The sequence below is a fragment of the Schistocerca nitens genome, chromosome 9, assembly GCF_023898315.1.
Source record: "Schistocerca nitens isolate TAMUIC-IGC-003100 chromosome 9, iqSchNite1.1, whole genome shotgun sequence".
Taxonomy (NCBI): Eukaryota; Metazoa; Arthropoda; class Insecta; order Orthoptera; family Acrididae; genus Schistocerca; species Schistocerca nitens.
In genome coordinates, this window is record NC_064622.1 from 245,021,574 (window position 1) to 246,026,408 (window position 1,004,835).

Consider the following 1,004,835-nt stretch of genomic DNA (forward strand, 5'->3'; position numbering starts at 1 on the left):
GCCATTCATGGACCTCATGTTCCCAAACAAAAATGGAATTTTAATGGATGACAATGTGCCATGTCACCAGGCCACAATTGTTCGCGATTGGTTTGAAGAACATTCTGTACAGTTCGAGCGAATGATTTTGCCACCGATATCCCGACATGGATCCCATTGAAGATTTATGAGACGTAATCGAGAGCCAGTTCCTGCAAAAAGTTCTGCACCAGCAACACTTTCGCAATTAATGACAACTATAGAGTATGACTCAAAATTTCTGCTGGGTAATTCCAACGACTTGTTGAGTCCATACCACGTGGAGTTGCTGCACTAGCCGGGCAAAAGGATCTCCGACACGATGTTAGGAGGTATCCCACGACCTTTGACACCTCAGTGTTTAACGTCGTGCCTCACGCGGTACTTTTACTGTAAGAACAGCGGAAATTAGCTATAAAATTTTTTGCTTTCAGCATTTTGTAGGGGTTGTCACCGAGAAAAAATTCGCAAAGATTTAAAATAATGTGTGAAGTTTGTTACAAGTCGCTAAGTGCTCACATTCTCAGGTACTGGGCGAGTAAAGTCTGGGATCTCACGCGTCGCGTTCTACACTTCTTTTTCACCCTTACTCCCACCCCTTTGGTAGGTAGATTGTTCTTACTCCCACAGCGATTGTTGCCGGAAAGTGAGGTATATGTGTGCCAAGTTTAGTTGAAATCGGTCCAGTGGTGCAGGAGGAGATGTGGAACATACATACAGACCCATACATACATCCATTTTTAAAATACACAATGAAAAGCCAAAGAAATTGGTACACCTGCGTAATATCGTGTAGGGCCCCCGCGAGTACGCCAACATGACGTGGCATGGACCCCACTCTAGGCGCAAATTGAGACGCGTATAGCGCGTGTGGCGCGACGCAGCGCAGCGCGTGTTTTTGTAACATCACCGGTTCAAATGGGACCGCGCAAATTGCGACGCGACGCGACTGGGACGAGACACGCGCCTGAGCCACGTCGCGCGGCGTTGTGGTTGAGGCACAGTTTCTCTCGCGCCGCGCGTCGCGCTTGCCTCGCTAGCATCGTGGGAAATTTGAGGCGGGGAGCGGAAAAGTAGCACGGCCATATGCTCACATCGGAACGGCGCATATGAGCAGTGGTAATATTGTCCATACGATAAATTTTTCCTTACTTTGTACTGAATTTTATTGCCTTTGGGTAGTATTTCGATTTCCGCCATTTAAACGCTCCAGCTTTCTTCGTTAGCACGTTATACTTTTCTGTTACTTATATGTGCATAGTTTTTTTTTTTTTTTGTTTTTCTTCTGTCAAGAAAAATGTATACTTCAGTAACTGATGAGCCATTGGCCACTGGAATTGCACCATATGCCCCCGCAATGTTTTCAGATCGCAAGAAGGGACAGAGGGTAGTGAATAAGGAAGCAACCAATATTATAAAATCATGTGATTAAGAATCAAGGCAGGAAAGAAAAGCAAGGTTATCTTCTCGCTGCCTAGTAAGCTAGCGTATCTGTACGATCTGTTACAAAAATTTAGAAATGGATAATCTCCACAGGTGTGATCCCTTTGTGCATCTGATAAAAAGCGTCCAAAATCTGAAGTATAGAAGTTTCATTGTGATTACTCTGATATGGGTGTAATAATGTAATACGACACACTGTACTACATACATGTGAGAAACATATTTCCACTGCAAGCTAGAAACAGTCGAAAAGCAGTCAGAAATAACAATGTTTTAATTGGTTCGCCGTGATGAGAAAAAGCATTTCAATTGTTGCATGGGCATTATCAGCATTAATAAACTAATTATACAACAACAGGCTACACAAATGAAGAAAATGGTCGGTATTATTACGAAAGTAGGAATATCCTAAAAAGTGTTATGATTAGATATATTTAATTTGTTGAAATGTGCTGCTGACAAAGGTAGATCTACTTTCATGACAATGTTTTTCGAACTCCGTCTCACAAGGCACACATGGCTAGCTTGTGCATTCCTGTCGCGCGCATTATCCTTCGCTGCTGACAATACACTCACCATTGTGTTGTGCGACAGATCAATTGTTTATTTTTCTCAATAACAACTATTTTATTCGCGATCACGCATTGTCAGTTTGGCAAGCCCTAGGTGAGTAACCAGTATCTAGCATGTGCCTATCATTCCGGCTGAAGGAACGCTCGTCATTATTTTAATACTGCTCAGATCAAGAGAAGGAATAAAATCCTTTGGTAAGTTCCCATTCCAGTCGCTCAGTGTTAAAAATACGATGGGTTACGGGGATTCCACCAAAATTCCAACAGAATTGCCAATCTGTTTTTGTGTGAGTTGTTAACCTTTTCTCATTCGAAGAAGCATTACCATTTATGAGTAAAGGCCACATTTCTCTTGGTGACTGGTTTAATTGTACTTCCTTTGAAACAATGTAATTTGCCAAACTCATCTCACATCAGCTATTGAGACAGAATTCCGAAACGGAGGGCCTCATTAAACAAGTAATTGGCAATCACAGAGCTCAATAGCTTACGAAAAACCTCGTAGTATCGGTTTGCCGTAACATAAAAGAAGAAATTTCATGTTTATTTTCATACTAGGAAGCTCTTGTTTCGCTAGCTGTCGATAACTCTTAAAAAATTACAGTCACTGGAGTGAAATAAATAAAAAAAGAAGTATAAATAGTGATATATCGCCATAGATGAGAAAGTTTCGTGTGTTTAATAATTGGCAAAACACTTTCCTCTTTGTATGCTATCATTCGCCAAACTTTCATTTCGATGACTCGAGCGGTTTAGGAGATACGAGAGGTGTTGTGAGTATTTCATTCTCGCGGGCGTGAGATCGGAAGTGAGCGAGCTACATGGGATCCATTTTCTCGAGATTGGAGGCAGATAGAGATCTCCCAAGTCTAAACAAAAATTCAGCATGTTAGCTGAATTTCATACGCAGCAACATATGGTGTAACACGCACCAAATGCAAAATCATAGCGACCCCTAATTTTCGTTGCAAACTTTTTGAGTGTTGCGTAGTGTCTCACTAAAATGTGTACATCACAATAAGAATGGTCATTAGCGAGGTGATGGGCACTTCGTCACGAAGCTGACATATAAACGCTACAAGTAAGGCAAAAATCATATATTTTCAGAGAATAGTTTCTGTAAAATCGTTTGAGAAAGATAAGCGATTGCGCGCGCTTCGGTTCAGTCAGCGCAGAACGTCGCCAGTCGGCTCGTGCGAAGTACGGTGTACGCGTCGCAATATGCGCTGCACCCGCGCGACCCGTGCGGCACGAGCGTGTCGCGCTGTAGTGTCGTGTCACGTCACACTTGCTATACGCGTCTCAATTTGCGCCTAGCCCAAAAGTAGCGCTGGACGGAATTGACACCATGAATTCTGCAGGGCTGTCCATAAATCCGTAAGAACACGAAGGGGAGGAGATCTGAACAGCACGTTGCCAGGCATCCCAGATATGCCCAATAATGTTCATGTCTGTGGAGTTTCCTCGATCCACTCTGTAGCAATTGTGGACATGAGGGTGTCACATTGTCCTGCTGGAATTGCCCAAGTCCGGTGGAATGCACAATGGACATTAATGAATGCACGTGATCAGACAGGATGCTTATGTGCGTGTCACCTATCAGAGTTGTATCTAGACGTATCAGGGGTCCCATATCACTCCAACTGCACGCACCCCCCCCCCCCTCCCACACCATTACAGATCCTCCATCAGCTTGAACAGGGATTCATGAGGTTGTCTCAATATCCGTACACCTCCATCTGCTCGATACAATTTGAAACAAGACTCGTCCAACCAGGCAACATGTTTCCAGTCATCAACAATCCAATGTCAGTGTTGACGGGCCCAGGCCAGGCGTAAAGCTTTGTGTCGTGCAGTCTTTAAGATACACGAGTGGGGCTTCGGCTCCGAAATCCCATATCGATGATGTTTCGTTGAATGGTTCACACGCTGACACTTCTTGATGGTCCAGCTTTGAAATCTGCAGCAATTTGGGGAAGGGTTGCACTTCTGTCACGTTGAACGATTATATTCAGTCGCCGTTGGTCCCGTTCTAGCAGGATCTTTTTCCGTCCGCAGCGATGTCGGAAATTTGATGTTTTACCAGATTCCTGATGTTCACGGTACACTCATGAAATGGTCGAACGGGGAACTCCCCACTTCATCGCTACCTCGAAGATGCTGTGTCTCATCGCTCGTGCGCCGACGGTAACACTACGTTCAAACTTACTTAAATCTTGATAAGCTGCCATTCAGCAGCAGTAACCGATCTAACAACTGCGCCAGACACTTGTCTTATATGGACGTTGCCGACCGCAGCGCCGTATTCTGCCCGTTTACATATCTCTGTATTTGGCGCTTCAGTATACATGGATTTGACGCATTCATGCTATTTCATATCGCTTTGTTGTAGTACCCACGAACATTTAAATGATGTGATAAGCTCTAATCTAAGTCTCAGATCACAATAAATAATGACCGGTTTTAGTCTATAATGTCCATCTTCAAATATGGGGCACAAATATACTATCGTACACAAACATCAAATAAATTTGCTAAAATATGATTGTCAATCGATAACATAAAGCTGCAGCGGTCAAATGTGCTTCAGCATGATATGTGAGCCATCTTGAGAGGTATTTACAAACAACTCTCCATACAGTGCGCTTGTAGACTACCTATCCTACAACCCATCTAATGCATCATGTTATGCCACATATTTAAATAACATCAATTTTGTTGGTATGGCTGTTTTCCACAGCAAGCATATAACATTTGTTTTATAAATTCCTTTTTGTTGGTTCAATACGGAAAGTAAATTTGATATTGTAGCGAACAAGAGATGCTTGACTTACTGAAACGCACTTTGTCAACTATTGATACAGAATTGCATCGAATTACGATGTCATCTCACCATAAACTTTAACGTAAGTTTTTACTTAAAATTCCCGGATCACTGCCACATTGATGGTGACACATGTTATACTTAAACATGTTCAGTAACAGTTCCCAGAAATAAGGATTCTGAGTCCGACTTTCTATTTGCTGCTTCTTAATAAGTCTTCGTAACACTTTTGCATATTTTGTTAGTTATTATTCCAGATAGCAAGACCACCTGGATAACGAAGCGAATTAAAGCGACCGCTTCTGGGAGATTGGGAGGCGTGCCGGCCGCGTACCGAATCTACCCGGCGGATTAACAACGAGGGCTGGTGTGCAGGCAAGACTAGGTGTGGTTTTTCTGTGGTTTCCCACATCCCACTACGTGAATACCGAGGTGGTATCTACGTCACACCTCATTTACAAATTTCGCAACCATTTAGAAAACTTTCTCATGCTTGCTCATGCAATAACACTAACTGCAGATAGATCGTGCGTACACACATTCCGCTTTGTGGAAAGTGATAGATTCAAGAAGGGCATCTGGCCACCAATTTTTACTAACAATGCCAAATCCGAAGTAACATCCTGACCCGTGCAGATACGGGATTTGCCCTAAGTAGATTTTGTTGGATCAGTTACAACCTAAAATATGTCCACTTTTTACATTTTTCAATAAAAAACCCACTGATCATGCCAGAGGTGCCGAAACATGTTTGGGTAACAAGAAAAAACAGTGTTTTGCATAAGAAGCTGAACCTATATCCAATAATTTTCGGTTTCTAACATATTTATCCCTGCTCCACTCTGTGATTTGTATTTCTTCTTCACATTATTAGTTTACAATGCCTCCTCTTTGAAATGGCAACAGATTTAAAAGTATTGAAATCCATCCACAGCCTATACCGCAAACTAATGATAGAAGAGGACTTCCACATACAGAAGGCAAACAAGTTTCACATGAATACACTACACTCTGTACAGGCACATTATTTAACATATTAAAGGAACTTTACAGAAAAGGCAACACAAAGAGTTAAAGGAGCTTACAAACACACACAAACACACACACACACGCACAGACAGAGAGAGAGAAAGGAAGAAAGAAAAGTAAACAAATTCAGATTCGGCGTCAGACTCTCTCGGGAACAAATGAACGCCGACGAGCTTAGGACACACAACAACGTCGTGCACACCGCGTCTTGCGAAGGAAAAAGGTGTTTGTAAAACCGAAATTAAACAAAGTTCATTTAATATTTCTGTGCAGTGTCCTCTGAACACGAGGATCAGCCACAACAAAATGTGAATAATAACAAATATACACGCAAAACATTTTGACACATCAAAATCAAGTTTCAAAAATCAAGGGATTGTTAACTCGCTGATAAAATTCACATCGTTTGCAGATGACAAGCTATTAGTGCACGACACCATACAGATGGTCCTGAAGAACCACATATTGTGAAATAAACGTAAGAACTAAAGCGAACAAAAACTTTCTTTAGACTTCATTTTGTTGGATCAGTTACAACCTAAAATATGTCCACTTTTTACATTTTTCAATAAAAAACCCACTGATCATGCCAGAGGTGCCGAAACATGTTTGGGTAACAAGAAAAAACAGTGTTTTGCATAAGAAGCTGAACCTATATCCAATAATTTTCGGTTTCTAACATATTTATCCCTGCTCCACTCTGTGATTTGTATTTCTTCTTCACGTTACTAGTTTACAATGCCTCCTCTTTGAAAATGACGCACATGTCTTTCATTTTCTCGGTACTTTCACTCACTTGAGGACTGGGCTAAATTTAAACACGGACACCGCGATAGTCCAACCCGTGTCAGATGCATGGAGAGACTGTGGACGCACAGCGCCTTGACCCTGCAATGGCCTACAAACCAGCAGATAAGGGAATGATTAACTCAATTCGCTGATCTCTGCATTCAGACGGTTGAGATTAGCACGCAACAAGGCATCTCGGAGTTGTTATCTCGTCAGTTTTATAGCCAGACGTAGCCTTTTTCAATAAGCAGTTGCATACGAGATTGTAAGTGCTCTTCTAGGAATTTCCGTTACATAACGCGGCCAGTTTCAGACAATTTCAGATTTTTTCCAAGAAGACGGAACAGTCATCAGGCCTAATTCCTGAAAGAGCAGATGATGATGATGATTATGAAGATGATGATATTTTAAGTAAACTCACGAAAACAAAAAGAATGTAAATAGGTTTAATTTCAGTAACAAATACACTCTAAGAAAAAAAAAAAAAGACGACACACCACTAACGAATTATCGGAATGGGACGGAAATTGGTAGCGTGAGGTATATGTGCAGACAAACAAATGCTTACAACTTCAGAAAAATTGGATGACTTGTTCAAGAAAAGAGCTTCACAAACTGAGTAAGTCAATAACGTGTTGGTCCATCTCTGGCCCTTACGCAAGCAGTTATTCGGCTCGGCATTAAATTATAGAGCTGTTGGAGGTCGTCTTGAGGAATTTCGTGTCAAATTCTCTCCAATGATGCATTAAACCGTCAAAATTCCGAAGCCTGTCTTAAGTGCTCCATACATTCTCAATTGGAGAGAGATCCGGCGACCTTGCTGGTCAAACTAGGATTTCACAAGCACGAAGACAAGTCGTATGAACTCTAGCGGGAGTTATCTTACTGAAATGTAGGCCCAGGACGGCTTGTCATGAAAGGAAATAAAACTGGGCATGTAACACCGTCGACGTACCACTGTGCTGTCAGGATGCCACAGACGACAACCAAAAGCATTCTGCTATGAAGAGAAATGGCATCCCAGACCAACATTCCTGGTTGTTGGGACGTATGGCGGCCGACAGTCACGTTGGTATCCCACCGATGTCTGGGGAGTCTGCTCAGCAAAGTCGTCGGGTCTCTCCCCAGTTGAGAACGTTCGAAAATTTATGGGCAGGGCCGTCCAACCAGCTAGGCACTTTCACGATCTAACGCACCAATTGGACAGAATTTGGCTTGATATCCCTCAGGACAACATCCAACAACTTAATAAATGCCAAGCCGAATAACTGCTTGCATAATGGCCAGAGGTGGACCACCCATTTATTGATTTGCTCAAATGGTGAAGCTCTTTCTGTTGAATAAATCATCCAGTTTTTCTGAAATCATTAGTTTTTATATACACGTACATAACACTACAGATTTTCGCCCCATTCGGATAATTCCCTCGTGATGCGACGTTTTCTTTTTCTTTTTTTCTTTCTTACAGTGTATGTTTCCAATTACAACAAAATAGTTTGTTATTTGACAACACAATAGTGGCACAGAAATTTGGCACATGGACAGTAACAATGTAAAGGAGTCTATATATGTTAGATTTAGCAGTTCTTATGGTAGGGACACACGATGGAGGAAGGATACTAGGGACAAATGAGTAAAGAGAGAATTACACGCAAAAAAGTGGTCTACTAGTATCAAATATAGGCCTAAATCTGAGTAAAAAAATTTGAAAATGTACATCTACATGAAAGTGAATCGTGGACTGGAAAATTTGAAAAAGTGTCGAAGAATCAGAGATGTAGTGTTACAGAAGGTTGCTGCAACTTGAGTGGACTGATAATACGTAATGTTCTCCGCAGAAATGGCTGGGACAGAAATAAGTGGATGGTAAGACATATGTTGAGACAACAGGAGAGGGAGCTGCAGGCTACAATACTGCAGATAATTGAGGGGGTTGAAGGAGAAAACAGAAAATGATGTACACTGATGAGACGAAACATTGTGACCACCTGCTCAATAGCATGTTGGTTCCATTTACAACACAATACAGATGTGATTCTGCGTAACATGGTACGACAAGTCCTTGGTAGGTTTCGAGAGGTATGTGACGTCAGATATCTATGCACAGGTCAAGTAGTTTCAGTAACTTCCGCGTTGGTATTTTGTGGGTGCCCAATAGCATCCCAGATGTTTTCCATTGCGTTCAGGTTAGGCGAATTTTGTGACCAACTATCATGCTCTCCAAAACTACGTAGCACAATTCTGGCCTTGTGGCACTGACAGTTATGTTGCTGGAAGACTCCATCATCCTCGGGAAGACCTTCATCTGTAGTGCAACCCTTCACCAGGATGATGGCGTGTCCAACACGACCATCGACGTTGTGTAGTTAGAAATTTGATTCAAACGACTGGACAACACGTTTCCATTGATGCAAGACCAATATTGAGCCTAGGGCGGCGGAAGACTCGGCCGTTCGTAAGTCAAGAGAAGGTGCACGTCATTACTTGGACTTGGGTTGTAGAGGTAGTGGTGGCTAGAACCTCTTGGCGAGCCGTTAATGAAACATCTCTGTTTGCAATAGTCGTTTATTCGTTTATGTACAGAGACGGGCGATCTGTGACCTTGCTAATGAACGGAAGAAAAACTTTGCCCATGGACGACTGTTGTTCGTCGTTATTCCTGATTCTCTGCCTAGAGCGAAGTGCTCGATCTATATCCTTGCTAGAAAAGCCATTCTTCACGAAGGTCACAGATCGCATTGGGAAAGTTTTAGGCAAGTATGGGGTGGAAACTATTTTCAGACCTACTAGGAAAATAAAAGAATTCTTGAGGTCGGCAAAAGATGCACGGCACCCTTTGGCTACACCGGGGGTATATAAAATTCCTTGTAGTTGTGGACAGGTTTACATCGGTACCACAAAGAGAAGTGTGAACACCCGTCTTGTCGAACATAAGAGGAATTGCCGCCTAGGTCACACGGATAAATCGGCCGTAGCGGAACATGTTTACCAGGAAGGTGATCATGAAATAAAATTCAGCGAGACGAGCGTCATATCAAAAACCTCGCATTATTATGCACGCTTGTATAGAGAGGCTATCGAGATTGATAAACATCGTAATAATTTTAACAGGAAAGACGAAGGTGTTAAACTGGATAAAATTTGGATGTCAGCGTTGCACCGCAAGCGTGACGATCGATTACTTTCAATCGAGAATGTTGGCATTACCAGAGACAATCTCATAGCCGACGCCACGTGATCGGCAGTGGCCCCCTCTGTACTGCCTATATAATCAACGCCTCCTCGAGTCCTCTTCGCAGTTCGCCGTTTTACCTCCGATGATGTCTCCCGCAGTCGGAGACGAAACGTTAGGAGACAGTTTTATACGTCGACCACGGCCTATCAGCCCGGAAGTTTCGAGTGAAGTCAATACCGGCCGTGAAAGTTTACATTGTATGATCAAACTTTCTTTCAATTCAAATGATTGTTTTCTTAAAAATTGGCTTTGAAAACAAAATTATTATTGGGGCGATTCTTGGACAAATTAATTACAGTTAAGATACATTACATTATCAGATGTGCGCAATGCTGCTTCATTACCTTATTTAAAAAATATACCTCGTCCTGAATCTTGACCAGAGGGCCATGTCGACGCCCGCCGACTCCTCACACACAACTCCGACTGTCTCGCGCGTGCTACTAGCACTGACAGTGCAACTAGCAATTACATGCTCTCGCGACTCGCTACGTACAACTGAACTCTCTCGCAACTCGACCGCAACTGCACTGAACTCTCGCGCGGTCAAGCGCAGACTAGCCACGATAAATAACTCTCTGGTCAGAGATTCTGTCATGCCTCGCCACTGGGGGGGCAAAAATTTGGCAGCGATGGTGAGTCATTTGGACTTGCCATGAGCAACAAATTTTTTCTTAATTAATTAATTAGAACATGAATTAAATGTGGTGCACATGCACCGAGTACAGAACATATCAGGCAAAGACAAAATATATACTAAACATATTCACAATTGGCAAAAGTACACACGCACAGTAGTACAGAACATATCAGGTAATGACAAAATATACACTCCTGGAAATTGAAATAAGAACACTGTGAATTCATTGTCCCAGGAAGGGGAAACTTTATTGACACATTCCTGGGGCCAGATACATCACATGATCACACTGACAGAACCACAGGCACATAGACACAGGCAACAGAGCATGCACAATGTCGGCACTAGTACAGTGTATATCCACCTTTCGCAGCAATGCAGGCTGCTATTCTCCCATGGAGACGATCGTAGAGATGCTGGATGTAGTCCTGTGGAACGGCTTGCCATGCCATTTCCACCTGGCGCCTCAGTTGGACCAGCGTTCGTGCTGGACGTGCAGACCGCGTGAGACGACGCTTCATCCAGTCCCAAACATGCTCAATGGGAGACAGATTCGGAGATCTTGCTGGCCAGGGTAGTTGACTTACACCTTCTAGAGCACGTTGGGTGGCACGGGATACATGCGGACGTGCATTGTCCTGTTGGAACAGCAAGTTCCCTTGCCGGTCTAGGAATGGTAGAACGATGGGTTCGATGACGGTTTGGATGTACCGTGCACTATTCAGTGTCCCCTCGACGATCACCAGTGGTGTACGGCCAGTGTAGGAGATCGCTCCCCACACCATGATGCCGGGTGTTGGCCCTGTGTGCCTCGGTCGTATGCAGTCCTGATTGTGGTGCTCACCTGCACGGCGCCAAACACGCATACGACCATCATTGGCACCAAGGCAGAAGCGACTGTCATCGCTGAAGACGACACGTCTCCATTCGTCCCTCCATTCACGCCTGTCGCGACACCACTGGAGGCGGGCTGCACGATGTTGGGACGTGAGCGGAAGACGGCCTAACGGTGTGCGGGACCGTAGCCCAGCTTCATGGAGACGGTTGCGAATGGCGCCGATACCCCAGGAGCAACAGTGTCCCTAATTTGCTGGGAAGTGGCGGTGCGGTCCCCTACGGCACTGCGTAGGATCCTACGGTCTTGGCGTGCATCCGTGCGTCGCTGCGGTCCGGTCCCAGGTCGACGGGCACGTGCACCTTCCGCCGACCACTGGCGACAACATCGATGTACTGTGGAGACCTCACGCCCCACGTGTTGAGCAATTCGGCGGTACGTCCACCCGGCCTCCCGCATGCCCACTATACGCCCTCGCTCAAAGTCCGTCAACTGCACATACGGTTCACGTCCACGCTGTCGCGGCATGCTACCAGTGTTAAAGACTGCGATGGAGCTCCGTATGCCACGGCAAACTGGCTGACACTGACGGCGGCGGTGCACAAATGCTGCGCAGCTAGCGCCATTCGACGGCCAACACCGCGGGTCCTGGTGTGTCCGCTGTGCCGTGCGTGTGATCATTGCTTGTACAGCCCTCTCGCAGTGTCCGGAGCAAGTATGGTGGGTCTGACACACCGGTGTCAATGTGTTCTTTTTTCCATTTCCAGGAGTGTATATACAATGAGTAGAAATCATGTTAACAAAATGACAAAAATGCACATGCACTGTAGTTCAGAATATATCATTAAATTACAAAATGTATATACAATGAATACAAATCATATTGATAAATGACAAAAGTGCACACGCACTGTAGTACAGAATATATCACCAAATCACAAAATGTATTAATAAATGACAAAAGTGCACACGCATTGTAGTACAGAACATATCAGAAAACCACAAAATGTATACGTAATGAGTACAAATGGCATAAAGTGCACACGCGCTGAAGTTAAGTACAAAACATATTAACAAATGGCAAAAGTGCGCACGCACTGTAGTTCAGAACATATCAGCAAATCACAAAATGAGTACAAATCATATTAACAAGTGGTATAGAGTGCACACGCACTGTAATACTCTCTAGTATTTTTCTACAACAAACAAACAAATCAAGGAGTGTAATAAAGTGCACATGCACTATAGAAGTCTTTAGTAATTTCAGGATAACTGATCTTATTAACAAATGAAAGGAAGTGCACACGCACTGTATATGACTTTATCATTTTACAAGAATTAGGGAAGGAATAGGAAGGATTGCGTCATGGTTGTAGCACTTAGGTTGCACGCAGCTGCAGTGAAAGTCCATATCTTTCCACAGAAGTACAACATCAAGTGAGACAATCTGAAGTTCTTTTCCCAGAAGTATTTATCAGCGTAGCCAAGACACTGAAATGTTGTAGTAATATTCCATGTTATCATTTTGGCAGTACGTCAGGTACACCAAACAGTGGGACCATAATAATGTCTCCATCGCTCACGGTGGTGGACAGCATGTCGTGTCAACACCACGCTCTTACAAGGCACACCAACGTAGAATTAGTGCAAAAACCAAATATAGTGCTCCATGATCATGAGGATGGACAGGACAAATGGATATTGCAGTAATTCAGGGTAGTTAGCTCAGAAGGTGAAGGACATTAAGTCACATAGTAGTCTTCATTGAGAATTACAGTAGTAGTTTGCGGCATTCATAGCCCAGTTATTGAACATTTCTGTAGCATGTATTTAGTATTACAGAATAATGTTCATAAAATTAACTGAATATAGCAATTATTGGCATCATGGGTAATCGTATTACAATAAACAGTGGCAGTCCTTGGCCAGTTACAAAGCATATTTAGTATGACAGAATAATGTTCATAAAATTAACTGATTATAGTGAACATTGGCACTTATTGGCCGGTTATAAACCACCAGAAGTCATCATTGAAAAGGAGAGTCAATTATTGGCATAGCATTAACATAATTCATTTAGTTATACTAATTATTGGCACTCATTGGCCAGTTACAAAACATCAAAAGTCATCATTGAAAAAAGGAGCTAGTGAATGGCATAGTATTAACATAATTCATTTAGTTATACTAATTATTGGCACTCATTGGCCAGCAAATATTGAATAGTACAAAACATTGTTCATCATTCAGTATTATTCAGAACTCTCTTAAATGGGTAGCATTATTTGGAACTGGTGATACATTTTTTTTTGTTAGCAATGCATTGCTTTGGGTAATTATAAGGGAAAGCAAGAAGAGAAAAAGAAAAAAAAATTTGCTTCTGGGTTATTCCTGCAAATGAAAAATGTGTAATGTCATTCGTCATGAGTCAGCTGTAGCAAGGTTATGAAACAAGGAAGTATATGTGATCACATTTATAAATGATAGACACAACTGGGTAAAAAAAATGCAAGTACTAGTACAGGTTTAATAAGTAACAGGTTTAGTAAGTATCATGAAAAGCTTCTCCTGAAAAAAAATATACAAAATGGATTATTGAGCTGAAAGAAGAAACGCATACTATGCTGAAAAGTAGTGAACTTCGAATTAACAGGTAGTGAAATGTGTATAAAAAATGTGTTCCATAGCTGTCCTTTCCAAAACCTTCATTCATCATACCATACGATATAAAACATACTGTCAAAACAAACTGCAACAAATACTTAAATAACTACATAGCATAAATACATAAACTTCAACATCATTCTCATCTGTAAAGAAAAAAAAACTTCATTACCCATCACTTCATTATCCATATTATCATAACTTCATTATTATCATCACCTGTAAAGAAAAACTTCATTATTCATAGTAGCATATTCTTCAACATTATTCATCAGCATTCATTATCATCTGCAAAAAAAATCACCTCATTACTCATTACACAACTATTCCTTATCTCTAGCATATTTCATCACTAAAACTAAGATGTGTAGTTCTGTCTGACAGCCTGCATCAATCGCCTTGTATTCTGAAAGAAAAAATTAGTTAAGACTGCTATTCTACGATATGTATAGTATATTATTGTTAATGCTTGTTAATTCTGATCCATTTACTCTTCCTCATAAGGTTTTTGTATCTTCTTTCGTCTATTCCGTAGTTGAAATTCCCATTTCTGTTTAATTTATTTCTTTCACGCATCATTTCTTTCTGAAATTGATGAACAAAGATTAATGTCTTGCATTTAAATCATATACCCATTAAATAATGACTGGTTTATAGTAACATAATTTGAGCATACAGCAGACCATGACAGAAAACGTAATATGTCAAAAGCATAGACAGTGTTCAAAGGCAAAAATGTACAGAGAATATCACAATGCAGCAGCAAAAAAAAATGTAAAACAGTCACGATGTTGAGATATCATAGGGGAAAAAATTTCAAAGTCAACTGGTGTGTGTTATACCTTAACTATTTCACAGTGCATACAAACAAAACATGAAAACAATCGTACATACATAAGAAAGACAAAATGTGACGTTCGTTGTGTTCAGCTTGTATGTAGTGTAGTTAATAGAGGCGAGAATTAAAGACTTTAATGGAGAGAGAATTTTATAAAATTAATATGTCACTACATAGAATTGTATAATTATTCATAAAATACGTAAGTTTGTCTGGAAAAATATGCACGGTCTCATGTGTAACGACAAGAAAAGCGACCTGCTAACCTTACCTTACCGGGCACTTGCCAAAAAAAAATACGATAGTCATCAATAATTAATCATGTGAATATAATTGCATAAGTGGTCATAAAATGTGTAAGTTCATCTGGAAAATATGCACGGTCTGATGTCTAACGACAAGAAAAGCGACCTGCTAACCTTACCTTGCCGGGCACTTGCCAAGAAAAAATACGATAGTCATCAATAATTAATCATGTGAATATAATTGCATAAGTGGTCATAAAATTAGTAAATAGCATCATAGCATCTTAAATCATAAAGTGGTTTCATTCAATAAAGGGTTTAATGTTCGACACATGGTGGTTGCCCTTACTTTTCCTGGTTCTCAAAGTTTCGACGTGTACAACATTGGGGTGAGGAATGCTGCGAATCCGATATGGACCTGCGTATAGAAGTTCAAATTTACTGCACTTACCTTTTATTCTGCTGGATAAATAGTGTGTACGTACTAATATCTTCTGTCCAATGTGAAAGTCACGGCGTGTACAAACCTGTTTTTGCTGTCTTCTCCGGCGCTCTGCGGCACGTTTGATGTTGTTCAGCGCAATGTTAATTATTTCATGGTGTCGTAATCGACGAGATGTAGGAAAGTGTACTAATTCTTTAATTTTGTTAGGTGGTTCAGCATTTTTCAGTATAACAGACGGAGATGGCATAGTGGATTCATTTGGTATGGAATTAATTACATCTTGGAATGAGAATATGTGTGTGTCCCAATCAATATGTCTTTTGTGGCAGTATATTCTACACAGTTTACCAATTTCTTTCATTAATCGTTCACAAGGGTTCGAAGAAGCATGGTACTTGGATATATAGATCGGAGAAATGTTTCTAGCTCGTAACATATGTGTCCATGTAGCAGAACGAAATTGCGATCCATTGTCAGAAATTACTTTCATCACATGCCCTACATGAAATAGAAAATGTTTTACAAATGCTCTTGAAACAGTTTTAGCAGTAGCTTTGCGTAACGGAGTGAAAGTAACAAATTTTGAAGTGAGTTCAACAGCGACAAAAATGTCTACAGAGGCCATATGTCTTAATTTAACAGGTACAATAGGATATAATGGAGGAATATGTGAAGTTGTGTCTGACTTAGCTTTTTGGCAAATTTTACATGACGCTAAAACTCGTCGTATACGTTTTTCCATGTTGGTAAAATAACAGTTCTGTCTCAGTAGAAGAAAACATTTTCTGGCTCCGTAATGTGCGTAACTTAAATGAGTGTACCAGATTAATTTGTTAACCAGTTCGTCAGGAATGCATAATAACCAATTGTTGCTGTCAGAATGAGAGCGGCGAAATAGAATGTCATTGCGTACAGTGTAGTGGTTTCTAATCGTAACATTATTCTTATCTTGCTAAAGGTGTTTAATTTCTTTCCACACATTGTCTTTACTTTGCTCTTTTGCTATGTCCTGTAATGACGACGAAATAAAATTTTCAAATGCAACTTGCTGAATGTACATAACGCTGAAATTTGCTTTGCAGAAGTTGGGTGCGACGTCTTGCTGATTATTGCTGAGAGAACGAGATAGTGCGTCTGCTATAACATTTTGTGTGCCGGGAATGTGAACTATTGTAAAATTAAATTCCTGTAAATAAAGCTTCCATCTGCTTAATCTGTCATGAGTGAATTTAGCCGAAAGTAAGAATTGTATAGCTCTATGGTCTGTAAAAACGGTGGTATGTCTGCCATAAAGAAAGTGCCTAAATCTCGTAAAAGCCCATACAACACATAATGTTTCCAGTTCTGTAACGGAATAATTTCGTTCAGCAGGCGACAAAATGCGGCTTGCAAATGCGATGTTTTTAATTATTGTTGAGCCATCTTCTTCAATTTCTTGAAAAATATGTACGCCTAAAGCGGTGTTGGAACTGTCGGTGGCAATAGAAAAATTTCTGGTAAGATCTGGGTGCGATAAAAGTGGTGCATTCAACAAAGCATGTTTCAAGTAACATTCTCGTGAACAAGATTCTGCGTGTCAAAATTATTGCTTACGTTACTGGAATATGAAATCTGTGCTGTATCTGTTTAAATTCTATCGTACGTGTTATTATTTTCAGCAGGATTCTGTGGCATTTCAACTATTTGAACTGTACTATTATTTCTTCCTGACGTATTACACTATGGATGACACCTATTGTCTGGCTCATTCATGATAATATGTTGTTGCTGATGTTGCTGCTGCTCATAAGATCGACTGTTATTAAATGTACGCTGAAAATTGTGCTCATCATTTTTACGTCTGTCATGATAGTAATTTCTATACGGCGCATTGCGATACGAGTTGAAATAGTGTGTTGTCTGTACGTAGTTATTTCCTTGCTGGCGTGCGTTACTATTTGTTGGAGCTGAGACTATACGTGCACGCGGCGAAACATTAAAGTTGGGTTGACCTTGTGTATTACATTGTTGGTTAGGTATGCCAACCGACTGGTTTTGCTGCTGTTGTTGTGAAAAACTTCTATTGTTACCAAAAATGTGGTTCCTATTGCTGTTAATTTTACACATACTGATGATTAAAATTTTCTCTGATATTAAAGTTCTCGTAGTTGTCATTTCTGGAGCGTCTAATGAAAAATTGTCACTTTCGGTATAACTTGTCTTATCGGGTTTTTAGTACATATTCTTAATCCTAGGTAGAGCAAAAGTTAAAGAGCTATTTTGATAGATATAAAGGATAGTAGAAGAGAAGGCAGCAGTGCAGAAAACTAAAGATGAAACAGCACTACTACAGCTCGGGGCCCTATGCACGCTACGGCACATATTCATTAAAGCGTAATGAACCCCCTGAGGTCTATTACGCACTGCAAATAAGTTTTAGCTTTTGCGTTACAGGCAATGGTGGTAAAATTTCAAAAGCAAGTTGTTGTATCCATACTAATTCCAGTTTCTGCATTATAGGCAATAGCGGTGAAAATACAATGGCAAATTGTCGCATACAGCTCAAAGCGTGTACCTGTGTTCTATCATTATTAAATTCCTTAGATTTTCTTATAAATGCAAATTGCTTATAATCAATGTTCTCGTCACTGAATTTGAGAACACGTTCAGGTTTGTGTGAGAATCTGTTTGTCTGTGTCATTTCTGAATCTAAGTCCCGTACTCTCTGTAGATTACTCAAATTATACGCACTGCGTGAGTCTGACAAATGTTCGCAAAGTGGCGTTTGCTGTGATGTGTTGAACCCAGAAACATTTTTTATCTCTGTTACCTCTTGCTGTAAACATGACAATTTTCTACGTAAGGTGTTATTAGATGAATCGATCTCATTAATTGTCTGCTGTAAATTTTGAAATTCCGGTGTTTGGTTAAATGAAACCGGTGCAGTATCGTCTGATTTATTGTCATTAGTACTTTCGATAACATCAATACGACTGGGCAATTTATCACATTTTTCAGTCAGTATTTTTACCTGATCATCGGTTTTAGTGTCAGAGGCATTAATCTGTTTTTGCAATTTACGTGTAGTTTCGTTCAGTTTTTTAACGTCAGCTTTGACGACGTCGGAATCCTGTGTTAGTTCTAATTATTCGAGTCTGTCGGTCACTGTTTGAAATCTGTTGTGTATGTGTCTGTTTTCGATTTAAGATCGGAAATTTCGTCACGTAATTCTGTATTCGACTGCTCGATAGTATTAATTTTGTTGGACACTGTAGCAATATTGTTGTCTACGTATGTCTTTGCTTTCGCGAACAATTTACGTTTGTCTTCTTGTCTTTGTGCTGTGATTGTTTCCATTACTTGTCGTTTTACTTTATTTTGATCCTGAATAAATTTGCGGAAACGCGTATCACTGTTTTCTATGTGAAGATTAAAACGTTCGTCAATCTGAGTGTTCTGTTGGTCGAATTTCGCATCTATCTTTTCATACATTGTGCGCGAAAGTTCTGCTGTCATTAGTTTAAACTCGTCGCGTAATTGTGTAGCTTTTTCAGAGCATTGTTTAGCGACTGTACTAATTTCCGCTCTAAGTGTTTCTGTTGTGGCTGTTTGCATTTCCTTTAATTCTTGAGCAACAGATCTAATTTCTTCGCTATTTTTCTTTGAACAAGCCTCAATTTCCTCGTGTAACTGTTCCTTAGTGTCATGACACTGCGCGGCAACGGCTCTAATTTGTTCACTAAGCTGCCTAGAATTGTTGTCTAATTTTTCATTTAACTGTTTGTTCTGTTCACTAAGTTGTTGTTTGAGATCTTCTTTAAGACTGTCTTGTTTTTCATTATTATTGTCTAATTTTTTATCAAATTGTTTAAAAAATGTCATAATTTGATCCAACCCCAAATCAGCATTCCTATTCTCTGTGCTGTTTGATTGCGTATCTGCAATTGTCGCGTTTTGTGCGACCATTTGGCCATTCTGTAATTTACAAAAAGGTTTGTCAGTCGAACGTACACTGTCAGACACTATTTCGGAATTAAATAAATCCGTCCTACTTTGAATATCCTGTTCATTTTCATTACAAAAATTTGTCTGTACGTTACTTGAATTTTCCAAACCGGGTGTGTTAAGCTGGGCAACGCTCATTACAATAGTGCGCCCTGCGTCATCAATTGTCGTCAAATTAACAGAGGAGACAATTGAGTTCGTTTGTTCATCAGTAAGATAAGAATCATCATTAGTGGCCGGAACGCATTGATTGTCAGTGAACGCAGGATTGTTATCATTACACGGCGTGTCACAATTACTATGGGTCACGTTGTTTAAGTCGGTAATTAAATTCATAATACCTCGCGATACACTATTCATAGTCTTTCGCGGCATTTTTACAATAGTCACAATTATTCACAAATGAAATAAGCACAAAATGCAAAAAGCAACAAACACAAATACAACAGAGCAACGAATTGCCGATGATCTGAGGAAAGAAAGTCACAAAATTAGTAAAAGCGCTGCGCCAAATCCTAATTATATTTAAGCAAATAAGAGCAGATATCTGACTGTTTCTTAGAAGATTCCCAAAGAAATACGATCCTGGCCGGATATCGCCAAGTGTAACCTCCCAGCAAAAATAAAAGAAAAGCCTATGATAATGAAAACGTGCCAAAAGTTATTCCCCCCAAAATTACTGAATAATAATGACCCAAATGTTGTTGAGCTCCCACAAAAATGTAAGTCAATTCAATGATAATGAAATCTCAGTGACAATGAAAACGCAAATATACCGAAATGTCGATCTTAGGCCCTGTTCACTAATTAAACTCAAATTCTTACCTCAGTAAAACTGCATCTGCTCTTATTTTTCGCCATAGCTTGGAGGAAATGCATCGCAAATATTCTTTGAATTTAAGTGAAACTTTTCTTGAAGGAAATGCATGGGAAACTTTCTTTCAATTCAAATGATTGTTTTCTTAAAAAATTGCTTTGAAAACAAAATTATTATTGGGGCGATTCTTGGACAAATTAATTACAGTTAAGATACATTACATTATCAGATGTGCGCAATGCTGCTTCATTACCTTATTTAAAAAATATACCTCGTCCTGAATCTTGACCAGAGGGCCATGTCGACGCCCGCCGACTCCTCACACACAACTCCGACTGTCTCGCGCGTGCTACTAGCACTGACAGTGCAACTAGCAACTACATGCTCTCGCGACTCGCTACGTACAACTGAACTCTCTCGCAACTCGACCGCAACTGCACTGAACTCTCGCGCGGTCAAGCGCAGACTAGCCACGATAAATAACTCTCTGGTCAGAGATTCTGTCATGCCTCGCCATCGCTGTACTGAATACATACGCGTTTCAGTGCCTATGATAGCATAGAACTCTTATGTCATATCTGCCACCTATCCTGCATTACAGAGCGAGCAAGCCTCTGATCTCCACATTTTGTACTGAAGTGTGTATGTCCAGTACCTTGTCGCCTGCTTGTGGATTCACTGTCATTTAACCATTTTCCACAGATGCTCTCGACAGCAGAACACAAACATACAACCAGCTTGTTGTTTCCGAGACGCTCTTTCCCAGTGTCCGGTTATAACAATATACGCTTTGTCCAAACCGCTTGCTCGCTAGAATAATCCCCTATTTGTTTCTGCTCCGCTTATGCAGGATGCCCCAGAAATGTTGCGACGAAATTCGAGGGGTTGTAGAGGGTGTCTTGAAGAATAAATAGAGGATAGGATCTCGTTCTCAAAAACGTCGTCTTACGACGCTACAGACCATCGCAGTTACAGGCTCCGGGTCCTGCCATTAGACCAACTCATTGGCATCAGTCTGCCACTCGTGGTCTCGTGGTATCGTTCTCGCTTCCCGAGTACGGGTCCCGGGTTCGATTCCCGGCGAGGTCAGGGTTTTCACCTGCCCCGAGATGACTGGGTGTTGTTGTGTCGCCTTCATCATCATCATACATCCCCCTTACGATCGGAGAAATGCAACGGCAAACCACCTCCATTAGGACTTTGCCTAGTACAGCGGTGCAGGTGTCCGGCATCGTTTCGCCTACTCACTGTCAAGAAGCAAGGGACTTCATTTCCAATGGAATCAAACGTGACTTAGTGCGTTGATGGGAAACACTGGAGATTTTAGAGCGTTCCAAAGAGAAAAAACAAACAGCAGATGGAATCCCGCGTCCAAACCGTAATTCATTGAAGCAATAGAGCATTGCATTCATTGGAGACAAGGCCCGTCTACGCAGCAGCTCGCTCCCTCTTCTCCACTTGCGATCGTGGCAGCCAGTGGTGATCATTAAATAACAAAAAATACTGCGAGACGTTCCGCCTACGTTCTGACAATATTGCTACCGAAGATGTGGCTTAGTGGCAGGCGCCGGTGACTTTGACGCTCTGTAGACGTTTCCGGAGACTAGTCTCTATCAACAATTTGTTCCTCAAGACGCCTCCTACAACCCCTTGAAGGTTGTCATAACATTTCTGGGACACCCTGTATCTTTTCCTTACCGCATCACATGCCCGCAGTACCACTAAGCAACATTCAGTCTCGCCTTGGGCACTGGTCATAATGTTTTAGCTCCTCAGTGTAGAAAAGGGTTACTGTAAATGTGGGCAAAATACTCAGTAGAGAGTGCGTGGCAAAAGTATGTATAGTTGACTGTACCGAATAGTGAGAACTTAGAGATGGTCTCATAATTTAAATGGCTTTTTCTATTAAAGAGCCCAGAATCGTGTAGTGAGAAGACCTAACATCTTCTGGCCCTTCAGATTTTTTATAACATAATTAAAGCATGACCGTAAAGGAAATGTCAGCTAATGCTACCGTGATGTTACTACTCACCAAAGTTCGTCAAGAATGAGAGAGAGAGCGTGACGTAGCCCGAAGGCATAGCTTTTCGGATTTGAGTCTGCACTTATATACAATCAGATCAGAAGAAACTTGAATGACATTCCGATTTTTATTTCTTGAGACGTCTACCGTTTTTTATGACAAAGACAGCTTGCAGAATAAAAATGTATAAAAAATGTCCACCTGGGGCTTAGTTTGAACACACAGTGCTTCATTAGGCATTAGGAATTGGAGGTGCTACGTTTTTGTCTTCTTCCAACCTTCAGCCGACTTACCCAGTCGGCTATAGATAAAACCTACAGTTTAAGAAAGACTCCGAAATAAATGGAGTAACTTGGCGCTTTTCGCATTAAAAAATCATTGTCATGGTTGAAATAACTATAAGTGACGGAAAACATTTTAGGAAAAACCGAGCTTAGCTAAAACAGATGTACTAGGTCACGAGATGATAGCTTTCCTGGTAGATTAAAACTGTGTGCCGGACCGAGACTCGACCACGGGACCTTTGCCTTTCGCGGGCAAGTGTTCTACCACCTGAGCTACCCAAGCACGACTCACGCCCCGTCCTCACCGCTGTACTTCCGCCAGTACCTCGTCTCCTACCTGCGAACCTTGATAGCTGAAAATCAGCTTGGGGTATGCACTCATTTAATGAATTGCTAAATAATAAATCAAGCTATTTGTTTCATTTACCATGTGGGATTTAGTTCCACGTGCACTTCATTCGCCAGAAAATGTGTGTTATTCTACGACAATGAAGTAGTCATGAACATTTATGTAGAGTCATGCTTTCCAGTTACCGCACTCCGGTGTCCCAGAAGGGTAACGTGGTAGAGGAGAAAAAAGTCGAATACGTAGCACTCATCATCTGCTTACCAGCTGGAGAATTTCCGGTCCATACGAGCTCTTATCGTAATTGTTTGCATTCATTAAAATGTATGAGCCACGTAGCTCTGACACACTGGTGAACTTCTAACCTCCATGTATTTTCGTATGACCTTTCATCTTTGTCTACCAGTTCTATTTGAATTCATGGAAATTGTTGCCACACTTTTTGTTTGCACGAATACTTCGTTGTCCTAGTATTAATAACGGAACTGATTACTCTTTCACGTGTAGACTACAGTGTGTACGCGCGCGCGCGCGCGCGCACGCGCGCGTGTGTGTGTGTGTGTGTGTGTGGGTGGGTGGGTGGGTGGGTGTGTGGGTGTGTGTGTGTGTGTATGTGTGTGTGCGTGCGTGCGTGTGTGTGTGTGTGTGTGTGTGTGTGTGTGTGTGTGTGTGTGTGTGTGCACGCGCCTGTGTGTGTGTGTGTGCCATCCCAGTTCGAGAGTCATATCCGTGGCACTCTCTTTCCTGTTTTGCGATAATGCAAAATGGGCTCACCTTCTTTGAAATTTTTCGATGTCCTCCGTCAGTCCTATCTGATGAGGAACCCACACCTCACAAGTGTAGTGTAAGCAGTCTCTGCAGTAGACCTGTAGCATTTCTCGAGTGTTCTGCTAATGAATCCCAGACTTCCGACTGCTTTCCCCACAACATTATTTATGTGATAGTTCCAATTTAACTTTTTTGTAATTGTAATCCCTAAGTATTTAGTTGAATTTACAGCCTTTAGATTTATGGTTTATCATGTAACCTAAATTTAGCGGATTCCTTATAATACTCATGTGCAAAACTTCACACTTTTCATACTAAAAAGGATCAGATTGTATCCTATAATCTTTATGTAGTCAGGATTAGCAGAGGGCCTATAACACTTCCTTGGGGAATGCCAGATATTACTTCTGTTTTACTCAACTCGAACTGTGACCTTTGTGAAAGAAAACCACGCATCCAGTTACACAACTAATGTGATACTTCATAGGAATTGAAACTGTCTCTTAGAAAGGGGTCAAGCGAATTTTTATATGCTATTTTAAATAGATGTACTTTTAGTTTATTTTTGGTGCGACTGGATGTTACGCTATTCAGTCTCGCAACAAAAACCTTGTGGTCACTCATCCCTGTATTCGTGATGATGCTCCCTGTTTGCTCAGGGTTATTTGTTGCGAAGAGGACACCATTCGCTAATCGTTCAAAATAAATTTCTGAGAAACCATCAACAAGTTTTCGGACGACGTTTTATGTCTACTGCCGGCTTTAAACATGTATTTTTGCCAACATGTCAAGGGAAGATTGAAGTCACCACCAAGTATAATTCTATGAGTGGGTAATCTATCTGAAGGACTCAATATTTTCTTTGAACTGTTCAGCAACTCTGTCATCTGAGTCAGGCAGTGGTTAAAAGGAACCAATTATTAATTTATTCCAGTTGTAAAGAATAACCTCTACGCATACTGACTCAACGGAAGTATCTACATCAATTTTACTACAATGCGAACTACTTCTGACAGCAATAAACATTCCACCAACAACTGTATTTAATAAACCCTTTCTGAACACGGTTAGGTCCTTTGTAAAAGTTTCGGCAGAACTTATTTCCGTTTTAACCAGCTTTCTGTACCTATAACTATTTGAGTTTCAGTGTTTTCTATTAGCATTTGGAGCTCTGATTCTTTCCCAACAGTGTTACGACGATTTACAACTACGAGAACCGTGTGAACCTCTGATTCAGATCCTCCAGTCGGCTCTGTACCGAAGAAATAATATCGAAGTTGTTACAGATGGTGAGCTCCTCCTTCATCTCGCAATCAACGACTGGCAGTCTTTATCACTTAAACTAGTCGCCAAAACCAGAGAAAATCTCTTCTGATCCAAAGCGACACACATAGTTGGTGCCAACATGAGTCACCACTCACAGTTGGCTACACCCTTGTGCTCATCATGGCATCCAGAGGCACCCTTTCAAAACGTGCAATGGCTCCTCCTAGAATGCACGCAGAGTGCACAGTGGATTCCTTACCCTCCTTGGCAGCCATGTCCTTAAGAGGCCCCATTAAGTGCCTTGGAGCTTACAGTTATCAGTAGTCCCACCCTCTGTGAATGCCCAGACCAGAGGCTTCCTCTGGTACATGGTGAACGACTGCATTTTGCTCAGGGGCTTCGTCAGCCACCAGTAGCACCCAAAACCTGTTCATCCCATTAGGCCTTCAGAAAGTCTTTCAATGCCTGCCACTCCTTGGAACGACCTCCCACTCGACCACAGCTGAGGCGTCAACATCAGTACAGACAGTGCACGGGGCAGCCTCAGATCCCCATGTCCGGCCCCTCACAGTGATGACCACTGGCAGCAGCATCAAGCTGTGCGACCAAACACAATAATGCCTGGAGTGTGAGTGCAGGGTCACCAACTTAGCCGTCATATGAACACAGCAAACACAGTTCCTATCCATACTAAAGACGGCGAAAATATGACAAACTGCGTCAAACCCACAGACAAAACCAATGTCCTCTGATGTGCTGCTGCAGTATCGAAAGCTAGCACTACCCCTTGTACAACAAAAATCGTCTCCACCAGAGAAAAAAGAATAAAGCGAATGGATGGGAAGCAAGACAGCTACAATTTCGCTTCCCGGCTGCTTATGGAAATATTGCAAAAGCGGGAAAATAAGGATACAGACGAATGCAGCTAGGGCAAGATGTGGCGTGCATTTTAAGGCAAATGCTACAAATACGGAGGAGAATGACAAGTAGTAGTAGTAGTAGCTTTATTCATCCATAGACCTCTTTTTACAAGGATGTAGGGCGTGTCAAAGTATTTACAAGTTTAGACCAATTTAAAAAAAGCTAAATCGTATACACATACATTTACAGACTTCTAGTTAGAGACAATCATTAGATTTACTCCTGGTATACTTCTTTTACAAATAACTTATTAAATAATGCAATGCCACACTTTTCACTCATATCTCACTACCAGTCACTGCACACACTATACACACATTGTTTCATTACACTTCACTCACTACACACACAAACCTATACACACACTGGTTATCTCTGGGCCATTTTCTGTACCGCAACTTCCCATTTGCTATCCTGAAAAACTGTGTGAGATGTTGAGCTCAGAAAAAGCAAGAGGTGATAGTATTGTGCTATGCATAGCTTTGGGGCAAGGAAAAAAGCATAGTGTGAAGGTGTTATGTGGAGTGTTGGATGTTTTATAATCATTATTATTATATATTGGTATAACTTTTTTTTTACCAAACCCCTGCTCTGTTTTATCTAAGTAATCCTGCAATGTATAAAATGTATTGCATAAGAGGTACCTTTTAGCTGCCTTTTTAAATAAGTGTATTTTTGCAATTTCTTTAATCTCTTTTGGTAATTTATTGTACAGTTTTATTTCTTGGTAGAAAATGCTATTTTGAGATTTATGTTTATTTTCTCTTGGTAAATGTAAGTTGAGTCTAGATCTTGTTCCATAGTCATGGACAGAGCTGTTTGTGTAATAATTAACAATGTTATTTTTTATGTGTACAACTGACTGGTAAATGTATTCACATGGAGCAGTTTAAATCTTCAGTGTTTCGAACAGATCTATACAATGAGCTCTACTACTATTTTTGGTTATTATTCTTATGGCTCTTTTCTAGTGTTTGAAAATTGTCTTCATATTTTGTGCATTTGTTCCCCAAAAAAGAATGCCATAGTAACAACTGAGTGTACATATGAATAGTATGTAACTAAACGACACTGCATGTTACACACTGATGATAGGATTCTAAGGGCATAACATGCTGATAACATTCTATTTGCAAGTACCTTTGTGTGTTCACACCACTTCTACTGAGAATCAATATTCATTCCTAGAAATTTTGCATTTGTTACACAGTCTGTAGACTTTGTCATTTTCCCTCTTCAAACTGAAATTCATGGCATTAGTTTTCTTTATGTTCAATGTCACTTTATTGCTTATTGACCAATTGTAAACTCCTTTGATAGTTTCATTTGCTTTCTCTGCATGGAGTGCTCTTGTTTTCTCAGTGACTATAATACTGCTGTCATCAGCGAAGATAATTTTTTCACCGTGAGTAACACTACTGGGAAAGTCATTGATGTATATCAGGAATAGTATTGGTCCTAATATGTTACCTTGCAGAACCGCTACGTTAATGTACAGGGTGATTCAAAAAGAATACCACAACTTTAGGAATTTAAAACTCTGCAACGACAAAAGGCAGAGCTAAGCACTATCTGTCGGCGAATTAAGGGAGCTATAAAGTTTCATTTAGTTGTACATTTGTTCGCTTGAGGCGCTGTTGACTAGGCGTCAGCGTCAGTTGATGCTAAGATGGCGACCGCTCAACAGAAAGTACGGCAGAAGTGAATCGACGACAGTTGCTCAGCGTGCATTTCGAACGAAGTATGGTGTTAAACCTCCTGATAGGTGGTGTATTAAACGTTGGTATAAACAGTTTACAGAGAATGGGTGTTTGTGCAAAGGGAAAAGTTCTGGACGGCCGAGAACGAGTGATGAAAATGTAGCATGCATCCAGCAAGCATTTGTTCGCAGCCCAGGAAAATCGACTCGCAGAGCTAGCAGAGAGCTGCAAATTCCACAATCAACTGTATGGAGAGTCCTACGAAAAAGGTTAGTTATGAAACCTGAACGTCAACTACCCGAGGCGATGGATCGGCCGCCAGGCAGCCCGTGACAGAGCACTTCATCACTGGCCTCCAAGAAGCCCTGATCTTACCCCCTGCGATTTTTTCTTATGGGGGTATGTTAAGGATATGGTGTTTCGGCCACCTCTCCCAGCCACCATTGATGATTTGAAACGAGAAATAACAGCAGCTATCCAAACTGTTACGCCTGATATGCTACAGAGAGTGTGGAACGAGTTGGAGTATCGGGTTGATATTGCTCGTGTGTCTGGAGGGGGCCATATTGAACATCTCTGAACTTGTTTTTGAGTGAAAAAAAACCTTTTTAAATACTCTTTGTAATGATGCATAACAGAAGGTTATATTATGTTTCTTTCATTAAATACACATTTTTAAAGTTGTGGTATTCTTTTTGAATCACCCTGTATATTGGTTCTGATAAGTGTTTTTCTAAATGTTTAGATCTGTTTGAAGTATGTGTTATCTCTACTCTTTGTAACCTATCTGCTACGTATGACCGAAACCAGTTGTTAGATACTCCTCTTATTCCTAATCTTCTAATTTATTTAATATTATGTTGTGGTCGACTGCATCAAAGGCCTTAGAAAGATCTAAAAATGTGCCTGTGACACACTCATCTTTGTCCAGAGCATCAAGTACAACTTTTGTGAATTCTACTATGGCTGGCTCTGTATTTTTGCCACTTCGGAAACCAAACTGTGATTCGTTTAAAAGATTGTATTTATTCATGTAATTCATTAATCTGTCTTTCATAACTACTTTTATCATTTCTGAGAATGGCGACAGCAGGGAAATGGGCTGGTAATTTTCTATGTCTAAAACAAAAGATGAACAAGGTCTTTCTTCAGACAGAATTAGACTTCTACAAAAGATGTTTTCCAGTGTTTGTGTGTCAGAGGCAGAGGCATCAACAAGTAATGTAGTGTTGCTTCCCCTGTCACTTCATAAGCAACACAAACACTGTGTCGACACTGTCGAGGAAGCCGTGCTCCTTGACAAAGTGGGTTCATTTCTAACAATAAATAAATAAAAATAAAATAAATGATGAAATACATATCCTTGAGGCTCTCAAATGAATCTCCTGTTGCCAGAAAAAATGGTTCAAATGGCTCTGAGCACTATGGGACTCAACTGCTGAGGTTATTAGTCCCCTAGAACTTAGAACTAGTTAAACCTAACTAACCTAAGGACATCACAAACATCCATGCCCGAGGCAGGATTCGAACCTGCGACCGTAGCGGTCTTGCGGTTCCAGACTGCAGCGCCTTAACCGCACGGCCACTTCGGCCGGCCTGTTGCCAGAGAACGAAGAGTAACAGCCGTTTCTAATTGACTAGCATTGCTTTCCTCAGTTCAGGTCTGATAACAACTCAGTGCAGCCAGTTACTCTACAGTACGTGTAGTGACTGCTACACGATAGCGGAATGAATCGCAACAGTTACACTTTTTTCAATTGACGAAGCATAAGATTTAGTCAGGCGATATACACACTGTTTGTAGAGTAGTGATCCAAGAGCAAAGTCCAATGACGAGTCCAGGCAATCCTATGCCCGCGATGTGGCCGAGCGGTTCTAGGCGCTTCAGTCTGGAACCGCGCGACCGCTACGGTCGCAGGTTCGAATCCTGCCTCGGGCATGGATGTGCGTGATGTTCTTAGGTTAGTTAGGTTTAAGTAGTAGGGGACTGATGACCTCTGATGTTAAGTCCCATAGTTCTCAGAGCCATTTGAACCCTCGAGTGTAAATATTGTTGTAGGTCGTATCAGTGATGCAAATGAAGAGTGTGTTATGGCGGCAGGAGCGGCGGCAGATACAGCCACCTATGGTTCTTGGATGTGCCAATGCATCTGGGAGTTGAAACAGCCAGGGCCAAAAACTCGGGTCAACGGCTACGGTACTCCACCATTTCGTGTGTCGCTCGTCCAGCCATAAACGAGCCTCTATAGCCAGCATGTGGAGCAGCTGTTGGCCTCTGAGGAGCTGGAGGCTTAATACCTGCTGCGGCCCGTATGTGGTGGTAATGTGGGAGCATTATCACGTCCCTCCTTCTGCAGGGTAGCTGCCGGCTGTGGAATGTGTGGGAGGCGAACCACTGGCGGTCGCTCACGGTAACTATGTCCATTGAGGAGCTGTCAGGGTCCACCAGGTCCGTCCTGGCAATCTGCCATGCAAAAGGTCGGGAGAGGTCCTCGGACGGTTGCCTCTCACGTGGGCAAAGGTGTGGTGGCTCGAAGGTGGGGCTGAGATTGTTTCGCCGCGCGGTATTAGCCGAGCGGTCTGGTTCAAATGGCTCTGAGCACTATGCGACTTAACTTCTGAGGTCACCAGTCGCCTAGAACTTAGAACTAATTAAACCTAGCTGACCTAAGGACATCACACACATCCATGCCCGCGGCAGGATTCGAACCTGCGACCGTAGCGGTCGCTCGGTTCCAGACTGTAGCGCCCAGAACCGCACGGCCACTCCGGCCGGCCCGAGCGGTCTAGGGCGCTGCAGTCGTGGACTGTGCGGCTCGTCCCGGCGGAGGTTCGAGTCCTCCCTCGGGCATGGGTGTGTGTGTTTGTCCTTAGGATAATTTAGGTTAAGTAGTGTGTAAGCTTAGGGATGATGACCTTAGCAGTTAAGTCCCATAAGATTCCACACACATTTCAACATTGTTTTGGGTTTGTTTCCGCGAGTGAGGACGCCGTCTCTGCATCCAGGTCCCACGGTGGAGGTGACCTGCTGATGTAGTGTGTGTGGATGTGCCAGGGGCCTCAACGAACAGTGTTGATTCCCATGTCACAGTCAGAGGCAACACTAATACTGGCCACACAGTCGAGGGAGTCGTGCTTCTTGATGATATGGCTTCCCTTCTCGAAAGAAAATAAACAAACATTAGATGAAATACCTATTTAACGACGTTCTTCATTTAGTTACCTTTACCTTTTGGCCGCTTGTAGTGGCAGGACCAGTGTTGAGGGCATGCACTGGGATTACTGATCGGGAACTATTGGGGGTTAGGTGTTGCTTGGCATAGGCTCTGGCTGCATCCTGGCATTGGCCGCCAGAATGAGTCCGTCACATGTGTCATTGCAAGCACATCAGTGCCCCTCTGTGGAGTGCTGGAAACGCAATCACCTAAACTGTCATGCTCAGTAACTGTGAATGGGGCAGCAGATAGTCCATGATTGGAGTCGCAGGAGCAGATATGTAGGGAGACGCCAGGAGGAAATGAGGGAAAGGCCTTTTCTGACTGGGGTGCGACTGCTTGTCCAATATTAGTTGTAACTGGTTTTGGTGACAGGTGACCTGTCAGTGTCCCGCCTGCAGTGTGAAGACTTACCTTCCTCTCTGCACCTGGATGGCTGTTGATATCCAGTGGTCCTTGTAGCAGAATCTGCATGCCGTCACTGCAGTCCACGGCCAGAACTTTGACGATGGTGCAGCTGGTGCCAAATGTGGAGCTGGGAGTAGTAGATGCAGCAGTGTCCAGGGCTGCCGCCTGTTATGGAATTCTGCCAGAATTTTGTCTCTTATTGGCGAAAGCTGAAGGAACTTAGAAATCTGATTATAGAATTCTCTGTTGATGACATCTCTATACATTTTCACATTTGCATCTTAAAGGTTCATACTAACTGCTCAGCTTCCTCTTAGATTGAGGGTAAAATGGTGGGAGAGTGTTATGCTGAATCCTATTTTCTCCACAATAATCCCTAAAATACTTTTAAATTAACTGTAGACCATTGTCTGTGACTGACGTTCTTAGCAGTCATCAGTTGAGAAAATTTTGGAAAGGGCCTTTTTAGTGCTCTTGCTTGACATAGTATGCGGACTCACAATATGCGGAAAGAGAGAGTAGACTATCATAATGAGCCAATATGTGCCCAAGGAAGATGTTGCATAGCCCGAGTGCACACAGTCCCATGGTTGCATGAGTGAATATGTTTTCTTTGGGTCAGGCTTTTGTTCCACCCATTTGTTGCATGATTGGACTAAGTATTCAGTTTGTTTATCCAGACCCAGTCAGTAAACATAGTGGCAGGCGAGCACTTTGTAGCAGGATATACCCCAGGCTCCATTCTGCAATAATTGCAGAACATCCTTTCATGGTGCAGATGGTATTACCACTCGCAGTGTGGAATACTCGGTAGAAAATAAAACTGCTCCATCCACTAACATCAGTTGATGCTGAAGTTGAAAATATTGTTACATAGGGTCATCCTTTCGTTGTGTCAATTTTTCTGGCCACCCTCAAAAAATTAAATGCATAACTTGCTGGAGGATTCAGTCTGCTAAGACTGCACCTGCAGTACAAGCGCTATTGATTGGGAAAATGTTCAATGTGTGTTGAGTTTCTTCATCTAAATAAAGGCATAGAATCTCCTCCTCGTCAAAGGCGGGATCCGTGTCCGTTGGTAGGAGCGAAAGTGTGCTGTAATTGCTACATTTATCTGTAGATCTTAAGTGAATCTCATAGTTGTATCGACTGAAGCCTGTGTGCTGTTTATTCTGGTCTATGAGATGATGGGTTTAACAGCAATATCAGTGGCTCGTGATTAATTATCAAATGAAACTGTTTTCTGGGGAGAAAGAAATGAAACTTCTTTAAGGTATAGATGAGTGCTAATGCCTCTGTCTCTAATTGCGAATAGTTCCTCTAAGTTGCAGTCATAATTTTAGATGCATAAGCTATAACTTGTTAAGTATCGTCAGCATATCGGTGGGCTAATACTGCACCAAAGCCATAGTCTGCAGCGTCAGTCTCTACTATGAGGTGCGTGCCAGGTGAAATATATCAAGGTATAGAGCTGAGAGAAAGCATGTTTAACGGTCGGAAATCCATTCCACTTTATTTTGTCCACCTGAAAGGCGTGCTTTTTTTCTAAACTGGTTTAGTGGCTAAGCTATTTTCGAAGCACTGGCAGTAAATTTATTATATTAGGTCACTTTACACAGAAAAGGTAACAATCCTTTATTTCCGTAGGGCGAGACAGGGAAATAATAGCTGCGACACTTGAAGTCAGTGGTTTGATACCAGCTTGCGAAATTATATGTCCAACATATTCAATGGACAGATGAAAACATTAAGACTTCCCCATATTGCACTGTAAACTTTTTTGTTGTAATGTTCGGAGTAGTAATGCCTGTTGGGACTCTTCATCCAGTGGAAATTGTAGATAAGGGTGAGTCAGATCTATCCCAGAAAAATATTTTCAGCCCACTAATTGTGCCAGTAGTTCATCTGGCCACAAAATGGGGTAAGAGTTGATTTGTGACTGAGTGTTGACTGTCATCTGAAATTCGCTTCTTATGCACATTTTGTGTTCGTCTTTTTTATGGTAGTCGAGGGATCGATTATAGCGTCTCTGTGAGACAATCTGACTCTTTCCTAACTTGGTGGTGTATTGCTATTGGCTTCGCAGTATCGAGAGCATGACGATGGCTCAGTGTGATGTGTGCTGAAACGGTTTTTGCTTTGTCGAGACCCCACACAAAGAATGTCCATAAATTCACTGCATATTGAGTCCAGGTTCTGTAATTTTGAACCGAAAAGCATTGAAGCCATCTAAACTAAAGAGGTTTTCTGTTGTACTGCTTTGTACTTCAAGGAAGGTTAGCTGCCGTACCACAATTTTATATTTAACTTCTGCAGTGAACTGTCCGTTTGGGATAGTTGGCTTATTGTAATTCAGCAAGTGACGTGTTGTCAGCGAAAGTTACCGGGAAGCCAGCACTGGTGACGACTGGTAATTTCACTGGCTGCGCACTGAGATAAATAGCCAGCCGCTGTGGCCCACTGGTTCTAGACGCTTTAGCCGGGAACCGCGCTGCTGCTACTGTCGCAGGTTTTAATCCTGCCTCGGGCATGGATGTGTGTGATGTCCTTAGGTTAATTAGGTTTAAGTAGTTCTAAGTCTAAGGAACTGATGTTAAGTTCCATGGTGCTTTGAGCCATTTGAGAATAATAGTTCATTAGGCACCGCAGAGTGTATCATATTAATGTCTATCAGTTGCTGTCTTTGTCGCTACTATCGAGATGTATAAGACTTGCACACTGCCGAGATGTGTCCAGTCTTATTATATTTATTGCAGATTGGTTATTGAGCCGGCCGAAGTGGCCGTGCGGTTAAAGGCGCTGCAGTCTGGAGCCGCAACACCGCTACGGTCGCAGGTTCGAATCCTGCCTCGGGCATGGATGTTTGTGATGTCCTTAGGTTAGTTGGGTTTAACTAGTTCTAAGTTCTAGGGGACTAATGACCTCAGCAGTTGAGTCCCATAGTGCTCAGAGCCATTTGAACCATTGGTTATTGACGGATACACTCTTCGCGTAACTACCTTTTGAAACACATGGGGAAGGAAGGAAGCAGGTGTCATGTGGGCTGTTTTCCTCTCGTGACTGGAGTCCATGATGCTGCCTCTTTCCTATACCACCTTATTTATCACTGCAATGCCCACCTCACCGTAGGGCAAAGACGTTTCCCACCTGCAATGAGATGTGTTAACTGCAGCAGTATCCACCCAGTTTTAAGCTGCCACCCTGCGGCTCGAGATACCTTGAAAGCTTGTGCAAAAGCTAGGTAAAGGGATCTCTAGCACAAATCTATGAACTTAAGTATTATCTTTCACTTATCCTTCTTAAATGCAAGGATACTGTTATTTTAGAAAAAAAATTCCGAATTTATATTTGTCATAAAGTGATAACATGTCACAATCTCTTTTATACACTGCTGGCCGCCGTAAATGCAACACCCTGAAGGAAGCATCCGAATCAAGTGAAATTTACACCATGGGTTTGCAGCGATGAGATATGCAACTGATTAGAATTTCAGCGCAGACGCACATCACGCGCGCCTGTGGCGCCACCTCATAGCGTCATTTTAGGCTTGGCGATTTCGACGAGTGTACGTTCGGCACGTGTGTTTACCTTGTGGTTGTTTCACAAGACGATCAGTTATGCCTCGTAGACAACAGCGAACATCGTTTGATCAAGTATCCGAGTTCGACAGAGGAAGGATAGTGGCTTACCGATATTGTGGATTATCATACAGAGAAATCGCTAGTCGTGTTGGACGAAACCAAACAGCTGTAATGCGGATATGTGACCGTTGGATGCAGGAGGGTACGACGGACCGACGTGGTCGATCGCATTCACCTCGGTGCACCACTGCACGTGCTGATAGGCAAATTGTGCGCATGGCAGTGACGGATCGCTCAGTGACATCCCGAACCATAGCACAGCACATTGCGTCTGTAACGCATCATCCAGTGTCTGCGCGTACCATTCGACGCCGTTTACAGCAGAGTGGTCTGTCCGCAAGACGTCCATTGCTTCGTCTACCATTGACGCAGAACCACAGACGTCTCCGTCGCCAATGGTGTGATGACAGACGGATGTGGACGGCAGAATGGAATGACGTTGTCTTTACTGACGAGGCACGCTTCTGTCTGCAGCACCACGATGGTCGGATTCGAGTGTGGAGACACCGTGGAGAGAGGATGCTGGACAGCTGCATTATGCACCGCCACACTGGTCTTGCACCGGGTATTATGGTATGGGGCGGTATTGGATATTACTCTCGCACGCCTCTAGTACGCATTGCCGGTACTTTAAATAGCCGGCGCTACATATCCGAGGTGCTGGAGCCAGTTGTCCTTCCTTACCTTCAGGGCTCGGCCACAGCCATATTTCAACAGGATAATGCGCGACCACACGTGGCACGCATTGTCCAAAGGTTCTTCGTCAATAACCAGATTGAATTGCTTCCCTGGCCGGCTCGCTCTCCGGATCTTTCGCCGATAGAAAACATGTGGTGCATGGTTGCTCAACGAGTGACCCAGATTACATCCACAGCTGCCACACCAGATGATCTTTGGCAACGTGTGGAAGCTGCTTGGGCTGCTGTACCCCAGGAACACATCCAACGTCTCTTTGACTCAATGCCGAGACGTGTGGCAGCGGTGATCTCCAACAATGGCGGCTACTCTGGCTACTGATTCTGGCAGGAACCACATGTCACAGACGTCTGTAAACGTAATCATTTGATACTTGGTCAACATGTTATCTACAAAATAAATTTTGTTGTGCTACCTCTTGTCTTTCTTGGTGTTGCATTTACGGTGGCCAGCAGTGTATCTTCCTAAATTCCTATCTTCTATACATAAATCGTTAAATTAAAGATTTTCATTTCTTAATTAGCTTTAAGTGTACAATCGTTTAAAGTTGCAATATGATTAATCATTATTACAAGTAAGAAATATCAAATATGTTTCACATCCTGTACTTGTACAACTTCATATTGTAAATATACGAACTGTCTTAGTAACTCAGTAGCAGATCTTTTGTAAATTGCGGCAAATTAAATAATAAATGTTCAAAATAAAATGGTTCAAATGGCTCTGAGCACTATGGGACGTAACAGCTATGGTCATCAGTTACCTAGAACTTAGAACTACTTAAACCTAACTAACCTAAGGACATCACACAACACCCAGTCATCACGTGGCAGAGAAAATCCCTGACCCCGCCGGGAATCGAACCCGGGAACCTGGACGGGGGAAGCGAGAACGCTACCGCACGACCACGAGCTGCGGCCAAATGTTCATATAACTTGAATAAACACTGTTGTTGGTACGGTTCGTAGAACGCACGTTCGAGGTGCACGCACCGAGATCGACCCTCTCCGCGCCAGCTGCGTAATGATTGCCACACAGTAACGAGGCGGATGCAATACTGAACACTTCCTTTTTTATTGACAAAGCACAAAACTCACACAGGCAATATACAGAGTGTCCAAATAGTGGTAATCCAAAAGCGCAATCCAGTCACAAGACAAGCAATCCTACCAGTGAAAGTACTAGGACGAGTCGTATCAGAGCTGCGAATGAAGAATGCAGTCTGTAGGCAGGAGCTGCAGCAAATACAGCCACCAATGCGTGGCTCTTGGAGGTACCGGTGGTGCTAGGGGCTGAAACACTTGGCCGGTACCATCAACCCCCGCCGATGGCGATGGTGCTGCGGCAAGAAGTGTGTCACTCGGCCAGCCGGGGGCTGACCTCTTCACCCAGTGCGTGGAACAGCTGTCGCCCTCTGAGGAATTGGAGGCTTAAGGGACTCCGGACATGAAGCAATCTTGAAATTTCCAATTTTTGTTTTTTTCGGTCAGTATTGATCTATTGAATTAACCCTTTCGGACGCTATACAGGGTGTTACAAAAAGGTACGGCCAAACTTTCAGTAAACATTCCTCACACACAAAGAAAGAAAATATGTTATGTGAACATGTGTCCGGAAACGTTTACTTTCCATGTTAGAGCTCATTTTATTACTTCTCTTCAAATCACATTAATCATGGAATGGAAACACACAGCAACAGAACGTACCAGCGTGACTTCAAACACTTTGTTACAGGAAATGTTCAAAATGTCCTGCGTTAGCGAGGATACATGCATCCACCCTCCGTCGCATGGAATCCCTGATGTGCTGATGCAGCCCTGGAGAATGGCGTATTGTATCACAGCCGTCCACAATACGAGCACGAAGAGTCTCTACATTTGGTACCAGGGTTCCGTAGACAAGAGCTTTCAAATGCCCCCATAAATGAAAGTCAAGAGGGTTGAGGTCAAGAGAGCGTGGAGGCCATGGAATTGGTCCGCCTCTACCAATCCATCGGTCACCGAATCTGTTGTTGAGAAGCGTACGAACACTTCGACTGAAATGTGAAGGAGCTCCATCGTGCATGAACCACATGTTGTGTCGTACTTGTAAAGGCACATGTTCTAGCAGCAGAGTATCCCGTATGAAATCATGATAACGTGCTCCATTGAGCGTAGGTGGAAGAACATGGGGCCCGATCAAGACATCACCAACAATGCCTGCCCAAACGTTCACAGAAAGTCTGTGTGATGAAGTGATTGCACAATTGCGTGCGGATTCTCGTCAGCCCACACATGTTGATTGTGCAAATTTACAATTTGATCACGTTGGAATGAAGCCTCATCCGTAAAGAGAACATTTGCACTGAAATGAGTATTGACACATTGTTGGATGAACCATTCGCAGAAGTGTACTCGTGGAGGCCAATCAGCTGCTGATAGTGCCTGCACACGCTGTACATGGTACGGAAACAACTGGTTCTCCCGTAGCACTCTCCATACAGTGACGTGGTCAACGTTACCTTGTGCAGCAGCAACTTCTCTGATGCTGACATTAGGGTTACCGTCAACTGCACGAAGAATTGCCTCGTCCATTGCAGATGTCCTCGTCGTTCTAGGTCTTCCCCAGTCGCGAGTCATGGGCTGGAATGTTCCGTGCTCCCTAAGACGCCGAAAAAGTGCTTCGAACGTCTTCCTATCGGGACACCTTCGTTCTGGAAATCTGTCTCGATACAAACGTACCGCGCCACGGCTATTGCCCCGGGCTAATCCATACATCAAATGGGCGTCTGCCAACTCCGCATTTGTAAACATTGCACTGACTGCAAAACCACGTTCGTGATGAACACTAAGCTGTTGATGCTACGTACTGATGTGCTTGATGCTAGTACTGTAGAGCAATGAGTCGCATGTAAACACAAGCACCGAAGTCAACATTACCTTCCTTCAATTGGACCAACTGGCGGTGAATCGATGAAGTACAGTACGTACTGACGGAACTAAAATGAGCTCTAACATAGAAATTTTCGGACACATGTCCACATAACATCTTTTCTTTATTTGTGTGTGAGGAACGTTTCCTGAAAGTTTGGCCGTACCTTTTTGTAACACCCTGTATAACGCAAGTACACTTTACTGCCTTATCTCTGATTTATTTGTTCATTTAAACAAAACGCTGTCGAGGCTTGCCCACGTATATTTGACAGTTCTCAGACTGCAATTTGGTTTTTTAATTACACGCGTCTGAGGGCAATGTTTTGGAGATGGGGATTCAAAAGCTTTCAAAGCAGTTGAGGACGAGAGCTATAAGGAGAAAATGTAACTTTCACTAAACTGAAGTGCATAGGTCACGCACAAAAGCGAATGGCTCTGACGACTGAAAACTTTACACGAGAGTAAGAAACTGAAAGAGGACAGAGGATTATATGTTAAGAATAGACACACAGAATCTGTCACAAATAAAATTCAATACTATTATGCCATTCCCATCAGGTAAGATGTTAGTAGCATAGAAAATATGAAAAAAAAGCTCTATGGGCAGTTTTGTTTCACCTCTCTTCATAGGCTATACCCTCGAGGAAGTGATTCATAGCGCAAACAGAACGAAGCACAACAAGATAGTGAGAAATAATTTCACAAACCTCTTACTATACCTCTTGCAATAGCGGAGATCTTGAAAGAAACTTTCAAAGATTTACCAGATATAAGGCTACTGAAGAAATGTCTTTAGGCCACGCCCAGAATCTTAACGAGTTCAAGGACATAATCTTGGCCAGAATTCCCAAAATAGTGTTTGCGTGAATTAATACACTGCGTTTTGGTGTCTCTGATGCAGTGGCAACGTTTCATGGAGGAAATGTTGCACGGTGTAAAGTCCTGAAAAGATTGATACAAAATGTTGGTCGTTTCACAATGAAATTTGGAAATTTCTGGTAAGGTCTTATGGGACCAAACTGCTGAGGTCATCGGCCTAAGTCTACACACTACTTAATCTAACTCGAACTAGTCGAACCTCCGACGGAGGGAGCCTCACAATGAAACAAATGTAAAATTCAGATAAAGAAAGAAGGGCATCAGAGAGAGCTGTTAGGTACCTTGAAATAAGGGAACGACAGAGCTAAAAGGAAATTGCAACAAGAGATGGAAGAGGATGCAGACAAGCGCATCATCCGGAGCTGGGATGCATTGACAACTTTAATGGCCGTTGCCCGTAAGCCGTTTTTCTTGAAGTGTACTTTTTCTCAACTTTTACTTGCCAAACTTTATTCAAAATTACAGATTATACTCAATAAAGTATTATGCCTATTTTAACACATGGGTTTACCTATGTTATAGATCTAAAAGAAGTTAGAGCCTTACATGAATATAAAAATGTAGACATTTTTTACCTATGTTATAGATCTAAAAGAAGTTAGAGCCTTACATGAATATAAAAATGTAGACAGTTTTTTTTTATTTTTATATTATACTTTTAGAACTTCCTCTGTTAAAGTGGTTGGAAACGTGTAACCTACAAGTTTTTTTTTCAAATTTTTACTCTCGATTGTTTCTGAGAAAAGTTACCTTTTTATATGAACAAATTTAACATTGTTTAAGACAGGGATTTTCCACCCTATCCAGAGCCCCTCAATACCTCCTTAGTAATAATCCAGCAGCATTCCTACAGTATGTTCCCATCCATCAACGACGACGACGCCTTTCTTTTCGTTTATATGAACCTTCGAGTATTGGTAGTGCAACACCACATATCAATAGTCACCTCGTCACTAGACATTGTGTAGCAGACTATACGAATATTATATGAGAAACAGCACTGTAGACTCTACAAATACACTATGGCAAATGTTCGTCGCCATTGTGGACAGAGACATCAACGAGAAAAAAATGCAAACCAGTTGCGCATCACCGCAGGAAATTTGTTTGCAGTAGAATCATGTTTCCAGTGGCAGTGTGTACTAGGCTTAGATAAGACGGAGATATTCTTCGAGCTACTTGAAGTAACTTCACACTGGCCTCCACTGAGCGAGTAACCTATGTTCTTTGTGTGTGCAACCTTATTTTTCAGCGGCAACTATAAACAAGTCAAACGATCTAGCAAAAATATAAAAAATAATAAAACCAGCACAGAGGGCAATGACACTACTGAGCGAGGTGGTGCGGTAATTAACATCAGAAAATGCGGAATTCTTCGTCCATGCGAGCATTCTGATTTTGGTTCTTGCTTTTCACCTAAATCACTTCAGGTGGGTGCTGGGATGGTTTCTTCCAAATGGCCGCGGCCGAATTCCTATGGCATCCTTGTTCAAGCCAATCCGAACTTGTGCTCTGTCTCTAATTACCTAGACGTCGATGGGACGTCACTTCCTAAGCTTCTTTGCTTCGAAAATCTGTGTGTTTCACGTAAGGGAAGATTGCACTGATCTTAGCAATTACCGGATACAGACTCATACTTCAATGAGACAAAATGAAAAGTTGTCTAATGAACTATTTCTACCATTTTCCTCAAAAAGCGATTCAATGATATTCAGTGGTACTAAGTGCTGTGTATTCCACCGCTTTTAAAATGATCAGACATGTTAATACATTCCTACTTCTTCCTACTTTCTAACTTTATGTAGTCAGCTATCAATACCTGTGCCACACTACTACTTCGTCCACCTTCATGTTCGTTTGTATCCGCTTTGAGCTCATTAATGTCCTCCATTTGTATCACAATCTTTCTTTAAGACTGTAGTTCAAGAATATACAGTAGTTTCTGGTTATAATTTAGGTCCTGTAAGAAATTTTTTCACTTCCTCCTCCCCAAAAATTTGTTTTCATAGAGCGACACACTATGATCTGTAAAATTGTGCCCACCCGTATTCATTTTATTAACAGCCCTCTGCTTTTAACATTTAGAAAACTGTTACAGTTTATTTTAATTCTCTACATACTGTCCAGATATGATATCTGAAGTAGGCAATACCATTTGGCATTTAAATCTACCAGAGGTTTTACGTCATTCAGAAGGGTCATACATGTTCATTCCTTTACATTCAATGAATTGTTTACTTATGTTCTCTGTCAACGGTTCTGTTGTAGGAAGGTTATCGTTAAAAACGATATTTGCCTTTCAAGTAATAACAACATTGTCTTTCCTCTGTAATAATGCTATGTTGTCAAACTGCACGACGATAGTTGTCGCCCCCAACCATTTCACATCATAAGCAAACCGAGTAACTTTCACAGTTTTTCAATTCACAGTTTTTTACATCTCTTAGATATTTGAATATCCACATCAGATACCTCCTCACTGGAAAACGCGTTACAGAAGACCATATGTAATATTACAAGACGATTCTAAAGTGTCTCTATCTTTGATAATTTTCCAGTGTCCAGATCAGCTCCAAGGTCAACTGCACATGCCAGTTTTTTCGATCTTTTGAGTTACGTGAATACTCCAAAAGCCACTTTACGGTATATTATGGTAGAGGCTTGTGCTACAATTTCTCTCATTTTGCTATTTCTTTCGTGAACTGATTGTCGGTAAGCCCCTGTATGAGCACTAATTTCTAAGGAAAGAAGATTGGTTTTAATGTTCCGTCGGCTTCGAGGTCATTAGAGACGGGGCACAAGCTCGGATGGTGCCAAGGATCCCCTTTCAAAGGAACCATCCGGGCATTTACATGGAGCGATTTATGGAAATCACGGAAAACTTAAATATGGACGGCTGGACGCAGGTCTGAACCGTTATCCTGCTGAATGCGAGTCCAGTTTGCTATCCACTGCGCCATCTCGCTCGGTTTTTCTCGTAGTGGTAATTTCGTGAGACATATTCGGAAGAAAGGAATATGTTACTCTGACTCCTTGACGTGCATGTTCTCGGAGTTGTAACAATAAATTACAGTGAAATTACGAAACCTTCGAAGTTAGTTTGTTGTTATTTAAATGGCGACCAGTTTCTGATTTCACAAAATGGTTCAAATGGCTCTGAGCACTATGGGACTTAACGGCTATGGTCATCAGTCCCCTAGAACTTAGAACTACTTAAACCTAACGAACCTAAGGACATCACACAACACCCAGTCATCACGAGGCAGAGAAAATCCCTGACCCCGCCGGGAATCGAACCCGGGAACCCAGGCGCGGGAACCAGTTTCTGACTTGAGCCCATTATCAAGGCGTACACATGAGTCCTACCATAACCTCATAATATGTGTGTTATGGCAGGACTTATGTGGATGGCTTGGTACTGGAATAAAGTCAGAAACTGGTCGCCATTTAAGTAGAAACAAACTTCTGTGCAACTTTGAAGGTTTTGTAATTTCATTAAATCATAGTAAATTACTGCATACTGCCATCCAGCATGCTGGAAGTGAGTAAACAGTAAATCACTCGGTGATTACAAAGGCTCTTTTGGAGCGTCCGGCATGGAATTTGAAGTGTGTCTCCGTAACAGTGTTCTGCTGACTAAACTTGAATCTACTGTATATCGTTTATTCACCCTACCTGATAAAGGTCGCAGATCGACGAGCAATACTCAAGATTCAGACAGACGACTGTTTCGTAAGACACTTCTTCAGGTATTGACTTACTTTTCCTTAGGATTCTTGCAATAAATCTCAGCCTGGCTTCTGCTTTTCCTCTAACTAGATTTATGCTGTCGTTCCACTTTATATCGCTCCGGATGGATCCTCGTGAATATTTCACGGTTGTTATTGTTTCCAGTGATTTATTACCAATAGTGTGATTGAACAGTAATGGATTTTCAACCTGTTCATGTCCCATACGTCTTATTATTTTACGTTGTGGGTTAAGTACCAGCCTCTGCACCAACCGTCAATCGTCCGTCGGTTTAGTCCATTTCCCAATAGTCATCTGGTGTTACGGTTTTAATATATACAACAACACCCTCATCATACGCTAGCTGAGACAAAAGTGACCACATCATATTTAGTATTCAGTTTGTACCTCTATGTCCATCAACGTCCATTAAAACAGTACTCTCAATATCTCTTATCAAAAACACACATCACTTGTCAATCGCGCAACATTTATCGTCTCGACAACCTTCGACCATAATTTGAGGGCCTTCAGTATTTAAAGTTTACAGAATCACCCTTTATCGACGACTCATGTAAAATATCTGTAATGACAGCACCAACGAAATAATGGAAAACTGTTAAAATTCGATGGCGCATATTAATGATCGCCTGATAGAGCCCGTCAGTCATAGAAGAGCCTAAGCGAAATGCTTATGTTCTCTTCCCATCGAATACACTAAAAAAAAGAGTTCTAACGGACTATAGACGAAAGTGAGCTTGGTTTTTCTGCCAGAAGACACCATTATTACCTCTAAATTCCTCGTTGGGATAATAGCTTTCCACAGATGCTCACAACAGTGCACCAGCTTCTCCGTTTCCTAGATGTTCGTTCCCAGGCGTCGGACTGTAACAGTCTGTACTTTGTCGTAGTCGCTTACGGCAGTGGATTTCTCCATTTTTGGTCCGTATCGCCGCTACAATGATCCCTCATTCGCCTATGCTCCGCTTTTAGCTATTCGAACAGTTTTCTTTGGCCATATTTAAGTAGAGGAGACGTGAGTATAATCAAGGCTTATTGGAGTTCGGTAAGAAGAAGAGTACGTCGCACAGTGTCTTACAACTGCACCAGCTCGCTTGGACAGAATGGAGGCGAAGAGAGAGGTGCTCATGTTCCTTCGCCGGTGACAACCGATGACAAACGGACCGAGGGACCTCATTTCAGCCTATATAAATATCACCCCCATGATAAAATATCCGCAACCGTCCTAAGTGGTCTCCTGTTGACAACCAAGACGCATCCCTTCATGTTCTTTTCGAAGTACTTGTGCCCTGCCATCGGCGTGTACCAACATTTACCTCGACTGACTGGACGAGACACCCTTCTATCCCTTGAGCGCCGACTAGCGGTGTTGTTGCGCACGTGCTTATCTCTGTGCCCCGTTAAACACGGTGAACGCATTTCCTCGCCAGATGATGTCCAGCACTCCAATGGCGAGTAATTTGCGACACTGGCCCACCTACGCGCTGTTATCACTAGCGATAGCTCACACCGACACGTACCAAGGCATTGTTTGCCACCATAGTCGTCTCTGATGACACGGTTTTCCTATAATCGATTAACACAGGACATTTTTGACGTGATCGTACGAGAAGAGCCCGATGTGTTCATGACTTTGGACTTTCCCGTGCGTAAGATAGCCATGATTTGACCAACATCTAATCTGCTATTACAATATATGCTCAAAAGTATCTGGACACCTATCAGTGTGTCCACCATTCTCCCTTATGAAGGCTCTGTTGGTACACTTTCAGTGAGGTGTTCGAATGTCTGTGGTGGAATGACAGGCTATTCTTCCTCAAAGGCTGAAACCAGAACAGGTAGTGATGTTGGGCGTTGAAGCCTCGAGCGAAGTGGACGTTCTAACCAACCCTAAAGTGGGTTGAAATCGAGACTCTAGGAATGCTAGTCTATTTTAGAAATGTTAGTTTCCACAAACCATGCCATATAGATGATGCTTTTATGACAGGGTGCACTGTCATGCTAATGAAAACAACAATGGTCTCTGAGGTGTTCCTCTATTGTAGCAGCGTGCAGTACTGTAAAATGTGTTGATATCCTTCTGCGTTTAGCGTTTTTAAGCCCAATAAGGTGACTACATTGTAGCCACTTAAGACAGCCGCATACCATGACACCACCTCTTATGTACTTCATTGTTGGCAATATAAAAGATAGCACGTAAAGCTCTCCAGACAATCGCAGAATCCTTCCATCAGACGGCCACAGAGTATAGCGTGATTTATCATCCGTTTCCAAACAACCTCTGTCCAGAGACGCCGCTCTTCACGCCAGCTCAAGTTTCGCTTCGCATTAACAACAGAATACGAGGTGTGGCTAGAAAAAAACAGGACTAGTACTGGTGAAACAATAAAACGAATGCAATAAGGCTGAAAGTCGCGTGGCCTGTCACGTGACTCTCGCTCCGCCTACTGCTCGAGTTTCATCTACCTCCTGCACTCAGTCTGCCCGTGGCGTCTGTTTTAAGTAGTTGACTTTTGTCTGTGCGTCGGAAAATGTTGAGTGTACAGAAAGAATAGCGTGTTAACATCAAATTTTGTTTCAAACTAGGAAAATCTGCAAGTGAAACGTTTGTAATGTTACAACAAGTGTACGGCGATGATTGTTTATCGCGAACACAAGTGTTTGAGTGGTTTAAACGATTTAAAGATGGCCGCGAAGACACCAGTGATGACACTCGCACTGGCAGACCATTGTCAGCAAAAACTGATGCAAACATTGAAAAAATCGGTAAACTTGTTCGACAAGATCGCCGTTTAACAATCAGAGCAGTGTCTGAGTCAACAGGAGTTGACAAGGAAAGTGTCGAACAAGTTTACCGATTTTTTCAATGTTTGCATCAGTTTTTGCTGACAATGGTCTGCCAGTGCGAGTGTCATCACTGGTGTCTTCGCGGCCATCTTTAAATCGTTTAAACCATTCAAACACTTGTGTTCGCGATAAACAATCATCGCCGTACACTTGTTGTAACATTACAAACGTTTCACTTGCAGATTTTCATAGTTTGAAACAAAATTTGATGTTAACACGCTGTTCTTTCTGTACACTCAACATTTATCGACGCACAGACAAAACGTCAACTACTTAAAACAGACGCCACGGGCAGACTGAGTGCAGGAGGCAGATGAAACTCGAGCCGTAGGCGGAGCGAGAGTCACGTGACAGGCCACGCGACTTTCAGCCTTATTGCATTCGTTTTTATTGTTTCACCAGTACTAGTCCGGTTTTTTTCTAGCCACACCTCGTATGTGGCTTATGAGGTGTCATGGCTGTCAAGATCTCTTAATACAAAAGGTCAAATGTTATTGATGTAAGAAGTGTCATGGACTCTGGAAAAAAATGGAAACTTTATTAAGTAGTAAGGCACTGGAGAAACGCACTGCATATGGCCAGTAGGAAGTAGAGCAAGTAAGCATAATGCTTAGTACACTCCAGGCAACAGTGGTACGCTGACAAAGTCACAGTTGCTGCTGGGATGATAACATGTGTTAAGCAGTGGAAATAGCCACAGCCAGCCGACCAAGCCCATAACAAGGAAGTGCTGGCCCAGGTGGGGCGTTTATAGAGTGCTCAAGGATGTTCGGGAAACTTTAGGAAAGATTTCAGTCATTAAAAAGATCCTCAGTGGAAGCAAGGGAAAGCAACACTGCCAGGGAATTTCCTCCAAGACAGTGAAAAGGAAGTGCATAAACAGCAGTCAGAGGCAGTCTCAGCAGTAGGAGATGAGTAAAGCAGTGAGAAAGTTAGCGAGTGAGACGCGCAGTCGGAGCAACAGTCATCACCAAGGAACAGCTGAGCCGTCATGAACCATCACTTGAAAATGGTTCAAATGGCTCTGAGCACTATGGGACTTCTGTGGTCATCAGTCTACTAGAACTTAGAACTACTTAAACCTAACTAACCTAAGGACATCACACACATCCATGCCCGAGGCAGGATTCGAACCTGCGACCGTAGCGGTCACGCGGTTCCAGACTGAAGCGCCAGGAACCTCACGGCCACACCGGCCGGCGAACCATCACTCTAAAGTGACAGTTCAATGATGCTGCAGTAAACTATCAGAAGACTGTACACATTTGAGGGAAGCACTGACTTTCCAATAAGTACCCAGACGCAGTTCTTGCATTGAGCTTTGTATCTGTTAATAAAAAACAAGTTTTGTAGAATTTGTCTTTAGAAGTAGAATATACAGGGAAGCAAGTGTTCCCTTAAACCAGTGTCTAGTTGGTTCAATGAGGAATAATGGGTAATTTTCTGTGTATAGTAAGTAAAGGGCACTGTCTCGCACTCGACTCTTATCTTGAGTAGAGTATTTGATGGTATCATCAGAAAGAGTTGCTAGAAAAGCACTCATCTCTGATAATAAAAATGTAGTACTCATGAGCTGGGCTTTGCTGGAGTATGACGGATGGATAAAAAGCCGCTGTAAGACACCTCTATGAGATTGGTTGAGTTATTGAAAAATAAAGTGTTCTTAAATTGTTCTAGGGTATAATGAAAAACCTGCTGTGTAATATTTCCTTATGTACAGAACTTAGATGGCTTTATTTATGCCTACTCTGTGCAGCTCTGCTGAAATATTGATAATTTGCATATGCAAGCATGTAGTACCGTTCATGCCAGTCATATGTTTGAAGCATGACGACTTCATGGTAATGGTGTTAGTGGCGCAAAGTGAATGAAACGCTAAAAGATCAGAATGAAGCTTGTCTGGAATATGGGATGAGAATCGCTACAGTATGGTGATCATAAAAGGATGGGAAATATGAAGGTAGGATAACTCATTACTATCCAAGTAAGAGCATCTAATATTTTGGAATTACGATCACAGACGCCTTGAAGAGCAAAAACTCGTTTCGCTACAGCGCAGGAGCCATACAATAGAAAGAGAAGACGATTATGTGGCAAACGAGATAGAGGTCCGAGATGAAGACTTGGCAAATGTTTTTTTCTGGAGTATGGCACTCTGCGGGATAGAAGCATGGACGAGAGGATGAAAAAAAAGCTAAAAGCTTTTGGGATGTAGCTGTGGAGGAAACTGGAGAGGATAAACTGGAGGCAAAGAGTTAGTAACGTAATTGTTGAAAAGGGTTGGTCAGAGGAGAAGGGTGCTCCTTATTATAAGAGAAAGGAATAAAAACTGGAAGGGACATTCGCTGAGACGGGTATGCTTGCTAACAGCCGCTTTGGAAGGTCTGGCTTGTGGGAAGATATTGTGTGTGAAATCTTATGGCACTTAACTGCTAAGGTCATCAGTCCCTAAGCTTACACACTACCTAACCTAAATTACCCTAAGGACAAACACACACACACCCATGCGCGAGGGAGGACTCGAACCTCCGCCGGGACCAGCCGGGGAAGAGATTGAGGGGAAGGAGAAACAAGGTGATAGACAACATTAAGGGACGCGGAAATAACTCTGATCTGAAGAGGATGGCAGAATACAGGATAGGATGGATAGTTACCACGAGAAAACCAGCCTGTGGGCAGAACGCTGATGATGATTACGTGGACTTCATGGTATTGCAGTGTTAATACGCTGAGGTGTACTCACTTTAACTGAGGCAATAACAAAGAAATTGTAATCAAACACGTTTAAGAAATCTCCTCTGCCACAAATCAGTCTTAGTTCTAACCATATTCAGTTTCAAAGTGAGATCTCAATACCGCAAAACACAAACCAAAAGATGTGGAAAATAGTATGTAAGAACTCTACATCTACCCGAAGTAAAAAAAAAAGAGCAAACACAACAGTTAGCGACGACAGCTTCAGAGAAAGCTGAACGAGAGAGGGAGGGTGTGTGTTCTCTGAACTGGAAAACACGATAGTGGAAATCGATGCGCAGCAGCGGCCTTGCGGGCAGGCACCACGGCGTGCCCACTATTCGGAAAATTCCCCAAAAACAGCCTATTTCGTGTCTGTCACACAGTGAAGAAAATGTTCTGTAGTAACAGCTGGTGAAGAGCTTCATTGGTGTAGCTGCCCAAGAGCAATGTTTCGGCATGCATATAGAAAGCTACCATTGGAGACTCCTATGCAATAAACAGGTCTTTCTCCATCCATACTTCAATGTTGTTGTGACTGTCCGTCCGAAGATTGTTTTGACTCTACCCCGTGCCTCTTCGTAACTGCCACGCCCCCATCTACTTGAATCTGATTACTGTAGTCAAGCCAAGGTCTCCCTCTACAACTGCCCACGCTCCCTCTCCCCCCCCCCCCCCCCCCTCAAATTAGCAAACTGACGATTCCTGTACGCACCAGGATGGGCCTATCAGCCGATCCCTTCTTTTTGTCAAATTGTGGCCCAATTTTTTTCCTCATTTTCATTCTGTACCTCCTCATTAGTTATCTGATTTACCCAACTAATCTCCAGAATTCTCCTGTAGCGCCACATTTCAAAAGACTGTATGCTCTTTTTGTCTGAGCTACCTATTGCCCTTGCTCCACTTCCGTACAAGGAGCTACACTCCTGCCAAATAGCTCCAGCAACGACTTTTTTTACGTTTAAATGTATAAGGGGCAATAAAAAGTTTCCTCTGAATGGCCACGTTAACCCCTTGCATACATATCGGTGCTTATATACCCGCATCGGAGTCGTGGTGGGTTGCATATAAGCTGCAGTAATGCCCTCAAATGGAAACATTTTGATCTCTTCTCATATTTTCCATTTTTAACATTTTTTTATTTTTCATAAACACTTTTCTTCCCAGTTTGCATTCTATATCATTTGTACTTCTACCACTATTACCTATTTTGATGCTCAAATAACAAAACTCATGTACTATTTTTCGTGCCTCTTATTCAAATTTCTCTTGGGTTCCCTGTACGGCTTATTCATTGCACAGACTGAATAACGTTGAGGATAGACTACACGACTGTCTCAATATATTCTCAAGTACTACTTCCAATTCAAGATGGTATGACGATAATATATGTATATGGCGTGTGACGAAGGCCTCCCGTCGGGTAGACCGCTCGCCTGGTGCAAGTCTTTTGATTTGACGCCACTTCGGCGACTTGCGCGTCGATGGGGATGAAATCATGATGATTAGGACAACACAACACCAAGTCCCTGAGCGGATAAAATCTCCGACCCAGCCGGGAATCGAACCCGGGCCCTTAGGATTGACAGCCTGTCGCGCTGACTACTCAGCTACCGGGGGCGGACTGGTATGACGATGATATTTGTTTTGTGGGATGCTCAAATCCGTGGTTATCAGTGCCCGTACAAAGTCAAATTTTTTTCACTGTCCCGTCTCGCCACTTTCCGGAATGATGAAATGTTGAGAACAACACAAACACCCACTCCCTGGCTGGATAAACCCCAAGACAGCCGGGAATCGAACCTGGGACCCCATCCACAAGAGGCAGCAACGCTAGCCACGAGACCCCCAGCCGTAGGCAGTGCAGTTTATGTACTTCGACCTGTATAACTAGTCTGGTTACTGTAAAAGTTGTATGTAGCGTTTTACTCCCTGTATTTTATCCTTGCTAATTTCAGAATTTATGAGAGAGTATTGCAGCCAGTTCTGTCAAAAGCGTAGATTTGCCTTACTTCAACTATCTTCTAAGATAAGTCTTGAGATCATTATCGGCTTGCACATTTGTACATTTCTCTGGGACTCAAACAGATTGGCCCTGCGGTCAGCTTTTACTATTTTCCCATTTTTCAGTAAATAATTTGTGAGAGTATTTTTCAACTAGGACTTTTTAAACTGGTAGAAAACTAAGCTCAGTCCGAACAGGTCTCCGAAGGTCCAAGTGTCGCGACCGATAGCCGTGTCATCCTCAGTTGATAGGTATGACTGGAAGCGGATGTGGAGGGCATGTGGTCACCACGCCGCTCTCGCGGCCGCCATCAGTTTTCGTGACCGGAGCCGCTTCTTCTCAGTCAAGTAGCTCCTCAACTGGCTTAACATGGGACACGTCAACTGCACTTGCCAACAGCGCTCGGCAGACACGGACAGTCATACACGGAAGTGCTAGTCAAGCCCGTCAGCGCTTTACTTCAGGGATCTAACGGCAAGCTCGTCGACTTATTAAACTGATAGTTCGGTAATATCCTCACCTATCAGAATTCTAAGTAGAATTTAAAAATCAATAAAAAGGTTTTTCTGTACAATTTATTCATGTCTGTTCTTATTCCATTCGTGGAAGACAAGAAAAGAAAGAATTATTGGTAATATGCACATGTTAGAACTGTCAACTTTCTATGTTTTTTTTTTTCATATGGATTGCCACAGCAACAAATGTATTAAAAGAAATCTCCACTTCCTACCTTCGATATGTTATGACTACAGTCATTTATTTCACATTCTCCATTGATTTCGGCGATGTGCCATTTTCAAGTGCTTAGCCGTATTCTCATATCCACGGTGTGGTTGCCGTGGTCTTTGGTCCGAAGACGTTTTTTGCAGCTCTCCATGCCACTCTATCTTGTGCAAGACTCACCATCTCCGAAAAACTACTGCTTCCTACACTCTTCGCCGGCCGGGGTGGCCGAGCGGTTCTAGGCGCTACAATCTGGAATTGCGCGACCGCTACGGTCGCAGGTTTGAATCCTGCCTCGGGCATGGATGTGTGTGATGTCCTTAGGTTAGTTAGGTCTAAGTAGTTCTAAGTTCTAGGGAACCGATGACCTCAGATGTTAAGTCCCATAGTGCTCAGAGCCATTTGAATTGAACCTTACACTCTTCTGAATCTGCTTACTGTATTTATCCCTTGGTCTCCCTCTACGATTCCCCCACACACTTCCCTCAAACACTAAATTGGTGATCACATGATGTCTCAAAATGTGTCTTGTCAACAAATTCCTTCTTCTGGTCAGGTTGTGCCACAAATTTCTTTTCTCCCCAATTCTTTGCAGTACGACCTCTTTAGTTATGCGAGCTCCCCATATAATCTTCAGCGTACTTCTGTACCAACTCATTTCAAAAACCTTTGTCCTCTTCTTGTCTGAACTGCTAATCGTCCACGCTTCACTCCCGCGCAAGGCTACACTGCAGACCTTCAGGAAAGACTTCCTAATTCTTAAATTTATATTCGATGTTAACAAAATTCTCTTCTTTAGAAACACGTGTCGTGCCATTGCCAGTCTACATTTTATATTCTCTTTACTTCAGCCCTCATCAGTTCTTTTACTGTCCAAATAGCAAAACTCATTAACTACTTTAGTGCCTCGTTTCCTGATCTAATCCCACCAACATCGCATGATTTAATTCGACTACATTCCCTTACCCTTGATTTGATTTCGTTAATGCTCATTATATACACTCCTGGAAATTGAAATAAGAACACCGTGAATTCATTGTCCCAGGAAGGGGAAACTTTATTGACACATTCCTGGGGTCGGATACATCACATGATCACACTGACAGAACCACAGGCACATAGACACAGGCAACAAAGCATGCACAATGTCGGCACTAGTACAGTGTATATCCACCTTTCGCAGCAATGCAGGCTGCTATTCTCCCATGGAGACGATCGTAGAGATGCTGGATGTAGTCCTGTGGAACGGCTTGCCATGCCATTTCCACCTGGCGCCTCAGTTGGACCAGCGTTCGTGCTGGACATGCAGACCGCGTGAGACGACGCTTCATCCAGTCCCAAACATGCTCAATGGGGGACAGATCCGGAGATCTTGCTGGCCAGGGTAGTTGACTTACACCTTCTAGAGCACGTTGGGTGGCACGGGATACATGCGGACGTGCATTGTCCTGTTGGAACAGCAAGTTCCCTTGCCGGTCTAGGAATGGTAGAACGATGGGTTCGATGACGGTTTGGATGTACCGTGCACTATTCAGTGTCCCCTCGACGATCACCAGTGGTGTACGGCCAGTGTAGGAGATCGCTCCCCACACCATGATGCCGGGTGTTGGCCCTGTGTGCCTCGGTCGTATGCAGTCCTGATTGTGGCGCTCACCTGCACGGCGCCAAACACGCATACGACCATCATTGGCACCAAGGCAGAAGCGACTCTCATCGCTGAAGACGACACGTCTCCATTCGTCCCTCCATTCACGCCTGTCGCGACACCACTGGAGGCGGGCTGCACGATGTTGGGGCGTGAGCGGAAGACGGCCTAACGGTGTGCGGGACCGTAGCCCAGCTTCATGGAGACGGTTGCGAATGGTCCTCGCCGATACCCCAGGAGCAACAGTGTCCCTAATTTGCTGGGAAGTGGCGGTGCGGTCCCCTACGGCACTGCGTAGGATCCTACGGTCTTGGCGTGCATCCGTGCGTCGCTGCGGTCCGGTCCCAGGTCGACGGGCACGTGCACCTTCCGCCGACCACTGGCGACAACATCGATGTACTGTGGAGACCTCACGCCCCACGTGTTGAGCAATTCGGCGGTACGTCCACCCGGCCTCCCGCATGCCCACTATACGCCCTCGCTCAAAGTCCGTCAACTGCACATACGGTTCACGTCCACGCTGTCGCGGCATGCTACCAGTGTTAAAGACTGCGATGGAGCTCCGTATGCCACGGCAAACTGGCTGACACTGACGGCGGCGGTGCACAAATGCTGCGCAGCTAGCGCCATTCGACGGCCAACACCGCGGATCCTGGTGTGTCCGCTGTGCCGTGCGTGTGATCATTGCTTGTACAGCCCTCTCGCAGTGTCCGGAGCAAGTATGGTGGGTCTGACACACCGGTGTCAATGTGTTCTTTTTTCCATTTCCAGGAGTGTATAATCCTTTCGAGACACTGCCCATTCGGTTCAACTGTCCTTCCGTCTTCTTTGCTGCCTCTGATAGAATGACAGAGCCATCAGCAAACATCAAACTTTTTATTTCTTCTACCTGAACTTTAATTTCTTCCTTTTCTTTGGCTTCCTTTCCCGATAGCTCAGTGTATGGGCTGAATAATCTCGGGGATACGCTACAACCCTGTTAACCAGCGCTTGCCTTTCATGCAGTTCTGCTGTCATAACTGCCGTCTAGTTTCTGTACAAATCGTAGATAATCTTTCCCTTGTTGTACGTATTTTACGCCTGCTACCTTCGGAATTTCAAAGTGTTTATCATTCAACATTGTCAAACATTTCTTTAAGTCTACAAAACCTATAAACGTAGGTTGGCTCTTCTGTAACCTATGTTCTAAGTCGTAAAGTCAGTACTGTGTCGCCTGTTCCAGCATTTCTCCGGAACCCATCTGATCTTCTCTGAGGTTGGTACCTACCAATTTTTCCAATCTGCTGTAAATAACTCATGTCCCTATTACGTAACAGGGTAAGTTCTAAAAATTACGAAGATACGAGTCAGCACTTGAAAATGGCGCATCGCTCAAAATCGGCTAGTCGTGTGAAATGAATGACTGAGATAATAATACTTCCAAGGCGGAAAATTAAATCGTGTTGTCATTATAATTTGCTATTTTGTCTACACAGTCTCTACAGTAGCAAGGCTGGAAGCAGGTTGCCGCGATTTTCTGAATAAGTTTTCGCGCTACATTGGGCGTAATTAATTGAGTTTCAGCCAAATAAGATTTGTCGTATTTTTATCGCATTCCCTCCAAAAGTAAGCAAGTCTATAAACATACGTATTTGTCTTCCTTCGTATATGCTTCATGCTCTCTGATACAGTCGTGCACTGGCTCGAGAGATAGTTTTTGCTCGTTAATCGTATATAAATTGTGAATCATCCTACCTGTCACAAACTGGTTGAGTTCTCCAGTGTTATGGTAACATTGGGGAACTTACAGGGGGTGGACAAAAATATGGAATCACCGCAGGAAATGCAAGCTTGAACATAAATGCAGATACTAGCGAAACGTGCAGGTGGCGCTATTTTATTTGACCACGAACGGCGCCTGTACGAAGCAAGTGTCAGCCGTGGTCAGAAGAGTGTTCTGTGTAGTTGTGAGTGCATTATGTGGGGCGTCAGTGTATTCCAACGTGGGCAAACTGCTGGTGCTCGGCCGGCCGGAGTGGCCGACCGGTTCTAGGCGCTACAGTCTGGAAACGCGCGACCGCTACGGTCGCAGGTTCGAATCCTGCCTCGAGCACGAATGTATGTGATGTCCTTAGGTTAGTGATGTTTAAGTAGTTCTGAGTTCTAGGGGACTGATGACCTCAGATGTTAAGTCCCATAGTGCTCAGAGCCATTTGAACCATTTTGCTGGTGCTCGTATGATGGGTGCTTCTGTAACGAAGGTAGCCGAAGTGATTTGTTTTTCAAGAGGTATCGTATTGAAGATTTATATTGTATGCAGGGAAAGCGGAAAAACCTCCTCTGCTACGTCACATCGCGAGCGAAATTGTGTGTTCTGAAATCGTCACGGACGGTCATTGAAGAGGATTGTAACGAAAATAAGAGAACGGCAACTGCAAAAGTTACTGTAGAACTGAATGTCGCAGTCGTGAATCTGTCAACGACAAAACACTGGCCGCGCTGGATTAGCCGAGCGGTCTGGGCGCTGCTGTCATGGACTGTGCGGCTACTCCCGGCGGAGGTTCGAGTCCTCCCTTGGGCATGGGTGTGTGTGTTTGTCCTTAGGATAATTTGGTTAAGTAGTGTGTAGGCTTAGGGACTGATGACCTTAGCAGTTAAGTTCCATAAGACTTCACACACTTCACACACAAAACACGGAGCGTGGAATTTAGGACAAGATGGTTCAAAATGGCTCTGAGCACTATGGGACTTAACAGCTGAGGTCATCAGTCCCCTAGAACTTAGAACTACTCAAACCTAACTAACCTAAGGACAACACACACATCCATGCCCGAAGCAGGATTCGAACCTGCGACCGTAGCGGTCACGCGGTTCCAAACCGAAGCGCCTAGAACCGCACGGCCACACCGGCCGGCAGGACAAGATGGAATTCCAAAACCATTCATCAGTGATGCAAATCACCGTAACAGGAAAACGTGCCGAAGCCATAAAGTCATGACTATGGAGCAATGGAAAAAAGTCATTTGGTCGAGTTGGTCTTGTTTCACACTGTTTGCAACTTATGGCCGAGTTTATGTCCCAAGAGTGAAACAAAACGAGGGTTCGGAGGTGATTTGGGCAGTCAAATCGTGGTATTCTATGGGCTCCTTGGTTACTCGGCCGAAGATTATGTGACCATTTTGGCTGATCAGCTCCACTCCCAGTACAGTGTTGTTCGCGAATAGCGGTACTCTGTTCCTAGACGACAGGGCCCTGTACACACAGATCGCATCGTCCAGACTGTAAGTATTATTAAGCCTTTGTTGTCGACTTCAGAGAGAAGGGTATGTCATCGCTATTCACCTCCATCGTTGTTACTTGAACTTGTTCAAATGGCTCCGAGCACTATGGGACTTAACGGCTGAGGTCATCAGTCCCCTAGAACTCAGAACTACTTAAACCTAACTAACTTAAGGACATCACACACATCCATGCCCGAGGCAGGATTCGAACCTGCGACCGTAGCGGTCGCGCGGTTCCAGACTGTAGCGCCCAGAACCGCTCGGCCACTCCGGCCGGCACTTGAACTTGTAACCATTTTGCAGGGAGTATGTTATAAATTTCTCTTGAAAACCATAGAGATGACTGGAAGCTCTTTTGAATGCCAATGGTTTTCGTACATCATATTAGATATGGTAATATGTTGTGTTTTTAGAGTTTCCATAGTTTTGTCCAACCCTGGACGTACCAGAGAACTGAGGTATTCTCTGATCTTTTTTTCTGATATTACAGTAGACAGTGTGATAACTGAAAAAAAAAACAATTTCTCTGTATTCTTGACTGTTGACCACACCTAAAAACGTTTTCACAGATAGGCTCAATGTCTACTTTGTTGATCATAATCCTCTTTTCTTCTGCTGAAAATACTGTATTGTTATTGGTGAACCGTGGCGGGACTGGTGCCACAAGCAGTTTGTAAAATTGGCTTGAGTGGTAGGTTTTTAAATGTTTTTAAAGAGATTAATTCATTTGTGGATTTATATAACAAGCAGTTTGTAAAGTTTGCCTGAATGGCGTTTCTTAAAGATATTATTATGTGATTTATGATTGTAATTCTCTTAATGATTTATCTATGAAGCAAATAAATATGATGAAATGAAATGGTCACTGTATGGGTCAAGTCCTTCCACTCCCTTTATATTAAAGGTTAAGGAAATTGCAGTTCAGAAAAGAAATAACGTTGTAATGGGGGATAGCCCTGGCACCAGTCCCGCCACGGCTCAATTGGTTCGTTTGACTCTTTCATGTATTCGTATATCACACGAGCATTGTACTCAACAGCGTACCCATCGTGGGGCAGCGGTGCGCAGCCGCCCCATCCAACCAATCGACTAGGGAAAAAAAATCATCGTAAACTGGACTCACATCCTGCCAATTGTTCAGGACGTGTGTCTTCAGTATCACTGCAAACAAAACCAGAAAACATAACTGATATTTGCTAGCCACAAGTGTGCTAACGCCCACGTGTCGTGAAGTATGAGAATTATTTCGTCATTCCCTGCGAAATAAAAATGAGTGCCCCCTCCCCTCTTAGCCATCCCATTTCATGTTCTGCCTAAACTCTTAACTGGATTGTGAGGAGCAGGGCTCAAGTGTCAGACCATCTTGTTTTCCTATAACCTTCTCTTCTAAAAGTCTTCCTGCCTTCCTTCTTTCCATGTAATTTGCCTTGTTTTCTTCTACCATAACTTAATTTCCCATAAACTTTTTATTTTTTATGTCACTGTAGTTTTTATTTTTAAGTAAGTGTACTTCTTTCCGTAGAAGCTTCCTTCTTTTCTTCTAACGTTCATCCTTCCTTATAGCTTCTCTACTTTTCTTCTAATCTTCCCTGATTCCTTCTAACATTCATTCTTTACATTTTGTCTTTCTTTCCTTACAGTCAACCAACTTATCTTTTAACTCTCGTTTACCATATTCAATTTCAATTATTTCTTTTAACATTTCTTCATGTATGTTAACTACTTTTTGTAAAACCAATCATATTTCCATATAATCTTCCTTCTTTTCACAAAATCTTCCGTCTTAGTTTACCCACACAGCATAATCTACAACTGTTGGAAAGAACCACTCTCAACAGGATTAGCCATAAAATATAGGGATCAGTTCCACCTGAACGCGTCAGCTTCTGACCAACAGAAGTGGCTCACACCACGTTCTCTGTTTAACTACGTGTAGTGAAGGTAGATTTATAGGCATCTGAAACTATATGTGATATTTTTGGATTTAACTGCAACAAATAACACTGTATGGATACAAGGATTAACATGGAAGTTCCTCCGTGTCAGTCCCTATTTTGTCAGCGCAAGACTATTAGAAAACTTGCTTACCAAAACAAAAAACATTCCAAGTGATTATTAGGAGTACATGGTGCAAACAAATGAAACTTAATAATGGTATTCCTCAAGGCTCCTTTATAGCTCCTCTGCTCTTTATCATGTGTACAACAGTATGTCTAAAATTTGGATATGCCGACGATTGGGTACTAGCTACACAACACAACGAAATTATGAAAATGAAGGATGTTTTAATAAATGATTTTGCTGTAATGGGTAACTATTTTTCTAATTGCAGGTTCGACTAAGAGGGAGGTTACATTCTATCACCTGAACAATAAACTTATAACATGGAACCTGAATTCGACCAAAGTCCCTTTAACTCACAATAATACTCCTAAGTATCTACGAGTTATTTTAGACAGAACACTACAGTTACACGACAAAGACACTCGCAAAATACCATACAAGGAATAACACCATAGAGCAGCTATGTGGCACCACATGGAGCCTCTTCGGCATCTACGCTACAAACAACAGTTTGTTTATTCAGTATCAAAATATGTCATCTCCATATCAAGAAAATAGACAACGAATTAAATGACGCCGGCCGGTGCGGGCGTGCGGTTCTAGGCGCTTCAGTCTGGAACCGCGTGACCGCTACGGTCGCAGGTTCGAATCCTGCCTCGGGCATGGATGTGTGTGATGTCCTTAGGTTAGTTAGGTTTAAGTAGTTCTAAGTTCTAGGGGACTGATGACCTCAGATGTTAAGTCCCATAGTGCTCAGAGCCATTTGAACTAAATGACACAACGCGCTCGATTCCCGTACTATTAGGGCACGTCTACCTTCTGACGACCGGTCCTCAGTCGTATACCTCCGCCACAACTACGAAGACAACAAGCACTTCTTAGAGAATTTATAAAATTTCAAAACAATTAAGAATTTGCTTTTTATTCGTGCTCTCCCTACATAAATATTAAACGATTCCGCTCTAGAAAACCACTACTTGCGAAATATATATGCTTGTGCAACACTGAAAAAAAAGCCTGGGAAGATAACGTAACTGTTGGTCTCAAGAAAATCCGACGTATCTCTGGAAAACCGACTGGCCTTGAACCCCCAAGAAAACATTGGGGAATTCGAAATCAAATTCGAACTAACCACGGAAAAAGTGTGGACTCATCATGTATATGGAAACAAAACACTTCTCCGGAGTGCGACTGTGGAGCAGAAAGGCAGACAGTACAGTAAATAATGCAGAAATCTTCCCGAACAGGCTACACGTGGTCTTTTGCTGACTTCCTGAATACTATTGACAGTTCAGTTAACTATATTTATAACCGAGATGTTTCTTTATGAATGTTTACGTTCACTAATGTGATTTGTAATAAATCCATGTGATAAATGCTTATTAATTGACTTCCTTTCCTTCTAAAATTCTTTTGTTCCAGAATTCTTTCTTTCTTTATGCCCTTCCGTATTTTCTTATTTTATTTTGACCTTTCCTTTCTCCTTCTAGTGCTTTTTCTCCCTTCAAGCGTAGCTCCTTTCCTTTTAATCTCCCTTCTAAACTTTTTTGGTTCAAATGGCTCTGAGCACTATGGGACTTAACATCTGAGGTAATCAATCCCCTAGAACTACTTAAGCCTAACTAACCTAAGGACATCACGACATCCATGCCCGAGGAAGGATTCGAACCTGCGACCGTAGTGGTCGCGCGGTTCCAGATTGAAGCGCCTAGAACTACTCGGCCGCATAGGCCGGCCTAAACTTATTTTTACTCTCTTCCTTCCTTTCTTCGTTCCTTCTTTCGTTCTTTCTTTCACACTTGTTAAAATATTCCGACTATTACTGAAAATAGCGAACCAGGGTGGTGCATTGGACCTTCGAAAAAATCTGCAACCCCCCTAAAGATGTCCTCTGTGGGACGAAATAAAAATTCATTCGACCATGGCAAACAGCACGGAATATTTTAAAAGTGTGACATTACGAGCCGTGAAAGCTTACATTTTACAATTCCTTTCTTTTTTGTTTCCTTCAGTCCTTCATTTTCCTTTCTTCCTTCTACCGTCCCTCCTTTCTTCCTTTCTCTTCATTTTTCTTCCCTCTAACAGATAATAAATTACAGTTAACTGCATGTCCATTACCTTTTCCCTTTAGTGACCGCCTTGAAGACAAATGTGAAAAACAGGGACAGAACTAAAGAAAATCCTTGACGCTAACGCAAAATCGTCTGTCGTAATGTGATTGTGATAATGTTATTTGCCACGAGACGAGAATAACGAACGTTGTGATAAGCGTCCACTCAGCATGTGTCATACAAGACGCCTCTTCAAGCGCCTAGCAGAGATAAGAAGCTACGTAAGAGCAGGCACATTGCTTAATGTGCTGGCTGGCGCGTTGCGTCACCCTTCTGTGTACGTACAGGTGATGCGCGTCACACGTTCCAGTCCCACGTAAACAGTGTACTGTACTGTATAAATACGGTCTCTGCTGCATACATAGTCCTGTGCGTCGCGCAACGTCGGCACTATAAATTACCGTTTGCCAAGCGTCCGAAACCACCCCCACCCTTAAGTACCTTGGCGTCACCCTCGACCGTCGTCTCTCCTGGACTCCCCATCTCCGGACAATCCAAGCCAAGGCACGTTCCCGACTCCGTCTCCTTAAGCTCCTTTCTGGCCGTACGTGGGGTCTGGACCCCTCCACCATCCTCCACACCTATAAGTCCCTCATCCGCCCTATCCTCTGTTACGCCCATCCAGCCTGGATCTCCGCCCCCCCTTCCTTTTATAAATCCCTCCAAATCCTTGAACGCCATGCTCTCCGCCTTGCCTATCGCATCCGTCTCCCCTCCCCCACGCGGATCCTGTATGACCTTATCCCCTTCCCCCACCTCCTCCTCTTCCTCGAAAGGATACGAATCCTCTACACCTCCCGTAAACTCGATCCTCCTCACCCGCTCGTCTCCCCGATCCTCTCCCACCCCCGCCCGCTGCCGCGCCTGTACTCCCATGTCCCACCCGGTCTCCATCTCTCCACCCTCCTTACCCTCTCCCGAGGTGGCTTCCGCCAGCTCCCTCTCCCTGATGATGTCCTCCTCCCCTCCATCTACCCCTCCTATCAACTTTGATCCCCCCCCCTCCTCCTGTGTCCTATCCTTTAGGCACCCTCCCTCCCTCCTGTCCCCTCCCTTCTCTTTCCTTTCCCCCCTCCCTCCTCCCCTCTCCCCCGGGCTTCCCCACCCCCTTCCTCCCTCCCCCTCTCTCCTTTGCCCATGGCATCCCTGCTCTCCCCTCTCGCTCTCCCTCTCCACTTCCTCCTCCTCCTCTCTTGGCAGGTCCCCGGACTCGCACACGCTTAGTGAACATTCGCGCGCCGGAGATCATCGCCTTCTGTGTCTCGTGTGTGTGCCGCCGTTTAGTGTTTTTGGTGTCCGCCGTCCCACTACTACGTTCACTTGTGCCGTCGGATTCGTCAGTGTTGTGTGCGCCGTGCCAATGTGTTATCAGTGTTGTTATCGTCACGTGTGAACGACTCCGTGTTTTTTGTGTCTATGTGACATCTTTCTTTTGCCCGTCACTTTGTTTCATTGCCTTTCTCCGTTTTTCTACTTTTGTAACCCGCTGTGGCTGAAGAGCGGCGTAGTGTGCCGCTGCCAGCCTACTTGCTTTGTACAAGTATTAAAATAACAATAAAGTAAAAAAAAAAAAAAAGCGTCCGAAACAACACTCTACTTACTCTGGTGTGCCGTGTTACTTAATACTACCCGACAGTCTAGAAATAAACGCCATGATAACATCATTCTTAGTACTTAGCTATTGTAGCATGCCACGTAACTCATTTCAGAAATATCTGAGCAACTGTGACAGCCGACAGCGTTTTCTGTGTTCACATCTGGAATTACATTTCAATAGTTTCTGGTATTTCAGGGCAAAGCTAATAGAGTCATGGAATGCAAGTTGCGGAAGAAGGAAGAAATTTTTTTTTCTTAAGGATAATGTTCCTGGTCTTCCCCCATGAACCATGGACCTTGCCGTTGGTGGGGAGGCTTGCGTGCCTCAGCGATACAGATGGCCGTACCGCACGTGCAACCACAACGGAGGGGTATCTGTTGAGAGGCCAGACAAACATGTGGTTCCTGAAGAGGGGCAGCAGCCTTTTCAGTAGTTGCAGGGGCAACAGTCTGGATGATTGACTGATCTGGCCTTGTAACATTAACCAAAACGGCCTTGCTGTGCTGGTACTGCGAACGGCTGAAAGCAAGGGGAAACTACAGCCGTAATTTTTCCCGAGGACATGCAGCTTTACTGTATGATTAAATGATGATGGCGTCCTCTTGGGTAAAATATTCCGGAGGTAAAATAGTCCCCCATTCGGATCTCCGGGCGGGGACTACTCAAGAGGACGTCGTTATCAGGAGAAAGAAAACTGGCATTCTACGGATCGGAGCGTGGAATGTCAGATCCCTTAATCGGGCAGGTAGGTTAGAAAATTTAAAAAGGGAAATGGAGAGGTTAAAGTTATATATAGTGGGAATTAGTGAAGTTCGGTGGCAGGAGGAACAAGACTTTTGGTCAGGTGATTACAGGGTTATAAATACAAAATCAAATAGGGGTAATGCAGGAGTAGGTTTAATAATGAATAAAAAAATAGGAGTGCGGGTTAGATACTACAAACAGCATAGTGAACGCATTATTGTGGCCAAGATAGACACAAAGCCCATGCCTGCTACAGTAGTACAAGTTTATATGCCAACTAGCTCTGCAGATGATGAAGAAATTGATGAAATGTATGATGAGATAAAAGAAATTATTCAGGTAGTGAAGGGAGACGAAAATTTAATAGTCATGGGTGACTGGAATTCGTCAGTAGGAAAAGGGAGAGAAGGAAACATAGTAGGTGAATATGGATTCGGGGGAAGAAATGAAAGAGGAAGCCGCCTTGTAGAATTTTGCACAGAGCATAACTTAATCATAGCTAACACTTGGTTCAAGAATCATAAAAGAAGGTTGTATACCTGGAAGAATCCTGGAGATACTAATAGGTATCAGATAGATTATATAATGGTAAGACAGAGATTTAGGAACCAGGTTTTAAATTGTAAGACATTTCCAGGGGCAGATGTGGATTCTGACCACAATCTATTGGTTATGAACTGCAGATTGAAACTGAAGAAACTGCAAAAAGGTGGGAATTTAAGGAGACGGGACCTGGATAAGCTGACTAAACCAGTGGTTGTACAGAGTTTCAGGGAGAGCATAAGGGAACAATTGACAGGAATGGGGGAAAGAAATACAGTAGAAGAAGAATGGGTAGCTCTGAGGGATGAAGTAGTGAAGGCAGCAGAGGATCAAGTAGGTAAAAAGACGAGGGCTAATAGAAATCCTTGGGTAACAGAAGAAATATTGAATTTAATTGATGAAAGGAGAAAATATAAAAATGCAGTAAATGAAGCAGGCCAAAGGGAATACAAACGTCTCAAAAATGAGATCGACAGAAAGTGCAAAATGGCTAAGCAGGGATGGCTAGAGGACAAATGTAAGGATGTAGAGGCTTGTCTCACTAGGGGTAAGATAGATACTGCCTACAGGAAAATTAAAGAGACCTTTGGAGAGAAGAGAACCACTTGTATGAATATCAAGAGCTCAGATGGCAACCCAGTTCTAAGCAAAGAAGGGAAAGCAGAAAGGTGGAAGGAGTATATAGAGGGTTTATACAAGGGCGATGTACTTGAGGACAATATTATGGAAATGGAAGAGGATGTAGATGAAGATGAAATGGGATATACAATCTGCGTGAAGAGTTTGACAGAGCACTGAAAGACCTGAGTCGAAACAAGGCCCCGGGAGTAGACAACATTCCATTAGAACTACTGATGGCCTTGGGAGAGCCAGTCATGACAAAACTCTACCATCTGGTGAGCAAGATGTATGAGACTGGCGAAATACCCACAGACTTCAAGAAGAATATAATGACTCCAATACCAAAGAAAGCAGGTGTTGACAGATGTGAAAATTACCGAACTATCAGTTTAATAAGTCACAGCTGCAAAATACTAACGCGAATTCTTTACAGACGAATGGAGAAACTGGTAGAAGCGGACCTCGGAGAAGATCAGTTTGGATTCCGTAGAAATGTTGGAACACGTGAGGCAATACTAACCTTACGACTTATCTTAGAAGAAAGATTAAGAAAAGGCAAACCTACGTTTCTAGCATTTGTAGACTTAGAGAAAGCTTTTGACAACGTTAACTGGAATACTCTCTTTCAAATTCTGAAGGTAGCAGGGGTAAAATACAGGGAGCGAAAGGCTATTTACAATTTGTACAGAAACCAGATGGCAGTTATAAGAGTCGAGGGGCATGAAAGGGAAGCAGTGGTTGGGAAAGGAGTGAGACAGGGTTGTAGCCTCTCCCCGATGTTATTCAATCTGTATATTGAGCAAGCAGTAAAGGAAACAAAAGAAAAATTCGGAGTAGGTATTAAAATTCATGGAGAAGAAGTAAAAACTTTGAGGTTCGCCGATGACATTGTAAATCTGTCAGAGACAGCAAAGGACTTGGAAGAGCAGTTGAACGGAATGGACAGTGTCTTGAAAGGAGGTTATAAGATGAACATCAACAAAAGAAAAACGAGGATAATGGAATGTAGCCAAATTAAATCGGGTGATGCTGAGGGGATTAGATTAGGAAATGAGACACTTAAAGTAGTAAAGGAGTTTTGCTATTTAGGGAGTAAAATAACTGATGATGGTCGAAGTAGAGAGGATATAAAACGTAGACTGGCAATGGCAAGGAAATCGTTTCTGAAGAAGAGAAATTTGTTAACATCGAGTATAGATTTAAGTGTCAGGAAGTCGTTTCTGAAAGTATTTGTATGGAGTGTAGCCATGTATGGAAGTGAAACATGGACGATAACCAGTTTGGACAAGAAGAGAATAGAAGCTTTCGAAATGTGGTGTTACAGAAGAATGCTCAAGATAAGGTGGGTAGATCACGTAACTAATGAGGAGGTATTGAATAGGATTGTGGAGAAGAGAAGTTTGTGGCATAACTTGACTAGAAGAAGGGATCGGTTGGTAGGACATGTTTTGAGGCATCAAGGGATCACAAATTTAGCATTGGAGGGCAGCGTGGAGGGTAAAAATCGTAGAGGGAGACCAAGAGATCAATACACTAAGCAGATTCAGAAGGATGTAGGTTGCAGTAGGTACTGGGAGATGAAGAAGCTTGCACAGGATAGAGTAGCATGGAGAGCTGCATCAAACCAGTCTCAGGACTGAAGACCACAACAACAACAACAATGTTCCTGGTCTAAAATATAAAGATGAATAGTGTTCTCATACTTAGTATTTGAAACAATAACGTGATATATAACTACACCGTAGCGCCGAAGAAACTGATACTGGCATGCGTATTCAAATACAGAGATATGTAAACGAGCAGAATACGGCGCTGCGGTCGGCAATGCCTGTACAGGGTGTTACAAAAAGGTACGGCCAAACTTTCAGGAAACATTCCTCACACACAAATAAAGAAAAGTCGTTATGTGGACATGTGTCCGGAAACGCTTAATTCCCATGTTAGAGCTCATTTTAGTTTCGTCAGTATGTACTGTACTTCTTCGATTCACCGCCATGATTTCATACGGGATACTCTACCTGTGCTGCTAGAACATGTGCCTTTACAAGTACGACATAACATGTGGTTCATGCACGATGGAGCTCCTGTACTTTTCAGTCGAAGTGTTCGTACGCTTCTCAACAACAGATTCGGTGACCGATGGATTGGTAGAGAGGGACCAATTCCATGGCTTCCACGCTCTACTGACCTCAACCCTCTTGACTTTCATTGATGGGGGGCATTTGAAAGCTCTTGTCTACGCAACCCCGGTACCAAATGTAGAGACACTTCGTGCTCATTTGTGGACGGCTGTGATACAATACGCCATTCTCCAGGGTTGCATCAGCGCATCAGGGATTCCATGCGACGGAGGGTGGATGCATGTATCCTCGCTAACGGAGGACATTCTGAACATTTCCTGTAACAAAGTGTTTGAAGTCACGCTGGTACGTTCTGTTGCTGTGTGTTTCCATTCCATGATTAATGTGATTTAAAGAGAAGTAATAAAATGAGCTCTAACATGGAAAGTAAACGTTTCCGGACACATGTCCACATAACATATTTTCTTTCTTTGTGTGTGAGGAATGTTTCCTGAAAGTTTGGCAGTACCTTTTTGTAACGCCCTGTATACGACAAAAGTGTCTGGCGGAGTTGTTAGATCGGTTACTACTGCTACAATGGCAGGTTATCAAGATTTAAGTGAGTTTGACCGTGGTATTATAATCGGCGCACGAGCGATGGGACACAGCATCTCCGAGCTAGCGATGAAGTGGGAATTTTCCCGTACGACCATTTCACGAGTGTTACGTGAATATCAGGAATCCGATAAAACATCAAATCTCCCACATCGCTGCGCTGGAAAACGATCCTGCAAGAACGAGACCAACGACGACTGAAGAGAATCGTTCAACGTGACAGAAGTGCAACCCTTCCGCAAACTGCTGCAAATTTCAATGCTGGGCCATCAACAAGAGTCAGCGTGCCAACCATTCAACGAAACATCATCGACATGGGCTTTCGGAGCCAAAGGACCACTCGTATACCCTTGATGACTGCACGACACATAGCTTTACGCCTCACCTGGGCCCGTCAACAGCGACATTGGACTATTGGTGACTGGAAACTTGTTGCCTGGTCGGACGCGTTTCTAATTGTATCGAGAGATGGACATGTACGAGTATGGAGACAACTTCATGAATCCATGGACTCTGCACGTCGGCAGGGGACTGTTCAAGCTGGTGGAGGCTATGTAATGGTGTGAGGCGTGTGCAGTTGAAGTGAATCGGGACCCCTGATACGTCTAGATATGACTCTGACAGGTGGCAAGTACGGAAACATCCTGTCGCATCGCCTGCATCCATTCACGTCCATTGTGCATTCCGACGGACTTGGGCAAGTCCAGCAGGACCACACGTCCAGAATTGCTACAGAGTGGCCTCAGGAACGGTCTTCTGAGTTTAAACATTTCCGCTGGCCACAAATTTCCGCAGACGTGAACATTACTGAACATATCTGGGATACCTTGTAATGTGCTGTTCAGAAGAGATCTCCACCACCTCGTACTCTTGCGGATTTGTAGACAACCCTGCAGGATTCATGGTGTCAGTTCCCTCCAGCACTACTTCGGACAATAGTCGAATCCATGCCCCGTCGTGTTAAGGCAATTCTGAATGTTCGCGGGGATCCTACACGATATTTGGCAGGTATACTTCTTTGTCTCCTCAGTGTATATTACAAACGTAGAAAGTAATTTAAATCGACTTAACAACTATGGCGGCTGGTGACATCAGCACATGGCTTACGGAAAACAAAACATCGCCAAATTTCATCACAATGCATACAGCTTTTGAGAATAAAGCAACATTTAAATACAATAAGATGACCACATCATCAACAAACATCAACATTTTGAATTTCTAGGGCTGAAAATAGATGGAAAGATTGTTTTTTAAGTATCCAATACCATATCCAAAAACGGAGTTCTGACATCTTCATCGAAATCATCTCTACTTACACGGAGTGGATTCACCTTTTGATGAATGTTGTGCATTCAAAGAACTGAGGTGCCTATCCCACAAAAGGATGATTGGAACTACCTTTGATTTTGATTGTGAACTTTGTGTTGTCAGATGATCATGAGTCTTGAAATTCCAACCCGTCTAACCCAATACAAACTCTACTAGTGTGATTTCTTGTTAAAAATACAGACTCCTTCGAAACGAGTTGTATCGCTCAATTAGTGATCATTAGACAAAGCGATTATTTGGGTAACACATCTTTAATCGTTGTACACAAAAGTGTGTTCCGATTGAGCAGTTATCTGCCCCACATAGCTTTAACGTTATTGATTTCAAGTTGAAAGTCATCCTTGCAGCGTACTAATTTTACATTTAATACCTCGCAGCAGCTGTAATGCAACCTTTATAAGCATTTACAACGACAAATCTCTCGTTGCTCGTGAAAATCATATATCCACTGACGTTTTCAAAATCAAAGCCCGGCGAAAACCTGAAACGAAAATATGAAACGTGTATCCTGCAATTTACTTGAATATATCAGCACTGTACTTGGTCAGAAGGCTGCAGTTTTCCCCTAAAAATAAATCTTGTGTCTAATTTCATATTCCACAGTGAAAATACAGTAATCTTCCTACGGCAAATACAGTTCAGACACCGTCTATCCAAAAAGTTCCGAGACTGATTTTATACCTGGCGTATAAGCGATATCAGCGTAGTAATTACGGTGGCAGCTTCAACTAATAACTGTAAACAACATATGTGCTTTCGAACAATCAGTTGCGAGTAGGCAGTGTTAAGTAGTGGACGTGCAACTGTAGCGTGTCACCGCCGTTATCTCAAATTGCAATGGAGCAGCATCCCTAAACCAGTAGTTCAAGACATTCGCCAGTGTTTTGAAGGCAAGAAAAGTTGGTGCAAAGTTTGACTCGAACAAAACAAAAAAAAAAAAAAAATTGGACGCCTGCTGCGACTTGATTGAAATGGTAAACGAGGATGATTCTGTTCTTGGAAAAAATCGTCACTGATGACTTCCCCCTCCTGGAAACTGGGGCACAGAATTTTTATTTTTTTATTCATTCTCACGCATAGCTAGAAATGATCATCTGTGATTGACCGATACCGTAGATGTAGTTTGCCGAGTGCGGCGGGAAATATTGTGGTTTTAGCGAGATATATGACTTCGTTTTCTCTGGTTGTTAGGCTGGTCAAAGCGAACAATGCCTTTTCGTTTGCGCGGCGGTGGTTTCTGCGCGATCTTGCAGTCACGGCGAATGTGAAGATTTACAGAATATTCCAAAAATAGTCCCCTTAAATCCTCTACCACTTCCGCCTGTAGCCCTTCTAGAGCTGCAGAAAAAAGGACCATTCCAACAAGTGGCCTGCAGATTCCGGCGACTGTTCTCAGCACAAAACAGGCATATCTCAATAAACCCATTACCATGATGTGACTCGAATTTTTGTAAGCAAACAAAGTGCTAAAGGTTGAATCAAAGCTTAGTAAGTATTATCAAAGTTTGTATCTCTTTATTTACTTTGAAGAGTGTTAATCAGCGACATTCATGCTGGTTGCTTTGGTTAATAAACAACGGGGTTTTCTTGAGTTTTCAGACTGTTTTTGTAATTCCGTTTCTTAATTTTTAGGGTCATATGAACATTATCGATATATGAACAAAAACATCTTTTGTGGATATGTCTAGCTACATTTTCTAACTTGGTGAATGCACCGGGTTTGTCATAAGGGGGATGTAATTCCATATTGCTAAATAGAAAAGGTGGAATCTGCACGGTAGTCAGAAACAATCTGAAAAGCTTGTAAGGGTGTCGCAGGGTAGTTTGTGCTGAAGAATTAACTGCTAGCAAAAAATTCGATACGTTACGCCGTTTCCGAGTTAATTAGCATTGAAGGTGTCTGTCGGAACGATGCGCGCGCAAATTCAAACTGTTCACGAGAGAGAGTGTCGATAATGTGACCTTCGTTTGGTTTCTTAAAATCGAATAAGAGAGCGATACAAAAATTGGACAAGAGACGGTAGTAAGGTTCGAACCCGAGCCAAAGGCTAGCAGTTTCGAGCGCTATCGTCTACGATTTGAGAACAACTGGCACCAATTGTATTTGACGGGCCATTTCAATTTGCGCGCGCAGCTTGAAAATAGTGCAACGTATCGGTTTCTTTTTCTTATCAGTTATTTCTCAGTACAACCTGGAATACCCTTACAAGCTTTTCAGAGTGTTTCTAACCACCTAGCATATTTGTACTGATAGTACATAAAGACTGCATATAGAGTAATAGTGACGTTTGCTTACCTCTTAGCTATCAAAGTAATCTATCTCCAAGAAATATTAAGTTGAAACTATCAATCGTTTGACTTACAATACTTTAAATATACAGGGTGTCCCACTCAAACCTCCCTGATTTCAGAGACCAAGGGGGAAAAAAACACAGTAGATATGACAATGAAAAATGCACCACATTGTAGAGCAACTCAAAAAAATCATTTATTTGTCATCAGTGCACCTCTACATGTGAACCATTCGTAGCACGAAGAATATCAAGTCTATATTCAGTTTCTTGCCAAGTTCTTTGCAACATTTCCTCTGTTATCGTTACAATCGCATTAGTGATACGGTGTCGCAACATAGGAATATCGTCCACTTTGGTCGCATACACGAGGTCCTTCACGAATCCCCACATGAAGAAATCAAGCGGCGTAATGTCGGGTGAACGTGGTGGCCAGGCAATGGGTCCTCCATGTCCGATCCAACGATTGGGAAATTTCCTTTCCAGAGACTTGCGAATAGCCATTGACCAATGTGGCAGGGCTCCATCTTGTTGAAAAATTATGTTGGGTTGCCAGTCTTGAATCTGAGGGTACACAAACTGCTCCAACATGTCCAGATACACTGACCCATTCACTGTTTGTTCCATAAAGAAGAACGGTCCAACAATCCTGTCGTGCATTAGCCCACTCCAGATGTTTAGTTTAGGGCTATCACAAACATGTTCAATGACAACGTGCGGATTTTGCGAACCCCAAATCCTAATATTATGCATATTAACCCTTCCTGATAGATGAAAGGTTGCCCCATCTGAGAATAAACATCTTTCCAGGAAGCTGGCATCCATATCAATACACTGCAGCATATCCGCAGCAAATTGTTGTCAGTGTGGTTTCATGTTCAGCGTCAGATGTTGCAGAATTTGCACTTTGTAAGCACACATACGAAGAAACTGGTGAACTACACGTTGCAATGTTGACTGAGGTACATCAAGTTGCCTAGATACTTGACGAATTGACTTACGTGGGCTTCTGAGAAACGTTTGTCTGATGTCCTCCGCTGTCTCTTCTGAAACTCCGTAACGTTCACCACCAGAATGTTTCAGAACACTTCCTGTTGCCAGAAACTTCTATACCACTCCTTAATAGTTTTCACATCAGGTGGATCACAATTATACTAACGACGATAATTTCTTTTCACAGTAATCGGCGATTTTGTTTCTGTAAACCACACCTTTGCTTGTGCGTGCTGCTGTGGGATCGCATTTTCACTTGATGCGACCGTGCTGCACTCTGGCGACGATACTTCTGACGTGGGAATATAAATTCTTTGAGATGCTCTACAATGTGGTGCATTTGTCACTGTCGTATCTACTGTGGCTTTTCTCTCCTGGGTCCTTGAAATCAGGGAGGTTTGAGTGGGATACCCCGTACAGCACGCCAGTGAAATTTAGCACAATATTGTTCAGAGCGTTTCCGCAAAGCTCAATTTAATCGTACTTGAACATCATGTGTTTGCAGTGGAAACTTACATTTTTTCATCATTTCTGTCATAGACACAGAAAGTAAGTTTTGCTGGATTTTTCATAAACGATTGTAATGTTTCAGTGTATAATAGGTATTTATTTAGCAGAATTTGGTGTCAAACTTGTTTTCCGTGGCTGTTGTTGGCTGATGTGACAGCAGCTGCCCATGCATAGTATATTTTACGTAAATGTATACATGTGAGACAATCCAGCTAGTAAATGTTGTGATTAAAACAAATATTCATATAAAATTTTCAACTCATTTATTCTTTCTTGTGCATACGAATGTGTGATTACTCTTCTCTGTGATGATTGTTATGTTGGAAGATTTTTCTGCTGCTCCAGAAAGTAATGATAAAATCAGTACATGAAAAACTTTGATATGTAATCGTTATTTTGGTATTTTATCCATCTGTTTCCTAGTGTCACCAGAAGTGTTCCCGTTAATCCTGTCGCAAAATCGTATGACAGTTTTGTCCATATCGAAAGAAAGTTTTGTACTGTGTGTAAGGTAACCATGCAATACAGGAAGAAAGTCAAGCTTCTTCAGCAACCAAACTGTCACCTCAAGCAGCTAAATAGTTCTTTGAATCATTTGATAAAGGCCTCGTATGTGAAGAACTAGATAGATGAAGACAGTATATTCAGCGCTTAACAGTGTATAGTGTAAATAAAGAGTTGTCACATCAGTTTGCTTCTGTCGTTCTCATAAAACGTTGCTCAGCTTCGAGATCTTTTTCATCAACGCTTAATTTTTATTTTACAAGAGGATGTGTCTTTCTCAGGTTTATACTTGATACTTGCTTGCCATTTCCTTGAACAGTACGTAAATGGTAACAGTGTTGGGAATCTGATTTCAACAAGTGATGTAATACATACGTTCGTGGAATTTCGTTGATTCAATGGTTAATGAAGTTATAATGTTTTTTTTCCATGAAGCTTCCTATACATTTAGAACGTCATTACACCGCTAGTACAGACAGATTCCCTTCGTAAGAGCTTTGAATTTGGTACAGCCATTTGCATTTGATACCTGGGAAAACTAGGCTCTTAGCTTTGAGGAGCAAAATAAAGCCACATTTCGTTTCTTTGTGGTAAGTGTCACAGCTCAGATGTAACGGTTTTTTTTTCTGAGAGAGCTACCGCTATTCGTGGGCTTTATGCAGCATTTTTTACTGTGATGTCTTTGCAAAACCCCTTGATAGTAACCCAATACCTCTGAAAGTGTCGTGAAAAATACAGAATTTGTCGAAACTTAGCGACTATCCCAAGCGCTTCCACATTATTTTTTGTGTTTCTATTTATGTCTTTGTTATAGGCTATCACAAAATTGCTTACTGATAATATCTAGGAGTAATTTTTAACACGCACGCACGTACACACACACACACACACACACACACACACACACAGAGAGAGAGAGAGAGAGAGAGAGATTACGTGAGCTTACAATACCATTGTCGTTAAAGTTAAGCAGTGGGGTGACGCAACTCTCGTAGTTTCGCAGTCACAGTGGTTGCCTTCGCCATCCCTCAACCAAATTACCACCTTCAAATCTGGCATAGACCTCACGCGACGCTACATTTTGGTATGTCGCTACAGCCAGTGTTTCGAGGTAGTCCACTGTCGTCATTCTAGCCCACTTGTCCCTAGTAAAATTTATTTTAGCCCTTCAGTGTCGTCTGTTGGGTTATAGACCAATACAACGGCATCAAGGGAAGTGGACAATACGACACACAGTTAGCCAGGGTCTCAGGTACCAATATTTTACGCCTCTTAATCAAACAATAAGTATAGGGATTAAAGTGTCTTTTTGTTGCTCTTGTCTTGCCTGTCTGATTTCTGTTCAGCATTATTATGATTCACATTCAGTCTATGGTGGGTTCTTATGTAAGACATAGTTTCAGGAAACTGCTGATACAACTCCACACTTGCGACTGCAAAATGTAGTTTTTGCAGTATTTGCACAACAGAAATGTAGCACCTAAAATTCCAGTGGATCCTGAATGTCTGTACTGAGAAATCAATATAGTATCGAAATGGATCATCACAATAGTAGGGCATAGTGGGCATCACGCCACTCAGCATTGTTGCCAGATTTATTCAAGATGGGGGCCATAGATGTGGCAATGTCGCAGTGACATCATGGCGGGAAGTTCAAATTTTGGCGGGAAAATAGGTCAATTGGGTTACCTCCACTAACCTAACCCTCTTCCCTCCCAACCCTTTCCCCATTTGGAAATTGGCAGGAAAAGCACTCAGTCTGTGCAGTGCTGCTGGATAGGACAGACGGAAGTCTTTATTTTGTAAACACAACTCCCCTCCATCATCTGCAAATAGGTGGGAAGAGGACTCAGTCTGTGCTGGGCTGTCGGATAGGATGGATGTACGTATACATTGTCTGTTTAAACAACTTGAGTTGTCATAGACAGTAGCTCCATCCAGTGTGCTCACCATGAAGTCCAGAGTCCAACTGACCTACTTCACAGCACCACCACCAGAGGGCACTTTCGGCTCTATCCCTCTGCCCTCCTGTGACGTAATCCAAGATCGCAGACTCGGGAAAAATGGCGGGAAAAGCACTCAGTCCGTGTCTAGCTGCTGGACTGGGAGGATGGATGTAATTGTTTATTGTGTTCAGTGAATGAGATGTCTCCACTGGAGGAGGAGGATTATATTAGTTGTAACCATGCATCTGAAAACTGTGTCAATAGCAATGATATCTGGCGAAGACGAACATGCTTCAGCATCAACTAATGAAGATGGGATCTCAGTCATACTTCGCAACTTACACAGACAAATGTGTGTGCTGTAACTATAGATCATTCCATAAAAGTTCAGTCAGTCTTCTGAATCACAAGAGGCAAGACATGCGCATGCTCCCTGCCCCCAGAGACCACGCACTAGTTTACAGGACGGCTATGCGATACCAGCAGGAGCGGCCACGCACTTGCTGTCGCAATGGAAATACCTGCGACCTTCCTCCTCCTCCCCATCCCCGGTGCACAGATACCCTTTGTCGTTGAAAACGAACTGCTTCTGGAGATGATATATTTGGTGTTGCCAAATATTGTCACATACGTTACTTGAAGGTGTCACAGGAACTAAATGTACCACTGCACAAAGAGAGAGAGAGAGAGCTTTGTAGGTGACACGAGAATATTTAGACAATTATACGTTTTATTCAGAGGAATACCACCACCTCCATACTTGAACATGGACTCTAAAAAGATTGTAACACATTTGTGGAACCATCCCAGAGACACTTTGTGCGCTTATCTTTGAGCACAAGCTGCTTGAGGAGTTACTAAATCGAACTAAATATGTCTAAATGCACTTTAAAGAAGATAGCTGCACAGTATTTTGCCTCAATTTCACGGTGTGTACCTCCACACTTGAACATAGACGCTGATGAATGATCTTGAGACACTTCTGAAACCATCACAGAGACACTTTGATCGCTTTTGAGGGAAATACACTTGTCTTTGAGCATGGGCTGCTTCAGGAGTTACTAAATCCAACTCTTGTTTTAGCTGCTTGTTTGAAGGCACTGCCAGAGACGGAAAAATTTCTGAGTCCTACAGCTGCTGTGCTGTTCATCACTTTTCTAAAACGGTGAGTGGGTTTAGTTTTATATTTGCTGCTGCTGGAGTCAGGGACATTATTTTCCTCACTTCTTGGAGCACACGTCAGTGTCCAAGCACATATGGGAAAAATCAGAACCAGAACAGTTACACAAACAGAATTCGAAGCACCGTCCTATAGTCAACAAAATCGCTGGAATTTTTCGTGAATTTTCGATGTCTTACAGCTGCTGGTCTGGAGATGCTCGAAAGCCACAATGATGGATGAGGGACAGCATCCTGCCAGTGATGGATGGTCTGCATGGACTTGTCCCTGAACACTCGATCAAAAAAGACACAATGTTACTCTCAGACGTCACCGAACTTTCCATAGATATCTTTCCCCCTTTTTGTTTGAACCAGTCTGTAGAGGCCCCTATGTCCCACACAAAGGATCTTGTGAATGGAGCTTTCTCATTGGCTGTAAATGAATATGCCTGCCAAACTGCTGCTGTTGCTTGTGTGGAAGCACTGTCTGCCATTTTCTGCAAATGGACAAATTACGAGACTTTCAGTGGCAAAACTATTTTGTTCAGATTTAAAAAAAAAAATTATAGCAGTCATAATGCACTGACAATTATACCCTGCAAAAGTGGTCTACAGATCATGAAACACGGAAACTACTGCCAAAGACACTTTCTCAATTACACTGCTCTGCTATTGTCAAGGAAAGCTTGCATTTTTCATTGCACTGGAGATGGGGAGGAGGAGGAGGAAGGCTGCAAGTATTTCCATTGTGACAGGAAGTAGGTGGCCACTCCTGTGGCTACCACGTACCTGTGTTGTAAGCCAGTGTGTGGCCTCTGGGGGCAGAGGGCATGTGGGCCATTGTGAACATCTTGCGTCTAGTGTTTCAGAAGACTGACTGGGCTTTTATCGAATGATCTACAGGTACAGCATGAGTTGCAAAGTGTAACTTATCCCCACCCTGCTGCATCTTCATTGTTTGATGATGAAGCATATTCATCTTCACCAAATTTCAGTCCTCAGATGCATAGTCACAGCAGAGACAGTAAACAATTATGTCCATCCTCCCAGTCCCAGCTAGACACAGAATCCGTCCTTTTCCCGCCATTTTCCCCAGACTTCCATCTTGGATTGCATCATGGGATGACAGAGGGGGAGGGCCAACAAAGCCCTCTGGTGGTGATGTTGTGAACTAGGTCAGTTGGACTCTGGACCTCATGGTGAGTACACCAGACATAGCTACTGTCGATGACAACTCACATTGTTTAAATAAACGATGTATACTTATGTCCACCCTATCCAGCAGCCCAGCACAGACTGAATCATTTTCCTACCAGTTTACAGATGAGGGGGGGGGGGGGGGGGACGGAGGAGAGTTGTGCATACAAAATAAAAACTTACGCCTGTCCTATCCAGCAGCACGGCATAGACTGAGTCCTTTTCCTGCCAATTTCTAAACAGGGCAGGGAAGGGGAGGAGGGGACGAGGAGGGAGTTAGGTTCTGGAGATAGCCCAATTGACCTATTTTCCCGTCAAAATTTGGGCTTCCCACGATGATGTGACTGCACTGTTGCCATATCTATGGCTGCCATCTTGAATAAATCTGACAACAATGCGGTGTCGGACTGAGATGTCGATAGCATCAGGTGGTGGACATTCCCCATTGTGACCTCGAGTTATGAGGTGTTTAAAACGACTGGAGATGGTATTCGTTCAATTGTATTTTGCGTTTGTTATCAGCGTGACAGCTATTTCAGGATGGGAATACTTGTGGAAAAAATAATACAGGTTCCATCTCGGAATGTTTAATTTATTTCATCAACCTCACTTAATCTGAATTCATTGCTTACGAATGCTCGACCTTTCCCAAGTAATTCCACCCATGTCAAGAATAAGGTGTCTGGTCTCCATTTGTTCACGAAAGGCAATGAGGAATTGACAAGTTGATGTGCACATGATCTCTCTTGAAAGCTTTATTAAGCCTTTCTGATAGTCCCCAAGATAAAATGAAATTACAATTACCGTTGTCCTCTGAGTCAAATTCCGCCGCAAGTACTGTAACGTTTTAACATACTAGTATGTTTTTGCAGTTTCACTTCGATAATTCTCATATGAATGTTATGGGTAGCCTAAAGGCATCATTAATGTGAAACATCCGGGAAATAAACTACAAACAAAATGCGCCAACTGTGAGGTACTGTGTAGAAATTCCGTTGCACGCTTACCTGGCGTAACCTCTTCTTGTTGCTTTTGGTTCCATTCTGACTTATATTGTCTGAAAATTAAAAAGCTCATTCACCAGGCGCTTTTCGCTTTTATTGACAAAGCACAGTCACAAGTAATGATACTTTTCATCCCTTTGATTTTTTTATACAATAATTTACACGTTTGTTTGAGAATGACATATTTGACACGTTACTGTCGATACGGCTGAAAGCAAGGGGAAACTACGGCCGTAATTTTTCCCGAGGGCATGCAGCTTTACTGTATGATTAAATGATTATGGCGTCCTCTTGGGTAAAATATTCCGGAGATAAAATAGTCCCCCATTCGGATCTCCGGACGGGGACTACTCAAGAGGATGTCGTTATCAGGAGAAAGAAAACTGGCGTTCTACGGATCGGAGCGTGGAATGTCAGATCCCTTAATCGGGCAGGTAGGTTCGAAAATTTGAAAAGGGAAATGGATAGGTTAAAGTTAGATATAGTGAGAATTAGTGAAGTTCGGTGGCAGGAGGAACAAGACTTCTGGTCAGGTGACTACAGGGTTATAAACACAAAGTCAAATAGGGGTAACGCAGGAGTAGGTTTAGTAATGAATAGGAAAATAGGAACGCGGGTAAGCTACTACAAACAGCTTAGTGAACGCATTATTGTGGCCAAGATAGATACGAAGCCCACACCTACTACAGTAGTACAAGTTTATATGCCAACTAGCTCTGCAGATGACGAAGAAATTGAAGAAATGTATGATGAAATAAAAGAAATTATTCAGATAGTGAAGAGAGACGAAAATTTAATAGTCATGGGTGACTGGAATTCGAGTGTACGAAAAGGGAGAGAAGGAAACGTAGTAGGTGAATATGGATTGGGGCTAAGAAATGAAAGAGGAAGCCGCCTGGTAGAATTTTGCACAGAGCACAACTTAATCATAGCTAACACTTGGTTTAAGAATCATGATAGAAGGTTGTATACATGGAAGTACACTGGAGATACTAAAAGGTATCAGATAGATTATATAATGGTAAGACAGAGATTTAGGAACCAGGTTTCAAATTGTAAGACATTTCCAGGGGCAGATGTGGACTCTGACCACAATCTATTGGTTATGACCTGTAGATTAAAACTGAAGAAACTGCAAAAAGGTGGGAATTTAAGGAGATGGGACCTGGATAAACTGAAAGAACCAAAGGTTTTACAGAGTTTCAGGGATAGCATAAGGGAACAATTGACAGGAATGGGGGAAAGAAATACAGTAGAAGAAGAATGGGTAGCTTTGAGGGATGAAGTAGTGAAGGCAGCAGAGGATCAAGTAGGTAAAAAGACGAGGGCTAGTAGAAATCCTTGGGTAACAGAAGAAATATTGAATTTAATTGATGAAAGGAGAAAATATAAAAATGCAGTAAATGAAGCAGGCAAAAAGGAATACAAACGTCTCAAAAATGAGATCGACAAGAAGTGCAAAATGGCTAAGCAGGGATGGCTAGAGGACAAATGTAAGATAGATACTGCCTACAGGAAAATTAAAGAGACCTTTGGAGAGAAGAGAACCACTTGTATGAATATCAAGAGCTCAGATGGCAACCCAGTTCTAAGCAAAGAAGGGAAGGCAGAAAGGTGGAAGGAGTATATAGAGGGTCTATACAAGGGCGATGTACTTGAGGACAATATTATGGAAATGGAAGAGGATGTAGATGAAGATGAAATGGGAGATACGATACTGCGTGAAGACTTTGACAGAGCACTGAAAGACCTGAGTCGAAACAAGGCCCCCGGAGTAGACAACATTCCATTGGAACTACTGACGGCCTTGGGAGAGCCAGTCCTGACAAAACTCTACCATCTGGTGAGCAAGATGTATGAAACAGGCGAAATACCCTCAGACTTCAAGAAGAATATAATAATTCCAATCCCAAAGAAAGCAGGTGTTGACAGATGTGAGAATTACCGAACAATCAGTTTAATAAGCCACAGCTGCAAAATACTAACACGAATTCTTTACAGACGAATGGAAAAACTAGTAGAAGCCGACCTCGGGGAAGATCAGTTTGGATTCCGTAGAAATACTGGAACACGTGAGGCAATACTGACCTTACGACTTATCTTAGAAGAAAGATTAAGGAAAGGCAAACCTACGTTTCTAGCATTTGTAGACTTAGAGAAAGCTTTTGACAATGTTGACTGGAATACTCTCTTTCAAATTCTAAAGGTGGCAGGGGTAAAATACAGGGAGCGAAAGGCTATTTACAATTTGTACGGAAACCAGATGACAGTTATAAGAGTCGAGGGACATGAAAGGGAAGCAGTGGTTGGGAAGGGAGTAAGACAGGGTTGTAGCCTCTCCCCGATGTTATTCAATCTGTATTTTGAGCAAGCAGTAAAGGAAACAAAAGAAAAATTCGGAGTAGGTATTAAAATCCATGGAGAAGAAATAAAAACTTTGAGGTTCGCCGATGACATTGTAATTCTGTCAGAGACAGCAAAGGACTTGGAAGAGCAGTTGAACGGAATGGATGGTATCTTGAAGGGAGGATATAAGATGAACATCAACAAAAGCAAAACGAGGATAATGGAATGTAGTCGAATTAAGTCGGGTGATGTTGAGGGTATTAGATTAGGAAATGAGACACTTAAAGTAGTAAAGGAGTTTTGCTATTTGGGGAGCAAAATAACTGATGATGGTCGAAGTAGAGAGGATATAAAATGTAGACTGGCAATGGCAAGGAAAGCGTTTCTGAAGAAGAGAAATTTGTTAACATCGAGTATAGATTTATGTGTCAGGAAGTCATTTCTGAAAGTGTTTGTATGGAGTGTAGCCTTGTATGGAAGTGAAACATGGACGGTAAATAGTTTGGACAAGAAGAGAATAGAAGCTTTCGAAATGTGGTGCTACAGAAGAATGCTGAAGATTAGATGGGTAGATCAATAACTAATGAGGAGGTACTGAATAGGATTGGGGAGGAGTTTGTGGCACAACTTGACCAGAAGAAGGGATCGGTTGGTAGGACATGTTCTGAGGCATCAAGGGATCACCAATTTAGTACTGGAGGGCAGCGTGGAGGGTAAAAATCGTAGGGGGAGACCAAGAGATGAATACACTAAGCAGATTCAGAAGGATGTAGGTTGCAGTAGGTACTGGGAGATGAAGAAGCTTGCACAGGATAGAGTAGCATGGAGAGCTGCATCAAACCAGTCTCAGGACTGAAGACCACAACAACAACAACTGTCGATACATTTTGATCGTTGTTCCACGTTCTCATCACAGTATTCATGTGATCAGAAGCTGGAATCGAAATTGCACTGCAGTTATTCACTTGTTTAATTGTTTGTTGGGCAACTATTGGAAGATTTTGTAGTTGGACCACAGTGGAAAATGCTGAGCTATATACACTTCAGCTGTGGCTGTTTCCAGTGATCAATCGGAGTCGTGTAGACGACCTACAATGGCGCTTTCGGCCACTTGAGGAGTAATAATTAATGTTTATTTACTAACTGACAAACCTAGCGTTGCCTGGGTATTCATTTTGCCAATTTCCTATTAAAAATGAAAACAAAATGAACTATGTTTATACTGCAGTATATAAAAAAAAAATATTTCCGTGTATTCGTGGAAACAGCCTTGAAATTATGAGAAGTCGAACAAAGAAATATGCACAATGTATAAGTAAAATATCCCGAACAGTTTTTGCACGCTGGGCGCAGCTGCTTCGTGTTGTCAACAACGGAGGCTATTTTTTCCTTAATACTGTTTTCGCCTACATGGCGACAGGAAGGGCATCCGGCCACCCCTTAAAATTAACGCGCCAAATCCGGTTAACCATGACAGCTGACCCCGCAAGTCGGGATTAATGCTTGGAAAGAGAGAGAAACTGTTTTCACCTACAGCCGTTTGCGCTTCGGAGGTGAAAGTTGTCAAAAGTGCTGCGAGGTGTCAGAGACTTCCGTAAGTTGACTCGACTGTAGTAGTGTCTTAAATGTAAAGAGTAAATGTATCAAAACTTCATGCATGATTCGGTATCTCAGTGTTTATGTCACCATGTCTCCTGAACTACGTGTGGTACCATTAGCGTGGTGCATTTAGCGACATATGTGGATGCGGCCTGAGAAACGTATTGTGAGTAGAGTTAGTAGCATAGAAGTAATAAATTTAAACATCGTGCATGGTGTGGAAGTTTTTCACGCATCTAATTATGATCTGATATCTTCTTAACTGTAATTGGTAGGTGGTTCTTACCCAGACAACGATTGTCGCCTGACAGTAAGGCACATGTCTGCCAAGTTTGGTTGAAACGTAAGGATGTCCAGAGCCAACTATCAGTCCATATACCAAGCTTCGATGCTTCGCAGATCTTGTTGCATTTCGTAACAGTTTTCTGTGTACAGAGAATCATTCATGAACAGTTTAATATAATTGAGCTGTGACCTTCCCTCTGTGGCGTAAACTACACAGTTTCTTGTATGTTTCTATGCACGACTATTGTTATTATTATTGTTTATGTTGGATACAACTGTTGCGAAACTTTTCTCTGTACATTTGATCGAGTTCTCAGATGGTTTCCGTGTGTGTGTGTGTGTGTGTGTGTGCGTGTGTGTGTGTTTTCCGTAGCAGTGTATGTGACTCGGTGGGTGAATGGTTAAATGTCCGGTTCACTGTTGCATCTCCTGTCAGTCATATGATACACTACTGGCCATTAAATATGTTACACCAAGAAGAAATGCAGATGATAAACGGGTATTCATTGGACAAATATATTACACCAGAACTGGCATGTGATTACATTTTCACGCCGTTTGGGTGCATAGATCCTGAGAAATCAGTACCCAGAACAACCACCTCTGGCCGTAATAACGGCCATGATACGCCTGGGCATTGAGTCATACAGAGCTTGGATGGCGTGTTCAGGTACAGCTGCCCATGCCGCTTCAACACGATACTACATTTCATCAAGAGTAGTGACTGGCGTATTGTGACGAGCCAGTTGCTCGGCCACCATTGACCAGACGTTTTCAATTGGTGACAGATCTGGAGAATGTGCTAGCCAGGGCAGTAGCCGAACATTTTCTGTATCCAGAAAGGCCCGTACAGGACCTGCAACACGCGGTCGTGCATTATACTGCTGAAATGTAGGGTTTCGCAGGGATCGAATGAAGGGTAGGTCAATTCGAACAAGAGGTGACCAAGACGTGTAACCAATTGCACCCCCATACCATCACGCCGGGTGATACGCCAGTATGGCGATGACGAATACACGCTTCCAATGTGCGTTCACCGCGATGTCGCCAAACACGGATGCGACCATCATGATGCTGTAAACAGAACCTGGATTCATCCGAAAAAATGACGTTTTGCCATTCGTGCACCCAGGTTCGTCGTTGAGTACACCATCGCAGGCGCTCCTGTCTGTGATGCAGCGTCAAGGGTAACCGCAGCCATGGTCTCCGACCTGATAGTTCATGCTGCTGCAAACGTCGTCGAGCTGTTCGTGCAGATGGTTGTTGTCTTGCAAACGTCCCCATCTGTTGACTCAGGGACCGAGGCGTGGCTACACGGTCCGTTACAGCCATGCTGATACGATGCCTGTCATCTCGACTGCTAGTGATACGAGGCCGTTGGGATCCAGCATGGCGTTCCGTATTACCCTCCTGAACCCAACGATTTCATATTCTGCTAACAGTCATTGGATCTCGACCAACGCGAGTAGCAATATCGCGATACGATAAACCGAAATCGCGATAGGCTACAATCCGACCTTTATCAAAGTCGGAAACGTGATGCTACTCATTTCTCCTCCTTACACGAGGCATCACAACAACGTTTCCCCAGTCAACGCCGGTCAACTGCTGTTTGTGTATGAGAAATCGGTTGGAAACTTTCCTCATGTCAGCACGTTGTAGGTGTCGGCACCGGCGCCAACCTTGTGTGAATGCTCTGGAAAGCTAATCATTTGCATATCACAGCATCTTCTTCCTGTCGGTTAAATTTCGCGTCTGTAGCACGTCATCTTCTTGGTGTAGCAATTTTAATGGCCAGTAGTGTATTTTTATCACTGATCCCTTGTTTTCTCTTTGGGAAAACTTACATTTGAGAAAGTGCCATGCTGCACTTTGATTTGGGAGCCTCCATAAACTACATGGCCGAACCATGGTTAAGTTAGTTAACAGACAGGAGGACGGCAAAAACTTACACATCCACTAGGACAAACACTACGGTGTCCAATTTAATCTTCAAATTGAGGACAGCTTTACTAATGACAAATTTAAAATTTATCTGTTTATGCTCAGACTATTCATTTCAGCCGGAAACGGAAAAAATTATTGCGTTTAAACTGTTTCGTTGATGTGTTTACTGTAAGGTGAGGTACATGTTATCTTCTGCTTATACTTCCTTTGCTGCTTAGTGCCGAGAACTACACGGAAATGCCTGTGTGAGAGACGATATTGGTTCACTACCCGTTAATTTTCATGTTTTGAAAAATTTACGTTGTAAGCTGCATAACACTACAAAACAGCAGCGTCATTTCACTGAGATGTTGCTTAGCAAGTCACGATAGCAGTCCATTGCTTTAGGGAAATGTCCAGGTGTCTGCAGACGTTGTGCGAAAGTCAGCGACGAGGAAGTTCATGGCCGAGCCACTAGAACAAACCTGATTCCGTGGCTCCATATTCTTCAGAACTAGGCCAACGCTGTAGCCTGAAAAGCGAAGAACCAACGCAAAGTGTCAGTTACACTTCCACGGTAAAACTGAAAACATACTCCGAAGCAGCTCACCACGGGTCTTATCTTGAACAAGTCTTTAACTACTGCAGCCTACATCCACTTGAATCTGCTTACTGTCTTCAGTCCTCAGTCCCCCTCTATAAATACCCGCACTCCACCCTCCTCCCCTCCCCCTCCCCTCTTTCCACTATCGAATTAAATATTCCTCGATGCCTCAGAATGTATCCTATCAACCTATTCCATATTTTAGTCAAATTGTGCCATGAAGCTTTTTTTCTCCCCAATTCGATTCAGTACTTCTTAAGTTATTTGATGTACCCACTTAATTGTTAGCATTCTTCTGCTATGCTTTTTGTTTCTAAAGCTTCCATTCTCTTCTCGTCTGCACTGTGTGCCTACTCGTTTCATTTGTGTATGACTTCAACACTGTAGACAAATACATCTGCATTTATACTGCAAGTCATCTTATGGTGTGTGGCGGAGGGAACTTTACAAGGACGCCTGCAGAAATCTTTCCAAGAGGGGGTAAGATTAAAAACTTGCCAGTCTTGATAAGTCTGATTCAGTTACCTTGAAAATGTATCATGTCCTAGGGACTAAATTTGACAAAAAGTACGAGAAACTCACAGGCGTCTATTGAAGTCTTGTGAGTGTGTGGGTCTTATTTTGTCAAGTTGCGCAATGGATTTATCCAACAAGTACCATTTGGCTCCTGCAAGAAATAATTTCCACCTCACACTACTACAGAAGTCAGACAGACGCTCCTAATGTACCAAGAAGAACTGCTTGAAAAACATTTAGCAACAAACATCTTTTGGAGTCATCCGCTGTAAGGAAAAGACACAAAAATATTCTATATTCTTACATAGTGGATTACTGGATACTGGAGTATTGTTAGTTAATGTAAGAAAAACATTAAACGAACGAAAAATGTTATTTATAGCAAAAAAATTCTGAGAAATCAACTGAAACTTTTCTTATAAATTAATAAATATCCGGGTTCTTTTTAGAAAAGTAGATTTCCTCTTATGGATAGAAATGCATGGATAGAATAGCATTTCCGAAGTATGGAAAGGTTCTTTTCTCCATTTTCTTTAAGAATGTTATTTACTTGGCAGAATGGCTGAAAGCCGCGCCTAAACGACTTGAATAACTTTTCTAGGTACAGTCAAGGCTGTCACGTGAGAAATGTAATGGAGTGTACTGTTATGGAGGACAGATGGGGCTCACATACGCTGTAGCTGACCATACCGTGAGCTGCGACAACTGCTGCCTGTGTCGCTCACTGCTGACAAATAACACAACTATCTCTTTCTATCTGGATTGACCTTCACCAATCAAACTCTCCCTACACCTTGATGATATCAAAGACTCCTATCCGCATCTGAGGAGAGACTTTGTTCCTCGCTTTTTGCGTACACGTATGAGTGCACTCGCTCTTGTTACGTGTTCCCGCTCCAAGAATGACAACGGAATGGCTCCTTTTTCTGGAAAAGTTGTAAAGGTATATCATTCGCTGTCTCCCTCACTCCTCTGGCTCTTTGCGTCAGAAATATTCCGCCAATCAGCGTTGCTCTTTTTACGGGAAAATGACGCTTCGTTTAAGTCGACCAATGTGGAAAGATGTAGCATCTCCATTAGGCTTATACTGTTCTCCTGTAACTACGCAGTCGGTCTGTCAAAAAATGAGTCTTCTGGGCGCTCCCACACAATGTAGCAGAATTTGCTTTTGAGTCGAACACGGGGGTTGTTATCCTTTCGCGCTGGCAAAAGCTGTCCTCTTTCTGGGCAGTCGTTCTGACCAAAGTAGGTGTGTGCCGACCCACCCCTCTGAAGGGACAGGCCTCCCAGCGGGTCGGCCGCCTCCCTAGAACGAAAATTCCTGTTGCCGTCATGTTGTGTACGCCAGCCTCGACTTTTTCAACCTCGTTTCGCACTTGCGATTTACTTATTAGATTTGCATATCGCTTACATGAATTCGTACAAAATTGGCTCTACCTTATCGAGTTTGGGTTCGAATGAAGCGTCTTGATGTGCAGAATACGATTGTGAGGATGGAATATTTAAGAAATGAAGCTCAGGAGACCACGCCACCTTACTGTCTATCCAGGAAGGGGTCAGACTCCAAAATTGCCATTTTTGCTGCAACTGATTCGCTGAATTTAAGAACTACATTCGACACAGGGTGTCCCACTCAAAACTCCCTGATTTCAAGGACCCAGGAGAGAACAACCACAGTAGATACGACAGTGAAAAATGCGCCACATGTAGAGCATCTCAAATAATTTATATTCCCGCATCATAAGTGCCAAGTATCGTCGCCAGAGTGCAGCATGGTCGCATGAAGTGAAAATGGCGACTCCACAGCAGCGCACACAGGCAGTAGAGTGGTTTACAGAAACAAAATCGCCGATTACTGTGCAAAGAAATTATCATCGTGTGTATGAATGTGATCCACCTGATGTGAAAACTATTAAGGAATGGTATAGAAGTTTCTGGCAACAGGAAGTGTCCTGAAGCATTCTGGTGGTGCACATTACAGTGTTTCAGAAGAGACAGCAGAGGACATCAGACAAAAGCCCACATAAGTGAATTCGTCAAGCATCTAGGTAACTAGATGTACCTCCTTCAACATTGCATTATGTAGTTCACCAGCGTCTTTCGTATGTGTGCTTACAAAGTGCAAATTCTGCAACATCTGACACCAAACGATAAACCACGCCGACAACAATTTGCTGTGGATATGCTGCAGCATATTGATATGGATGCCAGCTTCCTGGAAAGATGTTTATTCTCAGATGAAGCAACCTTTCATATATCACAAAGGGTTAATAGGCATAATGTTCGGATTTGGAGTTTGCAAAATCTGCACGTTGTCATTGAACATGTTTGTGGTAGCCCTAAACTAAACGTCTGGTGTGGGCTAATGCACGACATGATTGTTGGACCGTTCTTTTTTGCGGAACAAACCGTGAATGGGTCAGTGTATCTGGACATATTGGAGGGTTTGTGTACCCTCAGATATAAGACTTGCAACCTAACATCATTTTTCAACAACATGGAACTCCGCCACATTGGTCAACGGCTGTTTGCAAGTTCCTGGATAGGAAGTTTCACAATCACTGGATCGGACGTGGAGGACCCATTGTCTAGCCACCACATTCACCCAGCATTACGCCACTTGATTTCTTCATGTGAGGATTCGTGAACGACCGTGTGTATGCGATCAAAGTGGACGATATTCCTATATTGCGACATCGTATCACTAATGCAGCTGCAGAGGAAATGTTACAAAGAACTTGGCTAGAAATTGAATATAGACTCTATATTCTTCATGCTACAAATGGTTCACATGTAGAGATGTATTGACGATAAATAAATAAATTCTTTAAGATGCTCTACAATGTGGTGCATTTTTCATTGTCGTATCTACTGTTCTTTTCCTAAGCCTTTGAAATCAGGGAGGTTTGAGTGGGACGCCCTCTATTTTCTTGTAATGCCTTGATGCATAAGGTTTTCCTTATGCTTCCCTTGTAACCCACGAATTGTGAACGTAAATGTTTGAAGCTAGTGAGTGAAAATACTGAGACGAATAGTCCATATTTAAAGGAAAAGTTTTTTTTTTTTTTTTTATTTAAAGCGTTCACGGTAGTAAGTAACAGCACACTTTCCGCTTGTGCATCTGTAGTTTGACTAATCATTTTTACACAAATTTACGTTCGTATTTCGATGAATAACATTACAATAGACATATGATGCTCGCGTAGATTCTAAGCTCCTTGGTCAGGACTGCGAATAACAACAGCAATTGGGGGTTGGGGGGGGGGGGGGGAATTCGTGAAGTCGCGAGTTTTTGTACAATGCTATGGGGTGACTTTAATGAACAACATAATAAAATTCCTGACCGGTAGGCTGCGAGTGAGGGGCGGGGGAGGGAAGGAGACGTGTATGTGTAACTTTTTTTTTTTAGCTGTTCTTGAATATTTCGAAAACCGCAGCTTCTAGTGAAAATGTTTCGCACTACAAGAAATGTCCTATTCATATTTTATCTAGGACTGACAGTTTCCGCACTGCAAGGAATCTAAAAACAGTTGATTATTAAAAGCAGTGTTTTAATGGTATAAAATTGATATTTATTGTTTAAAAGAGATGGGTTAAGAACAACTCTCAAATGCGTGTACTACATGAAATAGAACAGTATTAAGGGATAAATTGTGTTCTGGGGGTGTAACAGGGTGGAAAGAGGGGGCGGAGGTTTAAAGTGTCAGGGAAAGCAGTCGCCATATTATGGTCATGTACATCTCTTCTTCATAGATCTGAAAACGAAGGGCGAGCAGGCAGTTCCCCGTTCTCTCTACTGCACTACGTCGCAAAAATCAACTGAAGGGTTTTTCACGAAGTATTACCAACCCTTCCGCAGCTCACCGTATGAAACGCTAGTGACACAGCGCACAGACAATCGCGGAAAAAAGAAAGGGGGGGGGGGGTTATTTTCCACAACGTGTGTTAATGCTACATTGAATACATATATTAGAGGTTAATAACACAAACGTAAGAAAATGAGAAGGTTCTGTGCAGAATCGGAGAGGAGGAAAGGAGTACATGGAAAACACTGACAAGAAGAAGGGACAGGATGATAGGACATCTGTTAAGACATTTGGAATCCCTTCCACATACTAGAGGTAGTTGTAAAGGATACAAACTGTAGATGAAGACAGAGATTGGACTACATCCAGCAAATAATTGAGAACGTAGGTTGCAAGTGCTACACTGAGATGAAGAGGTTGGCACAGGAGAGGAATTCGTGGCGAGCCGCATCAAACCAGTAAGAAGAGTGATGACTCAGAAAAGCATATGGATAGATTTTAGGTACTGCACACTGTTCTAGTTTGCTCCAGGAGAACCAAGCGAAATGGCGCAATGGTTAGAACACTGGACTCGCATTCGGAAGGACGACGAGTCAAAACCGCGTCTGGGCATCCTGATTTAGGTTTTCCGTGATTTCTCTAAATCGCTTCAGATAAATGGCGAGCGGTTCCTTTGAAAGGGGCCGACATCCTTGCCATCCTAATACGTAGAACAGTAATACAGTGCATTGCTTGGCTCGTTTTGAAATATCTGGAGTTCCATAACACGTAGGTGACCTACTATTGTTATACAGGGAGCCAATTTAATTAAGCTTCTGGGCGTCTCCAGATGTTGGGAGAGCCCATGCTTGGGTGATACACACGATACCTTCAAGATGCGAAAAGTATTCCTGCCACTGACAGCGGAGACAATAAAATCTATATCGCCGACTATATACTGACAGCTTGTTGCACTTGGAGCAGTCTCTTCAGTGTGGTAGACAGTTGACAGTTTCAGTTGTTGAGTTTTTTAAACTATAACTCATTTGATAATTGCAAATAAATACTCACTCAATAAACTGAACCCTTATTTAACAATATACATTAATTTAATACCATTAAAATATTAACGCTAGAAGCTGCGGTTTTTGAAATAATCAGTAGTCCCCCCTCACCCACGCTAATACTTCACCGGTCAGGATTTTTAGTATGTTACTCACTACACTATCCCTTACCACTGTACAAAAATTTGTGAGTACACGAATTTTTCCCCTAATTATCCTTCGTTGACTGTAATCCGTTCATCATAAGAATAAACCTGATAAAAACAAACGCAATGGTTGATCAGAAGCTGTAGCACACGTACACTGGCGTTGTTACGCTCTTGGAAGTAGGTCCGACTTACGTATTAGATAACTTAGACTAAGTTACGTTAAATGAAACTTTAAGACATTCAAATGTATTAACAGCCATGAACGTTTTTCTTAATCACGCATTAGCTACGTAATTTTCATTTCAAAAATCGTGTACAGTCACAGCCTCTGCAGCGCTGTGCTCTGACTGTTGTTAACGCGCAGTATGAAAATGGCTGAGGCTGCTTCCTGTTCCGTGGTCAAACACGCGTGTTGAACACGGTTAAAAAGTGCCGAGAAACAGGCTGTTCTTAATGTTTTACGGGTATAATCGGCTTTGAAGTTTTACCAGCGTTGTATATGATACAGTTGATACAAACAAAACCACACTGAGTGTGTAGTAGAGTTGGTAGCGTAATGGATTGTGAAACAATTGCGGTTATTCGTGCGTTTGTTTAACTCTTTGCACTACCATTTTTTTCTCGTTCGATGTGAAATACCTACGTCTCGTAATTATAAAACTCATCATCATTTTTATGAGTAATGCACGTCTTCTTGTTTATAATTACATATTGGACGCGAAATTCCTGTTTTCATTTCAATTACAAATTCTTAATTATCGATGTTTTGTGAAAGACTGTTGAATTAAGAAAACGTAACAATTTAATTTTTAAGGCAAAAATTTTGACTGTCCATCGTTTTATACCGCAGAGGTAGATAAGTATCGTACCAACATGAAAAATAATCGTTTTCACAGCATCGGGCACATCATACAAAAGCTGCATTTTTACATTTGCTACTGTGCCATTACAATATGAAACCAAAAGAACAGACTGGAGCCTACTGCGGGATTTGACCAGAGAAGAAACATGACTGTTAATCTGCCAGACGTACTGGAACTAACGCATACAGCTTTTTCACACGTCATTGCCGAACGCTGTCGGGGCATGGAACGGCTCGTCATAAAAGAAGAGAAAATGCTGCGCCTGGTTGGCTTCGTGGGTTCTGTTGTTGATAGGCTCGTTGTCAACGTAGCAAGTGACACTTCCAGAACTGAAATGTATTTCTCGGATTCGCATAAGGAAGGAGACGACTGACTGTAAGTAATACCTTCAGTGACTTCAATATTCCGGTGAAATCCTTCAGTACTCTCTTACGTTACATACCGCTTATGCAGAAAAATTACTCTGTGTTTATGTCAGGAATTTCATCATTCTTGGTTCTAATAACAATAGTACGTCAGCTAAAAACGATAACGTTTTGTGGTTTTGTTCTAGTTGTTTGTGGGAGATTTGCAGTATATTATTTCATTCTGCTTAAAAATTAAATGACATTCGAAGCTGTATTGCTCCTCTTCTCGTCTCTTTTCACGTGTGAACTGCAGGCTAACTGAACCAGTTAACTGGCGGGTGCTGTCCAAGTCAAATGCGCCGGTAAAGCTGTTGTCCGTTGTTATAGCTAAGTCGATGTCCTCGCAACGCACAGCACAAAACGTATCTTTCTTATCGTACTTGACAGTACTCGAGACAGCTTGGATGCAGTCCTACGTGAAACGGAAATCCAATGAAATTCCTGCAAACGCGGAAGAATACATAGTGCAATTTTGACATCAGGTTTATTCTTACGACGAACGCACTGACGGCTGACATATGATGGAAAACCGCACATATTGAACGTATTGAACGTTAATATACAGAATAAGTTGCATTTCTAAGACTCGCACAGTATAGGGCGATTCTAGATGCAGCTAATTTACTATAACTAGCTTTATTCAGCTATGAAGATAAAGTGGAATCAATTAGTAACTACGTCGAATTGCCCGCCGTTAGACATCATACGATCCTCGAGCGAGGCAGCATAGCCAACTGAAACGCAAAATTGTTGAGTACTTACGTGGACGCTGTGCTTGAAAATCAGTAACGCAGCTAAGTTCACTGGTACTAAAATTCCGTCAGAATTGTAAATAAGTTTTGAAGAACTAGTTACTTCTGGTCGAAACCAACATCTTGATCATTGATACAGACGCGTGTGACGTTGGTAGCGCTGTAGCCACACTGGGTAAGGTTAAAAGTGAATGTGAGTACACAGTTCATCGAAGTTGCGCTGTCAGAAGCAGGTGTTCGTAAGAGAGGCGGAAGACGCCTGAACATGCGTGTGTTTACCGCATCGTTTAGCTGATTTTTACCAAACGTACAAAATGAAACAACAGTGAATGAGTGAATATTTCAGTGTTCTTCGAATATACGATCACGTCATCGACCGCACTCATGGATAAATCAAAAATGAATTCACGGAACCCGTTTCTGCGTCCATGGATGGAAAATAATGGTGCAGCTGCCGCAGCTGCGGCTGGGAGCATGGGTTTGAAGGGAATCATTGCAGGTTAGCAACTATTTTCTGCACGATATTCGGAACGCTCACTTCAGTAGCAGTGGTGTGAATGAATAATAGCGTTCACTGTTTATTACAAGCACATGAGTGACAAGCGGGGGGCGGGGACCTCTTTGTAAAATTAGGCGTATTTTATACACTTCGCATTTTTCAGGTAGTTGAAACTCTTTCTGAATGTTTTTAATTGGATTGTTTTTGCAGGTGGAATTACGGGTGGCATAGAAATCTGTATTACTTTTCCGACAGAGTACGTAAAAACCCAGTTACAGCTGGATGAGAAAGGTGCTACAAAACAGTATTCAGGAATATTTGACTGTGTTAAAAAGACTGTGCGGAGTCATGGTTTTTTCGGACTCTACCGTGGTCTCAGTGTGCTTCTTTATGGCTCCATTCCAAAATCTGCTGTACGGTGAGCAATATATGTTTTGAAGTATTACCGTGATCGAGCATGTCATAGCAGTATCAATACAATAATTGGTCAGTAGTGTAATTTGTTTGCGTTTCTTCTAAATATTACAACTTTGTTAATAAAGTGTTACTAGTATGATTATTGACTTTCATAGTAACACTTTTGTAATCTTACAGCTGTTACTGCTATTGACAGTGCTGTCACCCTATAGCAGTACTTATATGTTAATAAAAGGGCTGTATTTACACAACTTGTGTTCTGATGTAAACGTTCCTGGGTAATTCTGCTCTTGTAAATGTGAATTGTAGCTTAACAAACTCTTTCCTTCTTAATTTGTTTAATTTTGAGATAGTCATTATCATCTCCAAAATCCTTTTTTTAAAACTAAATTTTTATCTTTGTGAACTTGTTTCATTTGTGTGCTCTTACTGTCTTCTCAATGATATCATAACAGTATCTATAAACTGTCTTAAAATTATCATTCACCATTTGTTCTTTTCCTGATCAGTTTGTGTTTGCACAATGTATCTCATGTGAAGTAAAAGCTGTAATTCCTATTACACTGGAACACGTTTTAACTTCACTATAATCTTCAATCAACCCATTTCTTGGATAAATTACAAATAGGGAATGTCATAACATATACTATTACATGTGTTGCAGTGTTTTGTATGTTTCTCTCAGTACTTTCACAACAAATTGGTAACCTTACCGCTGCAGCCTAAATTGCTAAAATCACTATGTTGATATTGGTAGATGCAAATTTCAGATAAAGTGTGCTATTAGAACACCCTCCTCCCTCGCACAATATCTTGGTTGTGGTGACAGACTGGTCTGTAGCACAGTCCCAAGTCTTGGTTAAGTCAGAAGGTGACAGTTTAGTTGCGAGTTGGTGAAGCCAAAAAAATGTGACACCAGGAAATCTGGTTATGGTAATTAACTGACTGGTAGCAAAGCCTAATGTTTGCATCTGCAACATACTGAAAAATGCAAGGGGAGTCCAGCACAAACTTTTACCAAAAATTCTTGCTACTTTTGTTCTAGGCAAGTCACTGCTCATTACCTGTTGACAAAATGACTGATAAGAAATAAAATGTGTTGTAATAAAAATGTCATTGTAGTAATATTGATATTGTTTACCAAGCTTGTAGAAACAACGTCATTATAGCCACCCCTATCACGTGCTTTTCCCTACATTTCATTACTATTGAACACTATAGCAAACAGGCCCAAAACCTTAACACTACTGGTAAATTGGCTAATATTTGAAGATTTTAAGTTTATCTGTTCAACATTGTTAAGTTGGTATGGAAGTGTTTGCTAAATACTAGTGTAATGGCTTTTAACAAAATAAGCTTTCTATACAGGCTTCTTCCCTCTTGCTGTTGTCTTTGTATTTCATTCACAGATAAATGCAGAAATGAACAAAAAATAATAACAACAGTATATAACATGGTTTAAACTCAGTTGTTTATTTTTATTAAAATACAAAATAGTTAAGTTCACAAATTTGTTTATTGTATTTCTTATTATATTTTTAGAGCATTTTATTAGCAGACTACTTCTGTCTTACTTTTATAGCTGTTATGAAGTTTCCCTCAGCATGTTAAATACAACCTAGTAATTAAACTGTAACTCATAGCATTATCAGTTGACCCAAAAATATCACATTTCTTGTCTTTCTTTTGCTCACATGAAATACAGGTTTGGCACATTTGAATCTATTAAGAAGCGCATGGTTGACGCAGACGGAAATCTTTCTCCAAGCCGCAGACTTCTTTGTGGGCTTGGAGCTGGTGTAGGTGAGGCAGTTCTTGCTGTAACACCTATGGAAACTGTTAAGGTGAAATTCATCAACGATCAACGCTCTGCCAACCCAAAATTTCGAGGGTTTTTTCATGGAGTGGCAGTAATAGTCAGAGAACAAGGTAGGTACAACTTTGACACTGTTTTGCACACATTGACCCTCAATTGGTAAACAAATCTTAATTAAATTTTTGCTCCAAGCTTACTTTTACGCATCACAGTATTTTTGTTGTCATGTAATCATGTTTCAGTCTCAGAATATAAGTGCATCTCAGTCTGCAATGTATTTGCTGCTACTTCAGTTGCTGGTTTTGTCCAGTACATTTATAAGAATGTTATTTTAGCCATGCTGGTTCTTGTCAAACTCTGTGGCTGTTATTCAATTGAGGATTGTTGCAAGGGACTGCAACCAACTACACATACTTTTGAGAAGCATTATTTAATTACCATAAATGGTTTTGGACCAGTGTGTCCATCTTCAGAGGGCCACACATGTTGCAGTACATTATCACATTTGCCAGTAGTATTCATCTGTTCCTGCACTACACGAGACGACAAATAATGAGGCACTACGAAAACCTATGACATACTGCTGATGGTTCTGACACTGTGTTAAAGCAAGTGTTGCCATCTGGAGATGGACACAATGGAGCATAGCCATCACGGTAATAAAATACAGCTCCTTAAAAGTGCATGAGGCTAGTTGTAATATCCCTCTGCAAACAAGTGTAAGAAGTTATTTCAACAAATCTTTCCTGAAATTTCTTTTGTCTGGTAAGTTTAACAAGTGATGCGTTCAGTTACAACAACAGTAACAATTGCAAAAAGAAATATAACTGTTTGATTAATCTGGCACTTACTTGTTCACTTCCCCAACTGTATCTTAAAACACTTGTTTGTTAATTCAGCAATAATTTGTCAAGTTTTGACTTTAGCATTTATTAAAATGTTCCTTAGAAAGTCCATACCTTTGTCTGAGATGGAAACTTAACAGAATTGTACACAAAACTGGACTGGGAAAGGAGGGCGGCAACACACGTTAAGAGTTGATAGCCAACCTAAAAATAAACATTAATGTATGTCGTGTTCCTTAAAGACATGACATCAGCTCTTTTTATGAAGAGCTAAGGACTATATTTTGTCTATGAAGACCAACAATTTTTCTCCACCTATTTCTTTCCTCCCTCCTGAGTAGGCTTCTACAGGTTTAATTTGTGTATTGATTTCTGGTACAATTCCTGCTGATGTTTCTCTCTGTTTCCAACATTTTTTATGTTGTTGTTGAAAGAGAGATTATGTGGACACTATGACAGAGAGTAAACAGACAAGAACTTTGACTGGCCATAGGAAGAGGAGTGATGTGAGGAACAAGCCCTGCCTCATTCCCACATGGTTGGAAGCCTATGTACATATACTGGTGGTCAAAGGGATTGCCAACTCCTCCCTGTGTTGTAAGGGTTGCGCTCAAACCCCACTATGGATCAGGATTAGTATCTTCATTCATTTTGGGAAAAAAAAGAAGAAAAAAAAAAGGCAGCACGCAACACAAAGTGTTTGGTGATGGCTACAGTAACAGTTGTTTGCTGCGATAGGCAGTGTTTTGAATGTGGTAGTTCTGGCCTGACTTTTGCTGGTATCTTAAGCAACCAGAGATAAACTACCTCCCCCCACCATTCAAATACTGTCACAGTGTAGTGTACACATAGTAATCTTACTTGATATAAACAAGCATTTTCATTGTAAGATGGCATAAATAATAAGACAGGGTTTATTGGATACAGTCTGTCAAGTTTTCCAAAGTGTAATCTTCACAGGTCATCAGCAAGTGCTACTTCTCTTCAGGGCTGCCACAAGTTTCCCCAAGTGAAATTCCCTGATTTACATACAAGTTTTAGCATTTTTCCCTGGCAGATTGATATCTCAATGGCAGGTAAAGACACAAGTTCACAAAAATATGTAAGGACTTCATTATTTCTAAATGTGTGAGCAAAAATCTTCAGTACTAACATCAAAATCTTTTGCAATGCACTGCTTTAGATGGAGAAAGCAAGCTTAATGGATATGTGTTTCATGAGACCACCGATGTTATTTTATTTCAATAAAACTAAACACATTTGGTGACAAAAATACGCATTTTGTTGGAGTTGCAAGACATTTAAAATATCATCACTGATTTCGGATGTAACCTCAGAAAGAAGTATGTTTCTTGAAAGATGTGTGTATGGCACTGAAGAATTGTGTAAACCGACACTGTAGGTGACTGCCAATAAAATGTTGGTTCTGCTATGTTCGTTATTGGTGGTTATTACCCCTTTGTGTTATGTCTATTATTTTACATGTATTGTGTGGTTTTTCATTCAAGAAACACGTGAGTACATAGCTTACAAACTGTCACAATTTTCTCCTTATTGTACCATACTTTGTAATATATCAACTATTTCCTAAGTGCCAAAATGTACTAGAATAAATAAAAATCTACAAAATGCCGCCCCGTACTAGATACTTGCGATGAGACAGTCGCAATTCCTGAAATCCATCACCCGTGCCCTCTGGCCTGCTGAGGAGCACCACAGTCCTGGGTCCATTGATAAACCATGAAAATCTGGTGCATAACACCACACGCAAACAGACCTGGCCTGAGGACAGGTCAGTGAGACTAGATCCGATGGGCAGTGCCTGCACATTAGTGGGAAATGATGGGCTCTTCAGATCAGTACCTGCAAAAATGGCCAGTGGTTTTGGCCTATCATGGAAATCCACTCGTGTGGCCAGCTATTCCACTAATGAGGATAGGTAGCAACTCACTGTAAAGATGATTACTGAGCCACAGACAGGCACATAGAAAAGACAATCACACTCACACAACTAAACTTTTGGCCACAGCCTTTGTCAAAAAACGACAGAGCGCGCGCGAGCACGCACGCACGCACGGACACCCCCCACATGCATGCATGACCGCCGTCTCCGGCCACTGCGTCAACAGCCTCTGAGAATCAGATCCAAACATACCACTCCTCATGCCTCCCTGCCTCGTGGAGAGGGAGGGAGAATTTCCCGAATAGACAAGAGGAAACTTTGGCAGTATTGTTTAGAAAGCACTGCAAAGATTGGGAGAAAGAAAGTTGGTTCACATGATTTTAAAAAGTAATTATTAGTTACCGGTTTGGAGACGTTCTTAATAAACCAAAAGCTACTTCTCAGGACAATATGGACTCCCACGATTTCTTAATGACTATAGTAGATGAAAAATTCATTTTCCGTACATTTCCTTTAAGATATTTCTACTAAACACATCACTGCATTCTGTGATTTGAATATACTTGCATAGAATTATTTAAAGCAGGCAATATAAATTGGGTGCTAACGACTTAAGTTCTCTTTTTAGCTGTAACAATAAAGCCTTTAAAAATATTAGACCACTCAGTTCACTTCGTACTATTTCAGGTTTTCGAGGAGTCTATCAGGGTGTAACAGCAACAATCATGAAGCAAGGCAGCAATCAAGCAATCCGCTTCTTTGTTATGGAAACTTTAAAAGACTGGTATCGAAAGGGTGATCCCAAACAGCCTGTTCCAAAACTACTCACAGGTCTATTTGGGGCAATAGCTGGTGCTGCCTCTGTCTTCGGTAACACACCTATTGATGTTGTCAAAACAAGAATGCAAGTAAGTAACGTTGTACTTCACAGTACTTATAACAATGGGTTCAAGTTTTCATCGTGTAGGTTTCTATAGTTTGTGACATGAACAGCTTTCTCAAGTACAAGTTATTTATTAACACACACATCATCTCGCTCTTATTAGTCTAGTTACGCCAAAGATAACAACCTAAAAAGTACAAAACAGTTATGTAACAAAGGCTGGAGGTTGGAAATAAACATCGACTCTAAGTTTTCAGAATCTTACAGTCATTATTCCAAACCTGGATGGAAATGGGAAAACGAGAGAAAGAAAAAAATATGATTCAGTCTGAATACCCTCCCTTTCAGTACGAGGGACATTCAGTAAGTAATGTAACATTTTTTTGTGAAAGAAGGTTGGTTTTATTCAGGGTTCCAACACACCTTAATATTCCCTACTCTTCTGGCTACAAAACCCTATTTTTCAACATAATCTCCATTCAATGTGACAGCCTCATGTCACCGTACTGGGAGGGCCTGTATGCCTGCATGATACCACTCTGCTGGTTGACGTTGAAGCCAACAACTTGCTGGATCAACACTCTCTCCACGATCCACATACTGCATCCCGTGTGTACATCCTTCATTGAGCCAAATTTGTTTGAATTTTTGTCTGAAGTCATTTCTTCTATTTCCTGGGGGTTAGCACAATACACTTCCTAGCTGATCACTGCACAATGAGGGAGGGCATCAAACAGAATAACTCCTTCTGAGTCCAGAAGACCATCACCATGACTTTACCAGCAGGGGTGTAGCTTTGAACATTTTCTTCAGAGGAGAAGTGGTGTGGCGCCACTCCGTGGTTTGCTATTGTGTTTCCAGTTCAAAGTGATGAACCTATGTTTCATCTCCTGTGACAGTGTTCAACAAAAAAATTTCATGATCAGCCATGAAACCACACATGCAATGCTGCACCGTCAATCATTCATTGCTTCTGTCAGGTGGCGAGGAACTCAGTAGGTGCACACACCTTTTCCACAATGTCACACAACAAATTCCACATTTTTTCAAATGAGACAAAAATGGTTGCATTACTTATTGAATGCACTTTATACTTACCTGACACTTAAAATAATGTCCAAGGTGTCTTACACAAGAAAGACATTTCTTATGTATTAGTATAATCAGTAGGTTGATTAATAGTATGAACTGTTTGCCAACTGGGACTAATCAACATCTAATGTAAGCTGTCTTCTTCCATCTGAGTAGTCTGTATACACCTAACTGATAGATAAAGCTTTAATATGCTAATAACTCTGCTCTCTTTGTATAAATTACTGTTACATGAATTCGCTACTGTCTTGTGCTCAGAAGGCATGAAATAAATGTGCAGGGAATGTCCTTTCTTAGTCTCTGTGAACAGTCTAAGATGACTGAACATTCATAAGAGGGATAAGAAAAATATCGTCATTATATCCAGTTTTCATTTAGGCTTCCTTATCTGTTTGAATTTCAAGTAGACTTCAACTTATCTTTCCAACTCTTCTCGGGGTACTCAACTTTTACCCCCTTGAAGTGTATATTTGTACATTAATTCAGGCATCTGTTCATCTTAATATAATGAATGTGTTCATGCTACATCTTTCTGTGCCTTCTATTTTCTCAGATATGCTCTGGAGTTCAGTGCCGATTTCACTATTCTTGATCTGATATATTAGCTTATAACCAGCTAGTTGTCTTAGTAGTCTCATTTCTGCTGCTTCAATCGTCCTCCGTTGACTTGTGGTTGAAGTCTAATTCTCTTACCAATACATTAGAACTGGTACTGCCATCACATTATAAAATTTTAAAATAGTCTCTTTCTTAACCTTTTTGAGAAGAGTGCTATTTATCATACCAACCAACTGTTGAAATTTTTTCACTTTATATTCTTGATCATTGGATGCAGTGTATGGGATAGCATAGTTATTTAAAAGTATGTGGTTTATCATCACTTATTTTTGCTCTTAAATGCTCCTAACCATGGAATGTCGTTAACTTAGTTTTATCTTTAGATATTGTCATACCAAATTGCTATCTGTAATTTATCATGAGAGTCTGCCAAGATTATTTGATCATCAGCAAACAGAAATGTATTTATCACCGTATTATTAGGTTTATAGTAGTGCACTATTTTATTCTGCCATGTCTTTATGACACTGTGTATATATTAAATAATGGGTTCAAGTTTAGTGTTCGATTCCACTTTTCAGCTATGAGTGGTGATGTCATACCTAAGGCAGAGGTGCTACATAGAGGCAATCTGTGAAAGAAACTCATCATATTCGCAAAGAAATGAATGTAGCATATGATAAAATTAGGATCACAGTTCACGTGATTAATTACTTAACCACAGATTATATCGAAAAGAATTGAAGGCAACAAAAATAAATAAGAACAGAAAAAGGAAAGCATACTTGTGTGAAATAAATTATTATTGTTAATTTATGCGAGTAAAAAAAGCACAGAGAACCTTTAAATCCATTACAGTATAGTGCATGATGAAGTCATTATATTGTAAAATAGTGTTGATTTTTGATAATGATTGAATCTTATAGGACTAGTACAGAAGTAATGAATATTCACAAAAGTAGGGCCTAAGAAATATTGGAAACGGTACAGCAGGCATGTGCACTTTCTGCATTTAATCAGTAACCAGAATTGACCTATATAGGTAAACTCTAGTTACCAATTCCAACCATTCCACAGTTTATTATTTAGACCATTTTAACAACAAGTGTGTGCCCGTAAGTGTTACAAGATTTCTACATTTGGTATTATTCTCTTCACTACTGTGAAAAAGAGAAATATTTATTGTCTGTACCTAAAATATTTGTTACTTTTTACTAGTAGTTCTGAGATCAATAAGAAATTTAGAAATCCTTCAAAAACCTAGTCTACAGATTTACTGCATAAAGTCCAAAATTATCAACCATCGTATAGTTGGAATCAATAACTAGAACAGGCCATCTAGGTAGGTTAATTCTAGTTACCGATTCCAATCATTCAGTGTTTTATTTGTCAGATCGTTTTTTCAGCAGGTTGTGCACTAAAATGTAGGCTCATTGGATTTCTGCACTTGTAATAGCTCTCTGAACTACTGCGATAAAGTTACTAATACTGAAATAGGCAACTGGAATTTACCTATACAGATCAATTCTTGTTGCCGATTTCAATTTTTGTTAATTAACCACAGTAGTTTCAGAGAGCAATTACAAATTTAAAAATGTTGTTATGTTTTAGTGCATACAACTCTTGCAAAAATAATTTGCATATGGATCATAAAGCGTTTGGAATCGGTAACTATAATTTACCTATACAGGCTAATTCTAGTTATCAATTCCAATATTTGTTACTTTTTGTGGATTTTTGTTAGTTGTGTACTGACTTTCCTTTTAGTATTTAGTGTGTCGGGTTCACATTTCATGCCTTTGTGTCGTATTTGTTATACATTTCATTTTCCTGTTTTCTTTTACATTTTAGTTTCTCACCACCCAAAACCCCAACTTTCCTGTGCTAATCCCATTAGATTAATTAATTAATAGTACAATTAAAATATTTTGTAATAGTATGACCTCACCATGTGCTTTACTATAAAAATTACGAGAATAATTCTTATCACATATGAAAATTTGATTTTTTATTATTGTTATTATTTATTTACATTATCTTCAATCCGTTTAGATATACTTGTTGATGGAGTAAGTAACTGTGTGAAATGTGATTGTAATTTTATCGCATGCTACATTCATTTGTTTGCGAGTATGATCTGTTGCTTTCATAGATTGCCTATACGAGCATCTTTGTATTAGGTACGATGTCACCGCTCAAAGCAGAGTGGAATCGTACACTAGATAAAGGACACCCATCTTAATTCTTGGCTGGCGGTTCTCACAAATTGACTTCCTTTATGTACTTCAATTTTGTTGTATGTATACATACTCTGAATTATACTTATTAAAAGCTAACTGTACCATTCTTTTCTAAAATTTCTCATAATGTAACTCTTAACTTTATCAAAGGTTTTCACATAGTCAATAAAGGCTAGGCGCAGGTGATGATTCCATACAGTGTGTTTTTCAATTATTTGGAGACTGGAAATACACTCTATAAGCAAGGTCATCCCATCAAAAACATATTCTGTTCATCTGTAAGACAGTATCTTCATTTGTTCTTGATTTCTCTCTTTCTCTCTCTCTCTCTCTCTCTCTCTCTCTCACACACACACACACACACACACACACACACACACACAGAGAGAGAGAGAGAGAGAGAGAGAGAGAGAGAGAGAGAGAGAGAGACTAGTACACATGCCTAATATCGTATAGGGCCCTCATGAGCAAGCAGAAGTGCTGTAACATGACATGACTCAGACTCGACTAATGTCTGAAGTAGTGCTGGAGGGAACTGGCACTATGAATCCTGCAGGGCTGTCCATAAATTTGTAAGAGTATGAGGTGGTGAAGATCTCTTCTGAACGGTACATTGCAAGGCATCCCAAATATGCTCAGTAATGTTCATATCTGGGGAGTTTGGTGGCAGCAGAAGGATTTAAAATCGGAAGAGTGTTCCTGGATCCACTCTGTAGCAATTCTCGACATGTGAAGGGTGTTGCATTGTCCTGCTGGAATTGCCGAAGTCCATCAGATGCACAATGGACATGAATGGACAAGTGATCGGACAGGATGCTTACATACGTGTCACCTGTCAAGAGTCATATCTAGATGTATAAGGGGTCCCATATCATTCCAGCTGCACACCGTTACAGTGTGTCCACCAGCTTGAAGAGTCCCCTGCTGACATGCAGGGTCCATGGATTCATGAGATTGTCTCTATACCTGTACACATCCATCCACTTGATACAATTTTAAACGAGACCCATAGACCAGGCAACGTGTCTCCAGTCATCAACAGTCCAATGTCAATGTTGGCGGGCCCAGATGAGGCATAAAGCTTTGTGTCATGCAGTCATCAAGGGTACACAAGTGGGCCTTTGGCTCTGAAAACCCATATCAATGCTGTTTTGGTGATTGGTTCACACAATGACACTTGCTGATGGCCCAGCATTGAAATCTGCAGCAATTTGCAGAAGGGTTGCACTTCTGTCACATTGAACATTCAATTGTCATCGGTCCTGTTCTTGCAGGATATTTTTCTGGCCACAGTGATGATGGAGATTTGAGGTTTTAACGGATTCCTGATATTCACGGTACACTCGTGAAATGGTCGTATGGAAAAATCCCCACTTCATCGCTACCCTGGAGATGCTGTGTCCCATCACTTGTGCACCGACTGCAACACCACTTTCAAACTCACTTAAATCTCGATAACCTGCCGCTGTAGCAGCAGTAACCAATCTAACAACTGTGCCAGACAATTGTCTTAGAAAAATGTAATGATTTGAGGGAATATTTTTTGTCAGAATTTTCATAGAAATAATGAAAAGTGGGAAGTGGACATATACGGTATCAAACAGAACAGCATGATAATTTCTTCATGTACAGGTCCTGCAGCCTCAATGTATCATCTAAATGATGGAATCATTTTAACTGCCATAGGCTGTCAGTTTTATTCCTTTAACACACCATGTGTGTAAATTAAAATATTGGCAAGTTTTAGCCTTAAGTCATTATCAAAACTTTGGTACTGGTGATTTGTGTGTCGCACCTGAAACTTTTCTTTCTTCGTATGTGGGGCAGACACACAGATATATGTTGAATGTTACAGATGCAGAACATGTGGCAACCAAAAAGCATACCATTTGATTGATGCATGTTTCCTGAAATTTGTAACAGTTATATGTATGTATGAGTGCAGAAAAAAATAGTATGCTGCTAAATGAATGCCCACATGATGTGTTGTTAAAGTTGTTCTTGCAAACTGACTGGTGTGTGCAAGACCAATCTGTAACATTCGACATGTGTATGTGAGGGAACATGTCTGTCCCCAAATAACACGGAACATTTATATCGTAGATTTGATAATGGCCTAGGGCCAAAACTGGCTAGTAATGAAAATTATATGCAAGGTGCATTAAAGGAATAAAACTGACTTGGTACCACAATTTATAACAGTGTGAGGCTTAGTTTTCAAAATAAAAAAAAATTATAATAATTGTTATCATGGTATTCTGTTATCATCATTATTTTACTTTAAATAAATCAGTGTAATTAAGAAAAACTTAAGTAAAAAGCTTAAGTACAGATTTGAGGGAAAACTGAAATATTTCACAGACAGCTGCTGTTACCTTTGTAAATAAAGTGTCAAAAAGTTCATCTGTTTTAGGCCTATTGTTGTGCACATGAAAATTTGTATTGGTGAGATATTTAAGTGTCAAAGTGGGTTCCTTGCAACTAAGTACTACATTTAGGACATTTACGAAACATAAGATGCTAGGAAGGCAATTTTATAAACATCTCTATGGTAACACCTCAATGAGGTCTCAAATCCAGAGATGACTACTGTTTTTCCTGCAGCCATTAGCACTTCAGAGTTAAGAGCTGGCAACAGCACTGCTGGCTGTCAGTGATCTTCTTGTGCCTTCTCAACGATAGTGTCTCAATGACGCCTGGTACAAGTGGAAAGTCTTCCAACAACAATGAAGGAAGAGAAGCATGTAAGGAGGATCCAGAATGGAAAAGGGAGAAAATTCTTTGTAGGCATTGACACTACTGACAAAGTCTTGTCATGTTTGCGGTCACCGAATGTTTCCACATATTTTTTTTTATGATGTGCAGATAACAAAATGATTCATAAACTGTTGGTAGATAACCAGATGATGATGGAAAATTATGCAAAAGATGCATCTGTTTCTTTTTGGATGATACTGAAGAAGACTGACTATTTTATGATTGCAAATATTGTCGTCAAAGAGTAGGCATGTTTGAGAGGCCCTCCACTGATTGACGTAGAGCAGCACCTTAGAATGGAAAAACTTCCTACAACTATAATTGAACTGCTCTTTGACAGCGACAATGATGACCATGAAGGGTGACTTTTCAAAAGCTTTTCCCGGTGAAAGAAAGTACACAATTTCAAAGCACTGAAAAGTGTCAGGTGTTTCTGTGATATGTTTTATTTCTTACTTTTATCTAAATGATTTCACAAAACACTTGACCATTTTATATTCAAATATTCCTTTGTTTAACAGTGGGATAGCAACTACAGTTTGCCAAACTTATTCATTCATTCAGCTGTCAGTGTGCATATTTCTTGTGTTTCCATTAGTTTAATATTAATACAGCAAATGGGCAAGTAACGTTACACCAGGTACCTGGACTGTATGCTGACAAAGGAGAGTGAAAGTCAGTTTTGTGCTAAATTTTTCACAATGACATGTTGAACAGGTCTTGGGGAGAGGACATGGATTACTGAATTAAAAAAAAAAAAAAAAAAAAAAAAAAAAAAGGGATGCTATTTAAAAAGAAACTGTACTGGTGTTCATGTTTTGTAATGAACAAAGTTACAGGAAAGAGTCATGTTGGTTAGTGTCCCTCTCATAGCTAAACATTTGGTTGATGCATTTTTTATTTTGCTTCTGGACAAAAAGTTACTTGGGGTGGTCAAGAGAAATGGGACACCCTGAATAGTCCTAGGAATTCGAATCAACTAGGACAAAAAGTGACACAGTGCATATATATGTAACATGAGAACTCAAATGGTTCACAGACATGTTCATTTCCAGTGAGATTACAACAGAAATCCTAAGACATTTAACCTGGCAGCCACTTGAAAAAATATGCCTTATTCACCCCCCAATCATCATCATCGTATCTGTTTCCAGGTTGGGTTACATAACTAGTACATCACATTACATTTAATATCCTTATGTACAATGTAGATGACATTAGACTAAGAAAAGCATGCACAGAATTAGTAATTCTTTTTGCATTATCTGAGAATGTAACAGGAAAAATCCATACTATATATTAGTTACAACAATAAGTACAGCCGGCCACGGACTATAGATGTATCACCCTGCTGTCAGTCTAATCATTCTCTGCCACAAAACTGTCTACTTATGCTGTCGTTAAACTCCCTTTCAAAGAATGTGAGAAAAGGGATGTCAATAACTGTCAACCTGTTTCACTTCTGACATCATTTTCCAAGTTTTTTGAGGTGTTGATGTACTCTAGAATAGTATCGCACCTGAGCAACAATAATATCCTCAATAAACCATAGTTTGGGTTTCAGAAGGTTTGTCCTACTGAGAATGCCATTTACATGTTCACTCACAAAATTTTACAAGCATTAAGTAATAATTAGAGTGATGGATGTTATTTTCTGCAACCTATCCAAGACATTTGAAGTTTTATGGGATTAATGGCATAGCCAACCAATGGATAGTATCATACCTAACCAAAAGAATGCAGGAAGTTGTGCTAACAAGGGAACCTCCCCATCGCACCCCCCTCAGATTTAGTTATAAGTGGGCACAGTGGATAGGCCTTGAAAAACTGAACACAGACCAATCGAGAAAACAGGAAGAAGCTGTGTGGAGCTATGAAAAAAATAAGCAAAATATACGAACTGAGTAGTCCATGTGCAAGATAGGCAACATCAAGGATAATGTGAGCTCAGGAGCGCCGTGGTCCCGTGGTTAGCATGAGCAGCTGCGGAAAAAGAGCTCCTTGGTTCCAGTCTTCCCTCGAGTGAAAAGGTTACTTTCTTTATTTTCGCAAAGTTATTACCTGTCCGTTCGTTTATTGACGTCTCTGTTCTCTGTAATAAGACTAGTGTCTGTGTTTTGCGACCGCACCGCAAAACCGTGCGATTAGTAGACGAAAGGACATGCCTCTCCAATGGGAACCGAAAACATTTGATCGCAAGGTCATAGGTCAACCGATTCCTCCACAAGAAAACACGTCTGATATATTCTACAGGGTGTTACAAAAAGGTACGGCCAAACTTTCAGGAAACATTCCTCACACACAAATAAAGAAAGGGTGTTATGTGGACATGTGTCCGGAAACACTTAATTTCCATGTTAGAGCTCATTTTAGTTTCGTAAGTATGTACCGTACTTCCTCGATTCACTGCCAGTTGGCCCAATTGAAGTAAGGTAATGTTGACTTCAGTGCTTGTGTTGACATGTGACTCATTGCTCTACAGTACTAGCATCAAAGCACATCAGTACGTAGCATCAACAGCTTAGTGTTCATCACGAACGTGGTTTTGCAGTCAGTGCAATGTTTACAAATGCGGAGTTGGCAGATGCCCATTTTATGTATGGATTAGCACGGGGCAATAGCCGTGGCGTGGTACGTTCGCATCGAGACAGATTTCCAAACGAAGGTGTCCCGACAGGAAGACGTTCGAAGCAATTGATCGGCGTCTTAAGGAGCACGGAACATTCAAGCCCATGACTCGCGACTGGGGAAGACCTAGAATGACAAGGACACCCCCAATGGACGAGGCAATTCTTCGTGCGGTTGACGATAACCCTAATGTCAGCATCAGAGAAGTTGCTGCTGCACAAGATAACGTTGACCATGTCACTGTGTGGAGAGTGCTACGGGAGAACCAGTTGTTTCCGTACCATGTACAGCGTGTGCAGGCACTATCAGCAGTTGATTGGCCTCCACGGGTACACTTCTGAGAATGGTTCATCCAACAGTGTGTCAATCCTCATTTCAGTGCAAATGTTCTCTTTACGGATGAAGTGCAAATGTTCTCTTTACGGATGAGGCTTCATTCCAACGTGATCAAATTGTAAATTTGCACAATCAACATGTGTGGGCTGACGGTGATGTCTTGATTGGGTCCCAGGTTCTTCCACCTACACTCAATGGAGCACGTTATCATGATTTCATATGGGATACTCTACCTGTGCTGCTAGAACATGTGCCTTTACAAGTACGACACAACATGTGGTTCATGCACGATGGAGCTCCTGCACATTTCAGTCGAAGTGTTCGTACGCTTCTCAACAACAGATTCGGTGACCGATGGATTGGTAGAGGCAGACCAATTCCATGGCCTCCACACTCTTCTGACCTCAACCCTCTTGACTTTCATTTATGGGGGCATTTGAAAGCTCTTGTCTACGCAATCCCAGAACCAAATATAGAGACTCTTCGTGCTCGTATTGTGGACAGCTGTGGTACAATACGCCATTCTCCAGGGCTGCATCAGCGCATCAGGGATTCCATGTGATGGAGGGTGGATATATGTATCCTCGGTAATGGAGGACATTTTGAACATTTCCTGTAACAAAGTGTTTGAAGTCATGCTGGTACATTCTGTTGCTATGTGTTTCCATTCCATGAGTAATGTGATTTGAAGAGAAGTAATAAAATGAGCTCTAACATGGAAAGTAAGCGTTTCCGGACACATGTCCACATAACATATTTTCTTTCTTTGTGTGTGAGGAATGTTTCCTGAAAGTTTGGCCGTACCTTTTTGTAACACCCTGTATACGACACTGGTGACGGCATGTGCGTCACATGAGAGGAATAGATTGTCAACCACCCTAACTTGTACACTTGGTGAATGGGTAAAAAGATTCTTCTACCTTGCCCAATTTAGGTTTTCTTGTGGATGTGATAATCACTCCTAAAAAAGTGATGAAGACATAAGAGTTTGTCACATAAACTGCAACAAACGAATGCAACAGTTTCACAGTTTCCCTGTGCTCTGTCAAAACATATGTGTTTAACATTTTCAAATTTTTCCGTGTGTAGACCGTCAAATCCTGCATATGTCCAAGCAAATCTGAACATGTCCTGGAATTTTGGAGAGTGACGTGGATTGTGTGTGAGTGCCTGAACTTTGATAATTGCCTGAAAATAAAAAATTAAACTTTTCACTTGGGGGAAGACTTGAACCAATGACCTCTTGTTCCGCAGCTGCTCACGCAAACCATGGCACTCCTGAGCTCGCACTATCCTTGATGTTGCCTATTTTGCACATGGACTACTCAGTTTGCATATTTTGCTTATTTTTTTCATAGTTCCAAACAACTTCTTCCTGTTTTCTCGGCTGATCTGTGTTCAGTTTTTCAAGGCCTATCCACTGTGCCAACTTATACCTAAATTTGAGAGGGGTGCGATGGGGAGGTTCCCTTGTAAGTAATTCAACAAAAGTAGTTTGCATATGTAATTTTCAATCTCAGGTCCATTATTGTTCCTCTTATTTGTAAACAATCTTCTATCAAATATACAACAAGTAGAATTAGTTCAAAAAAAGAACTGATGACTTGAAGGCAACGGCCTTGCCGCAGTGGATACACCGGTTCCCGTGAGATCACCGAAGTTAAGCGCTGTCGGGTGTGGTCGGCACTTGGATGGGTGACCATGCAGGTCGCCATGAGCCGTTGCCATTTTTCGGGGTGCACTCAGCCTCGTGATGCCAATTGAGGAGCTACTTGACCGAATAGTAGCGGCTTTGGTCAAGAATACCATCATAACGACCAGGAGAGTGGTGTGTTGACCCCATGCCCCTCCTATCCGCATCCTCCACTGAGGATGACACGGCGGTCGGATGGTCCCAGTAGGCCACTCGTGGCCTGAAGATGGAGTGCTTGCTGATGACTCTAGCACTGTAATTAATCCAAGCATATATACAGAAACAATGTTCTAAACAGTATCAGTGACTGGCTCTTTGGGAATGAGCTTACTCTCAATTTTAAAAAGATGCAACATATTCAGTTATGCACATCTGTGGGTGTTTCACCAATGATGAGTGTAACACATGGTGAGGAAATAATAAATATAGTGGAAACTTCAAAATTCTTAGGTGTTTATACTGATGACCATTTAAACTGCAGAAAAGTACATTTTTGATCTCATAAAACAACTTAGTGCAGTCACATTTGCACTTAGCATCATTGCAACTCTAGGGGAGAGAGAAATCAGTAAGCTGATGTATTCTGCGATAACTCATCTTTAAGAAAGAAAAGTCTTCATTGCTCAATAATGTGGTGCTCACCCACAAACATGTTGTAGAGATTGTTTAAGGAGATGCACATTCTGACTACTGCTTCACACTATATTTATTCCCTCATGTAGTTTGTTGTAAATGATCCAATACAGTTCAAAAGGGAAAATGATGTACATAATTACAAAACCAGAATGAAAAACGACATTCATTACTCCACAGAACAGTTGTCTTTAGCATAAAAAAGGATGCACAGTGCTGTAACAAAAATTTTTCACTACTTGCCTAACAATATCAAATGTCTGACAGACAGTGAAGTAAAATTTGGAAACAATCTGAACATGTTTCTTTTTGACAACTCCTCCTATTCCACAGAAGAATTTCTATTACTGTAATGTGTAGGAGTTGGTGGGTAGGAATTACTGACATCTGTATATTTAAAATGAATAAATGTGAATGTTCAGCATGTATCCATATTTACAAATTAATTTGCAATGTGAATGCAATTGACTTGTTCCTTATCATTACAATGCATCGTGCAAAATTATCCATGAAACTAACTACCTAACTAATTCATGTATTCACTTAATTCTGTGTTCAAATCCATAATCAAAGCCTGCTAATGACCAAGCTATGAAACTACGTAACATTTAGGTTAGTCAGATATATACAATACGCTATTTGTTTTAGGGCACTGTTCTTTAAATTGAATCCCTGAACTAATTTGACTTGAAAAAAAGAGAACCGTTGTGCACTACAAGAGAGAGGAGAATATTTGCAAAAACAAAAATTTTCCTTTATTCTTCTATTGAAAGATATTACAAAAAGTATGTGTGATCACTGTAGTTCATGTCTTGAAATTCAAAAAATGATTTTGAATAGTAATGGTACCATTAAATTGATGATAAAATCTCTAATGCATAAATTGTCTACAATACAGGCAAAATATTAAAAGGAAGGAAGAGTTGGATGTATTGTCCAGTCATTAACAGGATTATTAGAGGTGTAGCACAAATTTGGTTTGGCAAAGGTGGGGAAGGAAATCAAGTGTGCTAAATTCAAAGGATTCACCTGTAAATTTAGGAAAATACAGACTAAATCTGTGTGGTTTGGCGGGGATTTTAATGCCACTCATCTGAATTGCAAGTGACAATCTCTTTGGCAATATGCCATCATGCTCAGTGGCAACATTCTAAGACAACAGAACACTCAAAAATACTCTCACATAAATATTGCGTAAGTGTTTCACCAAATATTGCGTAAGTGTTTCACCAAATCATATCAAAAATAGAACACAGTCACTCAGGACATTGACAATGTTATGAATTAAAAGCAATTTCAGGAGATGTAAACAGAGGTTGAAAATCAAGCCAGACGTCCCTCCAATAATCCACAACCTACATGAGTAAAACGAAAAGATAACAACTTCCTTCAGAACAGACAAAGAGGAGATCAATGCAAGTAAAACATAATGCAGGGTTAAGAGTGCAGAATATAAAAAAACAACAGACCTAAAAAGTAAAACGTAATGACTTGGCTAATAAATGAGGCAGGCACAGTCGAAGGCCACTGGAGCGTGACATGTGGCAAGAGGAACCCCACAATATCCCCTCCCCAGCCTGAGTATGGTTAAGGCATTAAAGCAGGGAGTAAAAGCCATTGCCAAACTAGTCTGTTGTCCTTCCATTATCAGCTAATCTTCAGGATAAAGAGTTCTTACGATGCAGCTTCTGTTGGAGTGTTACAATGAGAGGACTAAGGGGAAGCTACATTGGAAAACAAGAGGGAAACATATATTTTAGGCCCTGGTCCTGTGGTCTGGGTACACATTAGGAGGAAGTACGTGAAGTCGTCAATGGATACATTCAAGAGTAGTAAGGTGGAGGTCCCTAACTTCCAATTGCGTTCCAGTTTGGAAGCCCGCCCAGGGTCAACTTTTGGGGGGGGGGGGGGTGACACTTCTGAGAAGGGCAAAAAAACCTCCGGATGGCTAGGGAATTGGAAGTATAGTAACCAAGTATCAGTTGACAACATCAAAACTGTAGACGTAGGATTCCAGTGCCCACCAGAAACTGTCAATTGGGCTCCTACAAAAGGAACCTGTGGCTATCCTTACACAATAATGATGAACTTAGTCATGACAAGACCATTGCCCTATATAAATACAGGGGTTATGGATAAGAACATGGAGAGCATTAAGATTCTACACACAGTTTGTTTTAATATGACAGATATGGGTTAGACATGTTAGTTGATCATTGAAGAGGAGGCCCAAGAAAGAAGACAGTGCAACAAACTTTAACTTGGCAGAATTTGTTTTCCGCATTGCTCATGGTCAGTGTGAGAGGAGGGAGAGCCATGCTGTGGTGAAAAAAATGCACGACGTGTTTTACTCACGCTGGTAGATGAAAAAAAGATATTCTCATTCTAGGCTCCAGTGCAATCAATTCACAACTCCTTGAATGATACTTGGCTAAGGCCACAGACTGATGTTGCATTGAAACTTGTCTACATAATAGGAAAGAAATAACCACCAGGCCTATGTGGTCCACAAGTCCATCGCTGGTCATAAGAAAGAGTGTAACACTGCTTCAAATGAGACAAGGTGGTGAGATGTAGATTTCGACTCCTGGAAGCCATACTGATAGATGGACAAAAGGTCTTGCCATTATAGGCCTCAGAACGATGGAACGAGTATGTGAGCACTGTGGTAGCAAAGGCAAATGGTCAACTTTGGTTTATTGGGAGAATTTTAGGAAAGAATGGTTCACCTGTAAAGGAGAATGGATATAATGCACTGTTGCAACCTGTTCTTGACTACTGTTCGATTTGTTACCTGTGTTTCAAACAACACATAAATGTTACAGACATGCTTCAGGAACTCAAATGGGAATCCCTGGAGGGAGGGTGACATTGTTTTCGACAAGCACTATTTAGGAAATTTAGAGAGGAGGCCCTTTGCACCCCATCTAAGATGGTATGTCGTAGCATGTGTGCCAAGCCAGCAGGCACAGCAATGTGTAGGAAAGCTGCTATCTTCGTTCACCTTTGAGATGCATGGCGTCCATCCATCCCAGTGTACATGCACAAACGATAACAAACTCCTGAACAGTTTACAATTCTAAACTAATAATAAATACTATCACTGTGGCGAGCACATCATTTGTTGGCTGGGTTAAGTGTTTGGTAACACACAGCTTTACCAAAAGTGATACGTTACACTACATATACCTGCCTTTAGGTGAATGATGATGTCACAGTTCTTTTAAATAAATAAATAAAGAATATTTGTAGTGACTAACACACTTTAAAAATTTTAGAATTATAAATTGGACAACACGAACTGGAAGTGACTAACTCGTAGGCTTTGTACTGAGAATTAAAACTGTCCACTTTATATCCCAACTCTACCATATCAGAATAAACTTTCACTGCTTAAACATATTAATTGAACATTAAGTAATGGTAATTTTCTCGTAGTATTTTAACATTGTCTAACTTCATCTGAAAGCTATCTGTATGTGCACTACATCTCTGGCAATCTTGTGAACACAGGCTTAAATATCCAGAGAGGATATGGAGAGAGAGCAGCAACACAAATAGTACTCTCCATCTGGTTAATTAACTAAAGTACCAAAGGAATTTATAAACCTACTAATTTTTTCTATTCAGGGGAAGCAAATGGCAACTCTTGTTGCTGCCACCCATTTGAAAGATATAAAAAACCTGTACAAATATGTTAAGGTATACTTGAGTCTTTGGGTTTACCAAACCATATTTTAATGTTGAACGATGGAAAACTCCAGGTTGAAAGATTTGAGGTTTGCTTGCTTGTGTGGATGAATGGTGCGTGTTTCTCTTTCTTTTTCTGACAACGGCTTCGCCAAATGATTATGTGTAAGTGTCGAGTTGGGTTAGGTTGCAAGTTAACATGTCATCTTCACAGTTAGTAGCATGTTTCTTTCCCTACATTGTTGATATTTTAATGTTGGTCAGATTTCTCAATAGACAGTTCACATTTCACCACAGCACATATTAATTCATAGTACCATTTCCCTCAAGAAAGAGGAGTTACAATTTTAAAGAACTGCAACCTCTCGTTATCTTGCGTAACATACTCCTTTATGTCTAACTTCCTTCATTGTGGACAGCACACAAATCTCAGACACTTATTATTTATTTATCAAATCAGTATGCAAATTAACCACCGAAAGTCAGATGGCTTCCTCTATTAGGCAGCTTTGAGTAAGCCTTAAAACCCACAGTATTCTACTTCTGTAGAAATCCTCAATGACACCTCCTTCCTCAAAAGGCCATCTAATCACCATCAAATTTTCACTGGGATAGCGTCCCTGTATGCATCTCCCTTCTCTTTTATTTAAATGTAGATCCTCTTTTCTTTGGTATATCTACCCTATTCATTACACAAATACACTCCTGGAAATGGAAAAAAGAACACATTGACACCGGTGTGTCAGACCCACCATACTTGCTCCGGACACTGCGAGAGGGCTGTACAAGCAATGATCACACGCACGGCACAGCGGACACACCAGGAACCGCGGTGTTGGCCGTCGAATGGCGCTAGCTGCGCAGCATTTGTGCACCACCGCCGTCAGTGTCAGCCAGTTTGCCGTGGCAAACGGAGCTCCATCGCAGTCTTTAACACTGGTAGCATGCCGCGACAGCGTGGACGTGAACCGTATGTGCAGTTGACGGACTTTGAGCGAGGGCGTATAGTGGGCATGCGGGAGGCCGGGTGGACGTACCGCCGAATTGCTCAACACGTGGGGCGTGAGGTCTCCACAGTACATCGATGTTGTCGCCAGTGGTCGGCGGAAGGTGCATGTGCCCGTCGACCTGGGACCGGACCGCAGCGACGCACGGATGCACGCCAAGACCGTAGGATCCTACGCAGTGCCGTAGGGGACTGCACCGCCACTTCCCAGCAAATTAGGGACACTGTTGCTCCTGGGGTATCGGCGAGGACCATTCGCAACCGTCTCCATGAAGCTGGGCTACGGTCCCGCACACCGTTAGGCCGTCTTCCGCTCACGCCCCAACATCGTGCAGCCCGCCTCCAGTGGTGTCGCGACAGGCGTGAATGGAGGGACGAATGGAGACGTGTCGTCTTCAGCGATGAGAGTCGCTTCTGCCTTGGTGCCAATGATGGTCGTATGCGTGTTTGGCGCCGTGCAGGTGAGCGCCACAATCAGGACTGCATACGACCGAGGCACACAGGGCCAACACCCGGCATCATGGTGTGGGGAGCGATCTCCTACACTGGCCGTACACCACTGGTGATCGTCGAGGGGACACTGAATAGTGCACGGTACATCCAAACCGTCATCGAACCCATCGTTCTACCATTCCTAGACCGGCAAGGGAACTTGCTGTTCCAACAGGACAATGCACGTCCGCATGTATCCCGTGCCACCCAACGTGCTCTAGAAGGTGTAAGTCAACTACCCTGGCCAGCAAGATCTCCGGATCTGTCCCCCATTGAGCATGTTTGGGACTGGATGAAGCGTCGTCTCACGCGGTCTGCACGTCCAGCACGAACGCTGGTCCAACTGAGGCGCCAGGTGGAAATGGCATGGCAAGCCGTTCCACAGGACTACATCCAGCATCTCTACGATCGTCTCCATGGGAGAATAGCAGCCTGCATTGCTGCGAAAGGTGGATATACACTGTACTAGAGCCGACATTGTGCATGCTCTGTTACCTGTGTCTATGTGCCTGTGGTTCTGTCAGTGTGATCATGTGACGTATCTGACCCCAGGAATGTGTCAATAAAGTTTCCCCTTCCTGGGACAATGAATTCACGGTGTTCTTATTTCAATTTCCAGGAGTGTATATTAAAGTAAGGATACAGTATCCTGCACATTATCATCAATCTCTTCTCCTATATTTTGAGGTGACTTACTCTTACTACCTTTATAAACCTTACCCAGTTACTGAGCTTCGTCAGATGCTGTCTCTTAAGTGTTCTCCTCTGCATTATACTTGATGTGGCCAAGGGATCATAATGTCTTTATTTATTTATTGCTAATGTGTTATGCTGTTGTGGCTCTGTGGGGTAAGATCTGAAAGTTAGCTCATCACTGAACTACTCTATAACTGTACCTTTCCCCTTCTTACTCTTTCCTCATCGACATGACAATGTTAACATCCTGCATGTCCCCTGTTAAACTCCTAAAAAAATTCTTGTTTAGGTAATGTGTCTTCTCTGTAGTTCCATAGTAACCCCAAACATCTACAGTGTTTTGAGATATTCCCCAGAAAACTGCCATCCGTAAGTATAAAATCATAGCGACACCAAGATACCATAACATAAAAATGTATAGTAATCTTAACATGCATTATCTCAAACATTAAACTTTTATATGGCATTATTAATTAAACCTAGACGAGGGGGAGACAAAATGTATCCAGATAAAGCACAAAGATACTTGGGATATCAAAAATACTTTGTATAAAGGGTACTAGGAAAGCTTTACGATACGATGTAACACTAAGTTTCAGAAGGCTGATTGTTGCTATGTTCTGAGAATACTTCATTCTTGCACTTTACCTGCTGTGCCAAGTCTGTGGGCACACTTGTTCACTAACAGGGATAGTTTGGAGTGCTTGCTACGGCATCACGGTCACAAAGTGAGAGTCGGGCAGTTTTGCAGTGCAACTTCGCGCATGGTTTAAACACAGACCACTGCTTTGAAGAAATGATTCTTGCACTCTGTGATGTGTGTTCACATCATTCAACTATATTCAGGTGGTACAGAAAATTCCAAAGAGGAAACGTCCTTCTGGAGGACACTGAGAAGACAGGAAGGCCATTGGTGCTGTGAGGAAAATGCTAGATGAAGACAGGCAAGTGACCTTTAAGCAGATAGAGGATACCTTAGGCGTAAATGCCCCAGCAATTCGTTTGATTCTGCTTGATCATTTGCAAGTAAAGAAACTTTGTCGTCTCTGGGTCCTGCATAGACTAACAGAAGAGAAGATGAAACAACATGACTTGGTGCCAGGAGGCATTAAAGAAATGTTCTAAGGGACAATCTCAGTATGTGAATAACATCATGACAGGTGACGAGACTTGGCTGTACTATTATGATGTGCCGACTAAAACTCAAAACAAAGTTTTGGTAGCTGTCAGAATCAGAAAATCCAGATCAGTAAAGAAGAAAAGACAGCTGGTCCCCCCCCCCCTCCCCGATTGAGTGGTATTGTGAAGCATGTTGTTTTGGATACACAGAAGACAGTCACAGCTAAGTGGTACACTTAGCAGTTTCTGCCCTAAGTCATCCAATTTTTGAAGAACCTGTGACCGAAGTCAAGAATGGACACTTGGTTCCTCCATCAAGACAACGCTCCAGCTCACCGTACCAAAACACACACACAATATTTGCGGGATACAGGACTGAGACTTTTTGAGCGCCCTTCTTCCAGTCCAGAATCTTGCTCCTTGTGGCTTTGCATTGTTCCTGTATGTGAAACTTAAGCTGAAAGCAGTGCAGTTTTCAGGTGATAAGGACCTCCTGAGGGCTTGGGGCCTTACTCCCTACAGAAACTTGGAAGAAATGGTTTAAGGGCTGGGTTTAGAGGATGGACGGGTGTATTCCATGTGGTGGAAATTACTTCAAAAAAATTAAATGAACAAAGCTGTATTGCAAAACTTTCCTAGTACCCTTTGTATTTGTAGTTTGCAGGAAGCGGCTGTGACAGGGACATGTTTGCCTATCTTAATGTTAGTACTTAATTATATGTTCAGATAAACCTTCCATTTTATTCTAATTTGTCATTATCTCAATGCAGAATGTAGCATATTATTTTCATCTCAAAACATTCATGAATTTCCATGGCTTCTTATTACATATTATTTGCATGGTGATGCAAGCAAGACACTGACAAATGGCATGTAAAGTAATATGTGCTGATGTTCGAATATACTCTTACTGACGTTACATTTGTGTGCATATTGCCAGAAAACATCTTCGTGTTATAATGTATGCAGCTGTTTAAAAAGTTAGGCGCAGAAAGTTTCCTACTTCAGGAATATCAACCATGTTTAGTAGAATACTTAAGGGGCTCTACATTGAGCATAATGCTACACACGATAAATATGGCCATACTGCCATCGCTAACTATTCTGTCTTATTTACATGCAAAGATGCAGAAAACATCTGCAAGGTAGCATGTAACAGATCGTTACTGAAACGGTAGCTAGCATATTTTTATCTATTATTGATGCGACAGTGAAAGAAATGTAATTTAAACGAGATATTAAAATGAAAGAGGAGAGGCCATTATACAGAATAATTACAATAGACAGCTGGAGCCTCGCAGGCCTTGCTCGGCATAGTCCATACATATCACTCCCTTGAGGTGATTGGCACTTGAGTATCATTTCTGTGTGCGTATGGTATTGTGGAAGAGCACCCAAGACATAAATCAAACCACATCTCAGTTTGCTTAATATATCCTGAAGGCCATGTGACTTCAATTCCAAATCTAACTTTTCGTCTTCTTTTAATCTTCCATAAATATTTAAAGTTAATCTGTCATACCACAAACGTGTAGTTAAACTTGCACTGTATTTTTTGTAAGTAAGCCGGCCGCGGTGGTCTAGCGGTTCTGGCGCTGCAGTCCGGAACCGCGGGACTGCTACGGTCGCAGGTTCGAATCCTGCCTCGGGCATGGGTGTGTGTGATGTCCTTAGGTTGGTTAGGTTTAAGTAGTTCTAAGTTCTAGGGGACTTATGACCTAAGATGTTGAGTCCCATAGTGCTCAGAGCCATTTTTTTTGTAAGTAATTACTTTATTGACTGTTAACATTACATCATTTATACTTCGTTACAAGAAAATATCCGTGCACGATGATATACAAGTGCCAGACACATCACAGACACCACTTGTCACTGGATAAACAGAAAGTACCAGATGTTGTAGAGTGTTTCAGAGAGAGCAACAGGAAACAATTGACAAGAACAGGGGAAAGAAATACAGCAGAAGAAGAATGGGTAAGTTTGAGAGATAAAATAGTGAAGGCAACAGAGGATTAAGGAAGTAAAAAGACGAGGGCTGGTAGAAATCCTTGGGCAACAGAAGAGATATTGAAATTAATTGATGAAGGAAGAAATATAAAAATGCAGTAAATGAAGTAGGCAAAAAGGAATACAAATGTCTCAAAAAAAAAGAGATCGACAGGAAGTGCAAAATGGCTAAGCAGGGATGGCTAGGGGACAAACGTACAGGTGTGGAGGCATATATCACTTCGGTTAAGATAGATACTGCCGACAGGAAAATTAGAGACCTTTGGAGAAAAGAGAACCACGTATATGAATACCAAGAGCTCAGATGGAAAACCAGTTCTAAGCAAAGAAGGAAAAGCAGAAAGGTGGAAGGAGTATATAAGAGGATCTATACAAGGGCAATGTACTTGAGGGCAATATCATGGAAACGGAAGAGGGCGTAGATGAAGATGAAATGGGAGATATGACACTATGAGAAGAGGCCCCGAGAGCAGAAAACATTCCATCATCAGAATACTGATAGCCAGCCATGACAAAAATCTACCATCTGGTGAGCAAGATTTATCAGACAGGCAAAATACCCTCAGACTTTAAGAAGAATATAATAATTCCAGTCCCAAAGAAAAAAGGTGCTGACCAGTGTGAAAATTACCGGACAATCAGTAAAATCAGTTTAATAAGCCACAGCTGCAAAATACTAACACAAATCCTTTACAGTCGAATGGAAAAATTGATAGAAGCTGACCTCTGGGATGATCAGTTTGGATTCCGTAGAAATGTTAGAACACGTGAGGCAATACTGACCCTACAACTTATCTTAGAAGATAGATTAAGGAAAGACAATCCTATGTTTCTAGCATTTGTAGACTTAGAGAAGGCATTTGACAATGTTGACTGGAATACTCTCTTTCAATTTCTAGGGCGGCAGGGTTCAAATACAGGGAGTGAAAGGCTATTTACAATCTTTACAGAAACCAGATGGCACTTATGAGTCGAGGGGCATGAAAGGGAAGCAGTGATTGAAAAGGGAGTGAGACATGATTGTAGCCTATCCTCCATGTTATTCAATCTCTATATTGAGCAAACAATGAAGGAAACAAACGAAAAATATGGAGTAGGAATTAAAATCCGTGTAGAAGAAATAAAAACTTTGAGGTTTGCCGATGACATTGTAATTTTGTCAGACACAGCAAAGGACCTGGAAGAGCAGTTGAACGGAATGGACAATGTCTTGAAATGAGGAATAACATGAACATCAACAAAAATGGAATGTAGTTGAATTAAATCGGGTGATGCTGAGGGAATTAGATTAGGAAATGAGACACTTAGATGAGTTTTGCTGTTTGGGGGGCAAAATAACTGATGATGGTCGAAGTAGAGGATATAAAATGTAGACTGGCAATGGCAAGGAAAACGTTTCTGAAGAAGAGAAATTTGTTAAGATCGAGTATAGATTTAAGCGTCATGAAGTAGTTTCTGAAAGTATTTGTATGGAGTGAAGCCATGTATGGAAGTGAAACATGGATGATAAATAGTACTGGAGGGCAGCATGGAGGGTAAAAATCATAGAGGAAGACCAAGAGGTGAATACACTAAGCAGATTCAGAAGGATGTAGGTTGCACAAGTTACTTGGAGATGAAGGAGCTTGTGCAGGATAGAATAGTATGGAGAGCCACATCAAACCAGTCTCTCTGGACTGAAGACAACAACAACAACAACAACAACAACAACAACAACAACAATGCAAAAATGTGTTATACAGTATGTGATCCAAATTATCTGGACACCACCAAACCATACATTTTTCATATTTTCTGCCGGGTACTCCATATCAGCGACCTCAATTGTCATTAGACATCGTGAGAGAGCAGAATGGGGCGTTCCGCGGAACTCACGAACTTTGAACATGGTCAGGTGATTGAGTGTCACTTGTGTCATACGTCCGTATGTGAGATTTCCACACTCCTAAACATTGCTAGGTCCTGTTTATGATGTGATAGTGAAGTGGAAATGTGAAGGGACACATACAGCACAAAAGCGTACAGGCCGACCTCGTCTGTTGACTGACAGAGACCGCCGACAGTTCAAGAGGGTCGTAATGTGTAATCCGCAGATATCTATCCAGACCATAACACAGGAATTCCAAACTGCATCAGGATCCACTGCAAGTACTATGACACATGGGGAGGTGAAAAAAGTTGGATTTCATGGTCAAGCGGCTGCTCATAAGCCATACATCACACCAGTAGATTGCAAACAACGCCTCACTTGGTGTCAGGAGTGTGAATATTGGACGATTGAACAGTGGAAAAGCGTGTGGAGTGATGCATCAGGGTACATAATGCGGTGATCCGACGGCAGGGTGAGTGTATGGCGAATGTCCAGTGAACGTCATCTGCCAGCATGTGTCGTGCCAACCGTAAAATTTGGAGGTGGTGGTGCTATGGTGTGATCATGTTTTTCATGGCACTGTCACAGCACAGGTCTACATTGGTGTATTTAGCACCTTCTTGCTTCCCACTGTTAAAAGCAATTCGGGGATGGTGATAGCATCTTTCAACACGACCGAGCACCTGTTCATAATGCACGGCCTGTAGCAGAGTGGTTACACGACAATAACATCCCTGTAATGGACTGGCCTGCACCAAGTCCTGACTTGAATCCTATAGAACAGCTTCGGGATGTTTTGGAACGCCAACTTCATGCCAGGCCTCATCAACCGACATGAATACACGAGGTGTCCGGATACTTTTGATCACGTGTGTACATTTGTTCCTCCACTTCAGGTGCAACTATATGTCAAAATTCAGTAGCTTTTCCCAAATAAGTTGATTAACTATAAGAGGCAGTCATCAAATGAAAACCAAACACCCGCCACAACAGGACCATGGGAGGGTCCATTCTAAAGTAATCACACCACTCCTTAAGAAATTATCCCACTGGGAAACGAGACAATCAATTCCTGTTTCATGAAATGTGCTTTGCTGCTGATGGATCCACAACAGCACCTTCTCTTGCACTTCCTCATCCGACTGAAACTAACATTCATAACCTGCCCTTCTTCAGGTCATCAAAGATGTGAAAACCACACGGAGCGAGATCGGGGCAATATGGAGGATGTTGCAGTGTTTCACAACCAAATCGTTGAAGTGTAATCTTCATCTGATTGACAGTGTGGGGGTGGGCAATATTGTGCAACAGAATAATTCCCTCCAACAACATTCCTGGGCATTTTGGCTTTATGGTGCATTGTTTCTGCAAAGTGTCTTCACAGCGCTGTCCATTTCTTATGGTTCCACCCTCGAGGAACTCAACATGCAAAGTGTCCCTGCAGTCAAAGAAGAACTTGTGGGAACAGCTTTGAATTGTTTTAGTGATGGATATGCGTTAATGTTTCCACTGTTGGCTTTACCATTCACCCTCTGGCTGTTGTAATGCTGTCGGACAGAATCATCTTGTTGCACAATAACGTCCACCCCCACACTGCCAATCGAACGAAGGCTACGTCTCAGCGACTTGGTTGGGAAACATTGCAACATCCTCCATACAGCTTGGATCTTTCACGGTATGATTTCCACATCTTTGGTGACCTGAAGAAAGGCAGACGTTGGTTTCAGTCGAACGAGAAAGTGCAGGAGTGGCTGCAGTTGTGGACTCATCACAGCCCGACCCTTCGACAAAACAGGAATTGATCATATCGGAGGGATAAATGTCTTGACATGTGTGGTGGTTACTTTTGAATGGAACCATCCCATGGTCTTGTTATGGCGGATGTTTGGTTTTCATTTGGCTGCCCCTCATACAATATCTGACAAAGGAGGTGCATCAATAGTTAAGTCGATATTTGATTGACTCTTTATTTCACCTGAATCGTTACCGCACTCTTCCAAAGTTGACAAAATGGACCACAGAAGTCTACCTTACATAAATCTGTGTCTTGTTTCAAAATATTTAGACTGATACTCATGTCTGAGGTTTGTTTTGATCCGATATTTAACTCATCAAAACAAGTAATTAATGGATTTATCACAAAATCAGATCGTACTGATACATCAAAATGTAACTCGTTGCTATTTTTTAGGATAGTAGATTCTAATTCAGCTAACTGATCATTTATTTCCTTTCATGACTCACTTGTGCTGGTTAAGTTTCTGATTTGTGAATTGTAACTCTGTTTTTAATGACTCTTCTAATGGTTGTGCCACACTCGGCACCAGTTCGAGAACATTTTTGCACACAAGTAACCTAATCATTTGGCACCCTCCACCTCCCCACTTCTCTTGTGCACTCTTACCCATGTCAGTTTTTGCTGCTAACTGTGGAATGCACTGTATAATACACTTGCACTTCAGCACCCATGATGCCCCTCTCAGCTTGGCATGCTGAGCACCACTACTAGTGTGATACATCCTGAGCAGAAATCTTATAGTTGTGGCACATCTGGCACCTCTCTCAGTGTGTCATCCCAACTTGGTTAACACTGGCATACACTTACAAAGTAGTCGGTTTAAATCTAATCTGCCTTTGGTAGTAGTGACTATCACTTTGTTTAATGAAGAAGTAGTGAACGATTTTGGCACTTAAAATGACCTCATTTGTCCCAAAACATTGACCACAACCACAAAATGAAAAACATAAATTCAAGTTGGTTTTGGCACAGCTCACCGCGACACTACACTGATGGGTAGCTAGATCTCTGTGCTGTGTGAACTGCATTGATGAAGGTAGATCCATTGACTGACACAGCTGCTGCTCGATGCTGTGGTGTAATTGTGGAACTGATGAGACACAATTATAGTCCTTCTTCAGTTCTGTCTGCCAACCCTCTTGATTCGTATACTTTAGTAAATCCTTCTGTAATGTAAATGTTGTTGATTGAATTAACAATTATTTAACTCACCAATTCCTCTGATGTTTGTAAAGTCTTCTTAGACATAATTATGTAAGAGCTTTGCTGTAATACTTTGGCTGCACTGCTAAGAACAACAATACTATTTGTCCGTGAATACTTCCTTCAAAACATTCTTCTTCACTTTCTAGTAAATGATAGAAAATATTTTTGCCATAAACAGTTACATTACTGGGGAGGGGGGAAAGAAGCACAGAAGAAAGCTGCACCAGATAAATATATTGTTAAAGAACTATTCATGATTAAAATAGTGGATTAAACTACCAACAACAGAAACAAACAAGTAGGTAATAAAATTAAAAAGATACGCTAATAATTAACTGATCACATACAGTTTGAATATAAGAAAGTATATTTAACTGCTCTACAGAAAGATAAATTTACCTTTAATGTGATGGATGTAATTTGAAGTATGGCCTAATGTCTGTCACTGTCGGACTTGTCACACACTCAGCTTTGTGAAGACTTTTGTCATATTTTGATTTAATGCCCACGATTGTTGAAAGTGAAGTTTTTCATCAATAACTGGTAGCAAATGGCAGAACAAATGACGTTCGCAAGTCTGACAGTATCAGAATTTCTGCTGTAGCTTCAAGCCAAAATCTTGTGGTTTGAGCCACAGAACAATAACACAAATTCTTCCTGAGATTTTGGTGAGAGATGTTTCATATATTGCATTTATATGGTAAAAAGGATTGTAAATTCAATTTAACAGATTATTATTTAGTTATGGTAGAAATACTTCAGGAATTTGTTTACGAAGAATGTAATAGACACAGGGAGCAAAAAATTATCTACTACTTGTACAGAAACTAGACTGCAGTTCCAAAAGTTAAAGAAGAGAGTGAGACAGGATTGTAGCCTACCGTCCTATGTTATTCGATCTGCACAGCAAAACGACTGTGGAGCAAACCCAGGGAGAAATGTGGGAAGGGAATTTTAAGTTCAGTGGTCAGAAATAAAAACCCTAATGTATGCTGATGAGATAACATTTGTTTTACTTAAAAAGATTAAAACATCTTCACACAAAAATTTGGAGGCATCACTTTTCAGCATACCCTCATAAAACAAGGGTAATGGAATGGAGTTGAATTAGATCATGCTAAGGGAACTGGATTAGGATTTTAGACACTAAAAGCAGAATATGAATCTTGTTATTTATGAAGTATAATAGGTGACAATGAAGGAAGTACCAAGGATATAAACATGAAGACTGAAAAAATAAGATTTGTTAATATAAAATATGTTAGGAAGTCTTGTTCCGAAGTGTAAAACATGGATTATAAGCAAGACAAGAAGAGAATAGAAGCTTTTCAAATGTCGTGATACTGAAGAATGCTGAAGCTTACATGGATAGATCAAATAACTACTGAACAAGCAGTTAATTACATTGGGGAAATAAGAACTTTGTGGCACAACTTGACTGGGATCATTTGATGGGACACATCCTGAAATGTAAAGGGATTGTCAGTTTAGTACTGGGGTGAAGTGTGGAAGGTAAAAACTGTAGAAGAAGACCAAGGCCACAGTGAGCAGGTTTAAATGGATGCAAATCACAATAGTTATGCAGAGATGCATGGAGAACTGCATCAAACCCGTCTTCGGAATGAAGACGACAATGACAACAACACAAATCAAGTGATGAAGTATGCATATGACAGTGTAATTTGAATAGACAGTTTGAACTGTAGAAGAAACTGACATTCAGAATATTTGTGAGACACAATTTTGTGAGCATTTGTGAGCATCACATTTATCAACTCTTAAGTGCTGTTTCAGAGCCCATTCTCCTCAACAGCCATCGCGTTTCCTACATAAATGTGTTGAAATTTTGTAATGTAAGTTTGTGCTGGGACTGAAGTTCAGTGCACAATTCGCTCAAGTATACCTTCAAGCTTGGTACAAACAGTGGAATATGTTATAAAGAGTTCTATGTATAAATGCACTAAACTTCTTAACAGGCGAACACTGTGAACAAAACTGAGCAACTTGCTAAGTCACCAAACACAAAGTATTAACACACTGTTCACAAACTTCCCACACAGCTGTGATAAACTTCAACACAGCTAGCTCTTAGCTCCTGAGTGTGACTGTTGGAACCTTGCAGGAGATCGCCATACACCAGCTGTGAAACATTGGCCAATTTCAGTATGTAAAAGCAACAGGGTGGCTGAAAACTGCAACAAATTAATTTGATCATTAACCTTAGTAGCCACTGTGACTGCAACATGAAAGAATCTATAACCAATGACTATATTTTTATTTCCTCCCCCTCCTCACAATATGTGACCCCCAATTTGAAAAGCCTTGCTTTAGTGCATACAGATAAATCTGAAAGTCTTTGTAGTATGAAAGAAATGCTAGATTTGAATTTTCTATCATCAGTGAGGCCATAATGAATTGCTAGACAAGGATCAGAATTCCAATCCATCCCAAGACAAGTCCAGTATTTTAACCACTTTGTTAGACTATTCACTCAGTTTGATAAGAGGCAGCAAATAAAGACTCTGCCATTACAATACTGCCATTTCTCCTTTCCAAATTGATAACAATAGCTCAATAAAACCTCTAATACTTTTATTCTCACACTACAGACTTCCACTGAAATTGTGATGGTAAATGCAGCCAGATATCAAAAGATAATCTGAACTTGCAAAACAATGTTGAGTGACCGTATTAAAAGAAACTTTGAAGTTGCGAAAAAATGGAACACTGAACCTTGTTTCACAAACTTGAAGTTTCTTTTGATATCTGCTGATGGCAGTAGCTAAAATGGCATAATAAATAGAGAAATTTACTTAGTGATTATGACAGTTTTATTCACCTAACTGATCCAAGAGAACTAAAAAAAAAAACCCTACATATTTTGCTACAAAAGTAACATAAAATATTTACATCTTTGTATCCTGAAGTGCGAAACGTAATGAGGCTTCTTTTCCATAGGGACTTGAAGCATCAAAATACAAAAATACGTTTGACTGTTTCTATAAAATATGGAAGAATGAAGGCCCATTTGCGTAAGTATTTCCACTGATTTCCTGTGGTATAATATTAATATGTAAAAAATATCAGTTACTTACAATTTGTTTTTTGCCAATGCATCGAAAAGGTTCTATAAAGGAACAGTTCCACGTCTGGGCAGAGTATGCTTGGATGTAGCAATTACATTCATGATTTACGACTCGTTCATGGAATTGTTTAACAAGATCTGGCCATGAAGACTGACATACATACTGTGAGTGACCAGCTCTCTTACCTTGCCAGGTTGGAGTTACTATTGTTTGAACAGCTGTGCTGTTAGAATGTTTTAAAATATGCATGTACTGTGGTTTCTTTATATATTGTTGAGTTTATTTTTGTTTATTTCTATAGTTTGTTTTTTGCAGATTAACAAAAGTTAAACGTATTTAATGCTGTGTTTTAACATTCCCTTTTTGTATTATACTTTTAATGTGTGTGAATTTTGTGCACAAAAATAACTTTCCCTTTTGTGGAAAACGTAAGTACAAAACAGCTAAGTGCAATACTATGTTCTCGATCTGGCTGCTGCAATGTGGAAAATGAAAGTGCTGAATTTTTAGTTATGCTAAGAAAGTTGTACAGAGTAAGTGGTATGTTGTGGCTGATTAATTTTCACATAGCAGATAAGCCAGAAGCAGCTTCCAAGCTTGTTTCTCAGACTGACCTATAGAAATAAAAAGCTTGATATTCTTTAAACAGTCATTGAATTTATGGGCTGTGTGTTTTAATGGCTGACACATAGTGTAATAAATTGTACAAATCAGTAACTTTTAATGAAGCTACACAGAGCATAATTTATTGTGCTTCGTGGAACAAATTCAGAGTTTTTATTTTTATATTTTGTTTTGTGTATTGATTTCATTCATTATATAGGGATCTAGTTTATACTAAACCCACACTTACCATTTTCAATATCTAAAATACAAACTTTTTGGCTAGAAAGTGCATTGTAGATAATGACTGTGGTACACCAATTTTGTGCAGTCTGCATAACTTCAGCACCTGAACTGTGAGACTGATCATTTCTAACTTCCTAGTACTTCATGGTAAGCGTTCACATAATAAAATTACTCTCTCCACTCCCAACAATTAATCTGCACAGCATGAAATAATTTTGACAAACAAATCAAAAAGTATATTGTTGACCGAGCTAAATCCTTTTACAATTTCCATGGCATGTTGCATAAAATAATAATAAAATGTGTGACTCAAACAGCAGCTTTACAAAATTGTACATAGATTTAGGACACAAAATTCCTTCTATACTTTATATTAACATTACTATACCATTGAACATTAAATATGGTTTGATACAGACTCTACAATTTGGGAAGCCAATACCATTTTATTTACTTAAATGTCACAAACTATGTTTGGTTGATCAACCTAAAGTTCATTTGTATTTCAAACATTAACTATTTACGGCACATTTATTGTCTGAACCAGTACCTATATCACATCAAATTAGCTATAGAAACCAGGTTATCATCTCAGTCTTGTCATGGATCACTTAGTATTTTAAGAAAGTCAACGGAACTGTCAGCTATGGGAATGATAAGCCTAATGCTGCCACAGTGACTTACTGTAAATAGAAGATTCACCTGGTCACTTTCCTTAGTGTTGCATCTCACTGATAAATAACCCTACACTTCAGTATATACCAAACTATCAATAAACAGCAGTACTTTTATTTTGACAGTTGCCATGTGAAATAGTCACTTTCCTACAGCTTCAATACTAATTCACTACGCGATTACAGTGGAAATCACACATAATATGTTCCCTTTGCACTACTATTTCCCAAGTATACTTTACAAGATATTTCCAACAGGGTGGTAGCCACACCCTCCATGCTAGTCTGACTTACTCATCTACAACTTAATAGTGGCACAATAGAATATTGTTGCATCTTCTGCTATAGTCCACCCACCCTCCCTTTGTTGCTGTAAAATTTATGGTACGCACCTCCCTCTTCAACAACTTACTCCGACCTCATCACTGGTAACTCTCCAGATGCAGACAGAGACCAGGTGACAATTTTATTCCTGTTGCGTGCAAAGCTGGAAACTGCTTCACAACACAGGTTTGACTCTTGTCAGCTACCAGACCTTAGGTTACAACAATCATCCCTTTTAGTATCGTAACTCCCCAACCTTTCCTCTGTTCTGTCAAAAATGAAGGTTCATACCATTTACTTTTTCTCTCTCAGAGTTTCAATTTACTCTCTGTCTATTTGTCTATTACTTTTAGCTCAGCATTTTCACAGCTTCCACCACTGTTAGGTTTCCTACTGTACATCGTTTAAATTCCAATTTCTGGATGACTGAGCAACATTTTATTGAATAATAAGCAACTCTGGGTGTGAAAACCATAATCTCTGTTACTGTTTGTGATCATGTTTCCTACTAGCTATCGCTGTTGTTGCCTTCAGTCCTGAGACTGGTTTGATGCAGCTCTCCATGCTACTCTATCCTGTGCAAGCTTCTTCATCTCCCAGTACTTACTGCAGCCTACACCCTTCTGAATCTGCTTAGTGTATTCATCTCTTGGTCGCCCTCTACGATTTTTACCCTCCAATGCTAAATTTGTGATCCCTTGATGCCTCAGAACATGTCCTACCAACCGGTCCCTTCTTCTTGTCAAGTTGTGCCACAAACTCCTCTTCTCTCCAATTCTATTCAATACCTCCTCATTAGTTATGTGATCTACCCATCTAATCTTCAGCATTCATCTGCAGCACCACATTTCGAAAGCTTCTATTCTCTTCTTGTCCAAACTATTTATCGTCCATGTTTCACTTCCATACATGGCTACACTCCATACAAATACCTTCAGAAACAACTTCCTGACACTTAAATCTATATTCGATGTTAACAAATTCCTCTTCTTCAGAAACGCTTTCCTTGCAATTGCCAATCTACATTTTATATCTTCTCTACCTCGGCCATCATCAGTTATTTTGCTCCCCAAATAGCAAAACTCCTTTACTACTTTAAGTGTCTCATTTCCTAATCTAATTCCCTCAGCATCACCCGACTTAATTCGACTATATTCCATTATCCTCATTTTGCTTTTGTTGATGTTCATCTTATACCCTCTTTTCATGACACTGTCCATTCCGTTCAACTGCTCTTCGAAGTCCTTTGCTGTCTCTGACAGGATTACAATGTCATCGGCGAACCTCAACGTTTTTATTTCTTCTCCATGGACTTTAATACCTACTCCAAATTTTTCTTTTGTTTCCTTCACTGCTTGCTCAATATACAGATTGAATAACATCGGGGAGAGGCTACAACCCTGTCTGACTGCCTTCTCAACCACTGCTTCCCTTTCGTACCCCTCGACTCTTATAGCTGCCATCTGGTTTCTGTACAAATTGTAAATAGCCTTTCGCTCCCTGTATTTTACTCCTGCCACCTTCAGAATTTGAAAGAGAGTATTCCAGTCAACATTGTCAAAAGCTTTCTCTAAGTCTACAAATGCTAGGAATGTAGGTTTGCCTTCCCTTAATCTAGCTTCTAAGATAAGTCGTAGGGTCAGTATTGCCTCACGTGTTCCAATATTTCTATGGAATCCAAACTGATCTTCCCCGAGGTCGGCTTCTACCAGTTTTTCCATTCGTCTGTAAAGAATTCGCGTTAGTATTTTGCATCCGTGACTTATTAAACTGATTGTTCGGTAATTTTCACATCTGTCAACACCTGCTTTCTTTGGGATTGGAATTATTATATTCTTCTTAAAGTCTGAGGGTATTTCGCCTGTCTCATACATCTTGCTCACCAGATGGTAGAGTTTTGTCAGGACTGGCTCTCCCAAGGCCGTCAGTAGTTCCAATGGAATGTTGTCTACTCCCAGGGCCTTGTTTCGACTCAGGTCTTTCAGTGCTCTGTCAAACTCTTCACGCAGTATCGTATCTCCCATTTCATCTACATCCTCTTCCATTTCCATAATATTGTTCTCAAGTACATCACCCTTGTATAGACCCTCTATATACTCCTTCCACCTTTCTGCTTTCCATTCTTTGCTAAGAACTGGGTTTCCATCAACGCTCTTGATATTCATACAAGTGGTTCTCTTTTCTCCAAAGGTCTCTTTAATTTTCCTGTAGGCAGTTACCCCTAGTGAGGTAAGCCTCTACATCCTTACATTTGTCCTCTAGCCATCCCTGCTTAGCCATTTTGCACTACCTGTCGATCTCATTTTTGAGAAGTTTGTATTCCTTTTTGCCTGCTTCATTTACTGCATTTTTATATTTTCGCCTTTCATCAATTAAATTCAATCATTTTGTAACTAAGACATAGTTTCTCATTAAAGCAGTAGTTTCTTGTCAATGTAACTACCATTTATTATATTGGAGATATACCACTTAGTCAGTTTCTTGATAAATGGGACCAAATTCTATGCTCTCCATCCCCCTCCTTGCCACCCATCTCCCCATTGGTCAATGAATTTCTCCTTATAGCACTTCATTAATGATCAAAAGTATAGTCTCGTAAGATATGCCAGTCATTAGAAAAGAGAAACAAACTAAAATTCAATTTGCAGAACAAATTTATGTCATATGAAAAGTAGTAGGCCAATAAACACAAGATGACTTGAGGGGAAGCACGTTATTTGATTTTTCAAAATAACACAAAAGTTCTAAAAATGTATCATGTTGAACCACTGCATACATTGGTCCTGATTTCTTCCTACAGGGGTGTGTTCTTTCTACAGCTCTTACAATCAACACCAATATACATGGAATATGTGCATTACTAATAGCAAAATAGACTCATAAATTTTCTTTAAACGATGTTTTGGGCAATATTTCAGATGTACAAATTGGAAGGGATGGGGATACAAAAAATGTTAATGCAAATATAAAAGTTTTTGTGAAAAAATGTATAGCCATTTGTTTGAATCCTTAGAGGTCACCCTGACACACAAAATGTTCAAGAGCAAAGATCTCTCTACATTTTTATCCAATATACACTGGTTGCTCTACAGTAAGTGAAACAGGGATGTTTACTTACCATCATAATGGCACCCAAAACTGCAGTATCTGTTGTAACTGCGACCAGGACGGTCGCGGGGTAGCGATGACGGAAAGTGTGGCGGGACCTGCGGAGAGGCCCGCTAACAACAATACAACGGGAGAGGACAGGCACGACCAATGAAGGAAAGAACGAATACAACAAGATCGAACAACGGAGTCACAAGTGCGGGGGTGCCGCTATTGGCCGCTGGGACCACGTGTTCCATTGTGGCGTCCTCACACTAAAAGCGGGCCAGGAAGCACGCACCGCCACAGCTTGCGGCACGATGGTGCAGAGACCTCTATGGGTCTTTGACGTCCATGACGTCTGGCACGGCATCGAATTCTGCGGCGCGCGGTACAAGAGTATCAATTGCTTTATTTACAACCAGGTGCAAGCTCATGAAGTATTTGTCATAGCAACTGTGGATTAACAACATGAAATTCAATAAATATATAAAATCTCTGAGACACCATAAAACAATCCAAAATATACATATCACAGATGAATTAATCATCTAAAAATGTACTGCATCGCTTAACTATCTTATTTCACATTAATCACAAGATTGCATTTTTAGAATAAATACTGTATCTGATGTAACTGTTATTAAGCACTCAGCTGTCATTGGGAGCACAATGAGTTCATGTACATGGCAGAATAAAAACAAGAGGGTTGTATTGCCAGGCTTTCAAATTTATGAATTCAGTAGAATCTACATCCTTTAAAAATATTTTTAAAAATTTTGTCATCAGAAACATTTGAGAAGTAAAAGAACAAGACATACTGAGATTGAAAATTGGAGCGAATTGCTCCAAATCCAGTATCAAGAGAAACAGAAGTTGCAACAATCAACACAAGATTAGTACCTAAGATGCAGATTCCAGAGCACTTCTAAAAAGAGCTGAAGGTAAATGAAAAAGAGCTAAATTTGGAAGTAAGTGAAAATGGAATATTCAGGGTGGAATATAATATATGTATACAAGCATAGATTATTACTCACCAAACAGAGGTTGCACTGAGTACAGACACAGTCGTGTAGAAACAGAAAAAAGTTGAAATATTGTTGCCTTTCAGAGAACTTCCTTCACTGGAAGGAATATCTGGGTTAAACATCATTTCGATGTGAGGTCATTAAGAAGCTGCTCATGCTCTGGTAGGCGAACAAAGGGGAATGAAATCAGCTGCGCTCTTTTAAAAGAAGCCTTCTTGGCATTTGCATTAAGTAATTTTGAGAAATCACAGAAAACTTAAATCCTGTTGGCCTCACACGGATTAGAAGTACCATCCTCCTGAATGCAAGTAAAGTGTTTTTCCACCGTGCCACCTTGCTCGATGTCCTTTGTTGCCGTGCACTCCTACCACATCATAGTTACTGAAGTAGGACTAGCAGTAATCAAGGACTGGGTAAGCAGTGAGAAAATGAAGCAGTAGCCAATGAAAAGAAAAGATTGTGATGCACTCCTACCACATCATAGTTACTGAAGTAGGACTAGCAGTAATCAAGGACTGGGTAAGCAGTGAGAAAATGAAGCAGTAGGCAATGAAAAGAAAAGATTGTGATGCTGCTATGGAACAAACAGCTTTCTGGAAAGGTAAGTTTGGAGATTCCTATAGCTGATTCAGCGTAAGTGGATCCATGACAGTTCAGTGGTCTGGGCACGTCAGCTTCGCACGGCTACCTCAACGAATAATGTAATGTGATTTTGTAAATATCTTTATGGCAACGTGTCAGTGATGTCACAGGTCTGTAGATGGCTGCTGTTTTTGCTTGCAGCTATTAGCTCTTCATAGTTTTGAGCTGGCAACAGTGCTGCAAGCTTGCCACAGTAAAAGCAATGTCTCAGGATATCCAGAATTTTTTCGTGTAGATGGGATGGAAGTTGTCAAAGTAGAGACATTGACAGGTTTGACATGTAAATAGTGTCTCAAGGAGCCACTGACAAGGTCAATGTCAACTTCCAGGAAGGTAGTTCGGAAGGAACAGGTGAAATGAATGAAGGATAAAAAGCTGCAGTTCTTGAGTAAAACGGACAAGAGTTCCTTTCCATTGGTCAATGTCAACTTCCAGGAAGGTAGTTCACTGAGACGGGAAGGAACAGGTGAAATGAATGAAGGATGAAAAGCTGCAGTTCTTGAGTAAAACGGACAAGAGTTCCTTTCCATTAACCATCTTGAGGAATCCTTTGAAGCCAATCAGAATCACAAACCTCTTACTTGGTTTGAACGGAACAATTATATCTTTTAGCTCACGTTCGGTTGACCCTATCCTCATTCCTCCGTGGCCTCAACACATGCTCTTCAAATCATTTAATGTATTCTTCCTCAGCTCAGCGAGGTACCTTCTGAGATCATGTACGCCAAAGCACTGATGGAGCCTTATGTGTTTACTGTGTTCGCAATTATTATGATTTTGCTCAAATGTAATGTTAATTGAAGGTTCTCCAGAGAGATTACTAAGGGGGATAATGTACTGTTTGAGTATTCTCCAGCCAGCCGCTGTGGCCGAGCAGTTCTAGGCGCTTCAGTCCGGAACCATGCTGCTGCTATGGCCACAGGTTTGAATCCTGCCTCAGGCATGGATGTGTGTTATGTCCCTAGGTTAGTTAGGTTTAAGAAGTTCTAAGTCTAGGGGACTGATGACCTCAGATGTTGAGTCCCATAGTGCTCTACAATTAATTTGTTTCAGTGGTGGATATTTTAATCATTAAGTGGCTAATGCTACACAGGAAACTTTGTAAAGTAATTTCAGAATTCATCAGCACATTTGGATGTGTTGAGAATACAAATCGAAGTGAGAGCACTTACATGAAATCACAAGCTGTAGAGAAGAAAGCCTTTTCCTTGGACACATGGCAGCAGCAGTTGTGCTCATTTTTTTAAATAGTCATTAAAGGCTATTCCAATGTGAAAACATGGATGAGAGTAACTATGGAGGAGCAGTCACCAGTGTATCTACATAAAAACAGAGTATAGATGCTTCATTTACTACCATATTATTTTTTTGCTTATTATCATTAAAGTTAGTTAATAATGCCTCTCCTATTTCTTCTCCACAGAAGCCAAAGTGGCTTTATTAACCAACAACACTTAGGCAAGAATGCTCTGTTATTAAATTATGGTATTCTTAACCGATTTGCTCCCATTGTCCAAGACTGAGGACAATCTATTTTTCCATTATTATTACAATGTGTGCTACTTAAAACCAACAACAGGCTTTTGTTTTGGTGAAGTGAGGTTTCCTTCGAGAATGGGTATTGTTTTTCTCTCTCTGCTACAGTTATTCAGTTCAAGAATATTAAGAAAAGTGGAGTGTTTTTGCAGAGCCTGCTGGTTATATTTACTTTTATTAGTGTGGCTGAATCTAAGGTAAGACTACTTCATTTTCTGGCTACTGGCTACTGTAATAGTGTTTGGTACTAGTGAGGCCCAAAATACTTTACTGCATTTTGTATTCCAGGGCATGAAAACTTGCTGTTCTCATTTGCGGACACTGGGCACTTCTGTGATAAATGTTACAGTTTTCGGTCTTTTCAGATTTCTTTGTCATGGCTCACCAAATTTTTAAAACTGTTGAAGATGTAGTAGGACACCTATTTTCTAATGAAACAGAAGCAGATATGGTAGCTCCACTCTAGATGGAGCTGAGTAGACAGATGAAGATGACTTGTTAGGAAATACTTACGTAAGCAGTATTGTAGGTACTACTTAAATTTTACATGAAAGAGACAACAAAGACATTCCTCATGTATCTTCTAAAAGAGCCCATAAAGAGGAAGTTAAATAGGTGTGATCAGGTTCCGACATTTTCATTTCATGGCTTATAGCTTTTCTGTTTTTTGTTTGTCAGATGAATTGATAGAAAAGTTGTATGAGCTCACGCGGGTACAGGTTTTTAAAGAATTGTCCAGCAAAAGAGATTATTGGTCCGAGGATGATGAGCTTCGTGTTCAAATAATTAAAGATGCAATGAGTTGTAACAGGTATCTTGAACTGAACTGAAATCTGTATTACATTTCAATGATGATAAAAAGGCCAATGAAAACAAAGTAAGGAATCTTCCAAAACAAAACCAATTATCAAAGATGGGGAGCGTTTCAGAAAATTTTTAAATAACTGAGAGGTACTACGGACATCACCCTATAAAGCAGTTTATCAGACTACAGCCCATACCCTTTGTATATCAACTGTGCACCTTATGTGGTACTGGTGGCTACTGTTACAGCTTCCTACAATATTGCGGGAAGGACCAGCAGGACAACTGGGTTCCATAGAAGTTTTGAAAATGATGTCCATTACTGATGAGCTGAACAGGTACAAAGTATTTTTTAACAATTACTTTGGTAGTCATGATCTGCTCGCCTGACTGAAGGGACTAGGATTCTGTACAAGTGGTAAGAGAAAACAGAACAAGTACCCCTGTCAACCAGATAATGTAATGAAAAAGAAAGGGACAGGCTATTTTGGGTTCTTATTTGACAGAGAGAGAGAGAGAGAGAGAGAGAGAGAGAGAGAGAGAGAGAGAGAAGGAAATTTTGTCACAAAATGGAATGACACTGTATTCCCTACTGTCAAAGTCTAATGTAGAAAGTCCCAGAAAGGAAAGCTCAGTGTTCCATAACCAAATGCACTGAACATGTACAAGAATTTCATGAGGCATTTATCTTCACAACTGGCTAATGCGGAAACACACAATTGCAGTTTGTGCTAAAATACTGGTGCCTTGTTACATGGATGGTAGATACAGATGTTGTAAATCCATATCTGAAGAAAGGTATTGATATAAGGTCAACTAAGGAAAGACCAACAAAACTCGCCTCATCTCCTCGGATTAATGTATTAGAAATACAATATGACCAGAAACTGCATGTCATCCAGAAGCATAGTTTGAGAACATACTGTGGGAAGTGTGATGTTAAATTCTGTATGGAATGCTTCCTCAAATATCATATTAGATTTTAGTTAGATTTTGGTTTTGGGGTTAAAACTTTTGAAATGTGAGTTATTGTAAAATAAATAATAATTTTGAAATGTTGTTATGAATTTATTATAACAAATTTCCTTATCCCTTGTCATTTTTTTATTAACAGGGAGTATACTCTGACAAGGAAGAAAAAAAAATATTCCCCAGAGTTTTATCACATCTCCCGGTTACAAACGCCAGTTTTCCCATGTGAAAACACACTTCTTCCAAGGTGAACCTACACTTTTTCCGTCATAAGTGACAGTGTACTTTCTCTCAGAGCTGTAAAAATATCAATCTTTTGAATGGCAAAGGTTTTATACACCAGCATAGAACTTCCCGGCACTTTAGAAAACAAAACACTCGGGGGGCTGTGTTGGAAAGATGTTTGAAGTGCTGTGACATGTATGCTGCATATTATTTTCATATTATGATACGCTGCATATCTTCGAATTACGAAATATGGATTTGAATTCCACCAAACACAGCATGTTAGTTTCCGAAGCACTGCAATGCACTATTGTAAGCCAATCATAGCTCATGTCACGTGATGTCGCCAGCCAATAGCAACATCACTATTGGGTAGCATGAACACACATATAGGAAAAGTTAATGGTTTAAATTAATGTACATAGTGTATCTACATGAGAAGCCAAGCTTTCACATAAATTGGCCTCAAATATTAATAAGCTACAAGAAAAGCTACACTTTCACATATAACATTGGTCTTTTTAGTGTATATCACACTTTAAGATACATGACACAAATCTACTAGTAACATTTTAAACAATGACATTAATGTTTGGTCTTCTGGGCTTGAAATTATTCTAAGTGGCTGGTCCTCAAAATGTTAAGTTCTAAATGCGAGTCAAACACTCTTAACGAAGTTTATCTTGCATAAAAGGAAATTTCCTTTGAAAATAACGCTTTTCAAAGAACAATTCATAATATTTTCTCACAACCTCTTAGACGGGGGTTCATTTCAGCAGCTACCAGAGAGCACCAGGAAACAGGCATTACTGCGCATGGGCAGCTATGATGGTGTAGGAAGTCTTATGTTCATACACATATAGCATTAAGGTAAATCGTACCAAAATGCATAATTCAACTCGAAGGACATATTCATAGTCCAGATTCACAAAGAAGTAGGCCCCAATCTGATATTAAGCTTTTCAGTGTGCTTTTTGGGGTGCAAATTTTCTAGGAATAGCAGAACTTGTGTATTGTCTCATGTTTGCTTCTGTATTATGGCATAATGCTAAACATGCCAGATGATGAAAATGTGCACTTGAAATTCAGTGAACAGTTGAAACTAGCCAATAGTGTGGAATGAAACACCTCACTTCTTATAAATTAACTGCATCAGCAGAAAGATTAATAAAAGCCGCATCTATTTAGCAAACTGACAAAAATAACTTCATTGTTGTGCCAGGTTGATTTATGCTTGACTGCCCAAAAACGTTGAAATAAAATAAAGTCAGAAAACTGAAACTAATAAAACATTTTAGCCTTCCACAACTATGTGAATGTATTTTAAATCACTTGATAGCTCCTGGTCACAGAAATCCGTTTTGTTTTCATTTGATGTATGAACTGTAAATAAAATCACTAAACTGTAAGCAAAATCACGAAACATATTCACAGGTCACTATCATCCCCCTCCCCACTACAACCCAGACTGCTCTGCACTTGCACAAATGTGGCAGCTTGGACACGCCAGAACAATTTTTCTATTTAGCATGTGTGCTTCTTGCTACCCCTGCAGCCCCACTTCAAGTATCCTCAAGCAGGAGAGGGTACTGCTCATATGCAACTCAACTGCACTTGTGCAGAAGCCTGCTGGCAACTGCTCAAAACGGACTTAATGTAGACAGTTGTGATGTCACGCTCTTCGGAAGCAGTTTTTCGTTATGAAGTATTCCCTAGTCTTCGTTCTAAAACCTTTGACACATTTTGCTTTAGGCAGGCACTTGTGTGTGCACTGTGTTTTATTGTTGACAATGGCGCATTTCCTTTGCAACTTAAGTTTTATTTTGGTTTCATTCTCTCATTTACATTTTATTGTTGCAGTATTATTCAGCGGGACAGAGTAAAATTCTTTGTTATGCAATCATTTCTTACCAGTCAAAATTTCAAAAATTTAACTGCGGACTAAAACAATGAAAAACTCCCAGAATTCTAAAAAATTCCAAGGTTTTTCCCAGAGCATAAACACCCTGATTAAGTAATGTAAAGATAAAGCAACTGCCAAGCATTCAGTACCCTCAAATGAGGACAGTCCAAAATTTCACATTTAGGCCCTAAGTGAACAAAATTTTCTCATATTTCCATAAACTGGGTTGCCAGTTTTCCAAAAGTTATAAATATACATTAATTAAAAATAAATTGGGCACTAATGGGTTACAGTCCTTTAGACTTGTGTTATTGCTACTGTAGGTGTGCTTTACCACTCACCACCATAAAGGAAACTTCAGATGTGATGTGCACCACCATCCAGCCAAAGATTTAAGCACTCCAATACCTCCCACTTTCCTTATAGCAGGCTCATCCAAGAATTGCGCTCAGCGGGCGCGCCTGCGCCCCACGGGCGCAAGGCAGTGTGGGTCAGTGCCCCGTCCACGACCGTGTGTCGCCATAGGAGAGGGAGAGAGGGAGAGAGAGAGAGAGAGAGAGAGCTGCAAAGCGAGTGAGACCTCACAGCACTGCTCTGCGCTGGACTGTCCAACGGTCAGATCTAACGTAAACAAAATATTCTATTTTAGAATTAATTTTATGTAAGGGATATAGAGTCTCATTCTTACTGTTAGTAGTTACAAGTAAGTATTTTTTGTTATACTTCGTGCTACAATTTTTTGTATACCTTTTCAGAGTTTAGAAATTGGATCCTTAGTTTGCTGTTTTGTATGTAATAATTTCAACTAACCAAGTTTGAAAACTTATTAAATTAGAATTAAGTTTATAAAGCTCATTAATTCTTACAGTCAACATTGTTAAAGAAGACAATTAACATTTTACACATTTTTCTTTTTCGAGGAAATGATTTGTCTAGGCTTGGTACAATATTCCGTGAGACTGCTAACCTCAAAGAATTGGTCAAATTTTTATCGCCAAGGAATGAACGGTTCTTAGTTTTAGCAAGCTTTAAAAGAGAGAATAAGCGCTCACAAATATACGTGGAACCAAACTTTGAGAGAACTTTGGCTGCGTGCTTGTGCAAAAGAGGATATTTCTCTCGTGGAAGACAGCTGTAAAAGTCATCCAAAGTTTTACACATAAGAAAGCGGTCCTTCAGGCGGATATCGCACTGCAGGTCAATCGGCTCTAGTTGAAGCACTTGTGAGACGTCCTCTGCCCGAAGGGAAAACGGGCGAACAAATATATCCATCGGCTGACGTTCGGGTGGTCTGCACGGCCAGCTAAGCGGCACGGCTTGGCCACTGCAGCAACATACGAAATCACCCGGGGCGCTGGCCGTGGGCGATCGCGGGCACTAGCGCCCCAGGGGCACAGTTTGGACGAGCCTGTCTTATAGTATAGAACAATCACATATTGTTAATTTTCCTTTTGAACTGAATATTCAAATAAGTTTCAGGGCTGCAGCTGGCCTCCGGTAACTACAACCCACAATATTTCGACTACGCACCTGTCAGTATCTTCAGTTGAGTTATCGAAGACTGAAAACGACTTCTCATCGGCTGTAATATATTAACGTGCTTTGTGTATTCCGTGCATCTGTTAAAATAGTAGTAGTAGACTCCTCACTGGAGAAACTGCACAATTCGCAATGTAGCATGGCTTACATACACCAGATCATGTTGACTGTGGGAGATCACTGCACCAAACCAAGACTGCGCTCATATTAAGCAATCAACTAATTCTGTGATTCTTTAACATTGTATCTCCACTGGACATTTAATGCAGTATGATCAAACAATAATTTAGGTCATAGCAACATAACTGAGATACTATAGTCACGGTAACATTATAATGGGACTCCATTATTAAAGAATAAATGGAAATGCACTGGCAGAAAATCTGATGAACCCTGATAGTGACTACTAGTTGGATTATGCATGGAAGCCCACCATTTCCCCGATTTGCTTCAGACAAAGACAATAATTACACCAATGGCCATGTAGAGTGACGCCCCTGAAGACAGCTGAGCTCTGCAATTCCATCAATGAAGAACTACTGCCAGGTAGTGTATTCAGCCTGCCACCACTAACTTAACATATGCTTCAAATACACACAGAGTGCTAATAAACTGCGGGACAAAAGTCTTCGTCAGTCTTCAGTGGGTCACCTGAAAATTTACTGGAATGTGTCCAATTCAAATACTGTGGGTTTTAGTTAACGACAACTGATTGCCACCATCAAACTTTTTTCTGAATAGTCACTATTGGTAAAGGTATCAAAACCTCTGGAAACTACAAAATTAGAGAAATGTAATGGCTGGCCATTATGTACCTTCAGGAGACAAAACTGAAGTAATACCAATGCAAACATGTGAAAATACAAAAAACTATCCTCGCTTTGGTCTTCCCTTGTCTTCACCTTCTCCAAAATATCCTCCCCTCTTCACCGAGGAAAGAACTAATAAGTGCCAAAAACTAGGATACTTTCTTCTACCTTTATTTGTGCTGATTCACATTGTTCTCCCATTAGTAATAGTGATAGATTTTCTCTATTTTGAAATATTTGTAAGACCAGTAGATTTACATGTAAATTATTCAGTAAGGCGAACTGGCAGTCCGATTGTAGCAGGAACTAACGAGGTCACATGACTTTGAAATGGAAGGCGAGTATACAATTGTTATCTCGCAGTATGAGCAGGCAAAGTGATTGCAGAAAATAACTTCATGGGAAGCCATGGAAATTGCTGAAACGTGTGATGATGCCAAAATTAACCAATTTAAAAGGCAATTTTTAATAAGTTAACATCTAACATAGATACCTATATTTATCCTTTTATAGACTACCTCCCCCCCCCCCCAATAGAGAGGGGGGGAGGGATTTATTTCTTAACCTACCATATTTGCTCGAATCTGAGCCGCACTTTTTGTAATCCAAAAAACCGCCTGCGGCTTAGAATCGAGTGCAAAGTAAGCGGAAGTGCTGAAAAATGTTGGTACGTGCCGCCACAACTAACTGCTGCGGTCAAATATATGTCATACTACACAGGCATGCTTTGCAGACACAAAGATAAATAATAGCGCCAAAACCTCTGTGTCAGTAAATAAATTATAATAATAATAATAGGTAGAAGACGAGGGTTTTTCTCCGCCCCGAGTTTCGACCACTGCATTTTCATACATTATCCAATGAAGTAGAAATTCCGTATTGTCCATCTTCAAATATAGCAGCCTTTCAAATATTCTTAGCAACAAAAATAAATTTCTTCACACAAAAATATCAACAATGCACAAGGCTTTAGGATTGTTGCACGAGTTGATACACTGGGGCTCATTAAGATTTCACTTAGCGGCACCTGTTGCTTCGTGGAACTTTGTGAAGTGCTTGTTGGTGTTAGTGAACCATAATTAGGCAGCACACAGAAAAGCAATACCTTCTTGGTCAGATAGGAAATGGTGACCAAACTCCCGTACATTTTGACATGCTGTCAAATTATACGGTTGATACCAAAGGAAAGAAAGACATAAGTGTTCTTACATCAGGGGGTGAAAAACAGCGGATGTCCGTCATGCTTGCTTGCACAGCAGATGGACATTTCCACTCATAGTTTTCAAGCGAAAGACTTTACCAAAATTGGAAGTGTTTCCAAAAACTGTAATTGTATGAGCAAACGAAACTGGGTGGTTTTCAGAGGACATGGTGCTGGAATGGATTAGGCATGTGTCGAATTGTCGTCCTGGCGCAATGCCTGGTTTACACGGTCTGTTGGTATTAGATGCGTACGCAGGCCATACAACACCTGCAGTAAAATGGACTTTGCAGTAATTCCAGTTCTGCAACCGCTTGACATTTGTTTGAATAAATCATTTAAGGACACGCTTAAATGCATGTACACAGACTGGCTTCCAAAAATCAACAGACAACTGACACCAACAGGACATGTAGAATGCGCAGGTTTGTCGCAAGTGTGCCAATGGATTTATGATGCATGGAAGTGTGTTCCAAATCAGACTGTGAAACAAGCATTTAAAAAAAATGTTCTATATCCAATGCACTAGATGGTACGAAGGACGATGTTCTGTATGAAGAAATGAGCAACAAAGGATCGAGCGATAGTGACTCAGAATCATGACTGATATTTTAAACATTTCGTATAAAATATATTACAAACCTAATAAAATTTTGTTTTAAATTTCAGTGTTTATTTTCTAAGTTATTTTCATTCATACTTTATAAGTGTTGCTACTCTGCATTGCACAGGATAGAAAAGTGTGCGGAGAGCTGCATCAAACCAGCCTATGGACTGAAGACAACAACAACACACTCAGCATTTGAAGTCATCACTAAAAATCTACTACGACTGGCAAGACTGTTTGGGATGTATGTCAATATGGCCAACTCTACGTTCTGAATTTTTTCCTACCTGTGACAAGAGATGGTTGCTAATAGGAACTTGCAGTATTCTCTTCACCATAAGAATAATACAAATGTAAACATTGTACCATGTATTCTATTGCATTTGCTGCTATCTCATTTAAATCCTGTCTGCCTAATAAACTACGACACTAGAGTGAGACAACAGCCAATGCGGAAGAATATACATATCATGTCCTGTTTATATTCGTATTATTCTTATGTTGTAAGTGGCGGTAGTGCGCACAAAAGCAAGCCATGCTGCGAGCGGCAACATGTCTTAAACCCTCATCATCAGAATGCGACAAACAATGCACGACACAGTACAATAATGCATTTTCAGCTTAGAGTGACGTAAACACCTATAACAAAGAGAATGGCACTTATCAGATAAAAGCAAAATAAGCAATCAATTCAAACTAGATGAAGCACGTGAAAAAGGAAGGGTACCCGTATAAATACAGACGGCAGCGCCTAACGCATAGCAATGGCTACCTGATGACTCAAACCAAACTACTGTAGCTGTATCTTCATCCATTCGACCTAAATTGTGTCTCATGTTACAATGGACAAACTTTGTTTCGATTTGGAGGTGCGGTCTAAAACTTTTCCCTTCCCTTCAATTTCAAGTCTCAAATTTCAGGGGCGGCTTAGATTCGGGAAAATTTTTTTCCTCGATTTCAAGTCTCATTTTTCGGGTGCAGCTAAGATTCGAGTGCGGCTTAGATTCAAGTAAATACGGTATTCTGACTAAACAAAATAACAAACTTATTTGACATAAGGTATACGCCTACAAAATTATCCATGACACCTATTAACTTATTCCATTTATTGGGTGTCTACATTTTGATAATACAAGGAGGAATAAAATACATAAAAAGAAATTCTTTACATTAATTTTTGCCTTCACCACCTCTTTCCTTTAGCATGTTGACTGTGCTACCACTATTTCTGATCATCATCATCATTGTTATCCTAACAGGGCCGCTATGAAACTGACATATCTTCGTTGTCACAAATATCTGGCTGTTTCTTCTGAATATGTTTTGAACACAGCAGATTTTGCTTCTACAGTGATGTAAGAATGTTCCAATGTCTTTTTGTTACAAAAACACATCATCTGCTTCACCTTTCTCTCACTGGCTATGTAGAACAAACTGACAAACGCCGTCATTTACGTCATACCTCACAGTGAGCACTGACAACATTGCCGCACGAAAACACACCGCTGGCCCCGATCTAGACTTTTAGCATCTCCTGCAGAAATGTAATATTTGTCCAAATTTACAGTCAATTCAATTCCAAGTTACAAATGGATTCAGGCAAACTGCAGTTTAAACATGGTAGGTGTTCGTAAAAAGCCAAAGTATGCTGGCATGGTTGGCAGTGAGACGAAATTTGTTGCCCGCTCACCGCTCCTCCTCCCCACACTCATTATAGTTCTCAACTAAGCTCCCCTTCCAAACATCCCGAATGCTATGCTTGAACAACAGTGAAACACAGACGGCAATATCTTCTAGGGTGCAGGTCATATGTAACAACAGCAAATAATACATAATAAAGATCATAATCACGATTCCATCCAGTTCTCGAACTTTCGCTCATCCCACGAGTGCTGGCTGTTGGTACTATCTCCACAATGGGTCTTTCCACTATAATTTATCCTTGAGATAACAATCAAAGTCAGTTTCATGTTACTCGTTTTGTTTGTTAGACATTTAATCCTGGATTAATTGTCTTTCTCCTTTTGTCTGCATGTCACCAACTTGTTCTAAAGCTGATTAAAAGCTGGTACCGTTTTCCCCCAGTATTCTAATACATGATTAGCTACCGAATTTTCATTTTCAATGCACTTCACAAATCATTAGTTTCTCATAACAAATAAAATACTTACTTGGGGTTCAGATCATGTATGTTTTTGAAGCGCATACGTTTATGAGGAATTCTATTGTAAACCCATTCAAGTGCAACAAAAGTGTGAGCTGGGAGAATTTAATGCTATTTCCTCCTGTGTTTCACAAAATCGCCAATTTTTTAAGGATAGCATTGGACTGTTATAGCACCTAGTACATAGCTTCTTAGGTATCCACAGATTGCACTAGTGCCACAAATCACATATCACTGATTGATCAAGCAAGATCAATACTGTATCAAGCAGTTCTGTGTATCAGGAAATCTTAAGCCTATTCAATTGAATAGTATTGTTTGCCAATCTCTACTCTTCGGAACTCTTCAAAATAAATTTGTATGAAACCTCAATAGCTGAAGCTTCATCTGTAAATGTAAGACGACTGCTACACTGTAAAAATGTTAACTTCAGCGGCAATATTTTAATCTGCAAATCTAAAATGACCTCATATTTTTCTAATGACGAATTTGGGATGAAACCCTCGTCTAGTAATTGGCTATATATGGTAACAGTGTGTGTGTAGGCCTTAATCACTAGTTAGGGCAATCTGACATAGCTCTAGCCCATTTTGTAATAGCAAAACTTTTAAACATTTGCTCAGACCACAGGTGCTAGCCTACTAAAATTAACAAATTGAAATAACATTTTTCCCCTTTTACACAGTGATAATACATTAGTGATGGACATAACACTGAACAACTAGTCAGACGATCTCTGCAACAAATACCTTAACTAGAAATAATGACAATACATCTCATTCTGAACCAATAGTTTCTAGCATATAACCTTATTCTTCATGTGCCGAAGGTTCTTGCATAGGATGCATTGTCTTATTACAACAAGTACACACAACTTACAGTTTACTGCACCATCAGTCAAGCCAAGCAGTGGAAATAAGTGAATGGTTGTTAAACAAACATTCCGCCATCGGCAGAGCAATGAGCAGCGTGAGCGAGTGTTTAACAAGAATATGGATATGCCGGCTAGTACACTATCGCTCACATGTCCAAAAATGATCTTACAAAGCACCTTGATCCCTAGGTTTCTGTAACAAAATAAAGGAAGTTCATTAATTCACAGAAGTAGAGCAAAGTCCTAATGATAGTGCCAAATAAAGTAACTAACTGAGAATCAAATCAACCAACAAGCACCAGTTTGCAAACACGAAGATGAAATGGTATCACTCAAAGTGTGAAATGGTTACTAAGCAACTCTCCTCAGGGTCATTTCCCACAGCTGGCTCCAGCCACTTGTGCCAAAACACCCAAAGGAGCAGAGTTGATACACACGTATCAGGGTTCTTAAAGTGGAGAGTTTTCTGATTCGCCACCTCATCTGGAGCCCCACAAATGATCATGCCCCTAATCATCTCCTCTGAATATGATTCATTATTTAATGGAGTCACAAAACAGCATTTCCTATTGAGTCCCTGCAGTTCAGCCACCGAAGCGCAGTATAACTGATTACGCTGTTAATGACACTGATTGAATTCCACACGGGATGAAATGACATGGCAGAGACAGCGAAAGTAGGTAGTTAATAGAGCACACATTTTGTCAAAGGACTGGTTCCTCGGGAGGGGTCAGTTTGCACAAAAGCTGGTACATACTGGCTGAGATCCACAACAGGAAAATTGATTTTACACCAGCTGGATCCATAACCCGGAATGAGGCAAAGTACTGCCAGAAATGCTTCTCATATGCTTCCCACTCTACCGCAGTCTTGTTGAAAGTGGGAACGTTGGCAGATTTGTAGCTGAATGCTGTTGCACAGGGTCCATGGTTATGTAACAAACACGAAAAATGCCCATTAGTGTCGCCGATTATGTTGTAACTTACAACATAAAAAAACACGAGACAACACTGCCAGAGCAAGTATATTTAACAATCTCGCAGGACAATAGTTCACAATGGACACAGTGTATGGCACAGCCAGGTGTCAAGACAGGTACAGTACAATTCTAGCTACCATAGCAAATGGCACAATGAGTGAGAGCAGATGGAGGACAATCACGTGCTGTTATGGCAGGTCGCATGTGGCATTAGGAGGTGCCTGTGCAGCCGTTGTGTGCTGCTACTAAGCTGCACTGTCTCCCTCTGGTGGCCATGCTACACAATAGTGGATGCACAGTGATTGTTGCCCTGTACATACCAAGCGTGCGACGACAGCCAATATAAGAGACGTCTAAGGGATAGCCCAGTGGGTTATCACAGGATTTGATTTTGGAAGGTACCAAAATGAACAAGCCATTATGTAAGTGACAGTACTGCATTTGTAAGAGCACTGCAGTGTGCAGTGTTACTACCTCCCATTCCTGCTTCTGTAGCATAAGCACAACAGAGCAGTCACCAGAGCCAACAAATCAGTTCACCTTGCCAAATAATACATATTTAAGTGAGCGTCGTATTTCTTTTGAACAGTGCAGTGTTTGCTGCCCTGACACTAAAGAAGAGAGACTGCTTCTAATAATAAGAAATTGTTTTGTTTGGCATATATGAGCAACACTTTTTTATCTTTATGATTAAGATAACCCATGACTGAAATTTTGATACATTTGGTGTTATGTCACTTTTTCTTAATTTTTACCTTATAAAATGTTTAAAGACTTTCCTGCTCTTTAAAAGGTACTGCCTACACCATACCAACTTCAGTCCAGTTACAGAACTTTTTCTTCTACTCAGTCTGTCAAATACCCAGTTTTAATTTACAACATAAATGTGGCGCAAACATGTAACTGTACTTTCATGGTTACAGCATTTATCATAGTCACCAGTTGCAATATTTCTCACACCTACTATACTGGTCAACATTCTGCAAATTAGCACACTAAAAAACAGGTTTCATGTGATTATATTTCCTGCTTTACCATGTAATGTTATTGCTGAACATGGGATGATCTTGAGAAAATTAAGAGCGCTATTTCTGCGACACTCGAGACAGTGTCTCTTCAATGATGACAGGCCACAGCATGCAACTTGCCCAGAAGGTATGACTTCATGGTGCTGGTACAACAGAAATTCAGAGGAGTATGTAAAACTCAAATTAAAAGTAAGATGAAGGTACCTGAAAAAAAAAACTGTCAAAAATGTTTCTCATATATCGGAGACTGGCTTCTACTGCATTACTGGAAAGAAGTACTGGGTGGAATGCAGAATGTGAACAGAATCTCTCCATCACACATATTATAGATCAAATAACCAATAGAAATATTTGTCCCAAAAAGAAACTGGTTTTAGCAGTTATTGGAACTGTAAGTGAATTCAATATGGAGGAAAAAAATTTGAGTGACAAACTGTTACAGACTCTGACAGATGAATTTTGATGCAACAGGATCATGTCACGGAGCACTAGAAATGAAGTTCTGCAGAAGAAAAAATAGACAGAAGAAAAGAGGAAGATAAGGAAGGTTAAAGTTGATGAGGGGAGAAAATGTCAGAGAGCCAACATACCAGGGTTGAGAAAAGGTCCAGTGAGTAAAATAGTCTTCTTATAATTTTTTATTTTTGTCGAGCTTGTTTTTTCATATTGACGATTAAATAGCATGCAGGAATGTGGTGGGGACAGGATAGGGTATTTATGTGCTGTCAGTTAGAAGAGGGGGAGGGGGGGAGAGACTAGTGGGTGTGTTGGTGGGATAAAGGACTGTGTGGTGCTGGAGTGGGAGCAAGGATTGGGATAGGTGAGTGAACAGGGTGTATACACGGACAATGAAGAAAAATTCCCGGTTAAAAGTACACTTTCTCCTGGTTGAAAACACGCTTTTTCCGTGTTAAGTGACAGTATATATTCCCTTAACAATCCTTTGAATGGTTACATTTTTATACACGGGCGTAGAATTTCCCAGCACCTTAGAAAACGAAACTCAGAGAAAAAGACACGTTTTGCAAATATCTCTTATGTGCAGCAACATGTACGTTGCGTATTTTCATATTACAAAAGTATACATTGGAATTTCCACCAAACACCGCCTGATACTTTCCGAATCACTGAAATCGAGATTGAGATGTGTTTCTGTAAGCCAGTAGCGGATATTCAGAACATAGGACACGTGAAGTAGTCAGCCAACAGCAACATCACTGTTACACAGCACGAACACACAAACAGGGAAAGTTAATAGTTGAAATTAATATACATAGTGTTGCTACAAAAAAAGCAAAGCTATCACATATAATATTAGTCTCTAAGGTTAATAAGCTGCAAGAGAAGGTAAGATTTCGCATATAATGTTGATCTTTTTTGCGCGTGTTACACTTTTAAGATATATCGCACAAATGTACCAGCAAAATTTTTAATAATGACATAAATGTCTGATCTTCTGGGTTCAAAATACTTCTAAATGGCTCTTCATCAAAGAGCTGATTTTTAAATGAGAGTCAAACACTCTGTGATTTAAGAAATTCATGGTTTATTCTCGCACGTAGTTCAACTTACATAAAAGGATATTTACTTTGAAAGTAATGGTTTTCAAACCACCATTTGCAATATTTTCCCGTGACCTGTTAGAAATGGGTTCCTTTCAGCAGTTGCCAGAGAGCGCAGATAACAGGCGACAATTTGTATGTCCAGATTCCCAATGAAGTAGACCTCGACCTGATATTAAGCTTTTTAGTGTGGTTTTCGAGATGCAAATTTTCTTGGAGCACCAGTAGTGTATTATATCAGGTTTGGTTCTTTATTACGGCATAACGCCATATGTGCTAGAAGATGAAAACTTGCACTTGAAATGCAGTTGAAACTAGTGGAATTAAACATTTCGTTTCAAATAGACTGCCTCTGCGGAAAAGGTTAATAGAAGTGAAATTTCTTTAGCAAACAGACAAAATAACTTCATTGTTCTGCAAGGCGATTAATGTCTGACAGTCAGAAAGGTGGAAATAAAATAAAATCTGAAACTAATGACATATTTTAGCCTTCCGTAATTATGCCAATGTATCTTAATTCACTTGATAGCTCCCGGCCACAGATATCTGTTTTGTTTTCATTTGACGTGGAGTAAACGAAGGGGAAACAGCAAAATCACTAAGTGTAAACACAAGTCACATGGAGACTACCCACTAAACTCAGACTGCTCTGCGCATCAACCTCGGATCTACGATATTTGCAAACCGGGTAAAAAAAAAAAAATTCAAAAATATGTTAATCTTGTAGCACACATCTTTCTGAAAAGTCTGAAACATTAAACATGTGTGTTCGAGGAAATGTAAGACATGTTATTTGGTCTTAAGTGGGCCAAAGTGCAATGCCACGCCTCTTCATAAAGCATTCTTCTATTGCACGTTATTGTATTTTGCTCTGTGGAATTGAAACGTGTATATTTTGTAATGGATGCCATCAAACTATATTCAGGACAGAGGAAATTGAAATGTCCTGTGGTGCCTCTCCTGCTCCCAGTCAGCCGGTTAGACAGCCTGCCCCCCTCCCCCCAAATAAAAAAAAACCCTCACAATTAATAGCGGATGGGATTATTTGTAATTGGAAGAACAGGAACTCTTCAGAAAATTTGCACTCTTTATTATCTATTAGCTAATAGCTTGCTGTATTGTGCGACATAAAATTAAATATAGGATACATAAAACCAATAAAGAAAAGAGACAAGCAAGAAAGTACCCATTTCTTCAATCCTTAGCCTCTAGCATTTTTTCTCTCTTATCTTGCTACAGCTTTACATGGTGTGCTTTCCTTTCTGAAAAAGAATCTATTACCTCATCAAATGTTTCGCTACATGAAAAATCGAAATGTCGTTATCAAATACTGAAAAAGCTGTTAACACAAATAATACCCAAGACTGGTGTGGTTTTTCGATCTGATTACGTCTATTTTGTCACTGTCTGCTAGATAAAAAAATAGGCCTTTCTAAATATTAGAGCAATTTTGTAAGACACACCAAATAAACGAGACTGTTTCGGCATAAATGGTCATTTTTATAACACGTCAGAATATAATTCACAAAGTATTAATATCAAATGCCTATTAGGCCTACTACAAACAAAAAGTTTTATGTTAGGAAATAGTTTCACATTTCATTCATATGCACCAACTTCTCAAGCACGAGATCGAAAAGTAGTATTAAGAAATTTTTATATAAATTTGGAATCATCTTAGTCTTCCATAATTTGTGTGTATGTCCCCGTTCTTCTCCTTCCTCGTTCTAACAAACAATCTTGTCATCACCAATTCTGCAGTTATTCCTGCCATTGTCAAAATTTGTTCGCCAACTGACTTCACTAACCCTGCCAGAATCACAAGTTTAGTTGTCCCATGATTGTTTTTCAGTTGGACGTTATTACACATTCATATAACACGTTTTCCATGTTAGTTCCTGAACAGACCTTACACAGCTGCTAGCCGAGGACTGTACAACTGGTCCTTACTAGTGTAGCCACCCGGCCAAAACTTTTCTGTCAAAATTTCATTTTCTTGGGTACACTGAGAAGATAGTACGTAATCTTTCTCACCTGTTATTTCATAATCAGACAGCGATTGACATTCATCTGTTCAGCTTTAATCCGCTCAGTTCATATAGCCCCGTCCCCTTTTGTCGGCGGAAAGTTTATTTCTAGATGCGATGAGGATTCTTCTGACAAACATCACATACACTATGCACACTTTCAAAAATCAACTTATGATTCATTCAGAAATCAACTTAAAATGTGTTCAAAAATGTTCAAAAAGCAACAGGGAAGCATTTCAAAAGCATATGAATAACCGAACGAAAGCACTGGCAGGTCGATAGACACACAAACAAACACAAACACACACACAAAATTCTAGCTTTCGCAACAAACAGTTGCTTCGTCAGGAAAGAGGGAAGGAGAGGGAAAGACGAAAGGAAGTGGGTTTTAAGGGAGAGGGTAAGGAGTCATTCCAGTTCCGGGAGCGGAAAGACTTACCTTAGCGGGAAAAAAGGACGGGTATACACTCGCACACACACACACATATCCATCCACACATATACAGAGACAAGCAGACTGTATATGTGTGGATGGATATGTGTGTGTGTGCGCGAGTGTATACCCGTCCTTTTTTCCCGCTAAGGTAAGTCTTTCCGCTCCCGGAACTGGAATGACTCCTTACCCTCTCCCTTAAAACCCACTTCCTTTCGTCTTTCCCTCTCCTTCCCTCTTTCCTGACGAAGCAACTGTTTGTTGCAAAAGCTAGAATTTTGTGTGTGTGTTTGTGTTTGTTTGTGTGTCTATCGACCTGCCAGCGCTTTCGTTCGGTAAGTCACATCTTCTTTGTTTTTAGATATATTTTTCCCACGTGGAATGTTTCCCTCTATTATATTGATATCATATGAATAACCGATAGACAAATGTGTGCTGGGTGCTAGGCGCTTTGTGAAACAAGTTTTTTTTCCCCCTCAAGAATATGAATTTGGTGCCCTCTTTTCCCGGTAGCATCTAGCTGCTTGCTGCGACTGCTTGCACAGCCAACAGCTACATTCCTGTAGCCAGAAGTGGGAGAATCTATTACACACACGCGACTCAACTGCGCATGCGCATGAGCCCGGTCATAACTGCTAAGACGAAGCTAATGTAAACAGTTGTGACTTCACACTCATCTGAGGCAATTTGTTGTTATGAAGCCTTTGACACATTTTGCTGTTGGAAGAAGCTTGCATGAGCACTGTGTGTTGTTGTTGCATATGGTGCATTTCCTTTGCAATTTAAGTTATTTTCGTTTTTTACTCTCGTTTATGTTGAATTATTCTGCAGTAGCGGGATACAGTAATATCCTTTGCTAGAATATCGGTTCTTACCAGTCAAAATTACAAAAATTTAACTGAAAACTAAAACAATGAAAAATTCCTGAAATTCTAAAAAATTCCTGGTTTTCTCCCAGATTTTTCCCGGATCTCTGGGGCATATACACCCTGGTGAAGGACAGGAGCTAATGAAGGTTGTGGCCAGGGAGGTTATAGGAACATAGGATGTGGTGTAGGGAGAGCTCTCAACTGTGCAATTCAGGAAAGTTGGTGTTGATAGGATTCTGAATTGTGGAGATGCTCCCTGCAATGTACCCTACATTCCTGTAACCCCCTGACTTCAGCCTCTGTTAGAGTCTGTCCTTCACCCACCTATCCCTATCCCTTCTCCCATTAAAACACTGCACAGCCTTCTAATTCCATGACTGCACTCACTGGTCTTTTTTCCCCTCCTCTACTTCTCTCTGTTTCCACTCACGTTACACTACCTTCCCTGGTCTAATCTTCCAACTACACCTAGCTACCCTACCCTATCCCCACCATATCCCTGCATGCCCCCACAAGCAGCACTTTACCACCCCCCACCCCAGCTTCCTCCTTGCCCCCACTACCCAGATCCTTTCTCTCATCATGCGCAGTTGCTCGCAGTCCGGCCTCAGTGGCCAGAGACAGTCACCATGTGTGCGTGAGAGTTGTGCTTGCTTGAACATACGCACAGTGTGTGTGTGTGTGTGTGTGTGTGTGTGTGTGTGTGTTGTCTACTTTAGAAGAAGGCCTTTTGGCCTAAAGCTCTCATGTTTAACAGTCTTTTTGTTGGGCCTGCCTGTGACTCCTCTTCATGGTGAGTAGTAATCCATCCTCGTCCTAATACTGTCATTACTCTTTATTTTCTGTTGTTCCAGTCTGCCAACTACTTCAGTAGTGTCCCATTTCTTCCCCTGCCAGCATTGCATCCATTGAGAACCTACTGGCATGTCTGGTCAAAATTCAGAAATAATTTAAGAGATAAAAGTCTCATGAAATTAGTGAGGATTTAAAAATGTCTCCATTTAAAATAAATCAGCCTTATGTACAATCGTATTGACTGTAGAGTAAAAAGTTTATTTCTAGAAATGTAAATTTTATTTAACTGTGTTTCATATATTGTAAGAAAAGTTAAAACACAATATTAGTAACATAAAATCCATGAGACATCAAAACCTTGAATAACAAGTTAAGAAGGATTTCACAGAAGCAGAAATTGACGTAACAAACATAGTAGACAGAGCATACAGAAGCAAAATTGGTAACTGGAAGTTTATTCCAGAGATGGAACCAAAACCAGACCAACCAAAGTAGACTGAAGAAAAAAAGAATTCCGTCGGGTAAAAAATGAAGAAATATTGGGAAAATAAGAAGAACTCTAAAAAAGATTGAAAATCACCTGCTCAACAGTCTACAATGGGGCATTCACTACCACCACCACCACCACCACCACCACCACCAACAACAACAACAACAACAATAATAATAATGCAGCACGGAGCTTTTAATGTCAGAATGGACACAGAAATCTCTTATTGCTTAGGTTTGTTTATAAATAAATAAATCTTCTGCTACCAGTCACGATTTTCTTTATTTTACTATTTGTATGTATTACAGTAAAAGTCAACAAAATGAAGCAGACTCACACACAGTGACAACATCAAAAGAAATGGCTTAATAAAAACGCACTTGAAAATGGGAATTATTTCTCGAAACGCGTCGTGCAAATAGTTAAATAAAGAAAATCTTGACTGGTAGCAGAAGAAAACCTATTGTATCTACAGTCGCAGGCTTTCAAAAACCATTTATAATGGATCAAATCCGACTCTTATTGCTTCTTTAGCACTTTTATTTCTAGTATTTGAATTCCTGCCCAACATGCCTAGTGTAGCAGTTTACAAGGTAGAACACAGAAACTGAGGATGTGATTTCACTGGCATGTGATTACAAACTTGCTCTGAACATCACTGTTAGTAGTTTGTTAATATTATTAGAACAATATTAAATCAGCGTGACCCAATTTAAAAAAAAAAAAAAAATCCAGACGTGTACCGGTCGTGGACACACAAAAATTCAGGGCAAATTCAAGAAGTACACGAAATGCAAGAAGATTCACAAAATGATATCTATTAAATTAATTTTGTAATGCAAGGGACTTTTTATAGCAGCACACAATAAAAAGCTATTAATTTGCCTGTAACCTCAGGAGTACAATAATTACAAAAATAACATCTGAAAGGGCAACCATTTCGGTCAGCAAAAGTATGTGGTATAAATTTGATAATGCTGGGATTTGTAGTACTGAATTCTGAAGGTTCAGTAATGGGTGCCATTAACTGTGTTCTTCTATTGTAGGACGTTTCCTCGAAATTGTTTACCTCAAGCTTAGTGATTGAGCAGTTTACTGCAAATGTGATCTTGTGCTTGTCTGAAGACAATAATGGCAGACCTCTTCTGCTACAGCCAAATAGAAAATGCAGACAGTTATGCGTGATCTCAAATGTGTCTCACTATCAGTTTGACTGTGACCACCACTAAACATATTGTATTTACCTAACTATAAGGTGAGGTTTCTCCCAAAATTGATCATTTGAAAATAAAGGGTCACCTTATTTTATTCACCGGTTAAAGTACTGGTACTGAGATCAACATCTTTACGTTGTTTAATAGATTACATATGGGTCGTCTTACATTTGCAGATTAAGCTTTCGCTACTGAAGTCATGTGCTGGTTTGTTTTGAATGATTTGGAAGGGCAGGGCTAGCCAAACAATACGTTTGCATTCAAATGGAGTTGAGATTGCCTGACACTCCGTGCTCGATACAGTATCGACATTGCTCAAACAATTACGTGATATCTGACTCGCACAGCGCTACATCAAGGATAAGTGAGCAACTATTGAATAGCCATTCCAACAATCTATTGCTCTGTTTAAAGTTTTGTGGAACACTATAGGAAATAGCATTAAATTCTATCTTCTTACAAACTCTTGTTATATTGGAACAGATTTGCAATAAAAGTTCTCAAACACATATGGATACCATATTCAAACATTAATGCTGCTTTCTAAGTAAAGGCAACTTTCAAAAGCAAAAATGCTGTCCTTCAAAAAAAGGTTGATTCAGAACTAATATACATATTTTATTTGGTTATGAGAGGCTGTAGGATTTGCTCAGTGGTGTGCAAATGAGAAACTCAAGTCACTGTTCATGTAGTAGAATACCAGGTAAAAATGTAACCAGCTTTTTAATCAGCTTTAGAACATGGTGACATTCGGATGAAGCAAGAGGGAAAATTAATTCACAGTGAAATGCCAAACAAACGAAATAAATCATTCTAAACTGACTGCAATTACTGTTATCACGAGAATAAATTACAGAAGCAAGACTTGTCATGGAGATAGTACCTACAGATGCCAGTATATCTCAAGACGAGCAGAAGTTGAAGAGTTGGGCTGAATAATACTGTACTCTTTTACTTATGTATTAGTTACTGTTTATACACATGACTTGTAGCTCCGAAGATATTGCAGTCCGTGTTTCACAGTTCCTCACAGAAAGCACTACACATGGGTTGGGGAGGGGAAGAGTGACGTCAGCTTGGCTGAGAACTATGATGACTGGGTGTGGGGATGGGGAGCTGGTGAATGAGCGGGCAGCTAATTTTGTCATGCTGCCAGTCATGGAACCCATCTCCTGTGCTTTGGCTTTTTATGAACATCTACAACATTTGAACTGAAGTTTGCCTGAATCTGCTTGTAGTCTGAATTGCGCAATGACTATTAGGATGGCAATAAAAATAGTGATACCACAGACAAAAAAGGCTAGTAAGCAAAAATGTTAGGTACGAAAATGGTCCGTAAATTAATATACACCATTTCTTTTTGTTTTTTTTCTTCTTATATTATCAAAATGTGTACAATCAAAAAATGGCATAAGTTTAGAAGTAGTGTAACATTAACTTTTTAGACAGATGTTTTATATCAATAAAACAGTTTGTAATTCAGATTAGTCAGAATACGTTAAAAAATTTTTTTTTTCTCGAGCAGCCTTAGAAAAAGAGGAGGTGGGGGGGGGGGGTCCTTATACTCTGGTAAATACAAAAATTAGCTTCAAAGCGTCCTTGTGTGTCAAGCATCATACACAACATTTTCCAGTTAATTCCAAAAACACAAGGATTATTGCACTCTGGAAAAGAATCCATTAGTAATGCAAGCAACATTAATAATAAGGCTCTCATAATTAGCCTTTTACATTTCACAACAAAAGTATGTAAAGTATAAATAAAGAGAGGATCTGAAATAATGCAATACTACTGTAACAGTAACTATTAGTATCACCATGTTAAAGTGTGTTGGACCCTCGACTAAACTTTAAAAAGAAAAATGTGAATGGTCTCACCGATATTCACCACAGGTATCTAAACAAGAAAGTTATCCAGAGACCAATGCATTAAGTTTTTTGAATGATGTCACATTTATGACGCAGGAGCTAAACATTTAATCATTAGCAGAGAAATACAATTTTTTGATGACAATGTCTCAGGTTTCCACCTGAGTGGCAGGTCTATAACATATTTCCTGTTTATAAAATGTCCATTTCAGTGAATTACTCCTGCATAAAAAATGCTGTCTGCTTGTGGAGCTGTTGGCAACAGCTAGAAACCTAAGATCTTTTTATCAGCTGTTTATGATCAAGTTTACATTCACAAATGCATCCAGCCAAGTTAGTCTGTTAAATCAATATTTTCTAAATAATTGTAAATTTTTGGCTTATCTTTGGAATCCATGACAATAAGGCTACCATTCTGTTTATGTAATAGTAAACTGTTTACTGAAATGGAAATTTTAGAACCTAGACAACTGTTCTGGTACTCCAACTGAATTGTTTTATGCTTACATGGAATTTTACAAACAAAAGCACTCACGAAAACAACTGCACAACAATGGTATTTGGTAAACTAATAATCTAGAGTGTATCTTCACTCAACCCTGTAGTAACTACATAAGAAAAACAACTTGAAATTATACGTTATGACATGAGAGGTTCCAATGGTACAGCATCAACTGTCTTTGGTGAGTGGCAAAGATCTCAGTTTGTGTAATGGAGAGGTACACCTACACAATGAAATAGCTGAGTTAAAATGGGAAGGAAAATTAAACAGGCAAACACTAAACTGTAAAAATCACATACAAGTTCTACTGATTATCATAGAGAACATGTATCTGTAATAAGCTATTGCAGTTGCAGTGCAAAGACTGAGCAGTCTTATTAACAAATTTGCACACACGCACAACTGATGACACTCCGGCCACTGTGTGAATCACAAAACATGCTAGCAACTCTCAAATTACGGCATTAAGAACATTTAGATTTGGCATTCTAATGCCAGTCAGATAACTTGTCCCTCACAATTAAATACACACTCCTAATCAAACTATATAGTAGCTCTATTTGTATGCACCACACAAGGCACTCTAGCACTCAAGTCTGCTTTTGAACATTTGCATGTTAGCAATTTATGCACTTCATTGAAATTCTGTTATTCTAATGTATCCTCCATGATGACACCATTTTTGCGAATGTGGAGACAGAATACTTCTAGTTCATATGTATCTGGAGTGAAAAGTTTTTACTGTTGCCAATTTATATCCGATTTGGATTATTTTTCAGTGTAACAGCATAGCCTATATCACAAAGACATAGAATAACAGACTAGTACTAAAGGTAGGTGAAATATGCGTCTGGAATTATGCTTTTGATCCAGATTAATTTTCTTATTTTGAGATCATAACTTTTACAGGAAAAAAAAGTTACTAGTGACAGTTGAACTGTTGGTGAAGATATTTAAACATAAAATTACTGAACTTGTATCTTTTCAGCAGCTGGAAATTTAATGAAATGGAGTTCAAAACAGTAACCAATTATTATGCATCTGTATAACCTTTGTGTTGGTGTTCTGCAATCACATCTTGTTTGTTACTGAACATAACATGGTTAGACAGCCATCCTGGCAATGCCAAATTTTTCGTTAAAAACAATAAATGAAAATATTAAATAACTATTTTACAAAAGATTCTCATTACTTTATTACACATAATTGTATGTCAGTTACGAGTTATATCAAGACACTGTTTTGCTTAATTTACGCAATCAAATTGTTTACACAAAAGCATTGTAATATGGAGCACTGTAATATGTACAAAGCCCATTGACTTATATGATTATCCCAGAACTAACAGATTTGGTGCAATGCAAGTTTAAAATGTGTAGTAAGATTGCACTGTAAACCACATACACAGTTCATTATACAAAAGCTATTTGCTGTACTTTTCAAGTTAACATTAAATCACACTCTGCCACTGGCATATTAAATAAAAGCATACTTTTCACCACATGTGAAAACATATTTTGTAATTTTCTTACAGTTTCTGATGAAACATTTTTATGCCTCACAGTGATGAGCTGATATTTTGTTGGAAGTTTTCGTTGGCAATTCGAATGAGGTCGGCAAATGTGGCAAATCACCATCCTGGAGTTGTATTTGCTAACCTTCGCATACGGCTGAAAATAAAAACATTATTGATAGAGGTCATTGTAGCACTGAAATAATATCTATCACAATTTCACATTACATTCTAATAAATTATATGCTAGTGATCTTCTGAGGTTCCCTTTGAGTGTTACTTGAATTTATACACAAGATTCATGAAATTAACTATCTGAAGACAGCTTTACTGGTTGAAGTTCATCAATTCTAACTTCTTATTAAAAAGTACAATTTTCTTATGACTTACTCGTATCTTCACGAACAGAAAATTCTGGAATGTAGTGTTATAGACGAATGCTGCAGACTATATGGGTAGATCGAATTACTAATGAAGAACACTCAATCAAATTGGAGAGAAACATTATGGCTCAAATCAACCAAAACAAAGATCAGTTGATAGGGCACATCTTGCGGCTTGTGACACGCACGCACACATGCACTGTGTATGGTGTGGGTGCTGGGAGTAACAATTGTTGAGGGAGGCCAAAGCTCGACTATAACAGTTTCCAATTGATGTACGTTGTAGCAGCTGTGCAGAGATGAAGAGATTTGCTTGTGACAGACCACAGTGGGAATCTTCAGATTTAAAACAACAATGATGACAACACAGATATCTGGACAGATATCTTAAAGAGTGTGTTACAATAAGCATCCCATAAATATAGTCAATTTTCAAATTTTCAGCAGTTATGATTAAACCATGTACACCAAGCATGACATTTCTGCAAACCACCAACTCTCGGTTCCTGGGCCCCTGAATATAGTATGCTATGTGTTCAAAGGTCGGTAAGAAGGGACATTTACTGCAGACTAAGATAATTATAGATATAAGTGATTAATCTAAATCATCTGAACTATACATAATACAATGACAATGGTGAAACCCAAACTGATCGTATAGTTAAAATGAACTTCCTCTAAAAACAGACTAATATGCATGCTTGCCACTAAACAAAAGCCAAAGTTTTAAAATTCATGTTCAAGAACTCATTCACACAAGAGAATAGTACAAACATATTGCTATTTGATCATCGGACAGACTTTCCAAGGTTGCCATAAGTTCCTCCAAGTGAAATTCCCTGATATTTCATTAATTTCCAGACAAGTTTCAGCATAAAAATTTTGAGAGGTCAAGGTTGAGTAAAGACATAAGTTGAAAAAAAAAATGTAAATTTTTTGTAATTAACTGTTTTTTAGATGGAGAAAGCAAGCCAAATGGTATGTGTGTTTCATTAAGACCAGACCACTGATGTTATTTTATTTCAATCGGTGACAAAAATATTTCCTTGGAGTTGCAAGACAGATTTAAAATACCTTCACTGAGTTCAGAAATAACATCAGAAAAAGTAGGCCTCTTGAAAGAAGTGTATAAGGCAGGAAAGAATTGTGTAAACCAGCACTATAGGTGACCCCCAATAAAATGTTAGTTCTACTATGTTTGTTACTGTCAGTTTTTATCCACTGTCTTATGTCTATTATTTCAGAGGCATTGTGTGTTCACCTGCTTAGCTGAATGGTAACATCTCTGCCTACCATGTAGTGGGCCCGGGTTCGATTCCCCGCCGAGTTGGAGATTTTCTCCACTTGTGGACTGGGTGTTGTGTTGTCCTCATCATCATTTCATGGTCACCAACACACAAGCTGCCCAATGTGGTGTCATCTGACCAAAGACTTGCAACCCGGCTGCCGAACTTCTCCGGATAGGGCCTCCTGGCCATCAATGCCACACAATCATTTCATTTTACAGGTATTGTGTGATTTGCCTTTCGAGAAATATACGAGTGAACAGTGTACAAACTGCCAACGATTGCCACCATTTTCTTCTTCTTCCTAATATATGCACTATTTTCAAAAGTGCCAAAATGAACTAGAATAAATAAAATGTCTATAAAATGCCGCACTGTAAAATGTACTTGCAGTGAGAAAGTCACAATTCATGAAATCCATCGCCCATGGCCTCTGGCCTGCCGAGGAGCACTGCAGTCCTGGGTCCATTGATAAACCATGAAAATCTGCTGCATTATGTCACACACAGACAGACCCGGCCTGCAGGCATACTGGTGAGACTAGATCCGATGGGCTGGGCCTGCACATTAGTGGGAAACAATGGGCTTCAGATCAGCAGGCCCGATCCATTGGAGATACCCGCAGAAATGGCCTGTCATGGAGACCAATTATGTGACCAGCTATTCACGTGTCACAGACACCATGTTGATGAAGTAAGACTGCAGGGATCAATCCAGCAACAGGTAACTTGTGCGAATACTCTGAGAATCAATACTATTGAGGACTGGTAACAACTCACCGTGAAGGTGACTTCTAAGCCGCAGATAGGCACGTAGGAAAAGCAATCACACTCTCATAACTAAATTTTCAATCACAGCCTTTGTCAGAAAATGCGTGCAGCCACACTTTCACAACTCATGCACACATGACCACCATCTCTGGCCACTGTATCAACAGTTTCTGAGAATCCGATACAAACAAACCACTCCTCACACCTCCCTGCCTCTCGTTGGCAGCTGCTAGGCTAGCAGCAAGAAGTGGTGGCAGCATTGACTGCTAACTGAGGCAGTGGTAGGAAGGGAAGAAGCATTAAGAATGGGGGAGTAGGGAAGCAGTGCACGTACTCAGCTGCACCCAGTCTACAATGATTATGAAATCTCAGTAAACAAAACATTTCACCTACTGAGGCAAAAACGAGATTTTTCCAGTGTGTTTTTCCTACCCCAAATTTCCCCGTCACATTTGAAATTTCCTGATTTCTTGAACTTGTGGCAACCCTGCTCTCATAAGAACAACATACACTCCTGGAAATTGAAATAAGAACACCGTGAATTCATTGTCCCAGGAAGGGGAAACTTTATTGACACATTCCTGGGGTCAGATACATCACATGATCACACTGACAGAACCACAGGCACATAGACACAGGCAACAGAGCATGCACAATGTCGGCACTAGTACAGTGTATATCCACCTTTCGCAGCAATGCAGGCTGCTATTCTCCCATGGAGACGATTGTAGAGATGCTGGATGTAGTCCTGTGGAACGGCTTGCCATGCCATTTCCACCTGGCGCCTCAGTTGGACCAGCGTTCGTGCTGGACGTGCAGACCGCGTGAGACGACGCTTCATCCAGTCCCAAACATGCTCAATGGGGGACAGATCCGGAGATCTTGCTGGCCAGGGTAGTTGACTTACACCTTCTAGAGCACGTTGGGTGGCACGGGATACATGCGGACGTGCATTGTCCTGTTGGAACAGCAAGTTCCCTTGCCGGTCTAGGAATGGTAGAACGATGGGTTCGATGACGGTTTGGATGTACCGTGCACTATTCAGTGTCCCCTTGACGATCACCAGTGGTGTACGGCAAGTGTAGGAGATCGCTCCCCACACCATGATGCCGGGTGTTGGCCCTGTGTGCCTCGGTCGTATGCAGTCCTGATTGTGGCGCTCACCTGCACGGCGCCAAACACGCATACGACCATCATTGGCACCAAGGCAGAAGCGACTCTCATCGCTGAAGACGACACGTCTCCATTCGTCCCTCCATTCACGCCTGTCGCGACACCACTGGAGGCGGGCTGCACGATGTTGGGGCGTGAGCGGAAGACGGCCTAACGGTGTGCGGGACCGTAGCCCAGCTTCATGGAGACGGTTGCGAATGGTCCTCGCCGATACCCCAGGAGCAACAGTGTCCCTAATTTGCTGGGAAGTCGCGGTGCGGTCCCCTATGGCACTGCGTAGGATCCTACGGTCTTGGCGTGCATCCGTGCGTCGCTGCGGTCCGGTCCCAGGTCGACGGGCACGTGCACCTTCCGCCGACCACTGGCGACAACATCGATGTACTGTGGAGACCTCACGCCCCACGTGTTGAGCAATTCGGCGGTACGTCCACCCGGCCTCCCGCATGCCCACTATACGCCCTCGCTCAAAGTCCGTCAACTGCACATACGGTTCACGTCCACGCTGTCGCGGCATGCTACCAGTGTTAAAGACTGCGATGGAGCTCCGTATGCCACGGCAAACTGGCTGACACTGACGGCGGCGGTGCACAAATGCTGCGCAGCTAGCGCCATTCGACGGCCAACACCGTGGTTCCTGGTGTTTCCGCTGTGCCGTGCGTGTGATCATTGCTTGTACAGCCCTCTCGCAGTGTCCGGAGCAAGTATGGTGGGTCTGACACACCGGTGTCAATGTGTTCTTTTTTCCATTTCCAGGAGTGTAGTAATACACTCCTAGTGTAGAGAAGCAACTGAAAGATTTGAAAGCAAACAAATGACCAGGTCCAGATGGAATCCCAGTTCAATTTTACAAAGAGTACTCCAAGGCACTGGTTCGTTACCACACTTGCATTTATCGTGAATCTCTCACCCAGCACAAAGTCCCGAGCAACTGGAAAAAGGCATAGGTGACTCCAGTATATAAGAAGGGCAAAAGAACAGACTTGCAAAATTATAGACCAATATCCATAACTTCTGTTTGATGCAGAGTCTTTGAATGTAGGATCAGTTTGAATATAATAAACTTCCTTGAGACTGAGAAGCTTATGTCCATGGATTGGCATGGTTTTAGAAGCCATTACTTATAAAAAACAGCTTGCCCTTTTCTTACACGGTGCACTGCAAACTACTGATGAAGGGCAACAGGCAGATTCCACATTTCTAGATTTCCATAAAGCATGACACAGTGCTCCACTGCAGGCTGTTAATGAAGGTATAAGCATATGGACCAAGTCCACAGACACGTGAGTGGCTTGAAGACTTCTTACGCAACAGAACCCAGTATATTGTCCTTGACAGCAAGTGTTCATCGGAGGCAAGCGTATCGTCAAGAGTGCCCAAGGGAAGTGTTGATAGGACCACTGTTGTTCTCTATAAACATAAATGATTGGTGGACAGGGCGGGCAGCAACCTGCGGTTGTTTACTGATGATGCCATGGTGTAAGGTAAGGTGTCAAAGTGGAGTGACTGTAGGAAGATACAAGAAGACTTCAACAAAATTTCCAGTTGGTGTGATGAAGGGCAGGCAGCCCTAAACCTGTAATGTTCTGCTTGATCCAGTCGAGTCGTAATCTGGGCGTAGCCCTGCAAAGTGATACGAGATAGAATGAGCATAAGATATGTGGTAGGGAAAGCGAATGGTTGACTTCAATTTAATTGGAGCATTTTAGGAAAGAGTTGTTTACCTGTTAAGGAGACCATATATAGGACACTGGTGCAACCTATTCTGAGAACTGCTCGTGTGTTTGGAATCCATACATGGTCAGGTTGAAAGAAGACATTGAAGCAATTCAGAGACGGGCTGCTACTGGTAAGTTTGAGCAACACAGAAGTGTTCTGCAGATGCTTTAGGAACTCAAAGGGGAATCCCTGGAGGGAAGGTGACGTTCTTTTTAATTGAGAAAATTTAGAGAACCGGCATTTGAAGCTGACTGCTGAATGATTCTACTGCAGCCAACATACACTGCGCATTAAGGACTATCAAGATAAGATACGAGTAATTAGGGCTCATAAGGAGCCAAACAGACAGCCGTTTTTCCTTTGTTCTGTTTGTCAGTAGAACAGGAAAGGAAATGACTAGTAGTTCAGCATGGTACCCTCCGCCTAGCGCCATATAGTTGCTTGAGAAGTATCTATGTAGATGTAAAAGAGATCGGCGATACCTGTGACAATGTGTCAGTTCTGTTGTAGGTTGCTACCCTGCTGGAGGGAGGTGGGGCTTGTTTCCCCGCACTGCTTCCTCTCCTCTTCTGGCGACCAAAATTCTAGCTTGTTTAAGCTTGCGACTATCTGCCACTATCGCCTGTAGTGTCCAAACTCTATGCTGTAGTGATTGGAAAACAGAATCTATAATAAATAACCAGAGCCACTTCCTCATCCCCTCAAACCCAGAACCTCCCACAGAAGAACCACAAAAGTGCCCCACTTGTGACAGGATACTTTCCGGGACTGGATCAGACTCTGAATGTGGCTCTCCAGCAGGGATATGACTTCCTCAAATCCTGCCCTGAAATGAGATCCATCCTTCATGAAATCCTCCCCACTCCACCAAGAGTGTCTTTCCGCCGTCCACTTAACCTTCGTAACCTCTTGGTTCATCCCTATCAAATCCCCAAACCACCTTCCCTACCCTCTGGCTCCTACCCTTGCAACCGTCCCCGGTGTAAAACCTGTCCCATGCACCCTCCCACCACCACCTACTCCAGTCCTGTAACCCAGAAGGTGTACACAATCAAAGGCAGAGCCACGTGTGAAAGCACCCACGTGATTTACCAACTGACATGCATACACCGTGAAACCTTCTATGTGGGAATGACCAGCAACAAACTGTCCATTCGGATGAACGGACACAGGCAGACAGTGTTTGTTGGTAATGAGGATCACCCTGTGGCTAAACATGCCTTGGTGCACGGCACAGTGTTACAATGTCCGGGTTATCTGGATACTTCCCATTGACACCAACCTATCAGAACTCCGGAGATGGGAACTTGCCCTTAAATATATTCTCTCTTTCTGTTACCAACCAGGCCTCAACCTCCGCTAATTTCAAGTTGCCGCCCCTCGTACATCACCTGTCATTCAACAACATCTTTACCTCTGTACTTTCGCCTCGAATGACATCTCTACCCAAACTCTTTGCCTTTACACATGTCTGCTTGTGCCTGTTATAGGCAGGTGTGTGTGTGTGTGTGTGTGTGTGTGTGTGTGTGTGTGTGTGTGTGTGTGTGTGTGTGCGCGCGTGAGTGTATACCTGTCCCTTTTTACCCCCCAAGGTAAGTCTTTCCGCTCCCTGGATTGGAATGACTCCTTACCCTCTCCCTTAAAACCCACATCCTTTCGTCTTTCCCTCTCCTTCCCTCTTTCCTGATGAAGCAACCTTGGGTTGCGAAAGCATGAAATTTGTGTTTGTGTTTTTTATTGTGTCTCACCAGCGCTTTCCCGTTTATAACAAACTGTTTTTTTATTTAAAAAAGATTACATTATTATCCAGACCACACATCAATCACAATGGTCAACAATTAATAGATGTATCATAGCAAAATCATTGTGTGCAGTGGCAAAAACTAGCACATCTGCTTCAGGGCTTCATCTATGTCATTGGACAAGGACAGCAATTTCCGCCAAGGCTTACTGTCCTTGTCCGATGACCTAGATGAAGCCCTGAAGCAGATGTGCTAGTTCTTGCCACTGCACACAATGATTTTGCTATGATACATCTATTAATTGTTGACCATTGTGATTGATGTGTGGTCTGGATAATAATGCATTTTTTTGACTGTGCCAAAAAATTTCCCCCACTGTAAACAAATGTTTGGTTCTACTTCTACACTATGTGCCTTCTTAGTTCTATCTGCAGCATTGTCAAGTATGGATCATACGGCTACGAGAGACCATGGAGATTATGTAATCACTGAATTGGGTGGGAAAAGTCAAATGATGACCAGAAACACTGTAAATTAGAGACGCATTCAGTTCACTGTGTAATGGATCTGGGAGATGTGTTATTTTCTACCAGATTTGTCGATACCAAATCTAATGAGGGAGGTTGTAAATGTTTTCTTACATTTTTGTCAGAATATTTTTTTTTTAATTGTAATTTGCCTTATTTTATGCTAATTTGCTCATGTGTTCGAGTGACAGCATATTGATTAATATTAGTACATGTGACGAAGAATATCAAAGAGACTGGTTGTAAGTGGAAGCTTGTGTGTTGTGTGTAATGTCTTTGACGCTGGAGTGGTCTTTGACCGTAGCAGTGAACTCTCGGTGTGTGTCGGTGGAACAATGTGCAGGTCCCCATTATAATAATTTGCAAGTGACCACAAAAAATGAGTTGTTATATTTTTTTTTATATAAACATCAAGAAGGAATCACTTTCGGAGAAATGGTATTTGAAGCACCAAAAATGAGGCAAACGCATTGAACCAGGACATTTCCGCAGCCGACGAAACAGCATTATGGAATCATACTTTCACTAGACGACTGAAGCCAACACAGAAAAATCGAATATCACCTTATAAACATTTCACGGAAAAGTTAGTACTGTCACGAAATATGATAAATTCAAGTATATAAAAATAGCGAGCATATTTCAACTGGCAGGTAAATGTGCTGCTTTTCAACAGAACAATTATTTTTGAAAGCAGCCACACAAAGAGAACAAAGGCCAATTTGAAAGAAAAAGGTGTTAAAAGTTTTTACTAAAGCAAACATTATAGTCAAAAAGTTCCCTATCAGCAATTTTTTTTAACTCTCAGTTTCAAAGAACGAAGGCTTTGTCTATCTTCAGCATGACAACCTTTTAAATTTGAGCATGTGATAATTTACAGAAAAAAAAGAAAAAAAAACTGAAGCAACAAAGAAACTGGTAAAGGTGAATGTATTCAAATACAGAGACATGTAAACAGGCAGATAAGGTGCTGCAGTCAGCAACACCTATATACAACAATAAGTGTCTGGCGCAGTTGTTAGATTGGTATTTGCTGTTACAATGGCAGGTTATCAAGATTTAAGTGAGTTTGAATGTGGTGTTATAGTCGGAACACGAGTGAAAGGACACATCATCTCCGAGCTAGCGATGAAGAGGGAATGTTCCTGTACGACCATTTTATTTCACGAGTATATCATGAATATCAGGAATCCAGTAAAACATCAAGTCTCCAACCCTGTTGTGGCTGGAAAAAGATCCTTCAACAACAGGACCGATGACAACTGATGTGAATCATTCAATATGACGAAAGTGCAACCCTTCTGCAAACTGCTGCAGATTTCAATGCTGAGCCATTAACAAGTGTCAGTGTGCGAACCATTCAGCGAAACATCATCCATACAGGCTTTCGGAGCCAAAGGCCTACTCATATACCCTTGATGACTGCACGACACGAAGCTTTACGCCTTGCCTGGGCATGTCAACACCGACACTGGACTGTTGATGACTGGAACCGTGTTGCCCGGTCAGACGAGTCTGGTCTCAAATTGTATTGAGTGGATGGACTTGTACGGGTATGGAGAAAACCTCATGAATCCGTGGTCCCTGCATGTCAGCAGGGGACTGTTCAAGAAGTGATACGAGGCCCCTGATACATCTAGATATGACTAATAGGTGACACGCACGTGAGGCCGGTATTACACTATCATATTTCTTTGTCAAAGTTGGTATGTCAAATCTCGCCTGTCGTCAAATAAATATGATCAAATCTAGGGCCTCACTGTAGATTTGATCGTAAAAGTAACTTGTCATAAAAGTCGCTTGTCTTCTATTCACTGCAAAGTGGAATGTTACCATTTGGAGAGCTAGTTTCGCTGCAGCAGTCTGTCACCAGTAGTGTGTTTGTAAACACGGCTGCAAAGTTTAATTCGTGTGTGCTGTCAACTACAAAATTAATAGAAATATATATGAAGCTGATGAGGCTCTTTACAACATGAGGCACCCTGAGTACAAAATAGATTACGAAGACCGGAGAGCTACAAAAAAATTACAGAGGTCATTAGTCGTAAGATACAGCCATATATACGGAGCTCTCCAGTCTTCTTAATCTATTTATGTACTCAGAATGCCTCATATTGTAAAGCGCCTTATCAGCTTCATACATTTCTTTTAATTTTGTAGTTGTGGGGCACAAAATGTAATTATTACTTTGATCTACAAAAATAGTTCTTAATGCATATAAAGTGCACTGAACATTTATTTACTTTCAGATACTGGTCCTTTAGTGCTTTATTAATTGCCTCACACATTTCAGGTATTATTTTAGTTGATGTGCACTGTGATATTCGAGTGCTGTACTGTAAGCTAGAGTAACTCTCTTGTGGAAACAAGAAATCGGAGTGTTACTGTGAGCCAATCTTCTACAGATATAGCAGTTCTTGGAGTTGCATTGTGCTTTGTGATATGACGAGACACTTCACTGAGCAAATAGTGAAATGTCGTCCACTTTTAAGTAATTTATGTACAGCTTTATGTTCTGCACTAGAAGCTCACATAACAAATTCTGTTGAATGATTTTATCGTCTCATCATAAAACCCATGGCTTCACCCAAGTACATTTCTTTTTTTCCCCCCGCTTCTCTTCCAAATGCACACACAGTGCAATTGTGGTATATCAGGGTGTCTACGTGGACAAAAAAAAAAAAAAAAAAATTCCCGGATTTCCCGGTTAAAAACACAATTTCTCCTGGATGAAATTACGTATAAAGCGGGTGAAAATACATCCGTGTTAAGTAACAATATGCTTTCCCTCGAAGCTGTAAAACCTATCAGTCCTTTGAATTGTAAAGGTCTTATACCAGCGGAGGACGCCCCAGCACTTTAGGAAACGAAATCCAGGAAAAACATTGCGTTTGGAAAGTTGTTTGATGCGAGACGATATGCACAAAGTTTATTTTCGTATTGCGAAAGTATATACACAAATTCCACAAATTACAGCACGGTAGCTTCCGAAGCTCTAAAATAGAGATTGTGTTGAGCGATGCACTTTTGTCAGCCAGTCATAGCTCATGTCACATGATCTCGCTAGCGAATGACGGCAGTTATTCAGAGCACGAGGCCTACGAGAAAGACAGGCCGCGGCACGTAAGTTACGAAGGTAGGCCGAGCTCGCTCAAATCAGCAAAGTGCGTTTCTACACCGGTTAGCTTGTAAGTAGATGTGTATGTACGAACGAGAATTGCATCGTCTATTGGCATCCACTGTTATTAGCCCTAAAATGATAGGAAGTCCGTAGGCCTACTAACAGGCTCTAATTTGGCAATTAAAATCGTGCCAAAATGATTATCAGTTGCGTAGAAAAGTCGAGGTGTTCTGGCATGAAGAGACTTGTGACATTGCTCAGTAACACATTATGCACATTTTTTTGAAGGTCAATTACACTTTTTGCCATAGATTGCATAATTTTTTATCTATGAAAGAACAACATTAAATATGAAAACTAACTTGAAGCTCGGTTTTTTTTAGTGTGTGTTACACGTTAAGTCATATCAAGTACAAATGTGCCGGTAAAATTTTAAATAGTGGCATAAATGACTTATCTTCTGGGCCCGACATTTTGCAAGTGGCTGATCCTCAAAGTGTTACGTTTTAAATGAGAGTTATAACGCCCTGTGATTTAAGAAATTCACTGCACTATCTGCACATTCTCACACGTAACATAAATCATCTTGCGTGGAAATTTACTTTGTAAGTAACGCATCTCAAGCCACTATTCATAGTATTTTCTGGTGATCTGTTAGAAATGTAAACAATTGTGACGTGATGCACATCGAATGCACATTAGTTGTTACGGACATACTGCATAATCTTCGACCTAAAGCCTTTGACACTTTTCGGTGTCGGCAAACTGGTCTGTGCATTGTGTAAATTACCCATTTCTATACAACTAAACTTTTATTTTGGTGTTATTCTCTGATTTATGTTTCACTGCTGCAGTATTATTCAGCAGTAGTGGACTAAAGTTCTTTGGCAGCGTATCAGATCTTACACGTCAAAACCTACAAAACTTTAACTGAAATCTAAAACAATGAAAAATCCCGGAATTCTAAAAAATTCCCGGTTTTTTCCCGGATGAAAAAATTCCCGGGTTTTTCCCGGATGAAAAAATTCCCGGGTTTTTCCCGGATCTCCCGGGCTGTATACACCCTGTATATGCAACTGCTGCCCATAGTAACAAGTTGCTGTTGTCAGCCATCTTGAATTTGACGAAAAATACGATGACAGTGTAATACCCCTTTTTAGTGCCACGTCAAATATCTTTGTCAAACAAATCATATATCTTTGATCAAATCTTTGTCAAAGAAATTTGATGGTGTAATACCAGCTTAAGCATCCTGTCTGATCACCTGCATCCACTGATGTCCATTGTGCATTCCGACAGACTTGAGCAATTCCAGCAGGACAATGCGACACCTCACACGTCCACAATTGCTGGAGCGTGGCTCCAGGAACACTCTTCTGAGTTTAAACACTTTCGCTGGCCACCAAACTCCCCAGACATGAACATTACTGAGCATATCTGGGATGCCCTATAATGTGCCGTTCAGGAGATCTCCACCCCCTCGCACTCTTACCGATGTATGGACAGCCCTGCAGGATTCTTGGTGTCAATTCCCTCCAGCACTACTTCAGACATTAGTCGAGTACACGTCACGTCATGTCACAGCACTTCTGCTTCCTCTCAGGGCCCTACGCAATATTAGGCAGGTGTACCAGTTTCTTTGGCTCTTCAGTGTATTGCAAATTTCAACAAAAATGCATGTGAAATTTGCAAAAATATACGCAAATTTTGCTAAAAATAGGTGCTACATTTTCCGCTCCCAACTTATGTATGACAAAAATGTAGTATTGATCAACTGATGTACAATGTGTAAGTACTGTGTTATAAAAAATCACCTTTTTTTAATTCCTTCATTTGCTATTATCCTCGTGTATATTTTTAGTTAGTTTTTTCTCTTACAGTTCTTTACTTGAAGATGATTGTAACAATTGAAACCGGTAGACAATAAATGAAATTGTACAACTGACTGCAAAAATATGCTTTTTTCAACATTCTGAATGTCTACAAGACTCAGAAGGCAGTAAATACCTGAACGTGATATCCACCTGAGTGTCAGTACCTATTACTTTCCGAGTCTTGTAGACACACGGAGTGAGCTAGGAGACACATGGTGGTTTGTTCCAAGTATATAAAATGGTTGAAGTGTTCAACACAGTCATGGATTGTCACAACGATGAAAAAATACAAGCATACGGAATTTCAAACCAGTTCTGTGATGGGCTTGAAGAGTTTCTGGCGAATAATAAAGCACAGCATGTTATTTTTCATAGAGATAAGTCTTGAGACAGAAAACTACCTTTGGGCAGGCCCTAGTATTACAAAACCACTACCATACACAATAAATATAAATGATCTAGTGGATGACATTGAAAACTCCGCAAGTCTGTTCAAGCATGATGTTGTAAACAGGAAAGTCACAATAATAGAAAATCACAGCAAAATGAAGGAAGAACTCCAGATGATGGGCACTTGGTGCAAGAACTGCAAACTGACTCTCAACATGAACAATTACAGCACGCTGTGCATAAACAGACAGAAAGTGTTACTGTTGCTTGATTCACTACTGTTGAACAGTCGCTGGAACCTGTCCCATAAATAAAATAATGGGGAATATGTGTACACAGAGATTTAAAGTGGAAAGAACACATACACCTAATCATAAGAACGGGCAGATGCTAGACTGGGCTTCATTAGAAAAATCTTCAGAAACTACCAGATCATCCACAAACGAGAATCCTTGTTCAAACTGTACTGGACTGTTGCTCCTGTGTCTGGGACCCTTATCATGTAGGCTTGACAGAGGGAATGAAGGATATCACTGGCTCATTTGCTATGTAGGAAAGCATCATGGAGATAGTAATCCAATTCCTGTGGCAGATGCTACATGGGAGGTGGTGTGCATCACAGTATGGTTTACTGCTAAAATTCTGGAAGTTTATGTTTGAAGAAGAGTCATCAAAATACTACATCATTATTTATTTACACGTCAAGTTCCGTAGGACCAAATTGAGGAACAAATCTCCAATGTCATGGAAAGTGTCAGTACACAAAATTACAACATAAAAGTAATAACAGATAAAAATAAAATGTTTATGAACCCAAAAAAAGGCCAAGCAATAAGTTTAAGTAAACACAATCAACAATACAACAAGAACCAGCTTAATTTTTTAAGGAACTCCTCGACAGAATAGAAGGAGTGACCCATGAGGAAACTCTTCAGTTTCGATTTGAAAGCGCGTGGATTACTGCTAAGATTTTTGAATTCTAGTAACAACTTATTGAAAATTCAGCAATATACTGCCTATTTCATATACCCCATGATAAGACATAAAGTTAGAGAGATTCAAGCAGACACTGAGGCTTCTTAACGGTCATTCTTCCCACGCACTGGAACAGGAATGGAGGAGGGACATGTGTGTGCCACTTGGTATATGGAGTACCTTTCACTATACTGTAAAACAATATTCACAGTATACATGTACATGTTTCATCACAAGTTCATTCAGTAAGTGTAAAACATAACATAAATGTCCATCCAACTCGAGTATCAGACACTAGAACTACTATGTATCCTGAAGAAGTTCCACATGAAATTTCTGGAAAGGACATTCCCAGACAAGTCATATTATTTCCTCCAACATACATGTTGCAATGTTACTATGACAAAAAACACACAGACCAATTCGAGTTCATATGGAGCCTCATCATGTGTTGTAAGGGAGAAAATGACAGTGCTCCTTAAGAAACCAATATTGTACACCAGGTATTACTAAAGTACATCATGGGCACAATTCCACACAGATTCACAATTTGGATACTATAGTTTTTCGTATGGCTGTGCCTAAGTAAACTCATACAGATAGAAGCTGCACTGAACCTAAACCAGTATCAACAGCTACAACCCATTATCTGCTACATTTTCTTGACAGACATTAAGAATGCACCCTCACAAACCAGAATCAATTTTATTTCCATTTACTTTTTCCGTGGGTTAAGTGCCAGACTATGAACTGAGACGTACAGGTTTCTATACCTGTATGTTCTATTTTTTTCTGATTTATTGCCTGTTTCTCATCTTGGGCAATTATTTCTCAATGTGAAAAATACCAAGTAGTATTACGGTCTGGAGACCAAGGCCCATGCCCCTATCACTGATTGGCTACACCAGGTCAAAAGTTAGAGGAAGGGGAGGGCATATCACCTCCAACAGAACAATGCCTACCAAAGCTTTGCTAGTTTTCAAACCAACCTTCAGGTTTAGGACACCTTTACTTAATATTATGTAACACTGTTTGTCTAAACCTCAACTATTTAAAAAAGGATTTACGGTATTTCACCTGTTAAGTGATTTTAAGTATCACTACTCAGCAAGCCCTGTATGTAAGACATGTTATCAAGACTACACAATAATAAATTTGGCATTCCTCGTAATTTGATGTTTTTCACAGATATCCCACACAAGAATATGAACACTGCTTGTGTATGGTTTAGATACTTTACCTATATTTGAATACGGGATGATTTTATATTAAGCTCACAATAAACACAGGCAAGTATGGCGTGTCAAGTGTTGAGCTGAGAAAAGATTAACTGTAATGACAGATGGGTAATTTACAACATCAACAGGATCCAAATACCAGTAGAAGAAATCAAAAACTAAGAAAGACAGCAATATAAATTTCTGTAAGTGAAGAAAAATAGCTGACATAATACTAAGAACCTATTAAACTTCAAGACAGAGAAAGGGCACTATAGAATTCTGTCTTCTAGAAAGCAACATCTCTCAGAATTTCTGAAGGAAGATATTAGGCACAAATTTTCCATACAAAAAAATCTACTTACATCAAACAATGCCTATCCACATGACGTAAGCAATATCTTGAACAGCACATATGCTAGGCATGTCATCCATTGAACATGTCTAGTGTATCATTGGCTACTTTGTTCAGCATGGTCCTCCGCAACCAATAATCTTTGACACTCTCTGGAACATGCTCACCCCCCACACAAACAAATATCTATCCAAGCCCTGTTTGGTAGTCGCAAACCATAATAAATTCTCAAAGATGGAGCTCAAGTACAGTTCTGTAATCATAATCTGTGGTTCGCATTTCATTTCATGACAAATATACTTTCTGGAGCTGTTATCTTCACAAACATTAGTGTTTTTCCTAATTTTTATCTGGGTAAGCAGAAGGATAAAATACCACACAAGTTACAAATCAATAGTAGGGGAGGTTATTCCAACACTTTTATTGGTCACAAATTGCTAAAAGCTAGCACTATGTTAAAGAGATGCTAGTACTTTTCTCACTATAACGTGCAACAATAGTCCAGCAACTTTCTGAGGAACTCCTTGTAACAGAACCTCTACGAAGTTTAAGGAGGTAGGTGACTGTAAGTGGCAGGTTGTAGTTTTTAGTAAATCTGGAGGTGTGCTCAAGCAGCTTAACTAACTACACTAGCACTTTCCTATATAAACATAAATGTCTGTGTGTGGTACTGTTTTAATACCTCATGTAGAATGGACATTCAAATAAAATTTTTACCCAGTATTCAGTGTGTAAAAGAAAATTTTTAAAAATCTTTATTAGATATGGCTGACAAAAATGAACTGAAAATGAGTTACAATTATGAAGTTTATGTGCCAGTTAGTTTTCAGTAGCATGTGATATTTTTAGAACTCTGGAGCCTGCAGAAATATACATCATATAGAATTCCTACTCACTTCAACATTCATTCTTTGTTTTTATAACGAAATCAGGTAGATATGATGGATAACAGACCCTGCATGAAGTTAACACAATTTTGCTAATAGTAGCTATGACACAGGTAAATAAAATTTTTGCAGCTTCTGTATAAGAAAATTTTGGAATCCAGTCTTCGATGATTTCACTGAAGCTATAAGCAAACTGAAGTTAAAGAGAAATACAGTTCAAGGGAAAAAAACTGTCACATTATATTACAGTATAAGCAGATCCTAACTAAAAAACCTGAATAGTTATGTACATAGTAAAGAAGATAACCATTTCATATTCATTTAAGATATTTATTTCTTGTGAAATATTTGTCAAGTATCAGTTTAGATGCTAATATACAGTCTCTGTAAGAAATATAAAAGTAAGGAGTAATTAGTCTTCTTAATAAAGATTGGCTAATTGCTCCAAGGAATTAACTGTGAACCACTGTGAAATAAATTTTAAAGAAAAAGTTGCTGCAAATGGTTCAGTGTAATTATTTTTAACTCTAAGGCTACAAATAAAAAAAATGTAGATGACTAAGCTACGAGTTACATACCGTGTATTTCTGTCTTGATCTCGTATCTTCTTCTCCATCTCTGCATCCGTCAATGTTTCTAGAAAAGGTGCCCATTGGTCTGCCTCTGATGGTGGTCGGAATGGAACTTCAACTGTGGGCAAAGGGGCTTCGCTGCAAAGGATAAACGCAGATATAACAGAATGCCTTCATAATTACAGTGTCCCAGCCTGATAACTAAATGGTGGAAACAAACTACTGAAAATTAATAAACGTAACAATATTAGAGAAGGAAAGTAATTACCATATAGTGAAGATGCTGAGTCGCGATAGGCACAACAAATGCAACTTGCATATACGTGAGTGTGTGTGTGTGTGTGTGTGTGTGTGTGTGTGTGTTGCTGACAAAGGCCTTAATGGCCGAAAGCTGTAATTGTGTAAATCTTTTTGTTGTGCCTATAGCGACTCAAGCATCTCAGCTGTATGGTGAGTAGCAACTTTCCTTCTCTAATATTGTTACATTCCATCCTAGATTTTCCATTGTTTGAAAATTAACAAATATCATCTACTGAAGGTTTTATAGTTTAACAGTTTACACATGCTCACATTTTTAAAAAGAAGCCGAATCTCTGAACTATAAATTCATGCACAAATTATGATGATAATCGTTTAAAATTCATTTGTTCAGAGCATATTTTTAATGCATTGCTATGCTTGGAACATGGAAATAAAAAGAAAGGTAATGCTTCCCACAGTAATTAAATATGAAATTTCTTTTATAATCTGAAGGCAATCACCCCTCCGGCCATCACTTACAAGATTTTAGATGTTAAATCTTTCATTTTTACTATTTAACATTTTCTAATAATTACCCTGTAAAGATTAAAATATTTTCAATCTCACCATGAACTTTAAAAGGCGACTGCTGACAGGAATCAATGGATTTCTCTATTTCTGCCATTGTCAGTTATTTTGCTCCTCAAAACTCTTCTAATTTTAATGTCTCACTTTAACTCTGGCTCTCTCAGCATCAGCTGACTAATTCAACTACATTCCTCTTTTTTTTCTGTTCGTCTTATAATCTCTTCCCAAGGTAAAATCCCGGAGTGAGGCAAACCTCAAAATTTCTGTTTCTTCTCCCTAAGCTTTAATTTGTTTTCCAAATTTTGCCACTGTTTCCTTTATTGATTGATGAATGTACACATTGAAAAGTATGGGAGATGGGCCACAATCCTGCCTCACTCCCTTCGTAACTACTGCCTCTCTTTCATGTCATTTGTTTCGTAACTGCAGTCTGGTTTCTGTACATTGTGTAGATAATGCTGTGTTTCTTTTTTCCTGCCCCTGCTACCTTCAGAATTTTTAAAAACATGTATTCCAGTGAATAGCATTGAAAGCCTCCTCTAATTTTAAAACTCCTATAAATAGAGGTCTGTGCCGAAATCCGCAGTAACCGTCAGCTTGCAGGTAAAAGCGTGCACGATTGTGGACACCTGCAAGTCGTTTGCAGATATCCGCAATTGGTCTGTACTGAAGGACAAGCTCAATCTTATTATATGCCTTTCATAAAACTTTGTTACCTGTGGTCAATGAATGAATTGACATCACACTTCAGTTGCAATGTTTGCTGAACACTTGGAAGTCTATGGGGGTTCTTGTTATGTCTGCAAGATCTAGATACAGTGGAAGTATGTTTCTGCCATTACCTTCTGACTACAACCACTTCATCTCTAACCAAGGGACTGATCATCTAATGCACAGCCAACAGATTACAAGGCTCAACTGTGTCAGTACATTTGATTGCTCAAAGCAAGCAACACTGCTCCATGGTGTGCCTGCCCATTTAATTGTTCACAAAGGGATGTGTACTATTCTAGTGGACTATGAATTGTTGTAAGACATTTTACTGCACTTCATAATTATTTTATTTCAGAGAATGGTGTATCACTATATAGGTTCCCTGCAGAGTGCCCTGAAGAAGGATATGTACATTGTTACAATCTCCTGGCAGAAAAGAAGTGACACATTCTTCTTCTTGGTTTTGCACACTTTTAAATGTGCATTCTATTTCAATGCTATAAGCAGTAACAGAGCTCAATTAGGCAATTTCAAAGAACAACCACATTTATTCTTCAGAATTTTCGTTTCATTATTTCACTCCTGTTAATCACATGTTCCATTAACTTCATTCAACATAAAACTGGAGATTCTATCAACATATCTGTTTAGTATATTTAAAATTAAACAGTGCAATGCATGTTACAGTGAGTAACATGTTGACATAACTTATAATTGTGGTACCTGATGTATGTATGATAAAACAACTATGTGACAAACATTCAACAGTATGCAACATATGACAACTGGTACCACGACTTTATTTGGCTTCCCACTGCAGCCAAAACAATGCACAGAAAAGTTTGCAAATCCTATTTCAGTAATTGTAACAGTATGTTATTAATTGCTGATCATATTGAGAATATGATGGGCCATCTTGTACTACCATAATTATGGTTATCTAAAGTATGAAGCCCACGCTTAAAATATTAAAAATCAGGCACAAATTTTTCTCTCATTGAATGGCTTTCTATATAAATAAAGAACAAATACATTTTGTACCACTCTTATATGGAAGAAGAAGAAGAAAGACAGGGAAAAGTGGGGGGAGTGTTTATTTGTGATATGATTGGCTTGAACTGCTTTACAAAATTTTTAATACCTGCAGATGCAAATTCAGATGCTGATAAGAAACTTGTGGATGTGGATAAGGGTCTTGTGGATCCGGATAGTATTTCCCTAATCTTCTAAGTTGTGGAGTGTGTATTGCCTTGTTTCTGTACTACCTTGCATGTTTTACATTACTCAGGGATCCAAACTAATCTTCCTCTAGCTCGGATTCTGTAATTTCTTCCCATTCTTCTATAAATAATTTCCATTGTATTTTGCAACCATGACATATTAAACTGACAGTCTGATAATACTATATGTCAGTATATGCCTTCTATGGTAATTGGAGGGTATTTCGCCTATCTCTAACACCCCACGTACCAGATGGAACAATTTCCTCATGGTCAGTTCCCTTAAGGACCTAAATAACTATGAAAGAATCCTAACTACTCCAGGTATCTTCTTTCAACTTAGTTCTTTCAACGTTTTGTTGAATTCTTCTCACAGTGTTACGCAAGTCGACCCCCCCCCCCCCCCCCCACCTCTCCACTCCAAATCTCATCCTCTCCTCTTCTCTTCTATAATATTGTTTCCAAGCTCCTTTCCCTTAAGTAGTCCCATACCTTCCTCCCATGTTTCGACTTCCTTTCTTCACTTAGCACTGAGTTGCCACTGAGGTCTTGAGGTTCATTCAGCTGGCTCTGTTTTCTCCAAAGGTTCCACTAATTTCCCTATACAGAGCATCTATGAGGGAGACTTTAAAAAGTAAGTCCTACATTATCATGATCCACCAAGTAAATTTTATTCAATGCTGCATTGCACTTCAAAGGGACACAGATACATTACACTATTTTTCAATATAGTTACAGTCTCAACAAGCAATGACTTACGTTCTACCAACCGTACAAATTCCTTGAAGACAGGAATCCACTCCTTAGTCATGGAGCCATTTAAGAACTGCTGTGTGAACATCCTCACCATTGGAAAATCCCCCCCGCCACCCGCATGTGTTCTATTAATTTGTCAAATACATGGACATCGCATGGTGCAAGATCTGGACTTCCTGATCAGCATCACCCTTATCTGTATGGACTTTATCAAATTGGTTGCACCTTTCACTCCAGCTGGAAGTGACAATTCATTTTGTCCACATACTGCCAGAATTTAACAGTGAAAGTGTGCAATTTAGACATTTTGCTCACAAAAGTCATACTGTCCTGAATACTTCAACTTTGAAGTACGTTTTCGGATGCTATGCCATTTCAGTCGCACACTGTGATGCACATTTTATCCATATTGCACCAAAATTGTGCCCGTACACATGTGCTCTTTCTTGACAATGGTGCCCTCTTGTTGTGCAATGGTCTTAGCAAGAGCAGACAATATCTAACTTACATTCTAATATCCCTGTGTATCTTCCTCAAAGTTATGTTTAGTCCTACAGCTTAGTATTTCTCCTCTAGTCACCATTTCTACTTCATCTTTTGCATTCTTTGTAATTCTATTTTTTAAACATCTGTATCTGATTTTACCTGCTTCATTTGCTGTGTTTCTATATTTCCTCCTTTTATCAATTAAATTTAAATCTTGTATGTATCCGGCCCTGTTGACCTAGTTGTACTGCTGTTGCTTTTATTGTCTCATCTTTCAAAGGTATTCATTCATCTGCTATTTAATTCTTCAATTTCTGTTGGTCATTGGTTAATGCTCCCTTTTGAAACTCCTAACCACCTCTTGTTGTTTCAAATTATTTCAATCCTATCTCATTCATTTCCTAACGTTTTGCAACTTCTTTGGATTTTATCAAAGTAAAAGATAAATTAGGATGGAGTCTACTATTTATGAAACATGAATTAAGCTAAAAAAATTCTCATATTTTTCTAGGTCTTATAATAACTCTTTTCCCACTTGCTTGTAGTTCAGGATCTTCTGAGGAATTCTGTGATCTGGCATTCTCGTGAAGTGTTGCTTCAAATCTTCATGATATTTTTGAATTTTTTCATTAATGCTGAAAATATTTAATTTGCTGTTCTAATATCATCTCTTCTGGTGTAGTCCTTCGTCTTTCTTAGAAACATCATCTTCACTGCCATTACTTTATAGAATTTTATGGACGTTTCTTTTTGAACTTTATGGCCCAATGTTCTGCTAAGCTTGGGATTTGTGCATTTTACTTTCAATATCAGGATCCAAATCAAAACTTATAGCCCAGCCTAAATAAGAGATTTGACAGACTTGTTCTAAAACTGAATTATCCAAAACAATTTTTGATCTGATTGGATATTTTCCTCGGAATGCCATTATTTTTGTTTTGTTACTAGAAATTTTAATGTTGGACTTCTTGCAAATTTCGTTCAGCTAGTATACTGATATCTGGAGGTCATCTTCATTCTTCTGAATAGTAACGATCTCATCAGTGAACAAAAGTACATTCAGGTAGTCCTCATTTGTTATCTTAGTTATTTTATTTACTTTACATTTCCATTTGCGAAGAATGAAGTCAATATAGATATTAAAATGAGAGGGTGACAGTCCACGTCCTTCGTTAATAAGATTCCTACCTGTGTTTATTACAATGCATGTAGTTTGTAAAGACTTTTCACCACTTCTATTAGGCAGGGTGTTAAGTTTGTATAAATTTGTAATGTAATTAGAAAAAAGTCCATAAACAAATTAAGTTTATAATGTCTGCATCAATAACTGTGTGGTCACATGGCTGACTGCTATGCAGAGAACACAGGGTCAATTTCTGGTAAGACCAAGGATTTTTCTTTGGTATGTGAACTTGAATGGGATCCACCCAGCCTCGTGATGCCAAATGGTTCAAATGGCTCTGAGCACTATGCGACTAAACTTCTGTGGTCATCAGTCGCCTAGAACTTAGAACTAATTAAACCTAACTAACCTAAGGACATCACACACATCCATGCCCGAGGCAGGATTCGAACCTGCGACCGTAGCGGTCGCTCGGCTCCAGACTGTAGCGCCTAGAACCGCACAGCCACTCCGGCCGTCGTGATGCCAAATGAACAACTACTTGACTGAGAAGTAGCAGCTCCAAGGTCTGAAAAGCCAAGAACAGTCGAGAAAGTGGTGTGCTGATCCCATGCCCCACCATACTGCATCCACGTGGCACCAGATGACACAGAATGACGAAGTGGCTGCCTGGTATCACACTGTCCTCTGAGCCTGAGCGCATACTTAAATTTGTAAGTGATGAGTAGACGGTATACGCTACAAAAGCTAACTTGTTTAGACATTCTAAATGTATCTGACATTTAGATTCACACATATGAGCCCTCTGGAGTGAGATTTTAGGAGCAATGTAAGGTCTCCACGAATTTTTGTGTATGTGTAAGAACTGTGGAAATGATATCTTCACTGTACACTGAAAAGCCAAAGAAAATGATACACCTGCCTAATATCGTGTAAGGCCCCCATGAGCATGCACGGAGAAAACTGACACAATGAATCCTGAGGGCTGTCAAGAGTACAAAGGGATGGAGATCTCCTCTGAACAGCATGTTGCAAGGCATCCCAGATATGCAGAATAATGTCCATGTCTGCGAAGTTTGGTTGCTAGTGGAAGTGTGTAAACTCAGAAGAGAGTTCTTGCAGCCACTCTGTAGTAACATGTTTCCAGTCGTCAACAGTTCAATGTCGGTGTTGATGGGGACAGGCAAGGCATAAAGCTTAGTATCGAACATTCATCAAGGGTACACAGATAGGTCTTCGGCTCTTAAAGCCTCTATCGATGACATTTCTGTGAATGGTTCATACACAAGACACTTGTTGATGGCCCAGCATTGAAATCTGCAGCAATCTGCATAAGCGCTGCACTTCTGTCACGTTGAATGATTCTCTTCAGTCGCGTTGGTCCCGGTCTTGCACGATCTTTTTCTGGCCACAGCGATCTCAGAGATTTGATGTTTTACCAGATTCCTGATAGTGATGGTACACTCGTGAAATGGTCATATGGGAAAATCCCCACTTTTTCACTACCTCAGATATGCTGTGTCCCTCTACTCAAGAGTCAACTACAACACCATGTTCAAACTCACTTTTCATCTTGATAACCTGCCATCACAGCAGCAGTAACCAATCTAACAACTATGCCAGACACTTGTTGTCTTATATAGGCATTCCCGACCGCAGCACTGTGTTCTGTCTGTTTACATACATCTGTATTTGAATACGCATACCTATACCAGTTTCTTAGGCACTTTAGTGCAGAATCAAAGTTGTTTGAAATAGTTCCTACGTATGCTCCTAAACATGAATCATCATAGAAGTAGAATAATTGTTATTAACTGAGACAAGGATAGGAATATAATTGGCTCCTGAATGAACTGAGTGTCTTTGAATGTCTGAGTGTTTTGAGGAAGCAGTCAGAGGACAAAACTGATTCTGATTCAATAGAGTTCCAACAAAGTGATAGCTGGGACTGGGTACCAAAATGGTGCTATTAAGAAACTTTACTTTTAGAGGATAATAGGTTCTGTTTCAAGCACTTCTGCTACATTTTCACATAATTTGGAAATTGAGGTGTTTAACATAATCCAAAAGGACAGGCACAGTTTTGGGAGCTTTCTATCCAGTATTTGAGTTTCCTTGTTGGTGCAAATGACGAAGAAATTGAAGAAATGTATGAGGAAATAAAAGAAATTATTCAGATAGTGAAGGGAGACGAAAATTTAATAGTCATGGGTAAAAGCCGCCTGATAGAATTTTGCACAGAGCACCAACTTAATCATAGCTAACACTTGGTTCAAGAATCATAAAAGAAAGTTGTATACGTGGAAGAAGCCTGGAGATACTGAGAGGTTTCAGATAGATTGTATAATGGTAAGACAGAGATTTAGGAACCAGGTTTTAAATTGTAAGACATTTCCAGGGGCAGATGTGGACTCTGACCACAATCTATTGGCTATGAACTGTAGAATTAAAACTGAAGAGACTGCAAAAAGGTGGGAATTTAAGGAGATGGGACCTGGATAAACTGACAGAACCAGAGGTTGTACAGAGTTTCAGGGAGAGCGTAAGGGAACAATTGACAGGAATGGGGGAAAGAAATACAGCAGAAGAAGAATGGGTAGCTTTGAGAGATAAAGTAGTGAAGGCAGCAGAGGATCTAGTAAGTAAAAAGGCGAGGGCTAGTAGAAATCCTTGGGTAACAGAAGAAATATTGAATTTAATTGATGAAAGGAGAAAATACAAAAATGCAGTAAATGAAGCAGGCAAAAAGGAATACAAACGTCTCAAAAATGAGATCGACAGGAAGTGCGAAATGGCTAAGCAGGGATGGCTAGAGGACAAATGTAAGGATGTAGAGGCTTACCTCACTAGGGGTAACTGCCTACAGCAAAATTAAAGAGACCTTTGGAGAAAAGAGAACCACTTGTATGAATATCAAGAGCGTTGATGGAAACCCAGTTCTAAGCAAAGAAGGGAAAGCAGAAAGGTGGAAGGAGTATATAGAGGGTCTATACAAGGGTGATGTACTTGAGGACAATATTATGGAAATGGAAGAGGATGTAGATGAAATGGGAGATACGATACTGCGTGAAGAGTTTGACAGAGCACTGAAAGACCTGAGTCGAAACAAGGCCCTGGGAGTAGACAACATTCCATTGGAACTACTGACGGCCTTGGGAGAGCCAGTCCTGACAAAACTCTACCATCTGGTGAGCAAGATGTATGAGACAGGCGAAATACCCTCAGACTTTAAGAAGAATATAATAATTCCAATCCCAAAGAAAGCAGGTGTTGACAAATGTGAAAATTACCGAACAATCAGTTTAATAAGTCACGGATGCAAAATACTAACGCGAATTCTTTACAGACGAATGGAAAAACTGGTAGAAGCCGACCTCGGGGAAGATCAGTTTGGATTCCATAGAAATATTGGAACACGTGAGGCAATACTGACCCTACGACTTATCTTAGAAGCTAGATTAAGGGAAGGCAAACCTACATTTCTAGCATTTGTAGACTTAGAGAAAGCTTTTGACAATGTTGACTGGAATACTCTCTTTCAAATTCTGAAGGTGGCAGGAGTAAAATACAGGGAGCGAAAGGCTATTTACAATTTGTACAGAAACCAGATGGCAGTTATAAGAGTCGAGGGGTACGAAAGGGAAGCAGTGGTTGAGAAGGCAGTCAGACAGGGTTGTAGCCTCTCCCCGATGTTATTCAATCTGTATATTGAGCAAGCAGTGAAGGAAACAAAAGAAAAATTCGGAGTAGGTATTAAAATCCATGGAGAAGGAATAAAAACTTTGAGGTTCGCCGATGACATTGTAATCCTGTCAGAGACAGCAAAGGACTTGGAAGAGCAGTTGAACGGAATGGACAGTGTCATGAAAGGAGGGTATAAGATGAACATCAACAAAAGCAAAACGAGGATAATGGGATATAGTCGAATTAAGTCGGGTGATGCTGAGGGAATTAGATTAGGAAATGAGACACTTAAAGTAGTAAAGGAGTTTTGCTATTTGGGGAGCAAAATAACTGATGATGGTCGAGGTAGAGAAGATATAAAATGTAGACTGGCAATTGCAAGGAAAGCGTTTCTGAAGAAGAGGAATTTGTTAACATCGAGTATAGATTTAAGTGTCAGGAAGTTGTTTCTGAAGGTATTTGTATGGAGTGTAGCCATGTATGGAAGTGAAACATGGGCGATAAATAGTTTGGACAAGAAGAGAATAGAAGCTTTCGAAATGTGGAGCTACAGAAGAATGCTGAAGATTAGATGGGTAGATCATATAACTAATGAGGAGGTATTGAATAGGATTGGGGAGAAGTTTGTGGCACAACTTGACTAGAAGAAGGGATCGGTTGGTAGGACATATTCTGGGGCATCAAGGGATCACCAATTTAGTATTGGAGGGCAGTGTGGAGGGTAAAAATCGTAGAGGGAGACCAAGAGATGAATACACTAAGCAGATTCAGAAGGATGTAGGCTGCAGTAGGTACTGGGAAATGAAGAAGCTTGCACAGGATAAAGTAGCATGGAGAGCTGCATCAAACCGGTCTCAGAACTGAAGACCACAACAACCACGTTGGTGCGAAGAAGTGTGTTGCTACAGAATGCTTATGGACAGGCTAACACAACTGAGGATGAGTGAGTGACAATGGGAAGAGATATATTTATATTTAGCACAGAGATTCTATTCATGAAGTGTCACACTGAAAGATACCCATCTATGACCGTCACTGTCTTCTCACTGCACTCAAAATAATGTCTTGGATTAAGCGCCCAAGGAAATCTTTTCTCTGGAATTCAGACTTCTTCACAATCATTTTTGATCCAGAATGCATATTTCATTCTGCGGTGGGACTTATGATGATATGAAATTTCCCGGCAGATGAAAACTGTGTGCCAGACCGAGACTCTAACTCAGGACCTTTGCCTTTTGAGGCAAGTGATCTACGGACTGAGATACCCAAGCACAATTCACAACCCACTCTCAGAGCACTGCTTCCCCCAATACCTCACTCTGTTGCACAGGGCAATATTCATTCTGGAAACGTCTTCTAGGCTGCAGCTAAGACATGTCTCCACAATATCCTTTCTTCTGAGAGTGCTAGTTCCGCATGTGAACTTGTGTGAATTTCGGAAGGTAGAAGATAAGATACTGGTGGAAGTAGGGCTGTGAGAACAGGTTGTGAGTTTGAATGGGTAGCTCAGCCCATGAAATGAAAAGGTCCCGAGATTAAGTCTCGGACCAGCACATAGTATTAATCTGCCAGGAAGTTTCATTTTTGATCCAGCTGAGTCAGATGACTTGTATGATAGTCTCCAGTTGATTAAGATTTAAGGTGATTGAAAGGAAGACTCCATTCTGGGTAACTTACAATATTATCCATAATACAGTGAAATGGGAAGTGGATCAGTAAGCCCGATGTTAGACTACAATAAAATTTGATAGTGTAATTAAAGGAACTCAAGTTAGGCATTCGTCAAATTTTCTTTGATCAAATCTAATGCCTTGCCTTAGATATGATCAAAGGAAGCATTCGTCTCTTGTTTACTGCATGGACAAATCAACCACTTGGAATGCTAGCATCGCTGCAGCTGTCTGAAACGTTAATGAACACCTCATCACTACAGAACCCATGACTATCACTAACATAGTTCAATGTGCATCGTGCAACCTGGACAAGGAAGAAACTGACGATAAGGATGATACAGAAGAGCCTCATCATTCCTCTGCGACATTTAATGACGCAGTAAATGCATTAGAAATATTTAAACAATTTGTGAAACGCCACGATGTTTCTGATTAAATAATGACGCAGTTATCCCATTTTGAAGGTACTGTGTACGCTATTGCTGCATCAAAAGAAAAAACAAGCTAAAATTAGGGACTTTTTTATGAAATGACATTTTCTACTGTGTAGAGGTTTACATTTTTCTTTATGTCCTTGTTAAGCATGATACCTAGTAACCCTATGTAACATTTTGTAGAATGTAACTTTTTGTTTACTGGATTTTTCATTGGTGTTTACCAATTAATTTCACAGTATGGTGCTATATTTCATATATACTTATTTCACACTTATACAAATGTATAAATGAAGTTTTAATGTATTTTCAGTAAATGAAGTCAATGTCACCTTATTTGGTACAATGTTACTGAATTCCATTCACTCTGTTTTCTTTTAGTGGATACTCATTCCATCTGTAGCAATAAAATAGCAAACATAGTTGGATTCTTTGTAAAACAGTCCACAATGTGTGGAAACTGTTGTAGGAAACTCCACACAGAATATCACCAATGTAGGAAAAGATAGCCTGCTACTTACCGTAAAAAAGACACAGTAAGTTGCAACCATGCACAATTAACAGGCACTTACTCAAAGCTTTTGGCCACAGCCTTCATCCACAAAAGAGAAACGGAGAGACACACACCATTCATACACACAAGCAAGCACACCCCACACAAACATGACCGCCAACACTGGCAGCTCAGGTCAGAATGCATCTGGAGCAGGCAGGGAAGGCTAAGGGATAGTAGTGTACGGGTGGGGGCAACTGAGGAACATTGTCAGGCAGAGCAAGCAGCGACTAGAATGCCAACAGACGCAGTGTCAGGAGGTTGGCGGGGGGGGGGGGGGGGGGGCAGAAAGGTGGGGGGGGGGAGAAGAGTGAAAAGGAGAGGATTGGGGAAATGCATTGGCAGCATGTGGCAAACTAAGAGGCTGGAGATGAGAATAGGGATGAGTTGATACAAGAGGAGTGGTGGAAATTGTTGGGTGGAAGGTGTAGGGACAGTGTGTAGTAGCTTGAGGCCGGGACAATTACAAGAGCGGAGAATGTGTAGTACGGATAACTCCCATCTGTGTAGTTCAGAAAAGCTGGCGGTGGAGGGGAGAATCCAGATGGCTCAAGTAGTGAAGTAGCCATTGAAATCAAGCATGCTTTGCTCAGCTGCTTGTTCCACAGGGTGGTCTAATTTGCTCTTGGCTACAGTTTGGCGGTCGCCGTTCATCATGAAGGACACCAGTTGGTTGTCACGCCCACATAAAAACCTTTCTACCAAAACCCTCAGCTCCATAGGAGTTTCAGTCATATCCAAAGGCTTCATCTTTAGCCCTACATCCAAATTTAACCGTGCTGGACTTGTCGAAGCCCAACTCGCATTCTCCCAATCCCTGCAATGGGAGCACTTCTTTGCCATCAATCTCTCCGACCAAAACCAACCTTACTGCAACACTCCACTGAACACTGCCTCTCCCAGTTCATATCACCATCCAACCATGATCCTTCCCCCTCCCACCAAACCACCTGGTGGTCACCTTCCAGGAATTCATAACCTCCAATTTAGCTTCACCATCCTTCCCCGGGTCCTTCCTCAGAATACCAACCTTTCAGCAGAAGAAAGGCTAGCCACACACAACCTCAAAACAAATCCTGATCTTATCATCCTATCTGCAGGCATAGTTTATACCACTGTTGTTATGAATCATAGTGCCTACCTAGCAAAAGGCCTCTGGCAATTACCTGATTCCTTCACCTGTAAACTCTGCCTGTGGTCCCATCCCAGAAGTCCAATAAAACCTCCAATCACTGCTTAATGCCTTTGGCCCTTCCCAGAATCCATGTCCCTCTTCAACCCTCTGAGACACCACACACCACCTTCATATGCTCCTCAAATACCACAAACCCAAAAATCCTGGATGCCCCACTGTGGCTGGTTATTGTGCCCCCACTGAAAGAATTGACCAGCCTCCAACATCAAAGATACCAACCACTTCCTTCACCAACTCTCCACCATCCCCACCCCTTCAACACCTGGGTCCCTGCTCGCCACTGTTGATACCATCTCTCCATACACGAACATCCCCTGAACCCATAGTCTTACTGCTACTGAACAATTTCACAACATCTATCAAACTCCAAATCCACTACATAATCCCTCATACAGCTTACTAGCTTTATCCTGCCACACAACTACTTCTCCTTTGAGGGAAGGTATGCAAACAAATACGTGGCACAGTCATGGGCACCTGCACAGCACCCTTCTACGCCAACCTTTATATGATCCATCTGGAGATACCTTCCCAACCTCCCGAAACACTGAACCCATAGTCTGGTTAAGATTGATTGAAGATATCTTCATGAGCTGGACTCGGGGCCAACTCACCCTGTCTTCATTCCTTTACAATCTGAACACCTTCTCTCCCCATGCTCTTCACCTGATCCTCCTCAAGCCGCATTCAACCTTCCTAGATCTTGACCTCCACTCTGATGGCTCCATCCACACTCTGTCCACATTAATCCCACCAACAGTAGCTGCATTTCGACAGCTGGCATTCCTTTCACAGCAAAAAAGCCCTCCCATACAACCTGGTCACCAGGTAATGGTGTATCTGCAGTGACAAGAACTTCCTTGCCCATTACACTGAGGCTCTCGCCAATGCCTTCACAGACAAGCACTATACCTAGACCTAGTCTGCAAACAGATCTCCCACACCATTTCCCCACACATTCCCAATCCTCCCAACACACCCAAGAACCAGCTAAAAAGGTGTGCCCCCTTCATCATCCAGTATCACCCTGGACTGGAACAACTGAAGCAGGGTTTCACCAGGACTTTTGTTAACTGTCACAATGCCCTGAAACGAGGGACATCATACCAAGAGATCAATCTCACCACTCCTAAAGTGCTGCTCTATCAACCACCAAACCTCCAGAACATCCTACTCCATCCCTACGCCATTCCCAATCTCAACCACTTGGCACTAGGATCATATCCCTGTGGAAGACTCAGGCACAAAACCTGCCCAATCCACTCACCCAGCACTTCCTATTTGAGTCCTGTCAAAGGGTTATCCGACCCCTTCTGGGAATGGGCCACCTGTGGAAGCACCTATGTCATATGCCATCTTTCCATCAATTATTGCACAGCTTTTTATTTTGGTATGACTACCAACCAGCCATACACCAGGATGAATGGCCACCGCCACTCTGTGGCACAACAAGCAGCTGAGCATAGTATGCTTGACTCAATGGCTGCTTCACTACCTGAGCCATATGGATCCTCCTCTCCACCACCAGGTTTTCTGAACTGCACAGATGGGAGTCATCCTTATTACACATTCACTGCTCGTGTAATTATCCCAGCCTTAACCTACGGTAACACACTGTCCCCACACTCTCCACCCAAAAGTTTACCCCCGTCATATCATCTTCTTCCCATTCTCATCCACCAGCCTCTGCATTTGCCACCCGCTGCCAACGCACCCACCCATCTTTCCCTGATCCTCTGCTTTTCCTTTTTTCCCCACCTCCCTGCCCCACAACCTCTTGATGCTGCACCTGTTGGCATTCTAGTCCCTGCACACACTGCCACGCAGGGTTCCTCTGCCCCCCCCCCCCCCCCAGTCTGATCATTACTATCCCCCCTCCAGATTGGTGCTGCCATCCCACACAACAGGTGTATTCTTGCCTGACCTAATGGAGCTGGCTGTCATGTGTGTAAGGTGTGCTTGCTTGTGTGTATGAATTGTGTCTCTCTCTCTCTCTCTCTCTCTCTCTCTGTTTCCCTTTTGCTGATGAAGGCTGCTGCCAAAAGCTTTGTGTAAGTGTCTTTTCCCTGCGCTTGTCGGCAATTTAACATGTCTTCTTTATGCCAAGCAGCAATCTATCTTTTCCTACAATGTTGTAGGAAACTTTCTCACAGTCAATTAGTGAATATTTAGGTGGAAAACAAGAGTCACCGTGTGTGTGCGCTCGCACACACACACACACACACACACACACACACACACACCTAACACTGTGCCGGCTGGACACACAATTTTCCTTGTATGTCCAGCTCACATTTTGTCTAGTGGTCGAGGAAGTGGTGTGGGGGGGAGACACACACGTGTGAATATTTATATTTTATCAGAATTTTCCTTACATTTATACATCTACATCAATACTCCGCAAGCCACCTCTTGGTGTGTGGCAAAGATCACTTATGGTACAATTATCTGATTCCTCCCCCTTCCCTATTTATTCACAGATAGTGTGTGGGGAGAAATCTCTAATTCTCAATTTTTTTCATTGTAGTGGTTCCAGAGTGATGCACAACATTTGAGAACCAGTCAAACAAAGGTTTTATAGGCCATTTCCTTAATTTTCATCCTACGAATCTCAGCCTAGCTTTGCTTTTGCTACTATTTGTTTTATGTGGTCACACCACTAAGGGGACCACACCCTACCTATCTAACCCATGTTAATTTACGCAAGTATTTGACCCATTTCTGATAAAACTATTTAATGCAGGACCCTAATATTTTTACTGTATGTTACATGATGCTAATAGAATCAACTGTACTAAAATCTACTTAATCCATTTTATAGTTTTTAAGAAACACTTTTTTAAATTTGTTAACAAAAAATATTAACTTTTTTCTGCTGAAAATATTTTTTTGTGAACTTCCTAATGGGGGAATATTAATGAACGTAGTACCAGATGTGGCTTTTTTATGTCATGCAGAGTCTCTGAAAATTTCATTCATTTATCTATGATAGTTTCTGATATAATGGGGCATATGTACTGAAAATTGCAGTTTGCGGGAAATTGACTTTAAAGAAAAACCTTTTGAAATTTGTTACTTACATTTCATTAAAACTGTCCTGCTGCATATGATGGCCCTTGTTTGGCCTCTAGCAGGTCTTCCAGCTTCTTTTTCACCTTCCTGGATGTTTGTCTTGCTTTCTTGGCCATATTAGATGCAGACCTGTCTGCATCGGTTATCCTCATTTTATCACAATGTTGCAGCCCCATGATCATATTTTCACCAGGATTAATTCCCAGCATTTTCAGTACCCAACATTTTCCAATATTACCACAATTGAATGTAATAACAGCATCATGAACTCCTAGTTTCATTGTATGCATGCCGACAAATACAGTTTTAGGAAGGCGGTTCCAAATTATGCTGTTGAAACATTCATTTAGGTTCTGTGTCTGCCCGTGCAGAAATTTCCTTAGAAGGTCAGGATGAGCCAAGTCTCTGAAAATAGGTTTAATTGCTGTAATAACAGCAGCAGGAAGAGAATGGTAGTGAGAATAAGATCCTCCAGTTGCCTGAGCCCTATTGTATTTGTACCACGAATTTTCTCCTGGTGGACACAATCCATGACATGGTTTATCATTAGCATAGGACTTATGGAAGAATATGGTCCTGTCCGGTCAACAATTTTTCATCTTCTAATTTTTTTCCTCTTATATCAACAGTTAGTTTTCTCAGCCTTGTTCCCAAACTTTTTGAACATGGCCTACACAGTCTATTTTGCTAATAATTGCATCTCCATATGGCTTAGAGTTCACCACAAATATTTGGTGTACTGTATGCCTCTTGTTTCTACAGTGTGAAGAAATATTTGTTGTACTCCATCAACTTCCATACCAGCACTTGTTCCTCTAAAATTAGCCCCACAGTTGTGTTCTTTATGTTCAATGACTTTACAACATTTGCAATATTTCGACATTTCCACATCTAACACTTTACCGGTGTCTACACTTGTGGCAGTCACTACTCCATTCAGAGAAGTATGTCCTCTTTTCTGCCAACTTCAATCGAGTGCAACTGCAATATCCGAACATCCATCATTTTCTTCCACTGCTTCCCTGGCAGCCAGTTTCATGCTTTCCTCACTGATCTCACATACAGCTTTCTCAAATATTGCAGTCAGTTTTTCAAATTTATTTGGTGGTTGATGTAAGTACATCATTGAACAAAATGTTCTCTCTGCAGCCATGCCCTTGCCAATGGACCGTAAGGCATGAACTAATCTAGTTTTGATTCTGTAAGGGCCACTTGTACCTGGTTTTGAAGAACTCATAAATGAAATCACAGCTGACCATTTAGTGCAAATTAAATCCAAAGCAATTGCTAGGCCTTTTCTCCCACCGGCACTCTCACAAATTAGCACATCTGTGACTCACCACACTGTGTACATTGTACAAATTTAAAAATTACACCTGATAATATTCTCAAATTTATAATAATTTTACTGCACCCCTTGTCACTTACAGTAAATGTGTTGTCATTCTCTTGAAATGGTGAGAGCTTCTTTGATGATGCACTTGTTGAAGAATTACAATTAGAAACACTGTTGCCAGGCAACATAACCTCTTGTACAGAAAGCTTTCTAAACTTGTTTCCTCTAAATTGTCATTTCTTGAAAATGCCTTTATGTTTCGTCACCTTCAATAAACACAACAAAACACACGTAAACAACCACTGCAAACAAAAGTTTAACAACTACTCGCAATCACACTTGAACAAAACTAACCGCGTGTTGTTTACAAACAGCAGAAACAAAAGAATACCAACTGTTCCATTCCAAGGATAGCCAACACACACTCGGGAGTGAAAACAAAGATGATGTGACTTACCGAACGAAAGCGCTGGCAGGTCGATAGACACACAAACACAAACACACACACAAAATTCAAGCTTTCGCAACAAACTGTTGCCTCATCATGAAAGAGGGGAAGGAGAGGGAAAGACGAAAGGATGTGGGTTTTAAGGGAGAGGGTAAGGAGTCATTCCAATCCCGGGAGCGGAAAGACTTACCTTAGGGGGAAAAAAGGACAGGTATACACTCGCGCACACACACACATATCCATCCACACATATACAGACACAAGCAGACATATTTAAAGACAAAGAGTTTGGGCAGAGATGTCAGTCAAGGCGGAAGTGAAGAGGCAAAGATGATGTTGAATGACAGGTGAGGTATGAGTGGCGGCAACTTGAAATTAGCGGAGATTGAGGCCTGGTGGGTAACGGGAAGAGAGGATATATTGAAGAGCAAGTTCCCATCTCCGGAGTTCGGATAGGTTGGTGTTGGTGGGAAGTATCCAGATAACCCGGACGGTGTAACACTGTGCCAAGATGTGCTGGCCGTGCACCAAGGCATGTTTAGCCACAGGGTGATCCTCATTACCAACAAACACTGTCTGCCTGTGTCCATTCATGCGAATGGACAGTTAGTTGCTGGTCATTCCCACATAGAATGCATCACAGTGTATGCAGGTCAGTTGGTAAATCACGTGGGTGCTTTCACATGTGGCTCTGCCTTTGATTGTGTACACCTTCCAGGTTACAGGACTGGAGTAGGTGGTGGTGGGAGGGTGCATGGGACAGGTTTTACACCGGGGGTGGTTACAAGGATAGGAGCCAGAGGGTAGGGAAGGTGGTTTGGGGATTTGATAGGGATGAACTAACAGGTTACGAAGGTTAGGTGGACGGTGGAAAGACACTCTTGGTGGAGTGGGGAGGATTTCATGAAGGATGGATCTCATTTCAGGACAGGATTTGAGGAAGTCGTATCCCTGCTGGAGAGCCACATTCAGAGTCTGGTCCAGTCCCGGAAAGTATCCTGTCACAAGTGGGGCACTTTAGTGGTTCTTCTGTGGGGGATTCTGGGTTCGAGGGGATGAGGAAGTGGCTCTGGTTATTTGCTTCTGTACCAGGTCGGGAGGGTAGTTGCGAGATGCGAAAGCTGTTGTCAGGTTGTTGGTGTAATGGTTCAGGGATTCCGGACTGGAGCAGATTCGTTTGCCACAAAGACCTAGGCTGTAGGGAAGGGACCGTTTGATGTGGAATGGGTGGCAGCTGTCATAATGCAGGTACTGTTGCTTGGACTCACAGTGAAGAAGAACTTCAGAATTTCCTCTCCAACCTCAACTCCTTTGGTTCCATCAGATTCACCTGGTCCTACTCCAAATCCCATGCTACTTTCCTTGACGACCTCCACCTGTCCAATGGCCAGCTTCACACGTCCGTCCACATCAAACCCACCAACAAGCAACAGTACCTGCATTATGACAGCTGCCACCCATTCCACATCAAACGGTCCCTTCCCTACAGCCTAGGTCTTTGTGGCAAACGAATCTGCTCCAGTCCGGAATCCCTGAACCATTACACCAACAACCTGACAACAGCTTTCGCATCTCGCAACTACCCTCCCGACCTGGTACAGAAGCAAATAACCAGAGCCACTTCCTCATCCCCTCGAACCCAGAATCCCCCACAGAAGAACCACTAAAGTGCCCCACTTGTGACAGGATACTTTCCGGGACTGGACCAGACTCTGAATGTGGCTCTCCAGCAGGGATACGACTTCCTCAAATCCTGTCCTGAAATGAGATCCATCCTTCATGAAATCCTCCCCACTCCACCAAGAGTGTCTTTCCACCGTCCACCTAACCTTCGTAACCTGTTAGTTCATCCCTATCAAATCCCCAAACCACCTTCCCTACCCTCTGGCTCCTATCCTTGTAATCACCCCCGGTGTAAAACCTGTCCCATGCACCCTCCCACCACCACCTACTCCAGTCCTGTAACACGGAAGGTGTACACAATCAAAGGCAGAGCCACATGTGAAAGCACCCACGTGATTTACCAACTGACCTGCCTACACTGTGATGCATTCTATGTGGGAATGACCAGCAACTAACTGTCCATTCGCATGAATGGACACAGGCAGACAGTGTTTGTTGGTAATGAGGATCACCCTGTGGCTAAACATGCCTTGGTGCACGGCCAGCACATCTTGGCACAGTGTTACACCGTCCGGGTTATCTGGATACTTCCCACCAACACCAACCTATCCGAACTCCGGAGATGGGAACTTGCTCTTCAATATATCCTCTCTTCCCGTTACCCACCAGGCCTCAATCTCCGCTAATTTCAAGTTGCCGTCACTCATACCTCACCTGTCATTCAACATCATCTTTGCCTCTTCACTTCCGCCTGGACTGACATCTCTGCCCAAACTCTTTGTCTTTAAATATGTCTGCTTGTGTCTGTATATGTGTGGATAGATATGTGTGTGTGTGCGCGAGTGTATACCTGTCCTTTTTTCCCCCTAAGGTAAGTCTTTCCGCTCCCGGGATTGGAATGACTCCTTACCCTCTCTCTTAAAACCCACATCCTTTCGTCTTTCCCTCTCCTTCCCCTCTTTCGTGATGAGGCAACAGTTTGTTGCGAAAGCTTGAATTTTGTGTGTGTGTTTGTGTTTGTTTGTGTGTCTATCGACCTGCCAGCGCTTTCGTTCGGTAAGTCACATCATCTTTGTTTTTAGATATATTTTTCCCACGTGGAATGTTTCCCTCTATTACAAGCTTTCGCAACCCATGGTTGCTTCATCAGGAGAGAGGGAAGGAGAGGGAAAGACAAAAGAATGTGGGTTTTAGGGAGAGGGTAAGGAGTCACTCCAATCAAGGGAGCGGATAGACTTACCTTGGGGGAAAAAGGGACAGGTATACACTCACGGGCGTGCGCGCACGCACGCACGCACGCACGCACATACCCATCCGCATATAACAGACACAAGCAGACATATATAAAGGCAAAGAGTTTGGGTAGAGATGTCAGTCGAGGCGGAGGTGGAAGTACAGAGGCAAAGATGTTATTGAATGACAGGTGAGGTATGAGCGGCGGCAAACTGAAATTAGCGGAGATTGAGGCCTGGCGGATAACGAGAAGAGAGGATATACTGAAGGGCAAGTTCCCATCTCTGGAGTTCTGACAGGTTGGTGTCAGTGGGAAGTATCCAGATAACCCGGACGGTGTAACACTGTGCCAAGATGTGCTGGCCGTGCACCAAGGCATGTTTAGCCACAGGGTGATCCTCATTACCAACAAGCACTGTCTGCCTGTGTCCGTACATGAGAATGGACAGTTTGTTGCTGGTCATTCCCACATAGAATGCATCACAGTGTAGGCAGGTCAGTTGGTAAATCACGTGGGTGCTTTCACATGTGGCTCTGCCTTTGATCGTGTACACCCTCCGGGTTACAGGACTGGAGTAGGTGGTGGTGGGAGGGTGCATGGGACAGGTTTTACACTGGGGGAGGTTACAAGGGTAGGAGCCAGAGGGTAGGGAAGGTGGTTTGGGGATTTCATAGGGACGAACCAAGAGGTTAGGAAGGTTAAGTGGACGGCGGAAAGACACTCTTGGTGGAGTGGGGAGGATTTCGTGAAGGATGGATCTCATTTCAGGGCAGGATTTGAGGAAGTCATATCCCTGCTGGAGAGCCACATTCAGAATCTGATCCATTCCCGGAAAGTATCCTGTCACAAGTGGGGCACTTTTGGGATTCTTCTGTTGGGGGGGTCTGAGTTTGGGGGGATGAGGAAGTGGCTCTGGTTATTTGCTTCTGTACCAGGTCGGGAGGGTAGTTGCGGGATGGGAAAGCTGTTTTCAGGTTGTTGGTGTAATGGTTCAGGGATTCCGGACTGGAGCAGATTCATTTGCCATGAAGACCTAGGCTGTAGGAAAGGGACCGTTTGATGTGGAATGCGTGGCCGCTGTCATAATGGAGGTACTGTTGCTTGTTGGTGGGTTTGATGTGGAAAGATGTGTGAAGCTGGCCATTGGACAGATGGAGGTCAACGTCGAGGAAACTGGCATGGGATTTGGAGTAGGACCAGGTGAATCTGATGGAACCAAAGGAGTTGAGGTTGGAGAGGAAATTCTGGAGTTCTTCTTCACTGAGTCCAGATCATGTAGATGTCATCAATAAATCTGTACCAAACTTTGGGTTGGCAGGCCTGTGTAACCAAGAAGGCTTCCTCTAAGCAACATATAAATAGGTTGGCATACGAGGGGACCATCCTGGTACCCATGGCTGTTCCCTTTAATTGTTGGTATGTCTGGCCTTCAAAAGTGAAGAAGTTGTGAGTTAGGATGAAGCTGGCTAAGGTAATGAGGAAAGAGGTTTTAGGTAGGGTGGCAGGTGATTGGCGTGAAAGGAAGTGCTCCATCGCAGCGAGGCCCTGGACGTGCGGGATATCTGTGTACAAGGAAGTGGCATCAATGGTTACAAGGATGATTTCCAGGGGTAATAGATTGATTAAGGATTCCAGGTGTTCGAGAAAGTGGTTGGTGTCTTTGATGAAGGATGGGAGACTGCATGTAATGGGTTGAAGGTGTTGGCCTGTAGGAGGATGCTCTGAACAGTCAGTGTGGATGTGGGAGAGGAAAGATTGAGAACTTTTATTAAGGATAGGAGTTGACTGGTGTGTTCATTGGCTCAGTTGATGTGTAGGTCAAGGATTAGGCGGGTGAGGGCTATGGATTGTTCAGTTTGGAACTGGTATAGGGACTGATGGAACGACAGGTTACAGCCAGAGATGGGAACTTTAAGTGTGAGGTCTTTGGGGGTAATGCCAAGTGTCAGACAAGCCTGCGTAATATATATATATATATATATACACACACACACACACACACACACACACACACACACACACTCCTGGAAATGGAAAAAAGAACACATTGACACCGGTGTGTCAGACCCACCATACTTGCTCCGGACACTGCGAGAGGGCTGTACAAGCAATGATCACACGCACGGCACAGCGGATACACCAGGAACCGCGGTGTTGGCCGTCGAATGCCGCTAGCTGCGCAGCATTTGTGCACCGCCGCCGTCAGTGTCAGCCAGTTTGCCGTGGCATACGGAGCTCCATCGCAGTCTTTAACACTGGTAGCATGCCGCGACAGCGTGGACGTGAACCGTATGTGCAGTTGACGGACTTTGAGCGAGGGCGTATAGTGGGCATGCGGGAGGCCGGGTGGACGTACCGCCGAATTGCTCAACACGTGGGGCGTGAGGTCTCCACAGTACATCGATGTTGTCGCCAGTGGTCGGCGGAAGGTGCACGTGCCCGTCGACCTGGGACCGGACCGCAGCGACGCACGGATGCACGCCAAGACCGTAGGATCCTACGCAGTGCCGTAGGGGACCGCACCGCCACCTCCCAGCAAATTAGGGACACTGTTGCTCCTGGGGTATCGGCGAGGACCATTCGCAACCGTCTCCATGAAGCTGGGCTACGGTCCCGCACACCGTTAGGCCGTCTTCCGCTCACGCCCCAACATCGTGCAGCCCGCCTCCAGTGGTGTCGCGACAGGCGTGAATGGAGGGACGAATGGAGACGTGTCGTCTTCAGCGATGAGAGTCGCTTCTGCCTTGGTGCCAATGATGGTCGTATGCGTGTTTGGCGCCGTGCAGGTGAGCGCCACAATCAGGACTGCATACGACCGAGGCACACAGGTCCAACACCCGGCATCATGGTGTGGGGAGCGATCTCCTACACTGGCCGTACACCACTGGTGATCGTCGAGGGGACACTGAATAGTGCACGGTACATCCAAACCGTCATCGAACCCATCGTTCTACCATTCCTAGACCGGCAAGGGAACTTGCTGTTCCAACAGGACAATGCACGTCCGCATGTATCCCGTGCCACCCAACGTGCTCTAAAAGGTGTGAGTCAACTACCCTGGCCAGCAAGATCTCCGGATCTGCCCCCATTGAGAATGTTTGGGACTGGATGAAGCGTCGTCTCACGCGGTCTGCACGTCCAGCACGAACGCTGGTCCAACTGAGGCGCCAGGTGGAAATGGCATGGCAAGCCGTTCCACAGGACTACATCCAGCATCTCTACGATCGTCTCCATGGGAGAATAGCAGCCTGCATTGCTGCGAAAGGTGGATATACACTGTACTAGTGCCGACATTGTGCATGCTCTGTTGCCTGTGTCTATGTGCCTGTGGTTCTGTCAGTGTGATCATGTGATGTATCTGACCCCAGGAATGTGTCAATAAAGTTTCCCCTTCCTGGGACAATGAATTCACGGTGTTCTTATTTCAATTTCCAGGAGTGTGTATATATATATCACAAACATACACACAAAATTCAAGCTTTCGCAACAAACTGTTGCCTCATCAGGAAAGAGGGAAGGAGAGGGAAAGACGAAAGGATGTGGGTTTTAAGGGAGAGGGTAAGGAGTCATTCCAATCCCGGGAGCGGAAAGACTTACCTTAGGGGGAAAAAAGGACGGGTATACACTCGCACACACACACATATCCATCCACACATATGCAGACACAGCAAAATCCTTTTCAGAGTACTTAAATAAAACATTAATCTATCAAAATATGATGAAAACCGATTTTTTTTTCAACCTGAACAACAGTGTGGTCCCCTTAAGGTCACTCAGGATGATTACATATTATAAAGTAGATACTGTTTCCAGCAATTCGTCATCAATTGTGCAGTTGTACAGCAGTGGATTTCTCCTATGTATTTCTGATAGTTCAATGTACAATACTTTTTCATGGTTAGTTCTTCATGTAAAATGTACCACATTGTCTTCTGTTATGCCTATGTCTATCCCTTACATTTTCCATCACATAGCGTCCAATTAAAATTCTCTTCCTTATTTATTAATTACTGAAAACCAGAGAACATACTTCTTACAATTCTTCATGAAGTCCGAATTAATTTCATTTGATGACAAACTACCGAAACCAGGATTTTATGACAGCATGCGGTGGTAGATTTTTTATTTGAACTAAATGTCAAAATCTATTTCAAACAGTTATATGAACAAAAATATTTTGCAGATCAAGTTGACATTTGAATTATAGTTTTCCGCAATATGCAATAACATGATAATAAATTAAAATTTCAACAATATAAAACTCATGGGTGCCCGGACAAGAACTTTTCCCCCTTTCCCTCAAATGAGCAGAACAGTTTGTGCAATTTTTGTCAGCGGAAACATATATATTCAAATGATCAGAATACTTCATGAAATTTGTCAGCTGAAACATAGATATGTGAGTATTTGCAGATGAAATATGTAACAACAAGAATTACAGTTGTGTGGAGCAGTTTATCTATATGTAAGTCTGCAGGCTTTCATGGCCAGTCATTGAAGTAAAAATCATGTAGGATATTAGGCTGCATCATTTTGCTCTGCAAATTCTTCTAGTCAATCGATGTTTCAATCCTTCTGCTGAGGTGTTCTTCAAGATTTGTGGCGTTCACTGTCAGCTGAACACTGTCCAAGGCCACAGTCGCATTTGCTTATAAAAGGTATTTTTCCAGCAATTCTGCTGAAGAAGTCAAGTTACAGGCTCAAATTTGTCCAGCTACAATTGGTGCGCCATCCTCATTATATGTGAAGGAAGTAATCCTGCACTTACTCTGAACATGGGTACTTGGTAAAATTCCTAAGACTGCTATTGGTGGGCAATTTTCATTGGATAGAAGTGAAACAGGCAAATCAGGAGGAGGAGACATTTATCAAAATATTATTGTCGTGTCACACAGGTGGCATCCTGGATGTTGTTTGTATTTCTCATGTACCATGACTGCATATTCCCTTCCTTCATGACCGGAAACCACAATGCTGGAAGCCTATAGCCATCTTCTTTATTGAAGATGAAATCTCATTTGCTTCTCAGACTTTTGTTTTATAAATATTGGTTACCTTTACTAGCACATATATGTTAGTGAAATCAACATCATGGATACAGTTCACCTGATGTTCCAATATTGTAGATATCAAAGCTGTTGATGGATCCCGTGTACTGCAAGTTAAAAAGTGACCCTATGAACAGAACCATTCACAGAGTAACTAATCTGTCAACAGACTCTAGGATGGATAGCTCTATTATGAAGAATCTAATGCCACAGACACCTGGACCAACCAGAACATATGGTCTACAGGAGATATACAAATAAGGGTGTTCACGTAGACCTACAGTTAGTGGAATCAACTCTCCAACTTACTTTAGCAGTTACGAGAGGTGTCCAATAAGTGAGCATTTGTAACAGAGGTGCAATCCAAGCACAGAGCTGTAATTGAGTTTCTTTTAACGGAAAACCAGAGCACTGCTAATATCCACAGGTGCTTGCAGTATGTCCACGAAGACCTGGCAGTGAACAAGAGAATGTTGAGTCATTGGGAGAGGCATCTGTCATAATCACAACAAGGTCACGCTAAACTGTCCGAATCCCCACGTGCCGGCTGACTGCTCACTGTGGTGACCCCTGCAGTGTTGGAATGTGCAGACACTTTCCGTGAAGGATGCACTCCACGGGAAGATGTATGCGAGTGGAATACATTGGGGCTCTGACGTCGACCAGTAGATTGGTACAATGAGGATATGCAGGCCCTCCCTATAAGGTAGCAAAAGGCCATCGCACTGAACGGACATTATGTTGAAAAGTAATGTTTCGCAGCCATAAGAGTGGAGAACAACATGTTGTATTGGAGTCCTGCTTTCAGAAAAAAGGTCGTATGATTTATTATCTCTCATATTCTCTAAGTGAACAGACAGTAAATCTATTCACAATGCGACAATAGAACAACCCACGCATGTAAATGTTAAGGAAATTTGCAAGCTTTCAGAGCCCGTGGCTCTTCCTTCTAGCACAGGGTTTCAACAGGAAAGAAGAGGAATGAAGAAAAACGACTGGCAACATTAAGGAAATGAGGAGAGTTTGAAAAAGTCACCCAGAACCTTGTGTCAGGGGAGACTTAATGGATAGGATGAGAAGGAAAGAGTCATTGTTGGGAACTGCATGATATTTGAAAACCTAAGAGTTTATAGGTAGAAGATACAGTAACAAGCGAGACAGAGATCACTAACAAAACATCATGCAAGAGTTAATAAGAGTGGAAAGCTAACTGCACTGTGTATGGTAGACGTGGGGGGTTTCAAGGGTGCGGGGGCTGTAACAGACAGATTAGAAAATAAAAGACACAAAAACTATAAGGAGTTGAACAAGAAAGGAACAGTTACTGAGAAGAAATGCTGAGATGGAAGAAATTAATGTAAATTAAGGCCATGTGGATGGCGAGAATGAAGGGCCATGTTGTAGCTCCAGTTTCCACCTGCAAAGTTCTAAGAAACTGGTGTCTGGGTGAAAAATACAAATGGCCAGTGTGGTGAAATGTGCACAGAGTTCATGAATGTCACATTGTAAAGTATGCTCTGAAACAGGATATTGTGCATTGCCACTATACATCCTCTGCCTACACACATTCATCCTAACTGGTAACTTGCTAGTGGTCATGCCTACGTTAAAGGGCAAACAGTGTTTACATAATAGCTGGTATATGACATGTAATTTCATTGATGGCTCTGCCTTCGATAGTATCTGTTTTGCCAGTTAGAGCTGGTATAGGTGTTGGTAGGAGGGTGCATACGGCAAGTCTAGCAGTGGGGTTGGTCACAAGGGTAGGAGCCATAGTGTAGAGAGATGGATTCAGAAGGAGCACGGAGACTGACAAGGATATTGCAGAGCTTGTTGGGCTGGTGGGGTAATTACATCCAGTGAAGGCTGAGGTGGGAATGGCTGTGTATTGCTGTAAAGGGTCTGCACCTGAACAAATATGTTTGCCTCTAGTGCCAAGGCTGTACGGAAGGGAATGTCTGACATGGAAAGGATGGCAACTGTCAAATGTAAGTACCGAATTTGTGAATAGTTTTGATGTGAACGGAATTTGACAGAACGTATTTGGACATTCTAAAAATTTTAAGAAGCCCATATGGCAAAGATGTTATCAACGTACCTAACCCAAACCAGGTGCTGAAAGCTTATGAATCCCAGAGAAACTCCAACCAAGCAACCCGTCAAGAGTTTGGCATACGCAAGAGCCATCCTGGGTCCCATGGCCGTGCCCCTGAACTTTTTGTATGTCTGCCCCTCAAAGGTAAAATAATTGTTGATAAGTATAAAGTTGGTTAACTTGAGCATGAATGATGTCATAGGTTTGGAATCAGGTGGGCACTAATTGAGAAAATGTTCAGTTGCAGGCAGACCATGCATATGAGGGATGTTGATCTGGCGGGGGTGGCATTAATGGTGGCAAGCAAATAGTGTGATCGAAGTAGGATGGGCATAGATTTCAGTTCATCTAGAAAATGAGTGGGGTCTGTAATATAGGAAGGAAGTGTTTGTCTTTGTTGCAGGTGTTGGACAATTAGACAGACATTTGTTCAATGGGTGGTTTGAAGGCAACAACTGTGGGATGACCAGGGTGACTGGGTTTGTTGATCTCAAGTGTTGTCACAGCTCCACAGAAGGCAGCTGTTTTCAACTGTAGCAGTTATCAATTCACTGCTGAAAGCTGGCAAAAGCACTGCGAGCTCTGAGGAATCTTCTTACAACTGCCTTGACTATAGGGCATAAAGAGTATATAGAAAGCCTACCAACACATAATCAGTCAAAGTTAGATTTCTTAAAGAAGACTGAAAGCCAGCCAACTAAAATGGTTTTGTCTATTTGCAGTGCTTTTCAACACAAGTTTAACAGGAAGGGCATGAAACGGTCTTCTCACTCAGTTATGGTACTGTCTGTTTCCAGAGTTCATGACCACATCCACAGTATTCTAAGGAAAAAAAATGTTATACAGACAACATTTTTCGGTCAGAACAAAATACAGGATTTTTTCTGGTGCAAGACATGTACACCTGATTCCCTCTTCACAGTGGAAGTCTATGAAATGACATGTGGCTGTGACAGTGTGTATATAGGCAAAACAGGAGGGACTGTAAAAGAACATATTTCAGAACACAAACACCACACACAGTTAAAACAAAATGTGAAATTTGCAGTAACAGAACACCAGGAGAACTGCAACCAAGACACTGATTTCACCAATGTACACTCCTGGAAATTGAAATAAGAACACCGTGAATTCATTGTCCCAGGAAGGGGAAACTTTATTGACACATTCCTGGGGTCAGATGCATCACATGATCACACTGACAGAACCACAGGCACATAGACACAGGCAACAGAGCATGCACAATGTCGGCACTAGTACAGTGTATATCCACCTTTCGCAGCAATGCAGGCTGCTATTCTCCCATGGAGACGATCGTAGAGATGCTGGATGTAGTCCTGTGGAATGGCTTGCCATGCCATTTCCACCTGGCGCCTCAGTTGGACCAGCGTTCGTGCTGGACGTGCAGACCGCGTGAGACGACGCTTCATCCAGTCCCAAACATGCTCAATGGGGGACAGATCCGGAGATCTTGCTGGCCAGGGTAGTTGACTTACACCTTCTAGAGCACGTTGGGTGGCACGGGATACAAGCGGACGTGCATTGTCCTGTTGGAACAGCAAGTTCCCTTGCCGGTCTAGGAATGGTAGAACGATGGGTTCGATGACGGTTTGGATGTACCGTGCACTATTCAGTGTCCCCTCGACGATCACCAGTGGTGTACGGCCAGTGTAGGAGATCGCTCCCCACACCATGGTGCTGGGTGTTGGCCCTGTGTGCCTCGGTCGTATGCAGTCCTGATTGTGGCGCTCACCTGCACGGCGCCAAACACGCATACGACCATCATTGGCACCAAGGCAGAAGCGACTCTCATCGCTGAAGACGACACGTCTCCATTCGTCCCTCCATTCACGCCTGTCGCGACACCACTGGAGGCGGGCTGCACGATGTTGGGGCGTGAGCGGAAGACGGCCTAACGGTGTGCGGGACCGTAGCCCAGCTTCATGGAGACGGTTGCGAATGGTCCTCGCCGATACCCCAGGAGCAACAGTGTCCCTAATTTGCTGGGAAGTGGCGGTGCGGTCCCCTACGGCACTGCGTAGGATCCTACGGTCTTGGCGTGCATCCGTGCGTCGCTGCGGTCCGGTCCCAGGTCGACGGGCACGTGCACCTTCCGCCGACCACTGGCGACAACATCGATGTACTGTGGAGACCTCACACCCCACGTGTTGAGCAATTCGGCGGTACGTCCACCCGGCCTCCCGCATGCCCACTATACGCCCTCGCTCAAAGTCCGTCAACTGCACATACGGTTCACGTCCACGCTGTCGCGGCATGCTACCGGTGTTAAAGACTGCGATGGAGCTCCGTATGCCACGGCAAACTGGCTGACACTGACGGCGGCGGTGCACAAATGCTGCGCAGCTAGCGGCATTCGACGGCCAACACCGCGGTTCCTGGTGTGTCCGCTGTGCCGTGCGTGTGATCATTGCTTGTACAGCCCTCGCGCAGTGTCCGGAGCAAGTATGGTGGGTCTGACACACCGGTGTCAATGTGTTCTTTTTTCCATTTCCAGGAGTGTATGTGTTCTGGCCAAGTAAACTGATATTTATAGAAGAAAATGTCCAAGAAGCAATTACAATCTCAAAAAAATGTATGTAACTTCGATAGAGAAGACAGCTATACACTTCCGTCTTTGAGGTTTCCCACCATCAATGAAATGAATATGCAACCACAGTGGGTGAGAAGTACAAACAACGACCAGGAGACCAGCTCTGTGGCACGACAATAAATTCTTCCTCTTTCGCTTTGCCTGTTTCACTTCTATCCAAAGACGATGGCCCACCCATAGTAGCCTTAGGAATTTTACCCAATACCCACATTCAGCTTGAGTACAGGATTACTCCCTTTCTATCCTATGACAATGGCCCATCAAAGGCAGCGGGAAAGATTTTAGCCAATAACCCCACTCCTTCAGCATAATCGCTCGCGTGAAAACTCACTGTATTAAGTGAATGTGGTATTGGTCTTCGACAGCGTTCAGCTGACATTGAACACCACAAGATCCTGACGAAGATTCCAGCAGAGGGGTCGAAACACAAATCAAGTAGAACTTGAAGAGGAAAATTACATGGCCTAATATTCTGTAAGATTTTACCTTCAGTATATTTCATATTTGTATCTAGTAAAGAGGATATCAGGAATGATTACTGTAAGATAATGTGGCTTTTATACACAGTTCCTTTTAACTGTTACTAATTCTGTAAGTAAAGTGAAAATCAGTACCTAAAGGCATAAGTACGTTGATGCCAGCTTAGTTGTCCACGGATACTGTATGCAATAGCTGTCACAAACTCTCCACCCAGACCAAGTTCTGCACAAAGTTTCATTGCAAATGTTTCAGGATTATTTTCTTTTTCGCTCATGTCCCATTCAACTTGATCCACTAAAGAGGTATTGCCAACATGGATGTTCAGCTGAAACACATATCAAGCATTCAACAAATTTTCCATAGTAACTACGTAAATCAACAAAATACATAATAATTCTTTTTTTTAAAAAAAAAAAAATCTGTCATAGCAAACACACTGCTGATGTTTAGACCAATGTGAAGAATTATTCTATTATTAACATGATTTTTAGTAGTACGAAGTTCTACATTCATACAAAATCTCCTGCAAGAGCAGCAAAATGAAAAAAAGCGTAAACACCCAGCTTCATGAACACACGATACCACTTCAGCCATACAGGTGAATCAGCAGTAGCAGATTGGGCACTGACATGGGGTAACCATGAAATGTTATTCTTCGAGACTTTTAACTGCTACTAAACTAGATTGTGCTGAAATGGTATAGAAATTGGTGGAAATGACAAACCTTTTCCAAAAAGGTGTGCCTTCATTTTAAATAAAGCAAACAGTGTTAACTCACTGACTAAACAAGCTCCAGGACCCGTAACACTCTAAATTCGAAAGCATCAACAATGTTCAGTTAATCACATGACACAATGAAAGCTGCACAGCTATGACTGACCAATTCAGCTACTTTACAAAGTTCTCATTTTTAAAGAGGCAAACATCTGAGATGGAATCAACAAACTCCAATGCCTCTGAGGAGCTACCACAGCAGAAAATGAAACACTAGGCAGAGCACTGTGCTCAGAAAGTGATTCTCAAACCGTTTCAACCCAGCAACCCCCTTGCTACCTCAGAATAGTGACCACAGCAGTTTGGCAGTTTTGAGGTGAATCATCTACGTCTGTATTTGCAGGTGTGTCCTGTCTTTGTGTATAATGTCTTGAAAATTTGGAAAGTGAAAAAGATCCTATACATTCTAGTTAATGATATAAAGGTACAGTGTGACAATGAGTGAAGACACCATATCTATAGCCTTAATAAAACTCATTTTGTGTTCCTGTGCCATAAAATTTGTAGAAATGTCACATACACTTTCCCCTTGCTAGCTGCCTCATCTGAGTGTATAGCAAAAGATCTTTGACTTCCTCATTATTTTCTTGCAAAGCTTGTGGAAAAGAAATGCAGCACCTTGAGGTACTCTGATTAACACTTGCCAGACGACATACAGATAGCAACAGACTGTGTTCACAGCAATGACACATGGACTGTCAAAATTTTATCAGCAAATTGTCAAAAGTAATCGTAACAAAGTTCTAGAATTGACCGCCCTTTTAGGAAATTTCTCACACTCAAATTATTCCCAGGACTGAGAGTTGGCAGAAATCTGAAGCAAAAACTGGAACATCTGTGGATTCACTGTGAGAGGGTAAAGACAGACAGTCTTGCAACTTTGAAAGCATTTTCTGAAAATTGTGTTAAGCAGTTAGTTAAGACAGTCCACATGTAATAGAAATACAGGGTGTTTATAAATGAATATCGGGGTTTTAACACTTTACAACATTTATTATATTACACTTACAGTTATAAATGATATGTCAAATGAAAGAGCAACTCAAAAAGTTTTACCAAGAACCTTATAAATGTTCAATGTGAGCACCATTTGTCACATGGCACATATCAAGTATATAGCAGAGTTCTTCCCAAATGTTGATAAGTGTGTCTTCAGTGATTGTAGCAACAGCTGCTTCAATCCGGTTTCTTAATTCAGGGAGGTCTGCTGGTGGCGGAGGCATGTACACACGATCCTTGATGAAGCCCCAAAGGAAAAAAATCACTTGGTGTTAGGTTGGGTGAACTTTGAGGCCATGCCTGGTCATTGGTCCCCTTGCGGCCTATCCAGCGCTTGGGTACAGTGAAGTTCAACTAATCGCGTACTTCGCTATGCCAGTGCTCACATTGAATATTTATAAGGTTCTTGGTAAAACTGTTTTGAGTTTCTCTTTCATTGGACATATCATTTATAACAGTAAGTTCAACATAATAAATATTATAAAGTGTTAAAACCCCAACATTCATTTATAAACACCCTGTATTTGAGACATTATAGCTACAAACAGGCATCACCTCATCGATGACGTCAGAATAGACGTTGGGATTAGTGATCACTATATCATAGTGACAATAGTTACTAAAATTAATAAACCCATTGCAAAAGGTAGGAGATTATTTTTGCTAGAAAGAGAAGATAAGCAGTTATTCCTCTCATACAATGAATTGACATCATTTAGTTCCAGTATGATGGACATAGAGGAATTATGGGCAAAGTTTAAATGGATTGTGAATCATGCTCTAGAGAAATATGCGTCGAGTAACAGTATTAAGGATAAGAAGACCCACAATGGTTTAACAATGAAGCCCAGAAAATACTGAGGAAGCAAAGGCTAAGGCACACTCGATTTAAAAGAGAATGCACAAATGACTACGGGCAAATGTTACTAGATGTGCAAACCATACAACTACCACCGTCCTACCTTAGCAAAAGATCTTGCCAAGAACCTGAGAAAATTCTGGTCGTACGTAAAATAGCTAAGCAGGCCTAATACTTCTATCCAGTCACTCATTGACCAGTCTGGTGTGGCGCAAGAAGAGAGCAAAAGGAAATCAGAAAATTTAAACTTGGCATTTAAGAAATTGTTAATGCAGGAGAATCGTACAAACATGTCATTTGACCATCAGCCAGGCATCCATATGGAGGGCATACTAATAAACATCCCTGGCATACAGAAACAACTGGAAGAGTTGAAAGCAAATTAATCACCAGGTCTGGATGGGATCCTAATTCAGTTTTGCAAAGAGTACCCTATGGCATTGGCTCCTTACTTAGCTTGCATTTATCGTGAATCTCTTGCCCAATGTAATGTCCCAAGCAACCGAAACAAGTGTAGTTGACTCCTGTTTATAAGAAGGGTAAAAGAATGGACCCACAAAATTACAGACCAATATTCTTAGTATCGATTTGCTGCACAATTCTTGAACATATTTTCAGTTTGACTATAACAAATTTCCTTGACATATAAAAGCTCCTGTTCACGAATCATGATAGTTGTAGAATACATCGCTCATGCAAAACTCTGCTTGCCCCTTTCTTACAATATCCTGGGAATCACAGATGAAGGGCAAAAGCTAGATTCCATGTTCCTGGATTTCCTAAAAGCATTTCATAAGGTGCCCTACTGCAGACTGTCAACGAAGGTCTGAGAATAGGGAACAGGTTCCCAGAGACGCGAGTGACTCGAAGACTTCTAAAGTAACAGAATCCAGTAAGGTGTCCTCAACAGCAAGTGTTCTTCAGCAAAAGGGAATTGTCATGCGAGTCCCAGAGAAGACAACTTGATGATACTGTGGTGTGCAGGAAGGCGGTGGTGTTGAGTGACTGTAGGAGAATGCTAGCTGACTCGTACAAAATTTCAGTTAAGGCAGGTGAGCAGAAAAACAAACCCATAATGTTCATATACAGCATTAGCAATGTGATGTTTGATACAGTCACATCAATTAAATGGCTAAGAGTAATGTTTCAAAGTGATACAATACAGGATGAGCATGTGAGGATTGTGGTAGAAAAGGCAAATTGGCCAACTCTGGTTTCTTGGGAGAATTATAGGAAAGTGTGGTTTATCTGTAAAGGAGACCACATGTAGGGCACTAGTGCAATGCATTCTTGAATGCTGCTCAATATTTGGGATCCATGTCAGGTTGGATTGAAGGAAGACACCCAAGCAATTCAGAGGCAGGTTGCTAGATTTGCCAGTAGGTTCGAACAACATGAGTATTACAAAGGTGCTTCAGGAACTCAAATGAGAATCCCTGGAGGCAAGGTGAAGTTCTCTTCGAGGAACACTATTCAGAAAATTTAGAGAACCAGCATTTTAAGTTCACTGCAGAATGATTCTACTACTGCCAACGTACTTTTCACATAAGGAACACAAAGATAAGAGAAATTGAAGCTCATAAGGAGGCACATACACAGTCTTCTTCCCTCACACTACCTGTGAATTTAACAGGAAAGGAAATGACTAGCAGTGGTACAAGGTAGCCTCTGCCACACACTGTATGGTGGCTTCTGGAGTATATATGTAGATGTAGAATGCAATTTTATCTTGTTAACATAGTTCACAAATTTATGCAATCTCCCACCTTAATTTTTATAAGGTCATACCTATGGATTACCCATTCGAATGAAATACTTAAGGCAGTGCAGATATTAAACTGAAACAATGAAAATCCAGGACGGAATAATGACAGTATTAAGAAAAGAATAAACTGCTACTCACAATGGATATGTGAGTCAGAGACAGACACAACAAGAAGACTGCTAACTTTGTGAGCTTTTGGTCGAAACGCCTTCTTCTAATGTAGAACACACACATTCATGCACATACAACTCACATATGCATAACCACTGTCACCATGCTTAGTCCAGCCTTGGTGGTCAGAGACAGGGGTCATGTGTGTATCAGTTGTGTTTGTGTGAATGTGTGTGTGTTTTCTACATGAGAGGAAGGCCTCTTGGCTGAAATCCCACATGGCTAGCAGTCTTTTCGCTGTGTCTGTCGGTGACTCCACATCTCCTCTATATGGTGAGTAGATATTAAATTGTGTAAGAATCCGTGACACTGACTGACTGTGAATACAGCTCCATCAATTGCATGTGAAAGTATATTTGTTCAAGGAATATTTATTTCTTTGAAAATATCTTCCACTTTCTTGTAGAGAGAACAACATTTCTGTTGGCAGTCAAACTTCTGGAAAACGATGCCTTCCAGTGCTTTGCAATAAACTTCTAATGAACAAAATTTAGAGTACTGGCAATGCTTCAATATCTACTGCCACAGAATCTTCCACGTAAGAGGCTATCTCACTGATTCTTTTGACAACTGTGCCATTACCTGAAGGCATTTATTTCATCCTGAGACATACTGAGAGTAATGAAGGCTTTGCTCTGGTAACATGGGTTTCACCACACTTTCCATTTTCCATTCCGTGCCAAGTGGTCTAATATCGAGAAATGTTCCCACATGAACATCATGGATTTTGATGAAATTTTGTATGAACATTCACACAGGTTCTCAATGAACACTGGTAAAGTTTCAGTTTCAGAAATTCAATCCTTGCAGAGATATAGTCACTTGTTTGAAACCATAGCACAGCTTCCAATAGTGCGTCCTTGAATTTTCAGCAACTTTGAGATGAGATATCTCTAAGTATTTGCATGAAAGAAACAAAACTTGGCCATCCTATACAATTTTAGAGCTCTTTAAAGTAAAATATTAAGAAAAGGATTTCTGAGCAATTTTCATATAGATAATTTGAAGCAAAGTTGGGCAAAAAAAATTGCTGTTAAAAAAAAATGCGAACTTTAGTTTTTTGTATCTCCAAAAGTAATTGTGGGATGTACATGAAACTTTGCACACCATAACTCACCAACACAAGGTCTTAGAATATAAAATTTCATTCTCCTATTGCTTTCCATTATTTCACAAATCTAGGGTGAAGTTAACGATTTTTCAAAAAGTGCTAAAAATGGGTATTTTTAGTCAAATTTTTCAAAAAAGTGTTTTCTCCAAACTCTTCTAAACTATGGTCATTAGAAAGAGCATATTCTAAACTATCTAGAGAAGTGGATTTGGTTTCACAATGCAAGCATATAAGGCCCTAAAAAGTAGCATCATCAAAGAGGCGCACTGGAAGTATGAACACATTTTTCTGGCACTCAAATTATACCTGAAACCTTTTATTATGCCTAATAAAGGTTTATTAGTGCCTTGAATAATTGAAATAAAAAGATCTGGTAAATAGGCAATGAGACTGTCAGAAAAACTTGAAAACTATGAGAAATAGCCCTTCTGCTTTTATTGTAGGTGTTCGTCTGCATTAAACTGTTCTCATTTGTAAGAGAGAGAGAGAGAGAGAGAGAGAGAGAGAGAGAGAGAGATCATAAAGAATTCAATGAATAAGAGCTTCATATTTTTGTTACTTCTCAAAATTGTAAATATTTACAAGTGGAAAATGAAGACCTAATTTTTGGATTCAATTGTATAAAACGTTTTTCCAAAAAAGAATTGGTTTGCTTGAATCATGCATCAAGTGATGTAAATAAATTTTCCAATCAATACTGCAGAGATTTTAATACCTAGGTGTTGTACCCTGTGAATTTTTGTCTTAAAGTTATTAGGGAAACATGTAAAATGGTTGGTTAAACATCTAAGAGTTTTAATTTTGTATTTAATCACACTTAAATGTAGCCTACTACCTTGGTAAATACGTAACCACTAGTTTCACAGAGAAAATTCACAAGATTCACTGTTTATAGAAAATATAATGGCAACAATTAGTTTAACAATCAGATTGTGTCATTATTGTGAGCCTTGTTTGAACAACCAGTATTTCAGTGGTGTGTTTGCAGCATAGTGAGTGGGTTCTCTTGACAGTGTGGCTTGTTAAGTGATTCATAAGACCATCAAAGTTTGTAATCTAATTTATAAAAAAATTGTTTTGATTGTGTCTTTTATAGCATATATCTCTTATTAGATTTTTTCATTGGTATTATACATTGTGTATAATTTCATTCAGTAGCAATTTGTCTGAAATTTAAGCAGATTATAATTTGCACTAAGAGGCCAAATACATTATTTAGTTAGTGATTAGAGATGGATGCAGAAGGGAACAGCATACCTTCCTGCTCAATTGGGCAAGGAGATAGTGGAACGAAGTGTCATGTCGCTTTCTTTGCCAACAAAGCTGCTTTAAAATGGTTTGCGGATTTTAGTGATGAGGAAAAAGAGTTGTTGGTCCGACGTTCTGAAGCAAAGACGGACAATACCTCTCAAGTTTGCCTACACCATGAAGCCCTGTTATTGACACAATATGAGAGGCTACAAAAAAAATGCTTCAATCCCTTAGGGAAGGTGAATCATAATGTTAAGGCAGGAATTCACACTCTTGATACTGAAACAGCTAATGAGGCTTCTGATATGTTGAAGCAGCAGCTTGTTAATAACATAAAGCCAGGTCAGAAAAATTTTACGGCTTGCAGGACTACCTTAAACAAACACTTGGACGAAGCTTTATCAGCCTCATCATCACATTCTGATGAGGACTTTAAACAAAAAAAAAGAATTAAATAGTAGCTTATTGTCTATCGGTATTTCACCCCTGAAGAGAACAGTAAGCTACAGAGATAAGCCCCAATATGTGAAGAAGAAAATTCAAAAGGCTCAAAATGTGACTAAAAACAGAACTGTAAATGCAATGGGAGTAAACCGACAAATTGAAGATGCTAGTGAAATTTAAGGAATGTGGAAACTGTGCCGACTATGCACATTTGCTGACTGAACTGAAAGCCACGATGCAGAATGCAATTCATAAACAACAGATGCAAATTTTAACCTTGGCACCTGTAAGTTGGACAGTCAGACAAACAGCAGCTCAGTTTGGTGTGTCCGAAAGAATGGTGAAGAATGCTCAGAAGCTTAAGGCAGAGAAGGGCATTCTGGCACTTCCCAAAAATAGGCAAAGCAGGAAATTACCAGCAGAAGTTGCTAGTAGAGGGCGAAATTTTTTTGAATATGACGAGTATAGTAGGGTGTGCCCTGGAAAAAAAGATAGTATTTCAGTTAGACTTTTAGATAGAAAGACATACATGCAGAAAACATTGTTACTTTGCAATTTACGGGAAATGTATGTTATAGATAAGAATATAAATGGTCCAGAAATAGGGTTCTCAAAGTTTTCTGAACTTAGACCCAAATGGTGTGTAACAGTAGGATCAGCTGGAATGCATGCAGTTTGCGTCTGTGCAATTCACCAAAATGTTAACCTTATGCTTAGCGGAACTGGTATACGTGAAAATTATAAGGCGATTCTCAGCAAGGCAGTTTGCAGTTTGAACTCTAAACAGTGCATGCTACATCGCTGTGAAAGGTGTCCTGGGCCCGAAGTTATAGCATCTGAAATTGCCAGCTATTTCCTAGATCATGAGCCACAGGAAGTTATAGTGTTTAAGCAATGGATACATACCGATCAGGCCACACTGGACACGAAGCAAATGGTAGTGGATGAATTTATTGAAGATGTAAAAAATAAAATATGGAGTCTGTCATGCCATCATTACATTGCCAAGCATCAAAGCTTGCATCTTAAAGGCCTTAAATGTCATCTGAAAGACGAAGAACTTGTTGTCCTAATGGATTTTGCAGAAAACTATTCTTTTATCATTCAGGGTGCTGTGCAAGGCTTCCACTGGTACAATAGTCAAGCAACAATTCATCCATTTGTTATCTACTTTCGTCAAACTGAGAAAGTAGAATCTTTAAGTTTTTTGCATTATCAGTGATTGTTTGCGGCATGGCACTATTGCAGTTCACGTTTTTATCAAGGAGCTCATCAAATATATAAAAGCCCGGTTTGCACAAATATCCCATATTCATTATTTCAGTGATGGCTCCAGTGCTCAATACAAAAATTTCAAGAATTTCCTAAGTTTGTGCTATCATAAGAGTGATTTTGGAATGACAGGCGAATGGAATTTTTTTGCTACTGGTCAAGGGAAATCATCTTGTGATGGGATTGGAGGTACAACAAAGCGGTTAGCAGCAAGAGCAAACTTGCAACGGCCACTTAATGGACAAATTCTTACTCCCCTAGATCTGTTTCACTTCTGCTCTGAAAACATTAATGTAATTAAATTTGTTTTCATCAGTAAAGATGAAATTGAAAAAATATTGTGTCACAAGAACAGAGGTTTAAACTTGGACAAACTGTAGCAGGCACTAGAGAAAATCATCACTTTTTACCTACTGATGAAACAACAATTCAGGTCAGCAGAGTTTCAAATGATTTTTCATCTTTTCTAGCTAAAATGGGTCACAGTAATGAAGGAGGCATATTAATGTCTGCTCTCCAACCAGGACAATATGTTGCATGCCATCTATGAAAACGTGTGGTGTATTGGGAATATCTGAGACCTCCACAGAGCAATGGGATGCATTAATAAACTTTATGCACGCACATGGTCCAGCAAATTCATTTTATTGGGCACCAAGAAGTGACAAGTGCTGGGTTCCAGAACACCACATTATTGCAGTTATTATAGCACCATCAGTAAATTCGTCTGGCCGGCAATACACCATTCCTCCTGATATTCTGGCCAGCAATACACCATTCCTCTTGATATTCATCAGAAAATTATTGTAGCATATCAAAAATTGAAATAGGTTAGAGGAAACAATCTAAGGAACCCAAGAGTACCTTCTAATTTTACACAGGGCACTTAAATAATTTTACTATCAGGCTTGGGAAACTGTGTAAAGAAACCCTTATCAGGCTTGGGATCCTGTGGTACAGAAACCCACCTGTGGCTGTTGTTGCTAAGCTATCGGGCATGGCCCCTATGGCAATGGGAATGCTGGTTTTCTCAGGTGAAATGATACTAGCAGTGGTTAAGCCACCATGAACCATAGCAACTCATTTATACACTTCTTTTCCATCAGTAAGCTGGTGTTGTTCATTAAACAGGCAACTAATAATTAGATGATTATGCAAATAAATTTTACAACTTACATTCATTCTTAATAATAATTGTGATTTTTTTTTTTGTGTGTGTGTGTGTGTGTGTGTGTGTGTGTGTGTGTGTGAGAGAGAGAGAGAGAGAGAGAGAGAGAGAGAGAGTGGGGTTGGAGGTGACAATTAAGAAATACCATTGTTTCTATTTTTATTCTTTTGCTGTTCGGACTTAAGCTACGTCCTATTCATCAGGACTTCTTATTTCACTTATCCCAGACATTAATAAACATGTATAAGGCAAAATAAAAGATTTCAGGTATAATTTGAGTGCCAGACAAATGAGTTCAAACTTCCAGTGCGCCTCTTTGATGATGCTACTTTTTAGGGCCTTATATGCTTGCATTGCGAAACCAAATCCACTTTTCTAGATAGTTTAGAATATGCTCTTTCTCATGACCATAGTTTAGAAGAGTTTGGAGAAAACACTTTTTTAAAAAATTTGACTAAAAAGACCCATTTTTAGCACTTTTTGAAAAATCGTCAACTTCACCCTAGATTTGTGAAATAATGGAAAGCAATAGGAGAATGAAATTTTATATTCTAAGGCCTTGTGTTGGTGAGTTATGGTGTGCAAAGTTTCATGTACATCCCACAATTACTTTTGGAGATACAAAAAACTAAAATTCACATTTTTTTTTAAACAGCTATTTTTTCGCCCAACGTTGCTTCAAATTATCTATATGAAAATCCTTTTCTTAATATTTTACTTTAAAGAGCTCTAAAAGTTGTATAAGATGGCCAAGTTTTGTTTCTTTCGTGCAAATACTTACAGATATATCTCATCTCAAAGTTGCTGAAAATTCAAGGACACACTATAGAAAGCTGTGCTATGGTCTTAAACAAGTGACTGTATCTCTGAAAGTATTGAATTTCTGAAACTGAAACTTTACCAGAGTTCACTGAGAACATGTGTGAATGTTCATACAAAATTTCATCAAAATCCATGAGGGGCACGTGGGAGCCTCTACACCACTTGGCATGGAATGGCCCTGATGTAACTTTGTAAGGAGAGTGATATTTTTTTTTTTTTTTTTTTAAATAACTCACCTATGGTGCTGCATTGCTCAGACTTCAATTTCATAGCTTGGGAAAATAAACTTACCCACATTTGATATGATTACATTTCATTTAAGATGTAATAAAAATTTAGTTTTGATTGTGAATGACTGCACATGAAATTGATTTAATAAAATCCAGATGGTGTTGTCACAGCGTTCTTTTCCTTGTCACTTTCAGCTAGTAGGATATGGTAATATTCTTTGAGTAGATCGAGTTTAGAAAATAATTTCTTGCCTACAAGGATGGAAATTTGCATCATTTATGTGAGGAAATTGATAGCAGGCAACCGCTGTCTCTACAAATGTGCTACAGGCAATCCAGCTTTCCTACCACGTGCACTATCTCACTGGGATTTAGAGGGGTGCATTATATTATGAATAATTAAGAACTGGAATTCTTGTGCAGCCAAATTTAGTTTATGTGGATCTAACATGTGGGCTCTTGAGTACATTGGCATGGCGCTGCTGGATGCAATATAAAGTTTAACATCCTGCTTGATTTCTCCCAGTCTAAGGGTTGGTTTTATCAGTTCAAGGATTTTTTAAAGTAATTCAGAGTATTTACTGTTAGCATGGAGTGAACTACCGGAATTAGACAAATCAACTGCACACTGTAGTGCAGCCAAATGCAGCTGGGAATTACTGCCAACTAATAACTTTCTTGTCAGGTCTATACGAGCCAAACTTTAGTCTGCACCGATTATACCTTTCGTTGTGATGGGTACAATGTAAGGCCTCTCAAAAATGCATTTTAAACCTAAATCAACAGTTTAATAACCTTTATTCATTAAGTATTAACCTCAGATCAAACCACAGCATAAAGTTTGTAGTCTGTCTCTTTAACCTTATCCTTGGGACACACCGATATAACAGAAACATACGCACTGCTGTCTACCATTACCCCAAAGTACTGTTCTCTAACAAACAATCAATACTGGCAGCCTAGTATAAATATCAGTATTTTCCTTGCTGTGGCCCCTACTACGAGATCATCACCACAATTGACACTGTCGTTCCCACGATTTGGATTTTTGGACTTCAGTTTCAAGACCTTTCACTGATTCAGAAGAATCGCATGCCACAGGGGACATTTCCCCTGAAGATGAATTAAGCTCCTGAGTGTTTCGTATTTCCGTCATCCCATAAGCCATTTGTGCTGGTATGTCCACATTTTCTTCAGAAATCAGTAAAGTATTTTGGACGCTACCAGGAAGTTAGTCTAGCCAGTTAATCTTTAAAATTTTATCTTAAACATTTGTTTCTCCATAACTTTTTATTTTCCAAAACCAGTGACTGGGTTTCATATCACCAATTTCTTTGTTTCTAGTCGAGTCTTTGTAAGAAGGCCTGTGACAGTTACAGTGGGCCAGGCACAGCAGCTTTGTGTGTCTTCTAAAGCCAATCACATTACATGATTTTGTAAATGACGCTATGGAAATGCCTCACTGCTGCCAGAGCTCTGCAGATGGCTACTGTTTTTGCCTGCAGCCATTTGCACTTTGTACCTGAAAGATGACAATAGGGCTGTCAGCTGTCTTGCGATGTCTCGACTATTGTATCTTAATTTGATATTCGTCACTTTTCTTAAGTCATAAGCAGTCTTTCTTTAGTTAACAAATGTTTGTTGCTTTCGCCACTGTTCATGAGAGCCTATATTTTTTTGACACCAGGGCTCTAACTGTGGCAACAAGTAACTGAATTTGGTTGCTTCTGTCTGTATTCCTGTGATTGTAAACCGTACTTCAGCCTGAAAAAACAAGTATCAGGCTTTTCAGTCCTGGACAGAGGAAATTTCACACTAACTTTGTCTACTTCCATTTTCATATGACTGGGATATTATTTTCCCTCTATGCGTCATCATATTTTATTCTTGTGCAGATCACATCAAGGTCACCAGCTGTTGGTCTTGTTTTACAATTAACCACAAAACGCAGTATTTTAAACTTGAAAATATATTTGGAAACTTCCATTTCTTACAAGACAAATATCACACACTAACAAAACAACTTATACCTAGACCTCTTACTCTGTGCATTTCAAAATGTCATTCATTTTAAGAAAAATAAAGTCAACACAAAGAAGCTTTTTTTTTTGCAGAATTGTAGGTTATGAACATGAACATAAACCTATAGTGGCACCTAGGCCAAGCTTTGGTATGGCACTAGTAGAAATGTTTCCAGTGGCTTGTTTCTTGGTACCAGTACCGAGAATGGTAATTCGAAATGCGAACAGTCAAAAGACCACGTTGCACAGCTAACAGAAATGCAGACGAGGGTTTTAAAGAGCAAGGAGAGGACCACGGCAAGCGTCACACATGTTGCCACACGACCGCATGTGTAACAGCGTCATGGCATTAACTTTAATAATTATACTGACAATCAATGGGATAGTTGATACTGGTGTCATAATTCACAAATAAGTGCACTTCGAACTTTCATAAAGTGATGGAAAATGGTGAACTGTAAAGAATGATCAATGCGCTGTAAGCCGGGAATGTACAAGCGGATATAATATGGCAGCCAGTCAAAAAGTGGCTAATTAGCATCCAACTCCAGATGTGAAAAACAAAGTGCCACACTTTAGAGAGTGCACGGAAGATTACAACCAAAACCACGTATCGACAGAATCATTCTAACAAGGCCAGGCTTTAGTGGTTATTGTGGTAGTCATGAACTATATCGCAGCCATGTTGCATGGCAAACAATTACAAGGCATTAAACGAAAATTGTGCACAGCTTGCTTTGTTATATCATTCAATAGATATCATTTCCACATGGATAGTGAACTGTACAACAGAAGCAACATATGGAACTCGAGACGTTGATATCTTCTCTTCATGCCACAAACATCACTCCTGCTTCATCCAAGAATATCCAATTGCTTTTTCCATTCCAAAACCAGAAGATTTTGTGATAGTCAAAAGGTAAGGCTGCAGAATTATACAATCTGTTGTAGCTTCCGCCATTAAGAAGGCATCGTGGTGAGATCATTTAGAAGCAAGTAACCTTCAACTATGAGTCCAGTGCCCAGTGAGACCATTCACAGCCCATCAGACAATTAAGAATGAAAATCAAAACTAAAAAACTGGGGAGGGGGTGGAACCATCACCCTCATGACCACTAGGGCACTTTGTACATGTACGATATATGAGTTCGAACTCTCCGAGTTTCGAGTTGATCTCCTGATGGTGTTACTTTACAGATGACCATTAGTCTTTGGGAGACCTTGGTAACAGTACCATTTGATCTAGGTTATGAATTTTTGGCATCAAACACCTAGAAAGTGAGCTGTGCCTGCAGACTATGTTGAGAGCCCAATGCACAAACAAAGAAATATGACACACGCCAGTGGCTGTGTGTGGGCAGAGTAGCAAATTAAGTGGACATAAATCTCCGCTCAGATACTTACCTCACAGTGTGTCAGGGAGGAGGCTGGCCAGAAGTGAACGCACTGATGGCTCATCCCGAGTCTTGTAATCACGCAAAACAGAATTAACTTATATACAAAATTCAGTTTCTTAATCGATCATTCATAACATTAACCAGTTAGTTCATAAGGTAGTCGTCAGCAGATTACACAATGTAAACGAAAACAAAGCTGCACTCCCAGCTGATTATAATTTGCAATAAATGAAGTCTGAGTAGCTGAAATAAAAAGAAAAAGCCAAAGGGACATTGCACAATTCCACAAAGCAGTTTTTCAAGTTGATTGATTGGTCTGGAGGGTTTCAAACTTTCATCTCTTAAGATATTTTCACACATGAAGCACAACAGTAAACGTTCATTTTGAGGTGAGATGATGAATCCACATTTCAAGTATTCATTTAATTATTGCGAACACTTCTTTTTCTCAGTCATTTTGAGAAAACATTATTCCAAAATGCACTCACTGGCTATGTCGTTAATTAAATACCACAGATTTCTACTCTGCTCAACTGAATGTAGGGCACAGCGTACCACAACATACAAAAGCTTCAGAAGTCTCAATACTGGAAGGCTCCATTCTTTAATTTGGAAACAAGTTTTCATATGTGAAATACAACGGTTGTTGCTGAGCTAATGGGGTGGTTGCATGGTGAGTCAATTCACAAAATTCCCTGGTCAAAGCTTTGCCTGCATCTCAGCTCATCCATTTCACACAAAACTACGACTCAAAGGCACAATACTTGGTGATATTACAGCAGCTTGAGAAAGAGAAAACATTATTTCTTAGAAAAGGTATATTTATATGTGTTTAAAGTTATTCTGGTCACACTTTTATATGAACTTGTAATAAACATACCCTTTTAACCAAATGGATTCAATTCATGTGCTCTGCAGTATACTACCAATACTTAGGAAACTACTAAATTCACCAACATTTCTGCCTTTTAGTAACTAAAAGGAAAATCATCGAAGCAAACACGGAACACTCCCTCCCCAAAACCCCTTTCGATCACAGTACTGCCTTGCGTAAGTTAAACCGCCACAAAAGACAATAATGCCCAGGTTGAGAATCACTGCCCGAGACCTGGGCCAGGAACTATACATTGTTAGAATATTAAATATTTGCCACAAGAATCACATCAAATGTAGCTGTCAGCTATAATTCTTGACTAACAATATTTATGCTGTCAAACAATCGAACTGTGCACAGCAATTGTGTTAACAAAAGGTAACCGATACACCTGATAACCACAAACCCAAATTCTCCACAACCTTACACAGTCTTTTTTTTCTTCTTTTCACATTTAAAATTTATCACATACAACTATTGATGGCAATGTAAACTGACACAACAAGTTTCAACTTAAATTCACTAATGTGTCACTTGCTCATGAAACCACAGTAATTAAAAACAGCATTATGTTATCTATTCTTCACGGCAGAAAGACTAGAGAAACATTTCTCACCTGCAAAGGAAACATATGTGCAGGTCACATATTTCAACACGTTTTCTTACACGTAAGATGCTCCTCTTTCCCAGAAGATTAATGTGAAAATTGTTTTATAAATATCACTCTTATTTTAAGTACACTTTTTCCCAAATCCAAACATACCTTTATAATAACTCTTTGGTCTGTATTCTCTTCTATGATACTGTCAGTCGGGAATCCATCGATTTGTTGACGGATAGCTTGTGCAATGGCCGGAACAAATGTGAGGGGATTAAGATCCAAATCATCGCAAAGCACTTCAGCAAACTGTTCAGGCGATATTAAGCTCTCTAAAACAGACAAACTCACAAGATTTCTTTTTCCACTAATAAACAAAGGAGTTAAACTTTTGGGAGGACAACAGTAATATTTAATACCATTTTTGTTCCATGTGAATGTATCTCGAAGCTTTTGTCCTTCTATTTCCATGTCCAAGCGAATAGGCACAAGAAGTTCCACTTGTGAAGCATTTTCCATAATGGTTGTAGGGTCTGTGTCATCAAAGCTGAAAATAAAGCAGGAATGTATTTTGCTATTAACATTTAAATTTTCACTGAAAATTACAGTCCACATACCTAAGTAGTAAAAAGCTATATTTGTTTCGTTCCACACAGTTAGACAGTCATAAAAGTAAGAGAAATAGCAAACACCATAACTGCTCTATTGCAGCAGGTGGACATAATATAATGTAATTGGATAGATAAAAAATCTGCTCACCAAAGGGCGCCACATGCAAAAAAAGTTTACGTATACAAGCTTTCTGAGCCAGTGGCTCCTTCTTCCGGCAGGAGGGTTGAAGGGGAAGAAAGAGGGGTGTAGAACAGGACTATGGAGGGTTAGGAAAAGGGGTATAGTTCAGAAAAGTCACCCAGATTCCCGGCTCAGGGGAGACTTACCGTGTGGGATGAAAAGGAAAGATCTATGTGCCTAACAACTGGTAATGAAGATGGTGTCTAATTACCAAGTGGCTTACCTCTTACCTTCCAGTGTTTCCAGATCAACTCTGTTGGTTCATTACACTAGTCTGCAAATTTTCACTTTTTAATTTTTACAGAAACGGAAGCAGCAGTGCTGTATTGACTTACATGCATTGATCATTAATAGCACTGACTCCTAGCTCAGAATTACAAGTTAATAATATGTTTACATTTCACAGTCACACTTAGGGAAATTAAACATCCTGCATGCAAAGGCATCGTGACAAGAGTTCCTTGCCCTAAGTAAGCGAGTCAGATACTCCCACTATAATCTGTTAACACTACTTTATACCATGACTTGTGCACACCGTCCAGTCATGTGAACATTGTCAAATGTTGAAACCAGATGCAATTTTAACTATTGTTATCATGGTACCTTAAGTTCACTTGTTACTGGAACTAGCATCTTGGCAGTTGGCAGTGAATATATGTATGGGGAAGTACCGAAATTGAACTGTATCATTGTGCATGTGTATGCTTTCACAAAAATTACCAGCACCTGCAGTGACACACCTGATAACTTTTGTTACATATGTGCTAATGTTATTTGTGGTTCAAGAAGGCGACCACTGACTAAAGCATTGAATTAAAGATACATCCCATATTTCGGGTGTCCAGTTGGAGAATAGTTGTGGGCTCCACACATCTAATGCAGCTAATGTTCGTCTACACTGAATGCATGGTAAAACATCTCGGAAGTTCAGAGTGCCTGTAATCTGGCATGAATCCACATATCATGCAATCGATTACTATTTTGTATGGTACCTCCTCGAGGGAAGAGCAAGAGGAAGAGCAATATTCAATACCCTGACATCCCCTCTGTCATTTGCCATGTGGCTCATGGCGAAAGACTGATAGTTCCTGTTCCTCCACATGTACCACCATAAGCAGTGACAGCAATGATGCCCAACTGACAGATACAATCAACAATGCGCAATCATCTGCCAGTAACAAGGACCCTATATTTACACCAACATCAACTGGAGAATAACACAAAACCACACATTGGGAGCCCGCATCTCGTGGTCGTGCGGTAGCGTTCTCGCTTCCCACGCCCGGGTTCCCGGGTTCGATTCCCGGCGGGGTCAGGGATTTTCTCTGCCTCGTGATGGCTGGGTGTTGTGTGCTGTCCTTAGGTTAGTTAGGTTTAAGTAGTTCTAAGTTCTAGGGGACTTATGACCACAGCAGTTGAGTCCCATAGTGCTCAGAGCCATTTGAACCATTTGAACCACACATTGGGAACTCAGTGATTTGGTTAGATATTTAGATCTACCTAAGAGTAAAGCCGAACTCTTGGGAGCAGTGCTCCTCCCTGACACAGTCCACGTGTGTTGTTTCCAAAGCATAAGAAAAAACTTTTGTGTCATTTCAATACTGAAGGCGAAATTACATTCTGCAGTGACAATGACGTTCCCTTGGAAGACCTGAGCACTACATACAAACCAGACAAGAGGAAACTTCATAGATGGCTAAAAAACAAGCCTGAGAGCAGTACTGTTACACAACAGTAATGAAAGGCCAATCAACCCTGTGACATATGGTGTTATACCATGTTGAAATCCTTTGTAAAGAGTGTTAATTACTAAGCATGAATGGCTGATATGTGGAGATCTTAAATGTCAATGCGATGCTGTTGAGTTTTCACGGGGTTACACTAAGTATTGTTGTTACCTGTGTGAGCGGGACAGATTCCCAACACAGTTTCACAACAGAAGAACACTACACCCAGAGCAAATGACCTCAACGAACAGCTCTGGTGCTTGGGTCAAATAATATTGCCAAAAAACATTTACTGAATCTGAACAAATTTGTTCTCTCACCATTGCACATTAAGCTAAGACTCAAGAAAGCATTTGTTCAGACTGTGTGCAAGAATGAACCAGCATTTCAGTATTTGCGTAGCATGTATCCACGACAAAGCACAGAGAAGATCACAAATGGGAAATTCATTTGTCCATAGATATGTCAGCTGTTGAGTGACACACACGTTGAGTCCTCTCTAACCCCTGATCAACAGCAAGTGTGGAATTGTTCTCGTAATGTGACAAAATTGTTCTTCGGAAATAGGAGAGCCGAAAATTACAGGACCTTGTGGACAAACTCATTTATGCTTATAAGGTCACTGGCTGCAACACGATCCTGAAGAAGCACTTTCTTTACTCCCACCTCGATATGTTTCCACAGCACTGTGGCACATTCAGTTGTGAGCACTACTACAGAGACACTCCCGACACCACCCACATGACGAAGGCAAATGCACAGCACGAATAAACCATTTAAGTTCAACTAACTGTTGACTAGGGCAGATATATATGTTAAACATGAATACCCAACTTCTTTGTAACCCTGAATTAGGAGACAATTTTAACTGTGGTATTCGTGTTTAGTGCTTCGAAATCTATAAACTGACTACTTTAGTTTCTGCAAATAATCCACTGTGGACCAGTGTTGTTAGTGAGCATGAGTTCTTTTAGAAGTTGCACCTTGGGAGGGAATGAGGTCTATGTAACAATTAGGTTGGGATTTATGACACTACAGCATTACAACACTAATCCAAAAGCATTATTCAGTTTTTCTCAGAAACTGCCATGAACACCGCTACTGTGTCATATTCTGCTTAGAAATTCTTAATGGGAGACACTGCAGTCACTGATTAACATACTGCAACTGACCAACAATTTGCATGGCAATTCAGCAGTCCTGAGGAATAAATCTTTGCAAGGATTTCTGCAAAGGTATTACGACAAGGCCGCATCCTAGCACATCCTGTAGAATACTGCAGTTCGGAGTAAGGCAACAAAATTAGCTTTGCTTAGGAAAATAAGGCAATAATGGAACACTGAGTTTGAAATTTATGAAGGGAAGAATCTTCTTGGAGAATTTCACAATTTATACTATCAGCTGCAACGATAATCAGACAAATTCTTTGAATATACATGGATGAGCTCAAAAACTTTCAATTATCTCATTAACAAATTAAAGACACATTTTTCTTACATGATCAAGAACTTCAACAGCTGATAAGTACAGAAGAATGACTGACTACAGTAACAATGGAAGAATGAGTTATGCTCTGGAGGAGGTGTCCATGGTGCGAAGGTAACATTTTAGGCTAGTAATCACGATTGTTGTTTGGTCCTCGGTTCAGTCCTGGCAACTTCTTACATTTTAACTGACTTGGCTACAACCCTGTCACCAATACTGTGTACTAAGTTATGTATATACTGTTTACACTGCACTTGGCAGCATATTTTGTGAAGTTCTGCCGAAGTACTTCTCTTTACACACCTATCCCAGTACATGACACACATTAAATTCCTAATAAAACACAAAGAAAAACAATGAAATTTTACTGATATCTGATTCGTGGGAACGTAATTCATCAGCAATCAATGTTAAGGCCAAGTGTTTCAGTTAATCTAAATAATCTGCGTAAGTAAAGCAAACAAAATTTTTGAAAAGAAGTCAAATGTTTTGTGCAATGATTTGTCTAAAAGTAAGAAATAAAACATATTAGAGAAACAATTGGTGTATCTCATTTTAAATATACAGAATTTCAAACATCACCCTAAGGCATAACAAATATTACTCTGATATATTTTATTCCTTTTAGACAAATCATTCCACAAAATGTTTCACGTATTTCTTTCATTTTTTTATTTTATTTTCAAGATTAATTCAGAAAGCATGACCTTATTGACACTTCACTTGCCTTCCTAACATCATCAGTTCTTGAAATTCCTAAATTTAGTACTTGATTCAGAGGAAGCCTTTTTGCAGTGAAATATCACACCAAGGCATCTTTTTTATTTATGCAAGACAGCGAGGCCTTGAACAGATCAACTTTTTAACAGTTCATTTCATTTACTTACCTAGCGGCAACTGTTTGTAAAATATTTCAATTTTTCCTCAAATCAGTAATTAAGTCTATCTTAATTACCCTGATTACTTTCCAGCATTTAATATTTTCTTTCAAAACTAGAACGCACATTGGTCACATTGATACCCCTTTTGTTCATTTCTTGCTGTTTTGCTATGAAAATTCGAACAAAAACTCATTGGGTAATTTATAGGGAATCATGTTTTCACTCCACTCAAATATTTGACAAAAAATGCATCAACTGTTAATAATACAATAAAATATCCTTTTTTTCCAAAAAACATCATTTTGACATCTTGAACAGTGAATGAAATATGACGATTTTTACAATCACTTGATCCCCTATGTGCAGTAAAGGATTCAGATCCCATCTGTTGATGTAACAACCGATATCTAGTGAACAAGAAAGAGATATCATTCCCACTCTCAACTTTAAATACAATTTCAATGTATTGGCCACATTTCATACGAAATAATGTATGGCCTAAAATGAACTACAAGCCAAGTCTACACAATGTGATTTTACCTCTGCAAACTTAAAAATATTGTGCAGTCATTTAATTTTGTGCACCACAGTGACTATGACAAATAATGAAAATAAATTTAGTCCTTCAGTGCATGAAGATATCAAGCTGTAAGATGTGGAAGAATCAAATTGCTTTCATTTGAATTCAAATGTCAAAAGTTGTACAGGACAGGCAGCACCATGGATGTCACTCCCTCAGGACACTTTCCATACATATACGTGGAGTTGTGTTTTGTCATCTGAAGCTGTCGTGCACTGTCTGTCACTTACATAGGATGTGGCCAAAAGGTATAGAGTAACTTAACATAGGATGTGAATGTACACATCAGGAGAAAAGTGTATCCATTTTGATATACAGACACAGACATAAGTAGCAAAAGAATGTCTGCAAACATAGATAAAGTAATTACAAGTGGTAGAGTATATCAGCTGTAGACAAACATGAAGTTAATTCACATTATGAAACTTCAACCAACCCTTCAACTGCTCATTTTTTCATTTAGTTGTATTTTAATCAAGAAGCAAAAAACCGATCTCTACAATCTAGAATTATATATCAAATACATTTTAATGATACAATCATTTAGCATCAGCTGCTGAAGTCCTATTTTATCTACATATATTAATCTGAAAGATTTTTAAAATATATATTTCTATGATCTTTTATGTAGTTTTGAAATAAATTATACTGTATCAGATAGTTTAGTATTACACTGACCACAGTTATCATGGAAAACTGCAAACTAGGCAATTTCAAATACTCTCACTCTCCATCGCCTTAATTACAGAGACAGGAGTGCTGTTTGAAATAGTCTCATACAACATTCTGGTAGTCGGTAGAGAGAGAAATAAGTGAAATTTTCAAAAGAAAACACTCGGACGTTGGCGCGCCAGGTCCATATAGTCTGCGGCCATTGTCAAAGCTTCACCCTCCATTGCCGGTGGTGAACTGGCGAAACGTCAGAAAAATCATTAGATGAACGTTGGCCGAAGAACCCGAGACAGATGCCAATAGGCAGTTTCTCAACAAGTGGCCACGAAAGCCTTAACAATTTTGAATCCCAAATTACTTAGGTATATAATAATTAAGTGCCTAAATACTTCTGTTCCAAAAAAGGGTAAATGCTTATAGTTTTATTCTGAAGCAATGTGTTTAATTTACTTGTGTTGGAGAGCTGGTCTGATGTACCGGTGTGTTTGGTAGACCCAAAGTGGTTGGTACCCTCCACTCCCCGACTCGACATTGAACTTCACTGAACACTTTACTGTACAGTGTATGCAATGGATAAATTTGCTTAAGACATATACTACAGTTTACAAATCATAGCAATATTGTTCTTAACACAATGACCATTTAAAGAAGTTCCAAAGTGGAAATATTTAGGTTTAACCCAATTAGGTAACAATGGGTAAACGCATCACATATGTTCACCTAAAATAATGAACATTGGAGAAGGAAATTCAAAATGACTGCAATTTTCAACAATAAAAACCACAAGAGTTTTACAAAAAATCATGATTAATCCTAAAGCAATAATAAATAAAATATGTCTAACAACATATTGATACACTCACGCCTCTGAACGCATTACTTGTAACTACATAAACTTCATCACAAAGAACAACAAATTTAAAAGCTTTCATCTTGGTATTGTACACTGGATCCCAAACATCATCACAAGTAATTTAAGAATTTATTCTACACAAAACTAGTCTTAAATTACAAAAGTGTGATCATACTTACCAAAGTGGAAATGTTCGGACTTTTTTGTTGTTTACACGATTCCTATTAATTGGTGTTGCTTGAGGCACTGCATCTAGATGTGAACTGTTGGGTAAGGAAGGTACCCATGGCATGCTCTTCTTAGTCTTTCCTTCCCTACATTGATATAGATATTTAAAAAATTATTACGAATTAAAACTGTTACATTTACTAGTTGTTACAGAGTGCTCCAGAAAAACATAAGAATTTGGAAACTATCTCACTACTAAGTCTCTTGCTTGACATTTCATTTACTGTCTACAGACGGTAATGAAGATATGTACGAGTTTGATGGCTTCTGTAACTGCACAAACAGTACTTACAAGTCAGTGTTTAAGAGGAAGATTAAATTTTGCAGATCATCAAATCTTAAGTATAAATTATTATACGAGTATACCACACAAACTGAAACACAAGTAAATATTTCCTGCCTAACCAATACTCGAAAATCGTGACTTGTTCGTAAAAAAACAGCAAAGCGTTTCTGACAAGCAAGACTGTAAATACGATTCCTGCTTGTTTTACCAACATCAATTTAAGCTGCACCATTAGGCTCCTGCCTAACCACATCCTCGAAAACCATGACAAATACGTAAAAAACAGCAAAGTATGTTTCAAAAGCTATGCACTCAGGTTTCTGCCTAAACACATGTAAGAAGTGAATATGCATCAAGTCGCAACATTACCCAAAAAATTGGTCATGTGCAAGTAGGACTCACACTCTGACGATTCTGCACTAACATAACTATGTATATAGACAGTCAAGAAACCTCTATGATTTCTGGCCTGTTTTGACATCCTGTGAATTAAACGACTTTCAAGAATGTTTTAATTAAAAGTTTGAAGTTGGGAAACAAACTACTTTTTTTTTCATCTGATGTAATTACAAATTAACAATAAAGAGGCTTGCACAGGAGAGTAGCAAGGAGAGCTGCATCAAACCAGTCTTCGGACTGAAGACCACCACCACAACAACAGCAGCAATCTTTACTTGTAATGGAAGCCTTTCTTACTACCAAAAATGTCACGGTTCCAAATCCATAAAGTATCTTATAGGTTTTGATGACTGACTTTGTGAGTATTAAAGTAAGTGACATAAATGGCCATATCTTTTGAGTGCTTTGACTTTGATAGGTCTACCCACTCCCGAGAGAAAAGGACTTAACACACAGAAGAGAGACGGACGGACAGACAGATAATAAATCACAAAAAAAAGCTGTAATTACAAGTTAACAATTTTCAGGCTTTTCCCTTAGTTGTACTGTGAACCTTTTTTGTCAAATTTCATAATTCCAAGCCATCAGGAAGTGCCTTTTAGGTTTTGATGTGTGAGTTTCTAAGTTTCAGAATATCTACATCTACTTACTTACATTGTAAGCACTGTATAGTGCATGGTGGAGGGTACCCGTACCCCTACTACTCATTTCCTTTCCTGTTCCACTCGCAAATAGAGCAAGGGGGAAAATGACTGTCTACATGCCTCTGTACAATCCAATTTTAATGGTCCTTAAGCAGAATGTATACTGGCAGCGGTAGAATTATTCTGCAATCAACAACAAATGCCGGTTCTATAAATTTTCTCAATAGTGCTCCTCAAAAAGAACGTTGCCTACCTTCCAGTTATTCCCATTTGAGTTTCTGAAACGTCTCCATAATATTTGCGTGTTGTTCGAACTTGACTGATATGAAATCTAGCAACCCGTCTGTGAATTGCTTAAATGTCTTCCTTTAATCCGACCTGGGTGCACATCCCAAACACTGGAACAGTACTCATTAATGGGTTGCACTAGTGTCCTGAATGAGGTCTCGTTTACAGATGGACCACACTTTCCTAAAACTCTACCAATCAATCGAAGTCAACCGGATTCATTTTCAATACTACAATCCTTAGATGCTCATTTCATTTTGTATTGCTTTGCAACGTTTTGTCTAGATATTTAATCGCCATGACTATACCAAGCAGCATTAATGCTATACTCTAATATATGAGTTTGTTTTTCCTACTCATCTAAATTAACTTTTGTTTTTCTACATTTAGAGCAAGCTGCCGTTCGTGACACTACCTAGAAATTTTGTCTAAGTCACCTCGTAACTCCCCTGCAGTCACTCAGTGACGACATCTTCCTCCTATACACCACAGCATCGTCAGCAAATAGCTGCAGACTGCTGCTCACATTTTCTGCCGGATCGCATATAGAGAACAGGAACAGTCTTATCACATTTCCCTGGGGAGCTCTGATGATACCCTTGTCCCTGATGAACACTCACTGTCAAGGACAATATACTGGGTTTTGTTATTGAAGAAGTGTTCGAGCCACTTACATACCTGGGAACCTATTCTGTATGCTTGTACCTTTGTTAATAGATGACGGTGTAGCACTGTGTCAAATGCTTTACAGAAATCTAGGAATATGGAATCCACCTATTGTTCTTCATCCATGGTCTGCACGATCTCATCTGAGAAAAGGGCAAAATATGTGACATAAATGGGCATATCTTTTGATCGCACTATCTTAGAAGCGTAATTTTCTAACACTACCAAGGGACCAAAGACCTTAGTGTGCGACATCAATTCAACTTGATATACACTGAAGAGCCAAAGAAATTGGTACACTTGCCCAATATCGTATAGGGTGTCCGTGAGCATGCAGAAGTGCCGCAGCACGGCGTGGCATGGACTCGACTAATGTCTGCAGTAGCGCTGGAGAAAACTGAAAGGCTGTCCATAAATTCATAAGAGTATGAGGGCATGAAGATCTCTTCTGAACAGCACATTGCAAGGCATCCCAGATATGCTCAAAAAGGTTCATGTCTGGGGAGTGTGGTAGCCAGTGGAAGTGTTTAAACTCACAAGAGTGTTCCTGCAGCACTCTGTAGCAATTCTGGACGTGTGAGGTGTTGCATTGTCCTGCTAGGATTGCCAAAGTCTGTCAGAACGCACAATGTACATGAATGGATGCAGTTGATCAGACAGGTTGCTTACATACATGTCACCTGCCAGAGTATTTCTAGACCTAACAGGGGTCCCATATCACTCCAACTACACACCATTACAGAGCCTCCACCAGCAGTAACAGCCCCCGCTGACATGCAGGGTCCATGGATTCATGAGGTTGTCTCCATAATCATGTATGTCCACCCCTTCGATACAATTTGAAACAAGACTCGTCCAACCAGCAACATGTTTCCAGTCGTCAGCAGTCCAATGTCGGTGTTGATAGACCCAGGCGAAACATAAGGCTTTTGTTGTGCAGTCATCAAAGGCACATGAGTGGGCCTTCGGTTCTGAAAACCCGTATCGATGATGTTTCGCTGAATGGTTCGCATGCTGACACTTGATGACCCAGCATTGAAATCCACAGCAATTTGCAGAAGGGTTGCATTTCTGTCATGCTGAATGATTCTCTTCAGTCATCACTGGTCCCTTTCTTGTAGGATCTTTTTCGCCGCAGTGATATCGGAGGTATGATGTTCTACCGGATTCCCGATATTCACGGTACAGTCGTGAAATTGTCGTACAAGAACATCCCCACTTCATTACTACCTCAGAGATGCTGTGTCCCATCGCAAGTGTGCAGACTATATCACCACATTCAAACTCACTTAAATCTTGATAATTTGCCATCCATTGTAGCAGCAGTAACCGATTTAACAACTGCGCCAGGCTCTTGTTGTCTTATATAGGTGTTGACGACCATCTCTTTGTATTTGAATATGCGTGCCTATACCTGTTTCTTTGGTGCTTCAGTGTATTCACCAGTTTGGGGGAGGGGGGTGTCTTAACAGATGGATAGACAGACATTTGGATTACACATGCGAAAGAATTCTTTTTTTCTTCGTTTGATATAATTACAAAGTAACACTTTTTGGATGTTTTCCTTTACTTGGAGGGTGAAGCCTTTCTTCTTGTTAAATTTCATGATTTTACGTCTGTTGGAAGTACCCTATATGTTTTGATGAGGGAGTTTACGAGCATCAAAATGTGACATATATGACTATATCCTTTGATTGCACTGACTTAGAAGCTTATGTTTATTACACTCCCAAGGTACTATAGACCACAGTATGAGACATAAATTTCACCTTGATATGTTTACCTGTTGTTGAGGAAACAAGAGCCTTAACAGACGAACAGACTACATACAGATAACACATGGAGAGAAAACAAAAGACGTTATGTAATTATAAATTCACAATTTCAAACTTTTCTTCTCGCCAAATTTCAAGATTCTGAGTCAATCGGCAGTACCCTATAGGTTTTGATGAGCGAGTTTTGAAGTATTTATGTGACATAAATGGCCACATCTTTTGAGTTCATTGATGTAGAAGCTTTTAATTTTTAACACCTCCGAGGGACCATAGACCTTCATTTGCAACAATAACTTCAACCTGACATGGCTACTCATTCCTGAGAAAGAGTGTGTTTTAACAGTCGGACAGACAGGCAGATGGACAACAAAGTGATTTTATAAGGGTTCCATTTTTAATTACTGAGGCAAGATAAAAAATTGCCAATTTTAGAGTTATAGTACACATACACTTCAAGTAATGGCAGCCTGAAGTTCTGAAAATATGCAGAAAATTCAAGAAATATGCCTGTAACTCCTCCATATATAAAACTGTGAAACACGTAATTTTGGGAAATTCTCAGAACAAGCTTTCAAATGATACACTATAAGGTCATATTAAAAAAATGTACACAATTACAGTCAATGACCTTGATCTTGAACTTGAATATCTCAAAACATGTCGTCTTCAAGACTGAAAGAAATTTGCTTCTTCATGTTACAAAATGCAACAGAGTAAAAAATCAAGTTGGGATGAAACTTGGATTAGATGACATAAATTATTATATACAATTATGTGATGCAATTAAGCAATAGAAATTGTGTGCAGATTGCAACATCTGATGTGAAGTACTGAAAAACATCATAACTGTTAAAAAGGTGGTGTGAGAGTAATGGACAGTATGGCAGCAAGATGAACTAGCCTATAGCAAGCATTCTTATAGTGAACTACCAGAGGTAAGCTCGAAAATGAATATGTCAAACAAAATATTCTTACATACACCAAGTAAAGCTACACACGATATTAAGTTTTGTTACCTGACAGTATGTGATGAAACAGAAAGTGAAGTATTTGCTATTAAAGCTTGGATGGCAGCTGAATGCTACATGCACACAGGAAGTTGTAACAAAAGGTCTTGAGTGTCATTACTGCGCAAGTCTACTATGAAGACGGATTGAGAGGATTGTGTATTACTGCGACACCTTCAGGAAAGATGGACGCAACCGATATGAGAAAAGTCTGTGTAAAAGGCAAATGTGGATGGTTGATAAGATATAATGACAGAACACAAGATGTGCGATAGATGTGGGAAAATATTAATACAGAAACAAGCTCTGTGGCTTAAATACATTGAAACACATGGGAGTAACAAGCCTGTGTAGCTCCTCAGGCGAGTGAGGCACGTCTGTAGAACCAAATATTGTTTTAGTAGCATTAAATGACAGTTTAGTATCTCTTAGTGACTCCCCGGTGAAAAAGAAGGGCAGAGAGACAACATAAGCACATATTCCAAAGCGAATATGGACCCAGAGTGGGAGGAAATGCAGAGCATGGAACAAATGTGGGATCTGAAATTTTAATGCAACTGAAAGATGTCAGTACCACCACCACCACCACCACCACCACCACCACCACCTAGGCTGCACAGGCAGCATCATCTGCCACAAGCGACTATGAACACCATCACCACCTGGCAGTCACCCTCATTCTGCTGTGACTCCATGCGCATTTCACTTCATCATTGAACTGTAGTAACTGCTTGCCACGTGCCACCCCAAACATTGTTAAACCTGATACTTGTGATAAGAGAATGTACTTGTTCTAGAAGTGATAAGTGTGTTTTCATGTTACAACATAACTGACTGTGTTCATGGGCATTTTCCACATTCGTTTTGCCACCACAGACCCTGCGTTCCAGGCTACACGTATATTGATGGAAGTCATGCTCCACTGCAACAGCAGTTAAATGGACAGAGATGTCAGGAGGCCTTGTTGTTCGTGCTACTCTCCTGGCAGTTGTATGACAAGTCAGCAGACGAGTGGGAGGCATACAAGAATTTCCGACAGTATTTTGCTGCATTCCAGGTAATCAATTCAATCATGGTCAAATCCCTTTTCCTGTTGTGAATCACGTCTAGTAAACACTGGCTTTCATTCAAACTGGCCCCTCTCACAGAACCGGTAACCTGAACTTTGATTAAAGGTATGCCTTGTTATCTACTTCTACTTTCGCCACCATTACCATGTGGTTGCATCCCATATAGAGTTTTATCAGTGTCAAACACCCGAACCAATTAATCGTGCATGGGCAGCTGATCTGTGGGGACTCAATACAAAATGCTGTTTTGTGACTCCTGTACATAAGAAAATTGTATGGCGAAGTGATGATTTGGGATGCTATTATCTAGGAACTCTGAATAAGATAATGTGTCAGAAAGCTCTAGAATTTGAAGACCCTGCTTTGGAGGACATTTTAAAATTAGCACAATCCAACAAAATTTCCCAAGCAGCCTTCATTTCACACCAAAATAGGAATCTGACCTAACCAAAGTAGTCAATGCGGCAACCGCAATCTAACTAGAATCTACCACGGATCCCTCAAACAAAAAACCATGTCCAGTTCTTGGAAAAAGGCATAGGTCACACCTGTCAACAAGAAGGGTAACAGAAGTGTTCCACAAAACTACCATTCAATATTCTTGACATCAATTTGTTGTAGAATCATACAACACAGTCTGAGCTCAAACACAATGAGATATATTGAACAGAATGACCACCTCTGTGCAAAGCAGCATGGATTTCAAAACCATCGATCATGTGAAACCCAACTCGCACTTTTCTCACATGACACACTGAAAGCTTTGGATCAAGGTGTGACGTCACGAGTGCTTCACTGCTGTTGAAATAGCTCATTAATATTTTATAAAATTTTAGACTTCATTTACTTATTTTAAAGTTTATTTGTGTTAATATTTGCCGTAAAAGTAACTTATTAGTGGATTGTCATTCATCTCAGTCTTTCTTCCTGTGTTATTGACTCGAGTGGTCTATTATTTGTCAGTGTGTTTGCGTCGTTCGTCTAAGCCTCGCATGTGCTGAAGTCGTTTAGTAAATTTTGTGCTTTAGTTTTCAACTGATGTTTATTATTGTTTCTAGTGAAATATTTCAGTAAAATTTTCATTCAGTGTTTTAACTTCGCTTAGTGTTACAGTGGCCGTTTGAATTTTTTGGTTTTAGCTAATAATTTTGTGAAGTTTTGTTAGTATTGGCTGTGTTGTAATGTAGTTGCTTTCTTAGTAGGCAGAGAATTTCGAGACCATTATTGTTGGTTCTTAAATAGTTCTTCTGGTATAACTGAACTTTGGTAACGTAGACGTATAGTTTTTTCCAGTAACTGTAAAATTTTACCATGAGTGAAAAGTGTGGGCTCTGTCGTAGGTTTGTGAGTAATGGATTACGGTGTGGGATTTGTTCAAAGTATTTTCATTGGGGGGAATGCAGTGGGGAAGCCAGTGATCATTTTAGTGAGATCCTCTCCTGGGAATGTAGAATCTGTAGTAAAAACAAGTTGATAGAGGAGCAGGAGCATAAGATCTGTGCCCTTCAGGTGCAGTTACAATGCGCAAAGGAGGAACTAGATAGATTGAGGAGGGTGAAGGGTGGTGGGGAATGGGAACTGGCAGTTGGCAAGAAGGCAGCTAGGAAGAGGAGGTATTCAGACAGTTTTACTTTGCATACATGCAATAGATATGACCAACTGTCAGAGTTGAATGGAGAGGTGCCTCGTGTAGCTGTAGATGTAGGGAACTTGCAGCAGTCCTCAGCAATTAGGAGGCCTAGGTTAGTTGCAAAGTCTAGCAGAAAGAAGGTTCTGCTGCTAGGTAGTTCCCACAGTAGAGGTGTGGGCCAGTAGTTGCAGGAAGTGCTGGGGAGTAGGTACCAGGTCATCAGCATTGTGAAGCCTAGTGCAGGGTTGGCTCAGGTGACTGAAAGCATAGGGCAGTTATGTAAGAATTTTACGAAGGAGGATCACGTAGTGATAGTGGGTGGAGCAGGGAACAGTCTCAATAGGGATGGGGAATATGATATCGGCGGTGACTTGGTCGAGATAGCTATTCAAACTGGTGGCACTAATGTGCATTTTGTGCAACTGTTTCAGCGTCATGATTGGCCTCAGCTTAATGCGGGTGTTAGGTGCCTTAACGTGGGGCTGGGGAGGGCACTGATGGCAGAGGGCATGGATCAAATCTCAGTGGTGCCAATTGGGTCTATCAGTAGATCAGGTTTCACTAGGCTTGGCCTGCACTTCAATAGGTATGGGAAGGGGAGGCTAGCTAAGCTTACAGGTGACAATGTAGTGGGTGGTGGTGGTGGTGGTGGTGGTGGTGGTGGTGGTGGTGTCACTCATGGAAAAACTCCTATAGTAGTTGGTGTTAGAGCTGCACCTTTTTTAGATTGAAGTCAACTGAGAGGTAAACCTGCTTAAAGGAAGTCCCTCAACTAAGGGCTCATCTTCAGAGGATGTAATGTTTCCAAGAAGAGAAGGAATTAGCATATTTCATCAAAATATAAGAGGTATTAGAGATAAAGTTAGTGAACTGCTAATAGATGTTGACTCTGAAATTATTGGTATATCAGAGCACCACTTAAATAATTTGATAATTCAGAGGCTTCCTTTACCAGGCTACAGATTAGCTGGCTGTTTCTCAAGGAGTTCCTTGTGGTGTGGGGGAGTGGCTCTTTACGTAAAGAACAGTATTCCATTTGAGTCCATAGACATATCACGACATTGCACTGAACAGATATTTGAAAGTTGTGAAGGGTTAGTTGAATTTAATGAAACTAAACTTCTAATTGTTGTTGTTTACAGGTGCCTTAATTCCGACTTCAGAGCAGTTTTGCGCTCAAGCTAGAGAGGGTTCTTGATTAACTTTGTAGGAAGTACCAGAAAGTAGTTATATGTGGTGACTTCAATATTAATTTTGTATATGATTGTACAAGAAAAAGGATGTTGGTAGATCTCCTAAATTCATATGATCTGAAGCAAACTGTCCCCCCCCCCCCCCCCACAAGCTAGGGTGCAGGGGAACAGTAGCACACTCATAGACAATATTTTTATTCATTCTTCATTACTAGATGGGCATTCTGTTAGTAAAAGTGTGAATGGCCTTTCAGACCATGATGCACAAATTTTAACACTAAAAGACTTTTGTACTCAAACCAATGTCATATTTAATTACAAACTATGTAGGAAAGTTAATCCAACAGCAATAGAGAGTTTTTTAAAAACTTGTCAAGGAACAAGAGTGGTAGGATGTTTATAGTGCCGATAATATAGATGATACATACAATGCTTTCCATAACACATTTCTCATGCCCTTTGAGAGTTGCTTTCCATTAGAACATTCTGAACGGGGTACTAGCAGTAATGGACAGCCCGGGTGGCTGACTAGTGGGATAAGGATATCATGTAGAACAAAGTGGGAATTATATCAAAATGTTAGAAGTAATCACCATCAAGCTACAGTAGCCCATTACAAACAGTATTGTAACGTGCTTGAAAATGTTATTAGGAAGGCAAAGAGTATGTGGTATGCAAATAGAACAGCTAATTCACAGGATAAAATTAAAACCATATGGTCAGTTGTGAAGGAAGTGTCTGGTCAGCAGCACAAGGTCGATGATATAAAGTAAAATATTTCTGTTACTGATAAATCAGATATATGTACAGTATTTAACAATCATTTTCTGAGCATTGCTGGTGAATTAAATAAAAATTTAGTTTCTACAGGAAACCATATAACTTTCTTGGCAAATGCCTTTCTGAGATTGATGTCTGAAATACTCCTCTGTGATACAGACAAGAGGGAGATTGAGTCAATAATTAAATCACTGAAGACTAAGGACTCTCATGGTTCTGATGGAGTGTCTAGCAGAATATTAAAGTACTGTGGTGCACATGTTAGTGCTGTATTTAGCCATATTTGTAATTTTTCCTTTAGGAATGGTCAGTTTTCTGAGCGATTCAAGTACTCAGTAGTAAAGCCGCTTTATAAAAAGGGAGAAAGGGATAATATAGATAATTTTAGACCTATTTCTATGCCATCAGTGTTTGCAAAAGTTATTGAAAAGTCTGTGTATGTAAGGATAATTGATCTTTTTATATCATACGATTTGCTATCGGCTTTAGAAGTCATTTAACAACTGAAAATGCTATATTCTCTTTTCTCTGCAAGGTACTGGGTGGGCTAAACAAAAAGTTTCGAACACTTGGCGTATTTTTTGATTTAATTAAGGCATTTGATTGTGTTGATCACAAAATATTGCTCCAGATGTTGGACCATTATGGAATATGGGGAGTAGCTCACAATTGGTTCACCTCTTACTTTAGCAACAGGCAGCAAAAGGTCATTATTCACAATGTTGATAACAGCTGTGATGTGGGATCTGAGTGTGGTACTGTCAAGTGGGGGATGCCCCAGGGATCAGTGTTGGGGCCGCTCCTGTTCCTTATTTATATGTATGATATGCCCTCTAGTATTACGGGTAACTCTAAAATATTTCTGTTTGCTGATGACACTAGCTTGGTAGTAAAGGATGTTGTGTGCAACATTGACTCGGTTTCAAATAGTGCAGTACATGACCTAAGTTCATGGCTTGTAGAAAATAAACTAATGTTAAATCACAGTAAGACTCAGTTTTTACAATTTCTAACACACAATTCAACAAAACTTGACGTTTTAATTTCACAGAAAAGGCATATGATTAGTGAAACTGAACAGTTCAAATTTCTAGGTGTTCAGATAGATAGTAAGCTGTCGTGGGAAGCACACGTTCAGGATCTTGTTCAAATACTTAATACTGCCAGTTTTACTATTTGAATGGTATCAAAAGTGAGTGACACTTCGACACGAAAATTTGTCTACTTTGCTTATTTTCATTCACTTATGTCATATGGTGTTATATTTTAGGGTAACTCTTCCGATTCTACAAGGATATTTTTTGGCTCAGAAACAGGCGGTTCGAGCAATAAGTGGTGTTGAGTTCACGAACCTCTTGTCGACCTCTGTTCACGAGTCTGGGTATTTTGACATTGGCCTCTCAATATGTATATTCTTTATTGTTGTTTCTTGTTACCAATATTAGCTTATTCCCAAGAATAAGCAGCTTTCACTTGGTTAATACTCGGCAGAAATCAAACCTCCATTTGGATGGGACTTCCTTAACTCTCGTGCAAATTAAGTGTGCAGTATAGTATACTGCTGCATCCATTTTCAATAAGATGCCACTCGAATTCAAAAATCTTAGCAGCAATCCACGTGCTTTCAAATCGAAACTGAAGAGTTTCCTCATGGGTCACTCCTTCTATTCTGTCGATGAGTTGTAACGAAGCAGGGTTGCCCACTGCTATCCTGTTTTGGTTTTACACTCCTTCAGTAACTTAGTTAAGCAATGAACTTTTATTTTATTTTTATTTATTTATTTATTTTTTTTTCATTTTTACTACTCAGATTCCAACTACAGATTCTGTGGCCTTCAGCCTCATAGTACAGAATTCAGAAATAATTTAAATAAAATTCCCCTAGTAAAATCTATTATTTCAGTACATTCTAATGTCTATTCTGAAAGTAATGAGCTAATTAGTTTTATTGGAAATGCATCCTATTACAAGTTATGAACAATGACATATATTGTGCAATACATATTAAGTAAAATTCAAGTGAGCCTATAGATCACATTCAGCTATAAGACCGCATCCAAAAGAAAGCCTAAATTTTACTGATTCCAGCAAAGTGTTTAAATTAACCTAAAGTCTATTAGTTACATTGATATTAAGACTTGAAATCTGTAGCCTGTATGACTTTCAGTGCCAATTGTGACCAAACTACTAAATAATTCTGAGATCTGTTTTGATGCTTTTGCTACCTTTATTTTTCTACGTAAAATGACTCCAGTCTCAACTTTGTAAGTGCATTAATTAAGAATTAAGTAAATTTGAATAAGCAAAAATTATTGTTCAAGAGGGCGGCCATGGTTATGTTGGGAATTCCCACTGCGGATGCATAAGTTAGTTCCACGTATTTAAATTGATACAGATCACTCATGTTATTTAAGTAATAAAACCCAATAGTTAACTTCAAAACCAATTAGAAAGGATCATTTTAACCCTGGGAAATTATAAACTATAATATATTAACAGAAATAGTCAAATATTCAAACACTTGTCTATGTAAGGTCCGAGCTGGAGCAGTTCTGAGTTAGTTCTTGGTCAGATTCTCATGGAGCAAAAGTGTGGCAAGTCGGTTAATTTTTCCGTCGGTACCAAAAAAGTGTAATTGTGAACACTGTTAAAGACTGGAAGTTTTTGACCTACCTAATGTGACGAGTAAGTGTAAGAGGCCTGGTCACATGAATATTGTGTGTGTGTGTGTGTGTGTGTGTGTGTGTGTGTGTGTGTGATAACAAATAAATCGCACAGTGGCTGTCATAAATGTTCAACAATGAATATGGTCTTCACTTTTGATTTTGGAAAACTTAATCTAGGATCCTGGCTTCTTACTTTCAGTGTGATTTAGGTGAGACGGATTCAGCTACCGGGAAGACAATATCGAATAGGCAAAGCAAGGTAGGTCGGGAACACTGCGCACTATCTACTGGGTGAGGAAATGTTTCAATACATCCGGTTGTGACGTGAACTTTGTAAGTGGCACTAAAACAAGGATACAGCCCGGCATGTTACAGAGTTCCTTGAAAAAATTAAGCTGATTCTTATCGTACTGCTGATAGCGTTTACTTAAACTTATGGACTGACTTTTTTCAGGTTCATGAACATCTATTTTTATCTGTTATTACTTTTATGTAGTAACTTCATGTACTGACACGTTCCATGACCTTGGAGATTTGCTCCTCAATTTGGTCCTACCGAACTTGACGTGTAAATAAATAAATAAATAAATAAATAAAAAGGCAATCAGATAGATACAATGTTCCTTTATTTCCTAAAAAGCACTAGACTCAGTACCACATCTATGCATATTGTCAGAAGTACGATCATATGGGGTATCAAGTGAAACTTTTAACTGGAATGAGGACTTTTTGGTAGGAAGGACACAACATGTCATCTTGAATGGAGAGGTATTATCACATGTAGAAGTAACTGTGGATGTGCCCCAGTCTATTGGTACCCTTGCTGTTCATGCTGCATATTAATGACCTTGCAGACAACACCTATCCATAATGAAGTACTGAAAAAGCTGCAGGATGAGATTTCGAAGTGGTGCAGAGACAGGCTTACACTAAAAGCTCAGAAATGTAAAATTTTGCACTTCACAAAACAAAAAGCATAGTATCCTATGACCTTAATATCAATGAGTCACGGTTGGAATTAGCCAACTCATGTAGGAATATGAAATGGAATGGTCACATTGGTTCAATTGTGGGTTAAGCAGTTGGTAGACTTCTGTTTTTGGTGGAATACTGGCGTAGTGCAATCAATTTACAAAAGTTTGTTTACAAATCACTCATGCGACTGGTTCTAGAATATTATTCAAGTGTGAGGGACTTGTACCATAAAGGGCAGCAGGAATGGTCACAGGTTTGTTTAATCTGTGGGGGAGTGTCACAGAGATACTGGCAGACTCTTGAAGTCAGGTGTAAACTATCCTGTGAAAGTCTGTTAAAAAAGTGTCAAGAACCGGCTTTAAATGTTTACTCTAGGGATATACTACAACCTCCTATGTATCACTCACATAGGGACCACAAGTATAGGGTTAAAATAATTACTGCACGCAATGAGGCATTCAAACAATCATTCTTCTCATACTCCATAAGGAAGAAACCCTAATAACTGGTACAATGGGATGTACCCTCTGCCATGCACCTCATAGCAGTTTGCAGATTAGAGACATAGATGTAGATGTAGAACCACTGAGAAAAACACAGAGGCCCTACAGCTAAATCTCATAAACAAGGAAAGCAATCTCAGTGTCCCCCAACCAGGCCTTGTTCCCATCGTACCTGGAATGTTTTTCAAAAACAAGTCAGAGATGACTGCACTGATAAGTGGGCACAGTGTGATTCAGGTCAGAAGGAAGGGCATTATATATAGGAATACCTAGGCCACGTTATCTCCCATGATAGTATTAAACATCAACAGAAGCTGGCCGAAATCATCGCTGAACTTCCTCACCCCAGGATACCATCAAGGACCTCCATTCTTTCTTGGGGGAGATCACATATTACAGCAAACTCATCCTCAGTGTGGTGTAGATTGCACACCTGCTAAACAACCTGTGGAAAAAAGGTGTACCTTTTGTAAGCTTGGAGGCATGCGAACAGGTGTTCAAGACTCTGGAGCAGGCCTTCCTATTGGCACTATGTCTCGTCACATTTCAACTCGGTAAACAGTTGGTGGTGGTGACTGATGCCTCTGAACGGGGCCTGGGGGCCTTCCTGGCTCAAGACACAGATGGCTCAGAACATCCAATCACATTTGCACGAAGCTGCTCAATGCCACACGAAAGAGGTATTTGCAAATCGGAAGAGAGGCCCTTAGGATTATCTTCACACCAAAAAAATTACATTTTCCTTATACAGGAAGTGGTTTCACTGCATTACAGATGATAAGCTGTTACTCTCCTTCTTTGGTCCAACAGCAAAGTTACCTGAGAGGATTGCCCACCACCTCCAATTCTGGGCACTTTCTCTCAGCAGGTACCATTACAAAATTCACTTCCATAATATCATGCTACACACTAATGCTGATGCCCTTTCCCATTTCCTGATGGGATCTGCCCCTGGAACCCGACCTGCAGTTTTATCGAGACGACACCTCATATTTCCATTTGGATGATGAGACTTAACTGGCAAGAGTACACTTTCTCTGCCACGGAGACCTGTGTGGCTGCAACAACTGTGAATGACACCGTCTTACAACAGGTGCGGCAGTACATCTAACACAGCTAGACTGACCTCATTCCCAGTCAGGTCTCCAACACCTCTGTGCCATTATTTTCACCTTTGCCACTGCCTCATCCAGGTGGATTACTTTCAACCCCTCACTACGGTCCTCTCTGGTGGTCCTTCCAGAAGGTTTGGTTCCAACGATACAACAACCCATGCATCAAGGATGCTGAAGATTCTCATGAGCTAAACTGCTTACCCAGCTCCATGTGTGCTACCCGGATAGGGACCGGCAGGTCAAGGATGTTGTTTGCAGCTGTTCTCAATGCGAACAACAGCAGGCGGCACCCTTCAGCCTAGTGGAAGCAGGTTCATATAGACTTGGACGGACTCTTCTAGGATACTACCCAGCTGATTGTCACCATGGCATACTCAAACTTTCCATATTTGGCCAACTATCAGTGCATGGGTGCGGAAGCCTCTGTCGCATCACTCTGTAGAATCTTTGATACTGAAGATCTTCCTCTAATGCTGGTGTCGGACAATGGACCGCAGTTCCGTTACTAAGTTTTTTGCGAGTTTTGCTGCAGCAATGGCGTCGACTACCTGCTGTCACCATCTTTCCACCTCCAGTCAAAGGCTCAAGTGCACATTCAAGACACAGACGGAAATACAGGGCCGACACTTTTTCAGATGCAGCCCTCGAGATGGTTCTTTTTTCTAAATTTCTCGGTTCATACAGGTCAACTCGAACAGAGAAGATTACAGCAGATCTCCGTCACTGTCAGCCCACCACATTTCTCCATTTCATGCTGCTGTTGCCTGTGGGGCCATCTGTGGTGCTGCTGGGCCATATGTGGTGCCGCCTCCCCATTTCCGGCCAAGCACCTGCATGTGGGCACAGGCATTCGGCTGCCAGGACAGGTGGATTCAGGCAGTCCTCCAGCAGCAGTGGGGCCGCTGTGAGTTGACTCTGGACACAGAGCACCAGATGGCGATGCTCCATCAAAACAGTCATCTCCAGAATGAGATTTTCACTCTGCAGCGGAGTGTGCGCTGATATGAAACTTCCTGGCAGATTAAAACTGTGTGCCCGACCGAGACTCGAACTCGGGACCTTTGCCTTTCGCGGGCAAGAGCTCTACCAACTGAGCTACCGAAGCACGACTCACGCCCAGCACTCACAGCTTTACTTCTGCCAGTACCTCGTCTCCTACCTTCCAAACTTTACAGAAGCTCTCCTGCGAACCTTGCAGAACTAGCACTCCTGAAAGAAAGGATATTGCGGAGACATGGCTTAGCCACAGCCTGGGGGATGTTTCCAGAATGAGATTTTCACTCCGCAGCGGAGTGTGCGCTGATATGAAACTTCCTGGCAGATTAAAACTGTGTGCCCGACTGAGACTCGAACTCGGGACCTTTGCCTTTCGCGGGCAAGAGCTCTACCAACTGAGCTACCGAAGCACGACTCACGCCCGGCACTCACAGCTTTACTTCTGCCAGTACCTCGTCTCCTACCTTCCAACTGGCAGAAATAAAGCTGTGAGTGCCGGGCGTGAGTCGTGCTTCGGTAGCTCAGTTGGTAGAGCTCTTGCCCGCGAAAGGCAAAGGTCCCGAGTTCGAGTCTCGGTCGGGCACACAGTTTTAATCTGCCAGGAAGTTTCATATCAGCGCACACTCCGCTGCAGAGTGAAAATCTCATTCTGGAAACATCCCCCAGGCTGTGGCTAAGCCATGTCTCCGCAATATCCTTTCTTTCAGGAGTGCTAGTTCTGCAAGGTTCGCAGGAGAGCTTCTGTAAAGTTTGGAAGGTAGGAGACGAGGTACTGGCAGAAGTAAAGCTGTGAGTGCCGGGCGTGAGTCGTGCTTCGGTAGCTCAGTTGGTAGAGCTCTTGCCCGCGAAAGGCAAAGGTCCCGAGTTCGAGTCTCGGTCGGGCACACAGTTTTAATCTGCCAGGAAGTTTCAAAACAGGCATCATCTGAGGCAGGGGACCTGGTTGGCCTCTCCTCCAGCCTGCCCAGTAGTCACTCACCATGACCTTCATTCATCTCCTGTCATACCCTCTGCTCCCTCTCCTCCTACCTTGGGCTGTCATTGCCTCTGGACTCTACACCCTGTGTGACAGCCATGGCCTCGCTGTCATATTCCTCTGTTTGTGGGCCGCTCGTGATGGACTGGATATTGGCTGACCACCAGGATGCCGTACCAGCCCTGCCGGCGCCACTCCCACCACCACTCCTCCCTTCCAGGCCGGGGACAGATGTGGACTTGGATGGCCTCTGCTTCCTGCAGTGGAGATGCAGTGACACCAACTGCACTTCTGGCTGTACACTCATGTCCATGCTGACCAGGAGCTGCCGAAGCTAGAGAGGCTGTCCAACAACCCTGACAACGTCAGCCTGGTTCAAGGAACCAGCAGTATAGCCAGCCGGATGTGGGTTGCACTGCTGAGATGCAGCTTGTCACTTCCCCATGGATGAAGGGGTGTGGTGGCTCATCAGACTACCACCTAGATGTCGGGCACCAGAAAAGTCTCCAACAGTGGCCTCTAGGAGTAGAGACAGTGGCCAAGCAACCACTATGATGATTGTGCAGGCACTTTCAACACCACTTGCCACATGCATCTATATAGGCGATCACTACCCGGAGTTCATCCCCATTCTGCTGTGGCTCCATGTACAATTCACTTCAGAACAGACCTGCTTGTAACTGCAACGTGGCATAACGAACATTGTACTCATTGTTACACCTGGTACTTGTGATCGGAAAATATCCTTGTTCTAGAAGTGATGGTGTGTTTCTATGTTGTGGGTTACAACAATTTATTATTTGTTACAGATATGCATAAACTTGCATAATGGATCACATTTAATTTGTTGTCATATTAGAACGCCTTAAATATGACATCGTGAATATTCATCTCTTCCTATATCATTTGCATTTGGCCAATCATTTGGTGAACTTTATAACCCATTGCCATAGAAAACCCAATTATATTTATCAGATCGTGCTGCAGTCCAAAATAAAAAGTGCAATGAAGAGACTTTCTGCCCCTGCCAGTCTGCAGTGACGTTGTTTCAAGAACATTACACTGTGTCACTTTCTTAAACGTCTACAGTAAATATGACAAAGGATCTCTCCTTCAAGAGCAGTTGTACAAATCTGCACTACTGCAATACCCTCAAATCATGCTGTGTCACTCCCAGTGCTCATAGAAATATCCAAACAAAAGTTTTCTTCCATTCAGTGGACATGAAAACTTAATCTCTAACACTGACACAATAAAAACTCATACTTTGGTCATATCATTGGGTTTGGTTCATATATGAACGAAGGTCACTGGTGGCTTGGAGTGTCTTAAATGTTAATGAAGGTACCAGTGGAGTTAAAACAAGCTTCTTATATCTTCATGGTGTTTCACCTTCGTTTGTGTATCCAATAAACCTGACAACTTTTCTGAGCACAAGTGCCTTCTTACAAAGGCTTATGTGCAAATAGCAATAGTCCAAACATAAGTCCTGTCACCAAAATGCAAAAATAGTGTTTTATCTTGTTACCCAGTATCGAGGTATGGTAACTCGTCACATTACATTTTACATCGTGTTCGTTTGTGTAAATCTGAATCTGTTTGCCATGCCTTCCACACATGTTTAGCTTTGATGTTATCTAATGTTCTGCATCACTTGAGGTCAAAGGTAACAGTCTGTTACCTTGCATATTACAAATGCTTGCTAGTCACCTGTTCACATTGCTTCCAACATTACTGCACAATGCTAACATGGCATCTTTTTAACAGTGAACATGTTTTTCAGTGCTTTAAGTCATTCTGTTGCAGCCTGCGTACAATTTTTATTCCTGTATTGCATCACATAGTTGTAAATATTTATTTCTCTCTCTTAATCCCAATTTGACTTTTTAGTATGATGTATGGTGTAACATGAAGAAGAAAATATATACTCAGGTGAAATGTTGAAGTCACTGACCTTAACTCTGCAGATTGCTTGAATATAGCCATTTTGCTTATCATCTGAATGCTTGTTCCCAGGCCTTTTCAAAATTTCCTGTTTCACATTTCTATGTCTATTGGAATAGAAGTTATAGTCTTTTTTGTCAGACATATTGTTAAAATTTTTGCACATTTTCAGAATGTCAGGTGACCATTATTTTTATCATACTTTTGGTACAATTCTGTAATTTGGAATCCTTACATTTTTTTGCCATGTGCAACGAACACATCAAATTTGATGAAAATAGATGTCGGGTTGGAACCTGTGTTGATCTGACATGGAATGACTTGTACGTAGCTGGATGGTTCGAAATCAGGGATAAATAAGTAGCTGCGGAGTGTTATATGAATTTCAAGTTCATATAAACCTTTTGTTGGAGGATTAGATGTGACAAAGGAAGTTCATTGATATTCCACACGGTTATGACTTAATTGCCGGTGGCATTATGTTTGTACAACTTCCAGGTGTTGTGAGCTGATAGTACAAGTAAAGCATGATGAAGGTACTGTACAGACCAAGCGGAGTGACGTACTGCACTGCTTCCATAATGGCCTTTGCCTCTGCGGTAATTACTTTCATGTAATAAGACAGGATGTACTTGGTGATCAAGACAAAAGAAGACACCACCTATAAATAATATAATAAGAGAGGATGTACTTGGTGATCCAAGACAAAAGAAGACACCACCTATAAATAATCTATCAGTTATTTTTTGCCCTGTCTATGAACATTTTAATCCCATCCAATCACTGTATTTGCATCGCTGTCTTGAATGTGATTTTAATGTTTGATGTTTCACTTTAGAGAAGTAGATGGACACTGGTACAGTAAAGAAGCATTGCTTTGAAGTAGTGGTTTTACTAGTACACTTTTAGTTTCCCACGGGAAATGATATCTGTGTGTGTGTGTGTGTGTGTGTGTGTGTGTGTGTGTGTGTGTGTGTGTGTGTGTGAGAGAGAGAGAGAGAGAGAGAGAGAGAGAGAGAGAGAGAGAAGGAGGGGGGTTGACGTAAAAAATATCTCATTAAAGGTTTATAGACAAATGTCACTCTTCCACTACCTTAGCACGACAAACTACTACAACAATGAGACTTCTGGAAAGGTTTTTACTCCAGTGTTATCACTGGAATAGAGTATTTTCATAATACAGAGGTGTAACTATGAGATCAACTAAATATGGCACGTTAGCTTTGGAATCACAGATATCAATATGACAGCTGCTCAATTTGCTTCTGTCGACAAATCACAGCACAGGACAGCTGATCCTGTCAGCCAATCACAGCACTCCTGCAAATATGATCTCATCAGCCACTCACAGCGCAGAACACCATCTATTAGCCTGGGACCTAAAAGCACAGCTTAAGTTGCTGTAAGCGAAATGTGTTACACTAAAATTAGTAACCTTTCACTGTTTTTCCCCAATTTGCCACAAATTACAAAACTGTGTTGGATGGGACCTAGTAGCACAGCTTAAATTGCTGTGAGTGAAACAAGAAGCAAATAAATGAATAAACTTGGCTGCCACAAACATTTGGCTGTTTTTTCTAAGTATGTCATGAATTACAAGGCTGTTGTTAGGTTGGAACCTAAAACAACAGCTTAAATTGCTGTGAGCGAAAAAAGCAGCAATCAAATTAATTAGCTTAGTTGTGACAAATGTCTGTTTTTTCCCAAATATTTTGTCTGTTAACATGGAAAAAAAAAAGGATGTTTCCTTGAGGTTGTGTGTGCTGTGATTGTCTGACAGAAGCTAATCAGGCACCTGCCATGTGGATTTCAGTGTTTCCAAAGCTAACATATGTTATTTTGTGATTTTTGTATTTATGCATGCACATACCTACCAACCTTCAAAAACCAAGTAACAGGAGATTTGGTGTTAAAAATCAGGAGGTATGAATGATCTGAAACTGCAGTGCTTTTTGAGTACAATCCCAAGACAACGGATGTGAGTCTTTCTGTACGATATCACAAAGCTATATAATGACTATAAAACACAAATGGAAAAGATAAGACTAGTAAATGATACAAAGCACAAATATAAGTCAGGAAGCAAAGGAATATCAATTACAACACAAATATAGAAAAACAGCGTAACTACACAACACTTTTCTTCCTGTTAAAATTAACACATACAAAATTGAAGATGTCCGAACTTGGGAGTAAAGGTAGGAAACTAAACGAAATGAATTACACCAAAATAAGTGCTTCTTTCCCCAACCCACAATTCCACATTTTTTGTCATGCTGCTGACACAGGGATTTAATTTCAAGTTATACGAATATGAAAACTCAACAACAGTGTTCCACAGAGATATTCTCATATGACGTTTACCCACAAATCTGGTACATACTAAGAAACCATATAAAATGTTGAGGATATATTATGTTAGAATGGAATGTGACCCCCCCCCCACCCGAGTATAAATGCAAAACTAGCAGAATTTATGCTGATAAAAATGTGACTTTTTACCTCTTTCTGCTGAGCCACCTAGCTGACATCTTGTTCACAGAGCTATGAAGTGTATGTATTTTCCATGAACATCAAAATTTTAAACAACATGGAATCTCAAACCAGTATGTATATTATCTTTGACTGTATGGGCGCAGCAGTGCAGAAAGCCAAATAAAGGGGCATGAATACAATAGTACACATTATCTCTCGTGTACATTCTGATGCCTTCTCATTTTACAAATGAATTCACTACATTATTCTTTCATTTTTGCCAGTACAATGTGTAACTGCATATGAAGAACTTGATGTCACCACCAATGAATGTCTAACTCTATATGAGTAAAAACAAATAATTATATTATGCAGGAACTCTTGCCAGTTGGTACACAATTCAGATAAAAGAAAACTGCATCCAAATGCTTCAATGAAATTATCAACTTCTGATATTAACTTTCTGCTTTTTTTGTTTCAGCATATAACAAACCAAATATCATAAACATCATTTAAATGCTGCCTAAAGCTATTAAAAGAAATATGAGGTGGAGGAAAACTTGAATAAAAATGCATTTCATTAACTCGCATAGAGACTAATACCGACCAACTCTGTCTGTTGGTCAGAATGGAAAAGAACACTTTCGATAAAATCAACTATACCAGAGTCGCACAATAATTAAAATGAACTTAACAATTGAATGTAACAGCTCAAAAAAGCTTTTTCACTAGCACTGTAAGTTGCATAGTTCATGCTTTTTGGATCAGACAGCTCTTTCTCAAAATACTTTTGACCACAGGAAATCACTAAATAGCCACCTGTGGGGATAAAAGGAAAATTGTACACTTGGTGTAGTTCAGTAGAACAAGTCCCATCTCCAGTCATTAGCGGAATGTGGATTGTGTACACTATTCAGCCTATCAAAACCCACTGAAGAGTCATTTCAAGCTTAGACCATATGTACATTGCCACTCAAGAAGGTTTGTGAGCAGAAGATTCCCACTGAAATGATGGACAACACAGCGACATTATTAAAAGATTCAACTAATATCAGAGACACAAAATATTGAAAAGCTGCCTCTGAACAGTGGTCCATGACCAACCACACCAATTAACACTTGATACCTAAAAATAATGGCACGTAGATACCCTGAAGAGAGTGTAGCACAACTGTCTCTTTTTAGAGGCATCTGGGAGGGCTATGTCAACTAGACAGTATGAAACCCTACCCTGTAAGATCAAATAAGAGTGACAATACAATTTCCCCAGCACCAAGTCGCAAGAAGAAACTTTTCCCAAGCCAACTTTCTTCTTGCACCGTGGTGCTGGAAAAATGGGGTCAAGTTCTCCTCAACAAGGATGGTAGAATTAATCTGGTGCCTGATGACCATCACAGAAGAGGGTAGAGGTGGTGAGGTACCAATGCATGCATATCTCAGGCATGCACTCTTACAGGTTCAGCACAAAAGTGGGTCAGTCATGTTTTGGGCCAATATCATGTACAGATACTGGTCACCTCTCATCACCATCAAGCAATGGGCCTTTCACATGCTAATGTGCTGCAGCACACTCTAAGTATCACATTAAAATCACGTGATTTCTCTTTGAATGTGAGGAGTAAATCACACTAAAAATATGCTGTTTCTCTTTGAATGATCGCTGGTATGCAAATAAAATGGACAACACATTTTGCAGCCATACCTGATAACTAGAAACTGTTATCAAGTGCTGAAATGATGGTCAGCCGCACTATGATCAACTCAGAGAAGGGACGCAGTGATCTGTTTTCGACTTCTGGCACTATGAGTGCTATATTACTCACAGCACCAGGTCACTATTGTTCTTTGAAAGAGCATGTAACAAACTGTGCAAGCATTGAGTATGAGGGATTTTTGAGCAGCGGTTGGTGGTCTAGCACACCGACTGGCAATTTGTTGGCTTTATTCCTTGCAATGTTAAATTATTACTTATAAAATTTAAGTGTATTTAAACAGTTTAATTTAAAAATTAATATGTTCAATTTAGTTATGATTCCTATCCTTGTGAATCAAAAGTCTATACAGGACACCACATTGTAGCACATCGCTATAATTTTGCACGAGCTGCCACTGCTATCAAGGGTAACTTGAGAGCTGTGCAATACTGGGCCAGAATCCTCTAACTTATTGTTCAGATCTATAGTCAACATTTCGGTGACCAAGACAATGCATGAGCACACCATGCCTACTTCATTAACACTTTCTACAGGAGGCATATAGCAACCATGTGGGGTGACCTGTGGTATCTGTGGACATGAACTCAACTGAGCATGTTTGAAACCAGCAACTAGCACAGTGTTGTCTCAGAAACACTCTCCACACACTGTACAGGACTATCATAAGAACACACTAGTCAGAACAGCAACATCTGTATGATCTTGTGGACAGCTGGAACAGGAAGAGCCAAGCTCTTTAAACTGAGTAGAGAGGATCAGTACAGTACTGAATAATATGTAGCAGAAGGCAGTTTACTAAGAAGTTTTGTATTTTACAAAAGAAAAGCACAAGTTTATGTATGATTAAGGCACAATTCAACAGAAGCACAGAACGAGGTTCAGTTTGAAGAACTATTGGATTCTACTCCAGGAGTAAACCCAAACATGAGAAATGACTGGAAGAGCTCTACACGACAATACATCCAGGATTTAGCTAATCACTTGTATGAAATGATTCTCCCGTCAAATAGCAAGCATGGTTTACAAAGAAATGGGAAAATAATTCAAGTAGAAAGGGAAGTCCAGGATGGAATAACAATTTTATGAAAAGGACACATTGCTACTCATCACATCTAGAGTAGATGTTGAGTCACAGACAGGCATAATGAAAAGACTGCTATACCTTTTAGCTTTCGGCCAAAAGGCCTTTCTTCTGAAGTAGAAAAACAACACGCACACCCCCACCCCCATGCGCATAGCAGTCTTTTCATTGTGCCTCCTCTATATATGATATGTAGAAAGGGACATCAGTTAGCCAACTCAAAAATTGAGAAGTGGATTAAAAAAGGCTCTAAGTACCAAAGTTTTTAATTTGAGGAAAATGAGTTTTAAGTCTAATATGTACTTAATGTAACAGCAAAAACAATAAATTTTTGACAATATAGTTTAACTGGATAGATAAAAAAATGTGCTTGCCAAGCGGCGGCAGAACAAGTAGTTTCATTCAGATATTCAAGTACTTGTCAAATCCAGTGAGGTTGTCCTCTTTCAGCCTGGGAAACAACCAGTTTTGTAGCACAGCAAGATAGTCTAAGCATTAACCACATTTCCATCGAAGAATAATAGGCCATAAACAGATGAGTGGGATATTGCACAAAACACATGTACTTTGGATGAATCTCATACACATCACTGTGTGCATGCGCGTTCTGTTAAGCCCCAAATTCATTGTGTTTGTTTACATTCCCATTAAGGTGTAAAGTCACTTCATCACTGACCATGATGTATTGTGTGACATGCTGTGTTGTGGGGAAGTGTTATCATTGTCAATAGCATTCTGAAGCTCATCAGAAAATGCCACACGTTAGCATTTGTCTTCATCACATACAGCCTATAACAGCTGTAACTTGTACTGCTTCATAACCAACAGATGTCTCAAAACACAATATTGTCACTGTAGGCAGTTGTGACTCCCGACTGGCACAATGAGTTGTAGGAATACGTTGAAAAGTGGACTGATTTCGTACATTTTTGTCCAAAACACAAGGGCTGCCAGAACTCTTTCCTTTACATACACATCCTGCACCCACAAATTGTCAATTTCAGCTGTGGAAGTTCTATCCTTCCTTTTGATATACATTCTGTCTCTAGAAACTGTCTGTAATGGTTCTGTATTTACGTGACCATTGCGGCACTCCAACCCCAGTTCTCGATACCAGTAATATCGTACTACTTTTCTGCGAAGTAACGGACATATTTTTGTGACAATATTCACATTTGGATTTATTAATGTATAGGTACTCCGATGTATCGATATATTAAAGTGATATGGTTCTTGTGTGTATTCATTTCTGTGAGACTGTCATAATCTTTGACTGACTTGTAACCGTTTTGGCGTGAATGCGCAGAGAGCAGTCTTTGTTTCACTTTGCAGAAGTAAAGTTGTTATTTCACTTTTTAAAAGAACAGTCAAGTCTTGTGTTTGGTTAGAGTGGAAATTAAATATATGAAGATTGATACAAAACTGTTTTCTTGATGATGTGACAATTAAGAAGTATATGTGAATTTGCAAGAAGTTGAATAAGAATGTGGATCATGAACACCAAGTCAAAAATTAATTCTACCATACCATTGTTCAGATCTGGGATTGTTTGATCGTTAAGAATTTCCTGAAAAAATGCATCTGTTAGGTCTTCAAATATTGCTAAAATACAGATCTGGACCTTCTAGCAGTCAAAGTGGAATTACCCTAGAATCAACAAGATGAGCCATAACAACTTCGACGAAATCTACGCGGGAATCCATTCAAGATAAGTGCCAAAATTAATGACTTTTTTACAGTGACTTCATTACTTCCATTCTGACGATACCATCCACAGTCAATAACTTTGTTGTTGCCCGATAAAGCGAACAAATGCGGCGTGAGCAAAATTATTAATCTGATTTCTAACCTACTTTGCAAGTGGTGGTATTGCTAGAATTTGGGTGCTCTTGCCGGGATAGGCAGCACCGTGTATTTGAAGACTAATTATTTAAAAATTGAATAATCAAGAATCAAATAGGACGCAACTACATGACAAAAACGGAAGTAAAATTAACAATACAACAGAGGAGATAAAGGATATTCGACGGAGAAGAGATCGACAGTGAGATAAGTGACCACAATTTTTTTTATGTTCATTATTAACTTTCAGAAACTTTAATTATCTAAACTAGTATTCCATTGTTATCAAAAATGGAAAAAGTTGAAGTAGGGAAAGAAACCATGAAAGATGAACACAAAGTAGACACAATAGATTTGATTTTTGATCTTATAAATAAGCAGAACGAACTTATAAATAAGCAGAGTGAAAATTTAAAGGCTGAAACTGACGAAAAACTAGGAGAAAATCTAGACAAAAAATTAAATGTCATTAAATCATCAATAATAGATGAGGTCAAAAACACATTGGAGGACTATAGGGCTATAGAATCCAGGGTAGACAGAATAAAAAAGGAAATTGTCTTTGAAAATGAATTTGTTGTAGAAAACAGCAATAGAGTCAGGGAAATTCAAGAACTTCAAAATGAAATTATGTCACTAGAAAACAAACAATGTTAATGCAATCAGTGGCGTTGAGAAAAAAGTTGATAGCTTAGAAGCACATCTTACCAATAAAGTAGATACACTAAAAACCAAAATAAGTGAAGTTGAAGAAAATGTTGTCAACAAAAATTTGTACAATCATGGACCAGTGTGGTCAAACCTGTTAGTGAAAAGTTTTCCTTGTGATAATTTACACCCAGTTGATTTTCTGCATCATTGTAAGCACAACTTCGTGTCAGGCATGCATGTCTGATAATTCAAAAATTAAGTTGGTCAAAAAATTTCTGGAAGGAGGGGCTCTATCCTGGGCAAATCAAAATTTCGATAAGTGGGAGACCTTTGCAAATTTTGAAAAAAGTTTTTTACACAAATTTTGGTCAGAATCAGAACAGGGGAGGATAAAATCTGAATTTTTAAATGGACCTATTTTTAGAGGGAGAGTAGGCACTATGAAATCATTTTGTAAAGAGCAATTAAGAAAACTGATACACTTGGATAAACCTTTTGATGAAATGACACAAATAGATGCACGATGGTTACCTGAAAAATTACAATGGCATTTAGTTCACGGACCTGATGATTCTTTGGAACAATTTTTAAAATTTGTTGACAAATTAGACAGGGCTTTGGAAAGAGGGAGTATGCAAAATTTTAATAATGGTGAACACCAATGGCGGGGTGGTATTCAAATAGGTATGGAGAAAGAAAGGAAAACAGAGATAACAGATATGAACAACACAGGGGAAATAATAGGGACCATAATGGTAATGACAGAGAGAGAAACTTTGGAAATAGGAACAGGGAAAACGGGCAGGAAAACTCCGGGACACCTCAATGAGGGTCCGCAGTTTTGAGGCGAGGAAATTTAATTACAATAGGACCTACACTAATAATTGGGAAGCAGCAAACAGGGGAAGAAGGAGAAATGTAACTTACTATTATCAAAAACACAGTGAAAATCAAACTAAATATACACCACAAGTAACAAACAGTGATGTCCAGTACCATGTTAACACTTTAAATTTTGATCAGAAATTTTGGGATACAACAAGGGAAGGTAATCAATTTGAAAATAATGTTGTAACAACCATGAAAACAAACCAGTTGAAGATATTGCTGCTTTGTCAGAATTCTATGATTGCGTTGAAAATGACAGTCAAGGTAACACTGAGATATCTGAACAACATTACAGTTTTGATTTAAATACATTATTTGATGAATGTGGAGAAATATGTAAAGAGAGTGATGTAGAACTTAATTTAACTGTGGATAAGATGCATGAAGGAGAAGGTTTTGATTTTGATGAGAATGCGAAGGCTAATGCTGTTGTTGAAAATGATATGGAGGTAAGTGAAGCTGTGGTTGAAGGTAAAAATGAGTATCAGGCATTTGTCGAGATTATTCCAAGTGAAGTGATGAAGTTGTGTGGTGATGATGTTTATAATTGTGAGCATAATAATAAGGTAAGTGTGGTTGGCAATAAGGAGGTTAACATTCAAGCATCTGAAGGACAGGTAAAATTAAGTCAATGTGATCAATCTAAGGTTGTTGAGAGCTGTAATGTTGTGTCGAACAATAGTGTAAAGTATTTAAACCAATACATAAAATTCTGAAGGAAAAGGTGAGAAGTTTTTCAAAATATTATGGAGCAGTTGCAATTACAAAACAGATAGGAAGGAATTTTGGAACTATTTAGCTAAAATTTGTAAAACATTATATCCCCACTGGTGGCAAAGTGTAAAAAGTAATGAATATTTATTGTATATTCAACCTGTTGTATCCATAGAGAATAGCAATGAAAGTGTTAATGTGTATGTACAGTTATTAAAAACTAGTCAGGAAAGTAACGAGGGAAATTTTAAGGAAATTGAAGGCGATTTGTTACATGAATCATTAAAAGAAAAGGTGGAAGAATGTGAATTAGGATGTCCTTACATCAAAGCTAAAGTTAACAATTGGGAACGTAAATGTCTCATTGATACAGGGAGTCCAATTTCTACATCTACATCTACATCCATACTCCGCAAGCCACCTGACAGTGTGGGGCGGAGGGTACCCTGAGTACCTTTATCAGTTCTCCCTTCTATTCCAGTCTCGTATTGTTCGTGGAAAGAAGGATTGTCGGTATGCTTCTGTGTGGGCTCTAATCTCTCTGATTTTATCCTCATGGTCTCTTCGCGAGATATACGTAGGAGGGAGCAGCAATATACTGCTTGACTCTTCGGTGAAGGTATGTTCTCGAAACTTTAACAAAGGCCCGTACTGAGCTACTGAGCGTCTCTCCTGCAGAGTCTTCCACTGGAGTTTATCTATCATCTCCGTAACGCTTTCGCGATTACTAAATGATCCTGTAATGAAGCGCGCTGCTCTCCGTTGGATCTTCTCTATCTCTTCTATCAACCCTATCTGACACGGATCCCATACTGCTGAGCAGTATTCAAGCAGTGGGCGAACAAGCGTACTGTAACCTACTTCCTTTGTTTTCGGATTGCATTTCCTTAGGATTCTTCCAATGAATCTCAGTCTGGCATCTGCTTTACCGACGATCAACTTTATATGATCATTCCATTTTAAATCACTCCTAGTGCGTAATCCCAGATAATTTATGGAATTAACTGCTTCCAGTTGCTGACCTACTATTTTGTAGCTAAATGATAAGGGATCTATCTTTCTATGTATTCGCAGCACATTACACTTGTCTACATTGAGATTAAATTGCCATTCCCTGCACCATGCGTCAATTCGCTGCAGATCCTCCTGCATTTCAGTACAATTTTCCATTGTTACAACCTCTCGATACACCACAGCATCATCCGCAAAAAGCCTCAGTGAACTTCCGATGTCATCCACCAGGTCATTTATGTATATTGTGAATAGCAACGGTCCTATGACACTCCCCTGCGGCACACCTGAAATCACTCTTACTTAGGAAGACTTCTCTCCATTGAGAATGACATGCTGCGTTCTGTTATCTAGGAACTCCTCAATCCAATCACACAATTGGTCTGATAGTCCATATGCTCTTACTTTGTTCATTAAACGACTGTGGGGAACTGCATCGAACGCCTTGCGGAAGTCAAGAAACACGGCATCTACCTGTGAACCCGTGTCTATGGCTCTCTTGAGTCTCGTGGACGAATAGCGCGAGCTGGGTTTCACACGACCGTCTTTTTCGAAACCCATGCTGATTCCTACAGAGTAGATTTCTAGTCTCCAGAAAAGTCATTATACTCTAACATAATACGTGTTCCAAAATTCTACAACTGATCGACATTTAGTGATATAGGTCTATAGTTCTGCACATCTGTTCGACGTCCCTTCTTGAAAACGGGGATGACCTGTGCCATTTTCCAATCCTTTGGAACGCTACGCTTTTCTAGAGACCTACAGTGCACCGCTGCAAGAAGGGGGGGGGGGGCAAGTTCCTTCGCGTACTCTGTGTAAAATCGAACTGGTATCCCATCAGGTCCAGCGGCCTTTCCTCTTTTGAGCGATTTTAACTGTTTCTCTATCCCTCTGTCGTCTATTTCGATATCTACCAATTTGTCACCTGTGCGACAATCTAGAGAAGGAACTACAGTGCAGTCGTCCTCTGTGAAACAGATTTGGAAAATGACATTTAGTATTTCAGCCTTTAGTCTGTCATCCTCTGTTTCAGTACCATTTTGGTCACAGAGTGTCTGGACATTTTGTTTTGATCCACCTACCGCTTTGACATAAGACCAAAATTTCATAGGATTTTCTGCCAAGTCAGTACATAGAACATTACTTTCGAATTCATTGAACGCCTCTCGCATAGCCCTCCTCACACTACATTTGGCTTCGCGTAATTTTTGTTTGTCTGCAAGGCTTTGGCTATGTTTATGTTTGCTGTGAAGTTCCCTTTGCTTCCGCAGCAGTTTTCTAACTCGGTTGTTGTACCACGGTGGCTCTTTTCCTTCTCTTACGATCTTGCTTGGCACATACTCATCTAACACATATTGTACGATGGTTTTGAACTTTGTCCACTGATCCTCAACACTATCCGTACTTGAGACAAAACTTTTGTGTTGAGCCGTCAAGTACTCTGTAATCTGCTTTTTGTCACTTTTGCTAAACAGAAAAATCTTCCTACCTTTTTTAATATTTCTATTTATGGCTGAAATCATCGATGCTGTAACCGCTTTATGATCGCTGATTCCGTTTTGCGTTAACTGTTTCAAATAGTTCGGGTCTGTTTGTCACCAGAAGGTCTAATATGTTATCGCCACGAGTCTGTTCTCTGTTTAACTGCTCAAGGTAGTTTTCAGATAAAGCACTTTAAAAAATTTCACTGGATTCTTTGTCCCTGCCACCCGTTATGAACGTTTGAGTCTCCCAGTCTATATCCGGCAAATTAAAATCTCCACCCAGAACTATAACATGGTGGGGAAATCTACTCGAAATATTTTCCAAATTATCGTTCAGGTGCTCAGCCACAACAGCTGCTGAGCCAGGGGGCCTATAGACATCCAATTACCATGTCTGAGCCTGATTTAAACATGACCTTCACCCAAATCATTTCACATTTCGGATCTCCGTCAATTTCCTTCGATACTATTGCACTTCTTATCGCTATAAACACGCCTCCCCGTTCACTGTCCAGCCTGTCTCTGCGGTATACATTCCAATCTGAATTTAGGATTTCATTACTGTTTACGTCTGGTTTCAGCCAACTTTCTGTCCCTAGTACTATATGGGCGTTGTGACCGTTTATTAATGAGAGCAGTTCTGGGACCTTTCTATAGACGCTCCTGCAGTTTACTATTAGCACATTAATATTGTTATTCCCTGTTGCATTTTGCCTACTCCTACCTTGCCGCGTCTCAGGAGGTGTCTTGTCGGGCCTAGGGAGGGTATTCTCTAACCTAAAAAAAAAACCCCATGTGCACTCCACACGTACTCCGCTACCCTTGTAGCCGCTTCCGGCTTGTAGTGCACGCCTGACCTATTCAGGGGGACCCTACATTTCTCCATCCAATAGCGGAGGTCGAGAAATTTGCACCCCAGATCTCCGCAGAATCGTCTGAGCCTCTGGTTTAAGCCTGCCACTCGGCTCCAAACCAGAGGACCGCGATCGGTTCTGGGAACGATACTACAAATAGATACCTCTGATTCCACCCCGCGCGCGATGCTTTCCGCCTTCACCAATTCCGCCAACCGCCTGTACGAACTGAGGATGACCTCTGAACCCAGACGGCAGGAGTCATTAGTGCCGACATGAGCAACAATTTGCAGTCGGGTGCACCCAGTGCTCTCTATCGCCGCCGGTAGGGCCTCCTCCACATCTCGGATGAGACCCCCCGGCAAGCAGACAGAGTGAACACTGGCCTTCTTCCCCGACCTTTCCGCTATTTCCCTAAGGGGCTCCATCACCCGCCTAACATTGGAGCCTCCAATAACTAATAAACCCATCCCCCCGTGTGGCTGCTCGGACCTTGCTGAAGGAGCGGCCACATGTCCACTCACAGGCAGAGCGGGCGATGCCACACGGCCAGTCTCCACATTGACCCTCCGCCTCGTGCCCCACGAACGCCGCTGAACCCGCCACTCCCCTTGGGGAGAGGGTGGCCCAACCGCGCCCGGTACCCGCGAAGATGTCTCGACAGCAGGGACAGTGGGTGAAGCACGTAACACCTGGGGTGTACCTTGCGACGCACCAGACTCCCCACTGCCGCTACACTCCGAGGCAGCAGCTTGAAAACGGCTGACTGCGGCCATCAACACGTTCAGCTGTTCGCAAACAGTGGCCAGCTCCTCCTGCGTCCACGCACAGCAGTCACACATCCTATCCATCCTAAGGAATCAATTTACTGAAGAGAGTTAATCAACTTTTAACTAGACTGCTAATTCACTAAAGGCGGCTGTTTATTGACTAAACTGCGATTGCTAGCCACTTCTTGTAGAAAACAATGAAAATAGCACTACTGGCACTATGGTTGACTAAAGGGACTCTCTCTGACTGTATTCAAAACAAACATGAAATCTATGGAACACTATTAATAGCACTCGACAATTGAAGCTTCCTAAAAGCAAAAACACAGGGAAGAAGAAGTGACAAGTAAGAAAAATACAGTTAATACTTAAATTAAGGTAGCTCGCTGCACAGCAGACGTGAAGCAGACGGCGGTTAGGACGACACTGACACTACTGGCACTATGGCTGACTAATGGGACTCTCTGACTGTATTCAAAACAAACACGAAATCTATGGAACACTAATTTCAGCCATTTCAGAAAAAATTAGGAACAAAATTAGGAACAGGATTAATTTTGTTGAAGCACCTGTGTTAGGAGTAAAGATAAGAGGAGCCACAGGAAAGCATAGTAAAGTTATTAAAAGTCAAGTACTGTTATCATTTGAAATAGAAGATGTAAAATTTTAGCAGGGTTCTCTTGTAATTCCAACATATTATTTGGCATGGCCTGGGTGTTAAAGGTAAGTGCTGCATTTAGCTCGAGTGAGATGAAATTAATTGTTTGTGAACCCAAAAGAAATATAACTGTGTGTACACAACTATTTATTACACACTGTGGAGAAAATTGCAATCACATCAGAAAAATCATAAATTATGAGGAGAATTTGTGATTTTATGAGGATAAGGCTGAGCTGAATTTATGAAATTATGAAAACCTAGTCAAAAGTAAAGTAGATGAGGCAGTCAACTTAGACATTAATCAGAAGAGACAGTTAGAAAATTTATTGTGGGAATTTCAAGATGTTTTTAGCGAAAACCCTGGAAGAGTAAGGAACTATCAATGCACTCTACAACTTAAAAATCATGAACCTTTTTTCCTCAAACCTTACAGTATACCTTTTGCAAAAAGAAAAGAAGTAGAAAATGAAATACAAAAAATGGAAGCATGGGATATAATTGAGAGGAGTGACAGTGATTACAAAATCCTTTAGTGGTGGTTTCCAAACGAGGAGGGGGTGTTAGACTTTTACTTAACTCTAGACACCTTAACAATTTTTTTAAAAGAGAAAACGATCGCCCTAAGAACATACACACGAACTTTTGCATAAATCTGAATGTGTAAAATTCATGAGCAGTTTGGATTTAACTTCAGGCTTTCACCAAATTTCTTTAGAAATAAGTTCTAGAAAATACACTGCATTTTTGTATTGAGGTAAAAGTTATCATTACTGTGTGCCATTTGGACTGACTGTTTCTGTTGCAGAATTTATTAGAGCACTGGATCTTGTTTTGGGGGATGAGTCACTGTCAAAACTTACTGTATATATAGATGATATTTTGATTTCTGGAAAAAACATGAGAGAACATTTTGAATTGATAACACAGATATGTACAAAATTGAGGGAGGGGTGTATGACTTTGCAATTAGAAAAATGTAAATTTGGAGTAAGTGAATTGAAATTTTTGGGGCACATTATTTCGGAAAAAGGGATTGAACCTGACAAGAGAGAAGACTGAAGCAATAGAGAATTTTCCTGTTCTAAAAAACAAAGAACAGTTAAAATCTTTTTTTGCTGGATTTTATAGAAAGTATGTCAGTACCTAAGCTATGAATGCCACTTGTTTGTGTGATATATTGAAGAAAAACACTGTGTGGGATTGGTCTGCTGAATGTCAAGAAGCATTTGATGAAATTAAGAAACAGCTTTCTCAGAGCAAAATTTTATATATATCTGACATGTCCTTACCTTTCTGTTTAATGACACAGGATTATGAGCACATTTATTCCAGGAAAAATTTGTTGGAAATCACATTGAACACCATTCCATTGCATTTGCCAGTAGAGTATTGTAAAAGTATGAAAAGACTTGCACTGTGAATGAAAAGGAACTTTTGGCTATACATTGGGCTTTCAACAAATTTAAAAATTATCTTCTTGGACATAAAGTTGTTGTTTACTCTGGCCACAAAGCACTAAGCTATTTACAACAATGTAGACTGTATCATAGTAGAATCACCAGATGGGCATTATTCTTGCAACAGTTTGACTATGAAATTAAATATATTAAAGGAAAGGAACATGTAATTGCCGATGCACTTTCTAGGTCACCCATTGGGCTAAATTTTGAGAATAACTTAGGAATTGATGATAGAAATTTCAAAATTTCGTATTTGAAGGGGGTAACAGAGGAAGAGGACATTTTGAAAATTTGTAATGACATGAGAAGACATCAAAATCATGATGAGAATTGGAGACTGGTCAAAAGTTATTTGGGAGTTAAAGCAAAGGTAGATGAGTATTACAAGGTACACATGGGAATTCTGTTTAGGAGACTGAGACCTGATTTGGATGATTGGAAATTATGTTGGCCTGAGCAACACATAAACACACTGATTAAGTACATACATGAAAGCTTTAGACAAAGTGGTTCTACCAAGTGCATACAGAAGAATCAGGAAAACATCTATTTTTATAATATTGCAAGAAGAGTGAAGAAAAAGCTAGTGGCCTGTGACCGTTGTCAAAGAGTAAAGGTAAGTAATCAGACATGCAGAGGGATGAAGCAAAACATTTTGCCTAGCAAAAATTTAGAGCTAACAGCTTGCAACATCAATGAACCCCTCCCCAAGTCAAAAGGAGGTTACTGCTACATTTTTGTGATTGTTGACATATTTTCAAAATTTATCAAATTATGTCATTTGACGAAAGCCACAAGTAAACAGATTACATCCAAGCTAACAAATGAATATTTCAAAGAGGTAGGTACACCCCAAGCCATCTTGTTTGATAACTGATCACAATTCACACAGAAAGTTTGGAGAGTTGAAAATGCAAATATAAAGCATATTTTGATTTAAGTTTACCATCCATCTAGTAATCCAGCAGAGAGATACATGAGAAAGATGGAGCGCCTTTGCAGAACATACTGTAGTAAAAATCATGTAAATTGGATTGAGTATGTGAACGACTTTGAAGACATTATGAACAGTTTACAACACACATCCACTGGCTTTTCAACATTTGAAAATGTTTAACAAAAGACCTGATAGTTTTATTTCTGAACACACAGATTTTCCAACATGTCAAATTTTATCACCTCAGGAAAGAGAACAAATTGTAAAAGAAACCATGAAAAAACAGGGAGAATACAGAAAGAAAAGACATGATTCTAAGGGTAGGTTTTCTCATTTTAATGTTGGGGGATTTGGTTAAGATGAAGGAGAAATCTTAACTCATGACCTCAGAATTGAAGAAATTTTTTGACATTTATATAGGGTCATTTGCGGTGAAAGAAAACCCTCATCCCAATGCTTATAGATTAATTTACACAAAGTCTAGAAAATTATTCGGATTGCGAAATGTAACTGAGCTGAAACCTTCTAAGTCAGAGACCTAAGATGAAACTTGCTAATTCAATAACCTAAAACACAAGGAAGATTTTTCACACTACACATTATTTATGAAATTTATGCAATGCCTTATGCTATGGAGTCTGTATATTGTTACACGATTTATCTGCTGTTACGAGGAGATGCAGAATGTGTTTTGTATTGGGCACTTGCTATTTATTGGACTAATTATCGTGTGAGGATACTTGTTTTCATATTTTGCTTTATGTACAGTATATGCTGTGAGGACTACATATAATTATGAAATTTATTTACTGTTTGAAGGAGATATAGAACATTGATTATTTTGTGTGCTTATTGCTTATTGAATCATTTGTTGTATAGACACACCTATTTTCACATTTTGATTTACCTATGTGCTATGACATGTAATATATCAGGTGTTATTTTACACATACCATTCATTGAACATTTGCTTCGACATAAGAAGACATTTGATATTTATAATTTCTTTGTGTGCTGTGAATCTTACCATGCTAGTTGTAGTTTGCATATGTTAGCCATTGGACAGCCTTGCTAGGCATACAAGAACATTCTGACATTTATATTTTTGTGTGTGTTAGGGCATGTACCATGTTAATTGTAATTTATACATGTTAGGTATTCGACATTTTTGCTAAACATATATGAACATTCCGACATTGATATTTTTGTGTGTACCTTACTGTTTGGAAATGATCTTGAAATACTTGCACTGTGACAAAATGAAGAGACTGTGTGTGACGGGAACATAAGAATGATAGACAGGTGTTCAAATTTTGTCACATTGCTGATGAGAATTAATAATGAGAGGACAGAGAAACTGAGAATCAGTCTTTAAGTGAATGAGACTAACTGCCTGTGTGACCAATATATCACATTAGCAGAAAAAGGAACTATATGAGGAGAGACTTGATCATGAGAGCAAGATTGATAGTGGTGAAATGTATAGTGTGTCATGTTTTTAAAGGACTGGAGAGGTGTACATTCAAACAATTATGTTGGGAGAGAAATACAAAGAACTGGATTTGTGAAGAAAGGATTAAAAATGAGTAATTTATTGACTTTGTCTTACAGGCAAAATACTGTGGATTATTGAATGACAGACTGACCGCAATTGATGTACTATAAGCATTTCTAATGTTTTTTTGTGTATATAATGGATATTGAATAGTTTTGTAGGTACTATGAACATTTTCAGAAATCATTGTTTTCATAATACTTATTGCAACTTATTATCAATTACAGAATAATTTCTTTTAATAACTTTGTTCTTTGGGACACCCAATCGCATGCAGCTTGTGCATGGAATTGTGTGTGTGTGTGTGTGTGTGGGGGGGGGGGGGGGGGGTTGTTGTAATGGTTCTTTATTTACGTGATTATTACGGCACTCCAACCCCAGTTCTCGATACCAGGAATACCGTACTACTTTTCTGCGAAGTAACAGACATATTTTTGTGACAATATTCACATTTGGTTTTATTAATGTATAGGTACTCCGATGTATCAATATATTACAGTGATATGGTTCTTGTGTGTATTCATTTCTGTGAGACTGTCCAGGATTTTTCCTGGATTTCCCGGTTAAAAATACACTTTCTCCCAGGCGAAAACACACTTTTTCCGTGTTAAGTGACAGTATATTTTCCCTGCAAAACTTATCGATCCTTTGAATGGTTATGGGTTTATACACGGGCGTTGAATTTCCCGGCTGGAAAACATCTTTGATGTGCAGCAACATGTACGCTGTTTATTTTCGTATTATGAAAGTATACATTGGAATTCCACAAAACACTACATGTTACTTTCCGAATCATTGAAATCGATATTGCAATGCGCTTTTGTAAGCCAGTTATTGCTCATGTCACGTGATCTTTCCGGCCGATAACAGCGGATATTCAGAGCATAGGACACATGATGTAGCCAGCCAACAGCAACGTCACTGTTAAGTAACACGAACACACAAACAGAGAAAGTTAATAATTTAAATTAATATACACAGTGTTGCTACAAGAAAAGCAAAGTGTTCACATATAATATTGGTCTCTGGGGTTAATAGGCTACAACAGAAGCTAAGCTTTCGCATATAATGTTGATCTTTTTTGCACGTCCTACACTTTGTAAGATATATCACACAAATGCGCCAGTAAAATTTTTTAATAATAACATAAATGTCTTATCTTCAGGGTTCGAAATTCTTTTAAATGGCTCGTCATCAAGAGTTGATTTTTAAATTAGAGTCAAACGCTCTGTGATTTAATAAATTCATGGTACATTCTCGCACGTAGTTCAACTTACGTAAAAGGATATTTACTTCGAAAGTAACGCTTTTCAAACCACCATTCGCAACAGTTTCGCACGACCTGTTAGAATTAAGATTCATTTCCACAGTTGCCAGAGAGTGCAGATAACAGGCGACACCACACTTGCGCAGCTACCATGGCGTAGGAAGCCCGTATGTACATACGTGTAAAACATCGAAAGGCATACATTATGTCATAAAAGGAACAAGACATCAGAGGATACTCCAAGAGCATCGGAATTTCGTGAACCACACTAAAATGTGCACATTTAAAATGCATGCTTAAAGTGCACATTCGTATATCCAGATTCCCAGTGAAGTAGACCTCGACCTTACATTAAGCTTTTCAGTGTGGTTTTCGGGATGTAAATTTTCTTGGAGCACCAGTACTGTATTATATCATGTTTGGTTCTTTATTATGGCATAATGCCATATGTGCTAGAAGATGAAAACGTGCACTTGAAATGTTGCAAACAGTTGAAACTAGCCAGTACTGTGGAATTAAACATTTCGTTTCAAATACATAGACTGCCTCTACCGAAAAGGTTAATAAAAGTCACAAGTTCTTTAGCAAACAGACAAAAATAACTTCATTGTTCTGCAAGGCGATTAATGCTTGACTGTCAGAAAGGTGGAAATGAAATAAAATCTGAAACTAATAACATATTTTAGCCTTCTTATTAGTGAATGTGTTTTAATTCATTTGATAGCACCTGGCCACAGATATCCATTTTGTCTTTATTTGACGTAAGAGTAAACGAAGGAGAAACAGCAAAATCACTAAATGTAAACATGGCTCACGTGGAGACTACCCACTAAACTCAGACTGCTCTGCGCATCATCCCCGGATCTACGATATTTGCTAATCGGGAAATGTAAGACATGTTGTTTGGTCTTAAGTGTGCCCAAGTGTAGTGCCACGCCTCTTTAGACAGCATTTTTCTATCGCACGTCACTGTATTTCTTTCCGTGGAATTTAAATGTGTATATTTAGTAATGGATGCCATCAAACTATATTCAGGACAGTGGAAATTGAAATGTCCTGTGGTGCCTCTCCTGCTTCCATTCGGCCGGTTTGACAGCCTGGTCCTCTTTCTTTTTTTAAAAAACCACCTAGCGATTAAAAGTGGATGGGATTACACGTAGTCAGGAGAACAAGAACTCTTCAGAAAATATACTCTCTTTATTGCCTATTAGTTAATAACTTGCTGTTTTGTGTGACAAAAACTTAAATATAGGACACATAAAACCAATAAAGACAAAAGACAAGCAAGAAAGTACGCATTTCTTCAATTCTTAGCTCCTAGCCTTTTTTTCTCTCTAATCTTGTTACAGCTTTACATGGCGCAGTTTACTTTCTGCGAAAGAATCTATTACCTCATCAAAGTTCGTCAAACGTTTTGCTACATGAAAAACCCAAATGTCGTTATCCAATACTGAAAAAGCTGTTAACACAATTAAAAGCTGTTAACACAATTACTACCCAAGACTGGTGTGGTTTCTCGCTCCGATTATGTCTATTTTGTCACTGTCTGCTAGATAAAACAAAATAGCCCTATCTAATATTGCAGCAATTTTGTAACACACACTAACAGGGTGTATACGTGGACAAGGAAAAAAATTCCCGGATTTCCCGGTTAAAAATATACTTTCTCCCGGGTGAAAATACACTTTTTCTATGTTAAGTTATTCCTCGGCACTGTAAAACTCATCAATCCACTGAATGTCTATATACCAACGTAGAATTTTCTGGGCACTCAGAAAACGATGCTCGGGGAGGGAGGGGGGGGGGGGGTACGTTTTCTAAGACATTTGATGTGCAGCAAGATGTGCGCTACATAACTTCATATTAAGACGGTATAAATTTGAATTCCGCCAAACAACGCATGTCACTTTCCGAAGCATTGGAATCGAGATTATGATGCACTTTTGTAGACCATGTCACATGATCTTGCCAGCTGATGACAGCATAGGACACGTGATATAGTCAGCCAATAGCAAGATCACTCTTAAGTAGCGCAAACACACAAATAAGAAAAGTTAATGGTTTAAATTAATATACAGAGCATTCACATATAATATCGGTCTGAAGATTAATAAGCTGGAAGAGAAGTTAAGCTTCCACATATAATGATGATCTTTTTTGCGCGTGATATGCTTTAAGATACATCACACAAATGCGCCAAAAAAATTTTTAATTACGACATAAATGTCTGATCTTATTGGCTCGAAATTCTTCTAAATGGTCATCTGATTTTTAAATCAGAGTCAAACGCTTTGTGATTTAAGAAATTCATCGTACATTCTCGCACGTAGTTCGTACTTCGTAAAAGGAAATTTGCTTTGAATATAACGCTTTTGAAACCACCATTCACAATATTTTCCCGCGACCTGTTAGAAATAGGTTCATTTCAGCAGTTGCACGAGAGCGCCAGATAACAGGTGTCACCACGCTTGCGCAGCTACAATGACGCAGAAAGCCCATATATATGTTCGTATGTGTAAAACATTAAAAGATCTTACATTATGTCATAAAAGAAACAAGGCATCAGATGATACTTCAAGAGCGTCGGAATTTCGTGAACCATACTGAAATGCATAATTCGTCTTAAAATGAACACTTGTATGTAAGTTTTCTTGGAGTACCAGTACTGTATTATCTCATGTTTGGTTCTTTATTATGGCATAATGGCATACGTACACTTGAAATGCAGCAAACAGTTGAAACTAGCCAATAGCGTGAAATTAAATACTTTGTTTCAAATAAATTGACTGTCTCAGCAGAAAAGACTAATGAAAGCCAAATCTCTTTAGCAAACTGGCAAAAATAGCTTCATTGTTCAGCAAGGCGATTAAGCTTGGCTGTCAAAAAGGTGGAAATAATATCTTAAACTAACAACATATTTTCGCCTTCCGTAATTATGCGAACGTATTTTAATTCATTTGATAGCTCACGGCCACAAAACTCCGTTTTGTTATCATTTAACGGTGAGAGCAAAGAACGAAGAGTAAAAAACAAAATCACTGAACGTAATCACAGGTCACATGGAGACAACCCACCTCCCCACAACAACTCAGACTGCTCTGTGCATCAGCCACAGATTTACTATATTTCCCAACCGGGGCAATATTAAATAGTGGCGCATAGGCACACTTATGTAACCAGAAGCAGGAGAAGTTACTACTCATACACGACTCAACTGCACATGCGCACGAGCCCGCCCGCAACTGCTCAAACGAATCTAATTTAAACAGTTGTCACATCACGCTCATTGGAGGCAATTTGTTGTTATGAAGCATTGCAGTCTTCCTAAAGCCTTAGACACACTTTGCTGTTGGCAGACGCTTGTATGAGCACTGTATTGTTGTTCTATATGGAGCATTTCCTTTGCAACTTAAGTTTTTTTTCCCTCTCGTTTGTTTTGTTGCTGCAGTACTAATCTGCAGTAGCAGGATACAGTAATATCCTTTGTTAGAGTATTGGTTCTTACCAGTCAAAATCACAAAAATTAGACTGAAAACTAAAACGATGAAAAATTCCCGGAATTCTAAACAATTCCCGGGTTTTTCCCGGTTTTCTCCCGGATGAAAAAATTCCCGGGTTTTTCCCGGATCTCCCGGTTGTCCCGGGTCGTATACACCCTGACCAAATAACGAGACTGTTTTGGCACAAATGGCCATTTTTATAACAAGACAGAATATAATTCACGAAGTACAAATATCAAATGCCTACTAGGCCTACTACAAGCAAAAAGCTTAATGTTAGGAAACAGTTTCACATTCCATTCATGAGATCGAAAAGTAGTATTATGAAATTGTTATATAAATTAGGAATCGTCTTATTCTTCCATAATTTGTATGATGTCCCCGTCTCTTCTCCTTCCCCATTCTAACAAACAATCTTGTCACCACCAATTGTGTAGCTATTCCTGTCACGGTCAAAATTTGTTCGCTGATTAACTTCACAAACCCTGCTAGAATCACAGGTTTAGTTGTCCCACGATTATTCTCCGGTTAGGCGTTGTTACGTACTTGTACAACACGTTTTCCGCGTTACTTCCAGAATAGAACTTACGCGGCTGCTAGCCGGGGACTGTACAACTGGTCCTTACTAGTGTAGCGATCTGGCCAAAAATTTTCTGTCAAAATTTCACTTTCTTGGATACACCGAGAAAACAATATGTAATCTGGGGTAATCAGCCACTATCCAAAACAATTTTCATTGCCCAAAAGAGAGTTATTAGGAGAATGAGCGGAGTCCAGCCTAGCCGTTCTTGTAGGAACCTTTTCAGAAAATTAGGGATACTGACAACTGCATGCCAAGATATCTACTCCCTGCTATGTTTCATTGGTAAAAATGGATAATTGTACAAAACCAATGATTCATACCATACCCACAATATCAGGAGGAAGATGGACCTCCATTATGAATCAAAAAACCTTACTACTGCACAAAAAGGAGCCCATTACATGAGCTGCAAGGTGTTCAATTCTCTCCCACCACCACTGAAATTACTTATCCACGAGCTTCCCAAATTTAAACAGTTCAAACAGTATTTATTAGATAATTCCTTCTATTCGGTAGAAGAATATTTCAGTAGAGTTAAATGTAACTGATTTTTTCATTTACTAATTTGATGTGCTATTGCGCATTACAATACTCACAGTCACTGTTAACATTACTGTGTCTTTCATTTAGCTATTAAGATCTACCATTTTTTTAATGTAATTTTTCCTATACCTATCAATGTGTATTTTGTCTTATACTAGATATCCTCTTGCAAGAGGTACTTTTATGTATTCCTTTTGTATTATTTGTAATAGTTGTGATTTCACGCTCCTCGGAGGCAATTTGTTGTTATGAAGCATTGCATAGTCTTCCTAAAGCCTTTGACACATTTTGCTGTTGGCACACGCTTGCATGAGCACTGTGTGTCGTTATTGTATATGGCACATTTCCTTTGCAATTTAAGTTATTTTCGTTTTTTTCTCTCATTTATCTTTTATTGTTGAAGAGTTATTCTGCAGTAGCGGAATACAGTAATATCCTTTGTCAGAGTACTGGTTCTTACCAGTGAATGTAAAAAAATGTAACTGAAAACCAAAACAAGGAAAAATTCCGGGAATTCTAAAAAATTCCCGGGTTTTTCCCGGTTTTCTCCCGGACAAAAAAATTCCCGGGTTTTTCCAGGATCTCCTGGTTGTCCCGGGTCATATACACCCTGCTGTCATAATCTTTGACTGACTTGTAACCGTTTTGGCGCGAATGCGCAAAGAGCAGTCTTTGTTTCACTTTGCAGAAGTTAAGTTGTTATTTCACTTTTTAAAAGAACAGTCAAGTCTTGTGTTTTGTTAAAGTGGAAATTAAATGTATGAAGATTGATACAAAACTGTTTTCTTGATGATGTGACAATTAAGAAGAAGTATATGTGAATTTACAAGAAGTTTAATAAAAATGTGGATCATGAACACCAAGTCAAAAATTAATTCTACCATACCATTGTTCTGATCTGGGATTGTTGGATCATTAAGAATTTCCTGAAAAACGCATTTGTTAGGTCTTCAAATATTGCTAAAATACAGATCTGGACCTTCTAGCAGTCAACGTGGAATCACCCTAGAATCAACAAGATGAGCCATAACAACTTCGACGAAATCTACATGTGAATCCATTCAAGATAAGTGCCAAAATTAATGACTTTTTTACGATGACTTCATTATTTCCATTCTGACAATACCATCCACAGTCAATAACTTTGTTGTTGCCCGATAAAGCGAACATATGCTGCATGAGCAACATTATTAATCTGATTTCTAACCTACTTTGCAAGTGGTGGTATTGTGAGATGTCGATACCATCTGTGAATGTTCCATCCATTCAGAGGATTAGTTTTGATACCTTAACTTCAAATGTCTTTGCACTGCAAACACAGAATTACATTTTGCACACCTGAGAAAACAAAATTATTTCTGCTGCAGAGTAGCCACTTTGCAACACAAGACGGTAACCAGGCAAACAGAAGATAACCAACATCTAGCAACAGTGAGTATAAACTAGACAACATATTCGTTTCATCAATAACTGAGCCATGGTGCAGTGACCAATAGTTCTGACAATATAATACTTAGTAATATGTATTTTCTCTGTGAAACACCCTGTATTTTTACTGCGTTCAACACTACAGTCTTAAGATGAGTTGTGTATTATAAAGATACACTAGTCTGGCCTCAGCAACCAGAGACAGTGGTCATGCATGTGTGAGCTGTGTTTGAGTGAACGCATGTGTGTACATGATGTCTATTTCAGAAGAAGGCCTTCTGGCTGAAAGCTAACATGTTTAGTAGCTTTTTGTTACACCTGTCCATGAGTCAACATCTCCTATATATGGTTGAGTAGTAATGTATTATTTTCACAATATTATCAGATATACACTGACATGTTTTGGTGTTCTAAAGGAAATATAACTGTATCAATAAACTGACAGTCAAGTTTGTGCAAGATCAATAAAATCCACTTTTTCACAGACAAAACACCGACCAACATATATTTGATTCCATGAAAAATATTATGAATTAATGAAGAAATATGAGAATTTCTCAGAGTAAGCAAATTTGTTTCCTTATTTTGAAGAAAGTAAGTAACTTAATCAGATACCTGGGAACTGGTGGTTCTGAAGAATGGACAGAAACAGCTTTGTATTTTTCATCATTTCCTTCAATGATATCCTCAACTTCTGAAGCTCTCAGCAGTGAAACACTTGATGCCAGTACATGCTGACTCAGCCCTGAAACAAACGCAATGACAAATCTCAGACTTACAGTTAGGCAGTGGAAGGTTTACCATAAATTTACATAAGTAAATGCTATGAATGGTGAGCTGGACAAAATTAATTCATTCATTACCTCATAAATCGTGCTGTGTAAATCCCATGAGTAAGGAGAGATTTCTGAATGTGAAAAAAGTCAAGTTATACATTAAATGATGAAGTAGCAACTTTACGCTACGTTTGTAATATATACCCACAGCTAATTAAAAAAACAAAAACAATTGCATAATCATAACAAAATACAAACTTTAACAGCAAGAAATAAGGAAAATGGAAAATTAGTGTTTAACACCTCAATTGATGGCAAGGTCATTAGGGATGGAGAACAACCCCAGATTGGGGGAGGAAATCAGACGCACCCTTTTCAAGGAACAATTCCATTTAGCCTCAAGTGATTAACTCAAATCACAGTAGAACTAAATTCGGATTGTCGCATGAGGGTTGGAACTGCTGTCCTCTAAAATGCAAGTCCAGTACCTTAACACTACATCTCTTTGCTTGGCACTAAGAAATGAGAATACTGTTTACCCGTACACATTATAAATTGAAGTCCCCTGCCGCTTTTTTCCGTTTGTATACTATGGTTAATCTCAGCATCTACTGCGGAGATTTTAATATGGTTTTCACTAAAAGATGATTGATTCATGAGAAATGTCTGTGTATATAACTTATTGCTTATAGTAATAATGATTGGGCAATATACAGACTGTAACTGGTAGCAAATTTTACTGGTTTATGGAAAGAGATATTGTGTCAATGGTAGGAGCTACAAGCTGGTCAGCTAGGGCGGAGGCAGTATCTGATGGGAAAATAGTAAATAACCACTATAACTCCAGGCTAATCTCAAGAATTACTGTAGTGATTTCCACAAGGTTTTCGCTAATCAACAAATGTGTTCACAAAGGAGATTTGTGTGTATCTGTACATATTATAAATGATTGCCCACGTGCACATACTAAGTTTTAATTGTGAGAAATCGAGGCAGGTCACAGTTAATATACAAACTGAAGTAAGTTATTTTAATCAGATTGAAATAGAGGTGGCGGTTACCGCTGAAACAACCAGTTTTCTAATTTTTTTTTTTTTTTCTTTCCAGTGCCAGTTTAACCTTAGTGTTACAGATGCTCAAAATAACCAGTTTCTGAAATAACTAATTTTCAATTTTAATTCCCATTATTTCCTATAATAAACACAGAAATCAAACAAAGAATGAAAAATCTTGATGCCCACAGCTTCAAGACGCATGGAATTTTTATGTTAAACTATGAATTAATTGTTTTTTCTCCTTACATGATGTCACAAGTTTGCTGTGTATCATCCCGTTCTTAAATTTTTAAAGCAAATGGGGCATTGTACTTCACTGACACTGCACTTTGTAAAATACTTCCTGACTAGGGATGTCACCATTCTCTAATGCAACTAATGTCTGATGACAACAGCAAGGAACTACCATACAGACCAGCTGAGGCAAGTCTCGCACACTGCATGAACATGCATACAATCCAACAAGCCACACATTACGGTCTCGGTATATCTGTACCAGTTCTCATGCTATGTGTTTGTTGCTCATTTCTATTGGCATTTATATTAAACTAGTACCAATTCCTTTTTCCATTTTCTATAGTAACACAATATTTCAAAGCAGCAGAACTTTTACGAATTAAAATTACACAATTTTTTTAAAATGTTTATTTTAAAAACCAAAACTTTTAGCACTGTTGCTATGGCTATTTAATATTTCGTTTTTTTACCTGCTTATTAGTAAAAAATAGGAAACACTTGTTATGAACAAGACCAAACAACTACCGAAAAATGCCAGTTATTCAAAACTAAAATATTGGTATCACTTTAACCAGTCAATTTTTCCCATCCCTAGTTTGAAACATGCTTTCTCCTCAGAGGAAACTTACACATTCGTATTCACTATTCTGCATCTGCTGTAATGACTGAACATGTACCAAATTCTCTCTCCAACAGATATGACATATGGGTACGATTTTCAAGAGATTGACCAAATAATGTTATAGAGGAATGAAGTGATAGATCTATTTTATTTCAGAGATATGCTTAAGGTTATCTGTAGCCTTTATTAGAAAAGCTTATGAGTTGGGGCTGTTCACTGACCAGTAGTCTTGAAACATTATAAAACAATTTTATTTGAGATTGTATAAGCCTGAAGCACACTAATATTCATAAGCTATCGTGTGCTATGTAAACACTGAAAAATCTTAACATTATTTTGTTCCAGTTTCCTCTTGGGCAATTATTAGTATCACATATATACATCTAACGATATAAACTGTAAGACCCACTACAGTGTGTAGAAGAGTATGAAGGTATTAGTCGTGTTTTGTTTGTCTGTTGCGCAAGGGGAAAAGGCTGTCTATAAGACTCTGAGCATGCCCTGATCTCTATCTTACATTGATGATACCTGCAGCAGAAATGTTGTACAGTCCTCATCCGATAAGTCTCTAAATTTATCCAAGAGGATTTCAAGAGAACATTTTTCTATCAAAGATTAGCACTTAAGTTCTGTTAACTCTGTTCCAGTTTTGTATGGACTATACCAACTTCTTGTAAGTTATAACCCTACCAAGTCCATTAAACAATACTGGGTTCCATTAGTAAAGCATTATCTGAGTCAATGATACACGTGTGAATATGCTCTGTGTGATTCTATCTTGGTTATCAGTTAATAATGTTACAGAGGGTCAAATGCCTTTGGAAATCTGTGAAGACAGAATCTACCTATCCACACGAGTCTAATATTTGCAACATCTCACTTGTGAATAAAGCAACAAGAGATTTGTACCTGAATCTGTGGTGATTCAGTAAGAGAGTTCTAGGATTCTGCAACAGATGGATGTTTGTAATACTTTTAATTCATTCCATGCTTCTTTTATACTTTTTGTAAGCAGGAGTGACCTGCACTCTTTTTCAGTCATTCAAGACTAGGCACTGGACAAAAAATTCTAAATAAATGATTGGTGGGAAAGAGGCTCATTCCATAACATATACTGTTGTCTTCAGCCTGAAGACTGGTTTGATGCAGTTTTCCACATTAGACTATCCTATGCGAGCCTCTTCAATTCTGCGTAACTACAGCACCTATATCCATTGGAACCTCCTTTCATAGTCAAGCCTCTGTCTTCTTTAACAATTTTTCCCTCAATACTTTCCTCCATTATGAAACCGATAACTTCACATTGTCTTAGGATTTATCCTAAAACTGATCCAATCTTTTAGTCCAGTTGCACAATAAATTTCTCTCTCTCTCTCTCTCTCTCTCTCTCTCTCTCTCTCTCTCTCTCCCCCTCCATTAGTTAACCTATCTATTCATCCAATCATCTGCATTCTTCTGTAACAATATTTTCAAAAGCTTCTATATTCTTTTTGTCCCCACTGTTCATTGTCCATGATCGAAAAGAAAATTTCAGAAAATACTTCTCATCATTTAAATTTATATTCTTTGTTAGTAAATTTCCCTTCTCAGAAAGTTTTTCTTGCTAGTGCCAGTTTGCATTCACTTTACTTCTGCCATCAACAGTTATTTTGCTGCCCACAAACCAAACCTAATCTAATGATCTCAGTGTCACTTGATTCAAAGAACTAGTTTTATTTAAATATTCATTTTGTAACTCCTTTCCAACACAATATCCATTCCAATGGGCTGATCTTCCAAGACCTTTCCCTTCCCTGCCAGAATTACAAAGTTATTGGGAAGCCTTGAAGTTTTTACTTCTTCTACCTGAACCTTTATAAACTAGCTACTTATTTATTCTGTGTAACAATGTAGAAAGCTTTGGCAAGCCTGCACATGGGCTTGAGAGCAGTGAGGATATTTTACTTAAACACTTTCCTCTTCAAATTAAATTTGACTCCTTCACTACATGTGAATCTGTCAACAGTATCATTGCCTTTCATGTTCTTGCAGTATTGTGCATAATTTCAGGGAGCCAATGTTTTTCCTGCCAGTAAAACTTATACAGTGGTATCTGTATATGATCCACAAGTGCTTTCAAAACATGTCAAAATGCTGTTCATTCAACAATGAATAACGAATAATCTGCATCTCATGTAGTCAATTTTTACAGGATTTACTGAAAGACTTCCCAAATTTCCTCCACCTTTTCTGTTGCTGCAGAAGAAAGCCTAGCGAAGTTCTGAGCATATTACCAACAAAAGTTTTTCTCGGGGAGACACTTTATTGAAGACTGGGTGAAAGCAGCATCTAAGTACAGCAGCATAACAATGTTGTTAAAATATAACGATGTTCTTTTTTAAACACAAATAACTTGTCACTCTATTCTCAACACTGACAACTCTGCCATTTAGTGGCACTAAACAGCACCAGCAAATTTAACACTAATAAAAAAAAAAGTCTAAGTAAGAAGATAGGAAAAAGATTGTGCAATCCAAAGCAAAGTATGGGAGGGAATCATATTTCAATTAGGGGCACTTCTGAACAGTTTGAATTTCTGATGGCCAACAGGTAATAACAAAGTTCCATATCTAACTATACACAAGAGGACAGCTATTCAACAAATACAGTTTTGTTATATGAAAAATAAAAGCACATATCTGTTTTCAATGGTGTAGTTTTGCTGCTTAATATTAACCAAGGTAAATGAGATTCACTCAATTAATGATTTGGGAGATTCTCCATCTACATATGCTATATGCTATAAGCCACATGAAACACCTTTTCTCGACAAGTAACTGAGCTTTAATTTTAATGACCACGCATGAGGCAGACTTTAGCAACCCCTTTGAGGTAGATTTCAGGGATCAGCATGAGTCTACAATACTACCAGTTGTGGTGGGGGGTGCGAGGAGTGCAGTTTTGTTTTGTTTGAAACAATTGAAATGTTAATTTATGCTGTGTGTGTAGTTTATATTGGGTTTGTACAGGGCAATGTAATTTGTGCTGGTGTAGGCACATGGCGTTTGGCAAAAATTGAAACTTGGTCATTACTCCAATGATACCCTTGTATTTCTTGTGGGAGGACTACAGACCAGTTCTCAACAAAATCACAGTGGAGCACTAGCATAGTTCTTCAGCCTGTACACATCCTTTCACTTCTGCAATGTGGTGGTGTAGCAATTTCTTCAGATGCTGGTGTGTTACTGCTTTCACTGATCATTTACCACGTTCATCAATGAAACTGTCAAGGCAACAATTTTCTTAATCAGTTTACTTTCCTTCCATGTCGCATATGTAATTTCTGCAGAGTTATCTGCTACGTCTTCCAGGCCAAGTGTCTGTAAATACAGTCCTCCCTTTCCAGGGCAGCCACCACATTCTTGAAACAAACAAGTCTCTCGCTTTATGTCACATACTACTAATGACCTCATAGGTCCAATCAAGCTGTCATATGTCATGTGCTCTAGTAAGTTCTTCAAAGTTACCACACAAAATTCATGCAGTACATACATAAACAGACATCTCTAGGTGGGTGTGGAACTACCCACTTAGGTTGTAGTGCATAAAATTTTGATCTTCCAATATGAGAAGATATATAGTTGCTCTTATAAACTGCAAAAGTTTCTTTAATACTCCCGAGTCATGTACCTCTTCACTTTCACAACTTTTTGACCTTTAACTATAACAGTTACAGTGTCTTTTTTTGTTGGCAATCTGGTGAGAAAAGTCCAATCTGTCTTCCAGATAAAATGACTGCACAATCTGAACTTTAGCTGCATCTACAGTATGACCATAACAGGGATCTGGTCTTCCAAAGACTCCTTTTACAGACATCACATTTCTTGATTTATCTACTGTGTACTTTGATACCAATAGACCATGGTTCAAAATTGTTTTCTTTGAAAATGTCTCTGGAATATTAGTTAAAATTTTCACCTTGTCACTATAGGATGCACAATATTCAACAGCTGAATTAATATTTGTGAAAAATTCCTGGCAAGAGGTGCAGGAGTGTTTTGGTTCAGTTTCTACTTTGAAGAGTGAGGACAGTTGTAGTGTATTCATCCATAGCTTTAGTAATTTCTCTGCACTTTCTTGATCCATAGAGCTTATGACTCGACTTCACTGACCATGGTTTAGTAAGACCAACACCTACCTCTGTAGCTGACTGATTCATGGTATTTAACTCTTCCTCTATCGATGCAAAATCTGCATCATCTGCACCATTGGAGGCTTCACCTTGTTCAGATACAATCATTGTTGTTATTCTGCCAAAACATTTAGATCACGAAAAGTGGTCACTGGAAATATCTTCACTTTGAAACAGAATTATGGATGCGCAAATAGTCAGCACACTTCACTCTCCCGTGGCACCAGTCAGAAGACATTTTCACAAAACACACTGCAACTGTATCAACTGGCAAATTCTTCACGAAAACACAGAACTCTCTGGATGGTCTCAGATTTCTTAGAAGCCTCTTCAGTAAGCAAATTAGCACTGAACAACTATAATACAGAAATTTGCAATGATCAACCACAGCAAAGGAACTGACAAGAAACTACAACAAAGTGTAAGAAATATCTGCAACAAAAGCAATAGAAATAAATATTGTAAAAAAGAAATTAGTAAGAAAGAACTTCAGTGAAGACATACATTACCCTTCAGAGGTATTTAAAAAAAAAGAGAGAGAGAGATTTTTAAAATAAAACCTGTCCAACTTAAAAGAGGAAGCTTTCCTTTACAGAGAATACAGTGTTACATGGTACTTATCAACAGAAAAAAAAATCTAACTTTTCTGGACTGGCATTTTTGGAAGGGAAAAAAAACTGTAAATTATAAAAAAAACTGTAAATTATAAAAAAAATTCAAAAGGGGACAGAAAAAAAACTTTGACAGTTATGTCCAAATGGAGGATACCACTGCAATCATACAGCAAATATCTTTCAAATAAAAAAATTGTAACAAAATATCTAGAACTGTTACAGATACAGCATTTTAAAATTTTTTCTGAAATTCACATCTTAAAAATGGTGATCGCAGTGTCATCTTTGGAGTCCTGTATCTCGGGGCAGGAATTTTTTGAGATAACAAAAAAAATACGTGTTTCTTACTTACTCCTGAATTTTAACATATGCTAAATTCAGTGACATCCAAGACTACAAAGGTAACCCCCCCCCCCCGCCAAAAGCGATACGGATTATGCCTAATGGTCTTTTGACATATTTCACACTGGCTACAGTTATGAGGACATACATACAGAACAAGTTTTACTCTCTAATATGGTATTCATCTGGCATGGACACTGCTATTTACTAGTTTTTGTAGGTCTGTATTCCCACAATTTATTACTGTACATGTTCACTCGTTATTCTGACCCTTGATTCCTTTTGTTTTTTAGTCTATGTTCATACACTGAAATCTGCTTATTAGTTGCATCATAAATACGATGTCTTCGAAGTTGACCATTTCACCTCTTCATAGCTTTTATCATGGACACCTAGTACTAGTAACGTAACTTTGGTATTACAGTGCTTACGACATATTTAGATTTTACTGTGTAATATTTGGCAAGACAGTGTTATTGCTTTCCTGTTCACTGTTTTATTCCGTACATAGTTTCGATAATGACTCCTATACTTTGTATAGTATAGTGTTCTCATTTTATGTATTAGACCTGTATTTTAGTATTTTGTCTTCCTTTTTACTAGGCAACCAAAGTCTTTTTACTCTTTTATTGTGATTCAATTCAATGATGTACTTTTCCCATATACTACCTGTTATTTGTATGGTTTCTGCTTGTTCATATTTTTGTATTTATTGATATTTTATGAAAACTATTTAGGAGGCTACAAGTAATGCTGTCAGGTACTTTGGTACATTTCTCCACCTACAGATTCCCCTAATTTTCACATGATGTCTTCAGGCCCAGTACTAATTCTTTTATGTGAATTCGTTTCACATTTTTATACCCCCCTCCCCCTTACTGGAACTCTTCTGTCTTCTGCAAGCCAATGAATGCAATTGTAATAGTTACTAGATATCTTCCTTATTTATGTCATCTCTTTTGAATATATATTAGTGAACAGTACCACTGTCAGTAGTGACATTCCTCCTTTTTATGTCATGCTAGTTCTGTTTTACTTTTATTTATTTATTTCCCCTCCTTGCTCATTTTTTTCAAATACAGGTTGTTTCCTGAATGTTTCCTATCTGTCATTCCCTATTTTCATCTATGTTGACGGACTTTTTTGTTTCAGTGATGCTCATCCAGTAGCTTGTGCGTATGGATATCTTGTTGATGCTTTCCTAGGCTGTAACGATTACTTTTAGGCTAGTGGATTGGGTTGTCCTCCGGTGTTTTCTTGTCTGTAGATTCACCTACAGTTGAGTCGGCATTAAGTTGATTCCTGACAAATGTAGCAGCCTGGGTGTGGCAGCTTCGCGTGCCAAACTCAACCAACAGCTTAACATAACTGATTGTGGTCGTTTGGTTCTAAGTCGAGTGGAAGGACTGAACCAGGGACTTCGAAAGTGAGTACAAGTGCCAGAGTTTGTAGTGCTCATGAAGAGCACTGAAGATCACTTAATATTAGGTACAGAAAGCTGGTTAAAATCTGAAATTTATAGTATTGAGTTTTTTGAGGAAAATTTAAATGTGTATCGAAAAGAATAGGCAAATGGGAAATGGAGTTGGTCAATTTGTCGCAACGGGGAAAAAAAAAAAAAAAACTCAAATATACTGAGAGAGAAACTGAAGCTGCATATGTGACTGACTGAGCAAGACTTTGTATCAGGGTTGGCCATAAAATGATAATTGGGTCCTTCTATTTCTCACCAGACCCATCTCCTGGTGCAAGCGAAAACTTCAGAGAAAACCTCAGTTCATTTATCTATAAGTTTCCCAACCATACTGTAATCATCAGGAGACTTTAATAATCTTACAATTAATTGGGAAAATTATACTTTTGTTAGTGGCAGGCATGATAAGACATCCTCTGAAACTTTACAAAATGCTTTCTCTGAAAACTACCTGGAACAGAAATATTGTTGCTGTTGTGGTCTTCAGTCCTGAGACTGGTTTGATGCAGCTCTCCATCCTGTGCGAGCTTCTTCATCTCCCAGTACTTACTGCAACCTACATCCTTCTGAATCTGCTTAGTGTATTCATCTCTTGGTCTCCCTCTATGATTTTTACCCTCCACACTGCCCTCCAATGCTAAATTTGTGATCCCTTGATGCCTCAAAACATGTCCTACCAACCGATCCCTTCTTCTAGTCAAGTTGTGCCACAAACTTCTCTTCTCCCCAATCCTATTCAATACCTCCTCATTAGTTACGTGATCTACCCACCTTATCTTCAGCATTCTTCTGTAGCACCACATTTCGAAAGCTTCTATTCTCTTCTTGTCCAAACTGGTTATCGTCCATGTTTCACTTCCATACATGGCTACACTCCATACAAATACTTTCAGAAACGACTTCCTGACACTTAAATCTATACTCGATGTTAACAAATTTCTCTTCTTCAGAAACGATTTCCTTGCCATTGCCAGTCTACATTTTATATCCTCTCTACTTCGACCATCATCAGTTATTTTACTCCCTAAATAGCAAAACTCCTTTACTACTTTAAGTGTCTCATTTCCTAATCTAATCCCCTCAGCATCACCCGATTTAATTCGACTACATTCCATTATCCTCGTTTTGCTTTTGTTGATGTTCATCTTATATCCTCCTTTCAAGACACTGTCCATTCCGTTCATAAATAACTCTACCTCAAGTTTAAAAGAATAGTTGGCCATGCACTGTACAAATATTTACCCAGTAGACTAGTTCACAATGGGAGGGAACCTGCATGATACACAGTCGCTGTAAAGAAATTTCTAAGGGAACAGAGATTACTGCATGGTGTAAAACAAAGTGTATGGATATATATAGAGTGTTGCTGAATGAAGCGTGTTTGTCTGTGCTTGATGCCTTCCTTCAGTGACTATCTTAGCAAAATAATGTCAAATGACATTTCACAAAAGCCAAAAAAATTCTGGTCATATGTAAAGGCTGTTAGTGGCACCAAAGTTAGTGTCCAGTCTCAAGCAAATGAGACAGGAACTGAAATGGAAGGTAGCAAAGCAAGAGCCGAAATACTTAACTCCATTTTTAAACATTCTTTTACGGAGGAAAACCAGGAGAACTGCTCCAATTTAATCCTTGTACTACTGAAAAGATTAATGAAACAAGTATTAGTGACAGTGGTGTTGAGAAACAGCTGAAATCGTTAAAAATGAACCAAGTTCCAAGGCCTGATGGAATTCCTGTCAGATTCTGTACTGAATTTGCTACTGAGTTAGCCCCTCTTGTAAAGTAATCCAAGAAACAACCACCCAATATCATTGACGTCGATTTGTTGTAGAATCTTCGAACACATTCTGAGCTCAAACATAATCAGGTATCTTGCACAGAATGACTTCCTCATTGCCAACCAGCACAGATTTTGAAAACATCAATCATGTGAAACCCAACTTGCACTTTTCTCAAATGACACACTGAAAACTTTGGATCAAGGCAACTGGGTAGAGCACAGTATTTTGATTTCCGAAAAGAACTTGACTCACTACCACATCTATGCTATTGTAGGTAAGACTTTGGTTCATTGGTAGAATACTGGGAAAGTGCAATGAATCTACAAAAGAGATTGCTTACAAACCACTCGCGTTACCCATCTTAGAATACTGCCCCAGTGTGTGGGACCCATACCAGATAGGACTGACGAAGGATATTGAATGCATACAGAGAAGGGCAGCATGTATGGTCACAGGTTTGTTAAAATCCACAGGAGTGTGTCACAAGACATACTGAACGAACTGAACTGACAAACTCTCTAAGACAGATGAAAACCATACTGAGATAGTCTATTAACAAAGTTTCAAGAACTGGCTTTAAATGGTTACTCTAGGAATATACTACAACACCCTAAGTACCACTCACACAGAGATCATGAGCATAAAATTAGAATAATTACTGCACACACAGGGGCAATCAAACTATCATTCTTCCCATGCTCCATACATGAATGGAACAGGACGAAACCCTAATAACTGATACAATGCGACATATCCTCTCCCATGCACCTCATGGTGGTTTGTAGATGTAAATGTAGAACATTATTTTGCAAATGTCTCTATAGCAACATCTCAGTGTTGTCTCAGCTATGAGCACAGTTACTGTTTTCACATAGCCATCAGTGCTTCACAGTCGAAAGCTGGCAACAGTGCTGCGAGCTGTCAGGTATCTTATGCTGTCTGAACTACAGTAGTTAATGCCTGACCCCCTTCTCTGTCACTGGTAGCTGAGTCATATTTCTTACACTTCCTTGCTCTGACACTGCTCTGATGGTAAATGACACAAATGCCTATCTCACTGAATTATTCATTTTATGTAGTACTGACACCTTTGACTCACGACGTTCAATCGCGGAGGTTCTGAGTTGCACAGATAGCACAACAAAAGGACTGTTAAACAAGTAAGCTTTCACCCAAAAAAGACCACTGAAATCACTCACACACACACACACACACACACACATGCAACTTTCACATGAATGACGCAGCCAGGCACTGTGGTAACATGCTTGCACACGCCCGTTTTTTGTCTAATTCTGTAGAAGGCCTTTTTGGCCGAAAGCTTACTTGTTTGACAGTCTTTTTGATGTGCCTATCTGTTCAACTCAGCTTCGCTATACAGTGAGTGGCAACTATCCTTTTCATAATACTGTCATTACTCCATCCTGATTTTCCATTACAAATTCATAGCAAATCCTTGACTGTACTTGAATGTATTACATTACAGGTTTCCTTTCACTTGTATGCATCTTTTGTTTCATTTATACAATAGCACTACAGCATCTTATTATGTATTTGTTTGATGGCTTGTAAATTTACTGTATAGGACCTGAAGATAACTCTACTGAGGGAGGCAAACTGGTAACCCAAATTAGAACCTATAAAATGGCTCGAATGGAATATTATTTTCACAATTCAAAGTTTTCAGGGATGAACATTGATTGTCAGCTAACATGGAAAGAACATATAAAGATACTTGCAAAAAGAATGTCATCAGCATTTTATGCTCGTGGGGTGTTAGAATCAAGTTGATAATGGTCATTGTCTTGTGGTGACACATAGGCCGTCCCACATAAAACCGAAACACCTCACACACCAGTTAATCATCTAAGGGACCAAACTGCTGAGGTCATCAGTCCCTAAACTTATGCACAACTTAAACTAACTTACACTAACTCATGCTAAGAACAACACACACATCCATGCCCGAGGGAGGACTCGAACCTCCGGCGGGAGAGGGCATTCAATCCGTGACATGACGCCTCAAACTGCGCCTCAAATTGTGTCATCGTGTACTAAATGATATGAAATTAAAAATCTATTGTGTGAGTGTGGTGCAAGAGTTGAAATCTGAGGAACAGGAAAGAAGTGTTCATTATTGTAACTGGCTGTTTACATCAACTGCTAATGGTTACTTGGACTCCTTGATTTTCATTTGTCAGGTTAAGTAAACTCCCAGAATCGCACATACCAGTCACAGAACAACTCACATCTTCTGTGTGAAGAACCGCAACCCTCAGAGAAGATATAGCTATTTGGTCTGTGTTGTCCGGCATGCACATTACTGACCTCACATTTTTCAATTACACTTTAAATAGTGCCAAATATCTAGAGATCTTTAACTCTTTCTGTGCACAATTTACAGTTGTAGAGAAGCTGTATATAGTATTCCAACAATATGGAGCAACTGCTCACACATCCAACCAAAGTATGGTTCATATCATCAACATGTTCCCTGTAAACAGATTTGTCCGTAGAAGCTTTTGACCCTCAAAGTCCTCAGACTCAACACTGTGTAATTTTTATTTATGGGGCACGCTAAAAAGCAACATGTATGCTGACAATTCTTGCATAACAGACAATCTTAAACGGAACTAACATCACACTTGCAGCATTACAGTGTGTTGCTGATAATGACATCACACGAAGTCAATGATGCCTCAACGCCCATAGCTACCACTTCCAGCATGTCTTATAAAACAGATAACTACATGTTTTTTTTAAATATTACTATTAACTATTCTTTTTTAGTTTGTTCAACATTACTTGAATATTAGGTGTGAGGCATACCAGTTTTATGTGGGGCACCCTCTACTATGTTTACATACACTCACTTCTTAGGTATGGGATTTTTTTCTGGGGATCGGAGGCACAAAGCATGGACTCTGTTTTTAAGTTGCAGAAAAAGGCCTTAAAAATGATAGCTGGAAGTAGCAGTCGAGCTCATTGTAAAGATCTACTTAAAAAATTGAGCATTCTTTCTGCACTAAGCTGAGTACATCTACATGCACCAACTAGGAATACAAGGAAACACACAGCCGTATAAAGGTCCGGTCACCTATGTCCAGGCTATGACAGGACTGAGTGCCGGATAAGTGACGCCTATGCTCCGGCACCTTCCTTTAGGAGCCATAAGTAACTGAGGCTCATTCTAGTACTGCCTCAGAAGTGGTGGTCTGAGTGTGTTGGTGAAAGTTGTAAATATGTGTGCTAACTTACATAATAATGAATTAGTGCTTTAAAGGGAGGGGGGATGGGGACCGAGAGGAGGGGTTGAATTGGGGATCCACAGTGCCTGAAAGACAAGACCAGTACAGCAAGGGTTTTGAACATTATTTTCTCATCTCATGGATGACGAGACAAAGTTTTCTGAATATTTTAAGATGATGCAGCACATCTTTGTCAACTTTTAAACAAACTAGAAACAAAACTGAGGAAAAAATGACACTTTCTGGAAACTATCAATTTCATCCAAGAGTGCCTAGCTGTCTTTGTACTTGGTATTCTGGAATATTTCATTTGTCTGGACAAACACAGGAAACTTCAAACTACTTCTATTAATCTTTCCACATCCATTGTTTGTACAGAACACAGTCTTGCACAGCCTACAAAACAATTCTACCGTCATGTCCCTTGACTTGAAAAATTAAACAGAACAAATTCAGCCCGGCATGATCTCAGCTCACTGATATTCCTCGAGCATGACATGGTCATGCCTGGACTGTGACATTTATTTTATTGGTATATTTCATCCTCTGAGTGATGGCCAATGCACAGGTGCCTCAGCACAGACATGGCCTGGACATGTGTGACTGGACCCTAAGAGATACAACATATTGTATCACTGAATTACATCAATAAGAACGCAATGAAAGTAGTTTACAAGTCTCTAACACTGAACAACTTATGGCCCAGAGGCCCATGCTTGTCCTTATACAGACGCTATCCATGTCAGTTGTTGCTGCTGTAGTGCTACATGCGAATAGTGGACCTAATGATGACGGTCAGAGCCTAGGGTGCCCCTGGCAGCCACCACAGGTTGTTGCAGGTGTGGCACTTGAATGTCGGCACACACTGCACTTGATGTAGTGGCCCCACTTACATCTGCTGTCAGCTGTAGGTGTAGTAACTAGTGGAGTACTATGCTTCTCATTCCTTGCGGCAGGAAAGACCAGGCATCGCTGTCCACAATGCTTTAACTGAAGAGGCAGCCAGTCATGCAAAGTGCCTGATCCACCCGGACTGGCGCGTACAGGCTTAACTGAGTGAGACAAGGGCACTCCTGCCGGCCACAGAGTCCGAGAAAACTGTGGACATGACTAGCAGTAGGGAAGCAAGAGTCATCTGAACACTGGAATCAATGTTGATGGGCACCAGCATGAGAAGCAACGATGGCAAACAGGAGTAGAGAGGCTCTGGTGATGGTGAGCGTGGTTACATTCCTGCTGGCGGAGGCACTGACACAAGACACAGAAAGCAAACCTGCCGTTTGAACAGATGAAACTCCACTCTCCGAGGTAGGTGGGTATGACCAAGCCTGCTTGACTCTCAGAGCAGCCAGGGCCAATGAAGGACATGGCATCAGGCCCACAGCCTGAGGAGGGGGCCATGCCCATACTGGGAGGCAGCTTGTTTCAGTGGCATGCCACAAGTTGATCTTTGGTGCAAACAATGAAGATACTGTGATTGCACTGGCTGTGGACAATGTCTGAATGCCCTGTCCCAGACTGGTGCAACACATATGAATGTGGGCAAATCCAATGCAACTTGGGGCACTTGCATGGCAGCAAGAGTTTCAGCAGTATGAGCAGCTGATGACCACGCAGGAGCTCGGTGGGACTCTAGGCCCCAACTGGAATCATTCTGCAAAAAACAGGAAATCTACGTACTTGCAAATCTTCGTCTTAAAACATTCGGGCAAGGTGTTCCACCTCGCCATCTGACTGGCGATGGAAGGGGTATGTCTTGGCACAGTGAATGCCATTATGTGTACAAAAATATTTGAAACATTGGACAATGAACTCAAGATGTTTGTCTGAAACCAGGGAGTAAACAAGCCTTCTACAGGGAATATCTCTGACAGGGGATCGACAGATGGACAACAAACAATACAACAACACAAGAAAAATGAGAAGTGTTTAAAAAAGCAACAGCAAAAGCAATCTTTCCCAAGGCTATGTAGGGAACATCCATGGCAAAAAAACAGTGTGTAGTACAACTCACTGAACTAAACAGTTTTGGCAGGCTGCAACATCTACATCACACTCCCCAAGCCACTTAACGGTATTTGGCAGAGGGTACTTCTGGTTCCATTAACTGATCCCTTCTTCCCTCTTTCACTCACAAATGATGCATGGGAAGAATGACTGTCAGTGAACCTCTGTATTAGGTCTAATTTCTTGAATTTTCTCATCATGTTAATTTTACAAGATGTTGGCTGTATGGGAGGAAGTAGTATGTTGTCCAACTCTTCCTCTCTTGTAACATCTGTTACTGGAATTTGTTGAGCATCTCTGTAATGGTCTTACACAAACTAAATGACACTGTGGTAAAATATGCTGCTCTGTATCGAATATTCTCTCTTCCTCTCCCCGATAAGTCCTATCAGATAAGGATTGCAAACCGACCAGTTTGTCATCAATAGTGTAGTTGTACAGAATGTGATTTCTTCTCCTACATATGCACAATATGTTACACTTATTCACGTTCGGAGTTAACTGCTAGAGCCTGCACCATTCATAAATCCTCTGCATGTCATTCTGCAAATTGATACTGTCTTCTGACAATGCTACTTTCCTATAGGCAACAGATCTCATCTGCAAACAGCCTTAAAGAGCTTTCAATGCTTTTACTAGATCATTTATATACACTGTAAACAGTAACGGTACATCACATTTCCCTGTGGTCCTCCAGAAACTACATTAAATCTGTCAATTTTATTCCATTAAGAGTGACTTACTGTGTTCTATCTGCAAATAATTCTTGAATCCAGTTGAATATGATCTGAAAGTCAAAAAGCATGTTTCATAATTTTAAAACAGATTGACATCAGGCCTATAATAAAGTAAATCTGTGCTATGAACCTTCTTAAAACAGGAATGACCTGTACTTATTTCCAGTCGCCCTTCGTTAGTCCAACAATCTACAATAAACTGGTGCTAGAAGGAGAGCAAGTTATTTTGCGCAATCTTTGTAGAATCTTATAGGTATCTCATCTGGTCCTGATGCCTTTCCACTACTAAGCAATTGTAGTTGCTTTTCTATTTCCACGATCGATTATCTCAATATCTGCCATTTCGAATTTCATATGATGATTGAAAGGAGGGACTGTATAACTATCTTCTGTGTGTAACAGTTTCAAAAAACCTAATTCAGTATTTTGGCCTTCTCTCCGTTATCTTCCATTCAGTACCAGTGTTATCATTGAGTGAATGAATAGAGGGTTTAGACCACTTACTGATTTTACATATGATCAAAATCTCTTCAAGTTTTTATTCAGATCAGTTGAGAAAATTCTACTTGCAATGTCATTCAACGCTTCTATTATTGCTCTCCTCATACTCATTTTCACTTCTTTCAGGAACAAGGTGTTCCTCCCCCCAATTGATGCCTGGCCAAAATGCACGGCAGTGTGTGCCAACAGTTGAGTACGAGAGATGCCTCAGTGACCCTCAATGTAATAAGAGGAGGACCTCCTGCCGCAGAACTGCTGGAACCACGAAATGAAGATTAAACCCTTTAATCGACACGAATGCCATCCAAGAGAGAGAGGCGATGACGTAATGTATAAAAATTCTGAAGCGGGTCCATGTGCAGCCGGGCATATGGTCGAGCCACAGATGTCATGCATACCACCTGCCAGAGCAATGGTTCCACCACCATGGCAGAGGCAATGTGGGAAGCCATTCACAGTGTGCCTTGCCTCTGCGTCCAGCTAAAAACAAAGTAGTTCTTCCTGGTTGAACGAGTGGTCAGGGCTCATCGGAAGCCAGGTCTGAACACCTGCAATCGCCTGTTACAATGTGAGATGGAAATCGATCTCATAATTGTTAATGGGACAAGAACAGCCAAACACTGAAGACAATGAGCAGCTTTGTCCAGTAAGGACAGTGAGTGGCTAACAGGGGAACCAAGGAGTTATGGACAGTAATTAAATGAAATTTTGCATCATAGAAAAACACATGGATTTTTTAAAGGTCTACATCTACATCTACATTTATCAAGAGGTTATTATTCCACCTGAGAACAATGTTACTGAGCCAATGTGTTTTCGACGCAAAGACAATTGGTTGTTCAGAGCCATCTGAATGGTGATGGGCCCCCATCCCACACGGGACGTGTCTGTGGCCAGGACCACATGCTTCTGGGTTGAAATGTTGCAAGAAACAACACAGAGGGAAGACAATCCTTATGTCACAAAGCATGCTCACAGTCCGCAGACAAAAAAAGTATTTTTCCAAAGCAACAGATTCAAGGGATGGGCAATAGTAGCCACTCTGGGAATGAACATGAGATATCATGCCACATTGCTGAGGAATGCCTGAAGTTCTCATAGAGTAGACGAACGAGGCAAAGCGGTAATGGTGGCAACATGTTTTTCCATGGGACATAAACCCTGCCAGGAAATTTCATGAGCCAAATACACAAAGGAAGGCTGGAGAAAGTGGGACTAGCAAAATTAAATTTGGGGGTCCCGGCCTGTTAAACAGTCAACAAAGAACGAAGGTTACGTAGGTGATCCTCCGAGGTAGCACCAGTCACAGTGATGTTATCAAGATAGTTAATGCAATAAGGGACAACTGTCATAACCTGTTCTATGAAACACTGAAACATGGCAGGTTCATTAGCAACCCCAAACATTAGCCGCTGATACTGACAAGGGGCGAAAAACATATTAACCGCAAGAACTTTTTTCATGCCTCATCCAGCAAAATATGAATGTAGGCTTCTGCAAAGTCGATTTTCGAAAAGAATTAACCCCCAGCCAACTTTGTGAGCAATTTCCTCTGGGCAGGGGGAGGGGTAAATGTCTAAGACTGCCAGTACATTAATAGTGACCTTGAAGTCACCACAGAGCCGTAGCTGACAGGACAGATTCTTTACGATCACTAAGGGCGTACTCCGATCACTTGAGGATACTGGTCTAATCACTACCAATAGTATTAAGCGATCCAGCTCTGTCTTAACCTGCTCATGTAAAACTACTGACACCGGCAGGACCCGAACAAAGCGAGGGCGTGTGGAGAGTTTGAAGGTGATGTGTGCCATGAAGTTGTTTGCGCAACCTAACCCTGCTCTGAACACTTCAACTCTTGCTGTCACTAGTTTGTGATTATAGTGTTAGTGAAGGTTATAGTTATCCATAACTTGACTAAAGCGACTGTTTGTTTCACTTCATTATTAGTTCTTGTTTTTTATTGTTTCTTATTTACTTTGTCAATTACCGTACCAACATTGTCTTATTCCCATTTTTATTTACCGGTTTATTATCACATCCCTGTTCTTGTTAATCATTGGCATCATTGATAGTACACTTTTTGTGTACAGATTATTGTAGTTCTATTCACCTAGTTTCTTTTCTTGTCACTACTCAACTGTTTAACAACTTTTGCAAATCCTGCTAACCTTGGCCATAAGACCTCCCTCCTTTCTGAAGATATCACCGCTTCCCCTTCCGGGAACCTGTCTCTGCCCCCCCCCCCCCCAACTTAGCATGTTTCATTATGCTTTGTTCCCTTGGTAGTGCAGACCCATCACATGTGTCCATAAGCCACATCATAACATTCTTCACCTGAAGGCACTAAGCTCCATGTTGCAAACGCATATGTCCAAATTTTCAAGAACAGACAGACATCCATGTAATACTGACATCCATGTAATACTTTTGTCGGAGACCTGGATCAAACCAACTATTCCCACAAGTTCGGCATATCTAGACCGCCACATCTTTCTAAGATTCAACACACATAAATAGGTGAGGGGAAGGAGTAGGGGTGTACATATGCTCCGATTTATCACAAACAAGTGGAATATATGTTCACAGAAATCAAATCCCTTAACAGAAAGTGCCTGATATGCGTCCTCTACCAACCTCTGTTAAGTGGCTGTGTTTGCCTTTGAATGTGCTCTTTCAAATATTGAATCGACTTATGAGCATATAATTATAGCTAGTGACACCAACATCAATTTTCTACACAGCAGTTCTTCCAGTCTGAAGTTTATGCGAATGCTTTCTTCTCCAAAGTGTTGCTATAGAGCAATTTGTACTTCTCAAACACTTGCACCTAGCATGTCTACCAATGACATAATTTTCATGACAATCTCACTAGAATGACCCAGAAAGAAACATCAACTGATTACACACCAAAGCCTCAAACACATTAATTTATCTGAACCTGCAACTGAGGCACAAGAAATAGCTTGCAGTAAATCTTCTACTCCCTTCTTGGACATAAATGAAAAATTTCACAAAATTACTGACTCACTTAAATGACAAATATGCTCCCTTAACAATCAGAAAAGTAAACCTGTGCCCTGGCTACGTGAAGAACTAAAACAGGTCATGAATCACAGACACACTGTACATCAAGCATACAAACTATGCCCTATGCATGAAAATAATATTGCTTTCAAGGAGAGACATCTGGTTTTATGTAAGTGACGGAAAAGAATTTGATGTGACATAAACAAATATGATGACCACTATTAAGTAATACATGAGGTAGAAATGTAAGTAACATTACTGCACTGTAATATGGTTATGTTAGCGTGAGTTATGGAATGTCCATCACATGGAGGCAGATAGTATCTATGCAGACATGCGATGCTCTTTCACGTTTATTTCAGGTGCTTGATAACGGCACGGCCAAAATTTGCCAATAGCATGATTTTAATTAAGCGGGACAGCCCACAACGGACAATATTTTCCTTTAGCAGAAACAGAACGGAGTAAGTTAATCTGTGAGAAATAATAAACTCAGGCACGCCCATATATTAACCAACAACAGAAGTACTCCAGCTGATCAAATTATCCCAGCCAAAGAACTGAACCAGTACTCCGCACAACCTACAACTAAAACAAAACAGACACTACTCAAGTATTACCCGGGCGTAAACTACTAATGCTATGAAAAATTCTATCTAAACCATATTACTCGCATATAAAACAAACCACAATGCGAACCAGATTGACATTAATTTTTTTTCTTCTTTTTGACTCAGTTGCATCGCAGTCCAAATGATGTACCTTATTACTGACCATCTGCTGCCCACTATAATATATATCGCCTTTCGTTACTGACATATTTGCATTCTTCCTCCACTATCAATGACATTAGAATATATAGTCCACAATCAGACAATTAAAAAAAAATCTATTAGACAAATACCAACCAGGTTTCCATAACATCGCAACACAACATCCATCTGCCTTTGTAAAGGTAACAGATGTCCTGAAGTTCGCCACTGATGCAAAAGAGGTGACTTCTTAGCAGCCTAAATTTCTTGCTAAGTGCAGTGAAATAGCTTCGTTCCCACCTGACGTCTCGCCAGCAATGTGTCATGTCCATCACCATAAAGTCACAATGGAGGCAGGTAGTATCAGGCATCCCAGGATTGGGTTGCTGATTTTGGGAGGGAGGGGGGGGGGGGGAGTGGGGAGTGACCAAAGAGTGAAGTCATCAGTTCCATCAGATTAGGGAAGGAAATTGATCATGCCCTTTCAAAAGAACCATCCCAGCATTTGCATTAAGTGATTTGGCAAATCACAGAAAACCTAAATCAGGATGCCTGGATGCAGTTTGAACCGTTGTCCTCCCGAATGCGAGTCCAGTGTGCTAACCACTGCATCACGTCACTCAGTTGTATCCCCAGACTTCAGTATCAGGTCCTATACTTTTTTCATTGTATGTAAATGATGTCCCATTGCAAATGCCACATGTACGCAAAATGTATCTAGAAGCAATACAATACCAATAAATCTGAAAACAGCTATCGAGAATCTCAATACCGACCTGGAAGTGCTTTCAAAGTGGGCAAAGAACATAGTGTTAAAGCTCAAGCCATTTAAAACTGAAGCAGTACTGTTGGCCATTCAAGGCTGATTAGCCTGTGTGCCCCTCAATGTGTCATCTTTATGATGAGTATCAATCTGTCCTTTTCACAACTGTCAATATTCCAACCTGAACTATATCAGAAAACTTCTATTTTGTACACCTGTAAATTCTTTTATGCCTGCCTCTATCATTATTGTTATTATTGACATCACTACTACTACCACTACTACTACCACTACTACTACTACTACTACTATCATTATTAGTGGCAGCAGGAGCAGCAGCAGTAGTAGAAATATTGACAGTATTAACTTTATTAGTTCATAGTCGGTATCACCTACACACACCGTCTCTACATGCAAAGAAATCATTTTGATACTATTTGTCATACTAAAGTTATTATTTCTTAGGTAACTATGATGTACATAAGATACGGTATGTGTGAAACACTGATCCAATCTAAGAGGTGGCTTGATGGCCTCAATATCAGATTAAATAAATAAATAAATAAATCTGGGGCAAACAAATATGAAAACTCAGAAGACAAGGAAGCCAATTTGTGATAAGGCACTTGGTCTCACAACAGATGCAAAGCATCTGCAAAAGAAAAACCACAAGTAGCAAAGACAACTAACCCAAACAAATTTTAGGTACTCGCATTGTTAACCATCAAGTATGTAATGGAACAGACAACTGACTTGTAAACTGTGTCAGCTGGGAATTGGCCGAGAATAAGAATCTGTTACCAAAGCTAGACACATGCCTGAAGTGGGGACTCTAACCTGGCATACGTTTCCACGTTGAATAGGGATGCAGTTGCCCCGTTCTGCGTTGCAGAATTAATGGCATATCCATCGCCTGCACTTCAGTGAAAAGTTTGCTGTGGCCTGCAGGCAATGGCAAAACAATTTGAATACTGCCGTTCAATGGTTTCTACAATGATTCCTGAAGGGGTAGAGATCAGCATACCACTGCTTAAAGCTCTATATAGAGAAAGTACGGCGAACTTGCCGGTGCCCGCTATTTTGGACCCACTGCACTGCTGGTGATACATTGACTTCTGCAGAATATTTAGCTGAGTATATTAAAGAAGTCAACTCAACTGTCTAATGCACTGCCTAAGCATTAAATTTTCCATTTAAAAACCATTCACCCTGAAGACCCATACAGACATACCATCATTTTACCATCCCATAGACACCCGTATGGGGGGCTTAGAAATAGCCTTCCTGGCACTGACTACAACTGTAAGAGTTGAAAACAAATAAATCGTCAGATTTGATAAGATTCCCACTTCGGTTCCATATAGTGTACTCTACACGTGGTATCGAGTTTGAACACCTGTTTTCGTAATTAGCGTTAAATTGGTCCTATCCAATAGTCAGCTGGACAGAAGGGAACCAATATTAGTTTGCAAGTGCAAGGAAAAATCTATCACTAATTTAAAGCGCTATATCGACTTATTTCTTGTTCCTGCTACTCGGTACCATGAAAATTAGCCCAATGTCTTGTTGTAGGAGATAAAGCATTGTATTCAAATATATATGAGCGGTACCTTAGTAAACAGAATTGATAAACACGCCTATATGATTATGCATGATTTATATTTTTGTCAAATCTATTTCATAAAATTTTGTCTGGAAGTTGTTCTATGACATTAGGAGAATGATTACAAAAGTGCCAAGAGAATACAATATTTGTAAAATGTGCTTGAATAAAAACCAGGCCTATGATCAAAAATAGGCTGTAGGAAATAGTAACAACTGTATTAATATTAATACAATGTAGATTACCGGCCAGGTTGCAACAGTAATTGTAGTCTCCTGGTAACATTAAGGACTGCTGAATGATAGGTAGTAGGTTCGGTATTGCCCAGGTTTTTTTTTTTTCCATATATAGAGTGGAGCAAAGTGTAACTTATTATTGTGAGCATCGTAAATATAAGATTATAAGTTTAAACCATACTGTACAGTCACATCACTGAGGCATTATTCTACTTAAAACTTCGAAGATGCACGACACTTCCTATGCTTCACACATAACACTTGGGCCCGCAATGGCTGCTAATGTCACGTGATGTGGTTTCAGCCAATCCTGAACTGTGGACAGAGGTAAACGCAGGGGAAAAGGATGGCATACACTCCTCTAAACAGAGATTTACTGCTGCTATGTGACCCCTCCACCTTTTTAGTGAGTTACATGACTTGGTGCAGGCCCCACACTTGTGTTGTACAAAACACGATGGGCACAAAGAAGTGGCATTCACTGTTCCTGCTACCAAAGACGCGTTTGTGCATGTCGGCCTTATTGGCAGCTACCTCCTCTTCTTGCTGCACATTAGACCATGTGCCAGGGCTGCATGCTGTCAACAATGTTGACACCACACCAGACTTTTAATTCGCAGCCCATAGTGCAGGAGACCACGAAAGACCATGCAATATTCAAAACCTCTTCTAATATGTGGTCCTCCAACTGAAGGGCACAATGACACTGCTTCTTATCTGGAGACGAACAAATGATTGCATCTCTGACCATGGTGTCCACATAAGACTCCCGAGACTTAACTGTGATGAACCAAGAATCACGGTTGAGGCCATGAAGTTCTGTCAACCAAGATTGATATGATTACATTGGCTGCTTGCGATACTGGTAGAATTCAAAATGTGCAGTGACTAATGTGTAAACTTGTGGTGTCAGGAGGGCAGCAAACGAAACATGTTGTCAAAAGAAAGCGGCACTGATTCTTGCAATGAAGCTAATTCGCACAGTAAGTGGTACATATGAGGGGGTCCCAACTGTAAGAAAGGAGCTTTACAGACCTCCATATAAGGAGGCCCCACTGCAAGAAAGGAGCCTCGCAGACCTCCAAGTTGACCACCCGCAATGCCAAGAAATGTTGGTGAAGCTGTTTCTCATAAACTTCCCACTTTTCCGAGGGACCAGAGTAAAGCCTCCATGAAAGAGCCAAACTGAAGAAAACCCACAGAATTCGAAACACAAGAAAGTTGAAAAGCCAAGTTCGAATTTACCCAGGAAAAAACAAACAAAAACTGAAAAGAGCATTCATGTCAGGTGGTAAGGCTGTATAATGAACTGTCAAATGAAGTGAAAACAGTTTACTAAAATACATGTTCAAAAGGCAGCTAAAACATTCTTCAAAAGTAATGCATATCACAGAAAGATGACTTAGAAGAATCAAAGTAGTGAATAATAATGTAATGGAATAACTACAGCACCTTGTCACATTTCAATAATGATTATATGGTTACCTGCTTTCACAAGGAAATCTTATCACGAAGTAAAAGGCAAGAAAGAAATGTCCGCTGGCTCAGTTTTTCAGGTGGAGAGAGGGGCACATAGTTGAACGAAGAGACTGGAGTTGTTGAAAGGGGGCACAGCAGCAACTTCACAGACCAAGAGTCTTCGGTGGGTGTCTTAGTGTGCTCAGCAGCAGAGTGGAACTATGTTTCACATTGCTAGTAACCACAAGCAGTCCAGGAGTTATCAACGTGTGTCCCCAGTGCGTGTGGCAACGAAGAATGAAACTGTGTTTTATTTGCGAGTTACCTGTATCAAATTTTGTGTAAATCGAGGAACATTATATAATAGGGACTTACCAAATGGGGCAATACAGCTGTTACAACTGCCCTCATCTTTGGGAGGAAGGAGTTGCTCTGTCCATTGGTTTTTCTGAATTGATAAAGCAAATGCTTGGATGGTTCTTTAATGAAGGCCATAGTCAACCATTTGTTCTATCCTCAAAAGCCACCTGTTATGTATGTTGTGTGTTGCATATTTTGGCCTTCAATTTCCACTGTATTACTTTGACAAATCCTATATCACTGTGAGACGATTCTTTGATGAATAAAGATAAAAAATAAATTAAAAAAGTTAATCACCGGTTGCTGCACTAGCCATCTGTTTCTGCCATAACAGCTATACACTTATTCAGGGTCCACTCTCGGTAGTGCATAAATACCTCGGTCATAAAACATAGTCTGGAAACTCTCTTGAGCACCTAGTTCAACGACTCACATAAATTGGAAGTCTTTTAGACCTTGTAGCTACTAACAGACATGAACTTACCTACAGAATCTGTATCCAGACTGGAATTAGTGATAATGTCATCATCATGACAATGATTACTAAGTTAATAAATTCATCAAATAGGCTAGGAGAGTATTTATGCTGGAAAGAGCAGATAAGCAGTTGTTAGCACACTACATACACACGAATGGACATCATTATCTTCCAGTGCTATGGACACAGAATAATTACGGGCAAAGTTGAACCTGATTGTAGCTCTTGCTTTGCAGAAGTACATAGCAAATAACTTGATTAAGGATTTTAAAAAAATAAAAATAAAAGAAGGGTTTAATATCGAAATTCAAAAATGCTGAGGAAGCACAGATTTTTGAACTCTCAGGTCAATAGAGAAAGTGGAAATGTTGACACGCAAAAGTCAGTAGATATTCATGTGCACGAAAAAGAAATCGATGCAGGAAGTGTACAACTTCCACCATCATATCATAGAAGGACCTTGTCAAGAACCTGATAAAATTCTGTTCTTACATAAAATCACTAAGCAGGTCAATGGCTTCTCACTAGTTACTCTTTAATTATTTGGTATAGTAATAGAAGACAGCAAAACAAAAGCCTAAGCATTAAATTTTCCATTTAAAAACCATTCACCCTGAAGACCCATACAGACATACCATCATTTTACCATCCCATAGACACCCGTATGGGGGGCTTAGAAATAGCCTTCCTGGCACTGACTACAACTGTAAGAGTTGAAAACAAATAAATCGTCAGATTTGATAAGATTCCCACTTTGGTTCCATATAGTGTACTCTAAGGCATTGGCCCCTTACTAATCTTGCATTTATTGAGAATCTCTCGCCCAGTGCAATGTTCCAAGAGACAAAAAAAAATGCACCACACTCCTGTATATAATAAGGGTAAAAGAAACAACCTGCACAATTACAGACCAATATCCTCAACGCAGTTTGCTGCATAATTCTGCAGCATATTCTAATGTCAAATATAGCAAATTTACTTGAAACAGTAAACCTCCTGTTCACAGCTTTAGAAAACATCATGAAATCCAGCTTGCCCAGCTTGCCTTTTCTCTCACAATATCCTGTGAAACACAGATGAAGGGCAACACGCAGATGCCATATGCATAGATTTCTGGAAAGCATTTGACACACTGCCCTACTGCAGGCAGTTAATGAATGTCCAGTCATACAAGATGGGCTCACAGATATGAGTGGCTCAAAGATTTGTTAAGTAACAGAATGCAGTATGTCATCCTGAAGAGCAAGTGCTCTCAGAGATGAGGGTATCATCGTAAGTGCCAATGTAAAGTACACTGAGACCACCCTTGTTCTCTATACATGCAAACTATCTGACAGAAAGGGTGAGCAGCAATCTGCAACTGTCTGCTGATGACGCTGCTGTCTATGGGAAAGTATCATCACTGGGTGGCTGTAAGAGGATTCAGGATGACTCGAACAGAATTTCCCTTTGGTGTGATGAATGGCACCCTTTGTAAACGTACAAAAATGTAATCTAATGGAGATGACGAAAAACAACCCTGCGATGTTTGAATACAGTATTAGTGATGTGCTGTTTGACATGGTCATGTTGATTAAACCTAGGCATAATGGTACAAAGCAACATTAAATGAAGTAAGAACACAAGGCTGGTTGCAAAGAACGTGAATGGTCAATTTTGGTTTATTGAGAGAATTTTAGGAGACTGTAGCTGATCTACAAAGGAGGCCACATACAGAACACCTGTTTAGTACTGCTTGAGTGTTTGAGATTCCCAGTAGCTCGGATTACAAGAAGACATTGAAGAAATTCAAGGGTGTGCTGCTAGATTTGTTATTGGTAGGTTTGATCGACATGCGAGTAATTTGGAAATTTCCTGTGAACTCAAATAAGAATCTGTGGTGGGAAGGCAACATTATTTTTGTTAAGTATTACCAGGAAAATTTGATACTGTCAAAAATAAGCTCATTATATTGAGCGTTGTAATGTGAGCATGCCAGAGAGCACTTATGTATGTTCATCCCGCAACATTATTAAACACACGTTTGGTTTCTTTGCCTTCATCATTACTATGGTTACTATGTCATATTTGGTTTACAATAAAGAGCAACAGTGTTTAATTAATCCCAAGCTTATTTACCCTGTTATTTTCTGCTAAAAAAAAGGGTCACAGACATCAGATAACAGAACCACACCATTGTGTACTTATAGCCTATACTTTTCTATTGCTGGTGACTGTTTGATGCACAGAAACACACAACAGAAAACTATACATACACCTTTCAAACTTCTGCTCTTTCTTTAGTGGAAGTATACATATTCACACAAACAACCATGCTCACAAATCCCACACAAGTGTGTGCTGTTGCTGATGCTATCTCCCCCCCCCCCCCCTGTTACCTTTGATATTATACTTTGAGGAGCTAATAAGGATATTTCTTGCTCCTACAATAAGCACCTGGGTCTCTCCATCAAAATCTCTGCACAAGGCCCCTATGTTCTCCAGAACCTGCAAAGCTCGGCACTAGGTTTCACAATGCTTGTGAACTGGTATTCTGCACCAGGTTTTCCTGTAGCATTTGACCTATGCCTCACCCATAACTAACACCAAGCAGCACAACCTTTTTTTTTTTCTTTTTTTTTTCTATCTTACTTTTCTACTGACATAGCTTTAAAGTTGACCCTACCCATCCGTTAGACTAAATGTTGTTCAAAAATTGATTCGAGGCTCTTCTATTTCAAGTAATAGGTTAAAGTGATTGCTAACTGCAATTTGAAATGTGATTTCTGAGGTTTTCTCCTTTTGCCTATTCCTTGTCACCTTTTCCCAGCTCCCACTGTCTCTTTCCTCCTTCAAACTATCAAATTCAAAATACACCATTTGTAATTCTGCCCTAAGGGCACAAAACTTTCTTCCCTATTCAAGGATTTTCCTTTCTTGACTACATAATATGTTGTCATTATGTCACCATCATGGCAAAACTACTGCTCTCTTGAGGTCAAGCTAAAACATAAACAGATGCAGAACATTCCCACTTGCCTAATGTGTTCTCATGAGCACTTTTGAGTACAGAAACCTGCACTGTGATAGATCTGTTATCTCCACCTCCAAGACGGTGTAATTCCCTGGGCACATGTATATCCACTGCCCTCTTGGCAATCATTTCCTGCAGTTTATATCCATTCAGCAAAATCATACTGTATACATGAACTTGTTGGAAAACAACAACACTGACATTTGTTGTGATAGAAACAGCTGGCAGATCTGTTGCCAAAACCTTTAACAAGAAACAAATTCACATCAAATAGAAAAGCTGTGTGAATTTCCTCAAAAACAATATCAAGTAACATGAGTGGGAGTATTGTCAACAATGAGCTTGTTATGTTGACTTTTGATATAGTTCAAAGCTTTGTTTCTAATGGTCGTTAATGTGAGCAGCTCATGCAGGTTTCCACATGTAGGTTTGCAGCTATTGGAACTTTACAACATACAAAGATTTTGCTTCTCTTCTTATTAATTTTCATAATATACCTTTCTGAGAATAGTTTGCTCATGCCTTTACAGCCTTCTGGAGACTCTTTAGATTCAGCTACCAGTGCTATTCTCATATGCTAATCTATGCAAAGTTATATCCATGTATTGTTATTCACTCAACATATGTATATTAACATTTGTTTACTGCATTTTCGATGTATGTTTCAGTGTAATGGGGAATGTCATAGTTATGAGAAAAATTTCCTGTAAAAAAAACAAACGTTTATCTCAACCACTGGCACGATTAGAACTTGCATTTTTCTTTCTTGTCCTCAAAACAAGCTTAAAAGTGTGAGTTGCAGATTCAACACTAACACCATGGGGCAGAAAATGATTATGGGACTTGGACAACTTTAGGCCTATGTAACTTTTTGTTCTTCCCAATGAATCAGAGAAGGAAACAAAACACTGCCCAATACACTTCAACAATTCAATTATATTGATGTGCATGTCCTTACAGACATATATACCTTCAATTCCAAGCAATAACATGATATCTCTCCAATGCAATAAACTCACATGTATCTACATTTGGCACCATAAATTATATCAGACTTCATTCAGCAACTCTCACGTCCCCGCACACTCACATCTACCGAGTCTTCATCTATCCCAATCACACTTTTAGCCTGGAAATGGTTTCTCATCTGGACTTATGAAATGAATGGTTATACCGTCCACATTCATTAGCAAAATGTTTCTAAACAAGCGGCAACAAACTAACGTAACAGTTGATACTATTAAAAATTACAAACATTGCGTTCTCTAGCACTTAACAGCAAATTTACAGCTTGACTTCATTACCATCGGCCAGTGCAACAATCGCGAAATAGTTGTGAACATGCGATCGATTACGCCGAGTACGGGAACGTTTAACATGTTGCTTCATTTATTTTATGAAAACATGGTAAAGAAATACGGAACACTGGCGAAAATTCTGCAATTTCATACTGTTTACTTACCGATTTCAACCAATTTCTTCCTTTCATCGTTTGTTATACTTCTCCTGTACATTCCAGGATACTTCTTGTAAAGCGACCCACGGAACAGCCGCAAGTAATTGCCGACCTACACAACAATTACATTCGCTCAGTAGTAAATCATTGTTAACTAAATATAACTGCATCATTGTAGCAGGAATTACAAGCGGTTATTACAGAGGATTCTGAAAGACTATAATTAGAAAATTAAAGGTGTACCTCCGATCCAATGCAGTAATATTCCCCATTTTCTTCAACTTGAAAACTAATAGGTTTGTCACCGTAAGTTCTAATAGCCATTCTTGCCTTCACAGTACACACAACAGGCGACAACCAAAACAAATCACCGATAATACCGCCACCAGATTTCACTTCGGACGAATTACAAAGCACTCTCTTCGCAGAAAGTACAGACTAGAGGGACGCTCCAACAGAAGTGAAGCAATATCTGTCATCTATATTGTGTTTGGCACAGAGTAATAAAGCCTTTGGCGTAGTCATTTAACCAGTGATCTCTAGATAGTATTAAAATCTTTGGATACAGCTGTCAAGTGGCGAGACAGTTTGGTTTACAGGAATCGATATAGAAGTGTATCGGTTAGTGTTGCCGGTAGCATGACATTATTTAAAGAGTAGTATGCATCAGGCGTTCTGTTAAAGGATACATGTTTTAATTCAAAACAGTATCGTCGTCTTTTTGTGTATGTTGATTGCTATTAAGAAGTAAAGTAAGCAGAATTCGACATACTGTGTGCTACAGTATCTGTGGGCAATTGATAACTAGGAGTGGAGTCCTTGTGGGCGTCAATTTAGGGGAAGCGGTACTGTGGGTTGTCGAAGTGTAGAGTTGGAATGTTTGCTGTTATTACGGGTGGCTTAGTACTGGAGTTTTAGGTTGTTTACGAACATCAGCCTTCACCGAAGCGATGACAACCACGGAAAAGGGTAATCAGGATATTCAGATTTACATTGGAAGTAGTCCTAAAGGTTTTTATACTAATGCCGAAAAACTATTGTAGGTGAAATAGCAAAACTTCAGCAGCACCTAGCTTTACTGAAAGAAGAATATGTCAAACTCCAGGCACATGGAAACGAATTAGAGAGGAAATACGCTCTAGCCGCAGCTGCTGCGGGAGAATTGAACGAAAATAGTTTCGTTTCCAGACTGTTGAGGACAGTAGCAAGTCTCTTCAATCAACAGCTATACAGGTAATGAACAAAATGATTAGCCTTTAACGTGTGAATGTCTCCCACAATACAGATTCTTCTTCCTGCTTTGCCTTTCACTGTCATATTTTATATGTAAAAAAACTATCCTATGTTCATTAAAGAAAACAACCGAACTAACTGATAGTTTACTCGTTGATTCACTTGCTCTGATCTGTTATTACAAACATACTTGCTTTCGGCACCTAATTTCAAATAATTCTTCCCACAAAACAGACCCATTTCTGATCACAGTGGGCTGTAATGCCTGCACATTGATCTAGTAAAACCCTTATTTTTCTCTTCTTGTTCCGTCTAAAATTTTGTCAACATTAAATTCACGTCTGAATGCTGTATCAAGGCTTAAAGAGGGTCAATAATCCATAAATTTGATTTGAACACAATAGTCAGTTATCTTACACAAGAGGTGTGCATTGACTTCTCTCGAAGCAGTCCGTGGAATCTCTCACTCTGTGCAACTTAGTGTTTTGCTTACACTCTTTTAATACAGGGCTTGAGAGTAATATTAAACACTGTGCAAACCTCCTGTCTTCTATGCAAAACTTGACATTTTGGAATGTTTCTAGGACACTTAACAAAGCTGGTACATCAATTTGGTGTAAAAAGGATTTATGGAAGTGTAGAATGGGTATCTGTCTTAATATCATAAGCCATTAAAACTCACTGTACAGTTTTTACGTTGGAATTTGTAGGATAATAGCTAGTGTTGTGTTAAACATAACATAGTAAACAAAAGTTTGTTGCTCAACACAGCCTCAGCAATATAAATTCACATTTCCTTATTATTGTACACGCAGTTACTCTCCCCTACATCTGACTTTAGTTGCCTAATAACTGGAAAACACAAATTGCTGTCATACTGGTATCTATAGATCCATTACATGCTTTGTAAAAGTTGAGAACTTCTTTCATTGAATTGTACCACATTGATGAGAGAACTGTAAACTAAACTTTATAGCCGAAATACAATAACTGCCACTGACAGAGGTCAGTGAGTTGAAGGGGCTTGGGTGGGAGGTAAATCAGTGTTGTCAACTAGAAGGGGCAAGCTACATGGTCATGCAATTGTTATAAATCATTCTGTGTTCGGTTCTCCTTCTGCTATCTCATTATGTAATTTACTTTGCCTGTATGTACCTATAAAATGGATAACACTGGAAGCACATGGAACCCAAGGAATGAGGAGTTAGCTGGCTCCTACCACTCAACTCACTGAAATGCCAGTCTCTAGCTTATGTGTTTATGTGTGCATTTTCATGATGTTTATTTTTCTGTGCTTGAATTACACCATTTCCATTCAGTGTTTGATGGCATTAACAGCTTTGTTGTTTGCTGTTAGTAAGTATTCTGTTGTGCATTATTATCCCACAATTTTACACATCAGTCACGTTGAGGTTTTTGTTGTTCTGCACAGAAACACACAGTATCTATTATGATTCAAATTGCAGTTGCTGGCAATCTAGATTCATTTTGGTATTCAAAATTCTGGCCTAAAGCCTGTTAATAAATATTCATATAAATATAAGTAGGTGGTAATCAGGTGTGTGTTGTTTCCTTACATGAACTGAGAGGTTGAAAATCTCTTGTTTCCCATTTTTAAGGTCTGTTAACATCTTGGTTACCTTGCCAGGGTGTTGGCCATATCATACAGGGCTGCTATAAATGATTCATTTGTTTTCAGAGCTCTGTATTTTACAAAGTATTACATAGGTAAATATGATTGATGCATTAATAAAACCATAAATTCTCCAGGTTTGCGTTTTGCGCTGTACAACAAAGGTTGTACGAGTGCCCCTCTGGTCACACAATACACATCCAAGTGATGATAAAGTTCTTTCCATTCCACATGTAGCAACACCCTGTCAGTGATCAGCACAGCAGCATTGATTTGATCTCTGAGCTATTCCCATTTTCTTGGCAGAGGGGGTACATATACACAGTCCATGATGTATCCCAAAGGAAAAAAATCACAAGGCATTAGAACAGATGACCAGGATGGACAAAGAAACGAAACCACTTCATCTTCACCACTACAACCAATCCAGTGATGGGGGAAGTTCATCGTTGAGGTAGTGACAAACATCATTGCCTCAATGGTAGGTACCCCATACTGTTGGAGGATGAAATTCTCGAAATCACCAGCCGGTTGTGGAAATAAGCATATCTGGAACACATCTGGGTAAGAGATACCAGTCAGTCTCCTTACAGAAGGATAAATGGTTCCTACAGCTTTGTTTGTGACTTTGCATAGAAAACATTGATTTCCAGAGCCCCACATTTTCACATTGTGATACTTAACAGTTCCAGATAAATGGAAGAGTGCTTCATTGGCAATTATCAGCTTGGTGGAACCTCAAGTGCTTCCCACATTGTGACACTTGGTTGATCAATACTTTCTGTTTACAGAGACAACCAGTGTCCCTAAATTGACAACACTAATGCGCAATGTTCTGTATGTGTGGCAGTTCTTTTCTGTAATTCCTTCTGAATGCAAGCTTCACTATTGTAACAGATATACATCCTGCATATTCAAGCACACGGAAACTCGTTTCTTGCTCATTGACCATCGTGTCAAGGCACTGCATTTGTAATGCCAACAGGTGGGCACACCACAAACTCAGTGAGTTTAAGATTCTATTCAAATGTCAGTTATATTTGTACACACCTGAAAAATATAGAACTTTGAACCTGAATGAATGATTTATAGTAGACTTGTTTATTTTTAAAAAATAATGGAGTTTGGGTCTAGCAGGATAATGCTAATATGGAAGATTTTGTGGATATATCAGTTTTTCCCTCCTCTTCCTGTGGCAACTACTCTCATTATGTTAGGTGTACTAGGGTTGGCTAAGAAGTCCAGTACTGAGACTAACCATAAGGTTTAAGTCGGCCTGCTTTGTGTGGGATGGTCTATCCAACAAGGGAACAGTATGAAACTTCCTGGCAGATTAAAACTGTGTACCAGACCGAGACTTGAACTCGGGACCTTTGCCTTTCGCAGGGCAAGTGCTCTACCATCTGAGCTACCCAAGCATGACTCATGGCCTGTCCTCACAGGCTGTGGCTAAGCCATGTTTCTGCAATATCCTGTCTTTCAGGAGTGCTAGTTCTGCAAGGTTCGCAAGAGAGCTTCTGTAAAGTTTGGAAGGTATGAACGAGATACTGGCAGAACTAAAGCTGTGAAGATGGGACGTGAGCCGTGATTAGGTAGCTCAGATGGTATAGCACTTGCCCACGAAAGGAAAAGGTCCCGAGTTCGAGCTCAGTCCGGCACACAGTTTTAATCTGCCAGGAAGTTTCATATCAGCGCACACTGTGCTGCAGAGTGAAAATCTCATTAAGGGAACAGGATACATCACCGTATAGAAGTGTATCAAGGCTGACAAATTTTCTAAACTTTGAGGCTGACATCCCCTATTCTCAGCTTCGGCTACCACCTCCACCACATATTTAATCAGTTAACTCTTGGAGGTGGTCACATCTGGTATGCATTTTGCTTCTCATTGTGAGACAGTGATGTTTGAATACCAGATTCATGGTGGTGGTTATGTTACAGGTTCTGCTAATGCTAACACATATTCAGCGTCTTAAGTGCTTCACAGTATATTACAGTCAGTATGTGCCCTTTAGAGTGATTGATTCCCCCTGCGGGTCTAGGGGTTAGAATAGGCCCGCGGTATTTCTGCCTGTCATAAGAAGCCACTAGTGGCCAGCCACCAGCAGCCACTAGGCGTTCCAGGACTCAATTTAATGCAAACACTTGTGACCCCAAATTGTTTTCCTCTCTGGCCACACCATGGGAGGAACGAAAGGCTAAGAATGGCAGTGAAGCTTATTCACCCCGCTACCTAGTATGTACAAGAATTGAATGGGAATACTTTGTGTCCATTAAGCTTCAGTTCTATGAAGAGCATTTAGAGGACAAGTTTGGTGAGGTGTAGAGCTTGTCTAAAATGCCCTCTGGGTCAGTTTTGATAAAAACAGCATCCTCTTCCCTGTCGCGGGCATTACTCACTTGTGACAAGTTAGGGGACGTTTGTTACCATCAAGTCCCATAAGAGGTTAAATATGGTTCAGGGTGTTATATTCCATAGGGACCTTCTTTTGCAGTCTGATGACGAGCTACGCACCAATTTAGAGCGGTGAGGTGTTCATTTCGTGTGGCATGTTCATCGGGGTCCGAGGGATAATCAGGTTGCCACCAGTGCCTTCATCTTGGCCTTCGAGGATGATACATTGCCTGAGAAGGTCAAGGTGGTGATCTACCGCTGTGACGTGAAGCCCTATACCCCTCCCCCGATGCGGTGCTGGAAGTTTGGCCAAATGTCTTCCCGCTGTAGTTCGAGCCTCACATGTCAAGATTGCGAACGCCCATCACATCCCAAAACTCCATGTGCCCTGCCTCCCATCTGTGTCAACTGCGGAGAGCATCATTCACCTTCTCGCCAGACTGCAGGATTTTACAGAAAGAGCGGAAAATCATGGAATATAAGACCCTGGACCAACTGACCTACACTGAGGCTAAGAGGAAATATGAACACCTCCATCCTGTGCGAATGACTTCCTCTTATGCCGCCTCTATGACAACAGTGATAGCCCCATCAGTTCAGCGAATTCCAGTCAACTCCCTGAGCCATAAGACTACAGCTGCCCCTTGACCGTGGGAGGGCACTGCCTTCCCTGTTGCTCCTGCACCACCTACTTTGGGAGCAGCACCCCCCACCCATCAGGGACATCTGTCCCCACTTCTAAGCCAGAGAAGCATCCAACTTCTTCAGCTCCCCGTGCTCGGAAGGGGTCCGTTGGGTCCCTCCCTGCCCAGGTTTCCACCAGTGGGAAGGACGACGCCTGCCAATGGTGTAAGTGCCCACAAGGAGCTGTTCGTAGGGCTTCACGATCCTCCTCAGTCCCAGAGACTAAATCAGTGAAGCTCTCTGTCAGTGAAACGCAAGGAGCAGCGAGAAAAGTCCAAGAAGAATACCTCTAAGACCAAGGAACTTGCACCCACACCATCGCAAACTACCAGCTCTGCAACTGAGGATGGTGTGGAGATTCTGGTGTCCGCTGAGGATCTAGATCTCACTGGACCCTCAGACACCATGGAAGTTGATCACGCAGGTACTCAGTTGGTGGCAGCAGGTGATCCAGTGGCGTAATCTGCCTCCTTGTTCCCTTCATGCCTTTTTCGGTTGCTGACAATGTCATCCTCCATTGGAGTTGCAGCAGATTTTTCCTCCACCTTGCTGAGCTCCGACAACTTCTCAGCCTTCACCCTTTCTTCTGCATTGCTCTCCAGGAAATTTGGTTTCCAGCGATGCGAACCCCCGCCCTCTGTGGCTATCGGGGTTGTTAAAAGAATCGGGCAGCTTATGAGAGGGTATCTGGTGGAGTCTGTGTCTACGTCCTTAACTCTCTTTACAGTGAGTGTGTCCCTCTTCAAACACCTTTAGAGGCTGTCACTGTTCAGGTATGGAAGCCTCAGGCTGTTACTGCAGTCTCTATCTTGCACCGGATGGTGATGTCCCACAGCATGTATTGGCTGCGCTGATAGCCCAACTGCCGCCACCTTTTCTGTTATTGGGCGACTTTAACGCCCATTACGCTTTGTGGGGTGGATCGGTGGCAACAGGACAAGGCACTGTCATTGAGCAAGAGTTGGCACAGCTCGACCTTTCTCTTTTAAATAATGGTGCCTCCACACATTTCAGTGTGGCGCACGACACATACTCAGCCATCGACCTTTCGGTCTGCAACCCTGGCCTTCTACTGTTTGTCCAGTGGGGTGAGCATGACGACTTGTGTGGTAGTGACCACTTTCTGAACTTTCTGTCACTGCCCCAGCATCACTCACCTGGGTGCCTCCTCAGATGGGCTTTGAATAAGGCTGACTGGGACTTGTTCGCCTCCATTGCCACTCTTGAGCCACTTTCTCATGGCGCCATTGATGTGGTGGTTCACACGATCACCACTGGCATCATTTCTGCCGCAGAATGTGCAGTTCCCTGTTCTTCCGGGTTCCCTTGGCAGAGGACTGTGCCTTGGTGGACACTGGAGATCGCTGAAGCGATTAGAGATCGCAGGCAGGGTCATAAGCAGCACCCATCGTTGGAAAACCTCATTACCTTTAAAAGGCTCTGTGCCAGAGGCTGATACCTTATTCACCAACGGAAGCAGGAATGCTGGGAATGGTTTGTCTCCACCATTGGCACCCATACCTCTCCATTGCAGGTTTGGTGCAAGATTAGGCTACTCTATAGGTATCAGACATCCGTCAGTGTACCTGAGCTTTCCCTGAATAGAGCAGTCTGTACTGAATCAGACATGATTGCAGAAATCTCAGCTGAGCATTATGCTCAGAGTTCCACTTCTACGAGTTAGGCCACAAGCCTTCTCCTCCCTGAAAGAGCAGTTCGAAAGTCGGAGCCTTTCATTCTACACACGCCACCCCGAATTGTACAATGCTCCATTCAGTGAGTGAGTGCCCTAGCCGCTTGCCCTTATACGGCTCCTCGACCGGATCGCATCCACTATCAGATGCTCAAACACCTCTCGGTGGACTGCCAGTGACACCTCCTCAAGCTTTTCAACCGTATCTGGGTTGAGGGTGAGTTCCCCTCAGCATTATCATCTCATGTTGAAGCCTGGCAAGAACGCCCTGGAGGTGGACAGATACTGCCCCATTAGCCTCACCAACGTTATGTGCAAGTTGCTCAAATGCATGGTGAGCCAGAGCTTGAGTTGGCTACTTGAGTCTCCGGGCCTTCTGGCTCCGTCCCAGGGTGGATTCCGAAAGGGCCGCTCTGCCACTGATAGTCTGGTCTGCCTGGAGTCTGCCATCCGCAAGGCATTTGCCCGCCGTCGGCATCTGGTTGCCATCTTTTTTGACATGCGGAAGGCATACGATGCGACGTGGCGACATCACATCTGCACCACGCTTCATGGGTGGGGTCTTAGGGGCCCACTCCCACATTTTATTCAAAATTTTCTGTCGCTTTGTTCCTTCCCCGAGCAAGTTGGTTCCTCCCATAGTTCCGCCGCCCGAGTCCAGGAGAATGAGGTCCCGCAAGGCTCTGCCTTGAGTGCCCACTTCTTTTTAGTTACTATCAATGGGCTAGCTGCAGCTGTGGGAACGTCCGTATCAGCTTCTTTGTATACTGATGACTTTTGCCTGTAATATAGCTCCACTGGCATTGTGGTAGCTGAACGGCGGCTACAGAGCACTATCCGCAGGGCACAGTCTAGGGCCGTCACGCACGGCTTCCAGTTCTCGGCTACCAAGACCTAAATCGTGCGTGTCTGCCGGCATCGCACTGTTCACCCTGAGCCATGGCTTTATCTTGACAGCGAACTCTTGCCATGGTGGAGATGCATCTATTTTTGGGCTAGCTTTTTGATGCCTGGTTGACTTGGCTCCCTCAAATTCGACAGCTTAAACAAACATTGTGGCACCATCTTAAAGCTCTTCGTTGTTTGAGTCACACCAGCTGGGGTGCCGATCAGTCTACCCTTCTACTACTGTATCAGGCGTTGATTCAGTCCTGTCTCGATTATGGGAGCCTGGCTTACAGTTCGGCATCACCTCCTGTGTTGGGGTGTTGGGGTTGCTTGACCCCATACTTCACTGTGGGTTCCGACTCGCAACTGGAGCTTCCCACACGAGGCCTGTAAACAGCCTACTTGTGGAGGCTGGTGTCCCTCCATTGTGGACCTGCCGCCAAAGACTGCTGGTCACTTATGCTGCATATGTGCGTAGCTTGCCCAGGCATCCAAATTATCGTCTCCTGTTCCCCAACTCGGCCTCCTTGTTGCAGAACGGCAGCCCCGGTCAGGGTGCACGGTCACAGTTTGCGTCTGGGCTCTTCTCTCTGGGCTTGAGTTTTTCCCTCTCCCACCTCTTTTTCTGGGCCCATATACGTATACCCCCATGGTGTCTGCCCCGCCCATGCCTTCGGCTGGATTTGGCACAGGGCCCGAAGGACTCAGTCCCTCCTGAAGCCCTCCGCTGCTGCTTTGTTTCCATCTTTGCCGCGTTTCACAGCTCTGATGTGGTCTATACTGATGGTTGCTGGACGAGTTGGTTATGCTCTTACTCTTGGGATCATTCTGAACAACACTCATTGCCAGCTGGCTGCAGTGTTTTCACTGCCAAGCTGGTTGCCATCTCTTGTGCCCTAGAGTATATCCGCTCCTGCTCAGGTGAGTCCTTTGTTATCTGTAGTGACTCCCTGAGCGGTTTACGAGCTGTCAACCAGTGTTTTCCTCACTCTCATATGGTGATGGCTATCCAGGAGTCCATACATACTCTTGCCCGTTGCGGCCACTCTGTGGATTTTATATGGACGCCGGGTCAATGTCGGCATCCCAGGTAATGAATGTGTTAATACACTGGCCAAACAGGCTGTCAGTGAACTGGCTTTGGAGATTGGCCTTTTGGAGTGTGATCTCTGTTCAGTTTTGTACCAGAAGGTCCTTGGTACCTGGGGGTGATGAATGGCGCACCCTACCTTCACATAACAAACTTCGGGTTGTCAAGGAGACTACCAGTGTGTGGTGCTCCTCCTTGCGGGCCTCTTGCAAGGACTCTGTTGTACTCTGCTGGCTGTGCATTGGCCACACCTGGATGATGTACGGTTATTTATTGCGCCATGAGGACCCACCTCTCTGTCCCTGTGGTTCAGCATTGACAGTAGTCCACATTTTGTTGGACTGTCCACTTTTAACTGCGCTCAGGCAGACGTTTCGCTGCGTGAAACACTCCCTGCACTTTTAACGGATGACACTGCCATGGCAGGCTTAGTTTTGAATTTTATTCGTGCAAGGGGCTTTTATCACTCAATCAGAGGGTTTGTCTCTTTCTTTTGTGTTGTCTGGCCTTTGGCCTACGGTTTGGATTGGGCTTTTTAGTGTCTCTCTTGGTGGTTGGCTTTTCCTTTTTTTGTTTCCATGGTTGGCCAACCACTGTAAGACTGTGTGTATTTAATTCCTCTTTTCTGGTCTTTGTCTATTGTTCTGTGTCATCCCTTGTCCTCTCCATTGCTTGTTTTTGTTACTTGTGGATGTTTCATGATCGTGGAAAAAGGGACCGATGGTCTTTGTAGCCTGGTCCCTTCAACCCCCACAAACCAACCAGAGTGATTGATGGATTTGGCTTCAGGAGATTCTTGTGACAGTAAATGACAGCTCAGCTATAGCCGTTGTCAGTTCGCATTGAATTTTTTCATTGTTCCTGTCTTGTATGGCTGTGACAATATTGTCTGCATAATTTTCATCTCGATATTGCATTAATATACAGGTCATTTTTATAAACATTATGAAGTAAGAACACTGCCTCTGGGAATTCTGTTATTCTACAATATTATTAACCTGCTATTTCTTCTTCAGCTTCTTTTTTCGCCCTGGAAGTAGTTGTCGTAGAATCTCTTTTTCTGAAGAGATTTCCATAAGGGATGTAAAATAGAACTCATCTATCAACTGATAAAGTTTCAGTTAAATTATTTATTGCTGATTCACTTTATCATCAAAAGCAACACCAGCAAGTTTCCTTTCCTCAAATGCCTCCTCAATAAACTGAACTGAATGTAAGAACTGTACATGACAGAACCTGCTACAACAAAAATAAACTTGCTCTGAGATGGTTTATCGTTAATAGTCACTGAAATTGTGCTCATAATTATCCATCCCATAAGCTTAAATGTTTGACAGAGTGAAGAAGCTACTTGTCCTTTCATTTTGCTTTACTGGCGTTAATACAATGTTCACTTGTCTCCAGAGTTTAGGAATGTTCATTGTTTTGTATATCTATTGGACTAAAATAGAATTAGTACTATGGGCTCAATGTCGTTTACTTACTTCTTCACATGACTACTTTGTTGTTATTGGATTCTTAAGGCAGTGTGCCTATGTTGCCACATCTTGAACAGTTGTCACTTTCCAGCCCTTCTCCGTTGTTTTGCCTTTTATCTGAGAGGACACTTGATTTGATGGGGACACTGCTGTGATCACCACTTCAGTACTTCATATTGAAATGGGATTTACTCATCTCACTACATAAAATTTTCAAGTCTTTTGAGTCTGTGAGTGTTGAGTATGGGGCCCTGAGCCATTACAGCATTTCTGCCTTTGACTTCATTTACATTTATATACTGTAAACCACTGTGGAGTGCAAGGCAGTGGGTATGTGCCATTTTACCAGTTATAGGGTTTCTTCTCATTCGATTCACATGTGCATGGGAAGAATGATTGTTTGAATGTCTCCATGCATGCTGTAATTAACCTGGTCTTGTTCTCGTGATTCCTATGTGAGCGATACATAAGTGAAACTTCATGGCAGAGACTGTGACTTGAACTCAAGACATTTGCTTTTCGCAGGCAAGTGCTCTACCAGCTGAACTACCCAAGCACAACTCATGACTTGTCCTCACGGCTTTAATTTCACCAGTTTCTTGTCTCCTATTTTCAATGCCTTAGAGAAGTTCTCCCACAGAATGTGCAGGACTAGCACTCTTGGAAGTAAGGATATTTTGGAAACAAGGCTTAATCGCACCCCAGGGCCCCTCAGGGGGCTCAGCATTTAGTTGCTGGGTATGGGCTTGGCGACCCCGGGGTCCCTGAGCTGGGGACTGGGAAGCGCCACCAGTCCTCAATACCATAAGCTCTGAGCGTGCTTAAACGACCACCGTAAGGCGCGGCAGTGGAATGTTGTACGGTACAGAGCCCGGGGATCTTGGCTTAACTGCCTGGGTCGTGAGGATGGTATAAACCTCTATAAAAAAACCTCAATCTCAAGGTGTGCTGCGCGCCGAGGAGATGCATGGTCGTTGAGGTAGAACAGTTGCTAGCGGGCAACCTCTGGGGAACCTGCCGCCCCCCGGTTGTATTAGACTTACCCAGGCGAACGGGGCTCTGTCTGGGTGGACATTCCTTCCCCTAGCTGCTCATGGGACCACCATGAAACGAAATACGAATAGTGCACAAGCACGAGTCTCCAACAAAGGAAAGTTCAATGCTTTACAGTATGACCCCCAATCGTTCCCTTCCCTGTCCACACCAGGGGAGGAATGGCAGTCTGAATTACCTGGTGCGACATTCTCCTCAATTTCTGGTTTGCAGCCGAACATATGGGGACTCATTTCTGACCACAAAGCCTCAGTTTTTTGTGGAAAATTTAGAGGACAAGTTTGGAGAAGTTGAGGACATGTCTAAAATGAGGTCTGGAACAGTCATCGTACAGACAGCATCCCCAGCACAGTCGCGGGCATTGCTTGCTTGTGACAAGCTCAGTGATGTTGCAGTCTCCATTACGCCTCATCAGAGCCTCAATATGGTTCAGGGACTTATTTTTCATTGTGACCTGTTGTTGCAGTCTGACGACGAGCACCGTGCAAATCTGGAATGCCGTGGTGTCCACTTTGTACAACTTGTCTTCAGGGGACCTAAAGATAGTAGGGTCGCCACCGGCACCTTCATCTTGGCTTTCAAGGGAGACACCCTGCCCGAGAAGGTCAAGGTGATGATATATCGATGTTATGTTAAGCCTTACGTCCCTCCTCCCATGCGCTGCTGTAAGTGCTGGTGGTTTAGGCAAATCATCGAGATGTGACGCCAACCCTACCTGTCAGGATTGTGGACATGCCTCCAACCGCAATGTCCCGTGTTCGCCGCCCCCTGTTTGTGTCAACTGCAGACAGAAACATTTACCTTGCTCGTCAGACTGCGCAGTTTATCAAAAAGAATGGAAGATTGTGGAGTATAAGACCTTGGGCAGGCTCGCTCACACAGAGGCTAAATGCAAGTACGACCGACTTCACCCTGTGCGCATTTCATCAACGTTTGCCTCAGCAGCTTCGATGTCGCCATCCCTGGTGACGAGCCCCCAAGCTCAGCTGCTTTTTGTGGGCCCTCCAGCCCGGCTGTCTATTCCTGCCCCCCAGGTAGTTGGGGGAACGCCCTCTTCCGTTGCTCCCCTGTTATCAACATCGGGAGTAACAACCCCTCCTTCTTTGCGGACTTCAGTCCCCACCTCTGATCCGGAGAAGTGCCCGCCTCCTCTGGCTCCCCTTGCACAGAAGGGATCGCTTGGTGCCCTCCCTTCCACGATTACTGCCCCTCTAGATGTCAGCCAGAGGCTGAAGAAGCCGCCACCTGAGAGCCTTAGTGCTTCCAGGTCTTCCTCGGTCCATGAGCCTGGGTCGGAAAAGCCCACCCAGCCTAATACACCGAAGGACAAACGGGACCCTACAAAAAAAAAGATAAAGCAAATGGAGAAGGACATAGAGACAGAAAAAGAGTTCACCACTGCACCTGAAGATGATGTGGAGCATCTAGTGTCCCCTCAGGAGCTAGATGTTGCTCGACCCGCAGCTCCTATGGAAGTTGATCAGGCCACTTCACAATCGGTGGCAGTGAATGCTTCTAAGGCGTAACCTATCCCCCCCCCCCCCCCCCCCCCAGGTTCTTTCATGTCTTCACATTCGGATACCAACAGATTTTGTGCCGCTTCCCTGCCACTTGTCTGGCCCTACAGGAAACCTGGTTTCCTATTCAGCAGACCTCCTCGCTCTGTGGCCACCGGGGTTACTATAAGAACCGTGTGGATCATAACAGGGTGTCTGGCGGTGTCTGTGTTTATGTTCTTGCCACTGTTCCTAGTGCCCTAGTGCCACTTCATATGGCTCTCGAGGCTGTGGCTGTTAGAGTCCAGGCAGGAATGGAGCTTACCATCTGTTCTCTCTACCTTCCCCCGGATGAGGTTGTCCCTCTTGCCGACCTAGCTGCCTTGCCCAGCTCCCCCCGCCATTCCTCCTTTTGAGGGACTTCAATGCCCACCACCCTTTATGGAGTGGGGCCCAGATCTCGGGCCAGGGTAGGAACGTTGAGGCTCTCTTGGCACAACAGGACATTTGCCTCCTTAACACTGGTGCTCCCACATATTTTAGCTTGACTCGTGGCACATACTCGTCCATTGACCTCTCTCGTAGTAGCCCAGGTCTTCTTCCAAACCTCAGTTGGAGGGTCCATGACGACCTCTGTGGTAGCGACCACTTTCCTATCCTGGTTTCTCTTCTTCAATCCCAACCCCCTGACCAGCTGCCACGATGGTCTCTTCGTGGAGCTGATTGGGCAGCCTACACCTCAGCTACTATGGCCATTGCTCCGCTTCCTGGTGACATTGATTTGGCAGTGGATGAGATCACTATGGCAATTGTTTCTGCTGCCGAGGCCACTGTCCCCTGCTCTTCAAGTACCCTAAGGTGTAAGTCAGTCCCTTGGTGGACACCAAAGATTGCAGAAGCTATCTGGGACCGCCGGGGAGCCCTGCAAAGACACTGCCGTCATCCTTCCCTAGAGTATCCGGTTGCCTTTAAACGGCTGCGGACCCGGGCTTGGCGGTTTATCCGGTGGAGCAAACGGAACTGCTGGGAGCGATATGTTGCCACCATAGGTTCTCGCACGTCCCCATCTCAGGTGTGGTCGCAGGTTTGGCGCATTTTTGGCTTTCACCCTCATGCATCTGTCCCTTGCCTTTCTCGTCGGGGTACAGTTTGTACTGACCCAATTGCCATTGCCGAACATCTGGCAGAGTACTTCGCTCATATTTCCGCGACAGCAGGCTACAGTGCAGAATTCTGCACCATTAAAGAGCAGGCTGAGCGTACACAGTTGTCGTTTCGCATGCGCCGTTTGGAACGATACAACGCCCCGTTTAGTGAATGGGAGTTCCAAAGTGCCCTTACAGCTTGCCCCGATACTTCTCCAGGTCCAGACTGAATTCACAACCAGTTTCTTCACCATCTCTCAGCGCATTGTCAGGGTGAATTACTCCCCCTGTTTAACCGCATCTGGACAGAGGGTGTTTTTCCAACTCGTTGGCAGGATAGTGTTACCAGCCTGGTGCTGAAACCTGGTGCAGATCCGCTGGTGGTTGATAGCTATCGCCCTATCAGCCTTACCAACGTTATGTGCAAACTCCTGGAACGGATGGCGAGTCAGCCTCTCATGTGGAACATCGAAGCTCGGGGCCTCCTAGCCCAGAAACAGGGCGGGCTTCCATCAGGGCCACTCAGCGATCGACAATTTAGTCTCACTAGAGTCGGCTATTCGTACAGCTTTTACTCTGTGAGAACATCTAGTTGCTGTTTTCTTTGATCTTCGGAAGGCGTACAATACCACCTGGCACCATCATATCCTTGCTACGCTGCACGAATGGGGCTTATGGGGTCCACTTTCAATTCTTCTACGGAATTTTCACTCCCATCGCTCCTTTCGGGTTAGAGTTGGCACATATTTTAGCTCTGCTCATATTCAGGAGAACGGTGTCCCACAGGGCTCGGTTCTCAGTGTTCCCCTCTTTTTGGTGGCGATTAATGGTCTTGTGGCTGAAGTGTGCTCATCGGTCTGTTCCTCTTTATATGCCGATGACTTTTGTCTTTATTACAGTTCCCCAAGCATCAGTGTCGCTGAACGGCAGCTGCAGGGAGCTATCCGTAAGGCACATTTTTGGGCATCCAACCATGGTTTTCAGTTCTCAGCCTCTAAGACCCAAGTGATACATTTCTGACATCGTCGAACGGTCCACCTCCAACCAGAGCTCTACCTTGCCAATAAACTCCTTCGTATTGAGGAGACGCATCGCTTCTTTGGCATGCTGTTTGATGCTCAGCTCACTTGGACACCTCATCTTCGCAAGCTTAAACAGCGGTGCTGGCAGCACCTCAACATCCTTTGCTGCCTCAGCCACACCGTTTGGGCGGGCTGCACAAACAACCCTCCTACAGCTCTATAAGGCCCTAGTCTAGTCCCATCTCGACTACGGGAGCGTGGTGTATGACTCAGCAGCACCTTCCACATTGCAAATCCTAGACCCGACTCTCCATTGTGGTGTCAGACTGGCGACAGGTGCCTTCCGCACTAGTCCAGTGACTAGCCTTCTTTAGAAGCTGGAATCCCTCCCCTACGATTCTGCTGGCGACAGTTGCTTGCGTCATACATCGCCCGCATCCATGCCTCACCTGACCACCCAAACTGCAGGCTCCTTTTTCCATCTTCTGCACTCCCCTCCTCACAACGGCGGCCTAGGTCGGGTCTCCCAATTGCGGTCCGCATTCGTTCCCTTCTCTCGTCACTAGACTCCTTTCCCCTTCCTCCATCCTTCCTGCCCTCTTCTTCTACCCCTCCTTGTTCCCTCCCTCGCTTGCAGCTTTGCTTGGATTTGTCCTGCGACTCCAAGTCCTCCATTCCACCTGCCAGTCTTTGTCAACAATTCCTGGCTCTTCTTGCCTCGTTTCACGGTGCAGATGTAGTCTACACCGATGGTTCTGTGGTCGATGGACGCACTGGGTTTGCTTTCATCCACGGCGACTACGTTGAGCAGCATTCCCTGCCTTGTGGGAGCAGTGTTTTCACTGTGGAGCTGGTTGCTCTTTATCGTGCACTCGCTCACCTTTCCTCCTGTCCTGGGGAGTCATTTGTCATATGCAGTGACTCCCTGAGTGGATTACAAGCACTCGACCAGTGTTTTTCTCGGGACCCTTTGGTGCGCGGTACTCAGGATACTGTTTTTGCTCTTGCCGAGTGTGGTCATTCAGCGACGTTTGTGTGGACCCCGGGCCACATCGGCATTCCAGGAAACGAACGTGTCGATCGGTTGGCCAAGCAGGCCAACACTTCGCCACCCCTGGAGCTTGGTCTCGTGGAAAGAGACATTCGGTCAGCCCTGCATCGCAAGGTCCGCGGTGTCTGGAGCTCTGAATGGTCTGTCTTGAACACGCCAAATAAACTCCGCATGGTCAAGTCGTCCATGGCCATATGGAACTCATCCTTGAGGGGCACGCATAGGGACTCAGTTGTTCTCTGCCGTCTCCGAATTGGACATACGCAGTTGACCCACAGCTATCTCCTTCGTCGTGAGAACCCACCCAAGTGTCGCTGTGATGCAGGGCTGACAGTGGTCCATCTTCTGATGGACTGCCCCCTTTTAGCCCCCTTGCGGCAGTCCTTTAATTTACCAGCTGCACTTCCTTTAATTCTCGGTGACGATGCCTCTATAGCTGACTCAGTTTTACGTTTTATCTGTGCAGCTGGGTTTTATCACTCGCTCAAGTGTGGGCGCTCTCCCATGATTTATCAGGCTACATCCACTCCAGCAACTTTTAATTGTGACGTGGATACCAAAATAGTGTCTTTTATGGTAACAAGTTGTGTTGGTACCTCTATCAACACTTTCTTGCTGGAGGTTCTTCGTTTGTCGTTGAGTGGTTGACCTTTTACCTGATCCATCAACCACTGTAGTCCGTTTTCCTCTAGTCAACTATTTGCTCTGCTCCTTTTAAGTGTCCTCTGTTTTGTGTTACTGTGGTGTTCATTTTAGCTCTGTACCCCTTGGTGTTCCCTCCCTCTGGGTGCAGAGGTTACACTTTTACTGTCTAGGCTTTTTATGAGTATGTCTGTTTGGAACTGGGGACTGATGATGACCTTGATGTTTAGCCCCCATCAAACCCCAAAACCAACCACACCCCAGGGCATTTTTCCGGAATGAGTACATCACTATGCAGCAGAGTGAGGTACCAAGTTCCCGAGTTCAAGTCTCAGTCTGGCACACAGTTTTAATCTGTCAGGAAATTTAATAGCAGCACACACTCTGGTGCAGAATGAAAGATTCATTTTGATATGTAGGTGTTGTAGTACATTCCTCGAGTCTAAATTTAAAGCTGGTTCTGGAAACTTTGTAAGTAGGCTTTCTCAGGATAGTTTACATATATCTTCAGGAGTCCTCCATTCCAGTTTCTGCAACATCTCTGTGACACTCTCCCACAGTTCAAACAAACCCGTGACAATTTGTACTGTCCTTTGTTGTATAGTTTCAATATCCCTGTTAGTCGTATTTGGTATGGGTCCCACACACCTGAATAATATTATAGAATGGATCATAAGAGTAAATTTTAAGTAATAACTGTTTTATATTGATTGCATTTTTCCAATATTCTATTAATAAACTGAAGTCTACCCACAACTGAGATTGTGTAATCACTAAGACAACATTATAAAAAGGATATAGTGCTACTCATTATACAGTGGAGAGGGTAAGTTACAGATAGGCACAACAAAAATACTACTAAACAAGCAAGCTTTTGGCAAAAATGCCGTCTTCTGAAGTAAACAATACACACACACACATTCATGCAAACACAACTCACACACACAGGACCACTGTCTCTGGTCACCAAAGACTGCAAGCAACTGCCCGTGATGGAAAAGTCAGTCTGGGTGGGGGGTAAGGAGAAGGCTGGGGCCAGGAGGGGAAGGGATACTAGGGTAGGGGTGGAGGATGGTAAAGTGCTGCTAAGGGAGTACACAGGGATGTGGTGTGGGGGGCATATGGCAGGACAGCTGGTGCAGTTGGGGGTTTGACAAAGGAGGAAGGGGAAGGGAGGGGGGGGGGGGTGGAAAAGGAAAGAAAGAAAGACTGTGGGTGTGTTGGTGGAATAAAAGCTATGTAATGCTGGAATGGGAGCAGGGAGGGAGATAGCTGAAAGACAGGGAGTAATGAATGTTACATGGTCCAGCTGTTTCTTGGCCATTGTTTGGTAGTTGCCATTCATGCAGACAGAAAACTAGTTGGTTGTCATGTCCCCATAGGATACAGGACAGTGGTTGCATCTTCGCTTGTAGATTACATGGCTTGTTTCACAGGTAGCCCTGTCTGTGATGGAATAGGTGACGCTTTTGACCAGACTGCAGTAGGTGGTGGTGGGAGGATGTATGGGACAGGTCTTGCTACTAGGTCATATTACAGGAATATGAAGCAAGGGTTGGGAGCAAGAATGGAGTAGAGTTGGGGCCCAGCAAGAGGTAGTTGAAACCTGGTGGAGAATGTGATGGAGTTGTTCCAGATACCCAACAAGATCTTTAGTGTCTCCTCAAATCTGTAGGCCTATCCCAGAGCCTCTTCAGTCTCTCTCTATCCTTGCCCCTACCGCTCCATGCATGCCTATCCTACCTTCTAGATGCTTCATAAAATCGATAAAGCCATCCACCCAGGACACCTCATTGTGGCCGGTTATTGTGCACCTACTGAGATTCTCTGCTCTTCAGCCTATTACCTGCAGCCTACCCTCCTATATAAAAGACACCAACCATTTCCTCAACTGACCCTCCACAGTTCCTGTTCTTGCACCACACTGTGCCCTACTCATTACTGTAGATTCCACATCCCTTTACAATAACATTCCTAATGCCCATTGGGCTCGCCTCTATTGACCACTACCTTCCCCAGTGCCTGATGAGTTCCAGATATACCCCCTACCTGGTCACTATGACCTACTACATTGTTATCTACAATTACTTCACCTGTGAAGTCATCATCTACAAACAAATTTGTGGTACAGCAATGGTCACCGCATGGTATTGTCCTGTGCCAATCTATTCATGGGCCACCTGGAGGAATCTGTTCTAACCTTCTAGTATCCCAAACCCCACATGTGGTCCAAATTCATTGATGATATGTTCATGATATGATTGAGGGTGAGGACACCCTAATCACATTCCTCTGGAACCTCAACACCTTCTCCCCTATTCACTTCACCTAATCGTCTTCAACCCAACAAGCCAACTTATTCGATGTAGATCTTCACCTCAAAGGTGACTACATCAGTACCTCCATCCATATAAAACCTACCAACCACCAGCAACAACACCACTTTGACAGGTGCCACCCATTCCATGCCAAGAAATCCTATCCATATTGCCTAGCCACCCACAGCCGTTGCATCTATAGTGATGAGCAGTCCCTCTCAAAATATACCAAGGGTTTCACTGAGGCCTTTAAAGATCATAATTAGACTCCCAACCTTCTACAAAAACAGGTCTCCTGTGACTCATCTTCCCAGTCTCCCATCAGCTCCCTAAGTCTCACCGCCCGGCCACAGAGGAGCATTCCCCTCATAAATCAGTACCAACCAGGACTGGAGCAACTGAATTACATTGTCTGCCGGGGTTTTTACTACCGCTCGTCGTGCCCTGAAATGAGAAATCTTCTGCCCACTATCCTTCCCACCCCTCCCACAGTGGTTTTCTGCCATCCACCTAACCCACGCAATATCCCCGTCCATCCCTGGACATCTCCTCCCAAACCATTGCCTCATGGCTCATATTCCTGTAATAGACCTAGATGCAGGTCTGTCCCATACATCCTACCACCAGGGCTACACGAAAAGCAACATTTTGATCTAACAGCTAAGCTGCAACCGCTGTGGTGCATTCTGTGTGGGCATAATAACCAACAAGCTTTCTGTCCACATGAATGGCCACCGACGAACTGTGGCCAAGAAATTGCTGGACCACCCAGTTGTTGGGCATGCTGCCCAGAACAACATTCTTCACTTAAGTGAATGCTTGCAGCCTGTGCCATCTGGATCCTTCGTACCAACACAAACTTTTCAGAAAAACAAATGCTTACTTTAAAAGGGTTTGGCTGATTTTTTTCTCCAGCATTCCCTAATCTGACCTTGTGCTCCGTCTCTGATGAAGTCGTTGTCAATGGGATGTTAAACACTAACATCATCATCATCCCCATCCCCATCCCCATCATCATCAGCATCCTCATCATCAGCCTCATCACCACCATCCTCACCCTCCCCACCCTCCTCCTCGTCCTCCTCTTCCTCGCCATCATCCAAGATAACATTCTGCATCTTCCCTACAAAAAAATCCTCAATCAAGCCACAAATTTTCTCCTAACTACTTTGATATGAAACTTACATAAGAGCAAACTGAATTTTTTTCTTATGTTCTTGGTTACATCAGCTGGTGAATCTGGCCGGTGATACAAGCATCCAATTACTGTTTTGCCTGTCCCTGATAATGAATCTTGTCCAATCAATCTCACATACAGCTTCAATTTCTATCTCTGTGGGTCTGACTTTCTTGTCTTCTGTGACAAATACATCACATCCATTTCCCATTAGCCTATCCTTTTGATGTACGTTTAAATTTTCTCCAAAAATCTCACTATTATCAATTTCATGATAAGGAATGTTGCTACTCACTATATAGCGGAGATGCTGAGTTGCAGACTTAAAGCTTTCGGCCAATTGCCTTTGTCAACAGTACGCACACACACACACACACACACACACACACACACACAACACACACACATGACTGCAGTCTCAGGCAACTGAAACCACACTATGAGCATCAGCACCAGTGCATGATTGGAGTGGTGACTGGGTGGGGGAAAGGGGGAGGCTGGGGTGAGGAGGGGGAGGGATAGTATGGTGAGGATGGTGGACAGTGACGTGCTAGTGGTTGGGCGGTGGGTAGGGTTGGGATGGGGTGGGGAGGGGGAAGTAGTGGAAAAAAGAGACGTAGAGAAAAAAGAGGAAAAAAAGGGAAAAAAAACTGGGTGTGGTGGTGGAATGATGGCTGTGTAGTGCTTGAATGAGAGCAGGGAAGGGGCTGGATGGGCGAGGGCAGCGACTAACAAAGGTTGGGGCCATGAGGGTTATGGGAACATAGGATGTACTGCAGGGAAAGTTCCCATGTGTGCAGATCAGAAAAGCTGGTGTTGGTGGGAAGGATCCATATGGCACAGGCTGTGAAGCAGTCATTGAAATGAAGGATATCATGTTTGGCAGCATGTTCAACAACACTTGTTCCTTGGTCACAGTTTGTCGGTGGCCATTCATGCGGACATACAACTTGTAAATTGTCATGCCTACATAGAATGCAGCACAGTGGTTGCAGCTTAGCTTGTGGACCACATGACTGGTTTCACAGGTAGCCCTGTCTTTGATGGGATAGGTGATGTTAGTGACTGGACTGGAGTGGGTGGTGGTGGTGGTGGTGGTGGGAGGATGTATGGGAGAGGTCTTGCATCTAGGTCTATTACAGGGGTATGAGCCAGGAGGTAAGGGATTGGGAGCAGGGGTTGTGTAAGGATGGACGAGTATATTGCATAGATTTGGACCTAACATACCTCTGAATACAGAGCTAGGGGGTGGAAAAAATTGCCACATCATCATTCAGAAGCTCAAAGTGATTTTAAGTGTGACACAGTACAAGAAACAAGTACTCAAGATTAAATTTTTGCAGCTCTGTTTTCTTCAGTTTTAAGTACGTACCACAGTCTTATTGTTGTTTACATGGATGGATCCCAGCAAGGGAATTCCCTCGGTTGTTCAACTCTTTTTCCCTGATAGGCTCTTCCAAGTGCACCTTCTGGAACAATTTAAAATTTGTGATGTGGAATTATATGGCATTATGATGGCAATGCAGTGGATTCAGTGGCATCACAGTGCAGGTTTTGTGATCTGTTCTGACTATCACAAATTGCCCACCGAATGTACCTGGTAGAAAAGTTGATTCAGCTCATGCATGACATCTTCAAGCAGCTCCAGCACCAAGACATAAAGGTGTTCTGTCCCTAGGTACCTCGTAACATTGGAATACAGGGATGATAAATACCTGAAGAAGCATGTCTGGATGGTGTTGTATGTTGAAGAATCATCCCCTTGCAGATCTTCATCTTATTATCTGACAGTGTAAACAACTATCAATATTGAAGAGCTGCAAGTGATGGACAACAAACTGCACTCACTCAAACTGACTCTATTGCCATTTCTGATTCATGTTGGCCACACCATTGGAAGAAAGTGCTGTTCACCAGACTGCACATAGGACATGGCCTTTAACCACCAAATTTCCTCCTCTGGCTGGAGGATCCACCACTCTGTGATATTTGTGGTGTGCCACTTTCAGTTCAGCATATTTTGGCAATGTGTGTATTATATAGTGACACCAACGAAGCTCTTAGGTTGACTGGAGATCCGCCCACTATCCTCCCTCATTGATTCCAATGTGTCATGGGTTTTGAAAATTTATGAACTGTTGGGCTTTATCCCTAAAGGGCTGGGGAGGGGAGGTGGCCATTAATGCATTATAAACAACTCTGCCTGTGGGGTACACCCTTTGTCATTGTCCTCCCCCTCCTCCTCAACAACCCCCCCCCCCCCAAATTACAATGTTGGTATGCCAACTCTTCATAATGGTGGTGATGAACATGCTGTTAAATGCCCCCCACACCCCAGATATCTTCTTCTTCATCCATAGGGACGTTATATTTCAGACAGACAAAGAATTATGCCCAAATTTGGACATTATATCTGTCAGGACCAATGAGGTCCTAACGACAAGAAAGTAGATGCCAGATCATATATCTTGAGTTTTGTGAGTAACATGTTACCAGATAAACTTAAGTTTATGGCTTCCTTGTGTAATGTAAAACCTATGCACCACTCCCTACCCTCACCCTCCCATCCTGCCCTCTGCCCCTGAGGTGCTTAAAATATATGAAATTCACCCACATGTCATTTGATTGTACATACATCCCTGAAGATTGCAAACAATCAGTACACAAGGATACAAGCTTCTCAAAACGGTCTTACTGCACCAATTGCAACCTAGGATCACTCCTCTAGCAGTTAGCCAACTGGTCACATCATAAGAAGGGAAACTAAGATCCAAGAGTTGAAGATCTTTTATTTAATGTATTAGGAATACAGAAACAAGTACTACTGCATTTACCCTGGCCAGATGACACACACTACTCCCAAAAAGTAACTCTTCCATTATAAATATTCCGTCCCCTTCCTTGTCGCTGGGTACTAGAGGTTCATCTGTTCTAGTGAGGGAGGCAAGACATTCTGCATCCTCAATCCCTAACCCCTGTATCTGCACTGGGGACCTCAGCCACCCCCTCCTGTATAATGAAGACCTCAACCCAGCTGACATCCCATAGTGGAAGGCAGCTCACTTGTGACCCTACTACCTTGAGCAATGCAAAGCGGCACCCAAATGACAGCCAGTGGCTGCAGGAGATGCAAAAATTGGGCCATAGAATGACCCACTTCTCATCTGTACCAGATTCAGACCTGTAAAGTGCTACCTAACTGAAATCCCATAAGGAAAAGGAGAAAGAAGAAATCGAAGGTGAAGGCAGACCCAGCTTACCTGTATCTTACCTCCACTGCTGTTAAATCATGCAAGTAGGGAACAGTCAACATTTCACCATACCAAACCAAATAATGATTAACAGTTCCACCCTTTCTGCACTGCCATTGGACACAATCACAACCCTGATTCAGTGGAATTGTAATGGTTATTGTTACCACTTTTCTGAACTGTAGCCTGTGTGCTCATTTTACTCAGTAGATTGTATAGCTCTTCAGAAAACCCAATTCCTTGCAACATATTCACCCATTTTATGTAATTGTGAAGCCTTTTACCTATTAAAAGAACTGAACTGACCCTGAGGGGCTTCTGCTGGTCTTTCAGATGACCTCTTCTGACCAAATACCACAACTGAGGTGATGGAAGTGTACATAAAAACAAATGTAGAATTCACATTTGTAACATTACACTCCACAGCCCTGTAATTCCCTCCCCTCCCCTCCCCTCCCCTCTAACCCTCCGATACCCACCCCTCTCTGGCATCCCCATCAGAGGGGCAGCTGACACTGTGAGAAGAATGCTCTGGAAATAAAGTTTCTGGGGATGTGACATGAGAATGTTATTGCACTACTAATTTAGTGGCATGGTGCCAGCCTTTGATGTTGACCCAGCTATTTCCCTAGGTTTTGCTTTCTTTCATCAACATCTTCATTCATTACCCTTACATCACTTCCTGACTGATGTAATCTTGGTGTCCCTCTGGGTTCGACTTCATTTTCAAATTCCCTCTGGGTTTGACTTCCATTTTTCAATATTTTTTTTTAAAGTGTGGACTGTCGGGAAGAATGCCTGCATAAATGCACATATGTGTTAAAAAGCCATCATGCTAGCCAATCCGACATGGCAGGTTCATTATGTGACCTTCCGGTAGACAGCACAAGGATCACACTTCTGATGCCTAACATGCTAGCTCCCCAAGCTTGCCAAGGAATAGATGCCCATCTTCCTGGGGCATCAGGACACCTGGCAAAACTCATTGTTTCGAATTAACTTTATTGTGGCTGGTTGGCACCCATGGGGGCAGTCCTTAGAATAAGCGGCATCAAGATGGACATTTTGCATGTGAAATGTATCAAATTAAACCAACACAATGACCATTCTGGTTTGGCCATCTCAACAGACATGTCTAAATATTTGAAAGCAGAATACTTGGTGTGTAATAGAATAGTTGATAGACTTTTAATTGACAAAGCCATCATTTTTTGTGAAACACACATGACAAATATGGAGAAGTTGACTCAGTGGGGAACATGCGCAATGGCACACTATTGATTAAGGTGTCCTCTGAAGTGCAGTCTCAAGCTCTTCAGACCTGTGAATGACTGGGTGATTTACCAGTGACTTTTTGTTCCACATAAAACTTTTGCTTATGGTGCAGTGAGACATTGCTCTCCAGACAGACAAGGAGTTGCGAGCTAATAATTTCAGGTGGTGAAGTGTGAAGTTTGTCTAACACATACCAAAAGGTCTCAAGGATAACTGTGCAGGTACAGGTACTTTCCGCTTAGCCTTTGAAGGAAATGTCCTCTGAAAATGTTAGTTATGGTGTACAAGTGTGACATGAAACCTTATGTCCCACCACCCATGAGGTATATCCAGTGTTCATGCTTTGGTCATATGCCATCCCTGCTGCACGGCACATCCAAATTGGGGAAACTGTGGACTTCGACTCCACAGAGGTTGTCTTTGTGAACAACTGCCTTTGTGTGTCAGTTGTATGGAACACCATTGTTCACATTCATTGGTTTCCCCAGTATTTAAAAAAGACAGGAAAATTCAAGAATATAAATCTCTTGACCACCTGGCATATACTGAGGCAAGAAGAAAGTTTGAATGCCTATACTATGTTGATATGATTTCTGTTACGCTAGAGTCACTGCTGTCACCCCCTCCCCTCTCCCCACCTCAGTTTTTTCCAAACCCGATCTGCTGTTGCCTTTCACTCTTGTGGTTCTCATGAAACCATCATCAGAAACTGGTTCCCATACTCAGCCAGAGTAGCAGCTTCCTCCTACAGCATCTACTGGTGACGTGACTCGCTTGAGACCCCTCTCCCCAGAAACCCATTGATTAGAGGCACAACACCAGCCAGTGGCTGAAGGAACCACAGCTTCTAGGTCCCAAAGCTTCTCACTCTTTCTTGTCCTCACTCTTTCTTGTCCTCACTCTTACAGCAGAAAGCCCTCACAAAAATCTTGGCCACCAAACCAGAACAAGTAATTTCCTCTTATTCAGCAGTCTGTATCACCCCCCAAGAACTTCACTTCATTGATGACCATTCCCAATGCTTCGCAGTTACTGTGCATTCTGTTGGAATTGTACTAGCTCTGGGAGGCAACTGGAGGGGTCTGCATATTGGTACATACAGAAGTTATAAGCGAGTTTATTCCCCTCTGTACTACATTGGAAGCAATAGTGGGGCGAGTGCAAACTACCCCAACAATCAACATTCGTAACACTTATTTACCTGTGTGCAGGGCACTTCTTTCCTTGAAATGGCCAATATAATCCAACATCTGCCCCCTCTTTTCTCCTGCTTGGGGATTTCAATGTGCACCACCCCTTGTGGGGAAGCAACACATTGATCTTTCTGATCTCAATCTATGTTGCCTCAGTGATGGTACTCCTACCCTCTTCAGTGCCACACATGGCACATTTTCGGCTATGGATCATATGATTTCTTCCCCCAATGTTGTGTCTCCACTCATTGGTCGCTCCATGATTCTATTTGTAACAGTGACAACTTGTCAGTTAATGTGGCACTTCTTTGTCATCCTCTGACAAAGCAGTCTCTATGAAGGCCTCTTCAAAGACCCAACTGGTAATTACAAAACCCTGCTGCCAATTCACCTTCACTGCCCCCCCCCCCCCTCCCTGTCCCAAGTCTGATTGCATTGATAAGGTACTGGGAGACACATCTGATGCTGTCACACATGCTACTGGAACTGCTATTCCTCTCTTCTGTAGGCATGATCTGCTGCTGGCCAGGCCCATTGTGGACCAAAGGTATTGCAACAGCTATTCACCACCATAGGGGCCCTGCACCATTTCAAGTGGGCCACCCTCCTCACTTTTTATTTAGTGTCTCCATGCTAAGGCTCGCTGTCTAATAAGTGTAGCAAGAACGTATGCTGAGAGTGCTATGTCTGCTCTGTGGGAATTATGCCTTTTCCTCCCAGGTGTGTGACAAGCTCTGTTGCCTTCTGGGCTGCCAACGATCAACTGTTCCACGTCTTGTCCTCCAGGATGGTCTCTGGCAATCACTCTTCCAGGTCTCGTCCTATAGGATGGTCTTTGTAGCAATGCTTTGGTTCTTGCTCGACACCTTGCAACCCACTTTGGAACAGTGTCCTCTTCTTAGCCATCTACCTTCATAATGTAGAAATGATAAGTTGGAGACATCCCCCTATATGTCTCGACCCCTGCCAAGCTGACTTCTATAATGGACATATCACTGACAGGGAACTGCTTCAAGCTCTTGCCTCATTTCATGATATGGCTCCAAGCCATGATTTTATTCATAATCAGATGATACAACTTCTGAACCTCAAAGGCCACATCTATTCAAGATCTTCACCCATATTTGGCATGAAGATGTCTTCCCTTCACGCTGACAAGATAGCATCATCATCTCAGTTCTTAAGTCAGGCATAAAATCAATGTCTGGTGACAGATGCTGACCAGTGAGCCTCACAGACATGCTCTGCAACCCATTTGAAAGGGTGGTTGCCAGCGTATTGTAATGGGTTCTCAAATCTCGAGGTCTTTTGTCCCTCTTATCAGTGTGGTTTTTGGGACATATGATCCACAGCTGATCATCTGGTCAGCAATCCAACATCCTTTTTTTCCAACATAAGATTGCAGGCTTTTTTGACCTATGTAAGCCATACAAAACCAATTGATGCCATCACAGTTTACTTAAACTCCTGTGACGGACTTTTGAGGCTCCTTAACAATTTTTATTTATCAGTTTTTATCCAGTCAGTTGTTAGTGGTTTAGAGTTGCTACTTCACTCAGCTCTCCACTCACCATGATATTGGCATCGTGCAGTGCTCCATGCTGAGTGTCACACTCTTCCTCATCACCATCAATGGGCTAGTGACCTCCTTCAAGCTACTCATTACTCCTGTGTTGTGTGTCAATGACTTTTGTATTTGGTGCAGCTCGAACTCCATAGCCTTGGCTGAAAGCCAGCTTCAGTGAGCCATCAGAAGGACTTCCACTTGGACCATTACCCATGGTTTTCAGTTCTCTCCTGCAAAAAAGCAACTCAAGAATAGGAGATCCAGGAATACAAATCAATTGAACACGTCTTGTTTGCTGAGGCACAGAAGAAATATGAATGCCTGCATCCTATGTATGTGAGAATCAATTACCCTAACATCACGACTGTAACTCCTCCCCCCCCCCCCCAGTTCTGCCTTCCCCAAACCAGATCTTCCTCCACTGTCCTCTCCTGCTGTTCCCGCAGTACCTTCTCAAGGAACCAATTACTGTACCCAGCTGGAGAAGCGTTATCCTTTCAGCATCTTGCAGTGACAGGACTCCCTCGTGGGATCCTTTTCACAAACAACCCCAGACTGGAGACCCAACACCAAACAATGTATGAAGGAGCCACATCCTATGGGTCCAAGGCTGTCCACTCTTTGTCTTCTCACCCAGTGCAGATAGCACCTTGAACAAACTTTTACCACCAAAGGCTCCTCTGGTGCTCCCAGAGGTGCCAGGTCCCCCCCCCCCCCCCCCCCCCATGCGTTAGGATTCTGAGCCAATATTTGTGAATGTGGTACTATCCCCACTGGTTACAGACAGTGATCCTGTGGCATGACCCGTCCTTCTGGCCCCTTTCACCTAACGCCCCCATCAATCATGTGATCATTCTGTGGAGCTGTAATGGGTACTACTGTCACCTACCGGAACTTGATCCTCTTCTGTGGTTTGTGTGGCTCTCCAAGAAACACATTCACTGATGACCATTCCCCAATGCTCCATGATTATTGCGTGCCCTGTCAGCACCAATTTGGTGCCGAGAGGAAGTCTGAAGGGGTCTATACTTCGGTACGTACAGATGTCATTAGTACCGGCCTGTCTAATAAACTTCATGCATTCAAAGATACTCCAATCATGTATGTGGTTTTCTTCCCTCCGCTTCTTCTGGTGGAAATCTATCATCCTCTGCCATCTTCATATCCACCATACTATGTTGACACCCGGTTTTTTACTCTGCAGTGAGTCGCCCTCCTTCGTACTTGAGTGGCCCCCTCACAGTAATCCGTATTTTGCTGGACTGCCACCACCATTTAGCCTTTGCACTAAATACGCCTTCCCACCTTTCATATCCTGGGTGTTAGCAGATGGCCTTCACATTGTTAAATCTGTCCTTGAAATTCTTCGTGAAAATGGTTTGTTCTTCCAGGTTAAGTACCTGGATTTCTCTTTGGAAATGGAGTTCCCCAGACAGCATTGGTTATGGAGGCCTTGGCCTTGCCTCCACACCGGCCAGATTCTCCCCTTCTTTTGCCTACATTTTGTCTGGTCTTTCATTCTGTTTTATTTCCCCTTTTCTTGTGCCTCTTTTCCTTGGGTCTTGCCCTGTTTTATCATGATCATGGTGTGGTTCGAGGTTTGGTAGGAATTGGTGGCAGTGCTGGTGCTCCAACACGCATAGCATCTCTGGATTGTCCCTGCTCTCGCTGTTGTCTCTCTGACCCTCCCCTTCCTGTTCTTTACTCTTCCTGCTGTTGCAATATTCTCTTTACCTCTTTGTTTGCTCATTTCCCCTTCTCTTGACTGGACTGTGCTGTTTGTGTGGTTCCTCTCTTGGTTTCTGCCACCTTATATCATGGGACAGATGACCTCCCTGTTTGGTCCACTCTCACAATCAACCAACCAACCAAGCAAGCAACTTCATCCATAGTTCACAGCATATCATGTGAGCAAAAGGGCAAGCTGATTTTCATACAAGCGATGATTTCTAAAACCATACTGATTTGCACACATTAGCTTTTTGGTCTCAAGAAAATTTATTTTATTCAAACTGAGAATATGTTCAATGATGCTGCAGCAAACCAGTGTTAAGGATATTGGTCTTTACTTTTGTGGATCTGTTCTTGTACCCTTCTTGTATACAGGAGTCACCTGAGTTTTTTTCCATTCATTTGGGGCTTTGCAGGGGATGAGAGATTCGTGATAAATGTAAGTAGGTAAGGGGCCAATGCAGTAGAGTACTCTTTGTAAAACCGCATTGGGATTCTTTCTGAGCGTGGTGATTTGTTTTTCAGTTTCTCAATTTGGTGGAGTGTTATCACTATGTGGGACTTGCCTTCAGTGTCTGGTTGACATGGCTTCCCCATCTTCGCCAACTTAAGCAAATGTTCTGGTCACACTGTAATACTCTTCACTGCCTCAGTAACACCAGCTTGGCTGTAGACCACTCTACACTGTTGTGGCCTTACAAAGCTCTGGCCCTGTTCTGTCTTTAATATGAGTCTCACATAAGGCTTGGTATCGCCTTCAGTATTGCGGATACTGGAGCTGATAAACCTTTTTTGGGTCTACCTTGTGAATTAAGTTTTGGACTAGCCATGTGAACAGCCTACTCACAGAGGCTGGGAACCTCTGCTATGGATCGATCAGCCAACAACAATTGCTGCTTAACTATGCAATACAAATTCTTTGCTTCACTGAGCATTCAAACTAACATAATGTTTTTTTCTAGTAGGTAGATCCACTTCCCACTACTGCAGCCCAGGACTGGAGTCACAACTGCAGTTCATATACAGTGTCTCCACTCTGATCTTGAATTTGGCCCACTGTCACTTCTTATCAGGAAGCAATTGCATGCACTCCCATAGTGCATACCCTTTCATTGGATCTGTCTCTAGTATCCTTTGGACCAAAAGACTCTGTTGACTCCATGTTTTTTGCTGACTATTCCTGACCGTCCTAGAATTGCTGGGTTTGGAAGTAGTGTACACTAATGACTCCATAGTTGATAGATGAACTGGTTTTACCCATTCACATGCCAAGTGCAGTGAATTGTACTCCCTGCCAAACAAATTCAGCATATTCGCTGGAAATTGGTGGCCATTACCTGAGCCCTCAATTAGATTCTTTCATACACTGACATTCTTAATCAGCAGTGATTCCCTGAGTAGTCTTCAGGCTTTTGACTTGTGGTATGCTTGACACCCTTTGGTAGTGGCTATCCAAGATCGTGTCTCTGACCTCCATCAAGTCAGTCATCTTTGTCTGATCCCAGATCACATTGTGATCCCAGGAAATGTACATGCTGACCAGTTGGCTATTAGGATGCTGACTTTGGAAATGGGGGTACAGGAACAGGACCTTTGGTCACCTCTACACAATCAGTTGTTGGAGGCTTATAACAAGTATTGATGTGCCCTTGTTTCTGTGAACAAACTGCAAGCAATAGAGGGGATCACAACACTGTGACAGTCTTCCATTCATGCTTCTCACAGGAAATCTGCTGTTCTGTCAGCTTCACATTGGTCGCACTTGGGGACCCATTGCCACATACTACAACCTGGGGATCCACCACAATGTTGGTGTGGTGCACATCTGATGATGATCCACATCCTACTGGACTACCTCAATTTGGTCACCTTAGGGATGAAACCTTAAATTTGCTCACACATTACTTCTGGTGCTAGTAGGCAATGCCAAACCAGTTGACTTAGTTTTACATTTTACCCATGAAGATTGTTTTTACTACTCTCTGTGAAGTGGGGCACATTGGCCTCATCACCTGCTTGAGGAATTGATGTGCTATGTCACTTGCCCTTGGTGGTCCAACCTGAGTCCTGCCCATCCCATCCTTCTACTTCTTATTCTTTTCCATCTGTCGTCAGTTTACTATCTTGTCATTGTTCTCTTTCTGAAATATTGTCTTGTCCACATTGCTAATTTTCTTGTGGTAATGGAGGGAGAGGGAACAGCAGTCAGATGCAGAGGTTGCAGCTCCAATTGCATAACATATCCCAGGGGCCTCAAGCTACTCACGTTCGTCCTTGTAACCCTCTCTCACTTCTGTTTGCTTCTGTCTGTTGGTTTTATTGATTCTCGGTTATAATCTGGTTCACTCGGATTTATTTTCTGTGTCCTTCCTTGCTGAGGACTCTTCTTGGCTTGACATGCATGGGTTGGAGGGACTGTTGACCTCATAGTTTGATCTCTTTAATCCCATCAATCCAATAATCCAGTCTTCCACTGCATCATATTCCTGCAGCAGGACAAACTCACTCATGGCTCATTCTTATCCCATTCTCTTACTGCATTTCACTTCCCAACCTCAGCCACCCTTTCCTCTACCTTCACCTCTCCATCTCCATCCCCCTCTCCCCACTCCACCTGACACAACCTGTTACACAAGTCGCAGTACAATATTGCATCAGTGTAGCGGTATGCATATGCCACACATGTGTAGAAGGCATATAATGGATCTGTACAGAAAATCATTTCAATGTGCATTTTCCTGCCCCCAGACTTCGTGATGGCTGTTGCTGTGACACTAGTCACTTCCTAAGCAGAAATACAGTACAGGCCAAAAGTTTTCGATCATCTATCACAACTATGGATTTGTGGTTAAAACAGGGATCATGATTTGACTATTCCATCATGTCCCTGTTGTGACAATAAAAAAAAGTATAAAATGTAAAAACTAAGTGCCCCTGTTGTGCATTTGACTAGTTCACATAGAAGGGCATCGATGAGTATTCATAGCAGGCCTCATTCCTTCAGCTGTATACTTGCATCAGTTTGCATTCATTTCTGGTATATTGTGTGCATCTAGCAGTGTGTGTGTGTGTGTGTGTGTGTGTGTGTGTGTGTGTGCGCGCGTACCTGCTCAAGTTCATACCATATTACCTCCTCGTGCAACGAAAGCAGGAGACTGGAACTGAAAAACATGCCGTAATTGTAGCTCTGCATGAGGGAGGCTATTCTACTAGGACAATAGCAAAAAAAAAGTTGGCATGTAAACTGGTTGGCATGCAAATTGGTGCCAATGCAAGTGTTTCATGATCTGGAAGACCCTGAGTAACATCATACAGGAAAGATAAGTTCATTTATGTACAGAGTAAACATCAGAGGATTTGTACTGCATCTAAAATTTGCAAGGAAGTAAATAGTATGTGAGCAGCTGTAAACTCTGTCTCAGCGTTACAATTCTGTTTTGTTTTAAACGAGTGCATAGTGGTCAAAAACATCTATCACATAAACAAAATAAGGTGAAAAGATTGCAATGGGTACAGCAACACAAAAACTAGAGTGAACAGCAATGGCCCAAGGTGTTACTCATGGACAAATCTGTTTGAAGTATTTAAATGCCATCGTCAAATATTTGTTCATAGACTTTGTGGAGAACATATGAAGAGTCAGTGTGTGATGTCGACTGTGAAGCATGGTGGAGGGTCGGTTTTGATATAGGGATGTTTTGCTGGTGATCTAGTGATAATTAATGGAATATTGAAGAAGTGAGGATATTACAGTATACTGACCAAGTGTAGTTCCATCTGGCAACTCTTACTGGTCATGGGTTCATTCTGCAGCAGGAAAATGATCCGAAATATGCTTTTGAATTGTGCAGATGGTATGACAATATGAAATAGAAATGTGGAGAACTGAAGAATATGATTTGACAAAGTAAGTCACCTGACTTAAATCGTATAGACCTCTTATGTTATGAACTTGACTGGGAGTTCAGAAAACTGAGAAAGTCTAATGCAGAAGATATGTGGAATAATTTCCAGATGTGTTGGACTCCAGTATCGGAAAAAACACTACAAAATTGTTTCTCCAGAATGGCAAGAGTTTATGCATCTGTTCAGAGGGCAAAGGGTGGATACTTTGAAGAGATTACAATCCAAGCCATATTTTATTGTACTTGCTGATAGAGAGAAAAGGTATTTTGTTGGTCCATTTAGTTAGTACAATGTATTTGTACATTGAAATAAAGTATGAAGTTTTTTATCATGGGTGATCAAAAACTTTTGACTTGTAGTGTATGTATATACCACATCCAACATATGTTGTAACTCTTGTTGTTACTGATGATATAGCATCTTTATTGTCACTGGTTCCCTGCTCAGTGTTACCTGACTGAAAAAGTTTGGGTCTGTTTCAAGATGTTACCATCATTAGTCAGCCTCCATTTGCTCAAAGTAATTTTCAGGGAACACATTTAGTGCAGTATTACATAAATGCATCTCAATGTCAGCTGGTAAGTTTAAATTTCTCTCCCTATTACCAGAGCAGGTTCTGGAGATGTACATGCAACATGTTGTAAGCTTCCCCTGAAGTGTAATCAAACTGTCCACAGCAACCCTGGAGGCAGTGTGTCTATAAAATAATCCAGTTAGAATGTTTATCACACATTTAATGCTTCCTGCACCTAGGTTATTTCACATTTGCAATCTGTAATAACCACTCTAGATATTATGAAGGGTTTTTCTATGGCAATACCTGCACTACCATCATAGGTGTACTACTCTTAGTAACATCTCATGATCAATTCAGTTACAGGTAACTGCTGTTACAGAGTAACTGCTTCTGTCATCACAGGAAATTGAGTAATAATTCATTGCGTCCTGTGATAGGGATGTCATCAGATCACATACTGACTTTTGGGGCAACTGTCTAATGTGGAAAGGACAAGATGCACAATATTAGTACATTTGATAGATGTAAGGTAATGATGAGTAATTGAAGCAAGAGGTGTGTCATCTCAGAGGTCAAGCAAGAACAGCAGGGCATTTTGCATACCATCATCTAAAACAATAATGTTTGCTAATTCATGATAAGTCATGTTGATGACAAGTCATAGTTGACTGTGGGTGATAGATGATAGTGGAAGATGAGCTACAGTGCAACTGATAGTTCACTGATTCAGTACTAGAAAAAACCGTCAGATTGGCCATACTACCCAGACTGCTCATTTCTGTGGTGTACAGAAGCAATCGCCCCACTTGTATACCTCTTCAATCTGCATGTCATGGGCCATAGAGAATAGAGCATGTGTAAGGACACTACAGTTGGATGACCAAAGTATGAGAATATATGGCCTGGATTCATCGTGCTGAAGTGTTGTCAAAGGTGTGTACAATACACACAGACATGAACACAGACAATGTTCTGAAACACTCTTAAAAACTTCTGTGGCCTGCAGGGCTATCTATTCTCAATCCCTAGCGTGCCATCAAGCAAGCTGTACATGCATTGAGCCCAGCTCTGGCTTTTCTCTGTGAGTACTGGTCGGTGATTGAGCTGTTGTGGATCAAGTTGGCTCTTTGAAGGTTTTGATGTCATGTGGAGTCCAAGCCACTATGTACTGCCACTGTCATCAGAGCATTAGATAAGCATCAAGTAGATACCTCTAATTTTCTTGTTAATGGTTGTGTGTCATTCCTGAAATACTGTTGTTAGCCATTTGACATCCTCTGCTGGATAAAGGCCTCCTCTAAACTTGTCTGTGCGTTAACATTTTTAGTTACAGAGACCAAGCGAGGTGGCTCAGTGGTTAGCACTCTGGACTCGCATTCGGGAGGACGATGGTTCAGTCCCACGTCCGGCCGTCCTGATTTAGGTTTTCCGTGATTTCCCTAAATTGCTTCACGCAAATACCGGGATGGTTCCTTTGAAAAGGGCATGGCCTACTTCCTTCCCCATCCTTCCATAATCCGATGAGACCGATAACCTCACTGTCTGGTCTCCTCCCCCAAAACAACCCAACCCGTAGTTACAGACATTAAAGTTTAGCCTGGAAGTTTTTCTAAAGTCTTACATGCAACTTTCATTAGGTTATCTTCTCAGTTTCTTCTAATTTCTTGGAGTTGCTCCAAGAACATCCTTCAGCTATCTACAGTCCATTCAACTGGCTACCTGTCCGTTGAACTACACTTCATCTGGGGGGTTGGTCTTAGTGACCCTTCAGTGTTCTCCATATGTCGCTATTATCTCTCTGCAGAGTCAGAATTTTTCATTTTAGTGCCATTTTAAATCACCTTATTTTCAGTGTTTTTAATTGTAATTTTAAATTGTTTTTATTTTTTGCTATTAACTGTTGGAATAAAATTTTAAATTGTTTTTATTTTTCAGTGATATAAAGGTGAAACTGAGTGGAAGATTAGTACCTGCTCACCGTCTTGTACTAGAAGCTCGAAGTGAACACTGGGGTTCGTTGTCTGACAGCTTAGGTAAACTGAGTACTTCATATATTACTTTCAAAATTCCCTGCACTAAAAAGAAATATCTTCTGGAACCTTGCCTTTCAGCAAAGAAAAGAGTAATTATACTTGCTCTGAGAAAGCAGTAAAATTATTCTTTTTGAGTTAATATTAAAAAAATGTTTTTTTATGGCTACATTGCAATTACTTAATGCTTATTCTGCTATTACATATAATTCGAAAGGACACTATCAGTTTTGTTGACAGAAAAAAATATGTGGCTCTAGTAAAGTGTGGCTGACACTTGTTGTTCATTAGGTTGTGCACCAAGGGCTGAGATTAAAACCAGAATCTTATCTATATCTTAGTCTGGACATAATGTGTTGATTCTAATACACCCAGCAAATGATAAAGTTATCCTACAACCCATGCAGGTTTCTTAAGTAGTAAGAGTTACACAGAATCTGCATTTGTACACTGGAAGCCAGCAAGCCACATTGGGGTGGATGGTGTACTAAAAACATTTTCCCCACCTTCTCACTTCTGAACATGGGGAATGTGTGAGATGAATGAGTGTCAGGATCCCTCTTGACATGTCTCAGTTTTTTTTTTTCTATTATTTTCCTCTTTGGTCATTAAGAAAGGTAAGAGTTAAAGGAAGTAATACTATTCTTTACTTACATTGCTATGCAAGTTCTTAGAATTTTGAGAGTAAGGTTTCGTAATATCTATTTTCTGTCTGACTCTAATGCTGACTGTACTAAATAGTGACAAAGTATTCGTTGCATGTCCCTTAAATCATAATTCCAATATCTTGCTATGGTGTGAAACGATCTAGTTCTGCAGTTGTCACACTTTCTCAGGGGAAAATATGGCAACATGCTGATCATTTACATGATTCTCTTTTACATTAATCTTAAGCTTCATTCATTTTTTATTCATACTTGTGGTTTCAGTTTGTGTTTAAAGTTAATTTTATCGTGCATGAAATTCTTCTTAGGTGAGTGGCCAAAGATAAGTGAGGGGTAGAGTGTAACTAATTTCTCCTTTTATTTTCGAATTGCAGGTGATTGTCAACAGCTAGTTTTATGAGGAAGTAAACATGCTGTGACATGCCCAACTGTTTAAAGGGCAAAGTTAGATTTTCTCTTGAGCTATAATTATTGAATAATATTTAGTTCATCTTTATTTTTGATGGTGGATACTGAAAACTTGGGCTTCATCTCCAGATTATGCTGTAGAGTCTGGACATTAAAAATTGAGCCCAGTATAAATCGTGTAAATAAATACAACGCTTCAGAGATTCGTGTGCCATTTATTCATAAAGTACATTATCATTTTATGATAAACATTTCTTTCCACAGGAACATTACAATAGCTTTATAACTCAGAATATCCAAGTAAAAGTTAATTTCACAGGGGAATGTATACATTTTTCAGTCCTCATTCATTTTCTCCACTTGCTTTCACGCTTGATCACAGTGGCTCATGCTCTGGAGCCAGTATGTTACTCCACCATGGGGCAAGGATGCCATAGTGTATGCAAAAATACCTCTTCAAGTACTTTATATCATAAAGCAACTATGATCGCTGTCCCACACTGAAGACACATGTCGCCAAGATGACTCTCCACGTGCAAATACATTACAAAATCACACAATAGTTGCACTCCCCTATATATTCAACTATAATACAATTTTGTTGTTCCTAATAAGGATAGACATAGGACTACAAATCACTTCCAAAGCGATACATAAAGCCACAGAATTAAAGAAGTGGTTTATGTTGGTTTTCTAAGTGGTGCCCTGTTTGCACTTTCTAAAAATTGTCCCAGTAAATCTGTGTGGCATCGGCCTTCCTACACAACAGGATTTATCTGATCATTCCACCCTCATCTTCATCTAAAACATTAATCTGCAGTTCACAATTAAGCGCGTGGCAGAACAGATACAGGTGCTTGCAGATACTGGATGGCTGTGATTGATATCAGAGACTAGTCACCAACTGTGTAGTTAAACAATGTCATGTCTGTTTTTCTTTTTATGTATACACTCAATAGATTTATTAACCCCCAGAGGCTCACCACTCTTTGGTGAGTTAGTGCTTGGCTACAATGAGGCTCCAGCCTTTGCAGCATCTTTTCCCTTTCATGCTGCATGCCTGTCCTCTTGCTATTTTTTTCCACTCCCTTGGGTAACATGTCTGGGATATTTTTGAGAATAAGTTCTGAATTTTCAGTAGCCTGGCATCAGAACAGCCTCTGCACTATGAGATTACTTTTTGTTTCTTCTTCCTCCCTATGTGCTCCTGAAGGCCGGCCCATGGGTCTAGAGCATAACAGGTGACTGGATAACATGTAATTCCCAGCCCCGAGTTAACAGGTAGGGTTTGAGAATGAGATTTTCACTTTGCAGCGGGGTGTGCACTGATACGAAACTTCCTGGCAGATTAAAACTGTGTGCTGGACTGAGACTCGAACTCAGGACCTTTGCCTTTCGTGGGCAAGTACTCTACCAGCTGAGCTACCCAAGCACGACTCACACCCCATTCTCACAGCTTTACTTCTGCCAGTACCTCATCTCCTACCTTCCAAACTTTACAGAAGCTCTCCTGCGAACCTTGCAGAATTCCCGTATTTACTCGAATCTAAGCCGCACTTTTTTTTCCGGTTTTTGTAATCCAAAAACCCGCCTGCGGCTTAGAATAGAGTGCAAAGTAAGTGGAAGTTATGAAAAATGTTGGTAGATGTCGCCACAACTAACTTCTGCCATCAAATATATGTCGCGCTACACAGGTATGCTTTGCAGGCACAAAGATAAATACTGGCGCCAAAACCTCTGCGTCAGTAAATAAATTAAAAGGTAGAAGAATGTAAACATTATGCCATGTATTCTTTCGTATTTGCTGCTATTTCATATAAATCCTGTTTGTCTAATAAACTACGAAACTAGAACAGCAAACACGGAAGAATATACATATCATGTCATGTTTATATTCGTATTATTCTTATGCTGAATAGTGATACAGTCAGAAACTAAGCACGGCAACTGACTAGATTTTTAAATCTAAGATGACCCTAATTTCTGTGCAGAATGTAATGTACTAAAGAGTCATCTGCAAAGATTTTCAAACGGAGAAAAATTTTCGCTGAACTCTCGTTCAGAACATCTTCTATCATACGCAGTCTATTATTTGGTTCTTGTTGATCATTATCAAAGAACGCAGCAGTGTAAGTAACAACAAATAGCAGTCTCTTGCCATTGTTTCACTAATGATACAATTTATATATATATATATATATATATATATATATATCTAAAAAGAAAGATGATGAGACTTACCAAACAAAAGCGCTGGCAGGTCGATAGACACACAAACAAACACAAATATACACACAAAATTCAAGCTTTCGCAACAAACTGTTGCCTCATCAGGAAAGAGGGAAGGAGAGGGAAAGACGAAAGGATGTGGGTTTTAAGGGAGAGGGTAAGGAGTCATTCCAATCCCGGGAGCGGAAAGACTTACCTTAGGGGGAAAAAAGGACAGGTATACACTCGCACACACACACATATCCATCCACACATACAGACACAAGCAGATGTCTGCTTGTGTCTGTATGTGTGGATGGATATGTGTGTGTGTGCGAGTGTATACCTGTCCTTTTTTCCCCCTAAGGTAAGTCTTTCCGCTCCCGGGATTGGAATGACTCCTTACCCTCTCCCTTAAAACCCACATCCTTTCGTCTTTCCCTCTCCTTCCCTCTTTCCTGATGAGGCAACAGTTTGTTGCGAAAGCTTGAATTTTGTGTGTATATTTGTGTTTGTTTGTGTGTCTATCGACCTGCCAGCGCTTTTGTTTGGTAAGTCTCATCATCTTTCTTTTTAGATATATTTTTTCCACGTGGAATGTTTCCCTCTGTTATATATATATATATATATATATATATATATATATATATATATATATATATATATATATATATAATTTTTTTTTTTTTTTTTTTTTTTTTTTAATTGTAAGCGGCGGTAGAGCACACAAAGGCAAGGCATGCCGCAAGCGGCGACAGGGCATAAACACTCATTATCAGAAAGAGACAAACAGTGCATGACACAGTACGATAATGCATTTTCAGCTTAGAGTGACATAAACACCTGTAACAAAGAGAACGGCACTTATCAGATCAAAGCAAAATAAGCAATCGATTCAAACCAGACAAAGCACGCGAAAAAGGAAGGGTACCCGTATAAAAACGGACGGAGCGCCTGACACACAGCAATGGCTACCTGGTAAAGCTTAACTGTTAAGTTTACGACTCGAACCAAACTACTGTAGCTGTATCTTCATCCATTCTACCTCAATTGTGTTTCATGTTACAATAGACCAACTGTTTTTCGATTTGGAGGGGCGGTCTAAAACTTTTCTCTCACCTTGAATTTAGAGTCTCAAATTTCAGGAACGGCTTAGATTCGGGAAAAATTTTTTTCCTTGATTTCGAGTCTCATTTTTCAGGTGCGGCTTAGATTCGAGTAAATACGGTAGCACTCCTGAAAGAAAGGATATTGCGTTGACATGGCTTAGCCACAGCCTGGGGGATGTTTCCAGAATGGTAGACCACTTGCCCGCGAAAGGCAAAGGTCCCGAGTTTGAGTCGCGGTCTGGCACACAGTTTTAATCTGCCAGGAACTTTCAGGTAGGGTTTGCTCACACCCTCTGGTACAGGCCAGGTCCAGAAGGACTGATTGCCTAAACTGCTACCTTCCCAAATTGTCAATTGGCCCCTCTGTCAGGTGTTTGACTGATGTGACCTAAGGCAAGAGAGCACCCCAGTTGGAAGTAGTGCTGGCGATCATGGGGGATTTACTTGCAATGAGCCAATCACCATGTTACTCTACATTTTGTACATGTAAATAGAATGAGGCTAAAGATTCCAAGACTCTCCCAGCTGCACCTCGATTCCTCGTGGTATCACATAATGAAGTAGTTCAGTCCTTTGCTATGGTTAATGCATAATTCAGAAAGGTATTTATGGAATTGCCGGCTCTGTGAAACCCTACTCTCATTTATGCAATGACAATTTGTTTTTGGAGACTAATTGTGATTCTCAAGCACAACAACTGCTCGCAGCTTCGGTCTCCACAGCTATCCTGTTCATGTCGAGGCCTATTAAATGTTGAATTCTTCATATGGGGTTATTTACACTAGTCTACTCGATGGTCTGACCAAGGGAGAAATCCAAACTTACCCCTCTGATCAGGGCATCACTGCAGTCCATTGGGTGATGAAAAATGTTGATGCATGCTTAGTGCCTATACGCACTCTTTTTCTCGCATTTGATACGGTAGTGCTTCCATCAAAGATGAAAGCAGGCTATGAAGTCATGATGGCATGACCTTACATTCCAAACCTGAAGTGATGTTACCAGTGTCAACATTACAAACATACTCAAATGTCCTGTTGAAACATGGCCAAATGTGTTACTTCCTGTAAGGATGCTCACAAGGGCGATTGTCCACGTCCTCCTCCCCACTGTAACAATTGCAATGGCGACCATTCAGACTCATGCCGAGAATGTCCCATGTATCTTGATGAGCGGGCCATCCAGGAGATCAGGGTGAAGGAAAATGTACCTTACCCTGTCGTTCGCAAGTTGTCAGCTAATCAAAAACCCTGTGTTTTACCATCTGGCACTTACAGTACCATTCTTGCTACACCTCATTCTCAAAGGACATGGCCATGCAGACATGAAACGTCAAATTCAACACCATAGTTGTAAAATCAGCCAGTGTCACAGTATCATCCCCATCTACTTCTCCTCTAACTGTGCAACAAGCCCTCAAATTTTGGCCCCCAGTGCCAAAATCACCTGCTACACAACTGGCAGTCTGAAAAGGACAGAAGGAATACTCCTGCGAAGATATCCTTCCAGCCAACAAACATCTGAGTCTTCATCTGCCAACTGCAAAGGCCCCAAGAAATCAAAGGCAAACAGGCTTCTCCTTCGCCAACTCGGAGATCCTCTTCAATTGTATCGCCACTCGATATCCTCCCTTAGTCAACCTCCGTTTCTTCAGTGCGCACCGCCAACTGTTCTTTCAACCTGGAATCCGCAGGCAGACCCAGTGAGAATGCTGATGCCTCTGTAGATCTCGTGGAGCCGGATTGTCTAACCTCTGCACCCAGTAGCAATGAGTCTTTGAAGGCTCACACTCGGCAGCTGCTGAGATAACTACACTGAATTTTTTCCCTCCTCCCACCCCCGTCACGACTGTCCTCAAATGGAATGTTGGCAGCGTTAGATCCAACAAGAAGAATTATTGCTGCTCTTGAAATCGCGGCATCCACTTGTTTTCTACCTCCAGAAAACAAAATTGTGCGTCACTAAGGCAAACATCCTCCAACTTATTGGACAACTCCCTCAACCCTTTTTGCTGCTCTGTGACTTGTTGCTCTTCCAGAACCTCTTGGCTGACCTTCTCAATGCATTCAACATCATCTGTCCTAACACTGGAGCAGGCATGTTTCTTTCAGACTCCACACACACTTATTCCCATTTCAACCTCTCATTCTGCACTGCCTAGCTTGCTCATCATCTTCAGTGGTCTGTTCTCTCTGGCTCGAGTGACCATTTCCTGTGTGCTATCCATTTGCTGACTCGTACCCCATCTACGTGTAAACCCAATTGGCAGCTTGCTAAGGTTCACTTGAGGCTTTACTCCTCCCTGGCGACCTTCAACAAACAACATTTCCCCAGTTGTGATGAGCAGGTAGAACACCTTACAGATGTTATCCTTGCCACCGTGGAATGTTCCATTCCTCGCACTTCAACTTTACGGTGCCATGTACTTGTCCCTTGGTGGACTGAGGCATGTCATGACACAATTTATGTGTGAAGACATGCTCTCCACATTTTTAACTCTTATCCTATGATGGTGAAGTGGATTCATTATAAACAGTTGCATGCACAGTGTTGTCACATTCTTCAGGAACAGCAAAAAAAAAAAACTAGCTGTATTTCATTTACTAGTTCTTGTAACTGTTCCATTCCCTCTTCCATTGTGTGGGCCAACCTCTGACGGCTCTCTGGGACCAAGGTCCATTCCAAAATTTCCAGCCTGACAATAGCAAATGATGTCATTGTGTACACCATTGCTACCTCCAACATATTGGCTGCTATTTTGCGGAGATTTTGAGCCCCATCCACTCCCACCAGGACTTCCTCCATCAGAAACAAAAGAAAGTGACAGTCGTGATACCTGTCTCCTCAGAATTGTGCATGCTACAATCCCACCTTCACTTCACAGGAGCTAGATCATGCTCTCACTTCATCCTAACCTTCCACCCCAGAACCAGATGATGACCACATTCAGATGCTGCAGCACCTTGCACATTTCGTCAAGCATTTTCTCCTTCATACATGCAATCACATCTGGGCGGACGGCACGTTTCAAAGATGATGGTGTGAAGCCACTGTCATACCCATACCTAAGCCTGGTAAGGACAAACACCTTCCTTCTAGCTACTGCACCATTTCTCTAAACAACTGTGTTTGCAAGGTACATATGATTCATGCCCGGCTGGTATAATGACTGAAGGCTCACAATTTACTAACCACTGCAGAATGTGGATTTCAAGTGTGCCGTTCTGCAGTTTACTATCTTGTCACTTTGTCAACCATTGTCAAGACTTGTTTTCTTGTGCAGTGCCAGACCGTGGCCATGGTTTTTGATTTGCAAAAAGTCTATGACACCTGCTGGAGGGGTGGTATCCTCTGTACTCTCTACACGTTGGGCTTCCAACGTCACCTTCCCCGCTCCCTTCAGGAATTCTTAAAAGACCAAGTTTTGAAAGTACTTATGGGTTTGGACTTGTTGGACACCTTTTTGCAGAAAAATGGGATACATCAGGGCTTCAGCCTGAACAACACCCTCTTTGCTATCACCATTAACCCTGTTATGGCCTGTCTCCCGTCGGGCATCTTTGGCTCCTGTTTTGTGAAAATTGCAGTTCTCCGTAGGCTTGTCTCCTTGAGTGGCACCCTCAGGGACTCAGTATTCATTTTCTGGGTAGAGGCTCGGTGTCTCTGGGGTTCCTGAGCTTGAGGAGTGGTAAGTGCTACCAGCCCCTTGTCACCGTAAGCTCTGGGCATGCTTCAGCAACCACCGTGCGGCACAGTGGTGGAATGTTGTATGTCTCAGGGAATGGATATCTTGGCTTGACCACTTGGATCACAAGGATGGTGAAAACCTGTATAAAAAAACTCTATTTGAAGGTGTGCTGCGTGCTGATGAGGTGCATGGCTATTGAGGTGGAACAGTCGTTAACGGGAAACCTCTGGGAACCTGCTCCACCTCAGTTGTATTAGGCTTACTCAAACACGCAGGACTCTTTCTGAGTGGACCCTTGTTTCCCTAGCTGCTCGTGGGACTGAGATGGAACCCTCAAAAATCATCATCTCCTCCCAGTGGGAAGTATTCACACCCATACATCCGAGAGAATGAGATAGGCTAATCCTTGTGATAGTAAGAATACTGTGGACTTCAGTAACAGGGCTCATGGATATGTGAATAACAGTGTGTTTCTGGTGATAAAGAGGAAAGAGAGGACATTTGAAAAAAGTGTCCCACTTCTATATCCATAAGGGTTTGGAAGGCCTTGCTGGCACCTTAAAAATTGCGATTGTGTAATGGCTCATTGTTGGTAGAAACTAACAGGTCAATGCAGGTGACACTTTTCAGAAATTGCAAAAACTGGTTAAATATGATACCATTGTTGAGATGCACACCTCTCTGAACTCCAGTAAGGCCATTGTCATGTGTTGAGATATCATAGACATGGGCATAGCAGAACTGAAGTAAGAATGGGCATCCCAGGGGAAAGTCAGTGTGGAGCAATGAACGTAAAGGAATAATGGAGAAACTGAAAAGACAGGCACTTTCATTGTCACATTCTATTCTCCGATACTATGGTGGGGTTCCTTCTACTTTAATGTTCACCCTTACGTTCCAAACCCTATGCGGTGCTATAAATCCCAACATTTTGGCCATACAACCATTAGTTGCAGAGGTGAAGTGATCTGCGGGAAGTGCAGAAAAGCCACTCGTGCTGTTGGAACTGACTGCCAGTCTCCAGCAATCTGCATCAACTGCTCTGGGAATCACCCCCTCTGGAGTCGAGACTGTCCTGTTTGTGCTGAGGAATGCAGAATACAGGAAATAAAAGTGACTAGTGGATCCCCTATGCCGAAACCAAAAAAAGAATAAAAGGCGACGAAACCCCCGGTCTTTGTCACCTCGTATTCTTCCATGGTGCAGGATCTTATTCTCAAGGCGGATGCTTTGATGCAGATGAAGTCTAGTGTGCCTGTATCCACTACAAGCACCTGTACTTGCACATGTACATGCCACCAAAAAAAAAGAGTAAGGACAAAGCAATCCAGGCAGCTGCACAAAGAAAGACCACAACAGTTCCGCAGTGAGCATCCAGAAGATACAAGAAAAGCAGAGTGCCTCTCAAAGCCCCCTTTCTTGCTTATCCTCGAAGGACAGGGTGCAGGGAAAAAGCTCACGATGCTCAGGTCAAAAGCTGTCTTGAGTGTTGTCAGATGTCATTCTTTCCCATCTGACTGGTGAGGAGGATGTCATGGAGTTAGATGCCTTCGATCCAGGTAGCCCATCCACTACCTCATGCTCTACAAGTGCTTCATGTCCGCAGTGCAAGCAAAGGGGTAAATTAAAACCACATCGATGAAATGGCTCCCATCCTACAGTGAAACTAGCAGGTATTCAGGATGCCAGAATGCTTGTGGAGGAACTCCATCACTTATCTCAGGGTAGAACACTGTGTCTCCAGGTGACTAATTTCCATTAGTCTTATGCCCCTGAGCTACAAGCCTATATCCTACACAGAAAGGATGACCTGAGTGGAGAGAGGGCTAGAGGAGATGTAGGTGTTTTTGTCAGTACCCTCTACCACTCCTCACCTCTATGCATTAGAACGACTTAATGAGCAGTTGCCGTATCAGTGCACGTACATCATCTATTGACGATGCTAAAGTTCAGTTTACATCCACAAAATACAGCTGGTCCATCTAGAAGGGCGTGTGCGGCGACAGATTTAATTGTATTCTTCTTCTTGTCGGCGGCAGAAGTTGTCATCCCCTTTATCCTCTGTGGTGATTTTAATGCACACAATGTGCTTTGGGGCTCTGCAACTACCAGTCCCAGGGGTAGAGCAATTGAGAGGCTTCTCATATGTCGTCATACGCATACTTGCTAAATATGGGACAGAGCACACATTTCTGCACAGCAAATGGGTTGTTCTCTGCTATTGATCTCTTACTTTGCTCTCTAGCTCTTGCTCACATTGCTCAGTGGGAAGCAGTCAATCACTTTCATGGAAGTGATCACTTCCTGGTCTGGATTCATCTGCCAGATGGAGTGGAACCCGAAAGGAAACTGCCACAGTGAGTACTCAGTAGATTAGACTGGACACTTTATAGCCTGTTGGCCCAGGTTGAACATTGTGCCAATGTCAAGGCATGGGTGGATCACATTACCATGCCACTGCGGCATCCATCCCACAGACCATAGGACAACTCCCCCAGGGGGTCCACAACTCTTTTGTGGATACGTGCGTGGCGAGCACGGGGCCCCGGGCCATTGCAGCCTTCTTTCTCTCCCGGGCTGCATTTCCTTTCTCTTCCCCTCCTTTCCCCTCCATGCTCCTTTCCCCTCGCCCTCTCCTCTCCCTCTATTGGTGTCCTTGCTTATGTTGGCCCCCGCTATCCTCCTGGTTCTGTTGGTTTTACACTCCGGCTTTGTTGCGTAATCATCTCCTCCTTTTGGCATTCCTTGGTCCCCCTCTGGGGTATGACCTCCATTACAAAATTTCTCCTCCGTAGTGTGAGCCATTTGGGGAAGAGCACCTTACCTAGTGTCTCCGACATGCGCCCTCCTAGTACATTCCACCTTTTCTTTCACGTCGTTGTCTGATGCTAGGGTGCATAGCCAGCACGGTAGCCAGCCCGTGTGGTGGGGTCGCTATGTACCCTTTTGGTTGAGCCCCCTGAACACACAGGGATCACACTTCTGATACCTGAGCTGTGACCTCCTCATGCATGCCTTGGAGTGGTTGCTCGTCATCCTGGAGCATCGGACCTCCCGGCAATGGCCGCCGTGCCAGACGGCCCTTGCTGTGGCTGGGTGGCGCCCGTGAGGAGAGCCCCTGATCAGAGTGGGTGGTATCAGGGCGGATGCTATGCAGATGAAACGCATACGGGTCCAAAACTCTGGCCGTTCTTCTGCGGCCGTCTCTCTGTGTGGAACTGATTCCTCAAGTGCTGCTTCTCTTGCCCCTTCGGCCTTCCCTTCCATGGCTACCCCCTGGGAAGAGGGTCAGGCCCGTCGTCTAGGGGTGAAACCTTTCCCCCGTTATCTAGTTTGCACCAGGACTGATGGAGATACTTTCACTAGTGTCAAACCTTTATTCTTTGTGGAACACATTGAAGACAAGTTTGGCGAAGTGGACTCCCTGAGCAAGATGCGGTCGGGTTCGTTGCTGATAAAAACTGTTTCAGCTGCCCAATCTGCGGCCCTTCGTGCCTGTACCCATCTTGGCACAACTCCTGTGTCCATTACCCCTCACCAGTCTCTAAATATGGTACAAGGTGTGATTTTTCACAGGGACCTCATCCTTCAAACTGATGAGGAACTTCGGGACAATCTCGGGCGGCAGGGTGTTCACTTTGTTCGGCGTGTTCAGAAGGGTCCTAAAGATAATCGTATTGATACTGGTGCCTTTATCCTGGCCTTTGAAGGGGATACCCTTCCTGAGAAAGTTAAGATTATGGTCTATCGCTGTGATGTGAAGCCATACATCCCACCTCCTATGAGGTGTTTTAAGTGCTTGCGTTTTGGCCACATGTCTTCTCGCTGTTCCCAGGCCCCTCTCTGTGGTGACTGTGGACGTCCACTCCATGAGGGGAGTCCCTGTGTTCCCCCTCCTGTATGTGTAAATTGTCATGGTAGTCATTCTCCACGTTCACCAGATTGCCCAGTATATAAGAAAGAAAAAAAGATACAGGAGTATAAGTCCCTCGATCGTTTAACCTACACAGAGGCCCGTAAGAAATATGCATGACTGCACCCTGTGTCCATGACATCTAGTTACGCCTTGGTTACATCTTCACCCCTTCCTCCCCCTTCCTTACCCCCATCCCGGACCCCTCTCCTCCCCTCCTCCCCTGCGGCTCCCACACCTTCTCCTATGGGCGCTGCTCCCCCTCCCCAGCCAGAGAAGTGTCCCACTCCTTCGGCGTCTGCCGGTCAAGGGCGCCTCTCCCGGGATGCCCCTTCCCGGCATCTTCCAGGTCAAAGGTCTGCTGCCGTGCGGCGACCGCGAGAGCCGTGGTCTGTCGGCCCCCAGGTCGCCCGGTCTCTTTCTGTTCCTGATCTTGCTGCAGCTGGCTCCTTTATGCCACATAGCCCTCCTCGATGTCAGCCTGAAAAGAAGAAGAAACATAAGTCCCGGGACAAAGAGCCTCTGGTGTCACCGGAGGTCCCTTCCCCGACTTCACAACCGGATTCTGACCTGTCGTTCATGGATGTCGCCCCCTCCTTGTCGGTGACGGGTGGGGACCCGGCGGTATGACTGGATTTAGCGAGTTCAGCCCTCCTTTAAACCATCGTTCTGTGGTTCTCCAATGGAATTGTAATGGATACTATCGTCACCTTCCGGAATCGAAATCCCTTCTTTCGTCCTACTCTGCAGCTTGTGTGGTTCTCCAGGAATCTCATTTTACTGATGCTCACTCACCGACCCTCCGTGGGTTCCGTGTTTTCTGTCGACATTGGGTCGGACCCTTGCGGGCTTCTGGTGGCGTTTGTACGTTGGTCCATACAGACATTGCTAGCACGTGGATTCCTCTCCAAACTACATTGGAAGCGGTTGCTGTTAGGGTCCACTTAGACTCTGCAGTCACAGTTTGCAATCTTTATCTCCCTCCTGACAGGACTCTTACACCTGCTACCTTAACCACCCTTCTTCAGCAACTTCCTCCTCCCTTCCTCCTCCTTGGGGATTTTAATGCTCATCATCCTTCGTGGGGCATTGCCTTTCCATCTAGATGAGGTCTTCTTATAGACCAATTTATTGCAGACCACGACCTGTGTCTTCTTAATGATGGCTCCCCTACTCATTTCAGTGCCGGTCATGATACCTTTTCTGCCATTGATCTTTCTCTTTCTTCTCCCTCTCTCCTCCCTTCATTACACTGGTCGCCACACGACGACCTTTGTGGTAGTGACCATTTCCCGTTGATTATCATGGTCCCTTCCCGCTCCCCGATGGACAGGTTACCTCGTTAGTCTTTCCACCGCGCCGATTGGCCTCTATACATTGCACAGGTCGAGTTTTCTCCCTCTTTGTCGGGTTGTATTGATGACGTCCTACGTGACGTGTCTGACGCGATTGTTCGCGCTGCTAGCCTTGCGGTCCCGCGCTCATCTGGACCATTTCGTCGCTGGCAAGTCCCGTGGTGGAGTACGGCCATTGCCATTGCCATCCGTGATCGCCGTCGAGCTTTGCAACACTTTAAGAGGCACCCATCCGTAGCCAGCCTTACTACCTTTAAACGCCTCCGTGCTAAAGCCCGTTATTTGATCAAACAGAGTAAGTGGATATGTTGGGAAAGATTCGTTTCTTCCCTTGGTTCTACTGTCCCTCTGTCACGGGTATGGGCTACACTTCGTTCTCTCCAAGGTTGCCATCGGCAGTCCACCCTCCCAGGCCTTCACCTCCCAGATGGCATTTGTACGGACCCATTAGTTCTTGCAGAACATCTTGCGACCCATTTTGCAGTGGCGTCAGCCTCCTATCCAGCTGCTTTCCTTCATCAAAAACAGCTGGCTGAAGCTTCCACCTTATGTTTCACCCCTTGTGAGTCAGCATCTTACAACGAACCTTTTACTGAATGGGAATTTCTTTCTGCTCTATCTTCTTCTCATGATACGGCCCCTGGCCCAGATTCCATTCATAACCAACTGCTTCAACATCTCAGTGCTCCACAACGGCAACATCTTCTTCGGGTGTTTAACCGTATCTGGCTCCAGGGTGACTTCCCTTCTCAGTGGAGGGATAGCATTGTGGTTCCTGTCCTTAAGCCTGGTAAGAACCCCCTATCTGTTGACAGCTATCGGCCAATTAGTTTGACCAATGTTGTTTGTAAGTTACTTGAACGGATGGTAGCCCGTCGGCTCAATTGGGTCCTCGAATCTCGGGATCTATTGTCCCCTTACCAGTGTGGCTTTCGAGAGGGACGATCTCCAATCGATCATTTACTTCGCTTGGAATACGCAGTTCGGCAGGCTTTTTCCCAGCACCGCCATTTGGTTGCAGTGTTTTTTGACCTTCGCAAGGCCTATGACACAGCCTGGCGCCATCACATCTTACTAACCCTTCATCAGTGGGGTCTTCGGGGCCCACTCCCGATTTTTATCCGCCAGTTCCTGATCCATCGGTAATTCAGAGTTCGAGTTGGTACTGCTTTTAGTTCTCCACGGACCCAGGAGACGGGCATCCCACAGGGTTCTGTCTTGAGTGTCCTTCTTTTCCTCATTGCTATCGATGGACTTGTGGCCTCTGTCGGTCCCTTGGTCGCCCCTGCCCTGTGTGTGGATGATTTCTGCATTTGGGTTAGTTCCTCCTCGATGGCATCTGCAGAACGGCAGCTCCAGGTGGCTATACGGCGTACCTCTGCATGGACCCTCTCACACGGGTTTCAATTCTCTCCTTTAAAATCGCGAGTGGTCCACTTCTGTCGCCGTACTACAATCCACCCTGATCCAGAGCTCTATCTCGCTGCACAACGATTGCCTGTGGTCCCACAGTTTCGTTTCCTGGGTCTTCTTTTCGACAACAAGCTCACTTGGCTGCCCCATATCAGACTCCTGAAGGTAGGATGTTTCCGTAAACTCAATGTCCTTCACTTCCTTGCCCACTCCTCTTGGGGTGCGGACCGTTCCCTCCTACTCCGTCTTTATCATGCTGTAGTTCAGTCTCGCTTGGACTATGGTTGTCAAGTTTATGGTTCAGCTGCTCCTTCCACACTGCATGTGCTGGATCCAGTCCACCATCGTGGTATCTGTTTGGCCACTGGTGCCTTCCCTACTAGCCCTGTTGATAGTCTCCTGGTTGAAGCTGGGATCCCCCCCCCCCCTTTCTGTTCGGCGGTCCCAGCTTCTGGTGTCTTATGCCCTCACTATCCGTTCTTCTCCCATTCATCCTTCCTATTCTATCCTGTTCCCAGACCATGGACGTCGCCCACCCGACTCCCGCCCTCGGGCGGGTTTACCGGTTGGGCTGCGCCTTGCGTCTCTTTGCCGTGATTTTCAGCTTCCTTCTTTGTCCTGTCTTCCTCGCTCCCTCCCCTCCACCCCTCCTTGGTTAGTTCCTCGGCCTCGAATTCGGATGGATCTCCGCCGAGGTCTGAAAGATTCCATCCCCCCGGTGGTGTTCCGTTCCTTTTTCCGCCAAATTTTATGGGAGTTTCGGGATGCTGTTGTTTTTTACACTGATGGCTCTAAATCTGCTGATCATGTTGGGTATGCCTTCACGTCCTCTGTTGGAACAGAAAGTCATCTATTGCCACCTACATGTGGGGTGTTTACTGCGGAATTGATGGCAATGTCCCAGGCCCTTACCTTTATTAAACAATCCCAACACAACCGCGTTTTGTTATGTACGGACTCGATGAGTGGCCTTCTTGCTATTGACCGGTGTTTTTCGCGCCATCCCTTGGTCTCTGCCATCCATGACCATCTCGCTGATATTCACCGTGCTGCTTGTTCCATTGACTTCCTTTGGGTCCCTGGCCATGTGGGTATCACGGGTAATGAGCTCGCTGATCGTTTGGCTGGGGGAGCAGTTACTTACCCCCCGTTTTCTGTAACCCCTCCTGCAGCGGATTTACGGCTTCACATCAAATCCCACTTCGCACAGTCATGGGCCACTTCTTGGGAGGCTACTCCCCTGTCTAATAAACTTCGTGCAATTAAGGTGACACCAGGCCCATGGCGTTCTTCCTTTCGCCTCTCCCGAAAGGACTCGACCACACTGTGTCGTCTCCGCATTGGCCATACCAGGCTGACCCATGGTTTTCTTTTGCGTGATGAGCCACCCCCGCTATGTGGTTGTGGAGCCTTCCAGTCAGTGGCCCACATTTTGGTTGAATGCCCCCTTCTTTTGGCTCTGCGTGCTAAGTACAGACTCCCCCACACTTTACCTTTGATGTTGGCTGACGATTCCCGGATGGTCTCTCTGGTTCTCGGTTTCCTCCGGGAGAGTGGTTTTTACTCTCAGTTTTAAGGTTTTTAATCTCTCTCTGGTGTTGGGGCAGGGCGGTGAGTGTTCGGGTGTCTCCCACTGTAGGCAGTGTTCAGAGATTCCCGATTCACCTCCCTGTCCGGAATCCTCTTTTCTTCCCCTTTTACTCTGTTTTTACCCTCTTTTTTTTTTTTTTTTTTTTTTTTTTTTTTTTTTTTTTTTTTTTTTTTTTTTAAGAAAAGGCTTGGTTAGTCTTTCTATTCCCATACGTACTTTCTACATTATAGCAGTTGTACCTTTTAAGTCACAGGTGGTCTTGCCTATGCTGCTTCAGCATAGTGTTGGGTTCGTTCTCTTGCTGCGTTCCCTCATTTTGTTTTTTTACCAATGACAACGTGACTGCCCTTTTACGTTTTTCTCTTTTTCCGTTTTATTGTTCTGACTTTTCTGAGATGTCCCATTAGCAGAATGGAGTATATTTGAAACAAGGGACTGATGACCTTGCTGTTTGGTCCCTTAAACCTCAAACAACAAACCAACCAACCATAGGACAACAGAAGAGGCAACCTGTCCCTTGGAGTGATGAATGCCGTCCTGAAATCAGGACTAGGCATGCGGCTCTGCATAAGTTAAAGTGTCAGCCAACTACAGAGAATCTTGCAGCCTTTTGAGTGGTGAGTGCTGCTGAATTATTCAAAAGAACAAGAAGAGGTTGTGGCAACAGTTCCTGAACACTAATAATCATTCCACAAAGAGTTCTGTTGTATGGGAGACCATCAGGAGAATTTATGGGAGAGGAGGGAAGTGCCCCATGCCTGCTGTAATGGGGAACAGCACTCTCCACACCAATCCACGGGATGTTGCCCAGAAAATGGAGGCCTATTTTGCCACAGTTAATGCAACTGCCAATCAGGATCCAGATTTCCAGCACCATAGAGCGTTTGCTGAGAGGTGTAGTTTGGACTTCTGGCTCACCACTTATTTAGATTGCAACTTTCCATTTTCCATGTGGGAGCTGAATTCTGGATTGTCTGCAGCTCATGACCAATTCCCTGGTCACAATAGAATCCATTATAATGTGCTGCGACACTTCACAAGGTGAAGCAGAGATATTCTTCCTGCATTTGTTAATGCCATTTGGATGTTGGGTCACTTTCCCAGCTCATGGCATGAGGCAAGTTTAATTTCTGTCTTAAAACCTGGGAAAGACCATATATCCCCGAGTAGTTACTGCAGTGTTGCTCACTACTTGTGTGAGAAAGACCTAAGAGTGGGTGGTCAACTGCTGCCTTCTATGGGTATTAGAATCCAGGCGCTTCCTTAGTTGCTTTCAGTGTGGGTTCTGGAAGTATCGCTCCACCTTTGATAACCTTGCCCTACTGGAGGCAGCTATACAACAAGATTTCCTATGCCAGCGTCACCATCTACGTATATTTTTTGACATTGAGAAGGCCTATGGTACTACTTGGAGGCATCTTGTCCTCAAGCGGCTTCACAAATGGGGTTTTCGTGCTTGTCTTCCCATTTTTATTCAGTCCTTTCTCTCACGATGATATTTTAGATACTGAGTTGGTGACATCCTGTCTGATTACTTTGAGGAGGAGAACGGTGTCCATCAAGGTTTAAGTGTGACTGTCTTTGCCATAGCTAATAATAGTATTACATCAATAGTAAAAAATATTATCCAATGTTCTTTGTTTGTGGATGACTTCTCTGTGTTTTCCTCTTCTTCAAGCCTCGCAATGACAGCATGTCAGTTGCGACTAACTCTTCAACATTTGGATGAATGGGTGCAGTATAGTGGCTTTTAGTTTTCCTTGGAGAAGTCTGTGTGTTCTTTTTAACAATTCTTGTTCCATTTTAAACTTTCCTGAGTTGAGGATGAGGGACTCTGTCCTTACTTTTCAAGACACATTGAGGTATCTGAAACTCATATTTAACTCTAAGCTTACATAGTTACCACATCTTAAGGACCTGAAAAAACAGTTACTTAAGACTTTAAATATTTTAAAATGTCTTAGTCACAGTACATTTGGGCAGACAGGACTTGCCTGCACCTGTGTTACAGGACATTTGTGTGATCTCAGCTTGATTATGGGTGTATAATGTATGGCTCTGCAAGACCCTCTTATTTAAAGATGCTGGACGTGGTGCACCATGAAGGAATTTACAATGAATTAAGAACTTCACCTGGTTACAGGAGTTGATAAGTATCAACAGGGACAGTTGAAAAATGTGTGCCCCAACTGGGACTCAAACCCGGGATCTCCTGCTTATATAGCAGACACTCTATCAAACTGAGCCTTCAAGGACACAGAGGATAGAGCGACTGCAGGGACTTATCTCTGACACACTCTCTGTGAGACCCACACTTCCAACTTACTGTCCACACACTACATTTGTAATGCTCCTGCCCACTGTACTCATTACTCGCGGCAGTCAATCTACTGATTCCCATAAGAGTTTGAACAATGTCAGTGCATCTGCACTGAAGAAGATCATTGGCCAGTAAGTCTTACTTGTAGGAAGATGGTATCTGTTCTTTCAGACATGTCCAAAAGAACAGATGGCATCTTTATATAGATAAGGCTTACCGGCCAATGATCTTCTTCAGTGCAGATGCACTGACATTGTTCAAACTCTTACGGGAATTGGTAGATTGGCTCTCTGAGAGTAATGAGTATAGTGGGCAGGGGCACTACAAATGTAATGTGCAGTAAGTTGATAGTGTGGGTCTCACAGGGAGCGTACCAGAGATAAGTCCCTGCAGTCGCACTATCCTCTGTGTCCTTGGTGGCTGGGGGATAGAGCGTCTTCCATGTAAGCAGGAGGTCCCAGGATTGAGTCCCGGTCGGGGCACACATTTTTCAACTGGCCGTAGGGGCATTCAGAACAAGCCCAATACCAATCCTCTGTGCCGAGGCTGTTGAACTGCCACTTCACATCAAGCGACTGCTACTTACCGTGTGCCAGGTGTATAAAACATTGTCCACACAATACACACCCACCTACCATACCGTTGCTCAGCCTCCACTGTGAAAGCTTTTTCGTAACCAGCAACAGGCAATGAGGCCCTATGGGATTTGTGCTCAGGATTGCCTTCTAGAGAGGGTGTGGCTGGTCTTCATGTTTTACATCGCAGTTGAAGCGAATTTCCACCTTGGCTTCTGTGGAGGCCCAGACTTATTATAGATTCCCATGGGGATCGAGGGGGTTAGGATAGGCCTGAGGTATCCTTGCTTGTCATAAGAGGTGACTGAAGGTGTCTCACACTTTTCGGCCCTCTAGTTCAGGTCCCATTTTACGGTTTGACCTGCCACTTCCCAAATTCTACAGAAGTGCGGGTCATATGGGGAAGGGTGCCTTACGTGGTGCACGAGTTATCCATAGTGCCCTTAGATTCGATCTCCTGAACCTCTTGTCATAGCTTTGCATCTGCACCTGCAATTCAACCATTTGGGTGAGGACACTTTCCGGGGTACGTCATCTGCTTCCGTTGTCTCCTGTCTTCTTTGCCCCCATGACAGTATTTAATTTCTCTGTGCTCAATATCCAGCATGGTAGCGAGTCCATTGCGGTGGGGCTGTCATGTACCCCTGACAACACAGGGATTGCACTGCTGATGCCTGAGCTGTAAATTCCCCACGTATGCCAAGGAGCAGATGCCTGTCTTCCAGGGGCATCAGGACTCCCGGCAATGGCCATCATGCCAAGTGGTCTTTGCTGTGGCTGGGTGGTGCCCATGGGGAGAGCCCCAGCTTGGAGTGGGTAGCATCAGGGCAGATGACCCCCAATGAAGCGGACTAAGTCATCTCTTGCTGGTGATCATATGGTGACAGCAGTCTCTAAGAAGGGCAAGATTGGGTACAATGCTGACAGACCGTGGGGGGAATGTAGGACTACAGAAAGAAATGAGCTATATTCGCCTTGGTATTTAGTTTGTAGCAGAATGGACGGGGACTCATTTCTAACTATAAAGCCTCAATTTTTTGTTGAACATCTTGAGGATAAATTGGGTAAGTAACAGCACTGTCTAAGATGAGAAGCAGTGCAGTCTTGATTCAGACAGCATCCCCAGCCCAATCCTGTTCAGTACTCTCTTGTGACTGGCTGTGTGACATCCCTGTTTCCGTCACTCCCCATAAAAGCCTCAGCATGGTACAGGGGATTATTTTCCATCATGACCTCCTCATGCAGTCTGACGACGAGCTCTGCACCAATCTAGAACAGCAGGGTGTTCATTTCATCCAGCACGTTTACAGGAGATCCAAAGACAACAGGGTTGCTACCGGTGCCTTCACCTTGGCCTTTGAGGGTGCCTTTTTCTTAGCAGTCTTCTTTGTTTGCTTGCCCTCTTGCTTCCCTTTAGGGGCTTGCTGGGAGGACTTCTCTGAAGTACCTTCAGGCACGGAGGAAGACCGTGAAGCTTTTTGTCCGCCACCTTTTGTCTCCTTTAGCCACTGGTGAGTGTCTGCTGTGGCATTAGTGGAGACATTGGGAAAGAGGGTCGCAAGAGAACCCTTCCGCTCGAGAGGAGCCAAAGGAGGCTGTTGCTTCTTCAGTTGAGGAGAGGAGACCGATGTCCCCTGCATTTGTGGGGCCTTGCTCCCAAAGTAGGTACTTTGAGAGCAACAGAAGGAGATTTTACCCCTACCACCAAGGGGGTAGATGTATTCTGGAGGCCTAGAGGGCTCACTGTTCGTGGCACAGTGTGTGGTACGACTGGTACTTGTGATAGTGATGGTAATGTAGCTGCAGCATATGTGGACGTCATTCAGATTGGGTGTAATCATTCAAATTTACGTTTAGCCTCTTGGTAAGTCAATCAGTCCAGGGTCTTGTACTCCATGATTTTCCGCTCCTTTTGGAGGACTGTGCAATCTGGTGAGCAGGAGGAGTGCTGCTCTCTGCAGTCCATACAAGTGGGAGGATGTACACAGGGAGTCTCTGGATGCAGTGGACTTCCACAGTCTCGACACATGGCATTGGAAGTGCAACGGGAAGATGTGCCCAAATTTCCAACACTTAAAGCGCCACATAGGGGGAGCAACATATGGTTTAACATCACAGCAGTAAACCATCACCTTGACCTTTTCAGGCAATGATGATGGCCCCAAACATCACCACTCCCTACCAATTCTGCACCTGCGCATGAGGTGTAGATCTCAGAATCCCCTGAGGACCTGGATCTCACTGATGATGCAGACATACCGCTTCTTAGGACTGGTTTTCGACAACAGATTGACATGGCTTCCACATCTCTGTCAGTTGAAGCAGAAGTGCTGGCAGCACCTCAGTGCCCTCTGCTGCCTGAGCAACAGCAACTGGGGTGCAGATTGCTCTATGCTGCTGTAGCTCTACAGAGCCCTTGGTCAATCTCGTCTTGACTATGGGAGTCTGGTTTTTGGTTCGGCAGCACCCTCAGCAGTGCGTTTACTCGACCCAGTGCACTACTGCAGTGTTCCACTGGCAACAGGAGCTTCTAGGATGAGTCCAGTAAGCAGTGTGCTGGTGGAGGCTGGAGTCCCTCCATTGAAGGTTATGCGTGCACTTATGTTGCACGCATTCATAGTTCTCCTGAGCATCCGAATTACCATCTCCTTTTCCCATCACGGCGGTTCATCTCCCGCATCGGAGGTCCAGTTCAGGGCTTAAGATTGTGGTTCACGTGCAATCTCTTCTGTCTGAAGTGGAGTCCTTGCCTTTACCAACTATACTTGAGATCCATTCACATAAACCTCCATGGTGTGCAACTAGGCTGCAGCTTTTCCGTACATTTCACAAGGTCCTAAGGACTCAGTTAACCATGCAGTGCTCTGCTGTCACTTCCTCTCGATTCTTGACATGTACCAGGACCGTTAAGTGTTTTACACTGACGGCTCCATTGCTGATGGTCATGTTGGCTTTGCATATGTTCATGGAGGACATATTGAACAGCACTGCTTGCCAGATAGCTGCAGTGTTTTCACTGTAGAGCTGGCGGCCATTTCTCATGCTCTTGAGCGCATCTGCTCATGCCCTGGTGAGTCATTTCTTCTCTGCACTGACTCCTTGAGCAGCCTGCAAGCTAACGACCAGTGCTACCTCTGCCATCATTTGGTAGCAACCATCCAAGGAATCAATTTATGCCCTGGAATGGTCTAGTCATTCCATGGTGTTTGTGTGGACCCCAGGGCACATTGGAATCCCAGGAAATGAACTTGACAACAGGCTGCACGAAACCACTTCTGGAGATTGGCATCCCTGTAACTGACCTGCAATCATTATTACACCACAAGGTTTTTCAGCTTTGGGAGATGGAATGTCATCATCTCAGCAAGCACAACAAACTGCGTGCCCTTAAGGAGACTATGAAGGTGTGGAAAACCTCCATGCGGGCCTCTCGCAGGGATTCTTTGGTTCTCTGCTGGCTCCACATTGGCCATACGTGGCTAACACATGGCTACCTCCTCCGTCATGAGGACCCACCTCGGTGTCACTGTGGCTCACATATGACTGTCATCCACATCTTGCTGGACTACCCACTTTTAGCCACTCTGCGGTGGACTTTTACCCTTCACAGCACCCTACATTCGATGTTGGGCGACAATCCCTCAACAGCAGATTTAGTCTTACATTTTATTCGTAAGGGTGGGGGGGGGGGGTTTATCGTACCATCTAAGGGTGAGCGTTTAGCCTTCTCTCTGAGGTCGCCGCCCTCCCTCCATTTTAACTCTGTTGCACTTTCTTTGCATTTTTTTGTCTTGGTGGTTGTCTCTTCCCTACATTTGTTCATCTCGTCTTGTCTTTTTGGAGTGGACATTTTAATGTGTTGCAGAGTGACTGGCTCATCCTCTTTTATTACTGTGATCAGCCAGCCCAGACCATAAGCTCTATGGTTTTAATACCTTCTTCTACTTTTCCTTGTGATGTATGTTCTCACTATTTTTTGTTCATTCCATTCAATTTCATTTTAGGTGTGGCATTGGGTGTTTTTGTATGTTGAGCCTTGCTTGTGTCGGGAAAAAGGGACTGATGAGCCTGTAGTTTGGTCCCTTTATATCCCAAACCAACCAACCAACCAACCTATTTTAGACTTGACCAACTTTAAGATATGTCATATGTCAGATTTTTTAACATTTTAGATACGCATCACAGTTTTGCAATAGTGTGAACTGATGGCTCCAAACAAGGGAATTCCTGTGGCTACTCTGTTGTGGTCTCCAACCATATAACCAGGATTCGCCTTCATGACAAGTATACCATTTTCTCAGTGGAGCTCCACATGATCCTGAAGTCACTGGAGCAGATGCGTCATATTCGGGGCAAATGGTTTCTCATCTGCTCTGATTTCCATAGTGCCTTACAGTCGTTGCAGAATCTGTACCCAGCTGAGGAATTTGTCCAGCTGATGTATGACCAACTGTACTGCGTCCAATGGCAGGGTGAGCAGGTGTCATTCCGCTGGGTACCAAGTTATGGGGGAAATGAACAGGCGGATCGGGGTGCCGAGGAGACCTGCCGAGGATGGGACGTGGCACAGTGTCCTATTCCCTTGCAGGCTGTCATTTCTGCACTACCCAGAAGTCTGTGCAGTTGTGGGATGAGGAATAGCTGGCAGTGACGGCCAATAATCTGCGGGTGGTGAAGTCAACAACCCAGCCATTGTGTTCCTCCTGATAGCTGCTCAGGTGGAATGAAGTGACCCTCATACATCTTAGAATTGGGCACTGCCCCCTCACACACAGTTTTTTTCTCCAGCGAGAGCATCCCCCATTTTGTGATAGTAGTGGCATGCACATCTTTATCTGCCATGTTTTAACAGTGCATTTTATACTGTGATGCAAGGGCAGAAGCAAATATTGGTGGGGATCTGCCCTCTATTGTAGCTGGTGATGAGACAAATGTGACTAAGGTTTAAAAGTTTTGTGATGTGTCTGGACTCTGGGCTAAACTTGTAGGCTGGAAGTTTTAGTGCATTGCAGAGTGGCTGGCTCCCCCCTTTTTCTTCTTGCAGTCAGCCAGCCCCGTAGATATGCTGTATTGTTTTTTCTCCTTATACCACTTTCATCCTGCATAGTTAATGTTTTAATACCGACACAATACTTCACTCTTTGCTTTTGTGCAGTTTTGCACATAGTTTGCCAATTTTTGTAACTTTTGTTTTCCGTGCTGTTTTATCTTCATGTTTTGTGTATTTTACTGACAGTCCTCTCAATCAGTTTTCACGCGGGCACTGAAGACCTTGCTGTTGTGCGCCCATACAAACATCTCCACTCCCCTCCTTGAGCTTTGGCTTCAGTGCCATCTGGATTGTCTTTACTGATGAAGTATTGACAATAGCTTTCGCTTTTCCACTGACAACACCATTTGTATGAATTTCATGCAGTACGATGGGGTTTCTTCCACTGTCTTAAAGCTTGGGCCTGTTGATCTTCCATTTGCTGAAACTACAAAAATCCTGGGGCTCATGCTTGAAAAGAAACTATCTTGGTCCTTCCATGTGTCTTACCTGGCCGCCTACTGTACCCGGACGCACACTGTCCTCAGCGGTACTTCGTGGGGAGTGGATCATACCACCCTCCACCATTTGTACCGATCCCTTGTCAGTTTGAAACTAGTCTATAGGTGTTTTGTTTATGCATCTGCACGTCCATTCATCTTACTTCTTCTAAATACAATCCACCATCTTGGAATTTCTTTGGCCACTGGCGCCTTTAACTTCCCGATGGGTGTGAACTGATCATCACCTTGGCTTTGTGCAGCAGCCCTTGTTCACCTTGGACTTCATTCACTTCCTAAGGACACTACTCTAGATTCAATGTATTTCTGTTAAGTTGATCTTTGCACAGAATTTAGTGTAGTACCTTTGTGTACACTGATGGGTCTCAAGACTGTCCATGTTGTTGGGTGTGCCTTCGTCATTGGCACCAATCATTTTCAGTATCGGCTTTAGAGAGACTGCTCAGTATTTACAGCAGAGCTGTTCACACTGTATCAGGTCACACAGTACATCCAGTAACATAGGCTTTTCAATTGTATTATTTGCTCCAATTCTCTATGTGCCATTCAAAGCCTGTGTGTGCTGTGCACAGTCCGCCCCTCAGTGCAACAGGTCCAAGGAAGCTTCCACTTAGTCACTCTTGAGGGAGCCACCACGATTTCTATGTGGATTCCTGGTCACATCCATCTGATAGGAAAGCAGGCTGGTAATGCTACTGCCAAGGCTGCAGTTCTTGTACCCCACCCCGCGACTTTTTCCATTCCTTCTAATGGCCTCCATGTTGTTGTCTGTCAGCAGCTGGTGTCACGTTGGCATCACCACTGCTCTTTCCTTCATGGGAACAAGCTCTGAGGAACTGAAGCTCTCCTCTTGGCTGACCTTCTCTCGGCCCTCCCTCCACGAGGAGACTGCCTTAACTAGGTTGCGTATTGGACATTGTCATTACAGCCATCACCATTTTTTAAGTGGTGATCCTCTGCCACTTTGTGCTCATTGTCATCAACCTTTGCCATTTTCTGACTGAATGCACTTTCTTTAACCACATACGTCCTAATGTATGTTTGTCGCCAGAGTTATCAGCCAGTTTAGTGAGTGATGTGTGTTCTGTCAACTGTGTTTTTACTTTTTACCTGTCATAGCAATATGGCGAAGGACATTGAATCTTTTGTTTGGGACCTCCATTGTCTCTATGGGATATTTTGTGGACCTTTCTCCAGGAGGAAGTCCTCGTTCTTAGCTCTCTTTTCTTCTACTGATTGGGCTTAACATGTAGTCACTTTTAACTCCTTTTTCAGATTAATGTTCTAAGCTTCGTACATCCATAATTGAAATGGGGGACAGTGGGATGTCAGCTGCTATAAATTTATATTAAAAATGAAGAAATTCCTCCAGCTGTATTTAAGGTGCCGATTTTATTTTGGCAACTAGTTTCAACATTGTATCGTCATCATCTTCAGACCCAGCACTTGCTGATGTCAAATGCGTGCGGCTGATACTAGAAGTCAGTGGTGAGATATGGGCGTGCTCTGTGTGGAAGGTGACTTACTACCCACCTTCCACACAGAGCACGTCCATATCTCACCACTGACTTCTAGTATCAGCCGCACGCAGTTGACGTCAACGAGTGTTGGGCCTGGAGATGACGTTGTTACAACATTGAAATTAGTTGCCAAAATAAAATCGGCACCTTAAATACAGCTGGAGGAATTTCTTCATTTTTAATATAATGTTCTAAGGTTCTGACATGAGCATATATGACCTTAGTTATTTTTTTGTGCCGTAAAACAAAACAAATCAAACGAAGCAATATGTTTATTAATATTGGGGTCAACCACCATTATGTGCACCAAGTTCAAATGCCAATCATCTGTCCTTTGTCTTTTAACCATAATGTAAGGGTGTGTCGTCCTTGTGTACACTTGCACTGTCTTCACAACACAAAGTCCCAGAGAATCATATTATAGTCCTCATGCTGTGTCATTTATGTATACAATAATGACTGAATAAACTCTGTTTACTGTGAGGTCTTCTGTGCAGTTAAGTACTTATTCTGATATCCCATAAACATGCATAATAAGTGTGGGGAGCTGTAATGTAGGCTGTCCATCAATCAAGAAACTTGATGTCAACTCCGTGAGCCATTGCAGGTGTTACTTCCTTCCTGGGCTGCATTCCCATCCCCATCCCTATGCCCACCCCTCCCTGTCCTTACTCCTCCTGTGACTCCTCCTTCCCCTCTCTCGGTGTCCTTGCTTACATCAGCCCAGCTGTCGTCTTAGTTTCTGCTATTTATTAAGATTGTGTTCCTCATTTTTTTTTTCTTTCATTATGTTTCTGGTAGTTCCGGGACAAAGCCTGTCTGGTGCCCCAAGGGGGCAGACTCCCCCCCCCCCCCCCCTCACACCCTGAGTCTGACCTCTTGTTTATAGGTGTCTCCTCATCCTTGTTGATGACACATTGTGACACAGTGGCACAACCAGATTTGGCCCTTTTGCCTCCCATTTGGATCTTCATTCATGCTTGTTAAATACAATTGTGACAGATACTACCACCACCTTCCAGAGTTGCAGCCCCTTATTTCCTTTACTCCACAGCTTTTGTCGCCCTCCAAGAATCTCATTTTACCAATGCTCATTCACCAACCCTTCAGGGTTCCGTGATTTGTCGGAACCTGATCGGCCCCATGACGGCTTCCAGTGGCATTTGCACTTTGATTATTAGAAAAGTTGTTAGTACATGGAATCCTCCTCTATACCGCATTGGAAGAGGCTGTTGTCCAGGTCCAAGTGAACTCGGCGGTAATGGTTTTTAATCTGTATCTACCTCCCAATTCCCCTCCTTAAACAGCTCCCCCCAGACTTCCTCCTCCTCCTCCTCCTCCTCCTCCTCTCTGTCACTGATCTTTCACTCACTTTCCCTCACCTTCTCCATTCATTACACTGGTCGCTGCACCATGACCTCTGCGATAGTGAAAACATCCTATTGGTTCTCTCAGTACTGTCCCATCTCCAAATGGCCAAGTTACCCTGCTGGGCTTTTCATTGTGCTGATTGGCCTCTATATACCTCCCAGATCGTGTTTACCCATTCTTTGTCAGGTTAAACTGACAGTCATCCGTGACACTTCTGATATGATTACTTGCCCCACTGGCAATGCTGTCCCTCACTCAGTGGGCCCATTTTGCCGTCGACTGGTCCCTTGGTGGAACACAGACGTTGCCATCGCCGTCCAGGAGCACCATTGAGCTTTACAATGCCTGAAGTGGCACCCGTCCTCTGTCGGTCTTATTATCTTTACATGCTTTAACACCAAAGCTGTTACTTAATCAAACAGAACAAACAGGTGTGTTGGGAATGCTTTGTCTCCTCCCTCGGTTCTTCTGTCCCCTATCTTACAGGTATGGGCTACCCTCCACACCCTCCAAGGTTGCCAGTGGCAGTCTTCCATCCTGGGCCTTTCCCTCTCAGGTGGTCTTTGAACAGATCTATCAATTGTTGCAGAACACCTTGCAACCCATTTTGCAACAGCATCAGTTTTGGCTTCCTATTTGGCCACTTTCCTCCTCCAGAAGTAGCTGGCTGAAACTTCCGACTTACGTTTTACCCTTTGTCTGGTGGAATCCTAGAATGAATTTTCTTACTGACTGCAAACTTCTGGCCCTCTCCTCTTTCCAAGATTCAGCCTGGCCCTGATTCCATCCATAGCCAACTGCTTGAACACCACAGTCCCTCATAGCTACAGTATCTCATCCAGTTGTTTACCACATGTGGCTCCAAGGTGTTTTCCCCTCTCAGTGGAGGGACTGTATGTAGTTCCTGTCCTTAACTCTGGCACGGATCTCTTGTCCATCAATAGGTACCAGCTGATAAGTCTGACTGTCTCCTTTAAGTTATTTGAACTCTGTTGGATGTTTGAATTGTGGGACCTTTTGTCTCCTTACCAATGTGGTTTCCAGGAGGAAAGGTCTCCAATTGATCATCTACTTCATATGGAAACTGCAGTTTCACAGGCCTTTTATCAGTGCCACCATCTTGTTGTGGTTTTCTTCAATTTTAGTAAGGTCTATGACATGGTGCCATCACATCTTACTTACAGGAGTCTTCAGGGTCCTTCCAGATTTTCTTGCCAGTTCCTGTTCCACCGGATCTTCAGAGTTCTTGTTGTCACCACTCTCAGCTCTCCACAGACCCAGGAGAATTGCCTTCCACATGGTTCCATGTTGTGTGCCTTTCTTTTCTTCATAGCTATTAATGGACTCGTGACCTCCATAAGACCGTTTGTCAGCCCAGCTCTTTATGTGGATGATTTCTGTATCTGGACTAGTTTCCGCTCAGTAGCCTCTGCGGAGTGACAGCTTCAGCGTACTGTATGGTGCACTTCCCCATGGACTCCTTCACACAGTTTTAAATTCCTCCCACTTAAACTGCAGCTGGTGCATAACTGCCACCATACTATGGTCCATCCCAATCCAGAACTCTACCTTGATGCCCAATGGCTGGTCCTGGTCCTCCAGTTCACTGTTTCTGGGGTTTTTTGCTTAACAATGAGCTTACTTGGTTACTCTACATCAGCCTTCTGAAGATGCCCACACTTCTCGGGGCACAGATCATTTTACTTTTCTCCTCCTTTATCTGGCCTTAGTTCTGTCCCTTCTGGACTATGGTTGTCAAGTTTGTTGCTCAGCTGCTCCTTCCGCACTGTTCCTCTTGGACCCGGTCCACCATTGTGGTATCTGTTTGGCCATCAGTGCATTTCACACTAACCCTGTTGAGAGGCTTCTGGTTAACATTCGGATCCCCTTTCAGTTTGGTGCTCCCAGCTCTTGGTTTCCTATGCCATCTATCTGCTCTTTTCCTACTCATCCCTCCTACTCTATTCTTTTTGCCACTTCGGGATGCCACCTGCCTGCTGCTCAGCCTCAGATGAATTTACTGGTTGGGCTCCACCTCATTTCTCCCCACCATGATTTCCATGTTCCCTCTTTGTCCTGTTCACCACATTCTCCCCCAACACCTCCTTTGGTTTGGTCCTTGGCCCCCAATGTGGATGGGTTTCTTCTGGGGTCCGAAAGCCTTCTCCATTCCATTATTTGCTCTGCTTGCTCATCTGAGAGTTTCGGAATGCTATTGTTTCCTTACACTGATGGCTCTAAATTCACGAATCACATGGGTATCTCTGCACATCTTCCGTTGGTGTGGAACACTGTCTCTTTCCTTTCACATGTGGTGTCTTTGTCGCAGGATTTATGGCTTTTTACTGGACCATCTACTTTGTTAAAAGATCATTACCTGAGTTTTGCTATGTACAGACTCGATGAGTGGCCTTCAGGTTATCACCCAGTGTTTTTCCCACCACCCCTTGGTCTCTGCTATCTACGACCTAATCACCTATCTTCACTGTGCTGCATGTCCAGTTGATTTCTTCTGGTTTCCCAGCCACATGGGTATCCCAAGGAATGAGCTTGCTGATTGTCTGACTGGGGGAGAGGGTGGGGCAGCCACCTATCTCCGTTCTGTTTAACACCTCCGGGAGTGGAGTCACAGCTTCACATCAGTTTTCTTTTCGCTCAGTCATGTGCTGACTCTTGTGGAGCTACTCTCCTGTATAATAAATGTTGTATGATTAAGGGGACTCCCACCATGTGATGTTCCGCCCTGCACCTCTTTCAGCACTAATCTACCATCCGTTGCATGATTGTATCGTACATACAAGGTTGACACATGGATTGTTACTTCGTAAAGAGCTACCCCCTCTTTTTTGTGTGACCCCCCTCACGGTGATCAATATTTTACTGGACTGCCTCCACATTTTGGGCCCTGAAGGGGCTTTTCACTCTGACGACGACGCCCCCCCCCCCTCCCTCTCCCTGTCCCTGTGGGTTCGGGGGTAAGAGTAGGCCCGAGGTATTCCTATCTGTCATAAGGTGCATTAAGATCTTTAGCCCACTTTCTCGTCGTCGCATTGCAGTCCCACCCATTCTCCATCTCTTGGGCAAGGACACCTTCCTGGGTGCATTTTCCACCATGCTCTATGCAGTGTCGCTTTCTGTATCGACGATGACCATGGACTACTTTGCACCTGATCTCCAGCACGGTAGCCATTTAGTTGTGGTGGGGCAGCCATGTACCCTGTTGGTTGTAGCCCCCTAACAACACAGGGATCGCTTTGCTGATGCCTGTGCCTTAACTCCCCACATCTGCCAAGAGGTAGATGCCTATCCCCCTGGGTCATTGGGACTCCCAGCATTGGGACTTCTAGCGTCACATGTCGGGATTGTGGATGCTCATCACATCCCAATACTCCGCATGTGCCCCGCCTCCCATCTGTGTCAACTGTGGAGAGCACCATTCGCCTTGCTCGCCAGACTGTTGGATTCTCCAGAAAGAAAGGAAAATCATAGAGTACAAGACCCTGGACCGGCTGACCTTCACAGAGTCTAAGAAAAAAATTTGAACGCCTGCATCCTGTACATATGAAATTGTCTTACGCCGCCGCTACAACAGTTTTGGCACCATCAGCTCTGCCAACCCCAGCCACCTCTCAGAACCGGAAGGCCACACCTACCATCTTGATGATGGGGAGCAAACCCCCCCCCCCCCCTCCGACCATCGGGGACGTCTGTCCCCACTTCTAAGCCGGAGAAGCGGCGTAAGTCTTCTTCAGCTTCTTTCGCTAGGAAGGGGTCCCTTGTGTCACTCCCTTCCCAGGTTTCTGCTAGTAGGAAAGATGACACCCACCAGTACCTGAAGAGCCCAAAAACAGCTGGTCATAGGGCTTCACGCTCATCTTCAGTCCGAGAGACTGAGCCAGTGAAGTCCGACCAGCCAGGGAAACCCAAGGAGCAGTGAGAGAAATCCAAAAAGAAAACCCCTGAGACCAAGGAAATTGCAGTGGCTCCCACACCACCACTACCTACAAGCTCTGCGTCTGAGGATGGGGTGGAGACTTTGGCGTCAGCTGAGGACCTAGATCTTACCAGACCCACAGACACAATGGATATGTGTAAGTCTGCAGGCTTCCATGGTCATTGTCACTGAAGTTAATATCTTCTGGGTTATTAGGCCGACTCATGTTTCTTCTAAAATGATCGACATTTCCACCCCTTTGCTGGGATCTTCCTCAGGATCTTTGGTGTCCACTACTGCTAGAACAGCATTTTAGAAGAAACATGACGCAGCCTAATAACCCAGAAGATTTTAACTACAATGGGTATAGACTGCTCAGGCAATAAGTCAGTGGCAGCAGGTGACTCTGAGGCATAAACTGCCTCATTGAATGTTCCATGCCTTCCCAGTCTCAAGATGTCATCCTCCAGTGTAATTTCAGTGGTTTTTTCGACTGCCTGGCTGAGCTGTGGCAACTGTTAAGCTTTACACCTGCTATGTGCATTGCCCTCCAGGAAACCTGGTTCCCGGCAATTTGGACCCCTGCCCTCCACGGCTGTAACAGATACTATAGGTACCATAGTGACTATAATAGAGTTTATGTCCTAAACTCAGTCTGTAGTGAACCTGTGCCCCTTCAAACCCCTCTTGAAGCTGTGGCTGTCAGAATAAGGACGATGCAGGAAAAAGCTGTCTGCAATGTATATCTTCCTCTAGGTGGTGCAGTACCCCTGAATGTATTAACTGCACTGATTGATCAACTCCCTAAACCTTTCCTACTTTTGGGAGATTTTAACACCAATAACCCCCTGTGGGGTGCACCGTGCTCACTGACCGAGGCAGAGATGTCGAAACTTTACTATCTCAGCTCGATCTTTGCCTCTTAAATACTGGTGCCGCCACACATTTCAGTGTGGCTCATGGTAGTTACTCGGCCATTGATTTACCAATTTGCAACCGAGGAATTCTCCCATCTGTCCACTGGAGAGCACATGACGACCTGTTTGGTAGTGACTGCTTCCCCATCTTCCTGTCACTGCCCCATCATCAGGCCCATGAACGCCTGCCCAGATGGCCTTTAAACGAGGCATACTGAGAAACTTTCACCTCTGCTGTCACCATTGAATCTCCTCCACACGGTAACTTCGATGTGATGGTTGAGCAAGTGACTACAACAATTCTAACGCGATGCCTCGCTCTTTAGCGTGCCCCTGCATAAGGCAGTCCCTTGGCGGTCGCCGAAAGTCACTGGAGCAATTAAGGAGCATCGGCGAGCTCTACTGCAGCATAAGCGGCACCCTTCCCTGCAGCACCTTATAGCATTTAAACAGCTCCGTGCCCGCATTCACCAACTTATCAAACAGAAGCAGGAGTGTTGGGAGAGATATTTCTCAACCAGTGGATGCCATACGTCACCTACCCAAGTCTGGACAAAGATCAGATGTCTTTTTGGGTACCAGACCCCAACAGGTGCTCCCGGTGTTACCATAAATGGCGTGTTATCTACAGACACAAACATGTTATCTACCGACACAAACGTGATTGCCAAGCACTTTGCTTGAGCCTCTGTGACTGAGAATTACCCCCCAGCCTTTCGTTCTCTCAAACGGCGGCTGGAAGGGAAAGTTCTCTCGTTCACTGCACGCCACAGTGAATCCTATAACGCCCCATTTACAGAGTGGGAGCTCTTCAGTGCACTTGCACATTGCCCCGACACAGCTCTTGGGCCTGATTGGATCCACAGCCAGATGATTAAACATTTCTCATCTGACTACAAGCAACATCTTCTCGTCATCTTCAACTGGATCTGGTGCAATGGCGTCTTTCCATCTGAATGGTGGGAGAGAACAATCACTCCAGTGCTCAAACCCAGTGAAAAACCGCTTGATGTGGATAGCTATTGGCCCATCAGCCTCACCAACATTCTTTGTAAGCTGCTGGAGTGTTCGGTATGTCGGCAATTGGATTGGGTCCTGGAGCCACGTGCCCTATCGGCTCCGTGTCATGGCTGCTTCCGCCAGGGTCACTCTACCGCTGATAATCGTTTTTCCCTCGAGTATGCCATCCGAAAAGCCTAATCCAGACAGCAGCATGTGGTTGCCATCTTTTTTGACTTACATAAAGCATACGACATGACCTAGCAACATCATATCCTTGCCGCATTGTATGAGCAGGGTCACCAGGGCCCGCTCCCGATTTTTATCCAAAACTTCCTCGCGCTCCGTACTTTCAGTGTCCAAGTTGGTGCCTCCCATAGTTCCATCCATATCCAGGAAAATAGAGTCCCACTGGGCTCTGTATTGAGTGTCTCTCTCTTTTTAGTGGCCATTAACAGTCTAGCAGCAGCTGTCGGGCCCTCCATCTCACCTTCTCGTATGCAGACGACTTCTGCGTTTCATACTGCCACTCCAGTGCTGGTGTTGCTTAGTGTCTCCATCCACAATGTGCAGTCATGGGCTCTAGCCCACGGCTTCCAGTATTCAGCTGCAGGGTCGTGTGTCATGCACTTCCGTCAGTGTCATACCATTCATCCAGACCCAGAACTTTACATTCATAATGATCCACTCACTGTAGTGGCGACACATCGATTCTTATGACTGGTTTTCGATTCTTGATTGACTTGGCTTCCTCATCTTTTTCAGCTTAAGCAGAAGTGCTGGCATCACCTCAACACTCTCCGTTGTCTGAGCAACAGCAGTTCAGGTGCAGATCGCTCTACGCTGCTGCAGATCTACAGAGGCCTTGTCCAATTCCGAATTGACTATAGGAGTGTGATTTATGGTTCGGCAGCACCCTCAGTGTTGCATTTATTCGACCCTGTGCACCACTGCGGGGTTCGACTAGCGACAGGAGCTTTTAGGATGAGTCCAGTGACCAGCATACTGGTAGATGTTGGGGTCCCTCCATTGCAGATCAGACATGCACAACTGCTCACCAGTTATGCAGCAGACATTTGTAGTTCTCCTGAGCATCCGAATTACCATCTCCTTTTCCCGCCTGCAGCAGCCCATCACCCACATTGGTGGCCTAGGTTGGGGCCAACGATTGCAGTTCGCATGCAGTTCCTTCTCTCAGAACTGGAGTCCTTCCCTTTACCACCTCTACTTACAGTCCATTCATGTACGCCTCCATGGTGTAGGCCTCGGCTGCAGCTTCTTCTGGACCTTTCACGTGGCCTTAAGGACTCCGTTAACCCTGCAGCTCTCCGCTGTCATTTCCTCTCGATTCTTGACGTTTTCCAGGGCTCTGAAGTGGTTTATACTGATGGCTGATGGTCATGTTGGCTTTGCCTACGTTCAGGTTGGCCATATTGAACAGCATTTCTTAACAGATTGCTGCAGTGTACTCACTGCAGAGCTGTTGGCCATTTCTCGTGCACTTCAGTATTTCCGTTTATGCCCTGGGGAGTCTTTTCTTTTATGTACTGACTCTTTAAGCAGCCTGGAAACTATCGGCTAGTGCTATCCTCGTCATTTTTTAATAGTGTCCATCCATGCCCTGGAATTGTCCAGTCGTTCAGTGGTGTTCGTCTGGACCCCTGGTCACGTCAGAAACCGACGAAATCAACTTGCTGACAGGCTGGCCAAACAGACTGCACGGAAACTACTTCTGGAGATGGGCATCCCCCCAACTGACCTGCATTCATTCATACGCCACATCCGTCTATGCCCTGGAACGGTCCAGTCTTCCAGTGGTGTTCGTCTGGACCCCTGGTCACATTGGAATCCCAGGAAATGAACATGCTGACAGGCTGGCCAAACAGGCTACACAGAAACCACTTCTGGAGATGGACATCCCTGCAACTGACCTGCATTCGTTATTATGCCGCAAGGTTTTTCAGCTTTGGGAAACGGAATTGAGCCATTAAGGGGACCACGAATGTGTGGAAGTCCTCGATGATGGCTGGGTGTTGACAGGACTCTTGAGTGTGTTCCTAATGGTGCCACTGGTAGCAGTGCAGTGGATTCCGAATGTACGGTTGTACTGTGATAACTTCATAGACTTCTTTGATCTTTGACAATAGAAACACTCTATTAGAAGTGAGAAAAAGTGTGTGTGTGGGCAGTAAGGATGGATTTACTTTTTCCGTCATCCAATGGACAGCAATGACACCCTGATCAAGGAGGTACGTTTGGATTTCTGACTTGGTCAGACCATCAAGCAGCCTAGTGTATATAACACCACAGGAAGAATTCAGCATTAGATTAGGCCTCGACATGAACAGGATAGCCGTCAAGGAGTGAAGTGGCAAGCAGTTGGTGTAATTGAGAATCAGAAGTAGTCTCCAAAAGCAAAGTGCCATTTCATAAATGAGAGCAGGATTTCCAAACACCAGAAATTGCATCAACACCTTTCTGAATAATAAATGGATTTACTGAAGCAAAAGGCTGACAGTCTTCAGTACATGAAACCACAAGGAACCATGGTGCAGCTGGGAGGGTCTTTGAATCTTTAGCCTCATTCCATTTGCGTTTAGCAGACATAGACTAAGATGATGATGTTTGGTTCACTGCGAAAAAATCTCCTATGATTGACAGTGTCTCTGATGGCAAACTTCTTCCGACTGCGGGCCCCCTCAGAAGGGGGCGCACCTGCCTTAAGTGACTGTTCACACCTCAGATCACACCTCCCGAACACCTGACATAAGGACCAATGGGCAATTTAGGAAGGTAGCAGCTCAGACCATCAACCTCCTTGGGCTTGGCATTTACCAGGGGCTATGTGCGAACCCTATTTGTCATCTTAAGGCTGGGAATTACACATTAGAGAGTCACCTGTTGTGTCAAACATGTGGGCTGGCCTTCAGGAGTGTACAGTGAGGAAGAAGAGATAGAGGAACCTGAAATGCCGAAGTGGAGAAAGGATAACAAAAGGGGAATGAAAAAGACAGACGGAATGAAAGACAGTGAAGAGACTGTTCTGATATTGGTGGCTGAATACGCAGAACACATTTCCAACATCATCTCAGACATGTTCCCCAAGGGAGGGGGAAAAAAATTGCAAGAGGATAGACATGCAGCATGGAAGGGAAAAGATGCTGCAAAGACTGGGGCCCTGCAGTAGCCAAGCACGAAACTGCCAAAGGGTTGGTTGGTTTAAAAGAGGGGGAAGGGATCAAACTATGAGGTCATCAGTCCCGTGTTCCTAATAAAACAATGCCACAAGTGTGAGAATAACACAGACAAGACATATAACACAAAACAGAAAGAAAGATAAGACCACAATAACGAAGGAAAGTCAATGAACACTAAAAGGAACGAAGAGGACAAGAAAACAACAGAGAGATGCAAGAAACAGTTAGAAGAGAGTAAAACAAGGAAGCAGATTACAGTGGCTGGCCGACCACAAAAATAAAATGGAAAAAGCCAGCCACCCTGCAACACATTAAAACCTCCACCCTAAAAGCACTACAGTGGGGGACACAGAGGAACAAAGGACAGGAGCTAAACCCTCACGAATGAAACGTAAAACCAATTCAGCCAATGAGGCATTGTCTGCTAAAATCAATGATAACGAGTCCAGCAACTGAAGGTGAAGTCGCAGGGCACCCAAAGAAGGACAGAGCAGAAGAATATGGGCCACTATCAACCAGGCGCCACACCGACACAGGTGGGTCTTCACAGCACAGGAGGTGGCCGAGGGTCGCCCAGGCATGGCCAATGCAGAGCCAGCAGAGAACCACAGAGAGTCTTTGTTTGCTAACCATAAAGGCTCCAAGAAGTCAAACAAATGGAAACAGTTTTTTCCTTCACTGACTCGGAGATCCTCTTTGACGGTGTCTCGTGATACCCTCGCCCTGCCAATGTCCGTGTTGCTTGTGCACACCTCAAACCGTTTTTGTGCCCTGGACTCTGCAGACTGATAGAAGGAGAATGCCAGTGCCTTTGTAGGCCTCATGGAGCATGACACTCCAGCCTCTGTGCCCTGTAGCAGCAAGTTTTCGAAGGTGACACCCCTTCATCTTTTTTTTTCTTTTTGTCCTCATTATGACTCTCCTCCAATGGAATGTTCACGGCCTTCGATCCAAGGAAGAGGACTTACATCTGCTCTTTGACTCGTATTGTCTGCTTGTTCTCTGCCTCCAGGATACAAAATTGCGCCCTCACAACTGCTTTGAGCTCTCGTATTTCTTCCCAGTCTGCTTCGACCTGCCCCCTGAGGACAGCCTTCCATCTCATGGGGAGTCATGCTGCTCATCTGGGATGATGTTCATAGTCAACCCATCTCCTTGATTACCCGGCTCCAAGCTGTTGCAATACACATTTTCTTTCCTCACTTGATATTTATCCTTCGTACAATTTACATCCCTCCGTCATTTGGTGTCACCAGGACAGACTCCCTCCAGCTTATTGGGCGACTCCCTCACCCCTTTCTACTGCTCTGTGACTTTAATGTGCACCATACCCTCAGAGGCTTGCCCAGAACCTGGCCTCTTGGCTGACCTTGTCAGTCAACTTAACCTCATCTGCCGTAACAGGTAGCATCCACATTCCTTTCAGATTCCACTCACAGCTATTTCCATTTGGACCTCTCCTTCTGCACTGCCCAGCTTACCCATCATCTTGAGTGGTCCCCTTCTCTCTGACACATACTTGAATGTACATTTCCCATTTGCCATTCGATTGCTGACTCCTAGACCACCTATGTGCATATCCAAATGGCAGCTTTCTAAGGCTGACTGCAGGCTTTACTCCTCCCTGGCGACCTTCAAAAATGTTCAGATGTGTGTGAAGTCATATGGGACTTAACTGCTAAGGTCATCAGTCCCTAAACTTACACACTACTTAATCTAAATTATCCTAAGGGGAAACACACACACCTATGCCCAAGGGAGGACTCGAACCTCCGCTGGTGGAGACCTTTAATGGACAACATTTCCCCATTTGCCATGACCAGGTAGAACATCTTACAAACATTATCCGTACCATGACAGAAGATTCCATTCTTTACACTTCTTCTGTATCATGCAGTATCCCAGTTACAAGGCAGACTGACACGCCTTTTGTGTGCAAAGATGTGCTCTCCACATTTTTAACCATCATCCTATGATGGCAAACTGCATTCATTATAAACTGTAGGAAGCACAGTGTCATCACATTCTTTGGGATAGCAAGAAAGCTAACTGGATTTCATTTACTAGTTCTTTTAATAGTTACACTCCCACTTGTCATGTGGGCCATCCTCTGGTGGCTCTCGGGGAACAAGGTCCATTCCCCAATTTCTGGCCTGACAGCAGCAGATCATTTCATAGTGGGCCCTATTGCTATCTCCAACACCTTGGGCTGCTGTTTCGCGGAAATTTCAAGCTCCTCCCACTATCACCCTGCCTTTCTCCATCAGAAATGAGTGGAGGCGGCTCGGGATATACCCTTCTCTTCTCAGAATAGTGAGTGCTACAATGCTGCCTTTACTATGAGAGAGCTAGATCATGCTCTCAGTTCATCCCGATCCTCCACTATGGGGCCAAATGCTGTTCAATTCAGATGTTGCAGCACCTTTCTCTTGTGGGCAAGCACTTTTCCTTCATATGTACAACTGCATATGGGCAGAGGGCACAGTTCCCAGACACTGGTGTGAGGCCAGTGTCATACTCATACCTAAGCTCTGTAAGGACAAACAACTTCCTTCTAGTTACTTTCCCATTTCTCTCACCACCTGTGTTTGCCAGGTGATGGAACATATGGGTCATGCCTGGCTGGTATGGTGGTTAAAGACTCACAGTTTACTAAACTCTGCGCAGTGTGGATTTCAAGCACACTGTTCTATAGTTGACTATCTTGTCACTTTGTCCACCCATGTCATGAATGATTTTCTGTGGAAATCACAGACTGTGGCCATGTTTTTTGATTTGGAGAAAGCCTATGACACCTGCTGGAAGACTGGTATCCTCCATAATCTCTACATGTGGGGCTTCCATGGCCACATGCCCCGTTTCCTTCAGGAATTCTTAAAAGACCAAGTTTTCAAGGTACGCATGGGTTCTGCCTTGTCAGACACCTTTACGCTTTAAAATGGTGTGCCTCAGGGTTCCGTCCTGAGCGTCATCCTCTTTGCTGTCATAATTATCCCTATAATAGCCTGTGTCCGACTTAACATCTCCGGCTCCCTTTTTGTTGACGGTTTTTCCATCTATTGTATTTCTCCACGGACCTGTCTCATTGAGTGGCATCTTCAGCAGTATCTTGATAATCTTTAGTCATGGAACATCAACAATGGATTGTATTTTTCCACTGACTAAACCATTTGTGTGAATTTCTGGTGGGGCAGTTTCTTTCTTCCACTGTCTTTACACCTTGGGCTTGTTGTTCTTCTGTTTGTTGATACTATGAAATTCCGGGGGCTCATGCTGGATAGGAAATTGCCTTGTTCTCCCACATATCTTACCTGACGGCCCACTGTGTGTGGTCCCTCAATGTCCTACATATCCTAAGTGGTACTTCCTGGGGAGTAGATTGACCCATTCTCCTCCAATTGTACCAGTCCCTTCAAAACTAGACTATGAGTGTTTTGTTTATGCATCTGCACGTCCATCCCTCTTACACTGTCTCAATACTATCGATCATTGTGTCACCCGTGTGGCCACTGGTGCCGTTTACACTAAGTCAGTTGAGAGGCTGTAGGCAGAAGCTGCTGAACTACCCCTGTCCTACCGCCGTGACTTTCTCCTCAGCAGATAAGCATGCCATTTGTCTGCCATATGTAGCCACCCATCCTATACCTCCTTTGATGACTTCTTTGGTCACTAGTATGGGGCGTGTCCCTCTTCTCTGTTACCTCCTACAGTTTACTTTCAGCTGTTGCTCCAGCAGCTTAACTTCATGCTACCTGCCACTTTCCAGGTGGGTGTGAACCCTTCAACACCTTGGCTTCGTGTGGTGGCCTGTGTTCACCATGGTCTTCATTCACTTCCTAAGGACACTACTCGTGCCTATCTTTGTCACCTTCAGTTTCATGAACTCCACATGGAACTTCACAATAGTAGCTTTGTGTACACTGATGGCTCTCAGATTGACCATGGTGTCGGCTGTGCCTTCGTCATCAGTGCCGACATTTTTGGTATCGGCTTCCTGAACACTGCTCAGTATTTACAGCAGAGCTCTTTACGCTCTATCAGGCCACGCAGTACATCCGGCGACACAGACTTATCAATTGCGTCATGTGCTCCAACTCTCTCGGTGCCCTTCAAAGCCTCTGTGTGCTGTACACTGTCCATCCCTTAATGCAACAGGTTCAGGAAAGCTGTCACTTGCTCACTTTTGATGGAGCCAGTGTAATGTTTATGTGGGTTCCTGGTCACCTTGGTCTGACAGCAAACGAGGTCCCCTGACGCAGCTACCAAGGCTGTAGTCCTCGTACCACAGTCTGCTAGTTCTTACATTCCCTCCTATTACCTCTGTGTTGCCATCTGTCAGCAAGTGGTGTCACTTTGGCTTCACCACTGGTCGTCCCTTCATGGGAACAAGCTCCAGGGAATTAAGCCTCTCCCAGCAGCTTGGATGACCACCTCTCGGCCCTCTCATCGTGAGGAGATCATTTTACCTAGGTTGTGTATCGAGCACTGTCTTTGTAGCCATCGCCATTTGTTAAGTGGTGCTCCCCCACCACTTTGTGCTCATTGCCCTCAACCTTTGACGGTCTGCCATTTCCTGACAGAATGCCCTTTTTTAAACATTTGTGTTCTCATTTGTTTGCCATCTGAGTTACCAGCCATTTCAGAGAACAACGCATGGGGTGTTGACCATGTTTTACTTTTTATCTGTTGTAGCAATATGGCACACATTTAATCTTTAGTTCAGGACCTCCGTATCTCTATGGCTTATTTTGTAGACCTTTCTTCACGTCCCTGTTTTTAGCTGTCTTATCTTCTGTCAATTGATTTAATGTGTAGTTGGTTTTAACTCTTCTCTTTATCTTTGTATTCTACAGTTTTGACTTGGACGCATATGACCCTTTTTAGTTTTGCACCCTAAAACAAAAAATAGGAGTCAACATGGATTACACAATCAGTTATACTGTGCAACGCTGCTAGCTTTGTCAGTTCTCAAGATTCAGAATATGACATATACTATATGGCCATTCACACTAAACCTGTTCCCCCACTCTCCTTGATGTGGGTGTTTGTAGACAACACTTGCATGGTTATGTCTGTCCTCAGTTTCCTCTGCAAAAGTGGTTTGCTCTCCTTGATTTAAGTATGTGAATTTTGTTGTGGAATTGGAGTCCTTCGTTTAACACTGGCAATGGTTTGGGAGGCCTTTGGCTTTGCATCTACGCCGGCTGGTGCCGCCTCCACCCTCCCACCTCACCCTTTTCTGTGTGGTCTTTTGCCCCATTTTGTTTCCTGTTTTCTTGTATCTTCTTCCTGTGTGTTATTCCGACCAAAGTACGGTGTGGGGATCAGAACAGGTTGACAGGGGTGCCGGCACCCCAGTGTGTGCAGTGCCTCTATGGTGCCAACCTGCTGTCGTCCTGCACCTCCTTTCCTGTTCCTTACTCTTCCTGCCGCACCTATATACCATCAGCCTCTCCATTTGCTCGTTTTCCTCTGTCATCAACTGTACTGTGCTGTTGTTCCTCTCTTTATTTCTGTCACCTTGGATTGTGAGATTGATGACTGTGCTGTTTGGTCCACTCCCCCTTCAACCAGCCAGCCAACCAAACAACCAACCAGTTAGCATGGGCTCAGCTGTATGTCATATTCTAAATCTTGAGAACTGACAAAGCTAGCAGGGTTGCACAGTGTAAATGGTTGTGTAATCCATGTTGACTCCTATATAAGACTCTTCAAAACAGCTCATCACATGGGAACACAAAATATGTTCCTATTTAACTACAACAAATTTATCTCAGTGTCATAGGTATACAGTGCTGCTTACCTGCACTTCAATCATTTGTGAAGGCTGGAAAGTCATGTGCTGTTTAAGTGGCCCAAAGTAGACTGTTGCATGGTTAAGTACTTCCTTTCTTATCAGTAAGTATCATAACTGCCCATTGGTCAGCACTCTATTTCCTTCTCTTTTATGCCCCAACTTATTTTTGTCTATAGCTTTTGCAACTGTGCAGTGTTTAAAACTAGAAAACTTAGTCATTTTCAGTGAACCAGTTTCAGAAGATAGAATATGGTATTTCTCCATTCACTTTACAATCTTATGTTTCAATGCTTTCAAGATGAATGAGCATCTGGACAAACAAATTTTATCTATTGCCTGAATTTAGATGGGATCAATATTTCTTAGTGCTTTTTTAAAAAACATTTTAAAGGATTTTATAGAAGATCTAGTTCTTATATACACTAATAGAAAAAAAATTTGTAACACCAAGGAGGAGTTGTGTGGCATGAATGAAAAGTTGTTAGGTGTGTTTCTACATCTGAAAGTTGATGTCTATTAAAATGTGGTACCAGTGACGTAAGAGTGATGCTAGTAGTGCCATTATGAAGCTGCAAATCAGACTTACTTTAAATACTTGCTGTAATGGTTGTGAGTGTTATTTACCTTTGAGATTGGGCGGGATCAGTTGATGTTAGTCAGTAATGCCTTTAAGGCAACAAAGATGCCATTATTAACACCTCACTCAGTTCGAAAGAGGTTGTACAATAGGGCTACAGGGTGCTGGATATTCCTCCTGCAGTATTGCAGAAAGACTTGGCAGGAATGTAGCCACTGTACATCTTTTCTGGCAGTGGTGGTCATGACATTACACAGTCACAAGAAGACCAGGCTCTGAATGGCCATGTGACATTGCCAAGAGGGAAGACCACTGGTTCGGCATATGGCTCTGGTGCATTGTACTGCATCTGCAGCAGCACTTTGAGCAGTTGTCACCTCAGTGACACAACAGGCTGTTGCAAAACATTTATTTCAAGGACAGCTCCAAGCCAGACACCCTATGGTTTGCATTCCACTGACTCCAAACCACTGCCACTTAAGAATCCAGTGGTGTTGAGCAAGAGCCCATTGGAGGGTGGGCTGGAGATCCGTTGTATTTTCTGATGAAAGCTGTTTCTGCCTCAATACCAGTGTTTTCTGTGTGTTACGAGGTGGCCAGCTGAGGGCCTGCAGCCAACCTGCCTGCATTATAGGCACACTGGACCTACAGTAGGAGTTGTGGTCTGGTCTGCTGTTTTGTATAACAGTAGGAGCAGTCTCATGGTTATCTCACACACCCTCTCTGCAAAATTGTATGTCAATCTGGTGATTCAACCTGTTATGCTGCTATTCATGAACTGTTTTCCAACAGGATAAAGCTCATACACATCCAGTGTTGCAAAACAACATGCTTTATAGTTTGTCAACATGTTGCCTTTGCCTGCCTGATCACCAGATCTGTCTACATTAGAGCACATATGGGACATCATCGGACAACAACTCAAACGTTATCCACAAACAGCATTAACTGTTCCTGTATTGACCAAGTGCTGTAGGCATGGAACTCCATCTCATTGTCTGACATCCAGCATCTGTGCAGCACAGTGCATGCACATTTTGCATGAATTCACCATTCTTGTGGTTACACCAGTTATTAAAGTAACAGAATTTCACATTTGCAATGACTTACCTTGCACTTACATTAACTTGTGATCTTGCAGTGTTAATGACTTAAATGTGTCACCTAGACAAATGCATTCCTGAAATTTCATTACTGTGTGTCAACTATTTTTGGTGTTGTGATTTTTTTTCCATCAGTGTATATTGAATGCTTTCTCCATAGTTGTACTTATGCCTGTTTTTATTTATTAAGTATATTCAGCAGTAATTCAGCTTCATTTGAATGTTTCGGGGAACTCTTTCTGCTTTTGCAGTTAAGTATCTAATGTTGTAATCAAGCCTTCATGATTTTCAGCATCTCTTGCCACCTGCCATGTGCTAAATTGTATCTCACTGGGCCTAAAATCGATTTTAATTTTTGTCCTAGGTCCTCAACATTGTCCTTTCCCGAGCTGAAAGTCTTTTGCTGCATACATAAACAGTTTATTATTTAGATATTCATTTAAGGCCAGTTTCATAATAATTCTATATTTTCAAATAGAGCTTTCAAATGAATGAGGACCTTTATTTCCAAAGCCTGATCTGTAGGAAAAATCTATAAGTGTACCAGCAGATGAGTGTGCGCTGTTTTCAGTTCAGTTAGTGTCTGAGGGAGGCAGTTGCCTTTTCCTCAGATAACAAGTGAGCATGGCAGTAATTTCTTGGTTCAAGGTAGGGGTATATATACTGTGATCATGAAGCTCGATGTGCTGTGAAGAAGACGATCATCTTCACTGCTTTCAATACCTAGCTGTACTACAATGGGACTCCCTGTGGATATTGCCATCTGTCAGAGTTGAAACAGCTAATGTCAATTTAATCCTTTAGTGTGTTGCTTTATGAGAATTGTGGCACATGGATATATGTCCTCCCATAGTTTCTCAGTACTTCATGGGGTGTTTGCACTGTGGTCTAGCACTCATCCTATAGTGATCAGGTGGTGTTGAATGCTGATCTTGTAGCAATAGCTAATATAGTCCACTTAACCATGATATTAGTAATCTGTCATGAATATCTTCAACTTAATAGAAACATAAAATAGCAGAAACTTAAAGAGCTAATACAACAATTACACCCGGCCTTCATCTCCATTTTTTGAGGCAGCACAAATACGGACAGCAAAGACAAATTGTTGAAATACTTCTTTAATGAACTGGACTTTTGTTCATTGAATAATGGGACACCAATGCACTTTTGGTGCTGCATGTGTTAGTTTCTCTTCTAGTGGTCTTACCTTATACATCTGTACCCTAGCACTAGTGTGAAAATGGTACATTCATGACTTATGTGATAGCAATGGTAATCCCATCATATTGACAATCCCATGCCTCCAGCTGGAGAGTTGCTACATTGGTCCCTGAAATGATCTAACAGCAGGCAGAATCCTCTGCACCCCAACTCCCACCAAACCAAATGAAAGGGATTTATGAAATTATGCAACATGCTACAAATATCATTATACATGCAAAGAAAGCTACTATATCTTGTTCATTTGGAGGCCTTTAATGCAAGTCTGTTGTTTGGTGATCCAAATAAATAGCCAAGATAGCTAGAAAAAGGCGAGCCCTGCAATGCACAGTTAAAACTCCTTGACTACCAGCATCATTCTGTCCAAACAAAACTGGAGAGAAGTATGATTACTTACCAAACAGCAGAAGAAAGGCAGTCAATATTAATAACTGCACATATCTCAGCTGCTCAGGTGGGATAAGTTGAGACACAGAAGTGGATACTCACCCCCAGCCGAGATCACTGGAATTATCATCACTGAAGTCCTCTGTACTGATCCTCATCCAAACCTACATCAAGGAGCTCTTTACCAAAGCATTACATGGAAATGTCGGCATTGGCTGGCTATTATATGTTGGCTACTTCCCAGACACCCTAAAATTCTGACACAAGTTGCCTACCTTTATACAGAACTTCTTGCCTTGTAGGTTCTTTCAGCCATTAGAAAACTAAGTGAATAAGAAATCCAGAATGTTACAGGAGTCTGTTGTAAGTATCACCCTTTTCACTACTGCAAAAGATGAAACTGTGACTGCCCTGGGACTAATGTATCAATAGCACAATATGTTAATACTCTTCGCATCTGTTGTGGCTCCTTGTCACTCTATTTACCAAAAATTGTCTGCAAATGGCATTACATAGAACACAGACATAGTCTGAAATTTATTGGTGCTGTCTTTGATCGGTGAACTCCCAGGATGTGCCTGTATTCTTGCTTCATGATAGCAAGTTGAACTGCATGCCTCATGTCAGGTGACTTTTATGCAAAAAATTAACTCATTACTTTCATCATAAATACCACCTGCAAAAGCAGATAGAACCACCCTCATAAAATTGTGTAAATGTTTTTTTTTAAAAAAGGAAAGAAACCTGACCAGCTTTGATATGACTCACCAATATATGGCTAGAGCACTCTATTACACTAGACACCCCACACTCTTATCCTGACATCACAAGTCCCATAATGGCATATCCCCTGCCCTGCCATGAAAATGTACCTCACACATAACATTAAGGTTCACAGTATCCCAGTAATTTAACACTGTAATTGCACTCTGTCCTGCAAGGATATGAACCCTTCAGCCAGATCCAAAGATGGCAAAAAAGTTGACTATGCATAAGCACAAATAATTTCTTCAAAAACTGTTCTGTTTCAAGTGAGTGTATCATTTATACTGCATAATTAAGAATACTCCTCAAACCACTCATCTATATCAAAACCCTCTCCATCAAAGCAGCTCTTATATATAGTGACTCTCAGCAATGTCCAGGCAACAGTAGGGTGCTTTCCAAAATATCTGCTAAAGTAAGACATTCAGGTGCTTGTGTACAGCCTTTGCAGAACAGGAGCCACCATTGTCTTCCTTTTAGTGAAGTGTCTTGTCAACACTCTTGGCGTTAGCTACCTTTATTAACCAGCCAAGGCAGCATTTATGAATAAACCATTTATGAACACCATCCCTGAAGCTGACTTAAGAAATTATCTTCTATGAAGACCTCTGCATAAATGAGAAGACTAATGGTAAAGTAACACATATCTCAACAAACTCAAGATAAAAGAAATTGCCACCAAACAATGGAACTCATCCCATCAAGCTTTGCGAAGAGTGCATATGTCCATTTGCTTTGGACACACCAAGCTCGCACATGAATACATCTTTCAACAAAAAGATTGATCCAGGTGTTAGTGCAGAGTGGCTGTGATGGTTTAAATGACTAAACTTATTAGATCTGTGGCATATCCAAAATGCCACAGGTATCACAAGTCTATGTGTATCCTGGGAATGACACCACTGTTGTAAATGAAGCATTAAAATAACGGCAAGAAAGTGACTACAATGATAAGATCTGATTCACTTGTAAGAAAATTAAATTTATCAATAGATACAATTGGAGGACCTTATTTCTCTAGAGGCTCCTCAGCGTGATAAATATTATTTGTTCTTTACATTGATCTTTGACTCTTGTTTTTCCTTTATTGTGCTTTTTATGCACCCTGTCTCTCCATTTATTATTTGGTTGCGAACAAATGCTATTGCTGGAGTGGAAAGAGACACTTTCATGATGATGATATCCATCGATAGCTACAAATTGTTAGAGCAAATTGTTGAAAACAATTTTTTAAAACCGGCATTTCATGATATCTCAAGTATTGGACAACTTTCTGTAGATTTTATTGCAGCGTTCTTCAAGAGATTGTAACAATAAACAATTAGGATACTGTAAGTTCTTTGCTCATTAGGTTCCAAAATATGTTTTGAGAACAGTAAAACTCAAAACTCAATAGATGACATACTTTCTGTACTTCGTTTACCATCTCAGTACCAACACAGGATTATTGAACAGTATTGTGACTGTAATGAAATTTTGTATGGCTAAGCCTCCCATCGAGTAGACAGGTCACCAAGTCTTTTTAGATGATGCAACTTTGGTGCTGCGCATCTCAATGAGGATGATATGATGATGAAGATATGACAACACCCAGTCCTCTAGATGATAAAATCTCTGACCCAGCGAGAAATCAAGCCCAGGCCCCTTGCATGTCATTCTGTCACACTGACCACTCGGCTATTGGGGTGGACATAATTGTGACTGATGACAAAACATGGGTTTCCTGTTCTAATGCAGGAACAAGTACGCAGTCAGTAGTGTGGGGTCACACTGCTTCGCTCAGTGAGCTAAAAAGAGCATGCCAACCTCTCAGCCGGAAATATTATACTATTGTTTGAGGTGCTAAACAAATCTATTTTGCAGAACAGGAGGAGAACTGTCAATTCTGAAGGCTGCTGTGGCACACGAAGAAAACTGAGAAGAGCCAAGACAGTGTCGTAACTGGTATCATGTTCTTGCATGACAATGTTTGGCCACACACTGCCTGGCTGGCACTAGAATAGTCGTCATTTCAAATGTAATATTTTTGAACATGCACCTTAAAGTTCAGACTTAGCTCGAAGTGATTTCCACCTCGTAATGTACATGAGAAATTGGCTTGGCTCTCAACACTTTGACTCCCATAAATCACTTCAGGATGATGATACAAACATAGAATTTTTAGAGGTGGAACCTAGAGGCCTTAGGCTAAGATCAGTGGTAGGATGAAAGAGAGGAACTTAGAAGGAAAGGCAGATGTGTAGTTCAAGATAAAGGAAACAAGGAGGAATCACATGAGAGATAACAGAACACTAAGACAACAACACTCAGAGAATTTTGTTTTGTATACAAGGGGTATGGTTAATAGGAATTTGTTGAGGTATGCCATGGATGTGAATGAACAGCATGTTGTTCTCTGATCAGAAAGTCCTTGCATTGCCCAAAGAACTTGATGTTACAGTCTTAAGTAATGCATATTGTTAAAGTCCCCTGAAAAGTACCTTTAAGGATGCAGTGCTTAGCATATGTGAAAGAAATGGAGTGCCTCTGCAAGTTTGCTCTAGGTTTACAGATATCTGATACTGAGATACTTAATGGTTGATAAAGCATTTTTCCTTTAAAGATCAAAATACACAACTGAACTACAGTTGCAGTACTAAATTTATAAATAAGATGTCACAAATAAGAATATGCAATCCGTTTCGTGATAATTATTAGATAGTGTAGTTAAGGAATGTTTGTGTGTCAGGGCATGACTATCAGTGTGGTTGACTGGGGCAGTTCAGCTGTGATTGCCCTGGATGAATGCATATAAGTACTGCTGCTATCAGGAAGCATTAGAAATAGGGAATTTAGTAAGTAATTAGAGTTAGTTTTAATGCAGTATAAACAATTTGTAATGTACATTTTTGAGTAAATTATTAGTACACTACTGATCGTTAAAATTGCTACACCACGAAGATGACATGCTACAGACACGAAATTTAACCGACAGGAAGAAGATACTGTGATATGCAAATGATTAGCTTTTCAGAGCATTCACACAAGGTTGGCGCCGGTGGCGACACCTACAATATGCTGACATGAGGAAAGTTTCTGATACACAAACAGCATTTTACCAGCGTTGCCTGGTGAAACGTTGTTGTGATGCCTCGTGTAAGGAGGAGAAATGCGTACCATCACGTTTCAGACTTTGATAAAGTTCGGATTGTAGCCTATCGCGATTGCGATTTATCGTATCACGACATTGCTGCTCGCATTGGTCGAGATCCAATGTCTATAAGCAGAATATGGAACCGGTGGGTTCAGGAGGGTAATACGGAACGCCATGCTGTATCCCAACGGCCTTGTATCAGTAGCAGTTGAGATGACAGGCATCTTATCCGCATGGCTGTAACGGATTGTGCAGCCATGTCTCGATCCCTGAGTCAACAGATGGGGATGTTTGCAAGACGACAACCACCTGCACGAACAGTTCGATGATGATTGCAGCAGCATGGACTATCAGCTCGGAGACCATGGCTGTGGTTACCCTAGACGCTGCATCACAGACAGGAGCGCCTGCGATGGTGTACTCAACGGTGAACCTGGGTGCACGAATGGTAAAACATCATTTTTCAGATGAATCCAGGTTCTGTTTACAGCATCATGATGGTCGCATCCGTGTTTGGCGACATCGCTGTGAACGCACATTGGAAGCGTGTATTCGTCATCGCCATACTGGCGTATCACCCGGCGTGATGGTATAGGGTGCCGTTAGTTACACGTCTCGGTCACCTCTTGTTCGCATTGACGGCACTTTGAACAGTGGACGTTACATTTCAGATGTATTACGACCCGTGGCTCTACCCTTCTTTCGATCCCTGCGAAACCCTACATTTCAGCAGGATAATGCACGACCACATGTTGCAGGTCTTGTACGGGCCTTTCTGGATACAGAAAATGGTCGACTGCAGCCCTGGCCAGCACATTCTCCAGATCTCTCACCAATTGAAAACGTCTGGTCAATGGTGGCCGAGCAACTGGCTCGTCACAATACGCCAGTCACTACTGTTGATGAACTGTGGTATCATGTTGAAGCTGCATGGGCAGCTGTACCTGTACACGCCATCCAAGCTCTGTTTGACTCAATGCCCAGGTGTATCAAGGCCGTTATTACAGCCAGAGGTGGTTATTCTGGGCACTGATTTCTCAGGATCTATGTACCCAAACTGCGTGCAAATGTAATCACATGTCAGTTCTAGTATAATATATTTGTCCAATGAATACCCATTTATCATCTGCATTTCTTCTTGGTGTAGCAATTTTAATGGCCAGTAGTGTATATTCTGCTGCAATGTATGTAACTGCAGACTGTATTCTAAAATTACAGTATACTTTTCTTTTTTTCCACAGTACTTATTGTGGATAGTTTTCCATTCCAGTAGACAACAAACTTTATATGTGTTAGAAAATAAGTAAGTAAATATCGCAGTCTGGTGATGTCGGACATCATAATTTTATTCAGAGGAAGTTTATCGGTTTTGGAAAGATAAATAACAAATGCTTAATCTGAAATGCTATTAAGTAGAAGAAATAATACAAATGTGTGGTTTCAAGGTTTTTCTTCTAAATTTGCTCTAGCTATTTTGCTGTGTTTTATTTTAAAGCCTAATGAAGATTACTCTTTGGACAACCCTTCTATTATGCGTTCAGTAATAGTGTATGATTGAGGTGAGGCACATAGATTGGTTTAAATGGCACAGTTGATGTAATAACATCAATATGGAAAGGATAGATTGCTACTCACCATGTAAAGGAGGCACTGAGGTGCAGACCGTCACAATAAAAAAAGACTTGTGTGTGTGTGTGTGTGTGTGTGTGTGTGTGTGTGTGTGTGTGTGAGAGAGAGAGAGTAGTCTTTTTCATTGTGTCTGTCAACAACTCAGTGCCTCATCTGTGTTGAGTAGCAATCTATCCTTTCCATATGACTGTTATTCCATGCTGGACTTCCCATCAGTTGTGGTAATAGGTCTTAGGAAAACCCACAAAGCACATAGAGGACAGCAAATGACATGTTTTAGATTAACAACTCCATTTTAGTTTAGACAAAAATTGATATAAAATGTTCAGTCAAAACACCTTCAGCTGTCTAAATTTCGACTGATGACCTCAGAAGTTAAGTCCCATAGTGCTCAGAGACATTTGAACCATTTGTCTGACCTTCCAGTTATTTTATTTGAGCAACTGGTTTCAGCACTACATTGTCATCTTCAGGTGGCCTGACCTATTGGACAAATCTCAAATCTGGTCCAGTCAAAATAAGAGCCAGCATTCACCATAGATTTCTTTTTAACATGATGATCCCTTCGATAACCACTTGAGTTGGCAATTTGTGATCAAAGGGATCACTGTGTCAAGTAGAAATCTGTGGATACCAGTCACTGAAGGCTGGCCCATATTTTGACCGCAGCAGAGGTGGGTATTCATCCTACACGTCAATCAGGTGGACTGAAGATTGCTTAACGTAGTGCTGTAACTAATTGCTCAAATAAAATAACTGGAAATTTAGATGGCTGAAGGTGTTTAGATTTGACATTTTATATTGAACAGACAAGGTGCTGCAACCATTTATACAGGGTGGTCCATTGATCGTGACCGGGCCAAATCTCTCATGAAGTAAGCATCAAACAAAAACTAGGGGAAACTAGACAGTGCTATGGTTGGCCCGCTAGATTGTGCTGCCATAGGTCAAACGGATATCAACTGCGCCTTTTTAAATAGGAACCCCCATTTTTTATTACATATTGGTGTAGTATGTAAAGAAATATGAATGTTTTAGTTGGACCACTTTTTTCGCTTTGTGATAGATAGCTCTGTAATAGTCACAAACATATGGGTCACAATTTTAGATGAACAGTTGGTAACAGGTAGGTTTTTTAAATTAAAATACAGAATGTAGGTTCATTTGAACATTTTATTTCGCTTGTTCCAATGTGACAAATGTATCTTCGTGATCTAATCATTTATGAGAACTCAAGCTGTTACAGTGTGATTACCTGTAAACACCACGTTGCATAAATGCTCAAAATGATGTACGTCATCCTCAATGCATTTGGCAATATGTGTAACGACGCTCCTCTCAACAGCGAGTAGTTTGCCTTTCATAATGTTGGCACATGCATTGACAGTGCGCTGACGCATGTTGTCAGGCGTTGTCGGTGGATCACAATAGCAAATATCCTTCAACTTTCCCCACAGAAATAAATCTGGGGACGTCAGATCCGGTGAACGTGCGGGCCATGGTATGGTGCTTTAACAACCAATCCACCTGTCATGAAATGTGCTATTCAGTACCGCTTCAACAGCATACGAGCTATGTGCCGGACATCCATCATGTTGGAAGTACATCGCCATTCTGTCATGCATTGAAACATCTTGTAGTAACATCGGTAGAACATTACGTAGGGAATCAGCATACATTGCACCATTTAGATTGCCATCGATAAAATGGGGGCCAATTATCCTTCCTCCCTTAATGCCGCACCATACATTAACCCGCCAAGGTCGCTGACGTTCCACTTGTCGCAGCCATCGTGAATTTTCCATTTCTCAATAGTGCATATTATGCCGGATTACGTTACCGCTGTTGGTGAATGACACTTCATCACGAAATAGAATGTGTGCAGAAAATCTGTCATCGTCCTGTAATTTCTCTTGTGCCCAATGGCAGAACTGTACATGACGTTCAAAGTCGTCACCATGCAATTCCTGGTGCATAGAAATATGGCACGGGTGCAATCGATGTTGATGTAGCATTCTCAACACCGACATTTTTGAGATTCCTGATTCTCACGCAATTTGTCTGCTACTGATGTGCGGATTAGCCGCGACAGCAGGTAAAACACCTACCTGGGCACCATCATTTGTTGCAGGTCATGGTTGACGTTTCACATGTGGCTGAACACTTCCTGTTTCCTTAAATTATGTAACTATCCGGCGAACGGTCCGTACACTTGGACGATGTCATCCAGGATACCGAGCAGCATACGTAGCACATGCCCGTTAGGCGTTTTGATCACAATAGCCATACGTCAACACGATATCGACCTTTTCCGCAGTTGGTAAACGGTCCATTTTAACACGGGTAATGTATCACGAAGCAAATACCGTCCACACTGGTGGAATGTTATGTGATACCACGCATTTGTACGTTTGTGACTATTACTGTGTCATCTATTACCAAACAAAAAAAGTGGTCCAACAAAAACATTTGTATTTATTTACATACTACATGAATAGGTAATAAAAAATGGGGGTTCCTATTTTAAAAAATGCAGTTGATATCTGTTTGACCTACTGCAGCGCCATCTAGCGGGCCAACCATAGCGCCATCTGGTTTCACCCTTAAAGCTAGACTAGTTTCGTTCTTTGTAGTTTTTTCGTTTGACGTTTATTTCGTGAGATATTTGGCCTGGTCACTATCAGTGGACCACCCTGTATAAAGATGGACCTACAGAAACATTCATACAGTTACAGAAGCTCTCCGGGTACCAGGATACAAATAATTCTCTTCTTGTTCTATGTTTTTGTGTATTCTGCCTTGGTTGGAGTGAACGTTTTTAAATAATAGGAAACCCTGGAAAAGTGCTATCTCTACAGTTATATTAATATATACATATTACTTATGTGACTGGAAAACACATTTCCTGCTACTGTTGCTGTCGCTGTAGTTTAGAATTGTGAACAAAGTGTGTAGACATAAGGAAAGATTTTGTCACTCACTAGAAGTAAATGTACCTGGATTTACCCTCAACAAGGAAATCTGTGGTTTGATAGCAGGCTACATTTTTTAACATATTCATTACAGCTCTCTCATACTTTCCAGAAATGGTCTGTTAGAGACCCTCTGAGCAGTCTATCTTTATCTTTAATTAATAGTTTGTTGTATCGGTTAACTACCCCTTTGTCATGTCTGTCTTGTCTACACTTGACATTATGTAATTTCAGATTGGAGTTTCTTGGAGCCAGAAGTGGGTTTTGCTGTTCTGAAGTGGGTATATACTGATTTGGTGGATTTTTCTCAAGGAGATTCTTTCACACTAGACCTCATGAAGACTGCCAATAAGTTCCACCTTGATGAGCTTGTTGCAAAGTAAGGTTGCATCTTGTTTAATGACAAACTCTTTAGTAATTTCATTCAGTGCAGAGGTGTTATAAATAATGTTACATACTCCATTGATTTGTTAAAATTTCCTTTTTTTTTTATGGAATGGACTGATATTATTTGTTTATTACATAAATGAAACTTGGTTACCATATTTACAGTATATTAGGTTTTATAATGTTGTCTATGATGATTTACTAATTATAGAATAATTCATAGAATTAGGAATAGACTGGTAAAGAATCATAGCTTCAGTAAATTTCACATTTTGATGATACACTTAAAGCTGAAACTTTGTGGATTTTAGTTTTAAAATGAGCTCCTCATCCAGGCCCTGAAGGCCCAAGGGATGTTAACTATTAATTTTAAAAGTGATCATATTAAAAGTGAGAATTGTTGATAAACGTAAAGGCTCTGCTCAGGGAAGAAAGAGAACATTGGTAAAATGAATAATGAAATGGGACCTGAAACATGTAACTTCCTTTGTCACTCTTCTTGTCAGTGACATCTTCAAAAAAATCAAGAGCATGTTAATGAACTGCCAGACTGCCACTATGATTATAAGTCCTTGAACATGTTTTGTGTGTGTGTGTGTGTGTGTGTGTGTGTGTGTGTGTGTGTGTTTTTTGTGTTTGCGTGTGTGTTTTGCGTGTGTGTGTGTGTGTGTGTGTGTGTGTGTGTGTTTTCTTTGAATCTAATCATTTGTATGCCTAAGCATATCACGTTCTTCATACTAATTTGATGTTTCTTGCTTGCTGCCTTTATGTTGTTGCAGTTTTAATGGCCAGCAGTGTATTTCATCATAAAACATACTCTTCGGTGCTATTTTGTAGTACATAAATGGTTTTTTTAAGATAAATGCAAATAACAGCATTGCTTTCCAGAGATTGGAAGTTATTTGAAAAAATGTCTATCTAGATAAGTTAATTAGTTAATCAAACATTTTACTTGGAAATAAATTATTCCTGGATAAAGGCATTCAGCCTTCTCATAAATACAAATATTTATTTGTTGTGTACTCTTCGAAGTTTTAACTAACAAATAACCCCATTCTTTGTTTGCATCTTGATCACTCATCTATCAGTTACAACCAGTATATGTTCCTGTGTGTCAACATTATTTCTCCCCAGGGGGCTCGCTGTTCTTTCAAGATTCGTGTGCCCCACTGCGGGTTCGGGGCTAAGAATAGGCCCGCGGTATTCCTGCCTGTCGTAAGAGGCGACTAAAAGGAGTCTCAAATGTTTCGGCCTTATGTGATGGTCCCCTCTCGGGTTTGACCTCCATCTTTCTAAATTGTTCCGAAGAGCGAGCCGATTGGGGAAGGGCGCCTTACTTGGTGCATTGTGTCCATCTTGCGTTGAGAACTTTCGCCAGCTTATTCGTCGTTGCATTGCAGTCCTGCCCGCTCTCCATCTCTTGGGCATGGATCTGTTCCTGCGTGCACTTTCCGCCTTCCGATGAGCAGTGCCAGTTTCTGCACAGATGAAAACCATGGACGACGTGTCACCTAAAATCCAGCCCGGTAGCCAGTCCGTTGTGGTGGAGCTGCCATGTACCCTCTTGGTTGTAGCCCCCTGACAACACAGGGATCGCTCTACTGATGCCTGCGCCGTTAACTCCCCACGTATGCCAAGGAGTGGATGCCCATCTCCCTGGGGCATCGGGACTCCCGGCAATGGCCATCCTGCCTGGTGGCCTTTGCTGTGGCTGGGTGGCGCCCGTGGGGAGGGCCCTTGGTCGGAGTAGGTGGCATCAGGGCAGATGACCCGCAATGAAGCGTGGTACATCATCTCTCGCTGGCGGCCAGCTGTCAGCAGTCTCTAAGCGTTCCATGCTCACTTTAAGGCTCATGTGTATGACCCCAAATCGTTCCCCTCCCTGGCCACACCATGGGAGGAACGACAGGCTATGAATGAGAGCAAAAGATATTCGCCCCGGTATCTCGTCTGTACCAGAGCTGACGGGGAATCGTTTGTGTCTGTGAAGCCTCAGTTCTTTGTCGAACATTTAGAGGACAAGTTCGGGGAGGTGGAGGGCTTGTCCAAAATGCGGTCAGGGTCAGTCTTAATAAAAACGGCATCCTCTGCTCAGTCACGAGCCTTGCTCGCTTGTACGAAGCTGGGGGATGTTTCTGTTACTATCACCCCACATAACAGCTTAAATATGGTCCAGGGAATTATTTTTCACAGAGATCTCCTTTTACAGTCCGATGACGAGCTGTGCGCCAACTTAGAGCGACGAGGGGTCCATTTCGTCCGGCGCGTCCACCGGGGTCCGAGGGATCACCAAGTTGCCACCGGTGCCTTCATCTTGGCCTTCGAGGGTGACACGTTACCTGAGAAGGTCAAGGTGATGGTATACCGTTGTGATGTCAAGCCCTATATCCCTCCCCCGATGCGGTGCTTCAAGTGTTGGAAGTTCGGCCATATGTCTTCTCGCTGTGCTTCCAGCCTCATATGTCGCGATTGTGGTCGACCATCCCATCCTGATACTCCATGTGCCCCGCCTCCCATCTGTGTCAGCTGCGGGGAGCACCATCCCCCTTGCTCGCCGGACTGTAAGATTCTCCAGAAGGAGCGGAAAATAATGGAATACAAGACCCTGGATAGGCTGACCGACACTGAGGCTAAGCATAAGTTTGAACGACTGCATCCAGTACGTATGACGTCCACTTATGCTGCCTCTGTCTCTCCTGTTATGGTTCCTATAGCTGCACCACACAACGTTGGCTCTCAGAGCCAGAGAACCACACCTGCCCCCTTGATGGTGGGGGGCACTACACTCTCTGTTGCTCCTGCTCCATCTACTTCAGGAGCAACACCACCCCAACCATCAGGGACATTCGTTCCCCCTTCCCAGCCGGAGAAGCGTGAGACTTCTTCGGCTACTCTAGCCCATCCCAGGCTTTGCCCAGTGCCAAAGCGGACACCCGCAAATTTTTGAAACAACAACCGATCGCTGGTCATAGGGCTTCACGGTCGTCGTCCGTCCCTGAGACTGACCCACTGGGGCCCTCCCAGCCAGACGCTCCAAAGGCACAGCGTGCAAAGCCGTTGAAGAAAAAGGCTCCCAAGCATCCTGACATTGCGGTGGCACCTGTCCCACCGCAACCTTCCAACTCTGTGTCTGAGGATGAGGTGGAGATTCTTGTGTCTGCTGAGGACCTCGATCTCGCCGGTCCCTCAGACGCCATGGATAGCAACTGCACAGGTGCTCCATCGGAGGCAGCAGGTGACCCAGCGGCGTAATCTGCCTTCCCAGTCCTGTCACGCCTTTCTCAGCCATGGACAATACCATCCTCCAGTGGAACTGCAGCGGTTTCTTCCACCATCTAACTGAGCTCCGACAACTTATCAGCCTTCACCCTTTCTTCTGCATTGCACTTCAGGAAACTTGGTTTCCCGCAATGCGAACCCCCGCCCTCCGTGGCTATCGGGGTTGTTATAAGAACCGGGCAGCTTATGAAAGGGTGTCTGGTGGCGTCTGGATATATGTCCTTAACTCTCTTCACAGCGCGTTGGTACCTCTACAAACAGCTTTAGAAGCTGTCGCTGTTCGGGTGTGGACGCCACAGGCTGTTACCGTCTGCAGTCTTTACCTTCCACCGGATGGTGCTGTCGCGCAGCATGTCCTGGCTGCTCTGATAGCCCAATTGCCGCCACCTTTCTTGCTACTGGGCGACTTCAACGCCCATAACCCTCTGTGGGGTGGGTCAGTGGCGACAGGTCGAGGTGCCACCATTGAGCATTTATTAGCACAGCTCGATCTTTCGCTTTTAAATGATGGTTCCTCCACACACTTTAGCGTGGCGCATGGCACGTGCTCCGCCATTGACCTTTCCATCTGCAGCCCTAGCCTCTTACCGTCTGTCCAGTGGCGAGTGCATGACGACCTGTATGGTAGTGACCACTTTCCGATCTTTCTGTCACTGCCACAGCGTCGGTCTTCTCTGCACCCCTGCAGGTGGGCTATGAATAAGGCTGACTGGGACTCGTTTTCCTCCACTGCCGCTATCGAGCTTCTCCGTAGTGATGACATTGATGTGGTGGTTCAATCGGTCACCACGGGCATCGTTATTGCCGCCGACTCTGCCATTCCTCGTTCTTCTGGGTCCCCTCGGCGGCGTACTGTGCCTTGTTGGTCGCCTGAGATCGCTGCAGCGATTAAAGATCGCCGGTGGGCGCTGCAGCGTCACAAGCGACATCCCTGCGTTGAACACCTCATCACCTTCAAACGGCTGCGTGCGCGGGCCCGCCGCCTTATCTGCCAAAGCAAGCAGGAGTGCTGGGAGCGGTATGTGTCCACCATTGGCCTCCATGTCACTCCATCGCAGGTCTGGGCCAAGATTCGTCGCGTCTACGGCTATCGGACCCCTGTCAGCGTCCCTGCGCTCTCACTGAATGGAGCAGTTTGTACTGACTCCGGCGTCATTGCAAATTGCTTGGCAGAGCATTTTGCTATGAGTTCCGCTTCTGCGAATTACCCCCTGGCCTTCTGCTCCATTAAAGAGTGGATGGAACATCGGAGCCTTTCGTTTCACACCCACCATCCAGAATCTTACAATGTTCTATTCAGTGAGTGGGAATTTCGCAGTGCGCTAGCCGCTTGCCCTGATACCACTCCTGGGCCAGATGGCATCCACTGTCAGCTGCTGAAACACCTTTCAGTGGACTGCGAGCGATGGCTCCTCGACCTTTACAACCACATTTGGGTCGAGGGAGAGTTTCCGTCGCAATGGCGGGAAAGTATTGTTATCCCCATTCTGAAACCTGGGAAGAACCCTTTGGAGGTGGACAGCTACCGTCCCATTAGCCTCACCAACATTCTTTGCAAGTTGCTTGAACGGATGGTGAGCCGGCGGTTGACCTGGGTACTGGAGTCACGGGGCCTTCTGGCTCCATCTCAGGGTGGGTTCCGTAAAGACCGCTCCGCCGCCAACAATCTGGTGAGCCTGGAGTCGGCCATCCGTACTGCCTTTGCCCGCCGTCAGCACCTGGTCGCTGTCTTTTTCGACATGCAGAAGGCGTACGATACGACATGGCGCCATCACATCCTTTCTACGCTTCATGGATGGGGTCTTCGGGGCCCTCTGCCGATCTTTATCCGCAATTTTCTGTCGTATCGTACCTTCTGCGTGCAAGTCGCGGCCTCCCATAGTTCCTCCCAAGTCCAGGAGAACGGTGTGCCCCAGGGATCTGTTTTAAGTGTCTGCCTGTTTTTAATAGCCATTAATGGGCTCGCTGCGGCCGTGGGAAATTCTGTCTCTGCTTCCCTGTATGCTGACGACTTCTGCCTTTACTACAGCTCTACTGGCATTGCAGCTGCTGAACGTCAGCTACAGGGCGCTATCCGCAAGGCGCAGTCTTGGGCTGTAGCGCATGGCTTTCAGTTTTCGGCTGCCAAGACCCGTGTTATGCATTTCTGCCGGCGCCGAACAGTCCATCCTGAGCCACAGCTTTATCTTGCCAACGAACTCCTTGTCGTGGTGGAGACCCACAGGTTTTTGGGGGTCGGTTTTGATGCTCGGTTGACTTGGCTGCCTCATATTCGGCAGCTTAAACAGGCGTGTTGGAGGCATCTAAATGCTCTGAGATGCTTGAGCCACACCAGCTGGGGTGCCGACCGATCTACCCTGTTACGGCTCTACCAGGCGTTAATCCAGTCCCGTCTGGATTATGGGAGCCTGGCTTATGGCTCAGCATCCCCATCTGCGTTACGGGTGTTTGACCCAATCCTCCAAAGCGGGATACGCCTTGCCACTGGTGCCTTCCGTACCAGCCCTGTGGACAGCATCCTAGTGGAGGCGGGTGTCCCTCCACTGCGGTTCCGATGCCTACAATTACTGGCTGCTTATGCTGCCCATGTTTTTAGCTTGCCCGGGCATCCAAATTACCGTGTCCTGTTCCCGCAGTCAGTCGTCCATCTGCCAGAACGTCGGCCCCGGTCGGGTTGTCCGATCGCCGTACGCGTCAAGGAGCTACTCTGCGGGCTTGGGTTTTTCCCTGTTCCACCTCCTTTCCAGGTACCTCTGCGTACACCCCCGTGGTGTGTTCCTCGCCCTTGCCTTCGGCTCGACTTGGCACAGGGCTCGAAGGACTCAGTCCCTCCAGAGGCCTTCCACCGCCGCTTTTATTCCATCCTGGCCACGTATTAGGGCTCTGGCATTGTTTACACTGACGGCTCGATGGTTGCTGGTCGAGTCGGTTATGCGCTCACTCTAGGGGACCATTCCGAACAACGTTCCTTGCCGGCTGGCTGCAGCATTTACACTGCTGAGCTGGTCGCCATCTTTCGAGCCCTAGAGTATATCCGCTCCTGCTCAGGTGAGTCCGTCGTTATCTGTAGCAATTCCCTGAGCAGTTTACGAGCTCTTGACCAGTATTTTCCTTGTTCCCGTCTGGTGATGGCTATCCATGAGTCCCTGCATACTCTTGCGCGTTGCGGCCGCTCTGCGGTCTTCGTGTGGACCCCAGGCCATGTTGGGATCCCCGGCAATGAGAATGTTGACCGGCTGGCGAAAGATGCGACTAGTACACCATCTCTGGACATTGGCCTCCCGGAGACAGATTTGCGAGCATTCCTACGCCACAAAATTCTGGACCTTTGGGACACTGAATGGCGCGCCCTGCCTTCACGCAACAAACTTCGGGCCATCAAGGGGGCTACCAGTGTGTGGCGCTCCTCCTTGCGGGTCTCTCGCAAGGAGTCTGTTGTCCTCTGCCGGCTGCGCATTGGGCACACATGGATGACGCACGGCCACCTATTGCGACATGAGGACCCACCTTTATGTCGCTGCGGCTCCGTTTTGACAGCGGTCCACATTTTATTGGACTGTCCACTTTTAACCGTGCTCAGGCAGTCGTTCGCACTGCCTGACACGCTCCCTGCTCTTTTAACAGATGACTCGGCTATGGCTGACGTAGTTTTATGTTTTATTCGGGCAGGGGTTTTTTATCATTTAATATGAGTGTTTATGTTTTATTTTATTGTTTTGTGTTGATTCTGGCCTTCGCCTATGGTTTTCAACTGAGTTTTTAATGTGTTCTCGGTGGTTGGCTTTTCCTTTTTTTGTTCCTGTGGTCGGCCTACCACCGTCACACTCTGTGTGATTTTATTTCGTTTTGTCTGATCTCTGTCGGAGTCTTTCTTGTCCCGTGTCATCTGACGTCTTCCCTGTTGTTCGTTTTTATTCTCTTTGGGCGGTTTTAATTTTTTTTTTTTTGGAAAAAGGGACCGATGACCGTCGCAGTATGGTCCCTTTAATCCCCCAAACCAACCAACCAAGATTCGTGTGTGGCGTACACGGGGCCACGATCTACTGTAGCTACTGTATTTCCTTCACCCCGCCCTCCCTCCTTATCCTCACTCCTTCCCTGTTGCCCCCTCCTTCCCCTAACTCAGTGTTCTGATTTATATCTACCTGTCTATCCACCTGGTTCTCTGTCTTGCTTGCAATTTTGTTCCTTCTGCCTGATCATTCATCCTTTTTGGCGTTTAGGTCCCTGCTTGAGGTTTGACCTCAACTTCTAAATTTTCTGTTTTTAGTGTGAGTCATTTGGGGGAAGAAGTCCCTCCCTAGCATCTGTGGTATGGATTCCTCTTCCCCCTTCCTTCCCCACTGTACCCCCTCCCCCTCCCTCCACCCTGCTAGGTCACCAGCACGTGTAGTCAGTCCGTGTGATGGGGTGACAAGTATCCATCAAGCTGAGCCCTCTGACAACACAGGATTCGCACTACTGATACCTGAGCTGTTCCCTCCCCATGTATGCCAAGGAGTGGTTGCTTGTCTACCTGGAGCATCAGAACTCCCGGCAACAGCCACCATGCCAGGCAGCCCTTGCAGTGGCTGGTTGGTGCCCATGAGGGGAGCCCCTGGACAGAGTGGGTGGTATCAGGGCAGGTGCTTGGCACATGAAGCGTGTCAAGCTGCAAAAATCTGACTGTTCTCAAACAGCCATTTCTTTGAATGGTGAAGGCTCACAGAGTGCTGCTTTGTATGACCCAATGGCCTTCCCTTCCCTGGCTACGGTATGGGAGGAGGATGAGGCTCGGTGTCTTAGGATGAAACACTTTCCCTGCTACCTCGTCTGTACTTGGATGGATGGGGACACATTCACAGCCACAAAGCCTTTTTTTTTTTTTTTTTTTTTTTTTTTTGATAATATAGAGGAAAAGTTTGGTGAAGTGGAGTCTCTCAGTAAGATATGGTTGGGCTCCCTGTTGATCAAAGCTTCTTTTGCCGCTCAGTCTGCAGGTCTTTGTGCTTGTGATCGTCTCGGCAATGTTCCAGTGTCTATTACTCTCACTAGTCTCTTTCTGGCTTTCAAGGAGGATAGCCTCCCAGAGGAGGTCAAGGTTCACATGTCTTATGGTGAGGCTCACCAAAAATAGGAGACACTCCATCCAGTGTCACTTTCTTCAATTTTTACCTCTGTTACATCCTTTCCCCTTCCTACCTCTTCATTACCCCAGTGCTGTCCCCCTTTCCCCTCCCATTCTCCTGCAGTTCCCATGCCCTCCTGTCTGGGAGCTGCTCCCCCTCCCCGGCCAAAGAAGTGCCCCCCTTCTTCGGCACCTGCCAGTGATGCCACCCCACCCCACCCCTCCAGAACCGCTCTTCCCAGCATCTCTCAGGCTGGAAGCCTCCTACCCCAATTTGGCAACAAGACGCACCACCATCTACACGCTGAAAGGCTGCCTGCTCTCTATTGATTCCGGATCTTGCAGACGTCTGTACTCCCTCTGTGCCCTGCCCTCCTCCACCTCCAAAAGAGAAGAAGAAGAAGAAGAAGAAACACAAGTCCCTAGACAGGGCTCCCAGTGCCCCCAGAGGTACCCTCTTCAGAACCTGAGTCTGACATCTTATTTGTGGATGTCACCCCATCCTTGTCATTGATGATCACTGACCGAGTGACATGACCTCCTCTTGACTTCTGAATGTCTAACTGGACTCTTGCCACACTGCACAGTGTAATTGCGACGAATATTATCATCATCTATCAGAAATACAGCACCTTGTTTCCTCGTATACACTTCTGTGATGACCATTTGCCAACATTTCGTGGTTATTGGGTATTCTGTCGGAACCATGGTGGCCCTGGGGTAGCATCTGGCGGGGTCTGCACGTTGGTTCACTCGGATGTCATTAGTGACTAGATCCCCTTTGTACCAGCCTGGAGGCAATAGTGATTAGAGTGCAGTCGCCATGTGCAATGTCTAACTCCCTCCAGGTAGGCCACTTCCTTACGTTGAACTGTCTACCTTAATACAGCAACTCCTGCCGCGTTCCTCATCCTTGGGGACTTCAGTGCCCACCACCCACTGTGGGGGAGTGCCACTTCCACAGGTTGGGGTCTCCTAATTGACCAACTTATTACAAATTTTGATTTATGTCTCCTCAATGATGGTTCCCCTTCACTGCTGCTCATGGGACTGTTTCTACTGCTCTCGATATCACGATCACCTCCCCCACTCTCATGGCTCCCCTACACTGGTCGTCCATGATGATGTTTGTGACAGTGACCCCTTCCTGCTGATTGTGTAGTTTCTCTACTGCCACCAGGCAGACAGGCCCCCTCATTGGGCATTCTTCAGGGACAATTGGCCTTTATATATGTCTTCTGTGCACTTCGACACCTCCCTCTTGAAATGCATAGATGCAGTCATGCAAGGCGTCTTTCTCACTATTCTTCATGCTGCTGTCACTGCTGTCCACCAATCCACTGGTCTCCTTCATCATCAACTGGTACCATGATGGACCAAGGATGTAGCAGTACTGTCTAGGAATGCCGATGGGTGCTGCAGCGGTTTAAACGACACCCTTCACAGACCAGCCTCCTTGCTTTTAAGCGTCGCCATGCTAAGACTCGTTACCTTCTCAAGCAGAATAAAAAGGAATGTAAAAAGGAATGCTGGGATTGCTATGTTTCCTCCCTGGGGATGTATGCCTCTTCGTCGCAGGTTTGGTCCAAACTCTGTAGCCTTCTGGGCTGCCAGCGACAGTCACGTGTTAGTCCAGGGTATTAATCTCCAGGGTGCTGTGTGCACTGATCCATTGGTTCTTGCAGAAGATGGCATCAGCATCCTCTTCCTACTCTGCTACCTTTCTCCGGTAGAAACAGTGAGTAGAACAGTCCCCCCCCCCTTTGTTTCAGCCTGCACTAAGCTGAACTCTGTAATGAACCCTTCACTGAATGGGAATTCTTGCAGGTTCTTACCTCTTCATGTGACACAGTCCTAGGCCCGGATTCCATCCACAACCAGATGATCCAACACTTGGACGTTCCCCAGAGGCAACAAAACTCAAGGTCTTCAACTGTACTTGGCTCACTGGTGCTTTCCCTTCACAATGGTGAGACAGTATAGTTATCCCCGTCTTTAAGCCTGGGAAGAACACAATGTCTCTCAACAGCTACCGCCCTATTGTCTTGATGTATGTACTTTGTAAAATGCTCGAGAGGATGGTAAGCTTCAGATTATGTTGGGTACTTGAATTTCGTGGCCTGTTTTCCCTGTATCAGTGTGGCTTCTGTGAAGAATGATGTCCAACTGACCATTTACTCAGATTGGAAACAGTAATCTGACAGGCTTTTATTAACCGCCGGCACCTTTTCACAATCGCCTTTGACCTACATAAGGCGTATGACATGGCTTGGCGCCATAAATTTTTAGTTTCCCTCCATGACTGGAGCTTCAATGGCCCCATTCAGGTTTTTATCTGTGAGTTTTTATCTCACTGGCTCCTCCGGGTTCGAGTTGACGCTTCACTCAATGCCCCTTAGATTCTGGAGAACAGTACCCCACAGGGTTCTGTGTTAAATGTCCACTCTCCCTGTGGCCGTCAATGGGTTTGTATTCTCTGTTGGGCCTGTGGTTACCCCAGCATTGTATGTTGACGATTTTTGCATTTGGTGCAGCTCCCACTCGGTAGCATCTGCTGAGCACCAGCTCCAAGGTGCCATTCCCCCTGCGGGTCCGGGGTAAGAATAGGCCCGAGGTATTCCTGCCTGTCGTAAGAGGCGACTAAAAGGAGTTTCAACCGTTTCAGCCTTCCATGTGATGGTCCCCCTTGCGGTTTGACCTCCATTTTTCAAAATTCTACAGAAGTACGAGCCTTTTGGGGAAGGACACCTTACATGGTGTACCACTGGTCCTAAGTGCACTAAGACCTTGGCACTCAGCATTGCACCGGCGTTGTAACCATACCCACTATTCCTCAAATTGGGCCTAAATGCCTGATGGGTTGTCCAAGTTACGCCCATCTTGCATCTCCATCTGCACCAGCGATCATGATGGACTTTCCATGGCACCAGAAATCCAGCACGGTAGCCAGCCCGTTGTGGTGGGGTCGTCATGTACCCTCTAGGTTGTAGCCCCCTGACAACACAGGGATCGTACTGCCGATACCTGAGCTGCACCCTCCCCACGTCGGCCAAGGAGTAGATGTCCGTCTCCTTGGGGCATCAGGACTCCTGGCAATGGTCATCCTGCCAGGTGGCCCTTGCTGCGGCTGGGTGGCGCCCGTGGGGAGAGCCCCTGGTCGGAGTGGGTGGTATCGGGGCGGACGTTTCGCAGATGAAACGTCAACACATATCAGGTTGCTCTGTGGCCGAGTCTTTCAAAAGAAAAGGTACCGTTTCAAGTTCTGGTTCTCCTGCCCTTTCCCCCTTGGCCACTCCATGGGAGGAGGGACAGGCCCGCCGGCTTGGGGCGAAGTACTTCCCCCGCTATTTGGTCTGTTCTCGAACCAATGGGGGGACATTCGCCACCTCCAAGCCCATGTTCTTTGTTCAGCACATTGAGGACATCTTCGGGGAAATCGAGGCTCTCAGCAAGATGCGTTCGGGGTCCGTTCTTATCAAGACCACCTCCGCCACACAGTCGGTGGCGCTCCAGGCGTGCGACCGCCTAGGGGACATCCCAGTATCCATTGTCCCACATCTCGCACTAAATAGAACGCAGGGGGTTATTTTTCATCGTGACCTCCTGCTACAATCTGATGAGGAGCTCAGGGCCAACCTGGAGCGCCGAGGCGTGCATTTCGTCCGGCGAGTCCAGCGCGGCCCCAAAGACCGTCGCATCGACACTGGGGCCTTTATCCTCGCCTTCGAGGGGGACGTTCTCCCGGAGAAGGTAGAGGTGATGTGCTACCGGTGCGACATGCGACCTTACGTCCCGCCTCCTATGCGCTGTTTTAGGTGTTTGCGCTTTGGGCACATGTCGTCACGGTGTGAGGCTGAGCCCCTTTGTGGCGATTGTGGACGTCCTCTCCGTGAGGAACATACATGCACCCCACCACCTCGGTGCATTAATTGTCCTGGCGTCCACTCGCCTAGATCCTCAGACTGCCCCGCATATCAGAAGGAGAAGAAGATACAAGAAATCAAAACTTTGGATCGGCTCTCTTATTCTGAGGCCAGGAAGAAGTACAACCGCGTCCATCCCGTGTCATTGACCACTTCGTTTGCCTCAGTTGTGTCCACTCCTACCGCGGTATCCTCATCCCTATCCTGTCCCCCCTCCGCCTCCTCCGCCCATCAGGGGGCTCTGCCTCCGCCTCCCAAATCCCTCCTTTCCAAATCCTCCTCCCCCGTGGCCCCCACCTCCTCTGCCCCAGGGGCCACCCTTCCTCCTCCTCCTGCCCCCATGCCACCTGAGAAGCGATCCTCTTCTCAGGCGTCCATCGGGGAAACGTTCCGGACCCCAGCTTCAGAGGTCCGGCGTTCCAAAACGGACCCTGCGCGTGAGGACCTTCTTCGGGTCCAGGCCACCATCCCTGTGCCTCCTCGGCCTTCCAAGAAGGCCTCCAAGAAGAAGTCTCTATCCCCCTCTCCACCCCGGCGCGTTTCGTCCGACGCTCCATCTGTGAGTCGCCGCTCCCGGCCGTCCTCAGTTTCGCCGGGACGCTCTGCTGCCAGGCACTCAGCTGGCCTTTCGTCGGCAAACGATGCTGCCCCTCCTACACAACCAGGGACAGCAGCCGCAGCTGGCGACGAGTCGATGGAACCGGATCCGCCTCCCGTCGGTTGTAGCGTTGTTCCCTCGCAACCTGGCCCTCCGCGGCCGTCGAGGTGACCAGCTCTTCCCCCGCCTCGTTCCCCCAACTTTTTGACTAGCGATGGCGTTGTTTCATTGGAACTTAAGAGGTATTCGATCTAATCGGGACGAATTACAACTGCTCCTCCGCCTGCACTGTCCGCTCGTCCTGGGTCTCCAGGAAACCAAGTTGCGCCCGACTGACCGTATTGCCTTTACCCACTATACCTCGGAGCGGTATGACCTCACCCCTGTGGACGGTGTCCCGGCTCATGGTGGGGTCATGTTGCTCATTCGGGACGATGTCTATTACCATCCCATCCCATTGACCACCCCACTCCAAGCAATAGCTGTCCGCATTACTCTTTCTGCTTTTACTTTTTCAGTTTGTACCATCTACACTCCGCCGTCATCTGCTGTTAGTCGGGCTGACATGATGCACCTGATCGTTCAGCTTCCCCCGCCGTTTTTATTGTTTGGCGACTTCAATGCCCATCATCCCCTTTGGGGCTCTCCTGCATCCTGTCAAAGAGGCTCACTCTTGGCGGATGTCTTCTACCATCTCAATCTTGTCTGCCTCAATACTGGCGCCCCGACTTTCCTCTCGGACTCTACTCATACTTACTCCCACTTGGACCTCTCGATCTGTTCTACCACTCTTGCCCGTCGGTTCGAGTGGTATGTCCTTTCTGACACCTATTCGAGCGACCACTTCCCCTGTGTCGTTCGTCTCCTGCACCACACCCCATCCCCACGTCCTTCGAGCTGGAACATACTGAAAGCTGACTGGGGACTTTACTCTTCCCTGGCGACCTTTCCAGACCACGATTTTCCCAGTTGTGACAGTCAGGTCGAATACCTCACGGCTGTTATCATCAATGCTGCCGAACATTCCACTCCTCGTACTACTTCTTCTTCACGTCGCGTTTCTGTCCCCTGGTGGAACGAGGCTTGTAGGGACGCTATCCGCGCTCGACGACGTGCTTTACGCACCTTTCGCCGCCATCCTACGTTGGCGAATTGTATTTAATACAAACGACTCCGAGCGCAATGCCGTAGAGTCATCAAAGACAGCAAAAAAGCTTGTTGGGCCTCTTTCACCAGCTCCTTTAACAGTTTTACTCCCTCTTCCGTCGTTTGGGGTAGCTTGCGCCGGCTGTCGGACATTAAGGCCCACTCCTCGGTACCTGGCCTGACCTCAGGTAATGAGGTCCTTGTTGATCCTGTGGCTGTCTCCAACGCCTTTGGCCGCTTTTTCGCGGAGGTTTCAAGCTCCGCCCATTACCATCCTGCCTTCCTTCCCAGGAAAGAGGCAGACGAGGCTCGGCGACCTTCCTTCCACTCGCTGAATCTGGAAACTTATAATGCCCCCTTTACTATGCGGGAACTCGAACGTGCGCTTGCACTGTCCCGGTCCTCTGCTCCGGGGCCAGATGCCATTCACGTTCAGATGCTGGCACACCTTTCTCCGGCGGGCAAAAGCTTCCTTCTTCGTACCTACAATCGTGTCTGGACCGAAGGTCAAGTCCCCATGCGTTGGCGTGACGCCGTTGTTGTTCCTATACCCAAACCCGGGAAGGATAGACACCTTCCTTCTAGTTACCGCCCCATTTCTCTTACAAGCTGTGTCTGTAAGGTGATGGAGCGCATGGTTAATGCTCGGTTAGTCTGGATTCTTGAATCTCGACGGCTACTTACTAATGTCCAATGCGGCTTTCGTCGCCGCCGCTCCACTGTTGACCACCTTGTGACCTTGTCGACATTCATCATGAACAACTTTTTGCGAAGGCGCCAAACGGTAGCTGTGTTCTTCGGCTTGGAGAAGGCTTATGATACCTGGTGGAGAGGAGGTATCCTCCGCACTATGCACAGGTGGGGCCTACGCGGTCGCCTGCCCCTTTTTATTGATTCCTTTTTAACGGATCGAAAGTTTAGGGTACGTGTGGGTTCCGTATTGTCCGACGTCTTCCTCCAGGAGAACGGAGTGCCTCAGGGCTCCGTCTTGAGCGTAGCCCTTTTTGCCATCGCGATCAATCCAATTATGGATTGCATTCCACCTAATGTCTCAGGCTCTCTCTTTGTCGATGACTTCGCGATCTACTGCAGTGCCCAGAGAACATGCCTCCTGGAGCGCTGCCTCCAGCGTTGTCTAGACAGCCTCTACTCATGGAGCGTGGCAAATGGCTTCCGGTTCTCTGAAGAGAAGACGGTTTGTATCAACTTTTGGCGATATAAAGCGTTCCTTCCGCCATCCTTACATCTCGGTCCCGTTGTTCTCCCATTCGTGGACACAACTAAGTTTCTAGGGCTCACTTTGGACAGGAAACTGTGTTGGTCTCCACATGTCTCTTATTTGGCGGCCCGTTGTACACGTTCCCTTAATGTCCTCAGAGTTCTTAGCGGTTCATCTTGGGGAGCGGATCGCACTGTCCTGCTTCGCTTGTATCGGTCGATAGTCCGATCGAAGCTTGATTATGGGAGCTTCGTCTACTCGTCCGCTCGGCCATCCCTCTTACGCCGGCTCAACTCCGTCCACCATCGGGGGATACGTCTTGCGACCGGAGCCTTCTACACTAGTCCTGTCGAGATTCTTTATGCTGAAGCTGCCGAGTTACCATTGACTACCGGCGCGACGTACTGCTGTGTCGGTATGCCTGCCGGCTGTTGTCTATGCCCGACCACCCCTCTTACAAGTCCTTCTTCGCCGATTCTCTCGACCGTCAGTACGGGTTGTATGTGTCTGCCCTGCTGCCCCCCGGAGTCCGCTTCCGTTGCCTGCTTCGACAATTGGATTTTGCCCTCCCTACCACGTTCAGAGAGGGTGAGAGCCCGACACCACCTTGGCTCCAGGCTCCGGTTCGTATTTATCTTGACCTCAGCTCACTCCCGAAGGAGGGTACTCCGGCTGCAGTGTATTGCTCACGGTTTGTCGAACTTCGTGCTCGGCTTGCCGGTCACACCTTTATTTACACCGATGGCTCCAAAACTGACGATGGTGTCGGCTGTGCCTTTGTCGTCGGGGCCGCCACCTTTAAATACCGGCTCCTCGACCAATGTTCCAGCTTTACGGCCGAGCTTTTTGCTCTCCATCAGGCCGTTCAGTATGCCCGCCGCCACCGCCATTCATCGTATGTACTCTGCTCTGACTCACTCAGTGCTCTTCAGTGCCTTGGAGCTCCCTATCCGGTCCATCCCTTGATTCAACGAATACAGCAGTCCCTCCATTCTTTCGCTGATAATGGTGGTTCTGTCAGCTTTCTGTGGGTTCCCGGACATGTAGGAATGCCTGGGAATGAGGCTGCGGATGCTGCAGCCAAGGCTGCAGTCCTCCTGCCTCGGCCAGCCTCCCATTGTGTCCCGTCATCTGACGTTCGTGGGGATGTATGTAAGAGGCTTGTGTCGTTGTGGTGGGATGCTTGGTCATCCCTCCAAGGAAACAAGCTCCAGGCAGTAAAACCGCTCCCATCTCCTTGGACAACATCCTCCCGACCATCTCGGCGTGAGGAGGTCCTTCTGACCAGGTTGCGGATTGGGCATTGCCGGTTTAGCCACCGCTACCTGCTCTCCGGTGACCCAGCCCCGCCGTGCCCTTGTGGTCAGGCATTAACAGTGCGCCATGTTTTATTGTCGTGTCCCCGTTTTAGTCAATTTCGTGTTGTCCTGTCCCTGCCATCTACTTTACCGGATGTTTTAGCTGATGACGCTCGAGCAGCTGCTCGTATTCTGCGTTTTATAACTTTAACTGGCTTGTCCAAAGACATTTAACCTTTTTCCTTATTTGTCAGGTCCTTCTGGTGTCCCCCCATCCCCTTGAGTTTTACCAGATTCCATGTGCTCTCACAACAGTGACTGGGCGCTAATGACCTCAGCAGTTGAGCGCCCTTAAACCCAAAAAAAAAAAAAAAATAATCCAAGGTGCCATGCGACAGGTCTCTGCATGGTCCACCTCCCATGGCGTCCAGTTTTCTCCATCCAAAACATGGGTCATGCATTTTTGCCCTTGACCCACAGTACAACTCGGTCCAGAACTTTATTTAGGTGACCAGCACAATCCTGTTTCTTGGGTCTGATTTTTGATAAAAAGCTGACATGGCTGCCCTATATTCCCCACTTAAAGACTGCCTGCATGCAGAAGCTTTCTGCTCTCCACCTTCTGGTCCACACACCTTGGGGTGCAGACTGTACCACTCATCTCCATGTTTACCGTGCTCTGGTATTGTGCAGACTAGATTATGGTAGTCAGGTTTATGACTCAGCGGTTCCTTCCACTCTGCAAATACTTGACTCTGTTCACCATTGTCAGGTCATGTTAAGTCGTCTTGCAGAAGCGGGGGATTCCCTCTCTGTACATGCAATGGAGCCAACTCCTGGTTTCTCATGCGATCAACATTCACCAATTCTCTGATCATCCCATGTACCCCGTCCTCTCTGCAAATGAGGGATGTCTCCCTCCTGGCAACTACCCATGGGTAGGATTGCCGGTTGTACTGCATCTCACTTCTCCCTGTTGAGATCTCCATCTCCACTCACTGGAATGTGCCACATGTATTTCCTCGCATAACCCCTGAGATGGTGCCTAGACCACTGATTAGGACCGACATATTCTGGGGTCCAAAGGTCTCTCTCATCCCTATTGTTTTCTGGCAACCTGTGTGTGCCATCCTTCAGAGTTCAAGGGTGCCACCATCTTCTACACTGATGGTTCTAAGACAGTAAATAAGGTGGGATATGCTTTTGCATCTCCTATTGGCTTAGAACACCATTTATTGCCGGGATCATATAGTGTGTTCACAGCAGAGCTTCTAGCCATTCGCAGAGCCCTCCATTTTGTTTCATAGGCCTCCTTTCACATGTTTTAATTTGTACTGATGCAGTGAGCAGCCTGCAGACTATTGACCAATGCTACTCTCGTCGCCCTCTCGTCGCGTCACCCTTTGGTCTCTCCTATCCATGCCTTCTCTCTGCCTGTGGCCTTGTCGCCTGCTCAGTTGTCTTTCTCTGGGTCCCAAGTCATGTGGGTGTCCCAGCGAATGAACTGGCTGTCTGTCTGGCTAGAGAAGCAGTTACTTACACACACACACACACACACACACACACACACACACACACACACACACTCCCAATTCCCTTTCATGATTCCAGCTGCAGATATGTGGATCTACATCAAATTTCTCTCTTTGCCCAAAAGTGGAATGACACTGGGTGCAATACTCCTTGCAGTAATAAATGCCGCACAATCAAGGAGTCTACTGTGCTTTGGTGCCCTTCCTTCCACTCCTCTTGGAAGGAGTCCACTGTTTTATGCTGTCTACATGTTAGTCACACCAGGCTCACCCATAATTTCCTTCTGCTTAACCAACTGCCCCCACCCCTGCTCCCCCTCCCCACAATGTGGTTGTGGAGTCAGACCGACAGTATCCCACATATTGGTGGAATATCTGCTTCCTTTGGCCCTTTGTGCTATGTATGGTCTTCCAGATTCCTTAATTTTAATATTAACAGGCAAATCTGTTTCTTCTGTGAAAGTGGTATTTGTTTATGTTTTAGTCACTACTTAAAACAGCTTATACGATTTCTGTTTTTACCATGAGTGAGAAGTGTGTGACATGCCGTAGGATCGTTAGTTCCGGGGTATGGTGTGATGGGTGCTGTAGTTTCTTTCATTGGGGCGAATGTAGTGGCGTGGGAAATGGGGACATAAATGAGGCTCACCAGTGGTATTGTAGGATCTGTAGTAGAGATAGGAAAATACTGGAACAGGAAGGGAAAATTGCAGCTCTTCAAGCTGACCTAGACAAGGCAAGGGAGGATCTGGACTGGTTAAAGAGGGAGAAGGGTGAACAGAGGTGGGAAGTGGCAACAGGTAATAGGGGGAACAGGCAAAGGAGAGCATCAGACAGCTGTGTCATAAATCTTGAAAATAGATTTGACCTGTTGCCTCAGTCAGAATCGGATAAACCTCATGTAGCTGAAGCTGTAGAAAGGGCACAACAAGCTTTTCAAGGACTTGAAAAAGGTAGGGAAACTTGTAAAGAGAAAGAAAGTTCTGTTGTTAGGTAGTTCCCATGGTAGAGGTGTTGGCCAACTACTGCAGGAAAATCTAGGTCCAGAGTACCAGGTCACAAACTTTTTCAAGCCTAGTGCAGATCTGGGTCAGGTAACAGAGGATGTAGATGCTTTATGCAAGGATTTCACAAAGGAGGATGCCGTGGTTATAGTGGGTTGTCCGGGAAATAGCATTGGCAGAGACTCTGAATATTCCATAGAGAGTGACCTGGTGAAGATAGCATCAGCAACGAAGCATACGAGTGTGGGATTTGTGTCTGTGTTGAGACGCCATGACCGGCCTCATTTGAACTCTTCCGTAGGGAGGGTGAACTTGGAGTTGGAGTGGCTGCTTAGGATGGATATAGGGTCCCATATTGGTTTGATTCCTGTGGATGCTATCGATAGGTGGGACTACACTAGGCATGGCCTTCACCTCAATAGGAAAGGGAAGAGAAAACTGTCTGGGTTGATTGCAGAAAACTTAAGGGGGGACACTGGCACAAGTGGTAAAATACCAGTGGTCGCAGGTGTCAGAGGGATGCCTTTTTTAGGATAGGGAAGGGGGAAAGAAAACGAGTTTTAAGAGAGATTGGCAGACACACTCAGTTTGAGAAAACAGATGAACAGGAGTCAGATTTTATCATACAGCCTCCATTTAAACAGTGTTTAACAGAAAGTAATCAGAAACTGCCAGTTCATCTTCGCCAAAGCAGTTACAATCCCATTAGTATGCAGTATCAGTTATCTTTATTACACCAGAACATTCCGGGACTTAGAAATAAAGTTGATGAACTACTCATTTGTATTGATGAAATGAATTCATCTAACCAAATTGACATAATCTGCCTCCCTGAACATCAAGTGACCACTGATATAGATATGTGAGACATTTCAGGATTTAAGCTAGCTTCCTACTTCTGCAAAGTGGATATGGATGGAGGAGGAGTTGCCACACTTATCAAAAACTGCCATAAATTCAAGAACATTGACATTAATAAATTCTGTTTAGAGCAGCATCTAGAAGCATGTGCAACAGAAGATCCTTGTTTTAGATGTAAATTCTAAGCAGATTATCAAGACTGCTAAATCTGAGTACAGGAGAGTAGTCAATCAACCAAAAATTGAGTGTTTTCTAAAACTGCTCAAAGATATGAACTGGAAAGATGTTTATAGTGCTCATGACATGAATGAAAAATAACACATTCATGAACAATGTCAGTACCATGTTTGAAAACTGTTTTCCTCTAAAAGTTACTCAAATTAAACAGAAGTCTATAATAAAACCATGGATTACACAAGGAATAAAGATTTCCTGTAAGACAAAAAGGAAAATGTATCTGTCGACCAAGAATAGCTCCAATGCTGATGATTTAGCTAAATACAAGGAATACTGTAAAACATTAAAAAAAGTAATTCAGACGTCTAAACAAATGCACTACGAGAAGAAGATAGCAATGTCAGGGAACAAAATAAAAACAATATGGGATATAGTGAAAGAGCAGACTGGTAGAACCAGAAAGGAACAGGAGCAAATATCACTAAGGGTAGACGACACATTAGTAACTGATGGGCATAGTGTGGCAAATCTATTTAACAAGTACTTTATATCCGTTACTGATAGAATGGGACTTTCAGGATCAGTAAATAATGCCCTTGATTATCTGAAACTAGCCTTCACAAATAGCTTCAAGTACATGAATATATCACTCACTTCACCAAAAGAAATAACGTCCATAATAAAATCTTTAAAAACAAAGCATTCTAGTGGGTACGATGAAATATCAACAAAGTTAATTAAGGCATGTTCATGTGAGTTTAGCACAATTCTAAGTTACTTGTGTAACCAGTCAATTATAACTGGGACATTTCCTGACTGGCTAAAATATGCAGATGTTAAGCCTTTATTCAAGAAAGGGGATAAAGAGATACCATCAAACTTTTGCCAGCATTCTCAAAAATTTTAGAAAAAGTAATGTACAGGCAGCTGCTCAACCATCTGACCACAAATAACATATTATCAAGAACACAGTTTGGATTTCTGAAGGGTTCTGATATCGAGAAGGCTATTTACACCTACAGTGAAAATGTACTTAATTCATTAAATAACAAATTACAAGCAGCAGGTATTTTCTGTGATTTGTCAAAGGCATTTGATTGTGTGAACCACAACATCCTTTTAAGTAAATTAGAATTCTATGGTGTCACGGGCAGTGCTGCAAAATGGTTCAAGTCATACCTCACTAACAGGAAACAAAGGGTGTCAGTGCAAGGGACTAGTGAATTAAGTCATCAGTCATCATCAGAATGGGAAGAAATTACATGTGGTGTTCCACAGGGATTCATCTTAGGGCCATTGCTTTTTCTTGTGTACATTAATGATCTCTCATCAGTTACACTGCCAGAAGCAGAGTTCGTTTTGTTTGCAGATGACACAAGTATTGCAATAAATGGTATGTCAAGTGTAGTTCTAGAAAGATCTGCTAATGATATTTTCATAGATATTAATAAATGGTTTAAAGCCAACTCACTGACATTAAACTTCGAAAAGACTCACTATATGCAATTCAGAACCTGTAAGAGGTTTCCACCCAGCATATGAATAAAATACAAAGAAGAGCAGATAGAAGAGGTTGACAGTCTTAAATTCCTGGGATTACAACTTGATAATAAATTCAGTTGGGAAGAGCACACCACAGAACTGCAGAAACGCCTTAACAAATCTGTATTTGCAATTTGAGTGTTAGCAGACATAGGCGACATAAAAATGAAGAAGCTTGCATACTTTGCCTACTTTCATTCCATAATGTCATATGGTATAATATTTTGGAGTAACTCTTCAAGTCAAACAAAAGTTTTCAGAGTCCAAAAGCGTGTAAGACGTATTATTTGTGGAGTAAATTCACGGACGTCCTGTAGAAACCTCTTCAAAGAACTGGGTATACTAACTACTGCCTCTCAGTACATTTACTCATTAATGAAATTTGTTGTAAATAATATATCTCTTTTTTCCAACAAACAGCTCTGTTCATACATACAATACCAGGAACAAAAATGATCTGCACAAGGACTTAAAAGCACTTACTTTAGTTCAAAAAGGGGTCCACTACTCAGGAACACTCATCTTCAATAATTTGCCAGTAAACATAAAAAATTTAGTTACAAATAAAGATCAGTTTAAAAGGAGCCTGAAAGACTTACTCGTGGCCAACTCCTTCTACTCCATTGACGAATTTTTTAATAGAAACAAATGATGTATTGTATATACTCATACTATAAGTATTGTTATTTCAGCTTAAAAAAATAAAAATTGACATGTTCCACATCCACGAGGATCTCCTCAGCACGGATCTATGGAACGAAAACTAATCTAATCTAATCTAATCTAATTTCCAGATGTAAGGTTTTACTTTATTCCTGGAGCAGGGGCAACATGGTTGTGGTTGGGACCTCTCTTCATGTCTTTTCAGTCTGGGACCCCCATGACCACTCCCCTTGGAAAGACTGCTCTTTTCTCCATTTTTAGATTTGCTCTCACCTTTTATGCCTTTAACTTTATTATTCTTTGATTTGACTCCCCTGCCTAGATCTGTCAACTTTTAGTGGATCCTCTTTCACTGTGAGTAACTTTGGAGACATGGGACTGATGACCTTGCTGTTTGATCCCATGAATCCTCTCAACTAATCCAAAGCTGTACTGAGGATGATAACATAAATCTGCTTGTAAAATTAAGTAGTTACCTCATATTTGTAGTAGCACAAAATTATTGTGCTAAGTAAGAACTCAGTGGATCCCATAACATATACATCAAGAGGTTTAGATGAAGATAGTTCGCTCTGAAATGATACAACATTGTCATTGACCCTACTGGATGAAAAGTTTTTGACTTCATTCTGAAAGTTTAAAAGGAAAATTTATTGTGATTACATTTTTAAATGCTCACATATGGTTGTCTAAGGTGGTACTGAGATGTTTTACTTTTTGAGCCTCTTAGAATGAAAATATAGGGGACAAAAGGTTGAACAATATTGTGCAGATGCTATTTAATGAAATAAGAACAAGGACGAAAAGTTATTAAACTTACAAATCATGATTAATCCTCTAAAAACGTTTCATGGGATACGTTTGACTGTGACATGTTAAATTTTTGAAGGTTCAATTTTTATTGAAATGCTGAACAGGTTATATGTTTAACTTTATGGTATAAATTTTACTAGCTAAAGACACTTACCAGGAAAATAAATGGGTTTCATAATGAGTAAGTTTCCAAACTAAAATTATTATTGCAAGAAGTAAAATATCAATGTTCAGTTGTGTGCAAAAGAAATGTTTGGAGCCTGGATCCATGGTATTGTTGGTTATCCCAGTGGATAAGACAAAAAAATAGCATGTTTGAAAGATTAACTGATGACGTAAGTGTAGATGTGTTAGAGATACACAGGAATCACAAGAAATTATATTCAGTAACTATCACACCTTTGAAATACTGTGTACACATTAAATGTATGTGCTATAAGTGATGTTTGACATATTGGAAGCAGAAAAGTGTATTGTGAAATTGCCGTTCAGTGCTTGATGGCTGTGTAAAACAGGTCATGAAACTTGAAGAACAGGCACCTTAAGTTGATACATGTTTCCCACAATTTGTAACAGTTATGTGTATGCATGACAGCAGAAAAGTAAACAGTATGCTGTTAAAAGAATGTGCAAGGGTTTGTAAGCTATCTGTTCTTAATGTTCTTGCCTACATGACATGTTGTTAAAGTTGCTTGTGTAAACTGATTGGTGTGTACAAGACCAAGTCTGTTACATTCGACATGTGTATGTGTGGAAATGTGTCTGTCCCTACATAACATAAAAGAAAATTTTTAAATGTGACACTCACATCATCAATATCATGCATTTGATGATCTAAGGCCAGTACTGACCAGTAATATAATTTATATGCATGGTACATTAAATGAACAAAACTGACAGTCTGCAGTGGTTGAAATGGTTCCATACATGAAGAAATTATCAAATTTGTTTGATATGAAAGAACTCTGTGCAGTTATGTAGAGCTCTGGATTGCAAAAATTCCATTCTATCTACTGACGACGTAAGAAGCTGGCATTTCTGTCCCTCTTGCTGCAGCTGTGAGAGAGAAAAAAATGTATTATGAATCTGTTGGTGTATGCTTCATGGCTTTATATAACAAGTTATGAAAATTGGAGAACAGCCCCCGTAAATTTTGCATCACCCTGGCTGATTTCTACTGAGAAAGTGTTAGAACATGCTGCAGCTACTGCAGCACTGTCTTACACCCAGTTTAGAAACAAATAAGACACTAATATTGTTATTCTTGATGAGAGGGGGCTAACAACAAACTTCAGACATATAGTAACAGGCGAATTGGTTGAAGAGTCTGAAAATGAAGTCGTAACACAAAAAGAAAATTCACTTTTTAAAATTTTGAATTAGTCTGCAGGCAAGACTGACACTGTACTGTGGCAAATTTATTTGCCAAAAACTAAGGACAGACTTCGACTCATCAAATTTTTGGTGAAGAAGATAGAAGTTTAAAAGCTTTTTCTTGTCACCAAAGTGTCCATCCCTTGTTGGCTTCTTCGCTTCTTTTGCATAATTTTTTAGCTTCAACACAGCAATATGTTACTGTTATACAGACAGTGGAGCATCAGAGGAATAGAGTTCAAACTCTTCCCCAGCTGTTAAGAACTGTGTGTTTCATAGATCTATAAACTCACTCTAAATTAACACTGTGAACAAGAGGAATAGAAATTCATTGCTCCATACTTACCCAAATTATTTAGCGCTTATTAACTCTACTACATTCAATGTTTATGTGACGTTAAATTGCAAAGCTGTTTTCTTGCTCTCCCTACCTTTCTCCTAACATCCCAGCTAATGAATGTGTTACTCCATATCTTTGATTTACGTTTTCTGTTGTTCATATTGCTGCTTTCTCTGAGCCAATTTCGCGTATTGAGTGTATTTAGCAGAAATTTGTAGATGCGATGCTTTAGTGCTGCTTGCTTTGACAGCTGACCAGCACGTATTATTTTTATGTATCCAGGTGTGAAAAAGCTCTAATGGCATCTGTGAATGTCCGTAACTGTGTAAGATTTTACACAACTGCTGATGAAATAGGTGCAAATACACTGAAAGAACACTGCTCAGGACTCATATCAGCTCATTGGGTAAGTTAGTATGATAATAATTGCAAAAAAGAAGTCCTAAAATTTAAAATTCATTTAGCAGATCATGCTAGTAAGAGATTTTGCATGTAAGTAAAAAGAATGGTGCCTCATTCCCTATTCCACTGTCACATAATAAGCTTACATGTATTACTAATATGAGAGCAAGTCTGTAAAGAATGAGACTCAATTTTTAATGTACAGAACAATTGTGGCAAGCTTTCTTTCAAATTAATCTCCTCCTGAGTTATATTTAATGTCTGAAAGTGGATGTCAATCCTGTAAGGTGTTCCAAAACTCATCCTGTAACATTACAGACATAAATTCGACAGTACAATTCTTTTTTACCTTAAAATAATTATTTTGCTGCTAGTGAGGGGGGAATACATTAACATGAGTTTAACATCATAGGATGTAATTTGTTATTTTCATTAGAAGTGTTCTAGCTCTGATTTTCAAACTGATGCGCAGGAGGATACAGTGACTGTTGTAACTTGACATTCATGAACTATGCTACCCAGTCAAAAGGACTTGCTCATTCAATAGATCATTTTAATGTGCGGCTTGAGATTCCAGTTTGCACCTAGGGATCATAGTTATGAAGTCAACTTCCAGTCAGCATTAATGCTGAAAATGAGACCTCTCATCATGCTCAAGTACTTCATGGCTCCTATTCAGGGATTAACATTATTGCCACTTTTTGTGTGCAAACACATCCATGTCCATGCCAGCAAGACAATGAATACTGCATTAAGTTTGAAAAAATTCATTACATCTCCAGTGTGACCAATATTGTTGGGTGGTCGTTTAGCAAGACAATGAATACTGCATTAAGTTTGAAAAAATTCATTACATCTCCAGTGTGACCAATATTGTTGGGTGGTCGTTTCCCAGCAGTGGCAATAACTTGAACTTAGATTGAATTATGAGTCAGCTTAAATTGTTTTTACCAAGAAAATGAAAGTCTTATATGCCAGCTGTGACATTTTAAAGGTTGTCACAGCCAAGATTTGCAGATGCAAGAAAAATTTCAAAGGTCCATGTGAAGATATTTTGTTTTGCTTAGGTCCATGTTAACATTTTATACTATTATGTAATTGAAGTTTGAACAGGGAGAAAGAAAAGAAATGAGACAGAACAGAATATATCAGCTGAATCAGAACTTTGTGCAGAATCATTGGTGACAAGTGAAAATGCATGCCACACAGAGATTTGAATGCAGGATCTCCTGCTTAGTAGGCAGTTGCATTAGCCACTGCACTATCCTGACAGTGTTTATCGCAAATGTGCGGACTCTCTCAGTATGCTTCCCAACCGACTTACATTCCCATCCAGTGCCACATATCAGCAGTCCCCGTCCATGTCCTTCATGCTCGCTAATTTTTAGATTCCTGCTGGATGTTGAATGAAATGTGCCTCTGCACTGAAGGTTATGGATTCATTGCTGATCAAGGTGAACCAATTATATCAACATGTGGTGTCTGTACTTTTTCACATGTCTGAAAGAATTGAAGGTGGGTGGGGAGCATGCCATGATAACCAGCACATTTGCAATAAACACTGTGTCCAGATGGTGCAGTGGTTAATGCAACTGCCTAGTAAGGAAGAGATCCCGGACTAGACTCCCGGCCCGGCATGAATTTTCACTGGTCGCCACTGATTCTGCATGAACTCCCAGTGCAGCTGATGTCATCAATCCATTCCCTTCCTTTCCATTCCTTTCCTTTCGTTTGCACATTCTGTCTCACATTCAATTACGTAATATGTATCACAGCTGTGAATTCCTTGTGATGTCCTCTTTCAGACATGTCTGAAGGAACAGATACCACACATTCATATAATTTTGTACTCTTTTTTTTATGGACAGCCTTATGTTCAAGTAGCACTCGTTTCAGAATTGCTTGTCTCTCATGTAAGCAATCATTCACTACTGTATATGTGCTAGAACAATAGGGAAAAACATCATCTCACTTTTTACTCACATAGCCCTCATATTCTCATATCTAGAAAATTGTGTGTGCCACATTAACTGTGCCACAATTACATTTTTTTTTTTTTTTTTTTTTTTCTCTATTGAAATATTTTGCAAATATTCAAAAGCAGTAAATTATAGAAATGAGTAACATGTATGAATGGAACATGTATTATAACATACAATTTGAGTATCTCATTTGTTGCAGGATGACTTCTCAAGTGAAGACTTTGCTCATATGAGTGCACCACTTCTGTACAGTATGTTCAAGTCAAAAACAGGCTTCCCATTACATGCTGCAGTTAGACTTCATAGAGAAGATGTGGTTTTTCTGTATCTTGTTGAAAACAATGCAGAAGTAAGTGTAATTTTAAAAATATTTCTTATGCATGTTTTTGATTGTTGTTAATAAAATGATATTCTGTCGAGATATGTTCCATAGACATGGGGTATCTTCAAATATTATGGATATTGAATGTCATGACTCATTAATCTTTCATAACACATGTAAGCTGTGTCCCTTCTCTAATTCAGGCTCATCCAGCCCGGATAAAATTTTCAAAGATTTAATAACTTCCATCAAATACAAGAACTGTGGTGCTTCACCAGGAAACTAGATCAGGGGATAGTTCATTCACAAAAAAGCTCTCTCTGTAAAACTGAAGAGTTTAAAGTGGTTATGTCAAAACCAAGATTTGATCAAGACTTTTTATGTATTCTTGGGGGAGATGAGGGAATGAGAGAGGGGAGAAGTGGGGGGGGGGGGGGGGGGGGGGAGAGGGAGAGAGAGAGAGAGAGAGAGAACTAACATTCAGCTTTGCCAGTCATTTATTAAATTAGCGAGAGATTTGTTTTTCAAATACATTTTTATGTATGCTTTTTCATGCATAGCACGAGACTTCATACAAATTGTATCTATTTTCCTATTTCCACTCTGGTTATTAACTGTGCATAGCTGCAAAACTAAATGAGATTGCAGCCTAGTAGCTTACACTTAATCATCTTATGGATTAATAACACTCTCTTAATTATAATAGTAATGATAGTGGCAGCCATTACTCAGATTTAGCATTTTTCAAATGTTTTCAAACTTCAGATTAAATTTCAGTCTGCAGCGGAGCTGTGTACATTAGTTTGAAACTCCCTGTGCAGATTAACTGTGCTGGACCAGTACTCAATCTAGAACCATGCTTTTTACAAGCAATTGCTCTCCAAATGAGCTGTTCAGATGTGACTCGTGACCCATCCTCACAGCTTCACTTGCACCAATACCTCTTCTCCTATCATGCAAACTTAACATAAATTCTGCTGCTGCTGAGTATGCAGGACTACAGAAGAGTGCAGACCTATCAGTCCTTTTTCCAATATATATAAAATATTCACTTAAAATTATCGCTGACAACATATAAAAAGAAGTTGTGGTCTTCACTGTGGGTGTTGGTGAAACATAATTACAGGTGGAATAAATAAATAAATAAACTTTCTTGCAGATATTTTACTAGTTATTTATTCTTACAATCTGGGTTTCTGTTCATTAGCCCATTGTCATGTACTGCTAGCAAAGATCATTGCCAGTAACATTAGACAAAGGGCCGATAAATAAAAAGCTATTGTTAGTATTCTGAAAGAACACTTCAGACTGTTATAAGTAGGCCCAAAACAACTACAATTTGCATCTCTATGGCACTGATTCGTTGTTGCCACAGCTGAGTGACATAGCTCTTTTCAGTATCTGCTGAGCGAGGTAGCGCTATGGTTAGCACACGGGACTCACATTCAGGACGACGATGGTTCAAACCCACATCATGCCGTCCAGATTTACGTCTTCCTTGATTTCCCTAAATCACTCCAGGTGAATGCCAGGATGTTTCCTTTGAAAAGGCATGGCCGATTTCCTTTACCATCCTTGACACAGTCTGAGCTTGTGTTTTGTATCTAATGACCTTGATGTTCACAGGACATTAAACCCAATCTTCCTTCCTTTGAGTAGCTCACAATAATGTTGCCAACTGTCACTGACCTCCTTCCTCCCTACAGATACTTGATCACTGCAAAGTTGTGAACAGATTTGTAGAATGGTACAATGAGTTACCTTTTTTTTATTCGTAGATTTGGAAGATTGTTTACTCAGTTTAAACAAAATGTGTTCAAACAGCCACAGAGAAACAGTCATTTACCAGCCCTTGTTAGTATACTGAGGAATATGCACATCAGTGCTGCAGCTTCCATTGCACTTGATCAAGATAATCTGATATTCAGAATTGAAAGATGTCGTGCAAGGAAATTTTGTCACCAAAACTGCACTCGCATTCCTCAAAAGCATCCTTAAACTGAAAAATTGAAGGAGTATGTATCAAACAGATCATGTGGAACCCAATTTTGTTTTGTGGACCACATTGGACTGTTTTCTCCTATTTTATTTATTTATTTAATGGGACTTTTGGATTGCAGAATAGATGATCTGCCACCGCCCCCCCCTTCCCCTGTCCCCCGATACTCTTGTAACTGTGCACATCACATTGAGACGATGTGGGATCTTCTCTATGACGTATGCAGTGTGCCCCACCATGGTAGGTGTGAATTCATTATCATCCCTAGGAATTTAGTTTGGCTCTTCACCAGGAAAAATTGGTTGTTTAATCTTACGTGAGCTAGTCCCTGATGACTGAGGGCTGTAAGTCTTTAGATGCCAACAGGTATCTAACTGAAATGTTTCTGTACTCATTTAAAGTTGGTATCAGAAGTATAATATATGTATATATCAACAGCATTTGTAATACTCGAATAGCTTTTGTCTTCATGGTTGCCATGTCTGCTTTGTAAACATTAAACAGAATAGGGAATAATATACCTTTGCCCTGCAGTTTTATTTTTTACATGTAAAAAGAGGTATCTCCTAACAAAAAATTGCTCATACATAAACAAAATTTTATGGCAATCCTATCCCAATCATTCTTTGCCCTTCAGTGTCAACAGACATCGATGCAACATTCTGTCTTTTCGCAAATGCAGTTTGTGTGGCCATAGCGAGTAGTCAGATTATCTAATGTAGAGCGATGTTTCCGAAAACAATCTGGTAGTATATTATTAGTTTCAAGCCACGATTCAAGACGATTTTTGATTAATTGTTCCAAGGTTTTTCACAGTGCCTGAAGAGTGTGCTACGGGTCTGTAGGAGTCGGCAGATACTGAATCCTTCGAAAGTTTCAGAATTGGTATAGTGATTTAATTGGATTGATAAAAAATCTACTCACCAAGCCGCAGAAGCGCGCGCGCGCCCACACACACACACACACACACACACACACACACACTAAAACTGTTGCCATTGGCGCCAGGGAAGGGAGAAGGATGAAGGGCGAAGGAAAAGGACTGGAGAGGTCTAGGAAAAGGGGTAGATTTTGGGAAAGTCACCCAGAACCGCAGGTCGGGGGAGACTTAACCATACGGCACTTGTTTGAGGGAGCAAGTGGTTGGTGGACATGCTCAATCAAAATACTGTATGTGAATGACAGTGGAATTTGTAGATGATGGGACTCCTTTCACAGCCTATTTCGTTGATGGTGCAGAATGAGTGGATATTGGAATGTGTGTGTTTTTTTTTGGGGGGGGGGGGGGGGGTGAATTCTCATGGTATGGAAGATTTTTGTCATTTTCAGAGCTACCTCACATAATTGCCCTCTTCGTTTCATATTTATCATTTAATTTTTTTACATCTTTTATTTTCTTCAGGCTGCTTTCTCTAATCCTTACACCTATCTTGCTAATGTAATTTCTCATCCTTATATCGTTCCTCTACCCCCCCCCCCCCCCTACACACACACACACACACACACACACACACACACACACACACACACACACACACACACACATCTTGGAACTCTCAAATTTTCTCTCACTTGGCAATCATATTGAGGCATCAGAATGGGACGTGTGTGTGTGTATGTGTTTGAATTTCTCACTTTGAATGAACATCGGGTTGAAAGTATAAGCTGTTAGCTGTAAAACAAAAACTGTTTGTCACTGTCCATTTATCATTTTTTATTAAAGGTGTCTGCCCTATCAACAAGCACCAGCATTCCATCCAAGACTTTCATTATCACAATATCTGTCAAATGTACAGTTAAATAGACTCCTTATTTTTGAAGAAAGAAAACTTTAAATGAAAAAGTTCTTTGTTAAGATTTCTATTGTAACAACCACTGCTATTTTGCCTGACAATTAAATTTTTGTTGCATACTACTACTATGAATAAGAAACAATTGGATATGCCAACCATCCCAAGACCATAACGTGCAAGTCGATACAGTGGCGTCCAACTGAAAGATGTGCACCATGCAGTTGCACACACAAATTTATTAAATCCAGAATTAGGTTTTCTGTGGTTTTACTATATTAATCAAGGGTGGTTCCCTTTTTTTAGAACAGCACAGCCATCTTTCCTTTCACACTGTTATCCAATCCAAGACTTTACTCCAGCTCTAAATGCCTTATTGTTGATTGGATGTTGAACCTTATTTTCAAGAAATATATGTCCATTAGAGAGTTGAAGGATGTTTGCTGTGGTATGGTTTGTTTATAATGCTCAATCAGTATCAAAATTATATAAGTAATAGCTAAAGTGAATGCTTTGTGACTTGATAAAGTGAGCCATTGCACAACAAACTTGTGAAACTGTTCTGGCAGTCAAGAACAAATACCAAAAAATGGAATTTATTAATAAGTTATATAGGTAATTATCTGTTCATAATTGCATGACAGCTTTTTAATTTAATATGAGAGAGTGAATTGCTCTGGCTGTTCTTTGCACACCTCTATAATGCATCTGAATGTACTACATATAAGTAAGTAATGACTGATGAAAAATCCTTCTCAAAGAAAAAAGGTATAAATCTGTCATGTTGAGAACGTTTTGTTTATAAGAATGAATTTGAGTGTACATATCAGTAAAATGAGTGCAGATACCACCTTTATCTATAATGGGATGGGATTTTTCCCCCTGGTTTGCTTAATGCTGTTCTTCAGTTCACATTTGTTTCACAGTTCTGTGTAATAATCTTACCCTGTTAGCCTGCATCCCTTCATTTCTCCCTCAAGTCTTTTGTAGATCATGTACTCGGGTTACTATCAGACACAAAATATTATTTAATTGTAATTTCTGATTTGTGAGATCCTAAATAAAACCAGAAGAAAAGTTAACATTAAAGCATACTTTATTAAAATAAATATTTGTACAATTTTTTTAAAAAATCATTTCTTACATCAGTAAAAGATGTAGCTCCATCAGTGGTTTTTTTTTTACCAGTATCTAGTCCATTATTCAGAGAGACAGATATGCAACTCCTGATTTTCATAGTTAATGTGACTAGTTTTTCACAAAAATATTCATTATGGCTACTTTTATTTGGTGTACCATGTAATAACACTTCAGTGGTTTTTGCGGTACAAATTGCGAGGTGCATGATAGAGGAACATGTGCTAAACAGCTGTATTTTCCCAATACATAGAAATTTATTTGTTAAATACTGTAGTCTTTCAATAAATTATTTTTTTGGGCATGTGCATGGGTTGTTTGTTGGTCTCTGATGGCATGGTTTATGATAACTGTTATCTATAAACTGCATAAAATATCAGCTAGCAACAAGGCGAAAAGCTATTACGTATGTTGTAATTTTGAATACTGATGGTGATGTCAATGACACTTGCATATGGCAGTCACTTCTGCTATGTTTTGTTTTAATTGCGTGTAAATGATCGGCTGATGAAAGCTGTTTATTTTTAAAATCCTGTGGAACTTAAATACAACAGTTAAATGATAAAGGCACTTCATGTGTCATTTTTTTTTCTTACTAATTATCAAGTCTTAAAAATCTTACGGACATGAAGAAAAGGAAATACTTTCAGTGAAACACATGGTTTAGCCATGCCATTCCGTTACTTCTATTTAGAAAAGCACTGAACTTCCGATAACAGTAGATCCAGTGATCCTCACACGCTGAACCATTACCAGGCCAAGTGCTGAAAACAGTAGTTCATTGATATATATGTAGACTTTGCTACCGGAGGCTGCGGATATATTTCATTGCATTGAAAACAAATATGACTGCCATAGCATCTGTGTGGTGATGTGATGGTTCATGTGTAGGCTTTGCGGAATTGCAAAGGTTCCCTCTACAATAGCAGTAGGTGGTTGCTGCAGTTCGAAGGCCCTCACTTTCGGCATCATGGCAGCCTTCTTCATAGGCTGCATCAATCACAACATCTTGTGTAACCCACTGATCTTCCAACAGAGTTTGGTATATGTAGCGTTGAGCAGCACAGTCCTTCAGTTCCACATGTACAGTATCTGGAAAAATGACACGTGTAAATTTTTGGCACAGAGATGGTTGTGAGGTATTAAATTGAACCAAGAAGTGGAAGCATTAAGAGGAATGATAGTTATAAAACAGCGAAGCAGTGCAGAATTAGGAAGTGTTGAGGAACATGAGCTATTTGTGATTGCGATTTACATTTATATTCATATTGTTAGGTTTGCCCAACACCTAAAACCTTCTGTGAACCTCTTGTTTTGTGCATTTCCATCAATTTTTCTCTTTGTTCTATAATGGTGCATAGTATTCCTGTATAGTCAACACTTCCATACTTGCAAAATCTTTGTAATGTACATTTGACACTATGATTGACACAATAGTTTGTAGTGTATGTGTAGGATTGTGGAGATTTAGCACTGTTTTTCTAGCCAGTTCTGTCTTGGCATTATAACTATATTTCCTTGGCATTCCACACAGTTTGTGATCATTAAATGTTCTTTCCCAAGACAGAATTAATCCAGTCAGCTATTTAACTTTACCATAGTTAATACATTTAATTGTCATACTTTTTGTTATATAAAACAATTCTCTGAATTTTTCTTGTTTTATTCTACCAGTCTTTAACATTCTTTCTCTCTTGATTTTTGGTTTTATGTTCAAATTGGTTATTGAATAAAATTAGAACTTATGTGCTAAGAGCTGTTGTACTGCTCTCACAATGGAAGACAGTTTACTATATAGTGTTTGAAGTAGTTTTAGTTTGTATAAACCATTAAAGAGTGTCTGCTTACTTGTTACTTTTGAAGTATACAAAGGTTCAAAATTTTCCATTGGGTGCTATTTAGGAACCATCTAGATGCTTTACAATGAATATTCACATTGCTATTTCAACCTACCTGTGTGGGCAATATCATACAATGTAACTTGTGTGATATTGCATGACGTGAGTAACCACTTTTTGTTTGCATAAAGGGAGTAATGGTATGTCATCTCATAGTTTCATTTTAGTTTCATTTCAGCCAGGACTTACAAGTTCCGAAACTTAGCTGAAGCAGAAATACTTACGACCCTTTTGTAATGATAGCTCGAAGATCTTCTTCATGCAAAATGTTGAGTGTGGGCAATCAACCTGATATTTCTCTGACCCATCAAATCCAGAACACAAACGCTCAGTCTCATTGCTGTATTGACTCGGTGGACGTATAGTGCATTTGTAGCACTTCAATCCTGAGACAGTCACCAAAGTTGCTGAAAGAATAAAGAAAAACATTAGTAGTTCCACTCTACCACGTTTCTGTAATAACAGTTACAAAAGTCATCAAAACAAAAAGAAACATTTCAAAGGTTTGTAATTCATATCCAGATAGAACCAAAAAGAAAAATCAGTTGATGTATAAGGTGCCAGTGGGGAAAAAGTTCATTGTGGGGTGCACATTTTAAAACTGTATTTGTTCCATACGCTTCCAAAATAATAACTTAATGATTTTTCTTTATTGAGAACATTTAAAAAGCAAAAGAGAGATACTTCTTATTTGCTGATTTGTATGAACAGCTTTTGATAACCTTGTTACTCAGAGACCAAAGAAGTAGCCATCATGTCAAGAGTCATAGCTCTCACTGTACTAACATAACAACAACACAAAATATTGACTAACGATCAAGTAAACTGGCTGTGTTGTATTGATACCTAAGGATTTTCCTTGGATCACTATTTCACATGTTACCTTTTTTTCTTATTTTGAGGTGGTTGTATTTGCTAATGTGTTACAGTTTTCAGGTAGTGTATATGTAAAAGAAATTATTAATTTTCTAAGAAAAAGTTACCTCATTTTCGTTGTTTGAGGGTAAGCGTTACCCATTGACCTTGCTCTTCTTGAATGCAATACTAATGCACTAATAGTTTGCAACAAAAACTAATACAGAATTAAAACATAGAATTCAAAATTTAGTTTTGCTTTTCATTGGGTAACATTTGGGTCAGTGTTTATTCTTGCATTAGAAAATAAAAACATCTAAATCTTCTTACATGCTCCTCAAGCCACCATGTTGTCCATGGCAGAAGGTACTTTGTACTGTTACTAGCCATTTCCTTTCCTTTTCTGCCCTCAAACAAAATGAGGGAAAAACAACTGTCCATATACCTCTGTATGAGTCCTAATTTCTCTTATCTTAATGGTCCTTAGCAAAATGTATATTGGTCTCAGTAGACTCATTCTGCTTCAAATGCTTCTTCTCTTATTTTTCTCAATAGTGTTTCACATAAAGGATGTAGTTTTCCCTCCAGGGATTCACAAAGCATCTCTGTAATAGTCTCAAACGTACCTCTAACAAATCTAGCAACATGCTTCTGAAGTGCTTAGACGTCTTCCTTTAGTCTGATGCGGTGGGGATCTGAAACACTCAAGCAGTACTCAAGATTAGGACACACTAGTCTAGTGTTCTGTGCCGGCCGAAGTGGCCGTGCGGTTAAAGGCGCTGCAGTCTGGAACCGCAAGACCGCTACGGTCGCAGGTTCGAATCCTGCCTCGGGCATGGATGTTTGTGATGTCCTTAGGTTAGTTAGGTTTAACTAGTTCTAAGTTCTAGGGGACTAATGACCTCAGCAGTTGAGTCCCATAGTGCTCAGAGCCATTTTTTCTAGTGTTCTGTATGTGGTCTCCTTTTTATATTAGCAACACTTCCCTAAAATTCTCCCCATAAATCAGGGTCGACCATGTGCCTTCCCTACTACTGTCCTTTCCTGCTCATGCACACCACTAAAACTGTTTCTGAACATTGCAGATTTGGTTCTTCCATTCATTTGCATTAACTTACATTTTTCTGCATTTAGAGCAAGCTGCCATTTATCACCCTAATTAGAAATTTTGTCTGTTATCTTGTATCCTACTACAGTCACTTGACGACAACTGTTTCTACTAGCGAGAAATAGCTCCGATGGTGTAGCATTGTAATGCATTACAAAGATACTGCAAAATAATGAAGCAAGTAACCCAGAAAACTAAGCAGCTTTATTATAAGTAAAAGATAATTACATCAGACAACAAAATAAAAACTGTAGTGTTGCAAATCTCTTAAACGAGTACTTTGTTTCTGTTACTGACAGTTTGGGGTTGTCAAGTTCGGTAAACGGTGCAATGGAAACCTAAGACCAGTCTCTACAAATAACTTCAGTAAAATATAAATGACACTCATTTCTCCCAAAGAATTAGCATCCGTCATAAAATCCTTAAAATCAAAATATTCTAGAGGTTATAACACATACCAGAGGAGTTAATCAAAGAGTGACACTCTGAGTTGAGTTCTTTAAGTTTTTTGCATAATCAGTCTCCTAATAGTGGAACGGTTCCAGGCTGGCTAAAATATGTTGAAGTTAAACCTCTTTACAAGAAGGTGGATAAAAGAGATACTACCAAACTATCAACAAGTTTAACTTTTGGCAGATTTTTCAAAAATATTTGAGAAGGTACAATCATCATCTTAAGCATCTGACTGCAAATAATATGTTGTCCAAGTCACAGTTTGGATTCCTTAAGGGCTCAAATATAGATAACGCTGTTGACATGTACAGTGAGTGTGTACTTCATTCATTAGATAACAAATTAGAGGCTACTGGCATTTTGTGTGACTTGTCAAAAGCCGTTGACTTGTGGGGAATCACAGTATTCTATTAAGTAAATTAGAATATTATGATGTCACTGGCAGTGCTGCAGAATAGTTAATTTTACCTAACTAACCGGTAACAAAGGCTGTCATTGCAACATGTCTCTGAACTAAGCAATCAGTTGGGAATTAATTACATGTGGTGTTCCTCAAGGTTCAATCTTGGGTCCGTTGCTTTTTCGTTTGTACATTAATGAATTCTCATCTGTTACACTGCCAGATGCTAAGTGTGTTTTGTTTTGTTGCAAATGATCTATACAGTGCAAAAAATAGCAAGTGAAGTACAGATTTAGAAATTTCTGCTAATCAAATTTTCTATGAATTAATAAATAGTTTAAAGCTAATTCACTTTCATTAAGCTTTGGAAAGACTCATTATACGCAGTTCAGAACCTGTAAGAGATTTCCTTCCAGCATATGTATAACCCATGATGACATGCAGATAGGAGAGGTTGACAGTGTTAAATAGCTAGGATTACGACTCGGTAATAAATTCAGTTGGGAAGGGCATACAACAGAATAGCTGAAGCATCTAAACAGCTCTGTATTTGCAATGCGAACGACGTCTGATGTTGGAGATATAATATAAAAATACTTGCATACTTTCACTGTATTATGTCGTTTGGGATCATATTCTGGGGCAACTCATCAAACCGAGTAAAAGGTCTTAGAGTGCAAAAGACTCTTTCTTGGTGTAAATTCAAGAACACCATGTAGAAACCTATTCAAGAAACTGGATATTGTATCCACTGCTTGTCAGTATATTTCACATAACTTAACAATCTCCTGACATATGATTAGGGAAGCGAGTATTATAGTCAAATGTTCTTTGTTTCTTTATGTTATACTTTCTGACATGTTCCACACCCATGAGAATCATCTCATTTTTGGGTCTATGGAACGAAAACTGAATCTAATCTAACCACTGCATCGTTGACAAACAGCCGTAGGTTGTTGCTCACCCTGCCCGTCAGATTATTTATATGTATAGAGAATAATTTACAAATACTTTCTCTTTAAACATTGTTTTAAGAAGAACGATTTTAAATATTTTTTGAAAAACTATGACTTTATGCAAGAGGTATAAATCACTTCTTTATTAAAACTATAAGATCATGTCAAACAACAGATTATCCTCAGATATTATGAATGACGTTAATTACAAGTTGTGTATGCAAACAAGATAATTTGTATATCGACTAACGTCATTTATTAACTGCATGAAAATCAGATTTATACATTGGGCAATTTCTGTGAGGATGAAGCAGTATGCCAATCAGAATTACTGATATGTATGAATGAATGGTATGCATGCATTTTGTTTCAAGAAAATTATGAATAAAACTGATCAAATGCTAGAGGGAGACATTTGGTGAGAAGCATTAAGCCAAACAATAATATTTAAGTAGTTTAAACATTTGTTTGAATTACTGCATATGAAGACAATGAACAAAGTGTGTTCATATTAAAAAACGTGCAACACAGCGATGTAACCCCTACTGCCCCACTATACATCGAAGAAGCAATGACAGAAATAAAATTTCAAGAGTGGGATTAAAGTTCAGGGTGAAAGGGTACAGGATATGGATTGGGAGTAAACTGAAGAAAGATGAAAGTAACAAGGAGTAACAGAAATTATATTAGCAATATACTTAACATCAAAATCGGTGACCCCGAAGTAGATGGAGTTAAGGATTTCTGCAACCCTGGGGCAAAATAAAACACATCAGACAAAGCAAGAATGACAGAAAACAGATTAGCTCAGCAAAAAATGAGGGCATTCCTGGCCAACAGAAGTTTACTAGTATCAAACATCAGCCTTAATCTGAGTGAGAAATTTCTGAGAATGTACTTTTTGAGTACAACATTGTATGGCAATTAATCATGGACTGTAGGGAAACTAGAACAGAAGAGAACTGAAGTGTTTGAGATGTGGTGCTATGGAATCATGTTGAAATTTAGGTGGACTGATACAGAGAGAGGTGGTTCTCCACACACAGACTGAGATGGTTCTCCGCAGAATCAGCAAAGGAAGGAACTTATGGAAAACAATTACAAGGAAGAGGGACAGGATGATACAACATGTATTATAACATCAGAGAATGTCTGTTGTACTTGAGCGAGCTATAAAGAGTAAAAGACTGTAGCAGAAAACAGTGTGACTTAAAATAAGTGATGACATAAAGTGCAAATGCTGCTCTGAGATGAAGAAACCGGCATAAGAATAATTATAACTATGTATGACGGTAGTATCTGTTCCCGAAAGAACAGTTACCGTCGATGACCATGCAGCTTTGCTCGAAATGAAATGATAATTAAATAGACACCCTAGCTGCAAGCAGGCGTTGATACACTTCATTGGGGACATGTTGAAAATGTGTGCCCCGACCGGGACTCGAACCCGGGATCTCCTGCTTACGTGGCAGACGCTCTATCCATCTGAGCGACCGCGGGCACAGAGGCTAGTGCGTCTGCAGGGACTTATCCCTTGCATGCTCCCCGTGAGATTCACATTCCCAACATGTCCACAACACTACATTCGTAGTGCGCCTAATAGATGTTTGCCCATCATACCCATTACTCGTGGCAGATTAATCTACCAAGTCCCGTACGAGTTCGGGCATAGTGTGTGCGTTCGCACAAGAAGGTCAAAGGCCGGGAACCCATATTTTTAATTATATATGACGGTAGTATCTGTTCCCGAAAGAACAGTTACCGTCGATGACCATGCAGCTTTGCTCGAAATGAAATGATAATTAAATAGACACCCTAGCTGCAAGCAGGCATTGATACACTTCATTGGGGACATGTTGAAAATGTGTGCTCAGATGGATAGAGCGTCTGCCATGTAAGCAGGAGATCCCGGGTTGGAGTCCCGGTCGGGGCACACATTTTCAACATGTCCCCAATGAAGTGTATCAACGCCTGCTTGCAGCTAGGGTGTCTATTTAACTATCATTTCACTTCGAGCAAATCTGCATGGTCATCGACGGTAACTGTTCTTTCGGGAACAGATACTACCGTCATATATAGTTAAAAATATGGGTTCCCGGCCTTTGACCTTCTTGTGCGAACGCGCACACTATGCCCGAACTCGTACGGGACTTGGTAGATTAATCTGCCACGAGTAATGAGTATGATGGGCAAACATCTATTAGGCGCACTACAAATGTAGTGTTGTGGACATGTTGGGAATGTGGATCTCACGGGGAGCGTGCAAGGGATAAGTCCCTGCAGACGCACTAGCCTCTGTGCCCGCGGTCGCTCAGATGGATAGAGCGTCTGCCATGTAAGCAGGAGATCCCGGGTTCAAGTCCCGGTCGGGGCACACATTTTCAACATGTCCCCAATGAAGTGTATCAACGCCTGCTTGCAGCTAGGGTGTCTATTTAATTATCATTTCATAAGAATAATTCTTTGCAGCCTGCATCAAAGCAGTCAGAAGACTGATGACTAAAAAGAAAATCACTGAGAATCTACAGAATTTGAGAAACAGTACATTATAGAACCATTCACCAAAGTAAACAAAGCAATCTTTAAGAACATTAGATAGACAACCTTGATATATGTAGCATTATTGGTTTGTTATAGTGGTCATCTCTCAGTGAATTCCTATGGATGAAGTGATTATGAGGTAAAATGCAGTTAAGTTCATTTGTTGTCTTCTGAACAATGCACATTGAGAAAATCTGATATAAATGTAAATTTAGCTGCTAGCTACAGTCAGTTATTATCCAAACTTTCTGTGCTGTCATGACTTTCGATGAGTGGTAAGTGTTTAATTATGATCCAGATACATAGCAGCAACCTTCTTCATTGTAGATATCATTAGACACAAGGCTAAAGAAAATATTGGATATCTTTAAGTCACATTTCAGTAATAAATTGTTCACAAGGAACTTTTTTCCTTCTTATTCAGAAATGGGAAAATTGCAATTGTTGCTTTTGAGCTTGAAGGGACATCCTTTGAGTTGGAGTGAAGATAGGGATATAAAATAAGTTTCCTGGCTTTCAAAAGAATTTGCTGGACCTGTGAATAGTGTTTAGTAATACAATGAGAGTTATTATGTGCAAATGTTGTGTATTGTAGATTAAAGTGGAACTGGTATTATTCCTTACATCATTCATATACATTATGTCCTGCACTAGGTATCTTTGAAGAAAGGGTAGGAAGATGAGGACTTGACTTCAGTTTCATACTTGGATGCGTCCCGAGTGCCTTACAGAAATTTAGATTGTTGAATTCACATAGCATATCCTGCAATACACACATTAAGTACAGGGTGTCTATAAATGAATATCTGGATTTTAAGGATTTATAATATTTATTACATTAAACTTAGTTATAAATGATATGTTAAATGAAACAGCAACTCACAGTTTTACCAAGACCCTTATAATGTTCAGTGTGAGGTCTATTTGTTACATGGCACACATCAAGTCTATAGCCGAGGTCTTCCCAAACATTGACAAGTGTGTCTTCAGAGATTGTAGCAATAACTGCTTCAATCCAGTTTCTTAATTCAGGGGGGTCTGCTGGTAGCAGAGGCACATATACTCGATACTTTATGAAGCCCCAAAGGAAAAAATTGCATGGCGTTAGGTTGGGTGAATGTGGAGGCCATGCAAAGCAAGCCCTGTCATTGGGCCCCTTGCGGCCTATCCAGCGCTTGGGCTGTAGACTTGATGTGTGCTGTGTGACAAATGGTGCTCACATTGAACATTTATAAGGTTCTTGGTAAAACTGTTTGAGTTGCTCTTACATTTGACATATCATTTACAACTGTAAGTTTAATGTAATAAATATTATAAAGTGTTAAAACCCCGATATTCATTTATAAACACCCTGGTCATACCAGTGAAAGAAGTATGTCACATATGGTAAAGACATTTCAGACATTACATTACTCATCTTGGACTCCAAACTTCCTGGAGCCAGTTCGGTGCCATCCACTAACCCACCATCCACTAACCCACCCCTTGTGGGAATGGCTTTTTATTTTCTATCCTCATCTGATGTTCACCTGTACCTCTTCATCTTGTACTTTCTGGCCTCTTGCATTATTGGCATCTTTGTGTACCAGATATCACATGCATCTAGCTTACCTTCAGTTTTCTTTGTAATCCATGTTTCATTTTCACACTTCTCTCTACGCTAGACTGTCATTCAGAAATTTCAAAATATATATCAACATTTGATATTTATGCCAGTAGATTCAATTTATAAAAACTCTTCTGTCTCTGTGCCCATTTGCTGCTGCCGTCTTGTTTGATACTTGTCTAACAAATTACATGATTCTTTCACTGTGTATTTATTCCAAATATGGTGTTTCACTGTTCACTGTTCTCTTTCGTCATCTGTCATTTAATAGAAGTTGTTTTTCCTAATCCATTGATGATACGTTAACAGAAGCATTTTTATACCATTATCTGGTAACTTGGGCATACCCAGTGAGGAGTAGGGAAAGGCAGCTGCTATCCTAAAAAAAAAAGTTCACGAACCGAACTCGCATCGTGCCCTATTAGACAGCCAGATGCCTCAGTACACTGTCAGTTTAAAGAAAGAAATACATAATACTACTTCGTAATTCACCATGCAACTAACATAAGCTTCCCCCTCTCTGCCCCAGCTCAGGTTATGGGCGAATTTTTGCCATTTATTGAATTAAATGTATCCAAGATGGCTCTGCTGTGTTTCACCACAATCTTGATGCTCACCATATCCTTCAGTCATGCAGCCGGCTGTAACTTCTCATAAAACCATATTTTCTAGACCTGAATTTGGGACACATTAAAAAATTTTGATACTGCAAAAAAATCACAATTATATCTAATAAATGCAAAATATCCCTTTATTTTGTTACAAAAGTACATTAACTAGAACTAATAATCTAGTAACAAAACATACTGATACAGGTGAAATAAGTATCTAATTAGGGATGAATTGTTTCACAGTTGTTATACGTGGGACGAGTGGGTAATTGGAATTACTTTTGGGGGGGGGGGGGGGGGGGAGGACAGGTAGTATTCTTAATTATCAAGTGTACAAGTGTATCTTCTATATTACCTCCATTCAAATTATACGATTTTATGTCATCTTCTACCCAACTATCGATAATAGTTGTGTATGAGTTATGCAAATAGTTGCAGTGTTATCCATCTCGTGAGGAAGATGTGCTTTGTTGTGCTCCACTTTTTACATAATTTTAGTGAGATATACTAAAGAGTTTACAGTGTTCATTTTTTTCACAATAGTTGGGAAGTAGTCATGAAACTAGCTGAGTGCAAAAATCTGCACATTTTTATCTATTTTCACCAAGCACTGTATCAGACATTACATTACTCATCTAGAGCTCCACACTTCGTGGACCCAATTCTGCAAATACTGTTCTCAGGCACAAGAGAAGCTGGTTGATGTCTGTAAGCAAGTGGAATGCTGAGTGTCACAAAAAAAAATGTATTTTTGCTATAACAGAAGTTTTAGTTGATGTTTCTGCTTTCTACAATTGTAGCAATTGTATTCTCATTCAAAGAAAAGCTTGTTCACACCAGACTTCATTGTATATCTGTGCAAGTAAAGGTATATTTTTGTTAATTTCCCAAACTAAAAGTTGCACATAATGTATCTTGTTAATCAGCGTATGTGATTTACAGTTACTGTAGTGTATACTGTAACTAACATATTGTTTTGCATTTAATTTTTCCTTTCAACAAGAGTGTATATTATGTACATGTATCATAAATTAACCCAATTTTCGAGTTTATGAATGACCATAACCACAAAAAGTTTCAAGGTATTGGTAATTTTTATTGTGGGTTTTTCTGTGTTTCTAATCGAAATCTCTTTTTGGGTATTAATCACTTCAAGTCTTCAAGGGCTCTGGTGGTACTTCTACATCAACAGTCCAGAAATTAAGAGAAAATCAGCACGCGTAGTTTAAAGTCATTTGTTTACTTCTTAAAACATTGTTCCAACTGCATTGCAACCCCACTGTGACTGAAGATCTCAGCCATGGAAGGAGTTAGTTGTTATTCATAAGCAAGTAGGAATCATTCCATCTGCTGTCAGATGCTTGGGAGCTGCTGCAAATGCATGTGTTTGGAGGGGTACCAAGAGGCATGTACCAGAGATACCAAATGTACCTCAGATCTGTCACTGCTCGTCCACTTAACTGTGAGTGGTGAGTCAAACTCTGGGCAATGCACTTAGACAGGAAACATTGGCCAGAGAAGAACTCCTGGTGTTAACACCAATCTCCCCAACCAACTGAAACTGAACCAGTGAGTCTCACTTCACTTGTCGGGAAATATATTGTCCCCCATGTCAACGGTAGGCAAACACAAAAGGGTAGGGGTTTGTTAATCACCATCAGTTCAAACATCGCACTAATAATGGTGCACCTTACGGAAATGACAGCAAGGGATGGAAAGGAACACCAGGTGCACTCGCGTCTGTGGAACCTCATTCAACATATTGAAGAGGCTGCTCTAGCAGTCATTGAACGAAAAGGATGCAACCAAATGCAGATTGGAGCACACGGAACACATTATGCCTCCTGTCATCTGAGCTCCAAGGTCATAATTGGATCATTTCAGCCATTATCAGAGGAAGTTGAAGGTACTAACCTTACTTGTGGAGTATCAATGAAGCTCACAGTCTGCATTCTTGCCCCCCCCCCCCCCCCCTCCCAGAACTTATTGTGGATCCCTGGTTCTGAGTCGAGTGTAAAGTTTGAATGAGAGATTTTGAAGGTTCCGTGACAAGCTCGACTCAAGCTTCCTACACTTGGGCTATGTAGTTGAGAAATGTAGAGTCTCCCTAAATAGGTCAGGTGTGCACTAGCCACTAGAGCCTACTACACAGGTAGCTGACTGTTTGTAGGATGTATGCAAGGGTGTTTTAGATCAGGCGAATCTCTATCTAGGCAATAGCTGTAGGAAACCCGAAAGTATCGGTATAAGGTAAGAAAAATGCTCCCTACAAATGAGATCATTAAAATCCTAGTAATTAATTGCCGAAGGATTAGCAGAAAACTTCAACCGTTTGAATCTAGCTTGGGAAAACTGCCATAAATGTTCATTATTTCTAGTCATTACACGAATAGATACACGTAGTAGATACACGATTCGTATGCTGATCACAAAACTATGTGAGTCACAACTTCAATCATTTATCATCTACATCTCTATGGAATCAGGTTTAATAAATAGTTATATGTATGGCAAGAATATTTTTTTGCCTGGTAAAATTCCCTCTATAGGTATGACATGGTGACTCACAGGAGTAGTTGTTTGGATAGAAGTCTGAATAATGTATAGCACTTCGGAGCAACATTCACTTATTTCTGTCACTATCAACCTTAGCTTGCATTACTGTGAATGTATCAACAAATTTAAACCGTTACAGATTCAATTATAAATCACACATATGTAGTCCCTAACTGTGTGTTACTTCTGATTTTGTTTACGAATACGTGAACATGCTGAGCACGTCTGTTAACTATGATTGACTAGGTTGTCATCTGCGCCGAAAAAGCTGTTCGCACCGAACCACACAGTCTTTACTAAAGATTGTCTTTATGCTTCATTCAAAGTGGCACAGGCAACAGTTGCCAGACACCATTACCAGAGGTAACCAGATAACATCGGCCGACAGCTAGGTCACAGTAAGTCCGATCCCATTGTTGGTTTATGGTGGGCTGAAGGTGGTTAGACTATAATCGATTCTGCGTGAAGTAGATTAGATTTTAACCTTAGGCGGACTTCGAGATGATTGCTGCATTACTACTTTAGCTATCCAAAAGACATTGAATTCATGTGAATGACTTGCATCAGTCTTGAAAATAAAGTGAAGACTGCACACTCTGCCCTCAGTTATAGGAATAACTGATAAGTTTTAAGAATATATTAGATGAAAGGAGAAACTTCTATTACATAGTCCTCATGGTTCGTGGTGAAAGTGAAAAGCAAGATTACACACTGTTTTGCTGTATTTATGTCAAGTTGTGCAGACATATGCCAGTTGACCTTAAATGACTGTCATTCAACTTACATGTAGAAACTCGCATACCACATTTGCAAACCACTTCATGACAGAACTACCATGCTGCTGGCATAAAAATGCCGATAACCAGTAATAATTTGTAGACAGTCAATACCACTTACAACAACCCAAAAAAAGATCCACTACAGTAATAAGCATGAGTACGCCATGATTCTCCCTTGAACAAATTGTTTTTGAGGTTATAATTTTTATAATTTTTGAGGTTATAATTTTAGGTGTTACACCTAAAAATTTCTGATAAAGATTTTGCCTACTTTGTGGTTTTCCATAAATCTGCGATTTCAATCCATAGATTACGAACCATGTCCCAATTATATTTTTCATCCTCAGTATGCCACGAGTTCACTCTTTCATGGACTAAACTTATCAGATTCTCTCAGTCCATATTCTGTGTGCGAATATCAGTCAGTTTGACGGAAGAAAACAAACTAATTTGAATTCACTGATTGTCGTCAGATGTCTGTACGTTCGGACTATGAGATAAGCTACATTGTGACAGCGCACGTAGTTGCGTTCTAAGTTTTAGAGATTGGCCGTCTTTGGCCGATGTCAGTCGTCAGTGGAATCAATAGATATTGGTGCCACTGTGACCGCAACCAAACATTATTAGACTTCCGTTCTTATGACACAATAATGTTAACTGAAGCAAGCACTAACTCTTCGCGTAAGCGCATAATATTTAAAATGGCTTCGTTGTCTTATCTATAAACTGGTTCACACAACCCCATTAGGGAAATATATTGCCAAATGGGAAATCCAAACCACTGTGCAATCGACGCAAAGCATGTGTGAAAACTCATGATTAAGTGCTAGCAGCTAGGAATAGTAATAAAGACCTTTCTAGATCTCGTTACCCTCTGATCCAGCACGCAACGCCAGTAATAATGTTACATTCGTTAAAAGAATTGTAGACGGTAATTTCTGGTTTTGGAGCACGGTGAATAATTCTATATGAATAATGCAATTTACGTGTAGATTTTCTCATAGGAATACATAGCGCGGTTAAATAAGTTTTCTTGTCACGGCTGCGTTATGAACATGTGGACCGAAGACGTCAGACTTCAGAGATCTCTCGAAAGATACTGCAGGGTTAACTTGTGTGAGTAGAATTGAAGGAAACGAGTGCTCCTGTAACAGTTGCTTGGCCTTCACGCCGTTAATGCACAAACACTGCCTAGGTGTTTGCCACGGCGCTGCCAGCTACGTGTCATTACCGTGTGCCATATTCATTCCAACTAGTGGCGGTCTACCTTTGTGGAGTTTAGTTACTGAACGCTGGTACATTCACCACATGTACTTGACATGCAGCGTGCGATGGATGCAAAGCAAATTTTGTGTTGGTATTGTAGGCTGGAATCGATTTTGCAAGCGTGATCAAAATATCGATTGTACGAGCGTCATTTGTTCTGCACATTAATGTTGTCTGAATCAGATGTTCAGCTTTCTTCAGTGTGCTCTGTATACTCGAAAGCGAGAGAGAGAGAGATTGCGATAATCTCAAGACCTCGATGAATGTGGAAGTAGGCGGAGTTGTTAAAGTTACCCTACTCCATTAATATGCGTGAATCCACGTACAGCAAAGGATTTGCGTGAATATTCTGGAGACATGGAATGGTTAGAAAACTTCCCAACGGGGAATTCCTGTCAAAGAATTAAGTTACCGAATGTTTTATCGACTGCCACTGTGTACGAGAGCTTATACGAGTAAGTGTCGACAGCTTAACAGATTTGATGGCTAACTGAATACAAGCAGTTTGATTTTGCTAATTGGGAAAATATATAAATATTTACGCGCTCTCCGTCTGATAAAGGTCAAATATCCTTCTCTTCAGTCAAGTGAACGAAATGACTAACTTCGTTGTTAATTATTGAGACACGAGTTAAGATTGTAACAACGAAAACTGCACAAATTTCCAACAATATTTGGAACAATAAACAGAACACTCAACTAGAAAATTCGAAAAGGTACCAAAATTAAAATTTACGAAACTCTTGTGATAATTTTACTGCTGTTTTGTATCGAAAGTTAGATAAACAAAAAGAAAATGCTAGGAAATAACAGGCAACAAATAAGAGATTCTTCAGGCGCGCGAAGAACGCCGCAGAGAGATTTTAATAAGTAATGAAGACGTTCGAAGTGAGTCGAAGGCGTATGCTAATGAGGAAATAACTGAATACAAAAAGAGGTGGAAACAACGGAGAATTGAGGACAAAATTAAAGACTACAAAAGAAAATTCTGAAGTGGATCCCGGAATACACACACATGGATCGACCAAAGAAACGATGGCTATAAACTTTGCCTAATCCCTGTAAGGCGACGAAGATTCCAAAGTATATTAAGTATTCCGGGTCAGTCCAGAACTTGTACTTCAGTCTACACAAAATCACCTTGTCACATTGATGAATATGGTAAAAATGGGCTAGCAACCTGACAACCCAGTCGTGGCACACTTGCTGTAAAGCATTTAGATGCTAGAGCATTAGATGAAAATGTTAGTTGGAGCTAAAATAAGGGAGCGATGGGAATTCAGTTTACGGAAAAACTTTTTTGGAGAGCATATAAACGTGATAGTCGTATTTCTGGAGTAAGATTTAGTTGTCGAATGCCCAGAATGCATTGATAGAGCGGCTTCGCGAACGTATTTTCTCATTCTTATGGAAACGTTACTATAAAAGTTTTACAGTATGGATCCACATATTATGCTTCCTAAGATAGTTCTAGTACACTAATCACGCCTATGTTCGCTTGTAACGAAACTATTTGATGAAGAAATTCTGTCTGTGAGTCGGGTTCTTCTTTGTGAAGTCAGCTTGTGTTGAGCAAGACAAAGGCAAGAATTTCCTGCTGCAACGAAATAAACAGTGCATTTTTTAGACCTATGTGTAGAACAAGTGACTGTCGCATCTCCATCTTGGACAAATTATGTTGAAGATAGTCTTCAAGTGGAGGCATTGTCATTTCGTTATCATAATACTCATATTATGGCGAAGAAAGCAACTGTAGTCGTCTTCTGGACAGTCCATATGTTTTACAGGATAGTTTCTACAGGTACTCTCTCATCTTCCAATTCCCGGATTCTGTTTTCCGATCTTGTAGGCTATACGCCAGTACCAAGAGCTGCTTGTAAAACACTATTGAAGTTACTTTTTACTAAAAGTAAAAAACAGCGATTGCTATCAATAACTGTGATGGTAGTGCCGTAACACAAATCTCCGTTTCCGTTTCGCATTTTTGTGTAAGTGGGAGTTTTGTCCTTTTTCCATTTTTTTTTTTTTTTTCGGACAGATGTACAAGATCCCTAACAGATGTATTAGTTAACAAATTTACTTCCTGGCTGAAAATCAGATGCCCTTACGCTACACCCACACAACTGTACACTTCCTTGTTAAATATTCGCTTGTAGTCACGCTAATTTGATTTCGTCACTCTGTCAATCGAAGGATCTGTTCTTGAAGGCCCTAGTTCCTTTGCGGCTGACTTTTCCCGGTACTTTACTTTCCTGTTCCCAGAAAGAGACTTTCACCCTACAGCGGACTGTGCGTTGAAACTTCTGGCAGATTAAAGCTGTGTGCCAGACCGAGACTCAAACTCGGGACCTTTGCCTTTCGCGGGCAAGGGCTCTACCGACTGAACTACCCAAGCACGACGCACGACCCGTCCTCACGGCTTTACTTTTCAGTTAGCATTTGAAATCGATTCAACATGGTTCATATTTTCATTGCACACGGAAGCCGATTCCTGCACTGTGGAAATGATTAAACTAAAGTAGTAATGTCTGCTAACATGGTCACTTGATTAGAATACGAATGAGGCGCTGAGATTCACAAGGGCCTAAAGCACACCGCCGTCGATCGCAAGTTTAAGTGAATATCAGAGAAACCAGTGATACATATTTTCGTGAATTTTCATGTATACAATGTGGACCTACAGCACAGATAAACCTGACTCGCCATAAGATAAACAGATTTCAGAAGCTCGAATAAATGCTACTATCTCACAATCGACGGTGATGTGCGTATGATTCTCTCTAGGGAAACTCCCCATCGCAATCCCCTCAGATTTAGTGTTAAGAGGGGCCCAGTGGACAGACAGCCCGTCAAAAACTGAACACAAATCAAGTATAAAAACAGGAAGCAGGTGTACTGAACTAGAAAAAAAATAAATAAACGAAAGAAAGCAAAACAGAAGTAGTGGCCGATCCAAGTTTAACAAGTGCATCGTGATTATGTGGACACGGTGTTGGACTGCAAAATGGGCGAGCTTTGTTCAAAGTTCCCTCGTGCCAATTTTTTTCTTTTTTTCCGCTTTATTCATATTTGTGCCTATGTCGTGCTGTAACGTCCGTTTGCAATAGTGAGGCGTAGAGAAGGGACCTATAATGAAAGCTGAACCTGCACAACCACTCTATTAGCAGCCGAAAGGAAGTGGCTTTCGAATGGGAACCGCAAACGCTTAACGACAAGTCGACCGAATCCTCCACCGGGAAACACGTCCGTCGTGTCATACACGACGTTAGTGACAGAACTTTTGTCATGTGAAAGGAATCTCTTATCGACGCACCTAATTTATATATTCTGGTGCGTGCGTGCGTGAGGCATGCCTCCGTGCCCGGTTTAGGTGTTCGTATAAATGTGAATGTGATCACTCGCAGGGAAATGATGGAAACATAGTAGTTGGTCACATAAGCTGCAACAAATGAACGCAACAGTTTCACAGTCGCACAGTTTTCCCTGTGTCTACTAAAACATTTGTTTTAACATTATTGAAATTACGTTCCGTTTCGAAAGTTTTGACTCTTGAAATCCTTTGTTGTAACATAGTTCACATCCGTTTATTTGTTGTTTTTATTTCTGGTAGACGTCCATGTGGTATCTCGTCTGCTTTCACTATTTATCACATTTACTGCCAAAACTACAGAACAAGACATGTCATCGTGTTGTGAAGAAGAAGAAGAAGAAGAAGAAGAAGAAGAAGAAGATAGCAAGAGGGAGCTTTGAACCCGGCTCGTCTATCTTGCGGTCAACACCATGATCACTTTTTTAACTTGGTTTTTATCACACCGACGGTATTATAGAGCTTGACCGCGTTAAAAATGTTAAAACTCTTACCATTAAAGTGCAAGTCGCCCGAGAGTGGCCAACAGCAGACTGACTACACTTTATTTCATTGTTAAGATCGTAATCGCTACAGGAGATGGACAGCTTCTGGCTTCTTACGGAGGACAACCGTCGATCACGTGAGTATTGTATCCGCGTGAAGTGGAGCCGCAGCCTTCTACGCTCGCCTTCGCCTCATGAGAAATCCCAGCTCAGTGACTGCTTCAAGCCGGTCTTCTGGAAGGGTAGTTTCTTTGTTTTCCGTTTCGTGTCAGGTCTGTATCCACTCTCTGGTTTCCCGAGTTTGGATTTCTCTGTTTATCTTCTCTTGCCAACGACGGTGGCGCTGTTCTACTTTTGTCAATGTTGCAGTTGTTGAGCTTGGACCGTTCACTGTTTCTATTTAGATTTTTTTCCACAGTGCAGTGCACCTTCTTCCTGTTTACATGCTTGATCTGTTTTCAGTTTTTGATGGTCTAGTGCACCTTCTTCCTGCTTACATGCTTGATCTGTGTTCAGTTTTTGATGGGCTACCCACTGGGTTGTCTTGTCACTAAATCTGAGGGGGGTGCGATGGGGAGTTCCCCGTGTCAGCGCTTCAAATGTATAAAATTCATAACTTAATATACCATAACTCATTCATAAACCCACAAAATAGGTTTACTGTCAGTATAACTTTAACATATACTGACGTCCGATCTAATTTTATTACAAAATCTAGTGAGTGAATTAGCGTATCCGTGGAGTGTGCTATCAACTAGTAGGATATAATCCGAACGAACGAGGATAAAAGTCTTCTAACTGAGTGGCAACGAAAAGCTGTTCATATCGTGAACCGTGCACGTTGTTTATCAAATCCCTATGTATCTGGCCCGTAAGGCAATTACCTAATGCGAGTTGCACATGCGCAAAAGCGCCTTAAAATGTGCACGACTGAAGCTGTGCCCACGACCCTGACGCCAAAGTTCACGGAGTCTAGAGGAACAGTAGCGCGATAGATGAAAGTGCCGCATCTCTCAGGTAGCAGCATTCAAAGAAAAATAACCAATAAATCCGCAAGGTGTCGAAAGTCAGTGTGTTCACGTGCTCTTGTACTCGTACTCAACAGCCGCCACTGGTCAGGAGCCCAGGAGAGGCTTTTCAGGGGATGTGCTGTTAGCAAATTTGCTCGCGTCGGTCGTCTGCTGTCGTAGCCCATTAACGCCAGATTTCGCCGCACTATCCTAACGGGTACGTTCGTCGCACGCCCCTCATTGATTTCTGGGGTTATATCGCGCAATGTTTCTTGTCCGTTAGCACTGAACAAATGCCGTTGCCCTCCGTCGTTAATTGAAGGCTGCCGGCCACTGCGTTGTCTGGGGTGAGATGTAATGTATGAAGTTTGGTATTCTCAGCACGCTCTTGACACTGTTCCGCGAATGCCTAGCCCTTTTATACCTCGGGTACGAGATACTACCGCTGGTGGGTATCGCTATCCATTCTTCTTGTCACCTCAGTGTATGTCCGGAGTGTAGCCTTCTGCGGAAGATAAACGTAGACGATAAGCATTTCAGACAAAAAGAGAATAGAAGGATTTGAAAGGTGGTGCTATATATCAGATGCGTAGATCGAATAGCTAATAAGGACGTATTGAATCGGATTGGGGAAAATCGAAATTTTTGGCACAACTTGACTAAAAGAAGGGATGATTAAGAATCAAGGAATGTTGCACTGGAAGGAAGTGTAGGGATAAAAGCTGTAGAGAAAGACCAAGGCTTGACTCTGGTGATCAGATTCAGTTTGATGTATGTTCCAGTAGTTACGCAGAGACTGAGGTTTGCACTGGATAAGCTAGTGTGGAGAGCTGTATGAAACCAGTCTTCTGATTGTCAACCAACAACAGCTACTACTACTACTTTTAGAAACGATAATTGTGAATTTTACTCTGGGGTTCGATTTGTTACGGCGAGCAAACGCCGGTGATGCAGTGTCGCTTCCCGTGAGAAATAAGTTAGCCATCTTAAAATGTTTCTATTGTGTTTGAAGCCGACGAGTTTGTATTTGACGCTCATGATCCGACGACAGTATCTGGGGTTAACTTTCATACACAGCGTAGCGCCGCCATGAAGTCAGCATAAAGCTGTAGTGGGTCATTAGCCAAGAAAGCCCGCTGTATTCTCTGCGCCAACTGCGCTGGCCCCACGCGGCTGCTCTCAGCTGCTCGGGGTCGACGGCCGCAAGTCCCTTTGTAGGTCAGGTCTGTGGGTCAGTCGTACCTTCTCTTCTCCCAGGCTCAGCCAGGGGCCGATGCTGGAACCGGCGCTCTCGTGAAATGGTAGCGTCTTCCGATCGTTGTTAGTGTAGCAAGCATTGTTTTGTATATGCTCTGAGTTCTTTTCTTCGTCCTCTTTGCCTCTCGACCTGGTGCAAGGTTTTCTAGCAGAAACCGAAAGAAGTTGAGGCATTTGGGTGGACTGGGGTTCGAATCTACGGTCTACTCTGTCTTAGGCTTTCCATAGTTGTCTTAAATCGCTTAAGTCAATTACCACCGTGGTGCCGTCATTGTCTGTTTACGTTTGTGCTCTGTCCCTGACCTCGCCGAAGTCGACCTACGATAAACCTCTTCCTTGTTTTTTTCCCTTCCGCCTCGTCACAGGGTTGTCACCTGCCTTAAGCGAAGGGTAGGTTAATAGAATCTGGTGTGCCTAAGGTAATTTTCTTACTAATTGCAGGATTGTATTTGTTCCTAAATTGTCATGCATGTGCCGATAATTCAGTGGGAAGATTGTGACTTTTAGATGAATATTTCGTGTATGACAATATCTGTCCTAAACTTTTTATTGCGCCATTTTACCTGAACGTGGTGAGAAAAAATGATGCATCTAATGAAGTTAAATAACACGTTGTGGGATTAAATTTTTTACTTTATGTAGTTTGTTATATTCTGATTTTGTTTTAGCGTGGTAATTAATTCAAATTGAGCTTGATCAAAATGTGGAACGTATTAATATAAACTATAGAAATAGAGCATTAAGTCCAGTGTTAAGTTCAATCAAAACTTAAGAGATGAGTTGTTTGTGTAACAAAACATAAATAATTATGTAGTGAGTCACATCCACTTACACTAAATGGCTCATACGACCCGGATACTCGTCCCTACCAAAATCCTCCGTCTTTGACAGTTTCATCACATACTAAAAAACTTATTGTTTCGAATCAATATTCCATATCATCTAGTTCATTGTAGTCGCACGATTTGGTCGGGTCTACCTCCGATTTAGATTTAGATGATAAAAATCCGAGTTCCTTATTTTTTATACATTTTGCCTTACCAGGATCTGCTTTCATCTTCGTAATTTTTCGTTGTTTTTGCGGTCTTCCTATTTTCTTTGGTCTTACATTTTTAAAATTTTTTAACGCCTCTTTATATCACGTATACGTCAAAATTGCGGTGTTGCTTTGTTACCGTATTTGCAACGATATAATTATAATATATACTTATAACATATCAGCTGTTGTGCGTCATATGGTCCACATTACATTGGCAGACTAATTAAGTTACAGAAAGCATCATATGTAGTCTGTTAAACAGTCTTATCTTTGGATTTAGAAACGTATCATAACTGTATCATACACGCATTTAATAATAAAATACACAATTGGTCGTACCTCTTTCATCATATGGCAGTTCTGGTGTTTAGCTTGGGTGTGTGGCTCCCGGAAAACCGTCGATATCGAAACATTTATAGTTCTGTGCATCTTCGTTGTGTACTTTCCTACAGAGGTCCGCACTTAGGCTTTATAACTTCACTGTTTAAAAAGTTTAATAGATGCTACTCCCATTTTAGTGACAAGCTACATGTTTCCCCAAACTACACATGGATTGTCTGTAATAGCGCCAGTAGCCCTGCCAAGACCAATCACTCTACAGTTGGTTGTTACGACCGTTGGGGCAAATCCAATGACAATGCTAGTGACAGGAACAAAAACTAAGTAATCTGTGTCTGCAAAACTACTTGGCAGAAAAGTCGAAATGTATAATTTTTTCCTGAATTTGCTTGGGTGAAGAAGTTTAAGGGAGTAGAAGGCGGGTTTGTGCAGTTTTCTTTGCATGTCCGGTGGAGCACGGACCGTAGAGCATATGTTTCTATGGAGTGAGCACAGCCTACTGCACATGTTCTCAACATCAAACCGGGCTAGTTACGTGATTTTGGGACGACGCTGATTGTAACCATTTTGCTACAATATCGAAACTTGAATATTATACGTATTCGCCTTCCTTTATATGAATTTCTACACGTCTTAGTAACAGATGTAGTGCGGTATTGTTGTTGCTACGGATATAAGGAGATGTATTTGGTAGGAGGACCAGTATATTGCACGCCTAATGTATAACTGTAAATGTATTCATATGATGAACTTTATTTCAAGACTCAGTATTATAAAGTGTTGTACTGTAAAGCTAATTGCTGCGATTTTTTGGCCGTGTGCTTACGAGACAGGCGCTAGATTTGCACGTGTGTTGCAGTAAACTGCCAATCAATGTATACACATTCGTGCTATGTTCATACCAGATAAAATTTCTAGAATACAGTCCGATTAATTTCCTCCAATTTACGCAGGTTTTGAAACCATCGTGTGTATTTAAATACTTACGCATGAGAAAAGTCCCCTGCATTATGTGATTTTTGTGTTCTGTTTTCCCGAGAGATGAACAATGAGTCAAAAATTGAAAATAATAAAGAACAAACGAGTAGTATGATAAGCTTATTTCCTGTAATAATTTCATAGTTCCAAATGCGCTATTTTTTCGTGAGATTAAGGCGTTCTGTACACTGTCATTGTGACGTAATTCATTAAAACTGATTCGACACTATGAAAAGTACAACACAAAACGTAAAAAAATATTGTTGGCGGTCGCTTCTTTCATTACTTCAAAACTCGAGCTTTGATCTTCTATTTTATTTGTTCGTACATAGTGTATGGTTTTACTTTTCTGATGAGGTGCTGAAATTTTTTTTTAGATGTTTTACTTCTCAGTAAAAAAGCTTAAGAATGAATATAGAAAAATGGAAAATAATGGTGTTAAAATGGTGTAAAGCGCTTACTTATTGCAACGATTTCGGACTTTCAAGTGCGTTGTTTTGTTGTGACAGTTCGGCGCCCTATATAGTGTTATTGTAGCGTAATTAATTAGCACAAAGATTCGATAGTATGAATAGGTGCACCAGAAAACGCAAAAAAGTCACACCTCTCTGTAGGCGAAAAAAAAACGGAAAAAAGGGAATCTTAACATACAAACACTCCTACAACCAAGTAAACTTATTAAATTGCGATATACATTAAAAGAACAGAAGATTAAAATTTTGGCATTTCAAGAAACACGAAGGACGGACAGGAACAACATGAATTTCGGTAATTTTCGTCTTTTTAAAAGTAAAACTGATAAAAGAATATTTAATCATGCACCACATTTGGGATTTGCTTTTGCAGTCTCCAAAAACAAAATTCAATAACGGAGGTAAAACCCATTAATAATACACTAATGACAATTTCTCTTAAACGCGCAAATAAGGCATACACCTTAATTAATGCCCGTTTGGCAGTCAATGAGGATAACCGTTAAAAACCTGAAGTAGTTAATGAAGCTTGGGAAACATTAGAAAGCATTATCTCGAGAATTCCCTCACACCATGTTAAAATGTAATGAATGTTTTTAATGCTCAATTAGGTAAAGAGAAACAATATAAGAAAACTTCGGTTGGATTTCCTGCACATAAATGGACAAACCAAAATGGTGAAAGACTCGTTGGAACGTGCAAAAATTTCACCTTTAAAATCATGTCAACTCAAGATATATGTAGAATACAAAGTTTCGCGGTACTTCTGAAGGTTATCTGTCTGTACCAGCGAAGTAAAAACACTCAAAACGCGCAATGCGGGCTAAAATGTGGCCGTCGTAAATTCGACTCACTTGAACTGTAGGGGATTTTGCGGACAGATTTGTCGTTTTGCGCATCCTAATGCTCATCGCTCCATAGATATTTATACTGTATGGCACGGACTAGAGACTATAGTGATTCGCCAGTTGTAGAGAGGATAATCGTAGTCTAGAGGAACCGGCGGATTCATGATCAGAGAAACTGTAAGGTTTTTATTCTGCTGCCCATTAACTACTATCAGGCTTTTCTCGGCGTTAAGGTGTCTGTGTGGATCAATAGTTAGTGATCGGCTGGAGACAGCACGTGGTGTTTTGCCATTCAGTCCAGTGGTTGCATTGTTGATTTTCTTCGCTGTGGGTTTCAAGCATCTTTAAGTGGTGTAACAAGCTTGTCTCGCGGGTCTAAGCGTGATCCTTGCATAGAATTTTCCGAATTTGCATAGGACTTTACAATGCATGACTTCACACGCGATTGTTGTCACCAAACAAAAGATCTAATTGCAGCATTTTTTATTCTGACCGGCGATGTGCTTAATGCAGTTCTCCACAACAGGTGTGGACATAGAAATTTTTACGTCTTTCCACAGAATAGAACATAGCGTGTGGCCGATATTCTGAAAAAAAAAATATCGGAAGTACTGGATAAATTAGTTAAAAACTTTTCGAAGTGGCTCTGATTGGCATTTAACCATTACAGAAACGCAAAAAAATTGTTTGATGGAGTTGTCAAAAGATAGGGCGTTGTTATGGACGGCTGTTCTAAAAACATGTGACCACGTGTTGCTGGCGGAAATATCGTAATGAGAAGACATTAAAACGTACACAAGCACGCATTGTACGGTTTGAATTACAGTAACCAACTTTTCAGGTCGTTGACTGTATCCGTCAGTTTTTTATGCTATTTGTCATAATAGGCTTGTACGCAAAGGCGGACGCTATTCAGTCAGTAACTCCGACGGACGACCTCATCTAACACAACTGATGGAAGCGCACCGATGCCCTCACCTTCCTTTTTTTCGTCATTTTGAGGAGGTCGGAAGCCGTTTAACGGGGAAAATAAAATCAATGGAAAACACCATAGTTTCATTCATAATTATATAATTTAGGTAGATATTAGCGACGGAAAAGGAACTAGTGCTGTTTGGTTACTGTCCGCTTGCCGTGGCAAGCGATGCTATCTGTGCTATAATAATAATAATAATAATAATAATAATAAGTCTATTTGGCCAGAAAAATCACACGATGTCACTGGGCTGCGATATCCAAGATCGTTGAGTCAGCAGACCGCTCTCCTGCCTCTGTCGGCTGTCCTGACCTTGGGACCCCTACTTCTCATTCAAGTTACTCCTCAATTGGTAGAACGAGGCTGAGTTGACCTCGTTCCAGTTCTACCACCAAGAAACTGTTCCTGGTAGTACCGGGAACTGAACCAACGTCCTCCGCATGGTAGACGCGCTGACCACTGAGTTACATAGGCGGAAGACAGTAATAATTAATAACAATTTCCTGTGGCACTGTGGACAAATGCGTGTCCCTAATCTACCCCATTTACAGAACCGGGCAAAGAGGACGTTTTGATCTTTAAAAAAGTTTATTTGCTTTATTCTGATAATCGCTATTTTCAGACTAATTTTTTTCACTTTTAAAAGAATTTATTAATTAGTGGTACATTCATTTTATTTAGCAAGACGTTACGTCGTTGCAAGTAAAAGAACTAGTGTAGCTGAACTCCGATAATATCAGCCTATATATTGTTTTAGTACCTTCGTAGTTTCCTGAAAAAGTTCTCAGTGTAGGGTAAATACTAGCACTTCCGAAACATTTGCAGACGATCAAACTGGCCGTTAACAGAGAGAAAAGGGGCAAGAATCCAAAACTTGTTAAATCTTGTACAGTGTCTCATGCAACAATTGGTACGCAGTAGACTGGTTTAGATATTGCCACTTACGAAAATCCATATCCTGCGCTGGAATAATGCAACTTCTGTTATGCTTCGAAGCTCTCAAAAGAGCATCTATGTAATCAGTATGGGTATTGTATAGATATTCTCGATCATCAGTCTCACACAGCTCCTGAAATCGATTTAAGCTTGTATCGGTGTGTTTGGATTCTGTTTCACGCGGTTTTTTCAGTCGTGATACGCACTGGTTTCTGCATAGTTAATGAGTATGAAACAGTGTGTCGTAATAGAACTTCTCGAGTGAACCGCAGTTTCTGAAGTGCATGTCTTTTTATGCGACACATTCGGCGTCTGGTCCAACATTTCAGATCTCTTGTCTACACTTCATCAAGAGCGAGCTGCTGCTGGAGAGCATAGGATGGAACACGGTAGGGCAGATGGCACTGCCCTTTGATACTGTAGATCGGATATACATGTCTCACTCTAGTCGTTGATAGGCGCCCACTCCAGACAGGACGGACATGACTGTAGTGGAAAGATTCAGAGTAGCTGACTTGGAGTGCACACAGGTTGTAATCTTGTTTGTGCTGTTGAGAATCGAGGCGGGAGAAGGACTGAAAGCTGATGCCGAACCATAACTTGCTGCCCTCGAAACACCACAGGGGGCTGTCAAGCCTAACGTCGTCTAACTTGCTTAGTGTGTCATGCGTCCTCGCTCCCGGAGAAGTAACTGAAGGGCTTGGAATGTAACTCCGGTCGCTGACCCAGACTGATGGTCTGCGCACTTAATTGAAAGCTACAAGCCAAGAATAAATGTTAACTGTTTTTTAGCAATAGGTCAGTTTCTCTTGTCATCCATTTGCAGCACATGTAGAAGGTGCGTCTGAAAATCTCGACGAATAGTCTCAGAAAATAAAGAAAACAAGAGTTGCAAACGAAATACCTTTACTGGCCTTCATAGTAATCACCATTAGCTACAATATCGGTTATAGAGCTGTTGGAAACTGCCAGCAAACGCTTGTTGTGAAATGGCTCCATCACCTTTGTCACGCACTGTTAGATATCCGCATCATTACAGCGGCCGGCCATTGCAGTTCACACCACCTGGAAACACTGGACATATCAGCCTCTGGATGATTGTTTTTTTTTTTTCTGTGCGTATGAAACATATTGTCGCACTATCTGCAGCTATGACTTAAAGCACGGCCGGTTTCACGATATACTCCATCACATTCCATCAGTTCTCATAACTCCAGTACACCAGTATGCATTCTTTAAGAGTCCGAACGTCCTGCTCGATCTGCAACCTCCAAGGAATTCGCCTTCGATCTTACTAGTGCGAACCTCTGTGATAACTGTGGTGCACCATTTTTCATTCGGTGTTTGTGGTGCAAGTTAATGGTTCGTTTTGAACATTCCTTGAATGTCGACGCTATCCATTTTGTGAAGTGTAATCATACATCCCATAGATTTATGCACCTGCCGGACAGTCATTTTCTGTGGCCCACTTAATGCACATGGTGAGTCGTTAGCAGCTAATATTTTTCTATTCGTAATTGTTAACACTACAGTTTCAAATGAGCCTTACAAAAGATTCAACTCGCGAACTTGCACAGGGAAAGGGTTTCTTGTTAGAGAAACAGTTGACAAATTTCGTATTTAGGATAGTTGAGACGCATGATGGTTAGGAAGAGAGAGAAACAGAAAAGTAAAAACATTCAAAACCAAACATCCGAAGTGCATCAAAAGGATAGTTTACTCTCTGTGTGCGTTACCAGCTCGAGTTAGGGCCGTGAACTGCGGGTTTTGAACTGCATGTTACCCGTGGAGCAATGGAGAGATGCGTGATGGGAATTACTATGACAGACTCGAAAACATATTGAGAAGATTAGAGTTGGAAATATGATTATAAATGCAATAAAAATTAAATGAATGTGAATGATGCAAGTAGTTTCTCGAATGCATGGCGGATGGATGAAGTAGTAATTCCCTATATTCATAGAGATAATAGAACACGGAGAACACGACCTAATGGAACATCGGTGGATGGCATTAGAAAACATACACGAACAATTTGGGCGATTGTAACTGAGGACAATGTGTGGGTAAACCCTGGAACGAGTCCTTTTATCCAGCAATGCATTTGAAATGGCTGGTCCTGATACGACAACCTGTAAGATACAGTAGTGAATCAGACCCCTTAGCTAAGCAGTGCTTACGTTGCCACATTGCGTTCTCCGCCACTGGTAATAAATTTGTGAATGGTGATCACGCAATGATTTACTTAGATTGGCGGTGGAAACCTCAAAATACTGCTGCTGCAACACCTTATTGGAATTTTATGCTCCAAATATTCCACGAAGTGATGAGTTTCTTGCCAACACGATGCTCATTGTTCTGTTTTTGCCCATCCATTCTTTGTAATAGTCAGCGATTGCCGTATTTAAACTGTGCAGCATAACAGTTGTCATTTGCGAGAAACGTAATAGCGAGCGCCGCCTTATGTTGACTCATGTCTCGGAATGTGCATCGTATGGTCGTTCACAGCAGGACGACGCCACAAGAGAGAAATTCATAACAACGCAACGGCGCGTGGGAGACATTGCATTATACATCGGCCATTGTGTAGTTTTCTGCGGAGTTCGCGCAAACTGGAGCAGCTTCGAATGATCTCATGCTGCACTTACACATGAGCGACAATCGGAGACAGTAATTACAGCCTCTGTCTTCATCTCGTCTCTCTAAGCTGCCCAAGTAATGGCTGTAATGTTCTCAAATATATCAGGTATTTCTTGTACTTGCACAGAATATAGGACACCCAGCAAAGTACAAAACGTATGGAAACAGAGCGCTGTAAGAACAAGTGCGACTTCAGGAACATGGGACCATTACTAGTATCTGCATTCTACTGTGTATAGGACTTACAATTTATCGCAAAGTACCAACGCTTTGTCGTATTTCGACAGTGTCTCGGACTGCAAAATAAGTCACTGATCACAGGCAGTATGTAATTGACTCAAGAAACTGTCCATTCATCCATCTATTATGTTTCTTAATCGACGAAACTATAAACAAAATTTTATATTAGTTGGTCAATGCACGTTTAACGTACAATGAGATACTTAAAACGACACTCAAATAGACGTTTTGGGAGTAACTTAGTCTGAATTTTGAGCACCTGGTTAATGACTGGCGCTTACGTAAGTGCCAACTTTACAAGAAAGTTTGTCGCCTTGGCTAGGGGCAGCAAGCCGACTTTATAAGAAAACTCGAGCGCCAAGTCTCAAGTTGTTCAGGAGTAAGAGACACTGTGTTGGCTTTACGATCAGAACAATGCTTTTTGTACAGCTAATTTAATTCACTACCAGCAATCATTTGCAATGATAACAAACTTTAGTAAATAGGATTATTCCTTAATTCAGTGTTGAATCGTTCCCATTCTTGTGCATTTATATTGTCAAGACGCTAGTACATTAATAATTATCTAAACTGGAGGATTGATTAGTTTTATGGTATCGAAAGCCCATGTTTAGTTGTCTCCAGTAAACCTTGTATCAGTTACGTGCTTCTGAACTGTTTTTAGTATTTACTCGTAAAAATATTAATTCATACTTAATAATAACTGTCACTCAGATCTTAAGCAGCTCCCTTTCGAAAGCTGGTTTTATCCAGCATTGTGGGTTTGGTTTGTTTGTGCAGGCTCACGATGTTTCACATCGTTACTTGCAGTGATTTGATGTTTGAGGATTGTTTGCTTTAAAACACTACGCCTACGCTGCTTGTGAAGATAGTACGCAACGTTGGAACGGTTCTTATTTTAGAAGTAAATTTTTCCGACTGAGGAGTCTAACTTGGATCTATTCCGTTGTAGTATACATTCTACCGAGCCACCAGAGCAGCTCCACGCGTCGATATAAAGCTTCACATTGCCGGCACTTCCCTCCTTTCTGTGGCAAGTCATTGTATGGAAGAAAACTAGTGTCTGCGTAAATGTGTGAGGAAAATAACAGTACCTTCAGGTTGCCTCACGTCAGCACCTGTAACGCGCAAACCAAGTATTTTCCGATTTCTCGCGTACCGCCCTTTCCTCTTCCTAACGCCAATAGCAGATGTCCGCAGCTAGTCATAAAGGGCAACGAAAGAAAACGACATAGATGGGGAAAGAATGAGTAAACTGTTTCATTATTTAAAAAATAATCGTCATAACCTGATAATGAACGTATCATATTGTGAGACAACACGGGCTATGCCTTCATGGAAAAATTTTTGCGGTTGCTTACGGAACCATGATATACCCAGGCGTACATCTCTTCGTCCGAAGCAAATCGACGGCCACGAATCTTTTCCTTCAGGGCTCCAAAAATATGGAAACGGCATGGGGAGATATCGGGACTACATGAAGGATTATAAGGGCTGCCCAGCGAAAGTTGTGCAGCGTAGTCGAAACAATTTTGACAACATGTAAGCGGGAATTATCCTGGGACAGAATGATGTTGTCGGTCAAAATTCCTGGGTGTTTAGACTTGATGATGCGCTTCAATTTTTGCGAAATTTCGACGTACCGATATGCATTAATTGTGGCGCTATGTTCCAGAAAGTCTGAGAGCAGCGGGCCCTTGCAGTCAAAGGAAAAGGTGATCATGACTTTCCCGGAGCTTGCGTGCGCCGCTTTTGGAATTTTCTGGTGGAGGTGAATCCATATGCTTCCTTTGTGGGCTCTGATGCTTTTCTCCGGTTCCATGACACCATGTTTCATATCTCGCGACAATACGGGACACTAAATGATATTCTTCATCGCGATACCGTTCCAGGCGCTGCTGTGATGTTGACATTCTGTTCAACTTCTGCCCCTCCACCAGACTGTGGGGAACCCAATGCGCACAGCTTTTCCAGAACTTCAGTTGCTCTATCACTGTGGCGGGAGCGGTACCGTGACAGATGCTCAGCCGCATGTGGTCATTCCTGAAGGCAGCATCCGGCAATGGCAGAAGGGGTAATGAAACGACGAGCTCGCCCCGGCCGACTGCTGTCTTTTAGTGACACGTGAACTTACCGAAATCGTTTATTTGACGCAAACACACGCGCACGTGACATACTGTGTTCGCCATACGCAGCAGACATTCGAAATTGAATTTCAGTTCCTGACGCCTCCATAGTGAAGTCGGACGTACACACGAATCGTTGGCCCTTCGCACATCTAACAAATGGCACAGCGGAGAACGTTCGCGCTGTTCCTTCCTGATTTCCAATAAAGGGCACTTTTATGCACACACCTACCTCCGCTACCAACGTCCTCCTCATGCTCGATATATAGTCTCGTTTTCATTTGACTGTCCCGTATATATGGTTTGTAAACTGCGATGTGTTACCCCTTCCATCTGATAATGGCGTTTAATTAGATGGTAACCTGCCACTGTATTTAATATGGCTTGCTTAAGGCTCCAGCGACGCAAGCGGCCACTCGGGGCGCCAAGCTGAGACTGCAGAATTTGTGTAGGCCTGCAGATGGAGCCTGTGACGCTCAGCCAGTGAACGGGCTTCTGGCATGACTGTAGATAGTCAGCCGTCCGTTTACCGTGGCATTACGAGCGTGTTACTCAATTTTATAGCAAGCTGGGCGGACTCGAGGTCTTTCTGGAGGGACTGGAACGAGAAAAATTCTCCGTCCTTATCAGGGGTGGAAACAACGACCTCTAGGGCCCTAGTCCAGAACTTTATCGGCCAGACCACCACGGACATGCGTAAAGGATGTATCACAATTAGTAGACTGAGGAACTACGGAGAGCAATGAATCTAGTTAAAAGTGTCGGCAGTTTTTGAAGATGATGAATCAGAAGAGGGCTTCAGGTCCGTGATAACTGATAAAACATTGCTTCCTGACAAACTTGGATCTCGTTCAAACCTTGAGAAAGAAAAGAATACTCGTTCTATGAGAGTGAAGAAGCAATTTATGTATGACGCTAACGGTGACCATGTTGACGGTGAAACAGGAAGCTCCTTTAATGTAATTTTTTTTCTAACTTATTATCGTACCGAGAGCCTACTTCCCCAAGATAGGCCACCGTCAAGGACGCAGGCGGAAAGGAGTCGCAGAAACAGCTCAGAAAAAAATTAACCGGGGTCAATATGAAAGTTTTTCTACCCCTCCCTCATATTCCTATCGTCGACCTTCTGCTTACGAGTAGTAGTATTTGGCAGTTTGTCACCTCGGTACAGCTCTGTTGTAGTTGCAGTAACGTATCTACTCACTAAAAGATTAAGTTTATGGACTGTCACAGCAAGAGCTTCAGCATTCTATTCGACATTCATGATCTACAAACATGGGATTGGGGAAAACTAAAAGCTGCGTGTATGTTTCTTATGACTGTGTTAAATGATGATGACTGTGACATCAATGGAAAGGAACTTAATGGTGAAGTTTTGATCGTAGTATCTATTCTTCCTGCTGAAAGTGCTCCAAAAGGCTCATTATCTTCTATAACAAAAATACTGACATTTATCCAATACCTGCGTAAGTTAACGAATACTCGTGTATGTACCTGTATCTGTAGCTAGTTTTTAAAATTCACGTTGATAAATGTCAACTCTTGTATCAGGGCCCTTTGTGCGAACTGTCATCTTAGGCCATTGAAAGCGCTACTTTGAAGTCAGTATTTTGGACTATATTTTAATAGGTCTTGCAAAGTTAAAAGCTATAAAAAATATCAATACAATGTTTTTATAGAGGGAAAAATTTTCAGTGCGTGTAGTGAACAAATGTAGGAATTATGCACTACTTCAATATTATAGTTTCTGTTCCATATGTGTCTGATTGTTTTGCTTTTCAGTTGCGTTAATAAAAATATTGATCATGTTAACCAATTTTCAACCACTTTTATGACAAATTGTCTGATATTTAACTACTCACTGCTGAATTTCCTTCATATGTGACACACAACTTACGCAGTTAAATAGCGTCTTACAAAGTGAAGCGCCAAAGAAACTGGTATTGGCATACATATTCAACTACAGAGATATGTAAACAGGCAGAACACGACGCTGCGGTCGGCAACGCCTATATAAGACAAGTGTTTGGCGCAGTTGTTAGATCAGTTACTGCTGCTAAAATCTCGGGTTATCGAGATTTGAGTGAGTTCGAACGTTCTGTTGTAGTCGGCGCACGAGCGATGGGACACAGCATCTCTGAGGTGGTGATGAAGTGGGGATTTTCCCCGTACGGCTGTTTCATGAGTGTACCGTGAATGTCAGGAATCCGGTAGAACATCAAATCTACGACATCGCCGCGACCGGAAAAAGATCGTACAAGAACGGGACCAACGACGACCGAAGAGAATCGTTGAACGTGACAGAAGTTCAACCCTTCAGCAAATTGCGGCAGATTTCAATGCTGGGCCATCAACAAGTGTCAGCGTGCGAACCATTCAACGAAACATCATCGATATGGGCTTTCGGAGCCGAAAACCCACTCGTGTACCCTTGCTAACTGCACGATACAAAGCTTTACGCCTCTCCTGGGTCTGTCAACACCGACATGGGACTGTTGGTTAGTAGAAACATGTTGCCTGTTCGGACAATTCTCGTTTCAAATCGTATCGAGCGAATGGACCTGTATGGATATGGAGACATCCAACTCTGGCAGGTGACAAGTATGGAAGCATCTTGTCTGATCAGCTGCATCCATTCATGTTCATTCTTCATTCCGACGGACTTGGGCAATTCCAGCAGGACAGTGCGATACCCCACACGTCCAGAATTGCTACAGAGTGGCTCCAGGAACACTCTTCTGGGTTTAAACACTTGCGCTGGCCACCAAACTCCCCAGACTTGAACACGATTGAGCATTTGTGGGATGCCTTGCAACGTGCCGTTCAGAAGAGATCTCCACCCCCTCGTACTCTTACGGATTTATGGACAGCCCTGCAGGATTCATGGTGTCAGTTCCCTCCAGCACTACTGCAGACGTTAGTCGAGTCCATGCCACGTCGTGTTGTGGTACTTCCGCGTGCTCGCAGGGACCCTGCATATTAGGCAGGTGTACCAATTTCTTTGGCGCTTCAATGTATGTAACATGTCAATATAAAACTAGATTTTCTTTGTATTTCTGTTCTGTTTGTAGAATTTAGATTATTTTTGATACCTAAGATAATTAATGCAGTCATTTTATATTAAAGAATAAACGCATTTATCTGTGTGGTTACTGATCACTTGTGTCGATGGGGACACTAAGTTTCGTTTTCATACGTGCTACTTTGTGTAAAATTACGACACGAAGAAATGAACTTCTTAAAAGTGTAAGTGTATCTGTTACTACTGGTCAAATGTACGCCCGGTAGCATTTTGTTTCAGTAACTTGATATTGAAAGTGCTGTACGTCACTCATTTTGAGATTGCGAAAGACTATCTCTCGATAGAGATTTGATCTGATTGCAATTTTATGTGGTCTGCAGACTGCGTTGCCATTCGCCTCGTGCAAAAGCTACGAGAATATGTGTCAGCACATATCTATGCTGTGGGGCCGTATTCTTGCTTCCGTACAGCTGACGTCGGTTATGTGCCTTTGGTGGACGCAAATAACGTAACAGTAAAGTCGCACTGGCTAGATTAAAGTATAGCTCTAGTATGGAATCTGGAGTTCGCAACTTCCAATTTTTCATTCGGGAACAGTTTATCCAGTGGATTTAATGGGCGTGTCAAGACTAGAATTGCTAATAGACCAGGACTCAAAAACTGGTACCCAAATGAGCTCACGCTATGTAAAGGCTGTACTTAAACCATCCTTTTCTTTCAATTTGCCGTGTAACAACAAAGTATTACTATTAATGGAACAGTTTTCATTTGTAGCTAACTGACTTATCTTTGTGGCCGCCCGACCATAAGTCCCAAAGTTTGGTGTGCGTTCTCCGGTCGATTTTTTGATATTTCTTCGGTTTCTTAACATGGTCTCCATGTGAGTCGCTGCGTGAATCGGATTCTGGGTGAAGCTGTAGGTTGCCCTCACAATTGTCTGGATGCGCCAGCTCGCGAACCAGAATAAGGCACCTCCAGTAGGCCCTGTGGTAAAACCATTCTTCTAGCTGTAGAAAATATTCTTGGTTTTCTTGCCGTATCAGACTTAGGTAAAGCGTCAAGTTCGCCTGAGTCGTCTTCATGAGTTGCTCCTGACGAAGGAGTTGGAAGTGATCATCGAAAGCTTGAGGTTTTATGTAGATCTGATGCGGCAAGAAAACTGTGAAAGTTCTATTTGAGAATGTCGTCACGAGAAGCATCTTCCCCATACAACCTTTACGTTCACGACAAGTTTTGTGTTTCCATAACTCATATAGTTCTTAGAGCGCGTAATGAAAGAATCCTGTATTATTTAAACTGCTAAATTATCAGTCACACCCATTAATCGTGCCTTATCTCTATTGCTGGAAGGATATCGATGTAGTAGATATTAATCTGCGATGAGGTAACCAAAAAGAACCTAACTTATTTTTGAAATTAACTGCATTTTCAAATAAAAATCCTTCAGTCTCCTTTAAAGTACTCTTCACTGCATTAATACTTGTCTAATCTTTTGTTGTGTTATTCCAAATATTTTCTTTTTTTAAATTATTCTTTTATGATGTCCGACAGCGCCGTCATTGCTGTTTCCTCATCCAGTGCAACTTCGGCAGTATACTGTTCTTTCCTGTTCCCGTTCATTCGGGTAAATAAAAAAAGTCGCACGTGGCAAGGTCGGTTGAACAGGTAGGTTGGGGCACGGGCATCATGTTGTTTATTCAGGCGACCTCTTTACGGGTAGGCCACAAAACCACACTAGCGCTGTGTGAACTGGGGCGTTATCGGTGTGGAAAAACCAATGGATGACTGCCGTAAATAAGACTATTTCCGCCTCAAATCGTTCCACAATCTTTTTAAGATATCTAGGTAGCCAGGTAGAAATCCTATTCAGCTGTTCAACCTTGCGGAACCCCTCTTAATGGACGATTCTCCATACACCGATAATAGTAATCAGGATTGTTTTTATGTTTATCTTCACTTGACGACTTTATTTTTTTTTTTCGAAACCAACTTTCGAAGTCTTATTTTGGTTTGGTAGTTGCTTCGTTTCAAGGATCGTAGCACCCTGATTCGTCACCCGTGATGAGCCTGGAAAAAAGGTGTGGGTCATTTCTCCCACGCGAAGTTGTTTTTGTTCAACAAACAGCAGTCCAGGTACGAATTTAGCATCCACGCTTCTAGTCCCCTAATCTTATGGCAGACTGCTCGGAAACATCTTCAATCATCCGCCTTCGATCTTCCAGGATGATTTAGCGATTTTCTTTTCAACATTTTCATCGGTTCTGACCACGGAGGACGATCAGAAAGAGATTGCTCATCGACATTTCATCTCTCTTAAAAGCGTTTACCACCCAAACTTGGTTTTTCTCAACTGCATCATCCTTGTAGAGAGTTTTTAACGTTTCAGAAGTTTTTGTGTCAGCTTTACTGAGCATGGAGCAAATCTTTACGACCGCGTGCTGGTCACAAAAAACAGCGAATACAGAACACTATTGTAATTTAAAAAACGCAAGCGGAACGGAACCTTCTTTAGCGACGACTCTTGGCTTACTGATTCGGAAATGATAGCTATATATGCTTCTAGTGATAGAACGCTGTACTACAAATACTCCGCCCAATAAATTTCGTTGGTTTCTTTGGGTACCTCTCGCATACTGGGTGATCAAAAAGTCAGTATAAATTTGAAAAATGAATAAATCACTGAATAATGTATATAGAAAGGTACAAATTGACACATGCTTGGAATGACATGGGGTTTTATTAGAACCAAAAAATTCAAAAGTTCAAAAAATGTCCGACAGATGGCGCTTCATCTGATCAGAATAGCAATAATTAGCATAACAAAGGAAGACAAAGCAAATATGATGTTCTTTACAGGAAATGCTCAGTATGTCCACCATCATTCCTCAACAATAGCTGTAGTCGAGGAATTATGTTGTGAACAGCACTGTAAAGCATGTCCGGAGTTATGGTGAGGCATTGGCGTCGGATGTTGTCTTTCAGCATCCCTAGAGATGTCGGTCGATCACAATACACTTGCGACTTCAGGTAACCCCAAAGCCAATAATGGCACGGACTGAGGTCCGGGGACCTGGTAGGCCAAGCATGAAGAAAGTGGCGGCTGAGCACACGATCATCACCAAACGACGCGCGCAAGAGATCTTTCATACGTCTATCAATATGAGTTGAGCGCCATCCTGCATAAACATCGTACGTTCCAGCAGGTGTTTATCAGCCAGGCTGGGTATGATGCGATTCTGTAACATATCGGCGTACCTCTCACCCGTCACGGTAGCAGTTACAGAACCAGAATCACGCATTTCCTCGAAGAAAAAAGGCCCGATAACGGTAGTTGGAGTAAATCCAACCCATACCGTGACTTTCTCGTCGTGCAATGGAGTTTCCACTACAGTTCTAGGTTTTTCGGTAGCCCAAATTCTGCAGTTGTGGGCGCTGACAGACCTTCGGAGCGTGAAATGAGCTTCGTCGGTCACAACACGTTACTCAACCAGTCGTCATCTTCCTCCATCTTTTGAAACGCCCACATCGCAAATGCCCTCCGTTTCACTAAATCGCCAGGTAACAGTTCATGATGCCGGTGGATTTTGTACGGATAGCATCGGAGGGTACGCCTAAGTGCCAACCAAACGGTAGTGTTGGGATGCCGGTGCGACGTGCGACTGCACGAGCGCTGACTTCCCCGTGCATAGACGGACCCGCTACAGTCTCCATTTCTTCCTGAACTGTCTCAGCAGCTTTACGCCTTGTGCTCGGTCGGCCACTACGGGGTCTATCGTAAAAACAACCCGTGGCTTCTAACTTCGAAATCATTCTCGCCACAGCTGCATTTGTCAACGGACCTTTACCCGTTCGAATCCCCTTCCTATGGCGAGAGGATCGTAACGCTGAACTAGCACATTCCCCATTCTGATAATACAGCTTCACTGAAAGCGCTTTTTCAGGTGACGTCAACACGCTGCGACTGCTGGCGCATCTGATTCTCTCTCTCATTACAGCTTCTTTTATACACGACTGTCATGCACAGTCACTGACGTTTTGCTGTCCAGCGCCATCTGCCGGACATTTTGTGAACTTTTTTTGTTCTAATAAAGCCCCATGTCATTCCAAGCATGTGTGTCAATTTTTACCCCTCTATCTACATTATTCCGTGGTTTATTAAGTTTTCAAATTTATACTGACTTTTTGATCACCCGGTATTAGTCAATTTTTTTGCTGATTCCGAGTGTCTACTCTACATACAGTATTAGGCCTACGTTGTTGTCGTTGGCAGGGAAGCGAGTCGTCAGTAACCATTGGTTGGCAGGGCGCGTGACCGAGTCCCGTAGCTGGCTCGATGAGCGAGGCGCTCTTATGGTTGGACCCGAGTGTCGGCTTCCGCGTCCGCCGCTGCCAGACGGGTCGACCCGCTTCTCTGGGACGCAGTCGTCCCGACCCGTCCGGCATCTAGCCGGGCAGTCACTCCAACTGTACTGCACGCTACAGAGCGCCCTCTCCCCACAGTCTATATTACAGAGTGAACGGCCCATCCGAATCATGGCTCATGCCTATCCGACGGCTTGCAGAGGCAACAATAATTTGAATTTCAGTATTTCATATAATTATTAACAGATTTTAAAAATCGCAAATGCTTTCATCGTCTAACCTTGCATTTGGGAGGCGCTTCGGATGGGGGTTCGGCCATCCAGATTTGTGTATTCCGTAGTTTCCGTAAGTATCGGGCATATTCTGGGATGGTTCCCTTGGAAAAGATACGGCCAGTTCTCTTACGCATCCTAATTTGTCTCTCTAACGACCTCGTCGTCGACAGGACTTTAAGCTCTGTTTTTTTTTTCTTTTAATATTTTCCAAAGTGTCTGTTTTTATACTGTTAGTTACTGCAGGAGATATTAACATATTGAGCGCTCTAGGGGAAACTGTACCCCAGAGTGTCTCCTTTCACCTGTGATTTTTACGGTTTAGCAGTAGTTTCAGTTGTTTCGTTTGTCAGGCTGTCCTCTAGCCGCGCGGAGTGCTAAGGTAACTGTTAAGGGCTATAAAACCATAATAAACGACTACGTTTGTTCAGTGACTCGGTAGTAGTTATACTGCGTTACCTGCAAATTCCTGTAAAACTTTCCTTCCCACACTGTTAGAAATGTTAAAGAGGGGGTTGATGTGTTCCAAAATCATATTCATATACCGTCGGGTTATAATTAAAGTGCAGCTACTCACAGAGGTCCAGTTTTTGTAGCAAAACGTGGTAGACATTCTAATGCTTTAATGTGGAACCGATCTACGCGCGTGAAAAAATTAGGTCCAATTTTGGCCACCAGGTGCAAATCTGTCGCTGTGAATGCGAGAAAGGCGTAACAATACGTTTCCATATGCAAAGGATTAGGAACGGAACGTGGACAGAAAAGGTGGAACAACTGAAAAAGGCATAATGTTGATTTTATTATTAACCACCACTTATACAAGTCAATATGAGCACTGGAGAAATCGACGAGATGCAGTACATCACCATATTTGCACCAGGTGGTCAAAACTGCAACTATTTTTTTGCAGCGGAAATGCGTTCCACATTAACGCATTAGTATGTCCGCCAAGTGTAGCTGACATACAATAATTACAGCCCACACTACACTACTTTAATTATGACCGCTGTATGTCGCTGTATTTGAAAAGTATAGAAGGGTTCTTAATTCATCCCCCCACCCCCAGTTTTTGTCAAATAACTGCAACCTTTTTTTCAGGAAAAATTACCTAAAATGAACGCACTGCTGATGGGATATCATGCGGGTCTATCCCCTGGAAGATTCGCGCTGTCTTGGATGCCAAAAAAGATAGGTGTTCATATTCTTACAAATTCCTGTACACCTGGCAGCGGGTGTGGATGCCAGCCACCTCTTGGCTGCTTCTAGAGTCAGGTTCCACCGCGACGACGTAGCTTATCATGGAAGTGTTGAATGAGTTCTCGCCTGGAGCCTGCGGTAAAGCAGCTGTAGCAGGCTAATTGCTTGTCGTGGTGAAAGGCTGGGTGTGCAGGGGCGCTTTCGCGAGCAGGCGCCGGTCGCGAGGCATCGAAGCGTGCGACTCCCGGCCCCTTCGCGAAAGTCCCGTTCTCGCCCAGCCATTCAAATTAGGGCAGATTCGATGCTTCGCCGTGCTCAGTTCGTAGTACTGAGTTACGGCTCCACAGACACATCAATAGTAAATTCTTGTTCAGGTAATACAGCAGTCATTAACTAGAGGGCCGATTTCTTTGAAGGAGCGGCGACGTGAAGGGAAACGACTCTATTTTGCAGCACTAACCAAAATGATCGACAGTTCGAAGCAAATTTGTTTATTTATTTATTTGGTCTTACTTTTATCATACGCAGTACCATACCCTGCGCGACTTGGTGTTATTGGCTTGTGGACTTGTAAGGGAGCAGTCAAATCAAAACGATACACATGGAGAAAAAAGTAAAACTGTCCATTGTTTCAAAAGTAATCGCTATAATTGTTAACACATTTATAACACTTTGAGGCAACACGGTCAGTGCCGGCCGGAGTGGCCGTGCGGTTCTAGGCGCTACAGTCTGGAACCGAGCGTCCGCTACGGTCGCAGGTTCGAATCCTGCCTCGGGCATGGATTTGTCTGATGTCCTTAGGTTAGTTAGGTTTAATTAGTTCTAAGTTCTAGGCGACTGATGATCTCAGAAGGTAAGTCGCATAGTGCTCAGAGCCCTTTGAACCCAACACGGTCAGTGCTGTCATGGAAAAATGTTTGCGGTTGCTTAAGGAAACATGGTTGTACCCAGGCGTGCACATCTTCGTCCAAAGCAAATCGACGACCACAGATGTCTTCCTTAAAAGAAATCACATGGGGAGAGATCCGGACTGCATGGAGGACGTGTAAGGCCTTCCCAGCGAAACTTCCACAGCATAACTCAAACACCCTTGGCAACATGGCGCCGTGTTAGACAGTCAATGAGGCACAATTAACGCACATCGGTACCTGAACATTTTGTAAAAATCGAAGCGCGTCATAAAGTCCAAACTCCCAGGAATGTTGACCGTCGGCATCATTCAGGTGCAAATTGGAGTCAGCTCATGATATTCGTAACCTATTTTATATGGGAAAATGCTGCGTTCGTGGTCAGTCCCAGGAAGCAGAATATCGACAAAAAGGAGTATGTTCTAAAAGCAATAAGACGAGATGGGGAACGCTCCCGTAAATCCGAACGTCAACGTGCAGAGATAAACATACACTATCATACGGTATCTAGGTAACAGTCCACCGGCGAAAAACTTTTGCCGCCATAATAGCAGTATGTCAAGGAAAATGGACTGCAGTTTAAGGACTCCCAGTAAGCAAAAAATCCAAGGCGGTACCAATGTGGGAAGTGCATGCCAGAATGCTCAAGGCCTACTGAGAAAAATGAATAACAGCCTGCTTGTGGGCCGGTGCCTACCTCCGCTTTTGGTCTTAATGGGAATCATTACCCAGCAGTCCATTTTCCTTGACATACTGCTATAATGGCAGCAACAGTTTTTAGCCAGTGGACTGTCATCTAGATACCATATGATGATGGGTTCATCTCTACATGTTGGCTTTCGGTTTACAGGAGCATGCTCCACCACATCTTGTTAATTTTAGGACATACGCTTTTTTGTGGGTAATCTGTTGCATGGGACTGACTGAATAATAGGTCTTCCCATAATATGTTGCGTTTATCATAACATGACCACAACTTACAACTGAAGGTGCAGCTGTAAGTGCTGTGAAACCGGTAGTGCATAAGAATAAAAGGATTTTACAGCTGAAGCGGTTTTATTTGTCAATACTCCTAACAACGCAAACCTGCAGCGCACTTTGCTATAAAGTTGGGTATCCGTGTGTTAAATAGTTTTCCATCTGTACTGACTAAAGTATAGAAAGTTTAATTATAACCGCCTTGTAGGTGGCTGGATCAAGCGAAGATTGCCAACCTACGCCTTTACATTATATGAAGAGGATCTGAAGATCGCTGTAGAAGGAGATGTCTAGTCGAAGATCAGAATGAGAGCACTTACCAACTTCAGCGAATTTTACACATAATTTCCAACATTTTCGAAACTCTTTCTCGCTGACACATCCCACAAAATAATGAAAGGAAAAAATTTTATTGCCGACTACATTTGTGTTGTTTAAGCAGTAAACTTCATCAGGCTGACGTTTTAATTTATTACTTCTTTGCTACTAACTCTATTCGCAACATATTTAGCAAACTGTACTGTAACACAGGGTGATCCAGAAATCCACTGACAAACTTTGAGGTGATAGTTTGGACCAAAACAAGAAAAAAATGTCCGGGAAACATGGGCTCTAAATTGCATTCCGTAAGAGCTATGAGCAGTTGGTTAGTAGAAGAGATGTTTCACAGTAGCGAAGATGTAAAAGTGCTCACACCTCTTAAGCTATGCGTTTTAAAGTCCGTGTTTACGAGGGTAGTGTGAAAAGTTTCCGGTCTAAGTAAGAAACAGGATTTTTTTTTCAAATGGACTTTTATTTTCCAACATTATCTCCTTGCAAGACTATGTGCTTCTCCCAGCGGTGATCATCGCTCATTAACCAGCCCAAATAATAGTTAATGCCTCTTCATTCGACGAAAATTTCTGCCCTCTGATCTAAAATTTTAGCCGAGGGGGGAAAAAAAACGGCTTGGGACTAGATCTGATGAGTAAGGAGGGTGGTCAAGCAACTGAAGCCGCAGTTCCTGGATTTTCGCCATGGCAACTGCTGAGCTGAGACGGCACAAGCGAGCAATCGTGGCATACAGCGGGCAGTCAGCTTTCTCGCCCGTAAATTTTCAGTCACTATGTGACGACACGTTCTTTGATATGCTCACAGCCTCTGGTGTGTCTCTTGCCTTCATGCGGCGGTTGCCTAGCACAATTTGGTGAACGTGAGCAGAGATATCGTCAGTGGTTGCTGCTGTGGGCCCTCTCGAACATTCATCGTCACCCAAGCTGGTGCGGCCACGATTAAATTCAGCTGCCCAAGATATCGCGATGGTAAATGTGGATGCAGACTCACCATAAACAGCGCTCAGCTCGTGTTTAATTTTCTTAGGCATCTTGCCTTTCAAAAACAATATCTATGACGGCTCGAGGCTCGATTTTGTCAATTTTCAGAAAACTACGCACATCAACTCATTAAAATGACCTCAAACAAGTACTCCGCTTCCAAAATGGCTGAAATTTTGGTGATTTCCTTACTAGGCATGTGCAAACAAATTCCCCAAATTTTGTTTCAAGTCTGGCTTCTTTCTGTGGCGGTCGGAAGCTTTTCAGACTACTCTTGTACTGGCCATTTTTTCTTGTTTTGAGCTCTCAAATTTGTCGGTGTATTCCTGATTCACCCTGTATGCAGCTGAACGTACCGCACAGCTGAACGTGCTTGCAAAATTATGCCAGTTTACGACACACAGTATAGGAGATGTGACTCTTAAACATTGAGACGCATGAAAATATAGATTTTCTGAAAACTGAGTGCAAATTAACAAACTCATACTTATCCCGTATAATAAAACCAACTTAATTAGGCTCTTTCATCTTGAACCTCATAGAGTTAACATGTTTACGACAAACCCACTTGCAAAGTAATCAGACGTTTGATGTTTTCATTTTACACATGAGTGTTAGATTCTTTGAAGAGTAGTGTGTGTATTGGTGGAAGGAGGGAAGTGAACATCGTGACGGAACGTTGAAACACTTCCGGCAGGATTTTTTTTTCAGCGACGGTTGCCGAGCGTCTTCGCGACTGAGACGCCAACCATTGGAACAGACATCGCTGGAGCGGGGTTCGTTCGCCTAGTCGCGTGCTGAGTAGGCCGCAATGAACGCGTCGTCGCCTCAGCCTTGCCGCAGCTGAGTGGCCACGCTTTCCACGGGTTCGTCGGCCTCCTGCAGAATGTGATTCACACACCGCACGCTTGCGAAAGATGCTGATCTCGTTGCTCAAGGTGGGCGGGCACTCCCGTCTTTCAGCAAGCGGGCTCAGTACACAGTGGCGACTGTGGCATTGGCCGCTGCTCCACTGGGGTGTAAATAATGATTCCGTAATCGGGACAGTCGGTGCAGCGTTGCGTGTTTCCATTTTGCTGCACTGTTTGGACCTGTCGACAGTTCTTAAACTGTTGGCAGAGATGCATTCTGCCCAATATTCGTCGTCACCTTTGTCGCCATTGTCCCGCAGCCTTTAGTGTGCTGTCTAATGTAATGGATGTGCGGGGAATTTGTCGCTGCTGATGATTAATATTTCTAAAATTGACAAAGTATTCTCTTTTTTTCACACACAGACGAGCATTTCACAAAGCCGTAACCACTCTCGGCCAGTCAAAAGTCAACTTCGAGTGTCCACGATAACGACGAAAAAAGAACTGTTATAGAACCTGAAATATGTGAAGTAACTAAGTAAGTAATGATAAAAGGAATAAAATCATACCTAAAGATATCGGCAAGAAATGGTTTTCGCCGCCTTCAGACGTGTTGACAACGCGGTGGAAACGACTTCTAGCATGTGCACGATTTTATTCTTCTTCATGATTACTTTACGTAGCTACTTCAGAGATTTTATAAATTCTGTATTGATTCATTGTTTCCTCTCTCTATCTATTGAAGCTGACCGTAGGGTAGTCGAAACCGGTAAAACAATTCTGAAATACTCCTGTGCGCTAATTATATCCGGTGAAATAGGCTCCGCCTGTAACCAAATATAAAAATACTCATGTGATACATTATTTTTTACGACGCAGTGACTTAATCTCCATGTATAGTGTGTCATTTTTTTCCCCAAAACTGTCAGTTTTCTTGGTCATGGCCTATTAAAGATCTGGAGAAGCTTTTTAGCTAACTCGATACAGACGAATTTCGGACAACGATTGCTCTGCCTGAAAAATCATCTTTCTTGACTAGCGCGACACAAACTTCGTAGAACAGCCGCACGTTTTGCTCAAGAACAGAAAGCTACAGTGGTGGTGATCAATTCTTGCTGCCTGGTGATACGTAATTCGAGCACGAGCGGCAGCATTGTGGTGTCATCTGTGAAGGGGACGTGGTAGTCGAAAGATACTCCAATGTATGTAGGTTTAGGTCTCTGCCCTGTTATCCAGGTAGAGCAGAATTAAAAGTTCCCTCCACCCACTCGCAGCCATCTTGATTAAAGTTTTCAACGATTTAATTAAAGTGTTTCCTACAGATTCAACACTTCGGTTAAAACTGCCGCGACCGAGTTCCTGCACCATCTCTGTCCAATCCGGCTTCTGTTCTGCCTTTAAAGACCTAGACGTCGACAGGACGCTAGATACTCTCTCCTCTCCTTTTCTGAAAGAGAGCTCAGTTCTTGTCATCCGTTGAGCCAATATTTGTTTCTACCGAGTGTTTAGACACTGGGGCTGGCCTACTACCTAACGTCAAAGTTAAGCTGTCTGGAATAATTTTCGCAATAGTTCACACATCGAGTTAGCAGCTTCGAAGAGCTACCTGAAACGCACTACCGCCTCCCTTGCTTTCAGTGAAGTGTACCCTGAATTATCTAACTTTTGCATCTGCTGTATTGAAGAGTAGCTGACCGATTGTCACAGCTGTTTCATTTGCGAGGGTTTCTAGTTGCCTCTGACAGATACTGAATTAGCACTCGTTTACCTGGGGGAAATTTAAGGTTAGTTGCCAGTTATTGCATCAAAGAGAAATTTTCATCATATATGTAACACATCACCTTCAACTTTATGAAACCGGTATTTGTGCACTTCCGCAGTTTAATTGAAATGATTTCTGTGTGTAGTGTTGACACGAATTTAGTATAGATATTTCGCAAATTGTGGCTGGTAGTTCATAACAACAGTTGACGAGGAAAGCGTAGAGTAATTCGTGGGATTTATTAAAATATAACAGCTGTTCTCTTCGGCGTTCTGCACGACAATTTAATCGGCAAATTAGCCATCGTTTGACTGGCTCCAATGTTCCACAATTACTTATAATAGCATTTATTTGTATAAAAAAATTAATTGGTCTGGAAATTACACACCATTTAACATTATGCAACGGCTGTTAAACATACAGGTCAGAATTTTCTGATGCGTAATGGTGCATTTTCTGTCAGTTCGCGTAGCTGAACAGGCCGAATACGGCCTGGCGTAAAGAAATGAGAAACCGAAAATCCAAATGTCCCCATACTACTGGATTAAAAAACTACTGTCAGAAATGGGCGCGCGCAATTTTGCCCGGAAGCTTTGCAAGAATAAAAAATGGCTGCTCTTGTCTATAATATTTTGACAGGACCATCTTTCGGTTACCACTTGTCTTCCAACAGAACTTTTATTTAGGCTATCTTTCACTTGAACAATATTTTCTGGTGTTCGGAATGGTTTTCTAATTATCTCTTTTTTCTTTAGGTTACTTACAAAGAAATACAAAAAAAAAACTTTTTGAGACAGCTTTATTTTTACCAGTCAGTACCAGGTCGTTTGTACAGTACTAACTGAGCGAGGTGATTCAGTGGTCAGGCACTGAACACCCATTCGGGAGAATAGCGGTTAAGTCCTTGTTCGCTCATATAGATTTAGATAACACACAGTCTACCGAAATAGCTTAATGTAAATTTAAATTTTCGAATAACTCTTCTTCAATATTCTGTCCTTTTATAGGCCTACTATATCAACTCGGATCGTTAGCAATTATATTCTGCTGCACATACATTTTCTAGTTGGACCATACGAAAACGTGAGGAAATCATATTCTTTGCACGGTTTGTACCAAAATTTTGATAACTGTTTGTCGAGATGGGCTCTAAGACACCTCTATTCATTTGATAAGTCAACGTCCCTACTTCTCCTTTCAGCGTTGACGTTACTTTTAACTGCGTGTTTAGACGCAGGAAGTGCACTACTCTTCACGCAGGTAACTGTGAGAGAATAAGAATGCAGTAGTTAGTTAATAATGTTTCTTACATTGTCTCTATTGAAATTACGTAGAACGAATCCATTTACTCGCTATGTATATGTGAATTGTGTGTGTATTTGGTTGAGTGCCAGCCACTTACGATTTACTAAATAACACAGTGGCTTAAATTTACTAAAAATGAGGTTATTAGTGATTGTCACTTCTCACTCTTGTTAGGTGTGAAATACAAATTTACCCCAAAAAGTAAACATACTTGTCTATTGTTTACACATGCCATGACGTTTAATTAATTAGCCAAAAGATAGGATTTTATATTAGAAATTTCTTGTTCTACCTATCACTCATTTATGTTACTGAGTTAATGATAGAAGATTTTTGTGGTTGCATATTGAATTCCTTTGAGCCACTAGAGTACGCTTAGGATTCTCCTATATATGACTTCAGTATTTTGTACAGCTTTTATTTATCCTGTTGACTTGAGAGTCGTTGATACTCGTACTTCCGCCGTTATAGAGATCATGTGCTCCGGGTACCTTACCAAGCAGCAAGCAATTTATCGAATGTAAAAAGCTAAAGTTATAGTGAAAATAAAGTTTGATTTGAAAAACCAAAGCAATTGGCTAGGCAAAATCATACAGGAAGTGGCACAGTGTTGTCTTCCTCCGATCTTCTGCGGAATCTACTGTTCAGCGTGAGCTCCGAACCACGGTGCGACACAGCATTTATGCAGCAGAAAAAATACAGCAAAATATCAAAACAATATTCTCCACTTACGACATGCCACACGGAGACGCTTCATGCTCATTGACATTGTCTGCCTTCCCGTCGCTGCATTGGATAGTGGGTGATAGAGCATGAGGAAAAATAAGCTGTGGTTAATAAAAGCAACATAATAGTCCAGTAACATGATTTTTTTCTGGTAATGATCGCCTTCTTCAATACATGAATTCATTTTGCAACGTTTCTTCGCTGTGTGGTGTTGACTTTGCATTGCCTTGCATTATCTCCAGTGAGTAATATCCGCCCGCTAAAATGTGACGCAACTTAAGCAGTCGGAAGTCCATTCGACTAACCAATGCAGGTCACTGTCTTCTTGTTAATTCATTTGTGATGGTCGAATAGGATCGCCATCATTTCCGGTACCGTCGAGACAGTTAAGTCTTATACCAACAGTTAACAATAGACTGAGTGTTATTCCGATCGCCACAGAAAACCCCATCCCACGATACTTATGTCATCCCCTCTCGCCTTCGTCAGTAAGTTCTAATTTTTTATTTTTTTGAGCGTTCTGTCTCTAGTCTCCGTCTCCAACTTACACTGAAATTGTCTTTGTTTAACGTACCGGTGCAGAAGCGAATTTCTATAGACTTTTCTGTTATATATTACCAGTAAGAGGATGCGTGATACAATATCTAAATGTCTCGAAAGCTCATATTACATCCTTTCGGTAGGGTACTTTCCGCTATCGCTGATTTTCTGAAGTTGATATACTGTTGCTGTTCGATATTCAAACTTATGTCGGCGGAATATTGCGCAATAAACTACTGTTGCAATTTCGTGCGAAGAACGTATCTGCAGTTTACGTTGATAGAGGCTTAATCGCAAAGTTGAACAGTGTTTCTGCCCTGGTTTAAATGACTTTCATCAGTTATCAGATAATCAGTTCTGGGAAACGTCATGAAGTGAGAGTAGGGATGATGTAATATGAGGACTTGGTGTAATTTGAGCAATAAATCTTTCCCTTTTGCACTGAATGCACTGCTAACGCATTATTACCAAATATGCGTCGTTGTCGTATGACCACAACCATTATGTGGTGGTCCTCGCCACCATGTCGTCACCATCACAAGAAGAGATCTTCACACCCAGACCTGTTTCTCTTCGTGATCTTGCGTAGCACGAATTGTAAATTTTGGACTGTAGAATCCGTTTCAGAAGCGCGGGGGAGGGAGAGTGGGGGGACGAAGCGAAGAGGAGGGAGGGAAGCGAGCGACTGCCGGCGGATGCCACTCATCTGGCGCAACGGGTCCCCAATAATTGGTCGGGTCCAGCGCGCGAACTGTTGCTGGTCGCGCAAGGCGGGAGAGCCGCGTGCACCCCCCAGCTGCGGCTATTTCCTGTGTCTGTGAATGGCAGCTGTTGGTGTTTCGTGGTACAGCGTGCTGTTCAGTAGGTACGGAACGAAATTAAACAGCACTAAACTTAAATGTGCAGTGTGCATGTACTAGGAGGGCGTACTGAAGAGTAATACCTCCGAAATTTTTATGTGACTACTCTAAAACATACAAACGTTATTAACCCTTTCGTGGATAAAATTCATTTTTTACAGATTTTTAAAATATTAAGGTTATAACAGTTTATTTTCAGTCCCATTATTATATTTTCACCACCAAAATATTAAGTTCTCCATTTTTTCACAACAGGAAGTGGGACACACATGTCCCATGAACCAACGCAAGATAACTTTTCTGCTGACTGACTGATTTTGTAATTTTATTTTTTTAGCCATAAACAGGATTTTGCAGAGAATAAAATAACTACAAATTATAAATGCATGTAATCTTTTTATTTGTGTAGAGCCAGTGTAAAAAATATTCATTACATTTCAGTTTTCATGATACATGATCAATACTTACAAAACTTTACAGGCCATGAAACTTGGAAAAACATGGTGTGGCACAGAGTGGTACACCACAAGCAGTGCAAACAACTTTTGTTCTTTTCTCTTTAGAGTTTGTGCTGCAGAATCTGCATCGCTTCCTAGTGCCACTGTCTTTCGGTACATGTTTGCCTACGTTCACGAGCCGGACGTCATCTGGCACACTAGAGACTCCTCTCTATGCTGGGAAGAAAGTGGGCATTTCTTTTATCTTGTTTGCGGGATGGCAATGGTGAACCCAGCTGTCATTACCTGTTAAAACGTTGTTAAGAAACCCAGCACCCCTCACACTCAAAATGATAAAGTAGTTTTTGACTGATGTCTTCTGTTTCGCGTCAGGGGTGTGCATTTCAGGCACCCGCCGTGCACATAGCTTTCTGTACAGCAGTTCTGCAGTGGGGGCTCTACACGCTCTCGTGATATGCCACAATTTGCTGAGAGCTGTCTCTGCGTTGTCCGAAGATTTTCTCTGAGTTTATCAACCCTATTCTGATGCGTCTCGTCGGTATCGAGCATCTTGCGTTCAGAGCTCTGTCGTACACGTTGAGGTTAGCACCGCCGCTTCCTTCGTTACGAGCACGAAAAACCCAACGTCGCGTATCACCACCGTACATAGTTTTCAGTCGCCTATGCGTTTCAGTTCGAGGCACGTTTACTGCGCTAGAAACTTCACTACAGCATGCCGTTTCTCACGCACCGATGTAGTTACGAGGGTCGTTCAGTAAGTAATACCCCACTTAAGAAAACAGCCATTAATATACACAAACGTCCTTCTAGGTGCTTCACATTTGCTGTTTGTTCTGTGCGCTGGTGAAGTTTCGAACCGTTCTGACAGATGCAGAGCCGTAGTACAGCGTCGTCTACGTACGACTCACGTTGTAAGCAGCGTGCTTCTTGTGTGCAGAAAAAGAAACCGTGGTGAACATCTATAAACAGTTGTATGCAGGTGTGGCGATGCTACAGTTGATAGCACAGTTGGGCGATGGGTAAAGAAAGTTACAGCCTCAGGAAATGCACAAACAGAGCTCCATGATCAGCCACGCTCGGGACATCCTGTCACAGCCTCTGCTCCAGACATGCCGAATCGTGCAGATGGCATTATTTGTGCCGAGCGGCGCATCAAAACACAATTGGCTCTACAGTTGTCTGCAGTATTGGAGGTGCATCTGCAATGATCGAGACTCTCAGATGTTCAAAGAGGTGCTCACGATGGCTTCCACGAATGTTCACAGCGGGCCACAAGATTCAAAGGCCGATTCATCTGAATTGTTGGAGCGTTCTGAGAACATGGGGAACACACTTTGAAGATGACGAGCGTGTCAGTCATGCAGTTAAAACATGGCTACGCCTACAGGACAAGAGCTTTTACCAGAAGGGAATACATGCTCTTCCACAATGTTAGCGTACGGCCATAGAACGTGATGGAGGCCACGTAAAAAAAAAACAGGACATGGACAAGACATGTTGATGTATATTGTCACCAAATTCTGACTCTTAACAATAAATATGTTCTAAAAAAGAAAGTGGGGCATTATTTATTGAACGACCCACGTACGTTGCACAGTGCTATGTTACACGCTACAATTTGGAGCCCTCTAGTGGGAAGCGTTGCAACTTGGGTCAACGAAGCTGAGACGTCGACGGAGTAATATGGATGACATGTAACACCTCAACCGATAATAAGAACAGAATAAAAGATTTGGAGGCATTTATTTTCAGCACGCTCTCGTAAAGCGCTTCAGTTTCCGCTGCGATACAGTTTTAATCCAGCCATATTTTCGTGCAGGTGCAGCAACTTCTTTGAGTTACACTTCGACAAATCTTTCGTGTCCTGTGGAGGTACTCCACAAAAACTATGTGGAAAGCAATGCCCTATAGTATATAGGATAGCGTATGCGGGCCAATAAAGTTCTATACGGACAAGTAAAATGCTATCCGAAACCTCCTGTTTTGCGTCCGTAAAAGTATCTACAAATTCCTGATCATCAACCGCAAATGCCATTTTTCAGGAGTTTTATTTTTTTCGCCAATTTTCTGTAAAAGTTCGTTACTGACTGTAGATGGACGGCCACTTCGTCAAAAATATTCGTCCTCCCACTCTTGAGGGGGTCACAGAAGTCATCTGCAAAACTACTGTCCAATATTTTTTACATCAGTCTGTTGAAGAATTGGGTGTCAAACGCAATTTGTGACGGGATTGGGGATTTCTTGGTAAGAAAGACGCGGCACGTTATTTCGGATGAAGAGTCGTAGACAAAAGCAGAAGTAATTTCTGGTATGCCTCAGGGAAGAGCGTTGGGGCTCTTTCTGTTCGTGTTGTATATTAACGACTAGCACACCATATTAATAGTAACCACAGACTTCTAGCATACGATGTAGGTATCTTTAATGAAGCACTATCTCAAAACAGCTGCTCATATATTCGGTCATATCTAGATAAGACTTGAGAATTGTGCCAGAATTGGCAATTTGGGTTTAACAGTCAGAAATGTATATTTTTGTGGTTGTCAAAACGCGAAAACGTAGTAGCTTCTGACTAAAACAGCAGCGAGTGAAAACTGAAATCAGTCAACTTGGCATATAGCTGGGTGTAACAGTTTGTAGGAATATAAAATGAAATGATCATACAGGCACAATCATAGCTATTGGCATGATACAAGAAAAATGTATTAGTCTGCAAAGGAGAACATTGGTGCGACGCATCGTAGATTTGTGGAATTCCAACACTATTCGGGTATGTTGGGTCCATTAACAAACAGGGCTAGCAGAGAACGTTGCACGTACACAAAAAGGGGGGCGGGGGGCAGCATGAATGTGACAGGCTTGGTCGAGCCAAGGGAGATATTCACCGAGACGCTGAAAACCTGAACGGGCAGAAACTTAGACTGACACCAACTACTCCGCGATAGCCTACTTGCAAAGTTCTGAAGACATTATTACGTGAGGAATCTAGGGATATACTGCTACAGCCCGCTATGTATTGTTGCTGTGGGGCCCGCTAAAACAAGGTAGACTTAATAATGTGCGCATAGATACATTTAAGCAGTCGTTATTCCCGCGCTCATTAGGCGAATGGATCGGCAAGAAACATGGCACATTCTTCGGGTTCCGAAATATGGTCTCTCTTCCGGCAGTAGACCACTGGAGTAACAGATTTGAAAACGGCACAGTTCATTCCCGTATTCGATAAAGATAGTTGCACGAGGGCATATAATTACGGGACTATATTCTGATATCACCCTTTTGTAGAATTTTGTAAAACGTTTTATGCTCGTGTTTTCTGACAGATTTGGAGAATGAACATCTCCTGTATATATTAACAAAGATGCTGTAAACAACAGGCATCAGTTTACGACTTGAAAAAAGACAACATGTAGTAAGACTCCATATTTATCTGCTTCTCGAAATACCCTTGACGTTACCAATGTCGTGAGCTAGACGTCATGTTTAGATGGTGATAATAATATCACTCGACTTTCATTGTTCTCATAGTAATCCTAGAGACAGTGAAGTGGTTGAGATTTCGCGGCCGTCGAATCAACTGGATCGTGTTTTAGATTCAACGTAAATTCTTTTGGTATCATTCGCCTCCAAAGTTCCAGTAAAATTATGCATCAATAATACGTTGCCCACATGCCGTTTCCATCCTATAAAAACTGTTACTTGAGGGGTTTCAAAATTTCTTGTGTTGTTTGCACCATATGTTCGTCTGACATAAATGTGGGTTTAAAATAAATAAAAACAAAGTGGCACTTGAAGTGAAAAAACTGTAATACTTCAGAAAGAAAAGAGATTATGTTGTAGCTTATAAAACACGTTTTGCTGCGGTGAAAATGAGACAAATCTTTATCGTGAAGAGGCTTAGTTTGTTAATGTGACACTACTGTCCCCTCAAAAATGTGAGTAGTGAGTTTAAAATGAAGCTTGAACGATCTTGACTTCGACTAACGGTTTAGCGAAAGAATTAAGTTAGGACTTGGTTTTTCGGCGGATACGTCTGGCTGGCACTATCAGGGCACACACAGGAAACGCGTTTTTGGCGGTCGCTAGATAACTTTTCAGGATTTCCACAAGGGGAATCTTGTACACTCGTGCATCGTGGGGCTGAAATATTATGCACAGACATCCTTGAAGGCTGTGCGTGATTGCGTTTTTCGTTGTATATTGAATACGCATGCGTTCTATTAGCTGTATAAAAGATTGCCTTATCCGATAGAACAGCAAGTCCTGTGAGTATCTAATTAGTGTTAAATTTCGAGGTTGTAGGCGCCCATTACCAGGGAATATCATTTCTGTCAGGAGAGAGAGAGAGAGAGAGAGAGAGAGAGAGAGAGAAAGAGAGAAATTAAACGCAATTTCGGAATAGTCACATGTAAGTGTCTGCGGTTTTCCAGATGATCACCTCCAACATAAACGTTCTGCATCCGCTGCCTGTGAACAATTTTGTTGTGGTCACGATACTGCCGCCGCGGTCTTCGATATGATCTGAATGATGTCACGTATGTGGAATGCGGGCGCAGAGAGTAGAGAAGGCCATAGGCGCTGGCTACAGGCATTCTGCACTTCAGCCGTCGCAAGACACAACCGTTCAAATTAGGGGACTTGTTAGCATCACGCAAGTTTCGAACTTGGATTGAGATGGAGTCGATATGCATGAAATTTCGTATTTGCTGGGTTGGTACTGTCGTGCAATAACGTGAGTCATGTCGATGCGATTTATGGAATAACATTCTGACACAGCTTTTGAAGTGTTTGAATTCCTTTCAAATATAAAACTGTAATGCCCTTCCATCATGTTTGATTTCCCTTCATAGCCAACGCAAATTTAACCGTAGGTCATGATTTACAAGGAAACTTATTTTCAGCGATTAATATGGCCTCTGAAAGATGATTTACGTAACTACAGCTGGAAACGTAGAGAATAGTGCACAGTGTGATTTTACACGATCATCGATTGAAGGTGTACAAAGCAGGTCATCCCACCTTCTATCAAAAGAGAATTAACGATGCTAACTAACCTTTGTGTAGAATGGGTGCTGCGTATCTTGAATGCTGACAACAAGCAAATCTGAATTTGAATGAAGCAATGACAGAGTCCTTTTAAAATAATTCAGTCGATTTCGTGCGTAAATTTGTTGCTTTGGATGAGACGATGGCTTAACAGATTCATGCCATAAAAGATTTTTTTGTTCCAACAGTGTAGATGGTTGATTTTATCTGCTCGGTAGATTATGGTCAGTTGTGTGTGTTCCAACAGGCGTTCGTCATATTAGCTATCTTGCAAACTATGAAACAACTGATTAATACTACGGAAGTCTTCTGAATTAAGTAGATGAAAAAATGTGAAAAGGAATGACGTAGGGATTTGAAAAAAGGAATTTTGGAACATCCCCTGTATTCAGCAGATTTTATAGCCTCGGACTTATTCACATTTCCGCATTTAAAGCAATTTGTGGCTAGAAACGTTTTGACACCGGTAATGAGATTGTCGTATTAGTATAAGTGTGTTTCGCATACTATAGCGCAGTCTAACTTCACACCTGGCGTGGGGTTTAATAGGGACGACAGTAAGAGGTTCTGCCTGTTTCACTGTTCCGAGCAATCCTCTCTTGGAGTTTCAAGTTGGACTGCTCATATAGGTTCTTCCAGGACTGCAATATAGAGATGGAACGACTCACTCGAAAATGAAGTATATAATCCTAAAAGTGGATTTTTTTACCTTAAAAATGTATCACTTTTCCGCCTCCGCTCTTACTGAATAATTTTCTTGATTCTATTGCTGCGCTCTTTGTGCTGTAGATTTAACGCTTTTGCACTTGTTAATAATACCTGTTCACGAGTAGTCCATAATCTCATCATCTTGGTATAGAAATCGGTATAATAAAATCATGTGAGGTGTTGCAGCGGCTAAGGCACGGGCTAAGTAATTAGCATGGAGCTTTCTTGAACTCTCTGACAGCTCATACTAAACTGAGTTCTATGTAGATTACCAATACGTTAGTTTTGGATGAGCGAACAATTGTAATTTGGCAGGTCTCATAATGTTTCCGTAATTTGTTTTAATTTTTTTAGAAATCATTAAAAACAAAATGCTGAGTGTCTTTTATAGTAGATCAGTAAAAGTCGTGCATGGATACAGACGTAAACGATAATACAGTTTACCAAGATAATTTTTTGGGGTTTACAACCCGTATCTTGACAGCCATATTTTTGGTTCTTTCGTAGTAGAGCAATTTTATATGTATCAATCAAAGCACAACATTTTGATTACAATCTGCAGTAACGTCCAATATTATCCGTCGTGTGAAATGGCATCCGGTTTAGTAAAGCATACGTCAATCAATACGTAAGAGGACAGCAAGCCGGTGAAGAACTTAGGAATGTTACATGGTACATTGCAAACCTCAGTGTAAAAGAAGTCCTCTGAGTGTATTCGTATCATAGTAGGAAACATCAAAATTTCAGTTTGAGAAACCGTAAAGGGTGGTTGGTGATCGAGCAACTGCCTTCTCTCTGACGATAGTTATTTCCGAGGGAGGCCTTGTTATGCGAAAACCGACTCATAGGGTAAATAAATTTTGTCGAACATACAAAGCTGGTGTTTCATTCAGGAATCTCTAGCGATATTTAATTATCGGCAAGTTTTTCCTTCACATAGGAAACAGAAAGTAATAATGATTTAATATTAACATGCTAAGTTGAAAGTGGATGGAAAAAGCGCATAGAATTTTTCCCGTCGACAGCGAGGTCTTGCAGAATTTTCCTGGGTCAGGACAGGAAGGATGGAGGGAAAAGTGTCCTCTTCAAAGGAACCACCCCAGCGTAAGCTTTAATCGATTTAGGATAGCGATGAGAAATATCTGCAGTAGTCAGTCGACTATTTTAAACCCTCCCTCCGTCCGTCCCTCCCTCCCTTATTCTCTCCTCTCACCTTTCTGAAAACGGTCTAGTATCAAAATGAAGTCTTGAGGTAAAGCAATAATGAATTCGAAGGTCGCTTCGTATATCGCAGAGCTATATTAGCCACGGACCTGATAGAAGCGGCATGTACACGTGTTCCACCGACCACTGACCGACGTACCCAAAAATTTGGAAGGGAAAAGGGTGATGGGGCGGAGCTGTATTTTGATGTAGACCCCGAAGCAAGGCGTATCTAGACATTTGTAACACTCACAAATTGTTGCCGGAGGTAAATGGACCAATAAGCAATAGGAAAATATATTGTCGGAGGATTTGAACCTAAACTTTGTATTTCTATGTAATGAATAAAGATCGAAGCACTGAATTTAAATTTGTACCAAGGCCAGGATTCGAACCCACGTCTGCTGTTCAGTAGACAGAAATGCTAACCACTGCACCATCCTGCCACTGAGGGTAACACAGCCACACGGATTACCCTAGCACGCATGTTTCCCTTATACAAACTCCAATCCACGCCTCAGCCCCTCTTGATGTTCTCCTTTTTAACTGGTATAAGTACTGCAGAGGCTCTCCATCGTTGGAGTAACAGCTTAGAATTGAACAAAATAGGAAAACCTGCCTGTGCCTCAGGCGTAGGAGATATTCATTGTAGTTGTTGTTGTTGTTGTTGTTGTGGTGGTGGTGGTGGTGGTGGTGGTGGTGGTGGTGGTGGTGGTCTTCAGTCCTGAGACTGGTTTGATGCAGCTCTCCATGCCACTCTACCCTGTGCAAGCTTCTTCATCTCCCAGTACCTACTGCAGCCTACATCCTTCTGAATCTGCTTAGAGTATTCATCTCTTGGTCTCCCTCTACGATTTTTACCTCCACGCTGCCCTCCAATGCTAAATTTGTGATCCCCTGATGCCTCAGAACATGTCCTACCAACCGGTCCCTTCTTCTTGTCAAGTTGTGCCACAAAGTCCTCTTCTCCCCAATTCTATTCGATACCTCCTCATTAGTTATGTGATCTACCCATCTAATCTTAAGCATTCTTCTGTAGCACCACATTTTGAAAGCTTCTATTCTCTTTTTGTCCATACAAATACTTTCAGAAACGACTTCTTGACACTTAAATCTATACTCGAGGTTAACAAATTTCTCTTCTTCAGAAGTACTTTCCTTGCCATTGCCAGTCTACATTTTATATCCTCTCTACTTCGACCATCATCAGTTATTTTACTCCCCAAATAGCAAAACTCCTTTACTACTTTAAGTGTCTCATTTCCTAATCTAATTCCCTCAGCCTCACCCGATTTAATTCGACTACATTCCATTATCCTCGTTTTGCTTCTGTTGATGTTCACCTTATATCCTCCTTTCAAAACACTATCCATTCCGTTCAACTGCTCTTCCAAGTCCTTTGCTATCTCTGACAGAATTACAATGTCATCGGCGAACCTCAAAGTTTTTATTTCTTCTCCATGGATTTTAATAGCTACTCCGAACTTTTCTTTTGTTTCCTTTACTTCTTGCTGGATATACAGATTAGATAATATCGGGGGGAGGCTACAACCTTGTCTCACTCCCTTCCCAACCACTGCTTCCCTTTCGTGCCCCTCGACTCTTATAACTGCCATCTGGTTTCTGTACAAATATTCATTACCATAGGTAAAGTTGCTACTTAATGTGTCTCTGTAACGTATAATTTCATCTGATTCTTGGAGCCACACCGTTCTACTAGTAAAATGCCGTGTGATTGGAGAACAAGCTCCGAAACGCGTTCTGATGTATTTTGTCTGTGTTAACCTGTTCCTTCAAGTTTTCACATCTCAGGCCGTCTGCAGAGAACGGTGCCTCGATGACACACAGAGAGAGAGAGAGCGCATCACGTTGAAGTCACTCGCAGCACTTGGAGCTATGCAAAGCTTGTGGAGCCGAGAGCGTGCCTCGACCGGCTGAGGCAGGCCGCGGGTGAGAGACGCGGCCTGGTGGGTGGCGGGCGCTGGTCAAGGCCGCTGGGAAAGCGCCCCTCTGCGGCTTACGTCACAGCGGGTGTCTTCGCGCTAGACCTCTAGTAGTGCGCTGCTGGTGGCCGCGGCGCCGCTCCGAAGGGGGGTGCGGGGAGTGGTACGAGAAAAGGGGGGGGGGGACATGCCGCCGCAGTCTAGAGGTGCTCGGCGGCTCTCCCGCGGCGCCGCTGCGGGTAGCCACCGCTCTGGAGTTTCTTCTTGTCCGTACGGAACACAGCAGGCTACAGACACCGCTGTTCGGCAGCGCGGGATAATGCAAAACTATCTATATAGATCATAAAATTGTATATTCCACATCTGCTCTGAATCGATTTCAACCAAACTCCATACACGCGTCATTTGCTGTCTGGAAAGAAAAGAAAAACTGTGTGTGTGTGTGTGTGTGTGTGTGTGTGTGTGTGTGTGTGTGTGTGTGCGCGCGGTCGCAGGTTCGAATCCTGCCTCGGGCATGGATGTGTGTGATGTCCTTAGGTTAGTTAGGTTTAAATAGTTCTAAGTTCTAGGGAAATAATGACCTCAGATGTTAAGTCCCATAGTGCTCAGAGCCATTTGAGCCTAGCTGCTTTGCCGTGGGATGCGTAGAAATCTGCGACAAGTCAAGTAAATAGAACGTAGGAACAGTTAGATGTAGTGAAAATTAAACTATTGAAACTAGAAATGCGCCATACGAGGAGCATTAAATGTACATTAATTTTAGTCTCTATTGATTAATTATTGCAAAGAATCGATGTTATTTCTGGCATTAATGTGCTTATCAAGCGTCGTCCGACTCTGTAGCCTGAGAATAGTACATTTGATTGCGTATTTATTGTGAAGGAAGGACGTGAAAACACGCAGCAAAAGTCTCATAGAAAACTTCTTAGGTCAATAATTTTGGGGTAAGTTGTTATTTGATGGCCAAGGCGCTCCTGATAGCCCCTCTTACAACAATGGCAGATGCGCAAAGAAAATCACCGGTATTCGGCATTTGTTCCACAGTAGACGCATTAGCTTTGAGAAATTTTAGTCATCCTACAGTACCTCTGTTTGCGAAAGTTTATTTGCAGTTCGTAGGACTTCTGCAAAATACGTCACAGTGATGGAAAGTGTCCCACTAAATGATTCTCATTATAAATGCCAAAGCTTATTGTGTTAGTTGCCTGGCACTCGCCCTGCATATCCGATAAATGTTAAGACAGGTTTGCTTTTAGCCTTCATTGTTACTTGATATTCACAGCCAGTTGCTCCCTTTACACCACAGATTCTAACCATTTGATCTGGATGCACTTAAACCAAGGCTATCGAGAACCGCGAAATAAATTCGGTTTGTCGGTAATGCCGTTCTCTTGCACTAGATTCGTCGGCATGTTAAGTATTTTGTAAGGAGAAAATTTTAATTATTCGAGGTGTCTCGAAGAATATGTGATTCATCTTTTAGATACACGTGCAAGTAGTCGTGGTGAACGGTGCTTCCGAACTGTGGAGACAAACCTTGACATTTCTGCGCTGACGCAGCGATTGCTTCGGTGAAGAGTGTAAACGACGCGATTTTTCAACCTCAGCTACAAGTAACCATGGAATACAGGGAAGCATCAGTGGTACACAGCGCTGCTTATTTTGCTCTAATAGCTTGTGGCACGCCATTCCAGACTGACACTGTATGTCCAACGTCCATCATTGCACTAAGAGCTGCACTGGAACGATTTTGATGAACTGAAGGTTTTCCTACTGTCACTTGACAGGTGGGAGATACAGTCCAGAGCAGTTGCGATTTTTGTAATGGCCTCGAACTAATAACTGTAGTTTGCTCCGAAACAGTGTGTGAGAGAGAGAGAGTTTTTTTGGGAGGGGGGAGGGGAGGGGAGTATCTTAAGGCATTTCCAGACAGTAATATCCTAGCATGGAAGACATTCTCTTCTTCAGAGACAGGGTTAGCAGCCAACGCTTCATATGCATTTGTGAATACAAAGCATGAAAAACAGAGGCGAGAACTTCAAAAAATTGTTACACAGGAGTGAAAATAGAACGCACCGAATAGCGCCGTTTACTGGTACTTGGACGCTCTTCGACGGTTGTTTTCGTCGCTGCGTCGTAGTGATTAGTGGTGACTAGAAAAACTGGATCGACATACGACCTTGACTGAACGACCGACTACTACTTCAGTTTTCCTTAGCTCAATGGTTTGTGCAGTGGCAACGTGTATCCTCGTTGTATGTCTGCTTCAACGGCAGTTGAGATGGTCTGTTTGAAAGATCTTGATAATTTTAGACGTAACCACTAATCAGTTGTTCAGCAGCGCAGCCTATTATGGGAGGATCGTTCGAAAAGGAGTTGCTGCTCCGCAGTAAGTTTAACTATTAAAATAAAATTTTATAGGAAAACTGTTTTAAAAAACTACATGTCCATAAGCGTGCTGTGGCTAGAGATTTCCGGATGTTATTGTACAGTAACATATAGCACGTTTCCATGAGCTGCCACAGTGCGGAAAAATACGCTGTTTAATATGGTTTCATAAACACCTGCAAACTACAGGAAGATTATATGGGTAGACTATATAACAGATGAAGAGTCACATAATTGTATTGGGAGAAGATATATTTATGGCACAATTTGAGTAAAAGAAGAGATCCTGATGCATCAAGGGTTGTAAATTTACTAATGGAGGGAATTGTAAAGGGAAATACAGACGTGGCTGCGGTAAGCAACTCCAAATGGATATAGGTGATTTGAAAGGCTTGCACATGACAGAATAGCGTGGGCAACTGCGTGTCAGTCTTTGGACTGAAAACAACAATAAAAAATACCTGCTTCATTTTACAGTCGATAAAAACTATTGGTTAAAGATGAATATGTGAGAAACAACTGTACGTCAGCAGACCGTCGCTGTCAAATATTCTGCCGCCACAACACATTGAAGTAAATGCAGCCTGCCAGTTCTTTACCGTTTCAACTAATCCTTTTCAGCATTGCACGTCATGTATCACCAGGCATCAAACCAAACCACACTTAAACTTGTTCTTTTTGTGGTCTTCAGTTCTGAGACTGGTTTGATGCAGCTCTCCATGCTACTCTATCCTGTGCAAGCTTCTTCATCTCCTAGTACCTACTGCAACCTACATCCTTCTGAATGTGCTTAGTGTATTCATCTCTTGGTCTCCCTCTACGATTTTTACCCTCCACGCTGCCCTCCAATGCTAAATTTGTGATCCCTTGATGCCTTAAAACATGTCCTACCAACCGATCCCTTCTTCTAGACAAGTTGTGCCACAAACTTCTCTTCTCCCCAATCCTATTCAATACCTCCTCATTAGTTACGTGATCTACCCACCTTATCTTCAGCATTCTTCGGTAGCACCACATTTCGAAAGCTTCTATTCTCTTCTTGTCCAAACTGGTTATCGTCCATGTTTCACTTCCATACATGGCTACACTCCATACAAATACTTTCAGAAACGACTTCCTGACACTTAAATCTATACTCGATGTGAACAAATTTCTCTTCTTCAGAAGCGCTTTCCTTGCCATTGCCAGTCTACATTTTATATCCTCTCTACTTCGACAATCATCAGTTATTTTACTCCCTAAATAGCAAAACTCCTTTACTACTTTAAGTGTCTCATTTCCTAATCTAATCCCCTCAGCATCACCCGATTTAATTTGACTACATTCCATTATCCTCGTTTTGCTTTTGTTGATGTTCATCTTATATCCTCCTTTCAAGACACTGTCCATTCCGTTCAACTGCTCTTCCAAGTCCTTTGCTGTCTCTGACAGAATTACAATGTCATCGGCGAACCTCAAAGTTTTTACTTCTTCTCCATGAATTTTAATACCTACTACGAACTTGTCTTTTGTTTCCTTTACTGCTTGCTCAATATACAGATTGAATAACATCGGGGAGAGGCTACAACCCTGTCTCACTCCTTTCCCAACCACTGCTTCCCTTTCATGTCCCTCGACTCTTATAACTGCCATCTGGTTTCTGTACAAATTGTAAATAGCCTTTCGCTCCCTGTATTTTATCCCTGCCACCTTCAGAATTTGAAAGAGAGTATTCCAGTTAATGTTGTCAAAAGCTTTCTCTAAGTCTACAAATGCTAGAAACGTAGGTTTGCCTTTTCTTAATCTTTCTTCTAAGATAAGTCGTAAGGTTAGTATTGCCTCACGTGTTCCAACATTTCTACGGAATCCAAACTGATCTTCCCCGAGGTCCGCTTCTACCAGTTTTTCCATTCGTCTGTAAAGCATTCGCTTTAGTATTTTGCAGCTGTGATTTATTAAACTGATAGTTCGGTAATTTTCACATCTGTCAACACCTGCTTTCTTTGGGATTGGAATTATTATATTCTTCTCGAAGTCTGTGGGTATTTCGCCTGTCTCATACATCTTGCTCACCAGATGGCAGAGTTTTGTCATGACTGGCTCTCCCAAGGCCATCAGTAGTTCTAATGGAATGTTGTGTACTCCCGGGACCTTGTGTCGACTCAGGTCTTTCAGTGCTCTGTCTAACTCTTCACGCAGTATCTTATCTCCCATTTCATCTTCATCTACATCCTCCTCCATTTCCATAATATTGTCCTCAAGTACATCGCCCTTGTATAAACCCTCTATATACTCCTTCCACCTTTCTGCCTTCCCTTCTTTGCTTAGAACTGGGTTGCCATCTGAGCTCTTGATATTCATACAAGTGGTTCTCTTCTCTCCAAAGGTCTCTTTCATTTTCATGTAGGCAGTATCTATCTTACCCCTAGTGAGACAAGCCTCTACATCCTTACATTTGTCCTCTAGCCATCCCTGCTTAGCCATTTTGCACTTCCAGTCGATCTCATTTTTGAGACGTTTGTATTCCTTTTTGCCTGCTTCATTTACTGCATTTTTATATTTTCTCCTTTCATCAATTAAATTCAATATTTCTTCTGTTACCCAAGGATTTCTATTAGCCCTCGTCTTTTTACCTACTTGATCGTCTGCTGCCTTCACTACTTCATCCCTCAGAGCTACCCATTCTTCTTCTACTGTAGTTCTTTCCCCCATTCCTGTCAATTGTTCCCTTATGCTCTCCCTGAAACTCTGTACAACCTCTGGTTCTTTCAGTTTATCCAGGTCCCATCTCCTTAAATTCCCACCTTTTTGCAGTTTCTTCAGTTTCAATCTGCAGTTCATAACCAATAGATTGTGGTCAGAATCCACATCTGCCCCTGGAAATGTCTTACAATTTAAAACCTGGTTCCTAAATCTCTGTCTTACCATTATATAATCTATCTGATACCTTTTAGTATCTCCAGGATTCTTCCAGGTATACAACCTTCTTTTATGATTCTTGAACCAAGTGTTAGCTATGATTAAGTTATGCTCTGTGCAAAATTCTACAAGGCGGCTTCCTCTTTCATTTCTTCCCCCCAATCCATATTCACCTACTATGTTTCCTTCTCTCCCTTTTCCTACTGACGAATTCCAGTCACCCATGACTATTAAATTTTCGTCTCCCTTCACTACCTGAATAATTTCTTTTATCTCGTCATACATTTAATCAATTTCTTCATCATCTGCAGAGCTAGTTGACATATAAACTTGTACTACTGTAGTAGGCATGGGCTTTGTGTCTATCTTGGCCACAATAATGCGTTCACTATGCTGTTTGTAGTAGCTAACCCGCACTCCTATTTTTTTATTCACTATTAAACCTACTCCTGCATAACCACTATTTGATTTTGTATTTATAATCCTGTAATCACCTGACCAAAAGTCTTGTTCCTCCTGCCACCGAACTTCACTAATTCCCACTATATCTAACTTTAACCTATCCATTTCCCTTTTTAAATTTTCTAACCTACCTGCCCGATTAAGGGATCTGACATTCCACGCTCCGATCCGTAGAATGCCAGTTTTCGTTCTCCTGATAACGACGTCCTCTTGAGTAGTCCCCGCCCGGAGATCCGAATGGGGGACTATTTTACCTCCGGAATATTTTACCCAAGAGGACACCATCATCATTTAATCATACAATAAAGCTGCATGTCCTCGGGAAAAATTACGGCTGTAGTTTCCCCTTGCTTTCAGCCGTTCGCAGTACCAGCACAGCAAGGCCGTTTTGGTTAATGTTACAAGGCCAGATCAGTCAATCATCCAGACTGTTGCCCCTGCAACTACTGAAAAGGCTGCTGCCCCTCTTCAGGAACCACATGTTTGTCTGGCCTCTCAACAGATACCCCTCCGTTGTGGTTGCACCCACGGTACGGCCATCTGTATCGCTGAGGCACGCAAGCCTCCCCACCAACGGCAAGGTCCATGGTTCAAAATGTAATGTCTATCGAAGTGTTTGTTTGGTAGTTATGGAAGAAGTCGTAAGGAATTTTAGTTGAAAGTTTGTTAGTGATAAGCAGGAGTTTCGGCTGCTAATGCTGCTCTGGCATAAAATCCCGGTAGTCAAGACATATTCATTTAATGCCGGTGGCGGTTGCGCTGCTATGAGCGACGTCGTCCTTTCGGTCTTGCTATCGTTGGTTTCTGGACAACACGGCCGTGAAAGCTGAATCTGTCACGTTTTGACTTCTCACTGACCGATACACCTAAGCTCCAACGGGAAGTGTACTCCAGTAGTTGATAGGGAAGTCGGACAATTTAGTCGTATGTACCATTTACAGTTTAGCGTTCCCTCTCAGTTAGTGTCTTAGACCTCCCAGAGGTATGATTCCGTTCAATGCTTCTCTGGTGTTTACACTTGACAACGTCCCCAGAAGCTTACCTGGGGCTTATTACTCTTGAGACTGAAGCTGACTGCATGCCAAAATTTACAGGTCCCTGCCGTCATGATCCCTTTGAACGCAACAGTCTTTTTCCTCATTCGAACGAGAACAAGTGCCTGCACCCAACAAGTCGGCTGCACGACCTGACATCCCCAGAAAATTCTCCAGATAGCGTTAAAATTCCTGTCGTACTATGGGACAAATTTTTCCGATTGATGTTCCTCCAACTCCGCGTTTTTTGTTGCGAAAGACGCGTAAGAATGCAAGAAATACTCTACCTTCATTTTATTTCAGTATTTCAGGTGGTCTACAATAATTTCACGACTAACATACGCACTAGAAGAGCAAATTATTTCTTTATGTGGTAGTCAACATGACGGACCGATCATCCCCTTTGAATGATCAACTGATGCTACCAATTTGGCTGTACTAATGTGTGATGCAATAAAAGAAATTATTCAGATAGTTAAGGCAGACGAAAATTTAATATTCATGGGGGACTGGAATTCCATAGTAGGAAAAGGAAGAGAAGGAAAAGTAGCAGGTTAATATGGACTGAGGGTAACGAATGAAAGAGGAAGCCACCTGGTAGAATTTTGCACAGAGCGTAACTTAATCATAGCTAACACTTGGTTTAAGAATCATGAAAGAAGGTTGTATAAATGGAAGAGGCCTTTAGGCACTGAAAGGTATCAGATAGATTATATAATGTTATGTCAGATAGATTATATAATGTTAGAGATCCACCCATGAACCCTGGACCTTGCCGTTGGTGGGGAGGCTTGCGTGCCTCAGCGATACAGATGGCCGTACCGTGGGTGCAACCACAACGGAGGGGTATCTATTGAGAGGCCAGACAAACATGTGGTTCCTGAAGAGGGGCAGCAGCCTTTTCAGTAGTTGCAGGGGCAACAGTCTGGATGATTGACCGATCTGGCCCTGTAACATTAACCAAAACGGCCTTGCTGTGCTGGTACTGCGAACGGCTGAAAGCAAGGGGAAACTACAGCCGTAATTTTTCCCGAGGACATGCAGCTTTACTGTATGATTAAATGATGATGGCGTCCTCTTGGGTAAAATATTCCGGAGGTAAAATAGTCCCCCATTCGGATCTCCGGGAGGGGACTACTCAAGAGGACGTCGTTATCAGGAGAACGAAAACTGGCGTTCTACGGATCGGAGCGTGGAATGTCAGATCCCTTAATCGGGCAGGTAGGTTAGAAAATTTAAAAAGGGAAATGGATAGGTTAAAGTTAGATATAGTGGGAATTAGTGAAGTTCGGTGGCAGGAGGAACAAGACTTTTGGTCAGGTGATTACAGGGTTATAAATACAAAATCAAATAGAGGTAATGCAGGAGTAGGTTTAATAATGAATAAAAAAATAGGAGTGCGGGTTAGCTACTACAAACATCATAGTGAACGCATTATTGTGGCCAAGATAGACACAAAGCCCATGCCTACTACAGTAGTACAAGTTTATATGCCAACTAGCTCTGCAGATGATGAAGAAATTGATGAAATGTATGACGAGATAAAAGAAACTATTCAGGTAGTGAAGGGAGACGAAAATTTAATAGTCATGGGTGACTGGAATTCGTCAGTAGGAAAAGGGAGAGAAGGAAACATAGTAGGTGAATATGGATTGGGGGGAAGAAATGAAAGAGGAAGCCGCCTTGTAGAATTTTGCACAGAGCATAACTTAATCATAGCTAACACTTGGTTCAAGAATCATAAAAGAAGGTTGTATACCTGGAAGAATCCTGGAGATACTAAAAGGTATTAGATAGATTATATAATGGTAAGACAGAGATTTAGGAACCAGGTTTTAAATTGTAAGACATTTCCAGGGGCAGATACGGATTCTGACCACAATCTATTGGTTATGAACTGCAGATTAAATGTGAAGAAACTGCAAAAAGGTGGGAATTTAAGGAGATGGGACCTGGATAAACTGAAAGAACCAGAGGTTGTACAGAGTTTCAGGGAGAGCATAAGGGAACAATTGACAGGAATGGGGGAAAGAAATACAGTAGAAGAAGAAAGGGTAGCTCTGAGGGATGAAGTAGTGAAAGCAGCAGACGATCAAGTAGGTAAAAAGACGAGGGCTAATAGAAATCCTTGGGTAACAGAAGAAATATTGAATTTAATTGATGAAAGGAGAAAATATAAAAATGCAGTAAATGAAGCAGGCAAAAAGGAATACAAACGTCTCAAAAATGAGATCGACAGGAAGTGCAAAATGGCTAAGCAGGGATGGCTAGAGGACAAATGTAAGGATGTAGAGGCTTGTCTCACTAGGGGTGAGATAGATACTGCCTACATGAAAATTAAAGAGACCTATGGAGAGAAGAGAACTACTTGTATGAATATAAAGAGCTCAGATGGCAACCCAGTTCTAAGCAAAGAAGGGAAGGCAGAAAGGTGGAAGGAGTATATAGAGAGTTTATACAAGGGCGATGTACTTGAGGACAATATTATGGAAATGGAGGAGGATGTAGATGAAGATGAAATGGGAGATACGATTCTGCGTGAAGAGTTTGACAGAGCACTGAAAGACCTGAGTCGAAACAAGGTCCCGGGAGTAGACAACATTCCATTAGAACTACTGATGGCCTTGGGAGAGCCAGTCATGACAAAACTCTACCATCTGGTGAGCAAGATGTATGAGACAGGCGAAATACCCACAGACTTCGAGAAGAATATAATAATTCCAATCCCAAAGAAAGCAGGTGTTGACAGATGTGAAAATTACCGAACTATCAGTTTAATAAGTCACAGCTGCAAAATACTAAAGCGAATGCTTTACAGACGAATGGAAAAACTGGTAGAAGCGGACCTCGGGGAAGATCAGTTTGGATTCCGTAGAAATGTTGGAACACGTGAGGCAATACTAACCTTACGACTTATCTTAGAAGAAAGATTAAGAAAAGGCAAACCTACGTTTCTAGCATTTGTAGACTTAGAGAAAGCGTTTGACAACATTAACTGGAATACTCTCTTTCAAATTCTGAAGGTGGTAGGGGTAAAATACAGGGAGCGAAAGGCTATTTACAATTTGTACAGAAACCAGATGGCAGTTATGAGTCGAGGGGCATGAAAGGGAAGCAGTGGTTGGGAAAGGAGTGAGACAGGGTTGTAGCCTCTCCCCGATGTTATTCAAGAACGGAGGAAAGAAATACAGTAGAAGAAGAAAGGGAACTAGTGAAGGCGACAGAGGATCAAGTAGGTAAAAAGATGAGGGCTAGCAGAAATACTTGGGTAACAAAAGAGATACTGATTTTAATTGGTGGAAAGAGAAAATATAAAAATGCAGTAACTGAAGGAGGCGAAAAGGAGTACAAACGTCTCAAAAATGAGATCGACAGGAAGTGTAAAATGGCTAAGCAGGAATGGCTAGAGGACAAATGTAAGGATAGATACTGCCTACAGAAAAATTAAAGAGGCCTTTCGGGAAAAGAGAACCACCTGTATGATTATCAAGAGCTCAGATGGAAAACCAGTCGTAAGCAAAGAACGGGAAAACAGAAAGGTGGGAGTAGTATATAGAGGGTGTATACAAGGGCGATGTACTTGAGGGAAATATCTTGGAAACGGAAGAGGACTTAGATGAAGATGAAATGGGAGATATGATATCACGTGAAGAATTTGACAGAGCACTGAAAGACCTGAGTCGAAACAAGGCGCCGGGAGTAGACAACATTCCATTACAAGTACTGGTAGCTTTGAGAGAGCCAGCCATGTCAAAACGCTTCCACCTGGTGAGCCAGATGTATGAGACAGGTGATATACCCTCAGACTTCAAGAAGAACATATTAATTCCAATCCCAAAGAAAGCAGGTGATGACAGGTGTGAAAATTATCGAACTATTAGTTTAATAAGTCATAGCTGGAAAATACTAACATGAATCCTTTACAGACTAATAGAAAAACTGGTAAAGCCGACCTCGGGGAAGATCAGATTGGATTCCGTAGACATGTTGGAATATGCGAGGCAGTACTGTCCCTACGACTTATCTTAGAAGAAAGATTAAGGAAAGGCAAACTTAAGTTTCTATCATTTGTAAACTTAGATAAAGCTTTTGACAATGCTGACGGGAATACTCTCTTTCATATTCTAAAGGCGGCAGGGGTACAGTGCAGGGAGCGAAAGGGTATTTACAATTTGTACAGAAACCAGATGGCAGCTATAAGAGTCGAGAGGTACGAAAGGGAAGCAGTGGTTGAGAAGGCAGTCAGTCAGGGTGTAGCCTATCCCCGATGTTATTCAAATTGTGTATTGAGCAAGCAGTAAAGGAAACAAAAGAAAAGTTCGGAGTAGGTATTAAAATCCATGGAGAAGAAATAAAAACTTTGAGGTTCGCCGATGACATTGTATTTCTGTCAAGAGACAGCAAAGGACCTGGAAGGGCAGCTGAACGAAATAGATAGTGTCTTTAAAGGATATAAGATTAACATCAACAAAAGCAATAGGAGGACAATGGACTGTAGTCGAATTAAGTCGGGTGATGCTGAGGGGATTGGATTAGGAAATGACACTTAAAGTAGTACAGGAGTTTTGCTATTTGGGGAGCAAAATAACTGATGATGGCCGAAGTAGTAAGGATATAAAATGTAGACTGACAATAGCAAGGAAAGCGTTTCTGAAGAAGAGAAATTTGTTAACATCGAGTATAGATTTGTGTCAGGAAGTCGTGTTTCTGAAAGTATTTGAGTGTAGTCATGTATGGACGATAAATAGTTTAGACAAGAGGAGAATTGGAGCTTTCGAAATGTGGTGCTACAGAGGAATGCTGAAGATTAGATGGGTAGATCACGTAACTCATAAGAAGGTATTGAATAGAATTGGAGAGAAGAGGAATTTGTGGCACAGCTTGATTAGAAAAAGAGATCAGTTGGGAGGACGCGTTCCGAGGCATCAAGGGATCACCAATTTATTACTGGAGGGAAGCGTAGAGGGTAAAAATCGTAGAGGGAGACCAAGAGATGAATACACAAGCAGATTCAGCAGGATGTAGGTTGCAGTAGTTACTCCGAGATGATGAGGCTTGCATAGAATGGAGTAGCGTGTAGAGCTGCGTCAAACCAGTCTCTGGACTGAAGACCATAACAACAACAACAACAATTGCCGGTCGTCATATTCCAGAGATGACTAAATTTTGATATCACAGCTGATTCATTAGTGAAATTGTTCGCATAACCGCCTTCACTCTGATAGTGAAAATTGTGCGATCTCATATCCCAAAAGCATCCCAAAAGCTTTACAAAATAAATAGCTGAAATCTGTTCTCCGAAATCAGCGTTTCAATCTTTCTTAAAAGTTTTTTAGTCAGAGAATGACTTGGATCGAGTGACCTAACCGCTCACGCACGTGCGCGCGCACACACGTACTCGCGTTGACGGAAGAGGACTCAGATTGACCCTCAATGGGGAGCTACTCAAGTGCCTAGGTCTTCCCACAGCGCGAACGGAACCTTTCTCGCATGCGCCTCGTTATTAATAGCCACGTCCAAAACTACGGTGGGGTAGTTTCGGTTATTATCTGCATTCCATAGGTCACTAACACGATGGTAGGTGTTTTCTACCGCAATAAAACGTTTACTAGTAAACCCAAAGCGAAATATTTATCGTAAAAGAGAAATCAACTATAGAAGTTTAGCCCACCAACCTGTAGAATTGTATGTCATCAATTTTATTTCATGAATTCAGTGACAGTGCTATCCGACAACAAATGAGGAAACTCTTTCAATCGTGTTTTGGCTATTACCCAGTACGACAGAAATAATGGATCGTTGTTTGACAAGTGGGATATACTGAGATGGAAGCCACGCCTCTTATAACAATTTCGGATCTGAAGATGTTTACGCACTAAGTCGAAAACGGTTATCTCAATAAATGAAAGAAGTTAGTGACATAGACTGTTTCCTTCTACTTTCTTATTTCTTCATTCTTCAATTATGATGAGCTCTGCTCAAACTGCAGGAAGTAAGCGTAGAGGGTAACTTTCAAATCTTTCTCTGTCATGCATTTTTGTACCCCCTCGAATGTCGCAAATTGCTTGTCAATAGGAAGCATACTGAATATAGTTTACTTGAGTGTACAGTTTTACCTCTTGAGGAATTTTTTTTTTAATTCTAACCATAATGCAATATGTAGTACAATAATTAGATTTTACAAGAGCAAGGCGACACTAGTGGATAAGCACGGTGCTGAAGTATGGGTCGTTACAAAAAGGAACAAGGCAGACTTCAGGCTTTTTAAATACAGCTGTAGGTGCACCGAGAACGGACAGAACACGAAACAGAAGATACTACCCCGTCGCTAAGTATCTGCATCCGGATGATAGCCTCATTGGATATCGCTAGAATTAGACTGCTGAAGTAGAAAATACGTTTACAGTACTGATATAGGAAATACGTTATATGACTCAGTGGCTCCCACACAGTGAACAGCCCAGTGTCCAAATGAAATAAGGAACAGCTAGTGGTCGAAAGGCCCGTTGTTTGAAGGGACGATGATGATGGATTTTTTTTTATTATTATTATTCTGATGCCTTGTCAGTCTGTGTGGCAAATGAATGTACGTTGCAGTGCCGAATCGAGCAAATATCTCGCAGAAAACCGGTTGCCAGTCATCACACAGCCTGGTGAAAAGAGCGATTATCGCGTCCGTTTCACTCTCCGATCCGCCTCGTTTTATATGCATGAAGGCCGTTGGCTATAAAAATGACTTGACTAAATTGGACATGGACTCCGCTGAGTGGCGCAGTGTAGTTATTTGAGTATTCCCGGTCACTCAGTCGCACTGTTCTGTCAGTCACATGCTGCGTAGGCGCCATAAAGAAATATCGTACCAGGAGCCGTGTTATTGTCGTTAAAGTGAATGTTCGCTGGGGGCAGGAAAAAGAATAACTAAACTTATCTCTCTTACACATTACCAGCTCTTGTAAATATGAGTCAGTGTTCTCCCTTTGAGTGGTGCTTAATAATTTCTCTACATTTAACGAGTTCATCATTGGTAACTAGCATTGCTGTCCTGGGTAGTCGTGCTGTTTGATGTCGTTTTTGCGTACGGGGTATTATGATTATTGTTATTATCGTTGATTTCCCTTTGAAGAAAACGCTAAAACACAATTTTCATGATACTTTTTTCTGTCTCTTTGTTTTTTCTTCTCCAAAACCTCTCATATATTCGTTGTGTATCTTCTTCCTGTCGTCTGTCCAGCTTTCTCCCCTTACGGTGTTTGCTGAAATTTGTTTTCTGATTTTTTTTTTCCGTCTTTCATTTCGCGTCCGTCATATCTGTTCTGGAGATGTTCAGTTTCTTCAAGTTTTCAATGCTTCCCTTCGCGCAGGTAATGTCACTTTATTAATTGTCATTATGTCAAAAGTTTTCTTGGTCAATGTGTTTTCGTTCATCCTATGTATGTGTCTATAGAATTTGGGCTCTCTTTTTCCTGGTGTTTGTAATCGTATTTGTTCGTACAGTTCGTTTATCGATCTCTCTATCCCGATCCCCTCTTTCTAAACTGGCCCGTAGATCTTTCTCAATGTTTTCCTCTCTCGTTTTTCCATGTCCCTGATTTTCGTTCTTTCCTTGATTACTGTTGTTTGTGAGGCATACAGGGCCTCCGGTAAAACTAGTGTGCTACAGTGTCTTAAATTTGCATTGATGGGAATATTTCTTTTTTTTATGACCCCTATAGCATCGGCAAAGGCCAGACATTTTATGCTAACGGTTCTGTTTTTGATTTCGAAAGGTTCCGAGTTCTCTCCCATAAACTTCATTTTGGATGTTGTATTTGGTAATAATAATTTATTATTATTACTTTCCACTGAACACGGTTCCTTGCCGCGATAAAAGTGTCCGGTGGAACATCAGCAAAAAGGATTAAAACGCAGTGCGACAAGAATTCTTGTAAGTCCCCGTAGCCGGTTGTGCGCTAATACCGCTACTCGGTAGCTAGCTAGCTAGCTAGCTAGCTAGCGCTTTCGTAATGTATACAGCAGGTTCGTAAAACTAAGAACGTCGATTTTTCGGAAACGAGTGATAAGCCCATCGTATAATTTGTTATATCTAAATATTTAAGACAACTAGTGTCACCACATGTCAACATTTTCGCGGGAAGTCCCAATTTTTAGGCGTAGGCGTTACGCGGTATACCAAATTTTGCGACTTTCGGGCGCTGCCAACAATTCGAATTATATTGCGGTCAGGTACATTGAACTTCTGAAGTGAATTTCTTGAACGCGTCGATGGCGATATGCAAGAATGTTACAAAACGGAGCGCGAGGTGGTCGCGTCAGCAGCATATCTTCCTTTGTTGTATTGTCACCGCCAAGGCACTGTTTTGTGAGCAGTGCTTGAACGTCTCCCTCGCTCACCCACTGAGTGGCTGCGACTTCTCTTGGCGCCCCAGTTAGCACTTTTTATCAGTATTGTTCATTTTCATCTATAAGGAACTACTTGTCATGACAAAATTTACACTGATTTTCTGCAAATTGGTCTGGTGAAGCTATTGGGCGTATGCTTCCGTCGTCAGTAGAGATTTAAAATACTGCTTGATTTGTAAGAATCTTTTTATTTTTCAGTGCATAGACCATAAACGGTTTTGGGCTATTATACGCTCATCATCAGGTTTGATAACTTTTCTCTGCGCTCGCCGGTGGTAACCGCGATCTACTCTCCGTCACGGTGCTCGGGGTCGAGTCGCAAAATTATCACATCTAATGTGAACCGGACGCGGTCTGAACATTGAAAAAATTTTCAATCTCTAATATAGTTCTCAGGTGCGGATGTTTCCGGCAGGATTGTTTGTTTGCCTTGGTAATGATGATTTTCATTTTGGTATGTTATTAAATTGTCGGTGACACAACCTAGATCAGTAAGCAGCTAAAACTTTCACCCGATGGCAGCTGCAGGTTGCCTATCTAGCGGTTTCCCGCGACAGCAAAGATTTGATATACCTGCCAACTCTCCGATTTAGGAGGGAGACTACCGATTTCCCACTTTTTCTTTCTCCTCCCAATTACCCCATTATTTCTCCCGATTTGTACTGATTATCGCGAAACCTAACATTTGTTTTGAAAACCCGCCATTTTCGTTTCTTTGTCAGTGGTCGGAATCGTTGGCTTATTAGTCAGTTTTTAACGATACACGTACCGAAGTTTATAGAAATGAGGACGTCGGGCGCGACCTGTATATCAATAGCTACTTGCCCTCTTTCAGTGTTTCCATTTGTGTTTCATAACTGTTGTATAGCTTTGTGACATGAGAGAGAGGGAGAGAGAGAGAGAGAGAGAGAGAGAGAGAGAGACTCAAATCAGTTGTCGTGGGTGTATACAAAAATGAGCCGCTGTTTCTTGTTGATTCACGTCTCTTGATTCTCCTGATTTTTAAAAGTGAATCTCCTGATTTCTCGTTTTTCAAGGTTTGCGGGTAAGCACTATTATTGGCAGGATTTAAAAATATGTAGTACTATCGTAATATACTTCTTAAGACGTATAATCTGTCGTTAAACGTGTAACATAAGAAGTCTAATATTGAAGCTCGAAACTGTGCGTATGTCGTAGACAGCATAATTCGCGGAGAGCTAATTACGCTGATTATATGAATCAAGTAAGTATTGGAGAATGAGAGCACTTAGTGACTTCCAACAAACTGTACACATTATTTCAAACCTTTTCGAGGCTTTTTGTAGCTTACAGCTCTCAAAGTAATGAAAAGAATTAATTTCATACTACATTTTCGCTGTTCATACAATAAAACTTTGCTATTAGGTGTTACGTTTTAATTTATTACTTTTTTACTAGCAAACTCCATTAGGAACGCATTTCACAGACCGTGCACATGCACCACTGAGTATACCTGCAAAATCATATCATTGTACGTCACATGGTTCAGGGGTAAGTATTGAGAGCTGTGAAAAACTAGGTTTTCTTAAAGTGGAGCGCAAATTGTCCAGACTGGACTCGGCCAGTGTTTGATAATAAGAGCTCGTAGTGTTCCGACAAATTTTAAATATAATTTCACACCTTTTCTAAATTATTTTTCGCTTACATCCCAGGCCGGCAGGGATGGCCGAGCGGTTCTAGGCGCTACAGTCTGGAACCGAGCGACCGCTATGTCGCAGGTTCGAATCCTGCCTCGGGCATGGATGTGTGTGATGTCCTTAGGTTAGTTAGGTTTAAGTAGTTCTAGGGGACTGATGACCTTAGAAGTTAACTCCCATAGTGCTCAGAGCCATTTGAGTCTACATCCCAACAAAGCAGTTCACCGCTTACTAAATGTTTGTTGTTCATTCTGTAGACTATAAAAATTTTACGATCTTAACTTACATATTTAACCTATTAATTCATTTGTAAAGTAATCAGAAGTTTGAAACTTTTCGATTCTGCGAAGAATCGGTGATGGTGGGTACTACTGTGTGACTAAAATAACGTTGTGTCATGCTTGATGTTAGTCGTGTTACACTCAGAAATGCGTCTCGGTGTATGATCGCCATTCATTCGAATTTCCACAAAACTCGGCCACAGGTAACCACGGTGTAACTTCCCTACAACGAGGCCTCTTTCTTCCAACTAAATTCTTGAAGGTAGGAAGAATATATTAACGGATGATCTTTCTTAAGATGCAGGGGATTCTGGAATACTGAAGTTAGTATTACAGTGACCACAACATATCACCGGCCCCGAAAACATAACTTGCTGCGATACATCGCTACCATTGCTTCCTGCCCGTCGCCGGGAGGCCATTGAAAACAGTCGTGGATAAAGAAAATCGAAGGAGCAGTGAACGTGCTGGGAGACGGTGCTATGAAGCTGTATCCCCGAGCCACTTGGCAGGTGCTCAGAATGTGGGACATTTTTTGCCGCGAGCTTTTCCTTCCGTGCCGCGGGCACGCCGGTTCCCTCGCTGCGCACACCTGTGGCTGGGGGCCGTGCGCGCCGCAGCCTCCCCCCTGCAGCACTCTACTCGCCGCTGCAACTCCATATTTCTGCGCTTACTTCTACCTCTGCTACTTGGCGGCAGAATACACAAAGTAATAAGAATAACAGCAAAAACTCTTAATGCACTCGTTCTGTTGTCAGCCGACAAATATAACAGCGAACTTGTATTCTTCGTCTATACCGTGTGATTTGGTGCTGCTCCGTCTCTAATGACCTCGTTGTCGACACAAACTTAAAACATAACCCACCTTCATGCCACTTCGTACTTAGCATGCAAAATTTGAAGTCATTATTACGTATTTATTCTATGAAAAACAAAATTGTCACTACAGTTTTAAGAGTAAAACACAAACTAAGGATGTTCGATAATCCAAAATTAAATTTTCATTCTGCAGCCGAGTGTGCACCAATATAAAACTTCCCGAAAGATTAAAACTGGATGCCAGACTGAGACTCGTGACCTTTGTCTTTCGCGGGCAAGTGCTCTATCAACCGATCTACCCAATCACGACTCGTCCCCACAGCCTTACTTCTACCATTACCTCATCCGCTACAGAGTTAAAATTTCACTCAGGAAACATCCCTCGGTCTGTGACTAAGCGATATCTCCGCAGTATCCTATCTTCCAGGAGTGCTTGCTCCACAAGTTTCGCAGAAGAGTTCTGTGAAGTTTGGAAGGTACGTGACAGGAAGGTACTGGCGGATGTAAAGCTGTGAAGACAGGTTGTGAATCGTGCTTGGGTAGCTCAGTCGCAAAAGAGAAAGGTCCCGAATCCGAGTTTACTTCCGGCAGTTTTATTTGACAAGCGTTTCATGTTCGATGTTGATTATTGACGCTTTGCATCGATTTTCGGCTTACAAGGCAACTACCGGAAGATAAATACCGACTCAGAAGACGGTTCCTGGTCCCCTCCATCGCCGATCACACATTTCCTCTCCCTCTAGGGATTCGGAGAGCCCCGTTAGAAAGCAAAGATGACGCAAACGGGTATTTGTTTAGTCGGGCGAGTGACCACTGCAAGAACCGACTAATTTACACTGTCTGATCAAAAGCATCGAAACACCGCAATATAATGTGGAACTGACTGACCTCTAGATGTCACGGGAGGCGGACCCCCGATAGGCAACCTGCAACCTACGCCAGAGAGAGAGAAGCCAGTGCTCTTTACACCATAGATAATATGCACAGGCGGACGTCACTTTTTCATTTAGCGTGGAATAAATTAAAGTGTGGTTTGATGGAGTATATTAGCCGTTTATGACATCGTTCCGGAAAAAATGGGAATCGACCAGAAAAAAGTTACATTTTTATTACTGTAGACGCTCTGGAGGTTTTACATTCATTGTTAAAGTTAGTAGCCTCTATACATTTTTTCCTTGCCAGCTTAATGTATTTTAGATTGGTTCATTGTGGATCTAGAAACACACCGGAAAAGTCAGTCTGTTGTGACGTTTAGAAACGCTAAAGAATGACAGCATGGCAAAACAATATTACAGTAGCTGATTTTCGAAAACGGAACTTACATTGTTACGAATACTAGCATTTTCATGCGATCATTAACTAAACGCAAAAAGATTATGATCGATGATTTGTTAATTGACATCTCATTTCGAGAAATACAATTAAAACAATGGTGGCACTGATAACCGAACTGCCGGCAGCATGATTTATTATCTTTTAATGCTACTTCCTGAACTACATACGTCATTGCGACAGAAAAACGAAATCTCTTGTAAATAGTAGTGCCCCAGAATTTTCAAAGACGATTTATTCTTCCCAAGGCAAGAAATCTGTAGACATGTTATGCTATATAGACTGAGAGAACTTGCAAGAGGTCTTCAAACCAAAAATCCAACTCCAGAAAGCACTGCGAACATACAGATCGAGAGAGACCCGTGGAAAAAGAACGGCGTCGCAGGTAATCAGTCGATCACGTGCAGTTTCACCGATGGCCACTTTCCCCTGTGTATAGGCTCTAGGTCCGAGTATAAAAGAAGGCGTGGGAGTGTTGTGTTGTTTGTTAGTAGAGAAGCTGTCACATCAGCATAGTCGGTCAGGAGAGCTCAGTGACTTCGAACGTGGACTAGTCATTGCATGACATTTGCGTAAAAATCCGTCAGAGACATTTCAGTCTTTCTACAGTTGTCCAAGTGTGGTGATGGTAGTGGTGGTGTGTGTGTGGTTGTGTGTGTGTGTGTGTGTGTGTGTGTGTGTGTGTGTGTGTGTGTGTGTGTGTGTGTGTGTTTGTCGTCAGCCCTGTGATTAGTTTGATGCGGCCCGCCATGAATTCATCTCCTGCACCAACCTGTTTTGTGATACTGAAGTCGAAACGCGAAGGAACGAGCACAGTTCAACCACGCCCCAGCATACCTTGTTAACTGACGGACAGCGACGTCGACCTTTACGAAGGGTGGTTGTCATGAAATCAGTGGAAGGAGTCACTCGTGAGTTCTAAAGTGCTGCCAGCAGTCCAGCTAGCACAACGAATGTGCGTAGTGAGTTAAAAAGAATGTGATACATTCGTCGAGCAGCTCCCCGTAAACCACACACTTGTGGAGTCAATGCTAAGCCACACTTGAGGTGGTTAAAGACCTACGCCACTGTAAAATGTGTTTGGGAATGATCGACCATGCTATACCATGTGAAAATCCGATGAGAGGTCCTTAGTTGCCCTCATGTGCAGTGCCAACAGTGAAGTATGGATATGGTGGTGACAGTTTTTTTTTTTCTTATGGCCCCCGTATTGTCCTTAAGGAGGACATGGAAAAAAATTCCAGCATTATGTACAGATTACAGTATAGGAAGTTAGCAGACGATGCTTGTATCATCATGATAATGCGCCCTGTCACAAAGAAACTGTAAGGCGACGGTTCGTGGAGAATTACATCTCTGAAATGGAATGACCTGAACCCCATGGAACACATCTGGAATTATTTAGAACGTAGACTTTGCTCCAGACCCTCAGCGTTCAGTATCACTATCATCTCTGGTTTCGACTCTTGGGGAAGAATGGGCTGCTATTCCTCTGCAGACGTTCAGACACTGCAGGGTAAAACGTTTAGCGATGGGACTGTAGCTGCTATTCCATCTGAACTTGGTATGCACATTTGGAAGACATTGCACGATAAAGTAATCGTAAACGTCCGATATTCGCGATGAATTCATAGTTTCCGGGATAGCTAGTCAGATGGATAAGGAAGCTCAGTAGAAATGTGTAGAACGATCAGGAAATTTTTGAACTATTAACGTTAACTGCGACCTTCTAAAAGTAGCTGAACGTGTAAGTTGCACGCTATACCTAGATTTTGACTCGTTTCATGTTAAAGGATTGATATAAACAAGTAACCGGACGATATCGGGTAATCAGATATTACCGAAACAGTCCGAACATAATTAAACCAGCTTTTTGACACTTGATACTATGGTAAAAGAGTGTTTCTTTATGTGATTAACACTGTTATTTTAACTAGTTCAATATCCAGTAGTGGAATAGTGTTATGTATTATTCGAAATAGCACTCGTGAGCCGTTTGAAATGCAGTCCTGTTGCGATTTTTGTTGTTTTAAGCTTAATTGTTCGGAAAAACAACCGAAAAATGTCATAAATGAGGGAAGAAACAGCAAACATGGCGGAATTTCGTCTCCATTGCAGGACCGAACAGTTCAGATCTTTGCGTCCGTATTTAGAACGTCGTCCGAATGTTTTTGGAGAATACGACTGTCAAAATATTAAAGCTTTTCATCGCCCCATAACTATTTTCGAGATGACCCGAGTGTCGTTCCATTACAATGAAATCATAGTCACTTCAGTGTGAAATTCCATAAGGCAGTAGTAGGTAGTAAATATACTGCATAGAAAAGTACTCAGCTTCTCGCGAAAAACATTGTTGAAACTAAAAATGTCGTGTGACTAGGGCCTCCCGTCGGCTAGACCGTTTGCTGGGTGCAAGTCTTTCGATTAGACGCCACCTCGGCGACTTGCACGTCGATGGGGATGATGATGATGATGATGATGATGATGATGATGAGATGATATATGATGATGATGATGATGATAACACAACAACCAGTCCCTGAGCGTAGAAAATCTCCCTCCCACCCGGGAATCGAACCTGGGCCCGTAGGTTGACATTCTGTCGCGCTGACCACTCAGCTACCGGGGACGGACATTGTTGAAACATTTTGTAGAGATATTGTAAGTCGTTTATGAAATATTGTGTCAATTTTACGTGCGCTTCCGTGAATTTATTAGGTTACAACTTAATGAACGAATCATCAGCACAGACTGTTGCCGTAAATGTTTTGGTCCATTTGGTTTCATATGGTTCTTTCATTTGCTCTTTTCTTCTATTGAAGGCGTCTATTATGATTATGGCTCTCGTCAAAATGTTGCATAGGCAAATGAATTCAATCTATTATTACACGATATTGGATACACGTTATTAACATCGTCTGACAAATAGTTTGTGGATATCATGCTGGGCAGAAGGTCTTCAGCCATGTTTTTGACTGACTTTCTGTGAAAATCAGTTGTTCTATTTTTAACCTTCTAGCTGCACAGTTAAGGATTACGTCGCTCACCCTTTCACCAGACAAGATCCGTTATTCGAAGAATCGCGAGCTATGCATAATAGATTGACCTCGAGTCATTCTCATGTGGGCGCCATTCTTTGAGAGGCGCTTAGCCTTGGGTACGCCGCCAGTATTTCTAAAAGCAAGAGGCAGCAATCCCATTGAAGCAAGAAATGTCAGGAATTTCAAAGATAAGCGCCTGGTTCGCGCATAGGTAAATGTGTAAGGGCTATAGCAAGGAAGCACCGCGTATTGTTCTTGAAGGAACCGGATATGTTAGTCATTTTAGCCGTTGTGCTGTATTTTTCGGCAGATTTCTGGTGAAAGTCTCAAAAATATTTGTGATAATAAACTGGATTAACTACTTCATTATATCTAACGTGACGTATCTCTAATCCTGCTCTATACATCCCATAGTATCCCTCCCAACGCACCACAAAAAAAAAAAAAAAAAAAAAAAAAAAAAAAGTCACCAGGGAAATGAAAGGAGGAATAACACTGACACAAGTACTGACTGCAGCAATCGACCCTTGTTGGTTGCTACATATACGAGTATATGCGTAAGAGATGTCTATAGATGAAAATAAAACTAGGCAGCTAGCTTCACACTAAGCGACGTCGACGTTGTGAATAGTTTTCTAAACGAGGTTTTGGATGAAATAAATGTTGTTTTTATTATTGCCCTCTTCAGTCGGAATACTGGCGCGATGCAGCTCTCCATGCCATTATATACTGCGCAAGCCTCTTCGTCTCTTCGTAGATGCTGAAACGTGCATTAGCTCTTAAGCTTGAGCCTGTTTACTGGAATGGAGCAAAGATCTCTTTCCACAAGAGAAGAATCCGCAAATCTATCATCATCGAGTATTGCTTTATCAAACAAAGTAGCTTGATGCCGTTAAGCTGAGTCAGCAGTGGAGTTAATATTGTTTTTAATAAGCGTCTTCGTTTTCAGATTAAATTTATTTACGTCTTCAAAATACGAGGGCTATTCCGAAAGTAAGGTCCGATCGGTCACGAAATGGAAACGACTATGAAAATCCGATAAAGCTTTGCACAGATGTGTTGGGTAGTGTCTCTAGTATAACCCCAGTTAGCATCACGTCGCTCTTCTCATTTCTGAGCTCGCAGTGAGTGCGTAAAGATGTCTAGAAAATAGTGTCTGCCGCCAAGTACGGGGGACTGGTGAGAAATTTCCCCTGAAGCTATGCAGCTAACATTACATAACTGTCGTGCTGTTTCGTCTTCAAGACAATTCTCAGCCGCATTCTGCAGGGGCAATGAAGATGCTCCTGCATCGTTTTCAAATGGAAATGTGAGATTACCCACAATACAGCCCGTAATTGTCTCCCTCTGAGTTTCAGCTCAGGTCACATGAACCGCTGGTTATGAAGACAACATTTCGGCACAAGACAACGAGCCGTAGGCCAGCGTAGAGAACTGGCGGAGAGCACCGGCGGCTGCCTTCTATAGCGAGGGTATGGGAAAGTTGGTACAACGCTACGATACACGTCTAAGTCGGGTCGGCGACTATGGAGATAAGTAGCTGCAAGGTGTATCTAACTGTTGCAAATAAAACATTTTTGATTTTTACCGTGGTTTCCATTTCGCGACCTATCGGACCTTACTTTCGGAATAGCCCTCGTACGATAGCAAAATATTCTTCACTGGTGGAACACCATTCTCTTGGAGTCCGACGTTTTCTCTAATTCAAATAGAGGATCGTATGTTATTGAAGGGACATTCGCTGATCGTATTGTACGTCTCTTTTCCCCAGAGGATCGTTAGCATCTGGAAGTGCTTCTAATTCTCTGCTAAGATAGATTACTATGCTACCAATTTACAACCAAGTTTTTCTGCTTCGTTTAAGCAGGTATTGAAGAATATGGACCCACACGATACGTTGTTAGTATTAGTCAGTTATATATGCTTGACATCACTAAATTATTGGGGCGAACTAGAGTAACAGGAACTATGGAAGTAAAAATTTCAACAGCCAAGGTCGCTAATTATTTTTTATGACTGGTTTTGGCAATCTAAGTTTCCATCATACTATCTTCCGCAGCGACACCTCAATACAAGTCAATGATATATACATGCATTGGTATTAGATAGCGTGCACACTGTCTTATTTTCACACCCATGGTAGTGCCTACGACAGTGAATGATTTGAAGAGCCACATTACAGCACCGTGTGGTTTCATCCAGTCAACATATGCGTTTCACGTTATTAAACTTACGTAGCAGCTTGCTTTACTTTTGTTACATATTTATGTTTCTCTTGAAGTTCACGTACACGTGTCTCTAATTGTACAAGAGTTAATTTACTCATTCGATCAGTATGCAACTTTTTTCCTTACTGTAACACTCGGATCGTTACAGTACCAGCATCATATAAAAGTATGCTAAAAGTTGACGTTTTCCTGGACGTAGGAACGCTCATATAAGACATCGTATCACCTTTAACAAAATCTTGCAAGATAAAGGATTAATTCGAACGAAAATTTACTGTGCAGTGTGCAGCTATAAACAGTGGTGATTCGGATATTTATACTATTATATAACGTTGAAATAATTTGTAACATACGAAGATTCCGAGTTATTGTCATATAACACTTTTATTTTACTTTTCGTTTTGGGCATGTATATTAAGGCTTGTTGTAGTAAGAACCACCCACTGTCAGGGTATACGGTGGTATATTTTGATTGCTGGGAGTGTGTAGAGTTTTGCTTAGTTCATGAATTCGTCGCAAATGCATTACCACAAACGCGAACACAATTAGCACTGAACATTGAGAGCTGGCTTGATCGTACTGTTTCTGTAACATTTGCATGACAAGGGAGGTAAAATGGACCAGGCCTCAATTATTGCATTTAATCCTTCCCGCTTGTACGTTTCATCATCTTAACGAACTATGTTCTGCTTTGCCCACCGCTTATCGAGATGGCGAGTGTCGGTCAGAGGCTGCACAGTCTATCATTATCTCTGCAGATGAGACATAAATGTAAGCATGCAGAAGCTTACCGAACGGTTACATTCTATATATCGAAAACCTCCCTTCGATGTGAATCCACTAAGATACATTATGTAGATCAGACGTGACAAGTTTATTTACAAAAATCTCAGAAACTTGGCCGCTGACAACGTAGAAACGTCGATGGTGATCACTGAAGTAAATTGTTCTGTCTGCAGTGACGTGGGTTGTTGAAGCATACGAGTTTCGTAAGTTCGGAAGGCAGGCCGGATTGGAGTACGTGTATCGGCTCATGGTTTGCGGTCCATTCAGCCGTAGCCGTTCGCTCTGACGTGAGACAAGAGTTGCGTGCATCGACCGTCGTCTTTGACAAGTGAGTAAAGAGTAACTTGTATTACGTGAAGAAGCACCTCATTAATAATACCTCTTGCTCTTTGTGTGTAGCTACAGAAGAAACCTTGTCCATTGAGGATGTAGTACTGTAGCAGAATGGCGGCACAATATTGGATCATGTGATAGCTAAACTCTGTGAGCCTTATTATCCCTTGATTTTTCCGCAACTGTGACGAAAATGCAGTTGTATATTCTTCTGCAACTACTTACATAGTCTTACTAATTGATATATTTTAGTTGCTTAAATGGGAATAGGACTCACCCGGCTCCTTCTGTTGATAAACAAAGAGCACACAGTCTGCTACAATAGATTCAGTTACGATTCGTATTATATTATTTTATAGCATACAGATGTTTTGTGTTAAGCATGATTAGGGGCACCATTGACAGACATACAGCTACATGTGACTGCTTTGCTACTCTCTTAATACACTTAAATTTCACCTACGGAAAAGGTATCCGCAGCTAAAAGCATAGATCGTGACGGATTTAGACAGACTCAGTCCCGCTTTAGTGCGTCACCGTAAGTGTCACTGTGTCTGACGGCTATGTGGAGGAATCTGGTTCAGTTCCCGGTACTGCCAGGGATCTGACCTCCGTGGGAAACTGGAACAGGGTGCACTCAGCTTCCTGATGCCAACTGAGAAGGTTCTTGGTTGAGAAATGTCGGCTCCACTGTCAGCGGCGGAGAAAGCGGTATGTCGACCCACGTGGCCCTCCATAACGCATCCGAATTACGCCAGTGGAAAGGACAACACGGCGGCCCTTCGGTATTCGAGCCTATCGGTGCCGGTATCCAGAGCCGATATTCATTACGCTGGCGAAAAATTCCTGGGAAGACTGGATTAAATGCAACCGCCACCAAATGACCCCATTATTAAACGGCATTCGCACTGAGCAGACAACACGTATCAAAAGTATAAGTCGTACCGTTGATCATAAATTTAGATACACACGTTTTCACAGATGAGGGAGAGTAAAATTATTCCAATCCAGTTTCACCAAAGAAAACTAGGAATTTCCCCTCCTGGTCATTTCTTCCACACCCCACCCCCCCCTCCCTTTCTTGCAAATCCCTTCCTTTTCTGTTTGTATACTTCCTCAGGCTCTGAAACAGATAACCCCGGCTCTCACTTATCGGTCCCTTGCTGCCGCCCGCCGTTTCGCAGCCACCGGTAGCGCCAGTGCTCGCTGGCGTCACTCATTTGGTATGCACTCTTGAATTTAATGAGCGGCCGGGAATGTTGGTCTCCGCAGTTACTGTCGCCGTAAATGCCGCACATGCTTGGCCGCAACACTTCCCCCCGGCGGAAGATCGCACACAAGCTTCATAAGCTCGACGGCAGAGCGACGTGGTGCGAGTAGGTATTGGCTTCTTCCATTACTAAGATTTTGCTCGTCCGCTTATTTCTACAGGGTGAGTCCGAGTCCAAAGTACAAAATTTCGACTTGTTTCAGAGATATTTTCTAAAAGTGAGTATTTTCATATCTGGCAGCAGTATAAACTAATAGTTCCTCGAGCTACCGGGCGCATCAAGTGGTTAAATATCCACGAGCTTTCGGAGTGTACAATATTCGTTAGAGAAATTGCATTTCTGTCGATTTCTTACCACCATTAATCTTAGTACTTCACTGAACGTATATGGCCGACAGTGCAAATGTATACCGTAAACAATGTGCGTGTTTTGTTCGGAAACAACCTTCTTCCATTCACTCACAATATTTTCTGTTGATTACGGTAATGCACACTTTTCTCTTCGTCCTGAAGCTTGTATAAAGTTTTCCTAGGTCTGGTCTCGATATGTTTTTCCGATAGTGTTCGTTGTACTCTCAACAGTGATAAACAGCATTCCGGACTAGTTCACTGTTGAAAAGTTGGCCGATATACACCTTTTCCCGCAACGTTGGCAACCTCATGACATGCATACTAAAAGATATTTCCACTTTTGCGACGATGCTTTCTCAGAAACCAAGGTAATCGGGGTAACAAACCAAATAAATTATAATTGCAGTATTCATAACAAGCGCCTGGAGACCACGAATCTCTTACAGAAAAATATTCGCAGTAGCCCAGAAAAACCTAATTTTGCGGGACTTCGGGTCACACCGTGTATTAGAAACTAAATCAGTGCTGCACCTCGCGTGAAGTAATCATCATAGACTGACCAGCCGCGAGCTACTGCCCGAATTTGTTTTCGACCTTTCCTACCCCGCTGGAAATGAACTCTTTGTTTTTATTTTATTGTTGCAAGAGAAACTTCGAACCAAGCTATCACTGTGAATTTTATGACATCAATCACAAGCCGTCAAACTGAAATGATTTGTCAATGTGGAAGTAAGTTCACTCACTCACTCCCTGTTATATAAGTAAAATAGACAAAAACGAAATATTCATCTTTTTCCTGGCGTTATGCCGTGCCCTGTCATCACGCCCCCCCCCCCCCCCCTTTCCCCGCGCCCACATCCTCGTCAAATCTCCTGGGGCTGAATTTCTGTTCCCTATCTGTCTGCCGCTAGTGTAATCTCATGTCAAAGAGTGTGAACGTATTTGAAACGTTTGAGAATCTTGTAACTTAGGTAGAACGTTGGTGCCAGCCCGACATTCATCCGGTCGGATGTGGGCAAACTCATCTAAAAACCACATAGTCTGGTCGGCACACCGGATTCGACCAGGAATCGGCACGACTCCACGTACCCCGGAAGCGCGGCCGACCGTTGTGGCCGAGCGGTTCTAGGCGCTTCAGTCCAGAACCGCGCTGCTGCTACGCTCGCAGGTTCGAATCCTGCCTCGGGCATGGACGTGTGTGATGTTAGGTTTAACTAGTTCTAAGTCTAGGGGACTGATGACCTCAGATGTGAAGTCCCATACTGCTCGGAGCCATTTGAACCGGAAGCGCGAGCTGCTAACGCAAGCTGCTACCAGGGCGGGTCAAATAAATAAATTATTTGTGATATGAACTTCCTGGCTGAATAAACTGTGTGCTGGCTCGCGACAAGGTTTCCTTGTTAGAGCCCCGGTCCGGCACACAATTTTAATGTTAGGAATTTTCAGATCGGCTTACTACGCTGCACGGTGAAATATTCACCTTGCACTGTAGGTAAACAATTCCCCGCAGTATCTTCTCTTGCAAGAGTACTGGTGGGGCTAGATAGACTTTTGTGAAGTTGGAAAATAGGAGACAGGTACAGGCAGAAGCAAGATGTGATTGCAGGTCGTGAGTCGTTACCTGGATAGCTCATTTTGTAAGATCATTATCCGCGAAAGGAAATGTAAGGAAAAGTTTCGTCTTGTAGTTCATTAATGGCTTTCGAGTACCAATGTGGAAAACCAATCGCAATAATTTACCACCTCTGAGAAGGGAACCAATTTTGAAACTGATCCTGTGTGGCAGATAATCGCATTTCACACTGCAAGCGTTACATTTTAGACTGAACTCAAGGACATTGGCTTAAGTTCTACGATCTTGAAATGTGAAAGTTCGATACGGGAGTATCATAACTTGTTGTAACAGTGTGCGAACATCCATTCTGCCATCTCGACTCTGGTCACTAGTGCTGAGAACTGCTCAGTGAATCATCAAAATCTGGACATAAAGTTTACTGCTATTTGTTACACCGAATAAGTGGTGTTTCTGTATTATTAATTCCTTACGTTGATTATATCTTTCTTAAGTAGGTCATATATCACCTCTTTTTCGAAGAACTCCATCTAGATACCTGGTGGGACTACGTAGTGTCTGTTGATTTCAGTGTTCTTTCCTCTGCGGACAAAAGGTTGCTGTGATGCAGGTTGATAACTTCACAATACTACGCCTCAGTGCCGCGAATATGTGCTTTTACAGGTACCTGTAAAAATGCGCTCATTTGCAAGAGTAGTTACACTATGCACGAATTGCCTGAGGTTCTCAAAACATAAATCATTGTCAAATTGGTTCTTGATGTAGAACAAATACTATAAGCTGGGTAAGGAAATAGGTGAGTTCAGTGGAAAACTAATTGGACATCGTGAATCAAATGATTTTTAAATTTGATCAACTTATAAAAATACTGAAATTTTTAAATATGCAAGTGTTCATCCTGTTAGTTGTATAGCTAAACATATGGACACTCAGATTAAACAACAACGCAGTGTTACGACAACAGCGTTAGCTTTCAAGAAGTTATCTGCGCTTTCACATAAGAGTTGATGCAGTGATTCGGTTTGGCATTGAAATAAAGTTCCTACCCCCCCTCTCCCTCCCCCCCCCCCCACGGTAAAAACATGTCGTGAATTGCATGAAATGGGTTATGTGCACAGTTACGGGAAACAAGGCAAATTGCCTCTATGAGCAGTGTATGGTTCCGGTTTCTGCTATTTTTTTTTTCTCTAAGAAGAATATAAAAGTGCACATACCCTGTCACAATGATATAACAATGAGAAGTTGGCAAGCACTTTCACTGTAAAAAGTAAACCGACAGTGTTTATTCTTGTAGTGAGAAAACATACATGCATGAGGTGAGAACTGTTTGGTACTTAAAGTAGCGAAAGGCAACATTTATGTTAAAACTATTCGAAGACTGTACAGTGCCCGCCACGTACATGTTATGACGATGCGAACCAACTGTGGCACAGACAAATTGAAACTTAAATTGCGATTGCATCACGATTCTCGCTTAAAACACACGGCACAAACTGCAAAGCATAGCAAAGCGATAGTGGCACAGTGAAATGCAGGTCTTAAAGAGTAAGAATTCGTACCAACTGCAAAAAGAGAGGATCAAAGTTTTGCGTTTTTTGTATATTTACTGCATTTGAACTCTCAAATTATCTGAAAGTTATTAGCTTTTTTTTGGGGGGGGGGGGGGGGCAGGCAATGTCGCGCGGGAACAAAATCTACCTTCTCTTTAGCTCTGTTGTTAAGCAAGTTGTCAACGTCGTTAAGTGTAACAGCGTTTGTTTCTTTCATAAAATGTCTACATTTTGCACCGCACAGAAGCGAGCAGTTTGTTAACTGTCCACTTTAATCTGTACCGCATGCCATTTCGTGTGCCACCGCTTTATTTCGCGCATAAACGAATTAATGAAACTAGCACTAACTTGCAACATTTTGTGCTGAAGGAATCGTTTATATTGCGTTATCTATGTAGATATCAGCCTTCAATCAATTTACATAAATCGTAATACTACTGAAAACCAACATTATTTATGAATCTCAATAAGCTTTCGACACAGATGATTGGCCTTAATTTGTTGTATCTACTGCACAGGAACTTTTACTTAGTCGAGGACTGAGTGGTTTTAAAGCAGAAGGCAGCTCGACTTTTGATCGTCCTGAGTTGGAGTTACTACCAGCTTTCCGTCTCTGCCGAGTAAATACTTACACCGCGAGCATTATCGATCTCGTGTTAATGGTGTTCAGAGTTGCTAGGCAAAAACTTTGCTAGAGGTCGTAAATTTGTGCTGGAAGTTAATCCTCAAAACTTTTATAAGTGTAAAAGAGTAACATAACGTTATTCCACAGGCGCTGAAGCGTTGCACGCCTTTTGTTTTTGCAGTGATCTTATTAATCAGGTAATGGTCTGCAGTCACGCAATCTGTGCGCGAAAGGTTCGCTCCGTCACGAGAACTGGTGATCGGTATTTAACGAGCCAATGTGGTTCCTCGCTGCACCGTACAATTATATCAAAAGAGAGAAGGCACTTTAATCACTGTGACGTTTCCTTTACAGAGCGAGACATTGTAGCATTCGAACCGCATCACGGTCGAAATACATAAACACGTGACAAGATCTTACTTTAGCTTTATGAACTCACAAACATCGCCGCACCAGTTGCTGTCTCCGCCACTGTAAAACTTTCGGTGCAGAGGTGAGAGATGGTGTTCCCTGGGGGAGAGGGCCGGGAGGAGTAGGTTGTAAAGTTCTTCTCGATGCGCTCGTAAAATGTCTTCAGAAATTAGTGTATTTCTCAAAACCTATCTTTTCGTGTTTCGAAATTTCATAATTATAAAAAAAAAATTGGGCAAGAAAAATCAGAACTCGTTCGCTAGTATGGAAACGACGTCCTAAATACAGAACTTGTCTTGTGGAAGTCTTAATATCGCACTGTCTATTTGATCCGTTAGTTCAAAAATCTCACGATAATAGGATAACAGCAAATGAAGTAAGTATTAAATTTTCAAACCACTAAGTCACACTTGCAAGCTGTGGAAAAACAATGAAAAAAAGCTGGGGGAGGGTCGTGACTTTACATCAGTCAAAGGCGAGTGAAGAGCCATACGATTAAAAACTCTAATTCCAGCAGGGCCTTCCCATTGATGTTCCGATAGTTGTACGTCTTGTATCGTGCAACTACACGCTCGTTGTTTCTTACTAGCCTCTACGTTAAAGGTCTTTTTTTTTTTTTGAGAAATATTTCACAAAGTTAAGAATGTGCAAAGCCGTTGTGGGTCTTCTGTGCCTCTTAATTGCTACCACGACTTGTACGGTGAGTTCAAAGAGTAAGTTACGCAATATTATATCAGCCAAGTGGCATTTAATGAACGCTGCACTACACTTGAATGTGACACTATTTTTCAACTTAGTCACCAGCTCCCTGAAACGGTCGGAACGTTAAAATTTCTCGACGGTAGAAATCCGCTGCTGGGTCACTAAGCTGTTCGAGACTCGCTGTGTGCAACGTTCCCATCATTGGAAAATTTTTCTCGTCCAGATGTTCATTCAGCTGGTCCAAACAATGGAAACCGCATGGTGGAAGATCTGGACCTACCGATCAGCAACACTGATGTGTGTGTGTGTGTGTGTGTGTGTGTGTGTGTGTGTGTGGCCTTGGTCAAATAGTTGGCACCATTTCACTAGGGCTGGAGGCGACAAAGCATTTTGTCCATATACCGCCAGAATTTCTTGTTGAATCTGTGCACAATTTACACGTTTTGTCTACAAGAATCGTACTGACTCACATTTCAAATTTGTAGTACGTTTTCAGTTGCCGCGCCATTTAGTTTCTCACAGTGTTGCACCTGTTACCGATACCTGGACAGAGCTCCCACTGCAGGAAAGCAGAAATATGTACCTCTTCTGGCAGTGCACCACTCTTGCTGCGCAATGGTATAAGCTTGGGACCAAGGTGTAACTTACTTCCGATGTCAGTAGGTATATGTTAGTTCGTTTTTAACTACATCAATATCCGAATGAAACTATCGAAATTTAAACTTCCTGGTAGATTAAGACTGTTGGCAGTACAGCGACTCGAGCCCAGAACTTAGCCAGCAAGTTACGGTACGCAAGAGAGCAAGAGAGTTTCGAAGGTAGGGAATAGATACTGGCGGGAGGAAAGCTATGAGCGAGCGTCGTGAGTCGTGCGTGGATAGCTCACTCGTAAGAGCATTGGCCACGAAAGAAAAGGTTCTAATTTCAAGTCCGGCCTAGACCACAGTTTTAATCTGCCAGTAAGTTTCAAAACGGCACACAATCCGCCGCACAGTGAAAGGTTCATTGTCAGAGCGTGCATCTTTCATCAATGTTCTGTAGATCATTCTGCAAATCTATGCTGTCTTATCTTGTTGCTACTTCCATGTAGACAATAGCGTTATCTGCGAACAATCTTAAAGAGCTTCCTAAGCCTTCTGATAGATCATTTATGTACATTGTAAACAGTATCTATCAAGTCACACTTCCTTGTGTCACTCCGGAAATAACCTGTACGACTGCAGATTTTTTCCCTTTAAGAGCGACACGTTTAGTTCCATCTGCAAGGTCGTCTTGAATCCAGTTGCAAATTTGGTCTAATATTCGGTAGCTCGTAACGGGCCGGTGTCAGATGCATTACTGAAGACGAGGAACACGGCATCAACTTAAGCGCCATTGTCTATAGCGCTGTGGATGTCATGGAGGAACACAACAAGCTGAGTTTTCTAAGGTCTCTGGTTTGCGGAATCCCTGTTGATTCTTATAAAGGAGAATTTCGTTCTCCAAAAGATCATAATTCTTGAGCATAAATAATTGACGTCAACGGTATAGGCCAATAATTACATGTATCTGTCCTACAACCCTTTTTTCCAGTTGCTACGTGCCTTTCGTTGCTCCATCGAACTACGATAAACTGCTGCTAGAAGGGGGAGCAAGTTCTTTCGCATAATCTTTGTACAATATTAAAGGTATCTGATCTGGTCCCGGTGCCGTTCCACTACTAAGCGATTGTTGTTGGCTTTCTGTTTAGCTATCGGTTATCTTAATATTGCCATTCACGCTGTTCGCCCAGAAGTACAGTTAAGACTACCGCGTTCCACGGTATAAAATCTACACAGGAGGACTTCTATGACCGATCACTGCTGTTACGAAGTTAGTGGCCTCTGCATCTGGCATTATCTATGATTGCGTCACGGGAACACCTGGGTTCATTTAAACCAGTATAAGTGGAAGGGAGGTCGGTTGAACAGGAACCAGTTACCCAGTAAGAGCTGAGCGAGCGATCTGCAGCAGCGGAGCTTCGTCGTAGGAGGGAGTTCTTCGTGACTTGACGTGAGCACGCGAGGCTTACCGGAAACACCACGATCGTTACGGTACCACGCACCATTGTGCCTAGCGGAAAACACGTGTGTGCGCGCGTCCCACGGAATCATATGATCGCCTAAGAGGTTCGTATTTCCGGAAGCCGTACTACCGTTCAGTTCAGTAGACAAGCGTCATGTTTTCATGGTGCAGATAGCCCACATCTCTCTTCACCATCTTTTGAACCATCGGGAACAACTCGTTTGAATGTCTAGTTCTCACAGAAAATAATTTTAACCGAGAACTGTATCGATCACCATGATTGATTGGCTATATTTAAACCTTTAGTGTGCCGTGTCCAAAGTTATTTCAGTAGGGAGGCAAGATCTGTCAGAAGTGTTGGACATTGGGATGCTAGTGGATCAGTGAGTTCGTAGGGACATACACAAGCATACGCCGAAAATTTGTGCAGGAATCATAACGCATTCCGCAAACAACAGTACTGGTAACATTCAAGTGCTATGTTCGTCCCAAGTTAATAGAGGCTTTCACGACAGTTCCGAAACGTTGCCTAGTGATCAAAATACGTGCAATATCGGGCTAGTTTTGTGAGTGAAGATTTTGTAGACACGGGGACTCGTCACAGTGAGCTTAATGTGAAAGAACATTGGCGTAGCACAAACGATTGTTGTACTGCCGATACTATTTAAGATATTTGTAAATGAATGGGTGAATAAAGTGGGAAGCTCCGTTAGACGGACCCAATGTTACAATTTTGTAGTGGATCATAGAACATACAAAGGATCCATGCTTGCTGCTAGAACTGGTAGTCACCGTCAACATATATTAAACCTATTACTCATAAATAGGCGGAATGATAGATTGTTGTTCATTAATACTGTTAGCGATGGTTAGTGAAAACATTAATAGCCGGTAAATATAAAGAAATATGACCACCTGCTGAATAGTTTCTTTGCCCATCTTTTGAACGAAATAAATCACTGATTCTGAGTCCGACATTTGTTGGTAGGATTGTGGAGGTATATGGCGTCAGACGTCTACGCACAGGTCATGAATTCGCGCAAATAACGGGCCATTGATTTATGTACGCAGTGGTGGCGCCCGATAGCGAACCAGGTGGGTTCCATAGGATTTATATCAGGCGAATATGGTCGCCGAGACATCAATGCGAGTTCATTATGACGCTCTTCAAACCATTGTAGCACGGTATGGCTCCGAGACATGGACAATTACTCTGCTGAAAGGTGACATCGCCGTCGGAGAAGGCATCAAGCATGAAGCATGCAGGTGGTTCGTAGCTGTCAGGGTCTCTTCGATTACTACCACAGGTCCCATGCAAGCGCAGGAGAATGTCTCCCGTAGCATAATACGGCTCCCACCAGCCTGCGTCCGTGGTGCGGTGCATGTTTGGAGCCGCCATTCACCTTGATTACGGCGTTTGTGGAGACGACCACCGACCTAGTGTAGCAAAAATGTTATTCACCCGAAGAGCCGACACGTTCGCATTTATCGACTGTCGAATCCCATGGTCCCATGCCCACTGCAGTTGCTATGCCGTTGGGTCAACATATGAACACGTAAGGGTCGTCTGCTGTGGAGCTCCGCGTTAAACAGAATGCGATGAACAGCGTGCTCCGAAACACTTGGGCGTGCACCAGCATTGTCGTCTTTCGGTAGAGGTGCCACAGATCACCATCTACCCTAGTTTACAGAGCAGACAAATCTTCGAACCCCACGTTCTGTGATTACTAGAGGACGCGCGACCATTTAGCGTCTAGTGGTAGTTAACACTGCCCTTCTTTCCCTTTCCATAGATTCTCTCGACAGTAGCTTCGCCGTTTTCCGTGTACACGTTCACATGCTCTGCGTAATAATAATCTTCCCCTTGTCAAAATCGCTTACCTCAATGGATTTCTCCATTTGCAGCCTATATCTTTGTGAGGATGATACCCTGTCCGTGTGTGCTCCGCTTACATACTTTTGTTAACGCATAGCGTGCCTTCAACGCCACCAGGCGGCATCCAACGACGCCGTGGACAATGGTCATAATGTTTTCGCTGACCAGTGTATGCGGTTGGACCTAACAGAAAGCGGAATGACCACGTAAAACTAGTAGCAGGAAAGGCAGATGTTAGAGTGAGATTCATTGGAAGAACCCTTAGAGAACTATAGTCATCGGTGAAAGTTATAGCTTACAAAAACATCAGTCGTTCGATCTCGAGAATTGTTCATCAGTCTGGGTGGGGTCTCCATCATGTACGGTCAATTCGTTGTTACACTTCCGAAAGCTTACTTTCACAGACGGTCGGGCAACATACTACCCCCCCCCCCCCCACACACACACACAATCTAGCGAAATAATTTCTTTAACCTCTTGTGAACGGAGTGGGAAAGGGAAGAAATGAAAGTTCTACCCTTCGACACACGCTGTAACTTGGTTAGCAGATTACATGTCTGCGGCTACATTTGTGTGATTTCATGGTTACATCGTGGTTAGAGGTGCAACGTGTTTTTTCACCGACTGCAGCACGAAGGTTGTTGTATTTTGGACGAACTGCATTATGTTTTTTGCTGTCGACCCTACCTCGAAATCCTGGCATGGTTTATTGTTTCCTCATTTGTAAAGGCAGCGACATCAGTGCATAGTCCGCCCCCGGTAGCTGAGTGGTCAGCGCGACGGACTGTCAATCCTAAGGGCCCGGGTTCGATTCCCGGCTGGGATGGAGATTTTCTCCGCTCAGGGACTGGGTGTTGTGTTGTCCTAATCATCATCATTTCAACCCCGTCGACGCGCAAGTCGCCGAAGTGGCGTCCAATCGAAAGACTTGCACCAGGCGAGCGGTCTACCCGACGGGAGGCCCTCGTCACACGACAAAATCATTGAATATACCCATTTGAATAGCATATGGCCTTCGATTTACTTTAGAAATGAAAAGTTGGTTCCCGTTATGGAATTGGGATCGGTACTCGAATGGATAACACTCTTGACGAATTTATGCCAAGGGGGATGGGGGTTTCATATGTAGTTGCATATATTCAGAAAAGGAATTTATATCATTCTTAGGTTTGTTGTTCTGCCTTCGGATCTTTGTTCGGTACATGCTTGATTTGGGAATGCAGAACATTGATCGTGAGGCTGACGCTAGACTACGATTACTTAAGTGATGGAGGTCATCGGGGAGGAAGTTGTATTCGTCACTATGTTTCCTCAGTACTGAAGTTCTTTCGTCCTCTTAAGAATTGTACTTAACATAATAATCAGCAAATGTTCTTTATCAGTGGAATACGGGCATTAGATAACTTTTCATATACAAATAAATAACTATTATTTTCTGCTCCGCGTCAACTCAGAAGATTGTTTATCTCGTTTCTGAAGGAGCAAACTAGTCGCCGCGTCTGCCCGTTGAGCTTCATTTATTTTTTTAATTTCTGAAGACTTTTTAGCAGACTACATGAGTGGCCGAGCGGTTCTAGGCGCTACAGTCTGGAACCGCGCGACCGCTACGGTCGCAGGTTCGAATCCTGCCTCGGGCATGGATGTGTGTGATGTCCTTAGGCTAGTTAGGTTTAAGTAGTTCTAAGTTCTAGGGGACTGATGACCTCAGAAGTTAAGTCCCATAGCGCTCAGAGCCATTTTTTTGTTATGGTCGTGGTAGAAGAGACCTTTCTTGTTCGTTGCTTCAAAGCCAAACAAGTTTAATATGTTTATTAAGTCACGAAATCAGTAGAAAAGCAGCAGATATCTAAGCGACAGGAGCGTTGAGCGTTGACGTGGTGATTGCAATACACCTCACAACGGCCTTTGGTTTGCACGTTGCGGGTCTCCAAAGTTCCTGAAAGAGCTGCGTGACGGATTGTTGCATTGCCACATAAATTACTCCCTGCGGCACCTTCTTGGCGAAGTAGTTGCCACGACAAATTACTTTGACCTGTTTGCGGCTAAAACGCTGTTGGCAAGTCTGTACTGCTATTCCACTCTCACCTGTGGCCTGTTTCGTTCTAATGGAGAGCTCCAGAGGTCCACTAGTACAGAGCATCTCATGAATTTGGCTAAGCAAAGTCACTTTTTAGCGAAATTGTTCTATTGCTACATGTTTGTTAGTCTATTACATGCTACTGTTAAACGCAATCGCAGAACTGCTGTCGAAGACATACAGGTGTGTATATACGATATAATCCTCACACAGTTTACAGACACTAAAAGCAAAAAAAAAGTAGCTAGGGAGGGTTTTGGTTTAATTAATTTAAAAAAAGTAAATTCTTACTAATAGTATTCTCAGAGGATGGTGCCAAATTCGGGGCAGGTTCTAAGTAGTAACGAGATTTCCCTCTTCACCACGAAGAAGAAACAGCTGCTGATGTAAATGAAATGATTTTTTCCCAGCTAGCGACTTTACAAAATATTTTGTTGGAGTGACCACTGGTTACGTTAGAAACTATAAATTAACCTTAATCAAGCATCGTTTAGTCCCATTTTTGAACCAGTCTGCAAAAGAGCTATCATCCACGTTTGTTACTATTATAAATCGTAACGTTAAGTTTGTTCTTTACCATTTTTGTGACACTTTTTTGAGAGGTTTGAGATGCGTTACCTGGCAATAGAGAAAAGTGACTTATCGCAATACTTAGTGGCTTTTAGTCGCGACTATTTTCGGACCTCCTACTTTGTGCACCGTGACAAGTTTGGAAGCCAAAGTCAATGATAGCGCGCGAGCAGTTTACTATTCTTGGAAAACGATATGTGGAAATCTTTGGAGCTGTGCATGGGTGTAACACAGAAGCGTGTGCGTCAGTTTGATATTACCAGTAACTTTTTTTTGCAAAAAGTTGATTTCCTGTATCAGAATGTAGTTCTGCAGTAGTCATACTTGAAGGCGACCACCACGAATTGAACATACTTGCTTAGTACACAGATTTGCAGTATCAGTCTTGTTCATTTGCACTTAGTACACATTTATGGCATAACACGTTTATTTATAAACTGCTCACTCACTATCACTCACTTGATGGAGGATGGTGAAATTTGTCACAGCGTAAGGTTCGCGATGGAAAAATAGCCTCTTACTAATGGGAGACGTTTAGTTTCTTTTTGTACATGGGTTGGATAAAAAGTAGTGGCAAAACGGCTATAATTCATACCAGAATTTATTGACATACCGTCACCGTATTACATGACCTAAATATAATCGCCGTGCATCTTGATCCCTTTCCCCCAAGCAGATGGAAGGCGTCCTGCATCGTCTGCGCGTCCATATCTGTCGATGTCTCGCAAGGACCGCTCTAAGGCACAGATGATGTCTCTTACGTTGCTACGCGTGCCACGAAGTAGTTCCTTCTTTTTGGCGAACAGTTCGTAATTGCACGAATCCATATTTTGTGAACACACTGAATGTTCCAGTATCTCCCACCCCCACGTACGCAGGAGCTCCTGCCGTGTGGCATCGTGCATTGTCATGGAAGACGATGAGATGCAGTGCCACAAGGTTCCGTCGCATTATTCTCAGTTCGGGACAAAGCTCGTGTAGCAACAAATTGCAGTAGTACGCAGCAGTAAGTGTCTGCACCTGCGGTATAACGAGATGCACGTTTAACCCGTGGATATCGTAAGCCATGACAACCATCACTTTGCTAACAGCTGGTTCACGGCGCACGTTCTGTCGACGAGGAGAAGTAGGGCGATTCCAATCATGGGATTGTCGCTTTAATCGTGGTTCGCAGATCGAGTCCAGCTTTCGTCCGTAGTTGCTACCCTTCAAAGCAAGTACCTACCCTCCCTGTGGTAGCGGTTGCGCAATTCCTTTGCAAGTGGATAACGATGCAACTGTTCTACCTCGGCCACAGGATGTAGCGCCCAACGCGCTGCTGTTTTGGGGAAGCCAAGAATATCGTGCAAAATATGGAACATCGTTTTGCGGCACACGCCTACATCTGTGGCTGACTCAAGCATAGTTGATCGGCGATCCTCATCCAGCAGCAAGGCAAGGAGCTCCAATGTCAAGTTGTCCTTTGGGGTTCGTCCCGAACGGGACCGATCTTGAATGACATCCACGCCACCCCGAAACACCACTGCTTGGACCACCGTGTGCCACTTCAGTCTTGATCAGTGCACGTTGTTCGTGTTTCCTAAACATGCTGGAAGGACTCTTGAACTGGCCTCCCACAATTCCAGATAGTATACACTGCACCTGCTTCAAACATACCCGTCGCCGCTCACTGCCCTACTTCAACTGACCTGCTGATATCAGTTAAAGACAGCGCACATGCCACTTGACACACATCCTTCTTGTTACGGCAGGGTTGCCACTACTTTTTATTCAACCCTCTTATAACATTCTGTGGAGGGTGGTGGTGATTACGGACAGAGGATACGTTTTGAAATATTGTTGTTGTTGTTGTGGTCTTCAGTCCTGAGACTGGTTTGATGCAGCTCTCCATGCTACTCTATCCTGTGCGAGCTTCTTCATCTCCCAGTACTTACTGCAACCTACATCCTTCTGAATCTGCTTAGTGTATTCATCTCTTGGTCTCCCTCTACGATTTTTACCCTCCACGCTGCCCTCCAATGCTAAATTTGTAATCCCCTGATGCCTCAGAACATGTCCTACCAACAGGTCCCTTCTTCTTGTCAAGTTGTGCCACAAACTCTTCTCCCCAATTCTATTCAATACCTCCTCTTTAGTTATGTGATCTACCCATCTAATCTTCAGCATTATTCTGTAGCACCACATTTCGAAAGCTTCTATTCTCTTCTTGTCCAAACTATTTATCGTCTACGTTTCACTTCCATACATGGCTACACTCCATACAAATACTTTCAGAAACGACTTCCTGACACTTAAATCTATACTCGATGTTAACAAATTTCTCTTCTTCAGAAACGCTTTCCTTGACATTGCCAGTCTACATTTTATATCCTCTCTACTTCGACCATCATCAATTATTTTGCTCCCCAAATAGCAAAACTCCTTTACTACTTTAAGCGTCTCTTTTCCTAATCTAATTCCCTCAGCATCACCCGACTTAATTCGACTACATTCCATTATCCTCGTTTTGCTTTTGTTGATGTTCATCTTATATCCTCTTTTCAAGACACTGTCCATTCCGTTCAACTGCTCTTCCAAGTCCTTTGCTGTCTCTGACAGAATTACAATGTCATCGGCGAACCTCAAAGTTTTTATTTCTTCTCCATGGATGTTAATACCTACTCCGAACTTTTCTTTTGTTTCCTTTACTGCTTGCTCAATGTACAGATTGAATAGCATCGGGGAGAGGCTACAACCCTCTCTCACTCCCTTCCCAACCACTGCTTCCCTTTCATGTCCCTCGACTCTTATAACTGCCATCTGGTTTCTGTACAAATTGTAAATAGCCTTTCTCTCCCTGTTCAAATGGTTCAAATGGCTCTGAGCACTATGGGACTCAACGTCTGAGGTCATTAGTCCCCTAGAACTTAGAACTAGTTAAACCTAACTACACTAAGGACGTCACACACATCCATGCCCGAGGCAGGATTCGAACCTGCGACCGTAGCGGTCTCGCGGTTCCAGACTGCAGCCCCTAGAACCGCACGGCCACTTCGGCCGGCTTTCTCTCCCTGTATTTTACCCCTGCCACCTTTAGAATTTGAAAGAGAGTATTCCAGTCAACATTGTCAAAAGCTTTCTCTAAGTCTACAAATGCTAGAAATGTAGGTTTGCCTTTCCTTAATCTTTCTTCTAAGATAAGTCGTAGGGTCAGTATTGCCCCACGTGTTCCAACATTTCTACGGAATCCAAACTGATCTTCCCTGATGTGCTGTGGTAGAGAGGGAAAAATCTGCGGCTGTGATATAAGGCCTATAGCAGGATTGATTTAGACGGTAGCGGCGGGAAAGACGAAAGTTACTGTTCGGTGAGGTATGGGCAAGAAGGGTTCTTAGTTTTTAAAAAAAAACTATTTAGTGTGCTCATTATTTCCCTGTAACATTTTAGTTTGCTAGGTAACTGTCAACTGTAATACGCACATAAGCATTACCGACAGTGAGTGAAACGACGTTTGCGTACGGCGCTCTCCAGCCAGCCAGAAAACCTAAAAAGCACGATTTGACACTGCTCCTCGCTGTGTCGATCGCCAGTGTGTATTCGTGACAGCGCGAGAGAATCACGGCTGTAGTTGGCACGGGCAGCTGATTAAACATGCCGCTGGGTTCGCGCATGGAGCAGATGCGGTCGCAGTGCTGCGAATGAGAAGTCCCGCCTCGAATCGAGCGATGTGGTGCAGTTGTAAATTTTGACTTGGTCGCATTCGGCAGTGTGTGATTAGAACGGTGCTTCCACCGTCCCAAGCTAGATTTTCCTTGATTGCTAGCTAACCACGCAGTGCGAATAGGAATAGGAATGCTTACGACAGATTGCGGCAAATTACATCTCTGATCTGTCAAATCTGCAAGATTGCTGTTTCGTTACTGTGACGTTCACTATTATCACAAAATATTTTTATATTTTATATATCATGTCCCGTAGAACCAAATTGAGGGGCAAGTTTCCATGATCATGGAACAAGTCATCACATGAAATTATAACAGAAGAGTAATAATAGATAATATGAAACCGCTACGAATCCTATGCAGACGGCAAGCCGTAAATTTATACAGGCATAGTCACCAACATAACACAGGAGATAGCTTAATTTTTTAATTTTTCAAGGAGTTCCTCAACAGAATAGAGGAGTGAAACGTGAGGAAACTCTTCAGTTTGGACTTCAAAGTGCATGGATTGAAGCTAAGATTTCTGAATTCTTGTGGCAGCTTATTGAAAATGGTTGCAGCAGAATACAGCACGCCTTTCTGCACAAGAAGCAAGGGGGTGCGTTTCAAATTCAGATAGGATTTGTGCGTAGAATCAACTGAGTGAAAACTGCCAGTGTCAAAATTCCCGGACTACTGAACAGGGGTCGACAAGAGGTTCACGAACTTACACCACCCTTTTCTGAGCCGAAAATACCCTTTTTGAATCAGAAGAGTTAACACAAAAAATAATACCATACGTCATAAGCGAATGGAAATAAGCAAAGTAGACGTCTTTTCGTGTTGAACTATCATTTATTTAAGATACAGTTCTATTGGTAAATAAAGCAGCATTTAGTTTTTGAACAAGATCTTACTATCAATCTGAACGCCTAGGAATTTGGACTGTTCAGTCTCACTAACCATATGCCCATTATGTGTTATCAGAATCGCTGTTTTTGTTGAATTGTGTGTTAGAAACTGTAAAAACTGAGTCTTACTGTGATTTAGCATAAAACACACACACACACACACACACACACACTTACTTTTGAGAGCAGTATTGAAACGCAGGTCGACAGGTGGTCGTTACGAAGATTTCATCATATGTCTTGATTACACGACATTTGTAGCTTCCCTGCGTCGGAGAAGAAAGCCGAAATGGCTTTTTAATGAAACTCTAGCGAAATAGGAATGAATTTCAGTTTCTGATGACAGTTTCTAAGTAAAGGAAGTCCTTGATGTTGGAGTTACGGCACGACTACTTGTCTAGAAAACCTGGAGAATTGGGAATTTTCAGGGGATTTGAATTTACTGGAAAAGTCTGGAAAATCTCAGGTAATTGTGGAAGACTCTGAGAATCTAGAGACACTCTAGCAGGAGTTTGTTGTCGATACAACGATTCTAAGTCATTTTGTTACAAATCATTCTGAGGTTCTGCTTCGGGAACAGTCGGTTGCGTAGCCGCGTAAGGACAGGTATAGAGGACACTGAATTTTTATGTTTGTTGCTCGATGACAGCTCGCTGGCCTCGGGAATATCCGTTACTGTCCGTATGTTCCCGGCAGTCGGATCGTTCCCCACTTGATTATCGTGAGTGCGGCGGAAAGTAACGTGCGCCTGAGAATCTGTCACGTCGTTGTAAATCCGCCATTTGCACAAAAGTAAAAGTGGCTTCAAACTGCATAAAAGATATAAATACGTATCCGTATTTGAACTTACGTTTTGTGTAGCTCCACACAGTATGTTCGGTCATTTCTTATTATTTTCGATACAGAATAGTACTTCGCCACATTTCTCGTTGTGTCACGATCCAGTTAGAACCATACTGTGCGTCAGGTTCAGAACATAATGCATAGTTTTTTTGTCTATCTATATTACATTCCATTGAAAATAGTTCGAATCGTGCTCCTGCTAGGATTTCGCACGACGTTATCGCACAGTGATTCGACATGGCATCGATTGGTGAAGAATGACACTAGCGAAGAAAGTTCCAAGGGCGGCAAGAGCTCATGATTTCCGTAATTATTGTTAATAAACTGTAAATCCTAGCTCGATGGTTCCCAACCTCTGCGTAATTACCTCCTGAGGGGTAGAAACAGTGTGTTCGATTCTGTTTTGGTCACGAAACTAAATTATGTGTCAAAGTTTATTACAATTATCAGTATTTTGTGGGATTGTAATACTGATTACGTACGTTCCGAAAAATTCTTTTTTTTTACATACTTGCACGCTGTGCAGAAAGTGGTGAGGGTAACAGTTAATACAATGAATGTATGAACTTCATCTGCCTCACCTTGTCAACACGCTACACACGTATTTTGTACGAAGCGTTTGCGACAGAAAAAAATATGCATATACATCACATATGCTTATATATCTTATGAAAATGCCTCCTCCGAGTTGTAGGTATATCACGCAGTGGACCAGAACTTGCTTCACAACAGATAAACAAACTAATTGACGGCACAACGCAACATTAGTTAAATAATGGCTAATGCCTTACTGTGAGGCGTACACAGTATTATTATTATTATTATTATTATTATTAATAATAATAAAATAATAATACTAAATAATAATAATAATAATAATAATAATCAGCGAAAGAAACAACACAGTGAACACATGAAGAGTTCAAACGCTCTCTGAAATGGGAATAATCGATGATGATAATAATAATAATAATAATAATAATAATCGCTTTTGGCAGCCTGAATCTTCCAGTTCGTCAGTTCATATGTAAGGGTCCAGCAACAGAGTGATTTACAAACTAAGTATAGTGCATACTTTTGAACCTGGTTGATTTTAAATGAGTGTGCAGTGTATGGGTGAAGCAAGCGACTCTAGGGAGAAGATTGGTGCGGAGAAAACATATGTCTTGTAAAAAGTGTCGCCCCTATGTGGCTGTTTAGCTTTCTTTTCTGCGGAGGACAGGTAGGTAGCACTCGCAATGCACTGAGTATTGCTCCATTATTCTGAAGAAAAAAAGAACCGTAATAATTGTTTCAGTGACTGATCAGTTCGTGGTTTAATAAAACACTTACAAAAGTAATGTTGTTGGGGGAGGCGGAAAGTTTAGTAGCTAATATCTAATTGCACTCAGGGGTAATGCTCTGAGAAAGGTTGGGTACCACTGTCCCAGGTGAACGTAGAATAAGAGTTGATACGCAACACACCAACTAAAAACAAAATTAATTTGCACCCGCAATAACTAGTACAGTACAGTACAGTTTGCTCTCAACTGCGGCCAGGATTGGGCCAGAGAACCAACACAAAGTCGACACCCTGAGTTAGTACATGAGAATTAGAACCAACACAAAGTCGACACCCTGAGTTAGTACATGAGAATTTATGTCAGCTTTTCGTGCACGAGTCCGCAGCTCGTGGTCTCACGGTCGCGTTCTCGCTTCCCGAGCACGGGGTTCCGGGGTCGATTCCCGGCGGAGTCAGGGATTTTCACCTGCCTCGAGATGACTGGGTGTTTGTGCTGCCCTCATCATTTCATCATCATTCATGAAAGTGGCGAGATTGGACTGAGCAAAGGTTGGGAATTTGTAAGGGCGCTGATAACCGTGCAGTTGAGTGCCCCACAAACCAATCATCATCATCATGTTCGTGCACAAACCAGCAAGGAATTGCACAACAGGAAGGACTGGCGGTTAAAACAATAGTGATGCAGTGGCGCTCGTACGCCGCGCGGCAGCTTCCAAGCCAGGAGACATGTACCGTACCGTACCGTACCGTATCGTACCGTTGGCCGAATCGCGCTCGCAGCGGCGAGGGCAGACGGGCCGGCGACGTGGAAACACTGTTACCGCGGCACCGTGTAGCTGTCCCGCTACCCCCCGTCTCCGTTAAGCTGACAGACACGGGCGCTCTTGTGCCGTAACAACGTACAGCGAGGCCGGCCGGAACCGCGGGGAGCAGATGTGCTTGCTTACGCTAGCTACTGCCGGTAGCATTCCCCTGCTGAATATCGGGCAGTTGTCTGGCTGAACAGCTCCCACACTGAAATAGTTAACGTCCAACTGCACCACACAATAATTACGTGCACACTGCACAAAGCAATAGGTCACCTCCGGGAGACGACATGCTCACACAGCATGTCACCTCCATGACGGCCTCAGTTTGGCAAGGAAGAGAGAGTGCCGAAGTTTTTTTTAGGTATGCTATAGCCAGCCGAAGCCTATCGAGTTGTAGGATGATGTCGATTTACACGTTTTGCCCCCTGTTCCAAATTGTACCAGGCATTTCCTGAGGGATTAACCCTCTAGTGACCAGCGGTACGTATGTGTCCACCATGCAAATTTATTTCCCCGAGTTCGCAGAGATACGAAGTTCCTCACCGCGATCTAACATTGAATGTATCAACTGTTTGGAGCCAATGGGCTGATTGTTTGGCACGAAATGAGCGAGATATCGCTTAATTATTTGAGTTGTGCAATGTGTTTCATGTAATTTTTTTTCCTGGTTGCAATAGATAAGCTCAGTAATGGTTTTACTGTCTCTTTAACATTCTTTGCAAGAAATTTACATATTTGTGCGCATATTTCAATTAATCGTTTGGCTGGTGTGTGTAGTTACATTATATTTGCGCCTTGTGTTCATATTTGTGTCTAATAACCTTATTTTAATTCCCTTGATTTGATATGAACTAGAAAACTGCACAAAATTCTGGTTTGTTTTGTGTGATGAATGGTACTTCTCTTTGTATTTCTCTTATTGAAAGCTGCCTTAAAAGAGCAAGATGAAAAAGAAATTTCACCGCATTTTCCTCCATTATTACAATTACTCGTGACGAAACTGTTCACTGTTCTTATGTCCAAACGAAAATAGACAATGCCACCATTTGACTTACCTACTGCCAGTACTATATCCATCTAAAATGTCTCCCCTATACGGGAATATACTTAAAGAATGCACGAGTGCAGGTTGTAGACACATGGTTGACGACATGGTTGGAAGTTTGAGTCTGACCGTGGATCGTGTTCGGATAGCCTAATTGTAAAGCGACCGCTCGTGATAAGCGGGAAATCCGGGTTCAAATCCCAGTTCGTCACAAATTTTCACTGTCGTCATTCCCTTATCCAGCTGATAGTTGTCCATATTCGCAACTGCGAGTACATGTCATGAACAGCATATCTTTATCTCCGCTGGTCGAACCGATCTACAGCCCCCGTTACAGATGCGTAGTCCTCTACGGCTGGAGGGTAAGAGAAAGCTGAGGCTCTGCCGTCCTCTTTTTCGGTTTTTTTCCGAATATTTTATCTCTCGGGTGGTGAGCAGCTGACAAAATTATAAATGGCTTATTATCTTTCCATATTGCTGCAGATACACACCGTTTTGTACGGGTGAGCAAATAGGCAACTGGAAAAAAATTTCCAGCAAGGAGCACAGCTAAGCGTTGCAGACAATGCAGCACGCACAAGCAAGAGATAAGGACTTACTTCATATGTAGCTACTGCAAAGTACTACTGTGTATTCAGCCACGTATGAAAAACTTCATAAAAATGATCTATGAATAAATAGAATTGTTTGACATAATAATGGTACTTACTTACTTTCTTCTTTTTGCAGGTTCTAATCCCCAGTAATTAATTATTTTAAAGGATACGTATGTCCCGCTGGACTTCAGTACGAATAAATTTAGGCAACCATTTATTCATCCTCGAGTCCAATGGGTCATATACGTCACACTAAAAATAATTATGAAATTATAAACAATCGAAACTAAGAAACATAGCCTGACTCAGTATCTACTCCAGAAGCAGGAAACCCAATTGTTACAGTAATAAGCGAAATTTTAATTAATTCGGCCATGAAAGGGTTAAGATTGAGTGATTTTCTCCACGGTGTGCTCGTCTTGAAGACGCAGAACAGAAGGCAGCACGTGGTCACGGAGAATGTTTAAACAATCATCGTGGTTAATGGTCACGGAAACTTGAAAAGTGTAGCGCAGATTATGGTACGGGAAAAACCTCCGAAACTTCGCAGGACTGCCTCGAGCCTGAACTACATCCTACACAAACGGCACATTAAACGCCTTAGTGGGCCAAAGGTTTGCTCCAGTCTTCGCATCATCTGAAGAGATACAAAATCGCGACTAGTCGGACAACGCACACACCTCCAGTTGGATCGTCCAGTTTTTGTGTTGTTCGGCCAATTCCGTTTTTACGAGCAACGTCCATCGAGTGCCGGTTCTTTGCAATGTTTGTTTAGAAACTCTTTATGATTGACTTGCCAGTCGGGTGTGAAATCGATTGCCAGTGACGAGGCGTGACACCCGTCTCCGGTCCATGTCGGTTAGGATCTTTTTACGAGCCCTGTTATTACATCGTTGCGAACGATACGCTATCGCCAGCCGCTGTGCCCGAGCGGTTCTAGACGCTTCAGTCCGTAACCACGCTGCTGCTACGGTCGCAGATTCGAATCCTGCCTCGAGCACGGATGTGTGTGATGTCCTTAGGTTTAAGTAGTTCTAAGTCCTGGGGACTGATGACCTCAGATAATAAGTCCCATAGTACTTAGAGCCATTTGATACGCTATTATTGTAGGCACCTTTCACGACCTCCAGTAAACTTGTTCATCCACTGCCGCAGAGTTGATAAAGTTTAGTAAAACTTGTCAAAGAGAAAGTTAAAGTTTGAGAAACAGACGCACACTAATGCACAACGAACAATAGCTTCTTAAGTCACGTATGATATTTGTGTGAAAAAAAAAAGTTGTCACGATAGAACCCCCTATGCACATGGTAAAAAAGTTTAAACTTTTACTTAGTAGTACACTGGTCACCTCGCGTACATAATCCATAACTGCAGAGAATCTGTGGGAGGTTTTGTGAAGAGAGTTACGGTCGAATACATTGCTAGGGCTCCTAAAATTCCACACGTAGCGTTCATCCGGTTGGACGTTCTGAAACGCAGATTGAAACACTTGCTCTCAACGCAATATCACATTTCTACATCTACATCATACTCCGCAATCCACCTAACAGTGTATGGCGGAGGATACTTCTGTTATCACTAATTGATTCCCCCCTTCCCTGTTCCACTCGCGAAGGCGCTTGGGAGAATAATTGTCGATAAGCCTGTGTATTAGCTCTAATTTCTCGAATTTTGTTGTAGTGATCGGTTCACGACGTGTATGTGGGAGGAAGTAATATGTTGTCAGACTCTTCTCCGAAAGTTCTCTCCCGAAAGATCAGTAGTAAACATCTTTGTGATGCACAAAGCCTGTCTTATAACATGTGCCACTGCAATTTGTTGATCATATCTGTGACGCTCTCGCGCCGGCTAAGCGATCCCCTGACGAAACGAACCGCCGTTCGTTGGATCTTCTCTACCTCCTTTAATCACTCCTACCTTGTAAGGATCCCACATCGATGGATAGTACTCAAGAATCGGTCGAAGAAGCGCCTTGTAAGCCACTTCTGTCATGGTTGAGGTAAATTTTCTTAAGATTCTTCCTATGAGTCTGTCTGGCATTTGCTTTTCCTGTTAATTGTTTTTGTGGTCGTTCCACTTAAGGTCGTTCTGGGTAGTTACTCCTAGATATTTTACAGTAGATGCTGTCTCCAGAAATTTGTCATCAATTGTGCAGTAGTGCATCTTTTTCCGTATGTATGCGCAATATGTTACATTTATTCACGATCAAATGCCAGAGCCTGCACCGTCGATCAGTCTTCTGCTTTCCTATAGACAACCGAATCATCTGGGAACAGTCTTGCGAGGTACCATAATTTTAATACAGATTAAACTAGGGTAATTAAGAAAAACAACCAATTTCACGCATGACTATCCGGCTGTTGTGTGTTCGTGTACCTATTTCGGTTCAAACGTCGAAGATTCAGCTCTGTACGCTACAGCAAACATTTTGTACACTACCGTATTACCACATAAAACGAAGATATGCTACTGTGGTATTTACTGATTTTTGCCCATTTTAATGTTTCCAATAATGAGACATACATAGACCTATGTATGAATTTTCATCATGTCTTCTACAGCTATAATGGACATACATGATAACAGCACATTTGAAATCTGTAGCCTGCACGAGTAGGAACAGAACAATAACTTTAAGAAAAGATAGCCACCACCTGTTGCTCTCCATATGAAGTGATTATTGTTCGCGCCTTTTTCTTCCGTTATTACGGGCGGCTCTATCCTGTATTTGTGTGTACACTCCGCAAAACACTGTGTAGTGTATGGCGGAGAGTATATCATACCAGCATTATCGATTTCCTTTCCTCTTCAATCCGCCTGTTGAGGGAGGGAAAATGACTGTCTAGATGCCTTTGCGTGCCATAATCTGTCTTTTCTTACGCATATGATTCCTACTCTTGATAGACGATAGTGGCAGCATTGTTTTCCCTGAACACAAATTACCTGAATTTACCCACAGGATTTAGCGACAACTATGTCATCTTTCTTATAAGGGTTCCCATTCAGGTTCCCTGGGCATTCCTCTTATACTTTTGTGTGGGCTACACAGACATTTCACGATCCTAACAGCGTGTGTCTGAATTCGTGCATTGTCTGTTGTCATGCCTATGTGCTTAGTAATTCGAACACTATAACAGTCCGCTAGAAGTGGGCACACCATCGTTTTTATGAGATTTCCTTTAGAAATGCATTGCACTTCTCCAGAGCCGTTTCAATGAATTTAACTCTTCCCCTTGTCTTGATTTGCCTAATAATTAGTGTACGTGATCGTGTCGTTTCACATCGCTAAACGTTACAAGAAGAGATGTATTCTAGATGTTCACTGCTAACCTTATATTGAGATACTATTCTTTCTTTTCATTATAAGTATTAACTTATGTCAATCTACATTTGGAGAGAGCTGCCGTTCACTGCAGCAGGTAGGAATTCTGTTCAACACTTTCTGTAATTTCTTACGATCGTCCAACCACTATGGTGTCCGGCACACATCATCATCATCATCATCATCATCATCATCATCGTACAGTATTATAATCCTACTGATCCACTCTGATGCACTCTTGAGACGAAAAAAACTATGCATCTCCAGGAATTATTCGAATGGGACGGAAATTGGTAGATGCGATGGTACATATACAGATAAACAATTTCAGAAAAACTGGATGGTTTATTCAGAAGAACGAATATCACAAATTGGGCAAGTCAATAACGCGTTGGTCCACCTCCGGCCCTTATGCAAGCACTTATTCGCCTTGGCACTGATTGACAGATTTGTTAGATGGCCTCTTGAGGGATATCGTGCCAAATTCTGTCCAATTGGCGCGTTAGATCATCAAAATCTAGAGCTAGTTAGAGAGCGCTATTCATAATGGTCCACGTTCTCAATTGGGGAAAGATCCGGTGACCTTTCTGGCCAAGATTGGAACTCTCACCAAGTGCGGGCGGGCATTATCTGGCTGAAATGTGAGTTTAGGACGGCCTGCCGTGAAAGGCAACGAAAGGGGGTGTACAGTATCATCGGCTTACCGCTGTGCTGCAACGGTGCTGCGGGTGGCAACCAAAAGGTCCTGCTATGAAGTGGAATGGCACGGCACTCCAGACTATCACTCCTGTCCCACCTATGTCCAGGTCGTCTCCACACACGTCTTCCGCCTGAAATATCATTGACTTGAGTAGAATTGTCTTCAGTGAGGAGTCCCAGTTCGAAATGACCCCCGATGGCCAGAGAACACGCGTATGGAGACGCCCCGGAAAGCTGTGGGATACCACCCTGACCTGTCGCCCGCCATACGGCTCGACAACCTGGAGAAAAGGTCTGGAGTGCCGTTTCGTTTCACAGCAGGCCGCCTTCAGTTGTCATCCGCGTAAGCATCACAGCGCAGTGGTACGTCAGCGATATTCTACACCCCGTTTTGTTGCCCTTCATGACAAGCCATCCTGTGCTTACATTTCAGCAAGATAATGCCGCCCGTACACGGCGATAGTTTCTACTGCTTATCTTCGTACTTGCCAAATCCAGCCTTGGCCAGCAACGTCATCAGATTTGTCCCTAATTGAGAACATTTGGAGCATTATGGACAGGGACCTCCAGCCAACTGAGGATTCTGATGATCTAACCCACCAGTTGAACAGTTTTTGGCATTATAGCCCTCAGGAGAACATCAAACAAATCTGTCAATCAATGCCAGGCCGAATAACTGCTAGCATAAGGGCCAGAGGTGAAGCTCTTTCTCTTTAATAAATTATCCATTTTTTTTCTGAAATTGTAACCATTATTTTCCCTGTACTTCACCACATCTACCGATCTCCGTCCCGTTCGGGTAAGTCGTTCGTGGTGCATCACCTACCTCCATCCCCATTTTTTATTTTAGTGTATATCGTTCATATGTGTTGAGAAAGTGGGAGAGGTTCTTACGCATTTTTGGGGCACACCTGATGTTACTTTCGTTTCTGTAGAACCTTCGCCGTCCAGTATAGTGTCTCCATCTGCATTTGTGAAATATTCTTTTCGTCAAGTACACATTTGAGAAGATGGTGGATAGGATCGTGTGTCTGTCCATAGCTGACCATGTGGTACAGTATCGAATACCTTTCGGAAATTAAAGAAGGCGAAATCTAACCATCCTTACCTATTGTTTGCAAGATATCCTATATAAATGAAACAAGCTGTGCTCCACACGAATAGTTTTTCCTCAATCTGTGCTATATAATGTCCGTAATACACTAACTCAGAAGCTTGTTGTAGCCACTACGCACTACGCCGTTTGGCGCCCTACCCTCAGTTTCCAGCCAACTATCTGTTAGCTCCCATTCCCAGACGAAAGATAAGGCATGCTTGTGTCTCGTGGACGGTCCGGCTCAACGTGTGGGGCATTACATCGGAAGGAGATTTATGTTTTGTTTGTGCCAGCATGCTCCTCGCAGTCCCATGTCCTCAGCACATCGCCAGCTTGGGAACACGTACAGGACGATACGACACGTGCATCCGGCTGAAGTGTTCGCTAGAACAATTCCAGGTCTGTTACGCGTGTCTCAATGCAGGAGTTCTAGAAGCAAGCGCCGCATGTGTGTCTTTAATTGGCAGCGTGCTTCTATTTCTGATTATTATTACTGAGAGTTTCCAAAAATTGTTGTATTTCGTCTGCTTAGCTTATCTCGATTAAAATAGTCCTTAAAGTGAACTAGTACCGCTAGAGGTGAGTAAGAGAACACGCAATCACGTTAACTTTCGTGTATAATCCACACTTTTGCAGAAACAGTCTTTTTACGCTTTCTGCACTTTTGACCACCCTTCAGAAGCTCGAATAACCACCATTTTGCATCGCGGACGGCTGCGAGGCGTGCAGGGAGAGAGTCGTTGAGGTTCTGGAGGATACCGACAGAGATGGGGAGCCACTACGACTCGAGTGCCGTGTGCAACTGCTCTAGGTTTCTCGGTTGACGATCCATATCGCGAGCAGTCCGATAGAGATCCCTCCCACATGTTCGTGATTGGGTTTAAATCCAGAGTTTGGTGGCCAGGGGAGTACAGTAAACTCAGTGGCGCTGTTCGGACGAGAAATGTACGCTGCGAGCTGTGTGACCTGTCAGAGGAAGTACGTACCGCTTGTAGTGGTGGACATGGTCCCCAAGGATAGACGCGTACTTGTGTTGATGCATTGTGCCTTCCAGAATGGCGACATCATCCAGGGAATGCCACGAAAACATTTCCCAGACCATAACGCTTCCTCTTCCGGCCCGGACACTTCCGACGATTGTTGCAGGGTGTTTGCTTTCAGACGTTTCACACCGTACCCGCAAACGGCCATTTGTCCGATGGAGCGTAAAACGTGAGTCATCTAAAAACGCCACCTGTCGCCATTCAGTTGACACCCAGTTGCGATATTTGCTTCCAAATTCCAGCCTTCGTCGCCGGTGAACAGCTGTCAACGTGGGTGCATGAACCAGGTGCCTGCTGCGGAGGCCTATACGCGGTCACGTTCGCAGAACGGTTATTGAGGAAACCCTGTTGGTAGCCCCTTGGTTCATCTGGGCGGTCAGTTGTACAACAGCTGCCCCGTCTATTCGCCCGTAGACGTCCCGGCAGCCGTCGTTCACCACCAACATCTATGGTCCGTGATGCACCACAGTTGGCCAGGCGCCAGTTTTGGACGGCGACATTTTGCCATGCACGGTGTACTTTAAACACTGCGTCACCCGAACAGTTAAAAAACTTAGTCGTTTCGGAAATACTCTACGCTTGGCCGAAAAGCCAATGATTATGTCCTTTTGGACGTCAGATAAATTGCCGCGTTTCTGCATTGCGACCAATGCATTGTATTGCGCTTCCCTCCGACACGCTTTAAATGCTCTCCACTGCCAATGCTGCCACCTGCCGTCTGTGAGTGTTTATTGCAGGCTGATGTCGAACATAGGCGGTGGTCACATTAATACGACTGGGCCGCGTAGCTATATGATTGATTTACGGCCCAAGGAAATCATTACGAGGTTCCTTTGATTGCCGCTGCTACAGTTATTAACATAAGAACTTCCTTGTAAATCCTGCCAATTATAACAGCATACAGCACTCGTATTGGATGTTGCTCTCGTTTTAATCGTGTTTCGTTAATGATTCAGGTGATAAAAAACATTTCTCCGGGTTACATACTGAAATTACGCTTATTTTTCCCCTTGCATCACTTCCATCTTAAAATTTCCGTTTCGCCTTTATTTCGTAAGGCTAGATTTTAGATTTGCCCCTCAGCATTGTCTCGTATTTCCAGTCTTCCTACCTACCGCACTGGTGCTAAAACAGAAATTTGTATTTGCGGTATTTGGACTCAGTATTCCCAGTTTCGAACATCTGAGCTTACAACCCACTGTTTTTGAGTACCGCAGCCATTATCAAATCAGAAATTTCTTGCACAAAATCAGTTTGCCCTACCGAGAATCGAACGCGGAACCTTGCCTCTCGCGGCAACGCTCTTACCAACTAAGCTATCGAAGCACAACTCCCGATCTTCTGCGACAGCATTTCTGTCAGTATCCCTCACCTGCTTCGGAGAAGCTCTCGTGGGTACCTTCCTGTTACGAAAATTCTCCGCGAGGTACAACATTCAGAGTTCGAGTATTGCTCTCCCACAGATTTATTCTACAAAGTTTCCAAGCAGTACACACTACAAAAGATTCGTTAATGAATTATCATATTTGTCAGTTGCCTTAGCTTTGGTTCAAAAATGGTTCAAATGGCTCTGAGCACTATGGGACTTAACATCTGTGCTCATCAGTCCCCTAGAACTTAGAACTACTTAAACCTAACTAACGTAAGGACATCACACACATCCATGCCCGAGGCAGGATTCGAACCTGCGACCGTAGCGGTCACGCGGTTCCAGACTGTAGCGCCTCGAACCGCACGGCCACACCAGCCGGCTGCCTTAGTTTCCTTTTCTGCGTTTAGAGTAGTGCGAAAAATCTAGGCGTGACATGACCAGGCCACTACCTTTCTCCCTCTTGTGGGAAAAGTGTGTTATTTTCTCCACAGGGTTCCTTGCTTTGTAATTGACTATAATGCCTACGTAGTTACACTTAACCAGCTCTTCGTACCGTCAGTGAAATTGTACGGCTGATGTTTTGCTTTTTGCTCTTCTTCGGCGAGAGACATGGCGTACGGGTATCTGCATCAACATGCTGTTAGCTTTCAACTCACTTATGATTGGTGGTTTGTGTTTGTTTTCTTTTTCACCCCGCTGTCCCACATACATTGCAACTGGGCGCATCTCTGACCAGTTGTGTGTGTGTGTGTGTGTGTGTGTGTGTGTGTGTGAGAGAGAGAGAGAGAGAGAGAGAGAGAGAGAGAGAGGGGGGGGGCAGAGCATGTGTGAATGTGAAACAACGAAGCGACTCGCCAGGTGGATGTAGGCGTTAGAAAGCAATTTCTGGTGGATACTAAAAACCGTAGGTAAGACCCATACAATAACTGGCTCATTTAAAGACGGGCTTAAAAAAGCAGTGTTGGGAGACAGACAAAATGAAGACGTCGGTTGAAATACAGATTTTGAATTAACTCCTGTTATATTGCAGAAAAGAAAAACAATATATAGGGATAAACTGCGCTCAAGAGAATAAAGATATGAATGCCGCCACTTCGTGGCAGACAACCGAGATACCGTAGTAAGATTTAACGAAGCTTATTAGCGATTACTGATCGATGTGGCTCAAATGTTGAAGATTAGACTTGCATTCGAGAAGAATTGAATTCAGTTATGCATTCGGCCATCCACATTTAGGTATCCGCTTCTCTTATATCGCTTAAGGCGGGTGGTTCCCCTGAAAAGGACGTGATTGATTTCCTTACCCAACCCATTGTATCTGAGCTTGTGCACAGTAACTGGCGTGCCTTCCCTGTTCCGTCGGATGTTCTGCTGACGTATATTTTCATATTCCGAGAGTGAAGGCCGTATCGGGAGCCTATGAACAATGGACACTTGTCGAAGCTTCAAGACCATACTTTTAAATCGCGAGGTAGTGTGTTGTGTAGTGATCTAAAATAAAATTGCGTACCAACCATAAAATCGAGAGCCCAGAAGAATCAAATGATTACAGATGCAAGCAACCAGACAAACTCAATTTGTAGCAGTGATTTTTCTGTTGCTGTTACAACATTTTAGGAATGAAGTGCTGTAGTTAGAGTACTACTCGAGAGGACCCTCGGAAATCAGAAAGATAACTGTCTCAGTGAACCACGAACAGTCTCACTAGAAAGCTGCAGCCTCATTCCGTGTCCTTGGTCACAAAACCGGTGTAGCAGAGAGCAAACGGTATCGCTGTAGGCTCCCAGGTCGGTCGTTAGATTTTCTGATTGTAAAGCATTTGCCAAACTGAACGTTTGTTTGAACACTACGTGCCACTTTACGTACTCCGGTACTGTCTTTTCCATTGAGAGAAACAGCTTACACAGGAATTAAGCGAACATGACGCTTCAACACACAGTACAGCAATAGGCGACATCCATATTCAGTATCAGAAAATCCACCGAAGCCTACGAAATGTTGTTTGGCAGACAACAGAAATGTAAAAGCACAGCCAGTCATCTTCTTGATAGTTCTTGCTATACCCAGACACACAGATCCTTGAGTAGGATTCCGTAATCAGGTACATGTGCAACAATCATAGTGTTGCTTTTTAGATACACTAAGCTCACCGCTAAGGTAAGGACTGATGGACTGCAAAATACTGCACAAGATGCAAATTAAAAAAACTGTTCTCTCCCTCCCTTCTTTCCACTCACACACATCCCGCCACGCTCACCCCTGTCTATCTCCTACGTTCTCGTTATTTTTCTCTCAGCAATTTCGATAGCGCGGAATACGTCTCATTCTTCCCTCAGTGATTTCAACAAGTTCAGAGTAAAGCATTTTCAGCGCTTCATAGTTTCCAGAACTTTGAGAAGTCTGATCTGGGATGAAGGAAAATGGGTGATAGTCACTGGATGCGAAACGAGAGTAACACACAGTTAATTTCCTTTGTATTGCCATTCTATACATTTCTCCCACCTTTCGGCTTTCCCTTCTTTGATTAGTACTGAGTTGCCATCTGAGCCCCCTCATTACAGCTACTTCTCTTTTCTCTTATGACACACATAGGCTTCTTACTGGCAGCATCTATCATTCCCGTAGTCTTTCAGACTTTTAGATCTTGGCATTTCCGCTATAACCATTCCTGCTTTGCGATTTTGCACTTTCTCTAAATCTCAGGATTTAGACATCTGCATACACTTTCGGCAGCTGTCTTGCTGCAGTTTTATATTTTCTCCTTCGGTCTGTCTAATCCAGTATATCTTCTGTTATCCAAGGATTTCTGCTTGGCATTCTCTATTCTCTTTTTCCCTGTTTGAGTCAAGGAAGAGACAATGGAATTCCTGTACAAGAAACTTCATGGCTTCCTTAATTCTTGGCAATGCTCCAGGATTAGCGTCCCAGATTGGAGAGCGCGCGCGCTGGGTAACATTACATCCACATACGGTGAAACAGATGAGCTAGCTAGCAGCCACGCACTATCCGATCAAAAGTGCGAGGACACTTATTAGCCGACACAAATTTGGGCTGTGTCCACCCTTCAACTTAACGAAGGCTTGAACTCCGTGGGGATGCTGAGGTGTCTGAACGTCTGTGGAGGAATGGTAGCCAATTCTTTCTCAAGAGCACAATCGAGAGAAGGTAATGATATTGGAAGTGGTCATAGTAATTGACCCCAAACGTGTTCAATTGGGTTCAGGCCACTCCATTTCAGGAATGTTATTGTGCACAAACCGTTCTCTCGAGATACTGCTTTATGGCAGTGCATTGTCATGCTGATATCAGGACGTGCTAAAAAGTCTCCATTTTTTTTATTCTGTTGTCAATCTCAGTTCAGGTGTTAGACGTTATGCACATTAAATTGTAGCGCGTAACATGGCGGTGTGTAAAGTAACTATGTCGGTGCGTGAGAAAAAGCGGGCTGTAAATAGTGTTTCGAATACGAAAAATTTGTCCACACCTGGAACACCCTCTCTTTCAGCATGACAATATCAGACTACCTACCAGAGCTGCGATGTCTGCAACAAGCCTTTGGTTCGCTGTCATCGACCGTCGTCCTGATGGTCCCGACTTGGCCTCGTCCGATTTTCGGCTGTTTCTGATTATTAAAGAACACCTCAGAGGACTTCACTTTGATTGTGACGAAGTGGTGAGGTTGTGGCTTCGACGGGAGAAATGAGTTCGTCGCCTGGGCGGCTGCGTTGAGAAATAAATATGAAGACATGAAGAGTAAAGATGTAAAATGCTAGTAAAGTTTTAATAGTTCCGCCCGCCCCCCCCCCCCCCAAAAAAAAAAAAAATCGGAAGTATTACTTTCCAGCACGAGCTCGCACAATCCGCCATCGAGCCGATCTGATCCTGTACAGTACGCTTAAAAATGCTGTAAGTGTGTTTACATTCTTCCGTATTTAGCATTTTCTTAAGCAGAGTAAGGGGGAACACACCACGCGTTTCTGGTCATCCATTCGCTGGTAACGTAGCTCATTACACCACCTCAAATGCCTCTCACCGTTGACTGTAGAAGTGTCTGTTTTTGGAGGAGCTGCTCGGCCGTTGTACCCCGTCCTTTTTACCTCCGTACGCGGTGTCATTGTGCTAGCTAGTCTTTGGAATCCACGAGTAATTTCTTCCACTGATATCGCGCGGTATTTAACCACCACCCTCGACAATGCTTGAGCATCCATATCCATCGGTACACGCGGTTTACCTGGTCGTGGTTTAGCTGCGGTTGTCCCTTTGTGCTTGCACTTATCATGTTACCGTTAAGTCACCTTTGTAGTGGAGGGTACGCCTCTCGCGGCTTCTCATGGTCCGGATACATTTGATCAGATACTTGTGGTTTTCGGCGCCAGCTCTCGCGGAGAGGATCGGGGCCGTGCCTCGAGCCACGACCGGTTCACATGTAGGTGAGGGGGCCAACAGGCCCGGCTCGTCATCACAGAGTCCCACCACCTGCAAATGCCACGCAGCGTCAGAAAGCTAACAGCGGCGCTCTTCGGAACTACACCGATTAGCAGCGGACGCCAACGATTCGCCTACAAGGGGAGTGCCCTAGTGCGAACGTCTGAAACCGAATAAAAACTAAATAGGAGATGAATATGTTCCACCACCCATCAAGGCCATTCACTTGTAAGACACTCTGCATTTGTGTACCATCGATGATTGGCTTCTGTGTCTTTAGGGTTCGTCAGGCTTCAAAGACAGAATACCATGTTACAGTTATGACCAGGAGTTTCGTAAGAGTCAAAGATGATGTACTATTTGATAAAAAGTTAAGGGGGGTAGGACGTCAAACGGGCCGACTTGGAGCAGGAGAGGCACCACAGGACATTTTAATTTCCACTGTCTATACTTCTACAAGTAAATTCATAAAACTTTGTCAGCATGACCAGGAAGGATTCAGGATTCACACTCATAGCAGCGGAAGTTGAAAAACATAACAAAATAATTTTTTTTTACATGTGAAATTTCATCATTTTTTTCACTTACTATTGGCTGCATTTGTTGCTGTAGGTACGCTTTCCTTCATAAGTAAGAGAGACTGTTCGATGAATTTTGCGCAGCATACAAACCATACTTACAGGTGTCTGAAACTCTATAATCTATTTAATTTATGAAAAAATGAATGAGCTGTTACGTTTTAATCTTTGTTTAGAAAAAAAATCAAATTTTGTAGTTAATTATCTCAATTTTTACCACAGTTGATTTGGAAAATTCTAGAGCTTCGTACACCTGTAAGTATTGTTTGTATTCTGTGCAAAATTCATCACAGGATCTCTCTTACTTGTGAAGAAAAATGTAACTATAGCAACAAATGCAGCCAACAGTAAGTGAAAAAAATGATGAAATTTCATATATATATATATATATATATATATATATATATATATATATATATATTATGTTTTTGCACTTCCACTGCTGTGAGTGTGAATCCTGAATCTTTCCTGGTCGTGCTGACAAAGTTTTATGAATTTATTTGTAAAAGTATAGACAGTAGAAAATAAAATGTCTTGTGGTGCCTCTCCTGCTCCAAGTCGGCCCGTTTGACGTCCTACCCCTCTTAAGCATCTGAACTTAATGTCAGATTAAAACTGCGTGCAGGATTCGAACTCAGACCCGGAAACTAGCCTTTCGCGGGCAATGCTCTGACTGACGGGCGGTCAACTGCCAACGAAAACCTCACTGATATAAAATATCAGCGAAAGTCGGTCAGAAATACTTTGAGGAAATCATAGTGACAATCTGAGATGGAGCTGCATTGGGCATGTAGTCAGTGCAAGTGAAGAAAGAAGCACGAAGTTCTTTGCAGGAATTTGCTCCAAAAAAGACTTAGACGACAACATAACTGAAAGTTTGTAGACAAACAATTAAAATTGATTGTGATCTGTTTTTTCTGCTACCGGTCGAATTTATTTATTTTATGTTTAACTTGCTTGCAACGCGTTTCAAGAATGTTTTGCTCATCATATGGCGTTTAAGTGTACAGTTCTTTCTTAGAGATAAAATGTCTTAATCTAAGTTAACATAGAACTGTTCTGCTGCTGGGAGAGAGCGGACAGTGAGTGGCCAGAAATGATTGACGTCACGTCATGTGTGGGATGCAGATCGTCTTGCATCAGTTGTTATGGTGTGGTAAACGTGTGATATACTGTTCTTACGTCGCTTGTTCACATGCGATTTTTGTGCTCCAGAGCTTCAGCTGCATCGCTGGTACACTGGAGGAGCTATTGTTCAACATGACACTGCTTAATCTACCACTGTTTTTGGCGTACTTTAACTGCACAAACGGTTCTCGAGATACGTAAACAGTACACCGTAAATACAATGTGGAGACCCTGCAGCGTGTGGATGAGTATAGACTCGATTCTTTCCAACGATATTCGCAATACTGACAGTCAGGGTTTAAATGTCATAGAGTAGCTATACGTCCGCCGTGTTTGAGCCAAATGGAACTGCCATGTTTTCTGAGTCAAAAGCCACACCGAAGGATCTGACACAAATCGATTTTCAATAATCAATCGATATTTAAATCGCAAAACTGTTTTAAAAAGTCAAAAAGATAAAATGAAGAATTTTGACGTTGTGGATTCAGTTATTTCATTAAGAAATTATCACCATTTGTTGTACTGTGAATTAAAATTTCAATTTCTTTCATTGTTATTCCACATTGTCACGTTCCCTAAACTTAGCCATGATTTTCCACGCAGTCACGCTCTCTAAAGTTAACCAGCATTGTCACAATTAATTAAAATTATTTGGATGCGTAAAGTTGTAGATCGTCTACACGAGTCCTCGTTGCAGCATATAGACTGCTCTACTAAATAGTAGTTTGTAACCATCACTTTGAGAAAATAACTGCGTTCATGTTTCCCTTAATGGGAGAACCGCTCAACTGTAATAACATGATACGTGAATGCATTGTAAGAACACTTGCTTTCGTTTTGCGCTGTTTCCGGTCCGTAGACCTCAATGCATAGAGTACTGATTCATAGGTTCGGTTTGTATTTACAGGCAGGCTTGTTTGGACGACCATGAACACACTGTCGTAGCAATGTCTCATTATGAAGGCAGAAATGTATGCAGTCGAGAAACTAATAATAGATGGCCACGCGGACGAGCTAACTAGAAATGGTAGGATGTCGTTAACAGGGAGATAAAGTTCGTTGGCATCTGCTTAGAAAGAAAGGAAAAAAAAACCGAAAATTGGGTTCCCAGCCTCTGAGAAGCAGAGGCTACTAGAGCGCGAAAACGCAAGAATTATGAAGCAAAACCATATGGAAAATTCTGGAAGATGCTGTCGCCCAGGGCAGTGGAGAATAAATCTTGCTTCGTGCTGTTGGTAATACCACTAATGGAATGTGTTTATCTTCGTATACAAATGTAGTCTGCAAACCACTGTACGGTGCGTGCTGGAGGGTATTTACTGCCTTTCCTGCTCCGTTAGCAAATGGTCTGGATGGTGAAGGAGGGGGGGGGGGGGGGCAGGTGGAATGTTTGCTTTCGTAAGTGCTCTATCTCCCTCACTACGTCCATACAGTCTTTACGCGAGAGGAAAGTTGGAGGCAGTAGAATCTTTTTCCAGGCTATCGCGAATTCTGGTACTTCACGCTTTCAGCGTTTCGCGTGAAAATCTTCTTCCCTCCAAGGGTTTCCATCTAAATTCGCGGAACATTTCCATAATACTCCCATACTGAATGAATCGGACGGGAATCGTTGGAAGACTACTAGGTAGCTCTCGCGAAAGCTTGTTCGGTAAAGCAAGCTTTAGTGGAGAAATACAGTGCAACCATTACACTACCACCACCGTATATGTCGTGCAGGGATAATGAAGAGCAGGATAAGAAAGAGTAGGGCACGTGCAGAGGCTATAGACATTTTTTCTTTCTGTCAATACGCCATTGGTATAGGATGGAAATCTGTAAATTTGGGCGATAATCTCTCCGCTATTCACTGTACACTGCCGTGCGTAGTATATATGTAGAAGTCCTGGTGTTGGACAGAAATACGGAAACATCGTGAGAAATGCATGCTTGAATGTAAACGTAGATGCTAGCCAAGTCTGTATGTTGTCCTCTTGTGTTTGACCACCAACGGCACATTTGCAATGTCCTCAATACGTTGTGTCAGTCGTGGTAAGAAATGTGTTCTGTGTAGTCGAGTGCATTATGTCGGAGTTGAGTGAATTCGAACGTGTGCAGACTGGCGGTGCTCTATTGTGGCTGCTTCCATAACGAAGGGAGCCGAAGTGCTTCGTGTTACAAGAGGCACAGTACAGAAGATCTATATCGCACGCACGGAAAGCGGAAAATCACCGCCCTCTAAGTCACAACGCAGACGAAGGGGTGTATTGAATGATCTTGATAGGTGGTAATTGATGAGTATTGTAACGAAAAATAAGAGGCCGACAGCTGCAAAGATCACTGTAGAACTGAATGTCACAATCGCGATTCTTTCAGCCCCAAAACAATACTAAGGGAGCTTCATAAGCAGGAAATTGCAGGACGAGCTGGAATACCAGCACCGAAGTCTTAAAACCTGGACTCTGGAACAGTGGGGGAATGCCGTTTGGTTGGAAAAGTCTTGTTTCACACTGTTTCCAACTTCTGGTCGAGTTTACGTCCGTGGAGTGAAACTTGGCGGAGGTTCGGTGACGATTTGGGCAATCATATCGTGGCATTCCATGGCCCCCATGGTGACTTGGCAACGTCGCATTGCTGCCAGGGATTATGTGACGAATCTGTTTCCCAATGGTGATGCTGCGTTCCAAGCCGACACGGCGCTGTTGGCAGAGCTCTAATCTTCCAGGACTGGTTTTGTGAAGACGAGGCTAAATTGACGTATCTCCCCTCGTCACCACAGTAAACCAGACTTCAATATTATTGAGCCTTTGTGGTCTACTTTGGAGAGAAGGGCACGTGACCGCTGGCAATCTCCACCATCGTTACTGGAAGCTGCCACTATTTTGCAGGGAGGCTGGTATAAGATTCCCTAGAAAACCACACAGGACCTGTATTTATCTATACCTAGGCAACTGGAAGATGTTTTCAAGACCATCGGGTTTCCTACACCGTATCAGGTTTGTTGATGCATTGCGGTTTTGTTGTTTCTACAACTTTGCCCAACCCCTGTGTATGTAGAAGAGCAGAGTTACTATCACACTTCCGTGGTGCAGTCCTGATTTTACCTTTGCGTCTGAGGAACACTCACCGTCAAGGGACTTGTATTCCCTTACAGAACAGCAGCGATCCTACGGAGGCGGGAATTCAGGTTTGGGTTCTGGAGGAGGGCGGCGGGGCACAGTTTGTTACTATCTCATCCCCATCCCCGCCCAGGTGTAATTTGCCATCACCCGCACTTTTGAAGTGCCACAGTTGTGTTCGATTTCAGTATAACAACAATTTTAAATAAATATGATATAGCTGTTTACATCAGTGCGTAGCGCAATGTCCAAGAAATCACAGTTCAGGGAAATATGGCATTTGAAAAGCGTACGTTCGAAAATCTGGGATGCACATTTGTCTTCTATTGAATTTAATACAAACAAACTCTCACTACTTCAACGCCGTTATAATTTATGCAATATACCGCAAAATCTAATTTTGCACTCATGAATATTTCAGTAAGCACTAAAATTGTGAACACTGTTGTGCAGGCTACTCTATGAGAACGTGTAAATAAGGAGAGTGCCATTTATCTGATTTGTATCACTCGGTGTTCAGGAAGCATTTCTTTTCTAATTTTTTTTTCCTTTAACAGAGGGCCATTCTCTTTATCCTGCCGCACCCGAGTTGCTGTGCTTTTCGGGTTCTAACTGTCGAATCGGATTTGTTGTTTGAGAGCAGGTATCAGGCTGGGAATGTGCGCATCTGTTGGCTAAAATGTAATCGTCAGTCCGCAAACACATCCGCGTGGGATACCGGAAGCAAGTGAAAATTAACTTGTGTTAAGTGCAGCTTGTAAATTATAGAATTCCTTGCCATTTTCGAGACAGTTTCCATGCTACTTTATTGTCCGAAATTTGGGTGTGAAAAGTGGAATTTGAGATAAGTGAAAAGATAAACGCTTCTGTTAAATTTGTGTGTACAGTTTCTGTCCAGACTGTAAAATTTTCGTGAGAACTTCGAGAATTTGTCATAACAAATGTTTCGTATCAATATGTAATTTAATTTCAATCTGTTTTATACAGAGTTTACACTGAGTATTATAATGGTTGCAGAACAGATAAATCACAACTTTGGACCGCTGCATGTCCGATGAGCCAACTACATAATAGCTTTGTGCCGGTTTTTCATTCCTTTTCGGCGCTGCCCTAGCTCTCGCATTCTCTCGGTAATGGATTTTTTAGACTTTTTTAAATTTCTTTTGACATGAACTTTCCTATAATTTGCGTTTTCTACAATTTCGAGCATATTTACGGGTCATACCAGACATCTTTCATTACTTTGTAATTTTCAGTTTAATACAGTTTTTCATTTATATTCAGGCGAATATTTTATTATTGTATCAACGGTGGGTCCTAGCAGTGTACCTCAGCTTCCTCAAAATGACACCCAAATTAGTGACCTAACTGAAAGCATTTCCACGCAACAGCAATATTTATAAACGGTTCAGTCACCGCTACCTATGTTTGACGTCACCGTCCAATGACATCTCACAGACGGCAAGTGGCGGCGGCAGAAGCAGCAGCAGCAGCAGTGTAGGGTATTAAAGTGTGGCGGGGGACATGGAAAAGTGCAGTAGTTGCCGTATTGCGGAAACGGAGCAGTTTATCTGACGTCCAAAAGGGCATGATCATTGGCTTTTGGGGCAAGGATGGAAGCATTTCCGAAATGTGTAAGTCTGTAAACTGGTCGCGCGCCGCCGTGGTTTAGCATGCATAATGGCGCTACCCAAAACCGGCGCCGAGGCAGCAGTGGTGCACCACAGACCATGGATGACAAGAGTGAACGACGGCTGCAGAGATGTTTACGGGCGTACAGACGTGCAGCGGCAGAGCAACTGACCTCCCACATGAACTAAGGGACTACCAAGTGTCTCTTCAGCGACCTTTCAGCGAAGTTCCGCAGCAGGCGCCTGGTTCATCCACCCATGCAGACCACGCTTCGTCGGCGACGAAGGCTGGAATTTGTACGCCAGTAACACAACTGGACGTCCACTGAGTGGCAACAGATGATCCTTTCAGATGAATGACGTTTTATGCTCTATAGGGCAGATGCCCGTTGGCGTATACAGCCCTGCAACAATCGTCGGGAGGATCCAGGCCGGAAAAGGAAGCGTTATGGTCTGTGGAATATTTTCATGGCATTCTGTGGGTGACTTTGTCATTCTGAAAGACAGACTGGGTCACCACAAGTAGGTATCTCTCCTTGGGGACTATGTCCACCTCTACATGCAATGTGTTTTTCCTGGGCACGAAGGCAACTACTAGCACGACAGCGCAACGTGTCACACAGCTCGCAGTGTACATGCGTGGTTCGAAGAGCACCGAGATAAATTTACCGGACTTCCCCTGGCCACCAAGCTCCACGGATTTAAACCCAATCGAGAATCTATGCTACCACCTTGTTCGGGCTGTTCACGCCACTGATCCTCAACCGAAGAACCTAGTGCAGGTGGCCACGGTACTGGAGACCGAGCGAGGTGGCGCAGTGGTTAGACACTGGACTCACATTCGGGAGGACGACGGTTCAATCCCGCGACCGGCCATCCTGATTTAGGTTTTCCGTGATTTCCCTAAATCGCTCCAGGCACATGCCGGGATGGTTCCTTTGAAAGGGCACGGCCGACTTACTTCCCCATCCTTCCCTAATACGATGAGACCGATGACCTCGCTGTCTGGTCTCCTTCCCCAAACAACCCAACCCATGGTACTAGAATCGGCGTGACTCCACATCCCTGTCTGTGCGTTCCAGCACGTCGCGTATCGGACCGCGGTTATTCAGATTTCTGACAGGTGTTCGCACTAATGTGACTCAACAGTGTAACTTGCACAAAGCTAATTTGTAGCACTCAGGCGCCTTTGCCTACGGTAGCACGTAGACGTCACAGGCAACACAAATACTGCGGGATAAACATGTACAGACACGATTACTCCTTGTGCGCCTAATCACTGCTTACGCATTATTAGTCTCGTAGTCATTTGCGATTCAAATTTGGCGGTATTTTGCCGCACAAGCTCTGTTTCACAGAGGAAGACTGCACTGTAGTTCCTTCTCTAGATTGTCGCACAGATGACAAAATGGTAGATATCGAAATAGACGACAGAGGGATAGAGAAACAATTAAAATCGCTCAAAAGAGGAAAGGCCGCTGGACCTGATGGGATACCAGTTCGATTTTACACAGAGTACTCGAAGGACCTTGCCCCCCTTCTTAAAGCGGTGTACCGTAGGTATCTAGAAGAGTGTAGCGTTCCAAAGGATTGGAAAAGGGCACAGGTCATCCCCGTTTTCAAGAAGGGACGTCGAACAGATGTGCAGAACTATATACCTATATCTCTAACGTCGATCAGTTGTAGAATTTTGGAACACGTATTGTGTTCGAGTATAATGACTTTTCTGGAGTCTAGAAATCTACTCTGTAGGTTTCGAAAAAGACGGTCGTGTGAAACCCAGCTTGCGCTATTCGTCCACGAGACTCAGAGGGCCATAGACACGGGTTCACAGGTAGATGCAGTGTTTCTTGACTTCCGCGAGACGTTCGATACAGTTCCCCACAGTCGTTTAATGAACAAAGTAAGAGCATATGTACTATCAGACCAATTGTGTGATTGGATTGAAGAGTTCCTAGATAACAGAACGCAGCATGTCATTCTCAATGGAGAGAAGTCTTCCGAAGTAAGAGTGATTTCAGGTGTGCCGCAGGGGAGTGTCGTAGGACCGTTGCTATTCACAATATACGTGAATGACCTTGTGGATGACATCGGAAGTTCACTGAGGCTTTTTGCGGATGATGCTGTGGTATATCGAGAGGATATTGTATTGAAATGCAGGAGGATCTGCAGCGAATTGACGCATGGTGCAGGGAATGCCAATTGAATCTCAATGTAGAAAAGTGTAATGTGCTGCGAATACATAGAAAGAAAGATTCCTTATCATTTAGCTACAATATAGCAGGTCAGCAACTGGAAGCAGTTAATTCCATAAATTATCTGGGAGTAGGCATTAGGAGTGATTTAAAATGGAATCATCATATAAAGTTGATCGTTGGTATAGCAGATGCCAGACTGAGATTCATTGGAAGAATCCTAAGGAAATGCAATCCGAAAACAAAGGAAGTAGGCCACAGTACGCTTGTTCGCCCACTGCTTGAATACTGCTCAGCAGTGTGGGATCCGTACCAGATAGGGTTGATAGAAGAGAGATAAAAGATCCAACGGAGAGCAGCGCGCTTCGTTGCAGGATCATTTAGTAACCGCGAAAGCGTTACGGAGATGATAGATAAACTCCAGTGGAAGACTCTGCAGGAGAGACGCTCAGTAGTTCGGTACGGGCTTTTGTTGAAGTTTCGAGAACATACCTTCACCGAAGAGTCAAGCAGTATATTGCTCCTTCCTACGTATATCTCGCGAAGAGACCGTGAGGATAAAATCAGAGAGATTAGAGCCCACACAGAAGCATACCGACAATCCTTCTTCCCACGAACAATACGAGACTGGAATAGAGGGGAGAACCGATAGAGGTACTCACGGTACCCTCCGCCACACACCGTCAGGTGGCTTGCGGAGTATGGATGTACATGTAGATGAAGCAAATTCGACCGACGTCAAAACTTTTGAGAGGGGGTGGGGGGGGCGGGGTGGGGGGGACGGTTCTTAACCACACTCCACAACCTCAATGCCCTCCTTGGACCTTGCTCCTGATCGTACGTAGTTGCACGAGGCAGAGGCGTTACGCGGAGGCGCTGGTGTATGGCGCGCCACAGGCAGCCGGCTTGCGCAGGTCGGTGCCGCCGCCGCCGCAGATGCATCCTTTAACGGCGCACGGGCGCGCTCAGCTGTGGGCGTCGCCGGCCTCGTGAGTCACGGCCGAGCGGTCCCGCATCGATTCTCTCTCGGGGAAACGGACGCCGCCTCCGCACATTTCCCTTATTAGCTGCCTCCCATTCTCCGATAGCGCGTCTCGCTTCTAATGGCACCTGCACAGGTAATAAACGACTGACGACGCGACGGTGTCAAAGCGTGCTCCCATTAGCACGCAGTCCCTCCGCGAGAAGAAGGGGTGAACCGGAACTTCCTCGTACTGCGCCATATACTTTCATTATTTCCCGCCTGCTTTGTTTCAGAAAGCAGCATTTACGAAATAGTACATTATGCTAGGTACTAATCACTGTTCCATTATACACATTGTGACCACCCGCCTGTGTTCGACGTCAACGTGGAGTAACCTCTCACAAACTACAGGCGGCAACACTAGCAGTGAACGGTATATTAAGAATGTCAGGGGGACGCGGGAAAACAGTGCAGTCATAAAACATGAATGCTGAGCACGCTTACACTAAGTTTAGCTGCACAAAGCTACCACGTGAAATCTAGCGGCGCTGTAATACCCGAACGACTGCAGATTCTTAAGGTAGGCGAGAAAATTCCCCGACCCAGCCGGGAATCGAACCCGGCCCCAGAAGATTGACAATCCGTTACGATGACCGTTCAGCTACCGGGGGCGGACATTAAAACTGTGTGCCGGCCCGAGAGTCGAACTCGGGACCTTTGCCTTTCGCGGGCAAGTGCTCTACCAACTGAGCTATCCAAGCATGACTCACGACCCATCCTCACAGCTCTACTTCCGCCAGTACCTCGTCTCCTATCTTCCAAACGTCACAGAAGCTCTCCCGCTCTAGGAGACGAGGTACTGGCGAAAGTAGAACTTTGAGGATGGGTCGTGAGTCGTGTTTGGATAGCTCACTTGGTAGAGCACTTACCGCGAAACGCAAAGGTCCCGAGTTCGAGTCGCTGTCCGGCACACAGTTTTAATCTGCCAGTAGAGTTTCATATCGGCGCACACTCCGCTGCAGAGTGAAAATTTCATTCTAAAAATAGTTCTGTTCGCAAATGATTAGCGGCTTACTCGTCAGCAGAGCGATACCATACGTATGTTGATTCATCCATAGTTAGTTACTGGAAACAAAGAATTGTACAAAGACCCCTTTTATAGAGATGCCATGCCAAAAGAAGATTGCGCTCGACCACACAAGGATTTTCTCGTGGGCGAATACGTTTAGCAAAAAACAATTCAGCCTGAGGAGAGGGTTAGCTTTGCAGAAATAGCTTTATTCACTTCCTACGAAGTCACTCACACTTCCATTAACGGCATTACAAATTGCTGTATGTTGGCTTGTTCTTCGAGGTACTAATATCGTATTCACAAGTCAGTTACACATTTCAGACAAGTACTGAATTCTAACATAGATTGGCTGTGTGATTCTCTAGATTTCATTTATGCCGTGACAAGTCTTCTTCGCATTTTCTAAGTTCCGAAACGTTTGAAACGAAAATATTTGATTATTAGTTTCTCTGGGTTTAGAGGGTGCTGTTCCGCGACCGTTTACTCAAAGAAAGTCTACTCCAGTTGCTGATACACTTCTTTCTCAAGTCCAAGAACGGTTTCGGCCGTAACATTCAGGTTATTTTCAGATACTCTTGAAAGTAGACAGTGTGATATCAGAAACCGTTCGTGGACCTAAAAATAAATATGTAAATCAGCAACAACAGGAGCCGTCTTTCATTAGTAAAGCAAATATTTGAGTTACCGTTACTTCTGTGGTTTTTTCACCACACGGCTTCCAAGAGACCACAACCTAGTTTTACACTAGCTTCCGCAGCCAATTCTCGTTTGATGTCTGGCGATGGACTTCGAATATGTTCTTACCATACAGTGATATGTGCGGTAGCTCGATATTATTTACACAAAAGATCCTAGAAACTACAACATACACTGGTGTACAAAATTTAAGGACGATGTTAACTTTGGCATGAAGTGTCACTGCCAAGAAATGCTCCATACATAAAAAGAACAGCTACCGTGTAGTACAGAAGGTAATGACACGAACGGAAATGACACCTGGACATTACAGAACGCAGGGCTGGTTCTTAATAGGGTATGTGGTTATCGCCGACGGTAGTGCATGCTGTGCAAAATGCTCCCATGCTGACCACGTGGTTGGTAAGGAGTTGTTGTTGACGGCGTTCCATTCCTCCAACAGGGCGGTTGACATCTGCTGGATGGTCGTTGGCACATGTTGACAGGCTGCCTTGCGCCTTCCCAAAGTGTCTCACATGTACTCAATGGGATTTAATTCGGGGAATGAGCTGGACAGTCCATTCGCCGAATGTCCTCTCGTTCCAAGAGCTGCTGCTCGTGCGCTGTGTGACGTGGTCGCGCATTGTCATCCACAAAAATTAAATGATGGCCAAATGCAGCCTGACGCACGTTGTGAAGGAGTACAAAGTTGCTATAACGTTGACCGGTGAGCTACCGAGTTCAAAAGATTTGGGGGTCAGTACGCCCATGCGGCATTATGCCTCTTTTCACTGTGATACCTGGACCACCAAAACGATCATCTTCGACCATGTATCTGTATTCATTACGTATTCCCACCTCTCACCATACGGGGGTACGTTCAGAATCGCTACCCGGACTGAATCTGCTGCCAATCAGAGAAGAGAATGTGACTCCAATACTCTTGGTCCAGTCCCTACGCTCTTGGCAAAACTGCTAACGGTGCGGCCTATGTGCTATTGTCAACGGTACACAACGTACTGGTCGTCCGGCCGAGAGACCACCCCTCTGCAGTCACCGGGACATTTTAGAGCGTGAGACTGTGTCCTGTTAAATGTGGTTCTAATTACACCCACTATTTGACGTGGGTCCCTTCTTGCTTGTTGCACAATGTAGCGGTCATCCGTTGCCGCTGTTGACCGTGGTCGACCACCTCATCTCCTTCTGGCAGCAATGCTTTTGGTTACGAACGCGCCCTGTACACGTTAAACAATGCCTTGAGTGATACCAAACTCCTGGGCTACACTAGTCATATTTCTCCCTTCTTCCAGTTTCCCAACGGCTCATGTCTGTGTGAATTCATCCGTATGTTTTCTCAACGCCATGTTGTAATGAAATGAACACCACCATCACAGTGCACCGTAACTGCACGCTGATTCACACACACTTGTCTTTTTCTCGTCCCTTCAACTGCCTCGTGTTGCGAGGCCAACCCCATTTAGCGTTGTGGCGTGAGGTCAAACTTCCTGTGCGCGACGGGGGGACCTCTAACAACATGCTGCCACACTATCATTCGATTCTGCGGATTTGTTACTACGTTACGCTACTTCACCTGTGTCCTCCAAAAGTATTGCGAAGCATTTTATATTCAGCCAACGTGATGGGCCTTGTAAACACGACTGCTATTTTGCCATGTGGTAAAGCACGAAATTTTCGCTTTGTTCGATTTTAAGATGGCTAAAGGCCGAAATTGAAATAGTGACTCTTAAAAACAAACAATTTTGAAAGACAGTCATCACTGTCTGTATTTAGAAATTTCTTTTGACTGTGAACCCCACCCAAGAAAAACTTAAAAAAAATACTGATGTCGTTATATCAAATGGTTCAAATGGCTCTGAGCCCTATGGGACTCAACATTTGTGGTCATCAGTCCCCTAGAGCTTAGAACTACTTAAACCTAACTAACCTAAGGACATCACACACATCCATGCCCGAGGCAGGATTCGAACCTGCGACCGTAGTAGTCGCGCGGGTCCGGACTGCGCGCCTAGAACCGCTAGACCACCGCGGCCGGCGTCGTTATATCAGTTATACAAAAGACACCTAGTAAGTGACAATAAAAATTGCAAATATCAATTTAAGAACGTTAGTGATCTTGCAAGATTATCCTTACAAAGTTATTACTTGCTGTAGTCGTTTGGTCGGATAGGGATTTGCCTTTAAATATTGACACCACTAAAACTGATCCTTTATGTATCTTCTTCAGATCTGAAAAGGAATGAGGCGGGGAGCGTTTCTCAGGAGGCATTTCGGAAGAATAATTCACGGATGGGATCTCTGTCCAACGGGTACAATATTTCGGCAAACTATTTCGTTGCCATCATCTGGTGCGCTGATTTTTTTGTTGAAGTAATTGACACGCCGTCGAGTGAACAGTGCCTTTGTAGGAGACGTATGCCTGGAAAAAGTCTTCTTTTTGTCCCATTTTTCCATTCGTTTTTTTGTGTGACGCAAGCATAGTTTGTACACATCCGGGGGCTGTGCATGTGTATACACACACACACACACACACACACACACACACACACACACACACAATATTATCCAATTATCCTTCCGTGCTGTTTTGGCGTAACGTTATCGCCGTCTGCTGGGGTTTCATGAAGACAACCGCACCACATGTGCGTATGTCAGCGTCCTTTACCTGCACTACCATATGAGTTACTAAGAAATACGACAATGGAAGCTTCCATCTCGTAAAAACGTACAGGTCATTTTGAACTGTTACGGCAGCTCGCTTATCGCGATATGTCTACGGACCAGGTGGAATTAGTTACTGCTGCAGTCGGCGCATCCCTCCCTACTCACAGCAGCTGGAGGAAGAACAGTAAAAACGTGTTTCTTTGTTTGTATGCCTAGTTTAAAAAATATTCAGCGTCACAAGATGCTACGATTACAGTTGCTTGGCGTGAACAAAAATGTTCTCTTTCTATGTAACCTACAGAAAAAATAGCTGTACGAATATAATATCATCCGACCGTACAATGGAGCTGAAGTTCATTCTTAACAAAATCCAGAATTTATGGACGGGTAACTTAGCAGCTCAAGTATCACACGAATGATGCAAAAGTTTCTGCAGCTCAAGTGTAACATGAATGACGCAAATGTTTCTGATTGTATACCCGGCTGACAGTGATTCTCTGAATTTCGTTGCTTGTTTTTTTACTTTAATTAACAACACTCTTGTTAGAAATATATTGATGTGTAAGTAGGTTTCCGAATCTGATGACACTGATTGCGAGAGTGAAAAGTTGCTTCTGCTGCTGGACTTAAATATTTGTATTAAATGTAATTGGAGAAATTTAATACATCTACAGAATCTGGTAGAAGTATTTATTAAAAACCATATTTTTATCGTGCTCGAATACATGAAAATAGGTACAAAAGGCGGGCTTAATACCGCAGACGTGAAACGCGGAGAAACATCGTCACCAAGTCACAACGACTGATCGTGACAGATTGTTGTTGAAGAAGATTGTGGAGAAAAATAAAGAGGACGTCAGTTGAAAAGTCACTGAAACACAGAAAAAGTCATGCTGAAGTATTAAAACCTGGAAGAATCTTATGTGGTCGGATGAGTCTTGCTTCACACGATTTTGCCGCGCGGGATTAGCCGAGTGGTCAAGGCGCTGCAGTCATAGACTGTGCGGCTGGTCCCGGCGGAGGTTCAAGTCCTCCCTCGGGCATGGGTGTGTGTGTTTGTCTCTAGGATAATTTAGGTTAAGTAGGATGTAAGCTTAGGGACTGATGACCTTACCAGTTAAGTCCCATAAGATTTCACACAAATCTGAACATTTTTTCACACTATTTTCAACTTCTGGCTTAGTTTAGGTTCCAAGAGTTAAACATGGCGAGGGTTCGGTGATGATTTGGGCAGCCATACTGTGGTATTCCATGGACCCTATGGATATTCGTCAAGGCAGATTTACTGCCAAGGATTATGTGACCACTTTGGCTGATCAGGTCCATCCCATAGTAGCGTACAGTGTTTGTTCCCCAATGGTGATACTGTGTTCAAATGGCTCTGAGCACTATGGGACTTAACTGCTGAGGTCATCAGTCCCCTAGAACTTAGAACTACTTAAACCTAAGTAACCTAAGGACATCACACACATCCATGCCCGAGGCAGGAGTCGAAGCTGCGACCGTAGCGGTCGCGCAGTTCCAGACTGTAGCGCCTAGAACCGCTCGGCCACCCCGGCCGGCCTGATACTGTGTTCCAAGGCTACACAGCCCCTGTTCACACAGCCAACATCGTCCTGGATTGACTTCGTGAGCAGGACGATGAAGTGTCGATCTCCCCTGGCCACAGGTTGTTAGCAGGCAGTGTTAACTAAGAGACGTGCAACTGTAGTCTATCAATGTCGTTGTCACAAATTGTACTGCAGCAACATTTCTAAATCAAGTGTTCAGTGCATTCTCCAGAACGTCTTGAAGAAGAGGAAAATGTGTGCAAAGTTTGTCCCGCACATCTTGACTCCTTAACGAAACTGTCGACGCGTAGACGTCTGCCGCGACTTGATAGATATGCGAAAACTTCGTTCATTCTTTTCTGGAAAGAACTTGGTGTTACCCATTACGAACCTGGCACGAAACAACAAAGTGCAGACATTCAGGTCAATGTGAGGCGTGAGTTGAACAACATCCCAAAGGAGGACTTGCGTGACAGTTTCACACGCTTGTAGGAACGTTCTGAGCGTCGTAATCAAGTGGAGGGAGAGTATATACAATACATGAAGCATTAAAGTTTTCTGGTTTTTATTAATCCAGTCCAGAAACCTTTTGGACTGACTATATTTTTTTTCATGTGGTGCCACACATGTCATAAGTATTTGAAAAATATCACTTAACATGCAGTCGTCAGTACGTAGAGTGCTCTCCATTCCAGAAGGTGGAAATTGATAATGACAGTATCCGAAGGATCATGGTCTCAGTAATTCTACTACTGAATGTATAAAGTGCTAGCGAACACGGCAAAGCTTCGCAATTGCTAAATATGTACGCGATTTGGATATGCGTTCTGATACCCATCTCTGCCCCTCTCTCTGCCCAACTCATCCTCTCCTCGTCCTCCCCGTCTCTGTGACCATTACCACCTCCCCCCCCCCTCTCTCTCTCTCTCTCTCTGTGTGTGTGTGTGTGTGTGTGTGTGTGTCTCCCTCTCTGTTTCTATACCTCATCCTCCTTCCTCTTTATATCCACTCCCCTCCCTCTTTCCAGCCCCTCTCTCCCTCTACCCATCCCCCCTTTCCATTCCGTCTAGCTGACCTTGAACCTCGTTTACTGTCATTGCCACTGAATCTTTGATTGGGAATTGAAGACTCTTAAAAACAAATGGGTAAATCGGTTGGGATCGTTGGTATACGGAAGAATGAAAGGCTTCTCCTGCGGCTAGACTGTGAGAGTGATATTATTTCTCGTAGCTTCAGTCTGCAAACGGGTAGGATCACAAACTTTCGGTCAATTCAGATTCCGTAGTAGTAGTAGTAGTAGGAGGAGGAGGAGGAGGAGGAGGAGGAATATTATAACCATAAGCCCATAATTCATGAATTCAAATTTCCTTTTTTCTGTTAAAACTGACTGCGAGGAAGAAAACAAAGCACACATACACATGACACGTCTTCCAAAACACGAAAACCGAATTTCGGGAACCGTTTTACGCTGTCATGTTTACGTGTTGAAGTCTTAACCGCATTTGCTAGTTAGTTAAATTTGGCGTCTGGAAAACAGCTGATGCAGTTTCTGATTCAGTCAACACATTCGATATTTCTCTTCACTTAAATTTAGCAGGTACACAGCTTCTGCTCAGTCTAATATTTCTTCTCCTCCTTCACTGCACAATAAGTACCTATTAACCGAATCCTGGAAACAGGACATAACTTGATAAACCACATACGTTTCAAAACCGGTTGCGTTTACACGGGAGCGAAAATAGATTGCGGAATTGGAGAACCGGCAACTAGAAATAACCTATTTTGAAGTGTTTACTTGATCATCCAGAAGCGGTATTGGGAAATCGGTTTACGAATTCCGATTTGGGGAACCCAGTGAAAACGGTGTAATGGATGTGTAAACAATGTTTGTTTAAAATTATGTATAAGGAGAAAAATATGTATTGGAGAAACATGTATAATGGTTCAAAAACCTTGCTATCATAGTTGAAAGTGACTGCAAGAAAGAAAACGAAACCGCATATTTTACTCGCAGTCTATTAAAACAGAAAACTTGTACAAAGTTGTTTCAGAATATGTATAACCATTATTTGCGTGAAAATTTGAGTATCATGTAAAAATTTGAAATAAATCAATCAAGTACTTTCCGATATTTTTGGTAACAAAGCTAAACAGCGACTTAAATGTATATCGTAGTATAGAGTTTAATGTTGACGACAATGTTGCAGAATGGCATTTATTTATTTCGCGGCACTGTAAGAGCCTGAAGATCAGCTGATGGAAAAAAGAGTGGTATATACAGAAATATTTTATTATCAACTCTTGGCGTTTTGAAATATGACTTTTTCAAATGATAGAGTATTGTTTCTATGAGATTTGTACTCCTGCATATTGCTGTGCGTTTACACAGGCAACATTCAGATATAGTATCTTAGTATATTGAACCTCGTTACAAGGAATTCCTCGATCAGTCTAACTAGATGCCCTGTGTGTTTTGGTACATTCGATAACTGGAAGCGATAGTGTTGTAGGTAGTGAGAAGCGGGCGTGGTAATTACGACGATAATCACTCGCACTCCCGCCACTTAATATGTATACTTTAATTCTCACAGCTTACACACAATGCGTGTAGTATAGAGCGCGTATTACAGAGAAGAGCTCTGGCAAAGATAAAGTGGCTCTTGCTGCGGTAGGGCAGTGGTTCTACGTCCCCACAATGTCATACTGCCCACAAAGCCTAATTCGAAGTCAGCTGCTATCTAACACTCGGTAATTACTATGTTTTGTCAATTATTTGTACATTCAACTCATCGCAATACTGCTTTCACTACGTTTACATGCAACACATTTTCCTAAAGACGAAAGCTGAGTTTTGGATAGTGTTTTTCGCTGTCGTGTTTACATGTCAAGGTCTGAAGCGGATTTGTTAGCAGGCGTCTGGAAAGTAGCTGTACAAGTTTCTGATTTTGTCAGGACAATTTGCCATTTCTCTTCAGTTAAATATTAGAGGTACAGAGCGTCATATTCAGTCTAATATTTATACTTCACCTTCACTGCACAAAAAGTCACTGCATCCATCTTGTCCGAAAATTTTCAGCACGACTTAACCTGGCAAGCGAGCACGATTCAAAAACACTTGTGCGTTTGCGTGGAAGCGAAAATCGATTGTAGTAGTAAAAACTGGCACCTAGAACAGGATTTCCAGAATAGATTTTGGAGTGTTTACGTGAGCAACCAGTTGCCATACAGGGAAATAGGTTTACGAAATCCGGTTTTGGAGCCGCATGTAAACATAATGTGTGTTTACTCGAAACGACGTACCATTGTAAATAAAACACGTGTAAAAATGACGTCAAAGGAAGTCCAAAGTATTTTATGATAGCATGCATTTCATTGATTTAGAAGAAGAAGAAAAGAAGTGGCGGTTCACTTTGTGTCTCCAAAGGAGACAAAGTCGCCATTGGAGAACGGAAGTAGACACTGAAGTATTTTTGGTTCTGATGACAATACAAAATGCCCTTGTCCAAACATGCTAGAAGTCACTGAAGTAGAAAAAGATCACTGATTTCTTTTTTTTTTTTTTTTTCACTTTAGTGAAACTTTCGTTAAGTAGAAATCTCAGACTTTAGACTGCAAAGCCTTCTGGAATATTCAATTGCCGGAAGAACGGTGGCGAAATATTTTCGAGATTTCACGAGGTACGGTATAGCTGTGAGTACCCTTGCTACTATTAGATATGTATTACATGTTATGGCTTGCTTCAAAATGATATGATGCAGGTTCAGTTTGCGAAGGCCGTATCTTGAGTAAGGAACTGCCCTTCCGACCCCACAGCCAATAGCATGTCTAAGGTTAGTGTATATGTCTAGGCGGCAACGCAGAGATTCGAATACTATTCTTGCCAAATGCGACAACTACAGTATCATTACCACTACGCCAACTTGCTCAGTAAGAAACGCTGGAGTAGGCTGGTCGAGATCCTTGGACAGTCTCCGTGGCAGGGCAGTTCCATTTTCTCATAATACTCCCTACCAATTTGCTCTTCCTGCTTCTTACTTTCTGTAATCGTTCAATTTCGCATCTATGAATAGCACTTCCCCTAGTTACTTAAGGGGAGTTAGAACGAAAAAAAAAATTTTTTTTTTACGTTTTCGGATTTTTATCCCATTATAAAATTTGCAATTTTCCGAATAAAATGATATATGTATATCACTTATAAACTCACATGGTAAGTATTTTATTTTTTAAATACAATCTACACCAGTTGAAAATGTTAAAATTTTTGAGTGCATTACTTCAAGATGTAGTAAAATCGGTAATTTTTTATGTAGAGGGCTGTGGACTGCTGTGTTATAAAGGTTAAATTACGTGTTTGTATTGGTAGCACTGTCAAAAACAGTATCGTATCGTTTCATAGTATAATAAACACGCCTTGTATGTCGGAGTGCTAACAGAGACAGGCTGACCGACAAAATGATTGAGGAGCTACAGCAGTATTATTGGATGGCCATTAGAAATAATACTGAGGATTTGTTGAAATTGAAGCAGGTAGTATGGGCTACCTTCTTCCACAGACTGTCAACTGATGGGAAACCAGTACACCACCTGTGCCGTCCTGGACCTGATTCACGGTGCAATTACCGCAATGCCCAGTGCTCAAACAGTTCATACAGCCATAAACATTACATCCCAGCAGGTCATGTATATCATAAAACCTATTTATAGAGACCTGGCATATCCTGAATTACTGCAGAAGTGTCTGGATTGTTAGACTCAAAATCCTAGTGAGTCGTTCACTAATCTTATATGGACTCGCTTACCAAAAAATATTTTTGTTGGAATGAAGACTCTAAAGTGGGTGGGTCAGTGATGCTGTTATTGCTTTTAATGATGACAACATTGGTAGGGTGAAAGTGCTACAGCATATGGGAATTAATCCTGGAGCAAATGGGATTAGATAACTTGAACGGATGGACAAGGTTCGCATTGATAAAACAGAGTATGCAGCACAGTTGGCCACTAAGGAGTCCAGAAAATAGAAAAGAAGAAAAAAAACTCGGAAAAAGATCAAGAGGATAAAGCACCGTATGTGCAGGGTGCTTCTGAGTAACTAAAAATAAAAAAAGTTAAGCATATATTGTGGTACAGTCTTTTGAAACTTTAGAAGCCGTTCCTGAAAATTTACAGTTTCTGTTGCATTTTCCCCCTAAATCTCAGAAACCACTTCGTGTAGAGCATTAAAATTTTCAGGGAGAAATAACATACATATCCTGAGTCTACTGAACTAAATGAAGAACATAATGTTAAGTATAATTAAAATTATTTAGGATAACGTACAAAAAGTACACAAAATTTTAACCGTGTCATTAAAAAATTGTATTTCGGGAAGCAGTGGCTGAAATACAATTACTGTAGTTCAGTAGACTCAGAACGTACAGTTTAATTTTCATGTCAATGGCTACAGTGTTTCCTGAAATACAGGGAAACCAAGTCACTAAATTTAACATTGTGGGGATAGGGCGTTCCAACTCCCCTTAATAGATTTGACAGTCTGGCGGACCAAATGTTTCAAATTTATTTCCTATTTTTGCGCGATTGCAGTGTATTTATCCACAACTAAGATGAGCTGTCCTTCAGTGCCTCTTCACTCAAGTCGCTCGAATGACATCGCCAGCAAGTGGGAGACAGTGGTTCCTGCTAGGTCGGTGGGACTCACCTGCGCACAGCAGGACAAGAAGCAGGCACGGCGACATGGTAAGGCGACGCGTCGTCTTTCTCAGTCCGTGTGCATGGTGGCGCGGCGCGCACAGCTCGGCCTGTGCCGGGCACTCGAGGTAGTTCTCGTAACGTGTGAGCGGTTCGGCTGCTTGCCGCTGACTGGCTCCCGGCTCACAGCCAGCTGATCGCCACCCTGCTAGCTGTCTTCGGTTGGAGCGGGGTGTGTGTGTGTGTGGGGGGGGGGGGGGGGGGGCGGAGGGGGCGGGTTGTAGTGGAGCGCTGTGCACGCCGCACTGCTGGCGTCCATCTGCCCCCAAACCCTCAGGCTGGTACGTCTACATCAGGGTTTCTCACACACGGTAAATTGCGCACGGGCAAAGCGAGGTGCCGAGGGAATTTACACGTTGCTTCGGTCTAGCTAGGGGTTCATTCGCCTGATCTCGACTTGCATGGTGAAGGTGCTGTGGTGCGCCGCCAAGTGCGTTGATAGACGTCTTCTGCGTTTACATCTGTATTCTGCACTCCATCGTGAGGTGCAGAGGGTATGTTTCATTGTACGGGTTATTAGTGTTTCTCCCCGTTCCATTCACGTATGGAGCGCAGGAAAAGCGATTGAATACCTCTGTGCGTGCAGTAATTAATTATTCTTCTCATCTTCACGATCCCAATGTGAATTATGCGTAGAGGATTGTAGTATATTCCTAGAGTAATCATTTAAAGCCGGTTCTTGAAACTTTGTTAATAGACTCTCAGGATAGAAAGAGGGATTTTGCGGTTCTGTTTTTCCAAGTACTAAGTTTAGCTAGGATGCCTGTACAGTAGCCTATCTATCATATTTCGACGCATTGCCTACTTTAATGTAATGGTTTGCACTCGACTACGCCATTGTGGTCACTCTGTGTTGCCGAATGACATAGCTAGGTATCTGTCTTCCACGGCTAACATGTATCAGGTTCCAAACCGGCGTGTCGCGACGTTTTGATATTTTGTACAGTACTATGGAGCGTGCCGAATTCTTTTTTTCTCTCCGTATGAATAACTTCGTAAGTTTATAATAAGGGACGTGTTACTTTTAATGTGAGCACTTATTAATTTCTATACAGTCCGCGCAAGTCTCCAACTATCACAGCAGGCAACTCTTTTCTATTTCCAAGAATTAGAGCGAAGGTAATAGTATGGAACATTGCTTTACCTTACTCTTCTAACTTAGTGAGCACAATCTCACATCGTCAGTTTAACTGTATACACGACTTAAGAAAAAAAAAAAAAAAAAACGCTTTTATGATAAAAGCGTTGGGGAAGCTAATGCTTAAGTGAAATAAAATCTTACTAGATTACCTTCTCATAAGTAGGGCTTAAAATAATGTGTAAAAAATTGAGTGCATATTGCTAAATAGGAGCGCCGCAATTCATAGATGCTTCAGGCATCGCGCAATTTCAAACCATCCCTGCTGGGAAGTGCAATATGGATAGTACTTCAGATTGTACCACGTATTGGAAGAATGATCGCTTAAATGCCTCTGTGTGCGCTGTAATTAGTTCACTATCTGAACAGCCCAATGTAATGTGGAATCGACGTCTAGATGCCAGTGTAAAAGGACGCGGGGAGTATTATTTAGGTCGACAGGAGAAAGGCAGTAACAGCAGAATGGGTCGGTTTGGAGAGCTTCGAACGTGGACAATTCATTGTCTGTTGTAGATCCATCAGGGACATTTCAATCCTTCTGAAGCTGCCCAAGTCGACTGTTGGTGATGTGGCAGACCTTGAGCATTTCTGACGGTAGTTGTACAAAATCGCATGATAATAGCGGAAGGAATCAGTCGTGAGTCCCAGTTTGCTACCAGCAGCCCAGGTAGCACTGTGGCTGTACGCAGGAAGTTAAAAATGATGGGCTACAATGTTGGAGACGCTCCTCCGCGTCTCCTCCCTTGTGTGTGTGTGTGTGTGTGTGTGTGTGTGTGTGTGTGTGTGTGTGTTGTCCTTAGCGTAAGTTAATTTACGTTAGATTAAGTAGTGCGTAAGCTTAGGGGCCGATGACCTCAGCTGTTTGGTCCCTTTAAGACCTTACCACAAATATTTTCCGGTTTTCCAGACACTTCAAATGTCAAAATAACCAAACACATATCTCAGCATATCCGTAGATGCTGGGTCGTTTCTGACAAAACGACGGTCAACGTTTTTGTCATAATTTAGATGCCTTTTAGAACGCGATAATCTCATTCGAAATAGTGGCACAATGGCTAGCTTCGCGACCGTCCACTTTAGCACCCAGTGTTCGAAACCGGATTATTATTATTTTTGTTTATTTTTATCATTTATATGCTCATGTCCGTAGAAGGTTACTACACGAATGTTTCTTGTTACTTTATGTGATACAAGGGCGGGCGTTACATGTGTTGTAAAATTAGAAATGGGTTTCACCATGTCATATATTTATTGTATGATGCATGTGTGTGTAGCGTCGGGGGTTATAAACCTTTTAAATTCTTATATTTCATTCTTACATAATTTCTCTATTATTTTATTCTCCGTTTAGAATTTCTATGTTTATGATGTATCGTCCAAATATTCGTAAAGAATAAACACCACGAGCGTCGCGCGAAGGCAGGGCCGCCACACTGACATTTCTTCGTATGAGTCTCATTCGGAAAAGAAACATCGTTAAAATTGTTGAAGATTTCCATCGTTGACAGTAATTTCGGACAAACCACGCATAACGGATCACTTTTCCGAAAACTGGAGCTTGCACTTGATTATGAAACAAGATACTCTACAGAAATTCACCAAAAACATTTTCAAATAATTTTGCCATTTATTCATTTTTTTAAAATTCATTCGTCAGACACACAATGAGTAGACGAGTTATGACAACGTTATTTCAGTATACAATGGAAAACTTTCGTGTAGTAATCTTCTAAGAACATGGCTGGATAGCTGAAAAATAAAAATAATAATCGGGTTTCGAACAAGGAAGCTCAGAATTGCGAAGCAGCGGCGACAGTCACTGTGCTACCGCTTTGGTCGAACTATTTACTCGCTAAAAGGCATATGCACTGATCAGCCAGATTATAATGATCACCGACCTACTATCCGTATAAACCCGATAGCTTTGTCATGACTGTTAGCCAGCTGGACGCACGGTGCGAATACTACAAGTGCGAGTGCTGTCCGTGTGTAGAATGGGGAATGGCGCGAACTATCTGAGTTTGACTGAGGGCAGATTGTGATGGCCCAGAGGCTCGGCACGAGCATTTCGGAAACTGCGCGACGTGTCGGGTATTCAAGGAATACTGTGTTGAGTGTCTTCAACACGTGGCGAAACCAAGGTGAAACCACGTCCAGACGTCGTGGAGTTGGGGGGCCACTCCTCGTTACAGATGTCGAACGTCGTAGGCTGTTCAGACTGGTAAAACAAGACAGGCAGTGTACTGTGGCGGAACGAACATCAGAGTAAAAGTGTATCTGAACACACAGTGCACCGAACACACTCCTAACGATGGGCATCAGCTGCCAACAATCCATGCATGTGCCAATGTTAACACCACGACATCGGCAACTACAACTGAAATGGGCACATGACCATCGGCACTGGACGTGACGTCTTCCAGGCCAACAGCTCCTTGGCACCTATGCTGCAGGAAAGATACAAACTGATAGCGGCTGCGTTACGGTCTGGGGAACATTCGCGTGGGCATCTGTGGGACCAATAGAGCTCGTGCAAGGCACCATGATGGCCAATGAGTGTTGCACACAGGTTGCAGAGCTCGTACACTCCTTCATGACGATCGTGTTTGTTATGGTAGTGGCACTTTTCAACAAGATAATGCGCCATGTCACAAGGCCAGAAGTGTGATGAAGTGGTTCGACGAACACAGTAGCTAGTTCCAGTTATGTGCTGACCCCCCCAGTTCGCCAGATCTCAACCTGATCGAACACATCTGGGGTGTGATTGAACATGGTGTAAGAGTTCATCGCCCCCTCCCCGGAATTTATGGGAATTAGATGACTTGTGTGTACAGATGTGGTGCCAGTTCCCTCCAGCAACCTACCAAGGCCCATTGCTTCCATGCTACAATGCATCACCTCTGTTAATACATGCCAAAGGCGGACACACCGGCTGTAAGGTGGGTGGTCATAATGTTGTGGCTGATAAGTGTAAAGTACCTCGGAAACAGTGACCATCATTTTCTAAGAAACAGTCGAATATCGAAGAGTAAGTCGAGACATGTGTTCTTAGATTGGCCCCTGTTCCACTGAGTGAAGTTTCTGGGCAAATGTGTTTTGGCATTTGTGTGTTCTCCTCATGAGTGACAGTTCAGGTGGTGTAAAGAGTGACACCACGGGACAGTTGATGACAGGCAACTAGTGTTATGGAGTGATGAATCACTCTGTGGCAATCAAATTGAATGATTTGGGTCTGATGAGTGTGTGGAAAATGTGATCTGCCATAATGTGTAGTGCCAACAGTGAAGAAGTTTGGTAAGGGGGTACTTTCCATGCTCGGGGCAGTGTCCCATTATTGCACTTAAGAAAACGCTGAATGCAGGAATATACAAACACATTTTGCAGCAATATCTGCTGCATACAATAGAGGAGCAATTTGGATATGATGATTGTTTGTATATGGATGACAATGCATCCTGTCACAAAGCAGCATCTGTGGGCTACAGTTTGTGGACATCATCACTACTGAACTGGCCTGCCCAGAGCCGTGACCTCAACTTGACAGAGCACCTCTAAGATCAGTTAGGATGTAGAATTCGCCCCAGACCCCAGCAGCTAAGAAAACTACATTATCAGGTTTCATCTCTAGAGGACAGATGGGCTGCCACCATTCCACGGATATTGATAGGGTCATCAGCAGAAATCTACCAATCATGAAGACAAAGTGTGGACACATGCCATATTAATTCCACTAATAGGTATCTGGATACTTCTGGTCAGATATTGTGTAAGCCAGTCTTCACAGTTCCTACAGGAACCATGCATAAGCAGTTGTAACATTTACCTAGATTTGTAAATTAATATTGGTTCAAGTGGATCGCTGGATGGGTTTTCTTTTTCTTCATGGATCTGTCAGTCAGATGAAAAACTTGATTTCATTTATGATTATATTGGGTGTAGTATGTCCTTGCCTCCCTCCAACCTTTGAGTTGATCTGCCCGGCCATTACAGTGGTTCCATAGCTTCACATATACTGCTAACCAAAATCTTGTAATATAATAATTTGTTTACATCACTTCAGCAAACTTCCAAGAAATTGTAATTCAGCAAGATACATAAGGCAATAATCACTTATAAGAAAATTTGTGGAATGTGTGTGCCATTCAGTTGATTTAAGAACTATATTAGCAATAAAAACACAACTTTGATATGAAAATTTATATGATGAAAAAACAAAATGGGCATTCGCCATTATCAGTATTTCACTTAGCACTAAGATTATGAAAACTGACTTTTAGACTATGGCTATGCAATCAGGTAAAAGAGGTAGACAAGGAAATAAATGCTAAAATAAAATTCAACGTACTCCATAGTAAATTTTTGTCGGTATTTGAAAGTAGTTTTCATAGCAACCAGAAAGCAACTATACTGTTAACAACTAAAGGGATTAAAAATTGTGTAAAAGGAAAACTGAAATTTACGTAAAGGCAAGACCAAGTCAGTATCTGGCATTACTTGCATTCTACTGAAACTATTGTAATATTTTAAGGGAAGCCGTTACATTGTCGAGAAATGTATGTGTCATGACAAAAATTAATACTGTAGATGATGATGTTGTAGTCATCGTTGTCTTGAGTCTGAAGGCTATCTCTCCACTGCAGTGTATCCTGTGCAAGCCTCTTCATTTCTGAGTAACTAGTACAGCCTACATCCACCTGAAACTGCATACTGTATTCATGCCTACGCCTCTCTCTACAATTTTTAACTCCCTCCCCACCCACCCGAACACCCTTTCCTCCCTTACCAGATTTACTACTGCTGGTCCCTCTGGATTTGTCTTATTAACCACTCTCATTTTTATACAGTTATACTGTACATTTCTTTTTTCCCAAATAGATTCAGCACCACCTCATTAGTTACTCAGCCTATCCCTCTTCCGTCATACAACATTTCAAAAACTTTTAATTTATTTTTTCAGAAACACTTTTGTTGCTATTGCCAACTGGCTGTCGTCAGTTATTTTGCTGCCCAGATATCACAATGCATCTACTACTGTTGGTGACTCCCAGTCTGACTCTCTCGACATCACCTGATTTAATCTGACTGCATTCCATCACCTATGTTTTACTTTATTTGGTGACCATCTTGTAATTTCTGCTGAAGTCACTGTGCATTCCATTTAACTGCTCTTCCAAGTCCTATGCTGTTTGTGAAAAAATTATCATATTGTCATCAAACCTCAAAGTTTAAATTTCCTCTCATTGAAATTTAATTCCCTGTCGAAATTTCTGCTTAGTTTCTTTCACTACTTGTTAAGTGTACAGATTGAATATTATCAAGGACAGGCTGCAACTCTGCCCCACTGCAATCTGGTCTCTGTAAAAGTCATAAATGACCTTTATAACTGCTACCATCAAAATTTGAGAGACTGTGTTTCTTTAAACTTTGTCAATACCTTTCTCTAAATTACAAAATCTGTTAACACGAGTTTGCACTTTCCTTAGCCTGTCTTCCAGGACCAGTACTATTCACAGCTGTCAGCACCTGCCTTCTTTGGAATTAGAATTATTAAATACTTCTTTAAATCTGAGGGTATTTCGCCTGTCTCGTATATCTAGCACATCCGGTGGAATAGTTTCATCATGGCTAGCTCTTCTAAGGATCTAAATGCTTCTCTGGAAGTATGATCTACTTCAGGGGCCTTGTTTCTGCATAAATTTTTCAGTGATCTGTCAAATTATTCTCACTGTATTATGTTTCCCCATCTCATATTCACCTGCTTCCTCTTCCCTTACAATAATACTGTCATCAAGTTTATTTTCCTTATATATAGCCTTCATATATTCCTTTCACATTTCAGCTGCCCCTCCTTTGCTTGATATGGGCTTGCCATCTGAGTTCTAGAATTACAGAAATTCTCAGAAACAATAGTTCATATGGTGTTTATGAATTTCAAACAGAATTTTAAAGAACTGTTCTAACGTAATACAATACATCCTATCCTTAATGATAGCCTATATGTAATGCATAACAGGTGTGGGTGTTTTTTTTCCACTCAAATTAAAATATACAGTTGCTACCTCTTTGTAAGAAAGGTGAGGGAGACTTAAATAATTATTGTCTAATTTCCTTACTACCATATCTTTACATAATATTTGAGAAAGTAATGTACTTAAGAATATCTCATATTTACAAACAAACAGTTTGCTTAGCAGTTTGGATTCCAGAAGGATTGTGTGACTAAGAATGATATTTCACACATCAAATATTACAAGTGTGAAAAAATAATATCATTTGATATTTTTTGTTACTATTTAAGGTGTTTGGTGTTTAAATCATGTTACACTCTTAGGAAAACTTGAGTTTTATGGAATTGATGGATTTACAAACAACTGGTTTGAATCATGCTTAACAAATATAATGCAGAAAGTTGTGCAGAATAATTCAAGCAATGTTGGAAGGAGAGAGAATTTCAGTGATGGGAGAGAAATTATGGAGTCACACTGAGTTCAGTTTTGGGTACACTCCTACTTCTTATATATGGTATGTGAATGACCTTTGATTTAACATTCATCAAGCAGAATTTGCACTTTTTGTAGATAATACTTATGTTGTTAATAAATTCCTTTAGAGAACAAGCAACAGAAGAAATTAATGATGATGTTTTTCAAAAAATGAAAAAGTGGGGTCTGAATATAGATACAACCATAATTTTAAGAGAACACATTATATTCCATCAGTTTTGTACAACAAATAGTCATATCAAAAATTGATGTAGCCCATGAACAGGAGTCAGTAAGCATGGGAGGATGCTCCAGATTTTCTGGTTGTTGGGACAGCTACAGTGTGACCTACACATTAAAATTTAATAAAATAAAAATTTCGTTAGCTGTTCTTCACTTTTATTAACAACATGCTTTTTAAAGAGATACTATAAGTGGAGTTTAGAACAAGAAAATATTGGATATGACATTTGTTGTGAATAGTCGCGTCTACTACCATCTCAGTTAGGCTTAAATTTTTGCATTAAGTTGGAGTGAAAAAGTTTAATGCAGTCATAAAATTTTATAACAGAATTATTTAAAAACAAAAAGTTTCTTCAAAATTTTAAAATATAAAGTACACAATTAGATTACAATATTTACAAAAGGTGGGCATAAAGTACCCCATCCCATTTGTATTGCTGGGGACGAATTAAATATAATTTACAATTGTGTAAATGCAAATATTGGTAAATGCCATAGTCAATAAAATTAATAAGAAAAATAGCATATCTGCTAACTTTCACTAAGTAACTTTACTGTGGAGAGCATTACACTTGCAAATAATTAAATTACATACACGTACCTAGTAGCAGCTCTGGTGGACTATCATTATAATTCATTTCATACTGTCTTTCGCCTTCAGTGACACATGATGCAATGAGATAGATGAGAGACTGAAAGGTCAGAGGAGCCATTCTGATCGATGACTGCTCAACCTCCACCCTCAACTCATGGAGGTTGGTCAGAGCTTGGGTTCAGGATGGACAAATCTAATGGTGAAATGGCATCCTACATGTATGCAATAGGATTGAGGCTGTGTGATTTTTTAATTTTTTATTTTTATTATTTTTTTTTAATTTTTTAGGGGGTGGTCGTCTGACCCAGTTCAGGAGTTATTAGGAGGGTGCATTGTGTTGCTGAATTACTAACAGACACAAATGCAAATAAGTAAAAGAAGCCATGGATGATAAAAATTTCAATTAATTTTCCAAGGTGCCAATATGCAGATTTCTCCTTCAGCCAGAAACTCTACAGGAAAACATACTACTTGAACTGTTGATACCTCATTTGAGTAACCCTCATGTTTTACACAATGATGGAAATGGAGGCACCATGAGCACCTTGACTGTTAACAATATCAAACTGGTTACTCAGTATTTACATGCCTATGATGCATGTTGATCAATATTTCATACTTATTTTAACTCTTTTTCAGAACAGAAAAAGTTGTTGTCCTAGATGAAGAATGGTGCAAGTATGTAATGGTTATTGGATGTATCTGACCTTACTGGAAATTTTTGAGTGATATGCTAACACAGCATTCCCAGAAGATGTGCATATGCAACTTATCACCATCTGTTGGACTTTGAGAAAGGTGGAATCATTGGCTTTAGGCCTATGGCATCATCATGCTGGCAGGTTGCACACACAGTTGCCTGGAGTGCAGTAACTGAAATAAATGTAGGGTAACAGTGTGGCAAGAAGGGTGCATGGTGATCCTTCCTTAAAGAATGCACCTTGAGGAGATACGACTCTTGAATGGACTCTGACATATAGGTGGATGTTAATGACTGAAATAGTAGCCATAACAAAGTGCCAGTAATGACACACACACACACACACACACACACACACACACACACACACACACACCAGATTCAACTCGGACGTCCTGTGTAGACACTAATGTGTCTATAGACAATGTGGTGAAATGTCACAGGAAGAAGTGACTCGTGACATCCATACCTATTCAGCTTTTTGGTGTGGAGGAGACTATTGGATTTTGCAACAGGTCTGGAAACCCAAAACTGTGTGTATTTGGTTACTGATGAATTGCTTTGTTAAAATTTTACCAGCAGTATGCTAAGAATGAGTACAAGTAAAAATTGTCAGTATAGAATATTCCATTATATGAAAGTTATGTTAAACGAAATTATATAATGACACAAATTTTATGTTTTATCTGCTTTTTACCTGTGAGAGGTAATACTTCCGCAGTTACACATGTTTAATGAAGATATTGCCTTTTGTATGTTTCAGCTGGGAGTAAAATTAAACCAGTTAGATGTTCGTGGTGATCTTCCATTGGACTTAGCACTTCGTGATCATCAAACTAGTATTGCTCGCACTTTGGTGGAACATAAGGCTGATCTTGATGCAAGGGACAGCCAAGGGTACACGCTCTTGCATCGCGCTATTGACAGAGGTGAGCCATCCTACATTTTTAATTAAAATTAATGAATATTTGAATAAAGGACAGGATCAGTGTACTGATAAGTAGCATATGTTATGTAGCTGTCATGGTCATGATAATTACTACAAAAATATTTCATTATATGTAGATAAAGGTAATCAGTTAAATTGTGCATTGATACAGCTGCAAAAAATCACTATCTGTTAAACCAGGATAAATTCCAATGAAAGCTTTTGAGTATCGGTACTGTCTGTCGAAACATCATTGTTTGTCTTTGTTAGTTGCTGAGAGTCAGTTTGGTCCAATCACAACATCGCTAACTAGTACTAATTGCTGGGGAAGAACACATTCCTGAGAGAAAATATTGTGTGTCATTTGCAGTTGACAATACATATGAAGACTGAGCAAGACCAGGAAGAGGTGGCATTTGCTGTAATGCTTATGTGTTTTCTCCCAGGTAATATTAAGTAGTGTGCTGTCCTACTTCAGGACAGTTTGCTTATGGGCAACCATGATTTTGACTTGTGCCTTTTCCTTTAGAGAATTATTTCCTTGTTGATTTCATGTGTTTTCAGCAGCAAATTTCTGCTATCACAATTACAGAGTATGCAGGTGGTACATAACAACTCTCTGCCTTGTATTGTCTGATTCATACTTGAGAATCGTTACATGCAAAGTTGAAAAGTGCCTAGCTTATAAATATAAACTGTTGCCAATGTATTTACTAGTGTCCGTAATTCTAACCATTATAATATTGGTTGGTTGTTTTCGGGAAGGAGACCAGACAGCGTGGTCATCAGTCTCATTGGATTAGGGAAGGATGGGGAAGGAAGTCAGCCGTGCCCTTTCAGAGGAACCATCCTGGCATTTGCCTGGAGTGATTTAGGGAAATCACGGAAAACCTAAATCAGGATGGCCGGACGCGGGATTGAACCGTCGTCCTCCCGATATAATATTGGTCATGACAGCCATTTACTACAATAGTCGGCCATGCCCTTTCAGAGGAACCATCCCGGCATTTGCCTGGAGTGATTTAGGGAAATCACGGAAAACCTAAATCAGGATGGCCGGACGCGGGATTGAACCGTCATCCTCCCGATATAATATTGGTCATGACAGCCATTTACTACAATACAGTACTCTGTGCAACAACAATTTTTCAATTATTTCAGATTCCTGCATTGTATTAATAACAATTCACAACTTTTTTATGAAAGGCAATCATTGATCTGCGCTTAAGCATTGTTGATTAAATTTAATTATGCCCATTCACGTAAAGCAAGTTCATATTGTGTATATGTGGCTCTCTCCATCCTGTTTAAACTCTCACCACATGTTAGGAGGTACCTGAAAACCCTACCACCAAATTATCTTTGTATTCCTAATACCTGTTACTCCACTTCATAACCCTGATAAGCACACTCCAAGATATTTGTAAGTAAGTTCATATTGAAATTTCTATAAATATAACTTGACTTGGTGCTTTTGCAGTGATTTTTAATTAATTACTTAATCAAAACAACATTTTCTTTACTGAGACAGGTGACACAGACCAGAAATACTGTGTTCATTATCGGAATAGACAAATTTAATTTCACTCTGACAATCCTTGTTGAGATTACCTATTGCTTCCACTATTTACAACAAGTGATTACTGTGGAAAGTCCATAATGGTAATGTAAAGTTCATTCTTATTATATTCCCATAAAGACTATATAACTTTTATGCGAAGTCAGTGTTTTTTTCCAATGGAATATTTGCTAGTGAGAGACATTACTAATAACTCTACCCAGTGGTAGTTACAGATATTTGCTTGGATTGTTGAAGCCAATGCCATTCGCAAATATGACTGTGAACTCATAGAGACAAGAATAACTGTGTCACCTGTTTCAACTGGCCTCCCACTTTAGCTATAGAATGATTTAAAGATAGCCTACATTTGTTGATATGGAAATATTCTGTGATATTTTGGAATTGCATCTAAATGATAATTGCTTCTTGCCTCAATATGTGTTTTAACAACCAGGCAGTAAACTTCAGATGACTTCTATGGCTGCCATGAAGTTCTCTGTTGTGGTGACACCCTTCAAAAGAAGTCCTAGTAGACGTCCTCTTCCTCACTCTTCATTAGCTGTAAAACTTTGTTCAATTTCAACTTATTTGAGTTCACTGTGTGACACAGTGCCAAAACACTCTGTACAAACGACTCTGTTGGTTCCACTTGGTGTTGCCTTCTGTTCCTCAGTGGCTCTTTGCTGTGCGGACTCAATGCTGATTGTCACCAAATGCATTTGTAACATATTCTTGAAATTTGTCCCAACTCTTGCCTGTTGTTCTCAAACTACTGTTGGGCTGTTCTGTCAAAGTGAAAGTAAATATTGGCAGCACACACCATGTCATTCCACTTGTAGTTAGCGACATAGTGAAATCACTTCCAATCATTTCTCAGGGCCTGGCCAGCTTCCAACAAAAACAGTGCTGGATGCATGATGAACATGTAACTTAGTGACCCCTCTGTATCATTGTTACCTCAACAATAGGTTGAATGTACTGTTCGTATTCCAGTTCTTCCCCCTGTCTCCACTGTACTGCAGCAGCTCAAAAATTGTGAGTTATCCAATTTATTTTTTCCTCTGTTCCCATGTGTTTAAAATTTCAGTCCAAAATGTTCCCTCCCTATACCTGTATGCTAAACACTGGTCTGGGAGAGTTCACCTCCCCCTCCTTCAAGCCCATATGTGGTCCACACTCGTCTATATTTTTCATTTCTACTGCTCCTCTCTCTTTCGCTCCCACTGCTTCTATCTCCATCCATCCATCCATCCATCTTCCGTTCACTGCCACTCTCTCCCCCATCATCTTTTTTCTCTTCCTCTCCCACTGGCAGCGTCTCCTTTCTCTTCCTCTTCCTCTCATCCTTTCACTTCCTCTGTCTCTCTGCTACTCTCTTTCAGTACAAAAATGTGTGAATATGTTCACATGTCAAATTTTTTAGTGAGCAAGGTAGAATGGATTTTGAGGCAACTGGTTCTCCATTTTTCATCAGAGTCTCTCAAAGAGGAACATATTCTCCTTTTTTCTGCTGGTTCCCTTCTTTTCCCTGCTACAGCAAGGTGTGCTGCTTATGTAAAATGAGTTCTGTAGGACAGTAAAGTTTCGACAGTCTGTTTATACACTTTGGATACATTTATGCACTTTGGTGCACATAAAGACAAATATGTATGCATAATATAAGGTTAATGCAAAATCATTTGCTTTACATTTTTTCTGGAAGTTCTTTACACACATGTTAAGGTCCTTTTTATCCCCCCCCCCCCCTCCCCCTCCTTTTCAATGCAGTACCACTCTATTCATATTTCTATTGGCATGAATGCCCATTATATAGAGGCAGTTAGCATGAAGTTTTATTGATGAAAAAATGCTGATTAAAAACAGTTTGATGACCTCAGAACCCTTCTGGTGCCCCTTGGAGCCCTTGGCATGTGCTCACTATGTCAGTTAAAACTACATTTATGTCTCAGACTGGGTATTACGTGCATATGTACGGTAACTTTGAACCTCTGGATCTCATTAAAGGATAGTTATATCAAAAAAAGGTAAAGGTTCCCTGAGTATATCACCTTAAGAATACAGGGTAAAAATTTTGATGATTTGCCATAAATAGAAATTCTAGAACTGACCATGCCCACAAATGGTACTTCTCATATCCAAAAGTCATAGTTTTTATTGGTGTTTTCTCAGGGACTGCCCATGACCAAATGATGCTTTTAACGCAAAATAACCAACAGATTTGCTCAGTTTGCCTGGGCAGGAGGAGATGTGAAATGTTTAAATTTTGACCCTGTACTGAAGGATAGCTATAGTATATGTGTTCTTCCATTAAATATACAAATGACCATTAGGCCAAGAGCTATCCACAACAGAAGTTTTTACCACTTGAAAAAATGCATTTTCGTGCATGACTCTTTGGAACATAGTGGTACCCTGTACTGTTGTGCACAGACTGAAACCGAACATATAAAAAGTAAACATAGTTGGCACTTATCCTGGAGAGATCCCTGGACTTAAGTTGTGGAACAATCCCATAGTAGTATTTATCAGCGAAGTGGAATATTGTTTTTTGATGCCACCAGGGTTCCCCAATAGACAAATTCACTAACAGGTTCTGTTGATATCTGGTCATTTTATAGCATCATATTTACACTACTGGCCATTAAAATTGCTACACCACGAAGAGGACGTGCTACAGACGCGGTATTTAACCGACAGGAAGAAGCTGCTGTGATATGCAAATGATTAGCTTTTCAGAGCATTCACACAAGGTTGGTGCCGGTGGCGACACCTACAACGTGCTGACATGAGGAAAGTTTCCAAACGATTTCTCACAAACAAACAGCAGTTGACCGGCGTTGCCTGGTGAAACATTGTTGTGATGCCTTGTGTAAGGAGGAGAAATGCGTACCATCACGTTTCCGACATTGATGAAGGTTGGATTATAGCCTATTGCGATTTATCGTATCGTGACATTGCAGCTTGCGCTGGTCGAGATCCAATGACTGTTAGCAGAATATGGAATTGGTGGGTTCAGGAGGGTAAGACGGAATGCCATGCTGGATCCCAACGGCCTTGTATCACTAGCAGTCAAGATGACAGGCATCTTATCCGCATGGCTGTAACAGATCGTGCAGCCATGTCTCGATCTTTTAGTCAATAGATGGGGGCGTTTGCAAGACAAAAACCATCTGCACGAACAGTTCGATGACATTTGCAGCAGCATGGACTATCAGCTTGGAGACCATGGCTGCGGCTACCCTTGACGCTGCATCATAGACAGGAGCACCTGCGATGATGTACTGGCTCGTCACAATACGCGTCACTACTCCTGATGAACTGTAGTATTGTGTTGAAGCTGCATGGGCAGCTGTACCTGTACATGTCATCTAAGCTCTGTTTGACTCAATGCCCAGGCGCATCAAGGCAGTTATTACGGCCAGAGGTGGTTGTTATGGGTACTGATTTCGCAGGATCTATGCACCCAAATTGCGTGAAAATATAATCACATGTCAGTTCTAGTATAATATATTTGTCCAATGAATACCCGTTTATCATCTGCATTTCTTCTTGGTGTAGCAATTTTAATGGCCAGTAGTGTAGTTCTAGTTGTATTATTTGCATTTATTTGGTTTTATGTATGTTCACTTCCAGTTCCCTTTCTATTGCTGCTGTCATCAGTGCAATATTTGTTTCTTTAACTGCTAGTTCTATTCTTGCAAAGATATCCACATCATCTGCATAGGCCAGAACTTGCACTGTTCTGAGGAACATTGCGCCTGTTATGTTGATTAGAACCATTCTTGTTACTTTTTCTAGTGATATATTAAAAGGTATACATGAGAATGCATCCCTTTGCCCCAGATCATTTGTTAGTCTCAAAATTTGGTGTTAAATTTACTTGTATCTGTACTTTACAAACTACTTTTTCCATAGTCAAGTTTATGAGGCATGTTAACTCTTGTGCTATGCTGAGTTCATTCATGGCTTCAATAAAATTATTTCTTTTTGTGGTGTCACATGCTGCTACAAAACTAACAAATATGAAATGTTTTAAGACTGCTTTTTTTTTCAATATTTGCTTCAGGGTGAGTATTTGGTCAGTAATTGATTTGGATCTAAAGCCTGCCTGATATCTCTTGATTGCTTTTTTTCTGCAAAAGGTTTTACATGGATACAAAGTGGAGAGGAGACTATTTTATATGCAATGTTCAATAATTTAGGTCCTCCATAGTTCATTCATTCCAGGGTGTCCCTTTTTGTAAGCATAACACACATTACTCCCATATTGTAATCATATGAGATGACCTTTTGTGTCCATATAACTGAGATCAGAGCATGCAGGTACTTAACTAGATAACCTCCATAGCACTTAATGAGCTTGGCTGTCAGTTTGTCACTGCACGGTGTCTTATTGTTGGTTAGTTCCTTTATTGCTTGCTGAATCTCAGGCTTTGAGGGCATCTCATTTACCTCTTCTTTCACTTGTTGGTTTTCAGTTTGTTCTCATTTTTCAGCATTCTCTGAGTACAATAATTCCTTACAGTAATCTGTCCAGTTATGTAACACTCCCTCGTGTGATGCTATTAATTCACCATTTTTCCCTTTATATTTCACTGGTTTCCATTGAAAGCCCGTTTTAAGGTTATTGACCTTTCTATACAGCTTCCTGATTTCATTAACATCATCAAGTAGTTCAGTGTGCAGAAAGTGCCTTTCAAAAAAGGGTTTCTTCTCTGCCTTAAGAATCAGCTTTTTTGCACACCTTTTCCTCTATAGTCACCCTCTAACATTTGTGTTCTTTGGGTGTCCATCTTGTTGTGTAGTTCATTCTCCTTTTTGCGTTGCCTCCTCACACTCATCATCATACCATTCATTTCTTTTGTTGTTCCATACCAATTACTTCCTGCACGGCAGTCTGTATTTAATATCGGTTTTTATATAATTATTACCAATCTCCCATGCTGTTCTCAATATGTTGCTGATACATTCATAAGCCCCCCATGAACCACGGACCTTGCTGTTGGTGGGGAGGCTTGCGTGCCTCAGCGATACAGATGGCCATACCGTAGGTGCAACCACAACGGAGGGGTATCTGTTGAGAGGCCAGACAAACATGTGGTTCCTGAAGAGGGGCAGCAGCCTTTTCAGTAGTTGCAGGGGCAACAGTCTGGATGATTGACTGATCTGGCCTTGTAACATAAACCAAGACGGCCTTGCTGTGCTGGTACTGCGAACGGCTGAAAGCAAGGGGAAACTACAGCCGTAATTTTTCCCGAGGACATGCAGCTTTACTGTATGATTAAATGATGATGGCGTTCTCTTGGGTAAAATATTCCGGAGGTAAAATAGTCCCCCATTTGGATCTCCGGGCGGGGACTACTGAAGAGGACGTCGTTATCAGGAGAAAGAAAACTGGCGTTCTACGGATCGGAGCATGGAATGTCAGATCCCTTAATCGGGCAGGTAGGTTAGAAAATTTAAAAAGGGAAATGGATAGGTTAAAGTTAGATATAGTGGGAATTAGTGAAGTTCGGTGGCAGGAGGAACAAGACTTTTGGTCAGGTGATTACAGGGTTATAAATACAAAATCAAATAGGGGTAATGCAGGAGTAGGTTTAATAATGAATAAAAAAATAGGAGTGCGGGTTAGCTACTACAAACAGCATAGTGAACGCATTATTGTGGCCAAGATAGACACAAAGCCCATGCCTACTACAGTAGTACAAGTTTATATGCCAACTAGCTCTGCAGATGATGAAGAAATAGATGAAATGTATGAAGAGGTAAAAGAAATTATTCAGGTAGTGAAGGGAGACGAAAATTTAATAGTCATGGGTGACTGGAATTCGTCAGTAGGAAAAGGGAGAGAAGGAAACATAGTAGGTGAATATGGATTGGGGGGAAGGAATGACAGAGGAAGCCGCCTTGTAGAATTTTGCACAGAGCATAACTTAATCATAGCTAACACTTGGTTCAAGAATCATAAAAGAATGTTGTATACCTGGAAGAATCCTGGAGATACTAAAAGGTATCAGATAGATTATATAATGGTAAGACAGAGATTTAGGAACCAGGTTTTAAATTGTAAGACATTTCCAGGGGCAGATGTGGATTCTGACCATAATCTATTGGTTATGAACTGCAGATTGAAACTGAAGAAACTGCAAAAAGGTGGGGATTTAAGGAGATGGGACCTGGATAAACTGAAAGAACCAGAGGTTGTAGAGAGTTTCAGGGAGAGCATACGGGAACAATTGACAGGAATGGGGGAAAGAAATACAGTAGAAGAAGAATGGGTAGCTCTGAGGGATGAAGTAGTGAAAGCAGCAAACGATCAAGTAGGTAAAAAGACGAGGGCTAATAGAAATCCTTGGGTAACAGAAGAAATATTGAATTTAATTGATGAAAGGAGAAAATATAAAAATGCAGTAAATGAAGCAGGCAAAAGGGAATACAAACGTCTCAAAAATGAGATCGACTGGAAGTGCAAAATGGCTAAGCAGGGATGGCTAGAGGACAAATGTAAGGATGTAGAGGCTTGTCTCACTAGGGGTAAGATAGATACTGCCTACAGGAAAATGAAAGAGACCTTTGGAGAGAAGAGAACCACTTGTATGAATATCAAGAGCTCAGATGGCAACCCAGTTCTAAGCAACGAAGGGAAGAAGGGAAGGCAGAAAGGTGGAAGGAGTATATAGAGGGTCTATACAAGGGCGATGTACTTGAGGACAATATTATGGAAATGGAAGAGGATGTAGATGAAGACGAAATGGGAGATAAGATACTGCGTGAAGAGTTTGACAGAGCACTGAAAGACCTGAGTCGAAACGAAGCCCCGGGAGTAGACAACATTCCATTAGAACTACTGATGGCCTTGGGAGAGCCAGTCATGACAAAACTCTACCATCTGGTGAGCAAGATGTATGAGACAGGCGAAATACCCTCAGACTTCAAGAAGAATATAATAATTCCAATCCCAAAGAAAGCAGGTGTTGACAGACGTGAAAATTACCAAACTATCAGTTTAATAAGTCACAGCTGCAAAATACTAACGCAAATTCTTTACAGACGAATGGAAAAACTGGTAGAAGCAGACCTCGGGGAAGATCAGTTTGGATTCCGTAGAAATGTTGGAACACGTGAGGCAATACTGACCTTAAGACTTATCTTAGAAGAAAGATTAAGAAAAGGCAAACCTACGTTTCTAGCATTTGTGGACTTACAAGGGGAGGCCGCCAATTGTGAAATTCAGATTCGATTCATACTGTGCATAATAAAAGCTCATGGCCAGAGGTGTAATGTGGCAAAGCACCAAGATGCACTTCTCAGCCGTTGTCGAGAAAATCGACACTTAAAAGAAACCATTGCGGTGAAATACTCTCTACGATTAATAATTAACTCGAGCGTCGTGGCGCAGCGGTATGCACTCGGGTTCGTAATCCAAAGGTTGCCGGATTGAATCTCGCGCCATGCATTTTTTTTATAATTAGCTTTTTGTAATTCAAATATATATATATATATATATATATATATATATATATATATATATATATATATATACTATTAATGAATTACTTATGCATGTTGGTGAAGGCGGATCGCTCTCCAATTGTACCGCCTCCATTTTTCCGTTTTATTAACCGGGTGTACCAAAGCTCTCCCGTCCGCACTGATTTTCGACGATGTTATAAGTTGCGCTAGGGACCGCATCTACCTTCTTTCGAAGTTAGCAGGCAACTACGCTGTTATGCGGCGGCTCGTTTCGGCCCATGCAACATCTGTCCTTCAAGTGTAACGAGCGAGTAACGGAGTTTATATTTCATACCTGCCACAGCAAATTTGTGTTCGTGGGGTCTCTATTCTAATTCGAGCGTTTGACTTACGCTATACGTATTCGTTTCGGAATATCGTTTCTACGTCTTCCGTTAACTATACGTGGTTAACATTATGAAGACAATTAATAACATTTGTGAAATACAACTTTGTTTACGGAAAACATAATGATGTTCGAAGTCGCCAGTTTTTCCACGATAAACGACTTTCAACAACGTACTATATGCATAATTGTTGCAACTGATTGCCGCTTACCGCTGCACCACGGCCCTGTAGAAAGTTATTAATCGTAGAGAGTATTTCACCGCAACGGTTTCTTTTAACTGTCGATTTTCTCGACAACGGCTGAGAAGTGCATCTTGGTCCTTTGCCACATTACACCTCTGGCCATGAGCTTTTATTGTGGGCAGTATGAATCGAATCTGAATTTCACAATTGGCGGCCTCCCCTTGTTAGAGAAAGCTTTTGACAGTGTTAACTGGAATACTATCTTTCAAATTCTGAAGGTGGCAGGGGTAAAATACAGGGAGCGAAAGGCTATTTACAATTTGTACAGAAACCAGATGGCAGATATAAGAGTCGAGGGGCATGAAAGGGAAGCAGTGCTTGGGAAAGGAGTGAGACAGGGTTGTAGCCTCTCCCCGATGTTATTCAATCTGTATATTGAGCAAGCAGTAAAGGAAACAAAAGAAAAATTCGGAGTAGGTATTAAAATTCATGGAGAAGAAGTAAAAACTTTGAGGTTCGCCGATGGCATTGTAATTCTGTCAGAGACAGCAAAGGACTTGGAAGAGCAGTTGAACGGAATGGACAGTGTCTTGAAAAGAGGATATAAGATGACCATCAACAGAAGCAAAACGAGGATAATGGAATGTAGTCAAATTAAGTCGGGTGATGCTGAGGGAATTAGATTAGGAAATGAGACACTTAAAGTAGTAAAGGAGTTTCGCTATTTAGGGATTAAAATAACTGATGATGGTCGAAGTAGTAGTAGAGGATATAGTAGTAGTAGTAGTAGTAGTAGAGGATATAAAATGTAGACTGGCAATGGCAAGGAAATCGTTTCTGAAGAAGAGAAATTTGTTAACATCGAGTATAGATTTAAGTGTCAGGAAGTCGTTTCTGAAAGTATTTGTATGGAAGTGAAACATGGACGATAACTAGTTTGGACAAGGCGAGAATAGAAGCTTTCGAAATGTGGTGCTACAGAAGAATGCTGAAGATAAGGTGGGTAGATCTCGTAACTAATGAGGAGGTATTGAATAGGATTGGGGAGAAGAGATGTTTGTGGCACAACTTGACTAGAAGAAGGGATCGGTTGGTAGGACATGTTTTGAGGCATCGAGGGATCACAAATTTAGCATTGGAGGGCACCGTGGAGGGTAAAAATCGTAGAGGGAGACAAAGAGATGAATACACTAAGCAGATTCAGAAGGATGTAGGTTGCAGTAGGAACTGGGAGATGAAGAAGCTTGCACAGGATAGAGTAGTATGGAGAGCTGCATCAAACCAGTCTCAGGACTGAAGACCACAACAACAACAACATCATTCATAATCGGGCTGCATGGTGACATCATGTGCAATACTTCTTGCAACACCTAACTTCACTGTACCAAAACATCAAATTCATGATGGAGATAGAAGAAAATAATCATCTTCCATTTCTGGATGTGCTTGCCAAACAAAGACCAGGTGGCACACAAGGACAAAGCATCTACTGTAAACTGCTGTATATAGATTAGTACTTTAGTGCCTCCGCCGTCATTTCTCATCACAATGAGCACGCTAGTGTACAGAGCACACACAACTTTGAACCAGTACAGTCTAGCAGCTGAACTATTGTGCATACAAGCTGTGTTCTATAAGAATGTGTGTAGCAAGTGCCAGATAAAACATGCCATAAGACCAAACAAGCTGAGGCCTCAGCCTGCTGAGAATGAAGAGCAGTCTCGAGAATGAAATTTTCACTCTGCTGCAGAGTGTGCACTGATATGAAACTTCCTGGCAGATAAAAACTATGTGCTGTATGATACTTGATCTTGGGGCCAGAGGAGATGAGAGAATGACTCGTGCGTTGGTAGCTCATCCAATGGAACACTTGTCTGTGAAAGGCGGAGACCCTGAGTTCGAGTCTGTCTGGCACACACTTTGTCTACCGGGAAACCTGTTGCGATAACTATTATCCTGTACACTGAGAATGCATCAGTGAAAACTGGAAGAATACTGTGAAAACGTTGTGTCAGGTTCATATTCTGCCCACCAGACAAGATGTGAGCCATGTTGGGGTCAGTCAAGAATGACATAGGAGTTCACTAAATCCCCTGCCAGTGCAGGAAAATGTGTTCAGGCTAGACTATCTGGATTGCACAGGAGAATTGCATGGAGCATAGATGCCACACAGACAATGAACAGCCGACAAAGTCAGTAATGAACAACAGGAAGTCTGCTGCAGCAGAGCATTGCATCTCCCTTTGACATGCCATGAATTAAGACGGCATTAAGTTGTTTTATCACTTAAACACTATCTTGGCTTGTATTCTAAAAAAGACTGTAGAGATCCTGGCTACACAATGAACAAATAAAGCTAAGAAAGGCTTGGAATCCAGCCGTGACCATGGTTAAAGTACAGCACCAGTTTGTGTGGAAATCGACCTATGTCACAGCAACTGAAGAGAATGAGGTTGTGTCACCAGGCTGGCAGATCCCTCCCCCCTCCTTCCCTCTTGCTCCCGATTGCCGATGCCTATGCTCACAGTGAACTTAAGTAAGAAGTTCCAGAACATGGTGAGAGACACTGGATAGCATATTCAGTTAGGTATATTTAGGATATAGTGGTATAAAGGCATTTTTCCATTAAGGTAGGAGAAAATCTATAACAGGAAGTAAGACTTGATAGTTAATGAAACAAATTTGTAATGCTGATGGCATTAAGAAATGTGTTTTTAAAATTTTTGTATTTAATTCAAAAATTTATCATATCAAATGTTGAAGTAGTAACTGAACATCATGTAAATCAGTGTAACATTTCAATCATACTAAGCATTTTGTGTTTGTTTCATTCACCTTGACTGTAACAAAATTAGTAGACAACAAATTTGTAAAATTCCAGAAGTCAATTTCCTCTAACTCCTATCTTTTACTTTTTCGCAGGAGATGATTATGCAGCAGAATTCTTGATAGAACATGGTGCAGCAGTAGGTGCCGTAACACCAGAGCAAGGCAACACAGCACTGCATATGGTGGCAAGTTTGTCACCTGCAACCACAGGGGATTCAACTATAAGTGCCATGACTGGAATTGCACAGAAACTTTTAAAACAGGGTCTTAGCCCAAATATGCAAAACAAACAGGGTTTGTAAGTAAAATCTTATAAACATTTTACTGCATTGTGGTGAATTTGACCAGTAATGTTCAAAGTAATTCACATTTTAGGCAGGGTGGCACACAAAGAACTGGCACCCAGTGCCAGACTGCTCATTGTTGCCTGCCAGTTGTCATATATTGTTTTGAAGCTGTTGCCGCTATATTTCGGCTTATAGTGGGCAACAATTCATGCATAATTGGGAGCAGCCTGTACTCGAATCCTCTTGGGCTCAGCAGCACTTGTTTGTTGGGTATGGGCTTGGTGATCCCAGGTTTCCTGAGCTGGGAACTGGTAAGCACCACCAGCCCCTCTCACTGTAAGCTCTGGGCATGCTTCAGTGACCATCATGCTGCAGGGTGGAGAAACATTGTGTGTCATGGAGAACGGTGATCTTGGCTTGACTGCCCAGATCACGAGAATGGTAAAAACCTCTATAAAAAAATCCTCCATCTCAAGGTGTGTTGTCTGCCAATGATATGCATGGCTGTTGAAGTGAAATCTCTAGGGAAACTGCCACACCTCATTTGTGTAAGGCTTACCATTGCACACAGGTCTCTATCTAGATGGATTTTTGTTTTCCTAGCTGCCTGTGGGACTGATATGGAATACTTGAAATTTTCTCTTTTTCTTCCCAGCAGAATGGATGGGCTGCTGGTAGGTACCAACTCCCAATCTGACAAGATGGCTCGTGTAGCCAGTCATCCTGAGTCAGAGATTCTACAGAGTTCTTCATTATAGTAACAGAACTCATGCTGCTGGTCAGAATGTGTGCTTGATTGTTTCAAGATGGCAGTGTAGAGAAGATTTTATCGTTTCATATTAAAAAAGGTTTAGAGGGCATTGCAGGTACATTGAAATCAGTCAAATGACTGCATAACAGAACAGTGTTGGTTGAAACTGCTAGTTGGGAAATGTAAATGTTTTGTGGAATATGCCATAGAAATGGAGCTCCACAACACATTGAACTACAGCAAAGATGTTTTATCATGTAGAGATCTGGTTGACATTCCCAAGGAGGAATTGAAAGATGAGTGGGCTTAAGAAGGGTTGTCAGTGTGCAAAATATACTGAAAAGGGTGGACAGTGTTCTCATAAAATCTGAATCCTTCATCCTTACCTTCAATAGCATGAAACTTCCAGAGCATATTAAGGCAGGTTTTCTTTACCTAAGCATATGGCTCTATGTCCCCAACCTATTGTGTGTTTAAATGCCAGCTATTTGGACACACCACCTTAGGATGTAAGGGTGAAGCCACTTAGGATAAATGTGGTAATGCTGTCCACAATGTAGTTGGTTGTTCCTCTCCTCAGAAGCGTGTAAATTGCTCTGGAGATCACCCAGTCTGGAGTAGGGACTGCAGTGTCTTCCTCAAAGAAAGGTAAAACATTGAAATGCATCCTGTATGGTGAGGCCAAGATCATCTATAAAGCCATGCAGCCACATTCACTGCATCTTTTGATTTGGCCCTTAAAAAGCCTGTTTTGACAATCAAAGCTTCCACACAAATGGAGGTTGCTAGTGTCAGCACTAGTACCTGCATTTGTAAGCACACTTATCAAGCTGCAGTTGATTCAGAGCCCTTAGCCCTCCTGAGGACATCAGATAAAGCCACAGTCACCACCATTGTGGAGTTGGTGGTACCTCCAAATGCAGAGCCGAGTATACAATCCAGTACTGCCTTCACTGCTGCTACAGTAGCTTTTAAATGCCCTCCCAGACAAAAAAAAGCAAATGGGAATCTTCCACCGCAGGTGAAAACAGGAGGTAGACTGTCAGACCGTGTTGACGTCATTAAACTTGATGGTTCTAGTGCTTCTGCTTCAGAGGTGATGGAATGCAAAGTCTGCTCAGAGCAACCATCTTTCCCCAAGGCAGAAAGACAGGGAGAAAGTGCAACCACCATGATAAATGGCTCCCCTACTACAGTGGAACAAGAATGGCTTCAGGACTCATGTGGATGAACTGAAACTCCTGGCACAGGCATGCTCCATGTTCTTGAGTTTACAGGAAACACATTTCCAAGCCATTGACACCCTTGTGCTACATGGTTATGCCTCCACTGGAAGGATGAGCTGACTGGGGAAAGAGCCAAGGGAGGGGAAGCTGTGTTTGTCAATAACACACACGACTTCACATCTGTCTCCTTGGTTACTGACATAAAAGCAGTAGCCATTGCTGTTCATGTGGATTAGATCATCACTATCTGCTCGTTGTATTTACCTTCGCAGGATGCAGTAAACTCTGAGGCTCTCACAGGCCTTATTGCACAATCACCCCTGCCCATTTCTCCTACTTCGTGGTTTCATCGCCCATAATGTATTATGGGGCTCAAACTATACTTTCTCCAGGGGTCAAGTCTTGAAGAACCTCATGATGTTTCAGGAGCTGTGCAACCTCAAAAAAGGCAGTCCCACTTATTTCCCAGTTACCACTGGGTCATCCTCAGCCATTAAACTTTCTTTCTGCTCTCCAGCCCCTGCAGACTTAGCACAGTGGAAATCAACTGATGACCTTCATTCCATTGACCACTTCCCACTGTGGATCCACCTACTTCATCGGGGATTGGATTGCTTGAACAAAAGCCACAGAAACAGTTAGTAAGCAGGGCTAACAAGATGCTGTTCAGCCAGCTGACTGTGTTTGAACTTGGAACTGGGTGGACCATATCACCTGAGTGATCCATCACGTCACTGACTTGCCCATCAAAAGGCTTCAAGTCATATGAAGGGAGGACCTGTTCATTGGTGGACTGATAAGTGCCATTCAGTGATCCAGGACAAGCTTGTAGCTCTTTGATGATTTAAATGCTACCCAACAGCAAGAAACCTCACAGTCTTTCAAGTCACAAGAGTCAAAGCTTGATACGTAATTAAGAAGAGCAAGAAAAGTTCATGGCAAGCATTCTTGGACTCTGTCAACCCATTGCAGGTGTTCTATGAAAGTATGGGAACCCATCAGGAGGATTTCTGGTAAACGCAATCATTTACCAATAGCAGCTGTCCGCCCCTGCTAGCTGAATGGTCAGTGTGATGGGTTGTCAATCTTATGGGCCTGGGTTCAGTTCCCAGCTGGGTCAGGGAATTTTCTCCACCCAGGGACTGGGTGTTGTGCTGTCCTCATCATCATCCTATCATCCTCATAGACTGCAGGTCATCGAAGTGGTGTCATATTGAAAGACCAGCAAATGGCCTGCCTGATGGGGGGGCCCTAGCCATACGATTAAATAAATAAATAACCAATAGCAGCAGTTATGAAACAGGACTGTCTCCAAATGGCACTCGAAGACATCGTTCAGGTGATGGCAGAGCATTTTGCAGTGATAACTGCTAATGCCAGCCATTACCGTGTAACTGCAGTGAGGCACAATTTGGACTTCAGATCCCACAATTCTAAGTCTTATAAGTGCCCTTTCTCCATATGGGAGCTGGAATTGGCACTTTCTAAGATTTGTGATACTGTACCCGGTCATGGCCAAATCTGGTACTGCATGCTTTGACATTTGCGTGCAGCATCAAAGGAAATCCTCCTCAAATGTTTTAATTTGCTATGGCACTCTGATCACTTACGCAACTCATGGATAGAGGTAGTTTTGATCCCTGTCCTCAAATAAGAGAAGAACCATATGTCCCATTAGTTATTGGAGTGTTGCCATATGAGCTGTGTAGGAGAGACACTGGATCGAATGGGTAACCATTGTCTGTTATGGTCATTAGAGACCAGGCAACTCCTGGATTCTGGAGATTTCAGTCTGTCGACAAACTGATCCTGCTAAAGGCGGCTGTTCAGCATATTTTCCTACATAAACATCACTGTCTCAATATATTCTTTGATGTCAGTAAGGCATACGACATTATTTTGAGATAAAGTGTTCTCATTAAACTCCAGCAATGGGGCTTTGGTGGTCATCTCCCCATCTTTATACCATTTTTCCTGTCTCAGTGATTTTTTTATTTTTTTTTAAATTTTTATTTTATTTTATTTATTTATTTATTTATTTTTTTGATCAGCTGCAACTTACAGTACAGAGGTTATCTTACATATGAGGGATACCATTCTACATTTTACAAGCTCAGTGAGGTATCTGGGCCCCATTTTTTACTCCAAATTATCTGGTTACCACACCTGTGATACCTGAAAGCCAGAACCCAGAATGCACTGAATATCATGAAGTCCCTTAGCCTAAGGTCTTGGGGTGCAGACAGGGAGCATATGCTCCAGTTTCATAGGGCTTTCATGTGTTTGCAGCTAGACTATGAGAGCACAGGCCTCCCTACCTGAAGATTATTGACACTATCTGCTTTGAGGGGATCAGGTTGGCCACCAGTGCTTGCAGGACATGCCCCATACCCAGCCTCTGTGTGAAGACTGGGAAACCAACACCCACCATCCGGCAAAAGTTCCTACTGGTGTATGGGGCATGCAAGTTCCTCGCATCTCTGACTTCCCCTCCATGCCGTTTTTCCATTTGTCCACAAGCAACAATGCTGTTTGGGATCTGCATGTAGCATGTGCTAAAGTCACATGGTGTGGAGTATATACAACTCCAACCACCTGCCACCCTGTTTACTGCTGAGGCCCAGTGTAATTTTAGATTTGGTGCAGTATAGGGGAGATTGCACTCCTGCATATGTCTTTAATACATTATTTATGACGTTTTAACTGAGCACCACAACTCCACAGCTGTCTTTACAGATGGATCAAAACAAGTGTACGCCATTAGTTGCTTTATTTTGCCTGATCCTGTTCAGAAGGTCCAACTGCCTCAAGACTTTGCTGTCTTTGATTCAGAATTATATGTGATCTTGTGGGCACTGGAGCAGATGGGACGTGCTTAGAGAGCAAAATTCTTTGTTTGTTCCAATTCTCAGAGTGCCTTTCGCTCTCTGCAATGCTTGTACCCAGCAGATAAAGTAGTCCAGAATGTCCAGCACACCCTCCAGGACAACAGTTGGGGAAGGTGGTGTCTTTCAGCTGGGTATCAGGGCATATGGGTATTGAAGTGAGAGGAAGGATGGATGCAGCAGACAGAGAAGCATTTTGTTATCCTCAATTATGCTGGTGTGCCATCCCCGTGCTTGCTATCACCTTACTATTGAAGTACAGAATCAGGTGTCAGTGGGAAGAAGAGTGGCTGGAAGTGATAGATAATAAGCTGCATCTCATAAAGCCCACTAGGCAGCTGTGCTGTACCTTCTTTCAACCATGAAGATGGGATGAGTTCCTCTTTACTCGTCCTCTGCTCCATGGCTTCTTGCTCTGGCAAGAGGACCCTCCAATGTATGGAGCTTGTGGCATATCGATTACTGTGCACCACATTTTACTAGACTGTGCTTTATTTTCATACCAGCTGGCAGTGGCAGATTTGCTCTCTATTTTAAGTAACACGAAATGAATGTGGTTAGAGTGTAAGGTTTTGTGATATGTGCATCTTGTTTCTGAAAATTGTATAGAGATTTTCTTAATGTGTTAACAGGGTTACTGGCTCATCTTTGGAGAATTTAAAGGAGGGAGAGGGAGAGGGAGAAGGGGTGGGGGGTCGGGGGGAGTGCGTGTGCATGTGTCAACAATTTTAGTTCCTTTATCCATATTTTTTTCTTTTAACATTTGTTAGGATGCAGATAACCTAGCCGTTAAACATTCCATGCACCCCAAAAGCAACAAGAAGCTTGTACCCAGTGCTGGTTTTTTGTGCACCTCCCTGTACATAGTACATGCACGTGTGTGCACAAAAATAAATGAAATTTAGTCATTGCTGCTGCCCTGGGTGTTCACTAGTTCAACCTACATATAGGATGGCACATAAAAAAAATGTCCCCAAGTACAGAATGCTCACCAGTTATGCATGAATTGTTGCCTGCCATAAGCAGATACAACAAAATCAATAAACATGTAATAATTAGTTAAGACACCTTTTAGAACCATAAGGAAGAGTATGACATACATTATTGTGGAAGGTGTCGGAACAAGTATTGTAGGTTATAATCAAACTATATAGACTAAAAAATGAAAGAATAGTTTCAAAGGGAGTGTATGAGAGTTACCCTCAGAAAATAAAATTAAGAAGCAACTCCTAAGACAAGGAATACTCTTAATTCTCAGACAGATTCATCATGACATGAGATAGGTCACATTCCATTGTATAGTTACTTGAAACCAGCTATTAAGGCAGCATTATTGCTGTGCTTGATAATTGGTGACTTACTTTGTCACAAATTGTGAAGCTCATCAGTGGTCTGGTTGAAACTGTTGAGAAATATAAGAATAACAAATGTCACTTGTCACCAAATAGAGAATATGTGATTTTGGAAAATGGAATAAAAATATCTGTATTCTTGAAGAAAATGTAGCTGAAGTATAATATTCAACAAGGTAACAAGAATACTTACAATAGAAGAAGTGAATCAAAAGTTGAATATTCATGGAACCAGTGTAAAAAACTGGTAGTAAGTTTTGTTTACAGAATTTAAGAAGATTTGAAGGAAAAGGGGACAAAATCCAGCAGAGAAACAAAGTTTTAAGTAAGTGAATGGTTCAGAGTCTTCAGGATTATGTACTTGTATACCCCAAGACCATTCTTGTCTTGTATAAACTTATTAAGAATCACCTTCATGGAGAATAGGAGTAAAAAGAGCAAACTTCTGAGCAGCAGAAGTAGTTGTGATATGGTGTAGTACATGGAGGAAATACTTCATTTGGAAAGCAAAATTGCTTAATGCCAAAATGAGAAGGCTAAAAAGATTAATACTAGAGAGATGAGTTCATTCATAAAATAGAAGTGTACTACACGTTCATAAAATAGAAGTGTACTACAGTCAGTTGTGGAGCAGGGTTTACGTAAAAAAATTTAAATCGGTGTGGTTGAAGAAAGGCATTTTATGGAAGTGAAATGCAAATAGTGACAGCTACTGAAACAACATACGGAAAGTATTTTATAATACTATCACAAAACCATGGCAAAAAATTAAAATCTGAATTACTTTCAATAATATTATGAAAAGGATAGTTGCTACTCATGACCACAGTCTGTGGCAGCTGAAGCCGGACTACGAACAGCAGCACATGATAGGAGAGGCACCTGAGTGGGGGAGAGGAGGAGGCTGAGACAGCGAGGGGGAGGGATAGTGTGTGTGTGTGGGGGGGGGGGGGGGGGTGGTAAAGTGCTACTACTTGGAGAGTGCAGGGATGAAGTGGAGAGAGGAGAGGCTAGAGTAGATAGATACAGTTGGGAGGTTAGACGGTGGGCAGGAGAGGGAGGGTGGGGTGAGGGGTAGTCGGAAAGGAGAGAAGTAAAGAGACTGGGTGCGTTGGTGGACTAGAGGGTTGTGTAGTGTTGGTGGGAACAGGTAAGGGACTAGATGATTAAGGACAATGATTAATGAAAGTTGAGGCCAGGAGTGCTATGGTAACATAGGATATATTGCAAGGAGAGTTCCCACCTACCCAATTCAGAAAAGCTGGTATTGTTGGAAAATGAAGCAGTTACTGAAATGAAGAGGCTGCGCGTTTGGCAACAGGGTGGTCCAATTGTTTCTTGGCCACAGTTTGTCAGTAGCCATTTATACAGACAGACAGCTTGTTGGTTGTCATGCCAATGTAGAGTGCAGCACAGTGGTTGCAGCTTAGCTTGTGGATCACATGACTGGTTTCACAGGTAGCCTGCCACTGATGGGATAAGTGATGTTCTTCACAGGACTGGAGTAGGTAATGATGGGAGAGTGTATGGGACAGGTCAATTACAGGGATACGAGTCATGAGACAAGGGATTGGGAATAGGGTTTGTGTATGGATGGACAAGGATATTGTGTAGCTTCAGTGGGCAGCAAAATACCACCATGGGAGGAGTGGGGAGGATAGTTGGTAGGACACCTCTCATTTCAGGGCTCCACGAGAAGTAATCAGAAATCTGGCAGAGAATGTAACTCAGTTTCTCCATACCTAGGTGGTACTGATTTGCAAGGCCAATGCTCCTCTGTGGCCTTATGGAAGGACTTTGGGAGGCGGTGGCTGGAAAGATAAGGCACATGATATCTGTTTTTGTACAAGGTTGGGATGGTAGTAACCGTCTGTAAAGGCCTCAGTGAGACCCTCGGTATATTTAGAGAGGGACCACTCATCACTACAGATGCGATGGCCATGGGTGGCAAGGCTGTATGGAATGGCAGATAACCTTGTAGGTGGGGCAACCACAACATTGAGTATCCATCTTGGGTATTAATAACTGCTTCAGCTGTATTTGGTCCTTTATTACTGTGTCACTACCAGTTTTGTGGCGCTAAAAGCCACATCTTCAGGTGAACATATGTTTTAATGATATATTCATCTGAAGATGTGGCTTTTAGTGCCACGAAACTGGAAGTGATGCATAATTATGGACCAAATACAGCTGAAGCAGTTATTAACACCCAAGATGTATTGAATGGGTGGCTGCTGTCAAAGTAGAGGTATGATATGGACAGTGGTATCGATGTAGCCATTTTTGAGGTGAAGGTCAACATCAAGGAAGTTGGCTTGTTGCATTTAGTGGGACCAGATGAAACAAATGGGGGAGAAGGTGTTGAGGTTGTGGAGGAATGTGGATAGTGTGTCCTCAGCCTCGATCCATATCACAAAGATGTTATCAGTGAATCTGAAGCAGGTGAGAGGTTTGGGATTCTGGGAGGTTAGGATGGATTAATCTAGATGGCCCATGAATAGGTTGCCATAGGATGGTGCCATGCAGGTTCTCATAGTCATACCCCAGATCTGTTTGTGTGCACCTGGAAGGCACTATCCTATACCAACCTATTCATGAGCCATCTAGAGACCTTTCTAACTACCCAGAATCCAAACCACTCACCTGGTTCAGAACCACTGATGACCTCTTTCTGAGCTGGATTGAGGCTGAGGACATGCTATCCACATTCCTGCAGAACCTCAACATCTTCTCCCCCATTCACTTCTCTTGGTCCTACACTACCCAAAAAGCAACCTTTCTCAATGCTGACCTCTACCTCGAAAGTGGCTACATCAGTACCTCTATCCATATCAAACCACCAATCACCAGCAATACTTCCACTTGGACAGCTACTTCCCATTCAATACAGCCTAGCCACCCATGGCTGTCACATCTGTAGTGACAAGAGGCCCCTCTCAGAATATACCGAGAGTCTCATTGAGGCCTTCACAGACTGTAATTACTCTCCCAGCCTTGTGCAAAAACAGATCTCCTATGCCTTATCTTTCCCGTCACCCACCACCTCCTAAAGTCGCACCGTATTGCCACAAAGGAGCATTCACCTCGTGACTCAGTACCTTCCAGGACTGGAGAAATGGAATTACATTCTCTGCCAGGGTTTTGACTACCTCTCATTGTGTCCTGGAATGAAAAATGTCCTACCCACTATCCTTCCTATCCCTCCCACAGTGGTATTCCTCCGCCCACCAAACCTACACAGTACCCTCGTCCATCTCTACACAACTCCTGCTCCCAACCCCTTGCCTCATGACTCATATCCCTGTAGATTTGTCCTATACATCCTCCCCCCACCACCTACTCCAGCCCATTAAAGGAAAGGCTACCTGTGAATCCAGTCAAGCGATCTACAAGCTAAGCTGCTACCACTGTGCTGTGTTTTATGTGGGCATGACAACCAACAAGCAGTATGTCTGTGTGAATAGCCACCGACAAATTGTGGCCAAGAAATAACTGGATCATCCTATTGCTGAGAACGCCGCCCAACACTTCTTCATTTCGATGACTGCTTCACAGCCTGTGCCCTTTGGATCCTTCCCACCACCACCACCACCACCACCACCACCACCACCACCACCACCACCTGAATTGCACAGGTGGGAACTCTCCCTGCAATATATCCTATGTTCCCCTAACCCTCCTGCCGGCCGGTGTGGCCGTGCGGTTAAAGGCGCTTCAGTCTGGAACCGCGTGACCGCTACGGTCGCAGGTTCGAATCCTGCCTCGGGCATGGATGTGTGTGATGTCCTTAGGTTAGTTAGGTTTAATTAGTTCTAAGTTCTAGGCGACTGATGACCTCAGCAGTTGAGTCGCATAGTGCTCAGAGCCATTTGAACCATTTGAACCTAACCCTCCTGGCCTCGATCTTGGTTAGTTATTGTCCTTACCCATCTAGCCTCTTCCCTGTTTGCATTCCAGCAGTACAAGGCTCTCTCTTCCACCAATGGACCCAGTTTTTCTACTTCTCTCCTTTTCCACTACCCCCCCCCCTCCCCTTCCTCTCTCTCCCACCCTCCATCTAAGCTTCTGACTGTACCTAGCTACCCTACCCTCTCTCCATCTCATACCTGCACACTCCCCCTAACAGCACTCTCGTCCCCCACTCCCATCCCGCTATCCCTCCCCCTTGCCACCCCAACCCACCTGGTTGCCCATCATGTGCTGCTGCTCGTAGTCTGGCTGCAGCTGCCAAAGATGGTGGCCGCGCGCGCGGGTGTGTGTGTGTGTGTGTGTGTGTGTGTGTGTGTGTGTGTGTGTGCGCCTTCTGACTGTGCGTCTGTCTAGCTGTCTCTATCTATTAATCATTTTCAACAAAGGCCTTGTTGGCTGAAAGCTCACTTCCTGACAGTCTTTTTGTTGTGCCTATCTGCAATTCAGCATCTCTGCTATATGGTGAGTAGCAACTATCCCTTTCATAATATTTTTCATTGTTTAATTTTACATTGATGGTGTACAAATAGGTAATGCACATTATTTATGTGCATAAATACCTGCAAGGGGGACCAAGAGTGGTGGGGGGAGCACTAACCCGCTCATGGAATCGAGCACAGGGCTCTCATTCATTACGCAGTTCTCCCACATTTCTGGTAGTCATTATCAGTGACTTCTCTGAACTGGAAGTTTGATGTCATGTCTTGGATTTGTTTGGTTGTCATACTATTCATAGGTAATTACACCTTCTCTTCTATGTGGCTGCAATTTTGGTGCTGTTCTGATGTTGTGATGACTGTGAAGCTGTAGAGAAAACCGCCAAAATGGTGTCTTCGATTGTTGCTTTGTCACTTCCTCATATTACCCTTATATAAATCCTGTAAGTTCCCAGAATAACATAAACCAGGCACCAGTACATGTGCCAATCATCCAGCCCCACAGTTCCCCGAAGGGCATATCCTCTCTTTGCTGCACAAAGGTATCACAACAGTAATTTATGTTTCCTGTGAATGAAGAGAACCCACAATGACTTGCTGTTTATACCTGGCCGAGCTACTGTAGAGAACTCTGACAAATGTGGCCAAGTTACGCTGTAGGTGTGTACCGTCATACTTGATCATAGGAGGTAAATCAATCAATCAAAAGAGATACTGTAATGTCATTTTCTGCAGTAGAAGAGAGGGGAGAAAAGTGTGAATTTTCAAGATCCATAACATGCACTGCCCAGGTACTGAATGATTCTAAAGCACTGTGGGGAGCAACCCAATGCTAGATGTAGGCATAGAGTTCGGTGGGTGTAGAGTTCAGTCATATGGTGTTATGTCTGCTGTACCCACCAATTGGAGGGTGGTTTTGGAAGGTTTCCCACATTCATCCAGTTGAGTGATGCCGCCCCCCACCCCCCTCCTCCAACAAATGCAAAAATTCTTAATTTTTTAAATTTTATTTTATTTATTCATTCATTTATTTTGAGTCATCAGTCTTCTGACTGGTTTGATGTGGCTTGCCAGGAATTCCTCTCCTGTCCCAACATTTTCATCCCACAATAGCACTTGCAACTTATGTCCTCAGTTATTTGCTGGATGTATTCCAATTTCTGCCTTCCTCTACAAGTTTTGCCTTCTACAGTTCCCTCTAGTACCATAGAAGTCATTCCCTGATGTCTTAACAGATGTCTTATCATCCTGTCCCTTCTCCTTGTCAGTGTTTTCCACATATTCCTTTCCCCTCTGATTCTGCACAGAACATCCCCATTACTCACCTTCTCAGTCCACTAATTCCCAGCATTTGTCTACAGCGCTACATCTCAAATGCTTCAATTCTCGTCTATTCCCGTTTTCTTTAAATCCATGTTTCACTACCATACTGTGCTCCAAATGTGTGGTCTGGGAAATTTCTTCCTCAAATTAAGACCTATGTTTGATACTATAGACTTCTCCTGGCCAGGAATTTTCTTCCTTCCAGGGCTAGTCTGCTTTTGATGTCGTGCTTGCTCCATCCATCACTGATTATTTTCTGCCCAGGTAGCAGAATTCCTTAACTTCATCTACTTAGTGACAATCAGTCCTGATGTTAAATTTCTCACTGTTCTCGTTTCTGATACTTCTCATTACTTACGTCTTTTTTAGATTTGCTCTCAGTCCATATTCTGCACTCATTATACTGTTCATTCTATTCAACAGATCGTGTAATTCTTCTTCACTTTTACTCTGGATAGTAATGTCATCATATCACTTTGAATTTTAGTTCCACTCCTGGACCTTTCTTGTATTTCCATCATTGCTTCTTCGATGTACAGATTGAACAGTAGGTCCAAAAGACTACATCCCTGTGTTACACCTTTTTTAATCCACCCACTTCATTCTTGGTCATCTACTCTTATTATTCCCTTTTGCCTTCTGTACGTATGGTATATTACTCATCTCTCCCTGTAGCTTACCCCTATGTTTCTCAGAATTTTGAACATCTTGCACCATTTTACATTGTCAAACACATTTTACAGGTCGACAAATTCTATGAACTGTCTTGATTTTTCTTTAGCCTTGCTTCCATTATCAACCCCAATGTGATAATTGCCTCTCCCATGCCTTTACCATTCCTAAAGCCAAACTGATCACCACCTCACACGCCCTCAATTTTCTTTTCCATTCTTCTGTTTATTAGCCTTGTAAGCAATTTGGATGCATGAGCTGTTAAGCTGATTGTGTGATAATTCTCGCACTTGTCGGCTCTTACAAACTTCAGAATTGTGTGGATGATATTTCTCTGAAAGCCAGGTGGTATGTCACCCGTCTCATACATTCTGTGTACTAACATGGATAGTAGTTATGTTGCCACTTCCCACAATGATTTTGGAAATTCTGATAGAATGTTCTGCCTTGTTTGATCTTAAGTCCTTGAAAGCTCTCTTAAATTCTGATTCTAATATTGGGTCCCCTATCTCGTCTATATTGACTTATGTTTCATCTTCTAACACATCAAACAAATCTTCCCTCTCATAGAAGCCTTCAGTGTACTCTTTCCAACTATCTACTACCTCCTCTACAGTTAACAGTGGAATTCCTGTTGCACTCTTAATGTTACCACACTTGCTTCTAATTTCACCAAAGGTTGTTTTGATTTTCCTATATGCTGAATTGGCCCTTCTGACAATCATTTCTTTTTAGATTTCTTCACATTTTACATGCAGCCACTTCGTCTTAGCTTCCCTGCATTTCCATTTTATTTCATTCCTCAGTGACTTGTATTTCTGTATTCCTGATTTTCCCTGAACATTTTGTACTTTCTTCTTTCATTCATCAACTGAAGTATTTCTTCTGTTACCCATGGCTTTCTTGCAGTTACCTTTTTTGTACCTATGTTCTTCTTTCCAACTGCTGTGATTGCCCTTTTCAGAGATGTCCATTCCTCTTCAACTGTACAGCCTACTTGGCTATTCTTTATTTACACCACTCAGTATTAATAGTAGAAAGCATAGAAGCAATGCAACACATAAGTGAATGTGATCAAATGTGAAAATATTTATTCTGTATTCTCCACTTCATGGAACGTTACAGTGGCATTTTTTGTTGGTTACATATGTTGGTATCAGACGTGGTTTTCTCAATCATTCTCATTCTTTGTATTTGAGATTTTTAGTTTCACTATCACCCTAACATTATTGGGATATAATACTTTTTGTGAATATTTTCTACTCATAAATAACAAGTCATTGGTTACCCTGGATGTATTTGAAGATACAATTTCAGATAGTTGACTAAGAAAGGTAGCATCTGTATTCAAAATAATGTATCTTACAAGGACCAAGTGGATGATTTTCAATTGTTTGAGCTGTCAAAATAAATACTTGAGGCACATGTTTTCAAACTCATTGAATAAGTTACATAAAAAAATAGCACTTTTAGAATTTTGCCTTCTTAGGTAAATTTCGGGACGTGCCATACTTGTGTGCCATTCCTTAAGGTACATTGCCTCTGGTTGAAAATGGGGCTAATAGATAACCCTTTTGTGGCTGCTAGGCCGTGCATCCAGCCTGCCCTATGTGGTGACTGAAACGAAAGTATTCTGTACATCACTGGTGGGCAGCTGACTCAGCCTATGACCTCTGCAGTCTGTGTCCAGTGTCAGCTAATTGCATGTTCCAGCAAACATAGAACCAATCTTCAACAATGTTCTTTATAAAATCAGTATCACAGTATACAGTCACAGTGCCCATAGGTTTTGATAATCACAAAAGAGAACTTCAACACTAATCTAGGCTTCCTGTTATAAGTTTGCCCTGGGCTGAGTAAAATTTTGTTTATAAAAATAAGAACTTTTATATTTGTGATTGGAAAATTCTGTAACTTGAGATTTACCCTAACGATATGCATGCCTGTAACATGTTTCAAGTTATAAACATTTAAAGTGAACAGTTCCTAGTGAAGACACCAAAAATTCAGACAGTCTTCTGTTATACACGGCAGCTAGTGTTAGAAACTGCATGTAATTTGATGCAGTGCTCGCCTCTTCTTACATCTGATAAGTGATTTGTGTAGAATAATTCTTGCCCTTTATCATTATGCATGTATGTGTCATGTATACTTTGTAGATTAGGAAATAAAATGCAGCTGCTTGACTCTGTGTACCATTTTCTGTTCAGTGTGGCAGCTGAGAGACTGCAGCTGTTCTGCTACACTGTTTGTCTTTTGTAACATCTGATTCTTCCATTCATTAGTATAATTCGTGCCCTTCAGATTACATATGTTTGTGCCAAATGTCATGTGTTCATTAGGAAATAAAATTGTATCTATTTGTTCAGCTTGTAAGCAGAAAGGAATCTTAAGCAGGTGAAAGCTGCAGCACTTTCTGACATAACAAATAATGGCAGTTAACAATGGTGTTGGCAGTAATGTTGACAGTAGTGAGTCGCCATTCTGTGGTGCATGTGTACCTGCTCCCGTGCCCAACCATCGGGTCCTCCTGCCTGCTAGGTGTAAATAAATGCCTCTAGATGTCTGGCTGTTCTACCTGCTAGGCGTACTTGTACACCTGTAGCTGTCTTTGTGCTGTATCTGCTGGGCATACATATATGCCCATAGCCTTGACAGGGTTAAGCCAGCTTCAGCTAAAAAAAAATTGTATAAATCAAATGTAATGAAAAGAATAGATTGTTACTCACCATAAAGATGACATGTTGAGTTGCAGATAGGCACAATAAAAAGAATGCTGCACATTGAACTTTTGGCCAAAGTCTTCTCCGGCTGGAACTGCTGGAGATTGCGGTCATCTGTGTGTGAGATGTGCCTGCTTATGTGAATGTAAGTGTGTTTTCTTTTCTGAAGAAAGTTTTGGCTAAAAGCTCAATGTGTAACAGCTTTTTGTTGTACCTGTCTGCAAAGTCAGTGTGGTATCTTTACGATGAGTAGCAATCTATCCATTTCACAATATTGTTGATTTTACTTTCTGGACTTCATTGTATGAGTCAAATATCTTATTTGGGAGGTGGATTAGCACTGCCAGATCTTCGATGGAATAGCGGACCAATAAAGTAATCGTATGACAACAGAAAACTGTTTGTTGGGAGTGTGTATATTAGATTAATGCTCCTGTCCTATAAAAGCTCCCGTCATCAACTGAACAAGAACAAAGATAGTGAGTTGTTACAATGGAGAAATGTGTACTTAGAGTGCATAATATGTGACCTTGTGGACTTCAGTCAAATTCAGTTTATATAAGTGTGCAGTATGCCATCTAGGTACACCTTTATTACACAAACTGCTTGTTGGATCATGAGTTTTCTGCTTCAGAGTTTTCAATTTTTCAAGGATACATCTGTACCAGAGAGGAATTCATGTGCAGGATATCCAAAAAGATTGTGGAAGGTCACATGCAAAAAAAAAGCCCTTCCAAAATTAGACTAGAGAGCACTAACAAAATATGAATGGCCACAACAAAATTTTGTAATTACAGAAACGGAGCAACTGATCTTTTGAAATAATACACATTTTGTTAAGGACTTTCAAGATTTAAAACTTGCTTTCTCTCCTCAAATCACTGATCTTTACACAAGTTCGCATTTTGTGGATTTCCTTAAATCTCCTTGTGCATCACTTGACTGTTAGCTAACAGGGCAATACTTTTTACTGTGGGGGGCTGTGTAAAGCACTAGTGATGTTAGACAATTTTCTGTACAATATAACAGTGATTCTAGTGAGAGAAAATGTGATAAAAATGAGCGATAATACCATTTTGTGTAAAATAGTTAATTAGTTAGTTATTTGCATGTTCCATAGATTATCTGGATGATTTTTTTTATCAAAATGATGTGAAATGAATCAATTTACAGGATATCCATCCATGATTAGTGTTAACATTAATGAAAACACTATTATTCTTAGTCTCATTCATGCAACTACATTTTCTACTTTACTGGCTACCAGTTTTTAAGTAGAAATTCATCAGTAGCTCTCTCTCTCTCTCTCTCTCTCTCTCTCTCTCTCTCTCTCTCTCTCTCCTCCCCCCCCCCCACCCATGCCGTACCATCTCCCTTGCTCCATTTCATTATTGGATATATATATATATATATATATATATATATATATATATATATATATATATATATATATATATATATATATATAAAAAGAAAGATGATGAGACTTACCAAACAAAAGCGCTGGCAGGTCGATAGACACACAAACAAACACAAATATACACACAAAATTCAAGCTTTCGCAACAAACTGTTGCCTCATCAGGAAAGAGGGGAAGGAGAGGGAAAGACGAAAGGATGTGGGTTTTAAGGGAGAGGATAAGGAGTCATTCCAATCCCGGGAGCGGAAAGACTTACCTTAGGGGGAAAAAAGGACAGGTATACACTCGCACACACACACATATCCATCCACACATACAGACACAAGCAGACACAGACAAATATGTCTGCTTGTGTCTGTATGTGTGGATGGATATGTGTGTGTGTGCGAGTGTATACCCGTCCTTTTTTCCCCCTAAGGTAAGTCTTTCCGCTCCCGGGATTGGAATGACTCCTTATCCTCTCCCTTAAAACCCACATCCTTTCGTCTTTCCCTCTCCTTCCCCTCTTTCCTGATGAGGCAACAGTTTGTTGCGAAAGCTTGAATTTTGTGTGTATATTTGTGTTTGTTTGTGTGTCTATCGACCTGCCAGCGCTTTTGTTTGGTAAGTCTCATCATCTTTCTTTTTAGATATATTTTTCCACGTGGAATGTTTCCCTCTGTTATATATATATATATATATATATATATATATATATATATATATATATATATATATATATATATATATATATATATATCAGTAGATGTGGTATTTTTGGGCTGTTGTTTTTGCTCTTATAAATGTGCATATCTTAGTCTTTGTTAATGTGCAGTTTATATTCCTTTGTCTTTTGTGGGAAGTTAAAAGCAGAAATGCAAAGACACTGTGTGTGCAGCAACTTGTATCTGCTTTAAAATTTATTATTTTGTATCCATTGCTGTGTGCATGCTGTAGACTCACATTTTGTTGCAGCACTGCAGTACATTTAAGTGTCATGGCATGCAATGAACCTATGTTCTCACTTCTTCTGGAGTCTGACGCAGATCTCAATCTGCGCACTGAGGAAGGGCACACCCCATTGTGGTTTGCACTGCTTGTTGGACCTCCATACAATGACAAGAGTTTTGCTGCTAGACTTATTAATGCAGGAGCTTCACCAAACCCAGTAAGTAAATTCGTTATACTCTTATTTCTGTGCTTCCAATTGAGGCAGTATAGTCTTCAAAGAAGTACCACTTTTCACAATTGTATTTCACACATATTTTCATTGTTTTCATGCAAGAAATTTCAATCATTGCATTTAAAATGAGCTTCCTTGAAATTGGTTACGTAGATTGTTACTGATCCTTTGTTATGGAAATCAGCTTCGAATTTCCAGTTTCTACAGTTGGCTTTTCAGCAGAGGTGGAATGATTAATATTAATATTTGTTATTTGTCTTCTACTAGAAACATGTAGTCAGATAAGATGGCAAACTGTTGGATCACTGAGATATTGAATTGAACTGATTTTAGGATCCAGCAGCAAACCTGAAGAGATTTCCATGTCAGATAAACAGTTCTAGCAAAGGCCTCTACTAACAAAAATCATGTAGTATGCTAGTGTGAAATGAAAAATATATGTTTCAAATGTATATGTTATGTACAAACATCATATTTGTGTGCAGTGTTTGATTTGCCACAGTAAGCACCAGTACGCCACATCGGTACCTCTGATGATGAAATCAGAGCAACAGATTTTGAGATTTGATGTGATTGAACTTTTGCTGTGCTTGAAGCTGTGTAAAACAGATTTTGTATTCCCACTTTTAAAATGCTCAGAAAAGCTGTAAACATTTTAAGAAGTCTAAATTTAAAAAAAAGCTCTATGGAAAGTCACAGTACTGGAACCTCTATTTTTACTGATAAAGCACTGTCTGAACAAGCCACTTATAAGTGGCAGTAAAGACAACGATACTAAATGCCATTCTGATAATGGTATCCAAATCGTGGAATGAATATGATAATGGTGAGTTCGTAACAACTGACTTTTTGAATCAGCATTTTGTTGTTTTGAGCCTTGTACTCTTGTCTCCTTGGCTGGGATGGTGTCAACAAGCTCAATATTTAATGAAGATGTAATTTCTATGAAACACTTTTGTGAACCTGTGGAAGGCTTCATTGTTCTTTTCAAGAAAATTCCCAATATTTTGGATCCTAAGTGTCAGCTGTGTATCAGTTCTGGAAGTCAATGAAAGATGCAGATTATTGATGTCCTAGTACCAGAGGACAGCAGCTTGTGTTGCCACATTGCATAAACAGCCATTACTGATCAGTTACCAGATGAAACAGAAATGAGTTGTTGTACCCAGAGTATGATCTAAAACCACGAAGATTATTTGCTAATGAGCAAGCCTATCTTAGCTCGTCACTGCCATCCAATTTACTGTAAAAACAGCAGGAGGGGTGAGTGTGTGGGACGGCAAGTTAATAATTATAATGTTATAGTCCGACATCTGTGACGTTGGTAGTTGTACTACACAGTCTTATTCACGTGAGCCTAGTAACTAATCCTGTGGTCAGCCAGAAAGCGAAGGGCAACCTAGTGCCCTTAGTTTCTAGTCTGCCCGGCCACATTCTGGTCCAGCCCATTGAAAGAAATGTTTCTATTGTCCTTCTACTTAGCGGGATCAGGACTATGATTTTAAATGAAAGTATAAAGTTCTAGTTAACACGTAGATTGAGCAAAGTTTCTCACATACAACACATTGAAATTCACTATGTTCAATAGACAGTAAATCTTTCTATGATAGATAGCACAACTAGCAGTTCAGAGGCAACCTCTATGGTACGTTCCTACCAGATTGTCTTTTGCCCTGACTAATACTCAAATGAATGTTCAACATACAGTTCAAAAGTAATGCTTGCCATAAGAGTGGAAATAATAGTCACCATTTGCCCATCGAGTTTAATTATCATGGACAGCACACTAACAGTTACTTTGGTGAATTTTAAGCAATCCATGATGGTGTACAGTCCTCGCGAGTTCACTATCCATTTTTACTGCAAATACACGATTTGTCACAGTCTGACTCTGACGTCATCTGAGGCAGAGCGGGATCTGACATTAAACAGACATGGATCTTACAGTGGTTGAGTGCGAAGTAAACCTTCCTACTGCCTCTCGGGCTGTATTTATATAGGTGCCGCAGCGGACAGCCGAGGCAACATCTTTTGTGATGATGATGTTTGGTTTGTGGGGCGCTCAACTGCGCGGTTATCAGCGCCTGTACAAATTCCCAACCTTTGCTCAGTCCATTCTCACCACTTGGATGATTGATGATGAAATGATGAAGACAGCACAAACACCCAGTCATCGTGAGGCAAACATCTGTTGTCCACTGCCTGACACACGGCAGCAGCCTCAGAATGACTGCTTTCTCGGGCACATAATCTTTAATAACATAGTTATGAATTAATTTAGAATCTTCTTAATTTTTATTTGTGTTCAGGTAAGTTGTTTGAAAGTACAGAAAAAGTTTCAGCTTGCTTGAATAAAAACTTTGCCCTCTAGAATTTTTATAGTGGAACTAACAGTAGATTGTTACCTCTGACCCATACCTTTACTAGAACTTGTTTTGAATGATATTAATACAGCAACTCTAAAATTTGGTATCACTCTATTATTTGGTATGTTTTATCAGCTGCTTTAACCAAAATTTTCTATCATTAAAATTACAGGTACTTAATCTACTACAATTTGGTATATTTTAGCTACAAAATTTGTTTTCACTTAATTACCCAAAAACTATAAGATTTGCTTAACGTGTGTCTCAGTTATTATTTTTAGGGTGAACTGAAGCATAAACCAAATTTTTACATTCGTAAGTCCTTTATTTAGCACCCTCCAGTTTTTCTAAAAACATGGATTCCGGTCGTAATTATCGGTCTTTTGTTTTGAAACTTGCACCACTTATTTATGAGCTCTAAAGGCATATTCTGGCTTTCTAACTGTATTATTTAGCAATTTCCATTTTCCTCTTAAAACAGCATTTTTACAGAAACTGTCAAGTCTAGGTACATAAAGACTTGATATTTGAAACATTACTATACTGAAATATATTTTTAAAAAGTTTTAAACATAAATTTTGACTTTTAATTTTATACTTAATTGTGGTTCAATAATTGTGTGCTACGCGTGGACGCGTTCATGTGACTTGGCGCTACTAGCAGTGAACTGGGGTAAGTCCCAGCACACTCACTCACCTCTGTATCTCACGCATGATAGAGTGCTTGCTTTGCTTCAGGTGGAGCAACATTATGTTCAGTCATGAAAAGAAAATTCTGCCTTCGTGTGGCTGTTTGCAGTGCCATCACAACTAGGAGTGTGTCGGACAGCAATATATTGCTCCAACAAGGAGCCTCATGATGTAGGATGCTACACCCTGCACAGAACATAATGATCTGATGATCATTTTAGGCAACACTGAACATCCCAGTGTACATCCAGAACATCAGTCATCCCATCTGTTGCCATTTGTATTGCACTTGCAGTTGATGCTCATTGACACAGTTCTGACACTAATCAGTGCTCTCTCAAAGACATGCGTCTGGTTATCTGGCCAACATGATAGTGAGAACTGCTCATTATTGACCAGACATGTGATATGATGGGATGACGTCTAATCTGATGTCCATCAACACTAAACACCCTTCATAAATTTCGAAAACTTGTAGAAGAATACTTTCTTGCAATAAGACATCCCATACCTCCAAGATCATTTCTCTGCCTAATTGCAGCACTACATTGTTGACAGAGGAGTCTATACAAGAAACTGAAGTTACTACCAAAGACAGTCTGTCCTTTCTTGTGGCAGCCTGTGATTATGTCCATATATGGTTTCAATCTAGATAATTTGTAAATGAAATTTGTCAAGTGGGGCCTTTGCTCCAGGAGTTTGCTAGTGTATTATTAACTTCACATTCCTATTATGATACTGAAATGTCTCCAAACATTAGAAACTTTTTTTTTTTTTTTTTTAGGAAATACAACAAACTCTACTTTCAGACAATACTGAGGTGCCCATGGTGTAGTCATAAAAATAAAAAGACTGACAAGAAATTGTTTTTGAAACATTTTCTGTGAGTAATCACTCTCAAAATACTTTGGAAAATCTTTGAAGTTTGACAGCATTGATATTGTATGTAATGAGAATTGCTTATTGTTTTCCCAGTCATGGATTTTTTTGCACAAATTTCCTTATTTTACATAAAGTTGCCACATCCGATTCTAGAGTAGAAATGCTGAGTGAAATAATAACAATTTCTCCAATAAAATTTGACTTGTAACAGCATACACTTAAAATAGTTCATGTTCACTTTTATTCACTATGAACTATGCATATAAGTGCAAGGTGTGATTAAAAAGTAATAGGAATTTTTTAATTTCACAGGCTTTATAAATCCGGTTTTCAATTTTTTATATTGTTGATTTTCAATTTTTTTTTATGTTGTTGGTACACATGTTTGCATTTTCAGCTGTTATGTAAAAAGGGTGTTTCAAAAAGGACTTTGTAGCTTTGAAAATTCATAGAAATTAATTCATAGTACCTACAGAGGTGTCAATTTGTAGGAAAATACATCAAGTTTTGCCTCATGTAGTTCACTAGTGCCGAATTGCACCGTAAGGAGTGCTAGTGGCAGTTGTGTTAATGATGGCTGTCTACACTGGACTCAAGCATGCTAGCTGTGTGTTTTGGTTTGATGAATCAAACTCGGTGGCAACAGTTCAGCATAATTTCCATACCAAGCATGCTAAAGGTCCTCCTAGCAGGCCTACAATTTATGAGTGGCATACAGGTTTCTACAAAACAGGTTGCTCGGTAAGACGTGGGAAATCATCAGGTCGTCAAAGTACATCTGATGACGTCATTGAACGAGTGAGACAAATTTTGTCAACAGCCCTACAAAATCGACCTGGTGTGAATCTTGCGAACTGCAAATCTGTTGAGAAACCATTTGCATTTGAAACGGTACAGACTGACAATCGCACAAGCAATAAAAGACACAGATAAAATTGGTCGTAAGAACTTCTTTGCGGATATGTTTAATCGATTACATGAAGATGAACATTTATTGGACAAAATCAACTTTTCTGACAAATCAACTTTCCGTTTAAGTGGCAAGGCTAACACACACAACTGTAGGATTTGGGGGCAGTGAAAATTCACATTAAACATTGCAACATGTTCATGATAGCCCCAAACTGAATGTTTTTTTGTGCATGGAGCAAGAACAAAGTGTATGGGCCCCCTTTTTTCTCAAGTGAGAACCACCAATGGGATAGTGTACCTGGAAATGTTACAATGTTTTTTGATATCATGTCAGATGAGGATCACCAAGAATAAAATGTTTACTTCATGCAAGATGATGCACCACACCACTACCTGGCTGACATCCGGCATTTTCTGAGTGACCGCTTTCCAGGTCAATGGATTGGCAGTGATAAGCCAATTGCATGGACATCATCTTCACCAGAGCTGACACCACTCAAAATATATAAATAAATTGGGCCCCCTTATATATATATATATATATATATATATATATATATATATATATATATATATATATAAAGAAAGATGATGAGACTTACCAAACAAAAGCGCTGGCAGGTCGATAGACACACAAACAAACACAAATATACACACAAAATTCTAGCTTTTGCAACCAACGGTTGCTTCGTCAGGAAAGAGGGAAGGAGAGGGAAAGATGAAAGGATGTGGGTTTTAAGGGAGAGGGTAAGGAGTCATTCCAATCCCGGGAGCGGAAAGACTTACCTTAGGGGGAAAAAAGGACAGGTATACACTCGCACACACACACATATCCATCCACACATACAGACACAAGCAGACACAGACAAATATGTCTGCTTGTGTCTGTATGTGTGGATGGATATGTGTGTGTGTGCGAGTGTATACCCGTCCTTTTTTCCCCCTAAGGTAAGTCTTTCCGCTCCCGGGATTGGAATGACTCCTTACCCTCTCCCTTAAAACCCACATCCTTTCGTCTTTCCCTCTCCTTCTCTCTTTCCTGATGAGGCAACAGTTTGTTGCGAAAGCTTGAATTTTGTGTGTGTGTGTGTGTGTTTGTTTGTGTGTCTATCGACCTGCCAGCGCTTTCGTTCGGTAAGTCACATCATCTTTGTTTAAATATTATTATTATTATTATTATTATTAATTTTTTTTTTTTTTTTTTTTTTTTTTTTTTTTTTTTTTTTTTTTTTTTAAATGGGTGTTCATCAAGGATATTGTGTTTGTACCACCTGTGCTGGCTTCTCTACCTGAACTTAGAGCAAGAATTTATGCCATCACTGATCAAGTTACACCTGCAATGCTACAGTGAGTTTGGGTAAAAAATTGGCTTGCAATGGTATGTGTGCAGGATAACCAACGGAAGCAGCATACATCTTTAGTTTAAGGTAAAAAAAAATACTTGATGGGTTTCCTTGAAAAATAACACTAAACCCAGCTCTGTATCTTCTTCCAATATATCTATATGAGTTTTTAAAGTTGTAAAGTCCTTTCTAAAACGCCCTGTATTTAATTTACTGTTGGCAGTCGAAAAGGTTATACAAGTCGTCGAGTGCTCGACAAACTTTTACTTTCAAAAAAGATGTATTAAAGTATTTTCATTAAATTTTACTTGAAAAATGGAATAAGGTGCAGCACTGCATTTGAAATTATGACTGTGGCTTTTGGCAAAATTACTGCAAGATAAGAGTTCATGTGAGGCATAAACATTTCAAAGAGGGTAGAGAAAACACTGAAGACGACGACTGCCCTGGACACCCTAGCACTTCAGTCACTGATGAGAGTGTGGAAGACGTAAAAGAAAATGGTTTTGGAAAATCGCCTAATCGCCATCAGACGGATTGCTGGTAATGTCGGCATATTCTCTGGTTCATGCAGAATAATTTTTTTTGGGTGTTTTGGGTAAGAGACATGTTGCAGCACCGTTCGTTCTGAAACTATTGAATTTCGACAAAAAATTATGTCGTCTACATCTACATCCATATCCATACTCCGCAAGCCACCTGATGGTGTGTGGCGGGATGTCACATACAAATCGCTCAGGAAGTGCTGAATGGAATCAACAGTGATCCAGAACCACTAAAGAAGATTATAACAAGTGATGAAACATTGCCATACAGGTACGAAATCAAAACTAAGGTCTATTTGTCTCAATGCAAATTGCCTGAAGAGCCAAGACCAAAAAGAAAGTTTGACTAATTCTGTCACATGTGAAGATTTTTCTCACTGTTGTCTTTGATTACAATGGGATAAAGCATCATGAGTTCCTACCTTATGGTTGTATGGTCAATAAGCAATACTGTCTGGGAGTTACATGCTGTTCACATGTAGCAATCTAAAGAAAATGACCAGAATTGTAGCAAAACCACTAGTGAAAATTAAATCATGATAATGCTCCCACTCACACCTCCATGCTTCATGATTTTTTGGCAAAATACAGAACTATTATGTTGCCTCAGCCATCATATTCACTGGACATGACCCACTGCAACTTCTTTTCATTCTTGACGCAGAAGAGAACCATGGATAGACATAATTTTGCCACTGTTGATGAGATGAAAACAGAATCACTGAAGGAGCTGAACACCATAACAAAAAGTGAGTTCTGGAAAAGCTTCCAAAATTGGAAAAAGTGCTAGCACATGTGTATTATAGCTGAGGGAGATTACTCTGAAGGGGATAGAGTAGATGTTGATGAATAAATAAAGATTCTGTAAGTAAAACAAAAATTCCTGTTACTTTATCACATCTCACATTGCATTTAGGTGATGGCAGGAACAAATCAAAGGTGGGGTTTTGGGATGGCTGTAGAGGTGTAATGTATATGTGGTCAGGTAACAGAGCTACTAATTATCAATTCCCTGGCTATTAAAGTTAATCACAGTAATATCCATCAAGTTCAAGATTCCATTAGAAGAATGTTAGTGTTTCTTTCAATGAAATTTAGCATATTCGTTGTTGAAGTGTTGTGGTGTATAGTCAGATATGATGTTGGAAACAAAAAAACAATCATTGAGCTGTTTCTTTTTTTAACTGTACATAATTGAATCAGTACTTGCGTAATTCAGAAGTAATTTTAAAATCGTGTTGTCTTCACTGTAGTATATCTCACATATTTGCCTAGATCTACACATCATCTGCAGACTCGCTTCTACACCTTGTGGCTCGTGAAGGTATAGAAGAAGCTGGACTATTCCTTTGCACTCATTCGGCCTACAGCAATCATGTCAACAGAAAGGTCAGACAATAGATTACATTTTATACCAGATACAAATAGATGCTATGTCGATGATGGCGACTTTGTTGACAGTCTACGCATGGTTACAGGGTGAGAGTCCTCTGCATGTTGCATGTGCAAGGGGCCTTAGCAAACTCGTTGGCAAGTTACTTCGCTGTGGAGCTAATCCCAACTTGCAGACATTAAGGCTCACGGAAGGAGGAGGGAACGATGATAAAGTAGAGATGGCATACAGACAGACCCCCTTGCATATTGCGATAATGGAACAGCAGGAAGAATCAATTCAATCCATAATAGACTTCAAAGGTAATATTTCTTCAGTTTATGAATTCTACAAGTTATTAATGTTATGTGTCTTAGAGATGAAAATAGTTGTTATGTTACACATGCTGGTAATTCAACAGTAGAGAAAACTTGAATTGAGATAGCTTGAAAGTTTATATAAAACTGCTCAACTTACAGGTTAGACATCTTGGAGTTCAAAAGTTAGTTCCTAACAGTATTTTCACTTCTTACTCTTAGCAGTTTGTCTTCTATCAGTGGCTGCTTCAAGCAAGGTAAAAAACAATTTTCAATGACACTGTATGCGATCAGCCCCACAATATCTTCTTGATGTGGAATTGTTAGTAATAGCAATCTCTCTTCACCTACTTGAAGTATCTCTTTCAGTCTGTGATGTCTCGAGTATTATTCTGCTGCATTACCTCGAATAACTGAAGAAACTGCTTCTTTTTTACTATTCATTTTATCTGTGAAGCTTCAGCACATTTGCACCAAATGAAACAAATTACAAGCAGTTGTCTCATTTGCATAGATGAATTTAGTTATGAACTTCTTTCGATAAAAATATTTCTTTTAATTACACTATTTAAAAGTATTTCTCATGCATAGTCTCACCTGTGCATAGGTTATTGCTAACTATCTACCATACACTTCATGATGATGGTTTGGCTTTATTTTCAGTTTTTAAGTTACTTGAGTTCCCATCATTTAAGGCACAGTGCCTTGAAAAGTAGATAGGCATGGGGGGAGGGGAGGGGGGTTCTCTCTCTCTCTCTCTTTCTCTCTCTCTCTCTCTCTCTCTCTCTCTCTCTCTCTCTCTCTCTTTCTATGTGGTAGAGGGGGGGGGGGGGCAAGGTAGTTGGAGCCTTGGTAGTTACAATTTCACAATTGTGCTCTGTACCATTCCTTTATAGCCAGTTAGTAGCAATGATGATAATTTTTAATTTTTAGAAGGTATGATGACGACGAATACCACAGCAGGCAGGTTAATTGAAGAGAAATGGACGTCCCTAGAAAGGGCTATCACCAAAGTTGAATCAATAAATTTGGATTAACAAAGGTAACTTTGAATAAATCTTGGGTGATAGAAGAAATCCTTAACCCTTGAGTGAATACGTCCATGTATAAAGTACACCAATCACAAGTAACATTGTCTTGTTCTGTTCTATTGTTATTTTAAAATTGTGAACCGGCACCTGTTGCTTCATTACTGCTTCAGGTAACGCAGTAGTAATTTGTGTTGTCATGTGAGAAGCAGTAGTATAAAGTAAAAAATGAGCTAGGTGAGAAAAAGTTTATGATTTGTGCAAGAAAATGACCCAGCCTCTGAGCTGGCAGCACAATCCCACAATGAGGTAGTTATCTACAAAATGACGTAATTAAATAAGCAGCTGGCACGGATCTGATCGAGCTTCCCTCTTTAATGTTTTGAGTGTTTCGTACTGTGTGGGGTTAACACTTGTATGCAACAACAAATATGATATATTGAAAAGTTTATTTAATTATTGGTTAGTTAAATAATGATTTAGCGTATATAATGTAAGTTTTTTCTATCATTGTTTAGTTAAACTAAGTGTAAACTGTGATTTTGCTCATACTTGTTTACCTTGATAACATAAAGACTGCTATTCTTTACATGTCCTCAAAGTGTGCCACACACCCACTCATGTTATGAACAACAGCTCACTTGTTCGAGGATTAAATTGATTGGTGAAAGAAGAAAATATGACATGTACTGGAAAAGGAAGGAATACTATAGTATAAGTCACTTAGAAATGAATTCAATAGGAAGTCAAATGGATGCAGGAAAAATGTGAATGGTTGACAGATTTGGTGTTTAGGAAAGATAAATTAACTTTTGGTAAAATTAAACACAAGGATATCAACATTAAGAGTGTGAAAGAAATGTCACTGTTACACACAGATGATAGAGTGAATAGGTGTAAATAGTATGCTGAGGGTCTCTACAAGGGGGAGAACCTTTCTACTGACATTATAGAATCAAACTGGTCGTCAGTTGGGAAGGCACAGAGGATCCAGTATTACAGTCAGAGTTTGAAAGAGTATTGGGAGATTAGTGATCTACCAAGGTGGAAGGTATAGATCACATTCATTAAGAGTTTATGTAATAATTAGATGAAATGGCAACTAAACAACCATTTATGTTAGTGTGTAGGATTTTTGAGATTGGGCTGACACCACTCAAAGAATATCATTCACGAAATCCCAAATATGCCAAAATTAGATAAATGCAAGAACTATTGCACAGTGACATTAATAGCTCGTGCATCAAATTTGCTGACAAAAAAATATACAGAAGGATAGAAAAGAAAATTGAGGCTATGTTAGATGCTTTTAGAAAATGTGAAGATACCAGAGAGACATCTGTGATGCTGTTCATGTTAATGTGCTAAAATGCAAGAAAAACACAGAACTACTTCACAGGATTAGTTGGAAAAAAAGGTGGCTTTTGGTAATGTAAAATAGTGCCAGAGATTTGAAATTCTCAGAAAAATTTGTAAAAGCTATAGGGAAAGATGGGTAATATGCAGTATGTACAAGAGCCAATTGACAACAAGAATGGAAGACAAAGAGAGAAGTGCTAGGATTGAAAAGGGAATAAGGCAGGGATACAGTTTCCCCCCATGTTGCTCTATCTCTATTGAAGTAATGATGGAAATAAAAGACAGGTTGAAGAGCAGGATTAAAATTCAGGACAAAACAATACCAGAGATAAGATTCACTGATATGATTCACTGATGACATTGCCATCCTCAGTGGAAGTGAGGAGGAGTTACAGGAGCTGACAAAATGGCTGAACAGTCTTCTGAGCGCAGAATATGGATTGAAAGTAAACTAAAGAAAGTCCAAAGAAATGAAGAGCAGCAGAAATAAGATTAGCAATGAACCTAACATCAGTAACGAGGCTTACATAGCAGATGAAGTGAAGAAATTATGCTATTTAAAGATGTCATCAATGAATCTGAGAGGGAGGTGGAACTAAAAATTTTGGGTGACTAGGAAGGATTTCTTTAAGTAGCCCACAAATTGCTGACATACTAAGATATTACAACAGCCTGCACACCCTTGTCCAAGCAAATAAATTTAGAGGGAAGCTGAAAACATTTGCTTACAGTGAAGCTGGAAAATTAATCCTATTTTGAAAACTGTTTTGACTGCAACATAGTTTAAGGAAACTTTCAGCATTCTACACTAAGAATAATTAGTTGCAGTGAAACTTTCCAATTTCTGTTTACTCATAAACATCTTAACAGTATATTTATTAAATTTCTAATTTGTGATTCATATAAACATGTTTGTTTGTAAAATGTAACTCTCTTTGCCTCAGATGTTTCATTTGTAAATGGTGCCATCTCTACCACAAGGGTACTTTACAGTTTTCGTAAGTGTTTGAAATGTAACAGGGAGTCAGTTGGCTCAGTGCGTGCGTGTGTGTGTGTGTGTGTGTGTGTGTGTGCGAGATTCGCTACTGGAGATGCAAATGCCCTTCATTGTTTTTTATTTACAGCCATTTCATCATCTTGGCCACGGGTGTTGATACCTGCGATCTTGACAAGTGTGACAAATATGCCGCCAAAGTGTCTCCTAGAGCAGCTGCCCTAGCAGTGCTGTCCTTGGTAGTGACAGTGCATATCAAACATCCGCTTGTGCTGTGTCAGGCTTTGTGGACATTTTGCATGACTGAGAACTGACCCCATAGCAAACCTGGCCACGGTGTCTTCTGTTATTGCCCAGTGGAGGCAACCAAGTGATAGTAGGATAGTAATACCCTGGAGATTGGATGGATCCAGCTGGCTGCAACAGGCTCCAGTGGTACAGGGCTGGGAAGACCTCTGTTCAATCCCTGTAATATGTAAAGGTGACTAGAAGAAGAAGACCCATGTTAGTGGCATAGTGCAGAACTATAAAGAGTGTGGGTGGTCAGCTTGCAGAGAAATGTTCAAGGCCCAAAGATAAAGTAGGCAGCTGCATCATAGATATGTCATTGTCTTCATGGCAGCATCTGACACATGATAGGTGTCGTTACATAACATAACTGTCTGATGAGTGGCTGCTCCTAGGGAGATAAGTACTGCTATCAGAAGGTTGTCTATGGAGAAAATATAGCACTTCCACGTTCCACCATCATCTGGAAGCTTCTTGGACAGTAGTAAGCAAGTGAGGACTTGGTCATTGCTCACGGAAGTTGGTCAAAGTGCAGAAGTAGCTTGCTATTGAGGATGCCATGTCAGCATGGATCATTGACTGCAGTGGTCAGTGCATGGAACATGACACTGTGGCTACAGGCATCGTTCAATTAATTACATTTTTCCCTCATTTCCTATTTAAAAGTTAATTGCAACGAAAGTACTAGAATATTTACATTTATACACTCAGCAGTTTGTGCACAATCTTAATTCATTTATTTGCTACATGCTCCATTACAATATTTGTTATGCTTACACGTATGTATTTTGTGTGCGTGGGGCATGTGCGGGGGGTGTGTGATGGTGGGGATAGTGGTGGTGATGGTGGGGATAGTGGTGGTGAAAGCCAGTGCCAGCACACATCCTACTCCTCGTGAATAGCACCAAGGGGACCACCAAGCTTAACATCCCTACCCGACAGACAGATCACCACCGACACTGTCCAATGCCATCTCTTCATGAGACACTGTGGAGACATTTGGTATTTAAACCAGGACATTGGGACAAAGTCTAATGATCAAGAAATGTACGCTACCACCTCTCCTCCCCTTGCTAGTCAAATACTAATGGTGAAAATTTTTTTCCACCACCAGGATTCAAACCGGCTTACCATTTTATCAAGTGTCACCGCACAAGTGTGCATTTGTGATCTTGGACATGGAGGCATGTTTGCACTTTCCTATTGTACAATATTTTATATCTCAGCAATTAGGAAAATTTATTCACTACTGTAAGAAATCTGCAGTAGCCTTGCATTAGTTGTGTTCACGAGATATTGTAACTGGGGAATCTATCCAGAACTTGCCTAACCTTCTGCTCTTATTACTCTATATTAATTCCTCATGATCAGAGAGATTTATCTAGTGCTCCATGCTTCAAGAGCATTCACATACCAATGACCCATCTAAAGCCACTAAAACATCTTCATTTGTGCTCTTCAATAATCCTGCAATTATCCTTAATTCTCCCTCAACTATAGGCAGTTTATCAGTACCACCTGTGCTTATACAAATCCTTTTAATTTCTTTACTTCCACTTACATTATTAACATCAACATACGTCCCCCAATGTCAGCTCTTCTGCTTGGTCAGCCATTGTTGGTGGATCTAACCCTATTAGGAACATTGCTTCTGGAGGGACCTGGAGCAGTTCAGTTCATGACCATTGACTCATCTTGCATACTCAATGTCTTGCATCCTCAATGTCTTGCATGTCAGAGCTTTGCTGTTTTGAGGCTATGCCACATGATGTGAAGGCAGTAAGATCTAACAAAACATTACCTTTGTGATCCTTTATTCTTGTTCTAAATCATAGGCACAGTACCATAGTTTAAACATATCTAATCAATCTAAGTAGTATCTGTTAACTAGTTCGCTGAGGGTCACATTATCCCCAGATTACATGTCCCTAATATTCCTGACTTATACTCAGTAACTGTGACTTAAAATCATACTGGATACTTACATTTAATTACTGACACATATGGTGCTCATATTGTTCTGAATTATCCTAAAACATTCACTCATATTGTCCTAAATTATCCTAAAACATTCACTCTGCTCTCTGACATTCCTCTTTAAGAAAAACCTATGGGTATTCTGGCCTATTCTTAAAAATAACCTTAAGTTTTTGGAGAACATAAAGTTCCCCTCGCCTGAGCCAGGCATTTTCTCAGCACTGGCTGGTGTAATGTCCTTGCATATTACAAATGGTAACAGTTCATCCTTTGGTCCTTTTCTGAATACTACAATAGTATCTAATGCTGATATTATGGGGAAAGTAGGGAGAGGTCAAGCCCAAAGATGTAGGGAATCACGTGAGTGGCATTAAGTTAAAATCCAAGCTGCTACTTAGAGGCGTAGCTTTAGCCCTCGGTGATTTTTCAGCACTCATCATATGTATCTTCATGTAACCTTTTCCTCTTGTGGTAGTTCTTCTTTTCATGAATCTTTTCCTTACATGGCCCTTGCTACACAAATGTGACAGGGTATCAGGATTGTTTGGAGCAGGGGAGAGACCTCTGCCACAAAAGGGGTAGTTGCACAAGGAGGTGGCAGCCCGTGGATACAAACACAATTATTCAGTCATCTTGGTCATAGGTGTTAATCTTTAAGTCCTAAGCACTGTTCCCCCACTGATGCGGCATAATGCCCCATGGATGTTTCATGTAACCGAGCCTGTAGCCCATAGCAGACCTGGCTGGGGCATCTGCCATTGTCTCGGTGAATGTGGCCAAGTGAAGATAGGGTGACCCAGCGCACTAGAGGATTGATGGCTGCCGCTGGCTGCATTATCTGCCAGTGGCACAGGACCAGGGGACCTCAGTTCAGTCCCCGAAACGTGGGAAGGTGGCTATGTCCCAGCAAGTAGTTCTGCGATGGTGGCAGATTGTAGTGCTGCCAGGAGCGTGGGTGTTCAGGTAGCAGTCAATGGTTAGAGGCCCAGTAACAGTCTGTCAGTGGTACATCACTTTCATGGCAGCATGTGACATATGGTGGGTGTTGCAAGATATCCCAACTCTCCGATGATAACTGGCTTGCCCAAGAGTTATAAATACGGCTGTCGGGATACTTTCATCACATGGAAGCTTCTGAAAAGGTTGTCAGTGCCCAAGGGCTTCGTAATTACATGAGATCAATATTGTCTTAGACCACAAATTTCTATATTCAAGTGAACTGAATAAACAGATTTGCAATCGGAGACTTTTTAGGTTTTCACATATTCTCAAACATTGGACTGCTGATATCTTCAGTGTGATCGTGTCACTCCTCAGCATCGACTTGGTCATTGCTTTGTGGAAGGAGGTCAGAACACAGAAGTGGCTTGCTGCTGAATGTTCTCTGTCAGCATGTGTCATTGATTGTGGTAGTCAGTGCCCAGAACCCAACACTGTGGCTACGAGTAATATTTGATTCATTAGATCATTACAGAAAGAAATCAGACATCTGTTATGTGTACCAACAATTGTTTCTCAATACAGCTGTCATTGATGCATATTTAGGTACGTAATGATTATGCTGCTGGCGAAATCAGTGTCGCAATTCTGTGGAATGTTCCTTGAATAGCTTGTCATGTGCAAAGTTAATTTGCCATCCGTGAATAATTCTATTGTTATATTCACCACAAGTTAAATTCAGATGTTCTGTTTTCTGATCCTTTAATTGTGAGTGATTTTAAAACAGTAGAATCCTGTACTATATGATCACCAGGACCAATAAAACTCTACTCTACACTACTCTATACTTTCTTCTCAGGGCCCATGCCAGTATTTGTGTGTTAAATCATTTGATGAGCTATTCACAACTATTAAACAACTTCAGTAAATATTGCCTTGCTTTATTACTTCCAAGTCCATTTTTGTAACACTCTTTCATGAGATTTTATGTATTTTTCCTCATCCTCCTCCTCACTTTCTTTTGCTCCCTTTTTTTCTTAGATTAAGAGGTGTGTGTGTGTGTGTGTGTGTGTGTGTGAAGTCTGTATTAATATCGCCTTTATTTTTTGTATAGTGGCTTTGTCGGGACGAAAGGAACAGAAGGGGATAGCTCCAGATTTGAACCTGAAGGACTCTTCTGGTAATACTCCTCTTTCATTGGCTTTGAGTAATGGCATGGAGCATTTCGTACCCACTCTTATAGAAGGTTAGTAGTCTCTAATTTATTTATCATTATTGATAATAACTAAAGAGATTCAAGCTCAAATTGTTGAGTTCTGCACATGCAATAATTTTCTCACTTTCCTTGTGGAATTTCTGCAACTTGGTTGCATCGTCCTTCTCCTAACTGTGTCTATTTGTCAACTGAATTCCAAAGAGTAGCCATCAGTTCTGGAAACACTAATAATTTTGGACATCACTGCTCACTTGAGTACTATGAAACATATAGCTGATTCTTTACAGTTTTAAAGAAAGAAAAACAAATGGATCACAACAAATATCTGAGAAGAAAAAGAGATTAGTTCACAAAATTATGTAGACAGCACATCCATATCCCAAGAATTGGATTTCTATTTTAAGCATTATAAAAATATTTTAACTTAAGTCATAAAACAAGCACAAAAAAAGGCAAATAATTCCTTCATAGCAAATGCTCCAAATAAAATGAAAGACATTTGGGACATTGTAGTACAGGAAACAGGAATAAAACAGAGAAAATACCATAGCATCAAACTCAATGAAAACTCACCTGTAATGTCTGATCCCCAGCACATTTCAAATAATTGTAACTCTTTTATACCAAGATATATACCAAGATGGCCACCAAGTGAGAGCACAGGTTTTTTCTTCGTTCGCTAAAAGAACTTATTTAAGAGGAAATAGTGTCAAATTTAAATTTTGCTTTGTTTTGTATTCTTGCTGTAGTGTCCGTTCTTGTCACACAACTAAATATTAGCCTCCCAGCAGTGCTTGTTCTTGAAAAAAATTGTTCTTTTGCTGAAGTCCTGATAATCATGACATAACCCGAAATTTTGTGTGACATAAACACACAAAATTCTATTCAAGTTTTCTTGATAGTGCAAAATTCTTTTAAAAAATAGTGCTACCAGTTTCATCAGTGTCTATTGTCACAATAAAAGTGTAATTAAACATTTCTAAATTGTATTTAACTAACACATTTAATATTGTTTACTAGTCAGATAGACGCAATCTAGGCCTAAATTTTCCAAGTTATAAACGTTTAAAAACCTGACCAAACGCACCTGAGAACATAAACTCTCTAAAAGCAAATTAATTACAAACTCATTCTTCTGTCATTGTATCTCTAAATCAGTACAAAAAAAACAACCACCGCACATAAGACCTTCGTGTCATTTTTTGTTTACATACAGCCAATCTCGCGTCCTTGACAAATTTAAAACATTTTTTAAACTTGATTATTCTTTCGCAACTGACCATGAGTGAGAAATGTGGGAGCTGTTGTAGGGTAGTGAGTAGAGGGATTTGTTGTGCAGTGGAGAGAATGTTGGGAGAACAGAAGAGGCTCTCTCCTGGAACTGCAGAGTATGCAGTAGAAACATTTTGATTGGGGAACAGGAAAGGAAAATCTATGCCCTTGAGGCACAGTTGGAGGAAGCAAGGAAGGAACTCATAAGGATCAAGGGAGATAGGGGGGAGGAGGGTGGTTGGGAACTGGCAACTGGTAGGAGGATAGGAAGAAAGAGAACACCATCTGACAGTTTTATCATCAACACAGAAAACGGGTATCAACCACTGCCAGAGTTAAGTGAAGAAGAGCCTCAGGTAAAATGAGGGTCAGGAAATGTGCATCACACTTGAACCGAGGTCAAGAAGCCTAGGAATGTACAAAGTGCTAGGAAGAAGAAAGTGCTGCTGCTAGGTAGTAGCCATGGGGAGGTGTAGGCCCTCAGTTACAGGAAAGTTTTAAGGGCAGCGTACCAGACCACCAGTATCTTCAAGCCAAATGCAGGACTAAGTCATGTGATAAAGGACCTAGGGTCTTTATGTATACCAAACTACTTAAAAATATATCTAAAAACAAAGATGATGTGACTTACCAAACGAAAGCGCTGGCAGGTCGATACACACACAAACAAACACAAACATACACACAAAATTCTAGCTTTCGCAACCAACGGTTGCTTCATCAGGAAAGAGGGAAGGAGAGGGAAAGACGAAAGGATGTGGGTTTTAAGGGAGAGGGTAAGGAGTCATCCCAATCCCGGGAGCGGAAAGACTTACCTTAGGGGGAAAAAAGGACGGGTATACACTCGCACATACATTTCATATCCATCCACACATATACAGACACAAGCAGGCATATTCAAAGACCAAACTACTTAAAAACATTGAGACAATAACCGGCTTGCATAAATTCAAAATTCCAGTGCATGACTACTTGCTACAGAATGGCTTATATTGCTGTATACTTTAAACAGTATAACAGTTTCCATTCAAAATTTAGTGCGGTTATTTAACTCATACTACATAACTATGTACTGCTGTACAATTTGATTCACTAACTATGCAATACAATAATGGTTTTGTTTCTGTTAATTATATTGACAGGAGGAGCTGATGTCAATGTTCGCAATGGAAAAGGTCAAACATTGCTTCACCAAGCTATTTTGAAGCAGGATACACATACAGCATTATTCCTTCTTGACCAAGGTGCTGATATGAATGCTGTGTAAGTTTGTATTGAACTTCTATCATTGGTATCACTTTCATGTCTTGTGGTTATTCTCAAAGTGAGATAACAAAAAAGAAGAAAATTATTTTTAACTAAAACTACAATTAAAATATGCAGACTCACTGCAAGATAATTCTGCAAATAAAACAGTTTCCACCATTATTAGAAAATATGCTTGCATGCAGAAACATTTAACATGGAAGCAAAAAATATGTACACTCATAAGATGATAATATTTCTCAAGTTTCACATGCCTTTGTATGTTTAAAACACTGTTGTGATGATGAATATGCATCTGTTTACTATTCAAACAGTTATTTAACCTCAGTATGGAGGTCTTTTATTGTGAAAAATGCACAGCATATTCATAATTCTGATGATTCCATAGAAAGGCTTAGGACACTTACACAGTGAGGGCATACCCTGCTACCCACAAATTTAAATATGTCTTTATGTACTAGTTTCCTTACAGTAGCACTGTCCATGCAGGCGAGTTGGTTTGCGTGCTCTGGATCCTGAGGGCTATGCCGGTGGTAGCTTAGCTACCAGCGGGGTCACCCATACCGGATTGGCCAAGGGGGAGGAGCCAGACGAAGTGGGTTCCACAATAGCCCACTGGTCCTTTTCACCTATCCCAAGCCTGTCCTTACCCTGTCCTTTTCCTGCCATCTCAAATCATAATAAAGGGTAGGGGAGACTTTTAGGCGTAGGGAAGCCAGCTGCCCTAGGGGAGTAAACCCTTACAAGAAAATTGGGCAAGTCTGGAGGCTCTTAGGTGGCAGCCCCATCACCAGACTACCGTATTTACTCGAATCTAAGCCGCACTTTTTTTCCGGTTTTTGTAATCCAAAAAAACCACCTGCGGCCTAGAATCGAGTGCAAAGTAAGTGGACGTTCTGAAAAATGTTAGTAGGTGTCGCCCCAACTAACTTCTGCCGTCAAATATATGTAGCGCAACACAGGTATGCTTTGCAGGCACAAAGATAAATACTGGCGCAAAAACCTCTGCGTCAGTAAATAAATTAAAAGAACAGGTAGAAGAATGTAAACATTATGCCAGGTATTCTTTCGTGTTTGCTGCTACCTCATTTAAATCCTGTCTGCCTAATAAACTACGAAACTAGACCGAGAAGACGCGGAAGAATATACATATCATGTCATGTTTATATTCATATTATTCTTATGCTGTATAGTGATACAGTCAGAAATGAAGCACGGCAACTGCCTAAATTTTTAAATCTAAGATGACTCTAATTTCTGTGGAGACTGTAATGTACTAAAGAGGCGTCTGCAAAGATTTTTTAACGGAGAAAAATTTTCGCTAAACTCTCGTTCAGAACATCTTCTATTATACGCAGCTATTATTTGGTTCTTGTTGATCATTATCAAAGAAAGCGGCAGTGTAAGTAACAACAAAAAGCAGTCTCTTGCCATTGTTTCGCTAATGAGATAATTTCTCTCTTTTTTTTTTTTATTGTAAGCGGCGGTAGTGCGCACTAAGCAAGCTACGCCGCAAGCGGCGACAGGCCGTAAACACTCGTTATCAGAATGCGACAAACAATGCACGACACAGTACAATAATGCATTTTCAGCTTAGAGTGACGTAAACAACTATAACAAAGAGAACGGCACTTATCAGATCAAAGCAAAATAAGCAATTGATTCAAACCAGACGAAGCACGTGAAAAAGGAAGGGTACCCGTATAAATACGGACGGAGCGCCTGACACACAGAAATGGCTACTTGGTAAAGCTTAACTGTTGAGCTTACGACTCGAACCAAACTACTGTAGCTGTATCTTCATCCATTCGACCTCAATTGTGTTTCACGTTACAATGGACCAACTTTGTTTCGATTTGGAGGGGCGGTCTAAAACTTTTCTCTCACTTTGAATTTCGAGTCTCAAATTTCAGGAGCAGCTTAGATTCGGGTAATTTTTTTTTTCCTTGATTTCGAGTCTTATTTTTTAGGTGCGGCTTAGATTTGAGTGCGGCTTACATTCGAGTAAATACGGTAGAGAGCTGTGGGCCAATCACTGGCACTCCCAAAAACAAATGATTAAAGAAATAGCAGAAAAGAACAACCGGACGCACTCAAGTATGCCGACCTTTGGCATGAAAAGGACAACAAAAATAGATTTCTGGAATATTAGAACATTGAGAGAAGCCAGCAGACTGAAAACAGGAGATGAGTTACAGGTTGGACATTCTCGGACTTAGTGAGGTGAGATGGCTAGATTTTGGAGCAATCCAAACACAAGATGGATACACCTTTTTATACCACTCTGGACCCACTGGGGAGTATGCAGAGCACAGAAATGGGGAGAAAAAGAGCCTTATGGAATGAAAACTGGTTTCAGAAAGACTACTGACAGCAAGTTTTAAGACAAACATTTGAAATGTCAGTCATCCAATGCTATGCTCCTACAGAAACCTCTGATACTGAACAGAAGAAAAGAGTTTTACCTCTCCTTAAGTGACACTATTAAGAGTACCAGTAAGAGAGACCTCTTGATTATTATGGAGATCTAAATGCAAAAATTGTAAAGAACAATGAAGGTCTAGAGCATGTAAAGGGAATCCATGGTATCGGAGAAATGAATGAAAATGGGGATATGTTTTCAGATTTCTGTGCCAGTCATGATTTGGTAATTGGAGGTACATTATTCCCACACAAGAACTGCCATAAGGTTACATGGGTATCCCCTGATCACAGAACGTAAAACCAAGTTGATCATATAGCGCTAAACAAAAACTTTAGAAGGTTGCTGATGAAAGTGAGAAATAAACGTGGGGCTGATGTTGGCAGTGATCACCGCCTTATTGTTGCAAATTTTAGACTAAAAATCATGGCTAAAAATAGAAAGTTCAAACAAGGGAACAAAAAATATGATGTGGGAAAACTTAGAATAAAGCAAAACAAGAAGCTTTCTGTATTGAGCTAAGGAACTGCTATGAGGCACTCCAAGAAGCACAACAAAATGATGAAAATAGTGTCGATGATACATGGACTCAGATTAAGGACGTCTATTGCAATGTGAGCAAATGGGTCCTTAGCTTTAAAAAGCATTTAAAGAAAGATTGGATGTCTGAGTGTACATGGAATTTGATCAGCTGTAGGAAGGAGATTAAGCAAAATTAAATCTGAGTAAAACAAGACAGCAGAAAACTCGAATGCAAGCTGAGTATGCAGCTACTGACACTCAAATAAAGAGAAGTGTAAGGAATGATAAGAGAAAGTGGATGGATAAGCAAGCTCTGAGAGCAGAGATAGCCACAGCAAGGGGTGCTACTAATGAACTGTACCGCATCACTAGAATGTTTCCAAAAAAGGTTTCAACAAGAACAGACTTATGAAAAGCAAGGAGGTCGACTTTTGACGACAGAAGACCATCTTAGAAGATGGAGAGACCATTTTTCTGAAGTCTTAAACAGAGAGCAACCTGAAGAGAGGGAGAGGCAATGAAATTTTCCATATGCCAGTGACAGAATCAATGTAAACACACCAACTAAGACTGAAATTAAAATAGCTCTCAAACAGATGAATAATTGGAATGCTCCAGGAATGGATAATATTGCACCTGAGGTGCAAAAAAAGCAGACATTGACACCACTATAAATCTACTGCATCCGTTGTTTGAGAAGATATTGTCAGAAGAGAAAATACCAAAAGATTGGAAGGAAGGACTGATTATTAAGTTGTCAAAGAAAGGGGATACTACCAATTGTAATTACTGGCGAGGCATCACCTTCCTATCTGTACCAAGTAAAGTACTCTGTAAATTGATGCTAAATCGTATGAAGGACTCACTCGAGGCACAACTAAGAAAAGAGCAAGCTGGGTTTAGAGAGCACAGAAGTTGTGTCGATCTCATCAACACACTGTGTATAATACTTGAGCAGAGTGCAGAATGGCAGAAAACACTCTACCTTATATTTATTGATTTTGAAAAGGTGTTTGACTCTCTTAATGGGAGAGTTATGTGTCATACCTTGGAAGAATATGGAATACCATCAAAGATAATAAATATTATTAAAGCCATGTATGATGGATATGAATGTAGGGTACTACACAATGGGAAACTTACTGAGTCTGTCCAAACAAATGCTGGGGTGAGGCAGGGATGTATTCTGTCACCTACCTTGTTCTTGTTGGTACTGGAAAGTGTAATGAAAAGAGTTGTTGGTGGTAGGAGAAGAGGTATTCAGTGGGGAATGCAAGACAGGCTTGAAGACCTTGACTTTGCTGATGATATCTGTCTGCTCTCGCAAAGATTGCGTGATATGGAAGAAAAGTTGAAAAGACAAAGAGGAATCAGAAATCGCAGGAATTAAAATAAATGTTCAGAAAACTAAGGAAATGAGAATGCAATCTGAAAAACAAGCGAAGCTAACAGTGTATGGAAAGGAATTGGAACAAGTAGAGTCCTTTGTATATCTAAGAAGTACCGTCTGTAAATATGGAAGGGTCAAGGAGGATGTAAAGAGTCGGATATGGAAAGCAAATGGAGCCTTTGTACAACTGTACCCTGTCTGGTGTAATAAGAACATCTCAAGACAAACAAAGCTGTGCTTGTTTAATAGCATCATAAAGTCAGTCAGTCCTGTATAGTTGTGAAACATGAATGGTAACAAACATGATTGCAAACCAGCTGCAAGCCTTCATAAACCAGTGTCTTCAGCAAATTATAAATGTGAGGTGGCCAGATGTTATATCAAATGACGAATTGTGGGAGATGACAAACCAGCGACCAATCCGCGAACAAGTAAAGGAAATAAAATGGAGGTGGATTGGTCACACAATACGCAAACAACAAGAAGCTGTTGAAAAGGCAGCACTGGATTGGAACCCACAAGGAACACACATATGGGGCTGCCCGAAAAGAATGGTTGAAGGAGCAGCTCTGAAAGCTGGTAAAACATAGAGTGAAGTGAAATGTTTGGCTGCCTTATGATCCAAGAGGAAATAAATCAAGTCAGTCATGTACTAGTTTGGGGGAGGGGGGGTTTACACGCAAATAACTCCTACAAAAAGGTTTGTCACATGCTTCTGTTCTTGCAAAATCAAAGTCAAAAGCAATGCTGTGAGATCCATTTACAACTAGATGGAATTGTTAAAACCCTTAAAAATAAATCAATTTTTTTATACATCTTAAGGTCACAACTTAATAGTTTTTCAAAAGCTAAAGAATTCCCTGATTTCTATCTGCTGTAGATATATTTGGGGAGGAAGGCCATTATTAATGGAGTGCTGACCAAGTGGTAGAAAGCCAGCAGTCAGATCAGGCAGTAACCGTGTGACTGTGACTCGATCCCTGGATCAATTCACACTTGTTGCACAGTATATAGTTTTATTAAAATTAAATAAACCTCACTAGGGGAAAAAAAAGAGTTGATTTTCTTACTCAGCTGCAAACCTTTGATACATTTGATACGTGGTGCAGACCTCCTCCCTCTCCCCCATCCCCCCTCCCCCATCCCCCCCTCCCCCATCCTCCCCCACCCTCCCCCCTCACCCTCTCCCATCATCCCCCCTCCCATCATCATCCCCCCCTCTCCCTGCCCATCCCCCTTCTACCCCCTACATCCCCCATCCTCCCACAAACTCGCCACTGACCATTTGACTTCATAACAAGGTACAGTGGACTGGGCCATTGTGATTGTGATGGACGTATAATACCATTATTCAACAGAAACTGAAATTCTTTCTTAGCTATTTGCAATTTATGTGGGTCCAACCTATGAGCTTTACTATACACCAAAGACCCACTAGAAGTAGGTAGATAATGCTGTGCTTTATGCCTTAACACCTTTGGTACTATAGATGGTTTTGTTAGCTCAGGAAATTTCTCTGACAGCTTTGAATAGGGACATGTTGCAGAGAGTGAGCTTACTGAATCATTAGCATTCACAGTGGTTACCTCTGCAGAAATTTTTAACTTAGTAATGTTATCTATTAGCTTTTTATTTTTCAGATCTATGTTGTTGTTGTGGTCTTCAGTCCTGAGACTGGTTTGATGCAGTTCTCCATGCTACCCTATCCTGTGCAAGTTTTTTCATCTCCCAGTACCTACTGCAACCTACATCCTTCTGAATCTGCCTAGTGTATTCATCTCTTGGTCTCCCTCTATGATTTTTACCCTCCACGCAGCCCTCCATTGCTAAATTTGTGATCCCTTGATGCCTCGGAACATGTCCTACCAACCGCTCCCTTTTTGTCGTCAAGTTGTGCCACAAACTCCTCTTCTCCCCAATTCTATTCAATACCTCCTCATTAGTTATGTGATCTATGAGTAAACCAAAATGATGAAGAAAATAGGCTCCCAATATTCCATTTGATACAACTGCTAATATAAATGGCCATTCAAATGTACGTTTAAGATCTAAATCAATGGTTAACAGCTTTGACCTGTAAGTTTTTATTTCAGAACCATTTGCGGCATAAAGACTAAAGTCAGAGGGTTCAAGTTTCTTAGTTTTTGACATTGGTATAACAGAAAAATCTGCACCGCTATCTACCAGATAAGATCGTTGACAAGTTCTGTCTTTAACAAATAGTTGATTTTGTCAGCTTTCTGTAGGAACTAGGGTAGAACACTCAGCTGCTTTTGACTCTACCCTTCCCTATTTTCCTTATTTTTCTATTGGCAAGGTGGTACACACTTTTCAGGTTTATGCCATGAGCCAAATTTGAAGTGATAACAACAGTATTTACTATTTGTTTTGAACTGTGTTCTGTTTCTACTTCTGCAGCGCGATCTGGATCTGTTTGATTCTTGGAGCATCTTAACTTCATTTTCTAAGTCTTTAATTTTTACAAGATCATCTTGGACTGATAAGGATGTGGAAGAAATGGATTGGGCTGAGGTAATTTGAAGCTTCTCAGCATATTGCACCTCCACTATATGATTGGCCATCCGCACAATTTTGTCCATTGTTTCTTCACTAATATACTCTTACTATTATTAGGAAGTTTATCGAGCCACAATGTTTTTAAAGTGTGGGTTTTTTTATGCTCATCATTTTCCTTGAAAATTGTTAAGAGTCGTTCTTTTGCCAGTGAATATTTATTATTTTCATCACTGGTTACCAGATCCCAGATGTTTTAGACATATTTTTTGGTTCAAGCTGGGCCAGCAGGTAATTGGACTTACTTGCTTCCGTTGCTACAGCAGTGATTGTAAACTGAGCTTCGACTTGGCCAATCCAAATATCTTTCTACCCAAGTGGGAGGAAGTTTTACGCTTACCTTATTAATTTCCAGAGTACTCACAGGATTGCCCTCGTCAAGTCCACTTCCTGTCGACATTTTGAGTATTTTTATTAAACACTTTCTGTGACAAATTCCAGCAGATTGCACATTGGCAATTCGCTGATAATTATGTTGCAGGATTTTTTTGTTTCATTGCTGATCACGGGGGGGTCACCACTTATTGGTGGTGTCTGTGGTAAGCACGCACAAATAAGAACTTTCAATTTCTTTATTATCGAATTTTATAACACATGAATCAGCGTGTTACTTAGACAACGATACATTTACAACTCTCTAAAACAAGACAATCTTCTTCTGTTTCCTGTAACATTGCAGAACATATATCTCTGAAGCCAACCTTATCGATTTCAAAACACTCGATAACACACACTGAAACACCATCTGGCAGAGCACCTGCTCCCACAGACATTATGCCATAAAGTGAACTGATATGGGAATAAAGCCAAAATATTTCAAACAATGAAAAATTGAGTGTGGGATGTAATTGATTAAATGGAATTGTTACAACCTAATATATTTGGCTGACAAGGTGATAACCTCAAGGGTCTGAGGACTGCAACAACATGTGTTGGAGTTGTGCAACCAGAGCCAAGTGGTTACTCATCACCAGAGTCAGATGATTCTTAGGATGACAGAATGTAGGATTCGATTGGGGGGAAAGAGGAATATTGTGGAGTAGTTTTTGTGTGTGCATGGAGAAACTATGTTCACTGTGAACTTGTGAGTTGCATTGGACTGTTCTTTTTTTCCATTGTTGGAGTGTGTAACTGTGAAAGTAATAGATAATATAAAGAAAATTCAGACCTGGTGCTTTTCCTATGATGATGATGATGATACAATCAGGAAAGTGCATCCAACATCATATTGACAATACTTTTGTGTTGTTGTTCTAATTATTAAATGTTTTTAAGGTTTCCTTCAATTTCAGGTGTCAGTTACTATTATCGTAAAATACTATAGCAATTTTTTTTCTTGTTCTTCAAATCAAATGAGTTGATGGGAATAATTATTTAGCTGTGTTTTTTTTTATTTATATGTAGTACACAAGAGAATGAAACTTCTCTTCAGTTGGCAATCCAGAGTCACTTGACTCGCGTTGTGGAATCTCTTTGTCAGCGTGGTGTGGACATGTCTGTGCCAGATGCCAGTGGAAACTGTCCTCTTTGGGCAGCACTTGCAACCGGACAGGATGACATTGCCTCTGTTCTTGTTAGGTATGTGTGGTATAAACATATGTAAGTGAATATCTTTTTTATGTAGTTTCAAGCTATTTAAGAATTTAGTGCATCGTTAAGTATCTTTAAGTAGCGTTCATGATACACAGTGATAATGCTTTTGTTAGCCCTCTTCCAAAAGAATGTAAAAGTATCTTGAGAGGACATCAGTCCAACCATTTTAGGGTAGTATATAAAAATCTCTCTTAAGTCTCTTCACAGGATAATATTTTTGTGTAACACAAAATATCTGCAACTAAATTTCCTAGTTCTGTGACCAATGAAAGTGTATTTTTTGTACCATATTCATAAATACGATCAGAGGCGCCTGTGAACGAACTTCCATTTTACTTCCATTTTCCTTTGTGTTAACAACAGTATCTGCTAAACAAGTCAAATATACTGCACATAATCATAGCTTGTTTCGATAAAATGCTAATTTATTGTATTGTATCTCCTAAAAAGAGTAGGCCCCCATGTAATCTACTTTGTTGAATGAGTTTACTAAATCATGTGTACATATAAAAGTTGAACAAAATTACCTGACTGTTTTGACACATTTTATGTGGATTTCAGAGGCACAATACCTCCTCCATTTTCAACCTCCCCTCCCATTTCACCTTTTGTTTTGGTTTTGTTTTCAGACAATTTCAGGGGTGAAATAACAGTTTAACAGTAAGTGTAAGTGTATTTGGTAACGAGACACTAAATAATTATAAGAAACAGAGCTAAACAAACAAATAGCATAGTTCTGCAAGACTGAAAACAAGTACTTTCTGAATGAAGGACATGCGTGATCAGCAATGGCTAGCCATTCGAGTTTCCAAAGATTAAGGCCATTTTGACACTTTTGGCTCAACTAATTTTTTGTAATCAAAGTTTCCTCGTGTTGTCATTTGTTCTTGCATTGGCTGAAGTTACAATGCAGTGTAGTGATATGGACAGTATAGTGCTATGTGGTGGAGAGTTTTGTTTACATTATTGTGTTATCCAGTGACTGTGAAATATACATAGAACTTTGATGATTGCCATTCGTGAAATCAGCATTAAGTGCATACTGTAAGTGAATGATTTGGAGAGAGGGAGATATGTTTAAAAAAATTTTGAACAGTCTAAGGTAGCAAAATTATCTTAATTTTCAAAAAATGTACTGCAAATGGCCACTCTGTCCAAGGAAAGTAATGTAGTCATATGACTGACCATGTAAATATCAAAATGTTCTCGCAGATACTGATCATAGTGCTTGATGGTGTTGCATAGAACATGAAGAAACTGAAATAGTATGTGAATAATAATGATAAGTCTTTCCCAGGGGACACCGCCTTACACAAGATGGCCGCCGAGTGAGATCACAGATATTTTCTTCGTCCGCTAATAGAACTTATTTAAGAAGAAATAGCGTCAAATTTAAATTTTCCTAGTTTTGTATTCTTCCTGTAGTGTCCATTGTTGTCACACAACTGAATATTAGCTTCGCAGCAGTGCTTGTTCTTGAAAAAACTTGTTCTTTTGCTTAAGTCCCGATAATTGTGACATAACCCGAAATTTTGTATGACATACACACAAAAAATTCTATTCAAGTTTCCTTCATAGTGCAAAAATCGTTTCAAAAATACTGCTGGCAGTTTCATCAGTGTCTATTGTCACAATAAAAGTGTAATAAAACATTTCTGAATTGTATTGTTTACTAGTTAAATAGAAGCGATCCAGGCCTAAATGTTCCAAGTTATAAACGTTTAAAAACCTGACCAAACACGCTTGAGAACCTTAATTCTCTAAAAGCAAATTAATTACAAATTCATTCTTCTGTCATTGTATCTCTAAACCAGTACAAAAAAACCACCCACCGCACACAAGACCTTCGTGTCGTTTTTTGTTTACACACAGCCAATCTCGCGTCCTTAACAAATTTAAAACATTTTTTAAACTTAATTATTCTTTCGCAACTGACCATGAGTGAGAAATGTGGGAGCTGTTGTAGGGTAGTGAGTAGAGGGATTTGTTGTGCAGTGGAGAGAATGTTGGGAGAACAGAAGAGGCTCTCTCCTGGAACTGCAGAGTATGCAGTAAAAACATTTTGATTGGGGAACAGGAAAGGAAAATCTGTGCCCTTGAGGCACAGTTGGAGGAAGCAAGGAAGGAACTCATAAGGATCAAGGGAGATAGGTGGGAGGAGGGCGGTTGGGAACTGGCTGCTGGTGGGAGGATAGGAAGAAAGAGAACACGATCTGACAGTTTTATCGTCAACACAAAAAACAGGTGTCTACCACTGCCAGAGTTAAGAGGAGAAGAGCCTCAGGTAGAATGAGGATCAGGAAATGTGCAGTTCACTTCAACCAAGGCCAAGAAGCCTAGGAATGTACAAAGTGCTAGGAAGAAGAAAGTGCTGCTGCTAGGTAGTAGCCATGGGTGAGGTGTAGGCCCTAAGTTACAGGAAAGTTTTAAGGGCAGCGTACCAGGCCACCAGTATCTTCAAGCCAAATGCAGGGCTAAGTCATGTGATAGAGGACCTAGGGTCTTTATGTAAGGACTTTACAAAAGAGGACCATATAATAATAGTGAGTGGGGCAGGGATGGGGCATATGACATAGGTGGTGACCTGGGCAAGATAGCTTCCCTGACTCATAGCACCAACATAGACTTAGTTGAGCTGTTCCGGCATCATAATTGACCACACCTTGATGGAGCTGTAAGGCGAATCACTGTGAGGTTAGGGATGGCTCTGAGGACAGCCGACTTTGCTCATGTTTCTCTGGTGCCTGTCGGAACTATCAACAGATGGGGTTTCACTAGGCATGGCCTACACCTAAACAGGACTGGGAAGGGAAGATTGGTACAGCTGATTTTGTGAAAGTATAGGGGGTGGATCTCGAGCCACACATGGTCAAATACCTGTTGTCGTAGGTAGGAAATGTAGGTCTCTTTTAGGGTAGATCCAGACAACAGGTTCCCCTGCCTAAAGAGTATCTCCAGCAGTTTAAAAAAATACTGAAACAATCACTCACAAGACAGATATTAACACTTCAAATATCACACATACCACTTGTCACAAAGAAAAACAAACCATTGGAAAGAGTAACATGGTGCATTTCACAGACTTAACAACCCTCCATCAAAACATGCAATCAATAAAAAATAAAATACAACTATTAAAAGTTGAGCTCCAATCTTTAAACTGCACAGTAGTTTGTATTACTGAGCACTGTTGTAGAGACACAGAAATCCAACATACATTATTATCATTATATGAAAGGGCAAACTGTTACTGCAGAACTCCTTCAAGAGGTGGAGGATCTTGCATTTATATCAGAAAAGGAACACAGTTCAAATCAAGAGATGACCTCAGTACCGTAAGTGAAGACAAAGACTTTGAAATATCAGGTGTTGAATTAACAGGGCTTGATATCACCAAGAAATTAATCATTTTGTGTGTGTATAGATCTCCCAGGGGTAGTGTGGACACTTTTTTCAATAAGTTAACAGAAGTTCTAGATAAAGTCTCAAGTACAAAGGTCAACACAATTCTGTGTGGGGACTTTAACATCAACACTAATATCATAAATGAATCCAGCAGCACCTTCACAAACATCCTTCAAAGTTTTGGCATGTCCCTATTCGTCAGTAGTGCAACAAGGGTTACTACAATGACTGCATCAGTAATTGACCATGTGGCCACAAATATGGACAGGCAAAAATGTGATGTAGCTGTAAAAGATCTCAGACTGTCAGACCATCTCTGTCAAATAACAACAGTAAAGTCAGGCATCGAATCATTCCCTAAACTACAAGCCTACAAACGACTTCTACCAGAAATCAAAATAAAAGTTTTTTCGAAAGATTTAGAAAAACAAAGGTGGGATGAAGTGTATAAGGAAACCAATGTGAATATGAAATTATCTAAATTCTCCACATTGTTTAAATTGAACTTGCAAAATGCATTTCCAGAAGTATGCATGTCTGTATCAACATCTCACTAAAACATATGGATAACAACAGGTATTAAGAAGTCCTCCCAAACACTTAAACACCTTAGTTCCATGAAAAAGATTTGCAATGATAAAGAATTCTTAAGTTTTAATCATAGATACAAAAAGATCTATAGGAAGGTGCTGATTGCTGCAAAAAGTCATTTAATGACAAAATAATAGATAATGAAGGGTACAAAAGCAAAGCGTTCTGGGTTGTTATAAAATAGGAAACGGGGAGAGGCAAACAAATGCAGAATAACATACTGCTAAAGGAGGATGATAAAGTAATAAATGATCCACAGCACTAAGCAAACTATGTAAACGAGCATTTTTCAAATATTGCAGAGAAGTTACGGCAAAAAATCCCCCAAACAAATATAACACCTGTGAATAATGTTGCACTAAATACAATGAGGTTACTCCCAACCACAGAGAATGAAGTCAGTAAAACAATTCAAAAAAAAAAAAAAAAAAAAAAGTCAGTAGGCTTAGATGAATTGTGTATTCTGAAACAATGCATAGGGATTACACAAGGCCACTTAACAAATATAATAAATGAATCCTTCACATCAGGGACATTTCCAGAGCAGTTAAAACAGGCAAGAGCTGTACCTTTGCTTAAGATAGGTAATGCAGAAGACAGAGAAAATTACCGGCCCATTTCTCTGCTGTCAGCATTCTCAAAAATAATAGAAGCAATTATGAAAGACAGATTGATGAACTGACTGAATAAATATAATCTTTTAAGTGAATCACAGTTTGGTTTCTGAAGTGGCAAAAATACGGAGTCAGCCATAGTAGAATTCACAAAAGTTGTACTTGATGCTCTTGATAGAGTTGAGTGTGTCACATGCATATTTTTGGGTCTTTCTAAGGCGTTTGATACAGTTGACCGCAAGATTCTGTTAAATAAATTAGAAGCATTAGGAATAAGAGGGGTAGCTAATGACTGGTTTTGATCATACCTAACAGATAGGTACAAAGAGTAGAGATAACACATACTTATCCCCAAGCTATGTACGGCACAATACTAACACCTCTTCCTCTTTCTGAGCTCAACATCTCACTCATTACGGAGAGATGCTGACTCAGTTTTTCAGGATAGCAAATGGGAAGTTGTGGTACAGAAAATGGCCCAGAGATCACCTGTGTGTGTGTGTGTGTGTGTGTGTGTGTGTGTGTGGTGAGTGAAGTGTTATGAAACAATGTGTGTATAGTGTGCGTGACTGATAGTGAGATATGAGTGAACAATGTGGCATTACATTATTTAATAAGTTATTTGTAAAAAAAAAGTATTGTATACCAGGAGTAAATCTAATGATTGTCTCTAACTAGAAGTCTGTAAACATATGTGTATGCGAATTAGCTTATTTTAAGTTGACTTTGACATGCACTATATCCTTGTAAAAAGAGACCTATGGATGAATAAAGCTACTACTACTGCTAATGCTACTGCTACAGTAGGCACCTTCAGTGCCGGGTGGGCGGGTTTGCGTACTTTGTTGAAGTCAAGAACTGTGCCAGCGGTAGTGTAGCTACCAGGCAAAGGAAACGGATAAAGGACCTGACAGTAGCATCATGGAATGTGAGGACAATGCTTCAGCCTGGAAAAATGAAAGAAATAGCCAATGAAATTTTAAAATTTAAGTATGATGTTATAAGGCTACAGAAAATAAGATGGCAAGGAAATGGACAGATATATAAACCTGAGTATTCATTAGTATATAGTGGAGCAGAAGAAAGAACAGTCCAACTTGGAACAGCGTTCACAGACAAACCCCCCCCCAATAATACACAGTTATATGGTCAGTGCACTGGTGTTTAACTTTGATAAGTCTCATTAATAGGTTTCAAGCAAACATCAACATACTGCTACAATAGTTTACTGTTTAACATTTATGAGCAGTAAAACCCTAACCACACAGTTCATGCCGCATAATATGGTACGTATTGAACAGACACTGGCATTGTTTTAACACATGGCCTAATTGTCTTACACTTATTTCACAGTCAAGTTGATGCATTGTTATTGTTCTAACCAACACAGGTTTCTTGTCTGAAATTCGGCCGTGGACTGACTGTCTCGGGACCAAAAATCGGGCTCTTATATCATCACAATAACAGGCACTCAAGCTATACATTAGTTGATGTTTAAGTTGCAAAAATTACAGTTAAAACTGAACTCCTTCAACTAACTGCATAAATCGATAAAATTGCATCTTTTTAACAGTTTCTTATACGACAAGGGTTAGGCCAAATTATTTGTTTAAATGATGAAATTAACAGATATAGTTACACAAACAATACTTTTGACAAAATTGGTTATTACTTTAGAATTAATTAAGGTCTGGCTTTGCTAACATGTTTTCAAATAGAGCCAAATAAATACTTTAAGAATGCCAGTGTTTCATCTTCCAAATGTTTATAATTAATACAGTATTTATATTTGTTTATAAGTCAACAATAGAATTTAAGTTACGGAACAATTACTTATTTCACCGTATAATGAAACATGCACCAACAGAGGAAAAAAAAGGATATAATTAAAGAGCAGTTTTACAAAGACTTGGAAAAAGTATGCTCCACAGTACCTAAATATGACCTCATGCTAGTAATAGGAGATTTTAATGCAAAAAAAAGGAGGAATGACCATCCATATAGTGTTTCTGGAAAATATTCACTACATGAAGAAAACAATGATAATGGAGACTCACTATTCCAATTCACAGCAAGGAATAATATGATTATTGGAAGTATCTGTTTCCCCACACCAAAGGATCTATCTGGCTACTTGGAAGTCTGTAGTCAATCAGATTGACTATATTTTAGTGATTTGCATGCCACTCCACATCTGTTGTGGATGTACGGAGCTGCAGAGGACTGAACTGTGGCTCTGACCACTTTGTGGTAAAATCAGTCTTGCGAGAAAAGCCATCATTAACAAATGGCAACAGAACAGGAAAGAAGATTAAATGGAATACTAACAAAATTGAAAATACGTGATGAAGTAAAAAAATATCAAGCAATACTAAACAGAAAGTTGAGCAGTGAAGAGACTGCAGTAGGAGTAGAGGAAAGGTGTTGCAGAAGAAATACGAGGAATAAGAAGGAGCAGAAGAACTCAAGAATGGTTTGATGAAGATTGCAGGTCAGCAATAGGGGGAAAGAACAGGGCAAGAACAAAAATGCTACAGAGGGAAACCAGAAATAATGTGGAACAATATAGAGAATTAAGGAGAGGAGCTAACAGACTGTGCAAGAGAAAGAAAAGAGAGTGGAGTAAGAAGAATTTTAAAGAACTAGAAGAGTTAAAGGAACAGAGTGAAATAAGACCGTTCTATCAAGCTGTAGGCAAAATAAATAGATTCCAGCCAAAAATAATGGCATGTTCCAGTAAAGATGGGAAAATTATAAGGGAGGAAGAGCATATTGTGGAAAGATGGGCTGAGTATTTCAAAGATACACCAAGTCCCAGCCCAGAAGATGAAGAGACAGCTGCACACTAGGAAAGAGTGGAGCTGGACGTAGAAAATGATGCCAGTGAGGCAAGAAAGCCAACACAAGGGGTCTCCCAAGCTGTGCACATGATAAAAAACAATTGAGCCTCAGGGGAAGATAACATAATACCTGAATTATTAAAAACTGGTGGTGAGGCTATAATAAACAGACTGCACACACTAATATCAATATATGGGAAGTGGAAAATTTTCCAGAGAATTGGAAAACTGGAATAATAATCCCCATTTATAAGAAAGGGGACAGAACAGCATGTGATAACTACAGATGTATAACACCCCTAAGTGCAGTTTATAAGATCTTCACGAGTACATTAAACAAAAGGATACAGAAGTGTGCAGAAGATGTACTAGAGGAATAACAGTGTGATTTTCGATCAGACAAAGGAAAAACTGATCAAATACTTTTGATAACACAGATGATGGAAAAGTTCTATGAATATGATGTAGATCTGCATTTCCTATTCATTGTCTTCAAACAAGCCTTCGGCAGTATAAACCAGCAAGAACTATACAGAGTACTGGAAAAAGTTGGTTTATGTGCTAAACTAATAAGACAAATCAGAGTGAGAATGACAGAGACAAAAGTAAAAGGTCCTTAGCAGAACAAGTGAAAGCTTTGATTTTAATAAAGGCATGAAGCAAGGTGATAGTCTCTCCACTGTCCTATTCAATACAGCCCTGCATAGTGCAGTAAATAAAATCAACAAAAGAGGCACCATGTTTGTAAAAACTAGCCAGATACATGCATAAGCTGATGACATTGCTATAGTAGGAAGAAATATCGATACACTGCGAGAAATATACTAGGCAATGGAAACAGAAGCCTTAAAAATTGGCCTCTTAGTAAATAAAAATAAAACAAAATATATAGTAATGTCACAATATAAGGCCAGACGAACCACTAAAGACCTAAACGTCAACTAGAAATGCTTCAAAGGGGTGTCCTCTTCTAACTACTTCGGAGCCCTAATAAATAACAACAAATGATAACAGCATTTGAAAGGCTATAAGGGAAAGAATACAAGCAGGAAACAGAGCTTTGCAAATATGTAGTTTCTCAGAAATAGCCTTGTTACAAGAAAAAAAAAAAAAAAATACTGCAAATATACAACTCCCTAGTCCACCCAGTTATGAATCACATATGGGTCACAGATATGGATGTGGACAGAAAATGACAAAAATGGACTAAGAACCTTTGAGCAGAAAATACTACACAAAATCTATATTCCAATAACGGAGAAGAAGGCTGGAGAATATGCCACAGTGCCAAATTACAAGTGTTAATACAAGACAGGGAATAGTAGAATTTGCGAAATCACAGCGAATATGAAGGCTGGGACAACCCAGCTAAGCAAAAAGGGAGACCTAGAAGAAGATGGATTGACAATGTAATAGTGGATTTCAGCAGTATGGAAATCTGGGGGTGGAAAAGAGCAGCAGAAATGTGGAGCAAGATTGTTGGCGAAACCAAGGCTCGCCAAGGGCTGTAGCACTACTGAAGAAGAAAAAGAAGAAGAATAGTGATAAGTAATAAAAATGAATTACAGGTGTTTTTCTCAGTTACTTTAATGGTTGAATGGATTGTTTGTTATTGAACTATGGTCACTAATGAGTTAAGTTACATGCATTGTATGGCTAGGTTTTAATGTTTCTTACCAACCATATTTGCTGAATTTATTTGAAACTGCTGTTGATTTAATTAACCACTCTTGTGACAGATAATGAGAAACAATGGGTGTTATACATCACAGAACATAAAGCTAATAAAAATTATGATGGTGTTCTTAAAGAAGAAAGAAAATGACATTTTGCAATATTTTTTAAATTAATATTTTTTCCCCTTTGATTTTCCAAAGCTTCTGTTTTCACATGATTTATCACATTACCATTTAAACAAAATTTTCATATTCCTGTATTTAAGTCATCCTTACCATTCAGATCTTTAAACAATGGAATCGGGTCCTCATCATACTCGTACGGTACTGTTGAATTTATACTAGAATGGAAATGTCATTGTATCACATGGTTTCCTCCCTATAAGCTACCTTTGTGTCTTTCAGCTCTTTGAATGTGTTCTTCCAACTAACATATCAAAAGGATTTTTATGTTAAAAATTGTTATCAAATTTTTCTTGCTAGGTAAAGTACAAAATAATAGATATATTGAGTAGATAAGATAAATGTGTGTAATGGGCATTACGGGATGGAGGGGAAGAGACATTGTAAGAGAAAACAGACACTGGAGCATTTAACACAATTACTAATACTATAGGGTGGTGTAAATTTAAAGGGAGAGATTTTAATACAGATGAAAAGTAAGTGAAGATGGCGCAAACCACATGAAACTGTGTTCAAATTAGGAAACTAGGTGTAAGTAGAAGTGTATTTATTGTGCAAAATTCAATTACATCTAGTAAGATGGCATTCAAACCTAACTGTTAAAAAAAAAAAGTGATCTGGGTAACGAAAATTTGTCCGAAGTCTCTCTCTCTCTCTCTCTCTCTCTCTCTCTCTCTCTCTCTCTCTCTCTCTCTCTCTCTCTCTCTCTCTCTCTGAATTCTGAATTACCCCCTCACCACTCCCATTCCAACTTCCCCAAATTAATACCTGTGTATCCCTAAATAAGGAAGCTTTAAGTTCTAAAAACTACAGTTAATATTTTCTTCTTTCATTGTTTCTGTCCTCACTATTGGAAATGTTACCTCATAAAATTGTTTAGTGGCCAGCCATCTCTCTGTAACTTTAATAGTCTTTTAAATTGAATTTCTGAATCGAATTCATTACATATTGTATGACACAATATAATGGCAGTATCAAGAAAAAAGTGTTTCAGAGTTTTCATTGGGATGTTAGTAATCACATGAGAGTTTTTACTGGTAAGAGAATTGCGAGTTTTTTTTATTTCAAAGGCTAACAAAAAGTTGCTGAATGTTTGTTGAAATACTTCTCAAATTATTTTAAAATCTTCGATATTTGGCCAGCAGATGCTGTCAACCAGGCTAGGAAAACCTAACATTATACATCAAGTACCCATATGAGGATGCGGGGCACAGCAAAGGGGAGAAGCTAGAAAAGCTTTGGAATAGGAAAAAGTGCCCTCACTCCATTTGGATGACACCACCATGCCGAAAATGATTTCAAAATCATAACAACCTGAGGAAACTTAAATTCATGCTTCTCACGTATGCTACAGGTTTTTTCTTCCAAACTAGCTACACTAGGTTTTTCTGTGTAATGGAAGCGGTTATTGAAAGAGTTTATGGAAGCGGTTATTGAAAGAGTTTAGTATGTGGATGCTGTTAGGTTTTTCTTAAACAACTAAATCAACTACAGTAATGGACATATTTCCTATTTTCACTTTTCACAACCCTCACTCTCCCCTACTCAAATATGATTTTAATTTTGTCTCAAATTATTAATGTTGGAAAATAACAAATAAACAACTGTGTTGAAATAGCAAAGGCAATTTCTAATATCTGTCACTATGCACTGTACAGCAGCTTGCAGAAAGTAAAACATACTTGTAGTGTAATCATCAGCACTCATAACTAAAACTGTATGGAAGGTGTCTTGAAATCACTGCAACCAGTTGCCTTATTGCAGTAATTTCAAGAAACCTTTGTATATCACAGTTGCAGTGATTCTCATCCTTTATGGATACAAGTTTTGAAACTGTATTGTTACAAGTATCTTTGCAAAATGAATTTGAGATTCCTTTAATCTTATTTACTGAATATTACTGCAAGCAAAATAAAACACTTCTACAATTGTGCTTCAGTAAAGTATTCTGTTCTATTATTTTGAAGTAGGTGTAGTCTGGTGGAGCATCTCACTGTGCTCACTAATACCTAATGTTAAAAGTCAGTACTTCTCATTCTGTTCAAATGACAGAGGCAGACTATTTGTTGGATTAGTTTTTATCACACAACTGAAATCACTTTGAAACTGGCTCTGAGCATTTGCATGTTAAGCAGTTACTGTATATGCATAGAAACTAATGATGTTACTGTTTATAACCACTACTATAGGAATGGAGCAGATACAGATTGTTGGTCTGAAGGGCCTGAGGGTTCGTACCAGACCTTACTTCACAGAGCCATTGATGAGAACAATGAATCAGTAGCTCGGTTTCTTATACAGAGGTAAGTAATTTGAATGATTGTTTACAATGCTGTTGGTACTTAGCTACTGATATTTAGTCTCATGTCAAATGTCCACATCATATAGTTATCACATCAGCTTTATTAACAGATCACTTTCTTTGGCCCATTTTGATTTCATGGACAAATACAATCATTAGTCCACATCATAGTACCAACTTTCAAGCTTGTCATGTAGCATAATACAGAAAATGAACCTTCTGCTCATTCATTTCGCTTGTGCCAGTGTAAATATAGTGAAACTGATCTGAGAAAGAGTAGCCATTAATGGTGACTTTTTCTGTTTGCTTGTTAGTTGGTACATAAAATCTAGTCACAAAAATTCAATATTAGTGTTCTGCTTCTCTCCTTCATTCATCACCCCGTTCATATGCTCAAATGGGGGAGATTGTAAGCTATTTATTAATAAAAACTGTACTGGCAGGATAAATTATTTTAATAAGAATAATAAAAGGCAGTGCATTTACCATGCAGGTGTATATACTCCAACAATGTGTTGTTTGTTTGTCAGAATTTGAGTGTAGCTATTGGAAACTTATTATATTATTTATTTAGTATTCTGTTCTTGTATTTATAAGTTGAGAGAAACACAGCATAGTTTTCCCTTACTTACTTTGAAGGAAAATGCTGGATTAAGGCCTGTAGTCCTGTGAACTAGTGTTTATTTTTTCATTTGCTACTGCTTTATGATGTAATTAAATTTGCAAAGCTTCAAATAGTTGGTGGCATACTAAATGTATTTTTAAATAAAGTTTCTATTTCTTTCTTTTCATTTTGTGCCTGTTACAGTTAATAAAGTTTCAAAAACTAATGTTAGTTTTCAAAATGTAGGAAAAGAGAGATTGCTACTTAGTATAAAGATGACACATTAAATTGGAGACAGGCACAGATAACAGGCTCTTGCACACAAGCTTTCAGCCACAGCCTTCATCAAAAGAAAGAAAGAAAGAAAAACACTCACCATTCATTCACATAAGTAAGTGCACTTCAAGCCTAATGACCACCAACCATGACAAAATTCTGGTCCAAGCTGCGGGAGTTGGTGGTCATTTGTACATAAAGTGTGCTTGCTTGTGTGAATGAATGGTGTGTGTTTTTCTTTCTTTCTTTTTCTGGTGAAGGCTTTGGCCTAAAGCTGATGTGTAAGTGTCTTTTAATTGTGCCTGTCTGCAAATTAATGTGTCATCTTTATACTAAGTAGCAATCTCTCTTTTCCTACATTGTTGATATTCCAACTTGGGGTTTCCGTTGCTTAATGTTAGTTTTGGAAATTATTGATTGTGTAATATCTGGCATGTCACAATGTAGTACCATACAAGAACCTGTTTCACTATCTTTTACATTTATACCAAGCATAAAGTTGATACACTATAAATTCCTCTCAGTGGATGTGATATGAATGCCCCAAGACGACCTGGACCAGGTGGAAGAGGTGGTGAGGAAGCAAGAAATCAGCAGGGCCCTCTTCACATGTGCTGTGAGTGGGGCCTAGAAACTGTAGTACAAACATTAATTGAGCATGGTGCAGCTATCAACAACAAAGTCAGTATAAATTGCTCTTGATTAAGACACTATGACAATGTGATATGTTTGTATAATGCTACATTTAAGAATATAAACAGAAATATTTTTGGGATTAAATCTTCAGTGTTCTCAAATTTCCATTATTCAAAAGAGAAAATATGTTTCTACTGGTTTTAAGCATGATTACAGTGTCAGTACTGGATGACTGTATTAGTTAATTTAAGAAATGTGTACAGTTAGCTTCACAGAACAACCATGGTAGGTGCAATATAGGAAGTTGGGATTGGTGACAAAACTAAGAACTTAATACAAGGAACAATGATGGATGTTGTGTTGCATTTAAAGTACATAGATCCACTATTCAAACTTTCAATATGAGACTTGTGACAGGAGGTCACCACTACTCCCCAATGCCATATTCCAGATTTGGATCAAGAAGTAGAGGAAGTAGTTCATGATATTTGGTAGTGAGAAATGGAATGATAGTTAAAGAGGTTTGGGATCAAAAATGACTGGGTAGATAGCCTTTGCCACCGATGTGCCAATAATTGAATAATTTGAAGAATCATTCAGGATACATGTCAAAACATCCTTGGAGTTACTGCAAAGATAGAACTAATGTTACAGGTCAAAAAGAATCTATTGTGGACAGTGGAAGCCAATGCAGAATGACTAATATTGTAAATAAAATAAATACATGGAGGAGGGTATAATGCAAAAAGGTGCACATGGAATAGTTCTCCAGGAAAGAGTGAGGAGGTTGGAAACAGCATACTACCTATGGCCAAATGAGAAACTTTCTAAAATATAAGAAAAGAAATTCTTTACAGAAAAGAAGAAATTCTAAATAAACACTATAAAAGAGAAGATTCATGAGGATACGAGATTGTATTGTGAGCAGGAGAAAACGACCAACAGCATTACTCTAATAATTCGCAAAAATTCATGTCAACGTGCTGCGCAGCTTTGAGGACAGGTTGTGAACTGTGCTTGGATATCTCAGTCTGTAAATACTTGGCTGCGAAAGGCAAAGGCCTGATATTAGAGTTGTGGCCCAGCACACAGCTTTAATCTGCCAAGAAGTTCCACAACATGTGCATATTCTGTACTGTTGTCAGGAGTATTTCTAAGATTGCTAGCAGGCTCATTGATATGAGAAAATCTTACTATCTCAACAGTCCTAATAAATTCTGCTTGATGCAGAGAACTTAATTTGCACTTTGGGTTGTTACCAGGCAATAGTAATAAATTCCATTCGCTACTGGCAGTAACGATTATTCCAGTGACAACCACAACTCATTGTATTAGGGACATTAGGGACGAAATGAGGAGAAATCTAAATTGGGTTCTGGGAAGGACATGTGTTGCTATAGAACATGAATATATTTGCATTCTTCAGGTAACACAGAAATGCAAGTAAATGTGACAAGAAAATATTTTCAGGTCATCAGATACCATCTTTCATTTAACCCTTCGGTGGGCACACCTTTCATACTTCCCCGAGTGGGCGCGTTGTGGCTTTTATGCCGCAATTAGTATTACATTTTTAATCTAAGGAAAAATAATCTTTATATAATCACCAGTTACATTTTATTGCAGAAAACATAACATAACATTACATGGCTCTATAAAAATAATATTTTATTTATTTGTGGCCTTCACAGTCGTCTACTATTGTCACTGTAATTTATAACAAGCCGATACTCTTAATTGACTTCATGGTTCTTTTAATTATATCACTTAATTGCACTGATTCACATGAAAAGAAAGTAACAGGGGAACACATTATGAAATGGAGCATTCATAAACTCCCACTCCTGTTTATGGTTGTGAGTGAATTAGTCAACTTCCATCTGCAGCTCACTTTCACATTGCTCCCATCTATGACACTATGCTTCTTCCATATATTTTTCTTATATTTCATACATTCTCTTTTGGTTCTGTTGTTTTTATGCCTGCCACATATGTAACAAATTCCAGGATTTGTTGGCTCCTTGGTCTTCTCGTCTTTGTGCCTATACTTGGTCGAGAAGGTGTGAATATCCTTGGGAAGTGTCTCAAGCAACGTTTGTTGATTCAAATGTTCTTCCATTAGGTCCAGAGCAAGATGTTTCAAAAAAAATTGTCTTCTTTCTTTATTATAGGAGTGTTGAATTTGAAAATAATGTTTGCATTTATCCCAGCAATATCTACATGTCTGTAGAAAAATGCAAGTGGCCATTGTCGAGTTATTGTGGAGGTACTGTAGGATGAGCACATCTGATCTACAGTGTCTACTCCTCCTTTGGTAGCATTGTAGTCCAAATTCACTCTCAATTTCTTAGTCTCTTGATCTGTTTCATTTGTGCTGCACATTGTCGATAAAAAAAATCACAGCTTTGCTCTTTTTAGGAGCACTTAGACCATACAAAAATCGTCTTGAAAACCTAAGAGACATGACTGGACTTCTCACATTTTCATTTGCTTGGAATTCTTGAGGTATTTCCTTCTTTCTTTTTTTTCCTGGTTCCCAAGAAAGTCAAACCTTTGCCAAGGAGGTTTTCAGCCAGAGGGTAGCTAATGTAGTAATTGTCAGTCATAAGATTTCTGTTTGTTTTCTCAATTGGTGTTACTAATCTTTGCACAATGTCATCAGGCTTGTTAGACTTCAGGTAGGCTCCTGGCATCTGCTTGCCACAGTAAATCTCAAAGTTCAGGGTGTAAAATGTTTTAGCACCACACAAGGCGTAAATCTTGATCCCATATTTTGCAGGCTTCTTAGGGATATACTGTACAAACCTGCAGCATCCTCTGCAAGGATGCAACATCTCGTCAATAGCGACAAACTCGCTGACATTGCATTGAGCAAGTCAGTTGTTGACAAACTCTTGATGGAAGTCCCGAATAGGTGCTAGTTTGTCATTTTGTTTATTTCATTCCGTGTACCCAGGTCATCGAACCTAAGAGTTCAAAGTAGAAAGCGAATGTGCTTATAGCTGAAGAAAGCTCGTAAAATAGTCATTTCTGTACCATCTGTTTCCAATTAGTGTGTCCTCTTTTCTTTATACCTATTAGATATAGCACACCTAAAAGAGCCTTTATCTCTGGTTTTGCAGTGTCTCTGCAGTCTCATTCTCTTGAATATTGAACTTCAGCTATTTTACTATTCTGGATGTATTGGTTTGTATTTTCCACAATGTTGTCAATCATCCCATCAGTAATTTCTTCTTCCATAACTTCAGCACTTGCTTTTGGACCTGGCAAAACTTTTAGGATGTTCTTGGCCTTGGTTTTAGAAGAAGAAGGAAGTGGTTCACTTATCCAAAAAGTTTCTTTATCTTTTCCCACGTAAAATCGGTAATCATCTGTTTGTTGTCTCCTCTCCTCAACCAGGTGGTCATCTGTTTCCTCCGTTGATTGTTCAGAGTCACTGCTGTGGTTTTCTTCTTCAATAACTTCCTCTTCCAACTCAGATTCACATGAATCTGACAATTCTTGTAATTCATCTTCTGACAATTCTCACAATACTTTGTCATAGTCTTCAGGACGTACAATTAGACGGTGCCTGTCAAATACCTTCCTTTTCTCCATTTACACACTTTTATCAGACCTAATGAAATATGTGCTTTTATAAAAGTAATATATTGTGGTAAATCAATGTCCAAGATTGTAAAAAGTAATGAAAATTGCATATAGGAACTCTGATTCAATTCGAATATTCCAAATATACTAATATAAAAGAAAAATTACCTTGAGGCGAAAGAAAAACACAAGTATAGAAAATACTTAAATAAAAAGACCCATAACGGCAAACACACTGCAAATGCAACACTAGCATTTCAAAAAACAATAGTGACCAAACTGCTGAAAGCATGAATTGCACAAATGTAGTAAGTGGTGACATCTGTTGAGAGTAACAAATACGTATCTGGACTTGGACACAACTGTAACGCTATCTGTGATACTAACAGAAAACTAAATCTTGTGGCTAACTGCTGCAGGTGCACCCACCAAAGGGTTAACATAGGAGATTAGAAAACTCTGTGAATGAAGTTTACATTCTGGTCTTCCCAAGCTCTATACATTTACAGAGTGATAAGAAACCCTAATGCATGTTATAATGGAAAGAACACTCTGCCAAGGACTCAACAGTGGTTTGGAGACTATGAATGTAGATATAAAATATATGCTCGTGTGAGGTTTTCATATTAAAATTTGACATCATCAATGATTTTTCAAATCTTATGATAATGTATTACAAATTTTGTGTTCAATGTTATGCAGGACATTCAGGGCAAAACTCCATTACATATAGCCATAGAAAACCAGCATGATGGTATTATTTCTCTGCTGCTTTGTCATCCTGGGTTAGACTTGACACTAAGGGACAAAGCTGGTCTAACACCATTTGCTGCAGCTCTCACGTACCGTAATAACAGAGCAGCGCAGGCCATCCTTGATCGTATGCCTACAGCAGCTGAGCAGGTGAGTTAGATATTTAAGGCATTAAAAATTATAAAATTTTGAAAAATGCGTATTCAGAGATGAATCTGAACATTTGAAACATTGTGTTGCACCTATAATCAATTCAGAGATGTTCAGTTTTCAAGTAGTTGTTTGTTTTCTTTACTTCCATATTGTTCTCATACGTTTTATTCTGTTTCCATGATCGAGACACACTGTAGTATTTATGGTACATATTCATCCATGATTTCCACATAGTAATGATCATCAAATAAATTTGCATATCACTATATAACTACATTTTAGCTAATACAGTACTAGAAAGTTTTGGGTGAAATAGAAATGTAAAAGAAACAGAGGTGTAGCTACTTTCCGTTCAATTAAGTTTTAATAAAAACAGAGTCCAAATCATAAAAATTTATTTATTTTCTATTCTAGTAAGTGGTTTCGACATAGAAAAATGTCTCCAGATCAGGTGCTATGATGACGTGAGGAGGCAGTTCACAGAGTCGTTGATTAGTACTTACTGGTTCATATTGCAACTGCTAGTTGAGCAGTTGTGACAAGTACCAGCAGGTACTGCTCAGCAGCACTGTGAACCAGCTCACAGTGTCATTTGGTCTGAATATGGTCTCGGAGACAAAAACTGGTTACTGGAATCGAAAAATAAATAAGATTTTTTATCTGTGTAGGGGACGTTCTCTAAAACTCAGCAAAATTTCCAGTATTGCTCTTGTGCCTGTCCACAGCTCAGTGGCCCAGCTATCCAATGAGTGATTACTTTTTCCCTTCCCATTGCAAATATAGTTTATGATGGTATGTGGAAGCATTGTAATTTTTAGTTATTTTGTAAATCCTAATAATTTACATTTTACCTTACAACATCAAACACTTAACATTGTAATTTTGTTTCACTATTGGCAAAGCAGCACTACATGCTTCCTACTAGCATGGTTGTAATTCAGTATAAATTATTGTAGATCATGATCAAAGTGTTGATTTTTCTTGGTATTGATGATACAGGCTATATTTTTAAGTATAATTTGCACTGAAACATGATGAATGGCAAATCTATTACAAACTCTTAAAGGGAAGTTAAGAATAGCCCACATTTCTCAGCAGTGCTCATTCTGAAGGAATGCCCATTTGCCAGTTTACATAAATATTTCCAGAGGTTGTTGCATATTTTTTAAATTCATGTAAAACATGCAACAAAGCTTTTATTTCATTGCTATACAAATAACACATGTAAATAGTAATACTTTTGTTATTGTTGACAGTACGATAATAAAGGCCGGAACTTTCTGCACACGGCTATCCAAAAGGGAGACATGGAGAGTGTTCTTTTTCTGCTTTCCATACATGTGGATGTCAACTCAAGAGTGCAAGATACTAGTCAGACACCACCATTGCAGCTTGCTGCAGCTGCTGGATCAGAAATGCTTGTCAGATCATTGGTGCTTGCTGGAGCAAGGGTAAGGCACACAGCTTACAAAAATATATTATATTACTGGGCTGTCAACATGAAAAATGCAAGTTCCTTGTCAGATTACACAAAATAAGTTTCTTGCTTTCCTAATAAAAACCAATACTGACACTGAAATATGATAGGGTGATGCACTCATTGATCACTTCATCATTTTCATGTATATTTGGCAAATTTTATTCTTAGTGTTACTTTATTATTGCCTGTTTTTTTTTCACACCTTGGAATCTTCCCATTTTTAAAACTTTATTCATAAAAATGAACCTTCATAAAAACAAACCTGTAAATGTGAACTCTCAGATTTTCTCAGTGTGATTGATATATAGTGTGCTTTCAGTTGCTCTGCTGAGTTTTGTTTCCATTATATGCATGTTCTTATGACCAATTCAGCCATCTTCTTCACGTGCTATGAGTTTTGCTCTTATGCGTACTCGCTGCATGGACTCCAACCAGACTGTGAACTATTGTTGGACTCGCACCACCATTTACAGCTGAGTTGATTTCCAACACCCATTACACCCTTTGATGATATTTTATTTTTCAGAGCTCGCACTGATATTTTGCAAAATGCAAATTCTCCCTGCATTTTCAGCTCTGTGAATGTGATGACCAATGAGATTTTAATAAACTGAGTGCCAGACTCCGAGCATTACTTATGTTGAAACCACCTTTCATATCTGTTAGCTTTTCTAACATCTTTATTTTAATGTTGTTGTTGTTGTTGTTGTGGTCTTCAGTCCTGAGACTGGTTTGATGCAGCTCTCCATGCTACTCTATCCTGTGCAAGCTTCTTCATCTCCCAATACCTACTGCAACCTACATCCTTCTGAATCTGCTTGTATATTTATCTCTTGGTCTCCCTCTACGATTTTTACCCTCCACACTGCCCTCCAATACTAAATTGGTGATCCCTTGATGCCTCAGAACATGTCCGAACAACTGATCCCTTCTTCTAGTCAAGTTGTGCCACAAACTCCTCTTCTCACCAATTCTATTCAATACCTCCTCATTAGTTATGTGATCTACCCATCTAATCTTCAGCATTCTTCTTTTTTAATAGACTCCTTAATTACACTGCCCCAGAAACTTGAACTTGGTGTTTTCACCCCAACATTGGTCACATTGTATTCCATTTCATGGTTATATTCAAGGCAGTGATCAGCAACAGCAGATTTGATTGGTTATTTTACTTTGGTATTAATTCCTTGCATCTCTGACTGTTCTGATAGTCTGTGTCATGTACGACATGCCATATTCTCATGAAATGCAGTAAACCCTTCGATTTAAGAGACTTAGATTTATCATTATAAGGAAGACTGTTTATCGTACAAGGAGAGGTCCCCAGTGATGAGATCGAATTTTTGAAACCACCTATAAGGCTGTGTAGGTTAAGATCCCAGGAATTGCACATGGCAGCTATTTAGCCTGGTGGGCCCCTCACTTGTGAGTAACTGATGAAAAAAAAATTTCAGGATCTTGAGTGACACTCAATGCCATTAAAAAAAATTCATAAACTAGGCTTGTTCCATGGTGTAATGAATAGGATAGTAGCATCACATGTGGGAGGCTGTGTGTTCAAGTCTTGTCAGGTGCAGTAATTTTTTATTTAATTAATTCGTTTGAAAGCAGTCTTTTATTTAGTTAATTTGTTTGAATGTAATTTTTTTCTGTTCCTTTGTCACATTATTTTAATCAACATATAAACTTTCTCATTTATTTCATTTTTTCTCCTTAACATTCTTTTTCCAATTGAAATTTTGGTGAATATGAAATTTACTTTATCTATTTAGTATTCAAACAATGGAATACCCAGGATAGAATAATAATAATATTATGAGAAGGATAGTTGCTACTCACCATATAGCCGAGATGCCTAGTTGCAGATAGGCACAACAAAAAGACAGGAGGTTAGATGGAGGGCAGGGGGGGGGGGGGTTGGGGTGAGGCAGTGGAGGAGGAGAGAAGTAAAAAGACTGTGGGTGCATTGGTGAACTAGAGGATTTTGTAGTGCTGGAATGGGAACAGAGAAGGTGATAGGTGGGTAAGGACAATGACTAACGAAAGTTGAGACCAGGGGGATTACGGGAACATAGGTTATATTGTTGGGAGAGTTCCCATCTGCGCAGTTCAGAAGCTAGTGTTGGTGCTTAGGATCCAGGAGAAACAGGCTGTGAAGCAGTCATTGAAATGAAAAACATCGTGTTGGGGACCTTACTGAGCAACTGAGTGGTCCAGCTGCTGCTTGGTCACAGTTTGTCAATGGCCGTTCATGCAGACAGCCAGCTTGCTGGTTGTCATTCCACATAGAATGGAGAAGAGTGCTTGCAGCTTAGCTTGTAGATCACATGTCTGGTCTCACAGGTAGCCCTGCCTTTGATGGAATACGTGGTGTTTGTGATCAGACTGGATTAGATGGTGGTGGTGGTGGTGGTGGTGGTGGTGGTGGTGGTGGTGGTGGTGGTGGTGGGTGGATGTGTGGGACAGCTCTTCCATATAGGTATATTACAAGGTTATGGGTCACGAGGCAAGGAGTTGGGAGCAGAAGTTTTGTAGGGATATTGTGTAGGTTTGTGGGTGGGGAATACTGCTGTGGGAGGGGTGGGAAGGCTAGTTGGTAGGACTTTCCTGATTTCAGGGCACAACAAGAGGTACTCAAAAGCCTGGTGGAGAATGTCATTCAGTTGGTTCAGTCTTAGGTGGTACTCAGTCTGTTGTTAGAAGGTGGGACTTTGCGAGGTGGTGGGCGACTGGAAAGATAAGGCACAAGAGATCTGTTTTTGTACAAGGTTATAAGCGTAATTATGGTCTGTGACGACCTCAGGTTGAGGAGAACCAGCTGAAGCGAATGGGGGAGAAGTTGTTGAGGTTCTGGAGGAATGTGGATACGGTGTCCTCACCCGCAATCCAGATCACAAAGATGTCATCAGTGAATCTGAACCAGGTGAGAGGTTTTAGGTTCTGGGTGGTTAGAAATGATTCCTCTAGATGTCCAGTGAATAGGTTGGCGTCAGTTGGTGTCATACAAGTGTCCATAGCAGTACCCGCTTTTGTTTGTAAGTGGTGCCTTCAAAGGAGAAGTAATTGTGGTTGAGGATATAGTTGGTCTTGGCGATTAGGTAGAAGGTTGTTGGTTTGGAATGCATCTGGCATTGAGAAAAGCACTGTTGAATAGCTAGCAAGGCATGGGCATTAGGTATGTTACTGTAATGTGTAAAGGGTTGGGGCATCAGTAGTGACGAGCAGGGCAGCACATGGTAAAGGGACATGAACTATGGAGAGCCGGTGGAGGAAATCGTTGGTTTCTTTTATATAGGAGGGTAGTTTGCAGATAATAGGCTTAAGGTGTTGGTCTATGACGGCAGCCCCACCCAGTTGCTTCTTCCATCATGTGCTGCTGTTTGCAGTATCGCCTTGGCTGCCAGAGATTCTGTGTGCATGCATGTTTATGTGCATGTGCACATGCATGTGTCTGTCTGTGTGTGTTTTATTTATTCATTTATTTATTTATTTATTTGCATGTCTAGTTCTGTAGAACCAAATTGAGTACTAAACCTCCAAGGTCGTGGAATGTGTCAATACATGAAATTACAACATAAAGTTATAACAGATAAAATAAAATTTTTATGAACAAAAAAAAAGTCAAGCCCTAAGTTTAAGTAAATGTAATCAACAATATAACATAGGAATCAGCTTAATTTTTCAAGGAACTCCTCAACAGAATAGGAGGAGTGGCCCATGGGGAAACTCTTCAGTTTTGATTTGAAACCGTGTGGATTGCTGCTAAGATTTTTGAATTCTTGTGGTAGCTTATTGAAAATGGATGTGGCAGTATATTGCGTACCTTTCTGCACAAGAGTTAAGGAAGTGTGATCCAAATGCAGATTGGATTTCTGCCGAGTATCAACTGAGTGAAAGCTGCTAATTCTTGGAATAAGCTGATATTATTAATAAGAAACAACAGTAAAGAATATATATAATGTCAGAATACCCAGACTAGTGAACAGGATTCGACAATAGGTTCGTGAACTTACACTCCTTATTGCGCAAACTGCCCATTTCTGAGCCAAAAATATCCTTTGAGAATGGGAAGAGTTACACCAAAATATAATACCATATGGCATACGCAAATGAAAATCAGCAAAATAGACTAATTTTCATGGTGAATGATCATTACTTCAGATACCGTTTGAATAATAAGAATGGCAGCATTAAGGCTTTAAACAAGATCCTGAACGTGGGCTTTCCATAACAGTTTACTATCTATCTGAACACCTAGAAATTTGAACTGTTCAGTTTCACCCATCATATGTCCATTCTGTGAAATTAAAACGTCTGTTTTGTTGAATTGTGTGTTAGAAACTGTAAAAACTGAGTCTTACTGTGATTTAGCATTAGTTTATTTTCTACAAGCCATGAACTTGTCATGAACTGCACTATTTGAAATCAAGCCAATGTTGCACACAACATCCTTGACTGCCAAGCTAGTATCATCAGCAAACAGAAATATTTTAGAGTTACCCATAATACTAGAGGGCATATCATTTATATTAATAACGAACAGGAACAGTCCCAACACTGGTCCCTGGGGCACCCCCATTTGACCATGCCTCACTCAGACCCCACATCTCAGCCATTCTCAACAATTTGAATAATGACCTTTTGCTGTCTGTTGTTAAAGTAAGAAGTGAACCGCTTGTGAGACACTCTGCGTATTCCATCAGGGTCTGACTTCTGGAGCAATATTTTGTGTTTAACACAAATGCCTTAGTTAAATCAAAACAAATGCCTAGCGTTTGAAACCTTGTGTTTAATTCATCCATTACCTCACTGCAAAAAGAGAATATAGCATTTTCAATTGTTAAACCACATCTGAAACCGAACTATGCATTTGATAGCAAATTATGTGATATAAATGATCAGCTATCCGTACATACACAGCCTTTTCAATAACTTTAGCAAATACTGATGGCGTCAAAATAGGTCTAAAATTGACTATCCCTTTCTCCCTTTTTATAAAACAGCTTTACTACAGAGTACTTTAATCATTCAGGAAACTGACCATTCTTAAAGGAAAAATTACAAATATGGCTAAATACTGGGCCGACATGTGCAGCCCTTTTCTTTAATATTCTGCCAGGCACTTCATCATATCCATGAGAGTCTTTAGTCTTCAGTGATTTAATTATTGACTCAGTCTCCCCCTTGTCAGTATCGCTGAGAAGTATTTCAGACATCAAGCTCGGAAAGGCATTTTCCAGGAGAGTTATATGATTCCCTCTAGCAAGTAAGTTTTTATTTAATTGACCAGCAATGCCCAGAAAATGATTGTTAAATACTGTACATATATCTGCTTTATCAGTGACAGAAATATTTTTACTACAAACTCACCTCCACTACAAACTCTCTTCAGAGACTGTGTCGGCTGCTGTCGACATTACAATCGAGACCACCGCTGACTAGAGCGAAGCATGAAGGCGACTTAACAGGCACAATCCTCTAACACCCAAGGACGACTTCTCGTAATGGTGGATGATAGGATAGTAGAAGCAGTAGAGTGATAGTGTAAGAAGTAGGGGGATAGTGTAAGAAATTGGGTTATTTGGTGCAGAAAAATTTTATTGCACAAGAAACACTGAAAACAGCTAGGGATCCGACGGTCGTCACTCCACCCGTTAGCACAGAACGTTAACGTCCCTGGGAGACAGATGTGACTCTGGTCGGATCCCATGGATCTGACATTAACCTCACTCGATTACTTGCGGACCAATACTTCTCGTTAAATTTTGTGTGAAAGCCTCCTCACAACAAAACCATTACCACTTTACTAGACAACACAACATTAAGTAAAGTTATTCTATTTTCTAGTCTGTCGTGGACAAGTTTTAATTCTTCACACAAGTCATCTATAACATTGTTATTATCATTAAGTTTGGAAAAAGCAACAGTCGAAACGATTCTGGAGATTATTCTCACGGCAACTTTTCGATCGATTATTCCCTCTACTTGTTCCTCCAGATTACTTATATTTATTAAGTCTGAAGTGACTAGTTTCTCCTTAAAGTCATGTTCCACGTTATCTACTTGGGTACCAACATGTGCAGTTTGCGATTGGACCATAGGTATTAATTTGTCCTGTTTTTCCAAACCCTCTTGTAAGGTGTGCAACCTCTGCTTTACAGCATCGAGTGAAACATTGCATATGCTTTGAAATGATCTTAACTTTTCGCCAAGTTCAGTTTCTACATTATTACATTTATCTTCAATATCAAATTCTAAAGCAAAACGAGGATAATGGAATGTAGTCGAATTAAGTCTGATGATGCTGAGGGAATTAGATTAGGAAATGAGACACTTAAAGTAGTAAAGGAGTTCTGCTATTTGGGGAGCAAAATAACTGATGATGGTCGAAGTAGAGAGGATATCAAATGTAGACTGGCAATAGCAAGGAAAGCATTTCTGAAGAAGAGAAATTTGTTAACATCGAGTATTGATTCAAGTGTCAGGAAGTCATTTCTGAAAGTATTTGTATGGAGCGGAGCCATGTATGGAAATGAAACATTGACAATAAATAGTTTGGACAAGAAGAGAATAGAAGCTTTCAAAATGTGGTGCTACAGAAGAATGCTGAAGATTAGATGGGTAGATCATGTAACTAATGAGGAGGTATTGAATAGGATTGGGGAGAAGAGAAGTTTATGGCACAACTTAACTAGAAGAAGGGATCAGTTGGTAGGACATGTTCTGAGGCATCGAGGGATCACCAATTTTGTATTGGAGGGCAGCGTGGAGGGTAAAAACCGTAGAGGGAGACCAAGAGATGAATACACTAAAAAGATACCGAAGGATGTAGCTTGCAGTAGGTACTGGGAGATGAAGCAGCTTGCACAGGATAGAGTAGCATGGAGAGCTGCATCAAACCAGTCTCAGGACTGAAGATCACAACAACAACAACAACAACAACAACAACAACATCAAATTCTAGTTTTTTTAGCTAAGTCCTGAAATTGGTTACTCTGTGTCTGACTAAAGTCAGTGAACAGATGGTTTACGTGGATAGTCAGGCAATTACTTAATTCATTCTTTAAATCTAATTGCAAACTCTCCGCTTTATCATTTAAGGCACTGAACTTAGCGTTTAAAACCTCACCCTGTGCTTCTAGCTTTTCACTTAAAGTAGCACTTAGTTCCTTTCTTATAGCAGCTGAATCCGCCTTTTGCTCATCTAATCTATCATTTAACTGAGTATTTACTGAATCTAACTTGGAAGACTTAGTTCTTGGCTTAAAGTAGCTGAATTTGCACTCTGTGCATCTAATTTTTCACTTAAAGTTGCAATTTGAGCATGTTCAGCTGCACTTTGGTCATCTAATCTAGCATTTAGTTGAGTACTCACTGTGTCTAATTTAAGACTTAGTGATTTAATTAAATTTACTACTTCAGTCCAGTCTGGCATTTCTTTTGTCACTGTCATGGCCATGGCTGGTTCTGATGTTTCCCCAGTTTTTTGAGAATTATCCATATTTCTTTTTTACTTTTAGATTGAGTTGTTGTTAAAAAAACTCTCCTCTGAGTATAATACCTATACTAAAAGTCTATTATTGAACAGTGTCCTTAACTTCACACTCAATTAATTGTCTTTCGCTCACCCAGCATAGAGTTTTAGGCTGCGTCAGTGAGCAGGTTTGGAATCGGCGCCGGTGAACAGCACGGGCATCGTCGGTGTCGGTGAACGGATTTGTAGTCGGCACCAATGAGCAGCAGCTAGCGTCATTCATGTTGGTTGCTGGTTGTGGGGTCCACACTCCCGCAATGTGTGTGTGTGTGTGTGTGTGTGTGTGTGTGTGTGTGTGTGTGTGTGCGCGCGTGTGCGTGTGCGTGTGCGTGTGCGTGTGCAGGCGCGCGCTGTGCTGTGCTTACTCTCCACGCTGGATCTTCATCGTTGAATAGATCTCATCGTAACTCTTCTTAGTCTAAACTGTTAAGATTTTTCCTTGCGTCTTTTTCTTGTATGGTATTTATTAATTTTCACCCCTTTTTACCATTTATGCAGAATCCAACTCTGTGAAACAATTTCCCTGCCTTGTTACTATTGGTTGCTATAGCAACTCACAATATTTTTTTATCTTGATTTCGTTTGTAATGTCCCCTTTCTTCGAGTCCTGATCATGTCGATCACCATGTTTGAACGGTTTCAGCGACAAGAGGAGCAGTGCAAAACTGGATTGCGAACTTCACACTTCTCTTACTACAGTTGACTTACTTGAAATGATTAGCTGATCCTCTTCTTTGGATATGTGGCTGCATTGATCTCCATAATTTCTTCTCCGAAGAAATAATGCTGGTTAGAGGAACCAAAAAATTACTATCACTCTCACTTGAAATAACTCGGTACTCTCATACTTGCAGTTCAGCTCAGATGTATTTTCCTTTCCACAAGTTTCATATAAGCATACAAACTCTTGCAAGTCAACTACACCGATACCCATTAGATACAATTAAATATAATCACAATTGCCTGGTTTTAACAACCAAATAATTTATAGGTGCCCCATGCGTCTTACTTCGTTCTGAACTAGGACATGAAGTAAGTTAAAAGTCTATAGTCAAATGTTCGTTTTTCTTTTCTTTTTTCCCCCAACAATCACATTCACTAACACAGCAAAGAATAGCATTTAATTACTGCGTGTCCTCTCACACAGTGTCTGTGGTTCTTGCGGCAAACACTTGTCGGTGTTGTTTGAGTGCTCCGCATATAGTCTTCTCATTTTGAACTTCCAACCTGCACACAGAAACCAGCAGCGCAGTAGATACGTTTCTGCTCTCTTGCTTTTAAAATATCAGGTGTTAGAGACGGTGGAAGGCCGAGTGTGTCTAGAATTTGCACCGAAATTCTCGAGTCACTAAAACATTGTCGACTGTCTTAGAGATACTTAGAGATGAATACTAACTGGTACAAGTTAGCGTCTTCTAATCCTCATAATACTTATAATATAAAGTGTAGTTACTAGATTACTCATCATTTCTCAGGTGTCTTCATTCTTAACCTCATCCTTTAATAAATAGTTCATTTTTTCATATTTGTGATTTTATTTCCATGCTAGAACATTCTCATTATGACAAGAGAATTATGTTTTATTGATTCTCTCTCTCAGTTGTCACATTAATTGATGTTCATGTGTTCGTCCATTGCTTCTCAGCTAATGTGGTAGGTGGTTTTCTGAGGCCCCCCTCCCCCCAGTATGTGACACAGCACTTAACTCTTCTCTCATGCTTATAGCACTACTGTAACTAACACCTCCCCTAGAAAAATCATAAATCCAGCCATTGTTTATAAGATTATAGTAAAAAGAAAGGAAAAAACCCATACAAAATCTTAAGAAATTCATTGTTGACACTTATTCATGTATCTACATTGCAGCTAGTGATTTATCAGTTTGTACTCTGTTAGTTATTGATTTTCTACAGTTGTTCATATTTGACAAGAACAGCTGACTGATGACAATAGGCCATTTTCCTGTGTTAAGATTGTTGATATTCGGATCGATTATAACATTTAAATAGCACTTATGGTCAGTATGCTCACAAAATATCTATTATTTTTGTGTAGTTAAAGTTAAAAAAACATTAAATATTACAATCTGTTCATGTTATTGAAAATGCTCTGTTATTGGCTGATGCTCTTGTGATGTCACAGGCTAGGAATAAGATGAAGCTATACGTGTGTTATAGGCGCATTAGTTGAAGTTATGAGGTTTTTACATGCTTTTACAAACAGTTCAGCTATTTAGTGATGGAAAACACAGCTACAACTTTTAAGTAACAGTAGAAAGGAATTTTGTCAATGCTGATAGTGGAAGCCTTGCAAAAGTTGATGCATTTATGCTCCACCCATTTAGAGCAGCAATATATGCAACAATCGACATCCTTTTCCCTGCTCGATGCAACATCATTAAACTTGCTCAAAACTGAGGAATTGTAGAACTACTGCAAATGGATCCTTACAATATAACTAGATTGTCAACTATCAGTCATGAGCTGCCAAAAGCACAACAAAATTATTCTTTGCAAAACTTAGCGATGATTTCCTGTGCAGGACACACTCAGCAGAGGTACTGAATGTGTCAGGCGATCTGTGGTGCAATGGATAGCACATTTGCCTGGACTGACACAGGTCACATGTTCGAATCCTCGAAGGGTAATATAGTTTTAAAAGCTTTACATGAAATACCAAAATAGCATTAGCAAGAAGTGATTGTAGCAATTGTTTCGACTAAGGGATGTTTTTATATAGCTTCACAATAGTCGTAATCTGAGAAATGGACAACAGAGAGTAAATGCATTTACTTTGTGAGCAAACAATTCACTTTTTTGCAAAGCATTGGTAGTAGTGAAGATATCACCAAACGTCCACAGTACAGCAAGGTGAAGAACTACGAGGTTATATGGAGAGATATAAAGCGTGTACAATGTGCAGGTGACACAAACATAAGGGCTGTGAGGATTGTGAGTGTAAACTAACTGTAGGGTCTGAAGCAGACTTGCTTACATTTTTATGTAAAAGCGATGAAACTGCAAAAGTTTAATCAATAAGGATCCTGGCTGGACAGTATGAAGATGAAAACACAGTTTCTAATAAAGTTAAAAGTATGTGGTCACATTAATTAGAAAATACCTTTTTGAACATGATGTATGTGAACAGCGATCACAAATATAAGCGCATATAAACACCAAGGAAAACACAATAATATTCTGAAACTTCCTGGCAGATTAAAACTGCATGCCGCACAGAGACCCGAACTCGGGACCTGTTGCCTTTCACAGGCAAGTGCTATACCAACTGAGCTACCCAAGCATGACTCACGCCTCGCCCTCACAGCTTTACTTCTGCCAGTACCTCGCCTCCTACCTTCCAAACTTTACAGAAGCTCTCCTGCAAACCTTGCAGAACTAGCACTCCCGAAAGAAAGGATATTGTGGAGACACAGCTTAACCACAGCCTAGGGGATGTTTCCAGAATGTTTTCTCATTCTGGAAACAATAATATTCTGTTTCTGATCGGTGTGGTTAAGTTTTGTAATTGTGATTTTGTTTTCATATGAGAGGACTGTCGAGTTGTTTTACAAATAAGTTAAAATGTTCTTGAAGGTTAGATTCAAATCGGCAATCTGTGGATATCATCTTATAAAATTCAACAGTTTACAATTCCAACAACTGAGCTACATAATAATTGTGGTGTAGTTAGTTAAAACGACAATTTTCACTTGAAGTTTAAAACGACAATTTTCACTAGAAGTTTAAAATGACAATTTTCACTAGAAGTTTAATTTTGTCGACTGATGCTATCCTCCATTGTAACAGTGTGAAAGCATATCTCAGAGGTAAATTAATGTTAAACTTCAGAGTGCAAGACATTTCTAATAAAGTGAGGGAACTTTGGCATTGACATGTTGTGGTATTCTGCCAGTACAGTGCAATCACTTTTTACGCACCACCCCATTCTTTGGAACAGCCGAAAATAATTTACCAGGAGTTTTTATGTATGTATAATGTGGTACTACACACGATTTGTAATCCATTCTCCAAAATATAAATTCCAAAACAAGACATCACTGTGAATTAGCTTTGAGACAGTAGGAGCAGTGAACTAGCCGTGGCGTCACAGGCATCATGCGACTCGAATGGAGCAGTTTAGTGGATGTCCAAATCATTTGAACTTCATTTCCATTTTTATAAAAGAATACTGAAATTCAAGAGGAAAAATGGCATGTTAGGAGCATAATATGACATAATTAATAATTTAAGACAATTTACAAAAAAAAAAAAAAAAAAAAAAAAAAAAAAAAAAAAAACAGTCTAATACACTATTGAAGGTTCTTAGCATTCTTCATCTAATGCATTTAAATGTTAACCATTGTACCATATCTATACATTTAAAATATTGCATTAAGTACCAAAATAATGCAACATTCATACAAAATATATGAAAGATAGATTTGAATTGAATCATATATTTTGACCGGTATAAATGCTAGTCACTTGTATATGAGATATCAGTATATGAGTAAAGATATCAGTATATGAGTAAAGATATCAGTATATGAGTAACTATGTGTACTCTTTTACAGTACATGTATATTCTGTGACATATTTGGCTGTTCCATATACCTGATTCTAGGACAGGATAGTGAGAGAGAATATTTATTAAAAGACCGTAGAAAAGAAAAAGAGTGAACAAACTGTTCCACAGAAAATGATAGTGTAAATAATAGATCAGTTAACTCTGGGCCTTACAAACATCACCCTGCTGAACTTTCTTAGATGGATGTTCTCCCAAGGGCATAAATCATTTTATCACATCTATGTTATACAGACCTTTATCTTGGTGTGTTGTGGGGTCTGCAAGATATAAAGCTGCTGAGTGTGGTGTGCTCAACATCCTGTGTGGTCCACAATACTTTGGAAAAAATTACTCATTTCTTTCTTTATATTGGAACTATGATGAATTCGAACAAGCACTAACTCATCAGTATTAAATGTTGGAGTAAGTGCTTTACTATTAAACTTCTGTATCCTCATATCTACATCTGTGTATAGATGTAGTTCTTTTGTCTTATGTATGTCTTCCAAATTTTCTTTGAGTGTAGATGGCCACTTAAATAATTTCAATAATGGTTCCCCAACAAATATTCTTCTCATAATTTCTGCTGGAGATAATCCAGTAGTCATGCATGGTAATTCATCAGAAATAAATAATTAATACATAATGTATTAGTATCCAAGGAAATGTGATTTGTATGGCCTGTTTTAGCTTTCTCAGATAATAGAGGGTAATTATGAAGAATAAGTAAATAAATAAATAAATAGTTCATTTATTACTGTCTGAAAATGGGGAATGAGTTGTACCCACGTTTATGGTATTGTGAACAATATGTTCTACATAGTCTCCCCAGTGCTTTCATGACCTGTTCACATGGGTTGGATTGCGGGTGGTATCTTGATATAGCTACATGTCTCACCATTCCCATGCAAGACACTCTTTGTTACTAATAAATTGTGAGCAAAAGTGGTTTTTGTATATCCCTGAAATGTTCCTGTAAACAGTGTACACAATGGGTGTATTTACTTACTTAATTAAATAAAGCCTAACATATTTTGACCACCATTCTAGAAGTGCAGAAATATACTGAACTCCACTGTGACTATGAGGTAGTTGACAAAAAAATCTATGGCAGTTCAGTCATGTAATGCCATATGTATTATAGGATACAACCTATAAGGGATACCTATATTATCTTCTTCCACCTTCTGACACACTTCACAGCATCATAAGACTTCTCAAATTTTTGAAATAATAGAATTTGTTCATGTGTTGTATACATTTTGGTATGGATAAACCGTATTAGATCTCTCAGTATATTTGTGGGATACACAGCCTTCAAGCTGTTTAAACTTCTTTTGCTTTACAAACCAAAGCATCTCGTTTATAGAACCATATAGATTGCTCTCTGGTTGTTCATAATGCTGTTTTCTCCTTACTTATCTTATCATCAAAATAAGTATTCTGTTTAATACTTACAACAAAATTTCTTACTTCATCATTTGTATAAGTTAATGAGAGGAAATTTACAGTGAAAATCACACCTGAGCCACTAGTCCTCATCATGTCATTCAAACATAGAGGAAATTAATATAATAGAGGGAAACATTCCACGTGGGAAAAATATATCTAAAAACAAAGATGATGTGACTTACCAAACGAAAGCGCTGGCAGGTCGATAGACACACAAACACAAACATACACACTAAATTCAAGCTTTCGCAACAAACTGTTGCCTCATCAGGAAAGAGGGAAGGAGAGGGAAAGACAAAAGGATGTGGGTTTTAAGGGAGAGGGTAAGGAGTCATTCCAATCCCGGGAGCGGAAAGACTTACCTTAGGGGGGAAAAAGGACGGGTATGCACTCGCGCGCACACACACACTTATCCATCCACACATATACAGACACAAGCAGACATATTTAAAGCACCTGCTAAACTGGTGAATGAAACTTTTTTTTACATTTCTTGGTTCCGTACATTCCTTAATTGCCCTCGTGTGTTCTGGGTCAGGTTTGATCCCGTATACGCCTACCAGATGCCCTAGGAACTTAACCTCTTCTCATCTGAAGTGGGATTTGGTGAGTTTAATCACAATTCCTTTCTTTCAAAATTTTGTAAGGCTTCAATCAATTTTTTACAATGTTCTTCCCAGGTCTTAGATACTATTAAAATGTCATCTACATATATCAACAACTCCTGTAGTAATTCATTCCCTAAGGCTTCATGAACCATGGACCTTGCCATTGGTGGGAGGCTTGCGTGCCTCAAAGATACAGATGACCGTACTGTAGGTGCAACCACAACAGAGGGGTATCTATTGAGAGGCCAGACAAACATGTGGTTCCTGAAGAGGAACAGCAGTGTTTTCAGTAGTTGCAGGGGCAACAGTCTGGATGATTGATTGATCTGGCCTTGTAACACTAACCAAAACGGCCTTGCTGTGCTGGTAGCGCAAACGGCTGAAAGCAAGGGGAAACTACAGCCGTAATTTTTCCTGAGGGCATGCAGCTTTACTGTATGGTTAAATGATGATGGCATCCTCTTGGGTAAAATATCCCCCCATTCGGATCTCCGGATGGGGACTACTCAAGAGGACGTCATTATCAGGAGAAAGAAAACTGGCATTCTACGGATCGGAGCGTGGAATGCCAGATCCCTTAATCGGGCAGTTACGTTAAAGTTAGATATAGTGGGAATTAGTGAAGTTCGATGGCAGGAGGAACATGACTTTTGGTCAGATGAATACAGGGTTATAAACACAAAATCAAATAGGGGTAATGCAGGAGTAGGCTTAATAACGAATAAAAAAATAGGAGTGCGGGTAAGTTACTACAAACAGCATAGTGAATCCATTATTGTGGCCAAGATAGACATGAAGCCCATGCCTACTACAGTAGTACAAGTTTATATGCCAACTAGCTCTGCAGATGATGAAGAAATTGCTGAAATGTATGAAGAGATAAAAGAAATTATTTAGGTAGTCAAGACAGACGAAAATTTAAGTCATGGGTGACTGGAATTCGAGAGTAGGAAAAGGGAGAGAAGGAAACATAGTAGGTGAATATGGATTGGGGGTAAGAAATGAAAGAGGAAGCCGTCTGGTAGAATTTTGCACAGAGCATAACTTAATCATAGCGAACACGTGGTTCAAGAATCATAAAAGAAGGTTGTACACATGGAAGAGTCCTGGAAATACTAGAAGGTATCAGATAGATTATATAATGGTAAGACATAGATTTAGGAACCAGGTATTAAATTGTAAGACATTTCCAGGGGCAGATGTGGATTCTGACCACAATCTATTGGTTATGAACTGTGGATTAAAACTGAAGAAACTGCAAAAAGGTGGGAATTTAAAGAGATGGGACCTGGATAAACTGACTAAACCAGAGGTTGTACAGAGTTTCAGGTAGAGCATAAGGGAACAATTGACAGGAATGGGGGAAAGAAATACAGTAGAAGAAGAATGGGTAGCTCTGAGGGATGAAGTAGTGAAGGCGACAGAGAATCAAGTAGGTAAAAAGACGAGGGCTAGTACAAATCCTTGGGTAACAGAAGAAATATTGAACTTAATTGATGAAAGGAGAAAATATAAAAATGCAGTAAATGAAGCAGGCAAAAAGGAATACAAACATCTCAAAAATGAGATCAACAGGAAGTGCAAAATGGCTAAGCAGGGATGGCTAGAGGACAAATGTAAGGATGTAGAGGCTTATCTCACTAGGGGTAAGACAGATACTGCCTACAGGAAAATGAAAGAGACCTTTGGAGAAAAGACAACCACTTGTATAAATATCAAGAGCTCAGATGGAAACACAGTTCTAAACAAAGAAGGGAAAGCAGAAAGGTGGAATGAGTATATAGAGGGTCTATACAAGGGCGATGTACTTGAGGACAATATTATGGAAATGGAAGAGGATGTAGATGAAGATGAATTGGGAGATAAGATACTGCGTGAAGAGTTTGACAGAGCACTGAAAGACCTGAGTCCAAACGAAGCCCCGGGAGTAGACAACATTCCATTAGAACTACTGACGGCCTTGGGAGAGCCAGTCCTGACAAAACTTACCATCTGGTGAGCAAGATGTATGAGACAGGCGAAATACCCTCAGACTTCAAGAAGAATATAATAATTACAATCCCAAAGAAAGCAGGTGTTGACAGATGTGAAAATTACCGAGCTATCAGTTTGATAAGTCACAGCTGCAAAATACTAACACGAATTCCTTACAGACGAATGGAAAAAGACTGGTAGAAGCGGACCTCGGGGAAGATCAGTTTGGATTCCGTAGAAATGTTGGAACACGTGAGGCAATACTAACCTTACGACTTATCTTAGAAGAAAGATTAAGAAAAGGCAAACCTACGTTTCTAGCATTTGTAGACTTAAGAGAAAGCTTTTGACAATGTTGACTGGAATACTCTCTTTCAAATTCTAAAGGTAGAAGGGGTAAAATACAGGCAGCGAAAGGCTATTTACAATTTGTACAGAAACCAGATGGCAGATATAAGAGTCAAGGGGCATGAAAGGGAAGCAGTGGTTGGGAAAGGAGTGAGACAGGGTTGTAGCCTCTCCCCGATGTTATTCAATCTGTATATTGAGCAAGCAGTAAAGGAAACAGAAGAAAAATTCGGAGTAGGTATTAAAATCCATGGAGAAGAAATAAAAACTTTGAGGTTCGCTGATGACATTGTAATTCTGTCAGAGACAGCAAAGGACTTGGAAGAGCAGTTGAATGGAATGGACAGTGTCTTGAAAGGAGGATATAAGATGAACATCAACAAAAGCAAAATGAGGATAATGGAATGTAGTCGAATTAAGTCGGGTTATGCTGAGGGAATTAGATTAGGAGTTTTGCTATTTAGGGAGTAAAATAACTGATGATGGTGGTCAAAGTAGAGAAGATATAAATTGTAGACTAGCAATGACAAGGAAAGCGTTTCTGAAGAAGAGAAATTTGTTAACATCGAGTATAGATTTAAATGTCAGGAAGTCGTTTCTGAAAGTATTTATATGGAGTGTAGCAATGTATGGAAGTGAAACATGGGCGATAAATAGTTTGGACAAGAAGAGAATCGAAGTTTTCGAAATGTGGTTCTACAGAAGAATGCTGAAGATTAGATGGGTAGATCACATTACTAATGATGAGATATTGAATAGAATTGGGGAGAAGAGGAGTTTGTGGCACAACTTGACAAAAAGAAGGGACCGGTTGGTTGGACATGTTCTGGGGCATCAAGGGATAACAAATTTAGCATTGGTGGTCAGCATGGAGGGTAAAAATCATTGAGGGAGACCAAGAGATGAATACACTAAGCAGATTCAGAAGGATGTAGCTTGCAGTAATTACTGGGAGATGAAGCAGCTTGCACAGTATGGGGTAGCATGGAGAGCTGCATCAAACAAGTCTCAGGACTGAAGACCACAACAACAAGGCTTCATCAAGAACCTTAATGAAAACTGAAAATGAGAGTGAGAATTTCATTCTGAAAATGAGATGTTCAAACTGAACTGTAAATCTAGAAACTGATACAATTTATCATCATATAAAAATGCTTTGTATGTTCATGTTATCTGTCAATAAAATTATGTCAAGTCCATTGAACTGAAATGCTTCCCTCGTTTGAATTCGGCTAGCAAATTGACTATTTGTACATGTCGGTCTCCTTCCATTTATGTGTATTTATTCAACATGCGAGCATTGAACACCAAATGTGGTCCTCCTGTAGCTTTCCTTACCACTAGCAGTGGATTATTGTGGACATTAAGATTTCTATCTATAACCTTGTTTTCTGCCATTTTATTTATTTTGTCTTCAACTGCTGCTCGCAAAACTAAAGACATGGGATATTATTTACAAAATGAGGATTCACCGTCTTTAGGTTTGAAATGACACACACAGCTTTGTATTAGTCCTGATTTGTCAGAAAATACATCTCAGTACTTCTGTAAGATATTATGTAAGTCTTTCTTCTGGTCTTCGGTTAAGAGATTAGACTTGTAAGCCTTATGACATAAATCTTCTCGAGCTATACATTCTCCTTCATTTATTTCATTACTTATATGAGTGTGTGTTACTAAATACACACTCATATATACCCTTTTATATTGTGTTGGATGGTTCACATAGAGACATTGTCCATGTTGCATATAAAAGATTTTGCTGTCGAAATCTAACTGTCCTGTATATTTTATTAACCAATTGATTCTTAATAATACCTGTAAGTTTACATTTTTGCCTGAACTTAAAATTATTTGTACTTAATGTTGTTTGAGTTTCTTCTCTGAAAATTCTCCCTTTAGTGACAGTTATTCCAGTGACATGCAACGGCACACCTCCCCCCCCCCCCCCTCCAACTGGCATCATGTGATAGTAACATGGGTTCTTAACATATACTAACTGTTCTTGCGATAGTAATGAGATTTCACTTCCTTTGTGCCTAATACAAAAGTTTTGCTTATTCTTCTTTTGAAAATTGTTTTTCTTCTACCAACTGATCCCTCACTGATAATATTTGACTAAACAAAGCCTATTTCTGTTTCTTTGGGCCTACTGCTGAAGTAGCACATCCTTGATTTTGGACCCCTCTCTAAGATGATCCCCCATTTTCCTACATTAAAATGGTTATGTTAGTTCATATCATTTTGATCAGAGTGAATTGTAATCTGGTTCATACTAGTGTCTACAACTTTCACAGGATATTTTGTGAAAAATTGAATATTCGCTTGTTGTGTAGTTTTATTATGTTTCTCTGGTACAGTTATTTTGGGATATATGACAATAATTACTCTCCTTTCATCCTGTTCTTCTGTTTGTATACAGTATTATATGGGCTGTAAGACACACATTAATTTTTAAGCAATTTAAAGAAAAAAACATTTTTACCATTTTTATAGTTAGATTGCAAAGCAAGATTAAACAAATTCGTAGTTTATAAAACTGAACTGTCCTTTAAAATCACTGAGAATTATCATCTGAACTTTCTTCTTCATCAATATCATCATCATCATCATCATCATCATTGTCAACTATGCTATTACTTTCAATTTATAGCCCACATTACGAAAGTAGCTGCTAACAAAAATATTATAGTGTTACTGATAACACACATAACTTTCAGTTAAAGTTCACTGACACTGTAGGTGGCAATGATGCATCATAGGCTAGACAGTGTTCCGTGTTTGTGATGGTGGGGTGGGAAAGAGACAGTGTTACCAAATTTGTGAATCACTGTAACTCGCAATCATCGCATGGGTGTACTGTTGCCACTAGTTGGCTCCATTGTTGCCAGATAGACATTTTTATAATAACTTCATGTATGACGCACCTGAGTTTGGGAGGCAATTCTTGAAAGAAAAAGGTCAGTAGCTCCTTCACATCCTTCCTCCTCTATGCAAAATCTCGTTCTGTATTACTGTGGAAGTTTCCCAACTAACACTTGTGCAAAATAGTTTTACTCTGATTGCATTAAATTCCATTCAGTATATTTCTTTTAGCCACCCCAAGAATTATTATAATACTTAAGTGTCTAAAAATTGTAACATCAATGCCTCCTGTTTACTTATAGACGGATATTTTCTTTTAAATTGTTCGTTAAAGTCTTCCCATTATTTAAAATCCTTGGAAATGACTGTTCCCCATTCTGTCATGTCACCGACTAAATAACTAAGTGCTCTTGGGAAAGCTCTAGAAAAGGCACGTAAGAAATACAGTGAAGTGCCAAAGAAACTGGTATAGGCATGCATATTCAAATACAGAGAGATGTAAACAGACATAAGATGGCACTGCAGTCGGCAATGCCTATATAAGACAAGAAGTCGCAGGCACAGTTGTTAGATCAGTTACTGCTGCTAAAATGGCAGGTTATCAAGATTTAAGTGAGTTTGAACATGGTGTCGTAGTTGGCGCATGAACGAAGGCAAACAGCATCTCCCAGGTAGCGATGAAGTGGGGATTTTCCCATATGACCATTTCATGAGTGAATATCACAAATCTGGTAAAACATCAAATCTCCAACATTGCTGCTGCCAGAAGATCCAGCAAGAATGGGACCGCCAATGACTGAAGAGAATCATTCAACGTGACAGAAGTGCAATCCTTCTGTAATTTGCTGCAGATTTCAATACTAGGCGATAAACAAGTGTCAGCATGTGAACCATTCAGCGAAACATCATCGATATGGGTTTTCATAGCTGAAGGCCCACACGTGTACTCTTGATGACTGCACGACACAAAGCTTTACACTTTGCCTGGGCCCATCAACACCAACATTGGACTGTTGTTGACTGGAAACATGTTGCGGGGCTAGTTTCAAATTGTATCGAGCGGATGGATACGTATGGGTATGGGGACAACCTCGTGAATCCATAGACCCTGCATGTCAGCAGGGGACTCTTCAAGCTGGTGGAAGCTCTGTAATGGTGTGGGGCATGTGCAGTTGGAGTGATATGGGACCTTTGATACATCTATATACAGCTCTGACAGGTGACACGTACGTAAGCATCTGATGCAGTTGGACAATTCCAGCAGGACAATGCGACACCCAACACGTCTAAAACTGCTACAGAGTGGCTCCAGGATGATTTTTCATAACTGATTTTCCTGTGTTATTATTGTACTTAGTATTTCCTCTTGGTTAGTCTATCAGCTTCACATTGCATTTTAAACACAGCTAATTCTGCATTAATACTATCCCATTGCACCTTAAGAACACCCTCTAATTTTTTAAACATTTCCTCTTGAAATTTAGCAAATAAAGCAGTCGCATCAATTCCATGTGTCTCACATGCCTTTTGATGTGTTGCGACTGGCTCAGAATATTACAAAACTTATAATTCTGAGTTTGCCACTACTTAGCAGTTGTGACAAATTTTATAATTTTAACACAGTTCATCTATGTCACTCCTTACCAATGTCTACTATGAACAAATCATAAAATTTTGTCATAAATTTTGGTTAATACATCTCACCATATGATGTAACTGTGTGCTGTGGTGAATCACAGTGTAGTTATCGGCACTGTGTGGACACTTTGCGTCATCAGTAATCTTCTCTTAAGAACAGATGTAAAATATTCCATGTCACAACTAGAACTGTATGTGCACAACTCATTTCTACACAGACATCGTCATCTTTAATGTTTTAATAATTTGAGTGCAGTTGTATAATGTATGCACTGCTAGATGTTCCATTGTTGACTTCTTGAATTTGACAACATACGTTCTTGAATATTTTTGTGAAATTTTTGTTTAAAACCTTCTTTTCATCTCTTTCTTTGCACCTTATCTTCTCGTCCTTCATTGAGGTTGCTAAATGAAATGTTTTGTGGCTTATTTTCCTACTGGGGGTGATAGGAATGGGTCATTGAAACCTTCCATCTGAGCTCTTATATTTTATTGGATTTTCCAATTCTCTCACATTTTCTGTCAGCTACCATACAATATCCATGCTGCAGGGGTTGTGCTATGCAGTGCCCTTGAACTGTGAACCAGCTTCCTCCCTTTGAACTTCGATCCACAGAGTTGAAGATACTGAAAGAGACATTTTTCTTGTATTCAGCAGAATGACACTCCCAGAGATGATGAACATCATGTATTTCCAATAACATACACTCCTAACATCTGACTGGTCGATTTCATAGGCATTAAATTCCAGATAGATGTTTTCATGAGTGCGTCTCACAAGAGACTCTGAACAATTTTTACAGTAAAATCTGAACTTCAGTTGTTTTGGCAATGATTTCTTTGACATCATGGGTGTCACCTGTGCTCCTTGCTCTTCACTCACAGCCCCATGGAGCAGTTAACTTACCCTAAGCAGGTAGAAGCACAAGTCTGCTGCTTTCATCACTGATAGCACAGGACCACTACAACTACAATCTGCACAAGCCATTAGAAACTTCCCAAAAGTGGGACACTTTGTACTTACTAGCTACCTTAATGCACAAACATATTTCATCAGGCAATGGAGAGCAAGGACATGGAACACCTCATTCTACGAATGACGTGTCGCACCTCGTTCTACGAATGACGTGTTAAACTTCAAAAAAAGTTCATAGATCTGCCATGGGTACTTACATAACACTTTCCTATGTCAGTGTTTTCATGGTCCATCTAAAGATATCATTCTGGCCACATAGATACTGCACCTTTCACCTAGTCCATTTTCAGAAACCTTTCATTTGTAAGAGATTCTATTCTTATCCCTCTAGAATCTGAACATTTTTCTCTCTTTCAATTTATCTTGTTCCCTTTGAGAGTGCCTAATTCCTTGATGTTCATCTCCACGTCAGCAGTGGCTCTTACAGAGCCTTTGTTCACATCAGATTACTGATTACCAGCAGGATCTGCAATTCAACAACTGTCATTGATTACACAATAAAACATACCTCTCACAGTCCTCCTCAGGGTATACTAAAAGTCTTTATGAGCTGTTTATAGGTTGCAGGCACCACCCCTCCACTAAATAGAGCTCCTTACCCATACAACATGCTGCTGAGCATAATATGGTTGACTTTAATGGCACCTTAATAGTCCCCCTGTTACTTTTCTACTCCACACTAAGACTTCCATATTTCCATTTAGTGTCTCCTTTTCCCCCCTTTTCTCATTCTGGATCCTCAATCTTCCCCAGTATTCCTGACAGTTTCCCTACGTCTTACTGCTTAGGTGTTTGCATGGCACAAATCCATTAATACATGTACAGTCCCTATCACCTACTCCAGCCAAGAGCTCTCAGCCAAAATCACTACTCAGGTTGACCCTTCCACTCTGCATCAGTGTGCATGATACAGAATTTCATAACAAATTAAAACTGTCATACCAAGATTTCAACCAGGATCCTTACCTTTTGTTGCTATCAGTTGACATTTCCTGTGGGAGGTAAGAGTTCAGATTTGACTCCAGATCTGACATACTGTTTTAATCTGCAAGGAAGCTTCAAAAGCACCATTTAATTTAGTGGAATTTCTTCTTATTAATTCTTAATTTATAGATATCAAAATCTTTTGTGGATTTTCTTTTACTTAATAGAATTTGCTATTTATTTAGCTTGTAACTTATGTTTGTAACAGGCATTCAGATGTTACTGCTATTTTATGGTTTCTATTTTTGCCAAATTGAAATAAAGGTATTTGCAAATGAAAAATATCTATCACTATTTAATATATTTTTTATGACGCTATGGCATGAGCATGATGCATTGCTATAACAGGGTTTCAGCAGGCAGTGGTCTTGTTCAGACAGCCAGATGATAAAAAGAGAGAATAAAGAATCATTGTAGAATGTATGAAATCTGTTACATAATATTTTTGTCCTGCAGTCTTTTGCTTTTTGCCATTTGTACCTGAGAATTATCAAAGAAGATACAGATACAGCTACCACTTTCTCAGTGCAAAGATAAGTCTATTTCTGTGTAGTTATTTAGCCCCAGGGATTAGATACTAATATACAAGAACAAACATCTTATGCATGTTGTAAAAATACTGTATGTTACATTCTTATCCTCTTTGCTAACTAGGTTCTCTCTTAATGTGACATTTACTGAAAGTTTCTCACTTGATTTACACACTACTGTGAGTCAGTCTGGTTACAGCTCAACAATACAGTATTAAGAGTAATAATCCAGCAGTTGAAGCAATTGTATGTTTCCTGTCTGTGTGAGAGTGGATGTGTGTAAAGTTGTCCAGGTGCAGTGTGTGTGTGTGTGTGTGTGTGTGTGTGTGTGTGTGTGTGTGATTGCCAAGCCTATCAATATTCAGTAGTGAAATAGGTTGGATTCGAATAGATATTCAACTATATATTATCAAAGTTTTTATATCAGTATTAGAGAAGGGAAGTTGCTACTCACCATATAGCGGAAATGCTGAGTCACGATAGGCACAACAAAAAGATTCACATAATTATAGCTTTCGGCAATTAAGGCCTTTGTCAGCAATACACACACACACACACACACACACACACACACGCGCAAATGCAACTTGCACACACATCTACAGTCTCAGATAACTGAAACAACAATGCCAACAGCAGCACCAGTGCATGATGGGAGTGGCGACTGGGTGGAGGTCAGGAGGAGGCTGGGGTGGGAAGGGGGAGGGATAGTATGGTGGGGGTGGTGGACAGTGAAGTGCTGCAGTTTAGACAGAGGGCAGGAGAGAAGGTGGGGAGGGGGGGAGGAAGTAGCGGAAAGGAGAGAAATAAAAAGAAATTAAAAGACTGGGTGTGGCGGTGAAATGACAGCTCTGTAGTGCTGGAAAAGTTTTTATATGTCAGAACAGAGAATTATTTTAGTGTTGCTGCAGAACTGTTACATAATAAACAGTACGAATGTTGTGGTAACAGTGAAGTGTATTTGAACTGTTACTGCAGTTAGTCAGATATGAAATAAAACCATAATATTTCAAAATTAACTTCTGTAGTACCCTAGTCAGAAAGCTTATTGATGATGTAGCTCTGCACCTCTTGGGGCCAGCTCAAATGTGGTAATTTAATATGAACTATAGGTGTTTATTCATACTTTGTATGTTACTTGAATATTCATATAGTGCATTTAATTAATTCTGGCAGGTAGATGACCGTGATGCGCACCGAAGAACAGCTTTGCATGTTGCAGCTGGAGCAGGTCATGCAGCTGTTGTGTCAGCTTTGCTACAGAATGGTGCTGATGCAGATGCCTCAGATTCAGAAGGAGATAATGCATTGCATATTGCTTGCCGTGAAGGTCAACTAGGCACAGCACGTGTACTTCTTACTGAATCACAGCTGGATGCCGAGGTGAGAATAAATATCACATCTTGTTTTCTCTTAACACACTGTACTGGTTATTTCCTTGGTATATTCCAAGTTTTCGTAAATAGTGGAGAGAAAAAAATATTGAAGGTGAAGGATCCCAGTGTGCAATTTTCAAAGTACTAAACAAACACTCTTCTGACACGTTTGTTACAAGGGAAAATTAGAGTAATTTTTGTTGTTTTTGTTAATGCTGTGAGAAGTGCTGTTACTGTTTCTACTGGATTGCTAAGTATTGTGTTTGAAAGTGGTCTTAATGTTGAAAGGCTAACTGTTAGTTCATATCTGAGTAGTAGTTTAGCCACATTGCTAAATGCATGAAACTGGCAGTATTGGACGTCACTAATTGTCATTATGCAGATGCCTCTCTTATTTTATTGGTATTGTTTTGTACTATGATATTTGAGTGTGTTGGCTATATCTGTACATGGCACATTATGAAATAAAATATGCAGTACATGGCGTATGTGTATATTAATGACTGCCTGGAGTATGACTTTCAGTGAGTTCAGAATAACACATCACAAACATCAAATTACATTCCATTATATTCTGAAAATCCTTTGGCAAAAATAACCAGTTTGTATTTTACGTTTGATAACAACTAATCACAAATCTGTTGGTAGAACTAATTATTGATTGTTCACAATTGTACGAGTAAGTAATTGTTTTCTTTTAAAAAAAATTAAAATAAAAAAAAACACCACCAGTACTGCTAGAAAGTTTGTAACTACTGGCTTAAACTGTGGGTAAACACATTTATACACAACACAAGCAGCACAGTTCAGTTTAGTAGAGCTACTAAAAGTTCTCAATGATACGGTCACAAATATCTTCATAACAATTAAAGTTCATGTGCACATAAACAATGCAAGCAACAACATTTTCCATTTGTCAGTGAGTACTGTACAGTACAAATACTATCATCTGATTCTTTATAATATTCAAACCACATTGCAATGAAGCATTAGTAGAAATGTTCCCACTTTCTAGATAACAGAATTTACGTCAAGACAAAGTACAGTCCAGGTCTCACGCAGTCCCTCCATATGCTGACTGCCTCATGTCTGTGCTGGTGACAGTGTCTAGTTCTGGAATTCCTCAACTCAAATTACAAGTGCTGATGTGCTTCTTGAATGTCCAAAAATTGTGCACTCACAATTGTATTCGATTTTCGTTCACACAAGCTGCTACAGTAGGATAATTGATTTGTCATTCTTGAAAGTGAAGAACATATTTCAAAAGTGAAGTATTTCTGCTACATTAAAGTTATGTGCTTTCTCACCAGGTTTTTTGGCTTCTATTATCCAGTGCCTATGTTGGTATTTTTTCCCTTGAAATGTGAATTAAGCAGCTTTTTGGTTCAGATCATCCCTTTCCCCCTGCCATTTCCAGCATTAATTTCAGTCTCTCTGTCAAGTCTTACTTTAATATCAGCTTCCTGAATTAAAATGCCAGCAGCAGTTTAGAAAATTTGTTGTTTAGGAAACTTGTTATGCTTATTCATGTTCAATTTGCCTCTGGGAGGATCAAAATTTGTATATCAAGTGACTGCCCTTGGTTTGTGCAGATTGTGAAATTTAAAAACTTATTGTTGTGGAAATACTGCATGAAAAAGAGAGAGAGAGGGGGGGGGGGATTTAATTTTTGTAGTTGCCATTTAAAAGTATAGCTTAGCATTTACTTGGTTTTAATCTTTGTAGATTAGTTGGGTTGTGAACTACCTCCCTGCAGGTTTCACCAGAAGTAAAATGGATTCTGAGCAAAAGGGAGACAAACTGTCAAACAGCTCTAAAACACCATCAGATCTAGTCTGAGCACATTGAAATTAGCTGTTTATTACTAAGTTAATGTTTTAACTTAAGATTGGCTCTCAGTTCTCTACTAAGCAAAAGTGATGTGGATGTGATAAGGTCAAGACCTAAATCACCTTAGACGAACGTCACAGTAGGATTTAAATCTCATTTATCTTCCATCCATCAGGTTATCAAGGAGATGTTCATATTGATGATTGCAACTTTAGATTGAACAAAATCTTGACAAATTTCTACGTGTGTACTTCTCGTTATTATCATTATCATCCTCATCATCATAGTCATCGTCCATAGTCTTACTGATTGTTACAACCTGTCACTTCATAAATAACATACTAAGTTCTTGGGAAGTAGGGCTACAAATGAAAGGCATATTTAGGACCATCTAAATTTTGTACAAAAAAGCTAAGTAAATAGCACTTGATATTGACATGCTCACGTATTACCGTGTATTACTAGCAGCTAAATGCAAATTGGTTGTTATCTTCAATTCCACATCACATTTTATTTTTTACAGGCAGCAAATCTGAAAGGAAGAAATCCTCTGCATGAACTTGCAAGGGCATCAAAGGACACAGCAGCTGGGATTGCTGAATTGTTCATCGAATGTATGCCGCGTTACCCACTAGACAAGCCAGATCTTGATGGCAATACAGGTGAGAAAATCTGCGAACTTCTTGACCTCATCTGCAGCTCTTAACATTATGGGCTCTTAACAAAACTTTGAAGTAAAAGTGGAAAAGTGAACAACTTTGTAGTTCAATAGTTATTTTGTGTATTACTCAGCAAAGTGAGGAGTGAAGTGATAAAAAAAAGAATTTGCCTTTTGTGTGTGCACTATGGGATTTTAGTAACTGGAAAAAGGAACTCCATGTATTTTGTTAGTAACACTTCAAAAGAATAGTAATGAATATAACTGTTCACTGCAGCTGAGTAGAGGCAGGCAATGAGTGAGAACAAGAGATGTAGCAGTTCACAGTTGAGTAAAAATTAAGTTTGAATGTCCAGGAGCAGTTTTGGACTGCTCATCTCACCCACAGCAATAACTGCTGAGCAACAAAGAGATGCTATACCATATTCTCCTGGTATAATATGACCCTGATTATAAGACAACCCCGTTTTTTTCCGATAGGCTCCTTGTGAAAAATTTATTTTTAACATATTCTGAAATGAAGCGGATGAAGTTGTCTCTTGCTGGTGGCCATATGATCCCAACAGTCTCTGTGAAAGGAAAATCTTCATTTAATGCAGAGAGATATGTCCCTCAATTTTTTTAATGTGGGTTGCAGGTCTGTGGATGGATAAGTGTGAAGAATGGGGATGGCAGATGACTGGATTACCTGCCATCCACTAGTAATACCTCCACATCGACAGTTGTCACCCCTCCGTACCAAGAAGTCCCTACCATACAGCCTAGCCACCCTGGCCGTCGCATCTGCAATGACGAGTGGTCCCTCTCGAAATATACCGAGTGCCTCAGTATGCCTTTACAGACAATAATTACCCTCCCAACCATATAAAAAAAAATACCAACAACAACTCCCATGCCTTATTTTCCCATCACCCACCACCTCTTAAAGACCCACCATCCAACCACAGAGGAGCATTCTCCTTGCGACTCAGTACCACCAAGGACTGGAGCTGATTTAGACTACCTCTCGTCATGTTCTGAAATGAGAAGTTCCCTACCCACTCTTCCCACAGTGGTATTCCACTGCCCACCGGACCTACACAAGATCCCTGTCCATACCTACACAGCCCCAGCTCTCAACCCCTTGCCTCATGGCTCATATCCCTGTAATAGACCTAGATGCAAGACCTATCCCTTACATCCTCCCATCACCACCTACTCCAGTCTGTCACAAGCATCACCAGGTAAGGCTACCTCTGAAACCAGTCATGTGATCTACAAGCTAAGCTGTAACCTTTGTGCTGCATTCTATGTCGGCATGACAACCAACAAGCTGTCTGCATGAATGGCCACCGACAAATTGTGACCAAGAATAACTGGACCACTCTGTTGCCGAGCACACCGCCAAACACAATGTTCTTCATTTCAGAGATTTCTTCACTTCCCACCACCACCAGCTTTCCTGAAATGTGCAGGTGGGAACTACATTTCTGTAACCCTCCTGGCCTCGACCTTCATTAGTCATTGTCCTTACCATCTAGCCGATTCCCTGTTTCCATTCCAGCACTACACAACCCTCTATTCCACCAGTGCACCCAATCTTTTTCCTTCTCCCCTTTTCTGCTACCTCCTCCATCTCTCCCCCACCCTTCGTCTAACCTCCCAACTGCACTTAGCTGCCCTATTCTCTCTCCACCTCATCCCTGATTGCTCCCACTAGCAGCACTTTTACCATCCCACACCCCTGCCCTGCTATCCCTAACCCCCCCCCCCTCCCCCCCCCTCTCTCTCTCTCTCTCTCTCTCTCTCTCTCTCTCTCTCTCTCTCTCAAATTTTTAACTCCCACACTTGCCTCCAGTACTAATATGGTGATACCTTGATGTCTCAGAATTTGTATTAACAGATCCCTGCTTTTAGTCAATTTATGCCATAAATTTCTTTTCACCTCAGTTTTATCCAGTATCTCCTCATTTTTGTGATCTGCTTATGTATGTATGCTTTATAACACCACATTTCAAAATCTTCTGTTCTCTTTTTGTCTGAATTTCATATTATTTTACTTAAAAAAAATGGAAAGGATAGATCGCAGCTCACCGCATAGAGGAGGCATTGTAGAGGAGTTGTTGGCGGACAAAATGAAAGAGACTGCTAAAATATTAATCTTTCAGACAAAGTCCTTCTGAAATCTCTCTCTCTCTCTCTCTCTCTCTCTCTCTCTCTCTCTCTCTCATGCAAGGCTACACACCAGAAAAATGCATCAAAGAACTTTGCCATTTATGCAAAGTGCTTCCAATAATTATTGAACTTTTGGATGGCAGAAATACATTCATTAATTTGGACTTCAGAATCCTAATTCCCTTCACAGTAGTCTCCGTGGTAATGCATGTGCTTCTCAGAGTGATCCCATCATTTTTTGAGACACTTCTGGAATGCATGGTTTGGAATGTTTATCAGCCAGGTTGTCACATTTTGCATGATGTCTTCTCTTGACTCTCAGTGTTCCTTTCAGGGGTATTCCCAGCTTGTGTAATAACAAAAAGTCACACAGAACCATGTAGGAGGAGTAGGGAGCTTGACTAACCACAGGAATGGTGTGTTTGGTGAGAAAAGTCTGAGTCAGTCATACAGAGTGGGTGAGTATGTCATTATAAAGGAGCTGCCATGCACAAATTGTTGGTCAAAATTGAAGGGTCAATCCAGTGCTTACCCCTATCTCATTTGCAGGTCGTATACTGTGACATGATGGTCTTCTGTGACTAAAACCTGCTTTTCCTCAATTACATTATCATTTTGGTTAGTTGAGGGTCTGCCTGAACACAGGTTACTGTCACTGATGTGTGGCCTTCTTTGAAGTGATTCTACGACTCCTTTATCCATCAGTTTCTCATGGCATCATCCCCAAAAGCCTCTTGAGTCTTGCAAATGGTTTCCACTGGGAAATCAACAAGCTTTTGACCAAATTTGGTGTGTCATTTTACAATGTGCCGAAAGCCATCAAGCACTCACTATACCATAGACACTCATAGCCAGAATGCCAGGGACTGATACTTCTTAGTGGTGGGAAAAAATTCACAAGTGTGCATGAATGTCCACCACAACATTTCCACCAAAGAAAGTATCCTGTGCTTCATAGGTCTGTTCAGGAAAAAAAAGTGGGCTGGTACTTTCTGGACAAACCCTGTATTTATAATGGATGTTAACAAGTTTTTCATTTTCAGAAACCTGATTTTTCCCATTTCATTTTATACCCTCTCTTCTTCCACCACTGTCATTTATTTTACTGACCTTATAACAAAAATAATCAGCTACTTCTAATATCTCATTCGACTACTCTGAAATTCACAATCAGGTGATTGGCTGTGGGTATGTCGAACCAATTTGCTATTTCTCTGCCATTCCTTCAAATACCACATGGGAAAAATGAACACACAAATTTTCCAGTGCGAGCTCTGATTTATCTTATTATTTTATAAGGGGCAGTCAAGTGAAAATGAGACATGTGGAAAAAAATGTAAGTAAACTGTTTATTATTTCAATTGCCCACAACTGTTAACCCATTTATCCTACTGAGAGATGAGATGGTCAGTGCCTTCATGTAAAAATATCTGCAGTTGCTTAATGTAACAATCCCCAGGGTAATTTTCTCTGTTCCAGATTGACTCTGTTGATGTCTGCCTTAGTATTAATGAATTGCTTGACACCAGTTTTTATCGATATTTATGTAATTTTGATTCTGTTGATGTTGGTCTCTCTGTTAATAAATTGCTTGATACCACTTTTTGTTGATAGTTGTGTAATTTTTAGCTTTTTCTGGGGAACTGTTTTTTATTGTATTTATCCATTATTTCTATGGCTTTATCCTATTGGGTAGTTGTGAAAATATTTGGTATGCTTTGTATACAGATATATGTTCATTCTGAAAAATCCAGGTGTTGTTACACCCAACTTATACATTAGATAAAAATAGTTATTTAAGTTAATACTAATTATACATAATTTACACTAATGTGTAAATCTGTATTTTTCTGATGAGCATAGTTAATGTCACAGAATCGATCAACATAAAATCTTTGGAAATCATTTGCTATACGAGTGTCTTTGGTCATAAGTTGATTCCATGCGCAGCAGTTGGTGTAAAGTAACGATTATAGCTCCACTGAGTTATGTTTCATCTCAGTTTTGTAAAGCAAAGTAATGCCATGCATTAAAGATGTAAATCTGATCTGAAGAACTATGTGATGAAAAGTATGTCAAGGAATACATTTGCCACAGTTAAATGTTTGGCCAGAGCGCGCCGTTTGTGTGTGTGTGTGTGTGTGTGTGTGTGTGTGTGTGTGTGTGTGTGTGTGTGTGTGTGTGTGCGTATTTAAAATATTAATAATACAGTTGGATGTTGCCTAAATTACGATGAATGAAATGGAGGGTGAAGCTTTGACAATGCCAGCCACTCGTGCTGGCGAAGGGTCAGTAAAATCATTAGATGAATGTTGGTCGAAGAACCCAAGACAGAACCCAGTAGGCAGTTTGTCAACAAGTGGCTACAAAAGCCTTAACAATTTTGAAATAAAAATAAAATTTCACCTGATGAAGGCCCAAGAAGCCAAAAGCCTGTTCATGACCAAATAAATATAATTTTACACAACTTTAAGTCGTCGGCACATGGACCATGCTGTCGAACGTTAACGTTGAGCGTGCCAAGTTCAACGTGCTGCTGAACGCTCAGGAACGATGCTACTTGTGCATACGGCATGTGGGCCCCAACGTGGTATACGCGATCGCAACGCATTCCAGTGGCAGTTTGAGGGATGTTTCTAGTTCATAAATCACACTGTTTACTCAACAGGCGCACGTAAAATTACCAACTTAGCTCTATTAAAATGCACATTTCCTCCATCGTCCACGAAAGGGAAAGTACCATGTCCAATCAATAAGGACACAGGCTTATAAAAGTTCCATTACAAACAGTGCGATACAAATTTGGAATACTTCTCCACATAAGATAAACATTATTTCATTATTCCCACATTTTAGTAAAACCCTGCGGTCAGTCTTACTTGATCACTGTTCCTACCCAGTAGTAGAATCTTTGCAACATGTGAATTACGAAGCATAAAAGAAAAAGGAGCAAAATATCTTTATACAAGTAGCGCAAGCTGTCCTGTAGATTAAGCCAATAGAACAAAAAAAAGGTGAACTTACATTTACATAACATCAAATATTATAGCATATACTTATATTAAACTAATAATAAAGTATCAGAACCTAATAAAAACGCGAATGTTAGGGAAAAGAAATCGGAAGTGTTGAGACGCGAACCACCACCTCAACAAAAATTCATTACTGGACAGAGATGCTACTCATTACGCTAAACCAACAACATGCTCCTGCCACTTAATCATACTATTTTACGCCATACTAAAAAACATTAAGTGTAGATAATTGTGTTACTAATTGAAATTTAATTATAACAAATTGTATCAAGAACAATGCGTTTTGGGTGCATCTTCGGTGTGTCGCTGCCTTCAAATAGCCTACTCTCATAATACGCAAGTTACAATAATTATTTTGCCACAAATATGATGTTTCTCATTATTTTATTGGAACGAATCACACAAATAACAATGGGTTTTCCAGTGATTATCAATTTTCTGGTGCTCAGAAGCGGCATATATACATATAGGCTTGAAATGAATGCCAATATGGCGCCTCGTAACTCTGTACTGAAGGGAGGCGGCATGCTTGTGACGTAGGTGGCGTTGTGCCACCTCATTGGTCAACGCTCAGATGCACGCTCAGAATATCTGACCTGCCAGATATAGGAAAGATTTCCCGAACGTGCTATTCCATGCTATGACGTCAGAAACTCGGCACGCTCAACGCTTAACGTTCGGATGCACAGTCCGAGTGCTGACGGCTTTAGGTGGTGTTCCATTTTTAAAGTAAAAAAGTATACTTGAGAGTGTTAAAGATTCTTGAGACACTTGTCTCAGGGGCTTCCAGCTGTCAACACTTGCCTTCAAATAGTATTCCGTGTTGGTACAAATTGTATAACAGTGCTGAATATGTGGCATGTGGTAGTTTAATCATTTCAGATTTATGACTGTTGCTTATTGTCTGATGTCTGCTTTTCATTAATGTATGTGCTTTCTGTATTCTAGCCCTTCTTTTGGCATACATGAAAGGCAACGGGAATCTATGTCGTACACTGGTGAGATCTGGTGCTTGTCTTGGTGCTATGAACAAGGATGGTATTACAATTTTCAACTACCAGGTTGCAACAAAGCAGCTTCTTCATAGGTTTGTAACTTTTCAGCCAATACATACTGCTCAAATTTGCTATTTGTTTATCCTATTCTCAAAGTTACTGATACTGAAATGAGACAAGATAACTTGGGGACAAGAACCAGCAGGAGAGGCATAGTGAACGGATCTAGGTTCATTTCCCATCATAAGACATTGCTTTACTTTGAGAAGCTAGATTACCAGCAACATGTCCTGCTGTGGAGTAGCTTTCTTAATTTAGGTTGGTTGTGTGCTGCCTTGTCTTGTCAACTGTGAATTGTTTTGGATGTAACCATATTTTATGGAATAAATTAGGTGAATATGATGAGCACACAGTAATCTCTCCTTCCTCACTTAGGCCCCTGTCTGTTTACACAGTTATTTCTTCCGTTTTATCTCATTTTAAATCAGAGCATCTAAAGAAATGAAAGTCGTAAATTAAAACTTTGTTTTAGAGGTATGAAAGCAATGTAGAGGAAAGCTAGAGAAATGGACAGCATCAACAATGGAGAAATGGACAGCATCAACAATGAACTCCTAAAATACGTTGCAGTTTGTCTTGACCTGAGACTGCTAAGTCACTTCAGTATGGTTGGTAAAGGAGAGTCATAACAAGAGCAAGGCAACAAGTTGTTTAAAAAAGGAGACTGAGGTAACTTCCAGAGTTATAAGGGTTTGGATACACCACATAAGGCTTACATTAGGATCTTGAACAGCAGTTTAAAAGTAATATCAGATTGCTTTTTATGTTAAGAAAAAATGGGTTTCTGTAGAGAAATATTGGCAACATACATGGTATTTGTAATGAAGATGATCACTGAAAAACAGACAGAATATAATCAAAAGACACAGTTTACTGTAGAACATAACAAACAAAAGAGGGTACCCACTCTATATGATAAATTCTTTAAGAAGCTATGCTAAAACACAACAATCAATTATACATAAATGGAGAGCTAGCAGCACCTTTCTTCACTAGCAGAGGGGTCAGAAAAGACTAAAACATGATACTCACAAAGAAAACTATGGCTTTTATAGAAAAGGACCCCATTATAGCAGTAGTGAACATTGCAGTAATAACATAGGTATGCCATTTTAATTAGAAAGTGATGTCACATGTATGACAAATACACTACTGGCCATTAAAATTGCTACACCAAGAAGAAATGCAAATGATAAACTGGTATTCATTGAACAAATATATTATAATAGAACTGAGATGTGATTACTTTTTCACGCAATTTGGGTGGATAGATCCTGAGAAATAAGTACCCAGAACAACCACTTCTGGCCGTAATAACAGCCTTGATACGCCTGGGCATTGAGTCAAACAGAGCTTGGATGGCGTGTACAGATGCAGCTGCCCATGCTGCTTCAACAGGATACCACGGTTCATCAAGAGTAGTGACTGGCATATTGTGACAAGCCAGTTGCTCGGCCACCATTGACCAGACGTTTTCAGTTGATGGGAGATCTGGAGAATGTGGTGGCCAGGGCAGCAGTCGAACATTTTCTGTATCCAGAAAGGCCCGTACAGGACCTGCAACATGTGGTCGTGCATTATCCTGCTGAAATGTAGGGTTTAACAGGGATCGAATGAAGGGTGGAGCTACGGGTCGTAACACATCTAAAATGTAACGTCCGCTGTTCAAAGTGCCGTCAATATGAACAAGAGGTGACCAAGACGTGTAACCAATGGCACCCCACACCATCATGCCGGGTGATACGCCAGTATGGTGATAACGAATACATGCTTCCAATGTGCGTTCACCGCGATGTCGCTAAACATGGATGCAACCATCATGATGCTGTAAACAGAACCTGGATTCATCCGAAAAAATGACGTTTTGCCATTTGTGCACCCAGGTTCATCGTTGACTACACCATCGCAGGCACTCCTGTCTGTGATGCAGCGTCAAGGGTAACCGCAGCCATGGTCTCTGAGCTGATGGTCCATGCTGCTGCAAACGTTGTCGAACTGTTTGTGCAGATGGTTGTTGTCTTGCAAACGTCCCCATCTGTTGACTCAGGGATCGAGACATGGCTGCACGATCCGTTACAGCCATGCAGATAAGATGCCTGTCATCTCGACTGCTAGTGATACAAGGTCATTGGGATCCAGCACGGCGTTCCGTATTACCCTCCAGATTCCACCGATTCCATATTCTGCTAACAGTCATTCAATCTCCACCAACACAAGCAGCAATGTCGCTATATGATAAACCACAATCACGATAGGCTACAATCTGACCTGTATCAAAGTCGTAAACATGATGGTATGCATTTCTCCTCCTTACACGAGGCATCACAACAACGTTTCACCAGGCAACACCGGTCAACTGCTGTTTGTGTATGAGAAATCGGTTGGAAGCTTTTCTCATGTCAGCACGTTGTAGGTGTCGCCACCGGCACCAACCTTGTGTGAATGCTCTGAAAAGCTAATCATTTGCATATCACAGCATCTTGTTCCTGTCAGTTAAATTTTGAGTCTGTAGCACATCATCTTTGTGGTGTAGCAATTTTAATGGCCAGTAGTGTAAGAAAGTAGGAAAATTCCGAAACATATGAGGAACAATGAATATGTGTATGAGAAACCAGACATAAAAAAAAAACCACGAAGGAAGTTTTACAAAGCAATGACTGTGGTTCAGTGTCAAAGTGCCAGACCACAAATCCAAACGTCTCGGCTTCGACTTGTGGTCAATCATATGGTTTTTATCTGTCATTTATCACTTCTTTCACCTTTGGCAATGTTTGTTGATGTGAAAAATACCCAGCTGCACCTCAATTCAGAATCCATGTCAAACTGTAGGTCCTCCTGTATGTGTCTGGATAAGTTAGTTCAAAGGTCAAAGGAAGGCAATGGCATACTATCTCCAACAGGACCATGTCTAGCAAAGCACTATGATGCTAAAAATATATCTCGGATTGATGACTGCTTTATTTTACTGATCCTCTCAATACTTTGCAAAAGTGCATCAGTGGTGTCTTACAAACAACAATGAAGTAAGATGATGATGATGATGATGACAGAGCAGCCATTGCACAGAAATGAAAGATACAGGAGCTTAAAACTATGATGCACATCCCATATTGTGAGGCAAAAAAGATGTAAAAGGCTATGCTGCGCCCCCCCCCCCCCCCCCCCCCATCTTCATTGCCGCCTTTGCTTCAGATCTTGAACAACCAATTCAGAAACTGATCTGCTGCACAAATGGAGGTTGCTAGTGTAACCACTAGACCTGTTTTTGTCAGTGCATTTGTGTTGTTGCAGTTATTTTGAAGCCCATACCTTCCCCCAGAACATCAGAAAAGGCTGTGGTTTCTGACATTGTGGAGCTCCCTGCCCCTCCAAAGGTTCAGCCTGGTCCACTAACAAGTTCTAGCACTACCACTGCTGCGGTTGTGTCTGCAAAGCCTCCCCAGGCCAAAAGATCAAAGGCAAATCATCAACTGTTGGCAGAGACGGGAAGTAAGCAGTCCAATGTCGACATCACCCTGACGTCTCTTCATGATTCATCTTCAGAGCTGATGGACCTCAGTGTCAGCCTGGGGCACTGATCTTGCCCCAAGACTGAGCTTCCACCCATTGTGCCCCCCCCCCCTCCCCTTGGCAGAAAGACAGGGTGAAAGTACTACCCCTGTGATAAATGGCGTCCATACTTCATTGGAACATTAACAGGTTCTGGACACATGTGAAGGAACTGAAACTCCTAGCACATGAATGCCCCCCTTGCTTGTGTTTGTGGGAATGCACTTTAAAGCACCTGCTAACTGAATACTATGGGGCTATACCCTCCATTGCAAGGATGACTGGACTCTGCAAAGGACCAAGGGAGAGGTTACTGTGTTCGTCAATACCACACACCACTCCTCTGCTCTGTCACTGGCTACTGACCTGTAAGTGGTTGCAGTTGAAATCCATGTGTGCAAGAGATCATTGTTTACTTGTTGAATATACCTATGCTTTCACAGATCATATAGAACAACTCCTGTGACCATTTCTCCTACTGGGAGACTTCAATGCCCAAGCTGTTCTGGTCTCCAGCCATGGCAGACACTGTTCAGTGGGAAGTCACTGATGACCTTCATTCCAGTGATCACTTCCCACTCTGCAAGGGCTTACTGAATGGTGCTCTCCCTGAAAGAATGCATGGATGATCAGCTGAGCCATCTGGATGCTGTTCAACCAGCCAGCTGTGTTTGAATGCCACGACAGCATCCAGGAGTGCGTGGACCTCATCACACAAGCGGTCCAACATGTCACTGACATCTCCATCCTGATGCCCTCTGGTTATCTTTGGAAGCAACCTGTGCCTTGGTGAACTGATGAGTGATGTTCAGTGGGCCAGGTCATGCACACAAAGTTTAAGTGCCAGCCAGTGGCAGGTAACCTCACAGCCTTTCAGTTGGTGAGGACCAAGGCTCAACATATTGTCAAGGAAGTAAGAAAAGATTGTGGCTAGTTTTCCTGGACACTGTACCAACCATTCCACTTGTTCTACAACAGTATGGGAAGCCATCAGGAGGTTTCCTAGTAAAAACAGTGTCTTACCTATAATGGCATTGTTGAAACAAGATGTCTCCAAGCTACAAGAAATGCCAGGAGACGTTGCACAGGAAATGGCAGGGTAATTTGCACTGACTATCACCACTGCTAGCCAATATCCAGTGTTGTATCATTATCGTGTCACCAAGGAGAGGGTCGAGGTGGACTTTTGGTCCACCAGTTCGGAATCTGCAACTACCTATTAACCATTGGGAGCTGGATTTGACACTGTCTGATGCTCACAATACAGTGTCTGGTCCTAACCCAATCCAGTACAACATGCTACAGCACTTGCAAATAGTGTCAAATGAAATCCTCTTATAATGTTTTAGTTAAATATGGCTGACAGGCCAACTTCCTGACTTGTGGCAAGAGGCAATTTTGATACCTCTCCTCAAACCAGAAAAGGACCGAATGTGTTCCAGCAGTAGAGTGCATAGTCATCTGTTGTCTCATCTGGGTATGAGAGAGCAGGCAGCTCCTACGGCACTCTCAGTGCAAATTGAGGAGGTGTAGGTCAAATACCGACAGCCTGACCTTTCTAGAGACAGAAATCCGGCAGGCTTTCGAACATAACAAGCATTGTCTGGAGGTATTTTTTTGACATCAGTAAGGCTTACAACAGTACTTGGAAGCACAGTATTATCAGTCGGCTACGCCAGTGGGGATTTCATGGCCACCTCCCCATCTTCATTTGGTACTTGTCAAGATGACTTTTTATGTATAAAGTTGGTGATGTGCTGTCAGATTTGTGCAGAACAATGGTGTTCCCTAAGCAATGTTTTTAAGTGTCACTCTTTTTGCTAAAGTCGCTGACAGCATAACGTACAGAGTTCTGTGTAGCGCTCCTTGTTTGTGGATGATTTTGCAGTCTTCTGCTCTTCCTTGAATACCGTCACAGCAAGTCTTTTGTTGCAACTTACAGTCAAAAGGTTTCAGGATTTGGCCACAAAGACTGGCTTATATCTTCTATAGAGGAGTGACAGGGAGAGGGAGAGGGAGAGGGGGGAGGTGCACATGTGCTTATGTCATTCTCTTTGTATTTCTTGAAGTGTCTTAGCCACAGGTACTGGGACGAAGTGTGTCCGCTACAGTTTTATAGAGCCTTTGTGCAATCACAGCTGGACTACAGATGCACAAGTGGCAGTCTTATCTGAATATTATTGATGCTATACATCATGAGGGGATCAGGCTGGCCATGGGCACATATGGAACCAGCCACATACCCAGTCTCTACACTGAGGCTGGTGAACCATCACTTCCAGTTCAGTGGCAACTTCTCGCGGTGTATCAGGCAATTAAGTTCCTTACTGCTCTCACTTTCCCAGCATACCATATTGTTGGTCTCCAGCTGTGGAACACCACCTTACCAACTGTCCGTGGGCAGTGAGTTGGTTTTGGATCTGCACAAAGTGTGTGGTGGAGTCCATTGGTATGGGGCATGTAACGGATCAAAACTGGGATTTTAACCAACTGCTACCCTGATCACTGCAGAGGCCCAGAGTGATTTTAAATTTAATGCAGTACAAGAGATGTTGCACTCCTGCTTATGCTTTTAATACTTTATTTTTTGACATTTTAATTGGGCACCACTGCTGTATTCATGGATGGGTCTAAATGGGATTTCGTTGATGGTTCTGTTGTTTTTTTTTCCCCTGATCCTGAAGATCCAGTTGCTTCCAGATTTTACTGTATTTGATGCCAATTATCTGTGATCTTGAGGGCACTGGAACAGATGAGAATTGCTGTGTCTGCTAAATGTCTCATCTGTTAAGACTCCCTGAGTGCCCTTCAGTCTCTGCAATAAAATAGCCCAGAATATCCAGGATGCTCTTCTCCACTTACAAAGCCTGGGGAAGGTGGTATGTTTCTGCTGGGTGCCAGTGCACATGGGTATTGTGGGGAACAAAACAGAAAATGTAGCAGCCAAGGTGACACATCATGACCCTCAGTTAGCTCAGTGTGCCATCCCCCTGCCTGCTGTCACCTTATTGTTGAGGCACAAAGTTGTGCATCAATGAGAAGAAGAACGGCTAGAAGTGGCAGACAGTAAGCTGCATCCACAACATGACACACCTCCTTCATCCAGCCGTGCAGGTGGGATGAAGTTGTTCTAACTCACCTTCTTGTGGGCCACAACCCAATGATGGATGGCTTTTGCTACGGCTACATGACCCTCCAGTGTGCGGTGTTTGTGGCATACAGATCACTGTGTGCCACATTTTACTGGACTGCGTTTTATTTGCAAACCACAGGGCAATGGCAGATTTACTGACAGACCTGCCAACTATTTTAAGTGACATTCAGATGAATGTGGTTAGTTTCAAGGTTTTGTGATACATCCAACTTCTTTCCTGAAATTTCAGGAACATGTTCTTAATGTATTACAGAATGACTAGCTCACCCACATTTTTTGCAACTGCTCAGCCAATCACAATTCCCAGCACTGTTACTTTAGCTCCTCTGTCATTTTCTTTATGCTTTAATCCCAGATTTAGCACCTTTTACCCTTTCTCGATTGTCTTACGGCATATAAGATGGACTAACTGTGTGTCAGTGCAAGTGAGGAGGTTAGTGTTATTTTGTAGGTTTACTCCTCAAAGTGTGACAACATTTTTATCCACATTTGTTTCTTTTAATATTTGTAAGGGTGTTGATAACCTTGTCATTGAGTGTGCATGAACTCAGAAAAACAAAACAAAAAAAACACTCACTCACTCTCTCACTCTGTCCATTCTGAGATCAGTTTTCTATGATTTCCTGTAATCTTTGGAGGTGACTCGCTGGTACAGATTCATATACCAGGGGTCTCTTCTAAGAATCATCAGGCACATTTTCTATGGTGTTTAGACAGAAATTTGCAGTTACTTTTTTACAATGTGTGGATGGAGTTAGCCACTGTAACAGCTGCTCGTCATGTCTCAGGTGACTAGAGATGGGCAAAACTGTTCTTTTCAGAGATCGGATCAGAACTGTTCACTCCCTGAAATGAACTAGCTCTTTTCCATGACTCACCACTCATTCACAATAGAAAATAAATGGAAGGCACATTGCCCTTTAAACTTGGTTTATTCCAGTACTATACCTGTATTTTGATCTTATTTGATCCTATTTTGAAGTAACACAGATAATGAGTAAGAATTGTGTATTGTTTATTGAAATTTCCACGATATGACAAAGTTTTTGATTATTGATTTATTTTGCACTATCGTGGTTTTTTTGGGTGATTGGAAAATGTTGTAACTTGAGATTTACATTAACAATATATTTGGCTATAATGTATTAAAATTTCATTAACCTCGTACAAATACATCGCAAGCCATATCTTTTTAAAGTGAAAGTTTCCTTCCGAAGTAACCTAAAATCGTAAAATCCGTACTACAATAAGAAAAAAATATATAAATTTGACTGTAAGACCAAAATACTGCATATAGCCTTAAGCAGAATAAAACAAGGAAAATATTGGCGTATCACATTTTGTGATGCGTTTATTCGTTCGCTTGTAATTAAAGCGTAAATTCGAGTGTCCATAATAAAAAAATCCTATAGTAAGAGCAGTCGTCAGGAACCTAATCTGATCAGTTTAAACAAATAAAAATAAAATGAAAACAAATGATGTATACATAACATAATTATGTAATATACATACCAGTGTTACTACAAAGAACAATATGCAGTAGAGACGAACTCCGATGCTGAGGCGCTGAGTCAAGCAGGTCGAGCCGTGAGCTGTATTACTGCTTGAGCTAAGACCGCAGAGACCAGAGTGACACCTGAATTGCTTTGCTCAACGCTCTGGCTAGAGTCGAGAACGGTGGGGTGAGCGTTGAGCGGGCGAGTTCCAAGGGTGGGGGGAGCGGTGAACGGCCACCAGTCACCCGCTCCGAGACAAAATTCTTTTTTTAATTTGAATTTTATGTGCCAGTTTGATAAAGTGATCCAAATCTAATCCGGTGCAGTACATGAAGTTATGAAATGCTGTGTAGCCCTATCTGTTTATTTTGTTCTCTCTGCCATGCTTATTAAACTTCCCTGCTTCTCTCATGTGCGCATTCGGGAGGACGACGGTTCAATCCCGTCTCCCGCCATCCTGATTTAGGTTTTCCGTGATTTCCCTAAATCGCTTCAGGCAAATGCCGGGATGGTTCCTTTGAAACGGCACGGCCGATTTCCTTCCCCATCCTTCTCTCATCCGAGCTTGCGCTCCGTCTCTAATGACCCCGTTGTCGACGGGACGTTAAACACTAATCTCCTCCTCCTTCTCTCATGTGCCAGGTCATGTCATATGCATACTATGTCATATGTCATACTACCACCATGCAGCACTGTTGCTCAGTTACTGGTAGAGTACTGTTTGCTTTGTTTTTTGCTGTCCTTGTATTAAAAAGATTTATTGAACTGAATATTACACCAGATTGGTTTGGGACTGTTCTGTTGTATAGCTCCATAAAATTCTATTAAAATAATGCATTTTGGTTGCAGTGAGGCACAAACCTGTGTTTTCCATTGATACTGCCATCATGTGAAACACCCAGTGAGCAGTATTTGTTAAAGCTATAAAAGATTCTTTCCCTCATTCTAGTTGTACTGAGTAGCACAACTCATCTAATCACCTACCTGTTGAGTGGATATAAAACTACAATTTTGTTGAGATTTCCTGCCAGATTAAAACTGTGTGCCAGATTGGGACTCTAGCTTGGGACCTTTGCCTTGCACGGGCAAGTGTGCTATCGGCTAAGCTGTCCAAGTATGACACACAACCTGTCCCCACAGATTTACTTCCACCAATACTTTGTCTCCTACCTTCCAGACGTCACAGAAGTTCTCCTGCAAAACTTGCAGTACTATTGCTCCTTTCTTCCAGGAATGAATTAGTTGATTATCTATGCCTAGGAATTCGAATATTCCTTTTAGCTTCTTGGCAAGAGAAAGTGTCAATTCTGTAGCTACAGCAGCTGGACAAAAATATGGAAACTTTACAAGAAATGCATGCTTGAACATAAATGCGGATGTTAGCCAAGCCTACAGATTGTGTTGTTTTACCACAAACAGCACCAGTGCATCATCCTCGATACGTATCAAGTGTCAGTTGTGGTCAGAACAGTGTTCTGTGTAGTTGAGAGTGCACTGTGTTGGAGCGAAGTGACTTTGAACATGGGCACACTGTTGTTGCTTCTATGGCGAGTAACCATGATAGCCTAAGTGGTTGGTCTTTCAAGAGCCACTGTATCAAAGATTCACACCACCTTCAGGAAAGTGGAAAAACATCATTCCCTATGTCACACTGCAGATGGAAGTGTGTGTTGAGTAAACATGACAGAAGCTCATTGAAAAGGATTGTGATGTAAAATAAGAGGACTACAATTGCAAAAATCACTGCAACTGACTGTCACACTCCCAAATCCCATCAGCACCAAACCAACATGAAGGGAAGTGCCGAAACCATAAAACCTGTATTATGGAGTAATGGAAGAAAGTCAGTTGGTTGGATGAGGTTTGTTGCACACCGTTTCCAACTACATTTTGAAAATGACACATGGTGAGGGTTCAGTGATGATCTGGGCAGCCATATTGTGGTATTCCATGAGTCCCATGGCTACTGTTCAAGGTAACATTACTGCAGAGGACCATGTGACCATTTTGGCTAATCAGGTCCATCCCAAGGCACAATATATGTTCCCCAATGGTGATACTGTATTCCAAGACAACATGAGCCCTGGTCACACAGCTCAAATTTTGCAGGACAGTTTTTATGAGCACGAGCCACCGTTGTGAGCAGGCAGTGTTAAGTAGTATATGTGCAACTGTAGTTTATCAACATTGTTGTCACAAATCGCATCTCACCTGGCCACCACTGTCTCGAGATCTCAATATTATTGAGCCTTTATGGTCTATTTTGGCAGGAAGGGTGTATGATTGCTATTCACCTCCATAATGGCATAAAATAGAGAAGAATGATTGCAATGACAAGGTTGGTTGGTTGGTTTTTCGGAAGGAGACCAGACAGCATGGTCATCGGTCTCATCGGATTAGGGAAGGATGGGGAAGGAAGTCGGCCGTTGTAGTGGTTAATAAAAAAAAGAAAAATAGGAGAGAAGAAAAGAAAAAGAAAAGGTTGAAAATGTGGGAAGAAATGGTGAATAAAAAGGGGGTTTTAAAATCGTAAATGACTGTGAAAAAGGGGAAAAATGAAAAGCAAATCGGACTTTGTATTACAGAAAAGCTATCGGACTTCGTTATTCAGAAAAGCTATTGTTGGGGTGGCCCTTGTGGCGTTTTTGAGCAAAAGTTAAACCAATTTCCACTACAAAAAGTTTTGAAAAAGAACAGAGAATAATAAAATGTAACTGACGGGGAAATGGCGTAGCTTTGAGTTCATTTTTTACCAGGTTAACATGTCTTCTTTCGTGCGGCGTCCAGGTCTTCAAAAATCTCCTTCATTTCTGCGTGAAAAGTCTGCTCCAAAATCTTGCAATCGTTCAGGAATCACTAATTTATACCAATTAAAATCATCTTGATACTGTATGCAATTTAATTTACTTTGCTACTTCCATCCTCCGAATTTCTTAACAACTTCCACAATATGTCTACACATTAAAATCAGATCAAGTCTAGCTAATAAGTTTTTTTTTTTAACGTCTTCATCAGATCACGTCTGCCTTAAGCTTCGGCTATCAATAGACAAACAAAATAACGAATAGAAAAACAAAAAAGAGTTACAATTTTAGTGTTTTCTCTGCCGTCGAGCGCTCATACCGCTGCGACGGCACAATTCATGTCTGAGGGAACGAGTGCAGCGTGGCAAAATTCAAAGTCCCGCTACATCGCCCCCTAGACTGTCACGCTAAAACATTTAGCGTGGCAGGCTAGCAAACCTAAAAGTCAATACATGTATATTTTCATTGGAAAGGCCATGTGCATCCATAGGGGATAAACTTTGCCAACACTTACTTTCTAAACTACTAAATACAATTATTACAGTTTTGATCCTTTTTACACAATTAATATATATTTACATACAGTTTGTTTGAACAAGCTGTTCATCAGCGCAGTTAATGTTGTGCGCTTCCTGCGTTGGTTTCCCATTGCATCTCTGGCAGCACGTAGTCTTTGCGCATGCATTTACACAAATGTATTCACATGAGGGCTGCGTAACAACTATATTTCAACTTATGTTCCTTAAAATATCATTCTCATGTCTGAACACGAACTATAAATGTTTTCTTCCACATAGTGGCTTAACAAAACTTAACAAAAGGTTACCAAGTTACACTTCAGAAATAAATTAAAGCTAATGTGTTTCCAAGTTACATTCTTATTACATTTCTTTCAACAGTTGTAATCATCATTATGTTCACTCTGCTTTTCTTGAATTCGTTCATTTTCAAGGGCACTGAAAATAGATTCACATTTAACGTCTTGTACTCACGTATTTTAACTCGTCACAAATGTTTTCTTTCAAACTGAAATTCTTATGTAATCTTAAAGATGTAGACTGTTTACTCACTTCTCTATGTAGCACAATATTACCAAAACATTCTCGCTCATACCTTACTCACATATTCATCATAATATATATATCCTTATACATTAAACATATTCCTCATCAAACATTAATATATCACATATGTGGGGCTATTTGGTATTTCCATTCTCATAAAACTCCAATAATATTTTCCTCAAATAATCTGTCTCCATCAACTACTTCACAGTAACTTACCTTCTTATATTAACTTTAATATTAACTCATTCATACAGATCATTCATTCTTACATCCTCATTCATTCTGCTACATACCTATGTCATTACTGATCTCAATATCTATTATCTCCTGTCTTTAGAGTGCCTTGAAATAACTAATTAATTGTTGATTCACCTTATAATTTACAATTAACAACAAATGTAACCTGTGTAGATCTCATTCATATATGAATATCTTTTCTCATTCAGTAAGTGTACTCACCTGGGTTTACATTCTCTTCATAATTATGTATTCAAGTGTAACTGCAGTATATAATTTCCATAAATGAATGTTTGTGTTCTTAGGCTGTATAACTTAATGTTCGTGTATTCAATACAAATATTTTTGATCTCGTTTTCACAGCAACTTGCTCATGTTCAACTTAGTTATCATTATATTATGTTGTTTTAGTGCACAAAGGGTCTGTGGGGATTCAGGCCCCTTGGCTTGTGAGATAACAGGTATTCTAGGGAGTAACAACCTGGGTAAGGTATGCTTGCTATTCTGAAAGGACCTGTATATAATAGCTGTCATTTTCTGTTCAGTTGTTTTAATTTTGTAGCCTTGGGATGTGAACGCAAAAGAACAAGGTCATCAACCTGATAGGTTTGTTAATTCCTGTTCTGCTGTCATTCTGTCGTCGTACCTGAGCAAACAAATCGTCTCAGCCGTTGCGCTCTTACAACACCTCACAACCGAATTACGTGCGCTTAGCTCGGTCGTCGACTGTTTTCCGTCGTCTGCTGTGTTTGGCCGGGTTCATTGACCAGCTCCACTATGTTTACATTCCGGACGGTTGGCGCCCACGCGTCAGCTGATGGCGCGCCGCAATTGTTATTGCTACTTCGAGGCGGGGAGTGCATAACTGTGCTGGGGAACGGCGGCGGATGCCGTGGACGGTTATGATTTGTCATGCGTGAATTTTGTGTGTTCCACATATTCTGTCGGTGATTGTTACTGTTTTGGTGGTAATTATGTCTGTTATATAGCATGTTCCTGTCAAAGTAGCCCGGGTTGTACCGGTTATTCTCACGTCTCCTACTGCTGTTGTTGTTGTACTGTCTGTGATTTTCATTTTGCTTGTAGTTACCATTTTGATATGGGTGATAATTATTGTTGTTATCGTTATTCCACGAATTTCTGCGGTTGTTCCTACTGTCATACACGTTTCCATTTGAATATGTTTCGCGCGCAGGCATCGTATTGTGTCGCGGCGCGGACAGATGGTTCCACCAACCACCGTCACTACGGTTCCTTTGGGGTGAGTGCTGATTTTGTTTACTAATATGAGTAAAATTTGAATGGCGTGAATCGCCTCTGTAAACTACGTCCATTTGATCTAAGAAGTTTAAAAAACTCTTAATGTCATTCTCCGGTACTCCTATTAATCTGTCTCGGTATGGAAAGGGTAAGTGGCTCCTTAAAGTGTCAATTATCGCTGGCAAGTCGGCTGGTTTGGACCAGTACAGTGTCTTGTCTAGGTACCTCTCAAAGTATTGTCTTAATGTCTCTTTTTTAGGCTCATAGGTCTCGGGGTTGCACACTTCTCTCCTTAGTCTCCGTTGCTCATTCTCAGACCAGAATTCGTCCAAGAAGGCTTGTTCGAACTGTTCAAATGTAAGGCACCGCCGTTTCATAGCGGCACCCCACTTAGCTGCTCGTCCTCTCATGAGATTGGTGACGTATCTGATTTTATCGACTTCTGACCAACTACGTGGAAAAACACCGTCAAATGATCTAATAAACACAATAGGGTGGACTTTGTGCTTGTCCTCACTGGAAAATGTCTGGAAATACCCATGTCTTACAAACGTGTCATTGGCCATGCCGGTTGGCATAACTGTATTGACGTAGTTTGTGTCACTTGCTACTCTAGGTGTCGCACCGTAATATTGCTCGTTTGGTGGAAAAGAAAGCGGCACATTGTAATTTTGATTGGAAATAGGTGATTCCACAATAGGTGTTCTGTCTGTGTCATTAGCCATGGTTTTAGCTGTTCTGTCATTCCCTGACAATGCGTTTGCACCAATTGCCAAACACGGCACAACATTGTCTCGTAATTTTGTCACTTCGTCTTCTATGTGTTTTGTCTCGTCTTTAACATGTGTCTTTGTTTTTGAAAGTATGTCCTGTGTAATTGTTTCAAGTTTTTTGTCCAGATAGTCGTCACACAATTTACATTTGTGTACAATTCTTTCGGCCATGTTGGTGTCGTTGTTTAGTGACGCGAGGTCCGCTCGGTCTTTTAATTTTTCTATCTTTTCTTTGAGGTGGGTTCGTTCAAGATCTACCATTGTGAGTTGTTGGGTAATATTTCCCACTTCTTCAGTCAGCTTTTCTTGGGTGGAGCTAGCTGAAGTGTGGGCCTGAGCTAACTCTTCCACACGGGTGTTCACTTCCTGCTGCACATTAACTATTTGAGTTAACTGATTCTCACATCGGGCGATATTGTTTTTTGTTTCATGTGTGAATGTAACCAAAGTTTCTTCCTGTTTAGTGACTCGATTGGACAATGTCTCAAATCACTGGCTGAGCTTTTGAGTGGTGTTATTTAATTCTGTCATCTGTTTTGTCGTTCGTTCAAAATTTTCGGTCATAGTACGGTTTAATATGTCAAATTTTTCGTCGCTTTTATCTAGCCTTTGTTTAAAGTCCTGACCAAGTGCGTCCAGTTTTGCGTCAATTTTCTGACTAACGTCTCGTTTCATGTCTGCAAATAACTCTAATAGTTGGTCCAGTTTGTCAGTTTCCTGTGTCCGATTTGTGTCACATTGCTGAATTTGTCTCATATTCGGTTCTGACATTGATGTTAACAATGGCGCTGACGGTCTAGTCTGGCGTCCATTCCACATTTCGTCATTTAAAGTCGCCATCTGTGTATTATCACAAATGTTGCGAGTTTGACGCAAAATCATTGCATTGATCTGTGAACTGGTCCATGGAGGGAAACGCGGACTTTCTTGTTGGTTGAACAATGAATCTACTTCACTTAACTCATCTGCCGAAACTCTCTCTACCTTACCGCATTCCATTGTAATAGGATGTATAATCGTAAGTCAAAAAGGGAAAAACATAAGTCTGATTAATAAAGATTTGACTCAAATTTAGGTTGAAATATTTTCTCGTCAATGTAAATGATTGCTCTATTGCAAACAATGGTTGAGAAAGATGCAGCAGGGCGGACAAAATTTGTCGTAACAAATGACTGTTTGGTGGTCAAATTCACGATCTTCACATGCTACAACAATACTATAATTACCACAAACTACAATAGAGATAGATAATTTTGGAAAAATCTAGAAGAAAATTACAGGATGTGTGGAAAGGGAAAAATGGATTCTGCAGTTGGCTATTGAATGCTTGAATGAAACATATTTGTGTGACTCATCATTAAATTTTCTGTCCTGCAGCGGCTGGTCAATCACTTCTGTGTAAATTGTAGTCGTCAAAATATGGATTTTCTTAATACATCTCCATCGGATAATCACCAGAAGGTCTCAAAATAAGTTTTGCATCAATATATGCCATGCAAAGAAAAACAGATTGAATTAGTTACAAAAATCCTTTACAATATTGCTGCATAATCATTTGCTTAAGTACAATAAAGTTGGTGTTTTAGTTACCCTTTAAAGTTCAGGATTTTTGGATATTCTCTGTTGGGAAAAAATACAAATTAAAGTTTCAAATTTGCTCAAAAACAACACATCCGAAAATTGTGTCCTGTCACGGGAGCCAGTTGTAGTGGTTAATAAAAAAAAGAAAAATAGGAGAGAAGAAAAGAAAAAGAAAAGGTTGAAAATGTGGGAAGAAATGGTGAATAAAAAGGGGGTTTTAAAATCGTAAATGACCGTGAAAAAGGGGAAAAATGAAAAGCAAATCGGAATTTGTATTACAGAAAAGCTATCGGACTTCGTTATTCAGAAAAGCTATTGTTGGGGTGGTCCTTGTGGCGTTTTTGAGCAAAAGTTAAACCAATTTCCACTACAAAAATTTTCGAAAAAGAGCAGAGAATAACAAAATGTAACTGACGGGGAAATGGCGTAGCTTTGAATTCATTCTTTACCAGGTTAACATGTCTTCTTTCGTGCGGCATCCAGGTCTTCAAAAATCTCCTTCATTTCTGCGTGAAAAGTCTGCTCCAAAATCTTGCAATCGTTCAGGAATCACTAATTTATACCAATTAAAATCATCTTGGTACTGTATGCAATTTAATTTACTTTGCTACTTCCATCCTCCGAATTTCTTAACAACTTCCACAATATGTCTACACATTAAAATCAGATCAAGACTAGCTAATAAGTTTTTTTAACGTCTTCATCAGATCACGTCTGCCTTAAGCTTCGGCTATCAAGAGAGAAACAAAATAACGAATAGAAAAACAAAAAAGAGTTACAATTTTAGTATTTTCTTTGCCGTCGAGCGCTCATACCGCTGCGACGGCACAATTCATGTCTGAGGGAACGAGTGCAGCGCGGCGAAATTCAAAGTCCCACTACACCGTGCCCTTTCAGAGGAACCATCCCGGCATTTGCCTGGAGTGATTTAGGGAAATCACGGAAAACCTAAATCAGGATGGCCGGACGCGGGATTGAACCATCGTCCTCCCGAATGAGAGTCCAGTGTCTAACCACTGCGCCACCTCGCTCGGTGCAATGACAAGGTGTAGCCTTTACTACTACTACTACTTCTTCTTCTTCTTCTTCTTCTTCTTCTTCATGCCACTGAACAGTATGAATGTGTTCAAATTACAGTCTCATGTTATTCTCTGATTATGGTGTTCATATATTATTCTATGAAAAATAGTAAAGATTTGAACATAGTCTTATTTTTGCAGTTTGCTGGATAATTTATCCCAGGAGCCACCTTGGGCAGAAGGTGACATTTGTTTGGAGTGTGGTATTAAATTTGGACTGACTATACGTAAGCATCACTGGTAAGTGTCAGTTTCAACGATACGAACAAATTTAATTAACACACAGTAAATTAATGATATCATAGAGTTTGTTTGTAAAAACAATAAATTTGAAAATTTTGGCAGCATCCGCACGCGCGCACACACGCGAGCACGCGCGCGCACACACACACACACACACACACACACACACACACACACACACACACACACACAAAAGTTATCAGCTCAATTTGCATTCTGTAAAGGTTTCTGTATTGGAAAGCAATATTTCATCTCACCTAGTCAGATGTACATGTAGTAAAATTAAACAAGAAGTAACAAGAAATAGGACTGTGTTACCGTTTTCTGTCTTCTTCCCAAGGCCAAAGAGTGGCCTAAGAGTGTGCAAACGTTATGGATGATTTGTGAGTGTGATTAAGGTTAATACCAGGAAATATATTCCATGTGTGTTTCGGAAGGAGATAGTCCCAAGAATGTGATGAGTTACATGTTAAGTATTAAGTATCCCACAATGACCCAACAGCTGATAACCTTTTGAGAGACCTTAATAAGAACAGAAGAGAAAAGTGGCCTAAAACAACAGCAGGACTCGACTCAACACAATGTAGTTGGAATGCTTGCATGCTTATAAGAAAAGTTGGTACGGATCTAAGTTTGTCATGTACACATGTAAATGCCAATTCTGTTGCAGCCAAACTAATGAAGATTTCAAACACTAAAACAGACAAGACATACACACAAACTGTGAAAAAGGAATTTTAAATTAACAGGGCCCATGTAGAACCACATCCAGACTACTGTGACATCCCCATTGAGGAACTTGATACAGCCTTGAATATGCTAAATGTAAATGAAGTTTCTGGCTTTGATGGAATATATCCAGTGTTTCGTAAAGCTGCCAGACGTAAAACAAAACTATGGCTCACTGAATTTTTCAGTGAGATTCTGTGAACTGGAAAATTACCAAAGCTTTTCAAACAGGCTAAAATAATTGCCATCATAGAACTAGGCAAAGACAGAACTGATGCTTCTCGCTGCTGATCAGTATCACTGTTCATCATGATCTATAAACTACTAGAAAGACTTATTCTAAATCACATTCAAGAGGTCATTGATCAAATCACCCTTGTCAGACAAGGGGGCTTTAGGAAACATTGGAGCTGCTGCAGCCAGGCCTTACTGTTGACAACTGTAGTAGAAGCAGGATTTCAGCGAGGTCTCAAATTGGCTGCAGTTTTTGTGGGTCATATAGCAGCTTGTGACACTGTCTGGAGGGAGGGATGGCATTGAAGTTCATTGAAATCATTCTATGCCAAAAGCTGTCTAGTTAACAACATGCCTTCTGACAGGCACTTTGAGTTGTTCCTGAAGGGATAAGCAAGCTGATGGGGAACTATAAATAATGGCCTGCCTCAGAAAACAGTTCTCTCCCCATCCTGTTTAACCTGTATATTCATGATAGGTGAGACACACACTCCATGAAAATCCAATATTCAGATGTCCTCGCACGAGTCTTCCAAAGTAAAGACCTGATGCACTGTGAGAGTGTGCCGACATGTGATATGGTGAAACTTCGATAAATGGAGACTTAAGCCTAACTCAGTAAAACTGAGGTTACTGCATTCCGCCTAAGTAGTAAAGACGTCCAAAGGAAGCTACATGTCTCTTTCAATGGAATCAAAGTGCCACATAACTACAATCCAATATATCTAGGAATCACTCTGGATAGGTCCTTGACATTCAAACAACAGTGCATCAAGTTATCTAAGAAACTTGGCTCAAGAATAAATGTACTTTGCAATATTGTCTTAAGCAGCCAGGTTGCGGGCACCTATACTCTATGCTCAACTGCACTCACTCTTGTGTATTCTGCTGGAGAACATTGCAAAGATGAGCCAAAGACCGGGTTTTATCGGCAGAACACTTAAAAGATGCCACATACATTCCAAGGAGAGTGCCTACAGTACACTTATTCATCCTCTTCTGGAATATTGCTCTGCTAAATGAGATCTGTACTGGATAGGATTGATGGAGGACATTCAGAAAGGTCATAGAATGGCAGCTCATTTATTGCGAAATAGGGGAAAGAGTGACAAAGGCATAATACGAGGGCCGTTCAGAAAGTAACCTCCGGTTTATTTAAAAAAATACACCAAGTTAAATAAAAATATTTTAATATATACATCTTACAACTACATCTTTGCACTATTTTTCTACATAGTCTCCATAGCGATTGAGGCACTTATCGTATCTCTTCACAAGCTTTGAAATTCCTTCTGCATAAAAATCACCCGCTTGTGCCTGGAGCCAGCCTGTGACCGCATCTTTGAGCTCTTCGTCATCATCAAACCGCTGTGACCCGAGCCATTTCTTCAAATGCATGAAGAGGTGATAATCACTTGGCGCCAGGTCTGGGCTGTAAGGTGGATGGTTGATAACGTCCCACTTGAAGGACTCAAGAAGGGCCGTTGTTCTGCGAGCAGAGTGAGGACGGGCGTTATCGTGCAAAAAAACGATACCGGAAGTCAGCATACCACGGCGTTTGTTCTGTATAGCCCGTCGTAACTTTTTTATTGTTTCACAGTACACGTCTTGATTAATGGTCGTACCACGTTCCATGAATTCAACCAACAACACCCCTTTGGCATCCCAAAACACCGTTGCCATCAGTTTTCTGGCAGAAAAATCTTGCGAGGCTTTTCTTGGTTTGGTAGGCGAATTTGAATGTGCCCACATCTTTGATTGTTCTTTTGTGTCAGGGTTCACGTACTTAATCCAGATTTCGTCACCGGTCACGATTCTGTTTAACAATGGTTCTCCTTCGTCCTCATAACGTGACAGAAAGTCTAATGCAGAGGCCATTCTTTGAGTTTTGTGGTGGTCGGTAAGAATTTTGGGCACCCATCGTGCACAGAACTTACGGTAACCCAATCTTGCTGTCACTATCTCGTACAAGAGAGTCTTAGAAATCTATGGAAAACCAGTAGACAACTCCGACATTGAGAAACGTCGATTTTCACGAACTTTTGCATCAACTGTGTGAACGAGTTCGTCAGTCACCAATGATGGTCTACCACTCCTCTCTTCATCATGAACGTTTTCTCGTCCACTTTTAAATAAACGTACCCATTCACGGACAACTCCTTCACTCATAACTCTTGGTCCGTACACGGCACAAAGCTCACGATGAATAGCTGCTGCAGAATATCCTTTGGCTGTAAAAAACCTTATGAGAGCACGCACTTCACATTTGGCGGGGTTTTCTATTGCAGCACACATTTCAAACTGCCACAAAAACTAAACTAGCGCAGGTACGACGTTCACTCGACCACGGCTTGATGCCGACTGACCTGTTGAGTGCGTGAACGCACAGATGGCGTCGTTACTCCCCCCACAACCCGCACTGTGACCAATCGGAGGTTACTTTCTGAACCACCCTCGTACATGAATGTGGGGTGGAGGCAGTAATCATGAAAACAAAGGCATTTTTCATTGCAGTGAGATATTTTCACAATATTTCAGTCACCAAATTAACACTCTAAATGCAAAAATATTTTGTTGATGCCAACCTACGTAGGGAGAAATGACCATCATTATAAAATAAGAAAAATTAGAGTTTTGCTGGAAATATTGAAGTGTTCATTTTTCCCATACAGTATTTGAGAGTGTAACAGTAAAGAAATAGTCTGAAGGTGGTTCAATGAATCCTCTACCTGCAGAGTAGACATGTAGATGTAAATATAGGTATTTATCAGTGTGAGTGGATTAGCACTAGTCATAATTTGTTGTTAGTATACTTTACAAACGAAGATGGCAATGGATGATTTATTTTTACCATTCCAATTTTGAAGGTGGTCATTGTAAGATACAAAATTTTTCTGTGTAATGTAAACATTAAAGTTTGATAGTGGGACTGCAGTTGTGACATGATATCACAGATGGAGATCATTCCATAGCATGTGATAAATGAGGAATATAGGCTTTGTGATGGGCATTGTTTGATTGAATAAATAAATGAATGAATGAACAGTATACATATCTTGACATTTCAAACAAGTATATCACCATTCTTGTACAGTTCTTTAGCTTCTTAATCAGGATTACTGATAATTTCATTCAGTGCATGTGATGATTTACATGTCTCTTTACGTAAAAATATGTACATTTGTCCATAATGCCATATTGTCCATATTATCATCCAACTGGTACGGGGCAGCAGTAAATCAGTGTGTCTTACCAGTCATCACTTTAAATTTAAGGGGACACTGCAGATCAAATAGTCTTACTGTAATCATCTGTGATAAATATAGATGATGAACAGTTCCAACAGGGAGGAAACAGCAGCTTATGAAGTAACAAGTTACTGGAGAATTTTGAAGATTTGATTGAACTAATGAAGAGATACTGGATAGAATTGGGGGGGGGGGGGGGGGGGAACAAAACATTTATGGGATAATTTGACTAAAAGAAGGGGTCAGTTGATATTACATATCCTGGAGCATGAAGGGATAGACTAATTTGTAATGGTGGTTAGTGGAAAAGGGGGGGAGGGGGGGGATTGTTGATGGAGACCAAAGTTCAAATGCTGTAAGAGGGTTTAGGTGGCTGCAGGCTGCAGCAATTGAACAGACAGGAAGCAGCCTTGTACAGGAAAGCGTGGAAAGCTGCACCAAACCAATTTATTAACTGAAGATGATGATGACTATAACAACCACTTACAGTTGAAGATCTCAGGGATGTGAAGATAAGATGGTGGAGTAGGAAGAGAAATAAGTAAATTCAAATGGCATGTAGCAGGGTTCTCAGAAGTGTGATGAAGAAACAAAGATCAAATAGAACTAAAATCAGAACAATTGTTTTACTATGGAGGATCAGAGCAGAGGGTAATTTCATGTGTAGGCATTATTGTAACAGAAGAGCATCTTTTGTTTTTAAAATAAGCAAAAGATAATCCAAGAAAACATTAAAATGTAGTCGCCACAATGCTCACATTCTAATAAGCAGATAAAAGGCATGTTCAAAGGGCCACCAAAAGTGCTAAATGACAAGTAATCCTCCTATAAAAAGATTATAATAGGGACATCTGATAGAAAAGAACAACAAAAACTGAAAAAATGATTTTTTCAGTAGAAAACTTTGGATATAGTATCAGAAATGACAGAGCTCATACTTCAGTAGAATTACTGTAAAGTATCAGCAAATATGTTGTTTAGACATTCTTTCACAAGAAAACTAATAGAAAATGTCCTCATGGACAAAATAGAACTGGAAATAAACTTGATAGTATTCTATCAAACACTAAAGAAGTTAAATAATAAAGCAAATAATTATCATCCCAAGAAATTAAAAAAATACTGACATAAGAAAAGACTCCCATTATTTAATTAAAAAAATATGTATGGAAATCACTAAAGATATTAAAGGTACAAAGAAGGAAAAAGACACATTTATTTATGAGAAGGCAAGAGTTTACAATAAGCATTGTATGTTTCTTCAGCTTCTCCTGCCATACTTCATGACATAACAGTTCATGGGTGAATAGTCTGGTGTCAGTGTCCAATGGGCACAATATTTGCACCTAGGTATGCATGGTGGTGTCACCTCTGCTGTTCCATCGTGCCTGTGAAATCAGTCTTTTGTGGGGTATCGCCTCATCTTCTTAATCAGACTAATTATGTATCCCAGATTTTACTAAGGATGTAGCCACAATCATGTTCGATCAGTGGTTCCCTTACTCAGATCTTGATGGATTCTTTAATGACACACATCAGAAGATAGACATTGAGTCAGAATCTAGTAAGGTCATAATCCATTCCTTGTAATTCCGATAGACAATGCCCCATGACCACTGACTTGTTGGGCTGCTGCAATTGCTGTTGGTGTTCTTGAGAATGATTGCTGTTGGTGTTCTTGACAATGATCTAAGACAGTGTGCTCTGTTCAACTTGCCACATTGGCAGTATATCTGGTAGACCCCAGATTTCTGTAGCCTGAGGTTGTCTTTCACATTACCAAGCAGTGACTGTGGTGTTTCCAGAAGTTTGTCCTATCTTTTTGGATAATGTGCCTCAAACAGGAATAAATTCAGTGGCCACCACCCTTGTAAGATTCCTCTTCTGTTTCTGCTAGTTGTGCAGTGGATGCAGGACACAGGGCTATCTGAGCCACATCTTGATGTCATTATACAGGTTGACAATTATTGAACCATATGAAGTAAAATCATCACAATTTCTGAACAGTTTGCATTAGGCCAGTCAAATTGCATGATTGGCTGCAAGGCATGATGGGAATTAGTATGCGCTGTATGGAATATCGGTGCGATATTCCTTGATGGCACGGTGACTATCGAATGTTACATGAAGGTTTTGGAAGATGATTTCATCCCCATTATCCAAAGTGACCCTTATTTTGACAAGATGTGGTTCATGCAAGACAGAGCTCGACCCCATTGAAGCATAAGAGTGTTCAGTGTCCTGCCTCAATTGGCTGCCATATTCTCCAGATCTGAGCACATGCGACACCTTTTTGTGGGGCTGTATTAAAGACAAGGTGTCAGTAATAACCACAAAATCATTGTTGAACTGAAAACAGCGATTCAGGAGATCATTGACATCATCAATGTTCCGACACTTCAGCAAATCGTACAGAATTTGGCTATTTGTCAGCGCCTCATCATCGCCAATGATGCCAGGCATATCAAACATGTCATAACCTAAATCCGAATATCTGTAGCGACATTTACATGTTGAATAAAGGGTGTGCACACCGTAGTTTGTATCTAATTTACATTTTTTCATATAGTTCAGTAATTGTCACCCTGTACTTACATCCCAATGGTGGCTAGTGCAAGCAAATGGAAGGAGTAGCCATGAGGAGTTCACTTTCACATGTTGTCACCAACATGTCTAAGGATTGCTTCAAGGAGGAAGCCCCGGAGTAAGCCCAGTGGAAAACTACCTGTTTCTTCCAGTATGTAGACACCTTCATCAAATGGCTACATGGGAAAGAGATAAGTTGTGAATAAATTCCTTATACATCTGAGTTTTGTACACCAAAACATCAATTAACCATGGAAGCTGAAGTAGATGGTCTGCTCTACTTTCTAGATGTCCTGATACAAAGAAGAGCAGACAGTATGTTGGGCCACAGTGTGTGACAGAAGAAGATGCATACCAATCTTTATTTACGTGTGGACAGTTGCCACCACATGGTGCATAGCAGTGGCATGCTAAAACATAGATACATAGAACTTAAGCCCTCCTAGACAATGAAAGTCTCAACCAAGAACTTGAACACCTGAGGATGGTGTTCTGGAAGAATAGCTACAAGGAGAGGAAAATTTGGAGAGCCGTACTACTACACTCACTGTACAGCTGGTGGGAATAGAAGAGGAATCTCAGGATAATTGTGGAGCATTATTCAGAAAGATACTACAAATTCTCTGGAAACTTTTAGGGAAGATGGTCTGCTGCACGCCAGATAAAACGGGGACACAGCTTGGTAGTGTCAAAGATGACTTAGGACTACAGAAATCCAGAGTTTATTAGATATACTGCCAATGTAGCAAGACATGTATAAGCGGACAGCACCTACTGTCAAAGATCATTGCCAGGAACACCAATGGTGCATCAGATTGCAGCAGTCTAACAAGTCAGCTGTCACAGGACATTGTCTATTGAAATTACATGAGGCGGATTACAACCGTACTAAGGTTCTGATCCAGACATCTATGTTGTGGGATTGTGTCATTAAAGACTCTATAGACATTAGTGGAAGGGAAATGCTGATCCATCATTCATTCCATTAACATTGAAGGTATTGCATGGATCATGATTTGCAACTTCCTAGTTATTTTTCATGCTGAACAACTGAAATGATTGGCAAATCCTGGAAAAGGAATAACTCAAAAATATTTTGAATTGTTAAATACAGAGAAAAGATGGATATTTATACAGAATTAAATTAAAAAATTACATATCCAGTATGGAAAAGGGGACATTATTTTAACTAGGATTTTTTAAATTTTGCTTGTTATAGTAAGTAGGATTGGGAAACACATGAGGCATAATGAGAAACAGGGAGATGGGTTGTCAAGTTCCAACTTGACAACAAAAACCTCACCAAATAATGTAGGATAAAGACAGGGAAGTCATCAGTCAATGTATGAAGCGGATCTAAAATAAACAAAGAAAAAGACTTTGGCACGGTCTTAAATTTAGAGAAATCTATAAACAGCCCACTTCTTCATAAAATAAAAATAAATAAATAAATATTCTTTAAAATTATATTTTAATTTTTAGTTGCATTATGCTGATACATAAGTTAGTTTAATATTGTGAACAATCCTTTGTATGTCATTCAAAGCTTATGAATAGTAAATTGAGTTTGGTCATACTGCAATTTTAGGTGAGTTATATTTGCCAATAGAATAAAAAGCTTACTTTTGCCATCATAGTCAAAGATGATGATATGCCAACTATATAACAATGTATGTTAGAACCCATCCAGATACTTTGCAGTGGTGTACCATGGAAGTCAGCATATGTCATACACAGTCGTGGCATGAAATGGGATAATGACCAGTAAATCTGGAAGTCTCATAAGAAATTTGAATGTAACTTCAATGTGCAGTTAAAGAAGAATTTGATTATAGCCACATCATTTAGGGGCATTAGCCCTGGTATGAAGAGTAGCTTCATACTGTGCTTTGAGGATTTAGTGAGAATGAAGATAGGTCACATCAAACCAATTACAGCTACAAACAATGTTCAACACACTGGATCTATAAGGAAACAGTAACTTTATGCCATACAGCAAAGTGCAAATAAATAAATAAAATAAACAAACAAAACTGTGATACAGTACTCCAAAGAACCTCACATAACACAGATGCTTCACCTTTACAAAAGTTGTAGAGGTATCACAGAGATAAAAGAAATATGTGAAGGGTACACGAGGCACAAAATAAAAATTGGTAGCATATAAAATTTCAAAATGTTCATGGCAGGCAGAATAATAGATTTGATTGATGAAAAGAGCGCAAATTCAGATGGAAATGAATGAAGGAAGATGTAATTAGAAAGTGAAGGTTGTGTTAGTGGTGGTGATAATTATATACTCATATATATATATATCATATACAGCAGAGTATCAGATAGATAGGTGTAATTAGAAAGTGAAGGTTGTGTTAGTGGTGGTGATAATTATATACTCATATATATATATATATATCATATACAGCAGAGTATCAGATAGATAGGTGATGAAATAAAGATACATAAGGGGAAAGAGGAGGGTTGGGAGGGGCAAATGACAATTCTTAGAGAAAGAAGTCACTAAACAAGTCCTAGTTAAAATGGAAAAGTATGTAACAAAAATTTACATTTTTGCTACTCAACATTTTACATGTTCTGTTTCAGTGGCTTGTGTCTTTGGTACAGTGGAACATTTTATTCATTTAATGCAAACAGTACAATGTTGTTTATGTTAAAGTTTGCAGATGCTGCTGGTTCTTCCAGATACAACAAAAAGAGCCTCCTGTAACTATATGTCCACTAGAGAAGAAAAATAAAACTGCAGTACTTCAAATATCAGTAAATGAATTTTCTTTAATATGAATCTTCCCCCAGAGAAAGAGAAATATTACAGTAAAATTGTCGTTTCTCAAATTTCTGTTTACCTGCTTCCTTGTTTAATGTTTTTGATCATATGCCTATGTTTCAGCCGTCACTGTGGGCGAATCCTGTGCAGCAAGTGCTCAGACAGAGATGTACCTATCCTGAAGTTTGCACTGAACAAACCAGTCAGAGTATGCAGTGTATGCTTCAATGTATTACAGGGAGCTAGTTAAAGTGAACTACTTCTGCTTGCCTTCCCCCAACTTCTTTGTGTGTATAATGTCACAAAATACAGTGTCACAAAATACAGTAATGTTATTTCCTCTGAAACTGGAATAGCTGTATTTGGTAGCTAGAATAATGTTGCAGGGAAGTAATTGTTAATTACTGAAAATTCTATAAAAGTTAATAATTTGGATCTTGTTTATCAAGCTGTGTGTGTGTGTGTGTGTGTGTGTGTGTGTGTGTGTGTGTGTGTTTTGACAGGGGGAGGGGAGGGGACATTGCTTCACATTTAACTACCTTATTTCAGCAGGTTTAACCAGTTTCCTTGTACATATACCTTTTTTAAAATAGTGAAACTGTATTTAATTATATTAAATAGTTGTTACATCATTCAGCTAAAAATATAGTTATCTGAATGGGACCAACATTATATCATTTTTTTATACAATGGAAGTAATCAAGTCGATATATTGTACTGTTAAATAAATTGAAAAATATATTACTTAGTTTTGAAACTATGATCATGTGTTTCTAACTTGTATGAAATTATGGGACACAAGTGAAAGAACCAATGAATCTTCGGTACATGCTACACTGCATTCATGAGGCCAACCCACAAGGGAGACACTGAAGTAGTCGTATAACATTTTACCATCTCCTTTTTGATATCAGCTCCATAACAGTTAGTGAGATATTAACACTGCTTGTAATTTTTAGACACATTTATAGATTTTAAGTAAAAAATTCATGAGTCAAGTTGTTAATAACAGCTTGATGAAGAATGAAATCAAAAACCTTTCACAGCTAGATAGTACCGTACACAACTACTGCAGCCCTATTATGATATTCGTTGAATATGAGAAAATAGACTAGGAAATGTGTAATGATATCTCTAAATTTTTGCTGTGTACTTGTTATAAATGACGAAAGTGGATATTTGGTTTTCTCCCATATTCTAAAATTATTTTAATATTCTTCTGAGAAAAGCATTTGAATTATTTGTTGGACTTACTAATGGTATGAGATGCTTTCAGGCAAGAAATACTTGTTCTTACTAATTTTATTTCCTAACTCCGTACAGGCAAGTGATTCCTTTGAATGAGCGCAGCTGATTTTCTTTCCCATCCTTGAGTCATTCAGAGCTTGTGCTTAGTCTCCAATGACCTTAATGTCAATGGTATGTTAAACCCTAATCTTCCTTCCTTCTTTCTACTGCAATATGTGATAAAAGTGAATGTTTCTGTGGGCAGGAGAGTATCAAGTTCTACTACAGCAGTATTATTATTTTTATTGCATTACTCAAAATGGGTATTACATTTTACCATACAGCAACGCTGTTAAATACAGTATCAAGATTCAAATACGGATGACGTAAGGGTATGAACACATCTAACATGAAAGCATACAAAAAAAAATTTATAGTTTGACTCAACCACTTGATACAGAATCACCTAATTGAAGTTGGTGGTTAATGATTTCAGTATTTCATTTGTGATATCTGTTTTCTGGTTACATTCTCGCCACAATTTTTGTTTATTTTTTATGTAATATATAAGTATGTATGACACACAGAAAATATATCATATTGTTATATAATTATATTGATGTATGCTGCCCAGTAGAGGGTACTTATTATTTATTTCTAGAGTAATATTGGGTGCACATACTCATCATGTGCTCATTTGACTATGGTAACCAGCACAATCTTTTCGTAGACATGCTATATGACTGACATACACCAGCAAGAATCTAGAACCTGAAATATGCTTGAACTCTTCTTCAATGTTTGTCATCTCCATAATTTAATTTTTATCTTTTGTTTAAAAGATTTCTTCAAATGAACATTTTACTTTGGTTCTTCATGCTTTGTTATTATGGAAATGTTTTTGAGTATGTTGGCTGACTTTTTGATGGAATGGCTTGCACAGTCTGACCGAACATTGATTGAAAGTGTCATCAGAAATATCATTTTTGGAACCATTACTCCCCACTGCCAAGAATGGAGTCTTTAGTATCAGAAGCATTTACATATCTCAGCAACAGTTAGTGACTTGCTCGTCATGCCGTGTATTCACGATTTAAGCTAAAACACCAAAGCAGGCAAGCAACCCACCGACCTTGCTGCCAGTGGAGTTACACATGAGCAGCAATGCAAAACAAGTCAACTGTTGACAATACATGCATTATTATGTGGAATTAAATTCTTGACAATATAAAGGTATAACATGGCAGTAAATTCCACAAGTTATACAAATGTCTGACTGTAAAATAAAAGGAATTCGTTTTGGGTTTTATTGATCTAAGCACTATGTATGTATCAGCTACCATTTGGGACAAAATTATTTTAACACGCAAAACTATTTTTGAATCACAAACAGCTCTTTCAATTAAAGTTTCATAAACTTCTCATTTTATGAAAAAAATAATAATAAAAATATTGTTTTCAGGTCTAACAAGAATACTGATGACATCTTTTAAAAGCAATGTTTCTCCTGTATATTTTGATTACTGTCATAAAGTTATTTTAGTATCTATGCTGGATTTAGTAACACTTATAAAATGTAATGTCATTTAGAGACATAAAATCATTTGATGTTAATATCAGAAATGAAATGAAATGATTAGTGAAAAGAGGAAAACAAATATGATTATGGTTCAATTATCACCATGGCGTTTGCACTGTAAAGAGAGAAAGTGAAAATATGCAGTCTGATACATGATAACATGCAGTGGAGTTACTGAGTTGCTCTGTGTGAAATCCTATAGCTCATCAAGTTGTGAGGTCACCCTAGTGTATTTGAGAAGAGGGTGACATGTGATAGCAATGTTCTGGACAGTAATTTCTGGTTGGAAAATCCCAGCCAGTTGCATGACTGCAAATCATCACTTTGTATCTAGCTGTGACAGTGCAATATTGAATATAGTGTGTACTTAGTAGTAGAAGCAGTCATGTACAGAATGGATATCACAACTCTGTGGGACTAGAAGAGATGCATAATGTGTTAACAAGCAGTATGGACTGCCCAAAAAACACACTCCATTTACACTTATGCCAAATAAGGAGATCTTCCACAGTTTTGAAGAGGGCTCACCAGCCAGTTGATGCTGGTGGGGAAAGAAGAAGAAGAAATTCAAATAATTATGAAAACTTGGGATAAGGGCAACAGAAATGAGGAGATGGGAGAATGGCACATGGTCCTCCTATCACTGATTCAGCAGTGTATGATAGAGTAGGAAAAATTATGTCAAGTGTTTATCATGGTGCACCATCACAGTAGCATTGTGACATGGTGATGTGTTAAGATATCATGTTTCATATACAGCTGAGACAAATACTAAGTCAGCAGCAGCAGAACACAAAAATCAGTGTGAAAGGCTTATAAAGTTCTGGATAGCTTGGTAATTGTTAACAGAGAAGATACTGATAATATAATGAAAATGGATAGATGAAAAAAATCTACTTACTAAGCAGCAGCAGAACAACACACACATAAAACACACAAAAAGGTTTAACCTTTAAAAGCTTTCAGAGTCAGTGGCCCCTCCTTCTGGCAACTGAGTTGAAGGGGAAGGAAGATGGGCAAAGGAAAAGGACTGGAGAGATTTGACAAAGGGGCGCAGTTCAGAAAAGTCACCCAAGTTCTGGGTGGAACTTCAAGGAGTTCCAGTTCCCAAATTCATATCTTTGTGGTCTTCAAGAGCTCAGCTCCTATTACATTACGTTTACCATTTTCCATGGATCCCTTGCAGAGGAGTCTCTGGGATGTGGAAATAGTCAAAGGTGTGTGTTTTTTTCTTTTTACTCAGATACAAGGATATTGTACAATTCTAATGTAGACAGAGTTATGAGCTATACTACTTGTGAAGATTTTCATCGATGGAGTAGAAGGAGTTGGCCAACAGGAAGTTCTTTAATTCTCTCTGAAAGCAATCTTTATCACTTACAAGACCTTTGATATGCTCTGGTAAGTTATTGAATATATGAGTACCCATATATTTGACTCCTTTTTGTATGAATGGTAAGCTTTTATAGTCCTTATAAAGATTGGTTTTGGTTCTTGTATTATAATCATATTTTGCACTATTTTGTGTAAAAAGACACATGATGCAAATGACAAACGACATCAATGAGTATGTGTACTGAGAAGTAGTATATAGAATATCAAGTTTCTTAAAGAGGTCTGTGCACGATGATCTAAGACTTTCACCAGATATAATTCTAATGACTCTTTTCTGAATTTTGAAAATGTTCTCTTTGTGAGAGGAGTTTCCCCAAAAGATGATTCCATAACTCATTTGTGAATGGAAGTAGGCAGAATAAACTAACTTCTTCATTTTTAAATCACCTATTTCTGCTATCATGCGTACTGCAAATGTAGCTGAACTAAGATGTTTCTTTAAGTCTAGGGTGTGAGTTTTCCAATATAGGTTGTGGTCAATTTGAAGCCCTAAAAGTTTGACACTGTCTACAGCTTTAATTTCATTGTTTGAATAAATTATACTTAAAGGGTCAGGTATTCTTCGTGAGGTACTAAACTGTATGTACTGGGTCTTGTCAAAATTTAGTGACAATCCATTTGCTGTGAACCAACCATTGACACTTACAAATGTTTCATTAGCTGATTACTCAGTGAGATCACAGCCTGATACACACACACACTGTTTCTATTAAAAAGATAGGATGAGAGCCATGAGCCTTCTACTCCTGTTATCCGATAATATTTTAACTTTTGTATAAGGAGGAAAATAGTGTTGAGAAGGCTTGGGAAAAAATAAAGACTGTGTAGTAACAGATGCAGCAGAAAAAACACTGGGCAAGAGAAAGAAAATGAAGAAACAGAAATGGTTCAACGAAAAGTGTCAGAGCAGTAGAAAGGAGGATAGAAGCCAGGATGCTATGTCTGCATAATAAGTAGAGTGAGAATTGGAGGGAGATGTTCAATGCAGCTAGAAGAGAAACAGCAAGAGTTCTGCAAAAAGAGAAAAGGAAATATCTAACTGGAGTCCTAGAATCTAGAAAAGTGGAAAGCAGGAATGGAAACTCAAAGAAGTTGTTTCAGTATACAAAGGAAAGTAAGAGAGGTTAGCAAAGTGAAAACCTATACATAAAAGATAAACATCAAAATATGCCAACACAGCTGGAAGGTATCCTAGGAAGATGGAAAGAGTATTTCTCAGAAATGTTAAATTGCACTGATCCGCACATAACCTTTAATTACGCAATAATCTGAGAGTGACAGCATTAATAATGACGAATGTAGAATCACAGAACAGGAAGTGATACACTCCATTCAAAAGCTCAAAAACAACAAGACAACAGGCGAGGACCAGATATCAGCAGAGATGTTAAAAGAGGGTGGAAGCAAACTACACAAAGAAATTTATAACCTTATCACAATGATCTGGAAAACTGAAACACTGCCTGAAGATTGGAAAACTGAAATAATTTGTCCCATACACAAGAAAGGAAACAGAATGGAATGTGGAAATTACAGAGGAATCAGTTTGCTGGACATAACATACAAAATCCTGTCAATGACCATTCTGGAAAAAACTTAAACCTTATGCGAAAAACATTATTCAAGATTACCAGGCTGGATTTCGAACAAACCGCTCCACAACTGATAATTTGTTTACTATACGACAGATCTTTGAGAAATACTGGGAATTTAACAAAAACATCCACTGTCTCTTCATTGACTTCCAGTGAGCCTACGACAGCATCCACAGAAGTAGCCTCTACAGCACCTTACGAGAATTTAGTATACCCAGTAAAATCATTAGGATGATACAACTCTGCATGGCTCCCAGGCAGCAGTGAAGTTCAGAGGATTCATATCCCCCATCTTTCCAATTAAAACAGGCTTACGACAGGGAGACACTCTTTCATGTGTCCTCTTCAAACTTGCATTAGAAAAAGTGGTTTGGGAGAGTAATTTACATCTATACAATGGTCTCAGATTCGAACACAGTGAAGTAAAACTCCTGGCTTATGCAGATGATATAGTGTTGCTGAGTGAAACTGAAGAAGAACTGAAAGACATGTACAGATGTCTCAGGCAAAGTGCCAGCAAAATCGGGCTTTTGATTAACCAAGAGAAAACTGAATATATGGAAATAGGTCGAGTCATAAACCCAAATTCCTACTTTGAAATTGACCAACATTCTAAATTCAGAAAAGTTCTCCAGTTTAAATACCTTCAATCACGTTTCAACAGTAAAAATATCATAACAATGAATATAAATGAAAGAATAGCCTCAGGGGCAAGATGTCTGTACTCACTAATCAACCCACTCAAAAGTAAAGCTTTGCCAATCACCACAAAGATGAAGATGTACAACACTATTATCTGCCCCATAGTACTGTACGATTCTGAAAGCTGGACGCTTACAAAGAATGAAAGAGAAAAACGGAATGTTTTTGAAAGAAAAGTAATGAGAAAAATCTGGGGACCTGTGTTGGAGAATGGCGTATGGAGAATTAGAAAGAACAATGAAATTTATCAGTTTATGAAGCAACCCACTAACACCCAGAAATTAAAAAGTAGGAGCCTGCAATGGGCTGTACATGTGGCCAGAATGGAAAACAACAGAATAACCAAGAAAGCATTTGAGGAACTCTCCAGGCAACAAGACCATTGGGACGACCTCGTACAGGGTGGAAAGATGACATAGAGAAGGACATCGCACCATTAGGAATTTCAGCAGGGTGGAGAGAGGCTGCGAGAGATAGAAGGCGGTGGAAGCAGATCGTTGATGCAGCGCGTGGTATACAGGGCCTGTGATCACTGGGGGGGGGGGGGGGGGGGAGATAAGGATATCATGCTTAACACAATCAAAAGCTTTAGCTATATCACAGAATATTCAAAGTGGTAATAACTTTTGATTTATTGATTCTAATATATCATCTGTAAAAGTGAATATAGCTTGATCAGTTGACAATCCTTTCCAAAATCCGAACTGATTAAGAATGAGAATATTTTTCTGTACTAAGTTTTTATAAAGTCTATTGTACATAACTCTTTCAAACACATTTGAAAATTATTGTCAATAATGAAATGGGATGGAAGTTTTCCACTGATGATTTGTCCCTGTTTTTGTGTAATGGTTTGACAATAGCATATTTAAGTGTATCTGGAAAAGTACCATTGTGGAGGGATTCATTACATAAGTAACTCAATATGTCACAAAGTTCTGAGGAGCAACATTTAATTATGGTAGTGCTGATTTCATCATAACCACTGGAACATTTATTTTTAAGAGAGCTAATAATATTAGAAATCTCTTTTGGTGAGGTAGGATATAGTTGAATTTTGTCAAACTACCGCGGAAATGCATTTTTTAAATATTTTAAGCTGTCTTCTAAGGAACTATGCAAACCCAAGTTGTCTGCTACTGAAAGGAAAAAGTTGTTGAAAGTGTCTGCAATTTTGGAGGTATCTCTAATCTACTCATTATTTACATTTAACATAATTTTCTCATTTGCCTGATTAGTTTTTCCTGTTTCACTTTTTATTATATTCCATATAGTTTTTATCTTGTTATTAGAAGCATTTATTTTTTCTTGAAATTAAATACATTTTTAGGTTCTGATTACATTGTTTAGTATTTTACAGTATAATTTGTAATGTGATTTAGCTCTGTAGTCATAGTTTTCCCTTGACATTAAGTACAGTCTTCATTTTGTTTTGCAAGATACTTTTATTCCAAGGTTTTGAAACATTTAATCTTTTTGCTTTGATTACTTTCTTAGGGCAGCAATGTGACATATGACCATATTAGAGAAACAGTTACATTTTTCATTTATCCCGGGTGATTTGTATACATCTTTCCAGGCTGTATTCCTCAAACAGTTTTTTATACCTTCAATTTATGTTTCATTTATTATTCATATAGTTTCCCACTTCCCGTTATTAGTTGAATCAGACCCCACTGTATTAAATGTAAGCAACTGAGCATCATGATCTGAAAGGCCATTAAATATTGGATTTATACCATGATTTGCTAGTAGGGTAGTATCTGTGAAAATGTTATCAATAGCAGTGCTGCTGGTACCCATAACCCTGTTTGGGAACTGAACTGAGGGAATGAATTATAAGAAGTGGTAAACTCTACCATCTGGTGAGCAAGATGTATGAAACAGGCGAAATACCCTCAGACTTCAAGAAGAATATAATAATTCCAATCCCAGAGAAAGCAGGTGTTGACAGATGTGAAAATTACCGAACCATCAGTTTAATAAGTCACAGCTGCAAAATACTAACACGAATTCTTTACAGACAAATGGAGAAACTAATAGAAGCCATTCTCGGGGAAGATCAGTTTGGATTCCGTAGAAACACTGGAACACGTGAGGCAATACTGACCTTACGACTTATCTTAGAAGAAAGATTAAGGAAAGGCAAACCTACGTTTCTAGCATTTGTAGACTTAGAGAAAGCTTTTGACAATGTTGACTGGAATACTCTCTTTCACATTCTAAAGGTGGCAGGGGTAAAATACAGGGAGCGAAAGGCTACTTACAAATTGTACAGAAACCAGATGGCAGTTGTAAGAGTCAAGGGGCATGAAAGGGAAGCAGTGGTTGAGAAAGGAGTGAGACAGCGATGTAGCCTCTCCCCGATGTTATTCAATCTGTATATTGAGCAAGCAGTAAAGGAAACAAAAGGAAAATTTGGAGTAGGTATTAAAATCCATGGAGAAGAAATAAAAAGTTTGAGGTTCGCCGATGACTTGGAAGAGCAGTTGAATGGAATGGACAGTGTCTTGAAAGGAGGATATAAGATGAACATCAACAAAAGCAAAACGAGGATAATGGAATGTAGTCAAATTAAGTCGGGTGATGCTGTGGAAATTAGATTAGGAAATGAGACACTTAAAGTAGTAAAGGAGTTTTGCTATTTGGGGAGCAAAATAACTGATGATGGTCGAAGTAGAGAGGATATAAAATGTAGACTGGCAATGGCAAGGAAAGCGTTTCTGAAGAAGAGAAATTTGTTAACATCGAGTATAGATTTAAGTGTCAGGAAGTCATTTCTGAAAGTATTTGTATGGAGTGTAGCCATGTATGGAAGTGAAACATGGACGATAACTAATTTGGACAAGAACAGAATAGAAGCTTTCGAAATGTGGTGCTACACAAGAATGCTGAAGATTAGATGGGTAGATCACATAACTAATGAGGAAGTACTGAATAGGATTGGGGAGAAGAGAAGTTTGTGGCACAACTTGACCAGAAGACGGGATCGGTTGGTAGGACATGTTCTGAGGCATCAAGGGATCACCAATTTAGTATTGGAGGGCAGCGTGGAGGGTAAAAATCGTAGAGGGAGACCAAGAGATGAATACACTAAGCAGATTCAGAAGGATGAAGGTTGCAGTAGGTACTGGGAGATGAAGAATCTTGCACAGGATAGAGTAGCATGGAGAGCTGCATCAAACCAGTCTCAGGACTGAAGACCACAACAACAACAACAACAACAACAACAACAACAACAAGAGTTGAGTAACTAATCTCCAGAAAATTTAAATTAAAATCTCCACTTAGTATGAGTTCATTATTTTTAGAAATTAAGAAATTTAATACTGTATCAAGTTGTTTAGTGAATAGCTGGAAATTACCAGTTGGAGTCCTGTATATTGTGACTACAATTATTTTTCTTTTGTGTGTTTCTACTTGTGTGGCACATGCTTCAAAATGCTGGTAACCACAGTATTTAAGAATGTCAATGTTATTATAATTTTAACCCTTTCTAATGTATGTGGCAACTCCTCCTTTCTCCATCTCTTTTCTACAGTACTTTGAAGCTAAGGTATACCCTTCCATATTAAGCATTTCAATTTCACTACCTAAATGATGTTCAGAAATACAAATAATATCAACAGGATTTGTAGACTGTAGCTCATCTAAACAGAACTGAAATTCATTAATTTTGTTTTTTAAATCTCTGATATTTTGATGTAGTAAATTTACTGTTACTTTTTTTGGCTTCACAAGTATTATGCTTAACATTTTCAGATATATCTTGTTGCAATATTGAATGTGTAGATAATGAGCTTAACCTAAAAAAGAACGACTTCCATGAGTTGCAGTGTCCCCCCTTAAAGAATTTGCTATCAACCTAGCCAGTATATCCTTCCCTATTCTATTGAGATGCAGGCCACGAGAAGTAACCCCACCTACCAATAGTGTCAACAGGAACCAAACCAATCCCTGACCCAGCACCAGCCCGAAGCAGTCGATCTTGACCAGCAGCTTCACCTCCTCCCATGGAGATATTGTAGAAACCATCTCCTTCAGCTGAGTCACCGTTCCCCTTACAGACAAAGATTGGAACAACTTTGACCAGATCGATCCTCCTAAATTTGGGACCTAGACTGTTGTCCCCCTCCCCCTGAAAATCTTCTCCAAGAGAGACATCTGAACAAGCTCCACCAGTTGCAATTTTATTTATTTTATTTTTGAGACCTTTTTATTCCTACCATTTATGTTTAGGAAGCCATTCTTTGCCTTAGTTTTCTTTTTTTTCTTAGAGAAGCTTTCTCCTCTGAGCCCCTGACAAAGATTTGATCCTGACCTGGTACAACTTCTCTGTGATGATTTCTGCTTCTTGGACTGTTCTATTGCCTGATCCCATTGCATGAACATCTTCCATTGGTGCCAGTTCTGATGCATAGGTGTTTGAGGTCTCATCAAGTCTATTTTTGTTCTCCACTTAGGTTGCACGTGAATTAGGATTTATTAGCTTGACACTATGGAGCCCCACATCGTACAAGGCCAATTATTCAGGGAGGTTGCTTGGTATCCCTGAGGCTCCATTCAGGAGAAATCTTCTCATGTGTCATGCACTCCTCAGTGTGGGTTGCATCACACATTGGATTGTGTACCTGGGGGATTGGGGAAGGTCTGTGGGAATGGATGTGGGATATTTCTCCATTATTTTTAACGCAAGCTGTCTCGATGCCATGTCAGAGGTTCTGTGATATGCCCACTGAGCTATAGGCGATGCTAGATTGAGACGAATCATAAACAGTAGTAGATGGTGTGATGATTGAGGTCGTAAGAAATGTACACTAGCTTTCCAGACCTCTAGTGCTACACTTTCGGTAGAAATGACGTCTATGATTTTTAAGCAAGTCTTTCCATTCAACCACATACCTGCATTGGGTCCTATAGAGAAGTCCTTTAATGATTACAGCCACCAGTGAATCATATTTCTTGCACTCTCATATCTCGAAACGTGCCACCTTTCTTGAACCTATGTGCTACAGTAAAATTCCAAGATGGTTTTAAGTAGCCCTTATGTATCTTGCAACTACCCCTCAGACTCTGCACTACTGTCCCTGTAGCTTTGCTCATGTGATTGTTCCAATCTAAGTCAGAACTGAGTAGAAGTCGGAAAAAGCTGTATCTAACACCTTCTGCGACCTGTGTAGAAACAGGCGAAGCCGAGTTACTGCAACAGAACTGTGTTTTGACCATTCCACGGAAGCGAAGCCTGCTCCTACAAGATGAGATAGTATAAAAGACAGTACAAGAACTGGGGGAAGGACGTGGATTTTGCTACTGCATTGTGGTGATTCTCCAAACTACAAGTCGGTACTACAGATCCACATCCCTCAGGGCCCATTCACGTCTATCACCCCAACATTCTATCATCGTTATTCTGTTCCATCCACCAGAGGAAAATTCCGAACTACAAAAGCTCCACTAACTTCATCCAATAGAGAACTCAATAAGATTTTTACTGCATCTCTTTCCTCCCATACATCGAAAACAATTACTGCATGCATGTCGGTATTGAACATGGGAAGATCTTATTAAATATACAGGTATTGATCCACTGCACAAACCCATTTAAAGTTTCACCACCTGTACTGTACGAGAATGACCAAATCCCACAGACTATACTGTAAGACGCAGGAGACACTCCCTGTGAGCTTGTGTCATTTGAAATATTGTTTTTTTTTTCTGCTGTAACACACTTTTTACACTGCCATACATTATTTTTCCACCGTGACTTAGAGGTCTGTGTCAGGTTCTAAACTGTTATTAGCAGGTTCTGATCCATATCTTCTCGTAGAAAACTAGATGTCGCACAGTGTAAATCATGTTGTTACTGCGGCTACCCTAACACGCCACACACACTGGATGATTTTAAATAAAATACAGTTACAACATGAGGAAACTGGAAGAGTTTGGCGGCGTTGTGGAAAGTTTCCAAACTGTTGTCTGAAAGTGATTGACGACCTCAACATTTAAACTCATCTGTCATAGTGACAGAATAGCTGATGGCCCTGCATTCCATTTTGACTGATTCCTCACATTGTAGTCATGTATGCGATCACTGTTTCAGTGCTATCCATCCCCAGAAGGTGTTGTCCCTCCTCCAAAACTCTTTCTCCAACTCAAACAAGCAATGTTAGTCAGTCATAATGTGGTTACCAACAGTGTACCACTGGACAGATGAGGTGATTAGTGCAACAATTTTAGCAATTTTACAGTAATTTCAACACCGAGCAATGCTGCGACAGCATTTTTCCTAATTTCAGTATCATAGCTAAACCGCCCACTCTCTACTTTGCGAGTATCATTGCAATTGTAGATAGATGACTGTGCAGTGCATCCATTCATTGTTAATTGTTGAACACGTACATCATCAAAGTATACCAGACAGTGCTCTACATTTTTCTAACGCCTCCGAGCATAGTGCTTAGTTTACGATCTATCTCAATGGTGATGGGGTCACAGAGCATTCTCGCAGTCTTAGGGTAAAATTAGACTGATAGACCATTCACACTGTCATTGACCAACCTGCCCTGCAGCACCGTTAACAATTTAATCTGCAACTGACCAGAAGTAGACCGCTACATTCCAAATCTCGTGAATGAATGGAGCTACTCGAGTCCTCGCCCATACAAGTACACAAGATCTCTGCAGATGCACAGATGTCAAGGAGGTTAGCACTGCTCATCGGTGTATAAAAACAGATTTGAAAGTGTTGTAATGTAATAGCAGATGGTTAAGAAGAACAAGAAACGGGTGATTTTTATGTATTGATGAAGCTTCAGACAGATGGAGTTCGAAGCATTTTACGTCAGTCAACTACACTATCAACTCTGAAGTATTGTTCTAGAGTCTAGGACCAGTACCTGGAAGGTATTGCTAAGAGAGAACACAAACAAACGCACTCCTAAGGCTACAACGTTCCGCATTTAAAACAGGCTATAATGTTACATCGCTTGAGTTTCTGCCCTATCAGTCATGTGGAATGCAGTGCTGTTAATATTCCAATGGAAGAAATATATTTCCAGTGCATTACATACATCCTTCTTGCAGGTTTCTCTACAATAAACTATGGTATTGAACCGTAAAATGAGAAAACTATCTCCTTAAAACAGTGCCTCTGTGTGATACATGCATAATATAGCTTTCTAGAGGTGTATAGTATCCACTGTCCACATCAGATCATGGTTCAGAAATTATACTATGCTCACTTCAGTTCTATATAAAATGATCATTAGTGACTGAAAATACCTCTTACAATGAAACAGATAAACGCATAGCAGCGGCGCCAGACGTGCGAGATTACAAGTCATGCCACCACTAACTTTGTAAACAGCACATCTGTCAAGCAGATGTATACGCAGGGGATTGTAGTTTCTCACAAACACCTATCACTAACTTGTTATGAAACTGAAGTATCAGTTTTACACTTAAGACGCGAATGGAGTACATCGCATAAATCTTCGTTCCTTTAGAGGAATGTGTCATGTTTCATCACACATGAGATGGAAGTCCTCTGATGACTGAGGAGTTTACTATTAACGATCGCAAGTAGACACTGCTCTTAGACCCACACAGAACTAGCGGTTGTATAAGAGCCGAACGCAGGCTATGTCACACAACTGATGCATCCTGATGGAACATCAGGGGAAAAAAAAAGGTCAAATGACCTTTCTCTCGCATGCATCATGAGTCTACCACTAAATCGTACCTTGTTACACCTCCATCTCAACCGACCAACCCGTCCACTCTGTCATCCTTTAACGCAGATGCTGTTATGTTTAGAGGCAGATCGTTGTCTGTCTTCCTGAAAAGCATCAAATACAGTAGTCAACTTGTGTGTATCACTGTTACCTCAATAGACATGCAGTAGAATGCTGCCTCCCTGAAAAAAAGTGACTGTTTCCCTGGTTCCATTCGCTTCCATGTCAATGTTTACTCGGATACCTCTTGCTGTCGCATGCTTGTTCACATGTCAGAATCTCAAGCGATCTAAAATTTTAGCCTGTTTTTAGTGCGGAACATTGTAGCCTTAGGAGTGCATTTGTTTATATTCTCTCTTACCAATACCTTCCAGGTACTGATCCTAGACTCTAGGACAATACTTTAGAGTTGATAGTGTAGTTGATTGATGTAAAATGCTTTGAACTCCATCTGTCAGTAGCTTCATCAATACATAAAAACCACCCATTTCTTGTTCTTAACCGTCTGCTATTACATAACAACACTTTCAAATCAGTTTTTATACACCGATAAGCAGTGCTAACCCCCTTGACATCTGTGCCTCTGCAGAAATCTTGCGTACTTGTATGGGCGAGGACTCGAGTAGCTCCATCCATTCACGAGATGTGGAATGTAGCGGTCTACTTCTGGTCAGTTGCAGATTAAATTGTTAACGGTGCTGCAGGGCAGGTTGGTCAATGACAGTGTGAATGGTCTATCAGTCTAATTTTACCCTAAGACTGCGAGAATGCTCTGTGACCCCATCACCATTGAGATAGATCGTAAACTAAGCACTATGCTCGGAGGCGTTAGAAAAATGTAGAGCACTGTCTGGTATACTTTGATGATGTACGTGTTCAACAATTAACAATGAATGGATGCACTGCACAGTCATCTATCTACAATTGCAATGATACTCGCAAAGTAGAGAGTGGGCGGTTTAGCTATGATACTGAAATTAGGAAAAATGCTGTCGCAGCATTGCTCGGTGTTGAAATTACTGTAAAATTGCTAAAATTGTTGCACTAATCACCTCATCTGTCCAGTGGTACACTGTTGGTTACCACATAATGACTGACTAACATTGCTTGTTTGAGTTGGAGAAAGAGTTTTGGTGGAGGGACAACACCTTCTGGGGATGGATAGCACTGAAACAGTGATCGCATACATGACTACAATGTGAGGAATCAGTCAAAACGGAATGCAGGGCCATCAGCTATTCTGTCACTATGACAGATGAGTTTAAATGTTGAGGTTGTCAATCACTTTCGGACAGCAGTTTGGAAACTCTCCACAACGCCACCAAACTCTTCCAGTTTCCTCATGTTGTAACTGCCTTTTATTTAAAATTATCCAGTGTGTGTGGCATGTTATGGTAGCTGCGGTAACATGATTTACACTGTGCTACATCTAGTTTTCTAGAAGAAGAAATGGATCAGAACCTATTAATAACAGTTTAGAACCTGACACAGACCTCTAGGTCATGGTGGAAAAAATAATGTATGGCAGTGTAAAAAGTGTGTTACACAGAAAAAAAAACAATGTTTGAAATGACACAGACTCACAGGGAGTGTGTCTTGCGTCTTACCGTATAGTCTGTGGGATATGATCATCCTCGTACAGTACAGGTGATGGAACTTTAAACTGGTCTTTATTGTGGATCAGTACCTGTATATTTAATAGGATCATCACATGTGCTCAATGACGGCATGCATGTAGTATTTGTTTTGATGTATGGGAGGAAAGAGATGCAGTAAAAATCTTATCGAGTTCTCTATCGAATGAAGTTAGTGGAGCTTTTATAGTTCAGAATTTTTCTCTGGTGGATGGAACAGAATAACGATGATAGAATGTTGGGGTGATCGACGTGAATGGGCACTGAAGTACGTGGATCTGTAGTACCTGCATGTAGTTTGGAGATACACAACTATTCAGTAGCAAATTCCCTGTCCTTCCTCTCAGTTCGCGTACTGTGCATCCGCATTACCGTGCTTCTTCCCAGGCTTGTGCACCACCTTGTAGTTGAATTCACTCAGCCTCACAGCCCACCTAGCGAGTCTAGTTGACGCATCCTTCAACCCCTACCACCACTTCAATGCAGCATGATCTGTCACTACCCAAAATCTTCTTCCATGTAAATAACCTTTAAAATATGTGATTCCATATATTACCCTCAGCATCTCCCTCTCTGTTGTTGAGTAATTCCTCTCTGCTGCATTCAACTGCCTGGACGTATAGGCTACAGGATGTTCTTTCCCATCAGTTTCCTGACTAAGAACACACCCTACTGCTTGATTCGATGCATCGCATGCTAGTATAAACTCCTTTTCATAATCTGGGAACACAAGAAAGGGACTTGATGTTAACACTTCTCTCAGTTTCTCAAACACTTTCTGACACTCTTCCGTCCACTCAAATTTCACATCCTTCCATAACCATCGCGTTAATGGCTGTGCTAAATCTGCAAAACCCTTCACGAACTTTCGATAGAAATTGCAAATTCCGATGAATGACTCCACTTCCTTAAAATTTTTCAGTTCCCGAAAATCCCTTACAGCCTGTACCAACCTCAGATCTGTTTGCACTCCATCCTTACTGATAGTATGACCCAAATATTTTACTTTTTCTAATGCAAAATGACACTTCTCCGGGCTCAATGTCAAACGGGCTGCTCATAACCCATAAAGACTTCCCTTAACCACTGTCTATGTTGCTCCATACTACTTGAAAACACTATAATTTTATCCAAATAGACATGACAATGCTGTGGTTTCAAACCCCTGAAGACACTGTCTAGCAACTTCTGAAACGTTGCCGGAGCGTTTTTCAAACTGAATAGCATTCTGATGTACTCGTAATGGCCTCCAGGAGTAGAGAACGCAGTTTTTGGACGATCCTTGTGAGCCGCCTCTAACTGATGATAACCACTTCTCAAATCCATCGTAGAAAAGTACTGGCACTGTCCTAAGTGATCCAAAGTCTCTAATATGTTTGAAATGGGGTATGTGTCCGTTATCATGTTATTAATGAGGTATCATAGTCACAACATAACCTGTATTTCTTAGTTCCATCCATAGATTTTTTAGGCGCAACGGCAATGCCCGCTCCCCAGCAGCTATTACTATGCACTATAATACGTCTGCAAGTTGCTGCTCAATGAAATCCTCCACAATTGGCTGCAAATACCTCAGTATTCTGTATGGTTTATGGTAAACAGGAGCTTCATTCCCTGTTGGTATCCTATGTTGAACTAATTGAGTTGCTGGCAATGGCCCTTGCGGAAAAAACAAATCCTTAAATTCCCACAATAATTCTTCTATATGCTCTCATTCTCCTCCTTTCAAATGCTTAATTTTGTCACACAATGCAGATCTATTGGCAGTTAGTGGTTGATCGCTTCGCCTACCTCTCAAACTCCAGTCTTAGTCATCTGGTACATCCAAATTTGCTACTAAAACTCCTTTTCTCAAATTCGCGTCTACAGCACTAAAATTATCGACATTCACGGGAATTACTCGCCCATTGTTCGCCTCCTGTAAGTGTACAATACTACGTTTCACAAAAAAAAAAAAAAAAAAGAAACAATGGACCAAAAACTTCATTATTCTCCAATGGTTCAGTAACACATACTGTACCCGCACGTAGATTCGACTCCACACTTACCCAAAGTGACTTCCAGGTGCCACCAGACACACACACATGCGAATTAAGCCTTAATGCTAATGTATGTGGTTCAATTAGTTTGTTCACTACGTTGAACGCCCCTCGTGACAGCTCTGCATCGACAACAGTTTCCCCTAGCTGAAATAACATTCCACCAAGTTCCACAGTTCGTTGTCCAAGGTCAATTTTGGCATGATGTTGATGCAAGAAATCTACTCCTAGGATTGTGTCATAGCCCTCATTGACCCGTGGTACTACCTCCATGCATGCGTCAAATCGGACTTTCCCTATGCGAAAGTCAACTGTCACTGATCCCAAAGGTGTGACTTCCTGATCCCCTATAACGTGGTGTGCTTAACTTCCTTCACCCCATTAAACTCTTAGTAGCCACTGACACTTTCGCCCTCGAGTCCAACAAACTCTTAAACATTTTAGTTCCTATGGATCCTACCACTGAACATTCCACCTCTGCACACATATTTGTAGCATTGAAATTAAATGGAAGCTCCCTTAGGTGGGTCTTCGGTGCCCTCTGCCATTTAACGATTGTCCACCTCTACTAACTCTACTTCTCCATCCTCCACACTGCTGATTTCCACCCCTTCCTCTATTCCTTGGTGACTGAGTACATTGACTCTGCACGTTTTCCGTTTGACCACACCTATAACATTTTATAAGCGCTGTAAACACTGCTTGTCTGTCATGTACCCCCATTGCCACTTCTATTTCCTCACAGTGAATTGCCAGCTGAATTGCCGAATACAAATCTTTCAGAGTCCTTTCACGCACTTTCCATGATATACGCGCCGGTAACCCCCTCAAAAATACATCAACTGCCCTTTGCTCAGCCTCCTGCAACAGAACACCATTTGCTTCATCGCTCTGACCCAACTCGTAAGTCTACTCAGTAATTTCTCTTATTCTGTCCAGAAATTTCTCTACTGTCTACCCCTGTCTCTTCGTCATTGTACTCAACTTCTCCCTGAAGTACCGAGCGCTATTCTGTTTCTTGTACCTATGTAAAAGCCCCTCCTTCAACTGCTTAAACTGTCCTGCCTTCTTAAGGCCTCAGAACACGTAAAATGTCTCTTCGCTTCACCCATTAATTTAATCTTGGCTACATGTAACAACTGTTCATCCAACCAACCATTCATCAAAGTCCTCCACAAATGAACACACATCCTCAGATGCCTTGCCAGAAAACAGAATATTCGAACTCGCGGCAGCTGGATCAATCTACTGCTGCGGCATCCTAGGCAACAGTGACTGATCCGATGCTATTTCCCACTCACTTCTAGATGTTAATTCACTCCTCAACTGTGTATTGTCCACTGTCAACTGTGCTACTTTTTCCAACAAAATCCATACCACTTCTGGTTCCGACACACCTTGTGTTCCTGACGCTGCCATTGGGTTGCTTTTGTTCCCCGTTAATCCCAAAACAAAACAATTACATACAAAAATAACTCGACTCCCTACACTTCAGTATCATCATACTCAGTAACATCATACTCAAACCAATACAAAAGTAATTAAATGCCACGAAAAAAAAATCTTACCACCCCAAATACACTAACACTTACTCTGACAACAAAAAATACTATGCCCTCGCAAAACATCTACAATGGCCTGCCATGAGCCATACTCAAAAACACAAAAAAAACGTCCAACACTCAAAAGAAAACTGGTCAGAACTCACCACATCTTGTGACTGTAATGCAGGCGGTGGGCTCGAATGTCGTACTGTACAGATGACGTCCGCCATTCTGACTCCAGATGTAGTATCAACTTCTGACACCAAATGCAACAGCAACACCAAATGTAGCAGGAAGAGATAGAAGGTACTGTATTATGACTCATCCAAGCTTTCCAATTGATTTATTATTTTCAACTACAGTGCCGCAATCCTCTCGGTCTGTGTCACCGGGTTCCGCAATGCTGAGGACATCACTTCGCTGACTGCGAAATGGCTTAGCATGGAATGGTTGCCTCAGCAACCCGTGCACGCACTGCTATGTGTTAGCCCTGTACGGCCGTGATGTCAGGATGCGCCGACAGCTGACTCGGTGGCCTTCGCCTCTACCACCTCAGCATTGCTCGCTGCAAGGCAACTCGCGACACGCTCATTTGCCGGCGTTGCTGAGAATGCGGCAATGAGTGCCCGCGATTCGGCGTCTGAATCTGCAGCCCTTGCCCTGGATGGCTCCGGTGCGTGTTGTGAGTCAAGATGACTGCCTGCAGTAGCAAGCCGTGGCTTGGCCCGCTGCTGGCTGGCTGCGAACCCTGCGTTGGCCTCAGAGGATCGAACCAGTGACCTGCCATAGACTGGAATGCTGGCGCCCCATCTACTGCTGTACTTACCCGCTGGTGTGATACACCCCACTGTTCAGGAGAGCTCCCATATTTTAATGCTTTGTTAGCGAACTGGCACCTATTTATATACAGCTCTGTGTTTTGCTAACCACACTGCTCCGTATCACATACTCATCTCACTTAGGTTGGCCAGTGGGCCACTTCTGCCTGTGACTTGGGCCATGTAAACTGCTGCGTGTACGTTTTCGGCGGTTCTATTCTCTGTGGCCCCTATTTTACTTCGCAACTGCTGGTGAGAGTAACTCACTGTAAACAGGCCTGCGCGTGGCTGTAACTTGTGCGCTCAGAAATATTTCACCAAAACTGACTTTTCCTATCCCAAACGGTAGTGCTGCCACAACTATGTGAAATCCGTCCCTAAATAAATTGCTTGAAAATAAATAAAGTACACTCCTTCCTCTCTCCAGCAGCCCAGCACAGGCTTAGTCTTTTTCCTGCCATTTTTCCCCCAGACCGCAATCTATGATTACTTCACAGGAGGGATGACAGTGCCCTCTGGTGGCAGTACTGTTTACTAGGCCAGTTGCACTCCAGACTTCATGGTGGACATTTTGGATAGAGGTACTGCCTCAAATTCTTTAAATAAAGACTACCAGCAAAATAAAGACTTTAAGTCCATCCCATAGAGTACAGGCTAGGTTCTTTTCCCGCCATTTTCCTTACCCCGAACCGCCATCTTGAAGTAAATCATGGTAGGAATTTCAGCGCCCTCTGGTGGCAATACTGTGTACTAGGTCAGGTGGATTCCAGACTTCGTGGTGAACACGCTGGATGGAGGTACTGCCTCTAATTGTTGAAATAAAGGCAAACGTCCAGCACAGGCTGAGTCCTTTTCCCGCCATTTTCCTCACCACAGGCCGTCATCTTGGATTACTTCACAGGAGGGGCGACAACGACCTCTGGTGGCAGTACTGTGTACTAGGTCAGTTGGACTCTGGACCCCATGGCGAACACACTTGGTGGTACTGGTATTGTTTAAATAACGACTGAAAATAAAGACATGTCCAGCACAGGCCGAGTCCTTTTCCCGCCAATTCCTAGGAAGAGGTGGCGGTCAGATGACTTAGGTTAATGGAGGTAGCCCAAGTGACCTATTTTCCCGCCATTTTCTTAGGTTAGTTGAGGTAACTGTGGTGTGCTGCATTGACCTGATGGAATTTGAACTTCCCGCTATTTTCTGGGGGAGCGGTGGAGAAAGTTGGTGGGGGGGTAGGTTAGTGGAGGTAGCCCAATTCACCTACCTTCCCGCCAACATTCAAACTTCCCGCCAAAAGCCGCCATCTTGGATGACGGTGATTGCATCATATGCTGAGGTCATGGCGCCATCTTGGATGACGCCATCGCCGCCAACTTCGATAACGGTACTTAGGGCCACGCGAACTTTGTCCCACAACTTATGCTTCCACGTATGGTTAGATTATTCGGACAAGTATTTAATGACAATTCATAGTTAAGAATTTGACATGTCAGAATGCATGATAGGACTTCTGAAAACGGATTGGCACACTGCTTGCAACTTTGGAAGTCCGTACTGTGATCCATTTGCTGGACTCTGTAGATAGCTTAACTGCACTGGTATAGGAAGCTCTCCGGTATTGGTATGTGTATGTGTATATATTCAAGAATTAATCCAAAAGTATGTGCTGCACAGTGATCTGTCTGTCAAGAATCGTACTCTAGTCAATGATGCATTAATCGACAAATTCGTATGATCTGGGTGTTAAGTCTACAATAGTTATGCCAGTAGACATAAGTCGAAAACGTGTGACATAAGGCTCGGATAAAAAAAAATGTGGAAGTACTAAAAAAAACGATGACCTCTCCAACTCGTTATGTGTGGCATGTTTACCAAACAGCAGTTGGTTCTCGATTCTGATTGAGTGGAAAATCTAGATAATCATTTCGTGGAGGTGGCGAAGTCTAGAAACCTTATGGGTGTGATGCGTCTGGGGATCAGGCGATGTTTTCATAGAAGTTAGCGAGATCGTCCAAAGCTACTCTTTCTACAACAAACGTGTCAGTTCTTCCTCATCTGGCACACACCGACTATCATGCAGGAACGTACGAGACATAAATGAAAGATGCGAGAGGGTTTCAGTTCTAATTACACCCTTTATTCCTCGAGAAATATGTGATCATGACGACGACATTGCGGGTGGGATTTGTTACTGTTTAGCTTGAAATGATATTCAGCTGTTGTGAGTATGGGCATACCGTAATTTTTCGGACGCTATACACCTATACTGGTACTCGGAAATGTTATTGTACTGGAATGTAAAGCTACTGTGGTTAGTGTCTGACATGTGCAAAGAAAATGATATGGGTGAGACTATGTCCGGTCATAAGGGGCGTGTTTGTGTTTTTTAATAGAAGGTGGCTATGAGAGGTAAGTTGACGCTAAAGACAATTGCTCCATTGAATTTTCTGTCACAGAGCAGCGAATGTAACTGGAGGTGTCTGCAGTCGATAGGAGGTGCAGTACTCACAGGTGCACATTTTAGGATAAAAACACGTGTAGATCTTCTTTGGTTCTGTAGAGTGACCAGATGTCTCGCTTTGTTCTGTGGTCCAGCAGCCAGCCAAGTACTCCTGGTGAGGGGTCAGTGTCTTTGGCTACTGGGTAGCAAGGACGTCTGCTTGCATCAGCTATGGCAGCAGCTGGTTATTCCATCCAGATTTTTTTACGTTTCGTAAACGCCAGCGTCATGTACCATTGCACTGGTAAAACGGGACCTGCCATAGTGAACAAACAATGTGCTATTTAATTATAACTTGTTGTGGAACCTTATAATGATGTTGACTGCTTGAATCATGTTGTTCTGTGATGACCAATTTTCTTATGAAACGACAACACAAGAATCTGCTGCCATTGCGAATGATGGTCTGCTGTGCATGGTCTTCTTCAAGTACAGGTGATAAAAACCTTACACCCAAGTCTGTAGAGGCGTGTTATGGAGCAAATACGTCCAGTGTCAGTAGACAGACGGTATTTGTTTTTGTAGCATTCGTAAAATCTTATAGGGTTCTCAATTAGGTAATGTTAGAAGTCTCTATTACAAGGCATGCTCTGACAACTTGTCTTTTACGTTTTGTAAACGCCAGCATGACATATCTTTTCATTGGCAAAACGGGACATACCATGGTGTAGCTTGTTATTGCCGAATGTAAAATGATTGTGTTTTTCCCGACCTGTGAACAGATAGCGCAGAAGACTGTACTCTGTAATGTTATTTCACATGCCTAAAATGTTGTAATACCCAAATGCATGACAATTTATATACAGACCCTGATCTGAGTGCCAGGGACGTTCTCAAACCATGTAATTTTGTCCGTCAAAGTGAAAGAAATTGGTTAACATATATATTACGTTAGAGTGTACGTTTTTTTTGTGGTTTTTTTTTCAGGTTTAAAGATGTCACTTTTTCTTTACTCCAATGAAAGTTTCGAAGTAACAAAGGCATTCTGTAGTGATTGATAGGTTACACAGCAAAATAGCGGAAGTTTTTTCGATTTGATGCTGGGCTGACATGTATAGGAGATGTGAGATAAGTCATTATTACATGTCAGATGTATCGCTAAAGAGCTCAGATCTCTGAAGTTTGTTTATCTGTTACCGGTAGCAGTGTAGTAATTTTTTTTTATGTCACTAGAAGTCATAAAATAACAGGATGTGGGGAGGAAGAGAGAGAGATGTGAACTGTATGCTGCAGTTGACCATGAAAATGACCATATAGATGCTATTCTATATTGCTAATACAATCGTATGAACAGAATGGAATGCCCAAGTGCATGGCAATTTACAGTTTGAACATGGGGAATGCTGTCAAACAATACCGATTTTTTGCTCATAAAACTAGAAAATATGGAGTGCGCCTATTTTCGTGGAATCATGGCTGTTTTATTAACATCACAATTGTATTTTTTAATAGATGGTCGCTTATAATAGGTGCATTGTCGTTCAATATAACTGTATGACTGAAATGTTTCTCACAGCACAGCGGGCGCCAGCAGATGCAATCAGTCGTGATAAGGGAAGTGTGGCTGCAGCTGCACTTTTAGAGAAAAAACACGTGGTTGTCTTTGTTCAGGAGAGACATCATTTATTTCGCCTTTTTCTGTAGCCTGCTGGAGCCGTGGCCTATTGTGTGTGTAACTTTTTTCTGCATTGATAGTACTGGCACCCCAATCAATGCGCTCCAACGAGGATGCACAGCCTCCGGGAACGGTAGAACAGTTTTGAGTGGTATTGCTGCCTAAGTCACATGTGTGATAGGCAAAAAGTAAGGAAAGGGGCGGTGAAAAGTGGGTCAGGGTGATGGAGGGTGGGGGTAATTGTAGAATGTTTTTAAGACATTCTCATGGCTATTTGTGTACCAGAGCAGTCAGTCATCAAACTTCAAGTGAACATACACACACATTAAAGAGAAAGCGGGAGTGGAGGGGTAGAAAATGGAGGGGGGCGGGGGGGGGACTGCGGGGTGTGGGACAGTTTACAGCACCATCTGGTGTCTATAGGTCAGAGGAGAATAGTCAGTCTTCGAACTTAGAGGTGAAAATATACACATGTGGTTGGGGAAATGGGAATGGGAATGGGAGTGGCAGAAAATGGGGACGGTAGAAAGTACATTAACCTAACCTTCCTCTCCAGCAGCTGGACTGAGACTGAACGTTTCCCGCCATTTGCAAGGGTGGTTGAGTAGGCGGGTGGGTGATGTAATAGGAGTGGAGGGAGGATTGGGCCAAAATTTTCTGCCATTTCCCGGGGATGGAGGGGTGTGTGATGTCATAAAGGCATGGGAGGATGGAACCCAGGCGACATTTTGGATAAATTACCTGCTCCAGAAACCAACTAGCCCCACTACTGCCATAAACTATTAATGTATACCGTGCATGGCAAAATGGCACTACAAAAGAATGAGCAATGCGTGCAATTAAACCAAAATGTCCAAGGAAAACTGCAACAAGGGATGCCGCTGCTTCATAATAACGATTTTCTGTTACTGTCATACCGATTCTGGACTGTACAGCCTTTGAACAGAAACTTTTTGGTCCCTATTTCCAGTTCATTCTTTACTGTGTCACCAGGGCTTCTCCAGATCTTCTTTCTTTTCGAATTTCTCTTGTGAAATACTTTCATGCAATATAAACGTACTTTGCTGTTGTTCTGGCATGCCTGGTAATTTCTGTCAAGAATTCACTCAGTTCCACTCTTCTTAACATTTATTGTTGTTGTTAAAAAAATTCATCGTCATTTGCCCTCTCTGATTTTGCGTTGAAGGAACCAAATTTTCAATGGACTTCTGTGGCTGGCACTCCTATTTTGTTTGATGTTATAATCACCAAGTAACTATTAACGAAAATGTGATGGGTTCTGAATTTTTTGCTGTTGACATATCTTCATAGAACTGTTGTAGTTCTTCATCAGTTGAGGTGGAAGTAGGTGCTTAGGCACAGTTGATTCGAAGCCTAATCTTAGTATATACCTCAGGGATCGTGTAAAGCACTCTGTCTGAAATGGATGTGGTTTTGGTGATACAGTGTTTCCTCCTGTTGTGAGTTAGCAGAGCTACGCCGCCAGTATGTGAATTTACATAAGAGTTGTTCTGAAACATGAGGTGCCCAAACTTGAGGCCAGCGGTTGTTTCACTGTAGACCCTGTTCTGGAATTGATCTTCCAAAAAGCTGACATGTCCTTCAAGTTTCATAGTAGGAGTATTACATGAAGTTTAGGAAGTTTATTTGAAGTTTATTCTATTTCCTTTGTGTTTATTTTGTTGTTTAATTTGATTTGTCGACTTTTTGCATCAGATCTCCTCCAGAATCCGTGTGGCAGACTGACACTTCAATTCGAGATTCCGAGCCTCCAACTCTACTTGCTGGGGTACACTTCTTTTAAGGTTCTGCATTTTCGTTCAAGGAATATTTAAATCACATCTTCTCACGCTGGTGCAAAGTGAGTTGAGAAGTGATACAGGATTGTAGAGAAGTTAATAGAGATTAGGATGGATAAGGTTTTTAGTACATGTTCCCCAGTTCCCCATGGAACATCCAGGTGAGCAAGAACAATTCCTAGCAGAGATCAGTATTGGGGCAAACTACGTTCTGGTGCACTCAGCATTGTTGCCAGATGTATCCAAGATAGCGGGGATGACGTCATCCTACATGTCGATGTGTAGATTTTGAAATAGTGCATGATGTCATCCAAGATGATGGCGATGACGTCATTAAGTATGGCGGCTTTTGATGGGAAAGTGCTATGTCCCCTCCCCCATAAAAATGGTGGGAAGTTCAAATTCCAACAGGATAATGCATCACACCAAGGTAATCTCTACTATCCTAAGAAAATCGCCAGAAGATACTTCACTTGGGCTACCTCCACTAACCTCAGTAACCCAACCGCCACCTCTGCCTAGGGATTAGTGGGAAAAGGACTCTGCCCGCCGTGGGTTGCTGGAGAGAGGAAGGAGTGTACTTTATTTTGGAACAATTTATTTAGGGGTGGAGTATATTTATGACAGTGATACAGAACACACGCTCTCACATGCCACACAGCATACAGACCTGCAAAGTACTCCTAAATAACTCATATACAATTCTCTACACAGGAACTTGTTAATTGTAAACTGTCAAAATAACACATTGCACAGCCTACAGACCTGCAAAGCACTCATAAATAATGCAATACATTTATGTCCAGAGAGCCAAACAACTGGTAAATTGTCAAAATAATAATCCATCTAAAAGACTCTGCAAATATGCTTGCTAATTGTCAACTCTCGAAATCATGCACCAGTCTTTATTTAAACAATTAGAGGCAGCACCACCATCCACTGTGTTCGCAACGAGGTCTGGACTCCAACTGACCTAGTACACAGTACCACCACCAGAGGGTGCTGTTGTCTAGTCCGTGATGTAATCCAAGATGGCAGGCATGACATCAGCTGATGACGCAAGTACCATTATCCAAGAGTGTGTTCACCACGAGGTCTAGACCTAGTACACAGTACCACGTCCAGAGAACACTGTCGTCCATTCAGTGATGTAATCCAAGATGGTAGGGGAGGGGAAATGGCGGGAAAACAATTCTGCCTGTGCTAGAGATCTAGACTCCAACTGATCTAGAACACAATACGGCCACCAGAGGGTGCTGACATCCCCCCCTCTGATGTAATCCCAGATGGTGGTGTGGAGGGGGAAAATGGCGCGAAAATGACTCAGCCTGTGCTGGGTTGCTGGAGAGAGTAAGGAAGGAGTGTACTTAAATTATTTTGGAGCAATTTATTTAGAGAACGATTTTGAGATATATAACTGATACAGGACAGATGCTCTGACATGCTTGGGGTCACGACACACAGCACACAGACCTGTAAACTGCCCCTAAATAACGCTCTGCAGACACACAAACAACTCCTAACTTACCTTAATAATTTCAGTACAGATATGCAGACTACTCCTAAATAATGCATTACACAGATGTGCAGACACAAAACCAACTCGTACACTGTCAAAATAGCGCATAGCACAGACCTACTCACAAAATAATCCAAGAGACACACAATCAACAAGCACAAGCACCGTCCGCCAAACCCTGTCCAGTACACCACACAGGAGGCTACCCACAGACCCCAAAGTGACGTGGCCGTCAGCTGTCAAATTGCACACAGGCGCCAAGAAGCATGAGACAGCTACATCCCTTTCATATTTGATACCTGAGAAATTCCTCCTGAAATACGTGTTCACCTAGACACCGCTGCTGAGGCAAATGGGTGAGGGTGCAGACACTGTCACAGCTGCGAGCTGCCGCCGGATGCCGGCGAAAGTTGCGTCTATTTTCGGCATACAGTCAGTGTTATACTGACGTTACAGAACTCCAACGCACGCTCACGCAGCTCCCGTATAGGAGACACCTCTGGGCAGCACGTGTCTCAACCTTCGATGACACGACATGAGACACGCGTCTAACGGTGCTTAACTGCCCAAAGTGATTGACGCAATGCTTGAAGTGTGCACGTGTAGCTACACACCTTTGCAAGTACATCCAACAAGGCTCTCAATCTTATACTGATGTCACATGAACATGTAAAAAATAAGAACTGAGTCGACTTCGCGGAAATTGTGAGTGTCCCAGAAATAGTTACTGCTCGTTTCCTTGATGACTCGGCTTCTATGCACGGAAATTCTTGCCCTAACAGGGCCTGTTTACGAAAGCGTACAATAACGTCGAATGCAGTCTTCCTTGTGGACCTAACATGGTACCCCGTCCATCATGTGTCACCCTTCTTGCTTTCAACACACAAACATTCCCACCGCTATGTAGAGGCTCCTATATCCCAGCACAAAGGATGTGAATGAATTGAGCATTATGATTGTCTCTTATCGAATTTACCCTCCGAATTATTGATGCCACTAGTATCGAAGCACCATCCTCCTGTTTTCCTTCTACAGGCGAGACTTTCAGCAGTTATTTTACACAGATCACCATATTGCAATGGCAATTAAATCTTACAAACTACCATACATACAGTCAAATATGGAAAGACTCCTACTCAATTATACTGCTCTCCCACTGAGGACAGGAGCTCGAATATTAGTGCGCAAAACTGATCTCCAACCCAGCAATATATCACCACATACCATGTCAATATAGTAAACATACCATTCGTATCCTGCACCAAACAAAATCATTCCTGTTACATCATTTGTACATATACCATGAAGACAGAAAGTGCCGCATACACTCTTCACAGCACTAGACATTTTTCTGCAGCTGACGGTCACAAATCATCCATACCCAACGCACAACCAGAGCATCCCCAGCAGACCAAAGTCGCTCTCAGAACTGTTCTACAAATTCGGATTCGTTTCACCTCAGGACAGATATGCTACTGCTTCTGGTCCAAACCTGCTTCCTTGCTTGCTCACTTTTCTACACACATTGGAGAGAGTCAGGGATTACAAGAACACATGTATTTTCACATGGTTCGCCATAATATTATACCATTTTCGCGGTACTTCTCGATGTCAAGCACTAGGCAGTATCCTACCGATCGTAGCGCAACATAATTCCCAAGATATAGACTGGAAATTATTTCTCTACAAACCCGAAACTTAAGCTAAGTGGGGAATGCTATAAACCACTGACTAACTAGAAACTTCTAACGTCTGCGGAGACATTTACTCGACAACTCGAAACAAGTAGAGGAAACTGGTATTTCCACTCTCGAATACCAATGTTGGTGATGTAGTAGATTCCAAATCATCCATATAATTTACAAGGTCAACTGAAGTGTTTCTCATGTCAAGAGAACTGACAAACATGTCTTCCACATGCTAGATGCACACACCACAATCGATCTTCTCTCAAGTAAATAAACGCACGACACGTGCAGAAGCAGTCAAACAAACAATTTACTTGGGAGGGAATAAATATCCAGTGCAAATGCACCTCCATATTCAATCTTCTGAAATTTCCACGCAATCACGAAAGCTATCGAACACATACTATGTATTAATTCAAAAATGGTTGAAATGGCTCTGAGCACTATGGGACTCAACTTCTGAGGTCATCAGTCCCCTAGAACTTAGAACTACTTAAACCTTACTAACCTAAGGACAGCACACACATCCATGCCCGATGCAGGATCAGTACCTGCGACCGTAGCGGTTGCGCGGTTCCAGACCGTAGTGCCTAGAACCGCTCGGCCACAACGGCTGGCCCTTCTGAACACAAACTTTCTAAGCCTGATGCTTGAATGCGAACATATCATGCACCCCTACTACTAAGTATAATACTTTGCCAATAACTGATCGCTGGAGATACGAAATAATACTGAGAGAAAGTCGACAGTGGGTGGACATTTCTTATAAGTTTTTCTTGTGACTGTTACCACCATGTCTAGAAAGAGACACGTAATCAGCCAGATGTTACTAAAACTCGATCCCTACAACTACTGTATGTTACTCTCACAAGCAGTCATGGTTCTACAGATGCACACAATTATCCATGTTAAAAGCTATATTGGGTTTATAAATTGCGTTGTGTCATTACCTCTGAATGAAGTAGTTTTTCTATCCGGACAAATACCGAGACGGTATCGCTGGAGTGTATATTATTAGACCAGGACTCCAGTTACAAGTAGCCCACTATGCAACCTCGTTATAAAATCGCTGAATTTTGAACGTGATTCGGCTAAAGGTTCTTGGTACGTAAGCGGTAAATGGGTTTCCTTCACACTGCCCCGGCTAGATATTTCTATAGTAATTGTAATGTATTCTGACTCGATACAATATCAGAGGTTCTGCTATATATCCTATAAGGCGATGACCGACTGAGAAGGAACACAAACAGTAGTAGTGTACTCTAGCTTTTCAGATCTCTAGTGTTACACTATCTGCTAGAAATGATGTCCATTATTTGGAATCAAGTCTTTCCATTCAACCACATACCTGCATCAGATCACCCCCGCAAGTGAATCATATTTCTGGCACTCTCATATCTCGAAATGAGTCACCTTTCTCGAATGTGTCTGCTACAGTAAAAGTCCAACCTGGTTTTAGTCAACCCTCTATGCATCTTGCAACTGCTCCCATTTCTACAACTTTGCGAATGTGATCATTCCAATTTAAGTCGGAACTGGGCAGAAGTCGTAGAAAAACATATCTGCCACCTTCTGCAACCTGTGTAGAAACAGAACAACCTGCGTTAGTGCAACAGGAATATGTTTTGACCATTTGGTGGAAATGCGGGCAATGTGGTGCACCTCCAAACTAGATACAGATACTACAATCCGAAGCAGATCTTATAAAATAAATAAAAATAAAATGGAATAAAATATTAATGATTAATTATTCTGTATGTATGATGATTGGTTGTAATTGGTATTTGCTTATCTGGAATGTGGACGTTTAATTATTCGGTATCAGACACTTGACAATGGCTATTTGGAAAAGGCAATGTAACTCGTAGTTGACCGTGAAAGAAAACTCAAATAATCGGACTTCGTAATTAAATCGTTTCCAAAGACTGCTGCGGTAGGTACGGACTCATGATCTAATCTCAATATTACAATGATTTGCCAGCCATGCCAATACGTCGTACAGAGGTGATTGTCTACTAAACATAAAAAGTTACACAGTTAGTTAAATCAGATATATTCAATGAAATAGCCTACAGTTCATAATCCTACTTACTTTTATAAATATAAATTCATTACAGAATCGAGTGCCTAGTGTGGTTGCAACTCGCAGTATTCTTCTATAACATGAAAATATGGCGGTGTGCCAGACAATAAAATAAAATACGTGCTTCTCGCACCATTTCTACCTGAGCTCTCCCTCTCTTAAACAGACATAAGAGTAACGCAATTATTCTTTTGTCTTTATCAGCGACACAGCGCTGCAGTTGTGTGCCATAGGCTTTATTTATTAGTCACTGATTATTTATTTAATTAATATTTCGCGTTTCCGCGGAAACTCACGCTCGGCATGCAAATGTGCCTTTATATTGCCCCCTGAATTGCGAGGCGAAAGGACGCACCTGCAGGCGAGCAATTCACCTAAAGGCACAAGAAAATCTAAGTTATCTACAACTATTCACATGACTTACATTACACACATTATATACAAAATTTGAATGACGCGGGTGCGCCGTAAAAGTTCTTATGTTGGCAGATAGAGTGCGCACATGCGCAGAAGCGTCTGTGTGACTCCGGCAGTGCCGTTATATCATACAGTTAGATCATGCGGCACAGTAATGCAGTTCATATTGTTCGTGTGCGCGCGTATCTTAGTCGTTGCACAAAGAAAATATTCAACCAAGATTACATATGAAGACTACATTCTATAACAGGTAACTTAGTTTTAAATTTACAATATTTGTTATATCACAATACAACTCAGATTGTTGAATGTTCTTAGTTACATAGTATTGTTTTGAAATACTTCAAAGAAAAATGTCCGTATGTTTCAGGTGCGTCGACCTATTCACATCGTGTCGTTATTACAGTTCATATTCATCTGCTGCACAATAATTTTTTCACAGGTTAGTATCATCGTTGTATAACAACGTGATTAAAACATAAGCGTGTCCATTTCCATTATAGTCGTTGTGATGCAGTTCGTTGTGACTAAAAAACATTGTTTATCACAGATCTGACGTGACCCGTTAGTAATTGGTCCTCGTGCAGTTTGTTTTTTACATTCCGTGGAAGCTTGGTTGCAGAACCTCGGACGGCACATAGCTGGCGTGGATCCTTGGACAGTCCAGGTAAGAGTGTCCGTTACATTTCGAGAACATTTCATTCCCTGAAGTTCCAACCAAAATTCTTCCACCCGTCGTGTTGTTTTCTGGACAGGCACTTTGTGTCCGTTTAATCCAGTTAACATCTTGAAGTTAGGTACTGTAGTATTGTCACTAGACGATGCACGAATTATGCACTTCACATTTTCAGTTTTTTGCTGAATATAGCTCACCTATATGTTCGTAGTTATTAATCAAAGAAATGGTTCATCGCGTTTACATAGGTACGATGCATAATGAATGTCATTAACAGTTTCTTTCACATAGGTTTCTGCGTAGTTGCAGAGTTAGTAATGTTCATTAATGTCCGTGAACAATGGTTCACTATGCAATGTCCTTTTGGCACTCGTTTTGTTCAAATTTCTTTTACATAGTAACAGTTACATTATACATCTTTGAAAGAGAAGAGAAAAAAAAATATAAGTAATCATACATACACACGTCACATATTTTCTTAGCATAAACATAATACAGTTGCACATAAACATGTTTACATCATTATTACATAGCTATGGGTTATTACATTGTGCCACATTTGATTACATGAATTGCAGATAATTACGTCCTCTTTAAGGTTTTTGCTGGGATTTTATCGATGTTTATTTTGTGATGTCATCTGAAATTAAGATAGGTTTGACACAACATTCATTACATCAGTAGGCAAGACCAGGCATTTTCACTACTCAATAAATATTCAAAATAGTAAGAGAGAAAATGTTTGATTCCTCGCGTTTTGTGCGTGTGTGTATAGTGTCTGTGTGGCCTTGACTACTGATAGATGCTTTTCGTGTTGAGAGATGCGCGTCTAATCTATTTCTCAAAGTAAAAGTTCGCTTCACAGATGACGTCTGTCGGTTCGTCAGGTGTCACACCAAGTCAGTGATACCTACAGTCACAAATGTTCCGTGAAAAAATTAATATATCATTCACTGCTACGTAAACATAAATTTTATTTTAATATTCCGTCTTCCAGGTGGTGGCGCGCGCTGAAAGAAGAGTTCTTCTGCCTTCAACTGCGTCACTGGAACCGCTGAAATGAAAATTTCTATACTACTTACTATCTGTGTTGTAGCAACAGAGTTTTTTGGAGTTGCTTAGCAATGTTTTGATGGATGTGACTTTGACATTATTCCGCATGAAATGCTCTAAGATCTCGGTGTGCGTATAGCCCAATAATTTTGTTAGTTCTACGATGTTGTAACAAATACGCACCAGGATGCGGTATGTTAACAATTATATAAGGTCCTTCATATAGCAGACGCCACTTAGCGTTGCGTCGTTTGAGTGCTACAGATTTATGATGAGTACGAAGTAGTACAAGCATCCCTACCTCGAATTTTTGTTTTCTTTTTATTATGTTTCTGTGATGTTTGTTTCGTATCTGTGCGTGATGTGTCAGCGTAGTCAAAACTTCTTTTATTTTCTGTTCAGGTGTGATTTATGTTGTGTCTAGCTCCTACAGCATAGACACAATGAGGTAGCTAGGTGCACGCTAAACTAACGCAGACGGGCGTGAAGTCTGAAACAGGATACTGGATGAAAACTATAAAGAAAAGAAGGGAGCTTCTATTATACTTAACTTTAATGAATCCTTGGAATACATCTCTCTTGAATATTCGTAAGCTATAAGCACTGATACAAATGGCGCCTTGCTAGGTAGTAGCTATGGACTAGCTGAAGGCTATTCAATCTGTCTCTTGGCAAATGAGAGGAAGACTTGGTAGGTCTAGTCGCAAGCAATGTCGTCCGTACAACTGGGGCGAGGTCTAGTCCGTGTCTTGTGACCTGCCATGTGGTGGCGCTAGGATTGCGATTACACAGTGGCGACACGCGGGTCCGACATGTACTACAGGACCGCGGCCGATTTAAGTTACCACCTAGCAAGTGTGGTGTCTAGCGGTGACACCACAATTTCCTTGTCTGACAACTTAGGTAATGGTTCTATCCACTGATCGTTCTGTTTGCAATTGAACATGATCTCGTTAGGTGTGTAATTTGTATCGTAAATATTTAAGTTATTGTGTACGTCTTCGAAAAGACTTAGGTAGGACACCCAATTAGTATGTTTTGATGAAATATAGGTCCTCATGAATCGGTTTAATTCTCGGAAAAGTCTCTCAGTCGCGTTACATTGTGGACTAAACTTTGAAATAGATATACTTTTAATGTTATTGTCCTTCAAGAAATTTCTCCATTTGTACCCAGAGTAGTATGCTGCATTATCTGACAGAATTGCTTTAGGTTTTCCCACGTGCGTCAGGTAATCACTTGAGAATCTTCGTATTATAGCACTTGCAGTGGCGGATTTTAAAGCATAAAGTTTTACATGTTTAGAAAATATATCGTAAAAAGCCAAGATATATTTGACGCCTCCAGAGCTTGCTAGATGCGGTCCACTGATGTCAGTACACAGAATTTCCAGGGGTTTACTGGGTAAAATAGAATGTAAATCTGTCTTTGTGGATAAATTCTGAGGTTTTGATTTTTGACATATGACACATGTTTTCAGTTCCCTGTAAATTTTCCTTCTCATATTGCTAAAATAACAGTATGTGCTGACCTTTGCTAAACACTTCTTCGTCCCATAATGACCCCAAACCAAGTGTGTGTGCCAAATTAGATTACGTTCAGACTCTTTGGGAATGCATACACACCAGTTAGTAGCATTTGGATGTCGGTGATAAAATAACACATCATTGTGTAACTTGTAATACTTAGTCAAAGGATGATTGTGTTTTTCTACCAGTAATGTTATTATCTTATACCAGTGAGGATCAGATTTTTGTAATTTAGCCATGTTTCTGCACATATCAATATAATATTGGTGATACTGCTTGTCTTGCATTAAGAGAATCCTGTAGTCATTTATATTTTCTAAGTCACTGTTGGTTTCATTCATACCTTGTGGAAGTCTAGACAATGCGTCGGCAATGGTGTTGTCCTTACCTTTTATGTACTTAATTTCAAAAGAGTAGTTCTGAAGTGTAACTGCCCATCGTGATAGTCTAGAATGTACAAGTTTACAAGTTAACAAAAATGTCAGGGCCTGGTGGTCAGTATAAATTACTGTATGTTTTCCAAATAAATAATAATTGAATTTCTTGAATGCCCATACTATGGAAAGTGTTTCTAACTCAGTAGTGGAGTATGTACGCTCACATTCAGATAGAGTACGACTCGCAAACCCAATAATTCTTATCTGTTCCTTATCTTTATTCTTTACAACTCGAAATAAGCAACATCCCAAACCAGTACGTGAAGCGTCACAAGTCATACAAAAATCTAAATTGAAATCTGCATGGCTCAATAAGTTTGCATTCACTAAAGCATGTTTAATTGTATTAAAGTCATTCTGGCACTGTTCCGACCAGATCCAAACTTGATTCTTTCTGAGTAGATTTAGCAGATGTTTACTGTTCAAAAGTGGTTGTGGCAAAAAACGTCTGAAAAATGAACATAGCCCAAGGAATGATTTTAACTGCTTTTTAGTTCGAGGACTAGGAAAGTTTCTGATAGCATCTAATTTACTGGGATCAGGACGTATGCCCTGTGAATTAATGATATGTCCTAAATATTTTATCTCACTGCAACCAAACTTTGATTTTCTAAGATTGGCTGTGACTCCAGCTTGTGCAATTTTTTCTAAAATTCTTTGAAGTGTGTCAACGTGTTCATTCCAAGACTGTGTAGCTATCAGTATATCATCAACATAGTGTGTGACTGTCTCAACTAAATCATCGCCAAGCACGGTATCCAGGGCTGTAATGAATACCCCAGGACTGACATTCAGTCCGAAAGGTAGAACACAAAACTGATAGGTTCGCCCCCCGAACATAAATGCAGTATATTTCCGAGAATCAGGAGTGATACTCACCTGCCAAAATGAATTAGCGAGATCTATTGTGGAAAAATACTTTGCATCTAGAAATTTCTGTAATTGCTCTTCTAAATTTTCGGGTTTTGTGTGAACTGGTAAAATTATTTCATTAATTGCTCGTGCGTCTAACACTAACCTAATGCTTCCATTTGATTTTTTGACAACAAGTAGAGGACTACAGTAAGGTGAGGTGGATGGTTCAATGACCTTCCAGTCTAACATTTGTTTTAATTCTTGCCACACAGCAGGTCGTTGAGATAACGGTACGTTATATGTCTTGTGGTAGAAGATCTTGTGAGGCTTAACTTCAATCTTGTACGCATACGTGTTGATAACACCTATTCGTTTGGCAAAAACTTGTAAATATTTGGATAACACTTTCTGTAGTTTTATACGTTCATGTGCACTGAGAGCTGTAGCTTCATTTATCTTATGATCAAGCAATGTTTTCAAGTCCATTAGCTCTGTGTCAAATGAGTGTGTGTGCGTGTCTTGAATGTCATTGTCAAGTACTAACTGAACCTTGTACCCTGTACAGTGTTTGTCATGCTTAAGAGTTCTCCTGTCCAAATCAATAATAATTACACTGCCTCTATCATTTAAAATACATTTACCTTTGGAGAAGTCTATAATGCAGTCCTTCTCGCTCATAATATCTATTCCTAATATGCAATTTGTCACAAGGTTTTGTACAACCAGGAATGGCCATTGTACGGTTCCATTACCTATTTTAATGTTTACAAAAACTTGCTTCGTAACCCTACATGACTTATTACCTAGTGCAGTAGTTATTTTACAGTTTTGGGCAGGAAACTCAGGCACAGGTTCCAATTCACACATCTTTTTATAGAAATTAAAAGACAAAACGCTCACAGCTGCACCTGTATCTAGAATAATAGTAGTTGGAATCCCACCTACTACACCAGTGGTAGATGCTAAAACAATTTCATTTGTGTTTGAACGACATTGTGTACTGTCTTGTAAAAGTTCATCTGATATATTGTTATTGTGGTTGTATCTTATAAATAAAACAGGTAATTTTTGTTTAGAATTATTCGGCATATCATTATTCTGATGTTCAACTGTGGTGCCAAATAACTGATTAACATTGAAGTCGCCCCCCAAGAATTCCTCAGCCACGACCTGGGGCATAGAAGTGACTGTTTCTAGTTTGATGGATTAGCATTTGTACTAGGTACTGACACAGATTGAGGTTGTGTGTCAGGTGTCATTTCTATTATATTCACATTCGGATATTGCCCATTGTGATCTCCAAACTTTTGCGGTTGTTGTTGCTGTTGCGCATTATAACTTACCTGTCGGTCATAAGGTATGCTCCAATTTTGTCCTGGTGGCTGCTGTGTTAAAGCAGTGTTTGAATGAAAGTACTGATCGTTACGAGTCCAGCCTTGACGCTGTCTTGGCTCGTAGTTATTATTATTTCTGTTTCTGTTTGTGTTTTTGTTGTTGCCTATGTATCCGTTGTTACCGTTGTAGTTATTACCGCGGTGCCTTTTGTATGGATTGCCGCATGAAGTGTTATTACTGTTGTAACTATTGTTTGTATTGGAATACGCGTGTTGATTTTGATTTCCGTATTGAGACGGCATGGGAGTTCGCTGTTTTTGTTGTACCGCGTATCCAACTGTGGGCGCGCCAGAATTGAGTTGGCAAGCCTGCATGTTTTGCATTACACTAGTGTAAACATTGTGGCTGCTGTTTTGCCGCGCGAAGCGCTGATCTTCAAGTAACATGTCAACCGAATCTAAAGCTGTTAAAAAATAATCTGAATCGTCATCCGGGATATGTAGGAGTTTTTCTTTAATGTTGAAAGGCAATTTGGCCTTCAACGCACGGAGTATATCGCGTGTTGCGACTGGTTCGTCTAAAAAGTGTCCCATGTTCAAGTATTTTTCAAAATATCTGCGTAAGTTGCCATTTTTACTGTTAAAAGTTTCAGGTTCTAGGATTTGTCTTCTGAGTCGCTCCTGGACGGATTGCGACCAGAATTTGTTCAGAAAAGCACGCTCAAACTCACTGTACGTGGTACATACGTCAGCTTGACTGTATGCCCAGACAGCTGCATCGCCTTGGATGTAACCGACAATATATGAAATCTTTTTCCGGTCACTCCAAGTGCGTGGAACTGCGTTACTAAAAGATTTAAGAAAAATCACCGGATGAATGGTTCGTTTTTCTGGGATAAAAATCTGAAATTGCCTGTGTTTCATTAAGCTTTCTTCTTCCTTTGCATTGTGATATGGATTTGTTCCACTGTAATTACTGCAATGTTCAGCTGGCGAGTAATTACGATAATGTTGCTGTGGTTTACCATGATAATAGCTTGTGTTTGTGGTTGCACCTCGTGGTATGTGTTGTAGTCGTGGTGTGTTTTGTTCTTGTGTGTTTGTCGTGTGCGGTATGTGTGTGTCATACTCGAATGTATATTGGTTCCTGAACTGTACATTTTGACTGATATTTTCGTTACATTCAGACTGTGGTCGATCGGTGAATTGTGTCATTGGTCCAGTGACGGATTGTACTGCGTCACTGATCAGCTGTTTGTTATTAGTAATGTATTGCGCTACGGAGTCGTGCACAATTGTTGGTAAATTTTCACGTGGCATCTATCAAAATGTTTGTCTTTGTTCACTACCCAATCATGAAATTCTTTATTAATGTTTTGAAAATGAGCTGTAGCATCAGATTGTAAGATGTCAGTCAGGTGTTGTTCAACATTGTCAAATTTATTCTGTACGTCAGTAATTCGTTTTTCAAGGTTGTCGTGTACTGAAGGATATGTTTGAATTTGTTCAGTAAGAACTTCACACGTGACATTAAGATTTTTTACTTGTGTCTGTAAAAGTGCTACGTCAGTTGTAGTCTTTTCTTGTGTCGTATTAAGCTGGGAAAATTTAGTACTGAGTTCAGTCATCTGTTTGGTCAGTGTGGCGTCTATAAGTTCCACACGTTTACATAAAGTGTCATTACTCGTCTTGAGTGCTATGAGGTCAGATTTAATTTCGTCATTTTGTGTCTGTAAGGTTGCCATGTTTTCGGCGTTCTGTTTCATTATCATTTGTAACATGTCGGCAATGTTTACCGTTTGCAACGTCTGTGCCCGCGCCGCGTCATTAGACGTGACGTCATGCATTAACATGGCCTCTGACTGAGACTTTGAAATTTATGTGGTGGACGGCCTATTGTCAAAATTTCCGTCAACACTTGCGTCAATGTTTGATAAATCGTCACTACCGGTTGCTGTCGTAAAGTCATTTTCTAACATTTGTCTCTCGTCCGAGTCGGATTGTGTCTGAATAGTACGTCTTTGCTGTTCCATTTTTGCGTATTGATTTCTAGTCATTACCATGCCACACGTGATTTATGTTTCAAGAAAATATTTGACACTGATTTTAAAATGAAATGCAGTTGAGCATGAATCGCTCGTAGCAACAATGGCTGTCCCGTTAATTTAAAAATATAAACTGAATTTGAGATTATTGGTAATGGCTGCTGGCCATGTTACATCATATCGTACAAAAGTCGGCCATATTGTACACTCGTGTATTGGTATTGTTGGATACGTTATTGTTTAGGAAAAAGTGCTAAGAATTAAATTTGTTACTGAAAACTGTTATGCGCGAAAGAAACACTACAGAATTTACTGAAAAGCTAATACACTGAATTATACGTCTGGTCAAGCCTGCTAATGCAAAGATGCTGCGTCTTACCTTATTTTGCTGGAAGCTTCATTGCGTCTTCCGGCAAAACTTTAGAATTGGAAAATATCTTCAGATTTTCATTATCTCTCATAAATTCACGTCCAGGTCCAGAAAGTTGATTTTTGACATGAAACAAAAAAGAACAATGTAACAAATGACAAAATAACAAGTCCGACACACAGTCGCCAATATAAAATAAATAAAAAATAAAATGGAATAAAATATTAATGATTAATTATTCTGTATGTATGATGATTGGTTGTAATTGGTATTTGCTTATCTGGAACGTGGACGTTTAATTATTCGGTATCAGACGCTTGACAATGGCTATTTGGAAAAGGCAATGTAACTCGTAGTTGACCGTGAAAGAAAACTCAAATAATCGGATTTCGTAATTAAATCGTTTCCAAAGACTGCTGCGGTAGGTACGGACTCATGATCTAATCTCAATATTACAATGATTTGCCAGCCATGCCAATACGTCGTACAGAGGTGATTGTCTACTAAACATAAAAAGTTACACAGTTAGTTAAATCAGATATATTCAATGAAATAGCCTACAGTTCATAATCCTACTTACTTTTATAAATATAAATTCATTACAGAATCGAGTGCCTAGTGTGGTTGCAACTCGCAGTATTCTTCTATAACATGAAAATATGGCGGTGTGCCAGACAATAAAATAAAATACGTGCTTCTCGCACCATTTCTACCTGAGCTCTCCCTCTCTTAAACAGACATAAGAGTAACGTAATTATTCTTTTGTCTTTATCAGCGACACAGCGTTGCAGTTGTGTGCCATAGGCTTTATTTATTAGTCACTGATTATTTATTTAATTAATATTTCGCGTTTCCGCGGAAACTCACGCTCGGCATGCAAATGTGCCTTTATAATCTGCTCCATTCATTCAAATCTGTCTCCCCAACATGCTATCATCATTGTTCTGTACCAACCAACACAGAAAAATTACCAACTATAAAAGGTTCACTACCTTCATCCTATATAGAACTCACATAGAAACAAACTGTTGCTAGTGTAATGACGCATAGCTGCGATATGGGTCTGGAGTACCGCGAAAATGGTATAATATTATGGCGAACCATGTGAAAATACATGTGTTCTTGTAATCCCTGACTCTCTCCAATGTGTGTAGAAAAGTGAGCAAGCAAGGAAGCAGGTTCGGACCAGAAGCAGTAGCATATCTGTCCTGAGGGGAAACGAGTCCGAATTTGTAGAACAGTTCTGAGAGCGACTTTGGTCTGCTGAGGATGCTCTGGTCGTGCGTTGGGTATGGATGACTTGTGATAGTCAGCTGCAGAAAAATGTCTAGTGCTATGAAGAGTGTATGCGGCTCTTTCTGTCTTCATGGTATATGTACAAATTATGTAAAAGGAATGATTTTGTTTGGTACAGGATACGAATTGTATTAAAGTCTCGTCTGCAGAAGGAAAAAACGAGGATGGTGCTTTGATACTGACGGCATCAGTAATTCGGAGGGTAAATTCGATAAGAGCCAATCATAATGCTCAATTCATTCACATCCTTTGTGCTGGGATATAGGAGCCTCTACATAGCAGAGGAAACTTTTGTGTGTGTTGAAAGCAGGAAGGGTACCATGTTAGGTGCACGAGGAAGACTGCATTCGACGTTATTCTGCGCTATTTTCGTAAACACGTCGTGTTTGGGGATGAATTTCCGTGCATACAAGCTGACACATCAACAAAGCGTGCATTAACTATTTCTGGGACACTTGCCATTCCCGCTAAGTCGACTCTGTTCTTATTTTTTACATAGTCATGTAACATCAGTATTTGATTGAGAACCTTGTTAGATGTGCTTGAGAAGGTTTGCAGCTACACACACACACACACACACACACACACACACACACACACACACACACACACACTCTTCAAAGGATTGCGTCAGTCACTTTGGGCTGTTAAGCACTGTTAGACGTATGTCTCATGTCATGCTAGGAACAATGTACCCTGTACTACTCTGTTATCAACGACACGTGCTGCCCAGAGGTGTCTCGCTTGTGGGAGCTGCGTAAGCATACCTTGGAGATCTGTGACGTCAGTATAACAATGACTGTATGCCGAAACAATGACTGTATGCCACAACTTTCACCTGCATCCGGCAGCGGCTCGCAACTGTGACAGTGTCTGCGCTCCCACCCGTTTGCCTCAGCAGCGGTGTTTAGGTGAACACGTATTTCGAGAGATATTTCTCAGGTATCAAGTATGAAAGGGATGTCACTGCCTCATGCTTGAGGGCACCTGTGTGTAGTTTGACAGCTGATGGCCGTATCACTTTGTGGGGCTGCAGGTAGCCTCCTGCATGGTTTACTGGATAGGGTTTGGCAGAGTGCTTGTGCTTGTTGATTGCGTGTCTGTTGTATTATGCTTGTGCTTGTTGATTACGTGTCTGTTGGATTATTTTGTGAGCAGGTCTGTAGGACTGTGCTATGCGCTATTTCGACAGTGTACAAGTTGCTTTTGTGTCTGCACATCTGTGTAATGCATTATTTATGAGTAGTCTGCATGTCTGTACTGAAATTATTTGGGTAAGTTAGGAGTTATTTGTACGTCAGCAGAGCGTTATTTAGGGGTAGTTTACAGGTCTGTGGGCTGTGTGTCATGATCCCAAGCTTGTCAGAGCGTGTGTTTTGTATCAGTGTGATAAATATACTGTCTCTCTAAATCATTCTCTAAATAAATTGTTCCAAAATAAATAAAGTACACTCCTTCCTTACTCTCTCCAGCTGCCCAGTGCAGGCTGAATAATTTCGCGCCATTTTCCCCCCTCCACACCACCATCTGGGATTACATCAGAGGGGGATGTCAGCACCCTATGCTGGCAGTATTGTGTACTAGGTCAATTGGATTCTAGATCTCGTGGTGGAGTCAGTGCCTGCAAAATGAAAACTTATGTCTAGCACAGGCAGATTAGTTTTCCACCATTTCCACTCCCCCACCATCTTGGATTACGTCACTGAATGGACAACAGCACACTCTGGTGGTGTTGCTGTGTACTAGATCCGTTGAGGTCCGGACCTCGTGGTGTAATTGTGTAAATAAAGACTGGAGCATGATTTCGAGAGTTGACATTTAGCAAGCACGTTTGTAGAGTCTTTTAGATGGATTATTATTTTGACAATTTACGGGTTGTTTGGCTCTCTGGACATAAATGTATTGCATTATTTACGAGTGGTTTGCAGGGCTGTAGGCTACGCAATGCGTTATTTTGACAGTTTACAATTAACAAGTTCCTGCGTAGAGAATTATACATGAGTTATTTAGGAGTACTATGCAGGTCTGTATGCTGTGTGGCATGTGAGAGCGTGTGTTCTGTATCAGTGTGTTAAATTTACTCCACCCGTAAATAAATTGTTCCAAAATAAGTACACTCCTTCCTCTTTCCAGCAGCCCAGTGCAGGCTGAGTCCTTTTCCCACCAATCCCTTGGAAGACGTGGTAGTCAGGTGTCTTAGGTTAGTGGAGGTAGCCCAAGTGACCTATCTTCCCGCGATTTTCTTAGGTTAGTGGAGATAATCGTGTTGGAATTTGAAGTTGCAGCAATTTTTCTGGGGGAGGGTGGTAGAGGGGGGGTGTGGCACTTTCACGCCAAATCCGCCATTTTAATGACGTCATCGCCGCCATCTTGGATACATCTGGCAACAATGCAGAGTTTAGATTAGATTAGATTTACTTTCATTCCAATTGATCCGTAGTGAGGAGGTCCTCCAGGGTGTGGAACATGTCAGAAAAACAACAATACATGACAAATATTTACAACTAAAACAAATAAGCTAAGGTACCATTCGACAGGTCCCAAGTGGAATGATCGTCATTTTTTAATGAACATTAAGAGTCATTTTACAAATACTAATGCACTGAATTTAAAATAAAGTTTTTTATTTATTTATAAGGTAATAAACATGTAATACAACTACTGTAATACTTATTTACAATGAACACATTACTGTACTGAAATGGTGCAGAAGTTAGATTATACTTATACACACACACACACACAAATTTTCAATGAACACATTACTGCACTGAAATTGTGCAGAAGTTATGTTGTACTTATATACAAATCAGTTGGAAGAAATTCATCAATGGAGTAGAAGGAGTTGGTCACCAATAAATCCTTTAGGCTTCTCTTAAACTGAATTTCATTGGTTGTTAAGCTTTTTATGGCTGCTGGCAAGTTATTGAAAATGTGTGTTCCTGAATAATGCACACCTTTTTGTACTAGACTAAGTGACTTTAAATCCTTGTGAAGATTATTCTTATTCCTAGTATTGATTCCATGAATTGAGCTGTTGCGCCAGAACACAGGTTGCCCTAATATTCAGAGCATCGTCGTCACTCTCTGCGATGATCCTGCATCCAGCAATTCGTCCAAAGTACTACCTTCTATCACAGCTGTCACAATACACCTTAGTAATTCCCATATGAATATTGTGGTAACCTAGGGGCGTCGTTTGCATGAAACCATAGGGGGCTAAATTAATACTTCTCTGCACTGACTGCATGGCCAGATAGTTTACTGCAAGTTGATAAGCTCTTCAACATGACGCATCAGAAGTGATATTATTGTAGTTACTACGAGTGGATGATTTTCGTCGTTTACCCAGTATTTTTAGACGGTATGACAATTTTGCTTAAGGATGACTTATTCTGCACAATTTTGTCAGCGTTCTGTGTTCCTTGTTCCACGTTCTGGCTACACCTGCTTCCCTTTGACGTTAGTAGGTCCAATTTTTCACCCTCCCTTTTGAGCCCTCTTTTTCAGGCATTGCGTATGGTTTCCATTCACAGTACACTTTGTCGATATGGAATTTTATGTTATTCGCACCTTTTGATATCTCTCTGTGGATATTTACGTGCCGGACGAAGTGGCCGTGCGGTTAAAGGCGCTGCAGTCGGGAACCGCAAGACTGCTACGGTCGCAGGTTCGAATCCTGCCTCGGGCATGGATGTTTGTGATGTCCTTAGGTTAGTTAGGTTTAACTGGTTCTAATTTCTAGGGGACTAATGACCTCAGCAGTTGAGTCTCATAGTGCTCAGAGCCATTTGAACCATTTGACATTTACGTATTGCAATCAATGCTGTAATGTTAACCATTCATTTGCGTTCTTGAGAAAAATATTTTCGAAGTCTGTTATGATAAAAAGACGTGTTGCCTACTTATAATGTTTGCAGTATAACCACGAAAACGTTTCGAAAGTGAATCCCATCTCGTGACTGACTGTTTCGTTTTCATTACGCTTACGATAGAAAAACACCAACAATTGTGACAGTTATTGATTGATGATGCTTCTTTTGTAGCGGATGCATCTGAGTATTGTTAGTAACAACGTTCTAGTCTCATTTCATAAAATGGTGTCTCCAAACAAAAACAGACAAAAGAATGAATATATAGACAGATGAATAGAGCCTTTCACAAAGTTTATAATAATCTATGTTAGAACTGGCTGGTATTCCAGAGAAGCTTAAAAATTAACCTTTGACATCAAGGTGGCCATAAGTGGGGTAGCGGCCGAAACTAGAGCCTTCACCCTATATCTGAATGTGTACAAATGTGGTAAAAATTAGCTGTGAAGAATTAGTATTTTTTTTGGGGGGGGGGGGGGATGATATTCTTAACATGGGTTATGCTGAGCAATGTGAAATTCATCTCTTGGGTCATTAAAGAAAAGTATCACCAAAAAAGGGAAAAACATTAAAAAAGACTTTGAAATGTTAAGTATGTAGCTGTATTTATAAACTACTTTTCATGTTAAATGACTTGTTCCACATCATTTGATTTATCGTGCAAAATGATCCATGGAACATGAAACTAACAGACCGCTAGCCTGCAAATGATTGTGCACAGCAAACGTTGAAAGCTAAATAAACATTTCAATTCAAATTATTTGTCTGATTGTATGTAGCAACAGCAGTAAATGCTTCTCCACTTTTCATGTATAACACAATCCGTTACGACTTCATCAAATTTTTTGGCACAATATCAGTATACAATGAAATGAGCACTTAAGCATAAATGCAATGATACAGACTGGATAGAAATATGGAGAAGGGTGGAAGTATGCTGTGCTGGGTAAATAAATGAATTTAAAAATATGTTGAGTTATTTCGTGCTTTATTGTCTTTATGCGAGTGCAGGCTTTCTCAGTGAATTTCATATATGAAGTCTTCACGGGTTGTCAGCCAAGTAGCATTGTCGTCTTGTAGCAACGTTTCGATGGAATACGTCTCCATCATCTTCAGGCGAAGACGTATTCCATCGAAACGTTGCTACAAGATGACGATGCTACTCGGCTGACAACCTGTGAAGACTTCATATATTTATTGTCTTTGTTATTACAAAACAATTATTAATTACTTCCACGGAACTGAGCCATTTGGGGAAGTAAAGAAATCTGTGTATCTTTGACATACCCCAAATGCTGCATCACAAGCATTTCCTCCCTGCCTTCCAAGTTGATGCAATATTAACTCTGCGTTTTGTGCATCTGTATAGCTATCTATTACATTATTGTCTTTAATATAGTTATGAAGGATACATGTAGTTAAAATTAACTTATCTACATTTTCAGGAAGTGCATTTATTTTCCTGAAATATATCCGAAACTTTTGTGCTAACTGCCCAAATGCACTTTCTGAAACACCTTGCTCGAGACAATCTGTAATTAAAGTTTTTTTTATCTGGGCTGTCGCTCAGCTGAACTCAAGGATACGGCCTCAATAAATATGTCTTCAGCGGGAAAGCCTCATCTCCCAACATCACAAAGGGTGCTGGTGTGTGTGTAGCAGGCAGGTTCCGATCAGAGGGCACACTTAAATTGTTGCTTTCCAAAGCTTTGGCGAGATTGGACTGGGCATAAATCCCATCATCACTGTTTTTTTCCATATGCTCCTACATCCACCGCTACAAAATTAAATTTGCATCCACAAGTGCTAGCAACACCACGGAGAATGTGTGCTTATAATTGTGAAACATGGAGCCACTGTTTGGAGGTGCAACTATGTGTACGTGTTTACCATCAATTGCACCAATGCAATGGGGAAAATTCCACACTTTTCAAAATTCATCAGCAATTGTGAGCCACTGCTCTGTTGTAGGTGGAGGCATTACAACATTGAGCATGACATCAATAATTGCCTGCCACACTTCATACACAGTACTGTGCACTGTAGAATGTCCTAATCGAAAGCTGAATGCTATCATCTGTAAGGAGTCCCCTGTAGCCAAGAACCTGGGAGGAAGAAAGAGGGAATTAACAAAAAATAATAAATGACATATGACATTATTTACAGAAAAAGAAGCTTAACACAAATGATATCCGTGCTTTAATTTTAAGCCTGTAGGACAGAACTCTGCAACTTTATAAGTTGATACAGAAATTTAGGTTGATGCAACATGTGTACTGGCCTGTCTTTTTGAAAAGGATTGATACAGTGTTTGATGCTGTTCTTATATTGAATATATTACATGCCATGTAAAATACATTGACACAACCAACAGCAATACATTAGTAAAATTCAATCACAGGTTCTGAATTATTTTGAAAATAAAATGAACTAAATTGCAAATTGTACACGAAAATTTTAGGCCAATAAATAAGCTGTAGATACTGCATAATTTGTCAATCTTGTTAGTTTTAGCATAAATAAGACTTTGTAATAGATTGGTCATGTGGAATAATATGTTAAATTGGCTAAACAGAATTTTTTCATTATAGTAATTGTCATTGAATTTGCTGTCAATTTTAGTGTTAGTGTAAGCAAATTTGAATGTAATCAGTAAGTGAATTACATATGAAACAAGTACTGGAACAGGAAAGGGAGGTAATGACAGTGGCACGTAAAGTGCCCTCCGCCACACACCGTTGGGTGGCTTGCGGAGTATAGATGTAGATGTAGATGTAGAAACCAAAACCCAAAATAAATAAATAATTTGTTGAACACGATAGTAAACCTTACAGAGAAATTCATTATCGACAATATTAGGGTGTCCCAAGAGGAATTGTGAATATTTAGGGATATGGCCCAAATGATCATTCTAAGCAAAAAAGTCTACTAATCATGAGCTCTAAAATGCATACTTTAAGAGCTATCAGCCTTTGTTCATCTTCACTATTGCAGTAAACATCTGTCATACCTCTTAAGGTATGCACATTAGAGCCCATGATTAACTAAAAAAAAGTTCTTGGTTTGATCCATACTACCTCCTCCCAAAATATGGAGAGCAAAGAGGTTGCTGTAGAAGAGGTTTGTTTCACAGTATGGTAGATGAATGCTCTTAGCTCTCATGGTATGCTACTTAGAGCCCATGTTTACTAAACTTTTTACCTTTCCTGTCATTTGCATGGCACAAACTGTATAGTCTTTCACATTATCTGGAACAGTTTGACAACGGGTGCAGGTTGTTTACCAATGCTACCCCTATAGGAACCCACTGCTTCATAGTTAAAAGTCCGTGCCGGGTAACCGCCTTGTCTTAGGCGCATTGCCACGGTTCGCGCGGCTCCCCCCGTCAGATGTTTGAGTCCTCCTTTGGGCATGGGTATGTGTGTTGTCCTTAGCGTAAGATAATTTAATTTAGATTAAGTGTATATAAGCCTAGGGGCCGATGACCTCAGCAGTTTGGTTGCATTGGAACTTACAACAAATAAAAAATTAAATCAAAGTTAAAAATATCGTCAAACCAGATTTGCACTAAACTTTCGTCGCGAAAGGAATTGTCAGATGGTCGTTCGTTAAGGAGCGGGAAAGGTAAACATATGAGTGCCTAAAATGAGAAGAATAAGTGCGTGATAAGTGACTTTCCAAACAAACTCCTGGGTAGGTTTGCTTGCAACATCAGCAAAGTTCATTATCGCATGGCAGCAACATCATCTTACACTGCAATCGAAAGGTGCCTCAGTTGTTGGCAACTAATGGAGAGGAATTCGTAGAACACAACACTTTTTTTTGAGCCACTGGATGAATAGAATTCAGTTGACACTGCCCTTTGCTCCAGTATATCTCTGTTGTTGTCTTAACCGTTAATTACTTCTTAAGAAATTAACATAAATGCATCATAACTCATGACCCATAGCAATAACTCTTAGGAATTCTCAATGAGCGAAACGATGGCTTCCAAGCAAATACACAGTAATGCATTTAGTTTCTGTTGCTTTGAATTACAGCATACAGTACTCCCAAATCCGACCTCTGAACCTTGCCTATTGAATATAAATGTCCCACAACGCATAAATGCTCCCATTTGATCACATATGTCAGTTATCGAGACTTTCTGAATGTTGATAATCATTCATGCCAGAACGATCTTAGTTGAATCAAGCAAACCCTTTTCTGAGGTGTTTTGTCCAAATGCGCTCCACCCACACACAATACCAAGGACCCGTGTTGTCACCACTGTCTTCATTGCTCTATTAACACTAAAGCGAACACTATGTCACAAATGTTTAATTTTTTTCCACTTGCGAAACAATTTTACAACGCTATTACAATGATCATGAGATTCGAGAAGGCAAAATCCAGCACGTAGCTGCAAGGTAAATACTAGAACTTAAAACAAAAACATGAAAGTTAATAAATACGCTCATAGTCCCATGCGGCGTCCCGGTCCCCTAGTCTTGACGGCTCTTGAAGTGAGACGGCGCGACGGGTGGAATTTGGCCGGTTGCCGGAAGCGGGTAGCTGCGGTAGGGCGAGGAAACTCTCGAGCGCATACTCTGCTGATCTCGAGACACCCCCAAGCTCTTTTGCGGAATTGCTGTCGGAAGTTTTTGTATTACCTGTAGGTTAGAAAGCGAAGTGAATTGTCTCTGAGGTTCCATCAGACTGATATTTAAACAGACAGTCGAAATGCGGTTTAAAAAGTGAATAAATGAGTGAGTGGACTCGAACTTGCGATTTCGTGTTCCCATTTCGTGACGTCAAGCACTAGACCACAAGCTCATCCACCACGATAACAGCACCAGAAAGAAACAGTACTTCCCTCAGACACTTCTGTATTTTACAATACTGCCGAAGTGCGCATATGACTGGACTTCGAATCCTTTGGGATGACCGGTTTTAATCGCCGCCTTAAATGAATGACTCGGACCTAGCCTCTGTGGCGGCCAGCTAGCACCCAGGATTTGTGTCTAAGACTGTGCATTCATCAAACACGCACAACATTTCAAACATGTAAACACCAAACTGGTGGCAACTCTGGCTCTGCCAAAGAGTTTCAGGTATGGTACGCTTTTACGGCGTTCGAGCATTATAGACACTGGAGAAAGAAGCTTTGCCCATTGTGGACACCTCAGCTGGAACAGTGGCGCAAACCTTCCTGACTTCTTTAATTTCCTGTTTCGGGTGTCCCAACAACGTCACTACTGATAAAGACAATTTCAATCGGTTATTTTCTATGATCTAATAAAACTCTGTGGTTTCAAACACCACAACACCACCAGACTACCAGCTATCAAGGCAAAAATGGAATGGCTGAACAGTGGCAGCACACTCTGAAATCTTCTTTGATGTGTCATGACATGTCGTGGATATTGATCTACCTCCAGTGATACTGGGACTGTGTGCCGCCATTAAGACACTGGACCTTGTCCTGTGGAATTCATTCGTGGAACACCTCTCGAACTTCCATCACAATTCTTTGAGCGACAGCAAGAGCATCCTTTACGTGAATTGTCGTTTCTCATTCAGCAGGAAAAAGCTCTGTATCTCTAAATTTCGTCCATCTCCAGCATCTTGGCATATGGATACGAATGTTTTCATATATTAAATCTACATATGTGTTCCTCAATATCATAAGGGGTAGCCAAATGAAATCAGAGGCAGATGGGAAAAAGTAGGTACACTGTTTATTGTTTCAAAAGCAATCGCCATACTGTTAATACGCTTACCCCACTACGAGACAAGATGCTCAATGTCTTCATGGAAAAATGTTTGCGGTTGCCTACAGAACCATGATTGCACACAGACAGGCATCTTTTTGTCTGAGACAAACTGATTGCCACCGATGTTTTCTTCAGAGCTCCAAAAATATGGAAAGCGCATGGGGAGAGATGATGACCATGTGGAGGATGAGTAAGGGCTTCCCAGCGAAACTTCTTTAATGTAGCTGAAACATCCTTGGCAACATGTGGATGGTGAAAGAATTTACACATCCTCCATACAGTTCCAATCCCTCCCCATGCGATTCCCATATTTTTGCGGCTCTGAAGGTAGACAGTTGTAGCGATCGATTTGCTTTGGGCGAAGAGGTACATGTCATGAAGAATCATGGGTCCGTAAACATCTGCAGACGTTTTTCCATGAAGTCATTGACTGTCTCATCTTTCAATGGAATAATTGTGTTAGCAGTTGTGGTGATTAATTTTAAAGCAACAAACAGGTTGCTTAGTTTTTGGCATCTGTCTCATTTTCATTTGACTGCCTCTTATGAATTGCTGATGGATGTGGCCAGGGCACCTTCACAAATCTGACACACTGGTCCATACTCCCTCTTGGAGCTAACTGAGCATGCATTGAACATACTACTTAAAAATAAACCCACAATGATTTTTTTGAGTAGTTTAAGCCTGCCTGCTTCTGGGGGACAGTACTATACACCAGCATTATAACTGTCACCTGGCGCTTACACTGGAAAGCACAAGATGCAGATGAGGCTCAGATTTCACCTTCACTTGAACAGTTTTCATGACAATTGGATGTTTCACTGGTGTTACCACAACAACCTCCAATGTACACCAGGGCTAGTGGACTGATACACCACAAGTATCTCTTTGTAAGCAGAACTCTACTCTACTTGGAGGGAGGAGGGAGAAGTGTGTGGCGACACAATTAATCGAAAGTAAAGAGAATGGATGAATGAGAACAATGTGTGATATCTTCTGTACTATTGTTTTGTTCACTCTCTTTGTTCCCTTCTGTGTGGTCAGTGTATCACACTGTGCTTTTATGCTTTTTCAAAAGTGCAAAAATAAATGGCAATGTTTGACTTGTATCAGTTAAATAATGTATTTATTTTGTATAGAGCACACACAATTCCTAGCCTTTGCTGGCTACTTCGCAATTGGCAACTGGTAGCAGTTAGTACTCACAGCAGCTGTGTGTGGCGGACCCTCACATTTTCTGGTAAAATATGGTTTTATTTTATAATTAGGTTGCCTTAAATTAGTTTTTAAATTGAATAAGTTTTGTTATATATGCCGCATTAAAAATGTTACACATTTCAGACCTCTGGTCTGGAGATGGCCATATAGACTGAAACTGGTTACCAGAATTACAAATAAAGAATTTATTATGATTTGCATTGTTTTTCTTAGTTAAAACATGATGTGATGGTTACATCCATGCTGAGCTTACAATGAGCAAAGCGTACATTATCGATGTGACAAATCAGATTGCTTAGCACTAAACAACAAAGTGTTTATTAAGCTTTTTCAACATAAATGGTAATTGTACGGGTGTCTGTCCCCCAGCAGAAACGGTCACACTGGACTACTGAAGGCACCAATTGTTTTATCTGTTGTGAGACTGAAAATATCCACCTCAGTTGTGGTTTTGTTTTATTATAAACATGGCCACTTCTGAAAAATCATATTCCCATATCTTGAATTGTACAATTTTACTGGCAGAATGGATGGAATATAATATAAATCCGAGTTGTATACATGGAATTGTAAAATAAGTGACTACCTATAGTAATTCTCTTACAAGCACTACCAAAAAGTGTGATCCGGTTCGTCAGTTTAGAAAAGAGGGAACACAGAAAGGGGAATTAATTGTATAGGTGCCTCAAACTATGTGAGTGAAAAATCTAGCAAAAGTCAGTAGCAGAAGAACTGAACAATAGAAAGAGGAAGTCACATAGTCAGCTGCAAAATGGTTACATGCCGTAGACATCTGACTGCACTGTTGAACAGGCAGACATGACGGTGTAAAAAATAAACTATCAACCAATATAAGTGCCCGAAAAGAAGAACAATCGTGTAGCAGGAGAGGGAAATGAAGAACTATGATGTCTGACTAGCCCAAACATTTACAAATAATTAAAACTAAAAATGAAAACTGAAATTAATGCGAAAATATAAAAGATTGCAAAAGATGGTAGACCTATAGGGCCATATTGAAGGGACTGATAGAACAAAGAATATTAATAGTGAAAATACGCAGTAAATTAATAGTGCTAATGCCACATGAGTATAAATATAATAACGCTAGTGAAAAAATAGTACTCAGATAAATTGTTATAAAACTACATTAGGAAAATATGCATATGATTTGATTTGATTTGATTTATTTCGTGTTCCATAGGTCCAACTGTGTTGGATACACAAGGACGTGGAACGAGTCAGTTTTTTACAAATACAATCTGATAATCTTATAGCATATACAGAAATTTGAGTACATAATTATATAAAAATTTATACAGTAAATTCTTTGGGCAGCAATACAGAAAAAGAAAATACATATTTTCTTAGAATCATTAAAACACTACAGAAAACAGATACGGAGCACACACAGATTCAGAGCTCAGGTTAAATAAAATTCATAGTGGCATTATGTCAACTTGTATTATATAATATTAAAATATTACAATTTATTTAGTTAAAAATTCATCTAGACTGTAAAAAGTTTTTTGTAGCAGAAATATTTTTGGAGCTTTCTTAAACTCACTATTGTTATGAATCTTTGCCTTTATTTCGGGAGGAAGAGCATTGAAGAGTTTTGCTCCAGTGTAGTGGACACCCTTTTGTGCCAAGCTCAAATTTCTGAGTTCACTGTGTATGTCATTCTTCCTCCGTGTGTTATGCTCATGATAGTTACTGTTTGGTTGAAATATATCTATATTTTTACAAACAAAACACATGAGAGAAAAAATATATTGGCATGTAGTTGTGTATATTTTAAGATTACGAAAACTATTTCTACAAGAGTCTCTTGGGCGCAATCCACATATAATTCTTAAAGCTCGCTTCTGTGTAATGAACACTTTCCTTGCTAATGGCTGGTTGCCCCAAAAAATAATTCCGTACTCAATGAGACAATGAAAGTAGCCATAATATTCCACTTTTGCAGTGTTAGGTTCAACACATGTAGTGACAATCCGTAAAAATTAGTGGTGCTAATTCAGTGTTTGTACAAGCATGATGCCTTTTTAGTTATGGAATCGTGATCCTAAAATGCGGTGGCCATTCTGTAAAACAAATTAAGGCAGCAGCTAATTATATCTTCAACTTCATATTCATTATTTGCATGTGTATTAGGAAAAGTAACAGTATGTCCCCCCCCTCCCCCCCACAGAGTTATTATGTTACTGAAACGCAATTCGTCATTGCACTGTACCTCTGCATGTTAAATGCTACTTCTACAAAAGTAGAGCTGTCTTGTTCTATCCTGCTGTAATTTTTAATTTTTTTTCTTTAAGTGACAAATGTCAACTTGTGTTGTGGACTGTGTTAAGCTCTATAATTAGATCTAGAATTGGAAGAGGAAGGTAATGGTAACATGATCATATTAGTGACACCATTATTCATTTAGAGCTGAGTGTGCTATTACCCAGGCATTTATTTATTACAATATTCTATTAGGCCACCTCCTCTTCCCACCACCTCTCTGTCAATGACATCTTCCCCTCTCTCTGTCCATTTCCTCCTCCCTCTGTCTCCTCCTCCTGACTCTCCTTCTGTCCTTCTCATCCTCCCACCACCACATGTCCATCTCCTCCCCTCCCTCTGTCTATCCATCTCCTCTGCCTCCTTCTCTTTCTGTCTGCCTTCTACTCTCACCTCTCTCTGTCCATCTCCTCCTACCTCTTTCTCTGTCCATCTCATCCTCCCCACATTCACTGTCAACCTCCTACTTCTCCCATCTCTCTCCTCTGCCTGACAATCTGCACATGTATCCCCTGGATTGCATTATGATACTATGTGCACAACATGACAGGCATGCAGGGCAATATAGATGTCATGCTTTACCAACGCTTTTTCACCATCATTCCCATCCCTACCATGTGTGAGCTATGCGGTACCTACCCTCACAGTGCTTCTTTCCAGATTGTTGGTAGTATGTGTGCCAAATGTGATTGAACTCGATCCAGTGGTTTAGGTGGAGATGTTGAACATACATACACTAGAGAGAGAGAGAGAGAGAGAGAGAGAGAGAGAGAGAGAGAGAGAGAGAGAATGGTGCTGTCTACATTTACGTCGTCAGTCTGCAAATCACTATGAACTGTATGACAGGGTACTTGCCATTGTACTATAGTGTTTCTTCCCATTTCATTAGAGTACAGATTGTGTGAAGAATGACTGCTTACTGCTTAAATGTCAATGTCTATGCAGTAATAAATGTAATCTCTTTGCAGCCGCTATTTGAGTGGTATGTAGAGGGGTGAAGAATATCTCCATGTTCTTCAGTTAATACTGGATAACTAGTGTCTCTATTCTTGTGTCTGCCAATTCATGAATCACAGCATTTCGGTGACACTCTTCCATAAGTCAGACAAACCTGTGACCCTTTATGTTGCCTTTCCTTGCACAGATCTATGTCCAATTTCTGCTGTTAGTCGTACTCCGTGAAGAACACGAACATAACATAGAAGACAGCTAAACCCCAAAGAACACAATGCCCCATGAAGCAAAATGACCGACAGAAGAGTCCCATTCACATACACAATCATTTTACTCTGTGCATTGTCCCCAGAGAAATATCTGCAATACAAATGTCGGCGTAAGGTATTGGAATTGGGGAACAATATAAATTGTTAATGGTCACAGCAAACTTCATAATGGATATTATTGATCAATTTTGTACGTTAAAACTCCGAGAAGTGAAACATCGTTTAATGACAATGGCAATTATTGGTACCGAAAATATACACATACAAACATATCAAAGACATAGAGCCTGTTTACTTATCGCTTACTTTATTCCCTACGTAGCAGATAACTTCGTAAACAGCTTTGTTGATCTTCTTCAGTAAAGTAGCCTTTTTCACCTTTTTCACTTAAAGTTTAGTTAATGAAAATTGATTCACGAATTAATGTTTTTATTTATACACTATGGAGGCGAGAGCTCTGTTCAGTTGCTGCAAAACCTAAATCATTTTTCAGTTTCAGACACCTGATCATGCTTATGGGAAAAATGTCCAAGTCGTCACGGAACCTTTGCAATTTATCACGTAACCAAAGCGAAATTATAAATGAAAGGTTAAGAAGGCACGAAAACATAATATAACAGGAGAGAACGCGGGGACAATAGGTTAACTTCTGATGTACGCATGCAACACACTTCCTCCCAGAAACGTCATCGTCAAAACATCCACAGAAACCTTGACGCGACATAACGTTGATGTATGTTGCGGAATGTTTAGACGTGATTTTACGGCAAGGGTGAATTGTGAGAGGACAGGTTAGCGAAGTCGATGCGTTGAATACGTCAAAAGATTGGATTCAATGAATCGATGCTTTACATCGACTGTTATTCAGAAATCGATGTATATCGTCCGTCCCAACCAGTCCGAACTACGAAGTGTTGTCCTTTGTTATTGCCAGGTGTCACTTGTCATGTGTTGTGTGTATTTGTTGTGACTCCGTCTCTAAGGAGGCTATCTTTTTTTTTTTTTTTTTTTTTTGCGAAGGCGCTATGTCACAACTCACTGAATTTGATAAAGGCCGGATACTTGCTTTGTATCAAGATGGCTATGCGATCAGGGCCATTTCCCGTGCCTTAGGATTCAGCAAATCTACAGTTCATCTCTGGGTGAAGAGGATGGCGAAAGAAGGCCACGTTACTTGTCGGCGTCGCTCTGGACGGCCACGGATTACCACGGAGGATCAAGACAAGAGTATACGCCGTTGCGTCGATGAAGACCCTTACAGGACAAGAAAAGAAATTAAGAAAATGCTTCACCTAAGCGTGAGCAAGGAGACCATACGCCGTCGGCTCATCGAGCAAGGAGGGTATGGGCTGAAAATCGGCGAATTTAGGTGTGTCCAGAAAAAAAAAGATTCAATTCAGCATTTGCCCTTCCTTTAATTTACCCCTGTTACTTTAGATTTCAAAAGTAGTTTCGAGAAGAGTGTTTTCGAGTCAACGATGTCAGAAACTTTGTCTAAATCTATAAATACTACAACGATAGGTTTTAGTTTCTCTAGTGAGACCTTAATGATAAGTCTAGGGTCATTATTACCTCACATGACCCTACATTTCTGCGGAATCCAAACTAATCTGCCGTTCTTCAGTAATTAATTCGTGTCAATATTTTGCTACCATGAATTAGTAAACTGAGGGTTAAGTGCGATATTATAGACTTTTTGCCTTAGAGTTGGATTCGTTTCGTTCGTCTTGAAATCTGGTGGTATTTCGCATGTCTCATGTATCTTGCATACCCGATAGAATTGTTTTGGCATGGTATGCCTCCAAAGGATCTCCATGATTCTGACGAAATGTCGTCTATTCCAGGGACTTGTGTTTCCACTTCAGTCCTTCATGCTCTGTCAAATTCTTACCGCATATATGTCCCATGTCATATTCATCCATCTCTTTTTCGCTTTATTTAATTTTGTCTTCAAATCCTTTATCTTTGTATAGATCTTCTAGCTATAGATTCCTTACATCTGTTAGCTTTCCCTCCCTTACATAGAACTGGCTTGCATATCGATTCTCAATGTTCATATAGGTGCTTTCTTTTCTCCAAAAGTCTGTTTAATTATCCCATATGCGACATCTCTCTTTCTCCTAGACATACATGCTTCTACCACCATGCTTATTCCCTTTGCTCTTCCTGTTTAGATATTGCTGCCCATCTCATTTTTTGCCTGCTTCATTTCTTCGTTTTTATATGCTCTCACTTCGTTAATGAAACTCCATGTCTCCTGTGTGAACAAGGTATTTCTGCTGGGCCTTGCATTTTTGTCTGTAAGATCATCTGCTTCCTCCACTATTCATCTCAAAATTGCTACCCATCCTCTCTATTCTATTACTTATCCCTTTGCTAGTCAACAGTTATCTAATGCATCATTTAAACACCAGCTGGTTCTTTCGACTTATCCAGATCCCATCTCCTTAATTTAGACCATTAGCGGTCGGGAGACTTCGTACCGTAGTGATTTACACATCTTCATTGTCAACTCTGCAGTGTACTATTAGTGATTGTGGACTGTATTGTTCGCTTTGTTGCTGAGCTGTGCTTCACTGTCTGTGTTTTGTTGCAGACTGCTTGCTTACAGTACGTGAAGGCGGTGCTTGTTACTCCCCACACTCCCACCTCTGCCCACAGAATATCCTATTCGCTCTCCACACCCCAGCTAGTTTGGAGTACTAATGGCTGCTGTGACGTCACCTTTTGGTGCATATTTTCACAGTTGGTTGTTAGGTGGTGAACTTAACAAAAGTCAAAGCAGAAGAATCTGGTTGTGGTTATGTACTGATCTGTAGCTTAGCCCAAAGTCTAGGTTAGTTTGAAAGTTGGAGCCAATGGAATGGACTTATTCCACCTGTGTGCTTTGATCTGTGATGTCATTGAGGTGTATTGTATCTGTAGGTGGCTTGATGGAGTAAGCAGTGACCTACTGTACGTAAAGTGTCAGTTGACAGTTGCTCCATGCCTTGTGGTTGAGAGCTCAAATGAATACCAGTTACTTTGTTGTGTCTGTCTGCAACTAACCCTCTCTATATGGTGAGCAGTAAACTGTCCTTTCTGTAATATTGTTTTTATATTACTTCTTTATTATTGTTCTGTGTGTCTTGCAACTACCATCTTAACTCATAAACAAAAATAGCAATATTACCCAATCATTTCCTCTTATGGTGCTACCTGAACTGCACCTGTGCCAGAAATGTGGCAACAAGATGAGTTTTAGAGTCATGGACAAAGCTGGACTAGGCCAAAGGCTTCTCGTTGGCACTTCGGGAATGGTAGGAAAACAAGGGGCTAGAAGAACTGAGCTGCACCTCCCTCCCGCCGCTATTGCTGCCTCCCAGTATGGTTCATTGCATTGTTCTGTAATATTGTCATTTATTGCCTGCGCATAGCTGTTGCTCACTGATCTCCTGTAAACAGTGCCACTGATTGTTAATATGGAATTTGTGCAGAGGGTTATGGGCGTTAAAATTATGTTCCTTGTGTGATTGATAATTTCCTCTTGTAAGGAATAACAAGGAATCACCTATGATGAAGAATTGCCTTTCTGTATTACTATGATGGTTTTTTTTTCCATCTGTAGTGTATGGGTCTCTGGTCCATTTCTGTTTGTTTAGAAGTTTAGTAGTACTGGATATATTTTGTAGTTTAGATTTAAAAATCCCTTTCTTGCTATTACATAATCTAGCTTAAGCCTTCTGATGTTTACATCTACCGACATTCTTCGCAAGCCACCGTATGGTGCACGGTGGAGGGTATCTTGTACCATATGCACATCAGAGCCAGGCGAAAATGACTGTCTAAAGGCCACTGCCCAAATCCTAATTTCTTCGTGGTCCTTACTCAACGTGTACATCGGCAGCAATAAACTAGAGTTCGCGAAGCATCTCTGTAATACTCGCTTTTTGATAAAAGCTACTGGTGACAAATCTAGCAGTCTGCCTCTGAATCGTTTCGATGTCTTCCTTTGATATGACCTTATGGGAATCTCAGACACTTTAGCGAAAATCATGACTGTGTCACACTTGTGTTCTTTATGTGGTCTTTTACAGATGAACTGCGCTTTTCTAAATAAAATTCTCCCAATACACTCAAGCTGACCATTCGCCTTCTGTATACTACAGTCCTTATGTGCTTGTTCCATTCCATATCGCTTTGCAATGTTACACCTCGATATTTAATTGATGTGACTGTGTCAAGCAGTACACAACTAACACTGTATTAAAACTTAACGAGATTGTTTTTCCCGCTCATCTCCATTAACTTACATTTTTCTACATTTAGAGGAAGCTGCTATTTGTCACATCAACTAGAAATTTCGTTTAAATAATTTTGCATCCTCCTAGGGTCTCTCAATGATGACACCTTTCTGTAAACCACAGCGTCATCAGCAAACAACTGCAGATTGCTCCTTGTCCTATTGATCAGATGATTTACATACATAGAGAACAAGAGCAGTCCTGTCACACTTCACTAGGGCACTTCTGACAATACTCTTGCCGCTGATGAACACTAGCCATCAAGGATAATGCTCTAGGTTCTTTTATTTAAGAAGTCTTGGAAATCTATTCCGTATATTCGTACCTTAGTTAAGTTTGCAATGGGGCACCATACCAAATGGTTTCTGGGAATCTGGGGACATGGACTCTGCCTGTTGCCCTTCATCCATGGCTTGCAGGATATCCTGTGAGAAAAGGGAAGCTGAGTTTTGCACAGGTGATACTTTCTAAATCCGCTCTGATTTGTGAGTAGAAGCTCTTCTGTGTCAAGGAAATGTATTCAGACTGAGATGAGGTTCAAGAATTCTGCAGCAAACTGAGATATTGGTGTGCAATTTTGTGGGTTCATTCTTTACAATTTTTATATACAGGAGTCATATGCACTTTTTTTCAGTTGCTTGGGACTTTGCACTGGGCAAGAGATTCGCTATAGGCTCAAGGCACCACTTGTGGCCATCTTAAGGACAGTTCAAGATAGGTTATATGTGTGCTATAGGAAAAAGATTTACAAATTATGTCTAAAGGATCCTTTTTTTTTTTCAAATTCTGTACATTGCAGCTATGTAGGAACCAATAATCAAAGTTTTATAACAACAGCAAAAGCAAAAATTGAATATTTAAAGCTTTATTTCCACAGTTTTGGCCACATTAACTCTAGTAAGGCCAGTCATTTTCCCACCCTTGCCTAGTGCATATTATGATAAAACTGCAGCTTTAAATAATTCTTGAATCAATTTGCTAGGAAGTAATCTGTTCTGTATACAAGTAAATAAAAAAACAAACATACATAAAATACAGAAAAGTTACTGAAGAGGAGTGGAACAGAAAAGCAGTCCGCAAAAAGTGTTGTAATGATTGGCCTAGAAACAGTCTACAATTAATTTCCCCTTCGGAGCCATAAAAAAAGACATTTCATTCACATTAAAAGCTGTTAGGGTCATGTAACATATTATCATTCAGACACTTCCTGGAAACAATTTCTTGTCGTTCTCCTCTGTAATAAAACCTCTATCTCCATTAACATTTGATATCTTTTTGTGACAAAACTTGGTATATGCCATGGTATCACTTTTCTTCCAGGTTGGTTGACAGTAGTGCAGCCTTAGGACTTCACAGATTAGCCTTTTCAATAAGTTTTTGCATACATAAGTAGATATTTTCATTAGTAACTCAAAATCCCATTTTGGAACAATCCAGAACCAAGTCCCCTCCCCCCACGTAATACAGAATGTAGACCACAGAGGCCAATACATTCTTGTGGAGCTGGACCAAAATTTTGTTTCATTATGTTTTTGGAGCATTGCACAACTTGCTTACAGTAGCAACCTTCATGCCCTCCTTAATGGCCTCCAATACATTTTTAATTTTGTTGGGAATACCGAAATCACTTAAAAACCTTGAGTTAAAGTATTGTTATATTTTCATAATTTGTATTGCATATTTTACAATGAGAAAAGGGTAGGTAAATTGATAAGTGATGCACAGGCAGGACTATTAATTAGGTCTATCTGGATATAAAATATGAGAAATATTTTAAATAAACCTACTTAAATAAAATTAGCCTTGTTAAAATGCCATCCAAATCTATGTTGTAGATGTTTTGTGTATATTTTTAAAACTGATCAAAATGGGACATACATGTGTCTCTACTTATGGCCACTAGCATGACCATAACCGGGAACCAAGACTAAATATGGATCTGTTAATGACCAAAAATGTTTAAAGGTATGTTTTTGGGTCATACCACATTTAATTTGTAAGAAATGAAACCATAATACTTAACCTTACATCCAAACAGATTATGTTTCTTCTGATGTTTTATTTCAACGTGTATAATATGAAAAGCTTATTATACATTCCATAAAGACAAACTCTATGACACTTGGCTTCTTCAACATAGACCTTTTCGCAGAATTATGACTACAAACAGGGACAAACAAAGTAATGCTGCTGTATCTAATGAAATAGCAAATTTCATGTTGTTTATATTATGCTATTGTAAGATTGGCTGGTATTCAAAGGAAGCTTAAAAATTCATTAATTACATCAAAGTGGCCACAAATGGAGTAGTGGCCGAAACTGGAGCCTTGACTCATAAGTGCAAGCTAAGTAAGGAACCAATGCTGTAAAGTACTTTCTGTAAAAGCAAATTGGGATTCCATCCGGGTCTGATGACCTATTTGTTTCCAACTCTTTAACTTACTTCTCTGTGTCAGGGGTGCCTGCTACTGTCTACAGTGCTCTTTTCATTATTGCTAGCCTGCTTTTAATATCATCCTTGCTCCATCCATCATGGGTTATTTTGCTGCCTGGATAGCAGAATTCCTTAACTTGGTCTACTTTTTGATGCCTAGTTCTGATGATAAGTTTCTCACTGTTCTCATTTCTGACACTTCTCATCACTTTAGTCCCTTTTTTTTCCAATTTACTTTTAGTCCTTATTCTGTCCTACTGGCCTATTTGTTCCATTCAGCAGATCTTATAATTCTTCTTCACTTTCACTGAGGACAACAGTGTCTTCAGTGAATTTTATCACTGATATCCTTTCACTTTGAATTTTAATCCCACTCTTGAACCTTTCTTTTATTTCCATCATTGCTTCTTCAGTTATATGTTGACCGAAAATTATTTCGAGCAGTTAGTCCACGAACCCACGCAAATTGTAAATGGTTGCGAAAACACACTTGACCTATTAGCCACAAACAATCCAGAGCTAATAGAGAGCATCATGACTGATACAGGGATTAGTGATCACAAGGTCGTTGCAGCTAGGCTCAATACCGTTTCTTCCAAATCCACCAGAAACAAACGCAAAATAATTTTATTTAAAAAAGTGGATAAAGTGTCACTAGAAGCCTTCGTAAGAGATAATCTCCATTCCTTCCGAACTGACTATGCAAATGTAGACGAGATGTGGCTCGAATTCAAAAATATAGTAGCAACAGCAATTGAGACATTCATACCTCATAAATTGGTAAGAGATGGAACTGATCCCCCATGGTACACACAACAGGTCCGAATGCTGTTGCAGAGGCAACGGAAAAAGCATGCGAAGTTTAGAAGAACGCGAAATCCTGAAAATTGGCTAAAATTTACAGACGCGTGAAATTTGGCACGGACTTCAATGCGAGATGCCTTTAATAGGTTCCACAATGAAACAGTCTCGAAATTTAGTAGTAAATCTGAAGAAATTCTGGTTGTATGTAAAGTACACAAGCGGCAAGACGCAGTCAATACCTTCGCTGCGCAGTGCCGATGGTACTGTTACTGACGACTGTGCTGCTAAAGCGGAGTTATTGAACGCAGTTTTCCGAAATTCCTTCAACAGGGAAGACGAATGGAATATTCCAGAATTTGAAACACGAACAGCTGCTAGCATGAGTTTCTTAGTAGATACCTTAGGGGTTGCGAAGCAACTCAAATCTCTTGATACGGGCAAGTCTTCAGGTCCAGATTGTATACCGATTAGGTTCAGATTATGCTGATACAATAGCTCCCTACTTAGCAATCATATACAACCGCTCGCTCACCGGTAGATCTGTACCTACAGATTGGAAAATTGCGCAGGTTGCACCAGTATTTAAGAAGGGTAGTAGGAGTGATCCATCGAACTACAGACCTATATCATTGATGTCGGTTTGCAGTAGGGTTTTGGAGCATATACTGTATTCAAACATTATGAATCACCTCGAAGGGAATGATCTATTGATACGCAATCAGCATGGTTTCAGAAAACATCGTTCTTGTGCAACGCAGCTAGCTCTTTATTCGCGTGAAGTAATGGCCGCTATCGACAGGGGATCTCAAGTTGATTCTGTATTTCTAGATTTCCGGAAAGCTTTTGACACCGTTCCTCACAAGCGACTTCTAATCAAGCTGCGGGCCTATGGGGTATCGTCTCAGTTGTGTGACTGGATTCGTGATTTCCTGTCAGGAAGGGCGCAGTTCGTAGTAATAGACGGCAAATCATCGAATAAAACTGAAGTGATATCCGGTGTTCCCCAGGGAAGTGTCCTGGTACCTCTGCTGTTCCTGATCTATATAAATGACCTGGGTGACAATCTGAGCAGTTCTCTTAGGTTGTTCGCAGTTGAGACTGTAATTTACCTTCTAGTAAAGTCATCCGAAGACCAGTATCAGTTGCAAAGCGATTTAGAAAAGATTGCTGTATGGTGTGGCAGGTGGAAGTTGACGCTAAATAACGAAAAGTGTGAGGTGATCCACATTAGTTCCAAAAGAAATCCGTTGGAATTCAATTAGGCCTACTCGATAAATAGTACAATTCTCAAGGCTGTCAATTCAACTAAGTACCTGGGTGTTAAAATTATGAACAACTTCAGCTGGAAAGACCACATAGATAATACTGTGGGGAAGGCGAGCCAAAGGTTGCGTTTCATTGGCAGGACACTTAGAAGATGCAACAAGTCCACTAAAGAGACAGCTTGTACTACACTCGTTCGTCCTCTGTTAGAATATTGCTGCGCGGTGTGGGATCCTTACCAGGTGGGATTGACAGAGGACATCGAAAGGGTGCAAAAAAGAGCAGCTCGTTTTATATTATCACGTAATAGGGGAGAGAGCGTGGCAGATATGATACATGAGTTGGGATGGAAGTCATTAAAGCAAAGACGTTTTTCGTCGCGGGGAGGTCTATTTACGAAATTTCAGTCACCAACTTTCTCTTCCGAATGCGAAAATATTTTGTTGAGCCCAACCTACATAGGTAGGGATGATCATCAAAATAAAATAAGAGAAATCAGAGCTCGAACAGAAAGGTTTAGGTGTTCGTTTTTCCCGCGCGCTGTTCGGGAGTGGAATGGTAGAGAGATAGTATGGTTGTGGTTTGATGAACCCTCTGCCATGCACTTAAATGTGAATTGCAGAGTAATCATGTAGATGTAGAGGGGAAAAAGTTTACATCCATGTCTTACAACCTATTTAGTCTGAGCACTTTGTTCTTGGTGTTCCAGTCTTACTGCTTCCACTTGGTTTTTGTAAATATTGTATTACCTGCCTTTCACTATAGCTTACCCCCTATTTTTCTCAGAATTTCAAACATCATGCACCATTTCACATCATTGCTTTTTCTAGCTTGATAAATCCTATGAATGTGTATTGATTTTTCTTCAGCCTTGCTTCCATTATCAACCACATCAGAAAGCCACTCTGGTGCCTTTACATTTCCTAAAGCCAAACTGATGGTCATTTAACACATCCTCAATATTCTTTTCCATTCTTCTGTATAATATTATTGTCAGCAACATGGATGTTTGAGCTGTTAATCTGATTGTGAGTTAATCTTCGCGCTTCATGGCTGCAATCTTCAGAATTGTGTAGATGATATTTTTGTGAAAGTCTGATGGTATATCACCAGTCTCATACATTCTACACACCAGCATGAATAGTCATTTTGTTGCTACTTCCACCAATGATTTTAGAAATTCTAATGGAATGTTATCTGTCCCTACTGTCTTATTTGATCTTAAGTCATCCAAAACCCTTCTAAATTCTGACACTAATACTGGATTCCCTATCTCTTCTCTGCCAACTCCTGTTTCTCCTTCTTTCATGTCATCAGACAAGTCCTCCCCCTCTTAGAGGCCTTCAGTATACACTTTCCACATATCCACTTCCTCCCCTGCATTTAACAATGGAATTCCCGTTACACTCTTAATTTTATTGCCCTCGCTGTTAATTTCTCCAAAGATTGTTTTGACTTTTCTATGTGCTGAGTCTGTCCTTCCAACAAATATGTATATAATCTCCCTCTTCCATTCTCCCCCCTTTTCTTTTTCCTTGGCGTCCCTGCTCTTCCTGTTTGTTTCATTCCTGAGTGACTTGTAATTCTGTATTTCCCAGAACATTTTTGTACTTCCTTCTTTCATTGATCAACTGAAGCATTTCTTATGTTGCCCATGGTTTCTTCACACTTACCTTCCTTGTACTTGTGTTCTTCATTCCAGCTTATGTGATTTCCCTTTGTAGAGATACCCATTCCTCTTCAACTGAACTGCTCCCCCTGCAGGTCCGGGGGTTAGAATAGGCCCGAGGTATTCCTGCTTGTCGTAAGAGGTGACTAAAAGGAGTCTCACATGTTTCGGCCTTTATGTTATGGCCCCTATAGGGTTTGACCTCCATTTTTCAAAATTTTCTGTGAACCAATTGGGGAAGGGCACCTTACATGGTGCATAGTGTCCATCATGTGCTGAGACCTCTCACATTCTTCATCAACGTGGTTCTGCACTTCCGCTCATTCTCCAGCTGTCGGGTGAGGTCACCCTCCTGGGTGCGTTTTCCTCCATCCTCTATGCAGTATCGCTTTCTGCACTGTTGATGATAATAGACTTCTTAGCTCATTTGCACCTGATATCCAATACAGTAGCCAGTCTGTTGTGGTGGGGCTGCCACCACATACCCTGTTGGTTGTAGCCCCCTTGACCACACAGGAATCACTCTACTGATGCCTGCACCATTAACTCCTCACGTATGCCAAGGAGTAAATGCCCGTCAACCTCGGGCATTGGGACTCCTGGCAGTGGCTGTCGTGCCAGGTGGCCTTTGCTGTGGCTTGGGGAGGGTCCCTGGTCAGAGTGGGTGGCATCAGGGCGGATGGCACGCAATGAAGTGTAGTACGCCATCTCTTGCTAGTGGTCAAACAACAGCAATCTCTAAAGCGATCAAGGTCTAACTTCGTGCTAAGAAATACGACCCCAAGTCGTGCTCCCCCCCCCTCCCCTCCCCCCCCCCCCCCCCAGCCACACCATGGGAAGAACACCAGGCTAGGGATGGCAGCGAAGCTTATTCACCCCGGTACCTTGTATGGGGAATCTTTCTTGTCAATGAAACCTCAGTTTTTTGTGGAGAATTTAGAGGACAAGTTTGGAGAGGTGGAGGGCTTGTCCCAAACGGGGTCAGGGTTGGTCTTGATCAAAACAGCATCCTCTGCTCAGTCATGGGCACTACTCATCTGTGACAAGCTGGGGGATGTTTCTGTTTCCATCATGCCCCATAAGAGCTTAAATATGATCCAGCGTTTCATATTTCACAGGAACCTTCTTTTGCAGTCTGACGATAAGCTGCGCGCCTGTTTAGAGTGGTGAGGTGTCCACTTTGTACATAGCATCCACTGGGGTCTGAGTGATAATTTGATTGCCACTGATGCTTTCATCTTGGCCTTCGAGGATGACACATTACCCAAGAAGATAAAGGTGATGGTCTACAGCTGTGACGTAAAGCCATATATCCCTCCCCGGATGCGGTGCTTTAAGTGTTGGAAGTTTGGCCATATGTCTTCCCGCTGTACTTCCAGTCTCACCTTTCGGGATTGTGGACGTACTTCACAGCCCAATACTCCCTGTGCCCTGCCTCCCATCTGTGTCTACTGCGGAGAGCACCATTCGCCTTGCTCGCCAGACTGCAGGATTCTCCATAAAGGACGAAAAATAATGGAATACAAGACTGTGGCCGACTGACCTACACTGAGGCTAAGAGAAAATATGAGAGGCTACATCCTGTGCCGCCACTGCGACAATGGTTCTACTATCTTCCGTTCTGCTGCATACAGTTGGCTCTCAGAGCCATCATACTCCACCTGCCCCCTTGATGGTGGGGAGGGGGGGGGGCACTTCTCTCCCTATTGCTACTGCACAATCTACTTCAGGAGCCATGCCCCCCCCCCCCCCCCCCAACCATCGGGGATGTCAGTCCCCACTTCTCAGCTGGAGAAGCATAAGTCTTCTTCGGCTCCTCTCGCCAGGAAGGGATCCCTTGAGTGACTCCCTTCCCAGGTTCCTACCAGTGGCAAAGCTGACACCCGCCAGTGGCTGAAGCAACCACAGGTAGCTGGTTGTAGGGCTTCAGTTCCTGAGACTGAATCGGTGAAGCCCTCCCAGCCGGACAAACCTAAGGAGCAGCGAGAGAAACCTAAAAAGATAAAGACCCCCAAGAACCAAGGCACTGCGGTGGCACCCACCCCACCACTACCAACAAGCTCTGTGTCTGAGGATGAGGTGGAGATTCTGACGTCCGCTGAGGACCTAGATCTCGCTGGGCCCTCAGACACAATTGATGTCGATCACACAGGTACTTATCTGACCCTGAGGCATAGACTGCCTCATTGAGTATTTCATCCCTTCCCAGTCTCATGATCACGTAATCCTCCAGCGGAATTGCGGGGCTTTTTCCACCACCTGGCTGAGCTATGGCAGTTGTTAAGCTTTACACCTGCTTTCTGCATTGCCCTCCAGGAAACCTGGTTTCCAACAATGCGGACGCCTGCCCTCCGCAGCTATAAGGGATATTACAGGAACCGTAGCGACTATAATCAAGTGTCAGGTGGAGTTTCCATCTGTGTCGTGAACTCGGTAGGTAGTGAACCTATGCCCCTTCAAACCCCTCTTGAAGCTGTGGCTGTCACGATAAGGCAGGAAATAACTGTCTGCAATGTATATTTTCGTCCAGATGGTGCAGTATCCCCAAAATATTGGCTGCACTGATCGATCAACTCCCTAAACCTTTCCTACTTTTGGGAGATTTTAATGCACATAACCCCTTGTGGGGTGGTGCCATGCTTACTGGTCGAGGTATGGAGATTGAAAATTTGCTGTCCCAACTCGAACTCTGCCTCTTAAATACTGGGGCTGCCACACATTTCAGTGTGGTGCATGGTAGTTACTCAGCCGTTGATTTATCAATTTGCAGCCCAGGATTCCACTGGAGAGCACGTGATGACCTGTGTGGTAATGACCACTTCCCCATCTTCCTGTCACTCCCCTGCATCACGCACACAGACGCCTACCCACATGGGCTTTAGGCAAGGCAGACTGGGTAGCCTTCACCTCTGCTGTCACTGTTGAATCTCCCCCATGTGGTGCCATCAGTGTTGTGATTGAGCAGGTCACTACAACAATAATTAATGTAGCAGAAAATGCGATCCCTCATTCTCTAGGGTACCCCCGGCGAAAGACAGTCCCTTAGTGGCCGCTGGAAGTCGCTTAGGCAATTAAAGAGCTTCGGTGAGCTCTACAGTGACATAAGCGGCACCCTTCCCTAGAGCACCTAATACCCTTTGAATGGATCCGTGCCCATGGAAACAGGAGTGTTGGGAGAGGTATGTGTCGACCATTGGGTGCTATATGTCACCTTCCCAAGTATGGACGAAGACCCCCACAGGTTTCCCTGGCATTAACTTTAACAGCATGTTATCTACCAACGCAAATGCGATTGACGAGCACTTTGCTCAAGCCTCTGCATCGGAGGACTATCCCCCAGCCTTTCACACCCTCAAACGGTGGATGGAAATGAAAGTTCTCATTCACTACAGGCCACAGTGAACCCTATAACGCCCGATTTACAGAGTGAGAGCTCCTCAGTGCCCTCGCACATTGCCCCGGCACAGCTCCTGGGCCGGAACGGGTCCACAGTGAAATGAGTAAACATCTCTCGTCTGACTACAAGCGTCATCTGCTCATCATCTTCAACTGGATCTGGTGCGATGGCGTCTTTCCATCGCAATGGTGGGAGAGCACCATCATTCTGCTGCTCAAACCTGGTCAAACCCGCTTGATGTGGATAGCTACTGGCCCTTCAGCCTCACCAATTTTCTTTGTAAGCTGCTGGAACATATGGTGTGTCAATGGTTGGGTTGGGTCGGGTCTTGGAGTCACGTGGCCTACTGGCTCCATGTCAGGACGTTTTGATAATCTTGTGTTCCTCGAATCTGCCATCCAAACAGCCTTTTCCAGATGCCAACATCTGGTTACCGTCTTTTTTTGACTTACTTAAAGCATACGACGTGACCTGGCGACTTCATATCCTTGCCACATTGTACGAGTGGGGTCTCCGGGGCCTGCTCCCAATTTTTATCCAATACTTCCTGTCGCTCCGTACTTTTCGTGTCAAGTTGGTGCCTCCCATAGTTCCCCATGTATTCAGGAGAATGGCATTCCACAGGGCTCCGTATTGAGTGTCATTCTATTTTTAGTGGCTATTAACAGTTTAACTGCAGCTGTAGGTCCGTCTGTGTCACCTTCTCTGTATGTGGATGACTTCTGCATTTTGTACTGCTCCTCCATTACTGGTGTTGCTGAGCAGTGCCTACAGGGAGCCATTCACAAGGCGCAGTCCTGGGCTAGAGCCCAGGGCTTCCAGTTTTCCAAAGTCATGTGTCATGCATTTCTGTTGGTGTTGTACCGTTCATCCAGAACCAGCACTTTACCTTAATGACGATCCACTCACTGTAGTGGAGACATATCAATATTTAGGACTGGTTTTTGATGCCTGATTGATTTGGCTACCTCACCTTCGTCAGCTTAAGCGGAAGTGCTGGCAGCACCTCAACGCCCTCCACTGCCTGAGCAACACCAACTGGGGTGCAGATCGCTCTACACTGCTGCAGCTCTACAGAGCCCTTTTTCAATCCCGCCTTGACTATGAGAGTCTGGTTTATGGTTCAGTGGTGCCCTCAGCATTGCGTGTAGTCAACCCAGTGCACCACTGTGGCATTCGCCTAGTGATGGAGCTTTTAGAATGAGTCCTGTGACCAGTGTCCTGGTGGAGGCCGGATTCCCTCCATTGAAGGTTAGGCGTACACAACTGCTGGCCAGTTATGTTGCACATGTTCTTAGTTCTCCTGTGCATCCGAATTGCCGTCTTCTTTTCCCAACCACGGCAGTTCATCTCCCACATCAGCGGCCCAGGCCAGGGCTTACAATTTTGGTTTGTGTCCTGTCCCTTCTGTCTGAACTGGAGTCCTTCCCATTACCACCTCTCCTCAAGGTCCATTCACATGCACTTCCATGGTGTACGCCTAGGCCGCAGATTCTTCTGGACCTTGCACATAGCCCTAAGGACTCCGTTAACCATGTCTCTTCACTATCACTTCCTCTCGATTCTCAACATGTACTGGGGCCGCGAAGTGGTTTGCACCGACAGCTCGATGGCTGATGGTCACGTAGGCTTTGTGTACGTTCATGGAGGACATATGGAACACCACTTCTTGCCAGATTACCGCAATGTTTTCACTACAGAACTGGTGGCCATATCTCGTGCTCTTGAGCACATCTTCTCATGCCCTGACGAGTCATTTCTCCTGTGTACTGACTCATTGAGCAGCCTAGAAGCTATCAACCAGTGCTACCCTCGCCGTCCTGTGGTAGCATCCATTCAGGAGATCATATATGCCCTGGAACAGTCCTGTCGTTCAGTGGTGTTTGTGTGGTCCCCCAAGACACATTGGAATCTCGGGCAACAAACTTCCCAACAAGCTGGCTAAACAGATTACGCAGAAACCACTTCTGGAGATGGGCATCTCCGATACTGACCTGCATTCTGTCTTACACCGCAAGGTTTTTCGACTTTGGGAGACGGAATGGCGTAACAGTACGCACAACAAACTGCGTGTCATTATGGAGACTATGAATGTCTGGAGGTCTTCCATGCGGTCCTCTCGCAGGGAATCAGTTGTCCTCTGCCAGCTCTGCATTGGTTATACGTGGCTAATGCATGGTTACCTCCTCTGTCGAGAGGAGCCGCCTCGATGTTGCTGTGGCTCACCAATGATGATCATCCACCTCGTGCTGGACTGCCCACTTCTAGCTGCTCTGTGGCAGGCTTTTAACTTTCCCAGCACCCTACCTTCGGTCTTGGACGACAATGCCTCAACAGCAGCTTTAGTCTTACATTTTATTCGTGAGGGTGGGTTTTATCATTTGATCAAAGTTTTAGCGCATGTCCTTTGCCCCTCTGTGTCCTCCACCCTAGTGCTTTTAGGGTGGAGGTTTTAATGTGTTGCAGAGTGTCTGGCTTCTCCTTTTTATTCTCATGGTCAGCCAGCTATTATAATCTGCTCTCATGTTTTGATCTCTTCTGCATGTTTCTTGCATATCTGTGATTTTCTTGTCTGATTTTGTCCATTTTAGTGTTTGTTGCCCTTCTGTCATTCTTGTGGTTTTCTCCTTTTTTCCAGCTGTTTTTTGTATGTCTTGATTATTTTACTCCCACCCCTGTGGAATTATTTCATTCGGAACGAGGGCCCGATGACCTAGTAGTATGGTCCCTCCCCCCTCTTTTAAACAAGCCAATCAAAAAAGAGAGATTGGAATCTCACATAATATTCTAGAGCCTAAAAAATAACAGTACACAGACGCATTATGGCGTAGTGATTCAGGTATGTTCCTAACATACAAAAGGTTGTGTTTTCAAATCTCATCAGGCGCATCTTTATTTTTTAATATATTTTCAAATCTGTGTTGCAGTGCTATAATATCTATATTATTATCCATTGATAATCTAATACGCTGGCTTGCGTTTATTTCTTCTTAAGCCTTTTATGCAAACTTGAGGCCAAATATCTTTAGTCAGGGGCTTGTTAGAAACACTGCTGTTTGGTTTTTATTGTTGCCTCTGTAGTTTTCAACCAAGAGAGCAGCAATATCTAGTGTGTTTTGCATCTATGTAGACTTGTAACCATTCTGCTTGTGCAGACCATTTACTGGGACCATCTTGGAGGTTGCCTACATTTCATGCCCCGTTAAAGCAGTGATATCCACTGACAGTCCCTGACTCCCAGCTAAGGAGACCAGTGAACAAAAACCTGAACTGCTTAATACCATTATCTCAGGTCTGGAGTTTATTCCTCGTGTGAAACAGAATTTGAACACTTTTAGATCACACTTGCAACATTTGACCATTCTTAGTTACAATGAAACTGTTAATACCTTGTTAAAATGTCAGTACAAAGGATAAGAAATTTAAAAAAATCCATTTTAACAAATTAATTAAATAAGAATAATGATCAAAAGCATGTTGATAAAGATTAAAGAATTTCATCGCACCTAACAAGATTCAAACCCACAACCTTCTGCTTATCAGGAATGTGCCTTAACCACTATGCAACAACACCACCCTGTGTACTACACTCATGCTCATAAATTAAGGATAATTGCAGAATGTGGTGCCACACAACATGGCACTACACAAAACAGGCGCTAATAGCATAGGCACATAGGGAACACACACGACACAGATCTGTAAGTCCACGGTATTGATGATAAGTTGAGAAAACTGCCCCAAAACACATGTACTACACAACGCCACAGTTTCCTGCGCATGTACCCTGACATAAATGCGGGATATGATCACCATGCGCACGTACACAGGCTGCACAACAGGTTGGCATACTCTGGATTAGGTAGTCGAGCAGCTGTTGGGGTATAGCCTCCCATTCTTGCACCAGTGCCTGTCGGAGCTCCTGAAGTGTCCTAGGTGTTTGAAGATGTGCAGCAATACGTCGACTGGAGTATTCCATATGAGATTGATGAGGTTTAGGTCTGGACGACAGGCAGACCACTCCATTCACCTGATATCTTCTGTTTCAAGGTACTCCTCCACGATGGCAGCTCAGTGAGGCCATGTATTATTATCCATCAGGAGGCAGGTGGGACCCACTGCACCCCTGAAAAGGTGGACATCCTGGTGCAACATGATGTCCCGATACACCTGACCTATTACAGATCCTCGTCAAAGACATGCAGGGGTGTATGTGCACCAATCATAATCCCACCCCCACACCATCAAACTACGACCTCCATACAGGTCCCTTTCAAGGACATTAAGGCATTGGTATCTGGTTCCTGGTTCACGCCAGATGAAAACCCGGCGAGAATCACTGTTCAGACTGTACCTGGACTCGTCCACGAAGATAACCTGGGACCACTGTTCCCATGACCATGTACTGTGTTCTTGCCACCGGGCTTTACGGGCTCTTCTGTGACCAGAGGTCAGTGGAATGCACCAGGCGAATGAACCATCTCTGCTCACTCATCTGTAGACTGTGTGTCTGGAGACAACTGTTCCAGTGGCTGCAGTAAGGTCCAGAGCAAGGCTACCTGTAGTACTCCGAGGCCGTCTGCGGTCACTGATGATGAGATATCGGTCTTCTTGTGGTGTTGTACACTGTGGACGTCTCGTACTGTAGTGCCTGGACACATTTTGTGTCTGCTGGAATCAATGCCATAATTTTGAGATCACACTTTGTGGCACACGGAAAGCCCGTACTACAACCTGATGTGTTTGACCAGCCTCCAGTCACCCTTGTATTCTACCCCTCATAACGTCATCAGTATGTGTTCTTAGAGCCATTAGCATGTCTGAAAATGTATGCACACTTACTTGCTGCACCTATTCTGACATGCACCAACACATCTCTGCGTATGTGGACTGCTGCCAGCCCCACCGTGCGATGACTGCAGGTCAAATGCACTGCATGGTCATACCCCGAGGTGAGTTAAACCCGCAAACCACCCACCAGAGCGTTTTTTCACCATGTATGAGCATTATCCTTAATTTATGAGCATGAGTGTACTATCATTTTTAGACCATAGAATATTATGCACTTTTTCCCAGTTACTTGTGAATAATGGCCCACAATGGTGAATGCCTGTAGGGTGGTTTCAAAAATTTGATCTCCTTCCAGGGGCCTCTCCAAACAACATTGCTGGTCAGTACTTACATTCAGGAGGTGAAACGTGCTCTAGGCGTACTGCCAATAAACACACATAAAAGTAAGCTGCCTAGCTTTCGGAACTAATAGTCCCTTTCTCAAAAGGAGAGGGGAATTGGTTGTGGGAGGCCAAAAAGGAAGGGCGGGTCACTCAGACCTCAGGACAAGAGTGACCCACCTGTAGTGAGGATGGGGGTAGAAAAAGGTCAAGGTGAGGTGACATGGAAATTGCAGCAAAAATTGTTGACATTGCTTTCATGTTGTTCTTATTATTGAATGTTTTAGATTATATTTAATTCGAAGTATTACTTAGCAGTTTTTGAAGAAATTATACAATTTTTCATTATTCTTCCAGTTAAATGAAGCATTGGTATTAATAACTTAAGTGAGTTTTTTTTCTGTGTAGCACTCAAAAGAATGAAACTCCTCTTCAGTTTGCAAACCAGAGTCAACTGACTGAGGCAGTAGAATCTCTTTGTAGTGTTGACATGTCTTTGCCAGACACCAGCAGAAACTGTCCATTTCAGTCACCACCTGCAACTGGACAGGATGACATTACTCCTGTTCTTGTTGGGTATGTGTAATACATAGTTATGTTTCTGTACACTTCCCAGACTTAAGAATTTAGTGGATAGTTAGTTTATTTAAATAGTGACCAAAATACACTTGGACAGATTGTTCTAAAGATCCTTTCTTAGCCATTAAATTACCCATGCTCAAAAATAATGTAGATGATGTATTGGGAGGACATGCTTGCAACCATTTCAGAATATTATATAAACATCCTTCCTAAGTCTCCTTATATTTTTATATTTTTGTAACTCACAAATATTTTCCTCTAAATTTTCTAAGCCTTTGATCAGTAAAAGCACAGAAAAATATTAAAATTTGACTTGGCTACATAAAATATCTGACCAGATCCCAGGTTTCAAGAGTAGGTTCCCATCTCCCAGTAATATATGAAAGAATCTAAACAATGGTTAAAACTTTAAAAAGGCAAATTGAGAAACATTAAAACTGTATCAATTGATGTTTAGTCCTACTCGTATTCTGCTAGCACCACTGAACCGACACACTTGTTTCCTTCTGCACATCATCTCTTCCATCGGCTGACGTACCAGCATCATGTTACATGCTCTGCTGTTTGTTTATTGGAAAAATTTTATCAGCATCCTGGTGCACCTGTGACGCTAGTGTATATTGTGAGCATGACGGTCATTTGTAATTTGTTCTTGGCATGTAAGCACCCAAAATAGAATCAGCCTTTAGAAGCATAGTGGGCAGGGCACTTAAAAAGTTCCAGTGCGCAAGAAGGCTGGGAAGGTGGAACAAGGCATAATGTCATAGCCAGAGCAAACCATTACTAGGATAATGTCGTAAAAGGCTGCTGCAGAAAGGAATGGGCATAAGACGAAAAGGGTGACTGGATCAAGATCTTGGATTATATATCAAAATAATCAGCAACCAGTTGCATAAAAGAAATTTTATTTCTTTTATCGGTTTCAGGTGCTTAGTCATAATGTTATTTGTGAGTGTCAACAGTAAGATGCATGCAGCATTTTGCTATGGTCATGTGGTTCATAGTGCCTGTACAAAAGTGGTATAAAAAATAAGCCAAACAGCTACTTTTTTACACTATTTTTGTACCGGTGCTATGAACTAAAAGACCACAGAAATATGCTGCATGCATATTTTTGTTGACACTCACAAATAACGTGATTTTTATAATCTTCTGAAGGGGGGCACTAAGTACCTGAAACCAATTAAAGAAATAACATTTGTTTTATGCAGCTGGTTGCTGATTATTATGATATACATGTGGTTACAGTTGCTGGCGATGGGTAAAATGTTAATCTTGAAGTATGACATACACTTCGGAAACTGGTCTTACTTGAAGAATGAAAATATTTTTACATAACAACGACAGCAAGAATATATTAACTTGTCAAGTAATGAGTCTCTCAAATATCTTCTTTAGAATCTTTGCAAGATGCTACAATAAACTATCTCACACATCGAGATGATAATGCAATAAGCATCAGTGAAGTTGAGTAATTGAAAAAGGTGACTGTTTCGTGCCACCTACAAACATATTGATAAACCACAAACCAGCAATCTCCGTGATATTTTTTTGCAACAAGATAACACAAGAGCACACATTGCTCCTGCTATCCTTACCTACCCGCAATATACAGAGGGTGTGACTCTTGCCTTGATCTGCATCTTCTCCATTTCTCTCACCCATTGAAAACATGTGCTGATGCTCTGTCAAGAGACTGCAGTGCCACCATTCGCAAGCCACTATGACTGATGAACTCCACAGGGTTCATAGAATGACATACCAGTATCTCTCATCCAAGCTTACTTCATTTGTTGACTAGCCTGGTGAGGCATTGTTGCTGCTAAAGGTGGCAGTGCTTTGACCTAAATTACGAGGGCAAATCAGAAAGTCTAGGCCCCCCTTTTTTTTTTTGGCCAAATTACAGCTGTAAATGCGAAGTCAACATGTCCATTCCCAACATTGGACCTTTCTTGGTTATGCCGGCCTTATCTGCTGGTAGCTCCATCGCACGGCGCTGCTGTCAGTTGTTAAATATGGTGGTTGTGTTCCAAACATCCACTGCATTAGAGCAACAGTGTGATTCGTTTTCTATGGAGCAAGGGACGAATACCATCAAGATGTACAGGAAAATGCAGCCCACATATGGGGAAAACTGTCTCACTTTGAGAACTGTGAGGTGGTTGCGATGTGAGTTTGACAAAGGCTGTGAAGTTTTGCATGACAATGAGCGGCTGGGGAGGCCACGTTCATTGCTGCCTGATGACATTTGCCACGTGGGTGCAATGGTGAAAGCAGATTGGCATGTGCACATCACAGCCATTTCCTGGAAACTGGCATATCCTATGGGTGTGCTTACAATATCGTTAACAGATCCTTAGGGTACTGGAAGGTTTCATGTCAGTGGGTGCCTAAGCAGTTTGATGGCATGATGAAAGGCAAGTGAATAATGTCTTCACCAAATCATCTGGAACAGTACACCAGGGAGGGTGAAGTTTTCCTGGACCACATTGTTACTGGAAGTGAAATGCTGGAATCAAAGCAGCAGAGCATGGTGTAAAAACTTCCAGGATCACTCGTGATGTAAATATTCTGTTAGCACCATCTACTGGGAAAGCTATGTTGATGGCCTTCTCGGATAGCTGTGGACCGCTCCTGTTGGATTTTGTACAAGGTGCAACCATCAATCTCGACAGTTCTTGTTCCACACATCATGTCTGAGGGCTGTCATCAGGCAGAGGCACTGAGGGATTCTCAACATGGAGAGTGTGATTCTGCTGCATGACAGTGTGCAAGACTGCATGTGGCAATCAAAACTGCTGAAAAGCTCTGGGCATTTTACTGTGAAGTATGGGACCACCCACCATACAGTCCAGACCTCACCCCTAGTAATTTCCATGTTTTCAGATGGCTGAAGAAGTTCCTGGCAGGACAGCAATTCACAGGTAACGATGAAGCCAAGACAGCAGTCCAATGGTGATTCCATAGACAGTAGGATGAATTCTACAGCAGGGGCATTTCAAATTTAGTGCTGCGATCAGACAAATTTGTGAACTGTTGTGGGGACTATGTGGAAAAATAGTGTGAGCTATGTAGAATAGAATGTATATTTGTCATTACCTGTATGTTTGCTTTGGCTAATAAAAAATAGGGGCAAAGACTTTGTGATTTACCTTTGTACATACTCTGTGTACCCCAAATCCGTACACATTATAAAAATGGATGTTGGCACATTAATAATCAGTGTAAATACCACAACACTGAATGCAAGCATGTAAACATGTATGCATTGTGTTGTGCAGGTGCCAAATGTCAGTTTGTGGGTAGGAGTTCCATGCCTGTTGCACTTGGTTGGGCAATATATGGACAGTTAATGCTGGGTATCCAATAACATTGTAGTATGTCCTGTCTACTCACCAAGCAGTGAAGGAGAATAAGCATATAAAAATATTGACATTTGCAAGCTTTTGGAGCCAATTTCTCCTCCTCTTGGCAACTGGATGATGGGGAAGAAAGAAGGGTGAAGGAAAAGGACTCGTGAGGTGTAGGAAATGAGAAGAGTTCGGAAAAGCCATCCAGAACCCCAGGTCAGGGAAGATTTACCAGATAGGATGAGAAGAAAAGAAGACTGATTTTTGGGTTTTGGGGACTGCACCAGACAAGATTTGAAAACACGAGAGCTTAAAGGTGGAAGATAGGATAAGACACAAGACAGAGATCACTTACAGAACAGCACACTTGAGTTAGTAAGAATGGAAAGCTAAATGCATTATATGTGGTACAGATGAAGGGTAACATACAGGTCAGGATATGAAAGATATAGAATACTAAAAGGGAGTGAAGATGGGAATAGTTATTGAGAAGAAATGCTGAGACTGAAAAAACTAACATAAATGGGTGGTGGTATGTGGGTACATATGGCAAGTCTTACAGTGAGGATGGACACAGGAGTAGGAACCACATAGTAGGAAAACAGGTGCAGGAGCAGCATAGGACCTGAAAAGGATAATGCAAAGCTTGGGTGGGTGATGAAAGGCTATTCTAGGTGAGGTGGGCAAAATGTCAGACAGAATGGACCTCATTTCAGGGCATGATTTTATGAAGTCATAGCCTTGTCAAAGTAGCTGATTAAGATTATGAGAAGGAAAGTTGCATCTCACCAAATAGCAGAAATGCTGAGTCGCAGATAGGAACAACAAAAAGATTCTCACAATTATAGCTTTCGGCCATTAAGGCCTTTGTCAACAATAGACACACTGTGGTTTCAGTTGCCTGAAACTGCAGTTGCGTGTGTCTGAGACTGCAGTCGTGTGTCTGAGTGGTGTGTGTGTGTGTGTGTGTGTGTGTGTGTGTTGTTGACAAAGGCTTTGATGGCCAAAAGCTGTAATTGTCTTTTTGTTGTGACTGTCTGCGACTCAGCATCTCTGCTATATGGTGAGTAGCAACTTTCCTTCTTATAATATAGCTGAGTAATACATCGTTTGAGACATAGAAAATACTGAGTGAGAAGAGGTGTACTCCTAAATTGTTCCCCTCCCCCTCCCGAAGGATCGTCAGTACCAAGCTGGATGTGATGGCCCGGGAAATCAGCCTTTGAACTAGGCTAGTGGGTTAATTACGTCCATTGAAGGTTTAGGTGAGAATGGTGGAGTATTGCTGTAAAGAGTCTACAACCGGAAAAAAAAAAAAATTGTCCTGAATGCCAAGGCTGTAGGGGAGGGAACATTTGATATGGAAAGAATGGCAACTGTTAAAATGCAAATACTGTTGTTTGTTAGTAGGTTTAATGTGAACAGAAGTTTGTGTATATTATCTTGAATTGCAGGAAACCACAACCAAAAGCTCACAGTTTTATATAAAGGCAGCAAACACTGCACTTGCTGTAGAAAGTCTGTTAAAAATGACTGGTTTCACACTAGTTTAGGCGTGTCCTCAGGAAATCTAAACAGTGATTAGAAAGGAAGTATTTTACAATTTTTCTCTTTTCACTGGCTTAGTCAATACTGTTAAGAGTCATAGAGTAGACATGTGTATTAGGTACTTACATAATTGTATCTACAAAATTATTTAAACATTTTTCCTGCAGCATCTCCCCTTCATCTACATCTACATTTATACTCCGCAAGCCACCCAACGGTGTGTGGCGGAGGGCACTTTATGTGCCACTGTCATTACCTCCCTTTTCTGATCCAGTTGCGTACGGTTCACAGGAAGAACGACTGTCTGAAAGGCTCCGTGCGCACTCGAATCTCTCTAATTTTACATTCGTGATCTCCTCGGGAGGTATAAGTAGGGGGAAGCAATATATTCAATACCTCACCCAGAAACGCACCCTCTCGAAACCTTGCGAGCAAGCTACACCGCGACGCCGAGCGCCTCTCTTGCAGAGTCTGCCACTTGAGTTTGCTAAACATCTCCGTAACGCTATCACGCTTACCAAATAACCCTGTGATGAAACGTGCCGCTCTTCTTTGGATCTTCTCTATATCCTCCATCAACCCAATCTGGTACGGATCCCAACTGATGAGCAATACTCAAGTATAGGTCGAACGAGTGTTTTGTAATCCACCTCCTTTGTTGATGGACTACATTTTCTAAGGACTCTCCCAATGAATCTCAACCTGGTACCCGCCTTACCAACAATTAATTTTATATGATCATTCCACTTCAAATCGTTCCGCACGCATACTCCCAGATATTTTACAGAAGTAACTGTTACCAGTGTTTGTTCCGCTATCATATAATCATACAATAAAGGATCCTTCTTTCTATGTATTCGCAATACATTACATTTGTCTATGTTAAGGGTCAGTTGCCACTCCCTGCACCAAGTGCCTATCCGCTGCAGATCTTCCTGCATTTCGCTACAATTTTCTAATGCTGCAACTTCTCTGTATACTACAGCATCATCCGCGAAAAGTCGCATGGAACTTCCGACACTATCTACTAGGTCATTTATATATATTGTGAAAAGCAATGGTCCCATAACACTCCCCTGTGGCACGCCAGAGGTTACTTTAACGTCTGTAGACGTCTCTCCATTGATAACAACATGCTGTGTTCTGTTTGCTAAAAATTCTTCAATCCAGCCACACAGCTGGTCTGATATTCCGTAGGCTCTTACTTTGTTTATCGGGCGACAGTGCGGAACTGTATCGAACGCCTTCCGGAAGTCAAGGAAAATAGCATCTACCTGGGAGCCTGTATCTAATATTTTCTGGGTCTCATGAACAAATAAAGCGAGCTGGGCCTCACACGATCGCTGTTTCCGGAATCCATGTTGATTCCTACAGAGTAGATTCTGGGTTTCCAAAAATGACATGATACTCAAGCAAAAAACATGTTCTAAAAATCTACAACAGATCGACGTCAGAGATATAGGTCTATAGTTTTGCGCATCTGCTTGATGACCCTTCTTGAAGACTGGGACTACCTGTGTTCTTTTCCAATCATTTGGAACCTTCCGTTCCTCTAGAGACTTGTGGTACACGGCTGTTAGAAGGGGGGCAAGTTCTTTCACGTACTCTGTGTACAATCGAATTGGTATCCCGTCAGGTCCAGTGGACTTTCCTCTGTTGAGTGTTTCCAGTTGCTTTTCTATTCCTTGGACACTTATTTCGATGTCAGCCATTTTTTCGTTTGTGCGAGGATTTAGAGGAGGAACTGCAGTGCGGTCTTCCTCTGTGAAACAGCTTTGGAAAAAGGTGTTTAGTATTTCAGCTTTATGCGTGTCATCCTCTGTTTCAATGCCATCATCATCCCGGAGTGTCTGGAAATCCTGTTTCGAGCCACTTACTGATTTAACGTAAGACCACAACTGCCTAGGATTTTCTGTCAAGTCGGTACATAGAATTTTACTTTCGAATTCACTGAACGCTTCACGCATAGCCCTCCTTATGCTAACTTTGACATCGTTTAGCTTCTGTTTATCTGAGAGGTTTTGGCTGCGTTTAAACTTGCAGTGAAGCTCTCTTTGCTTTCGCAGTAGTTTCCTAACTTTGTTGTTGAACCACGGTGGGTTTTTCCCGTCCCTCACAGTTTTACTCGGCACGTACCTGTCTAAAATGCATTTTACGATTGCCTTGAACTTTTTCCATAAACACTCAACAGTGTCAGTGTCGGAACAGAAATTTTCATTTTGATCTGTTAGGTAGTCTGAAATCTGCCTTCTATTACTCTTGCTAAACAGATAAACCTTCCTCCCTTTTTTTATATTCCTATTAACTTCCATATTCAGGGATGCTACAACGGCCTTATGATCACTGATTCCCTGTTCTGCACTTACAGAGTCGAAAAGTTCGGGTCTGTTTGTTATCAGTAGGTCCAAGATGTTATCTCCACGAGTCGGTTCTCTGTTTAATTGCTCGAGGTAATTTTCGGATAGTGCACTCAGTATAATGTCACTCGATGCTCTGTCCCTACCACCCGTCCTAAACATCTGAGTGTCCCAGTCTATATCTGGTAAATTGAAATCTCCACCTAAGACTATAACATGCTGAGAAAATTTATGTGAAATGTATTCCAAATTTTCTCTCAGTTGTTCTGCCACTAATGCTGCTGAGTCGGGAGGTCGGTAAAAGGAGCCAATTATTAACCTTGCTCGGTTGTTGAGTGTAACCTCCACCCATAATAATTCACAGGAACTATCCACTTCTACTTCACAACAGGATAAACTACTACTAACAGCGACAAACACGCCACCACCGTTCGCATGCAATCTATCCTTTCTAAACAACGTCTGTGCCTTTGTAAAAATTTCGGCAGAATTTATCTCTGGCTTCAGCCAGCTTTCTGTACCAATAACGATTTCAGCTTCTGTGCTTTCTATCAGCGCTTGAAGTTCCGGTACTTTACCAATGCAGCTTCGACAGTTTACAATTACAATACCGATTGCTGCTTGGTCCCCGCGTGTCCTGACTTTGCCCCGCACCCTTTGAGGCTGTTGCCCTTTCTGTACTTGCCCGAGGCCATCTAACTTAAAAAACCGCCCAGTCCACACCACACAACCCCTGCTACCCGTGTAGCCGCTTGCTGCGTGTAGTGGACTCCTGACCAATCCAGCAGAACCCGAAACCCCACCACCCTATGGCGCAATTCGAGGAATCTGCAGCCCACACGGTCGCAGAACCGTCTCAGCCTCTGATTCAGACCCTCCACTCGGCTCTGTACCAAAGGTCCGCAGTCAGTCCTGTCGACGATGCTGCAGATGGTGAGCTCTGCTTTCGTCCCGATAGCGAGACTGGCAGTCTTCACCAAATCAGTTAGCCGCCGGAAGCCAGAGAGGATTTCCTCCGATCCATAGCGACACACATCATTGGTGCCGACATGAGCGACCACCTGCAGATGGGTGCACCCTGTACCCTTCATGGCATCCGGAAGGACCCTTTCCACATCTGGAATGACTCCCCCCGGTATGCACACGGAGTGCACATTGCTTTTCTTCCCCTCTCTTGCTGCCATATCCCTAAGGGGCCCCATTATGCGCCTGACGTTGGAGCTCCCAACTAACAGTAAGCCCACCCTCTGCAACCGCCCGGATCTTGCAGACTGAGGGGCAACCTCTGGAACAGGACAAGCAGCCATGTCTGGCCGAAGATCAGTATCAGCCTGAGACAGAGCCTGAAACTGGTTCATCAGACAAACTGGAGAAGCCTTCCATTCAGCCCTCCAGAATGTCTTTCGCCCCTTGCCACACCTCGAGACGACCTCCCACTCTACCACAGGTGAGGGATCAGCCTCAATGTGGGCAGTATCCCGGGCAGCCACAGTCGTAGTCCGATCGGGGGATGTGTGGGACGCCCATTGGCAACAGCCTCAAGCTGTGTGACCAAAGCCAACACTGCCTGAAGCTGGGAGCGAAGGGATGCCAACTCAGCCTGCACCCGAACACAGCAGTTGTAGTCCCTATCCATGCTAAAAGCTGTTGTGCAAAGAACGTCTGAACTAATCTACAGAGAGCACAAACAAATCGACACAAAATTTAAACGGTTATTAAAATACAAGATTGCCTAGTAAATGCAGTAATGCTGCTACTTGTGCATTGCTGGCACACTGCTCAGCGGCAGAAGGAGACTACGCGATTTTACACTATTCAGATACTAAAGTGCGATACTATAACTCTCAAATACTATAATACGCCCGAAATTTATGAATTAAACAATGCGAGTACCAAAAACACGCAAAGAAATTAAGAATTAAACTATGTAACAAATAAGTGAGCTAGGAGTATACGACTTTCTGCTGGCAGCTGCTTATCCAACGGCGGCAGGGAGCAGGGAGCTTCTTGTCATCAATTAAATTAAAAGCATTTGTAAAATATGTACAACAGGGTGTCACTAAACAAAAATAAAACAACTATTTGTTTGATTCAGAGAGAGTAAAATAAGCACTTCAATGTTTACAAAATTGCATTTAAGCACAATAAAAACATTCTATAATATCAGCTGGAGTAGATGTGGGCTCAGCCATAAGGAACACTGAACGAATTACAGCCCTGTGCAAGCAGCTATGAGGAAAACTGCATCGGCCATGGTATCCAAAAACCTGCAAGATGATGCTAGAGAAAGTGTGGATAGTGAACCGAATGTCAAAGTGTGTAAGAGGTGGATGTGCTGTACTGAAAACAAATGACAGTTTAAATCAGCAATTGATATAAAACATTGACAATGCATGGATAGAAAACTAACTTCCAGCATGCTAGAATAATTGCTGCAGATCAACAACTTCTGTTAATCAGTACAATGGAAAACCAGCCAAAGTTAAAACTTTCACTTTATCTGTATGTACTGTAACTGTTCATTTCTGTTTCATAATATGTATACATTTATCTTGACATGGATCTTGTATTTTTGGTAATATCATTTTGACTATCTGGATGATTTGAAAATGAGTCCCAGTCTGAAACTAGTCATTGAGTAAATACAAAAGAATGAAGTTCACACCTTTGGCTGGTTTTCTGTTGTACTAATCTACTACTAATATTTTTAATGGATATTATTCCATGCCTTCCCCCATGAACCATGGACCTTGCCGTTGGTGGGGAGGCTTGCGTGCCTCAGCGATACAGATGGCCGTACCGTAGGTGCAACCACAACCGGGGGGGGTGGGGGGGGGAGTGTATCTGTTGAGAGGCCAGACAAACATGTGGTTCCTGAAGAGGGGCAGCAGCCTTTTCAGTAGTTGCAGGGGCAACAGTCTGGATGATTGACTGATCTGGCCCTGTAACATTAACCAAAATGGCCTTGCTGTGCTGGTACTGCGAACGGCTGAAAGCAAGGGGAAACTACAGCTGTTATTTTTCCCGAGGACATGCAGCTTTACTGTATGATTAAATGGTGATGGCGTCCTCTTGGGTAAAATATTCCGGAGGTAAAATAGTCCCCCATTTGTATCTCCGGGCGGGGACTACTCAAGAGGACGTCGTTATCAGGAGAAAGAAAACTGGCATTCTACGGATTGGAGCGTGGAATGTCAGATCCCTTAATCGGGCAGGTAGGTTAGAAAATTTAAAAAGGGAAATGGATAGGTTAAAGTTAGATATAGTGGGAATTAGTGAAGTTCGGTGGCAGGAGGAACAGGACTTTTGGTCAGGTGATTACAGATTTATAAATACAAAATCAAATAGGGGTAATGCAGGAGTAGGTTTAATAATGAATAAAAAAATAGGAGTGCGGGTTAGCTACTACAAACAGCATAGTGAACGCGTTATTGTGGCCAAGATAGACACAAAGCCCATGCCTACTACAGTAGTACAAGTTTATATGCCAACTAGCTCTGCAGATGATGAAGAAATAGATGAAATGTATGACGAGATAAAAGAAATTATTCAGGTAGTGAAGGGAGACGAAAATTTAATAGTCATGGGTGACTGGAATTCGTCAGTAGGAAAAGGGAGAGAAGGAAACATAGTAGGTGAATATGGATTGGGGGGAAGAAATGAAAGAGGAAACCGCCTTGTAGAATTTTGCGCAGAGCATAACTTAATCATAGCTAACACTTGGTTCAAGAATCATAAAAGAAGGTTGTATACCTGGAAGAATCCTGGAGATACTAAAAGGTATCAGATAGATTATATAATGGTAAGACAGAGATTTAGGAACCAGGTTTTAAATTGTAAAACATTTCCAGGGGCAGATGTGGATTCTGACCACAATCTATTGGTTATGAACTGCAGATTGAAACTGAAGAAACTGCAAAAAGGTGGGAATTTAAGGAGATGGGACCTGGATAAACTGAAAGAACCAGAGGTTGTAGAGAGTTTCAGGGAGAGCATAAGGGAACAATTGACAGGAATGGGGGAAGGAAATACAGTAGAAGAAGAATGGGTAGCTCTGAGGGATGAAGTAGTGAAGGCAGCAGAGGATCAAGTAGGTAAAAAGACGAGGGCTAATAGAAATCCTTGGGTAACAGAAGAAATACTGAATTTAATTGATGAAAGGAGAAAATATAAAAATGCAGTAAATGAAGCAGGCAAAAAGGAATACAATCGTCTCAAAAATGAGATCGACAGGAAGTGCAAAATGGCTAATCAGGGATGGCTAGAGGACAAATGTAAGGATGTAGAGGCTTGTCTCACTAGGGGTAAGATAGATACTGCCTACAGGAAAATTAAAGAGACCTTTGGAGAGAAGAGAACCACTTGTATGAATATCAAGAGCTCAGATGGCAACCCAGTTCTAAGCAAAGAAGGGAAGGCAGAAAGGTGGAAGGAGTATATAGAGGGTTTATACAAGGGCGATGTACTTGAGGACAATATTATGGAAATGGAAGATGATGTAGATGAAGATGAAGTGGGATATACAATCTGCGTGAAGAGTTTGACAGAGCACTGAAAGACCTGAGTCGAAACAAGGCCCCGGGAGTAGACAACATTCCATTAGAACTACTGATGGCCATGGGAGAGCCAGTCATGACAAAACTCTACCATCTGGTGAGCAAGATGCATGAGACAGGCGAAATACCCACAGACATCAAGAAGAATATAATAATTCCAATCCCAAGGAAAGCAGGTGTTGACAGATGTGAAAATTACCGAACTATCAGTTTAATAAGTCACAGCTGCAAAATACTAATGCGAATTCTTTACAGACGAATGGAAAAACTGGTAGAAGCGGACCTCGGGGAAGATCAGTTTGGATTCCGTAGAAATGTTGGAACACGTCAGGCAATACTAACCTTACGACTTATCTTAGAAGCTAGATTAAGAAAAGGCAAACCTACGTTTCTAGCATTTGTAGACTTAGAGAAAGCTTTTGACAACATTAACTGGAATACTCTCTTTCAAATTCTGAAGGTGGCAGGGGTAAAATACAAGGAGCGAAAGGCTATTTACAATTTGTACAGAAACCAGATGGCAGTTATAAGAGTCGAGGGGCATGAAATGGAAGCAGTGGTTGGGAAAGGAGTGAGACAGGGTTGTAGCCTCTCCCCGATGTTATTCAATCTGTATATTGAGCAAGCAGTAAAGGAAACAAAAGAAAAATTCGGAGTAGGTATTAAAATTCATGGAGAAGAAGTAAAAACTTTGAGGTTCGTCGATGACATTGTAATTCTGTCAGAGACAGCAAAAGACTTGGAAGAGCAGTTGAACGGAATGGACAGTGTCTTGAAAGGAGGATATAAGATGAACATCAACAAAAGCAAAACGAGGATAATGGATTGTAGTCAAATTAAATCGGGTGATGCTGAGGGGATTAGATTAGGAAATGAGACACTTAAAGTAGTAAAGGAGTTTTGCTATTTAGGGAGTAAAATAACTGATGATGGTCGAAGTAGAGAGGATATAAAATGCAGACTGACAATGGCAAGGAAATCGTTTCTGAAGAAGAGAAATTTGTTAACATCGAGTATAGATTTAAGTGTCAGGAAGTCGTTTCTGAAAGTATTTGTATGGAGTGTAGCCATGTATGGAAGTGAAAAATGGACGATAAATAGTTTGGACAAGAAGAGAATAGAAGCTTTCGAAATGTGATGCTACAGAAGAATGCTGAAGATAAGGTGGGTAGATCACGTAACTAATGAGGAGGTATTGAATAGGATTGGGGAGAAGAGAAGTTTGTGGCACAACTTGACTAGAAGAAGGGATCGGTTGGTAGGACATGTTCTGAGGAATCAAGGGATCACAAATTTAGCATTGGAGGGCAGCGTGGAGGGTAAAAATCGTAGAGGGAGACCAAGAGATGCATACACTAAGCAGATTCAGAATGATGTAGGTTGCAGTAGGTACTGGGAGATGAAGAAGCTTGCACAGGATAGAGTAGCATGGAGAGCTGCATCAAACCAGTCTCAGGACTGAAGACCACAACAACAACAATTATTCCATGCATTGGGAGAACCAATGGAAAATTTATAAACAGTAAAAGTTTTTACTTGCAGCAAAATTCTCATTGAAAACACTAACAAGGCCAGTCAAAATTTCCTAAAGTATTCCTATGTCTCAGTTCTCTCTGGACGTTCAAGATGAGCTCAGGTGATATCGGTAATGCTCAAAAAATTGCTCTGTCGTCCAAAATATTATGGTTCCTAATCTTATTCTCCAAATATATGATCTGCATTCTGTCATGTACATCTGTGATCTGAAGTCCTGTGTCACACAAATGCCCACTTGGTGTTGGTTGTGAATTTGTGTAATTAGTGTGCTATTTAAACAGAGCTGAAAAACTTGTGCCAGCTTGGCCAATATATGTGGCATCATGTTGCTGAGAAAAGTAGTAGTAGTAACCCATTGACTTAAACCTATCAGGAAGCATAATTTCCATGTGCCTAAATTTTTGGCTATTGTTAGGAAAATAAAAAGCCAGGGTTATGTTTTTGAAACCAGGCATTTGCCTGTTCTATCAGAAATTTCTCCAATAAAAGGAATCCTGTGGTACTTTTTTGTTGTGGAATCTGTGTTATAGGTTGTGATAAGAGAGCTGAAGTCATTGAAAGGGATAAAAGTTGTGCCACATTGTGATTCCTATTTAGCCTTCATACTACGCCTCTATTAATGTTATGTACAAAACCATTGTCATAACTATTCTAGGCGACTATAAATTGTATTGCCCGAAACTCGTGTTCAAAAGCTTCCGTAGATAATGGAACACTAAGCAGCCTGTGCAGAAGTGCTCGGAATGTCTCCCTCTTATATTGTGTTGGGTGATTATATGTGCTATGTATACCTACATCAGAAGTCGTAGGCTTTTTATAACATCATATTCAACCGAGTTACATGTAGTCTTTATACATAAGTCTAAAAATGGGAGGATTCCATTTTCACTCCATTCCATAGTGAACTAAATTATGTCTTGTATTTTGTTTAATTCCTCCAAAAAGTTATCATGTTCCTGAAGTGAAGTGAGCCAGTATCTAATAAGGTAATTTTATCAGTGTACCTTGCCCACATCACTATTTTTTCAGAAAATAATTTAAGATTTTCCTCATACTATGTTTGAACATAGTTATGCATATTGTAGTAAAGCGATAGGATAATGAAGAACTCATTGCAAGATCCTGTTTCTGTATGTATATGGTGACTCTGAATTTGAAATAAATGAAGTAAAAAACTAGTTTGATGTAATGGAGTACTTCATTGATATCCCGGGGTCTTCTGCTATGCTCAATAATATTCCTACTTATTATTTGATGCAGCTGGTCAGTCTGGATGCTGGAATACATGTTCTTCATCAGAGGCCAGTGAAGTGCCCTCAAGGATGGAAAGGTCAGAAAGTTTTCTTTTTTAATGAGGGTATCTCTTGTGGAAATATTAAAATTCATGGGTGTTTGAAATACTTATGTAAATAATCTGACAGTAACAACTCCAAAAGGTATCCAGGCCCAGTTTGGGCATTCATTATAGGATTGATTGGAAAATTATCCTTGTGTAACTTTATGACGCCCTTTAGTCTAGGTGCTGTAGGATTTATAGCAATAACTGACCTTTTTTTCAAATGTATTGGGAAAAAATTTTCTGTCCTTTAGTGTCTTCTTAATGCTAGCTACATATTTTGCAGTTGTGTCATATTTAATTGTTATTTACCTCAGTAAACTGCTTAACTTTATGAACATATTGATCTGATTACTGCAGACTTTGATTTTTCTGCCTGTATGATACAGCTTTATTATCCTTAATTTTCTTTCTTTCTTTTTTTTTTTTTTTCCCCTGTAAGGTACAGCCAAAAATCTAGACACAAGGAAAGTATGCTTTGTAATAGGTTTAGGTTATAGGATGTCTACTGCATCTCTTGTTAGCAGTGTGACACCAAATAGCTCCTTGATCTAATTTTCAACAACAAATTTTGCTAGAGCTGTCTAGCTGAGTTTTCGGATACCACTGTCAGTGCAGTTTTCCTCGTAGCTGCTCACATAGGGCTCTATCTAGTTCAGTGTTCCTTACGGCCCCAATAACAGTATTCACTGAGCATGTGAAAAAAAAATTGTAAAATACTTCCTTTCTAATCACTATTGAGATGACCTGAGGATCTGCCTGAGCTGAGATGAAACTGGTCATGATTTTAACAAACTTTCTACAGCAAGAGTGGTGTTTGTCACTTTATATAAAAATAGGAAATATGTAGCTGAATCTCATTGAGGATGGGGTCAACATCAAGAAAAGTGGCAGAAGTTTTTCAACTCAGTTTAAAGGTCATCCCAACTGCACGAATTCACAACCAGCACTAAGTGTTCTTTTACGCAACACAGGATATCGGATCATGGACATACACAAGAGTATGCAGATCATATATTTGGAGAATAATGGTAACAGCCTTAATATTTTAGAAAAGACAGATTTTACAAGTCTTATAAAACTGATAGCCCATTGATCTAATTTTCAACAACAAATTTTGCTACTAGTAAAAACATTTACTGTTTATAAGTTCTCCACTGGTTCTCACAATGCATGGAATAATAACCATTAAAATATTAGTAGTTTATTGTACAGGAGTAACAGTATTGGTTTTCTACCCACGCATCGTCTCTGTTTTATATCACTTGCTGATGTAAATTGTAATTTATTTTATATATGGAACCTCTCCCTCTTTTGAGCTTCGCCATTCGGTGCACTACCCAAACTTTCTCTAGAGCCACTTCGGTGAGTTTTCGGATACCGCTGCCAATGCAGTTTTCCCTGTAGCTGCTCACATAGGGCTCTAATTAGTTCAGTGTTCCTCATGGCCCCCGTAACAGTATTCACTAAGCCTGTGAGAAAAGAAAAATTGTAAAATACTTCCTTTCTAATCACTCACTGATTAGATCAGTGGTAAAGTTGAGGAATCTTGGTCTGGTAAATTACAGGAGGATACCATTCTACACTACTTCTCACAAATTTTGGAAAATGTGACTGGTGAAAGAGCTACAGTTATTAGTATGTGTCTCACCTTTCCTATTTAGGGGTTTAACAATGGTGTATTTCAACCTCCCTCTAAAAATGCACCGAGCTAATAGGTACAGCATACAGCAAAAGTCAGTTAACCAAAACTGCAATATAGTATTTTGTAGCTTTAATGGTTTGTAGAAAGTAATTTGCCGATTGAAATTGCTCAAACTGTCCTCCACTGTTACCTAGACATTGAACACATTGTTTAAACATTGATTTATGTGTCTTGTCACATAACTTCCCATTTTTAGCAGATGTTTCCAAATTCTTCTTTGATTGGATCCCATAAATGCTATAGATTTAATGGTTTTGTAGTGAAAACATGGTCTTTCAATACTTCCCACACTGAAAAATCATCCAGTGTTAGATCCAGCGATCTCGGAGGACCTTGCTTTCCTATCCACTCTCAAAAACTGTCATCCAAAAATGCACAAACGTGTGAACTGCAATGTGGTACAGATCTCCTTGCTCCCAAAAAGGCTTTTTTGCACAGTTTAAAGCACAGGAGTATTGTCTAGTCCAATAACAACTTCCCATAACATTTGAAGATACTGTTCAGAAGTCCCAGTCCCTTGGAAAAAATAGGGGCCTGTGACTCCTGTGCTGCATATATCAGTCCAAAACTTAACTTCAGGAACATTTATCCTGTTCAATAACAAATTGTGGATATTAAGAATACGAGTACATGCTCTTCCATCTTTTTGCTTCATCATACCATTGGACTGTTTTGTGAGTTGGGATATTCTTCTTAAACTCTGTTCAGAAAATTGTATTTTCTTAGAAGCTCTTCTTGCAGATTTCTTGGGTGACTGAGTACCTGTGCAACAAGCTAATGAAGCTAATGATTTTCTTCTATAGTTAGTAATTTTGCTTGACCACTGCATGGCATGTCAGTGACAGATATTGCCTCCTCTTCCCATATTAGTTGTGTTAAGTAAGATGCTAGAATGTAAACTTCTAAATTCAACTCTTCTAACTCTGCGGTATGTTGAGTTCAGATACAGAGGTTGTCTTTTCAGAGCTCTTAATTTTCCAGATGGACAAGAAGCTCTTGTGCCTTATCACTCAGTCCAAAATAAGCTAACCTTACTTTTCAGTGCATTCTTAAACTTTTTGTGTGTGTCTTCTGTTATTACAACTTATTTTGCAGAACCCTGACTCACCTAAAAGATATACCTCCAACAGCAGTAACCACAGGGATCTTATTCAGGTGTGGGGAATGTGTAGCATATTCCTATGTTACAATTGTAGCTGACTTGGTACCCTGCTCTTAATTTGTCTTGTACCGTATGGCATACACCCTTTCATGGCTACTACCTAGCAACAACAGTCTTTTCTTTCTAATGTCTTTTGTTACCAACGTACACATAGTTTCTGCCTAGAAATCTGCTGCAGCTTACCGTGACCTACAGCTGGATGAGGTGCTTCCCTTGCTACTTGACTAACGTGTCAAACTTACTGGATACTAGAAACTCAAATGTAGAAGAAGAACTCTTCATCTTTCACTCATTGCCTGTTACCTAACCAGTTCTTACAGTTGTCTAGTTAAAATCACCCTAATCTAATTCAGCTTGAAAGCATCCCATTCTGTGGGACAGCCTCATTGAGTTCCTCATTCAGTTCTCCTCTACAAATGACAAATGGAACTCCAGCCCACAATATTCACATCACTCCTATATGATTGCCGTGCACCACCAACCACGATTATTATGCATTAAAACAACAAAATCACTTGATACACTTTACAATACAGAAATTTTTGCTACATATGAGTTGCAAAAATTAGGGCTACAGGTTGGTGCTTGAAGTGTATACTGTAATGCAAAAAGCTAGTTAAGAGTGTGGTTTGACAAATATGGTAAATTTTCATGAAAAAATGGAACATTTTTGTTGCATTGTTTTGGTTGGTAAGCTTGATTATTCCAAGGATTGTATAAGTAATTTCAAAAATGTATAGCATACAGTCCCTTGTTGACATCTTTCTGAATTGGTCAGTGTGTTGATTGTGATTTAAAGTGGAGAAAACAGTTTCGTGTTGTTACTAAACATTTTAATTTGAAGGATTGGACGGTCGCACAAATCAAAACAGAATTAGATGAATTTCATGTGGACTCTGCACCATCATTGAAGACTGTTTACTTCTGGATTAATGAATTTAAATGTGCTCAGACAAGCACCTAAGATGAAGCGCACTCTAGCCGTCCAATTGAGGCCACCACAGTGGAAACCATTGACAAAATCCATGATATGGTAATGCAAGGCTGCCAAATAAAAATTTGAGATATTGCTGAGGCTGTAAGCATCTCAACAGAGGGAGTGCATAATGTCCTGCATGGAGTATTGGCTATGAAAAAGCTGTTTCTGACTGCACACAGTTGATCAAAAGAGAATCTGGCACAGCATTTCAGCATAATGCTTGATGATGTTTAATCACAATCCACAAGACCTTTTGCACCAATTTGTAATTGTTGATGAAACCTGGATCCATCATAACACACCAGAGTCAAAACGGCAGTCAAAACAATGTACAAAGGCTGGTGGAAATGGTCCAATGAAGGCAAGGCCATTTTGTCAGCTAGTAAGGCGATGGACACTGTTTTCTTAGGATTCCCAAGGAATAATCCTCATCGATTACTTGAAAAAAGACAGAACCATAAGTAGACTCCCTTATGCTTCATTGTTGGATCATTTGAAATTTGTGTTGGCTGAAAAAACACCAAGGTTGACATGCAGAAAAATGCTTTTTCCCCAGGATAATGCACCATCCCACACACCAGAGATAAAAATGGTGAAAGTGCATGAACAGGGCTTTGAATTGGTTCCTTATCCTCCCTACTTACCAGACTTACCACCAAGTGCCTTCTTCCTCTTGCCTAACTTGAAATTTTGGCTTGGTGTGAAGAAATTTTCATCAAATAAGGAAGTTAGTAGTTGCAGTCCATGAGTATTTTGCAGAGTTTGACATAATCAATTTTTCCAATGGGTTGGGTTGGAAAAGCTGGAGGATTGCAACACAAAGTGTATGTCACTCAAAGGAGACTGTTGAGAAGTAAGCTGAGTTCTTAACAAAACAAACCTCTTTTTTTGCTTTGTTTATATAAGTAATGAAACTGGTAAGAAGGCATCAGACTTCGTGCAGCCGCTCGAGCAACAGCATTGGACTGCTCACACAGGAGATGCCACAATGTTATAGGAGAAGAAGGCGTACCCACCCTACAGTTTATAAAGCAATAGACAATATTGCTATTAATACCTCCAACTGTGTAGGTGCACAAGTCGTCCTGCATGGTCCATTAGTGTTCTGTGGTGGAGTTCTCAACTTTACTATTAACAAAAGTTATACCCTGCAGCTAGGTAATGGATGGGTAACCTTAGCCCTCATACGTGGGCCTAAAGTCGATAAAGTTCCAGGGCTGGAAAGTTTTAACAGCCGTGACGTCATTGCATACCGGACATTTCACACCGCAGAGGTCTACGATAGAGACAAGGGTAAATCATATTACCTGCCGTTCATGCCTTTTGTTCTGATGATCAGGAATCATTGCAAAATAAATGTAAAAAAATTAAACTTGTTGGTGATCTCACCCATTATAACAGAAATTAAATAAAATCTTTGCAACACAAAGTGTATGTCACTCAAAGGAGACTGTTGAGAAGTAAGCTGAGTTCTTAACAAAATAAACATATTTTTTTGCTTTTTCACCGCACTTATCAAACCACTCTCATATTTAACCTAAGACAAGAACTTGACACTTCCATAGTTAGAGTTGTATTAATTAAATTATTTACAATGAAATTTATCTTTTAGTCACCAGTTACTGCAAGTGTTTCCAGATTTTCACTCTGCAGCGGAGTGTGCGATGATATGAAACTTCCTGGTGGATTAAAACTGTGTGCCGGACCGAGACTCGAACTCGGGACCTTTGCCTTTTGCGGGCAAGTGTTATTTGATATTTGACAATGTTTACTATAGCAAGATACAGCTTGCTTCACTTGAAGTGATTTTTTGTAATAATTTATGTACAAAATCTCTGGTCACACCATTTTCAATTTCCCAGGTTGAAATTGTAAGTTTTAACAGTCACTAATTGCTGATAACAAACTTTGTATGTTAGGCATAGATGTAAATCCAGTACTGAAAACTAGAAATGTATTTAAATAAGATTGTATGCTAAATGAATGTGAGATTCATTTAATCTTATTGACTAAACATTACTGTAAGCAAAGTAAAACACTTTTACAATTTTATTTAAAAGAACAGCTTCTGTTGTACCATTTTGATTGAAGTAGGTGCAGTCTCAGAGCATCTCATGTTGGTCACTAATTCCTGATGTTAAACGCCAGTATTCCTCGTTTGTTCAAATTAACATGCTAGATAATTTTTTGAATATTCATTTCTATCACATAGCAACTGAAATTACTCCCAAACTGGCTAGCAGGTACTTTATATGCTTAGGAACTAATGACAATACTGTTCATAACCTCTATTACAGAAATGGAGCAGACACTGATTCATTGTCTGAAAGACCAAAAGATTCCTACCAGACATTACATCACAGTTCCAGTGATGATAACAATGAATCTGTATCCGAGTTTCTTGTGCAAAGGTAAATAATTTTTATAATTCTCCCCTCTTCTGCTGATACTTATGTATGGGATTGATGCTAAAAACTGTAATTTTAGCTACTGTGGGAGTTATTGTTCTCATGCCAAGTGCCACAATCCTATAGACAGATCACATCAAACTGAATTAACATTACACTATTTTGCTTTCATGAGCAAAAATTATGATAAATCAGATTATAGTCTTTTCATTTTGTCTTGTAGCATAAAACAGAAACCGGGTTGGTCTAGTGCCAAGCCATTATTAACACCCGTTGCTATTTGTTTCCTTCTTCTTCTAGCAAAAAATGACTCTTGTCAATGTGCCACTTCTTATCACTCACCACATTATCCAAGGGGGGGGGGGGGGTGGGGGAGTGATTGTCAGGGTATATTGTTTTGATAGGAATAATAGCATTACATTGCATTGACAGTGGAGATGTATGCACTCCAACAGTTTGTTGTAGACATATTTGAAAGTAGCCATTCAAAACTTGTGTATTTTTTATTTGCTAGACTCCTATTTATAGCTTGAGAGAAGCAGAGCATAGTTCCATTTACTTTGAAGGAAAATGTGACATTTTTTTTTAAGTCCTGGAATCCCACAAATTAATGTTTACTTTTTGCTTTGCTACTGTCCCATGTTGTAATTAAACAGTGGAAACTCTGAATGGAATATCAACAATATTAGGAAAAGGACAAATTGCTACTCACTGTAAAGTTGACACACTGAGTTGCAGATAGGCACAACAAAAAGACTCTACACATTTAGCTTTTGGACAAAACAGTCTTCAGAAAAGTAAAAACACACACACGCACATTCATGCAAGCAAGCACACCTCATGCACGCAACTGCCATCTCCAGAAACTTGGATAGGAATGCGACTATGACGTTGAATTAAAGTACCAATCTGGAATGGGGAATGGAAGGGGTAGGGATAGCAGTGTATGAGTGGGGAGCAAGAAAAGTGCTGCCTGGTGGGGTGTGCAGGGACTAGATGACCCCAGAGTATCTGGATTCTGGATCCTCCCTCCACCACCAGCTTTTCTGAACTGTGCAGATGGAAGTTGCCCTTACAACACATTCTCTGCTCCTGAAATTGTCCTGGCCTCAACATAAAGTAACTTCGTGTCCCCACCCATCAGTTTCCACCATTTCTATCCTATCACCTCCACTCTATTCATGTCCCTTCACCCTCGCTGTGTGCTGTCTTCTGCCAATATCTTTCCCTTTCCTTGCTCCTCTCCTTCCCTCTCCTGCTTCCCCACCTCTCTATGTCACAGCCTCGTGACTCTGCGTATAGCAGTCTCGTCACACCTCCATCTAGCTCCTGTTTACTCTGCCAGATAGCACTCTTTTTATGTCCCATCTGTAGCTTGCTCCCCCTCTCTGTGTCCCATTTTGCTCAAAGTGCTAGCAGTCTAACCATGTTGTAATTAAATTTACAAAATTTGAAAGTAATCTATGGCTTATTAAATGTCTTTTTGGAACAAAGTTTCCACTCCTTTCGTGTTCATTTTGTATCCATTGCAGATCATAGTTTCAAAAACTATTAATTTTGGAATTTTTTTGTGTAGTATCTGGCAGATCAGAATATGATCTAAGAAATAGTTGGACTATCTTTTACATTTATACAAAGCATAAAGCTGATTCACTATTCATTCTTCTTAGTGGAGGTGATAGCAATGCTTCAAGACAACTAGGACCAGGTGGAGGAGGCGGTGAAGGAGCACAAAATGAGCAGCCCCCTCTGCACACATGGGGAGTAGAAAATGTGGTGCAAGCACTGTCTGAGAACGGTGCAGCTATCAACGCCAAGGTCAGTATAAGCTGTGGCTCATTCAAGTGCTGTGATGATGTAATATGTTTGTGTAATATTACCTGTAAGTACACAAATAAAAATAATGTTGGGATTAACCATTGCAATTCTCAAATTTACACTATTAAAAAATGTATTTCTACTAAATTTATTCACTGTCACAGTGTCAAGAACTTTGTGGCTGTATTAGTTGATCTATGAAATGTGTCCCGCCCTATGAACCATGGACCTTGCCGTTGGTGAGGAGGCTTGCATGCCTCAGCGATACAGATAGCCATTCCGTAGGTGCAACCACAACGGAGGAGTATCTGTTGAGAGGCCAGGCAAATGTGTGGTTCCCTAAGAGGGGCAGCAGCCTTTTCAGTAGTTGCAGGGGCAACAGTCTGGATGACTGACTGATCTTGCCTTGTAACACTAACCAAAACGGCCGTGCTTTGCTGGTACTGCAAACGGCTGAAAGCATGGGGAAACAACGGCCGTAATTTTTCCAGAGGGCATGCAGCTTTACTGTATGGTTAAATGATGATGGCGTCCTCTTGGGTAAAATATTCTGGAGGTAAAATAGTCCCCCATTCGGATCTCAGGGCAGGGACTACTCAAGAGGATGTCATTATCAGGTGAAAGAAAACTGGCGTTCTACAGATCGGAGTGTGGAATGTCAGATCCCTTAATAAGGCAGGTTGGTTAGAAAATTTAATAAGGGAAATGGATAGGTTAAAGTTAGATATGGTAGGAATTAGTGAAGTTCGGTGGCAGGAGGAACAAGACTTCTGGTCAGGTGACTACAGGGTTATAAACACAAAATCAAATAGGGGTAATGCAGGAGTAGGTTTAATAATGAATAGGAAAATATGAATGTGGGTAAGCTACTACAAACAGCATATTGAACGCATTATTGTGGCCAAGATAGTTACGAAGCCCACGCCTACCACAGTGGTACAGGTTTATATGCCGACTAGCTCTGCAGATGACGAAGAAATTGAAGAAATGTATGATGAAATAAAAGAAATTATTCAGATAGTGAAGGGAGATGAAAATTTAATAGTCATGGGTGACTGGGATTCGTCAGTAGGAAAAGGGAGAGAAGGAAACGTAGTAGGTGAATATGAATATGGATTGTGGCTAAGAAATGAAAGAGGGAGCCGTCTGGTAGAATTTTGCACAGAGCACAACTTAATCATAGCTAACACTTGGTTCAAGAATCATAAAAGAAGGTTGTATACATGGAAGAAGCCTGGAGATACTGACAGGTTTCAGATAGATTATATAATGGTAAGACAGAGATTTAGGAACCAGGTTTTAAATTGTAAGACATTTCCAGGGGCAGATGTGGACTCTGGCCACAATCTATTAGTTGTGAACTGTAGATTAAAACTGAAGAAACTACAAAAAAGTGGTAATTTAAGGAGATGGGACCTGGATAAACTGACTAAAGCAGAGGTTGTACAGAGTTTCAGGGAGAGCATAAGGGAACAATTGACAAGGAGGGGGGAAAGAAATACATTAGAAGAAGAATGGGCAGCTTTGAGGAATGAAGTAGTGAAGGCAGCAGAAGATCAAATAGGTAAAAGGACGAGGGCTAGTAGAAATCCTTGGGTAACAGAAGAAATATTGAATTTAATTGATGAAAGGAGAAAATATAAAAATGCAGTAAATGAAGCAGGCAAAAACGAATACAAACGTCTCAAAAATGAGATCAACAGGAAGTGCAAAATTGCTAAGCAGGGATGGCTAGAGGACAAATGTAAGGATGTAGAGGCTTATCTCACTAGGGGTAAGATAGATACTGCCTACAGGAAAATTAAAGAGACCTTTGGAGAAAAGAGAAGCACTTGTATGAGTATCAAGAGCTCAGATGGAAACCCAGTTCTAAGCAAAGAAGGGAAAGCAGAAAGGTGGAAGGAGTATATAGAGGGTCTATACAAGGGTGATGTACTTGAGGACAATATTATGGAAATGGAAGATGATGTAGATGAAGATGAATTGGGAGATATGATACTGCGTGAAGAGTTTGACAGAGCACTGAAAGACCTGAGTCGAAACAAGGCCCCGGGAGTAGACAACATTCCATTAGAACTACTGACAGCCTTGGGAGAGCCAGTCCTGACAAAACTCTACCATCTGGTGAGCAAGATGTATGAGACAGGCGAAATACCCTCAGACTTCAAGAAGAATATAATAATTCCAATCCCAAAGCAAGCAGGTTTTGACAGATGTGAAAATTACCGAACTATCAGTTTAATAAGTCACGGATGCAAAATACTAATGCGAATTCTTTACACACGAATGGAAAAACTAGTAGAAGCCAACCTCGGGGAAAATCAGTTTGGATTCCGTAGTAATGTTGGAACATGTGAGGCAATACTGACCCTACGACTTATCTTAGAAGCTAGATTAAGGAAAGGCAAACCTACGTTTCTAGCATTTGTAGACTTAGAGAAAGTGCAGTAGCCACCAGAAAGATCGCGGGAGGCGCACATCGGCACGGCACGGCGCGTCACGGACGGTAGTTGCTGCATATAGAGTCCCGTCCACTAGAGGGCACGCGAGAATTCGGCCGCGACCTCTGCCAGTGGAACAACAACAACAACAACAACAACAACAACAACTCGGGCAGCACGGGCCGTGCCCAGTCAGTTCACATCGGGCATGCCTATGAGACAGTTCCTGGTCCACTCTGAAGTGCGACGGAAAACGTGAACCGTGTTACTACACAATTCGCGACGAGTAGGGTCGTTCTTTCGTGTGTTGCGTTGTCGTTCCGGTTTCGCAGCATATCCGCGGCACCGAGGAATTAGTGCGGGTTTTGGTTGAGAATCAGGCGGAGCTCATGGCCACCATGAAACAAGTGCTTCCTGCGTTGCTCTCCACGCCATCTGCTCCAGCGCAGTTCCCTCCTCCCTTTCCCCCTTATGACGAGACGGCGGAGGATTGGGATGCGTATGAACATAGCCTTCGGCAGCATTTCCAGGCGTTTCATGTTGTTGATGCGGAGGTATGTCGTGCTCTTTTCTTGTCTTGGATATCTCCCTCGCTGTATCAAGTTTTGCGGCAGCTAGTGCCGTTGCAGGAACCCTCGTCCTTGTCTTTTGACACTTTGTGTTCATTACTGTCTTCATATTATCGCTGCCGCACGCATGTTGTGGCGGCTAGGGTCGAGTTCTATCAATGCAAGAAGCAGCCCCATCAGTCTTACCGGGTGTGGGCCGCTACCCTGCACGGTCTTGGTCGCAAGTGTCATTTTGTCACGGAGCAGTCGCGAGAGTCGTATGCCCACGTTGTGGTGCGCGACGTCATTGTTCGTTCAGCCCCTGATAGGGAGGTCCAGCAACGGGCCCTGCAGTTAGAAGACCCTTCCCTAGAGGAAGTCCTGTCCATTGCTCAATCGTATGAAGTCTCTCATGCCACAGGTCAACATTTGGAAGCGTGGTGCGACGTCGCGGTGGTTCAGGGTGGCGCGGCCGCGTCCACTGCGTCTGGGGTGGACGACGTGCGAGCGCTACAATCTGGCCGTTACGGCTGCTCCTGCACGGCGCGTAAACAGAGTTCCGGCCGCCGGCCCCTGTTTCCGTCCTGTGCGTCGTGCTATATACATCACGATTGGTTGGAGTGCCCCCAGTGTTGGGCCATTTGTTGCAAATGTAATAAAAAAGGACACATTGCTAAAGTTTGCCCCTCAGCCTCAAAAGAATCGAAGGACGCAGTTACATAGGACATGGACATTGACATTCAGGAAGTTTCATCGGGCCAGGCTCCCGACGCATCGGCACACAAACTGTTTATCGATGTATCGGTTCGGTCGTGCCGATTACAACTGCAAGTAGATACGGGCGCGGCAGTTTCTTTGTTGAATGCACAAACTTACTCCGACCTTGGGTCGCCCCCGTTGGCGCCAGTTTACCGGCGTCTACGCGGTTATGGTAAACAGTTCATTCCCCTACTGGGTCAATTCACTACCGACGTGACTTACAAATCAGTCACTCGGCCTATTACTTTTATTGTTGTCAGTGATGCGAGCTCCGCTAACCTTTTTGGCTTGGATGCCTTTCAAGCTTTCGATTTTTCTATCACTGACACCATACAGTTGGTCTCCGAAGATGTTCCCTATCAATCATTAGAATCTTTGATCTCTGACTTTCCGGATATCTTTGAGGAGGGCCTGGGGCGTGTTTCAGACTTTGAAGCTCACTTAACGTTGAAGGCGTAGACTCGCCCGCGTTTTCTACGCGCAAGGCAGATCCCCTTGGCTCTCCATCCTCAGGTAAAAGAAGAGGTAGACCAGCTGGCAGCCCTAGGGGTCGTTCTTCCCATTTCTTCTGGTGAGTGGGCTTCGCCCCTCGTTATTGTCAGGAAACCCTCGGGAAAATTATGTCTTCGTGGCGATTTCAAGGTCACCATTAATTCCCAATTGGTGGGGGACACCTATCCTTTGCCTCGTGCTGATGAATTGTTCTCCGCCATGGCGGGAGGCCAATATTTTTCGAAAATCGATCTTTCAGAGGCTTATCGTCAGATACCTCTTGATGAGGACTCCAAACGGCTGGCGGTTGTCAACACCCCGTTTGGCCTTTACCAATACCAGCGGTTGGCCTTCGGAAAATCCAGTGCCCCAGCGATATTCCAGCGTTATCTTGAACACGTCACGTCGACAGTCCCTCATTGTATTAATTACCTGGACGACATAATTGTCACGGGCCGCAGCACGAAGGAACACTTGCACAAACTTCGCACCCTCTTTCTCAAATTCAGGTCCGTGGGCTTGCGTTGCAACCTGCGTAAGTCAAACTTCTTCCAACCGTCCATTGAGTATGTGGGCTACACAATCTCTCGGCACGGCGTCCAGCCGCTAGGAAGGTTGGTCCAAGGTATCGTTGACCTTCCGCGGCCCGCTTCGCTGAAGGAGTTACAAGCTTTTTTAGGCAAGATTACCTATTACCACCGGTTCATTCCCAGGGCTTCCACCATCGCCCGCCCCCTGTACTGCCTTCTGCACAAGGGTGTTCCTTTTGATTGGTCGCCTGCACGCGAGCAAGCGTTCACCTCATTGAAAGGCCTCCTCACGTCAGCGCCATGTTTGGCTACTTTTGACCCCCATAAGCCGTTGGTCCTGGCTACAGATGCTTCGCAGTATGGGGTGGGGGCGGTCCTGGCCCATCGCAACACAGATGGTTCCGAGCAGCCACAGGCGTTTGCGTCTAAAACTCTCAGTCCCACACAGGCCCATTACTCCCAGGTAGAAAAAGAGGCTTTGGCCATTGTCTACGCTGTTACCAAGTTTCACCCTTTCTTGTATGGCATGAAGTTTCAGTTAATCACTGACCATAAGCCGTTAATATCATTATTTGGCCCCACCTCTCAGATTCCGTATAGGGCAGCCCACAGACTACAGCGCTGGGCCTTGTTCCTCTCTAAGTACCATTATGACATTCATTTTCGCCCTACCGGACAGCATGCCGACGCAGACGCTCTTTCCCGTCTTCGATCGAGAGGAGATTATGTGTTTTCATTTGGATGTGGCGTCCCGCCAAGTGGTTGATGGCTTCCCGATCACTAGTTCTAGAGTCACCAGGGAAACAGCAGCTCACCCGGTTCTCCGGCAAGTGGTTCGCCTCATTCAGCAGGGGTGGTCGTCCCGACCTCCAGGCCGGGCCTCGGACCCTCTTCGTAATTATTTTGTTCTACGAGACCGCCTCTCCGTCTTGGAAGGAGTTCTCCTTCTGGCTATCGATGATACAGCTCCTCGCGTGGTTGTTCCTGCAAGTTTGCGAAGGGAAGTCCTCACGTTATTACATGAGGGGCACAGGGGTGTTTCCCGTACTAAAACCTTGGCTTGCAGACATGTGTACTGGCCCGGTATTGACAGAGAAATTGAGCACTTGGTGGCCGCCTGTTCCCAGTGTGCGAGCCAACAGGCATCTCCCAGGTCAGCGTTCTCTTCATGGCTGCCTGCAACCCAGGCATGGGAACGTGTTCACATTGATTTTTGCGGGCCAGTTTATCAATGGCTTTTGGCTCATTGTCATTGATGCTTATTCCCGATTTCCATATGTGGTTTGCTGCTCCTCAACCACTTCAGAAGTTATAATCCGGGCACTAGCAAAAATCTTTTCTGTGGAAGGTCTGCCAGTCACCCTGGTCTCGGACAATGGACCTCAGTTTATGTCTCAGACCTTCCAGGATTTTTGTAGGCGCTTCGGTATTCGGCACGTTTGCTCTCCCCCCCTTTCATCCACAATCAAATGGGGAAGCCGAGTGCTTGGTGTGCACATTTAAAACGCAGATGAAAAAGTATGTGCACGAATTTCCTACGGAGGAGGCGTTGACGTTTTTCCTGACGGCATACCGGACCACACCTATGGGAGAACGCAGCCCCGCAGAGCTCCTCCAGGGGTGCCAACCTAGGACTCTGCTGCACCTCCTCCGGCCCAGTCCTCACTAGTCTTCGCAATACGGAGTACCCGGCTTTCCACCGGGTATGTCAGTCTGGGCACGTGGGTTTGGTCGCAATCCACGTTGGATACCGCCGGTGGTCCTGCGCCGAAATGGCCGCCGGCTCTATACCTTGCAGACGGGGGACCGGGAGGTACGTCGTCACCAAAATCAGCTACGTCCACGTTTGGGCACCCACCCTCCGACCCCTCGGGCACCAGCTTCCCCATTGCCGGCACCTGTGTTGGTTTCTCAGGGGACGCTACCACCCCTCCCCCCTGTGATTCCGCCGCACTGCGATGGCTCTCAGCCTTGGCAGCCTCCAGTAGCTCCAGCACCGGCATCGCCATCATTAGCGATGCCCCAGCGAGAGCTGGCCCCCCTCGCAGGCCCGGTTTCTCAGGAGGCTGGTTCACCTGTGGTCGTCCCTTCTCCATCGTCCCCGCCAGTGGGTCTTGCCCTTCCCGGGGTGGACCAGGATCCAGAGTTCAACGGTCTGTCTTCCGTTCTGTCCCGGGCTCCAGTGGTGGGACGACGGGGGCCTCTTCGTGTGGGTCACTTCCAGCCGTATTCGAAGGTTCCAGCTCGAGGGTTGGCAGATCCCCTCGACTCGAGCCTTCCGATGGACGTGGAGGTCATCACTCCTGCACGATGCTCCACATTCCGAAGCAGTGGCTCACAATGGCTTCATCCCCCGAAGGAGGAGTGCAGTAGCCACCAGAAAGATCGCGGGAGGCGCACATCGGCACAGCGCATCACGGACGGTAGTTGCCGCAAATAGAGTCCCGTCCACTAGAGCGCACGCGAGAATTCGGCCGCGACCTCTGCCAGCGGAACAACAACAACAACAACAACAACTCAGGCAGCACGGGCCGTGCCCAGTCAGTTCACATCGGGCATGCCTATGAGACAGTTCCCAGTCTACTCTGAAGTGCGACGGAAAACGTGAACCGTGTTACTACAGAAAGCTTTTGACAATGTTGACTGGAATACTCCCTTTCAAATTCTGAAGGTGGCAGGGGTAAAATATAGGGAGCGAAAAGCTATTTACAATTTGTACAGAAAGCAGATGGCAGTTATAAGAGTCGAGGGACATGGAAGGGAAGCAGTGGATGGGAAGGGAGTGAGACAGGATTGTAGCCTCTCCCCGATGTTATTCAATCTGTATATTGAGCAAGTAGTGAAGGAAGCAAAAGAAAAATTCGGAGTAGGTATTAAAATCCATGGAGAAAAAATAAAAACTTTGAGGTTCGCCGATGACATTATAATTCTGTCAGAGACAGTCAGAGAAATTTGTTAACATCGAGTATAGATTTAAGTGTCAGGAAGCAGTTTCTGAAAGTATTTGTATGGAGTGTAGCCATGCATGGAACTGAAACATGGACGATAAATAGTTTGGACAAGAAGAGAATAGAAGCTTTCGAAATGTGGTGCTACAGAAGAATGCTTAAGATTAGATGGGTAGATCACATAACTAATGAGCAAGTACTGAATATGATTGGGGAGAAGAGAAGTTTGTGGCACAACTTGACTAGAAGAAGGGATCAGTTGGTTGGACATGTTCTGAGGCATCAAGGGTTCGCCAATTTAGTATTGGAGGGCAGCGTGGAGGGTAAAAATCGTAGAGGGAGACCAAGAGATGAATACACAAAGCAGATTCAGAAGGATGTAGGTTGCAGTAGGTACTGGGAGATGAAGAATCTTGCACAGGATAGATTAGTATGGAGGGCTGCATCAAACCAGTCTCAGGACTGAAGACCACAACAACATGAAATGTGTACAATTAGATTCACAGGACATGATGATAGGCATAATATAAGAATAACTGCTACTGCCCAGTGCCATATTCCAGAAGGAGATCAAGAAGTAGAGGAGGAATTTCATGATATTTGGTAATGAGAAATGGAATCATAGTTGAAAGGTCTAGCTAGCCTTTGCTAATGATGTGGCAATAATTTCATAATTTTGAGAAACATTCGAGATACATGTTGAAACATTCTAGGAGTTTACTGCAAAGAACAAACTAATGTTACATGCATAAAGGGCACATTGTGGACAATGGAAACCGATACAGAACAACTAACATGTTAAAGAAGGTAGATAAATTCGGCAGGGGACAACGCAGACAGGACTACCCGGAAGAGTGCTAGTGGAAAGGGCAAGAAAGTCGGCAACTGTATACCAACTAGGGACAACAGTTGTTACAATAATCAGTATTACCTTTATCAAAATTGAGGCATTAAATAACTGGAATATTGCAGTGAGCTGTGCTGGAAGCAGTGTGGAGTAATGGTTAGCATCGCTGGCTAGCACACTGCAGGTTGCCTCTCTGGATCCGATGTCCAGCAGAAGTGTGTTATTATGTATTTATGATTCTTAGAAGTTTCTCAAAATCTCTTATATTTGTAATGTTTTCATATTCTGTAATATTCAAAATTTGTACAAATAGCAGCACACTTTATCCAGGAGACAGTTCTGTTCTGTCTGTATATTGGCATTCATAACAAACATGCTTTCAGTGATAAGTGCTGTGCTTCATCTATGACCCCAACTGTGTATTTGGATTTGCTTGTTGTTACGACTTAAGTTTGGTGGAGATGCAGAGTAACCAAAGTACCGTGGTGCCAGTTAAGCAATGCAAAAGCCATTGCCTATACAGACAGGGACCAGAATACAAACAATACATCGTTCCTGAGGTCTGTATTTTCAGCAGACCAATGGATTCCAAAACAACAGTAAGTCAGCTGCACATTGGCATCCATAAGTGTCTTCTGGAAATGCTGGTTGGGAGCTGACAATAGGCTGAAAGGATGTGACGTAGTCACCAATTACGACAAGTAGGATGGCGTGATATGTTTGGAAAATGTGTACTTCTAAGTTGACAGCACAGCTCAGTAATGATTCAAAAGCTATGAAGAGAAGCTGAATAACCAGGACAAATTCTAGGACTAGGAAAAAAAAACAAAGTTTGACGGTCAGCAGCAAGTTGCTTGGTGTAAAACCAACGAAGAAACAGGCTCATCATTATGGACAAATGACACAGTCCTACTTACAGAATGTTTTGGCTCTGTACAACATTGTAAATCTGAAAATTACGGAAGCTGAGAAAATCCCACACTTGATGAAAGAAGCCAAAGAAGACAGCTCTTTTAGTAAACGATGCCATAACAACAGAGGATTTCATAAAGCGATGCCTGCGCAGCAAGGAAATGCAACAGAAGATAGTCAAATGAAAGAGGTATGGTTGACTTCTGAACATGGTCCCTTTGATAGTTGTGGAAAACCATCACAGCCCCGCCTCTCTCATATGCTGTTTAGCGAGAGAAGAGGTACGTCAGTTTACAGCAGCCAGAACTGTCAGACTGAATACACAAGAGATAGCAGCCACAAAAGTGAACCTTGTACATTGGACGGTAACAGATACTCTTGAAGAAAAGGTGTATCGATCTTTAGTAATAATCTCCGTCACTAGATAAATGCGCCAGTAATAATGAGCTTGGCCATCTGAGACATCTGTCACATGATAATCCAGCATTCGACCTATGGAATTATAACCAACTCCTCCGTCAAGTACAATGCCCTATGGAAGACTCAAAATTTGCAAGAAAGAGGACATCACACAGGTATCTTTCCTTTGTGGACACTCTGGACACATTGTATGCTACCGTGGAGAAAGAAGACGTTTGGTCAATGTCTATTACACAAACGTTGCAAGATATTGACCATCATGACAGTCCTATTTATGCCAATCAAAAGCAGTCAATTGTAGTCAACCTGTGGAATGAAGTCCATTGTCTTACCCTTTATAAGATCACTTCCCACCATGCCAAAGCCATTCCCTGCCACCATACAGAAATATCAGCCCCTTTCCTAGCTGTCCAATTCAAGAAAACTAAGTGAAACGATTATCTGTAGAGCTGAGGCAACCACAGGTGAAATTCCCCCATGGATGACAGTTACTAAGATGACAAGAAATCTCATCATTGTCAAAATTGACAGCCAACCTGTTAGATTATTTACTGACTCACAGACTTCTTTTTCTATAAATGTCAAACATTTTATCACTGCCAGGGAGAGAAGACTTTATTCCAATCTGAAAGTGATTGTGCTGAAGGTTGTAAATGGGAAATACATCCACTTGATACGAAAGTCTTCCCCCATGAACCATGGACCTTGCCGTCGGTGGGGAGGCTTGCGTGCCTCAGCGATACAGATGGCTGTACTGTAGGTGCTACCACAATGGAGGGGTATCTGTTGAGAGGCCAGACAAACATGTGGTTCCTGAAGAGGGGCAGCAGCCTTTTCAGTAGTTGCAGGGGCAACAGTCTGGATGATTGACTGATCTGGCCTTGTAACATTAACCAAAATGGCCTTGCTGTGCTGGTACTGCGAACGGCTGAAAGCAAGGGGAAACTACAGCCATTATTTTTCCCGAGGACATGCAGCTTTACTGTATGATTAAATGATGATGGCGTCCTCTTGGGTAAAATATTCCGGAGGTAAAATAGTCCCCCATTTGTATCTCCAGGCGGGGACTACTCAAGAGGACGTCGTTATCAGGAGAAAGAAAACTGGCATTCTACGGATTGGAGCGTGGAATGTCAGATCCCTTAATCGGGCAGGTAGGTTAGAAAGTTTACAAAGGGGAATGGATAGGTTAAAGTTAGATATAGTGGGAATTAGTGAAGTTCGGTGGCAGGAGGAACAAGACTTTTGGTCAGGTGAATACAGGGTTATAAATACAAAATCAAATAGGGGTAATGTAGGAGTAGGTTTAATAATGAATAAAAAAATAGGATTGCGGGTAAGCTACTACAAACAGCATAGTGAACGCATTATTATGGCCAAGTGACACGAAGCCCAGACCTACTACAGTAGTACAAGTTTATATGCCAACTAGCTCTGCAGATGACGAAGAAATTGAAGAAATGTATGACGAAATCAAAGAAATTATTCAGATATTGAAGAGAGACGAAAATTTAATAGTCATGGGTGACTGGAATTCGAGAGTAGGAAAACGGAGAGAAGGAAACATAGTAGGTGAATATGGATGGGGGGTAAGAAATGAAAGAGGAAGCCATCTGGTAGAATTTTGTACAGAGCATAACTTAATCATAGCTAACATTTGGTTCAAGAATCATAAAAGAAGGTTGTACACATGGAAGAATCCTGGAGATACTAGAAGGTATCAGATAGATTATATAATGGTAAGACAGAGATTTAGGAACCAGATTTGAAATTTTAACACATTTCCAGGGGCGGATGTGGACTCTGACCACAATCTATTGGTTATGAACTACAGATTAAAACTGAAGAAACTGCAAAAAGGTGGTAATTTAAGGAGATGGGACCTGGATAAACTGAAAGAACCCGAGGTTGTAGAGAGTTTCAGGGAGAGCATAAGGGAACAATTGACAGGAATGGGGGAAAGAAATACAGTAGAAGAAGAATGGGTAGCTCTGAGGGATGAAGTAGTGAAGGCAGCAGAGGATCAAGTAGGTAAAAAGACGAGGGCTAATAGAAATCCTTGGGTAACAGAAGAAATATTGAATTTAATTGATGAAAGGAGGAAATATAAAAATGAAGCAGGCAAAAAGGAATACAAATGTCTCAAAAATGAGATCGACAGGAAGTGCAAAATGGCTAATCAGGGATGGCTAGAGGACAAATGTAAGGATGTAGAGGCTTGTCTCACTAGGGTTAAGATAGATACTGCCTACAGGAAAATTAAAGAGACCTTTGGAGAGAAGAGAACCACTTGTATGAATATCAAGAGCTCAGATGGCAACCCAGTTCTAAGCAAAGAAGGGAAGGCAGAAAGGTGGAAGGAGTATATAGAGGGTTTATACAAGGGCGATGTACTTGAGGACAATATTATGGAAATGGAAGAGGATGTAGATGAAGATGAAATGGGATATACAATCTGCGTGAAGAGTTTGACAGAGCACTGAAAGACCTGAGTCGAAACAAGGCCCCGGGAGTAGACAACATTCCATTAGAACTACTGATGGCCTTGGGAGAGCCAGTCCTGACAAAACTCTACCATCTGGTGAGCAAGATGTATGAGACAGGTGCAATACCCTCAGACTTCAAGAAGAATATAATAATTCCAATCCCAAAGAAAGCAGGTGTTGACAGACATGAAAATTACCGAACTATCAGTTTAATAAGTCACAGCTGCAAAATACTAACGCGAATTCTTTACAGACGAATGGAAAAACTGGTAGAAGCATACCTCGGGGAAGATCAGTTTGGATTCCGTAGAAATGTTGGAACATGTGAGGCAATACTAACCTTACGACTTATCTTAGAAGAAAGATTAAGAAAAGGCAAACCTACGTTTCTAGCATTTGTAGACTAAGAGAAAGCTTTTGACAATGTTAACTGGAATACTCTCTTTCAAATTCTGAAGGTGGCATGGATAAAATACAGGGAGCGAAAGGCTATTTACAATTTGTACAGAAACCATATGGCAGTTATAAGTGTCGAGGTGCATGAAAGGGAAGCAGTGGTTGAGAAGGGAGTGAGACAGGGTTGTAGCCACTTCCCGATGTTATTCAATCTTTATATTGAGCAAGCAGTAAAGGAAACAAAAGAAAAATCGGAGTAGGTATTAAAATTCATGGAGAAGAAATAAAAACTTTGAGGTTCGCCGATGACATTAATTCTGTCAGAGACAGCAAAGGACTTGGAAGAGCAGTTGAACGGAATGGACAGTGTCTTGAAAGGAGGATATAAGATGAACATCAACAAAAGCAAAACGAGGATAATGGAATGTAGTCAAATTAAATCGGGTGATGCTAAGGGGATTAGATTAGGAAATGAGACACTTAAAGTAGTAAAGGAGTTTTGCTATTTAGGGATTAAAATAACTGATGATGGTCGAAGTAGAGAGGATATAAAATGTAGACTGGCAATGGCAAGGAAATCGTTTCTGAAGAAGAGAAATTTGTTAACATTGAGTATAGATTTAAGTGTCAGGAAGTCGTTTCTGAAAGTATTTGTATGGAGTGTAGCCATGTATGGAAGTGAAACATGGACGATAAATAGTTTGGACAAGAAGAGAATAGAAGCTTTCGAAATGTGATGCTACAGAAGAATGCTGAAGATAAGGTGGGTAGATCACGTAACTAATGAGGAGGTATTGAATAGGATTGGGGAGGAGAGAAGTTTGTGGCACAACTTGACTAGAAGAAGGGATCGGTTGGTAGGACATGTTTTGAGGCATCAAGGGATCACAAATTTAGCATTGGAGGGCAGCGTGGAGGGTAAAAATCGTAGAGGGAGACCAACAGATCAATACACTAAGCAGATTCAGAATGATGTAGGTTGCAGTAGGTACTGGGAGATGAAGAAGCTTGCACAGGATAGAGTAGCATGGAGAGCTGCATCAAACCAGTCTCAGGACTGAAGACAACAACCATACGAAGTGTATTGCAAGAATAACTAAGAATGACAGAACACAGCTCTTTGAATTTGTCATTTTAACAGAATGCAGTCATAACATTGGTGAAGACTGCCAGTCTCGTTAGCGGGATGAAAGCAGAGCTCACCATCTGCAGCATCGTCGACAGGACTGACTGCGGACCTTTGGTACGGAGCCGAGTGGAGGGTCTGAATCAGAGGCTGAGACGGTTCTGCGACCATGTGGGCTGCAGATTCCTCGACTTGCGCCATCGGGTGGTGAGGTTTCGGGTTCCGCTGGATAGGTCAGGAGTCCACTACACGCAGCAAGTGGCTACACGGATAGCAGGGGTTGTGTGGCGTGGACTGGGCGGTTTTTTAGGTTAGATGGCCTCGGGCAAGTACAGAAAGGGCAACAGCCTCAAAGGGTGTGGAGCAAAGTCAGGACATGCGGGGACCAAGCAGCAATCGGTATTGTAATTGTAAACTGTCGAAGATGCGTTGGTAAAGTACCGGAACTTCAAGCGCTGATAGAAAGCACCGAAGCTGAAATCGTTATAGGTACAGAGAGCTGGCTTAAGCCAGAGATAAATTCTGCCGAAATTTTTACGGAGGTACAGACGGTGTTTAGGAAGGATAGATTGCATGCAACCGGTGGTGGAGTGTTTGTCGCTGTTAGTAGTAGTTTATCCTGTAGTGAAGTAGAAGTGGATAGTTCCTGTGAATTATTATGGGTGGAGGCTACACTCAACAACCGAGCTGGGTTAATAATTGGCTCCTTTTACCGACCTCCCGACTTAGCAGCGTTAGTGTCAGAACAACTGAGAGAAAATTTGGAATACATTTCGCATAAATTTACTCAGCATGTTATAGTCTTAGGTGGAGATTTCAATTTACCAGATATAGACTGGGACACTCAGATGTTTAGGACGGGTGGTAGGGACAGAGCATCGAGTGACATTATACTGAGTGCACTATCCGAAAATTACCTCGAGCAATTAAACAGAGAACCGACTCGTGGAGATAACATCTTGGACCTACTGATAACAAACAGACCCGAACTTTTCGACTCTGTAAGTGCAGAACAGGGAATCAGTGATCATAAGGCCGTTGTAGCATCCCTGAATATGGAAGTTAATAGGAATATAAAAAAAGGGAGGAAGGTTTATCTGTTTAGCAAGAGTAATAGAAGGCAGATTTCAGACTACCTAACAGATCAAAATGAAAATTTCTGTTCCGACACTGACAATGTTGAGTGTTTATGGAAAAAGTTCAAGGCAATCGTAAAATGCGTTTTAGACAGGTACGTGCCGAGTAAAACTGTGAGGGACGGGAAAAACCCACCGAGGTACAACAACAAAGTTAGGAAACTACTGCGAAAGCAAAGAGAGCTTCACTGCAAGTTTAAACGCAGCCAAAACCTCTCAGACAAACAGAAGCTAAGCGATGTCAAAGTTAGCGTAAGGAGGGCTATGCGAGAAGCGTTCAGTGAATTCGAAAGTAAAATTCTATGTACAGACTTGACAGAAAATCCTAGGAAGTTCTGGTCTTACGTTAAATCAGTAAGTGGCTCGAAACAGCATATCCAGACACTCCGGGATGATGATGGCATTGAAACAGAGGATGACACGCGTAAAGCTGAAATACTAAACACCTTTTTCCAAAGCTGTTTCACAGAGGAAGACCGCACTGCAGTTCCTCCTCTAAATCCTCGCACAAACAAAAAAATGGCTGACATCGAAATAAGTGTCCAAGGAATAGAAAAGCAACTGGAATCACTCAACAGAGGAAAGTCCACTGGACCTGACGGGATACCAATTCGATTGTACACAGAGTACGCGAAAGAACTTGCCCCCCTTCTAACAGCCGTGTGCCGCAAGTCTCTAGAGGAACGGAGGGTTCCAAATGATTGGAAAAGAGCACAGGTAGTCCCAGTCTTCAAGAAGGGTCATCGAGCAGATGCGCAAAACTATAGACCTATATCTCTGACGTCGATCTGTTGTAGAATTTTAGAACATGTTTTTTGCTCGAGTATCATGTCGTTTTTGGAAACCCAGAATCTACTATGTAGGAATCAACATGGATTCCGGAAACAGCGATCGTGTGAGACCCAACTCGCGTTATTTGTTCATGAGACCCAGAAAATATTAGATACAGGCTCCCAGGTAGATGCTATTTTTCTTGACTTCCGGAAGGCGTTCGATACAGTTCTGCACTGTCGCCTGATAAACAAAGTAAGAGCCTACGGAATATCAGACCAGCTGTGTGGCTGGATTGAAGATTTTTTAGCAAACAGAACACAGCATGTTGTTATCAATGGAGAGACGTCTACAGACGTTAAGGTAACGTCTGGCGTGCCACAGGTGAGTGTTATGGGACCATTGCTTTTCACAATATATATAAATGACCTAGTAGATAGTGTCGGAAGTTCCATGCGGCTTTTCGCTGATGATGCTGTAGTATACAGAGAAGTTGCAGCATTAGAAAATTGTAGCGAAATGCAGGAAGATCTGCAGCGGATAGGCACTTGGTGCAGGGAGTGGCAACTGTCCCTTAACATAGACAAATGTAATGTATTGCGAATACATAGAAAGAAGGATCCTTTATTGTATGATTATATGATAGCGGAACAAACACTGGTAGCAGTTACTTCTGTAAAATATCTGGGAGTATGCGTGCGGAACGATTTGAAGTGGAATGATCATATAAAATTAATTGTTGGTAAGGCGGGTACCAGGTTGAGATTCATTGGGAGAGTGCTTAGAAAATGTAGTCCAGCAACAAAGGAGGTGGCTTACAAAACACTCGTTCGCCCTATACTTGAGTATTGCTCATCAGTGTGGGATCCGTACCAGATCGGGTTGACGGAGGAGATAGAGAAGATCCAAAGAAGAGCGGCGCGTTTCGTCACAGGGTTATTTGGTAACCATGATAGCATTACGGAGATGTTTAATAAACTCAAGTGGCAGACTCTGCAAGAGAGGCGCTCTGCATCGTGGTGTAGCTTGCTCGCCAGGTTTCGAGAGGATGCGTTTCTGGATGAGGTATCGAGTATATTGCTTCCCCCTACTTATACCTCCCGAGGAGATCACGAATGTAAAATTAGAGAGATTAGAGCGCACATGGAGGCTTTCAGACAGTCGTTCTTCCCGCGAACCATACGCGACTGGAAGAGGAAAGGGAGGTAATGACAGTGGCACGTAAAGTGCCCTCCGCCACACACCGTTGGGTGGCTTGCGGAGTATGAATGTAGATGTAGATAACATTATTCTCAGATGGGACTTTCGTTTGCCATTGAATATCTTGTCATCACAAGAGAAACCTGCATTCCAGTGATGATTTTAAGCATTGCAAATGATCAAGGAAAACTTTGAGTCACTAATGGTTATGAGCAGCCACACCTTGTATCTGAAGATATGTGCATAGGAACAGCCAAACCAGCACAGGATGGATAGCTCACAGTCATCAACAAAGAATCATACTTTGATACCACTGCATACAACATGTTGAGGAAGCTACTGTGAAACTCCCAGTAGGATCTGACCTTACTGTGCCAGTCTGATACTTCCAAATCCAGAACAGAGAGAACACAGAGCAAGTGGCCCATGGTAAAACTCCATATCAATACTAGGGATTACCCAACAATTATCCAGTTCTCAGATAAGGTGTCACCAGCTGAATGATGAGTAATTCAGAAGGAAGTGGAGAAAATGCTGCAAGATGACATCGTTGAACCTCAGAGACACTTGGTCCACCTCTGTAGTTCTTATGAAGAAGGAAGGCACATGGCATTTCTGCATCAGATATCAGTGACTTAAACAGAATCGTGGATAAAGGCAGATTACCGAGGCTTTGCACTGGTACACTAAACCTCTTGAAAGAAGCAAAGTATTTTTCGACTTTGGAGATGGAGATATGCTGCTGGCAAATAAAGGTTGACGAAGTTGACCAAGAAAAGAGTGCCTTCATAACACATGATGGCCTTTGAGAGTTCAAAGTTTTGCGTTTCGCATTGTGTAATGTCCTAGCTACCTTCAAGCATATGATGGACAACCTTCATTGACACCTTCAATGGATGGCACATCTTTGCTACCTGGATGACATTATGGTTTTCTCGAAAACATTTTAAGAACATCTAATCCCTCCTGACAGTTATGTTGAAGTATTCAGACTACAGGCTCCTTTCTGAATCCAAAAAAGTGCCTCTCTGTTACCCAAGAAATAAGAATCTTGTGGCACCTAGTTAATGGCAATAGTGTCCATCCTGATCCAGAGAAACGAAGAGCAGTCGCAGATTTCCTGTGATTATTGATCACATTTATGATATGAGAAGTTTTCTTGGAATGTGCTTGTAGTACCGGTGATTCATAAAGGGTTCCTTTACCAAGGCACATGCTTTGCAAATGCTACTGCAAGGAGACTACAAATTTTTCTGCAACAAGGTGCAATAAAGGTCTTCCATTGTCCTTAAAGGGGTGCTAACATCTTAAGCTTTCCTAGCATTATGTGACAAGAATGCTGATACCCAGCATCACACAGATAGTAGCAGTTATGAGATAGGTGGAGTTCAAGTAGAAGTTCAGGAAGACCCTGAAAAGGTGATAGATATGCTTCCAGAGTACTCTCAAAGGCAGAGATGAATTACTTACCATCGAGAATGAGTTCCTTGCAAGTTTTTGGGCTATCAAAAAGTTATGGCCTTATTTATTTGGCAAACCTTTCACTGTTGCAATGGATTACCATTCTCTATGCTGGTTGATTAACCTGAAGGATTCGTTGTGTTGTCTGGCAAGATGGGCACTGAGGCTTGCTTTGAGTATGATGTCACAGTGATTTACAAAAATAGACACAAACACAAGGATACCAAATGCCTTTCAAGGAATCCATTAGCGGAACATAGCACTGTGGATGAAATCACAGTCCATCACTGCATTAAATGACATTGCTAAAACCATAGCAGCACTGAAGAGTGAGGAACCAACCAAAGAAGTCCAGCTAATAAATGAAATATGATAAAAGAGGAACTAAGATCCAGTGGGATAAAAACAGTTGCTCATCATCCCAGTTCATCTACAGTCAGCTATCCATTAGTATGTCCATGATGCTTCAACATTGGTCACCTGGGATTCTTGAAGACTGTAGACATGACCAGACACAGGTCACACAATCTGTTACACTGTGAGTCACTGTAAGCAATGCCAATGACGAAAGCACATGACACAGTTACCTGTGGAGCATCTGATGCCAAGTCCAACCACAGCATTGCCATTTAACTTGATTGGAATCAACCTCTTGGAGAGATTCCTAAAGCCAACAAACGGGAATCAGATAATAGTCCGCACTGACTACCTCACTTGTCATGTTGTCAACTAAGCTGTTCCAACTGCCAAAACTCTGAAAATTACAAATTTTCCTTGTAGAAGGCATCATTTTGAAGTACAGAGCAGACTGTGTGATGATCTGTGATCATGGAAAAGTTTGGCAGTAGAGATTAGTATCAGAGATAATTTCACATTGCAACATCACCCACAAACTGACAACCACCTACTATCCACAGATGAATGGCCTCTCTGAAAGCTTCAATAAGATGTTAGCAGATATGTCCTGTATGTATTTTGATGTTGAACAGAGAGACTGAGATACAATACTGATCATCATAAGCATATTTAAATGATGGAGCTTATTTAATTGATGGTATTAGGCGCAATGCTCAGTTGATTTACCTGATAAGATGTCGGCCACTGTGCAAAGGGTGGTTAGTCCTGTTTTTTTAAGCACTGTCTTTAGTTTCTCACTAACTTTCTTACCATGAGAACCTGGGACCAAGCTGATTTTTTTCTGTCACCTCTTCTATCAATTGCAGTTGCGTGTAGACTGGTTTCCCTGAACACTCTAGAGCTTTAATAATAGGGACCAAAAATGCATAATGAGATTTTATGTATGCAATGTCGTTGGAAATTGTTGGGTCCTTTAGCAGATCTTTAGCTGAAGTAATGCTCGCTGTTATATTCCATGGCCTGTAGCCACGTTCCGTAGTGAGTAAGTATGGGTTTTGGTGGAAATGGTACGTTGGGAAGTTCCTTATGAAATAACTGACTTCTTGTAGGTGCCTTAATAAAAGCCTTTTTGATGGTTGAAACTAGCTTATGTACACGTACATGTGGAAATTCGAGACGTATCATCTCAGCTTCACAACTCATGGCATGGGCAAGAAATGTGATTAGAGCAAGACTATGTAAAATACTTTCAACAATTTAACAGCAACAATGTCCGCCCCCGGTAGCTGAGTGGTCAGCGTGACAGATTGTCAATCCTAAGGGCCGGGGTTCGATTCCCGGCTGGGTTGGAAATTTTCTCCGCTCAGGGACTGGGTGTTGTGTTGTCTCAATCATTATCATTTCATCCCCATCGACGCGCAAGTCACCGAAGTGGCATCAAATCGAAAGACTAGCACCCAGCGAATGGTCTACCCGACGGGAGGCCCTAGTCACACAACATTTGCATTTTTAGCAACAATCATGTATGCAGCTGCATCAGTGTTGATTACAAGTACTTTATTTTCATCTAGACTGTTGGGGGAAAGTAATTTGAGGGCTTGATTAACGAAGTGAGCAGTTGTTTCCTGGTTAGTCTTTTTTAGCTCCTTGCTGCGTATCAGACGAGGTGCAGAGCGAGTGTCAGGATCTAACTTTCTAACAATCAAATTAGCCACATATTGACCTTGTCTGTCAGTTGCCTCATCAACAGAGATCCCCATGTATGGATCACCTATATCTTCCCTTATCCTGCTCAATGTATTTTCATATGAAGTATCTAAATAGTTCTTTCTCAGTGTGGATTCTGATGGAATGCTGCAGTGACAGTATTTCTCTAGAAAATTTTTGAACTGGCTATTTTCAGCTGCATGGAATTGTATGTTTGCTGCAACAATGGCTCGACACAGATCAAGATGAAAATTGTTTTTGTTTGTTGCATTTGGTTTAGTTACAAACATTTGTTTCAAGCTTAATTTATTTTTCAAATTTGGCTGGTGTTTAGTCCCTGCAACATGCTGACTTAAATGTGACCTCTGTTTAGAATGTACCTAAAAATGAAAAGAAATGAGTAATACTTTGTGGAAGAATTTACGTAAGAGATCTACAACCCAGTTAATGCTATATATAATGACCTGGCAAACAATATTAGCAATACCCTCAGACTTTTTCCAGATGGTACAGTTATATACAATGAAGTAATATCTGAAGAAAAAACTGCTCAAATATTGTCAGATACTGATAAGATTTCAGAGTGATGCAAAGATTGGCAACTTGCTTAAATGTCCAGAAATGTAAAATTGTGCACTTCAAAAAACAAAAATGCATAATATCCAATATTGGCAAGTCACGATTGGAGTCTGGCAACTCATATGAATACTTGGTCTTAACCATTTGTTGGGATATGGAATGAAATGATCACACAGGCTGAGTCTTAAGTAAAGCAGGTGGCAGACTTCTGTACATTGGTAGTACTCTCGAAAAATGCAGTTGGCCTACAAAGGGGATTGCTGACGAAATGCTTATGTTTCCCAGTATATGGGAAGGATAAGTACTACAGCTGTGTGGGGGACATACAGAATTGGTCCAACAGCCAATGTTGAACTATGCAAAGAAGTCCAACACCAGCAATCACGGCTTTGTTTGACCAATTGGAAAGAGTCGCAGAAATGCTGCACTGGCCGACTATTGAAGATAATGGCAACCGTCCTGAAAAAGTGTACTTAAACAACTTCAAGAACCAGTATAAAATGAAGAATCTTGGAGTCTGCTATCTGCTACAGCATTGTGCACAATACTGTAACATCTGCATAAGTAAGACTAGACTCACGCACAAAGGGATTTAAGCAGTGGTTCTTCTCATGCTCCGTACGTAAATGGAATGGGAAGAAACTGCAGCTTGCGGTATAGTGGCGAGAATCTCTGCCATGCACTTTGCAGTAGTTTGCAGAATATGGATATTAGAACTAGAATATAAGATTTGTGTGAGGTTTTCAAATTAAAATTTTGCGACATTGATGATTTTCCAAATATGACCATACTGTATTAGAAATTGGTTTTTAATGTGCAGGACATCCAGGGCAAAACAGCATTACATGTATCCATAGAAAGCCAGCTTGATGGTGTCGTTTCACTGCTGCTTTGTCATCCTGAACTAGACTTGACTGTAAGGGACAAAGCTGGCCTAACGCCATTTGCTGCAGCTCTCACATACCGTAATTATGGAATAGCACAGGCCATTCTCGATCGCATGCCTGCAGCAGCTGAAGAGGTGAGTTAGATCCTAAAACCATAAAAAATTCTAAGACATAGGTTTGCATTCAGTGCTAAACCTGTGCATTTGGAATGGGAGCCTCCCCTGTTCCAAATCTTCCTTGTTCTGCAGCTAAGTAGACTATCATCATTTGCTACAAATATTGTGAAATTTCAAATATAAAATTTATTTTAGCTGAAACGGTAGTTTAGTTATAAGAGAAATGAAAGTATTGGTTGTGTATATTGGTCCAAAAATGTGTTGTGTAAGGCAACATAAGATCAGTTGTTCTGTAAAAAGGAAATTTAATGACACATAAAAATGAGTTTATTCACAACAAGATTTTTAACATATACATAAAAGACGGTACAAGGAACAGCACAGCGACTCTTAAGCCCATATTCCCAAGCAAAGTCCAGTCCAAGCCCTATCAGTGTTCCATCTATTTACGTGCCCTCTGAGTAGTGGCACCTCAACTGTTGATTGTAATGTTGCACCAGATAAGCAGTTTCTATGGTAATGTTAGGTGGAGTCACTACAAATTGAAAAACATTCAATATTCAAGTTTCTGTTTCTTTTATTGGCTCCATTATTGTTGATACATATTTTAGTCTGCTTCTTTGAGTGAGGCAGACCATATTATTTGCAATAAATATTATTTTATAATATTTATAACTTCTTATTAATTAAATTGAATGTGATTCAGAAAATTCGTGGCTAAACACGATTGAAAATATTGCTTAGTTTGCAAACAGTGCCATCCTTTGGAACTAATACTACATACATTATTAAGGCCTGAAGAAGAACAATGATTCTGAATTATATAAATGGCTCATTTGATTACCACGTCACCATTCTTAGTATTGCCAGTGTAGGATTTTGTGCATGAACTGACCTCTTGATTGTGTCCCATAAATGTTTGTGGGATTCGTGTTGGGTGATGTGGGTGGCAAATTCATTCACTTGAATTGTCCAGAATGTTCTTCAAACCAGTCTTGAACAATTGTGGCCTGGTGACACAGCACATTGTCGTCCATAAAAAATTCCATCGTTCTTTGGTTGCAAAGGGTCTCAAAGTGGCCCAACATAAGTGTTTCCAGGCAGTGATTGGTTCAGGTTGACCTGAGGACCCAGTCCATTCCAAGTAAACACAGCCCACATCATTATGGAGCCACCACCAGCTTGCACAGTGCCTTGTTCATAACCTGGGTCAATGGCTTTGTGGGATCTGCGCCACACTCAAAGGGCCTCATCTGACCAGGCCACGGTTTCCTGGTCGGTGAGGGTCCAACTGATATGGTCCAAAGCTCAGGAGAGGTGCTACAGGTGATGTTATGCTGTTAGCAAAGGCACTTGCATCAGTCATCTGTGGCCATAGCCCATTAATGCCAAATTTCGCTGCACTGTCCTAACGGATGCATTCATTGTGTGTCACACATTGATTTCATGCAGTGCTGCTTACCAGTTAGCACTGACAACTCTACGTAGATACTGCTGCTCTGTTGTTAAGTGAAGGATGTCCATCACTACATTGTATGTGATGGGAGATGTCCCTGAACTTTGGTATTCTTGACACACTCTTGACACAACGGATCTCAAAATACTGAATTCCCTAATGATTTCTTAAATGGAATGCCCCCATGCTTCTAGCGCTAACTACCATTTACCATTCAGAGTCTCTTAATTTCCGTCGTGCGGCCATAATACAGGGTGTATATGACCCGAGACATCCTGGAGATCTGGGAAAAACACAGGAATTTTTTCATCTGGGAGAAAACTGGGAAACAACTGGGAATTTTTTAGAATCCTGGGAATTTTTCATTGTTTTAGTTTTCTGTTAAGTTTTTGTAATTTTGCCTGGTAAGAACCGGTACTCTAACAAAGGATATTACTGTATCCCGCTACTGCAGAATAATACTTAACCAATAAAACATAAACGAGAGAAAAAAATGAAAATAACTTTAATTGCAAAGAAAATGTGCCATATACAACAATGACACACAGTGCTCATGCAAGCGCCTGCCAACAGCAAAATGTGTCAAAGGCTTTAGGAAGACTATGCAATGCTTCATAACAAGAAATTGCCTCCGATGAGCCTGAAGTCACAACTGTTTACATTAAATTCATTTTAGCAGTTACGAGTGGGCCCATGCGCATGATCAGTTAAGTCACGTTTGAGTAGTAGGTTCTCCCGCTTCTGGCTACAGGAATGTGGCTGTTGGCTGTGCAAGCAGTCACAGCAAGCAGCTAGGTGCTACCAGGAAAAGGGGGCACCAAATTCATATTCTTGAGGAAAAAAAACTTGTTTCACAAAATGCCTAGCATCCAGTGCATGTTGGTCTATCGATTATTCATATGATTTTGAAATGCATGCCTGTTGGTTTTTGAACATCTTTGAACACCAGAATGAGATTTTCACTCTGCAGCGGAGTGTGCGCTGATATGAAACTTCCTGGCAGATTAAAACTGTGTGCCCGACCGAGACTCGAACTCGGGACCTTTGCAAAGGTCCCGAGCTCGAGTCTCAGTCGGGCACACAGTTTTAATCTGCCAGGAAGTTTCATCTTTGAACACATTTTAAGTTGATTTCTGAATGAATCGTAAGTTGATTTTTGAATTCATACATAGTGTACATGATGTCTGTCAGGAGAATCCTTGTCGCATCTAGAAATAAACTTTCCGCAGACAAAAGGGGGCGGGGCTACACGAGCTGAGTGGAGTAAAGCCGAAGGGCTGAATACCACTCGCTGTCTGATTATATGGTTGATTGGGTTTGTGAATGATCAACGTTGTTATAATTACTAGCGAAGTCCATAGAGTCAGACTACCAGAATGGAAATAAATAACTAACAGGAATAACAGGTGAGAAAGATTACATATTATCTTGTCCGTCTAATCAAGAAAATGAAATTTTGACAGAAAATTTTTGGCCAGATCGCTACACTAGTAAGGACCACTTGTACAGTCCCCAGCTAGCAGCCGGTTAAGTTTTAATCTGGAAGTAATGCGGAAAACGTGTTGTACGAACATGTAAAATGCCTAACCAGAGAATAATCGCTGGACAACTAAACCTGATTCTGGCAGGGTTAGTGAAGTGTTAATGTTTGTACCACATCTGACACCAAAGGTAAATATATATGATCCTACTTCTGGTCACCAATTGTAAATGTATATGGGGTTTGGGAAAGGAGGGAGGGAAGCAGTTGTTACATATGCCTCGTGACAACAGGGTGCAGGAGGTCAAGCGGTCAGGATTAGAGAGTGGGCAGCCATAGCTGCCATTAAATGACAAAACAGGAAATTAAGTGCAATAACGAGAATATATTTCCAGGTACGGTACACAAGGGGCGCGCCTAGGGTCAGAAGTTACCAGATTTAGGCCAGTCTAGGAGGTCAAACAATTAATTAAAATGGGCAACTGAAGGGGAAGCGGTTCATGTTAACTTACATTGGTGGCCGGTCGTGCAAAGCAGAGCCAGAGGCTCTGCCTTTCAAGAAGATGTCTGTTCTGCTCGAAGTCTGGATTACAAGAGAGAGAAGCAACTGTGTTCTGCACCACACAACACTCCAGTGTCCACACATGTTATCGGTATCCCTCGCACGCTATTGGCTAAAACCAGTGGTGTGAATTCACTAGTAGTTTCAGCAGAGGGCTCAAGGCATCTCTTGTCTGCAGCTTTAACTGGACAGAACTGCCTCAGTTTTGAAAGACAAGCGACTTGTCACGTAGGCACAGCGTAAGTTACTTGGGGAGAACACTCGTAAAGATTTGACTGGGCCTGTGAAATAAATTTTTTAAATCAATTCCCTAAAATATTCCTTGACTGTCTGCCACCATGTACAGAAATTAATCGGCGAACAAAGTTTGACAGTGGCAGGAATAGCTACAGAATTGGTGATGACAAGAAACAGGGACATCAGACAAATTATGGAAGGATAATAGAACTCCAAATTTATATAAAAATTTCGTAATACTACTTTCCGATCTCATGCTTAAGAAACTGATGCGTATGAATGAAATGTGAAACTATTTCCCAACATAAAGCTTTTTGCTTGTAGTAGGCCTGATAGGTATTTGATATAGGTTCTTCATGAATTATTTTCTGTAGTGTTATAAAAATGACCATTTGTGCCAAAACAGTCTCATTTATTTGGTGTGTGTTACAAAATTGCTGCAATATTATAATGGCCTATTTTGTTTTATCTAGCAGACAGTGACAAAATAGATGTAATCTTATCGAGAAACCACACCAGTCTTTGGTAGTATTCATACTAACAGCTTTTTCAGTATTAGATAACAACGTTTCAATTTTTCATGTAGAAAAACGTTCCACGAACTTCAGTGAAGTAATAGATTCTTTTGCAGAAAGGAAAGCATGCCGTGTAAAGCTGTAGCAAGATTAGAGAGAAAAAATGCTAGGAGCTAAGGATTGAAGAAATGTGTACTTTCTTGCTTGTCTCTTTGTCTTTATTGGTTTATGTATCCTATATTTATTTCTATGTCACACAAAACAGCAAGTTACTAGCTAATAGGCAATTAACAGTGCCAATTTTCTGAAGGCTTCTTGTTCTCCCGATTACAAATAATCCCATCTGCTATTAATTGCGAGTTTGGTGTTTTTTTAAAAAAGAGGGGCAGGCTGTCAGACCGGCCGACTGGAAGCAGGAGAGGCACCACAGGACATTTCAGTTTTCACTGTCCTGAGTATAGTTTGATGGCATCCATTACAAAATATACACGTTTAAATTCCACAGAGCAAAATAGAGTGACGTGCAATAGAAGACTGATGTATGAAGAGGCGTGGCACTGCAATGTGGCACACTTAAGACCAAATAACATGTCTTACATTTCCTCGAACATTTATGTTTTATGTTTCAGACTTTTCAGAAAGATGTGCACTACAATATGAACATTTTTTTTAGTATTGACCCGGTTAGCAAATATCGTAGATCCGGGGCTGATGGGCAGAGCAGTCTGAGTTATAGTGGGTAGTCTCCACGTGACACGTGTTTACATTTAGTGATTTTGCTGTTTCCCACTTATATACTCTCACATCACATGAAAGCAAAACGGATATCTGTGGCCGGGAGCTATCAAGTGAATTAAAATACATTCACATAATTACGGAAGGCTAAAATTTGTTATTAGTTTTCAGATTTTATTCTATTTCCACCTTTCTGACAGTAAAGCATTAATCACCTTGCAGAACAGTGGAGTTATTTTTATCTGTTTGCAAAAAGAATTTGACTTTTATTAAACTTTTCCACAGGGGCAGTCAATGTATTTGAAATGAAATGTTTAATTCCACAGTACTGGCTAGTTTCAATTGTTCGCTGCATTTCAAGTGCACGTTTTCATCTTCTAGCACATATGGCATTATGCCATAATAATGAACCAAACATGATATAATACAGTACTGGTGCTCCAAGAAAATTTACATCCCGAAAACCACATTGAAAATTTAATACCAGGTCGAGGTCTACTTCAGTGGGAATTCAGACATATGAATGTGCACTATGCAGTTTAAATGTGCACATTTTAGTATGGTTCACAAAATTCTGATGCTGTTGGAGTATCCTCTGATGGCTTGTTTCTTTCATGACATAATGTATGATCTTTCAATGTTTTACATGTATCTGGGCTTCCTACATCATGGTAGCTCCACAAGTGTGGTGTCGCCTGTTATCTGCGCTCTCTGCTGAAACTGCTGAAATGAACCTATTTCTAACAGGTCAAGGGAAAATATTGCAAATGGTGGTTTGAAAAGCATTACTTTCAAAGTAAATTTCCTTTTATGACAATGTACCATAAATTTCTTAAATCGCAGAGCATTTGACTTTCATTTAAAAATCAATTCTTTGATGACGAGCCATTTAGAATAATTTTGAGCCCTGAAGATCAGACATTTATGTCATTATTAAAAATTTTACTTCACATTTGTGTGATATATCTTGAAGTGTAACATGCGTAAAAAGATCAACATTATATGCGAAAGTTCACCTTCTCTTTCAGCTTATTAAACTTAGAGACCAATACTATATGTGAAATCTTTGCTTTTCTTGTAGTAACACTATGTATATTAATTTAAACTATTAACTTTCCATGTTAGTGTGTTTGTGCTACTTAACAGTGATGTTGATGTTTGCTGACTACATCACGTGTCCTATGCTCTGAATATCCGCTGCATCGGCTGGCGAGATCATGTGACATGAGCTATGACTGATTTACAAAAGTGCATCTTAATCTCAGTTTCAGTGATTTGGAAAGTAACATGCAGTGTTTGAGGGAATTCCAGCGTATACTTTCATAATACAGGGTGTATACACGGACAAGGAGAAAAAATTCCTGGGTTTTTCCCGGATCCCCTGGTTAAAAATACATTTTCTCCCGGCTGAAGCACACTGGACTCGCATTCGGGAGGACGACGGTTCAATCCCGTCTCCGGCCATCCTGATTTAGGTTTTCCGTGATTTCCCTAAATCGTTTCAGGCAAATGCCGGGATGGTTCCTTTGAAAGGGCACGGCCGATTTCCTTCCCAATCCTTCCCTAACCCGAGCTTGCGCTCCGTCTCTAATGACCTCGTTGTCGACGGGACGTTAAACACTAACCACCACCACCACCACCACCACCATCTCCCGGCTGAAAATACACTTTTGCCATGTTAAGTGACAGTATACTTCGCCTCGGAACTGTAAAGCTTTTCCTTTGATAGGATATGGTTTTATACAGCAGCGTAGAATTTTCCGGCACTTTAGAAAACGATACTCAGGGGGAAAAAACACGTTTTGGAAAGATCTTTGATGTGCAGCAACATGTACACTGCATATTTTCATATGACGAAAGTAAAAATTCGAATTCCACCAACAGGAAAAGTTAATGGTTTAAATTAATATACATAGTGTTGCTACAAGAAAAGCAAAGCTTTCGCATATAATATTTGTCTCGAAGATTAATACAAGAGAAGCTAAGCTTTCACTTATAATGTTGATCTGTTTAGCACATGTTACACTTTGAGATACATCACACAAATACGCCAGCAAAATTTTTAATACCAACATAAATCTCTGATCTTCTGGGCTCGAAATGCTTCTAAATGACTCGTCATCAAAGAGCTGATTTTTAAAAGAGACCAAACACTCTGTGATTTCAGAAATCCATCGTACATTCTCGCTCATAGTTCATCTTGCGTAAAAGGAAATTTACTTTGAAAATAACGCTTTCCGAACAACAATATTTTCCAGTGACGTGTTAGAAACAGATTCATTTCAGGCAGTTGTCAGAGAGCACCAGATAAGAGGCATCACCGCGCTTGCGCAGCTACGGTGATGTAGGAAGCCCGTATGTTCGTACGTGTGAAACATTAAAAGATCTTACATTATGTCATAAAAGAAACAAGACATCAGAGGATACTCCAAGAGTGTCAGAATTTCGTGGACCATACTAAAATGCATAGTTCGCCTTACAGTGCACATTGGTATGTCCAGATTCTCTATGACGTAGGCCTCGACCAGATATGAAGCTTTTCCGTGTGGTTTTTGGGACGTAAATTTTCTTGGAGTACCAGTACTGTATTATCTCATGTTTGGTTCTTTATTATGGCATAATGCCATACGTGCTAGAAGATGAAAACGTGCACCTGGAATGCAGTGAACAGTTGAAACTAGCCAATACTGTGTAATAAATTGACTGCCTCAGCAGGAAAGCTTAAAAGTCACATTTATTTATCAAACCGAAAAAATAACTTCATTGATCTGCAAGGCGATTCGTGCTTGACTGTCAGAAAGGTGGAAATAAAATAAAATCTGGAACTAGTAACATAGTTCACCCTTCCGTAATTATGTGAAAGTATTTTAATTCACTTGATAGCTCCCAGCCACAGAAATCCGTCTTGTTTTCATTTCACGTGAGAGCAGTAAACGAAGAGGAAAAGGAAAAATCACTAAATGTAAAAAAAAGAAATACTTTTAAAAAATAAATTCATTTTGTAGCACACATCTTTGTGAAGAGTCTGATACATAAAAGATATATCTTTGAGGATATGTAAAACACGTTATTTGGACTTAAGTGTGCAGTGAGGTGCCATGCATCTTCAAACAACATTGCTATACCGCACGTCAGTGTATTTTGCTCTGTGGAACTCAAACTTGTATATTTTGTAATGGATTTCAGGAAACTGGAAATTAAAAATGTCCTGTAACGCCTCTCCTGCCCTCAGTCGGCCAGTTTGACATCCTGCCCAGCCCTCCCCCCCCCCCCCCCCCCGCCCCCTTTTTTTTTTAAATAAAAAACAAACTCGCAATTAGTACTGGATAGGATTATTTGTAACCAGGAGAACAAGAACTCTTCAGAAAAACTGAGCTCTTTATTGTCTATTAGCTAATAACTTGCTCTTCTGTGTGACATAAGATTAAATGTAGGACACCTAAAATCAGTAAAGGTAAGAGACAGCAAGGCAGTACACATTTGTTCAAGCCTTAGGTCCTAGCGATTTTTCTCTATAATCTTCCTACAGCTTTACATGGTGTGCTTTCCTTTCTCTGAAAGGACTATTACCTTATCACAGTTCGTCAAACGTTTTGCTACATGAAAAATAGAAATTTCGTTGTCTGATACTGAAAAAGCTGTTAATACAAATAGTACCCAAGACTGGTGTGGTTTCTCGATCTGATTACGTCTATTTTGTCACTGTGTGCTGGAGAAAACAAAATAGGCCTTTCTAATATTTCAGCAATTGTAACACACACCAAATAAGTGAGACTCTTTTGGCAATAATGATCATTTTTATAATACGTCAGAACTCAGAATGGAACTTAAGCGGCTGCTAGCCGGGGACTACAACTGGCCCTGTCTCATGTAGCGATCTGGCCAGAAGATTTCTGTCAAAATTTCACTTTCTTGGGTACACCAAGAAGATAATACGTAATCTTTCTTACCTGTTAGTTATTTATTTCCACTCTAGTAGTCTGAATCTATGGATTTCGCTAGTAATTATAACGACGCTGAACATTCGCAAACCGAATCAACCACATAAACATGCAGCACTTGGCATTCAACGGTTCGACTTTGTTCTACTCAGCTCGTATAGCCCCATCCTGTTTTGTCTGCAGGAAAGTTTATTTCTAGATGTGACGAGGATTCCCCTGGCAGAGACATCACGAACACTAGGCACGCATTCAAAAATCAAATTATAGTCATTCAGAAATCAACATAGAATGTGTTCAAAAACCAGCAGGGGTGCATTTCAAAATCATATGAATAATCGATAGACCGACGTGCGCTGGATGCTAGGTGCTTTGTGAAACGTGGTTTGTGTTTTCCTCAAGACTATGAAATTGCCCCCTCCCCTGAAATTGCCACCTGGTTCAGATACCCCGGTTTGCCCTCACTCCGCTCTAAATCCGGGCCTGCTGCACACACATGAATCTGGCAGCTTGGGCGCGCCAGTAAAATTTTTCCGGGTACCATGTGGCTAGTTGCTGCTACTGCTGCTTACACAGCCAACAGCAACATTTCTGTAGCCAGAAGCGGGAGAAGGCACTACTCATACGCGACTCAACTGCACATATGCATGCGCCCACTCGTAACTGAATAAATGAGTCTAATGTAAACAGTTGTGACGTCATGCTCACCGAAGGCAATTTGTTGTTATGAAGCATTGTATAGTCTTCCGAAAGCCTTTGGCACATTTTGTTGCTGGCAGACGCCTGTACGAGCACTGTGTTATTTTATATGGTGCATTTCCTTTGCAATTTAAGTTTTATTTTCGTTTTTTTCTCTGGTTCATGTTTTAATGCTGCAGTATTATTCTGCAGTAGCAGGATACAGTAATATCCTTTGTTAGAGTAACGGTTCTTACCAGTCAAATTTACAAAAATTTAACTGAAAACTAAAACAACGAAAAATTCCTGGATTTTTCCCAGTTTTCTTGCGGATGAAAAAATTCCCAGGTTTTTCCCGGATCTCCCGGTTGTCCCGGGTCGTATACACCCTGTAATAGGAAAATACGCAGCGTACATGTTGCTGCACATCAAAGATACTTTCAAAGGTTGTCTTTTTCTCTGAGTTTTGTTTTCTAAAGTGCCAGGAAATTCTATGCCCGTGTATAAAACCATAACCATTCAAAGGATTGATAAGTTTTACAGTTCCGAGGGAAAATATGCTGTCACTTAGCACGGAAAAAGTGTGTGTTCATCAGGGGGAAAGTATTTTTAACCGGTAAATCCGGGAATTTTTTTTCCTTGTCTGCATATACACTCTGTAATAACATCGGAAATCTTTTCGCGTGATGCGCCTGAGTACAAATTACAGCTTTGCCAATGCACTGTCCTTTTGTACCTTGTGTACGCAATACTACCACCATCTGTATGTGCATATTGCTATCCAATGACTTTTCTCATCTCAGTGCAGTGCAGTATGAATTAATAAAGATTGTAAAAAAAAAAAAGTAGATATTTATGGGTGTTTATAACAAAGCTTTTTTTATGTTGTTGCCTTAAGAAGAACCTTTGTAAATAATGATAGTTTTATTATTATTGACAGTATGATGATAAGGGCCAGAACTTTCTGCATATTGCTATCCAAAAGCAAGATATGGAGACCATTCTTTTTCTGCTTTCAATCCAAGTAGACGTCAACTCAAGAGTGCAAGATACTAATCGGATGCCACCATTGCAGCTCGCTGCAGCTGCTGGATCAGAAACGCTTGTCAGGTCCCTGATGCTTGCTGGAGCAAGGGTAAGTAATGGAGCCCACATAAGCAGTCCATACTGCTGTGCTGCAAACATAAAAAATGCAAGCTCTCTTCTTAGTTTATGTATAATGTGCTTCTTGCATTCTCAACAAAAATCAGTAATGACGCATACATTGATATATTCATTATTTTCATTCAGGTTTCCTAGACGTATTTATCCATACCCACTGCTACGCTGTTAATCTTAGTTTCTCCTATTACACCTGATCACATATCCTGGCTTTGGTAGTTGACTGATTTACCAATGGTTTTATCCATCATATTCTTCATCATTTATTGACCCCAAGGACCACCATGCTCCCCACAGACCTCCATGCTCCCCACAGACCTCCATGCTCCCCACAGACCTCCATGCTCTGTTACGATGACACCATCCCAGAAGGTCACACTGAACATTAATGTTTTCAGTAATTACCCTAAATTACTGAAGGCACAGTTCCTTTTAGAAATACATGACCTATTCGATTCTCCTACCCAACTTGCTCTCCATCTCTCTCTCTTCTCATTGGTAGTAAGTTAAACCCTAATTATCCTTTCTCATTCTCAGTGTGACAGTGTACATGCAGAACTCAAGAATCATCCCTTAACTCTTGAGTCTCCTTTCCAACCAACAACAGTTCCCAGACTTCCACCATCTACATGTTTTCCGCAATCTATATGCCAGTCCACTCAAAGTACCCAGTGATGGATGGTTACTGCTCTCCTATTGAAAGGATCTCTGGTCTTACAGATAAATGCCTCAACATACTATGTGTGACCTACCTTCTTGCATCAAAGCTTCCTCATTCATCTGTCTGCAGTTATGTCACTTTACCAAGGATGAAGGTTCAAATTGCCAACCAACCATCCAGACTTTCGCAGATGTGGAGATGCTTGCTTTGAGAAGCACACGGCTTGCACTCCATCTTTAATGTCCTCATCTGTAATTGGTTATTATAACCTAGTCTTGCTGTCCTTTCTTTACTCCATGGCAATATGTCATTCTACAACAGTACCAAACTCATGTGACTGATAATTTATTCCTAAATTGAACTGTCATCAATAAAACAGATGAGAGTCTCACAGTAAGTGCTTAATGTGACCATGGTCTGTACAAACGACCTTGTCGCAGTGGCTAGAACTTTGATGGGTGACTGTCCAGGTCTTCCAAGCACTGTTGGCAGTTTGTGTAAACTCAGCCATTGTGAGGCCAATTGAGGAGCTACTTGACTGTAAAGTAGCAGCTTTGGACACAAAACCTGGCAACGGCCAGGAGAGCAGTTTGCTGATCACATGCCACTCCATATCCACATCCATTGACGCCTATCGGCGGAGGATGACATGATGGTTGGTCGTTACCTTTGGGTCTTCCGAGACCTATTCCAACTGAGCTTAGCTATGTAACTTTGAAGGTGAAATAGCAGCAATAAAGCATCCCTAAGTCAACCTTAGTTCATGAAGAAGAAGCAGAATTTCAGAGAATTGTAAATACTGACTCAGTGACAATATTCTGAGAGAATTTATACGATGAAAAATGGGAAGTAGTTCACCAAGTGGGCACACACTTTTTTTCCTAAAAGATTTGTTAAAGCTTTGTGAATCTAGTTCTCCTTTCCAGTGGATCAAGGACCATTAAGTGGAATTTGAGAGAAAATCTGGTATCAGATTATCTCTAATCTTGACTTGAAAATGTTGTGTAAATAATATTACAAAATTCTACAGCATATCATCAAAAAAGGAAAAACCGTGTACCATGCTCAAAAAATTCAAAATTTAAAGGATAATATGTAGAATTATTTGGCATGAAACAAATAAGCTCAGCAATGCAGATAGCTTGAAGACCAAGACGACAGCAACAGTGAGACAGCTGACAAAATAGTCAGATCACAGGCAGATTTAATGAAGTATTCCTAACAGTAGCTGAAAACATGGGGACAAAAAATGGTTCATTGAAAGCAGGTCCTATAAACTTGAGCTAGGCAATGCGCATGAGGTCTGTTAAAAAAATTCTGGAACTTTGACTATAAAATTTTTCTACACATACTTTTTACTTTTTGTGCATGGTCTCCTATAAAATACTCTCCTCCACAATTGATACACCACTCCCAATGCCATTTCCATTTCCGGAGTAGTCGTGGTACCACTCTTGGTGGATTGTGTGATGTGCTGCCTATGACTTCTCTTTTATCTCTTCTATCATTACAAGATGCGTGAAGAGTTTGACAGAGCACTGAAAGACCTGAGTCGAAACAAGGCCCCTGGAGTAGACAACATTCCATTGGAACTACTAACAGCCTTGGGAGAGCCAGTCCTGACAAAACTGTACCATCTGGTTAGCAAGATGTACGAGACAGGCGAAATACCCTCAGACTTTAAGAAGAATATAATAATTCCAATCCCAAAGAAAGCAGGTGTTGACAGATGTGAAAATTACCGAACTATCAGTTTAATAAGTCACAGCTGCAAAATACTAACATGAATTCTTTACAGACGAATGGAAAAACTGGTAGAAGCCGACCTTGGGGAAGATCAGTTTGGATTCCGTAGAAATGTTGGAACACGTGAGGCAATACTGACCCTATGACTTATCTTAGAAAATAGATTAAGGAAAGGCAAACCTACATTTCTAGCATTTGTAGACTTAGGAAAAGCTTTTGACAATGTTGACTGGAATACTCTCTTTCAAATTCTAAAGGTAGCAGGGGTAAAATACAGGGAGTGAAAGGCTATTTACAATTTGTACAGAAACCAGATGGCAGTTATAAGAGTCGAGGGACATGAAAGGGAAGCATTGGTTGGGAAGGGAGTGAGACAGGGTTGTAGCCTCTCCCCGATGTTATTCAATCTGTATATTGAGCAAGCAGTAAAGGAAACAAAAGAAAAATTCGGAGTAGGTATTAAAATCCATGGAGAAGAAATAAAAACTTTGAGGTTTGCCGATGACATTGTAATTCTGTCAGAGACAGCAAAGGACTTGGAAGAGCAGCTGAACGGAATAGACAGTGTCTTGAAAGGAGGATACAAGATGAACATTAACAAAAGCAAAACGAGGATAATGGAATGTAGTCGAATTAAGTTGGGTGATGCTGTGGAAATTAGATTAGGAAAAGAGACGCTTAAAGTAGTAAAGGAGTTTTGCTATTTGGGGAGCAAAATAACTGATGATGGTCGAAGTAGAGAGGATATAAAATGTAGACTGGCGATGGCAAGGAAAGCGTTTCTGAAGAAGAGAAATTTGTTAACATTGAGTATAGATTTAAGTGTCAGGAAGTCATTTCTGAAAGTATTTGTATGGAGTGTAGCCATGTATGGAAGTGAAACGTGGACGATAAATAGTTTGCACAACAAGAGAATACAAGCTTTCGAAATGTGGTGCTACAGAAGACTGCTGAAGATTAGATGGGTAGATCACATAACTAATGAGGAGGTATTGAATAGAATTAGGGAGAAGAGGAGTTTGTGGCACAACTTGACAAGAAGAAGGGACCGGTTGGTAGGACATGTTCTGAGGCATCAAAGGATCACAAATTTAGCTTTGTAGGGCAGCATGGAGGGTAAAAATTATAAGGGAGACCAAGAGATGAATACACTAAGCAGATTCAGAAGGATGTAGGTTGTAGTAAGTACTGGGAGATGAAGAAGCTTGCACAGGATAGAGTAGCATGGAGAGCTGCATCAAACCAGTCTCTGGACTGAAGACCACAACAACAACAACAACATCATTACATATCTTCATCCTTTCAGTAAGGTTTACAATTTTGGAAATAAATAAAAGAAGTCTGCACTGGCAGGTCTGGAGAACATGAAGCATGAGGCAGCACAGTGATTTGGTTTTTTGTGCAGTAGTCACGAACAAATGAGGTTGAATGTGCGGGTGCGTTATTGTGATGCATGATCCATGAATTGTCTCACCATATTTCAGGCCATTTCCTTGTCACATTTTCTTGCAGGTGTCACAACACACCCCAATAGTACCATCAATTAACAGTTTGTCCCTGTGGTGTGAATTCATGAACTAATCCGTCAAAACTAAAGAAAACTATCAGCATTGCTTTGACATTTGACCTGACCTGACGAGCTGTGTTTTGGCCTTGGATAACATTTCCCAACCCATTGTGAAGATTAAACCTTGGCCTCTACATCATAACCATAGACCCATATCTCATCACCAGTTTTGTTTTCTTTTAGATTGTGCAAATGAGAACGAGATGTTCCTTAGGAAGATTCCAAGATACTGTGTTAGGATATCATGACATGATCCAACTGAAATGTTAATTCTTCTGCAATCTCGAGGACGGTCAGTCTTTAGTTGGCAGGCACAATTTTGTTGTAATTGCTGACGTGACGTAATCGGTAAATGTTGAGGGCGTCCTGAAAGTGGGTTATCTTTAACTTCTGACTGGCCATTTTTAAACCATGTGAATTATTTGTAACACAGAGTACAGCTTAAGCACTCATCACCGTAGGCTTCTCGAATCATTTCGTGTGTCTCTGTAAAGGTTTTCTTGAGTTTCACACAAAATTTAATTCAGACGTTTCGCTCCTCTAACTCAACCATCTCTAAATTCGCAAGCTGTGTGACACAATGTTCTACTCAATATAGTACTGAAAAATAACTAACAGACATGCAACAATGAAACTTCCTGCAGTTACACATAAAGGCATGTGCAGGAATCCCAACCGCATTTCACTCCAACAAACCATTGCCGTGAAATTACTGAGACATAGTATTTCTGCACCAGCCATCAGTTTTGCCAACTCATCTGTTAGACATATCACAAAAAAATTAGGACAATAGAAATTAGTAAGTCCTCTTGCTATGATGGTATCTCAACCACAGTATTAAAATCTTGTACCAACTTGGTAGTGCCACCCTTGAGTTAACTTTGTAAGCAATCAGAGTCAAGGTGTATTTCCTGAAAGACTGAAGGGTGGAGTAGTAACACCAATATATGAAATATATTACATCCTAAGGCCTTTGTGTAGATCATAACAATCTGCTAGGGATTGGTATGGCTTTAAAGGCCTTCTCTTTTCAAAGATAAAGTCATACCTTAACAATACAAAACAGTGTGGCATTATCAAATGATGCGATAAGAATAAGATTAAGTTTGGAATGAAGTAACAATAACGGTACTGTGCCACAGGCCCACTTCTGTTCTTGGCCAGTACAAATTATTTACCTGGGACATTGGAGGACTTCCTCATTGGTGCACGTACCTTTCCAACAGTCAAGATGATTGTCATCCAAACAATCCTCAATTTTCATTTTAATTCTGTATATTACTCTCATTGGCAACCGCGATGCATGAGTCATTAAGAAGACTGTGCCACAGTTCTCGCATTTTTCTGCCCTTACAATCTTCAGTGGTGTGTAGATGACATTTTCCATTAATTGCACGTTTAAGATTCACAGGTTCTACACACTAATTTGAATAGTGACTCCATTGCCACTACCCTCAGTGATTTCAGAAATTCTGAAGAAATGTTATCTATCCCTTCTGACTCTCAATACTGGATCCCCTGTGTCTTCCTTATTGACCCAAATTTCTTCCTCCATCATTTCTTCAGACACGTCCTCCCCCTCGTAGAGGTGTTCAGTGTACTCATTCCACCTGTCAGTTCCCTTATCTGTGTTTAACAGTGGCATTCTCATGTCATTTTTAAATGTTTACACTCTTTCATTTAATTTCACCAAAGGTTGTTTTGAATTTTCTAGATATTGAATCAGTCCTTCCTACGACCATTTTGGAAAAATTACATAGCTTCTGTCTGTGAGAGAAAATGTGTGTAAAGTTGCGCAGGTGCAAAGTGCATTTGTAGACTGCCAAATATGTTGGTATTCAGGTTTGAAATTTTAACATGAAAGTCCTCTGGGTAAAGTACTGTGTCATATTGTAAATAACCTGTAGACACAGGAGGAGGCCTCTGTAACTGTGGTCGAATCATTGGTTCGATCAGTGATAGTTATTTAGAATATAATGTGATACCATATCCAGAAAACTTTGTTAGCTCACTCTGGCCATGGAAACCTGAGCAGTTACGTAATCTGGCCGTGGAAACCTGAGCAGTTACGTAAATACTAGCCTGTTCCCGTGGCTTCGCTCATGTGTGCACTCAACATGTATATTGCACAAATTTCGTCCTCTCTTCCCTGTGTGTCCACCACTTCTTCCCGCCCCCCCCCCCCCCGCCCCGCCCCCCCGTCTCTCTCTCTCTCTCTCTCTCTCTCTCTCTCTCTCTCTCTCTCGGTGGGTGGGTGTCCATCCCCCCCCCCCCCCCCTCGCAGCTCTACCGCTGTTTGTACCCTTCTATGTCCATCTCAATCTATCTCCAGCTGTGTACCCATCTCTACATGCACGGGCTGCAAAACCGGGTAGATAAAGCAGGCCCATACTACTTCAAAAGCAATGTCTTACCCCTGATTTGTTGGCTGTCCTGGAAAGCAGTTCTATGAGGCAGGCCGATACTATTCCCACACAACACACCTGTTGTACAAGGCAGTCTATACAGCAGGGGGCTGAAAAAAAATTAGTTGCCTGTATCCCCGCTCTTGTTGGAGTTAGGTTGTAAACCCTACAGTGCTGATACTCGTGAAGTTTGCTGTTTGTATACCGAAGATTCAAGGCTTTCAAAGAAGAGCATCGATATACAAATACCCGTCTTTATATACACATATGTAGGATGTATGTATGTATGTATGTATACATGTATAAGCAAAATATCTTTCTCACTCATATATTATGACCAAATCTAGGGCTAGAGTGCCGTGTGGATAGGATTTTGTTTATACTGAAGTTATGATATTAGGAGCTTCATGAATAATGGAGAAGTTGTAGAATGATTTCAAGAGATATAAATGATTAAAGTATCTCAGTACAGAGAATTTAGTTTTGATACAGGACTGTCGTATAACGAAAAGTGTGGCTGTTGTCACAACAATTGAGTGCATCTGAACTATTACTGCAATATAGTTAGATTTGTAATAAACGCATAATATTTGAAAATTAATGTTTTTCTTGAATAATTCAAAAACCTCAGCTTCTTTCAGAAAATGTTCCCAGCACAGAATTAAATCACTTTAAATTTCCCACAGAAAGAGTTCGTCATTTTTTATCTGTGACTAATAGTTTCCATGTTGCAGGGGCTGGAAATTTCGCAGATTATTAAAAATAGTGTTTTAATGGTATAAAATTATTGTTTATTGTTAAATGAAGTGAGTTCAGAAAAAGGATTAATATATGTATCACGTCTAAGTACAGTAGAGTGTAGAAGGGATAAAGTGCATTCTGCGGGTGTGGCAGGGCAGATGAGAGAGCAGGGTGGGGGTTGGAGGGTAGAAGTGTGAGGGAAGGTAGGTTGCCAGATTGTGCTCATGCAGTTCATGCTTTCATATCTCTGCAAACTGAAAAACAAGCAGGTGATTCTCCACTCTCTCTACCATCACCACATCACAAAAAGTGACTACATGGTGTTTCACATAGTTATACCAACTCTCCCCGTGTGCCTTATGAATCACTGGTGATGCAGTGCACAGAGAAAACGTTATTTTTTTGGTGGTGGGGGGGGGGGTCATTTTCCACAAAGTGCATTAATACAACATGGAACAGATCTGAGTTACTAATATTACTAATGCAAGAAATGTGTATGGACAGAATCTGCATAAATCTCCACACACTCTTCTACACTAATAGAGGGAATATTGTTTCTTAGTCATCCTGTATGGCAGGTTCCTGCCCAGGTCTCTTAGGTGAACAGATACGCTAAGTTCACTGAGCTCATGTTTATGTAGTCGAGTTATAATCAGCTTAATAAGTGTGTGCTATTTACATGAATTAAGTGAGCGTTTTTGTAAAATACTTTTATAAACAATGATAAGTGTATAATTTGTAAGTGAACTTTTCAGTGTTGATCGGAAAGTTATTGGATTGTTATATGTGGCACCTCGCTACTGTCTATTGTTGACAGCATATTGTAAAGCAGTGTAATTATGTTGTAGTCAGTTGGCAGTGAATTAATGAATGAACAGAAAGTTATTGCACCTCTTTCACCATTAACTGTATTACTAGGAGACTGCATAATATCTTCTATTCAGGAATTGATGACACTTGTAGAGTGGGCTACTATGAGTGGAATTCTTTACCACACATCTGTAGCATATTTTCCAAGATGGGTGTGAAAATGATGTCTGATGAATTGGGACTGACCAAGTCTAGAGTGGTTGTTGTTGTCTTTGTTGTTGTTATGATGGTGATATTCAGTCCTGAGACTGGTTTGATGCAGCTCTCCATGCTACTCTATCCTGTGCAAGCTTCTTCATCTCCCAGTACTAACTGCAACCTACATCCTTCTGAATCTGCTTAGTGTATTCATCTCTTGGTCTCCCTTATAATTTTTACCCTCCACGCTGCCCTCCAATGCTAAATTTGTGATCGCTTGATGCCTCAGAACATGTCCTACCAACCGGTCCCTTCTTCTTGTCAAGTTGTGCCACAAACTCCTCTTCTCCCTAATTCTATTCAATACCTCCTCATTAGTTATGTGATCTACCCGTCTAATCTTCAGCATTCTTCTGTAGCACTACATTTTCAAAGCTTGTATTCTCTTCTTGTCCAAACTGTTTATCGTCCACGTTTCACTTCCATACATGGCTACACTCCATACAAATACTTTCAGAAATGACTTCCTGACACTTAAATCTATATTCGATGTTAACAAATTTCTCTTCTTCAGAAACACTTTCCTTGCCGTTGTCAGTCTACATTTTATATCCTCTCTACTACGACCTCCATCAGTTATTTTGCTCCCCAAATAGCAAAACTCCTTTACTACTTTAAGCGTCTCTTTTTCTAATCTAATTCCCTCAGCATCACCCGACTTAATTCGACTACATTCCATTATCCTCGTTTTGCTTTTGTTGATGTTCATCTTGTATCCTCCTTTCAAGACACTGTCCATTCCATTCAGCTGCTCTTCCAAGTCCTTTGCTGTCTCTGACAGAATTACAATGTCATCGGCAAACCTCAAAGTTTTTATTTCTTCTCCATGGATTTTAATACCTACTCCGAATTTTTCTTTTGTTTCCTTTACTGCTTGCTCAATATAAAGATTGAATAACATCGGGAAGTGGCTACAACCCTGTCTCACTCCCTTCTCAACCACTGCTTCCCTTTCATGCACCTCAACGCTTATAACTGCCATATGGTTTCTGTACAAATAGTAAATAGCCTTTCACTCCCTGTATTTTACCCCTGTCACCTTCAGAATTTGAAAGAGAGTATTCCAGTCAACATTGTCAAAAGCTTTCTCTAAGTCTACAAATCCTAGAAACGTAGGTTTGCCTTTCCTTAATCTATTCTCTTAAGATAACTCATAGGGTCAGTATTGCCTCATGTGTTCCAACATTTCTGCGGAATCCAAACTTATCTTCCGCGAGGTCGGCTTCTACCAATTTTTCCATTCGTGTGTAGAGAATTCACGTTAGTATTTTGCAGCTGTGACTTATTAAACTGATAGTTCGGCAGTTTTCACATCTGTCAACACCTACTTTCTTTAGGATTGGAATTATTATATTCTTCTTGAAGTCTGAGGGTATTTCGCCTGTCTCATGCATCTTGCTCACCAGATGGTAGAGTTTTGTCAGGACTGGCTCTCCCAAGGCTGTCAGTAGTTCTAATGGAATGTTGTCTACTCCTGGGGCCTTGTTTCGACTCAGGTCTTTCAGTGCTCTGTCAAACTCTTCACGCAGTATCGTATCTCCCATTTCATCTACATCCTCTTCCATTTCCATAATATAGTCCTCAAGTACATTGCCCTTCTATATACTCCTTCCAAATTTCTGCTTTCCCTTCTTTGCTTAGAACTGGGTTTCCATCTGCGCTCTTGATATTCATACAAGTGCTTCTCTTTTTTCCAAAGGTGTCTTTAATTTTCCTGTAGGCAGTATCTATCGACTCCTTCCAAATTTCTGCTTTCCATTCTTTGCTTAGAACTGGGTTTCCATCTGCGCTCTTGATATTCATACAAGTGCTTCTCTTTTCTCCAAAGGTCTCTAATTTTTCTGTAGGCAGTATCTATCTTACCCCTAGTGAGATAAGCCTCTACATCCTTACATTTGCCCTCTAGCCATGCCTGCTTAGCCGTTTTGCACTTCCTGCCAATCTCATTTTTGAGACATTTGTATTCCATTTTGCCTGCTTCATTTACTGCATTTTTGTATTTTCCCCTTTCATCAATTAAATTCAATATCTCTTCTGTTACCCCAGGATTTCTACTAGCCCTCGTCTTTTTACCTACTTGATCCTCTGCTGCCTTCACTACTTCATCCCTCAGAGCTACCCATTCTTCTTCTACTGTATTTCTTTCCCCCGTTCCTGTCAATTGTTCCCGTATGCTCTCTCTGAAACTCTGTACAACCTCTGCTTTAGTCAGTTTATCCAGGTCCCATCTCCTTAAATTCACACCTTTTTGCAGTTTCTTCAGTTTTAATCTACAGTTCATAACCAATAGATTGTGGTCAGAGTCCACATCTGCCCCTGGAAATGTCTTGGTAATCTGCTGTAATTCATTGCTTGATTTACATTGAAATATCTGAAGTTCCTTAACACTTAGGTGACCTACTTTTGTTGCAGAGGGAGACAGTTTAAGCCTCTTCAGATGTTGGGAGAGATGAGGCTGGGATGATGCACTTGATATCCTTCAAGCTGTGAAAAGTATTCCAGCCAGTGATACTGGAGACAATGAAATCGATGTTGCTGAATACATATTGACAGCATGTTACACTTGAGGTGGCCTCTGCAGTGTGGTATGCAGGTGACAGTGCCAGCTGTTGAGCCTTTTTATATAACTACTCACTTAATAAAATGAAAATAACACCATTTTATATACACGAGCTCAGTCTACTCACATAAGAGAACTGAACAGGAAATGCTGGGGAAAGTTACCTTCCCTGGAAGAACGCTAGAACCTGCAGTAGAGGGTGACCAGTAATAAATTTTCCCTCTTATCAGTGTAGAACAACACGTAGAACTTTATGAGGGTTTTGTCCATATGCATTTCTTTCATCACTATTATTAATAATATATACCTATATTCTTATGTAGTGTTATTGCACTTTGTGAAAAATACACCCCCCCCCCCCCTTCCCAGGTCTCCTCCTGCCCCGCCTGGGCATGTGTAAACACTGCATCACCAGTGATTCATAAGGCACACTGTGGTGGCTCTGTACACTTGGACTTGACACATATACTCTCCTACCACTATCCAAAAATTTATGACTACACAATTTTTTCCTCCATATTTGACATTCTTTGGTCTTGATTTACTGGGCTAAAGTTGAAAGCTTATTGGTGATGTAGCTCAGCTCCAATCAATGTTGGCACAAATGGGGTAATTTAATATGAACTTTGTTGTTTATTTTAACTTTTAAGTGCTACTTAAATGTTTATACAGTGCCTTTAATTAACCCTGGCAGGTAGATGACCGTGATGCCCACCAAAGAACAGCTTTGCATGTTGCAGCGGGAGCAGGCCATGGGGCTGTTGTATCAGCTTTGCTGCAGAATGGTGCTGATGTTAATGCTTCAGATTCAGAAGGAGATAACGCATTGCATATAGCTTGCCGTGAAGGTCAACGAGGCACTGCACTTGTGCTCCTTACTGAGTCACAGTTGGATGCTGAGGTGAGAATAAATACAATAATTTTTTCTCTTAATGTAATATATTGGTTATTTCCTCAGTACCTTTCAGGCTTTCATAAAAGACAAAGAAAAGAATGAAGCTGAGTGATCACAATAATCTTCATCTTCTTCATATATAAAAATTCAGCCTGTGTATGTTACGGCTTGTAAAACTCAAAACTTAGTTGACCAATTCACGAGAGATTTTGACACAATGTCACATTCAAATACACACATTTTTATATACCTATTTGTAATAAATAAAGGGGAAATTTAAATCTCGAAAACATATTCACCAATTTACTTCAGATTTTTACATGCTACTCTAATAAATTTGATACCTCATAACAAGGGTTTTGATAATTTTAGGGACAAACACATGGAAGGTGGACCCACAAATTTCATCATTTGTTATTTTGTGGAGTACACTTTATCGCTCAGCAACAATTATTATGATTACAAATAAAAAAACCTCACCAGAAAACAAGTAACAATGCTCACAGGAGTGGTTAGCTCAATGGACTCGCATTCGGGAAGACGATGGTTCAATCCCGCATCCGACCATCCTGATTTAGGTTTTCCGTGATTTCCCTAAATCGCTCCAGGCAAATGCCGGGATGGTTTGTTTGAAACTGCATGGCTGACTTCCTTCCCCATCCTTCCCTAATCCGATGAGACCGATGACCTCACTGTCTGGTCTCCTTCTCCAAAACAACCTCAACCTCACAAGGAAAGTCGTTCAGTGGTTATAAAAGCCATTTATGAACATAATCCTGGTGGTGCAGTTGCTCAAATGGCCTGTCTGATGTGTGGAGAAATTGGCTACCAGGCGGATACACCAGTCCTCATATAATGTGAATGGATAATTTACACATTTCATTATTCAAAATGACTATTGAAAATGACAGTCTTCAACTGGCACATAATCCTTCAATTTTTGTGCAAATTGTGTGATGTTTCATTTGCATTTGGTGGCTGGGAAATTAATTCTCCTCACCAGTGCATGTAGTAGACAGACAATAAGATAGGAACTCTTCCTAAAGAACATTTTAGTGAACAAAGATTATGATTAGACACAATGTTTATTATCAGAATTGAAACAAGATGGAAATGAGGCTAGATACACTTCTCAAGGGCCATTGTGTTCAACCTTCATATGATGGGACAGTGTCCTGGTGAAGACTCCAATAAAGAACATTAGAACCCTTTTTTTGAGTTCCACTGAATTAGAACTCAGTTGTGACCAGTTACATATTGATTCTTTGTGTTTGTGGCTTCTTGGGACTCCTTGGACCTTTTACTGGTGTTTGTAGTTTTTCAGTGTTGAAAGCCAACTATACATTGTAAGTCTTTGTCAGTTCATATCTGAGGAGCAGTTGTCTGTGGTATTTGTGAACTTACAAAGCCACATCAGCAAATGTGTGATAATGATATTGGATGTCACTAAAATCCATTACACTATGTTTTTGTGCACACTAGTAACCTCAAATCAAGGGCATATCTCAGGTGTGAAGCAATTCTTCTCAGTTAAAATTATGCATTTGCTCAGCAAGTCTTTGCCCAATGTTATACAGTAGCTATATTGGCACTCTTTCCTTTGAAATGAAAGTTAACTATCTCCTTGCTTAAGTCCAGATCATCTCTTTCCCATAGTCTACATCTACATCTACATTTATACTCCGCAAGCCACCCAACGGTGTGTGGCGGAAGGCACTTTATGTGCCACTGTCATTACCTCCCTTTTCTGTTCCAGTCGCGTATGGTTCGCGGGAAGAACGATTGTCTGAAAGCCTCCTTGTGCCCTCGAATCTCTCTTAATTTTACATTCGTGATCTCGGGATGTATAAGTAGGGGGAAGCAATATATTCGATACCTCATCCACGGCACGGACCCACACTGATGAGCAATGCTCAGGTATAGGTCAAACGAGTGTTTTGTATGCCACCTCCTTTGTTGATGGACTACATTTTCTAAGCACTCTCCCAGTGAATCTCAACATGACACCCGCCTTACCAACAATTAATTTTATATGATCATTCCACTTCAAATCATTCCTTACGCATACTCCCAGATATTTTACAGAAGTAACTGCTACCAGTGTTTGTTCCGCTATCATATAATCATGCAATAAAGGATCCTTCTTTCTATGTATTCGCAATATATTACATTTGTCTATGTTAAGTGTCAGTTGCCACTCCCTGCACCAAATGCCTATCTGCTGCAGATCTTCCTGCATTTCACTACAAGTTTCTAATGCTGCAACTTCTCTGTATACTACAGCATCATCCGCGAAAAGCCGCATGGAACTTCCGACACTATCTACTAGGTCATATACATATATATTGTGAAAAGCAATGGTCCCATAACACTCCCCTGTGGCACGCCAGAGGTTACCTTAACGTCTGTAGACGTCTCTCCATTGATAACAACATGCTGTGTTCTGTTTGCTAAAAACTCTTCAATCCAGCCACACAGTTGGTCTGATATTCCGTAGGCTCTTACTTTGTTTATCAGGGGACAGTGCGGAACTGTATCGAACGCCTTCCGGAAGTCAAGGAAAATAGCATCTACCTGGGAGCCTGTATCTAATATTTTCTGGGTCTCATGAACAAATAAAGCGAGCTGGGCCTCACACGATCGCTGTTTCCGGAATCCATGTTGATTCCTACAGAGTAGATTCTGGGTTTCCAAAAACGACATGATACGCGAGCAAAAAACATGTTCTAAAATTCTACAACAGATTGACGTCAAAGATATAGGTCTATAGTTTTGCGCATCTGCTCGACAACCCTTCTTGAAGACTGGGACTACCTGTGTTCTTTTCCAATCATTTGGAACCTTCCGTTCCTCTAGAGACTTGTGGTACACGGCTGTTAGAAGGGGGGCAAGTTCTTTCACGTACTCTGTGTACAATCGAATTGGTATCCCGTCAGGTCCAGTGGACTTTCCTCTGTTGAGTGATTCCAGTTGCTTTTCTATTCCTTGGACACTTATTTCGATGTCAGCCATTTTTTTGTTTGTGAGAGGATTTAGAGAAGGAACTGCAGTTCGGTCTTCCTCTGTGAAACAGCTTTGGAAAAAGGTGTTTAGTATTTCAGCTTTACGCGTGTCATCCTCTGTTTCAATGCCATCATCATCCCAGAGTGTCTGGACATGCTGTTTCGAGCCACTTACTGATTTAACGTAAGACCAGAACTGCCTAGGATTTTCTGTCAAGTCGGTACATAGAATTTTACTTTCGAATTCACTGAACGCTTCACGCATAGCCCTCCTTATGCTAACTTTGACATCGTTTTGCTTCTGTTTGTCTGAGAGGTTTTGGCTGCATTTAAACTTGGAGTGAAGCTCTCTTTGCTTTCACAGTAGTTTCCTAACTTTGTTGTTGAACCACGGTGGGTTTTTCCCGTCCCTCACAGTTTTACTCGGCACGTACCTGTCTAAAATGCATTTTACGATTGCCTTGAACTTTTTCCATAAACACTCAACATTGTCAGTGTCGGAACAGAAATTTTCATTTTGATCTGTTAGGTAGTCTGAAATGTGCCTTCTATTACTCTTGCTAAACAGATAAACAGATTACTGGCAATCAGTTCAGCCTCTCTGTTCAGTCTTATTTCTCTGTTAGATTTGTGAATTTCTGTGCCACCTGTTAACAGAAACAATCGTGGGATCATTGACTGAGGAAATGTCTTACAGTGCCACTGTTTTATGTGGCTAAAGGGAGATCAAAATTAGTTTATCAAATGATGGTGTGCTTTGCGTGTTTGCTGAGTTGTTTTTTTTTTTTTTTTTTTTTTTCCATTTTATGCACAATATGTCAGCAATCAACTCAGTCTTGTTATTCAGGTACTGTGCGTTTGAATTTGTGTACCTGCTGCCTGGACTCTAACCGGACTGTGAACTGTTGATGGGATTGCTATTTATCAAACTTGGCAATACATAGCAGCACGAATCTAACTATAGTTAAACCTGGTTGGAGTCACAGTTATGAATACACACAAAACCAAAACTTGCGGCACCTTAAGAAGATGCCTGGGTCAGACTACATCTAAATCTATACTCTGCAAACCTCCCATTGTACTAGTTATTTGTGTTTTTTCCAGTTCCATTCATGTATGGAGCTTGGGAAGAATTATTGTTTGAATGCCTCTGTGCAGGCAGTAATTATTTTAATCTTATCTTTATGGTCCCTATGTGATCATTATGTAGTAGTTTTTAATATATTCCTAGAGTACTCATTTAAAGCTGGTTCTTGAAATGGTGTTAATAGACTTTCTCGGTTTACGTCTGTCTTCAAGAGTCTTCCAGTTCAGTTCCTTCAGTATCTCTGTGACACTCTCCCAGGAATTAAACAGACCTCTGACCATTCATGCTGCCCTTCTCTGATACCTTCGATATCCCCTGTTAGTCCTATCTAATATGGATCCCACAAATTTGAGCAATATTCTAGTATCATTCACATGAGTGATTTCTAATTTACATTTCTGACCATTTAAAACAAGTTTCCAATCTCTGCACCACATTGAAATCTTATCGAGACCTGACTGAATATTTATGCAGCTTTTTTCAGATAGTACTTCATTATGGATAAGTGCATCATCTGCTAAAAGCCTGATTTTACTATTAATATTGTCTGCAAGGTCATCAATATACAAGATGAACAGCAAGGCTCCCAACACAGTTCCCTGGGGCACACCCAACGTTACTTCTACATTTGAAGATGACTCTCCATCCAAGGTAACATGCTGCGTCCTCACTACCAAAAATTCCTCGGTCCAGTCACAAATTTCACTTGATACCCTATATCATTGTACTATTGACAATAAGTGTAGGTTGTGGTACTGAGTCAAGTACTTACCATAAATCAAAAAAATGCAGTCTACCTTATTTCCTTGATCCAAACTTTCAGTATGTCATATGAGAAAAGTTGGGTTTCACATGATCGATGTGTATGAGAGAAGGAAAGTTGCTACTCACCATATAGCGGAGATGCTGAGCTGCGATAGTCACAATAAAAAGATTCACACAATCATAGCTTTCGGCCATTAAGGCCTTTGTCAGCAGTAGACACACATACACACACGTGCGCACACACACTCACACAAACGCAACTTGCACACACATCTGCAGTCTCAGAGAGTGTAGTTTCAGCTCCATGAGACTGCAGATGTGTGTGCAAGTTGCGGTTGTGTGTGTGTGTGTGTGTGTGTGTGTGTGTGTGTGTGTGTGTGTGTGTACTGCTGACAAAGGCCTTAATTGCCAAAAACTATGATTGTGTGAATCTTTTTATTGTGCCTATCACGGCTCAGCATCTCCGCTATATGGTAAATAACTCACTATGTTTGATCTCAGAATATGTTCTAAGATTCCACAACAAATTAATGTCAAGGATATTGGACGCCACTTTTTTGGATTACTTTTACTACCCTCCCTATAGATGGGTGTGACTGGTGCCTTTCTCCATGACCTGGGCACAGTTTTTTTGTTTGAGAGGTCTGTGATAGGTTACAGTTAACAAAGGGGCTAACTCATTCGCAAATTCAGTATAGAATCTGACCGGGATTCTGGTGGGGCCTGGAGCTTTATTCAGTTTTAACAATTTCGGCTGTTTCTCAACATCCCTGACACTAATACTTATTTGGTTCATATTTTCAGTGGTACAAGGATTAAATTGGGCATTTCTCCTGGGTTTTCCTTTGTACAGGAACATCTGAAAATGGAGTTAAGCATTTCAGCTTTTGCTTTGCTATTGACAATTTCAGTTCCTGTCTCATTCACTAGGGCCTGGACACTAACTCTGATGCCACTAACAGCATTTGCATACAACCGGAACTTCTTTGGCTTCTGTGAAAAATCGTATGACAATATTCTGCTACAGTAGTCACTGAAGGCATCATACGCCATTGGTCTCTTGACAGCCAAACACATCTCATTCAGCATATCTCTATCTATAGTCCTATATTATGCAGTAATCTCTCTCTCTCTCTCTCTCTCTCTCTCTCTCTCTCTCTCTCTCTAGAAGTTTCTCTACAGTGATTGTTTACCATGGAGATTCCCTCCCATTATGGACTGTTCTTCTGGGTACACATGTATCCAGTGCATGGACGACTTATCTTTTAAACTTGAGTCATAGCTCCTGTGCATGCTCCTGTCCTGTGCTGAAAGTTTCAAGTTCGTTATTGAGATCTGACACAAATTATTTTTTGTATCTAGTTTACTGAACATATATATCTTTTTGCTTGTTTTAGTTGTCCTTTGTACTTCAGTAATAATAATAATAATAATAATCATCATCATCATCACAACCATGTCATGGTCACTGAGACCAATTTGTGGACATCTTCAAAGAGGCGAGATCTGTTTGTTGCCATTATATCCAATATATTTCAATCATGAGTGGGAGTCCTGTGACAAATACACCATCCCCATTGTGCATTTATCTATCCTTTCGATATACCCTTAAATCTTCATCAAATCTCACTGCTAGAAATTTCTGGTTTCAACTAGCTTTCTGTACCTGTTTTTATGTGAACTTCACTGCTTTTCATGAGTGCTTAAAACTCTGAGCTGCGCCGGCCGCGGTGGTCTAGCGGTTCTGGCGCTGCAGTCCGGAACCGCGGGACTGCTACGGTCGCAGGTTCGAATCCTGCCTCGGGCATGGGTGTGTGTGATGTCCTTAGGTTAGTTAGGTTTAAGTAGTTCTAAGTTCTAGGGGACTTATGACCTAAGATGTTGAGTCCCATAGTGCTCAGAGCCATTTGAACCATTTGAACTCTGAGCTGCCTTATCTAAAAAGCCTTATGTGCACCCCACACACAGTCAGCTAGCTAAGCAGCAGCCTCTGGTGTGTAGTGGACACTTGACCCATTTAGGGGGATCCTACAGTTCTGAACCCTATGCCCCAAGTCCAGGAAGTTGCAGCCTTATTTGTCACAGAACTTTTGAAGTCTGTGGTTCAGTCCTTCCACACGACGGAGAACCAAAGGGCTATTAACAGTTCTGGGAACAATGCTGCAAATTGTGAGCTTCGTTGGAACTCCATGTGCAAGGTTGGTCTTCTCAGCCTTCTCTGCCAGTCACTGGAATGACCCAAGAATGACCTCAGAGCACAGACAACAGGCATCATTTGTTCCAACGTGCACCACAGTCTGTAGTTGGTTGCACCATTTTCCCTCAGTGACTGCTGGAATAGCATCTTCAACATGTAGAATGCGGCCCCCAGGCATACACACTGATTGCACCTGGTGTCTTTTCCTGTCTCTTGCCGCCATTTCCCTAAGTGATACCATCATTCGCCATATGTTTGAACTGCCTACAATTAATGGACCACAACCCTCTTGTGTTTGCCTCCTCCTGACACCAAACAAAACAGGTAAACTGAGTCCCACAGAGTCAAGTTTCAATTTCAGTGAAATACTGAATTTCAAACTTCTTGGTTAGGGGGATCAGTACAACACCCTGAGTCATCCGTGGTCCCCATCCACCATGTACAGGATGCCTAGATCTACCATTGACATGCCACTGCCAGTGAGGTGGGTGAGTAATGACAGAGCCTGTATTTTCTCTAAAGGAGACAGGATTGATGCGAGAGGATAGTACTTGATGTACCTCTGGTACAGGTGTCACAGATACCTGACTCTAAGGAGCTCTTCCAACACACTGATTCACAGTAGCTGTCAATCATTTGACAGTAGTCAGGGCGATTTCCAGCTGCTTACGAAAACCAACAAACTCATCCCGTTTCAAGAACAGCATTCACAGTGGGGCTGCATTTTGGCTGGTGCAATGTATTATAAGACAGTAAACAAATAACTTTAAATTAAGCCCACTGATTAATTTTTAATCTGTTGAGCTAAAAAATTGTTGATTCCCTGTAAGAATTGAAGCAGATACACAAAATGAGATTTGTATTAAGGCAACACAAAAACCTGTGGTAAAAACTACTTGTTTACTTAAAATGTTTTGAGGTTAATTATAGTTGTCAGAAAACTTAGAAACAGAGTTAATTTACAATAATACAGATAATATATAGGACTACTTGTCTTTAAGGGAAGACTAGATGTAACACAATGTGTCAGTTAAAAAATCTGCTGCAGTAAGAAAATCATAAATGATGATTTGCTACAAATTGCTACTAGATTACGCAAAGGACAATGGTGACTTCTGAAAATTCTTGAAAACACACATTTATTTGCGTTGGTATAGAAAGAAGTTCGTGAGTTATGTATTCTTTAGCAGAACTGTGAACCACAAATGCTGATTTGCTATGAAATAAATTACATATCCAAAACACTCGTACTGGTAACTTGTGAAAATATAGTTTTGTAAGTGTCTGAAAATTCTCAAAATAACCTATTTCTCACATAATTGTGCAATGAAACTAGAGAATGAATGTTTTGAACAACGATGGGCCTACTGTTCACAAACATTTTAAGAACAAAATTAAATTTGAGCCTACAGTTAACAATTACAGTAAGCACTCACAAATGTTCAAAATTTTGCAATATATCACAATACAAACTGGTATTGATGCAATCAGTGAGAGATTACACAGAAATAATGTGAACAGTTAACTATGGGAATCTAGAGCTTCAAATTGGCACACAGTCTTGTACACATGGTCTCGCACAAAGAAAATGTTGTAAGTCGGCTTTTGTAAATAAATAACATGCATAGTGCATACTTAGCTGATTTTGTGCACACTTCTACACGGGTGTGCCATAGGAGAAAACCACAGTGTGGGTTTTTCTCGATCAAAATTGCTGAAATGTGCAGCAGCAACAAAGCACATCTTCTGCCTCTTGCAGTTAACAATGCAATAGAAATACTGTGCATAAAATCGAAAGAACTCAACAGAACATCTGGAAGCATGCCATTAACCAATCACATCCAGGTAACATGAGTGATCAAATGACAGCTCTTCTTCTATGAACTGAGAAAACTAAATAGCTTACCGTATTTACTCGAATCTAAGCCGCACTTTTTTTCCTGTTTTTGTAATCCAAAAAACCACCTGCGGCTTAGAATCGAGTGCAAAGTAAGCGGAAGTTCTGAAAAATGTTGGTAGGTGCTGCCACAACTAACTTCTGCCATCGAATATATGTAGCGCTACACAGGCATGCTTTGCAGGCACAAAGATAAATACTGGCGCCAAAACCTCTTTGTCAGTAAATAAATTTAAAAAAAAAGGTGGAAGACGAGCTTTTTTTCTCTGCCCCGAGTTTCGACCACTGCATTTTCGTACATTATCCAATGAAGTAAATACAAATTCGGTATTGTTCATCTTCAAATGTAGCAGCATTTCAATGTACTACGAAAATCCGACTGGCAAGACTGTTTGGGATGTTTGCCAATATGGTCAACTCTTACGTTCTGAATTTTTTCCTACCTGTGAGAAGAGATGGTTGCTGATAGGAACTTTTATGAATTGTGTATCACATGCAGTATTCTCTTCACCATAAGAATAATACGAATATAAACATTTTGCCATGTATTCTTTCGTGTTTGCTACTATCTCATTTAAATGCTGTCTGCCTAATAAACTACGAAACTAGAGTGAGACAACAGCAAACGCGGAAAAATATACATATCATATCATGTTTATATACGTATTATTCTTATGCCTAATAGTGATACAGTCAGAAATGAAGCACGACAACTGACTAGATTTTTAAATCTAAGATGACTCTAATTTCTGTGCAGAATGTAATGTACCGGTACTAAAGAGGCATTTGCAAAGATTTTCAAATGGAGAAAAATTTTCGCCAAACTCTCGTTCAGAACATCTTCTATCGTATGCAGTCTATTATTTGGTTCTTGTTGATCATTATCAAAGAAAGCAGCAGTGTAAGTAACAACAAATAGCAGTCTCTTGCCATTGTTTCGCTAATGAGACGATTCCTGTCTTTTGTTGTAAGCGGCGGCAGCGCACACAAAAGCAAGCCATGCCGCGAGCAGCGACAGGCTGTAAGCACTTATTATCAGAATGCGACAAACAATGCATGACACGGTACAGTAATGCATTTTCAGCTTAGAGTGACATAAACACCTACAACAAAGAGAACGGCACTAATCAGATCACAGAAAAATAAGCAATCTATTGAAACCAGACGAAGCACGTGAAAAAGGAAGGGTACCCGTATAAATACGGATGGAGCGTCTGACGCATAGCAATGGCTACTTGGTAAAGCTTAACTGTTAAGCTTACGACTCGAAAAACTACTGTAGCTGTATCGTCATTCATTCGACCTAAATCGTGTCTCATATTACAATGGACCAACATTGTTTCGATTTGGAGGTGTGGCCTAAAACTTTTCTCTCTCCTTGAATTTCGAGTCTCAAATTTCAGGTGCCGGCTTAGATTCGGGAAATTTTAATCTGCCAGGAAGTTTTACTCTCAGTGCTTTCCAACAGGTGGCAGGCAGATGACATAATGTCAGTGACCACTGATGGCCAGTGAACTGGTTCCCAGAGCCCTGTGTGGTGGCAGCTCTAGCTCCCACGGTTTGAGGGTGGACTGCCCTGTCACAGAGTTGAACTGTGGTCCAGGAACAACATTCTAGATTGTGCCCCAAATATCGCAGCCCCTTGATATTAGAGCTGCTGATTTTAGTATGAAATGGCAAGGTATTTACACCCTTTCTGGCTGCACTTGCTTGGGCTTTGGTGCCATGTGGCACGTAAGTTAAACACTTCATTGGATGTCAGTGTGGAATGGTATCTGCCTTCTTACACTTAGATACTGCTGTTTCAGCTGTTTTCACACTTTGCCTGGCCAGCGCACCTGGCAACGTTGCGACGGCATGACATAACACCCGCACTTGCCTGCGGCTTGTGTTGCTGTTATCTACTTCCTACTCTGGGTGTTTCTGACTTGTGTGGTTGGTGCATTACAGTGGCACGGTTGGAATTGGAATTCATTGCAGGTTACAATTTGCACTAACTGAATGTCAGTTTTGTCTTTTCAGTGTTCTAATCAATGCTTATTGTTGTTTCAATGTTGCTATGGCAACATATGTAAACAAAACTTCCCACTCCTTAGATATAATTCATTTTATTACAGTTTTGATCCATCTGTTTGTTATTCGAACTTTAAATTAGGGAGAATGTTTTGCTGCACCCTGTGACTAAGCAAGCTGGGATCTTTTTATTTCCTCTCTTGTTTTGCCATCTGCCTCCTTAAATTCATTTTTTTCACTTCTGACTAATTACCATTAACATACATGAGTATAATCTGAATTTTCATAAAGGAGAAAGGTTGACCCTCAGTTTTAAAGATTATAGCACTAGATCTAATTTTGTGCTTACTTTTATGTATGTGATTGATTTCCTGCTTTTTTATTATTATCATTCATAGTTAATATATTTTGTTATAGGGTAAAATCAGTAATTGTTTTGTAACTTAAATTCTGTTGTTGACTTACAAACAAATATAAATTCTGAACTAATTATAAACATTTGGAGGAACAACCAGTGGCATCCTTCAAGTATTTATTTGACTGTATTCAAAAACATGTTAGCAAAGCCAGCCCTTCATTAATTCCAAAGTAATTAACAGTTTTGTCAGAAGTATTGTTTGTATAACTATATCTGTTAATTTCATCATCTATACAAATAATATGGCTTAACCCCTGTAGTAGAAGAAATTGTTAAAAAGATGAAATTTTTCTATATATTCCATTAATTGAATGAGTTATGTTTTAATTGTAATTTCTGTAACTTAAGCGTCAAACAATGTATAGTTTCAGTACCCATTATTGTGATGATATATAAAGGCCCAATTTTTGATCCCGAGACAATCAGTCGACGGCCCATTTTTCAGACAAGATATCTGTGCTGGTTAGAACAACAACAGTGCATCAACTTAACTGTGAAATACGTATAACACAATTAGGCCATGTGTTGAAACACTGACGGTGTCTGTTCAGTATGTACCATATTCTTCTGCAAGAACTGCGTGGTTAGGTTTTTACTGCTCGTAGAGATTCAACAGTAAACTATTGTAGCTGTATGTTGATGTTTGCCTGCATATAGTAAATGCTTACTTCAACATACTTCTTATTTCATTACCAATATTTTGAACAAGTAGATGGTGTCGCCATGGGATGTCCTCTGTCTCCTGTGGTGGCCAATAATTTTATGGAGGACTTTGAAGAAAAAGCACTACAGTCAGCCACTCTCAAACCCTCTTGCTTTCTGCAGTATGTGGATGATACATTTGTGGTGTCACCACATGGACTTGATACTCTACCTACATTTCTTCAGCACCTGAATTCATTCCATCCGAATATAAAATTCACAATGTAAGTGGAAAAAGATGGTACTTTACCTTTGTTGATGTTTTAGTACAAAGGAAAGCAGATGGAACCTTGGGACACAGCGTCTACTGCAAGCCAACACATACAGATCTATATCTGCAGACCACAAGCTGCCATAATCCTGCACAATGCGGTAGTGCATTATGGTCGTTAGTTCATAGAGCACAAGTGGTATCTGATCCTGAAAGCCTGTTGAGTAAAATACAACATATGAAGACAGTGTTCTGACAAAATGGTTATTTTGAGAGATAGATACGTAATGCATTCAAGCCCAAGCAAGTTCAATCTATGGAGCAGAATGAAGATACGAAGACACCCACCACTTTAGCCTTTTTGCCATATTTTGGTGCCATGTTGTCAAGAATCTGAAAAGTCCTCGGAAGACATGGAATTAAACGTGTGTTTCAACCATCTGCAAAACTGAGAAACCTGTTGGATTCGGTTAAGGATGACCTTGGCGTGAGGAAATGTGGTGTGTACAAGGTTCCTTGTCAATGTGGGCAGCGTGTATAGGCCAGACATGCCCCACAGTACTAGAATGCTGCGATGAACACCAGCGTCATATACGCCTTTGTCAACCGGAACAGTCGGCAATTGCGGAACACTGTCTGAATACAGAAAGTTAGATGATTTATGAAAAGGCGGAAGTTTTAATCCCGGCATCATCTTTCTGGGACTGCGTCATTAAAAAAGCAATACATATCTGTACAGCCGATAATCTCATCAACAAGGGTGCGGGATTTCAACTGAGCACAGCCTGGAACCCTGTACTGGCTCCTATTAAATAATGATGTGAAAATCAAGATTCTTCGATAACAGGCCCGTCATAACAAATGCAGTGTATAGCGCAAGCGTAGGAGAGCCACCCTGTGATTTTCAGCAGAGGGAGTTTGAATGCGGCACCATCTATCTGCAGATCATTGTGCATGCACAATTTCCGCACATGCGCCTTCTTTGCGCAGGTGCTCTAGAAAGGGGACATTGACGTGTGGATACCGTCAGTCATACCTAGCCACCAGCAAGGTTGAACCACCTGAAGATGTCGGACAGTTGCTCCGAGGAAATATTGTGGAATTTGCACAATGTGATCTGGCGGCAAACCCACGAAGACTATTAATAGGGCTTATCGAAAGTTAACCACTAGTGGACTGGCCATATTAACTGTGTAATATTGGGGGGGGGGGGGGGGTGTTTGAACAGTGAAAGTAAAGAACTGTGACACATAATTGTGCACCTGTTGGCTACATCATTTACAGTAGTCATTGTTGAACTTCCAACCTCCCATTTTTCAACGCAGTACGTTGACACTGAGGACCATCAATGAAGAAGTAAAGCAGGCGAATGTCATAACCCTTCAGAACAACTCCAACTATCCCCATTCTGGGTACTTTTATCATCATTTATTTTTGTATTCATTTTGTGAAACTGAGGAGTTTGTTTCAGCTTGATTATCAGAGCCTTTCTGCTTTTCCTCTCAGTATCTCTCTGTCCATTCTTCTTTCCACCCATTAACTTGTCAAGTGGCTTGTAAGCAAATTTGTGTTGATAATTATAGTTTTAATTTTTTTTTAATTCTTGAAAGATTTCTCCATATGTAACTTTTATGTCTTCGTCATCATCCACAGGCTTGTTGATTGTTACAACTCTCTCTCTCTCTCTCTCTCTCTCTCTCTCTCTCTCTCTCTCTCAATAAATAACATACTAATTTCTTAAGAAGTAGAGTTGATCATGTACCTTGATTTAAAGCATTGCATTAGTAAAGCTTATTTAGGGTCAACTAAATTTTGTACAAAAGAACTAAGTGAGTAGCACTTGATATTGACATCATGCTCATGTATTATATTAATAGCCATTAAGTTAAATTTGCTTGTTATCTACAATTTTGTATCACTTTTTATTTTTACAGGCAGCAAATCTGAAAGGGAGAAATCCTCTGCATGAACTTGCAGGGGCATCAAAGGACACATCAGCTGGAATTGCTGAATTGTTCATAGAATGTATTCCACATTATCCACTTGACAAACCAGATTTTGATGGCAACACAGGTGAGAAATTCTATAACATTTCTTGATCTCTTCAGCTGCTCTTAACATTATGGATCCTTTGTAGCAACAGAAAAAAATAGTGAACAACTCTGTGGTCCAGTAGCATTATATATATAAGATGATGTGACTTACCGAACGAAAGCGCTGGCAGGTCAATAGACACACAAACAAACACAAACACACACACAAAATTCAAGCTTTCGCAACAAACTGTTGCCTCATCAGGAAAGAGGGAAGGAGAGGGAAAGACGAAAAGGATGTGGGTTTTAGGGGAGAGGGTAAGGAGTCATTCCAATCCCGGGAGCGGAAAGACTTACCTTAGGGGGGAAAAAAGGACGGGTATACACTCGCGCACACACACACACATATCCATCCACACATATACAGACACAAGCAGACATCTCACAAGCAGACATAAATATGCTGTCGACCTGCCAGCACTTTCATTTGGTAAGTCACATCATCTTTGTTTTTAGATATATTTTTCCTACGTGGAATGTTTCACTAAAAACAAAGATGATGTGACTTACCAAATGAAAGTGCTGGCAGGTCGACAGACACACAAACATACACACAAAATTCAAGCTTTCGCAACAAACTGTTGCCTCATCAGGAAAGAGTTGAATTTTGTGTGTATGTTTGTGTGTCTTTCGACCTGCCAGCACTTTCATTTGGTAAGTCACATCATCTTTGTTTTTAGATATATTTTTCCTACGTGGAATGTTTCCCTCTATTATATATATATATATATATATATATATATATATATATATATATATATATATTAATAGAGGGAAACATTCCACGTAGGAAAAATATATCTAAAAACAACGATGATGTGACTTACCAAACGAAAGCGCTGGCACGTCGATACACACACAAACATACACACAAAATTCAAGCTTTCGCAACAAACTGTTGCCTCATCAGGAAAGAGGGAAGGAGAGAGAAAGACGAAAGGGTGTGGATTTTAAGGGAGAGGGTAAGGAGTCATTCCAATCCCGGGAGCGGAAAGACTTACCTCAGGGCGAAAAAAGGACGGGTATAACTCGCACACACACACACACACACACACACACACACACACACACACACACACACACACACACATATCCATCCACACATATAAAGACACAAGCAGACATATTTAAAGACAAAGAGTTTGGGCAGAGATGTCAGTCGAGGCAGAAGTGCAGAGGCAAAGATGATGTTGAATGACAGCTGAGGTATGAGTGGCGGCAACTTGAAATTAGCGGAGATTGAGGCCTGGTGGATAACGGGAAGAGAGGATATATTGAAGAGCAAGTTCCCATCTCCGGAGTTCGGATAGGTTGGTGTTAGTGGGAAGTATCCAGATAACCTGGACGGTGTAACACTGCGCCAAGATGTGCTGGCCGTGCACCAAAGCATGTTTAGCCACAGGGTGATCCTCGTTACCAACAAACACTCTCTGCCTGTGTCCATTCATGCGAATGGACAGTTTGTTGCTGGTCATTCCCACATAGAATGCATCACAGTGTAGGCAGGTCAGTTGGTAGATCACGTGGGTGCTTTCACACGTGGCTCTGCCTTTGATCGTGTACACCCTCCGGGTTACAGGACTGTAGTAGGTGGTGGTGGGAGGGTGCATGGGACAGGTTTTACACCGGGGGCGGTTACAAGGGTAGGAGCCAGAGGGTAGGGAAGGTGGTTTGGGGATTTCATAGGAATGAACTAAGAGGTTACGAAGGTTAGGTGGACGGCGGAAAGACACTCTTGGTGGAGTGGGGAGGATTTCATGAAGGATGGATCTCATTTCAGGGCAGGATTTGAGGAAGTCATATCCCTGCTGGAGAGCCACATTCAGAATCTGATCCAGTCCCGGAAAGTATCCTGTCACAAGTGGGGCACTTTTGTGGTTCTTCTGTGGGAGGTTCTGGGTTTGAGAGGATGAGGAAGTGGCTCTGGTTATTTGCTTCTGTACCAGGTCGGGAGGGTAGTTGCGGGATGCGAAAGCTGTTGTCAGGTTGTTGGTGTAATGGTTCAGGGATTCCGGACTGGAGCAGATTCGTTTGCCACGAAGACCTAGGCTGTAGGGAAGGGACCATTTGATGTGGAATGGGTGGCAGCTGTCGTAATGGAGGTACTGTTGCTTATTGGTGGGTTTGATGTGGACAGACGTGTGAAGCTGGCCATCGGACAGGTGGAGGTCAACATCAAGGAAAGTGGCATGGGATTTGGAGTAGGACCAGGTGAATCTGATGGAACCAAAGGAGTTGAGGTTGGAGGGGAAATTCTGGAGTTCTTCTTCACTGTGAGTCCAGATCATGAAGATGTCATCAATAAATCTGTACCAAACTTTGGGTTGGCAGGCTTGGGTAACCAAGAAGGCTTCCTCTAAGCGACCCATGAATAGGTTGGCGTATGAGGGGGCCATCCTGGTACCCATGGCTGTTCCCTTTAATTGTTGGTATGTCTGGCCTTCAAAATTGAAGAAGTTGTGGGTCAGGATGAAGCTGGCTAAGGTAATGAGGAAAGAGGTTTTAGGTAGGGTGGCAGGTGATCGGCGTGAAAGGAAGTGCTCCATCGCAGCAAGGCCCTGGACGTGCGGGATATTTGTGTATAAGGAAGTGGCATCAATGGTTACAAGGATGGTTTCCGGGGGTAACGGATTGGGTAAGGATTCCAGGCGTTCGAGGAAGTGGTTGGTGTCTTTGATGAAGGATGGGAGACTGCATGTAATGGGTTGAAGGTGCTGATCTACGTAGGCGGAGATACGTACTGTGGGGGCTTGGTAACCAGCTACAATGGGGCGGCCCGGATGATGGGGTTTGTGAATTTTAGGAAGAAGGTAGAAGGTAGGGGTGCGGGGTGTCGGTGGGGTCAGGAGGTTGATGGAGTCAGGTGAAAGGTTTTGTAGGGGGCCTAAGGTTCTGAGGATTCCTTGAAGCTCTGCCTGGACATCAGGAATGGGATTACCTTGGCAAACTTTGTACGTGGTGTTGTCTGAAAGCTGACGCAGTCCCTCAGCCACATACTCCCGACGATCAAGTACCACGGTCGTGGAACCCTTGTCCGCCGGAAGGATGACGATGGACCGGTCAGACTTCAGATCACGGGTAGCAGTGTCTGTGTATGTGCGGATGGATGTGTGTGTGCGTGCGAGTGTATACCCGTCCTTTTTTCCCCCTAAGGTAAGTCTTTCCGCTCCCGGGATTGGAATGACTCCTTACTCTCTCCCTTAAAACCCACATCCTTTCGTCTTTCCCTCTCCTTCCCTCTTTCCTGATGAGGCAACAGTTTGTTGCGAAAGCTTGAATTTTGTGTGTGTGTGTTTGTGTTTGTTTGTGTGTCTATCGACCTGCCAGCACTTTCGTTCGGTAAGTCACATTATCTTTGTTTTTAGATATATTTTTCCCACGTGGAATGTTTCCCTCTATATATATATATATATATATATATATATATATATATATATATATATATATATATAAAATAGAGGGAAACATTCCACGTAGGAAAAATATATCCAAAAACAAAGATGATGTGACTTACCAAATGAAAGTGCTGGCAGGTCGACAGACACACAAACAAACACAAACATACACACAAAATTCAAGCTTTCGCAACAAACTGTTGCCTCATCAGGAAAGAGGGAAGGAGAGGGAGAGTTGTTTTTGGATATCTTGTGACGTACCAAATGAAAGTGCTGGCAGGTCGAGAGACATACAAACAAACACAAACATACACACAAAATTCTAGCTTTCGCAACCAACGGTTGCTTCGTCAGGAAAGAGGGAAGGAGAGGGAAAGATGAAAGGATGTGGGTTTTAAGGGAGAGGGTAAGGAGTCATTCCAATCCCGGGAGCGGAAAGACTTACCTGGGGGAAAAAAGGACAGGTATACACTCGCGCACACACACACATATCCATCCGCACATACACAGACACAAGCAGTGACAAATGTCTGCTCGTGTCTGTGTATGTGCGGATGGATATGTGTGTGTATGCGACTGTATACCTGTCCTATTTTCCTCCAAGGTAAGTCTTTCCGCTCCCGGGATTGGAATGACTCTTTACCCTCTCCCTTAAAACCCACATCCTTTCATCTTTCCCTCTCCTTCCCTCTTTCCTGACGAAGCAACCGTTGGTTGCGAAAGCTAGAATTTTGGGTGTATGTTTGTGTTTGTTTGTGTGTCTTGAAACTTTATATTTGTTTTCAGTTTCTTCCTACTTTCTTAAGTGCCATTTTGAGTCCTTGAGTATTGTTACAAAGTTTGTAATGTATAGTATAACTATAACAGCTGCAGCAGTAACTTACAATTTGAATACAGTATGACTGGACATAATTTAGAAGGATAGGAAGAAATCGTGCTTTTATGAATCAGAATTACTATGAGCTTCTATAAAGTATGTTTGTTTTCCAAAAATTAAAAAGCATTCTTGTCTCCTCAATTCTATTCAGTCCCTCCTCATTATTTACATGATTGAACCATTTAATCTTTAACATTTTTCTGTAGCTTAAAATTTCAAAAGCTTCTATTCTCTTTTTGTTTAAACTGTTTATGTTCCATGTTCCATGTTTCACTTCCATACATGGCTACACTCAAGACAAATACCTTCAGGAAAGGCTTCCTAAGTCTTAAATCCATATCCAGTGTTAACAAATTGCTCTTCTTCAGAAACACTTTCCTTGCCATTACCAGTCTACATTTTATATCCCCTCTACTTCAACAATCATCCATTATTTCGTTTCCCAAACAGCAAAACCTATCTACTACTTTGCGACTTATTCTAATGTAATTCCCATAGCATCATCTGATTTAATTCCTTGTCTTGCTTTTGTTGATGTTCATCTTATATCCTTCTTTCAAGACACTGTTCATTATGTTCAACTGCAATTCCAAGTCTTTTGCTGTCAGAATTACAATGTCATTGGCAGACATCCAAGTTTTTATTTCTTTTCCCTGAACTTTAATTCTTACTCCAAATTTCTCTTTGGTTTCTTATACTGATTGCTCAGTGTACAGATTGAATAACATTGTGGATAGGCTACAAGCATGTCTCATTCCCTTCTCAACCACTGATTCCCTTTCGTGCTCCTCAACTCTTATAACTGCCATCTGGTTATTGCACAAGTTGTAGAATAGCCTTTCACTCTGTATTTTATCCTTACTACCTTCAGAATTTCAAAGAGAGTATTCCAGTTAACACTGTTAAATGTTTTATCTAAGTCTAAAGATGCTGTGAATGTAGGTTTGCCTTTCCTTAACCTATCTTCTATGACAACCTGTAGGGTCATTATTGCCCTGCACGTTCCTAAATTTCTCCAGAATTCAAACTGATCTTCCCTGAGGTCAGCTTTGCTACCACTTGCTTCATTCTTCTGTAAAGAATTCATATCAGTATTTTGCAACCACGTTGAGTCAAACAGATAATTCAGTAATTTTTACACTTGTCAGCGACTGCTTTCTTTGGAACTGGAAGTATTACACTCTTCTTGACATCTGAGGGTATTTTGCCTCTCTACATCTTGCACACCAGATGGAAATGTTTTGTCATGACTACCTCTCCCAAGGCTATCAGAAGTTCTGATGGAATGTCATCTACTCCAGGAGCCTTGTTTCAACATGGGTATTTCAGTGCTCTGACAAATTCTTCTTGCAGCATTGTATCTCCCTTCTCATCTTCTATGTCCTTCCTCATTTTTGTCATATTGCCTTGAAGTCCATCTCCCTTGTGTAGACCCTCATGTATTCTTCCCACCTTTCAGCTTTCACTTTTTTTCATAGTACTGGTTTTCTATCTGAGACCTTGATATTCATACAGCTGCTTCCCTTCTCTCTGAAAGTTTGTTTAGTTTTTGTATAAGCAGCATCTACTTGTCCCATAGTGAAATATGCTTTGAGATCCATACATTTGTCCTCTACCCACTCCTGCTTAGCCATTTTGCAGTTGCTGTCAATCTTATTTTTTAGAATTTGTATTCACTTTCACCTGCTTCATTTGCTGGATTTTTATATTTTCTCCTTTCATCAATTAAATTCAGTGTATCCTGTCTTACCTAAGGATTTCTACTAGGCCTTGTCATTTCACCTATTTGATCCCCTGCTGCCTTCACGATTTTCTCTCTTAAAGCTACCCATTTTTGTTCTGCTGTATGCCTTCCCCTGCTCTAGTCAACCATTGCTTAAAGCTCTCTCTGAAACTCTCAACCACTTCTGGTTCTTTCAACTCATCCATGTTACACCACCTTAATTTCCTACCTTTTGCAATTTCTCCAGGTCTCTTCTACACCGAGCGAGGTGGCGCAGTGGTTAGACACTGGACTCGCATTCGGGAGGACGACGGTTCAATCCCGCGTCCGGCCATCCTGATTTAGGTTTTCCGTGATTTCCCTAAATCACTCCAGGCAAATGCCGGGATGGTTCCTCTGAAAGGGCACGGCCGACTTCCTTCCCCATCCTTCCCTAATCCGATGAGACCGATGACCACGCTGTCTGGTCTCCTTCCCCAAAAACCAACCAACCATCTCTTCTACATATACAACATTTTTTCATGATTCGTAACAAAGTGTTAGGGATGATTAAATTATGCTCTGTGCAAAATTCTACCAGGTTGGTTCCTCTTTCATTCCTTTCCCCGAGTCCGTATTCACCTGCCATTTTTCCTTCTCTTCCCTTTCCTACTAGATAGTTCTAGTCTCAAATCACAGTTAAATTTTCATGTCCCATAACACTCCAATAAATTTCTTTTATCTCATCATATATTTCTTCAATCTCTTCTTCATCTGTTGTCTGATTGGCATATAAACTAGTGCTACTATGGTAGGTGTGGGCTACAATAATGCATTCACTACGCTGTTCATCGTAGCTTACCCGCATTCCTTTTTTCTTACTCATTATTAAATCCCCTCCTGCATTACCCCTATATAACTCTGTATTTATAAATACAATAGAAAGAAACATTCCACATGGGAGAAATATATTTAAAAAAATTCTGTGACTTACCAAATGAGATGGTGCTGGTAGATAGACACAATAAAAAACACACAAACACACACACAAATTTCAAGCTTTCGCAACCCACGGTTGCTTCATCAGCGCCTTCTCGTTTGGTAAGTCACAGAATCTGTATTTATAAACCTGTACTCACCTTAGCAGAAGTCTTGTTCATGTGCCAACGGACTTCACTAATTCCCCCTGCATCTCATGTCAACCACTCCATTTTCCTTTTTTAAATTTTCTAACCTACCTGCCTAATTAAGGAAGACAACAACAATAATAATTGTTGTTCTTTTTGTTGTTGTTTCATGTGGCTCAATTGCCTGGTGCAAGTCTCTCAGTTGGTTGTAGCATCAGCGACTTACACATCCCTAACCTACCTCAGTTATCCAGCTGGAGAAAAGGGAATTACAGTTTAACACGGAATCAAAACAGTGTGTCATTTCTGGCAGACAACCTTTTGCTTTCCAGGTGCGTTCTTTATCACTAGAGCACCAGGCCCAACAGTATTGATTGATCTTACATTTTCATTCACCCCCCCCCCCCCTCCCCCTTCCCCTTCTATCCCCTTCTAATAGCTAGATGCTTGTCTTATTGAGGTTGCCGTTATTTTTGAAACATGAGCACATTGGTGTTTTTTAACCAATACAAAAGTTTGGATTTCCTTAAATATGGTTTACAATGTATATCATTAGTGGCCCATCAAAATTTGGATCAGCTTCGTAGTAAAGTAGAGGTAGATGGTTTATTCTGTACTTATAGCAGACAATACCCACAGCTGCCGAATCTTCAGGACCATATGATTGTGATCCATGAAACTGTTTTGTTCCTGACATATCCTGATCTGCATTGAACAGTCTTCAGAGGTGCACACTGTTACACTGAATCATGCCGTCTGGCATCACCTCTGTCACTTTATTGTATTTTAATAACATTGTAATGTGATTGAAGGAAGTTGAATGATTTGGTCTGTAATAGTTCTGAGGTAAGAATTATTTTGGACAGATTGTAGAGGGGAGGGTGAAGTTTGAATGGTACCAGTAGTTGCTTTTGTATGTAAAAAGGTTTCATTTGGGGCTGTGGCAGATGATAAAACAAAAAAAAAAAAAAAATTACTGAAGGTTTTAAAGAAGATACAATGAATATGGTTCTGAGTTATTTGATGGAATTTATGAGAAGAAAATCCATTTATTGTCCTTAGAGAATAAAAAAAAAATAATGTTTGAAGAAATCAAGGCCCATAGAAGCAAAACAGTTTACCATTATACTTCAGATAGTTGATGTGTCAGACAAAATATTGTATGCCTTCTGCAAGACTAAGGTCAACATTAGCTTTCTTACAGACATTACACTGAATATGCAGCTTGTGTGAAACATAGATAATTTGCCCCTAGGACCACTCTAGGATACATAGGATCAAATGCACTGATTGTGAATGATGATATTGAGGTGAGAAGGGGTGGAGGTTTAATATAAGGTATATTGAACATGTTAATTTGAGTGAAAATAACTCATCTCTTTGTGCACACCTGAGAGAGGAAGATCTTAATTGTAATGGTACAGAGGCCTGCCATACCATTCTACATAAAACTGGAAAGGGCAAGTCTATGAATGTATTAAAATAATTTGAAATATGCACACACTTACAGAAATGCCAAAGCGTACAAACAAAATTATGTTACAGGATATTTATTGACAAATAAAAGATCCTCAGTAAGGTTTAGTGCTTGTATCATGTCCAACACTACTGTATTCAGTCCCATTATACTGCTATTTATTGAAGGCTGTAATGTACAAGGTTAATCCAGAAAATACGGTTACTAAAATTTTTTGAAGTAAAAAAAATGAATTTATTTTAATAAAATTTACAGGTTTTGCAGTCTAGATCTAGCATTATTTTTCCCCATAATCACCATTTACCTCAATACATTTTGTCATCTGTGGAATGAGGTTTTTGATTCTAGTGTCATAGACATCTCCCGCTGCCTTTTTCAGCCAGTTCTTCACTCCGATTTTCACCTCGTCATGGTCAGAAAAGTATTTTCCATGAGGGTGTTCCTTCAATTTAGTGAACAGATGAAGTCACTAGGTGCAAGAGGGCTGTGAGAGGAGTGGCTTCAAGCATCCCAACCAAATGATGTCAACAACTCTTGTGTTGCATGAGCAGTGTGCAGACACATGTTGTCTTGAAGGAGACAGACTCCTGTTAGCGTCCTGCGACGTTTGTTTTGTATGGCTTTCCAAAGTTTCATTGTGGTCTTGCAATATCTAGCATTTATTGTTTCACTTCTTTCCAAAAAAATCAACGAGTAGAACCCCTTTCATGTACTAAAACACTGACACCATGATTTTCTTCACTGTTTGCTGAGTTCTGAATTTTTTGGCTGAAGGAGAATGAGTATGGCGCCACTGCATTAATTGTTATTTGCTCTCCAGAGTATGGTGACAAGCCCAAGTTTCACCTCCTATCACTATATAGTTGAGAAAAACATTGCCTTCAATTTCAAAATTGTCAAGAAATTCATGAGTGGCACTGACTCTGCTCATTTTGTGTGCTTGGGCACCCATCGCACACACAACTTGCGATAATTTAGTCAATCGGCTAAGATTTCATGAACAACAGTTCGAGAAATGTTTTAAAAAACTGCATGCAGGTTGTCAATTGTCAAACAGCGATCAGAGAGAATATGTTCTTCAATTTTCTGCACGAAATCGTCAGTCACAACTGACGGCCTTTCATTTCTGTCTTAATCGTGAATTTCCATGCTTCCAAAACTGAAATTTTGTACCCATTTTCTCACATGCTCCCTTGACATTACATCCTCTCCATAAACTGAAACAATTTCATGAAGAAGCAGTGGTATTCATGCCCTTAGCATTTCGGTAGTGAATTACAGCATGCACTTCGTGGGAGTATGCTCATTTCTAACAGTCATAACACTAATTGATGAACTACTAATTTCTGGGAATGCTCATGTCTTCTGCTGGCTTTTTGCTACACAGCAGTGGTACCAACTTCCCCACGGTCATTCTGTGCTAAAGCTACATGCCTTGAAACGTTAGTTTCCGGATAACCCTCGTATTTATTGTACAACTCTGTTGTTCTTTGACATTGTACATACAATTTTGCACTTCTGATTGTTATGACTGCAATTTTTCTATTATTTGTTTGTATTAATGTTTAATTACAATAGAACTATGTTAATAGGTGTTTGATGTTTGTGATGTAAAACCTCAAAATGACACTGGAACAAAAGTACTTTCAATCACTCAGGTTCTTTTTTCACACTTCTGATTGGGTTCTAGGTACTTATTACTGTTGTGATCTTACTTTGCATGCCTACACATTACGTAACACAATATGATATGGTTCACATAACACATGATACTATTATTTTGCACTCATTACTGTAAGTTCACTTTCCTCTGTTTATATCAGTTGACTATTTTCATCTTAAATAGCTTAGATAAAAGGGTTGCCTTTCATGTCCACAGTAACATATTTAGTTTAATACGTACTTGTTGTTATTGGGGTCTTCATTCCAAAGACTGGTTTGATGCAGCTCTCCATGCTACTCTATCCTGTGCAAGCCTCTTCATCTCCAAGTAACTACTACAACCTACATCCTTCTGAACCTGCTTACTGTATTTTATCTTGGTCTCCCTCTAAGATTTTTACCCATTTCCTCCTGTCAACTGATCCCTTCTCCTACTCATGTTCTCTTCTCCCCAGTTCTATTCAGTACCTCCTCATTAGTTATGTGATCTACCCATCTAATCTTCAGCATTCTTCTCTAACACCACATATCAAAAGCTTCTATTCTTTCTTGTCTAAACTGTTTACCATCCATGTTTCACTTTCACACATGGCTACACTCCATACTTTCAGAAAGGACATTCAGACACTTAAATCTATACTCAATGCTAAAAAATTTCTCTTCTTCAGAAACACCTTTCGTGCCATTGCCAATCTACATTTTATATCCTCCCTACTTCGACCATCATCAATTATTTTGCATCCTAAATAGCAAAACTCGTCTACTGCTTTTTTTTAAGTGTTTCATTTCCTAATCTAATTCCCTCAGCATCAACTTATTTAATTCGATGACTTTCCATTATCCTTGTTGTGCTTTTATTGATTCTCATCTTATATCCTCCTTTCAGGACACTGTCCATTTCGTTCTGCTGCCCTTCCAGGTCTTTTGCTGTCTCTTGACAGAAATATAATGTCATTGGCAAACCTCAAAGTTTTTATTTCTTCTCCATGGATTTTAATTCCTACTCCAATTTTTTCTTTTGTTTCCTTTACTGCTTGCTCAATATACAGATTGAATAACATCGGGAATATGCTGCAACCCTGCCTCACTCTTTTTTCAACCACTGCTTCCCTTTCATGCCCCTATACCCTTATAACGGCCATCTGGTTTCCGTACAAACTGTAAATAGTCTTTTGCTCCCTATATTTTACCCCTAAAACCCCTGCCACCTTTAGAATTTGAAAGAGAGTATTCCAGTCAACGCTGTCAAAAGCTTTCTGTAAGTCTACAAATGCTATAAACATAGGTTTATCTTGCCTTAACCTGTCTTCTATGAGAAGTTGTTCTGCCTCGTGCATTCCTACTTTTCTCCAGAATCCAAACTGATCTTCCCCAAGGTCAGCTTCTACCAGTTTTTCCATTCTTCTGTAAAGAATTTTTGTTAGTATTTTGCAACAATGACTTATTAAACTAATAGTTCAGTAATTACCACATCTGTCAGCACCTGCTTTCTTTGGAATTGGAATTACTATATTCTTGAAATTTGTGGGTATATCACCCGTTTTGTACATCTTGCTCACCAGATGGAAGAGTTGTGTCATGGCTGGCTCTCCCAAGGCTATTAGTAGCTCTAATGGAATGTTTTCTACTCCTGGGGGCTTGTTTGGACTAAAGTCTTTCAGTGCTTTGTCAAATTCTTCACATAGTATCATATCTCCCTTCTCATCTTCATCTACATCCTCTTCCATTTCCATAATAAATACTTCCATATAGTTACCTTTCCAATGAAGCTGCCAGTGCTTTTTAATACTGGCAGTGTTGTCTTTACAAGACATTTTAAGCACTGGTATATTGTTTCATTATTTCTTGTTCATGATTCATGCTGTACTAGACAGATTGAAGTTGCTCTCTTGCGCTGTGCACTATCTTAGTTTACAAGTACTTGCAAATTGAGATACTGTATTCAGCACTATAATCTGTGTCAAATCATCTGTACACTGTTTGTCACCTGTGGAGTGGTGTTATGATTCCACCTCAGTTCTCTGCTATGTGCATGAACTACAGTGGCGTTTATACTTGTTATCATTCTGTCAAAATGCTTGGCATAAAACCACATGCTAAATTTATGTGTAACAAAGCTCTCAGCAAGGTCCTAGATATTTGCGAGTATTTTAGTGTAGCATTTTTTGAATGTTCTTATTTTGATGGCCCCCTTTACTAGTGGATCTCTCTGTTACATTATAATGAGTCACCTGAAGATGTTCAACGAACATAACCAGTAGTAGCAGTAAAAGTATTTCTTAACAGCAGCTGAAGTGTATTTTATGTATACCCCAAGGTATTAACAGCTGTGATCACCCTTCCCATTTGCACTGAGAAATAATAATGTGAACTACTTTGAACTAGTGTGTGGCTGCAGCTAGTCACATGATCACATCAGTCCCACAATGGCTGTCTCAAGTACTAAACGTACAGGGTGTGGCAGAAGTCTGGATACACCCCTTTAAAAGTCAAACAGTGTGAGAATCGCAATGGCCTCTGGGATGGGATGTCTGTAGGTGGAGGTGCAACTAATAGGAGCTATGACAGTGGTGGCCATCTTGAAATCTGCCATCTCGGATTTGGGTTGTGTGTTTCAGATGGGAAGGAGATCAGGTGGCACATCGTTTTGAACTGCTTATTTCTCAGGATACACATGTGAAATCAGTTTTAAGATATATTTATTTGTATAGGAGTTATAACCTGTAAAAGTTTAGGGACACTTGTCAGAGTAGATGTTGCAGCATATGCTCAGTATGACCTCTCTGCACTGGACACACATTCGGAGTCTTCTTTGCCAGTCCTGTTGCACACATCGCAGAATCTGTGGTTCAACAGAGGCACACGCCTCCTCAATACACTGGCAAAGATCGGCTACATTGTTGATTTTTACCTCATACACAATTGATTTCAAATGTCACCACAGATAAGTCAAAAGATATAAGATCAGGGGGCTGTGGCCATTGTATAGGACCCCTCCTACCTATCCATTGACCTCCAAATAGCTCATCCAGAAACTGTGTGACTTCAGCAATATGGTAGGGAGGTGCCCCATCTTGTTAGGAGGTTGGGAAATCAGCTTGCAGATTCAACAGTGTTGGATGCTCATAATCACGGAGCATGTTAAGATATCTCTCATAGTTTAAGGTTCCACCAATAGACACAGGACTCGTGCTTCTTGTATTCCAAATCATACACCAAACCATCGCTTTTTCATCACCAGCACCTTTGCAGGCATCCACCCACAATGGGTTTGCATCTGACCAGTAATGATTATTTTGTTTCTTTTTTGTTTACTTCTCCTTCCACATAAAAATTACCTTCATCATTGAATAACACATGTTGTTTGAAGTTTGGATTCCTGTTACACTTACCCAGAGCCCATTCTGCAAGCTCCACCCGTCAATCAGAGTCACCCTCTGAGATGTGATGTTGCAACTCTATAACTTCTACAGGTGCCATGGGGGTGTGCGTGCGTGCAGATTTCAGCAATGACTGTCACTGGATATTGTGATAATCGGCACATACTGCAGTATGAACTTTTCAGAAACAATGCCACAATTACTGTTGCAGTCCATCACAGACACTGTTTCATGAAATTTGTCCAATAATGTGGTTACTGTCATGTGTGAAACATCATTTCTCTCAGGATGCCAGACAGTGAAGGAAGTTGGCAGCATTCACTCTGGTACTTCATCCACCACTCATTAACACAATATCATTGTGTTCCAGCAGTGTAAGTGCCATTGTGGATCACCTGCAAAAATAAACAGAATTGATAACCTTCTTGCAATTTTAATCTTTAATAGGTCATAGCTCTTACACAAAGAAAGACATCTTCAAACAGATTTCACATGTGTATTACTGAGAAAGATGCAGTTCAATTCAATGTGCCACATGACCCCCTTCCTATTTGAAACATGACCCAAATGCAAGTTGTGTATTTTGAGATGGCCACTGCCGTGGCCGTAGCTCCTGTAAGCAGACACCATTGTGATTCCACAGTCTGTTGGACTTCTTTAGGGGTGTATCCAGACTTCATCTTACCCTGCTCTTCACTCCCATTGAAGCTTCTTTTGTACATTTAATTTTCAGTTAACAATATTGCATATTATACAAAAAGCTTAGTAAGGAAGTGTAGCGGGACTTTGAATTTTGCCACGCTGCACTCGTTCCCTCAGACATGAATTGTGCCGTCGCAGCGGTATGAGCGCTCGACGGCAGAGAAAATACTAAAATTGTAACTCTTTTTTGTTTTTCTAGCCGTTTCATTGTCTCTTGATAGCAGAAGCTTAAGGCAGACGTGATCTGATGAAGACGTAAAAAAACTTATTAGCTAGTCTTGATCTGATTTTAATGTGTAGACATATTGTGGAAGTTGTTAAGAAATTCGGAGGATGGAAGTAGCAAAGTAAATTAAATTGCATACAGTATCAAGATGATTTTAAATGGTATAAATTAGTGATTCCTGGACGATTGCAAGATTTCGGAGCAGACTTTTCACGCACAAATGAAGGAGATTTTTTAAGACCTGGACACCGCACGAAAGAAGACAAGTTAACCTGGTAAAGGATGAACTCTTATCTACGCCACATCCCCCTGTCAGTTACATTTTGTTATTCTCTGTTTCTTTTCAATAATTTTTGTAGTGGAAATTGGTTTAACTTTTGCTCAAAAATGCCACAAGGACCACCCCAACAATAGCTTTTCTGAATCACGAAGTCCGATAGCTTTTCTGTAATACGAATTCCGATCTGTATTTCTTTATTTATTTCCCTTTTTTCACGGTCATTAACGATTTTAAAAAACCCATTTTCACTTACGATTTCTTCCCATTTTCAACCATTTCTTCTCTTCTTATTTTTCTTTTTTATTAACCACTACAGAAGGTAAATTACACCAATTAGTAAATTACACCAATTAGTCATCATCATCATCATCATCATCACAACTAATATTATGCTTATTTTTGCAACATAGGTAATTTTTAGAGTAACTAAAGTGAGGTGTGCTTTTCTTTTAAAACTTAAGTTGTCGAATTTGCGGCTGTTAATCATTACCAGTTTACAAGTGTTGCATATTTCATCAGTTTTCATAACTGTTTGTACTTTCCACATTTTAGCTCTTCTTTTGGCATACATGGAAGGCAATGGGAATTTATGCCATACTCTGGTGAGTTTTGGAGCTAGCCTTGGCACTATGAACAAGGATGGTGTTACAATTTTCGACTCCCAAGGTTCAACAAAGGAGCTTCTTCATAGGTATGGAAGTTCTATCGCACTAGTTACTGCTCAATTTATAAAACTTATTAACACTGAAGTGAGGCAGAATAACTCTTGAGAACTGAAGCGAGCTGGAGAGGTACAATATTAGATCCACATTCATTTCCTGTTGTTAGACATGGCTTTTTTCTACTAGCAACATGTCCAACTGCCAAATAGATTTCTTCATTTAGGCTGTTTGGTTTCTGTACTGCTTTTGTGCTGTCTTCTATTGTCATAATTGTGTATTGTTGTGGATACCACCATATTTTATATAATAAAGTAGATGAATGTGATGAACACTCATTAATCTCTTCCCCATCCGGGTTCTTCCCTTTTTCCAGTCCTGTTCCAACAGATATTTCTCAAATTTTATGTTCAGTTACATCAGAGCAAGGGAATGAACAACAATTAATGGAAATGCAAAATCCAATAATAATGCTATAAATTAAAACTGTTTTTGGTTATGATTGTAATGCAGCCATTGCAGAAATTGTATAATGAATCCTTTGGCAAAACAAACACTTGTAAATTGTTATTTTTATTGAATTTTAGCAAGTAGGAAGTAAATTTAGTAAAGAGAAATGTGTTGCTGCAGGGGTGATTGTTCAAAACAATAAATTGATTAATTCTAAAGGTGTATTAGATTTGAATGTACATTATAATGATGTAGTAAAATAGGTTTGAACCCTCCAAAATTAAATAAAGCTATTATTTGCAGAGTGCTTGAGATTTTTTTTATGTGAGCAGTGTTTTGTGTAGGCTGCTGAACATAGTAATTACCCTAGTATAAGACTACTCAGAATATAAGATGACTCCCTCCCCACCCCCACTTCTTTTTATGAGGTTACTTGAGGAATTTTTATTTTTAACATATTCTCAGTAATGAAAATTATAAAGTGCTTTATTGATATAAAGTATCTGCCTAAAAAAGTCAGTGCTGTACCTATTCTAAATTTACACAATTTATTGATTGTCAACAATTTGATTATACAGGGTGAAATAAAATAAACAAAAATAAATGGTTTACATGAATATTTATTTTCACTTCCATTTTTACTTGTAAGCCGACTGCAATTTCATTCTTCCTGACACAATTCCCAGAGTATGTCATCCTCTGAGACATCCATTGCACTGGAAACACACCATTTTTTGCAGTGTTTCATATTTGATTTACTTGCGGTTCTGCACCATGCAGGAAAGATCCACTGGCCCAGTATACATGTTGGTGATTTCTTTAACTCCCTCCTCCCAAAAGTAAGAGATTGGTCTCCTTGAGGAAGCCCACTTACTGTAAAGCTGTCACAGATGAACCTTAAAAGGTCTGTTTACAACAATATCCGTTACTTGAAGTTGAGAGATCAAGGAGCAAGAATTAATAACAAGTCCTTGTTGTTCTTTGCTATTAGATTCTTAACTTTCTGGGTATGTCTCTCCTGAAATCCAACATCAATATTTTCCTTCTTTTAAGCAAAGAATGTGGTATTATTTTCCAAACAGTCTTCATCCAATTTTGCATCAGTTCATTTATCATCCATCCCTCGTCTTGGCTTCTCAGGATAAGTCCAGCAGACAGTTTTTCTTTAGGTATTGTTATCTTGTGACAAATTGCGCATGTATCCAATGCTAATGTTTTTCTGGCTTTTTCATTACTAGCCCTGATTATAGCAACATTTTTAAGGCATTTTGATATGATTTTTATTGATCCCAAAAATTTTGTTGTGTTTTGTTATACAGCGATATGGGACAACTTGTTAAAGTAAAAAATTCTGAACTGTTTTTCCTCTCCACTCCTATGGTGGTGCTTGGTTTTGTATTGTGAATTTCTTTGCTCCTAAGAGTTTCTTTTATTCTCCATGCTTTTACTCTATGAAGTTTTTGTTGTTGCTATGAGTCATGTTTTAGATATTAAAGGAAGAAGATCACTATTGCTAAAGGTTTTGTGTTCTTGCTATAAAATAATATCCTAAGTTCACCCACAACACAACTCACAGTTATATTTGTATAAATATTATAATCAACTTACAATAAGAGAGAATTATGGATCAGAGACAAATTACAATTTCATTATAAAAGACTAACAATACTAAACAAAGTACATTTGTAGAATGAAATAAATCAATTTAAAACGAACGATATTTTTAGGAAAACATTTAACAAGTTTCTTTCCGGCCCATAATAAAAAAATAATAATAAAATCTATAGAATGAGTTAATCAGCTACAAACTTACAGTACAGGAAAAAAATCTAACATGAGTATTTTAGACTGCCATTCATAAACCCATGTACCTTACACTGATGTGTTCCCACTGTCGTCTTCGTCTTCATCTTCTTCTTCTTCGTCATGCATCAGTCAGCACTTGCTTTGAATTCCATGATGCACGCAAATGGAAAATTCTTATTTATCTCCAGCACATTCGTTTGGATTAATTTCTTGAGTAATTGGGAAGTCTTCAGTGCATTTCTCTTGCATGTACTGAACAACTTGCTGCTCTGTATCATGAAAACTACTCTGCCTTGGTCTCCTGAAAATTTGACTTTTTTTCAATCTAGTCTCTACATGCGAACATTTGCTTCTGTGACACCAAATACCCCCCCCCCCCCCCCCCCCCCTTCGCCTTATGCATAGTTGTTTGTGGCCTCTGCTCTCGAATCACCACTAACTTCAGAAAAATTTGCTTTGTATGGTCTTTGTGAACCAGTGGTGAACAGTGAACTCCTATATCCATATTTCTCAAAACCCTTGGCTGAATATCCATTTATTATCACTTGCTACAATTTATAGTTCTCCCAGTGCCAGCAATACAAGCAAACTAATGACAATAATACATTATCCTCTTGGCTCCCTAATGCTAAATTGCCACAACTCATATCAACCTTGAAAATCATCAGTACTGTAGAGCAGCACCAGCTTTAGTGCTGTCACTGAAGCTCATGTTTCATTTGTTGTGCTAGTTTAAGTGAGCATATTTTTGATAGCATTAATTTGTCTTCTTTAGGCATGTATATTACTTGTTTGATTTCATTTCTGACTACAAATGGATTCAGGCAAACTGTACTTCCAATGTGATAGAGGTTCATAAAGAGTCAAGGTGTGCATATTCATTCCCACAGTTGGCAGACCAAAGAAATTAGCTGTTCAAACCCCCTCCCCATCTCCTCATATTCATCCTACATAGTGCTTCAAATTGAACTGGATGTGACCTCAGTTGCCAAAGCTGCACCTGTAAATGTAAGACAACACTTATATTAATGTATAACACAACATAAAAATGATGATATGATGAAGTAAGGAAAAAAATTGGGTTAATTGGTATGTTGATTAGCTTACTACTGCAAGATTTTGAGAATACATGAAGCTTATAATTAACTGATGACTGTTGCATTACTGTTTGGGTCTTTACTGAAATGTTGCTTATTGGTTTGTCAAGCAAACTGAAGTAATTGGTAAGGACCTTACAATAATGCATACAGTACAAATGCATGTTCTGTAGCTTTTTGTGAAGCATAAAAGTTAGGTTCATTACATGCATTGGAAACCTTTTAAATGCAAATGTTCAATTTATTTCTGAAACAAAGCATTTTGTGAAAGAAAGCTTTAATATCTGTGTACTGGACAACGCAGCAAATTGGCATTGTGCCTGTGCCTGCTGAGCTAGTGTCAGTGAAGATTCTTGATAACCTCAGATATTGTAAATTAACCTCCAGGTTAGAATATCTACAGTGTTATAAGGAGGATAAATTGCTTCTCACTGTAAAAGATGACATGTTGAGTTGCAGACAGGCACAATGAAAAGACTTATACATTGACCATTCAGCCAAAGAATTCTTCAGAAAGGAAAACACACACAAACACACACACACACACACACACACACACACACACACACACACACACACACTACAATTGTGGTTGGGTCGGAGCAGCCGGAGATAGCTGTCGTGTGTGTGAAGCATGACTGCTTTTGTGTGTGTGTGTGTGTGTGTGTGTGTGTGTGTGTGTGTGTGTGTAGAAGGCTTTGGCAGAAATCTCAATCTGTACTAGTTATCTTTTTGTACCTGTCTGCTACTCAACGTTCATCTTTACAGTGATTAGAAGTCTATCCTTTTCATAATATTGTTGGTAACAGAAGCTCCATTATTAATCATGTAGCTCATATATTGCTATAGTATTAAATGTGATTAATAATTTACAGAATTGGGTTGTTTTGGGAATCAGCCTTGTGCAAACACAATTAATTTATTTTTATATTTACCAAGACTTGTTTCGACACCAATGTGTCATCTTCTGTGGGTAAAATTTTTATTTCTGTAAAGTACAATATCACATTTGTAGTAATTTAACTGCTGTAGGCCTAAGAAATACAATATTTACAATTTTCTTCATTTGGTTTAGACACTCACCTTAAAATTACTTCACTAACTGAACTGTACTATTATATGTCAGCTTCAGTGCTTTTTTTTTCCCAGCATGTCATCTGCAAACTAGCCATGAAGAAAATTATTGTGTATTTGTGGAGAGCTGTTTTGAGGGTAGAGTTTACGTGTCCCTGGTTGGTGTCTGAATCAACTATTATTTAGTGCACTGTTTTCACTCAGTTTTTCACAAATTTCTGCTCACTACTTCACCTCACATGCACTTAGACAAAATGTGGCAAAATGTGATCTGAGCAAACACTTCTGACAGCACACTCAGTGAGAGGTGTTATGTTGTTGTTGTTGCTCATTTGTTCATCGTTGGTCTTGTGTTTGTTATGGTGCTGATTTTTGAACATATATGAATGTAATAGAGGGAAACATTCCACGTGGAAAAAATATATCTAAAAACAAAGATTGTGTAACTTACCAAACGAAAGCGTTGGTACATTGATAGAAACAATAACAAACACAAACACACACACAAATTTCAAGCTTTCTCAACCCACGGTTGCTTCATCAGGAAAGAGGGAAGGAGAGGGAGAGACGAAAGGATGTGGGTTTTAAGGGAGAGGGTAAGGAGTCATTCCAATCCCGGGAGTGGAAAGACTTATCTTAGGGGGAAAAAGGGGCAGGTATACACTCGCACACACGCACATATCCATCCGCACTTAACAGACACAAGCAGACATATGTAAAGGCAAAGAGTTTGGGTAGAGATGTCAGTCGAGGCGGAAGTACAGAGGCAAAGATGTTTTAATGACAGGTGAGGTATGAGCGGCGGCAACTTGAAATTAGTGGAGGTTGAGGCCTGGTGGGTAACAGGAAGAGAGGATATATTGAAGGGCAAGTTCCCATCTCCGGAGTTCTGATAGGTTGGTGTCAGTGGGAAGCATCCAGATAACCCGGACAGTGTAACACTGTGCCAAGATGTGCTGGCCGTGCACCAAGGCATGTTTAGCCACAGAGTGATCCTCATTACCAACAAACACTGTCTGCCTGTATCCATTCATGCGAATGGATAGTTTGTTGCTGGTCATTCCCACATAGAAAGCTTCACGGTGTAGGCAGGTCAGTTGGTAAATAACGTGGGTGCTGTCACACGTGGCTCTGCCTTTGATCGTGTACACCTTCCGGGTTACGGGACTGAAGTAGGTGGTGGTGGGAGGGTGCATGGGACAAGTTTTACACCGGGGGCAGTTACAAGGGTAGGAGCCAGAGGGTAGGGAAGATGGTTTGGGGATTTCATAGGGATGAACCAAGAGGTTACGAACTTGCCCTTCAATACATCCTCTCTTCCTGTTACCCACCAGGCCTCAACCTCCGCTAATTTCAAGTTGCCGCCGCTCATACCTCACCTGTCATTCAACAACTTCTTTGCCTCTGTACTTCCGCCTCGACTGACATCTCTGCCCAAACTCTTTGCCTTTATATATGTCTGCTTGTGTCTGTATATGTGCGGATGGATGTGTGTGTGTGTGTGTGTGTGTGTGTGTGTGTGCGTGCGCGCGCGCGAGTGCGCGCGCGCGAGTGTGCGCGCGCGAGTGTACACCCGTCCTTTTTTCCCCCTAAGGTAAGTCTTTCCACTCGCGAGATTGGAATGACTCCTTACCCTCTCCCTTAAAACCCGCGTCCTTTCGTCTTTCCCTCTCCTTCCCTCTTTCCTGATGAAACAACCATGGGTTGCGAAAGCTTGAATTTTGTGTGTGTGTTTGTGTTTGTTTGTGTGTCTATCAACATACCAACGCTTTCGTTTGGTAATATATATTATCAAACGAAAGTGTGTGTGTGTGTGTGTGTGTGTGTGTGTGTGTGTGAGAGAGAGAGAGAGAGAGAGAGAGAGAGAGAGAGAGAGAGAGAGAGAGCGTGCAGGGGGGGGGGGGGGAGGCTTTTCAAGCAATTCTATTTCTTGTTTTGTTAATTCTATGTCAGTTAAATTGACAAGTCTGTCATGGAACTGATGTTGTTGTGGCAGATCTCATAAGGTGATTCAGTTTTTTATTTTGTGTTTCTTTCCTTTTGTTCATTAGTGTTTCTGTGTAAGACCTGATTTCTTCAGTTATGTCATCGAAATGGGTTGGTGTTTTTAAGAGATTGGCTAATTCTAGGTTTGCTTGGTACAGCTGAAGATTAAGCTGCTGCTGTTTCATATATAGGAAATTAATTTCTTCTTCTAACCACATAATTTCTGCTTTTCTTTTGGCTACTTGTGTTGCAGGTGACTTGCTGTTTATATTGAATTTAACAAAACCATGGGTTATGTTATTACTTAGACAGATTTTGTTAAACTTGACATAAATACAGTTCACCCAAAAATAAAATCCACCATTGAGAGAGAAGAGGAAACGAAGCTTAATTTCTTAGACATTACCATACACAGAATCAACAAAAAACATAATTTTGGAATTTTCAGGAAACCTACAGCCACAGGTACAACCATTCACATCAACTCCAACCACCCCCAAGCACACAAACTCTCAAGTTTCAGACACATGCTACACAGGCTCAATTTCACTGGAAAAACTCGACTACACGCAGAAACTAAATATAATACACTAAATAGCCTACACTAAATAGCCAGAGAGAATGGATACAACACAAAAATGATAAACAAACTGAACAGCAAAATTAAAAAACGAGTTAAAAGAGAACAAACCATCAACAAATCACCAGCTACAACAGAGAACCATGAACACAAGCTCCAGACAAGCACAGGACACCAGGAACACCCTACAAAGAGTACAGCATGGCAAATACATACAGTAACAAAAATGTCCACAGAGTGGAAAACATACTGAAGAAACAAGGGCTACAAATATCATTCCTCACAAATAACACAGTACAGAAGAATCTAAGAACACATCTGCAGACAAATTCTCCAAAGCTGCAATATATCAGTTAACCTGTAGTTCATGCCAGGCCAAACATACAGAAATTTCAAAATGAGGTATTCCGAACACCAACCAAAAAAAATATGGAAACTGCTCTTCAGATCCTCAGAGCAAACAACAGTCTCTATCAAAAACACAGTCTCTATCAAAAACTCACAATAGAGGAGAACTACCACATACAAAAGCGATAATACAGGGAAAGAGAGTCCTGAATAAAAATACAACACTGTGCAACAAAACATTATCTGGAACACTCATTGAAATATACAAAGGTGACTCCCCACAAAAAACGTAACAGAAAAAAAAAAAAATTCTGTTTCCCCCCTCCCCCCCCCTCCACACACCTCTTTCCATCTCTCTCTCTCTCTCTCTCTCTCTCTCTCTCTCTCTCTCACACACACACACACACACACACACACACACATATATTCAAAAGCAGTGCCATAACAAACACAAGACTAGCAATGAACAAGTGAGGAACGACAACAAAACATAACACACCTCACTGAGTGTGTTGTCAGAAGTGTCTGTTCCGATCACATTTTGTGTAAGTGCATGTGAGATGAAGTAGTGAACGGAAATTTATGAAACACTGAGTGAAAACAATGCACTAAATAACAGGTGATTCAGACACCAACCAGGGACACGAAACAGGACGAAAAATGTAAGTACACAAATGTACATAACCTCTGCCCTCGACACAGCTCTCCACAAATACTCACAATTTTCTTGATGGCTAGTTTGCAGATGGCATGCTGTAAAAAATAAAATAAAGGAGCACTAAAATCGATGTATAATAATACAGTTCAGTTAGCGATGAAATTTTAAGGTGAGTGTCTTAACCAAATGAAGCAAATTGCAAATATTGTATTTCTGAGGCCTACACCAGTTAAATTATTACAAACGTGATATTGTACTTTACAGAAATTAAAATTTTACTGACAGAAAATGACGCATTGGTGTCAAAACAAGTGTTGGTAAATTTAAAAATAAACTAATTGTGTTTGCATAAGGCTTCCCCCATGAACCATGGACCTTGCCGTTGGTGGGGAGGCTTGCGTGCCTCAGCGATACAGATGGCCGTACCGTAGGTGCAACCACAACGGAGGGGTATCTGTTGAGAGGCCAGACAAACATGTGGTTCCTGAAGAGGGGCAGCAGCCTTTTCAGTAGTTGCAGGGGCAACAGTCTGGATGATTGACTGATCTGGCCTTGTAACATTAACCAAAACGGCCTTGCTGTGCTGGTACTGCGAACGGGTGAAAGCAAGGGGAATCTACAGCCGTAATTATTCCCGAGGACATGCAGCTTTACATGCAGCTTTACTGTATGATTAAATGATGATGGCGTCCTCTTGGGTAAAATATTCCGGAGGTAAAATAGTCCCCCATTCGGATCTCCGGGCGGGGACTACTCAAGAGGACGTCGTTATCAGGAGAAAGAAAACTGGCATTCTACGGATCGGAGCGTGGAATGTCAGATCCCTTAATCGGGCAGGTAGGTTAGAAAATTTAAAAAGGGAAATGGATAGGTTAAAGTTAGATATAGTGGGAATTAGTGAAGTTCGGTGGCAGGAGGAACAAGACTTTTGGTCAGGTGATTACAGGGTTATAAATACAAAATCAAATAGGGGTAATGCAGGAGTAGGTTTCATAATGAATAAAAAAATAGGAGTGCGGGTTAGCTACTACAAACAGCTTAGTGAATGCATTATTGTGGCCAAGATAGACACAAAGCCCATGCCTACTACAGTAGTACAAGTTTATATGCCAACTAGCTCTGCAGATGCTGAAGAAATTGATGCAATGTATGACGAGATAAAAGAAATTATTCAGGTAGTGAAGGGAGATGAAAATTTAATAGTCATGGGTGACTGGAATTCGTCAGTAGGAAAAGGGAGAGAAGGAAACATAGTAGGTGAATATGGATTGGGGGGAGGAAATGAAAGAGGAAGCCGCCTTGTAGAATTTTGCACAGAGCATAACTTAATCATAGCTAACACTTGGTTCAAGAATCATAAAAGAAGGTTGTACACCTGGAAGAATCCTGGATATACTAAAAGGTATCAGATAGATTATATAATGGTAAGACAGAGATTTAGGAACAAGGTTTTAAACTGTAAGACATTTCCAGGGGCAGATGTGGATTCTGACCACAATCTATTGGTTATGAACTGCAGATTGAAACTGAAGAAACTGCAAAAAGGTGGGAATTTAAGGAGATGGGACCTGGATAAACTGAAAGAACCAGAGGTTGTAGAGAGTTTCAGGGAGAGCATAAGGGAACAATTGACAGGAATGGGGGAAAGAAATACAGTAGAAGAAGAATGGGTAGCTCTGAGGGATGAAGTAGTGAAGGCAGCAGAGGATCAAGTAGGTAAAAAGACGAGGGCTAACAGAAATCCTTGGGTAACAGAAGAAATACTGAATTTAATTGATGAAAGGAGAAAATATAAAAATGCAGTAAATGAAGCAGGCAAAAGGGAATACAAACGTCTCAAAAATGAGATCGACAGAAAGTGCAAAATGGCTAAGCGGGGATGGCTAGAGGACAAATGTAAGGATGTAGAGACTTGTCTCACTAGGGGTAAGATAGATACTGCCTACAGGAAAATTAAAGAGACCTTTGGAGAGAAGAGAACCACTTGTATGAATATCAAGAGCTCAGATGGCAACCCAGTTCTAAGCAAAGAATGGAAGGCAGAAAGGTGGAAGGAGTATATAGAGGGTTTATACAAGGGCGATGTACTTGAGGACAATATTATGGAAATGGAAGAGGATGTAGATGAAGATGAAATGGGAGATAAGATACTGCGTGAAGAGTTTGACAGAGCACTGAAAGACCTGAGTCGAAACAAGGCCCCGGGAGTAGACAACATTCCATTAGAACTACTGATGGCCTTGGGAGAGCCAGTCATGACAAAACTCTACCATCTGCTGAGCAAGATGTATGAGAATACCCACAGACTTCAAGAAGAATACAATAATTCCAATACCAAAGAAAGCAGGTGTTGACAGATGTGAAAATTACCGAACTATCAATTTAATAAGTCACAGCTGCAAAATACTAACGCGAATTCTTTACAGACGAATGGAAAAACTGGTAGAAGCGGACCTTGGGGAAGATCAGTTTGGATTCCGTTGAAATGTTGGAACACGTCAGGCAATACTAACCTTACGACTTATCTTAGAAGAAAGATTAAGAAAAGGCAAATCTACGTTTCTAGCATTTGTAGACTTAGAGAAAGCTTTTGACAATGTTAACTGGAATACTCTCTTTCAAATTCTGAAGGTGGCAGGGGTAAAATGCCGGGGGGGAAGGGTATTTTACAATTTGTACAGAAACCAGATGGCAGTTATAAGAGTCGAGGGGCATGAAAGGTAAGCAGTGGTTGGGAAAGGAGTGAGACAGGGTTGTAGCCTCTCCCCGATGGTATTCAATCTGTATATTGAGCAAGCAGTAAAGGAAACAAAAGAAAAATTTGGAGTAGGTATTAAAATTCATGGAGAAGAAGTAAAAACTTTGAGGTTCGCCGATGACATTGTAATTCTGTCAGAGACAGCAAAGGACTTGGAAGAGCAGTTGAACAGAATGGACAGTGTCTTGAAAGGAGGATATAAGATGAACATCAACAAAAGCAAAACAAGGATAATGGAATGTAGTCAAATTAAATCGGGTGATGCTGAGGGGATTAGATTAGGAAATGAGACACTTAAAGTAGTAAAGGAGTTTTGCTATTTAGGGAGTAAAATAACTGATGATTGTCGAAGTAGAGAGGATATAAAATGTAGACTGGCAATGGCAAGGAAATCGTTTCTGAAGAAGAGAAATTTGTTAACATCGAATAGAGATTTAAGTGTCAGGAAGTCGTTTCTGAAGGTATTTGTATGGAATGTAGCCATGTATGGAAGTGAAACATGGACGATAACCAGTTTGGACAAGAAGAGAATAGAAGCTTTCGAAATGTGGTGCTACAGAAGACTGCTGAAGATAAGGTGGGTAGATCACGTAACTAATGAGGAGGTATTGAATAGGATTGGGGAGAAGAGAAGTTTGTGGCACAACTTGACTAGAAGAAGGGATCGGTTGGTAGGACATGTTTTGAGGCATCAAGGGATCACAAATTTAGCATTGGAGGGCAGCGTGGAGGGTAAGAATCGTAGAGGGAGACCAAGAGATGAATACACTAAGCAGATTCAGAAGGATGTAGGTTGCAGTAGGTACTGGGAGATGAAGAAGCTTGCACAGGATAGAGTAGCATGGAGAGCTGCCTCAAACCAGTCTCAGGACGGAAGACCACAACAACAACAACAACAACAACAAGACTGATTTCCAAAACAACCCAGTTTTTAAATCGCAAACATGGAAGAACATAAAGAGGAGCTTTAAACCATAGTAAAATGAGTAGTTACAGAATTTATTTTATAAAATGCTGATTTCAGTTAAAGTGTGAGTACAAAAATTGCTCACTAATCATACTTATTCCTGAACAATGTCACTTAAGTGAATGGTTTGCAGTATGAAAGTATGTGTTGAAGTGGGTATGTCTGCGATTAGATACATGCGTATGTGCACTCCTTAGATATGTCCATTATTCCTTGTCCCACCTTTATTTTTCTAATGGCATTTCACTTTCTCCGTAGAAACTGGAAATTCTTTGTCCTCTTAAAATAATTCTTTTTCACCCTTGTGACCAAAATATCTAGATGACCTCTTGCATTATATAATTCTTCCAGTTACTTCTTCCATTCATTCATTATTCCTTAATTTTCTGCAATAATAATAATTATTATTATTCATATATTATTATTATTATTATTATTATTCTCATCTTTTATCATTCACATAATGTTCGCTCTCCCATTCGTTCTGTCCAAATTATTTATTCCCCAAGACATTAAATTGTACCTCCCTTTTCTTTCCAGTTTCTGCTTTGGCCATTCTGCTCTAGGTCTAACAGATTGCTTTTGGAGTTCTTTAGAACTGTATATCTTTTCCTTCCTTCTTTTGTGTGGTGTTTTTTTTTATATTTTCTTCTAGCTTCTCCAACATTTCTGTTACTCATAGTTTGACAATCTTTTTCTCTTTAAGACCAATTGTTTCTTCTGCTGTTTTCTGTTCACAGTTTTTCAGACTAACACAATAGTTGTTACTGTTCAAAGAAAAAATCCAAATTGTGTAAAAGATTTACGAATGTTCCCCAGAGCCCTTTCTTTGTGTGTTCTGGACAGGTAGCTCTGTGATTAAGTCAACAAAAGTTAAATGCAGTTTATTCCAAGTACAAAACCCCACTTATTCTTTGTGGGGTAGCTTTCTGCGATTTCCTTTTCACAGCGTGCACAACCACAAGTACTGTTCATCGAATGTTTCATGCGATATTATTGTCAATTGAAAAGATAATTTGTTTTTCATCACAAGCAAAATGTTTTATAAAATGGAATTTTCTGCCCCTATTTGATAGATGTCCAAAATTAGGCTAAATTGGGCTAATGGAACGGAACATTCGACTTAATGATATTTTCTCTCTTGGACATCTGTTTATTATGTTACTACTTACTTAACTTGCCATTCTTGTCCTGGGCCTGTTCTGGTCCATGCCATGTGGTCTTCCATGCTACTGCAATACAGCATCACTGCTAAGTCACTGTGTTTTGTTGTCCTTGTTGAAAAGTGTATTTATAGGCTCTGTATAGTCTCTGCTCCTATTACTGTTGTTCACTGAGCTACATTTTATTCACGGTTACTTTTGCTGATTGAAGAAAGTGTTATGTCATACCAGTAAACCATTACTAATTTAGGACTGCTGGGTTGTACAGGCACATAAAATTCCATTAAAGGGGAAAAATACGTATTGCTTATGATGAAAAACAAAATATTTGTTAAGGCTGTACAAACATTGCTATCTCTTTCTAGGAATGTTTCCTCAATCATCTGTAACAGTTCAGTTGCATCACTCATACCTTTGCCCCCCTGAAGCCAGACTGTTCTTCATGCAATTGTTTCTCAACTTTGATTGCAACTGTCTCTTCTGTTTTGCCAGCAAACTTACACATCTACACATCAGAAAAATAAAATTGAAAAGAAAGGATTGTTGCAAAACATCTTGAAAACTCTCTTATAGAAAACAATATTATAGTTAAAATTCAGTTAGGATTTGAAAAGGGGAAAAATACAATAAATGCTATCAGGGAATTCACTGACAAGATAAGCTCTGCTTTACACAAGGGTAAAAAAGTCACAGGTGTGTTTTGTGATTTGACCAAAGCTTTTGACTCGGTCAATCACTTACTACTTCTACACAAGTTAGAGAGAGATGAGATCGTGGACAGGGCATTGCAGTGGTTCAAACCTTATTTGTCTGAAAGAAAAGAGAGTTGTTCTAAATTGAATGGAAAAAATCATTCTCAGACTGGAAAAAGATTTGTAAAGGGGTCCCGCAGGGCTCAATTTTAAGGGCCTTATCTTTTTCTGCTGTACATAAATGATTTACCTTTAGGTGTTGGTGTTCACTCCATTTTATTCGCAGATTACACCTCGGTTTTAATTGAAAATGACAATTTAGAACAAATTCATGATACTGTGGAAAATATAATGGGAAACATAGAATTGTGGTTTCAGCAAAATGGATTAAAACTCAATGTCACAAAAACACAATTTATGCAGTTCAGTGCTAAAACATCATCAGCATCTCCCATAAAAATTGTGCACAGTGATTAGGAAATGACTGAAGCAAGTTATGTAAAATTTCTCGGTCTAAATCTTGACAAAAATTTAAATTGGAAGGCACATGTAGACTTCTTAGCAAACAAACTCAACAGCCTAGCTTATGGGATGAATGTCTTATCTGGTTCCACCCTTATGGACACCAAGAAGATAGTCTACCACACCTACTTTGAAACTATAATTCGATACGGAATAATTTTCTGGGGAAATTCTACAACAGTCCAAAGTTATTTACACTTCTAAAGAGAATCATAAAAAATGTGTGTGGTCCAAAAAAGGAACATCATGTCATCCATTATTTAAAAAATTAAAAATACTATCTAATTTAAAAATACTATCTAATCCTTCTCTGTACATCTAAGAAACTTTTATTTTCATATATAAAAATCATGGAATGTAAGAACACTCCTCCAATGCGGGAAATTAGAGAACCTCAAACTAGAGATGGACAGAATGGGAACAGACATAATAGGAATATCTGAGATGCGATGGCCTGAACCAGGAGACTTCAGATCAGGAAATTATCGTATCATTCATACAGGTACTAACCAAGGAACAACTGGAATCGGTGGAGTTGGAATAATTCTAAAAGGAAAACTCGGGAATCTAGTCACAGGATATGTGCAATTTAACTCTAGGATAATACTAGTCAAAATTGGAACCAAACCAAAGAACACGGTAATAGTACAAGTCTATATGCCGACATCGGCAGAAGAAGACGATGTAATAGAAACAGTGTATGAAGACATCAACAAAGTTATAAATTATGTTAAAGGTGAAGAGAACTTAATTATAATGGGAGATTGGAATGCTAGTGTTGGAGAAGAGAAAGTTGACGGAATTGTAGGGAAATATGGTCTAGGAGATAGGAACGAAAGAGGAAGCCGGCTAATTGAATTTTGTGCCAAAAACAAGTTGGTCATAGCGAACTCCCTTTTCAACCACCATAAAAGAAGAAGGTACACGTGGAAAGCCCCAGGAGATACTAGAAGACACCAAATCGACTATATATTAGTAAAATCGCGTTTTAAAAACCAAATCAAGGATTGCAGAAGCTACCCGTCTGCGGATATTAATAGTGATCACAACCCTGTAATGATGAAATGCTTACTCAAACTCAAGCGATTAGAGAGAAAAACGAACAAAGTATGGAACAGAGATAACCTAAAGTCTGAAGAACTAGTGATCCCTTATGCACGGAAAACTGATGAGATGGCATCAAACATTATTCCCGGGAGTACTAACGAGGAGTGGAAACAAATCAAAGAAGGCATACATAAAGCAGCAGAAGAATTTATTGGGAAAGCCAAACCTGTAAACAGGAAAGAGTGGATAACACCTGAAATAATTTGTCTAATGGAAGAAAGAAGACTATACAAAAATGCCTCTGACGAGCAAAGCGAAAACAAATATAGAAAGCTTAGAAACCAAATAAACAGAGAATCTAGGAAAGCAAAAGAAAATTACCTCAACAGCATTTGTAAAGAGGTGGAGGAAAACATGGTTAAAGGAAAAACTGACTTGGCCTACAGAACAATAAAACAAAACTTTGCTAAACGGAAAGTAAAATCTTCAGGAACTATAAAGAACAAAGAGGGCAAGGTACTATTTGGATATGACACGCTGAAGAGATGGCAAGAATACATTGAAGAGCTATATCAAGGAGACCCTCTAACAGATAATATGATAGAATTAAGCGAAGAAGTAGAGAAAGAAGAACTAGGGGACACAATTCTGAAAGATGAATTTGAAAAAGCACTAAAAGAATTACCAGATAAGAAAGCGGCAGGTGTTGATGATATACCTTCTGAACTAATTAAGAAATCAGGAGACAAAATGAAAGCTACATTACTGCAACTCATACAGAAAATATACAAAACAGGTGAAGTTCCTGAAGACTATCAGAAATGCATCATATTCCCCATACCTAAGAAAGCATCTACTATGGACTGTGAAAACCATCGAACACTCAGTCTTCTTTCACACGCATCAAAAATTCTAATAAGAATAATTTTGAAAAGAGTTGAAAACCAATTGAATAGCACTCTAAGTGAAGACCAATTCGGTTTTAGAAGCGGTGTAGGGACGAGGGAAGCAATCTTATCTTTAAGACTAATAATTGAGAAACAAATTTCCAAAAACAAACAAGTATTTATAGCCTTCGTAGACCTCGAAAAGGCATTTGACAATGTTGTATGGCCAGAAATGTTTAGAATTCTGAAGAAGGCTGGTCTGAAATATAATGATAGAAGGATAATCTTTAAAATATACCAAAATGAAACAGCCTTAGTTAAGAAGGAAAACAAAGAAGAAACAGCAAGAATAAGGAAAGGAGTGAGACAGGGATGCCCACTATCTCCAGTAATTTTCAACGCATATATCCAAGAAGCAATAGATAAAATAAGAGAGAATATTGAAGTAGGAATAAAACTTAACGGAATGAAAATAGATATGTTGCGATATGCAGATGATATCGCCATAATTACAGAAAGGAAAGAAGATTTAGAAGCCGCACTCAATGAAATGGAAAACACCTTAAAAGAACAGTATGGAATGAAAATAAATAAGAAAAAGACTAAAGTGATGGTGAGTGGCGCCCTGAACTACAATGAACCCATACGAATAACAATAAAGGGAGAGAAACTAGGGCAGGTTACAGAATTTAACTACTTAGGTAGCAAAATAACAGCAGATGGAAGGAGCAAAAGTGACATTAAAAACAGAATACAACTTGCCAAAATAGCATTCAATGGAAAAAGAAACTTACTGACGAGTAGAAATGTTAGTTTAGACGTAAGAAAGAGAGTCATGAAAACCTATGTGTGGAGTACAGCCCTTTACGGATGTGAAACTTGGACTAGTGGAAAAGAAGAAAAGAGAAGATTAGAGGCATTCGAAATGTGGTGCTACCGGAGAATGGAAAAAATCAGCTGGCGAGACAAGGCTACAAACGAAGATGTCCTCAGAAGAGTGAAAGAAAACAGATCTCTTTGGCGAAATATACAGAAAAGAAGAATAACCTTCATAGGTCACATTTTACGGCATAACAATTTCATTAAGAGAATATTAGAAGGAATCATTGAAGGAAGAACTCGCCGAGGACGACCTAGATTAAGCTACATTCAACAAGTAATAAATGACATCGGGTGCCAGACCTATGCAGATATGAAGAAGAAAGTTGACAAAAGAACGGAATGGCGTGCTGCTGCCAACCAACCTGTGGGTTGATAACCGAAGAAGAAGATAAAAATCAAAACTCGATTGACAATTTTCATTTCAACCACAATTACATTACTCGTCACAGTCACAGTTTCAAACTTATCTCTCACAATTTAAAACTTTACACTCAAACACCATTGTATAAGGGATTAAAAATTTACAATAAATTAAATATCACAAATCTGTTAAATATGGAATTTGACCCATTAAAAATATTGCTATTTAATACACTAGTGGAAAAATGTTATTATACAATTGAAGAATTCATTCAGGACAGTTAGGCAATTTGAAATGAAAAGAAGCAGTAAAGATTGTGTATTGTATAATAAATTGTTAACATATTGTATAAATTGTATTCAGAAATGCCTGCTTAAATATGTTAATTGTTACACCCTTATTTTCCTAAAGTAATTTGACGGATCTTCAGTCCAAAAATCTTTCATTTGTAACTGTACGTTATGAGATGAATAAACTACATACTACATTGTACATTCCTTTGAAACACCCGAGACAGCCAGTATAAGGCTATAACAGATTCTTTTCCCTGTTTTATTCAGAATGAGTAACATATCTCATCTAACAAATTGTTGACTAGATATTTATTAAAACTTTAATTTTCTTTTGTATTCATTCTTTTCATGGAATGAATGAATGTGTGTGTGTGTGTGTGTGTGTGTGTGTGTGCGTGCGTGCGTGCGCGTGTGTGTGTGTGTGTGTGTGTGTTCTTTTAGTTTCATGCCAAGGAAATGTATTAATTATATAAATACTTGAAAACAACAGAGTTATTGTAAACAAACCTCTGTTCTTAAAGTAATCATTATCTTTGAAAATATTAGTGTAATCAAGTAAATATCGAGATACCAATGGAACATAAACAGAAGCTGTTTAACTAACTAGTAAACTAGCAGCTTTTCAGACTAATGGCTTTCCTTTTAATTTATTAGTTTACAGTAAGCACAACTAGTACTAACCAATGTAAGTTGCAATCTGTGCATGGTATTACAAGTAAACCAAGTTTCTGTGGTTTCATTGTCTTTCGATAATGCACATCTTGACTTGGTCCACTTCCCAGAAGGTTGTTGTTCTTAATATAATGTACAAAACACAATTACTGGATGAATGAATATTAACAGATACACACAGGTTTCCAATAATGATTGACACAATCTCTCTAGAAGTAGTACTGTGACTTAAAGATTGACACATTCTTATTCTCATTAGATCACAAGAAGGTAATTTGACATTATTGGTTTCTGCCGTCACTCTTGTAGTTGTGCCACACATTAATTAATCCATGCCAATAAATAGTGTGACACTGTTCAAAGTGTCATCCTATTCTCTGATTAATTTGTTCAAATATGATTTTATCTAAAAAAGATTACAACAATGATTTTATATAAAAAAGATTGCAAAAATGAATTATTTTTGCAGTTTGCTGGATAATTTATCCCGGGAGCCACATTTTACAGAAGGTGATATTTGCTTGGAGTGTGGAATTAAATTTGGAGTGAGTGTTCATAAACATCACTGGTAAGTAACAATTCCAAAGTTAAAGTGGATTGGTAACCTATTTATGATGCATTAGAATTGACTAGCAAATTTATCCAAAATTATAATTTATCTTTTAGCTACAATAGTGAACAGAACATGTGTTATTCTGTAGCATGCTTGCACACAAAAACATGCCATGGGCTAACCTTTTAATGCCTGCTGTCCCTGGATTCCATAAATGTTTCTCTGTGAAGGCAATATTTGATTTCATACACTCAAATGTGATCTTCTCACGGTTCTTGTTTATACAGGGTGTTACAAAAAGGTACGGCCAAACTTTTAGGAAACATTCCTCACACACAAATAAAGAAAATATGTTATGTGGACATGTGTCCGGAATCGCTTAATTTCCATGTTAGAACTCATTTTAGTTTCGTCAGTATGTACTGTACTTCCTCTATTCACCGCCAGTTGGCCCAATTGAAGGAAGGTAATGTTGACATCGGTGCTTGTGTTGACATGCGACTCATTGCTCTACAGTACTAGCATCAAGCACATCAGTACGTAGCATCAACAGGTTAGTGTTCATCACAAACGTGGTTTTGCAGTCAGTGCAATGTTTACAAATGCGGAGTTGGCAGATGCCCATTTGATGTATGGATTAGCACGGGGCAATAGCCGTGGCGCGGTACGTTTGTATCGAGACAGATTTCCAGAACGAAGGTGTCCCGACAGAAAGACGTTCAAAGCAATTGATCGGCGTCTTAGGGAGCACGGAACATTCCAGCCTATGACTCGTGACTGGGGAAGACCTAGAACGACAAGGACACCTGCAATGGACGAGGCAATTCTTTGTGCAGTTGATGATAACCCTAATGTCAGCGTCAGAGAAGTTGCTGCTGTACAAGGTAACGTTGACCACTTCACTGTATGGAGAGTGCTATGGGAGAACCAGTTCTTTCCTTACCATGTACAGCGTCTGCCGGCACTATCAGCAGCTGATTGGCCTCCACGGGTACGCTTCTGCGAATGGTTCATCCAACAATGTGTCAATCCTCATTTCAGTACAAATGTTCTCTTTACGGATGAGGCTTCATTCCAGCGTGATCAAATTGTAAATTTTCACAATCAACATGTGTGGGCTGACGAGAATCCGCACGCAATTGTGCGATCACAACATCAACACAGATTTTCTGTGAATGTTTGGGCAGGCATTGTTGGTGATGTCTTGATTGGGCCCCATGTTCTTCCACCTACGCTCAATGGAGCACGTTATCATGATTTCATACGGGATACTCTACCTGTGCTGCTAGAACATGTGCCTTTACAAGTATGACACAACATGTGGTTCATGCACGATGGAGCTCCTGCACATTTCAGTTGAAGTGTTCGTATGCTTCTCAACAACAGATTCGCTGACTGATGAATTGGTAGAGGCGGACCAATTCCATGGCCTCCACGCTCTCCTGACCTCAACCCTCTTGACTTTCATTTATGGGGGCATTTGAAAGCTCTTGTCTACGCAACTCCGGTACCAAATATAGAGACTCTTCGTGCTCGTATTGTGGACAGCTGTGATACAATACGCCATTCTCCAGGGCTGCAACAGTGCATCAGGGATTCCATGTGACGGAGGGTGGATGCATGTACGGAGGACATTTTGAACATTTCCTGTAACAAAGTGTTTGAAGTCACGCTGGTACGTTCTGTTGCTGTGTGTTTCCATTCCATGATTAATGTGATTTGAAGAGAAGTAATAAAATGAGCTCTAACATGGAAAGTAAGCGTTTCCGGACATATGTCCACATAACATATTTTCTTTCTTTGCGTGTGACGAATGTTTCCTGAAAGTTTGGCCGTACCTTTTTGTAACACCCTGTATACAACACAATATTCTGCCAGGGAAACAAAAATGATATGGCATTAATTGCCTTCTCCTTGCATGGATAGTCATACCTTAACAACAGAATGGGCTCATATTAGCGAATGATACAATAGCAATAAGATTAAATTCATGATGGGAGAAAACTAAATGTGGTGAGCCACGAAGTTTGATGCTTTGCCAACTTCTGTTCTTGGTCTACATACATCATTTACCTGTGGAATTGGTGGACTCTAAAAAAACTGTAATGTTTCTTAATGAAGTAACTATAGTAGAGGGTCCAAACACATACATAACAGACATAGTTGGGAGAATAATGGAACAGACTTACAATTGGTTCACGGACAGTAGCTTAACTCTGTTCGTACAGAAAGTCATATTATAGAAACTCGTATTATCGGAATGACTTACAGGTACCAGAAATAGAGACCAGTGGGCATACACTGAATGAGGCTCCAAGTGTGAAGTTCTTCCAGATAAACAGTAAATGTAGGGGACACCAGCCTGTGGATGACTCAACCAGGAAGCTCAGTTCTGGCCATTTTACCCGTAGAAATCTCTCACTCTGTGTTGGCCTTTAGAAAGAATTTCTAGCACACTTTCCTGCACCTCCTGTGAAACAAAGTGCTTATTCTACTGAGGTAGATAGAAAGATTATTGTGAGAAATTTATAACCAAATATTTTGCAGTAGCCCCTTCAGGAACATAGGAATTCTTACACATACATTGAACACATTGACTCTTTCATGGTATTTGTCATTAATAGCAGGTGTTAATTTATGATGAAATTTGTAGCACCACTCCCGAGCTCGTGATCTTATCGGTTGTACCCTAGCTGACTGGGAAACCATGGCATGGCCAGGTGAGTTCTGTTTCCCATTGGTAAAAGTTGATGGTAGGGTTCAAGTGTGCTGCAGACCCCACAAAGCTACGGACCCAAGTTGCCAACAAGGCACTATGCAAGCTAGTGGTGGCACCATAATAGTGTGGGCTGTGTTCACATGGAATGTAGTGGTCCTGTGGTCCAACTGAACCACTTGTTCACTGGAAGTGGTTATGTTCAGCTATTTGGAGACCAGTTGCAGCCATTCATGGGCTTCATGTTCCCAAACAACTGAATTTTTATGGATGACAATGCACCCTGTCACCGTATCACAATTGTGTTCGTTATTGATTTGAACAACATTCTGGACAATTTGAGTGAATGATTTGGCTTCCCAGAAGATCTGACGTGACTCTCATCAAACATTTATGGGACACAATCAAGAGGTCAGTTCACGCACAGTATAGTGTATTGGCAACACTTTTGCAATTATCGATGGCTTTAGAGGCAGCATGTCTCAGTATTTCTGCAGAGGACTTCCAATGACTTGTTGAAACCATGCCATGTCACATTACTGCACTATGCCAGGCAAAAGGGGGCCTGACATGATATTAGCAGGTATCCCATGACTTGTCATGTAGGTGTAAATGCTTCCTATTACATGGACCCCGCTCCCCCCCTCCCCCCAATCAGCCGAATCATAAAAATTCCATTCTCTGGATCCGATCCCTCCTTCACAATGACCTTCACCTTTTCAGATTTTGCCAGTGCCTGGCCCTCACAAACCTGGTACAGCAAAAACACAGCTCCATGGCACAGGCATCCCAGAGCCACCTCTGTTTCCTCCTCAAGATACTGCTACCATGCAATCCCTGCTTCAAACATCATATCTTTGAAATTGAATTCATTACTCTCCAGGTGCAGGAGGAGCATTCCAGACACCACCTTCATAAGTTACCTAACCTGCTGACATCCACCTCAGGGCACTAGTATTTATCCTCTATCCTATCCATAGTGTTCCTCCTCATCAGCCTGTAATAGTACCCAAACCTTGTCTAGCTGACATTTCAAACTTGCCACATCCCCCAAAACTCCCTATCCACACTCCACCAAATAAAGCTGAAACATTCCTGTAATGCTGTTGTTAACCTTTCCACTAAAATCATCAGCCCCACAGATGTTAGTTCTATCCAAAGGCTTCATCTTTAGCACTACACCAAATTTAACCACGTTGGACTTGTCAAAGATCTATTCTCCTTCTCCTGATCTTTGCAGTGGAAATGCTTCTTTGGCATCATTCCCTCCAACCAAAGCAAACATAATGCCAACATTGAACCATGCATCTCCCAGTTCATATCACCATCCAACCAAACATCATCACCCCCCCCCCCTTCCGACCCACCCATCCATCCTGTGTCACTTTCCAGGAATTCCATACCTCCAATTTGGCCTCACTATCCTTCTCCAGGTCCCTTCCCCGGAGTACCAACCTTTCAGCAGAAGAAAGGACAGCTATACAAAACCTCAAAACAAATCCTTATCTAATTATCCTACCTGCAGATGAAAGTTCACCTCTGTTGTTAAGAATTGCATACCTAGCAGAAAGCCTCTGTCAGTTATGTGTCTCCTCCATGTATGAAATTTGCCATAGTGGTACTATCCTAGAAGTCCCACATAGCCTCCAATTCTGTAATTAAAGCCTTAGGTTCTTCCCTGAATCCATTTTCCTCCTCACCTCTGAAACACTGCACACCCAACTTCTACATGGTCCCCAAAAATCCACAAACCCAATGATCCTCGATGACCCATTGTAGCTATTTATTGTGCCCCCACTGGAAGAATTTCGGCCCTCGTTGACCAATGCCTCCAATTAACTGGACATAATCTAGCCTCCCATATCAAAGATATCAACAACTTACTTCACTGAGTCTCCACTGTCCCCAGCCCCTTACGTCCTGAATCCCTACCCGTAACTGTTGACCTACTTATTGTACACCAACACACACCTCATCCCCATGGCCTTAGTGCTATTACAGTGTTACATTTCCCAAAGTCTTTCAGACTCCATTCCTCATACAATGTACTAACTTTATCACAACTTAATACTACTCACCTTTGAAAGAAAGGTATTCAAAAAAGTCCGTGCGGCACAGCTATGGGCATGCACATGCCATCCTCCTTTGCCATCCTGTTTGTGGGCTTTCTAGGGAAGTCCTTTCTAGCCTCCCAAAACTCCAAACTCCCAGTTTGTTTCAGGTTCATTGATGATATCTTCATGATCTGGACTCAGGGCCAACACACCCAGTCCTCATTCCTTCACAACCTCAGCACTTTCTCTCCCATCCACTTCACCTGGTCTTCCTCAACTCTATGTGGCGCCTTCCTGGCCTTTCAACTCCTCTTCTCTTATGGCTCCGTCTACACCTCTATCCCACGTTAAACCCAACAACCACTAACAGCTGCCATCACTTCCACCTCAAAAAATCCCACTGCTTATCTGCAGTGACAAGAACTCCCTTGCCCATTATACTGAGGATCTCATCAGGGCCTTCACAGATAGGCATTATCCCCCAGGTTTTGTCTGCAAACAGATTTCCCATCCCATTTCCTCCACAAAGCCCCTATCCTCATACCATCCCAAAGAACCTGCTACAAAGGAGTGCCACCTTCATCACCCCGTATCCCTCTAGACTGGAGCAAATAAACCATGCCCTTAGTCAGAGCTTTGATTACCTTTCATCATGCCATGAAATTATGGACATCCTACTGAAGATCCTTCCCACCCCTCCTAAAGTGGTGTTCCATCGTTCAAGCAAACCTCCACAACATCCTAGTCCATCGCTATGCCACTTCCAACCCAAACCCGAAACCCTTGCCACAGGAGTCATGTCCTTGTGGAAGACCTACATGCAAGACCTGCACAGTCCCCCCACCCAGTAAATCCCACTTCAGTTCTGTCACATGCTTATCCTACCCCATCAGAGGCTGGGCCACCTGTGAAAGGAGCTCTCATATACCAGCTCTGCTGCAATCATTGCACAGCTTCTTATATTGGTATGACTACCAACCAGCTGTCCACAAGGTTGAACGGCCAATGCTGAAATTGTGGCGAAGGGCAAAGTAGACCACACAGTGACACAACATGCAGCTGAACATAACATGCATGATGTCATTGGCTGCTTCATAAATCAGGCCATCGGGATCCTCACCTCCACCACCTTCTTTTCGGAACATCACAGATGCAAGTTATCCTTACAACAAATTCTCCACTCCCAAAATTATCCCAGCCTCAACCTATGGTAACCTATTGTCTTCATACCCTCCACCCAACAGTTTCCACCCCCTATGTCCTAACACCTCCTCCCTATTCTTGTCCCCAAACCCTCTTTGTATGCTGCCCTCTGCCAACACACCTGGTCGTCTTTTCCCCTTCTCTGCCCCACAGGCTCCCGATGATACACCATTGGCAACCTAACCCCTGCACACTCTGCCAGACAGATCACTTCTCTCCCCCAACCCCTTATCCGGCTATCCTTCCCCCTTCTCCACTTAATCCAGGTTGTTGCTTCTGTTCTATGTGAGATAGTTGTATTCCGGTGTGAGCTGCTGGGGCTGGTGGTCATGTGTGCATGAGGTGTGCTTGCTTGTGTGAATGAATGTTGTGTGTGTGTTTCCTTTTCTAAAGAGGGCTTTGGCCAAAAGATAATGAGTAAATGTTTTTTCATTGTGCCTGTCTGCAACTCAAATGCCATCTTCATGGTGAGTAGTAATCTATCTTTTCATTATGTTGGTGATATTTCAACTTGGAGTTTCTATCATTTAATTTTCAACATCCATCACTAGCATTCAGAATGGAGTTTTGTAGTTGGTGAAAAGTCAATAGAACTTCCCAGTAGACTTCAAGCAGGAAACTGAAAGTCCTGCAACAGTCAAAACTGAAGTAAAAGACAAATCACTTTGTATGAGGGACATCCACAGGTGCGAGAATATATTTCAACTGATGAAAACTGCAACTGCTGCGTTAAAATCACCCATGACTAGTTCTGCAGCGTTATAGTCGCATCTTCAAGTGACAAACCGGTACCTTTCAATACATAATGTTCTTACAATAACTGTAAGGGTAAATAATAGAAGACCCCTATCCTCCTGCACTAAATTGACATCATAAAATATGAAACCATCATCAGTAAAATAACTAGAGGAACTAGAGCAGAACTTAAAACATCGGAGGAATGTGCTACATCCTCTCTGGAACTGCAGCCAGCCTACTAGTGCAACCGATATTGAATAAGTGGGCCCTGTCCGCAGAAGAATGCTCAGCAGTGCATGCACAGAACCAGAGGAATCAACATAGTCGGCTAGAGGGCTCAGACAGTAACAAACAATTAGGTTTAACTTTTGTCAAACAAATGGCATGCCGCTGACCTAGTTTGAATTTCGCGCGACCTTGGTGTTAACAGTGAAACTGCTGTCACATTTTCAGCATTGTTTGAAATAATCGGTCGAGCTGCGCGGCTTCCTTCTGCGCCACCTAGGATCGAAGCCTACACCTGTGAGCTGAATAGGCTTTGTTCCTAGGTGGCGTTGCTTCCTTTGACAGTCGGCGGAATACCCTTTGTCGCCTGCACCATTACTGTTTCCGTAACTATCCTGCGCGGTGTGAGGTTTGGCTCGTGTATCTCAATGCATCCTTATAGTGATGACTATAATTATAGTCTTATAATTACAGACTTTATGAGGAAGACTTGACTGCAGTATGAAGCAGTTCCTCATTAGTGACAAACATCGAGACAGCAGTGGTCTGTCAACTGGAGGAGAGGAGGGAGATACTCCAAAAGCGAAAACAAGGAGGTATGATGAGAACTCTTTATTGCTAGGCTTCACAGAAACTACAAACATGTTCGCAGTGTGTAGGTTGTTTAATGATTTTAGCTGCTGATAGCATGAAACCTAACAAGTTAAAGAGACATCTGGAAACCAAACATCCAGAATTAACAGGAAAACCAAATTTTTTTTTGTCAGGAAACTAAATGTTTTATCATCTACCCAGAGGAACTTTGCTAAAACAATGAATGTGACATCTAAGGCCTTCTAAGCCTCTTACCAGATTCCTCATAGTGTTGTTAAATGCAAGAAACCACACAAGGTTGCGGAAACTCTGGTTTTACCAGCAGCGATTGATATAGTATCAACAATGTTTGGCGACTCATGTGCTCAACAGTTGAAAAGTATTACTGTCTCTAATGACAGTGCATAGAAGAATTTTAGACATTTTTGACGATTTACTTGAGCAGTTAATCGATAAATTGCCCAACATCTATTTTGCATTTCAAGTGGACGCAGCAACTGACAGTCATAAAGATGCTCATTTGATTGCTTATGCTCATTTTGTTGATGAATTTAACATTTGAGATGAATTTCTTTTCTGTGAGCCGATACTGAAAACAGCTGCAGCTGAAAGCCTTTTGGACATGCTCAATACTTCTTTTAATCAAAACAGTATAACATGGAATAGGTACATTGGAGTATGCACAGACGGAGTGTGCTCTATGTCTGGAATTTGTGGTGGATTGCAAGCCAAAGTTAAAGCTGTAGCTCCTGATGCTGTATGGATACTGCATGATACGTCGGGAGGCTATGGCCGCTAAAGAACTTAATCCACCCCTTCATGAAGTTCTGCAAACAGTTATACCAACAGCTAATATTATTAAGGCAAAATCTATACCTTCAAGGCTTTTGAAAGTGCTATGTGTGGAGATGGGTGCTGAACACACTCAGTTGCTCTTTTTTAGTAATGCTCGATGGCTTTCAAGGGGTAAAGTATTGGAAAGAATTTTAACTGAGGAATGAGGTATCCTCTGTTCAGCAAACTGTTTCAGCAATGGAGATTTTTTACTTAAAATGGCTTACCTCACTGGTATTTTTGAGAAACTAAATATTCTTAACACTTCACTTCAAGGTAATCGGGCAAATGTACTATCTTTGAATGAAAAGGTGAATGTGTTCATAAAGAAATTAGAGCTGTGGCAAAACCGAATGGAGAGTGGCATACTAGATATGTTCCCTCCTCCAGTGTCACTGTTAGAGGATACAGATAATCTGATACTTCCAATAGTGATAAAAGCTTGCTTTCTTCATCATCTTGCAACATTAAAAGTTCACTTTGAGAAATATTTCAGCAACGATTTTGATAAATTTAATTGGGTTAAAAATCCATTCATAAATGCACATGGACCATCATTTCTAAATATAGAAGAACAAGAACAACTTATTGAAATCACTTGTGATACTTCACTGAAGAGTAAATTTAATGAAGTGTCTTTGTTGGAATTTTGGATACGTATTAGCAAGGACTTCCCAATGCTAAGCCAAAATGCAATGAAGTTCCTGATTCCTTTTGCAGCAAAATACTTGTGTGAGACTGGATTTTCAGATTTGTCAGCTATGAAGTTGAACTACAGTTCAAAGCTAAATGTAAACAAAGAACTCGAGTGGTTCTTTCTGCTATTCCTCCACATCTTGAGAAACTTTGTTCTCAAAAGCAAGCTCATCCATTACACTGAACTTTTTAATTTAAATTTCTATTGTTCTTGTAACTCTTGTTTGCTGAATTGTGAATAACATTCATATCATAGTTTTTGAAAAAAAAGAAAATGTGATGAAGATAACAAATTTGTTCCGTATTTTCATTATAATAAATCATGTTATTTTTGGCTTCTGCTGCATAAAATCTTTTTAAATTGAGTTTGGTAAACAAAATAACCTCCCCTCCATGAACCATGGACCTTGCCGTTGGTGGGGAGGCTTGCGTGCCTCAGCGATACAGATGCCGTACCGTAGGTACAACCACAACAGAGGGGTATCTGTTGAGAGGCAAGACAAACATGTGGTTCCTGAAGAGGGGCAGCAGCCTTTTCGGTACTTGCAGGGGCAACAGTCTGGATGATTGACTGATCTGGCCTTGTAACATTAACCAAAACGGCCTTGCTGTGCTGGTACTGCGAACGGCTGAAAGCAAGGGGAAACTATAGCCGTAATTTTTCCCGAGGACATGCAGCTTTACTGTATGATTAAATGATGATAGCGTCCTCTTGGGTAAAATATTCCGGAGGTAAAATAGTCCCCCATTCGGATCTCCGGGCGGGGACTACTCAAGAGGATGTCGTTATCAGGAGAAAGAAAACTGGCGTTCTACGGATCGGAGCGTGGAATGTCAGATCCCTTAATCGGGCAGGTAGGTTAGAAAATTTAAAAAGGGAAATGGATAGGTTAAAGTTAGATATAGTGGGAATTAGTGAAGTACGGTGGCAGGAGGAACAAGACTTTTGGTCAGGTGAATACGGGGTTATAAATACAAAATCAAATAGGGGTAATGCAGGAGTAGGTTTAATAATGAATAAAAAAATAGGAGTGCGGGTTAGCTACTACAAACAGCTTAGTGAACGCATTATTGTGGCCAAGATAGACACAAAGCCCATGCCTACTACAGTAGTACAAGTTTATATGCCAACTAGCTCTGCAGATGATGAAGAAATAGATGAAATGTATGACGAGATAAAAGAAATTATTCAGGTAGTGAAGGGAGACGAAAATTTAATAGTCATGGGTGACTGGAATTCGTCAGTAGGAAAAGGGAGAGAAGGAAACATAGTAAGTGAATATGGATTGGGGGGAAGAAATGAAAGAGGAAGCCACCTTGTAGAATTTTGCACAGAGCATGACTTAATCATAGCTAACACTTGGTTCAAGAATCATAAAAGAATGTTGTATACCTGGAAGAATCCTGGAGATACTAAAAGGTATCAGATAGATTATATAATGGTAAGACAGCGTTTTAGGAACCAGATTTTAAATTGTAAGACATTTCCAGGGGCAGATGTGGACTCTAACCACAATCTATTGGTTATGAACCGTAGATTAAAACTGAAGAAACTGCAAAAAGATGGGAATTTGAGGAGATGGGACCTGGATAAACTGACTATACCAGAGGTTGTAGAGAGTTTCAGGGAGAGCATAAGGGAACAATTGACAGGAATGGGGGAAAGAAATACAGTCGAAGAGGAATGGGTAGCTCTGAGGGATGAAGTAGTGAAGGCAGCAGAGGATCGAGTAGGTAAAAAGACGAGGGCTAATAGAAATCCTTGGGTAACAGAAGAAATACTGAATTTAATTGATGAAAGGAGAAAATATAAAAATGCAGTAAATGAAGCAGGCAAAAAGGAATACAAACGTCTCAAAAATGAGATCGGCAGAAAGTGCAAAATGGCTAAGCGGGGATGGCTAGAGGACAAATGTAAGGATGTAGAGACTTGTCTCACTAGGGGTAAGATAGATACTGCCTACAGGAAAATTAAAGAGACCTTTGGAGAGAAGAGAACCACTTGTATGAATATCAAGAGCTCAGATGGCAACCCAGTTCTAAGCAAAGAAGGGAAGGCAGAAAGGTGGAAGGAGTATATAAAGGGTTTATACAAGGGCGATGTACTTGAGGACAATATTATGGAAAGGGAAGAGGATGTAGATAAAGACGAAATGGGAGATAAGATACTGCGTGAAGAGTTTGACAGAGCACTGAAAGACCTGAGTCGAAACAAGGCCCCGGGAGTAGACAACATTCCATTAGAACTACTGATGGCCTTGGGAGAGCCAGTCATGACAAAACTCTACCATCTGGTGAGCAAGATGTATGAGACAGGCGAAATACCCTCAGACTTCAAGAAGAATATAATAATTCCAATCCCAAAGAAAGCAGGTGTTGACAGATGTGAAAATTACCGAACTATCAATTTAATAAGTCATGGCTGCAAAATACTAACGCGAATTCTTTACAGACGAATGGAAAAACTGGTAGAAGCGGACCTCGGGGAAGATCAGTTTGGATTCCGTAGAAATGTTGGAACATGTGAGGCAATACTAACCTTACGACTTATCTTAGAAGAAAGATTAAGAAAAGGCAAACCTACGTTTCTAGCATTTGTAGACTTAGAGAAAGCTTTTGACAATGTTAACTGGAATACTCTCTTTCAAATTCTGAAGGTGGCATGGATAAAATACAGGGAGCGAAAGGCTATTTACAATTTGTACAGAAACCAGGTGGCAGATATAAGAGTCGAGGGGCATGAAAGGGAAGCAGTGGTTGGGAAAGGAGTGAGACAGGGTTGTAGCCTCTCCCCGATGTTATTCAATCTGTATATTGAGCAAGCAGTAAAGGAAACAAAAGAAAAATTTGGAGTAGGTATTAAAATTCATGGAGAAGAAGTAAAAACTTTGAGGTTCGCCGATTACATTGTAATTCTGTCAGAGACAGCAAAGGACTTGGAAGAGCAGTTGAACGGAATGGACAGTGTCTTGAAAGGAGGATACAAGATGAACATCAACAAAAGCAAAACGAGGATAATGGAATGTAGTCAAATTAAATCGGGTGATGCTGAGGGAATTAAATTAGGAAATGAGACACTTAAAGTAGTAAAGGAGTTTTGCTATTTAGGGAGTAAAATAACTGATGATGGTCGAAGTAGAGAGGATATAAAATGTAGACTGGCAATGGCAAGGAAATCGTTTCTGAAGAAGAGAAATTTGTTAACATCGAGTATAGATTTAAGTGTCAGGAAGTCGTTTCTGAAAGTATTTGTATGGAGTGTAGCCATGTATGGAAGTGAAACATGGACGATAACTAATTTGGACAAGAAGAGAATAGAAGCTTTCGAAATGTGGTGCTACAGAAGAATGCTGAAGATAAGGTGGGTAGATCACGTAACTGATGAGGAGGTATTGAATAGGATTTGGGAGAAGAGAAGTTTGTGGCACAACTTGACTAGAAGAAGGGATCGGTTGGTAGGACATGTTTTGAGGCATCAAGGGATCACAAATTTAGCATTGGAGGGCAGCGTGGAGGGTAAAAATCGTAGAGGGAGACCAAGAGATGAATACACTAAGCAGATTCAGAAGGATGTAGGTTGCAATAGGTACTGGGAGATGAAGAAGCTTGCACAGGATAGAGTAGCATGGAGAGCTGCATCAAACCAGTCTCAGGACTGAAGACCACAACAACAACAACAAACAAAATAAGGAAAAAAATATAAAATATGACTATTTTTATTAATAACAATAGACTGGGGGGGAGGGGGGCGGAGCTGATACTATTTTTTCTAGTGAAGAGGGGCTCTGAGGAAAAAAGTTTGAGAACCACTGACTTAGAGAATATCCTTGTTAATTCCTATTCCAGTCCTGCTCCCAGTCCTGTATCCCTTGTGGTCTTCCCTTGTTGTCCGCTCAGGTGCAAGAACTGTCCCAGACACCCACCTACCACATCCTACTGCTGTCCCGTCACCAGTTATTTCCTACCCAGTGTCATGAGTGAAAGCAGCCATTTTATATATCGGATATTGTAGACATATTGTACATCACTCTCTGTGTTACATGAGAGGCAACCAACTGCCTACTCACATTAATGGCTCTGCCAATCTATAGTGAACTGCAACCAAACTATAGTGAACTGCAAACTTGATCGTTCAGTTGCCAAACATGCTGCACACCCCAACACAAATGACTTCAACAACTGCATCACTAAGCAGTCTGTTCGGATACTCCATTCACTCGCAACTTTTTCTAAACTGTGCAGGTGAGAATTGTCTGTCCGCTTCACCTTACCTTTTCACTCCTTCTGTCTACGTCACTCCTTTCCCATCCAAATAGTGCACTGCCTTCTCTCACCACTCTTCCCCTACCGCCCTCCCAATGTAGGCATTCTCTCTCTCTCTCTCTCTCTCTCTCTCTCTCTCTCTCATATATATATGCTTTATCTCTCTCTCATATATATGCTGTATCCAGTGAATTCTTTCTCCTTTTTGTGCAACCACTGAATGATCTATTGAAAGAGCTATTTCGGTCATTCCCACTAGCCTGTCCTTGCCTCATGCATCCTTTCCTATCCCCTCTGCACCACCAGTCCAGGCAACTGCTTTCAGTAATAGATAATCAATCTCGCTGCAGCCATGGGAGTACTTGTTTGGGTGTCTGGTGTTGTTAATTGTGTGAATGTGTGTACTTTTATTATAATTAAGAGCAAGAGTTTAAAAGTTAGTGTGAATACTGTTCTTTGGTATATTTTTCTATACTCCACACCTGGGTCCACTATAGGTAGGTGGTTACCTTTCCCTTATTTGACATTGTTTCATATAATAAAATAATTAAAATTTGAAAATGTCTGCTTGTGTCTGTGTATGTGCGGATGGATATGTGTGTGTGTGTGTGTGTGTGTGTGTGTGTGTGTGTGTGTGTGTGTGTGTGTGCGCGCGCGCGCATACCTGTCCTTTTTTCCCCCTAAGGTAAGTCTTTCTGCTCCCGGGGTTGGAATGACTCCTTACCCTCTCCCTTAAAACCCACATCCTTTCGTCTTTCCCTCTCCTTCCCTCTTTCCTGATGAAGCAACCATTGGTTGCGAAAGCTTGAATTTTGTGTGTATGTTTGTTTGTCTATCAACCTGCCAGCGCTTTCGTTTGGTAAGTCACATCATCTTTGTTTTTAGATATAACAAATAAGATAAGTTGATACAAACATCACAGAATACTATGGGTGTGAAGTGTAGAAACCAGTTGCCAAAACAGGTGTAGGGAGGTCAATAATATGCTAGTTAGGAACCTGTCACTGAAAAGAAGCAGCGAAGCATATCATGCAGCCAGAAGTCTCAGCTGTAGTAAGTAGAGAAATAATTTTCAATCAGTAGCTAACTAGAGTAAATGGAGAAATAATTTTAAATCAGTAGCTAATAGTGAAATGTATGCAGGATTGCAAATACAGTTCATGAAACAGTTGTAATTAGTGACATTCATAGCAGTTGTATGTCAAATTTTAGAATATATTGCTGAAATGTTGTACAGAGATCAATAGCATATTCACAGAAATACACCTGCACAAACAAAGCGAGATTGCACGATGGGGCCAGAAGCAATAACTGAGTAAGTACAGAAACAATTACAAATCGGTAGCCAAAATAAACGGTCAAAAATAACTATGGAAGAAGGAAGCATAGTGGTATACATGTGTTACAATGAAATAACTAGTTCAGGCATGTATACAAAGTCATAAATATGGTTTGTGAAGTAATTGTGAGTGGTGACATTCATACTAATTGTATGAAGTAAATACAATAGGTTTAACTGAGTGACATTAAATGACTAAAAGCTATAGTGAACTGCAAATACTATTTCCAACTATAAAAATAGGATGTCTACAGATCATTGCTTATACAGGGTGAATCACCTAAAATTTGCACCACAAATTTTGCAGAAATGGAAAGTGCTATTGATGTGCGGTTTCCACAGAATGGATTGGTAGTCAGGAATTTGTATAGTTAGCCAATCAACAGATTGTAATAATACTTATAAAGTGTATTTTGTGTGCATACATACACTTTTTAGGTGAAACAATACCTACTGTCATTAACAAACTAAAAATAGGTTAAATTAGAATGCCATGGTGTTATTTCAGTAGTTCCCATACCACACATTTTCACTCTGTGGATGCTGATGTTCCACCTCACAAAGCTAACGAGGATTGTCAGCAGACCAATAGCGCGTGTTTTTGCGGTTTACCTGGCCATGATCACTAAATGTGACTTCATCACAAGTCTTTTACAAGGTATTGTATTTTGAATAGTTCCTACTCCAACACTTGCAAAAAAACCTGTGGTAGCACACACTGAAGAACTACATACATGCATATGCTATGCTAGTTCTTTGGATTCTGACCAGTAACAAGACAATTGACCATCATAGGTTGTGTTCAAAATGATCATTGGCTGTGGCAGTACATGCTCCCAGTCTGGTGTGGAATGACTGCTGCACATGTGTTAGCATTTCAGCAGAGATGTCTGAGCAGGCTGTAGTAATGTCATTGCAGGCTGCAGTAATGTCGTTGCATACTATCAGCTGTAGACAGCGTATTTCAGCTTTCCCCCATAGAAAATGCCTACAGGTGTCAAACCCAAGCACACTGTAAGCAAACATAACAACATTGTACCTAGGTAGAATATCACAAGCAAGTATTGCTGTGGAAACTTTTCAAAATATAATATCTCGTAAATGACTCGCAGTAGGATCATGCAACAAACATCAGTAACATTGTAATTTACCATACTTTTAGTTTGTTAATGTCAGTAGGCTTCATTTCATTTAAAAAGTGTATGTTCGCACAAAAAATAGTCTTTCTAAGTATTACTGCAATTCAATAGCACTTTCCATTTCCGCAATATTTGCAGTGCACATTTTAGATGATTCACCCTGTATATGTTAACTTCCTGTAACAAAGCTGAATCACCACCTGTTGTTGTAGATTGTCAGACACTATGAACCATCTATATAAACCCAAGATCTCCAATAACATTAATTCTAATAAGGAATATATCACCATTAAGGTAATACCTAAATATGTTCTTGCTTATGTAAAAGTGCCTACATTCATTCATTATGATGAGAGAACTTGTAAACTTGCGAAGTTTATCATGAATGGTAGGATAAAATTTTTATTCATAGTGAATGACAAACTGAATATTAGTACTCAAACAATGGAAACTTCAGGTAGGAGTATCAACAATGTAGGAAAAGATAGATTGCTACTTACCGTAAAGAAAATATTTTAAATAGTAGCAGACACGCACAATTAAGACACTTACATAAAGTTTTTGGCCACACCGTTCATCAGCAAAAAAGAAACGAACACTATTCATACATATAAGCAAGCGCACCTCACGTACACATGACAACGAACTCCAGCATCTCGGGCATTCTGGCCGGAGATGCTGGAGTTCGTGGTCATGTGCACATGCGGTATGCTTGCTTGTCTGTATGAATGGTGTCTGCTTCTCTTCTGCTGATGAAGGCTGTGGCCGAAAGCCTTATGTAAGTGTCTTTCAATTGTGCCTCTACGCAATTAAATGTGTCTTCTTTAGGGTAAATAGTAATCTCTCTTTTCCTACATTGTTGAATATTAGTACTTACAGTCTATAAAACGGCATCACTAATCTACAACTGGACAGTATTTTTACTCATACTGATGACTGCCTACAGAAACAAAAAGGTTTTATTCAAAAGAGACATGATAAAGTGTTGGTGCCTCATATCTAAGCAAGTGATTCCCAGCCGTGCTTTCTGAATTTTATAGTATATCTATAATGAAGCTGAGATTTTATTTAATAATCAAGAATCTGACTTGCTTGACAAAGATTCAAAGCAGAAATACATACTAATTCTGTGACAAGATGTAATAAAGCTGAATAGCAGTTTGTCAAAACTGCTGTCATGGAGTGCTCCATTAAATGTGAGCACCAGAAAACAACAGAAATAAAGTTGAATATGAGCAAAATGCTTACAGCACATTTAAATCGAGCAGTTCACACGCAGGTTCCTAAGCAGGAACAAATGTCCACAGATCACTATGCAATGAAACAAAAACAAATATGTAATCATTTACCCAACCTGATAAGTGAACAAAAATAAAGCACAATGTGATGAAACCAGATTCTGTTTACTATGAAACAAACAAATGTGGAAGAAAGTAAGAAACAAAACTTGCAGCACTCCAAGTGACCTGGCAGCAAACCAAGGTTGTTTCCAGAAGTCCTTAAGAGTTTTACCCTACTGTCATTAAATGTCAGCACGATTCGGAACGCATCATGTCGATTGCCCTGTGTTTCAGATTGCTGCTCCAATCTGTGATCACAAAGCTATGACACTGCAATTGCGCTGATAAAGTGTTGGTTCTGAGCAGATGATTAATTGATGAATTAGTCATTGTCTTGTATTTAAATGCATTACGAAATATGAGACATCAACTCAAATGCTGGTGTTAATGTTAAACTTTGCATGTGCTAAAGTTTAGTTCTGATGTAGCAAAAAGGGTTAACTGTAACTATATGTCCATTTGAGAAGACAGAAAAAGAAAAGAAAATTGCAGTACTCTCTCTGTGTATGTGTGTGCGTGTGATGTAAATCTTACCTTGTAGATAAAGAAGTATTAAATAAAATGGTAATTTCTCACATTTCTGTTTACCTGCATTTTTGTGATGTGTTTAATTACTTGCCTGTGTTTCAGCAATCACTGTGGGCGAAACCTGTGCAGCAGGTGTTCAGACAGAGCTGTACCTATCCTGAAGTTCGGATTGAACAAACCAGTCAGAGTGTGCACTGTATGCTTCAGTGTGTTACAGGGACCTGGTTAGAATGAAGTACTTCTGTTCACTTTCCCCCAATTCCTTTGTGTATATAATGTCAACATACAGTAATGTTGTTTTCTCTGATTTGCATTTGCTGGCTAGAATAATATTGCTTGGAATTAATTGTTGATTACTGAAAAATCTAAGAATGTTAATGCATTTTGATTATAAAGACGTGTGTGTGTGTGTGTGTGTGTGTGTGTGTGTGTGTGTTCAAGATGGGGGAGCCTTATTTCATTCCCGCTCTTTTTCCTTGTACATGGTGGGGCAAATAAAGTGGCCTGGATGAATGGATACAGTTAAACATGAAGGTATGCATATAATGACGCACCCAATGCACACACTACGTGTATGTCTGCCACATGATCCACACTGGTTCAGTGTGCACTGTGTGTGTGTGTGTGTGTGTGTGTGTGTGTGTGTGTGTGGGTAGAGAAGTGCAAAGGGGGGATGATGGTACTCACAGTGGAGCAGCAGGTGTTCATTGTGGAAAGTTACGTGAGAACAAATTTGTGGAAATAGTGTACCATGCAATGCATAGTCCGAAAATAGTGTGCTGTCACCGCCAGACACCACACTTGCTAGGTGGTAGCTTAAATCGGCCGCGGTCCATTAGTACATGGCAGACCCGCGTGTCGCCACTGTCAGGATCGCAGACCGAGCGCCACCACAAGGCAGGTCTCGAGAGACGTACTAGCACTCGCCCCAGTTGTACGGACGACATTGCTAGCGACTACACGTACGAAGCCTTTCTCTCAATTGCCGAGAGACAGTTAGAATAGCCTTCAGCTAAGTCCATGGCTACGACCTAGCAAGGCGCCATTTGTAACATTGCATGTATCTAAAGAGTCTCACTTGTATCGCCACAATCTCCAGATGTCTCATCAAGAACAATGTATACAAAGGATGGATTAAAAGTTAAGTATTCAAGAAGCTATGTACTTTTCTTTATAACATTCATTACGTATCCTGTTTCAGACCTCACTCCATCCTTCGTGAGTTAGCACATGCATCTTGGCCGCCTCTTTCAATTAGTGTGCGTAGTGTTGGCAAGTCTGCCGACACTACAAATAGCATCTGACAAGATCTGTTTTGAAAAAGTCAAAAACGTTCTGAAACATGCCCGCACACCAGAAAATGATTGAGTCCTAACAAATCAACCCAGCGGCTGTGTTTCTTTGTGCCCTGGAACTCTGTTCTCCAGTCCACTTCTATTTGTCCTACCCTTTTTCTTACAATAGCGAAATTGTATTTAATTATATTAAATAGTTGGAAAATATATTACATACTTTTAAAACAATGATGGTGTGTTTCTAATTGCAATGTAAGGATGATAAATGTCATTACTGTTTTTAGTACTTCTAAAAATTTTCATGTTTTCAAAAATTGTAAAGTTTTTACCCTGAAAGCCAATTTTTCTGTTTGCTGCTGTTGCGAGTCAACCAAAACTGAGTATAACCTGCTTGTAATGTTATATTGGGATCAAGACAAGTAAAATTTTTAATAAATAATAGAGATTGGTGGGTCTCTCATATTGATATCAGGATGGATTTTTAGGGCATGCATGTATCATAAGCTCATCTGTACCAGTTTGTACTTGCAAGCATCATGTTGCCACCATCCTTCTGATGATTAGCATACTTAAAACTTTAGTACATAGTAACCATGTAGTATCTGATGCTGACAACCTACGAGATGGACTGGTACACTTTGAAGAGGTAGTCCGTAAAAATTGATATTGTATATCCAGCCAGCACAATTCCCAGTATGAGGGAGAGTCAAAAAAACCGGAATGACATTGCTGTGTGTGGAGCTTGTGTAGTACACATTTCTGCCACTTGACATATGTTGTGCAACTCATTGCCAGTCCATTGCCACCTGTGTTGTCAACTTAGCTTGTTCTATTTTATTCTTGTTTCGTTTCTTATGGCAAGTGTAACTGAACAACTTGCAGCCATGAAATTTTATTTTGTACTCAGTAAAAATGCTGCTGAAGCTGTTTTAATGTGGAAAACAGCTTACAGAGATGATGCTATGTGAAAATTTCAAATTTATGAGTGGTTTGCTTGATTTAAAAATGGTGACATGTCGATTGATTGCAAACCTCATTCTGGACTTCCATTCATTGCCTGAACCGACGAAAATAATGAAAAAAAAAATTGAGACCTTGTGCTCACAGACTGTCAACAGACAATTGATCAACTGTCAAGAGATTAATGCGTGATCTTGGAGCTTGGTTCAGCGAATTTTAATGAAAGAGTTGGGACCGAAAAGACATTCTTCCACCACAACAACACTTGTGCACACACAGCCATCCTGTTAGACAGTTTTTGGCTACAAATGACATTGTTCCATTGCCCCACGGACCTTACTCACCTGACCTGGCTCTGTGCGAGTTTTCCTTATTTTCACACCTGAAAAAGGGCATGAAAAGACACAGATTTGACAACATTGAAGAAGTCGAGGAAAAAATGAGTAAGGAGCTGTCAGCCATTTAAAAGAAGTCTAAAAAAAAAAATGTTTCAAACAGTGGAAGCACTGGTGGGTCAAATGTATTAGTTGTATTGGAGAGTATTTTGAAGGGGATAAAGTTGTTTTTTAAACAATTTGAAAATACATAGCTTTTATAAAATAATTCCGGTTTGCTTTGGGTATCCCACGTAGTGTTAGTCACGGGGAAAATATTAGCCTCTTTGTTGATGACAGCAACATTATAGTCACTGAGAAAATGAGAAGTCTTTGCAGAGAATACAAATGAACCTCTCAAGGAAGTCTACAATTGGTCAATACACAATAAAATGACATTGAACTTAAAGAAAACAAATGTCTTGCATTTCAGTTTGAAGAGAGGAAATGGCACTGTCAAACACAGAAACTACCTCTATAGACTGCATAACAAACACAAAATTTGTAGGAATGATTGATGCTCACTTGAAGTGGTGTGCATACACTAAGACACATGCAAACAGAATATCAGTAGCGCATTATGTCTTTAGAGTCCTGTCAACAGTACATAATAACCAGTGCCTTTTAGTTACATGCTATTTACACACACATCCAGTTAGTAACTATGGGACTCTTTGCTGGGGAACAACTGCATCAAGTAGAACAGTTTCCAAAATTACAGAAGAGGGCCACAAGAATTGTTGCATAATAAGTGTATCAAGATTCATTTAACTTGGATGTTTCCATTTATTTTATTCTCTTATTGTGCACACAATAAATCTTAATTACAACAACAACAACAACAACAGAACAATTTTCTCTTTTTTTGTTAATTTCCAAAGCATAATATTTTTATTATGCCAACATTATTGCAGCAAACATTTTATAAACACACACAAATAAAAATAGTAATTTGTAATGTTCCCTCATCACTCCCTTCTCAGTAGCTTAGCCAGTTTAGGACTTCAACTGACCATGTTGGAAATCAAATTTTATGACCAGATCATGTTGTTCTTGGTTTTTCACCATCTGCAGAGTCTGGTTGTTGACCCTGGGCTGACAGTTCAACTGTGGAGTGTCTTCAGGCTGTTTATCACTCTCTTTCATCATATATAGTGGGTTTAATCAATTAGTCAAGATAATTGTTACATGATCTTTCACTTTAAGTCCAAATAAAATTTTAGGGTCATTTCAATTACTTCGTATGGGCCTTCATATGGTGGCTCTAATGCCTTCTTCACTTACTAACACAAGAGTTGTGGACGTCCTAGTGTATGCGTGATGTTTTCTTTGTTTTGTGGAGATATTGAGCAGGTTTCAGGCGATTTATGTACTGTTTCACTTGTGACACAAATGTTGGTAGGTCTGCAGGCCTTTCTGTGCTGTACTTCTGAGGGGGGGGGGGGGGGGGGGGAAAAAAAGAAAAATCATCTAGTATTCTGATGGGCGAACCATAAACCATTTCAGCAAATGTGACATTAGTGTTTTGTCTGATAGAGCATTGAAGACCAAGAAGGGTTATAGGTGTTATTTGAGTCCATTTAGCAGTTGCATAGGCTTGGATGGCTGCTTAGGTGCCCACGATGAAATCTTTCAATTTTTCCATTTGATTAAGGGTGATATGCTGTAGTTTGGGTTTGATTACAAGCACATATTTTTGATAGTGCATGGAACAGCTCAGATTTAAACTGTCTTGCACAGTTGGTCACTACTCAGTTTGGCTTTCCAGATTTAGTGATCCAACAATTGAAAAATGCTCATGATACTACTCCTGCTTGTGTGCCTTGGAGGCATGTTAAATAAAAATTATATTCATCAGGAGGAGGCATTGGTTTTATCAAGTCAAGGTGAATTATTTTGAAGTAGTCGTTACTATAAAATAGGCATAAGGCACTAGAACATATCATGATACTTCATTGTTTTTTTTCTTTAACAAGCAGTACATGTTTTCAACCAGGTTCGTACATCCTCTTTATATTGATCCAGACAAACCTTAATTAGACCATGTTTACATTCGTCTTAATATCTAGGAGAGCCAAAATAGGATATCTAGATGATTCAGGAATATAAGGGCTTTGTGTTGACACATCGCACCACAGTTGTTTTCCTCCTTGTGTCAAAAGGTATTTTAATTTAAGTGATGCTCGACGGCTAGACTGTAGTTGATAAAGTTCTTTATCATCTCCTTGTGTCTGGTTATATCTTGATTGTTAACTGGAACTAATTCTTCAAGCCTTTATCAAGCTATCAGTGACAACATTTACTTTACCAGATGTATTTCGCAGATTTATAATAAGCTGTGAAATATACTGGAGATAACGTGGTTGGATTGGCATTACTTTCCCATTATTTTGCATAAATGCATGTGTTATAGGAGCCTGGTCAGTATAAATAATGAAGTCTCTTCCTTCTAACAGATATTGGAAGTATTTGACAGCCACGTAGATACAAAGCAGCTCTCTGTCATATGTGAAATACTTCTTCTGTGGCATTGTGGAAAAAGAAGGAAAGGAAAAATATTCAGTCAGTCTCCAGTATTTATCTTACCACTGTTGGATCTGCTGCAAAATAATACAAGAGAGTCATACAAACAAGAAAATGTCAAAAGCATAGCATTTGCGAGATCTTTGCATTTTTGGAACTGTCCAATCTTGGGTTATTTTTAGACGTACCTTTTAGGTAATCATTCAGCAAAGTTTGGTTTTTCAGTAGCATGTTCCAAACACTGTTGATAGAAATTGATGATCCCTAAGAATGCTCACAGTTGACAAACTGTTTTTTTTTTTTATTTGTAGTCTGTTATTGTCGCAACCCTTTCTGGATATGGCTTTCTTTCCGCAGGTGTAATTAAATGTTTAAGAGTGTTAGCTCTCGTACACCAAATACTGTTTTTACAACATGTATCATGAGACCATACTTAATCAGCTGTTTAAAGAGTGAATTTAACTGCTCAACATGTTGCTCTGGTGACTCAGATGCTATTAAAATACCATCCCAATATGGAAAAAGAAATCTAGTTGTCTTAAATCATCATGTTTAACCTCCGAAATGTGCTAGGTGTATTACAAAGTCCGAAGGACTTATGTAATTTGGTAATATGCTTTCAGAAGGTCAGTTTTTAAGAATATAGTTTTATTTTGCAGCATAAAATTACGTCAACTATAGTTCAATTCTTTTATCTTGGCGGCTCGCGCATGCCCGCCTAGACGCGGGAGATTGCTGCGTTGCCAGTTGCACACAATGCACGCGCCAAGAGAAGCAGCGCCATAGTATAGCATAGTTCGCAAGCTTACGTTTAGGGGGGAGCGCACAGTTCATGAAGTAAAGCCACCACGGCCGCATTAACCCTTTCGCTGCTACAAAGATGTGCTCCCTGCATTCCGCGCTGTGGGCGATTTTTGTCGCTGCACTGCTCGCCTGTGCAGACACATTGTGTTCCGACTGCTTTGACACTCTTTATCATTCGATTCCACAAAAACTATTTGGCTCAAAAATTAGATTTTTACCTATCTTCTTGACTGATACCTTCCCCCCATAAATGACTTAATTTTGTTTCTATGTTCAATGCAGTTATTATGCAGCATTAAATATAGTAAACCATTGCACGAAATTTTGAAGAGTTTGTAGAGGTAAAGTCCATAGAGTATACTTTCCGGATGGTCGATTTTAGTTGCCACAATGTTGAGAATGAAATGTGGACAAGATACCTATATATTTCATTTAATTTAAGCACCACATAAGTGTCGTATGTAATATTGAGAAATATTCCACCTTTCGCAACTGTAACAAAAGTTTTACTTACATTGGGCACGTTTGGCTTTATTTTAAAGCACTTCAATCAATCAAAAGGAAGTAGACAAAATACATTAAACAAAACTGTGGACTTACAAAAACATTAGGACTTGAATATACCGTCTGTCAGTGAAGTGCTGAGAGCTATGTCAAATATAATTTTGTGTGTGGCACACACAAACAGCATTTATTTGCTAAAACACTGATGACCCAACACAAACGTTGAATATTGTGCTACCGCAGCACAAAACTATGAAAGGTGACTTGGTAATGGAGGACACAAAATACAGTCCTCTTATATGCTTCAAAAGAGAGAAACGCGTCTGGTCTAAATAAGTCGCTTATTAAGTTGCAGAAGAGGGATATATTTCAATACCATTGGTAAAACTGCGACTGTGGAACAAAAACAAGAAATAGAACATGAATACCATTGTGTATGTGCCATACCTTTCACCGATGGAAGTGCTTTAAAATAAAGCCAAACGCGCCCTGTGTAAATAAAACTTTTATTACAGTCGCGAAAGACGGAATATTTCTCAATATTACATACGACACCTATGTGGTACTTAAATTAAATGAGATATTGTTATACAGTAAATATTATATGAAATTTAGGTATCTTGTCCACATTTCATTCTCAACATTGTGGCAACTAAAATCGACCATACAGAAAGTATACGCTATGGACTTTTACCTTTGCAAACTCTTCAAAATTTCGTGCAATGGTTTACTACATTTAATGCTGCACATCAAAACAAAATTAAGTCATTTATGGGGGGAAGGTATCAGTCAAGAAGACGTGTAAAAATCAAATTTTTTGGCCAAATAGTTTTTGTGAACTCGAATGATAAGTGTGTCAAAGCAGTGGGAACACCATGTGTCAGCACAGGCGAGAAGTGCAGTGATGACAAAATCGCGCACAGCGCGGAATGCGGGGAGCATGTGTGTGCAGCAGCGAAAAAGTTAATGAAGACGCAAAGCACTAGAAATTTCATTCAAACGAATAAAATTCGTGAAGTAAGGCACTCCAATATTGTTTTTAAATAAAGAAAATATTAATCACCGCACAAGGTTTGAACTCATAAACTTTCACTTGGCAGCCCAACACCTTAACCATTCCGCTACCTCTACTCATCGAACAGTGTAACTCCATAAGGACTCTAACACCGCACGCAACTATTTATAAACACTGTTGGTATGACTATGAATTACTCACGCTTCGTCGAAGTACAATAGGAAATAAACAACTACCGCTGTTCTTTATTGCGAAAAGGCAGTTTGTGAGATTGAAACAAACACCTTTCCTTGCTATCGCCTGAATTAGGAGTCTTATTGCTTGTTTGGTTTAATTAATTAATAGAATATGAAGCAATTGGTATAAAGAATGCGTTTCCAAACTTTCTATAAAAGAAAGTCTGCTATCAAGACATTGCTTTTGTTCTATTACTTTATTTATGACTGAACGTTTCTAAAACTGAAGACACTCGTCCGTGCTCTGCACCGCAGTTGAGATCTGGCAACGTCGTTCTCTGTTCATTGGCTGACTGTGTTTTGTGATGTCAGATGCGCAGAACGAACCTAAACTCGGCCGCCAAGATATATGACGTGCACTTTAGTGGGTACCGGGCTGGGAGACTCTGTCATTCATATGGTGATAATCTCCACAATGTCATTACTATTTGGCTTTATAACAAATTGTCGTGGACTGGCCCATTGTAATTTAGTATAAACTGAAATTCATTTTTAGCAGTTTGCAGTTTACATCAGTTCGATCTAAGGGCTTTACTGTATACTGGTGGATCACTAGACATAGTGCTATAATGCTGCAGTTTGTGCTTCAACACCTTTGGTACTGTGAATGATTTTGTTAGTTCAGGAAATTTCTCCAAAAGTTTGGGAACTGGCATGTTGCATAGAGGGAGCTTTACTGAGTACTTAGAATTCACAGTGGTTACTGTTATAACGTCAAGTTCAACAAATATATTTCAGAACGACACAACACATATAAGTCACAGAGAAAGTTTACAAGCAAGACATGTGTACACGTTAGCATTCGAATGAGCACTGAGTCCCAGTCTAGCGGCTGCTGCTCGGCTGGACGCTTAGGTGGCGCAGCTGCTGCATGGCTGGCAGACAGCGCCACACGTAGAAGACGCGCGTGATTGCACGGCGGCGCTTTGAATGATCAGTGAGTCACTACACTTTTCCCCCCTTTGAAATTGTTGCACTGGTCTTGATGGAGGTGTCCTGGAGATGGCTAACGTCCATAGGCATTGTTTGACTCGCCGTAAAGTCTCGAGGAGGAGGCTTCCCGTACAGACGGAAGTGTCCCCGATGATAACGGGTCGAGATGACGGGAGACGAAGGGGTCGAATCTGCTGGGGCCCCATGCACCAATCTGCCCGTTGCAGCAAGTCCAGTTGATATGACAGGAGACATGGGCGATGTGTCGGCGTCCGTTGGAGGAGGAGGCGAGTAGATTTGCTCTGACAGAGGATGGTCATCCGGTTCCTGCACGTCTCCTGGTGGCGTCCGTTCTTGTGCTGGCATCGCGATGATGGTGAGAGGGCTGCGTTGTGATTATTTAGAGATGCCAAGATCCCGAGCGTCAGGTAGAGCCGAAGGTGGCGTAGCGGCATTTGGAACAGGCGTTGCCAGCACACGAGGCCGAAGCAGGTCCGAATGACGCACTGCAACACCCGTGTCCATCTGGATTTCATACAGGCATCTGCCACAGTGTCGTAAGATGTGGCGCGGGCTCCATTTTGGCCGCCTGCCATATCCCCGTACCCAGACGAGGTCGTCGGCGGTGAACCGGCCAAGTGAAGGCACCCGCGGCCGTGAGGTGGAAGGCCGCAGAAGATGAAGTAGCGTGCGGTGCTGTCAGCCATGTAAGAGCTCAGCTGGGCTGTGGTCGCCCATGGGGGTGAAACGGTAAGACGCCAGAAACTGGAGAAGCGCATCATCAGCAGCAGAAGAAGTCAGAAGTTTCCGCATCTGAGCCTTAAATGTGCGGACCAGTCATTCAGCCTCACCGTTGGATTGTGGATGGAACGGCGGGGCCGTGACATGCATAACGCCGTGATGAGCACAAAAATCCGCAAATTCGGAAGAGGCAAATTGCGGACCATTATCAGTAACAAGAGTAAAGGGGAGGCCTTCCAAAGAAAAAATGCGGCCGCGAAAGCACAGGTGGTTGCCGCAGTGGTAGGTGACGTGCAACGGACAATGAAAGGAAAGTTAGAGTAGGCGTCAATTACGAGTAGCCAATAAGTACCTAAAAAGGGTCCCGCAAAGTCAGCATGAATGCGCTCCCAGGGCTTCTCAGGCGAAGGCCACAGTGACAAAGATGACTTCGGGGCAGCGGCCTGTGACGCACAAGGGTCGCAGGCAGCGACCATGTGTGCTACTTCAAGAGTCGATGCCAGGCCAGTACACATGACGGTGCGCCAGAGATTTTGTGCGAGACACACCCCAGTGCCCTTGGTGAAGGAGGCGCAAGACCGAAGCACGCAAAGATGCAGGTACCACGACACGCGGCGAAGCATTGTCAGTGGAGAGGAGGATAACACCATCCCTAGCCGTGAGGCGGTAGCGCAAAGCGTAGTAGTTCCGCAACGGATCAGAAGTCTTAGCGGACGGGCGATCTGGCCAACCCTTCTGAATACAGCGTAAAACCCGGGAGAGGGTAGGGTCAGAACTCGCAGCAGCCGCCAGCCTGTCCCCAGGGATGGGGAACCCGTCCACAACCCGCTGCTCGGCAACATCCAGGTGGAAACACAAAAGTTCGTCCCTATTGAATGCCTGATCAGGACCCATGGGAAGGCGAGACAGAGCATCAGCATTTGCATGTTGAGCCGTTGGCCGGAAATGAATCTCATAATTGAAACGAGACAAGTAAAGAGCCCAACGCTGGAGGCGGTGTGCAGCCTTGTCGGGAAGTGAAGTTGATGGATGAAACAAGGAAACAAGTGGTTTGTAATCCGTAACAAGATGAAATTTTGAGCCATAGAGAAAAACACCAAACTTATGAAGAGCATAAATAATGGCCAAAGCTTCTTTTTCAATTTGAGAATACTTTTGTTGGGCATCCGTGAGCATTTTGGAGGCAGAAGCAATGGGTTGTTCCCAACCGTCAAAAAAACGGTGCGCAAGGACTGCATCAACCCCGTATTGAGAGGCATCTGTGGCAAGAACAAGATGTTGACCAGGTCGATAAGTAGCCAGGCACGGGGCCTGTTTCAGCATAGTCTTCAATTTCTGGAAAGTGGCATCGCATGACGCGGACCAGTGCAAAGGCACGTTTTTATGCCACAGGCGATGCAACGGCTGAGCCACCGAAGCCGCAGATGGTAAAAACTTGTGATAGTATGCTATTTTCCCCAAGAAGGCCTGCAGTTCCTTAACAGATGTGGGGCGAGGAAGGGCATTGATTGCAGCGACAGTTTGCTGAAGCGGACGAATACCCTCCCGAGAGAGTTGAAACCCCAAATACGTGATAGATGCCTGAAAAAATTGTGATTTCTGAAGATTACACTTAAGACCGGCAGTCTGTAAGACATGAAAAAGTGTGCGGAGATTTTGAAGATGTTCTTCAGTGGTGGAGCCAGTGACAACAATGACGTCCATATAATTGATACACCCAGGGACAGGGAGCAATAATTGTTCCAAGAATCGCTGAAAGAGAGCAGGGGCGCTAGCAACCCCGAATGGCAATCGTTAGTATTGATAGAGGCCGAAAGGCGTGTTAAGGACCAGAAACTGCCGGGAAGCAGCGTCGAGAGGAAGTTGATGATAAGCTTCTGACAGGTCAATTTTAGAAAAATACTGGTCTCCAGCAAGTTTAGTGAACAGTTCTTCAGGACGGGGCATAGGGTAAGTGTCGATGAGGCATTGAGCATTTACAGTGGCTTTGAAATTGCCACAGAGACAAATATCACCATTTGGCTTAGCAACGACAACAACAGGAGAGGACCACTCACTGGAAGTGACAGGAAGCAAGACCCCTGACGTAGTGAGACGATCCAACTCCCATTTTATCTGATCACGAAGGGCCACAGGAATGGGCCGAGCCCGAAAAAACTTAGGCCGAGCAGTGGGTTTGAGCGTGATATGAGCTTCAATGTCATTTGCACGGCCTAACCCAGGAAAAAAAAGGGACGAAAATGTCGTCGACAAGGAATCCAGTTGAGCATAAGGAATAGCATCAGAGACAATATTGACAGAGTCATCTATGGAGAACCCAAAAACGCGAAAGGCATCGAAACCAAAAAGATTTTCTGCATTGCTCAGGTCAACCACAAATATGGGAACAGTGCAAACGACGGATTTGTAAGATACCTCAGCATTAAATTGTCCCAAGAGAGAAATCTTCTGTTTATTGTACGTCCGTAATTGCCAGGTGACAGGAGTGGAGAACCCAACTGAAGATACGTCTGAGAATTAATTATAGTGGCAGCAGAACCAGTATCCACTTGCATGCGAACATCTCGACCAAGGATTTGGACAGTGAGGAATAACTTCCCTGAAAGGGAAGAAGTGCAATTGACAGACAACACAGAATCAGAATCAGCGTCATGTTCATGAACATCATGTATGCGGTCGGATTTGCAAACGGAAGACACATGACCTTTCTTTTTGCAATTGTGACACACAGCCCAACGTTGGGGACAACCTCGCATGAATGTTTCGTAAAACACCACGGACATGAAGGAAGTTGCCAGGGGTTTTGCTGCAGTTTCTTAGCGGGTTGTTTACAGCTAGGCCGAGGCTGCGCGTGGGAGCGCACTGCGGCCACGTCGGCCGGCGGGGACGCGCCACATGCGTCGTCAATAGCGCACAGAGGTTGTATTTCCCCGACATCACCCCACGCCTCTATTTGCGCCCCAGCGGCATGAGAAATTTCAAAAGACTGCGCAATGGAGAGAACTTCATCTAGAGTCGGATTCGCCAACTGAAGGGCACGTTGCTGAACTTCTTTGTCGGGCGCCAACCGGATAATAGCATCCCGTACCATGGAATCGGCATAGGATTCTTTGTGAACGTCAGTAACAAATTGACAGTTTCGACTGAGGCCGTGAAGTTCAGCAGCCCAAGTGCGATAGGACTGATGTGGCTGTTTTTGACAACGATAAAAGGCAACACGAGAGGCTACCACATGAGTTTGCTTTTGAAAATAGACAGACAGAAATGAGCACATTTCAGCAAAGGACAAAGACGCAGGATCCTTCAAAGGAGCCAATTGCGACAACAACCGATACATTTGAGGTGAAATCCAGGAAAGGAACAGAGACTTACATGGTTGTTCGTCCGTGACACGAAATGCCAAGAAGTGCTGTCGAAGACGTTTTTAGTAATCAGACCAGTCTTCCGCCGTCTCGTCGTAAGGAGGAAAAGGAGGTACAGCCAACGACGAGAAATGCCCCGCATTTGACGCCGCGACGAAATCGCGAATCGCCGCTGTTAGAAGCGTTTGCTGTTCAAGGAGATTTTGCAATAGTTGCTCGACAGTAGCCATGGAACCCTGTGGGTCAACTGTTAGTAATCAGACCAGTCTTCCGCCGTCTCGTCGTAAGGAGGAAAAGGAGGTACAGCCAACGACGAGAAACGCCCCGCATTTGACACCGTGACGAAATCGCGAATCGCCGCTGTTAGAAGCGTTTGCTGTTCAAGGAGATTTTGCAATAGTTGCTCGACAGTAGCCATGGAACCCTGTGGGTCAACTGTGAAAAGGAAAAATCCACTACCTCATCGCCAGTTGTTATAACGTCAAGTTCAACAAATATATTTCAGAACGACGCAACACATATAAGTCACAGAGAAAGTTTACAAGCAAGTAGCCATGGAACCCTGTGGGTCAACTGTGAAAAGGAAAAATCCACTACCTCGTCGCCAGTTGTTATAACGTCAAGTTCAACAAATATATTTCAGAACGACGCAACACATTTAAGTCACAGAGAAAGTTTACAAGCAAGACATGTGTACACGTTAGCATTCGAATGGGCACTGAGTCCCAGTCTAGCGGCCACTGCTCGGCTGGCCGCTTAGGTGGCGCAGCTGTTGCATGGCTGGCAGACAGCGCCGCACGTAGAGGACGCGCGTAATTGCGCAGTGGCGCTTTGAATGATCGGCGAGTCAGAACAGTTCCCTCTGGTGAAATCTTTTATTTGGTGTTGTTGTCTATTAACCTTTTATTTTGTACATCGAGTAAACCATAATGAGGAAGGAAATTGGCACCACTCACCCCACATGCCTTTTGATATGTCTGCCATGATGAATGGCCGTTCAAAATTTTGTTTGAGCTCTAAATTAATGGTTAACAGCTCTGAACTGTAAGTTTTTATTTCTGACCCATTTGCAGAATAACTGAAATTCATGGGTTTAACTTTCTTGCATTTTGAAAATAATAAAATAAACAAATCTGCACTGCTATCTACCAGAAAAAATAACATTTCACCATTTTGATTGTTAATAAATAGGTGATATTGGCGGCTTGATGTGGGTAGAGAGGTAGAACACTCAGCTACTATTGTCTACCCTTTCTAGTTTTCCTTATTCGGGCACTGGTAAGGCTGACACATTGTTTCAGGCTTACAGTGATAATAGCAATATTTGCCTACTTATTAAATTTTTCTCTGCTTCTACTTCCACTGTGCGATCTTTGCCCACTTGGTTTTCTAAACACCTTAATATCATTTTCATCAATTCTTAATTTCTTGGACTGACACGGACAAGGATGTAGATCAGGGCTTCACAACATACGTGCTCGCGGAGCAAGCTGTGAGCAGCAAGGCGCGAGCACTGAGCAGCGCGAGCACGCTACCCCCACTACCGGACCAGAGCGGAGAATGGGGAGAGTCGCGTGGGGCACACAACAGCTGCCACCAGGCAATGGAAATCCGCGGCCACCTGCAAGCATATCACTCACGAATTATTACTGCGACAAATGAAACAAATAAAGGAGAATGTACACATGCCACATAATTTTATTAGCTTAGTGTATGCCTCTACAAATGTATTAATTTGTGAACTGTTACACAATAAAAGGTGTCACTGAAGTGTGGGATTCTCGGTTATCTTGTACTTTTTGCCCTTTACAATTGCGACTATGTTCGGAGTAATTGTTCTTGTGCATTGTAGGCGCAGTGTGCAGTTTAAATTTCGATCAGACAATGCGTTTCTCAGGCACGTCTTGTTACATTTCATTGCAGAGAACAGTTGTTCACAAACATACGTGGAACCGAACATTGATATTATTGTAGCCGCCAGTTTGTGCAAATGAGGAAATCTATCCTGAGGGAAGTGTCTGTAGAATTCCAAAATGTTTTTCTTGTTCTGAAATTTGTCTCTGTATTCTCTGTCACACTGCAGGTCAATAATTTCTAGTTGCAGCTCAGGACGAATCTCTTCAATATTCTCTGAATATGGAGAGGGGAACATATAAAAATCACTGTCTGGTGCTGTCAGATCTTGAAAGCATTGATCAGATTCTTGCTTAAGGGCAACTAAACTATGTGAATAACGTTCACAGTCTTTGTGAACATCTTGCATGGTTGATAATTTAGGAAAATGAGCTAGATTTCCTGTTGCCAGCTGACTCACCCAAAGTGTCAATTTCATTTTAAAAGCTCGTATTGGATCTATGAAATGAGTAATTAGCAGATCTTTACCTTGTAGTGAAATGTTCAAAGCATACAGATGGCTAGTTAAATCTGCTAAAAACGCGAGATCACAGTTCCATGAAGGCTCTTTCAATTCAAGAACACACATGTTATTTATTTCCATGAACATATTTATCTCATCTAATAGGCAAAAAAATCGATTTAATAATTCGCCACGACTAAGCCAGTGGACCTCGCTGTAATGAGGCAGGCTACCATACTGGCTTTCTACATCCTCAAGAAAGCTTTTAAATTGCCTGTGTTGTAGCCCATTTTTCCTTATATAATTAATTGTACGAACAACAACACTCGTCACATTTTTTAGAGTGATACTCTTTGCACATAAGGTTTCCTGTTGGATGACACAGTGAACGCCCCTTATTTCATTCGGCACGGTCAGTTTTTGCATTTTCTCCTTCAACTGCGCAACGAAACCTGATTTTTTTCCCCTGTAATCGCTGGTGCACCGTCTGTAGACACTGAAACTAAAGAATTCCACGACAATCCTATATTTTCAACACTTTCTTCAACACTACTTAAAATATCACCTCCGGTTGTAGTGTTCTTCATGGCTACTACATCGAGGAGCTCCTCCCTCACCTGAAGATCTCTATTAACACCTCTAATAAATATGGCAAGCTGCGCTGTTCCAGTGATATCAACACTTTCGTCCAGAGCTAGAGAATATGCTATAAAATCGTTACAGTTATTTGCAAGCTGGCTCTGAACGTCATCTCCCATGTCCTGTATGCGACGCATAATGATCATGTCAGATAATGGCACAATACGAAACTGTTCAACTTGAGATGGACACAAATGTTCTACTACAACTACCAAACATTCTTTTATTAAATCGCCATCAGTGAAGGGGCGCAGGGATTTTGCTAAAATCCAGCAATTTTGTAACTCACTCTGAGAGCTGCCTCAGTTGATCTTTCTTCGTCGTCCAGATCTTCTTCGGATAGCTTCCTTTTAAGTTTAGTAACTTCCTGTGCACGATCTGGTCCATCACATTTTCCACTTCCGCAGTCTTTCGCGTGGTACGACATATAATGTCGCTGCAAATTAAATTTCCTAAAAGAATTCAGCGTTTTGTGACATACTAAACATTTTGCAACACCATCTTTTTCTGTAAACAGACACAATTCCTCCCAATGGGGGTTGAACTGCGAAAGCATGATTGGGGTTACAGAACGGCCACTTGACATGATTCCTAACCATCGAAGTGACTGTTAGAGCTGATCGTAGTACTTTAAACGTTACACAGTCGGCGCGAATTCAATAGGCAGGCTGTGGCCCTATTCAAACGTGCGCGCGCATTTCCCCTCCTTCCCCTCCCTCCCTACTCCGCGACCTTGCACCTGCTCGCAAGCACATGCCTGAGCAGACGCGAGTACTCGCGCTCAAAACCGGCCAGTTGTTAAGCCCTGATGTAGATGGAATGGGCTTAACTGATGCAATTTGAACCTTCGCAACAGACTGCATTTTGATGATAAGATGTGCCATTTGAGGAATCTTAATGTACTGTTTTGTGAGACATAACTAACATACTTTGAATACTGCTTGGAAGTTTTCAATCTGAAGTCTTTCTGAGATCTTGGCCAACACATTAGTATAGGCATAGCCTTCTTAATAATTGTCTAGGCTTTGTATCACCAAGTTCTAAACCACTTGAGAGTTTTTTGACTCTCTTCACTTTCTTTAAAAATGGTCAGATGTCATTCTTTTGCTAAAGAATGTGTATTGTTCTCATCACTTGTAAATAGATCCCGATTATTTTAAACAAATTTTGGCTCCAGCTTAACGAACAAATAGTTAAATCACCATAGCTATACCAGTGATGGCAAATTGAATGTTGGCGTGACAAAACCAGATGTCTGGCTTCTCAGTCCTAAAATGTGATAGCTCAATGCTTACTATATCAATTTATGGGTTACTTTCAGGATTATTCCCTTCATATCCATTTGCTGTGGACATTATGCATACTTTTCAACACCGTATATGACAAATGCAAGGTAAATCATATTGAAAATTTCACTGCAAATGTCATTGCCTCACCAGTTATATATTTTCATATTGTGCACACAATGAACATCAGTTACAACAACCACAGAGTATAACTTCTGAAGAAAGAGTATAACTTCTGAAAAAGAAGAATAATAATGCTCATATGCTAACATTATCATGGCAAACATTTTATGAACACACACGATACAAACAATAATTTGTCATGTTCCCACAGTATAATAACCAAAAATAGTCATCAAGCTTATTGTAAAGGTCTGTTCAAAATACTGGGGAAATTACCTACAGAGTGTGGGTACATTTGTTACTGCGCAGACAACTCTGTCCATGGCAGTGGAACAACAATTAGTCTAAACTTACATATAACAGGAAAGAATAAATGTAAAATTCAAAAAAGCGTTTTCTACAAGGAATCAACACTACAATGAATCTCCCATGGAGATTAAAAATATTACTAAACTGAACTACTTTAAAAATGCAGTTAAAATGTGTTTTAAGCAATGCACTCTATACAGTGAAGAATTACTTAGATAACACAGAGTAAGAGATTGGAAAATGTTGAAGCACACTGTGGGTGATGCATACTTCAGTGAATGATGATTCTGTGGTTGAACTTAAGAACACTTTGATTCACAGCACAACTTCACAATAAAATGTGTTTTGGGCTAACTACTGAATGATGATCAGTCATCATATAAGTGTAACAGAAACAAGTTCCATTGGCATAACACCAGTCTCATTGGCAATCTCATCCTGGGAGACTGTTGGAGCAATGTCTGAAGCGCCATGTTGTGTGGAGACAGTGCAGTTAGATGCAAGCATCTAGGCTGGCCTTCGTGAGTTTCAGCTGATGGACTAAGAGCCAGGAGCTGAGCAGACAATTGATTGATATTCATGGAGGTAGCATTTCACCTTAAATATCCAGCAGATTTTTAGAAATCTTCTGTTTCGCCATTAGATGAAATTTAATATCTAATAGCCACAGTTCTCGTGTTTTCGTTTGCGTCAGAAAGTAAACCGATTTTGTGACATATTACAAGTTCCTAATCAGAGGCAAATTATTTAGTTTCACCTGAGTGCTTTGGTAGTTAGGTTTTTGAATACCTGCGTATTATTAGACACGGTTCCTGTGTTTTTGTCAAGGTCTACAGTAGATTTGTGCAGCACATGCCGATAGTCCGTTTATCTGCATAGTTTAGTTTTCCAAGGTCTTTAGTATGGACAGGGACTGCAATTGCTGTGTGTGGATGCGAGCCAAGTTGGTTACACAGCTTGAGGCTGCAGTGAATGGGCACCCCTGTTGTGGTCTGGCCGTGGGGATCCAATGGACGTCCAGCACGTCCCGAGTCCTCCGATCGGTCCTCACTGGTGGCCAACCCAGTTACTGCTCGCACTGAGGTTGACCCCTCACCTGTGGTCGAGTGGGAGGTCACCCCGGGGCAAAGCAGGTGGTGAAAGACTTCCTATGTGGCCACACGCAAGCCCTCCCGAATTTGTCTGACAAACAGGTTCCAGGTGCTGTCTGTGGCTGACAATGTTGCTGAGTCAGATACTGCCGCCTGTACTGTTTCAGGGGAAACCACTCAGCCTGCAAGATCCAGGCAATCACAGAGACTGGCATTATTGGTAGTTGGGAGCTGGGAGCTCCAACATTAGGCACGTTGTGGGGCGCCTAAGGGACGTGTCCGACAAGAAGGGAAAGAAAACCAATGTACACTCCGTGTGCATACCGGGTAGAGTCATTCCAGATGTGGAAAGGGTCCTCCCGGATGCCATAAAGAGCACAGAGTGCAGCCAACTGCAGATGGTTGCTCACGTCGGTACCAATGATGTGTGTCACTTTGGATCAGAAGAGATTCTCTCTGGTTTCGAGCGGCTAACAGAAGTGGTAAAGGCTGCCAGTCTTGCTTGCAAGATGAAAGCAGAGCTGACCATTTGCAGCATAATCGACTGGACTGATTGCAGACCTCTGGTATAGAGCTGAGTGGAGGGTCTGAATCAGAGGCTCAGATGGTTCTGCGACCGTGTAAGCTGCAGATTCCTCAACTTGCGCCAAGGGTGGTTGGGTTTTGGGTTCCGCTGAATAGGTCAGGTGTCCACTATACGCAGGAAGTGGCTACTCGGGTAGCAGGGGCTGTGTGGCGTGGACTGGGCAGTTTTTTGGGTTAGAGGGTCTTGGTAAAACACAAGGAGGGCTTCTATCACAAAGGGTGCAGGCCAAACACAGGAAGAATGTAGTTACAGGAACCATTGGTATAGGCTAATAGTTGTAAACTGTCGTAGCTGTGTTGGGAAAATACCAGAGCTCCAAGTGCTAATAGAAAGCACTGATGCTCAAATCGTTATAGGCACTGAAAGGTGGCTAAAGCCAGAAATTGTTGCGAAGAACCTAATGATGTTCCAAAAGGATAGGCTAAACACGGTTGGTGGTGGCATGTTTGTTGCTGTTAGTAGTAGTTTAACTATCTCGAAAAAGAAATAGATACTTCCTGTGAGTTAGTATGGGCAGAGGTCATTTTTGGCAACCGGAATAAAATAATCACAGGATCCTTTTACCGACCTCCCAATTCAGATGATACAGTTGCTGAAAGGTTCAAAGAAAACTTGAGTTTGATTTAAAACACGTACCCGACTCATACGATAATAGTTGGTGGTGACTTTAATTTACCCTCGATATGTTGGCGAAAATACATGTTTAATTCCAGAGGTTCACATAAAATATCATCCAAAACTGTGCGTGATGCATTCTCTGAAAACTATTTTGAGCAGCTAATTCATTAGTCCACGTGAGTAGTAAACGGTTGTGAAAACACACTTGACCTCATGGCAATAAATAATCCTGAGTTAATATTGAGCATCAAAACTGATACAGGGATTAGTGAACACAGGGTTGTCGTAGCGAGATTGAATATTGTAATCCCCAAATCCTCGAAAAATAAGCAAAAAATATACCTATCACAAAAAGCAGATAAAAATTCACTTGATGCCTTCCTGAGAGACACTCTCCACTCATTCCAAATAAATAATATATGTGTTGACCAGATGTGGCTTGAATTCAAAGAAATAGTATCCGCAGCAATTGAGAGATTTATACTAATTAAATTAACAAATGATGGAGCTGATCCTCCTTGGTACACTAAACGGGTTAGAACACTGTTGCAGAAAACAACGAAACAAACATGCCAAATGTAAACAAACGCAAAATCCCCAAGATTGGCGATCTTTTACAGAAGCTTGAAATTTAGCGCGGACCTCAATGCAAGATACTTATAACAGTTTCCACACTGAAACTTTGCCTCAGAACCTGGCAGAAAATCCAAAGAGATTCTAGTCGTATGTGAAGTATGTTAGTGGCATGAAACAATCAATGCCTACTCTGCGCGATAGCAATGGAGATACTATCGAAGACAGTGCTGCCAAAGCAGAGTTACTAAACACAGCCTTCCGAAATGCCTTCACAAAAGAAGACTATGTAAATATTCCAGAATTCGAATCGAGAACAGCTGCCAACATGAGTAACGTAGAAGTAAATATCCTCGGAGTAGTGAAGCAACTTAAATCACTTAATAAAAGCAAGTCTTGTGGTCGAGACTGTATACCAATTTGGTTCCTTTTGGAGTATGCTGATGCATTACCTCCAACCTTAACAATCACATACAACCGTACAAAAGACTGGAAAGTTGCACAGGTCACACCAGTATTCAAGGAAGATAGTAGGATTAATCCACTAAATTACAGGCCCGTATCATTAACGTCGGTATGCAGCAGGATTTTGGAAAATTATTGTGTTTGAACATTATGAATTACCTTAAAGAAAACAGTCTATTGACACACAGACAACATGGGTTTAGAAAACATCGTTCCCGTGAAACACAACTAGCTTTTAATACACATGAAGTGTTGAGTGCTATTGACATGGGATTTCAGATCGATTCCGTATTTCTGGATGGCTTTTGACATTGCACCACACAAGCGGCTTGTAGTGAAATTGCGTGCTTAGGGAATATTGTCTCAGTTATGTGACTGGATTTGCGATTTCTTGTCAGAGAGGTCACAGTTCGTAGTAATTGATGGAAAGTCATCGATTAAAACAAAAGTGATTTCTGGCATTCCCCCAGGTAGTGTTATGGGCCCTTTGCTGTTCCTTACATATATAAACGATTTTGGAGACAAATTGAGCAGCTGTCATAGGTTGTTTGCAGATGACGCCGTTGTTTATCGACTAATAAAGTCATCAGAAGATCAAAACAAATTGCAAAACGATTTAGAAAAGATATTTGAATGGTGCGAAAATTGGCAGTTGACCCTAAATAATGAAAAGTGTGAGGTCATCCACATGAGTGCTAAAAGGAATTCGTTAAACTTCAGTTACATGATAAATCAGTCTAATCTAAAAGCCGCAAATTCAACTAAATACCTGGGTATTACAATTACAAACAACGTAAATTGGAAGGAACACATAGAAAATGTTGTGGGGGAAGGCTAACCAAAGACTGCATTTTGTTGGCAGGACACTTGGAAAATGTAACAGCTCTACTAAGGACACTGCCTACACTATTCTTGTCCATCCTCTTTTAGAATACTGGTGCACAGTGTGGGGTCCTTACCAGATAGGACTGACGGAGTACATGAAAAAGTTCAAAGAAGGGCAGCACGTTTTGTATTATTGCGAAATATGGGAGAGAGTGTCACAGAAATGATACAGGATTCAGGCTGGATATCATTAAAAGAAAGGAATCTTCTCATGAAATTCCAATCACCAACTTTCTCCTCCGAATGTGAAAATATTTTGTTGACACATGTACATTGGGAAAAATGATCACCACGATAAAATAAGGGAAATCAGAGCTCGTACGGAAAGATATAGGTGTTCGTTCTTTCTGCGTGCTATACAAGATTGGAATAATAGAGAATTGTGAAGGTGGTTCGATGAGCCCTCTGCCAGGCACTTAAATGTGATTTGCAGAGTATCCACGTAGATGTAGGTGGAGATGTAGATTGCTCAGCATTGTCACAGTGGATGTGTTCACTCATTGGTGCACTCAATACCCCAAGCTGAAATGCTGACTCAAAGTTTACACAAAGCCCTCGCAGTCACTGTAACCTGTAGTATTGCAATCGCCGTCCCACCTTGAAGATGCATTGCTTGCTTCCATATACACATTATATGCAAACATCTAAACAACTTCCAGTTTTCATCATTAAACAATTACATGGTTTAAACAATTGTTGATGCAAGGGTTAAGCAAACAAGGTTGAAACAAATATTTAACGTAAGTAAATAATATTCAGTAGTAATTATGTTTGAACTCTTGGTCTTGTAATTTTTATATTATATTTTGTGTCTTCCATGTTTTGTATATTATTAAATCAATTATAACATCCAGAATCTACTTGAGTCTTGCTATATTTTGGGCAATCGTGTAAAAACGTATATGGACAAGAGAAGGGTTCACCCAATGGAATTATTGAATGTGGAAAAAGAGAGGACACACTCCAGGTTTTGTGGTCACTTAGTTTTTAAGTCAGGCTGTTAATAAAAATAAATATCTTGTGAATTAACTTTGTTGGTTTATCCTGAGGCACCAAACTACTACTTTGAAGGTGCAATATTTGCCCAGCTGAAAATTATATCTCGAGCACTAATCGCTGTAAAAATGAATTCAATTAGTGCTTCGTTATTTCTCATATATTATACCCTCCATTACTAACCTTATATTCCATATTATAGTTGACAAAAGCATAAAAGTTTACAAGCTCACAATATATCATAGTCTATATCATTTGCGCACTATGTCAACTCTTGCTTTTTCTTGACCAGTGACATCATGATAGTTGTCATGTTTGGCAGTGTACTGTGGTCTGCAGTGAATCTTCTAGGTGGGATGGTGTTATCACGGAATAGCTGAAAAGGTGTCTCCAAGCTCAGGGATACAGATGTCCATCGCTTGCCCCCCACCCCTTTTGCAGATACACTACATCTACTCTTGCTCTCATGACATGCATGAAAGAATAGAAAAATTACACACAAAAAAAACTTAACACTTGCATCCTTGTTCAAAGTCGCAACTATCTTTCGTTGGTTAGAGATGGAGGGAATAACACATCACTTCCTCTAAAGAGATAGGTTACACCTCCTGCCCTCACTTACAATAGGATGTTGTTGCAACTCAATTTTGTGAGCAACTTAAATATTCTTAACTACACTCCTGGAAATTGAAATAAGAACACCGTGAATTCATTGTCCCAGGAAGGGGAAACTTTATTGACACATTCCTGGGGTCAGATACATCACATGATCACACTGACAGAACCACAGGCAACAGAGCATGCACAATGTCGGCACTAGTACAGTGTATATCCACCTTTCGCAGCAATGCAGGCTGCTATTCTCCCATGGAGACGATCGTAGAGATGCTGGATGTAGTCCTGTGGAAGGGCTTGCCATGCCATTTCCACCTGGCGCCTCAGTTGGACCAGCGTTCGTGCTGGACGTGCAGACCGCGTGAGACGACACTTCATCCAGTCCCAAACATGCTCAATGGGGGACAGATCCGGAGATCTTGCTGGCCAGGGTAGTTGACTTACACCTTCTAGAGCACGTTGGGAGGCACGGGATACATGCGGACGTGCATTGTCCTGTTGGAACAGCAAGTTCCCTTGCCGGTCTAGGAATGGTAGAACGATGGGTTCGATGACGGTTTGGATGTACCGTGCACTATTCAGTGTCCCCTCGACGATCACCAGTGGTGTACGGCCAGTGTAGGAGATCGCTCCCCACACCATGATGCCGGGTGTTGGCCCTGTGTGCCTCGGTCGTATGCAGTCCTGATTGTGGCGCTCACCTGCACGGCGCCAAACACGCATACGACCATCATTGGCACCAAGGCAGAAGCGACTCTCATCGCTGAAGACGACACGTCTCCATTCGTCCCTCCATTCACGCCTGTCGCGACACCACTGGAGGCGGGCTGCACGATGTTGGGGCGTGAGCGGAAGACGGCCTAACGGGTGCGGGACCGTAGCCCAACTTCATGGAGACGGTTGCGAATGGTCCTCGCCGATACCCCAGGAGCAACAGTGTCCCTAATTTGCTGGGAAGTGGCGGTGCGGTCCCCTACGGCACTGCGTAGGATCCTACGGTCTTGGCGTGCATCCGTGCGTCGCTGCGGTCCGGTCCCAGGTCGACGGGCACGTGCACCTTCCGCCGACCACTGGCGACAACATCGATGTACTGTGGAGACCTCACGCCCCACGTGTTGAGCAATTCGGCGGTACGTCCACCCGGCCTCCCGCATGCCCACTATACGCCCTCGCTCAAAGTCCGTCAACTTCACATACGGTTCACGTCCACGCTGTCGCGGCATGCTACCAGTGTTAAAGACTGCGATGGAGCTCCGTATGCCACGGCAAACTGGCTGACACTGACGGCGGCGGTGCACAAATGCTGCGCAGCTAGCGCCATGCGACGGCCAACACCGCGGTTCCTGGTGTGTCCGCTGTGCCGTGCGTGTGATCATTGCTTGTACAGCCCTCTCGCAGTGTCCGGAGCAAGTATGGTGGGTCTGACACACCGGTGTCAATGTGTTCTTTTTTCCATTTCCAGGAGTGTATTATACAAGTGACTCTGGGCTTAACGCGGTAAACAGAGAAAATATTTCTTTAATATATTTTACTCAAAACTACTTAAAAAATAGATGTACCACGTACCTTTTATACCATTTTAATGATATTTCAAATCAGGAACATAGCTTATGCTATCATCTCGGACTCTTATATTTTTGTGTCAGTTCTTGTAAGTTTTAAGTGGATTAAACCCATAGTCTTAGCAATTACCAAGTATTTCCATATATTTCCATTTACATGGGTCTCTCTTCACAAAATCGTTTTATTCACAGTACTTGTTCTCTTTGTCGAAAAGAAAATTCTTGCCACAATAATGTTTTGCATGTGATATTGTTGTATGTTAACATTTTCACTTTGGGTGGACTAACCACCTAAAACAACTGTTCCATTATTGAGAACCACCACTGAGTTGCTACTACCTCTGAGGCATCTGTTTCTTCTTCTTATTTCTCTCGAAACAATGGAAACTCTAGGTTGGACCATTCCGGTCAGAGCTGACTATCATACGTGTGTGAGAGGGGTGTGTGTGTGTGTGTGTGTGTGTGTGTGTGTGTGTGTGTGTGTGTGTGTGTGGTTTTTTTTTTCTGAAGATGGCTTTGGCTGAAAAATAAATGTGTAATAGTTTTCTTTGGGTCTGTCTTCAGTCCAACATGTCATCTTTATGGTGGGTAACAATCTATCCTTTTCCATGTTTCCATCCAGTAATAGTCAGATATGTATATCTGCCGATTATTTACCTATTTCTCTATTCATTTTGTTCAGCAATTTACTTAAATACTTACCTTAAGTTAAAACTAACCTCCCATGAGAAATACACTTATAAACTCCAAGAGGGATTTCTTATAGTCTATAAAACTATAAAACTTTCCAGGTACAAGCAGTTTATCCATCTAAAACCAATAGCATATATAAAACTTGGTAACTATCCTTCACTGATATGGGTTTGCCCCAGACGACTCTTGGGATAGATTTACTTAAGCATGTTCAAATTCATTAATGCATTATTTGCAGCTCAGGAGAGCCTCACATGCTTAAGAGTTTTTGCAAACTTTTGTTACTTTTAATGATTCCAATATACTTAGGCTCTCTATGCGATGACCAGATAATAAAACTCGGAATCCTGTCTCCTTGCTCATTTAATTTTTCAAGATTACAAAATACCACTAAGTGTGTTTATTTTGCTATCTTGGAGGAAGTCTCAAAATTAACCACAGCATACTACCCTTTATGAACACTGTTAACTACACCACTTATTGCAGAAAGACACTCCCTAGAGGTATGTACTTATTATACCCTTCTAGATGGTGTCCTCTTATTCCTTCCCTCACTCCGTTTGGTGTGGATAATCCTTTTGGTTCACTCCACCTTTCACTTACATAAATTTATATACTATCCTTTTTGGCATCTAGAATTCTTCTACTTATTGAACTTGCACATCTACTACAGCTGTTCAAGTGCGCTCCTCAGAGTTTTTTGACACTGTAAACTCAAATATATTTACATCATCTTCACTAGGGTGCTGTGCGAATGTTACCACACCGTTAGTTCTGGTACATGATTGTTTGGGCCTGCCTAATCCTTCTCCCTTTTTATGTGATGTCGATAATGTTCTGGGTTTTCCAGTTTCCTACAAACACATAAGCAGAAATGTGAACCGTGCAAATACACAAGATGAAAAAGTGTAGTACAGTGGGAGAGCTGTCATTTATACTCAGGTGATTAATGTGAAAAGGTTTCCAACATGATTACGGCTGCACTACAGGTATTAACAGACTTTGAATGCACAATGGTAGTTGCAGCTAGACACATGGGACATTACATTTCAGAACTTGTTAGGGAATTCAATATTCTGAGATCCACAGCATCAAGAGTGTGCCAAGAATATCAAATTTCAAGCACTGTTTCTCAGCACAGACAAGCCCCCCCCCCCCCCCCCCTGCCCCAGCAGTATCGCCACTCTGTGGCAAGTTCGTGATTGGCTACACGGGGTCCTGGCCTTTGCAGCATCTTTACCCTTCCATGCTGTGTGTCTGTCTTCTTGCTGTATTTTTTCCCTTCCTTGGGGAACATGTCTGGGCTGTTTCTGGAAATGTATTCTGCATTTTCAGTAGTAAATATCAGAAGACTTTCCACTGCTCTTCCTTCCTGTTTTATTTCTTCATCCACCTTCTTCTATCCTTCCTCTGCTTCAGCGTTTGAGGTTCTTCTTTTACTTCTTCCTCCCTGAGCGCTCCTGAAGGCCAACCCATGCATCTGATGCTTAACAGCTGACTGGGTAATGCATAATTCCCAGCCCTGGGTCAACAGGTAGGGTTCATACATACCCCCGGGTACAGGCCAGGCCCAGGGAGGGGTGATTCCCTGAGCTACTACCTTTCCAAGCTGCCAATTGGTCCCTCTGTCAGGTGTTTGGGAGGTGTGACCTGAGATGTGAACCATCACCTAAGGCGGGTTTGCCCCCTTCTGAAGGGGGCCCCCAGTTGGAAGGAGTGTGGAGTGCACCATCGGAGACACTGGCAATCATGGGGGATTTTCTCACAATGAGCCAATCATCTACACAGTCAATGGCTATGAAATGTAAACGGATTGAGGCTATCAACCCAAAGACCCTTCCAGCTGCACCATGGTTCCTCATGGTTTCATGTACTGAAGACCATCAGTCCTTCACTACAGCAAATCCATTTATTATTCAGAAAGGTGTTGATGCAACTGCTGGCCCCATGAAATACTGTTCTTGTTATACAGTGGCACTTTGCTGTTGGAGACTACTTCTGATTCTCAAGCACAACAACTGCTTGCAGCTTCACTCCTCCTTGGCTACCCTGTTCATGTCGAGGTCCATCGAACACTGAATTTTTCCCATGGTGTTATTTACAGTAGGCTGCTCAATGGTCTGACTGAGGCACAAATCCACATATACCTCTCGGATCAGGGTGTCACTGCAGTCCATCGGGTGATGAAAGAGGTAGATGTCTGCTTAGTGCCCACATGCACTCTCATTCTCACTTTTGATAGAGTGGTTCTTCCATCAAAGATCAAAGCACGTTATGAAGTTATCACAGTCAGGCCGTATATTCCAAACCGGATGTGCTGCTGCCAGTGTCATCATTACAACCAGACACAAAAGTCTAGTCGAAACCCAGCCAAATCTATAAACTGTGGGAGGGAAGCTCAAGAGAGCATTTATCTGAGGCGGACAATTGTTCTCATGAGCGTCCCTCCCACAGTTTACAGATTTGGCTGGGTGTCGACTCCTCACTGCATCAATTGCAATGGCAACCATGCCACCTCCTCCTGCAATTGTGGAGACATGCTAGCTCAAATTTAGCACCATGGCTGTGACATTGCCCAGTGTCATGGTGGCATCCCTGTCCCCTCCTCCAGCTGTGGAAAACGCCACCAAATGTTTGCCTCATGGGGTGAAGTCACCAGCAACACAACCTGCAGGTCTGAAAAGGCAGAAGGAATACTCCTGTGAAGACTTCCTATGTCACTCCAGCCAACCAACACGAGTCTTCCTCTGCCAGTCAGAAAGGGCCCAAGAAGTCAAACAAAGGCACATGGTCTTCTCCTTCGCCAATGCAAAGCTCCTCTTTGACGGTGTCACCAAGAGATACCCCTGCCCGGCCGACCTCTGTGTTGCTGGTGCATACCACTGATCGTTCTTCTGCTGGGTAATAGGTTGAAGGTGTTGGTCTACAAGAGCAGAGATTCTCTCCGTGGGGGCACACTAACTGATCGCAATGGAGTGTCCTGGGTGGTTGGGTTTATGGACTTTAGGAAGCATATAGAAGGTGGGAGTGAGGGGAATGGTAGGGGTGAGCAGAGAGATGGACTCCAGGGAGAGGTTCTGGGATGGGCCTATCCTACCCTCCTATATAAAAGATACCAGCCATTTCCTCCATCGACACTCCACAATTCCTGTCCCTTTACCACACGGTGCCCTGCTTGCCACTGTTGATGCCAGCTCCCTTTACACTAACATCCCTAATGCCCATGGCCTTACTGCTATTGAACACTAGCTTTCCCAACACCCAACAGATTCCAAACCAAAAATCTCCTGCCAATTCACCATGACCAATTATACCCTCAACCACAATTACTTCTCCTTTGAAGGCATTACCTACAAATAAATCCGGGGTATAGCTATGGGCATGTGCATGCCACCATCCTATACCAACCTATACACGGTCCATCTAGAGGAATCCTTTCTAAACACCCAGAATCCTAAACCCTTCGCCTGGTTCAGATTCACTGATGACATCTTTGCGATCTGGATCAAGGGTGGGGACAACCCATCCACATTCCTACAGAACCTTAACAACTTCTGCCGCATTTGCTTCACCTGGTCCTATTCAACCCAACAAGTCACCTTCTTAGATGTTGACCAACACCTCAAAGATGGCTACATCAGTACCTCTGTCCATATTAGACCTTCTAACCACCAGCAATACCTCCACTTTGACAGCTTCCACCCATTCCACACCAAGAAGTCCCTTCCATACAGCCTATCCACCCATGGTCTTCGTATCTGCTGTGATGAGCGGTCCCTCTCGAAATATACCGAGGGTTTCCTTCACAAACCGTAATTATCCTCCCAACCTTGTACAAAAACAAAGCCCCTGTGCCTTATCTTTCCACCTCACAAAATCCCACCGTCCAGCCACAGAGGAGCTTCCCCTCATAACTCAGTACCACCCAGGACTGGAGCAACTGAATTACATTATCTACCAGGGTTTCAACTACCACTCATCATGCCCTGAAATGAGTAATGCCCTGCCCACTATCCTTCCCACCCCTCCCACAGTGGTATTCTGATGTCCACCGAACCTACATAACACTCGTCCATCCCTACACAATTCCTGTAATAGACCGAGATGCAAGACCTGTCCTATACATCCTCCCACCACCACCACCACCTACTCCAGTCTGGTCACAAACATTATCTACCCCACAAAAAGGCAGGGCTACCTGTGAAATCTGTCATGTGATCTACAAGCTAAGCTGCAACCACTCTGCTGCATTCTATGTGGGCATGCCAACCAACAAGCTCTCTGTCCGCATGAATAGCCACCAACAAACTGTGGCCAAGAAAAAAGTGGACCACCCTGTTGCTGAGAGCGCTGCCAAACATGACATCCTTCATTTCAATGACTGCTTCACAGCCTGTACAATATAGATCCTTCTCACTAACACCAGCTTTTCTGAACTGCGCAGGTGGGAACTTTCCCTGCAATGTATCTTTTGTTCCCGTAACTGTCCTGGCCTCAACCTTTGTTCGTCATTGTCCTATCTCATCCAGCCCCTTCTCTGTTCCCATTCTAGCACTACACAACCCTCATTCCTCCAATGTACCCAGTCTTTTTACTTCTTTTCCACTCTCCCTCTTCCCCACCCCCCCTCTTTGCTGCTCACCATCTAACCTCCCGACTGTACATAGCTGCTCTACCTTCTTTCCACCTCATCCTTGCGCACTCCCCAACAGCACTTCACTGTCTGCCACCCCTACCCTAATATCACTCCTCCTCCCTGCCCAAGCCCCCTCCATACCCCCACCCAGTCGCCACTCCCGTCGTGCACAGGTGCTGCTGCTCGCAGTGTGGTGTCAGTTGTCTGAGATTGCAGTCATGTGTGTGAATTGTGTTTGCCCATTATTCATTCCATATGTAAGGTTTCAGTATCATGCTTGTAACTTTATACCTCACTTACCTCTCTGCTCATTTGTTTTGAGGGAACCTTGCTCCTAATTTATTGTGAATTCATACCTGATTGCCTGGTTTTCTCTCTGTTTCCTAAGTCCTTCTTTATACTCCAGTTTCAATAGTAACCAAATTTGTATGTATTTCCTTGTTGTTAATACAAATTCACATTGAAATTACTCATGCAAAGCTTATAGTAAGTTATCAAAACTGAAGTCAGCTTTTGTTGTTACGGATTTTAAAGATATCGTTGGCTCTAACTTAGATGTTAGCATGCCATTTAACTTAAATCAAAAACTTTCCATGCTTCCTTTTCTCCCCTCCTCAACATGACATTGGAAGCATCTATATGAATGTGACCAGCTGTTTTCATTTTAAGTCAATTCAGACATTAGTGGATTGTAGTTAGTAAAAGAGTGTTCATGTGAGCTTAGTCGTATCTTAAGTTATTTGGGTAATCAATCACTTATCACAGGAACATTCCTGGACTTCCTTAAATATACCGATGTTATACCTCTCCACAAGAAAAGGGACAAAGAAATGCCATCAAATTACTGACCGATCTCACTTTTGCCAGCTTTTTCAAAAAGCTTTGACAAGGTTATGTTCAAGCATCTACTTAAGCACCTTAGTGAAAATAACCAACTGTCAGAGTCACAGTTTGGGTTTCATAAGGGTTCTGATATTGAGAAGGCTATTTACACTTACAGTGAAAATGTCCTTAATTCATTAGTCAGCAAATTAGAGGCAACTGGCATACTCTGTGACCTGTCAAAGGCTTTTGACTGTGTGAATTACAGCATTCTTTTAAGTAAATTAAAATATTATGGCATCACTGGTAGTGCCGCGAAGTGGTTTCAGTCATATCTTACTAATAGAAAACAAAGGGTGACATTATGTAGCACTTCAGCAGTAGGCAATCAGACATCATCTGACTGGGAAGAAATTACATGTGGTGTTCCCCCAAGGTTTCATACTAGGCCCACTACCTTTTCTTGTGCATATTAATGACCTGTCATGATACAAACTTTGCAATAAATAGTAAATCAAATATAAATTTAGAATTTCGGACAAGCACAATTTAAACATAATTTAAAAGAATTTTTGGTGGCCAACTCCTTCTATTCCATTCATGAATTTCTCAACAAGTGCATTAGACCATTTTAATAAAAATTTATTATACTTTAATTTTTCACAATACTTGGTTGCAACAGCCAAGTAACTACCTACTGTGTGAGTGATGGATGTATGGAAAGCAGATGTAAGTCTTAGTCTGTATATAGTGGAAGTTTAATTTTAAATATTGTACATAATTTGACTGTTCTTAACTGACGATCATCGAAATGAATAATTTACTTTCATATTTGACAATACTTGGTTGTAATAGCCAAGTAACTAGCTACTGTGTGAACGAATGATGGATTTAATGAAAGCAGATGTAAGTATTAAACCTGTAAATATTAGAAGGTTAATTTTAATTCATGTACATAATTTTACTGTTTATTGACTGAGGATCATTAAAATTAATGAAACTCAAGTTTTTCTAATTTCATTTTTGTAATGTGTGTATCTGACATGTTCCACACCCAGGAGGATCCCCCCTTTTGTGGATCTATGGAATGAATAATTAATTTAATCTAATCTAATGTAAGGGTAACAAGATCAGAGCTATTGAGACCCCTGGAAAGCCAGTGAGGACACAATTGTTCCAAAATGGTTCAAGTGGCTCTGAGCACTATGGGACTCAACTTCTGAGGTCATCAGTCCAACTGTTCCACCTGGCGCACAAGATATATGAGACAAATTATATGAATGTGTGGTGTCTGTTCTTTCAGATATGTCCTAAAGAATAGACATGACACATTCATGTAATTTGGTGGGCCTAGCTGGGCAATGAATCCACCTTCTTCAGTGCGGATGCACAAATATGTCCAACGTCCTGTGGGATCTCGGAAGGGCGAATATGGAGGAAATGGGCAGGGGCTGTAGATAGGTGGTGCTCGATGGAACTGCGGATCGGCCGTCAGGCAATCTGAGATAGTCCTTGCAGTTGCAGTAATACTGTCCCAGATGGTGCAGTGGTTACTGCATCTGCCTAGTGAACAGGAGATCCCAGGTTCGAATCCCAGTCCAGTACATATTTTCACTTGTCACTGCCAATTCCATGTAATGTCCCAATGCAGTTGACAGCAGTGATCCCTCCCCTTTCCTTTCCTTTCTTCCCCTCTCCACCTTCAGTTTACATATAATATATGAGATAGACAAATAAAAACAATTACAAAAACAAAAGGTGCTGACAGTTGTGAATGTTACCAAACTATCAGTTTAATAAGTCATGGTAGAAGACTGGAAAAACTGATAGAAGCTGAATGCGGGGAAGACCAGTTTGGGTTTCAGAGAAATGTAGGAACATATGAAGCCATAATGACTCCACAGTTTATCTTAGAATGTTAAAGAAAGGAAAAACTATATTTTTTTTTGTAGCATTTGTAGAAAAGCTTAATGATGTTGACCGGAGAACTTTCTTTGAAATTCTGATGGTAGCAGGAATAAAATACAGGAAGAAAAGGATTAATACTGCGTGTACAAAAACTTGCATTTATGAATTGAAGGAAAGAATTGATTGCGAAGAGAGTGATACAGGGTTGCAGCCTATCTCTGGTGTTATTCAGTCAGTACATTAAGCAAGCAGTAAACGAAATGAAGGACAAATTTGGAAAAGGAATTAGAGTTCAGGGAGAATAAATAAAAAATTTGGGGGCTGCTGGTGAAATAGAAATTCTCTCAGAGACAAAACCTGTGGTTTGGCTGCCATATCTTTTAAGTGCTGTCTTTTAACTGCAGTAGCTGAATAAACGCTTTCTGTAAATCCTTTTCGCCCTGAGTTTCAAGGCCGTTAGGTGTTGCACTGATGATTTTCATTTTAAAATGCCTTATTGCCTGAGATCTTGTAACCCTATTTGTATCACACTTCGTAGAGCAGGAAATAAAAAGTCTTACACGAATTATAAAGCACAAAGTACATTCCTAGGTAACTCAACAAAAACACTTGTTATATTACCTCCATACACAAATTATTCATTGTTAAAAATTAGTGCTCCTCCAAACATACATTTAAAGTTTCAAATATGACACAGATATGACACCAGACATGCAATGCTAAAATCTCTTTTCAACATACAAATTGTGAGATACCTGTAACAGGTCCGCAACTGGTAGCTGAGTGGTCAGTGCAACGGAACGCCATACCTAATGGCCCAGGTTCAATTGCCAGTTGGGTCAGAGATTTTCTTCACTCAGGGCCTGGGTGTTGTGATGTCCATATCATCATCATTTCATCCCCATTGACATGCAAGTCGCCGAAGTGGCATCAACTCGAAAGATTTGCACCAGGCAAACGGACTACCCAATGGGAGGCCCTAGCCACACGGCATTTCCATTTACCTGTAAAAGAAACTTACACATTAAACAAACATTTCTTATTGAATGCTTCCCAAAAGATCTGCAATGTCTAAAAGAATCCTGTCAATGTATGAGAAGATAAATGTGAGCGTTTTCATAAACAAGTTTACTTCACCTTATAACATGTACTTTGGGTGACTGAGCACTAACTGTGCACAAACACTGTGGTTATCATTATTTACTCAGCACCGAGTGCCAAATCATGTTAAGTTTCATGAATTTTAATTGACTGTTACATTATTCTCTGTCCTAAAGAGAAAACTGTGTAACAAAATTTTAATTAGTGAACTCCAGAACAAACAATCAGGGACCACACTTTTTACACGAGATTAAAGATTACAGGATGTGGAAAAACATGCCTGTGTGCACTTTGGGGCAAAGTCTAACGAACTAAGTAGCTGAGATATTACCATTTATTTCACAGATAGAGCATACTCCTGAGTCTTCATTTAGATGGAAGACACATGAAAAGCAGGAATCCTATAATTCCATACAAGCAACCAATACTAATGTACCAATCATTTGTCAGGAAAAGGTTGGATGGATCGAGGAAACAGAACACAGACGTGCAACTACCCACACATAAATGTTTGGAAGCAATGTTCTCCGCTTTCCATCACTAAATATGAATAATTAGAGCCAGCTTGTGACTCACAGTGAAGAGAATCATGACGATCAACTGGGCATGTGTTACATGAAGTGCTTTACAACTGTTGAAACACCAAATCTGGCTCCATCTGAGTTCACCTAAAATGATACTGAAATAATCACTCGCAAGATTCCACACTGCTGGTAATTATAAAGTTGCACCATCATGGACAAACCTAAGTTGAAATTGATCTCATTCCTATTCAAAAATCGCTATATACTTGATTTGGTGCAGTGAGTGCTTGCTGGGACTGGCCTCTTCCACATCTCGGGATGTCCTCCCCCAAGCTTAAACTGGCTCACCTCTGCAAACAAGGAGCGACAAGTCTTGGAGGGGGCATACTGAGTGACCCCCATACTGCTTATTTCAGAAAGAGCAGGCATTTCCTCCATTCAGCAGACAGGAGAGGAAATGTCTGGTCCTTTTGTCCTAAAATTTTCCATTCCATTCAACGGCTGAAATTTTGAAGATAGTGTCCCAGTGCTTGGATTCAAAGACAACCAACTCTGATGCTCCACAACTGGAGACATGCAGCCATGTCTGACAACACAAGCAACTGGAGCTGGCTTTGAAAATAAAGGTCAACTGCCTTCCCAGGCTGTTATTGAAAAACTAAACAAAGGGCTTCCGCCTGAATCTGGCTAGTTGCATGTGTTTGTTGCAATGCCCACATTCATTCAAAATGAACAATCATCTATGTCTGGGAAAGCTGGTTATAGCTTCATGTAGTTCAGACTATCGACTGTAATTAAGGTGAGAATAAAGAAACAAAATCTAATTTCTAATGTGATAATCCTCCATGGCATGGAAAATATGGACATGGAAAAAGTCCAAGCAACTGAATGCAGAGAAAAGATACTCTGCTGGACTTGGTGAGGCAAGACCACCAGAATTAAATGACAGGTGAAATGAATAATGCCTTTCAAACTCTTTAGCCAAATGACATTTGTATTTTTACATTTCCCTGCAAACAACTTTCTAAGGCAATAAATTGATAAATTTAATTTAATCATGCAAAAATTCAAAGAGAACTCAATGACAACACATCTATAAATTGAGTGCATTCTGGATTTCCATTTTATGACACAGTGTAACTATTTCATATTTCAGTGTCTCAACACATCAAGTTAGACAAGTTTTGACAAAGTGAGGTGGTGCAGTGGTTAGCACACTGGACTCACATTTGGGAGAACAACAGTTCAAATCTGCATCTGGCCATCCTGATTTAGGTATCTTGTGATTTCCCTAAATCACTTCAGTCAAATGCAGGGATGGTTCCTCTGAAAGGGCACAGCCGATTTTCTTCCCCATCTTTCCTTCATCTGATGGGACCGATGACCTCGCTATTTGCTCCCCTCCCCCAAATTAACCAACTAACCAACAAAATTTGAAGTCTATTGAAAATAATCTGACTTCTCAGCATTCTAACGAACTGTAAATTCTCAAAAGGTAATTAATTTTTGTCAATAAGCAAATTTTGAAGTTGAGTAATTTGTGAACTACGTTTCATTTCCTTTCTGTAAAAGTTAAGGCAATTCGGTCTCATAGATAAATTGTGATCATTAACAAAATGGGTTGAGTAATATTTGGATTTAAATTGCTTTGCAATCAATTAGCTTTGGATATTTACATGTTTCAAATATGGTTGTAACTGTGCTTTGTTAAAAAGGGTGTGTGCATGTGTTTGCTGCTTATGGGTGCTCAACAGCGAGTTAGCAGCACCTTCACACACTGATAGAAACGAATATGGACAAAATTACAAAAATGTCATCATACATGCTAAGACAACAAGAAAGAATAAAAGTTGCAGTACAGGAGACTAAAATGCAAGTAAAATGACAAAGGAGCTAAATCGAAGGCATAGAAAAATGCCACTGGCTGATCGCTTACGTAAAAGATGGGTGAGCCAGTAACCCTGTCGACATGTTAAAACCATCTCCCTAAAATCTTGGAAAAAATGTTATGACAATTTACAAAACTTTAAAACACTAAACACATTCATTTGAACGTTACCTAAAATAGAGGGCAGGTCAATCAACAAGTCAGCTGCGGCCCCCTGGTTGAGAAATAAAATGCAGTCCAATGAAATGTAGCGCACAATGATTTGTGCGCCACAAGTGCCAAATATTGGAGGGTCCTTTTGCTGGAGCAAGAAGCCACATGTCATAAGGCTGTGACCTATGCGAAGACAAGTGAGGAGATCCTCGACCCATTGATGTGGCTGGAAGGAAGTACCCTACAGCCGCATTGTGGCCTTTACTAGACAGAGCTTATTGTCTGTCACTTCCAGCCTCTCACCGATGCAAGACTCTGGAGCTCAATGGTGAGGTTATAGTATGCAAAGGGATGGCACACTGAAATACCTGAGGATCATGACAGAGGACATACTGGATAGTCTGGACTACTTTGTCTGCTTGGTACAAACATTTCAGAGAGAGAAGGACATTCACAGAATTGGAACAAACAAGAAATTTTGAACTGGAAGAACATCTCACATACTCGAGTGCCCACATGATTGCATATAATTCTGCATCAAAGACAGCAAAGTCTTGAGGCAGTCAGACCTTGAGGACACGATCTGGGAAAGCAGAGGAGCAACCAACAGACTCCCTGTTTCAACCCATCCATAAAAACAGCTATATAGTTATGGTGCTCAGATAAAATGTCAGGAAATATCATATTAAAAATAGAAGCACGAGTGAAATCTCTCATTTACTGCACCAAATATAAAATTACTCAAAGCCTCTCCAGTAACAATGGCAACAGACAGTTAAAATCCTGCATTTGCAGTTTTTGGAGTCGTACTTGCTCCACACTGAGTAACTCCAGCACATGCTGCACATGGATTGTAATCAGCATTGTGGCTTTAAGACGACTAGGGAAAAGGCATTCCAAAGGCAGACGAGCAAACAGTATGATGCGCAGGTGAAGCTGTAGCTGTGAGGAACTTAACGTGCCTGGCACAGCATGAGGAGCTGCCGCCAGATGGTAAGTGGTAGTTCCCCAACTCAGCACAGAGGCTGGGTATGGGGCTGGCCCTATAAGCACCCGTGGCCAGTCGAATCCCCTCGTGATGATCAGTGTCAATGATCTTCAAATAAGAAGGCCTTGCCGATCCATACACCAGTAGTCCAGCACGAATGCATGAAAGTACTATAATACTGGAAGAGACATGCCCTGTCCATTCCCCGAGACTTGTGGCTAAGGCACTTTATGATGTTTAGTGCCTTTAGAGATGTGGCAACCATGACAATTTGGAGTAAAAAATGAGGCCCAGTAACCCGAGTCTCTAAAATGTAGGACGGTGTCCCTCATATGCAAGTGAGGTAAATTAAAAATATGAAGAGAATGGTTATAATGAACACACACACTTATCTGCAGAAAACTGAAAACCCATCTTTGCAGCCCACTCCTCTAACCTCCACATTATAAGTTGTAACTGGCTGCTCTTTGTGCATCACTGGAGAAGGAACAGAAAACACAAAGAAGGAGCATTGTACAGGACTCATTACTGTAGAAGTGATACTGTTCATTGCTATGGCAAAGAGGGTAATATTTCAAACACTGCCTTGAGGGACACCATTCTCCTGCTCAAGACGATCTGACAGCAAATCACCAACTTGGCTCCAAAAAACCTGTTGGGACAGGAAAGACCATTGGAAAGACTGCTGAATAGATACCTCTAGTTGGGTCAGGTTGTTGACAGTGGACTGAAATCTCCGGAATCCACACTGAGAGTGGCTAAGGAGTTTCTTGGTCTCTAACGATCACACTGACATTTAACCATTCTCTCCAGGGTCTTTTCTACACAGCTCGTTAAGGCGACACTCCTTTTACAGGAAAAAGTATGATCCTTTCCTGGTTTCAGGAGAGGTATCGGAATAACCTTCCTCTGGCAGATGGGGGAGTTGCCTGTCTGCCATATGAGATTAAAACATTTGACCAGGTGGAGTATCAGGCTAGTGTTGCCAACTTAGTGGATTTTCCTCTAAAACTAGTGGTTCCTACGCTCCTTTTAGTGGGGAAATATTGCTTCTAGTGGTTAGTGGATTTTACAATGGTTTAGTAGAATTCAGTTTCAGTTACTGAAAATGCGACCTCTCAACCACTAAGCTATTTATATGTTTTGAAATATGTCATTTCTACTTGATTTGATTTCAGGAGAATTTTAGTTATTCATTTCACGAGCGAAGGTGGCTTGCTCAGGTGCAGTGAGTAGTGCAACCAGTTTCAAACAATGGGTGCTCACTCATTTCACTGTCGCTTCGAATAACCACTGAGTGCTTGTTGGCTCAAGCAGAGTGCATCACATCAGATGTGCAGAAAAAGTAACTCGACTGTCTTTGTTCGTGATGTGCACAATAGAATTGTGATTCTCAGTGTATGGTATTATTTGACAACTTCATCCATGTACAACTATGCCGAAACCACAATATAAGCAGAAGTTTTGGGATTCTTGACTTCAAGATCCACATTTAAAAGAAGTGCAAACTTTGTGGTACAGTTTTAAGAAGTCACTATGGAGATTTGAAGTCTCATGGGATGTCACAGAAGCATCTTCAAAATAAAAAGATAAGCAACCTTTTTATTTTTAATTGAGTAGTCATTCATTGATCGGTTGTACACCTTTGACCATTCTTTGACTAAGTAAATTGTTGCAGGTTGTAACTATGCTGCCTAAAATTACTTTTAAGTCAGAGCCCATTGGGAATACCAAAAAGGAAGAAGCAACACTTACATTATTCACAGCCATGCATACTAGTATATGTGTATTCGACCATTTGGAATATGTAATTAATCACAGTCATGAAAAAGATATAGAAAAAGTTCAGCTCTCACCGTACTAAGTGCACCTCAGTTATAAAAAAATGTATTAGCACCGCATTTCACTGGCGTTCTAAAACAAGATTGCAAAGATCAACCATTTAGCTTATTACTCGGTGAATCTACTGATATTGTTGCATATAAGTACTTGGGATTTATTATAGTCTATTACAGTAAATTACACCAAAAAATAGGATCTACATACCTTGACATTGCTGAACTGCATGAGTGTAATGCTGAAGCTATTGTCTCTGCTATAAAGAAGACACTTCAACAATTCAAGTTGGGACTTGAAAACGTAACGAGCATTGGTACAGATAATGCCTCTGTCATGGTTGGAGTAGATAACAGACTATTTACGAAATTGAAAGAAGAGGTACCACATCTGATTTTACTATGTTGCTTGTGCCATTCCTTGCAACTGGCTGTTTCAGTTGCTGCAAAAGAATTTTTACCGAATAATTTTGAGTTTTTAATTAAAGAGACATGTGATTGGTTTAGTCGCTCCTCTTCCAGATAATGTCTTTATAAGGAGCTATACAAAACCATCAATGATGGGACAGAAACCGTTAAAAATAGTTAAGGCATGCCAGACAAGGTGGTTATCAATAGAATCCATTCTATCAAGAATATACACACAATGATCGGAGCTAAAAACACATTTTTACGTAGCTAAAGTATGTGAAAGGTGTCACATGGCAGAGTTATTGCATGCTATGTATGTGAACAAGATTAATTACACATATATTTCATTTTTATATCCAATATAAATTGAAATAAACAGAGTTAGTAAAATGTTCAAGTCAAAAATGCAGATCACACCAAACTCTTTGATGAGTTGACTAACCTGATAGATATACTTGTCAGCAAATAAAGTTAATATTTTTACTCAAAATATTTGTGATTTCTTCAATTGAAGGTGTTATTTGGGATTCCGCTTTGAGCAGCAGTTGCTTGAAATGAGAGGAAAAGGATTACCACAGGAAGATGAAGAAATGTTGCATAACCAGTGCATAACATTTATAGTAATGTCTGATTGACATTTATAACAGGTTACCAGAAAATTTGACATTGATGAAAAAAATTTCCAGAATACGTGATGAACAAGCACTTCATCACAACAAGGAAAATCTAATTGATGTAGTGGCTCAATTCAATAAAAGTGCAGAATTTATAGCAAGAGTGGATGATCAGTGGCAACAAATTCATTTGCTGAACTGGAACGAGACCAAAGACACACAAAAAATTCTGGAATGAATACTGCATTTCAAAGATGCTCAAGGGGAATCCAGATTTGAGGAATTAGAGACTTTTTGTGATTACCCTCCTAATACTGCCTCATTCCAATGGCAGCGCTGAGAGACTATTTAGCAGTATGAATGTTATAAAAAAAACAAGCTGAGGAACAGAATGAAGTTTTAACTGCTACATTAAGAATACACTGTGTTTGAGGTCGGAAGGAAAATGCTGCAATGAATATGAAATTCCAATAAATGTTGTAAAACAAATTGGTACCGAAGAATCATATCAATCTGAAACTGACGATGATGATGCGGACAAAAATGATTCATCTGAAGAAGACAAAGTCATTTAAATAATTAGCCACTGTTATAGAACTTTTTGTATGTTGCTGACCTTGACTTGCTGATTTATTTATTGCATGTTCATTTAATTGTTGTGAATATTTTATTACTTGATAATAAAGGAAACTAATTACTAATATACTTATTGTTTTCATTCATAATAATTTTAATAAATTTAGTGGAAATTTTAGCGATTATGAGAGTAGGGGCATTTTTTTTAGTGGTTTTCGCACTTGTAATTGGTGGGGAGTTTGCTTTAACCATTGGCAACACTAGTCATGAGTCTCAGACAATGCTAATTTGAACTCCCACGTGGAGAAAGGGGAGTTGAAGGCCTCATAAGTGTCAGATCTGAAGTCCAACTTCTCTACAGTCACAAAGTAGTAAAGAAAAGCCAAGTCCTGGCTTGCATTGGCAGTAGATTTTGGAAAATGCTTGGCCAGCATCTGAGCGATGGACACCCCTGTTTCAGCACTGCTGCTATTGGTAAATGACTGTGTTTACTGGAAATCCTCCAGATGGCTTCCCATATGTTTTTAGAAGAAGCAGAATGGTTGATAAAGTCCAGGAACAATTGCTGTGATCTTTCTTGCTCTCCGTAACGACAGATTGAGCCTTGGCCTTCGTGACTCAAAAGGGCCTGAGGTTGTCTGCTGTTGGTCAGTGTCTAAAAAGATCCGCACATTTGTTCTGGATTTCTGAATGGCACTCACCTGTCCACTAAGGTTCCTAAGATGACCTGCAGCCTTTGGAATGGATATGTCGGCTGCATGATGGATCACTCATGTGATGTGGCCCACCCATCCTTGGACGCCGTCGCGGTGTTTAAACACAGCCAGCTGGCTGAACAGCATCCACTTAGCCCTGCTGACCATCCATTTTGATGGCTTCTCTTCAGATAGTGCACCATCCAGAGGTGAATGCAGTGTGGGAAGTGGTCACTGTAACGACGGTCATCAATGACCTCCCACTAAACAAAGTCTGTGAGGGTAGGAGACCAGAAAGAGAGGTCAATAGCTGGGAATGACCCAGTAGCAGTGCAGAAATGAATGTGAGTACCTATTTTGAGGATGCACAGCTTGTGATATGTCATGAGGCTGTTCAAAACCCGACCCCAAGTCAAGCCCATTAAGACATGATGGGCATTACAATCTCCCAGGAGACGAAATGATTGGGGGAGTTGTTCCATAAGATATGTGAGAGTCTTAGAGTCTATTGCACCTTGCAGAGGTAAATACAGTGAGCAAACAGTGGTCCTCCAACACACATGAATTTCAATTACAACTGTTTGGAGGTCAGTAGCCAAGGGGAGAGCAGAGGAGTGGTGCACATTAGTGACAAAAGATTGCAATCCCTTCCTTGGCTCTTTTCCCTGATAGGTCATCCTTGCGGCATAGCACATAGCCCTGTAGCACCAGGACATTCATCTTTAAAAAGCATTTCCGCATTTCTTGTAAACACGAGCACAAGGAGCGTACTTGTGCTAGGGGTATCAGTTCTTCAAATGAGTCCTGAACCCATTTGAGTTCCACTGTAGTATTGGAGCCATTTCATTGGTGTGGTTTTAATTTACCCCTATCTTTGCACCAGGGAGGCAAAGCACTTGTAGAGCAAGGATGAGTGGAGGGGCTACCTGGATCCAAGGCATCTAACTCCATGATGTCTTCCTCTCCAGTCAGTCATGCCTGAACAATGTCTGATGATACCAGAGACAGCTTTCAGCCTGAACGTTGGGATCCTTTCCCCGCACCCCGTCCCTTCGAGGATGAGGGAGAAAGAGGGCATTAAGAAGCAATCTGCTATTTGTGTGCCTTCTCTGGATGCTCACTGCGCAACTGTTATTGGTCTTTCCTGTTGCAGCTGCCAAGATTGCTCTGTCCTTACTCTTTTTCCCTCGGCAGGTACAGGTGCTTGTGGTGGATACAGGCACACTTGACGTTGTCTGCATTAAAGCGTCCACAATGGAAACAGGTATCTGCAATGTGGAAGAATATGAACTGGCAAAGACAGAACGTTTCATTGCCTTATATTCTTTTTGGTTTCAGCACTTTGTCACTTTTATTTTCTGTATTTTCCATTCCTAAGCAAAAACTGGGCAGTCTAAGATCCAGACTGGATGGCTCCGAGAGCAGCTGATGAAGATCACTGGAGATGGGCAGTCAGTCCCAGCATCATGAGCTGCTTTCCTGCACTTCTGCAAGTAGCTACACTTCAACTTATTATGGTTGTACAGCCAAAATGCTGACATTTATAGCACTGCAATATCAATATTGTGGCACATTACCACACCCTTGCTTGAGCTGAGAGAGTTGTGCATCTCAATAACAATGTCATATTCACCCAGTTTGTGTGATTTCTTTAGAAGTTCCACCTGCTTTGACCTGTTAGTTTCAAGCAACAAGGAGCTATTATGCAGTCATTTTATAGATTTTAAGGTGCCAATAGTCCTTCCAAACCCTTCCGTATATAGAACAGGTACTCTTTTTCAAATGTCCCCTCCTTTCTCTTTCTGACCATAAACACATTATGATTTATGACCCCGTGAGCCTTGTTACGTAAGTCCAATTGATTCTTACTGTCATGAGGGCTAGCCTCCCACATTCTTTTTGATGAATGGGTGTGAGTACTCCCAGGCGGAACACCCTTCCCGCTGGGAGGATAGGAAGATCTCGAGTGTTCCGTCTCGTATGAAGAGTAGCTACGGAAATAAGGGTGCACTCAGACAAAGCCCCGCATACCTGAGTAAGTCTCATACAACTGGCATACGGTAGGTTCCCCAGAGATTGCCTGTTAATGACTGTTCCACCTCAACAGCCATGCACCTAATCAGTGTGAAGCACACCTTAAGACTAAGGTTTTTTATAGAGGTTTTTATCATCCTCACCATCCACACAGTTCAGCAAAGATCCCCATTCCCTGTGACACACAACATTCCACTGCCATGCCACATGGTAGTCGCTGAAGCATGTCCAGAGCTTACGGTGACAGAGGACTGGCGGCGCTTACTAGTCCCTCAAAAACCCTGGGGTCACCAAGCCTGTATTCAGCAAACAAATGCTGAGCCCCTGAGGGCAAAAACTTTATAAATTATGATATATTTTTTTCTGCGATCTGATTCTCATGACATAAAGCCTGTAATTGCCCCCAATCAATACTCACATTACCTGTGAAATCTTCATATAAATTTGTTGAGTAATTTTGGAGATTAGCATTTTCATACAAACAGACATACAGGACAGTTTTGTTAATAGTGTAGACTACAATGTAGAAAAAGTATAAGTACAGAAGATAGTATTCCAGAACTTAATGTGTACAATAAAATACACAATTTGATAAAGTTATAGGCAGAAGGACGTCACAGTCAGTTCAATTCAGATGCAACATTTCTAGGCAAGATAATATTCCATCAAATGTAGTTGTGATTGCAAGAAAGCACCCAATATAATAGCAACTGTGAAATGCAGTCTGCCTTGCAAAATAGATGGTCTTCTCAAAGTCTCCAGCAAACTGTGAGAACACAGACATCATGGAGATTGGTTTGACTCAGACTGACAATTCTGCAAGGTGTTACCAGCTAGCAGACTGTAGTATTTATGTCTTACAATGGTTAATTCATTACAGCAGCAATGTGTGTTCTACAGAAGTTACCATTGCTGAACTCTTGAATACTATTTGTGCATCAACTTTTGCAGTTCTTCGGCTCATAAAAATCCTTTTTGATGTGATGATTATGAATAATCATACTAGGTACATATAAGAAGAATAAGATGCCAACGTTTAAATGAACAACCATTATATTTTTTATATTGCTGGGATAGAAATGTACCTATGGCACATATCCAAACTGGAGGCTGTTGTTATTGTATCTCACCCTAAATGTTTTAAGAACAGTAACTATTTCGTACACAAATTTGGCTTGTGTGATCATCTCTAGCAGCTCTGCGTATTTTGGGAGAGAAGCAGAAGTACTGGAGACATGACACCTTTACTGTGTTCATCATTCTTTTCTACAATCATCTCAGCTTAGAACAGTCCATTTTGTTTTCAGAACTTAAATACCTACTCCCAAGTGTGAAAGAATTAGCAGAGCTGCAGATGGTGCTGCTTCAGAAGTAGCACAACAAGAACCAGAGAAGGGAGGAAGTATTGTATCTGTTTATGAAGGAGCATAAGCTAAAATCAGGGTTAGAGAACAAAAATTAAAACAAATAATAAATGTATAAAATAAATATATTAATTACTATACATTTATTATAATGAATACAGGCAAAGAAATGAATTAAAATTTGTACCAAGGCTGGAATATGAACCCGGGTCTCCTATTGACTAGGCAGATGCGCACCACTGCACCATCCTAGCACTGTTGTTACAGTGAATTTATATATGTAGTCAGATTTTTTCCATCGCCAACAGATTTTTTGAGAAAGCTACTTTTTAAAATTTTGATTTTAGCCCTCTCTCCGAACTGTCGTAGGGACCTGTACGTCATATGTAGCGATTTTATTTGCGCTGTATCTAAGGAAATGATAGGTAATATCTTGTGGAAGCACCAAATGACAAGACTGCGTTGGTTCATTTATCTTTTGACGTGAGTAGACATGTTAATCTAGCATTGTGACATGTCACTGTTAGCACAAATATCACTAGTGAAATATTATTTCCTTCCTTTCTGCATAGGCAACATTTCATACAACTTGTGAAAGAGTGTTATGAACTTTACTTTGGCTGTCATGGGGGTGATTTGGATATGAGCCGGGCTCCCAATATACGTTGTGCTTCATCTGTTAGACTGCTGAATGGTTAGAAAAACAGTAAACATCATATGCCATTTGCAATTCCCAAGTTCGTTAGTTTTGTTTAACAGATATTAAAGGAATCACATCTAAATCAAAAAATACAGTTAAGTATCTGAATTTGCCATCTGCAATGAGGTCTGCCTTATGCAATTACAGTTTCCTGTGTCAATATATGGATATATGATCTTGATCTATAACTCTGATTCTGTCCCACCACAAACTGAAAATGATCAGATGAAAATAAAAATGATCCTACATATGAAGGCCATAGCTGTTCATCAGAATTGTACTTTCTGAATCAACAAGACCTCAATCACCTGATTCAGGATTTAAACCTGTCTAAACTTCAAGCTGAAGTTTTAACTTCTTGACTCAATGGCTGAAATATACTCCAGCGTGATGGACAAATATGTAGTTATCGCCACTGCCAGAGCGATTTCACAAGACTTTCTCTGAAGAAAATTGTTGTGTGTTTTGCACTGGTATTTGTTCTGTTATGAAAACGCCTGGGCATCAACACCAGCCGGACAAGTGCCAATTGTTCATAGATTCCTCTGAAATTCATTTGAAGGCTCTGCTGCTACATATTAGCACTGAACTTTCATCAATACCTGTTGTACATGCCGCTGATATGAAACAGACATATGACAATAAGACAGCAGAGATAAGAAATCTCAATATGTTAGAAAATCATGGCCTAAATATTAATCTTTTATTCCTGATTAGAAAAATGTGTCGCATGTCCCTTTAGTCAATCCTGAAAAAATATATTTACCTCCATTGCATATTAAATTGGGAGTAATGAAAAAGTTTGTCGAAGCTGGTGGATTAGCTTGCTTCTGAAATTAAAATTACCTTAAGTCAGTGATGCCAAACTGAAAGAGGGAAGGTTTGTAGGACCACAAATATGACTGTTAATGGCTGATGAACATCATTTAGAAGGTCTGTTAAATCCAGTGCAAAAACTGGGTGTATATGTGGATAAGGGAGGGGGGGGGGGTGTAAAACCAGATTTTTCCCTGGTTAAAAACACACTTATTTCCCGTTGAAAATACACTATACCACCAGTGAAAGTATACGTTTTCTGTGTTACCTGATGATTTTTCCCAGAGCTGTAAAACTTATCAATCCTCTGAATGGTAAAGGTTTTATACATGTGCATAGAACTTCCCAGCACTTTAGGAAACGAAACCTACCAAAAGACAACCTGATTTGGAAAGATCTTTTGATACAATGGCCATATGTATACTTGATATTCTCGTATTAAGAAATTCCACTAAATACAGCACCGTAGATTCCAAAGCACTGAAATTGAGATTGCGATGCACTTTTGTCAGCCAATCATAGCTCACATCAAGTGATATCGCCAGCCAACGACAGCAGGTATTCAGAGCACAGGGCCCGTACTGTCACTGAGCAGAACATGACTTTAAGCAGTGTGAACACACAAACAGCATTTGTTGATGGTTTAAATTAATATACATACATTATAGCTACAAGAAAAACTAAGCTTTCAGATGTAATATTTGTCTTTTTTTTAGTGTTATTACCCTTTAAGATACATCAAACACAAATGTGCCAGCAAAAGTGGATGGGCCTCAATTTAAGGGCCTTTACGTTTTGAATGTGAGTCAAATGCTCCACAATTAAAGAAAATCATTGAATATTCTCCCACATTATGTAATTTATCTTGTGTGAAAGGAAATTTACTTTGAAAGTAATGCTTCTCAAATAAACATTTGCAGTATTTTCCCATGACCCGTTAGAAATGTAAACATCACACCCATTGTTGTTATGAAGTATTGTAAATCTTAGACCTAAAGCCTTTCACACATATTGCTGTTGACAGATGCTTGTGTGTGCACAGTGTTTTGTTGTTGTAAATGGTGCACTTTCTCTGAAACTTGGAGTTTTATTTTGGTTTTATTCTCTTGGTTATGTTTTACTGCTGCAGGATCGCTGTGGAGTAGTGGGCTAAAGGATAAGTTCTTTGTTAGTGTATCAATTTTTACCAGTCAACTGAAAACTACAAAAATAAAAAATACCCAGAATTCTAAAAAATTCATAGGCTATGCCTGGATGAAAAAAAGTTCACATTTTCCCAGTTGTCCCTGGTCGTATACACCCTGAAGAAGCAGCCTGACAGTCTTTCAGAAATGTATATTGCAGTTTCCCTGAAAACAATAAATCAGAAAACTATTATGTCATAGTGGCTGGTCTGCATTCTTATAAGGCTAAGGGGTTCAACAATCCCCAAAAATTCACTTCGTGGACTCTCTCACTTAGATTTCTTCCTGGAAAATCTTCAGGCCATCAGTGGTGAGCATGGTCAGTGTTTTCAGCAGCATATTTCTGCAGTGGAAAAGAGATACCAAGGCAAGTGGAGTTCCAATATGCTGGGTGACTACTTGACTATTGCTGGATCAAGAAGAGAGATGTTCCTGAGGTAAAACATGCCCAAAAATCACTATTCACCACTTTCTAGGCAAGTCAGAATAAGTAGTATTTCCAAAATCAACACAAATAATTCAAAGAGTAAAACAAAGTATAGATTAACTTCACTTTAAAAATTACTGTCCAAATAAAGTTTGCATGGTTGCAAACAAGATAAATTAAAAAAAAGTGACAACTGAAATGTATCACTGCACTCAAAATATTACCATATTTTAAAGCTGATAAATATGAGAAAAAGTGAATCATGAGAAAATCGAACAACTGTAAATAATATTTTTGAAATGGAAAATAGAACTGGTGTACAAATATAATGACAATAACACAGTAGAGAAAACACTGCTGTTTCATAACAGATCATTCTTACAGAGGTTGACGCACTCGGGTGTAAGAGTTTTTGAATTGCATTTTTAATGCTCAGATTAATTCTGATCACCATCTTACTCCCCTACATCAGCTCAAAGTGACTCAGGAAATATACTTCAAGAAAGACACCTAGATTTCTGTTGTTCATCTAAGATGATGTCATGGTAACAACCAAACATTTTACGTGATAGATAAAAAACAGGCTTACCTTGTTCACTTGTTTGCAATTGAATTTTCACTGCAACAGGTTCAGGGCTTTGCATAAAAATATTTTTCAGAAAAAGACTTCTGTTTGTTTGCAGAACGTTTATAATTTTGGCTATTGGCATGGCTGTCCAAAGCAATTTTCCCCATTGTCAAAATATTTATAATTGCATTGCAGCAAGAGTGTAATGTGGTCGTTTGTAATTTGGTGGCACATGTAACCCATGGACAAACTGACTCGTGTAACTCTGGTACCGAATTATACTCTGTTTTGGCATGACGAAACATGTTAAGAACATGTTCAACTGCGTGGGCATAGTTAAGGTCCCTTCACATTATCCATGTCCACCACTAATCGTTTCCATTTCTTAAATATCTCCGTTACATCTGACATAGATGGTGCTATTCTCGGAAGAGGTTTAACAATATTTTTAATGTACTCTTAAAAAATTGTTATAAAGGTAACAATTTACGATCTAAGAAAAACTACCTTCATGGTAAATTTGTATATTTTTGAGGTGTAACTTTTTTTCTTGACAGTCACTATGCCAAAAAATTACTATCAAGAATATACCTACAAAACATCAGTACCAACTTGCAGAAAGTTTTTAGTTTGAAGTACCAAAATGCTAACAAAGATGGGTTTCTAGGAAGAGATTTTTCCAACACAGAATCAAGCAAAAGTAAAGTTATCTGCAATGAACAGGCCTCGTACTACGGCAGTGTCTAAGTTAGGATGGTTTGGATCTAATAATAGAAAATCTAGGATGGAATGTAACAATATTAAGAGAAAGGAAGTTGCTACTCACCATATAGCGGTGCGCTGAGTCGCAGAAGGGCACAGCAAAAAAGACTCTCTCAATTATTGCTTTCGGCCATTAAGGCCTTCTACAACAATACACACACGGGCGGGTGTGCGCAAATGCACCTCACACACACGACTACAGTCTCAGGCAACTGAAACCATACTGCGAGCAGCAGCATCAGTGCATGATTTCACTGGCGACTGGGTGGGGGTAAGGCAAGGAGGGCTAGTATTGGCAGGTCACGGACAGTGAAGTGGTGAAGATTAGACAGAGGGCACGAGAGAGGTGGGGAGGGGGTGGAAGTGGCGGAAAAGATGAAATAAAAGGACTAGGTGTGGTGGTGGAATGACAGCTGCATAGTGCTGGAATGGGAACAGGGGCTGGATGGGTGAGGACAGTGACCAATGAAGGTAGAGGCCAGGAGGGTTACGGGAATGTGGGATGTACTGCAGGTAACGTTCCCACCTGCACGCAATTCAGAAAATCTGTTGTTGGTGGGAAGGGTCCTATGAAACAGGCTGTGAAGCAGTCATTGAAATGAAGAATATCATGTTTGCCTGTGCGTTCAGCAACAAGGTTGCCCACTTGTTTCTTAGGCACAGTATGTCGGTGGCCGTTCATGTGGACAGACAGCTTGTTGATTGTCACACCTACATAGACTGCAGCACAGTGGTAGCAGCTTAACTTGTAGATCACATTACTGGTTTCACAGGTAGCCCTGCCTTTGATGGGATAGGTGATGTTAGTGACCGGAATGGAGTAGGTGATGGTGGGAGGATGTACGGGACAGGTCTTGTCTCTAGGTCTATTGCAGGGGTATGAGCCACGAGGTAAAGATTGGGAGCAGGGGTTGCGTAAGGATGGACAAGTATATTGTGTAGGTTCATTGGACGGTGGAATACCACTGTGGGAGGAGTGAGAAGGATACTGGGAAGGACATTTCGCATTTCAAAGCATGATGAGATGTATTTGAAACCCTGGCAGAGAATGTAATTCAGTTGCTCCAGTCCTGGGTGGTACTGAGTTATGAGGGGAATGCTCTTCTGTGGCTGGGCAGTGGGACTTGTGGAGGTAGTGAAAAACTTGAAAGATAAGGCACATGTGATTTGTTTTTGTACAAGGGTGGGAGGATAATTATGGTCAGTGAAGACTTCTGCGAGACCCTCTGTATATTTTGAGAGGGCTCATAGTCCTGTAATACACCTAGATGGAAGACCTGTCCCATTCATCCTCCCATCACCACCTATTGCAGTCCAGTCACTAACATCGCCTATCCCATCAAAGGCAGGGCTACTTGTGAAACCAATAATGTGATCTACAAGCTAAGCTGCAACCACTGTGCTGCATTCTATGTAGGCATGACAACCAACAAGCTGTCTATCCACATGAATGGCCACCGACAAACTATGCCTAAGAAACAAGTGGGCCACCCTGTTGCTGAACGCACTGCCAAACATGATATCCTTCGCTTCAATGACTGATTCACAGCCTGAATAAAACGTTCTAGGTTTTCCAGCCTAGTCAATTCGAATAAAATCCTCGAGCTTTCGATGGCCATCTCCGCCATCGTCATCAGGAGTTCACTGACTGCCGGGGCTGTTACGGTCTCTCGCTTATATAGGCATGATGACATCATCAGCAGCCAATCAGATCGATCCAATGTGGCGTGCGCGCATAAGTCGACCCAGGCAGCTAGTGGAGCTATTGCCCGTGGCAGCACCGGTGACGTCAGGTGATGCCAGGAGCAGGCACCCCATTTTCAACTGCCGCTCCCGTGTCACGCATCTGTCTCTGCTTTCCCTCGATGTCCAACGCCCGTCCCCATGCCCTGCTGAGTGCGTATCCCTGGTCTCTGTTGAAATTGTTGTCGTTTAAGTGAATCTCGGCCGCTTCCTTTATAACGGAGTCCCAATAGGTAGACGCATGAGCCAACACATTTGTATTTTCGAACTGTATTTTATGTCCGTTTTCTATGCAATGCTCCGCTATGGCCGACTTGTCAACCTCCCTTTGTTTTATATGGTGCTTGTGCTCAGTACAACGCTCCACAACCGTGTGAATTGTCTGTCCAATGTACATGCTGTCACATTCACAAGGTACACCATACACACTGCTCTTAGCCCATGTTTCTGCAGCAGACGTCCTAACTTGCTTCTAGTTGCTCCTCAGTATGGCAGGAATACAGTCCATTTGGCCTCTTCTACTGATTCACCAGGTGTGTTTTGTCGGCGGCCCTTGAAAGCATTTGCGATGTCTTTTTGCTGTATCCATTTTCCCCGAAAAAAACTTTTAAGTTCTGCAATTCAGACTGTACGTGGTCGTCATCAGGGATAATCTTGGCGCTATGAACCAACGTGTTCAGGACAGCTGTCTTGTGTACAGGGTGGTGGAAACTATTGGCATTCAAGTACCGATCAGTGTGTGTTGGTTTCTGGTACACTGAATGACCAAGCTGGCCTCCTGCCTTCCGCTCAACCAAAACATCCAAGAATGGTAACTTGCCATGCTTCTCCATCTCGATAGTAAATTTAATGTTGGGATGGACACCATTCATATGATCGACAAACTGCTGTAGTGTATCTTCACCATGAGGCCATATCAGGAAGGTGTCATCAACGTATCATAGAAAGCAAGATGGTCATAATGTTGGAGTTTGCAGAGCCTGCTCCTCAAAGTGCTCCATGAAGAAATTTGTGACTGTTGGAGACAGTGGTGATCCCATGGCTGTGCCATCAGTCATCTCAGAATATTCATCACAGTACAAAAAGTACGTTGTCGTTAGGACGTGACGGAACAACTTAATGATTCCATATGGAAAATGTTAGCCCAAAAGATCCAGCGTATCTTGTATTGGCACCCTCGTAAAAAGTGACACAACATCCAGGCTAACCATTAGGTCTTTGGGCCTATCTTCATTCTCTTGAGTATCTCATCAAATTTGTGCGAGTTGACAACATGGTGTTCGCAATGTCCCAATTTTGATGCTAATAATCCTGCCAGATGTTTAGCAAGTCTGTAGGTGGGCAAACTGATTGCACTAACAATTGGCCTCAGGGGAACACTTTCCTTGTGTATCTTTGGTAATCCATAAAGCCTGGGAGGTCTGGTGGCATGAGCCATTAGTTTCTTCACCACTTCGCCTGGTAAGCCAGAATCCCTCAATAACTTCCCTGTCTTTCTGACCTGTGTGGTATCATGACTAAGCTTGCAGTACGTGGGGTCTTCTAATAAATGTAGCATCTTCAGGTGGTAGTCTGCAGAGTTCAGGACCACGGTGGCATTACCTTTGTCGGCTGGCAAGACAACCAAGTCTTCATTCTCATGTAATAACCGTAAGCAACGTCGTTCCTCCTGGCTAATATTAGATTTCGGTGGCTTAGCTTTCGCCAGGATATGGCTGGTAGTTAGCCTGACGTCCTCAGCTGCATCATGTCAAAGATTCCTAATGCACAGCTCTATCCCACTAATTAATCCAATATTGGCAGATGTTGTGGAGCTGGAGAAAAGTTGAGGCCTTTACTAAGCACTGATATAGAGCCGTTGTCTCTTTTGGTTGGAAAGATTAACAACCACTCTATGGGCCTTAACGGGTTTCACAACAGTTCTTCCGTGATCCAGTCGGTTGAACTTGGCACATTGCTTCGACGTTGCCTTCGATAAACTTGCATGTTATTGCGCTGCCGTGGCTACGTCCACCAACACCCAATCGAATGGTGACAATGTTGATGACAAAGACAGATGACACTCAAGTAGGTTCCTGGCATTATGATCAAGCTCATACCTTGTCTGTCGTATCCGCTATCTCACTATGGCGAGACTGGTCCTCTTCAAAATACTGTCCACTGCAGCAGTTCAAATGTGGTGCTTGACTACTCAGTTCAAATTTGGTGCTTGACTACTGCAAAGCGAGGAATTACCTCCTTGTCCCAGCAGCATTGTAAAAATGCCAAAGAACTTAGCAGATGTGATCCCTTTTTCCACAGTTCTTCTAACAGTCTCACACTGCACATTAGGTCCTCACCGTAGAGGAAAGCTGTGTGTCCTCGGAGTCTTTCACGATGGCATACATGAATAAAACGTTCTCGGTTTTCCAGCCGCGTCAATTCTAATAAAATCCTCGAGCTTTCGATGGCCATCTCTGACATCGTCATCAGGAGTTCACTGACTACCGGGGCTGTTACGGTCTCTCGCTTATATAGGCATGATGACATCATCAGCAGCCAATCAGATCGATCCAATGTGGCGTGCGCGCGTAAGTCGACCCAAGCAGCTAGTGGAGCTATTGCCCGTGGCAGCACCGGTGATGTCAGGTGATGCCAGGAGCAGGTGCCACGTTTTCAACTGCTGCTCCCGTGTCACGCATCTGTCTCTGCTTTCTCTCGATGTCCAACGCCCGTCCCCATGCCCTGCTGAGTGCGTATCCCTGGTCTCTGTTGAAATTGTTGTCGTTTAAGTGAATCTCGGCTGCTTCATTTATAACGGAGTCCCAACAGGTAGACGCATGAGCCAACACTTTTGTATTTTTGAACTGTATTTTATGTCTGTTTTCTAGGCAATGCTCTGCTATGGCCGACTTGTCAACTTCCCTTTGTTTTATATGGTGCTTGTGCTCAGTACAACGCTCTGCAACCGTGCAAATTGTCTGTCCAATGTACATGCTGCCACATTCACAAGGTACACCATACACACTGCACACTCGAAGAGCAAATGTCGTCTTTAACAGGGTGCAATATATCTCGTATCTTGGGGGCGAACCGGAACACTGCTCTTAGCCCATGTTTCTGCAGCAGACGTCCTAACTTGCTTCTAGTTGCTCCTCAGTATGGCAGAAATACAGTCCATTTGGCCTCTTCTACTGATTCACCAGGTGTCTTTCGTCGGCGACCCTTGAAAGCGTTTGCGATGTCTCTTTTGCTGCATCCATTTTCGCCAAAAACACGTTTTAAGTTCTGCAATTCAGACTGTAGGTCGTCATTATCAGAGATAATCTTGGCTCTATGGACCAACATGTTCAGGACAGCTTTGTTGTGTACAGGGTGGTGAAAACTATTGGCCTTCAAGTACCGATCAGTGTGTGTTGGTTTCTGGTACACTGAATGACCAAGCTGGCCTCCTGCCTTTCACTCAACCAAAACATCCAAGAATGGTAACTTGCCGTGCTTATTCATCTCGATAGTAAATTTAATGTTGGGATGGACACCATTCATATGATTGATGAACTGCTGTAGTGTATCTTCACCATGAGGCCATATCAGGAAGGTGTCATCAACGTACCATAGAAAGCAAGATGGCCATAATGTTGCAGTTTGTAGAGCGTGCTCCTCAAAGTGCTCCATGAAGAAATTTGCGTCTGCTGGAGACAGTGGTGATTCCATGGCTGTGCCGACAGTCATCTCATAATATTCATCGCAGTACAAAAAGTACGTTGTTGTTAGGACGTGACAGAACAACTTAATGGTTCCAGATGGGAAATGTTGGGCCTGTTTCATAGGATCCTTCCCACCAACTCCAGCTTTTCTGAATTGTGCAGGTGGTAATTTTCCCTGCAACAAATCCTACGTTTCCGTATCCCTCCTGGCCACTGTCCTCACCCAACCAGCCCCTTCCCTGTACCCATTCCAGCACTACAAAGCCATCATTCCTCCACCACCACACCAGTCTTTTTATTTCCCTCCTTTTCCGCCACTTCCCCTCCCTCTCCCTGCCCCAGCCACCTCCTTACCCCACCCAGTCGCCACTGCCATCATGCACTGGTGCTGCTGCTCGCAGTGTGGTTTCAGTTGCCTGAGACTGCAGTCGTGTGTGTGAGTTGCGTTTGCATGAGAGAGAGAGAGAGAGAGAGAGAGAGATAGTGTTTGTGTGTGTGTGCGTGTGTGTGTGCGCGCATGTATGTGTGGCTATTGATGAACAAGGCCTTAATGGCCGAAAGCTATAATTTTGAGTGTCTTTTTGTTGTGCCTATCTGTGACTCAGCATCTCCGCTACATGGTTAGTAGAAACTGTCCTTCTCATAATATTGTTACAGTCCATCCTCGATTTTCCATTGTTTGATTTTTGCCTGACCACTTTTCTTCGATCCTAACCCAGTGCTGTTTTCCTTTGTTGCTATTTTCTTTTGCATCACTATACTCAATATCCGTTACTCTTTCTCTTCTTTTCTGTGTTTCTCTTGTTGCCTTGCAAACCGCACTGCATGCTCTACTTTTGAACCACACTGTATCAACTGTCTTGGCCGCGCAAAACTGACAGCTGCAAGTCCACACTGATTGTTGGTGCAGCATCTTATGCCCCACATTGCCCCAGCCGATATAATTAATCCCATACTTTCAAATCGATCACTCTTCCTGTGTCATTTCCCATATTTTTGCATGTTTACTCCCGCAACTTTCCAGCGCAACATGATCTTTTACCTCATCCTAACAAACCCCTCCCCATCCCACACACTTTCTCCATTCTATCCCAGTTTCCTATTTCCCCCTTTCGCATCCATTTCATCCTTTTTTTGAATTTTCACACATATTTGGGTGTATTTTTGCGAAATTTTTCGGACATAATTCTAAATTATTTAAGTAATTTTTCACATTTTTCCACCACCATGGATTCTTCCACCTTCACTCTGCATCAATACAGAAAAGTTTCCTTATCCCTAGCAGATCCCAGTCCCACATACTGTTTCTGTGTTTTTGCTTGGCTCATGGAATCCCCCATAATGGCCTTACCATCAAATTATACATCTGTGGCTGCCACCCTCCTTCCACAATGACCTCCACCTGTTCAGATTACACCAATCCTTAGCCCTCATCAACATAGTCCTGCAAAACCATATCAACCAAGTCTGAACCTCCTTGCAGTACCTTCTCTCCATCTGCATAATTCTCATGCTACGCAATCCCAAATTCCTGGAACCCATAACATGCACTGAAACTCTTGCCCTGCAGGAACTTGAGCAACATGCACAATGCTAATTCAAAAAGGTCTCCATCCTGCTCACTTCCTACTCTCACCTTGGAGTACCACTGTTCATCACCTCTACAACAACCTCCAAACTTACCCCACATCCCCTCACAGCTGGCCGGCCGGAGTAGTCGAGCGGTTCTAGGTGCTTCAGTCTGAAACCGCACAACCGCTACGGTCGCAGGTTCGAATCCTGCCTCGGGCATGGATGTGTGTGATGTCCTTAGGTTAGTTAGGTTTAAGTAGTTCTAAGTTCTAGGGGACTGATGACCTCAGATGTTAAGTCCAATAGTACTCAGAGCCAGCCCTCACAGCTGACCAACCCTGTCTCGCAGACCTACTATACTTACCCCACACAGAATCCAGAACCTAAACAGACCCACAACACAGTCATGAATCTTTCCTCCAGAAGCCTTAGCCCCCCCCCCCCCCCCCCCCAAGAAATATCAGTCCTTTCCAAAGGCTTCACCTTTTGCCTCACTCCCAAATTCAGTCATGCAAAGTTTGTTAAAGACCTTCTCTCCTTCTCCTGGACCCTACAGTTGAAACATTTTTTCGCCATGTACCCTACCAATCACACTCAACCAAAGACCAACATTGAACCTTGCCTAACTCAGTTCACTCCTCCATCCAACCATGATCCACCCCCACTGCCCCCAAACCACTCTCTGTTAACTTTCCAAAATTTCTTAACCTCGAACCTTGCCTCACCATCATTCCCCAAATCCCTCAACATGCAAACTAACCCTACATCTGCAGAAAGAACTGCAGTCCACCATCTAAAAACAGATCCTGCCCTTATAATCCTACCAGACAAAGGCTCTACCACTGTTGTTTTGAACCACAGGGATTATCTGGCGGACGGACTCTGCCAGCTGTCAGATACATCCACCTGCAAACCTTACCGCAGTTATCCCATTCCAAAAATCCATCAGGATCTCCAGCCACTACTCAAATCCTTAGGCCCACCCCAGAAACTCTCCCTGCAGTCCATCTCTCAGCTCACCCCCACCACTACCCGCACTCCTACCTTCTACATGCTTACTCAAGATCATAAACCTAACCATCCAGGATGCCCCATTGTGGCCAGTTACTGTCCCTACACTGAGAGAATCTATGCTCTCATAGACCAACACCTTTGACCTATTAACCGGAACCTACCCTCCTATATAAAAGATACCAACCATTTCCTCCACCAACTCTCCACAGTTCATGTCCCTTTACCACACGGTGCCCTGCTCGTCACTGTTGATGCCACCTCCCTGAACACTAACATTCCTAATTCCCATGGCCTTACCATTATTGAACAATACCTTTCCCAATGCCCGACGGATTCCAAACCAACAACCTCCTTCCTAGTCACCATGACCAACTATATCCTCACCCACAATTACTTCTCCTTTGAAGGCATTACCCACAAACAAATCCAGGGTACAGATATGGGTACCCACATGGCACCATCCTATGCCAACCTATTCATAGGCCATCTAGAGCAATTCTTCCTAAACATCCAGAATCCTAATCCCCTCACTTGGTTCAGATTCGCTGATGACATCTTTGCTATCTGGATCAAAGGTGAGGACACCATATCCACATTCTTCCAAAACCTCAACAACTTCTCTCCCATTTGCTTCATCTGGTCCTATTCAAACCAACAAGCCATATCAAACCTACTAACCACCAGCAATACCTCCACTTCGACAGCTACCACCCGTTCCATACCAAGAAGTCCCTTCCATACAATCTAGCCACCCATGGCCACCGCTTCTACAGTTATGAGCAGTCCCTCTTGAAAACATACTGATGAATGAATTCTCTGCCATGGTTTTGATTACCTTTCGTCGTGCCCTGAAATGAGAAATGTCCTTCCCACCGTCCACCGTACCTACACAACATACTCGCCCATCCTTACACAACCCCTGCTCCGAATCCCTTAGCTCATGGCTCATACCCCTATAATAGACCTAGGGTCTCACATAAGCCTTCACTGACTGTAATTATCCTCCCAACCTTGTACAAAAACAAATCCCACATGCCTTATCCTTCCAGTCTCCCACTACTTCCCAAAGTCCCATCGTCTGGCCACAGAGGACCATTCCCCTCATAACTCAGTACACCCAGGACTGGAGCGGCTAACTTACATTCTCTGCCATGGTTTTGATTACCTCTCGTCGTGCCCTGAAATGAGAAATGTCCTTCCCACAGTGGTATTCCACCATCCACCGTACCTACACAATATACTCGCCCATCCTTACACAACCCCTGCTCTGAATCCTTTAGCTCATGGCTCATACCCCTATAATAGACCTAGATGCAAGACTTGTCCTATACATCCTCCCACCACCACCTACTCCAGTCCAGTCACTAACATAACCTATCCCATCAAAGGCAGGGCTACCTGTGAAAGCAGTCTTGTGGTCTACAAGCTAAGCTGCAACCACTGTGCTGCATTCTATGTAGGCATGACAACCAACACGCTATCTGTCCGCATGAATGGGTACTGACAAACTGTGCTTAATAAACACGTGGACCACCCTGTTGTTGAACATGCTGCAAAACATGATATCCTTCATATCAATGCCTGCTTCACAGCCTGTTTCACAGGATCCTTTCCACCAACACCAGCTTTTCTGAAATGTGCAGGTGGTAATTTTCCCTGCAACACATCCTACGTTCCTGCAAATCCTCTGGGCTCAACCTTTGTTAGTCAATGTCCTCACCCATCCAGCCCCATCCCCATTCCCATTCCAGCACTACACAGCTGTCATCCCACCACCACACCCATTCTTTTTATTTCACTCCTTATCTGCCCCCCCCCCCCCCCACCTCTCCCCTGCCCTCTGTCTAACCTGCAGCACTTCACAGTCTGTAACCCTCCCTTCATACCATCCCTCCCCCTCCCCAACCCAGCCTCCTCCTTACCCCCAGCCAGCCACCCAGTGTGCCTTCAGTTGCCTGAGACCGCAGCCGTGTGTGTGTGTGTGTGTGTGTGTGTGTGTGTGTTGCGTTTGTGTTTGTGTGTGTGTGTGTGTGTGTGTGTGTGTGCCTATTGCTGAAGAAGCCCTTAATGGCCGAAAGTTATAACTGTGAGAGTCTTTTTGTTGTGCCTATCTGTGACTCAGCATCTCCGCTAGATGGTGAGTAGCAACTTTCCTTCTCATAATATTGTTAGGACAGTGTGGGTAATTTGCTGAAATGTGAAAATTTAGTGTACTGTCACCTTCCATTCAAACTGCAATTTTGCACGACACGCTGCAATAGCATTGTGTCTCTGGAACAAAGGGCCACATTGGTGAAGAAATTATGTCGAGTCTTGGTTGAAGACTGAGATAAAAGACAGAAATACTCGGATAGTGTCAAAATATGTAGTCTATCATTTGAACATTTGAATGATTTTTAAAACACCAATAAATTGATTTTAAAAATGTTTTGTATACAAATAGCAAGTGATAAATATTATTAAAAAAATCTGTGTTTCCGATGGAAATTTGAGGTCTTTTCCCATTTTTTTTATTCAAGGCTTTTCCCCAGTTTTCAAGGTTTGGTGGTCACCCTGGGTAGGGAGTTGTTAAGTGGTCATGTACTGGACCATAATAGGCTATTAAAATTTAAACAACCAAATAATTTCACACCAAAACAGACTCTGAGACAAACACATCAGATACAAAAAACACATACTGCCATAATTTATTAATACAACTTTCCCAATGCTCCGGTAGCAAACTCACTAAAAAATCCAACACAGCAATTTATTGACGTCAATATTAAGCAAGACTGCTAACGAGATTTACTGCAACAACTTACGAAAACCAACTGTTTGCACAACCAGTATGAGGAATCACTGCTAACAGAATCTACTACAGTTACTTATGAAAAGCACCTGCTGGCAGAATTTAATAAAATGAGGAACTGAGCACAAAGTTAAATAGCTATTGCCAACAAGGTTTACTATTACAACTTAAGAAAAGCAATTGTTCACATAATTTAATGAAATAAGAACAAAACCAAACAGCAACTGCCAACTAGAAGCAATTGTTCACAGAATTTAATGGAAAAAGCACAAAGTTAAACAGCAACTGCCAACTAGAGAACCATTAAAAAAACCAATGGCATGATTAAAATTTAGTTTAACTTTCAATCAATCAAACTGCAGTGTTAAATTTAATCCAGGGTGGTTAGTGTACTGAAATATAGCATCAAATGTATTTGCTAGTACCTTATCAACATGGTCCTTTTAAATAATGGTGGTCAAAACAGACAGGACACACACCTTCAATCAGACAACTTATTACAGAACAGGCACTTAAATTTTAGTGTAACTGAAACTAACACTGCTGATCATACCCTGAAAGTACAAAATTCTGTCTGTAACGTGGATTCATTAATGGTAACTGAAGCAGTCAAAACACAAAATTACTTTAGCAGCATTAAACAGATCACCAAATTAATTACTTAATTTAGCTCTACTAGTACAGCTTATGGATAACGAAAGCTTTTTCATTCAAAAAAATCTTCTGTTTCAGTAGAAGCATTACTTATAATATGCTGACTCCTACTCCAGAATCCAAGAATATCCAAAATGAACAGATGGAATTATAATCCCCTTCCTGTAACACAAGAGACATGGAAAAACAGCTTGAAATTACAAACTATACATATACAGAACAGAACACATTGAGATTAAGAGCCCATTCGTCCCCACAAGGTGCAGCAGACAACTTTAAATACAGCTTTAACTACTACATTACAGGAGTGACTTAAATCATGACACTTTACAATTTTGAACAGGGCCCTCAACCAGCACAGCTTGGTGAAGTGGCATCACTAATACCACAAGATCAATTTCAAACAGTCATTACAAAATCACTTAATTACCATCCTGACAGAACTAGTTCACTTATGCTACTGCGTTTTTGATGTAATTTGAGTAACAACGATGGAGAGCACATAGATGGTAAAATCACATAATGCCATAACAGCTGCAAAAACAAAAACAAAAAAAAATGCTCACTGTAATTTTTGAGTATTGCTGTATAGATCAATGGTAGCCCCAACTAACAGAGACTACTAGCAAGTGGGCCCTTCCACAATTTAGCTATCATACAGGAACCAACAGGACACAGTCCACAGACAGCCCCTGCCAACAATGATCGGGAATGGACTCTCAGGTAGCACACCTAACACTGCAGCTGAAACAGCATTCTTCCAGGTACTCGAAACCCAAGCACATGTATAAGTCCATCACATCAGAACATGTTTTCCACCAAGCAATATTCACTGGCCAAAGAACAACAATCGGCACTTCTGACCAGCTCAGAATACTGTTTTAAACCTAGCTGCTCCCAAAGCATATTGCCGGCCACATAGGCACTGCCCTTCCTCAAGGCTCACTACCTGCCCGGAACTGACTCGGGGTGCTGCCCACAACAGCCACACTTAATTGCCCATCATGAGACACAGACTCCTCTTTGATGGCAGATACACCGCTCATTGCACAGCCACCACTAGCCATGGTACCAAACCAGTGGCATCTATCGATAGTTTGTGACGAGAGAAAGAGTACTTCACATGGCACAGTTTTATTACACATTGCATACTGTTAGTCTCATAAGAAATTTATATTTGGAAGATTTTGTTAATTCAGTTTTAATGATCGGACTGAGAGAACTGTGTAACTTACTCTGAAAGCTATGAGTTTTCTCCAGTTTTTGAGGGGTGTGATCTGCCTTAACGAAAGTGATGGAGTAGGACATCTAAACTGATGTGGGGTTGAGACTGTCGCATAAATTGGTCTCGGTACCTCCAGCAAAGATGACTAAGGTGGAGGAGATAGTTGCAGTGATGATGGGAGTGTAAAGTCGCAAGTTGATGACTCTTCTGCATCAACACTTTTGGATAGTATCAATTATTCATCCTGCAGCAAACACAAAATTAAGATTCCAGTTATTACCACAAGATCATAGTATGTCAATAAAATTATAGGTATCTCAACAAATTTACCTTTTTTTCCAAGTAACATTGTGGCTGTTTTCTCCTTATATGACATCAAAAGTCTATTGTGTCTCCATTGTTTTTAACATTTTTAAAGCAAATGGAACAATGTATTCCGTTGCTATTGCACTCTGTAAAACACTTCCGGACTAGGGGTAGAGCAATTCTGCAGTACAACTGATGTCCAGCTCAGACTGCGAGGAACTACGATATGGAATACGTGGGTGGGTGGGGGGCAAGTTTTGCGTACTGCATGCAAATGCATACTTTCTAACAGGTTACACCACAATCTAATGGGTCCAGTACTACCTCAACAAAGATGTATCGATTCTTATGTTACATCTTTGTTGCTCATTTCTGACTTTTAGTAAGGTCATTAACCCCTTAACTTAAAACCCCAAGTTATCTCGTTTCTACTATTTTGACATAAACTTAAAATATCGAGTATACTTCAGGAACTTAAGAAAAGAACTTAAAAAAAATAAAACCCTGCTTATATCCACTTCAGCACCAATAAGTAAGTGTTCAGCCATTAAAGAGCATCTGGTACTACATTTGTAGCCTGGATGTCATGTTTTGGTTGAGTTGGTTGCACCTACAGTCCAATTAAAATTACTTGATGGTTGACACTTCACACATCTGAGCACGTTTCCTCCTGTCAGAGAGCTCAACATCACACAAGAACCCTTCAGTGTTGCCAAACTGCCACAACCAGTCAGTTCACTTTCAGTTCCTTGTTCAGCATTCTTTTGTGATGAACCACACACACACACACACACACACACACACACACACACACACACACATACACGAGAGAGAGAGAGAGAGAGAGAGAGAGAGAGAGAGAGAGAGAGAAATATTCATTAAGCAGCACTAGCTGAACATTACTGGACACTTCCATTTTTTTCAGCGCTACAAATACAATTATCATAATCACCGAGATTGGCTTACATTAGGTAAGCTTCACATGATATTGCGTGAAGCCATATTTTTGAAGGCTGCAGTTCATCATTGCAATTGTAGCACTACAACTGTAAATATAACTGCTTCACTCAGTGTTGTGGCTTAGTGTAACTGTTAGCATGTAAACCTGATGTCTAGAATGTCATGGTTTCGAATCTTGTCAGAAGTTGTGAATTTATTTGGAACCTGCCTTAGTTGCCTGTAATCTGCACCCAAGTGCCAATGAATATTGTTCATTGGTTGCTAATACAGCAGATCGTGTAGCTAGTGTGAGTATAGTTTCGCATAACCAATGATAGTGAGAAATTACAACTTGCTTTTAGCACTGAAACCGAATTTTTTCTCTCTATTATAATTTGGGTTTCCATAATGAAAAAGGAAGTTAAGAAAAGAGAACAGAAAAAATGTGTCTTGGCAAATGTCATGAAAAGAGAAAGACAAGAGACAGAGTTCCTGATCAATAGCCAACAAACAATGAGGTTAGTAAATCTTATTATTGGTTCAGTAACAAAATTTCTACATTTACTTTACTCAGTTAATATATTGAAAGTATTATTCATGATATTGCATTTGATATTTGAAATGATTGATCATTGTGAATTACCTGGAGCAGTTTCTAAAGTATAGTTTGTATTACTGTTTTAGGTTTCCTGCAAAAGCAGTTATAAATGCAATGATATGATGTTTCACTGGAAGCTCAACCCTTCATGATTATCACTATTATAGATAAACTAAGATAGGCAAGTAAGGCCTTTGCACCTCTGGTTTTAAAGATACTGCTGAAACATTGTTATCAATGAAGCCTTTCAAGATCTCCAAATGCAGTACGATCAAAGTAACGTCCATCTCAAACAGCTAGTAAAAATTCTTATTACAAAACAGAATGGAGACATGTCAGTGTGTTCAAATGAGGAAAAACCATGGCTGATATATGCTATGCCGTATTTCATCTAAAAGTTTATCAGTTCTAAAACAGAAAGACTCATTGACAAGTTTGTCATTTTATTCTTAACAGCACATGAAGTTCTAAGGTAACTTTGCAACATCTGGCCCCAAGAATGGAGTTGTAAGAAACAGAAGTCAATATGGCGAATTTTTTTCTCATAATGTTTTGTTATTCTCTTGCAAAAAATTTAAAAGATACGGAAAGTTGTTTTTGTTGACCACAATTCTACCAGTAAAAGCATTATTGATGTATTTCAGTACTTGCCATTGTCACAAATAAAATGCAGAGCTTCAATATTAATGGCACTTCAAACAAAAACTTTCTTATTGGCACTTAGAACTTTGTCAATCAATTATTTATTTCCTGATCTGACTAACTACTTATTGTAATGCTGAAGTGAGTATCTGCGGCAAAGGAATACCTTCTCAGTTTTTTAGATGCCGGTAAGTTATATACAAAAAGAGATACATTGCTTTTTTATTACCCTGACAAATATGAGATTTGGTAACTAGAATGTTTAACATTTCCTCTCTTCAAGTATGTTTGAACAGTACTTTGTTGTGTGTACTGCGGAGGTGGTGGTTGGGGGCTGTTACACGTTTGGCTCCACTCTGTGTCAATGTGTCACCAGGCATAGATGGTGTATGTTTCCTCTGCACAAATGATGATACATTGCAGCTTCGAGCCATGTGGAGGAAGGTCAATGTAAACAAAGTTCATTGTTGTCTGCGGAGTGCTGGAGGCGATGTGCATTAGCAAGCCTATGTCTTATTTGGCACAGCACACACTTGGTGTTTTGGAATGTGTGGCTCACCAGTGTTGTGTTGAGTGTGCAGCTGTGGCTTTTTCTGCATACAGTACGTTATCATGGGATCCACAAGTAAATATGATTAGCTTGAACCTAGAAAGACATTGCTTGCAACAGGCACTGTAAGTTGATATTTTTGCTAATTCTGCCCTAAATTGGCTGGAGTGATTTAACTGTTTTAATTCACGGGAAACACTTTTAACTTACTTTTTGTGGTACCGCATGCCATGGAATTTGATTCCGCGTCATACGGCACGGAGGTCAAAGACCCCTAGAGGTCTCTGCACCATCACGCCATAAGCCGTGGCAGCGTGTGCCTCCTGGCGCCTTAGTGGAACACATGGTCCCAGTGGCCAATAGCGGCACCCCCGATCATGTATTTAAGTGCCTGCCTCTCATTCAACCAGCCAGTCTAATCTTGCTTGCGTCTCTGGACGTATCGCCTTGCCTTAGACAGCACATTTACTTTCTTGTTCTGCGTCTGAGTGGACGTGGTTATCTTGTGATTCTGTTGTTTCAATCTTGTTGTCCGTTAGGTCCTTCGTTGGTCATGTCCATCCTCTCCCGTTTGTGTTGTTGTTTGCGGGCCACTCCGTTGGTCCTGCCACGCTTTCCGTCACATCAACCACGCGATCGTTCCAATCGCAGTTACAACATTTTGGTGCCGAGGTAAACGGTGGTCGTTTTTGGCATGGAGGCTAAGTTGGTCTGTCTGCTGGAGCAACAGCAGCAGCTCATGCAGCAGCAGCAGCTCCAGTTAGACATCTTACAGCAGTCGCTGCAATTGCTAACGGACAAAGTCGATGCCCGGGACGCATTACAACAGCTTCCGAGTCCTCAGGTGTCGGATGCTCGTTCCCACGTCTGCCGTCGTTCCCACCATTTAATGACGTTAAAGAAGAGTGGGAGACCTATTTACATCGACCTAAACAACATTTCACGGATTTTCAAGACACGGACAACTCCTTGCAGCGGTCGTTGTTTTTGTCTGGGCCTCCCCAGACACGTTCTTTCTTCTCCGCAAGTTGGCACCGTTGTCCGATCCTATGGCTGTCTCTTTCCAGATCTGCCTTTTGTGACAAGCTATTATTCCCAACGCTACCATGTGGTCGCCTCTTGGCTGGAGTTCCACCAGTACCATAAACAGCCTGGTCAATCGTATCATTCCTGGGTCACGGACTTGCAAAGTCTCAGCTGTCGATGCGATTTTACGTGCACCAATCAGCAGTGTAAGGCTTCGTATGCAGACTCCCTGATCCAAGATGTGGTGGTTCAGCTGGCTCCCGATCCTGAGGTCCGTACTGCAGCGTTGAAACTTGATAACCCCTCATTGGAAGAAATCCTTTGCATTGCCCACTCCTTTGAAATTCCTCAAGCAGCTAACAAGCATCTTACGGCGAGGCCGCAGGTGGCGGCGATTGAGGCGTCATGGCGGGTTCCCCCTCGCACCGCAGATGTGGCCTGGCCGACAGAGGCCAGCGCTGTTGGGGCTCCTCGATGTCCGACGTCTCTATGGCATCGGTGCCTCCGGTCGCCCCTCGTCGCCAGTCGCACGGCCCACTTCCGTCTTGCCCACAGTGCTTTACTGCACATTCTCAAGCTTATTGTCCCCACCGCTGGAAAACGTGTACACTGTGTAACAAGGAGGGCCACATCCGATTGGTTTGTCGTAGTCGCTCGACTAGCTCCAGTCCTGACCCTCCTGGGCCTCAAGATACCATCCATGTCTGCAATCGGTTGTCCCACAGGATGACCCGTCAGCGTGGAAGCTTTTCCTCACGTCTTTTCACTGAGGATGTCAGTTTTCAGGTCGACACCGAGGCCACTGTCTCCCTGATTAATATGGCAACATATACCCAGCTGGGCTCTCCTGAGTTATCACCTCCCTCTCGCCATTTGGTTGCCTACGGAGGCAGTTCCATTTCCCTTCGTGGACAGTTCGTTGTCCAGGCAATGTACAAGCGTGTCCCCCGCCTCCTTACCCTCTTTGTTGTTGACCATCCGTCGGCTTCAAATATTTTCATCCTGGATGGATTTCAACTGTTTGGCTTTTCAATTTCTGACGAAGTTAAGGTTGTTTACATGGCTGTTCTCTTTCAAGTCCTGGTCGATCTGTGGTCCACTTTTGAGTCATCGTTTGCAATGTATCTTGGCTGTGCTTCCGGTTTTCAGGTGTACATCACCCTTCGGCCAGATGCACAGCCTCGTTTTTTCTGGACTCGGCCCCTTCCGGTGGCCTTATGGCCGGCAGTCAAGCAGGAACTTGATTGGCTCCAGGCTGCTGGCGTTCTGGAGCCTGTAACTTACAGTCCATTGGTGACACCATTGGTGGTCATACAGAAACCCAAGGGGTCCCTTCAGCTGTGGGGGGACTTCAGCGCTACTGTCAATGCTCTGTCCTTCGTCGACACTTACCCCATTACCCGACAGAAAGACCTTCTCACCAAGCTCGCTGGGGGAGAGTATTTTTCAAAGATCGACCTGGCTGAGGCGTACCACCAGTTACCCTTGGATGCCAAATCTCTGAACATCATGGTTATCAACACACCTTTCGGATTGAACAAGTACAAGCACCTTCCCATTGGTGTCTCCAAGGCGCTGGCAATTTTCCAGTGGTTCCAGGAGCAGCTTACACAGCCTATCCCCACCTGCGTGAATTATCTGGATGACATCTTGGTCACCGGGCGTTCCCATCCAGGAACATCTGCAAAATCTCAGTGCCTTATTTCACGCTCTGCAATCCGCGGGTTTACGCTGTCGGCTGGACAAGTGCTGTTTTTGTCAACCGGAAGTGGAATACTTAGGACACTGGCTTAGCAAAGATGGCATTCGCCCTTCAGGTCATGGTGTTGCAGCAATTGAGGCCCTTCCTCGTCCCAAGGACTTATCTGACTCCAGGAGTTTTTGGGCAAGATTGCTTATTACTTAAAGTTCTTGCCCCAGGCTGCCTCCATTGCTCAACCCCTCAATCACTTGCATCCCAAAGGATAACGTTTGATTGGACTCCTGCCTGTGACCAGGCTTTTCTCCGTTTAAAGGCGATGATGCAGTCCGCCCCTTGCCTTACTCCCTTCTCTCCGGACCACCCCTCGGTTGCTGTGGTGACTGATGCGTCGGCACACAGCATTGGGGCCGTCCTTGCGCATCGGGATGCCAATGGCTCTGAACAGCCCATCGCTTATGCCTCTAAGACGTTGACTCCAGTACAATGGAACTACTCCCAGATTGAAAAGGATGCCCTGGTGATCGTGTTCGCCGTCCAAAGCTTTCACACCCATCTTTTTGGGGCAAAGTTCACCCTCCTGATGGACGGACCATAAACCCTTGGTTACGCTTTTTGGACCCCACTCTCACCTTCCAGAGCAGACAGCTCAACGTCTCCAGTGCCAGGTGTTGTTTTTACAAAACTACGCTTACACCATCCAGTATAAGCCCATTACCTGTCGTGCTAACGTGAACGCTTTGTCACATCTCCCAGCAGGCCCCGATCCTGCCTTCGACCAACAGGAGGTCCTCTGCTTTCACATTGATTCCGCCCGCCGGGATGCACTGGACAGTCTGCCTGTCATGGCTGCTCATATTGCCGTGGCTACCCACTGCGACCCTATCTTGCAGCAGGTTCTCCACTACGAGGTCCACGGGTGGCCCTCCTATGTTACTCGTCGGATGCAGTCCGATATCAGCTCCTGGTGCCACATGTCCCACAGGCTCTCCATGGTCAATGATGTCCTTCTGTTGGCCACAGAGTCTGATGCCCATCGGGTGGTCATCCCTCCAGATTTGCGGCTTCGTGTGCACAGTCTGTTACACTGCGGGCACTGGGGTATGTCCCATATGAAAGTTTTGGCTCACCGGCATGTGTATTGGCCCGGCATCAATGGCGATATTGAACACCTGGTCTGCGGGTGCACTGTGTGTGCGCGTCACCAGGCAAGCCCCCCTCAGTCGTTTGCACCCTGGCCCGTGCCTCGCCGGCCCTTTGATACCATCCATATTGATTTTGCGGGCCCGTTTTTGGAGTCCATGTGGTTACTTACCTTTGATGCCTACTCCAAATACTCATATGTCGTCCGCATGGCATCCACCACTACGGAGGCTACACTCATGGCCCTGTCCCAGGTTTTCGCCATTGAGGGCCTGCCGCACACGTTGGTCTCCGATAATGGCCCCCAATTCACTGCGTCCTGTCTTCTGTCAGGCCAACGGTATCAAACATAACCGTAGCCCCCCTTTCAACTCTTCATTCAATGGCGTGGCGGAGAGGCTTGTCCGCACTTTCAAACAACAGTTGACAAAGGCAGTCGACGCATCTCCAACCACATCAGCCCTTACCCTATTTTTGAGCACCTATTGCACTACGCCAATTGACGGACACACTCCGGTGGAGCTCCTTCATGGCAACAGCCGCAGACCCTGCTCCACTTGCTGTTGCCATCCCCCTCCTGCTCCCACTCCCGGCCATCGCAGCATTATGCTCCTGGCACGGCCGTGTGGTCCCGCGAGTATGGGCACAAGACGGGTCAAACGCCCGCCATGGTCTTCATGGCCCATGGGCAGCATGTGAAATCGAAAGGGTTGGAGCCCCGCCATCATAATCAGCTTCGCCCACGTGCCCCCGCAGGACTCTCGCTGCCGCCTTCTCCCCTACCTCCTTCAGGTACAGATGTGGTCCTCGAGTCGCCGCCCCTGCCCCAGGTTGCAGTTTCCACGTGGGCCTGCCGCCGGCCCTCCCCAGCTCCAGGTGGATCGGCAGCTCCCTCCTCCGCCCTGGACTCCGGGTCAGCCGTCATGGATACCTCGGGTGTCCATTCCTTCCCACCAACAGTGGTTGATGAGCCCGGCTCTTCTTCCCACTGCCGCTCACCTCGGCACCATCTGAGGCGTTTCTGCCCCTATGAACAAGTTTCAGGGGGGAGGGATCTGGTACCATGCACTGTGGAATTTGAATCAGTGCCAGATGGCATGGAGGTCGAAGACTCCTTAGAGGCACCGTAAACCATGGCGGCTTGCGCCTCCTCGCCCACATTAGTGTGAGGGCGCCACAGTGAAACACGTGGTCTCAGCAGACAATAGCGGCGCCACCTATCAGGTATTTAAGTGCCTGCCTCTCGCTCAGCCAGCCAGTCTAATCTTGCGTGCGTCTCTGGACATATCGCCTTGCCTTAGACAGCATCTTTACTTTCTTGTTCTGTGTACAAGTGGACACGGTTTTTTGTTATTCTGTTGTTTCGATCTTGTTGTTGTTCATTAGGTCCTTCGTTGGTCATGTCCATCCTCTCCCGTTTGTGTTGTTGTTCGTGGGCCGCTCCGTGGATCCAACCACGCTTCCTGTCACGGCAACCCAGTGACCGTTTCGTTCGCAGTTACAGCACTTTTTAGATAAACTACCCCTTAGTAATCAGTTATTGTTTAAAATGATTTTTCGAATAAATTCACAGTGACCCAATGTGTAATGATTTGGATTTATTACATGCTGTTATGAACTTATACATTTTGAAAGAGGTTTCTGGAATATTTAAGCTGTCAAAAAAACAAGGGAGGCATAAGTGCTGTTAACGTATCGTCAAAATACTGAACTATTTTAGGTAAACTTTTGAGTAATGGTTAATTCTGTTGTGAACTATATGCATGGATGATGGTTGATTATTCCACCAAGATTGTGGTGTAAACAGCCCATATGCATAATAGAACCCAGTGGATGTTTGATAGCAGCCTTGTTAGATCAAGATTGTCTGGCATCCAAACCCAAAACAATGAAAGTTCATTTATTTATTCCAATAATCAGTTTTAGTTCAGTATTTGTACACATTGCATAGGAAAAGGGCGAACACAAGTAATTTACAATTACAGTAGTAACTGGCAACCCCATCAAAGGGATTGATAATAACATTGACATACTTTTTTAAATTGTGAGATTCCCACAAAACATTATTCCGTATATCAGTAATGACTGTATACTACCGTGGTACGTTGTTACTGCTGGTGAGAAGCTTGTTTTTGGAGTAAGAATCCTAACACCATACATTAATATATTTAGTTTTTTATTTATAGTAGTAAGGAGCACCTCCCACTTCCAATCTGTATGACTGACATATGAGGCATTTTTTCCTTCAGCGGTGGAAACAGGGGAAGCTACCTTTCTTAAATTTTTTTAAGATTATAAAACACAAATGTCAGTTTCTGTAATCATTCTAAAGTTCTGTTTAAATATTAGTTTTAATGGCATTACGCTTTTGTTTTTAAGCATGGTGTTTTTACAGCTGTTAACCTGCTTTTCAGGTATTAAGAAGTTGAGTTAAATTGCAATTGAACTTGGTTTTTACAGCTGTTGAAGCATTTTTAATGTGGTTTCTCTTTATGAGATATTTTGTGGCAACACAGTGTTTTACTGAAGTGCTCTAATGAGCAATCTGTTGAGATAATTGTGGTTTTTAATTATTTCAAAGGTAGTTGTTTAAAGAAATGTACAAATGTTTGCAGTTTGTAACTCAGTCAATCAGTCCTCGACTTGAAACCCACTGCCCAGTACTGCCACGATAACCCAACTGTCCTGTTCTACATGCAACCTATGATCTTGAGCAGGTAAATGCTGCTGTCTCAGTTCCCAAAAATCTAAATTTAATTTTTAAATTTATTATTCCTAAAACAATGTTTCTATCGTTGCAGCTAGCAAGTTGCCTTTAGACACTTAAGACGCATTCATCTCACTGTCATCAATGGAATGCAATCTTGTCAACAGTCTGGGCACTCAAATTTAACTGTAAAGCTCTAGTCAAGTGCAATAGATCAGGCTCATAACTATCACACACAGACACAGAGATCTCTCTTCACTAGTTATCAGTAGCCGCAGTCCATCAAGGACCAATGTCGGCGAATGTTGGCTATTTAGAAGGAAAAGAAAAGTGGAAAGATGGCACATGATGTTTGTGTGGATGAACAAAATCACCAAAAATGATTTATGCCCTTTGAAGAAAGTTTGGACTACATGAAGGATATACCAACTAGCTAACAACATATTGAGGTCAATGACGCTAACTGGGAAAAAAGACTGTGTAACACCTGACTTTCTCTAACAACACCAAAGTTATATGCTGTTAGGTGTGAGCAACACTTGTGTTATGCACAACCTTAACCTGCTTGAATGTCTTAAATGGACAATATGTCTATGCTATCTGCATGACATTTTCCTAAAAACATTTGATCACCTAAGGTGCTTGGTGACTGTGCTGACATGTGTCCCTGATGCATCTCTTCATCTGATTTCAGGAGAGTGCCTTTTTTCGGGAGAGTGCCTCTTTGTTGCTCAAACAACAGCAATTTTGGGTCATGTCATTAATGATGATATAGTGTTCAGATCTCGACAAAAGAACTACGTGGCCATGTAATCATGGCCTCCGTGCTCCATCTGCATGGAGCAGTGCTGTACTAAGCAGTAGCAGCAGCAGTTAGCTTCGCAACAGCAGCCACATGCTCGTCATCCATCATGCCCTTATTGTTCCTCCCCCCCCTCATCAGACATGAACATGGATGTGGACAGTATTTCCCAAGTGATGATAGCCCCAAACAAACTCTATATTTAAGTGCATCTGATGCACAAGATGTTAAAAATGCAAGTGGATATGGGTGCAGCAGTGTCTTTGTTAAATTTTCAAACCTAACTGGATCCTGAATCACCAGCATTGTCCCATACCTCACTGGCTGCAGAGTTGCACCAGCAAACAAAAAATACCAATATTGGGACTTTCTACTTCTGTAGTGTAGAAAGTAGTTGGCTGGCCTTTGACCTCCCCAGTAGTGGATGATGCCAACACTGAAAACTTATTTGGGTTAGACGCTTTCCAAACTTTTGGCTCCTCTATTTCTTATTAAGCGCATCTGGTATAGGATCAGTCTCCTCTAGTGAATGGTCTATTCCACTGATACCATCAAAAAATCTAACAGCTCTGTGGTGAATGTCTGTAAATTCACTGTACACTATTGATAGCCATCCCTTACCCTGACAGAATGAACTCTTAGCATGGCTTTAAGATGTTTTCAAAACAGACTTGTCCGAAGTCTATTTACAACTGCTTCCAGATTATGATACCAAAAGTGTCCTCACAGTGAATATCCCCTTTGCATTACATCAACACTTCAGCGTGGCTAGTCCCCCTGCCATTTTCTAATGATTTTTGGAGCAACTCTCAATCTCTGTGGGCTGCATTGACCACCTGGTGGTACTGTGGTCTTAGGTTTCTCAACAGATGAACTTTTGCAGAAACTTTGTGCCTTGTTCAAGGTGCTACAGTTCGCCGTTTTGAAATCAACTTCGACAAATTACAATTGTGTCAGCCATCTATCATTTACCTTATTTTGAAATCCCGCATGATGGCATTAAGTCTTTATGCCAGCACATTGATGCGATTGCTGCTTTGCCGCATCCTACCAATGTCAAAGGGTTACAAGCCTTTCACAGAAAGATTGCATACTGTCATAAATTTCTTCCAGGTGCAGCCACAATGGCCCCAGCCACTTCACGTTCTCTTATGCAAAGATGTTCCTTTTCACTGGTCACCCACCTGTGAATGTGCTTTAACCCTAGTATGATGAAAATTACACTTGGCACCTTGCCTGATTACCTTCCAACTAGGTCAACACATTGTTTTGGCCACAGATGCTTTCCAGTATAGCTTTGGGGGCATTCTTGGGCAGATAAATGCGGCCGGTTCTTCCGAAACTCTGAATCAGGTGCAACAGTGCTACTCACAGATAGAAAAAGAAACCCTTCCTATAGTGTACACGCTCAAAAAATTTCATGTTTTCCTATACAGTTCTAAGTTTCATTTGATTACTTATCCTAAACCTCTGGCTTTTCTTTCAATCTTTCACCATCATTACTGGACAAAGCAGTCCATCGCCTGCAATGCAAAGCTCTGTTTTTGTCGGGCCATAACTTTGAGATTCATATTTCCATCCCACAGCACAACAAGCTAATGTGGGAGCTCTTTCTTGAATGCCATTTGGTCCCAGTCCAGCTTTTGATTGGGATGAGGTGTTGTGTTTCATTTAGATGTTGAGGACCAAAACACAGTGGATGGTTTTCCCATTACCAACTCTCAGATCCACTGGGCCGAGCATCATTATTATGCTCTCTGCCACTGCCTCTTAGTTATTGATGATGTGTTGCTGCTGGCTACTGAAGACTCGGAACCCAAGTTTGTGATCCCATTTGCATTGCGAATGGAAGTCATATGCCTTATATACCTGGATCACTGGGGTCTTTCTAGTGCAAAATTTCTGGCCTGCCGCCACACGTTTGGGCTGTGTACTGCAAATGAGATCATGCATGTTGTGACAGCCTGCTGACAATGCACCGCCTCTCTTCCTCTGTGGCCCACCACCCAGTGCCCTTGCGAGCATATTCATGCTGGTTTTGCATGTCTGTTTCTTAACTCCTATTGGCTTGTAGTATTTGATGCATTCTCAAAATTTCCCTATGTGGTTTGTTTGTCCATGTTCACTGCAGCTACAGTGATGGTCCTCTTAAAGATTTTTTTTCATCAGAAGTATTGCCTTATACACTTGGACAGACAAACGCCCATTGTTTGTGTGTCTCAAGAATTTGAAGATTTTTGTACGAAGACTGGTATTTTGCATGTTACAGACCCTCCCTTTTATCCTCAGTCTAATGGACAAGCAGAGCGACTGGTCCATACGTTCAAAACCCACATGAAAAAGTACATCACTCAATCCTCTCTTGAGGAAGCCCTCGACAAGTTCTGGAGTTCCTATAGGTTCACTCCATTTGGCAACCATAGCCTGGCGAGGCTACTTCACAGTCGCCAGCCCCATATGCTGTTTCATCTATCTGGCTGACACCTGGCCACCCACTGATGTCCACCTCATAGCAATTTGATTCGGGCCCGCTGTCTGAGCCCTTAGGTTTGGCCAGCACCCTAAGTGGACACCTGCTGTCATTCATCGCTGCTGAGGCCATTGTCTTTGTGTTGTGCACACTTCTGATGTCTTGGTACCATGGCAGTATGACCAGCTCAGTATATGCGAGACCGAACATGCACCAGAGAGCCCTCCACCCCCAATGGCAGCCTCCACCATCCACACAAGCCCCTCACGCCGTGGTCCATGCATTCTCCAGCTCCTGCACCATTTTCACTCTGGGTCCTGTGCCACCGGGCAGAGTAGCCAGTGCCGGGCCGTCTCTCTCTCTGCAGCCCCTGTTGCCATCTTCTCTGCTGCCTCCATCGCAGAGTGTCTGTCTAGATATTGACAAGGATACGGCACTCTCCCATGGCATGGTCCTTGCATCCTCCAGCTCCTGCACTATCTTCACTCTGGGTACTGCCGCCACCAGGCAGAGTAGTCAGTACTGTAGCACCTCTATCTCTGCACTCCCTGTTACCATCTTCTCTGCTGCCTCCATTTGCAGACTGCCTGTCTGGATATTGACAAGGATATAGCATTATCATCACCAGTGCTCCCTTATGGCCTCTCATGGGGGGGGGGAGTGGGCACTGTGCTGGTCTGCCTCGTGCCACTTCACACACACTCTCCTGTGCCAGCACGACACCTTCTTCAGTAGATGACAACTGAAGACATGGAGCACTTTTCCCCAGGGGAAAGGAATGTTGTAACCCTATAGTGTGAGCGCGTGTAATCGAACAGCACACGATACAAGTGCCTCCACGGTCGATCTAGTGTGTCATCAAGTAAGCACTATGCCATGTGCACAACAACCCAATATATGCACAGCACACTGGGCCCTCAGTGTCACTTATGCTTTCTTACTTATTGTATGCTCACCTAAAGGACTGTATATTGATGTGTTCTATAGTTACGAGACTTTTGTACCATTCTATGCTTCATTCAGTGTTATTGTGAATCTCTTCATATGGAAACGGAATAAAATTTCGTTGGTGTTACTCCTGACATTGTGTCTGTACAACGCTACAAGAGTACCATTTCTTCCTCCAATTGTCCCGTTTCAAAGTGTTTAAACTGACATTATCAGGTCACAAATAGGAATAAATGCCCTGTCTACCTTATCCACTATGCCATCACAAAGCTTGGAACAACTGCTGAAGCTACTGTCCACCACAACATTTGCATAAGAAACAGCAAAGCAAGATATTACAAGTTTCACACTATTTTCTTGATCCATAGCCAAGACGCTCCAACAACAGTGGATACCTGGTTCCTCTTATCAGCTTGATGACACTTGAGGATTACTTTGAAAAACATCTCATCACAAGAACTGAGGAAACATGACAGATGGGACACCTTGGAGGCCCAGCATAAGTACCAGAAACGTTATGATGCCAGAAACTGCCCTGTAACTGACAACCCAGGCAACATAGTATGGAATTTTAAGCCTGTGTGCAAGGTCAGGCTATGGGAAAAATCATAAAAATGTTATTTTGGCCCATACCGAATTCTATGTCACTTGTCAAACATTGTGTATGAAGTACTGTGTGGTTATAATTTAAGTGCAGCTACTCGCCTAGGTCCACTGCAGGCTGTGTTCATCGGGTGGCAGCAAAACTTGGTAGAGTGTCTAATGTGTTAAAGCAGAGCCATTTATGCTGGAAAAAAATTAGTTCCAATTTTGGCCATAAGATGCAAATGTGGTGCTGTGAATGCACGAAAGACCTACAGAAATGTTTCCATATATAATGGATTAGGAATGGAACTTGGGCAGAAAAGGTCAAACAAGTCAGAAACCACTTTGTTGATTTTATTATTAACCACAGCTTTCACCATTTGTTCAATATGAGATCTCTGCCCAAACTCTTTGTCTTTAAATATGTCTGCTTGTGTCTGTATATGTGTGGATGGATATGTGTGTGTGTGCGAGTGTATACCCGTCCTTTTTTCCCCCTAAGGTAAGTCTTTCCGCTCCCGGGATTGGAATGACTCCTTACCCTCTCCCTTAAAACCCACATCCTTTGGTCTTTCCCCTCTCCTTCTCTCTTTCCTGACGAAGCAACCGCTGGCTGCGAAAGCTAGAATTTTGTGTGTTTGTTTGTGTGTCTATCGACCTGCCAGCGCTTTAGAATTTTGTGTGTCTATCGACCTGCCAGCGCTTTTTATATTTATATATATATAATAGAGGGAAACATTCCACGTAGGAAAAATATATCTAAAAACAAAGATGATGTGACTTACCAAATGAAAGTGCTGGCAGGTCGACAGACACACAAACAAACACAAACATACACACAAAATTCTAGCTTTCGCAACCAACGGTTGCTTCGTCAGGAAAGAGGGAAGGAGAGGGAAAGATGAAAGGATGTGGGTTTTAAGGGAGAGGGTAAGGAGTCATTCCAATCCCCCATACACAGACCAATTTATATGTGTGGATGGATTTGTGCGTGTGTGCGAGTGTATACCTGTCCTTTTTTCCCCCTAAGGTAAGTCTTTCCGCTCCCGGGATTGGAATGACTCCTTCCCCTCTCCCTTAAAACCCACATCCTTTCGTCTTTCCCTCTCCTTCCCCTCTTTCCTGATGAGGCAACAGTTTGTTGCGAAAGCTTGAATTTTGTGTGTGTGTTTGTGTGTCTATCGACCTGCCAGCACTTTCGTTCGGTAAGTCACATCATCTTTGTGTGTGTGTATATATATATATATATATATATATATAACAGAGGGAAACATTCCACGTGGAAAAAATATATCTATAAGAAAGATGATGAGACTTACCAAACAAAAGCGCTGGCAGGTCGATAGACACACAAACAAACACAAATATACACACAAAATTCTAGCTTTCGCAACCAACGGTTGCTTCGTCAGGAAAGAGGGAAGGAGGGGGAAAGATGAAAGGATGTGGGTTTTAAGGGAGAGGGTAAGGAGTCATTCCAATCCCGGGAGCGGAAAGACTTACCTTAGGGGGAAAAAAGGACAGGTATACACTCGCACACACACACATATCCATCCACACATACAGACACAAGCAGACATAAATTCACTGATATAAGCGATCTGACAAAGGGCACATTGTTGTGGCTCTGTGGCTGGCAACGAGAATCTGTAAACGGCGAATCTGGTCAGCTGTTAGCGTTCTAATGCCGTGAGCACCTGTGCAAAGTGGTTCAAGGATGGTGGAATGACGCGTAGGCCGTGTAGTACTGGACCCATCACAAAACGGAGAGGACGGAGGTAATCAATATTTGTGTTTGTTTGTGTGTCTATCGACCTGCCAGCGCTTTTGTTTGGTAAGTCTCATCATCTTTATATATATATATATATATATATATATATATATATATATATATATATATATAGAGAGAGAGAGAGAGAGAGAGAGAGAGAGAGAGAGAGAGAGAGAGAGAAGAGTGCAAGTGCTTGATTCCAGCATTGTCTCGGTAAGTCAACTTGGAATATTCATTTTATTATAGACTAGGTAATAACACCTATCTACCTATATCATTATCTGAGTCCTATGCTGTTTAATGTGGTGGTTAGGATACCCTGTCGGACAACATGTAGTAAAAATGATAAACGGCATTTAATTAATGTAAGACCTAGTTTGTGATACACATGAATTTCATTCCTAAATCTACATATTGTTTTCTTTTGAAGACAAA

General features: G+C 41.4%; 5 protein-coding genes, 1 long non-coding RNA gene, 1 other non-coding gene and 1 pseudogene across 10 annotated transcripts; 4 read left to right on the forward strand and 4 right to left on the reverse strand.

Moving 5' to 3' along the window:
* Positions 1–92,049: 92,049 nt before the first annotated feature.
* LOC126203437 (putative tricarboxylate transport protein, mitochondrial) lies at positions 92,050–127,905 on the forward strand. Its single transcript, XM_049937755.1, has 6 exons — positions 92,050–92,488; positions 92,699–92,906; positions 94,611–94,834; positions 98,157–98,377; positions 127,132–127,205; positions 127,298–127,905. Exons 1-6 carry the CDS (start codon positions 92,374–92,376, stop codon positions 127,404–127,406), a joined length of 951 nt encoding a protein of 316 aa, XP_049793712.1. The 5' UTR covers positions 92,050–92,373; the 3' UTR covers positions 127,407–127,905.
* LOC126204597 (5S ribosomal RNA) lies at positions 109,573–109,690 on the forward strand (annotated as a pseudogene).
* Positions 127,906–157,444: 29,539 nt separating the features above from the next.
* LOC126203621 (SWI/SNF-related matrix-associated actin-dependent regulator of chromatin subfamily B member 1) lies at positions 157,445–305,830 on the reverse strand. The gene is made up of 9 exons (XM_049937991.1): positions 305,648–305,830; positions 305,411–305,516; positions 275,306–275,435; positions 230,307–230,441; positions 223,557–223,684; positions 223,303–223,469; positions 207,516–207,706; positions 176,775–176,906; positions 157,445–159,937 (listed from the first exon to the last, which is right to left on the reverse strand). The coding sequence occupies exons 1-9, from the start codon at positions 305,726–305,728 to the stop codon at positions 159,898–159,900; spliced, it is 1,110 nt and encodes a 369-aa protein (XP_049793948.1). The 5' UTR covers positions 305,729–305,830; the 3' UTR covers positions 157,445–159,897.
* Positions 305,831–305,976: 146 nt separating this feature from the next.
* LOC126203252 (rabankyrin-5) lies at positions 305,977–927,502 on the forward strand. 3 transcript variants are annotated; one of them, XM_049937508.1, is made up of 23 exons: positions 305,977–306,373; positions 306,448–306,637; positions 341,778–341,875; positions 396,427–396,571; positions 421,738–421,861; positions 424,039–424,188; positions 579,349–579,514; positions 592,040–592,244; positions 609,946–610,138; positions 618,167–618,280; positions 618,370–618,586; positions 626,280–626,411; positions 628,796–628,916; positions 637,232–637,405; positions 648,919–649,032; positions 650,436–650,592; positions 654,838–655,038; positions 656,298–656,492; positions 681,173–681,379; positions 683,726–683,864; positions 889,408–889,546; positions 908,227–908,325; positions 926,082–927,502. In XM_049937508.1, exons 1-23 carry the CDS (start codon positions 306,355–306,357, stop codon positions 926,206–926,208), a joined length of 3,426 nt encoding a protein of 1,141 aa, XP_049793465.1. In that variant the 5' UTR covers positions 305,977–306,354; the 3' UTR covers positions 926,209–927,502. The 3 variants fall into 3 exon arrangements, with proteins under 3 accessions (XP_049793465.1, XP_049793464.1, XP_049793463.1); XM_049937507.1 differs by lacking the exons at positions 681,173–681,379; positions 683,726–683,864 and adding exons at positions 859,442–859,648; positions 873,869–874,007; XM_049937506.1 differs by lacking the exons at positions 889,408–889,546; positions 908,227–908,325; positions 926,082–927,502 and adding exons at positions 689,998–690,136; positions 707,246–707,344; positions 717,050–717,651.
* Positions 429,029–569,526, reverse strand: LOC126203254 (uncharacterized). The gene is made up of 3 exons (XM_049937510.1): positions 569,378–569,526; positions 431,210–431,392; positions 429,029–430,179 (listed from the first exon to the last, which is right to left on the reverse strand). Exons 1-3 carry the CDS (start codon positions 569,412–569,414, stop codon positions 429,890–429,892), a joined length of 510 nt encoding a protein of 169 aa, XP_049793467.1. The 5' UTR covers positions 569,415–569,526; the 3' UTR covers positions 429,029–429,889.
* Positions 436,184–436,258, reverse strand: Trnat-cgu (transfer RNA threonine (anticodon CGU)). The gene has a single exon. It is a non-coding gene; the product is annotated as a tRNA-Thr (tRNA).
* LOC126203255 (uncharacterized) lies at positions 770,424–773,542 on the reverse strand. 2 transcript variants are annotated; one of them, XR_007540251.1, is made up of 2 exons: positions 773,067–773,542; positions 770,424–771,338 (listed from the first exon to the last, which is right to left on the reverse strand). It is a non-coding gene; the product is annotated as an uncharacterized LOC126203255 (long non-coding RNA). The 2 variants fall into 2 exon arrangements; XR_007540252.1 differs by having other exon boundaries at positions 770,424–772,851.
* Positions 773,689–858,980, forward strand: LOC126203253 (rabankyrin-5-like). The gene is made up of 7 exons (XM_049937509.1): positions 773,689–774,129; positions 792,190–792,357; positions 813,190–813,303; positions 814,971–815,118; positions 837,055–837,255; positions 847,779–847,973; positions 858,600–858,980. Exons 1-7 carry the CDS (start codon positions 773,786–773,788, stop codon positions 858,612–858,614), a joined length of 1,185 nt encoding a protein of 394 aa, XP_049793466.1. The 5' UTR covers positions 773,689–773,785; the 3' UTR covers positions 858,615–858,980.
* Positions 927,503–1,004,835: the final 77,333 nt, after the last annotated feature.

Coding starts and splice junctions, on each gene's coding strand:
- LOC126203437 (XM_049937755.1), top strand. CDS start 92,374: ATGGATAAATCAAAAATGAATTCACGGAACCCGTTTCTGCGTCCATGG. Junction 92,489..92,698: donor TTTGAAGGGAATCATTGCAG/GTTAGCAACTAT, acceptor TTGTTTTTGCAG/GTGGAATTACGGGTGGCATA. Junction 98,378..127,131: donor TTGTCAAAACAAGAATGCAA/GTAAGTAACGTT, acceptor TCTTTTCCATAG/GGACTTGAAGCATCAAAATA.
- LOC126203621 (XM_049937991.1), bottom strand. CDS start 305,728: ATGGCTATTAGAACTTACGGTGACAAACCTATTAGTTTTCAAGTTGAA. Junction 305,517..305,647: donor ATTACTGCATTGGATCGGAG/GTACACCTTTAA, acceptor ATTGTTGTGTAG/GTCGGCAATTACTTGCGGCT. Junction 176,907..207,515: donor CAACGTACTTATGCCTTTAG/GTACTGATTTTC, acceptor TATCCTTTGCAG/CGAAGCCCCTTTGCCCACAG.
- LOC126203252 (XM_049937508.1), top strand. Junction 424,189..579,348: donor TTGTTGAAAACAATGCAGAA/GTAAGTGTAATT, acceptor TGTATGTTTCAG/CTGGGAGTAAAATTAAACCA. Junction 889,547..908,226: donor ACAAAGGAGCTTCTTCATAG/GTATGGAAGTTC, acceptor TTATTTTTGCAG/TTTGCTGGATAATTTATCCC.
- LOC126203254 (XM_049937510.1), bottom strand. CDS start 569,414: ATGTCGCCGTGCCTGCTTCTTGTCCTGCTGTGCGCAG. Junction 431,393..569,377: donor TCTTGTCCTGCTGTGCGCAG/GTGAGTCCCACC, acceptor TTATTCTTTCAG/CAACTTTGGTGACTGTCTCA. Junction 430,180..431,209: donor GCTATCATTACAAAAGGGTC/GTAAGTATTTCT, acceptor TCATTTTTCCAG/ATACTGTACATGTGGAACTG.
- LOC126203253 (XM_049937509.1), top strand. CDS start 773,786: ATGTCACAACTCACTGAATTTGATAAAGGCCGGATACTTGCTTTGTAT. Junction 813,304..814,970: donor TCCGAGTTTCTTGTGCAAAG/GTAAATAATTTT, acceptor CATTCTTCTTAG/TGGAGGTGATAGCAATGCTT. Junction 837,256..847,778: donor TGCCTGCAGCAGCTGAAGAG/GTGAGTTAGATC, acceptor TATTATTGACAG/TATGATGATAAGGGCCAGAA.